This window comes from Eulemur rufifrons, chromosome 2 (assembly GCF_041146395.1).
Source record: "Eulemur rufifrons isolate Redbay chromosome 2, OSU_ERuf_1, whole genome shotgun sequence".
Taxonomy (NCBI): Eukaryota; Metazoa; Chordata; class Mammalia; order Primates; family Lemuridae; genus Eulemur; species Eulemur rufifrons.
In genome coordinates this window covers 38,981,157-40,037,696 of record NC_090984.1, presented here as the reverse complement: position 1 = coordinate 40,037,696, position 1,056,540 = coordinate 38,981,157, and the positions used below count along the sequence as shown (strand labels likewise).

The following is a 1,056,540-nucleotide window of genomic DNA, read 5'->3' as shown; positions in this document are numbered from 1 at the left end:
TGTGGGAACTAAATATCAAAAAGATATTATGGAGACAGAGAATAGAATGATGGTTACCAGAGGCTGGGAAGGGTAGCGAGGAGGTGGGGAAAAAGTGGGGTTGGTTAATGGGTACAAAAATACAGGTAGATAATTATAATAGACAGTGTGAACAATATTTGATAACACAACTGAGTATAATCAACAGTAAGTTAGGGTATACTTTAAAGTAACTAAAAGAGTGGAATTGGAATGTTCCTAACACAAAGAAATGGTAAATAACTGAGATGATGGATACCCTGATTGCCTTGATTGGATTAATTCACATTGTATGCCTGTATCAAAACATCACATGTACCCTATAAATATGTACAACTATTATGTATTCATAATAATGATAAATAAAATAATTAAATAAATAAATCACCACCTTCCCCCTAACCAAAAGAATCTAGTGGTTCTACATGCCCATACTTGCTAAGTCAATTGGCAATATAATATTAGATTTTAAAAAGCAAGATCCAAAATTGAATAGTCTATACAATGTAAACATAACTAGGGAGAGAAAAAATATTAATGACAAATATTATGAAATATAGATGTTAAATGAAAAGACATAATATTTACCTAATACAAGCTCCCAAAATGATAGAACCCTTTATCTTCCTGGTTAATTCAGTCCTAAAGCCAACAGGTAGAACAGAGTATGAGTGGAGTGTCAGGGCTCAAGTAGTATGAGGAGGGTATCTGTGAGGAAGGGCAGTGGAGTCAGAGCCCAGGGAGGGTGGGTAGGATGTCCAAATGGGGGACGAGGAGGAGAGCCCCATGAGAGTTACAGAGTCCAAACACAGTGACAAGGAATAAAGTACACAGGGCTGTCTGGTACTTGAGTGTGGGAGCTACAACAAGTGAGGAAGGAGCTCACATATGAGAAACTTCAACAAGGGGTGTCACGAGCCTAAAAGGACTGAAGAGAGTGAAGGAAGTAGCCCTGGCATGAAGGGTCAGAGCCTGAGGAGGATGAGGAGGGCATCCATTGACAAGGACAGCATGGCATAGACTATTGCAGAGCAAGGAGGATAAGAAAGGCATGCACGCTAGGGGACATTCAGCATCCTCCATTAGATCTCTGGTGGGGTGAGGAGGGCTACTGCCCAAAAGTGTAAACAAACATAATAAGGAAACACATATAAGATCACATCTCAGCAAAGAGGAGTAGTTTGACCTCTTCTTTCCCTTTTTGGATACTCTTAATTTCCTTCTCTTGCCTGATTGCTCTGGCTGGGATTTCTAGCACTATGTTGAATAGAAGTGGTGACAGTAGGCCTCAAAGATTCCACGAAGAGACTCCTGGAATTGATAAATAAATTCAGCCGAAGTCTCAAGCTACAAAATCAATGTGCACAACTCAGTAGCACTTCTATACAACAACAGTCAAGCTGAGAATGAAATCAAAAACTCAAGACCATTCAAAATAGGTACAAAGAAAATAAAATACCTAGAAATACATTTAACCAAGGAGGTGGAAGATCTCTACAAAGAGAACTATGAATCACTGAGGAAGGAAATTGCATGGGATGTAAACAAATGGAAAAACATATCATGCTCATAGATTGGCAGAATCAACATTGTTAAAATGTCCATACTGCCTAAAGTGATTTACAGATTCAATTCAATTCCTATCAAAATACCAACATCATTTTTTGCAGATCTAGAAAAAATAATTATATGCTACATTTGGAACCAGAAAAGAGCCCAAACAGCCAAAGCAACCTTAAGCAAGAGGAACAAATCTGGAGGCATCACTTTACCAGACTTTAAGCTATACTACAAGGCTATAGTAACCAAAACAGCATGGTATTGGCACAAAAATAGAGACATAGACCAGTGGAACAGAACAGAGAACCCAGATATAAAACCACCCACATTTTGCCATCTTATCTTTGACAAAGACAGGAAAAAAAGAATCCCTATTCAATAAATGGTGCTGAGAAAATTGGATAACCACATGTAGAAGAATGAAATAGGATCCATATCTCTTACTACTCACAAAAATTAATCAAGATGGAAAACAGACTTAAACCTAAAACATGAAACCATAAGAATTCTAGAATAAAATGTTGGAAAAACTCTTCTAGATATCAGCCTAGGCAAAGAATTTATGAAGAAGACCCCCAAGGGCAATCACAGCAACAACAAAAATAAATAGGACTTGATTAAATTAAAAGGCTTCTGCACAGTCAAGGAAACAATCAATAGAGCAAACAGACAACCCACAGAATAGTGGAAATATTCACATGCTATATATCTGATAAAGGGCGAATAACCAGAATCTATAAAGAACTCAAGCAAATCAGCAAGAAAAAAATCAAACATCCCCATTAAAAAGTGGGCAAAAGATATGAACAGAAGCTTTTCAAAAGAAGACAGACTAATGGCTGATAAACATATGAAAAAATGCTCAACATCACTAATCATCAGAGAAATGCAAATCAAAATCACAATGTATATCACCTAACCCCAGTGAGAATGCTTTTTATCGAAAAGTCCCAAAACAATAGATGCTGGCATGGATGTGGAGAGAAAGGAACACTTATACACTATTGGTGGGGCTGCAAACTAGTACAACTTCTGTGGAAAATGGTATGAAGATTCCTCAAAGAACTAAAAGCATAGACCTACCATAGGATCTAACAATCCCACTACTGGGTATTTACCCAAAGGAAAAAAAGTCATTTTATCAAAAAGACACTTGCACTAGAATGTTTATTGTAGCACAATACACAGTCGCAAAGATGTGGAATAAACCCAAGTGCCCATCAATTCATGAATGGATTAATAAAATGCAGTATATGTATACAATGGAGTACTACTCAGCCATTTAAAAAAATGAACTGATACCTTTTGCAACAATCTGGATGGAACTGGAAACCATCCTCCTAAGTGAAGTATCACAAGAATAAAAAAACACACACCACATGTACTCAACTATTAAATTGGAACTAACTGATCAGCACTCATGTGCACAGATGGAAGTAAAACTCAATGGAAATCATGCAGGTGGGAAGGGAAGGAGAGGATGGGTAAAATGGTCTTGACAGGTACAATGTATACTATCTGGGTGATGGGCACACTTATATAATAACTTCGACTCAAGCAGTACAAAAGCAATCCATGCAAACAAACATTTGTACCCCTGTTATATTCTGAAATTAAAAAAATAATAAAAACAACAACAAAAAAGAAATACAGGGAGATGAGCAGGACACTCGTACATGGGGCAGTGGACAGCCCCACAGGAGCGTTGAAACCATGAAATGATCTGTTGAGAATCTACATAGCAGACAGGGCTGCAGCATTTATAGAAAATTGGTTACATACAGGGTGACTGATCAAATAATTAATATATTATTTATAACAGGAATCATATTTCTTACTGTTAGAAAAGAGGAAGAAAATCAAAATGATCCCAGTGGTAATGGAGTAGAATCTGAGGTACTGGTGTGAAATAAATATAGATGTAAATACATACACATACATTTTCTATTTTTGGTGGCTGAAGGTCTGGGAGCAGCAATACTCCAATAGCAATGAGCTTACTAAGCATCTACTAAATACTATTCTCTACTAAAAGGAACCAGGGTTTCTTGGGAAATTGGTTGATTCCCGGCCTGGAACAGGGAAAACATAAGATAATACTGGACCATACTGTAGTTAAAGCAAGGAAGTGCTCAAAGAGTGAGGACACATCAAAAGGACACAGAGGCCTGCCTGAAGGGGCTCTCACTAGTCAGAGCAAGAGAAATTTGGGGATCAAGATAAACGATGCTAGTAACAAGACAAATAAATGCATTAAACTAGTTAAAAGACAAAGATTCTCAATTAGAATATATCCTAGTATACTCTATTTACAAGAGATTCTCAAAATATTAACACAGAAAGGTTAATAAGGAGATAAATAAGAATATACCAGGAAAATTGTAATTTAAAAAAAAAATGAGGCAATATTGGACAAAATGGCTTTAGGGCAAAACTGCTATGGAGTGAGGAGGGACACTATATAATGATTAAATAAATCATTCACCAGAAAAGGATAATAATCTCTAGGTACCCAATACTAGGCCTCAACATACATAAAATACAGTCTTGCAAAACTACAAAGAAAAGTTGATAAATGAACTATGACGGAAAGAGATTTTACACATCTCAATCAGTATTAAATAGATCAAGCAGACAAAAAATGTTAAGGATATAAAATACTTGATCCACATAATTTGCATTACTAAAATCATGAAACTGTATAGGTCTCTGCACCCAGGTATTATATAAAAACATATTCAATTAAATTACACATACAACAGTTATAAACTTTGATCATATTAGACCACGAAATATGTCTCAACAAATCACCAAGGATTAATACCATATAGGCAACATTACCTGACCAAAATGAGTACAAATCTGAAACCACCTCTCTCCCCACACCCTACAACGTACATACAACACAAAGTTTGAAATATTCCCTCTCTGAATATTTGGAAACTAAAAAAGTATATTCTAAATGATCCTTGAGCTACCAAGAAAAGATAAAAATCGATGTTATTAAGACCCAAAAGATAATTAAAGCTTTGTATATAAAATTTGACAAATGGAGGTTTTATTTTTAAAGGGATATTACAGCCTTAAACACATAATTAAGAATAAAAATGGTGGCACCCAAATTAGTGAGTGAAGCATCCAAATTAAAATCTTATATGAAAGAAAAGCAGGGTAAATGTAAAGAATGCAGGAAAAAAACAATGTGGATAAGAGCATACATTATTATAAACAACAACAAAAAAGAAATAATCTACAAATTAAACCCAAGTCTTTGGAAAGAGAAATAAAATAAATAAATCTGCAGCAAATTTGATAAAGAAGGAATTAAAGATACCAAAAAATAACAAAGTAAAGAGAAAATTGGTATGATTAAAACAAATATTTTAAATAAAAATATTATTTATAATTTTATGTTAAAACATTTGAAAGTTAAGTGAAATAATTTTTATAAATATAGATTACTAAAACTGAAAGAACATGAATAGAAACACAAGTACACCAGCAACCATTAAAAATGGAATAAAATATAAAAAGCTACATACACATTCATTTTGGAAAAAACTTTATATTTGCATTATAATTTGGGGGAATTAGCAGATACAATCTTGGGGAATTAGTAGATACATTCTTGCAGTTCATAAGCAGATATCTCATGAAAATATATAGGACAGACCTACAAATATTGTCCTAAGTAAAAGGACAGCTCATTTAACAGCTCACTTATGTTAAAATCAACAGATTGGAGAAGAAAGGGGCAAAAAGTAAAGGAAGTAGAAACATAATGATTTCCAACTGAAGTAGGCAGAGAAAAAAATAAATCACAGCCAAGGGAAATGAGACCAAAAAACCCACTAAACCTATCATTAGAGCCGTGAAATCTGGAAGTCTTGGGCTCTTAGTGTCTTAGTCATGGGCAAATTGGCCTTATCACTTCTGAGGGCTCCACAGTACTCTAGCCCAGGACAGTCACTGTTCCTGAAGGCATGGACTTGGATGAATAAAAGATGATGAGATGCTAAAATAGACCCTGTTTAAGAAGCCAGGAAAGCAGAAACTAGCAGTTTTAACAATTTCTAAGACAAAAAGTTAGAGAATAAATTTCATTTATCAGGAATATTCACCTTTGAGAGAAAGCTCACTCTCTCATGAATACCAGATAAATATGACAACAAGTGAAAATTGTAAAGCTGGGAGTGAGAAGGACCCACTTGGGCATGTTTTAGCATTCTGCTACTAAGAAATATTCCTAATTTTCTATTACTCTTTTCACCATAGCTTCTAGTATTACTACAATAAAAATCACCGTTCAAAAATCATTTGCAAGGGGGGCTCCAAGATGGCAGACTAGATACATCCGATAGTTGCCTCTTCCACAAAGGGGAACCAGCACAGTGAGTAGATAACCACACTCCAAATAGAGCATCTAAGAGGGAACACTGGAATTCAACAAAGAAGTGACGGGAAATATCTAACGCAAAGAAAGAAATGAAAGCGAGGCCACCTGCTAGGCTGAGATCAGCTGGAAACTTGGAGAAACTCCCTGGTCCTGGGTGAGACCCCAGCGGTTCACATTCCCACCATAGACTCCTTCAGTCCTAGCCATGAAAGAGCTCCTTGACCCATGTGGGCCCTGAAACCAACAAGGGAGCTGCCTGAAGACTGTTCAACAGCCTCATTTCAGAGAAGGAACTCACGCTCAGTCCCACAAACCCCTGAGCCCTAAGCAGCTACAGCATGTGTCCCTTTTGAGAACCCAAAGCCACACCAGACTGTCTCCTGCTCTGGAGCCCAACAGCCCCTGCATCTTCACATCCCTGAAGCCCCACTGATCCTCCCAGCACAGCTACACCGGCAGCAACCTCACCCCTGCCAACCAGCAGAGGAACAGGTGTGATAAAAGGCTACTCTGAGGCCCGGGCGGTGGCTCACGCCTGTAATCCTAGCACTCTGGGCCGCCAAGGAGGGAGGATTGATTGAGCTCTGGTTTGGGACCAGCCTGAGCAAGAGAGAGACCCCGTCTCTACAAAAAATAGAAAAATTAGCTGGGCGTGGGGGTGTGAGCCTGTGATCCCAACTGCTCGGGAGGCTGAGGCAGGAGGATCACTTGAGCCCAGGAGTTTGAGGTTGCAGTGAGCTATGATGACGCCACTGCACTCTAGCCAGGATTACAGAATGAGACCTTGTCTCAAAAAAAATAAAAAGTAAAAAGGCTACGCTTCATGTAGTCGCCCCTGCCAAACTGAAGCGCAAGCTGTCAACAGCTACCCTGCTCCCACCCCAGGATAGGGGTGGCCTTGACAAGACCACTTTGCCCACAGCCACCACTGAGGCCACAGCCACCTGGGCCAAAGAGTGAGTTACCGTCAGCAACACCCTGTCACCCCCCAGCAAAGGGGCAGTCACACAGTTTCACACACCCTGAGGACAAACTACCTGGCCCATAGCCACCAATACCGCTGGCTGCTGCCACTGGAGCTGAAGCATGAGCAAGGCATGCCCCGCCCCCCTGCCCAGCTGCCTGCTTGTGGCTGAAAGCAGCCCCATTGAAAGCAACCCTCCCCTCTCCAGGAGCATGCCACGGCACAACCCCTGCCATCCCCACCTGAGCATTCCGCTGGGGGCCTGAGGATGAACTTGCCCCTGCCTACCACAGCCATCGCGCGTACACAACACCTGGGAGTGTAAGAACAGGTCTGCTAGGCCCAGCTCCACACCCGTGTACCCAGGGCCTGGGGATTGCCCAGCCCAGCCCACTACCTTTGGCACCTGAGCACTCCTCCTGGGGACCAGAGGTAAGGTCAACATGATCTACTGCTGCCATCACAGCTGGCACTAACCCAAATGTGCCACCTGCAGGCCTAAGGACTGGCCTGCCCAGCCTGTTGCAACCACCGCCAACACCAAGGTGGACCACTTGGGACCCAGACAGTTGTCCTGCCACTGCTACTGCCATCACTCACACCACACCAGTTGCCCAGGGTCCCAGAACCTTCTCAGCCCACTGCTGCCATTCCTGGCAACCAAGAAAGCCACCTGGAGGCCCAAGAATAGGACTGCCTGGACCAGATCACACCAGTGCTATCGTATGCCACCCTGGGGCCCAGGGGCAGGTATGCTTGGCCCACCGCTTCTACCCCAGGGGACTGAAGAGTGGCCCACCTGACATCCCAGCCTCTGGTAAAATATCACCACAGCCTTCACTAACGACTGCACCCTAAGCCACTGAGGAAATCACAGGCACCACTGGCCCCGTTTACAGCCAGAGAAATCACACAGAGACTACACTGCTGCATGCGCCCAGAATCAACCCAAAATGCCCTGCCCAACTCACACCATAGACACATTTTCAGGAAAGAGGCCTCCTCTCTGAATTTCAAAAACTGGAAGAGGTGACTGTTAGACCCAATGCACAAATATCAACAAAAGGACACAAGAAACATGAAAAAGCAAGGAATTCCTAACACCTCCAAAGGAACACAATAATTCTCCAGCAACAGAGTCCAAGCAAAAAGAAACTTACAAAATCCTGGAAAAACTATTCAAAATATTGATTTTAAAGCAGCTCAGTGAGATATAAGAAAATACTGGAAAACAACACAAATAAATCAGAAAAACAATTCAGGATATGAATGAGAAATTCACGAAAGATATAAATGTCATAAAAAAGAACCAAACAGAAATTCTGTAACTGCAGAACTCATTGAATGAAATACAAAATATATTCAAAATCTTCAACAATAGACTAGATCAGGCAGAAGTAAGATTTTCAGAACTTGAAGATAGGTCTTTTGAAATAACCCAGACAAAAACATCATCACAGCTTTTCTTTCCTTTTTTATAAACAAAAAAAGAATAAAAAAGAATGAGGAAAGCCTATGTGACATATGGGACACCATGAAGTGACCAAATATCCATATGCGGAAGAATGAAACTAGATCCCTGTCTCTCACCCTATACAAAAATCAACACAAGATGGACCAAGGACTTAAACAGCTTGTCTTGGCTAATATATACTTAGCCAAGAATTAACAAATAGTAGAAAAGGGAGTGCTCACAGTCACATTGTTCCAAAAGAAACTGGGCATTTTTGTCTATGGGGAATGTGCACTTTGGCTCTTGTCCAGGAACTCACCTGTCACCTTTTAAACTTTACCTGGGAAACTAAACTTTCCCTAGTCAAGGAAATTCATCTAACCTGCTAAGTAGAACAGGAGCAAAAACAAATTTGGGGAAACACTTGCTAGGGATTTAATATATTGGAAATGATTAACTAAGGATAAACAATTCTTGAGGTTTATTATTTATATTCCTATTAGTCTGGAAAATTAGCTTGTCTTACTTGAATCATTGCTACATTGTCTACCCAGCAACTGGCCATCTATATTATTCTGGGTTTATATCACCCTTAAAATGATCTACTCTGCATTGATGTCTCCCTAATGAAATAACACAGTTCCCCCAAGGATAGAGACCAGGCCTTGCACAGCATAGTGTCGGGCCCATAGTAGAAAATATTCTTTTAACCAAACTAATCTTTGATGCTTCTTCCTTCTGCATTCTTCGTGAAAGATGAGAATCATTTCTTAATCACAGATATATTCCCAACAGTGCCTAAAGCACAGTGCTTTGAACATAGGAAAACAATAAATATTGTTGAATAAATTATTCTTTTTGTTACTTTTAAGCTATATATCCCAAAAGGGAGAGAGTTGATGAAGAGTGTAAACTTTAAGTCAGGTTAGACTTAAATTTGAGTCATTTAATCCTTCCGAGCTTCAATTTCCTCATCTATAACATGAGAATAACAACAATAGATATCTTATATAGTTCTTGTGAGGATGAAATGAGATCATGCATATGATGTAAAGCAGACAGTGGTATTCATAAATTGCTGCTATTATTTTTATTTTAGTTCTCATACTTTTGGGTAATAGCAATGGTTATCCACATGTCAAACTTCTTCACCATTACACCTTTGCTTTATTCTTATTAAAATTCAATCCATTTCAACTTCACTTTCAAAAGAATGCAAATTCTCTGACAGCAGGGAATTCTGCCTCCTTTGTCTATTACTGTAATCTCAGGGCCCAGAACAGGGTATAGCACAAGCAGGCACTTAATAACTACTTGCTGAATGAATTAATTAATGGAAATACACAATATAGTTCTAAAGACTCGCATGTAATAAAGCATCCACCCATTCAAATATTTACAAATGTTTACATACCTACTAAAATACATGGCATTTGGAGTTTAGAAAATCAAGTAAGTCAAAGAATTTCACAATGAATAGCCACGGGATTCCTAACACAACCAAATTAGTAAACAAAATACACCAAGGCTAAAACCACGAGAAATTGGAATTCATTCTGAACAATCTAGATGGCTAAATGTGGTGAAAACAGACCTAAAATTCAGAGACCTACTTCTAGGGCTGCTTTTAACACTTACAACCTTTACTAAAGGTTATACCACATTATAAACATAATAAGTAGTGAAATGAGGATACTACTGCCTACACTTCCCACATCTCAGTATTTCCATGAGGCATAAATTCAATGATGTAAATAAGAGCCTATGGGCACAAATATACATATTATGCTATCATTAGATTACCTTATACATACTACTCATATTATGAATGCCTGTAATTCTAGAATTTAGAACAAGAAGTGGCCTTGGGGATAATTAATCTAATCCCTCTCACTTATAAGAAAGCTGATGAGGAGAAATGTGGTCTAGACAAGTCTTAAGATCACTTAGAATTCTGAGATTTTCAGAAAGATCAAGTGAATTGTACAGTGAGAATAAAAAACTGACTAAAAGGTTGCACAGATTGGATGTCACTTTTTTCAGACTCTCTTTATTTTTTTTGGCAGTAAAATTTAAAAAGTCCCCATAAACTTTGTGCCTGGCTATCAGTAGGAAAGAGACTAAATCCATGTTTTCAGACATCCCTTGTAATTCTCCAGAAATCTCTAATCAAAAATAAATCTCAAAGGAACATTTTATTGTAGAGTCTCTAAGTTAGGCAGAATCTCTGTGGTATGGAGGAGAAAGTTATGCCCTTGACAGAAGTATAGAAGTACACCTGTTCTGTTTCAAATAATTATGTGTCTAGACAAGCTTTAAAATCTTCGGAAAGGGATTATAAACCTCTTCCTGAATATGCTGGAGTGTCCAAAACAAGCTTATAGATAGATTACCCATGTATATGAATTACTTTCTAGTAATGAGTTGCATTTATATATATCCCACCATTTTTCCCAAAGAGGCTTTAATAATATGCAACAAGCACTCCAGGCATATACGAGTGCTGGGAACATGGATAAGAGAGTGTTGTGACCTACAGAGAGTAGCTGGTGTTTCATTAACCTTCCCATCCTTTTGATTTTTGTCCCCTTCTTCAATAATATATAGTCTCTCAAAACCTCTTTCATATTTATATATACATGTATATAATTTTTTTATTTCTTAATGGTATAAAAAAATTTCAAGGAAAAATTAGTTTGGATCTAATAATTATTAATGTATTTGATAGTTATACACAAAGACAAATGCAATTTATATGTAACTATGGAAAAAAGCATAATAATAATTTTTTTTAATTTTTATTGAGACAGGGTCTCACTCTGTTGCCCAGCCTGGAGTGTAGTTTCACTATCATAGCTCATTGCAGCCTTGAACTCCTGGGCTCAAGCGATCCTCCCCCTTCAGCCTCCTGAGTAGCTGGAGTATCTGGGACTACAGGCACATACCACCGTACCCAGCTAATTTTTTAAACCTTTTTTTAGAGACCATTTATCCTATGTTGCCCAGGCCGGTTTCAAACTCTTGGCCTCAAGGGATCCTATAGCCTTGGCCTTCCAAAGTGCTGGGATTACAGGCATGAGCCACCATACCTGACCACAATAAATTTAAATATGTTATTTTACTACTACATATTTAAATATTAATTGAAATTTAGGTACATATCAAACAAGACCAAAACTGCATTTGTGACATGTTTGGATTTCCTACCTTTTTTGGCTAATAAACTGTTAATTTTTATAATTTTTACATTTTGTTTTTAAATAAGAGAGGTTTCAAACTGTTACTTGCAAATGCTTATTAGCTATTCAAAATATATGAGGTTTGTGAATATTTTTACTTTCCAGAAAAAAACAAATTCAATGAAGTCATTATGATTTCCCCTTTTTAATATTGATTTTAAAAGTACTAGTGATAGCTTCATGTTCCATATTCCATAGGAATATTTATCAGATGAATGCACCCTACAAATCGAAGGCATGCCTTCTTGTAGTGAATCTGCAGAATAGTTCCTGTTTTCATCTTATTGGCACAGGATTTCAATAACAGAGTTCCCTGTGCTTCCTTTCTCTAGGCACCAGTCTACTGTGATATAGATTAAACAAGTTGGAGCTTCCCAGCAGTACACCATGGCACATAATGGGCCATGAATAGTTTATACAAGGGGGTGAGAGAAATTGAAACTCTCAAACTGGTATATACAAAAATAATCATTTTCTACACTTATGCTTTAATGTGAAGAAGGATAGACAGAACTGAATTAAGAAAACCTGTTTAGGAATATAGATCATTTAAAACTGTAGAGAGCTCAAACCCTTATAGTTTGAAAAACCATATCTGCACCTAAGAAATCAGCCACCTGGTAATACAGTCATGTTGATAGTTGCTGACTGCTACACAAACTTGCAGGATGAGCTCCTGAAAACTCCCAAACTGTTATGTTTTAAAGTGAAAATTTCCTTAAATAATATATTTTTAAGCATAAATTGCAACAGGTCACCTACTCTTAGAACGTGAACTTCCCTATCACCTGCAAACCCATATGGACTCTTAAATGACCAGTGAGGAAACACCTTGCAAAGTTGTAAATTACAGCTGGCAAAGGAAGGCTATGTCTTTTCATTGTGTGATCCCTAGTCCCTGACACACGGCCTCCCATGCTCCCTGCACACCATGACAAAGATGACCCAGACTTGCCCACCAGAAAGTCTTTGTGATCTACAAAGCAAAATTCCTTTGTTATTTTGGTTATTCAAAAAAAAAAAAAAACCAACACTGGAATTGTTTACCTCATCATAAATAGTTATTTTTTGGGACACACCTAGACACTGAGTCTCTGCCTTGCCAACCTCACAAACATAGACAAATCTCAAACCAGCTGACTGAGGACAGCCAACAAAAACACAAAAGATAAAGTTCTCAGTTACAATGTTTGAATTTTGACAATAATCTCCTGACCAAAGTAAACACCTGTGAGGAAAACAAATATAGTGTAGCAGTTAATAATACATGTAGGTGACATTCAATAAATATTTCTTTCTTTCTTTCTTTCTCTCTTTCTCTCTCTCTCACTCTCTCTCTTTCTCTTCTCTCTTTCGAGACAGGGTCTCACAATGTTGCTCAGGCTAGTCTCGAACTCCTGGCTACAATCGATCCTACTGCCTTACTGCCTTCACCTCCCAAAGTGCTAGGATTACAGGTGTGAGCCTCAATAAGTATTTCTTAAGTGTCTAAAATTAACCTAGATAATGGAGCAAGAGTTCACTAGAAATTGGAACAGACTTTAAGAATGTGGAGTCAAATTCTTATTTTGCTGATGAGGAAGTGGAGGAAAAGTGATGTGACTTTCCCAGGACCACCCTTCTTGTTCTGGTAGAATTTATGCTCCAGGCAAAGTAACCAGTCCAGTTCCTCTCTTGGTGTTCCTTCAAAATGGATGGAAATACAAGATTTCTGATTTTAGGTTGATTATTGGATTGTATCCAGCACACCACTATCTCTATTATTTTTAATTCAAAATATACTTTATTGTGAAGAAAAGAGGCAAGAAGATATAATGGAGTCAGACAAATCTTGGTCTTCCCCCCACCACCTTAGTAACTAGCGAATATTCTGTGAGCCTCAGTTTTCTCATCTACAAAATGGGAAAACTAATTACCTTACAGAATTGATGTGAGGATAAGTGATTCTATACAGATAATTCTTACCATATAAGAATTATATGGCAAATATTTATTGACTGCATGGCTTAGGCAATGAATCACAATAATTTTCCCCTGTGGATGAGATTGTGACCACCACTTTCTATCAATACCGTTGTCAGTGTGAGACATCCTTCCCTTATTTTGACAATATTGTCACTACAATTTCTTTTCTCAAAAATATTGTGGCTGTGTGCTAAAATATTTGGCCATGGAAATGTACAATTTGTTATCATTGCTTCTGAACTTAAGCTAAAAACAAAAAGGAGCCATATAGATCACAAGTACCCCTCCTTCCTTCTACAGATGAGAAAATGAAAGCCCAGGAAATAGTTACTTGGCCAAAGCAACCTAGGAAAAGAGTGGCCAAGCCAGAACCAGAACCAGAACCAGGCTCCTACCAGCCCATCCAGAACTTGCTCCCTGCACACCCTGACAAAGATGACCCAGACTTGCCCACCAGAAAGTCTTTGTGATCTACAAAGCAAAATTCCTTTGTTATTTTGATTATTCTTAAAACAAAACAAAACAAAAAAACAGCAACAAAACCTCTTATTCATCCAGGCTCCCACATGACTCCTGTTACCTTTAAAAGCTGGGCTAACACTTCCTGAACCTTTTTCCATAAATACAATACCTGGCAAGCACAAAGAAGGACAACACACCATTACACCTCCCTTCCTCCTGCCCACCATCACCTTCTTCCCCGTAACAATTTGTTTTTATCTTTCTGACTTGTCTGAGGCCAGCAGAATAATGAGTATGATGCAAATGTGGTTTTGTGGCTGGTGTGTACTGGACACTGGAATTGTTTACCTCGTCATAAATAGCTATTTTTTGGGACACACCTAGACCCTGAGTCTCTGCCTTGCCAACCTCACAAACATAGACAAATCTCAAACCCACTGACTGAGGACAGCCAACAAAAACACAAAGGATAAAGTTCTCAGTTACAATGCATGGATTTTGACAATAATCTCTTGACCAAAGTAAACACCTGTGAGGAAAACAAATATAGTGTAGCAGTTAATAACAGAGCCTTTGGGATAAAACTGACCTGGGTTTGAATCTCAGATCTACCACTTAGAGTGATGTGACCTCTCTGAATCCCCTTTCTTAAGTGCAGAACAATCCCACCTACTTTCTTGAAAACTCATAGCTACTGTGAAGGACAAAAATGAATTACTTCATGATTCTTTCCTTTAAAAATGATAATTTGTCATCAGGGGCCCAGAGGGAGTTTTGTTTTTAAATTTGAGTTTAGGTATAGATTAAAAGAGCATGGGTGTCAAAATATACTTTAATTGGGCACAGTTCATTGAATGCAGATGATATCTTAATAAACTAAAGAAACAAATAGGTTAGAGAGCAAAGTAGCTTGGCCAATGTCACACAGCTAGTAAGTGGCAATGGTTTGGGAGAGGGCAAAGTTGAGCTTTATGGAAAAATCAAGGAGCAAAAGTTAACTGAAAAAAGTTGGAAAAAGTAACTGGGCATCTGGGTAGGCCCGAGTGAGAACTACTTTAACCACAGGGGAATATCAAGCAAGCAGCCTCTGCAGTCTATGGGAACTTGACGGTTCGTGTACAGGTGTCACGGCCTCAGCAGAAGCCCTGTCCTCCAAAACCTGTCTGTTTGCAGATGCTCCCAAAGCAAAAGTTATTATTTTATCAACAGATTGTAATCAGATCACTCCTTAGAAAAGGTAAAAAAAAAAAAAAATTGTTTCTACAAAGTCAAAGGCTGCCCAAGGCATATTTGAATAATACACATAAAATGCTGTCCAGTCAACCCACTGGAGCATAACTATTTCAGAATTAACCCCTAACGAACATCAAAGCCAAGCTCCTCCAAAAATGGTATCATTCAGTGATTAACTGCTACTTTGGAAACTCTAGAAAGTAACATGCTTTAAGTAGGAAATATTTTGGCAGGTAAAGTCAATGCTCAACTAAGCCAGAGGTCAAGGGAGGAATTAAACAGATAATGCAAATTAATCTCTGAACTCAAAACACCTATGATCTGGGACACGTATAAAGCAAAACAGCCAAGAAATCATATCCCTGTCGATACACAGACGAGGTTTCCATCATAGCCTGAAGCTCTCCTTGCCTTGTGAGTCAAAGATTTTCACAGTATTACCTTCAAACTGCACCTCCTCACTCATTAAACTGTAGTGTGATCAAAGTAATGTAGTCAAATAAAGCCCAAATGTGTTCCCTAATTGTCAAAGAAATGACCATTAGGGGTGGTAAAAGAAATGTGAGAAGGACAACACAATTCTTTCTGGGTGGCACCTTCATTTTTATTTATATGCAATCAGTGAACAATTTTATGGAACTACAGTCCTCTTGTCTAAAACCTCAAAGTTTTCGGCTTTAAAAAGTAGATTTTTTTTTTTTACACTACATTTAACTCTCTGATTATTTACAGTGAAAGTCATTGATTTCTTTTTGACCTAGAGGTATCTCACATGAACAAAAAATACCATTGTCCAAGCCCATTCTTAATTAAATTCAACAAATATGTATTGAGAACTAAATATAGCTAGGTGGTGGTTTGGGTTTCAGGGAACACAAAGAACAGAAAAACACAATCCCTGTCCTCAAAGTATTTACAACTGAGTCATCTTTTGATTAATTTTAACTAAGCATTCATGCTTACTGGGTACGACCTGAAATCACATTGGGAAACATGCCTCTCTCTAATCCATTGCCATAGTCAAATCCTTCCCTCTACGCTTTCAAAACCCCACCCCAACTGAGGTAATTCCTCATATCCCAATACTCTTAGGTGATGATAATTTCTTTCAATTAGCCAAGAAAATCAAGGCACCAGGATGTGAGCTTCCTCTCCTCACTTAAACATCCATAACTCTTCCTTAATTTTTAGCTTATTTTTTCTAAAAATATCCATACTAATCTCCTGTAATAACATTTGTGCCTCTATTCCAGATTTCATCTTCTGTCACCTGAATTACTCCCTTTATTAATACCTACTTCTTTTGTCTTCAACTAGTTTTTCTTTGTTCCCTTTGCCTTTATTTATATACATTTAGTTTAAAAATATTTATTGAGTATCTACTAGTTGTCAGGGATTATGCAAGATTCTAGGGAGATAGACAAGAAAGACAAAGAGAGTCACAAACCTCTGGGAGCTTATCAGTGTCTGAGGAAACAGGCATACCCTGAGTCATCCCACAATGTGACAGGTGTTATGTTAAAGTAAACGCAAGAGTGTTTGGAGAGGACACACAATGGGGCTTGAAACCAAACAGGGGAAGAATTTTCCAAGGGAGATATGGGCATACCTCATTTTATTGCTCTTTGGTTTACTTCACTTTGCAGATATTAATAATAGGTTTTTACAAATTGAAGGTTTGTGGCAAGACTCCCTTGAGCAAGTCTATTGACACCATGTTCCCAAAAGCACGTGCTCATTTCATGTCTCTGTGTAACGTTTTGGTAATTCTCGCAATATTTCAAACTTTTTCATTATTGTGTCTCTTATGGTGATCTGTGATCAGTAATCTTTAATGTTACTATTGTAATTGTTTTGGGGTGCCATTAACTGACATAAGATGGCAAACTTAATTGATAAATATTGTGTGTGTCTGATTGTTCCACCAACCAGCTGTTCCCCTATCTCCTTCTCCTGGGCCCTCTCTATTCCTTGAGATAGAACAATATTAAAATTAGGCCAATTAATAACCCTACAACGGTCTGTAAGTGTTCAAGTGAAAGGAAGAATTACAGGTTTCTCACTTTAAATCAAAAGCTAGAAATGATTAAGCTTAGTGAGGAAGGCATGCTGAAGGTCCATAGGCCATAAACTAGGCCTCTTGTGCCCAATAGTTTGCCAAGTTGTGAATGCAAAGGAAAAGTTCTTGAAGAAAATTAAAAGCGGTAAGTCCAGTGAAAACATGAATAAGAAAGTGAAGTAGCTTTTTTGCTGATATGGAGAAAGTTTTAGTGGTCTGAATAAAAGATCATACCAGCCACAACCTGCTTTTAAGCCAAAGCCTGATCCAGAGAAAGGCCCTAAACTCTCAATTCTATTATACAAAGGCTGAGAGAGCTGAGGAAGCTTCAGAAGAAAAGTTTGAAGCTAGCAGAGGTTGGTCCATGAGGTTTAAAGAAAGAATCCCTCTCTATAAGGTAAAAATGCAAGGTGAAGGAGCAAGTGCTGATGTAGAAGCTGCAGCAAATTATCCAGAAGATCTAGCTAAGATCATTGCTGAAGGTGGCAACACTAAACAATAGATTTCAATGTAGACAAAACAGCCTTTTATTGGAAGAAGATCCCATCTAGGACTTTCCCAGCTAGAGAAAAGATGTTAATGCCTGGCTTTAAAGCTTCAAAGGACAGGCTAACTTTCTTGTTAGGGGGCCAGTGCAGCTGGTGGCTTTAAATTGAAGCCAGTGCTTATTTATCATTCTGAAATCCTAGAGTCCTTAAGAATTATGCTAAATCTACTCTGCCTGTGCTTTATGCATGGAACAAAAAAACCTGGATAACAGCGCAGCACATCTGTTTACAGCACAGTTTACTGTATTTTTTTTTTTTTTTTTTTTTTTTTTTGACAAGGTCTTGATCTTTTGCCTAGGCTGGAGTGCAGAGGTGCACTCATAGCTCACTGCAGCTTTGAACTCTTGGGCTCAAACAATCCTCCTGCCTCAGCCTCCTGAGTAGCTGGGACTATAGGAACAAGCCACTGTGCCCAGCAGTTCAGTGACTATTTTATGCTCACTATTGGGACCTACTGCTCAGGAAGAAAAGATTCTTTTCAAAATATTACTGTTCATTGACAATGTACCTAGTCAACCAAGAGCTCTCGTGGAGATGAACAATGAGATTTATGTTGTTTTTATACCTGCTGACAAACATCTTTTCTGTATCCCATGGATCAAGGACTAATTTCAACTTTTAAGTTCTATTATTTAAGAAATACAATTTCATAAGGCTATAGATGCCATAAATAGTTATTCCTCTGAAGGATCTGGACAAGGTAAATTGAAAACATTCTGAAAAAGATTCACCACTCTAGATGCCATTAAGAACACTGATGATTCATGGGTGGAGGTCAAAATATTAACATTAACAGGAGTTTGGAAGAAGTTGATTCCAGCCTTCATGGATGACTTTGAGGGATTCAAGATTTAAGTGGAGGAAGGAATGATAGAAAATTAGAGATTTCTATCAAGAAAATTAGAATTAGAAGTGGAGCCTGAAGATGTGACTGAATTACTACAATCTCATTATAAGACTTAAGTAGATGAGGAGCTGCTGCTTGTGAATGAACAAAGAAAATGGTTTCTTAAAATGGAATCTACTCCTGGAGAAGATGCTATGAGTACTGTTGAAATAACAACAAAGAATTTGGAATATTACATAAACTTAGTTGACGGAAGCAGCAGCAGGGTTTGAGAGAACTGACTCCAATTTTGAAAGAAATTCTACTTTGGGTAAAATGTTATCAAACAGTATCATGTGTTATAGAGTAATCTTTCATGAAAGGAAGAGTTAATTGAAGCAACAAACATCATTGTCTTTTTTTAAAAAATGGCCACAGCCACGCCAACCTTCAGCAACCACCATGTTGATCAGTCAGTAGCCATCCACACGCAAAACCCTCAACTCGCAAAATAATTACCACTTGCTGAAGGCTCAGATGATTGTTAGCATTTTTAGCAATAAAGTATTTTTTAATTAAGGTATGTATATCTTTTAGACACAATGCTGTTGCACACTTAACAGACAACAGTATAGTGTAAATATACCTTTTATATGCACTGGAAAGCCAACGAAATTGTGTGACTCACTTTATGCTTACTTATATTTACTTTATTGTGGTAGTCTGGAATGGAACCTGTAATATCTCTGAGGTTTGCCTGTAACATCTAAATTCAAATCACAGATCTTATATACTTGCTGGTTTTGTGATCCAATATCTGGTCACTTTAAATTCTATATTCCTCATCCATGAAATGGGATTATATCTACCTTACCCAGCTGTAATGAATTAGGAGACAGCATGTACTCATTAGTTAGGCCCTCAAGTCAGTCACCCTGGATTCAGATGCCAACTCTGCCACTGTATGTCCTTGGGAAAATCACTTTCCTGTGTTTTGGATTCCTCATTAATAAAATGAGGATAAATAATAATATAAATCAAATAGGGTTGATGTGAGAGTTAAATTAGATAATCCATGGAAAACATTCAACAGTAAACATTCAATAAGTATTAGATGCTATTATTGGAAGGTTTTTTTAAATCTCAAAATCTATATATAAATCCTGCTAAGTAAACAGTATTAAGATAAGTGGAATTCTTGTCATTTATAATCCTTCATTTTATTATTCATAATTTAATAGATGAGTAGACCCCATCTATTAAGTGAATTAAGCAAGGGAGCTAAAAACAAGACTTTAAAGATATCAAATTAGCAAAGTAAAATCATTTGAATTTTTTTAAAATTTGATTTTAAAAAATCTACCACCTTCCCATCTGTTATGGGTTGAATTGAGCCCACCTTAAGATTTATATGTTGAAATCCTAACCCCAGTACGTCAGAATGTGACTGTATTTGGAAATAGGTTCATCACAGATATAATTCATTAAGTAGAGATGAGGTCATGGTGGATTAGGGTGGGTCCCTAATCCAATATGACTGGTGTCCATATAAAACAGGGAACTTTGGAGACAAACACATGCCTGAGCTCTGTCTGACCTCAAGGTCCATCCCACTTCTCAAAGGGCTGGAGAGTGAGAGCACATAATGATGACACCATCACCTGTTTACAGTTCCCTACAGACAAGCCAGTCCACTAATTTCTTTAAAGAAAACGAAACAAAACAAACCCAACTTAGGTTCAACCACAGGGGTGGTTAAGGTACCACATCACTCTTCAGTCTGAGAGTGAGTATGTCAGTAGATTTTCTCTACTCGTTCTACAAAACCTATTCATTACATGCGTGGAAGTGCATGCGTGGGCAAGAGTGTTGTCAAAACATCAGGACTTAACGCAAAAACAGTCAAAAGTCCACTGTAACCCTGGTGTCATGGCACGAGATTCACGATACACAACGTGAGATTTCCACACTGAGGTGATTCAACACAGTTTATGTCATAAGAAGTAGCTGAGGGAGACAGGAAAAGGGAGTCACACAGGCTTAACTGGACCTACAAGCCAACAAAAACCAGACAATATATGGTACTTTCTAACACATCCTGGCTTCTGCTTATTCTAAAAAAAGTCTCTGGCAAGGGGGATCCCTCTTGTCTTTGCTCTGATGCATTTCTCCTGACCAAAGAAGTCTCTGTCCCTGGGGCATAAATAATGCCCAACTCCTACAGTTCATGGGTGTATAAGAGCCTGAGAAGCCTGGAATCGATCCAACCCATTTTAACTAGCAAGAAACTACCTAGTAATACCTTGTTTGTATTTCTTGGAGGGACACAAGAAACACTTATTTCATTCCACACAATAATTCACCACAATCAGAGAGAGCACAGCAAGGGCAACACCATCTCCCAGCTGCTGATTACATCAAAGGCTTGCAGCACAAATTCAATTTTATGATGTTAATCTCAGCCTGCCACTCAGAAATTTTCTCTGAGGGATATGATTTTTCTCTGGATTTCATTTTAAGAATGATTTTCTTCGTCCACAATCAATAAAGATATGTTTTCATCAAAAGACTCTATCTTGGCAGAATTCAATTGGCTATTTCAATCCCTTTTGGTGACATAATATTAATTAAAATAGTTTATGTTGCACCTCAACTGGAAAAAGAGGCAGTGAAAGGAGCAGCTACTCAGAACACATGTTCTATACACATCGACATGAAGGGCAGAAAATAATTTTCTCCTTCTCCAGGCAACAGCCATTAGCTATTCAAGAGAGTTGCTCTAACTTGTTTTATCTCTGTAATCTCACTGAAAAGAAGAAAAAAATGAAGCTCTTCCTGTTGCTACTTTTTGTTCAATAGGAAATCAAAATCCATAGAAAAAAGATGCTTCAAATGCTCACTTCCCAGTGCCTCAAGAAGAAAAATAATTATCTGTGTGCCTATGTGGCATGATGGGCTATTAGAAACCACAGTCACTGTTTTCCTGAACTTAAAAAAAAATTTATGATGCTATCAAAAATTCTTTTTAGTTGCAACATTTAAATAATAATTGTAATTGAATACATTCTATTGTTTGAAAGAAAGCATGGAGAATTAGCGTAGTTTTTCACATTTAAAAAAGAAGAGACAACTAGGAAATGCATTATAGAAAACAAGGGAATTTTTTTTTAACAGTGGCTTGGGAAGCTGCAGTTAATTCACTTAACAAATATTTATGAAGCACATACTGTGTGCCTGACACTGTTCTTCTCCTGAGACTGGTAGGAAGGCCCCAGCTCCCATCCCATGGTAATGACAGACCATGGAACCTCCATTACCACAAGAGGAGGGACGAGGCCTGGTTCCCACAGGGGAAAGGGAGAGCACAGAGGAGACCACACTTAATCCTGCCAGGAGGAGAGCAAGAAGGGCTTCTCAAAGGAAATCCAATTACTGAAATATTCAGCTGATAATTTACACCCACCGTTTAAAACCAACAAAAAGGTAGCTCAGTCTCTAACAAAAACAGGTGGTCTCAATAAATCAAACCTTCTCACTTTCCTACTCCTGAAATCATCTATTTACTGTACTTCTTAAAATAAGAAGGTAGTAATACAGAAAGTAGGAGTATTAATATGGTAAGGAGACTAAGGATTTCACAGGACTTTGGGTAGATGTTACTCAATAGTCCATTTCTTCTAAGAAGGACCTTAACCTCTAAGTCCTCAAAGAACACTCTTTTTTATTAATTTGGATTTATGTCTAAAATAGAGCATTAAGGAAGAGCATGGAAATGTTTAGGAATCTAGTCCAAGTCCCTATTTTATAAATAAAAAAAAAAAATCAGAAAGATAAGTTGCCTTGGTTAAAAGCAGGGAATGAACTAGAGTTTGGATTTGTTTAGACATTTAACCAGTAATAATAAGGCCAAGACAGAGAAATTATACTGTTTTCCAAAAAGTGTATGTAAATCTGTACACCAATGCTGGAAAAAAATGATTATTAATAAAAAAAAAATTCCATCAACATCAGAATCCACTGCAAGGCTTATTAAAATGCAGATTCCTGGAGCACACACTGGATGTAATGAATTAGAACTTCTAAGAGATAAGGTCCAGAAATTTGAACATAAACTAGCTCTCCAAAGACATTCTTACAGTTGAGACTAAGGAACTTGAATCAGTCTCAGTATCCCCCTTGTATAACACAATTAATGAAATATTCAAATTAACTGATGAAATTACAGAAAAATTCACTGCATGAATGAATGAATGACCAAAAAGAACAATTCCCTCAAAAAGTTCTTACTTAGACCAGGTCTTCATGGCCCAGTTCTTACTTAGACCAGGTCTTCAGGCCTTCCACAGCCAACAGATCTGGCCGGGTCCCCTAACCCATAGTTTTTCTCGACATGAGCAAAACCTAAAGTAATTAAATTCTTTTGCTGTCTGCAGTAGCCTACATTGCCTGTAGAATTTTTCCATGTGTTGGAAACATTGCAACAAAACTGCTTAAGGTCTTTTCTTTGAAATCTATGTGGGTCAAAGGGCCCAAAGGGTAAAACTCTAGGGGGTCAATTGTTCAGCAAATTTGTGCAATGTTTGCAAGAGGAATGACTCTTGCAAAGTCATTTTGCAACATGCATGACCAAGTTGGAATTTCAAGGAAACTTCTTCCAAATTTAAAAGGATTTTAAAAGTTAATGGTAACAAAGAAAAATCACAAGAGGGTAAAATTCTATAACAAATTCCTTCCAAAATGTTCAGTTTGCATTCTCGTGCTACAAAATAATGAACCACTTTTCACTAGCCCCTCTACACCAAAGTTTTTTCTAAGGTTCACTTCAATAGCTCAGACGGAAGCAATGACGGGAGCATGAAGCAGAGCCTTAAAATAGCCAGAGATCCTATCACGCAAATATAGGAATGCAAACCTTTTCAGGCAGGAGAATACTCAAAGTGGGAGGAACTCCTTGCACAGCGCTTGGCTCCAAAACAACACAGCCTTAGTAGTAAGCTGGTAGCACAGCCTCAGTAGAAGGAAAGCTTGCCGTGGTTGGGGAGTAAGGGTAGTGGTGGTAGAAGTATATAGTCTCATATTTCATTCCAAAAATCAAGAACAGTTAAAATATTTCTTAGCCCGCTTTTATGCATGAAAGGCCTAAATCCCAGCTAGACTCAAGGCTGGATTAGAGCAGTGTTCTCCAGTCTCTGATCAAAAGAAGGAGGCACAAGCTGGTAGTCTCAGCTATTCGGATGATTGAAGCAGGAGGATCACTTCAGCCCAGGAGTTCTGAGTCCAGCCTGGGCAACACAGGGAGACCACCATATCTAAAAAAAGAAAAGGAAGAGGGGTGGAGGGCAGCACATTGGTTGAGTGCCTGCTGTGCACCAGATAGGTTAGTGTTATATGTCCAACTACGATTTCCAACAGTGGCGTGAGGTAGACGCCCTTACAGGACAGACTTGAAGATTAAATCAGTAACTAATAATACAAAATAATAATAAGATTCCCATTTTACATTTGAGGAAAGTGCAGCTCAGAGGTAAAATAATTTGCTGTGGTCCCAGGTCCCATAGGCAGTAAAGGATGGGACACATGGGGACAGCTTGCCATGATTTGCTGTTGTCATGTTCTCTCCCCCTGGCATAACTTCACACAAACTTCTGGGATGTTTTTTCTCAGCATTTCCATTTGCAAACTCCTACAAAACTGGAACCTTCAAATCTAAAACCAAAGTGTCAGTGCTTTGAGCCTTTCCCAGTGGATTATTTAGCACTCCTTAACTCCCAGCCTTCCCTTTTCTACCGTTATAGGAGAACTTATGACTCTGCTTGAATTGTTCCTGTTACCTGAACTATGCTATGAATGCTTAGAGGACATGGGCAAGAACCTGTCCTTTTTCTCCTTTGCATTCTGCTGGCAGGGAGTTTGACATCTAACAAGAGGTCAAAAGATGTGAGAGGAGCAAAGAACTAATGTATAATTTTCCAGGAGTATGGTCTGGCTTCAAGAGTCAACTCTCTTTTTTCCTCTTTCTTCTCTGGACAAGTTAGTTTGTAAATGTTCATCTTAGAGTGTAACTCTGAGGTCTGCACAAAGAGCAAAAGGCAAGTGGAGAAAAATATCCTATAAACATACATTCTATTATAATTTCTACTAAAGCAACTTAAAATCATATCAGCTTTCTGGGCTCTCACAACTCACAGCTGACTCACAGGCAACATAATGTCAATTAACCCTGAGGTTAATTGGTTCAATAAATTACACTTCCCTTGTTCTGTACTTGCTTATTATTTTAAACAACTATATGTTTAAATATAGTTGTTATAAATGTGGGACTTTACGTTTATCCAAGTTAAATTTCAACTTGTTAAAAGAAAAAGAACAATAAAGTCAGCATTGAAGAAAACAATTGCTACCATTTATTCACTATTTAATATCAAATATGAAGTTGTAGACACCGCGCTGCTTACATTATGTGCAGTGCTTCATTTCATCTTCATAATGTCCCGAAGTGTTATTATTATCACTATTCTAAACATGAGGAAAATGAGGTTTGGGGAACAGAAGTAACTTGCCTAAGGTCAGAGTTAGAAAACAGACAGGCCCATCAAGTCTCCAAAACTTGTATTTTTAATCCCTGAATATCACTGCTTAGGTGGGACAGAGGTAGTGTCCAGCATGTTAGGATACCCTCTGGAAATGACAGCAAACTCTTAAATCAGTACTCCTCTTAGAACAATGATATCTAATTCTAAAAAGGAGGATTTGCATTTTTTAGAAGAGTTCAAAGGGACCCAAATGTCCTTTTGAACCAAAGACAATTCCCTTAGTTTGAAGATAAACATGACACACATAAGTTAAGGAACTTTTTGGGACCTCAAAGCTAATTAGGGGACTTGCCAGGGCTTAAAAGCTGACCTGGGGCTAGAACTCAGCACACAGACAGATAATCCAGGTCCCCACCACATTTCCCAGCTTAGAGAAGAACTGAATCTAGAAATTTTAACAACTGGGAAAAAACAACCATACATATAGAACAGGGCTCCACAGAGATGCCCTTTATGATGCACTGAGAGAATTAAGAGAAGCCCCATATTTTGAGCAACATTATTAATAAATAACAGAAAGAATAAGTGAATTGTCAAGCAACAAAGATATCTGAATGCAACAATCTTGAAATATTCATGATACCATTATTTTCAAGGTTCCTTGAAATTAGTTCATAACTTAAGTCTACTCTTTTATTCCAGCAGGCCTCTATAAACTTGAACCTCAGATTTCTAAAGCCTTTGCTCCATTGGGTAGAGACTATTAATGGAAGATTTCACACACAGAGAGAAGCTTAACAGTTGATATTTTCTTGATAAAATAATTATAATTTTAAAACATCTTTCCCCAAAGAGGTGCAAGTATTGGAACTCGACACAGAGTTATAAGTTTTGTGGTTTTGAGAAAATAATCATTTTTACTAGACCGCTTCAAGGACAGTTTTCCTTTCTCCTGCAGCCCTTTGCACTCTTTACAGAAAACACTACTGGCACATTTTCATATTGAAGGAACTAACAGAAGGCAAAGGAGCAAGAGGTGTTTACAAAAAAGCCACAAGACCAAGTTAACCGCAAGTACTTGCCCGACAAAAGTGGTTGCCTTCTTTTCCCCTGGTCTTTAAGTGGTGAGAATTTTAAGGAAGGAAAAAGTGAAAAGCACTGTGTGTGTTTGTGCGGTGGGGAGGGGAGGGTTGGAGGAATAAAAGCAACAAACAAAAGTTTCTAAACACTTTCTTCGGGTAAAAATATTCCAAACAGGTAACCTAGTCTCCAATGGCTGACCTTGAATTCATGAGAAAACGTACAACGAGCGAAGTTCTGTTTAACAGAACGTTCACTGTGTTGAAATGTACACAAAAATGCTATAATTAATGAGGAGGGTGGGATAAGAAAGCACCTGGCCCCAAAGGGAGTATTCCTGGTAGGTCAGTCTTTCCAGGTGTTTATCGGCGTAGACATCCCCCATTTATTTTCCTGTCCCTCACTCAACCTTACAAGTCTTGTGCCTGCAGTCATTACTGCGGACTCTGCCGCAGGTGCGCTGCAAGGCAAGTTTGCGCCAGATCCCCCGCCCCCAACAGCCCCAAGCTGTCACGCCAGGGCCAAAGCGCTCCCACCGTGTCGTTTTCTCAGTCACTGACTTCAGGTTTAAAATTAATTCAACTGATTCTGTTCCATAGAAGTCCTATTTCCGAGTCCCAGGAACCTCTCTTACTAGTGAAAGGCAGGTCCTTAGGAGTAGCTGGGAACAGAGTCCTCCCAGGACCACAGGTAGGAACACGGCGTCCCCTCCCACCACCACCCCGCACACCGATTTGACAGATGTGCGGCTTCGGTCACTACTGCTGCGACATCTGGAAAAGAGAAGAAGAAGGTATTTTCCAAGCGCAAGAACTTGGAGCAAAAGGAAGAAGTTACAGCAATTGCTTTGCTCGCCCACCCTCCTTCCCCGCCCCACAAACACCCGCCAGGCCAGAGTCCTCCAGAGCGCCTGCTCTGAGGGCGGGACCCCAGCGGAGGCACTCGCCGGGGACGGCCACATACCCACCGCGTGGGACCCGGGAGGCTGAGCCGAGCCCCGCGGGCGCCCGCCTTACCTGAGCGGCGGCGCGGCGCAGCAGCAGGGGCCCGGCAGCCTGGCGCGGGACCGCAGGGTGGCCGCGCCGCCCTTAGGGTCAGCTGGGTCCCGGCCCCGCCCCGGCCCAGCCCGCCGCGCGCCGGCCCGGCTCGCTCTGGCCCCAGCCGCCCGCAGGCCGGGCGCACCCGCCTTCCCCTCCCGCCGCTCCCGGGCCCGCTGCCCCGCTCCCCTCCCGTACTCGTGGTGGCTGGAGAAGGGCCGCCTGCAGCCTGCGAGTGCCGTGTCCTTCCAGGGCTGGAGAGCATTCGAGTTGAGCGGGGCAACATCAAAGTAGTCTAGGTGGCATGAACTCTTCACCCCGGACATTGGCAGGGACTGGGAGCCCCAAGATCTTTGATAAGGGATGGGAGGAAGTTCCCCCCGAGACCGCAGCCTCTGAGCAGGAGAAAGCGAAATTCAAAGTATCAAGAGTGGGTGAAAAATTCAACACTGAAACTAGCACGCTAGTCTGCTGTGGGTGGACCAACTACTACCAACGACTGACTCCTCGGTGGTTTAGAAAAATGAGGAGGACTGCTTGCTTTCCTCGGCTTCTTAATATTACCCTCTACACCATGTCCGCTCCTTAGTTTTGGCTTCTAAAACTCCTGGAAGCAGGTGGGGAAAGATTTAACCCCTCCTTTTTTACTGATACCTGACTTCCCACATACTAAGGATATTTGGCCAAGGCTCAAGTCAGATTGCAAGTCTTAGGTCTCCTCTGAGGTCAGACTTCCCCTATCTTGGGTCTTCCCACGTGCAATCTCGCTGTCTAGAGCACTGCTCTCTCCTTCTACATCCTCTGCGCCTGGGTAGTTCCTAGTCTGGGTTCATGTGGAACCTCATTTCCCCCATGCAGGTTGGTGTGTCTGCTATTTACTCCTAAGGAACCTTATTTCCTCTTCGTAACACTTGTCACAACCTGTTGCCATTGCTTGTACATTGGCCTCCCCTGCTTGACTGTAACCTTGGCAAAGGCAGGGACACCAAGCAGATAGTAGATACAGTTGCAGAATGATGATATGCATAGAACAGTCAACTGTTAAGGCATCCCCAGCCCCCAGCTCTTTAATGAACTTCCCTCACTGATCCTTACCTTCTAAATCTGCAGCATCTTAGATTAAAGGTATTATCTCCACACATGCCCTCATCCCCAAGCCTTCCTCCCACCTCTTGAACAGAGCCTTCTCCTTCAGCCTTCATAGAGGCACAGGTGCAGAAAGAGGTCTAGACCTGGTTGCTTTTGCCTGAGCTCTGCCATAACTAGCTTAGTGGTCTTAAAGACCCTCAGCCTCTCTGGGTGTCAGATCAGGCTGACTATCCATTAGGTACAGTGCCTAGGGCCCATTATACTTTTGGGGCCCACAAAAATGGCAAAAAAAAAAGAACATTTAGATCAAAGAAAATGTCATAATGTATGATATTAATTTATTGGTCTTTATGCCAATGTAGTCATAGATCATGTTGAACTTTACCTGAGCCCTGTGATCCTGGGAAATAGCAAGGGTTAGAGAAACCCTTCTAACCGTTAGTGTTCCAGAAACAGATTACTACAAGGAACTGTCCTTCTCCATATGACTTAGATAAGACTTAATAATACAGCGCTTGGTTTTCTATGACAAAGCCGGACATAGACCTTCCACATTCCCGTTCTTTGTATCATAAATGATTGGCTGAACTATTTGTACCCACTGCCTAATCTGGACAAAATACCTGCTACCTTGCCTTAACCAAATTTTAGTTAGAATTCTCTCCTTCACTTGGCCCCTGAACTTTGACCCACCCTTAGCTGACCCACCCAGCCCCTCCTTAACAGCCCCTCCTGAGAATAGGCTGACCTCAGGGTAAAATTTTCCCTTTTCTACTATAAGATCATCCACTCTGGCTCAGCCCACTTAATCCACATCCTGTTCTTCCCAGCATTGTTTATTCCTCCCTAGAAAAGAACTTTTCTGCCTAACCTTTGAGAACCTTACAGATCTCAGGATCAAAGTTCCTTTCTGATTGTAGTAGTCCTTCGCTCTCTCCTTTTGCAATAATGCTTTGGAGTAAAAGTCTCGCTTTACCCAAGTGTAATTTTTTAAAATTTGACATAAAATACAATTTTTAATATTGTTTATGAAGAAAGAGGCCCTCCAAAAGCAAAACTGCCTAGAGGCTGCCACAGTCTTAATGTGGACCTGCCTCAGATTGCTGTCTGTAAACTGGAGAGGTTGGATTAGACAGACCAAGATCCCCTTTAGCTCCAAAATTAATGAATTCAGAAGCAGAGTTACCTGCTCCTGGTTAGTCAGTAGGTAAAAACAGACAGAATGCCTTACCTACCTCATTTATTACACATCTTACTCATGCATTGCTGTTTCTGTTAATGGACTCAGGACAGTTCCTTTGCCTGATGTATGGCGTATAGAGGCCTCCAACGTCTCCTTCTGAAAGTCCCATTCCCCAAATAAGGATATTTGATCATGTAGTGACCTGCATGTTACCTATCTCTGGTCCTGACATAGTAGGTATTGGTTATGGTAATGGCATTCCCTCTCCCCGCGCCTTTTTTTCCCCCGTTTTCTGATTCATGTGTTATAAGGTACTATAACTGAAAAACCTCTGCAAATTCTAAAGTACAGACCATGTGATACGCAATGTTATATCTCACCCATCTAGATGAAATTTCCCAATTTCCCTAAATTCTTTAAGAAGAGCTTACTGGTGCATTTTTAGTATAAATTTATTTTCTAAGATTTAACTACATTAAAATAAATATATAGAAGAGGGAAGAGAAAAATATATCTCAATGCCAATCTTAAATAATCATTATTATCCTTTTTTCAATGTATTTCTTTTCACCAATAGTTGTTTACATATTCATAATATACAGATACAGTTCACATCCTTTCCCTTATAACATTACATTACATGAAGTTTACCTTGTTGCTACAAGGTCTTCATAACCATCATCTTTAATAGCTGCATATTAGGCCACCAAACAGATGCTTTATAATATACCTACTTCCTATTTGCTGGACATTTGTTTTCAATTTTTAACTAAAATATGCTATGTTGAAAATTTTGTTAGGACAGATTTCCAGAAGTGGAATTACTAAGTTAAAAGATGTCATAATTTTTTTATGTCTCTTAATATATCTTTCCAGATTGATTTTCGAGAGTTGGAGCAATTGCTTCTAGAAGTGTATGAAAGAGCCAAATTCTCCACTGGCGAAACATTTAACTGGGGATGAAATATACATGTTTTCAGTGTTCGCTAAGTTGTTTTACTAGATTGACTATTAACTCCATGAGAGCAGGGGCTGTTTCTGTTTGCTCACCATTCTAGCCTCTTGCTCAACAATTATTTAAAAATTCACTAATTATGAAATTTCATAAAGGATTAAATGAAGGGAAAATTGTATCACAGTGTTGAACTAACTGCATTTCGAAATGCAGTAAACTTACATAGTGTGTAAGTTGCCACATAAACATCCTTATTTTTTCTTGATCTTAACCCTTAGACTGAAAAGAGGTCATTAAAAGCTCACCTAGAGTTGCCATTTAATGGGGAAAGGGGCTAAATTAAATGAGAAGCTCTAAGGCAACATTTCTGAAAGGACCTTTTTTCCTTTTAATAACAGAAAAGTTAATGGTACAGTGAATATCCCAAACCCACACATGGATGTTATCCCCTACAATACAGAGACTTCTTAGAAAGAATTATATCCATTTTCCTTTATTTTCGGTGTATGAATTTTCATACTGTTGAGGCAGAGGTAGTAAGAGCTGCAAACAGCATGATCAAAACCAGTCTCAATAATAAACCTGGAATGACATCCTATTTAAAGAAACCCAGTGCCCCCAACCCATGCCTTTAGAGCAGACAGATGCCCATGAGATCAACTGCCTTGGACAGGAGCAGTGGGTAAGGACTTGTCACAGATGGGAGGGGAGAGGAGAGCCTTGCCCTCCTCCTCTCTCTGTAGATGATGTGAGGGAATGAGCAGCTCAACCACAGGGCAGGATGGAGGGGAGGACAGAAAGAAAGGAACACAAGAATTCCCTTAACTTGCCAGTTCCTCACATATTCTTATTTCTCCCAAAGAAAAACAAATCAGAGCTTAGACCTCAGCAGGAAGAGCAAGCTAGAAGGTCAAAGCCAAACTGGGCACTTGGAGGTATCTTGTTTGCCTGGCCTAGTCTTGTTGTTGCTGTTATTTTTTAACTGACATTGAATGTCATAGGCCCCACCACTCCCTATAGTTTCAGCCACTCATGCTACCTGTTTGGCTTCTGAAGGCATTTAAGTCTGTGTCTCTAGAAACCTTCCCTGCTATCAGAAAATGCCTTGACTTACAAAAAGTATCTCTTCCCTTTCCATCCACCACCTCAATATGGATAGTCAGGCAATGATTTCTCACTTTATAGTCTGTTAACCTCTATAGCATAGGATTCAGGTGCTTGAACAAAAGAACAAATATTTCATTTATAGTTGAAATGTGTTTCTTTGCTGACAAGATGCTATCCAGTGTGAACTCCTCTCCTTTTAAAGCACTGAATGATGTTTGCCAGATACAGTAAATATCCTTGGAAGGTATGTGATAATTTAACTTCAAATCAGAAAGATCCTCTGACATAATGCAAAAAATGACTAGAATTAATGCCGAAGGAAATTAGTTTGGTCAATCTGTGAAAATAATAAAAATTAACTTGTGATGCTTTAAAATGTGTCCAGAAATTCTTTGAAACGCCTCCCTTTGATGGAGCCTTAATTCCCCTCCCCTTGAGTGTGGGCTATACTTAGTGACTGCTTTCTAACAAATAGAATGTGGTAGAAGTGATGGAGAGTGACTATCAAATGTAGATCATAAATTAACACTGTAACTTCCATCTTGTTCTTGCTCTTGCTGGGATCACTCTCTCTGGGGGAAACTGGCTAACACACTGAGAGCACTCAAGCAGCTCTATGGAGAAGCCCCATGTGGTTAGAAACAATAGCTCCTCAGTTCCAGTAACCATCAAGGAACTGAGGCCTCCTGTGACAGTGCCTTCTTGTAAATAGATCTAGGGCTGGCTATCAGCCCCAACTGTGTCTTGACTGCAACTTAATGAGAAACCATGCACCAGAACCAGACAGGTCAGCTGCTCCTGAATCCCTGACCCACAGATATTCTGCAATAATATATATTTATTGTTTTTAAGCCACTAAATTTGAGGGTAATTTGTTACACAGCAATAGGTAACTAATATAGAACTCATTCAATAATCTTTTCCACGATGATGTGCTAACAATGACAATATTAACATAAATAACATCTGGCATTTTCAAAGTTTTCTGTGTTATAATATGATATATCTTCCAAAAACCTTTGAATAGCCTAAACTACGTGGGCATTGGTCATTCTGTCTAACTATCTAATATTTGCCCCTGTTACTTGTGTTTGGAAAATCTCCATCCTCCTTAGAAGGCAGAGTCTATTTCTTCCTGGAGAAGCTGTAAACAGAGCCATTGTTCAGGGGTCAGTGCTCCATTACATGTAGGATGTGGGCACATGTTCTAGGTTCTGCCAATCAGATTTATAGGCCCAGGCAAAATACATTCTTGTAAGGGAGGTGGCAGCACCACAGCCACCTCTGGCTTTCACAGGCAGTAGTGCAGTGTCTAGTGGCTGCACCCAGAACACCAGCAGAGTGTCAGTGGTGCGGGCTCCAGTTGTCTGTGCCCTGCCAGTGGCAGGATGACTCCATGGTCATACTAGTTCTGCAGTATGATTTTGGACTTCATCATGATTACATAACTTCCAAACTTAGTTTTCTATCTTCTGAAAGAGATCCAATATCCTTTTATAAAATCCTTTTCTGTTCAGATTAGCATGTTGCCTTCTCTTGCACATAACTATTAATAAAAATCCCTGACTGATACAGGCAGATACTATCTCCATTTTACAGCTGAGAAAATTGAGGACTAGAGATGTTAAATGATGTGTCATTAGATATAAGTAGCAAGTGATAGAATTGAAATACATTAACTAGTATAGACTGAGCTAAGTGAACAAACTAATACTGAAATTTAAAATTTGAAATACAATGCCTGTAGATACCTAAAGAACACAAATTAATTGTTTTTCTTTAAACCAAATAAAATGCTGGTTCCCTGCCCTGACCCATATATTAAGTGCCATCACATGATATTGGACCTCTTGCTGCTTCAGAAATGGGTCATGCTTTTTTTTTTTTTTTTTTTTTTTTGAGACAGAGTCTCACTCTGTTGCCCAGGCTAGAGTGAGTGCCGTGGCGTCAGCCTAGCTCACAGCAACCTCAAACTCCTGAGCTCAAGCGATCCTCCTGTCTCAGCCTCCTGAGTAGCTGGGACTACAGGCATGCACCACCATGCCCGGCTAATTTTTTCTATATATATTTTTAACTGTCCATATAATTTCTTTCTATTTTTAGTAGAGACGGGGGTCTCCCTCTTGCTCAGGCTGGTCTCGAACTCCTGAGCTCAAACGATCCGCCCACCTCGGCCTCCCAGAGTGCTAGGATTACAGGCGTGAGCCACCACGCCCAGCCTGGTCATGCTTTTTAAAGCTTTCTTGACTTTACACAGATACTTCTTCCTGCAAATGCTTTTCTCTGTCCATCCCTGCCTCCCACCCACTAATCAATTTGTCTCTTCTTACTTCAAAGCTCAGATTTAGTGATGATTCTTTTTTGTAGCCTCTTCTGAGCCCTCAGGAAAAGGTAATTATTCTCACCCACCTCTAATGCTCTCCAAGAATTCTATTTTTATCTATGATAAAATTCTCATTAAGCTTGTCTACCTGTCTGCCCAACCCCACCCCATCCCACCAACGAAAGGAATAGAAAGACTCCAGACTCTGCACAAATGATGGAGCGAATTTAGGACAAAGTCTACATATTGAACAGGGACCCCAGGGCTCTAATGCCATCAGCTATAAGAATGCTGACAGCTAGGCATATAATCCTCATACATGTTACTAGAGACATTTTTTTCAAAGAAAAGTGAGTGATTCCAGAAAAAATCTTCAAGAACATGACATTTGCAAGCTTCTCATGGAGATGGGTGAGTAACTGATTGTGAAGGAGGATTTGCCAAGTCCAGTCCTTATGCAGGAAGTGTCCACTTAGATTTTAGTACCTTAATTTTATATTATAATAAAAAAAGGATCACCAGAATCATGTAGAAAACTTCTGATATGAAGCAAATTAAAACATATCCATCAAAAAAGGAAATGGGTGGAGGAAGTACAGCAAAATGGCTGAATAGAAGAGGAAAAAGGAAGACATAGATAATTCAGGGAGCAGAAAAAAATTTCAATCAACAGAATGAAGAGACAATCTACAGAATGGGAGAAAATATTTTCAAACTATACATCTGATAAAAGATTACTATCCAAAATATATAAGGAACTCAAACAACTCAATAGTAAGAACACATATAACACAATTTTAAAAATGGAAAAAAGATCTGACTAGGCATTTCTCAAAAGAAGATATGCAAGTGGACAATGGGTATATGAAAAAATACTCAGCATCACTGATCATCAGGGAAATGCAAATGAAAACCGCAGTTAGATGTCTCTAACTGTGGTAGTGCAATCTTCCTCCTGTTAGAATGGTTATTCTCAAAAAGACAAAAGATAAGTGTTGGTGAGGATGTGGAGAGAAAGGAACCCTTGCACACTGCTAATGGGAATGTAAATGACTACAGTCATTATGGAAAACAGTTTGAATGTTCCTCAAAAAATTAAAAATAGAATTGTCATATGATCCAGCAATCCCACTCTTGGGTATACAGCCAAAAGAAATGAAATCAGTATGTCAAAGAGATATCGGCATGCCTATGTTTACTGCAGCACCATTCACAATAGCCAGGATATATGATCAACCTAAGTGTCCATCAGCAGATAAATGGATAAAGAAAATATGGTAGGTGTACCTGATGGAATACTATTCAGCTATAAAAAGAAGGAAATCCTGTCATTTGCAAAAACAAGGATTAATTGGAAGGATACTATGTTAAGTGAAATAGGTCAGACACAGAAAGACAAATACTACATGATCTCACTCATGTGGAATCTATAAAAGTTTGATCTCATAGAAGTAGAGAGTAAAATGTTGGTCGTCAGAGGCTGGGTGGTTAGGGTGTAGGAGGGTTGGGGTGATGTTTGTCAGAGGTTGTGTAATTGCAGTTAGAGAGGGCGGAATAAGTTCAAGAGATCTGTTGTACAATATGGTGACTATAGTTATATTCTTAAAAAATGTGAAAAGTGGATGTTAACTGTTCTCACCACAAAAATGATAACTATGTGAGATAATGCATTTGTTAATTAGCTAGACTTAACCATTCCACAATGTTTCTACACTCCAACACATCACATTTTACCTAATAAATACAATTTTATCTTTCAATTAAAAAAGAACTTTTTATCAAAGAAATTGACAAACTGATTGTAAATTTTATGAAAAGGTAAAGGAACTGGAATAGTCAGCAATTTTAAAAAAGAAGAAGTTTGGAGGGCTCACATTCTCTGATTTCAAAACACTACCAAGCTACATTAATCAAGACATTGTGGTAGTGGCAATAGGACAGACACATACATCAGTGAAACAAAATAGAGTCCTGAAACAGACTCACACACATAGGGTCAATTGATTTTTTTTTTTAAAGGTACAAAGGCAATTGAATGGAGAAAGGATAGTTTTTTCAACAAATGGTGCTGGAACTATTGTCATCCATGTGCTAAATGAATAAATGAATGGCTGAATGAATAAATTTCAACTCATACATTGAACCTAAAAATTGAGTCAAAATGAATCATAGACCTAATGAAAAACTTGAAACTATAAATCTTCTAAAAGAAAACACAGAGCAGAATTTTTGTTACCTCAAGTTAGACAAAAAACATGATACATAAAAGAAAAAATTGAAAAACTAAATTTCATCAAAGTTAAGAACTTCTGGTTTATGAAAGACACTATTAAGAGAAAGAAAAGCAAAGGCAAAAATTGGGAGAAAATTATTTGCCAATTATATATCTGGTAAAGGACTTCTATGAGAATATAAAAAGAACTCTCCAAACTCAACTATAAGTAAACTAACAATTTAATTTTTAAAAAGATTTAGCCACTTCACCAAAGAAAACATTACTGAAAGAAAATGAACACATGAAATGATGCTCAACATCATTAGTTATTAAAGAAATGCACATTTAGCTCCAATGTGATATCACTAAACCCCTACTGAAATGGCTGAAATTAAAAAAAAAAAAAAAAAAACGAAACAATTGACATTACCAAATGCCAGTGAAGATACAGAAAATTTGGAACTATACTATGTTGCTGATGCAACTGTAGAATGATACAAACACTTTGGATAATGGTTTGCAATTCATTACAAAGTTAAACACATACTTTATGATCTAACAATGCTACTTCTTGGTATAATGCTAAATGAATACTTATGTTCACACAAAATCTTGTATGCAAATGTTTATCATAGCTTTCATTATAACCAGAAACAACTTAGGCTGGTGAATATACAAACTGTATGTGTTTGTGTGTGTGTGTGTGTGTACATATATAGATAGATAGATAGATAGATATAGATATAGATGCTACTCAGCAGCAAAAAGGAACAAACCATTGATGCATGCAACAACGTGGCTGAATTGCAAATGTATTATGATAAATGAAACAAGCCAGATGTGAAAGACCACATACTGTCTGATTCTATTTATATGACAGTCTGGAAAAGGTAAAACTAGAGGAACAGAAAACAGATTAGTGGTCACCAGGGATATGGGATAACTTTTTTGGATAATGGAATTTTCCTATATCTGGAATGTGTTGGTAATTAATCATGCAATTGTATCCATTCACCATTTTAGAACTGGACTCCAAAAAGTGTGAATTTTACTGTATGTAAACTTAAAGAAAAAAACTAAAACCCACATTTAACCATGTAGATCTAAGGAAAGAGACTAGAATATGTTTATTACCGGTATAATAACAATTTATCAAAAGAATGCAAAACATTTCAATGCCTGAGTAGGCCCAGGATAGTTTTAAGAGATATCATATCTGGATGACATTTTACAAATAGAAAAAGAAAATGGAGGTCAGAGCCCTCCTTGGTGCAACCTTTACAATATTTATTTGAAATTATTTGCAACTTTTATGCTTTAGCAGATAATCCTAGAGTCTTCTCTAAAGCAGAGCCTTCCTTTTCTTAAAAGCTGAAGTTAACTTGAAATTCAAGAAGAGAGCCAGAGATCTGTGATCTGTGAATTCTGGGCCTGCTATTAGCTATGTGACTATAAACAAATCACACAATCTTCAGAAAGATAAATATTTCTATCAGTATGGGAGTCCTCTGTAAACTCTAATCATATGCACATGTGAGAAATGAGAATTATTAAAATAATTCTGTCCCTGCAGAGGTGGAGTCTCCTCTTTCTCTCTCCCACTCTCATTGTCTCTTATTGTGGCTTGCTGCTATGTGACTAGAGGACAAGCCATTGTTCTGATGGCCAACACTAGAACTATACAACACATAATGCCTAGAAGAAGGTATCTTGTCTTCAGGGCAGGGTGTCACCATTTTATTTATAAAACTCTGGGGCCGGGCGTGGTGGCTCACGCCTATAATTCTAGCACTCTGGGAGGCTGAGGCGGGCGGATTGTTTGAGTTCAGGAGTTTGAGACCAGCCTGAGCAAGAGCGAGACCCCGTCTCTACTAAAAATAGAAAGAAATTATATGGACAGTTAAAAATATATATAGAAAAAATTAGCCAGGCATGGTGGTGCATGCCTGTAGTCCCAGCTACTCGAGAGGCTGAGGCAGAAGGATCGCTTGAGCCCAGGAGTTTGAGATTGCTGTGAGCTAGGCTGATGCCATGGCACTCTAGCCAAGGCAACAGAGTGAGACTCTGTTTCAAAAAAAAATAAATAACATAAAAATAAAAAAAAAATTTATAGAATACTCTGTAAGATCATGATGTGTTCCTGCTGTATATGTAATATTTTAAAAAGTGAAAAAAAAGATCATGATGTGTGTGTATGAATTTTCAGTGACAAAGGACTATCCTAGCATTGAGACCAAGGAGATCAGATGATCTCAAAAGGCTTATTAGAGATCCTTGCTCTAAGAAGTTCCCAAACTTTAAGATTTCATACATCTAAATAAAATTTCAAACAAAATGGAGGAGAACAAACGTAAGGTTGCCAATTTTTATTTTGCCAAGTAAAATTATCAAAAGTAAAACAAACATAAAAATTCTTATTAAGCAAAAGTAAAAACATACCAAGGTACATTATTATTATGAAGTTACAGAATGCCAGGACTAATAAGCAGATTCTAAAAATTTCCAGAGGAAGAAAAATAAAGGTCACTTGCAAAGAAAGAAGTGTAATTGTTTTATACTTTTCAGCAGCAATGTGGGATGCTAAAAAACAGAATGTCAAGGCCTTCACTGTTTGAAGGAGAAATGATTTTCAAATGTGAATTCTATATTTAGCCAAGTTAACAAACAATAATAAGACATTTTCACACATGCAAAAACATAAAAAAAAATAAATAAACTTCCCATACATACTTTTTAGGAAGTCATGGGGGATATCTTCAGCAAAACAAAGAAATTAACCAAGAAAGAGGAAAGATGACATCCAGGAATTATGGGAACAGCAGGGGAATCAACAGGAGAAACACTAAAAGGAAAACCCAGAATAAGACACATTCCCAAAGCTCAGAAAGTAGCCAGTACATACAGGAGGCAGAAAAGGGATACATGACTAAATCTCTAGAGGAGAAAAAAAATGGCATAGATGTTATTACTTGATATGCATGAGCAGTTAAAAAATTATTGGTAAACATTCGATGGGCCTCTTTGAACACTGGGGAAAGCATATTAAAAAATTAAGCAAACACAAAACAAGTACTTAAATTAACATTTAAAATAAAAGAAAAAATAGCACTTACAAAGATAATAGCATCTAACATTTACATGTAAAAAATGTAAATAAAGTTGACATTACTTAAAATTTGCTATAAGAAGGTTATAATGGACATTTGTTCTTCTTTTGAGCTTCTCAGACTTTTGGAACACTCTATTTGGGAAAAATTTCCCACTTTATCCACTTCTACCTCCCCAAGATAGAAGATAAAACTTTCCTCCCCAGCTTACCTTGAAGCTGGGGTTCAGGTGCATATCAGGGCTCACCAATCAGATGCACTGGTGTGCCAATCAGATTAGCATCAATGTAACAAGGTAGGTGCCTTGCGGACTTCAGCCACACAGAGACCTCTGCTTCAGAGGCAGCGGAGATGGTGGCTCTTGTGGCAGGGTCCAGTGTGCAGCAGCGACAGTGAGAATTCTGCTGCCTGTGCCCAATAGTGGTGGCATTCACATTTCCACAAAGCAGCTCTAAATTGTTAGTTGTCTCTGGCAGTGTTCACAATATACTTAAACAAATTACTTTCCTGCTGAAACTTCTGGAATAGGTTTCTGCTGTTTACAACTACAACTAAAATCATCAATGGATAATAAGAATTGAGCATTTACTGTTGACATTTAACATGCATTCTTTCACTAGATTTTAATCCCATAAACCAAGACTATGTAATAAGAAAGCTATGATAATTGCCTGACAATAGCAAAGCTTTGAAGAGACTGAAAATGTGTCCTTCTGATCAATCATTAGGGAGGAAGTATGGGACTTAAAATTTTTATGCTATTCAGCTAAAATCCTAACTAAAAATTAAAAAATTTTAAACACTGTCCTGTCCAATACCACATTTTAGCTAGGAGAGTAGAAGCCTTAAATTAAGGGTCTCACTGAAGGTTGTATATTTCGTTATGACAAAGCTGAGCTCAGATATCTTCCCTCTACTCCACATTGTCTCAGTGAAGACTGAGATCATGCTGGTAACTTCTTGCTCATTAATCAAAGCAAGGACTTAATGTTTTTAAAAACAAAGATTTGGAAAAGCATTTGGGTTAAAAAATAAAAACTGAATAGATAACTCTGTGTGTGTGTGTGTGTGTGTGTGTGTGTGCGCGCGCGCATTCTTCCTGAACTAGCAGTGGGATTGAAGATCCTTGGGATGACTTTTAAAGAAGTTATAAGCCTGTGTAACTAGAAGCTTAAAAAAATGATGGCAGGTTCTTGATTATAGCAGTGCCATTGAGCAGCTCTATAATATAATATTTTAGGTGAAAAGTAACATTTAGACAGGCTATTTTTCTTGCACCTGATTTCAAGGTCAAATACATTTCTTCTTCATGTTTTGGAAGTGCCTATATTGAAAGCAAAATGAGAAAAGACAAGTCAATGTATTTTTTAAATGATAGAATTCTGGATCTTAAAAAAGGTGAACATTGAACAATTTGAAATTGTTACTACAACAGTGACAAACCCAGTTATTTTCCATGCTCTAAATGCTTCATGCAAGAGCAGAATAATTGCCTGGGACAATGTTGTAGAATGAATGACCCAGATGCAGTTTGGATTTTGCAGTCTTCTTGTGAATTCTTCTCAGTTGCCCATATAAATGACTGCAACATTATGTACTTAATCATCAGCAAATGGAAGTTTCCAGAAGAAAAACTATACCATAGATTATCTCACACTCTGACAGGAAGGGAAGTTAATCCCCAGAACCTAATTATATTAATATCTCAGAAAAGGTCAAGGAGCAGAGTAGTCTATAGTTAGTATCCTAGTACTATATTTGTTATGCTGAGAAAATCAATTCAAGAACTAGGACTGAACTCTAATTCATGACAGCAACAATGCCTTACATGTGGATAGTGCTTCTTCAACAAACTCATATATATATATATATATATACACATAAAATTTTAATTGATCTAATGCATAAATATCAGAGAAAGAACATGACAGAGACCATTTGCTTTTGATGTTTTTAGCAATTTTGCATGATGTCATCAACTTTGAAGTGAACCCTAATTGTCATCCTAAGCATTGTTTCCTTTGGATTATCTTTCTTGTCTTGGTCCTTTATGGAATCCAGCTCATGCCATGGATAATATAACTTCCCTCAGTTCTCAACTTTCCAACCTCAGAAATATTCCAGAGCATCTCCTGTTTGTCCACTCTCATCTGCTGATCTATCCTTTTATGTTTTCTGATTTTTCACTCCTAATCTATGCCCTGTTTGGTTCTAAGTTTTACTCCCATTTTCTCCCTTCCTGTTTTCTCATTATGTCTCCTATATTTTTCCTTTATAGAATATACCAAAATTTTTGTTATATATTCATTTATTTACTTATTTCCCTCTCTGGACTATGACTCCATGATGGCAGTGACTAAATCAATTACTTCAGTGACTGTATGAATGATTGCCAGAGTGCTTAGCACAGAGTAGGTGTTTAATAAAATTTTTTAAAAATGGAATTAAAACTAAACATATGACTAGTTACCATTTGTAAAGAAATTAAAGGTAGATCCTAACTCATATACTACAAAATAAACTTCAGATGAATTAAATATTTAGAAGTAAAAGAAAAAAAACTACAAAATGTCTCAAGTTAAATTTTAGTAAATATTTTAAAACTTTGGTGTGAAGAGCTTTGCTTTGTCCATATTTTTTCCTCCTCTACCTCCTCCACTTTTTAATTTCCTCTTTCTCCTTTTCCTCTTCTATTTTTAGAAGGAAAACTTACAAAAATCATACACATTTATCTTTAAAAAATATCAAAAGAGTATCAAGAAAATGAAAGTCCCTTCGTAGTCCACTCCATGCACCCATTCACTCTCCACCCCACACAAACCAAGATAATCATTTTGTTTGCTTTTCTTTTTTTTTTTTTTTTTTTTTTTTTTTTTGAGACAGAGTCTCACTCTGTTGACCGGGCTAGAGTGAGTGCCGTGGCGTCAGTCTAGCTCACAGCAACCTCAAACTCCTGGGCTTAAGCGATCCTACTGCCTCAGCCTCCCGAGTAGCTGGGACTACAGGCATGCGCCACCATGCCCGGCTAATTTTTTGTATATATATTTTAGTTGTCCATATAATTTCTTTCTATTTTTAGTAGAGACGGGGTCTCACTCTTGCTCAGGCTGGTCTCGAACTCCTGACCTCAAGCGATCCACCCGCCTCGGCCTCCCAGAGTGCTAGGATTACAGGCGTGAGCCACCGCGCCCGGCCTGTTTGCTTTTCATTTGAGAAGGGCATTCTATATATGGGCCAGAAGTTGGGGATCATCTAGGAAGAAACTGATAAATTTTACTGTGTATAATTTAAAATCATCTATACATCAAAACTATTATAAACAAAGTTAAAAGGCAAATGACAAACTTGGGAAAATATTTTCCAGTCATGTTAAAACCATTATCATCTGTGGTAGATTAAAGAGGACCGCAAATTCTTTGTCAATCCTCCATTGAGAGATAAAGTTTATTTTCCATCCTCTTGAATCTGGGCTGGTTCTGTGCCTGTTAACTAAGGGAAGGGAGCAGAAGTGACACTGTGCCAGTTTAGCCTAAGCTTTAAGAAGGCCTGGTTGCTTTCCCTTGTGTTTATTGGGGGTTCCTGAGATGCTGTGCAGGAAATCCCACTACTCTGCTTGAGAGAGCACGTGAAGGGCCTGCATTGAGAAACCATGTGGAAAGGAGAGGCCCTAAGACCTACTACTACTCGGAGCAGAAAGAGGGCCTAGCATTGGAGCATCCCATTCTAGCCACCAAATAAATCCAGCCTGAGATACCATTTGATGGCATCTTTGTAGGAGATCTCAAGTGAAATCAATAGGAAAACTACCCGACGGAGCCCAGTCAATCCCAAAATTGAGGGACATAATAAATGGCATTTAAGGTAGCAATCAACAACTAAAATGAAATTAGGTAGCTAAAAGTGCTGCCATACTGCAAAACCTAAAACATGGCACTGGCTGTGGGACCGGACCGGTGGTCAAAGTTGGAAGGACCTCAAGGAGTTTGTAAAAGTTGGTTTGATCATAAACTCAATTGTATCCTCAACACATAACATAGCGTCCAGAAAACTGTATAGGTACTAAATGCCTAATGAAGAAACAAATGAGCCCTTATAACCAACAAGTAAGACAAACACCCCAATTGTAAAATGGACAAAGGGAATAAAGAGTCATTTCACCCAGAACCCAAGTATCCAATAGATATATTAAAACTTGGTCAGTGTCACTAATATTCAAGGAAATGCAAATTAAAACAGTGTCCTGACTGGGGTTTTGCTTGTTTGTTTTGATTATCAAATTGATAAAAATAAAACAGAATGATACTATTCAGTGTTGGTGACAATCTAGCAGACATCCACTTTTCTAGTTGTTTGTGTGAATGAACATTGGTAAAACATTTTTGGAGAATGGTTAGCAGCATGTATTAAATGCCTCGAAAATGCATATGCCCTTTGACCCAATAATTTCATTTATATCTATCTATAGAGATAAACAGAGATATTTATACATATATAATCTTTCTCTCTCATATATATATAGATACATATATACATATATATATACATATATATATATAAAATTGAAAAATCTGAGAAAGCATCCAAGGGAGTGTTAACAGAGCAACTGCACAGTTTGAGTGAGGCTGGAGGTGCAAGGCAGTACCAGCTCACTCACGGCCTTTAGTTCCTAATAGAAAGTTTGGTTATTTCCCCTACAGCAGCATGGAGTCATCGTAAAATTTTAAAACACGGTAACAAGATCTGGTTGTAAGGATTGCTGTGTAAAATCTTTCTGGAAGTGAGCAGTAGTGGAAGATCAGTTTGGAAATTACTATTGTCACCCAAGCTTTGGTCCATATCTAAGCTAGGCTTCAACTGTCCCTGATTTAGGGAAGAATTGTGTTTCTGTCTCAGACTAAACTATTCATTTAAGGAGGGCATTTCGTGGACTGGGTGTTGGGTGGAAATGAAGAGGGTTGAGTTAGGGTGTTGGTCTATAGAGGCTCTGAGCTCCCCAACTTTTCAGTACAACACACTTCATGTCATGTTCTCATCACTGTACTCCAGATGTCACGTGCATTGTCTTGAATTTAGGTCTTATGATGACCCTAAGAGGTGGGTAGTATCATCTCATAGTAAAGGTAAGAAAACAGCAGAGTTTCAAAGATAAATAACTTACCCCAAATCACAGAACTAGGGAACCAAAGTGCTGGGCTTTAAACACCAGGCCATTTGATTCCAAATCCCTTTTGCTTTACTTTATACCCTGTTGCTTTTTCCAAAGGGTTGAACTTTGGTCCGGTGAGTATAAACACCAATCTTTAAACACTCCCTAGGTTGGAGGCACTGTGCTAAATGCTTTTGTTATATCATCTCACTGTCTTCCCTGCTTTATGAGAAGCAGCTGTAGTACAGTGACTAAGAACTTGCACCCCGGACCTAGACAGTCTGGATTGGAATCCCAGCTACTTCTCTTAAAAGCTACGTAATCTTGGGCAAAGTATGTAACCCCTTGGGGCTCCAGGTTTCCTCTTCTACACAATGGTGATAATAGTACCTACCTTCTAGGATGGATACAAAGATTAGTAATGCAGTGTATAGTGTTTAGAGTAGGACCTAACACATAATAAGCTCTATTTGCTACTATAATTGTCCTTATAAAAATAAGGAAACTGAGGTTTATAGCGGTAAAGTAACTTGCTGAAGGCCATACAACTATAATTTTGCAACAGTAGTATAGAATGGTGTTCATGACAAAGTGGGACGATTCTAAGTTCCCTGGGTTACACTGTGGCACACACCATCACTAGTTAACACCCTAAAGGAAAACAACTCTACCTATTGAAAATGAGAATATAAATCAGGATGGCATTTGCACATACACATGTCTGATTCAAAGTGCAGTAACAATATATGTAAAATATGAGTGGAGTTCTATATTTTTCTGAGACTACTGTAAATACATATTTTCATCAAGAAAAAAACTAAGAGGCAAAGTGCACTATATTCTGGAGAGTTTTACCAAATCTATCTGATTAGCTCCCTCCCATGCAATGCTTCTGCCCCTGAAGGGGGCGGGGAACAGGGTGATGTACACGCCGCTGGGGTTTAAACCTACAACTGCCTAACTCCAGAGTTTATGCTTAGTCCATTGACAGGCTTTCTAGTCTATTAAAATGTATCACTGCAGTCGATTTAGGGCTCCTGAGACAACATTAAGAAGGAGCCCAAATCTCCTTGGTCACACGGAGTGCCAGAGATGATTTACTAGCAGGTCTGGCTGTTGACAAACTTGTCAAGTAGAAGTTGATGTAGACTTGCCCTTTGGTATCTTTCAGTCAGTTTGTTTATTCTGGCTCTCACTTCAACTTGTTATCTCCCTGACAGCACCGCTGTTTCTAATTTTCCTCCTCCTAAACTCCATTTCATCAGAGAGGGTATTATGACTCAATATGTCTCCTTAGCCTATGCTTATAGGCTAATGGTGCTGGTAGGTTGTTCCATTCTGTTGTGCATTCAAGAAATGTTTAAGCTCTTATTATTCACTCAACAAATATTTACTGAACATCTATTATACTTTAGATGTTAGAGAAGAAGCCATGAACAATAAGACCTTACTGCTGTCTTATAGGCTAAGACACTTGCATACTTTCAAAGTGATAGTTTGAAAGTCTAGGAAAAATTTCTCCCTAATCATCCTCTTATTTTTGTATACCCCAGTGCTCTCTATCTCTTTTTAAAATTTTGATTATTATCCATTATGTGTCACAGGAAAAGGTAGAGGTCTGACATTTTCTGCATTCCTTAGCAGAGAATCAAGGCATTTTTAGCTAATGCATTAACTGTTGCTTAGTACCTTTATCTCTCTTCCTTAGAGGAAAATATTCTAATTCTCAAAACCTGATCAAGAACTTCCTAATTTTAGGTATTTTTAAAATTGCTTAGTCCTTTCTTCTCTACCCATTTCCAGATAACTGAACCACACTCAATACATTAATTTGAGTTTCTCCATTAGATGTAAACTATATGGTCTGATGTTCTTGTTGAAATTTGTCACATCCACTTCCATCAGTATTGTAAGATATGTTTCTGGTCCTGGACTGAGTTTGGCATAGATTCTATGTCACTTCAGTCAGAAGCTTGTGTCCCCAGACAATACCTCTGATTAGTGTTCACCAACCCTGTGAAGAAATGTTGTCACAGTAAAACATAAAGAGACATTAGTTCAGAGTACATTAGGACAGCATAAAGAGGGTAGATTTATTGCATTATTGTACAAACAACATAATTAAATATTGATGAGAAATGTCACTTTTTCTGTCACCACCAGGCTTTTGTTTTGTGAAGATAATCTACTGGACCATCAGGTAAAGATAAATAATGTTACTCCTGTATGAGTGAATGATGGAGATGTGATTGACAATGTTTGGAAATTGAACAAAAATTGCTAAATGCTTTCACAAATTGCTAAAAGGTAGATGAACAAAATGTGACCACTGGAGACAAACGCAATAATTAAAGAGATGTTTTTGAGTGCTGACCAAGGAATATTTTTAATGGGTAACAATAGAAGCACTCTATGGACATTCTCCCACACTGAAGTAAAACATTAGCCATATCCACATGCTTACTTTGTAAGAGCTGTCGAATTTCACATCCTGATATACAACGAAAATTCAGCTTGAGCCTTAATAAAATAGAAGTGAAGCATTCTCCAGAAGATTAACTATGAAAAGAAAGTAATAAACACAGTAGTAGTGAAAAAGCAAAGGTTTTCTCAAGGTAGAAGAGCTTTGTACTTATTTAAAATGAAATGGCAAGGAGACAGGTGACAAGAGATTAAAGATACTGGAGGAGGAAAAGAAACAGGACATTTATTTTTTGAGAAAACATAAAAGAATGAAAGAAAATAATCTGAACCATAAGAATGTAGAGGCAAATGGGTGAGAAACAGAAAATCATTGTTTATTTGTACTTCATTTATTTTCTAAAAGAATTTGAGGCAGCTTACAAAAAAGAACACAGGAATAATAAAGTTGATAAACAGAAAAAAATCAGGACTTAGAAAGCAGGAAGAAACAAACATGATACCCATGAGAGTTAGTGTAGTTGGAGTGACTGAGTGTCATATTTGGCTCTGAAGTTCTTGATAGTCAGGACAAAGGGGAAATGTGATATATTTTCATAACAAACTAACTCAAAACAGTGACTTAGAACATTAATGATTATTACCTCTCATGGTTTTGTGAGTTGCCTGTGATTCATCAGAGAGGTTCTGACTTTAGGTCTCTGATGTAGTTGTAGTCCCTGACTAAGCCTTCAATTGAAGATTTGCCTATTTACATGTCTGCCACCTGGGCTGGGAAAACTAAAACTGCCAGGCTGACCAGTTGGGGCTCCTCGGGTATCTCTATCTCTGTGTGGTCTTTCCAGCTTGGCAGCTTCAGGTAGCTCCAAAGGCACATGGTCCAAAGAGAAGCAAGCAGAAGCCTTGGAAGTCACTCAGCACCACTTCTCTCATTCTTTAGAAGCAAATCTCTAAGGCTAACCTTTGCTCAAAGGGAGGGGAATTAGTCTTCACCTTTTGAAGGGGAAAAATTCCAGGTAATCTGTAATGTGTGTTAAAACTACCCCTGATGTAACAGATTTCTCATTGTCAAAAGGGTAGCAGCATATCCAATTGTCCAAGCTCACACTTGATGCTGTCAATCTTTTAGGTGAAGTGAGAAGGAAGATCAGCAAGCATAAGTGTGGAGATGAAAGGAAGGAGAGATTAAGGTGAAACGTGTGTTTGGAATATCTCTTCATAACAACAATGTAGTAGAGCTTTGCTGCTTAAAATATGATCTAGGACCAGCAACATCCATCTACTAGAAACTTGTTAGAAATGCAGAATCTCAGGCCCCTCTCTCCATACTTACTGAATAGGAATTTCATCTTAACAAGACTATGAAGAGTAAAATTTGAGAAGTACTGCTCAAGAAGTCAAATAAAATTGTTGGGATAATGGGGAGGGACAATTTTTTGTGTGCACACATAGAGCAGGCCACATATTCTTGTTTATGGGATAACAGAATATGAGGGTAAATAAAGAAATTACTAAATAATAGAGGGCATCTAAAGTTGGAAATATCATGCATTCATTGACCAGGATGTTTAGGATGGGTCTTGAATACTTAGGTGGAAGAGAAATGAGAATAAGATCTAAATGGGGGAGGGGTGTGAACTTATGGAGGAAGAGGTTTGAAAACAATAAAGGTTGAAATAAGTCTGGACAGCTGATATTGCAAACGTATGAACAATGGTATATAAATAAATGGTAACCAGAAAGAGAACAATACAAAGTTAGTTTTCAGAGATAAATATTATTTTGGTATGCTGGAATTGTGTGGTACAAAAAGTTACTTAAAGCAAGTAGATTATTTACTGAGACATTAACTTTGTTTTACAAAAATATCTTCAGTAATGACATTTGTTATGATAATAAACATCCTGTATATAGTTAAATACAGACAGCCAACAGAATGGTATAAAATATTAACAAGTTGTAGTACTTCATTACTGATATTTCAAAATGTCTTTCATGTATGATTTGCATTAAGAGTGTAGGGCTTGGAGAGTGGATCCTTGGAGAAATGGCAGATACCAATTTGGGGCCAGAAAATATAAAAAAAATGTGTCTGGAATATCCTGTCATACTAAAAGACAATGGAGCTATTAGAGAACTGATTTCATGTCAAATGGACACCAGATCCAACTTGAAGGGGATTTTAGTGGCTAAAGAGGGGATAATATTAGCAACAAAAAAATAATAATGATAATGGATTGAGATGCATCCAATATTCTAAAATCCATTAGTTCTTTCTTTTTTTTCTATAGTTCTTAAGGATACCTACACACAACAAAATCTCTCAAGCACTTTTGGAAGATGCTATGGGACCAACACTTTATTCTAAAAACTAGAAAGTTAAGTGAAACAGTTAAATATTTATATCATATTTTTTTTACAAATAATATTTCAGCATGTCAAACAGTTAATTTGGAAAGACTTTTTAAAAGAATTTCAGCAATTGAATATGGAAGCAATGGTAGAATTAAAATATCACCATTTAACTCCTAATGAAATAATGTCTTTAGGCCATAATCATCAATGGCTATTAAAACCATTAAGTGAATTGCTGATAGGGAGCTTTATAATGGTGGGTCAGGCTGATAGCAGCAGATCTATTGCCCAGTATGAGTGCCACAAAAAAGGGAAAGAACTAGATGTTATGTGCCTCCCAGTGGAACCATACAACACCCCTATAAAATAGTCATGCCATAAGTCTAAGCTGAATCTGATCAAGCCTTTAGCCCTACAGATAATATAGAAGCCAGAAGAATGTGTGAAAAGTCCCTGTAGGGAGGCCATCAGCAAATTTTAGAATGTAAGAGTCCACAACCAGATGGCCTACTTTCTTTAACAAATAAATTACGAGGAAGAAAAACAATGAAGAAAAATTTATAGACTAAAAGATCTGTACAACTTTCAGCTCTGACATATAATGAGCTTAGAAATCATTATTTCCCTCCCAGAACAAGAAAAGATGCTGAACAAACTAAAAATCAAAGTCTTTTCTTAGATCCATTGGAGAACTCAGATAGATCACAGGGGGAGCATTACCCCAAAATCTGGCAAGACAGGCAGATGCAGAGAATCTCAGCCAATAACAGTTTAAATGGAACAGAAGTCACTGGAGCCATAGGTAGGTAAGAACACTTAAATGGTAATTTTGATGAATCCCTGTAGAATGAGCGTGGACTAGCTTGAGAATGAGAAATTCCTGGAGGCCCAGCTTTAAGAACTCCCAACAGTCTTGAGTGTTTTACCTCCAGAAACCCACGAGGTTCTCAAGGTGAAGAGCTGAGAAAAATCCCAATTTGGGAAGGGAGATGGAAAATTAACCATTTGAATTATGCTCAGGAGAAAAATAAACTTTTGAAATATTCCCATAGTACACTCCATAACAAAGGCCTGAGCTCCTTGATTTAAGTAAGGGAAAATACTTTAAGTGAGCCTTATCTAGCTTGGAAGAAGCGTAATTAGCCAACCTTAGGCTCTCTAGCCTTTCTATCTCATCTAAAGGGAGTGGGAGAAAAGGCTAAGAAACATTTGTGTAGGTCATAGGTCAGGAACACAGTTCCATTAAAAGTCTGAAATATAATCACAAGATTACAGAACATTTCTCCTTCCCACAACTCACCATCACATTCTTACCTGTTCATGGCTCCAGGAAGCTCAGAGAACACCAAGCATGACAAAAGATAAATATATATTAAAAAAAAAAGCATATTACATCCAAACAGCAGAATATCAATGACAAAGAAAAAAATCTTACAAGAATTTAGATGACAAAACAAAACAAAACAAAGCACCTTATCATTTAAAAAACATTGATATACTTGCAATGGAATTCTTGCCAGAAACCATGCAAGCAAAAAGAAAGTGGAGTAAAATATAAGTGTTGGACAAATAAAAACCACCAATCTAGAATTCTATATTCAGCAAATTTATTCTTCAAAAGTGAAGAACAAATAAAGTCTTATAAAAGCAAAACCTTGGGGAAATTTATGAGATGTAAACCTGTGCCGCAAGAACTATTAAAGAAGTTCCTCAGAGAGAAGGAAAATGATAGAAGTCAGAAACTCAAATCTTTATAGACAAATGAATCATAAGAAAAAGGACAAATGAATGAATAAATAAAATCTTTTTATTTTACTTATTCTTAATTGATCTAACAGATAAGTTTTCAGAGTAATAATTATAACAATATTGGGTTATTATGATATATAGAGAAATAAAATGAATAACAGCAATGTTATAAGGAACAGGAGGGAGAAATTGGGCATATTCTGCTACAAGATACCGATACTACTGGTGAAGTGGAAGTGTTATTTGAACATGGACTTAAGTAAATTGTAAATGTATGTTACAAACTCTGTGGCAACCACTAAAAAAGGGGAAAAGGGGCCGGGCGTGGTGGCTCATGCCTATAATCCTAGCACTCTGGGAGGCCAAGGCAGGAGGATCACTCGAGGTCAGGAGTGGGGGCGGGAAGGAAGAATAACCGATTTGCTAAGAGAGAAAAGAAAATGGAATCATGTGAGATGCTCAATTAAAACTAGAGATGGCAGAAAAAGAGGAAGATAAGAAAAGAAAGAGCAAATGCAATGAGTAGAAGACAGTTACAAACATGGTAGATATTAATTCATCGATATTCACTTTAAATATGAATCTTCTAAATACATCAATTAAATTACGGAGAGTTGCAGAGTGGATGAAAACAGAAAACTCAACTCTCTGTTATATACAAGAAACTTACTTTAAATATACAGACCCAGGTAAGTTAAAAAGAGAGGGATGTAGAAAGATACACCATGCTAAAACTAATAAAAAGAAAGCTGGAATAGCTATATTAATATCAGACAAAATAGACTTCAGAGCAAGGAAAATAATCAGAATGAAGACAGCATTACATAATGATAAATGGGTAAATTTTCCAAGAAAATACAACAATACTTGACATGTATGTGCCTAACAACAGAATGCCAAAATATGTAGGGTAAAAACTGATAGAACTGCTAGGAAAAATACATAAATCCATTATTATAGTTGAAGAACTGAAGACCCCTCTTTTAGTAATTGATAGATCCAGAAGGCAGAAAATTAATAAAGATGTAATTGAACTGAACCATTAGTCAACTGGATCTAATTGACATTTATAGATTATTTCATCCAACAACAGCAGAATATACATTGTTCTAGAGCTCTCATAGGACATTCATAAAGATTGACCATGTTGTGGGCCATAAAACACATATTAAAACTTTTAAAGAATAGAAATAATTCAAATTATGTCCTCAGATCACAATGGAATTAAACTAAAAATCAATCACAAAAAAGACAGCTGTAAATGGCACACTTCTACACTTGATCTTAGTCAAAAAGGCTGAGAAATGATAACAAAACACTTCTAAATAATACAAGGGTCAAAGAAGTCTCAAGAGAAATTAAAATATTCTAAATTATATAAAAGTAAAAAACATCCTATTAAAATTTGTGAGACACAGCAAAAATAGTGCTTAGAGGAAAATTTTTAGCACTAACTTCATATATTAGAAAATAAGATAGATTTAAAATCAATTTAAACTTGCAACTTAGTACAGAAAGAACAGCAATATAAACTTAAAGCAAGCAGAATAAAAGACATAATAAAAATTAGAGCAGAAATCCAATAAATTGAAAATAGAAACTTAATAGAAAATCAACAAAACCAAAAGCTAGTTATTTAAAAATATCAATACAACTGATAACACCCTAGCTAGGCTAACCAAGAAAAAAGAGTGAAGACAAAAATTGCTAATGTCGGCCGGGCGCGGTGGCTCACGCCTGTAATCCTAGCACTCTGGGAGGCCGAGGCGGGTGGATAGCTCGAGGTCAGGAGTTCGAGACCAGCCTGACCAAGAGCGAGACCCCGTCTCTACTAAAAATAGAAAGAAATTATATGGCCAACTAAAATATATATATATAAAAAAAAAAAAAAAATTAGCCGGGCATGGTGGCGCATGCCTGTAGTCCCAGCTACTCGGGAGGCTGAGGCAGTAGGATCGCTTGAGCCCAGGAGTTTGAGGTTGCTGTGAGCTAGGCTGACGCCACGGCACTCACTCTAGCCTGGGCAACAGAGTGAGACTCTGTCTCAAAAAAATAATAAATAAATAAATAAATAAATATAGATGCAAAAATCTTCAACAAAATAATAGCAAATTGAATCTAACAAATACAAAAAGAATTGTACATCATAAACAAGCAGGATTTATTCCAGGTATGCGAGGCTGTTACAATTTGATTATCAACTAATACAATCAACCACATCAACAGGCTATAAAAGGAAAGTGATCATATCAATAATGCAGAAGCAGCATTTGGCAAAATTCAATACCCATTCATGATAAAAAAAAAAAAAACTCTACTCAAACTAGGATTGAGGGAGCTTTCTCAACCTGGTAAAGAATGTCTAAAAAACCTACAGCTAACATCATCCTTAGTGAGAAAAAAAAACACTTTTCTCCTAAAATTAGAAACAAGGTAACCATGTCTTTTCTCACCAACCCTATTCAACATTGAACTGGAAGTCATAGTGCAATAATAAAATGAAATAAAAGCTATATAAATTAGAAAGAAATTAATAAAACTGTTGTGGTTCACAGATGAAATTATTATGTATCTAAAAAATTGCAATGAATTCACACACACAAAAAAACTCCTGAAACTAATAAGTAATGATAGCAAGGTCACAGGATACAATCCTAACATGTAAAGTATATGGATAAACAAATAGTGATACATCCATTCAATGGAATACTGTTCATTAATGAGGAAATGAGCTACCATGTCATGAAAAAACATGGAAGAAACTTAAATGCATATTTCAAAGTGAAAAAAGACAAATTGAAAATGCTTACTGATTCCAAATATATGACATTCTGGTAAAGCTAAAATTATAGCGACAATAAAAAGATCAGTGGGTGCCAGGGGTGTTTTGTGTGTGTCGGGGAGGGGGGAGGCATAGTTTAAGTATGTGGTATTTTTTGAGTGGTGAAACTATTCTGTAGGATGCTGTAATTGTAGATACATGATGTTATGCATTTTTCAAAACTCATAGAATTTTACAATAAAAGGACTGATTGTTGAGGTATGCAAATTTAAAAAAATCTTTCAGAATGTTTTGGAGTCACAGAAAAAAATGTAGATTGTGGCAAGAGAATCTAACTGTATTACAGATGTATGAAACAACCTCACTGAGGGATTTGGGGAAAAAGTGCTGACCTAAGTAACTTTGGCAATTAATGGTGTCTGTAAGACTAAAGGCAAAAGGAACTTCACATAAGCACTATAATTAATAAATTCATTTTTCACAGAGGTATGGGTTATCAATTCTCATGCTGCTATACATGTGTATTGGAATTGAACAACACAACAATGAATGGTGGATGGTGGCAGCTGGTTTTTCACTGTTGTTTTGGGAATTTAAATAAGGGGAGGAGACAAGAATGATCCATATGGTAATGGATTACATTAATAAGAACTCATGTTTAACCTAATATAGATACAGTTATTAATGGTGACAGATAGAAATATTTGTAGATATGTATATATATTATACATGGGTTAGTATACACACACATATTTCTTTGCTCTGTTAGTGTCGAGGCCCTAAAAGAAGCAACACTCCAGCAGCAACAAGAAAACCCACAATTTACATTAATAAGGGGATGCCAAAGTGGCACAGGAGTTGTACTAAGCTAAATAATGTCCTCCAAAGATATCAATTTCTATTTCCTATAACCTGGAAATATTACTCTTTAAGGAAAAATGGTGTTTGCAGAGTAATTAAGTAAGGAACATTATTTTAGGTAATCTGGTTGGACCCTAACTACAATCACATGTATCCTCATAAGGCGGCAGAGGGAGATCTGCCACAGACCTGGAGGTGAGGAGGCAGCTACTTGACTGTGGAGGCAGAGGGTGGAGCGGGGCAGCCACAAGTCAAGGATTGCTGGCATCACTGGAAACTGCAAGAGGCCAGGAATGGGTTCTCACCTCCAGGGACCATAGCCTGGCCGGCAGGCACTTTGTTTGTGGCTTAGTAAAATTGATTTTGGACTTCTTGCCTCTCGATTTGTGAGAAAATAAATTTCTGTTGTTTTAAGCCATTAAGTTCATGGTAATTTGTTATGGCGCCCCTGGGAGATTAATACATGAGCCAACTGAAAGAGTTCCCAATGGCCAAAGCTGGAACCATTTGAGTAAAAAAATAAAACAAGTAATATTGGGTTATAATTATAACCCAACATATAAAATAAATATGCATGAATGTATACTGATATAAATAAGTGTGATTGAATAAATATATAAATAAGAGAGAAGAGACAAATCTCTCATGTAGAAGAATTCCAAATAAATTATGTAGATAGTCCCCCATTCAGTGAGGTAGAGCACAACTCCACTCTTTAAGTGTAGGTTGTGCACAGTGACTTCCTTCCAAAGAGTACAGAATGGAAAGGAGGAAAAAGGAATAACTTTTCAACAACTATTTCAGCCTGGTGATCAAGGCCAGTATCAACAGTCATAAATGGCTCATGCCTGTAATCCTAGCACTCTAGGAGGCCAAGGCGGGAGGAGTGCTCAAGGTCAGGAGTTTGAGACCAGCCTGAGCAAGAGCGAGACCCCTGTCTCTACTAAAAAATAGAAAGAAATTAACCAGACAATTAAAAATATGTAGAAACAAATTAGCCAGGCATGGTGGCACATGGTGGCACTACTCCTGTAGTCTCAGCTACTTGGGAGGCTGAGGCAGGAAGGATTGCTTGAGTCCAGGAGTTTGAGGTTGCTGTGAGCTAGGCTGACACTATGGCACTCTAGCCCCGGCAACAGAGTGAGACTCTGTCTAAAAAAAAAAAAAAAAAGGTCATAAATCATGTTAACAGTATGTAGCCTTGATATGATGTAGCGAAAATGGCACTTTACCTCTGTTATCATTCTCTCCAAAACTCGTAACTTAGGTCTAATAATGAGAAAAAAACATGAGACAAATTCTAACAGGGGAATATCCTACAAATATATCTGACCAGAACTTCTCAAAATTGTTAACAAAAACAAAAATGTCTGAGAAACTGAGAGCAAAGAGGAATCATTTTTGTTTAGTATTTTCATTTATATTCATTACTTTTTTTTTTTTTTTAACTTTAACTTTTCTACTAATTGTACCGTCGTGGTCATCTGGAGATGGATTTATCTTGACTTTAGTATTGGTCACATACTTCTGTTTCTTTGCATGTCTGAATTTTGATTGGCTACCTGATATTATGAATGATACATAGACATGTGGAAGAGTGACTATTATTCTAGCTGACAATTAACTTGGCTGGACTCAAACTCCATACTTTTGTACAATGCAGTCCGAAGTTGACATTTCCTTCATATCTTTAGTTTCCAGCTGCTCCTTTTTTATTAATTCCTCTGTAAGTATTTGTTTAGCAGTCAACCTTTCAGGCTAATATTGGTCACATATTTTGGGACTTGTCCCTTTCCAGGCTTTCTGTCTCTCCAACACCCAAAACTCTGGCCTCCTCTGCTTCAAAGCAGTAAGGCTGTAGCATTCCGCTGCCCTGAGCTACTGTGTAGATTGGAGATTGTCCCCAGGCAAGAGGGTATAAATTCCTCTGTCTCACAGGCAATTCCTGTTTTTCCAGGGTGGACTTCCTTCAGCAAACAGTAGGGCTGGGATTCAAATCCGGGAAGTTTTGTTGCAAAGTTTGCATTCAACCTCTAAACTGTGCTTCTCAAATTTGTTTTCATTGAAGATGAAACCCTGGGACAATGCTAAATCTAGCTTACCATTTTAGTTATAGATTATTATTATTATTATTATTTGTTGTTGTTCTCTTACAAAACCAGAGGGTTGATGCAGGTATTTTGAATGTCCCTCAAATCATGCCTGGTAGTACATTTTACTCTAATACAATCCAGAAAGGTCAGAAAACAAGAAAACCATCATCCACCTGTGTATTTCTTCTTTGTCTCCACTAGAGGGGGAAGCAATACCAGACAAACTTGATTAAAGCTCTGAAAAAGAAACTCCAGTATCTGCTTAACACATTGACTACCACTCAGGGAAAACAAAAAAATTTTTCCTTGGGGCCATGGTGTTTTATTAGGAAAATAGAATAAAAACTTTGAAAGCAAAATGATTCTTTCTAATTTAATGAAAAATTTTGTTATTTTTTATTGTTTTCTGTGTGTCAGTTATACGAAACTCGAAAAATAGTTCTCCCAGCTCCCAAAGTGAAGGGACGTGTGAGTTACATACTGTTTACAAGGTCCCAGGCTCAAAACTTGCCTGAGTTGAATATAACTCACATGGCAGTTAATGTGTTAAAATTTTTTTCTGATTATTTAATAGTATTCATTGTAGAAAATATAGAACATATGGAGAAGCATAAGGAAGAAGAAAAATCTCACCCAAAATATCACTGTTGTAAACATTTTTCATCCCTTTTGGCTGCCCACCATCAGAACCTCCTTCACTATCGAGGTGGAAATACCTGTTTTCCCAACCTCCTCTTGCAGCTGGGATGTGGATATATGGCTGAGGCCCTGCCCCAGACTTGAGTCTGAAAACACAGGAAAGCAGGGGCAGGAAAGAATCCACTGAGGTAGGAGAGTGGCAGCCACCTCTGATTTCTGCAGTGGCAATGTCAGTGACGCAGGTGGCATGGATGAAGCTGCTGCCTTGCTGCCCCCTTCATGGCCCAGTTCATTCGGGAACTGGGGTTTATTGAGTTTCTTGGATCTGTACATTTATGTCTTTCACTAAATTGGGGGAGTTTTCAGACAATGGATGGTACACTGGGGACTTCACTAACCTACTTTTGGGGTGATTTTGAACATTGCTCCTGGCTTCCTGAGCTGGCCTCATTAGCCCTTTTGTCCCCAACCCACAAGATTCTGTGAACTATTTAAAATCTTTTTAAAAATTTATTATAAGGCAACCAGAACTTTTTCCCCAGTGCTTGCAATTATAAATCTGGCCTGAAGCACCCTCTCCCAGAAACAATCACTATTGCTATTTGGGTAAATTTTAAGAGGGCTTTTGAAGAATTTATGGAATTTGTTAAAAAGAGAGAAGTCTGGGCTTCAATACAAGCTCCCCAGATGTATGTTCAAATGTTTTCCAGGTGGCTTTGATACACATCATGGTGGGAAGACCTCCTTGATATACATCATGGTAGGAAGATCTCTAGTCTTTTGGGTACGTCCACTTGAATGTTCTACTACCCCATGAAACTTACATGTCCTAAACTGAGACCATCTCTTAACCTAAAAATCTGCTTCTCCTCCTATAGTCCCTATTTTTTTGTGTGTGACTGTATCCTCCTAAGTTAGATATTTTGGAGTCCTCTTTCCCTAAGTTCTTTCCCTCACATTCTACATTTAATTGGTTACTGATGCTTGTTACCTAAAGTGTAACAGGGATTTCAGCTGATTTGCAATCAGATTCTAATGTGGCAGGTGTGTAGGGCTAGTGTTTTCTTTCTCATCTTATCTCCTTGACCTCTCATTGTTCTGATGGGCTAATTTCCATGAACATTGAGGACACTGATAGTTGTAAAGCATGAACCCCCTCCCCAATTGGGGTTCAGACAGGACTGCCAGATTGAGAGTTAGGTTGCAGGAAGCAAGAAAGTGCACATAGAGAGAATTCATTCTAAGCAGGGAAGGTGTCTAGCATGGACCTTCAGACTCAGCCAAAGGGACTGAGGGTCAGAGTGATGCAAAGTACAAGGTAGTGACTGGTTGGTATGTGAACCCATTCAAGTCCAGCAATCCTGGTTGCATGGGTGTTCCCTGGGGAAAATGGATGGTTTGTACCCCAACAACCTCTCTCACTAAACTCTATAGCACATCATTACTCAATCTACTCTGCTCTGGATACCTCCTAATTAAATACAATAGGGGTGGGGGCTGAAGGGAGGAAACTCCTTCCAACTTAATAAGAGATTGCTGAGCATTTGCTTAACTTGTAGGACTGAGAGCATTGGCCAGAGAAATTCAGCAAATTCCTGATTTCATAGGAAAAGATGCTAGTGGCAAGTGGTAGCCTGAAATTTTTTTTTTTCTATTTTTCTGTAAGACTATGCAAGAAAACCATCGTACATCCACAGGAATATTTTGGAGAGCAAGAGAAGGCCAGTTTGTGCAAGTGGCACTTGGAGATACTAAGATTGGAATATAAGGGTGTGACTCAATTTGCCCTTACAGGCTGCAAAGTTTGGAGGTATCCAAATTTTTCTCCTTCTCTCTCTTCCCTACACCACTGCCTACATTAGGCCTTCATCATTTCTCACCTAGATGACTGCGCTAGCCTCTTAACCTGGATCCTGCCTTCTGTCTTTCTCCAGGTTCCAATCTATTCTTCACTTGAGTACCAGATTAAAACTTTTTCTGTGGCACAAATTAGATTATGCTAGTTTTCGTCTTAAAATCTCAATGGCTCCCCAGTTTCTTTGGAAAAAACGTCCAATCTTCTATGCTGATTTGGAAGATTTTCAATGAGTAGACTTCAATCATCCTGCATAGACCTTTCATTCAGGCTTCCCACCTGACACCTTATGTTCTAGTCATGTTTAACTGTTGGTGGTTTTATGAACTGTGCATGTATTTTATTTTCGTGCATTTCAATGTCTTCCTTATTTGTAGAGAATTTAAGGAGTTAACTAAGATATTTGACACAAGTTCATTTTATATCCACATGAGAGTCATGATTATACCCTCTTAAAAATTGTTTAGCAAGAGAGAGCACAAATCTTTCTTCTCATTCACAGCCATGCCCTGTCTTGGAAATGTGCTTGTATAGTATTTGTTATATCTCCAGATCCAATTATTCAATGATAAGGATCCACTTTGAATAGTTTGTGTTTGGGGTTACGCCCTGTGTTTTCTATCCAGTTGGGGGCACAACTTCCTTTTAAAATTTACAACTGTTTCACAACCTTTTAAAGAAGTAGGAGTCAGGTAGAAATTTATATTGACTTGTTAGCTATGTTAGGATTGTCCACTAGATGTCACCCTGACATTTTAGGACCCATAGAAAACAAACGAGCTAGCCTTTCTTTCACAAGTATGTTATTTTTGACAGTGCATATATAAACTGGTGATTTTTTGTTTTCTCCGAGACACTTATTTACTCACTCTTACTTGCTCACTCTGTCACCAAGGCTGGAGTGCAGTGGCGCTATCATAGCTCACAGCAACCTTGAACTCCTGGGCTCAAGTGATCTTCCTGCCTCAGCCTCCCTAGTAGCTGGGACTACAGGTGCATGCAACTGCACCCGGCTAATTTTTTAATTTTTTGTAGAGATGAGGGTCTACACTGTGTTGCCCAGGCTGGTCTCAAACTCCTGGCCTCGAACTATCCCTCTACCTCAGCTTCTCAAAGTGCTGGGATTATAGGTGTGAGCCACCACACCCAGCTCTAAACTGGTGGTACTTTTAAGTCTTAAATAGGGGCTGGGGCAGGAAAAATTGGAGCCAAAACTCAGGTCTTTATGTTTCTCCATATTCCTGTTTACCTGAGAGAGGCACCTTTCCAGATAACACTGTTAATTGTCCTCACTACTTAGTTATGATATAGTTTTTAAAGTATTCTCTTAATTAAATCCACAATTTAATCACAAAAAATTTACAAATAACTTAAAATACATGGCCATTTTCTGGATAATATAGGGTTCCTCTTAATTCTAGAACAGCATCTATTCAGACATCATCCATAGTGTTAGCCTTCGACAGAGGATCATAGACACTATTTCACAATAAAGTCAGAATACTGGACCATCTCACAAATAAGTAGCACATGTTTGGCTCCTGTTAGCCTGTTATTTTCAAGAATATTTTCCACTGTCAAAAATTAACAGCCTTTTCATCTGCTCCAATTTCCCCTTCTATCAAGAATTCCTCTATCGTAAGCTTTGAGAGGGGTGTGTGCACATGTGTGGGCACTCTGACAAACTGTGCCCTTCCTCACCAGAGATTCTTTATTGTCTTCCAAATCTTGTACTGTGATATTTTAATTTATTACTTGAATTTTCTGGCTTTTCAAGGCCAGCAATAATAAAATAATTTATTTGTTTATTAAAGTGAATTCATTAATAAAAAGGAAGTAAATGTGGATAGAGCACCAAAATTATGTACCATCTACCATATGTCAGATACCTTATGTGCGCAATCCAGATATTAGTCTTCTTAGTTTTTTGAGATTTGCCTAAAATTGATAGAAAATCCCATCTCATGCATAGTGAGAAGACAATCTGAGAATTCTTGATGGTGGAAAGAGTGGTAGAGGGCTCATATTTATTTTTTTCTTTCTTTCTTTAAAAATAGCTTTATTGAAGTATAATTGATAATACAAAAATACTGCACATATTTAACATATATACAATTTGATGAGCTTGGACATAAGTACATACCTGTGAAGTCAACACTACAATCAAGTCATAGACATATCACCTCTGTAAGTCTCCTTGTGCCTCTGTTTTGTTTTGTTGGTGGTGGTGTAAGAACACTTAACATGAAATCTACTTCCTTAATAAGTTTTTAAGTACGCAGTACAGTTAACTGTATGTACTAGGATGTACAGCAGATCTCTAGAACTTATTCATCCTGTATAACTGAAACTATATACCCATTGAAACACAAATCCCAATTTCTCCTCATTCCAGCCCCTGGTAACCACCATTTTTCTCTCTGCTTTTTCTATAATTATGACTATTTTAGAAAACTCATATAAGTGGAAACACACAGTAGTTGTGCTTCTGTGAAACTGGCTTATTTCATTTAGCATAATGTTCTCCAGCTTCATCCATGTTGTCACAAATGACAAGATTTCTTTGTTTTGACCAGCAGAGTAATATTCGATTGCCTGAATACATTACGTTTTCTATATCCATTCATATGTCAGTGGACATTTGAGCTGTTTCCATATCTTGGCTACTGGGACTAATGCTGCAATGAATAGGGGAGTGCAGCTATCTCTTCAAGATCTTGATTTCATTTTTTTTTTTTTTTGGATATATACCCAAAAGTGGGATTGCTGGATCATATAGTAGCTCTACTTTTAACTTTTTGAGGAACCTATTTTCTATAGCAGCTGCACTATTTTACATTCCTATCAACAGTGTGAAAGGGTTCCTTTTTCTTCACATCCTTGCCAATACTTACTGTCTTTTGCATATTTTTAATTAATTAATTAATTAATTTATTTATTTTTTTGAGACAGAGTCTCACTCTGTTGCCCAGGCTAGAGTGAGTGCCGTGGCGTCAGCCTAGCTCACAGCAACCTCAAACTCCTGAGCTCAAGCGATCCTCCTGTCTCAGCCTCCCGAGTAGCTGGGACTACAGGCATGCGCCACCATGCCCGGCTAATTTTTTCTATATATATTTTTAGCTGTCCATATAATTTCTTTCTATTTTTAGTAGAGATGGGGTCTCGCTCTTGCTCAGGCTGGTCTCGAACTCCTGAGCTCAAACGATCCACCCACCTCGGCCTCCCAGAGTGCTAGGATTACAGGCGTGAGCCACCGCGCCCGGCCTGTCTTTTGCATTTTTTAACAGCCATACTAACAGGTGTAAGGTGATATCTCATGTGGTTTTGATTTGCATTTTTCTGATGATTAGGGATGATGTTGAGCACATTTTCATATATCTATTGGATATGTGCTGGAGGAAAAGAAAGTCTCTTCAACAAATGGTGTTGGAAAAACTGAATATCCATATGCAAAAGAATGAGCCACTATGTTATACCATACAAAAATATCAAGTCAAAATGGATTAAACACTTAAATATAAACCCTAAAACTCTAAAAATCCTATAAGAAAACACAGGGGAAAAAGCTAATTAACATTGGTCTTGGCAATTATTTCTTGAAAAATGACACCAAAATCACAGCAACAAAAGCAAAATTAGACAATTGGGACTGCATGAAATTAAAAAGATCTGCACAGCAAAGGAAACAATCAACAAAATGAAAAGTCAACCTACAGAATGGGAGAAAATATTTGCAGACCATATATTTGATAAGGAGATACTGTCCAAAATATGAAAGAAAACTCCTACAACTCAATGACAAAAAAGAAAATACCCCAATTAAAAAATGGGCAAAGGACTCTAATAGACATTTCTCCAAAAAAATCACCTTTCTTCTCTTTGTCTCTGGCTCCATTGTTCTGCTTCCTGCTGAGCCTCTGATCTGAGGTTGTATCTTCCTATGATTGCTCTTTTCTGTGTCCTCCAAAGATCCAGATGTAGATCAGAAATTTTTTTCCTACATTTTCTTCCAAAAACTAGTCATAAAGAAATTCAGAAAGTTTAAGTAATTTGCTCAAGAGAGCACAGTGATGAAGCAGTGTCTTACTTCCAGGTTTTTTGCCTCCCAAACCAGAGCTATTTCTACTCACCTTTTTTTCTGAAATATTTGCCAATTACATATGGTGGGCAGGGAACTAATAAGGTGAAGTGAAAATTTGACTTATTGTGAAATAGTAAAACATTTGAAATGGTGAAAATTTATAAATGTCTTTCAAAGGTAAAACTTTTATTATTTAAAACAGTGATTCTTTTACTAATATCCATTAATTGGGGATATTGTCCTTATCATTATGTAAGAGTCAACTCTGTATAAAATTATCTAACATTGAAACATGCCACAGTACACAGGGACATAGTTACATAATCCCTCCTTTTCCAATAGAATTGGTTACCTCCCTCTACCAAGGCCTATGCCAAGGTGGACCACTAGGTGTTATGTTGACACTGAGATTATCTTTAAAAAGTCCTTAGAAAACAGGTGGGCTCATTTTCAAGGTAGAAATATGCTCTATTTTGCATTCTCAAGTATGGTACATGAATTTTGTGTCCAGTCAGCCCAAGGTATCCACATGCCTTGGAGGAAAGATTAAAATTATCTTACTGAAGTATGGCAAGAGAAATATAATAGATGCCTTTTGACATTCAAATGAGGCTTGCTTACAGCAGATATAACAACAACAACAAGAAGAGACAGAGAAAAGAAATCTCTTTTAGAATAGCAATAAAAAAGACAATACAATTAGGAATAAACCTAACAAGAATATGCAAAATCTACATAAGGAAAACTTTGCAACAGTCCTGAAAAAGATGCCAACAGATTTAAACAAATTGAAGAATACTGCTTCTTTATGAATAGGAAGTTTCAGTGACATGTAGATGTCAGTCCTCCACAAGTTAATATATACATTCAATACTTCAAGTATTTCTGAAGCAAGACAAATTCTTAGAATTTCATATGAAATTCTAAGGTGCATATGAAAAAATAAACTTGTTAGAATAGCTATAAAATTCCAGATTAAAAACAAACAATGAGAGGGACTAGCCCTACAAGATGATAAAACATAACAAAGCTTTCATAATTAAAACATGATGGTACTAGTAGATAATAGACTAATAGAGAGAATATCGAATCTAGAAATAGACCAAAGTATATATAGAAGTATCTTATAGAATGCATGTGTCTCTCAAATCTCTGGTGGAAAAGACAGACTTTTAAGCAAATCGTATTGTGACAACTTGATGACCATTTGGAAAGAGAGGTAAAAGTAGATCTACATGGTATATAATAAACAAGAATAAGGAATCAGAGATACCAAGGTAAAAACATCATATAAGTTAGAAGAAAACTTGAGCGAATTCTTTTTTAACTATGGTGATTTCCTTCAAACATTATAATTAAGATGAACTACATAACTATGAATTCTTGTCTAACTATGACCAAAAACCCAGATGAGATAAAAGAGATAAATTTTATTCCCTAAAAAATGTTTTACATGTCAAAAGAAATCATAGGAGAAGTCAAATGACAAATGACACACCAGGACCTAACTATTTGCCAAATATGCTATACAGGAATAATTTGTATTTATGCATGATTTCCTTAATATACAATAAAATTTTAACAATAGGAAAAATAAAAGAGAAAACACTGAGTGAAAAAATGGGCAGAAGATATGAATTTAGAGCTGATAGAAAAGTATTTACAAATGATCCTTAAACATATAAAATATGTTCGACTTCACTTACAATAAGAGAAATGTGACTTAAAACACTGACAACATTTCTCACCTATGATAACTGAGACATTTCGATTATGTGCTTCGCTCGCAAGGTTGTGGAGGAACAGACACTTTTTTTGTGTATTACTAGTGGTAATGTAAAATGAAAGGGAATTTGACAGTAGTTAGCAAATTGACTTCATTTGGACATAAAAACCACATTGAAATTACTTGTTTGAGAACAGAAGAGGTGTCTGAGTTGTAGAAACACAATGAAAGTACTTGTGAAAATAATTGGCTTTTCTCAAATGAGGAAAATATATTTTTGCATAGGGTTTGAAATTAAAATTCCTTTCTAAAAAACTTTGAGCATATATTAAGAGAGTTTGGTAAACTATAGATAATACTGTATGGAATTTGATTGATTGATTTTAGAGACAGGGCCTTGCTCTGTCTCTAAGATAGGGTCTTGTGCAGTGGCGGGACCATAGTGTAACAGACGGAATGGCCTGAAAAACGACAAAAATATTTTCTGTCTCTTTAAAATATCCACTCCTTTCTGAGAACTAAAACCTACAGCCCTGCCTCAGGCCAGTGGTTGGGAGGGGCAGGGTAAGTCTTTAGTTATTTGTGCTAAAAGAGACAGATCAGCTCCGACCTCCAGGTCACAGGATTTTCTTCAGCCTTTAGCTGAGATGGGTGTATCAGAATCATCAACTATAGTTGAACAGTAATTGCCTGAGCTGAGAATCCATCCTTTAAAAGCTCTGTATTTCTACTGATTAGGGGGACATGGCATTTCAGACAGAAGTCTCCATCCTCCCCCTTTGCCAACAAGATAATAAACTTCTCTTTCCTTTCCCTCAAACCACTTGTCCTCTTTCTTCTGATTCGACCTCAAGGAGAAGTGCCAAACTTTCGGTAACAATCACTGACTACAGCCTTAAACTCCTGGGTTCAAGTGATCCTCCTGCCTCAGTTTCCCCCATAGCTGGGACTACAGGTGTGCATTAGCACACCCAGCTATAGGAAAATTTTAAAAATGTTTCTGAGCTCTGACTAAAGGCAAGAACAAAGCTGGTTAGATAGAATTTGTGAAAGAAAATTTCTACTTAACAAGAGTATCCAGAAATCAAGGTGTTAAGTACCCCTACATATAGTAGTCATAATAATCACAAGATAGATCTTTTTTAGTTGTCTATCCCATCAAATGTAATCTAATTAAATGTAAGAAAGGTGTTGTTCTTAATTAATCATATTAGAACCAAAAGAAAAACTATAAAGTTTATGGACTCCAGTGAAGAGTTCAAATTATATATTAATTATTTTTATGATTGTAAATTTCAAACATGCATACAAGTAAAGGTAATAATATAATTAACCTACATGTACCCATCACTCAGTAATGGTGATAATAACAAATGTGGTTTTTAAAATATATTGTATAATGAAATGTGTCAATTTTGGAAGATCTGCCTAACTTCTTGAACCAATATTGTATAAATGACCAATGTATTATATTATAAATTTACACATGAGTAAAAGATATATTCAGAGTGCAAGATAGATCAGTGGATTTTGACGTAAGAGAGTATGAAAAGTTCAATGATACGTCTTCATATCTCACATTGCAACTAACCTAAAAGAACGGCTATCTCTGGAGTTTTGGTACAGAATTACAGAAGACTATTCACAGTTGTCTTAGAAAGTTATTAAAATGTTACTCTCTTTTCCAACTACATATCTAAATGCGGCCAGGGATTTTTTTTATATATACTTCAACCAAAACAGCATATGAAAACAGACTGAATGAAGAAGCAGATATGAGAATCTGCTTGTCTTCTAGACATTAAAGGGGTTTTCAAAAATGTAAAACCATGCCACTTTTCTCACTATTTTTTCCTGAAAATATAGGAGGTTTTAAAAAACTAAGTTATTCAATTGTAAAATGTATTGGTTTATTATTGAGGTTATACATATTTTAAAATTCTTAGTTTTGTTTCCTAATATGGTAAATATTGGCAGATATAACCAATATAAACAAAATTCTTTGTGGTCCTCCATAATTTTTAAGAGTGCAGAGATGGTTATGAGACCAAAAAGTTTGAGAACTGCTTTTATAGCTTCTACTTAATCATTTTTAGGTTTTTCAGGAGAATGGAAGGAAATGGACACAATGATTTTCTGCTTCATATCAGAGATTATACATATTTTATCATGTTCTATGAATTTTCTCTTTTCTGAAGTCTCCTAACAGGATTGTAAATTTTACATCCATTCCATGATTGAAAAACATGAGGGTTGGAAATGTTACTTGAAGTTCTCAAGGTTGCAGAGTAGCAGAGGAGAAATTCAAACCTAGTTCTGAATGATTCTGAAGACATTTTCTATCCCGCACTCAACTGTGTAGAATTACAACTGTGATGTGAAACGAAGTGGGGTGCAAACACTGCTTTTTGCAGTTCCAGAAGATGAAACAATCCAAGTGGCCCATGCATTTTGGGGCCAGAAGGACAAATAAAAGACCCAGATAACATTTTTGTTATATTTCCTCCATTTTTCACTGTAGTTTAGGGGTAAAGGATTGAATTTGACCAGCTTTGAGGTGCTTTGAAATTAAATATTCTTTTCAAACTTCCCATTAAGAAAATCTTGCTGATTCCTAGCCTAGATCTTTTTTTTTTTTGAGAAGGTCTTGCTCTGTCACCCAGGCTGGATTGTAGTGAGCTGATCATAGCTCACTGTAACCTCTAATTTCTGGGCTGAAGTGATCTTCCTGCCCCAGCCTCCCTCATAGCTGGGACTACAGGCGTGTGCTACCATGCCTGACTGATTTTATTCTTTTGTAGAGACTGGGGTCTCTCTGTGTTGCCCAGGCTGGTTTTGAACTCCCGGCCTTAAACAATCCTCCCACCTCAGCCTCCCAAGGTGCTGGATATACACACACAAGCCACCACACCCAGCCCTAGGTTTTGAATCTATTAAAGTATATTCTATGAGACACATAAAAATGTTTACCCTTTAAGTTCCTGCTTAGAGGCCGGGTTGGGTGGGTTGCTGATATCACCTAATCCTAGCACTCTGGGAGACCAAGGTGGGAGGATTGCTTGAGTTCAGGAGTTCAAGACCAGCCTGAGCAAGAGTGAGACCCCATCTCTACTAAAAATAGAAAAAATCAGCTGAGCATGGTAGTGCACGTATGTAATCCCAGCTACTTGGGAGGCTTAGGCAGGAGGATCACTTGAGCCCAGGAGTTTGAGGTTGCTGTGAGCTAGGCTGACGCCATGGCACTCTAGCCCAGGCAACAGAGAGTGAGACTCTGTCTCAAAAAAAAAGACAGATCTAAGTTCCTACTTAGAACTTAGTGTTTTGGTCTCCCTTTACATCATAATTGGAAAAACACTAAAAATATAAAATTAAAGCAAAATAACTGAAAGAGAAGCTGTAGAGAATTACAAATAATCTATCCAAGAGTTAAGATATTCCTGCTTACTACTAGTTATGCATACAAAATTGATGGAAGATGAGATAGTTCTATTTCTTGCCGGGCCCTGAACCCCTTTTCAACAGAGGCTGTCTCATTCTCTTTGTTACCTACACAGCAACTGGAGCACAGGAAGTACTTATTACATATTTGTTTCATTGTCAAACACAATTGATTTCATTTAAAATGTATTTTTCTTTAATTTAAATGTCTTTATTCTGCTATATAATTTCTCTCATTATATAGCATGGATACTCATTTCCATGTCGCATAATCACTTCGAAAAAAGAACAGCAAAGCTGTCTGGTCAGGATCAATGTATTGAAAATCTATAAAGTTTCTTTGTACATAATCTAGCTTTGCTAACAGTTTTAAAAAATTTTCCTTTATCGCTTGGTAGGGAACACTTTTCACAAACAGGAGAAATTTTTGTTTTTAATTGTAATTAAGGCAGTTGGTTAATTTAAATGGTAAGTTGGGTATTGTTGGGAAAATATAACTAAAAACAAAATCTTCTCTCTATCTAGAAATTCTCTCTACAAAGGTTATAGAAAAAGAATGCTTTTATTGTTGAATAAGCATTGAAATATAATTTAATGTGTATCATAAGCAATTCACTAAGAAATTGCTATGACAGAAAGAAATCTCACCCTTGCATATAGCCAAGCAGACACAGCCCGTTGTATATGTGTTTTCAAGGTAAACAATAACTCAAGTAAGAGGACTTGACAGCACTATTTGCACACATAGTTCGTCCTAATAGTACCTGTTAATTGGGGTGATCACTTGTGCTAGTTAATTTGCTTTATCCACAGGAAATCCAAACTCCTTATATCTTCAAGACAAGAAGTAATTTTACAACTTGGAGCAAGCACCCATCTAAGTTAGACTCCTACCCTCCCACAGAGCCTGGGAGATTAGAGGTACTATCTCTGGCTCCCTTGATGTTCATATTTCAAAGAAATGGCTCCCAGGTCCTTGAGAAAGACATTCCTAGATCATTAAGCTGACAAAATGCCAATTTAGTCTTCAAAAGGATTTATATACATTTCAAAGGGAGGAGAAAGGACTTGCAATGGTAAGTTTTCTAAAGTAAATGCTCAAAGTAAAAGAAGGGGAGAGAAATATATTTTTCTTGTTTTCAAAAATGAGAAGTAAGCCTCTGATTTTTAATTTGCATTTGTCCTTACAGTATTTACTGTCTGGTTGCTTTAGGCAAATGCTTATAGTAATTGAGTGGGGTGTAAAGAGAGAGAGGGAGCATTACTATCATCTCACTTATATGTTGCCTATTTTTTTTTTTTTTTTTTGCTTTGTTTTATTCAAATGTTTCTGAATCACTATTGTACAGGTGAAGAAGGTTCCCTTAGGTTTGTTCTTCAAGATCCTGGCCTGCTGAGAGTTCTGGGAACAGCTTTCTTGACATCTTAATTGGTCTCTGTTCCACAAAATGTTAGAAAATCACATATTAACCAGAGATTAATAAATACTAAATTAATACAAGAGTTAAATGTCCCTTTAATCATTACCTAAATTATTTCTCTTTCCCTTCCTTTTTCTCATTACAAAATTATTCTTTGTTATAATTTCCTACTTAAAACTTTTTTAGGCCAGGCGCGGTGGCTCACGCCTGTAATCCTAGCACTCTGGGAGGCCGAGGTGGGTGGATCGCTCAAGGTCAGGAGTTCGAGACCAGCCTGAGCGAGACCCCGTCTCTACTAAAAATAGAAAGACATTATATGGACAACTAAAAATCTATATAGAAAAAATTAGCCGGGCATGGTGGCGCATGCCTGTAGTCCCAGCTACTCGGGAGGCTGAGGCAGTAGGATCGCTTAAGCCGAGGGGTCTGAGGTTGCTGTGAGCTAAGCTGATGCCACGGCACTCACTCTAGCCTGGGCAACAAAGTGAGACTCTGTCTCAACAAAAAAAAAAAAAACAAAACAAAAAAAAACAAACAAAAAAAAAACTTTTTTATTTTTATTTTTTGCTATAAATGGCACATTTTAGGTATAGGCTGGTAGAAAGTATGATTAAAACAATCACTTTAATAATGTGTCTGGAAAAGCATTCTTCTTTTGCTTCTCATGGCACTCTCCTCTCCTGGTTTTCCTCCTACCTCACTGACTTCCACTTCTTAGTCTTTTTTCAGACTCTGCTTTCTCTACTTGACCCCAAAATGACAGAGTGCTTCTGAATGGAGTTATTCAGTGTCATCCTACAGGTAGTTTCTCTTAATCCCATGGATTTAAATACCATGTGATACTGACAAATCCAAATTTATATCTGCAGCTCAGACCTCTCCTATCAGTTCTAAACTTTCATATCCATCCAATAGTTTACTTGAAAGTTCAACTCAATGTCTCATAAGCAACTCATACTTAAGAAGTAGAAATAGAACTCTTGATGTCCCTCAATCTGTTCTTCCCCCAGGCCTCTTAATTGTATAAATGATACCATTATCCATTCAGTTACTCAACCAAAATACAAAACAAAATAAAACAGAAACAAAAACCAGGACTTACTGACTTGCACAGTCCATATCAAACCCATCAGCAAGTTCTGCTGGTTCTACCTCTAAAATATATTTTCTATCCTCTCCTCTCAGTCTCTACAGCCACCACTCCAGTGCAAACCACCGTCCTTTCACATGAAGGCTACAACTACCTTTTAATCAGTCTCTCTGCTTTCACTCTTCAGCCTCTTTCCCCATTCTTTTCCCATGTATCAACTGCCATGATTTAAAAAAAAAAAAATATGAATCTTATTAATTCATTGATCTCATAATAAAACTTTAAGAACTTTCTATTGACTTAGAACAAAGTTAAAAATCTTTACTGAAATGTTCTTCACAGTTTTTGTTCAAATACCACAGACATTTAAAATTGGATAACTAAGAGTAAATATTGAAGAAAAGTTCCTTGCATTTAAAAATATCGACATTTTTAAAATAAAAAGGTTGCATAATTCATCTAAATATATTCAATTAATTATTAAACATAACAAGCAAATGATTTTGTAATATCATCCCTTAATGAGATACACAGGACTTCTTTTTAATTAGACAATATTACTGTAGATTAACATTTTTCTTTTAGCTAGAATAAGACAGGGTTCAGGGTTCAACATTAGTTCCATTCCTAATGTTCACTTTAAGGTGTTTTTTTTTTTTTTTGCATAACCAAATGTCAATCACATAGGTTGTATAAATGTGCCTTAAAAAGCTAAATAGAGAGATGAACCCTTGAGAATTATCATATATGGTTACATTTGTAATCTCATTTCACAGTTAAAAACTATTAAATTTATAATTATGCATTTGACAGAACGAGCACATCCTATCAACATCTGAGAGAGAAGAATTCAGCCTAATTAAACAAAGATGGCTTTTTATAGTTCAAAGCATAACATTCTGGGTTATAGTTTGGGAACATTTTGCTCTACACCCATACTTAAATAGATACAAAGAGAGTGGTTTAATAAACTTTGTAGAAATGAATAGCAAAAAGAGGAGAAAGCATTAAGTATGTGCTTACAAAAAGTATACTAGTATTTATAGGAGAATGTGCAATATTAGATTATTAAAATTTAAATCTGTTAATTGAAATCTAATAAATGAGTCATGGCAATACATAAAATGGTAGATAAGTGGCTAAGTGACAATAAGAAGGAAAATTTCACCTAAGTGAAATAAGTATGGCTTTATAGTATCCAATAATCTTTTAGCAACAGTTAATGAGATATATCTTTTCCAACTCTGAATAAGTATTTAAGAAAAGAATAAAAAATAACCTCTATCGTAACTCGATCATATATATTTTTCTTTGTGATACAATGTTGGAAATAAGTAAAAGAAGGAAGTAAACAAAAAATACTTTGACCTCTTCCTTAAGGTCATGCAAAATTTACAACTGAGACATAGACTAACTCATGGACAGTAGCAGCGTATAATATTGCTTGGCCACTTTAGCAGAACTCACCCCAAATTATGGCCTTTCTTAGATGAGTATCTAAACTAAGTCTTCTTTAAAATGGGACTTATAGTCACTGATTCATAGAGTATACATCAGATACAGATTCCAGAGCAACCTTTCTCTTTAGATTTCTTTCTTAAAAGGATTATAGTTTCAGTTGACACCATGACATTTTAATTTTTCCTACTTAAAAGGTCAGCATCTCTTTCAGAAAATAACATTTAAAAATAAATAATTTTTAAATGGTGTATTCCTCCCAGAAAAACATTTTAAAATTTAAATAGAACTGAATAATGATTTTTAAAAAGGTAAAATGGTTTTACCATTTTTTTTCAAATCACATACTTTATGCCACTGTGGGTTTTTTTTTCCTAGTTTAATTATTTCAAAAATTATGATTTAGATTGCAGATGCAGTCACAGCAGGCTACATTTCTAAGGTATGGGTCATTCCATTAGTATGTGATCTCTAAAAACAGTCTCAGCGAGACATGGACCATGGCATTTTATTCATGCAAGGCAGAGTTCTATAAAACAGGTTTTAATTTTAGAATACATTTTGCATATTACCTTGAATGCTGTATATTGATCCTTTGATATTATTTTATTTTTTTACATGGCTAACTAAAAATAAGGAGAATCTTACTTTTTTATTGTAAAAAATTTCTTTTAATTCTTTTAGAGCAGGTTTATCATGTAAAAAGCTGGTAAATAGAAGGACTAAAATACCATACTCTTGGCCACATGTGTAATAGTTTGGAGCACAAGACTGGGATCTAATTTACTAGATTCAAATTCCAGCTGTGCCATTTACTTACTCTGTGTACTTGGGAATGTTATCTTACTTGTCTAGGCCTCAGTTTCTTCATTTACAAAATAGAGATGATGTTAATATTAACAGTAACTACGCCATAAGGTGTTGTGAGATGAAACGAGCACTCAAGTAAACCATTTGGCTCTAGTAAGTATTCAGTAAGCATTGGCTATCATCATCCAAGACTACCACTGTTGATGATTGACTATTACGCTTTTTCCTTTCTATTTTTAACACTTGTTATAATAGTACATATGTATGTGTATGTGTATATATATGTGTGTGTACCTGATTTTCTTTCTTTTAAAATTAATTTTTAATAGTGCTTTTTTTATGACTACAAATTTTTTAAACACTCTTTGTAGCAAAAAAAAAAAAAAAAAAAATGCAGACAACATATTGGTTCAAAAATCTTGTCCTGGTCATGGAAACCATTTAAAATGCTTTTCCTAGAGTGTCCTATATCACTGACACAAGCACCTGAGGGCAGCCCTTCTCATCTGTGAGAAAGCACAATGTAACTCTGAAAATTGGATGCTGGTCCCAAGGGAAATTAGACATCCCTCCCCATAATGTGTCTTCTGAAGGTACTCAGAATGAGGTCCTGAGGCCGGCTGCCTTGGTGATGAATATGCGACCTAACATCAGTATCTCTAAGGGAAACAGTTCCAACCCTCCATCACCAGTTGCTATCTTGTTTCACCCAGAAGAAAATATTCCCAGAAGACACCTTGAGCAATAAGGAAGCTCCAACATTTTGTGGAGAAGAAATATCAGAAGGCTCCCATGTTCTGTAGGAGTGAAGAGGAATTCAGGGAATGTCAATTCTCTGGGCAAGTGCATTCTCCTTGTCCTCCTGTGAAACAAAAAAGGAATTTCTCCATTTTGTTTAACATCCAACATAACATCATCATGAAACTAATGAACACCTACTGTGTGCAGAACTATGCTGGGTCTGAAGGTTTGAACTCTGTTCTTCAGAAACTCCATTGCATCCATATATATCCAAACTCGTCCTATTTTTTAAGTTTTTCAAAGTTTTTTTTTTTTTTTTTTTGAGATAGAGTCTCGCTCTATCACCCTGGGTCGAGTGTTGTGACATCAGCCTAGCTCACAGCAACCTCAAACTCCTGGGCTCAAGCGATTCTCCTGCCTCAGCCTCCAGAGCAGCTGTGACTACAAGTGCATGCCACCACACCTAGCTATTTTTTTTCTATTTTAAGTAGAAAAATAGAAAGTTCTTCCTCTTGCTCAGGCTGGTCTTGAACTCCTGACCTCAAGTGCTCCACCCACCTTGGCCTCCCAGAGTGCTAGGATTACAGGCGTGATCTACCACGTCCAGCCATGTTTTTCAATGATTGACCTCATCCATTAAGCCAAACTTACCTCCCACATCATACTCCAGTGTAAACCACTCACTTGACTTCATCTGTTCATTCCACAAATGCTGTTGAGTGCTTACCACACTCTGGGTATGTTGTTAGCTCTGCAGATACAGAGACAATCTAAACAAAGTCCCCACTTTCATGATTTTTAAAGCCAGTATGAGATTCAGACTATCAACAAACAAAATAACATAACAGTTTGTAATCCTTATTGTGAAGAAAGAATAAGAAGGATTGGAAGAGAGAGAGCAGTTTAGGTGAATATATGTGCTATTTTGAATAGGGTGGCCAAGGAAGGGTTCCTTGATGAGGCAGGTATTTGAACAGGGACTTGAATAATTGAGGGAGAGAGTTGTGTGACTATTTGGGGAAAGAATATTCCAGGCAGAGCAAGTGCAAAAGTTCTTGAAGTGGGGACATGCATGAGCAAGAGCAAGCTGAACAAAGGAGGTCAAGTGGAATAAACTGTAAGATGTGGTGAGATATGTAAATGAGGAGATAGCCAGGGACCTGACTATCTTACAAAGGCGGGGTGGGGATGGTAAGGTAAGTCTTTGAGTTTCCTTTCCAGTAGGATGGGAGAGGGGTGATGGTGCTGTATCGAGAGCAGCTGGCAGCCAAGCCTGAAGGCATGAGTCACCAGTTGTCTAGTTTAGAAGACCCATCTCAGCCTCACTGTTATGCATGGCATGAATCCCTGCTTCTTCCCCTTTGCTCTAATCCCTTTACCTGGCATTATCCCACTCTTCTCTCCACTTATTCAATCCTTTGCCAAACAGCTCAAGTCACTCACTGATTTCATTCACTTCCAGCATATTTTCTGCTGGAAAAAATATTGCAGTTGAATTCTCTTTACATCTTTCAAATAGTTTAACATTCCTAGATTCTGCCAATTAAATCTGTTATTTTAAAAATGATTTCCTTGTTTATTCATTTTTGAATTGATTGGCAGAATTTTTAATTATAGGGAATTGAAAAGAAATACTAAAACTTGGGTTTAAATGGATCTAAACCATATAAACTTAGCCAAATATCTCATTTTCTTTTTCCACATCTATGAGGCCTAAAATACATTTTTTACTTTATTTTTTATGATTCTATCTTACTAAAGTAACATTTTTCTTACCTAGAGATTTCTGATTCCAAAGCCTTATCTGAATGGAATGCAGAAGACTATGCCTCTGAACTGCCAGAAAAGATGCCCCAATTTTATGCCCTAAAGTTCACTTATTTTCCTCTTACAGCCTCATTTCTGCAAACGGTGGTTAGAAGAGTTACATGATAAATGTCCATGGTGCACTGTGGCAGGAAGTTTCCCTCCGTGCTTGTTTCTGGGGATCTCATTTATTACATGAAGAGGAACTTGTCTTTCCCCAGCTGTTGGGATGGTCCACTCAGCACCCTGAGCGCTGTGTAGGCTGGCGGCAGTCCCACGCTAACTACTCAATAAGCAGGAAATACTGGAGACACCTGCAGGTACAGACTGGTGCATTCTGACTGGAAGGAGCAAGGGTATATCTGACACTACTTTTTTTAAGCTGAGAAGTGCGAGGTTTTGAGAAAATTGTAGTTGACAAATTAAAAAGCATTGCTAACTCATAAACTTTCTGGTATTCTCCTCTAATTCCACTTCTCTCTACTGTCCATCCTCCTCTTTGTCTATCTTATTTCCATCTCTCTACCTAGGAAAAAGGAGGATGAGTTTTGTATATCATCCTATCTAATCAATTTATTCTTTGAGAACTAGGGAGAAATGTCTGGAAATAATGAAAAAAATAGAGCAAAATGCATAAAAATGTCTCAGGATGTCTGCTAAAGCATCACTCTTTGTAATGGTTTTGCATAATGCATTTATAGGAAGTTTAGCATCTATTTTTTATGCTGTAAAGTTGGCATCTGAATTAATCAAGATTAATGAGCTGGTCCTGCAAATAATGAGCAGTGTCTAAATGACTGTGTTTAGGCTTTCAATGAATGCCTGTTGAACTGAATTCAATTTCAATAACAATCTGCCCCATTAAATGAATGACACAGGTCCTGAGAAAGGCAACTTGTACATTCAGCTCATATTAATAATTAGGACAGCTGTCAGCAGATAGGAAGGCCCTTGTTGACTCCTTGGACGATACAATGGGTATTTTACTCGGATTTCTATCAGGAGGTAGTGTACTGTAATAGTTACAACATGGCCTTGGATTCCAAGAGATCTGGCTAGAAACCTGTTATTACCAGTTATCAATTGCACAAGGAATACTTTCTCTGTCTTAATTTTCTTTTCTACAAAATCGTCATAATGATTGCTACTCCTCTTGGACTTTGACAAGAAAGACCTCTGCCTCGGGCCCTGCCCTGCCCTGCTCCTTTTCTGGCTATTCCCCATGCATGATGTGAAAAATTAGCAGAACCAAGAAGATATGTCCACCTAAAGGCTGCAGTGCTTCCAGCCCCCCAGACCAGCTCCAAGTTTCTGGGACCCAGAATATCATGTCCATGGGACTCTGAGCATGAAGGAGATGATCAAGAGGGTCTGCTTGAGAGGCGGGAGGGGCATGGATGGGGCTTGTATGTTTCATCCGCAAACATGCATTTTAGGCATCTTCTTCAATACAAGCTCCGCCTGCATTGCATAAGACTATAAGAGCGGGGAGAAGAGAATGGGGTTTGCAGCTGGGAGGTGGCCGTTTTGCTAGAGCAGCCATGCTCCTATGCAAAAAGAAGATAGGGAATTTGAAATTTGAACCTGGAATTCCAGATAGTTATAAAGTACATTTTTCAAAGTAGGAGTATGGAATGTATTTTATTTAGCAGATTGTTAGCTTGATTTTTAAATTATGTTTAAAGAGTTTAAAAATTTGAGGCCGGGCGCGGTGGCTTACGCCTGTAATCCTAGCACTCTGGGAGGCCGAGGTGGGCGGATCGTTTGAGCTCAGGAGTTCGAGACCAGCCTGAGCAAGAGCGAGACCCCATCTCTACTAAAAATAGAAAGAAATTATATGGACAGCTAAAAATATATATGGAAAAAATTAGCCAGGCATGGTGGCGCATGCCTGTAGTCCCAGCTACTCAGGAGGCTGAGACAGGAGGATCGCTTGAGTTCAGGAGTTTGAGGTTGCTGTGAGCTAGGCTGACACCACGGCACTCACTCTAGCCTGGGCAACAGAGTGAGACTCTGTCTCAAAAAAAAAAAAAAAAAATTTGAGACACCTGTACATTCACATGCAGCTGTAAGAAATAATGCAGACAGATCTCTTGAACACTTTGCCTAGTTTTCCCTAATGGTAACATTCCACAAACTATAGCATAATATTGCAATGAAGATGTAGACATTTATACAATGCAAAGAGCTCATTTTGATTTCCCCAGTTTTACTTGTTCTCATTGGTATGTATTGGTGCATATTAAGTTCTCTACATTTTATCACCTGTGTATGCTCATGTTTTGCTACCACAGTCCAGACACTAAACAGTTCTAATACCACAAGAATTCCTTGTGGATTTATTACTTCTAAATAAATAGACATATAGAGTGCCCCAGCAAATGAGGGAGAAGAGCATTACAATGAAATGTTTGGCTTAGGCTGAATTAAAAATAAAGTAGTATGTCGGAATGGAAGATCCTTCTCAAGGGGGAAAGCCCTTCCTGAAACAGAATGCATGTATTAACCCATGAATTCTACTGGGGGGGAGGTTTTTTCCCACCTGTATTTAGAGATGGGGATTGGGGGACAATTGTACTTCAAACTGCTGCCTCTGATTTCTGGGACAGATTGGTTCTCTGTCCTTTATTGCTCAATACTCCTTTTGTTCTTCATTACTCAACATTCCCCCTCTATGAACACAGGAAAACTAACCCTAAGGTAGCTCCCATAGAGTTTGTGGGAGGGTTGAGGGTCATCCTGCTAATATTTCTAGGAGCCTATACACTTCTCAGTCTTATACCCTACTCCAGGCATAGACTTTTGAGGAAACTAGGTCAACTCATGTTCTACTGGGGCAGTTAACAAGACAGGAAGAAATTTTATTATTTGCTGATAGTGGGAGTTACTATCAAAGGAAGTGAAAAAATAGAAAGCACCACTGGAGGAGGAGATAAAAGGTAAGACACTCATGGGATGTAATCAAATGAAAATAATTGTAGTTAGGTCATAGTCAGGATTCAGGGTTGGAAAAGTCCTACCCCATAACTCCCTGTAGCTTGTCCCAGATGTTCTGTGGTCCACCCTGGAATCTCCTTAAGAGTCGGCAGGGTCTTCTGTTCTACCCCCCTCTACCAGATACAACCTATTGGCCAGCTGACAGGCTGGCTCATTCCATAAGCTCTTCTTTTCCAGTCTTTTGGCTTCTAAGTCTTTGCATTTTTAGCAGTTGGTTGACTCCTAACAGAAGCCAAGATCTAATCTGGGAATGAAGCCAGGGCCCAGGGCAGCCAAAAGGCAAAAATTGGCTGTGAAAATAAACCTAGTACTGCTTCTGGGACTCTGGGATGTTTAGCAATATTATGGAAGCAAACCATTTGTTTATTTTAGGGTCCATATTTTTTGCATATGTATATTTTGGGGGTGTGTGTCAGACACATGACTGAAACCCCAAATTTAATGCACCTGCAAACATATGTCATGAGTAGTTGCTAATAACATCATTTTGAGTAGCAGAATTATGTAGGAAGGAACAAGAGCAAGCAGAGGGTAATTCTATTTGCTTGAGTGTTGTCAAAACATATTTAGGGGGCAATTTAATTTATTTCAGTCCAATAAACCTTTTTCAGTTGCTTCATTTTTTTAAATATAGAAATATTTTCAATAAATAAAATCATTCTTTTACCATAGAGTGAACAATCAGTTAATGTTTTGGTTTAGTTTCTTTTATTTTATCTATATATTTACTGTAAATCACACTTGCAAGAATTTAAAAGTAACTCATGAAATTATAGAAAATATGAAAAAATCAAAAATATAAAGAAAATTAAAATCATCTACTACTACTAAAATCGTTCTACTATACATAACACAACATTGACATTTTTGTGTGTATATATCCTTCTTAAATGTGCATGTGTACCATGTGTTAAAACATATGCAATATATAGATTAATGAAGTTGAGATCATAGTATATTTTATAATCTGACTTTTCTGCCTAGCAATGTATCTTGAACATTTTCCAATATTTTTATAAAACATGACTTTTAATGGCTAAATAATATTCTATTACATAGGTGTGCCATAACTGACTTACCAGTTTTCATATTTTGAATATGTAAGTGGTTTCTAATTTATCGTTGTGGGATAGAATGGGGCAGGAATTTAGTACTTCTGCATTTGGTGTCAGATGACCTCACTAAAAATATCTCTTCATTCTGTCTGTTGCTTCCAGCCCTTGTTGTTTCTGGAAACCTGTTGTATCAAGCATCTCCCTTTTTTCTGTTAAGAATATGATCTTAAGATAAGACGGTATAACTGAGGGACTAAGAGTGAGGCTGCAGCCACACCAAACAGACCTGGGTTCAAATCGTAAACTTGCTATTTTCCAGCTCTCAAAGACTCATTTATCTCATATTTAACATAGGATTATTGTGAGAATTACATGATACAGTGTATTCAAATTTATGTAGCCACGTACCTGATAATAGTATTATCACTTATTGGTTCTCCTTTTGAAATCTATTTATTGAGCGTTTTAATGTGGCAGGCATTGTGTTCAGTGATCAAGGTACAAAGATGGGAAAAATAAGCACAGACCTGGCCTTGTGGCTTTTATGGTCCAGCATTATAGAAAATCATCAAATAATTGTTTTTTAAAAATTCAAAATTGTAGCTATGACCAGTGCTAGGAAGGAGAGAGACCTGGTCCCATGGGATCTTTAATAGGGAATTGGATATAGCCATAGAGGGCCTCTTGTGTTCTCACAGGAGTGATCCATCTTTTCTCTATGATTCTGGTCAAAAAGAGAGGGCTGCAGGAAGACTGGTATTTACCAAAAATCACAGTACTTGCTCTAAGATCTTCTTTTGTCTTCCTTCCCAAATGAACAAAAACTGTATGAATATGACTGCACAATAAAACGTTCCAGGCTGGGACAGCAAGAAATGTCTTTAACTCTTTCCTGCCCACAGTGCATGGCCTTTGATCATCTTTCTTGTTCATAGCATCTGTGTTACCTATCCCTTTGCACATGCCTCCAAGATGGACCATTGTATAACATGCTTCTTTGCCCAGTGTAGACTGCCTCCCACCTTCTTTACTCTGCCACCCTGGCAATCTTGGTACTGCCAGAGCTTAGCAGGGTATCTGGCACACAGTGGTTCTCACAACATGCAAGGCTGGCTGGCTTAATAGCTAATACAACATTTCAGGGCAGGGCAGGGCAGGGCAGGGCAGACAACACCTGCCCTGGAAGACGTAGAGGGAAAGGAAGGGACTTCTGGTACCTGACTATACCAGACTCACAAGACAATTCAGTGTGAAATGAAATGGAAAGAAAACATCAAGGAGTAGTTCCTTGGAAGAGTTCAGTGAATCACTTTGTGGGGAGGGTAAGAAATATTTTTAAACGTCTCTGAAAAGGGGAAGGGCCTTCCAGCCACAGGAGATATCAGGCACTTTGGTAAGAAGGTACAAATGACACCATATGCAAGTGTCAAGATATGAGTGTGCTGGGAACAGAGAGAGGCTGAGGAAAGGCTGTTAGGTGAATAAATAGGAGATGACGTGGGGGAGGAAGTTGGAGCTGAGTTATGAGATGTCTTCTGGCCATAGTACTAGATTTTTAATTTAAGAAACAAATACAAAAACAGGCTGAGAGAAAGCACAGTGCTTTACAAAATAGAAATTTAAATATCTGACATCACAGGAAAACAACACAGAACAAAACAAATCCTCCCAGCTGTGATCAGCATGCTTTAGGTCCTGAACTTCACTGGTCTCCTAGGGATGAAAGCATACGTGGTCTGGTTCCCTTGCTCCTGACCTTGCAACCACGAAGTTAGTATCATCTTCACTGTCTTAAGGTAAACAGGCCTTTACACCAGAGAAATACAGCATTTAAAAAAATTTTATTTTAAAGCATATATTAACAAGATTTTGTAATTTTTACTCCATGAATAAATTTCCTCCCTACCAAAAAAGTTTTTCATACACTAACAGATTAGAAAGTTTATTTGCATAAACTTTCAAATTTATGCAAGAGAGTAGGAAATCTGATGGTTACTAAAATAGATAAGTGTCAAATCTGCCTGCTTCCATTCTGTAATCTGTGGACTACCAGAACATTTCATGTGGACATATTCCTGTGTGTAGAACAAGTCCCAAGCTCTAACTTCATTACCAATCATTCTGATTCTTAGAAACACACTAAGGACTCATACTGGCTGGGCTGTGGGGCTGCCAGCTATCTCATTCTCATTTCGTGTCTGAGGATTCAGAATTCTAGACCTCAGCCAGAACAGATTACACCAACTAGTGCTGCGGACCCCAACCCCGGGCTGCAGACTGGTACTGGTACCAGTCCGTGGCCTGTTAGAAACTGGGCCCACAGCAGGAGGTGAGAGGTGGTCAAGCAAGCAAAGCTTCGCCGGTATTTACAAGTGCTCCCCATCTTTCACATCACTGCCTGCACTCCACCTCCTGTCAGATCAGCAGCGGCATTAGATTGTCATAGGAGCGCGAACCCTATTGTAAATTGCACATGGGAGGGATGTAGGTTGTGTGCTCCTTATGAGAATCTCATGCCTGATGATCTGAGGTGGAGCTGAGGTGTTCCCACGCAGGGCTCCCACTGATTCTGCATTATAGTGAGTTGCATAATTATTTCATTATATATTACAACATAATAATAGAAATAAAGTGCACAATATATGTAGTATGCTTGAATCATCCTAAAACCATCTCCTTCCACTCCCCGGTCCGTGGAAAAATTGTCTTCCATGAAACCGGTCCCTTGTGCCAAAAAGGTTGGAGACTGCTGGACTAGCGGACTCTCATAGATTTTGCCACCAAACATTCTGATTTGGTGCCATGCCTGGGAAAAATAGGTGTATGAATCAGAATCCAAGAAAATAGATGTTGTACTCAAATTACAATAATTTGAAGAGAGTTTATTATTTATGAGACACTAATCACAAAAGCTTGAGAGAGTGAAGGTCATATCAGAATTTCTAAGGGCTGAGTAATTCCTTTAATGCCCAGCTATGCATATTGTTAAACACAGGTTATGGGAGGCCATTGTTTTGGGTTAGTCTCCTGTACTGAGCCCCCACAGACCAGACCAAACCAGAACGGGTCACTTGTGCTAAGTGCCACGTCATCAAACAGAACTTTGAAACTGGCCAGTTTTCAAAAAAACCGGAGAGTCCAGTCTACCTGAGTCAGTGTAACAAGAGAGTTCCTTGTGTTTTAACCCTGTAAGAACAGTAACTCTGAAACAACCAAGCCACTCTCTGTTCTTTATTTCTGCTTTCTTCAGCCTTTTCTGCCTATAAAGTCAAACTTCTCTGCTCAGCTCATCAGAACATGCATTCTATTTTATAATTTGTTTTAATTACAACTGAAAGCCAATCAGATCTTTAAACTAAACTTGTTGTAATTTTGCTTTTTTACAATATCATTGTCTATTTGGAAAATAAAATGCAACATATCCATGTGCATACCTCAGTTACTTTGTATATAATGAAAACATATCGAAAGGGGGAAGAAAAAGACTGAAGAAAACTACCATAGCAGTCAGAGGTGTTAAAACCAAATCACAGTTTTCTAATTTAGAATACATCACCTTCCATGAGAGCACAATTCATGCGAAAAGCAGCAAGTCCTTTCTCTGATTCTGAGACACCTCTGTCTGCTGCTGGAAAACACCAGTGGCATCTTCATACTCCAGCCCCAGCTCTGCAGCTGTGTCTGGTTTGCTGATTGGCTACCCACCGAATCAGGAGCTACTCTGCCTTATTGAAAAGCCCTGTGGTTCACAATATATTTTCCTAAGTTTACTAAGTAGTATAAACCTCTTAATCTTGAACAGCACTACAACACCTGCCCTGACGCTTTAGATTAGCTTCATCCTCGTTCTCAGTCTTGACTCTGTACGAGGGCTTTTCATTGGCCAGGTGAGTGCTGTAGTAGTTTGAGCTGCTGTCTTACAAAGAGGTGCCAGGTACCACCAAACTAGCACACAGACAGCATTAGGAGACAGCAGGAAAGGGAGGTGAGAGTCTCTTCTGAAAATTTTAATGTTTTGCTTTTATATTTGCTCATTTAATATCACTGGAATTGATTTTTGTGTATCATGTGAGATAGGAATCCAATTTCACTTGTTTTATATGGCATTTCCCCAAAGCACCATTTATTAAATAGAACCTCTTTTCCCCACTGATTTACAATGCTACCAATGTGGGGGATCACATTTATTTATATGTGTTGGTCAGTTTCTAAGCTCTGTATGCTGTTCTATTGGCCTTTTTTTTAAATCAATGCATTACTTCTTTTAAATCAATGCATCACTACCAATTCTCTAATTTGGCTTAATAAATCTTGCTATTTTGTTGAATAATGTCCCCTTGTTTAAGCAACATTTTTGGGGGAATTTTAATGCTTTACAAAACTTAATAATTTTCTCCGTAAAATAACACGTGTATTTTATGACGTTCATTCCTTCGTTCATTTTGTTTAGAAGACTTACTCAAACAAGCAAATTTGCTAGCATACTTATTTCATTGATTTTTTTAAAAGAATATTTTTATCTTTAGTTGTGATGTTTACTGTAGGTTTTTTTATAGATGTTTTTTATCAAGTTCCCTTCTAGATTGAATTTTTCCTATGAATAGATATTTAATTTTATTGAATACTCATCTGTTGCAATAGCTGTATGGTTTTCTTCAAACTTAAGGTGGAAAATTACACTAATTGATTTTCTCATATTAAATCATTCTAACATCTCTAATATACATTCAACTTGATCATGATGAACTATGTTTGTATATAAATTTGGCTTGACATCATTTTATTTGGAATATATGTGCTATTTTTTTATTTTTATTTTATTTTTTTTTTATATGTGCTATTTTGTAAGAGAAATTGACCTATACTTTTTCAGTCTCATACTGTTCTTATCTGATTTTCAGTAAAGGTTTTGCTATCCTCATAGATCCATTTAGTGAAGATTTTCTCATTTTCTGTTCTCAGTCTATATGCCCGAGAAACTTTCTTCTTATCCTAAATTTCTGAGAATTATCTCTTGTTAGACCTTCAGCCCTATGAAAGAGAGATAATATGCTAACCTAAATAATTTACTGAGAGTTTGCTATGAAGGAATTTATCCGTATTCTCTAGAAAACCATAAAGCTGAGATCTGCTTCTAGCTAAGTGAAACTAGAGTCACAAGGGAAAAGATCATGGAAAAAAGAGGAGAAAGACCTAGAACAAGGCCCTGCAAGATTTGAGCAGCCATAAGCAAAGGTGGACCCTGAGCATGGGATTCAAAGTGGTATTGAGCAGTGAATGGTTAACAGTCTCCTTTTGCTTGATGTCCAGGTTTTATAGCACTTTTGTGATTCCTTTATTGGCATCATGGGTCCCATGTTAGCTCTGAATAAAGGCACTGGGGACGTACCAGTGTGAGCCCTTAAGGCTGAGATGGAAGGACAAAGAGGAGCAGATGTGAATGAGCAGGAGTCCATGATTACTAATCTGTGGGCAGAGCAGAAGTATGGGGCACGGGCTGGCTCAGGAGAACATGATTCTAGGTGTCAGGATTCCAGTGTGGTAAGTGTAAGGGCTGGAATCAGAGGGTCAGTCCAACTCCAAGTTGTCAGAAGTGAGCAAGAAGTCAACATCTAGGAGCTATGCTGTTGGTAAAGACAATGCACGGTGGGTCTCAGACAGTGATGGCTTGCTTTCATTTGCTTTTTTTCTATACTACTGTGTGTCATGCAATTCATATGCATTATCTCTGATGTTCCCAAGAATCTTGGGAAATTAGAGCCTTATTAATTCTTATTTTACACTAAAAAAACAGATCAAAAGGTGTGAAGAGACTTGCCCATTTTACAACTATCAACAGCATAGCTAAGATTTAGTATCAGTTTGTTTGACTCCAGAGTCTGTGCTTTTTCCCCCTACATCCTGCAGTCTGCCAATGAAATCAACTCCTCTTCCTTCCAATTGAGTCTTTGAAAACTCTGACCACAGGTGAGGCTGAAAAATATGTGAAAAGAGTACCTATTTCATGCAATTAAAAAAATTATGTCACATGTAATGAATGGGTACTTCCTATGAGGTAGCCTAGGAATAGATGGTCTATGATTTTGGTTTGCAAAAAAATGCTTTAACATAGATCTGTTTTATTTACTACAAATGAGGACTGAAAGATTGTCAGGGGTCTCATATGGATTTGCACTACTTGCCAGAGAAAGTAAATAAGATTGTCACTGAAGCTGATTAATTTTCAGGACAAAATTTGGATCTTCTCTCTCTGAGATTATCGTTGCCATGGTGATGCCATGACATCAAGTTTGCACAAGGGGTTATAGCTTCTTAAGTATAGACTTTGGTATGAGCTGGATAGGAAGAATTTCAAGACCATTTAGGGAAAATCTTTATATGTTAAAGCCAGAGTAAGGGTAGGGAGTTGTCCATTAAGATGTTGACTCTGTGACTGTGTTAATATTAAATCTGTTTCTATTTTGGTGTCCATTTTAATATCCTAAACATGAGCGAGAAGATCAAACTATATTTGCATTTGCATGAATTGAAGCTTTCAGTGAAGTGCTTTTCGTTGACACTGTGAAGAATGAAGGGTCTCTTAATACCATTGAGGAGGAGAATGAGAAGCATTGCACAGTGGAAAGAATATTGGCCTTAGAGTGGGAAATAAAAATTAAAGCCCAATGCTGCTTTTTACTATGTGACTTTGAATTTAATTCCTCTGAATTTTGATTTGCTCATTCATAAAGAATAAATAACTTCTGTCATTTCAAAGATTTAAAAAACCACTTTATGGATATAAAGTATTATCGTAGATGAATTTTCAGGCAACAAACATTCTGACTTACCTTTGGGGAAATTATTCTCCACTATTCTTAATCCATGATGTTGAGATGGGGCTGGCAGTTTTCTCAGATCATTGGTTGAGTTAGTGACTCAGAAATGGCCGATTAGAGTTCAGCATCTTTCTAGTATAGTGAGTCATTCAGGATGGATTTGTGACCCAAGCCAGGCCATTGAGAACCCTTCTTGAGACTTTTGTTGAATATATGGGGAAAGTTATACCATATTTCCAGTATGGGTGCTTAGGTGGTAGGATATTCGCCTGAGTTGATGATAAACATCTTTGTTAGCAGTTGGGGATATTAAGCCTGAGAATGAAGTTGACAGAGAAGTGGAGCTGAGAGACAGAGATTGCACACTTTGGCCACTTAAACCCAGCAATGCCTGACATCTGCTCCTTAACTTTACTAAAATTATGGGAACTAATTTATGGCTTAAGCCAATTTGAATTGGGTTTCTATTACTTGAAAGTGAACAAATTCTGAATACCAGAATCACCAGTATACTTACATACATATAATTATAATTAAACATTTTACTAAATAACTGGAAGTTTGCTCATATATAGAATGATCAAAAGTCAGCCATTTCTCACTTTGATGTCACATGCTCTTTAGATGTTTCCCAGGTGAGTACATATATATAGATATTTGCCATATTTATATTTCCATTTCTGAACAATGAATTGGGTCAATTATTTGGTAAATATAATTCACTTTTCAGGATGGGCTCTTTTTTGTTTGTACTTTATTTATTTTTTACAAAAAGTGTCACTAATTTCATGAATCCATGAGATTAGTGATGTTGCTCATGGAGAGATCAGTGTGTGAGAAAGGGACCGAGGTTAGAAGTCTGAAGATGATAATATGTTATGTATGTGGAGAAAAAGAGTCCACAAAGGAGACTGAAAATGAAAGCAAAGTGTGTAAATGAAAACATGTCAGGAATGTGTTAATGGTTGGCACATTTCAATGTAGTAGAGAGATCTCATGAGATAGAGACTGAAAAGTTTCCCTCAGTATCAGCATTTGGGAAGCCGTTAGTAATTAGTGATGGCCGGGCATGGTGGCTCATGCCTATAATCCTAGCACTCTGGGAGGCTGAGGCAGGATGATCCCTTGAGCACAGGAGTTCGAGACCAGCCTGAGCAAGAGCCTATCTATACTAAAAATAGAAAAATTAGCTGGGCACTGAGGTGTGTGCCTGTAGTCCCACCTACTTGGGAGGCTGAGGCAGGGAGATCACTTGTTTGAGGTTGCAGTGAGCTACAATGACGCCACTGCACTCTACTCAGGCTGACAGAGTGAGACTCTGTCTCAAAGAGGAAAAAAAGTAATTAGTGAGGCAAGTCCGTGAGATTTGTTGAGAGGCTCTATTTCAGTGGAGTGAGAAATGGGCGGATATTAAAAAGTGGGAGCTGAAAAATGGACATAACTCACTGAAGAATCATGGATAAAAGGGGAGAGAAATCAGATGGAAATCAAGGTAAAGCACAGAATCAGGGAGAATTTAAACTCTCTTCTGAATGGAAGAGCCTGAGTATATTGATAGGTTGAGGAGAAGCAGCAGCCAATTTAAAGGAGATGTGATGTTTAAAAGGGAGAATAGATACAGGAAGGTCTGGCTGAGGGGAAAGGTAGTGAATACCAGAGTGTAAGTAAGTGTGTTGGCCTTGAGCAGGAGAGACACCACCTCTGAAATCAGATGAAGGAAGGCACAAGCGTGTGTCCTTGGGGACAAGCTTGCTGGTTGGGAATCGGAGAGCTAGGGGAGGTCACCACTGATAATTTTAATCGTCTTAGTGAAGTAAAAAGCAAAGTTATCTATGAGCTGAGGAAATTTGGACACTGTCAAAGAGAAACATAGCCAGACATATTTGTTAAAGGCAGCGAGGCAGGTTTTATTCAGGCTATTGCAACTGGGGAGAGATACTTCAGTATTAACTGAATTCAGTTCTGCTGGAATGAAAGGTGGGAGGCTTTTTAAATGCTGGGGTATGCTACAGGAAAAGTACTGAAGGGCATTGCAGTGGGGAGGGTTGCTCAATGTGATGAGGTCATCTGCATTTGCTAACTGGTACTTATCAAAGTTAGGCTCCTACACTCCTGTGGAAAGACTGGGAGATATGAGCCTTATCTTTCTTGATAATTACATTTTAAAGAGTTGACTCCCAGGTCCTTGAGGAAGACATTCCTGGGTTCCAGAAATTACATCTCAAAGGGACAGAGAAAGAATTTACAGTCGCAAGTTTTCTGAAGTGGAAAGGGGAACCTCTAAGAAAAGGGAGGTCAGGAGCCTAAAGTCAGGTCTCCGCTGAAACAGAGAGCAAATTCTCCCATCCAAGTACTAACCAGGCCCGACCCTGCTTAGCTTCTGAGACTCTGCTTAGCTTCTGAGATCAGACAAGATTGGGCATGCTCAAGGTGGTGTAGCCATAGACACCAACAGTAAATTCTGTTAGCAGCATTGAGCTTTTTCAGGCAGGCATGTTGATGGACCTGGGATCATCATCCTAGGAGCCACAGCCTTGAGGTGATAGATGCCATGCTAGAGTGTGTTCAAGGAGAGAGGATGTGTCACGACATTGATGTTCTGCTTTCTCAAGATCATCCTGAAATGAATGCAACAGGGTTGAATCCAGGTGTGAAGCAGCAAACCTGAATGTACAGGGCTAACTTTTAAACAATCTCACAGAAATTTCTCTGAACTGATCATGTAAAAATTGATAACAGAATGTTCAGTTTAGAGCAATGAGGAAAAGAGGAAAACTGAAATACACAAGTAGGAAAAAGTGTATAAACTCACAACTAGAATCATAATAGAAGGGATGGTGGAGCAGAGCTAGAAGATAGACACAGCCCTCCCACTTTGCCTGCAGCCTTCAGCACAATGTCCTGTGATATGGACTTGGTTTTAGTCATTCATGGAATTTATTGAATGCCTACTATATGCCAAGCACTGATCTAGAGATGCAAAGCTCAATGTAATTGTGACTATTTATTAATTATGTGCCATATATATTTATGCTTAATTTAACTGTCAATAAATGGTATGCATTTCAGTCCACGAAATGGTACAGTTCCATTAACAAATCTTTATTTCCCATAATGTCCTCAATTCAGAGAGCTTTTAGGTATTGTTAATGAGACGTGTTTGCACTGGGGCAGACCCAACTGACATTTGCATGCGGCACCCTCTTTTCATTTTGGAGCAGAATCCTTATGCAGACACTCCATGGCTAATGATGGTTCAACTTACAATTTTTCGACTTTATGATGGTGCAAAAGCCATCTGGACACAGTAAAAACCATACTTTGAGTACCATACAACCCTTCTGTTTTTCACTTTCAGTATACTATTCAATAAATTACATGAGATATTCAACATTTTATTATAAAATCAGCTTTGTGTTAGATGATTTTTCCCAGTTGTTGGCTAAAGTAAGTGTTCTGAGTACTTTAAGGTAGGGTAGGACTAAATTGTGGTATTTGGTAGCTTAGGTATATTAAATGCATTTTTGACTTACAATACTTTCAATTTACTATAGGCTCTTTGAGACATAACCCCACTGTAAATTGAGGAGCAACTGTACTGAAATGATTTAATCAGATTTTTGCATTCACATGGCATTGTGTAATGTGATAAGGTTTGGAACACATAACTAATAAATCTATGAAATTAGTGTTGCTCTTCATTTGGTAAATCAAATTTAATTTTTATTGTGGATTCCTTTTTTATTTGCTTGCATGAATTTTGTTTAGTTTTTACAATAACTAATGAGTCCATAAGATTAGTGGTACCACAAACTTAGATTTGCATTTCAGCAGTCTATGAATTTGAGCAAGTTACTTATTTTCCATATTTATTAAAAGAGAGTTTTAGTATTTACCTTGCAGAGTTGTATAGAAATTAAATGAAATAGTGTTTTAGATTCTCATACAGCTAAAGCTGAGAATATTCATATATTAATATGGGATTATCTATTTACTTTAAAACATTTTTAGGTAGTTTTAATGAATGACAAATTTAAAAAAAAATTGTCCAGATTGTACTGTATAGTAGAGATACTTCATATTTCTTACATCCTAAGTCAATTTATTTTCAGAAATAGTATTTATAGAAAGGTAAGTCATTTAACAATTCTAAGATTCTTTAGGAAGAGCCTTTAGTTATATGAAGGTATTGAATAATATTCAGACTGTGAGGGAGAGTCAGGGACATCTCAGAACATCTCAGCAGGAGTGCAAAGCTCGGGGACTGTGAGTACATAGTCTGGCTTCAAAGGAGTCAAATCTCATGGGGTAGAGCCTAACTATAGGGCTCAGGGTTGAGAAGAGTCGTCCTGGAGAGATGGAGGCAGAGCCACTATCCTTGCCTACAGATACTTGAGCGTAGAAATGTGAGTGATTTATATTTTACTACTTTGAGATGCAAACAAGACAGGGATATAGCGTAGATGAGGAGAAGAGGAAGCTAGAATGGGGGATAAAATAGCATGGTGGGAGGCTGGAGCTTAGGTTATAGATTTCTAAAAAAAAGAAATAATAATAATTAGTAATAGAAGGGGGAAAAGAAAGAAGAAGAGGAGGAGAATAAGGAATAAGGAGGTATCTGAGAAAGAAAAATGCCTAATGTTAAATTTTAAGTTGTTTGTGTTTCTGTGATTTCCCCCTAATAAATAGAAATACTTATTATAATAAATATTTCTAATATCCCAAATCTTTACTAGAATTTGTTAGACACAAAAATAAATGAAGGAAATTTTAGAAATTAAGGAAGAGAGTTAGTTTCTACATCTGGATTGGCACAAGGCAGGACAGAACTAGCACGCTTGAGATGGAAAGGCAACCGTAAACTGAGCTGACATTGGGATCAGAAGCTCAGAGTCAGATTTGGGAATGTAAAGTCCTGAGAATTTTCAGAAATCTTAGGAAAGACATTAAATTTTTCAAACTCCAAGGAATAGTTATTTAACAAAATATTATTGTAGACCTATTGGGCAGAATGACCCTAAGTAACCTCTGTGTTAACCCCAGGCTCTGCGCTGCTTATAACAGTAATATTCTAAGAGTGGCTGAGCATCTATTATTAACCTACTGCTGCTGGCAATGGCAGTCTGTTGGGGGAAAAATTATGCAGAGAAAAGATTCCATTTCTTTCTCAAATTTTGGCAGAGGATTAGTAGGAAAATTATCTAAAAATGAAATGACTTAATATAAATGTTATGTGAGAAACTAACTTTTTTGTTGACACTTGCATTCATAAGACTGAAGGTATGAGGGTGAGCTGGTGTTAAGGTTTTCTTCAATATTACTTAAAAATAATGAATGCAAAGTTATTTTTAAAACAACTTAGTCACCCAGAATTTATTTCATCCCCAAAGGCAGTTCATACATTAAGATTTACGCTTAACATGCTGCTTTCTTAATTTGGAACATGTTAGTATAAGAAAATGACACAAATTATTTTGGGGCTTCTAATTTAGCTCTTGCAGAAATGGTAATCTTACACTCTATATGAATGTCATCTATCATGCTTAATTTCTTTATTTTTGATATGTACATCTATAATAATGGTCGCTAGATGGAAACAAGGGTAGGCAATATATTATCTAGCATTCTATCAATTGAAACTATTTTATAGCATAGTTACACAGTGAGAATTGAAGATAATATAAAACACTCTAAGATTTTGATATGCATTTTGAATCATTTGCATAGGAATATATTAAATTATGCTTGATTTCATTTTAGTATTGTGACATGAGTGATATAATTTTCATTAATAAAAACAACTTATGTATATCATCCATTTTCTCATTTTTTTCCTCATAATGGGATTTGGAAACAGGCTCAGAAAAGAAATATGTTTGTTTGTGGCCTAAAAGCTAACACACTGCCTTCCAAATTTTACAAGTATAAATGTGCATATAGTTAATACTCATGATATATTTTGATTCTCAAAAAAATTATTGATACATTAGTTGGAATAAGTACCTGATAGGACTTACATGATTCAAACTATCATTTTATTCCATAGACATATTTTATTTGAGATTGAACTATTAAGAGTTCTTCTATGCATTTAAAAACATTTATGAGGATGGTGTTTAATATTTGAAGTCTGCTAAATTTAAATATTGAGAATTATTAACTTTGATCTCTTTCCTTTTTTCCTTATTTACAGTTTGCAAATGAACATGTTACAGAACAATGGAGCTAGATAATTGGCATTTGTCAAAGCAGTTAGCAAGCAACAGTAAAACAAAATGAAACAAAAAAGAGCCCTATGCAGTTAATGCAAAAATTAACATAATATTTTGATGTTAATTAAAAATTTTTGAATATTCAGACATTAATAAATTTGTTTGGTATGATGGAAATGATTTGACAGTTATTGATATTGCATTCACTAGATGAATTGATTCTTTCAATTTTTTCTTAGTCCAAACTTAAGATGTCATTCTGACTACCTCACAAAAGCAAAATTACAAACAGACATGATGTTCTGAGCCAATCGTTTCCAGATTTTTAAATTTCACAGACTAGTGAAATTACAAGAAAAACAAATGAAGGGGTTGGCCCAGGTTTGTTAGTATTTCTTATTGCCAGTGAAAACATTAAACAAAACAAAATTATTTATAATTATCATTATTTCATAAAAGAGATGATATTAAATACAAAAAAAGAATAAAAGGTTATAATCTTATACTAAAGGATTATTTGCTAAGAACAATTTGTAAAACAAATACACATACACACACACTCATGTTTATTTTTCATTTTTCACGCTATGAACTTCCAACCTCTTATTCAGAAAACTTCATTTAAATGGGTATCCAGGGAACACAGTTCTAGGCTGTTACCCAGACTCTGCGTTTATCTCCCTGGCCAGATTCTTGGCTCCACATCTCATTTCTGATACCTGTTTGTGTTGTCTTTCCATTGATTTGTCCTGATGCCACTCCTGGCTTTGGGGACCTACGTTTTCTATAAAGGTTTTGGGCCATGTGAACTCCCTTGCTTTTGTCATTTCTGCTGCTTTAGGGTGAGAAATCCCTGTGCTACCCTCTTGCCCCTTGGAATCCCCACCCTGGCTGTGATAGCCCCAGTTCTGTAAAGGAATTCAGACATATTTTTCTTTACCTGAATCAAATTTCGCTTCTGCTACTTCTATCAGCACAGTGCATCTTCCTGGATGGTAATGCTTCCTTGCTGCCAGTGACACTTAAAATAAGAATGCATTTTGTTCATTTGTATAGGATAGTTATCACGAAGTTGTTGTAAGCTTTGAATATGTGTGTGGATTTTTTTTAATAATTTACTGAGGTGAGATTTAATAATTTACTGAGGTGAGATTCACATGATACATTCTTAAATGATATTTTATAGGATGTTTATATGACCTGACATGTTCAAAATTAAAGAAGGATGTTTTGAGTATTCTCAGGCAGGTAACTTAGAATTGAAGGGAGGCATAGGGGTCATAGTTCTACCATCCCAGCCCCGATGCAGAGTAATGACATATGAATTAGATGGTCATAAACCTCTGTTTAGATACTTCCAGTCATGGGGAAGTCATTGTCACATGGGATTTTTCATTCCATTTTTGGTCATCATCATTCAAAATTTCTCTTAGAATGACTTGAAATCTGCAAGTCTACATCATTTCCTAGTAATAGCCCTTCAACTATTTGAAGATAGCTGTAAAATCTCCCAGGAGTCTTTGCTTCTCTAGGTTAAACATTCCTAGTCCTTTCAACCATTCACTTCATATGACATGTTTTTCAGATCTTTAATCTTTTAGATTTAATTTTTATGAATATGTTGATTATTTTAATAGTCTTACAATTTACATTGTCTCCCAGAGATGGATAAAACATTACTGAAAATAGTTTCACAAAATTGAGCATGGTAGACATTTCCTTTTGGGTCATCTGGATGTGTTTCTATTAATACATGTTCTTAAAGAGGGTGTTCGCATACATTTTGTGATCAACATAAATTTTGTGATCAGCTAAAAGATGTTTAAATTTTTTGATCCTAGATTTAATCTTTGCTGCTGAAATAGGTTCTTTCTATTTAATTCTTGTACATTTGAATTTCTGAACTAAAATGTGGGGCTTCAGATTTATCTTTGATAAAATTACCATTGCCAATACATCTTAGCATTTACTGCAAGTTAGAGGTACTTCACATTATAGAATGAGATCACTATGAATCTTAATTTTATTTATATCATATATTAAATATTTCTCTCCATTCTCCTGTTTTCCTATTCAGTTTATTTTTTAAAAATAAATCTATGTCAATGGTAAACATTAAAATGAATATGTTCACAGACTCTGTATTTGAGACCTCCCATCAAGTTTATACTTTGTCATTAATTTGTTATTTGAGTATAGTTGTCTAAAAGCCAGAAATCTAATTAAGTATGTTTTGTCATTCAGCCCATGCTTTTTATACAAGGATGTAACTGAAACTTCAGCATTTGCTTTCTAAAATAGTTTCTAAATAGATATCTCAAACATAAAATGACCCAACTTGATAATTTTTGCATACGTTATTTTTGGTTTTTATAAGTTCATTGGATTTTTTCTATCACAATAAAAATATATTGTATTTATCACACTGATCTTAGCCAAAAGACTCAGGAGCAATATATATCTTTATGAAAAACCTGTTTCTTAGCAGGAGCCCTCTAGAAAGCAGAACATAAGGGAACGATTAAAGTGTTGCTGCCTAAAGAGTTGCAAATACATATGTTCTAAGATAGAGGAAAAAAGAGAAGTGAAATAAAGAAAGACTTGAAACACAAAGAGTTGGAAACAGATCTAGCAGTTTGCTCGGTGGGCACACTTGCTTGGTGTTCTTTACTTCCCCAGAAAGATCGTAAAGAGGAATCAAACCTTAGAGTGGTCCATGGAAGAGTGTTAAAAGGGAAAAACATATCTGCTTATCGCTCACTTGTTTCTTATTTTGCATTAGTCGGGGTTTACTCATACTACTTCCCCATGCTCTCATCATCTCAGCTATCTTATTCCTTCAATTTAGTCTTCATCTGGTATATTTGTAACAGCCAATACACCATTAGGAGGCATCAAATGTGGAATTACACCAGATGTATCAGTCTTCTTGGGCTGCCATAACAAAATATAATACTGAGCAGCTTAAGCAACAGAAATTTATGTCTCACAGTTATGGACGCTAGAATTCCAAGATCAAGGTGACAGCATGGTCAGGTTCTGGGGAGGCCTCTCTTCTTGGCTTACAGATGGCCACCTTCTTGCTGTGTCCTCACATGGTAGAGAGAAAGAGCAACCTGTCTGGTGTCTTGGGGGCCCTCATGACCTCGTCTTAAACCTAATTATCTCCCAAAGACCCCACCTGCACATAACATCACTTTGGGAGGTAGAGATTCAACACATAAATTTAGGGAGACATAATCTAGTCCATAGCAGTCTGCCCTGAGTCCCACCCCCAAATCCATGTTCTTCTTGCATGCAAAATACATTCATTCTATCCCAAAAGCCCCCAACTTTATCTCATTCCAGTATCATTTCTACAGTCTGAAGTTCAAAATCTCATAAATATCATCTAAGTCAGATGTGGGCAAGACTGGAGGTATGATTCATCCTGAGGCAAAATTCCTCTCCAGCTGTGAACCTATAAAACCAGACAAATTATGTGCTTCCAAAATACAGTGGTGGACAAGCCTAGCATAGACATTCCCATTGCAAATGGGAGAAATAGGAAGGAAGAAAGGGGTGATGGTCCCTATACAAGTCTAAAACCCAGCAAGGCAAATTCCATTAGACCTTCAGTCTCAAGAGAATACTCTTGGGTTTGACGTTCTGCCTTCCAGGCCTTCTGGGGCCTCAGTGTCACCCCTTCAGCTCAATATTGGGCAGGAAACAATAGAAATGTCACACATTGCTAATTGTGTAAATCAGTACAATCTTTCTAGAGAGCAACTTTGCAATGCAAATCAAAAGCTGTAAGATTTTACATAGCCTTTGGTGCAGTAATTCAAATGCTAGCTGCTTATCATAATGATATTGTTATACATGCACAAAATATTTTAATACAAGAGTGCTTATCATGATTTGTATATTATAATGGAAAACAATGAAAACCCCAGGTGTCAACAATCAGAGATTGATGTAGCCATTCAGTAGAGTAGTATGCAACCCAAAGGACTGGCAATTAATATCATACTCAGAATTTAATATCATTTAAAAGATTCGAGGTGTAATAAATGAATAAAGCAGGTAACCAAACAACGTTCCGATTGAGATAGATGCTATGTGTACCACACCTATATATCTTCACCCTTAGTATTTCACCATGTGCTTTCTGTACTTCTAATTGCCAGCATAAACTTCTCTTTCTCTAAGTTTTCTTTGCCCATGCTTAGCAGGCCAGATGCGCTGAAGAATTATGCCCCCGGATGAGCCCTTATTTAATGACTGATAGAGTTTATGTATAAACAGCCCAGGTTACTCACCACTTTGTTGTGATAGCTTTGAGGTCCATGTTCCATACTGGCTTCCAGAGTTTCTTTTTGGGATCATTTTAAGAACCCACAGTGGTAATTTCCCTTTTATTGGCTGCTTTCCCATCCCTATCTTACTTTGTTATCTGTTTCCTGATATCATCACCCAAATAAACCAGTAGCACTTGAATCCTTGCCTCAAGGTCTTCTTCCAAGGGAACCCAACCCAAGACACTAATTCAAACAGAATTTCATTTTAAAATAATATTTAAGTTTATGGACAATGGAAAGTATGTGCATTGAATTAACAATATTGGTTATTATTGGAGATGGTAAGATTATAGGTGATTATTTTCTTCCTCTTTGCTTACTGCATTATCTTTAATGAATCTAGAACAAGGAAAAAATAATAAAAGTTGTTTTAAACAGGAAAAATCAACCAATGCTTTTTCATCTGCTCACTCTTTCTCAATTCCATTCTTCTCTTAAATTCTTCAAAAGAAAGCTACTTAATATGAGTATCATTGATTTATAGTGCAAAGGCTTATTGCATAATTATATAATGGCTTTCAGTCAAAGGAATATTAAAGGTAATATAGGCCCCAAGCAGTTCCTGTAGCAAGTGAATTTCAATTTTAAACTTTCAATATTCTCTCTGCCTTAGCTATATCCTTAGATATTTCAGACTTCAGAAATTTTTTTCTCTTTTTTCATCAGCAGAGGACTGACTGTAGAAACCAATAATGTTAGCAGAATTGTAGCTATAGATGTCCCTGAAGAAATACCTTCTTCCTAGATTATATTATTTATAATAAAATAACCCTTATTTCTTCTGGATGAAAAGGCATCAGACCTTATGATAGGCTTCAGAAATATTCATTTCACAAAAACTTGAAAGGCAGTTGTTTGGCTATCATGCAATTCTGTTTGTTGGCATACAGAAAAATAAATTTTCTAGACAAATCTTTGAGTCTAAATGATGAACAGCGTGGTGAGTAGGAAAGGGCCTTAACTGGGAGTTAGAAGACCCGAATTTGTAGCCTTGGACTAGCTACTGATCTCAGTTTACTTGGCTTGGTGTAGTAAACTTTAGCCAGAGAGAAAAAAATTAGCAAATTAAAGGAATGAGTTAATGTCCACTGGGAACAGATAAGTTACCTAAATGAATAAAGTGATTCAACTTGGACCATCTTTTGTTTTTCTACTTTTGATGGAGACTTGAGCACTGATAAATATTTCTTTAGATTAAGAAAATCAACAGTACAGGTGTGATTGATGAACAGCAAATGAACTTGGCCTCAGTCACAAAGGTGTGGTGGGGACTTTGGCCCATGGGTGGCTGCATTTGTCCATTAGGGCTACCATAACAAAATACCACAGACTGGGTGGCTTAAACAACAGAAACTTATTTTCTCACAGCTCTGGAGGATGGAAATCCAAGATCAAGGCTTCAGCAGGTTTGTTTTCTCCTGAGGCCTCTCTCCTTGGCTTGCAGATGTCTGCCTTCCCACTGTGTCTTACGTGGCCTTTTCTCTGTGCGTGGGTGGGTGTACATGTGCCCCTGGTGTCTCTTCCTCTTCTTATAAGGACTCTGGTCATATTAGATTGAGGCTCCCCACCCTAAAGGCCTCATTTTAACTTAATTACTTCTTTAAAGACCTTTATCTCCAAATAGGGTTATATTCCGAGGTATGAGGGTTGAGACTTCCATGTGTAAGTTTGAGGGGGTACAATTTATCCCATAATGGTGACATACATAGGAAAGTGGATGAATGCTGAAGGTTTAAGTATTGAGAGTTACTGAATTCTCTCAATACTCTATAATTTAAGGATCAATTAAAATCTGTTTTGAATCTTAGTATTTTGAGTAATAGCTTTGAAAATATATATCTAAAATCATCTTCCCCCCCCCCTTTTTTTTTTTTGAGACAGAGTCTCACTCTGTTGCCCAGGCTAGAGTGCCATGGCGTCAGCCTAGCTCACAGCAACCTCAAACTCCTGGGCTCAAGCAATCCTCCTGCCTCAGCCTCCAGAGTAGCTGGGACTACAAGCATGCGCCACCATGCCCGGCTAATTTTTTCTGTATATTTTTAGTCGTCCAGCTAATTTCTTTCTATTTTTAGTAGAGACGGGGTCTTGCTCTTGCTCAGGCTGGTATCGAACTCCTAACCTCAAGTGATCCACCTACTTCTGCCTCCCAGAGTGCTAGGATTACAGGTGTGAGCCACCTCGCTGGGCCTAAAATCATCTTTCTATTTGTTTATTTTCTTTTGAGTTGTAAATGTAGAAGTTTGCTAAAACTTGGCTCCACTTAAAAGTAAATTGACCATGAAACATTCACATACAAAAAACCTGATTATATATTAGGCCAAAAGAGAAATGTGAATAAATCCCCCAAAGTAGAAATTCTGAACCTGCAATGCAATAGAGCAAGGAATCAATAACTAAAAGATGTTAAAAATAAAATAAATCAAAGGACTACAGTAAAATAATGACAAAAAATAATTTTTTTTAATAAGTCAGATTATAGAGGCAAGTAAAAACTATGTAGTGGACAGGGATAGTTCAAAAGAACATATTCAACTGTTATTTTTCAGGACTCACAAGTTATTTATGAGTGATTATATCACATAACAATAAATTAATACTTATAATCGTCAGTGAGGACAAAATATTAAAACTTTATGTTCTTTTCTGAAAGAAGAAAATTCAAAATATATGTTATATATTCCACTTCAGATGGCAGATTAATTACAATACTAAAGAAATAAGAATAAAAGAAATAATGAAGATGAAAGTAGACATTAATGAAATGGAAAACAAAAAAATATTGTCTTTAGAGCTGTTTCTTTGAAAAGATCATACAGACAATACACTAGTCAGCATCAGTAATAAGGAAGTATTTACTCAGATAATGGAGAGATTTAACCATTTTAAATGAATACTAACTATGCATTCATACCAACAAATTTGAAAATATAGATAAAATAAGTAACTTTCCTGAAAAAAAAAAAAAAAACCTTAGCAATTTGGATTCAAGAATAGTTGGAAACTCTAGGGAAGCACATTCAAAGAGTTCTGTCCTCCACCTCACCCCTGACCCATAGGCACTAGATCCAAATGTTTGGGCAGCAAATCCAATCCAATCTTCAAGGTACAAAAAATTTGAGACATTTAAACTATTGCAAAGCATAGATAAATTAGCTATTAGCAATTCATTCAATTCATGCAAATTAGCAATTCATTCTATGAAAGTGGTAAGTCACTAGTTCCCAAAGTGGTGAAGAATAGCACCAAAAAAGAAATTAACAGACTTATCCTACATACGAACATAGGAACAAAAACACCAAAAACATCTCTATTACAAAATCTATTAATAGCAGAATATTAAAACAACAGTATACCATATTTTAGAAATGTAAAGATGGCTCAACATTTGGAAATATTTTGAGGTAATTCACTACATCAATAATTAAAGAGAATAAGTATATGATAGATGCTAAAAAGACTATGTTTGACGAAGTTCAGCATTCATTTCTGACGAACATCCTTAGTAACTTGGAAATCAAAGATAATAGGCTTCTTTTAAAAGCAGTATTTTATCAGCAATTAACAGAAATCATACTTCATGGAGAAACAACATTTCCCAGTAAATTCTGGGAAAAGACAAGGGTGCCCACACTTGTTACTATTATTAAATATCGTACTGGAAGTCAAAGGATACAAATGGGCAGTTACAGAAGAAGAAATACAAATAAATAAATGCCAAACGTGAGAATACATGCTCATCTGTAGTAAAAATAGGAGCAAAACCTAAAACTACAATACAACACATTTTTTTACCTATCAGATAAAACATTAACTGCTTGGTTTTGATGAAATTGCTCCTATCACTTAGGCCCTTCCTAGGGAGGTTCCATATCCTGCTTACCTCTCTTAGCAGCCCAGCTTCTGCATGGATTAATGAAAGCAGCTTTACAATTGCTGAAGTATTTACTAATTCTGAAGTCTCAAGGCATCCACTGAAAGTCAATGTCTTTCTTTTCTGGAAAAGACTTTGTGCTTAAAAAAGTTCTGAGTAATTGACAGGGATGGGGTGGGACAGGGGAAAACTCTGGTCCTGTAGATAGTGGTTGTTATTTTTTCTTAAGTGTCCAAGAGTCAACACATCCTGCTGCTGTCAGGATTGATTTTCTTCCTGCCTATTAACATGATTTGGATCCGATTTCCTGTAAAATAACAACCTTTGCATTATTTTGCTAAGGTTTGCTCTGGTCCTCCTTGTTCAAGGTTATATTACAATGCTTTATCATATTAAACTATGAATAGAAATGGCCAAGGTGCTGCTCCCTAATCCCCAGAAGTCTCCATTGACAGCAAGATTTGACTTGCAGGCAGGCAGGCAGGGAGGAGTGGAGGACATTGCAACATACTCCTGCCTTAGAGCAATTGGAGGGGCAATTGTATTACATTCTTAGACTAATCAACAACAAAAAAATGCAGCCAGGAGCCATTTGGAATGGTAGCCTATGGTTTTTTTTTTTTTTTTGAGACAGAGTCTCGCTTTGTTGCCCGGGCTAGAGTGAGTGCCGTGGCGTCAGCCTAGCTCACAGCAACCTCAAACTCCTGGGCTTAAGCAATCCTACTGCCTCAGCCTCCCGAGTAGCTGGGACTACAGGCATGCGCCACCATGCCCGGCTAATTTTTTTTTTTTTTTATATATATATTTTAGTTGTCCATATAATTTCTTTCTATTTTTAGTAGAGACGGGGTCTCGCTCTTGCTCAGGCTGGTCTCGAACTCCTGACCTTGAGCGATCCACCCGCCTCGGCCTCCCAGAGTGCTAGGATTACAGGCGTGAGCCACCGCGCCCGGCCATATGGTTCTTTATAATAAAAGTAGGTGAGATCATCCATCCAAGGATCAGTTTCTGGGATATCTTTCCTGCACCTGGAGCTGCACGCTGGGCTTGTGTTGACTGTGCCACTGGGGTCAGACGAGGAAGTGCCTGGGGAGAGCTGGTAGCCTGTGCAGCCTACTGCAGCAGGGGCCTTAACTGTGCTTCATATCCACATTCCCGCTTGGAAAGTGCACTGTCCCCACAACGTCATGTATCTCTTCTTGTTTAAGCCACAGGCAAAGTTAGGATTGTTAATTTTGCTTTTGGCCAATCCTTAAAGAAGTAAAAATGATTCAGGTGGTCTGGAGGAATTGGGAGAGAAGTTAAATTCTAAGCCATAGATTCCATTATTCAGGTGTGTGGAAATGTTATTGGAGGTTTTATAGCGAGACCTCACTAAGGGCCATATTTAAAAGCAAGAATAGGCATAAAGACAAAAAGCAAACTGGTAGTCCACCAATTTGGAAGAGAGAGAGACAAACCCCATCATGGTTTGGGATTTGAAAACAGCGCGTTAGCGCCGTGGATGACCTGCAGTTACGTTGACTGCCACACGGAGGCAGCAAACCGTTGCAATCGTGAAGTGGCCGGTGCCACTTGCTTCAAGGCTGTGTGCCTAGGATGAGAGACCACGTATTTCACGAGCTGCCTAATAGCAAGTGTTCATGCACTGGAGTAAATATCCATGATTTTGTTTTCTTTTGACGACATTTCATGAGTAGAAGGAAATCACTAAATTTTCCTCCATGACGTCATGTCAATAAAAAAGGGAAGCCATAGAAATTCCCTTGTGAGCTTAATCATTTTTTCTTTCAATATCAGAATATATACATTTCATCTCCTTGAAAAGTTACTTTAATAATATTTGGAGGTTCCTGTAGCTTTGTTACAGATACTTTAATTAATTCTCACAATATCTATTTTACATGAAGATAAATCCTTTGGGTGCCTCATCATCCTTATAGTTTTGTCTAAATCTTCCTCCTTCAATAAAATTAGAAAAGTTTTAAGTTTAAAACTGTATGTGGGTGACTTCTCAGGCCCCTCTCCCCCGGGACCTGAGAACCTCACCCAGGCCCCACTCTTTTGGGACCCGTTACCCTCACTCAGGAATGCTCCAATAAAGCCTCTTTACTTATCCCTTTAAAAAAAAAACAAAAACAAACAAAAAAAACCCTGTATGTTTTAAGTTTACCAATTCTCACCCAACAGAAATGCATTTGTTTCTACTTCTCTCTTAGTAGCAATCATTTCTATCTTTATATGACATTAAGGTATATTATAATAAATATTGCTAGTGGCTAATAATCACCTGATATGCATTTTCCTCTTTTGTATAACAAAGGGTACAACTCTTGAATTTTAGCTGAACATGCTATTTCTTCTCACTTTTCTTCTTCTTTTTCCCACTGGCTGGAATGGAGATGTCCTGGACCATGTGGATGAATGCGTCACCCCAGTGGTGACATAGCAACAAGATAGAGGGGTCCTCGGCCACCCAGCTTACCTTCCTAGCACTGCTTACACCTGGATATAAGAAAAATACACTTCTATCTTATTTAATACACTATATTTTGGGGGTTTCTGTTGTAGCAACTGAGACTATGTCCTAACTAATACAAGCATCTAATATGTGCCAAGCAATAGTTCAGTGCTTTATGTACTTTATCACATTTAATCTTCACAACCACTTTATAAGGTGGGTCTTATCCTTATTTCCATCTTACAAATGAGAAAACCAAAGGACAGAGGTTTAAGAAGTTTGTCCAAGGTCACAAAGCGATTAACTGGGAGAACTGGAGCCTCTGCCATACACCGATGCACCATACCTCTACGCCAGGATGACTCCATCCCTTTCCTCACTCCGCACATATGATCAAGAGCAAGACCTGCACGTGGCTCTTGATGGTAGTGTTGGAGTCTACTCCTTTCTCCCCAGCCCGGCTACCACAAGCTGTCTTCATGTCCCCTAACTGTGTTCCCAGCTGTCAATCATGCTCTACTCTAATTCTAGTTCATTCTCATTTAGCCTCCAAAATTACCTGCCCTCCCAAATAAATTAGATTGTTATCTGTTGCCCTTGATTTCTTCTCAAATTCCTTTACAAAGACCTTCATTTACAAAGATGGTCGTTTATGAGATGGGTCCTGAATGTCTTTTCAACCTCTCTATTTTTACCCCTCTTCCTCTGCCAACCCCCTTCTGTCCCCCCATACTCTAGGCTCCAGAGATACTATTAATTTACCTTCCATGCTCAGGCCACATTCACGTTTATGGTTATTCTTGCCTTGGGCCTTTTGTGCGTGCCTGAAATATTCTATCACTTCTTGATTCCACCTGGCTGACTTCTCCTCCTCCTCCTCCTGAGTTCAGTTTATGTCTGAATTCTGAGAAGCACTCCCTGACTCTCCAAGTATAAGCTGGATGATCACTTCCATAGCAGACCCTGCTCATTTATATCAGACATAACATTCTCCATTCATGTCTTTGACGTTGTGCTTACAAGGCTGTGGGCAACTTGAGGGCAGGTCTGTTTGTTTATTGCTGCATTGCAGTTGAGAACACAGTGACTGGCACAGAGTGGGCCTTTAATGAATGTATTTTGAATGAAGGAATACATGAATGGAATGGGAGGAGGTGGCAGACGTTTCTGAGAATCTCTAGGCCTGAGTCTGCAGCCTTGGTTCAGGTCTGAAATGGTGAATTCCAGAAATTGGAAATATTGATTTATCGTGGTTTCTTCATGCTCCCCTAGCATCTTGATTGAAGAAAGTACTTGGAATGGCCTACTCCAACATCAAGTTGATACCAATGGAAAGAATTACAGTAGCTATTAAGGAGGTGGTTGCTTGGATTTTAACTCTTTAACCTATAATTATGCACACCCCCCCCCCCAAAAAATTAAAGTTGAATAAGAAAAACTTCCTTTGCTGCTAGTTTCTGCAGCTGGTGGCATTGGGGATATTGCTGCAGTGTGTGTATGGATCTGATGAAGCCAAAAACCCTCCACCTTCAGGAGAACCCGCAGAGAGCAACTACTGTGAAGCATTGCAATGACCTCTGATCTAAGATTCAGGAAATCTGGCTCACTGTCCATGTTTCTGGATCCACAGCAAAATCTCTCAGGAAGCCATGTGTCCTCCCCACCTCCTTTGTCTCACCTTCAGTAAGCTCCGCCCGAATATACCAGCTGCATTTTCAGAGACCACGGGAACTAGTGGTGGTAGGGATAGCATCTTTGGAAGGAAGATGTTGGATAGGAGTGGAGAAGTTTTCAATGAGTTAGAAAGAAGAAGTGACTCTAGGCCATACCAGTCTCTCACATTTCTCTTAAAATGACCACCATTCATAGATTTTTTTCCTTCCAGTAAAGGGGTTGGCAGAGTGAGGGAGGAGTGGCCCACGGTAATCATGACCTAGGGTTAAGAACGTCAAATGAAATTAGGGTTATCCTTTATTCTTACTCCCTAGATTTAGATGGCTGTCCAAACCTTTAAACTCTGCCCATAAAATACCACTGCTGTCTGTCCCTTAGATTTCCTTTCCACAGTCATCATTCTGGTGTAGGCTCCAGTGACTATGAGTCACCAAAATTATTGTGACAACTTCCTCTCCAGTCTCTGTGCCTCTAGGCTCTGCGTCTTCCAGTCCCCCCTACACAGTACAGCTCAGTTAATCCTCCTGGAGGTCTGTACTGACCTGGCTCCAAAGCTGCGATGTTCCCCATTACTTTCAAGATAAATTCCAAGTGCTAATAATTCATGATTCTCACAATCTGGACTCAGTTTATCTTTCTAATGTCATCTCTCATTATTCCTCCGGGATGATTAATCTATAACTGACTGTGTTGGGGGCACTCACATAAAATGTGTTCTTTCCTCCAATAACTTTTCTCGGAAAGCTAAGATCTTTAAGTGACAACTTCACCAGGTTCCAGGGCTATTTGGCTTTTTGGTTGCTCTAGTTCTTAGAACATCCAGTGCAATTTAAGAATTTTATCTCTTTTCTTCCTTGGGCTTCATCCATGTCCTAGGAGACCTTCAGGATGGTAGGATAATCCCGCTGCTGCCTTCCTCCTCCTTTCCTCCCCTGGTTCTAGATCCTTTGGTGTGTTAAGAAGGAGGAAAAGGAAGAGGGGCAGATCTATTTGTCTTTAGTGGCCATTTTTGTAGTCTTCTCTCTGGGGTTGTCTCTGTTTCTCCAACACCAATTCCCTGCCAATACCTTCTGAGTTTTAGGCCTTCAAGTGTTGCCTCTGGGAAAGGAGAGTTGTGAGTTTCAGGGTTTCCCTGTGGAGGCTGGGATTCTTGCGGAAGATCCATTCTGTACCTTCCTCTTTCCACTCTCTCATTTCCTGACCAAAGAGCATTCCCATGACTTCTTGCTGCTGGCTGGAGTATCCCTCCCTTCCTGCCTGCAAGATGCCTCACCTTGGCTGTTCTCCCACGATGTCCATCGCACCCACAGGAAACTCAGGAAGCAGCTTCACCTTGTCAAATGGTGAGCCCCTTCCTCTCCCCACCCCCTCTGTTTGTCCTTTTCCTCAGCTCAAAGAGGTTCAGGAGGCAAATCATTTAGTAGTCTACAAAACATCCATTGATGGGATGAGCTAGCAGTCACTCCTACGTGCTGAGTAATTCTCTTGCAACCCCCCTCACTTGGCTTTGGGTGAGAGTACTGAGAACCAACTGCCCTCTTCCACAGGGAGGAGAGGAAGAAAAAAGCCCAGAATTCTTGCCCTGGCAGATGACTTACACTCCCGACCTTTCCTCTGATCCTTGTCACCTCTCACTGCCATTGCACCATCCTCTGCTTGTGTGGACTGGATGGAAGATTGTGATGGGGTGATGGTTGCAGGACAGATGAGATGTCTTAGGTACCTCTAAAAAGCCTTCAGGGGGCATCTGATCTTCCAAGAATGTTCATAATATGCTATTGTTAGCTGTTGGTCATTAGCGTTAAGTTCTAGTCTCCATTCTGGGAAAACAGGAAAAGTCTGAGTGTTCTTATATATTCCCAAATAGACATCTTTCTTATAATATAAATATGATTTACGTATTACCAGGCACTTACTTTGTTCTAGGTACTTTGATGCATTATCTCATTTAATCCTCTGATAGCCCAATGTAGTATGCATTATTAATATTATTCCCATTTTATAGATGAAAACAACTGAGGCTTAAATAAGTTATACAACTTTTCCAAGGCTGTATGTGTGGAAAGTGGCAGTACCAGAAATGGATTTCAGGTCTGTCTGACATCTATGCCCAAGCTCTTTACTTCTATGACAGTGTTTCCAAACACACCATGGACTATGCCTTTACTCACATTGTTGACATTGTTTTTTAGAGGTTATTCAATTAGATATTTCCACTATGCAGATGAGAGAACCTTTACCTAAAGAGACAAGTGAACCTCAAGATCATACATCAGAACTTTCTTTCTTGAAATGCCTCCTCTGCCATCCTGTATATCCAAAGCCTATGTAGGCTTCAACACCTAGCTCAGATCCCACCTTCCAACCCAAAGCCTTCACTGTCCAGCCCAGATCTCAGACTCCTCTGAAGCTCATACCACTTACTGCTGGTACCACCCACATAGCATTTCCACATATATTGTCTTGGCATTTCTTTAATTGTCATGTGACTAATTTAAAAAATAACTTCATATGCATATCATATTTTACGTCCCATCTATTATAAGGATCTTTAGAAGTACTTTAAAAAATATTCTCTTATGTGATAATTTCAGTTCAGTTTATCACAAATGTATTGAGCACTTACTAAGGTTAACACAATGTACCCAGAGGTGAACAAGAATCTCTCTGATCTCAAGGAACTTTGTTTATGCTTAGTGAAGAACATAGTTTAAGTGAATAAAATATTATTTTAAAAAGAACAAGTTATATAAATGCCATAGCTACAAAACTTGAAAAAACAGATTCCATATGATTTTTCTACTTTTCAAAGATGGGGTCTCGCTGTGTTGCCCAGGCTGGCCTTGAACTCCTGGGCTTAAGCAATCCTCCCACCTCAGCCTGCTGAGTAGTTGAGATTACAGGCATGCAACGCCATGCCTGGCTAGATTACATAGGGTTTGAGGAGATTTGAGAGGCTTCTTAGAGGAAGGAGATTTAAGATTAGCCTTGGAGAGGAAAATGTCAATTTATGAGTATTCAAGGCCAAGGGAAAAGCAAGAAATAGTGAAAGGAAAAGAAAGCAATGTTCAGGGTAGAGTAAAGGGCTCACTGTGCCCTTCCTGGGTTGCAGTGTGGCATCTTAGCAGGTTGACTGTGGATCACAGGTGTACTTTGACCAGCACAAGATTTTTTTTTCTAATTCTAATCCTAATGCCTTGTGTGTCTTGTGTAGTCTTTAATGTGTGCTGTAGTTTTACAGCAGGTTGCTGCGCACAGTTTACTTTGCCTGCCTTGACCCTGAGGCACTCCAATGGGGAGAACAGCAGGAAGACGTGGGTAAGGTGGCCTGGAGGCTGGCGTAATCTCAGGGTAAAGATTTTCAAATGAACAGGTGTTTGGGGAGTGACCTAAGTTTTTGAGCTAAAGAGTAATGTGATGGGAGCTGCATTTTGAGACGGGGTATCTGGCAGTGGTGTGTAAGATTGACCGAGCAGAGAGGTGGGAATCAGGTTAGATATTAAAGCTCTCTTTGTTCCCTCCCAAACTACAGCACATGTGGTTATAATTCTCCAGTAGTCCTTGTGGTCTGTATTACACAATTTACCACTGTCCAGTGTTCTTTTTTTTTCTGCTGTGGCATCTTTACTCAGCACTGGACGTTCAGGGAGGTATCTTGTATCTTTTGTGCATCTCACAGCACTGACCATGGCCAGTATTTTTGGATACTTGTTTGGCTGATGCTGGAGAGTCAGTGTTACTTCTGTAGGACAAGAGGGGGTGAGCAAGGGACACCAATTCATGTGCTGTAACAATTTCAATTAGAAGTTCTCTCAGATGTCCGAGCACAGGCTATGTGTTCTAAAATGCTTTTGTTTGCTTTGGTCCCACGTCATGATCTTTTATGCTAACTGCTCTTTTCCTGTTCAAGATAACATATTTTTCTTTTGCTAGTGTGACATCCATTCAGGTGTGAACTGAATTAGTCATGATTGTTTTTAGCATTTGCTCATATTGAATTGTGATGTCCAATATTACATAGACATTTTGGAAGAATGTGGCACTAAACTAACTCATCAATTTATTGAAATCTGTTTTTCTAATTCAATGGAAAGTTCAAAGATCAAGTACCAAATTTTCATTGAGTTTCAGGAAGGTATCTTACCAGTTGTGCCCTTCTAAAATTAAAATCTTCTCATTTCAATATTAAAAATGAAGACTTGAAGGATTAACTCAGTGGTATGTTCATCTTTGTAGGAATAGTGAACAGGACTAGTCATTCAGCTGCCCCGTGTTATCTACCATACAGAATGTTCAGATATTGAGAAAATGCTATAGACATGGATCAGTTTCTTCCCTAAAAACAAGTCTCATAGTGCTCACACAGCATGCTAGCTTGGAAATCAAATGAGAAGAGGAGGGACAGCTTCAATGTCAGGTGTTTTTTTTTCTTGTTTTGTTTTCCAAATGGTTTTTTATTACATTACCTTTGGACAAGCCTGTCCAGGTGTTTTTTTTTTATTTTTTTGCAAAATATGAGCAATAAAAATGGGTATGAACTGTTAACAATTACCCACTCATCTATGTCTCATCATAGAAGTATTTTATGCTATATTTAGTCTTCTGTGATTATTAAAAAGCAACCTAGTAATTGCAAAATCAAATGAACTGTTACAAAAATGAATAAGATAGAGAAGGTATACTTTGATTTCTGTCCCCAGAGATAACTACTGTCAACACCTTCACAGTTTGATGTCTAGGAGGATGCATGGGTGGATAGATAGATAGGTATGAAAAGAATAAATAATGGCATTTCTGTACATCAACTATGACGTATTTTTCAGGAATCACTGAGGCAATCTGTTTCATATTTGGATTTCATCTTGATCTAAGATCCAGCTTCAGTGGGTTTATTTCTCAACTTCATGGCTGTTGATGGACTACCACCAACTGACTAGAGTTTAGATTTTAGGCTGTTAAAATCTTCTGTACAATAATTTGAATCAGTGGACTTACTAGGTCCTAGAGATTCTGAAAGTGTTTTCCTTGGGGAATTTAGAAAGTTGTCAAGATGAGGTCCCTCTGATATAATATGCTAAAATCCAGGTTACAAAAAGTCGCCTTAAGATAATTTTGATTAGATAAACAATATGCCAACACGTTTCAGTGTTTCACAGGTGGTTTGTAGCAGAGCTAGAAAAGATGCCTGTCTCCTTTACTTTACCCTCTTCAATGCCTTCTGCTTAGCCTGTCCCTTTAATACCATGTCCCCTCAGAGTGAGCAGAGGCTCTTAGAATCATAGGTTCAGTGAAGATAGAACCTAGTGCAGGGAGGTTTCTGCTCTGAATTTCAGAGGACTGAGTAGGGTTAATCCAGCCTAAAATCCAGGTCAATATTCACAGACATTAAAGAGAAAGGACTTTACTTCCTCTGGGATTGGAAAGGTGATGGAGAGAAACTAGGTTAAAAGGAAAAGCTAGTGTGTTTGTGGATACAGAGAGAGAGAGAGAGAAAGATATCGAGAGAGAAGGAGGGAGAAACAGGGAGGATGGGGAGGGGGAGAGGGAGGAGAAACAAGAAGTGTGGAGTAGGATGAGGTTTGGTACACGTGTACATCTGTATAAGCAATACCTAATGAAGATACAGAATGCTTCCTTCACAGTTCTTCATGTTCCCTTCTAGTCAATCTGCAATTCCATTCCCTGCCCCAACTATGATGATTTCCATCACTTTAGATTCCTTTTCACTGTTCTTGGGTGTCAGATAAAAATGGAATCATACAGTCTGTTCTCTTTCATGTCTGGCTTTTTCTGTTCAATATAATTTTTTTTATATTTACTCTGTTGTTTGTCTCATAATTCTTTCTTGTTTAGTGCTGAGTGTGATTCCACTTTAATGAATATGCCACATTTGTTTATCGATGAAACTTGCCTTTTTGCTTATTTTTAAAAATTTGGTCATCTCGTTTTGTTTTTAGATTGCTGTCATTTCAGTCTTAGAAGTGAATATACTTGTGTTCACAATGATCATTTGGAAATGGATGATAATTGAAATCTTCAGTCAACTTAAAAATTTCATCTGTGCTGACGGTTATCACCTCCTAAGCACCAAACTTTAAAGCAAAGCAGTGCCCTCTGAAGCTCCTGAATCTAGTTGGTGATAATATTTCACATTTATACAGGCCTCTACAGTTTGTGATACATTTTCATACATAGCATTTTCTTTTAACTTGATTGACACTCAGAGTTTCTAGGTACCAGGTTTTGAAATAGAGAGTCAAGAACACGGAATTTCTATTCTATCCGCTCAAAATTTAAATTTTGTTATGTGATGCTCTACCAGATTTCTCTGGGGTTCACCATTTCTCCACGTGGCCATGAGGTCCCGGCTGGGGTTTCAATGCAGCCAACCCTACAGGTCTGCTGGAGAGTTCCTGTCTATGGCCACAGGGTTCTTGTCCCTGCTGCTCTCTGTCTACTCTTGACCCGTCACACAGTACTTTTTAAAAGTAAAAATATTTGGAAACTATCCTAAAAAATCAAAATATTTTCAATTCAATTTACTTCTGAAATCACTAAAGGAAAAAATAACTTTTGTTGTAAGTCTCCTATTGAGTTGCTGGAGCTATTATTACTACTATGGTCTTTTGTTCATGGAACCAGGCAATGAATGAACCTCTGAAGCAATGAATGTGCACGTATAAGCATTTGAAATCTGAAGTGATAACTTTTAGAAAATTTACTATATTGTGTTATGATCTCCTTGACTGTAATTAACTTTTTTTTTTTTTTTTTTTTTTTTTGAGACAGAGTCTCACTTTGTTGCCCGGGCTAGAGTGCCGTGGCGTCAACCTAGCTCACAGCAACCTCAAACTCCTGGGCTCAAGCAATCTTTCTGCCTCAGCCTCCTGAGTAGCTGGGACTACAGGCATGCACCACCACGCCCGGCTAATTTTTTGTATATATATATTTTAGTTGGCCAGATAATTTCTTTCTATTTTTAGTAGAGACGGGGTCTCACTCTTGCTCAGGCTGGTCTCAAACTCCTGACCTCGAGCGATCCACCCACCTCGGCCTCCCAGAGTGCTAGGATTACAGGCGTGAGCCACCATGCCCGGCCCCTGTAATTAACTTTTAAACAATTTTTTCTTTTGAGCAATGAAATCAAACCTGGGTAGGCTTCCTGGAAAAGAGAGTCATCTCCAAATTCTCTTTATTTTTTCTTCTCCTTTTTTTTTTTTTTTCCAAATTCTCTTTATAAAGAAGACATACCTGGTACATTGTGATTCTTTCATAAAAATAGCATAGTTAAAAAGTGAATTTTGTTTTAGCAAATAAAGTAATCCTCCAAGATTTTAAAATGGGTTTAACATTCTTTGTGAATTCTTATATCAAATGCATATATAGAATTAGTATTTATATCAATGGTTATATATAGACTCTATCTGTAAGAAATGAAGTTTGTGCTTGTACCTTTTTTAAGTGAATGCTGACTCTTTTTAAAATATAAAAGAATTAGGTACAAGCCATGTAATCTAATGTAAAATATAAAGTATAATGAAAAAAAATTAAGTAAATTTGTCATATTGCAAATACATGTGTATGTGTTTAATTTTTCTTCTTTGTTTTCAGGTAACACAGTTTATCAAGGATGACTGGCATTTTTGTTTAAACCGTATGGTTACTCTACAGACTCCGCAAGGTAAGCAAGGCAAGTCCTGTGCCCATTTCACAGATATGTAAGGGTGATCCTGCACTGTTAAACTGCTAGAAAGAGATGAGACTGGAATGAAATATAGACTCTCTGAGATGTATTTTCCAGTGCTCTCCCTGCTATAGTTTTCAAATGGCAGATGAGAGTTCTTGATAAATGGTAACTTTACTCAGATCTGTGAACTAAAATAAAGTCTTAAGCTCCCTGCCAGCTGACTGAATGGAACCCCTCTTGTCCAAGGAAACCCTAGAAATACCCTAAAGTTGAGTTGCTGGCCATGAGAAGGAAGGTCAGGCACACTTTATCATGTCCTCCCTTCCTTTCTTTGAGCTATCCTTTGTAACTTATTAACAGGCCTAAGGCTATACAAGACAAAGCTTAAATCATAGCTGTAGGTCATCAGTTACTTAACAGATCACTTGAGTCTGGGCATATATCCAGTGGCTTGGTGGCTCGTCTCTGATCAACAGACTTCCTTACCTTAATTTAAAACATTCCAAGCTTTTAGACAAAGCTTCATTTCTTTAACCAATTACAAATCGAAGAGTCTTTAAACCCACCTATAACCTGTAAGCTCCCATTTTGAAATGTCCCACCTTTTTGGGCCAAACTAATATATGCCTCCCATGTATCGATTTATGACTTTATGAGTAATTCCTGTCTTCCTGAACTGTATAAAACCAAACTGTAACCCAACAACAGTGAGTCCACTTGCTCAGAGCTTCTTGGGAGTACCTCTGGGCCGTGGCCTCAAACTTGGCTCAGAGTAAACCTCTTTAAATTATTTTACAGAGTTTGGCTTCTTTTCTGTTGACAGATCTGAGAACTAGAAAACTGGCTGAGACAACTGTATTATAAAGATTGAAGAAACTAGATAGCAAATCAATAGTCACAGAATAAACTATAATGACCAATTCAATTTCAAAGAAGTTAATTTGCGTTGCAGCAATTGTTTTCTGAAGAGCTGAAGAAATAGCTCAATAATGTGTGAACTGCATGTTTGGTTTTCAGAGCGGATTGTGTGCAGTGCTTTAGAATACAACCGCAGGTCAGCATTTTGGTGACAGCGTGAACAGGCTTCAGCTTCAAGAAGCTTCCTGTGAGGTCAGCTGGGGGCTCTCTTGGGATCAAGTCCTGATCTATTATCAGGATAACCCAGACTGCTCTTGAAATGAGAGGATTTCTGTCAGGAATTAACCGTGACCTCTTTTTCCTCTCTATAAAAGCAAACTGCTTTGTTGTTCTTTTTTTTTTTTTTTCCCCTGAAATCATCACAAATGAAGAGTTTGAGAGAGAGAGTTGCTCTGCTCAAGATTTAATAGCAGATAGTAGACAACATAAGATGCAAGTGATTGCTTACTTCCCCCTCCAATGTCGTTGCCTCTTACTCCCCTTACAGAATACCCAACTGGGTTTTAGGATAACAATGGCTTGGTTTTAATGTTCATGAATAAAAGAAGCCTGTGAGTGGGAGTCTGAAATTGGAAAGCAATAAAGAAAGATAGCAAGAGAGAAAAGGAACTTGGGGCTGAATTGGAGGCAGAATAGAACAGAAGCAATCCTTTTCTGTATCGCCCCAAGCAATGTTGGCCTTGTCAAATGCATCACAGCTTGAGTCAGGTTTTCAGCAGGGTCTGGTTCACAGCAAGGAAATAAGCCCATCATTGAAGGACTTGCGCACATTCCTCTAAGCTTCTTGAAGAAATTCGAGATTGTGTGCATGTGTTTGTGAAAATTTATATCTAATTGATTTTGTTTCTTTTGCTCTGTGAAAGGGAAGACATGGAACTTCTAAAGTGTCTAAGGTTTTATTCAGAGCCTCAGAGTAGCCATGCCATTTGGAGAGATTGCTGTTTACCATGTTTCCATGGTTAGGGAATGTTAGAGCTGAAAATTGTGTCCAAGTCTGTGGACCGCCCTACCCCATATTGTCAAAGTGGTCATTTAAAAATATCTTAAAGTTAAATGTTTTGCCCTGCATTGAGTTCATAACTTCTGATTTGAAGACATTTGAAGTCAAATTCATGTAAATTTTAAAGAAGTTCTGCTTAGTCATATCTCATTTTCTACTACTTTAAGCCAGATTAATATGAATGAGAAATACATAAAGCTCATCCTTCATAGAATGAATAGGCCTGTCAACTTCTAGATCCTCTCCCTGGTCACAGTGTGATTGTCCAGTGGAGGGCATCTGACTTTAGCCAGCAATCAGAGCTTTTAAGCACTTGATTAGAAAGTTCTTTAGCCAGTTCTCCGTTGTCATGGAAATGATGAGGTTTGAAAGCTGGATTTTGTCACTTACAATTAGAATCCTGATCAATACCTTTATTTATTTGGGGGCATTTAGAGGGCTCATGTTCTCGAAAATCTCTCAGTGGTGTTCCAAGAAATAGTATATTTCTACATGAGTTGCATAAAACCATAAAGGATCTTGTTAAAATAGAAATATTACTGAGGAGGACTATGCATCATGTCTCTGACCCTTGCAATCACTTTACATTCATTGTCTTCCTGCTTTCCGATCAGCACCTGTTTCTAGTCTTGATAGAAAAGTCAGCATAGGTCAGTTCTAAAAGAAAAGAAAGGCCAGAAAGAAGGGACAAAGCAGGTAGGCATAAGACCCTGGGTTTAAGGATGTCCAGAACCTTCATGATTATGGGAAACTATCGTCTGTGAAATGGCCACAAATAAGATTTAGTTCTGAGAGCTGTATCAAGATTAATTAGGATAATGCATTTTCAGGTATTAAATATGGTGTCCAATTCTTGTTGTACAGTCAGTAAATGTCAGCTAGTACTAATATAAGAATATTAATATATTTAACATAATTGAGTATGTTTTTGATTTGTGAACTATTTTAAAACTTTCCATTATCTCATAGTTGTTTGATTTTTGTTGTACAGTTCTATATAAAAATGTGTATTATCTTTGGGATTTGCAAGTCTGGAAATTAGTTTTTTCCATACTACTTTTGCTTATTTGTATATACCTAAGTTTATTGTATTATAATTCATTACACATGATACTTCATGTAACCCAGTCATTATTTCTATTAGGGTTTGTGTATACATGTACACTTAATTTTATAATATGTCAGAGTCATGACAGAGAATCAGAATTATTTATTTTGGTAAGCCCTCATGACTTACATGGTCCTTTAAGAAAAGATATTACAGTACTTTTCTACTGTCATTTGATACGATAATAGAGATAAATGAGACATAATTTATGTTTATTAAAAATGAATTTGGTGAAGTGGCCCACTCTCTTCCCCAAACTTTGTCTAATCAGTATATCCAGGACACAGTTTGGTGACATAACACTCCTAAGGTCCTGATTTATGAATTGGCATACTCTCTACAGAGGCTAATAAGCATTAAATAGTTGGGCAACCTTTGGAAAAATGCTATTCTCCACTGAGGATGATATTATTATTTTTATTAGTAGACAACTCTGTCATACTTTTTTTTTTAATACCTAGAGAATTCGAGAAGAGCTATATAGCTATGACATCTGAGAAAACTAACTGTGTAGGAAAAGATTTAATAGAGAACCAGCAATTGATTGGTGTTTTGGGTTTTCTTTGTATTTAAAATGACACAAATTTATTTTCATACCATGAGGCTTTAATATCAGCATCAGAAAAGGGCAGTATAGCTGGTGGTAGATCTGAATTGAGGTTCCCAACTACTCAGCTGTAATTAGGAGCCTCAAAAATGGAGAATTTGTTTATTTTCACATCTGATATCAAATAATGTTGTTTGCTTTGAAATAGTTCCTCTTGGTGTCAGCCATAACCCTTTAAAGGGCTGACAAGTAGAACTCATTTCTCAGGTTTTTGGGTGGAGTCACAAGAAAAAAAATAACTCTTAAAGATAACTGTCTTTTTGCATTAGATTCAAGAGTTGCTTTAATTTTCTTAACCCAAAAAGAGAAAGCCAAATGCGAATTCAGGTCTATCACATGTCTTTTCATAGAGCTACTGGTAAAGCAATTAAATGCATAAGTGACAGAAATGATAGATGTTGGTTCCATTATTGCTGTTTAATGTAGGCAGAGTATGTGCTTCCCCAAGATTAGATTTTTATGAAAAGAATTTTTTCTTTTAGTCATCATATAATACAGAACTGTTATTTGTTCAAGAAGTTATTTTGTTTTTGGCTATTGCAGAACTCTCAGGGGAAAAATTCTCAGGCTCCATTTTACTTTTAAGAAATACATAAACCTGAACAGTAAGTTTTTTTAATTTCAAAATAGGTTTTGTTTTGACTTAGAAAGTCTCAGATTTCCTCAAAGCGTTTTAATGTTTGGAATAAGTTTATAAAATATTTCGGGGCACTGGCATTTATCTTCCCTCATAATTCTGGGCAAAAATTCCTAGGGAAAGCCTAAGAGTAGGTTTCTCCCAATTTTTTTTTTTTTTTAACTCTTTTCAGTTTTACCAAGTTGCTTTGTTGCTGGGGTCTGGGGGAAATGAGTGGGGTCCTGTGCATGGCTGAGTAGGGTGTCTACGAGGCCAGTTGAGACCATCATTGTTGTACAATGGTAAATAAAAGAAAGTCACAAAGTGCTTACGATTGGAAAGGACTGACCAAATTAGCTATATGATCCTGTTATTTTTCATATGAGAAACTCAGGTGCAGGAAGATGAAGGGACTTGTCAGAGTCATATGGTCACCTAGTGTCAGAATTATGATCCTGGCTGGCTGACTCTCCATCTGGCAATTTTCTCAGTAATTTCCCAGGATCCATTTTTTCTTCACTCTTGACTTGCTTCCATCCCATTCCATTCCATTCCAACTGTCCCCTGATCTTGACTAAGCTACTGTTTTGGCTTCAATTCTGCCCTTTGGGTATATTGACTGAGTGAGATTTTCACCTCAAGTCTTGGCACTGTTTGATTGGTTTTGACTTGGACTTACCCCTTTGGAGGTTTTAGTTCCTGACTACCTAAAGAAAGACTCCCTCTCTAGCTCCAACTCTGTTTGCCTTTACTAATATTGCTGCTACTGCCGCTACTGCCACCTGACTTTTGGAAAAGACAAAACTATAGTGAAAAAGATTGATCAGTGGTTGCCAGAAGTTCACAGGGAGGCAGAGAGGGATGACTAGGAGAAATTAGGGTTTTTCAGAACAGTGAAACTATTAAAGTATTATGATACTGTAATAGTAGAGACATGAGATTATGCATTTGTCAAAACCCATAAAAATGTATACTACAAATAGTGAACCTTAATATATATGCAAATAATTTTTTACTAAAAAACTAAGAAAGTCAGGGGTTCTCAGGAAGCAGCGTAGACTGTGACAAGTGTTGGGGCTCAGGACATGATACCCCAAAATATGGAACCTTGGCATTCTGCATACTTTGAACTGAAGGAAATTGGAAAGGCCTGAGAACCAAGGTCTTTCTGACCTTCTCCCACCTCCTGTCTATCATCCCTTTTTCTTCCCTGAAGTAAGTCATAGAAACCAGAATTCCTCTTCTCTGTGGCAGGGCATAGAAACTAGAACCCATCTTCTCCAAAGCAAGTCATAAAACCTAGAGAAATCCCCACTCTTTCTTTTCTCCCTTCTCCTTTGAAGACCCTCATTCCAGAGGGGTCCTGCCCCATACCCAGGAAGAGGGACTACTACACATATAGGCCAAGAAGAGTCTGAACAGACAGAGCTTGCTGGGTTCTCCTGCTCTCAGTCTATTACCATTTGATCATACTCTTTTGTCCAATCACGTTTCTACATAGCTGCCCATTCTTCATCAAACCTAAGTATAGAAATAGACAGTTTTCCCTGGGTTTTGGGGTCTTCATTTCTGAAGGCTCTCATGTCATGTAAAATTTTGATTAAATAAATTTGTTATGCTTTTCTCTTGTTAACCTGTCTTAGTTATAGGAGCATTGGCCATGACCCTTATTATGGATATGAAATGGGATCACAACTTTCTACTTGTACACAAGCAACTATAAATGTACTATAAATGTGTGAAACACTGTCTCTCGCTGAAGTGTGTGTAGAGGGGAAAAGGTATATGGGAACTCTGTACTAGGTTCTCAATTTTGTAAATCTAAAGCGAGTCTAGTCACAGTATTCAAGATGAGAGAAAATGGCAGCTAAGAGGGAGCCTCCTCTGCTGGGGGATGGAAAGCCCACCAAATATGAGGAGCTGGAGGATGAAGAGGACCTGTTTACCAGCACTGTCTCCACCCTAGATTCAAGTCCATCATCTCCAGAACGAGATAGTCTTCCTGCAGAAGATACTAGTGCAAGCTCCAGTGACCCAAAACTGGCAGAAGTTGTACTACATGATGCCAGAGAAGATCTTTTTATGGAAGCTACAGAAGAAGCTTCTTTGGACAGCCCAGAAAGGGAACCTATGCTTTCCTCAGAACCTTCTCCTGCAATCATGCCAGTCATCCCTACTGTACTCATTGCTCCTCGAAGCGTATGTCTGCTCCTGTGATCTTTGAAGAAGCAGCAAATGGAGATATTTTTGACATAGAAATTGATGTATCCAATTCAGAGAAAGTTGGTGATGGCATGAATGCTTACATGGCATATAGAGTAACAACACAGACTTCTCTTTCCATGTTCAGTAAGAGTAAATTTTTGTGAAAAGAAGATTCAGTGACTTTCTTGGTTTGCACAGAAAATTAGCAAGCAAGTATATATATGCCAGTTATATTGTGCCACCAGCCCCAGAAAAGAGCATAGTAGGCATGACCAAGGTCAAAGTGGTAAAGATTCATCATCCACTGAGTGTGTAGAAAAATGGAGAGCAGCTCTTGAAAGGTATCTTCAAAGAACAGTATAAAATCCAATTTTCCTGCAGGATCCTGATTTATGACAGTTCAGAGCTGCCTAGAGCAGTTAATACACAGCCTCTGAGCCTAGCAGGAATACTGAGGATGGTGAAGGAGGCTGTTGATGCTGTCAACAAAATGACAATCAAGATGAATGAATTGGATGCATGGTTTGAAGAAAAGCAGTAGCAATTTGAGGATCTGGATCAGCAACTTAGGAAACTTCATGCCGGCGCAGAAGCCTTGATCTGTCATAGAAGAGAACTTTGAGCCAACACAGCTGCCTTTGCTAAAAGTGCTGCCATGTTAGGTAATTCTGAGGATCATGCTGCTTTATCTAGAGCTTTGTCTCAGCTTGCAGAAGTTGAGGAGAACATAGACCAGTTACATCAAGAACAAGCTTTTGCTGACTTTTATATGTTTTCAGAACTACTTAGTGACTATATTCATTTTATTGCTGCAGTGAAATGGGAGGCAAAAGTGCAAGAAGGAGAAAGAGGTTTTGAGCAGACCTCTAAAACAATTCGAAAAGATGTGGGAAGAGTTGAGAAAGAACAAATGAAGGATTTTAAAACAGTTATCATCAAATACTTAGAATCATTAGTACAAACAACAACAGCTGATAAAATGCTGGGACACATTCCTACCTGAAGCCAAAGCCATTGCGTAGCAATAAGACTATTCCTCTTAAGAAGACCTCTGATGTTTGTTCTAGTTATGCTGAATTCCACAGTGAAATCATTTAAAGCCATCTAAATACACCACTCTATATTTTATGAATTACATGTGGTTATATTTATATCTATATATATATATATATATACACACTCTCTGATATTTTATTACAAGCTGCATGTCCTAACCCTCTTTGAATCAAGTGGACTGTGGCATGACATTCTGCAATACTTTGCTGAATTGAACACTATTGTGTCTTAAATATTTGCACTAAGATGTACACTACAAGGCCGGAAAAATTTACAATATTTTTTTCTTTACAATATGTTCTGTAGTATGTTTAGCCTCTTTATGAAGTGAATTATCAATGCATTGATTAATGTTCATTTGTTTATACATTCCTGTACAGAATTTATGATTTTGGGATTACAGTAATAAAATGATATTCCTTGTGAAAAAAAAAGCTAGTCTAAAATATAAAGTTTATTAAAGTATTGACTCCATTAAAAATGTCAATATCATCTATATCCTTATAATCCCTTATTATTTAATATATTTTTTCACTCTAAAATAATTTTATTATCAGAAATATGTAGAAACAAAGTAAATTAAGGGTAAAATAATCACCCCCAAAACTATTATATTAAAAATAACTCTCATTCACACTTTTACTGTATATCCTCTTTTTCTTCTGTACATACGATTTCATTGTTTTTGTTTTTTAACTAGTTGTAGTAATATTATATATAAAGTTAACACTAGGCTAGGCCTTTTGTTCATGGTGTTTATTACTTAATGGCTTAATAATAATCAGCTGAATGAATGTACCAAGTATTTACCTAAATATTTTTAATAGTTGCTTTGACAAACAATTTAGGTTGGCTCAACCAACATCCATATCTAACCTCTTTTTCACTTTCCTAACTACTATAGCAAATGTAAAAACCAAATACTCAACTTCCCAACTTTCCATGCAGCAAAGAGTGGTCATGTGACTGGCCTGGAGTTGTGAGCGGAAGTTGACTGGCACAGCCACTGTCTCTCTTTGTGCCTTGAACGGAGACATGATGGTTGATGTTATAGCAGCTGTTTGAGACAATAAAGAAGGGAATTGTTGAGACCTGCATATACTGCCACTTCTTGCTATTAAGGAAATAGACCTCCATTTGTTTAAGTCACTTTGGTTGCATTTTGTTTTAATTGTCACTAAATACATTCGTTTTTGAAATAGCTGGATATTTATTTATTAATTTATTTGATTTTTTTTAGTTGTAAAACTTTTGTTATATAAAACTTCCAACATTTACAAAAGTAAGGAGACATATAAATTAACCCCCATAAATCTATCACCAGGTTTAACAATAATCAATTTATGGCCTATCTTAATTCATTTAAATATTCCCTAATCACATTCTTCTCCACATAGTATTATATTGATAACTATAATGCTTCCAAATTTAAATATTATATGTATGTATTTATCCAGTGATCATTTTCATGAATAAAGTTTTTTCTGTTATTAGGACTATTCCTTAGAAAAGAAATTTCAGATCAATAAGTAATGGGTATCGTCTTTTGAAAGATAACTTGTGAAAGATTCAAGCATTGTCTAATACTGTTGAAAGCTTAGATAATTGAATGTTAATTAATTGACAAAATTAAAACATGTTTTAAAATATATTTCAGAATACTTTTATAAACATAATTAAAATATATCCCAACCTAAGTAAGCTGTTCATCTAACTAATAATACATATAATCCCTCACAGATGAGTTTTGTATTCTCCAGCTGACTGTGAGATTAGAATGTGTACAGATAGCTGAAGAATGGATAGTGCTTTTTGTGTTTCTTAGGAGTTACAGATGAGAAGGATTTACCCATCTCTGAATTCATTATATCATTACTATTTCCATCAGTTTGATAATATCTGTTCTAAATTGTTCAAGGTTTGAGAAATCATTACTCTTTGATGAGCATTGAAAGCATAAACTAAGACTAATATTAATCCATTGTTTAATCTTGATGGCTTTAACAAAAATAGTTCTCTTGTAAAAATGCAAAAAAATTAAGAATCTCTGAGTCTGTAGGTGAGGTAGAAGCCATTTAGTTCAGTATTTTTTAATTTTAGTATTTCTCTGAAATTCTTCAGAACTCTGAAAACATTTTATTTGATTTTTACTTAAAAATTCATCTCAAACAAATTAAAAATCATAAAAGAAAAGCAGCACATGAACTTAAATATGTTAATGTCAAATATGTCACATTAGTGACCATCATCAAATTAACGTGAGTTGTCAATGAAATATACTTTTGTGGGGTCACTAGGACAACATTTATCTAGTCATCTTTGAGTATATTTGAATAACTTATAAATACATTTTTGGTTAAAAAGCATGTAACTATCATTCTTTCATTTGATGTTTGATTTTTTTTTTTTTAAAGACAGAATCAGGCTAGAGTACAGTGGTGTCATCATAGCTCACTGTAACCTCAAGTTTTTGGGCTTAAGAGACCTCCTGCCTGAGCCTCCCAGGTAGCTGGGACTATAGGTGGTGCCACCATGCCTGGCTAATTTTTCTATTTTTTGTAGAGACGGGGGTGTCACTATGTTGCTCAGGCTGTTCTTGAACTCCTGGTCTCAAGTGATCTTCACTCTCCACCCTCCCAAAGTGCTAGGATTATAGGCATGAGCCACCACACCCAGCCTGGTGATTGATTTTTAATTTACTTGTAACAAATGTGAAAACTATACTACGAGAGCACATATGTACCAAAAACAATGGAGCGACAGTAGGCTAGATCTAGTGACAATTATGCTGTAGTCTTTCATTGTTGTGTTAGCATTTACTCTATGTTGGGTGATGCCTTGCACTTCTTGTTCAGTTTAGATCTTTTCTGAGCTTGCATGGATTGTTTATAAAGGTATCACTTGTAAATATTCTGTGTGAATCAGTATTTTGTTCTTGATGTTGGATACTAGTATGAATATTATTATTAAAATAACACATTGGATGATGAAGCAGACATATGCTTTTAACCTCCAAGCCTATGGCAGACTAGTTTGCTTACTCAAGTACTACCCTATCCCTCTTCCTTAAAGTGAATCAGGTTATGTTCAGGACAACTACTTGCACAGCTGAAAAATACTCATGTTTCCTAGCTTTCCTAAAGATGTAAAGGATGCCTGCTGAGGATTTCTAGGGAAATATGGCTTTCCTAATGCAGGTACTATCCCATATTCTTTAGCAATTCCTTCTGTGTCACTCCTGGATTGTGAATGTGAGCTGTCTTGCACCATCCGCCATGAGCATAAAAACCACACTGTAAGGATGATTAGTATTAATAAAACTGAAGGTACCCAGTACACTAATGGCCTCATGAAACTACTCCACCAGTCCTAGACTACTGACCTCCTAACTTCTTCTCAAGTGAGAAAAATAAATATTTATTTGGAGAAGCCAAATAGTTGGGTTGTTGGGGTTTTCTGGTACATGCAATTATTTAAAAACTATGAAAATTACTGACAGAATCCAGCCTCCTCATTTTGTAGAAAAGGTAACTGAGCCCTACTTTCCCCCTTCACATTATAATACCTTATCCAATGGTGAAATTATATATTTGTTTATTTCTTTACTGTTTGTCTTCCACTAGAATGTAAGTTCTGTGAGGTCAGCGACTTGGTCTTTCTTGTTCATTGCTCTATCCCCAGCACCTAGAAGACGATCTCACACAGAAGAGACAAGCAATGCTCACCAAATAAATGAATGAGTCAGGGAGCCCCCAGAGGGAGTCCAGTGACTGGATCAAGAAAAGGGTAAAATGGGGATTAAGATCCAATGTCCTGATTACCAGCTCAGCAATATTTCATTACATTACAGGAGGCTTTGGAGCTTTTTCAACTACTTGGATAGTGATGATAATTTTATACATACATTTAAACAGCAATGCATTACAATTCAATTGAATCTACTCACAAGGTCATCAAACCCTTGTAGTATCATCTCTTCAGGCCTCACACAATGATACTATTGCCGTTTTTCCTGAACTGCTGTGACTGGAAGCTATCCCTTAAATGACTCTGTACATGGATTCCTTGAGTGGAAAATCACAAAGCATATTAGCATATTAAAAAAAGCGTTCTGACATGTACTATAATTTTAAAAATCCATTTCACTTTACCTTAACACTTTCAAAATTTATGTTCTCTCAGAATGCCCTGCCTGCCTTCATTTTCTGTTTAACACATTGACTGCCATGTGAGTTGTATTTAACTCAGGCTAGTTTTGAGCCCCAGGCCGTATAAGCAAAACCCTGCAGTTGATTCATGAAAATCTTGCTTGATGTTCTTATTGTTACAATCAATATTCACAATTTAATTCTAAAAACATGGATTGCATTGCATATAACTCATGCACAGAAAACAATAAAAAAAAATCAGAAAGGATTGTTTTATTAATAATAAAACACTGTGGCCCCTGGGAAAATTTTTTTCTTCTAGTGTGGCAGTCAATGTGTTAACCCTTACTAAAAATCCCACAGGATTAGTGTAGTCCTTTAAAAAACCCTGGGTTTTGACCACTGTAGTCCTGGTAGAGTATTTTAAGCCCTTCAATTTCTTATAATAAAAGCCTTGCTGAGCACTCGTGTCTGATGATAAAAACCCTGCTCTGCAGAAGTGTTCTCTTATTGGGCTAAGTCTTCCAGCTGTGAGACCCATGCTGCTCAGTTCGATGTAAGAGCTACTGTATCACATCCTCCTGCTGGTGCATATAGTTCTAAAAATGCAGCCTATTCTCCTCTTACCCAAAGGTGATGACCACCAACATTATCATCATCACATTCTTCATCATCATCATCACTGCTTTCAGTTTGACTGCTGTTGGCGTATAAGAATGCTACTGATTTCTGTACATTGATTTTGTAACCTGAGACTTTGCTGAATATGTTTATCAATTCCAGTAGTCTTGTGGCAGAATCTTTGGGGTTTTGTAGATATAAGATTATATCATCAGCAAAGAGCAATAGTTCAACCTCTTCTGCCCCCATTTGGATCCCCTGGATTTCCTTCCCTTGTCTGATTGCTCTGGCTAGGACTTCCAGCACTATGTTGAATAGAAGTGATGATAGAGGGCAACATTTTCTGGTTCCAGTTCTAAGCGGGCATGCTTTCAATTTTTCTCTGTTCAGTATGGTGTTGGCTGTGGGTTTATCATATATGGCTTTTGTCATTTTTAGCTAGGTCCTGTCTATGCCTATTTTGTTAAGAGTTTTTATCATAAAAGGGTACTGAATTTTGCCAAATGCTTTTTCTGCATCTATTAAGAGGATCATATGGTCTTTATTTTTACTTCTATTTATGTGTTGAATTACATTTATAGATTTGCATATGTTGAACCATCTCTGCATCTCTGGGATGAAGCCCACTTGGTCATGATGGACCATTTTTTTGATAAGCACCTGAATTCTGTTTGCTAATGAAATTATTTTAAATGATTGAGGTGTGATTATAAGGTTATTGAGTGCAGTTTTTCTTGTCCTAACTGATTCTAAAAATCTATTTATATTCTCCTCCACAGCCATAGACACACACACACACAGACATACACATACACACACACAAACACTTTTTCTCCCAATAGCTATATGGATTCTAAAAAAAAAAAAAAAAAAAACCCTCAAACTTTTCCTCAAATAGTATCCTACAGAGGGAAGTTGCCTTGGCCTCTTCTGATTCTCTAGTAAATTGGAAAATAATCAAAGGCATCAACTCCCTGAGTGAGTGGACTGTAGACTGGGCCATTTAAAAGTTAGTAGGGTTCTTTCCCAGGTTTACTGAGGTATAATTGACAAAAATGGTATATATTCAATGTGTACATTGCAATGATTTGATATACATGTACATTGTGGAATGATTACCATAATCAAGATAATTAACCCATTCATCACCTCACATATTTATCATTTTTTAAATGGTGAGAACACTTAATGTCTACTCTCATAGCAAATTTGAAGTATACAATATAGTATTATTAGCTATAGTCATCATGCTGTATATTAGATCCCCTAAACTTATCCACTTTATAACTGAAAATTTGTACCTTTGACTAATATCTCCCCATTCATACCACCCCCATACCCTGGCAACCACTTCTCTACTCTCTGTTTCTATGAGTTTGATGTTTTAGATTCCACATATAAGTGAGATCATGCATTATTTGTCTTTCTGTGTTTGGCTTCTTTCACTTAGCTTAACGTCCTACAGTTTCATCTATGTTGTTGCAAATAACAAGATTTCTTTGTATTTTATGGCTGAATAATATTCTGTGGTATGACTGAATGCCTTGGCTCACACTTGTGTTCCCAGCATTTTGGGAGGCTGAAGTAGGAGGATCACTTGAGCCCAGAAGTTGGAGGCTGCAGTGAGCTATGATCACACCATTGCACTGCAGCCTGCGTGACAGAGCAAGACCTGTCTCTAAAAAAAAAAAAATGTGTATATATACACATATATATACACACACACACAGACATACACACATATCTTCTGTGGTATATATATGTATGTGTATATATGTTGTGTACATTTATGTATATGTGTACATATATATATTACATTTTCTTTATTCATCCATCAATAGGCACTTAAATTATTTTTGCATTTTGGCTGTTATGAATAATACTACAATGTCCAGAGATTCATTTTTCTAGATATTGTTAGATGGCACTGATTTCATTAGATACACCCAAACTTTAATCTACCATTCTGTCAAACTCAAGAAAGTGAGTTATCTCAAAACTGTATTCTTGGTTTTCTACATTACTTAAGCATACACTCTCTCTGAGTGATCTTTCTGAGACTCATGACTTAAATATCACCTGATTTCTCCTATGTGCACATCTCCAGTCTTGATCTCTTTGCTCAGCTCCAGACTTGTATATTCAAATGCCTCCTTGCATATACTCCTCTCTTTGAAAATCTAATAGACATATTGAGATTGAGATGTTTTAAATAGGAATCTTAATTTTTACCCCTGCCTTCTCATTGTTTTCTCTAGTTTTCATCATTTCAGAAATGGCCAAACCCAGTTGCTCAGCATGCCAATCACTCAAATTTTTAAATTTCCCTTTTCTCCTTACATTCTATATGAAATCCATTAAGTCCTGTCAGTATCTTCTGTAAAATACATCCAAATCTGACAACCTAAAAGTGTCTGCACTGAAAACATACTTTTACCACTTTTATGTCTCTTCTGCAACAGCCCTTTAATGGGCCTCCTCAGATCGACTCTTGTCCTCTTATGGTCCATTCTTACAGCTAAAGTAATATCTACAGTGCATAAACTACATTATATCATTCTCTTGCCCAAAACTCTTCAATGACTTCATAGGTCAAAGAGGAAAAACCCAAATCCTTACTGTGGCCTGCAAGCCCCTCCCTGATCTGCTTCCTGCTCATCTCTGACCACATCACTCTCTCCTTTCTCACTGCATTTCTGCAACCTTGGCTTTCTTAGATTTTGGTCCCTAAGTATACCATGCTTATTTCCTCTTGGGGCCTTCATGCTTATCTCCTCAGCCTGGAATACTCTTTGGATGTGTTTTCATATAGCAGTCTCATTTTTATCATTGAAGACTCAGATCGATGTCATTTTTCAGAGAGGTCTCCTCTGACCACATTAACCCTAGTAGGATTCTGCATCTTTTGTCCTGTTGAACTACTGTATTTACTTATGAACATGTTTATTATCTGTCTGTGTCCCCTGGAATATAAGCTCTTTGAGGCCAAGGAATTTGATCATTGTGTATCCTCAGTAACTAATAGACAGCCTCTCATAACAAGTGCCCTATAAAAAACTGTTGACCGTATGAATGAATCTGGATAGTTATAAACAGTTCATTGTCCTCTTTGTCTCTAATCTCTTCCTTCAGTCCACTTCCCGTCTAAATTAAACTTCTTGAAACATCAACTTCTTTTATTCAAGAGCATTGCGATAGCTTCCTAAAAGAATCAAGTTCCAAATTCCTCTTCCTGAATTTAAAGTTACTAATTTTCTTAACTCATACTCTTCTTATACAAAGTTTTTTTGTTCCCTGAAATGAACACTTGGCTGGACTGGTCTCCCTGACCCTGAGAAAATCCTTTTCCAGTCTCTTGTCTTTGCTATTATCTTTCCCATGAGGAAGTCTCACCCAATTCCACATGGTTCAAGTCCCAACTCCCCGACCAGTCACTATCCCACCATATAGAAAGCTCTTCCTTTTCTGCCATATATGTATTATATTTATTATATTTTATATTGTCATCATGTTGGTGTAATATATACCCTTATCCTACTTATTCTGTGGTGGGTAATACTTTTGAAAGTAATGCCTGAATCCTACTATTAAAATACCCCATCAATCTGGCACATTGATCCATAGATAGTGCATCTGTTCAATTCGCAGTTAATGATGGACTAGAGTAACACATAAATTTAATTAGAAATTATAATTTTAATACTAAACTATAGTAAAAAAGTTTACTTATGTTATTAACAATAATGTATCCCCAGACTTATTCCAGGATTTCAGACACAAGTGTTTAGGGTAGCCATGCAAATTATGTAAATTATAGAAGTGGGCTTAGTGTACAAATAGCAGATATACAGGAATATTCTGCACTTCCACAACTAACATTTAAAAAAAAATTTTCTTGAAACATATGGGCTGTTTAGGTGACTTATTATCTTCTGAGCTTTGCTGGACAAAGGAATATTTATTTACTATAAACAATATAAGAAAGCAAAGGTGATGACAAAAAGCAACTGACATTTGGTCTCATTGTCCAGATGAGCAGGGTGTAGTGGGGAATATGGATAACTGCAGTCATACAACTCATCCTAGGAGGGCAGTGGCAGTGCCTGTCCAGAAGGTTATTGCTGCATAAAAATGGAGGCCCAGTGTTCATTGAGCTTCTGTCTTTTTTTTTCAAAGTGGGCCAAAAATGCATGTCTTTTATGTTAAATTACTCAAATTTTAAATGTTGAACATATCTGAGTGTCAAATCTGCAAACTTGATGTTGTATATTTGTAGTACCGACTCAGAAAATGTCCTGTATTGTTCATTTAATTGAGCTGCAGCAATTTGCACTTTATTCTCCACACTTTATCTTCTTTTTCCATTAGCATTTAATAAATACTCCATTCTCTCTTTTTCAACATTAGTCTTGATAAATGACCAAAGATTATTATAAAAGTTTGGCATGTATTTTCTGATGACCAAAGTAATGTGTACCTCTAGAAAACTTGGAAAATGCTGAAAAGTATATATAAAAATATAAGAATAATTCTTCTATACACTGCTATCATTTTCATTTTTCTTTCTATATTTAGTTTAGGCTATATTTAATTAACATAATAGTCATTGGTTTATTTTTCATAAAAAGAATTTATCCATGAACTTAAAAATTCTTGGTAAGCACCATTTGAATGTCTGCATAGATTTCTATTGCTTAGATGTACCATAATTTATTTAACCACATCTCTATCCTTGGACAGTTAGGTTGCTTCCAGCTTTTTTTCTCTATAATGAATAATGTTGCAGTGAACATTTTTGTACATAAACTTCTGTTTGTATTTTTGAATTATTTCCTTATAAATAGTCAATGGATTCACATACATAAATATTTTTGAGACCAAGTTGATTTCCAAAAATGTTTTGCCAATTTATAATGCTGCCAGCAATTTGAGAGTGCATATTTTACTGCACCCAAACATTTGGATACTCTCATGAAAAAAAAATTAAGATAATGGAGTATTCCATGTTTGTACTTCTTTCCTCAAGTTGTCTCCCTTATCTCTGACTTAGCAGACCACTTTTATTCTTAGTCAAAGTGAAAATCAAGGATTCCTATCCCTCTACAAAGTTATTCATAGCCACAGTCATTCTTATTTCTTAGGTCATTCTTATTCGTTTTCACTTGCCTCAATGGAAGAAATAACCTTTGTGTCTAAGACTAATGCCACCACATGTGCGTTAACTTTCATCTCTTTCTATATCCCTGAATATCATGTACTCTCAGCCATACCTTCTATCTTAAATAATGTCAATATCTTCTACTTTTGTGGTTCTTTCTTCATAGCGTATAATACGACTCAAATTTGTTTCATTAAAAAATCCTTTCCTCATCCTAGTTTCCACTTTCAGTTGCACTCTTATTTCTCTTCTTGATTTTACAGCCAAGTTTCTTTGAAAGATTGCTCTTAATTCACTGCCTTTACTTTTTCAACTTACAACATTCTCCTGGTCACCAATGTTATTACTACTCTGGAACAAGCTTTGCTCAGATCACCAGTGATCTACTCTTTGTAAATCCAATAGGCTCTTTTAGGGACTCATTTTACCTGTCCTCTATGATCCTTTAATACCCGCTAACCCTAATCCACATAAGTGTGCTTTCCTGAAGACAGGAGACAAACAGATTGAAGATGGTTGCATTCAAATTTCCACCTCAAGAAGGCTGCCAGTTGAGGCCAAGGATTGGCAGTAATAGAAGAGAAAGAAGACTGATGTGGTCAGAAAGTGCAATGAAGAAAGGAATAATCTATCAGCTAGTGATCATGGAATATGAGGAATAAATAATTTAGAGCCACAGAAACTAAACATGATAGCAGGAAGAATATTAGAGAGAGAAGACACACCCTACAACAAGACATGGGCATTAGAAAACTGTTGAGACTATCAAGTCTGTTTATTCATTTATTAATTTATTGAATTAACTCATATTAAACACTTCCTACATGCTAGGTACAGGGAATACAGTGCTTAAAGGGGTAGATGATTCACTGTCAATATCAGAAGAAGCAAAAAATTTGTAGGGATAGAATCCAATAAAGAAACAGATTGGTAAGGGGTCTTCAGGAGTTTTAGGGGGCCTACAATGCCTAGTGACCGTTGCATCAAAGGGATTGTGGTATCAACAGTAGCAGAGAAAGTCAATGAAATTAATTTTGGAATGATATAAGGTATGAAGGCAGGAAATAATGGTATACGAATAGATGACAGGACAGATGGAGGAAAAAATCAGAAGCAGTAGAAGCTTCAAAGAATTGGTAGGAACAGTGTTGAGGCTGGAATGCTGAGGCACTGGTTCCGATGAAAGTATCTTTGGAGGATGCCAGTGATGATCACATAGTCAACGTGAATTTTGATCCTGTTTGAAATAAAGACAAGATAATGCCCATATAATCATTTGTCTAAAAAGTGTTCCCTAACACAGGGGATAAAATCTGTATTAAAAATTCACATAAGTTGTGATGATATATAGATATTAGAACTGTAGAGCTAATGCAAACTGCATGACATCAGATCAACCCAGATTTCAAGATTGTCTTAATCCCAACAGATGTAACACATTATAATTTCCTAGTGTAAATAAAGGAGTTCAGACATATTGTTCTATATCACAAGATTCCTTGATGGATCCTATCAAAATAAATCAGACTCACATCCATCAAATGCCATTTGAAATATTTTAGAGTTTAAGCTCTCAAGAGAAAGTAATTTCCATTCTAATTAAGTTTCATGAATTTGAAATCCAACCAGAGCAATATAAATCCAACAAGAGTCCTCTTCATTAATTTAAGACTGTGATAACATCTCCACGTGGAACGGGATAGCCACGAGGCCCTGATCAGACAATTTTGTCCTTTTTCAATACTATGTCCCCAGCCAAATCAACAGAGTAACAATTCCCATCAATCTCCAAGCTGTCCACAATGATCATACCAGTTACACTGCGGTCCAATGACTTTCTTGAGCAATGTTTTATAGCCTGAGAGTAGGCATAAGCAAAGCAGGCAGTAGACATGATCTGGTATTGGGAAACTGGAATGTGAAGGGCTGTGTTCAAGTCTAGGTTGGACAGGAAATCATATATGTAGCCTGATTGGCTGTGAATGAGAAGATATTTAATGACTGAAGACCTTTCTGAAAGCTGCTATGGTATTGTGGGATAGTGAAAAAGAAGGAAGATATTGAAGTTTCCATCTAAGTTAGAGAGAAGTTATTTATAGTATTTAGATCTTGGAAGCACATGAGATGTGCTGACATTATTCAGGGACAAAACGGATCAATAAAGTTGAATTTCAGTGGGTCTTTAACATGGATATCACACATACTTAATAATGCTTAATAGGGTGGCTGGCTCACTGATTGATTAGTTTATTTGGCCAAATGCAAGGCTTAGAGTTATGATTTTTAGTCTTTCTGCATATTCAATAAGGCAACCTTTTGGTTGGGGGAAACTGAACTTGCCTGCTGAGGCGGTGGACCCTGCTGGCTCTGTCTCTACTTCAGAATGGTGCCACATTTACCAAATAATGCCTTTAAGGAGCATTTGAAGAATTTATGAGATTTTAGCTTTTGTTGTTTGTAAATGATAAAATATAATATATCTGTGCATTATAAAGCACAACGATTTGCAAGATAAATATTATAGTGGAAAAATCTCATTTTAGTTTTGATCCATATGCACTGTGCTTTTGCACTATACAAATGAAAGAAGATATCATCATATAAATAATTTCAATAAAAGTGAACAAAACCATTGTTTCAGTGCTTGCTGGATTAACTCTAAACTATTTTTTTTGCCTCCAGATCATAAGGGATGTCATCCATTACTTTCACAAAGTAACATTCTATTCTGGAGAATTGAAAATATATTCACAAAGTAAGTTACTCTGAACTTTACAGAGAAATCTTGAAATCTCAGGTTATTTTTCATAAATAAAATGTTCTTTTTACCTACTTCAAATCAGATTTTTTAAAAAAGACTCAACATTTTCACGGTCAAATAAAATGTTCTTTTTACCTACTTCAAATCAGATTATTAAAAAAAGACTCGACATTTTCATGGTCATGAGCATAAATTTTGGAATCAGCTTCTGCATTTATACCCTGGCTCATTAGCTATGATGCCTTGGGCAAGTTTTCTAACCTTTATACTGTCTCATTTTTTTCATCTGAAGAATAGTTATAACACTGTTGTTGTGAGAATTAATGAGGAAAGTGAATAAAAATAGTAACTGTACATAATAAGTGTTAGATATCTTTTAAAAATCTCTTTAAGGAAAATAGATATTCCAAGGGCATTGGAGCTGAGACATGCGTAGAGAAATCACAAGCAGATATGATTCATATTGGTTGGGCACTGAATGCATAACACAGGGAACTCAGGCTTCAGGGCGGGTATTTAAAAATAGAGGGTATGTGGAACAGACTTTATAGACAACACTATGGAGATTTCTCAAATAATTAAAAATAGAGCTACTATAAGATCCAACAATCCCACTACAGGTATATATTTAAAGGAAATGAAATTAGTATCTTGTAGAGATACCTGCACTCATTGCAGCATTATTCACAATAGTCAAGATATGGAAATAACCTAAGTGCCCACTGATGGATGAATGTATAAAGATTCATCTTTATCTATATATTACATCATATATGTTACATTTGTATAAACACACATACACACGATGGAATATTATTCAGCCTAACATGAAGGAAATCCTATCATTTTCAACAATGTGGATGAACCTGCGGGACATTTTGCTAAATGAAATAAGCCAGGCACAGAAAGACAAATTCTGCATGATCTCACTCATATGTGAAATATAAAAAAGTCTAACTCAGGGAAGCAGAGAGTAAACTAGTGGTTGTCAGGGGCTGGAGTTTGGGGAAATGTGGAGATGTTGGTCAAAGGGTACAAAGTTTTAGTTATGCAGGATGAGCAAGTTCTAGAGATCTAATATACATCATAGTGACTAGAGTTTACTGTATTTAAATACTTGAAATTTGCTAAGGGAATAGATCTTTGCTTTCACCATGCACACACACATGCACACTCAGGTAATAATGTGAGGTGATGGATATGTTAATTGACTATGGAGATCATTTCACAACGTATATCAAAACATCATGTTATACACATTAAAAAAATAGAGAGCAGGTTGCTACCCTTAACATACTAAGCAGATTGAAATCATATATATATTATAATATAAACTAAGAAAACATGAGAATTTATGAAATTTCACTGTCCCAAGCTCTTGCTTGAAGTGTTCAGAGACTTCAGGAACCTTGTGAGACCATTAAAATCTCTGTAATAAAGTTATGTGAATATCCCCACTATTGTCTGTTAATCCAATATGGACTATTTACATTGCTGCCTCTGAGTTTCCACAAAATTCTGATATTCAGTATCAACTCTAGCAACATGTGCTTAGGTAGCATCTGATGATTCTGTCTAGCAACTACTCTCCTTTCTTCTAGTAATGGCCTCCTCTGTTTTTCATGACATACAGATGGAATGGTCAGTCAAGATGTCCCATTGTTTCCTAGCCAAGGGATCAGCCAGGGCAATTGAACTTTCCCTCCAGGAATTGAGTCTTCAGTGAAATGAATCAGGACTAAAATCATTATTACTAATTCTTGCAGATGGCAGTTCCCAGAACCAAGAAGAGATTGTTTTTGTTTATTTGATTGTTTGTTTGTTTGTTTGCAACTGAGAACCCTAAAGCTCTTCTGCTTTCTGCTTGTTCCAAAGCCTGTTTCTGAACTTGTTTTCAAGGATATGAGCTACCCAATATCATTCCAATAATGTCATTATTTTTAACTTGTATTTCTGTTTTATGAGAAGAACGTCTAAGATCAGGAGGTATTAATATAGTGAACAATCCATGACTTTCCCTATTTTGGTAGTTGATGTAAATTGTTAACTGATAACACAATGCACTAAAAAGAAAGAACATATTTAATTTTGTAATAAATATTTTTAATGCAAGTACATATTTGTAATAAAAGATCAGCATTGAGTAGACTAATAAAGTAGATGATGTACAAAATAGAAGAGAAAGTGAGACAGGAAGAGCTCTACTTCAAATGTGCTTCAGAAATTGAATATTCCTCTGTTTGTTTCTTGTTGAGGACTTTAACCTCTCCTTCCAAATCAGTTTCTTCATCTGTAAGGTGGGGATAATAATACTTCTGTCAAGTTACTATCATTATTGATTGAGATAATGCATATGAACATGTCTGGCATGCAACTTTACTCATGTTAAGAATTTTATAAATAATAGTCATTTATTATTGTGTAACTAATTATTCATGTATTTTTCCTTTACTAGAGAGCATACCTATCTTCTTTGCCACTATATCTCTAGTTCTAACTATAGTGCTCAGTATAAGTGGTACTCAGTAAATATTTGTTGCGTAAATAAATGATATAAATAAAAGCAAAATGATAAACAGAATCATTTTAGAGGCTATGTCACCTGTGACATTCAATGTTTTTCTGATTTTTTTCTAGTTAGGAATTACTAACTTTCATAGTTAATTTTTTAAAAAATATATGTATCTTAAAGTTTTAGAATTTACTTCAATTAAACTGAGAACTTAGAAGCAGTAGGAAGTTTTTTCTTTAAGCAGTTGAGTGTTCTAATACTTGTTAGTATTTCTTAGAAGTGTCAAAATGAGAGAATAGGTTTCTGGAAATATTATCCCCGTTCAGCATTAGGTGCACATTCATTACTCACTGCATGTGCAGGAACATGCACACATCCTTATCGTTTAATGGGATGCTCCTTTTTTGTCCCAATGTTCTTGTTTGTCCTAATTTTACCCTACCAAGCTTGCAGAGACTTGCATTTTAAGGAAGACTTAAGGAGTACTGTAAAGTTTCTAATTAATGGCACTTATAGCAATTCAGATACATTTTTAATAAGACAAGTACTATTCCAGGATTCACACACACACACACAAATATGGTCAGGTTAGCAGCACATGATTCTTTGGGAAGTATCCATTGTGTTAAAAATGTGGTATATAAACATTTGGTCTTATACGTGTTTCAAAAGCTGCTGTTTTAAAATACTTAAGAATATTTTTAGCATTGGTTGTTACAGCACAAATGGTACATGCTAATTTTAGAACATATTAACAAAATGGTGAAAATATTAAATATGATTTTTATCATCAATGCAAACATTGATCATTGGTTCAATATAGCTATAAACACATTTGCATATGTGGTTTGTTTATGTATATAAACGTTAAATATATAGTATATATAAAATCCTGTTTTGTCGAAAACTCAAATGCTTGATAAAAATTCAAACAATAAAGTATAATCAATGTAAACTAAGTTTCCCTCCCGAGGCAGGCTGCCAAGACACCAATCCCTGAGTGTCCAAGTCCTACTCCTCAGAGGACATTGCCATCACTAGTTTTCTCCCTAGTCTTGTAGAAAAACCTAATGTATATACATGCATTTATGTGCATCACTTTTAAAAATTCCACAGCAGAGCACTTTTCTGCACTGTGCTTTTTGTAATCACCTTATCATGGAGATTTTATTCCATATCAACATATATTAAATTATATAGCTAACGATGAAATATCAAAATTTAGTGGAACCCCTGACCCACCAGGACCTGATTCTCATGCTGATATAATTCTACTTCTCCATTTTATGGGTGAGGAAACTGAGACTCAGGGAGGTGTTTGAAAATGAGACAGAAATGGAGCAGGGACCAAGCATTCTGGTTCTCAATCTTCTGACTTTGCATGACACAAAGGTAAGTTCACAGAAGTCCTAGAAAATCTGTACCCAGGGAGAAGTAAAATATTAAAGGGAAGAAGAGAAAGTAATGGAGATGATAAGAATGACGAGCCATTCATCTTATTAAATTGAGAAAGGTTCAGGGCTTCTCGGCTTAAAGTTTTGCTTGAAACAGCTTGTATTTCTGATTCAGTTACTCATAAAAACCTAGAGCAGATATTTAAAGCCCTCTGGAGTTTTGCTATGGTTTGAGTCTCAGAGAAATGAGATGATGCTGCAATTTCTAGCTCTGTCTCAATTACTAGCCAGTGAAAAGGAGCGATATTGCCTCTCTCTCCTCTCTAGCCCCACAGCCCTGCCTCTGCCCTGGTGTGCCTAGCTGGGACAGGGGTGGGTCCAGGGACCTTCTCTACAGGTTGCCAAGAGTCTAGGCTAATTTCTCTGAGGGTTGTTCAGTTCTAGGCCTGAGCCTTGGGGCCTGGGTCAGCCCAGTTCACTAACCAGAGCTCCAGGGGCTCTTTTCATGTAAATATTCTACCTAATTAGGCAAGATATTTTATAAGTTAAAAATCTATGGGGACATTGCTTTATCAAACACATTGGAAAGACAATTATTTTCCATTATTTTTTAACACCTTACTTTTCTCCTAGGCCAAACTAACTCCCCCATGATCTATCTTGTTCTATTTCAAAGTCCCATCTAATTGCTACCCACAAAATGGCAAAACTTCTCATTTATAGGAACTTTTCTGAGCTATTTTCAACAAAACACTGTTTAAATTTCCATATAATTGTGAATTTAGAGGTATACCATTCTTCTAATAGGGTGCTACAATTTACTAGAGTTAGAAATTAAAACATTTAAAATATTTAATAAAGCCATACTGACTTTCAGTTCAATTCAGTAAATTACTTTTGCACTCATACTTAGCATATGTAAGTATCACATATTAGGTATACGCTAGAGGCCCCTGCCCTGGGATCCCGGCTCTTCTATTATCAGTCCCTGAACTGTGTCTGGTCCTGATCTCAGGCTACGCAGCTACACTGCTCCCTGCCTACCACAATAATCTATGTCCAGTTTTCCAAGTTTAGGATTCTCGTAGGCAGAATGGTTGGGCAGGGTGAACGATCAATATAACGTAGTTTCTACATCGAGGAGCTCACACTTAAGCAAGGAGTTCAGTGCATGCATCATTAGCTACAATACTGGTGCACACCCTTTAATTATCATTTATGCCGTTGTGTGTTTTAAAAGCGGAATACAACCTAGGCCGTAGAGAAGATAGTGTTTCAGGTATTATAGAGATATAAGGAGAAACTGAGACAAACAAACATGAACCTCACCTCAAATTCTAGTAGATTAAATAATTAATTAGTTAACAATATAGCAATTGTGAAACTGTGAACACAAGATTAACATTTTAATAAAATGTTCATATAAATAAAAAGTCATAAAGGATTCAAAACACAAATGACAAATGAACAAAAGAGTTGGGTGAATACCTCATACATGAGAGAATATTAATAAACAAATACCTAAAAAACATATTCAACTTTACTAGCAAGAAAAGGCAAATTAAACTAGGTTGTACCATATTTTGCTTAGTACATCAGCAAAAATTTTAAAAGCTTATGAGCTAATGGTGTTGCACTGTATACTGATAAATAGTTGTTGAAGAAATAAATAAATGAAGAGATGGACTGATGACTCTTAGGGAAAATATGCAAACTGTTTTATACCCTAGTTGAAATCTATGCATATGAATAAAGGCACATACAGGTATATGGAAAAACCCTAATGGAATAATGTTCATTACTCTTTACCTCATTTTCCTTATCTGTAAAATGGAGGAAAAAATGCATTACTTAAAATTCTTTAATTTCTTTTCCCAAATTTTCTGTTTTCCCCAAATTTCTATTATAGGGTTCTATTTCTTATACTTTTGAAAGAAAACTCTTACAATAGGGCTTAAAAATAAAAAAAAAAATCAGTAAATTGGACATAGATTGCTATGGCGTGCAGAGAGACCAGACACAGCTCAAAGAATGGTAATAGAAGAGCTGAGATCTCAGAGTTGCCTGTAGTACAAGTTAAGTCATCAGCTGTACCTAAACTTGACAGGCAGAGCCTGTAGTACAAGTTAAGTCATCAGCTGTACCTAAACTTGACAGGCAGACTAGAGGGAGGTAGCCCTAAGGCTGTAATCCAAGTCTTAGGGGCTGGTGGCAGGGCCTCCAGGTCAAGAGAAAGTAATTCACCATGATCCATTTGAGAAAGACATCCTGAAAAATGAGAATGCTATTTGTGGCTTATCTCTACTGCATATTCCCTGAAATATCTTCACTTTCTAATGAAGCTTCCTTCTGCACTTAAATCTAAAGAGTAGGCTGGCCTGGAATGGAAAGAATGGGGAAAAAGCAGCAGCCCCGGGGAAGAAGCCAGAAAAAGAATGGGAAGGGCCCCTAAGGCTTGTAAAACACAAGAAAACTGAGACCTCTCAGTAGTGGAAGAGTTGGGAAGTAGAGCTGCTTGCATTGTCAAGTACCTAGAAACTCTATGCCGTATTGTGAAAAGTGTGCTCCTATTTCAAATTTACCAGACTTGCTTTCTAAAAATGCAGATTTCTGGACTTAACCCAGAACTATTGAATCCTGGTCCCTGAAAATGTGCATTTTAAACAACTTCTGAAAGTGATTCTTGTGTACTTTTAAAAAGATTGAGAACTATCAAATGTCAGCATGCTTAAGAAACATCAAGAAGCTCATAAAGAAATTATGCATACCTGGATACCATCTCTAGGGATTGTGACGCACTGCAGCTGGGGTGCTGTAAAACGTCTATACCTTTAGCAAGCACCTGGGTCTTTGAGGCAGGTAGTTCACAAGTTATCCTTTGGGAAACAATGTTATAGGTTCTTATATATATGTGTGTGTATTTCTTATTTATATAAATTTATGGAGTACAAGTGTAATTTCGTTACATGCATAGATTGTGTAATGGTGGTTGCAGGTTCTTTGAATAAAGTTAAACATCGGCATAAAAACAAAAATCAGATGACCAGACTATGATTAGATATTAAGCACAGCAGCTCTACTAATGCTCTACTAATTGCTCTACTCATTTATTTATTCATTTATTTTATGATAGTCTAATGCTGGTGAATTTAATATTTAAATAGACATAATATGAGAGTTTTGTGAGAAAATCTTGTTCTATTTCCTCCCCACACCATCACTATCGGTTATAAACCTGTAACGGAGCTGCTTGTTGAGCTCACTTCCTGAATGCGAGAAGTGATTTCACCTGTTGGAATCTCCCAGCATTCCTCAACAGTGGGCTGCAGCTGAAACCTGCATCAGAAGTGATGGGTCTCATGGCGTCCAGCACCTTCCTTCCAGCTTGCTCAACCTTTAAGACTGGAAATTGGAATGAAGTGGGAAGGCACTAGGCTCCCAAAAGAAAGAAAAAAGAAGGTTGAGTTCTCTTACTGGCCCTGGGAGGAACTTCTAAGAGTGAGTATACCAGTTCTTAGGTAACAGGTGGTTTTTGATTGTCATTTGTCTGAATACAGTCTTGACGCTTGTGGAGGTCCAGGGAAATGGGCACTTTGAGACTCTCATAGCAAAGATTTGGGATTTAGAGAAATATAGCTCAGTGGTAGTTCAGACTGAGGACAGAAATGTGGCACATAACAAAGGGCCCCTTTTCTGTCTCCTCCCTTTGCCCACCGCCTCCTCACCATGCACACATATTTCAATCATTCTGTTACTCTTTCCCTAAGGTCAGATAGTAGGACAGGCGAGTTATATTCAAAGTGGAACAAAGTTTTTAGGCCTAGGACAACAGGATTTGAGTCTATGTAAAGTTCTTGTCTGACTTCATTGATTTTGAGAAATTCTATTTTCTAATTATTAGTTTGTTATGATTTCCTTTTTTGCCCTTACTATATTTTTAGTAACTTAAAATGCAGTCACTTCTTGGCTGAGATAAGGTTAGGAATGAAAATGTTTTTGTTCAGTTTGTCATTTTTTTTAATGAAAACTGAATTTTATTTACACCCATTTCCATTTAATATATCACATCTTCAGGATAGGTGATAACTTATTTAAAAGCTGTGTCCAGTTTCTTCAGGCTATATAGAGGTAGAAGACTCTCCCCCAAGTAGCAATAACTTTGTTGAGCTGAATGATTGAAGCCTTCAAATAAAGGAATAACTGCTACAGAAATTCTTTCCTTCATTTTGAACAATTTAAACTGTGTAGTCAGAATTCTGAAACTTTACATACCCTTGAAATACTATTCACGTACAAATAAATGCTTGTCTTCCAGCCAGACACAGGCTCCATTTTCACATACTCTAGCCATGGTAATATTTTATTTGGGAAATCATGAGACAACTCATAACTTCTCCTGCCATTAACATTTACACATCAAGTACCAACATTTCTTTAAAAATGTTTTTTAATTATTAAGGGTACATGTGTTTTGATGCAGGCATACAATGTGTATTAATCAAATCAGGATAATTGGGGTATCCATCACCTCAAGCATATATCATTCCTTATTGTTGATTATAGTCACTTTGTTGTGCTATCATATACTGTTCATTATATCACATTATATTTTTGCACCCATTAATTATCTCCACTTTATCTCCCTCCTCCCTGCTACCCTTCCCAGCCTCTGGCAACCATCATTCTACTCTGTCTCCATGAGATCAATTGCTTTAATATTTAGCCCCCACATAAGAGTAAAAACATGCAAGATCTGTCTTTAGTAACTTAAATTTCTTATAGAATGCATTGTAGGAGAGAGCTGTGGTATCAAGAGGACAAGAAAACTTGTATTCAGAGTATATATTACTACAGAACATTTTAAACTGATAATAGCTTGTAATTATAAGCAATAGTAACTTTTATACCTCCTATCTTGTCTGATAATATATTCTGTATACTAACAATCTGACTATATATTCTATGTGATAGAAGTCACTAATTTTCATTTTTCTGCCAACAAGAAAAGTATACTTTTGGGAAAAGGATTGAAATACTCCTAGAGATACTTTTTTTTTTTTTTTAATCTAAGACTTGATTTTCTCCCAATAACAATCTGTTTGCTTTCTAAAATGATTTTCTTTTTTCTTTTAAGTTTAATAAGGAAGATGTCTAATGATCACTGCTATTTTTCCCAGAAAAAATAAATGCTCTGATCTGTGTGTATATTATTATATTTAGGTAACACTGTCCCTTATTTTTGATATCTTTAATATGTTTTACACATGAGACATCATTATGATCTTAAGTAAGCTAGCTAATCATCATTTGCCTTAAAAAAATACCTTACTGGCTGGATACTTAATAGTGTTAGTTATACATTTGTTTTAGTATAGTTTAATTCAAAAGAATCCTAGCAGTATGGTATAAAGCTCAGATTTTCTAGTTCAGATAAGTTGTCAAGACCTCTGTAAGCTATTTGGCCAATCAAGTTGCAGACATTCATTTTAACTTTTGTTCTGTAAAATTATGTCATCAGATGCAATTTGTTAAAACGAATAAAGATGAAGGCATTAAATGGACTACAAATGATTCTGACTTGTAAACTAAGGAGGCCTCCTGTCCATTGCCAATCAGATTATAGGTGATATCATACTTCCTTTCATTCTCTCAGAATTGCTCTTAGAGCTAAATGTCATCATTAGCATGTTGTTGCTAATGACAAAAACAAGAAGATATATGTATCAGAGGTGGGCAAGTCTTTGGTGGTTCCTTAAACTGGTTTGAAAAAAGAAGATAGGGAAAGAAAGAAAATTAAACCAACATGTTACTCAGCTTTGAAGGTAAAACCAGGAATGGTTTCCGTTTTAGCACTTTAACAACAGACAAATATAAAGTTTATAGGCAGATAGGACAGTATTACTAATTCTACATGAAATTGGGAGCTAGCTACAGGTTACTGATATGTGTGTAAATGTCCGCATTTATCACTAGAGTGACTAAGTGCTTTACAAAGCTATTCTGTTAGTCAGGTACTACAATATTAGGAGAAAAAGCAGGCCAATTACCCCATTCAATATCATTTCTTACTTTGTTCATTTGATTACTAATCATTTGTATTAGTTTTCTGAAGTATTATTTCATAAATCTCACCAGCACAATGATACACCCAGCTTTTGGCAGGTAGTCTTATTGTACAGAAGTTATCAGTGGCATATACAACCTTCCCCTTTCCACTTTGCCATGAGCGCTTTGTGTGTTATAGGCAGAGAGTACCATTTCCCTATACATAGCCGGGCTGTCCAGAATGTATCCAGCCAGGTAACCATTCTTACTGTATTAACAATGGCTGGATACTTTCTGGACGGCCCTCATATATAATGCACAAATACATTAAGAACATTTAAGAATTATATAAAATTGTACATTACATGAAGTAGAGCCATAAAGATTATCCTAAATGTAAGTAGAGAGCAAATGCCTGCAGAATGAGTCCTGTAAAGTACACAGCCTATGTATGGGATACATAATTTTATTTTAAGTTTATATTTCCTGCAGGATGGTAGCAAACATCTTTTCCTACCTAGACGCAAAATATATTTTCCAAAAATATTGACATTGCTCACTGCATTAAGTTTAAATTAAAATGCTTCCTATGCCTATGTATATAGATAGTAAAATTACTTGACAACACATTCCATTTTTTAATATATCAAAATGTTTCCAAGGTAACATTATTAAAATGCTTATACCACAGTCCCTAATAACATCAAGCTCTAACATGAAGATACAGAGAGGGCAGAAAGATTTCATCCCATCAGTGGTTTAGGTGCTCTTCCTTTCTTCGCCTGGTAAATTCATGGCATCTTTCTTGGCATGTTTATGATGGCATCTGCAATCGCTTTGGCTTTGACTTTAAGGTCTTCCACCATAATGTCCACCTTGTTAGGGACAGGTGTGGGTTGGCAGCGCTAACCACAAGAAAAGAGGAGGGGGGCGAAGTATCTGTCATCCCTCTGTCGTACCAGCTCTATTTGCGATTTTTCCGAGCAAGGAGCAGAAGAACAGGGACAACACCCCTCAGAAATGAACCCTGGCAACCTGGGACTTGTGCTTCAGGAAGAAAGGCTGACGATGTGCTTATAGAGCAGTCCTGCCCCATGAGACTGGCCTGGGGCCATGCACCACAATAGGAAGCCACACTTGGCTTGTAGTAGTGGGGAACCATGTCAGGAAGAGATCAGAAAATTCAGCTATGCTGAACACACCGTACGCTATCCAGTAGGTCAGCCATGGGGTATCACCTTCTTTGCTGGGACTCTCTATGGCTTTGATTGAGATGTAGGCTGGGTAGCCAAATCCTATCAGATTGCAGAGGAGAGCGGCTCCATGACTGAATACCAGGCACGAGGCCACCTGTCTGATGACACCAAGTGTGATGGAGCCTGTCTTGGCCATAAGCTTGGCCAGTCAGTCATGCGGTTTTCTCATACAGGAACCAGTTGAACCTCTTCCTCCTCCTGGCCTCAGACATGGCAGGAGCTCATTTAGCATGTTTTAAGGAAAGTGAGACATTCCTTGGGCTGGGTATGGTGATAGCAGTTAGATCAAAAGAAGAGAATCTGGAAGGGGAAGTGAGATTCTGGGAGAAAATGTTGGGAATATTTAAACAGTAAATTCTCCCCTCTACCCTTTAAACAAGTATCTCCTACCAGAATTTTATTTGCTTAAAATTTGGAGGATTTTAAAATTCTGTTTTAATAAGAATGATTGGTTGTTCACTTTCAGTCTTGACTTTTTTTTTTTTTTTTTGCTTATGTTTTGTTTTTGCTTATGAAAGCCACTCAATTGCAGAAGCAACAGGGAGGCAAATCAGTGAAGAATTGAGGTCCTATTTGTGCTACTCTCACAGGCTAAGCTGAAGCTCCAGGGGGATGGGCAGATATTTGGCCCCAGGCCCGGTTTTCTTCCCATTGTCAACAAACTGTTTATTTCCCTGCTCAGATTCTTTTTTTATTTTCCTCATCCTCTTATCACAAGTCACACTTATTAACAGCTTATTAGCAGTCTTTTTAGTTAAGACAGAGGTGAAAAATAGTATCTCAAGCTTCAACCTTTCATAGCTTATAAATTCTCCCACTCCCTCAGAGGAGAATCAGTCCATGACCTTGATATTTTTATCCCTGACTAGTAAGTCTTTTTAAAGTCTATCCCTTGCTATGACAGCCAAGGCAATCCTGAGCACAGGGACTATGCCAGTCCTTGTAGCTCATATTACACACTGTCTAAGGCTAGTGGAGACTGTGCGCTCCCATTGCCTAGTGACTGCTGGGTCCCACAGGGACTCAGAAACTGGCTGTTTTCCAAAGCAAGACAAGTGCTAAAGTAAGGATGGTGAAGCCAGATGTTTGTTTCTGCAGGTACCTGTCATTGGAGAGCCTCCATCCCACACACCGTGGAATTTATCTGGTAATGTAAGTCATGGGCTGGTGAATTTTTGAGGGGCATTGCATAGAGATTTAGAGTACTTCTGAGAAATACGGGACATGAGCAATTTTTCAACAGTCACAGCATATGTGCTTACATGGCTCTGCAGGAGGGAGAAGTAAGCATGGGATTTCTTTTTCCTATCTTAATTTTTTTTTTATGATATGTGGAGGTATAGGAAGCTCTATAATGTGAATTTAACAATGTGGAGTTGAATTAAGTATTTCCTAAGATGCCAGTTTTTTTCTAAAGTTGTGCAAATCTCACATTTTCATAGTAGCACAGTGTTATGGTTAAATGTGTGGGTTCTGGGTTTGGTTCCTGACTTGGACACTTAATTAGCTATGTGACCTTGGGCAGGTCATATAATAATTATAATGTCTCAGTTCCTTTCATTAAAAAGAAGGCGTTAATAACAGTGTCCAATCTGTAGAGTTGTCGTGAGAATGAGATGAAGTAGCATGTTTGGTCTGCTCAGAGGAATGCCTGGCACATCATAAACGTATCTGGTGTGAACATCACAAGAGCCTACTTGTTTTCCTAGGTGACCATGTGTGACTCAGTGAATCAATGCTCTTAGGATAGAGCTCCCCTGGTTGAGTAGTGAATTAATTCCCTGATTGGAATCAGGGAGAAATTCTCAGAGGACAGATTCTTGGAGCTGCTTGGGTGTTGATTTCTAAATGAATGCAATTAAGCTCATCTACATTCCAGGTCGTCATATGTCCATCTCCAATACACCAAGTGATAGAAGGTACATAGCATATAACTTGATTGTCTTATTCTAATAAAATATTTGCTTCTCGCTGTATAAGGTCATTTAAGAATAAAGACTCCAGACATAGAGTTTGGAGGAGAATATGAAGCATTCAATAGAGAATGCATGGAATCTTCTCCAAAAGAGAACCATTTATTTTCTCAAAACACATTAACTGAATATTTTGCATGTTCCAGGCCCTCTGCTAGGCTCTGAGGATAGAATAGTGAGCAAGAAGACATGATTCCTGTCCTCTCAGGGTTTGAATCTAATGAAGGAAACATTTTTAATAAAATAGCTGCACAAATAAATAGTCACACATCTAATACTAGCTGCAACAATAAATGTGCATATGCCATGAGGGTTTAACTATGGAGAGTAGCCAAGGCAAGAGGCTCAGGGAAGTTTTCTGGGGAAGTACTACTTGAGATGAGTTTTGAAGGATGAACAATACTTTTAGGGGCCCGGGGTGTTTTCTAGACAGTGGGGAGAGCATCTGAAACAGCCTGTGATAGGAGGGGAAAGGCTCATTGGAATGAGAAAGCCATGCCAGGATAGTTGGAGCACAGTAATTGAGGCATCTTCTTTTTCTTTCTCTTTTCAGGCAGGAAAAATTGTTCTAGAATATTTATTCTGGCTGTGAATGGGAGAATTGAAACAATGTCTTTGTTACTTTTACTCTGCAAATTTCTCAGGGCTGTAAAAACTGCTTCCAATACTGGTAAAAACCTTCCAAGTTGCTTGGTGGGCTATTTATGCTTATTATAAATAATCCATTTATAATCAATAAGAAAAAGGAGCTGCCATATTATTTATATAGCTCTTTAGAAAGAGGAAATTCACATCTGTGTCTTTATGTCAATAGAAGGCATTTCATTTTCAACTTATGAGCCAAGGAAAGCAAATATAAATACTCTGGTTGATATTAAAGTTGGCCAATTCTCTGTCGAGACTATATATTGCATATGAAAGGAAGTCAAATTGCTGAAACATCTATTATTCTCAGAGCTCTCCAATCTAATAACTTCTTTAGTGGGATATCAACTTTCTAAGTGTCAGGACAAATTACAGCTATATGTGACTTAATCTTCTTTGGGCTATAAAGGACTCAAAATACTTGCCCTTTCACTGTGGCATGGAGCTAGTGATGGGCGGAGTTTGCAGTGCTTTGCATCCATACAGATGAACATGTGTGATTAATGGGTGCGTTATGGGCACCTCAACGTTTTTATGGCACTTTAAATTTTCTAATGCATCTTCATGTGTCTCATTGTATTAGGAGTCCAGTGTTAGAACCAGAATGGACTTTAAGAGTAATTTGGTCTAAAGATGTTTTTAATAGAAAATGCATGAGTATCATATAACCTAAGGCAGTATTTGCTAACTGTAAGTCATGGAATTAGCGGGTCATGATATCAATTTAGTGAGTTGTGACTAGCATTAAAAAATTGAATAGAATATATCGTAATGCAGTAAGAATGATGTTGCTTTCTGACACTTTTGTTTCAGTAATGCTTTTGTTTGTAAACGTGTTTATTTGGTCATGTTTGAAAAATACTATAATAAAGTAAATAATGATGTTATTGATTTCAAAAAGCCACAGGCTTGGTGAACGGTTCAAACTGCAGCCCTGTAACCTACTAGCAAAGTGGCCTTGGGCAAGTCATATAAACTCCAACATGGTCTCTTCATTTCTAAACTGGGGCTGACTAATGCCAATTGTGGGAATCTGGCTTGAGTAATAATTGAGAGCATGTATGAAAAAGGTCGCAGGAGATGCTTACTCTATATAAATATTTTTAGAAGTGGAACACATGTTCACACCCAAACTGAGAGACAGGAAGGCATACAAGTGAATGGCCAGGTATCGTTGACTTAATTATACAGGAGATGAAATGGAAGCCAATAGGGGCGAATGGCTTGTTCAAGAGCACTTAGCAAGAATGAATGACAATCAAATCCAGCTCTCTTGACTGTTAGTCTTTCATATTTACCTCCATTCTTGTCCTTCACCTTTGGAATTTCTTTTTCTGCCTCAGGTTCTCCTCTTCGGTGATTTATTCCTGTGTAGACTGAGCAGAAAATAAATAGCAACACTGGCTGGGCTTATTGACCTGACCCTCTGACCTCAGAATAACATGCTTATGCCTTACAAAGGACATCCCTAACCATAAGCTATTGACTTACAACAATAGAGCACACAATATAGAAGAAAGATACTAAACTGGATGTCCAAATATCAGATTTTAATAATTTTTAATTTTAGTGGTTAACCATGTGATGTAAAATAAGATAATCTTTGTCATATCAAAGAAGATGATATTGAACTAGGCTATAGCTAAGAACTTTTCTACCCTTAATATTTTGAGAATATAAATGCCCATTACTTACCAGAAGCAATTATCAGTGGTGAAAGGCATGAGATGATCTGTAGTTATTATTTACTAAACCATTTTATACAGTGTTATTATTTACTAAGCCATTTTATACAGTGTTCTGAGGATTTTTTCTTTCTATTAAAATATTTCTCTCTTAGGCTGCTAGAGCATTCCCATGAGAATTGATGTTTTTATTTGTACTTATAGGTGAGCTGCAGCAGGAATCAAATACTACCCTTTCTACTTTTTGTTACTGAACTACTACCTAATCTATAAGATCCAGATCAAATGACATCATTTCTCTAAAGCCATCCCACCTACCCAGCTGAAAACAATCACATCCAAAGCACTTAGTTATACTATCCACCGAAAAGCAGTGTGATTATTTGTTTATGTGTTTGTCTCCCAGACAAGACTGATTGTATCCTCAGGATCTAGAATAGTGCCTGGTACACAGTAGATGCCCAATGGTTATTTACTGGATGAAAAACTCTGGAAAAATTCGATAAGTCTCCATGTGTCTGTCACTGAATGCACAGGACAGAACAATTTTCACATTCTTCTCAGATGGTCTTCATTGCATATTCAATGCTATGCTGTGTTTATGGTAGAAACAATAATGAAGAGGGTTGTGACCTGAGTAACCGACAAAATAAATTGATAAACATTTGTAAAATGTAAGATATTATTAACCTCTCACATTTATATTTTATTTTTATAAATAAAATAATGACAAACTGCACTATATTTTTAGTTTGTGGGTAAGGTTAAATTTTAATTTGGGATAATAATTTAGGCAATAACACTGGTTTATGGTCTTGTATGTAATTTAACTGAAATAATTATTTAATTTTTACTGCTAATTTAGTAGACTTGATGTGCCGTACATACTGGCTTTTAGTCAGAAAAATCCAAAAGCAAGAAGTATCCTCTCCTAATCCCAAAGAAAGCCTAAACTTCATTTGATTAAAATCATAAAATTTGAACACTGAATCGTCAGATTATTACAATCAAAGTTTACTTCTTTAAGCACAAATAAATTCTGTTGATTTCAAAAGTTAACGTTTTCCCCCTTTAAGAGGAAATGATGTTTATAGGCTGTGTGTTGAGAGCGTTTGGTTATATGTGTTTTCTTGCCTGCCTATGATTTAGAAATCCAAGGTGAGATGGGAATTAAGCTATCAATAGAAAATTGTGCTTTCACAGCTGTTCTGGGCCAAATATTGAATCAGTGTTCAAGCAATGGTTTTCATACAGAGAGAGCAGCACTTAGTTTCATGGGGAATGTCCCAGAACAAAGGGAATTTGTTTGCATTATTTTGTGTTTTCAATGGAGGGAATAAATGTCACCAGGTGATTTGATTGGCTATTCATGGACTTTTATAGCAATTACATTAGATTCTTACTTCAGATAGAAAGCATCTAATACCTATCTCTCATAAGGTAGGTATCTTCCCAAAATAAAGACAAAGCACATAATGTTGTATCTTTTCATGCTACAAAGAGTTAAGCAGTCTGTAAAGGAAGAAATGAAAACAACACACTTTGTTTGGGTCCTGTCAAGATTTCAAACCCTAAAGGGTCTGTGTTTGGCAATACAGCCTCTCCATCCCCGGGGAGAGGCTTGTTTTTTTGTTTTTTTTTTTTTTTTTCTGTAGCAATTAGCATTTGCCACACACCTGGACTTGGAAGGACTTCTAAGGTGAGGGAAAAAAAACTCATTTTAAAGGTTTGGTATAAAGCCCCTTAGTCTAGCAGAATAGAAGTGTTTTTGCATGTTAAATTATGGTTTTTCTTAAACTCTCTGGAAAGGCAAGCTAGCCCTTTTGTTTAGATTTTAAACACACAGCTTTCCCAGTAAAATTGCAGGCTCGGAGAGTCTGGCTGCCTCATTTAATTTGTAGTGTCAGGAGAAATAATCCCTGGTGAAAATGTAAACACCAGACGATTATTTACCAGTGACACTGGCTCTGAGCCTAACTTCAGGTGTCTCCAAAAACTATTTTTTAAAGAAAGGTCTCCTTTGTGTAGATCTGATGAAAAAATCTTCATGCCTGACCAGGTGCTTTACTTTTGTGACCATTCCTGGCTGGGCCTGTAAAATATGAAGCGACATTGCAGACCAAGCTTTCTTATCTGGCTTCAAGGACTTGGTGCCCTTGAATAGCACACACGGATTTTGGTCACACCCTGATGGGAACACAACGTATTGTAAAAAGACACCAGTCTGGGAGTTTACAAGACATATTTGTAAGCAATGAATGCGTTTGATCAGGAGCAATACTATTTTTGTTTATTAAAACAAGATGATTTAGTTGTCTTTTTTGAAACATTTTGAAGGAGGAAGTATGGATCTTGCAGACATTAAAGCAGAGGTACTTCTTGAAAAAGGTATAGGGGGGAAGTATCATTAATTTCCCAGAGTTTAACTGATATAAAATGGTCATGTTGAAGGGAAGGTCTGTGATTGTAGACAAAAAACAACATAAAATTGAGAATTGCAAGCCTGGATTTGAATAATGACTGCATGATTGATTCTAGGGAAACCATTTGACTTCTGAAATCTGTTTTCTTACCAGTAAAGTGGGAATACTTATTTTTTTGTCTTTTATTTTATGGATCAAATCAAAATGATATAATATGTTTAAAAGTGTTTTATGTATATTAAGGCAGTGAAATATTATCACTATTGATATTGTTCGGAGAGGAAAGAAAGAACGTTGAGAATAATTAAATACAAATATTTGTTGTATGCTATGTTCCATGCTTGGTATTATGCTATGTGTCATAAAAAAACACAGTCCCTGGCCTCCAAAAGCAACCCTGATAAGGAAGGTAGGCTTGTCCAAAATATAATTGCAAGGCAGTGAGGTAAATGAAATGAGAGATATCTAGCAGGTTCCCGAACAGTATCAAAAATGAAGTAATTTGGCTTGAGTGAGTCTGGAAGGGTTTAAAAGGAATAAGATACCCAATCTTTAATGCTTGGAGGAATGGTGGAAGTTTACCACACATTACAGAGAAAGAAGTGCATTCCAGAGAGAAGGACATGGAAGAATAGGATAGCAGGACTGGGTCAGCGATCTGCCAATAGCTTTCTATGCCTAGAGCTCTGTTCTTAAATGGGATAAAATGAGTGAGTTGATGCTAGACTGGTAAGCAAGTGCCAGATTATGGAGGGTTACTTTCCCTGAGTAAGCACTTTCCTCCAGAAAAAGGTTTTAAGCAGATAAGTGTTTTCCAATTATTTAACACATGCTTGTACAGTACTGCACTTTCTATATTCCAGGTACTGTTTTAAGAGCTTTATAAATGTTAATTCATTTCATCCTCATAACAAGTAGATGTTCTTATTTTTATTTCCATTTAACTTCTGAGGGAAATGAAGCACAGAGAGAGTAAGTAACACTCCTAAAGTGACATACTCATAAGTGATGGAACCAGGATTCAACCTTGGCTCTGAAGTCCACATTCTTAACTATTTCACTATGTGGCCACTCAGGATTATTTCCACGTTTAAGAAAGATCACCCCAGCTACAATGCAGGGAATGGATTGGCGAGGAGGTGAGGCTGCAGGCAGGGAGACCAGTTGGGATGTGGGTGGAAAAGTCCAGACAAGAAATGATGCATCAGTGAGGTAAGAGAGAAGGAATGGATGGGTTCAAAGAATATGTGGGAGATAGAATTGACAGTAATCAGCATAGACTATGGAGTGTAAGGGAGAAGGAGGTAAGGATGTCAGCTTTCAGGGTTGGTGATGATTCCATTATCAAGGCCGGAAGTACTGGAGTAAGAATGAGAGGAGACTTGTCATGCGGATTTTGAAGCAGCTGAGGAATATGCAGGTGTTATGTGTGGAAGGCAGATGCTTATGTGGAGCTAGAATTCCAAGGAAGAATCTGAACCTGAAATTTAGATTTGGTAGCATCACTAGAAAGCTATGGGTCTAAATGTGATTTCTTAGGGAAGTTTTAGAAATGGATCCCTACTGATTTAATCTGGCTTGCTGACATAGATATTTGAGTTTGCCTCTTTTGGCATAAAGTGAGGAGAGCAGAGGGCTTGGAAAAGAACACTAGTGAGAATCAGCTATCATGGTGCCTTTCAGAGTAGAAGAATGAGAAGAAGCAAAAGGAATGGTAGAATGAGCGAAATCATATCAGTGTATATTCTTTCAGCAGTGAGTTGAAATAGACATGTATAACTTTCAATTACAACTTTATGCCTTCACAAATAATAGTTTATGAAAAAGAAGGATAAAGGATGTCTGCATGTTGAGCATTTCAGTGTAGAGATAGAACGTCTGACTATTCAAAAACAAAGTTCTGTTTAAACTCCCCTGGGAAGGCACTTGAATATTTACTTTCATCTTTGCTATAAGAAAGTGTCACTGTGGGCTCTTGCAGTGGGATTAACATTAACAATACAGTGTGGTTTACAGAAAATAGCTTTCCAGGGGCAGGCTGGGGTGTATTCCTGGAGGCACTGCTGCTTTCACAGAGTGCTGGGGAGGTCTAACTTACTATTTTATCCATTGTATAAGTAATCTTAACGTACAAGAGATTTTTAATGTCCGTGGAAAAACAGACAATTTCAGGGGTGGGTCATGCCCTTTATGTTCTCTTTGGGAAGACTCCAGATTGAAATTCAACCCTGAAGGAAGGGGTGAAGTTTACATTATGACAAGAATCATTGAAGAAAAAGATCATACTTAGTGTTTGCTGGCAGATTTTATAGGGAGTTCATCTCATTGTGCCATGCTATTTTGAAATGCCACTAAGTAAAAAAATGATATTACCAGGATTTTTTTGATGAGTGTAATTTTATTTTATTTTATTTTATTTATTTTTTTTTTTTTTTATGTGCTATGGTTTGTGTTAGAGGTTAGGGTTAGGTTTACTGGTCATGGTTAGGGTTACGTTTAGGGGTTAGCATTAGGGTTAGGGTTAGGGTTAGGGTTAAGGGATAGGATTAGGGTTAAGTGTTGGGCTTAGGGTTAGGGTTTAGTGTTAAGGTTATCATTAAGGATTAGGGTTAGGGTCAGGGTTAAATGCTTGGGTTCGGGTAATTGTTAGGGTCAGGGTTTAGGTTCACGGATAGGGTTAGTGTTAAGGGTTACGGGTAGGTTTAGGGTTCAGGGTTAGTGTTAGCATTAGGGCTTAAGGTTAGGATTAGGCGGTAGGTTAGATTTAGGGTTAGATCTAGGCGTTAGGGTAAGGGCTAGCGTTAGGGTTAAGAGATAGGGTTAGGTTTAATGCTTAGGATTAGGGTTAGGGTTTGGGGTTAAAGTAAGTGTTAGGGGTTAGGTTTAAGGATCCAAGGTTAGGGTTATTTTTAGCTGTAGTGTTAGGGTTAGGGATAAGGGAGCCCATTAGCATTAAGGGTCTTCCTTCCTGTAGGGTTAAGGGTTAGGCTTAGAGTTAAAGGTTAAGGTTAGGGTCAGTGTTAAGATTTAGGGTGAGGGTTAACGGTTAGGGTAAAGGTTAAGCGTTAGGGTTAGGGATTAGTGATTAGGGTTTTTGGTTAGTGTTAGGGTTAGCGGTTAGGAGTAAGTGTTTTATGAAGGGGTATGGTTAGAATTAGGATTGGGGTTAGAGTTAGGGTGAGGTATAGGGGTTAGGTTTAGGGGTTAGTTTTAGGGTAAAAGGATAGGATTAGGGTTACGGGTTGGGCTTAGGTTTAGGGTTAAAATTTACTGCTAGGGTTAGGGATAGGGTTCAGGGTTAGCTTTAGGGGTTCTGGTTAGGGTTAGGTGTTAGGTTAGTGTCAGGGATAGGTCTAGTCGTGAGGGTAAGGTTTAGGGTTAGCTTTAAGAGCTAGGGTTAGGTTTAATGGTTAGGATTAGGATTAGGGTTAAGGGTTAGGGTAAGGCTTAGGGGTTAGGGTGAAGGGTTAGGGTCAAGGGTTAGGGTTTTTGTTAGGCATAGCCTTGGGGTTAGAAGTAAGGGTTACTGTCAGTGTTAGGGTTGTAGGTAGGGTTACGGTTAGGGTTAGCGGTTTAGAATTAGGGTTAGGGATTAGGTGTCACAGTGATGACTAGGAGATAGGGTTAGAATTATGGGATAGGGGTTGTTCTCAGGAAATGGGTTATGCATTAACGTTAGGATAAGAGGTTAAAGTTAGGCGCATGGTGAGGTTTACGTGTTAAGGGGAGAAATAGGAACAGGGTTGGGTGTTATGTTCAGGGTTAGGGTTATCTGTTAAAGGTATTGTTTATTTTTTTTATTTTATTTTATTTTTTTTATTTTTTTTATTATATATATATTTTTTTTCAATTTAGTTTTACAGAATCAAAGAGTCTAACAGTATATCTTGTTAGATACAGTATGTCCTCATAATGTATACATTATTTCTTGTACAATGATATGAAATAATATGGGAAATATTCATGATAAATTATTAAGTGAACAGTGCAAGTTAAAAACAATAGTTTCATATTTTTTTCCCCACCCCCCCTTTCCCGAGTCAGCACCTTCAAGTGTTACCACTCCCCAAACGGTGTGCAATGCACTCGTTGTGTAGGCATACCCCCATCCCCTCCCCCACCCCCCACCTCAGTCTGATGTCCAATTGGTGTCATTCCCAGATTTGTATTTAGGTGATGATCAGGGAAACCAATTTTCTGGTGAGTACATGTGATGCTTGTTTTTCCATTCTTGGGATACTTCACTTAATATAATGGGTTCCAACTCTCTCCAGGAGAACCATAGAGATGTCGTATCTTCATCATTCCTTATAGCTGAGTAATATTCCATGGTATACATATACCACAGCTTACTAATCCAATCATGTATTGATGGGCATTTGGGTTGTTTCCACATCTTTGCTATTGTGAATTGTGCTGCTATAAACATTTGGGTACACGTGCCTTTGTTATAGAATGACCTTTTTTCCTTTGGGTATATGCCCAGTAATGGGATTGCCGGGTCAAATGGCAGGTCTACTTGAATCTGTTTAAGATACCTCCATAATGCTTTCCACAGGGGTTGCACTAGTTTGCAGTCCCACCAGCAGTGTATTAGTGTTCCTGTCTCTCCACACCCACGCCAACATGTGTTGTTTTGGGTTTTTTTGATAAAGGCCATTCTCACTGGGGTTAAGTGATATCTCATTGTGGTTTTGATTTGCATTTCCCTGATGATTAGAGATGTTGAACACTTTTTCATATGTTTGTTAGCCATTTTTATATCTTCTTTTGAAAAATTTCTATTCATGTCCTTTGCCCACTTTTTGATAGGGTTGCTTGATTTTTTCTTGCTGATTTTCCTGAGTTCTAAATAGATTCTTGTTATCAGTCCTTTATCTGATGTGTAGTATGCAAAAATTTTTTCCCATTCTGTAGGTGATCTGTTTATTCTCTGGACTGTTTCTTTGGCTGTGCAGAAGCTTTTTAGTTTAATCATGTCCCATTCATTTATTTTTGTTGCTGCTGTGATTGCCTTGGGGGTCTTCTTCATAAATTCTCTGCCTAGGCCAATGTCTGTAAGAGTCTTTCCTACATTTTCTTCTAGAATTCTGATTGTATCACGCCTAAGGTTTAAGTCTGTTATCCACCGTGATTTGATTTTTGTGAGAGGTGAAAGCTGTGGGTCCTGTTTCAGTCTTCTACAGGTGGCTAACCAATTCTCCCAGCACCATTTGTTGAATAGGGATTCTTGTCCCCGGAGTATATTCTTTCCCGCTTTGTCAAAAATTAGGTGACTATATGAGGATGGTTCTATATTTGGATTTTCTGTTGTGCTCCACTGGTCTGTGTCCCTGCACTTGTGCCAATACCAGGCTGTTTTAAGAACCACGGCCTTGTAGTATAGTTTGAGGTCTGGCAAATTAATACCTCCCATTTTGTTTTTATTGCTTAAAATTGCTTTTGCTATACGGGGTCTTCTTTGATTCCATACAAATTGTATAATTATTTTCTCTATGTCTGTAAAGAATGATGTTGGTAATTTAATAGGGATTGCATTGAATTTGTAGATCACTTTGGGTAGTATAGACATTTTAACAATGTTGATTCTTCCGATCCACGAGCATGGTATATTTTTCCATCTATTTGCAAGTTCTGCTATTTCTTTTCTCAGTGTTTCATAGTTTTCCTTATAGAGGTCCTTTACCTCTTTAGTTAGATATATACCTAGATATTTTATTTTCTTTGTTGCTATTTTGAAGGGTATTGAGTCTTTAATTTGGTTTTCCGATTGACTGTTATTGGCATATATAAATGCCTCTGATTTGTGTATATTAATTTTGTAGCCTGAGACTTTGCTGTATTCGTTAATCAATTCCAGGAGTCTCTTGGTTGAATCCTGGGGGTTTTCCAGATATAACATCATATCATCAGCAAAAAGTGAGAGTTTGATCTCTTCCTTCCCTATTTGGACTCCCTTGATTTTGCTCTCTTGCCTGATAGCTCTCGCAAGGACTTCCAATACTATGTTGAAAAGTAATGGAGACAATGGGCAGCCCTGTCTGGTTCCAGTTCTAAGTGGGAGTGCTTTCAGTTTTTCCCCATTCAGTATGATGTTGGCTGTGGGTTTGTCATATATGGCTTGTATCATTTTTAGGTAGGTTCCATCAATGCCTATTTTGTTAAGCGTTTTTATCATAAAAGGGTGTTGAATTTTGTCAAATGCTTTTTCTGCATCTAATGAGAGTATCATATGATTTTTGTTTTTGCTTCTATTTATGTGGTGAATTACATTTATAGATTTACGTATGTTGAACCACCCCTGCATCTCGGGGATGAAGCCCACTTGGTCGTGGTGGATTACTTTTTTGATAAGTACTTGGATTCGATTTGCTAGTATTTTATTGAAAATTTTTGCATCTATATTCATGAGGGAAATTGGTCTGTAGTTCTCTATTTTTGTTGAGTCCTTTCCAGGCTTTGGTATTAATGTTATATTGGCTTGGTAGAACGTGTTGGGGAGAACTCCATCCTTCTCAATATTGGAGAATAGTTTATGTAGGATGGGCACCAGTTCTTCTTTGTATGTATGGTAAAATTCAGGTGTGAACCCATCTGGACCAGGGCTTTTCTTTTTGGGAAGGTTTTTTATTGCTGTTTCGATTTCAGTTCTTGATATTGGTCTGTTCAGGTACTCTATTTCTTCCTGGTTGAGCCTGGGAAGACTATGTGTCTCTAAAAATTTGTCCATTTCCTCCACGTTCTCCAGTTTGTGTGCATAAAGATTTTTGTAGAATTCATAGATGATATCTTGTATCTCTGTAGCATCGGTTGTGATTTCTCCTTTCATGTTCCTAATGGAGGTTATTAGAGATTTTACTTTTGTGCTCTTGGTTAGTCTAGCCAGAGGTGTGTCTATTTTGTTTATCTTTTCAAAGAACCAACTTTTTGTTTTATTAATTTCCCTTATAGTTTCTTTGTTGTCCTTTTCATTTAGTTCTGATTTGATCTTAGTAATTTCTCGCCTTCTGCTGGGTTTGGGATCGTTCTGTTCTTCTTTCTCCAGCTCTTTGAGTCTATTCGTTAGGTTGTCTATTTGCATGTTTTCTGTCTTTTTGATATAGGCATTTATGGATATGAATTTTCCTCTCAGGACTGCTTTAGCTGCATCCCATAGATTTTGATAAGTTGTATCTCCATTGTCATTTAATTCAAAGAAATTTTTGATTTCCATCTTGATTTCTTCTTTTATAGAATAATTATTCAGGAGAAGGTTATTTAGCTTCCATGACTTTGAATAAGAGTGAGGGTTTCTGTTTGTGATCATTGTTACTTTTATTCCGCTGTGATCTGAGAAGATGCATGGTATAATTTCTATTTTTTTGAATTTTTGAAGACATGATTTATGTCCTAGGACATGGTCAATCTTAGAGAATGTCCTGTGAGCTGATGAGAAGAATGTATATTCTGTGGACTTTGGGTAGAATGTCCTATAGATGTCAGCCATGCCCATTTGTTCTAGCATTCTATTTAGGTCCATTATGTCTTTGTTTATTTTCTGTTTAGAGGATCTGTCCTGTACTGTCAGTGGGATGTTAAAGTCTCCAGCTATTACAGTATTATTATCTATCATCTGGTTCAGATCTAGTAGGGTTTGCTTTATGAATCTAGGTGCACCTAGGTTGGGTGCATATATATTGAGTATAGTCATGGCTTCTTGTTGAATTGTGCCCTTGACCAGTATGTAGTAGCCATTTTTGTCTTTTATTATTTTTGTTGGTTTGAAAGCTAAGTTATTGGAAATTAAGATTGCCACACCAGCTTTCTTTTCGTTACCGTTTGCTTGAAATACCGATTTCCATCCTTTTACTTTCAGTCTAAATGCATCTTTGCTCGTTAGGTGGGTTTCTTGGAGACAGCAGATACTTGGCTTGTGCTTTTTTATCCATTGGGACAGTCTATGTCTCTTGAGCGGGGAATTCAAGCCATTCACATTTATTGAGAAAACTGATAAGTGAGACGGTTTTTTGTTCAGCTTGTTGGGTAGAACTTCATTGCAATGTTTTCTCTCCTGAGCCATTGTGGTATCTGGAATTTGATCTTTAGCTCTTGAGTAGTTTTACATTCGTGGATCTTTCTTGTGCTGGTCCGTGTGTAACTCTCTTTTGAGTACTTCTTGCAGGGCTGGTCTTGTCTTGGTGAATTCCCTCAACCTTTGTTTATCTGAGAATGTCTTGATTTCTCCTTCGTATAGAAAACTTAGCTTAGCTGGGTACAAGATTCTAGGCTGGGCATTATTCTGTTTCAGAAGCGTGAAAATGGGGCCCCAAGCTCTTCTTGCTTGTAAGGTTTCAGCTGAGAAATCTGGCGTAATTCTGATGGGTTTTCCTTTGTAAGTTACCTGTTTCTTTCTCCTTACAGCTCGGAGAAGTGACTCTTTAGTGGATATTTTGGTCAGCCTGATGACTACGTGGCGTGGTGTTTTCCTATTTGCTATGAATCTCCCAGGGGTCCTTTGAGCTTCTTGAATCTGTATGTCTAGAGTATTGGCAAGGCCTGGAAAATTTTCCTCGATTATGTCTTCAAATAGCTTGTCCAACCCTTGCTTATTGTCTTCTTCACCCTCAGGGATGCCAATAACTCTCAAGTTAGGTTTCTTCACATAATCCCACATTTCTTGAAGACTCAGATCATTTCTCTTACTTTTTTGATCTATCTCTGTGACTGACTTATTTAGTTGAAAGGAGTTATCTTCAATTTCTGAAATTCTTTCCTCTGTTTGATCTACCCTGCTTTTGAGACTTTCCACAGTGTTTTGTAGCTCTCTGAGTGAATTCTTCATTTCTAGGAGTTCAGTTTGGTTTTTCTTCAATATTTCAATTTCTTTAGTGAATTTTTCCTCCAAATCCTGAATTTTTTTTGCATTTTCCTTGTGTTGTCTGTCCATTGATTCTTGTATATTATTTAGCTTGTTTATGATCCATAATTGGAATTCTTCCTGTGACATGTTGGTGTTTTGAGTCTGGTTTGTGTCAAATGGTTGAGAGCCGGTATTTCTCTTTGGGGGTGAGCTTTCTGTTTGATTCTTTGTGCTTCCTGTGTTTTTTCGCTGGGCCCTTCCCATCTAGCTTAATCGTTGGATCTTTACTTATAGATTTAGTCTGGTTAACAGCACTCTCTGTGCTCTATTCTTAGGCTGTGGAGTAGTCTAGGTATATTGCTTCCTTTGGCAAGAGGGGAAGACTGTTGTGAATTGTTTAGAAATTTTTCTATTTCAGTTGGGGGACTGCTTCTGATGGGTCCAATCCTAGAGGATTGGAGTGATCCAAGACTGCTTTGGTGAGTTAGGACACTGTGTTGTAGTCTTTCAGAGGGCAGGCAGGGTCCACACTAGTAGTGGGCTAAAATTCTCTTTGTTTGTTTGTTTCCCTTTGGTTCTTCCTCTATAGGGGTGGTTTCTGTCTCTATCTGCAGGAAAAATACTAGTTGTGGGGAGTGGATGGTGCCCTCGCTCGCTCAGCGCCCCATTTGCCGCAACTCCCACAGGCAAAAGTCTGCCTTGGCCCAATGTCCCCAGGGACCAGGCTCCACACTCTCGCTTCTGGAGAAGTAGTCAATGTTTAGACGTGGGTGGGGACCCTATATAAGGTCTGTGGACCTGGGGAGGGGGCCGTCCAGGGAGCCTCTTGGCACCCTATTGCTCCGCAGTGACTTGGCTGTGGGCCCCAAGATGGCTATTGCGCGCCCGTAGATCGCCGGCGTTGGGAGTGACTACTCAGGTTCCGGTATGTACTAGAGCCAGGGGCCTGGCCCGTTCCCAAGCTCAGCGTGGGTTCCCAGTTAGAAGGCAAAAAGAGAGAAGAAATAAGGAAAAAGAAAAAAGAAAAGAAAAGAAAAAAAAAAAAGAAGTGAAAAGAAAGAACAGAAGGAGAAGAAAAGGAAAGAGAAAAGAAAAGGAGAAGAGAAGAGGAAAAAAATAAAAAAAAAAAGAAAAAAAAATAAAAAAAAAAAATAAAAAATAAAAAAAAATAAAAAATAAAAAAAAAACAAAGACAAAAACAAAAACTAAACTAACAAATAACACAAAGAGACCTAACCCAGAAACAGCGAAAACACAAACACAAAAGAACAAAAACAGAGCTACACATCACCACAGCGCATCGCTAAACGAAGGGATACACAATTCTGAAGTATACAGTTCAGCGGCTCAATGATCGTGTTTTTGCGCCTTAGCGCAGCTCCGCCCCTTCACTCCCGCTCCATTGGTTCCGGAGCGGCAACTCAGTGTTTATTTTACGTCTTAGCGCAGCTCCGCCCCTTCACGCCGGCTCCGTTGGTTCCGGAGCGGCAACTCAGTGTTTATTTTACGTCTTAGCGCAGCTCCGCCCCTTCACGCCGGCTCCGTTGGTTCCGGAGCGGCAACTCAGTGTTTATTTTAAGTCTTAGCGCAGCTCCGCCCCTTCACGCCCACTCCGTTGGTTCCAGAGCGGCAACTCAGTGTTTATTTTAAGTCTTAGCGCAGCTCCGCCCCTTCACGCCCGCTCCGTTGGTTCCGGAGCGGCAACTCAGTGTTTATTTTAAGTCTTAGCGCAGCTCCGCCCCTTCACGCCGAGTGCCGCCGGTGGAGATGGCGCAGGCCCAGAGACCAGCGGGGGGCGCCGGGGAGAGAGAGCTGCTGGGCACCTTATGGCTCCCGAGCGGTTCCGACTTTGCTTTCAAGATGGCGCCCTCAGCGCTCCGGGGTCGGAGGGGGACCGGCTCCCCGGCAGGCAGAGACCAGGGACCGCCGCTGCCGGGGGGTTTGGCGGGCAAAGCCGCCGGGGGCCACCGGCTGAAGAACCACCGACAAAAGTAGCGCAGAGGTACAGCGCAATTCGCTGATCGGGGATTGATCGTGCCCCTCCCCCCTGGCACAGGTCCGTCCCTTCTCGCTAAGGACTGTCTCAGCCGAGACTTCCCAGGTTCCAAGCTATTCTCCCGAAAAAGCCTCCTGTCTGCAATGCCCTACGTCTCGCTCGGAGATTCTGCTCTGGCTTGCGAGGGGGTCTCCAAGCAATTGGGGGTGGAGGTCAGTGAGGAGTGCAAGCCGCTTTTCCTAAAGACTGCCCCCGCCCCACCTGGGGGCGGGCGCAGCCGCCTGCGCTCCGCTGGCTACTGTCTGTTCCGCGCCTTCCGCAGAGTTCCGCGATCTTAATTTCTGTTCACCTCAGACCTCACTTGCTCTGTTTGTCCCATGCTGATTCTCCGTGGATTCACACCGCTGTTCCTGTGTGGGAGCGGTCCTCTAGCGTTGTGGCAGGTCCGGATCCACGGTTCGTCGCCGGAGCGCAGATCCAAGCAGTCACTGCCACTCCGCCATCTTCGGGGATCGTCTTTTAATCAAAGGTATTGTTTATGCTTAGCGCACGGGCCCTGTCTGCATTAGGCGGGCGGGGGGAGTTTAGGGGGCTCGATGAGTGTAATTTTAAAGCATCTAATGCTGAAATTTAGAATGATGCTGTAAGAAGCCATTTCTGATTAGAAAAATATTTAATATTTAGACATGTAGTTAGCTATAGAATGGATGAGCTTAGACTTCAATAATGTTTTAGGTACGTGTGGTAGAGCAGGCTACATTAAATTCAGGCTTTGTTATTCTTGTACTTACTATTTAAATATCAGCAGAACTTTAAGGGGAAAACTTTTACACGTTCGAATATTTCAAGTACAGTGAATTTGATTATAAACACTTTAGAGACAGACTGTCTCCAGTATAATAAAACTCAAGTTATCTGGCACTGTACACATTGGAAAGTTTTAGAAACCAGGATTTTCCATGTATAGCTCTTCATTCTAGAAGCCAGTTTCAACCACCACAGCTAAAGGATACAAGCTAGAATTTCTATGAGAAAAATATCAAAGAGAAAAAAATGAGATGCTCATGGAATGGGATAACTGTGATATTGTTTATTTTAGTTATCTATTACTATGTAACAAACCACTCGAAACATAGGGCTTAAAACAACAATGGTTTATTATTTCTCACCATCCAATGGGTTGCCTGGGTGGTCCGTCTGCTATGGCTAGGGTCACTCTGTTGGCTGCCTTCAGCTGGTGGCTGGGCTGGTGCACACAAGATGGCCTTTCTCACACATCCAGGCCTTGAGGGTGACTGTCAGCTTGGCTGGTTTAGTTCTCCAGGGTTTTAAATGTCCTCTCTTTCCACATGGTATTCTCCACAGGGTTCCTCCACAGGGCGCCTCTCTCCAGCAGGAGAGTATGGGCTTCCTCATAGCATGGCAATTGAGTTCTCTCTTTTTTCCAAAGGAGAAAAGTGGACCCTACCAGTCCTCTTAACAGCGTGGCCCTAAATTCGCACATGTCCCTGCGAATTGACCCATCGCACATTGTCCCATGCTTTGACCATGGCATTCTCTTGGTCAAAGCAAATTACAAGGCCAACTCAGATTCAAAGGCAGGGGAAACAATCTCTACATCTTGATGGGAGGAGGGGCCTCTGACTAGAAGGATGGTGAAAATGTTGGCCGCCATCTTTGAAGATAACCAACTACATCATTAAAAGTAGATTTTCTGGGAAGAGGGCTGCTTTGACTCTTTCTAGGGCAGTGGTGGACTAACTACAAAAACACTGATACTTTATTGGTTGGTCTGTGCTAGAGAAGATTGCTTCTCAGTAGCCTTTGCTGGATTTGATTTGTGTCTTCCCCCATCTGTGTACTCATTACCTGACAGAATCATTATAATATACATATGGAAGATTGTACTCTAATTTCTACTAAAGTTTGGGTTGAATGTTGGGGAAATGGACATGAACAACAGAGACACAGTTGTTTCCCTCATGCGTTTTAGTACTGAGATCTTAAGATACTTTTCCAGTGTTAAGATTTCTAGAGCAAGGAAATGAAAGTAAGATTTAAGTCCACGTAGAATTATTGTCAACCTCTGCACAGAACACTTAGTTGTGTCAAATGAAAAATATTCTCTAGTCACAATGAGTTTTTCCCAAATTGAATGTCCTTAATTGAAAAGGACACTTAATCAAGAGGTTTCCCAGAGAAAGTACCAGCAGGTGACAACTGGCTAATGCCATTCAATGACAGTGACTTTTGCTTAAGTAAGATGAGCTTGCCATCCCAGGCAGGAAGTTTTTTTTTTTTTTTTTTTTCCTTTGTCTCTCTCTCTCTCTCTCTCTTATTTTTTTTTTTCTTATTATAACTTTGTGTTACAAAGTAAGAGAGTGTGTGTTGTCTTCATGTGCTTTCCTGGGTGACTCAGGGTGAGGGGTTGATTTACAGGGCTCTTCTGGCTTATGTGTCTAGCCAAGCTTTAAAACACATGGTATGACAAAAAAACCAAGGTATACACTTAGGTAAGTTTTGTGAAAGATTCTGTGACTCTTCTCTTAGAAAGGATGAAATCAATTGAATAGTGTTTTTGTTAAAATCATCTCCTTTTGCTAGCAGGAAGTATGGCTAATGCCACATATAGCACATCTGCTACAAACAAGTCAAGTCTCTAGTGTTATGATGTTGTCAGTGATTCATACAGTAGCAAAGAAGTCATTTACCAGAATGGAGATGAAAAACGTGATCATTTGTTAACATCTGGTCCACCATCAGTGTCAGTGTTTTTATCGATCCAAAATGTTGCTCTTAATTTGTCGTACACTAGGTGCTGGGTTAACGATGCTGACCTCACACATTTAAATGACAGATGAAAATGTTTAAATTGGGAATAATATTCAGAGATAGTCTATTCAAAATTATAGTCTGTGTCCATATCCCACAATGTTAAAATCAATGCCATTTGTCTAAGCGCAGGTACTCGATAAATACCTGACAATATTTACAGAATGAACAAGGGAATGCTGTTTACCTAAGGAAACTAGATGAATCATTTTTCATCATGAAATTCTTCCTACCTGGGCTTCCATGACTCCCATCTCTGCTCATGCTTTTCCCACCAATGTAACCTTTTCTTCTGAGTTTCTTTTTCTGCCTCATCTTTCTATACCTTTCTTTTAAATACTGGAGTTTCCTTAGCTTGGACATCTTTTCTTTTGTTATTCATTTCATACTCAGGGCACTCATGTTCATATATATATGGCTTTGGACTGCAAGCTGGTAATTCCCATGCATATTTATTACCAAGCCAAATCTCTTTTCAGAACTTTAAAACTCCTAAACATTCCTATCTGATCATCACATCAGAATTTTACAATTAAACTTGTCAAAAAAGAGCTCATTACCTTTTCCACCAAACCTTCTCTATTCCCGAGCCCCGATCATTGTGGTGGGTGCTGCCATCCACTCAGTCCCACGATCCAGGAACATGGGAGTCCTTCCAAGTTGCCTCCCTCTTCCCACCCCCGTTCATAAGTGACTAACTCCTATGGATTATTTTTTCATAAAGATCCCCCAAGAACAGACCCTTCCTTTCTTCTCAACTCTAAAGCTACTGCCATAGTTCAGATCCTCACCATCTCAGCCTGGACAATTAAAACAGAGTCCTAACGGGTCTTCCTGTGTCTAACCAATATTCTACCCTGCTCCATCTTCCTCTATGGTGAGAGCTTTTTAATGCAAAAAGCTCACTACTTTTATGGCCCTGCTTAACAACTTAGCAGTTATCTCCAAACTGTGTGGGTATGTAATGTACCCTATCAGTGAAGAAAAAACTTAAATGTATGCTCCAATGTATATTTATTCATTTATAAGGTATCCACATGTATCACTACACAAATATATTACATTCTATAAATAGAAATGATGGGATGTAGCAAAATAAATACAATTGGATATTCTAATATTTACTTCCTACACTCCACCACTGGATACAGCAGCATAGGGGTGAGACACTCCACCATGGAAACCTCTGAGCTATTGGATAAATTCCAAAGTTTCTACTATGTCTTACATGACCAATTCTCCCTCTTCCTCTCCAGCCGTTGACCCTAATACACACAGTTGGCACACTGGGCTTTGGTCGTGCTGAGCCTCTTTGGCTCCCTGGTTGCACCATGCTGTTGAATGCCTCTGTGCCTTTGCTCCCCTGCTGTCTCAGCTTGGAGTACCCTCTAAAACCTTGTCCATTTTGTGATCATTTATTGAACTTTCAAGGCTCAGCTCATAAAGCTTCTCATGTTGAATTTTTTCCTGCAGTTTTACCCAATAATACTATGTATAGAACCTCTGCAAGAACACCCACACAACCTCACTGCACTTGCTTGTATCTGTGATTTTCTAGAGTTCATTTCTCCCTCCCCTACTTGTCTCTCACTCTATATCCCTAGCACCTAAAAATGTCTCAGGTAATACTAATAAGTATTTGTTGAATGAATGAATATATTTATAATTTTATCTTCAAATCAGAAGATACATTCAAGTCCTGGAATAACAAAGCTACCAATCAATAAGGGTCAGCTATTTCTAGACTATTGTAATATGTTTTTAATTGACATTATCTCCAATCCCTGAAATAGTCTTAGAAGGTATATGTCTTATTGTGTTCAGGCTGCTGTCACAGAATGTCATGGACTAGGTGACTTATAAGTAACAGAAATTCATTTCTCACAGTTCTGGAAGCTGAGAAATACAAGCTCAAGACACAAGCAGATTTAGTGTCTGATGAGGGCTTGCTTCCTAGGTTATCTATGGCTGTCTTCTGGCTGCAACCTCTCATGGTAGAAGGGGCAAAGGATCTCTCTGGGCCCTATTTCATAGGGTACTAATCTCATTCATTGGGGTTCCACCAACATGACCTAATCTCCTAATACCATCGCATTGGGGGTTAGCGTTTCAACATATGAATGGAGAGGGTGGACATACTCATTCAGTCCATAGCAGTATATATCCTCATTTCCTTTTTCCACATGAAGAAACTGAGATGAAGGGATGGGAAAGCTTCCTCAACATCACTCAGGAAATTTAACTATATTTATTGCTGGTGGTGGTCATTGTCACAATTTCTCCTATTTTTCTTCCTTTTTTTTATTACCTTCATCCATTTCATTTTTTTTTTAAATTTCAGGATAATATGGGGGTGCAAACAATTTGGTTACATGTAACGTGTTTGCCTCGCCCAAGCCAGGGCTACAAGAGTGCTCTTCCCCCATACAGTGTGCTCTGCCTCCATTGCTTGTAAGTTTATCTCCCTTCTCCTGCCACCTAACCAGCACCCAATAAATATTACTACCATGTGAGCACCTTAGTGTTGATCAGTCATTTCAGTTTTTTTAAAAAAGAACTTTTTCAATGGTTCCTGCCTGATTTGAGGAGGAAGGGACCACACATTATGAACTTTGCTTAGCACTGAGAACACTCCTTTCTACCCCATCCCCACTGAGATCAAGAAATCATAATGCATGAAGGGCAATTCTCAGTCTTGAGCGATATTCCCCTCTGTTCACTTATTTGGGAGGCATTAAATGACTTTCCATTGGTGCCAAACAAATGGGGCTTTTGTTTTGCTTTTCTGCATCTGGTTCTAGATCCATAAAAAAACTATGTAATGCTTAATCATAAGGATATATATGAGTATAGATAAGAAGCAGAGAAATAAGGAATACTCATGAACCCACTACACGATTTAAGAACTGGTACATTACCAACGCATTTGAATCTGTGTACTCCTTCCATGGCCCATCACTATGCTCCTTTTGCAGGTAATAATTGTCCTGAAATTTTTGCTTGATATCTCATTTATGAAATTTTTCTTTTCACTAGGAACACAAATATGTTAGTATGTAATTTTTTCTAAAATTTAAAGTTTATCATTGGTATGATGTCTTTAATCCACCTGGAATTGATTTGATGTAGGTATTAGAGGTCTAATTTCGTTCTATACCCCATCCCCTATTTGGATAGCTAGTGGCCTTGGCATAGTTTATTGGATTGTTTCACTTTTACCCACTGATTGGCAAAGCTTCTTCTTCATATAGCAAGTTTAAGTGGATCTGTTTCTAAACTTGTAATTCTATTCTATTGGTTAATTTATCCATACTTAGGACAAAATTACCTTGTTCTGTCCTACTCATATAATATTGCAAATTCCACAATTTTTTCTGCTTTATAAATATCTTTGCTATTATTTGGGCTTTTTATAATTTCCAGGTAACAAGAATTAGCTTCTTAGGTCCCTAAACAACAGCCACAAAAAAACAAACAAAAAAAAAACCCCACAAAAACCACAAAACAAACATTTTTATCCGATTTTGACAGTGATTACTTTGAAACTATATAGCAATTTGGGGATAACTGACATTTTCTTGTCCGTGATACATATATTTCTCTACTTTTCAGTGTTTTAAAATAAATATTATAATTTTATCCATAAATGGTTTATGCATAATTTTTAAATTAAACTTCCAGATTTTGTCCTAAAAATTTTATGGCGTTACATTTTATATGTAAGTCTATGATCCATTTGAATAAATTTTTATATGAGGCATGGATTTGTGATTTTTCTACTTTTATTTATATCAATTTTTGCCTTACATATTTTGAGGATCTGTATTTGGTGCATGCACATTTAGGATTGCTCTGTTGTCATGGTGGATTGACACTTTCATGACATTATGACTCTGTAATGTCTCTCTAAAGTGTCTGGAAACTGTTTTTGCCCTCAAGTCTATATGCTTATCTGGTATTAACATAGTCACTCCTGCTTTCTTGAGATGTATCTTTTTCTATCCTTTTATTTTCCACCTACATATATTATGTTTGAAGTGAGTTTCTTGTTGACAGTATATAATTAGGTCATGTTTTTAAATCCACTCTGTCAATATCCATCTTTTAAATGGCTTATTTAGATAATTTACATTTAACATAATTATATACTTTTAATATAAAAAGGCTTATGTCTGCCAGCCAAGATAGCTCCAGTCTTCCTAATTGTTGTAGTCTCTTAAAACTTCAAAAATAAAAAATAAATGAATTAGTTATGTTATTATTTTGATGATTTAATTTGTCTCACTATTTAAAAGTAATGAACAGAGAGCCTAGTAGGTTGTAATGAAAGTTCTAGCTTTTTATGCTTGGCATGTGAGCAAACAGATGAATAAGTAAATCTTTTTTCTTTTGTTCCCAATCTTTTAAAATTTGGTCTCAAACCTACAATGATGACTTATGTAAAATTAATTAAAAATCCATGTAGCCTGCCCTAGACTCTTCAGTCTATGCTCTGATGAGTTTCAGGATTGTAACCTGTCCCAGACTTTCAATGTGAAATAAGACCTAACAAGAAAAGGAGGTGGATAGAGCATATTCAACTTTAAGCTCCATTAAGGCACAAACTGAATCTCTTTTGTTCACCAGTATATACTTAAAGCACAGTATAGTGTGGCACATTGAAGACATTTGATTAATATTAATATTTGTCAAATGAAGTAGAAAATGATTTATTAGCCCCCAGCTCAAGAACAGTCCTCATTTCGGTTAGAATACCCTTTCTTGCATCATCTCCTGTGCATACACAAGCCCCGTCCTCCCAGACATAGTTGAAAGTCGTCTTTCTGAATTCTCTCCCAACCGGAAACAGTTGCTCCCTTTCCTAAAATCTTACAGTCCTCCATCATGCCTCTGATCACTTTCTATCTGCTGTTGGAAGTATTTATCCACATGTTTCATTATGACCCTCAAGCCATCTTTATTTCTTAAGAGGGGCATCTATGTCTCTTAGATCTTGTCACCACAGCCCCTGGTACAGTGCTGTTTGACACAGAGGCTCTTGTTGAATGTCTGCTGCAGAAAAGCGTGACTGCCTGAGATAGTTGTTGCTGTCCCCTGGGAGTTGTTGCATGATGATGGTGAAGGGTTGCCAAGGTTGAAAGATGACCCTTTAGTCTTCACTGAAGAAGAACAGATGGGCAGGAAAATATCTAGAACCAAAACTCATGTGTGGTATCACAATGACTTTGTCTTCAGGAATATGTTCTTACATACATTTTGGAAAGTAGCAGCCCATATCTTCTGAATAAAAAGTTGGCTATTGTTTTAACTTTGTCAGCAGGATTGATTTGCTATCTAATTCAGTAGCACAATGAGGTGAACATATTCTAAAAGTAAATGAGCAAGAACTCAAAGTTCTTGAAACTCTTAAAAAGCGTATGCTGGGGGTATAAACCAAACCAAAATCTTGATTTAAAAATATCTCCCATTTCAAAAACCACCTAGATTTTCTAACATCATAATTTTTGTTTGTTTACACTTTTCATTTTAAATTCTTTACAAGTTTACTGAATGTTATTTCTTGAAGGTGGTTTTCATGGAGATCTTAAATACTGAAAAATGATTCTGCTTTTGGGAGGAAGAGCTCTGTTGTGGAACCGCTACCACAAGAAAGCGCTACCATAGCTACTGAAAACCAATAGAAATTTATTATACTCCACCAACCTAGGATCAGGGTCTTTTTAGTTTCTGAGCTCTTAAATTACAAAAAGGTATGTGTGTGTGTGTGCGCGTGTGTGTGTGTGTGTGTATGTATGTAGGGGGGTCCTAAATGAATTCAGAAAGATGTGTAGAAATTAGCCAGGTAGGGAAATAACCTCTCAAGTAGAGGAAATGGGGAGACTGAAGGCCCACAGCTGACACGGAGTAAGATGTGTGGAGAGACCTTAGGCTGAATGAAAGGCAGGAGAATACAAAAGAAAAAAAAAAAAAGCAAATGAAGCTAGAGTGATGAATTTAGAGCCTTAGATCTATTGTGCTTTATTTATTCTTTACTCAGGATAAACCATTAAAAATATTTCCTGTTAATCCATTCATAGCTATCTATCATGCTGGGCACTCTTATAGGTATTGGGGATATAGCAGTGGGCAAGACACAGTACCTTCCCTCAAAGATTTATACTCTAGCAAGGGGTGCAGAAAATTGGATAGGCTATTGTAATAAATGTTTTACCTTTGTCTGCAGTGGAGACGCTTGGCATCTGATTAAGAAGTTACCAGTATTTTAGGTTGCTCACTCTTGGTGCAGTTGGGAGGTTGGTTACAAGGCTAGCAGAACATATGACACTGACCTTATCTCAGAAAAAAAAAATGCCTGCTACATACCAGACATTTAGCCAGTATGTTAAATACTTGGCCCCTTTTTACTTGGAAGGGAGACTGGCAGGTGTTTAAAAAATTTAGCACCTAACCAGGAATTATTCATTGAAGTATCCCAGGAAATCCGCAGAAGTTTCTTATGGTTTCGTGTTGTTTGTTAAGAGAGAAATAAGAAAGCAAGCTGTGAGTTATCTAAAATAATTTGTGTAGAATAACTTCTCAAAGATTTCTCTAATTATGATCTGGAACACTTAGTCATTTTTACTTCTGATTCTCCATAGTGTCCAGTGTATCCATCCATTAGTATTTATTGCAATGTAGTAATCATCTGATCGCACATCCCAGGTTGGGAACACTGTGAGCAGAGCAGGACTCTGAGCAGAATTCTAAGCAGAGGACCTGGCATATCAGAGAGAGATTTTCTCAAAGCATCATCCCAGGACCACCTGAGGGGCTTGCAAAAATGCAGATTCCTGGAGCTCTGCTTCAGGCATATTGAATCAGATTTTATTAGGAGGGCTTGGGAATTTGCATTTTAAATACAGTTCTCAAAAGGCTCTCACATACACGAACATCTGAGAAGCATTTTAATAAAGGCTCAATGTAATATTGGTTGTGGAACTGATACTCAAGAACTTATCCTTTTTGAGTGGAGAAGCTGTCTTATAATAAATTCAGGTTTAACTAGCATTATATTTGACCTTAAAATCTCCACTATCTATTTTTGTTCTTTTCGTATTTTTGGAAACACTATCCTCAGTGTCAGAAACACAAGCAGGAAGAAGAGATAAATGTCAATTTGCACAAATGTATCTAGAGAAACATCTGTGACACTCTTACCTCAATATATTATATCAGTTCATGTTGGAAGTAAAAGAAGTCTACATTAACCCCAGCCAGGCAACTGAAAGTCATCTCTATGGCAACTTCTAGAGCTTAAAATATAAAAGAAGGGGCTTGGTAAAGATGATCAGGTAGTAATAGCCCAGTATGTGCCACAAACCTCATTTTTTAATTTGTTTAATTTTCATAACAGCCATGTGAAGTAGACCATTTTGTTGACAGGAAGTTGAGACTTGAAGAAGTCAAGCAATTTGCCCAGAGAAGGTCTCTTTGTTTTTTCCTTTTTTTTTAAAAGATAAGTTGTCATTTTCCCCATTTTACCTTTTCTTTGTTTAAAAAATTCTCAGCAAAAACAAAAGCTAATGAAGATTTTTGTCTCTGTAGGATTTGATGTTTAGTAGCTAATTTGATACTAGCCTTTTCCAGTATAATTCTTCAGTACTCTAATTTTGTAGTAACTTCTCATTTCCGACAACAGAAGATAATGCTTGGGAAATCAAAGGTGTCAGGTGACAGTCCAGTGTTTTTATATTTCCTTTTGGATTACATTCAGCAGGTCTACCTGTACCGTTCCATGTCTATGCTGTAAGACATGGAATGTTTTACAAGAAATTCTTCTGTAAGATAAAACACCAACTGGAGAAAGTTTGACATGATTCTGGATTCAGGGTTAAAGACACAGAAACACTAAGTAGCAGTCAGCGATCATGTGTTAATATTTTTCTCAGCTGGGAGAGCAAGTTCAGGGTTCGAATTAGGCTGTAACACTTTGTTATGCTTAGGTAAGACATTTTTGTGTTCAACGAGGCTTTTAGGAAATGTGGATTTCTTCATAAAGATATTCCCAAAAGGCTTAGGTCTTTATGTAACAACATTTTTTTGATATATTACCAAGAGAAATTTAACATAATAATCTAGTGAAAAGAATGCTAGAGTTATATACTCTGTTCTCTGATACTCAGTGTGAGAAGAACCTGTGGAGATTATGCCTTTTCTCTGAAGCTGTCTCCTAAACGGTAAAATATGAGCAGTGAACTCGTATTTTTAGGTCGTGTAGTTCCCTTTTGCCAAACTTTGTTCAATGATTATTTACATATGTTTATAATAAAGTGCAAGAATACCTAACTTTTCTCTTAATCCTGATTCCACTTAATTCAACTTAATAAACCTACATAGATGGTGACTTGGTATCAGAATTGTCCTGTCAAGGAGTCAGCATACATGCCGAATTGGTGATACTGAACTCCAGATTGACTCATTTCAACATTTCACCTTGATTTCACGTGTGTCTCAGGGTTTCTATGGTATCTAACGCAGGAATGTCAGTTACCAAACCGTTTTTGGATGCCCACTCTGAACTGACCTGGGGTTGCCAGGGACAGATCTGGTTTAACTCAGTTACCGATTAATTACAACCTGTTAATCCTTGTAGTGACTCCTTTCACTCAAAAGTGTCGTGGTTTAAGTAATAGATTATATGGCCACCCTATTCTTCCCAACACCTTCTAAAAGTATGTATTGGTCTCCTAGTCCCACAGATAAGGAAATGGTAGTTGGCTTTGAGGCCAAACAACTTTCTTAAACTAGAACGTGGGGGAGCCAGGATGAAAAATCAGTTCTGTTTGATGCCAAAACCCATGTTCTAACCACTGTCCTTCAAGGACTCCTTTCCCTACCCTATGCTAGGAAAAAATTACTTATAATGCGATGCCGAAATGGGTATTACATCCTTTATTTATTTATTAAGTGCAAATAACCTTCCCTCCTAGGACATTTTTCCTTACGTTAAACTCAAATTCATCTTATTACAAATTCAAGTGATTCCTTTGGCTCTGTCCCAGCAGAGCTAGACACCAGCTGGTCACAAGGATTTTATCTTTGTTCAAGGTGTATTTATCCCTCAAGCCTCTGTAAGTGGAAAACTTTGCAAAGAACAAAGCACAGGGGTTTTAAAGGATGATATGACTCTTTGGTTTATGCCTCTGCTATAGGGTGGTGTGAGGGTTTGGACAATGTTGAGGCGTATAGTAGTGAGCTAAGGTGATACTCTCAAGGCAAGTGACACAATAAACAAGTCCTTGATTGTCCTGAGAAGAAAAAGGGAATGTTTTTCAAAGTGTAGGGATTCTGAAGACCTTGGGCACATGGCCGGGAGAAGCATGGTCATTGCCCTAAACATGGGCAGATCTGGAGCAAAGTGGGGTGGCTAGGAAGTAAATGCAGTGATAGTGGTTAAAATGATGATGTTACTGGTTAGAATAATATCATCATCCCTATTGTATAGAAAAGGAAATAGATTCATACAGCTTTTGACTGACTTCCTCAATGTTACACAGAAAAAAATAAGCTAGATCTCGAAGCCAGGATTTCTAACTCTGAATAATTCTCCCATTCATTCTTTCTGCCCTCATCAATCCACCTTCCCATTCATCAATTTATTCATATTGCTAGTTGTTATTGAATGTTTGAGTACCGACTTTGGCTAGGCCAGTGCTTCCCAAATTTTGATGCCTTATTTGAAATATCTTGGGATCTTTTAAAACTACTGATTCCTTCTTTGCTGCCAACCTAGCTGTTCTGATTTAATTGGTATGGGCAACTAAATGTGATGTGGGCATCAGAATTGTTACAAAAGCTCCCCAGATGATTCTAATATGCAACCAAATTAGGAATTCACTGTGCTGACCCTTAGTTAGGAGATAGGAGTAAAAGGTGACCCAGGCAAACTGACGCCCTTAAAAAATTGCAAGGAAACACAAAGCCCATCCTGCTTGCTACAAGCATGCAGAGAAAACATTTAAGCACAGGGATCAACAAAGTTGCTAAATTTTACAGTCTCTTAGGATGGCTGATTTTTTTTTCTGAGACGTTTGGGGAAAAACCTAGCAAAATGAAAATAAGATTTCTGGAGTGTCTTGTACACATGTGAAGTACAAAATGTAAAATATATGTCACTTCTATGTTCAAAACATAAAGTAGTAGATGTGAATAAATTGCTACTGAATTAGCACCTCACAACAGCTGCTCTCAGAGGGTAATTTAGGCTGCTTTTTATGTCGGGCTTCAGACTTGGATGTGATGAGAGGATTTCAGAATTCACTTGGAGAAGTTTTCTTTTCCTCAGATTCACATGCTTAAATGATCAGAGATCACATTTGATTTCTATGTGGAAATCCTCCACTAATTGGATGCAAAGCCGGCACTGGTGAATCCCGAGGGAAATAAGAAATTGACGGCTTTCCTTACAAGAACATGAAGCCAGGCTGTGCCGACAGGCGGCTGCCGCGTGCTGCTCCAGGTGTTTCTCCTCAGAAGGGCCCCAAAAGTCAAGGCACATTAGCAATGAGTCTCCAGCTCCTAACTGAGCCCTAAAGAATCTCTAGACCCAGGGATATTTCAGGAATAGCGATATTAAGGCATCCCTGAAGAGTATTACAAGATGAGCAAAATAAAGATTCTCCTTTTTGAACTTGGCTGAAGCTGGAACAAGTTTGCACTAAAAATGAATGCATTTACAGATTGGGGGCAGTCGCTCTGTGGCAGGGACTACAGGCAATGATTCAGAGGCAGAATGGATAGATATAATCTGCATGTCCAATAGCATTTGTTATCACACATGTCAACACATTAGATATTAATTCGGCCTGTGAGGCCATAGGATGGAAAGGGATATGAACAGATCCTAGGGCTTTCTGTTTCCCTGCTAAATCGCCACTGAGCTATCTAGGATTGATAGGATTCCTCATCACAAATCTCTCCTTGCTCTTTCTTCCCCTGGAAACAGTGTCAGAGCAGGATCCAGAGCTGCTTGTTAACGAGCAGGCAGATGCTGCGTGCAGTTGGGTGTGAACAGATATGCACGGTGACTGTGAGGGACACACAGCAGCCAGGCAAGGATGCACGGCTCTGAGCTTCAGCTGGAAGGAGCAGCAGAGCTGCTCAGCTTTCCTTGTCTTCTTGCTTTCTTGTTCATCATTTCCTGTGCATCCTTTATGGACCTTGAGTTTCTTGTCATCATGGATTGTAGGAGGAATAACTACTACATGCCTGTCAAATTTACATACATCATCTCATTTAACTCAACCTATCAGAGATGATTATCATCACCTTCTCAGCCAAAATCTGGGCTAGGTGTTTCCCTGCTGCATGTTACAGCATTTCCCATGTCTAAATCTACACTGAGGCAGTGTTTTATCTATTTACCCCACTACACTGTGCTGCTTGAAGGTAGAGACAGTGTTTCTCTTTGAACTACTACTGCTTGCTCAAGAGTTTTACATAATGATAGGTGTTGAGTATAATGAGAAGTGCAGTTAGAAATGCATTGCCTAGACTGGACGTGGTGGCTCACGCCTGTAATCCTAACACTCTGGGAGTCCGAGGCAGGTGGATTGTTTGAGCTCAGGAGTTCGAGACCAACCTGAGCAAGAGCGAGACCCCGTCTCTACTAAAAATGGAAAGAAATTATCTGGCCAACTAAAATGTATATATAGAAAAAATTAGCCGGGCATGGTGGCGCATACCTGTAGTCCCAGCTACTTGGGAGGCTGAGGCAGTAGGCTCATTTAAGCCCAGGAGTTTAAGGTTGCTGTGAGCTAGGCTGACGCCACGGCACTCACTCTAGCCAGGGCAACAAAGCGAGACTCTGTCTCAAAAAAAAAAAAAAGAAAGAAAAAAAAAATATGCATCAGTTAAATTAAAAAAAAAAAAAGAAATGCATTGCCTAGTATTTGCCAAGGAAGTAAATATTGAGTGAATAAAGAAAGCTGAAGTCCAAGAAGTTCAAAAGTAGTTTGTAGGAGGTTACACACAATTATAAATTGATCAACCTGGGATTCTAACCACAAAGCTCCAACTTTAGGTCCCAGGGCTCTTCCTGCTATTATATGGTCTCCTTTGATGAAGATGAAATACAAAATTAGATGTCCCCGTACATTTTCACAGCTTGCTACTGAGTGAGCTGTCGAGGTTTTGTCTTCTACTTATAGGCTTCAAACAGAAGTTATGAGTTAGATTTCTCTGTTACAGAGCTATGAATTTAGATGGTTCTCAGCAAAAGCTTATGAAAAAATAGTAAGATTTCTCCTCAATGTTTTGGTTTCTGTTTAAGAGATATAAGGCATTCTCTTTCAAACTTAAAGGAGAAACTTTATATGAATTATAAAATGCCATGGTCAAGTTTATATTTAAAAAAATTAGACAAACTATATGTTTCTAGGCTTACATGGAGTATCAGTGTACTGTTACCTTGTTACTTTAAGGCTTTCATGACTTATGGTGATACCAAAGTTAAAATTAAAGGTCAATGCTAAAGATCAAAATGACTGAGAAACCAACATATTTTCACAGTCCAAATATAATGCTAAAAAAGTGAGCTGCCTAGGACATCTGAAATTCAACTCGTGGTTCTACTTATGATATTTTGGTGACTGTAAGAAGAGAACTGGAACATACATGTTCAGTTGCAGAAGCACCAAAATGTCAGTGCCATTAAGGGAGGTGAAAAGAAATTTCAGACAAATATATATTTTGAGTGTGAATTATCTAGATAGTATCTTCAATTATCTACAGTATTTCCCCTGAATAGATAGAGATGCTAACCTGCTCTATGAAGATTTATGCCTTTTTGTACTATAATACAAAAGCTATGAGATATATATATATAAAATATACGAGTGTGTATATGTATATTAATCTAACCAGGAGAAATGTCATAATGGGAAAAGAGCAACCTATAAATAAGTTTTGATATTGAATATGCTGAATTAAGGGATAAAAATTATTGGAGACAGGGTTAGTAAGGGACGTGATTTTTCAGCTGCTGTATTCCTGTTATTTCATTAGTATGAAAGAAATAGGAATTGAGAGGAATTGAAACTGCTCCAGCCAAAATGATGTGGGTAATGAGAGAAATCTACACTCAGCTGACTCACAAAGTGACGGGGCTGTTGGAATTCCACCTTTAAAACATTTCAATATAGTTTGAAAATTTTCTGCAGAAATTTGGGGCAGTCATAATGTGGTGGCGGATAAGCAGATGGTGGCAGCAGCTTTTGTATATGTGGAAAATAGTGTATACAGAGAGTGGCAAGAAGTTGGTTCTAAAAATCCTGCGGCTTTAAACATGCCCCATCAGCTGATCTAGCAATACCAGAGCCACTTACCTTTCCCATCCTAATGCCTCCTTGTGCTGGTCATTTTAATCAGATTTTATCCACTTAAGAATATTCAGGGATGGGGTATTGACACAGCAAATATGTATTTGCTGCCTACAGTGTGGAGGTACCATGCTAGGTGCTCAGAATGCTCAGTGATCAAAATGTTCTTAATTATTATGTGATAATGTCTTCGATAGGGTTTGGCTACAAAACAAAACAGAACTGCAAAGAAGGTTAGGGTGAACTGAAAGCGTTGTTGGGTGGATTGTCCAGGGACTGGTAAAGTTAAGCTGAAGAGTGTATTTGTGTACATGCAGGTGTGTGTGAGACATGGAGCCTTTGCCCCTCCAAGCTTACAAAATAGGAGCTCTGAGTATTACCCATAAGGCTCAAAACACTCTGATATTATTTTCCGAGCAATATTTTCACTAAAACGCTAAAGAATATAACCTATTACTACATGTATGTTAATTATGACAAATCCTTGTTCTGAAATTCTAACATCAAAGTGAGAATTAACAGAAATAAGAATGTCCTCAAAGTTGTGTTTTTAAAGGCAGTGGTTCCATTTTGTGCAAATACTTTTTACTTTGATAGACTTTCGTTATCATTAAAAAAAATCCTCACAATATTGTGAAGGTACTAAATGTCACTAATGGTAAATTTTGTTACCTATGTTGTATTACAATAAAAAAATCCTCCCCTACCTGCCCTAAGTAAATTATTTTGTTTCTACAGCCCAGAAATTCTGACTAGCTTGATGTAAATACCAATTCATTTCTGTTGCTATTATTTGGCATTCAATTATAGCACATTAAATGAGCAAGGAAAAGAGAGGAGTTGGCTTTCTTTTACATTTATTTTAGTTCAAGTCAGTACACATTTATTGAACTTCTGGTAGATGCTAGCAATTGTGCTAAGCCTTGCATGGGAGGCCACAGCAAACACCAAATATTCCCTGCCCCCTCCCTAGAAGCTCATAGTCTAGTGATAAACAAAGGGGCATGAACAGACATACCTCTTATGAAGCAAACTATGGTTAATGATTACATCATGGCTCTGACAGTTTGTTTTGGTGGGAGGAGAAGGTGGAGACTGAAATGATCTTGTTCCTTATTTCCAGAGCACTTTTAAAGAGGAAGTCAAACAATGTTAAGTTACGTTCCCCATCTAAACAAATTAGTAGGATCCTGAAAAACTATACAGCTACTATTTAGCTGCAGAGAATTTTAGACAAAGGTTTTGTTACTCAATCCCTTTTTTTCACCCTAGCTATAACAATATTTAAAAAAATGAGAAACACTTTCTAAAATCAGAACAACCTCAAACCTAGACAGCTCTAGAGACACATTGCAACATCCTTTCCCCCCCTAAACTTTACTCTCAGCCTCGGGGTTCCATGTTGCCTAATTGAGTAAATCTTTGTCTCCTTGTTTCCTCTGCCACCAAAATCACAGTGACATAAGCACCTGTGCCCACTGTTGTTGCCTTTTCACCTGATCCTGAACCCTTTGTGCTGCCTTACTTTCAATGAGACAGAGCTCACACTTCAAAGGAAATTGGAATGCATTGAATGCAGATGCCTCAACTTACCAATGAGGAGACAGAGGTCTTGACTTGCCCAAAGTCATCCCATCCTTTGACAGTGGAATTATGATAAAACTCAGCCTCTCTGATCCCCATCACAGGCTCATCCCACTGCCTCTGCCTCCTGTCTTCTTTTCTTTTTTCTTTTTTTCTATTGCTATGTAGTAGTTATACATATTTTGGGGACATGTGTGAGTTCTTGGTACATGTATGCAATGTGTAATGATCGAATCAGGGCAATTGGGATATCCATCACCTCAAATATTTATCTTTATGTGGGGAGCATTATAATTCTTCTAGCTATTTGAAACATACAATCAATTATTGTAAACTATAATTTTCCTATTGTATTATCAAGTACCAGAACTTATTCCTTCTATCTGTCTGTATTTTTGTACCCCTTAACCACCTTTTCTTCACCCCCTCCTTCCCTTCCCAGCCTCTGGTAACTACCATTCTACTCGCTACCTCCACGAGATCCACATTCTCAGCTCTCTGATATGTGTGAGCACAATCAATATTTGTCTTCTTGTGCTTGGATTATGTCACCTAACATAATTACCTCCAGTTTTATCCATATTGCTGCAAATGTCAGCACTTCATTCTTTTGTATGGCTGAATAGTATTCCACTATGTATATATACCACATTTCCTTTATCCATTCATCCATTGATGGAAACTTTGGTTGATTCTGTATCTAGGATACTGTGAGTAGTGCTGCAATGAACATGGCAGTGCAGATGTCTTTTTGATATACTGATTTCCTTTTTTTGGGATATATATCCAGCTGTGGGCTTGCTGGGTCCTATGATAGTTCTGTCTTTAGTTTCTTGAGGAATCTCCATACTGTTTTTCATAAGGGCTATAACTACTGTATATTCCCACCATAGTGGGAAGGACGCTCCTCATCTTTGCCAGCATTTGTTATGTTTATCTTTTGATAACAGCCATCCTAGCTATCCTGTCTTATTTCTCACCTTTGCCCTGTTCATGCTGGTGGCCATATTATTAATAGTTTAAATCTCGTTGTTGATTTTCCACCCACACCTACTAGCTTGCCTATGGTTTCAAGGCTCAGGGTGTTCTGTTTGGTTTTCAGAGCTCAGAGACTTTATAACCAAGTTTGATAATTAGGTTTAAAGTACTATTTGGTAGAGATTTCAAGGCAATGTTTTGTGTATTAAGTCTCACAACAGAAAACAGATCCGAGCTGTGATTAAAGTAGAAAACTCAATATGATATAGATGATCCATGTTGATCAGAATGAATTTTACAGCCATGTTTTTAATAAAGGTAATGTCTACTTGCAGTTTTTCATGGACTTCGTTACAATATCTGAGCTGGGTATCACTGCAATAAAATTAAATAGAAGAAAATCTTTGCAAATCCCATTTTAGGAAAAAAAAAAGGTGACATTTTAATAATTGTAGTGAAGTGGCTAGAAGGCAGCATTTAGAACTCCCTGGATAAGCATTATTTTTCCTATTTAAAAATATTACAGTATATAGTTAAAGAGAACAATGATCACTCCCTCTTACCCTGGCTAACTGCAGGCACTAAGGAGGTGTACTGTCTCAGTAGTTGTGCCATTTTCTCCCATTCTTTGCAGTTTTCTAAAGAGTCATTTGCATCTGAGTAGAACCATTTGCATCTGGGTTTGGATCTCCACTCTGCTCTTGTCATCTCAGGTAGACAAGTAACCTAAGTCTTTTCATTTTATGTGTAATGAGGTATTGCCTACCTTGGAGGGCTGTTGTGAGAACTGTATATGATCCTGTAGCAGACTCCCAAGTGTGGAGTCCACCATATTTTCTCTTTCTTCTAAAGGTAGCTTGGGTTTTATAAGACCATAGGAATTGAATCAGAATGTCCCTATTCTTTGACAGATTGTTTTGTATTCTTTGTCTTGTTCAAACTTTGATTAATCTTTTCAGGCCACTAGTGTACTATTTAATGAAAAGCTTTTGAAATAAGAGGCCCAAAAGCTATATTCTGGAATATACACATAAACTGTGGTTAAAAAACATACAACTTCTTATTTGTAAATACTATAAACATGCAATGTGAAGTAAGGATGTGATCTGCAAATTACCCAGATTACTAGTTCAATGGTAACTAACCACTCTGACAACTTAGATCCCAAAGTAGAGTGCTTTTGGGGGGTGGAGCATAATTTGATCAATTTTATCATTGTTATAATCGATGCTTTCATACTCATTCCAATTAATCCTAACGTCACATCAAGTTTGTCCATCAAGTTACATGTGATAGATACTCTCATCTTCTTTGTGGCTAACTTCTTGCCCTCTTCTCAACTTTACACATACTTTAAATTACTTTTTCCCCATGTATCTTTTCTAGTTTTATATATTACATAACAGGTAAAAATATAATACAGGTATTATAACTTATTCTTAGGTGATAGGTAAATTCTTAGGTAGTAAAGAAAATTCAAAAGTTGTTTATTGTGTGTGTGTATAGATATGTATTCTTTTACCTAAAATGTGTCGATGGGCAAAATTCACCTTTTGAGTAATTGCTTACTTTTTGGTGGTCCCCAGGTTTCCTGTCCTTATCCCTTCCTTCATCCCTGAGGTTTTGTTGCAGCCAACAGTTAGTGAACAATTCCATAGAACTCTCTGGGGCACTCCAAATAATAGAGCATGGCGCAGTGGAGAGGTATGTGTTCCCCCCAAGTCTTGCCCACTGGCCCAGAACCTGGTCATGAGTCCTCTGAGCCTTGCCGCTGTTGTTCCTCTGCCTAGAGGACTGTGCTGTGGAAGCTCTCCTCTCTGAATTTCTTTACCTCTCAGGAAATTGCTTTGTTTGCAAAGAGGGCTATAGGAGCTGGGGTTCTAGATCTTTTGTCTGAAAAATGCTGCTCTCATATTCATGATGAAGGATGAATGTATAAATTGTCATTATGGTTCTTTTATCAATGGGGCTTTGGGGCCATAGAGTACAGTGGTTAAGAACAGGTTTACAATCAGAAAGAGCTGCACACAGTGGTTAAGAGTTTAGAAACTGAATCCTGATTTTGTTACGGTGTGATATCTTTGAGTCTTCATTTCCCTAACAGTGAAGCAGAAAAAAAAAATGAGATTGCTGGGAAGATACTACATTGGTTAATATATGTAAGTGCCTACCATAAAAGGTAGTTTTATTATTGGGAAATATTACTGCTATAACAAAATAGGCATTCCTGAAAAGCTTTGTAACTAATTTCCTATTCACTACACACATCTAAGATAATTCACCTTATACAAATACATACGATATTTCAAATGGTGCATCAGAATGAGGAACCTAAAAACCAACCTCACAGTGTCAAAAATTTAGGGGAAAGAAGGTATAGAGATTACCAACCCTTTTTCCACTCTTCATTTATTTTTCTTTATTACTTTTAGTGCCTTTCTTCATTTCTTCACTTCTGATTATAAAATTTTAGGTGTGAGTTAGTTATAAGTTTCCTCCTAGAGGTAGCTCCTCCCTATCTCCTTCAAATAACTTATGAAATTTGAGGCTTGTATACTATCAGATTGTGTTATTTTTAATGGCTGACATTGATGACAATTATAATCCTAGATCCCTCCTTGTATTTTTTTGGAAAAAACTCTAGCATCTACTTAGTATCTGACACTGCTAAGCATTTTGCTGGTATAAGGAATATAATTTTCCACACTAACAACTTAAATGACGAAATTAGACAAATAAATATACAAATCATTGTATGAGAAATGGAACACACAATACAAATTTAAAGGTACAAATTTGCTTGCAAATTTTAGATATTACCATTTTTAAACACTTATAATATTTGAATAAATTAATATTTTGATATATTCACTATCTCATTATAAAAAGTTATGATTTCTTTCAAGTGTGTTATTTGAGATTATTTTATTTTCAAGTGTGCATAAGTATGAGTGTGTTTGAATGTGTGCTTATTATATTCTGGTCCTACCCTTGTTTTTTTGCAAAGCACATGCTTGATTGTATAATCATGTCTAGAAAAATATGATTTCCTTAGCTGCAGTGTGCACTATACCAAGCTTAGTGACAGTCATCTGCCTCGAGAAGCAGACAGACCTGTAAGATGCTGACTTTTCCATTTAGGTGTCACAGCATTCATCAAGTACCTGGCCACATAAAAGAATACTGCATTATTAAAGAGAAGAGAGGAATAGAATGGAGCAAATGCCAAGGTTTTTAGTGACTTTTTTTCCCTTCAGACATAAAATAGAATCACAGAGGTGAGCCTCTGCTCTAATTAATTCTTTCCTTGGTTAGAATGTCAGCCTTCTCTTCTCCACTGCCCTCATCGGAACCACCTGATGGGAATAACTAATAAGAGTTCATCTGCCATCCTTTGTATGTGATAAAATTCAGACCGCTGAGAAATCAAAGGTGGCAAGTTATGCCCATCTGAAAAGAAACATGATAGAGAATATTTGCGTAGTTCTCTTTATTGCACTCCTCCCCACCCCACATTGGCTTGCAGAGGTCAGGAAGCTGATTTTGCTGTCCTAGTTTTAAACTACTTAAGGTAGGATACAGTTAAATGATCTTGCGGTAGGGTTCTGGCCTTGCCCAGAATGCTTTTTGAAACAGAAGTTAGATACACCAGCAGGGGGCGAGCATTAGCCATGAGAAATGCTCAGATTTACTTTTATGGTTTATAGAGGCAAACACACACTCTTCCCCACATGCACTCATACACTTAGTTATTTTGGGGACCTTATTTTATTATTATTATTTAATTATTTCCTCTGTTATATGAAGACTCCCAACTGCTGTCTTCATTGCTCACCAAAATTAAACCCAGACTTTTGTTACAAAAACACTTTCAGATTTTGGGAAGACAGCCTGACATAATGGAATGCACTGTGTTGAACTGAATCAAACCTGCCTGGGTTTGAACCATTGGAAGCTGTGTGACCTGAAGCAAATTCCCTGACTTCTCTGAGCTTCAGTTTCCTCATCAGTAAAATAGGGACGAGAAGGGTACCTGCTTCATTGTGTTGTTGAGACACCTATATGGGACAATACATGTAAAGGATTTAGCTCAGTATCAGCCACGTGGTAAAAACCTGATAAATATTGCATATCACTAGCTCTTAGTACAAATCCTGGGAAACAGTAGACACTCAAAAATAATGATCATACCTGTTAGAGCAGCCTTGCTAGGAGTGGATTTGGGAAGGCTTATTACAGGATGAGTCTGCAAAACTGAAGGACGCGATGCTCATGGAAGACGGATGCATATTTCAGTAAGCAGAGGTGAATCTACAAGAGTGAGGAACCAATGACTCGAGTTCACGGTTCACAAACCTAAAATGACGAAGAAATTGTCAGGGGAATTGAGTGCTGCACCTGGGAATGGAAATAAAACAGGCTGGATGGTTTTATATCCAGAAACATAATTTGCAGTCAAGCAATTGTGTCAGGACAGAGGGATTTTCTGCATCTATTTTTGCACCCAACGTCTTTCTGGTAGGATTTGGGGAAGAACACATCATTTGGAGTTTGGCAAATCACAAACAGGCCCAACTGTTTAGAAAGAAATGGTCTTTACCCATTGTTCTGTTACAGCTTGGAAGTTTGAAAGATGTGAACTTGGGGGAGCAAAAATGGGCTATGATTTCAGGAAATAAAATCAGAAAGGACAGACGTGTTTATGGAGTAGAAGGAATACTGAGCGATTTCACGGAAAAGACTGTATCTACTTTTCATCCTGAACTGTGCATACAGGGGCTACTAAATCAAATGACTTGATAGAAAAGGTTTGGAAGAAAATTAACAGTTTTGCAGGGATGTGTGTCTACTTACTGAAAAGAGTCAATGTGGATGATCTGTCTCCCTAAATCCTGAATATTCCGTGGAAGTAGGATTTTAAGTCTAAGAATTACCCGTAGTACACTATATTTTTACAGCTTTCTCTACACAGCTAGCCCTATGGGTGTCTATAAAAAGTAGATAAAAATGGTGTTTCTTCAACTAATTCCTGAGTAGCTCATATTTCTCTACACTCTGAGGACATGTGATATATCTCAAAAAGTTGAAATAAATTCTAAAGTTGTGTTCAGGTATTCTTTTGAGGTATTTAAATACACATCTAAATAAAACAGGCCTTAGGACTTACCTGAGCTGGAAATCTATCACATGAAACAAAGATCATTTTCATTATTAAAGATGATACATGAAATGCCATACTTTTTAAAAAAAAACTTTAATGCTTTAGAAATAGCATCTCATCCAAAGTCAGGTGAATATTTAGCAAGCAACAAGTCAACTTATAATCCTTTGACACTTAGAGGCTCTGACAGCAGCCAGTGTCATTGGACAGAACTGGTCGCACAGCTTAAAGCCATGTGTTGGCCACAACCATATGCATATATTACATGCTAAGATGGTTTTTAAGTGGTCACACTTTTTGTGAAGATAGCACTTTGGAAAAGACTTTTTTCTCCAATAGTGGAGTTGCATTTGTCATTTACAGTGTTGCTGTCATAACAGAGGTGTTGCCATTTAGATTTATTTGTGTGAAGCTTGTTAAATATTGTTCTAGGTCCCTCCAAAGTCAGGTCTCATCAGTGTTTAGCAACACTTTCTGGTGTTTTTAAGGCTGAGATAGTTTTGGCTACATTCTGCCTCCAGATGTACATATTTTAGGTAAGAAAATACAATTGTGCAGGAAAGTAATGTTAATAACTTTATAAGTTTTCTTCTCTGATTATGCTAATAAACCCCAAATAATTTTTATTTACAATGGTGTAGAAATATCTGGGGGATTAGACTCACACAAGCAACATAGCACAAAATAATATGGTTCCTTTACAATGTGATCGTTAGGCATAAGATGATTTGAACTATGTTTTATTATGTAAAATTTTAAACATATAAGAAGTAGATTATCATAATGAACCCCCAGGTGCCTATCAACTGGTTTCAGTGATTATCAACCCATGACCAATCGTTCATCTATACCCCTCTCTTCTCCTCCCCAGCCTGCATTAATATTAAAGCAATTCTCAGACAGTATATCATTTTATCCTTAAATATTTCAGTATCTTTAAAATATTTGAACCCCTTTTTTTAACACAACCTTCTATACAATTGCTTCATAAATTAGTAATGATTCTCTAATATCATTGAATATTCATTCGAATGTTCAAATTTCTACTTACCTCACAGCAATTCTTTTTCTTTAATAAGAATGTAAAGAATATCTAAATACTGAATTTATTTATGACTTCTAAGTGCACTTTTATCTATGGGTTTCCTCCCCTATCTCTTACTCTCGTCTCTTTTTCTTCTGAAATTTATTTATTGAAGAAACTGTTGATGAATTGCTTGTTTTATATGTTCCCATGTCCTGGATTTTGCTGATCATATCCTTGTAGCATAGTTAACATGTTCTTCTATTATTTATATTTTCTATAAATTAGTATTTGAATCCATTGGCTTGATTAAACTCAAGTTCAATTTTCTTTGGTTTCTTTCTATTTATAGGTGGTTGCATATTTTTCCATAAGAAGGCACATGATACCTGGCTGTCTCTATTTTTGTGATGTTAGTGACTATCAATGCTCAGCACCACCAGTTTTGTTTTGTTTTTTATGCCAACGTGTCCCTATTTGTTTTGATTATCTGAAACTCTTATTATAGTATATTCCTCCAGGAGCTATCACAAGAATAATATTCCTTGAGTTTTTATGTTTATGCAGGTTGCACATTTTATCCTTGAAAGTCAGTTTGTTTGAATATTAAATTCATGCCTCATATTTTCTTTCCTAAAGTACCTTAATTTTGTTATTCCATTGCCATCTGGCATAAAATTTGTCACAAGTCTGAAGACAATGTGACTTTTTTTTTCCTTTATGAATGACTTACTCTTTATGTCTTGGTGTTCAAATAATTTCCCAGAATATATCCTGGCCTCGCTCTTTACGTAATGAGTTTTTCCAGGTATGCAGCATGTCCTCTCAAACTAACATCTCAAATATGTTTTTTTGTTTTAAATTATAGTAAACTTCTTTTAAATTAAAAAGCTTTTACTACATTTTTTCCTTTGGGGGTTCAAGTTATATATAGTTTAAATTTTCTCTTCCCAGCTTCTATAGTTGTCATTTTATCTTGAATTCTTTGTACATTTTACTTAAAACTTTTACTCCTTTTACTTATATTTTTCCTAAGGTAATATCAGTTGTGTTTATAAACTCTGCATTCTTTCATTTCTCAAATAATTTCACTTTTATTTCTAATTCTTTCCTGAATTCGGTAACCTTATTTCTAGTTTTTCTAATTCCAATTTATGTTACTCTTTCATATCTTGCATCATTTTTTTCCAAAATTTTAGAACTTATTTGAAATATACTTCATCAGTTTTGTGGGCTTGTCTTTATGTCACATTTTCATTTTCTTTTTTTTTTTTTTTTTTTTTTTTTTTGAGACAGAGTCTCACTCTGTTGCCTGGGCTAGAGTGAGTGCCATGGCGTCAGCCTAGCTCACAGCAACCTCAAACTCCTGGGCTCAAGCGATCCTCCTGTCTCAGCCTCCCGAGTAGCTGGGACTACAGGCATGCACCACCATGCCCGGCTAATTTTTTCTATATATATTTTTAGCTGTCCATATAATTTCTTTCTATTTTTAGTAGAGATGGGGTCTCGCTCTTGCTCAGGCTGGTCTCGAACTCCTGAGCTCAAACGATCCGCCCACCTCGGCCTCCCAGAGAGCTAGGATTACAGGCGTGAGCCACCGCGCCCGGCTACATTTTCATTTTCTGAAGGGACATTATGTTCATATACTCATTTTTTGGAGGGTAATAACTTCGTATGGGATTTGGATGTGCTCGTTTTCTACTCCTCACTTTTTCTTAAAGTTAGTTTTTAAGAATATACATTTTTTTGCAAATCAGCCTGAGTTGAAATATGCTGCCACTGTTCTTGAATGGCCCACTGTGTTTTCGAGTGAGTACCTTTGTTTATTTTGGGGTTTCCCTGTTGTCAAGTCTTTTAGTTTCCTTGTTGCTTTTCTCTGTTCTCTCTCCTACAAACGCTGATACCAGGAGGGTTTTATAGCTTTGTTTGTCCCCACCTGCTTATATTTTGGGCTCATAAAGCTATCTTCTTGTCAACTACTTTTATTTGTTGTCTGTGGGGTTTTTTTTTTGTTTTGTTTTGATACCCTCGTTATTCTGTGTAAAGAGTTGTTACTTTGAGCTACTCTTAAAGGATAGCCCATCATGCAGATTAAGGTGGGCGCAGGAGAAAAAGAGAAACCTAAATTATATTGAGCTCTTTTGCTTTAAGGAAGTATTTGCCTTTCGGGGATATAAATAGCTACATTCAGCAAAAGCCAGTTAGTTGAAATTGGTTTGGTGGTTTCATGTAAATAGTAAATTATGAAACAGTATCGATTATGATACATTGTTTAAAAGAATTGTAGATCCTGTAAAGTCATTGTTGTCAAATAGCTTCATTTTTCCTATCATCTATATATCTCAAAATATTAGTATTTTGCATATGTATCTTGAAAATACTAAAAGAAGCAATTGCCATACTTGGAATTGAACCTATACATTCACCTGTGCAAAATGGAAAACATCTCTGCTGGTAAAATGGTATTATTCTCACAGCTTTGGAGACTTGGGTATGGATCCTAAGAGGAAAAATATCCTTGTACCTTGGTGGTGGAAAGGAAGGTGGCCCCATTCGGGCATATCAGAGGGATCATTTAGAGAGGAGATAAGAGATTGTATTATGCAGTATTAAAGAAACTCATTTCCCTAGGCAACCCCTGTGGGTTCAGATGGTTCCTGTGAGAACTGGTTTTTAAATGGACTTTAAAATTCAGTTCACAGTTGTTCTTAAGGAATTAGGCAGGGGACTCCTCATTGGAAGGCTTCTGTCAATCCAAGAGTGAGATACCAGTAAGAACAGCAGAAACACAAATATCAAGCACTTATTAGGACCAAGAGGAAGACAGCGGAAGTAAGCAGATCCATCTGGATATTACGTGACAAAAGAAATAAGCACTGAAAATTCATGGGAGGAGCTTAGGAAAAGAAGTATCAGCAAAGGTGTTGGACTGAAGAAAGATCCTAAGTCCCAGGATCTCTGTGTTTGGATCTGTCTATGAGAAAAGAGGAGTTGGTGTTCCTTTTGTGTATAATTTGAGTTTGGGAGAGGATCTAAATTCCTTGTCTCTTCAAGCTTTACAGCAAGAATCAAAAGCTCATGGCCAGCAAACTGGAAAGATCTTACAGATTTTTTTTTCATGCAGATTGTTTGAAACATTGTAAGGATTTACACAAAGCTCCAAATATCTTGCCTGTTTTAAAAACCAGCAGATTTCATTGTCTAGTGCTCCTCTCATTAATTAGCCAGCTATCCCTTTAGAGAGGGCATGCACTCTGTAGTTTCCTACAATTCCTCACTCTCTGCATTTTACCACTCTCACCTGCCTTAATGCATTGACATAACCTTCCTGATCATTAACATATTTGTGTTTGAAACCTCTGCTTTATAGGATAAAGAGAATAATTGCATTCCAAATACCTGGGTTGCGTTTGCATTCCAGGAACTCTGGGACTCACAGATAGTAGAAGGCACAGCCAGGGGAAAGTGATTGCAAGTTGATAAAGAAGAGAGCCAGAGAAAGAGACTTGACTGTTGGAAATATGCCTCAGAGACAAGAGTAGGGAGAGTATTTGAGAAAGACGGGGCACCCCAGGGCAGCTCCTGGTCATGCTCGTAAAATGCTCAAGAGGGAGGTAGTTTCAAATGTTAATACATAGCACAATACATCCTTCATAGCAGTTTAGAAACTTGTTATAGAAATATGTAGCATAAAATTTACCATCCTAAACATTAAGTGCACAGTTAAGTAGTGTTAAGTATATTCATATTGCTGTTATTATATTTATATGGATCTCTAGAAGTTTTCATCATTTAAAAATTAAACTCTATACCCATTGCACAAAAACTCCCTGTTTTCCCCTTTCCCTTTCTCCTGACAACTACTATTCTACTTTTGGTTTCTATGAGCTTACTACTTTAGATAACCTCATATACGTATAGAATCACAGACTGTTAGTTTATTTATTGACTAGCTCATTCATTGAGCATAACATCCTCATAGTTCATGTTGTAGTTTGTAATAGGATTTCCCTTCTTTTTAAGGCTCACTAATATAAGAAGACTTCGAACAGGTTGTGCAGAAATGAAATTAAAGTATAAAAATGAAAGATACAAACTTTATTTCTCAACACAAGCTCGATCAAGTTCAAGACACTTTTGTAGATGGTGATACCAGCCATTTCGTCGACCGCTAAAGAACTGAGAGTCCTCAGAATTTAATCATGTCAATGCAGTCATTTTTACATTAACTGAAGAAAAATGGGTGTCTTTTATGGGTGCCCCTTAAAGTTTTTTTTTTCCATATTAGGAAACAAAAAGAAATCAGAAGGAGCCAAATTAGGACTGTAAGATAAATACCTAATAATTTCCCATTGAAACGCTCACAAAATTGCCCTTGTTTGATGACAGGGATGAGCCAGGAGCATTGTTGTGGTGGAGGAGGACTCTCTAGTGAAGCTTCCCAGGCATTTTTCTGTTAAAGCTTTGGCTAACTTTCTCAAAACACTCTCATAATAAGCAGATGTTATTATTCTTTGGCTCTTCAGGAAGTCAACAAGCAAAAGGTCTTGAGCATCCCAAAAAACTGCTGCCATGACCTTTGCTCTCGACTATTCTATTTTTTCTTTGACTGGCTGACTTCCACCTGTTAAGTAGCCATTGCTTTAATTGTGTTTCGTCTTCAGGATTGCGCTGGTAAAGCCATGTTTTATCTCCGGTTACAATTGTTCTTGAACGATGCACTTGATCTCACTTGTTTAAAATTTCCATTGAAAGCTCTGCTCTTTTCTGCAGCTGATCTGGGCACAATGGTTTTGGCACCCATCGAGTAGAAAGTTTGGTCAACTATAATTTTTCATTCAGAATTGTGTAAGATGAGCCAATTGAGATGTCTGTGGTGTTGGCTATCATTACTGCTGTTCATTGTTGGTCCTCTTCAATTAGGGCATGAACAAGATGAATGTTTTCCTCAAAATTTCATGTGGATGGTCTGCTGCGGCAGGCTTCATCTTCAACATTGTCTTACACCTTCTTAAAATGAGTTGTTGATTTGTAACCTGCTGACTTCTTTGGGGCATTGTCATAATAAACTTTTCATAAAACATCAATGATTTCACCATTCTTCCACCCAAGCTTCATCATAAATTTGATGTTTGTTCTTGCTTCAATTTTAGCAGAATTCATGTTTCTCTGATAGGGTTTTTTCAAACTAATGTCTTATCCATTTTAGTGCCCCAAACTGGATCCTGTTCAGACATGTTATAATAAGTTAGTAAAAGTTTATTTGGGGCAAAAAAAATTTGAAATCCATGTATAGTTTTTTCGTAATCCGTATTTTCCATGAACTTTTTGAAGACCCCTCAAATATACTACATTTTCTTTATCTGTTCTTGCATTGATGGGCCTTTGGGTTGCTTCTAACTCTTGACTGTTGTGAATAATGCTACAGTGAATGTGGTTGTGCAAATATGTCTTTGATATCTTTTAATTCTTGTGGATATATAGCCAGAAATGGGATGGCTGGATCTAATGGTAATTCAATTTTTGATTTTTTGCAAAACTTCTCTACTGTTTTTTTAAAATAGTAGATGCACTATTTTTCATTTCCACCAATAGTGCACAAGGGTTACAATTTCTCCACATCCTTTTTAACACTTGTTACCTTCTATGTGTATGCGTGTGTTATAATGACCTTCCTAATGGGTATGAAGTGATATCTCGTGGTTTTGATTTACATTTCTCTAATGATTAGTGATGTTGAGCATAATTTCATATTCTTATTGGCCATTTGTATATCTTCTTTGGAGAAATATCTATTCAATATCTATTTGCCCATTTTTGAAATTGGGTTGTTTTTGTTGTTGAGTTGTAGAAGTTCCTTTTATTTTCTAGATATTAACTCTTTATTGGATGGATAAAGGCATATAGACCAATGGAATAGAACAGAGAGCACAGAAATAAAAACTCATGCATATGATCAAATGATTTGACAAAACCACATAATGGAGAAATAACTGTCTCTTCAGCAAATGGTGCTGGGAAAACTGGATATGCATATGTGAAAGAGTGAAGTTAGACCCTTACCTTACACCATGTAAAAAAATTAACTCAAAATTGATTAAAGTCCTCAATATAAGATGTAAAACTATGAAACTCATAGAAGAAAACATAGGGAAAGACTTCAAGACGTTGGATTTGGCAATGATTTGTTGGCTGTGACACTAAAAGCACAGGCAACAGAAACAAAAATAGACAAATAGGACATTAAACTTAGAAACTTCTGACAACAAAGGAAACAATAGTATGAATAGGTAACCTACAGAATGAGAGAAAATATTTGCAGGCAGTAGTATTTTTAATTTAATATAGTATGATCCATTAATCCAAAAAAGTCTCTACTAACTGTTGGAATTTCAGTGTTATAGGAAGGCAGTGTTTTAAAGCAAAAGATCTTTCTGGAATTCTTAAAAATATACTGATCTTCTTTCAAGGAATATATTTTAGAAACTGAAAAACTTCATCTATATGAGGCAGACTTTATTATCTCCCTTTTAATTCTTATGATGCTATCAGACATTGCTCCCTCCCACCATGTGCAGAAGCAGAGCATCTCTTCCTCCAGCACCTATTACAAAACCAACAATTATGATAACAATAGCAGCTAATACTGTCAAACACTGTATGTTTTTTAACTCGTTTGATCCTTACAACACGTGTACACATGAATGGGTAGCCACACTTCATTTGCCCTCATTTTATAGATGTCTCATAAATCAAAATTACCAATGCACTCAAGTGCTGTGATGTCAGAATTATTCTGAAAAGACTCCAGGTTCATTGCCTTGACTACTTCTTCCTCCCATGTGACATCCTTTATTAATTTGCAATATAGCTTTCATTACTTACAGAGCCTTTTCTCAACAGAGAGAGCCAAAGTAACCAAAGAGTTGCTGAGGGAGAAATGAAAAAGGGTAAAGACTTGGAAAGTGAAGCGTTCTCAAGAAAAAACATCACTTAGTTCACAGTTGACCTGGAGTCAACCCTTTCTGACAGTTGTAAGAGCTGTTTTCTCCCTGGATCTAAACCAGGAAGCAAGGTTTTGTTTTTGCTTTTTTCCTTCCAGGCTGTGCAGAGTATGTGGGTGTGCTCTCTGGAGACAACACCCAGCAAACTGAAAAGAATATGAAATGCTATGAAGAGAAAGGATGTTGTGTCCAAACATATTAAATAAAATGCTCTAAATGGATCTATTTTTGATACAAATATTTAAAACTATTTCAAAGAACTATGTTCTTGATTGACTTCATGGTTTGTACCCATTCTGGGTAGTTGTTAAGTTAGGTAGAAAGGACTTTCAGTATGAGGCATGTGTATACCAGAAACTGGACAGTTAACATCTCTTTAGTACCAAATACGGTTTTTAGAAACCTGTTAGACAAAGAACATTATCTCCACAGATTTTGATTCTACATAGTTTGTAGTCAATAATGATTCTCACCCAGTCATCAGGGAGCTGCTATTGAGGTCATTTTCACTGTTCTTGGAATCATCAGCACATATTGAAAAACTCCTGAACTACTGGACATGTGATGTTATTCACAATTTCACTCCTTAGTCTTCACAAAAAAGAAAAGAAGTCATTGTTTGCGGAAGAAAGAAAAACCCAAGAGTTATTTATTTATCTCTGTGTACATAAGTATTTTAAATAAGACATTTTTTTTTCTACTAACATTGAACAGGCTAGCTCAATTTATACATAAACTTTACTGACAAGCATGTGAAAATGTCTAGTGGGCATAAGACATTTGGTGAGCAAATATAAATTATTAAGATTATAGTTTTCATTTTGGTCAAACCAAATTGAAATTTGCATTTGGAAATCTATAAAGAATAGAAAAGGACAATAGAAAAACGCATATTGAGCGCATAGTGCATACAAACACAGGAAACTGAGGCTTAGGGAATATATAAAGAGTATCAGGCCATATGGTAGAGAGCAGCAGAGCTATGAATCAAAGATAGGCCCTTTGGTATTCTGAAACTTATTAAAAATTTAAAAAGTTACTCTAAAAACTTCGCCACTATGAATGGAAGGCAGATTAGTAACAGTAGAAAATAATGACAATGATACTTGGTAAGAAGTTTAGTATTAATGTATTAATTATTACTAGCTAATACTTGTTGAGTACCTACTACATGAAAAGTACATACTGAATTGCTTTACATGATTCATCTCATTAGATTCATCAGCAAGAGTATAAATAGGAATTATTTTTGTACCCATTTTACAGATAAAGTAACTGAGCTTAGAAAGGTTAAGAAACTCGATCAAAGTCAGAAGGATGGTACTTGCTAGACCCAAAACTGGAAACCAGCCACCCTGATTCTGAAGTCTGAGCTCTTTAACACTGTACGGTATCACTAAATCATAATTCCCTGAATCAACAAAAGTTAAAAAAAAATAAGAAAATGGAAATATTTTTACTTGATGTCCAAATGCTGTGTCTTTTTAAATATAGAGAGTGTCTTTAAAAAGGCCTTCATGTGATGATTTGCTGAAGTACAGTGCTGACACTAAATTTACTGCAGGAAACAAAAAAAATGAACAACAGAATAAAAGTATAGATGCTGTCACACAAAACAGCATTCAACATCTACTGATCATTACCCAAGCAGAAATATTCTAAGAGTGTCTGCTTGAATAATTAACTCTCTTTAATTATTAAAAACTTTTCAGAAACCTTACAGGTTGTGCCGTTTATTCCAATGTTAGTTTAAATAAATATCTGTCTGCTTTGCGGTGGAACCAGTTTTAAAATAGTTCACTGCTTTATTTTCACTCCAGTGTCAACCACTTACTAGTTCTGCACAGTCAGACAAGTCATGCAAGCCTTTCTAAGTCTCTGTTTCATCATTATAGTATGAGAACAATAACAATACTACTATAATGTTTTGCAGGTTTTTAAAGATAAGCATCAAGTAAGAAAATATATGTAATAACACTTGTAAGGGTGTTAAATGTTAGACATTATTATCGTGTCACCAACTCATTACTGTTGGAATATATAGTTAGAAGGTTTGTTCTGGCATAAATTTCTGAGACAGCTGGTGAGAACTAAGGGCGCCATTTGGACTAAGAAATAGAACAAAGCTAATTGGCTACACAGGGACTCAACCCATGTCCTTAGCCTCGTTAACTCTGTGCTTTACTAACTGAGCACACTATTACTGACTCATTCAACCTACCTTTAATGAGTCTGGCCTTAGGTTGGGCATTGGTGATCTAAAGATAAACCATAAACCATGGTTCTGCCCTCAAAGAGCTCATAGTCTAACAAAGAAAGGCAAGCAGATGAGTGAATTAGTAGTTACCATACTTTATAATAAACCAGTGCTGGCCAGGCACAGTGGCTCATGCCTATAATACCAGCATTTTTGGAGGCTTGAGGCCAAGAGTTCAAGACCAGCCTGGGCAACACAGTGAGACCTTGTTTATACAAAAAAAAAAAATAAGAAAAATTAACTGGGTGTGGTGGCACATGCCTGTAGTCCCATCTACGCAGGAAACTGAAGCAGGAAGATCACTCGAGCCCAGGAGTTATAGGTTGTAGTGAGCTATGATTGCATCACTGCAGTCTAGCCTGGGCAACAGAGCAAGACCCTGTCTCTGAAAAAATTAATAAAAATATAAAAACAACCCCAGTGCTGCAATAGAGAGTTATAAAAGTGCTAAGAATGAAGGCACAGAGATGAGCACTGCCAATACTGATTAGGGAAGTATGGCATACTCATCTTGTGATGAAATTTCTTGAGCCTAAAATCTTACTTCTTAAATTATTTGGGTATATTTAAATCTCAGAGTTAAAAAATAATCAATCTAGTTCCTCATTTGGAAATTTAAAAGATCTTTTTTGTTGTTTTTAGCTTAAACGATGAACATTTGTTATCTCACAGTTTCTGTGCATCAGAAATTGAAGACGAGCTTAGCTGGGTTTTTCTGCCTTCGGGTTTCTCATGCGGTTTCATTCAGCAGTCAGCAGTGACTGTAGTTATTTGAAAGCTTGAACATGGCTAGAGTGTCAGCTTCCACAATGGCTCATGCGCATGACTGTTGGCAGGAGGTCTCAGTTCTTATCTGGCTGTTGGCAGGAGTCCTTAGTTATCTGCCATGTGGGCTTCCCCCTAGGTTGCTTGAGTGTCCTCATGACATGGCAACTCCCCCCAGAGTGAGCAAACCAAGAGAGAGTAGGCAAAGAAGAAACTGCAGTGCCTCCTAGGACCTGTCAGTTCTGCTCAAAGTTGCAATATTTAAATGACCCATAATGTAATGAAAAGCTTTAATTTAAGAATTGAACTCAATGTGTATTTTACTATCATGTAATCTATGTTAGGCACATCTTTCCAAATTGCATTAGATGGTTTATTCCCAAATATTTGTTCCCTCATACCTTATTTACTTATATAAAGCTAGAAACACAAACTTGCTTTTTTAGGTGTAATCATGCCTTTGTCCTTAATTATCTTGACCATTAATCTATTTTGACAGTTCATTTGTTCGGATACAAAAAGCCAATTACTGGTGAGAGGTTTTATTTTTTATTTATTTATTTTAGTAGTGAGGTCCAATGATTGGTTATCATTTTCCCCAAATAAAGAGTGAGGTCTTCTAGCAAACTGAAAATATAATTCAATGTACATAGAGTTTTATGCTTTTCCAAGAATTCCTCTGTTGCTTGAATGCAGGTACACAGTAGCAGAACTCTGTAAGAATGACCTTTTACTTGGTCCTTTGGTTTAGTCAAGCTTCACTAATTACTAAAAAACAACCAGTCACCCAGGTGCCTTGCTTTTCTTCCACCTGAACCTAAATGAGACAAATGATCTGGTCCAGTCTTAGGATATGAGAGGGGAATGGTACCCTAGAGGTTTTAGTCTTGCTGAAGGATTTGAAGGAAAAATGATCTTGTTTAATCAATCTGTGAGTAAGTTTTGGGGCATGTATCTGTGGAGTGGCAAGTATGTAAGTAGAAATTACACATTTCCTGTCTTGTGGTGTTTAATGTTATTAATCCAAGAGTTTGAAAAGCTCTCTGCAGAAATAGAATGCATCTTGTCGATAAGAATGTGTAGGACTCTAACACATTGTTGTATTCACATCTCTGTAATTATACATTATTCAAATCAGGTACTCAGCAGGTGAAAACTACCCATCAAAAGCCAAGGAAGTTCTCTGAGGCATTTTGGTGTCCCTGCAGGTCAATAAAGTCATAAAGCTCTGTCATTCTCTCTAACAGTAACATATTTTATTAGCAGCCGGTGTCCCTCAGATACATGATTCCTGCCACTTTCAGAGATGTAAACAATTTCCATTTTGAAATATATGAGCAGAATCCTGATCATTAGAGCTTAGTAGTGCATTCATTAGAATACACATACTGGCATTGGAGCATTCATAAAACGTTATTTCTTCTTACCAGCAAAGACTGATGATCACCACCCCTGGTGTTATTTATTTCCTCTATAAGAGTATTCGAATTAGAGCAATATTTTTATAACTCTTTTCATTATATTACATACATATTTTGCAGACCACTCATAGTTAGGATCCTCTATGTTTTCTTCTATAGGTTTAAACATTTAAACCACTGACATTTATATTCTAATTTACTGAGGGCTTATACACTTTACTTTATGCTGGGTACTTGGGGCTATTCAGCATTTTGGTCTGGTTATTGCACAGCCAAAAAAAAAAAGGCTCTGTGAATAGGTGCCACTCCAGGGACTACTGAAGGCAGGGATCTGCATCTGCCCCAGTGTTTGCCCCTGGTGCAGATTTAGACCTTGAGCATCTGCTCAAGTCCATTAACAGGCACTTAAGCAGCAGGTACAGGAAGCTGTGCTCCTATGAACTAAAGGTGGGGCTGAGAACTGCAAATGAGGAGGGCTCTCAACTGCCAGTACCTGCCATATATATTGTGTCTAATTTGAGGACAAGTTTTAAAGGAATTCATGGAGAGGTTATTTATTGGTTGTCACATATGGTAGGCGAAATATGTTTTGCCACAAATTTTGCCAAGAAATGTTATATCAGGCTTGACTGTTCATTTTGCTGGCAACTTTTATTAAATATTTAGGTAGAGTCAATTCTAATGTTAGCCATGGCATATTCAACCTTCCATGTACTAAAAGATGCCATATGAATCTGTGTATAGGCTGCTTGTACTGTTTAATCTTAGCTACTAGTTGACTGTTCTACAGTTCTGAAAACATCCTCCCATTTTCTAAAAAGGAAAGAAAAGTAAAATAAGTAAGCTGGTAGAGCAGATGCAGCTTAAAATCTCCAAATTATTCTAGGACTTGAGCTTCTTTAAGGCTCTATTTTAAGATTTGGTACTTTTTTTATTTGTTTCAACAGGAGGATTAGAGGATTGAGAATGCTTTATTGATGGAAAGTGGGAGCTGTTACTCCCCCCACTTCCTCTACTCAGCAAAACTAAAAAAGCAAGCAAGCCCATTCAATTCCCAGCCAGATTTTTAAAATGTTAACATCAAATGGGAAGACATTATTCCCAAGGAAGAAGAAAAACCTTTGTAGCACTGTAAGTTTTTCACCATTTCCCACTTTGATTTGTATATGCATCTTTAGTTCATATTATTGAGAAATCACCTTCAAATGATTTCCACAACAATAACAGAAGAGGCAACACCGATTGGGATGAGATGTCAGCATCTCCTCCATCTAAATAAGGAATCCTATTAGCTGCTTCTAGGTGGCTAAGTGGGAATTAGTGTGTGCAGTGTACTTTTCATGATTCCAAGCACAGCCAACTATATGTAAAACAGTAATTATTAAATATCGTGGATAGTTTCGTTTCATCCTCGTTATTCTGCTAACAGAGCTAGCAGAATTGGCTCTGAGTGTCTCTAGGTCGTCATCCAGTGATGAGGGGAAGATTAGGCTGAGGAAGCGCTGGCATCCAGGCGTCTCCCCAGCGATGATGAAGCTGTGCCCCACACAGTTAGTTGTCAGTGCGGCGGTGACTGCCACACCTGGCAGTGTCTCCAGCGCATCTCCTGCGAGCAAGGGCTGAGGCTCAGCCTCGCGGAGCTGCTCTGTGCAGCCACAGTGGCAGGAGAGGGAGCCAAGCCGCTCTCAGTGGAGGAGGCTGGGGCATCACGGCGTCGGTGCTGCTGCATTCAGAAAAGCCCCGGCCGCAGCCGGCGATGTGTAAAGTTCCCAGCACGCACTCAGCGCAGCAGCTCCTCACCCTCAATTGTTGATGAGCCTGGGCGCTCATCAACGCACGGGAGAGAGATCCCATTTTGCTTTCTTAGAGAAAGGGTCGAGAAATGAGCCGCCGAAGAAATGTGCCAATGAGAAGAGTGCAAGGCAGTTTCTTGCCAGCAGCTAAGTTGTAGAATTGCTTTGGAGACTGCCCCGGGAGCGCAATAGAATTGACAAGAGCAGAACAGACACCGTTGCAGACCAAGGTATGCCTGATTGCACATGAGTCGGATCCCTGGGACGCAGCCTCTGCTCCGGCTCTAACTATTTGTGGCTGAATAAAGGAAACGAGACTAGAAACACGATTGCAAGTGGTATTCCTGAAAGGAAAACACAGACACTCCTAAAGGAGGGGAGGAACAACCCAGCTGGCGTGTACATTTTTTTTTTTAAAGGAGAATCCCTCAGGTATGTTCCCTTTCCCCTCTGCATTCGCTGCTTCATCTGCATGTGATTTTGTGTCTCTTTTCTTGTTGATTCTTTTCGTTTTGCACTTTGAATCACAACCGTGGTGTTCTCTTAGTGTAGTAGATGCATTTGTAAAAGCTCAGCTGTCCTGTGTTTGTAATCCTATTGAAGATCACAGACTTCTCAGTCCTTGCTATATTTTGAATGCAGAATGATAAATGATTGCTGAGTTTCCAGTCAACTTTCAGGGAAATTACCTGCATAGGGACAAACAAGCTTGGGATGAAAGGCTGGGATAATATTCCCTAATTCCTTGGAATTCTGGAGGAAAAAATTAGAGCCCAACAGAGAACAAAAGTTGAGGCTTCTAGGAAAGGGTTAAAAGCCAAGATGTCATGGACTAGTATTGTGTCACTCAAGTGTTTTTCCAGCGCAGCATCCAATCTGGAGCACATTGAGCTTTACCAGTGGTTTTGCATTTCTAGCTCTTGATCAGTCCCTTCAACAAGAAGATCCTGCAGATTTACTTTCAAGAGATGAATTGTTTACATTATGTGCCTGGTTCTGTTTTACAACTGTTCTATGGTGCTGGAGGAGGCAGTCTAAAAAATCTCTTGATCCAGCAGCATGAGTGAACCCGAACTTCTGCAATTACATCATAGATATACTTGTATAATAAAGAGAAAGACAGATAATGCAACGGTAGTAATGTTGGCTGTCTTTAGTATCTAGGCTGAGATGACAAAGCTTAAAATCAATTTTCCTTGTTAGGCTTTTAGAGAGATAAATGAAAGAGGTGGGTGCATAACACATAAAAAGGTGAAATTTTAAAAATACTTTGCATTTCTTTAAGAAGCTAAGAATATAAGTTTATATCATTTTAGAATTAAAAATACATTTAATGCTTTTTAGAAAGTAACCTTCCTATCTTTTACCCTTCAATACTTAATTTTCATAAAAGTGGGTAAAATATTAAATGTACATGTATTTAAATTAAATGAGCTTTTCTAGAGGAGAAACAAGAGAATGACTTTAGTATATACAAAACATCTTGTAGATTTTTAATGTTGTGTTAACACAAAGAGTTAATACCAAAGCTCTAGGACCCTGACTTTTAATTGTTTGTCTTACTTTCTTGTGATTTACCAGTCTAAATGGAATAGAGGTAAATGAGATTTAAATTATCATTTATGTATACTATAAAGTAAATCACCATCCTGTCATTTGAAAATTAAAATCTCATTTTTGCCAAATGGTAGTGATCTGGAGCATTCAATGAGGCCGTAAACAAAATGAGGAAATCAGTTGTTTCAAAATTCCACATATTATTATAATAACAATGTTAAAATATGGTAAGTAACTACAGGCAATTCTTGGAACTAGAGGAGTGATTTAGAAAATGAACAAAGTGTTAAGTTTACATTCATCAGTGGAGAGTGAAAAACGTATATTTCTGCTATGTTGACATCTTATATGGAGAAGGTTATAATATCTGTAGATGAAACACTATAGCAGTGACACAACTGCAATTTTACTGAATCCATTAAATGATTGTTTTTAAAACTAATAAATAAACTGCTAAAAGAGAACCTAAAAGAATATTTGAAACTTTCATTTACAAAGTTGTCTTTTGTTGAGAAAGTCATTTCAGTAGAATTATGGACTTAGCTTTGAAGGTAGATAAGTAGGTATGGGTTTATTTCGTAGCGTTCAATAATTCACCGTTAGACTTCCATTAAAGAGATTTAGAAACTTTTCCCAGAGATTGTCATCACCATGTGCTTGGATAAATCCATGCTTAGGTGAAATATGAGGCTACCATGTTAGATAAGCCTAGAAAAATCACTTTTCATGTGTTTATTATTAACAAAGTAAACTATTTTCCTTCCTAGGTCATATAATACCTTTTTATGGCTGTTAGTCTTTAAATATGAAGCAGTGAAATATGTGTTGCACAGAACTAGTTGCTTAAGGGTCCATGGGTCATTGCAAACTGATGATAACTGCAGTGATTCCCCTTTCAAAGACAAACTATACTGTGTGTGGGAGGGGGTGAGGGGGAGGTCAGTGGAGAAGAGGGGATGTACTTTGATGTCTTTGCCGATTTAGGGCAAACCTGTGTTTTTGAATATCAGACACTTTTGTTATGATAATATCTGTTTCCCAGTGCTCTAGGCACTTTCATTTCTATTGACCTTCTCAGCTAATGTTAATGCATAAACCCTACCGTGACTTCTCTGAGGCATTTTGCCACCTGTACCTCATCTTTCAGTTTTAACACTATCAGTTTCTGTTGTTCATTTTTTCCACCCCACAGTCTTTACTACAGAAGGGCTTTCTCCAGAATTTCTGAAGACATTGGAATCACCTTGCCACCTGAGAAAAATATTTTTGCTTTTTAGCTAGAAATTGTAGGAATTTTAAATATATACCGAATTTGTTTCTAAAATACACTTTCACGGACAGAAAATCACTTTCTAACTATATTATAGTTTATACCTAATATCAAGTTATTTGGTAATATACATTTAGAATAATATCCCTCAAGCAATAATTGCAAATTCAGGGAATGGAATTTGCATCTTTGTTATTGTCACAAATCCTTTCTGGATCTTAAAGTTAAGTTGTCTGTGGTTGGATTGCTAGGCTCCAGTGTTCTTCCAGCTTAAAAAAAAAAAGGATTTATTAATAACTCTCTCAGTCTGTAGCTTTTGAGTATGCAAAAGACTAAGCAACCAGTTCTCTAATCTCTAGAGAGATAATGGATGCCATAGCAGTGTTTGCTTCACTTGTCTTTTAAAGCATAGTTAGGAAGACAGGAATAGGTATTCTAACCTGTAGGTCAAAAGTCTTCCAGAAGAGAAATAGACACAAAGACACACTGAATCATTTCTCCTTCTCTTGTAAAAATGAATGTGATATAAGAGGCATAAATGTTTCCTCTCTCTTACATAGTCTAGTTATATTGTATATTTTAGCCTCAGCATACAGAGATTATTATAATCTTGATATGGGAGAGAGTTTTATATTACTCTTCTTACACAGAGAGTTAAGAAAATATTTTGTAGAAATAAATGTTTGATAGGAAGATATAAACTGAGCATTATAAATTGTACGCAGGGTTTCCAAAGTATTAAAGAAATCATAAAAGATGGGCTTCCCTTTCAAATACGTTCTTGTCTCTCTTATATTTACAATCCCATCTTTAGTCTATCTCTGCTTCCAACAGCTGATCTCCACTGCCCAAGTCCTGTGTTCAGGGTAAAATATGCTTTTTTTGTGAGCATTCTGGCTCTCGAGAATCTGGATGCAATATGTCTTTTTTTTTTTTTATTGAGAAAAAGTGTTTTGCATGAAAATATTTTGCTTCATGTGTTTTATAACTGTATAATAGAAATAACATACTTTAAAAGTAGCTTTTCCAGGCATATAAATCATTAAAAAAAGAAAGAAGGTGGCTGTTAGACAGGGATGACTATTTCTACTTTACAGGTGGGAGGAACCGAAGACTTGGGCACTATTACTGAGGCACTTTTCTATTGACATAATCCCAGAACAACTGGAGGAAGAAGGGCTGTATTTTGCATCATGCCATTATTAAGTGGCATGTAACTGAAAACAACATAAACAATTGCTTTGTTCATTAATGAGCAATCTTAGGTAAAAATTGCCAGTGAGATAAAGCTAGAGAATTAGTGTGGACATTCTAAGAGTACTGAGCTTTTTCTATCTAGTATAAAATACTGGAATTAACCAAATCTTGGCTGAGTCTCCAACTGGCTGGGTAAACTTGGGCTGTCATTTTCCTTTATAAGCTTTGATTTTCTTGTCTGAAAGTCCAGTTAGATGCTCATGAAGATCCCTTCTAGTTCTCTGACTCAGAGATTCTATAGAAACTATTAATACATTATGTAAACTCTGTAGGGTCGATTCCATTTGAAATGTAGCTACAGAATTACTTTACTCTGACTGACTTCTGAGAGGTTAGAGGTTGGAAACAGCATTTGCCTGCCTGATAAACTGAAGAAACAGTCTTAATTCTTTTAGAATTGAGTAGGAAATCTGTCAACTTGTTTTCCTTCAGACAACTAGGCAAAAAGTATCGGCTTAATTATAATCCATGTAACTGCGTATTTTGTATAAGTCTGTCTATCTGTGACTCATAAAATATTTGCTACAGCTTTGATAGATGTTGAAATACTGCCATTTCGCTAACAAGAAACAAATGGAATTAGGGTACTCAGCTTCTCACTTTTTTAGAGTCATTTATAGAACAGTGCTTTTAAAAATAAAGTGTGTGTACATACGCTACTTAGTCATTGGAATGGATTTACTTTCTCTCCCTCCAGCTGTCTTCTCTGGATGGGCGCATTCAATGAGAATCTGCTAGGAAGGAGGGGGTTGTGGGGCTCTCTCATGGCTGAAGGGGCAAACTTAACTAGGAAACTTCTCAAACCTATGGAGGATTTACATTTCTTTTTAGTTTCAGAGAAGGTTGATTGGCAGGAGGCAAAATATAAAGACAACTTCATATATATAAAAATTAAAATTTGACTGACTCATTACTTCTTCGTAATTTGTAGGATTAGAAGATTGTGCTTAATTACACAATAAGATGTCACAATATTACTGCAAGGTAATTGAAGAACAGTTTTTAAAATGATAAATGATAAATGTAATTCTTGATAAATAAATATAGCAAGTGACAGTAAATGTCTTCTTTAACTGCTGTCTTCCTCCACTTAGCCTTGAGTGGGAGCATTCCCTGAGCCTCTCTGCCTACCCTTTGTCTTGGTGTCCTGAATTTCTTTAGGGGCCTCCACTACTTCTTTGAGGGGATTTCCACTAACATGTCTCACAGAGTCTAACAGTTTCCCCAGACAGCTCCTTTCCCTGATTTGCTCGATGTCTCAGGCTCAAATCTCAAGTTATCCTCATTGCCTCATCCTTCCCCACGTCTCATATTTGGTTACTCGCCAACTCTTGTTTTCTCTTTTGTACATCATCTCCAGCCGTACCTTCCCTTCCCTTCCTGTTGAAACCAGCCAAGTTCAAGTCCTTATCACTTTCTGCCTCAGAATACTGCTTGCATCTTCCAATCGTTCTGTTGTGAGCCCCTCCTCTGAGCATCTGTTCTGTGTGCTACTGCCAGATTCGTTGTCCTAAAAAATGCCTCAAACAAGGCACATGTCACTCCCTGCTCAAAAACTTTCAAGGACACCATATTGTATATAAAATAAGCCTGAAGTACTTAGTGTGGCAAAATACACCTTGTATTAACACAACCAGTTCTCTGACTGCCATTCCAGCTTTTCCTTCTTCTAGTTCCTTATCCAATCTCTGCCCCAATTACATAGATTACTCACAGTTTCCAATATGGACATTTTATGCCATTCCGTAGTACAAAATGATTTGCCCAGTTCATGTATTCATGCATCCTATACTTTCTCATGAGATTTCTCCTTTAGTCTCGAACTATAGTTTAAAACTTTATTTTTGCATGTTTGTTTAGAAAGTCCTCAGTAGGTTATAAATCCCTTAAGTATAGCATCTGTGCAAATTTTGTCAAGTTACTTAAAATTTCTGCATCAAAATTCTCAACCAGAAAATAATTACACTATAAAGATTATTGCTTCACAGAGTTTTCATGAGGATTAAATGAAATGATATAAAGTGCTCAGTGAATGCGGCCTATAAATTGCTCATCGGTACATAGAAGACTAATGCTCAGTAAATATTTATTTTTATATTTAATTTCAGTTTTGTAAAAGCAGTTATTAGAAGAAAAAATTGGTAAGGGAAAGAGAGAGCTTGGTTTCCAAAGCAGGAAATAACAACAAGAAAAATAAATTTAGGAGGAAAACTCAAATCCCTATTGTGTCCCAAGATAGCAATGATCTCAGCAACTATGTTTAGGATAAATTGGAATATCTGCAGACAGTTTATTCTAGGTGAAATCATGTACCCTGAGATTACAATATAAGCTAATGTGTGTTTTCCTTAGAATTATGGCAGTAATCTTAATGGCTTTATATAGTACAGCTGGTGTGGGATTCATGAAGAGTCTACCATTATAAAATACTCTGGGAACAGGCAGAGAGATTAGAGTCTGACCAGTGACTCTGATTTATTCTCATTGTTTAGGCTTCCTGACTGCAGGAGGCTCTCAGTGACTCCATGGTGAATGTCAGGTTCTAGTGTCCATGTAGCTCATGAACACGGCCACTGAAAGGCAGAAGAGGTGTAGCTACAACAGAGGTGGAAGATAGACATTTAATTACAAGAGACCTGCCTACCATAGGTCCCATAGGTCCATGTCACCTCAGTATATGATGTTTGTCTTTCTCTTATTGATCAGGGGTTCTGAGACTAAGCACTACTTTTTTTCAGTTTGGTTGTTGTAGTAACAATGCTTTCCTCATCAGTTATGCATCCCATACCCCTCCTCACTTCCTCTGATCTAAATCTTCCCATTTTGACTCTAGCTGATAGTCTAAATTGTAGTCTGCCTACCTCATATTTACTCCTATAGCACGCCCAATATGTCCACACTGTTGGTCTCTATTGTGGCTCCTGTTTTATGGCTTTTAGCTCCCAGTGGATTTATCAATGGCCACACCTATAGAAAGAAACCCAGAGAAGCTCCAGTGATCTTTTATCATTTTTGTAGAAGAAACTCCATAGAGCATCTATTTATTTCAAGATAGAGGGCACTGTGCCTCATTATAGACAAACACATTCACCTGTGATTTTATAGTGGCAGAAAAATTCTCAAAAAATAATGAATGAGGAATCTGAGCAAAATATGCCTTAACTCCCTTGTCTGAACTTAAAAGGGGTAGGAGTGTCAATTAGGAGAGACAGCATATGGCCAACTCTAGAATCTACAGAGAGAAAACTTTAGCCTAGCTTTGTAAGTTTTCCTTGTAAGTTTCCGGATTTCATGTTACCTTCATCTTAAGACACCTGACACTGTAGACCTTGATAAATTTCTCTTGCAATTGGTTCCAGTTGTCTGTACTTCAGGACTTACCTGCAAGATGATATTTGCTGATTGTTGTGTCTGGAATATAAAGCATCCTATGAGAATGAAGAAGACATTTCTTAGAATGCTGAAAATTGGAAAGGTTCACAAGATGTGACACAAATTCCAAATTTCACTAGAATTATAAAACACTAAATATGGCTTTTAAAAATTATAGAGACCAAGAAAACATTTGTTAGTTACAGTTTCTAGTTGTCTGTCAATTGCTTCCCAGTTCAGCCACATATTTTTTTACTTTTCATTGTGAACTCAGTCTTAGTTCAGTTACCTAAAACTCCTGGAGGAGAGATAATTTACTGTCTTGCATAATACCAGATGAAAATGAACCAAAAAGCAGAGCCTGTTCATATTTTAATGCACATAATTTTGTTGTATGTCTGTAAAAATTAAATGTAACAAAACCAATCTGAAATCTAGTGGAGAGATACTATTTATCAGGAATTCAAATATTAGTGAAAAATTAGCTAACTTATATCTTTAGAAGAAGGATAAATATAATAGATGTTTATAGGTGAACATACTACTTGTAGATAAGACTTTTCATCTTTTGTCTGCAATGTTGTACATAATGATCTGTATTCATTATTATGGCATGGAAGATTCTCAAGACTGTTCCTTAGTGCTTTCTACATTATAAAATATTAAATTATGCTTAACATATTTGGCCTTCAGTTTAAAACTTCCTAATTATTTGAAATTTATAAGCAGATATTTTCAATAAATAGCCAATTCCTATTCAGCTAAATAACACAATGTTAATGATGAGGGATGGCTGTCTGGGTAATTAAAATTCTGTTTTATTTGGTTTGGGAGGTAGTAGAAATGATCCTTTGGGTAGTGAGTTAGCTCCTGTATGGATTGTTAGCACTGAGAGAAATAGTCTGTCTCAAAACCACTGACCTGGATCCAAACACATCATCTTGCAAGAGTAAAACAGTTGGTCTTAGAGAGGAATAGAAAAGAGATTGTAGCTATGCAAAATCCATCACTTTTCCTAGAAAAGCAATTCAAAGCCAGCATCCTACTGAAGGGAACGCAAAGCATAAATTATATGCATGAGAGACAGTATATTTTTCATATTCCTGAGTACTAGCAGGTTTATCTTAATTACCTTTTGCTTAGGTTACTACTGCAATTAGTTTGTGGGTCCTGAGAACTCAGCAGTTGGCTATGGAAGAAGGTGGGGCAGGAATACCATGGACAATAGGAGAAAGAAACATAGCCACAAAATCCACAGTGTAGAAATCCCAGTGCACTCAGGTAACTGTATTTACATTTTTGGTTTTTGCTGTATGCCGTAGGCTATCCAAGGGATGTCTCTGTTCCTTCCTGATTGCTATTGTCCTAATTAGGCTATCTATAAAACACTTGGCATCTAGGGGGTTTCCTCTGGATTAATTACAGGGCTGTGAGCAGCTTTTGCAGCAGACATGAAGTAAGTTCAGTTTCACACAAGATGTGTCTGTGTGGGTTTAATGTGTGGTTACTTGTGTAGAGGCCTAAAGGTTTGGCTTTCCCAACACCCTCCCCCTCCCCATCCCATCTAATCTGAATTTCTAGTGCCTGTACCTGCCTTCTATTCTTCACTAGATTATAAATTCCTGGAGGGCAAGTCTTGTGCCACTGTTCTCCCTGCAAAATTGTCCGAATGCTTCCATTTATTAGATGCAGGGGTGGAAAACCCTGGTGAATTAAAATTGTTCTGATGGGATGCAATACAGCAGTTCCCTGTATTTGACATTATTAGTACAAAAATACTGTTTAAAAGAATTTTTCTTGATATTTTAAAGAGGAGAAGATGATATACATTATGATGATTGGTCAGAGAGAATATTCTAGACAGAAAAAAATGCTTATGGGAGAAAAGAATATAACAATGTTTTTGTGAATACAGCACAGGAGGCTGTTTCTGTTATTTAAGGAGACTTTTTGGGAACTTTGGTAGGTTCTACAGAAAAAAATGTGAAGATAAATAATAGGGTACCTGCCATGAGAAGCTCTTACACTTGTTGGAGGAGGGATGCATGAACACGCAAGGAATGAATGATAAGATTTTCTATTGCAACAGTGATGGTCTGGGGAGGAGGATATGGAAGTATGTTTTTTCCAAGCAAAGAGGTGAAGAGGTGTCTTGGGTTAGAACAGAGAACATTTGGTGAGGAGTAGGGCTGTTGTTAGGTGTGAATTTTGTCACTTTTTGGTGGAAGGAAAATACTGCTACTGTTTGTTGAAATGACTTGTTCAAACAACTCTCTGTTCATTTTGATCTCACGGAGGGCGGGGACTGTTGCTATTTTGCTCACCATTGCATCCCCCAGACCTAGCACAGCTCACAGCACATAGCTGATATCTACTAAATATTTGTTGGGTGAATGAATATTGTGTTGATATCTCCATCCTGTCAGTATTTTTAAAAAGTTTTGGAATTCAAATCCAGGTTTTTAGCTAGTTTGATTTCTCTTGAATGTATCTTTCACTATCGTCATTGGTGACCCACTCTGTGTGTGGACCACGATGCAGGTGGTACTGGACTTACAAAGCATCCTCTTTTAAGTGAGGGGCTTCCAGCCTTACTTCCTCAGTAAAAGGAAGACTTAGATGCCATGCTTGATGTGAGTAAAATATTGCAGAGTAGACTGAGCTGTTTCTCTAATGGCAGCATATTGTTTAATATTTTGGAATCTGTTAAATACGTCCCCTCCAAATTGTTATCAAATATTTCTCACCAAAACACTCTGGCTCAATGTGCATTTATCAATGAAGGCAAGGTTATACAACCTCAATTACAATCTTAGAAAACTGTCAACAAATTATGATTGATAGGCACTGCTTAATGGTTTTAAAATTTTTTAAGCACTCTTTCTTGGTTTCTGCCTGAAACAATAGCCTGATAGGAAATTCAGGGACAAAAATAGAAAAACAAATTAGTCCAAATAGTTCCTAAAGACACCATGGCCGAGCAGTGGCCTTAAATTAAAACTGTAATCCCTCATGTTGCATCTATTTTTCCATTAAATCTACAGATTTCTTCTTTGGCAAACATTTGTGTTTTATTTATTATCCCATATAACACATGTTTTCTTTTTTCACTGTTGGATATACAAACAGCTGAATACACACTAGAGGGAGGATTATTTCTGACTTTGTGTTCAGGTGTTTTTAAATTTATACACCATGTGGATTTCAAAAATATCTGCAGGTTAATAGCAATGTTAAATTCTCTAGGGAATTGACTTTTTGTTTTCTAGAAAATTATACCAAATGCCTTTGTAAAGCAGTACCTGTCATTGATTTTTGCTATTTCTTTGAAGTATGAACTTGCTTATAGTAATGTATAACTCTATTTTTCTTGAAAACAGTGGGCAGCATGGCTACTCTGAGAGCAGCTTTTAAAAGGAGCTGTCTTAAGTGTCAGCACTACAATAGTTTTGCATCTCAAGAGTTTTGGCAGAGATCTCTGGCATTGTCACAGTAAGGAAATCAGAGGAAGACTTGGGTAAAGAGTCTAAGAAGATTCTATATTCCTGTGATCCTGACCATTATCCCTAAGCAGAGTCATGAGGCAGGGATTACTCAATTGGGGAGTAACTCATAAAGGAAGAACAGGCCAGCTTGACCAAAAGATAAACAGGTTATGATGACTATGAGTTTCTCTAGTGAATCTCATATAGCCTTGCTTTATCATTTTAATATAATTCTCCATCTTTTTCTTTTTTAAAAAAATCTCTCTCTATTGAAACATATGTAGTTTGTCTTTCTTTCTCTTATTTGGGACTCTTTGAGTTATTCCAAACATGCAGATAATTATTCCATATATCAATGAGGTCATCTATAAAAAAGAGACCATGAATGAAAACTTAATAAAGAATTATAGAGCTTTCAAATGAACCTGACAAAAGATTAGGAAGGTTAAATGCAGAGTAGGAGTGAAGGGGAACTTCTCTTTTGCCCTCTGCTGGCCAAGAAATTGGTGACACAACTCCAGCTTCAATTGGTCTATTCACTGTGTGTGTGAGGGACATATTGGAGTTACACACAAGTGTTATATGATAATAAGTTTAATTCTTTTGGTTTTACATATATTTTAAGTGGTTACAGATACACATATCTTTCCTACTTCACACCCCCTTCCAAAAATTGTAAATTCTCTTTGTACTTTCCCTTTTACTGCTTATGTGGATTTAAGTTTCCCTACTAGTAAAGTTTTTACCTCTAAAAAATGAAAAATAGCTTAAAGGGAAATAAACTAGGGATGTTAAGAGTAGAAAAATATTTTTTTTAATTTGGTAAGATTTCAGGGCCATGGATGGGAAAAAAGAAAAAACAAACGAACAACAAAAAAAAAAAAAAAAAAAAACCCCTTATCCTTCTCCCCCTCAGTATGCTGATGCTTTGTTACTCTCAAATTCTTCCAAATATCCCAGAACAATTAGGCTGCATCAGTTATTAACATCTCTAGTCATCAGGTTCTTGAAAGTTGTGGTAGGTCAGGTAAGACCTGAGTCTATTTGGGGCACTTGATGCAGAAGAAAGAAACATTAAGTAGCACAGAAAAGGTGAACAAAGAGCGGCAAAGGTGAGGCTAAGGTTTGGGGAACAAACATCTATTTATTTCACAAACCTTGTATTTTCAGAGCTAGGCAGTTCTGTGTTCCTTAGCACCGAGGTTCAGACCAATCAAATGAGAGCTCCATTGCATGCTAAGAAACCTTTCATTTAGGATGGTGTTCTGTAGTTGAAACACAGCCGAGAATCTGCCTTGCAGACAAAATTTATAATGAGGCTACATCAAGAATCATTTCTTAAGTTCTGTGCAATATATCAACACCAGTAGAATATTTAGAATATTTTCAGTAGAATATTTAGAATGTTTATATTTTGCATATTCAATACCATAATTAAGTGGGTAAGCATGCAGTTTAAATTATGTTTTCACTGACATAAGTATGTACTTTTTATATTTTTCAAATTATCTGTATAATACAATGATATAAGGTTAAGTCTTTGGAGTTTTGTAACCTATATTCAGATATAGGCACTACCATTTTTAGAATCATTCATGTTGGGAAAGGCGTTTAATTGTACCAGGCCACAGTTTTTTCCTCTCTACAACAAGAATAAGTAATAATAGTACATTTTGTAGAGGATTGTTTTCATAATTAAATGAGATAATTTTTAACTGTTTAGCATGGTGCCTGGAAAAGAGCAAGCAAATATTAAATGGCAACTACTAGTATTCTTGGTTACCCATTAGCTGTCTCTGCTGCTTATGCTGTGAAAATAAACGTATTTTGTAGATCTGAAGTCATATGACCTGCAGGTCAAAACTAGGGCATATTCAGACAGTATGGAAAAGCTATGAACTGGTATCTGTGCCAATCCAGGAACCATATTCTCTTCCACCGAGGACCATTCCTGGGGGTTGACTCAAGGGAATGAGCACCTTGGTCCTGAAGGCGTCACACCCTGGCATCCATTCTGTCCACCCTGTAGGCCATTCAAGCATCCTTGCTTCAAATAGTAAGTTAAGACTGTTTGAGAATAGCTCCTCCAAGATTCTGACTGGTCTTTTTTTCTTGGGAAAAATTACATGAAGAAGGTTACTGAAATGAACTAAAGTCCCTGTAATTGCAGGTGGTCTCAAGGTCACAACTTATCTCTTTCTTATACCTCCCATTTTGGGCCCCCCCACCCCCCACCTATGACTATCACCTCTGCTGATCCAGGTGGCTTACCTGATGAGGTGACCCAGATTATTGCCCCTGAAAGGTCTGCGCCTTTGGTCATCTTGCCAGTTTTGTCCATTTACAATAAAATTGGGCAAGGGATTATGAAGAATTTCCTTAGTGGCTTATCTGGGTGCCAAATGTATTCCTCCTTGTCCCCATTGTGTAATTTCCGCTCTATGGTCTCTTAATGATCAGAGTCGATTCCTCCTGCCAAGTATATCTTGGCAGCTATCTCTTAAGATTTCGTGTATTTTCACTGTGTCCCCTGGGAGAAGCAGTCCCCCTCTGGGAACCAAGTGCTCTGTAATCACAGTGAACAACATTGTGGGGATGAGAAGTACCAATACTTCAGTGGGACACTGAGAGTGGTAGTCAGTAGGGCCACTCCCATTTTCGCTCCTTGGTTCCCACACTCATGTATTTTACCTGCTGACTAGCCATGTGATAGTCATGGATTTGGTGTACATACTACATTCTAAATTATGAGACCTCTTCCTATTAGGGTATCATGTGTATGCTGGTACTTCAGATGTGCCTTCAAAGGCTATTTCTTTATTAGGCTGGAGTCTTCTGGGCTTTGATATGATAGGACTAGTAGGAGTTCATGGTCATAAGCCCAATGCTGCACTTCCAATACTGTGAAGTAGGTCCCTTGATCCAAAATGAAATTATATGGATGGGAAAGGCAAACTTATATCTGGAATTGTCTTGATTTCAGTTAAAATGAAGCACTATCCTTTCCAGAGTAGAAGGCCAATGTAATCAATTGCTACCAAATGGCTGGTCAATATTCTTGAACGATGTTGTATTAGGTGTTCAGCTTTGGTCTCAGTTGCTGGAAGGTTGGATATTTGGCAGTGGCGGTACTTAGATCAGCCTTGCTGAATTTTATTGTAGAGACTATCCTCAGCCTCCTGATCATCCATTATTTCTTTTGCTTGTATAAATAAAATAATATCTGTGGAAGGATATACATCTACTTGCTTCTAGGAACTGCATTCTATTAACCATTTGCATAGCTCTCTCTAAGGCCTCTGTGGCTGCTACTTTAATGTTGTAGCTTATTATAATAATCACAGCCAAGTTGTTTCTGATAATTAAATGTTACTGCCTAACATCAGTTGTTTTGGGATCTTATCATTCCCGTTGTTATCAAGGCCTCCTTCTGTAACAGCCCTGGCCTATGGAAGATAGCCACCACTGAGATACTCAACAATGCCATTGAGAAACTCACCATCACATTACTTATCTCATTGGTAAATGGTGTGTCCTCCTGTGGAATATTCTTGGTTGGTGATCTGGCATCATGTTGTTTATGTGCTTTAATACATTCACTTCTCTGAGACTTATTATCCCTTTCTCCACTGTTTTCAAAACGATTTCTTCTTAGTGTGGATCATAACTTTTTTCAAGTTTCCAAGGCCCACTGTAGTTTTGTGTTAACATATCTCTCATGGTTCTTGCCAGGTGTTAAATTCAGTGTCACAGGAGAGTACTTCCACAGTCACAAATTCTTCCCTACTTAACTTTGTAGACCTCCCCGTTGATTCAGCACTGACAGAATCCAGTCCATGAGTACTCTCTCAGTTCCTGCTCGTGCATAGCTGTCAGTGAGGTCCTACAGCTTCTTCAACATACAGTGTCTTTCCTCCCTTAACAGACTCTGCCATTCCTCAGGTGGATTATCCTGTGACTTTTCCGTAGTGATTGGTCTGGAGGCCCAGGGGCATTTGTGATAGGTCTTGATGGTGGATACACAGATTTTCTCTCAAGGGAAGACCTCCACATTGTCTTCAAGCAAGTGTGGACTGCTAGCCCCTACCAGGGGGAGAAGACCACTTTTGCAGTCTTAGAGGATTCAGAGAAATCTAGGGATTCAAGAGGTTCAAGTGTTTTAACCCAAAGGACCTGTCCTATGACTCACAGTCCTATTTTTTTCCAATTAAGGGCCCAACCTTGGCATAGCCAACCTGCCTTAGGTGAGAATTAAACCTTCTCTGGAGATTTATAACTCTTATGATTAATTCCTGGGCCTGGCGCCCAGCTTCTTTTACATCTGCTACAAGAGATGAGAATTTGTTTCTATCGTGACATGGAGGTTTGTTGCCTTTACACTTAGCCTTAAATTAGTATTAGGTCATTAAATACGAAATGTCCGATTTTGAATCAAAAGTTTAGTTTATTATATCTCAAACAAGAAGCAGTACAGTGAAAGTATGTACCTAAACTATTGACACAGTTTTGCTATCTTAATGCTACCTTGCTTATGCCAGCAGTGAAGAAGCCTGCAGAGCAAGTAGGGATGAAATCATGAAAGGCATTTTCCACAGCTTGCTCAGAATTGAATATTTTTCCTTGTAAGAAGTGATCCAAAGCCTGAGAGAAGTGCTAGTCAGTTGGTGCAAGGTCTGGTGAATATGGTGGATGACAGTTTTCTAAGTCCAGCTGCTTTAGTTTAAGCAACATTCTTTTTTTATAATATGTGGTCTTGTAAGAGGATCGGCCTGTCTGAACTGACCAATCTCAGCTGCTTAATAGCAAGCATCCTTATCATTTTGTCCAGTTGGTTGCAGTAGATATTTGCCCTAATCAGTTGACCAGGTTTCATGAAGCTGTAGTGGATAATACCTGTGCTGGACCACTGAACAGACACCATTAGCTTTTTTTGATGAATATTTGGTTTTAGACTGTGTTTGGCACTTCATCTTTATGCAACCATTGTACCAAACACTTGTGATTGTCAAAAAGAATCCAGTTTTCATCACACATAACAATATGGTGTAGAAATTGTTCACCTTTATGTCATGACAGCAAAGAAAGGCAACCTTCGAGATGATTTTCTCTTATGACGCTCATTTAATTCACGCAGAACACACCTACCCAGCTTCTTTACCTTGCTGGTTTGTTTCAAGTTGTCCAATATTGTTGGAATTATAATGTCAAACCTTGCTGCTAATTCACACATGGGTTGAGATGGATTTGCTTCCACTACAGCTTTCAGCTCATCGTTATCCTCCTTGGTCTCACGTCGCCCATGTGGCTCATTTTCAAGATTAAAATCACCAGAATGGAACTTCTTAAACCATTGATGTACCATGTGTTCATTAGCCACATCCTTCCCAAACACTTCATTGATATTTTGAGCTGTCTATGCTGCATTGGTTCCAGGGAAGAACTCATATGCAAAAATAACATGAATTTTTGACTTATCTATGGTTTCACAAAAATTGCTCTAAAAAAAATCTGAAAGATAATCACAAGCCATACCATGTGTTTGAAGGAATGATGATATACCTTCACAATAAAAAAATAAGTGTCAAAGTGAAATGTCAGAGATGTCAACTGTCAAAGTTGGTATTAATATTTAAGGAAATTGAACATTTCTTAATAACCTAATAATTAATCACTTTTAGCCTTTCACTGTCTTTCTTTACTACATCAAGAGGCCTCAGCAACAGTTATTATATTCCATAGTGCTGATCACTTCTTCCCCTGACCCTCTCAAATACCGGAGGTATCATATGCACTAATTCATTCCCTTCTACTGTTATCACACCCCGGTCTATCACCAGTGAAAATGTTAACAATTGTACTGCTACAACATACCACAGGCTGTCAGTTTTCTACATGGCATCAGTGATTGAGTCCTCATTGTCAGTTCAACAGAAGATACAGATAAAATATCTCATTTAGAATCATTTTCTCACTGTTTCCTGGATACCAACTTTCTTAGATTAGGTTCTCTGGGAAAGAGACTGTGAAAGAGATACACGTGCAGAACTTCTTTTGGATTATCTAGAGGGAGAAGCTAAACTCCAGTACATTTTCAACAGAGGTCTCAACCAACCTCAAGGATGCTCTGATGCTGGGATGGTCCCTGTATTAAACCAAGGGAGCCAGGTATTTTAACCTCCACGTTCATTAGTCTTTGGATGTCGACTGCCCCAGGGGAGGGAGAATGAACCTTACCATGGACATTTCTCAGACAGTGACTCAGCCATGAGTCTTTGGCAACTAACACAGCACTCTTGGAAGTTGGAAGAACAAGTGACTTAGTCCTGAGGCGGGTGTCTGTGTGGTGCATCACAGGTGTTTCGCATCATGTCTTTCCATTAATTCTGAGGGTAGACATGGATAGGAGGTTGGAGTGCAAATATTATGGTTGACGTTACTTTGACTTTAGTGTCAAGGGTATTCAGAAAGTGTACACTCTGTAGGCTGTTCCTTCCATGTCCTCATCCCTCCAGAGACACACAAATTTACTCAGAGGGTAGTCTTACTAATTATTTTTTTTTTTAAATCTGTGATGTTTATAAAAATGAGCAGATTATGGTCCCTGGGTATAAAAAATGGTCTTTCTGATTCCTATAGAATTTTTCTGGGCCTTTGCTCTATGGTTGTAGTCAAGGCCTAAGCAAAGGGTCTGGGCCGAGTCAGGGGACCAGACAAATACAGGCAAAACCTGAGCCTTTATCTTAACGTAGTTTTATGGAAGGGAGGGTTTACCTTCCTTTGTCACAAAGGGTATTGGATGGATAGACACTGTATATTTTTAACCCTGTGGTGATTATAGATGTAAACATTTTCATATTGCCTTCTTAATTTCTTCCTATTATATCAATTACACTGGTGTCTAGACTTGTCATAGATCAAGTTATCAATTGCATCTGTTGTGATTATTTATTCTCAGATATTCTTTGAAGTAAGAGCTGGGTGATGCTAAGTTTGCTTTAGTTTTAAACCAAAGAGACTTTACATGTATAACTTGGTATTACATAATAAAAAACCAAAAGATATTAAAGAACTGAACCTGATATTTGACTTCTTTATTGGGGCATGTATTATCTATCATTATATGGAATGTACTCTCTCTTTAATGAAAAATTTAAGTGGTGTTCTTGCTATTAGGCTTTTTGAAATAATTTTTTTAGTGATTTACTTAAAAAGAGCCCTGGGATGAAGGTAAAGGATGAAATTACAGCTCTGTTTAGTGTGACACCAATTTAAATTTTAGTTACAAATGCCACACCCATTTTGCCTGAGCGCCTGGAAACATAAGTAATTGGCTCTCAACCAAGAATTAGAATCAAATGGAGTTCCATTGTGTGAGGAGAATGAATTGCACTGGATCCAATACTCTAAAAGGGAAAGGAGGAAAGATACCAATTACATAAGCATCTAAGTCCTGGTTTGTTGCTACTCTGTGCAACATTCATTAAAATTTAAAATTACCACTTTTACTACAAAACAAGGGCTCATCTAGGGTTTGACACAGTCAGTGAAGAGAGAACAGCTAAGAAGCCACATCAATAGTCAAGTGTAAAAATGTGTGGTGAGGATTAGTGAATTTGTGTTTTTTAAAGTAGATAGTACAATAGTGAAATATTTCAGAACCTACATAAAAATGTTTAATTTTTTGCAAATATTTTTCCTAAGAGAAGATGATGACTTCAAGTGAACATTGATGAGGGCCTTCACTAAGAGAGTAGCTTTAGAAGTGAAAAGGAGGTATATGGAATGAAAAAAATTGTACAGTGAAGGACCATAAGATTTAGATACTGGTTAGAAATATGAGACAAAGGAATGGAGTCAATAAGGAAGAATTTAGAGTTCTAGTCTGTAGAACTAGGAGAATATTGGTTTTGTTAATAAATAATATATGAGAAATTTAGGAACCATTGTAGTTCATGGGTGAAGACGAATTTGCAAATATTAAATTTGTGATGTTCATGGTCATTTAGACCAAACTGGTCAATAGACAAATAAGAATTAATGCACATAAGAGAAGATAGATGCAGACACATTAATTTGATAGTGAGAAGAAAGGGGGGAAAAGTCCAAGAGGAGGAATAGAGGCCAGTGAAGTTATGGCTTCTTTGTAAAGAAGAAAACTTACTTAAATTGATATCTTATGTAATAACATTTTAGACAAAACTCACAATGGCTCCAGACCTCGACCTAGAAATCAATCAGAAACAAAGGTAGCCATTCCCTCTGTGGCCATCTGGTCTCTCATTACTGTTTTTGTCCTCCTGTATGCATTCTTTTCTTTTTCTGAAAATGTTTCCACTGCCCTACTTTTACAAGGCTCACGTTTAACTGCCCAGGTCACAATTTTATGTCACTTTCTTGTTGAAATGCCTGAAAAGATTTGATGAAAGTCTCCATGTTCCAACTCCGAATTCCCAAGAGAGAGATACTTATTGGCCCGGTTTTTATCCCATGAACACCCAGATAGACATAGTTGTGGTCAGAGAGAGGCTCTAACAGGCCGTGCTGTCATGGAAATAGAGTGATTTAAAGACAGCCAAGTGGTTAATGGTTTCAGAAGCAGCAATAATTTGGGGAAGGTTAAGGTTTTATACAAATATTGTTCATGCCCAATAAAAGAGAAATTTCAGTAAAATTCTGGGGCTGGAACTGAATGGCAAGAGGTTGGAGAGGAATGGACTCATGAAGAAATAGAGAGAGAAGTCTCCAGTATAGTTTTGAAGAGCTAGGTGGGAGGTGCAGTAGCCTGAGGAAGTAACACTCTGAAAGGATGGCTGAAGGCATCTTTCATTTGTTTGTTTTTTATTTATAATAGGGAAGATGTGAACAAGTTTATTGTTTAGGTTGGATGGACCCAGTAGAGAAAATGAGACTGACAATGTAATGAAGAGATAATTGCTAGGGCATAGTCCTAAAGGTGGTGAGAGGTGATATAGTCAAAGAGTACAGCAGATGTGATCCTTGGAAAGGAGGCATTCTTGTATCCTAGAGATGTACAGCAAACGTACAGTACTGGAACAGATATCTTTCTGGATACTCATTGTAGTTGTTCCAACTGGATGACACTGAACCCTTGGACAACTTTAGCCTGTCTTTAATCAAGGAGGTGTTTCTGTATCAGAGGATTTCAAAGCAGGTTGGAGAGGTGAAGCCTAGACTTTGTGTTGAGGATTAATGTCAAAAGGACCTTCTGTTTCCTAAACATGCTGTCTTTCTGCTTAGAACCTTAAACTTATGTCTTTATTTGCACAGGTCAACGTCTTTTTCTATGTGTTGTATTCTCTGAAGTGGCACTAAATGGGGCAACTAAAATAAGACCTAATTTTAATACAACAAATAACCAGTTTCTGCCATTTCAGGAAATTACTTCTGATGTGCTATTTCCCTTACTAAAGTACATGCTATGTTTGTATTTGCTTACTTACATATTTTTTACTGGACTAAGGTTTACAGGGAAATGCACATATCTCAAGTTTCTAATTTCAAGAATTTTAAAAATGAAAACACTACCCTGATTAAGACACAGAGTGTTTCTGTTGCCCCCAAGTTTTTTCATGTCTGCTTCAAGTCAATCCTGACCCTTTATGAGCAATAATTTTTATTATAAATTAGCTTGCTTTGAATTTAATATAAAAGGAATTATAGAGTATGTATTCTTGTATCTGTCTTATTTTACTCAGCATATTTTTGAGATTCACATGTAATAGTGGTTCATTCTTTTTTTATTGCTGATTAGTGATTCATTTTTCAAATATTCCATAATTTGCATATCTATTCTCCTCCTGATGGACTTTTGTTTTCATTTTTTGGCTATTATGAAAAAAGCTACCATAAAAAATCTAGTAGACATTTATTTGAGAAAATATGTCTCTATTTCTCTTGGGCAAATACTTAAGAATGCAATTATTGGATCACAGGGTAAGTGTAGGTTTCACTTTATAGGAAATCAACATTTTCTAAAGTGATTTTATTTTATGCTGCCCTCTGCAATGTATAAAAATTCATAGATGCTTCACATCCTCTCTAGCATTTGATATAACCAGTCATTAGATATTTTAGTCATTTTCATCTGTATAAAATGGTATCTCATTTTTATTTTTAGCTTTCATTTTCCTTATAATTAATGTTGTAGAAAACAGTTCCATATGCTTATTGGTCATTTGAATGTCTTCTTTGGTGAGGTGTCTGTTCACATCTTTTGCTGGTTTTTATTTATATTGTTTTGTCTTTTAATTGTAGATTTTTTGTGGAAGTGTGTGTGTGAGAGAGAGAGAGAGGTATGTATTTCAAATACAATCTATGTCTTGCCTTTTTATGTTGTTAGTGGTTTTCAAAAAAGATATGTTTTTAATTTTGGTGAATTCCTAGTTATCAAATTTCTCTTTTATATTTAGTGCTTATTTGTACTTCTAAGAGATTTTTCTATACCTTAATTTTGTGACAACATTTTTTTATATTTCTTCTAAAGCTTTATGGTTTTAGTTCAGCTCAGATTAATTCTGTATATATAATATAACCTATTTTTCCCGTATGTTTATCAAATTGTTCATGATCTTTTGTTAAAAATATCCTAACTGAATTTTTTGCACCTTTGTAAACGTTAAAGTGATCTATACACGTGCGTTTATTTCTGGACTTTCTGTTCCAGTGATCTCTTTGTGTACACTTATGTCTATTACAAGTACATTGCAGCTATTTACTAATTTTCAAATTAATTAATGTAAATCCTCCAATCTTGTTATTTTTATAGATTGTTTTAACTATTCTAGATTCTTTTTATTTCCATATACATTTTAGTATTTTATTTCCAAATCCTCAAACCAAACATGCTGAGATTTTGATTGGGATTCTGTTACATTATAGATCAATTTAGGGAAAGTTGACATAATATGAATCTTTCAACTTATGAACATCTTTTCCTTTATTTCATTCTTCTTTAATTTCTTTCAGCAATATTTTATAGTTTTCAGTATAGAGGTCTTGCACATATTTTAGTAAATTTATTTCTAAGAATTTTTTGATTTTTGTGTTATTAAAATTTTTCAGGTTTTATTTTTTAGTTTTTTGCTGCTAATAGTGAGAAACATAATTGCTTTATAGAATGGATTTATATATAGTGAGCTTGTTCTGTGAACTTGCTATATTCACTTTTTTGCTCTAACAGTCATTTTTAAGGTTTCTTAAGATTTTCTCATAAATAATCATGTCAACTGTGGAAGGCTAGTTTGACTTTTTCCTTTATGATGCTTATGCTTTTTGTTTCATTGTTTTGCATTATTGAATTATGTAAATCCTCCAATGTTGAACACACGTGGTAAGAGTAGGCATATTAGGCTTGATCTCTATCTGAAAGCATTAAATATTTTACCATTAATTATAAGCTTAGTTGTAGGTTTTAACTGTAGATTAGTAGATGTTTATTTTATTAGAGTGATGATATTTACTTCTGTTTTGCTAAGAAATTTTTATTTGTACAAATGTAAGGGGTGCAAATGCAATTTTGTTACTTGGACACATTGTATGGTGATGAAGCCTGACAGTTCAGCCTATCCATTGCACAAGTAATGTACATTGTACCCATTAAGTTACTTATCACCACCCCCCATTCCCCCACTCTTCTGAGTCTTGAATATCTGTCATTCTACACTCTATGTTTACACATTATTTAGCTCCCCCTTATAAGTGTGAACATTCAGTATTTGACTTTATGTTTCTAAGTTGTTTCACTTAAGATAATGGCCTCCAGCTCCATCCACCTTGCTGCAAAAAGTTATGATTCCATTCTTTTTTATGGCTACATAGTATTCCATTGTGTATATGTACCACATTTTCTTTATCCAGTTATCCATTTATGGATACTTAGGTTGGTTCCATATTTTTGCTATTATAAATAGTGCTGTGATAAACATACAAGTTCAGGTATCTTTTTGATAAAATGATTTCTTTTCCTTTGGGTAGATAACTAGTAGTGGGATTGCTGGATCAAATGGTAGTTCTATTTTTAGTTCTTTGAGAAATCTCCAGACTGTTTTTCTTAGAAGTTGTACTAATTTACATTCCCACCAATAGTATATAAGCAATTTCTTTTTTCTGCATCCTCACCAATATCTACTATTTTTTGACTTTCAATAGTAGCCATTCTGACAGGTGTAAGATGAGATCTCATTGTAGTTTTAATTTGCATTTCTCTGATGATTAGTGATGTTGAACATTTTTTCAAATGCTTGTTGATCATTTGTAATAAATTTGTGGTGCCATGAATGTGAATTTTGTCAAGTGACTTTTTTCTTTACATGTATGCAGGTGATTATATGTTATTTTCTCCCTTATTCTTTTTTATATAGTCAATTACATGACTGATTTTTGAAAACTAATTCACCCTTACATTCCTGGGACAAACTATACTTGATCATGATATATTAATCTTTTTACACATTTCTAGATTTTATTTGCTAATATTTTGTGAAGGATTTTTCATCTGTGTTCATGAGGGATATTAATCAGATTTTTTCTTCTCTTTTTTTTTTTTTTTTTTTTTTGAGACAGAGTCTCACTCTGTTGCCCGGGCTAGAGACTAGAGTGCCGTGGCATCAGCCTAGCTCACAGCAACCTCAAACTCCTGGGCTCAAGCAGTCCTTCTGCCTCAGACTTCCGAGTAGCTGGGACTATAGGCATGTGCCACCATGCCCAGCTAATTTTTTCTATGTGTATTTTTAGCTGTCCAAATCATTTCTTTCTATTTTTTAGTAGACGGGGTCTCACTCTTGCTCAGGCTGCTAGATTTTTTCTTCTTTTATAATATGTTTCTCAAGTTTTGAGATCATGGTCTTGTGCCCAAAATAAAGTAGGTTGGACAGCCTTCCTTCTTCTATTTTCTGAAAGTGTGTGTAAAATTAATATTTTTTTTCTTAAACGTTGGCTAGAATTCTCTAATGAAAAAAATCTACCAGGAACTAACTTTATGAAAGGTGTTTGCGTGTGTGCACTTGTGTACACACACATATAAAATTTATCCTCTATCTCATGTATTATTATAAGATACATGTTTATCTGTGTGTGTGTATATATATATATATATATATATGGAGAGAAAGAGAGGGAGAGTGAGAGATTCTTCCTGAGTTAGTTTTTACAATTTATGATTTTCTAGGAATAGTTGCACTTTATCCATTATTGAATTTATTGACATAAAGTTTGTACAGTGCTCTCACTGTCTTTTTCATGTCTGTATGATTTGTACTTATGCCCCTTCTTTCATTTCTATGACTGGTAATTTGCATTTCTTTTATTTTCTTCATTGGCTTTCCTAGGAATTTAATAATTTTAGTGCTCTTTTTTGATTTTTTCTCTGTATTATTTTCTTGCTATGTGCTTAATTTACTCTTTTGCTAGCTTCGTTTTTTTTTATTTCAGCTTATTATGGGGGGTACAAAAGTTCAGGTTACATACGTTGCCCATGTACCGCCTATCCCCCCAAGTCAGAGCTCCAGGCGTGTCCATTCCCCAGACAGTGCGCATTGCACTCATCATGTAGGTATAAAGGTGAAATTTAGATGATAGAATATATATTGCTCTTTAAGTACTATCTTTAGTTGTTTCCCACAAATTTTGATAAGTTGTTTTTTAAATTATCGTTCTGTTCAAAACATTTCTATTTTCCCTTGTGATTATTTTTTGACCAATGGGTTATTTAGAAGAATGGTGTTTAATTTCAAAATATTGGTGTTTCTAGATATTTTATTTGCATTGCTCTTTACTTGTCCTTTATTACAGTCACAATATATGTTTTGCAAGATGTCAACTTTTTGAAAATTATTGAGGCTTATTTCAAGGCTCAGGACACAGTCTGTCCTGGTTAATGGACTATAGGCATATGAAAAGCATGTGTGTTCTGCAGCTTTTGTATGTAATGAGTACCCGATACTTTGCCAGAAAAATTAAAGGACTTCAACTATATATTCTTTATTTCAAAGAAAGGCAAATTGCTTGAGATGATAATTCTGAGGGAGAAGTTATAAGTTAGAATAAAGTATGCCTCCTAAAATAGAGTCCCAAAGAAGGATCCAAAGACTTTAAGAAATGTCATAAAGATATCAGAGGGTCAGGAACAGCTTCTGATTATAATAAAAAGAGTCAGTTTCCACAAGACAGCACTACTAGATTTTAGCTCTGTGACCTTAAACACGTCAACTGACTTTTCCAAAACTTGATCTTCTGGAGATAATGACCCTTCCCCACGTGGCTAAGTGTTCTAACTATTCTTAGCATCAAGCAAGAGAATATGTACAGACATACATTGAAAGCTAAGTCATATAAACGTGCAGACGGTGATATTATTATACCATAATATAGCATAAATCTATAGCAAATTTTAGTCTAAGTGAAACCAATTTTAGATTGTCAAGTGGTTTTAACACTCATAAAATTCATAAGTCAGCATCTTATTCTTCAGAGAGGTCTTAGAAAACCACGGTTAGAAATCAGTCTGAAATTGCCGCTAATTATTAAAGAGTGTGGTGCTTTTAAGGATCTGCTCTTTTCATTAGAGTGAATCTATGGACAGATCAAAAGTAATAAAACTAGGCAAAATGAATTAGCAACACCTAATCATCTATAAAAAATATTTTGTGAAAAGATTTTTATTGAGACACCAAGGTGTACAGCTCTTTAGACTTCATAAATTAGACATGCAAGTATCTAATCAATGTACCACTTTGCCAGAAATATTCATAATTTCTTATTGTAAATATATTTAATGTAATTTTAGCAAAAGATTTTTGGCTGAAATATTATATAGGCAATTTATGTAAATACAATAAAATTTTATAAATGTGAACTTTACTTTCTTGTATAATAATTCTTTCATCTACAAGGGTAATAGATTTGGGCCGGGCGCGGTGGCTCACGCCTGTAATCCTAGCACTCTGGGAGGCCGAGGCGGGTGGATCGCTCGAGGTCAGGAGTTCGAGACCAGCCTGAGCAAGAGCGAGACCCCGTCTCTACTAAAAATAGAAAGAAATTCTATGGACAACTAAAATATATATATACAAAAAATTAGCCGGGCATGGTGGCGCATGCCTGTAGTCCCAGCTACTCGGGAGGCTGAGGCAGGAGGATCGCTTGAGCCCAGGAGTTTGAGGTTGCTGTGAGCTAGGCTGAAGCCACGGCACTCACTCTAGCCCGGGCAACAGAGTGAGACTCTGTCTCAAAAAAAAAAAAAAAAAAAAAAGGGTAATAGATTTGCATTAAGAGGAGGATAACTCCTTTCCCTTCCAGCCTACTAACATTTAGGTCAAGTTCACTTTGTGGTTGAGCAGGTGAGTGATAGTTCATGACAAGTTTTGATAAATTTATTCAATTTATTTATAAACTTATTATCTTTTTTCCAGTGAAAAGTAATCACATAGCTATTAAGTATCAGTCACCCTGGTACATTCCATTAGGAAAAGCAAACGCAAAAATGAGCAATTATATTACCCCATGTTGTATGCTATATTGCATGTAATAGAGTATAGTAAAAGTGTGTATATGCTTTGGAGACGGTATCTGTGATGATCGAATGAGCCAAACAGAGAGCGTGTATTAACTCCTGATGGGCCTTCAGGGAGACTTTTGCAGGGGAGGTATTGCTTAACTTGGGTCTAAAGTTCAGCTTACAAAGACACTCTGACTGTCTTCATGAGTTTTGACTTAAATAACATTCTGTCAGGTTAGGAGAGGGAGACATAAGGAAAACAATGGATAGTAATAAACCCAAACAGTGTGCCCCAGCAAGAAATGATGTGTTCACTGTCATTACCACATCATCTCATGTATCCCACAAACACCTCCATGAAACAGACCGTATCGCTCGTGGTTTATGCGAGAGGAAAATGAAATTTCTGTGGTCCCAATCCCAGATTCAGAAATGTTAAAATGTGAAACTATGTGTTTCTTAAAATCAATAAAACACAGATAAAATTATTGCCATTAGTTTGTTATCTACTCCATTAGAGTATATAATATTTGAAAAGAAATAACACTTAACTGCATGTAACCTTATAGATTTTTATTTTACTCACAAACTTTCAAAATTAGTGTGATTCTTACTATACCTCGAAAAATGTGTTGGACAACTTGGATTTGCCTAAATGAACACAGAGAGGGGATGTGTCACTGTGGGGCTTTCTTGGCTGCCCTGCAGTCGGGAAAGGACCAGGGATGGATGAAAGGTATGCTCAAATGGGAATCTTATTACTTATCAATAAGAAGAGCTAGCATTTTTAGTGTTTCTGATGTTCTGGGTACCGTTCTGATTATTTAACCCTTACAGCAGCATGAGGAAGTTGGTACCATTATTATTGCATTTGTCAGACAAAGAAACTGAGAAACGGAGGGGTTAAACAATTTGCTCAATGTGCACAACTGGTGCTTGGCAGAGCTGTGATTCAGAACAGATAGTTTGACTTAAATTCCCTTCACGTCTCCCCTCCCCCCAACGTGATAAATGGTATATATCGGACTACTCATCAAGGATGGAAATGCTCCTCGACTTAATTGATGTTATTCCACTTAAACAGTATGGTGTAGTATGGTTTGGTAACCACACAGAAATTGTTCAAATCCTAACTCTCTCACTTGACTAAGTCTTGAGGAAGTCACTCAGTATCTCTGAGTCTGGTTTTTTTCTTGTCTTTAAAATGAGAGTGATATTTTACCTTGCAGTGGTGTTTTAAGGATATAGATTAATCCTTTTAACATACAGAAGACTGAGCAGACCTTTTCCATTAGGATGAAGAGAGCAATAAGTCCTTAGGAAGCACAGAGGACAGGTAATTTGTTTTAACAGGAATACAGGCCCCCTGCTTTGGCACAGGACACTCAGGTGGTAACGTGTCCAACTTGGTGGGACAGAAGATGTGGGAAACATTTGAACTAGTAGCAACTTTTGCTCTAGGATGGTGGTGTTCCTCAGTGGCCTTCCTTTATACAGCTTAACTCTCTAGTAAAAATTCTAACACATGTCAAAATTACTCACAGGTTTTATTTTCAGAAATTTCTTTTAATCTCAAAAGACTTTGCCATTGCAGAAAATTGCAGACATTAACTATAGAGAATTAAAGTAAAAGTGAAATTATTTAAGGATAGAGTTAGATTGTCCTATCAAAGAATGTCGGGCACAGCAGGAAGATGCCAACCCTTGGATGTGATTGCTTTAGAGGAAAAGCAGCACAGCGCACAGGAAAACGGTGAATTCAGGGCAGAAGACCTGCATATTTGTTCCAGCTCTGTTGTGTGAACTCAAAGTGTTTTGACCTTCCTAGGCTTCCCTTTCATGCTATGCACAATTGCACAATTTGAGGATCAGTGCTGTTGAAACTATATTCCCCAACACCTAGGATTCTGCAGAGGGGTTATACTGGGTGCAATTTATATAGAAGCAGCAGGGTAAAGTGGGACTCTAGCCCTGCTCCCTTACCTCAACTGAAAGAGCTCCACTTTTTCGATTATATTCATTGAGTTTCCACATCTGATTTTGTTGAAAAAAAAAGGGGGGTTTGTTTCTGAGGATAAAAACAAAAACCAAAAACTCATAACACAAAACTTGGCTCTTGAGTGATATATTTCTAAGTTGCTCACCTGCAAACAGGTACCTATTCTCTGCTCTCTGTGCATGTGATGGGCAGACATTGCAAAGAGTGAAAAAGGCACAGCTCTCATCATCAAGGAGTGTGTAATTTAGCTGGAAACAGGGCCAGGCCACGCCAAGGTAGTGCACACTGGCAATAATAGGCAAAGCTCACTCTAGGCTCTTCAGTCTTTCATTTCTGGACTATCCTCCAACTTGGCCCCTTTGGAGTGACTCTTCCCATTCCCAGGCTCCTTTGTGTTCTCTCTATTCTCCTCCTAGTTTTGAGGGATGTTATCACAAACCATTTATGCTTAAGTACAAAGTATCTGATAAACCTTAAAATATAGGGACCCCTGGTGAGAATGGCATTCTAACAAGGACCAAAATTTTAACCAAAGGAATAAAACTCTAATAGTGAAAAGTAGTATAGATTCTTCTTGGGCTGGGGGAGTTCTTCAAACACACTACATAGGCGACAACCTATTTCCCTAAGGTTGGCCCTCCTGGGGATAGTAGTACAATATGGTGTTTACAAGAAAGGACTCTAAAGCCAGTCAAATTGGGTTGCAATTCTACCTACATCACTTCCCAGCTGTGTGTCTTTGGGCTCTATACTCAGGCTCTCAGTTTCTTCATCTGTAAAATGGGGATTAATAACAGTACCTACTGCAGAGATTACTATCAAATATTAATGTAGTAGTCTGTCCAAAGCATTCAAGACAGTGTCTGGCATAATAATAAAAAAAATGGAAAAACATGTACCTTTGATAAGCAATCCAGAAGAATAATTAAGGACTAAATATCATGGTTCAGGTTATAACGATTACAATAAAAAGAGAAGATGACCAAGCAGTTAAACTTTTGCAGAAAAACTGAGTTTTGATTTATCATTTGAATGATTAGGAAGATTTGGTGGAAAACATTCCAGGCAGAATTAAGAATAAACAATGAAAGTGTAAGCTTAGTACATCCATGGAACGATGAAGTGGCCCAGAATAGAGGGTATACAATCATCCATAGTGGGGAAATGAGAAGAAGAGAATGTTGTTTAAAGAAAATTAGATGGAACTCAGTTCATGGGATGGTTTGGAATGGTGGAGAATATTACTTTAGGGGGTCCATAAGCTATGGTAGTATTCAATGTCTAAAGTAAGGAGAATGTAAATTATTACAGCAAAAGGACTTTACAATCAGGAGACTTGGAAAACTACCTTAGCATCTCTGAGACTCAGCATCCCTAAGCATAAACTGGAGATGGTGTCCTTACTGCATGACCAAGGAGATCATATGAGATGATGCACACGGAAGTACTTTATAGATCATAAAGTGCCATGGAAGCATTAGTATTGAATGCCATTGTTTACTCTTGAAGTAGCAGCAATGGGTGTGAGCAAAGAATGTATGTGAGTTAAAGCTGGATGAAGAAATTGACAAAATATCTGATTAGTTAGAATAAAGAGGATGCTTGAGTCATTTAGCCTTCATTCTTGGGGAAATGGTTCTGTTTAATCTTTTAAATCTATTTGCTCAGGATAAAACTTGTTTTGTCTGTAAGAATCCTTTTTTATATCAAAATATTAAGAGAGTGTAAATGTTTTTGTTACATGGATACACTGTGTAATGCAAAGTCAGGGCTTCCAGTGTACCCATCACCAGGACAGTGTTAATTGCACTTCATTGTACCTGATAGGTATGTCTTTATCCTTCACCCCCTCCCACTCTCCACCCTTCTTAATTTCCAGTGTCCTATATGTCTCTTTGTGCCAGTGGGTACCCATCATTTAGCTCCCACTTATTAGTGAGAACATGTGGTATTTGCTCAGGATAAAACTTTTAATCACCCTCTGATTTGATCATTTTTGCTGAAATATTTTAATATATGTTTGTCTATAGTTTTTGCCTTAAAATAAGGCAAAAAGCTAACAGTTCACCAAAACATTTCATGTGCTGTGGTTCAGCAATTTTCATTGTCAGCAGTTATCCCTGGGACCATCAGCCATGTTATATTTATAGTCCTTTTACTCCTTAGTATAAAAATTATGTATAAAACAGGTCCAAATCTTCATTGACCCGATCAAGACATTCTAGAAGATGCATTTTAAAACTATATTTTATTTTATTTTATTTTATTTTTTGTTTTTCAGCTCATTATGGGGGTACAAAAGTTCAGGCTATATATATTGCCCATGCCTCCCCATCCCCCCAAGTCTGAGCTTCAATTGTGTCCATTCCCTAGACAGTGCACATCGCACTCATCATGTAGGTGTGCACCCATCCCCTCCCCCCACCCCATCCCCCCCAGTCAGAACTTCAAGCGTGTCCATTCCCCAGGCAGTGCACATCGCACTCATCAAGTAGGTATACACCCATCCCCTCCCCCCAGCCCCCACCTCTGTCCGATACCCAATTGGTGTTATTCCCAAATGTGCACTCAGGGAAACCAGTTTGCTGGTGAGTACATGTGGTGCTTATTTTCCATTCTTGGGATACTTCACTGAATAGAATGGGTTCCAACTCTCTCCAGGAGAACCAAAGAGATGCCATATCGCCATTATTTCTAATAGCTGAGTAATATTCCATGGTATACATGTACCACATTTTGCTAATCCATTCATGAATTGATGGGCATTTGGGTTGTTTCCACATCTTTGCAATTGTGAATTGTGCTGCTATAAACATTCGGGTGCAGGTGTCTTTTTTATAGAATGACTTTTGTTCTTCTGGGTAGATGCCCAATAATGGGATTGCTGGATCGAATGGTAGGTCTACTTGAATCTGTTTAAGGTATCTCCACATTGCTTTCCACAGGGGTTGCACTAGTTTACAGTCCCACCAACAGTGTATGAGTGTACCTGTCTCTCTGCATCCACGCCAACATGTATAGTTTTGGGACTTTTTGATAAAGGGCATTCTCACTGGAGTTAAATGATATCTCATTGTGGTTTTGATTTGCATTTCCCTGATGATTAGAGATGTTGAACACTTTTTCATATGTTTGTTAGCCATTTTTATATCTTCTTTTGAAAAATTTCTATTCATGTCCTTTGCCCACTTTTTGATAGGGTTGTTCGATTTTTTCTTACTGATTTTCCTGAGTTCTAAATAGATTCTTGTTATCAGTCCTTTATCTGATGTGTAGTATGCAAAAATTTTTTCCCATTCTGTAGGTTGTCTGTTTACTCTCGTGACTGTTTCTTTGGCTGTGCAGAAGCTGTTTAATTTGATCAGGTCCCATTTATTTATTTTTGTTGTTGCTGTGATTGCCTTAGGGGTCTTCTTCATAAATTCTTTGCCTAGGCCAATGTCTGTAAGAGTCTTTCCTAGGTAAAACTATATTTTTAGTGACAACTCATTTGCCCATCATCTGCCTTGTTCCAACTTGTTCCATCGCTACCTGCTCCCTCTGGCCAATCCCTGTGGCCCCTCACTGGCTGTTTGTGTGTCTGCCTTGCCCTTGCATCCCCAGCTACCCTGCTTTTCTTCCATGCTGTGTTGAAAGCCCCTGTTTGTAAAGGCACTTGGTCAGCGTTCTGGCCACACACTTGGGGTCCAAATCTGGGGCTCAGAGTCAAGGCTGTGTTGCTTGTCATTTGCATGCCCTAAGGCATGTTTCCAAAAACTTCAAATCTCAGCTTCTTTATCTGGAAACTACTAATACTTATTTCATACAATTATTAATAGGAATGTAATGAGATGAATTTTTTAAAATTGCATATACAGTGTTTGGCACATAGTAAGATATCAAATGTTATTACTAAGCCTTCTCATAACAAAATAGTCTAGGTTTTTAATCTGTCTCAATGATCTTCTTCCCAAAACCTTAAATTTTATCCCTAAAGTTCATTACCAAAAATAATGTGTGGTCGTGTAAAGTCAGCACAACTGAAGGGTAAGCGTGAGCTTTTGAATTCAACTAGTTGAGAATCAGATAATGATACTGTGGTATCCTGGTCCCCATTCCACCCTCCAGCTACCCCTCACCCATGCTAATTTTGTCCTGATCTGGCATATTTCTTTTTTTAAAAAAATTGAACTTCAGAGAAGAGAGTAGGTGTGTGAGTTCGAATAGAGTGGGTTTAGGGACATGGGTCAGTTGACTCTGGTAATATTCACTCTACACAAAAATGATCACTTTATAAACTACAGGACTAAGGACCAAGCTATCTTTTTGCTTTATTTAGCTGTGTGTTTTTTGGCCATATCTTTTTATTCTTTGAAATTCTTATTTCCTCATCCACATAATAGACATAATAATGCCTTCTTCGAAGAGTTTCCCTGAGGATCACTGAAATGATTTAAGTTTCTGAAACAGGTGCTCATTAAATGTCAGCTTCCTTCTCTATCCCAGGCCCCTGTCTGAAGAAAATCCCACAGCTGGTAATTTGAACTCACCAACTCTTTCCCTAAGGCAGCTATCGTTTTATGATGGGATTATATTTCTCTGGCTTTCTCCCTCCACCCCTTCTCTCTCTCTCTCATACAGACATACACAGTAGGAACTTGGTAACTGGGAAGATGAGATTTCAATATTAGGGAATTGTTGCAGAACAATGGAGATAGAAGGCATCTTCCCTTTCATTTCCAATGACTTCTTTAGGATGTTCTACCTGGCAGAATTCTTAGGTTGCCTCCCACTTCTACCTGCCTTCATTTTCCCATCAGATACTACCTGATTAATCTTCTGTAATTGCTTCGTGCACCTTTTCACTACCCTTCTCAGTGTTAAAGATAACTAATAGTTACTGGGCTTTGCTATCTCCTAGACACTGTTCTAAGAACTTTACATGTGTTAACTTATTTAAACCTTACAACTATCCTATGAGGAGATACTATTTATTAGAGAAGTTAAGTAACTTTCTTAAGATCATGCAGTTAGTATATCTCAGAGTTGAGATTCTAATGCAGGTAATCAGAACCAAGAGACCCTACTGCAAATTAATAACCATTAGTGCCTCCTCATCAAATGGGACTTTTTAACCTAAATTTCAAAACTGTCTACATTCTGTTTCCATTTTTCTCACCTTCTAATCCCCATCGTAGGCATTCCTAGGCATAGATGGCCAAGGGAGATGCTTCTCCATCTGTGAACATGACGTGAATGTCTCTGGTGCTTGCCTTCTGCTCACGCTGCTTCTGCTTAACGCTGAGTGCAGCCAGTTCAAGCTTCTTGTAAACCTTTACTGTTTATTTATTAGGTTTATTATTTGTCCATTTATTCATCTTATATTCATTTATCCAACAAATATGAATCTATTATATATCAAGTAATATGGCTATTTAAAGTTAAATAGAATATGGTCCCCGCTTTGCAAGAGTTCTCAGAGTGGAGAGGCAGACACATGAATAAAATACTTCACATAATTATTGTATGAGTTACCGTAAGAAAGGGGCATTCAAGGTATTGTGGAAGCAGAGGAGGGAGTGCTGTCCTCTCAGGAGGTCAAACGAGCTGATGCTGATGGCTTGCTGGGTCTAAGATGTATGGATAGTCTGTAGGTTTTTATGTGGGTGGAGAGAGGAAAGAGAAAGGAATTAGAAGCAGAAGGAATAGCATGGAAAAATGCACATTGGTGAGTGAGGCAAGATTACGGTAATCATGGAACTGCTACTACTTCTGCATGGCTGGGGCGGATGTGCTTGTGGGAGTGACAGGAAACAAGACTGCTAAAGTAGTGTTTCAAGTAGCAGGATTTATATATTTTTTAATGTCTTAACTTTGGATATTTAGGATATGAAATAAGGGTCAAATTAGCATTAGGAAGACCATGTAGGATGCAGTTGTAACAGTCCAGCTGAGAAATTACATAGTTCAGAACTAAAGCATTACTTGTGGGATAAGGTATCTCAGGTATGGATATGGGATGGATTGTAGGGAATCTAGAATGACTCCTGGATATATGTCTTGGGTAAGTGGATAATTATGATGACATTAATTGAGATTAGTAATTCAAGATTACTAGGTTCTGTATGGAGTTTTATTTTGAGCAACCAAGTGGAGATATTTAGTAAGTGTCTGAAAGGTGTGCCATTTCAATAACAATTGAGTGCTTTTTATGTGTGCTGGGTTCAGGATGTTTAAAATTGGATAAGACATAGTTTTTACTCTCAAAGAAGACATAGTCCAATGGAGAGAGGCAGAAATGTATTGAAATACCGAAGAATTCTAATGACCTTTGAACTGGGCCACGGGAGAGCATGACTAAGAGAGAGAAGAGCTCAGGGTGGTTGGTGAAGTTTCCATGGGACAAATGATTTTGGGATGTAAACACACTTTTTACAGATAGGGAGGGTCGGTAGGAATGATACTCTAGTCAAAGACAACATAAAATGTATTGAGGTGTGAAAGAAGTTAGAGCCCTTAGTGAATAACAGGTCATTCTGTGTGGTTGGAATACGGAGCAAGTGAATTCATATATGCAACTATGGACACAGCATTCTTGGGTTTGTGTTTGGTGGGGCAAGACTTCAGTTCAAATTAAACTTTCCTGCTCAAATTTGTCCTTAACAAGTATTGCCTTGAACAATATCTCTGAACTAGTATGCCAGGCAGGAGGTCTGGGTATGAAAACATCAAAGATATTAACAGAATTACTACTTTCATTTAAACAAAAAGCAGGTATTTGTTTCTAGGTTTGGAAGATCCAGGATTTTGGATTGAGTAATTAGTAGAACACTTTATTCTATCAAAATTAGTTTTAAAATAATTTATTAATATCTACCCTACTTCTGCTTAACTTTCCAAGTTTCCTCTTCACAAGGAGAGGTCACATAGGGGTATAATAAATACATTTTGAATATAACTCAGGAGTCAATTTCTTGATATTTTTATTAGTAGAAAACAGGTCCTGGTTTGTGATTGTGAATGAATGCCAAATTGTATCAAAAAGAGAAATTACACTGTGACAGTTCATGAAAACAAAAAGACATAGAATTCTTTAGGTTAGTTCTTTTCTCTCCCTCTTTCTTCCTCCCTTCCTCATTTACACTCTCTGTCGCTTGTGAAGCTTGGCTCCTGGCCAGACCATGTATTCCGAAGTCCCTGCAGAGCCTGATTGGAGTGATACTGGCAGATTTCCAAGTAGAGGGAGCTGATAGAGAGTCAGCAAGGTCCTAAAACAATATGTAGTGTATGATGTATTCTTTAATGAATTAAATAGATTATCTACTAAATATATACTGCAATACTAGCAAGGCCTTTCAACTGTTATTATTCTGGGACACATTTTAGTGATAAAATAATAAATTCAATTCAACAAAACTTTGAGTTCCTACCATATACAAGTCACTGTGCTAACAAATCAGTAAAATTAAATGTAATCTTTTTTTCTTTTTTTTTTTCCTTCACATAATTCAAGAAAGTAGCCATCATAAATATTACTTACTTAGTTGTGTGGTGATTTGTATTGTGAAACATACAGTCATAGAATGAACTCTAGTCAACCAGTTCTTGATTATACATTCATTTTATCTGTGGCACCCTGTCATGGTCCTAACCCCGACGATGGGTTTTCTGCCATTACCACAAGGCTACGTTGGTTGATTAGAATAGTTCTGCTGACTCAAGCCACAGACTTTCAAAACTTCATTGTATCATCATCTGCAGTTTCAAATATATTTTACTATGTTGTATTTTTATTGTTGTTAGGATACTTAATCTGATTTAATGTTTAATTTTTTTCAACTCATGATATTCTGCTGACAAATTTGATGGCTATATAAGATTTTTTTAATATTTACTTAATCATATGAAATATTTATTTACTTGGATTAATTTAATCATTATTTAAGAAATTCCCAGTCATTGAATATCTAAAGGAGTAAGAGATAATTTGAATAAGAAAAGGTCTTACATACATAGATAATATTAACTTGTGAATTTTAAATACCTGGGGTGGGGAGAATATACTGAAATTTAAATCCCTATGTTTATGTAAATAAATATGAATTTAGGAAGAAAAATAAAGTGGAAACATTATGAAATAAATACAGCTTTTTAAATTGCCTGTCATTTTACTTGGTGTTTTCTAAATAATCATTATTATCATTTCAATTGTATCCACCCATAAGTGGTTTAGTAAAAATCATTATAAACATAGTCATTGGCACTGATTTCCTTTAACTAGTTTTTTTAAAAGTAAATTTGTTTTGAAATTCAGATATTCTCCTGCCCCCTCTGCAAATTTTCACACCGTATGTATCATGAATACTTTTTGAAATGCGATAAATCTAGAATCGACTTCTGATATTTATTTTAACATTCCTTTCTTTTTAGATACTCCATGGAGTTATGTGGCAATGAGAGAGATTCACAAAACCCCTCCTCCAGGAGAGAATATCTTCCATAGATGGAGCTTCGCTTCTGGTTTTCACAGGACAGTGACACGGTGGCAGAGCCCTGCCTGCCCTGCCTGCCCTTCCTGCTATTTTCAGTGATTCACGGAATATCTGAACAGTGATGCTTGCCTGGGATTTTCAGATTTTCATCCCGATACCTTGTTTACTTCTTTGGGGCAGAAAAGCTTGCACTCCTTACTCTCCATGGTGGCTAATTTTTTCAAGAGCTTGATTTTCCCTTACATCCATAAGCTTTGCAAAGGAATGTTTACAAAGAAATTGGGAAATACCCACAAAAAAAGAGAGAACCGTCAGCAGAAAAAGGATCAAGACCTTCCTCCTGCTGGCCAGACCAAACCCCCCACCATTTCTAACGCCTTGAAGAGCACCGTGAAGAAGATCGCAAAGTGTTCATCGGCTCGCAACCTATCCACCGAGGACGACAAGGATAGCAAAGAGTTCTCCCTCTCGCCCACGTTCAGTTACCGTGTAGCTATTGCCAACGGCCTACAGAAAAATATTAGCGTAACCAACAGTGATAATGAGGCTGTCCTCCAAGAGCTGTCTTCCATCGAGAGTTCCTACTCGGGATCCTTAAACGAACTAAGGAGCAGTACAGAAAACCAGGCGCCGTCGAGCCACACCATGCCGGTGAGACGCAACAGGAAGAGTTCCAGCAGCCTCGCCCCCTCCGAGGGGAGCTCCGACGGGGAGCGCACGCTCCATAGCTTAAAACTAGGAGCCTTAAGGAAACTGAGGAAATGGAAGAAGAGTCAAGAGTGCGTCTCCTCAGATTCCGAGCTGAGCACCATGAAGAAAACCTGGGGTATAAGAAGCAAGTCTTTGGACAGAACTGCCCGCAACCCAAAGACAAATGCCCTGGAGCCGGGATTTAGTTCCTCGGGCTGTATCAGCCAGACACATGACGTCATGGAAATGATCTTCAAGGAACTTCAGGGAATAAGTCAGATCGAAACAGAACTTTCCGAGCTGCGAGGGCACGTCAATGCGCTCAAGCACTCCATCGATGAGATCTCCAGCAGCGTGGAGGTCGTGCAAAGCGAAATCGAACAGCTGCGTACAGGATTCGTCCAGTCCCGGAGGGAAACCAGAGACATCCATGATTATATTAAACACTTAGGGCACATGGGTAGCAAGGCAAGCCTGAGATTTTTAAACGTGCCTGAAGAAAGATTTGAATATGTCGAAAGTGTGGTGTACCAAATTCTAATAGATAAAATGGGTTTTTCAGATGTACCGAATGCTATTAAAATTGAATTTGCTCAGAGGATAGGACATCAGAGGGACTGCCCAAATGCAAAGCCTCGGCCTATACTTGTGTACTTCGAAACCCCTCAGCAAAGGGATTCTGTCTTAAAAAAATCATATAAACTCAAAGGAACAGGCATTGGAATCTCAACAGATATTCTGACTCATGATGTCAGAGAAAGAAAAGAGAAAGGGATACCCTCCTCACAGACATACGAGAGCATGGATATAAAATTTTCTACTCCAGAACCCCAAATCAAGAAGAACCATTGGCAGTCACCTGATGACAGTGACGGAGAGCTGGAATCTGACCTCAATAGAAACAGTTATGCTGTGCTTTCCAAGCCAGAGTTTCCAACAAAGGGAGGCACTTCCAAGCCAAGCTCAAAATCGCACAGTGCAAAATCCAAGAATAAAACAGCTAATAGCAACAGAATTTCAAATAAGTCAAATTATGATAAAACTTCCTCACAATTGCCAGAATCACATATCATGGAAAAGCAAAGCACAGCCCATTATGCTGATGCAACACCTCTCTGGCATTCACAGAGTGATTTTTTCACTGCTAAACTTAGTCGTTCTGAGTCAGATTTTTCCAAATTGTGTCAGTCTTACTCAGAAGATTTTTCAGAAAATCAGTTTTTCATTAGAACTAATGGAAGCTCCCTCCTGTCATCTTCAGATCGGGAACTATGGCAGAGGAAACAGGAGGGCACACCCACCTTGTATGACAGTCCTCAGGACCAGTGTTTAAGTGGGAGTGTTCAGGGCGTCCAAGGACACAGTGAAATTGAAAACACAGAAACTGTGGATAGTGGAATGAGTAATGGCATGGTATGTGCCTCTGGAGACCGAAGTCATTATAGTGATTCTCAGCTCTCTTTGCATGAGGATCTTTCTCCATGGAAGGAATGGAATCAAGTAGAGCAAGGAGCTGATTTAGGCTTGGATTCTTCTACCCAGGAAGCTTTTGACTATGACACAAACAGTCTTTCAGATCAACACCTGGATGTTTATAATAAAGACCTAGAATACTTGGGAAAGTGCCACAGTGACCTTCAGGATGACTTAGAGAGCTACGATTTAACCCAAGATGACAACTCATCTCCATGCCCTGGATTGGATAATGAACCACAAGGCCAGTGGGTTGGCCAATATGATTCTTATCAGGAATCTAATTCTAATGAGCTGTACCAAAATCAAAACCAATTGTCCATCATGTATCGAAGTCAAAGTGAATTGCAAAGTGATGATTCAGAGGACGCCCCACCCAAATCATGGCATAGTCGATTAAGCATTGACCTTTCTGATAAGACTTTCAGCTTCCCAAAATTCGGATCTACACTGCAGAGGGCTAAGTCAGCCTTGGAAGTTGTATGGAACAAAAGCACACAGAGTCTCAGTGGGTATGAGGACAGTGGCTCTTCCTTAATGGGGAGATTTCGGACATTATCTCAATCAACTGCAAATGAATCAAGTACCACACTTGATTCTGATGTCTACACGGAGCCCTATTACTACAAAGCAGAGGATGAGGAGGATTATAGTGAACCAGTGGCTGATAATGAAACAGATTATGTTGAAGTGATGGAACAAGTCCTTGCTAAGCTGGAAAACAGGACTAGTATTACTGAAACAGATGAACAAATGCAGGAATATGATCACACTTTATATGAAACACCCTATGAAACCCCACAAGATGAGGGTTATGATGGGCAGGCAGATGATGTGGTTAGTGAATGTGGATTGGAACCCTTAACTGAAACATCAGTTGAAATAGAAATAAGAGAAGATGAAAACCAAAACATTCCTGAACAGCCAGTGGAAATCACAAAGCCAAAGAGAATCCGTCCCTCTTTCAAAGAAGCAGCTTTAAGGGCCTACAAAAAGCAAATGGCAGAGTTGGAAGAGAAGATCTTGGCTGGAGGTACTCATGTTTAAATGCTATATTATGAGCTAATTGTGTTTTAACATTGGGTGGGATGCTTCTTTAGAGCATGTTCTGTGTTTACTTGGGAGAAAGAGTTTACTTGAAATTAATTTTCCTGTTTATTCTGAGAAGGATTTTAAGATTTAAAAGTCAAAATGTACTTCAAATGGGTCATATTAGTATAACCCCCAAACTTAACCCTTAACACTGCAGGTCAGATTTCTCTGCTAGGTTTAGGTACAAACCCCATTTCATATTAACTAGCTTTGTGGTATCAGTTGTCAAAGGAAAGATGAGTGAAACCAAAGGTCATCTCCTTAAGTAGCAGCCTGAGGTCTACTTGGTTCCATTAAGTTTACAGGGATGGGGAAAAAGATGTAGCTAATCTTAAATAATTTAGAAACATGGACTCTGAGACTTAACAGCTCCTTTTCTCATCAAATCTACAATTTGGGGCTTGCCCATAGGAAGAGTTGAGTCTGCACAGCCAACCCTAGCCAGTCCCATGGAGGACCACAGACTCCTTTATCACCTACTGGTACAGTGGAGGGAAAGCAATAGAGCCAAGACTCCAGGCCATGCCTGAGGTCACAAGCTACTCTTGGAGAAGTTACCTTCTTATAGAGCGCAAATATCTTCCCTATTATGGAAATGAGAAGGATACCTTTCTAACAATTTTACTTACTTTCCTGGGGGAACAATTTTGGTTCAAATACTTTTGAAAAGTAGCTGTGTATAAATATATACATTTGTTGACTTTTTATTTCTCAACCAAACTTCATCTGCACTTACCCCAATCCCTTACCATTTATTTTATTTATATGCTAGTAATTTTACAGTTTGGGGATAGTTTGTTATAATTTCAATTTTAATCAATTGCACACTATTAACATATTCCCTGACTGTGGAATTGTCATAATTAACTAAACTATGACTCTACATAATATTTCATAAATATATATATGTGATCGAGTATTACTTGCTATTACCAAATAATAATATAATTTCTGCAGTCAGTAGCTGATTGTGGTTTCTTTGTCTTTATCAAAGCTGTGTGATCAGATACTCCTCTAAACTAGTAATTTTCTGATTGATATGAGTAGATTATTGAATAATCAGAAATCTTTACTGTTAAACTATTTCAAGCCCTAAGACAATTAAAATAATTACTAGGGTTTGCTGCTCTAAAAAATCAGTACTTATAAAGCAATGAAGTCCATGTAATTTATTTAAAGAATAATGTAAATCAAGGGGATCTGGGTGCATTGGCTGTGGTATTTTTTTTTTTTTCAGAGAAGGATAGTTCTCCACTATATTTAAAAGTATAAAGTAGTCAAATGTTATGTAAATATAATTCATTTTGGAATAATGTCTATCTCACGTCAGAGTGATTTTTGAAAGTTAGATGTCCTTATTACTGAAATTCAGTTGATAATTTTTTGAGATACAGGCCAGCAGTTCAGCATTGTATTTTATTTGCTGTTGACTCAGAGAAGTCTACTCAAAGGCAGATTAAGATTAAGCTCTGTGTGTGTGTGTGCTGTGATGTCATTGATAAATGTATTAATCCCAACTGGTTAAGGTATCTGTGTGAAATATCCACTGTCATAAATAGGACAAGATCATAAATTTCAGAAAAATTCATCTACTTCAACTTCTTAAAAATTCCAAATTAGCAAGCCTCTGCAAAGTAAATTGTTACTGGTAATGGCCCTCTAAACAGCTAACAAACCTAGTCATCCAGTGGCAATTAACCTTGGAAAGCACACATGCACTTGGTGTTCCATATGCCACCCACTTAAGAATTCTAAAGCAGATAAAGCAATTTCATGCCATATACCTGACATACGAGGTCTGGCTTCAGAGACTCAGACCCCTCTACCGTATTGGAGCTTGCCTTGTTGTTATCCCATGAGCCAACCTTGAATGGAATCTGTTGGATATCGTCTGTCCCAGAGGAAATCAGCACCCACATCTTTAAGGTGTTCTCTGGTTGCTGAAAGGTACCAGATTGACTACTCAGGAGGCTGCAGTAGCCTAGATTTTAAAGGCCATCTCTGTTCCCCTTGGCAGCAGTCAGGCAGTTTTCCCCATCCTGTGCCACCAATATGCCTCAGAAGGAAGGGCAGCCAAAGAAGGACATTTTCCAGGCCCCTTCCCTGCTCAGAGCATCCCAGTGAAGTGCCAATTGTCACGATGGTTTTTGTGCCCATGGCCATCTGGTTACTGTGCTTTGGGCAGATGCCAACAGATTTTTCTCTCCTTGGCTACCTAGTTATCGTTAGGTAGCAGTGCTGTCTTTTCTCCACCTGGCCAGATTGGACTGTAGTGCTCTTGCTGTAAAACTCTGTGTGATCCTGTTCCCTTGACATTGCTTTATGGAATTATAAGCTCATACATTTGAATTATTTAGTTCAACTCTAGTCTTCTGGGTCCAGAAGGCAGGAAAACCCCAATGTTTATAGATGTGGATATCTGATGATAGTGTTTCTAAGAACCTTCACCTTGAACAGCATTCCAGTAGGAAAAGAGATCTTAGAGTGTGTGGAGTCAGCAACTTCCCCATGAGGTCAAATATTTCCATTTTTGCTGGGCCCTGTTGAGTGACACCATTTATGTAGTTGGCCTGAACTCCACACCATGATGGTGTCTATCTGATCCCCCACCTCCTGGCCTGCACCACCCATCAACTGGACTTGACTATTATCTCTTCTAAATCCCCATATACCTGCCTCTTCTGGCAGTGGCTTCCACCTTATATTTATGTGCATGTTCTAGTTTCTCTTCCAAAATGTAATCTAGAGGCAAAAAGTTTTATTTTTTTAATCCTTTTATTCGCACTGTACCTAGACTGGTGCTTTATACCCAGATGGCTCTAAGTTAATATGTGTTTGATAAATGCTTGAATCAAGGGAGGCAGGATACTTAATAAAAAGCACAAGCTCAACGTGAAATCCAAATTCAAAATGTGACCTTTAATTACTAAGACTATGACTTTATGTCTTGAGAGCTTGACTAATGGTTAGAGATAAAAGCTTATTACTCAATATTATTATATATCACATGTTTTCCAGGCAGTTTACCTGTTTTCATTCTTCTTAAAATCACACTATGAATTTGATTCCATTATCATTCCATTTTACAGGTGAGAAAACTGAGATGCTGAAAACTTATGTAACTTAATGTTATAGAGCCAGTAAGTAGAGGATCCAGAATTAAATGGATAGTTATTTGGGTTGTTTAGACCAGCAATATGCTTACTCACTTCAGAGGTTGTTTTATTTAGGATTTAAGTTGGAAAAACATGATTAAAGATAGAGAACAGAGTCAGCCACTAGGTTTAGTTTAACTTGGGAATTTTCATGAGAAACCAGTACTACTATGAAAGGCACTAAGTTTTCTGTCACACTGAGGTTTTGATATGAAATAGTTCATTCTCAGTTTTTCTACTTCAAATCCTTGGTCCTTGTTATAAATCAAGGTTTGTAGAGTGTAACAAATATTGACTATAACAGCTGCTTGAAGGATGATGTATTTGAAGTCTGAGGGCACTTTTCCTGAAATTAGAGCTCGAAGTCAGTTTGAAGTAATTTTCCTAGCAGAAGAATAAAATTCTTGTTCTGACAGAGACTGTGATATTGGAAATTAGCATATTTACTAATTTTTTTTTATCATGGCATACATTTTGTTTTCTGTGGGTATAGAACTTTCTATGAATATTTTAGCTCCCAAATAAGGATATGAAATTGTGAAGGTATTAAAAATTTCTTAAGATTGATACTTTATTATGTTAGAGCAGTGGTTTCCAATTTGGCTGGTCAGAATCATCTGGGGAGGTTTTATGTTCCTGTGTTTTGTTTTTTTTTTTATTACCAATTATTGGGATCCTTTCATTGAACATTGTGATTTAGTGGTCCAGTAATGAGGCCAAGGCTATGTGTTCAAAATTGTATGAGTTATTAATGCAATATATGCCCTTCTAATAAAAGAACAGCCAACACACACACAAAAATTAAAAACATAAGCAAAATTTAAAGTGAAAGGTAAAATAGACAGCTCTTCCCACTCTTCAGAGAAAGATAATTAGTTCCAGATGCTCTATATGCATAAATACATATACAACTCCTTTTTTCCCTTTAACATATTATTATACTGGCATGTATTCATGTTTTTCTGTACCTTGTTTTTTTATGAAATATATATTTGTAAGATTATTTTCATGTTATTATCTACTGTATTCATTTTAATGACATAAATATTACTACTATGTAGTTATTGCATAATTTATTGAATCAAGCCTCTACCACTGGACATTTAAGTGTCTTAAAAACTCACAAACAGTGGAGTCTCATCATCTGTCTTTGGGCAAATGAGATGGCATGCATGGAGGATAAATTCCTAGATGTGGAATTACTGGGTCAAAAGATTTACTCTAGTTTAAGAGAGTTAAGAACTCATTGATTCTAGGTCAAATCTAAGTACTTCATTCTCATACACCTGTCATAGTCATAAGTTTATATTTAGGTACATGATTATTTTCCTAGTGTACGTCTCTGTTACTAGATTAGATTGAAAAGTCAATAAGTGATTCTTTTTTCCCACTGCTATTGTAACGCCAGAACATGGCCCAGTATGTGGCATGTAGTAAATATTCAATAAATAGATAAATAAGTGCTGAGTTCCTCTTTAAACAAATTCTTTGCTATCTAGTTCCATATAAGGCGGAGAACTCTCAGAATTCAAGTAAACTTTCACTTTTTATATTTCAATCAAAAAGACTTTTCTTGATTATGCATAGTATAACAACTTTTATTTGGTTTTAACTAGGAAAATTGGGAATGAAAACATGATCCTGCTCCCTACTTTGGCTCAGTTAATCACATCTGTGAGAAGGCTAGTTATTCTTTATGTGATGATGTAACATACACATCACCAAAAACTTAGCTGCATTTACTTAAATTCCAGGCTTAATGTTTAAAAGGAATGAATATAAACTCAGTTTTGGGGCCTTGCTGTCTCAAAGCTATCAAGAAATGCTTCTCAAACTTTAGAGTGCACCTGGGCCTCACCTGCAGAGATTTCAGGTCAGGAAGACAGAATGTGAGTTTCTAACATGCTCCCTTGGTGGTTCTGAGGCAGGTGATCATCAAAACACATTTGAAGAGCCCTGCTAAGCACTGCGTAGCAAATACACCTGCCTGCACAGCATTCTTTAATTTCCTCCTTTTCAGTTTAAGGAAACATATTAATGATTTTCTCAACTTAAAAACAAATAATGAATGATTTGCCAATCCTCCAGAGCAGCAGATTACTATATTTTATGAAAAGGCTTTGGTAATATCTACATATTAAAACAGAGAAGCAATCGATATATTCATTAAAAGGTGTGTAAAATGAAAATTTTAGAAATCACCTATATCAATAATCCAAGGAGATTTTTCTGTAGAAACCATTCAATGTCTAATTTTGATCTCACAATTTGCAAGTTTGAGGATCCCTCCCTCCCTCCCTTCCTTAACTCTTTCTTGAAAGCAAGCATAGCAGTATTGGTAATAGAAGGCAACCCATTTGCAAAATTTTCCATTAACATGCAGTACATAGCAATAACCTTTTGTCTTAGTATATTTTGCTTCTAATACTCTGACTTGCCTATACTGTAAAGTTATTGTCACAGTTCTTTTTTAAATTATTAATTGACAGTAATCATTGTGTATATTTACAGGTACAATGTGATGTTTTGAACTATGTATACATTGTAGAAAGATTCAATCAAGCTAATTAACTAAACATTATCAATCACCTTACCAACTAACCATTTTTGTGGTGAAAACATTAAAAGTCTATTTTTTTCCTATTTCTTTTTTTTTTTTTTAATTCAAAATACTACAGGGGAACAAATGTTTTGGGTTACATGTATTGATTTTGTTATGCTTGAGTCAGGGTTATAAGTGTGCACTTCACCCAGAAAGTGATGATTTTATATATTAGGTATTGTATATTTGTATATTTTTTGCCAATCCCCTCTTTCACCCTCCTCCCTGCTTGATTTCCACTGAGTTTTACTTTCCACTGTGCACTGTGTACTCATCACTTAGCTCCAATTTAATAGTAAGTATATGTGGTGTGTGTTTTTCCATTATTTTAGATGCTTCACTTAGGATAATGGTCTCTAGCTCCATCCAAATTGTTGCAAAAGGCCTTAGTTCATCCTTCTTCATGGCTGAGTAGTATTCCTTGGTATACATATACCACATTTTGTTAATCCACTCATGAATTGATGGGCACTTGGGTTGATTCCACATCTTTGCAATTGTGAATCATGCTGCAGTAAACATTCAAGTGTAGTTGTCTTTTTGATAAAATGACTTCTTTTCTTTTGGGTAAATACCCAGTAGTGAGATTGCTGGATTGAATGGTATGTCTACTTTTAGTTCTTTTAGGAACCTCCATAATGTTTTCCATAGAGGTTGTACTAATTTGTAGTCCTACCAATGGTGTATAAACATTCCTTTCTCTTTGCATCCATGCCATTAACTATAGTTTTTGAACATTTTAATGAAAGCCATTCTAACTGGGTTAAGGTGATATCTCATTTTGGTTTGAACTTGCATTTGTCTGATAATTAGTGATACTGAGCATTTTTTCATGTTTGTTGGCCATTTGTTTATCTTCTTTTGACAAGCTTCTATTCTTGTCTTTTGCCCACTTTTAAAATGAGATTGTTTGTTTATTCCTTGATGATTTGCTTGAGTTCTTTGTAGTTTCTAGTTATTAGCCCTTTATCAGATGTATAGCTTGCAAATATTTTCTTCAATTTTGTAGGTTATTTGCTCTGTTGATTATTTCCTTTACTGTGCACAAGCTTTTTAATTTCCTCAAGTTTCATTTATTTAGTTTTCTTGTTGCTGTGATTGCCATTGGGGTCTTATTCACAAATTCTTTGCCTAGGCTGATATCTAGAAGAGTTTTTCTTCTAGAATTCTTAAGGTTTCATGCCTTACATTTAAGTCTTTTATACATCTTGAATTAATTTTTGTGAATGATGAGACACATGAATCCTGCTTTATTCTTCTACATGTGGCTATCCAATTTTTCAAGCACGATTTATTGAATAGGGCTTCTTTTCCCCAGTGTATATTGTTGTCAGCTTTGTCAAAGATCAATTGGCTATATGTGGATGGCTTTATATCTGGGTTCTCTGTTCTGTTCTATTGGTCTATATCTCTATTACTGTGCCAATACCATCCTGTTTTGGTTACTACAGCCTTGTAGTATAGTTTGAAGTCTGGTAATGTTATGCCTCCAGATTTGTTCTTTTTGTTTAAGATTGCTTTGGCTATTCTGACTCTTTTCTGGTTCCAAATAAAGTGTAGTCTGTCTATTTTGTTTAACTTTTTGTTTCATTGATGCTTTGTATTGTTTTATATTTATTTGTTTTACATTTCATTTCATTCTGCTCTGACCTTAGTTATTTCTTTTATTATGCTGGCTTTGGGTTGGTTTTCTCTTCCTTTTCTAGTTCCTTGGGATGTGTCTTTAGATTGTTAATTTGTGATCTTTCTGTATTTTTTATGTAGGCATTTAAGGGTATGAATTTTCTCTTTAGAATTGCTTTTGCTAAATCCCATAGATTTTGGTAGCTTGTGGCCCCTTTGTTGTTCAGTTTGAGGAATCTTGATTTCCATCTTAATTTCATTATTGACTGAATAATTGTTCAGCAGCAGATTGAACGATTTGTGTAAAATTGAGTGTTCCTCTCAGAGTTGATCTCTAGTTTTATTCCACTGTGGTCTGAGAAGATATATGGTATGATTTCTTTTTGAATTTGTTGAGACATGTTTTGTGGCCTAAGATATGATATGATGAATCTTGGAGAATGTTCTATGTCCTGATGAAAAGAATGTGTATTCAGTAGTTTTGGGGTAAAATAGTCTGTAAATGTCTGTTAGGCCCAGTTGTTCTGGAGTCCTATTTAAGTCCAGTGTTTATTTTCTGCTTGGATGATCTGTCCAGTTCTGTCAGTGGAATGTTTGAAGCCCCTCACAATTTTGATGCCACTGTTTATCTTTTTGCTTAGACCTAGTAGAATTTGCTTTATGAATCTGGGTGCTCCTGTGTTAGGTGTATAAATATTTAGGACTGTTATGTCTTCTTGTTGAACTGCTCCCTTTACCAATATATAATGACCATCTTTGTTTTTCTGTACTATTGTTGATTTGAAGTCAATTTTAGCTGATATGAGAATGGTTATATCAGCTTTCTTTCAGTTTTCATTTGCATGAAATATTTTTTTTCCATCTCTTCCCCTTGAGTCCATGTGAGTCCTTGTGGGTTAGATATATTTCCTAGAGACAGCAATACTTGGCTTGTATTTTTTGACCATTTTAACCAGCCTGTGTCTATTAAGTGGGGCATTCAGACCGTTCACTTGATTGATAGAATTGACATGTGGGATGAGTTCTGTTCATCCTGTTGGGTAGTATCTTATTGCTTTGTTTTACCTCTTGTGCTATTGTTTTATATGAGCTCTGAGCTTCAGCTTTTGGGTGGTTTTACACTGGTGGGTGTCCATTGTGTTGATCCATCTATAATATGGCTCTGAGTGTTTCCTGCAGGGCAGGTCTGGTCTTGACAAATTCCGTCAGTGTTTGCTTGTCTGGAGTCTCCCTTATATGTGAAACTTAGTTTTGCAGGATACAACATTCTAGGATGGCAGTTGTTCTGTTTTAGAAGACTGAAGATCCAGCCCCAATCTTTTCTGGCCTATAAGGTCTCAGTTGAGAAGTCTGTAGTTAGCCTTATGGGTTTTCCTTTGTAAGTTCCTTGATGTTTTTACTTCATGGCTCACAGGAGTTCCCACTTTGTGTTGACTTAGGCCAGTCTGATGACTATATGTCTTGGAGATTGCCTCTTTGCAGTGACTCTCCCAGGTGTTTGTTGAGCTTCTTGTACCTGAATGTCAAACTCTCTAGCAAGACCAGGGAAGTTTTATTTAATTATTCCCTCAAATAGGTTTTCCAGCCCTTGTGTTCTCCTTTACCCTTAGGGATTTAGTCACACAAATAGCTCACTACTACTATAGCCTACAAACAACTAGCAACTGAGAAAAACACCACAACATATGCTACAGACACTCCATATTTAGCTATTTGTGTGTCTATGATTCTTATATTTGGCTGTTTTACATAATCCCATAGTTCTTGTAGGCTTTGTTCGTTCCCCTTAAGTCTCCATTCTTTATTTTTGACTGACTGATTTAATTTGAAAGAATTGCCTTCAAGCTCTGAGATTCTTTCTTCTGCCTAGTCTAGTCTATTCTTAAATCTTTACACTATTTTGTATTTCTTTAAATGAATTTTTCATTTCCAGAAGTTCTATTTGTTTTTGTTTTTTTCTTTAAATATTTTGATCTATTTTGTGAATTTTTCATTCATTTCCTAAATTGTCTTTTTGGTTTCTTTGAGTTGGTTTTCCATTTTACCTTGGATTTCATTGAGCCTCCTTACAGTCCATATCTGGAATTCTTTTTCTGTCATTTAAATATTTTCATTTTAGTTGGTATCCATTGCTGGAGTGCTGGTGTTCTCTTTTACAGGTGGCCTTTCACTCTGATTTTTCATGGTTCTAGACTTCTTTCACTGATTCCTTCTCATTTAGAGCAGCTGTCACTTCTTACTTTGGATTTTCTTTTGTTTAGATGGGACTTTTTTTCTTCTCCCCTCACTCATTATGGAGTGTCTGTAGCATATGTTGAGTAAGAGTCTTTGGCTTTACTTGTGGGTGCTTTGATGGGGACCTAGGTTCTGGATTGGTGCCTTGGTTATAGGTATCCTTAGTGTGGTGTTTTTCTCAGTTGCTAGTTGTTTGTAGGCTATAGTAGTAGTGAGCTATTTGTGTGATTAAATTCCCTGTCTCTCTCTGATGAGGGAGAATGGAGGTCTTTGAAATCCTTTCTCTTTCCCCAGCCATGTGGTCCTCTTAACAGTGTGAATTGTTTGGCATGCCCAGTTTCATCTCTGAGACAGTAAGTGGTGCTTGTGGGTGAGAATCAATCACACCGTGTATGATTAAATTAGTAAATTCTGTAAAGGGCTATGCAAATTGACCTCCCTGTCAGTAGATGGTGCTTGCCAGAAGGAACAAGCTGTAGTGTTGTTTTTGGGTCCTGTGACCAGCTCTAGTTCCTCAGGAGAAGCACTCAAATGTCCCAGGAATTTCCCCCTGGAATTTCCAGGTGAGTCCTCATTCTCTACCACAGCAGAGGCGGGTGGGGGATTGAGGCTGGGCAGGGCTGGGTTTGGTGAGTGTGCCCTCAGGCTCCATAAATCTGGTAAGGTAGCTGTTTTGGCAGAGGTCAAAGGTACACTCCCAGGCTTTGGGGGAAAATTACTAGGGAGAGGCTGAGGTGGCCCCACCCAGCCAGTAACTCTGCTCATGGAAGCGGGGGCCATCTGAGATCTACAATTTGGCTGTAGCACGTTTCACTCATTTTGCCTCTTCCATGCTCTGCAATATTCTTTTGGCATCTGCCAGCAGGCAGGAGCTCAGACTAGCTGAGCTTCCCAGCAATCACACTGTAGGCTGGGAGTGTCCCTGTCTGGGATTGTGCCCTGGGCTGGGAGTACAGCTTTCCTGTGGGTGGAGTGGTATTCCGTGAGTGCACTGTGACTGGGACCCACATTGGACTCTCTTTTCAGTTCTGCCCACGTGGGCTCCCTCACCTCCCAAGATTAGTTCACAAATCTCCCCCCGCCCCATTTCCCCTAGTAACACAGTCAGGTCCTGAGGGTATGGGATCTGGCTTGTGTGCTTGCCCCTGGCTCCCTGAAGATCAGTCCCTGGCCATTCCAGGGAGAAGCTTGCTGGTCCCAAGTTGCCTATGTGGTGGTCCAACAGCTTAGATGTCCCTCTGCTTTGGATATGTCCTGCTCTGATGGAAGAGCCGGGCAAGCAGCACTGGGGAGAGCCAGTGAACAGGGAGCTTACAGTCTGAACACCCCTTAGTCTGCTGCTGGTCTTTAAGAGGAATCGTTTGAGCCCCACTCTCTGTGGAAGCCCCAAAAGAGGGGAAGCAGCAGCTCCTGGGAGCTCCTATTCAAGCATCTTTCTCAGTAGTCACTGGTAGGGGAGGGAATGGGAGGTAAAGAGTGTGAATGGAGGAAAGCTAGCACTCTGGTCATCTCTTTCCCTCTCAATGTTCAGGCTCGCAGGAAACAGCCAACTGGCAAGATGATTTTGTGCCTGTGGTAAGCTCTAGCCCTTCAGGTGGAGCACTTGAATGCCCCAGGCTTTTGGAGGGGCCCTGTAGCTGCCAAGGGTTTGCTTGATTTCCACCACAGCAGAGACGGATGGAAGAGTGAGAAAAGCATGGTTAGGTAGTACAAGCCTGGAAGGCCTTGCAAATTCCTGGCCGGGCTCAGAGGTTGTTTTCCTCACCACTAGGGGGAGCCACTGGAAGGAGGGTCAAGGCAGACTCTCCAGACTGGGAAAGCTGCTCGTGAGGAAGGTGCTACAATTCCTGACGGCCTGAGTGCCGGATGCCTGAATGCGCCACATGCCTGAATGCGCCACATGCCTGAATGCGCCACACTTGGTTACTATGGCACTGTGGGCTGGGATCTTACCTGCCGGCCGGAGCACCCGCCCTAGCCCAACAGCTTAGCTTTCCTGTGGGGGGAATGGGCGCTTTCCCAGATTGCTGCGTCTGGAACCCCCCCCAGAGTATGCTCCCATCAGCTCTGCCCATGTGAGCTCCCTTGCCTCCCAAACCTCCCCCCTGTGTCCTCCGGCAACTCACCCGAATCCTGGGGGCATGGGATCCAGCCTGCGTGCCCGACCCACTGGCGTGCGTCTCTGACAAGTGCCATAGGCCAGGGAGCTCCCAGACTGGGCACCCTGGGTTCCCTGCAGGCCCCCACTCTCTGTGGGAACTTCAGGCTGGAGGGTGTGCCAGCTGGGGACAGTTCTCTGCTCTCCAAAGTCTCTGCTCAAACTGTTCTCCCTGTTGCAGTGGGTGGGGGAGGGGTGGGGAAGGATAAGAGTCTGAATGGGAGAAAGCTGGCTCTCCGGTCTCTGGGGTCTCTCTTCTCGGAGGGCAACCCCACACAGAAAGTCTAAGCTTTGGGATCACACAAGCTATCCCCACAATTCTGTTTGCCACAGTGCTTGGGCTAGTGGGGTGGTAAAGCATCCAAGTAACTTGGTAGCCTGCTGATCACCAAAGGGGTATGGGAAGGGGTTTGATCTGCGCCAATGTCTTTTTTCCTTTTATCCTCTTCTCTGCTTAGCAATTTTCCTCTGTGAGGTCCCCAGCAGGCTCTGACACTTTTCTGTGACCTACATCTGAGCTCCCTTCTCCTTTGAAACTCTTTCTTCCCTCTGGAACAGTCGGCAAGGGATGTCTCCAATCAGCCATCTTGTCTCTCTCTCCCACTAAAAATCTATTCTTTTAGCAGTTTTGAAATATACAATATGTTATTAACTGTGGTCACCGTGTGGTCAGTGGATCACTAAAACTTATTCCTACAATCTAAGTGAGACTTTTTACTCTCTGATTAACATCTTCACTTTTCCGATCCCTCTCTCTCCCCCCACAAGCCTTGAGTAATCATCTTTCTACTCTTTCTATGAGATTGAATTTTATATTTCACGTATAAGTGAGTTCGTACAGTATTTGTCTTGCTTGATTTATTTCACTTAGCATAATGTCCTCCAGTTACATATGTGTCACAAATGACAGAATTTCCTTCTTTTTTAAAGGCTGTCTAGTATTTTATTGTATATATAATACATACACCGCGTTTTTAATCCATTTATCCATTGATGGACACTTAGGTTGCTTTCATATCTTGGCTATTGTGAATAATGCTAAAATGAGCATGAGATTGTAGATATCTCTTTAACATACCAATCCCAATGACTTTGGATACACAGTCAGGAGTTGCATAATGACATTTCAGTCAATGATAGACCACAATCTGCATATATAATAACAGTGGTCCCAAAGATTAAAATACTGCATTTTTACTGTACCTTTTCTATGTCTAAACATGTTTAGGTATAAAAATACTAAGCATTGTGCTATAATTGCCTACAGTCTTCAATACAGTAACATGCTGTACAGGTTCATAGCCTACGAGCAATAGGCATATCACATAGCATAGGTATGTAGTAGGCTATACTACCTAGGTTTGTGTAAGTATACTTTATCATGTTCAAAAAATAACAAAATCACCTAAGAACACATTTCTCAAAATGTATCCTTGTCATTAAGCAACACATAACCGTATAACAAAAAGAGGAATAGCTGGATCATATTTTTAGTAATTCTATTTTTAGTTTTTTGAGGGGGACCTCCATAGTATTTTCTAAAATGGCTGTACTAATTTAAATTCTTACCAACAGTATACAAGAGTTTCCTTTTCTCTATGTCCTCACCAACGCTTATCATTCATCTTTTTTATTATAGTCATTGTAACCAGGTGTGAGGTGATATATCATTGTGGTTTTAATGTATATTTCCCTGAGATGTTCATCATTTTCTCATATATCTGTTGGCCATTCATAACTCTTCTTTTGAGAAATGTCTGTTACGGTCCTTTGCTCATTTTTTAACCAGATTATTTATTTTCTTGCTATTGACTTGTTTGAGTTCCTTATATATTTTGGATATTAGCCCCTTATAAGATCTATGGTTTATGAATATTTTCTCCCAATCTATGGGTTGTCTTTTTACTCTGTCGATTGTTTCTTTTGCTGTGCAGAAGCTTTTTCTTTGATGAAATCCCATTTGTCTATTTTTGCTCTTGTTGCTCGTGCTTTTAGAGTGAAAGGAGGCCTGTGAGAGGTAAAGTGTCCAAGGTTCCCTAGAGGCAGCAGAGAACAAATTGTGAATCACTACTTCTTGCTAGAGAGAAAGCCCAAAAGGCCCAAGGGGGTAATTCATCTAGGAGACAGGACTGAACCCAAAGAACACATATGTTTATAAATTAGTTGAAAGGGGAGACATGGTCTTGCATATGAAGAGATTAGTCCTGCAAGGAACCAAATGTCTTAAAGTTTACTGTGGCATGAGTGAGATGGTGCTAAGAAAAAGAGAAGGAAACTGATACATATTGAATACTATCCTATCAGATTCAGTTCTAGACATTCTAAGTTCATGTTAAATCCTCACTATAGCTTTGGGAAGAAAGTAGTATTAACCCCATTTTACAAATGAGATGACTGAGTCTCAGAGAAGCAAAACAAGTAAAGTCCAAGGTCACATAGCTAATTAGGGGTATTGATGGACTCCATTCATGTCACTGACATAATCCGAGGTCTGATATTCTTTCTATGACATCCCATTGCCAGTGTAGGCAAGTCTTCTCAGGAAAGGATATGACTCATGTTTAAGCATATATATGAGTTTGCTTTTAAAGTCAGCCAGTTTTGTGTTAGCAAATGTAGTATGTATTAATTTCTGTTAACACAAATTGAGTTATAATAGTTTGTGCAAAGAGATAGTATCATATTTTTGGAAATTTAGCAAGTCTGGAAAGGTCACACTAATCACTTGAAAAGACTTTATTAGGGGTGAAGAAATGTACCAGTAAAATTAGTTTTTGAGAAATTAAATAATTTAACAGAAGGTAGAAAAGAAATTTAAAAGGATATACAAAGACTATCCATGAATAGGAACAATGAAAATGTTTCAGGGTTCACAAAGTTAATTTATAATTGTTAATACCCCGCAAACTATATCCTGGATAAACTGCCTTTATAGAGAAACTAAAAACAGAATGCATTTTTTGAGGGGAAATATTAACTGCTAATGGAAGATGGTGATTTCCAGGTTGTGCTAGGAAGCCTCCAATGCAAAGTACCAAATCTCAGGGATTCAAGAAAGAATGCTATGTCAGAATTACAGATGAATAGGTTTTTTGTTTGTTTCTGCTAATGTCATTATTCATGTTATTCTTTCAAGTTCAAACAGATATATTTTATAGACATTAAGAATCCTTTGTGAGATTTGTGTGTGGAAGAAAATAAACTCTAAACTCTATTATAAGATACAGCAAAGTATAGCCTGATCAATTGTTATGGATTAGGTTAGAATGGCATAGATGGAATAGCTATAACCACAGGGGTAATTCAGACTCTGGGATAAAACTCTGGAGGGAGAGGAAGCCCAGTGCAGCAGAGAGAACTTGCCATCTGGAGAGTACACCTCAGACCACAGTGTCCACCCAGAGTTAGATTCCCAAATCAACTCAGTTGGATAGGTAGGGAACAGCAACAGAACACCCAGGACCCAGGAAGATTGGTGGCCTAAGGTGGGCAGGAAGTTGCATCTAGGAAGCCTTTTGCTGACATTAGGGACCAGGTTATTTGGCTAGTGACTAGCAAGGCTCTCAACATTCCAGAGTGGAAACTGTTAAGAGGAATGCAAATTCCAGGAGGGATTGAGGTACTAGACAGGTTATGAAGAGAATTACCTACTTACCAGAACTGAGGCCCAAGATCAGAAGTGAATCTCTGAAACAGGTAAAAACCTATTGTTTCAGTGACATCCAAGGCATCCCCCCAATTTGCAGGCAGAATGACTCGAAGCTGAATCCAAGGGAGCCAGAATACCATGACCCCAAATAAAACTGTTCCCAGCACTAAAGGTATTAGCTTAGGTTGCCTCCATAGGTTATAAAACTGGACAGAACTAAATGCAATGATTGATTTCCTTACCATAACTTATTCCAACCTATGATATGTTTCTGTAAAAAAAAAAAATATGCTACAGAATCTTGTCAACTACCTCATTCATCAAAGTTGGTTTATGCTGGCTCTCAGCTACTTCCAAAGGTAAAAGTCCTCAGAGAATAAAAAATGATTAACAATTGGCAGATTCAAACAACTGTGATATGACTCTGTAGGCAATACTGAAAGTTTCCAAAGATACTTTGAACAATGTCACTTTATTTAGAAGAAGTATATTTCTCCCCACTCTCTCCAACCATCTTCACTGCCCTCAACTTATCCTTCACTTTCTCCCCAATTAAACCATGATGACTTTAAGAAGGATAGTTATTATTTTAAAGTATGACATTTGATGTGTATGTGCTTGTGTGTGTGTTTAATGTAATAGTGACACACACATATTTTAGTTAAGGAAGATGTGTTTTCTAAAGAACCCAATAAGGTAGGTAGTTTAATAATGGATAGCATTTACTGAGTCCTTTATTATGTGCCAGACACTATTCTAACTATTTTACCCTATACTATTAATAAGTCATATAATCGTCACAATAACCCTATGAGAATGGGTACTATTATTAGCTCTATTTTATGGGTGAGAAACAGAAATGTTGTAACTTACCTAAGAGGAGGGATAAAAAGGCAAGAAGTAGCCAAACCAAGATTTGGACTTAGGTGGTGTTCTTCTAGATTCTGTGTGCTTAACCACTACCTTATGTAGCCTAGTTTGGGATTTCAGAAGTTAAGGATTGGTATTTGACTTTATAAGATGAAGAAACCAAGGTGGCAAATGTTGATTTGCCCGACAGCACCAATTTGTCAACAGAGGTGCAACTACAAGCTATTTTCCCAAATCATAAGCCAGCACTCAAGCTATCAGACCATACTCCCATTTTACATGATATTATTATGGGCAACATGATTATCCAGGTGTCATTTCTGTATAACTTGTGATAAAAGAAATTGTTGACTGCATATAATTGTGGCAACAAAAAAATGACAGCTTGAATATAATCTTCTTATTTCCCAGAAATGTAGGTTAAGCTTCCTCCTTTTTAATGCCTTTTCTGATGCTTATGGTATCTTTTGGAAAGCCCATCATTTTAGATTTACATTTCTGTTCTTCAGTGATTCCTGTTGAAGGCATATACACTTTCATGCTCCTATATAACAGAGAAAATGAGAATTTACTTAATGTTTAATACAGTAGTATTTTACTCGGGAAATTAACAGGAAATTCTCAAATCACTAAACATGCCCTTTGAATTTTCTAGAAACATAACACAAAGTGAATATTGTAAAAAGTTAACTATCATATATGTTGGATCCTCATAAAACATCAACGAGGTAGATTATAGCTAAAGTCTCCAAGTCTCTGTTCCTTGAAAGTAATTACCTACCAGTAGTTATGTGGGTTATACAATTAGCATGTAATGGGACCAGGTGTCAGCCCTAGGATTTCTGAATCCTCCTCTAGTATTCTTTGCACAACAGCATACTCTTAGCTACTTGTGTATATTTGTGCTTCTTTCTTCTGGAAGTTAGAATCTGGCCTGTAATACAAACTGCTAGGACGATGTCAAGGCCATTTCTCTGCTGACTTTTAAAATTAGTGGTTCTCAGGTTTTAGAATGCATGAGAATCACCTGGGGTCACTTGTAAAAATATTCCTTGATCTAGTCTCCAGTTGATTCTTCTGCAGGGTGATCCATGGATCACATTAAGAAATGCTTAATAGTTGATAGTTAATAATACAGTCTAAGTCCTCTTTTCACTTTTTCTTGATTGATTTCATTTTTTCTATTGGCTTAAGTTACCATCTGCCTGCCAGTGATCCCAAATCAGTATTTTGGGCTATTATTGTACCTTTATTCTCTCTGTCATTAATTCATACACTGCTTCATTCATTCTTCAATAAATATTTAATTCCCTAGCTGGGAATCTGAGATATAGTAGTGACAAATCATATTTGGTCTTTGCCATTACTAAGTGGGTGAGAAGAATTTAATTTTTAAAAATTACACAAATACATAATTTTAAACTTTGATCACAGCTGTGGAAGTAAATATGAAGTGTTAAGAGAGCATGTTACAGTTTAGGGGTTTAGAGAAGGCTTCCCTGAGAAAATACTTGATCTTATATCTGAAGAATGAATACACTAAACTAGCCTAAGGGAAAGGAAAAAGAGCCTTTTAGGCAGAGGAAATGGCATAGGCTGTGGTCTTGAGGCAGGAAGCAGCATGACGTATTTGAGGAGCTGAGAGGAAGCCAGGAGTGGCTGGAGTGCACCGGGCAGGGCAGGGAGTGGTGTAAGACAAATTTGGTGCAACCATCAGAGGCCACATATTCCCAAGCCTTGTGGATCTTTAGGAGATTTTAGTTTAGTGTTTTTTTTTTTTTTTTTCCCTGTAGAAACCATGGAAAGCCATTAAAGGGGAATAATGTAGTAAGTTGTAGCAGTTACATCAAACAGGATATCCTGCAGGCTTCAAAATTATCTTGTCTAACACTGCACTCTTTTATTCCACCGTTTCTTAATCCTGCTTCTCTTTCAGCAATTTCTGTCTCAATAAATGGAATTACCATCCCTCTGCTTGCTCAAGACAGGCTTATCCTCCTTGGCTTCTTTCTTGTCACACAGTAGTGGATATTTTGGACCTTGTTTGTGGCGGGGAGGTTCTCCAGTGTCTAAATTCCTTTCTTATTGGTGTTTTCCAGGAAGTTGAGCCCTTATAGGAAAGTAGTGCTGTGTGTGCTACCTGCAAAGCTGAAGGCAGCTGGAAGCTCCTTCTTCCTGCCCCTGGCAGCTGTGCCTTGAGCCCACGAAAAACTTGGCTGATGGGAAGCTCCTGCCCAGGACTTGGAATTTGGAGGGAGTGATACAAGATAGAGATAATTAGAAATTATACATTAGCATTATGCATAGACTCACGAATCCAGATTAGTTAGTGGTTGCAGTTGGCCATGGTTTAGGTACCTGTAGTGGTGAACCAACTATGGTGAGCATTGTCTGCGATCTGTGTCACCTTGATTCCTACATCTCAAGCCAGTTTCCTCAGACTCTGAGTTTATTCTGTGATGTACACAATGAAATTCTTTTCTCCTTTTATTAGCAAAAGTGAATTTGGGATATACTTATGACCCCAAATTCAATTATTTAACAAGCCCCGGCAATTTTACCTCCTAATTATCTTTCAAATACAGCACATTTTCTCAGTCTCCATTGCCTCTACCCTAGTTCTGGCAGCTCCCATCTCTTGCCTAGACTATTTTTAGAGCTTCCTAACTAGTCTCCCTGTTTCTATGCCTTAACACGCCCCCCAACCCCATCCATCAGCTCTCTGCATCCAGAGGTTCATACATATATGCAAAACTGTAAACATGTCTTTGTATTACTTTTAGGATAAGGTCCAAATAGCAGTGATCCCAGGGTACTGAAAATGCCTGTTTTCTAGCTGCCTCCTTTGCCAGCCTTTAAGCTCCTGGCAGGCAGGTGGTGTGCCTTGTGCCCTGGGCATTTCTCCCAGTGCCTCCTGGTGGCCAGCAATGACGCAGGCAAGCATAGTGGTTAAGAGCCCAGCGTCCAGGGTCAGCCGGAAAGTTGTATGATCTCAGGCAAATTGTTTAACCTCTCTGTGGCTCGGTTTCTTCATTTAAAAATGCAGATAATAATAGTATCTCTGTGATAAAAATAAAATACATAAAAATAAGATAAGCTTTCAACTAAACATGTAAGTAACCGGTAGTGAACCAACTTACCTAAAAAATGCAAAGATTTCTTCTTTTGATCTTACACTATTTATGAAAAATATGCACCAGAAGCCAAATGCTACAATTACCTTCCTGTATATTTCTTAACTGAAATAAAGCATCCACAGTGTGTTCTAGGGAGTGATCAATCATGTGATTATCTTTGTGGTTTGAATTCTTCAAAGACTCTGGGCCCAGGCAGCTTGGTGAAACTGAGCACAGTATTAATAGCTTTAGTTATTGATGTTTTCATGAAACACAAAAATATGCAACTGCCTGACTCTTTGGCTTGTTAACTGCTTTGCCTTGGGGCAATTTCAACACAGAGAACCAAATAAGTCAATCAACATTTATTGAGTGCCAGTAGTGTGGTGAACTCGAGATTAGGGCCAGAGGGGAAAACACATGATACAAAGACAGGGATTTTTTTCTTGATACTGTTACAGTCTGGTTCAAGTCAATTCAAAATTATATCTTGAGCTAACTGTTGTGAGAGACATTGTGGCTAATAATAATATATTATTCAGTTATTTACTTAAAAATATTTGTTAGCATCTATCTGAATGTATACTGGAAAGGATGTCATGGTTATAATTCCAAGAGCAGGCAGAGAAAATTAAATAGGTGATGACTGATGACATTACAATTTAATTATTTAATTACTAGCTATTAATTATCACTAATCAATAAGCTTAGAGAATAAAGCAATGCTAAGGATAATAACTAACATTTTATTCAGCCCAAAGTGAGAGTACTTTGCATGCATTTTTTTCCCCCACTTAATTCTCCATACAACTTCCAGAGGTGCAGCAGATGTCTCTGGCACCCCACGTGGCCCACTCAGCCTTCCTCTGACTTTAGCTGCAGATGTGGAGGACCCTAGCATAGGATCATGCTCAGCATCATCTTTCACTCACGTGGACACCTTCACCCTTTCAGATTTCTTCCTCCAAGTCTGCTCTGATGTTGAGGAGTCCCCTTAGCAACCCTTAGTCAGTAAGGACAGCTGATCCTGGATGAATGCCGCAGCTTTCTGCCCTTCAGGAGGGCAGTTCAGGGCAGCACACTGAACACGAGTCTGGGAGGCTCAGCTGAGTCAAGCCCTATTGTCTGCAGCGGCCACCTCAGCAGTGAACCCTTATATTGGCCTTTTCTCCTCTCTGCCACAGTCTCCCTGCCCCTCATTCCTCCTTCCAGGGACCACCTCTCAAATAAGCTACCTACCTTCAGGCCTTTGTCCCAAGCTCTACTTTTAGCAGGACCCAAACTAAGACCTAAGATCGTGACTAGTAATGTGCTCATTTTGCTGCTGAAGTGACAAGCCTTAGGTCATTAAGCTGAATGTCATTTACTTAGTTGACTTATCTTAACCAGAGCCAGGGTTCAAGTACCCGCCCTTCCTGTTAGGTGTTATACAACCTCTTGTGAACAATATAAAGGTAATTGTGAAAAAGGTCTAACTAATTACAATGTGGATGCCTTGGTTTGAGAAGACTTAGAAATAATCTCAGACAGTAAGATCAATTGGGTTAGGAATTACCAATAGTGGCAGTGGTGTAAGTAAGCAAAAACGCTTTTGTATATGTTGAAAAGCATCAGGGCAAAATTGTGTGGAAGTGAATAAAGTTTCCAACATCCTCTTAGCCTATTTTAGTCTGTTTCTGCTGCTGTAACAAAATACCTGAGACTAGGCAATTTATAAAGAACAGAAATTTATTTTCTCACAGTTCCAGAGACTGAGAAGTCCAAGGTCAAGGCACCAGCTAGTTCAGTTTTCTGGTGAGGGTTGTTCTCTGCTTCCAAAGTGGCACTTCGAGTGCTGCATCCTTCAGAAAGGAGGAACATGGATCCTTACGTGGCAGATGGAGGAAGTGAAAAAAGGGGTGAGCTCTCTTTATCAGGCCCTCTTTAAATATACCTAATTCCATTCATGAGGGCAGAACCCTCATGATTCAATCACCCCCCAAAGGCCACACCTCCCAATACATTACATTGAGGATTAAGTTTTAACATGAATTTGCGGGGACAAAAACATTCACCCCTCCTTCTTCCAGCTACTTCCCACCCAATCTCATACAGTGGCAATGCTGTGTCTTCCAATTATCAAGTATCCTGTAGCCAGTTGCTCTCTGCTTCATCTTCTCCTGTCCTTCCCATTATTGCTTTGTATTAATAGAATGACTCTGAAATTCATTGTAATCGATTTTCAGTTGATTAGCTGCATCTCCTGAGGATGTTTGCATTTTATGCCTTTTCTCTCTCATTATGAAATGAAAGGTGTTCCTGCTGATAAAGGCATTTAGGCATTGGCAAGCAGGTAGGGTACAGTTTTTGAATTGCAGAGCTTGCCCAGATATCCTAAAATCGTACCATTTTAGCAACTGAATACACATAAGGCTGGATTTGAATGGAGTTGTCTTGGAACAATTTGAAGTTGCTACATTTTGATGTAGAATTAGTACTGATAGAGGTACACGGAAAGAACCAGAACATTAGTTTTGTACCAAATATTCAGAAAGAGGCACAAGTGTTTGTGTTTGCCTGTGTGCATGCTCATGCATGCATAATGACCTAACTATAGGTAGCTGGGAAAATGGTTTTCACTGATCCCTGTTATAGAAACTATAGAAATGAGGATCAAATACGGTAAAGCTCTGATTTGGCTGCATAACATTAACCATAATTATCATCCAGTATATTATCTGCTTAATATGATCACATTACTATCAAAACCAATTATTATGCAAAACAAATTTTTGCATATCACTGGTGAACTTTGTCATAAATTTTCTTATAATACTGAATTATTACACTGGTGCTTGATCCTTATAATCTGCTGCCTCAATAACTCATTTTTCTTCCCATAACGTAAATGGTAACCGGGAGTATTAATTGGAAGGATTTCTTTTTCTTATGGCAAAGACCTGACTCTATGTGTTTGAAAGACTGAGGACAATTGTAGAAGGAGGGAATACATCTACTTCTCATTTCAGGATCAGGTGATTGTTGTGTCCTGAGTAGTACTATTGGGTTACTAAGACATTCATTTATTACTGTAATTTGATTCTATTAGTAGCTTTGCTTTTTCTGGCATTGCTCAGTTTTAGTGTGAATTATTTAGAAAGAAAAGTAGTTTGTGTGGAAGACAGTCATTTCGATGTCAAGGTAAATCAAATCAGATTGATAAGAACACATTCCCTTGATTATAAGGCCAAATAAGCATGAGGGATACTCGGACAAACTTAGAAACCAACTCTTCAGAGAAACTTTTTCTATCTTTTTGGGCTTCCTCATTGATTTGAAGAATGATTACTCAGGTTTGAAATGTAAGTAACTGTTAGAGATCTGTTTACTTGTCATACTCTGTTTAGCACAAGGTATTTAATTTTTGGAAGATTCTGTCTTTTAAAGTGCAACAGTTAACAAGGGAAGATGTGTATATATAATGTGACATTTCTTAGACTCAGATTTTTAGTCTGGAAAGGACCTTCTAAATCATTTAGGCCAATTCTGTCATTTAACATTTAAGGGAAATGAGAGCCTGAAGGTTAAATACTTTGTCTAAGATCACACAAGTAATCTGTGCTAAGGAACTTACTAGAAACTGGTTCTCTTCATGTAGTCAGCTATAGAAGTAAATGTTTAGTTGTAATAAGAAGATGCTGCTATTAAAATAGCTGTTCCTTTAATGATGGCATAGATATAATTAATAATGAGACTAATTGCCTCAGAGGCCATCTCCTAATTTATAGAAAGAAACACAAATGCCAAATATTCAATGTATTTCTGTTTACCAATATTAGAATATTGGTACTGAAGATGCAAAATAATAAAACACTAAGGAAATGTTAAAATATTTTTTAAAGAGGTTAGAGAAACATCATTACTTTGGGTATATCTTAATTCCTAATTTTCTCTATTGGATGGCAAGTAAAGGACTTTTTAGATGACCATCTTTCTTACTTTATCTTATTGTCATGGGATTTTGGAGCTGGATTGGGTCTTGGAGATCATGGAGAACAGTTGTTCCCAAGCCGGGATGCATACCAGCATCACCTGGGTGAAATTTTATATACAAAGTTTCTAGGGTCATATTCCTAAGGATTCTGTTTCAGTGGGCCTGGAGAAGGACCTGGGAATATGTATTGTGAATAGGATCCCCTAAATTTCTGAAGACCAGCCAGGTTGAAGAACCCCCAATGTAATCAATACCCTAGTTTTGCAAATGAGAAAAGCTGAAACCCAGAGATGATATCTGCCTGCATAATTTTTTTTTTTTTTTTTTAGGACAGTACATGGAGTGGTGGCAGAGGGATCTAACACCCTTAGAAAATTGATCCAAACATAAGCTTTCCAAAGGCTTTCACACTGAGCTTTTTGACTACATGGGGTCTGCATGTCTTTTCACTCTTCATTTTTGTGGGCCAGAAAAATTATCCCTAAGCATCGAGTTCTCTAGTATAATCCTGCATTATACACAGTGGAGTCTCATCATAGGGTCATTGAATTTAGTTCAACTCTACTGGCAAAATGAGGGAAGGAGAGATGCAGAGAGTAATTTAAACAGTGCTAATGATTTCTCTTGCCAGTCCATTCAGTGACCTTTTGTCTCAGAATGGACTTCTCTGGCTGCTCTCTGCCCCTGAGGCTGACCCCCGCATACTGCATCAGCCAGACTCCTTTGCCAGCAGGCTTCTGGTCAAGTTTGCTGGAGGTCAGCCAGCCGAAGGGAAAGGTCAGGATATCTTTTCTCACTCCCTGCATCAGTGCCTCAGCTTTATCTGTAGCTGTGTTTCCACGGTTTGCTGCTCTGTCAGCCACCAAAGCAGCTGGCACTGGGCACACCATTTCCTTCCTTTGTCCCTAGGTGCTAAGCACGTTAACCATTTCCCTGTGTACCTCATCTCTGGAGTCTTACTGTCCCTATTTGTTGCCTTAGCTCAGCTCCTGTCTCTGTAAATTGTCCCTTTGTTAAAGAAATTTATTTGAATTCTTGGCATTGATTTTGTTTCCTCTGGGCACCCAAATTAATACAAGGTGGGAAACACAGTTATTTGTATCCCTCAGTAATTCTAAATTTTTGGGTTTCCTTAAAGTGTCAGTATCTCCTTAAACTGAAAATGATTAATCTTTAAGAATATGGTGGATGTGAAATTCTATTTTGTATATTTACTTGATTTGCATGGTACATTACTGGACATTTTTATAATTTTTGCATACATATTGATATACACACTTGACACAAAACTATACACAATGTACTTTGTGAGCTCTTTAAGATGTTTTTGAATATAATTTTGACTATCATATCTATTCTCCTTAGAAACTGACTCCAGAACCTCCTTCCATGGTCATGGTTAAGTGCAGCTTTGCTTTGTGTAGCACAAAGGATTTGAAAACTGGGAGGGAGACCATAGAGTGAGAGAACCAATGTAGAAACAACCCAGTTTATCTAATTTTCATAACCTGCAATTTGCTGTGGTCCAGAAGTCTGAAACTTTTCTTCCAATGACCACTTCAAAATGCCCCCAGAAGAGTATAAATCAGCGCAACCACTTTCAAAGACAATTGGGCAATATTTATCAAAGTTTTAAATGCACATACCCTTCCTCCCATCATTTTTTTATGAATGATGTTTTAGATATACATGTGAAGGGCCACTCATTTCAGCATTGTCATATGAAACAGTAGACAACGCAAACATCCATAAAGAGATTTGTTAAACATGTATAATGTACCCAGACAATGGCTTACTCTACTGTCATTAGAAAGAGTGAGACATATCTAGCTGCTTGAGATATATTAAGTTAAAAAAAATCCAAGGTGCAGCAAAGCATGTTATGTGACATATGTGTGTGCTTATATATACACATATAGTTATACATGTATACTATATATGGCATACATATGTATTTCACTTTATATCCCCCATTTTTGTGTTCTTTTTAAAAATAATAGGCATGCATTATTTGTATAATAGCAAACTAAAATATTCTAGTGATGGTGATAAGAAGTTAGAAGAGCCCAATAAACACTAACTGTTAATTAGCTGGGTGACTTCACAGGAGCTCATTCTCTCCAACTGAGAGACGCTTTTCTGTGGGAAGCTCCCTCCAAATTCCACTGACCTTGTTCCAACCACTTTAAATCTAGAGCCCATTGCTATGTACTTTTGTCACTGGGCAAGTGACTGGGGCTGTGACTTTATTGACAGAGCAATGCTTGTTCCCCAGCACCATCACTTAAAGAAAAATGTGGAAGCCAGTTTGCACAGGTATGAGAAGCTTTTCATCATCCAAAATGGCAGCAACACAAATGCTAATGGGTGAACACATGATGCTACAAAGCAGAGGCCAGAACAAGACTTCAAAAGCTGGGTCACTCATAGAAAGGCTTTGCACTGGAGGAAGGTGTTCAACCAAAGGGGAGAAGATTTAGATTCTTATATGAAGCCATTGGCTTCCAGAAAGATAGAAAAGATGAAGATGTGATCATAAATTCCTGTCTTAAAAAGCAGACCCGGTAGTAATACTTCAGGGATTTTGTAGTCTGGTCATTTGGAACTTGAGTTTATAAGAATTATTGTTATGCTAGGGGCCTGCAGGCCAAGTTGAGAGGTTTCTTCCTAGGGGAAAAACCCCCTTCTTTTCCAGGGACACTTAGTTGTCTCTATCTGCCTTCCATCTTATATTCATTCCTAAAAAAAAAAAATCTTAGAATTCCAGAATGTGAGAAACCACAATTTGTTACTGATGAAACCTTCAAAGGTTCCCCCATATTTCAATGTGCCCAGCTGAAGGGGGCCCCTCTAATGGTCTTACTCAGTGGTTCTCAATTTGAGGTGTGACAGGCACTCTCGGGCTGAGGCCAGGGATGCAGATGGTCATTCCATAGTGCGCAGAGCAGCCCCCATCACAAAGAATTATCTAGTTCAGGTGGAGAAATCCTGACCTAGTCCCAATCTTTCAATTTATAGAGAGAGAAACTAAGACATAGGGAAGTTCTGCATTTCCTAATGACATCAAGAACTGCATCTCCCATTTCAGATGTTCACTTGTTCTGTCTCAGCTCTTTACGTGCCTCTTTCAGGAGTGTATTTCAATGTACCAGTAATATCTTGGTTAGCCACAGATCCACTCTTGGCTTTGATTTCCACATGCATAAAAACAGAGAAGGGATGGGGCCTAAGTAACTTTCTCCTTTGATCTGAGCCTGTCAGGCGAATGTTGCCAGCCTTGTCTGTGTCTCTGCTCTACACATACCTCTCCTTAGCAGCACCGGATGTGGGTTAGTCCCTTCCTTTCTTCCCCTTCCATCTGGCTGAATCTGGCACTCCTATAATGGAGTTGGGGCAGTTGGCCAAATTGCAGAAAGTTTGACATGTTACTAAGACCAAAGCATAATAGAGAACTTCCAGAGTTCTTTTACCTCTGAATTTCTATAACTGCATGAACTTGGAAAACCTCCAGTGATTCAGTTGAGAGGATTCTAGGTATAGTAGGGACAACTGGCAAGCTTATGGAACTTCTGTCCTTGCTTTACTTAAGTCACCAGAAGCAGGCCACTCTGCCCACATGAAAGGCAGATCTGCAAGGATAATGAGCTTGATGTGAAGATTAAATATGACCTATTTTATACTGTTTGTGCTACTGAAGGATCTACCATGAAGGGGAGACTGGTCCTGGGTACTGTGTGTGTTTTTCCAGTTAAAACAGGGTTCCCAAGCCTCAAATGCTTTTTGAAAGAGAAATAGTTGCCTTGTGTTTAGCATCATTGCTTCTAGCTATTTTGAGTGCTAGCTAATATTTTTAGTATCCACATAATTTTGCAGGTTTCCATTGGATAGTAGTTGCACTTTTAGGCACCAATAGTTAAGAGTAGGTACTCTGTAGCCAGAAAGACAGAGTTTTTCCACTCTGTCTCCACAATGTGCCCTGGGCAAGTGGTTTAAACCTTCTATTCCATGATTTTAATAGTTTTAAAACTGAGGGTAACAATAGTATTTTTCTCATTGGGCCATGATGCAGAAATAAAAATATATCTAAAAGGCTTAGCACAATGCTTGTCATTGGGTAAGTAATAAAAAATGCCAATAATTATTTCACTCTTTTTGCATCTATTGCTTATAAGAAAAAGCAACTTTGAATTCATTTATACATTGAAATGAATTTTATATTTTATTACTTGTGCTATATATATTCTATATATAGTAGCAGACACCTACTTGAGAGAGAAACTATTAACCTGACTTCCAACATTAGAGATTAGTTTGGTCTGTTTTTGGATGTGGTGTTCACTTTTATAAATAGTTGTCCAATTTATATAAGACATTCCCATGAATTCTTCTATAAGGGTTCTAACACGAAAATTCACTTAACATTTAGAAACAAAATGGTTAAGTTTACAACTTGTGAAAGTTATATTAGGGAGTACGTATATTTGGGCAGTTTTCATTGTTTCCTGTTACATTTTTGTTCTAAATAAAACTAATATATGCATAGTGTATAAAATTTAACAAATACAAGAGAATCTTTTACCAAAAAGTGGAAAGTATAAAAGTGAGGGCTGGTTTTTGGTATCTTTGAGGGCAGCTTTTGAGCAAGTACATATCATTTACATATGTTGTTTTAAAATTAATATTCATTTTATGATAGTTACAAAATTTATAAAAAAACCTAAATTCACTTATGCTTTTAAATTCAGCTTGTATATCTTATTCTGTATTAGATGGAGTAAATTTTAGGAGTCACTTTTTAAAATCCAGGAGGCTATGAATTAATGTTATATCTCATTTACAAATGAGGTTAGTAAAACAATTTTAAACTTGTTAAACTGCATGTATACATTAAAATATTTGATTTTCTAATTTTTATTTTTTTTTTGAGACAGAGTCTTACTCTGTTGCCCAGGCTAGAGTGCCATGGCATCAGCCTAGCTCACAGCAACCTCAAACTCCTGGGTTCAAGCAATCCTCCTGCCTCAGCCTCCAGAGTAGCAGGGATTACAGGCATGCGCCACCATGCCCGACTAATTTTTTCTGTATATGTTTTTAGTTGTCCATATAATTTCTTTCTATTTTTAGTAGAGACAGGGTCTCATTTTTGCTCAGGCTGGTCTCAAACTCTTGAGCTCAAATGGTCCACCTGCCTCAGCCTCCCAGAGTGCTAGGATTATAGGCATGAGCCACCGCGCCTAGGTCCCTGATTTTCTTTTTAAGAACTTTAATTGGCTTATAATAAACAAAAACTTCTCAAGTCATTAATTCTTTATAATAAATTAAACTTCTAAATAAGTTCTCTTAAATACCCAACACTGTTTAGAAATTTAACAAAATTCTCTTTGAATAACTAAAATCACAGTTTTAAAGTCAATTATGTTAAATTTAGAATCCCAAGAATCATATGTTTAATAAATAAGATTGTCTTAAATACTTCTACTATTTTAACTACTAAATATAGGTTGTTTCTATTTTTAACAGAAATCATTTTCTTGAACTTAATCATGTGTAATTATGGGTTTGATTTATTTTCTGATGAATTCTAAGCCTTCCTGTTTAAGAGAGAGTCGTACTATCTTGGGCTGGTAGAAGTTACAAATCAATGGAAGATGAGGGGTCTAGATGCAGTATCTGATTCTCCACATGTCACTTCCCTACAAGTTGACCTGCTTTTTATAGTTGCTGTAGCAACAGGGACTTCATGCCCTTTAGTCTCCAACCTTTTTGGCACCAGGGACTGGTTTCATGGAAGACAATTTTTACACAGACTGGGGGGAGGGCATGGTTTTGGGATGATTCAAGAGCATTACATTTATTGTGTACTTTATTATTACATTGTAAGATATCATGAAATAATTATACAACTCAACATGATGCAAAATCAGTAGGAGCCCTGAGCTTGTTTTCCTGCAACTAGACATTCCCATCTGGGGGTTATGGGAGACACTGACACCCGAAGTGTGTTGCTTATGTCTGTTCTACTCCATAATCTCATTTTGGTTGCTGTCATTGCAGAAAACCCTGCTTCACAAAGATAGGATGTTGAAAATGGAAGCAGGCTTTTTAGTGCTTCTGTGGCAATCTCAGGATATTCCACCTTGACTCTAATCCAGAATATATGGATATTTGAATTGTCTCAAACATACTTTTAAGGCCACCGTCATTTGTGATCTCAAGCAGTTGATCCTCGTCTAGCATGGACAAAATCGATTCACCTGGCTTATTCACAAATGATTTGGGGATCCATTCCTTCCCAGTTCGCGGGGTCTTTTGTGGTTGGGAAGTAATGCTCAGACTCTTTTGGAAGCTGAGATAGGTGATCATGCACCAGCTGGGAGAAAGAAGGCCCTGGCTCAGTGTCTTTCAAAATCTCTGCTAATGTTTGAAACATGTCAAAACTCCCAGTGTTCACTCCTCACGCCCATAATTCCTGTTTGGCTTTGAATGCAGCCACTTTGCTGACTTGAACACAATTGTCACATTCTCCCCCAAAGTGACAGATTGAGTTGGTTGAGCAGATTGAATATGTCACACAAGTTAGCAAGTTTTGCCGCCCATTCTGTGTCACTGAAATGTGATGCCAATGGTGACTGTTTTTGTAAAAGAAATCTCTGGAGTGGCTCTCATAACTCAAAAACTCTGGCCAGTGATCTACTTTGAAAGCCTTCTCACTTCTGTGTATAAGAGAAGACGCGTATGCTCTGTGTCCATTTCCTTACAGAGCTGCCCTAATTGATATAAGTTAAAGGCATGTACTTTTAATGAGGTTGACAATTTTAATCACATCCTGCAAAATGCTGTTTAGTTCAGGTGACATTTTTCAGCTAGCCAGCATTTCTCTATGGATGACACAGTGTATGGACTCACATTCAGAAGTGACCTCCTTGACCCAAGTAGTGAAAGCAGAAAGACATCCAGTCATGGCAGCCACTCTGTCTGTGCATATATGGACACAAAATGACCAGTTCAGTTTTCCTGATATGTAATCATTCAAAGACTTGAATAGCTCTGCAGCTGTGGTGTAGGTTGGCAACAAAAGTGCATGTGACATATCCTTATGCACATTGTCCTGAAAAATATATTGCACAAAAGCAAGCATTGTTGCCTTGTCAACATTGGTAAACTCATCGACCTGGATTGTGTACCACAGTGATTCATTCATCCTAACAATTGTGCCTCAATATCCTCTGCTATTCCATCAACTTTTCTAGTTGTGGTGCTAGCTGAAAGAGGAGCATGTGCCACCTTTTGAACTGCAGCATCTCCTAAAAGTTCACAGAAATGTCCTTAGCAGCAGATAGGATCAACTCTTCACCCATAACAGAGGGCTTCTTAGCTTTAGCAATGCGGTTAGCCACTAAGAATGATGCTCTCAGTGCAGACACATTGGATGAAGTGGTGGCCTTCAATAATTGCTTCTGTTCTTCATGTTCACATTTTTTCTTTTGAAAAACTCCAAAGGCTTGTCTTTTAATGCAGGGTGCCTGGCCTCCATGTGGCAAAGCAGTTTTGAAGGCTTCATGGCTTCATTTGATAGCCGGTCACCACATATTATACAAAGCATGCTTGGAGAATGTGAATCACCTGTTGCAATAAATCTGTAATTTAAGTAGGACTCTTGGTATTTTCATTTAAATGAAACTTTCATTTTATTGGCAGTCTTAGAGTTTTCTGCTGTCTCATCATTGGGTCTTTCCCCCTTTTCAAAGAAGCTCTCCAGTGACGGTTGTTTTTTACTCATGTTTTCTAGGGTTAGCTTGTGGGCTTATCAAAACTGTGACTGAGACCAGTGCACAGTGTGGGAAAGAGGCACAGACATAAGTGGTAAATGAAATAATGGGTGGGCCTTGTGTGGACTAAAATAAGTGTCAGATTCTGACTTAAAGCCTGCCACCAGATGCAGCTTAATTGTCACTTGCCACTCACTGATAGGGTTTGAATATGAGTCTGTAAGCAATTGATTTATTATGGTCTCTATGCAGTCAAACTTCTCTGCTAATGATAATCTGTATTGCAAGTGCTCCCCACTGCTAGCATCACCACCTCAGCTCCACCTCAGATCATCAGGCATTAGATTCCCATAGGGAGCATACAACCTAGATCCCTCCTCACATGCATGGTTTACAGTAGGGTTTGTGCTCCTATGAGACTCTAATGCCCCCGCTGATCTGACAGGAGGCAGAGCTCAGGCGTGATGCGAGTAATGGGGAGCAGCTGTAAATACAGATGAAGCTTTGCTCACTTGCCCTCTGCTCACCTCCTGCTGTGCAGCCCAGTTCCCAACAGGCCACTGACTGGTATGAGTCCAGGGCCCGGGGCTTGGGGACCCTGGCTTTAGAAGACATTACTCCCTCTTGGGTTCAGGTGATTGTTATGCAACATTTCTCTCCTCTCCCACTGAGGTTCATCTGTCATTCTCTTCACTGCTTGGTTAGGTTTTATACTTATTTGATTCTCTTTACACATTTTAATATTTTCTCATCTGGCTCAAAACACATTTTCTTTCCATTCCATTGGATATTTCACATACTTATGTAATACTTTTGAAATCTCATTTAACTTTATTGCCTGATTTGAGCTGTCAAAATTCTGTATTCTTTTCCTATCATTCCCGACTGATAGGGCCACAAGGAGATGTAATGACGTGTCATCAGATGCAGTGTATCCCTTGGGTCTTTGGCTCCATAGATGTAATACTGAAGTCAAGACAATGACAGTAAGGAAAAAACCAGCTGGAACCCCTCCACAAAGACACTGCTACCATTGATTTTGAGTGTGTTAACTTCCAATTTTCTAAGACTAGAGGGTCCCAGGACTCAATTCACAGACTCCCTTTTTTTTCTACTCACACTGGCTTTCTAAGTGATCTAACTCAGTCCCATGCCTTTGAATGCCACTTACATGCTGATGGTAACCACTTTTATATCTCCTAGTACAGAACTCTTTCCCGAACTCTAGCCTAAGGAGACAATGGTTTACTCGGCTGCTTCACTTGGACATCCAGAATCTGATGACAACTCTCACGCGTTCAGCAATCTGTGCCCTTCCCAGCCCCTCACCATGGGTTACTGCAACAGCCTCCCTGCTTCTCCCTTGTCCCCCACCAGTAGCAGGGTGAGGCTATTAATGTCAGAGTATGTCATCATCTCATCCTCTGCTCAAAACTCTACAGTGGCCCCTCATTTTACTGTGAGAACAAGCTAAAACCCTTACAGGAATCCTATATACATTTTCCCCATGACCTTTCTGAGCCTTTTTCTTACTACTGAGAACCTCACTCACTCTACTCTAGTCACCTGGAATTTGTCATGTTTCTCTAGCTCACCAGGCATATTCCTATGGGTAGGGTTCCCCCAGAAACAGACCCTAAAACAAGGTAAATGCAACTAGTTTATTTTAAAGGTGATGCCAGGTTAACACTGTGGGAGAGAGAAAATGAGCCAGGATAGAAAGGAAGCCTATGAAAGACATGCTCATGCTGTGGGCAAGTGAGCCCAGCCCCACTGAAGAACTCTAAGACCTTGGCACTGCAGGTGTGGCCTGTGAACCAGCAGCATTGGGATTGCCTGGGAGTTTGTTAAAATGGGAATCTTAGGCCCTAGTCCAGACCTATTGAGTCAGAATCTGTATTTTAACAAGGACTTCATATACCCTAATTACTGTTTGAGAAACAGTGCTCTAGGAAGCAGTGTAGAACATTTCTCTGAGTTATCCTACCCAAGGGTGGGAAGCTGGGGGTGTTTTTTCAACAACTCTTTAGCTGTTATTTGTTGAGTCCTGTTTATAGGGCACTTAACTTCCAGTTTGCCCCAAGTACTGGCTTAGTATGGTTGATGGTCTGAAAATAAAGGCCTGCAAGAAGTGAGTTACAGGTGTTTGCAGTAAACTGTCTTCCAGGTGTATAGAGCGAGTGCCCAGAAAATGTGTATGGTACCAACAGCATCTGCCACTTTGCTCCAGCTGTTCTCTCGGCCTGAAATGCTCTTCCCTGAGGTGTTCACTTGGCTAAATCCTCTACCTCTTCTAAGTCTTTACTCAAATCATACTGTCTCAATGAGGCTTATTTCTATTTAATTTTGCAACCTACATGAGCCAACCCAGCATCCCCAATTCCCATCACTGTGGTCTTCTCTTTCTTTTTGCCGAGCACTCTAATTCACTCTATGATCTATTCACTTAATATGTTGTTTACCTACTCCACTGGAAAGTCACTTTTGACAGAGCAGGGAACCTGGTTTTACATACTGGTGGGTATGATAGAGGAGCTCTTTAGTATTTGCTAAATGAGTGTGTTTCTGTATTTTTAAATATAAGATGGTAGTATACGTAAAACTTTGTATCCTACATTTTGTTCTATGTCGTAAGTATTCCTCATATCATGGATACTTAAATGCAATTTTTATTGGCTATCCAATATTTCATTGTATCTATAGATTATAGTTAATTTAAACATTCTCATAACATTTAATATTTAGATTATTTTCTATTTTTTTCTTTTTCCTTTTTTTTATTTCAGGATATTATGGGGGTACAAACATTTTGGTTACAAGTAATATTTATCTCACCCAAAGCAGAGCTAGAGGCATGGCGTTCCCCCATACAGTGCACACTGCATCCATTAGTTGTGAGTTTACCCACCCCACCCCCCACCTGACCGACACCCAGTGAATATTCTACCATGTGAGCACCTTGGTGTTGATCAGTTAGTACCAATTTGATGGTGAGTACATGTGGTGCTTATTTTTCCATTCTTGTGATACCTCACTTCGAAGGATGGGCTCAAGCTCTATCCAGGATAATATAAGAGGTGCTAGATCACCATTGTGTTTTGTAATTGAGTAATATTCCATAGTTTACATATACCACATTTTATTAATCCACTCATGAATTGAAGGGCACTCGGGTTGTTTCCACATCTTTGCAATAGTGAATTGTGCAGCCATAAACATTCAAGTGCAGACGTCTTTATTATAGAATGTCTCTTGTTCCTTTGGGTAGATGCCTAGGAGTGAGATTGCTGGATCAAATGCTATTTCTATTTTTAGCTATTTGAGGTATCTCCAAATTATTTTCCACAGGGGTTGTGCTAATTTGCAGTCCCACCAGCAGTGTCAGAGTGTTCCTATCTCTCTACATCCACGCCAGCATTTGTCATTTTGGGTGTTTTTGGTAAAGACCATTCTCACTGGAGTTAGGTGATATCTCATTGTGGTTTTGATTTGCATTTCCCTAATGATTAGAGATGTTGATCATGTGTTTTATGTTTGCTGGCCATTATTCTATCTTCTTTTGAAAAGTTTCTGTTCACGTCCTTTGCCCATATATTGATGGGGTTGTTTGATTTTTTTTCTTTTTGATTTTTTTAAGTTCTATATAGATTCTTCTTATTAGCCCTTTATCAGATGTGTAGAAAGCAAATATTTTCTCCCATTCTGTAGGTTGTCTATTCGCTCTAATGATAGATTCCTTGGCTGTGCAGAAGCTTTTTAATTTGATCATGTCCCATTTATTTATTTTGTTGCTGCTGTGATTGCTTTGGGGGCCTTCTTCATAAATTCTTTGCCTGGGCCGATGTCTGAAAGAGTCTTCCCAACATTTTCTTTTAGGATTCTTAAGGTTTCATGCTTTAGGTTTAAGTCCATTATCCATAGTGAGTTAATTTTTGTAAGAGGTGAGAGATGGGGATCCAGTTTCAATCTTCTGCATGTGGCTATCCAGTTTCCCCAGCACCATTTATTGAATAGAGATTCTTTTCCGTAGTGTATATTTTTGTCTACTTTGTCAAAGATTAGATGACAATATGTGAATGGCTTCGTATCTGGATTCTCGGTCCTGTTCCGAAGGTCTGTATCTCTGTGTTCTTGGTTACTATAGTCTTATAGTAAAGCTTGAAGTCTAGTAGACTGATACCTCCCAGTCTGTTCTTTTTGCTTAAGATTGCTTTGGCTATATGAGTTCTTCTCTGGTTCCATACAAAGCGTAGAATTATTTTCTCTAGATCTGTAAAGAATGACGATGGTACTTTGATAGGGATTGCATTAATTCTGTAGATCACTTTAGGTAATATCTATCTAAAGTGGACATTTTAACAATATTGATTCTGCCAATCCATGATCATGGTAGATTTTTCCATCTGTTTACATCTTCTACAATTTCTTTTCTCAGTGTTTTGTAGTTCTCCCTATACATGTCTCTCACCTCTTTCATTAAATATCTTCCTAGATATTTAATTTTCTTTGAAGCTATTATGAAAGGTGCTGCATTTTTTATTTGATTTTCAGCTTGACTGTTATTGGTGTATATGAATGCCACTGATTTGTTTGCATTGATTTCGTATCCTGAGACTTTACTGAATTCATTTATCAATTCCAGGAGTATCTTGGTTGAATCCTTGGGGTTTTCTAGATATAATATCATATCATCAGCAAAGAGTGAGAATTTGACCTCTTCTGCCCCCATTTGGACACATTAATTCCCCTCTCTTGTCTAATTGCTCTGACAAGGGCTTCCAGCACTATGTTGAATAGAAGTGGAGATAGTGGGCAAACTTTTCTGGTTCCAGTTCTAAGTAGAAATGTTTTCAAGTTTTTTCTCATGCAGTATGATATTGGCTATGGGTTTATTGTATATGGCCTTAATAATTTCAAGGTAGGTCTCATCTATGCCTATTTTGTTAAGAGTTTTTATCATAAAAGTGTGCTGGAGTTTGTCAAATGCTTTTTCTGCATCTATTGAGAGAATCATATGGTCTTTGTTCTTGCTTTTATTTATGTGGTGAATTGCATTTATAGATTTGCATATGTTGAGCAGCTTTGCATCTCTGGGATAAAGCCCATCCAGTCATGATGAAATTATTTTTTTGATGTGCAGTTGAATTTGATTTGCTAAGATTTTGTTGAGGAATTTTGCAACTATACTCATAAGGGATATTGATCTGTAGTTTTGGTTTTTTGTTGCATCCTTTCCTGGCTTTGGTATCAAGATGATACTGGCTTTGTAGAATGAGTTGGGGAGGATGCCATCTTTCTCAATGTTGTGGAATAATTTTTTCAGTATAGGTATGAGTTCTTCTTTGTACATTTGATAAAATTCAGGTGTGAACCCATTTGGTTCAGAACTTTTCCTGGTTGGAAGGTTTTTAATTGCTGCTCCAATTTCTGTGGTTGATATTGGTCTGTTCAGGAATTCTATTTCCTCCTGGTTGAACTTAGGGAGGTTGTACATTTTCAGGAATTTGTCCATTTTCTCCACATTATGTAGTTTTGGGGCATATAGATTTTTATAGTATTAAAAGATAATGTTTTGTATTTCCATGATGACTGTGGTGATCTCTCCTTTTTCATTTATAATTGAGTTTTTGAGAGTCCTTTCCCTTCTAGTTCATGTAAATTTAGCAAGAGGTCAGTCAATTTTGTTTATCTTTTTGAAAAACCACCTTTGGTTTTATTGATCTTCTGTATAGTTCTTTTATTCTCAATTTCATTTAGTTCTGCTTTGATCTTAGTTATTTCTTTTCTTCTGCTAAGTTTAGAATTAATTTCCTCTTTCTTTTCCAGTTCCTTGAGATGGTTTATTTGTTTGTGGATTTTTGAGCTTTCTGTTTGTTGGATGTGAGCATTTCACATTATTAGTTTTCCTCTCAGGAATGCTTTTGCTGTATCCCACAGATTTTGGTAACTTGTGTCCCTGTTATCATTTAGTTTGAAGAATCCTTTGATTTCCCTATCTCCTATCCTTTGATTTCTCTATCTCCTCCTTGACCCAATAGTCATTCAGCAATAGATGGTTTAATTTCCATGACTTTGTGAAGCGTTGAGTGTTTCTGTTGGAATTGAACTCCAGTTTTATACCACTGTGATATGAGAAGATACATGGTTTAATTTCAGTTTTTTAAAATTTGTTAAGGTCTTATTTGTGACCTAGGATGTGATCGATTTTGGAGAATGTTCCATGGGCTGATGAGAAGAATGTATATTTGGTTTTATTTGGGTGGAATGTTCTATAGATGTCTGTTAGAGCCTTTTGTTCTAGAACTCTGTTTAAGTCCATTATTTCTTTGCTTATTTTCTGCTTGGAAGATCTGTCCTGTTCAGTCAGTGGGGTGTTGAAATTCCCACCTACTCTGGCATTACTGTTTATCATCCTATTTAGATCAAACAGGGTTTGCTTTAGATATCTAGGTCCTCCTGAGTTGGATGCATAAGTATTAAGAATTGTTAAGTCTTCTTGTTAGATTTTTCCTTTCGCCATTGTATAGTTACCATCTTTGTCCTTACTTACTTTTGCTATTTTAAAGCTTATGTTATCTGAAATAAATATAGCTACTCCTGCTTTCTTTTGGCTTCCATTTGCCTCAAAGTTTGTTTTCCATCCCTTGACCTTGAGTCTGAAAGCATCTTTGCGGGTTACATGTGTTTCCTGTAGACAGCGGATACTTGGCTTATGAATTTTTATCTACCCCACCAGTCTATGTCTCTTCAGAAGACAGTTCAAGCCATTCACATTTATTGAGAGGATTGATATTTGGGGTAGATTTCTGTTCATATTGTTGGGTAAATTCTTATTATTTTGTATTACCTCTTGAGCCATTGTGGAATCCAGGTTGTGGACTTTAACTCTTGAGTTAGTTTACTTTGGTGAGTGTCTATTGAGCTGTTCAGTGTATAATGAAGGTCCGAGTACTTCCTGCAGGGCAGGTCTGGTCTTCACAAATTCCATCAGTGATTGCTTGTCTAGGAAAGTCTTTATTTCTCCCTCATAGGTGAAGCTTAGTTTTTCCAGTTAGAGAATTCTAGGTTGGCCATTATTCTGTTTTAGAAGATTGAGGATAGGTGCCCAGTCCCTTCTGGCTTGTAAAGTTTCATTTGAGAAGTCTGCAGTTAGTCTGATAGGTTTTCCTTTGTAAGTTATATGCTGTTTTCATCTTACTGCTCAAAGGATTGTTTTCTTTCATGGTTACTTTGGCCAGCCTAGTAACTACATGACGTGGTGATTGCCTTTTCACATTGAGTCTCTCAGGAGTTCTGTGTGCTTCTTGTATCTGAATGTCTAGATTTCTGGCCAGGCCAAGCATATTTTCCTCCAGTATTCCATGAAATAAGTTTTCTAGCCCTTGTGTATTTTCTTCTTCTCTCACTGGGACTGCTTTCTGTGTTCTTTTGGTGATTATAAATAATGCTGTCATGAGCTTCTATATACATAAATCTATTTCATTTTAAACATTGTTTCTTTAGAATAAATTCCTAGAAGTGAAAATATTGAGACAAAGGCTAAAAATTACTGTCAAAGCTCTCTGATAGCTACATATGAAATTGTCTTCTAGGAATTTTGTCTGCATATATCACTAACCAGCAATGAATGAACATACCTTAAACACTACACCTTTCCCATCAACCTGAGGCAACACAGAGGTTAAGAGCATGATTCTGGAGACAAACCGACTTGGACAGAGTGCCAGCTCTCTGATTTTAGTTGTGTGACTTTGGAAAAGTTACTTATCTGTGCCTCATTTTCTTCATTTATCCAATCAGAATGATAAAAATTATATTGTTTACCTCATAGGGCTTTTGTGAGGATTAAATTACTTAATATAGGTATAGTACTAAGAAAAATAACTGGTACGTAATCATCGCATAGCTATTAGCTATTACTCTATTGAGGCCTTCTTAAATTGATAAGTGAATAAATGGTACTTTATTTTTACTTTGTTTGCATTTTGAAGTTGTGTCTTGAAGAAGTTGAACATTTCACTTTCTATGTAGCATTTATATTTTCTCTTTTGAGAACTTATTTCCTATGTTTTCTTTATGTCTCAAGGATAGCAGTCTATTATATTTAATTGTTTATGTTTAATGGTTCATCTTTAATATCATGAATTACATGTTATATGATAATATATTAATATTTTCTTTTATGATACCTTCACTTTTTAAGTTTAGAAGATTTTTCTCATTCAGAAAACCAGAGATGTTTGCCTATATTTTAGATTTTATTTTTATTGTTATTGGTTTACTTTTTGATTTTTTATCTCTAAAATGCATTTTCGTTTATTTTAGGAGGTAATTTATACCTTGGTTTTTATTTCAAAATTAGCCTATGATTTCTGAGGAAAATTTGATTAAGAGCAGAAAAAAAAAATTGGACCAATTCTCTAATTCAGGCACCAGAGCCATGGGGACTTGAGCTTTCATGGGAACTTCTTTCAAAATTTTTGCAAGAGCTTCATGGTGTTACTCAGAGCTGCAGTGTAAAATCACCCATGACATCTGTAATTGGCAGGAGGAATAAGTCTAACTCCCTAATAGTTGAGACTGTAGTGCCCAGGTAGTTTTAATGTGAAGGCTGGTTCTGCTAAAGGCTATGAAATTAGTGTTCTCAAATGTGCATAAAACATCTGGCTTCATATGAATAATTTGATATCATCTGTCAAAGGAGGCTGTCATTGGACACAGATCTGGGTAACGGAACATTTCCAGCTCCTCATCCCTGCTGAAGCTTATCTGTCCTGGGTGTATAGTGCTGTCAGTGTGTCAGTGTTAAAGACGATTAGTTGGTAAAATATATGGAGACTGTAATGTTTCAAAACCTGGTCTTCTCAATTTAGCATGCTGGAGCTGGGGGTTGGTGCTATAGGTTGAGCATCCCTAATCTGAAAATCTGAAATCAGAAGTGCTCCAAAATCTGAAGCTTTTTGTGTGCATCATGCCAAAAGAAAATGCTCATTGTAGCATTTTGGATTTCAGAATTTTGGGTTTGGAGTGATCAACTGGTATATAATGCAAATATTTTAAAGTCTAAAAAAATTTGAAGTCTGAAATACTTCTTTTCCCAAGCATTTTGGATAAGGTTTACTTAATCTCTGTAAGAAATCACAATACTACAGAGTTAGATACAAATAATTGCCAGAACATTTTTTTTCATTTTCCAAAAATTTTATTTTTGACATAAAGCATGGAACAAAAATACATGGGAATTTATCACTGATAAGTTTTGAACTTATCGTTGAAAATCCAAGTGTGTAGGTGTAAATTTAACTGTGATTTTTCAACCTCAACATACCTGCAGGTTTGGGCAAATGGGTAAATATACTGATATTGCTAGGAACCAGAGTTATCTGTATGAAAGAAGAAAGATAAAATACAAAATGTAAAATGGGTGAAGGAGGAGATTTTATATCCTAGTGGAGGACAGCAGGTAAATAGTAAATACATGCCACCCAGTTAGTCATTGTTCATTCACTTAGTGGCTTAAAAACCACTTACTGAGCATCTACTCTGCATAACATTGGACATCAAGGTTACAAAGTCAGTCTATCACAGTTCATGTCCTTTAGGAGCCAGTCTGGAAATATTAATATAACTGCTCCTTTCCATAAAGGAAAGGTTTATAGCATGTTCTTGCTACAGAACAATAATGGCTTCATTCCAGGATTCTACTAGTGTAAACTTTTGGTGAATTTACCTTATCTCTATATAGTTTTTGAAATTTTATTGTTTTAAACAGTTGAGTGTGTATTTTTTTATTACAAGGTGGCTAAAATAATTTTGCCATGGAAATTTCTCTTGATATATTTACAGGAGGTAGCCTTGTGCAACAGGTGAATTTCATAAGTAGATCACTATCCAACAGTCAGAATTTGGGCAACATTTCCACTGCAATGATTGTAAATACCAAGCCAGCAGATACAGGAACATGCACTACTTTATGCTTTGCTACTTAGATGTACTTTGACTTGGAATTTTGAAGCACAAATCAGGTTTCCCAGTTCTCTTTTAGGAGCAGTTTATTTTTACTCTGAGTCAAATCAGGGGTAGAAACCCCAGAAATGGAGACTGGAGGATTGTGTCTTTTCTAAACAAGTTTGTGCTTCTTTCCTTCTCTGGCTTCCCTCTCAAGTAGGAGCAAAGAAAAATAGGAGGGGAATCTGAGAACAACCAGCCATTTGGGTTGGCTCATTTTGTTCTTGTTAAGGGAAATATGTTTCCACAGGTGCCACAAGATCTATACAGCTCTGGGTTCTTCTGATGTGTAGACTTCCAGAACTTGGGGATGAATGTTGTCACTGGAACTGTACTATTTGGGGATTTTTTTTTCAAGATGTATTTTCTCTCTCAGTTGGGAGTCCTATTTTTTTATCTGTCCTGTGGTATCACACAGCTCCATCTACATACTCATGGCTCCTGGTTTGATTGATGGCTCTATTGACACATGGCACTGTTAGAGACCATTCTCCTTTGGGACTTATATCACCACAACTTAGACTTTATTTACAGAACAGGTTTTTATCACAACTTTATTGAAATATAACTCACATACTACAAAATCCACCCTTCTAGAGTGTATAATTCAATAGTTTTTAGGATATTGAGTCATGCAACCATCACCGTAATCTAATTTTAGAACATTTCATCATCTCAGAAAGAATTCCCATGCCTATTAGCAGTCACTCCCTGTAGACCCTGCCCCACAGCCCAGCCTCTGGAAACCACTAATCTTGCTATCTCTATGAAGTTGCCTATTCTAAATATTTTATATAAATAGAACCATACAATATATGGCCTTTTGCATCTTATTTCTTTTACATCGCATAAGGTTTTCAAGGTTCATCTGTGTTATAGCATGTATCAGTACTTCATTCCTTTGTGTTTCTGAATAATATTTCATTGCATGACTATACCAAATTTGTTCATTCAATTCATCTGTTGAATGACTGATGAAAAAAGTTCTTTCTACTTTTGGGGTATTATTAATAATGTTGCTATGAACATTTTATACAGTTTTTATGTGAACATATATATTCAAATTCTCTGGACTGTATATTTAAGAATAGAGTTACTAAGTTATATGAGTCTCTATGATTAACTTTTTGAGAAATTGCCAAATCATTTTCCAAAATGGCTGTACAACTATACAGTTCTACCAGCAATGTGTGGGAATTTCAATTCCTCCATTGTTTCACAAGCACTTGTTATTATCTGATTTTTTCATTATAGCCATCCTATTGGTGGTGAAATGCTATCTCATTGTGATACTATTTCTTAACTTTTTTATTTGTATAAATTTATGGTGTAGAAGTATAATTTTGTCACACTGATATATTACATTATGGTGAAGTAAGGGTTTTTAGTGTAACCATCACTGAAGTAACTCATATTGTACCCATTAGGTAATTTCTCATCATCCTCTTCCCTTCCTTCTTCCTCACCCTTCCAAGTCTTCAATGTCTATCATTCCACACTCTGCTTCCATACGTACACATTATTTAGCTCCCAGTTATAAGTGAGAACATGCAGTATTTGAGTTTCTATATCTGAGTTCTTTCACTTAAGATAATGGCCTCCAGTTCCATCCATATCACTACAAAAGACATGATTTCATTCTTTTTATGGATGCATATTATTCCAGTGTGTGTTTATACCACATTTTCTTTATCTAGTCCTCCCTTGATGAGCATTTAGGTTGATTTCATACTTTTGCTGTTGTGAATAGTGCTGTGATAAACATATGAGTGCAGGTAACCTTTTGATACAATGAATTATTTTCCTTTGGGGAGATACCCAGTCATGGGATTGCTGGATTAAATGGTAGTTCTGTTTTTAGTTCTTTGAGAAATATCCATACTGTTTTCCATAGAAGCTGTACTAATTTACATTCCCACCAACAGTGTATAAGTGTTCCCTTTTTGCCATATCACTGCCACCATCTGTTAACTCTGGACTTTTTAATAATAGCCATTTTATCTATCATCTAAGATGATATCTCATTGTGGTTTTAATTTGTGTTTCTCTGATGATTAGTGACGTTGAACCTTTTTTTATGTACTCTTAGGCCATTTATGTGTCTTCTTTTGAAAAATGTCTACCCATGTCCTTAGCCCACTTTTTAGTGTTTTTTTTTTTTTTTAATTGTTGAGTTCCCTGTAAATTCTGGATATTAGTCACTTGTCTGATGTATAGTTTACGAATATTTTCTCCCATTCTGTGGGTTGTACACCCAGTTGATTATTAATTGGCTGTGCAGAAGCTTTTTAGTTTATTAAGTTCCATTTGTCTACTTTTGTTTTTGTTGCCTGTGCTTTTGAGGTCTTAGTCATGAATTTACTGCCTAGACCAATGTCCAGAAGAGTTTTCTTTAGGTTTTCTTATAGTATTTTTATAGTTTCAGGTCTTAGATTCAAGTCTTTAATCCACTATGAGGTTAATTTTTGAATATAGTGAGAGATATGGGCCCATTTCATTCTTCTGCATATGGTAATACAATTTTCCCAGTACCATTTATTGGAAGGAGTATCCTTTCCCTAGTGTATGTTCTTGTTGACTTTGTCAAAGATCAATTGGCTGCAAGTATGTGGCTTTATTTCTGGTATCTCTGTTCTGTACCATCGATGTATGTGTCTATCTTTATAACAGTACCTTGCTATTTTGGTTACTACAGCCTTGTAGTATAATTTGAAGTCAGGCAATGCGATACCTCCAGGTTTCTTTTTGCTTAGGATTGATTTAGCAATTTTAGCCCTTTTTGTTCCATATGAACCTTAGAATTGCTTTTTCTAATTCAGTGAAAAATGATATTTGTATTTTGATGGGGATTTCACTTGATCTATAGATTGCTTTGGGCAGTATGGTCATTTTAATAATACTGATTCTTCTGATCCATGATCATGGGATTTTTTTCCATTTATTTGTGTCATTTAGGATTTTTCATCCATGTTTGCAGTTTTCCTTGTAAAGATATTTCACCTCCTTTGTTAAATATATTCATAGGTATTTAAATATTTTTATGTCTCTCATAAATGGGATTCAGTTCTTGATTTGGTTCTCAGGATGGTTGTTATTGGTGTATAGAAATGGTATTGATTTCTGTAGATTGATTTTGTATACTGAGACTTTGCTGAATTCATTTATTAAATTGAGGAGTCTTTAGGGGTTTCTAGGTACAAGATTATATCATCAGTGAACAGAGGTATTTTAACTTCCTGCTTTCCAGTTTGAATACCTTTTATTTTTTTCTCTTGCCTGATTGTTCTGGCTAGGACTTCCAGTACCATGTTGAATAAGAGTGGTAAAAATGGGCATTCCTATCTTTTTCTAGTTTTTAGAGGGAATGCTTTCAACTTTTTCCTATTCAGTATGAGGTTGGCTGTGGGTTTGTCACATATGGCCTGTATTCTTTTGAGATATTTTCCTTCTATGCCTAGTTTATTGAAGGTTTTTTATCATAAAGAAATACTGAATTTTATCAAATACTTTTTATGCATGTATTGAGATGATCATATGGAGTTTTTTTCCCCCTAAATTCTGTTTAGGTGAGGAATCACATTTATTGATTTGGATATGTTGACCAACCTTTCTTACCTGGTATAAAACCCACTTGAACATGGCGTATTATCTTTTTGGTGTACTTTTGGATTTGGTTTGCTAGTATTTTGTTGAGGATTTTGTATCTGTGTTTATCAGGGATATTGTCTATAGTTTTCTTTTTTTTCTTTGTCCTTGTTTGGTTTTGGCATCTAGGTAATACTGGTCTTGTATAATAAGTTGGGGAGAATTCCCTCTTCCTCACTTTTTGGGAGCAGTTTCAGGAGGATATGTATTAATTCTTTGTATGTCTGGCAGAATTTGCCTGTGGTTTCATTTGGTCCTGGGCTGTTTTTTTGGGGGGGGGGAGATTTTTATTACTGATTTAGTCTTGCTGTTAATTTTTGGTTTGTTCAGAATTTCCATTTTTTCCTGGTTCAATCTTGGGAGATTGTATGTTTCCAGGAATTTATCTATTTCCTGTAGGTTTTCTGGTTTGAGCATATAATTGTTCATAATAGTGATGATCTTTTGTATTTCTGTGGGTTCAGTCACAATGTCTCCTTTTTCAGTTTTGGTTTTGTTTATCTGCATTTTCTCTCTTTGTAATTAGTCTAGCTAGTGGTTTATCAATTTTGTTTATCTTTTTAAAGAATCAACTTCATTTCATTGTTCCTTTGTATTGTTTTCTTGGTCTCTAATTCATTTAGTTCTGCTCTTCTCTTTCTTATTTGTTTTCTTCCACTAACTTTGTGTTTGGTTCGTTCTTGTATTTATAGTTCCTGGTGATGTAATATTAGGTTGTTATTCGTGATCTTTCTACTTTTTTCGAGGTAGGCATTTAATGCTATAAACTTCCCCCGGAGTACTGCTTTTTTACTATATCCCAAAGGTTTTGGTCTGTTGTGTTTTCAATTTCATTCATTTCAAAAAATTTTTAAATTTCTATCTGAATTTCCTCATTGACTCAATGATCATTCAGGAACATGTTGCTTAATTTCCATTTATTTATATTTTTTCCAAAGTTCGTCTTGGTATTGATTTATTCCATTGTGGTCTGAGAAGATACTTGATATGATTTTGATTTTTTAAAATTTGGAAACACTTGCTTTGTGGCCTAACATGTGGTCTATCTTGGCAATGTTCCATATGGTTATGAAAATAATGTATATTCCATACTTATTATGTAGAATGTTCTATACATATCTGTTATGTTCAGTTGGTCTAAAGTCAAATTTAAGCCCAGTATTTATTTCTTTGTTGGAATTCTGTCTTGATGATCTGTTTAGTGCTGTGAGTGGGATGTGAAGTTCCTCACTATTACTATATTATTATCTATCTCATTCTTTAGATCTAGTAATAATTGTTTTATGAATCTGGGTGATTCAATATTTGGTACATACATATTTATGATTGTTATATCCTCTTGCTAAATTGATCCTTTTGTTAATACATAATGAGCTTCTTTGTCTTTTTTAATTGTTTTTAATTTAAAGCATGTTATATCTGATATAGCTACTGCTCCTTGCTTTTGATTTCCATTTGTGTGGAATATCTTTTCCTATCCCTTTACTTTCAGTCTAAGTATATGTTTATGGATAAGGTGAATTTCTTACAAGGAGCTTATAGTTGGATCTTTTTGTTATCTATTCTGCCTGATCAATATCTTTTAAGTGGACCATTTATTCCATTTACATTCAAGGTTAATATTGATATGTGAGACTTTGCTCCTGTCATATTGTTAATTGTTTCCTAGTTGTTTATAACTTCTATGTTTCTTTCTTTCGTACTATCTTTTTGTCTTTGTGGGTTGATAAAATTCTGTCATGTTGCCACTTGATTCCTTTCTCTTCCTCCTTTGTGTGATTAGTTTATAAGACATGTGAGTTTTCTACTTTTGTGTTTTTATGGTGGTAAATACTGACCTTTTTTTTCTATGCTTAAGACCCCTTTGAGTATTTCCTGAGGAACCAGTCTAGTGGTAATGATTTCCCTCAGCATTTGCTTGTCTGGGAAAGACTTTATTTCTCCTTCATTTACGAAGCTTATTTTGGCAGGATATAAAATTCTTAGCTGGCAGTTTTTTTTTTTCTTTCATCACTTTGAAAATGCCATCCCATTCTCTTTTGGCCTGTAAGATTTCTGTTAAGAAGTCTGTAGTTGATCTGATGGAGTTTCATTTATAAATGACTAGATGTTTTTCACTTGCTAATTTTAAAATTTTTTCTTTCACTTTGACTTTAGACATTCTTTTATAAGCCATCATGAAGTCCTTTATGCAGTATATTTTCCTGGGGATCACTGGGCCCCATATATCTGGATATCTAACTCTCTGACTAGATTTTGGTATTTTCTGTCACTTTTCTAGTGACTTTTAGCATTCTCTCCTAGACAATCTGAAATGTGAGTCTCTCCTTACTATTCTGGTTCTTCTCCATGGAAGAGGCATATACTACCTGCATCTAATCAGCCATCTTGTTCCCTCTCTCTCATTGTGGTATTTTTAAAAATACATTTTATTGTGTATATTTGATGTATCCCATTATGTTATGGGATGCATCTAGATAGCAAAATTGTTACTATAATGAAACAGCTTAACATATCAATTATTTCACATAGTTACTATATTTTTGATTTACATTTCTCTACTGACTAATGTTTTTTTGTTTTTTTTTAATTTGCTTAATGGCCATTTGTATATCTTCTTTGGGGCAATATATTCAAATTTTTTGCCCATTTTTTTTAGTTCAGTTATTTTTCTGTTTATTGTTGAGATATAAAAGATTTTTAAGTAATCTGGTTAAAAGTCTCTTATGAGATAGGTTATTTAAAATGTATGTTTTTTTCTTTTTTTCACTTTTATTTTTTTAATTGACATAATTGTACATATTTATGGGGTACAAAGTGATGTGATACACATCTATAGTGATCAGAAGAGGGTAATTAGCATATCCATCATTTCAAACATTTATCATTACTTTGTTTTGGAAACATTTAATATCCTCCTTCTAGCTATTTGAAACTATACAATATACTATTGTTAACTGTAGTCCTCCTACGGTGCTATAGAACCCTAGAATTTATCCCTTCTATCTAGCTGTGTGTTTGTGTTTTTTAGCAGATCTTTTCCTATTCTTCCCATTCTCTTTGTAATGTTTCCCCCAAATCTGTGAGTTATCTTTTCTTTTCACACATAATCTTTTCACAGATTGTGTGTGACTGTGTCCTTTGGAACACAGATGTTTTAAATTTTGATGAAGTAGAATTTATCTATTTTTTCTTTTTTTGCTTATGTTTTTGTTGTTATATCCAAGAATCCTTTGCCAAATCTAAGGTCATGAAGATCTACTCATATATTTTCTTCTAAGAGTTTTATTTAGCTTTACAATCTATTTTGAATTAATTCTTGCATATGGAGTAAGATAGGGGTCAAATTTTATTCTTCCACATGTTGATATATAGTTGTCCCAGCATCATTTATTGAAAAGACTAGTCATTTCCCCATTGAATTAGTTTGGCAACCTTGTGGAAAATTTAGGATACTTTTAAGCTACCCACGTTCTTTAAAATGCATTTATTGGTAAATTTCTATGCTTATTTCCCCCTGAATAATGCAATTATTTTGTCCAGTGTATATTTCATATACAAGCATCCATACCCATAAGTAATATTTTTAAAACACTTCTTAACTGGAGGTGGAATTATTATAATATGTGGTAGGTGCCTCTGACCAATGAGAAATAACAGCACCTTCCTACCACTCTAGCTGAACTGAGTATGTGGTGAGTCACACTGATGGGGAGAGTAGCTAATATTACCCAATTGCCTAGTTGAAATTTGTTTTTCTTAAGAATACAACTAAGATCTTTACTGGATAAAAGGTAAATTACTACAGTAAATAAATTATCTCTGGAGAAATTTCTTGAGATTCTGGAAATAGCCTATGTCTCATCAGTCTTCTACAAACTAGATTTAGCATCTATTAATAATTATTGCTTGAATTGATAATTACCATAGCGATTGCAAAATTTTTTTTCTAATTCAATCAGTTTTTTTATATGTATTGATCAGCATTCTTCTATAGAGAAGAGCTTCTCTTTTCCTCTAATCACCTTTTAAAAATTATTTTAATATCAGTATGGACTCCAGATTCATTTTTTATTCAACATTATTATCCATTTCCATTACGTATCACTTTGATGTTCAGTTTTCTCGAGTTTACTATTATTCACCTAATCTATCTCAGAGATTACTCTGATAGTTTCTAGAGATCTTGCTCATTCTTTTTACTGTTGCATAATACTCCTTTGTGTGTATATACCATAATTTAATTCTGTCAATTTCTTCTGTATGGGTATCTGGACTATTTCCAAAGTTTATTATTACAAATAAAAGATAGCATTGTGGATGCATTTTTCTTTTATTGAATATGTCTTCAGAGTAAAATTCCTAGAAGTGGGATTTATAGGTTAATATATATGTAGATTTGTTAGGTTTGACAATCACCCTCCATAGGGATTGTATCATTTTAGGCTCCCACCAGTAATATGTGAGTATGTTTGTTTTTCCTGAGCCTCAACAACAGTGTATGTTATCAAATTTTTGTGTTTTTGCCAATCAATAGTTACGGCATATTTCAATGTAATTTTAATTTGCATTTTTAATTGTGAATTAAGTCAAGCATCTTTTCACATGTTTAAAAGTTATTTGTGTCATTGTCTTTTGTAAACCACCTGTTCATGCAGTTGTGTCCATTTTTCTAATGGGTGCTTTCTTTAATGTCTAAGAATTTTTTTATTCTTTCTTTAGGTGTGATATACATTGCAAATATTTTCTCCCAAATTTTCATGCTTATTGTGATTTTTGCCATGCAAAAATTTCATATTTGTATAATCACATTTATCAATCTTTCATTGCATCTGGATTTCAGACATAGTTAGCAAGGTTTTCCCCACACCCAGGTTATAAAGGAATGTTTTCTTCTAATACTTTTATATTTCATGCATTTCATTTGTATTCTTGATCCATTTGGAGTTTAATCTGGTTTATGGTATAAGGAATGGATCCATTTTATCATTTTCCAAATAACTATCTAGTGTCCCAACACATAATTATCAAAAAGTATATGAGGTCTGTCCAGAAACTATCTAGCCATGGAATATGAAAAATATGTATTAACAGTGGCTGGATACTTTCTGGAAAGACTTCATATTTTTTGACGTGTAGGATGTGTTTACAACCTATATAATATACTAAATTTCTACATGTTTGGGTTTTTTTTCATGGACTCTCTAGTTTTTTTTTTTTCCCCATTGAGTCTTCTCTCTACTCATGCAGTCCAGGTACATATCTGTACCTGGAAAAACTAGCTGCTGACCAGATTGTTGTGGACATATGGTTTTTTTGACTTTCCATTCTATTTCCAAGTGTTTTTTAATAGGAATTTTAAATCTGGCTTGTTGATTTAAAAATTTTCGTCAGTTTATTTATGGAGACTGCAATAAACATTAATATGAATTGAATAATAAATGACATGTTTATGGTGTTCAGGTGTACTATCCAAGAAGACAGGATGACTTTCCATTTGTTAAACTCTGTATTAAAACTTTAATATTTACCTCTACACGCTAAAGTTCATTTTATGGGTTGTTTCCTTTCCTGGATTGTAAATGTGCTTTACCTTTTTTTGTTTTTTGTTTGTTTGCTTTCATTTGCCATCTTGGACAATGTGTTCAGTAGAGTTGTTTATTTGATTTTATAAGAATCAGATTACATAAACAGGATACTCAGGAAAGTGGTTACTATCCAGATAAAATGATATAGAAAAAGAAATTTAGAAATCCAATTGACTCTTAAACTTTTTCATTCCTTTTTTTTTAATTTCAGAATACTATGGGGGTAAAAACATTTTGGGTACCAACCTAATATATATATCAAATGTGTATTTTTCTTCTATGCCCTGCCATGTATACTAGATAACAGACTAAGTGAGATTTTCACCAAAATATTTCCTTTTTGTTTTTATTTTCTGTCGTTGACCCTTTAAGAAGGTTAGGCATAACTTGAATTGACTTTCACATAGTTAATATTTATTTTTCTTCAGTGCTCATATGTCTGTTGCCCAGTGAGTTGTATCACACTATTATAACATCTGAATCAGCCATGACCTACATTGTTTGTTCAAGGTTGCTAGATTGCTTTATGCATTTATTATTCTTTTAAAATTATAGTCTACAGATAAACAGTCATTATTTTAGGGGTTAAACTTGATTTTGCTACAAGTTACATTGTAAGATCACTCTGTGTCTACAAAGGCAAAATGATTAGATTAAATTCATTAAGGTACAAGGCCAAATAACTGAATTATTATAATAAAATACTCATACCTCACTTCTAAATTGGTTAAAATAACTAATTTTTAGTATGTGAACATATTACAAATGGAAAAATCATGCTTCTGTATTTCTGGGTTTCCTAAGTTAACTGCTTAGGAGTTACTCCTTGCCAATTTGATTATCATATTTTGTCTTGTTTTCTTTTCTGTCATTTCTCTAGTAAAGTTGTACCAAATTAACCATTCAATTATACTTTGATGAGTGTTTACCTTGAGAAAGTATATTTGAGATTCTGATTTTTATTTTGATGTTCTTTTGATAAGCACTGCTACAAAACAAACAAGTGCTGTTATACTGATAGCAGAGATTTATTTGGTTCTTCCAGCTGATCAACTGAGGGATTTTAGTCTGTAACCATGTCTAGACAAAATGCAAATGTGGGTATCTGGTATTTTTGTCTTACTATCAGTATGCATTTAGAAAGTGTTAAGCCTTAGTTCTCTGAGTTAATTGTTTTCTAGAACTAGTTATAAAGGTTTGTAACACATCATTACATAGATGGTTCTTTAATTTTTGGAATAAATTTATTCCTACCTATATTTTCTAGAAAGAAATTGGCATTGTCATTCTAATAACAGGATATAATGAAATTAAGGTGACACTAATAGAAAAAGAAAGGTCACAAAACTGAAACATATGTTCAGCTTCCAATGGGTACAATTTGTTACTGACCCTAGGAATTTTAGGGCAACTGAGCCATTGATGAAAGAGGAGAAATCCTCAAATGATGGTAAGAGAGCTATGGGTCTCCTCACATCTGCCATACACTTTCCATTGGCTTCTGTACATCTTTGTATGGTTTCTCTGACCACAAGAGAGCATGAAAGTCCCAACTGAAGACAGGCCAAAAATGTCAGAGAAATTAACATCCTGAGAGTGGCCCTTAACTAACAAGTAGAGAAAATAGGTAGATATGTTCCTTTGTACTTAGGTGGGACAACTCTGTATTCTATATCATTTCCCAGAAGTGAGCCCCAGTTCCCCATAGAGCTAACTTTTCTGTATTGAATTCCTCCTTTTTCCTTACTTCCTTTATCACTCCTCTGCCAGTGTTTCCTCCCACGTAAACTAATTGTATCTACATCCTAGCTCAGGGGCCGATTCTAGATTCTAGGAGAACCCTGTCTAAGACAGTAAATAATGACTGTGCTTTCTCAGAATTTAGGCTGCTGGAAGAAAAATAGTTCTGTATTCAGTATGTTTTGGTTGCACAAACAGAAGAAACACCTTCTCTTTGCTCTTGGAAGCTTGCCTACTTTTTGCTGTGGACCAGGATTTTTTTTTTCACCAATTAGATCACTGCTCTATTTCCCTTCATACCAGATCTCTCTCTGCTAAAGCTGGGTTGGAGCACAAAGACCACCTTACACGTCTCTGAGGAAATAAACAGCCCCTTATGTCCAAGTCCACATCTTGTAATCTTACCTCCCTTGTTAGCAAAATGGAACAGCAAGCCCTGTTAGGCATGCTTAAGTAGGAGAGAGCAAAGGAAACAAGACAGTGGAGAATGGAGGGTATGAGTCTCTCAATCTTGGGAAAAGAGAATGTAGAATCTCATTTTACAAAACTTTTTCATGCACTGTGAGCTTTCTCATTATAAATGCAGCTTTATGAAGGCTCTAGAATTCCTTGGAGGCAAAAAAAAAAAAAAAAAAAAATCAATGAAAAAAAGGAAGGAGAAAGAAGTGGAAAATGAATGGGCAAAGACTTTCTCACCCCTTCACTCTTACCACGGGGATGTCAGTTAAATTAGAGTCATGGATGTTTATACATTTTCAAAATACACCTCAGAATGTGGGTAGCCTGTATTACACACCAGGAACTTACTCTTAGTTTATGTCAACATGGGGATGTCTTAAGATGATTTCATACATCTTTTAAAAGTCCCCATTCCCTGTGTTACTCTCCTAACACCTTAGAGGTCGCAGTTTCCTATGAAGGGTGACCCTAGAACCACATTCTAAACTGATGTGATTCTTCCCTTCACTCCATTTTCCTTCTCCTTTTTTCAAAAAGCTCAATCTCCAGGGAAAGCAAAATGACATTGGCACTAAGCGTGCCATGCTTTTCTATGCCATTATGTCATTGAATATATTTCTCTCCTTTTGGAATGTTTTTTCCTTCCATGTGGAAGGGAAGTTTAGTATAAGGCTGTGGTTCTTAAGGTGCTGTCCTTGGACCAGCAGGGTCAGCATCACCAGGGAACTTGTTAGTCTTGCAAATTTTTCACCCCACCCAAACATAGTGAATTAGAAACTCTAAGGAAGGAACCCAGCAATCTGGGTTTTAACAAGCCCTTTGGGTGACTCTCATCCATAATAAACTTTATGAACTGCTTGTATAATGATTGACAGATACAAATACTGGGGGCTGAGTCAGGGAAGTCCTGCTGTAGGCTGATGTGAGGCTGGATGTCCAGGCTGTTCTACCCCAACCCCTTTCACTGAGAGACAAGAATTGTATAATGATTAGGAAGGCTCACTGGTCTTGATTTAGGATGTTGGTGAGAGGGGAAGGCAAAGCTCATTCATTCCCATAAGGAATAGATAGATCTGGGAAATTATGGTGAGGATAGATGAAGAGAAAACCTGTGATCTTTGGTTTTCTCTTTCAGGGATGAGAGAGGATGCCTCCTATCCCAAAATATCTCTTCCACACTGACTAAAATTTCACCGATTAGTGTTAATAAGAAAACATTCCGGAGTGTGTTAAGGAGTATGTGGGAAGATGATTAGTCATAAACTTAATGTGAATTAGCTTTCATTCTCACCTGACTGCTATAGCTAGAGAAGATGGGAGTTCTGATTTATGGGAAGGGGAATTCCAAAGCAAGACATTTGCAAGGCTGAGTAAGAGGTGTGTGGGATGTCATAAGGGTGTGTGGGGTGGGCAAGGGGGTGATGGGGTAGGATGTAGGCAGTTAGAGTCCTTGTTGAGCTTAGACAGGGCATCAAAGGGGAGGAGAGGAGTGCTAAAGGTATATGCCAAAGCCAGTACCTTCTGTTTCTCACTTCCATTTTAGATCCCTGTTAGAGGTCATCAGCTCTTGGTCAAGGACAGCAGTCACTTGAGTTTGTTTTTTTAAAACATCCTCACTTACTTCCCCCCTCATTTTCATTCTCCTGAATTCAGGAGGTTAGAGTATGTGAAAGCAAACTAGTAATTTTTTTTGGCAACAGTATGGAGGAAAAACTTTAAAGAAGATTCTCTCTTGAATGAATTCTAGGCACCCAGTAAATTCTACAAGAATAACTTGACCTTTAAAAAAATGACCACTCTTTGTGTTAAGTGTGTGAAAGAAATGATAAGCTTCCGTTGAGTTCTACACATATTTTTGTGTGCAGAAAAATGCTAGTGGGATGTAGCACAGACACTTCAAGATGGCGACAAATGAGCTTCTCTGGAGAGTCTGACATTGAGGAGGGGAAAAAGCCAGTAGACACATGATGTTAATTCAACGTGGAAATAAGCGACTTTAGGTGGCACAAAGGGCAGTAAGAATTTCATGGAGAGAATAGTCACTGCTTGTTGCTGCCCATGAATTTCTGAGATTTGATCCCAACCAGGTAAAAACGGGAGCTGGATGGAGAAGGCTTTACTGCCTGCCCCTTTCTGTGTCTAACTTATCATCTCCCTACCTTGAGTTTTCTCCTTCTTTCTTTAGATTCTTAAGGTATATGACTTTTTGTGTCTAACTTTGGTAAAATTGTTCTCACAAAAGACACTTAACCTATAAAAATAAGGTACAAAAAAATACTGAGAGACACTAACTCAAGGTCATATGGCAAGTTTGTGGCAACAAAAAGATCCATGGCTGCATGATCTTGCCATGATTTCATTTCTGTTATTATTTCTGCTATAAATGGACCTATTGGCTCTGCATACATGTAGTCAATCTCTTGCTAAAAATGTTAAAAAGAAACAGTTGTGACTTTGAAGCTTGAGAAAATGTCTATAGCTTATTTAAGAAGGAAGACCACAGTGAGGTAAGGTCTTTTCTCACCCAGCAGAGGGCTGACAAGTCAATGCCTCCACTGTGCTTCCCTTAGTCAGCATCAGGAGACAGTAAATCTGTATTGAGTTTGCACTCTTTCGTTCAGTATGCAGGTGGGTGAAACAAATGCAGTGTGGCTGATTTCCCAAGAGATGCTGCTAACATGAACCAGAAGCTGATGCAGATGGATTAAATGGAAATCTTCCAAATACATATTTACTCACATCAGTCACTTCCCTCCCCCATTTCCCATCCTTCTCACTCCTCTGCACTCAATCTCTCAGCAGGAACCATCACCTAAAATCTTGTTAAGAGCAGTTAAATAGGAACTACTAGAGGTACTTTTTAATTTACCTTCAGGAAACAGGTTTTAATTGAAGAGTTCCCATCCCTTTAGATGTGCTTGCCAAAATGTTAGAGGTTGTAATTGGCTGTTGCTGACCATCATTAGGTAAGAAATCTTTCATGGAAGAAACTCTTGTATGTAGTTCTCAAAATTGGAGAGAGATGAGAGTACTTAAGAAGTAAAATATGTAAATAAATTCAGTCTGCAAGGATTTCTAGCTGACTAATATTACTTTTGTTACAGAAAACTGCCTGAGTTTAAGATTCATTCACTCCAATGGTACCCTTGGAATTCTGAGCTCCTATCTGAGCTTCCAAATTAGATATGCAAACCACACTGTCTTTCTCAGAGCTCTGGACTGCAGTATGCATTTCAAGAGGTCTGGCTATGCAGGAGCTCACTTTCTGGCCTAGATCATAAAGATTAACACCAAATACAGTCAGAAAAGACCTCAGGGGCTCTCCCCATGTTGGTGGCCTGTCTCTCCAGCCCTAACAAGGGAACTGGCTCCAGAATGTGTTCTCCAGCTCTTCCTCAACTTCTGCTATGTCTGCCTTTGATTTACCGGCAGTTTCAGCTCCTCTATGTTCCCAATTCTACTCTGTTTTGCTTTTTCTGCATTATATGATCTCTGCTGCCAACGTCACTGTTCATCACTATTCCTTACCTTTCCCTTTTGGATCTGATATTGTTTTCCAGTGATGATGAACCATGCCAGGGTGACACAGACTGTTGGGCCTGAGCCCCTTCCTTGACTTTGGAGTAATGCTGATAAACTTGTAACAAACAACCATCAAATCCCAGTGGCTTATCACAACAAAGATTTATTTTTTTCTGCCCACCCAAGCTCAGTGCAGATTAAGAGGCTGTCTTCCAAGTGAGGACGCAGGCATATGGGCTCTTTCTTTAGGGTGGCTTTGCCATCTTGGGGTCCTTCACTTCCAGTTAGAGGGAGAAAGTCCAGAACCTCAGGAACTTTTAGGGAACAGGCCATTCCCTTGGCCAGAGCTAGTCCCATGGCCCTGATCTCATTGCAAGTGAGACTGGGAAGTGTAATCTTCCTGTGTGCCTAGGAAAAGGAAATGATGTTGGTAAACATCTAGCTACTCTGCTACACTTATCACTGGATGATTTACTGACTTCCAATAAAGATAGTAACAGCATTAAATAATTACAGTACTGGCTTAGGGAAAACAAAGCAAGCACAATTTGAATTTAATTATTTTCCCTTGATGATTAGTTAATCATACCTGCAAATTTTACTATTTATTAGCATGAACACTCATGTAAAATTCTGGAGATCTGAATTACCTTATCTCTAATTATGACTTTAATGCTACTTGAGCATTTCAAGCAAATATTAATAGAACAAAATCCAAAAAACTCTTCTCCTCGTCAGCAAAGTTAACTCCAGAGCAGCTTCTGGGAATAGTTTATTTCACCTTTGTGGTTAGTGTCCATAAAAGGTACTTATGGATCATCTAATTTAATAAGCAGTTGTAAATTTTTTAAAGTTATATCTAAGGCTATCGCTGCCTCCCATCACCATGGTCGGCGGCCTAGTACATAATAGGCACTGAATAAAAGTTTATTTCTTTTTCATTCCTCTGATGAGTAATTTCTCCAGTGAATCTTTTAAAATCCTTTTTAGTAAAGTTGGGTTAATGTTTGTGTAGAGTTAACCCATTTTTGTCCCTACTGTTTTCAAACATCTTTTCTAGGCTCAGAAGTCCATGGTTAAATTCAATCTTATCTGCACACTCGTGTAAAAAAGACATAAAAAGAGGGGCTGCAGGCCAAGGGTTTTATTCAGCCCCTAACCCCTGGCCCCTGAAGGTGGTCCTGAAAGCTCTGCAGAGCATTCTCTACTACTAGAGGAAACTGAGGCCCATGTGAAGTGAGATTTGTGATGCTGAAAAGTCATCACACATCATATCTTCAAAAGATGATTTCTAGGAAGTCAGTGACCAAACTGACAGGCCATTGTTCTCTTCTGAATAGTGGAAACCAGAAATGAGGCCAACAGAGTATTTGAGCACCCAGAATTGAGGAAAGGGAACAAAATCCTAGAGATGCTGGTGTCAAGACATCTTAGATTTTGTTCAGCACACAATTCCAGAAGGAAAACTCTTCTCCTATAGAAACATCTAAATTTTATGCCTCAATTCCAGGGATCAGTGTTGAAAGAGAAAATAAGAAAATTATATTTGGTGGTTTTAAATCTAGGCAAAATAGATTTTGCCATACTCATAGAGGGTGTTACCACACTCACTCTATCTAATACCTAGATTATTTTGACAGTCTTTTAGCTTATGGCCCTGGCCAATGCTGGTATTTTTCAAGGTAAGTGATTTCCTTAAATGATTAAGACAGTAATTCTTCCCCAAACCCCTATTTAATTTAATCTGGTGACTTTTTAAATTGTGGTTGAATATTCCTAAAAGTGATGTTGCCTCATGTAATTATATTTACCTCAAGGAAAACTAGATTGTCTTCACATAAACATTATTGAATATTTAGATCAATGCCATATTTAAAATGCCTTCTAATCCTTTATCTGATGAGAGAACAAGTATGTCTATTAGGTTGTCTTTTAGAGTAACACACTCGTAACCTAATTTTGGATTATCTATTCACATATTTAATTAATATAATGTGTTATAAAAGTGAATATTTGACTTTCTGTAATTGATTTAAAAAATCACACTTTCTCCCAAAGAAGGATAATTCATTATTTTAGTCAATAAATCATGCTATGATGGGTAAAGGTGGTTCCTATGAGGATGCATTCAAATACTGCTTTAGGCAATAGCTGAAAATGTTACACTGTATAGACAAAAACAGAAGGGAAGTTTTACACTTTTGACAGTTTGTCTTTATGAATGCCTATTGTACATAGTAGACAGTAATTCCATAATAAACCACACATTTTTATCCCTTTGAAGTTATTAAGGAATATTCAGACTTACGTTTTACTAACCTTCTGAGCTTGGATAATTCATAAGTCCTGGCACCTCAGCTTTTTCCTGATTAGAATGAAAATAATGCTCCCTTGTGCCCAACAAGTGGGGTATTGTGAGACATAACAAACTCGATACTTGTGAAAATCATATGTAAAAGTGTCCACAGTCTGACTCCTTTCTAAAATTAAAGAATTAGGGTAATATTGCCAGATTAAATTTAGAATATTCAGTTAAATTTAAACTTAAGATAAACAACAGATAACTTATACATGCTAAATCTGGCAATCTTAAATTGGGGTTATTGATAAGCAGTCTCTGTCATTTTCCTAAGGGAAGAGAAATTTACTGTCCCTTGCTATAACCTACATTTGTTCCTGATTTTCAGGGGGTTCCTTTGGGAACCCCTTTAAGTCGTAAGAAAAACCATGATCAACAGTTCTGAACATAGCTGCAGTGCAACCTGGAATATTCAATAGCCACAACTGTTGGAGAGATTTTGAGAATTGATTCATAGATACTTTGAAATTGAAGTTCAATTCAAACTCATCTAATTTGCTCTGTTTAGAGATGAAGACTCAAGCCTAAAGTTGTAAAGTGATGGCTTGCCATCATATAGGTAGCTAGAGGAAGGACCACAGCTAGAATTTCATTCTCCTGACTCCCCGGCCAGTGTTCTTCCTCCTGCACCATGCACGGTCTGGGGGCTAAATCCAGGCAGCCACCTACTTTTGTAAATAAAGTTTTATCTGAAACACAAACATGCTCATTCATTTACATATTGTCTATGGCTGTTATAACTCTACAATGGCAGAGTTGAGTAGTTGCAGCAGAGACTGTATGGTTGGCAAATCCTATATATTTTTGTAGTTTATAAACATGTCTGTCAATCGCTGCTGAAGGAGAAAGGGTTGTATTTACCTCGTGGTTGTAAATATATAACTGGGTTTGTTTTTCCAAGTATCACAGGAAGAACCATCCTAAATGTATGATTTCCTTTTCAGAAATGAAAAAACATAAGTTGCACAAAACCATTAATGAACACATAGATTCCTATAACTGTAGTAGTCACTGAATTTCAGAAAGGTTAACTAGAAATTGTCAAAACTGAATTTTTTTTCTCTTTACATTTTTGATTTTATAATGAGGACAAACTGTATGATTAGCGAATAATATTTATTGAGAGGTCATTGTGTCTGTTTTAGGCATTCTAAAATAAGGTACAACACATAGATTCTGTCACCAAAATGACAAGCCATATAAGAAAGTGCATTAGATTTCGCTTTTTTTAATTTCAGAATATTATGGGGGTACAAACATTTTGGTTACATGATTTGCTTTTATGCAGTCTAAGTCAAAGTCATATGTGTGCCCATCACCAAGATAGCATGCATTGTACCCATTACGTGTGAATTTACCCATCTCCCTCTCCCCTCTCCCACCTGCTTGATTTCTGTTGAGTTTTACTGCTATATGTGCACATGGGTGTTGATCAATTAGTTCCAATTTAATAGTGAGTACCTGCGGTGTTTGTTTTTTCATTCTGTGATACTTCACTTAGTAGGATGGTCTCCAGTTCCATCCAGGTTATTACAAAAGGTACTAGTTCACCATTTTTGTTTTTTGTGGCTGAGTAGTACTCCATAGTATGCATATACCACATTTATTAATCCACTCATGTATTGATATGGGCACTTGGGTTGATTCCACATCTTTCTGGTTGTGAATTGTGCTGAAATAAACATTCCAGTGCACATGTCTTTTTGATATAATGATTTTTTTTCTTTGGGTAAATACCCAGTCATGGGATTGCTGGATCAAATGGTAGGCCTACTGTTAGTTCTTTGAGGTATCTCCATACCACTCTCCATAGAGGCTGCACTAGTTTACAGTCCCACCAACAGTGTATGAGTGTTTCCTTTCCTCCACATCCATGCCAGCATCTGTTGTTTTGTGACTATTTGATAAGAGCCATTCTCATTGGGGTTAGGTGATAGTCCATCGTGGTTTAATTTACATTTCTCTGATGATTAGAGACTTTGAGCATTTTTTCATATGTTTATTGGCCATTAGTGTATCTTCTTTTAAAAAACTTCTGTTCATGTCTTTTGTCCACTTTTTAATGGGGTCATTTGATTTTTTTCTTGCAGGTTTGAATTTTTTGTATATATTGGTTATCACTTTTTATCAGATGTACAGCATGCAATTATTTTCTCTCATTCTGTAGGGTGTCTCTTCACACTATTGATTGTTTCCTTGGCTGTACAGAAGCTGTTTAATTTAAGCAAGTCTTATTTGTTAATTTTTTTTGTTGCCATGATTGCCTTTAGAGTCTTTTTCATAAATTCTTTGCTGATGCTGATATCTAGAAGAGTTTTTACAACATTTGCTTCTAGAAGTTTTATAGTTTTATGCCTTAGGTTTAAGTCTGTTATCCATTGTGAGTTGATTTTTGTGAGAGGTGAGAGGTGAGAGGTGCATGTCCTGTTTTAGTCTTCTACATGTGGCTATCCAGTTTTCCCAGAACCACTTATTGAATAGGGATCTTTTTTCCCAGTGTACGTTTTTGTCTGCTTTGTCAAAGATCAGATGGCTATATGAGGATGGTTTTATATCTGGGTTCTCTGTTCTGATCCATAGGTCTGTGTCTCCGTTTTTATTCCACTATCAGGCCGTTTTGGTTACTATAGCCTTGAAGCATAGCATGAAGTCTGGTAAAGTGATGCATCCTGATTTGTTCTTATTATTTAAGGTTACTTTGGCTATTTGGGACTTTTTCTGGTTTCATACGAAGCAAAGAACTCTTTTTCCTAGATCTGCAAAAAAATGAGGTTGGTATTTTAAAGGAGATTGCATTGAATATGTAGACCATTTGGGGTAATATAGACATTTTAACAATGTTGATTCTGCCATAAGCATGATATGTTTTTCCATCTGTTTACATCCTCTGCAATTTCCTTTCTCATTGTTTCATAGTTTTTCCATAAAGATCTTTCACCTCCTTAGTTAAATATATTCCTAGATATTTATTTTCTTGGTTGCTATTGTGAAAGATATTGAGTCTTTGATTTGATCCTCAGCTTAACTGTTGTTGGCATGTAGGAATGCTACTGGTTTGTGTACATTGATTTTGTAGCTTGAAACTTTGCTAGACTTATTCTTTATTATCCGTCACATCTTAAATAATTCTAGGAGCACAATGTTCTATTCAATATATGCCTACAAATACATATGTTTACCCATTAAACTATCCTGTATGTCTGAGGAGCAGACTGAGAGACAATAGGAAGCATTTGTAAGATTTTGTCTTAGTTTTATTCCTCTCAATATGGCAATGGCAAATGTTATTACTGGAAGGAATGAGTTCTCCTTTATTTTGAAAGTGTTTAAGCAGCTCCAGGATGACCATCAGGAACTTACAGAGATAAGGGCTGAACTAAATAGTTACTAAAATCCCTTTCTGTGCTGAGGTTCTATGACTATCAGTCTATGTTATTTTGGAAGGTCTATGTACCATCTTCTTTTTATCAGTCATTGGAGTCTTCTGTTCATGCAGCCCATGAAGATAGACATAACATCACAGGTGTATCTATGAATACTGAACCATTGCCCATGTTTTCCTAATGCTACTTTTTTTTTTTTAGAGATTTGTAGTATTTTGCATGAAATAATCCTGGGTACCACATCCTTGACTATATTATTCTCATGCATATATTGAAAATTACACATGACTCTATGCTTTGCCAAGCTTGCCTCAGATTTTTTTTTTTTTGGAAGTTACAAATATCTTCTTGCCATGGGCCATGCATTTGCAGAGGTATTTTTATTGCTTCAAAGGAGAAGAATGATTTTGAAGGTAATTGAGAAAACCGCGGTTGCTTTGAAATCACACAAGGTACACCAAAGTTAGTGTCTTGAGCTATGGTGAAGTAGGTGTACCTGACCTCTGGGGACTCTGCAGCAGTTATTGGATTTGATTTTATGTAAATGATGAAGATAAAGGAACTACATTGAGATGTAGTCTTCAATCCTTTGTAAGAACCTTTCTCTTTCCTTGGCCACAGAAGCAAAAAAGAGAATAAGCAGTTACTGATGTCTGTTCTATACCATATACTTTATACATTACTTCACTTCATCCACAGAACGAGTTGAGTATTGTTAACCTTCCATTTTACAAATGAGTTAATTGATCCTTAGACAGTTATGTAATAAGCTCAAGGTCATAGAGCTTGAAGCAAAGAAGCTGGCATTCTGCTTTAGGTCTGCTGGATTCCAAAGCTTCACTTTGGGCGATTTTGCCACAGTGTCTCCCACTGGCAATGAAAAATCCAAGTAACTCAGACTTGGGCATTCTGATTTAGCCAGAGCTATTTATAGCCCATTTTTACATCAGTTCAAATGTTTTCATTAAGCCCTTGCTGTGTCTGAGACACTGAGCCAATTGTTACAGAGATTCAGAGATACTTCATCACCCTCAAGGACCCTCAGGGATTTTATAATCTAGTTAGGAATAAAAGACATGAAGATGGGAAAAGGTAACTGAAAACTGAAGATAGCCCATGCCAAGAGCTGACTAAGTATGATATGTAAGCACTACAGTGGCTGACATATTACAGAGAAGGGCAAGTCACTATCAGCTATAAGTAAAACTGGGAGGGAATGGAATTTGAGTCTGAATGTAGTATAAGACAGTATTGCAGCCCATCAGTCAGTGGAGGGTTGTAGCCTGTACATCACATCGAGCTTACAAGCCTATTTTTTTAACCTGTGTAATTTTTTTAAATTCAGGTTAATTCACATAAAAGTATGATTATTTCCATTTTCTCAAAACTTTTTTCAAAATCTTTGGACTATGCATGCCCACATGGCAAAAGTCAGGACCTGTGCTTGCCAGCTTGCTGCAGCCTTTGCCCTCCTAGGCGCTATAGCCTTTCTGCTTCATTCTTTACATTTCTCACGTAGCCTTGTGGGTATTTGGTCAAGATAAGGAAACTGAGATCCAGAGAAGTAAATTTTTTAAGATCCCAACTAATTAGTAAGAGACTGGATTAGACCTGAGGATTCTTAATGATGAATCTAGTTTTCTTTTAACAGACCACGGCATCATTCATGGGAGTCAGTTGATACTTCGGTAGAGAACATGGAGTTAAGATAGGTATATAATTCATTATTGAATATCCATAGGGCCAGATGTGTTTGGAAATTCAGAATTTTTTAAACTTCAGGAAGGTAATACTATTTAGATATTAACTGTTAGGGGTCCAGCAGAGTCTAGGGTAGAATCTGATAATTAAACAAATGAATACTTCTTTCATGAAATGTATGAATGTTCACCCTAAGTGGGAGAAATAAAGATTATACATACCCACTGATGCAAGTCCACTTTTACTATCAAGTTCACAATATTTTCTGTCAACTTTTAGAAATTATATATAAATCATGGATAGCCATAAATATCTAAATATTCTCTTGTGTGTTGCTCAGTTTTCTTATCTATAAATGGACATTATAATAGTTACTACTTCAGCAAATATTTAATACTATATATAAAGAACAGTGCCTGGAACATATAAGTAATGGCTACTATTATTTCCTGTTGGCATTTTTATGTAAAATATGTATTTCATAAGTCAGATTCTTGATTTGTTCTTCTGCAACCACCTCATAAATGTCCCCTTTTAAGCATACAGAGGCACCACAAATAAATAAATAAACAAATAAATAAGACTCCATGCACTCAGTTCGGAATGGCTTACCCAGACCAAGGTCAGTAAGCAGTGGCCCATGGGCCAAATGTGGCCTGCCACCTTTTTGTAGGGACAGCAAGCTAAAAATGGTTTCGATGCTTTAAAATGGATGGAAAACAAATAAAAAGAACAACATTACATGACATGTGAAAATTACATAAAATTTAAATTTTAATATCCCTACATCAAGCTTAATTGAAATGCAGACACACCTATTTTCATGTTATCTGTGGTTGTTCTAATGGCAGATTCCAGTGGTTTCCACAAGGATCACATGTCCTGCAAAGCCTAAAGTGTTTATAATCTTGTGCTTTACAGAAAAAGTTTTTGAGCCCCGCCTCGATCTATTCCTGCTCTGCTGCTCTCAATGTCTCTGGCTTCTAGCTTGGTTGCTCTTCATTTGCCCTGTCTGGCCTTGCCAAGCAAACCATTTCACTCTACCTGGTTTCCTAAGATAACTTTGAATTTGCTTCTACTACCATCTGCACCTTCTCTGTTGCAGAATTTGATCCTCTCCTTTCTTCTTTTATTATTTCTCCCATGGACTTTGTATCTCTTTGTTTTTCCCAATTCAAGGAGCAGAAAGCAGAAACCTGATCTATGACTGATCAATAACTAATCTGTGGATGTAAAGAGTAGTGAGCACTGAGCAGGGATGCATTTCCTCTGGGCTAATGCAGCCTGCAATTTCAGTTGTTATTTCAAACTTGTCTGGGATGCCAAAAGCTCAGCCTAAAATAAGCCTGCTAGATCCCTTTTGGAAAATCGATACTTTCACACTATAGATATTTTTCTCTCTAGTTTATCTATAGATAAAACTGGTGATAAACACAAATCTGGGGCAAACTGAATTCTCCATCAGAGTGCCCAGCAGAAGTCCTGGTAGCTGAGGCTGTCCTTTATACTTTGTACTTAAATGGAGCCAATAGGGCATGGGAAGGGGAGAATGGTGCACGTCACCCGGAGTTTGGGAGTTTGCCATGCTACTATTATATTGGTCTTGATATGCACAGACAACACAGGCCTTTTTATTCCACCTTTCTTTCAAGCCACTACATTTTTTTTCCATACTGCACTGATTTTAATGGAAAGTTCAGCTTGAGGTAGGCAGAGGTAAATTGAGAAAGGGCTTTGAATTATCTAGGAACTCTTAACAAGAAAGCTTTGTCCTCATTTCTCTTGGGTAATGTGCACTTTTGAGCCTTCAGAATGATCTATATAGAAGAACATTTTACCACTTGTGGGTGTAATTATATAACTGAATAATGAATATACTAACCAAACCTTGACCTTGCCAACAATTTAAACTGCAGTAGATCCACAGCCTCTTTCTATTCATAGTTGTTTAAAAATTGATCACCTTAAAGGACTGTTTCGTTGGTCGTGTACTTTTTTTTTCTTTTGTAATTGAGATTTTATTGGTTGTGTTGAGGATCAGTACAGACATTTCAATTTGGACACAATTCCACAGTTCTTAACATATGTACCGAAAATCTAAAAAGCCATTTAATTCTTTTTTAAACAGTTATTCCAGTCACTTTCCAGCTTAAAACTTAGAGGCAAATTTTCCTTAAGAGGTTATCAAGTACCAATATCTTCAAATGTTGATAAGCTGTTACGTAAGTCCCACCAATTCACAATTTATTATCATATATACTATATACTCAAATTTTCTTTCACAGCACATTAACAAAGTTATTAGGAAAACAGGACCTCCACGACCAAAGATGTCACAGAGTATATGCAATTCTGACAGAGAAAGCCATGATCAAGGAGTGGTTTTCTTTAGGAAACAAGTCTATTCAAAAACAATATTGGAATAGAAGTAATTTAAAATGTTCAAGACATTAAATGCAGGCCTGGGACTCCATATTGTCATTTAGTACGCTTTGCATTATAGGGTATAAAAACTAACCCCTACCTGTCAAAGCCTCCCATAATTCAGTATCCCACACTATTTTCTGGGTGTACCAAAAAATAAACCACCGGTGAATGATTTCACCTGTTAAATAAAAGCATTCACACTTAAAAAATGAGATGAGGTGGGATTCCCTCCTTCTTAAAAATGTTTCTAGAGCTACTAAAAAACTTGCAATTACAAAATAGTTGATAAAAATATTGCTGTGGATTGTACAAGAAGGGAGGCAGGGAGCGCTGATGAGACATGGTGTTATGGTGTCGGGGCTTGGCTGCTTCCTCAGAGGCTGGACTTTCCTTGGTGTTAGTTTCTCTGTTTTCTGCCGGTAGATCTTCAGTTTCTTGGTTAGCCACTTGGGCCTGTCTTCCCTTTGCTCCCTCTTTCCCTTGTGATTATACTTTTTTGTCTGAATGAAGGTTTATCCTTTGCTGCTGTCTTTTTGGGCTTTGTTTCCACTTTTGCAGGAGCAGGTTTAGCTGACAACTGCGCAGATCTCCTCTTGGGCTGTTCCTTCACTGCCTTCGGCAGAACTGACCTTCCTCTTGGGCATCTTGGTGGCGGGGAGGGCTCATGTGCCGAGAGTCTTCGCGAAGCTGGGCTGCCTGGCCACTGCCGTGGCTCCGGCCGCCCAAGCTGCTCGACGTACATTTTTAACATTATTTTAACATATTAACAATACAGTGTAGTTAGAGTCAGACAGAGCTGTGTTCCAACATGTACTAGTGACTTAATTGCAATCTCCATATCTGTAAAATGTCTTATTACCACTCAAAGAAGAATGAGTTAAGGAAGAGCGTGTATGTAAACTACTTTGTCCAGCATCTCAGACTTTCTGAGCTTTTCATAAACAGTGATTGTTAGTGCTATTAGAAGTATTGAACAGCAATTGTGGAATATCAGTCTGACCAACTGTATTGCCACTTACTATTGAAAATAATTCATGAATAATTTAGATCAATCAAAAGAAGCCTCTAGACATATTTCATTCATATATTCATGTATGGGCATATTTTAAAACCATCCGCTGTATAGCTACTATCTTCAGAGATAGTAGTGCCAGAGAACAATTTTTAAACATGAAATAAACATGCAAATCAGAATTTTTTAGAATCTGAAAGTTCAACGGGACCTTAGAGATTATCCAGTTAATTGACTTCATTTTACAGATGGGGGTACTTAGTAATTTGTGCAGAGTTACACAGCTAGTTCATTGTAGTCCAGTTCAGAATAGGGTCTTCTAGAATTCTAGGCCACCTCTTTCCACTCCCTCATTTGGACACTTACATTTAATTTAATTTCCATTTAAATGCTTCCCACTTCTCATTTGCAAATGTGGAAAACATTTGGGTTAATTATTTTTTAAATGTTTACAATTCCCTGGAAAACGCCGCATGTACTGGGTGGTGGAAATAGAATAGGAGGCTGCTGGTGAAGGAGAGAAGTGTCATCATTATTTCTGCTTCATGATGAACTGACTTCAATGTAAGGAAACTAGAAATTGGAATTGCTGCCGTTACCTCCTGCCCAACACACACACAAACACGTGCATACCTTTAACTTCATTCTCTCATGCTTCGTTTTAGGTCAAATCCCTGTGGGAACATTACTTGCTATTGAGTAGGAATAAAGGGGAAATAAATGGATGTAGCTGAACAAATATTTCTACTTGCTTTCTTTCCATGAGAGTTGAACTTAACAGTTTCAGATTGATTTAGATAAACAGTTATAAAAACTCACTTTGTCAGTCTGGATGGAACTGGAGACCATCCTCCTAAGTGAAGTACTACAAGTGTAGAAAAACAAATACCACATGCACTCACTATTAAATTGGAACTAACCAGTCAGCACTCATGTGCGCAGATGGAAATAAAACTCAATAGAAATCATACAGGTGGGAGAGATGAGGGTGGGGATGGGTGAAATCATTCCTAACGGGTACAATGTATAGTACCTGGGTGAGGGGTACCCTTATAACTTTGACTCAAGTAGTAAAAAATCAATCCCTTAACCAAAACATTTATACCCCCGTGATATTCTGAGATTTAAAAAAAATGAAAAAATAAAATGCCAAAAGAAATATAGAGCAGAGTAAGAGGATAGGAAATGTTGTTGGGTACTTAATTAATAATATACAGTGGTTCAGGAAGGCCTTGCTGTTAGAATGACATATTGAGCAGAAACTTTCATGAAGCAACGGAGTGACCCATGTGGAAGTCTGGGCAATGAGTCTTCAAGTCAATTTATAAAGACAGTATTACAAACATCAGAAAACGAACAAACAAAAAAACCACTTTGTAATAGTGGTGTTTACAAATTACTTAAAAATATTTTTCTAATCTGTAGAACAGACATTTTATTCCCATATTTAGGCATAAGAAAACAGCATCTGAGAGATAAATAATTTATCAAGGTTACATAGCCAGTCAGTGGTTAAACTGAGTCTTGGGTTCTGATCATTAAGTAACAAGTCCAGAGTCCTTCTGGGAAACCCATGAGTCTTTTTGTTCCCTGTATTCATAGGTCTTAAACAGCATTGAAGGAAAGAAAAAGGGAAAATAAGTACCCATTATAAATAGAATATTTCTTAAAAAATATCTTGCTCCAAAAATTCTAAATATTCATTCTTAAAACAGATTATTAAACATTTTCTTTCTTATTGTGTATTTTAATTCATTTTCTTATTTGCGAATTGTATTTCTTCAGGAAGACACATTTAACATCTAATTCCGTAACTGGCACGAATAAATGCTGCTTTTTTGAACCCATAACATCGAATTAAATTTAATAACAATAATTAAAAACCACCTTGCTAAATTAGAAATTACTACTGAAACCAATAAGCCTATGTAATTTCCTTTTCCCCATCACCTTTTTTCCTTTGGTTCTGTTCTCTTTCTATTCTATTTCTTTTAGTCAGTTGGGTCTAAGTTCCTCATATGTAATAGAATAGGTGGGGTTGGATTCTTACAGAGATCCCTTTTTTGCAATTGCATCTTATGAGTTTATGAATTGTCTTTATAATTCAGAAATAATGTGTGTGGAGGTATATATACCTTCCTTCCTTCTTAAATAAGTTTCATTTAAACCACTGATTTCTGGCTTTACAAATTCCCAGCCTCATGTTTGAAATATTTCCTACCTGATTTTCTAAAGTCAGGGGGTCCTGGTCTGAATCTGTCCCCTTTATCACCGTTGACATTTTTAGGCATAATCCTGCAGTAGGTTATTTGAATTTTGTGAGCTTTTTTTTTCTTCTTCTTCTTTTTTTTTTTCTTTGAAACAGAGTCTCACTCTGCTGCCTTGGTTAAAATGCAGCGGCATTGTAGCTCATTGCAACCTCACACTTCTGGGCTCAAGTGATCCTCCTGCCTCAGCCTCCCGAATAGCTGGAATTATAGGTGTGCACCACTGTGCCTGGCTAATTTTTTTCTATTTTTTTTTTTTAGTAGAAAGTGGGTCTTGCTGTTGCTCAGGCTGGTCTTGAACTCCTGAGCTCAAGTAATCTTTCACCTTGGCCTCCCAGAGTGCTAGGGTTACAGGCCACCGCACCCAGATGAATTTTCTGAGCTTTAATTTTCTCATTAGTATGACAGCAAATAATATCTACTTCACATGTACGTTACAAATATTAAACAAGAAAGTGTCCGTGAAAACATGTAGCACATTCAGGTCATATACTAAGGACTCCATAAATGTTACTGGTAGTTGAGTGACTTAAAAAATATATATTTTAGAAGAAATACTCTCCTCTCATAAACATGAGATGCCAATGTCATTTGGTCACTCTTTGTTATTGCTAGAATCAGGATCCCTTGGCCTCAGTATCACAGTTGCAAGATTTCAGAAAAAATGATGCTCCATTTTGCATTCAAAAATAGTGGTACGACATGTACTCACTATCAAATTGGTACTAATTGGTCAACATTTATGTGCACATATGCAAGTAACATTCATCGGGTGTCAGGAGGGAGTGGGCAGGAGGTGATTGGTAAATTCACACCTACTGGCGCAGTATACACTGTTTGGGGATGACCACACTTGTAGCTCTGACTCAGGTGGTGTAAAGGCAATATATGTAACCTCAACGTTTGTTCCCCCATAATATTTTGAAAAAAAAAAAAAAAAAGTAGTGGTGGGTTTGAATAATAGTGTATTTTGATTATCATTTATAAGTAATTTTAACATGTGGCAGGTACATCCATATTTTAGATAATTGCTAAAAATTAATTTTTTTCCTATAGAAGTAAATGGTTCAGTTTATCCAAATCATCATTATTAAAAGTAGACTTTTGAATGTCACTTATGGAGATTTCTGCTAACATTATTTGTGTAATAGAAGTTTGAGCTAACTCTTTCTATGACAGCAAATAGAAAACCTGGGCAAAATAGCTTAAAGTTACTGGAAAAGTGGCAAGCTAGTGAAAAGTTACAGGGCTAAAATCCCAGAGGAGACAGAAATCCAGAGATGTGCCCAGAATTTAGGGACACTGTTTCCTGATACAGTTCCTGATTCCAGAATAGTCAGCCAGAGGTTTAATTGTACTTCTGACAGGCTCTTTAGGAGCAAGGGATACAAAAAAATTAGAGTTTAAAGTCTTACAAGGAGGCATCTGAAGTAAGCCCTACACCCAGCCTTTTAGGTTGGGTCCCTCAGAATTTGGCCCGGGCCAGACTTTTAAGAGACTATGTCTCTGCTTTCAGTCATTTCAGTCATTGAATTTGGATTACGGATATTCTGGATTTTCAGTGCCCAGGTGCCTTGTAGAAGCAAATGAAAATCTTTTCATAAAGAAGACACATTATCCTTTGCCTCAAATTATTTCTACATGTTTTTCAAATGCAATTTTAGCATGCAATAAACAATAACTAGGCACATAAGCAGAAAAGACAATATGAACCAACAGAAGAAAAACTGATGATGAAACATACTCATTTTATTATGTTCACAGATGTGTGGATGAGGAATTCTAGGTCATCTATGTTCCAAGGGATGTTGTATAAGACCCTTTTCAGGATGTCTCACTCACCTGTCTGGCAAATTGGTGCTGACTGTTGGCTAGAGGCTGGGTAGGGCTATGGGATGGAAGGCAAAGTTCTCCACATGGGCCTCTCCACGGGCTTCCTGGACTTTCTCAAAGTCTGGCATCTGGGTTCTGAGAGCAGTCACCCCGAGAGATTAAGGCAGAGGTACATGACATTGTTACCACCTAGCCTCAGCAGTCACATAGCATCATTTCCACAGATTATAGTAATTGAGAGGGTCATGAAAGCCCAACCAAGTTTAAGGTGATGGGGCATAGACTATTAGGAGGTTAGCAAGGTTCTAGATGAGCATGTCAGTTAGGAGATATTATTGAGGCCATTTTGGTAAAATATAATCTGCCATGGTCAGGAATGCACGTTTTAATTTCTGGAATAACAATTACATAAATAAAAGAAGAATGAAAGAGTAGGTACATTTCAGTAGCTTGGAAATTTTAATCTATTTTTTAAATGACAAGAAAATAAGGAAAGAAGCAATATACATCAGCCAGAAAAACTTGAAGGCAAAAAGTAAAATGATAAATTCAAACCCAAATATATCAGAGACTAATGGCAGAACCAAGACAAAAATTGTTAGACTTTATTTTTAAAAAAGCATGTAAAGGAGGCACTTCTAAAACATGTAGATTCAGATAGTTTGGAAGTAAAGAGATGGAAAAAGAACTATCATAAACATACTAATCAAAAGAAAGCTATTGCTGCTATATTAATATCAAGATAAAAATAGACATTTAGACAAAAAAGACTATTGCAGATAAGATACTTCACGATGATAAAAAGTTTCATTTGCCATGTAAATAATTCTAAATTTGTATATATCTCATAACTTAGTTTAAATTATACAAAGCAAAATCTGATAGGAATACAGGAAGAAATATACAAAGCTACAATCAGAATGGTAGATGTTGAATACATCACTCTCAGTAACTGAGAGAAGTAGCAGAAAAAACTAGTAAGAACATTGGAATTTGAAAAACACATTAGGTCTTATGGATATATTTAGAGCACTGCAACCCCAAACTGCAGAATTTACCTTTACATTTTTTCAAGTACTCATAGAATACTTCCAAAATTTGACCAAATATAGGCAAGTCTCACCAAATTTCAAGGGTACAATTAGAGAATGTTCTCTGATGTAAGTCAGCAAGAAATGGTGTTTGAAAATTTAGAAATACTCTGATGTATCAACTAGTTGTGAAATATGGATACCACAGATTATTTGGGTAAATAAACTGTAAAAGTTAAGTCATAAAAATTGGGAAAATTTAAATGGACTTGACGTTGGGTTATATTGAAGATTTATTATGATTGTGATTTTTAAAGAATCCTTATATTTTAAGCTATTTATGAATTAAATATTTAGAAATAATTTGCTTCTATATAATCCTGAGAGGTGAGGAATAGATTGAGATAAAGATGAAAAAAAAATACCCACAAGGTAAAAGTTATTGACTTTGGATTATATGCCTTAGGTGGATTTATTAAACTGTGATCTCAATTCTTGTATTTTTTTGAAATTATTCCATAGTAAAAAATTCAAAAAGAATGCATTTAGAAATAACTCCTAAATCAAATAATAAATTTCAATAAAAATTAGCAAGTATTTTAGACTGAATAATTAAAAATGTAATATAAAAACTACAGAATGTAGTAAAGCCAGGTTTAAAGAGGTGATAGTATTTAATGCATATATTAGAAAAGAGAGGCTGAAATCACTCATCTGAGCATTCATCTCAAGATATTAGGTAAAAAAAAAAAGTAAAAACTGAAATAAAGATAAATAGGCAGGCACGGTGGCTCACGCCTGTAATCCTAGCACTCTGAGAAGCTGAGGTGGGCAGATGGTTTGAGCTCAGGAGTTTGAGACCAGCCTGAGCAAGAGCGACCCGTCTCTACTAAAAAAAAAAAAATAGAAAGAAATTAGCTGGACAACTAAAACTATATATATATATATCTATATACACACACACACACATATACACATATATATGTATGTGTATATATATATATATATAAATTAGCCGGGCATGGTGGCACATGCCTATAGTCCCAGCTACTTGGGAGGCTGAGGCAGGAGGATTGCGTGAGCCCAGGAGTTTGAGGTTGCTGTGAGCTAGGCTGACGCCAGGGCACTCTAGCCCAGGAAACAGAGTGAGACTCTGTCTCAAAAAAAAAAAAAAAAGAAAAGAAAAAAAAAGAAAACAAATATAAAAATAGGATTAACAATGCCAAGAGTTGATTCTTAGAAAGGACTAATTAAAGGTACTAAACACCTGGTAAAACTGATCAAAAGCAAAAAAGAAAGAAAGAATCAAAGAGAGGGACTGAAAAAAAGGCTTATCTCAAGTTTTTTAGACTTTTAAAAGATCATCACAGTATACGACGATAAACTTGAAAATATAAGGGGAATAGACAAGCATAGAGATACAATTACTATAACTCGCACAATAAGAAATAGGAAGTCTGAACAGTCCAGTAATAATGAAATCAATTAAATCTATAATTTAAAATCTTTTCACAAGTAAAACTCCAAGCCCAGATAGCATTGTCACTGGAAAATTCTACCTAATCTTTGAAGAACAGATAATACCAACTTTATAAACTCTTCTGGAGTCTTGAAAAAGAGGAAACACTTCAGCTAATTTTATGCAGACAGCACATCTTTGGTACTAAAACCTAATAAGGGCCTTATAAGGAAAAAATGCAGAGTAATAAAATTCATGAATATAAATGCAAATATTCTAAGTAGGTATTAGCAAACCAAATCTTACAATATATGAAAAGGATAATATACACAAGTTGAGTTTTTGTAAGAACACAAATTTGATTAACATTTGCATAGCAAGTCATGGCATTCAACATTACCAAAATAAAAGAGAAAAATTATGTGATCTCTCCATTAGAGAAAAAAAAAAGTATTATATAAACATCAACTTCTGTTTATAATCAAATGTCCAGTGATCTGGTGAAAAAGAACTTTTTAAATCTGAACTGTATCAATAAAATGAGGCAGCAAGTATCATACATAAGGATAAAATGTTGAAAATTTTCCTAAATCAGGAGCAAGACAAGGATGCCAGTTATCACTGCTCCTGTTGGACATTGTTTTGAAGATCCTGGCCATTGAAGTAAAGCAAAAATAATAATAATAAATAAAATGACAAATATTAGAAAATAATATAAATTACATATAATTTGGTTATTCATAGTAGATATAGTTGTATATGTAGAAAATACAACATAATATACAGTTACATTTCAAGAATTAAAAATAAATTTAGTAAAATTGCTGAATACAAGACCAGTATACCAAACATAAAGGAAATGTATTTGTTTATTCCAGCTACCTACAAGAAATAAGGTGAGAAGATAAATCTTCTACAATGCCATAAAAATAACAGTAACCTAGAAATATAAGAAAGGTTATGTAGGACCTGTACACAGAAAACCATAAAATATTATTGGAATAAGTTAAAGAATACTTAACTAATTGCATCCATAGGCCATAATTACAACTTGGAAGACTCAATATTGTTGAGATATTAGTTTCCCCCCAAATGATCTATAGATTTAATACAATGCAATCAAAATACCACCATGTTTATTTATGGAACTTGACAAGCTCTCTTTCTTTTAAATACCTTTATTGAGATATAAGTCACATATCATACAGTTCACCCATTTAAAGTGTATAATTCAGTGGCTCTTAATAAGCTATTTTTAAATGCAAGGACCTTTAAAGAATAGTCAATACTCCCTGTTGGTCATATATACCATAGTTTTTAATTTTAATTTTTTATTATAAATATTTTCAAGTATACACAAAAGTAGAAATTATATAATTACTATGTTCCTACTGCCTAGATTCAACAATTTTTTAACACTTTGCCAATTTTGTTTCATCTGTCCCTCCATACCCTATCGTTTTGCTGATATATTTTAAAACAACTCGGGCATCAGATAATTTCACCTTTGAACACTAATTTGAACCTGTAACAGATAAGGACTTATAAGACATTCTTGATAAAGAACAAAGTGAGAGAATTTTTTTTCAATTAAGACATATAATAAAGTTATGGTAATAAAGTAAGAGTGGCATTGATCTTGGTTAAAAATATAGATCAATGGATGAGATGCAAGAGCCCAGAAATTAACCACTGCATTATGAACAAATGATTAACAACAAAGTACGCCAAACAGAATAGTGGGAAAGGATGATGTTTTCAGTAAATGGTGCTGGTTAAATTGGATATCTATATGGAAAAAAATAAACTGCAATCCCATCCTCACATCCCACATAAAAATCAATTTTGTTGGATTGTAGATGTGAATGTAAAAGGCAAAACAATGAAGAGCTAAAAGAAATACAAAAAATTATAACTTCAGGGTAAAAACATTGTTAAAACACAAAGAAGCACTAATTATAAAGGAAAAGACTGATAAATGGGATTACCACTGAAGGTATTCTATTCATCAAAACATAGCATTAAGAGAGTGAACAGTGACAGAAAATATTTGCAATGCATATAGTAAAAACTGAATTGTGTTCCTCTAAAATCCATGTGTCGAAGTCCTAATCCCCAGGATGACTATATTTGGAGATTGAAACTTTGAGGAGCTAATTAATGTTAAATGAGGGCATAAGTGTGAGATCCCAATCCAACAGGACTAGAGTCCCTATGAGAAGAAGAGGAGACATCAAGAGTGCCCATGCACAGAGAAAAGGCCATGTGAGAACACAGTGAAGAGGTGTCAGTCTTCAAGCCAGGAGGAGAGGCCTCACTAGATACCAACCCTGCTGTCCCCTTGATCTTGGACTTCTTGCCTCCAGGACTCTAAGAAAAGAACTTTCTGTTGCTTAAGCCACCTGGTCTGTGGTATTCTGTTATAGAAGCCTTAGCATACTAATATAACATATAACATATACTTAACAAAGGCTTTGTATTCAAAATATGTAATGAATTTCTACAACTCACATAATCCAATAGAAAAATGGGCAAGAGATATGAACAGGCAATGCACAAAAAGATAGTCACTTCACCAATAAACACACCAAAATAGGCACTCAACCTCATTAGCAATCAGTAACATACTAATTAAAACTAAAGATTAAATACATTTGAATGTTGCAGGAAAGTTAGAATGAAAACAGTCATCAGTAGCAAATGGTGATGGTGTGAAGCAGTGGGAATACTTGTGTACTGCTGATGGAAATATCAGTGGGTTCCACCAGTTTAGAAAAAATTTAGCATTATCTATCAAAGTTAGAGACCCTGATATATATATATATTTTGTTGTCTTCCTCATTTTCTGACACATAATTCCTAAAAGCCTTGGAATCTCAACAGTGATAAGAGTCTCTTGTATGCTAATGATGTGGCTGAGGGCCCCTAGATAGCTTTGGGATGGCCGCTGGTCACCAGAAAGACCAAGGCAGGATTAGAAGGTTGGGACTTTCATGAAGCTCCACCTGCCCCCCAACTTCCAGGGAGAGGAGAAGGATGAACGTTGAGTTGATCACAATGATCAGTGATGTAATCAGTCATGCTATAAAAACTCCAAAGGACAGGGTTCAGGGAGCTTTTGAAAAGCTGAACACATGAAGGTGCCTAGCAGGTGGAAAGGGTGTGGAAGCTCCCTGCCCCTTCTCCCATACCTCACCCTATGCATCTCTTCATCTGGCTGTTCATCCATATTCTTTGTCATTTCTTTTATGATGAACTAGTAAATATAAAAGGGTTTCCCTGAATTTTGCAAGCTGCTCTAGCAAATTTGTTGCCAAGAAGAGAGTCATGAGAGCCCCTATTTAGAGCTGGTCGGTCAGAAGTTCCCAAAGCCCGGACTTGTTACTGGCATCTGAAGTGAGTGGCAGTCTTGAGGTACTGAGCTTTCAACCTGTGGGATCTGATGTCATCTCCAGGTAGACAGTGTCAGAACTGAATTGAATTTCAGAACACCAACCTCGTGCCCACTGGGGAATCTGCTGTAGAATTGACTGGTTGATGTTACAAAGAGATCTCTGCACAGTTTGGTGACCAGAGGTCACAGAAGCATTCCGTGTTGAATGTTTTATAAGAGTATGGCTGGAGAAACTGAGTTTGTTTTTTCTAATACCTTCATAGACCCATACCCTATGACCTAATTGATTCTACTAGATATGCATAAGAACATTCATAAGACATACTATGAATAAGAATATTCAGAATAGTGTTATTTGTAATAGTCTCAAATTGGAAAGAAACACAATGTCCCCCAATAGTAGAATGGATAAATTATGGTGTAGCCACTCATACAGTGAAATACTCTATGGCAGTGATTCCTAACAGGTGGCAATCTGGACTCCTACAGGACATTTGGAAATGTCTGGAGGCATTTTTGGTTATCACAACTGTGTGTGTGGGATGTTCCTGGCTTCTAGTGGGTAGAGGCCAGGTATCCTGCAAAACATCCAGCAATGCTTAGGACAGCCCCCCCAAACAAAGAATTATCTGGCCCAAAATATCACCAGTACTGAGGTTGAGAAAACCTGTTCTATGTTAATTAAAATGAATGGACAGCCACCTGTGTGGGGGTTACATGGATGTCTGCTCTGTGATAAATTTTGAGCTCTGTATTTTATTTTGTGCAATGCACTTTTCTGTCTGCCCAATTAAAAATGGTTGAAAACCAAAGCAAATAAGAAACAATTATGAAGCTATTGTTGGACAACTCAGGAGGTATGTTTGGCCTCTCCATTTTTCTTTCCTTTTATTTTTAGCTGATGTGTAATAATTGTACATATTTATGGGATACAGAGTGATAGTTTGTTATATGTATATGATCAACCAGGGTAATTCGCATATTCGTTACCTCAAAGTTTGTCATTTCTTTGTGATGTGAACATTCAAAATCTCTTCTAGCTTTCTGAGAATATACAATAAATTCCAGTTAACCATATTCACCCTACAGTCCTGCAGAACACCAGAACTCATTCCTCCTATCAAATATAATTTTGTATCTATTAACTAACCTCGCCTCATCCTCCTCTCCCCCCACCCTTCCCAACCTCTAATACCCAAAATTCCACTCTCTGTTTCCATGTAGCCTCTCCTTTTTTTTCATCCCAAATGAAATGACATGTTTTAAGAGACTCAGAATGGAAAAAGATGTATAAATACTATGGGAACATCCACAAAAAAACTTTTTTGTAAAGAGGATCTATTTCTAGGATTCTCAGAAATCATGTTCCCTATCTCCTTAAGGATCACGTGGCATAACCAAAAATCTTTTACCAAAATAATAAGATCAAGGCTGCTAGTTCTCACAAAATAAAATGTTCTCATCAAAAGACCTGGAAAGTAAATGACCTTGCTGCTACTCTAACAAAGGAAGAGCATAAATCTCTTCTCAGCTGTTGTTTGTTTTGTAATCACCTTAAGATGAGAGTATGAAAGAGGGAGAGTGGAGTGATGAAAAAAGGAATCATAAATCTGTTGAAATGCAGTAGTGTGCTGCTGTGGAAATTGTCTTTTTTGTTATAGGTTTGAAACATTACCATTTATTTCACATGTACTGTGTGTGCTGCTAACTTTCTACCTCAGTGGTTGTCAGTGGCTGGAAGCACTATTTTCTTTACCTAGCAACGCAAATTGAACATACCTGATACAGACAAGTGTCATTCACCTCTTATGATGTATTCTTTTCATTGTTTCCATTTCAAGCACTGTTTTTTAAATAACTTCTGCTCCAGAAAGTAGAGTATGATTTAATTTTTTAATAAAATCAAAGAATCTTAAAATTTCAAGAGCTCTTTACAAATTGTTAGTTCATCAGTATAGGTATCTTTTCTGTCACATCAGTGGCAGTTAGGTTTATAGCCTGTGCTTGACACTACTGGTGTCAAGGAGCTCATTATCTGATGGGACAGCAGTCTGCATTTTTGCAAAGCTCTACTAATGAGAAAGTCTTTTTCTGTATTAGGTTGAAATGTGCAACCCTGTATTTTCCTCTTGCCTAACCCACTTCATTCTACTCTTATTATGATGTGATCATTTTTATTTCCATTTTTCTCAATAAGCAGCGTATGCTATCAATGTATAGATTATCAGAGATTCCCTAAAGTCCACAGCTGTGCGGATTACAGGCTTAAATTAGGACAACGTGTATTACCACCACAGGTAGACCCCCTATGCCAAAACTTCTCCAGTTACTACTGAGAGATGTCTAAAAAGCAGTTGCTTTAGGCAGAGCCTTGTCTATGGCACAAATGAGAATTATTATAGATTAGCTTTTGTACTAGAGAGGCTGGATTAAAAATAGCTTTATGTATCATGCTTATTTTCAGTAGTTACCAAACTTTTCATCTCTGCCAGGGACTTTCCAGACTGAGGAAATTATCAATAATTTCTAACTCTAACCTATTCTGGTTAACTTGGGTATTGTGAGGAAAGGAGACAAAGGCAACTACCAGTATTGTTTAGAACAACACTAGTCAAATGTAGACCGAAATGAAAAAAGTGTAATATTATTTAATTATAATTACATGCAATATTCGAGAATACATTTATCTGTTCTAGACACACTGCTAGAATGTATATAAATAAGTTATATAGCTTAGGAATCCAGAATATTACACGAATCCCTTGATTTTATAGTAGCCTTAAAATTACTATTAAATGTGCTCCTACATGTTTGTATCAACTTAATTGTCCTTTTTCCCATTAATACACTAGACAAAAATGTAGAAACAGCTGTAAACTGCCTCTTTATTTTTTTCCCTCATTTAATAACCTGATTCCTCTCCTTGTGTTGGTTCATAGGAATTTTATTTTTTTGTCCCACCAAATCACTATTGTTATTGTTGGTATTTTTTAAATCAGAGCCTGACTATAAATAAGTTTATCTACTCCTGGACTATAGCTCTTTTCAGAGCATGTTACTTCCTTTCCCTACACTGTTCTCTAGAGGGTGCATTTGATGTGGGAAGTAGGATTGTAGGTTGAGAAAATGAATTCCCTCTGTCTTTTTAACACTAATTTCTAAGCACATAGAGGGTGGAGACAATGTCATGTATAGTTTGACTCTGCATTCACATTGCAAGCAATAAAGGGGAGATTTAAACATGTTCTGCTTTTTCGTATATAATTTTCTCTTCTCTTTTCCTGTGATGCATGAAGCATGGAGTTTAAAAAGAAGGAACTGATTTCATGCTAGTATGCAGAAGAAATCTTGGGATTGGTCCTCACCTGGCTTTGGGGTCAGATAACTTGGGGGAGAAACATCATGAAGTTCCAGAAACTTGCTGGGCTTGGCAATATCATGGTCTCATCACATACCACACATCCATGTCCCCAAATGTCCTTAGCAACCCTCTTCCACCCTTCTCCTATGCTTTATCCATATGCCTCTCTTTCCTGCCTCCTTCCTGCTCTTGCTTGGACAATCCAACTCCTTTTCCATGTGGTTCATAGACCTGCCAGTTTTCTGACCTTGAGCAAGTTGTTTATATTCCCCATGTGTGTAGGATGGAGTTAATAAAAGTGCGTAAGCCTAGTACTAGTGCAGTGCCTACAACAAAGAAAGCTTTCTCTATCTAACCAGCAACTCATTATTTGAAAGAATACTTCTACACTTATCATTTCTTCTCTTGATTTAGTAAGGAGAAAAGAACTGGGATGCCATAGCTGTAATTGGGGTTTCCAGCGTTTGGGCTTGAGATGGAACAGAATGGCCAGCAAGATTTCAAATTCTTCAAGTACAGGTTTCAGAGAATAGCACTGTTCAGACTGTTTCCTCTCCAGGGTTAGAGGAGAAAGTGTGTGAGTATGTGTGTGTCGCTGTTGTGTGCATGTCTATCTGTTCAGGAGAAGGTGTTGAGCTAAGGGGAAAATATTTGTAATCTTTCCACGTTATTTTCTATTTCCTGAATTTTCAGTTAATTCAGTGAAAGCACTTATGGTTATTGCTTCCAACATCCTTTTTTACAAGTCTACATGCCTTGCTAGGTTGTGTGTTTGATACACTTCATATCTGGATTCAGAATGGACATTCATTTCTACTGCCTGGGGAGAAATTTTAAAGGTATACATATGAAGCAACTGAGAAATTCAGCTCATCATAGAGATATCACAAGGGCATAAATACAATACCTGAAAGTGAGATTTGGTCCCATGTTCCCCACACTGACTTGTGGGAGTGGGACCAGGACAAGCAGTAGGACATCCACGTGTGCTGCTTCAGTCCTCAGTGGGTGCCTGAGAGCGAATGCGGATTGCACCAGAGCTCTGACCCGTATTACCGGGAAGGACTTCGGCCTGATACAAAGTCTGGGGCTTACATGTGTTTCCTTTGCTGATGTACAGGAAAATTCTGACATTGCTTGCATATCTTTCTCTGAAGGCACGCATTACCTGCAAATGTCAAGCAATGATTTTGTGCTAGCCAAAGAAAATCATCTCGTTGAAAAAGGAGCCACTTTAGGATTGCAGGAGGAGGATGTGTTCTGTTTGGGCCTTCTCTTAGGAGCCTTTTAGGCCATGCTGAAGGATGTTTTCAGGTACTGTTTGAGAAAAACATGTGTCAGTTACGACTGTCATTTCTGTAGAAAACAAAATATGTTGGTAAAAAAGCTTAATGATGAAGGGACAAAAAGTTCTGTATACCCAATGCCAAGTGTCCTCTTTAAAATAAGAATAAAAGCAAATGCTTTATAGTACTATGTAATAAACATGATTCTAAATTTTATATATATACAATATATATAATAAATTATATGTATCATTACAACCCTCACAACACTCTTATCAGATATTAACCCCAGTTTACCAAAGATAGGCCTAGAGAAGTTAAGTGACCACTCACATTTTAGAAAGTGGCAAAGTCACGATTCAAATCCTTACACTCTGTCTCAAGTTCATGCTCTTAAACGATTATGTTATATTTAGCCAGTCACTGAGACGTTTATTCTGCACACTCCCAAACATTGAAATATTTGAAAATACTTGTAGTTACCTATCCCCTTTTCCATCTGTACATTGATACTCTACAGAGATGGCGGCTGACCCAGCATTTGATGGCTCCTTGTGGAGAGGCTCTCAGCCTGGAAGTGCTCCTTGTTGGGCTGAGCCGCCTGAGATTTGGGCAGGTGCTTCAACTCTGGGAAGTACCAAGTTGGTTCTGTCCCTCCATGATGAGAATGCTTGGTAGGACTGGCACATGTTGGTAGGGACCTGATGATGTTATGACTGAGGAACACTAAGAAGAATTTGGAGCCTATGTGCAGAGAGGTAAGATGCTATTGGTGACCACTTAGCCTCGGTTCCGTTAATCTCTAAAGATCATCCCCAAACACCTGTGAATCACACACCTTTCACAGAGGCCAGTTGGGGTTGCCCCAGTAGCCACCCACAGCCCACCTCAGTAAGTTTCCTCTGACTCATGCTCAACTCCTGCTTTACAGGATAAGATGTTTGAGCCTTCTGCTTCTGACCTTTTCAGTTTAGGATGTGTACTTGTCCCTCCTGCACTTAGAACCTTCTCTTCCTTATATGACCTCGTCCTGACATGTACTCCAGCTCCTCTTACCTTGTCCTGGTAAAAACTCTCCCTCATGCTGACCTTGTGTAGCTTCAATCCCATGTTTTTCTTGACTATTTTTCCCATTTATCCTTTCTGATGGATTTTACAGTCCTCTCTTACATTCAAAATCATCAGCTGAAATTTACACTGAAACTGGTTTAATTTTATGAATTGATTTGGGAAGAGTTGATTCATTGATAATGATAAATCCTCTCACCCCTACTATTTTACATTTTTCCATTTTTTGAGTTTATTTTCTATCTTGCTGTAAATTTTTATATGTTTTAAATTTAGTTCCTATATATTTGTTGATATGTTTATTTCTATAGATTTTATGTTTTATCATTCCCTTAAATGAGGTATTTTTCAATTATCTTTTCTAGTAGGATATTGCTAGTACGTGGAGAAGCTATCAGTGTCTGAATATTTATTTTGTTACTGGTCTTCTTCCTGAAATGTTATATTAGTTCTTATAGTTTTTCAATTGATAGATTTTTCAGGAAGCATTTTTGAGCTTTTGCTGCACAGGACTTAAAATTTTCCATTTGGCATAGTTTCTGCTTCCAGCATTTTCCTCTTGAGATTTTTCCCTTAATTTTTAATGTTCTCATTGTTGGCAAACTTTGCTTATTATATATTAACCTTATTTTTTCCTTAGTATTATTTCAAGAACATGAAAAGATTTACTCAAAAATTTAATATCAATTTCAGCTTGTATTGGATTCAAATTTACTGTACCTGTTAGACTTAGGAATTCGAACATGGAGCCTCTTTCAGGAAGTGAAAAGAGTGCTTTTATGTCTTTTTAATTTTTTCCTCCACATTTCTACCCTCTGAGGCCTTGGCTATGATTTGCCTGTCTTACTGGAGGGGCATAAGATCCTACAAAGCTCTTTCCCTGAGGCTACAAAATTTAGAATGATATCTAAAAAAATTATTCAAAAATCACAGGGTATGGTATTATGGGATCAAGTATTTAACATTATTTTTTGTGAACCTCCATAATCTTTTTAAATTTAGGGTTTATTTCTTGGGCTGATACAGTCAGAAAACGTGTATGCAACAAATTGTTACAGATCACCTACTGTAATTTTAAAAAATAACCATTATAGTGAGAAAAAATAATGCCAACATTTTATAATTACTTTACCTGGTACTAAGTTATTAAATACATTACTATATCTGGTTTAAGTCTTTACACACATTATTCCATTCATCCTCTCAACAACACAGTGGGGTAAGTGTTACAATCTCTCTTTTAAATTGTGGCTTGAAGACATTTACTAGCTTGCTCAAGGAGACACATTAAGTGTTGGAGCCAACATTTGAACCTGACAAAATCTTTTCTCTTAATCATCAAGAACACTATCAGTTGTTATTGATGCAAAAAAAATTTGGAAAGAAATATTCAATATCTTTAATATCTTTAGATGTCTATTGGGGAGATACATATTCAAATAATGAATATATAATATGAAAACTATAAAAATAGTATAAATGGAAGTATATATAAGGTGTAATGGGAATATAGTTGCCTATGATATCATCATTTATTTGCCTTTTAATGTGGATTTTGACATTACCTCGTTGGAGACCTCAACCAAAAACGGTTTTTAAACTTTTGTGTATTCTGTGACAAAGATAGGGGAAAACTTTTCTTTGCTTAGAGAATGAATATCTGACAATATCTTCCTCTGAGAGAAAGGTGAAATAACATAATTTGGGAAGAATCCCTAGCTTTTAAGATTAGAGTACACCTAAGGGGTGCAGTGCTCACTTTCTGGGGGATGGGCACGCTTGCAGCTCTGACTCAGGTGGTGCAACGGCAATATATGTAACCAAAGTGTTTGTACTTCCATAATGTTCTGAAATTAAAAAAAAAAAACTAAATTAGAGTGTCCCAGCTCTCTTTAGTTTCCATTCATTCATGTGCTACAATGCTAGGTTCCTTAGGGTCCTATCTCTATTTGGCATCTATTCTTGATTATCAGCCCTATTCCCACTTCTATTTATGCTGCTATTATTCATCCTTAAGGCTGTGTTTATGGGATGCAAAAACATATGGGTAAACTTTTTAAAAAATCTGTCAATCTTTTCTATTTTGGAAATACAATCAAAGGCTGTTCCCAAACAAACTTTGAGTCAGTCAAATCTGTTTGACCTATTTAATGCTTATTGCACAGATAAAATAACTGACAGAATTAATCTTTCACTTCCCTCAAGGTTCTTTAGTTTTGTATCAATTTATGTAGATGTGGCTAAAGAGTTAAACTAGCTGTGTTCACTTTGTATCAGTCTTCTTAAATTGTCCTTTGTGTTTATGGAAATGTGTAATTTGATGATTAGCAACTAATAAAAAGCATGGATTATAAGGTTTGTCAAACTGAATATTACTGTTGCTCCCTTGAAATGAACAGTTTAATGAGAACCTATCTTTTATTTTTAAATGAGTTTTTAGTTTAAGGTATTGTTCGTATCAGTGGATAATAACCAAATGCTATACTGGGTGCTGCAATGGTTTGGATTTAGCATAATCTGAGAGCCCTTGGAAACCCTTATTCAGATTCTTCTGCTGTAATATAGCAGGTCTGTTTATATTACAGCAGTGACTGCCTCTTGCTGTTGTTGGGCCTCTGCCCATATTAATAATACCTTTTCCATTCTGATGAAGAGAAATAGTCACATTGAGCTTTTAAATACATTGTCCAAGGGCAATTCTATAACACCTGAAAATATGGCAGCAGGAGCCATGATTTAGTCTTAAAATGCTATTTTCTCAGTTCAAGGTCCCATGGCAAAATAGTTAAGTAAATACATTAAAAGTCTGCATAACCACTGTGGCAATTATGAGAATGCATCCCTTAGCCTGTGGGGAGCATAATTGACCTACAGCCCCAGCTGTTGTGCTTCAAAGTCCATTATACATTTCCACAGAGGACATACTTCCCATGGGCTACACCACCAATGACTGAGCAGTGCAAAGATGCAAAGACAGATCTGTTTCTGAGTGACACGGAGCTCAGGAGATTTAGGCTTAAGGACTCCAAAGGCCTACTGTACTCACTTAGAACTGTCTTGCTAAGACACTTCTGCTCAACTTCCCTTCCCTCTCACCTTCATCCAGTGTCAGACTCAGTTTTGCATGGTGGTTTGACAACACTCCCAGCCTTGGCTCCCTCATTATTTTCCTTTACGGATTTTACCCCTAATAAATCTCTGTGCAGCTCATCAATCCCATCTTGACATCTGCTTTTTGAAGCATTGGTCGGACGCTACCAGCTTACAAGCTAAGATAGCATCACAGGCTTAGTTTTGAGGCCAACTGGGACCTGTGCGTTTGTGCATTTTATATCATACGTTGAAGTAATTGTATAATTGTGTCTTTAAACAAGCTAGATTCATAGTGTGAAACTTTAAAACAACTTTATTTTTGTCTTTTACTGTCTCTTCACAGTTGTTTTTAGGATTTGTTCTTCCCATAATCTTAGATGAAAACTTGGGCAGATGTTATCCTCTGATAAAGAAAAGTCCTTTGAATAGTTTACTGAACAGTCTCAGTTCATCAATTACTGTGCTCACTCCCATGTAATAATCAAAATGTCTGTTAAGGGTTTGTTAACTTTCTTCCTCTCCTCCAGTTCAGGCCTACACAGCTATCCCTGGGTTTTGGCAAGTGTTCACAGCTGATCCTTCTCCCTTGGGTTGTCAGGGAAACCCATAGGGGCCTCTCACTCCTTTTCCAGTGATAGGCTCAAATGCAAATTGATTCAGACTTTTTACCTAAATTCTCCCTCTGCCATGAGGTATCTATCTAAACAGCTCCAACATCTTTCTGGTGAGGGATCTAAATCCATTCTGGTGGCCCTACTCAGGCAACATCTAAGAAGCCTCACAGACTCTCTCACAGGTGGTCCACATCTGTTCTATAGGAAATGCACATCATTTTGCCAACAAACTGATGCAGGCTGCCCACCTAGCAGCCTTGCTGCAGAACATTGTCCACCTGTCTGCTGGAGACTCTTTTCCTTGGATTTCTCAGTAATTGTGTCCTTTGAACTCCAAGATCAAGCTCTATACTAGTCCTATTCAAGACCTTTTCCCTAGACTTGACGGATGAAAAAGCATCTCTCTATTTCCCATAGGTTGGGTTGTGGTAGAGTGAACAAGACTCTTACGATGCAACTTTCTCTCCAAAATTCTTGTATTTTCCAAGCCTCCTCTTGGCCACTTCAACCTTTCTTATAAGCTGGAGGTGCATTTTCTATTTGTCACTGAGCTAGTACTAAGCAACCTTCTTTACTTTTGTGGTCCCACTTTGGAAAGTGGGAATAGTTGGCATGTATTTAGTGGATTATTATTCAAAGTGTGGTTCAAGTACCAGCAGAATCCTCACCTGGGAGCTAAGAAATGCTGATTCTCAGGCCTCATCCCAGACCTGCTCAATCAGGATCTGCATTTTAATCTGGTACCCAGGTGATTTGTATTCACAGTCACTTTGGAGAAGCACTAGTCTAGAGTACTCAGCTGAAACAGAGGTAAGAAGTATCCCATTTTAACATTCTGTTAGACCAGTAGATATTATTTATTCAACAAACATTTAATGACCACTATTAGGTACAAGACATATTCAAAAGGCTCAGTTGGGGTCTTGTAGGAAGCTTGAAAAAGCTCATAAATAAACATAATACAAAATATAAAATTAAAATTCTAGGCGAGTAATATAATTGTGTAGGATTTTAGAAGAGGAAGAATATTTTTTGGCTGGAGATTGAGAAGGGAAATGGTTTGAATTGAGCCTTGAAAGATACACAGCACTTGGCCATGTGGAATCAGGAACTGGTGTTTTTAAATACTTAGAAGGATTAGAGTACACGAAAGTGTAGAGAGTAGCTACATTTGACTGGAAGAGAGGGTGTGTAAGGGCAATAACGGGGACAACACTAAGGAAGATATACTGGGGCCTTGAATGCTGACTCAGAGTTTGTACTTCATTATGACACGAAATGAAGGAGTCTGATGGGGTATGGAGTGATTCTCCTTAGCTCATCAAAACAACATTGAGATTATTGATAGAATTGTTTGCAAAATGAGTATTGTGAAGGGATCACCTCTCATTTATATTATATGTAGAGATGCTAGGATTTTAAGAAAAAAGTCTCCTTCTTGTAGAGTTACCTTTTATATAATTCTACGTGATTATGAAAATTTCTTTGACATGTCAGTTTAAATTTGCACTAACTCTTTGAAGAATACAGTGAAGTGTTCTTTTGCCAGGACAGAGGTCAGTAACAAGTTGTGGAAGCTTCAGTGGTCTCAGCTGGGCAGAGTGACCAGGGCAGGTCATTCTGAACATAGCTGGGCTAAAGCAAATGCTTAATCCTGATGATGCCCTCAACACCTTCCTTGCCCTCCTCCCACTTCCAGGAACTACAAGAAGTACCAGATTCTCAACCCACTTTTATGCATATGCCTCCACGTTCTTTCCAGGGATAGAGGTGTTAAGTTTTACTTTACGTGGTGCCCCCTCCCATGGATTATAAAGAACAGCACACCAGCATAAGATAGACAGGTATATGTCACAATGAATTATACTTTTCTAATTCACAATACAGCAGGCACATGTATATTGTTGAACCTTTCCATAGATACATTTTACTAGGAAAAAATTTTAACCAAGAAATTAAATGTGTTACTGAACCAAATGCTTTCATCAGGGTCAACAATGAACTCTACCCAGCCTGCATCTCATTCACTTTCTCAGTATCATTTGATATGATCGGCCACTGTCCTATTAACACCTTCTCCATTTATGGCTTCTGTGACAACACATTCACCTGGCTTTTCTCTTACTTCTGTGGCCACTTCTTTTCAGGAGGGTCTCCAGCTTCTGTATCCAAATTCTAAATGTTGATGCGTTTGAGGCTTTGGACCTGGGTCCCTTTCTCTTCTCCATTTATACTCTACACAGTTTCATCTCTTCTCATGTTTTCTTTAAATACCATTTTTATGCTGAGAACTTAGTTTATATCTAGCCTGGACATCCTGTCTGAGCTTAATACCCATGCATCTAGTAACCCACGTGGCTGATGTTTCTTAGTTTATATCTAGCCTGGACATCCTGTCTGAGCTTAGTACCCATGCATCCAGTAACCCACGTGGCTGATGTTTCACAGTGTCGATGGAAAAGAACCCAAACTCCGTAAAATAATTTAGAGAGGTTTATTCTGAGCCCAATGTGTGCGACCGTGGCCTGGAGAGTCACACCCAAGAAGCCTTGGGCGAGTAGTTACAGTTTGGTTTTATATATTTTGGGAAGATAGGAATTACATGTAAAGTCATAAATTAATACATGGAAGGTATATATTGATTTGGTCCTGAAAGACAGAACATATTGAAGCTGGGAATTATAGTTTATAGGAGAGTTTAAAGATTCTTTGACTTGTAATTGTTTAAAGAAATAAAGCTTTGTCTGAAGGCTTGGAATGTTTTAAGCTAAAGAGTCTGTCAATCAGAGACAAGCCACAGGATACATACTTAGACTCAAGTGATCTGTAAAGTAAATTGATGACCTGCAGGTGTGACTTAAGCTTTGTCTTGCATACCCTTAGGCCTGTTAATGAGTTACAAAGAATATCTCCAAGAAGGGAGGGGGGCATAATGAGGCATGTCTGACCTCCCTTCTTGTGGCCAGCAACTGAGCTTTAGGGTATTTCTGGGGTCCCCTTGGCCAAGAGGGGGTCCATTCAGTTGGCTGGGGGCTTAAGATTTTATTTTAGTTCACAACAGACTTCTCCAACCTAACATGTCAAACAAATGAGCTCTCAAAACTTAAAAACTCTTTAGCAATCCAATTAAAATTATTTCAAAACCTTTCTATTTATTACTTTCTCCATCACTACCACTTAATCTGTGATGGAGAAAGTCTCATTTTCATGGAGGTGAGTAACTTGATGGAAAGAATCCATATAAGGCTCACTTCGTCTTTTTTTTTGTTTTTTTTTCCTTCGAGAAGATTCATGTTTGGAAGTGTTTTAAATCTAGAATAACTTTCTGGGTTTTTTTGAAAGTGCTTAGATTGTTATTTTCCCCCACAAATTGTCTTTATTATTTCTATTTCCTTTAACTTGAGGTTGGACTTTCATGACTGACCTCTGATTTTCTCATCTTTTTAATTTTCCTTCCCTTTTTCTTCACGTTCTGACTTCTGAATGATGTTCTGAACTCTACATCTCAATTCTTAATAGTTTTATTTCAGCTGTCAGATTTTTAATAGCCAAGAGTTCTTTCTTATTTTCTGATAGTTACATTTTCATAGCATCTTAATCTTATTTTAGATGTGATATAATTTCTAGTTTCTCTAAAGAATTATATTTATAGTTTTTTTAAAAAATTTGCCTCCTGGTGGTTCCGTATGCTGACTGTGGTTCATATTTTTTTTTTTTTTTTTTTTTTTTTTGCCTAGCTTGGTTGTATCTACCTTTGTTATTAGCAGTTTGTCCTTCATTGTCTTATAATCCTTGTCTGTTGATTCATATGTAAGAATGAAACACTGAGAACATGACTGAAGCTCTGTATCCTCAGGTGGGGGTTGATATCTACAGGTAAATAAGGTGGCAAGGCTGAATTTTCATTCGCATGTATTTGTATGTCTGAAAATGCTGCAGATGTCACTTTCTGGAAATCTTGTCTCTGAGGATCCTCACTTTGTCCAGAGGAAAATCACTGTTGTTCCTACCTGAGGGTCATACACCTGCTCCTGTGATTCTGGGAGCAGGGTGGACAAGGGGGCTGATAGTTCGACCATTCGTATGTAGAATTTTATTTAACTTTTCAGTTTTTATCTCATTGCCACCATTTGCCTGGAGTTTCTGGCTCTGTAGCATCTCAGATTCAATTTCTCATAAGAATAAATCTTGGGTCTCCTTCCTGAAGCAGTGGCAGTTTGAGGTGGAGAACAAAACATGGGGGTGCAAATAATGTATTCAGATGGTCAGTCATTCTCTTGCTTTCGGCCTGTTTCCCTAAGTCTACATTCCTTGGCACCTGCTGCCTCTCAGTCTGGAGTTTGTCAGGTTCTATTGATATGAATAAATTCACTTTTTATAGTAACTGCCCACTTTAGGCTCTTTTCTGTAGCTTCCTTCATTCTGAAGGTTTTTGTATATTTTAATTTTTTATTATCCTTTGGCCAATTTATCAAGTGTGAACAGAAGTGTCATGTTGCATTTCAAAGCTTCAGGTGAGTAAAGGATAGAAAGCTATAAACACTCTTAGCTACAAATTAAAAAAGAAATACTTCTACCAGTTTGTTATGAAAATCTAGAGGCAGAAAAACTGTATAAACTGTTGCAGAGCTCATGAAAATCTGAACTATGGCAGTGATAGTCGGAATAAATACAAGAGTATGAATGTGAGGAGTATTTAAGAGATGGTTTCAACCAGACTTAGTGACTGGTTGAATATGGTAGTGAATGGAATAATTGGAATAAACGAATGGAATAAAAAGTGTAGAATGATTTTATGACTTTTGACTTAATGACTGGGTAGAAGCTGTTACCATCGTTTAAACAAAGAGAATGAAAGAGGAAGACTTGCAGAGGAACAGGTCGGTTCTATTTTAAACTCACTGAATTTGAGATGCCTGGGGCTCCCCCACGTAGAAATGGTCACTAGGTAGATAGTTTCCTCTTGAAATTTGAAAGGCAGTGACTGCAACCTGTGCTATAGTCATCTTCAGTGATATAGTTGTAATGAGCTCTAATAATTCTATATGTTGGTACTGTAGTCTTTCTAGATCCCTTGACTCATTAAGCAGATATGAGTAATACAGTGATTCCAATTCATTTATTTGAAATGAGAAAGAATTGCAAGCCCTCTGAGACTCATGGTTATAGAAACAGGAAATAATATATGTAGAACAGGCTCTGAAGCCTGCAGTTTGGGCTTGTCAGAGTGAAGAATTTCCTTTTTTATAAAAATGAATCATTACTGATTCTCAAGTCTTGAAAAGAAAAAATATTAAAACAAGAACTTGAAATACTCCAATGACCGCCTAAATGCCTCTAAACCTTTAAAAATATACATCAAGTATATTTTCAGATTTGCTGTTAAAACATGATTCAGATTTGAGAGGTTTACACAGAATGACTGCAGTGAACTTACTCAGAATAAAAGTAGCATATAAGCATTGTTTCACACATATTCCTGTTCTCTTATTCTTCTTCTTTAGTTTTAGCATAAAAAAAATCTTTATACAAGTAAAGTTAATCCTTTATTTTCTGTTCTATGCATCACCTCTTCTTATTTTTCCTACCAAATTTCATATTCTTCTGTCATTATTTCCTTCCATCCTTCATCTGAAAAGACATTTAATAGATATTTACCATATGACTCAGGTTTAAACTGTCCAAAATGTCAAATAAACCCATGTGGTTAATGGCAATTGGACATCAGATCAAGGGTGTTACTGGGAGTTGGCAGTCAGACTAGACAAAAACATGCTTTTCTTAGAGTTTTCAGACTAAAAGCCACATGGCAGAATACTGGCTCAGGGGGGACTCTTGCTCTTGTGTGTTCCCCTACTGTGTGTAATGAAAGATACTTTTAAAAACAACTTGCATTCCTAAAAACAAATTCTCCAAATTAGTTTGTTTTGCAGGTTCATATGCAGTAGGCATCACCTGACCATATTGAAATTAAATATATTTTTGTGTAGAGCAATATCAGAAAGTTAACAAATGTATTATTACAATACCTGTTTTCACTGGCATTAAAATTGTGACTAATATTTTTAACAGTTTTCTTTATTTCAAATCTTAATCCTATATTATAATTATGCCTGAAAGTTTGTCTAAATTTTTAATTTTTAATACACCAATAATTGAGTAGAATGTGGCTGAAAAAGGACTGTCTGGATACAAGGGGAAAGAAGAGGCTATAAAAAAAGGACTTATATTTGTATTTTAAATGATAATTATTTAAATATCAACACAAACATTTATAAGCCAGTGCCTTAATTTAGTTTTTGACACACCTTAGATACTTTCATGTATTGCTTGATGTACGCAAGTAAGTGCCAGGCACTGTGTTAGAATGTGAAGTCTCATTCAAAGATGACAACCTGGTTCCAAGTTTTCAAGGAGTTTACAATCTACAGGAGAGGCAGTAAAATAAGGCAGTTTTTAAAGTTTATGCTATTAATTCAACTTTGGAACCCAGCTCAAAATAGGAGCAGAACTGACTTTCAAAGGTTGTGCTGCTTTTCTACAGAATGAAAACTCAGCTCTTAGTACAAAGGGAATTAGTAATATAAAACACTGAAGGGAAGCAGAGTTTCCTCTCAAGCTTTTATATTAAATAGCATTATTCGCTGTAGGATAGTTTTGCTGTCTACTTTTAAGGAAACATGAGAATAGATTAGATCATCTCTGAAGGTCTCTTTATTTTCATTCTAGGATTATGTACAAAGGGCAACAACATCCTTTGGAATGAAACTTTCCATTGAAAGATTTGAGTCTTGAGTGGATTGAAATTTGAATCCTTTATTCTAAAAGTTACTGAAAACTGGTATGGGCAAAGAAAAGAGAGTGATGGTGACTTTGAGACCATGGTTTGTAAAATAGGAAAAAACATTCTTCTGGGAGAAAAATTTTCAAGTGTCTAACAAAATACAAGGATTATCCAGTTTTTATTCTGTTTTGTAGGAATGACTCTTTTCTTTTTGATTCTGTAGCAAATATTTGGAGATTGGTTTGATGATGATAGTTTTTCTGTTATTATTTCAGTAAAAATGTATTTTACTAAATAATACTTTAAAAAAATCTCAGTAAACAATGTAAATCAAGAAAACATTAGCTGGTTTAACAATCATGGTATTATAGTAGGTTTGCATTTCAGGTTTCAAATTATAGCAAGTTCCCTGAGCTATTTTTTTTTCTCCATAGCACATAGCTTTATCTCCAGAGCTAGATAAACATCAATGACAATCAATAAAAGGCTTGTCCTATTCAAATCTCTAACTTGACTTTTTTCACTCCATTCCTATTATTTTGTCTGGAAAAGAGGGGAGATAAAGGTACACAGACAGTTAGCTGATTTTCTCTCCATTGGCTGAAGGGGCCTGCCATGGGAGATCCTATAGATTCAGGCAACACTTTAGATGTCAACGCTCCTCTGCAAACTCAGAGGAGGAAGCGTTTCATATAGCTATTCCACCTTGGTACGCTTTGCTTTTATATACTCAGCTGGGAGGAATTCTGCTATATGGAGGGAGAGTCTGAACCTTGGATATGGGTGCAAGCTTTCAGTCCTTTCACCTAGAGTGTGGTTCCTGTACCACCCCCCACCCCTCCTTCTTTACCTTTGTACCTCCTGCATTGACAGATATTTCCTCTTAAGATTTCAAATGTTTTATCATCAGGGGCTGCCTTAGCCTCCAAATAATGCTTTACAAAACTAAAAGCCCAAAATAGTTAGCAACATCTTTGCCATCAGAGGTGAGATTTTTTTACAAACTGTATTTTCTAATACAAATGATTTTTTGCTTCACAATCTTTATTCAGAATAATCCAAACATCATAAACTCTATATGTGTGGTATTCCGTGATAAGAGGTAGAATGTTTATGAAAGATGGTGTGGCCTGTGAGTTGCCAGGGTGGGGATGGGGTTATTATAGATGAATCTCTCCCTTTCCCCCATTAAATCTGTTCAGATAGACTCTGTAGCAATCCTTTCCCCCATCAAACTCGCTGGGGTTGGTGGCTGTACCCTCAGTCTTGGGCATTAGTAAGGAAGAAGGGGGCTGTTTTAAACATCATTTCCACGTACGGTTGTAGGTCCTTGTGTTTAAAGTATAAATAATGATAGGCAGTTCTTAACCTAACCTGGAAAATTCTACAGAAGACAAACAGTACTTTTCAAAGATTAGGAAAAGTACCAGGAAGAACAGAGAAAAATGTTATCATTCTATTTGAATTAAATGAGATCTGAATGTAAAATCAAATGCTGTCTTCCACAGACAACCTTGGAAGTAAGATCACTTTCTGTGTCAGAAGACTTGTGGTAGAGATATTACAAGAATAAAGCAATACATTTTGTGGTAGTTGGTTTCAAAATGATTAAAAGAGGCTTCCACTCATTACGAAAAAATATAATGACATGTTATTTTAACATTATAGCTCTAGCCATGTGACATCTTTTTGAGAAAATTAATGATTATTAGTTTTCCAGACCATTAAGCCAGAGCCTGGAGTAGAGATCAAAGTTGGTTTTTTATGAATTTTCTTCCTCACCCACTTTGGTGCCTAATATACTTGTCTCCCTTTTTAGTGACTTCCTTGAACATAATTGATTAGCCTCATAAATGACCTCCATTAGAGATCACCATGCTAACTGAGGCAGGAACAGAAACTTGATGACTTAGTACTTCCTCCTGTAACTGCAGATGAAAGTAAACAATTGCTTTCCAAAAAGTCTACATAAACCATTGCACTTCCTTTAATGAGAAGTGCTTCTTTACAGGGTAACAGCTAGATTAAATGATCCAAAATGTGATACCCATAGCAGTTGATCACTCTTATTCTTCCAACTGTTAGAGCATGGCATGATGTTTACTACCAAATTTGGGGTAGAAAATTCTACCTTCTCCTCCTTCCTTGACTTTATACCAGAATTGTCGTGTTAATAAACTAAACATCATTGTTATTTCACTTCTGACTTGGCATTTGGAGGAACATGTTCCTGTTTCTGTGTGTTGCAACATGGACAATAGAAATCAAAGGCTCCTGCATATCTTCCTTAACAGCTTCCCACAGTGCTGAGAATTCTTCTGTCAATATCAAGTCAGTTAAACATAGAACTATGTGACCTTGATAGAAAATAACTTTAACTTTTTATTTATTTCCTTATAAGAGTAAAGTCAATACCTAAACCCAATTGTTTTCATCCTCCTTTTTGAGAGAGAAACGGTTTTTGGAAATAAAGTCTTCTTTGGGAATCCAATTGTAAAGCAAATAGTATCATAACTGTGTTACTTGAATTGGAGGATGTGGCTGCAGTGTTCTCGCTGCTAAGACCTGGCCGCATCCCCTGAAGCCTCTCCAGGGAACCCTGGGGCTTCTCTGAACACAATTTGGAAACCACAGGGCAATGTGATCTCTAAAAGACCATTGGTTCTGAGATACTATGATTCCCACAAATAATTACTGAATGTTTCTATGTTATTGGCTCTATACTCTGATATCACTCATGGAAAATCAACAGGAGAGGCGGGCCCTGTCATCAGACGATGGCATGATTTGGTCAAAGAGAAAGCCAAAGAATATTTGAGGAGGGGACAGAGAGGAGTATCGTGTTTGGTGGCGAACAGTGAGACATAAGAGGAGATACTGCTTTTTCCTTAAACATTAGCAAGAACCATCAGCCATTCAAAGGTGGCATGCAAAGTCCTTACTTTATAGAGAAATAGCAGTCCTTTTGCCAAAGACATTGAGGTTGAGGGTAGGTAGCAGCTGTGCTAGAGACCGCCATCATCGCTTCACCTCCTGCTACCTAAGCCACTGTGATATAAAGCTTCTGTTGAAAACCAGGGGGACAGGGGTGGTTAGGGAATCTATGGAAATTCTATCTTAAAACTCTATTTTCTAACAGAGGGAAGAAGAGTTACTATTCCTACATGTTGCCTCTTCCACAAATTAGACCTCTCTGTTCAGAACTACCCCTACTTACAGTTGAGGCAGATAGGCAGTGCCGTGCCCAAAGGTTGCTTTCCCTTCCCTCCGAAAGTGCAATCAATATGAAAATACTGCCGAGAGAGAGTCCTGCCTTGATAAAACATCACCTTGAACTTAACGATGGGTGAAAACCAGAGTATGAAGAAATAGAGTTGCAAATATATGCAGTAAATAGTCCTTTGCAAGTTAAATTGATGTGCAAATGTTTGTACCTTGATAAATTGTGTGATATTTTACACTTTATCCTTTTAGATAACTTTTTTGGACACCTCTCCTCTGCATTCATTCCACCATGCCCCCACCACTTGGATTGCAAACTCTTTGGGAGAAAAGATTATTGCATATGCAGTTTCTCAATAAATGTTGGTTAAATGAAAAGGGAGGTGGGAATAAATAAAAGAATGCTATTACATCCGTCCCCCTTTGTTTCATTATTGCATTTGTGATCTCCCAAACCATGGGCTTATTTTAGAGACAGTAGGAAGACAAGTAGTGGAGAAATTGGTGTGTTTTAACAGCTGGCTAGAGCAGAATTCAAGCAGAGAAATCAGAAAGTGGCAGCTGGAACAAAGAGGTTAGGTCAGATATCTGTGGCTGTGGGGGAAAGAAAGGGAGTACTAGAAGCTGGTTAGGTCCAGGGAAGGCTTCCAGGAGTGTGCACACAAGGCAAGCTGTTAGGTCCTGTGCGTGCTTGTTACAATGTTACAGCTGGATTACAAGTTTATGTAGTTTTAAAAGTAATATGTAATAATTAAAAAATGTATCTGTGTTTGGATTCTGGAAGCTTTGGCTCCTATAAAAGTTACCTTTAGCCAGTCTAGTTGACCAGTCTAATAGACTCCCCCACACCTCTGAAAGGCTGGCTTTGTGCGTTTGCTCAGCAGTTTCCACCTGCATGTGCCCCCCTGCCTCACCGGTGTTCCCTCTCACTGCTGCTGGCAGCTCTCGGGGATCCTTCCCCACCCCCAAACCACTGCTGAAAACACTATGTCAATTATATGAAAAGGATGAAGTTTCCTCCTTTATTTTTTCACTCTCCTTCCATGGATTATTTTCTCTAGTCTTAAGGACACACACTGTGAGCCCACAAGCCTGCCACTGGAGTAGCTTTATTTTATTTTTACAGACATTTTTAATCAAAAGGATAAAACATAAGGATAAAACTGCATCTCCTTATTTGGCACTCTGGTCTCATTCCCTTCTTTCCCTAGGGGCAATCATTATAAAAATTTTTGATATGTTTCCTTCCAGGCTATGTTACCGTAATTTTACTATCCATAAAGAGTGGAGAAGTGGAATTTTATGATTTTAAAATTTTTATACAAATGATGCCGTACTAGATGATTCTGCAACTTGCTTTTTTCAGTCAATGTTATATTTTTGAAAACTATTCACATTGATGCCTATCAGCCTGACTCATTCATTTTAATGTATTCCCCTAGATAAACATAGCAGAATTTATCCATTCCTTATTAATAGGCGTTTATACTAGATCATATTTTTTTGCCACTACAAATAATGTTGTAGTAAACATATTTCTAATGTAACCTGATACACATGTGCAAGAATTTCTTTATGACACATGCCTAGAGGCTGAATTGTCGAGCAAAGGGGTAAACAATTTTTAACCTTACTAGATATTGCTATTTAGTTCCTCAGAGTGTTCGTATACTAATAGATTTTTACTAACAGCACTACATGAAAGTTTCCACCCATAACAACATGTAGTCTCAGATATTTAATTTTTTCCATTCCTGTGGTTATGTAGTAGTATATTCACTGCTATATTGATTTGTACAATTTTTGTAGCTGAAGAGTTAAGCACCTTTTCCTTTGTTGTTAATTCAGATTTCTACCTGATGAATTTCAAGTTGAAATGTATTTCCCATTTCCTATTGGATTATTTTTCTTTCAGATTTTTACTACAGTACTAATTCTCCACTTGTTATGTGTTATGCAAGTATCTTCAGTTTGTAAATTATATAAATATTTTTACTTTTAATGTGATAAATTTGTCATTCTTATTCTTTATGACTTATGCTTTTTGTGTCTTATCTAAAACTTTGGTATCGCATTGATATACACATACATATACATATGTATGTCCTATATTTTAAAATAATTTTTTTTAGTTCTGTTCACGATTAGCTTTTAGTGTACCAAAAGTATATTCATGTGCATCTTTTGAGAAAGGAATCTGATTTTCTTTTATCTTTTCCATGTGAAAATAAGTTGTAACAACCTTATCAATTGCGTCTTTCCTTATGGTTTTGTACTGCTATTTCCTTTATACAGTAAGTCCCCATTTACAGGTACACTTTGTTTTACTGTGTTTCACTTTATATAGTTCACAGATATTGCATTTTTTTTTAATTTTTAATGATGGGTATATAATAGTTGTATATCTTTTAAGGTACATGTGATGTTTTGATACAGAAATATGATGTGAATTAATCATATCAAGGTAATTGGGGTATCCAACACCTCAAGCATTTATCATTTCTTTGTATTAGGACCATTCCAATTCCACTCTTTTAGTTATTTTAAAGTATACCCTAATTTATTGTTGATTATAGCCACTTTGTTGCTTATCAAATATTGTTCATTCTATCTAACTATATTTTTGCACCCATTAACCATTCCCATTTTATCCCTCCTCCCTATTACCTTTCACAGCCCCTTACAATCGTCATTCTACTCTCTGTCTCCATGAGATCAATTATTTTAATATTTAGCCCCCACATATGATTGAGAACATGCAAGATTTTTCTTTCTGTGCTTGGCTTATTTAACTTAACATAATGTTCTCCAGTTCCACCCATGTTGTTGCAAATGGCAGGATTTCATTCTTGTAGGTGGCTGTTGTATATTCTATTGTGTATATGTACCACAGTTTCTTTATCCATTCATCCATTGATGGACACTTAGGTTGATTCCATATCTTCACTATTGTAAATAGTGCTGCAATAAACATGGGATTGCAGATATCTTTTTGATATACTGATTTCTCCTCCTTTGGATATATACCCAACAATGGGATTGCTGGGTCATATAAAGTATTAGTAATTGTATTTTTAGTTTTTTGAAGAACCACTGTACTGTTCTCCTCAGTGGTTGCATTAATTTACAGTTCTACCAACAGCATATGAGGGTTCCCTTTCCTCCACACTGTCACCAGCATTCGTTATTGCCTTTTTGATAAAAGCCATTTTAAGTGGAGTAAGATGATATCTCATTATAGTTTTGATTTGCATTTCTCTGATGACTAATGAAGTTGAACATTATTTCATATAACTGTTGGTCGTTTGTATGTCATCTTTTGAGAAATGTCTATTCAGATCCTTTGCCCATTTTTTAATCAGATTATTTTATTTTATTTTATTTTCCTGTTGTTAGAGCTCCTTATACATTCTAGTTATTAATCTCTGGTCAAATAGGTGGTTTGTAAATATTTTCTACTATTCTGTGGATTGTGTCTTCCTTTTGTTGATTGTTTCCTTTGCTATGCAGAAATTTTTTTAGCTTCATGTAGTCCCATTTGTCCAATTATCCTTTGATTGCCTGTGCTTTGGAGGGCATTACTCAAGAAGTCCTTGCCCAGACCAATGTCCTGAAGCATTTCCTCAGTGTTTTCTTTTAGCAATTTCATAGTTTCAGATCTTAGATTTAAGTCTTTATTCCATTTTGATTTGACTTTTGTGTATGGTGGGAGATAAGCATCTGGTTTCATTCTTCTGATTATGGATATCCAGTTTTCCTAGCACAATTTGTTGAAGAGACTGTCCTTTCCCCAGTGTATGTTCTTGGCACCTTTGTCAAAACTAAGTTCACTATAGATGTGTGGGTTTATTTCTGGGTTATCTTTTCTGTTCCATTGATCTATGTATCTATTTTTATGTCAGTACCATGCTGTTTTGGTTACTACAGCTCTGTAGTATAATTTGAAGACAGATAATGGGATTCCTTTAATTTTATTCTTTTTGCTCAGGATGGCTTTGTCTATTCTGGGTCTATTGTCATTGCATTTAAATTTTACTATTTTTTTTTCTATTTCTGTGGAGAATGTCATTGATATTTTGGTGGGCATTGTATTGAATCTGTAGATTACTTTGGGTAGTATGGACGTTTTGATGATATTAATTCTTCTAATACATGAGCATGGAATGTCTTTCCAATTTTTTGTGTCATCTTCAATTTTTTTCATCAATGTTTTATGATTTTCATTATATTTTTCACTTATTTAGCTAAGTTTATCCCTATGTATTTCATTTTATCTGTAGCTATTGTTAATGGGATTATGTTTTTGATTTCTTTTTCAATTTGTTTACTGATGGCATATAGAAAATCTGCTGGTTTTTGTATGTTGATTTTGTATCCTGCAATTCTACTGAATTTGTTTATTAATTCTAATAGTTTTTGGGTGGAGTCTTTAGGTTTCTCCAGATATAAGATTATATCATCTGCCAACAAGGATAATTTGACTTCTTCCTTTCTAAATTAGATGCCTTTTATTTCTTTCTCTTATCTGGTTGCTTCAGCTAGAACTTCCAGTACTATGGTGAATAATAGTGGTGAACATGGGCATTCTTGTCTTGTTCTAGATCTTAGAGGAAAGGCTTTCAGCTTTTCCCCATTCACTATGATACTAGCTGTGGGTCTGTCATATACGGCTTTTATCATGTTGAAGTAAGTTCCTTCTACATAAAGGTTTTTGAGAGTTTTTAACATGAAGGGATGTTGAATTTTATCAAATGCTTTTTCAGTACCAATTGAATTCATCATATGGGTTTTTTCTTTCATTCTCTTGATATGATGTATCACATTGATTTGCATATCTTGAGCCATTCTTGTATCCAGGGATGAATCCCACTTGATCATCATGAATAATCTTTTTAATGAGTTGTTTAATTCAGTTTGCTAGTATTTTGTTGAGGATTCTTGCATCTATGTTCATCAGAGATACTGGCCTAGAGTTCTCTTTTTTGTGGTGTCTTTGTCTGCCTCTATCAAGGGTGATACAGACCTTGTAGAATGAGGTTGAGAGTATTCCCTCCTCAATTTTTTTGAATAATTAAGTAGAATTGTTATTAATGTTAGTTCTTTGAATGCTTGGTAGAATTCAGCAAAGAAACCACTGGGTCCTGGGCTTTTCTTTGATGGGAGACTTTTTATTACTGCTTCTATCTTATTACTTGTTATTGGTTTATTTAGATTTTAGATTTCTTCCTGGGTCATTCTTGGTAGGTTGTACGTGTCTAAGAATTTATTGATTTCGTCTAGGTTTTACAGTTTATTGGCATATAAATGCTCATAGTATTAATAATCTCTAATGATCCTTTGGATTTCTGAAGTATCAATTGTAATGTCTTCTTTTTCATCTCTGATTTTATTTAATTGGTCTTCTCTCTTTTTTTCTTAGTCTGGCTAAAGGTGTGTCAATTTTGTTTATCTTTTCAAAAAATCAACTTTTCTTTTAATTGTGTTGGGGTTTTTTTTGTTTCAATTTCATTTATTTCTGCTCTGATCTTTATTATTTATTCTAATTTTGGATTTTGTTTGCTCTTATTTTTCTAGTTAGGTTGTTTGAAACTTTTTTGATGTAGACACTTATTACTATAAACTTCTCTCTTATTACTGCTTTTACTGTATCCCATAGGGTTTGATATGTTGTGTTTTCATTTTCATTTGCTTTGAGAAATTTTTAAGTTTCCTCCTAAATCTCTTCACTGACCTACTGGTCATTCAGGAGCATATTTCTAAATTTCCATGTGTTTGTATATTTTTCAATGTTCATCTTGTTATTGATTTCTAGTTTTATTCCATTGTGGTCAGAAAAAAATAGTTGGCATGATTTTAATTTTTTTAGAACTTTTTAAGACTTGTGTTGTGTCCAAACATATGGTCTATCCTTGAGAGTGATTCATGAGCTGAGAAGAAAACTGTATTTTGCAGCTGTTGGATGAAATGTTCTGTAAATATCTATTAGGTCTATTTGATACGTAGTACAGATTAAGTCCAATGTTTCTTTGTTGATTTTCTCTGGATGATCTGTCCAATGCTGAAAGTGTAGAGTTGAGGTCTCTGACAATTATTGTATTGCGGTCTCTCTCTCTCTTTACCTCTGATAATATTTGCTTTATACATCTCGGTGCTCTGGTGTTGGGTTCATATATATTTAGAATTGCTATAGCCTCTTCCTGAATTGACCCCTTTATTTTTTTTTTTTTTTTTTTTTTTGTTGAGACAGAGTCTCACTTTGTTGCCCAGGCTAGAGTGAGTGCCGTGGCGTCAGCTTAGCTCACAGCAACCTCAGACTCCTCGGCTTAAGCGATCCTACTGCCTCAGCCTCCCGAGTAGCTGGGACTACAGGCATGCGCCACCATGCCCGGCTAATTTTTTCTATATGGATTTTTAGTTGTCCATATAATGTCTTTCTATTTTTAGTAGAGACGGGGTCTCGCTCAGGCTGGTCTCGAACTCCTGACCTTGAGCAATCCACCCGCCTCGGCCTCCCAGAGTGCTAGGATTACAGGCGTGAGCCACCGCGCCCGGCCTGAATTGACCCCTTTATATAGTGACTTTCTTTGTCTCTTTTTACAGTTTTGGTCTTGAAATATATTTTATCTGATAGAAGTATAGCTATTCCTGCTCTTTTTTGGTTTCCATATGCATGGAATATCTTTTTCTATCCATTTCTTTTGAGTCTATAGGAAGTAGTTTTGTTGCAGAAACATATAATAAGCTCTTATTTTTTTTATCCATGTAGCCACTCTGTCTTTTGATTGAAAAGTTTAGTCCGTTTACATTCAATGGTATTATTGGTAGATAAGGATTTACTTCTGCCATGTTGTTATTTGATTACTTTTGTTTGGTTATCTTTTTTGTTGTTGTTGTTGTTGGTTCCATTTATTGTTATATTTGTGACACACCCCTACTGACAGAGTGGCCTCATTACTACTGAGATGTAGTGAAAGTCCTGACTCTCAACTAGGCCTCTTCTAATACCACTCTAGTAAGAAAGGGAAGAATATCTCCATACTGCTTCTTTAGGATGAAGTTGAAGCTTTGGGTCTCAAGATCTCTAGCTAATTTGCTGCCTTCTGTCCAATTTTCAGAGTTTCTTATATTTGTTTTACATATCATGGCCAGACTTCTTAGTTGCATTTGGTGGGAGTAACAGGGATAGTGGATCTATCTATTCTTCCTACAAGTAGAAATTCCATTCATAGATTTTATTTTGTTAAAGCGCTATTTTATCTCTGATATAAACACAACTTGACTAAATGTGGACACACATACACACGTGTGCACTGCCAGATTAATTGCAAAATGTTCTTTAGGTCTTTGCTCATTTATGATACTGGTATATAATTGTACCATGTACTGTGTTTTCCTAATTTCAGTATCAAGCTTATACTAACCTTAGCAAATTAATTGGACACATTTCCTTCTGTTTTCATTCTGTATCTATCCTAATACTAAAGTCAAATTTTTGCTACATTGATAGTGTCTATTTTAAAAAGATTTGATAAAATTTATCTTTAAAACTACTTAATATTTTTTCTTGAGGAGATTTTTCTACTGATTCAGCTTCTTTAACAGTTATTGGTTTGTTTAGTTTTTCTATTTTTGAGTAAATTTTTGTGTCTTTTAGAAAATTTATATTAATATTTTAGTAATTTAATGATTTTTAGTAATGGGTAATGAAAATTACCCATTTTTTTTAAGTTGCAACATCAATTGGCATAAAGATTTCATAGCATACACTTAGAACTTTTTAAAATCTTCAATGTGTCTTTAATTATATCCATTTATATAATAATATTGTTTATATGTAACTTTTTTTATTTATTTCAGCTCATTATGGGGGTACAAAAGTTCAGGTTATATATATTGCTCATGCCCCCCATTCCCCTGAGTCTGAGCTTCAAGCATGTCCATTCCCTAGACAGTGCACATGGCACTCATCATGTAAGTATACACCCATCCCCTCCCCCCACCCCCATCCCCCCCAGTCAGAATTTCAAGCGTGTCCATTCCCCAGGGAGTGCGCATCTCACTCATCAAGTAGGTATACACCCATCCCTTCCACCTAGCCCCCACCTCTGTCCGATACCCAATTGGTGTTATTCCCAAATGTGCACTTAGGTGATGATCAGGGAAACCAGTTTGCTGGTCAGTACATGTGGTGCTTATTTTTCCATTCTTGGGATACTTCACTTAATAGAATGGGTTCCAACTCTCTCCAGGAGAACCAAAGAGATGCCATATCGCCATTATTTCTTATAGCTGAGTAATATTTCATGGTATACATATACCACATTTTGCTAATCCATTCATGAATTGATGGGCATTTGGGTTGTTTCCACATCTTTGCAATTGTGAATTGTGCTGCTATAAACATTCGGGTGCAGGTGTCTTTTTTATAGAATGACTTTTGTTCTTCTGGGTAGATGCCCAATAATGGGATTGCTGGATCGAATGGTAGGTCTACTTGAATCTGTTTAAGGTATCTCCACATTGCTTTCCACAGGGTTGCACTAGTTTACAGTCCCACCAGCAGTGTATGAGTGTTCCTGTCTCTCTGCATCCACGCCAACATGTATTGTTTTGGGACTTTTTGATAAAGGCCATTCTCACTGGAGTTAAGTGATATCTCATTGCGGTTTTGATATGTAACTTCTGTCTTCTTAATCAGTCTTGCTAAAGTTTCACGTTTCTATTTTAGTGTTTGGAAAATGTTTTTGTTCATACCTATTTTCCATATCATAATTTTACCTCATTATCTTCTTTCTTTTCTTTACCACCTTCTTATTTTCTTTGGGGTTTATACTATGGTTCTTGTTTTTAGCTTCTTGAGTTGCATTTTTACCTCATCTGTTTTAATTTTTATTATATTTAAAGCATATTTTTAAGATTATAACCTTCCATTACATTAGATTTATTCCACAGGTATATGTATGTATATGATGTTTGTGTGAATTTAATTTTAATTTAGTTATAATTTATCATTTCCTTTGTGAGGTTTCACTGTAAATCATATTAGGACATATTTTTAAGTTTCCAAATACAAGTTTTCAAAATTTTTGTTGTTGTTTTTAAAATTACCAATTCATTATTGTTTTCTTATTTAGTTGGTCTTTTTGATATCACTTCTATGGGATATTTTGAGGCTTCTTTTGTGGCTAAGTGCATGATTAATTTTTAATAGATTATGTGCAAAGAATAAATGTATTTCAGTTTTGGTGTGAATTCTGAGCTCACACCTAAATATGGTACAAGCTTGAGGTTCCTATTTCTCATAGGTAAATCTTTCCATTCATGTCCCAAGATGGATAGAAAATTTCCTTGTTGTTTCTTCATTTCCACAGATAATTCTTATCTCATGCATTTATATTTTATGAGTGTATTTGTACTATATTCTTTCTGCTTTATCCAGGTAGCTCCAGAAATTTCTAGCTTTTCTTATGTACAGATTGTGTTGTGTGGGCTTACTTATATAAAAGTTGCATGAGGAATAGCCATATTTATCTTTGCTTTTCAAGTATTGTCTCACCTGCTCTAGCACAATGCCTAGAATTTAGGGGGCACTTGATGGATGATAAATGAATTATGGATAAATTAAATGTTTCAACACTCCTGTGAGCAATTTTGGCTTTTACTGCACTTGCTATTAGTTTTGAGCTGCTGCTTCATTTGTGGTAATTGAGAAACTACATTTGATTTTGAGCTTAAATATTTTTCAAAGTTGTAAAAATTATGTTACCTAGCATTTGTGTATTTGTATAGAATTGTTGTATATATAGACCAGAGAGCCAAATCCTACCATATTTTATTCGGAGGAGTGGAATGGATTTTTAAAAACAGAAAATAAAATTCTGATCATGTTATATGACATTCTCTTACTTGAAAATAATCTGTGATTCCACACTGGAAATAGCATATAATTTAAATTGCTTAATGCAGTAATCCCCCCATTCCCTATCTGTGGTTTTGCTTTCTGCAATTTCAGTTACCTATAGTTAACTGCAGTCTGAAAATATGGAAAATTCCATAAATAAACATTTCATAAGTTTTAAATTGTGTGTCTTTCTGAGCAGTGTGATGAAATCTCACACATCTTGCCTTGTCCTGCCTGGGACATGAATCGTCCCTTTGTCCAGCATATCTGTGCTGTGTATACTACCCACCATTACTCACTTAGTAGCCATCTCAGTTATTAGATCAAAAACACACAGTATTTCTAGGATTTAGTACTATCCTAGGTTTCAGGCATCCACTGGAGGTTTTAGAACATATATCCCATGGATATGGAAGCCTGCTAGAGGACACAGAAGGACTTTCATGTTATGAACCTTATTAATCTACATTTCATTTCTTATAATTCTTTCCTGTGGCACTCCCTTGTTTTAGTTTCTAACATTACACTCTTTCAAGCTTCAATGCCGTTTCAAAGCCTCTTCCCTCTGCAAAGAATACCTTCACACATCTGACAAAACCTACTCATAAATCATCTCCCCCATGGGTCCTTTCCAAACCCAATGTTCTCTTTGGCTAAAGTTAGGGGATCTTCTCTGCACTCCCATATCACTTTGTTCATATTTTTCATATATCCTTATCATATTGTACTGTTATTGTAACTCAGTTTTTCAGGTTACACTCAAGACTCTAAGTGAGCAATCAATGGTGTGTGAGATAGGAGTTAAATCAGCCTTAATCTTTCACTCAGCCCCTATCCCATTGCATCCATAATTATGCCTGAAATGTGCACCATGCCTAAGTGCTTTTTTTTTGTCATGGAAGCATGCAATGATTTTTTTTTTTTTTTTTTTTTTAGGACATCTAATATTCTTTTTTTTTTTTTTTTTACATTCTTTTTTTTTTTATTTAATTTTACAGAATCAAAGAGTCTAACAGTATATCTTGTTAGATACAGTATGTCCTCATAATGTATACATTATTTCTTGTACAATGATATGAAATAATATGGGAAATATTCATGATAAATTATTAAGTGAACAGTGCAAGTTAAAAACAATAGTTTCATATTTTTTTCCCCACCCCCCCTTTCCCGAGTCAGCACCTTCAAGTGTTACCACTCCCCAAACGGTGCGCAATGCACTCATTGTGTAGGCATACCCCCATCCCCTCCCCAACCCCCCACCTCAGTCTGATGTCCAATTGGTGTCGTTTCCAGATTTGTATTTAGGTGATGAACAAGGAAACCAATTTTCTGGTGAGTACATGTGATGCTTGTTTTTCCATTCTTGGGATGCTTCACTTAATATAATGGGTTCCAACTCTCTCCAGGAGAACCATAGAGATGTTGTATCTTCATCATTCCTTATAGCTGAGTAGTATTCCATGGTATACATATACCACAGTTTACTAATCCAATCATGTATTGATGGGCATTTGGGTTGTTTCCACATATTTGCTATTGTGAATTGTGCTGCTATAAACATTTGGGTACACGTGCCTTTGTTACAGAATGACCTTTTTTCCTTTGGGTATATGCCCAGTAATGGGATTGCTGGGTCAAATGGCAGGTCTACTTGAATCTGTTTAAGATACCTCCATAATGCTTTCCACAGAGGTTGCACTAGTTTGCAGTCCCACCAGCAGTGTATTAGTGTTCCTGTCTCTCCACACCCACGCCAACATGTGTTGTTTTGGGTTTTTTTGATAAAGGCCATTCTCACTGGGGTTAAGTGATATCTCATTGTGGTTTTGATTTGCATTTCCCTGATAATTAGAGATGTTGAACACTTTTTCATATGTTTGTTAGCCATTTTTATATCTTCTTTTGAAAAATTTCTATTCATGTCCTTTGCCCACTTTTTGATAGGGTTGCTTGATTTTTTCTTGCTGATTTTCCTGAGTTCTAAATAGATTCTTGTTATCAGTCCTTTATCTGATGTGTAGTATGCAAAAATTTTTTCCCATTCTGTAGGTGGTCTGTTTATTCTCTGGACTGTTTCTTTGGCTGTGCAGAAGCTTTTTAATTTAATCATGTCCCATTCATTTATTTTTGTTGCTGCTGTGATTGCCTTGGGGGTCTTCTTCATAAATTCTTTGCCTAGGCCAATGTCTGTAAGAGTCTTTCCTACATTTTCTTCTAGAATTCTGATTGTATCACGCCTAAGGTTTAAGTCTGTTATCCACCGTGATTTGATTTTTGTGAGAGGTGAAAGCTGTGGGTCCTGTTTCAGTCTTCTACAAGTGGCTAACCAATTCTCCCAGCACCATTTGTTGAATAGGGATTCTTGTCCCCAGAGTATATTCTTTCCCGCTTTGTCGAAAATTAGGTGACTATATGAGGATGGTTCTATATTTGGATTTTCTGTTGTGTTCCACTGGTCTGTGTCCCTGCACTTGTGCCAATACCAGGCTGTTTTAAGAACCACGGCCTTGTAGTATAGTTTGAGGTCTGGCAAATTAATACCTCCCATTTTGTTTTTGTTGCTTAAAATTGCTTTTGCTATACGGGGTCTTCTTTGATTCCATACAAAGTGTATAATTATTTTCTCTATGTCTGTAAAGAATGATGTTGGTAATTTAATAGGGATTGCATTGAATCTGTAGATCACTTTGGGTAGTATAGACATTTTAACAATGTTGATTCTTCCGATCCACGAGCATGGTATATTTTTCCATCTATTTGCAAGTTCTGCTATTTCTTTTCTCAGTGTTTCATAGTTTTCCTTATAGAGGTCCTTTACCTCTTTAGTTAGATATATACCTAGATATTTTATTTTTTTTGTTGCTATTTTGAAGGGTATTGAGTCTTTAATTTGGTTTTCCGATTGACTGTTATTGGCATATATAAGTGCCTCTGATTTATGTATATTAATTTTGTAGCCTGAGACTTTGCTGTATTCGTTAATCAATTCCAGGAGTCTCTTGGTTGAATCCTGGGGGTTTTCCAGATATAACATCATATCATCAGCAAAAAGTGAGAGTTTGATCTCTTCCTTCCCTATTTGGACTCCCTTGATTCTGCTCTCTTGCCTGATAGCTCTTGCAAGGACTTCCAATACTATGTTGAAAAGTAATGGAGACAATGGGCAGCCCTGTCTGGTTCCAGTTCTAAGTGGGAGTGCTTTCAGTTTTTCCCCATTCAGTATGATGTTGGCTGTGGGTTTGTCATATATGGCTTGTATCATTTTTAGGTAGGTTCCATCAATGCCTATTTTGTTACGCGTTTTTATCATAAAAGGGTGTTGAATTTTGTCAAATGCTTTTTCTGCATCTAATGAGAGTATCATATGGTTTTTGTTTTTGCTTCTATTTATGTGGTGAATTACATTTATAGATTTACGTATGTTGAACCACCCCTGCATCTCTGGGATGAAGCCCACTTGGTCGTGGTGGATTACTTTTTTGATAAGTACTTGGATTCGATTTGCTAGTATTTTATTGAAAATTTTTGCATCTATATTCATGAGGGAAATTGGTCTGTAGTTCTCTATTTTTGTTGTGTCCTTTCCAGGTTTTGGTATTAATGTTATATTGGCTTGGTAGAACGTGTTAGGGAGAACTCCATCCTTCTCAATATTGGAGAATAGTTTATGTAGGATGGGCACCAGTTCTTCTTTGTATGTATGGTAAAATTCAGGTGTGAACCCATCTGGACCAGGGCTTTTCTTTTTGGGAAGGTTTTTTATTGCTGTTTCGATTTCAGTTCTTGATATTGGTCTGTTCAGGTACTCTATTTCTTCCTGGTTGAGCCTGGGAAGACTATGTGTTTCTAAAAATTTGTCCATTTCCTCCACGTTCTCCAGTTTGTGTGCATAAAGATTTTTGTAGAATTCATAGATGATATCTTGTATCTCTGTAGCATCGGTTGTGATTTCTCCTTTCATGTTCCTAATGGAGGTTATTAGAGATTTTACTTTTGTGCTCTTGGTTAGTCTAGCCAGAGGTGTGTCTATTTTGTTTATCTTTTCAAAGAACCAACTTTTTGTTTTATTAATTTCCCTTATAGTTTCTTTGTTGTCCTTTTCATTAAGTTCTGATTTGATCTTAGTAATTTCTCGCCTTCTGCTGGGTTTGGGATCGTTCTGTTCTTCTTTCTCCAGTTCTTTGAGTCTATTCGTTAGGTTGTCTATTTGCATGTTTTCTGTCTTTTTGATATAGGCATTTATGGATATGAATTTTCCTCTCAGGACTGCTTTAGCTGCATCCCATAGATTTTGATAAGTTGTATCTCCATTGTCATTTAATTCAAAGAAATTTTTGATTTCCATCTTGATTTCTTCTTTTATAGAATAATTATTCAGGAGAAGGTTATTTAGCTTCCATGACTTTGAGTAAGAGTGAGGGTTTCTGTTTGTGATCATTGTTACTTTTATTCCGCTGTGATCTGAGAAGATGCATGGTATAATTTCTATTTTTTTGAATTTTTGAAGACATGATTTATGTCCTAGGACATGGTCAATCTTAGAGAATGTCCCGTGAGCTGATGAGAAGAATGTATATTCTGTGGACTTTGGGTAGAATGTCCTATAGATGTCAGCCATGCCCATTTGTTCTAGCATTCTATTGAGGTCCATTATGTCTTTGTTTATTTTCTGTTTAGAGGATCTGTCCTGTACTGTCAGTGGGGTGTTAAAGTCTCCAGCTATTACAGTATTGTTATCTATCATTTGGTTGAGATCTAGTAGGGTTTGCTTTATGAATCTAGGTGCACCTAGGTTGGGTGCATATATATTGAGTATAGTCATGGCTTCTTGATGAATTGTGCCTTTAATCAGTATGTAGTAGCCATCTTTGTCTTTTATTATTTTTGTTGGTTTGAAAGCTAAGTTATTGGAAATTAAGATTGCCACACCAGCTTTCTTTTGGTTACCATTTGCTTGAAATATCGATTTCCATCCTTTTATTTTCAGTCTAAATGCATCTTTGCAGGTTAGGTGAGTTTCTTGAAGACAGCAGATACTTGGATTGTATTTTTTTATCCATTGGGCCAGTCTATGTCTCTTGAGCGGGGAGTTCAAGCCATTCACATTTATTGAGAAAACTGATAGGTGAGACAGTTTTTTGTTCAGCTTGTTGGGTAGAACTTCATTGTGATGTTTTCTCTCCTGGGCCATTGTGGTATCTGGAATTTCATCTTTAGCTCTTGAGTAGTTTTACATTCGTGGATCTTTCTTGTGCTGATCCGTGTATAATTCTCTTTTGAGTACTTCTTGGAGGGCTGGTCTTGTCTTGGTGAATTCCCTCAACCTTTGTTTATCTGAGAATGTCTTGATTTCTCCTTCGTATAGAAAACTTAGCTTAGCTGGGTACAAGATTCTAGGCTGGGCATTATTCTGTTTCAGAAGCATGAAAATGGGGCCCCAACCTCTTCTTGCTTGTAAGGTTTCAGCTGAGAAATCTGGCGTAATTCTGATGGGTTTTCCTTTGTAAGTTACTTGTTTCTTTCTCCTTACAGCTTGGAGAAGTGACTCTTTAGTGGATATTTTGGTCAGCCTGATGACTACGTGGCGTGGTGTTTTCCTATTTGCTATGAATCTCCCAGGGGTCCTTTGAGCTTCTTGAATCTGTATGTCTAGAGTATTGGCAAGGCCTGGAAAATTTTCCTCAATTATGTCTTCAAATAGCTTGTCCAACCCTTGCTTGTTATCTTCTTCACTCTCAGGAATGCCAATAACTCTCAAGTTAGGTTTCTTCACATAATCCCACATTTCTTGAAGACTCAGATCATTTCTCTTACTTTTTCGATCTATCTCTGTGACTGATTTATTTAGTTGGAAGGAGTTATCTTCAATTTCTGAGATTCTTTCCTCTGTTTGATCTACCCTGCTCTTGAGACTTTCCACAGTGTTTTGTAGCTCTCTGAGTGAATTCTTCACTTCTAGGAGTTCAGTTTGGTTTTTCTTCAATATTTCAATTTCTTTAGTGAATTTTTCCTCCAAATCCTGTATTTTTTTTGTGTTTTCCTTGTGTTGTTTATCCATTGATTCTTGTATATTATTCAGCTTGTTTATAATCCATAATTGGAATTCTTCCTGTGACATGTTGGTGTTTTGAGTCTGGTTTGTGTCAAATGGTTGGGAGCTGGTATTTCTCTTTGGGGATGAGCTTTCCATTTGATTCTTTTTGCTCTCCGTGTTTTTTCGCTGGGCCCTTCCCATCTAGATTTGTCGTTGGATCTTTACTTATAGGTTTAGTCTGGTTAACAGGACTCTATGTGCTCTATTCTTAGGCTGTGAAACAGTCTAGGTATGTTGCTTCTTTTGGCAAGAGGGGGAGACTGTTGTGTATTGTTCAGAGATTTTTCTGTTTCCGTTGGGGGACTGCTTCTGATGGGTCCAATCCTAGAGGATTGGAGTGATCCAGGACCGCTTTGGTGAGTTAGGACACTGTGTTGTGGTCTTTCAGAAGGCAGGCAGGGTCCACACTAATAGTAGACCGAAATTCTCTTTGTTTGTTTGTTTCCCTTTGGTTCTTCCTCTATAGGGGAGGTTTCTGACTCTATCTGCCGGCAAGATACTAGCTATGGGGAGAGGACGGTGACTTTGTTTGCTCAGCGCCCCAGTTGCTGTAGCTCACACGGGCAAAAGTCTGTCTTGGCCCAATGTCCCCAGGGATCAGGTTCCACACTCTCGCTTCTGGAGAAGTATTCAGTGTTTACACTTGGGCAGAGATCCTATATAAGGTCCGCGGACCAGGGGAGAGGTCCGTCCAGGGAGCCTCTTGGTACCCTATTGCTCCCCAGTGACTTGGCTGTGGGCCCTAGAGTGGCAATTGCGTGCCCGCAGATCTCCAGCCCTGGGGGTGACTACTCAGGATCCGGTATGTACCAGAGCCAGGGACCTGGCCCGTTCCGAAGCTCACCGTGGGTCCCCAGTTAGAAGGCGAAAAGAGAGGAGAAAGAGAAGAGAAAAAAAAAAAAAAGAAAGAAAAAAGAAAAGGAAAGAAAGAAAAGAAAGAGGAGAAAACGAAAGAGAAAAGAAAAAAAAGAAGAAAAAGAAAGAAAGAAAAAGAAAAAAAAAAAAGAAAAAAAAAAAAAAAAGAAAAGAAACGCAAAAAGCCAAACCAAAAAACACCAAAAACGCCAACAAAAATGAACAAAAACAAACTACATAGCACTTCACCACACCGCAAGGCAGAAAGATACACAAATCTGAAGTATATAATTCAGCGACTCAATATTTTTTTGTTTGTTTGTTTGTTTTACGCCTTAGCACAGCTCTGCCCCTTCACTTCCGCTCGGCTGGGTCCGGAGCGGCCATTAGATGTTTTTGTTTTTACGCCTTAGCACAGCTCCGCCCCTTCACGCCCGCCCGGCTGGGTCCCGGGCGGTTTTGCAGTGGATTTCAAGATGACGTCTGCGCGCCCGCACAGCTCCGAGGGTGGTGGGGATCCAACCTCCGCGCTCAAAAAGGCGCGGCAGCCAGAGGCCCAGAGGGCAAAGGTGCCCGCCGAGGCTGTCCGCCGCCGGAAAAAAAGAGAAAAAGGAAAGAAAAAAAAGAAAAAACCCAAAAAAAACAAAAACAAAGACAAACAAACAAACAAAACCCAGAAGAAATTTACCAAGAATAAAATATACAGTTCGGCGAGCCTATTCTTCTTGTTTGTGTTTTTTTTTTTTTTTTTTTGCCTTAGCGCAGCTCTGCCCCTTCACCGCGAGCGCGGCCCCGGCATATCCCATACTCCTGGCGTTGGTTCAGAGACCAGCGGAGGGCGCCGGGCAAAGAGAGCCGCTCGGCACTTTATGGCTCCCGAGCGGTTTCGTCCTCGCTTTCAAGATGGCGCCTGCAGAGCTCCGGGGCTGGAGGAGACCGGCTCCTCGGCAGGCAGAGACCACCACTGCCCGGGGGCTGGCGAGCAAGGACGCGCACCAGGTGGTGACCGGCTGGAGAACCGCCGAAAAAGGCAGCACCGGCAGAAAGAGCCGCTGGGCACTTTTTGGCTCCCGAGCCGTTTCGCTCTCGCTTTCAAGATGGCGCCTGCCAAGCTCCGGGGCTGGAGGGGACCGGCTCCCCGGCAGGCAGAGACCGCCACTGCCCAGGGGCTGGCCAGCAAGGACACGCACCGGGGGTGACCGGCTGGAGAACTGCCGAAAAAGGCAGCACGGGGTACGACGCTATTTGCTGTCCGGGAGTCTTTTGTGTTTTTCTGCCCTGGGGCAGATCCGTCCCTCCTCGCCAAGCGCTGTCTCAGCTGAGATCCCCCAGGTTCTAAGGTAATTTCTCAAAAAAAGCCTCCTGTCTGCAATGCGCCACGTATCCCTCAGTGATTCTGTGCTGGCCTGGGTCAGGGCTCTGTTCAATTGGGAGCGGAGGGCAAGCCGCTTTCCCGAGAGGCTGCACCCACCCCGGCTGGGGGCGGGTGTATCCGACCCGCGCTCCGCTGGCTAGCGTCTGTCCCGCGTTCCCAATTTTCGTTCACCTCAGACCTCACTCGCTCTGTTTGTCCCACGCTGATTCTCCGTGGATTCACACCGCTGTTCCTGTGTGGGAGCGGTCTTCTAGCGTTGTGGCAGGTCCGGATCGATGCCTTCCTTCCCGGGAGCGCAGATTCAGGCCATCACCACCACTCCGCCATCTTTGATCTCCCCTGCAATGATTTTTGACACCTCATAAGACAGTTAAAAGAATTCCATAAAAGAGCAGGTAAAGTTTTTTTGCAGACATTCTAGCACGCATTAGGTACTCTATAAAGGATAATGGCATCAGCAATTCTCTGATTACTTTAATGGCTTTTCTCTGCACTGTTTTCAGCTCCCATGTGATGACATTCAGACATACTACACGTTTTAAAACTCAAATCTTTTTTGATATGGTGGCAAATAAAGCAAACTATTTTTCAAATAAGATAGTGAATATTATCACCAGTGGAAAATTTATACTGTCTTATCATTTAAGGACTTTAGAACAAAGAAGTTTAAGGGAATTCCTAAGTTAGATGGGATAGAATGCAAATTATTTATGAACTTAGAGATCTCTTCCATTCAAATTTCCTTCAAAAAGCATGTTATAATTGTGGTAAAATATCAGGAGAGGAAATACAACTTTTTTTACTTTTGAAAAACTTTAAATTGATTATATGTGTTTTAAATTTAGGAACTAGGTATCAATTTTAAGTATATATTTTTGTAGGTAACTAGTGAATAAATATTATAGCAAAAATTCACTACACACACCAAAAAAAAAAAATTACAGAATTTAGAGCTAGAAGCTTAGATGCTCATCAAACCTTCTTATTTTACTTATATGTGAAGGAAAACTGAGGATTAGGGAGGTGACATGTTGCCTTAGATTATATTCAAATATCTTTTTCAGGTATGCTCACACTAGCACCTCTGAAGGGTCTAATACCCTTCACATATAAGATATGCATTCCTGTATATTCAGGATTTCAGTTTTATAGGTTCCCATGTAGTATGGTTGAATAGAATAATGCTGTTCACCTTGTAAATAGTTCATTAGTTTTTTTTTTTTTAAAGTTTATGGAATTCTGAGACATTAAAAATGTATAGCCACTGGAGCCTCACTTTAATCGCATTTATAGAGGATATTTCACTATAAAGTAGATGGATGCACCATAGTCCAGCATTAACGACATTAGATTGCTGAACTATAAAATGACCTGTGATTCCAAGATCAGGAACATTGGGAGCAGCATTATAAGGAGTATCCAGCATGTAATTTCAGGGGAATAACCACAATTTGACTAAGCAAAACAACTATATGGACAATGAAAGGCAGTTTATCAGGGAGCAAAGCCTTTATGTATGTGTATATTTCTATTTGTATATGTACATATAAACATACATACATGATTATGTGTATAAATACATATGTATGTGTATATTTTTATATATTTTGTATATGTATCACATGTCTTTTTTATGGAATGTCTTTTGTTCTTTTGGGTAGATGCCCAGTAATGAGATTGCTGGATCTAATGGTAGTTCTACTTTTGTCTCTTTAAGGTATCTCCATATTACTTTCCACAGAGGTTGTACTAGTTTGCAGTCCCACCAGCAGTGTATGAGTCTTCCTATCTCTCCTCATCCACACCAACATTTATTGTTTTGGGACTTTTTGATAAAGGCCATTCTCACTGGAGTTAAGTGATATCTCATTGTGGTTTTGATTTGCATGACCCTGATGATTAGAGATGTTGAACATTTTTTCATATGTTTGTTAGCCATTAGTCTATCTTCTTTTGAAAAGTTTCTATTCATGTCCTTTGCCCACTTTTTGATAGGGTTGTTTGATTTTCTTCTTGCTGATTTTCCTTAGTTCTATATAGATTCTAGTTATCAGCCCTTTATTGGATGCGTAACATGGAAATATTTTCTCCTATTCTGTACATTGTTTGCTCTTGTGACAGTTTTTTTGGCTGTGCAGAAGCTTTTTAATTTGATCAGGTCCCACTTATTTATTTTTGTTGTTGCTATGATTGCCTTGGGGTCTTCTTCATAAATTCTTTGCCTAGGCCAATGTCTATTAGAGTTTATGTCTTCTTTAAAAAAAAAAACGTGTATTCAGGTCCTTTGCCAGTTTTTAAATCAGAGTATTTAGTTTTTTGCTATTCAATTGTATGAGTTCTTTATATATTTTTTATATCACTTATCAAATATATGGTTTTCAAATATTTTTCATGTTCTATAGGTTGTCTTTTCCTTTTGTTGATTGTTTCCTTTGCCATGTAGAGGATTTTTAGTTTCAGATAGTCCTTTTCACTTGTTTATTTTTGCTTTCATTGCCTGTGGTTTTGGTGTCAATATCCAAAAAAAAAAAAAAAAAAAAGTCATTGCCATGATCATGTGCTTTTTTCCTAAATTTTCTCTTGGGGTTTTATGGTTTCAGGTCTTACATTTAAATCTTTAATACATTTTGAGTTAATTTTTGCATATAGTATAAAATAAAAGTCCAATTTTATTCTTTTGCATATGGATATACAGTTTTCCCAATAGTATTTATTGAATAGATTTTCTCTCTTCATTGTATATTTTTGACATTCTTATCAAATATTAGTTGACCATATGGGTGTAGGTTTATTTCTTGGCTCTCCTTTCTATTGCATTGGTCTAAGTTTCTGTTTTTATGCTGGTACCATCTTGTTTTGATTACCATAGCCTTGTAATATTGTTTGAAATCAGGATGTGTGATGCCTCCACCTTTGTTCTTTTTTTAAATCAAGATTACTTTGGCTGTTTGGGAATTTTTGTGGTTCTATATGAATTTTTTTTTGTATGTCAGCTCATTATGGGGGTACAAAAGTTCAGGTTATATATATTGCTCATGCCTCCCCATCCCCCCGAGTCTGAGCTTCAAGTGTGTCCGTTCCCTAGACAGTGCACATCGCACTCATCATGTAGGTATGCACCCATCCCCTCCCCCCACCCCCATCCCCCCCAGTCAGAACTTCAAGCGTGTCCATTCCCCAGGGAGTGCGCATCTCACTCATCAAGTAGGTATGCACCCATCACTTCCCTCCAGCCCCCACCTCTGTCCAATACTCAATTGGTGTTATTCCCAAATGTGCACTCAGGGAAACCAGTTTGCTGGTGAGTACATGTGGTGCTTATTTTTCCATTCTTGGGATACTTCACTGAATAGAATGGGTTCCAGCTCTCTCCAGGAGAACCAAAGAGATGCTATATCGCCATTATTTCTAATAGCTGAGTAATATTCCATGGTATACATGTACCACATTTTGCTAATCCATTCATGAATTGATGGGCATTTGGGTTGTTTCCACATCTTTGCAATTGTGAATTGTGCTGCTATAAACATTCGGGTGCAGGTGTCTTTTTTATAGAATGACTTTTGTTCTTCTGGGTAGATGCCCAATAATGGGATTGCTGGATCGAATGGTAGGTCTACTTGAATCTGTTTAAGGTATCTCCACATTGCTTTCCACAGGGTTGCACTAGTTTACAGTCCCACCAGCAGTGTATGAGTGTTCCTGTCTCTCCGCATCCACGCCAACATGTATAGTTTTGGGACTTTTTGGTAAAGGCCATTCTCACTGGAGTTAAGTGATATCTCATTGTGGTTTTGATTTGCATTTCCCTGATGATTAGAGATGTTGAACATTTTTTCATGTTTGTTAGCCATTTTTAGACCTTCTTTTGAAAAATTTCTATTCATGTCCTTTGCCCACTTTTTGATAGGGTTGTTTGATTTTTTCTTACTGATTTTCCTGTGTTCTAAATAGATTCTTGTTATCAGTCCTTTATCTGATGTGTAGTATGAGAAAATTTTTTCCCATTCTGTAGGTTGTCTGTTTACTCTTGTGACTGTTTCTTTGGCTGTGCAGAAGCTTTTTAATTTGATCAGGTCCCATTTATTTATTTTTGTTGTTGTTGTGATTGCCTTAGAGGTCTTCTTCATAAATTCTTTGCCTAGGCCAATGTCTCTAAGAGTCTTTCCTACATTTTCTTCTAGAATTCTAATAGTTTCCGGCCTAAGGTTTAAGTCTGTTATCCACCGTGATTTGATTTTTGTGAGAGGTGAAAGCTGTGTGTCCTGTTTTAGTCTTCTACATGTGGCTATCCAGTTTTCCCAGCACCATTTATTAAATAAGGAATCTTTTCCCCAGAGTATGTTTTTGTCATATAAAACCATCCAAATATAAAACTATGTGAATTTTAGAACTTTTTAAAATTAATATTTCTGTGAAAAAAATGCCTTTGGAATTTTTGATAATGATTGCATTGAATCTGAATGATCCACATTTTTCCAATCTATCTGCACAGGGATATCATCCCATTAATTTGTGTCTTCTTCAGTTTCTTTCAACAGTGTCATATATTTTTTAGTGTATCGTTACAGTTTTCAGTGTACAGATCTTTCACCTCCTTGCTTAAATTTATGTGTAAATATTTTTGGTGCTACTATATATGGGATTTTTTTCTTTATTTCTTTTTCAAAAAAATTGTTGTTGGTGTATAGAAATACTACTAATACTTACGCTTGGTCTTAGCCAAAAGGCTGAGAAGCAATAAAACACTACTAGTTTTTGTATGTTGATTTTGTACCCTGCCACTTTACTGAATTTTTAAATTAGTTTTAATAGGTTTTGGTGGAGTCCTTAGGGTTTTCTATATATAAGACTGTGTTACCTGCAAACAGAAACAATTAATCTCTTTCTTTCAAATTCAGATGCATTTTTGTTTTCTTATCTGATTGCTCTGGCTAGGACTTCCAATACTATGTTGGATAGAAGTAGTGAAAATGGCCACCCTTTTCTCATTCCTGATCTTACAGAAAAAGCTTTCAGCTTTTCACTGTTGAGTATGATGTTAGCTGTGGGATTATTCTATATGACTTTTATTATGTTGAGGTATATTCCCTCTATACCTAATTTGTGGAGAGTTTTTATCATGACAGGATGTTTAATTTCATTAAATGCTTCTCCCACACCTATTGAGATGATTATATATATTTTTTCCTTCATTCAGTTAATGTGGTTTATCACATTTATTGATTTGCATATGTTGAATCATCATTGCATCCCAGGGATAAATCCCAATTGGTCATGGTATGTAATCCTTTTAATGTGCTGTTGAATTTAGTTTGCTAGTATTTTGTTGAGGATTTTTTGTATCTATGTTTATCAGGAATATTGGCCTGTAATTTTCATCTCTTGTAGTATCCTTGTCTGGCTTTGATGTAAGTGTAATTCTGGCCTTATAAAAGGAGGTGGTAGTGTTCCCTCCTCTTCACATTTTTGGGAGCATTTGAGAAATACTAATGCTAATTCTTCTTTAAATGCTTGATAGAATTCACCCGTGGAACCATCTTGCCCTTGACTTTTCTTTGTTGGGAGGTTTTTCATTACTTCTTCAATCTCCTTACCTATTATTGATCTATTCTGATTTCCTATTTCTTCATGTTTCCATCTTGGTAGGTTGTATGTTTTTAGTAATTCATCCCTTTCTCCTAGGCTATCCAATTTGTTATCGTATTATTCTGCGGGGAGTTAGCTACGCTCCCTGCAAAGAGGTTTTTTCCTCCGATCTGGTCTCTCAGGCAGGGGTCATCGCAAAGGATGAAAAATATAGTAGGAAACAGAAATAAAAATATAAAGTAATGGCAATAATAATACACAGAGCCAAAGATATAGTTTATAAAGTAAAAGTTTATGAAAATAGATAAAGGAGGGTATCCGGATGGAAATATTTTACCCGCATCAAATATTTCCCCGACTGAAACTCCACACAGGTATTATATATAGGGTACATACAGGCTCCGGTTGCCAAGGGCAACCGGATTTTCATACTAACAGGCAGTTTGCTTTAGGGTCAAAGTCTCCTAAAAGTCTACTACAGATCCTTTAACTAACTCTAACTAGGGGAACAATGGGTTATAAAATCTTCTTGGGGCAAACTTCTAAGTTTTATGATAAGGCTATTACTTTAGCAACAAACAGAGACATCTTGGCTCCGGTGATTGTGTTCTTGGAGACAGAGATGATCCCAGAAGTCAACATGGGCTGTGCTTTGTGTTAATTACTTGAACCGCATGGTTCCATCTGGGCCCGGCTTGGGCATTAGCATATCTATCTGATTAGCTCTCATCTCCGGGGGTCCACCTGTCAGCAGCACCAGCAACCTTTGGTCCTAAGGGAGGCCTGCCTTGTCTTTCAAAACAGGTGAGAACCAAAGGCCCAGTTTACAGCTGTCTCCTTGAGATGCAGCTTCTACTGACCAGCAAGACGCCCTCCTGAGACGAGGCAGCTCTTGAACTAACACATTTATCTTTTCCTTAAGGCAAAGCCTTATTTGACTTCTGAAATCAAATCTTGTCTCCAGAAATACAGGGGGCATTTCTATAATTCAGTATTCTTAGGCTCAACATTATTCATAGTGGCCTTTATGATCTTTTGTATTTTTGATATCAGTTGTGATGTTTTCTATGTCTTTCATAATTTAGAGTCCTTTTTTTTTCCTTGATTAGTCTAGTCAAAGCTTTGTCTATTTTGTTTATGTTTTAAAAAATGACTTGGTCATCTATCTCTTCCATTGTATTTGTAGTCTCTATTTAATTTATTCCTGCTCTAATAGTTATTATTTCCTTCCTTCTGCTAACTTTGAGCTTAATTTCTTCTTTTTATAGTTCTTGAAGTACAGATTTAGGTTGTTTGAGATTTTTTTTCTTAATGTAGATTTTTATTGCTATAAATTTCCTTATTAGAATTGCTTTTGCTGTATCCCATAAGTTTTGGTATGTTGTGTTTCCATTTTTATTTGTCTCTAGATATTTTTTTATTTCTCTTTTGATTTCTTCTTTTACCCATTGGTTGTTCAGAAGTATGTTGTTTAATTTCCATCTATTTGTGAATTTTATAAAATTCATCTTGTTATTGATTTTTAGTTTCACATACTGTGCTTAGAAAAGATTCTCGATACGATTTCAGTCTTTAAATTTGTTAAGCTTTGTTTTGTGGTTCAGTGTAATCTATGCTGGAGATTGTTCCATGTGCACTTGAGGGGAATATGTATTCTGATGCCATCATATAAAATGTTGAGTCATTTTTAAGTTAAAAAAATATGGTTATTAAATAAAAGAAGCTTGGAAAATACAAAAGAGAGTAGAAAAAGAATATTCTACTGTTGAAGTTGAACAATTGTTAACATTTTGGTGATGTTCTTTTCAAGGCTTTTTCTATGTATAATTGTTCTTGTTTTTCATAGTTATACTATAAACATGTTATTTCTTTTCATTTCATAAGCTATAAAAATTTCTTACATTTTCATTTACTCTTTAAATACATTGATTTTAAGGGTCATAAGTTATTGCATCAAGGTCACGCATGGAACATAATTTTCATCCCATAATGTCTACACTTGATTACGTATGTTTTCCCAGTCTTTTTCTGATAAATAATGAAGCAGTGCTGATCCTCACACATGAATTTTTTTTTCGGTATTTAAAATTATATTAGTTTACTAGGACTGCCATAACATAGTATCACAAACAGAGTGGCTTAGAACAACAGAAATTTATCATTTTAGAGTTCTGGAGGCTAGAAGTTTAAGTTCAACTTGTTGGCAGGGCCGTACTTCCTCTGACGGTATTAGGGAAGGATCTTCCTAAGCCTCTCTCCAAGTTTCTGACAGTTGCTTGGCTTGTGGCAGCCTAACTCCAGTCTTTACATGATGTACTGCTTGTGTGTGCATCTGTCTGTAAATTTCTCCTTTTTATAAGAACACTAGTCATATCGAACTAGGAGCCCACTCTGCTCTAGGATAACCTCATTTTAACTGATTATATCTACAGAGACCCTGTTTTCCAATAAGGCCACATTCTGAGGTACTAGAGGTTAGGACTGTAACACATAACTTGGGGGGGGTACACAATTCAACCCATAACAAAAATAACTTTCTTAGCATCAATTTCCAAAAATGGAATTTTCTTATCAAAACAGTTTATTGATAGACATCGTTAAAAGTTTTTGAAACTTTTATTATAATTTTACTATCATCAACTATGCATGATGGTGTTTGATTCATGATATTCTCAGGAGCCTTGGAGATTATTTTCATTATTAAAATTAACATATTTAATCTTCACTAATTTTGTAATCATAATTAGGCATAGTTTTAATAAATTGGATACTTTTCCATGCTTATTTACCATTGCATTACAATTTGTGAATTATCTATTTCTAAATTTGAACATCTATTCTCATTTTATAAACATGGCTTATAAACTAGGTTATTATAAAATAGATTTGGTAAATATTTCTTTCTCTTTTTACTTGTTTTCTTTTACTTTAATCATTTTATATTTTTTAATACATATGGAACTTTGTGGCATGTGAATGAAATGATGATACAGTTGAATAGTACAGAAATATAACCGATTGCGTAAGTGCCATTTTCTGACTAGTGCTTCTCTTTATCTTTTATAAAAGTGTTTCCTTTCTTAATCATTGAATTCTTTTTTTTTTTTTTATTTCATCTTGTTATGGGGGATACAGAATTGCAGGTTACATACGTTGCTCCTGTACCGCCTTTCCCCCCAAGTCAGAGCTCCAGGCGTGTCTGTTCCCCAGGTAGTGCACATTGCACCCATCATGTAGGTATATATCCCTCCCTTCCCCACCCCCCCTTCCCGAGTCAGCACCTTCAAGCGTTATCAATCCCCAAACGGTGCGCAATGCACTCATTGTGTAGGCATACCCTCATCCCCTCCCCCACCCCCCACCTCAGTCTGATATCCAATTGGTGTCATTCCCAGATTTGTATTTAGGTGATGATCAGGGAAACCAATTTTCTGGTGAGTACATGTGATGCTTGTTTTTCCATTCTTGGGATACTTCACTTAATATAATGGGTTCCAACTCTCTCCAGGAGAACCATAGAGATGTCCTATCTTCATCATTCCTTATAGCTGAGTAATATTCCATGGTATACATATACCACAGCTTACTAATCCAATCATGTATTGATGGGCATTTGGGTTGTTTCCACATCTTTGCTATTGTGAATTGTGCTGCTATAAACATTCGAGTACATGTGTCTTTGTTAAAGAATGACCTTTTTTCCTTTGGGTATATACCCAGTAATGGGATTGCTGGGTCAAATGGCAGGTCTAGTTGAATCTGTTTAAGATACCTCCATAATGCTTTCCACAGGGGTTGCACTAGTTTGCAGTCCCACCAGCAGTGTATGAGTGTTCCTGTCTCTCCACATCCACGCCAACATGTGTTGTTTTGGGTTTTTTTGATAAAGGCCATTCTCATTGGAGTTAAGTGATATCTCATTGTGGTTTTGATTTGCATTTCCCTGATGATTAGGGATGTTGAGCATTTTTTCATATGTTTGTTAGCCATTCTTATATCTCCTTTCGAGAAGTTTCTATTCATGTCATTTGCCCACTTTTTGATAGGGTTGCTTGATTTTTTCTTGCTGATTTTCCTGAGTTCTAAATAGATTCTTGTTATCAGTCCTTTATCTGATGTGTAGTATGCAAAAATTTTTTCCCATTCTGTAGGTGGTCTGTTTATTCTCTTGACTGTTTCTTTGGCTGTGCAGAAGCTTTTTAATTTAATCATGTCCCATTCATTTATTTTTGTTGCTGCTGTGATTGCCTTGGGGGGTCTTCTTCATAAATTCTTTGCCTAGGCCAATGTCTGTAAGAGTCTTTCCTACATTTTCTTCTAGAATTCTGATTGTATCACGCCTAAGGTTTAAGTCTGTTATCCACCGTGATTTGATTTTTGTGAGAGGTGAAAGCTGTGGGTCCTGTTTCAGTCTTCTACAAGTGGCTAACCAATTCTCCCAGCACCATTTGTTGAATAGGGATTCTTGTCCCCAGAGTATATTCTTTCCCGCTTTGTCGAAAATTAGGTGACTATATGAGGATGGTTCTATATTTGGATTTTCTGTTGTGTTCCACTGGTCTGTGTCCCTGCACTTGTGCCAATACCAGGCTGTTTTAAGAACCACGGCCTTGTAGTATAGTTTGAGGTCTGGCAAATTAATACCTCCCGTTTTGTTTTTGTTGCTTAAAATTGCTTTTGCTATACGGGGTCTTCTTTGATTCCATACAAAGTGTATAATTATTTTCTCTACGTCTGTAAAGAATGATGTTGGTAATTTAATAGGGATTGCATTGAATCTGTAGATCACTTTGGGTAGTATAGACATTTTAACAATGTTGATTCTTCCGATCCACAAGCATGGTATATTTTTCCATCTATTTGCAAGTTCTGCTATTTCTTTTCTCAGTGTTTCATAGTTTTCCTTATAGAGGTCCTTTACCTCTTTAGTTAGATATATACCTAGATATTTTATTTTCTTAGTTGCTATTTTGAAGGGTATTGAGTCTTTAATTTGGTTTTCCGATTGACTGTTATTGGCATATATAAATGCCTCTGATTTGTGTATATTAATTTTGTAGCCTGAGACTTTGCTATATTCGTTAATCAATTCCAGGAGTCTCCTGGTTGAATCCTGGGGGTTTTCCAGATATAACATCATATCATCAGCAAAAAGTGAGAGTTTGATCTCTTCCTTCCCTATTTGGACTCCCTTGATTCTGCTCTCTTGCCTGATAGCTCTCGCAAGGACTTCCAATACTATGTTGAAAAGTAATGGAGATAATAGGCAGCCCTGTCTGGTTCCAGTTCTAAGTGGGAGTGCTTTCAGTTTTTCCCCATTCAGTATGATGTTGGCTGTGGGTTTGTCATATATGGCTCGTATCATTTTTAGGTAGGTTCCATCAATGCCTATTTTGTTAAGCGTTTTTATCATAAAAGGGTGTTGAATTTTGTCAAATGCTTTTTCTGCATCTAATGAGAGTATCATATGGTTTTTGTTTTTGCTTCTATTTATGTGGTGAATTACATTTATAGATTTACATATGTTGAACCAGCCCTGCATCTCTGGGATGAAGCCCACTTGGTCGTGGTGGATTACTTTTTTGATAAGTACTTGGATTCGATTTGCTAGTATTTTATTGAAAATTTTTGCATCTATATTCATGAGAGAAATTGGTCTGAATTCTTAAGTATAAGAGTATCTTAGTTATATTTTATTTCATTGAGCTTTTAGTCTATTATTTTTCCAGGTACTTTTAATCTGTTATACTGTTCAGCTGTTATAGACTTTTAGCATTTTTTGATTCTCCTCATAATGTTCATTTTTAAAAGTCTTAGATATTTTCACTTGTTTATTAACCCAGTTACACTTAAAATTAGGATAATTTGAAGTTACAACAATCTGTCATTAGGATCTTGACTGTTAAATCTATGAATTTGTTAGTTTATAATCCATTCTTCCTGTATAGGAAGATGAAATAATATTTTCCTTTCTTCAGATTTTTAGATACTTCCAGAAAGTGGTATGGCTTATTAAAGTTGCTCATTTAATATTCAGAAACATTTATTGGTCATCTGCTATATTTCATGAATGTGATAGAAGCTAAGAAAAAGAGCTTTACAAAACAGACTACCATTAAGGAGCTCCAACGCTGGGAGGTTTGCAGATCAGGAAACTGACAAAGGATATGCATTAGCAGAGAGGAGCACACAGGACACAATGCTCAACACAGGACCACAAACCCAGGAGAAGTGTGACAAGTTTCCAGGAGAGGGGGTTTTACTTTGGCTGAATTTTGGAGGATGACAGGCAGTTAGATGAGGAAGGGAAAAAGTTGTTCTAGAGAAAGGGAACAGCAGATGCAAAGTCCTATAGATTTCAAAGAGCATGGCACAGAAATGGAACTTAGAGAATATAATTGTGACTGAAGTTTAGGATGTGAATGAGAAATGATGAGTCATGAGACTGCAGTAGGCATGGATTTGATGTTCTTTCAAGACGGCATTGTGTATCGTTGGTGGGTTTTAAGAGTGGCATAATCGTATCTATATCTAGAAACGTTTCAGTGTAGAATATAGCAGGGAGAAAAGAAAGGAGTGAAAGTGAACAAAAAGGCTTCACTGATAATTAATAAATATGTATTCAGTAAACGAGCAAATGAATGAAACATTGAATGAGTCAATGTATTACCAGATTTAGCAGCTGAAAAGTAAGTGATGACTGGTAGGATTACATTCATTTAGTGGAATGGTTTAGATGGAAGACAGATATCAACGGGAGTCAATGCAAACAAATTACTCATTCAAAGTATTAGGTATTTGAAATCAGATCTCTGTTCATTGTTTTCCAACTAGTTGTGGCTAGTATATAGGAAATAACATTATTTTGTTTATGGTTTGAATATATAGTTTCTTTAACTGTTTTAATTACACTAACAGTTTTCCAGGTGATTTTATTTTGTTTTGATTCCTAGATATAAAGTTATAATTCTTAAAAATAGTAACAATTTTTTTATCCCGCCTTCCGATATTTATATTGTTTATTTTTTTATTTCAGAATTTTACACGGGTACATACATTTTAGTTACATAATTTGCTTTTGTACAGTTTGAGTCAAAGTTATAAGTTTTTTTTTAAATATATTGCCCAGAATTTCCAGAAATAAATTTAAATGGCAGTTGTGATCAGTTTTGTTTTGCTTTTATGATTATGGCAATGCCCTAATATTTTACACAGAATTTGATAACTCTGAAAGTAACATTTTTTTAACACATTAAACTTAAGGAAAATCCATTCCAGTCCTATTTAAAGGGTTCTTAAAAATTATTTAGAAGGTTTTGGAATTTTGTCAAATGACTTTTTGGTGCCTATTCAGATATATATTTTCTGACCAATTGAGATATTAAATTAGTCATTCCATGATCTAAATCATACTTGGGTTAAATGTTTCTTAGATATGATATATTATTTTTCTGAAATAATGCTGAATTTTATTTGCTCTATTTTATATAGTATTTTAAAATATTTATGGCCATAAATTTGTCTTTCATTACTTTACAATGTACTTTGCCCTGTTTTGTATTTGAAGATATAAGCCTGAGATATTATAAAATCTGCACAAAAATATTTAATTATGGTAATTAACGAATCTATACTTAATAAGTCAAGCAAACCAATACATTTCAGATTTTCATCAGTAAGGTCATCATTGAGCTACATGACCTTGGGCAAATCTTTATCTTTCTGGGGCTCATCTATATAAACAAGGGGTTTGGACTAAATGAATTCCAAGATCACTCCAGCTCTAGCATTCTGCCAACATATTCATAGAGAACTTTTTCCTTCCTTCCTTCCCTTCCTCCTCCTTCCGCTTTATGCTAATAAGCAAAGCTAAATTAATAAGTTTAAGAGCAATAGTACTGTGTAAGGTAGTAATAGATCGTGTCCTATGACCCTGGCAGGTTTAGTCCTAAGTTTAAAACAAACAAACAGATAAAAATAAAACCCGAGTAGTCTGTTCTTGGGTCCATGAGCAGTTAGAACTGAAAATTCTTGGCCCTGTGATTTATCTAAAATTGCATTTGTAGACTATGGACCAATCACCCATCATGGTTTTGTTCAGTTCACCTGAAATATTGGGTCTAAAGAGCACCAGGTGGGAGGTCAAGAGCCTTGGATTTTTGTCTCATTTCCACCATTTACTAGCTTTCTGACCTTAATCAAGGCACCTCACCATTTCAGGAATCAGTTTTCTTATTTGTAAGCTGACAACAATTTAATTAATTTTTTATCTCTCAAGTTCTATGAGTATCCATAAATAAATAATCCCTTAGTAATATGAATTTAATTACATAGTCACCTGAAGTTTACTTTCACAAATATTGATCTTGATTGATCCTCTCAATAATGTTGTGAGGCAATTAGGCAAAGTACTTGTGACCTTATTTTAGAATGGACCTAGACGCAGCAGTTCTCAAACTTTTTGGCACCAGGGACCGGATTCATGGAAGACAATTTTTCCGAAGACCGGGGGTGGGGGTGGGGTTTTGGGATGATTCAAGTGCATTACGTTTACTGTGTACTTTATTTCTATTATTATTACATTGTAATATATAGTGAAATAATTATACAGCTTCCCATAATACACAATCAGGGGGAGCCCTGAGCTTGTTTTTCTGCACCTAGACAGTCCCTCCTGGGGATGATGGGAGACAGTGATTGTAAATACAGATGAAGCTTTGCTTACTCACTCACCTGCCACTCAACTTCTGCTCTGCAGCCCGGTTCCTAACAGACCGTGGACTGGTACGAGTCCACAGCCCGAGAGTTGGGGACCACAGCTCTAAAGAATTTGATGGTTTGCCCAATGTGTTTAATAAGTGGCAAAGCCCTACCTTGAGCCCAAGACTTCTAATTCTTCAATGTATTCTTTTCTTAATGTGAAATGTTGTCTTTCATTAAATCCCATAATCACCCTATTATACTTTTCAAGCATTCTGTTACATTTTTCAGCTCTTTAAATTATAAGAACCAACTATCCCTGTTCTCTTGGGGTTCAGCCTTGAAACACTATTTATGATTTTAAACAATGTAACATATTAACACTTTGTTCATGTATATATGTAAATGACTTTTTTTGGAAAAGTACTCCATCTAACATTTATCCCTTCTTTTCCTGATTCTCTTTCAGATAGCAGTTCTGTGGATGAAAAGGTTTTAAATCATGCTTTTTCTTCCCTCCTGAGGGATCTTGTCTTTTGTACATGTTTGTGACATCTTAGACCTGTTTTGGTTCCTCTGTTTTAGTTGTGAAATGTGCATGCTACCCCAGCTTTCCATCCTTTGGTTGTCCTTTAAGTGTGCTCCTGGTATGTTGCGTTTATGGAGAGGCCACACCCTGCCAGCTGCGCTTACTTTAGCTTACACTTGCCAACCTGGGGGTCTGCTACGGTCAAACACAGCATCTGTTCTTAAGTCTGGCTAATCATGACCTTCCTGACTGATTCATGATCTTCACTGCACATGTCAAGTTTGAAGGGCAAATAGTATTGGGAATATGATATATTTTCCTGGACTCTGCCAGTGCTTTTGTTTAAATGCTGACAGCTAATTTCAAAACTTCCACGCACAAAAACACAGTAGCTTTGACTTGGAGCTGACCCTGCTTAGCATCTGTCATACTAGGTGTTCCGTGTGTAGTGCAGTTGACCCATGTCCCAAATCCACGTACATACAGCGGTAGTATGCTAAAAACCTGTTTGCTTTGTTTTTTCTCATTCTTCATTTAAGGCTCGAATAGTAAGTGGCAATGATTTGGGTGCTTCCAAATTCTCTGCACTCCAGGTGTGTGGTGGGTAAGTACATTCATAATCTTTCTAATTCATTCTATTCCTTGATTATATTTGGCTGTGCTCACAACATATTCATTTTGAATGCAGGCTGTTGCATGATGGTATAATTAGCTAGCCTCACTCTTGCTTTCTTTTTTCACAATAAAGTAGCTTTTATAGTATTTTCTTTAAAAATAATGAGACAGACACATGCTCATGACAAAAAAATCTAAAAATATGAATATATAATTATATATGGATATATATGTAAGTCAAAATCCCCAACTGGTTTAGCTGTTAACATCACCATTCTATACAGAAATAGAACCACACAATTAATGCTATCTTTTGATCTGCGTGTTTACACTTAATGATTTGTGCATGAACATTTTTTTATGTCAGTAACTTATTGAATATAATTTGTACCATTGTTTTTCATAGTTGCATACTATTGCATTTAATGGATTTGTCAAAGTATTTAAAATTTAATCACAAAAATAATGCATAAACTTTATTCTCCATGGAAAATACTCAAATAAGAAGCATCCTCTTTCATGCTAAAAGTTACGAACTGTTATCACTTGGGCATGAATATTCTTTTCTCTGTGCTTACATACATATCTATGTTCATGTAAAATAAATAATTTTGCACTGTGATCTCTGTGCATTTTGACATAAATTAGGTCATTCTATGCCTAAATAAATAAGCACTAGTTTAACGCTGACTTTTTACCTGGTACTGTTATAATTGTTAAATATAATGACTTATTTAATCCTTACAATGGCCTTATGAGGTAAGTACTATTTTGATCCTCATTTTACAAATGAGGAAACCAATGCACAAAGCACTTGAAAATTTTTTCCTTGATACAGATAATGAGTGGCAAAGTCAGTATTCAAGCTCAGTATAATTCTAGAGTCTATGATCTTAATCATAATGCCATATTGCCTCTGCAACTTGCTTTTTTCTTTTCTCTTTTCTTCCATTTCATAACATGCCTTGCAAAACTTTCCAATTCATTATTTTTAAGTGATGCAAATATTAAAACATTTATGTAATGTTTATTTGTTCATTCTTCTATTAGTGAATTTTCAAAATTATTTCTGTGTCATTGTAAATAATACAGTAGTGAACACATAATAATTAGACATTTTAAAATGTAATTTGTGGAACAAAGCTTATGTATAGTTTATATATATGTATATATCTCTATATTCATAGAGATATATACTAGATGTTTTATAAGTTTTGAAATTTACATTTATGTACAATATAAATAGAAGCAAAAGTTAGATATATAGTTAGTTATTTTTAGTTGAAAAGTTTCACAGTTCTGTTTTATAATACTCTCGTTCTTTGAGAGTTAAACCCATCCATGTTACTTTTTTCAAATTTGAAGCTCCTGCAAAATAATATATATGAATCATTTTTATTTTTATTTCCCCAAGTGATTAATATGTTATTTCTGTAACATCTATAACTTCAATGTGCTTAAAATAAATATGTGAAGAATTACTCACATTCCTATTCTAATGTCACAATAACTTAAACAAGTTATAAAAATCAGCTGTGTTAAAAGCTGTCTATGATTTATCCATAGAAATTCAGGTAATAAATAGACTGCTCTCTTTCCACTACCCCACACATATTGTGTCTTTAAGTTAACTAAAAATAATAACTTGGCCAATTAAATAAAATGGTTACCTTAGAAAATAATAAGGTTGCATTCTAATTTAATTATGAAAAAATATTATAATATAGTGTCATAAGCCTGGAGGTTTATTTTAGTTTATGGTCTTACCGACCCTGCAATTCCTCATCACCTACAGCATTCATCACTTTGTAACAATTTGATTTCCTGACTCAGGTCTGAATATGGACTTTTATCATTGTCAAAGCATCAGAGTTAATCTACATCCATGTTTTTGTTAAATGCATGCAGTGTGAATGTCTAGCTAAAATAGGTCATCTTTGTGTTTTGAATAGATACTTTCCATATTGTTATTTTTTCAGAAACTGTCTCTTTCAAGGACTCTCCAGGGAATTTTGGAATTATATTATGGAAAGAGGTGATAATTTTCAGTCAACAAGAGAATTTGTCATTGTCTGACTGCTTATTTCCTCTTGAAGAACCTGAAGGGTACATTTAAATATGAACTTTCAATCACAAGCTCTTTCAGAAGGATTTGCTTATTTTACTTTTCTTATAAATATTTTTAAATATCTTTTTTAGTAAAATGAAATATTAATAGTACTATAATTCCTCTCATATCACAACTTCTATTATCCTGAAAAACTGAGACTGGAGGAGACTTTCAAAATTGGAAGTCATTGCTGTTTCATGACAGTGCTACGACATTCTTCACTTTTCTGCCTTCATTATCCCTGAGCAGTTCAAAGCCAAACCACATTCACCCTCCCCCTCCCCTTTCTCAAGTGTCAATGAAAGAATAATCTGTACACACCGAAACCAGATAATGGAATTAACGATTCTGCTTTCTGATTGCTGCTCAGCTGTCTGTACATTTCCTGTAAGTGTTTCTTGAAAATACATGCCAAACTTTATTCTGTTTTTCCCGTCTGTCACAATAAAACTTCAGATGGGCTCTGGGAAAGGAATTGAGGGAAAGAGAGAGAAAAGGTGGACAGAAAAAAAATAAATAAATGGAAAAGGGAGAAACCTGGAAGGATGCATAGTTTGGTGAAATCAACAAATTCTACATTTTACATCTTTTAGTAATTTTATAAGATTTTGATCGCTTTTGTAATATATGTAAGTTAAGAGTCACATATAAAGCACATACCATGACAGTAATAGAAGTGCCAGAGGTTTATTGGAGGGAAATGTCTCAAAGATAAAACGGAGAGACAGCAGAAGTGAGGAGAGCCTTTTCCATGTTCCCACTTGTTTGCATCATTCCTATAGTATATATTAATATTAGTCTCTTAAGTTATCTGAATTTAACAAGATTCTTATCCTGCAACTTGATTTTAAGGTCTTAAGGGGCTCAGAGGAAGTCAACTTGCTTAAACCATTGCAGGAGGAACAACCCGGTATCTCTTGGCTAGTTCAGACAGTCTCTTAATTAAGAAAATGAAAGCAATAAGACCACCAACTTTCTCCAACCCATGGAACAAGAATGAGTTGCTGAGCCATTCACTTTCTATGGCCGGGAATACTGCCTACCCCATTTTGGCCTACCGACCTCTTTAGTTCAGAGTCAGCTGAATGCTTCACTAGGCTCTGTTGGAGATTTCTCAGGAGCACTTGAAATCTTCTCTATTTAGAAAGACGTGAGATCATTAGAGTACATTTTTATATCAGCCACAGAAACTGGGCATTAGGCTGGCTACTTCAGTGTGTGAATTGATGAGACATCACTACAACTATGGACCCTTTTAGTGGGAAATACCCTTTTGCATGGTATCTGTGGAATTAAGGTAAACTTTGCTATCTATAATCTAAATCAGTCTTATAAATACCATAGTATTCTTGGGGTAGATTATCAGTGATTCCTTTCAGGAACATCTTTTCCTAAATAGATAGTGGCAAAAATTCATGAAACTAGTTCAAAGAATTAAGAAAATGGAACCGTCATACTCAAACTACTAATAGCTCATCGTTCACCAAGTTATAGATTGGCAGCTTTTTCATCAGCTCATTTTCTGGCCTGAGTTTGTAGCTTAACATTCTTTCTTGCTCAGTCATAGACCATAAATTCAGAAAGGACACTTGAATATTACCCACAGTCAATCCAATGATACTGTATAAGACCCCCCCACCCATCCTCTGGTAATATTAGAGAATATATCCCTCTGTCTTTACACACATACAAGAAACCTGATATCTACTCTACTAGAGGCCATGCTGTGTGCTTATGAGGCAGACGATAGAAAATTTTCCCCCCAAATTGTATTTTTACTTCCATTGTTAGTAGTATTTTAGAATGTAAAACCTCAGGGTAATTCTGGGTTGCAGGCAAGGGCAAATTCAAACTTTACTCATTATATAAAAGTCATGTCTTAAGGAAGATAGGTTTCTATTTTAGATCCTGAGGATTCATATGAACCCCACATCCATATCAACCCAGGATGCAGATAGTGGCCCCACTTCAGGGAAGGAAATCACAGCTGTCATCAACTCTGACACCTTTCATTTAGCCAGTCCCTGGCACTGGAGCCTTCACTTCCTGATAGGCACAGCACTCTAGCTCCTCAGAAAGGGCCTGTTTTCCTTTCATCTTTAGGTGACTGCCGATCAAAAACAGACTCCACAAGAAATTTACCTTTCCCTGCCTTCCATAAGCCACTAACTCTACCTCGTAGTATTTGAGACATACTTTAAAATTCTCCCAAATCATGTACTTTTAAGAGACCAGCATTTGGTAAGTCCATCTCACTTTTAGTGATGCAAATTGTATCATATACCCAATTCTTAAGGCCAGTCTTTTCTTAGTTTAAAAAGCTAAGGCCACCAACATAAGCTTAAGCACAGTGCTACTTCTGTCTTCTCACCCTTGTGTCTCCATTCAACATTTTTTTCCCCCACTCCAGGGTCTACATCAAAAAGCCACAAATACATCTCAAGCCAGTGCTAGTCTTACTCTTTTCTGGCTTTGAGCATCACAGGAGGACCCACTTAATATATCAGTTATCAGGGACAATCCAACCTCTGGAAAATAAAATTCGTAGTAAAGAAACCCGAGGAGAGTATATTTGTTGAAGAAAAACATACTATGTTGAAGCACAGTATTTTTCTAAAGCCTTTCCTGTGTTTGATTTGCTCATGGAACATTTACATATTATTATACATTTTCAGTTCTTTATAACAGATCCTTCATCATGACCCCTAAGTCTCTCGGGCTTAAATTTATTAGGAAATTAACAAATCTTAGATATAACACACAGAATCAACTTTAATATTCTAATGACTTCAAGATATTCTTTGAGTTGGAAGAGTAGCAAATTAAGATCACTTACACATCCATTATGAACATGGTATTCGAGTAGTCTGTCTTAAAACAGTGATTTAAAATAGTTCAGTACTATGGTGAATATCATCTGTTACATTGAGCACAATAATCACTTGTGTTAAAAAAAAATTACCAGCTATGAGCAAAAAACATTGAAAATAATCCCACTAAATGAGATGGGAAGTTGTAAGGAATACCATGTCTCTTAAATCTGCTGATTCTTTCCAAAATGTAATTGATATGCCTAAGTACATCTAACATGTATAAAAAACTATTAGAAAATAAAGAGGAACACTGAAGATAATCTTTATATTTCCCATTAAAGAATATAGAGAGTATGTTTTAGGTCTCTTTTAGTAAATAAATACCATATTCCATGAAGGTGGGTAACGTAGAGTCCCTCTTTTGGCAGATTATTTAGTATTGCAACAGAACAGTAAAATAATCACTGCTGACAAAATAACATGCTTCTGTAACATTGTAAGCAATTACTCCTTATTTAAAGTAACAAGTTCATTTAATACACAATACTTTCATAAATACTAAATAGCTTGTTGCCAAAACTGCACTTTGATTCTTAGACATGATGAGTTCTAAATCTACAACTAGCAGATTAAGATAGTTCTTGTTTTTTAGTCTTCGTTAGCATTTACAGTTTGAAATATAATAGAGTAAATTTAAAAAAGCATTTTAATGAGATAATCTCTCAAATTCATAATTATTATAATGATATAACTAATACTTTTTCAAATGTTACAGTATAACAGGCCCATATCTAAGCATTATTTATTCATTACTTCCTTTAATCCGTGTAACAATTTTTGAGGTAAATACTATGATTATTATTCACGTTGTACAGATAAGGTAACTGAGGCTTCAAGGCAATAAGCATGGTCAAGATCAAACAGTTGACTATCAGAGCTGAGATTTGAACTAGGTCTACTTGACCCCAGGACTTGATGGATTCACTGTTATGCCAAATTGATATAATTTGAAAATAAATTTCTGAATCAGTTCTATTATGTATTGTATTTTATATTTATATCATGTTTGGAGGGCTTTTTTTTCTTTTTTCTTGAGACAAAGTCTCATTCTGTCACCCAGGCTAGAGTGCCATGGTGTCAGCCTAGCTTATAGCAACTTCAAACTCCCAGGCTCCATTGATCCTCCTGCCTCAGCCTCCCCTGTAGCTGGGACTACACGCATGTGCCACCATGCCTGGCTAATTTTTTCTATTTTTTGTAGAGAAAAAGTCTCACTCTTGCTCAGGGTGGTCTCGAACTCCTGACCTCAAGTGATCCTCCAGCCTTGGCCTCCCAGAGGCCTCCCAATGCTAGAATTACAGGCATGAGCCACTGCACCCAGTAGTATGTTTTGAGTTTAACATGACATTATGTATTTAATGTATTTAACAATACATTATGTATTGGTCTGACAAGGTTTTTAAATAGATGTATCAAATAAACATTGTATATACATTTCTATCTACATTTCAGAAAGGTATTTACAAAAGAATTTCAGAATATCTCCTAGAAAAATAACCTACATGAAGTAATAATAGGTTGAATGACTGGACCCAAAGTGTAATTATCCATAAATGATATTGTACTTGGGGAGGTTTTTAATGGAATGATTCAGGAATTGCCTTTATATAAACTTTTTATTGATATATAATAGATGTACATATTTTTGGGTACACGTGATATTTTGATACATTCATATAATTGTAATAACCAAACCAGGGTAATTGAAATAGTCATTATCTTAAACATTTATCTTTGTGCTGGGAATATTTGAATTATTCTCTACTAGGTATTTTGAAATATACTATAAATTATTATTTACTATAGTCATCTATTTGTTGAACAAAATTTCTTCCATATAACTGTATGTTTATACCCATTAATCAACATCTCTTCATCCCCACCTCACCTATACTCTTCCTGGCCTCTAGTAGCCATCGATCTACTCTGTATCTTCATATAATTCACTTTCTTAGTTCTCACATATGAGTGAGAACATGTGCTATTTGTCTTTCTGTGCTTAGCTTATTTTACTTAACATAATTGCCTCCATTTTTATCCATGTTACTGCAATGGGGTTTCATTCCTTTTTAGGGCTGGAGAATATCCCATTGTGTGGTGTGAGGGGTATGTGTGTATACATACCACATATTCTTTATCCATCCATCCATTGGTAGACACTTAGGTTGATTCCAAAATCTTGGCTATTGTGAATAGTGTTGCCGTGAACATGACAGTGCAGATACATCTTTGATGTACTGAATTCCTTTTGGCTACATATCCAGTAGTGGGATTGCTGGATCAAATGGTAGTTTTAATTTTTTGAGAAAACATCATAGTGTTTTCCATAGTAGCTGTGCTAATTTACATTCCCACCAACAGTGTACCAGCATTCCCCTTTATCTGCATCCTCGTCAGGATTTTTTTTGTTTTTTTTTTTTTGGTCTTTTGATAATAGCTATACTAACTGTGTGAGATGATATCTCATTGTGGTTTTGATTTGTATTTTCCTGATGATTGGTGATGTTGAGCATTTTTTTCACCTACCCATCGGTCATTGGTATGTCATCTTTTTGCCCATTTTTATATCAGATTATAATTTTTTTGATATTATTTGAATTCCTTGTATATTCTGTTTTATTATTCCCATGTTAGATGGGTAGTTTGCGGATATTTTCTCTCATTCTGTGGGTTGTCTCTTCACTTTTGTTGACCATTTCCTTTGCTGTGCAGAAGCTTTTTATCTTGATGTGATCCCATTTGTCTACTTTTGCTTCCATTGCCTGTGCTTTTGAGATCTTACTCGAAAAACTTTTTCCAAACCAATGTCCTGGAGTATTTTCCCAATGTTTTATTCTAGTAGTTTCAGATTTTCAGGTCTTAGATTTGCCTTTACTTCATTTTAAGTTTATTTTTTGTATATATTAAGAGATAGGGGTCTAGTTTCATTTTTTGCATATATTGATCCAGTTTTTCCATCACCATTTATTCAAGAGACTGTCTTTACCTATGTTCTTGGTACTTTTGTTGAAAATGAGTTCGCTATAAATGTGTGGATTTATAACTGGACTCTTCTGTTCTATTGGTCTATGTGTCTGTTTTTACACCAATAGTATTCTGTTTTAGTTGCTATAGCTTTGTGGTACATTTTGAAGTCAGATAGTATTATGCCTACAGCTTTATTCTTTTTGCTCAATATTGCTTTGGCTATTTGGTGGTGTTTTGGGCTCCATATACATTTTAGGACATCTTTTTCTATTTCTGTGAAGAATGTCATTGGTATTTTAATAGAGATTGCATTGAATATGTAGCTTATATTGCATAGTATTGGCATTTTAACAAGGCAAATGTCCAAAAGTTCTTTTTTTTTTTTTTTTTTTTTGTTGAGACAGAGTCTCACTTTGTTGCCCAGGCTAGAGTGAGTGCCGTGGCGTCAGCTTAGCTCACAGCAACCTCAGACTCCTCGGCTTAAGCGATCCTACTGCCTCAGCCTCCCGAGTAGCTGGGACTACAGGCATGCGCCACTATGCCCGGCTAATTTTTTTTTCTATATAGATTTTTAGTTGTCCATATAATTTCTTTCTATTTTTAGTAGAGACGGGGTCTCGCTCTTGCTCAGGCTGGTCTCGAACTCCTGACCTCGAGCGATCCACCCGCCTTGGCCTCCCAGAGTGCTAGGATTACAGGTGTGAGCCACCGCGGCCGGCCGATCCAAAAGTTCTTAACGTATTATAACAATGGGCTCAATCTAACAAGATCAAGTATAAATAGTGTATTGGTCAAGGTAAGCTAGGTTATGAGACAGCAACAAACAACCACCAAATCTCAGTGTATTAATGAAATATAGGTTTATTTCTCACCAATACAACATTTTCAGTGCATGTAGATATAGGGGAGGAGGATGCACTTTGTCCTTCATGGCTGGTCAGGGAGCCAGGCTGACAGAGGCTTTGTCTTGATACATGCTGAATCTGGAAAAGAGAAGGATTAGGTAAGAATATGTTAAATGTCTTCAAATATTTAAAAGATTAGGTATAGAAAAGGGGCTAACTTGTTCTGAGCTTCCTAGTGGATAGAACATAAATCATTGAAGAAATCATGTGAAAGCAGAATTCTGCTCAGTATGAGGAGATATTTCCAACAACGAGAGTTGTCTTTGTAAAACCTTAGTTTCCCATGGCTAGAGATATTTAAATAGACTAGGTCATCAGTCCTTAATCTTTTTGGCACCAGGAACCAGTTTCATGGAAGACAATTTTTCCATGACCGGGGGTCGGGGGGTGAGGGCATGAGGGCATGCTCAGGCAGTGATGCAGGAGATGGACAGCAGCTGTAAATGCAGATGAAGCTTTGCTCACTTGCCTGTGGCTCAGCTCCTGCTGTGCGGCTGGGTTCCTAACAAGTACCAGTCTGTGGACCTGGGGTTGGGGACAGCTAGGACTAGGTGATCACGTGTTAGAAATATTGCAAAGAAACTTGAATATAAGATGCTTAATTCTTTAAAGCCTCTTACAATCTTGAGATTCTATTACATCCTAATATTATAACCTATCCTAATAGGATATAATCACTGTATCAATTAGATATTGCTGTGTAACAAACAACTCCAGAAATCAGTGGCTTAAACCAATAAATCCACTGATCTTGTCTACATTCGCTCATGCATATATGGCTAGCTAGAGAGAGAGGGGCCAGTGGTTGTCTGGCCGTTTTGAGGGGACAACCGGGAGGAATTGGGCTATGTGTCATGCATCATCCAGCTGGCCAGACCAAGCTTATTTACATGGCAGTGACAGGATTCTAAAGGAACAAGTAGAAGCATGCAAGACCATTTGAGTCTAAGGCTGGAACTGACAACCAACAGTTTTGCTACATTCTATTGTGTAAGAAAGTCATTAAGTCTGGCTGAGATTCAAAGAATGTAGAAATAGACTCTGCCTTTTTATGGGAGAATTGAAAAACTGAAGCCTTTTTTTAAAAAATATGATCTAATATAATCATGTATAGTTATAATTAAATAGTCCTCAAATTGCATATTTTTCAGAATTTATAGAAAATAGAATGTTATTTCCATATATTTACGTCCATTTACAACAGAGCATTCTTCGTATTTGGAATAATAAAAAATAGTAATTGCCATGTAAACATCAGAATCTCACTTTTGGTATTTACCCAATTATCTCAGCTACAATACAGGATAAAGAACTATTTCCTTTCCAGAATAAAGTGCTCTGCAAATTTAAGGAGGTGATATTTCCTATGTGGAGTTATCAGGGCAGACTTTACAGAGAAGGTAGCATTGAGTTGGGATTTAAAGTTTGGATACAATTTTGACATGTGGATGTGGAAAAGAAAATGCAGACCAGGAAGCAGTACAAAAACTTGAGTAGCATGGTGGGCAAGAGAATGTGTTGGACAATAGTGTGTCAGAGCACATGAAAGAGAGAAGTGGAAAATTGTTTGCAAATGTAAATTCAAAATTTGTCTGACTAAAGATATTAAACGTATTAATCTTTGAATGATGTATCTATAACTTGCATCCTGTGAAATATGACTCAGGTATTCTGGGAACACAGTGGTCGAACAATAACTACTGGGTGATAGTGACAATAAGGGGGAAGAAAACAACCCAAAGGGTACAAATTACAGATAAAACACTAAGTGAGGGCAAATTATATCTCTACTCTTCCAACTGGGCAAGGGGAATTGAGTGGAAAATCCTATACTGCCTCTGAGTAAAAGACAGACAATAATGTGATATATTGGTAAGTATACAGAACTTAGAAGGCCTAGTTTTAAGTCTTGACTCCATTACTTAGCTGTGTGAATTTGGGCAGGCCATTTAACCCAGGAGTCTTAATGCCTCATTTGGAAAATGTAGATTATATTCATAGCATTATAATACAATCACAGGATCATGTACTGTGTCTCAGCTTACTTTAAAGTGTAGCATACAATATAGAATATAATAGTTTTATAATATAGAAAAAGTAAAGCATTTCTCATGGTGATCAGAGGTAGTGTTTCCTGGGGCTGAGGGTATTCCCAGAATACAGTGCTAAAACCAAGAAAGTCCTAAGCAAATAGAGATGAGTTGGCCACCCTAGGGGTTCAGGAGGACTCTGGCTACCCTAACTTGGCCACTGAAAGTGTTCCCCTGAGAAGATCAGTACAGCTGTAACACACATATAGCTCACTAGCAGTTTTCATGTAGAGAATTAAATTTGATGATATACTTCTCTCTCCTTCTATTGGGCTTCTACTGGGAAGCTCTGTATCTCTGGTCTTCTGCCTAAGAAAATGCACGGATTCAAAATTGAATCCTTGAAAAAGTAATTACCTACTTGAGCCCCCTACTTGGCGTATTTCATTAGCCATAATTGATTGCCTCTAGAAAATAGAAGGATCATATCTCAGGAAGCCAGAGTAGATTTCATCTGCAGAAAGACAAAGAAATAGGGAAGAGAGAGGCCTCAAGAGATGTAATGTGGGGTTCTGAACTGAATTGCATCATGAGAAGGAGAAACTTGTAGACCAGAAATCTGTTTTATTGCCCATAAGTAGACCTCATGCCCGCCCCCCTTTTCTAAAAACTTTGATGTTTGAATGAAGACATGGTAAATACTGACTAACTTGTTCCCTTTCAGTGTGTCTTAGGGTGTGTTTTCTGCTTTTGATATTAGCTTTCTTAACCTCTCAACTGACAGCACCCATTTCCTTCCTATGATTGCAAACTGGAGCATGGGCAGGATTTTATTTCACTATCTTTGGCAGGAGGGCCCAGTTTTTGTTGGACTCAAAGCTAGAAACAGATCTTGCCAATGCTTAGAAACTTGACACTTCCTGCATCACACCATTAAACATCTGCCTACTGGCAGTATGTCTTACTTATTATACTCAGTGAGCTATTTCATGCTCACTGTTGAGCAGGCTACAATAGAACTGTCTAGTAAACATGCTGATGTAATAACTTCTATGTTTCTCTAGCATTCAAATTCTGTTTAAATCACTAGACCAGGCAGAATGAACACAGTAAAAGTCTGACACAATGTAAATATCAATGGATTTAGTAGAGAGGAAAACTAAAGGAAGAAGACTATCTCATTTCAATCAAAGTCAAGTCAACTTGGTGTATTGAGGGTACGCCAAGTGCAAAAGCACTGTTCATGCTATGGGTCTTGTTTGATTAGATCATAGGACACAGACACATAAGGCTCTCTCTCTCTTTGTGCATGTCATATTCAGCTAAAAAGATAGTTGAGATTATCAGTCAGACAAGGGACCATACGAACTGGAAAGAAAAACCAGGTGGCCCTGTGGCCAAAATATACCTTAAGAGTCTCCTGGCATTTAAGCACCTACTTCTGGCATGAATAACCACCTGGATGTGGGAATTTGTGGTCTAGTTTGGTAGATTCATGAGGCTCCTGAGGTATTAGGACATAATCTTACATGTCAGCTAAGAAACATGTGGTTTTTGCCTGTGTTTTCTAACTCCAAATACCTGACAGATATGTTAGTTTAACATTGTGGCCATGGTACACTAGAGAAAGTACTAGAATACTGGGAAGGCAGAAGAGTCATGTGTACCTACCTCTTCCCTTAGATATTATTATATCACCTGCATATCCTATCCTGTCCTTGAGCACAACACCAGTTTTAGGCAATCAGAAGCTAGCAAAAGCATTTATTATTTTTTTATTTTTATTTGTATAAATTTAAGGGGTTCAAGTGCAATTTTGTTACCATGGCTATATTTTGTAGTGGTGAAGTCTGGGCTTTTAGTGTCTACATCACCAGAATAATGTACATTGTACTCATTAAGTAACTTCTCATCATCTAACCTCCTTCCACCCTCCCACACTTCCAAGTCTTCCATGTCTGTCATTCTGTACTCTATGTATATCCATGTGTACACATTTTTAGTTCCTGCTTATAAGGGAGAGCATAGCAAAGGCATTTAAACAGTGAGGCTTAAAAAATAAATCTTTGTTGTAGTACGATTGAGGTGCAAGGAGTATATGATATGTATTAGAAACCATACAATTGGAAGACTTTTGGAATATTATTGACAAAAAGAGAACATATGGGCTGCTTTGTTAGAATAAATGATAACTCTAGCTTTAAGCATATTCTTCTTGGGGAAAATATGAAATAATAATCAAATGGAAATGTTGAGTGGACTGTCAGGAGTGAGGGAGTAGGACAAAGTTTAGGATTGGTATAGTGATTTGAGATTCAACTCTGGAAGTGGCAGCTACATAGAAATGGCACAGACAGCATAGAAACCTAGATTGAATGATTGAGAAGGAAGGGTGCTATTATACCTTCTTAACACATACTACTTTGTTCTTATTTATATCAAGTAACAGCAAATCATGCCACAGGTTTGTGTCATAGGAACTATGATAAGTTGTTGATCACTCCAGGATATCATTGACTTACTTTTTTACCAAGGAAACTAAATTCCAAGATCCAGAGTTGTTCATCCTGCTTTTTGATTTAGCAATGGAATTCATGAACATTAAACCTGGCATAAGACTCTGATATCTGGAATAAAATTTTACCTAAATATCTATTCTACAGCAAAGCCATGGAAAAGTTGCTTAATTTCTCTAAAGTGATGTTATTTTCATCTCTTTAAGGGAATAATTACAATTTCTACATCATTCAATTGCTGTGAGTATTAAATGAATTCACAGTGCATGGCATATAGAACACAAATGTTCATTACATGTTCTTCAGTAATTATTCCATGTTTTAAAATATTCTTCAGCATCTATATCTCTGATCTAGTTCTGATAATGAGTTTAGATTTTAAAGATCAAACTATAATTAGAAATTAGGTGCCACACCCTTCGAAAGTTGAAAAATTCTTAATTCTGCACATTCATATTGGACTGTAATACATCAGCCTAAGAGGAGCAAAGAAAAGTCAGTGTGAATAACAGCACAGCCCCACAAAGAGAAGAGTTCATGCTCGGTGGATTATTATCAAAAAACTCTCTGATCTGTATTTAATCTCAGGGTTATTCTATAAATCAAAAATAAACAGAACCATTAAGCTGGCCAATTTGGACACGGAGAATGGAGGTCTGGGACTTGCAAACTAGCGTTGGGCAATGCCTTACTGCCAGGTACACGTACCCAGTTTGACAGTGGTAAAAGATGCCCTGAGGCCAATAATTTTGTCCACTGGAATTGCAACCATTAAATTTTAAAATTTGTTAATTTAATCTTATTTTAATGAACATAGAGAAATAATATCAACAGCCACAATTTCTCTTACAATGGGAATAAACATCTCAATATTAAAAATTCAGAATTGTTTTCTTCTTGTTTTGGTGGTTTGTTTTATATTGGATACAGTATGCCTTTTGTCAATGTCATTAAATGTTTGACTTTTTCCAAGCAATCACATGTCTGTGTCATGGAGAGATTTGTAATTTTGCTTAAGCACAGATTTTATGTTGGTTATCTAACATTCTCATTATCATGCTGCCTTAACCTTCAATCATTAGAAAATTACATATGATAGAGTCATATTGTTGTTATTTATAAGTCCATGTTTGTGTGTATGACAAGTGTATACTCTTTAAGATTTCTTTCTTCTTATAGCAGATAATTTATAACTCCCAAAGGGCTAATGTGACCTCATGCAAGTGACTAGCACATAATGCCCAGTAATTTCACTAATAGGTAGAGAGACTTGTCCATTTCCCTGTTTGGTTCACTCTAGCTAGGGCTCATCTCCTGTGTTTGCAGAATCTACAGACCTGACTCCCTTGGCTTGTGCCATTATAAAATCATGGATAGACAGACCAGAAGGCATTTAAAGAGATTATGAGGGCCGGCCCTTGCAATCAAAGAAAGAATGTGTTAACTATTGTGGCTTCATGCATGAAGATCTCCTAGCAAGGAGATTTCAAAAGCTCTTTCCCTCTCAAATACATTCTGATATTTTTATCATTTTCACTGTCTGATAAAGATTCTTTTTATCAAAACCAGAGTCGTGCTTTTAAATCAATTTTTCCTATTAAGTGTTCTATCCTTTGAGACCAGTTTCAGGAAATAGTTCCCTGGCTATTAATGAGAAAGTTTTCCTGGATCTTCCTCCATTCCCTTCTATTGAATCCAATACAAATTAGTTTATCCTTTTTAGTTTACATTTAATTTGCTATATCTCTAATCTCTTATAGAAATGTAATTTTAAAAATTCTAATCTGGGTTTAGAATAGTTCCCTAAAAAAATAACTTACTAAAACTCAACAAGATTAAGCATGAAGGGAGAAATCAAGAGATGAACAGATATTGAGCAATCCAAGGGGCACTGAATTGAATTTTAGCTTTTTAACCTGTGTTTCCTGAGTAGGTGAGAGAAGACTTCTGTTAGATACAATTATGCTATATTTTAGGATTTTCTTCTCTTCTCTCTCTCTCCCTGTAGTAGATAGGATAATGGCCCTGCAAAGATGTCCACATCCTAATTCCTTAAACCTGTGAATATGTTACCTTCTGTGGCAAAAAGGACTTTGCAGATGTTATTAAATTCAGGATCTTGAGATGGAAGGATTATCCTGGATTACCTGTGTGGGCCCAGTATACTTACAAAGGTCCTTACAAGAGGGAGACACAAAGGTCAGAGTCAGCAAAGAAGATGTGAAGGGGCCACTATCCAAGGACTGCAGGCAGCCTCAGCTTCAAGAAGCTGGAAAAGACAAGGAAACAGATTCTCCCCTAAAGCTGAGAGAAGAAACTCAGCCTTGCAGAGACCTTACTTTTAGGACTTCTGACCAGAACTGTAAGATAATAAATTTGTGTTGTTATGAGCCAGTATATCCATGGTAATTTCTTACAGCAGCGATTAATACATTTTCCCTCCATTTTTTTTAATAAGTCTAAGTCATTTTTAAACTTTGCTACCAGAGTGCTTTGCATCTTCTGGAACACCCACTGCTCTTCTTTTCAGTTTCCTCTCTTCTACACAGGAGGCTTTTGTTGTTTTTGTTAATAACCAGAGCCTCTTATGGAAATTGACTAGCATCACTTCCTGAGGATGAGGATTGCTTCTGTCATCAAACTAACAGAAGCTGTTTATACAATATCTGCTTGATGCTTAAGGATGTGCTAGGTATTATTTTAATATATTCTCTTCTCTAGCAGATTACAATCTCTTTTGTAATCACAAATTGAGGAATAAACTTGGTGAAGTTACTTGGAATCTGAAAACATAATTTTTTATCTTTTTAATTAGCTGGCATAGAAAAACATTTTTTTTCTAGCTAGAGAATTATACTCTCAGAATGTAAATTATAAGGCTGCCTGATTATAGAATTTATAGGATGAATAAGTATAGAGATCTAATGTACAACATGAGAAATAGTTATAATATTATATAACAAAAATTTGCTAAGAGAGTAGATTTTAGGTGTTCTCACAAAAAAAGGTAAATACACAAAATTATGGATATGCTAATTTTCTTGACTATAGTAGTCATTGTATTATATCTATTAAAACATAATGTTGTATACCTTCAATATTTTCAAAAGAAGGAAAGAAAGATGGAAGAGGTAATTATATTTAAAAAGTAAGATTTTATGTATAGTTAAAATTTAAATTATGTCTGATAAATACATATGCAATTTAAATAATCTAACATAAATACACGTGAAAAATATATTTATACCTTTTCTTTTGAAGAAAAAATTGGAGCCAGGCATAGTGGCTAATGCCTGTAATTCCAGCACTTTGGGAGGCTAAGGAAGGAGGATTGCTTGAGCCCAGGAGATCAAGACCAGCCTGGGCAACACAGCAAGACCTTGTCTGTGGAAAAAAATTTAAAAACTAGCTGGGCATGGTAGTATGCCCCTGTAGCCCTAGCTACTTGGGAGGCTGATGTGGGAGGCTTGCTTCAACCCAGGAGTTCAAGGCTGCAATGAGCTGTGATCGTGCCACTGCACTCTAGCCTGGGCAACAGAGCAAGATCCTGCCTAAAAACAAAACAAAAAATTGAAGTAACTGTGTAGGCATACAATTTTTGTTTAAATGTGATAAATTGTATGTAACATTTCCCTAAGTATGACATACATCATCAATGTAAACCAAGTTAAAAATATTGTCTTCATCTTAAAAAAATGTGGCTTGGCCAATTCTTTGTGTAGGTACAATAAATAAGTGAAAAATCAAAAAACCAAAATGGCAGACAGCATGGGACTGACATCTAAATGAGAACAGGTGTTGCAAACAGCTGCAACCTCTACTCTGTCAATTCAACTGGGTTTCCAGAACATCAGCCACCCAGGGGGTCACTTTCACTAAATTATTATGGAATGTAAATTTGAAGCAAAGTGTTAAGTGCTCTGGATTGATGTAAACTATAGAATCTCAAGATTGTAAGAGGCTTTAAAGAATCAAGCATCTTATATTGAACTTTCCTTTGCAATATTTCTAACAAGTGATCACCTAGTCCTGCAGTCCCTAACCACGGTAATTATAACTATATAGTGAACCACAGTGTTAATATTATATTTTAATATCCTAGTCTTCAAATATTAAGCCTTTCTCACATTTGTGCTTTTAAGGTGCTATTTTGTAGTATTAAATTTATTCTTCAATGTCAGACTTTCATAAAAGCTCTACAGGCTCAGACTTTTTTTCATTCTTTCTGGTCTTTCTATGGATATGAATTATTAGAGCTATACTTTACTACTTAAGAACTTTCTAATAAAGGATTTAAGTCATTCAACAATGACAACATGTTAATGGAATATTCCAACAGTAATTTTTTATATATATGTAGATACATTATTACAAGAGGTGAACAAAGTTTAACAGAGATATGAGTTATAGGGCCAACGTAAACCAGATCCCAAAACTCAAAAAGGTTGAGGAAGAAAGCCAGAACAGACAACCCAAGTGAAAAGGCATATGGTTTGATTCATGGAAGATGATAATCCCATACCTTCTTTGGAATTGGCTCTTATCTTCCCAAAGACACAGGTCCACAGTGTGATTTAGAGATGTAACTAAAACGTGAAACACTTTCTTACACATCACTGGAACCAGTCATCATAAAATTTAGTAGAGAAAAAAAATTTACAACCTTGAAGAGTGTGGCTAAAAAGAATGTTGGACGGTATTTTTGAAAGAATGAGAATTCCTGAAAGAGTCTTTGCTGTCAAAGAATACTGAAAAGGAATCACATGAGCAGTCTTCATTGTGCCTCTGAGCAGAGGACTGTGCCTCTGAGCACCATATCTAATCTAATGTCCAAATAGTTTAAAGTACAGGATGTATATACAGATAAAATTCTATAACCTATTCAAAGGAAATGGCTCTCTCTTCCTCAGAAAAATAAGACAGTTTAGAAAAAAGTTTAGGAAAATCAAAAAACCCTTACCAACAGTTTTAATTAAAAAAGAGGAGACGTGACAATCTCTCAAGCACTATATATAATGATGATAATGGTATTTTTTGAAATCTCCCCCAATATATAAATCCTCTCCTTTTATATATTGATACTCCTTCCATATTGTTTATGTATTAGATATTGTCTTTGCCAACTTAGAATTTGGAATTGATAATCACCTGTGAACAATAAGCTAAATGATTTTATTTTCCCCATCTTTTCCTTCTTAGCATCCTGTGATTTTATGTGTCAGAATTCTGTTACTAGAAAGTCTGTATTCCATTAACATGTTGCCTCTTTCTCCTATACAAATGCTTCTCAAGTGGAAATGAAGTCTCTATCAGACATGAGTATCATGACAGAGACAAGCTTTTCTTTCTCTAATAGACATGTGAGAACAAGGTCTTATCTGAAAGAAACAGGAACCCATTTTGATAGCATTCAATTTTTAAAGAAGTATTTATGAAAGTATTTATATACCATTCACTTTGATAGGTGTAAGAATGTAGTGATTTTTAGAAAAGATATTGTCCTTGCTAATATGAAGCTTACAACTTTGTAGGAGAGGAGATAGACATCAAATACATTAATACACGTAAGAGATACAGATTGACAAACTGTGAAATGTTCCCAGAAGGAAAAGCACTGGCTTCTATGAGAGAGCACAGGGGGACCTAATATAAAATGAGAAAAAGTTCCTTAGAAGAGGGTTCCCATGAGCACAGATCTAAGGTATGCTCAGGAGCTGGTGATGTGTGCCAAAGCACTCCAGGCAGCAAGAAGAGCAAGCTTAAAGCTCTAGCATTGGAAGGTGCAATCCTCATGTTCAAGGAAAGAAAACAGACCAGAATGGTGGGCAGTGCAGTGACGGAAGGAAAGAGGCTCATGAGATGAAGCTGCAGAAGTAGCCCCGACCTTCCAGGTCATGTTAAATGAATTGAATTTTCATTCTACATGCCATGGGGTGCCATTATTAAAAGAGAATGCCCCTGGAAACTCCAGTAGTCAACTTAATAACTGTTGGAATTGACAAGAGAGCTTGTAGGGTGGCCAGCAATGTGCAAAATACTTAAAAAATCAATAGCATTGCTACATGGAAAAAAATCCCATACTTGGGAAGAGATTGGGTTCTGAAAAGCTGTTCATAACTCCATCGGTGCATAAATTCAAAATGATTAAGAGAAATTTAAGTTTATACCATTAGATGCATTTTCACCAAATAGACTTGGGAATTAGTCCTTTAAAGCTGTTTAAACAGTTATAATCTTCTAAAAATTAGGCTTTTTAAAAGGATTTTCATCTATATTGAAAAACTTTAAGCAAATGCCCACCCCCTTTGATGGTTTCTGCCAGGTTCTACTTCTCCAATAGCTGGATTACCTGCAAAAGTTTCTTTGCCATTTGTTTTTGATGTTGTTATCTATTTGGATGGGTAGTTAGCCTATCCAACCTGTGACAAAGTTTTATCAGCAGGAATCTATCATACTTATCCTTTTTCTGAATTAAAATTAGGTTAATAGGTAATCAAATTAATATATATGTTCTAGCACATCCTTACCATTTTTCCATTTTTTTAAATCACTTTTATTGATTCTTGGTGATCACTGGTAATTGCATGGACAAACACTTGCAATAAGAGGACTGGAAGAATGTTTCATAACCTTGGTATGGGGAATAAGCATTGCCCAAAGACAGAGACCAAGAGAATGGTGATAGATTTAATAAAATCAAACACAATTTCTTCAAGATGAATAATTCCATAAATAGCATTTAAAATATGATAAACTGAAAAAGTGACTATGTTATGTAAGCTCAAAAATAGTCTTCTTAATATATAAATAATTCATACAAGCCTTAACAGGAGATAATTTAACCACAAAAGATAAATGGAAAGAGAACAATAGAAGAAAAATCACGAAATAAGAAGTACAAATGGCAAGAAACATAAAAATGTTTGAATTCACTGGTAACAAAAGTACAAATTTTGAAAATGAGATGCATTTTTAAGCTTTCAGATTGGCAAGAAAGAGAGAAAAAGTGGGGTGTGGGAGAAAGAATGAAAAAGAATTATAAGAGAACAGGAAATAAACAAATCTTGGCTGAGGACAAGAGCACAATTCAGTAACTTGGTAATTGCACTTTAAGTAACTTAGGGCAATAATTCTGAAAGCACATTATATGTAATAACAAAAACCTAAAAATCTAATAAAATATTGGTTAATAAATTATATCATTATATTTTAATGTTTTATAATATAAAAGATTATGACTTATTCATTGGCATGAAAAGATGTCTGCAATAGTGAAGTTCTGAAGTAATGTAGGGCTGGAATTATAACTCAATTGTCTCATTTAATCACTGTATGGCCTTGGGACTTTATTACTTAATTTGCTTACCTGTGAAATTGTAATAGGAACCACCTAATATAGTTGTGAGAATTGAATGAAATAATGGGATTAATACCAGTACCTGACACATAGTTAGTACTTATAGCAGTTCATTTTTTGCATATTCTTCCAGAATTTTTCTAAATATATATGCATATATTTATTAACACCTTTAAGTGAAAATAATTAGATTTATAAATCTAAACATGATTCCATGTTTATTGAAATCATATATCTACTTATACACACTTGTATTTCTTTAGTGTATTTCTAGGAGAGTATTCAGAAAATGTAAACACTGTTGGAAATGGGAAAGGGGACTTTTTTATTTATTTCACTTTTGAAGCTCTTCAAAATTTTTAAATGAGCATTCATTATTTGAAAATAACATACACACACACAAACTGTTCACTCTAGTTATCTCTGGATGTAGAATTTTAAAAATGATTTTGATTTATACTTTTCTATGTTATTTTTCTATATTTTCTGCTTTTAATACAAAATACTTTTATGATATTATGGGATGCATCAAAACCTAAAGGTAAACCAATTATTACCTTATTAGCTAAACCATCAAATTACAAAATATCATGATGAAATTATTCCAAAACTAGAGCAGCCTGTTTTTGTTAAATGCTTGAAAACCATAGAATTCTCATTTCTTCAAGTTCTTCAGTAGCAACTAGACCATTTTGAGAAAAACTGAGCACAAATAGTTTACAAATAGTTTGATTCACTCTATAGTTATAATTTCTAGCCTGCTCTATGGAACAAAAAGATGAATTGTTTATAGGCGAGGTCTTACAATGCTATAAAAGAAGCATAAATGCTACAAAGAATCATCAAGTTAAAGTGAAAAGAGATTAATATTCTCTTTAAGTGAACACCAATAGCATTGAGATTGATATTATCACACTATCTTTAAACTAGCAGGCTGGTTATATGATTGGGTTGCTTAACTTCCCAAATGAGTATTTTTCACTTATTATATAGCCTAGAAATCTGAAAACCTAAAGTGTTTGAAGGGCATTCCGAAGAATGATTTTTAAAATTTTTTTATGTTTGTTTTATTTATTTATTTGGTTTTATTATATATAAATTTCTTTCTTTACCCATTTTACTCTACATCACAACTGAAGAATGATCTCTAAAAAACAGCTATATCTAACAATTAGGAACATATATCTTAGGACCATACCAATCACATGTTTAGTGGGTAACACACTTAAAGAGAATTGATCCTATGCAGGTACAATTTTGTAAAATACTACCATGACTACCCCCACCACCAATAATAATGCAAAATGACAGTGATGGTAATAATTACCAGAGTTACTGTATGTGTAAAGTAGAATAATGACTATATTGATCCATTGTGTTTTCCCTTAGTAATACTTGACGAGGTTCTTTACAACTCAGGATTTTTTAAGTACATCCAAAAAAATAGCTAAGGCACTTCCCATACTCTGGGAAAGGACCACATACAGTTACCTATGTAAATATAAATGCATATATAGCCATCAAGTAAAATATAGATATAATTACATGATAGTTCTAGCATGAGTCACTAGTTTCCCCTCACTGAGAGGTTAAAAAGAGGCCATAAACCAACTCAGAGGAAAAACAGAATCTTACTTTGCACTTTTGCTATAGTGTGTACTCTCTTCTGTGGGACTATTTTCTGATAACTTAAAAACAAGATTTTATGTAAGCATGATATGTATAATCTGGGTGTTATGAATTTTCGAATAAAACTTTCAGTGTGCTCAACCCCCAATTATAATGTAATGCATAGTTTGTACACTATATCTGTCCTCTTTCTGAGTTACAAAAATGTAACAGCTGTGTTATTCCCAAGAAAGTGATTTTCTATTATAACAGACAGAATCCTGTCATACATTGTATGTGAGTAGTAGTATCAAACATTTTTCCCTTCATCTTTTTTTATTTTTATTTTTTTTACAATTTCCTTTAAGAGCTGCTGGTCTGTGTGATCCTACAAGAATTTGTTACTCAGAATTTTTTATTTTTCATGGTATTAAGCGGACACAAATATTTTTGGCTACATGGATCACTTTTGTAATGCTCGAGTCATAGCTGTAACTGTGTGCATCACCCAAATAGTTTAATTGTACCTGTTAGGTAGGTTTTTGTCCCTCCCCTCCTCCACCCAGCCCATGCTTTATTTCCACTAAGTTTTACATCCTCTGTGCACGTCTGTGCTCATCGGTTAGTTCCAGTTTAATAGCGAGTGTGTGTGGCATTTGCTTTTCCATTCTTCAGATACTTCATATAGGATGATAGTCTCCTGTTCCATCCAAATTGTTGCAGAAGGCATTAATTTATCCCTTTTTATGTATGAGTAGTACTCCATGGTATACATATAACACATTTTGTTAATCCACTCATGAATTGATGGGCACTTGGGTTGATTCTATATCTTTGCAACTGTGATTTGTGCTACAGTAAACATTAGAGTGCAAGTTTCTTTTTGATGAAATGACTTATTTTCCTTTGGGCAGATATCCAGTAGTGGGATTGCTGGATTGAATGGTAGATCTATTATTAGTTCTTTGCAGAATCTCCATACTGGTTTTCATAGAGGGTGTACTAGAGGGTGCAGTCCCACCAACAGTGTAGAAGCATTCCTTTCTCTCTGCATGCACATCAACATCTGTTGTTTAAGGACTTTTTAGTGAAAGTCATTCTAACGGGGGTAAGGGTTTAATTTGCATTTGCCTGATGATTAGTGATGTTGAGCATTTTTTCATATGTTTATTGGCCATTAGTCTATCATCTTTTGAAAAGCTACTGTTCATGACTTTTGTCCACTTATGAATGGGGTTCCTTTTTCTTTTTTTTTCTGATTTGCTTGAGTTCTTTGTAGATTCTGGTTATTAGCCCTTTATCAATGTAAAGTTTGCAAATATTTTCTCCCATTCTGAAGGTTATCTATTTGCTCTATTGGTTGTTTCCTTAACTATGCGGAAGTTTTTTAGTTTAATTAAATCCCATTTATTTATTTTTATTGTTGTTGTGATTGCATTGGTATCTTAGTCATAAATTCTTTGCTTAGGCCCCATAATTTCATTCTTGACCATTCATTCAGCAGCATGTTGTTTAATTTCCATGACTTTGCATAGATTTGAGTGTTTCTCTTGTGTTTGATTTCTAGTTTTATTCCACCATGGTATGAGAAGATACATGGTATGATTTCTATTTTTTTTTAATTTGTTGAAATACATTTTGTGGCCTAAGATATGATCAGTCTTGCAGAATGTCCCATGTGCTGCTGAGAAGAGTGTATATTCAGTAGTTTTTGGGTAGAATGTTCTGTAAATGTCTCTTAGGTCCATTTGATTTAGAGTCGGGTTTAAGTCAGGTGTTTATTTATTTTCTGCTTGGATGATCTGTCTAGTTCTGTTAGTGGAGTGTTGAAGTCCCTGGCAATTATAATGCTGCTATTTATGTCTTTGCTTAGATCTAGTAGAATTTGCTTTATGAATCTAGGTCCTCCTGTGTTAGGTGCATAAATATTTAGGATTGTTATGTCTTCTTGTTGAATTGCTCCCTTTACCATTGTATAATGATCATGTTTGTCTTTCTTTACTATTGTTGATTTAAAGTCAATTTTATCTGATATGGGAATGGCTACACCTGCTCTCTTTTGGTTTCTATTTGTATGGAATAATTTTTTGTGTCCTTTCTCATTGAGTGTTTGTGTGCACTTGTAGTTATATCTGTTTATTTGAGACAGCAGATACTTGGGTTTTGTTTTTTCATCCATTCAGCCAGCCTGTGTCTTTTAAGTGGCACATTTAAACCATTTATGTTAACAGAGAATTGATATGTGGAATGCTGTTCTGTTCATCATGTTGGGTGTCCCTTGCTGCTTTGTTTTTCCTCTTGTGCTATTGTTTTATAAGAGTTGTGAGCTTTAGTTTTTTTGTCCTATTGTCCTGTTTGCCATGAATCTTCCCAGAGTTTGATGACCATCTTGGATCTGGATGTCTGGATCTTTGATAATACCAGGGAAGATTCCCTCAATAATTCCCTTAAATAGATTTTCCATGGTTTTAATGCTTTATTCTTCTCCCTCAAGGATACCTATAATATGTATGTAAGTTTGTTTTGGATAGTTTCATATCTCCAAGTGATTGCTCTGCTTTTTTGTTCTCTTCTCATCCTCTTTAACTGCCTGAGTTAGCTTAAGAGCCTTGTCTTCAAGCTCTGAAATTCTTTCTTCTCCTTGGTTTAGTCTGTTGCTAATGATTTCTGCTGTGTTTTGAAATTACCTAAATGATTCTTTCATGTCTTTAAGTTCTATTATATCCTTTCTTATGTTGTCTAGCCCTTTAGTGACATTTTTGTTAATTTTCTGAACTTTTGGGGGGCTTCCTTTTGTTGGTTCTCAACTTTCTCTTCAATTACAGTTATCATCTTTGTCATCCATATTCTGATTTCCATTTCTGTCATTTCAACAATTTCCTTGCGGATGGAGTCCACTAATGTAGCTCCATTGTGATCCCTTGGGAGTGTCAAGATATTTTGTTTCTTAATGTTGCTAGGGTTCTTTTTCTGGTTTCTTCTCATCTGATGCCTCTTCTCTCAGTTCTGCGTTAGTGATTGCAGGGAACTTGTTCTATTTTGCTGGGAACTCTCCTGTTTAGTTGAGGGAATAGGGTCCCCTAGATGGAGCTTTTGTGACCTGCTTGGCAATGTTGACCCATCAGGGTGGGGCAGGTGCACTGAGAGCCTATAGAACAGCAGTTCTGTTTTGATCCATTCCCCTTTCATTATCTCAGTTCAAGTCAGTGCTGTATGATCTTCATGTGGTATAGAGGGTTTTCCCTAGCTTATTGTTGGGAGTTCAAATTGGGAGCTGGATGCGACCCTCTCCACCACAGCTTTTATTGTGAGGGATTTCTCTGGCCAGGGTCACCTGGTGGGGGTGACAGTGGCAGCTGGATTAGTCTTTATAGACAGTGGTTATTAAACTAGGTCCAGGAGTAATGTGTGCTCAGAGCCTGGGAGTCCTGGGTAAAGTGTTGGACCTTGAAGAGGTTCTGCTGGCCCAATGGCAGTGGTGGAGAGTCACAGGTAGTGCCTTGGGGCCTAGACTCAACTTGAAATCTCAGGGGTGCTGTTGCAGGCCCAGGAGGGGCCTTGGAACTACGGGAGCAAAGCAAAGTCCCAGACTCTGGCACAGTAAGAGCTTTAGAGCTGGATCAGGGATTATTCAGGCAGAGCTGCACCAATGGAGGGGTGTTCCACCACTGTGGAGAGTGCTGGTGCCTGCTCATGTAGGCAGGGGTTTGTCTCAGCAGCCCGGGGACGGTGGAGGCAGGCTGGAGCTGCTCGTCGGCCAAGGTTCTCTCCACCACCACCTAGGTCCTGCTGAGGCAGTTGCCCAAGGTTTCTCAGGTGGTATCTGTGATATCTGAGACACCTTCTCTGCTCAGATTCCATGCAGGGAGAAAGGAATGCTCAATCCCCAGTCTCAGGGCACAGCGCAGGGGAGCATCTGTTCTGTCTGCTCCCTCCTGGCCTGGCAGGGGTTATGCAAGGCTACTGCTGGAAGGCTAAGTCCCAAGTAGACCTGGCTTTGTACACCAGAACGATCAGGATGGCGTCGGCTATAGAAACCAGAGATTGGCAGCCCCCAGATCTTTGCTGCACCTGCTCTCTAGTGCAGTGTGTCTGCACAGACTCTGATCAGTTCCCCGATCAGCCCAGAGGTCTGTGGTGGAGGAGGGAGACTCCTCACAGCTCAAGTTGCCTGCAACTTTTATTCCTTTCCTACAAAATGGTGCTCCCTTGATTCTACTGTCGTCCTCTCCCCCAAGCTATGTGAATTGTATTGGGACTCCCACCTTAATCTCTGAGATGGTGGGTTGTGCTTGTGAGTAACAATCAGCAATGCCCTGTTTGACTGAGTCAGTAGATGCTGTAATGGACTGTACAGTTCTCTCTATCAGAAGTCAGTGCTCACAGGAAAGAGCCAACTACAGAGTTGTTCTTCAGTGCCTGTAATTGGCTCTAGCCCTTTGGGAGAAGTACTTGAATGCCTCAGGCAGTGGGAGGGGCCCCGGAGCTCCCAGGGAATTGCTTGTTCTCCACCACAGCAGAGGTGGGTGGAGGAATGAGCCTGGGCAGGGCTGGGTCAGGGGAGCCTGTCTTCAGGCTCCATAGAGGTAGTGCTAGAAATGTCTTGGCAGGGATCAAAGGTCAGTTCCCCTGGGGGAAGGCTCCCAGGACCGGGCTGAGGTTGCCCCACCAAACTGGAAGTCTGCTGATGGGGAAGGGGCCATCTGCAATTCACCAACTGGCTATCAGGAGTGACTTTTGCCCCTCCTTGCTCTTCCCCTTCCCAGAAAGACTCCTTCTGGTTTTTAACAGGTGCCTGAATTTACCATGCTCACCAGCAATGGCATCCCAGGCCCTACCCATGTACCCTCCCCAGTGCAAAGGCATGGTTTTCCTGCAGGGGATGAGTGCTCCACTAGTTTGCTGCGACTTGGATCCACCCTGAACTCCCTTGTTTTTTCTGCCCATGTGGGCCCCTTGGCCTCTTGAGTTTAGTTCTCAATGCTCCCCTCTGTGCCCACAAGCAACCCGATTGAGTCCTGGGGGTATGGAATCTGGCTGCACTCCTATCTTGTGGGCAGGCATTTCTGGGTAGAGTTGGTGGGCAGGGAACTCCAGGACTGAGCACCCCTAGGTCCACTGCAGGTCCTCAAGGGGAAAGGTGTGGGCCCCTGTCTCTATGGAAACCTCAGACTGTAGGATACACCAGCAGAGTGCAGGCTGCTGCTTTTGAAAGTCCTGGTTCAGTGCTCCCTCTCAGCTGCAGTGGGCAGGGTAGGAGTGGGGGAGGAAAAGATTCTGAATGGAAGAGAGATGGCACTCAGTTCTTCTAGTTACTCTCCCTAGAAGGAAGCCTGCATGGAATGTCCAAGCTCTGGGATCACACACGATTTCTGGGGCCCACTGCAATCTGGGCAGAAGTTGGGAACTCTCTGTGTGGGTACAGGTGATGTGGGATGGAGAAAGGGGTGGTATGAACAGAGCAGTAGCATGGAGTCCACCCTCTTGGCTCATGGCTGTGGCCACAGGGGCTGACCCCTGAAGGAGCTGGAAGCCTGATGCTTTATTTTCAAGAGGGTCCCAGTTGAGCCCTTCCTTCTCTCCAGAATGATGTGGCTACTGATATGTCTAGTCAGCCATCTTTTTTCCTGTCAGAATTTTTTGAATGTGCAATATATTTTGCCTGCTGTTTCTATTAAAAAATATCAAACTATACCTTATTTTCCTCCATCTTTCCCTTTGACTTCTATCATAATATTTTTCTTTTTCACAGAAAAATTAGTTTGTTTTTCAGCTCAGTAAAGTAAGTGATCATCAAGAATGGTTTTGAAGCTATAGAATCCTGTATTAAATGGCTCATTGGTTATAAGTTGACTGTATAAAACTATTGAAAGCAGATCTATGTGTTTGAAGTTTGCTGTAGGAACCCCCATAAGGAGAGGGGGGCTCCTTCCTCCTCATCTCTTCTGTTCACATGGTCTTCTCTACTCAAGTCAGGGGAGCCTTCATGAATCTCCACAGCAAATATTGGTTTTCCCATGAATAACTTAGAAATCCATCAAGTTTTAAGCTATGCATGAGATATCTCGAATTACAAAGCAAAAGATATCAGCAAATATCTTTGTATTTGAGACTCTTAGAGTCTTAAATAACCTTTATTTAATAGTTTCTAAGAAAAGAGAGCTGTAAAATAAAGAGGATTAAATAAACAGAAATTCCAAAGAAGACAAGGCTTTCCAAGGCACAAAATTGGAGCCCCATTGCTTTCTTCCCTGGAAGTAATTACCAATTCTCAGTATGAATTAAGAATCAGGCTTTGCTCACACAAAGGGAAAAAGTGAAATTAACAAAATTTCTGTGCAGGATTTGAACAACGTTTTAGAAACTCTAGGAGCACAGAATCCTATCAGTTTTTCTCATGGTCTGTTTGCTGAATTTGGGGGCCATGCTGAAGGCCAGGGAGCTTTATAGAGAAGTCTGACTTTTTGCCATACTTTCACAGAATTAAGGAAATAAAATCCCACTTGAAGAGCAGTTCTGTCTACAACACAAAGCTTGGCATCTTCTCAAGACATGTATCAAATTTGAAAAATAACATAAAATGGAAGGCCAAACAGCAAAACTGAAAACTTCAAAGGCTTACTGAATTTTCCATAGTTATTTAGAGATAAGGATGTAGAAACCCACTAGTTCCTCAGGCAAAAACTTGAGACATGCCTGAAGAACAAGAAAGAATCAGAAATGAACAAATTCTTCCCAAAACACCAACCCAGCCAATGACTCATCTCAATTCATGACTGGGTAGAAGTGATTAACATCTCCTCATACCTCCTGTCTCCCTTACAGAAGGAAAGGGGAACCCTCTCCAGAAAAGAAGATGAGATGAACCAGAACCTTTATGTTTTTTAAATACATAATATGCAATACAATAAAAAAATTACTGAATATGTGGTTAGACAGAAAAATGTGACCAAAAATAAAAAGAAACAAGCAAACCAACAAATAATCCAATATTACATTTAGTAAATACACACTGTAAAGTAATTAATATATTAACAGAAAGACAGGTGCACTAAATATGTGAGTATATGAAGAATTTCACAAGAGAATTGAGATATATGAAACAAGTTGACATTCTAAAGCTGCAAATTATAATATATTAAAACTTCAATGGATGAATTTAACAAGAGAAGGAACAGAGAACATACTATGGATGTACTTAAAGATAAGCAGTTGAAAATTTCTAAGAAGCTCTGAGAAAAAAATAATAAAGAAAAAAGGCAGCATAAGAAATATGTGATCTACAGTAGGAAATTCAAATATATTTGTAATTGGAATCTCAAAAGGAGAGGGCAAAGACATATATTAGATGGGAAATCAATATAATCAATATTTTAAAACAAAATAGCTAAAAATTTTCCAAAAATGCTTAATCACATACAGATTGAAAAATTTAAGAACATCTAAGCTGGATAAATAAGAAACGATCACAGTAAAGTTTATTGTAGTCAAATTGTTGAATACCAAAGACAAGGAGAAAAATTTAAAAGCAGCCAGATATATTATCTTCAAAGCAATAAGACATAAAGCTAATTTTTCAATAGTAACTATAGAAGCTAGATGAAAATAAAATGACATCTATAGGTACTAGAGATTTTTTTTTTAAGTTAATATAGAATTTTATACCCGGAGAAAATATTCTTTAACAAAAACTGAAAGAATTCAGCAGCAGCATACCTTTCCTACAGGAAATACTAAAAGAATTATTTAGATTTAAGGAAAATAATTTCAAGAAGCATAGAAGCTTAGACTATAAATTACCAGAAAGGGAAAAAATAGGTAGTTATAAGAGAATATTGACTGTTAAAGGGAAATAATACCATATGCGGTCTATAACATAAATAGCAATAAAATAAATGGCAATAATATGGTGTAAATGAAATTAAGTATTATGTTTCATTTGTTGCTCAGGAAATGAAAGTACTAATTTCAAGTTGACTTTAGTAAGCAAGGATGTACCTTTTAATATTTAGGGTAACCACTATCATAAAGTAGAAAACACAAAGAAGCCAATAGAGGAGAAAAATGGAATAACAAATATATTTGACTAATCCAAAAGAGGACAAAAAATGTGGAAACAGGGAACAAAAAAGAGATGGGGCAATAAATATCAAACATTAGTACATACTATAAAAATACTTGTTTTACATTTATTATAGTAATATAAAGTATATAAATATAACATTTAAATCTAAAAGTAAGTTGATTTAAAGAAAAATATTAAATATTAAAGAAAAATGCTATTTGTACACAGATGATAGAAATTTGAAAAACGCTACTATATTAAATATTACAGGGGAGTAGAGAGAATACTTTCTAAATTTAGGCAAACGCGATCCAGTGCTGACTATGCTATTAACTATCTGTACAACCAGGAGATAGCAACTTGTTTTTGCAAAGTGTAAGATTATTTTTTATTCACTTCTTATGGACATTTCCATAAAATGCTACCATTTACTTTGTATGAATATTTACATGTATAGGTTATTAAGGGCCGATATATTGTTTGTGTTTAAAAAAAATCAAAAAGAAATTTACCCACATAATGAGTTTATAAAATTGAGTGACATGAGTTATTAAAATGACATTTTAGAGAATATGAGTAATGGATCATGGTCATTCAGGCAATAAGTATTTCTTTATTGAGCCTTTAGTATATTCTAGTCTTTGTGCTAGGTACCATAGTGAGATGGAAAAAAAACACAGAGACTCTCTCATTGCAGATAGTGATAAGCAAAAGACTAGAGCTAAGTACCCAGGTGAGCAGTGGGACAAAGAGAGAAGCAATTGATTTTGCTACACTGAGACATGGAAATCTTCACAAAAGACCAGGCATGTTAGCTATGTCTTAAATATTGAATAGCTCATTTAGTTGATGAAGGGATAGTTAACCAGTTTTGGAAAAACAATTGCAAATAGATTTATAACTTATTAAAAGTATAAAAATTATCTTAAAATGGATGGCAGTTTTTTTAGCATTATAATCTCTGAAATGCAGGATGTACATTTCTTTCATACGAATTGTTACATCTGATTTAGTTTGTTTTTTAAGCTTGTTATGTTTCTGAGGTAACCGATGCTAATAAGAAAGTTAAAGAGAAAAGTCAAGGTGTTTTCCCATGTTGAATATATTAGTTTCTCTATTTGATTTGTTATCCATTTACACTGTAGTTTAAACTAAAAGTAGATGGGGAAAATAAATTCCAGTATATACTTGACACTTCCAAAATGATGTCTTAAGCTACAGTATAACTGTGGAGTCAGTTATAACAAAACTGAAATATTTCCTATTCAACTGTATAGTACATTTCAGGATTCCAAAAACAAATTTATCTCTTCATTTTATATCATAAAATATGATTTTTCTCAAGGTGAATAATTTGCATTATGATTTTTATATTATAATGGAGAACAGATTCACCTCCACTGTGGGAAAAAAATATAATCATAGGTTGCACTAAGATGAATCGATACCCTCTCCATATAAGAAGAACTAGTAATAAATATTTTTGATTTTTTTGGAGAAAATATTAATTAGTAGAAAAATGAAAGTATGCCTTTGACGTATAGTTACTTAATGCACACTACTTTTAATCACCAAAATTATTGTTTTTAATGACATACACAAAAAACAGGGTTGATACCATTCTTACACATAAAAGTTGGTATGAGCTCATGCACATTTTCTGAGAGTAATTTTTCAAATTAAAACTCTAATATCTAATGAAATGTAATATCTCCTAAATCTCTCTGCTTCTCTCCATCACTACCACCCTACCCCGACTTGGGCTTCTACAACAGTCTTCTAAGTGGCCTTTCAACATTCGTCCTTGCCCCATGCCAAGATCTTTTCCATGCCATGGCCAGAGTGGGCTGTTTCATAATGTAATTGTGATTGTGTGATCCTCCTTCTTAAAATTCCTTAATGATTTTTTTCATTGTTTTTAAAATCAAGGTCAAAACCATCCAAGAGATGTCCTGACACTTCTCCCTAACTCTTTAGTCCTGCTCTTTGAATTCCAGTCACACATATTTTCAGTTTTAAAATGTGTCCAGCTTTCTCTAGCATTGTTCCTTTGTTTCTGATACTATTAAAATACTTTACTCGGAGTCATCTTTCTACCTTTCTCTGCGTAGTTAACTCCTATTCACCCATCAGCTCTCAGTCAGCTCATCCTCAAGGAAAGCCTTTTCTGACCTACGTGGCAAAGTGATTTTCTTTTATGAAAAGTTCTCATGGCATCGTGTCCTTCACATCCATCGATCAGCCGCATTACGGTTACACCTTTATCAGTTTAGTGATTTGATTTCTGTCTTCTTTCACTTAATAATGAGTCTATCAGGATCCAGACTCTGTGTTTTTACTTAGCACTGGCTTCTCAACATCTAGCAGAGGAGGCTTGGTACATAACAGAACTCAACAAACAATTATCTTCTTACATCATTTAAGCTAAGTAGGAAGTCATCACATTTGAAGTTAATTCCAATAACATTAGAAGGCATAAACTGACTTTGTTTTGGGTAAACTAAAAATTTATTTTACAATTTTCCAGGGTTTTTTTTTTAGGGTGTTTTTGTTTGTTTTTTGTTGTTTTGAGGCAGAATCTCACTGTCTCCTAGGCTGGAGAGGAGTGGCACGAGCATAGCTTATTATAACCTCAAACTCCTGAACTCAAGTGATCCTCCTCATTCAGCCTCCTTCCTCCACCCTATAGCTGGAACTATAAATATGAACCACTATGCCCAGCTAATTTTTCCAGTTATTATATAAAAGTAAACCACTTGTTGAGCTTATATGCTGGAAATAGGCAAATATTAATTATATAAGAAGGAATTTTATTTTCACTCAAAATATCTGTAATTTTAATAGAATAATTACATAAAATATTTTATGATAATGATAATCAAATACAGCATACTACATTTATTTTTAATTCATTAAGTGGTACTCTGCTAAGCAATTTGAAAATATGACCTTATTCATTGCTTAGAAGAGCAACTATGAATGGGATTCAAAGCCAGATTACATCCCTTCAGAGCCTAAACTCTTAATAATTATGCTACTGTTTTCCTGTGGCAATTTTACGCATATATCAGCCATCATTTGTTAAGCACCTGTCATGTGTCAGATCCTCTGCTACAGGCTTTATATACATGATATCATTTGACTCTCATGACTAGATAGGTATGTATTATTATCCCTATTTATTAGATACCCTCTGAGTAATTGAGTTTATTGGAAATTTAAAATTGATGATTATAAATAGGGGCTTAGATATTATTGCCTTTTCCATATAGGAGCTTATCTCAGGAAGAAGTGCAAGCTCACTCTTCCATTGTTATATCAGTAGTTTCCAAATTCCCTAGCTACAGTGTATATGCTTACGTAATACCATTTGGATAAAACTACTTTAAAAATCAGGATGATCGTTGCTTTGAATATAGATTTTGGGTAAATTATATTCCCCCAAAAGTCAACTATTACTGGAAAATTTAGAGATCTATGTACCACAAAATAATAAAATAGCAAGGACATCTCATTGGCTGACATGAGTACTGGTCGTCTGTAATCATTTAAGAAGCTATGAGAAACTCACTTTCTTTGTGCCTCTGGTCAGTGTCTGGAATCAAGGTAGAATGTATAAAAGTGTTCAGGAGATTGTTTTCTCACCCCAAAAATAAACATTCCTTGGGCACAAAAGGGAGAAATGGGTTGGAGGCTGTGAGTGTTCGGCTCCCATGTTCCCGTCCTATTTAGAATGTATTTTCTTATACAGTGAGCCCTTTGATGTTACCATTTTTATAAATTCAATTTATTTTAATAGCACTCTCAAGAAAAACAGCTCCTTCAAAGCACCATTTGCCTTCTGAATCTTTTATAACTATTAGGAAAATGAGCTCCACAATTAGTAACTACTTCAATAGAAGTTATTAGGAAATTTTAAGAGTATATTAGTGTACGGAGCTGTGTCTGCAGGGGCAGAGTGAAAAAAGAATTGAAGCAACTTTCTAGATATTTTGGGTAAATGAAAACAAGATAATTAAGATAATTGGATTAAAAATTGAATTTTTTAAACTCAAGAGGTTTCATGATCATGAGTCAATATTAGCTGTGGCAAATTTACATATAGGACCACGTTCAGATCAAGTTTTCACAAGAGGAAGAAATGCCATCAACAGCTGCTTCATTGTAGCATCCTTATTCTTTGATGTTATTTGTTACCCATTTCAGTAAATATTTTATTTTGGAAGGTCTATGGCAAAGGATAAAATTTAGATCATTTGGGGAAAAATTTTCGGAAAAATTTTTAAATCATTTTGGGAAAAAAATTTGGAAAAAATAGGAAATGTTATGTAACATTTCAGGTAAAATCTCCTGTTTTTAAACTAATGTTTTTGTATTTGTAAGAAGGCTTCAGGGACTGAACTGATTTTACAAAATTGTCCAGTGAAGCAATGCCTCACTCTTAGGACAGAATTATAGGGTAATGTGTAAGGTCAAATGTTCTAGTATTCTAGTGCCTTCAGCTGGCTAAAAGAACCGTTTGAGTTGGTTAATACTACTACCTACATTGCAATGATAAGGAAACTGATTCAAGTTCGCATAACCAGTAAGTAGCAAACCCAGAATTCAGAACCTACTAACTTGAAAGCTTAAAAAAACGTTTAACAAAATAGGTAATTCATGTACACAATAAAAACTCAAAAGGTAAAAAGAGTATGTAGTAATAAGTAAATCTCCCTCTCACTTCTCCTTCTGGTCACATTTTCCTTTTACCTAAAGACAATAATTTTTGCCCATTTACTTACATATCTTTCTAGTGATGTTTTATGTACTATAAGCATTTTTATGTATATATTTATGTGTAAAAAACCAAATAATAGAATATCATATATACTATTCTGCATATATTTTTTAAAAATTTTTATTTACTGTATCATAGAGATTCTTCCATATTAATAGTTACTGAGCTGCCTCATTTTCTAGAAGCTATATGCATAGTATTCCATTGTGTAATATGTCATAATATCCATGAGGGACATTTAAGTTGTTTCCTGTCATGTTTTCTTACTAATAATGCTGCAGAGACTATTATTATTTTTATATATTTCATTTAGTAATTTTGTTTTAAGTGTGTATTTTGTATGTAGTAGATAGTTGAACTTTGCTTTTTGACCTAGTGTCATATTGTTGAAACCATTTATACTTATTGATATAACAGATCTAGTTCTGTCATTTTTATTTTTATTTTTTATTTTTTTGAGACAGAGTCTCGCTTTGTTGCCCAGGCTAGAGTGAGTGCCGTGGCGTCAGCCTAGCTCACAGCAACCTCAAACTCCTGGGCTTAAGGGATCTTCCTGCCTCAGCCTCCCAAGTAGCTGGGACTACAGGCATGCGCCACCATGCCCAGCTAATTTTTTCTATATATATTTTAGTTGGCCAGATAATTTCTTTCTATTTTTAGTAGAGACAGGGTCTCACTCTTGCTCAGGCTGGTCTCGAACTCCTGACCTTGAGCAATCCACCCGCCTCGGCCTCCCAGAGTGCTAGGATTACAGGTATGAGCCACTGCGCCTGGCCTAGTTCTGTCATTTTTATTCATTTTATGTTTCTTTTTATAGTCTGTTTTTTTCCTTTTGTAGTCTGTCTATAATTTATTTTAATAATTTGGAAAGTTGATCTTTTAAATTTATAATTATTCCTCTAGTTTTTGAGATATTATTTATGCATTTCCCATGATAAATAATGATACAATTAGTTTAGTCCACCTTAATTTAGTTCCTCAATTTTATCTTTTCCACCACCAATAGAGAGTTTTATTAGTATTTTACTTTAAATATACTTATAATAATACTTCTGTACTCAGCTATAAGTTTTAGCCTTGCTCCTAGCTATAAAAATATTGAAACAACTTCTTACCTACTGTTCCTTCCCCTCCCAGCTTTTGTCATCTACATAATTTTTGCATGGACAAAGCTAATGATATTTAATTTTTTTGCAATCATAATATTGATATCCATCAGTTAAAGTTATTCAATGTTCTCTTCTAGCCCTTTTGTGATAGTTCTCTGTTCACTTCTTGGTTAGTTGAAATTCATACTCTACTACTATTTTCATGAAGGGATCATGTCACTATTCTCTGATTCTCAGCTTTTAAAACATGTTTGTTTATTACATTTATAATTACACAATAATTTAGCTAATTTTATTAATCAGAGTTTAATGCAGGGAAACAAAAGCCACTGTAATTATTTTACATAATCTACAGAAGTATCTTGCAGAATAATACAGAACTCATCTAACAGCAAAATTATTACTTCTGAGGCAAACACTGCAAATATTGAAGTCAATCCATAAACCTATAGCTGCAGTAAGAGTTTAGGAAGCCAGAATTAAGAAGCTACCAGAATTAAGAAGATAATGACACCATCATACCTACCTTTTGACACCTAGAAATATAGAGAATGAAAAATAGAATGTTGCAGAAAACCCCTTTCCATGCTTGCTAAAAGAAAGGCAGAAAGGTCAATTCTGCAGTACTTCTGCCTTTCAGACTCACTTAAGTACATCTAACTGGTGTATCCTAATTTAAAATAAGAACCGTGTCTGCAAGTGAGTCTAGGAAGTATAAATTTTACCTTTCCCTCACATACAGTCTTGGAATAAATACTAAAAAGAAGATGATATGCAGATTAAGTTGACCAACTCATAGTACTCAATATATGGGTGTAAAATTTGGAAACCATAGTGTCTTTTCTTGAGGAACGTAAAAGAAATTCTGTATTCTGAATATTATTGACATCTTCTCCTACACAAACTAAGTATTTTTTTACCTTTAAGATTCAGGAATTTTAATAAATATGTTTTGATATTGATAATTATAAAATTTTTTTTTCTGAGGCATTATGTATCTTCATGTTCTTTTAAATACTTTTTTTTTTTTTTTTTTTTGAGACAGAGTGTTACTTTGTTGCCCTGGCTAGAGTGAGTGCCGTGGCATCAGCCTAGCTCACAGCAACCTCAAACTCCTGGGCTTAAGCGATCCTACTGCCTCAGCCTCCCAAGTAGCTGGGACTACAGGCATGCGCCACCATGCCCGGCTAATTTTTATATTTTTAGTTGGCCAGATAATTTCTTTCTATTTTTAGTAGAGACGGGGTCTCGCTCTTGCTCAGGCTGGTCTCAAACTCCTGACCTTGAGCGATCCACCCCCTCTGCCTCCCAGAGTGCTAGGATTACAGGCGTGAGCCACCGCGCCCAGCCTATCTTCATGTTTTAAACCATTTTTCTGGCAAATAAATTTATTTTTAAATATATTATTATTCAGCCTTTATCTTTGAAGCATTGCATATGTATCATTAGGAATCTCTGTTTTTTTGGTATTCCATATATGCCTATTTTTGGTAATTCTTTTATACACCAAATTTATTTCCACCTTAATTTCCTCAATCTTCTCAGTCATATTTTTCTGGTTTCTTTCTGTATGTTCAGCAGTGTCTGTTCCCTTTTATTCTACTTCTTTGTTTCCATAAAGGTTTTTTTTTGCTTCTTAACTTCTTCTCTCCTTTAGTTCTGTGTGTGAATGATTTGTCCATAGATGCTATCTCATTATATACTCTCTGAGCTCATGTACGTTTTCTGTGAGATCCTGTTTTATAAAGGCAATTGCTTTATTGTATTTCTTGAATGCAAGACAATGAGCTTGTCACACTTCATTTTTTCATAGGAAACTTTTCATATGTTGGTAGCATTCTTTCTTGTTACTTGTTTTTCCTGTTCCTTTATTTTCATAGTAAAGGACTGTCCCTGTCCTTTATTAGTTTGTTGTTGTTTTCCGGTCATTGAAGAAATTGTTTCTTTCTTTCAAAAGCTTACCTTTTTTACTTGTGCCCTAAAGCCCATCACTTCTCACCACTTTCTTATTCCCTCTCCCTTTTCCTCATCCACCTTTATCCTAGAAGCTTCCATCTATGTTGAGCCACCTATCAGCCTTACTGCTTTGTTGCATTCCATCTTATCCCACTTAGCAAAATCCCTGCACTCGCACCCCGGTCCTTCAGCCTACTCTGCCATGCTATCTTACCCTTTACAAGTAAGCTAATTGAAGAGCCAGGCAATGTGCTATCATCACGTCCATTTTACTAAGATGTTGAGGTTATAAGAGGTTAAATGATTTAGGCTGACCTCAATATAAGGCCTTTTCTTGGAAATTCATCTCCCTACAAAGATTTCCCTATTGCCTATGCAGTATTGATTGTATAAATGTACAAATCTGGATTTGATTTCTCAATTCCACTGAAGTTTCCTTTATTTTTAATGAATTGCTGATGAATTTTCCTACATGTGAAAACTATTTTAAAGTACATTTATTTTTCTTCTTCTTCACTATGTTTCCACGCCCAGAAAATTATTTTTTACATTTATACTCTTTCTCTGTTATTTACACCTCCTGTTACCTGTTTCCTAGAGTTTAAGACCCGGCTAGTACACTTAAACTCCTCTTTCTTTGCTCCCTGGCATTATAAATTCTCTGAGTGGTCTTTGTTCATTGAAATTCCATTTACTATGCAATTCACGACGACTTTCTGTTAGTCCTCCTGTTGTCAGTCTCTTTCATACCTAAACATATTTTCATACACTGCTCTGTGTGTGTGAACAATTTACAATTTCTTTCTCAAAAAGATAGAGTACTTCTCCGGTGGTTATTGGAGAATATTTATCCATTCAACAAATAGCTATTGACATCCTACAATGTTTCAGGCACTGTTGTAGGCTCTGGTTTAACTGTCAAGCAAGACAAACAAGATTTCACTCTCATGGAACTTAAATTCTAATATCCTGAAAAGAAAAAAATAAACAAGATATTATTAGATGACGTTAAACAATATTGAGGAAAGAAGACAACATGCTAGAGAGTACCAGGGTAGCTGTTTTGGAATGCTTTTCAAAGTGACATTTGTGTTAATATCTGGGTAATGAGATCTAAATAAAAGCAGATCCTAGTGAAGAAAACAGAGGTGCCCTGTTCCCTTTAGGCAGCTCTGGTCTGTTCTTTCAAAATACCCAAAGCTACACTGACCACTGTAGGAATCAAGAGTTGGGTGGTATGGAACTGAAATGGAGCAGGACGTTGAGTAGGTGCATAAGATACGCATAAGCTCCCACGGATTGGAGAAGGGACACTTCCTGCTTAGTGAGCCCCAAATCTGCCACACAGGTGGGCTTGTCCTCATCCCCACAGAAAGAGCTGAGGGTCTCTGAATGGGGTTGTGCTCTTGAGCTTAGCCAAGTACAGAAACAGAGAAGGCTAGTATAGTCCAAAAGCACGAACCAAGGGGAAGAGTGGTTGAAGACAGTTTGTAGAGATGCGAAGTCCAGATCACTGAGGGCCGAGCAGGTCTCTATACTAGATGTGGACTTTATAAATTTAGTAGGAAACAATGAGAGGATTTAAACTAGGGAATCTGGGATACATTTGTAGAGATCACTTTGGCTGTTCTGTGTAGATCAGTTAGGAGATTATGTGATAATCCAGCTAGAGTAGTGATAGATGTATATAGACGATCATATCTTAAAGGCCCTTCAAGATCCTTAGCGAAACTCCATTTTACCAAAGCTCACTTCTTGTTTTCCTTAACATATGCTTTTATTAGCCTGGATGGAACGAGAGAACATTCTTCTAAGTGAAGTATCACAAGAATGGAAAAACAAACACTACTTGTACTCACCATTAAACTAGAACTAATCAATCAACACTTATGTGCACATATGGAAATAACATTCATTGGAAATCAAACAGGTGGGGGTGGAGGAGGGGATAGGTAAATTCACACCTGATGGGTAACAATGTATACTATCTGGGGGATGGGCACACTGGTAAGTTTGACTCAAATGGTACAAAAGCAATTTATGTAACCAAAACATTTGTACCCCTGTAATATTCTGAGATATAAATAAATAAATAATATAACATAACGCAGATGTGGGGGGAAAAAAGAGATACCAGAGAGCACACATGAAAGTCCCCCCACCCACCACAACACACACACATACACTGAGGACAAAATGAGAAGATAGCAGGAAGAAAGCCCTCACCAGAACTCGATGATTCTGGCACTCTGATCTCTGCCCTCTGGCCTCCAAAACTGTAAGAAAATAAATTTTTGTTGCTTAAGCAAAAAACAGAAAATTTTTTTTCATCCTTATGTAGAGGGATGTTTTCTTGTGTGTGGTGACAATAACATCTTCTATTTGTAGAATATTTTTTGTTCTTTGAAGTTATTGTATATCTTTTGTGGCAAGAATAATATTGATGTGTATTTTAATCATAAAATATTTTTAATGTTAAATAAAAGTGTTAAAAGAAGTTTTAAGGTTAATACTCAATATAATCAAATTTGAGAACTTGATAATGGTGTTTGATTCTATGGATTAATCTCTTCTATGGATTTAGTTATTGGCTATTTCTTTATTATAAATATAATGATTGATGATGAGCCAATTTCTGACTCTCTGTTGTTTTCACAAGTTGGCCGTAATTCTACTGTCCACAGCAATAGAGAACAGGTCTCTTTTTCTGCCATGGGACTTGTTTTTTTTTTTCTTCAGAGTACTATGGGGGTAAAAACGCTTTGGTTACATAAATTTCCCTCGCACCACCCGAGTCAGAGCTACAAGTGTGTCCATCCCCCAGATGGTGCCCACGGCATCCCTTTGGTGTGAATTTACCCATCCTCTCCTCCCCACTCCCACCTGCCCAACACCCTGTGAATGTTACTTCCCATATGTGCACATTAGTGTTGCTCGGTTAGTGCCAATTTAATGGTGAGTACATGTGATGTTTGTTTTTCCATTCTTGGAATGCTTCACTCAGAAGAATGGGCTCCCGCTCCATCCAGGATAACACAATAGGTAGTTCACTGTTTTTTTTTTTGTTTTGTTTTGTTTTGTTTTGTTTTGTTTTTTTAATGGCAGAGTAGAGCTCCATGGTATACATGTACCATATTTTATTAATCCATTCATGTATTGATGGGCACTGGGTTAAAGAGACCCTTGTCACGTCACCTTTTAAGTTTGTCTACTTTTTGCAGTGGTTCATATAACCATTCAAAGTGTGATATGGAATGCAAACACCTCACCCTTCATTGCACCCTTCTCAGCACCCTTCTCACTGGAGGTTACAACAGTGATATCCTTCCAACATTGGTCACCAGTGAGGTGACAAGGATGTAATTCAGTCAGTTGAAATTATAGCCACACTTCCCAGAATTTATAACTAGCAGAGTTAAACTTGGCTTATCTAAGCACAAATTTCTCTAGCTGAACTATTAAGTTTTTACTTTGAAGAGATTGGAGAATAATTTAATTTTAGATCAAAGATTTACTCTCTTTAAAGAGAATAAAATAGTAATATAATTAAATCAGTGATTTTATGGTATTATATTAATGCATAGATTATGGATTTGTAGTAAATATTCAATCATATGAGGGTAACATTATTTCTGATGTTACAAATTTCACAAAAACTCAAAAATTGCCTTCCTAGAATTATTTATTATTATTTTTCTGTATTTGTTTTTTTTTTGTACTAAAATAGTGTCTCTCCTTTCCCTTTGCACTAGTCATTTACCACCTATTTCTCCCTGACTCTCATCCTTCAATCAACTCAAGTGATCATTTACATGAATAAAAGTTATTTCCCATAATAGCAAGGTTTGAAATATTTTTATTGAAATTATTTTGAGCTCAGCTCCACCTTCTTGAAGCAGTTCAGTGAGATCTAGCATTCCTAAAAGAAAGTGGTTAACAATTGGAATATTAAATTGCTTCTGTTTTGACATTTAAATGTCTGATGATTAATAGAGAATGAACGATGAATCAATGCTCTCAATATTTAAGAACTCTTATCACCTCTCTACTACTTCTTAGATGAAACCGCCCATCCTCACAGGTGGGTAGTAAACCGGGATCAGGTGAAGGAAATACCTGTCAGATATGATTATGTCTAGACCAGATAGTAAATTGTGTGAAAGGTATTTGTGGCACTTGTAAGCAGGTATAATGTGAAAATGGGAGCCTCCTGGTGTTTCCAATAGACATATTTATGGTGAATATAAAGAATCAACTCAGTGTAGTCAAATGATTAAATTTCTAGATAATTACAGCAAAGTGAAACTACAAAGCAAGAGCTCCTGGCTTAACAAATTGCTCTGGCAAGAGCACAATTCATGAAATGTCAGAGTCTCTATATAATATGCTGACCTCTGGTTGTGTTTGTAACTCCCAATACAAGGCATTATGCTGGTTCTACTAATGGAAAATAAAATCCAAGGTATCTGAAGTAGTATGAATGCATTGGGTTCTAAATAAAAGTTTGGATATCACAGTATCAGAGAGGAAACATCCTCATGCAATGCATTGTAACATTGTAAGGTAACAGTGGTACTTTATGATGAAGAGGATGATGATGATTGCTGTGGTATGATATGGATGTGGTTTATTCCTGCCAAAACTCATGCTGGAATTTAATCCCTGTTGTGGCAGTATTGGGAGCTGGAGTATAGAGGGAGGTGTTTGAATCTTGACGATGGATCCCCATTAACAGATTAATGCCCTCCCACAGAGGTGATTGAGTTCTTGCTTTCCTGGGAGTGGATTAGTTTCAGTGAGAGCTGGTTGTTAAAATGAGTCTGACTTCCTCAGTTTCTTTCTCTTGCTTCCTTTCTTGCCATGTGATCTCTCTAAACACACCTGCTCCCCTTCTGCTTTCTACCATGAGCGTAAGCAGCTGCCCAATCTTGCACTTTCCAGCCACCAGAATCATGATCCAAATGAACCTTTTTTCCTGATATATTACCCAGCCTTGGGTATTCTGTTATAGCAACATAAAACTAAGTCAAAGATGATGATAGGGAATTAGAGAAGATGAGAGCAAAAGTAGTGCAGGAAACGGAAAATAATTAGGGGAGGGAAAGAAGAAGAGACTGTGGAAGTAGAAATTGCTCACTGGCATTCTACAGTTTTTGAGAGAGTGGGCTAATTCTTGTAAGGTAATTATCCAGATAACTGATGTGCCCATTAAAGATAACTGAATAATATTTTGTTGAAATAATTTTGATTGACTTTCTAACATTATTGCATATATCCTTGACTACTTAAACAAAATATTCAGAATACAGCATGTCTTTTCTTAAAATGACTCAGTCACCATCATAAATATCAATCAGTACCATAGTGATCAAGATAATGAACTCTGAAACCAGATTGCTTGGGGCAAGTCTTAAGTTCCAAATTTGCTAGTTGTGTGATTTCAGAACAAGATGCTTAACATCTCTGTACTTTACTGTGTTAACCTATAAAATAAGGCTAATAGTAAGTCTATCTCATTGGTTTATTGTATGGATTCAATGAATTGTGTGGATGCAGCTATAAAAGTACCTGGCATACAATAAGAGCTCAATAAGTTATCATTGAACAGTTTCATAATATTTATTGAGCAACTGCTATGTGCTAGGCATTGTTCAAAACATTTGGTAATAAAACAAAGATCCTTGTCCTTATGGAGCTTGAATGCTAGTAGATTATAAAAAATAAACATACATAAATTGTATAATATACATATGTATGATGGTCATGAGAACTATGAAATAGAAAAAACAAAGCAGAATAAAGGGGATTAGGACTGCTGAGGTGGGGATAAGTTTTGAAAGAGGGAAGGGGCAATGTGCAGACTACGGCATTAAATAGGATAGTAAGGTTATGTAAGGCTCATTGACAGGATGAGATTGGAAAAAAAAATACTTATACATCATATACAATAAGTAGCCCTAAACTATAGTACTTTTGAGGTAAAAAATCACTTTTTGGTTCTCTCACTTGTGTATGATTTTGCCCCAGATACATTTATGCTTATCACATATGTCTACACAGTCAAATCAAAATGAAGCAAGGACCCTGGCTCTATGTGATTCAGAGTCTCCAAAAGAGAAACATTAACTTCTTTAAGCAAGACAAATCCATGGTTAACAAGGCAAGTCCCCTGGACCTTGGGTGCCTTGCCACAGACTTCCTCACAGCTCAGGGCTCCCGTACTGGAAGCAGGTGTCCCTGGGGTGTTGCAGGCTGCTCTCCAAGCCCCTCTGCTCCTCTTCTCACTTCACTCTCAGTGTTCAACTATATGGAGATTTCGGAGCCTGAGGAGGGAGGGCTTCGGAATAGAACTGAAGGTATGGTGGGGTCAGTGCCTTGGAAACTCAAAGAAGGGAAAAGGAACTTGCTAGCTCTCCCATTTGAAGTTACGTATTAACTTCATTTGATAGTTGAGAGATTATACACAATCTGGAGCCACAATTCTATGCTCCAGTTATAAACTAACCTAAATGGTCCAGGGATAGAGCGAAGGGTATCCTCTGTTGATCTTTACATTTTATGTGTACAGATAGCTCAGAGGTTCTACCATGGCTGTTACATTGGCTACATAGGGGTTACAATTTGGCATTTTACTATCAGTATGACCAGACAAATAAGTGCAACTGCTTCCGAATTGGGATATCCAATTTATATATTAGTTTAAATTAAATATGATTAAATGACATAATATAGGCAAAAGCGTCTGGCACTTTTAAAATAAAAAGTACCAGACATGTTAATATGTTTACTTCATTTACAGTATGTATAAGACACTATGTTTCACAACTGCTTGACTAATATCATTTGAATCAATTTTCTGCTATTGAACAACTGTATTAACTTTGAACAATTTTTTTAACTTCTTTGAACCACAATTTCCTCCTCTCTAAAGTAGAAATAATAATTCTTACTTGAAAAGTTATTGTCAGTGTTACAAAGAGTACATAAAAAGAGCCTAGTACAGTACTTGAGATATAGTTTCGACAAATGGAAGATATGTTTATTATAATTTATTAAGCAAGAAAAACTTACTAAACTGTATTTTTTGTCTAGCAAAACAAGTGTTATTAAATAATTTTTCTCATCTGTGGTTTTTTTGAAAATCATTTCTAGGTTTAAATTAGTTGTTTTACCACTAATTAGATGATTAATGCTCTCGTCTAATGAGCACTATCATAAATAAGGCTTCTGTGGCATAAAATATTTATTTTTGCACTGAAATGCAATGCTGTATCATAAATTACTTCATGATGAGTGATTCATGTATTTATGATACAAATCTTTCCTCTTTTGAACTACTTTATATAGTTTGCTTATATGCAATTCAATGCTTTATGATTACATGCACTTATATATCATCACATATCTCCCCAGCAAGTTTATGTTTCTTTAAGGTCAAGAATAAACTTATTTTATGTTCTCTATGTCAAGAACTGTGGAGAGTCTGACATTTTCCTTTACTTGCAAGCTGACAAGTTAGCCTGCCACAGTTGTAACAGATGCTCACAGAAGACACTGGACTCCTGAGTCAGAGGTGATGTTATTACTCATGACATAGCAGGCAGCATGAGAATAATGTTTGCAACAATTCCCCTTGTCCCCTAAGTCTCACAAGGTGACATGGAGGTGGGCCTAGGTGGATGCAGGACGCACAGTGAATTTGTATCAGTTTTTAAGTTTGGGAAACCGAAATCCAAGCAAACCAAGTCAAACTCTGTTTCACAGGGAGACATAATATTTACTGTACTGATCAGCAGACAAATCTGTCCTCTACTATAGAGAAACCTGCACTACAAAAGGCAATCAGTGCCTCCAATAACAAGATGTGCAGAAATGCAAGAGACCCAGGAAGAATTATCTCTCAATATTCTACGGCACTTAGTAGCCTAGGCATATAGTAGGAACTCAGTTAATGTTGAAGTGAATTAATTTAACCAGAGAATCATCTCATAAAAAGCACTGAATTGATGACGTCACTGTGAATTACATGACTATTTATGTGTACCTCTATGCTGGCTTCCCTTTCAATTGAGTTTATGAGAAAAATACTGATTTAAAAGAACTAAATATTTCTTCAAATATGATGTAGAAAGATGCTAAGAGTCCATGTCAATCAAAGACAAAGATAAAGGAAAATAAAGGAATTAGTTAAGTTAGTGAAGTGACAAATTATAGGAGTTCCTTGTTGAGATATTAGCAAGAATTGTGGTTAGCAGTGCTCTAGTAAATGTTTTACAACTGGCTCGTCAGTTAAAAAAAGACCCTAATTTGTAGTATTTGCCTATTTTCCTGGTCTAAGTTACCCTACTGTGGTCAATTTCAAGCTATCAGTGTGACATTTCTGAATGTGGAGTTGGGGAAAGATGTGTACAATCTAGTCTCCAGAGCCATGGGGCCAGCTGTAGTGCACCACTGGTTGCATTGCACGAAATGGAAGTAGTTACACTGAAAGCTCATCCCCCCAAAGTCTCACCGTTTGTCCCAGAGTTCTCCTTCAATAGGAACAGAGTGATGGGTGCAATGTTAGTGGATCTTCTTGGGATATTTGGCTGATCCAATTAGCTGCTTTTTCTATAGAAAAATTGGGGATGCAAAAGTCTGGTCTTCCCTCCCTGATACATTGTCCCCTGGTTGTAAGGTAAGAGCCAGGACATTACTTCTTATTGGTTTGTTCATGCCTAAGACCCGTCTATTTCTATGGGGTTCTAATTATCATTGGCTCAAATGATAATTAGAGCTTGGCTAGGGAGGCAAAGTGACCAAGTTATGAGGCTCTAATGTGTTCTGTGACCAGTGCTTGTTGATTGGTACTCACAGTTTACAATTTGACATGTATTCTCTTTACCTTACTTCCCAAGGTGAAATAATCACAGAAAGGTAAGTAGCTAAGCTCATATCATGCCAAATTGCAGAGGAGAAATCCATGTAATAGGTGTTATAGACAAATACCAGGCAGGCATGCACCCAAAGGAAAAATTCAGGTAGATGTTCATATTATTTTTGTGTTACTGATGATATTCAGAAATGTGTTTCTTTTCAAAGAGCTGTACTTAAACATACCGCTGACCAGATAATTCTTGCCAAAGTCTGGAGAATCATATACAGTGCCAACCAGCCCCAACACCAATACATTCTGAAAGAAGACTGCTAAATTATGATACGTACATAAGGTGCTCCTTACAGGAGCTGGAGAGAATAAATAAGATCTTCCCACTTTCTGCTTCTCCAGCCAAATCCCCCAAATCTACAGTTTGATTCCTTCTTTCTCCCCTCCACCCTAATTAGATCTATGTTTGTTTGTTTATTTGAAATACTGGGTTTAAAAAGTATTTCTAGAATACAGTACTAGTTTTATAGTCTGTGCCAGCAGAGTTGATTACATATTAAGCTAAACATAGATGGATATGTCTTTGTTTAAATAGCTATAATTACTTTTTGGTTGAGTGTCTGTTTTCTAAACCTCCATTTCATCTAGCAACTGTACCTGAACATGCAAGGCATATCCGTTAGGAACAGATAGTACTTACTCTCTATTTCACCCCTGATTGCCCTGTGGAGGCAAAATGCCCCTATGCTAAGAACAGTAAGAACAACGGTTTGGTTTGCAGAGGAATTTATTTGTTTTTCAATTTTCAGAGAATCATACATTTTAGAATAAAAATATTTGTTCCAAACCCTGAAGCAGAGGGAGGAGGGGGGAAAAAAAACCTGGGACAGCGTTTTAATTTCTAATTACTGAAGACTTCCAAATGTGTGTGTATGTACACTCACCCATACACATTTGCTTTAGAAAGGAGTATTTAAAAAGAAAGATCATTCCACAATGTTTACATGTATCAAAACATTATGTTCAATCCCATAAATTACATACATTTATTATTTGTCAATTAAAAATAAAATAAAACTTTTAAAAATGAAGGAATTATTTCATTTATTAATTTCATTATTCACTGAGTATCTAATATGTATAAAATCCTATACTAACTACTAAACACGGAAAGTAAGATTTATGTAGTTCCTATTTTTAAGGAGTTCATAATCTGGGGAAAGTCAGTTGTAAGCTGTGAGCAAACAACTTCAGCACAATGCTTAATGTTTGTCAGAAACAGAATAAATTGAGTGCATTGGTAGCATGGTCAGATTGGTCCTCAGCAATTAAATAAAGTTATTTAAGAGTATGCATTTGAGGAGACAGGTACACTCATACACTGCTGGTGGGACTGTAAACTAGTGCAACCCCTGTGGAAAGCAATGTGGAGATACCTTAAACAGATTCAAGTAGACCTACCATTCGAACAAGCAATCCCATTATTGGACATCTACCCAGAAGAACAAAAGTTATTCTATAAAAAAGACACCTGCACCTGAATGTTTATAGCAGCACAATTCACAATTGCAAAGATGTGGAAACAACCCAAATGCCCATCAATTCATGAATGGATTAGCAAAATGTGGTATATGTATACCATGGAATATTACTCAGCTACTAGAAATAATGGCGATATGGCATCTCTTTGGTTCTCCTAGAGAGAGTTGGAACCCATTCTATTAAGTGAAGTATGCCAAGAATGGAAAAATAAGCACCACATGTACTCACCAGCAAACTGGTTTCCCTGAGTGCACATTTGGGAATAACACAAATTGGGTATCGGACAGAGGTGGGGACTGGGGGGAAGGGATGGGTGTATACCTACTTGATGAGTGCGATGCGCACTGCCTGGGGAATGGACACGCTTGAAGTTCTGACTGTGGAGGGTGGGGGTGGGGGGAGGGGATGGGTACATACCTACATGATGAGTGCGATGCGCACTGTCTAGGGAATGGACACACTTGAAGCTCAGACTCGGGGGGATGGGGAGGCATGAGCAATATATATAACCTGAACTTTTGTACCCCCATAATGAGCTGAAAAAAAAAAAGAGTATGCAGTTGAATCTTGCTAACTTTGTATGGTTCTGATCATTTGCACAACCCTGGGCATTCACTCCTCTGTGTACTTTCATGGATTGCAGACAAATTATTTTGTAGCAGATGGGTAGGTTGGGGAAGCCATTTCTCAACTTGCCAATAGAACAGGTAAGTCATGATTGAAATTTTCAGAGATGAGAGAATATTCTTTAGTCCAATGGTGCCAGAAGTCTACCAGCTGAGGAGTTGAGATCACACATCCAGGGAGGCAAAGGCAAAAATGGAGCTACTGAGAGAGAGAAATAACAGACTGGGAATCAGTGGGCAGAGAAACTTTTAAAAAATATAATTGATACTACAATATTATTATATTTTATCTTTGCATGTTTGGATCAATTCAAATCCCTGCAACACCTACCCTCTGATTGGCAATTCATTAATACAGTACCTGGTGTGTATTTATTGTCTTTATAAAATTAGATTTTAATTCTATCCTAAGAATTCTGTACTTTCCCTTAAATTAGTGAGACAGCCATGGAATAATATACAACCAGGGCCTGACTCGGTTATATTGCCTGTGAATGGGGTACTTACTAAGATACACAGAGTGGGAATCTTCTTTTACATTATTCATTTTTTATCCTTTGAGATGAGTAGGACCAGAAGGACTTCCTTGGTACTATCAAAGCTAAACCACTGTGTTGGATGTGTCTTTAGTGTAAGCTAAAGTCTGGGTTATATTTTGTGTTCCTGTTCGCATGGAACCAGGAAACTATAAAAGAGGATACAAGAAACATTATCTAATAATAAGAGGGATGTGAGTTGTGAAAGTCTGGCAACCACCGGGTAGCTTTAGTCTCTGCTGTCAGGTACTGCTAATTTTCATTAGTGATAGAAGGGGGATTATTAAAAATCTAAGGGGTTTAAATATACAACACACTTCTAAAGAACAGTATAATTAACAGATATCTAAGGTTTTGGCTTTGAGACATACAGTTTCTTTGCTATTGGATATTTGATTCTATTTAATGACTTTTAAATAAAGCCTATTAAGATGCTGGTCTTTCATGAATTATGAATGATTGTGCTTTATGAACTATGTGTAAATGGATGCTAAGATTTTCCAGAAAGAGATTACTGAAAAAAAAAATTGGCTTCAAACCAAGGGATATTCTTACACAGAATTTCATATTTACTATGGTTTTGATCCACAGAAGCATGGCTTAGATGTTGAAAAACTAACACCCTAAATTGAGACCCTACATAGCACAGGATTTTAATTAAAGGGCAATTTTTTTCAAACAATAGTTTGATTATGAGACAGTTTGGGGGCTGCATTGTCTTGTTTTCTGTTCTGCAGTATGTGATAATGTCTGAGGTTAATTTAGGTACAGGTGCACATAACATTATAGAAGGAGTAAGAAAGGTTTTTGGAATAGGGAATTGAAAACCCTAGAAAAGGCTATATTGTCTACTTGATAAACAGTGTGTTAAGGGAAGAGCTCAAGAAGGTCCATATTGTAACTGAGCTGTTAGACATTAATCCCTGACACCTCACATTGTTCCCAAGCCTAATATTGAGAAAACATGCAAGAGAGTCTTAGTAGCTGCATTTAGGTTTTTGCTTTTTCAACTCCTTGTAATAAAAACCTATGACCATTTTATTGTTTTTCTATATAAAAAAAAGATTTTTAATTACTAGAAATATAATTTTCAATCTCCTCTCTTACCAGGATAGTATATCTTTTATATCCCCTTTATCTCTTTAAAAACTTAAAAATAGAATTAGCTTTTAAAAGCTAATGTAAAGATGAATAATGAGTAGTTAGCACTTCTGAAACCATGTTTCGAAGGAACAAGCATTTGAAAAAAATGCCTGCCTAAAGTGCTAAGGAGCATTATGGAGCTTTAAGAGGTCAAATGCCCAAGAAAGGAGAACGTAATTTAGTAGAATACAGCCTCTCCTTGACAGTGAGGGCATTTACTCTTTAAAATATTATGGCAGTTTGAATTGGGAATTTTACCAGAGTTCAGGAAGTGGAATGGAGGGGATGAAAAAGAAAGTGGTGAAACCACCTCAGTCAAGACCCTCATTAAGGAATCCATTAAGGAATCTGGGATTACTGCGACAATCTTTTAGACCATCTCTCTGTCTCCTTTATTCGTCCACCAATCCATCATGAATATCACTGCCAGACTAGTTCTTCTTAAAACATTGTTTTCATCATGTTAGTCTCATGGCTAAATAGCTGTAGGAAGATGAATGCGGTGGTTTTGTTCAAGATGAATTGAAGCTGAGATAAACTAGAGATGGGGAAATTAGTTTTTAGGAAGTCACCAAAAAGAATTTCAGGCGTAACAATAAAATTCACAACAAATATACGTGGTGATCAAAATGTAAAGGAAGATGCAAATGAGAGAGGATGTGAAGATGAGAGAGAGAGAGAGAGAAGAAAAACGGGCAAGGCTTGATAGTGCTTGGAAATTAGAGGTGAAGGAGAGGGGAAATAGAGGAATACAATGATGGTCTAGAGCCCTGACCTGGCTCGCTATTAATAATCTGGGTATCTTGGGCAAGTATTTATATTTTTTGCAGTCCAGTTCCCACATCTCTAAAATACAAGAATGTTAGAATATATCATTTCATAGGTTGTTTCAGTTTTACAACTAGGATTAGCTGTTATTTAGTACTTTAAACCTCTTTGCACAAATGGTACTGATACACAAAACAGAGAAATTAAAATGAAACATCTAAAAAATTTTCAGAAAAAAATAATTGGTTCTAAAATGGATATATTGGCTTGAAAGTGGTGACATGTTTGTGGAGATATTCAAGAACATTTAAAAATTGTTTATTGATACCCACTGAGTTCCAGGCACTCGGCCGAACAGACGTGTTCCTTGCCTGCTTCCATGGAGTCATTTCGTAGAGATTTACTAGAGAAAATTTACTAGATTTACTAGAGAAAGCCAGAAAGAGAAAACAAGACAGAGAGAGAGAAAGGAAAACATTTAAAAATGATGAGAAATTCACCACGCCAGTTCACTCTTTTATTAATACATGCCCGGAATAAGCAAAATGAAAGATGTGACTATTCTATACTTTAAGTTTCATTTTCGTTTTAGCTCTCAGGCATGAACATTATTGTTCCACTGAGCCTAATTTTATATATTTTTCGTACAACCATGGCCTCTGAACTCAAACCAATTACTTCATCTTATGTTCAACCAAGGAAGGAAGGATCACTCCAAGGCAAGAGGAACTGTGGCCATTCTGGTCCTATTGAGAGATGGTGTGTGATCTGTTATATGGTTCCCTCCACAGAGATCATCAAGGTTACTTTTGAGTACTATGTGCAGTTTCCTAGAAAGGAAAACATCCTGCTTTATGGCCACAGTTAAGAGAATCTAGGGGTTAATGGAGAGAAGATGGTGGAGTCTGGAATCCTTGGTACTGGGGAGGACCTTTATTCTTTGAAGTTTGTTTTTCCCTTTTGAGACAGCGCTTAGAAAAATATTTGAGAAGATAAAAGCGGTGTTTTTCAGAGATTACAGTTAACAGAAATATGAACTTGGTTGAGTCATTTGTGAGATTCTTGTCTGATGTGAAATTAAATATTAATAACTAGGACTAGGCTTGTAGACAAGGATGAGGCAAGCAAGCTACTTCAATCAAGAAGTAGCATCGTCAGGGCGAAGCTGCTTACCAAGGATCAGCAGGGGAAAGATGTCTGGACCAAAGCCGAGTCCAAAGGGGAAATTAACAGAGCTCAAAATATAATATAGGGTGCAAACACAACTCTGGCATTCTCTTCTTTGAATTCTCTAGGTGGATAGATGCCTACAAGTTCGTGTCTGCCAGAGGCTTTGTTACTAATGTGTTCCTTAGTTTGAAGGAACGTATTAATGAATACCCCAGGCAGCAGTGGGCCAGCATACATACAATCAGCTTCAATACTGTTCCTGTCTGCGCAAATCTCTGTTAAAATGATTGCAACCCACAGTACATAATTTACTTACATGTATTAATCAATCAATCAGTGCTCTCAACAAGGCTGTAAGGCAAATATTTTTTTTTCCATTTTCCATAGGAGATAACTGAGACTCATAGAGGTTAAAAAATATTTACTGGCCTAGTAAATACCAGGCTTTTATCTTCTTCCCTGTGACTAAGGTTTTGCCTACTAACCCTTTATAGTGTGAGGTCCCTGACTTCCTCCCTGATCCTTAGGCTTCTGGCTTGCTCTTTCCAGGTGTTATTTCAAAGATAAAAATCTAAATCTCAAACCAAGACCATGGTTTATTTCCTGTCACATCCCTCTGGTGCCAAGGCCTATTCACTTTAACCTCCACTTTTTGTTCATCTCTGCTACCTGCCAGAGTTGATTCTAAGGAAGTTGAGCTGATTAAGATCAGTTTCTTGATTTGAAATATGTATTATAGCAGGGACATTCCCTGTGAAGAAACAGAAGGCAGTTTTACAGGGGCTATGACAGAAGACTTAGAACAATGGTTCTCAGGCATTTTCCTGCCCCAGTTCAACCAAAAAGTAGGACGTCCTCTGTCAGTAACAAATGTTTTCTTTTCATCCATGCAGGGGCTGAGAAGCCCATCTGAGAGGAAGGAGCCATAATTTTCTCCCCCCCCCTCCCCTTGCCTTCCTGCTGAGAATTCCTGATGTTCAAGTTATAGGGGAGAACAGTTGGTTGAGATGGGAGGAGGTGTTTACGTCTACCTTATGGGTCAATCAATGAGTGTGTTGTCCACGTTTTCTTTGAGAGGTAAATAGGTGTTGGCCTATGCTACTGAGTGAGGAGGCCAGTACCAGAAGAGGGAATAGTGGAGTAAAAACAGAGAAGTGTGGAATTAGAGTAATGTCCCCAAGGATCGGCAGGAAGTTCAGGATGGCTGGTAGTAGTAGAAATAGATGGAAGAAGTTGAAAGAGATGAGACTGGAGGGCCAGTTGTACCTTACTGGATGTAAAAGGGTTTGTTCTATATCGTGCCAGCGATCAGGGACATTGAGTATGGAAATGACATATGTTTAGATTTTTGATATAGAAAAATCATTCTATTGGCAGTCTAAAAAAAGGGGTGGCAAAAAAGCTGGGAGATTAGGTAAAATGGTAAGAAATGCAATAACACACTGCCAATGGGGAGGTTCATCAGGGAGACAGATGCCAAAAATATCCTATTTTACCAATTCCACAACATACATTTTTTTATGCATTATAACAAATTGATATGCATCTTAATAACTGATGGTTTCTTAAAAATGTTGGTAGCCAAGCAGCAGTTGTAAGACCTTCATCGTCTGTATGCTTGTAAACTTAGTCAAAAGTTAGTTAAGTGTCCTGGGAAAATATCACAGGACTCTGATATTGACTGCTTTTGCAGGTGGCATGGCCAGACAACTACAATGTCTTATCGTTTCAGTTAAAAACAATAAAGATGATTTGAGAAAGGATAGAGTCCTCTTTGTCTCTTTTGATGTTTTTTTGTAAGATTGAGAGCCTACCAACATCAAAACCTGCAGCACAGCTGTGTGCTGCATGGAACAAAAGAAACAATAATATGGAGCACTATTTTACAAAATACTAAATCACTGATGCTCTTGACGGCTTAATGAACAATATTTTGGGAAAAAATTCTACACATTGACAATTCCGATGAAGAGTGGTTCTAAAAATGTAAACTCTGAATGAGAAGTTTAAGGAATAAGTTAATTTATTTAATTTATTTCATTTATATTTTCCTTTCATGCATAGGCAAAAATGATTGATTAAATGACAAAAATCTGTCATAGATTAAGTCAGTTTAAGTGGGCCCTAAATTTAAATTCAAATTGCTAAGAAAGCCTGGTGTTACAAGTTAATTTAATGTCTTCATAATAGTATATAAAATAATGCTGTATCTTATGACAGATGGTGTCTTAGCTTTGATGAAGCATGGAATCAAAAAATCTTTAGGAATTGGTGATTAATTGTATATGGGGAGTGAATCCTCTATTGCATAGACACAAATATTCAGTTTTGACAATAGGTGAAAAAATGAGAGAATAAAACATCCTGAATAGCTAATATTCAGCAGGTGAATATTTAAATGAAGTACATAATGATCATCAGGAAAATTGTATTAAATGTATGTAAAATACAAAATGTTAAGCAAAAAAAAGCAAAATACATTATTGTATGTTTACCATTACATATATAAATAAATACAAAGAGTTGTTTATAAAAGTGTGAAAGAAGATATTGCTGTATTAAAGGATGGAAATTTAGAATGATTCATTATGAATATTTTACATTGGCTTAATGTTCTATAATGCTAAAAAAAATTAATTACATAGCTCTATCCAGTAATTGTCTTAGAAACACAGACATAAACAGAAACACTATGCATTTATATTTTTGGCCAATGGTTTTCAATTAATTTTAAAACTTCTTCAGATATAAACAAAGTCTACCAATTTTTTTTATTTCTAATGGAAATTAGCTAGTCTATGAATATTAGCCAAATAGTCATCAATGTCCTTTTGTGGAAATAGCACATGTTTGTCCCATAGTCAGAAAGATATTCCTTTGGAAGATCTGCTTGACAGTTTTCTTTGTTAAAATTGTCTCACCATTTGTTTTTTAGTTATTATTTTTAAATTGACAGATAAAATTGTATATATTTATCACATACAATATTAAGTTTTGAAATATATATATACACACACACATACACACACAGTGTGGAATGACTATATCTACCTAATTAACATATGCAGTACCTCACATAGTTATCATTTATGTGGTGAGATCACTTAACATTCACTTTCTTAGCATTTTTCGGGAAAATAATACATTGTTATTAACTGTGGTCACCATATAGTACAATAGATCTCTTGAACTTATTTCTCTCTCGCTAAAATTTTGACAGCCACTCTGGTAACTATCATTCTATTGTCTAGTTCTAGGAGATCAACGTTTTAAATTCCACGTGTGGGTGAGATCATGCAGTATTTGTCTTTCTATGTCCAGCTTATTTCATTTAACATAATATCCTCTAGGTTCATTCATGTTGCAAATGTAAGGATTTCATTCTTGTTTAAGGAGACATAGTATTCCGTTGTGTATATATTACCACATTTTCATTATCGATTTATCTATTGATGAGCAGTTAGGTCTATTTCATGTATTGGCTATTGTGAATAATGTGACAATAAACTTAGGAATGCAGATATTTTTTCAACATACTGATTCCATTTTTTATATATAGCCAGTATATATCAAATGGTATATATCAAATTGATTCTATGGTAGTTCTATTTTTAATTTTTTGAGGAACCTCCATGCTGTTTTTCATAATGGCTGTACCAATCTACGTTCCCATCAACAGTTTGCAGGTGTTCCCTTTTTTTCATAGCACTGCCAACACGTGTTGTCTTTTTGATAATAGCCATTCTTACATGTGTGCGGTGATATCTCATTGTGGCTTTATTTTACCTTTCATGATGATTAATGATGTTGAGCGTTTTTTTCATATACCTGCTTGATAGTTTTCATGCAGTGCTCTCCTGGTGCCTTCTTGGAGGTCTTTTCCAATCTGTATACATTCAATAGGTTATCAGATCAATTTTGAATGAAAATAACTATTCTGTACTTAATCGGTAAAATCAGCTTTTATTTCCTCTACCTGAATATCAGATGTCTTCAAAATTACAGAATATATGTAATTTGTATAATTTATATTGTATTTATTTTGTAACAAGACAACTGAATCTGAGTCAAAGTACATAGCAATAGACTTTTACACAGCAGGTTTTATTAAATTCAGTAAACTCGTTTTAATATTATTATGGAAAGAATTGAGAAACAGAACCATTGAAATATTAAAACTATGTTAACTAAGTGTAAATTTCGAAGGTCTCACCACAAAAAAATAAGTGAGGTGATGAATATGTTAATTAGCTTGATTTAATCAGTTCACATTGTATACCTGTATGAAAACATCACATTGCACCCCATAAATGTATACAATTATGATTTTTCAATTAAAATATTCTGAACAAAAACCATGTTAATAGAGCAAATGTTGAATTAGACCACATCTCCCTTAATTTAGCCTTTAACATAATATCTATTTTTGTCAATTTTATGTGATCATTGACTTTTCAGATATTTCCACAGATCTCAGCTTTTTATCCCATCTGTAATGCCTGTAGTCTAAAAGCTCCTTTTGTCCTAGGGAGAACACTTGAATAGCTGCAAAGGAACCATTTGGGAAAGATTAGGGCTATTTTATACAACGAATACAGAGTTTTTGATCTGAAGATAATACTCTCTTGAAATGCATTGAAAAAATATCTGAATGTTGGCAGCACTCCTGGATCAACTGGTACATAACTCTTATTTCCTCCTAGCAAAAAAACCTTGTGGCTATTAAGAACAGGAAGTTTCAGGTGAAACAATCCTGCAATGGAAATCGAGCTGCCATACACTGGCTGTATGATCTGGGCCTGGGTAAATTGTTTAACTTTAGTGCCATGAAATGTAAAATGAAGTTAATTGTAGGCCCCAGTTCATACTGTTGTAGATGTGGGATGGCCCAATCATTTGTCTATTGATATTTCTAGACTTCACCGTTTTTGTTATTTAATCTCTCCAAGATCTCTCCTGGGTAGGAAGCCTTCTGATACATATTACAAAAATATTTTGCGTTTGTATAGGTCTTCACTGTATTCATCAGATGCTTCTCGAATCATGAGTTGAGGCCAGTAGGGCAGAATTTTTTTTATTAAAGTCTAGGTTTGCTTTATTATTACTTGATGGATAGGCTCATGGAAGTGTATATTTATCTAAACTTCTTACAGTAATAATTAAAATGTAAAAGTATGAGAAAACAACATGGTAAAGAACATTTTTGAGACTACCTGTGAAGGTTAAGAAAGCATTTTTATTGTCTTGCAGTTTTCCATATTACCAACTCTAAGTTCAATAAGATTAAATGACAAACTCAGAAAAGGCAGAGATAAATTTTAGATGCATGTCTTCTAACTTGGACTCATTATTGCTCAGATTTGCCCTACATCCTTGGATATCTCTGCTCTGATGAGACAAGCATAGGAGGGAAGTGTCAGGCCCGAGAAAATACATGTGTGTAACTGATTCCAGACTCAAGATTCTGGGTGCACTTTGAAAATCTGAATTAAGTTTCATGAGAAGGAAAACATAAAGGCAAAAAATACTAATTACTGGTAGGAAGAAAATATGCGACTCATTTATATAACACTTTGCAGTTTATAAATCACTTTCTCAATTATTATCTGAACTGAACGTATTTCTCTACAAAGCTACGAAAGTCACATTATTTAGGAGTCAAAACATTTCAAAACAATTGGAGACAGTGAGATAGTATGATTAACGTGTACCATGGCAGATTAACATGTACTATGGCAGAAGGAGATTTATTCCTGCGTACACTTAGGTCATTATTATTATAATACTGTTCACAGAGAGGAGAAAATAGAAACTGCTTTGAATCACAGCCTAAGACTGGAGCAAATGAAATGGAAAATTCTTCAAGAAACAATTCACATAGCCCTTTTCCCATGTATTTGATGTTTTGAATGTGGCAGGGTCACACCAGCATTGGCAGGGAGAGGGAAGGAATACGGAAAGAGGACAGGAGGGAAGGAAGAAGTTACCTTGATGGAGTAGTCGGTGTGAATTCTGAGAGGGGGCTTTGACTCACTGTGACTATCACAGCCCTTCAGCTAGAAAAGTGCCAGTTGGCATTATTCTGGGCAATTAGGGAAACCATATTAGCTGCTTTATCATAGAATCAGTGTGGAGAGGGTCTTAAATGCCATTTCTCCCTTCTGCATACATTCTCTTCCCTTCATTTCTCCTTCTTTCATCGTTCTTGACCTCTGGTCCACATTTACTCCTTTCCTTTATTCTACGGTCTAAACTAAAGACAACTTTTAGTTGAAGTGCATGACTAAGAATAATTTATTCATCATTGACATCCTTGTGTACATTTGCAATGGTTTTATCACACTTACTGCATTTGTCCTCACAAACATAAAGTTACGGTGTTATAATTCACTTGTTACCATTTTATCACTATTACTATTTTGTTTTTATTACTACTTGACATGAATTGTATGATGCATTTAGTGAATTGTCTAAGACTACCGTGCTAGTCATTGACACGTCAAGGAAGTGTTACAGTTAGGACCATGACTACTAAGAAAAATCCATTAAGATAAGAAGTCCTTTATTAAGCTCAGCAGCAAGAACACAGAGGCCATCTCTCTGTCGGTGAAAAATTGGACTGTAAAACGTTGATAACCCGTCACAGGCTGTTGTAGCCCATTCCAATGACAGAGTTGCCCAGCCAGCACCCAGAGGCATAAACTATGCTGTTCACGGTGAATACGCTGACCCTGAGCAAGAGGTCAGCAGGAGGTTTGTAGTCCAAGTGAGCATAAGGAGATGGGATCATCAGTGATTTTAACATCTTGTTGGTTTTATAAAATGACTAGATTTGATGCAATAAAAAGTCAAATTCAATGTGTTACACTCATTTTTAAGAAACATAAAGATATATATTTATGTCTTCCACTTTAATTATTGCATTCTTCTCATTAATTCATTCAATCAGTATACTATTGATGAATATATAGGTAACTTAGATTTTGTTGCTATTATAAAAAATTGCAATGAACATCTTTACACAACAAATTATTTTATAAATAATTATGTGCATTTGTCTGGGATGAATTCAGACAAGTGGGACTTCTGGTATAAGTAATCACTAATATTTTAAATGTGTCCATGGCTCCTTCAGATGCCATTTTTGAGTTTAATCTGTGAAGATGAAGCACACAAAAGTATTATTTTTATAATAAGAGTAATTTCTTTACCATCGCAGACAGACTAAGCTTGCACCAAAAATGGTTTGGTTCTGTTTCCTCCTGGAGGTACAAAGTTCCATATATCTAACAATTTTGATTCTCCTCTCTGTGTTGCTAACATAAAAGCAGTGTGTCCAACCAGGCCATGTATATCTTAAAGGGTCAACATATGGAAATATCCAAGAAGGCAAGTGATCAAAAGGTGTGGTAGCTAGAGTCTTCTTCCCTCTCATTGGACAAAGTCCTAGGGTCTTGGATTTTTGCTGCTTTGTGAATTAGTTGAAAACCATGGTATCCATTTCATATTTTTCATAGCTTTTATACTATGAACACTGGATTTTTTCTTATAGGAAGTCATCTTACCCATGGAAATTATTGCTTTTCTTTCCCTTCTCAGGGCTGCGTGGGGACTTTATGGTATTGACAGTATGCCAGATCTCCGCAGGAAAAAAACTTTGCCTATCGTACGAGATGTGGTAAGTTATGCCTGTTTAATTCCCTTTGATTACATGTGTTGACTTTTTCTTTACTAAAATGTAATATCCTTCTCATCAATGCCTAGCCTGTAAGTATTTCACAGAATAAAATATATGAGGGCACATTCTACGAAGTGTTATACTTATTATTTCTTTAAAATCTATTAGATGGAAGAAATAACTCTAACCTTTTGACAGCTTTTGATATGAGTTGAAGTTACAAATTGAGTTAAAATGACCCTATAATTGAGCAAAAAGAAATTACACAGCATACCAAGCAAGCTTCTGAACTAGGCTTTGATGTGTTCAGTGTTATGAATGACCACAAGTTTAATTTGCAAAGTTTAAGGCTTGATTTGAACTTCCTTACTTTAACCCAATAGACTTGAATACTTTAGAAAGCAAGTAGATAATATTAATCAATTCTTTATTCTATTAAGGTTAATTCTAGCCAAATTAATAAGTTCTCCTACTATCTAAAGAAAACCATGGCTTCCAAGTCATTAAAATATTTATTAGTCCTGATCATGACTCTGAATAAATCATTCTCCTATAATGAAATATGGTGAGACCAGTTAGAAATGCAAAGAATTGATAGTGGTCTATATTAAATTGTTAAAAAAAAATATCCCATAAGCGTAAAAAAAGGTGTCTTCTGTCATCCAAAATGTCCTCATATTTTTATAGGCATATTTGAATAATGTATGATATGAAAAATGTATTTTCTCCCAGAGAAACATGAATTCCCCTTTTACCAACAATGTATATCATTTTATTTTTTTATATAATTTTTAATTTTCCTAAGGAAATCTTTATCTGAAGACTATCACTTTGGTTTTAAAATATGATCTTGACTGAAAAGATCTTATACTGGAGAGCATGACATGCCTGTGCAATTAGCTCAGATTCCTGTCATTATGGAGTGGACATTATTTCTAAGTGTTAATCTAATTTAACATTGTTGTTTTCTTTTCCTACTTCTCATATGTCTAATGATTTACATTTTGTTTCCTCTCATTCCTGGAATCTTCAGGCCATGGTAAGTGCTTTTCAATTTATCTAATTAATATTCACCAGTCTTCTCAAACATGCACTGCACTTATTCATGGGGTAAAAGAGGGCAAGATGGGGAAATGAAAAGACAGAGACATACAAGAATAAGGAGCTTGGGTTCTCAAAGAATTTAACATTTAGTTCAATTCTGAAAGACCAAATTATGTACACAACAGGTACAAACACAGACAAAATTTTGGAGGCAATACTTGTTAGAGATGGAATATTATCTTGGGTAAACCCTTGGAGATAAGCCATCTATAGGTTCACATGGTAGGGTAGAGAGAGTAGAGACATCCTTACTCAGATATGTTCTGAATTCTATCTGAGTGTGTGACTTTGTTGCCCTGAGGAGATATTTGTATTACCAGATGGGGCTAGGGGTGATCAGGAATGCATTATGCCACTATGACTTCCCTTTGCTCCTAATGGGATATCAGATTTAATATTTCCATGTGGAACTTCTGACTTCCAAAATTCTCTACAGCGCTGTCAAGTTTATTGTATTGCATATGTTGTAAGTGTGAACAGGTGATGATGGTTCTATTTTATAGGTATGGAAACTAAAGAGACTTGAGTCTTATTTACCATTACCTAAGTTACCAGCATTAAGTGAAGAAAATGAATCCAGATAGAATGATTCTCAGTAGATAAAATGAACACTTGGAAGAAAATATCTTGACTAGATATGGAAGGAAGAACATTCTAGGGAACTGTGAACAACTCAAGAACCATCTAACACCAATTATAATTCAGGAGTATCACCCAAGTCAGGCTGGCTCTGTATCAGTGGTCATGTTTTATGAAAAAAAAATGTGATCATGACCACCATGGGGAATAACAAAGTCCTAGGAGACTCTTGCTACCCTGGTAACCTTGGGCTGGTCATCTTGCCTTGCTGGGCCTCAGTTTCATCATCTATAAAATGTAGGGGTTGGGTTTGATGATCTGTGGGATTTTTTCCAGTTTCAATGTTCTATGATTCCATGATCCAGATCAGTTGGCTGATTGCTGAAAATGGCAGGCCCCTTTTAACTAAAACATGAACAGTGATAACCGATATTCTTACATTTTTACCTTCTGCTGAGCATTATCTACATGGCAACCTCCCCATGTATTAATAAGTCATAATTCTATTTATTTTAGACTTTGGCTGCCCGGAAATCTGGACTCTCCCTGGCTATGGTGATTAGGACATCACTAAACAATGAGGAACTGGTAGGTGCAGTATCAATCACTATGTACTGATCATAGTCAGTAGAGGAAAACCATTCTGCTTGAGCTGCTTGCCTGTAATGTTTATTCCAGTGTTCCATTGGGGAAAAGCCTGATCCCAAACAAACTTCCTTAGGGCCTCAGCTTCACTATCATACCAAATCATCCTCTGCTCCTCAAAACGTGTATGCACCTTCTCATCTTTAGAGACGCTTTCTGTCCTAAATAGCTTACCTGTTACTCTCCCCCTGGAAAAATCCTACTTATTTTTTTTTTTACATAATTTAAGTTTTCCCTCTTTCACAAGGCTTTCCCCAAACACCCTTCTCCCCTTCCAGTTAAATTATTAGTTTCCTCCTATGGGCTTTTATAGCATTTAATCATGACCTCCATAGTGTAGTATGATTAAGAGTGAAGTCCACTTGGTATGAATCCCATCTGTGCCACTTAATTAGCATTGTTATATCTGGCACGTTATATAACTTCTCTGAGCCTGAGTTCCCTCATCTATAAAGGGAGGTAATAATAAAACCGTGAGGATGACGGAGGGGACATATACTTAACATTCGTCACAGCCTAGGGCATAGTAAACAAGGGAAGAGTTTCTGTTTTTATTATTTTTGTTATTGCAATCAATTTATTTTGCATAATAAAACTTTTCTTTTAAACTCTGATATCCTTGAGGGTAGCACTATAGCTTGTTTTTTGTTCTTGTTAACAGTTTTCATCACTGTTGCTTAGCATACTGTCCAGCATGAGGTGTAGAGGCTTTGTAAATTCTTGTTGAATGAGAGAAATAGGCTAAGTAGAAGATACAAGTAGGCTGCAAATATCTAGGTCAGGGGTTCTTACAGTTGGCTCATTAGAACACCTGAGGGAGCTTAAAAATTATAATGCTGAGATCTCACGCCCAGCAATTCTGTTTTAATTGGCTTCAGGTGTAGCCTAGGTGGCTTGGGTTTACAAGTTTTGTGGGTTTTTTGTTTGTTTGTTTTTTAACTCCCAGTGTTTGTGCCTTCCATGTTGTGCTGGGGTAGCCCTTTCTTGGCACACTCAGCTGGGAATTTACACAGGACAATTTATCTGTGTCCCCCCTTATGGGAACTAATATATCCTACCTCTCTCAATTTGAGCATCTTTGTCATTCTTACAGAATAAAAATTCTACCAAAAATAGTACATTACTTTAACATTCTATGTACTTGGCATTTAAAAACTATTTTTGTGTTTATATTTCTCATTCTCTCCTTTCTGTTATTGTCATTTTCCACCCCAAAGTCAACCTTTCCTAGGTTTTTCTATTAGCAGTCTTCCCCCACCCCAGTACACATCAATAAAACAATACATGTCCATTTGAATATCTGGAGGCCACAGCAAGTTAGAACATTTTCTATTGTGCTACAGCATTTAAAAAAATGTGACTGCATTCCCAGTGTCTTATTCTTATCTATTAGATTTATGATTCAATGTAATATTTTGGGTAGAGTCTGGATACAAGAGAAGGTAGACACTCTCTGGTGTATGAGAAGGCCCCATATTGCTTGCTGAATCTCAAAGCATCCAATCTTTTTCTTGTTAGGAAATTATCAAAGTTGAAAGATATTTATTGACAAACTCCTACACTGTTCCTTTCTTATGTTTTAAAACATAAGCTCTGACTCGGGGGGATGGGGGGGGAATGGGCAATATACATAACCTAAACTTTTGTACCCCCATAATAAGCTGAAATAAAAAAAAAAACATGGTATTTGATTTAAACTGTGAACACTCATTTCTATAAAAAGTTAGCAGGAAAGCCATAGAAATTAGTGGAATGCTACTATATTTCCTGAGGTCCTGAATGGGGAACACATCTTCCCTTTATGGTTTAATTAGCTATTGATCTGCTTTTTAGCAACTTAAAAAATATCACTTTGCTCCTTTAGTTTCAGAAGGCTAAGTAAAAGACTTTTCTGTGTTGGTGTTGGGTGGATGAACAGAGCTCATCCGCTCCCTCTCAGATTCGTAAAGCCCATTTCCCTGAGGCCCACATCTCAAAAAGTAAATGAACTATGACTTCTGTACAGCAGACATATTAAATATCACCCTTGACAAGCTGTCGCATTCGGTCATTACATGGGCAACTAACATAAATGCTGAAGCAAATAATTTCCGGTCCTTGGTGCTGAAAGTCTTCCTAGGCACCCTTGATGTGAAAGCATGAAATATTTGCTTTTACAGGAAGGAAAGTGGCTTGGTGATGTGGAAAATATCAAATGGTAGCATTGCTATTTTAATTAAAGAGAGTTTAGTAAAAATCTCGTTCATCTCTTCCAAGGAAGCAGTGGGCTCTAACAGCTGACACAGGAAGACAGTGAATCAGCCAGCACTGCCTCCATGAGCGCTCTGTTGGCAGAGGGATACCAGATGCCCCTTCCATCTCCAGTTCCAACTCACCCACGAGAAACTATTGAGACTGATTGGGAACCTCAGTCTAATCAGCCATTAAGAACTGTGGTTTCTGAAATTTTCCATATGGCTTAATCATACAGAACGGAATAACCTATCTGGTATCCATACACCACAGTAGTCCGTCTGGCACTCTCCTGTCCATCTTAGTGCTTGCTTTCACAGAGTAATAGTTTCCTTGGTGTGGACCCAACAGCGAGTCAATCAAAGTAGATACATTCAATAATTCAACACATACTTACTGACTACCTACTGTGTGTCAGGCATTGTTTCAGATGGGAAGTAAAGCAGTGAACAACTCAGCTAAAAATTCCTGCCTTCGTAAGGCTTGTAAAATTGTGGTGGGAGGGGCTGAGATATTTAGTTATGTACCCACTGTTGCTACCAGTCATAATGGAACCTTTTAGTAGACAGGAGTGTTTAAACCAAGATAGTCTCAGCTGAGGGTTGTGAGAAAGTCAGGCAGAGGGAGTAATCCAAATCACCAGGCCTAAAAGGGATTTGAGAACACTATTTATTCCATCTGGGTTAATGGGCGTGTTAAGGGAGGTGGTCTAATGGCAGCCTTCCAGGAGTGTCAACTCTCAGTAAGGGGCAATTTATCTAGGAGAGTGATGGGGTCCTTCTTCCAACAGCAGGATTCAGGCCCATTGAAAGGAACTGGAAAGAACTAGGTAAGGGGGTAACTGGGAGATCAGACTCCAACCCTATTCCTAGCATGACACTAGAAAAATAACACGGAAGGAGAAAGCTGCTCAGAACACCTGTCTGATACTGAGAGTTCAGTCAGGGCTGCGGGCTCACAGCACACCCAGGTACTCTGGATTCCTGCTCAGGAATAGTAACCCTTTCAGGTCATAAAAGAGACCTACTCTTTCGTGGCCTCTCTCAAAAGATTTATTAATATAAAATCTCAGTCTCCACCTCAAGTGGTAAAAATTATAGACTTTCTCCCATCCAAGTACTAAATACTAACCAGGCCCAATTCTGCTTAGTTTCCGAGATCAGACAAGATCAGGCACGTTCAGGGTGGTATGGCCGTAGACAAATTATAGACTTTCTACGTTAAAATGGCAGAAGTTTCCCCCCATGGAGAAATTCATGTCATTTTTGGCCTCATATTTAGCAAATTGTTTATTTCATAACACCTCTATCATTTATATATGCATTTTCATTGAAAGTTTGAATTGGAGAAAAAATGACATTTATAATACATGGCAAATCTATCATACTTTGTTTTCAGATTATGTGCCGTATCATAAATGAGGGCGTATCCTATGTTGTGCTCTCCTTGGATTAATGAATCATCCAATTTATCATTGTTCTGCCCTCTTTGTTTGGACTCGCCCCATAAGTTACTTAGAACAATGTTAATTAGTATCTGTTATAAAACAACAGAAGTAAAAGCAAATTACTTACATTCTTACAGAGACAGGCACATAACTTAGTCTCTGTATTTTCCGCTACAAAAAAAAATTTACCTGAATAATTGTAGCTTCCATAGTCAACCTGACATGATGATTACTCTGATGAATAAATCAGCACTGAAACTATGTCTGGTTTTCTACTCAGGAACTTATTCTACCATTGTTCTGTCTTCATGTTTGTAACAAATTTCAAAGGTTACATTGTACCTAATGTTTGCTCTGCAACTATTTCTGATGTTTGTCTAGAAACAATAAGATATATACTTAATGGAATGGTAAATACATTTTTCTTCCTAAAAAGTATACAATTAAGTACATGAAAAATGCTTCAAAACAAGAAGCATAATTTTTCTTAAAATTATCAAAATGTGATATTTTGGTGTATAGAAAAGGGGTAGTTTACATAATCTCATGAGGGAAACTCACAGGATGAGGAGGAAATAGAGCTTCATTAGTTTAGTCCCTGGCTAATATACGAAGGAAAAAAGAGAGAAAGAATATGGCAAATGGAGGCAGACAAGACTTGTTCCTACTATAATTATTACCAGTTGGTAAATTAGAATACTGACGGTCGAAAAACACTAGTCGTTGCTCTTGGCAGGATGCCCGATTTGTTTATTTCTCAGTCTTGTTTTAGTTTCATCAGGTAGTTACAAATAGTCAATTCATTTCCTTCCAGTGTCCTAATTGTTCAAAAAGTGATATGTTAGTGCAGCTCACTCTAAATTTATTTTCTAGAGCAGGAATTTTTAACAAAGTGTCTGGTCTAGGGTATGAGCATCCTCCCCCTTGTAGTCTATGGGTTGTACTTGGCTATAATGGCTTGTCAGAAAGTGAAGGTATTCCTTGCTCTCATTTCTACAGCTTAAAACAATGTCTGAACACACTAAAAATTTCTGTCTTTGTTGGAATCACTTAAGCAATGTAAAAATAATGATTTAAAAAAATCCTAATTTGCAAAAGTCTCGCATCCTGTTTATACATAGAAAAAAATACTGCAAGGATACATATTGAATTATGCCTAACTTTAAAAAATCTAATTCAATATTGTTTAAAATTTTTATATTAGTGCCTTTCTGTTTTATAAATTATTTTTACAATCAATATGTGATTTATTATAATATTAAAATACATATTTTTAGAAAATAATATATATTTGTTTTAGAAGATTTGAAAAGATTAGAAACATTTAAAATGGGTTAGCAGCAAGTCACCCATATTGCCAAATATCTCTGTCCTTGACTCTTAACCCCAGTAATTAGGGTTCTGCTTGTTTTGGGGAACACTTCCTCCACGAGTCTGGTTCTCAATTGTTTACGTAGACCACAGACCCTCTCTCGATAACATACTCAATCCCATTCTTTCTCTTCAGTTATTAACTGTAGCTAATCATCTCTCTCTCTCCTCTAAATGCTACATTTAAAAAAAGAAAAGTATTTTTTTCTCTTTAATTTCTAATAGTAAACTACAGACTTCCATTTGTCATGATCCATGGCAAATTTTAGGATTTCCCCTTGTTTTCGTCTGCTATTTTTATTTGGTGCTTCTTGCTCTTTTTGCCTTATTCCACAAAAATTCTGCATTCTCTGTCCTTCTTATAATTTTGTTTGATCTGTTATGATTTTGATGCAGACAGAGCACCTTCTTCTCCAAGATATAGTATTCCCCTGAGATACAAGAATCTCCTCTTATGAAATACACTTTTATATGCTTTCTCCAGCTGTTGATTTCCCTGTGTTTCTAAACTGACCATCACCCCATTGTATACTTGGCTGGAGTAAGGAATGTTTTCATATGCCATTCATTTTAGAGTAATCTGTAGCTTTGATAAACACATGCACATATCCCAAAAGTCAAGAATGAAAAGGGCTCATATTATCATTTCCCTGGGACTAGGGATATATACTCTCTAGTAGGTTATCTAATGTTTTTTCCTCCAGCTCAGTTGCTTTTAAATACTAGAAATTGTATTAAGTCCTCATTCAATTGATTTTCAATATGCTGTCTGGTAAATTTTCCATGTTGCTTGTTTTTTGAAATTAGCTTCACTGTCTTTTTGCATGAAATGGATTATGGCTCTTTAACAAAACCAAACTAAACTAAACCAAACTAAACATTTCAATGAAACCTTCTTGACTATCTATTCAGAATGTTTATTTATTTCCCTCTAGCACGTTTAATTTTTTAGCAAGCGTTGCTTACGTTTATTACTCCTATACCCTAAGGACTTACAGGACCGACTATATATCAACTGAATTCAGTAAAAAGAAAGTAGACATAGGGAATGAGATAAAATATATTAATCTTTTACTTAATCTTGATTATGTGAATAAATTAACGTTCAAAAATAACCCCTTGCCTATTCTACTTTCTAAATTTATATACAGTATATCTCTTACTTTTCTTATGTTCATTAGCATACGCTGTTCTGTTCTCACCTAGTATTCCATTTAATTAAAATAATGGTTATTTTTCCCTCATTAAGATAAACAACAAATTGCCTCATACGAGTGCACGTACATATAACTCAATTCCCTCCTTAGTTTTCAGTTAGACCACAAATGCTGTATTGAACACACACACATATACACATACACACACATAAACATACACACACATACACTCTGAAGCCCCTCAGCCCAGCTATAATGGAAGACTCTATCTGTGGATCACTAATGAAAAATCTGTTATGCCAAAGATCATTCAGTTCACTTTAATGATATTGGAGATACTATGCTAGACATCATAGGAGAGGCAGAGATGAATAATACATACTCCTAATTCTCCAAGATCTCTCAACAGTTCCTTTCAAGACATTTTCATTACAAAATGAAGCCAAGAGATTTACTTGTCTCAGGCTATCTTTATTAAAAGGTGATGGATCCAGTCGTTCTGTCTGTATAAACCCGTATACAAGGGTCTCCCACTTGAGCGATGCCCATGTTTGACCATACTGCTGCTCTGCAGACTCACTTAAGCACAAAGAGCTTGGGTTGCTGAGAGCCTCATATAGCAGATGGATCGAGCTGTTCAAAGTTAGAAAAATTTTTAGCAAGGCTGATAAAGGACCTCCCAGTGCTGAGACCAAACATATTCTGGGAAAACACATAGTGAGGGGAATGTACTGATAAAGGGAAATAGGTTGCTGTCATATTGTAGGATTGCTAAATAATGGAAAGTTGGTCATTTCAATACTGTGGGAAGATATTCTGAAATGATATTTAAGGATAATTAATGCAAAATATAAATGCTTCCTTCCTGGTATTACTTTACTTCTAGGCTCCTACAGGATTTGTGTAAATATCCATTCATTATGCATCAGGCTGTTTTGGGAAATTATCTAACGTAACTTTGGAGAGTGCTGCCTTTGTCTCAGGAAGTCACCTGTATAGTGGGATATAGAAGCGTAGAGGAGGACTCATCCAATCAATTCTCTTTTCTATCAGCCTATGCTTGTTTTTTCAAAAATCCACCATCAATACAAATACTTAGTATTTATTTAGGTTTTTGAAGCATATAGACTACTTTTGTTACCTTTATATGATTTGATCTTCACAATAATACCATTAAGATAAGCAGTCCGAGAAGAAAAGTCTTAGAGACTTTGCATCTCTCTGTGGATTATAAGACTCACAAGTGGTCAGATGTTTATTCATTTTTCAAAAAAAAAAAATCTGTATTCCTACTATGTGCAAGGGACATTGATAAGCACTGTTTAGGTACTAAGGAGAGAAAGATGGAAGATAGTTCCTGCCTAAAGAAGCCCATTTTAAATTTCACGTGACCAGGCCTGCGCTAGGGAACACAGGTCTCTTGGCTACTGTTTAGTGGATTTGTCTACTTCCCTAATGGCTCATCATTAGAAAGTCCTTCCATGTGCTATTATAAGTTATCTCCCTTTGAAATACAAATCAACTTGGGAAAGTGTTTCATTTAACCTTTATCTACTACCAGTGCTTTCTTATGAATAAGTTGATGAGATGCTTCCTAAGTGACAGGTGTTGAAAGCGGTTCCCTGCAGAATGAATTACAGAAAAGCATTCCTTGTGGCTGTGGAGGGGTGTAGTGTCAGGAAGGGCCTGGGTAGAATGCAAAAGACAGGTGGAGTTGAGAATATAGTGGGAACATTGACATTATCAGATAATTAGAACTGTATGCTGCTATGAAAGAAGCTGCAACAGTGGAGACCATTTCAATCTGGAAGATTAGGGAGTTTCTTGTGTTTACATTGCTAAATTGGGTCCTAAAACATTAAGAGAGGAATAAGTTAGCAGAGTTATTGTGATTGCTGTCATCACTTAAATCAGCAATCAAGGGTCTCCCTCAAAAATAGTATTTTTGGGGAAAAGTGAAAAAATGATTTGTTTATGTCAAAATTCTCCAGATCCACTGACGAGGCTTGCATTGGTAACTTGTCACATCTTCACAGAAAATGCACGTCTTCAAGAAGACCTTGCAGGCATTGATCTACCCCATGTCCTCCACCACGCCACACAATTTTGAGGTCTGGACAGCTACCACGCCCACCTACTGCTACGAGTGTGAAGGACTTCTGTGGGGCATTGCTCGGCAAGGCATGAAGTGTTTGGAGTGTGGAGTGAAGTGCCATGAAAAGTGTCAGGACCTCCTAAATGCCGACTGTTTGCAGAGTGAGTACTTGGTTAGGCTGAAGAAGTGGTATGGCGAGTCTGCTTTATTCCATATATATTTTCAGATTAATATCCCTTCAGCTCTTGCTGGTTTTCAGCTCCTACTTGTCCACCCCCCACCATTTACACAGAGATACACGTACTGCCCATCAAATCATAGTTGGTGATACATCCCGGCAGTGTTGAACTGGCACTGTTAGAATCCTCAGAGTGAGTACTTGGAGGGAAATTACACTCTCCTCAAGCATAAAATTTCAAAGTGGCTTCCAGTCTATTTTCTTACCCATGTGTCCTAATAGCCTCGTGCGGTAAGTGGGAATGTGTCAAGTCATGTTCCCCAAACAGGGGCCAAGACACACCCCTGCAATTACAGCATCTGGAATTTGTTTTCAAGCCTATTTACTGACACAGTTTATATACTTCTATGGCCCCTACACAGCCTTTAGAAATGAGGGGTTTGGGGTTTGAATGTTGAAGACAAATGTAACTTAGCAAATATGTGACCTTGAGCAACTTTTTTTTAACTTATTGGGGCTTCATTTTTTCCTTCACTGAATGATCAACTTTGCTTCAGAGGGTTATTAGAAAGGCTAAAAATGAAAGTCTCTGCTAAGAGTATGGCACATAATAGATGCTCAATGAATATTAATGACCTCTCCATCCTTTCACAGTTTTGAATGGGTACATGCCACTTTGATTGTTATGACAAGTTATCTTAAATTTTACATTTCCAAAAAAATCCTTTATCTGATACTTTAGGTCCAGAAATGCCAATATATTAGGCTCTAAAATACATATAATTGACTTTTCACTTCTTTATTTGGTAATGTCACTAAAAGAAATTGCCAAGAAATTCTGTTTAAACATGTATATTCATTTGTAAATAATGTCTTTTTCCACATCTAATATTGTCCCCTCTGCTTATTATTATATGAATCCAGTGATTGTAAGGTGAATGAGTGGCCTGAAATTGAGGGTGGCAGGCAGAGGAAAATGTCAAAAAAAAGATTAAATCAGAAATGCTATCAGAGTTGGCTTGTTGTCACATGCATTCTACAGTTTATCTAATGATTAGTAGTCTCCTTAAATAATCAGATCAGATTGAGGCAGTGTTAATGATAATAAATTGCATTTTTAGCAAAAGAAGTAGTATTTCCTCTTTGGAAAAAAAAAAGGTATATTTAGGAATGATTGCTTAAAAGGGAGAGAGATTGATTCAATATTACTCATCCAATTTACTTGCAAAATCTCATAATCCAATTAAAATTCAGTCTACTTGTTTAAAAATGAATTGTAGATAGATATCTAAGAAATAAACATATTAGGGAAGTGATAGTTGAGAAAGAAAAAATATTGTCATCTAAAAAGAAATGGCTTGAATTCTTTAGAGAAATAAATGATTTCGCTCATACCTAAGAAATGATTTAATTCTTTTAGTCTTTCAAAGAAGAGAGATGCCACCCACTCATTAAACTTTAGAAAAATTTTTACATTTCCATTTATTAAAATAGCATGTACTATTTGATATGGGTTAAATTAATTATGCAATCCAAAGTTTTCATTGAGTTTATTCATTAAAATGCACACATAAATCAGAAGAATAAAAAATATTGCCGAACACTGAAGGTGAGTTTGTATGCCTCAGGGAGGGATATTTTCTTTACCAATCCCTCTTTACTTTTTCCTAAAATCAACACTCTCACATTGATCAGAAAGCGGTTCTATAAGTATGTTTTTAACTTCACAACTTTCCACAATACCAATCAATAAAATTTGAAATTCTCCCTATAGAATCACTGACATTTCCTTAAGAAATTTCTCTTATTCATTGTTTTAAACAAGAAATTTGTAATGGTGACACCATGTATGAGTTACTGTCAGGTATAACAACAATGAAGAAAAGGAAAGAATAAAAAATTAAAAGATTAGAGTTGGAAGGTGTAGCTAATCCAACCCCCTGTAAATATAAGAAGATTCTATGATTTCTGGGTTTTTTTTTTTCTTGTTTTTTTTTTTTTTAATGATCATTCAATCTCTATTTGAACACTCCAGTGAAAATTCAACACCTTGGAAGTTAACTCATTATTAGAAAATTCTAGCTCATAAATTAAACTTTAAGCCAAAGTCTATCTCCTCATAATTTCTATCTGTATCTTATCTCTGGAGAAAATATTTAATAAATTAACTTCCATTGCATATGACAGTTTTTAAACACCTAAAAGTAATTATCTAGTTTTCTGTGTGTTTCTAGAACCCTTATTATTTTGCTAATACTTTTATGAATCATTGTAGTCTATCAACACATATACAAAAAGAAGAGAAAAGAAATTTTTTATTTGTGGTCTGACCAGTGACCCATGCAAAAGAGAGAGTATGCAAAGTTACTTCCAATTGATTTGAGTTTGGCATTTCATTCCCATGCAGTCTTGGGTTGGTAACTTGCACACTTTCAGTCAAGTGGAATTAGACCAGGTGATTGTAAAACCTCCCTCACTGCTACAGTGCTTCCTTCCAGGTTTCAGAGATGCATGAAAATGTCCAGTCAAGCCCCCAAACAGCCTCATCTAAATTCCTTTCTAGCTGATTTTACTTGATGGTCATTCCTTCATTTTATAGCCTTCCTGGCCGAAGACTAACAGCCACAGGGTAGTGGACAGGAACAGAGAAGACCAAAGGGAAACAGGGAGAATAATCTTTAAGAAAAGAACACAGATTTATCCTTCTCCTTCAGTTCCAAGTCAATAGCAGTAGCCACAGTCCACCTGCTTTTTCTTTAATTAGCTAATTTGTGTCCTGACATTTGAAGAGACATTTCATTCTTTTTTGGAAAAAGCATTTGGTAGAGGAAGAACTGAATTATAAAAAATGGAGGAGCAGGTCATGCCCCTGAATGGTGTTAATATAACCTATAAGGAACTTGCCACAGCACTACAATGACAGTTAACTAGGAAAAATCAAAACAAAACAAAACAAAAAGTGTGTTGGCTGGGATGAGGATTGTGTGCAGAGTGAGACATATGTAAAGAGAGATTGTATGTAAAACATTTTCCTTGATTTTCTTTTCAGTGTAGAAAAGAGACAACTACAGAAATTGAAAAATTATACAAATAATCATGGTATTTTCCTTAAACATCTCCAAAGAAAGAATTCCAGAGTCCCACTGAATAATCATCCTGCCAAATTTTAATTTCTAACTAGAAATCTCAAGTACTTGCAGGCAGAAAGTATTTTGCAAAAGTTCAGCAAAACAGCATCTTGTGCAATGTGTTCTTTAGTTCCATGTGTTTCCCACTGATGTTATGTTAAGTTTATGTGTCCTACTATAGGCAGTTGCAAATTTATAACACCAATAACATCTGGCTAGCATACTCCTGTTTGCAGATTAGATATTGATTCCCTTTTCTTTGTTGTCCTGTTGCCACATTTTGCAATCAGACATTTTAAGACAGATATTTGTATATGTTGAGTATCTACTGTGGTTAGGAGCTTTGTTCTGGGCTAGAAAGAAAGTAAGTAGTATTTTTCCTGGACTCAACATTATTTTCTAAAACATAAAAGAGATGAGCAGATGTGAGCACATATCTTGGAAATTTTTGACATTCTCTTAACAGCAATTATACAAAATATGTTTAAGTAGTGAGTACTCAGAAAGCTTAGAAGTAGGATTCTGTTTATCCATTGCTGAAGAGTAGAAAGTATACTTTTTTTTTTTTCCAGAATATTACAGGGGTACAAATATTTTGGTTACATGGATTGCTTTTTTACAGCTTGAGTCAACTATAAGCGTGCTCCTCACTCGGATAGTGTACATTATACCCATTAGATATGATTTCACCTATCCCCTCTGCTCCCTCCCACATGTTTGATTTCCTTTGAGTTTTACTTCCATATGTGCTTATGAGCACTGATCAGTTAGCTCCAGTGAGTTTCAGTGAGTACATGTGTTGTTTCTGTGATTGCCATTGGGGTCCTTATAAATTCTTTGCCTAGGCCAATATCTAGAAGAGTTTTTATTTCTGCAGAACTTAACACACATTTAAGCACAGGAGCTACTTAATAAATGTTTAAACAATAGACAAAAAGATGAGAAATACAATTAGAAATAGCCTTTAATGGTTTAAATATCATCTTTCGTATAAGCATATACTCTTACAGGAGCTTCAAGATTAGTGGATTGGGGAACTCAATATACTGCTTTTACTAAGTTTGGAAGATTTGTCTTCTTACCAAAAAGAATCAAGGAACTAGCTTAGGCAGGGTTAGAATCCAGGTCTCTGAACTGTTAGTCCAGTATTCTTTCCTAACTTATAAAGAAATATGCAAAGTCAGTCCTAGGGGAAAAAATTAAAAGTTGTTGAATTTTATTTTCAGTGCTTTCCCACTTTATCATTACCCCTGACTTTAGACCTTCTTTCTATGCTGCTTAGACTTCATTTCTCAGATTTCTTATCATCATGACTCCTCAAGACCTACCACCTATAGCCAACCTACCAATAAACCCTCTGTACTACCACCCGCTCTCTCAACATATTATCACATTGACTTTTCAATGATACTCAAAGAGAAATGATCTCACAAATCAATTTAGGTAAAATGGAGCCAACAGTTAAATTACCTTGATGCAATAGTCAGTTCTTTAACCCAAAGGAATAGACTAATGATGAAGCATTTTCAGGTGTTGTGGTTAGCTGAGGACCAAGAGGATGAGTATGCCTTACATAATGCCATAGAGGTATCCTATATAATGTATGCAATGAAAATTGATGTATATGTTTTTTTCATAGTCTTGAGCTTCTTAAAAAAGATCTGACTTCCAATCCTGCTGATACTAGAATTTTTTAAAACCTCCCTGGGCTTCATTTTCTTCATACATGAAAAGAATTAATACTACTTATCAATTTTTAAACTACAGATATGTTCCTTGTAGTTTAAAAATTTTCTTTTGTTACCCATCACTGTGAGGAAGAACACACACCAGGCTGAACTGCCGGGCACCTCAGCGAGACTGTGATACCGTTTACTCTGGATAAGGTATTGACTGGAAGGGAGAGTGATTCTATGATTTTGAACCTTTAAAAACCTTATCCAGTAGGAAGACAGGTGAGACTGAAGCCATATCTTTACAGTAGTCCCCCATTGTCTGTGGTTTTGCTTTCTGAAATTTCTGTTATCCATGGTCAACTGCAGCCCAAAAATATTAAATAGAAAATTCCAGAAATAAACAATTCAGAAGTTTTAAGTTGCACACTATACTTAGTAGCATGATGAAAACTCATGCCATCCAACTCCATCCCATTAGTCACTTACTGGCCATCTTGGTTATCAGATCGAAAAATAACCCAGCGTACAGGGAATTCGGTACTGTTTGTGGTTTCAGGAATCCACTGAGGGTCTCGGAATGTGTGCCCTGAGGCTAAAAGGATACCACTATCCTTCCTAAAGAAATAATGATCACTCATATTAGTCTCTGACGGAATATTTGGCATTTTGTGGTTTGCACAGTTCTTTGTTTTTGTCTGTGCTTAGACAAAATAATGAAGTGGCCTTCCTCGTCTTACTCCGACACTGTCTCAGAGTGACCTTGTCTGAGGTTGATGCTCTGCAAGATTGCTTATGCCTGACAGGACAGCATGGCCTAACTGTGAGCACCAGGCAAGCTTCAAACAACACTGTAAACGTGTTGTGTCACCTAAGTTCTCAGATGTCAGAGGCTCTTTAAGAAAAAACAGAAATGTGTTTTAAATTTGTGTTTAAAATTTTTGTGTTTTCTTTTGCTTATTTTTTGAAAAGAATATAAAGAAATCTATGTGACTAAATGTGATAAAAACAAAAATATCTTCCTCCTACCATCTCTCCCTGGCTTGCTTCTTTTTTCCTTGCTTAGTAAAAATATTTTGAATATTAAGCACATTTTATTATAATTAATTTGTTCCTTTAAACGATATAGTTTTTGACTCTCTGATGACTGGGAAATCTCTAGAAAATGCTGATAAAATGTAGTAACATACTATTATGAGAGTACATTCCTGATTTTGTATTTGTTAATGCAGATGTTTTCACATTTATTCTAAAAGTTTGCATTTACCAATAGTGCGATGATTGAATATGGTGGAGTAGAAATGATATAGGCAGAGGAGCAGGAAAAGTTGGGGAGGTGTTATTTGTTTTTGGAGCCAGGTTCTCTGACAGTGAAGTCACCTTATGGAAGGTGGTGGTTCCTTGGAAGGGAGCTACCTGCCCACACTCTCCCACTGTCAACAATAGAGCCGCCTACATGCCTGCACCCATAGGAGTGGGAGATGATGCTACATTAGATCGGTACTCCTCCGATTATCCTGTTAAACATCAGTGTTTTGTTGTTTGCAAGAAATGTAGAGTGTGTGGCTTTGATTTTAAAAGACAAAGGAGGCTGGCTGGCTTGAAGACTGGAGGAGTGGTAGGTCTGTTCCTTGAAAAGATTGAAGGCGTGTTAAAAGAGGAAGGGTTGAGATTATCTTGGCTATAAAGCAACTAAAGGAAAAGGATAAAAAATGCCAACTACATGCCCACCTACATGATTTGATGGGAAAGAAAAATAGAGAGACACCCAAAGCAGGCCCACCTACATGAGTTTACAGGGAAGGGAAAGGAAAGCAATAAAGACCCATTTATGCACATGGAGAGACTCTTAGAGAGAAAAGGGAATATTCAAATGCCTCAGCATCAGACCCCTGCATGCTCTCCATGGATGTTAACCACCTACCTCCTCTGGGTCCTCCTTCATCCTCAAATGCAGGTGAGGGATTATAGATGTCAGAAATAAATAAATAAATTATTTTTCTCTAGTTTCTTTGAGCTCTAATTTCTTTTATCTTTAAACACTTCATTGGCCCAATCTACTAAATAATTATAGAGCAGTTAGGATGTGTCTGACCCTGGGCATGGCACTGTCCATGGGAGAGTTTTCAAGGTGTTGTTTCACAGGTCAAGTGATGGTGAAGCTCAAAGCTCTAAATGTTCTACTGATGTGAAATTCTTTGATAAGTGCCAATATCTTCACCATTTTGACATTCTGAAATCACTATACTTACTCAATTATTATTACTAAAGCTGTACGCATTATGCATTTACTCCTCACACAGCCCTGTTAAGGGAGGCACTGTTATTCCCTTTTGTTTTTCAGATGAGGAAAATACAGCTTAGAGAGATAGTAACTAGCCCCAGATCGAATGGTTAGTGTCTTAGTCTACTTAGGCTGTGTAACAAATTACCGTAAATTGCGTAGCTTGTAAAAAACATAAATTTATTTCTCACAGTTCTGAAATGAGAAGCCCAAGGTCAGGGTTCCAGCGTGGTCTGGTTCTGGTGAGGGCCTTCTTCCAAGTTGTAGACTACTGAACTTCCTTCTGTGTCCTCCAGGAGTAGAAGGGGTGAATGAGTGCCCGTGGCCTATTTTATAAGGGCACTAATTTCATTCTTGAGGGCATGACCTCATGACCTAACAACTTCCCTAAGGCCACGCCTTTTAATATTATCACATTGGGAATTAGGTTTTAGTATATGAATTTCACTGGGGCACAAACATTCATACCATACCAGTTAGTAAGTAGCAGATCAGGATTCACACTCAAGATTGTCTCCTTCTAAACCCAAAGCATCTTTAACTACTATGCACTTTTGCTTTGTTTAAAAGTGATGTTCTTAGTATTTTTCTTCCATTTATAGTTGGAGTTATACTCTTGTTTATGCTGAACTATGAAATGCACATGGTATATAGGTCAACCAAATTCTGCTTTTGTTTTTAACTTTTTCAAAAATTTCTGCCCTTGGTGAACAAAACCAAATTCTGTTTTCTAATTATGGGCATACATACAGCCTTTATTTTCTGAGAATTCCAAATGAAGCCAAGGGTCAGGTGTATTTTATGTTTTCATAAGATGTATGCCCCAGCCTATTTGTCATTTTACATTGAATTTATTCTTGTTTATTCCAGAATTGTGGCCCTAGGGTAGTAGTTTTCAAGGAGTTCATAACATATTAAATTAAACCTGAAACCAAACTAAATATTCATCTATGGCAATTATTTTATCTTAGGTTTCCCCCAAGAAATATTTCTCTATTTATCAAATATATGCCATTTTCCTATTTTCCAAGCAGTGTGCTAGATACCTGGATACACATTTAATAGAGGTTGGCCTTATGAGCTAGCATGAGGAATAGACATATATGCAGGTAGCCATGTTACTGGTGATTGTTAAAAAGTCAATAATTTTGTGAGATAGTTGCTTGGAATCATCCATGTTAAGAATATTTACATCATAGAAACCTGCTAATACTACAAATAAGGGTTTTTTTTTTTCTGAGGGAAAGGAGAGAAAATGTGACTGTTGAGTTTAAAAGTCCACTATTTTCTGTTAAAAAGGAGATAAGATCATATGCTGAGCATGGAGGATAATAGGGGTGAGGTAGGTGACTTGAAGAGAATAGAAATGTTTTGGAATGGTTATTAAGAAAAATAGGAAACTGAAAGAACTGAGAACAAGAGAGAATATAGGAGTTTTTACATAAATAGATAATTCTTTGGGAAAAACACTGAAATTGTAAATTGCCTTGTAAAAGTAGTAAAACTATGTATTCCACATAAAATTTAGATGTTTTGGGTAATAAATAAAAATTAAAGAAAAATGAAGGGTTCTGGTTAGCTGATTATCCTATTAAATTATGTAGAAGGGAACTAGTTTGCCCTGTCTGAAATAAAGTTGGCTCTGTAAGGTTGAATTCTTTTGCCATTTTGTTGTCCATAATTGTATTGCCTGTTCTGTCAATTTAGTATTTTTAAAAGTAACAGTGAGGCATTTCATTTGGAAAATGCATTATATTTTATAAAGTGCTTTCCCTGTACGTTATCTCTTTTGATCTCATCTGTTGTTGATCTTTGACTGGCAAATACTGTATTTCCATGAAGCTACTAGACCTTCTACCACACATGTTGAAGGAGGACTCATATAATTCTCATATAAATACAAATTTAAAGTTATCTCTTATGACTTTGATATGAACAGAATAAGGCTGAAGGAAAATAATAAACCCAAAGGGCTGGAAATTCCTGACAAATTACAACTATTTAAGAAATAGTTTGGTTAGATAAGTGATATGGATTAGATAAACAATAGGGCATTAGAAAGTACTTGTACATCGCTGACAAAAATTACTTATGAATTAGTTTCTGTATTTCTGTGCTAAACAATCTAAGTTGAATAATTTTCTTCAGATCAAAAATGCAAAAGAAAAAAATTTAAAGGCTACATATTTTTTTAGAAATAATAGATAAAAGGCTTAAACATAAGTCTCTGTCAACTTGTTCTCCCCAAATTGACAATTTTACTTTATGGGTATGTCTGTTGGCTGTACATATTAGAATAGATACTCTATTCCAGTATCCAGAACATAGGAAATTTCAAATCTAATTGTCAAGCTTTCCTAATTATTTTTTAAGGGATTCAAGACACAGTCATTAAGGATAGAGATTTAATTCCTTTGGATGAAAACTCTCTTAATGTTCTAGCTTCGTATTGTGTGGGTAGTGGTTCGTGGGACTCTTCCTGAATTTAGGAAAATTATTCAAAATGTATTTAATTCTATAAGTCTTTAGCAGTCCTTCTTAGAGCCTTTGGGGGCACCGATAGCAACAATAATAATAGCTATTTGGAAATTTGGGAAAGAGTCAGTATTTTTATGACGCTTGTAACCTTTTGGATATCCTGTGCATGGCTATCACAAGCCAAACTTTTGAGGCATGTAGAATGTTATAAGTAACACCTCCGAGCCACCACTGTCCTTTCCATTTAATGAGTAGTCAATACTTGAAGTAAAATATGCCTATTGAATAGTTGCAACTATTTAGTCCAGCCTAAGCTAATTTACTGTGTAAGAATTATGCACCTTGTAGTGAAGCCATTATTGATAAATTACACACCCATTTATTTGCTTAAGGGCACACAGTTTACAAATGAGTAGCTCTTCTAGGACATGTTTGAACAGATGAATAGGGCATTTACAATGTCCTTTTAAATTACCTTAAATGGAATTAATTTACTTTTGTATTTCTTTTTAAAAGTGTGGTTTATTTCCTCAAAGGTTAAAAAAAAAAAAGGTAATCTACTTTCTATCATTAGAGTATTCACCTCTTTTAGCCTCCTCTTTTCACACCCTCATTATTATGAATACATATTTTCCACTTTAAGAAAAAAATGTTATACTTTCAAGTAAATGAATATTTATACAGAATTACTGCTATCAAATTACATGTGAATTTATCATAAGGAAAGTTAATAGTTGAACTTTCCTCTTTTGTCTTAGCTTCTGTACTCAAATTGGAATCAAACATTCACAGAATTAGATTCAAAGAACATTATCGAGGTTATCCTTTATGGTAGAAATTGTGCAGATAAATTATCACATTTAATCTCCAAATATTTTATGAGATATTAGTATTGCTGTTTCAGAAATATGATATTTCAGAAAAAGTAGAGTAGAAATTAGGTAATACTTACAGTCATATAGATGAAAATTGGAGCAATTACTAGCTAGGAACACAAGTCTTTTGATTCTTTTCAAATGTCTCAGTTGCTTCTGTGCTAAAAATGACTCGATTTTAGCAGTGGCAGTTCCTGCAGACGCTGGTACATGGGCTTTTGCTTTTTCAAGCTCACTAAGGAATTGTGAACATTGAAATCCAGGTCTACTATTAACCTGTGTGCTATTGGTCCACACAGAAGGCCATGCAACGAGAATATCTGGCCAGTACCTTGAGGTTAGGGACCCAAAAACGGGATTTTGGAAATCCTTCACTGACAGAAAGATTTGTGTTACAAACAAAAATACCCAGAATATTGAGGCCAAACTTGAAAAGCAATAACCTAGAAATCAAAAAGCGTTTTGAGTGAGTTAGAGTGAGAATGCAGTCTTTTCAAAACTAAAGAAATATGAGAAAAATAAAGTTTAAGTCTGTAGTCATAAGTTACTTTATAGGTTATCTATTCCAGAGGCTTCCAAATATGTTTTAAACAGTTGAGTCATTTTTATTCCAAGTAAAATCTTACCCTGTATCTTAATGTTTAACAAATAGCAGTGAAATTTATTTTATGGGAAAAATTCAAAACTTTTAATTATGACAAATTTCATCAACAAAAATAATGAGGCCCATTGGATAGACACAAGCGTTTGAATTCTTGATTTCTAAGTGACATTTGCCATTTATATCCAATCAATTTTGTTTTGGATCCCAATGAGTAAATGTGTGTGGTATACAACAGATTTGATTGTGTGTATTCTTCTTGTTGTATTTGAATTTTTCTTGGAAATTCAAACCAAATTTGGCTTTAGTTCAGTAATATAAATGAGAAAACTGGGAATCATGGAGGTCAATGTACTTGCCAATAATACACAAAAAGTGCGAGTTGTTCTGAATCTTACCACAGTGACTTATTCTCCTGATATTTTCCCAAAAGGTAACCCTGACTCTGCAGAATGTAAGCATTCATTCATTCTCATAATCCTCCTTCTCTTTCTTTTTTAGCCATCAAAAAGTAACCTCATGTACATTCACATCACCATTGAATTTTCCATTATAGGAGCAGCAGAAAAGAGTTCTAAACATGGTGCTGAAGACAAGACTCAGACCATTATTACAGCCATGAAAGAAAGAATGAAGATCAGGGAGAAAAATAGGCCAGAGGTATTTGAAGTAATTCAGGAAATGTTTCAGATTTCTAAAGAAGATTTTGTGCAATACACAAAGGCAGCCAAACAGAGTGTACTGGATGGGACATCTAAGTGGTCAGCAAAAATAACCATTACAGGTAAAAATAAGTCTTCTTTAAAATTTTTATTCCACATGGAAATTTTGATATGTCTGAGAAATCACTGCCAATAATAAGTATAGGTAAAATTAATAGAATTTTTCTCTGTCTTATTAATATTGCTAGGTCCAGGTGGTACTGCAAATATCCAAAATATACGCTAGATAAGTGAAGTAATTTCAGTCCACGTCTTGTTTTAATCAAAAGCTCTTCACAGGAAAAAGATTTTTGATTTTTAATATATTCACCAATACCCTGCAATTTATAAGAGATTAGTTTGTTGCTGCTTGACACTGATAAATTACAAGAGTAGCTATTAATCTCTTCCGTCAGTTTTATAAAATGAGAAAGATATTTTATTTATTCCTCATTCAATACCCCCTATCCCTACTGACTCGGGAAAGGGGGGGTGGGGGAAAAAAATATGAAACTATTGTTTTTAACTTGCACTGTTCACTTAATAATTTATCATGAATATTTCCCATATTATTTCATATCATTGTACAAGAAATAATGTATACATTATGAGGACATACTGTATCTAACAAGATATACTGTTAGACTCTTTGATTCTGTAAAATAAAAAAAAAAAAAAAAAAAAAAAGAAAAAAAAAAAAAAAAAAAAAAAAAAAAAAATACCCCCTATCCCTTTGATCCTTGAGCCAAGGAAATTTGAGTTTAATGATGTATAGTAATTGGAACTTCTGAAGTTGCTTGTGATGTTAACAGCAAGTGATTATGTATCATGTTAACATTTACCAAGCCTCTTATCTTGCTCATTTTGTATTTGCAAGGTAAATAAAGATGCTTTTTCTAAATGAGTAGAGTTGATAAATACTGACAGCAAACTTGTAAATAAATAAATCAGTTTGGATCTCAGACCTTTGAATTATGTTGGTTAACTTTTTGTATATTGTATGTATTCCTTCTCCTTTCTCTATCTGTGTGTATAGTAACATGTATATGAGTGTATAGCTACTAATGTATGTGTGTGTATATAAATGTACTTGTTTGTGTGTATATATATATATATATATATATATATATATATATATGGTTCATTAGAGGCAAAAGCAAATATTGGTTAAAGGAAGATTTTTTTTTTTTTTTTTTTTTTGAGACAGAGTCTCACTCTGTTGCCCAGGCTAGAGTGAGTGCCGTGGCGTTAGCCTAGCTCACAGCAACCTCAAACTCCTGAGCTCAAGCGATCCTCCTGTCTCAGCCTCCCGAGTAGCTGGGACTACAGGCATGCACCACCATGCCCGGCTAATTTTTTCTATATATATATTTTTAGCTGTCCATATAATTTCTTTCTATTTTTAGTAGAGATGGGGTCTCGCTCTTGCTCAGGCTGGTCTCGAACTCCTGAGCTCAAACGATCCGCCCACCTCGGCCTCCCAGAGTGCTAGGATTACAGGCGTGAGCCACCGCGCCCGGCCATAGGAAGATTTTAATTCTCAGTGTATTTATGTTTTAAAGTCCTACCAGTCATGAGAATGAAAGCAATGGGGATATATCTGCAAATCCAGGGAACTGAATGATAGAAAGCATTTCCTTCATTATCATTATATTAAAATGTTCATTTTGGTTTATTTCAGTGGTTTCTGCACAAGGCTTACAGGCAAAAGACAAAACAGGGTCTAGTGACCCATATGTTACAGTTCAAGTTGGAAAGAACAAAAGAAGGACTAAAACCATTTTTGGAAACTTGAATCCAGTATGGGATGAGAAGTTTTATTTGTGAGTATATAATGTGAAACTATTATAAATCTTAAAATATTTAAGAATAAATTTAAAATATTTAAGAATAAATTTAAGAATAATAAAATATTTAAGAATATACTTGTAAAAAATAAACAAGCAATAATTATCTCATATTTTAATAATTTCTTATGCAGAAATTGCCAAAAGAGTGAAACTAATGTTATAAACTCAATAATCTCATACTGCTTATTATTTTTTCTTCATCTTTGTAAACAAGTGAATAAGAGTAGTATTTCAAACCAATATAAGGTGACTCAATTGGGGGGACTTTGTGGGAGGTATAAAACTGTTTCATAACATGATCTATAACTTGGGATAACCCAACATAGCTAGAAATTTATAGGTTTGATTCACTAATGTCATGACATCTGAAGATTTACAACTAATGACAACAGAAAGACTTTGAGTATCACCTGGTCCATCATTTGGGGTAGAGCCACACCTGCACTAGCCTATACCGATGAAGTGGTTGATGATAACTTTTACAAACTCTCGTTTTCCATGAAGGCATTTATTTTTAAAACTCTTGTGTCTTGCACCAAACAGCAAGAAATCATTTTTTCTCAAGGTTTTTTTCTTTCTACCACTCATCCTTAGAAAAACAAAATAAAATGACTTTCAACTACCATTTGTGGAAATGAAAAACCTAAGTGAATTTATTTATTTATTTATTTTTACTTTTATTTTTTATTTATTTTTTTGAGACAGAGTCTCACTCTGTTGCCCAGGCTGAATATACCCATCCCCTCCTCCCCTCTCCCATCTGCCCGACACCCAATGAATGTTACTACCATATGTGCACATAAGTGTTGATCAATTAGTACCAATTTGACAGTGAGTACATGTGGTGCTTGTTTTTGCATTCTTGTGGTACTTCATTTAGTAGAATGGGCACTAGCTCCATCCAGGATAATACAAGAAGTGCTAGTTCACCATTGCTTTTGTGGCTGAGTAGAACTCCATGGTATACATATACCACATTTGCTTGATCCACTCATGTATTGGTGGCCACCCTAAGTGAATTTTAAGGCAGTCGTTTTTCTTTAGTCCTCTCTTTGCAAATGGTTTAAACATCAATCTCATTAATGTGTTAAGTAAGCAAATCCAGAACATCCTCCTTACTTTAGGGAATGGGAGCAATAGTGTGTACATAGAGTTTCTTACATGTATGGGCTGATATAAACAGTTTTAAAAAATAGGGTTGGAAAATCAGTTGGAACTGAACAGCAGCGTACTATAGAATGAGTTAAGGAATTTGGATGATGTCTCCCTTACAACTGATGGAGTGACTAATATTCCTTCATTTGTTAACAAAAGACAAGAAGTCAAGTGGCAGTCACAAATATAAATTTCTACTGGGGTCAAATAAATAAATAAATCAGGATAAGAGCAACCAAGGGAAGGGATGGAGACCATGGCAAACTGGAGAACAACTGGGTCTCAGAAAAGAAACGGTTTCCCTTGCCGTGCAATTATGAAGATACAATGCAGCTAGAGCTTCCAGTTTCTCAGCAGATGTTGGAAATTAGAAAGTTTAAAAATAGCTTCATTGATGTATAATTATCATAACATAAAATGTACGAACTTAAAGTTTACAGTTTGTTAAGTTTTGACCTCTATGAAATCATCCCCACAGATAAGGAAAACATCCATCAATTCTGCAACAGGTTCTTTACATCCCCACTGAGAGTCATTCCTCCTGACTTTCCTTGTGCCAAGGCAATCACTGATGTGATTTCCCATGCTATAGAATACTTGCAAAATTTTTCATTTTCTAAAATTTTATATAAATAGAGCCATGTAGTCGGTACTCTTCTTTTGTAGGTTCCATTCACTCAGTGTAATTATTTTGAGCTCCATCCAAGTCATAGGATTTATCAGTAGTTTATTTCATTTTATTGCTGGATAGCATTCCATTATACTAATATATCACAGTTTTTTAATGTGTTCACCTCTTGATGGATATTTTGGTTTATTTCCAGTTTTGTGTTATTAAAAACAAAGTGACCTATATGTTAAATGAGTGATTCATATTAAAACTAACATTTGTGTATAGGTATTTGTATGGACGTGTATTTTTATTTTTCTTGAATAAATACCTAGAAGTGTAATAACCAAATCATATGTTAGGAACATGTTTAATATTTAAGATATGTTTCCCAAGTGGTTGTACCACTTTATATATCTACCACAAATCTATGGGAGTTCCAGGTCAAGCACATCTTTCCAATACAAATGATCACCAACTTAATGATGATTTGATTTAATGATTTTTTGACATTAAGGTAGGCTAATAGGGCTATAACCCCATTGTAAATGGAGGAGCTCCTTAGAACCTATAATGGGGTTAGGGTTTCTATTGCATGCCTGTGACTTTTGTGCCCCCATAAAGTCAAAAAATTGTTAAGTCAATAACACTTTAAGACTTTAAGTTAATAAAGAGGGCAAGGAAAGATTGGTTATTATACCTCCCAAGGTCTGTATCACACAAGGAAGTCATACATAATCAGCAGCTTTGAGGGGAAAGCTGTACAAATTTATGAGGGGGGTCAAGTCCATGTGTAATGGGTAAACATATATGTAACATACACCCTATGTTCACTTTGATGCAGGGTTTTAGCATTAAAGTGAGGTGGAATTTAACCCTTTATGTCAGAAGGTAAACTATAAAACACAAAAACAGTTTGTGCTCAATCTCTATAAGCTTGAGGTCTACATTTGCTTATCAGGAAACAATATTTGTAAGGCCCTTCTTCTGTCCACTCAGAGTTGTAGTGGTCTGGGTTGTAAATCCAGGTTAGGAAGAGTCTGACAATTTGCCTGATAGCTTCTTTTGTTAGGTAGTTTAGCAAGAGTGTGATTTTTCTTGTAGCTTTCGGAATTTCAGAAGTTTCCATGCCAGCTAAGCCCTGAACCCTTGACCTGTAGGTAACTTTTGTTTCCTTAGCCTTAGGGCTTATCCTGCTTGATTAAAGGGGTGTCTAATTTGGTCTCTCGGATCACAAAACACACTTAGTACTCCACTACTTATAGTAACTGTTTGGATGTCCTTGCCTCCGAATTCTACCATCTGTGTCCATTCTTGGTCAGTTTTGATTGATAGATTTTCTCTTTATCACACATCATATTTTTCTGCTATTTTATATGCCTCATAATTTTAAATTGAATTCAAGACATTGCAAATATTACTTTGTTGGTTGATGGATATTTTCATATCCTGTAAATATTCTTAAGCTTCATTCTGGACATGTTACAAGTTCTTTGGATCTTGCTTTGAAAATTTGTTAAATAGGAATGAAATAGTGCTCAATTTCAGGGTAATTATTCCCCACTATAGAGGCAAGACTCTCCAGTGTACTCTTCCTACTCATTCATGAATTATGAGGTTTTCTAATCTGCCCAGTGGATTTTGGGCCTTGGGTGAGTATTGGGCACTATGACAACTAAATATTTGGATGGCTTTAACCTAGCTTTGGATAGCATGCACTTATCATTACTCAAGTGATTTTGCATGAGGAACCCTCTGCAGGTTATTGATGTCTTCCTCTGTTCAGCTCTCTTCTTTTTGCTATAATCCCCTGTGACTCCTAGCTGCCTTTCTCTTGTCAGACTTTCATCTCTATCTCTTCAACTCTGAGGGTCTAATGCACTCTGCCTGGGTTCCCCTTCCTTGCACAATACTCAGGAAACGCCCTCAAGGCAGTAAGCTGTAGTAATTATGGGGCTCATTTTGTTTTTTCTCTTTCAGGGATCAGTGTTCTTTATTGACAGATCTCCTTTATATTGAAACTAGTTGTTTGATATATTTTATGTACTTTTTGATTTTTCATGTGGAAGGATATCTCTGGTCCCTGTTACTCTTGAAAGTCTGGAAATCTGAACTTAATTGATAAGCAAAAGCAAAACAGTATAAGAGCCAACACAGGGCATATCAGACAGAATATAGCTTCTAGAGATATTTGATCCATAGGTTGGCTGTTGGAATCTGTGAAATTAAGTAGAAATATTTATCATAGTATTTCAACCCTGCAGAGAGTCTCCCTTGAGAAGTGTACCGAGCAATAATAAGTGCATGCATGTGAGAACACTACGCAAGACCACCCAAAGTGGGACTAGATCTGACAGTGCCCAGCGGTCATCCAAGTCAGGAATAGTGCTTTTTCCCACCAGACTGGCCAGAAAGCATCATAATTCATGGGACAAGTACACAGAAGTGTACACTGGAATGAACCATTACAATATGAATTATCTCTATTCATTGGCAGTTTTCATATAATTTTCTATGCTGTGTGCTTCTGTTTTCCTTTTGATAAAGAGGTACCATCTGTACTGGCAATAACAATATATGTATTTTTCAAACAAAATTATTTAAAAAAAGAAATTTAAATTTAAATCCATTATACTCTGCCATGCATGAAAATATATATGGTACATACTTTTTCAAAATATTTTCCACTTTACTGACAAAATATTTACTGAGCTTTGAATGAAGTTACACTCACAATTATTTTTCTGTCTCCTTCAAGAATATCAAAAATAAATGCCAATCTTTTAACATTAATTCTTTGTCACCAGCTTCCTGAACTCTGAGATTTTATTCTTATTATAGATGTTCTATATCAACAGTTTCAGAAATATTATTCTGAAGCTACCTATGCATGTTTTCATTTTATCGTGAAAATGGCAGGCGAATTGCAAAGTTATCTTTCCTTTATAATGGGTTCTCTTTTGCAGAAAGAATGGGTTTTTTGTGAATTTATGTGAGGATTTTGAAAAATGCGTGTATGTCAGAAATGAACTCATCCATGCTTCCCCCTACCCTGACAGTTCTTCCCTGTGAACTGAGTTGTAGAGATGTATCCTGACATTCTGAAAATAGGATATTTTATTAATAGTATGACTGTAACTTGTAAGCATTAGCTTTTTTATTATAACATGAAAAACTGAGATAACAATACACACTTCACAGAACTGTTACATTTTTTAAGATAGTGTATATAAATCTCATGGCCCTTAATAAGTATTAAAAATAGTTGTATTATCATTATTAGCATTAATACCATCATTTCCTTTGCACTGAGCTTCAGGACTTTACAGCGAATGTGACAGTAATGCTTTCATGTCAAAAAAGTTCAATCTGAACAGTGAGGCCAAGAGAGGACCGATGAAAAGCGTGTTATAAAAATAAAAAGTACTGCTAAAATAAGAATCAGAGAACTGAGATTGAGAAAAGGATCCAAAAGATTGTTTTTTCCAACTCCCTCATCTTACTAAATGAAAAAATCGAAGCTCAGCTGGGTTATAGTAGAGAGCAGGCACTACAGAGCAGCCCCCTGTTGTGAAGCTACAAAGAAGATACAAGTAGAAATTAGAGAGTGTGATTTTTCCTTCATCCAAACTCTTCACTTGAAAAAGTGCTGTTGTCCTCAACAAGGCAAGCAATCACAAAGCCAGTAAAATGAAAATGCAATTGAAATGATTTTCCAAGTTTAAAATTCCGTTTGAAAGCTTAATTGTCCCCCATTAATGGCACTTTGATGCCTTCCAGAGGTTTTAATGCCAATTAATTTCAGTTTAAATTTTATCTCTCTTACCATAGGCTAAAATAGGAAGCCTGAGATTTTAACCTTCAAAACACTACGGATGTTGTGTGACTCTAGCGTGGGGCATCTGGAGAATGTTTGCAGAGAACAGAGGCGTGACCAATCAGGCCTTGCAGAAATCTGGGTTAGGAGGGGTCCTAAGCAAAGGTCTATTTTCTAGGATATCACCTGAAGATTAATTAAGATAACATATATCAAAGTGCTTTGAAAATGATAATGCATTATATAAACCTAAGGTGCTCCTTATCTTTGTTCTTTGATCCTAAGTTGTATAGTTGATCGTTTCATGATTAATTATGTCATTTGATTTTGCTTTCGTATGCTACAATTGATGAAATGTTTTATGCTAATTAAAAACCATTACCTCAGGAGGAAGAGAACTAAGGCTTTTCCAGTAAGTTATAGAGAGAAATCGCTGGATAGTCTGTCCATTTGAATAAGAAATTTGAAAATTAGGAGACCTACATTTTCTGTATATGTTGACACTATGTTTTCCGAGGACTCTATTAGTTGATTCCTCGTTGCCTCATTTTTGCTAACTTCTGAAATAAAAATAAAATTTTGTGCTGACCCCTTGCTAGTGGTGAGGTATGTCATAAAGGTGATAGCAGGGACGTGTTACTTAATCTATTTTTAATTGATATTAACATTAGAGTAAAGAATTATGTTAATAAAACAATGGTTAACACAGTGCTTGTGATAGGAGTGCAAATGTGCCCTCATTAATTGTAGTATTGAATAGGCACAGAATGGTGTTTGCACACTCTACTTGTGTAACTGGACCACCAGCTCTACTTGTTTTGTGGGTTATCAATTTAACTTCACCTACTGAAGTTCACCACCTTCATCTCCTGAGTAACCATTATATGCAAAGCATTGTACTTAGGTGCCATGAAAAGTATTGACTTAAGGAGCGATTCCATGTTACATTAAAAGGCTACCTGATCTACAAGATTGTAAACCTGAGTTCCAGAACTGTTCTGTGCCTAACATCTTTCTTTTTTTTTTAATTTTAATTTTTTTCATTGATACGTAATAATTGTACATATTCATGGATTACATGTTACATCTCGATACAAGCACACAACATACAATGATCAAATCAGGGTAACTGGGACAAGATTCACCTAAAACATTCATCATTGCTTTATGTTGGGAGCATTTGAAAATTTCTAGCGATTCTGAAATATAATAAACTTTTGTCAACTATAGTTGCTCCATTGTACCAGTGAACATCAGAATTTCTTCCTTCTATTAAACGGAATTACCCTTTCACCAACATCTCTTCGTTACCCCTTCCCACCACCCTTACCAATCTCTAGGAGCCACCATTCTCTTCACTACTTCCTTGAGACCATCTTTTTTATCTTTCTTGACCTCCAAAAAAAAAATAAAAAATAAAAAATAAAAAAATAAAACCCTAACCTCTTTAGATCTCAGTTTCACCACGATGGGCGAAATTATTCCCACCTTGACAGGCAGTGTGACACTAAAACACCATAAACTCATAAAGCTATTGTTAAAGGCATGATTTTCTTGGCCCTTTTGAAGTATATGTGAGCCATGTTCAATTCCCAGCTACCCAGAGGTGGCGGTACACTGAGTGCCTCGGGCACACGGATCCTCACCATGCCATGTGCTGCTCAGCCAGGGCTGAGTATGAAATAAGCATAAACTAAGCTTTATAGGACATAGATTATTTATTACTACAATTAAATAAAAATATCTTCATAGAACAGTAGAGTAATATTCTAAAATGACAGGCTGAAGATAATCAAGGATTTGATTTATTGCTTAGATTACTAGCACAATCCTTTCCTGGGCTGCACGGGAGGGGGACATTTCTTCAGTTTTCTGAGCCAGCTTACAGTGGTGGTACCAGCATCAGCAAGTCATTTGTCATAGACGATGGCTCCACAGTTGTCTAAAGCAAAGAGGAGTTTAGTCACACTTTATAAGATTAGAGTTTTTCTTTGACCAGGAATTGTCTACACTGTGACTGACCCTAGAAGTAGAGAGCTATAATAACCAATACCGCCTATCACTTACTAAATGAGATTGAACCTTACCCATTCACATAGAGCAGAGCCAGTAGGACAGCATTTACTTTATCACTGCTTCACACCAGAACCTAGGGATTTTGTAATAAGGAGAGGAAGGGGTTGTGGAAAGAGATCTGAACTGAATTTTATAAACTATGAACTTAGGGTCACCAAAGAGAATTAACTCACAGTCAAAAAAGCCATAAAATATCAGATTAGGATGCATCCTTAGAGATAGCCCTGTGATATTCTATAGGCAGAGATTCAGAGTGCTATGAACTTTACTTTAAATTGAGAACCAGCAGAATTTTTAAAAAATCCCTCAAATCTTTAGGGAGTAGTTGGATTACAAACAGCAGTCCTTGGGGCCATGGGGGCTGTTCGGTAAGAATCCCTCTTGGTCAGAAGAAATAAAACCCTCTGGCCTTAAGCTAGTCCTTAGAAAAGGGAATAGGAGAGGGAAATTTTTTGCTATATGGAAACAGAAAGCCCTTGTAGGCACCCAGGAAAAGCCAAACAACAAAAAGTCTAAAGGAGGGGGGCAGAAATGATTATATTATTTTATTCCTCTTTTTATTTTTCTCTGAGAGTTTGTCACCTGTACGTGTTTTTCTGTCCCTGCCTATTCATCTCTTTCTCTCTCTCATCTTTTGCTTTGTCCCCTCCTTCCGCTCTCCCCCTTTCCTCCGTTCCCTCCCCTCTGTATACTGGTCTGATCCCTGATCACTGCTCAGTAGCTCTTCTTATCGTTAGCTTCCACATAGTACATAATGGCCTTGGTCGTAAGGCATTTGTCCTCCAACCCTAGCACTTATAGTTTGCTGCCAGAAATCTCTTTGAGTTTTTCACCAATTAGCAAAATTTGTCTTTACAAAACAAAGCTTGCAAGTTATAGATTGTTGTTCTGCCAATGATTGGAATATCTTACCACTATCAATTGTATGTTTTTTATGTGGAGGGGAGTGGTGGGGAGTCCTGGTGGCCTGCTGGCCACTCAATTGTGGATTGAAGTGTAATACATCTAGTTAAAGGCACTGTAAACTAAGTGTAATACATCTAGTCCAGGGCACTGTAACCATCCTGATCTAGCAGCATTTTCAAGACCCCAAAACTACAATGCCAGATAATCTCTATTTGGTTCATTTCCCTACTTCTTGGATATACCCCAGGTGTGGACCAATTGTTTTGAAAGCAAGAAAACAAGATCAATATGCTAGTACTATTTCTGGCCAAACTGGGAATCTGCAGATCTCTGCTGACCCAAACCCATACAGTGTAAAATCCAGCTTTCTAGGCAATGTTTTTTTCTAGTACCAGCTCCAAAATTCCTTGGAGGAATGATTTTTTAAACATAAATTTATGTGTATGGCATTCTCCTAAATGCTACAAACTCTGAGGTAAATATAAAAGACAAGTGCTTTTTATTCCCCCCAAAATTTCATTACAACGGGAGTAGAGATGGTACTAAGGCTAATATTATCAGCTATGAATAGCCACTCCTAGGAAGTTGGGGAAGAAGTGGACATTTCTGCTTGGTGTTGCCATCTTGGCTGGGCTTGACAATAGAATAGTTATTTAACTCTAGATAGAGAATATCTAAAGCAAGGTAATATTTGAAGGCTGGGAAAAAGAAGTTCTAGATAGTTAAACAACTTGCTGAAGAAATAATGGCTGGAAATGAAAATACAAAACCCAAGTCACTGCAAACATCACCATAAGTATAGGCCCTAGCCATTTACTAGATGTATCTCAACTCCTGTCACATGTATTACACTTCACAACTAACGTATGAAATATGACCATGATTATTGTTGTTGTTGCTGCTGTTGTTATCGTTATTTTACAAATGAAAAGCTAAGGCTCAGGAAAGCCAACAGATTTTTGTTAAAGAATCAATCCCAACAAGCAAAATGAAAGAAACAGGACTCATATCCATATTATTGCCACAATCCATTTTATTGCCATATCCATTTTATTGCCACAATAAATGTCCTTTCCACATTTTCATTCCTTCACTGGAATCAGTCATTAAAACAGTCACCCAAGGGGAGCCATGGAAGAGTTAGTACAAAAAGCTCCAGTGGAAACTTCTAGAGATGAGAATTACAATGTATAAAATGAAAAGTATGTTGAATAGGAATGACATAAGATTAGGTTATAGAAGAAAAGATTATTGAATTTAAAAGTGCAATAATAGAAAAATATTAAAAGAAGCACAGAGGAAAAAAAATGTAAATGTAAAGTAAGACCACTTTAATCAGCCTAATAAATTTCTAATTGGATTTCCTAAAGGAGAGGAGAGAGAAGAGTACAGAAACATTATATGAGAAAATAATGGCCATTTTTCCCCAAATATGATCAAACTTAGAAACGTACAGACCCAAGAAGCTTAATGAATCCCAAGCACGATAAACATGGAACAAAATTACACCAAGGCACATCATAATCAAAACCAATGAAGGAAAAATTGCTTGGAGCTGGTGAGGAGAAAATCTTGAAAGAAGCCAGATTACAATGTAATTTGACACTGTAATATGACATTATATACAGAGAGAAAAAAATAATGACAGCAGACTTCTTGTAAGAAATGATGTAAGCAATATTGCAGTGGAGGAACATCTTTAAATTATTGAAAGAAATAACTTTCAAACTATAATTCTATACCCAGAGAAAATGTCCTTCACAAACAAAGGCAAGAAAATAGCTTTCAAAAAACCACACACAAAATATAGGCCCTTTTAGACATTAAAAAAAAAATGAAAGGATTTCTACACTAAAATAAATGTTAAAAGAAGTCCTTTAAGAAGAAGAAAAGTGATACTATCTGAAGATATGTATCTATGTAAAGGCATGAAAATAAATGAAGAACCCTGGAAATAGTTACTGCATTGGCAAGTATAATAGACTATTATGTTATTATTTAGATTTCTTCTAAAAATTATTGTTTAAACAAAAATAAAAGTTTATTTTTGGGTTTACATCATATGTAGTTGTTAAAATGTGTGGTAATGATCACATAAAGGTCTGGAGGACAGAACTGGAAGTATAATATTGGAAGTTTCTTAAATTATACAGAAAGGGCTATAATATTATTTGTAGATTGACTATGACAATTTAAAGATGTATACCATAATGCTAAAGCAACTACTAAAATTAGAAAACAAAACACGACTAATAAGTCAACAAAATAGGCAAAATTCAATATAAAAATATTCAGTAAATCCAATAAAGGGGGTAAAAACTGGATGGGGAAAGTAGAAAACAAATAGCAAGATGGTAGACTAAAAGTTAAATATCCTGATGATCACATTAAATATAAAACATCTAAATGCCCCAATTAAGAGGCACAGATTTTCAGATTGAATAAAAAAGCAAGACCCAGCCATATCCTGCCTATAAGAAATAATTTTATAAAGACACAAATAGGTATATACCTTGTAGGTATGCTACTTAGAATGCTTCATTCAATAACAAACTACACATTATTTTCAAACTGCACACAGAACAGTTAGCAAATGACACATGAAAATATGCTCAATGTCATTAATTGTTAGGAAATGCATATTAAAACTACATGAAAACCACATCATGCCTAGGTATGTTCTTTGCCTTTTACTATCCTTTTTGTGCCCTTTTTTTGACCAATTGAATATTTTCTATAATTGCATTCGATCTACTTTGTCAGGTTATTTATATTTCATTAATTGTTATTTTAGTGGTTGCTTTAGAGTTTACAGTATATCTCTTTATCATAGTCAACCTATCAGTAATATTATATTACTTGGAGTTTAAGAAACAGTACACTTCCAGTTTTCTCCTTTAGACCTTTATGCTGTTGTTGCTAAGTATTGGCAAGGATGTAGAAGGAATGTGATTCGGTACAACCACTTGGGAAAGCAATTTATTAGTTTCTTGAAAAGAAAGTATGTGTACACACAAAGACTTGCACACAAACATTCATAGCTGCTTTTTTTAATAGCTAAAAACTGAAAACAACTCATCAATAGGTGAGTAGAATGTAAGTTGTGGTATATCCAGAGTCTAGAATATTACTTAGTAGTAAAAATGAATGAACTACCGATATACATGACATCATGGATAAATATCAAAATTATTCTGAGTGACAGAATTCAGACAGAAAGAGTATTTACAATATAATTGCATTTATATAAAATTGAAGTAAATGCGAAATTGAAACCAATAAGAAATCATGTCAGTGGTTACCTGGGGAGAGATGAAGAGAAAAGATGAGAGAAACTGATTTCAAAGAAGTCCTAAGAAGCTTTTGGCAGAGACGGATATGTTACTTATATTCATCACGGTGATGGTTCTATGGGTGAATACGTATGCCAGGACCTAACAAATTGTGCATTTCAAATATGTGCATTTAATTTCATGTCAATTATATCACAATAAACTGCTAAAGAAGAAAACCTCTCACAAAAGATGAATTTCATTCACCATGTTAGCAGAGTCAGCATTCCAGTAATTATCCATACTCCACAAATTCAAGATGGTATAAAATTGCTGCTGCTAGTATGATGATGATGATGAAGAATGACAGCCACATCAATGACTCCCACCACCACCATCCTTTGTGCTCTGACAGTTTATAGTTTACAATGTTCTTCTACATATCTAAATTCTTAGAAGATAGTGTCATAGGCATTTGTATCCTCACATTTGTAGCTGAGAAAAATGAGTCTCAGACTTTTATGAAATTATACATGGTAGTGCTAGAACCTCAGTTTCTGCCTTCTTAGTGTAAGTACTTGATCTCACTGGAGGTTCCTGGAGGAGCAAGTTGGGACATAATGTTGTACATTTTTCATAACTTACTCATTGATTTCCATATAAAAATTGCTTGAAATTAAAAGTGTGCTCTCTTAGGCACATCTACTTGCATTTACTACTTTTAACATTAGTCTTTCAACATTTTAGACCATTTTTTATATAATCCCTAACAATTTTTATGTCTTTTATATATGTTAGTGTTATTTTATCACCTAAATTTTGAGCTCCTTGAGGATGGAGACCTTCCAAAATTATGTTGGGTGCAAAGTAACCCTAAAAATCTACTTAATGATTGTTTTGATATGATTTATAAAGTGGATTTCTTACCAATGAAAGTGCCTTATATAAGCTTTTGGTTTTTTTTTTCATTTATTTGCATTATTGCTTCACCTTTATTTCTCCTTTCTAACTTTTTTCAATGACATTTTCTTCTAAATTATTCCAAAGACATGTATTCCTTCTTTGTAAACACTACCTGAACATTATTTTGGTGAACTCAGACATTGACATTTTCATTAGCATCTCCAGAATGTTTTCCTGAATGGTGAAATCTTAATGCCTTCTGTCTTCATGATATGTTTGTTATTTTATTTCAGTGTTGTCTCTACCCAATAAGCTTTGAAGCAGTTTTTAACTAGAATTGGACTTGGTGGAGCAATAAAAGAGATAAAACTTATTTGACTTAGTTAAAGCACTGAAATAAGCAGTAGGAAGTAACCTCTTGAGCATTTACTATGGTTAGATATGTGCCGTCCTTTTTCACTCTGTCCTCACAACACTAAGGGTAAGGTTAAGCAAGTACAAGATGGAAAACTACCACTAACTCTGGGGAAACATTTGGCATGTCTTTTCATCTCAGAATAATCTCTAAGACTCTTACATCATAGGTGTATTATTTTTTGAAATTCTACTATTTACAGATGAGTATATGTGCTGAGAAAATTTCACCAAAAAGGAGACACTAACTTTATCTTTTTAACATGGTTAGTACAAGGGCCATATTTAAAATGGTTTAAGGCATGCTTTATTAAATATTTAATTTTCAGCTAATATTTATACCCTACTTTGTTCTACGGAGGAACTGAAACAACTAACTCAGTTTCATTTTTCAATTGTATATTCAGCCATAAGGATTGAAATGAAACTAAGTGGTTTGAACCCAAACTATTTTGTACTATGGGAGTGATGTGGGAAAAATGGTACATTTGGGGAAAATTAAATTGCTGATGCATTATGAACTCATGCTATCCAGGAGATCTTAGAGATTGGGGGCAACTTTAAAAGTCCTTTAAGTACAAGTATTATAGTTGCCAGTGCATGATAAGAACCAGTCCCCTTAGAAGACTTTTTATTTTTGGAGGGGAGATCAATGTAGGCATATAATTCAAGAATAACTCTTTTCTCAATGCTATCTACCAACCTGACTTTTCTTACCATCGTTGGCCACCTGAGCCTGACCTCAGATCTCAGACTGTTTTGCCTAGCTTTTGCTGTGCCTTTTTTTAATGTTGTCACCCCACTGTCTTTTCATATTTATTTGAAATCGTATCTTTTTTTTCTTTATAAACTACCCTAATAAATATGGATCTTACATTTCTAGAACCCCCAAAACTCCTAAATAGCAAAAAGGTTTTTACTGCTCCCTACTTCAGGGTGAAATGTCAGGATAATATTCTATAATATTCTCAGATGAGCTTAAAAGCTTTAGATTTCTTTGAGGAGACAAAATTTATCCCCTATCTGGTGGGAGAGGGACTGGAAAGTCCCCTGAGCGGGGCTGAGTGTCTGGAAAAGCATTTCACCGGTGCCTGAGAGATCCCCTCTAGGGTCAATGCCATTCTCAAATGAATCAAGTTTAGTAAACCTTGACGACCTCCAGGGCTTCCTCTGCATTGGTATTAAGCTGTTTGATGTTGTCCTTTACTTGCCTCCCCCTCCACTAATCTCTTCAGTATCTGGTTAAGAATCAGACTAGGTTCCCTGAATGCACTCATTTTTTAAATCTGATAGAATTTCTTGTATTCACCAAGTACAAACTGGATTGCCAATTAGGACAGACAAGACTTAATCGTATAGAACTAGTTATTACCTGATCAGGTCACATGAAATTATTGGTATTTGACTCTTTGGACCTACAAAAATGACAATTTCATGTGGTTCAACCTAAAATAATAGCTTTCATAAAAATGATTTCTACCTGAATCATCAGTCTTACCTTTTTATCATCTATAGCATAGTATTTTTTATACTTAAAAAAAAACTTAAGCTATGTTTCTATTCAATCAAATTGAGTTGTTTTATTTTTATTACAAAAACTTGTAGAAGTTTTGAATACATTCAAAGAGGTGTTTGGTAAATTTTTCATTTAGCTGTTCATAATTATATGTATTCAACTTTAGTTTTTATGGCACTTGAGTTTGCTTTTTAATGACAAAGTGTCACTATTGCGTATAGGTACCAGTGCCAAATTATCACAGGTGTTATCAAGTGTTTTGTAGCATCTGTGCAGTAACTTGGTTTTTTTTTTTAATTCCATCTCTTTGTATTTTCTATAACATCTAGCGAAAAAGTCCAGAGAGGACTGACGTATAACCAACATTACTATTTATGAATTCTTAAGCACAGTTGCACCATTCCAGATAATTGGTTGAAGCTTAGATTTAAGTGGAAAATTTAATTGGAATGTAGGATTTCCTAACATTTCTTTTCTTTGGCAATTCCTTGGTGATCAGTACAAAAGGTTTCTTTTTTTTTTTTTTTTTTTTTTAATAACCCTGCGCTGCGCTGATGAGTTGCTGATATTTGGGATAGGGATGTTATTAACAGTTAATAGTGTTTACCTTTATGATTGCTTCTCCTGATTCAAGTTTGGTGTTCAGATAAAGTCTGGTCAGGACCTTTTTTTAATGTATCTATGTTAACTTGTCCTTTGCTGTTAAAGACAGAACATATGTATGCATTTGAATGATGTAATTAGCTACAATTAGTTAGCTGCAGTTAAAAACCTATAAGTACCTAACACAGCTCTAAGTGTTTTACATATATGTATCATTTTTAATTTTTTTAAAAAGGTAATTATTGATAATCTAATTTTACAGATTGGGCATGGAGGCTCAGTGCAATTGAGTAACTTGCCCAAGGTCATATTGCTAGTAAGTAGCTCAAATGGAACTTCAACCAGACAGGTCTTTTTCCAAACTGGTCCTATTATTCCATTGTGTCTAGAACACATTGACCTTGGAAGTAAAATGCAAAAAGGCATAACTTATACTATAAATCATAGATGTTGGAATATCAGAACTAGAATACGACAACCACAAAAACATCAGCAACATACACTGTTCCAGGCCCTTTGCAGTTATATTATCTTTTGCTCCTCATTACAACCAAGGACTTTAGAGATCATTGATGTACGGCTCTTTATTCTATGGACAGGTAAATTGAAAAGAACACATATCGCCACGTAAATAAAATTAAGATTTGAGAAGATGATGCCTTTATCAAAATGTCAAATAAATGTCAAACATATATCCAAAGTGGACCTTGTTTCCAACTTCAAACAAATGGTCCAAATGCAAGTACAGTAATTATGCCAAATTTAAACATTCATATTTATAATACTTAATGAGGAACAAAAATGAAGAGTATGATTATTGTTATTACCACCTGTGATATTTCTCTAATTTTTTTCAATAGACAATTTTGAATACCTACTTGCTGCAGGTATTAAAGTTCAGAAAATTTGAAAAACAAAACAAAACAAAAAACCCAAAAAAACCTTCCAGGGAACATTTATGCAGAGATAACATTTTATCTGGGTCTTAAAAGACAGTTGAGTGTTCACCAGGTAGAGCAGTAGGGGGTAAGGAAAAGACATCCTTACTAAGAAAAACAAAAATACATGATCTGAGCTGGGAAAACATGGTAAACAAAGAAATGGTGAGTAGAAAACACCTTCACCATGAGCACACGTGCACACACACACACACACACACATACACTCCTTTCTCCTATGTTCTCGAGAGAACAATTTGATCATCCTCTTCTCTGATATCTCTCACTTGATCTCTTTTCATGGCAAATGGACACAGGTATTTTTTTAAACAAGTTTTTTACCTTTATTTTAATATTTTTAGTAACTAATGTATCTAATTTATATTTTTACATTATAGTAGCTTAAATATTTAATATCTGATACTGGTTTTATTACTATTTTTATATTATTTAATATTTAATAATTCTCAAAACAGCTGTTAAAACAAGTTTATTTTGCAACATTATTATCTGTGGAGAAAGCATTAAATATAGAAATATAATACAAGACTTTGAAATAGTTATAATCTAATTGTGGAGGCTAGAAGGTGGTGCAGGGAAATTCATGTACCTTATAAGGTAATGCTTTGCCTTTTGGTTCTATGATCTATTAACACACACATACTTCCTTCAGTCAACCCTCAAATGGCAATGGACAAACTCTACTTCTGCCCCTTTTCTTTTTCAAAAGTCATGCCAATAATATAATTCCTTTCTTGTTCTCATATTTATTATCTTCTATGTTTCTGACACAAAATAGATTTATAATCCCCCAATACTACAAAGAAAAACCTTGAGAGAACAGCAAAAGTGAAGTGTTGGGGACTTCTGTATTCTTTTAAACTGCAATTCCCATAATTAAATTCTTCCTGTTTAAAAAGTTTCTCTGCACCGTCACTGGGGTTTGAACTTAGAACTTGTCCATCTACTGTAATGGAATTAAAGTTAACAGGGTTAGGGATCTTGATTCAATAACGAGTAAGACACCAGTATTGAGATGGAAGTGGGTTGCATAATTCATGATAAATCACTAAAAGGAAATGTGAAAGTTGAGTGTCTCATAGTATTTCCATTTGGTGGGTCAGAGTTTAAGGAATTAAGCTGTAACAGGAGAATTTAATTACTGTTTGAAAGGCGGCTGCTGCTTTGCCTCAGGATGGCCCTTGCAGAAGTTTCCGGCTGATGATTTTCTCAAACAGTGCCCTGCCTTCCAGCCTAAGTTGAAATGAAATTATTTACAATTACTAGAAGATATTTAAAATGCAATTTTTATTAGAACAGAAAAATATAATGAATAAAATAAAAATTTTCACTAATTTTAGTACTTATATTTTGATACATACTCTTACAGCTTATTTCAATAGATATAGATTTTGTATGTGTTTATTCATGCATATTTAATATTTCTTTTATCAATGCATCTTTTAAAAAACCTCACATAATATGATTTAAAATACTACAGAATCTTATTTGATACAATTTAAATATACAACTAGAAATTTTAAATATTCTTATAGAACATGATTTTTAATGGTGCCATCACTGTTGACGTTTTTGTCTGATATAGTTGCAGTGTGAGATATGCTAATATTTTGGTTGTTTCGTCAGATCTAGCTTGATTATAAGTTCATGTTTCAGTTTTGAAATTCTTTGCTAATATACTACTTCAGTAACGATGTTACATTAGGAGATGACTACTTGAGCAGGAATGTTTTCCCAGCCGAAATCAGGCAATCAAGCTTTATTGACTTTATGCAGTCCATGGGCATCTCTCTAGGTAGAGCAATCCATCACATAATAGGTTAAACTCTGATAAGTTGAGTAAGGAGAAAAAAATTTTTTGCTTTAATTATAGGAGATACGTATTGGGGCCATATCTAAGAAACTCTAAATTAAAAATACCTATAGTGAGACCATTTGCAAAGTTGGAATAAATAATTTTAAAGAAATTAGCCATTTAGATGGCTGCCCAAGAAAATTGGCCAAATAGTGATTGGTTCTACAGAGATATGGCACCTGCGAATTAAAAACAAAAAATCAAAACAACGCACATGCATACACACATAAAATAATCCTGAGTCCAGAAAGAAAAAATTGTTCTCCTTTAATTTGGAATGGAATAAAATACTTTATTTCCATGGAAACAAAACCAACTTTTTCATTAGCAATGAAAAAATTTAAAATTAGAAATATGAATCACTCTTCAAGAAGAATTATTTTTAATTAAATGAAAACTACAAACCAAATCATTTGTCTCTAGCAGTATTTATTTATCATGAGTTTATGCAGTTAAAGATCTTATTAATATTTTTCTATTGATAAAAAAAGGCAAACTCAGAAACTGGTAAACTAAACCATGAGTCTTGGTTAGCAAATTAATCAGGTTGGAAATTTTCTAGTAGAGTAAGATTTAATGAGACTGTGCATTCTCTATTATACATGAAGGCCTTTAGTATCTAAAGATATTTCTCTTGCTGTCAAATTCTGTTACTACAAAAGCCTATCATTTCCCATCTTAAATGCAAACCTTTATATTTTCATAAAAGTCAAGGTTTGTGAAACACATTTTAAATAGTTAAGGAATGCCATAGAACACAGCAAGTATAAGAAGTAATAACAGTTCATAAATTCAGTTTATTTTAAATCATTTCAGATATGATCAAACAAAATCAACTCACTAAGATTTTTTATTCTTTTCCCACCGGATTCAATTAGAATTGTATTCAGTTTCACATTAAGCCGCGGTTGTGGCTTAGTCAAGAAAGATATTCATTTATTTCATTCAACAAGAATTTCAGGTACAGGGATTTGGGAGCTAGTATGATAACTCAATATTTTATAAAAGAACAAAGCTTATTCTGTCTTCCTATTTTAACATCTTTAGAAAAGGCTGTTCTGTATCCGTGTTCCAAGGTAGTAAAAGGAGAAAATAGAAGAGACAGCAGCAGAAGACTACTGCTTATATCTCATTGGCAGAACTTTATCAAATGTCCATCTCCAGTTCAGGGCAGTTTGGGGAATTGTGTAAAAGTAGGAAAGGGAAGGGGGGAAGTGGCTTGAAAGATTGTCATCTGAGCAAACTTACAGTATTTGCCACCACCCACCTCTTTGACTTCTCAACATTTGTATACAACTTTTCTACCCCTATATTTACTTTAAATGAAATGAATTCATCCTCTCTCTTTTGAGGTAGGTAATCTCAAAATTATGTCCAATTTCTGCCTTTAGGTTGAAATCCAGGATCTTTGAGTAACCTGTCCCTCAGCTCTAGGTTTTGTTCTTTGTTGATCTTGGGACAGAAATTAAAGAGAAATCATCTTCCTCCAACATGCCCAAATGTATTGTTGTGGAGAAAGAAGATAGGATAACAGCAATTTTAAATTTCTCATTTAGTAAGAGGGAAAATGAGAAACACCTATTATTGGTACAGAGCAAATATAGGGTCCTGCTGGACAGGTATACTCATATCTGCCTGATCCTGGCAGCAGAAGTAGTTACTGGGTTAGCCAGTCTGGTGTGCCATGTCACTTCTTTCTGGATGAATTTCTTTTGTACGATTTCTCCAATTCTTTAGATACACAGCTGGATAGATCTTCTTTGCCCATTTTGTCAGTGCCTACACGCAAAGTGGGTAGAATGGAAAGTGAAAGTAAATTAAAAAGGCCTGGAAAAATAGTTTAAAAGGCATTCCATTATCTATAATACCCATAAATTGGGACCTGCCCAAGAAATCCAGGAAGGTGCTCTTCCCAAGGTGGGGGGGATACTGTACTTGGAGTCTACTTTCTATTGCTGTGAGTTCAGGGACCCGGGAATTACTTTAATAAGTACAGTTGTAGCCAGCCAAACCTAAAGGCACATTGGCAATACGGTTTCCTGGAAAATTTACCAGGCTTCCAGGAGATGGGCTTTAAGACAATTTCATGAGCGAGAAACCACATAAGCCTGGAAATTTTAACTCCCTAGCTCTTGGCTCCTCTTTTCTGATCAATTCCTCTCTCTTAACCCAATAGTTGACAGTCTCAGTCCCCACAAAATAATATGCCAGGGTGAGAATGAAACACCTTTAATCAGATTTTTGCCACTAAGTTTCCCTTATTGTCACTCAGAGAAGTATTAAAAGATTGTGCTGGAAAAGCCCTGGGGCAGTAATTTTAGCTCTTTTTTGGAGCTGTGCTTAGAAGCCTGTGATTGTGTGGGTACCGGCTTTTCTCCACCCTGCAGGGTTCCAAATTATGATTGTTTGAGTCAATTTATAGTGCAGGACACCAACAAGTGAACGTCTTTTGGCACAGCTGTGCTTCCTTGCATCTCTGATTACAGACTGTTTAGATCTAGGATCTAGTTTGAGCATATTAAGCTTCAGCATATTTTTGAAAGTCATAAGATTTAATAAGCGCATGCCAAAATTCTGAATTTTATTCCTACCATTCCTACTAATAAACATGACTCCATTGGCACACGGTCAGGGTTTCTAAGCATAGCGGACAACAGTTTGACCAGCTGTTTTGCTATGGCACATCAAAATGCATTGACTTTCCAGCCGGAGGTGGTTGAATCTTCATTGTTTGTCCCACATATTTAGGTTATGTTACTTGCAGGTCCCTTCATGCTTTAAAAATTATTACGTCAGTCAATATTCTTAATTGCAAACAACATAGTCCACTTTGGTTAGTTTATGCACAGAAAGATTATTGCATAGATTATTATGTTGCTCAAGAACCGTTGGAAAAGTCAAAAAAGGTCTACAATAGAAGCCATGTGTGGGAACAATGTCAAATTATATGGTAGGATTTCCTTGCAGAAAACACCAATCAATACTTTTGTATCCCACCCCCTAGACTAAATACGAGAAACCCTATATTAAAGTACTAAAGCACCCACTACCACTGTTGCCCAAAAGTGTAATTTCCCAGAATATGGTCATTGTATCACTTTGCTTGATTTTGAGTTCACATCTTGCCTGAATGCAGGGCAAATGGGTGGACCGTAGCTGCAAAGGAACCTAGGAATGGGTGATACCGCTTCAGTATTGAGAAGATGAAGAGCATAAGGAGGACTATAGCCAACATGGAAGCAGAATGCTCAGAGAGGCTGTGCATCCATATGTGATGCTTCTCCACCAGAGCATCTTCAACTCAATCTCTGGCTTTATGCCCATTCCAAATCCCTTGTGTAAATTCCTATATTTCAAACAGCAGCCCCATTGCTCTCTTTACTCTGCGGACAGTTTAAACCTGAAACATAATGGCAAACTTTGTTTTTAATATTCCTCAAAAATAGCTCTTGGGAATGAAGGAGCCAGCCATTCTTTATGTGAAAAACAAACAAACAAAAAAGGTAGAATCAATGTTTGTTTTGACAAATATTGTAAATGTATTATAAATGCAAGATGTTAATAATAGGGAATTCTGGGTCAGGGCATACAGATACTCTTTAAACTACTGATGTAACTTTTCTATAAATCTAAAATTCTAAAATTAATCCATTTAATTAAAAAATGAAAGAAATAAAGTCAATGAGAAATGCATAGAGACTCAAACTCTCGTAAGCAAAATACCAAGTATATTTATAGGAAGCACATCATTATTTCTATCTGTCATTCATCAATTAATATCATATTTTTGATATTAAATAGAAATTTTGAAAGACAGTATCATCTTTCTCTCCTCTTGCTGTATAATATATATGTATAGATAGGCACATGTACGTATATATTTATGAATTCTGTAGAAAGACATCTGTATATATGTATACCTATATGTTATTACTATTTTATATGCATTACTATTTGTGTATATATTTAACCAGTTAAAAAAAATCTTATCTTTTTTTTTTTTTTTTTTTTTTTTTTTTTTTTTTTTTTTTTTTTTTTGAGACAGAGTCTCACTTTGTTGCCCGGGCTAGAGTGAGTGCCATGGCGTCAGCGTAGCTCACAGCAACCTCAAACTCCTGGGCTCAAGCGATCCTACTGCCTCAGCCTCCCGAGTAGCTGGGACTACAGGCACGTGCCACCATGCCCGGCTAATTTTTTCTATATATATTTTTAGTTGTCCATATAATTTCTTTCTATTTTTAGTAGAGACGGGGTCTCGCTCTTGCTCAGGCTGGTCTCGAACTCCTGACCTTGAGCGATCCACCCGCCTCGGCCTCCCAGAGTGCTAGGATTACAGGCGTGAGCCACCGCGCCCGGCCTAAAAAAAATCTTATCTTTATAACAAAAACTAGAGCCTCAAAAATTCTTTTTCAAAATGAGACGGGATATTTTATCTTGTTAAAGAATAGATTCTAAAAATGGGTACCAATCTTTATTATCTAGAGCTTGTTATTTACTTTAGCTGCTATTTGCAGGTAAAAAAATATATATTAGATCTCTGTCTCCTAGGGCTTACATGAACTCTGGTGATTTATTTTATCAAAAGGTGACAAGAAGGGGCATCCTTCTGCTTTTGAATGTTTAACACAATGATAGCTGTGTTTCTGCTACTTTAAAATTTCTTTCAATCCTTCAATCTTTTTGTAATATAAAAATGAAGCAAATAAACTGGTAGTTGACTTTTTGTTTCTACCTAAACATTTTTTTTCTTCTTTTTGGTAGCAAAGAAATTAAAATCTGGGCCATTTTTAATATAAATTTTGGGCAAATGCCGAATATTTTATCATTCAAATATCATTGCTACGGTCATTTCAGGTGTATGTTCATATAGTAATCTTTGGAATTCTGAGAGGATGGGAAAGAGCTGTGCTTTTATCATTCTGACCACTCTCCCTGATTAATACTGGGCTTTGTTAGCTGCTACAGACACATGGATTAATTCTTCCCCCCTCCCCACCATTTCCACCACATTTTGCTAATAAACATCAGTGAAAATGCCCCATGTAAGGATTTCTCACTCATGTTTGATTATATGTAGTTCTGTTAAAGGAAATAAGATGGGGAAATTGGGTTGGATTTTCTCTTACTAATATTGTTTAACTGATCAAACTTTTCTTCAATATATCTGCGTTGTGTACCTGCAACATCCCATGGATGGAATGGGTTAGTGAGAAATCTCATTTATTATGTAATGTACTATGTCTTTCTGGATTAGATAGATTTAAAATAAGTTACAAACATCAGATGCCACTTAGAGCAGTTATCAATGGTTGTTAACTTATCCACATTTATTTTCAGTGAGTGTCATAACTCCACAGATCGAATCAAAGTCAGAGTGTGGGATGAAGATGACGACATTAAATCCAGAGTCAAGCAACATTTCAAAAAGGAGTCAGATGATTTTCTGGGACAAACAATTGTAGAAGTGAGGACCTTGAGTGGAGAAATGGATGTCTGGTACAATTTAGGTGATTATCTTTATATTTACTTGAAAACAAGTTAAATAAAATTCCAGATTACCTATAGCATATATTACATTCCCATATAAATAAAAATAACCAATGCCTTTCTAGAACATTCTGTTGGACTTCAGGTGATTAGTTTCATGGGCAAATAAATACTATTATTAATTTAAATTCAGTATTATTGAAAGGCTTTGGTAAATTAAATGAGAAAACTCTTTCAAAGAACCAACTAAATATCTTTTAGAAGAAAAAGATTATTTCATTCTTAATTTTTAATTCGTAAAGTATAGCTTCAAAAACCTTTGTCAAATGTGTGGGAAACAAATAATCAACCTATGATTTAATGCTGTTTGGCTTATTCTGGTCCATTAATGAAATTTTGGCAATAAAGAAAAAATGTATTTAGGATTTCTTTCAAATAATGTTATAAAAATAGGCTGTAGTTGGCAAAGCCAAGAAAGTGTGTGGACTTATGCTGACACTGATGATGAAGAGGTTGAGAATATGTTTAATTGGCATGATTTTTTAAATAAAATTTTATTATGGAACCAGAAATTAAATAAAGACAAGTTTTAATTTTACTTTTATTGGAATTATATAAAAACCTAAAATCTTCAGTGGTGATTTAATAATAGTAAAAATGTATGGATCATCTCAGTTTCTGTAAATGACTGACCTAAAGATTTCTTAATCAAAGCCTCTGAAATGTTTTAATTAGATTTTGAGGGGTAGCTAGTTATAAATCAGAGCATTGACACAGTCTCAGTATTACAAATACGTACCATTTAGGATACTAATATATTTTAACAAATTAAAAAAATGCTTTGGCTTTTTTAAAACCTACATACCTCAAGTAATGTAGCAGTTGACAGAGTAAAAGGAGAATGTCATAAAATTAGTGAAATTCTATATAATAATTTAAAGAAAAAATATATTTAATTTAGCACAAATGATTCAAGCTGGACTAAGAACTCATTATCAAAAAATATTTTAAGAAATTTTCCTGAAAGAAAATTGGTGCTCCCACATTATTGGAGTAGAGTTTTTACCTCAGCTGTAATGAACACCCTCCCACATATTGTTTAACACATTGACAGCCACACTAGGAAAAAAAAAATTCTCTGGGGCCACATGTTTTATTAAAACAAAGCAATCCTTTCTGATTTTTTTTTTTTTTTTTTTGCTGTTGTTGTTTTCTGTGCCTGAGTTATATGCAACACAATCCACGTTTTTAGAATTAAATTGTCAATATTAATCGTAACGATAAGAACATCAACAAGTAAGATTTTCATGAACCAACTTCAGGGTTTTGCTTCACGAAGCCCTGGGCTCAAAACTAACCTGAGTTAAATGCAACTCACATGGCAGTTAATGTGTTAAATTATTAAATAACCTTATATATGAAAACAGAGATGTTAGCTGAGGGTAAATGCAGACCATTAACTCTGTGGAACATTCACAAATTATGTCTTACAATTATATTAAAGAGGTTTACCTATACGTGGAGTCCTCCCCACACTCCTCCCCCCTGGGTAAGTTAACACGTCCTTGGATTGCAGCAGGAAAGCTCTAATTCAGAAAAGAAATTCCACAATTTTTATGTTTTGACAAAACATGTATGAGTCTATTCAGTTCACCATGGAACCTGAATGTGCTATTAGTAAAATCAGTAGTCCAGCTCTCAGGCTGTAAATCTCCTTCAGTCTGTGAAGTGAAAATATGGTGCAATATTGTAAGCCTTTGCCAGTTCACCTCAATTGGTTCTTTTGTGCCCTCCTTGCTGATGTTTAACCATTAAGAGAAAAAGAGAGAGAGAGAACAGGTTTTAGCTTTTTAGGCTTTGTGTAAAATCCTTAAATAGGTTCAATGCACACATACCCTATTTTCAGTCTTTGTAGTACACTTTCCTCCCTCCTCATCACTTAGAATTCATTCCACCACACAAAGGAAGACTTGGCCAAAATCCCTGGGTGTCCAAGCAGAGCCTGCTTCCCAGAGAGCCTTTGGCATGATGATAGTTAAAATCAAAGAACCAAGAAAGCTCCCTGGAGCTCTGGAAAGAGGTGTGTGACAAAAAGATTCCAGGACTTGCATTTCTCTTGGCCCCAGCAGAGGACTTTGATATTTGTTGAGAATTAACTCTCTCTCAGCTGGTAAGAAAAACTCTCAGGATCCTAGCACTGTTAAGAATAGAAACTTTGCAACACAGTGACTATTACATAGTAACAAGTAGAAGTCAGCAGGCATTCCAGGAGAGGAAAGTAGCTTTCATCATTTAACTGTATCTTATATGGCTAAAAATACAGTTATGTTTAGAGAGAGGGCCAATTTGAAAAGTGTCCAGGGCTGACTTTGTGCCACTTTATCTAAATCCTCTTTTTCATTTGTGAAATAGCTATCAGGCCCCCACTACAATCACATCCTGGGGATTCTGTGACTATGCATTTATTTCTCTCAAAGCTACTGATCATTTGGAAAACACATTCATGCATATTATTTGGCTAAATTGACTGTACATTGATTCCATTCAAATAAATAGTTAATCCAACACTTACAAGTAAACGCAGGTTATAGACTGTAGATCTTTATGAATCACTGATAGATAATGGAAGCTGTTAAAATTTTTATTTGCTAACTAGAGCTTTGGCTCATCTTTTGAAGCACAGAAGGAAAGAGGAGAAACTGAGCAGTGGTAGCTTTTAGACAAAACACTTTCCTGGTTAATTTTACACTTGCAGTTGTCTTGCTTTTAATTGCCAAAAACTTATTTAGCTTCATTGTATAAACTGATCAAGTACACAGAAATTTATAGCAGAATAGCAGGGTCTTCTGATAAAGTTTTTCTATTTGATGAATCTATAAGACAGTTTGACAATCACAAAGACACAATAGGCAAATATTTTAATTATATTTAGGGAAATAATTGTGGTTACTTAATAATCAAATCTGACCTAGAAAAATGGTTTTTAGTCATTTAAGTCTTTTGTTTAAGCTTTTGAGAATGTGTATGAGAAACATGGTATTGTCAAAAATGACTAAACAATTACTTTTTTGCTTTGTCAGAGAAACGGACAGATAAGTCAGCTGTATCTGGGGCCATTCGATTGAAAATCAATGTGGAAATAAAAGGAGAGGAGAAGGTTGCTCCATATCATATACAATACACATGTTTACATGAGGTAAATAAATTGCATTTTATTGATGATAAAACCTAGAAAAGAAAATGGTCTTGATTATGGGTTATAAAACTAAATAATTTGGTTTAAAAATCATTGAATTAAGTTTGTAGGGTTGTTCCTGGAGTTCTGCCTCTCTCCTATGGCAGAAGATGTGCTAGAGAATCATACATCCTGTGTGTTGCCCCCTGCAAGCTTGTCCTCTGATGAAAGTTTAGAACAAGACCATGAGGCACATATTAACAGGCAATAAGATGATAATGCATAAGTAGGAAAAAATTACCATTTTTCCAAAGAGTAAGAAAGAACATTAAAAAGCATTCATTGAAGAAATGAGTAATGACAAGTATTTTGGAAGCATTAAAGAAAGAGTACTTCAGTAGCACAGGAGAGGATCCAAATCATAATTGTTTTTGAAAACTCTGAGTTAGGGTTCAGATTTTATTGAAGATTTAATTAGAGGTATTATTTAACTAGAAACATAAAAATGCTGGTGTGGTTTCAATGGCTTTTGGGAGCCAATGTAACAAGAAGTCATTTTTTTCTTCCTTTTTCTGAGTACAAGAAAGGGCTTTATACATATTCAACCCTCCCATTTTAACTGGTCTTTCCACAAAGATATATGAGAGGATCAGAAGGTGGTTACCCACCAAAAAGGTAGGGCCTGGTTGGCTTGGAGAGAGTGAGAGACCACTCAACATTAATCCAAATGGTGAATTCACAAGTTCCCTTTTATGCCTCAGGATGGATACATAGACTCATAATCTTGGGCTTCTATTGGATGCTTTGCAGCTGAGAGGTTAGAGACGTCACTGGAGACTTTCTCTGATGCAAATGATACTTGTCTCATATATCAAAAAGTATGAGATGAATCTGAGGAATGAATGTACCTTTCTTCCATGTTCAAAGTGATAAAGAGAAAGCACATTCCTAAGACAGAAAAAAAACAGTTGAAAGACAGCTTTGCTCTTTTGCATGCTATTTTTCCTAAATATATTTATGAAAATCTGTACATGTAAATATTTACACCTCATTTTACTAAGAAAGAAATGAGGAACACTGTTTAAATCCATTTTCATATTACAAAGTAATTAGATTCAGGATTTAGGCTTAATTTTGTGACCACAATCTTAGTAGTCACTGATACTGTTCTTTGAAGAAAGGTGGTTCAGTTTTCAGACCAATAAAAAGGAATCCCTTGGACTGGCATGATGGAGAACTCTGACCTTAAAGTGTGGGCAGAGAATACCTGTGATCAGAGGAACAGCATTGTGCTTCACTTTTCAGAGTCTTTTCTGCTGGTCCAAGAGCCAGATACTGTAAAACTGAAATCGAAGAAAAAGTCCTTCAGGCTACCCAGGCTGCATCCATATGCAGTTCCTAAACTTGTTAGAAGCAAAAATGAATTGAGGGTATTTTTCATTACAAAATTTTCAAACATTCATTTCAACCTCAATTCATTGACCTGACTCTTACCTGTTTGCAGCGGAAGCCCTTTAGTATTATTTACATAACTAAAATCACATTATTCATCCAGGGCACTAAAATTTACTCAGAACCTATGAATGCAAGATATATTCTACCTTGTAGAACTGTGTACATGCAAAAACTTTTACTTCCTTCTGAAAATGGTTTGGTATGTACAAAATATTTGAATCATTAATTCTGCATAGACCCAGGCAGAAGTAAAAGCAGATTTTTCATAGAAGATGAAGTGAGTTTGAATAAAAATCCAAGATACTCCTGTTGCTTGTAGATGCTTGTAGATGCTTCAGTGCATTTTACTGAAACTTATAGTTAAGTATTTCTGGCCTATTCTAAAGAATCACTGAACAATTGAAAACCACTTGCTTTTAGAATCTATTCCATTATTTAACTGAAGTGAAATCTAATGGTGGAGTGAAAATCCCAGATGTCAAAGGAGATGAAGCCTGGAAGGTTTTCTTTGATGATGCTTCCCAAGAAATAGTTGATGAATTTGCCATGCGTTATGGGATTGAATCCATTTATCAAGCTATGACGTAAGTATTATAAAACATTTATGTGGTCAGAAATCTCTGTTAAAATCTAAAGAAGAAAAAAAAAAGAACATTCATCTCACTTCTAACTCAAATGAAACTTTGATTAAAAAGATGATTACATTTCTTTGTGTATGTTTGATGCTGACTGCTGTCTCTCTGACAGCTGAAGTACTAATGATTTGGTGATTCACTAACACCATCCTCCCAACCCCTGTCTTGTTCTCCAGTGTGGTCCCTTGACAAACAGTGTGAGCAGCACCTGGTAACTTAGAAACACAAATTATTCAACCCACCCCAGACCTACTGAATAAAAAATTCTAAGGGTGGAGCCCAGCAATTTGTGTTTTAGCACACCTTCCAGGTGATTCTCATGTAAAGTTTGAGAACCAATGCCTTATGTGATATCTTAGGAAACGAAAGCCCTGATGCCCTGATTTGTACAAGGTTACAAAGCCCTTTAGTGTCAGAGATACATCTAGAGCCATAATTGTGTCTTGCCCCAAATATTAGACTATGTCCTTCCTTCTTATATTTATATCGGCACTACTAATTCATTAAAACTATGATTTATTTTAGCATGCATAGAACCCAAACATTGTAGCAAATGTGGTACCATAGGATTGTCTTACACAGGCATCTAACCCTTATTGAGGAGTTTCAGTAAGGATTTAGAACTGGGTCATTACTTCTCTATAATTTGCTTTTTGACACCTGGACTAAGTTTGTAAGTGCACGTGGTTCAGCTATGTATCATGTATAACATGTAAAGTATTTATATGCATATATTAGAGAACTTTTCTTTTTTAAGGTCATATTTTCATGTGAACTGAATAAATTCTGGAGCAGATAATTAGTCAGTTTTAGCCATCTTAATGATGGATGTAGATTGGACCAAAATCAGTATTCCTCTTCAGAGTTTACTGTTCATAGCATTTAATCACTAGTTACAACTCTAGAACAGGAAAATGTAATAATGGATGTTTTTAAATTATTTCTGGAGATATTGTGTGTGTTGTTTCAGTTTATGGAATGTTCTGATGCTAAGTAGTAAAGATACACATAGTCTTAGATGCAAAGGAAAAAAAAAAAAAAAACACTTTAGAAATTACCCAATTGAACCTCCCTCCCAAATCTAGAAACCTTGTTTTCAGATCCCTGAATGACAGTCATCATCCCTCTGCTTGTACATATCCAGTAACAGGGAACTCATTCCTTTCAAGGCAACCTATTTTATCATCGTTCAGCCATAAAGGAGTCTGTGACTTTAATACCTGCTCCATCCCATGCCAAAGGCTGTAACTCAGCAGAACACCTAGTATAATATTTGAGCACAATTAAAATGCAACTATGATTAACAGTCTAAGGTAAATGAACTGTTCTGCCCAAAGAAAGCTAGGTTCAAAAAAATCAAAACAACCTGATTCTGGAAAAAAATCCCAGTAAAAGAATGGATCAAGTTAAATTTGTTCCAATATATTTCTGTGAGCTGATGTTCGATGCCTTCATTCATTTTCATGTTCCTATTTTCTGAGAAGCACATAGTCATGTTAGTATAGAAAATTTGTAAATATATGAGAATTGAAAAGAGGAGAATTAGCCCTCCTTCATTCTCTCACATTGTATTTTTCTCTTGCCTCTCAACCTAAATAAACAATAAAAATTATAAATATATATATGCATAAAAATATATGCATCAAGTGACCAGCAGGTAAATTGGGTCTTATTTATCAAACTAAGTTTTGACAAAGCCCCTGTTCACACTAGATAATAGTATTAATATAAAATAGGAGTTGGCAATATTTTTTTTCTGTAAAAGGCCAGATAGTAAATATTTTGTGGGCCTTGCATTCTCTGTGATACTGCTCAGTTCTGTAGTCCTAGTGCAAAGCAGCCATAGACATCAAGTAAACAAATGGGCATGGCTGTGTTCTGATAAAACTTAATTAAAAAAAAACAAACACTGTGCTCAGTATTTGTTTGGAGGGCCATAGATTGCCAACCACCAGGCTAAGGAGTGAAAGCAAGGCAGACAGACATAGGAAAGAGAATGCCTTTCTTGTATGTGTGTGTGATGCATTTACATATATACTTTAATGATGAAAAAATGTGGTAGATTATATCTGTGGTTATACATTTAATCTTATATTAATATTTTTATTTATTACATGTTTATTTTAGCATTGAGTACTGATCAAGACAGACTTCACATTTCTCTCAGGTTGACAAAACTTTAGACAGTTTTGGCAATTCCTATTGCCATAGCCATGAACAGAAATTTTCTTGCCCCATTGGGTGCAATTTTTGCTTCGACTTTGGTGCAATTTTTGCTTTGACACTACAAATTGTACCATTATCTTGCCAGAAGAAAAAACTAAATTTCTATTGTCTGACAATCTGATAAATCCTAAAAACAAGTTACTACCAACATAGATACAATCTCTTCATTTACTATTTATTTGTATACATTAATTATTGCAAATTAAGTGCTTTCGTACAAAAATACACATGTACCCATTTTATATCTACATGTTAATCTTATTATAATCTATAATTATGTTTAGGAGAGATAATAGAATGGAGCAGTTTAGCGATGCATTTGAATTCTCTTCAAGGATTTACAAATTAAAATTTTGAAGAGACCAGTCCTTTTTCTATTACTGCTTTTTAAGTTCCTGATGCATGGTAGAAACTCAATATATTTTTGTAATTGAATGAATCAGAAGCAGAAGTTGTTTATCAAAATTACATTTATTTTCAACTTCTCCTGGTGTGTTGTAGGTGTCAGAGGTTTTCAGTTGCCAAAAGCAAGCCAAGTAGAAATGAAAAGCTTAATTACGCTGATACAGGTATCTGTGTCACCCCTTGTGTTGCATCGAAGCATTTTAGAGCACACCACATTGATCATTTCTAATAATTTGAGGGAGTTTCAGAGTACTGATATTTTTCAGTCAGGGGTTGAAATATAGCTTTCATAGTTAGTTTTTACCATACTTTCAAAATAATACTTTTGCAATTGAACTGTATCTTGAGTCCTAATCTATTTTTGGCCAATGACTAACTCAACTGGAAAAAAAAACAGTTTATGAATAAACATACTTTCAAATTTAAACTGGTCCAATAGTGAATAATTATTTGTTGTTTTGAAAACTTGCTTCAAGGAATAACAATAACAAAAAATAACCAGAAAACCAACCAACCAACAAATAAAAACAAACAAAACCTAGAACTAAACGTTTTAAGCTTATCTCAGAATTACTTCCTGTTAACTTTTAAAAACACATATTAGGAAAACTCAGCTTCAAAGAAGAAATGGTGTCCTGTCTGTCTAGTAAGGATACTTATGAGTTTGGGAAGGGGCAAAACCGCTTAATTCTGTGGACTTTCCTAGACATTATTTGATCAGAAACAGAAGTGAAATTGCAGTTTCTTTTGATATTTAAAGACCCTTTAGACTTATCCAAATCCCCAGGTAACTTCATAATTTTCCTTTTTTTATTAGAGATTGCTTGGTTTCTTTTAAGCATATCACCAGTTCTTTGAAGATAGATTTGGAAAAGAAATAAATAAGAAGTGTGTATCAAGTCAGAGAATCTGGTAGCACATTACAAAATTTTTCTCTTGTGTATTTCTCATCACAAAAAGGAGACCAAATCTATTTTTCTGATAAATAACCTGAACGTTAAGACTAAACTTTCCAGTACTCCAAGGCAATCCCTGTTTACTGTAAATGCATTTCCCTTTCACCACAAAATAGTCTTTCTGAGGGCACAATTTATTAAGATTAGCCCTATGTGTTGCCTTAAAATGTATCTTTTGTTCTGGAAGCCTTTGTGAGAAAGAAAAGCATTACAATTTTCCCATTTGAACACGTAATGGATCAAGGATCTGAAGAATTTGTTCCTACGTGGCAAACACGACCATCCATCTAAAATAAAAGCAGTTTTCTGATTTATGACAGTAAGAATGAGAATCTGTTCCCTTTTTCAAAGGAGCGTACTATTCTGGATATGTTGCCTTATGGGTTAAGCATAGAACATGTTTCCATCATGAGCATTTTGGAAGTTCTTGGTGCTTTTCATCTATTTATGCAAATATATATGTTCCTGACAATATTCTGACAGACTAACTCCTCACTGCTGAAAACGTCTAGGAAATTTCAGATCAGGCATTAAGGATTAAATCATCCTCCGGAGGTGATGTCTATCAAGCAAATACATTTTAGCCGTGTGTTTAATTAGTCATTTATTGTAAAATGTAGCCCAACGTGTCTCACAAAATCTGAGATTCTTTTAGACTGTGATTATGCTTCCATAATGCCAAATGAGAGAAAAGCATTAGGTCAATATTTTTTACCTTGACGTGCTTAACAAACAACCTGTACTTTGGCACTGGCCATCTTAATTAAATCCATATTTAAACCAGAACTGTTTGGATACAGTTTATTTTAAAGCCACCAGTCTATTTTAGCTGCTTGAGCATGAGCCTGCTTTCCAAGGAGAGAGCTGCTTAATTGAATCATTCATTCATTTAAGAAATATTTACTAAGTGCCTATCATATTCCAGGAACTTTTCTAGGCACAGAGAATACAGCAGCGAACAAGAAGAAGTCAAGGTCTAGTTTCTCATGAAACCCACACTCTAGAAGATTAATTTATTCAATAGACATTTTCTGAGTGTCTAAATGTGATGAGTTATATATGATGTCTTAGTCTGTTGAGCTGGTATAACAAAATACCATAAACTGAGTGGCTTATAAACAACAGAAATTTATTTCTCAGAGTTCTGGTGGCTAGGAAGTCCAAAATCAAGGTTCTGATAGATTCAGTGTCTGGTGAGGGGCTATTTCCTGATTTGTAGATCGTTATCTTTTGTGGTCAAAGAAGTGGAGAGAACTTTCTGGGGCCTCTTTTATAACGACACTAAAATCCCATTCATGAGGGTTCTACCCTTATGCCCTAATTACTTCCCAAAGGCCCCACCTCCTAATTCTATCAACTTGAGGGTTGGTTTCAACATATGAATTTCATGTGAACACAAATATTCAGACCCACATTGCAGGGCAATGGAGAATATACAGCAATTAAAGACAGCTTTTTCCTCTGGTGAGCTCCTAATTTAGGAGGAGAAGGAAGAAAAAATTAAATACTAACAAGACAGTATAATAGAGGTACATATAGGGGTTCTAAGAGCATAAATTTGGAGGAACCCACTCCAGACACAGATGAGGAGAGGTGTCAGAGAAAGCTGATGAGCAGCCTGAGAGTCCCACTCTTTCTCGCCCTTCAACTTCTGTCACTCCTTTAAACCTACGCCTTTCATTACCTTCCTGTCCCACACTGCTGCGCTTGTAGTGAAAATGTCCAGAATTGGGCTCTAGCAATCCGTAGGATCTATGAGAAGCTATAATGCTTTTGGCCTACGAAGTGATCCTTAAATGTTTGAGTCTCTCTTTAGTGACAAGGAAGAATAAAATATTTCCTTATCATTGAAATACATGTGGATCTAAATTTTGGGGAGAAATGTGTCAAAAATAGTTTTAGTGTATGAGTTTCTAACATCAGGAATGCAGATAGTCTTTCTTTTCATCCTGCATTGTTTCTCTGAAATCTCTTCCAAGGATCTAAGTAAGGATCATTGTCTCCTTTTGGTACTTCTTTCCAGTCAAGCTGCTCTTCTGTTCATGAAAAAATAATTGATTTTTTAAATCTTTTATATATATATACATATATATATATATTTTATTTTATTTTATTTTTTGAGACAGAGTCTCACTCTGTTGCCCGGGCTAGAGTGTTGTGGCATCAGCCTAGCTCACAGCAACCTCAAACTCCCAGGCTTAAGCAATCCTCCTGCCTCAGCCTCCCGAGTAGCTGGGACTACAGGCATGCACCACCATGCCCAGCTAATTTTTTTCTATATATATATTTTTAGCTGTCCAGATAATTTCTTTCTATTTTTAGTAGAGATGGGGTCTTGCTCTTGCTCAGGCTGGTCTCGAACTCCTGATCTCGAGTGATCCTCCCCCCTCGGCCTCCCAGAGTGCTAGGATTATAGGAATGAGCCACGGCGCCGGCCTTTAAATCTTTTAAATCAAAGGTATTTCCAGTCCTTAAAAATACAAGTTAACTGTGATTATGAACAGTTGTTCATGAAATGGCATGTGAGTTAGATAATTGTTTTATTTTTTTGCATTATGATACTGATGATGATACTTAGCAAGTGAGATGAATCCAGATGTGGTGTTTGAGATACACAGGACTTCTCAATATTAGGCCAATAATATTTTGAGAATTAATGGTTAATAACCTTGTAGCGCTTGCTTCAGCTAAAAACATGCCAGTAACTTTCTCATTATTCACAGCTTATTTTACTTTTTTTAAAAGTAGGTGACAGATAAAATTGTATGTATTTATTATGTACAGCATGATGTTTTAAAGTAAATACATATTGTGGAATGACTAAATCTAGCTAATTAACATAAATATTTCTTCACGTACTTGTCATTTTTGTGGTAAGAACATTTAACTTCCACTCTCTTATCATTTTTCAGGAGTACAATATATTGTTAACTATAGTCACCATGTTGTGCAATAGATCTCTTGAAAGTATTTCTCCTATCCAGCTGAAATATTTTGTCCTTTGGCCGGTATCTCCCAAGCTGCCCCACCAAAACTCCCGAGCCCCTGGTAACTATATTCTATTCTCTAATTGTATGAGTTCCACTTTTTTATACTCCACTTATGATTGAGATCATGCAGTGTTTTCCTTTCAGTGTCTGACTTATTTTACTTACCATAATGTTCTCCAGGTTCAGCCATGTTGCTGCAAATGGCAGAATTTCCTTCATTTTTATGGCTGAATACTATTTCTTTGTGCATATATATACACATACATACCACATTTTCTCCATCCATCTGTCTGTCGATAGACATTTAAGTTGATTCCATATTTTGGCTATTGTGAATAGTGCTACAGTAAACATGAGAGTGTAGATATCTCTTTGACATACTGCTTTCAATTACTTTGGAATATATACCCAGTAGTAGAATTGATGGATTGTGTGGTAGTTCTATTTTTAATTTTTCCATACTATTTTCCATAACAGTTGTAATAATTTACATTTGCACCAACAGCATGCAACATTCCCTTTTCTCCACCTCTTTGCCAACACTTACCTTTTCTCTTTTTTGATCATAGTCATTATAATGGGAGTAAGGTGATATTATGATTTTAATTTGCATTTCCCTGATGATTAGTGATGTTGAGCATTGTTCATATCTCTGGTGGTCAGTTCTATGTCTTCTTTGGGGAAATGTCTATTCAGATCCTTCATTTGTTTTCTCAATTGGGTTATTTGTTTTCTTGCTATTGAATTGTTTGACATCCTTATATATTTTTAATATTAATCCTTCATTAAATGTATAATTTGCAGATTATTTTCTCCCATTCTGTAGGTTGTCTCTTAACTCTGTTGATTGTTTCCTTTGCTACACAGAATCTTTTCAGTTTAATGCAATCTCATTTGTCTATTTTTGCTTTTGCCATCTGTGCCTTTTGGGTCATAGCTAATAAATCATTGTGCAGATCAATGTCATGGAGTTTTCCCCCTGTTTTGTTCCAGTAGTGTCATAGTTTGGGATGTTACATTTAAGTTTTTAATCCATTTTGAGTTGATTTTTATATGGTGTGAGATAAGGGTCAAATTTTATTATTCTATAATGTGCCTACATAGTTTTCTCAACACCATTTATTAAAGAGACCATCCTTTCCCCATTGTGTGTTGTCAAAAATCATTGATGCTTGTTAGCAGTCATTAGGCTGTGAATTCATGGATTTGTTTCTGGGCTCTCTGTTCTGTTCCATTAGTCTACGTGTCTGTTTTTATGCCAGTACCATGTTTCATTATTCACAATAAGCATCATCTTTTGGAGTTTGTTACTCTAACTTTTCTCATGGAACTGAAATTCCATTTGTTAAATTGTTTTGACATTGACCCCATTTACTTGCAAAAGTGAAGTGCAGTACTTTTAACATTATTAATCCATTGTTTTTAATCATTTATTTGGGGAAGAATGTCAAACATTTCCAGAGATTGCAATAGTACTTTTTGACCTATTTCTTTTTGAAGAGGTACTTTTAGTTTTTTGAAGAAGTGGTTTGCAGCGGAGATATAGTCAGTCATTTTTAATTGCTGATTGTACTTTCTGCCCTGAGAATAAGTAGCATTGGAACTGTAGCCTTTCAAGGGAAATGATTTTCAACAAAGATGGTTAGAAAAAAGAAAAAATTTGCCTTGGCTGTAACCACACATAAAGAGAAAACACACACTAACTCAGAGGCAGACATTTTACCAAATTGAACTCTGTGCAGAAGCCCAGTAGCTGAAAGCTCTGTGCAAAGCAAAGATTGTTTCAGGTTGCCTCCCCCGTCCTGTGCTCCTGTTATCTTTCCTAAGCCCAAGCTCCAATAGAATCAAATGCTTAGATTTAGAAAGAAGTAGAAAGAAGGGATGTATATAGCTGGGCAAAACCAACATGTTATTTATGGTCATAAATATGTAACATGTTAGAACTTGTAAGGATTAGATCTTCTAACAGTCCTTTCATTTTGTATATGGAAAAACTGATTCTAAAAGTGATGAAATTACTTTTCTAAGGTCACAGAAGCGAGCTAGGGTTATGAAGTACCTTTAGGCAATGGTACTCTTAACTCTAAATTGGCCACCCAGACTCCCTTTATCCATTCACATACCAAAAAAAAAAAAAGAAAGAAAGAAAGAATGAATGAAAGAAAGAGAGAAAAGAAAAGAAAAACTTTTCACTGACCATTTCTTCAAGGTTTTCAAGAAATGCATCTACTAACCCTCATTAACACTTTTTTAAAATTTTTTTCCCTCCTTTAATTATCTAAGAAATGTGTACTTTGTTGCATACTACTACCTTTACCATATCAATTGTCTAATCATTTACATTATAGGGTTACAAGTGAATATGAAAAGGCAAGTTCAATGTAGACTATTGTTTTGGTACCAGGAGGAGCCTTTTTTAACTTACCATGCTCTTAGTCACAGTTTTTAGAAAAGGACAGGTATTTTCACCAACCTGGGAAAAGATTATACTCATTGGAGTGAACTGAACATTCTTTTGCTGTTTCATTCTTTTAAAGTCAATATCAAATGATTAAACCTTTAATCTTGGCATTCCAAGTTTCGTTTAAATCCCAAGTCATTAGTTATTTCTAAGAAGAATATTTTAATAAGTTCCAAGAGGTGGCATCTACTTCCTAGGTATTGTGTCTTTAATCTTTAGGTATATTGAAACATGTTTAACTTACTTGTGGCCAAATTTAAGAGGGTCATATGTATGATTTTAACTTATTTACCTTTTTCTTTTTATCAAACAACAAAAGTTTTGCTGATTGATGATCTGACAGGGAAAACATCATAGTAATACTAATTAAATATTGAAACTGATATAAAGATATAATGAGAAGAAAAGTAGCATTAAGTGAAATATTGAGTTTTTCTCATTAGACTCTTTTGATTTTTCACATCTTCACCATTCTTGTACCTGTATTTTGTCTCAGGAAGTTGTACACCAATATCGTTCCATTAATATTTTTAAAATTCCTGCTATACTTAATGCAATTAAACTGATACCTATTTAATAGTAATTTTATGGTATTGGGGGTCATATACTTCTTAACCAGAAATTACTAAAGTCTATGATAAATTTGGAAAGAAAAAAATCATGTTGTGAGCATTTGTTTGACTTCTTCCACAAAAATCTTATTTAATGATATTTAAAGTATCATTGTATATTAGACAGGTTTGCATTAAATATTTTCAAGGTTATGCAGTTTTTTTTTAAAAGGAAAATACATATAAAGAAATTTTAGCTAAACAAGAGTTTTAAAAAGTTGAATTATCTTTCTTATTAGTGTTTAAAGTTATTACAAAGAGACTGTTAAAATCAAACATAAGGCAAAATGTGAACTAGCAAAATTTAATATATATTTTATATATATTTTCTGATTAGGGTAATGAAACATGCTAATAGTACATTTAAAAACATATAGTCTACATTTTTTAAATAACAAAATTCTATGGCTCCAACCAGAGACCATTTAATTAGTAGTTATTTCCTGCCGAGGTTTTGGTTGTTTTGTTTTCATATGTAGACACATACACATAAGTGTTTTGTATGATGTGCACAAATGGGTGTGTGTGTGTGTATGTGTGTGTGTGTGTGTTGAGTTAATAATATACAAAGGCATACATATCCTGTTTATTTTGGCAACTTGCAGCATTCCTTTAAATCCATATTTGCTGACCACCTCGTGTTGTCAGCAACCACCTGCAGACTTTAAACTGAAAGCAAGTCCTTAAAAATTTTCCACGTTTTGCCTTGTCTTTATTAAAATGAAACTCTGTTTTAGACTGGGGAAAAATATTCACCTGATCCTATTGGTGGTTTATCTAAGCCTTTTTTTTTTTTCCCTAAACAATGTAAACAACCATAATTTTATGTTGCTAAAAGCAGAACATAAAAGATTCTGTATAATCCCCAGGGTATACTGTTCCCATTGCTTTTCCAGCCCTTTCGTCTAAGTAGCTAAACATCCCATTGCCTGTTCTCTAGTGGACAGGCAGTATTACAACCTTGGGAATTGTACTCTCCTTAATGGATATAGAGCAAGAAAGTGTGGGGCAGCGAAAAACAGCTTCACTGGCTTGGGAGGCCATTACCATGAAAATAGGAAGTGACTGATTAGCCTTGCTGGGCAGCAGCCTAGGCCCCAGATATTCGATATAGGGGCTAATGGTGGATGGCTCCTAGAAATACCCTACCATTTCCCTCTGGTCAGGTCAATGTTTTAGGAGTTTAGACACTAGTCAGTCACTGAATATTTCCCAATCTATTCAGTTGTCCGAAATTTAGGGAAAGTTCCTCTGAGATACTGGGATATCTTTGATTGGTACCCCTAATTTCCAGTGCTATTGTGATTTTTCATCACTTTTGGTTTTCTTGGAAGTTTCCATGGGAAGCATAGAGGGGTGAATCACATGCAGCTAGCCACCATCCATCATACCCCAGAGATCACCTCGGTTAAATTTTAATCAGAAAGTAAAATATTTCCATCAGTTCTCTAAGACGAATATTTGCCTAATGCTCTGGAAAATCTGAAATACTGCTCTTAGCATACCAGTTATAAGTGGAATGCTATTAGCCTTCAAAGTAGCCATTGTCATTACAGCCTTCACTGCTGTGTACTTCAGAAAAATTTTCACAAAGTACTCAGATGTTTTGATAAACTGTCATACTCGAGGTCACCAAGCACATGTCCTGTACTCTCTAACTCTCCATAAATACCTTTGGTTCCTATTGCTTTAATGCGTTTTCATTAAGAAATGTTTATTGATCAATTCCTATGTACAAGAGAACACTATGCTAAATATGGGCCAGATAAGAGAATAACAGAGCATGAACCAAACATATTCTAGAAGTAACAGATATGTACCCAAGTAATACACAACATTGAAGAGAGAGGGAGGGTATCCAAAGGAAATAAAATCATTATGTCAAAGACATATCTGCACTCCCACATTCATTGCAACACTGTTCACAATAGCCAAGATACACAGTCAACCTAAGTGTCCATCAATGGATGAACAGATAAAGAAAATATGGAATATATACACAATGGAATGCGATTCAGCCTTAAAAACAAAGGAAATTCCGTCATTTATGACATTATGGTTGAACCTGGATGAAATAAGTGAAATAAGCCAGACACAGAAAAACAAATACCAAATAATCTCACTTATATGTGGAATCTAAAAAGTTAGAATGGTGGTTACCAGGGGCTGAGGGGAAAAGGAAGACTTGGTTGGGAGATATTGGTCAAAGGATACAAAATTTCAGTTAGATAGGAGGAAGAAGTTTAAGAAATCTATTGTACAACATGGTAATTATAGTTAATATATTCTTGAAACTGAGTGGATTTTGTGTGTTCTTATCACAGAAAATGACAAGTATATGAAATAATGCATATGTTAATTAGCTTGATTTATCTATTCCACAATGTATGCATATTTCAAAACAACATGTGCACAATAAATATATGTAATTTTTATTTGTCAAAAATAAATAATTTTAAAAAATATTTAAAAGAGAGAGAGAGCAGGACAAATTAAGAGAGGGTATACCCTAGTAGTTTAGAGAGCTGTGTCTGAACTTACATTGCCTGAATTCCAATCTTTGAGAGACTTGCTTGCTTTGACCTTAGGTGAAAGAAAAAATTAGAAAAGCTAAGAAAATATTTAATTAGAGCAAATACAGAGACAGAGTCAGACTTCAGAAATACTGGCAAAACAACACAAAACAAAACAAAACAACCAACTATTTAGAGACAAAACTGAAATTCCTGAGATTACCTGGTTCACATTGTGTTTTCATGCTGTTCATGGTGGGACTGGCAACTTTCTCACTTGGTTTCCTATTTTCAGAGGTAATCATACATCTTCAGTTATAACGTGGTCAAAAGCAAGTTGAAATTTGTTTTGTTAGGAAGTTTGGGTATTAAAGAAATACTCAAGTTTTTTTTATATTTTGGAGATCAGAAGCAGATAGTAATTCTGTGATTTCTGGATTATCTCAAGGTGCAAAGTATCTTTTAATCTTTCTGACTGTGGTATAGGAAGTAATTAGTCATATTGGAAGCTGAGTAGAAGTGTCAATTTTCAATTCTATGCCTCCTATGTTGCTTTTCTGCTTCTAGTACCTACTCATTTCAATCCATCTTTATACCACTTGAGAGTCATCTCTGCAAATTCGTCTGATAATGCTAGTTCCCCCAGCAAAAATCTCAGGTGACTCTATATAGAGTCACCATTAGAAGTGACTCTACATTAGAAAGTCAGAACTCCTTAGCTGCATACTGTACCAATCAAAATCTGGCTCTGATCTACTTTACCTTGGTCATGGCCTGGCCACTTTTCATCTTATTTCCTCTTAGTGCAAACTCCTGTCGCTCTGCTAACATTGATCTTGCTAAGATCACAAGGATGTTTATTTGTCAAGTCCAATAGCTTCTTTTCTGTCCTTATTTTATAGGACTCTTACTTCACTTAACATTATCAATCATTCCCATGATTTCCCTGATTCTACTTTCCTGGCTTTCCTTTTCCCTATCTGGTTTTTTATTTGCTCTCAGCCATAGAATTTACTTTTTATTCCCCTTCCACCAGTTCCTTTTATATTGGTGTTTCCCAGGTTCTGTTCTCTAACACTTCTCATCAGCCTGGATGATCTTACCCTTTCTCATGCCTTCTCATGGTTCATGCTGATGATCCCAAATCTAAGAGTTCAATCCAGGTCTCCAAAAACCAGTAACATTCCTAATATGGAAGCTTTATAAGCTCTTTAAGCTCAAACTTGACATCATCCTCACCTTCAATTTTTTATTTTTTAGTTCCCAGCTCACTTGGCAAAAGCACCATTCATCCAGCCACCCAAACTGGAACCTTGAAAATTTAACCTTTTCTCTTCCCTACCCCATATTCCTTATCAAGTACAAATCCTGACAGTTTATTCTCTTTCAATGTTTCTCAAATCCATTCTCGCCTCCCCATTTCCACACTACTGCCCTAGTTCACTTATCAACTCTTCCCTTCTTAGCCTCATAAGCTCCTCTCACCTAAATTAGTCTATTTAAAATACAGATCTGTTGATTTCACTTCCTACTCCATGTAGAAGAGCTAGAGTTCCTTGGAGTTTTGTTGTTGTTGTTGTTGTTTTACTTATGTTTACCCTGTAAGATTTTGAATTTTGTTTGAAAAATCTTTTGACCTATAGAATAGGTCCAACTTACCTAACATATTGCACAAGATTCTCTAATACCCCTCAGCCTTATCTCAGACCATACGAGTTCTAGAATGTTGTCCTGGAAATTGAGAGTCTACCAGCCTGAAATTGCTAGAGTTCACTGTACACCGTGTTTTATTTCCTTCCATTGTATCTTGATTTGTATACTTTCCTATTCCTCTGCACCACATTCTTTATCTGGCAGTGATACTGAGCCATATGCTTGGCTTGGCTGTATCCTAGTCATTCGTTACCTCTTAGCCCAGCCTCGTCTCAAGACGTCTTCCCTGACCCTTCTCACAAGTCTGTGATATGCATGCTCTAACCCAGTGTCCTCGTAGCACTCTCCTGTGCCTTTTTCATGACTTTCTCATAAGTGTATTCAATTTCTTGTGGGGCTGATTCCCCCACTGGTCTATAAGTAGATCACTACCATAAACCCAAACCTTACAGGGAATCTGCCATTCACACTTGTTCAATTAATGTTTGTTGAGTCAAGTTCTGGGAACACTAAACTCTTTGTCTGTCATAATCATTATCTCAGTCTTATCCTCTAGGCCTTGGCTCAGACATTTCCCTCTGATTTTTTCTCTCTTAACCACTAGTGGACTGAACTCAGCCTTTGGAGCTTTGCCTTGCACCTCCAGGCCTCACTCCTCTATCCTACGACCCACTTAAGCCTTTTAGCTGACTCCTTAATAGCACTTTCTGCCATATGACAGAATTAAGATTTAATGTGTGTGTCTCTCAATTAGGAGTATGTATATTTTACATCAGGACCATGTTTTAATCAACTCCCCATCCTTACCACTAAGAAAGGTGCCAGGAATACAATACCTGTGTAGTCAATAAAGGGTGAGTACTCTGACCAGATGGTTTAATGTAAAAACAAAACAAAAACAAAACAAAACAAAACAAAAAACAGATTAAAGGTTAAACAGTAGAAAATCCTAGAATCAATTTTAATACTAACTCTAGTTTTGATAAAAGAAAGTATTATAATTACTATTTGGCTATAAATTGAAGCTATTTTAAAGGAAAAGTCTAGAGTACTAACAGATGTTTGACCTCACTGATTTTCTAAATTTCCTATGAGTAATATATATTAGCATTAATAATAAGTGCATAGCAAAGATTGTATTAAACAAGATAACTCAAAGTTGCATTTATTTACATGGCTTTTCCTATATTATATATACATTTTCACATATAATCTATAAATTATTTGTTAAAGTTCTCATTTTGGTTGTGAAAATTTACTGTGGGATCCCAAAGCCACAATTTCTTAGGTCATTTTCATCATCAAGATATTGGCTAAACCAACTCAGAATGTAAAATAAACAAATCTTGACTTTTTTATATTCCAGTTATCCCATATCCCACACCCATATCCCTCAGGAGGCTTATAAATAGTGAGCAATGTTCAATAATTATGTCATTTTCTTTTTAATGTATGTTTTATTTTTTAACTTATTTTTATTTATTGATTTCTGGGGTATATGTGCAGATTTCTACATGGTTATATTGCATATATATGTGAAGTCTGGTCTTTTTGTGTAACCCTCAACAGTTAGTGTACATAGTTTCACGGTTCATACCACTCTCCTACCCCATGCCCTGCCCTTCTTAGTCTCCAGTGTCGATTTATTTCACTTTATGTGTCTATGTGTACTTATTGCTTAGCTCCTATTTATATATGAGAACATGCAGTGTTTGACTTTCTGTTTTTGAGTTATTTCAATTAAGATCTTGGCCTCTAGTTTCATCCATGTTGCTGCAAAAGCCATGGTTTCATTTCTTTTTTTTATGGTCAAGTAGTATTCCATGGTGTATATATACCACGTTTTCTTTATCCAATTCTCTACTGATAGGCACTTAGGTTGGTTCCATATTTTTGCTATTATGAATAGTGAGTACTATGATAAACATTCAAATGCAGATGTCTTTTTGATATAATGATTTTTTTCCTTTGGGTAGATACCCAATAGTGGAATTACTGGATTGAATGGTTGATTATTTTTAGTTTTTTAGGAATTTTCATACTGTTTTCCATAGAGGTTGTACTAATTTAAGTTCCCATCAACAATATATAGGCATTCTCTTTTTTCCATATGAGTGCCAACATTTATTTTATTTTTTATTTTTTTAACAATGGTCATTCAAATTGGAGTAAGATGGTATCTCATTGTGGTTTTAATTTCCATTTCTCTGGTGATTAGTTATGTTAAGCATTTTTTATATGTTTATTTGCTATTTGTATATCTTCTTTTGAAAAATGTCAGTTCATGCCCTTTGCCCATTTTTTAATGGGGTTATTTGTTGTTTTCTTGTTCAGTTGCTTGAGTTTCTTATAGATTCTGGATAGTAATCCTTTGTCAGATGCATAGTTTGCAAATATATTCTTCCATTCTGTAAGTTGTCTATTTACTCTGTTATTTCTTCTGCTGTGCAGAAGCTTTTTAGTTTAATTAAGTCCCATTTGTTTATTTTTCTTTCTGTTGCACTTGCTTTTAGGGTCTTAGTCATAAATTCTTTGCCTAGCTCAACAGAATTTTTCCTGCCTTTTAGAATTTTTATAGTTTCAGGTCTTACATTTAAGTCTTTAATCCACCTTTAGTTAATTTTTGTATATAGTGACAGATAGGAATCCAGTTTCATTTTTCTGTGTATGGCTATCCAATTTTTCCAGCACCATTTTTTAAATAGGGTGTCCTTTCCCAGAGTATGTTTTTGGTCTGCTTTATTGAAGATCAGTAGGCTGTAGGTGTTAGGCTTTATTTATGAGTTCTCTATTCCATTCCATTGATTTATGTGTCTATTTTTATACCATTACCATGCTATTTTGGTTACTATAGTCTTGTATTATTTGAAGTAAAGTAATGTGATGCCTCCAGATTTGTTCTTTTTACTTAGCATTGCTTTGGCTATTCGGGTCATTTTTTTGGTTCCATATGAATTTTAGGATTATTTTTTCTAATTATGTAAAAAATGACGTTGGTGTTTTAATAGGAATTGCTTTGAATCTGTAGATTGCTTTGAGCAGTATGGTCATTTTAACAATATTGATTCTTCTCATCCATGAGCATAGGATTTGTTTGTGTCATCTAGGATTTCTTTTATCAGTGTTTTATAGTTTTTCTTGTAGAGATCTTTCACCTCCTTGGTTACATATAGTCCTAGGTAGGTATTTAAAATTTTTGTAGCTATCATGAATGGGATTGAGTTCTTGATTTGGTTTTCAGCTTGGTCATTATTGGTGTATAGAGATGCTACTGATTTCTGAACATTGAGTTTGTATCCTGGGACTTAAATCTAGGAGTCTTTTGGAGGAGGAGTCTTGAGGGTTTTTTAGGTATAAGATCATATCATCAGTGAACAGAGATATTTTAACTTCCTCTTTTCCAATTTGGATGCCCTTTATTTTTTTCTCTTGCCTGATTGATGTGGCTAGGACTTCTGGTACTATGTTGAGTAGGAGGTGGGAATGGACATCCTTGTCTTCTTCCAGTTCTTGGTGTGAATGCTTTCAACTTTTCTCTGTTCAATATGATATTGGCTGTGGGTTTGCCATATATGTCTTTTATTATTTGGGGGGTATATTCCTTCTATGCCTACTTTGTTGGGGTTTTTATCATGAAGGGATGTTGAATTTTATTAAATGTTTTTTCTGCATCTATTGAGATCATTGTATGTATTTATCATTTACAATATGATGTTTTAAATCATACATATATTGTGGAATGACTAAACCTAGGCAATTAGTATATTCATCACCTCACATAGTTATCATTTTTGTGGTGCAAATATTTAATATCCACTCTTCTAGCATTTCTTAAGAATATAATATAATGTTATTATCTATAGTCGCCATGCTGTATAGTAGATCTTTTGGACTTATTCCTCCCATCTGAATGAAATTCTTTATTCTTTGAACATGTCCCTAACCATCCCTCAACTTCCCCAGCCTCTGGTAACCACCATTCTACTCTCTACTTGTATGTGATCAACTTTTTTGATTCTACATATAAGTGAGATCATGTGGTATTTGTCTTTCCATACCTGGCTCATTTCACTTAACATAATGCCTTCCAGGTTCCTCATGCTGTCATAAATAGCAGGATTTCCTCCCTTTTTATGTCCAAATAGTATTCCACTGTGCACATATACCACATTTTCTTTATTCATTGATCTGATGATGGACACATAGGTTGATTCTATACCTTAGCTCTTGTGAATAGTGCTGCAATACACATGAGTGCAGATATCTCTTCAAAATACTGATTACATTTCCGCTGGATGTATACCCAGTAGCAGGATTGATGAATCATATGGTAGTTCTATTTTTAATTTTTTGAGGAAATTTTATCCTGTTTTCTATAAGGACTGTACTAATTTGTTATACATTACGACCAACAGTGAGAATGGTTCCCTTTCCCTCCTCACCAACATTTGTTATCTTTTGTCTTTTTGATAATAGCCATTCTAGCAGGAGTGCGGTGGTATCTTATTATAGTTTTAATTTGCACTTCCCTGATAACTAGTGATGTTGAGCATTTTTTATATACCTATCAGCCATTTGTATCTCTTCTGATGAGAAATATATATTGAGATTTTTTACCCATTTTTTAATCTGGTTATTTGTTTTCTTGCTATTGAGTTTTTTGAGTTTCTTATATATTTTAGATATTACCCCTTTTCAGATGTATGGCTTGCAAATATTTTCTGTCATTCTGTAGTTGTCTCTTTACTCCATTGTTTCCTTTGCTGTGCAGAAGCTTTTTAGTTTGATGCAATTTCATTTGTCTATTTTTGCTTTTGTTGCCTGTACTTTTAAGGTTATATTAAACAAATAATTGTCATTTTCAATGTAAGTCTTTCTATTTCACTTATGAAAATTACACTGTGAATGCCTTATGTAGGTTATTACCATTTCTCTCTATTATTTATGCTTAAAATAACTGCTAAGCTACTGCTGCCATCTTAATCAGGCACCAACCACAGGGTAGCAGCTACAAGAAGTAAAGCCTGAGTAACATGGCTGCAGTATGAGGGCACTAATCCTTTTTTAAAACCAAGAACAAGATTCTTCAGTCTGATGACTGCCAGTATCCCTTTAAATTGACAATGCAGGATCAAGGTAATAAACCTCTAGTCTTTGAGTTTATTTTGACAATTGTTTATGATGATTCTATATCTCTTTTTCCCCCTTGGTATGTATATTTTCCCTTTGCCCTCTTCCACACCACTGTATTCCGGCACTGCATGTTCCACAACTTTGCCCTGTGATTTGAGTCTAATAAATCTAATTACTGTGAATTGTTGAAGAAAAATGTTATAGCATATCTCTAGGTTTTTTTAAATTTCTATTTTAATACCTTTATATTTATTTGTGAAATTCTTATTAGATATTAATTAATTATAATCACTTTAGCATATAATAAATTCAAAACATTTACCATTTACCTTAATGAAATCAGCATTGATAATCTAATTCCAGGGTTAAATTACACAAATCATGGAACTCTCATGGCATAAATTTTTATTCATGATTCTCAAAGATGTATATTTAAAAATTTAACCTACTTTTGTTGGCCAGTATCATGACAAGCTAGGTGAACATCTAGCCTGGTTGAGATCTAAGACAAGTCACAAATTTCAGGACTGCCATCCATTTATTTGGGGGGTACCACTCGGGGCATTTATGTATGTGTATTCTGTGTTTGTGTTCAGTAATACAAAATTCAGAAATGGCTAGATGGAGGATAAATTACTAAGATATGTGAGTAAAATAGGACCAGATTATATACTGAAAATTGCTTTCCTCCATGCATATTTTATCTTTCACTTTTATCATAAGCTGTGCTTTCAATTTTCAAGTCTTTTGTTACAGTTCAAATGAAATAGGTTTCCTTGTGAGAAATAACAGAATTGAACACTTGATGCTTCTGGTGGCTCTAAATGATACTATTATTCAAGGTTTAAAAGAAATGGTCTTTAAGCATGAAGCTGTATAATTCAATCTGTCCTCACTGTTCATCTGTTTCCCTAATTAAATCCTATCTGTAACAAAGTGCTTAGAAAACAGAATTTCTTGTGGAAGATATTCCTTCCTGGAAAAAGAAAAAAAAAACTCACAAACTGGACTCAAGTCAGATGTTACTTGACTTGTTCAGTCAATGTGTAATGAGAAGAGGGCCTCTTGCTACTACATCAATGTGAGAAGAATACAAATGCAAAAGGAAATTTTGGCTGGAATATGGCATTTCAGGAACTAAAATAAGTAGAGTCAGGGTCTGGGGAGTGAGAGAGACTCCTGTGATTTCTGACAATACTAAACTCCACTAGAAATTTCACTTAAGATGTGTGCACACACAACACTCACATCGTTGAAAGAAGTTATATACATTCTTGTGGCAAATTACATTCTAATTAATCCAATTCACATTTATGAATGAGAAATTTCAAAAAGCTGAAATTGTTTTCTCTTTCAATTAGAGATTGTGGGAGTTTTCTCTCCTTTTCATAGACGTAGTGGAGGAATTACTTAATTGCTGATGTTAAAAGCTATGCTGTTATGTGAATTAATTATTTCTATTTTAAAAGCACTTTATGATTTTTGTGTTGCAGGCACTTTTCATGTCTGTCTTCTAAATACATGTGCCCTGGTGTTCCTGCTGTCATGAGCACCTTGCTGGCTAACATAAACGCTTTCTATGCTCACACAACAGTTTCAACAAATGTTCAGGTTTCCGCCTCAGATCGATTTGCTGCTACCAACTTTGGTGTAAGTATAATTTTGTAAACTTTAAAATTTCTAGCAGCTTATGGGAGTTACATTTCAAGGCCCTTTGTACTTAAGATAATCTTGTAATCTTATTGCAGAAGGTACATTTAGGGTATATCTCATAGTGTAATGGGCTACATCTCAAAATTTATTTGAAATGTTTCCAGTGAAATAACTGATAGGAGGAATCTTCATTAGATTGAATCTCCATTTCTGGAATGATCTTATAAACATACAGTTTATAAGAGAATGCTGAGATTTCCTAAGCAATTCTCTATGTATGCAAATTTGGGATTCACCATTTCAGATTTACTATTTTTTAGATAGTTTCCTGGTCGCTGTGAGCTTGGCTATCTTCTCTGGTGCCTATTGGGCTCCATTTATACTTCCTGTTGGTTCCCACTGGTACTGATGGATAACGAATGGCACATCCTCTAAGTAAAAAATAGCAGGTGTATAAACAGCTTAAAAGAACTATCTTTACCAAATTAGACTGTCCATCTGATGTATTTAAAGGCATCAAGAACACAATGAAAAGCAGAAACATAAGGATTCTAAAGAGTCAGGAATTTGCCTGTTGCACCCATCCACAGAACTCATCCCCTACAAGTATAATGAAATTAAAATTGGCAAGACTGGAAATAGGGTTAAGAGCAATCTCAGTGAAGTGGTAAGAGTCAAAACTAACACAGAGTTAGTGCTGATGGAGAAGAAAGGACACATTCAGAGCTTTTCAAGGCATAAAATCAACAGTGCTTGCTGTCTTTGGAGACAGGAACAGTGAGGGAAGGAGAACGGTGCCTGAAAAGATTACCAGGATTTTGGCTGGGGCAGCTGAGTAGGAAGTAGTGCTATTCGATAACTGTGAGACAAATATTTTTGTTCACCTTTTTTTTTCCTTTAATGGAGGAAACTAAGATCTGTTGTAGGACAGTGGTCTTCATGACACTGTAATTCTTTTTTCTACTGCACTTCCAATTTAGTTCACTGAGTAGGTTTTTGTTATTGAGTATGTTGTTAGAAATCAAATTTGGGGGTATGTGACATAGAATAGAAACAACTGAGGCAAGTAGATTAAGGGTGAAAACCCAGTATGGGAAAAAAAAAAAATGTGTGCTGCTGTCTTTATTCTTTTTCTTTTAATCTTTCCTTCTAAAAGAGAGAATGCATGCAGGGTATGTGAGGTGAGTTTGAATGAATCAAAGGAAAAAGTAATTGCTATGTAATGACAAATCAAATAAAATACCAGTAAAAGAGAACAGTCTTTGGGTTGGGAGTAACGGAGGTTAAGTTTTTATTCAAATTTAGGAAGTCAGTTCAGTCATTCAAGCCTCACTTTCTCAATCTGCTCAATGCAGATGATAATTTGTGTTCTAACATTTTTCTTAAATTTGGGTGAAGATCAAATGAGATAAAAGATGGTAAGCCAGTTTGTAAAAGTTAAAAGTGCTGTCCTTCTATAAGGTATGAGGATTTTGTCTCTCCTGTATTACCTAGGGTATAACCAGTACACCATCAGCTGCTTTTGTTAGATTGACTCTTGTCAAAACTGGGACCAAAACGCTTTACCCTGGCTACCTCAGCAAATACTGTGATGACCAAATACCAGATCATAGAACAGTTTTGTTATAAAAACCTCATCTTGGTAATAGCACTCATTGTCTTGGGATTTACTTGTAACAGAAAGAATTCTGTTATGAAATTGTGTTGTTTCTAATATTCTGCCTGTGTACATTGTGGAGAACAAGCCAACCTTATAGAACTTCTGAGAAAGAAGGTGTGTTTACATGATTAATAGCCACCATAAAAATTACCTGGAGGAAAATTAGATAGCGTGCTCCTTTACTTCATGCTGAACCGAACAAGAGAGAGCAGATTGATTTCAGTACATCTCAGTGTTTCAACGGCCACATGATAATAACAAACTGCATTTTATAAATTATATAACTTAACGTAGGATGGAGAGAAAAGGAATATTTCTTTAAACTACATCTTGCTACATTGGTTATTTGGTACGTAAATTTGACTATATTTTTCTATGACTGTTGAAAATAGTGCTATTTGGTAAGTTAAACATATCTAATTGTAATGTTTGGAGCCCCAAGTTTTTATTCACCTGACTGTGTCACTTGGGACCCTAGTGACAATTGTATGGTACTTTCTTTATTCTTCTCAAAGGTGTGTCACCCAGACATTTTGAGTCTCCAAAATATAAACCAGTGGAAAAAGATTTCTTACCTGTGAGAATTGTAAAACAGACAAATCTTTAAGAAAATAAAACCATAACTCTTATAAATGCAGACTTTTTAATGTAAAAATGTCATTTGAAATTAAAGTGTGAATGAAAAATGCTGAAGAATAAGGTGAAGAGGACAGAAGCCTTGGATGTAGAGAAGAGGTACAAGCAAAGTTTGCCGAGGAAAATGGTTAGAGAAATTGGATGAAAATGATAATAAAAGTATGATATTACAAAAGGCAAGGGAAACGAGTTTGGGATAGGGGAAGTGTATAACATTGTCAATTATGGAAAATTCAAGTAATTTGAGGAAAGAAATGAGCCCATTTGATTTGGCAAGTAGAAGGTCATTGTTTATGAAACAGTTGAGGTTGGAGCCTGATTTCTGGGGCTGTTCAGTGAATGCCATAGATAGACAGTTGTATAAATTAGAGTTCATTTAGTCAATAAAATATCATGCAATCATTAAAAAAATGAGTTTTTGTAGAGGAAATTAAATAATTGAACAATGATTATGACATAATGATAAATGAAAGAGAGTGCTACAAAACTCTATATACAATCTAATTCTAACATCAAACACACGTGCACACACATACACAGATTTAGCAATAAGACTGGACGGAAATTAAATTTGCTAAAATGCTAATGACACAGCCACCTGGTAGGATTGCAGCTGACATTTTGTTGATTTTCTTTTGTATTCATCTTTATACTAAAGTTTACAATTTTTCTATATTAAATTTGTATTAATTTTATAATAAAAATCTGAATAAAGAAAGTGGGTGAGGAAAGACTATTCTTTCAAGGAACTTGAATGAGAAGGAAAAACAAGATATCGGGTAGGAGTGAGATTTTGCCATGTAGAAAGATTATATTTTTACTCTCTGGTTAAGTAGGGATATTTATACTTAATAAAGTAAATTTAAAAATATTTACAGTGTTAGGAAAGGAGGTAGTTGCAAGAGTGTGTTTGCAAATTTATCAGATGAGAGAATAAGTGTTACAGCAGTATCCCAGAGGAGAAAGAAGGAAGTACAGTCAAGAGGACAGAAAAGGAGACCTTTATAATGAGAAAGGACAAGTTCCGTTCAGAAATTTGAGGAAATAGTGTGAAAGTCCTCAAGAGAACACTGAGCTTGAGGTGGAATAAGGTGATGCGGGTTTGGATTAGCCCCTGAGCGGTATTATTTGATGTTGGGCACCATAAATTTGCTATCATAACTACCCATGTGGCTGTGAGAGCTTCCCAGGGTTTGCTAGCATTCTGACGTTGAAATTTTGCAGAAAAGAGGCAATGGAAGGTTAAGGGAATTCATACAGCAATGATGCTGTGAAGAGAAAAGTTGGAGTGATTCATCATGGGGTGTAGGTTTGATAAGTGGCACCATGAGAAGTGTGATGGAAAGAGAGAGAAAGAGGAAGGGAGGGAGAGAGGAGAAATACAGAAACAGAGGGTTTTGTGGTAAGAACAGTCCATTTCAGTTAACATTTCAAAGGGGAAGTCTCAGGTCCAAGATGTAGCTCTGGGAGTTGATTGTTGAAAATTAATTGTAAACATTGATATGCTACAGCTGACTTGTACCTGCTCTTGAGAACTGATTGCTAAAGTTTCAGGAATATTGCAAGGTGGTTGTTAAACACAGCCATTCTTGAAATTGCATATGTTGAAATTATTTACATCATGGAAATTGGCAAATGCTAAAAATCAAGGCTTTTTGCTTTCAGAGAGCCAGTTTACCAGTATATCATTGAGTGTAAATGTTGTTTGGAGTCAAGATCAAAGAACTTTATTGGAGAAGTTCTCCATACATATCTCTATGTATGTTAAAGACACTCACGGGTAGATCGGGTTGGAAAGGAAGAAAACTCCATGAGGTGGGAGTCAATATTTTAATTTTGAAGATGTCCTTAGGAAATTTACTTAGTAAGTTATCTTAAGACACAAATATCAAATGAAATGCTAGTAAAATTGCTGTTTTCTAGCTCTGTTTTTTGTTTTTTCCCATGAGCATATATACTCTGACATAGCCAGTACTGGGCAAAACAAAATATGCTAATACATATTTTTTACCCTTATGTTCTTTTATTTGTCCACTAGTTCATTCAATACATATTTTTGTGATATTTTATGTAAGCTACTACAGCAGATAATGGAAGGACTGAAAATAAATGTCGACCTTTACTCTCTGAAGCTTATATTCTAATGGAATAATCACATAAACATGTGTAAAAAAAAACATAAATTACTTTCAAAATGTGGAAAGTGCCAAAGGGAGTTTATTCTTATAAATACTTTGAGGTGGAGGAGGAGCAAATGGTTGATTCTCTTCAGGGACTCATGGAAGCTTGACAAAGCCATAATACTCTTAGGGATGAATATTTTCAAAGTCCAGAAGAAGTAGAAAAACTATGATAGGCCTAGGAAGATATCTGAATAAAAATAATAAGAAGTAAGGATGCAAAATAAGTTTTAAAAAGTATGTGTAATGTAGTCTACTTGCTGAGTAGGGCAGATAGAATAAAAGATGGACGTATAAGAGGAGGCTGGGTTATTGGGTTGATATTAGACTGTTGAAGGCCTTTAATGCTAAGATATTTGAGCTTCCTTCTTAATTCATAGGGTACAATCTGATAGAACTTCTGCTTTAGAAAGATCACTGTGTAGAGGAAATGTTGCAAAGGGGAGAGAGAGAATGTGTATAAGACAGGGTTCAGTTGCAGTAATAGAACCCCCCCAAGCAACTTTAAGTAGAAAAGGATTCAACATAGAGAATTAATTGTTCTGTAATCTTATCTGAAGGACTGGAGGAGGCACCCTGCATAATAATTCTCAAAATCGCACAGTGAAACTGATTTGCAAGAGAAACTATAAGCCTTCTTAGAATCAGGAAGGTAGAAAACCAGGAAGCTGCCTCTGTTATCAATGCCACTGTCTTTTCTAAACCACAAAGCTAATGACAAGAACTTTTAAGACCACAAAATCTTTTTTTTTTTTTTTTTTTTTTTTGAGACAGAGTCTCACTCTGTTGCCCAGGCTAGAGTGAGTGCCGTGGCGTTAGCCTAGCTCACAGCAACCTCAAACTCCTGAGCTCAAGCGATCCTCCTGTCTCAGCCTCCCGAGTAGCTGGGACTACAGGCATGCACCACCATGCCCGGCTAATTTTTTCTATATATATTTTTTTAGCTGTCCATATAATTTCTTTCTATTTTTAGTAGAGATGGGGTCTCGCTCTTGCTCAGGCTGGTCTCGAACTCCTGAGCTCAAACGATCCGCCCACCTCGGCCTCCCAGAGTGCTAGGATTACAGGCGTGAGCCACCGCGCCCGGCCAAGACCACAAAATCTTTAATAGAAAATTATGTATAAAACTAATATTTATTTATGACAAAAAGCATAAACATTATAAAATCCAGGGGAACAAAACATAGTACTTTCATTAATTAACTGCCTGACAAACCTCTATAATATTTTTTTTCTATAATTTTTGGCTACAGATTCTTTGCTCACTTCTTCATATGACAAAAATTCTGAAATATTTTTTATGGGAAGGAAAGAAAGATAATTCAGTTTTTTGTCTAGCAGAGGTGATAAAAATTTATAAATTGATACTTTAGAAAGGTTTGTTTTACTTTCACATAGCCACGTATATTTTAATGATTTTGATCAAATTTGTGATGTAAAAGCAAAAATTGCACCCAGCAAAGTTACACAGGCAAGGCTGACTCTATTCAAGGCTACTGCAATAGGGAACAGAGGTCAGAGCTTAGTTTGCACCCAACTCCACTAAAACAAAACGGAGGAGGGCTTCTAAGGGCTCAAATAAATTCGAGGGAAAATACAAGAAGGTGTTGAGGGGAGCTTGACCAGTGGGAGGTGTCCAGCACACTGAGTTATTCTGAGTTTGCACTTTCTTGTCTGTGCTAGGCCATCTGTGTTTGCTAATTGATGCCCATCAAAATTAGGATCCTACCGTCCCAAGAAGGCTGGGACATCGGGATGCTCTCTTCTTGGGGATTATATTTCAAAGGAAAAGCTCCCAAATCTTTCAGAAATCTTTCCTGGATTATAAAACTGGCAAGAGGCTTTTTCAAAGATTTACATATCAAGGGGCAGGGAAAGAACTTACAATTACAAGGTTTCTAAAGAAAATGCTCTAATAAAAGGGAGGTCAGGACCTGGAGTCAGGAAGAAGCCTGTCTAAAGCTTACTCAGGCTGAGGGAACATTAGGCTGTGTTGATCAGTGAACTAACATTTCAGTGCTTTTCAAGTTATCCTGTGAAGGGACTCTTTAAATACCCTTTGAATTGATGAAATTAATTAGTTTATCATTGAAAGCATCATAGTAATAATATTTTATAATTTTCTGGTATTTCTGTTGGTATCTGCATTAATCTCAAATCAACAAGAGTGGTACATAGGCGTCCAATATGTTCATATGATTAACAGTAATTGAAATACCAAAAAATTATCGTAATAGCCTATGTATTACTTCTGTTTGAAATGTGCCTCTTTTACTAATAAATTGCTTTTTTTGTTACAATCTTGGAAAAAGATGCTACAATATGCTAGTCCAGATCAGAATAATTTTTACCTTGTACCTACAAATGTTACAAAAACCTAAGATCACATGATTACAAGGCTGGGCCTCCTCCTAGATCGCTGAAGCAAATAAGAGCCAAGAAGCTTAAACAACAGTAACTTCTGGTGAAATTCAACTCTGCTGTTGGAGCCAGGCTTTGAGAAAAAAGGAATTCAAGAGAGAAGCTGAGGGTAATGCAGAGGCTTTGGCACCCCTTCCTTACAAGAATTGTCCTTCTGCAATTCCCAAAATCCTGGGAGACACTTCCTAAGAGGGCACATAGGGGGTGGCAAATGCTTCTCTCCCAGTCAAAAGCCCCCTCTGCCCATAAGCCAAATCCAGCTTACCAACTGGTCTCATAAGGCTCAGAAGCCAAGAAATGGTTTTTACATTTTTAAATGTTGAAATAAAATTGACTATTATTTTGTGACGCACAAAAGGTTTCTAAAGTTCCATTTCGGTCTACACAAATAAGGTTTCATTGGGAAATAACCATGCCCATCTGCTTGCATAGTGTCTGTGGCAGCTATTGTTCTGTAGGGTCAGATTGAGTAGTTCTAACAGAGTCTGGAAAGTCAGAAATATTTCCCAGCTAGCCCTTTACAGACAGTTTGCTGACCCCTGGGCTAGTGATTCTCACCAATTAATTAAACATAAATTTTCGACAACTGACACTACTTATTAGTGGTAGTATTAATTTGCCTCCTACTGGACATATGTGGCTGTTATTCAATACAAAAAACTGAATAGTGTGGTGGTTTCAGATATTATGACATGCCCTTCAGGGGAAACATTTTTTAATCACCCAGTCTTTTGTTATTCCTCAAATCATACCCTACAGGCAGTAGGCCTCCTCTTCTCTGCAAAAGTAATATCACTCTAGTTAAATATAATATAGTAAATAAAATTAAATTTCAAGCTGTCCTGCTGTTTAAAGAATCTCTGTGAAAATTCAATCAGTGGCATACTTTTAATTTCACATCATCTGATATTGTTTGGGATTCAGTGACAACAAGCCTGGTAGTTTTCTCTGCAGTTTTCTATTTTCCTTGAATGTAAATTTTTCAACTGGGCACTGAAGACCAGGGAGAGAAACCAAATGTGTGATTTGTGTCAGTCAGAATTCCATTTCACTGCCTGAAACAGAAACTCAACTACACTTGAGTAAATAAGATTTTGTTTTTTCCCTCGGTGTAACCTAAGTCCAGAGGTAAGAAATTCAGGGCTAGGATAGCTGCTCAGGATTGTAATTTTTAAAAAGGGTGGGCAGATGGGGTGGGGTGGGGGTGGGAACTTCTTTCTTAACATTTGTTTAGCTTTTCATCTTATGGCCATGAAATAAGGGCTCTATCTTCTAGGGTCTCTTAGATTTTAAGGTAGGGAAAGGGGAGAAGCACACAGGGCAAAAGTAAGAAAGCCTAAAAATTATATTTAAGAAAAAATTCTAGGGCAAACACTGACATAACAAATACTATCTGCCAAGCACTCTTAGGATCACCCCAAATAATAATTCATTGATGATATGGTAACTAAGTCCATGCCCTTGAATAAGCTCTTTAACCAAAACCATGCTACATGTCCATCCTGGAGGAAAAGAGGTCTGGGAAGGTAAGCATTTCATACTGGGCACATTTGACACATGAGCTTCTATTAGAAAGGAACAGCAGAAAATTGGATATTGGGCAGAGAATCAGCACAGTTTACCCCAGTGGGTACAAGAGGGCCAACATGGTGGATCAGAGTCACTTCAGCTGTCTTGAAGATTTGTACCAATTGTGGAGGTCAGACAGACAAAGCAACCAGAGACATGCCATGAATCATACTGACTTTTGCAATCATTTGAATGACTAACTTTACTGTGGCCTAAACTGATTATTATAGTGACTCTTCTCTTGTTCTCTTTTAATTGAGAGCTACCAACTCACAAAGATGGGAGTTGGGGAGTTAATAAAGGACAGTATGGCTTACCTCTTCCCTGGAGAAGGTATGATGGAGAATGGCAGAGAAAAATGTAAGATCTCCAATTCATCTGTATTTTCATAACTTCATTGGCATAGAGGTAACTTGCCTAACAAGATGTAGAAGGCAAGTTTCAATTCTTATGATCCTTTATTGCCTCTGCAGAGGTTAACACGATTAAACTTTGTTCAGTGATGTATAAATACGAAGGCAATTTACTCAGAAAACTGGAATTTCAACTTGGGAACAATTCATCAACTCCTGTTAATATTCAGCTCACTCCATAAGACCAGTGACTTCTAGGCATAAGAGTATATACCCCAGAAATCCACCTCCTACGTGAAACTACTGGGAAATGTTTCCATTTTTGTTAATATATTCCAAAGTGAAATTTGGTGTTTACAGAATATTAATGTAGGAAGAGACATATTTTTGTCATTATATTCCATCCCCCCACTGGCTTTTATAATGTTTTTTATGAGAAAACTGGGACTTAGAATAGTGGAGTGTCTACCTATAGGGTTTGTATGTGTGACTTCAATGTTTTTTCCTTGTTTGTATTTAATCCATACAACTTCAACCTTACACTTATTAGCAAACCTCTGTTCTCCCCATCATGTCATACTTCTGTGAAGAGGACAGTCTAACACTGATACAGCATCAAAAGGAGGCAGCATTTTGGGGGGCCTGATTTCTATACTATTTTTATCACTAAATCATAAACATCCTTTAAAAGAAATTGATCCTTTCAGGTTATGAAGTCTATATTTGCTTGCAAAAGGGAAATGCTTTTGCAAATTGGTTTTTGACAAAAATAACAGCTGTTCCCACTTCTAGAGGTGGGGAGAAGTTTAAAAAACTGTGATTTATTTTCTGGGGAGGTGGCATGGTGTGCAGCAGTAGAAAGAAGGATGGGTTGTATTTCTCTTGTTGATGCATTATATTCCAATGAGTTATTATGCATAAAGAAGTACAGAGGCAATTCATTTGAGCTGTTTCTGCAGAACACAACTTTCTAGGTACTTTGTTAGAACAATCATACACTTCTCATTTATCACAGAGAGGCAGTATGACTTGTTGAAAAGAACATGGATTTGATGTCAAAGAGAGCTACATTTGAATCACTGCTATGCCACATAGTAGCTTTAAGATCTTGAACAAGTCACTGACCTCTTTGATCCTTCCTTTCTATAAAATTGAGACAATAACTCATAAAATTGTTGTGAGGACTACTTTAGAATGGCCATTTATTTCTGTTCTTCTATTTTGTGTTTGCTTTGCACAGAGGGAAAAATTCATAAAACTACTGGACCAGTTGCATAACTCTTTAAGGATTGACCTGTCAAAGTATAGGGTATGTACAAAATTAATAGCTTTAAGGTAAAATGCTGTGTTTGGTCCAGATGATTCACTAATCATATTATAAAAATTACCCATTAAGTAATAGAAAAGTAAAAATACTGATCTCAGGTCCTGCCACACTATAAGTAATCCAATACATCTCCTTTGTCTTTCAGGTACTTTGCTCCACATCAGCCTACAATGATACTCCATATGTGTGTGCACCCCCACACATGTGGCTTTAGTTTTATAATTTTTTTTAAAAGCCATCAGATTTAGTGACTCTCAGCTAATTTATTCAGTAGACATATGGGCCAGTACTCATTTTAAATCTCACCCTTTGTTACTGAGATATTTTGCTGATATTTTCCCAATTTCTGAAATTCCTACTGGGACTTACTGCTTCTCTCTTCTGGATAACTACAGTATCCTCTTTCGGAGCTGTCCAGTGTTTATAATCAACAATTCTGTATTTCACCTCCAGGTGAAACACATACACACACAAAAATATACTCATGTATGTAAGTGCGTAAATATAGACACACATGATTTTAGTTATAAAATATCTTAGTTACCAAAAATTTAGTTACAAATCTTAGTTACCATAACTACAGATGCTTTTCTGTATCTTATATTTTTAAATGATTTATTCTAAACATCTTTTCCTATTTGCACATATATATCTCTCGTGCATTCATTTTTAATTAGTCTATTATTTACAGATACCTTAATTGCCTATTTCTGGAAATTATAATACTGAAGTTTTTGAAACTCACATTTCATGTTGGAACTGGGGCCAGTATGAGATGAGAACCAATGGTCCCGCCATTGAAAAAAATTTTGGGGGCAAGAAGAGCCTTGAGGCCACCTCATTTGCCATCTCATTTAGGCACCCCAATTCTGCTCTAGCTCATGTATGTCTAGAAATTAGTTGTGGTTTTCTTGATGGCTCTTTAGAAAGCCAGTCTGAAGACTTTATTTTTCTAATTTTTTTGAGACAGAGTCTCACTCTGTTGCCAGAAGACTTGTTAACATGATAAATTTCTCAATGTTAAAATTGTTTCTTAGTTCAAACATTTTCCTAATTATACCTTTCCTTTCCTTCAAAATTCTGAATATCTGTATTTTTAAATGCTACTTCTCACTAAACCCCATTAAAAGAGACTTTTTGTTGAAATCCAGAATACTTTAGGAGAGATTATGCAATGCAACCTTATTTTTTAACTTTTAACAGTTTCTTTGTGATTAAAGGTAAATATAGTACTTGTATAATTTCCGTACTATTTTTTTAAAAATGTACCTATCTTGGGAAAATCTATTATGAAAATATTTTCAAATTTATACTCTACTCCCTTCTTTTAGAAGCAAAATTATTCTACGAACAAGGTTTAATAATATCATAGAATTGCAATAATGATATCGTTTTGCATATTTTATTGCATTGTGAGGATAAATATGAGTGTGGCTTTCTAACACTAAAAAGTTAACATTTCCAAATTGTTTATTTTCTATGTTTTATGATAAAATATTTTAAGAATAGGAGTATTTTTTTAACTTTTTATGCAGTTTTTTTTTTTTTTTTTCATTTTCTTTCACAGGAAGCTAGTTTTAGTTTATTTTCCTATTGGAAGTTTAATGCTGATAACTTTACCTATTTTCTGTTTCATAATTAACCAGGAAAACTTTCCTGCAAGCAATACTGAAAGGCTGCAAGACTTGAAATCAACAGTCGACCTGCTAACAAGTATCACCTTTTTTAGGATGAAGGTATCTTATTTTATTTCACTGTCTTGGAATGATGTAGAACACATGCATTCCCTGGTGAAATCTTGTTTTACCCTCCTCTTGATCAAGTACCATGTCAACCCCACTGATTAAGCTGTACTGTCTTTGCCTGAGTTAAATGAATCTTCCAATATAAGGTGTATCGAAGAAGAGATTCTCTGAGACACTTGAAACACTCTGATACATTTGACTCAAATTTAGTTCTAAATTAAATCCATCTTAAACAAAGCTCTCTAGGTAAGTGGGCATGGCACTTAAAATAAGAATCCCAGAGAATGGTAAATGGATATGGAATTCACTTCTCATTTTAGTTTTAACTGAAGTATTTTGCTGACTTTTTGCTGCAAGAGAGTAGCTTACTTTTTAAAGTTTAGCCCCCAATGTTAGCAACTTCCATTTTCAGCCCTAGACAAATATACTATGTTTGTGTAGTATATCTGATCACCTACACCACTGGTATAATTGGCTATTATCTAACTATCCAGGCATTTCTTTTTAGATATATCTCTTTTGCTTTAATCACAAGTTCTCTGCAATCATAATTTTGGCCAGCAGTGCAACTTAGGTAAAGCCTTTCCAAAACATACTTGCCAAGCCATGGGCTAAAATTTTTCACTCTTTGAAAGAGAGTATTATGATCTTTATTCAGAAAGTTCCTAGACAGAAAAAAAAAAAAGAATTTTTTTTTCTTTTTATTTGCCCATGATTTTTTTTCATTAGAAGCTCTAAAATTTTATAATATAAGAGAGACAGAAAACAAAGCCATACTGTATCAACGGTCATTTAGATTTTTTAAAGTTTAATTAAAATTTCTTTGGTTTAAAATCAGGCTAAACTGGGTAACTGGCATAAATAGAATTTATGTCAGTTCTGATCTACCAGCAGTAGCTGCTGGAGGAGTGCGTAGAAAATGAAGGTGAGACCCAATCAAGTTGACTGTGATTGACAAGTGATGTCTGCCATTGACACTGCGGGTGAGGAATGGCAGTGAGGATATGCAGTACCAGCACAGTCCTGAACAACTGGCCATACCTCAGCCACAAGCCCCGCAGTGCTTAAAAACACAATCTCCACAAACTTGCGACTACTCCTTCCCCATCTTCACTACTAACTAATGACTTTGCTTCCTATATCACTGAAAAAAAAAAAAAAGGAGGAAAGAAAGGAGAGTGTTCTCAAACTCTGACCACATGTTCCCACTGCCCACTCCATCTGAGTGCTTAATGCATGTGTCCATATACTCTTCCTTCTTTTTTGTTACTATTGATGAGCATCTGTTATGCTAGACAAGATCATCTCTTCCACTTGTGCAATTGATTTCATCTCCTCTTGTGTACTAAAACATTGGTCCAGCAATCCTTTCCACTCTCCTGAATTATCAATTTTCTCCTTGGTACATGCTATTAATTTCCCAATCTTAAAAATACTATTTGACTTCATTTTCTTCTACTACCCAGTTCATCTTTCCTTTTAATAGCAGAACTACTCAAAATAGTCATCTATGCATTTCTTTCCAATTTCTTTCCTCCCATTATCTTTTGAACAATTTCCTCCTCCAATTATCTTTTTTTCCTCATCATAGACAGTATAAGTCACTCTTGTACCGTTCTATTAGTTCTGACAAATGTGTAGTTGTATAACCACCACTGCATGACACAGAACAGCTCTGTAAGCCTACAAAATTCACTTGTAGTCAACCCACACCCTGACAACCACGGCTTTTTTCTCTAGCTGTAGGCTTGCCTTTTCCAGAACATCATGTACATGAAATAATACACAATGTAGCATAACACATTGGATATTAATCCGTGTCATGGAAAGCATCAACAATTCACTTCTTTTTATTTCTATTAATAAGTAGTAATTCTTTGTTATGTATGTACTATAGGATATTTATCCATTCACTAATTGACAGACATTTGAGTTGTTACCAATTTGGGGTTATTACAAATAACAGTGTTATAAATAGTCATGTAAAGATTTATAGTATAAACATAAGTTTTCCCTTTCCAGTTGTTTTTCATCTTCTTGTGAAGCTCTGGATATTTTCCATTCTATCTATCTATCTATCTATCTACATCTATTTTATTCATTCTAATAGGAATAAAGTATCTTACTGTGGTCTTCATTTTATTTCTCCAAAAATTAATTTTGAGCATCTTTCCTTGGGCTGATTTGCTATCTGAACATCTTCTTTTGTGAAGAATATGTTGAATGTTTTTACCCATTTTCATTAACTTGTTTTTTTTTATTGTCAAGGGTTTTAAAAATATTTTTTAAAAACTGACAGATAAAATTGTATGTATTGTGTACAACATGATGTTTTGAAATATATATACATTATGCATTATGAAATGGCTAACTCTAGCTAATTAACATATTCATTAACAGATAAAGTTGTCATTTTTGTGGTGAAAACATTTAAAATCTCTCTAAGCATTTTTCAAGAACACAATATTGTTGAGTTTTGAGAGTTTTTTATATTTTGGATACAAGTCTTTTGTCAGATATATAATTTGCTAATATTTCCTACTTATTTTGCCTTGTTTTTTCATTCTCTTAAGAGTACCTTTTGCCTAGCAAAAGTTTTTAATTTGGGTCTACTTTATCAATTTTTCCATTTATGAGTAATGCTTTTGACTAAACCAAGATCACAAAACACTATTCCTATGTTTCTTTTAAAATTTTTAGTTTACCTTTTATATTTAGACCTATATTTTATTTAGAGTTTTGGGGCTTTTTGTTGTTATTGTTTTTGTTTGATATAAGTTTGGAATATGGGCCAAGGATAATTTTTTTACATATTTATGTTCAATAGTTCCAACACTATTTATTAAAAAGATTTTCCTTTCTCCGTTGAGTTGCCTTTGTACCATTGTAAAAAATCAATTGACCACATATGTTTGAGTCTATTTCTGAACTCTGTATTGTTCAATTGTCTATATTTTCATCACTACCATCCTGTCTTGATCACTATAGACTTATAGCAAATCTTAAAATGAGATAGTGTGTGTCCCCTAAGCCTTTTTCTTCTTTTTCAAAATTGTTTATGCAAATATAATTCATGCTGAAATTTTCATTGGGATTGCATTAAATCTCTTCATCAATCTGGAGAGAATTGACATTTTAACAATATTAAATCTTCAGATCCACTCTTATTTTTTTAATCCACTTAAATCAGACTTTTACTCCCCTCTCTTCACCAAAAATAATCTTGTCAAAGTCACCAATGACCATCACTTTTCTAAATCTAGTGGTCACTTATGGATCCTCATCTTACAAGGCTCAGCAGCATTGAACACAGTTCATCACTCTTTCCTCAAGGAAACTCTTTCCTCTCTAGATTTTCAGGACATTCCTCTTGTTTGATTTTCCTGCTATGTTATTGGCTGCTTTGTTCTATTTCATTTACCTGATGTCATGGGGTTAGAATTACATAGGAGTTATTCCCTGGACCTCCTCTCTTCTCTATCCATACTCATTTAGTATTGTTTCTTTACATTCTTTTGTAAGCTAAAATTTCCAAATTGATATTTCTAGCTAGAACATTTACACTACTCTAGACTCATTTATCAAAAAGTCTACTTGAAATTTACTTGGGTGCCCAATAGGATTTTTAATCTCAGGCTGTCTCAGACTGAGCTGCTAATGTCCCAGCTACAGTCTTCCCATTTAAATTGAGGCCACCTTTATTGTACCAGTTGCTCAGGCTGAAATCTTGGGGTCTACCTGACTCCTGTCTTTCTCTTACACCAGTCATCCAATCTGTCGGCAAACCCTGTTCTTTCTTCTAAAATTTACCAGAATATGATTCCTTCTAACAATTTCTAGTCCTACCACCTTGGTCCAAGCATTATCTTCTTTAGACTGAATTTTTACATTGTTCTCATAACTAGTTCTTTTTTTTTTTTTTTTTTTTACTTGTTCTATAGTCCTCCTTAAGACAGTATAAGGGAGCCTTTTAAAAGATAGTTATGTTGCTAAAGGTAGGTTATTTTTCCCTTCTGTTCAACCATCCAATTTCTTCCCACCTTGCTCAAAGCTAAGGTTCTTACAATGGTCTCTATGTGATTTTTCCCATTTCCATCCTGTTGCTTCTCTGTCTTCATCTACTCTTGCTGTCCTCTGTATTAATTCTATTTCATTGCAACACTTCCTCTCACCCCCTCCTCTACTTTATTTTTCTTTTGCAAATAATATCATCATGTAATATATTTTACTTATTTATTTTATTTATTATCTCTAGAATTTAAGCACATGAGGAAAGAGATCTTTGTTTCTTTCATTCATTGCTGTATCACCATTATCTGGCATAGAATAAGTGATAGATATTTGTTGAATGATGTAATAGAATAGAATGAATGATGTTGTAACAGGTCACTTTAAGTGTTTCCATTTGAATGTTTATAGCCATGACAATTTTCAATAAGTTGTTATATCAGAAAGTTAAAGTGGATCTTTATACATTCTAAGACTACAATTCCTAAACATAGAAAGATCAACTAAAAGCATTTATTAAATATTATTTAAGTACTTTATACAGGATTGCAATGTTATATTGTTGCATTTAAGAAAATAATTTTTCCATCAGGTTCTGGAGCTGCAGAGTCCCCCGAAGGCCAGCATGGTAGTAAAGGACTGTGTCAGGGCTTGCCTGGATTCTACATACAAGTATATTTTTGACAATTGCCATGAACTCTATTCCCAGCTAATAGACCCGGTAAGAAAAAAAAATGTGTGTCTTTTATTATCTCTGCTTTTCTGATTCTAATGTCTGTTTCAATAAGTTTAGAATGAAAGTAAATGGGAAAGTATGCTCATTTAATTTCACATTAACTGCAGGTTTGAGAATATTTCCATACTTTTTCTTCACACTTAAACATCACTTTAATTTATGTGAACTAATTCACTCCTTACAATAGCTTTATATAGTAAAGGAAGATCTTACTGTTCAAGTTTTTCAGGAGAGGAATCAGTTTCAGGAGAATTTAAGTGATTGGTTCAAGGCCACACATTAGGGAAGTGGCGTATTTGGGACTAAATATTAGGATTCCCACTCCTGTTCCTATGTTCTTCTAACTTACACTGCCTGCCTTATCATTTCAGCTTTCTTATCATTTCACTTCATAACAGTGGTAGGTGAAGAAATTTTTATAGAATAGGTGGTAAAATTGTTATATAGCTTAATTTATTAAGAAATACTTCAAAAATATTGAAAGTAAATCAAACATGCCTATACTTACCACCTAGATAACCAAATGTTAACATTTAGTAATATGTCTCTGCTCTTTATTGTTTAAAGGCATGAAATGTTTACACATAAAGTGGCATTTTGCTTTGTACTTCTTCCCAACTCTCTCCCGCTTCCTTCCTTCTTCTTTAGAGATGAACATTGTTCTAATGGTGAGTTTGAACATCTTTTCACATATGTTCAATACACACTTGAGTTTTACCTTCCTATGAATTGTCTGTTAACCCTTTGCTAATTTTTCTCTTGGCTTGCTTCTCTTTTATTAATTAATTTATAGATGATTCTAAATATATTCTGGATACTAATCCTTTGTTCTGTGGATTTCATATACTTCCCTCTTTATAATGTGTCTTTTTGTTTTATTTTCTAATGCACACTATGACACATATTGCTATTACTTCTACAAATTGGTGTTTGGGGATAGCTTGTAAAAATATATCTATTGCCTATCCTCTTACTTGAAGAATGCAGTTGCTGCATTAGATATTGAAAACTGTGTGATTAGCCATGGAACTTTCTGGTTACTTGGGTGGGGAAACTTCTAGAAATAAAGTGTTGGATGAAGGCAAGTAGGACTCTTCCAAACTGGATTTTAAGCTAGGATTCATATAGTGCTACATCTTTGTAGGATCACTGATTCCTTTGACTAATAGGAGAAAAAAATTAAAGCTGGAGTTTGGCCTTATATAAACAAAACAATATATAACCACATACTTGTTCATAATTTTAGTTTATCGACCCTAATGGGGATGCTCTAATTTAAAAACTTAGTTCCCTGGGATTTCTAGGGATTAAATTAGCCCAACCATGTACTTTCTCCATGGGTGGCTTCCTAATGGCTTCCCTTTGTGTGTTCTCTACTCTCTATCTTCCTCCCACAAGGCTCTTGTAATTCCTCTACATTTTCAGCATCATTGTCTTTATTTTACCTAAAGGATAAGATTGAAACTTTTTATTGTACCATGTAAGTTACCAACTTTGTCATCAATATTGCCAGACTTTACCAGCTTCAATTTCCTACTCATTTCAATTTTACACCAAACTGGTCTGCTTTCATGAGCCCTAAATTCTATGATATCCATGAAACGTCCATCTTCTTTCACATTCCTACATTTATGTATCCTGTTCTATATGCCTAAAATGCCCTCCCCCACCCCCTCCTTCATCAAAATGCAGCTCAAATATGACCTCCATTAAAGAAAAAAATTATTCATGATACTCACTGAAGAATGGTAAGGTGGACTATTCAAAGAGGACTATTGTGATAGTTATTCAGGAAGGCTTCCACAACGGGGTTTTACAGTATGAGAGAGAGACTGGGCGCAACTCCTAATACCACAAGGAAAAGTGAGAATTTATAGCCAAGGTGCTGAGGTGGGGGATGGCAGTCACTGGATGACAATTACTAAAAGGTAACATTCAGGGGTAAGGGGGTACTCTGGCTAAACAGATATGACAGGATTCTTGCTGAAGGCAGACCAAGGTGATCAGATGATGGCAGAGGAAGGGAACCTGAACAGATAATCAAAGGGTGATCAGTTACCGAGGGTGGGAGATTCTGGCTAAATTGACTTAGCAGGATTGTTGCTGAAATTTGACAATGCAATGGAAGCTCAAAAGTTGGGGCCTAATTAAAAAGAGAGCTCAGAGGAATCTGACCAAAGTTTGGCCAAAGACAGAATCTTTTTCACCTCCTGGTCTGCTAATTCACACCCAGTGGATGAATCAAACTGCCAAGGTAAAATGACATACCTTACTCAGTGTCTTTCTAATACCTAAATGATTATAATAGTAAACAAATTAGGCAGTTTATTTCTATAAGAGAGCCCCATCGAGAGTTCCCATAAAGCAAACATGCCCCTAACAAATAAATAAATGAAGTGTGTCATATCAAAATAAATCTAAGCCAACTTAATATTTTCTGACTTGGCTTTTAAAACAAAATATTTACATAATTTTCTTACTAGTTTTCTTTTTAGGTAAATATATCTATAGATTTTATATGAAATTTTGTCAACTTAGGGAATGCTTGGAGGTAAGCTTTAAATCTAATAAAAATACTTTTTAATAAAAATTTGTTATCATATGAAATTCTAAAGAAAGCACCCACTGGAGCTGAATAATTTAGAATATTAACCCTTCTGAAGCCATTTTGGAATAATTCAAATGATTAAGGCTCATCTCCGCTCATTTGTCTGCAACTCCATTTTCCTGGGTATTCAAGTTAAGATGTTTTTGTCTCATACCACACATCTGACTTGTGTTCAAATTATGACAAATTTACCTTCAAAGTTAAATACCTTAACTGAAAACTAAGTGTAGAGTCTGAGCACTTTTCACCAGCTCCATGCTTCTACCCTGGTCCAAGACCGTCATCACTGGTCACTTGGATTACCACACAACTTCCTAATAGAGCTCTATGCTTGCAACCTACCACCTTACATCTGTTCTCAACAGAGCAGCCATAATATGTTTTTATCTACTTTGTCAAAGATTAGATGGCTATATGAGGATGGTTTTATATTTGGATTTTCTGTTCTGTTCCACTGGTCTGTGTCCCTGCACTTGTACCAATACCAAGCAGTTTTAATAATCACAGCCTTGTAGTATAGTTTGAAGTCTGGCAAATTAATACCTCCCATTTTGTTTTTATTGCTTAAAATTGCTTTTGCTAAACGGGGTCTTCTCTGGTTCCATACAAAGCGTAAAATTATTTTTTCTATATCTGTGAAAAATGATGTTGGTAATTTAATAGGGATTGCATTGAATCTGTAGATCACTTTGGGCAGTATAGACATTTTAACAATGTTGATTCTTCCGATCCACGAGCATGGTATCTTTGACAAAGCAGACAAAAACATACTCTGGGGAAAATATTCCTTATTCAATAAATGGTGCTGGGAAAACTGGATAGCCACATGTAGAAGACTGAAACAGGACACACAGCTTTCACCTCTCACAAAAATCAAATCACGGTGGATAACAGACTTAAACCTTACGTGTGAAACTATTAGAATTCTAGAAGAAAATGTCGGAAAGACTCTTACAGACATTGGCCTAGGCAAAGAATTTATGAGGAAGACCCCTAAGGCAATCACAGCAACAACAAAAATAAATGAATGGGACCTGATTAAATTAAAAAGCTTCTGCACAGCCAAAGAAACAGTCACAAGAGTAAACAGACTACCTACAGAATGGGAAAAAATTTTCGCATACTACACATCAGATAAAGGACTGATAACAAGAATCTATTTAGAACTCAGCAAAATCAGTAAGAAAAAATCAAACAACCCTAAGTCCAAACTCTTTGCCATTATCCAAAGTCCCTCTGAGTTTTAAGCCTGACTATCCCTTTTTCACTTCAACATCATCTCCACCTTCCATTCTAAACTTCAGCATGCTAAACTCCATAATGACTTCGCCTGTATTATCTTCACCTGCCTGGAGTGTGCTTCACTTCCCCAAGCCCCCCTCCTCATGGCTAACTCCAGCTCAGCTTACCCTCAGAAAGCTTTTATAATCTCTTCTAGCTGGATTAGGTGTTTCTGTTCCCTGTACTCATGATATCTTGTCATGAAACCACCAGTGTAGTTATTAGGCCAAATTTATCAGGCACATAATATGACATCAGTTTGGTCTGTCTTCCCCACTAGCCTGTTAGTTTCATCTTAGTATCCCCAAGTCCCCTGTGGTGCACGTGACTCAGAGTAGGATTGATAAAGAACTTTCCTAACACAAGTAAAATTTTATAAAAACAGCATTACCTTAATTAGTTATGGATAGTCTCCTTCACAGAATCTACTTTAAAACCTATGGTCAAGAAAATGATTTCCGATATCAAAACCCTTGAGTTCAAATCTTGGCTCTACTGCTTAGTTCTGCAGCCTTTGATGAGCTATTTAGCCTCTGCATGTCTCAGTTTCTCTATCAGGGAAAAGTTTTGATATTCATGCTACTTCTATTTTATCTGAGTTCTCTCTAGGTGGTATCAAACCTGAAACCAAAAGTTAAGAATTCCAAGGCTGTTAAATTCTGATTATTTAAATGTGGAAGCATACTTTCTCTCTCCAGAGGGACTTTGAAGAAACATGTAAAACTAAAATGCTTGGAATAGAAAAGGAAAATAGATTTGATAGAAATGTCAAAACAGTTGCAGTTAAAAGAATAAGATGGAAGTGTGGTCTTCGGAGGCTGGCTGCACAGTCAGTGGGTGTATTTACCCTGGCTAAATCACGAGGCTCAATGTTTACACTTCAGCTTAAAGTAACAAACACCAGTGTGTCAATGTGGGCAGAGGTCATTGGTCTTATGCATAGAGATAAATGAGAGTCTAATCTATAAACTAGGACAGATACTCATTCAGCAAATATACACTCAGCATTATCATGTGCTAGGCACTGACATAGGTTCTGAGGACACCTCAGGGAACAAGTGATAGTTTCTTTAAAATAATAAATATATACATACTTACATACATACATACAAACAGACTTGAAATATATATACACACGTGTGTGTGTATATACGTATATGTGCATATATATATATATATATATATATTATTCTCTCCTGGAAGGGTATATAAATAAAAAGAAAATCTGTAATCTGAAGGTTGCTTTAGGAACATGGAACAACAGCAGGAGAAATTAGTTGGATAATCTTAACAGTGATTATCAATGGCTAGTACGTGTCCATTTTACTAAAATCTACGTAAAGAGATTTGTGGGCTGGGGAGGATAAGACAGTCTTTTTAAGTGTGTTTCTAAAGGAATGATCTTGGGCTAATGTCACAGCAACAACTCAGTTCCATGGAAACAAGTAAGCCTAAGAATTTTGCTGTAGAACAATGAAAATGTTTATCAGCTCACTTCTACATACCCCATCCACCTCCACCCTGCCCGGGAAACCTGTTTACACAGAGATAATCCACAGAAAAATGTCAACAACAAATAAAAATCCTTTTGCCTAAGCATGCTGCTATATTAACTATAAATGTTTTGGCACATTTTAAATTGTTTATTGAATAACTGCCTAAGAAAATTGTACTAAGATATGTCTTAACTAAAACATACCATATTTTTAATTTTGAAGTACATCTAGGGACAATTTTTAAAATCTGATTTTGGATTTGATTAGAAAGTTTTTAAACTAAAATAAACAAGAACAAAGTTCTTGATATTCATGTAATAATTTCTTTTGAAAAATCATTTCCCTAAATGTGTTTTGTTATAAGGCAATACCAGTGAAAGACATATAATATCAGTAAGAACATATTTCACTCTTTATCACTTTTGGACGCACACACATACATGAAAAATCACATATATATGCTTACTTTCTTTGTTTCCCTCCCAAATGAAATTTTCTCTCCTCTTACCTGAGAGGTAATCTCTGTCACATATTTGATATTAGCTTTCTGGTTCATCTTTGTGTACATTTATTTATATATATATATATATATATATATGTATTTATATATATATATATATATATATGTATATATATATAAATCCATTATATATATAAACCCATTTATATATATAAATACATTATATATATATATAAATCCATTTGTGATACAGTCTTTATCTCCATCAAACTGTGCTATACTGCATTATAGAAATAGGCAGTACAATGGCATAGTTACATGTACTAATTCTAGAACCAGACTGTCTAAATCTTATTATTTAATTCTATAATTTGTAAAGCTCAATATTACTTTCTGAGAGCTATCTATGCTGATACATGTAGGTATAGTTTATTGACTTTTTGCAGCTGCCTACAGCATAAATATACCACAATTTATACATCAATTTTAATTTTTCATTATTACAAATAAGGGTACAATGAAGATCTTTGTGGTAGAGGTAATGTGCACAACTTCTAGTCTGTTCTCTTATAGGACAAGAGGATGTTCCCCTTACCCTACTTTTTCCTTTCTACTAGAAAGAGTGTAGACTTAATTTTGAGCCATCTTGTACCATGTGGAAAAAAAGCACCCTCTACTTTTTCACATATATTACAATACCCTTTTATTTGTCTGACTTCCATATTGAGTTTAATGAAAACAGAACTTCATGTTCTTATTATTTCATTTATAGCCCATAACACTGTGCCTCACATGCAGTAGCAGAAATCAATAATACTTAGTAAATGAAAATTCTATCCAAAAACATCTGTTTCTGTTATGTAGCATTTGATATATATATCACAGTTTTGGTCAAGTGATCTGAAAATTCCTTGGGAAAAAGAAAATATCCTCCTAGAATGCTTTAAATTGGCAACTTACATGAACTTAAATGTGCAAAATTTCAGAAAATCGATGCTTAATTTATATCTTTTTCAGTTATTTTAATCAAAAAATAAACAGTTAGTTTAGCTGTTTGTCTTTTTCCTTTCACCTTTGTTTTTGATCTAGCCAATTTCTAAATAATTCAGCAATTAAAATTAAAAATAAAATGTGCCCTGAAATTTACAAGTAAGAAAAAATCCAATTCTGTAACTCTTAATTTGAAATATTATTTAAATAATAACCATTAAGAATCTGGCTATAAACTGTCCCTGACTTTTCTTAGATTTTTTTTTTTCCAGCAACACTTACTTTCTTATGTGATCATTACCGTTACTGGGAACGATATGCATTCTGAAAGGAAGGTGCCTACGTAACACTTCACGTGATTATTGTCTTAGCACTGAGTAAATATAGACACATTTTTTCATTTTCTTTTATGATTTGATTGTTATAAAAGGTATAGGATAAAGGTTATGAATGAAAATTTCTTCTTAAATACCAGCTTCATATGTGATATATAAAATCTTACTTGTGAAAAAAAGCTGCTAAAAATGAGTGATATATTGCCATATCTTTTGTGTTGCAAAGGAGAAAGAAACATGAAAATCCAAAGCCTAAAGAAATTATTAGACAATTTTTTCCATCACTGTGTATTTTACTTTTTCTAACAAAGTCAATAAACTAAGCTACAAATGAAAACTCAATAAATTCTTAAAGAATCAATAACATATAAAGTATTTTGTGCTAGTGACACAAGTATAATTTTAACTGTATTATAGTAATATATGAAAAATTATAAAATCATGTTAAAAACATTGAGAAGAATGTCTAAATAAAATACCAAAAAATACATTTAAAAATACAACTTGATAGAGTAATTTTATGCCATGAATGCAAGAATGGTTCAACATTAGAACCATAAATATAATGGGCAAAATATATAAATCAATATAATTCATTATAGTATTTAACTAAAGAAGGAAGATCATACATTTATTCGATATAAGTAGAAAAAATATGGTAAAATTTGGTATCTCTTTATGATTGAAAACAAACTCTCAGCAACCTAGGAATAGAAGTTTGTTTTTTTTTTAATTTGGTTAAGGTTATATTTTTTTTAAAAAAACTACAGCTAACATTAATACTTAGGTGAAATTTAGGTACATTCATTTAAAAATATATAAAATCTACAAAACAATGCACAAAATAAGCTATTGTTTCACATAAGAATAAATGTCATTTAACAAATACAAGAATAGTAGCATTTCTTTATACTAGAAATTGTGACGCATGCATTATTAGGGAAAGGGACAAACTATTTAATATACAGTGTTATAAAAAAAATCGTCTCACATATGGGGCAGGGGGAATGCAATGACTGGATTCTTACCCAACACCATATACAATATGAACTCAAGAGGATTAAAGAGCCAAGTGTGAATGGCAATGATTATGATAGTAAAAGAGAATACCTTTCTAATGCAGGGTAGGAAAGACTTCTTAAAATCTCAAAGCACAAATATAAACTATAAAAATTGATCAATTTGATTATATTAAAATTAAGAGGTTTTTATAAATGTATACAATGACAAAGTTAAAGAAAAATAATAGATTATACAAAGTTTTTGCAGTGTCACAGCTGACAATGGGTTAAGGAACTCTAGCATATCCACCAGAAAAAAGACAGAGATTCTACTTTAAAAAATAGATGTGATATGAATAGGCAATTTACAAAAGAGGTTACTCAAAATGTTAATAAGCTCATGAGAAGATTCTCAAACTTGTTACTAATTAAATAAGTAAAAATAAAGCATCATTGAGCTATTATTTCATATCCATTAGGTTGGCAAAATTTTAGTAAACTGAGTAACGTGTATTGTCATGTTGACATGGAGATGTTGAAACTCTTAGGCAATTTTCGTTGGCAAGTAAACCAGGAGCCAGCAATCCTGCTCCTGGGTATACACCTTAGAAAAATTCTCATAGTTTCCTAAGGGAATGTTTACTAGGATATACAATATAGCGTTGTTTGTGAAGCTGAATAGTTGGAGGCAACCCTGCTGTCCTTCACAGGAAAACAGATAAGTAAAATGTAGAGGATTCATGGTATGAAATACTGTAGAGCACTTAGGAAAATGGGTTAAATGTTTACACAATAATATGGGCCGAAATTGAAAACATAGTGCTAAGTGGAAAAAAAGGAAGAAACAATGTTTTATATAGCACAATACTATTATATTTATGTAAATTTTAAATGAACAGCTAAAACGATAATAAACACTTGATAATAGTGGAGAAATAGGCAAACACCAAACTAAGTATACAGTCCTGTGTAGTTCATAAGGAGATGGAATTGTAGAATGGTGATAAAAAGAAACAGGTAGATAGACATGGATGATGGATGGATGAAGAGACAGACTGAAGGAAAATTGCATGGTCTAAATCTCTGTATTGAGGTTCCAATATCTCTTCTCCCTCAAATAAAAAATAATAAGTCTGAATTTCTGGAGCAAAATATGCTGCATTTGTGATATATTTGAAATCAACTACCTAATCTTTATAAAACTTTTCAATCGATACAAATTTAGCGTCTAGTAAGTGTAGAACTGAGTTAGATTTGTTGTTGACTGTGTGGCCAAATGCAAAAATGTGAATGGTAACACCTGAAGTTGTAGCCATAAAACCACCATAGTAGAGTCAAGAAGTATAATTGACATTGCATAATATGATTTTTGTTTTAATGTATTCCTACTTTAGAAGTGCTCCTTGTTCACAAATGATGACAGGCAAAAATGAATTATTCTACAGTGTGCTTCTTTGCATTTCAACACTGTTTGGGAACACATAGTATTTTATTGTGACTGTGTAGTTCCCTGAGAAATCAATGAGTTGTGAATCTATTCGTTTTAAAATATAATTGTGGATTCAAGTGGAACATTTTAGTAAATCAAATTACTCCACATCCATGAAAAGTCCAGTAAACAGAAGAAAATGGAAACAAACATTTTCTTACAATTGTTTAACTCTAGTGTTTCCTGAACTTCCCTGCTACTAAGAATCACCTGGGAACTCATTAAAACACAGGTTCTTGGTTACTTCAGACAACAAAATAGAATCTCCAGTAAAGAGTCCCAGGAATTGTATTTTTAACGGTTTGTCAAGTGATGCCTTTACATTACCTTAAATAGGTCTTTATTTGTCACTATGTACTCTGATTTCCCACTTTCTTTTAATGTTTTTTCTTTTTAGTAGATAACGAGTGAAAAATAAAAGAAATTTCCATTGGAAACTGAATTGTGAAAAGAGCTATAGCATATTAAAACAAATCTGCTTGGCCGGGCGCGGTGGCTCACACCTGTAATCCTAGCACTCTGGGAGGCCGAGGCGGGTGGATCGCTCAAGGTCAGGAGTTCGAGACCAGCCTGAGCAAGAGCAAGACCCCGTCTCTACTAAAAATAGAAAGAAATTATATGGACAACTAAAATATATATAGAAAAAATTAGCCGGGCATGGTGACGCGTGCCTGTAGTCCCAGCTACTTGGGAGGCTGAGGCAGTAAGATCGCTTGAGCCCAGGAGTTTGAGGTTGCTGTGAGCTAGGCTGATGCCATGGCACTCACTCTAGCCCGGGCAACAAAGTGAGACTCTGTCTCAAAAAAAAAAAAAAAAAAAAAAAAGACTGAGTTATTAGTGAAATTTAAAAATTAAAAAAAAAAAAAAAAACAAATCTGCTTAAGGACTATTTTTAATCTAATAATCTTCATTACTTCCCAAGGCTTAGGCTCCTCTTTCCCAGCTTCCCAGAAGTTGCAGAATTCTTGATATAATTCCTTTCTAAGAGAAAAAAAAAAAGTAGATGTTATCATTTGCAATATAGCGTTTCACACATAACACGCATTTTATAAATAGTGGATGTAATAGTTGTGATTTTTATTTACAGTACATGTAAATTAAAACCATAAGATTTCTATTTCAATTTGTGGTTCTACTGGTGACTACTTAGAAAGAATTAACAAAGAAATCACATGGTAGCCACTGTTATCTCTAAAATAAACAAGATACCTTTTCCCTTTACTTCTGAGTTCATAGGTTCTAAAATCAAAAAGATGTTTGACAGTACCTAGTCAATTAGAAAGAAGTACAGGGTCATAACCAATTAAAAGAGAGAAATATACAGAAGATGGAACTCAGTTAAAATATTTACTCAGTGATTTCCGTGAAATATAGATCTTGTGTAGAAGGCAAATGTGAAATTCTAAAACAAGAAGTCAGGAACTTTTAACCATCTAAAAGAACTCTCATATGATTATGTTTGATGCATTTTTTTTTGAATCACTATTTGTTGCCTTACAGAAAATACTGATACTGTTCTCATTACTTTGATTTTGTTTATATATTTTGTTTATAAGAATATATAAAAATATTTAGAGTTAGGAAATACACTCTGAAGAATAATTTTGCTCATAATCAATGATTTTGGTCCATCATCAGCAACAACAAAATCATGTAAATAAAATAGTGTCACATTAAAAAATGAAATTTAATGTGTTAATTATACAGTCTCTTTTATTTAAAAAGTCTTATATTTAGTAGCAGATTTATTCTCAAGTTCCTAACCCCTCAGAACAGTATCAAATAGAAGGTACAAAACAAAAATATAACCAACTATGAATTACACTAACTTGTAGAATACCTATGTAGTTTAACTGTTACCCATCAGTGGCCCCTGTACATATTCTCTATTAGATGGTTAGCAAAGACAATAATCCGATTTCCCCTTGTTATCTCCAGAGCAAGTTAAAGAATAATGGAATCTCACAAAGAAATGAACTGGTTGCTTTTTCTATTTCCTTGGTGCATTTTATTTTCCTCAAATATGCTACAGGGCTCTCCACAGAGATGTTGTTTCCTTATCATTCTTTAAAATGCCTTATTAAAAATGCAGTTTGTGTATCCTATTTTATTCCCTTTAAAATTTCATTTAGTGACAAATTCTATCTTTGAGCTACTCTCTCTTCTTTTGGCAAAGGTAAAAATGGCCAAGGGGAAGAATTCTAAATCATACAGGAAGACTGGTTCTGAGCTTTCTGTCCCATATAGGGAAAAGGATTTAAGAGTCATTCATTCATTCACAGACATATTAATACAATAATTAAAATTTGTTGAGTTCTTGTTATATGCTAAACACTATAAGATTAAGGAAAAGAGCAGTGAACAAGACAAATAAGGTCACTACCCTCATGGGACTCACACTCTAGCCAGAGAGATAGATATTAAAAAAATAATTACACCAGTAACTAAAATAGTGTCAGAAGCCAAAAGAGGAATATTCATTGTAGTGTTACAATATATAAAAGAAAGAAGTATCTTAGTCTACGATGTACAGAGCAGAACTTAAGATAGTGTAGTTTCTGTTGGAAATCCATCCAGGCAGACCCTTTGCCAGAGGTAGTAATTTTGGAGATGTGTTCCTAGAAAGGCCAGGGAAATGTTACAAAGCAAAAAATAAATAAATAAAACATTATGTTATTTTCATTCAAAATTTCAGTGTATTAGTAATTGGAATACTACAGGAAGTTCTATTTTTCATCTCAGCAAAAGAGGCAAAGTGGAGCCACTTTAGTTGGGCTTTATTTACCCAGCTCTGCAAAAATTGTCTTAGCTTGGTCACCTATATTGTACCTAAACCAGTGGCCAATTCTCTGGCCTCATTTGCTCAACCCTTTAGTATCATTTGTTTCTGCTGGCTGCTCCATTCTTCTTAAAATTCTTTATTTTACTTTATTTTCTAAGTGTCTAATTGACATGGCTACCTATTTTTGCTCTGACCTCTTTTGGATTTTTTTCCAAATCCCATCTTCTACCAGGCCTGCAGATGTTGGAGTCCCCAGAGCTCTGTCCTTGGCTTTTACTCTAGCTACCCTTAATGATTCATTTCAGTGCTGTCAACAGAAGGCAGTCCCATAGAAAACCTGGAGGACATCAACCAATTGGAAATCAGGGATTATATCGGGCCAAGATGAAGGAGCTAGACCCTTTTTCTTTAATTTTGGAAACAGCAGTCTCAATTCCCAGAGAATAATGGGTCATTTTGCCTGCCTCCTGTGAAGAAAGAACAGCCTTGTTCCGTCTTGGCCGGCAGTGGGATGTCTTAGGAAGAGATGAAGTCTTGAAATAAGACCCACCTGGATTCAAATAAAGGCCTCAATTAGGAAGATAGTCTTGGGCAAGTTATTTAATTCCTCTAAGCCTCAATTTTTTTCATTTGGAAAAGGAGGATAACAACAATTACCTCATAGGATTGCTGTGAGGATTAAGTGAGGTAGTGTTTGTGAATCACCACACGTAGGTATTCAGAGAGGTAGTCCTTTTCTTTATCCTATCAATATTTGCCTTGTTCTTGTGCTAAAGTCACTGGTGGGGTGTGAGTTTGGGCTACAGCACCATGTACTGAAACACAAACAGTTTTTAGCTCAGTGGTTCTTTTACTGGGATTCTGACTGCTAGCCTCATAATAAAGGGGATTATAACACACAAAATATTAATAAATAGTTTGCTGGACCCATCAGGCCTACTCTGAAAGGCTGTTACTCTCCATCTGCTTGCAAAGCATCTTCTCGGTATTTGGAAGCACTGGGATGTGCTCTGTAATTAAACTTGGCATGGAAGCCCTATCAGAATTGCTACTGCTGGAAATGTACTTCATTGTCCTTTCCTTCTTTTTGGTGGCTTAGCTTCTGGCATCGTTTTTCCTCAGAACTCGTAATAGGAACAAGGATATACAAGCCAAAGTAACATTTCTAACTCAGGAAAATCTCAACTTTGCTGTTATTCAAGGAAAACAAAGATCAGAACCCCACAATTCTGAGTAAGATATAAGTTGGAATAAAAAAATGGGACTAGTTATTTGCTATGGTTTGAATGTTTGTCCCCTTCAAAACTCATGTTGAAACTTAATTTCCAATGTGGCACTATTGAGAGGCTGGGCCTTTAAGAGGTGATGGAGTCATAACGGCTCTGCCCCCATGAATGGATTAATCCATTCATGGATTAATGGGTTATCACAGAAGTGGGACTGGTGGCTTTAGAAGAAGAAGAGACCTGAGTTAGCATGTTAGCATGCCCAGGCCCCTCACTATGTGATGCCCTGTGTACTCCTCAGGACTCTGCCGAGAATCCTCACCAGCAACAAAGCCCACACCAGATGCATCCCCTTGACTTTGGAATTCTCAGCCTTTATAACTGTAAGAAATAAATTACTTTTGTTATAAATTACCCAGTTTCAGGTATTGTCAAAGTTGATTTTGATGCAGATGTTATTTATTTTTTTGGTAATATATTCATTGGAAACATAATTGAAAAGACATTTTTTGAAAGTATACAGTAAAAATTCTCCTGTCCATCCTGTTTCTAAGTACTCAACTTCCCTTCCTAGAAGTAAACAATATTATATTATCACTTTGTTATGTATCCTTTTAGAGATACTGCATTCATATACAAGTATATATGCTTCCCAGATATACCTTTGTTATAGATTTATGTATAGATATGTTTGTATATATAAAGACAAATACAGATATATGCATCTCCTCCATTATTTTACAGAAATGGCAGCATACTATACCTACTGTACTGCACTTTGTTTCATTTAACAATATATCTTTGAGATGGTTTTATATCCAATGCATAAAAAATTCCTATTTTTTATGTCTGTATGGGTATTCTATTAAATGGATATTTCATAGTTTTTTAACTTGTCCCATTAATGGAAATTCAAGTTGTTTCTAATGTTATGTTATTACAAACAAGGCTAGAAAAACCAAAATATATTATTTTGCAACTTGTAAAAATATATCTGTTGGTTATAGTTCCAAGAGATATATTTTATTGATGGAACAAATGGCATATAAATATGTCATTTTAATAGATACTAGCAAATTATCCTCCAAGGAGATTTTATTAATTTTCAGCTCCTCCACAGTTTATAAAGTTGCCTTTTTTCCATACCTCACACATGCACTGTTCTATCAAAGATGTTATTTCAGACTCTTTTGGCTGCTATTAAAAAATACCTTAGAGCAGGTAATTAATAAACAACAGAGATTTATTGCTTACAGTTATAGAGGCTGGGAAGTCCAAGATCAAGTAGATTTGGTGTCTGGTGAGTCTCACTCTCTGCTTTCAAGATGGTGATTTCTTGCTATGTCCTCATCTGATAAAAAGGGCAAGGTAGCCCCCTTCAAAATTTTTTATGATTTTTACATTTTTGAATTGTTTGAGACTTGTTTTATGGCCTAACATATGGTCTATCATAGAGACTGTTCCATGTGTTAATGAGAAAAATGTGTATTCTGCAGCAGCTGAATAAAATGTTCTATAAATGTCTGTTAAGTCCATTTGGTCCAGAGTATAGTTTAGCTGTGATTTTTCTTTGTTGATTTTCTGCCTGGATGGTCTTTCCATTGCTGAAAGTGTGGTGCTGAAGTTCCCCTACTATTATTGTATTATAGTCCATCTCTCCCTTTAGATCTGTTAATATTTGCTTTATATATTTGGGTGCTCTGGTGTTGGGTGCATATATATTTAGTATTATATTAATATCCTCTTGCTGAATTGACCCCTTTATCATTATATTATGACCATTTTTGTCTCTTTTTGCAGTTTACAGTTTTTGACTTAGTCTTCTTTGTCTAAGTATAGCTACTCTTGTTCTGTTTTGGTTTCCAAGTGCATGGAATACCTTTTCCACCCCTTCACTTTCAGTCTATTCGTGTCTTTATAGGTGAAGTGAGATTCTCATAGGCAGCCTATAGTTGGGTCTTGTTTTTTAATCCATTCAGCCACTCTGTGTCTTTAGCAGGAGAATTTAGTCCTTTTATATTCAATGTTATTATTGATAGGTAAGGCCTTACTACTGCCATTTTGTTACTGGTTTTCTGGTTGTTGTATAACTCCTCTCTTCTTTTCTTTTTTTCCTTTGTGGTTAAGTGGTTTTCTCTGGTAGTATGTTTTGATTCTGTGCTATTCATTTTTAGTGTCTCTATTATAGGCTTTTGCTTTGTGGTTAACATGTGGCTTACAAAAAGCATCCTATAGTTATAACAAATATCTATACCAACCTACCTTTGAATAGTCCCTAATGATCATTTGTATTTCTATTATATCAGTTGTATTGTCTCCTTTTTCATCTCTGATTTTACTTATTTGGATCTTCTCTTTTTTTTTTTTTCTTAGTCTAGCTAAAGGTTTGTTGATTTTTGTTTGTCTTTTCAAAAAACCAATCTTTTTGTTTTGTTGATATTTTGTAGTTTTTTAATCTCAATTTTATTTATTTCTGCTCTGATCTTTATTATTTCTTCTACTAATTTTGGATTTAATTCTTGCTTTTCTGAAGTTACTCAAGCTGCATTTATTAGATTGTTTATTTGGAGTCTCTTTATTTTTTTGATGTAGGCATTTATTGCTATAACTTTTCCTCTTAGCACTGCTTTTGCTATATCCCATAAGTTTTGATATATTGTGCTTCCATTTTCATTTGTTTCAAGAAATTCTGTAATTTCCTTTTTAATTTTTTCATTGACCCATTAGTCATTCAGGAGCATTTTGTTTAATTTCCATGTATTTGTATAGTTTCCTGAGTTCCTCTTGGTATTGATTTCTAGTTTTATTCTGTTTTGGTCAGAAAAGATACTTGATATGATTTTGACTTTTTTGAATTTTTTAAAACTTGTTTTGTGGGCAACTTCTTTTATGAAGAAACTAATGTCATTCATGCCCTCATGACTTATTACTTCCCCAAAAGCCCCACCTCTGAATACTATCACATTTAGTGGTAAGTTTCAACATATGATTTTTGGGCAGACACCAACATTCAGACCACAGTAGTTATTTAACTATTTTTTCTTGATTTAATAGATGTAAAAAACAGTATTGCTGAGGAGTTTCAATTTATATTTCTCTTGCTATTGATAAATTTACATATTTTATGTATTAAAAAGCCAATTCAATATTTGATCTAAGTTTTATTCATTTGTTATTGATTTATGGTATTTTGATCCATAGACTCTTGTTTTCTTTTAAGGAAATTGGATCTTTGCCTTGTTGAGGGATGCAAATATAATTTCTTTAGATTTTGTTTGTAGTAGTTTTTACAAAAAAAAATCTTACATTATAAATTATATCAAATTTATAGCTTATAGGATTTAGGTCATATTGAGAACTAGAGCATCCCCACTCTGAGGTTATTTTAAAAACTTGATTGCATCTTTCCATCTAGAGTTTTTATACTTTTTTAATATTTAAACTTATGACTCACCTGGAATTTATGTTGATGTAAGCTGTGATGGAAACATTGTCTTAAAGTAGTGTTTTACTGCTACCTGGAAAATAAAAATATAAATTGTAGAGAAGAATCAAAACAACAAATGTTTTTGCTTTGCATCCCATTCATCTAAAAATACAGCCTGGAATATTTTAAAAAGACTCCCTTGTTTTTTTCCACTTACCATCAGGCCTTTCTGTAAATTGTTTTCATGAAATATTAAATTCGAAAATAGTTCTCAAGATCAGCTTTAAGAGAAAAGTATTTTCCATTCTAATCTTCTTACTTAAAATTCCAGAAAGATGAGAGCTAATTTTTAGTACTATATCTTTCCACATACATTTTTGTACACCAATAAATATTTTTAAACAATAAAGCAGAAATTAAAAGAGGTTTTAGCAAACTCATATATTTAAAAAAATAACTTCAAGTCTCTAAAATTAGCATAAAATAGACATATTAGCAGGTGTAAACTTTTTAGGAGAAAGTAATTTAGGGAGATAAACACTGATTAAGCCAGGGGAAAAATACAAACCAATTCTTTTATCCTTTCAGTAAACTATTCTTTGGTTTCCATATAAATTTCCCTTGCTCTTGGTATAACACTTTCTTACAAAATATATATATGTATGTATACACACACACACACACACACAAACACATACATGCATATGAAATATATACTATATATGAAATATATATTTAATTTTTTCTTTTTTTGAATCAAAAGCCATGTATGCTTGGCTATGTTAATTATATTGTTGCCCAAAGACATCTTTTAACTATTCTAAGTTAAAAAAAAAAAAAAAAAAGGATCAAGCGGATCTGCATTTAATCAGTATGCAGTCTAGATTATTCTCATAATCAATTTAAATGCTGAAATCTGAACATGTGAAAACATAGTAATGATAGTAGTGTTGAAATACCAGGAAGTATGATCGTCAATATTGAACTGAGGAAGGTTTTATTTATGTTATTGATTATAATTGACAAATAATAGTTCTATGTGTTTATGTGGTACAGTGTGATATTTCTATATATGTATACATTGTGTAATGGTCAAATCAGAATATTTAGCATGTCCATAACCTCAAACCCTTCTAATTTCTTTGTGGTGATAATTTTCAAGATCATCCTTTCTACCTATCTTGAAATATACAATACATTATTGCTACCTATAGTTACCCTACTATGTAATAGAACACCAGAACATATTCTTCCAACTTTGTACCCACTGACCAAACTCTCTCCATCTACCCATCTCTTCTCTGTTTCCAAGCCTCTTTTAACCACTTTTGTACTCTCTACTTCTGTGAGAGACACTTTTTTGGATTCTACATATGAGTAAGACCATGAAGTATTTGTCTTTCTGTGCCTGGTTTATTTCACTTAACATTATGCCCCCCAGATTCATCTATGCTGCTACAAATGACAAGATTTCATTCTTTTTATAGCTGAATAGTATTCTATTGTGTATATATACCACATTTTCTTTATCCATTCATTTGTTGGTGGCCACTTAGGTTGATATCCTCTCTTGGCTACTGCAGATAGGGCTGCAATTAACATGGGAATGCAGATACCTTTTCAATGTACTGATTTCAATTCCTTTGGATGTATACTCAGCAATGGAATTGCTAGATCATATGGTAGTTCTATAATTTTTTTTTGAGGAATTTCCATACTCTTTTCTGTTATGGCTGTACTGATTTACATTCCCACCAATAGTGTATGAGTTCCTTTTTTCTACATCCTCACTAGCAGATTTCTTTCTTCCTTTCCTTTCCTTTCCCCTTTCGTTTCCTTTCTTTTCCTTCCCTTCCTTTCTTTTCTTTTTCTTTCATTTTGATAACAAGCATTCTAATTGGAGTGAGGTGATATCTCATTGTTGTTTTAATTTGCATTTCCCTGATGATTAATGATGTTGAGCATTTTTTAAACATAGCTATTAGCCATTTATATGTCTTCTTCTGAGAAACATCAGTTTAGAATTTTTGCCCATTGTTAATAGGATTATTTATATTTTGCTATTGAATTCTTTTGAGTTCCTTATAAATTCAGGATATTAACCCCTTATCAGATACATAGTCTGCAAATATCTTCTCCCATTTTGTAGGTTGTCTCTTAACTCTTTTGTTTCTTTCCTCTGTTCTGCAGAAGCTTATTGGTAGGACATAATCTCATTTGTCTAATTTTGCCTTGGTTGCCTATGATTTTTGAAGTCCTGTCCAAAAAAATCCTCACCTAGACCATTGTCATGACATTTCCCTCCTGTGTTTTCTTCCAGTAGTTTTATAGTTTGGGTTTTACATTTAAGTCTTTAATATATTTTGTGTGGATTTTTTTGTTTATATTGAGAGATAAAAATCTAGTTTTATTCTTCTGCATGTGGCTATCCAGTTTTTTCACCACCGTTTATTAAAGAGACTGTCCTTTTCCTATTTTTTTGTCAAAAATAAGTTGGCTTAAATGTATGGATTTATTTCTGGACTCTCTATTCTGTTCTGTTGGTCAATATGTCTGCTTTTATTCCAGTACCATGCTATTTTGGCTACTATAGTTTTGTAGTGTATTTTGTAGTATATTTTGAAGTCACGGAGTGTGATATCTCCAGATTTGTTCTTTCTGTTCTAGACTGCTTTGGCTATTTGGGGTCTTTTGTAGTTCCATGTGAATTTTAGGATTGTTTTTACATATTTCTATGAATAATGCCATTGATATTTTGATAGGGATTGCATTGAATCTGTAGATTGCTTTGGGATGCTATATACATTTTAACAATATTAATATTTCCAATCTATGAAGATGTGATATCTTTCTGTTTATTTGTGTCTTCTTCAGTTTCTTACATTAGTGTTTTATAGTTTTCAGATTGTACATTTTTCACATACTTGGTTAAATTTATTCCTAGATATTTTATTTTATTTTTATAGCTATTATAAATAGGACTGCTTTCTTGATTTATTTTTTAGGTATTAGTATTTTTTATTGGTGAATAAAAATGCAACTAATTTTTGTATGTTGATTTTGTATCCTAAAACTTTAATAAATTCATTTAATCTAATAGTCTTTTGGTAGAATCATTGGGATTTTCTATATATAAGATCATGTCATCTGCAAACAGGGACAGTTTGACTTCTTCCTTTCCATTTTGGATGCACTTTATTTCTTTCTCTTACATAATTGCTGCAGCCAGGACTTCCAGTACTATGGTGAATAGAAGTGGTAAAAGTGGGCATCCTTGTCTTGTTTCAGATCTTGGAGGAAAGGCTTTCAACTTTTTCCTATTCAGTATAATGTCATATGTGGGTTTGTCATATATGACCTTTACTGTGTTGATGGATATTCCTTCTATATCTGATTTTTTGAGAGATTTTATCATGAAAGGATGTTAAATTTTATTGAATACTTTTTTTGCATTTATTGAAATGATTGTATGGGTATGGTTTTTGTCCTTGATTCCTTTAATATAGTATATTACATTTATCGATTTTCTCCCTTTTGTTCTGAGCCTAGCTAAAGGTTTGTCAATTTTACTTATCTTTAAAAAACCAACTCTTTGGTTGATCTTTTGTATTTTTTTAAATCTGTCATTTATTTCTTCTCTGATTTTTGTTATTTCTTTCCTTCTAGTAATTTTGGATTTAGTTTAATTTTTTTTTTAGTTCCTTAAGGTGTAACTTTTTGTTTTTAATGTAGGTGTTTATTACTATAAACTTCCCTCTTTGAACTGCCTTTTCCATATCTGATCAGTTTTGGTGTATTGTGTTTCTATTTTCCTTTGTCTCAAAGGATTTTTTAATTTCTACATTGACCTGTTCCTTGTTTAGGAGCATGTTGTTTAATTTCTGTGAACTTGTACAGTTTCCAACATTCCTTCTGTCATTGATTTCTATTCTTATTCTATTTTTGTCAGAAAAGATGTTTGATATGATTTTCCTTTTTTTAAAATTTGTGAAGACTGTTTTGTGACCTAACATATGGTCTATCCTGAAGAATATTCCATGTGCTATTGAGAAAAATAAGTATTCTACAGCTTTTGGTTGAAATGTTCTATCATATAAATATCTGTTAGGTCTCTTTGGTGTACAGTACAGTTTAACTCTGATGATTCATTGTTGATTTTATGTTTGGCGAAAAGTATTTCCATGACTGAAAGTGAAGTGTTGAAGTCTCCTACCATTATTGTATTGCAGTCAATTCCTTTAGGTCTATTAATATTTGTTTTATATACTTTGTTGCTCCAGTGTTGGATGCACATATATTTACAATTGGTATATCCTCCTGCTGTATTGACCCCTTTATTGTTATATTAATATTATGACCTTCTTTGTCTTTTTTTTTTCTATTCTTGACTTAAAGTCTATTTTATCTAAGTAAAGCTACTCCTGCTCTTTTTTAGTTTCCATTTACATGGAATATCTTCTTCCATTCCTTCACTTTCAGTCTATGCATGTCTTTATAGGCAAAGTGAGTTTCTTGTAGACAGTGTATATAATAATTGGGTCTTATATTTTTATCCATTCAGCCACTTTATGTCTTCTATTTAGAGAATTTAATTAATTTATATTCCACATTATTGTTGATAGGTAAGTGCTTAGTACTACCATTTTGCTACTTGATTTTTGGTTATTTTATAGATATTTTCTTCCTTTTTTCCTCTCTTACTGTCTTCCTTGGTGATAAAGTGATTTTCTCTAGTAGTATGTTTTGATTCTGTGCTATGTATTTTTAGTGTACCTATTAATATTATAGGTTTTTGCTTTGTGGTTACCATGAGGCTTACCAAAAAAGTCTTATAACAGGTTATAATAAACTGGTAACAACTTAACTTTGATCACAAAAGAAAAAAATAACAAAAACAAACTCTACATTTTAACAATACTTCCTATTTTGATTTTTAATGTCTCAATTTATATCTTTTTATATTGCCTATCTCTTACCCAATTTTAGTTGTTATTGTTTTCAATAGTTTTGTCTTTTAGTCCTCATACTTAAGGTATTAGTCATTACTTCCCACAATTACTTTATTAGAATATTCTGAAATTACCTGTTTTCTTACTTTTACTAGTGAGTTTCACACCTTTAGATGTTTTCTTGTTCCACATTAGTGTCTTTTTCTTTCAGATTGAAGAATTCACTTTAGCATGTCTTGTAAGAAAGGCCTATTATTGATGAATTCCCTCAGCTGTTGTTTGTCTGAGAAAGTCTTTCTCTCTCTCCTTCATGTTTTGAGGATAGCTTTTCTCTGTACAGTATTCTTATTTGGCAGGTTTTTTTTTTTTTTTTCCTTCAGCATTTTGTAGCATCCCACTCTCTCCTGGCCTGCAGGTTTTCTGCTAAGAAATCTTCGGAGTGCCATTTTGGAGTGCCAATTATATTTTTATTCTCCTGTGGCTTTGAGTATTCTTTCTTTGTCTTTGATATCTGTTGATTTGATTGGGATGTACCTTTGAAAATTCCTCTTTAGGTTGAGTTTGGTAACTTTTGAGCCACTATACCTGAATGCTGTCATCTTTCTCCACATTTGGGAAATTTTCAGCCATTGTTTTCTTCAATATTTTTCTAGGCCTTTTCTTTTTTGTCTCATTTGGGGATTACTATTATGCAGAGGTTAGTTCACTTGATAATAGTTCTTAAAGACCATCTTCTCTCTATTTATTTTTTTTCTTTTTGCTCCTATGGTTAGGTAATTTCATATGTCTGCCTTCAGACTTACTAATTCTTTCTTCTGTTTGATCAAACTCTTTCAAAGCTCTCTAATGAGTTTTTCAGGTCAGTTATAGTATTCTTTATTTCTCTGGTTTCCATTTCATGTTTTTTTAATCCTGATCTTTTAATTCTTTCCAGGCCAGGGGAAGACTCTACGCAAGCACTTGGGTCTGGGGAAAACCTGGGCAGGAATTTGGGCCTTCCTGTGTGTTGTACCTTTGCAGTGCTATGGCTCTGGCCAGTCTCTTCAGTGTGGCACACCTGCAGATCAAAGTGCAGAGTAGCCACCAAGTTCTGCATGCTAGTCACTGAAATAAGAGCCCAGCTATTTGTCCCCAATTCACCTAGGTGGTTCAGACCTCCTGTCATTCCCAGTGGTTCCCATGAGATAGAAGAGTAGGCTTCCTGTGAAGATTCCCAGACCAGTGGGAAGATCAAATATCTTCTTCTATTTCCCTCTTCTCATCTCAGAAACTGTGGGTCTGGGGAAATTCTCTGCAATTGGTGTTAGGCTGGCTTGGTGCAGTCTGAAATGACTGCTTCTCTTGCTGTCCACAGCTTCTCTTTATTCTGTGGTTCCAGGGGTTTTCTCCACTTCTCCCCCAAGTTCTGGTGAATTCAGAGTGCTATCCATCTTTTTGAATAGTTTCTAGTTATATTTTTGTCGGGGGAGTGATGCTGGGGCATCTTTAATTCTGCCATTTTGCTGGCATCACTTCTCAAAGTTTATTTTCCACTGCAGGGTTCACAAAATGGAGTCATAGACCCATAGCATTAACATCTTCTGGGGACTTTTACAAATGCGCATCCTTAAGCTGTAACCATGAGCTACTGATTTCGAATCTCTTGAGGGTAGCATCCAACAATCTGTGTTTGAACATGTCCTGCAGGTGATTCAATGGACTCTAATGCTCTGAGATAGAAAAGACAGGTGTTCTGTGAAAATATAGGTGGCTCACATAATGCCCTGAGGGGGAGGGAGGATCCTAGAAGATTATCACAATGAGATGACTTCTAAAGAAACAAGTAAAGGATAAGTAAATTATATAAGAAGGGTATGTTAGGGAAAAGAAGGACACGGCATGATGGTAGACACAGGGCCAGAAAGAGTCCCACATCTGCAAAATCTAAGAGATGTAAGAGAGTTTGATCCCACCCAGAACTGAAGGCTGAAGCAACCATCCCCAACCACAGTGCTGAGCTGATCATGAGGCTTCATCAAAGGTGAGGGTGTCACAAGTCATTTGATACTAATAACAGTGAAAGTAGTAGGGACTGCAGTGATTCCCTTTTACTGGTGGTAGATAAGGCTTAGGAAAGCACATATATTGTGAAACAAGTTGAGAATTTCGGATTTGTCCTGAAGAAAATGTGGAGCCACTAAGAATTTTAACTAGGGGCACAGCATAATCAAATTTGTGTTTATAAAGATGGATCTGGCTATAGAATAGAGAATTAGTTGGAGGGATGAGACTGGAAGCAAAGAGAGAAGATAACAGGCTATTTTGGTAATCTGCTGTTAAATTTCCTAATAGAACCTCGTTTGTTCTTGCTGAAATAATTCATTTACAAAAATATGCCCTAGTTTTTGGTGTATGTTGAGTAAGAATAATGCATACAGAAAGATTAAGGTCTCATATCTTAAATAATTGTTTCCAATTTGAGGATTATGGGCAACTATAGGTTTTTATAAAAAGTAAAGAGAAAAAACAAGCTATTTTCATTATATTAAAAAGTCCAACAAGAATTACACATTTGTGTAAAACCAAATTAAAGATTCATGTTTCCTTCATTTTGGCTGAAATTATGTCAATTCAGTATAGGCTCTCATCATTTCATGCTGATTAGAAACTCCAGCTTAGTCTTTATACATCCTTGGAGAACAAAAACATGAGAAAATGAGCTTTTTGCTTAACTGATGCAGTATGAAAGAAAAAAAATAGGATACAATGGGAGAAAAATAAATATATGTATCTTGATAGTTAAAGATTACAAACCATGACATATTATCTATTATATGATATAGCCGCACCCAAGTGAATTAGGTGATCACCCAAGCATTGGGCAGAAATGTGACCTAAAATGAAAAGAAAAATTTAATTTCATGAAAATAGTTCAATTTTTGATAAAGTCATATTTTATTTATAAGTAATTACACTCAGAGCTGCTATGAGAGGGAAAGGCATTAGCTGCCATCAAAGCCCTATACCCTGACAATTTGAGCAGGTCCCAATTCAGTGTTCATTTTTCTGAGCTGCTGGGGTTTCATGTCATTTTGTACACATTCAAATTCAATTCAGTATCATCTTTTGGATGGTAGGTGCTGTTGTAATTTGAGCTGATCCCAGTTCATCCTTTCATGGAGGGACAGTAAGATTTCAGTTTATTAATAGTGACTTTTTTTTATGGGAATAAGCTCATATAAATCTAAATAAAACATCCAAAACCTTTATGGGAAATAAGGTTTCCAAGTTTAAGGCTCACCTGAGGCAACTGGATGGGTAATACAGCCCTGATTGTACTTATTGTGTTCCCGTTAAATGACTTAATGGACCTTATTCAATGCAATTTGTGTCTAGAAAGTGCTGGTAACACACTTATCTAGTGATTCATTCTCACTGATCAATAGTTGTGTAAATTAAGAAACCATGAATGATCTAATTGTAGTATGCTAGAGACATTGTTGGCCAGATACAAAAACAATCAAACTGGGTCATAACCACTGTACAGACTACTGCATTTCTTTATATCGATGCTGATTCTAGCACTGTACTAGGATGACAGCTCTGATTGGATTGCGAAGAATCTAGCCCCTCAGATGACACAGCCCCACCACCATTCTAATTTTGACAGTCCTTTCCTCTTCTTTGCTCTGGAGAACAGATCCCATCCAGAGAGTTAAACTACTCTCTGTCAGATCTGCTGAGCTGCAAATGGGTTTTCCAGTCTTTTCCTGTGCCCACTGTGTTCCTGATTTTGCTGCATGCAGCTGCACTTCCTGGTGACGTTCTTCCCTCTGTACAACTCTTCCCCTCTGGCTAGCTGGTCCTTTTCAGAGGCTAAGTTTATTGTATGCACTGGAATTCTACCCCTTCATATTCAGAGCACCTTGGTGAGAGGTGATTCTCTAATTACTGCCCATGGGCCCTGTATTTGAGGTAGCTTTTCTTGTTACTAAAAAAAAAAAAAAAATTTACCGAGGTATGATTGATATATAAAAAACTGTACATATTTAGTGCAGGGAGTTAGCTACGCTCCCTGCAAGGGGTTGTTGGGTCTCTCAGGCAGGGGTCGTTGCAAAGAATGAAAAAATAGTAGGAAATAGAAATAAAAAATAATATGCAGAGCCAAAGATATAGTTTATAAAGTAAAGATTTATGAAGATAGACAAAGGAGGGTGCCCGGAAGGTTTACATTCCTTCCCACAGAGATGCAACAAAGACTGAACTTTTACACAGGTACTTATAGGGCACAAACAGATTCTTGGTTGCCAAGGGTAACAGGATTTACATAATAATAGGTAGGTTGGTTTAGGGTCAAAGTCTTCTAAAAGGCTACTACAGATCTTATAACTCTATCTAGGTGAACAATGAGTTACAGAATCTTCTTAGGGCAAACTTCCAAGTTTTATGATAAGGCTATTACTTTAGCAAAAACAGAGACATCTTGGCTCTGGTCATTGTGTGTTAGAACAGAGATTTCAGAAGTCAACCTGAGCTGTGCCCTATGCTAATTACTTTAACCACATGGTTCCATCTGGACCCGGCTTGGGCAGTAGCATATCTGTTTGATCAGCTCTTAGCATATCTGTTTAATCAGCTCTCATCTCTGGCAGGCCTGTCTTTGTTGATCAGCTCTGGCAACCTATGGCTCTAGGCAAGACCTGCTTTGTCTTTCAAAACAGGTGAGAGCCATAAACCAGATTGCAGTGTCGCCTTGGAAAGCAACTGCTACTGACCATTGAGACGCCCTCCTGAGGCGAGGCAGCTTTTGATATGCGAACTAACACATTTACATTTTCCTTTAAGACAAAGCCTGGCTTGACTTCTGAAATCATATGTCTCTAAAAAATACAGGGGGCATTTCTATAAATCAGTATTTCTTAGGCTCAACAATTTAGTATTTACAACTTGGTGAATTTGGGGATAAGTATACACCCATGAAACCATCACCACCATCAAGGTCATAAACATATCTATCACCTCCCAATGTTTTTTTTTTTATTTGCACAAGTTTATTTCTCTTATATTTGAAAGATATCTTTTATATTACTTAGGAATTTGGGATGGTGTAGAAGTCCATGTGGATTTATGATTTTGCATGTAGCTACGAGTCTTGGGAAACCCAAACTCTATGATAATAGAGTCTGAGTCTTTCTGGTGAGTCCTAATATGACAAATTTCCTAGGATCCTACCTGCTCTGTTCCCCCCTCAAAGAAAATCTGATCCCAGAAACAGTCCCTGAACATTGTAGAAACTTTTTTTTAGAACTTCTTTAGTTATACTATGCCTTCCTGGAGGTTCAGTATTTAAACTACTGATCCAGTTGTAAAAACATCATGTGCTTCTGTAAGTGAAGAAAAATGTACCACTTTAAATTCCCCATTTTGAAGATACTTAGAATTATGTTAACTTTTATGACCTTTGCAGCACTTTGGGCAAAAGTGTTCTAGGAGACTTTGTGTTTATTTAATTGTTCCATAGATATTGCGTATATGTGTCATTTTATGTCCTATTTTTTAAATGACTCCATTTAAAATTAAACATCTCTTTCAGATACAAAGGCCTTATTTTTATTTAAAAGCATCTGTTTATTATGATTATTCTGTTATTCAGAATCATTTGCTGATGTTTCATCTACACATAATTTTGGTGATGCATTTTCTACTTGTTCTAAAACAGATTTTGTTCCATAACATGGCAAAATGTTATAAAGAAGCTGGCAGCTTAGGGTATTTACATTCAGCCCTTTCAGATTTCCCTTATGGCTTTACAGATGTGGATTTTAATCCTGCTTTATATTTTGCCCGAGATTCATTTTCCAGCCCAATTTCAGATCCCCAGGATAAAAAGCATTCTGTCCAAAACCATTTTATTATATTTTATATGCACATGAATGCACACGTGCACACATCTACACCAGATACAAACTGAACCCACTGTAGTTTTATGTTGTTATTTTTTGATATCTTAGGTCTACAAGGTTTGTGTGCTAAAATGGTAAATATTATCTATCAAATAATATTTTTTCAAAATAATTAATGGTTTTACCCAAGTTACTGGTTGTCACTGAAAAAAATCTGGGTTTGCTGAACAAAGCAAATCTGACACATTGATGGGAAAAGGAAGTCTGTCGGTGATATTTCTATTAAACACCGTCTTGGCAACGGATGGTATTTTATTATAGTTGTGTGCCTGAGCTTTCACAGGTATTTTACAGAAAACCCATACAATACAATTTTTCTTCATTTTTCTGAAAAATTGCTAACCTGCCTTGAAAGCATATTTGGACATATATTCATGATTGTATACAAGGCATACACCCAGGCATCTAGTGGCTCCAAAGCCATTACAACAGAGCAAGACGCTATTCCCTGAGACCCAGTTAGAGAAGGAATTACTGGGCTCTCACACCACTATCTTTGGAAAAACTGGCTATCTGTCATCAAACCTCAGGGGATAAAAGTGATCTTACAATTCATAGAATTTGATTATATATCAGATCAGCTATTAATGATGGGACATTTATTAATTTAAATCTATTTATATTAAAAATCTATGTATATTAAAATTCTTTCTCAGAAGCTACCAGAACAGAACATACCAACAAAACGCAAGAAATGTGCCAATCCCCCATACCTTATGTTCCAAGCCAAGCAAACAGTTCTCCCCATATAAGGCTCACATTTTTCTCCAACCTTAACTCTTCTTATAGACCTCTCCCTGCTGCTGTAGTCACATTTCCCAACCCTACCTACCCATAGAGGCTAGATGTAAATACCACCATTTCTATAAATATTTATTAATCGATATAAACAATAAATAATTTCTCCCCACTCTGAATTCTTATCTGGGAGTTTGTTCCACCTTATGTTATTGTTATTTTTCGCAAGTCTTAGCTCACCTATTATGCCACAGGCCCACACATAGTACCTTGTACATGGTATTTGCTCAATAAATACTGATAGAATGAATGAATTAAAAATAAATATTTAAAAGTTTCCTGATGGAAAATGCAAATAATTCAACAAATTATGGCATAATAAAAGCTCCTTTTATCATCTCCTCCATTCTGGAACCCGTTGCAGCATCTAATCTCAGTTAAAATTAAGACACTTTTACTCAGATTGTGGATGGAGCCAACTCTGTTCTGCCCGGTGGAATTTTCTGTGGTGATAGAAATATTTCAGAATTCCACTGTCCAATATGGGAGCCACTAGCCAAACGTAGCTGTTGAAGACTTGAATTGTAGCTAGAGCAATTGAAGATCTGATTTTTTTTAACTTTATTTAAATTTTGCTTAAATTTAAATAGCCACATGTGGCTAGTGGTTACTGTATTGGAAAACATGGCTCTGGAACTCATAACAACTGTTGAGATTCACGTTGTGCTAAAAAATTTCATCTGGGCCAAAATCAAGGTCCTATGCCTGTGCATGGTCGACCCTTCAATCCTGCAATCAAGGGCAGCTCGCTTACCTCACCCTAGTCCCAGCCCTGTATTTCTGTGATAATTGGCAGGGTTTCTCACCACTGACACTTTACCTTATGTTTTTGGAGCCACGTTAAGCCTCAAATGTCACTGGGGCACCAGTGTAGGCTATTCAAGAACCATGTTATCTAAAGAATGAATTGTTCACAGATCTAATGAGGTGTTCTTTCTGCTATTGTGGGAATGGTAACATGTTTCCTTTTATCCATTCATATCAGACTTTCTTTTTATAATCAAATCACATTTTACCTTCTCTGTGAAGTCACTTGTGGTTCTTTGTATATTCACTTCTCCTGAGAAAATTGAGTTTAAACAGTGAATACGCAGTGTGACCTAAACAAGCTACTTAACTTTTCTGTACCTCGGTTTGCCTTCCCCCACCCCACCAATGTGATGATGCTAACACCTAATTCATGTTACTTTTCTTCGGAACTATTTAATGAGTACTTGCTATATGTCTGGTATTTGCACTATATTCAGAAATTTCATTCAGAGAGGCAGAGTTGGCCATTTGTTTCACAGAATAGACCCAGGTAAATAATTAAATAAGGTATCGTGTTAAGTGTCTATCCTGGCTGCAGAGCTTTTGTTTCAGTAACTGAAACAGAGTAGACACTCATTAAATGAGTTTTAATATCATCCTTTCTATTGTTATTAAGGCGGAGGAGTCTATTTCATAAAGTCCAGAGAGCGAATGAATTAGTATGGCATTACTGTGTTAAACAATTGTATAATAGATTAATCACCATAGTTTGTCAATAAAGGAAGAACCATTAGAATAATTTCCTCCATGAAGTAATGATTTGGTATCACTTATAAGGTCATCCAGAGTTACGGATGAAGGGAAAAAATAAATTTTCTCTAGTTACCACAATTGATAAAATTAAACCTCCCTGTGTTTTTATATCCATAAGCAGATTACAGAAATAGACTTTGTGGGAAGAATTGTTAGCCAAACAAAAGTTGAATTTTGAATCCTAGAGCAGGGGTTCCCAACCTATAGTGAGTTGTATAATTACTTCATTATACAACGTAATACTTGTATACTTCATTATTACAATGTAATAATAATAGAAATAGGGTGCATAATAAATGTAATTCACTTGAATCATCCCAAAACCGTCCCCCCCCCCCCAGTCTGGTCTGTGGAAAAATTGTCTTCCATGAAAACGGTCCCTGGTGCCAAAAAGGTTGGAGCCCACTGTGCTAGAGGACCCCAGTGGAATGATAGGATAGTATATTTTCATTTTGGTTTATTATTAGTAGATTTGAACTGCAATTATTTGGAGTAAGCCTAAGTGGGAGATTTTCTTCCTCAACAAAAGTATTGCCTTTGCTGAAGTCCTTTCTTTTCCTTACTTGCTTATTGCAATCCCGCATACCAGCCACATTTACAATTAACTTGGTAACTGACTGTTAGATCACTGTTCCCTGTGCAACACTAAACTCCCAAGTAATGATTCAGGCATTAATAAGAAGCCATACAATTTAAAGGATGCACCACAAATTTTATGTCTACCTAATGAATTGATAAATCCAGAAGGAAATTCCAGATGGATACTATCCATTACAAAATTAAAGATAGGATATGAAAAAAGCATAGACTCCTTTTGGTTATTTACAGATGAGTTAGCTAGTTTGAAAGGTGCTTAGATTTCCTTTTCTATGTTTTATCACAGTTTCACTGATTTACTTTTTCACTAATGGGTAGACAGTAAAGATTAGTGACACTCAGATCAGTCAACTCACATGCCTAAAATGGCGTCAGCATATTGCAGAGACAAAGAGGAAAACCAGAAGCATACGAGGGCCTGTGTGTGCTCTTCTAGTCACCCATCTTACTTTTTCCTGCTATTCATAAGAGAAAGGAGAGTTGTATTAACTGAGGCTGTATTAACTGTTCCGGAGCCTACAATTAATGTTGACTACATACTTTCTTTGTGTTTTTAAGGGTGATAAGAAACAATATGTGGCATTTGTTTCTTATGAGCTCATTGGTTGTACCTAAGATCACTTGTTGAGGTTTTCTGTGCCCCATTATCACTGAAATATTGTGGCACTGCTATAGAGCTAACACCTGGTATTTCTACGGTCCAATATTTTCTTAGTGCTTTTATTAACTACTTTTATCTCTTTCTATGCACAGATGGAAAAACAATAACAACCCCAATATGGTAGCTTGCTACATCTATTCAGCAAGTGTCAGAATTGAACTAATATCATATCTGTTTACTTACCCCATTTATCGTGGCTGTTAAACAATGAGAAATAGTTTTAGAACGCAAGGCCCTAGTGACTGTCTATTGTTGCTAACTCTCAGATAAATTTTGGAACCTTGAATTGCCTTTAAGCAATTTCGTTCACTACATAAAATCAGTAAATACCTTATAACAAAATACAGACATTTAGACATAAAGTTGAAATTTGCTTACTTGTCATTAAGCCTAGAAAAAAAAAGGACTTGAAATCGTTAAGTTCCCTTTCAACTCTACAACTTCCTGGCAATGAACAATCTGACAGTTATATCATGACATGATCATGTCCTGCCGCTGCCTCTGTGCTCATTCACATTGAAATGCCCCCTGCCTGCCTCTTGACTTTCAGACTACTTTTGAAAAAACAGGAATATGGTTTTTTCTAGTTAATCATTCTTATTTCTAAGCTAACACATTGTCATAATTTTATGTATAAATTTTGCTTTATAAGTCTGCACTGCAAAGGTTATTTATAGCTTCCTGGCTTTTTGGCCTTCAGTAAGAGTCTCTCACCTTCAGAAGGTATCTGAAGATAGCATAAGTTGTCAAAATTTCTCATTGATATAAGAAAACTAAACTTCTTTTAAATCCCACTGAATTCTAATTCTAAAAATTAAAATATAATTTTCATTAAAATGTAAATTTTACTAACTTAATTTTTTTAATTGAAAGATAAAATTGTATATAGTTATCACATACAACATTATGTTTTCAAGTGTATATAAATTGTGGAATTACAAAATCTGTCCAAATAACATATGCATTACCTCACAGTTAATAATTTTTGTAGTGTTATAACCACTCTCTTAGCATTTTTCAAGAATACAATATATTGTTGTTAACCACAGTCACCGTGTTGTACAATAGATCTCTTGAATTTATTCCTTCTTTCTAACTGAAATTTTGTATCCTTTCACCAACATCTCCACAACCCCCCATCACCACCACCCACACCGCCCAACTACCATAGCCCCTGGTAATCACCATTCTACTCTCTACTTGTATGAAATCAACATTTTTAGATTCCATATATGAGTGAGATCATGTGGTATTTTTCTTTCTGTGCCTGACTTATGTCACTTAACATTATTGGAATGGTTACCAAGTTTTTGAAGGAAATAAACAGAATGTAAGCTCTCAGATCTGAATTAAACACATGTACTGCTCATCTACCATTCTTGCCATCAACATGGCACCCCGTTAAGTTCCTTAGTTGAACAAAGTAGTCATACCCCAGTCATCTTGAAAGATTTTTGACTGGTCTGAGGTTTATCAGCAGTTCTCAGTTTGTTAGTTTATTGTGGATAAGAAATTTTATTCTGGAATGTTTTAATGTGATGTAATTCAAGATCTTGTTGCTCTGATGGTCTTCCTAATATTACTTTCATTTATAATTTTTGGCTTCACAGGATTTATCTGTGGCTTTACTACACCTTTAAAATAAAAGACTCCTTAATAATGGTAATGTATATACACACAATGAAATACTATTGAGACTTAAAAAAGAAGGAAATCCCATCTTTTGTGACAACATGGATGAACCTGGAGGACGTTATGTTAAGCAAAATAAGCCAGGCACAGAATGACAAATATTGCATGATCTCTCTTGTATGTGGAGTATAAACAAGTTGAACTCATAGAAACAGAGAGTAAAGTCATAGTAATCAGAAACTTGGGGTGGAGGGATTGGGGAGATGTTGGTCAAAGTACACAAACTCTATTGTACAACATCTGACTACAGTTTAATAACAGTATGTTGTATATTTGAAAATTGCTGAGAGTGGATTTTAAATGTTCTCACCTCAAAAAAATTATGAGTATGCAAGATAATGCATATGTTAAAAAGCTTGATTTAGCTGTTCCACAGTGTATACATATATCAAAATATGTTGTATGCCATAAATATATATAATTTTAATTTTCAATTTAAAATTTTTAAATTAAAAAAATGCTATGTCATATCAGCAGGCTCTACCTTATTTATACCTATTCTCTACTAATAATAAAAAACAAATCAATTTCCTTTTCCTTGAGAGCCTAGATTATTTTTTAAATTTTATTGTGAAAAATATCCTAAGTGAAAATAGTGAATATTTATGTTTTTAAAAGAGATAATGAAATGAACATTTAAGCACTTTTAACCCAGGTTGAAAAGAGATTACCTTGATAACATCTGGTCCCCAGAAATAACCACTCTCCTGAAGCTTGTGTCAATAGTTCCTTCTCCTTTTCATTTTTGTTCTACCACATATAAATATTCCTCTATATAATTGATCTAATTTTTTAGTACTGTATATGTTTGCTGGTGAATAAATGCAAGAGTTTCCCTGGGATATATTCTTATAAGTAGAATTACAGGGAATTAGGATATGTGCATAATTTACTAAACTAGATAATGCCAGGCTGTTTTCCATAATGATTTTATAGTTTACAAATTACAGCCTTTCATTCACTATCTCGGTTGTGTTAATTGAAAGGTTTATTTAGAATTTCTAAGCAACCATGCAGAAAGTAAACTTAGAGTTCTTAATATTATTTTCCACTGAATAAAGTATTAAAATACATTTCACCCTGCAGTGGTTGGCAGAATTCTGAAATAAGCCCAACTCGTATTCTTTTGTTATGCTTTTTCCTTGAGTATGGGCAGAATTGGTGACTTGCTTCTAGCCAATAGAATATGGCAAAAACTATAAGCCAAAACCAAAATCTAAATTCACACTTAGATTATTTTGTATTGTTAAAGGCAAAGGGTTTTACAGATTAAATTAAGGCCCTAATCAGTTTGAATTGAATTAATGAAAAGAAGGGTTACACTGGGTGAGTCTGACCTAATCAGTTGAGTCCTTTGAAAGGGGGCTTGGGCCTTTTCTGAAGTAAGAAAGCTTGTTTTAGCGGCCTTAAAAAATCACACTTTCATAAATTCTAGATATACAAGGGCATTGATTCTGCCAACAACTACGTGAGTTTATATAAGGACTCTGAGCCTCAGATGAAATACTAGACCCAGTCAACACCTTGACTATAGCCTTCTGGGACATACAGCAGAAGACCCAGTGCAGCTGTGCCTGGACTTCTGACCCAGGGAAACTGTGACAATAAATGCATATTATTTAAATCTGCTAACATTGTGGTACTTTGTTATGCAGCAGTAGAAAACAAAGAATTATTAGCAGCAAAATTTCTTCTTTCTTCAGTAACATTTTATTTTCTCTATCTCATTTCCTTGGGTCTTATATATTTAAAGTGAGAGAATTTATTATTTCAGTTTTTAAGAGAATTCTTAATTCACTGAAAAGAGACACTAAGTATCGCTCAAATTGCTATCGTGTAGTATCTGGTAGTGACTGCTTCCTTTCAAGGAAATTATGTAACTTTCCCATAGATGAATGTACTTGTAGGAACTCAAGTTTTGAAGAGAAATTATTTAAGTAGATTTCAAGGATAAAATATCTAAAAGTTACTTTCCTGAAACATCTAAGTATACCTAAATTTAAGAAGAAAAAAGGTAAGGCTTACCTATAGTATTTTAAGATTCCTTTAAGGACAAAAGGGATTTTTAGAAGATAACAATGACAGGACCATAAGGAAAATGTAGGTGACACTTGAAACATAGCCAGAAATAAAACCCGTAAGAGTTTAAATTTTGTGAAGAACGGTGGAGTTGTATTATTACAGGTCAAACTAGCTGCTCACATGTGACTGACAAGTTTTGTTTTTACTCATGTAAAATATGTAAATATCAGTCTGCCTTATACTCAAGTCGTCTTTCTGTCATAGTGTGGGTTCTCTGAAAGCATGGCCTAAAAGACTTCTAGGTAGTTTGAGACATGATCCCAGGAAAGCAAAGTTAAATATGTAGAGTAAATGCGATAAGGAAGAAAGAAAAGCAATAAACTGTGCTACAATAAGCTGGTTACTTCTAGGGTCAACCAAGACTTTGTTCCTGTGAGAACCCACTGGAAAACCACATAGAACATACCTCAGAACTGCCCCAAGGGAGGATGGGGAGTGGAGTGGGTTTTATGGTGTCCCCCCAAAAGATTTGTCTATCCAGAACCTCAGAATGTGACCTAATTTGGAATAAGTGCCTTTGCAAATGTAACTAAGGTAAACATCTTGAGATGAGATCATTGTAGGTTAGAATAGGCCCTAACTTCATCAACATTATTAAAAGAGCCAGAAGAGGAGCAGACATGCAGACACACAGAGGGAAGAAGCCCTTGTGAACATAGAGGCAGAGATTGGTGTTGTGCAGCCACAAATTGAAGAATGTCAAGGGTTGTTAGCAGCCATCAGAACCTAGAAGAGAGGCATGAAATTGATCCTCTCCCTGAGCCTCTAGAAAGAACCAACCCTGACAGCCCCTTAATTTCGGATTTCTTACCTCCAGAACTTTGTGAGTATGCATTTATGTTGTGTTAAGCCACCAAGTTGGTGGCAATTTGTTGCAGCATCCCTAGGAAACTAATAAATGGGACTGGGAGGAGCTGAGCTGTTGACTCTCCCACATTTCTGGGTCACACCTGAATGTGACAGAATAGCCTTCTATGACTTTATTTAAAAAAAAAAAAAAAAAGTTCTGAGTAGCAAGGCAGAGAGAGGTTGCAACAAATGCTTGATGTGGGACCTACATACATGGAACTATGTACCAGAGATGCACTGAAGGGATGTAACACTGTTATCTACAGCAACTGATTCAGTACTCAGTGATTTAGGGAACTAGGTCCCTTTTATCTTGTGGATCTGCCATCTTAAACATGGTATCAAGATGATTGCCTTTTGCATAGCAAGCCAGAAGAAGGGAAAAGGGCATGGAGGATTGTACATGGAAGGTTTGCAGGATAGAGCACTCTGCTAACATTCCGTTGGCTAGAACTCAGTTCATTCCCATAACTATAGGTTGAGTATCGGTTATCCGAAATGCTTGGCACCTCCAGTGTTTCAGATTTTGGATTATTTCAGAGTTTGTGATATCTGCACTATATGTACTGGTTCAGCATTGCTAATATGAAAATATGAAATATGAAAAGCTCCAATTAGCATTTCCTTTGAGCATCATGTCAGTGTTCAAAAAGTTTCAGATTTTGGAGGATTTGGGATTTCAAATGTTTAGATTAAGCATACCCAACTTGTAGCTGCAAAGGAGGCTAGGAAATACAATTGCTCTGGTTATTTATTGCTATGTAACAATCAGTACCAATCTCAATGGCTGAAAAAAAAATCAGTAATTTATTTTGCTCATGAATTTGCATATGCGATTTGAGCAGGGCCAAGTTGGGATGGCCTATTTTTGGTCTATGCAGCACTAGCTAAAGTGGCCCAACTGGGGCTGGAGAATCTGCTTCTCACGTGGCTTACATACACAGCTTGAAAGTTGGCAATAGCTGTCATCTGGAAACTCAGTTGCAGTTGTTGTTTAGAGGCCTTAGTTCATTTCCATGTGGGCTTTACCGTAGACTCATTACATTTCTTACAAGTGAAAAATGCATCCACTCTCCCCTAACACCAAACAAAATTCTCATCCTATTACAGCATTAGACTCATGCTTGAGGTTCAGGATCCCTCTAAACAGGTCCAAATGGAGATGAGGCTCTGGGTGTGCTGTTTTTCAAGTATGGTTCCTTTTCATCTGAATACCTAGAAACTAAAGAAGTATGTTTTCTGCCCCCTCACACATACCCAATATACAACAATGAGATAGAAATAGGGTAACTGCAATAGGTATTTATGTTCAAAATGGAAGGAACAGGATACATATAACAGTCACTTATCCATAAATATCTAGCCAGAAACATATTTCCAGTTCTTGATTAGGGCCCAGTCCTGCAGAGTAGAGATGATTTTCCTTCTTGGCTCCATTCTCTGGCCTTGTGGTCTTGACTTTAAATCATTAGTCTCATTCCACAAGAAATGGCTTATGATTACAAATGAACAGACTGCTAGCCTGTTTACTACCCACAGAAGTTTGGAAAGTCAAAGGCTTCTTTTCATTTTATACTGACTTGCAGTATAAAACCTGATATATTTATTTCAAATATCTGCAGATATTCCATGAGATAAAAGAAACACCTATATTTCTTTCTGAGATGGACCTTCTCCATGTTTGATTAAAAGTTATGGGGCTGTGGGACAATACATGTCAGATTCTTAGAAACCCTACCAGATATACCTTAAATATTCATGAGCCTCTCAGAAATCTTCCTTTGGACCTAGACATCCTATAAGGGATTCCAGACATACCAGCAAAGCACCTTGGGTTTGATAAGTTCTCTGAAGCCTTTTTCTTATGATTTTGTTTAAATTGTGTCCCTCTACCCACCAAAAAAAAAAAAAAAAAAAAAAAAAGCTATTTTTGCCTTCTGGAGAGACTGAGGATGATAAAATATTATTTTTGAACCTAAGAAGACCTAGCTCCTTTGTATTTCATCTGAATTCTGATGGACAATAATCAGTTTGTTTTTTTAGCTCATCTTTCCCTGCAACTGTATCTTATTCTGCGTGGCTATGAGAAAACAGGTGGTGCTTTCAGCATTCTGCCAAACTCACCAGTTCATATTCTATTTTCTGTTTTCTCTACTTATTGCAGGTGACAATGTTGCCAAATTTTCCTCCTAAATAATAGGAATCACCTTTCCTCTGGCCTAAAATAACAATTCCCTCACTGTACTTGAAGCTCTCACCGAGTCTTATGATTTCACTAATAATCTCCCTGAAGCCCTTCCAGCTTTAAGTCACTACCACTCAGTTCCAAATCCATGTCACATGTTTTAGGTTTTTATTACATGAAGGCCCCACTTCCAGTGTTAAATTCTGTTCTGGTTATCTCTTGTTGAATAACAAACCAACCAACACTGAATGGTTTAAAACAATAACAGTAGCTTATTTTGCTCACAAGTCTGAATTTGGGCAGGGTTGTGTGGTAAAGGCTCAAGTCTGCGCCATGTGGCTCCAGTTGGTGTGCTGGACCAGAGCTGGAGGACCCACTTCCAGTATAGCTGACTTGCATGGCTAACAAGTGGTGCTGACTGTTGGCTGGGAACTCCACCAGATCTGTCAGTTCTTCTCCCCATGGACCTCTCCACGGGGCTGCTTTGGCATAATGGCTGGATTTTAAGAGCAGATGTTCCAAGACAGGAATTAGGAATTGCCAGTTTCTTAAAACCTCAGCCTTGAAACAGACACAGATCACTTCTGCCATATGTTCTGTCTGTTAAAGTCACCCATATTCAAGAGAAGGAAATATAGACAAACCTTGCAATGGAAGGATTGCCAAATAATTTGAAACCATCTTTAACTCTCCATGGTTGTTTAGCTCTGTACCAAAGAAAAAGGAGGAAGAGATTTGATGAGTATCCCGTCTGCCATAATTCAGAGCTTTTTAAACCTGTTTATCCTTTTAAACAGTAACCATATATTTTTATCAAAACCCTATCAAATGCTCAAAACTTATTGTCTTAATCCATTCAGATCGCTGTAACAAAATACTTGTAAGTAACAGAAATCTATTTCTGTTACTCACAGAACATTTCTGTTACTCACTGTCCCTCACAGTTTGGGAAGCTAGGAAGTCCAAGATCAAGGTGCCAGCAGATTTGGTGTCTAATGAGGGCCTGTTCCTCATAGACAGCCCTGTCTTGCTGTGTCATCACCTGGCAGAAGGGATGAACAAGCTCCCTCAGGCCTCTTTCATAAAGGCACTAATCCCATTATTGAGGGTTCTACCCCTCATGGCCTAATGACCTCCCAAAGGCCCCATTTTTTAATACTATTGCATTAGAGATTAAGTATCAACATATGAATTTGGCAGGTGGGGCACAAACATTTAGACCATATCACTTATAGTTTATGTTTTCATCTCTATAAATTTAGTTACAAGTATATAATCAAGAAATTCAAATTAAAAAGAAATTCAGAGGGCACATAGTCAATTTTTACATGCATTATGGAGAAGAGATTTTTTTTTTTTTTTTGGTGCAGCATTTCCTGACAAAGGCATTTTTATGTGGTATGCCTCTAAGTGCCTGGGGGTTTATAACATTTGGAGACATATGATATTAGAAAATGTTCTTATATTGTACTAAAGTCTTTTCTATTGAAAATTTTATTCACGAGTACTAGTATTATTTTCTTGACCACACAAGACAAATCCAATTTATCTTTTAATCTCCTTCTATACAACAACAATGTATTTGAAGTCAGCTATCATGTTAACTCTGAGTTAACTCTTTGCTCTAAGCGCTACCAGTTCTTTTAAAAATATGATGTCTCAAATCAAAAAGAAATGCCAGCTGACTGTGATCCATTGCATTTTTATTTAATCTAAGTTCAATTTATGTAAAAAGAGCAAGACTATTGGTTTATACATTAAAATAGTAATGTTTTATATTGAAGAAACTTTCATATGCATATTTCCTGGGAGCCTGATAAGAACCTTATCAATTAGGTAGAGCATATACCATAAATTAAATGTGAGTATTCACCTGTTATGATCATAAATATATATTATTGAAGATATTCTACAAATATACTTGCTACAATTATCAGAAACATAGAATTAGGTGTATATATATTACCATTTCATTGTTAGGAATACAAAGTTTGAAGAGATTCATTCCTTGCCCAATAAAATAATGGTAAGCTGAGACCAGAACATAAGTTTCTAATCCTATGTTCAATTATGATTTTTCTATACTACCATGCTGTTACATAATTTGTATATATAAAAGTCCACATTCCGAATTGTGATATATATGGTTATATATAGATTATTTAAGCATATGCAGTCTATTCAAATTCAAGAAACCATTTAAAGATGTTAAAAACCACTTAGGGTGCCCAAACACTTTGAAATGCTGTTTTGGCAATTAAGATGTGAGGATACCTCTGACTTCTTGAAGCTAAAAGGACCCAGTGAAGATTCTTTAAATATATTGCTGTAATGAAAGTGAAATATTCTAACATATGGAAATTCCTAGTTTTGTTTCAAACCTGATTAATATTTTTTTTTAGTTTTCAATAATTACTCTTAAAACTAGTAGTTGCTCAATATTTTTATTCTCAATGAGCAGGAGTATATTAAGTTATTTGAAAAAACCAGTAATAGTTTAGTGACTGTTAATATAAAAAGTCATGTTTTACAGAAGGATCTAGCATTGAAGTCTGTCAAGAGCTGAAAGGAATACCACATAAATATCTAGTAAAGTCTTCCACCTCCTCTTAAAATCAGGGACCTGTGTGTAGTTGAAAACGTGTCAGAAGTGAAACACAAGGCTTTGGTTATTGTGACCGAACGTAAAATTTATCAAACCCATGGACCGATACTGGCATCCAGGAGTAAACTATATCACTCTTCTTCCTAAAAAATGATACCTATTTTTACCTGACTTAATTACAAGTTAGTAGTATACTCTTCCTATGAACATGAAGACAGTCCAGATTTCCGGGTCATATTTTCAATTATCCTGATTTAGTAGATCTACAACAGATGCTCTAAAATAAACTATATCTGACAAGCAACCTACATGATTTTGATGTAGATGATCCATGGACAAGACTTAGAAAAACACGGGTCAATATCAGTTTTGAATATAATCCCAAACTTCACTCTTCACTATGTTTATTTTACATTGGCTGTATAAGTTACAATTCACATTTTCCCAAGACACTTTTGGTATGAGTTTTTAAATTAACAGATACAATTGTATTTATTATCATGTACAACTAATGTTTTGAATAATATATACTTTGTGGAATGATTCTCTCTAGCTAATTGGTGTATCAATCACCTCACATAGTTATTTTTGTGGCGAAAAATAATTTATATCCACTCTCTTAGGATTTTTCAAGAATACAATATATTGTTAACTGTAGGCAATATGTTGTACAATAGATCACTTGAATTTTTCCCTTCTATCTAATTGAAATTTGTATCCTTTGACCAAAAAGTCTCCAACCTCTCCCCTGATGCCAAATATTCCTTCCCTGGTAACCACCATTCTACTCTCAACTTCTATGACATAGACTATGATATTTATCTTTCTGTGCCTGTCTTATTTTACCTAACAATGTCCTCCAGGTTAATCCGTCTTGCTGCAAATGGCAGGATTTCCTTTCTTTTTATGGCTGAATAATATTCTACTGTGTATATATACCACATTTTTTGTCCATTCATCCATTAATGGACACATATTTGGTTCCATATCTTGTCTATTGTGAATAATGCTTCAATTAACATGGGAGTGTAGTTATCTTTTTGTCATATTGATTTCATTTCCTTTGGATATATATACCCAGAAGTGGGATTGATGGATCATATTTAGTTCTATTTTTAATTTTATGAGGGAGATACATAGATAAATACTGTTTTCCATAATGGCTGTATTAATTTACATTTTTACCAAAAGTTTGCATACAAGGATTCCCTTTCTCCATATTCTCACTAACACTTGTTATCTTTCCTTTTTTTGATACTAGTCATTCTAACAGGTGTAAGGTGATATCTCATTTTGGTTTTAATTTTATTTCCCTGATGATAAGTGATGTTGAACATTTTTTCATATATCTTTTGGCCATGCATGTATCACCCTTTGAGAAATGTCTATTCAGGTTCTTTGCCAATTTTTCAGTCAGGTTGTTTGTTTTCATGCTATTGAGTTGTTTCAATTTCCTACATCTTTTAGACATTAACCTCTTATCAAATGTATAGATTGCAAATATTTTCTTCCATTCTATACATTGTCTCTTCACTCCCTTGATTTCTTTGTTGTTCAAAGACTTTTTAGTTTGATGTAATTTCATTTGTCTATTTTTGGTTTTATTGTCTGTGCTTTTGAGATCAAATCCAAAAAAATCTTTTCCCAGTCTAATGTCATGGATATTTTCCCGTATGTTTTCTTCTAATGGTTTTATAGTTTCTAGTCTTACACTTAAGCCTTTAATCCATTTTGAGTTGATTTTGTACATAGTGCAAGATAAATATATAATTTTATTCTTCTGCGTATGAATATCTAGTTTCCCAATATCATTTATTGAAGAGACTGTTCTTTCCCCATTGTGTGTTCATGGCACTTTTATCAAAAATTGGTTCACTATATATGCATGGATTTATTTTTGGGTTCTCTTTTCTGTTCTATTGATGTATGTATCTGCTTTTATGCCAGCACCATGCTGTTTTTGTTTCCATAGCTTTGTAGTCTATTTTGAGGTCAGGTAGTATGATGCCTCCAGCTTTATTCTTCTTGGTCAAGATTGCCTTGGCTATTCAAGATCTATGGTGGTCCCATACAAATTTTAGGATTATTTTCCCTAAAAAAATATGATGAATTTCATTGGTATTTTGATAGGGATTTCATTGAATCACTAGATTGCTTTTTATAGTATAGACATTTTAACAATATTAATCCTTCCAATCCATTGAACATGGAATATCTTTTCCTTTATTTGTATCTTCTTCAATTTCTTTCATCATTGTTTTGTAGTTTTTAGTTTAGATATTTTTCATCTTTTTGGTTAAATTTATTCCTAATTACTTTCTTTGTATCTATTATAAATGGGATTGATTTCTTGATTTCTTTTTCAGATAGTTTCTTATTAGTGTATAGAAATGCTCCTGATTTTTGTATGCTGATTTCGTATCCTGCAACTACCAAATTTATTCACTTGTTTTTTTTTTTGTTTTTGTTTTTTTTTAGGGATTTCTATATAGAAGACCACGTCATCTGAATAGGGACAATTTAGCTTCTTCCTTTCCCAGTAGGATGCCTTTTATTAATATTTCTTTCTCTTGCCTAAGTGCATTGGCTAGGACTTCTAGTACTATGTTGGATAGAAGTGGTGAAAATGAGCATTCTTGTCTTGATTCAGATCTTAGGGGTAGAGCTTTCAACTTTTCCCCATTGAGTATGATATTAGCTGTGGGTCTGTCATATGTGGCCTATATTGTGTTGATGTACATTTATTCTATACCTAATTTTTTGAGAGTTTTTATCATGAGGGATATCAGTCACCATTGTTAGCATCTGGCAGAGACTCAATGCTTCTAAAACCAATGACACAGTTCCCATTTTTCTAACCTATAAATTGCTAGGGCTAAGATTTCCTTATCTCAGAATTATGAGTAGGTAAACAACCAGTTCAGAGTTAGAGGAAGTTACAAATACATTATATAAGAGCTACCTAGTTAATTGTTTAATATTAATCTATCTTGCCACATTTTTATCATATTTTAAAGCTGATTTCTTTTCAAATACTAATGCTCATCTCTATATCATTTTTGTTTTTCATGTCTTTATATCCACCCTGACCTATTTTTCAAGTTCTTAGTATCAATAAACCTTGTTTCCAAGACCTTTAATCATTGCTTATGTGGCTTTGAACTAAAGCCATATCACTATGCACATTGTAGGAGTCACCTATTTATAAACACACTTAAGTACACAAATTCTGTAAGTTCTGTTCATAGATACCGTAGCTCCCTTGGTCTATTTGAGACCTCAGATCTAGAGCCCTTCACCTAATCTCTGTTCTTGACTCTCGCTCCCATGGTCTAAATGTAATTATTAATATATTAATAAAGTGTTACTTAGAAAAATTTAATACTTAAGAAATCAAGTAAATATTATAATACACCTGATTGTACCCCATTCTTTTAAGCATACAGCCTATTATAATACACTCTTAAAGTGGGAGAATCCTAGTTTATGATACTGTTGTGTGCTATGTAAAAACTTAATGATCAACATCCAGTTTGCTTTATTCTGCTGCAACTTACAAAATTTGATGGAAAAAAATGGGACCTTCAATAATCCTCTGGTGTCATGAAAAAGAATGATGTAAATACAATTTGTGTCAGCTAAGGCTCCTGGGAATTAATGCATATTGAATACTTCTGTGTCTCCTCCTTTTCATATCACTCTTTGCAGATGTTGATAAGTGGACGTGATGTTAAATATATCATCTATAATCATTTCCTTTCACTTAATCACATTGCTTAAAATATGTAAGTCATGTGATTTGGCTATGTACACATCATAGTGATTGATGACAGTATTCTAATATAGTTGACTGTGGCCATAACTACTTCTATTTATAACCTTCACAACTCACCAGCTTCTCCAGATTTCTAGATACTTTAGAAATGTATTGAGCTTAATATAATGCATAAATAATTACATTATTGTGACCACAATAAAGCCCTATTCATAAGATAAATAAAAATTTCAATTAAAAATTTAACTTAAATGTTGGCAAAGCTTGATATTTGCAAGCCTGTATTCTTGCCTTTTTCTTCCTAAAGATCCACTAATATACATACCTTCATTTACCTTTATATACCTCAGGAATTGAAGGAGGAAGCTTGTCAAGGAGTTTCAAGTGGTTCTCAGGGATCAGATATACAAGGTTTTTAAGATCCTTTGGAGATGGCTTATAATTTATTCTGGCTATCTGAAGTTATTTATCAGTCACTAACTTTTTGACCGTTTTAATTTAGCTCTGCCAGTTTTAACATCTGTTGCATTTTGAGCATAAAGGTAAACCAACAGCTCTTGCCAGCACCCTAGGGAAATACATGTCCTTAAAAGTACATTATAGTAATCTACATGTGGAGATCTCTCATAGTAAGTGGATTCACTATGGACTGTCTTTGAACTTAAGTGAGAATAATAATAAGATAACTCATACAAATGAGTTATCCATGGTTCCATGTCATAATCAGCACTGGAAGCTATGCATATACAATTCAGCAGAGAGTGGCTGATCTGGTCACAGCAGAAGACGTGACAATTGGATGTAGCAATAGATTGGGCCAAATGAAATCTAATACACATTTTACATCAGAGTCTTTATGTTTCCTGAACCACAAATTGAAGTTTTCAGATATTCTGGACATATAAGCTTGTAAATGATTTAGCAAAAGTTGTCAAAGAAGCCATATGTTTCCCACTTATTTGTTTACTTGAATGAAAACTATATCTGAATGTATTTTTTTTTTGCCTAATTTTAAAAAGTAAATGTAACAGAAGTGCTCTAAGAAGAATTCCTACCAAAATAAATAACCAGAATAAATTATCTGTTGGGAAGGATTGCATATGTTGAGAATGAAATTTATATGTGAAACACAAAAGAGTGTTCTTGTACTCCGTTAACCTCAAAGCAAATTTATATCATCCCATGTCACTTTCTGCTTTCGAGAGGTGAGAGTTGAAGAATCCAAGCAGTGTGGTAAATTGAGAAAGATTCAAAGATAATTTAAATGAAGGGAAAAAGAGAAAAAGGTTGACTTACAAAACTTTAGTTAACTAGATAAATTTATGGGCAGGATAGGAGAGTTCAAGGCCATTAATGTAGCATATATATACTGTAGAATTTAACTGTGCTAATATTCTAACCAGGCCACTTTGAGTTCTGCACACTGCCTACCAATGTGAATTTTGACAAAATATTTGAGGAGTTAAAACACACACACACACACACACACACACACACACCTTTGTACATACAAATCTTCAATCTTTATTCTTGGAAGAACCCTTATTAAAGGAATAATGTCTACAATAATAATTCCTAAGGTCATGAATAGCAATAGAGGAAGAAGAAACTTCCAGTCTAAAACTAAAAAAAAAAAATAAAAATCAAAGAGTGATAGAAGTTAAACCAAGGAAGAAAAGAAAAATAAGAGTGATTAGAAATATAAGCCTGGCCGCTGTAAGTTTATCCTATGGGATGCCATTCAATGAAGAAAGGAAACCTGAATTTGATAGCTTTGGCTCACATGATCTACAGGTTTTTCCATAATCACTTTTCTTTGATCCTCCTGTTTGACAGTGACATCTAACTAAAGTCATCCCATTTAACCTTTTCTTTTGCATGTTGTGTGAACTCGTGAGCAGAGTAAGAGACAGGACATTCCTCGGGAAGATCAGGGACCAACTACCAAGAATTTGGACTTTTGGCCTCAACTTATTACACTGATGGTCACTATTATTGATGAGGACAAAACTGCCTACACACCTGTGCTGAATCAGTAAGTACATTGTTTTGGAAATAAATGGATTTTATTCCACTAAACTTAAAAAAATATTTTAAGCATAGCTTACACTCTGATGACAATGACAAACGTTTCCAAAATTAAGCTGTAGAAAACAGAATATTTTTCTACTTTTATCAGTAAATATCACTTCAGTGATACTATTAGTTATTACTTTGAGCCCCATAGAGTATGATTCTTTAGATATGGAGTCAAATATTTCCCAAGATTTGATTTTTATGTGATGTAAAAAGTTCTCTCTTTCGTTTGGTTCCATTATTTCAAAAGAATAATTGTGCACACCCTGCAAAACTAAAAAGAATTTTGAAGAGCTAGTGTTAAACACATTCTATTATGGCTTTTAAATAATAAATATTTGTCAAAAAAATCTTCTTTTAAAATAGTTGTGCATATTGGTTTAACAAATTTAATGCAACATTTAATAGAACAAGTCCATTTTCACAAATTGCAACCTAAAGTTTATGCCTCCAAGACAAGGTAGATGGCTTAAAATTCATGACTGTTCTAGAAGAGTCTGTAAAATCATCATTTTATTAAAATCTCACTAGTTATGAGACCATGAGAAAATTATCTAATTTCTCTGCATCTCAGTTTTCTCCCATGTAAAATAAAGACATATTGCTAATTTCCAAGATCCAATTCAAATTTAATGTTGCACATTTAGGTTTTATTTCACACCTACATGTTGAAGGCCATGCAAACAAAGTAACAGCAGACTGCCAGCCAGGCACTCACAATCTGGTGCATGAGGAGGGTATCTTGACATGTTGGTAAGATCTAAAATGATGTGGGCAGCAAGGATACCAGAAATAGACGGCCCATGAAGTAAAATGATGAAGTCGATTCAGACTCTCTATGGAGAACTGGTTTTATTCCTATTTTCTCTACTGGTCTAGACAGGGTGAAAGTTTATGTTGAGTCCAATTAAAATTCCAATAACAGAAGATTTCAGTTTAAGTATTTAAGTTTTTCCCCTTTCCTGCCTCTTGACTGCCCATTTCGCCTGCCCCTAATTCCTCCTAATTGTGGAGAAAGTGGTCCTATTTTTGATATGCAACCATCGTAGCATCATTTGCCTTTTCACTTTCTTCTCCTTTCCCCAAAAACCTAATCCTTATACACACCCCCCTTTCTTCCTGATGCCTTAGTGTCCCCTGATCACCATCCATACAGACTTTGCTCTTTTATTCTCTTCTGTTAAGACTAGGAGATCTTCTCTCCTAATCCACAACATGTCCTCATCTCATCGTGGCTCCTGGGAAGTCCTTCTCAGGTCTCTGACAGCTTTGTGGAATAGATTTGTTTTCCCACTCACTGTTTGGATCTTTCTTGAGGACAGAGTGTGTTTCCTGAAGATTGGGAGACCAACAGCTTTTTTCTAGACTGTGTCCTTGGGCTGGGATAGGCCATTTGATAAGATTGTTGAATGAAAACAAACATCTGCTAAGAAATGCAAATTAAGTCATTTGGAGGGATTTTGTTTTAAATCAAAGACATTCATTACAATTGCCAAGTAACTTAAATCAGGCTATGGCCAGTAAAAGATACATTATGAAATCATAGAATAAATGAAAATTTCCCAGATTTATTTTTAATCATGTGCCACAAAAAATACACAAAGATTTTCATTGACTTTTGTAATTGTAGTAAAGGAACTAGAGTAAATACATTTAGTTATGGCAAAAATAAATGTAAAATTATGAACTGAATTAAACCTACTAAGTATAAAAATTATCAATGACACATAGAAAGGAGAGGAATGTCTTTGTTTTGCTTTTTTTCTTTAATTTCAGAATATTACAGGAGTATACACGTTTTGGTTACATAATTTGCTTTTGTACAGTTTGAGTCAAAGTTATGAGTGTGTCCTTCACCCAGATAGTGTGTATTGTACCTGTTAGGTGTGAATTCACCCATCTGCTCTTTAAGTTTTTTATTTTTATTTTTTTTTTTAACTTCAGAGTATTACAGGGGTACATTGCTTTGGTTACATAAATTGCCTTTGCACTACCCGACAAACATGTCCATCCCCCAGACATCGCACACCATACCCATTAGGTGTGGATTTACCCTTCCTCTCCTCCCTCCCTCTCACCTGCCTGTCCCCCTATGAATGTTACTTCCCATATGTGCACATTAGTGTTGATCAATTAGTACCCATTTTATAGTGAGTACATGTGGTGTTTGTTTTTCCATTCTTGTGAAACTTCACTTAGTAGGATGGTCTCCAGTTCCATCCAGGCTGTTACAAAAGGTATTAGTTCACCATTTTTTTTTTTGCAGCTGAGTAGTACTCCATAGCATACATATACCATATTTTGTTAATCCACTCATGTATTGATGGACACTTAGGTTGTTTCTACATCTTTACAATTGTGAATTGTGCTGCTATAAACATTTGAGTGCAGATGTCTTTTTTATAGAATGTCTTTTCTTCCTTTGGGTAGATGCCCAGTAGTGGGATTGCTGGATCAAATGGTAGTTCTACTTTTAATTCTTTGTGGTATCTCCATACTACTTTCCACAGAGGTTGTACTAGTTTGCAGTCCCACCAGTGGTGTATGAGCGTTCCTCTCTCTCCGCATCCACACCAACATTTGTTGTTTTGGGACTTTTTGATAAAAGTCTTTCTCACTGGAGTTAAGTGATAGCTCATTGTGGTTTTGATTTACATTTCCCTGATGATTAGAGATGTTGATCATTTTTTCATATGTTTTTTGGCCATTAGTCTATTTTCTTTTGAAAAGTTTCTGTTTATGTCCTTTGCCCACTTTTTAATGAAGTTGTTTGATTATTGCTTGCTGATTTTCCTTAGTTCTGTATATGGATATGTAGCATGCAAATATTTTCTCCCATTCTGTATGGTGTCTATTCATACTAGCGATAGTTTCTTTGGCTGTGCAGAAGCTTTTTAATTTGATCAAGTCCCATTTATTTATTTTTGTTGATGCTGTGATTACTTATAATTTTGTTTTTAATGTCAGAGTTTAGAGTCACCTTTTGTCTGAAATCTTAGCCCTAAAATACTGAACTTCTCCCTCTGTTTGGAATGTCTGTTTTATGATTGTGTTTGGTCAGATTTTAAGGATGTTCTTAAGCTTTATTGCTTAATGAAGATCATCCAATTTAGTTTCTCAATTATTTTAAAAATTGATTTAAGTGAATTCATCTGGAGGTTGAGATGTGGTTGTGGTGGCCATTGTTGCATTTGTATAATTTGGTGAGATTTTTGTTCACATCTGTTTCTTTATTTACATAATGTGCCATCACATTTAGGCTTCATTAGTCACTTCCATGGTTACTTAGGTTAGCACAGTGTTTTACAACCAGTAGAGTCAGGATCACATGTTTGGATTTATAGTTGGATTTGCAGATTCTGAGCCCCATCTCAAATCTGTGGAGTCAGAAATCCTGAAGTTGACACAGAAGTCCACGATTCAATACAAGATCACTTGTGTGCCTTATGTACACTAACATTTGAGGGCACAGACCAACTTTGAAGGACATGTAAAGTTAAAACAAGTTTGGGTTTTATTTTGCAGTCAATGGCAATGAATGAATGATATAAAAATATAGAACATTTTAAAATCTTTCAGTGTAATCTAGGATTACTGATACAAAGAATTTACTGAATGAAGTTCTTATCATTATCATGACTTTGAGAAATCATTGTAATAATTGTAGAATATAAACTTTAGGGAAAAATATCTTCTGTTTTGTTTACTAGTATATATCCAGGCATATATTTTATTGAATGAACAAATACATTAAGGTTAAACTATATGTAGCCAGTGTCTTTTCTTTCTATTCCTATGCTGTTGATTCATTAATGGACTGGAGTATTTCCTTTGAGCAATATTTTCCCAAATTTTAAAATTCTTTTTTATGAAGTAGCTTTCTAGGTGCTTGTAGAAATTACAATATTTCATTGAAACTGAAAACCATTAAGCGGAGTAGTTTTAGATTTAGGTATACTTCTCTATTTATTGAAGTATAATTGAATACAATAAAATTGCACATATTTAATGTGTATAATTCTATTAATTTTGGCATATGTATCTAGCCACAAAACTGTTATTATAATCAAGATAGTTAAGATATCCATCACCCCAGTAAGCTTCCACGTGCCTTTTGAAATCCATCACATCCTCAAGAAACCACTGATCTGCTTTTGATACTATAAATTAGTGGAAACTTTATCATTACATGTAAATGTAATCACATATATACTCTTTTTTTCTGGCTTCTTTCATTCATTACAAATATTTTTAAATTAGTCCATGTTATTGTGTGTTTCTTTCTATTTCTGAGCAATATTCCATTGCATGGCTATACCACAATATATTTATACATTTATCTGTTAGTGAAAATTTGAATTTTTTCCAAGACTATGTTGCTATGAATGTTTATAAGTTTTGTATAGACATATTATTTCATTTCTCTTGGATCATGTGGTAAGTATATGTTTAGTATTTCTAAGAACTGTCAAATTGCTTTCCAAAGTGGCTGGACCTTGTCAACACTTGGTATGATGATTACTTTTTTAATTTTAGCAATCCTATTAGGTGTACAGTAGTATCTCACTATGGTTTTAATTTGCACTTTCCTGAATCCTAATGAAACTGATCATATTTTTATATGCATATTTTTAATTAATACATCTTTTTTGGTGAAGTTTTTGTTCAAATCCTTTTCCCATTTCCAAGTTGGAATGTTTATCTTATTATTGAATCATAATAGTACTTTATATATTATAGGTAAATATCTGCCATCAGAAATAAATGCTGCAATATTTCCTCCTAATTTGTAATTTTCTTTTCTTTTTTCTTACTAGTGTGTTTTGAACAACAAAGTTATTGGGTTTTTTTTTTAAATTTTGATGTAGTAGTCCAATTTATTGATTATTTTCTTTTATAGTTTGTACTTCTTTATCCTATTTAAGAAATCTTTGCAACACCGACAGTCAACTTGCAACACCACATTTATCTTCTAGATGACTTACACTGATGTCTATAATTCATTTCAAGTAAATTTTCACATACGATGTGGTAATAGAGTTTAAGTTTCTTTGGGTTTGTTTGCATACAGTTGTCTAATTTATTCAGCTCTACCTGTTGAAAAAATTTTTCATTGAATTGCTCTGGCACCTTTGTCAAAAATCAATTCACTATATATATGAGTCTAATTTTGTTCATTTATCTATATATCTATCCTTATATCAGTACCACACTTCTTAGTTACTGTAGTTTTATAGTATACCTTGAAATATTATAGTATAAGTGTGTCAACTCTCTTTATATTTTTAAAAGTTATCTGGCTATTCTAACTCCTTTGCAATTCCATTTAAATTTTGAATCAGTTTGTTGATCTCTACAAGAAAAATATCTGCTTGACTTTTGATTGAGGTTACATTAAATATATAAATAAATTTGGGAAGAAATAAAAACAAGATAATATTGAATCTTGTAATTCATGAAATGCTATATGTCTTCATTTATTAAACTCCTCTTTAATTTCTCAAAGTAATATTTGTCATTTTTAGTGAACAGATTTTGCACATATTTTTCAAATTTGTTTCTAAGTATTTTTATTGCCATCATATATGGTATTTATATTCTAATTTCCAATTGTTTGTTGGTAGCATATAGATAACTTTTTAAATATATTCCTTTTATATCTTCAGCCTTTCTAAATTTAGTTCTGTTTTATAGATTCCTTAGGATTATTTAAACACATGATATTCTTGTCTAAAGTAAAGATAGCTTTACTCCTTACTCTCCAGTCAGGATGTCTTTTATTTTTCTTGCCTTATTGCTCTGGCTATAATCTCCAGTACAGTGTTGACTAAAACTGGTAACAGTAGACATCCTTGCCTTATTCTTAATCTTATGGAGAAAGCATAGAGTCTTTCATCATTAAATATGATGTTAACTGAAATATTTTCATAGAGGAAGTTCTGTTCTATTCCTATTATTCTGAGAGTTTTTATCATGAATGGGTGTTAGATTTTGTCAAATATCCTTTCTACTTATATTAAGGACATCATATAATTTTTCTTTTCAAGTCTATTATTATTATGAATTGTACTTATTGAATTTTAGTCTTTAAATCAACCTTTCATTCCTGGGATAATTTCCACATGGTCTTGATGTATAATCCTTTGTATATATTATTAGATTTTATTTGATAAAATTTTATTAATGGTTTTTACCTCTGTGTTTATGAAGATATTGGTCTATGATTTTCTTTTCTTGTAATGTCTTTTTTTTTTTTTTTAAGGGATGACAGAGTGTAGTTTATTTTATTTTTATTTCAGCTTATTGTGGGGGTACAAAAGTTCAGGTTATATATATTATCCATGTCCCCCCATCCCCCCGAGTCTGAGCTTCAAGTGTGTCCATTCCCTAGACAGTGCACATCACACTCATCATGTAGGTATACACCCATCCCCGCCCCCCACCCCCATCCCCCCGAATCAGAACTTCAAGCGTGTCCATTCCCTAGACAGTACACACTACACTCATCAAGTAGGTATACACCCATCCCCTGCCCCCAGGCCCCATCTCTGTCCGATACCCAATTGGTGTTATTCCCAAATGTGCACTTAGGTGATGATCAGGGAAACCAATTTGCTGGGGAGTACATGTAGTGCTTAATTTTTCCATTCTTGGGATACTTCACTTAATAGAATGGGTTCCAACTCTCTCCAGGAGAACCAAAGAGATGCCATATCACCATTATTTCTTATAGCTGAGTAGTACTCCATGGTATACATATACCACAGTTTACTAATCCATTCATGAATTGATGGGCATTTGGGTTGTTTCCACATCTTTGCAATTGTGAATTGTGCTGCTATAAACATTCGGGTGCAGGTGTCTTTTTTATAGAATGACTTTTGTTCTTCTGGGTAGATGCCCAATAATGGGATTGCTGGATCGAATGTTAGGTCTACTTGAATCTGTTTAAGGTATCTCCATATCGCTTTCCACAGGGGCTATACTAGTTTACAGTCCCACCAGCAGTGTATGAGTGTTCCTTCTCTCTGCATCTACGCCAACATGTGTTGTTTCGGGACTTTTTGATAAAGGCCATTCTCACTGGAGTTAAGTGATATCTCATTGTGGTTTTGATTTGCATTTCCCTGATGATTAGAGATGTTGAACATTTTTTCATACGTTTGTTAGCCATTCTTATATCTTCTTGTAATGTCTTTTTCAAGTTTTTATATCAGTATAATGATGGCTTTATAAAATGAGGGAAAGAATTTCCTCCAGTTTGATTTTCTGTAAGAGTATTTGTAGAATTGGGCTTTTTCTTTCTTAAGTGTTTGGTAGAATTTATCAGAAAAAAAATCATTTGGCCTGGAGTTTTCTTTGTAGAAAGTTTTTAAACTAAAAATTTAATTTCTTTATTAGATATGGGGTTATCCAGGTTACCTGTTAGGTCTTGATTAAGTTTTTGTAGTTTGTGTCTTTCAAGGAATTTTTCCACATAATCTAAGTGGTCAGATTTTTTGTCATATAGTTGCTCCTGCCATTCTTTTATTATTCTTTTAATGTCTATTAAATCTGAAGTGATTTTTTTCTCTCTTCTTAATATTAATATTTTAGGTCTTCTTTTTTTCCCATCCAACTAGCTGAACAATTATGAATTTTATGGGTCTTTAAAAAGAAACAGCTTTTGGTTTTATTAAACTTCTGAATTGTTTTTGGTTTTAAATTAAATTTATTTCTTCTCATTCCTTTGTTACTGCTTTTCCTCTATTAATGGAGATAACTGTTAAGTGTCTATAGTAGTGATCCAGTGAGATGATAGGAGAGCCTTGTTTAAGACAATAGAGAGTTAAGGTCAGATTTGTGATATATTTAAGGTGATAAATCAAAAGATCTTTTTGACCAACAGTATTAAGTAGGGTATTAAGGAAGAAAGTAGAGACAATGGAAATACTATATTTATAGGGTCACCATTAATTGAGATAAGAAATACAGCTAGAAGTATCAATTTAAGGAAGTACATAGTGACTTATATTTGGATATATAGAGACTTGGTAACCTGTGTGACTTCCAAGTATTATATGCAGTAGACAATTGTGTATTTAGACATGAGAGTCCTTTAGACTGACACCAATTAAATACAGAATATAGGGAAGGTTCACTACATGTGCCTAAAAGTAAGAAACCTCAATTATTTTTAATATGGATAAAATTTTACTCTCATTTTATTTAAGCTCTTATTAGTTTACATTACTTTGTTTTTGCAATGCTAACCAAAATACAAGCAAAATATAAGTTTCAGCCATTCTGTTATTCTGTTTGTTTGCATGCATTGTATTATTAATATTATATGCAATTTCTTTTAGATTTTTCCAAAAGTATACATATAGTTAAATATCAATTTATTTATCTCTGCATTAAGACTATATAGCAGAGAGTGTCAGAAAACATTGAGTAGAAAATGGACCAATTGAAAAAATTGTCTATTCTATTTGCAAAGATAAAATATGCCTTTATTTTTCACCTCAAGGCTATGTGATGAGCAAGAATGTTATTTTCAAATTGTATGTTTTAAAAGATAGTACATTTCATTTACTGCAATACAGAAGATTGGGTTTAAGCTACTTTGATCAGGGATTTGTATCTTGTTCTTTCTGTTTGGGAAATAATTGTGTTCAAAGTATTAAAGGTATTGATTTCTTTGCTTGTGCTATAGATTCCCTAAATTATTTTTGTATTTAAGAAATTGTTATGAAAGTGTTCATCATACTGAGAAGTACAAAGACTGTACAATAGAGCCTCATGTTCACTGCTCAAATTCAACAATTATCAAAATTTTGTCATATTTTCATCTGTACTCTTTTCATTTTATTTTGCTAAATTGTATTAAACAATTCTCGGACATCATGTCATTTCATCCCTCTTTACTTCAGTATTTATCTGCAAAAATCATGGCTAATTTTTGCACATCACAATGCCGTATCACAACTAATAACATGAACAGTAATGCCTTGGTATTGTGTAATCCCTACTTCTTAATTAAATGCTCCTGATTTCCTTAAAAATGCCTTTTTACATTGCTTTGTTTCAATCAGGATCCAAAAAATGTGCAGACAATACATATGGTTATTATATGTCATAAGTGTTGGCCCTGCGTGGTGGTTCACACCTATAATCCTAGCACTCTGGGAGGCTGAGGTGGGTGGATCGTTTGAGCTCAGGAGTTCAAGACCAGCCTGAGCAAGAGCGAGACCCCATCTCTACTAAAAATAAAAAGAAATTATATGGACAACTAAAAATATATACAAAAAAAATTAGCCGGGCATGATGGCACATGCCTGTAGTCCCAGCTACTCGGGAGGCTGAGGCAGGAGGATTGCTTGAGCCCAGGAGTTTGAGGTTGCTGTGAGCTAGTCTGATGCCATGGCACTCTAGCCCAGGCAACAGAGTGAGACTCTGTCTCCCAAAAAAAAAAAAAAAAAAGTCTCTTTCATTCAGTTCAGCCCTTCCTCTTTTCTTTTATTCATGTCATTGACTTAAAGAAGCTCTGTTCATTGTCCCTTAGAATACCCCTCTTTCTAGATTATTCTATTTGCCTCCTTGAGGTATTATTTAACTCTCACCTCCATATTCAGTACTCTCCTAGTCTGGAGGGTAACTTTCAGTTTCTTTTCTTTTTTTTTTTTTTTTTAGAGCACAGGTGGCTCTGTGTACTTCATACTACATCACATTAGGTGGCACATTAAGTCTGGTTGTTCTCCTGTGGTGATGCTAAGATTGATCAGTGCTGACAGCTTGATCTCTTCATTAAAAAGTTCCTTCATTAGCCTTTCCTCTAATGGTTTCATTTATTTATGATCATTTCAGAATTCATTATTTCATTAAGGACTGCAAAATAGTGGTTTTATAATGTTAGCATTCCTTCAACACTTATTAGTTAGACTTGTTTGTAAAGAAGAAACTTTCCTTCATTAACTAGGGTTACTTACTTGGTTGTCCTGATATATAGTAAGTATAGGAAAAATAGGGTAAATACTTAATTCTTTTAACCTAAAGTATTTTATCTCATTCTTTTCTTTCTTGCTCCATTTACTTTTATTATTTTTTAAGTTTCATTTTAATTTAGTAAATATGTATTGAACATTTAATATACGTCAGGTACTATGCAAAGTTGGAGTCATAAAGATTTAATAATTGAGAAAAAAGATACGTACTAAATTAATCATGGGTCTGAAATTAATCATTGTGCCACATTCACAAGTCATTCTGGGATTAAACCTCTCCTCCTATAGACCCTTGTTGAGGCAACCTAATGAGACAAATTTTCCACAATAAGAAAATTTAGATTCACTCTCTGGAACTTGACTGTGAAATTCTGAAAATCTGACAGTTGACAGGGAAAACAGACATTGAAAGTCTACAAGTTTTGATACAGCTGTAGTAGATGATCCAAAATTAAGAATATATTAAAATAAAGTATAAACAGAGCTAGGAGATAAACAGAGTTGAAAGAGAAGAAGGTAGTTGACAATGAAAAGAGATGCTTGGAAGAAAAATCAGAAATGAGAGTAGCAGAGTCATGGTACTGGCAGACTTCTTGAGTGAAGATCCCCACATGTGATCACGTACTGCACTCCCCAAAGCTTCAACTCTGAAAATAGTGGAAGCCTGGCTCCACTGGCTGCTAAACCAGTTCTGGTTTTCTGGGGTTCTAGTGCAATATGGCAACACAATTTCATGTTGTTTCTCTATTACCCAAAATGTCCTTACAAAAATTACCTTTTGAGTGCGGTGGGGTGCTAAGGAATGGGGATCTGTGAAGGCACCCACCTCCCCCACTGGAAAACTGCCATATTGGGTAGGGATGTGGCATTTGGAGAGAAATAGCCTAGCTCCCGGTTCTTTGGTAACAAAATACCTGAGGAACTCAGGCTGAACAGGAGCTGTGGCCCCTCCCCCACTCATTACAATAGGGATTGAAGCTTGAGCCAAGAAATTCACAAGTGGTTGCTTCTTTCCAGGGAGACAGTGCCTCTGGCTAAGGTCCATGCAGATAGAGGGGCCCACTGCTCTCCCTTTGGGGACTTGTGGTGGAACAGGGGTGCACAGCTAGAGAACTCTCTGCCAGCCAGCATTTTACGGAAACACGCCCTGGTGGGTCAGACACATGGATTCGGGGGGAAGTATGAAAGCTGGAGTCAGGTGGTGAGGGAACTCACATGGACTGATCTGACAGGAGTGTGTTGTGGAGTTCCAGCACTCCAGCATTTAGGCTCCTCCCTTGGGAACAGCCTTCCTGGTTTGGAGAGCTTGTCCTGAACCTTATGCCAGTGGTTCCCCCTGGTGGCTAGAAAAGCAACTTCTGAGCCCCAGAGAGGCTTTACAAAGCCTTTTAGGCTCTTGCAATCCAGCCACAATCTGCTTTGCTCCTCCTTTGACCTCAGTGGGAATAGAGATCAAGAAACCTCCTGGTGTCTATATAAGGATGGTTTTATATTTGTATTTTCTGTTGTGTTCCACTGGTCTGTGTCCCTGCACTTGTGCCAGTACCAGGCTGTTTTAAGAACCACAGCCTTGTAGTATAGTTTGAAGTCTGGCAAATTAATACCTCCCATTTTTTTTTTATTGTTTAAAATTGCTTTTGCTATACGGGGTCTTCTCTGATTCCATACAAAGTGTATAATTATTTTCTCTACGTCTGTGAAAAATGATGCTGGTAGTTTAGTAGGGATTGCATTGAATCTGTAGATCACTTTGGGTAGTATAGACATTTTAACAATGTTGATTCTTCCGATCCACGAGCATGGTATAGTTTTCCACCTATTTGCAAGTTCTGCTATTTCTTTTCTCAGTGTTTCATAGTTTTCCTTATAGAGGTCCTTTACCTCTTTAGTTAGGTATATTCCTAGATATTTTATTTTCTTGTTGCTATTTTGAAGGGTATTGAGTCTTTAATTTGGTTTTCCAATTGACTGTTATTGGCATATATAAATGCCTCTGATTTGTATATATTGATTTTGTAGCCTGAGACTTTGCTATATGCGTTAATCAATTCCAGGAGTCTCATGGTTGAATCCTGGGGGTTTTCCAGATATAACATCATATCATCAGCAAAAAGTGAGAGTTAATTTTGACAAAGCAGGCAAGAACATACTCTGGGGACAAGAATCCCTATTCAATAAGTGGTGCTGGGAAAATTGGTTAGCCACATGTAGAAGACTGAAACAGGACCCACAGCTTTCACCTCTCACAAAAATCAAATCACGGTGGATAATAGACTTAAACCTTAGGTGTGAAACAATTAGAATTCTAGAAGAAAATGTAGGAAAGACTCTTACAGACATTGGCCTAGGCAAAGAATTTATGAAGAAGACCCCTAAGGCAATCACAGCAGCAACAAAAATAAATGAATGGGACATGATTACATTAAAAAGCTTCTGCACAGCCAAAGAAACAGTCACAAGAATAAACAGACTACCTACAGAATGGGAAAAAATTTTTGCATACTACACATCAGATAAAGGACTGATAACAAGAATCTATTTAGAACTCAGGAAAATCAGCAAGAAAAAATCAAACAACCCTATCAAAAAGTGGGCAAATGACATGAATAGAAATTTCTCAAAAGAAGATATAAGAATGGCTAACAAACATGAAAAAATGCTCAACATCCCTAATCATCAGGGAAATGCAAATCAAAACCACAACGAGATATCACTTAACCCCAATGAGAATGGCCTTTATCAAAAAAATCCCAAAACAACACATGTTGGCATGGATGTGGAGAGACAGGAACACTCATACACTGCTGGTGGGACTGCAAACTAGTGCAACCTCTGTGGAAAGCATTATGGAGATATCTTAAACAGATTCAAGTAGACCTAACATTCGATCCAGCAATCCCATTATTGGGCATCTACCCAAAGGAACAAAGGTCATTCTATAACAAAGACACATGTACCCGAATGTTTATAGCAGCACAATTCACAATTGCAAAGATGTAGAAACAACCCAAATGCCCATCAATTCATGATTGGATTAGTAAACTGTGGTATATGTATACCATGGAATATTACTCAGCTATAAGAAATAATGAAGATACGACATCTCTTTGGTTCTCCTGGAGAGAGTTGGAACCCATTATATTAAGTGAAGTATCCCAAGAATGGAAAAACAAGCATCACATGTACTCTCCAGAAAATTGGTTTCCCTGAACATCACCTAAATACACATCTGGGAACGATACCAATCGGATATCAGACTGAGGTGGGGGATGGGGGGTGGGGGGAGGGGATGGGTGTATGCCTACATAATGAGTGCATCGCGCACCGTTTGGGGAATGGTCACGCTTGAAGGTGCTGACTCGGGGAGGCGGGGGTGGGGAAGGGATGGATATATACCTACATGATGGGTGCAACGCGCACTGTCTGGGGAATGGACACGCCTGGAGCTTTGACTTGGGGGGACAGGCGGTATATGGGCAACGTATGTAACCTGAAATTCTGTATCCCCCATAATAAGATGAAATAAAAAAAAAAAAGAAAGAAAGAAACCTCCTGGGAGCTACAGGGTCCCTCCTAAAGCTTGTGGCACTCATGTGCTCCACTTGGGGAACCAGAGTTTACCATGGGCACAAAAGAACATCTTGGCAGGTGGCTCTTCCACATAAACATCAACCGATAACAGGGGGAACAACTCTATAGCTCAGCATAGTGCCTTCCAAGTCAAACAAACATTTGACTCACAAGTACCACCTGTCATCTCAGAGATTAATCTGGGGGACCAAACCCAATTTACACTGCTGAGAGGAGATGAAGACAGCAGGTCAGAGGCAACCCAAGAGATTCAACAAACCTGCTTGAACACCCCATAAGCAACTCAGGACCGGTATTCCTCTCCCTGCCACAGTCAGACATTGATCTTCAGGGAACCAGAGACATAACTGCAAGCCCGCCTAGTACTCCCAGATCTCGATTGAGAGGCCAGATGAGAAGGAATCAGTGAAAGAACTCCAGAAATATGAGAAATCAGAGCGAAAGGACCCCCCCCAAAGGAAAACAATAACTCCTTACAGATGGATACTAACCCAAACAAAGATATTGAAATGACTGCTAAAGAATTCCAAATACAGATTACAAGGAAGCTCAATGAAATACAAGAGAAAATGGAAACCGAACACAAAGAAACCACAGAAACAATGCATGAAATGAATGAAAAATTCACTAAAAAAATAAAATTATTGAAAAAAAAACCAAATAGAACATCTGGAAATGTATAATGCATTTAAGGAAATACAAAGCACAGAGGAAAGTTTTAAAAATAGACTAGATCAGGCAGAAGAAAGAATCTCAGAGCTTGAGAACAACATCTTTGAATTGAACAAACCAATCAAAGATGTAGAGAAATAAGAGGAATGAATAAAGCCTAAAAAATATGCTATTATGTAAACAGGCCTAACATAAGAATTATAGGCATCCCTGAGGGTGAAGAAGAAAACACACAAGGATTGGAAAACCTATTTGAAGGAAAAATTGAGGGAAACTTCCCTCACTTAAAAAATTTCTGCACAGCCAAGGAAACAATCAGTAGAGTGAATAGACAACCTGCGGAATGGGAGAAAATATTTGTATGTTATACTTCTAATAGAGGGCTAATAGCAAGAATCTACAAAGAATTCAAGAAAATCATCAAGAAAAGATCAAACAACCCCATTAAAAGTGGGCAAAAGACATGAATAGAAGCTTTTCAAAAGAAGATAAACTAATGGCCAAAAAATATGTAAAAAAATGCTCAATATCTCCAATTATCAGGGAAATGCAAATCGAAACTACAGTGAGATGTCAGCTAACTTCAGTGAGAATGGCTTTTATCAAAAAGTTTCAAAACAACAGATACTGGTGTGGATGTGGAGAGAAGGGAACACTTGTACACTGTTGATGGGGCTGCAATCTAGTACAGCCTCTATGGAAAATAGTGTGGAGATTCATCAAAGAACTAAAAGTAGACCTTCCATTCTAGTAGGGGGTCCAGCAATCCCACCACTGGGTATTTAACCAAAGGTAAAAAACCATTTTATCAAAAATATACTTGAATGATTATTGCAGCACAATTCACAGTTGCATAGATGTGGAATCAACCCAAGTGCCCATCAACTCATAAGTGGATTAATAAAATGTGGTATATGTATACCATGGCGTACTACTCAGCCATTAAGAAAATGAATTAATAACTTTTGTAACAAACTGGATGGAACTGGAGACCATTCTTGTAAGTGAAGTATCACAAGAATGGAAAAACAAACACCATATGTACTCACTATAAAATTGGATCTAATTGATCAGCACTTATGTGCACATATGGAAGTAAAACTCAGTGGTAATCAAACAGGTGGGAGTGGGGAGGAAGGGATGGGTGAAATCATACCCAGTGGGTACAATGTGTAGTATCTTGGTGATGGGCACACTTATAACTTTGAATCAAACTGTACAAAAGCAATTCCTGTAACCAAAACATTTGTACCCGCATAATATTCTGAAATTTGAAAAAAACTGGGAGATAAAACTAACTCAGAGGAACGTTATCAGGAGATCTCCTTCAAGGAGATAATGCATGGGAAGCACCCAGCCTAGTGTCTGCATTAAGTAGGTGTTCTGCAATGGTGATTTCCATCTCTACTGCCTCTGGCTCCCTACTCTGCATGGTGAGCATGAGGACTTATTATTATTATTTTTTTTGACGTCTTTAATCTGAAATTACTGGAGAAACTTGAGGAACAGTTATCTTTTTTTAATCTTTTTAATTTTTAACTTTCAGAATATGGAGGTACAAGAGTTATCTGAATTCAGTACATTGTGTTGATTATTTGACGCAGCCACACTACACAAGTTATTTAGGTTCTCTCTGGCCATCTTAACCTCCTTTGCCACCGCCAGGTAGCATTTTCATTGTCTTTACAAAGTGGTGATTTCAATAATTAACTTATATCTATCTCCAATTTTATATTTCATATTTAAATTAAATATATACTTAAAGATTTGAGTTCATTAAAATAATGCCTTAGATTGTAAATGAAATAAAGCATAAAAGGGCAATTGACTTTAAATGGCATTGATTATCTACTCGTTTTATGGTCTAAGAGAACCTAAGTACAAAAGGAAAAATTATCACCACAGGAAGTATTCAATTAGATGAATACACAATCCAAATGCTTAAGCTGATTTCACCCTTAACTGCGATGTTATAATTATGTTTTAGTTTCTCTATAATATAGCTTTAATTTGTAAGTCTAGTTTATAATTTACTAGTGGAGTCCTCCTTAATCAAATTCATTCTTGGCTGTTCTCTATATTCATAATATTGGCAGGTCATTGCACTATGACTTGTTAAAAATGTTAAAATGAACATATTAACGAAAGCTTAATATTTTTATAATGTGAAAAGAGCACAGCAAATTAACTGTCTCTTGAGTTCTAGCTATGATAAGGAAGTTTCAGTTTCATACAGGCAATAAGAGAACCATTGCTTACTCATTTGTAACATGAACATACTTTTTCTTCAAAGATAAACATAATAAATTCTAATTTCATCTATTGTGACTAATGAATCAGTATTATCAAATTTGGCAGTGGCAGATTATGTTTTCCTTATTTCACTAAGAAATTTGCAAGATAATAAATTGGGTTATTAAATTGTGTCTCAAGATTCAAGGTTTAAAGCATTTATGTTTTGTATTGATTGCTGTAAATTAAAAACAGGAAACATTCACATAATGGTAGAATGGATCCGTTATTTCATTAAACCTCTGCTTTATAAATGATAGATTAAGTTAAGCTATGACTGCATTAAAAATGAAGAAGAGGTGGAGTTACAAACTAGAGAATTTAATTAGTGTACAGGAAAACCTCACAAATTCAGATTAGTATCAGAAGAGCCAATTTAAATATATACGTATATGATGAAATATGAATATTTAATGTTCCATATTTATGTATACTAGTTTTAACTTCAGTGTATACATAATTCCAGTAAAGTTAGAAAATGGTTGCAGAAAGTTAAGAGCTCTTTCAGTCCTCCTTCTATCATGGTTTGGAATTTATTTGTAATTAGCATTTGAATTATTAGTGTGTAGTTCAGGATTGCTGACGTTTAGAAAACCATTTACTTCTGTGAATATATACAAAAGTTTCCTCTACAATCAAGGTTATTGCTATTAATTTTATTAACAATTTTTCCCATGGAGACTAAAAACCAGAAAATACAAATATAAATTTCCATTCAGTTTCTGTGATGATTTTTTCACATTAGAAATCAATGGAATCTAAATAATATATTTCCCTGTATGTCTCTTTTATAGTTAGAATTTCATTATCATCAGCAGCAAACATTTGTTAAGTGCTCACTCCGTGCCAGTGACTATGCAAAATATTCACATATAAAACCTCATTTAATCCTTACAACAACCTGGAAAAAGTCCCAAGTTACACAATTATCATCATCTCCATTTGACAGATGAGGAAATTGAGTTTTAAAGAGATTACTCCCTGCTCCAGTAGGTAAATTAGTTAAATAGCATAGGGGAAATCAAATCTCTGTCTTTTGTATTGCATTGAGGTTTAACCACTGCATTATAATACTGTATATTATGCAGAGGAAATAGCCAAAACTGTTAAATTTTAGAAAATAAGACTCTAGCAAGTATACAGATGGTAGAGACTTCTTAGCTAGCCCACAGAAAAGGCAGAAGTAGTCAACTGTGGAATGTGTTATAAGAAAACAACTCTTCTTTTGAAATAATGATTTGGTACTGGGAATACAGCATTAAAAAAAGCATATAAAATTTGGTGCCAAAGTGAGAGTATATATTTACAAATCAATGAAGGAAATTTGGACACAATGAAAAAAATACTATTATAAAAATGCGATTATTTTGTACCCCCTTAAAAATGGAAACTAAAATCTAGCCAATAGTTAATAATTACTCAGAAATTGATAAAAATATATGTTATAAGAAAAATGGGGTATCTCTTGTCTCACTCTAAGCATTGATTTTCTTCTTTCATTTGTTACATTTTGCTCATAACTGTGAAATTTTCTCCCCTTTTTTCACAAGATAGGAAGAAGTAAAGAAATTGTTTTGGAAACTATTAGCTTTGCAAATGTCACCAGCTTATATTCTGGCTGTTGAAATTGTTTAAATTACATGGGAAGGAAAAATTATATATATGCATGTATATATTTTATGTTTATAATGTCAATCAATATCAATAGAGATATAATTAATTATATAATAAAATGTTATAACAATATAATTAAATATTTAAATAAAATATAATTATGTAAATAAATACTATTAAATATTAATAGATAATGGTACATAATATATAATTATATAAATAAATATAAATATATAAATTATTCATATCGTTATATAAATTTATATAATCATATAAATAAGTTGATATATAATTATGTAAATATTTATATTATAATATATTTATATATTAAAATAATATAATTGATATATAATGATATATGTTGATATATTGAAATATGATAATATATAATATATAATCTAATATTAATTATTAATAACATATTATACATTATGCACAGAGAGAGAAAGACTGTGTAAATGCAATTAATATTATTTGGTAGTGAAGGGATGCTAGGTGAGAGAAGTGTAGGGGAGGAAATATATCTTTTCTTTCCAACCTCTGTGTTCTCAGTTGGGGCCCCTGTAATAAAAGACAGATTAACAAGAGAAAAGTACACAAATTTATTTTATACAAGTTTTATGTGACATGGGCACTTTCATTAGGAAATAAAGATCTGAAGAAGTAGTTAAACCTAAGAGTTTTTTGGCTGGGTTTGATGAACAGTGGAGAGACTTGGAGACGTGTGATGCTCTTTTCCTCTGGGTATAGGAATAGCACCTCTCACGTGAGAGTCTCACCACCTGCTTCAGAGGAAGGTCAGAAAATCCTTCCTAGGTTTTATGACTTGCTTCGGGGTAACTTAGAAAGTCCTTCCTGCACATGCCATTTCTCAAATTCATTCAGCTTAAAATATTCACTATGCCAAGGTGTCATATTTTGGAGTAACATATCCTGAACCCCATCACAAGAAAAGTTTCTTAATGCTATAGAAAACTGGTTAAAGAGAAAAGATATTCCTATTTTTTCATCAGTTCTGACTATAAAGCAAATGTCAATAAAACCATGCCAGTTTAGTTAAATCCTTTCCAGGTTAAAATTATAGAATTTACATAGTACAGAAGTACCAACACTATCACTATTCTTAATAAGTGAGCTATGACCCAGTTTATAGTCACTGTACACTTTTCTTTGCCCTTATGATTCACAGCTGTTTAATCATTGCTAATACTGCCTTGAATACAACCAAGATTTTAGAGGGAGGTGATACTTGGGCTATGCTTTGAAGAGAGAGAGAGTAGTTATCACGTAGAAATTGAGGAGGAGAGAGAAGAGGAAAGGGGAAAATGATCAGAAGATACGGGACCTCAGACATGGAGAAATAAGTAGTCTGGGTGGCTAGAGCACAGTGAGTGTCATGAGTTGAAACTTTTATGTGCTAATGAGTGTGTGACAAGCAATTGATAATTTTAAAGTGGTGATTTGAAATATTATGGTCTGTGCTTGTAAAAGGTAAATTAGGTGGTAAGATAGAGGATGTCTTAGAAGAGGAAGAAATGTAGGCAAAAAGATAAAATAATGCAATTCTTAAGGCAAGTGAGGATAAAGACTTGAATTAGTGATGTGAAAGTAGGAATGGGGAAGAGATAGACAAATTCCATGGGTATGCCAAAGTATGAATCCAGAGGACAGTGAAAAGGAGGAGAAGCTGCAAATTATGGGAGAGGTTGATGACTACAGTAGCTATACAGATTCATGAGCGAAATAGTGATGTCTTTCATTTGATTAGAACATATGAGTCGGAGTCAGAGAACTTCTTCCAAATGTATCAAAAAACCATAGAGAAGTAGCAGAGTAAAATAAAAACACAGGCTTCAGAAGCACTTGTTTAACTATTAAGTAAATAAGGAAACTTTGCATTGTTTTATCTATCATGAGACATCTATGATATCCATAGGTAATAGAGAGCACCACCAAAGTTGAAACCCGCATATTATAATATACTATCATGGAGCAAAAATTTTCCTAAAACAGGTCAGAATGACATCTTAGACCCCAAATGTTGTTTTCCGTATAGAAGTAGACCTTAGCAAGAAATAGATCTTGAAATTTAAATTTTGTGATGGACTATTACATAAAATAAAATGCCCATAATTTGAACTGTAAATATTTTAAGAGAAAACCAATAGACTAATACAAAAAAAGAAAGAAAATATTAGCTGTGAAAGCATTTTCAGTGCTTGGGAATTTTTTTTATTTTTGTAAAAAGAAAAATGAAAAACAAATATAGTCAAAAGCCACAGGCTCTGTTTGTGATTCTGTCATTGATTTGTTTCATGTTTTAGTACACATTTCTTAATCTCTAATGTTCCTGAGTCTAATAAGAGTATTAGCTAAGTGAGGTGGCCCACTCCTATAATCCCAGCTACTTGAGAGCTGAGGCGGGTGGACTGCTTGAGCCCAGGAATTCGAGACTGCAGTGACGATGAATCCCACCAGCCTGGGTGACAGAGTGAGACCCTGTCTCTAAAGAGGTAGATAGGTAGGTAGGTAGGTAGATAGATAGATAGAGTCTTATCAAAATTACCTTTACATACATTTCCTCTAGGTGTCAAAAATAAAGAAAAAACCTCATTGAATATTTGCTACTTCTCTTTTGGAGAAATCTCAAAGTTCAAATCCTGACTACCAATTCCTCATTTGTAAAATGAGATTAATAACAGCTGAATAGTAATTTTGTGAGAAATGAATGAATTTTATTTATTGTTTAAAAGAACTTACACAGTAAAACTCCCACTGATTTTACTTCAAAAGAGTTTTTTCAAAATTTTAACTATATTCAGCTTCAGAGGACTGTATGAAGTGAGAAATAAAAGTTCTAATGTTTATGTATCATTTTGTGTGGAAAATCAACAAAAAGCAAAAATATGACTCCTTCAACAAAGCCTTATAAATTTTTAGTAATTTGGTGTGTTTTCTTCCAGCTAATATTTTCTGCGCATATAAACACAGAAATTCACTTAATAATGTTTATTTTTATATTGTGGGTTTTTTTTAAATAAAATATGGAATCATATTATATATGCTAATCTGTAAGGTGCTTTGTTCACCTAGCACTGCTTGAAAGACATCTTTTTATGTCAGTCCAAGCAGATCTACCCTATCCATTTTAATAGCTGCATATTATTCTGTGATATCATATTATATAACATCAGTATGATACAGCCAGTAAGGGGGACGCTTGCTTGGGGTGCAGAGCAAAGACGGGGGTGGGGCAGCACAGGTATTGCTATAGCATAACAACTGGAGGCCTGTGCAGACTCATCAGATAACTACAAGGAAATCAGGTTCCAAAAAAGCCTGAATTTTCAACAATTTTTTAATGCTTTCCAGTCTGCTAAATAAAAACATTTCGCTCTTATTTTAAATTGAAATCTCTTTGAGTATTAGGGTGAGCATCTTGAGGCTTTTGTGTTCTTTTCTTTTTAAATTGCCCATTCATCTCAGTCATTTTTTCTTTCATTTCTTTCCTTATAGATTTGTAACAGTTCCTTTCATATGAATAATATTATCCCTTTGCCTTTCATATAAATTGTGTATTTTTTCCTAGTGTGTTGTTTTTATTTTAAATGATGGTTTGATTTTGGTTTGGGTTTTTGCTATGTTGAAGATTTAACAGTTGTGATGAGAACGCTTAAACCACAGTTTTTCAAGACTAAAAATCAAACTTGACAGTGCTCATGTAACTGAGAAAACCCTTAGACTAACATCTTATTTCTAGATTCTGTGTTGTGAGGTTATCTGATTGAGGCTTCTAGATTAAAGGAAAAAAAATAGTTTAGAAGTCACGTTGAGAATCTTTTCTTGGTAACTGCAACTATTAACTGGAGAGGACAGTCTTTCTCTCCCACCAGTGACTCTTTAGCCTCTTTCAAAAGTATACAGAAATCTTTCTTTCTTCAACTAACTTCTGTGAGTGACCACACCAGTGTATTGTTCTGCATCTAATATGTCCCTTTTAATTGTAAAACTATGTTTCTGAAGCCACAACAATGCAAGAGTAGAAAATAGAATAGAAAAACAGCCCCCTAGCATATCTTTGGCTCTTTTTGCTAGTGCTGTTTGATCTAGCCTCTCAGTAGCCCCTCACCTACAGTTGACATTTTTCATTCTTCCTTTACAGAAAGGGAGAATATGTTCCCATTCTCCGTGTTGGTCTTTTTCTCACCCTCTTTGATATCAAGGTGGGCATCATCGCTTACAGCATAAACCAAGTTTCCTACCACTGATGGTACCTGATACCAAAAGTTCCAAATCACTTTTTGTCAGAATGACCCATTTCTATAAAGGACATAGGACCATCCCCCTGAGAATAAACCGCTGTCACAGCCAGTGAAGGCCAATGATGAATGTTGTCACAGTTTTTCCAAAACTTGATATAACAAAACTATTCTGTTTTCCACAACCATCTCTATCTTTTCTGATTTTATGTGTGTGTGTGTGTGTGTGTGTGTGTGCACACACTTGCTTATTTTTATTGCCAGTTCCACTAGATTGTAAACTTCAGAGGGGCGGGGACCATGTCTGTTTTATTTAGCAGTATATCATCTGCACTTAGCACAGGGCATGGCACATGGTAGGCCTTTGATTAGTAGCTACTTATAAAAGGAATGTATGAACAAATGTCATTAGAAGCCATTTGTATTATATTACCTCTTAATTTATTACTTGTAAACTTATAAATTTTTTAAATTTTTATTAAAAAAAAAACTTTACTAATATGATTGAAGGCTTACATATGCATATACCTCCTTGAATCCAATTCCATTTACTCCTCACCCAAACATAACTATTAACATGATTTTCATATTTTTTGTCCCTATAAATTTTTTATACTTTTATGACATATGCACGTATCTATTAGAAAAGCATGTCAGATATGTGCCGACCTCACCTCACACCCCTTGAGGCATCAATTAGTTTGAAAGCAAAGACTGAGAGCCTGAGAAACTTCATAGAAAGCAGCAACTGAAAAATGGAGAAGCTGAACACAGGAACAGAAGAATAATTGGAATTCACAGCCTACAAAGTAGCAGGGCCTTGTAAACACTCCAAGCACACAGTTGGGGCTGCAAAGGTCTAGATCCTAGGAGTAAGTGTGAATAAAATGTCCATCTGCTTTGAATGGGCTCAGTCCCTAACTGGGTTAAGCTCATGTTTCCAACCCTAAAACGCTACTGTCAGAAGGAAAATAAATTCTTCCTGGAGGAACTACCATGATTTGGAGACACAAATTATATATATATATATATATATATATATATATATTTTTTTTTTTTTACATACAAGAAGTCTTTTATTCAATCAAAAATAACCAGGCATTATAAGAGGTTAATATGATGGAATTTAGAGACTCAGATGTTGTAATAGCTATGATTAATGTATTTAAGAAATTAACAAAATGGAAAAACTCAACAGTGAACTAAAAACTAGTGAAAGAATTAAATGGAAATTCTAGAGCTAAAAACTACAAAAAATTAAACCCTCAATATGTGGGTTTAACAGTAAGTTAGTCATAATTGAAGGGAGAATTAGTAAACATGAAGATAGTCCAAAAGAAATATCCAGATTGAAACTCAAGGGAACAAGAGATGGAAAATAAAGAATAGGATATTTACCAAAATTAACTGTGCACTGGGCTATAAAGCAAATCTCAACAAATTTCAGAAGTATGAAATCGTTTAAAATATGTTCTTTGACCTTGGTCTAATTATGCCAGAAAACAGCAACAAAAAGATATTTAGGAAATCCCCAAGTAGTCAGCAGTTAAAAAATGAAGAGTAAAATTATGAAATATTTTTATGGAATTAATAATGAAAATACAATATATCAATTGTTTAGGATGTAAGTAAAAGAGAATCCTAAAAGAAATGTATACCTAAAATATAAGTGTTAGAAAGAAAGAAAGGGCAAAGCTCCATTATTTAAATATCTGTCTTAAGAAAGTAGGAAAAAAACAGTATAACTCAAAGAAAGTAGAAGACAGGGAAAAATGAAGAGCATAAACTGATAAAATAAAAGAAAAACTCATATTATGACTACTTAAATTAAAATGTAAACTCTTTTTATCCAAAAGTTTCTTCGTGCTCCTTTATAGTTAATCCCTCTCCCCACTCCCAAACCTCTGGCAACCACTGATATGTTTTCGGTCCCTATATTTTGCCTTTTCAATAATGTATTGTAATTGGAATCATACAGTATGTGAGCTTTGAGTCTGGCTTCTTTTATTTAGCATAATCATAATCCAGTTGATGCTCATCTACATGGTTACATGTATCCATAATTTATCTCTTTTCATCATATTCACTGAGCTTATATTAGTAGGAGCCTTACTGTGGGATTGAAAACACATGCAAAGAGAGTACATATTCAGAAGCAGTAGGAATCTTGTTTGTAGCCTAAGCTTGTTTGGTCTAAAACATAGACCTGTCTAGGAGGCATTCTGGAGTGCTGATTAGTGGGTCCACAAAAGCCATTTTACTAGAGGGAGCGAGGAGTCTTTCTTGAAATAATTCACTTTAAGAAAACAGAGAGTAGAAATGCTCAGCTTTGCTTTGTGGAAAACAGCTAAGGGATGCACATGAGGTGCGATTTTTTTTTTTTTTTTGGTGTTCCCTGGTGTCTGCTATTCAGCTTGATCTGACCTATCTTCAAAATTGAGATAGGAAGGTAGAGTGTTTGATGAAGGGGCTCTTCTTAGACAAACACTCATCATAAAACATACATGGGGAGCCCTGAGCACCATTACTTTGGCACTGATATGTTGAAGAACATTTCCTACCACGCAATAATTAATTAATAATTAATTTAACACTACACTCTGGTGTATAGCTTTGTTCCCTACCTATAAAAATTCATAAAAAGAAATTTCATAAACTAAAGTATTTATAAACTATATAATAACTACTGTATCAATACGTAAAATTAGGCATTTTGTTTTGTTTTTTAGGTACATTATTCTTTTTATACACAATAAAATGTGTTTGGTTTTAGGTTTCCTCAAGAACTGAATATGGGAAAAATAAGTGCTGAAATCATGTGGACTCTTTTTGCTCTGGATATGAAGTATGCATTAGAAGGTAATTACAAATATTTATACTTACTAGAGTGCATGTTTTAGTTAAATTGTGATTTTGTGTTCTTGGCTTTAAATGTAAAGAATTGATGCATCGAAACATTGATTATTGTGATCAATTTAGTTCTAAAACTTATTTCTACACATCAGAAGATAAAGGTTGCAAAGTGTTTAAAAGCCCTAAAGAAGTATATACATTTTTAATCAGGTGTTCTAAGTTGCAGGATCATAATGAGTATTTCACTTATAGAATAATGCTCAGATTCTGGAATACTTTATGGCAGTTCATTTGACGAAGGAAACCATTGAGTGAGTAGTTATAGTCCAGATATTTGGTTACATGGACTTAGAAATAGTATCCATGTGTCGGCAGGTTAAAATCTGACCAAAGTTTACACAAAGACAATGGCAAGGCTCTTCCCCAGAAACTCCACTCACGATAAGTCCAAATCATACAGTGTAAAGCAAGAGAAATACAGCTCTAAGTTAAACAATTCTATAAATAGTCTTTGAGTACCCGCACTATATTTAGGGTTGGAGAAAGAACCATAAACCAGGTTTGTATCTTCTAGCAACTCGTAGCCTGGTACAAAAATCTCTTTGTACTTATTCAACAAATATATATTGAGCCCATAGATACTAAGTGACCACCAGTGCACTCAGTGTGGAGATATACTAGTGAACAAGCCAGCCATGCTCCCTGCCCTCAACAGGATTACAGAAGAGAGCTGCAAGCATGCGGACAGTTGCAAGATGGCGGTCAGGGCTAATGATGAGGGAGGGTCTAGAGGAAGCACCTAAACCAGTCTTGAGGCTAGGCGATAAAACATGCTTCCTAGGGGAGCTTTTTCTAAGGGAATGTTATCTTGACAAAGACCTGAAGGAGAAGTAGGAGCAAGAAGGGCTTTTGGTAGAGGACAGAACATTAGCAATTAGGGTGAGTACAAGGTGCACTTGAAAATAGAGAATTCAGTGGGCCTGATGAGCAAGAGGAAGCAAGAAGTGAGTGTGGAGTAATCGGCAGGGACCTCCCACACAGGGCCCTGTGGGCCATGGTGAGGAGTTTGACTCTCTGCTAAGATAAACAAAGGACCATAAAGAATTTTCAGCAGGGGCATGTCTTGTTCAGGTTTGCAACTTAGAGAAGGCATTTTGACTACAGCATGGAAGATAAACTGTTCAGGTAAGACTGGCTTTGGCAGTTCATGCTCACCGTGACACTGTGTGGTCGCTTTGCTACAGTGTGAGTTTGCTGCGTGGGGAGGCAGAGGGAACACTCAGAAGTGTTCCTTATTTGAAGCAAAAGATGTACAATGGATTATAATACCGAATTTTCTGGTAAAGTACGGGTCTCCCACCCACAAACAGAGAGGTTTATCTAATCGTTAAAATTATACCAGAGCTGCACAGAGGTACAAACTCCTTATTCTGCAGTGAGGTGTTTCTCCTCTAGTGTGTTAATGTCCCAGCCCTTCCCATCCCTGCCTCCTACCAACCACATCCTTTTATACTTCTCTGCTTTGACTGTCTCTTTGGGATCCAAATATTCTCTTAAATTAGACAGGACCTACCAGTCTCCTAGGCAAATAAGTTTTTTCAGATAGCGTTTACTTCCCTAGGCCAATCCTTTGCATTCGCTCACCCTCCTTGAATGTCTGTCAGGCATCTCAAACTTCATAGGGTCAATATGGAAGTCTCAATCTCCTCTGTCAAAACCTGCTGGTTCCCCGCTGTTCTCTATTGCCATTATTGTCACCACCATTCATCTGGTTACTTAAGGCAAGCATGTGGGGGTTGTCGTTGATTCCTTTCTTGTCCACACCACAGTCAAAGTTTACTCCTGCATTAGGGCTTACTTGCCAGCTGGTCTATACCTGGACTTCTCTTGCCACCAATCTTCATGAGCAGCCATGCAGGGATCAGCTAATGTCACCTCCTCAGAGAGGATTTCCCTGAGCATGGTGTCTACAGTTGCCCACAGGAATAACTTTATTTTAATCCTCTGTATAGCAACTAATTATTACCTTTTATTTATTTGTTTATTTATGCTTGTTCATTTGATTATTTTTTATGTATCTTCTTTACCACAATATAAAATTTTTTCTGTGATTTTTACCAACATGTCTATATTACCTAGAATGATGCCTAGAAAATAAAGTTACTCCAATAACTACTTGTTGAATAAATAAGTGAAAGACATTACCAGGTAATTTCAACTCAATGGAGAAGTGGAAAGGGCAGTGGAGGAGACATCCAGTTGTTATCTTCTTTTGCTGTGTGGTCTTGGGAACATTCCAAGAGCTCAACACCTTCGTGTTCCATTGTCCTCACCTTGTGCTTGAGCAGAACAAAACTCAATGCATTTTGAAACATTTAATGCTGTTTTGTACCATAATGCTATATAAGCTAAATGTTATATAAGATGGATAATTAATTTTACCATTTTTGTTTTATTAATCTTAGAGTAAATTTAACTGGGGGTTTAGGCAAAATTTTACATACCAATGTTTTCCATATTTCACTGTTCAGCATATTTCATATATATTTTGAAGATTAAAATTTTTTGGCTTTTTAGTAGAATAGATGGTCTTATTGGTGACATTTTCAATCATACAAGATTATGAGCTCTTTGGAAAAAAGAGCCATGTTGACCACGCATCAGCCCTTAACACAAACCTGGCTTGTGGTAGGTGCTCAATAAATAATGGGTGAGTGAAAATCTAAGGTGTATCAAACAGTATGTATATGAATATGTGTGTGTAGATTAGCAACATAATTCAGAATGATTTTCACTTAGATTAGAGCCAGGGATTGCACATTATTAAAAGTCCCTATATGTTTTCCAGTCCATTCTATATTAAAGTACATTATTCATCACTTTAATTGTCCATATTAGTATTTGGGAAACAGCACAGTAAAAGTTCAGCTCTTCGGGATGATTTTTAGCCTCAATCCTAAGCCAAAGGTTTTCTTTTTTTTTTTTAATTTTTAAATTTTTTTTTTTATTTCAGCATATTACAAGGGTATAAATGTTTAGGTTACCTATATTGCCCTTCCCACCCTCCACCCCCCAGTCAGAGCTTCAGGCGTGTCCATCCCCCAAGGCTTTCTAATATGTAACAGTCTATTTTACATTAGCAAGCACAACACACAGAACACATGGTAAAACTATGAGGTAGAGCCAAACTTTAGCCATAAACAGATTTCATGGGGTGGTTAATAAAAATCAGCAGTCAGGCTATACATCTAAAGTCTAGAAACATTCCAGTAAATCTTCTATGTCATTTAATGGGGAAAAAGAGATCAGTGAGGGTAGATGCCGAGAACTAGGGCAAGACCGAGGTAGACAGATGTGTTTCAGCCGGACCTGCCTCGGCTTGTCCTGCTTTCCTCTCCCCACTCCCTCTCTGCCCCGCCCTTCTTTAGCTGCATCTCTCGGACACCTGGTACACTCAGGGCTCTCCAGCATGTTAAATACACTAAAGTGTTTGCGACATCCTGGTTATCCCGCCCAAAAGAACTGAAATCACAATAAGGAAGGAAAAGCATTACAATTAAAAATGGGAGGTGTGGGGGTGGCAAATAAATCCTGCGTATAAGAGGAGCGGGAAGTGGCCGAGTGGGAATAAAATGGAAACTAGAAATGAAGCTTATTATCCTCAGCCTTTCACCTTCTAAACGTGTTTCTCAGAAATTGAGGAGTCCCTTGCCTCCTTTCATCTTTACTTTGAAGGAAAGCATCAGTGTTAATTCACTTGACCTAACCTGGGAAGCAGAGCCTCTTTTGCACTTAAAATAAATGCACTTCACACTTTGCTCCTCTGGCAATTCCCTTCTGTCCTTCCTGCCCCCTCCTCCACTGCAATTAAGTTGAAACTACTTTATATATATATTTCTGGAGTAGAGAGGGTAAGCTATATGTATAATTAATTTAGAAACATGCTGACTAAAATATTTGGTTTCTAAATAACAGAAAAGAAAAACGGACATCTAAGAGTGTTTGTAATGCTATTATTCATGTCAACCTTTGACCATCTACTAACTCGTCTTATTATCTATTTAAGGAAAAGATAATTAAAATATGTTGACCTGAGTAACATGAGTGTATACAGTGTTCCTTTGGTAGAGACGAATCTATCAGAGTAGGTATGTAATTAACTGGTCAGCTGCTTTCTTGGGTTCGACTTAAAAAATAATTAAATGGCAAAAGCGCGGGGCTCAGCTAACTTCTCAGACTATGAACGTGGTCTCACTAGCAGAAGCAAATCCATTTATTGAGCACACCCCTTGTGTGTTCTGCAATTAAGTTCAATGGCTAAGTCTGTCTTCCTGTAATGGTGAAATTTAGGAGAATCTCTGGTAAACAGAAATGAGTTTCTAAAAGCCCAGTGACCTGGTTATTAGAATCAGAAGATGAAGCATTATCTATTCACATATTTTTAATTGTTACATGATCAGTGTATAAATAGAATATAAAGGTCTCATGGGCATTTTCTCCTTGTCTAAACTCAGGCTCTGACAAGAAAATTCTAGTTTTATCTCACATAATTCTTTTTATTTGGTTTTGAAGTAAAGAACAGCAGTGAATACTGACAATTCTAGGGTTCAGCTGGGCAACCTGGTCATCTGTGCTCATAAAACACTGAACTTTCTTGCATTTTTTTTTCACTTGAGATGATATTAGAATTTAAATTACTTATTAACTCAATTCAGAGACCATATTATGAGCACAGCTGACCTCTAATTACTGAGCTTGGAACTACTCAAAAGTCACAAAGTTTGTCTTCCTCTCAGATGTGAGGCTTCAGAAGACGATGAGGCAGGAGACTGGCTTCTCTTCCTCTCTTCCTCTTAGAGCAGGCTCACTTTGCTAGCTAATCATGTTAGGCAAGCTAAAAAACTCAGAAAAGAATAAAATAAATAGATCATCCGCAGTAGCACCAAAATAGTAAAAGAGAAATTCTCAGCTTAGATATCTAAAACATACAACGCTTAGGGTTAGTGTATCAGTTATCTATCATAATATAACTAATTATCCCAAAAACTTATTGGCTTACAACATAAATAAATATATATCATCTCTCATTGTTTCTGTGGGTTGGGAGGTTCTGGCTCAGAGTGTCTTGTGAGGGTACAGTCAAGATTCCACCAGGGCTACAGTTGCCAAAGATTTGGTGCCTGGGATCCCCTTTCTTGGTGTCACAGTCACATGGCTGTCGAGTAGTTGTGGGCTGTTGGTGGGACACCTCAGTTGTTCCCAGCACGGACCTCTCTGCAAACTGCTCGACTCTCCACAAAGCGTGGCAGCTAGCTTCTCCCAGAGTGAGCAGTGCAAGAGCAAGGGCTAAAGCAGCCATGTCCTTTATGATCCAGCATGGAAACCACACTCCATCCCATCTGCAGTATCTTGTCAGTCACACAGCTCAGCTTGCTCAGCGTGAGAAAGAGCACATGAGGACACAAACTCCAAGAGTCGAGGACCACTGATGTCATCTTGAAGGCTGGCCAGCACAGTTAGTATTTGCGTCTCTGATCATCTCTTTATAATACGAGCAACAAAAAATAGGTTTTTGTTGTTTGCAATGATTTTAAACAAAAATAACAATCAGCATGGTTAAAGCCAATCTTTTTCCTTCTGCCCCTTTTCCTCAGCCCCTCCCCACAATCACAAGAAAAGAAGTATGAAACAACTATTAAAATTTTACAAAGACAAATTTTCTCCAAAGATGCTAAGGCTCTTGTTTTCCCCATCTAGTTTTCTTAGCTAAACTCCTCTGGAAGGAAAGTCTGGCTCACTGAAAGGAAATTAACCCACATTCCCAAGAAAGGCATTCATTGATCTGGTGTGTTCTCTGGTTTTCTCAGAATGGCAGGTTTCAACCATGGCTTGCATTAGAATCACCAGGGGTAGACTCTCGACTTTTCAAAGACACTCCCAGGTTTTAATCTTATTTAGAACTTGTTAGACACTGTTCTAAGTGATTTACAGGTATCAACTTATTTGATCCTCATAAAAAAACCTATGAAGTAGATATATTATCATCCCCCTTTTATAGATGAAAAACTTGAGGTGCAAAAAGGTTATTTTGAATGGAAGAGCCCAAATCCCCTGTGATTCTAGTATGTATCCATGATTGAGTGCCATTACTCACAATGTTAATTTAATTTTGGAGGCCTTCTTTCAGAATCTGACGAAATTTGCAGGTTCTAGTTACAGAAAAATGATAAATAGCCTATACATCAAAATTCTGCATTCTCCCAGGAATATATATACAAATGCTCTGTAGCCCATTTATAGACTTCTTCCAAGGATCCACGAACCTCAGGTTCAGAATCTTTGCTCAAGAGAACACTGGTTCTCCCTGGACCAGCAGCGTCAGCTGGGAAGTTGGTAGAAATGTAAATTTTCAGGCTCTACCCCAGATCTACCAAATTAGACCCTCTGAGCGTGAGGCCCCAAAATCTATGTTTTAACAAAATCCCCAGTGGAATCTAATGTGCACTGAAGTTTGAGAACTACTGCTCTAGAAAACTGCTAAGGATTTAAATTTGCAGAAAACTGCAAGTGTTTAAATGAATGAGCCTACTTTCACAGTTCTTTGTAGACATCTCATTGTTCCTGGCTTACCATTATGCAAAATTCTCTTCTGTTAAAACCTGGTTTCTTTGATAAAAATGATCACCAAAAGAAAGTCAATCACTGGTATTCATTCAATTTTTCATTAATACAAACATATGTCATTTATTCAATGTATTCCCTGAATGCTTGCTCTGTGCCAGGTATCATGCAAACAAGGCTCAATGCACACATAAATAAAACAGGTATGACACCTGCTTTGAAGGAAAAGTGTGTGTATAAGGCATTGCAAATTTACATATTAAAAATAAATGTTGGTCCGTTTTGTATTGCTATAAAGGAAATACCTAAAGTTGAGTAATTTATAAAGAAAAGAGGTTTATTTGGCTCACAGTTCTGTGGGATGTGCAAGCATCGGCTTCTGGTGAGGGCTTCAGGTGGAATCTAGGATGGAATCAGGTGGAATCCATCCCAATCTAGGTGGAAAGTGAAGGGGGATCAGGCGTGTCATGTGGCAAGAGAAGGGGCAAAGAGAGAAGAGGAGCTGCCAGACTCTTTAAACAACCCGCTCTCCTGTGAACTAATAGAGTGAGAACTCATTACCTCTGAGAGGGCATCAAGCCATTCATGAGGGATCTATGCCCATGACCCAAACACCTCCCACTCAGCCCCACCTCCAACATTAGGGATCAAATTTCAACATGAGATTGGGACGGGACATATATCCAAACTGTATCAATAAACCTCTAGAATTAAAACCTTGCCCCCCAAATTCTACTCTCTGCTCTTTCCTATTACAGCAAAATATGCTACCATTTGTGAATCGTCAGGCACTATGGATGATCCGTTTATTTCTCTTACTCTACACCCTCCCCAGACACATGCTACCTGTTATACCTCCAAAACATATTTGGCTCTCACCCTTCTCTCTAGCTCTACTACCTCCGATAGTTCTAGCCACAGACACCCTTCACTTTGATATCTGTGATAACCTTCCAAGTAGTTTGCACATTTCCACTCTTGCATTCCTATAATCCATTAGCTCATAGCATCCAGATTGGCCGGCACAAGTTTAAGTGAGATCAAGACATTCTCTGGTATACAAAAGCTTCCAGAGTCTTCCTCTGTCAATAAACCAAAATCTGTTTTTGTTTGTTTGTTTGTGTTTTACCATGGCTTACAATGCACCATGCAGTCAGGGCCGTACCCATCCCTCCAACTTTGTCTCTTTCACGTTCTCTCTTATCTTTAGCCACCCTGTCCTCACGCCTCTTTCTTAACTGGAACAAATTTTTTCCCAAACCAGGGCATTCACGTTTGCTTCTCCTTTTGCCTATAAAGCCCTTTCTCCTCTCTGCACGGCTGGCCCCTTTCCATCCCTGGTCTCACTTCCCAGGCCACTTCCCTTCATAACCCTGCCCGACCATCCTGTCCCTCGCCGCATTCCCACACATCTCTATCCCTCTTTTTTCCCTGGATCCCTGTATCTGAATCATATTATTTAACCTAGTAGTTTGTTCACTTGCTTACTAATTTTGTTCTCTTTTAGTGCACTGTTTGTAAATGTTCTGATCACAATCCAAAGCAAAAAAAGAAAAAAAAAACACATTTACAGTGCTACAGAACACACACAAACACACACATACACACATACACAGGTACAAAACCAAAATAAAAATTTCAGGAAATATAGATAAACATCTTGATAAGGATGGAGTAATAGATTCTGAAATTTTATTTTTCCATATATGTGTGTATATATATTATACATACATATATTTGCATACACATTATATTTAATTAATATATACACTTAAATTCCAGTCATAATTCTCTAAATTGTTATTATGACCCACTTATGGTTTGAAGCCAGCAGTTTAACAACACTGTACTTAAAAATAAGCTTCGCAGAGTCAGAAACCTTATAATCCCATTTACAGTTGAATACTCCCATTCAAAATAATCATTAAATAATTAAAAAATATATTAATACTATGCCACCTTAAATCTCACAAATGTTATATTCAGACATATTTCTATGTTAATAAATTTGCCAATATAATATGGCATGTACAAAATTTCACCAATAATATTTGGGAATTTGACACAATTTGGACCCTATTTTTGTGTACCTTGCTCTTTATTTTTATTTATCTATTTATTTATTATTTTTTGGAGACACAGTCTCACTCTATTGCCCAGGCTGGAATGCAGTGGCATGATCATAGCTCATGCAGCCTTGAACTTCTGGGCTCAAGTGATCCTCCTGCCTCACCCTTCCAAAGTGCTGGTATAACAGGCGTGAGCCACCACACCCAGCCTTTTAAATATCTATAATGAAAATATTATATTTAAGCATAATGTTTTTTCTCTTAATACTAATTAAGATATCCCCAGCTAATTATTACATCTCTTAGGCAAGGTATTTGAATGGAGCATTTGAATATAAAAATCTATATTAGGTCATATTGCCAGAAGGAAAATGTAGTAAGAGTGCAATCAAGAAAATAAAGTTAGTGTTGGTGGAAAAGAAGGGAATGAAGCTAACTGCAGTTTGCGTATGTCAATGTCATAACATTGTAAGTTTTCACTTACCTGAAAAGTACATATTTAATTTTTTTTTCCCTCTTGTTTTCCTGCTATTAATTTTTTAGTCATTTACCATCTAGGAAAAGATGGGAGAAAAAAGCAAAGATAAATAAGAAGTGATGAAACGCTGGTTGGATTTTTTTCCTTATTAGTGGTTTTAGAAAAAAAGTTTATAGAAATAACAAATTAAAAGTAATTGTTAAAATTAGTGTAGAAAATCTCAATTTAAATAGGAAATAAAATATTTAAATGCCATGGCCTTAGATGCTAATTGCTGCCTTGCTGCCTTTGTAGATATTAAAAAAAAAAAAAAAATTATTTAGGAACAAATGCATCTTATCTAAACTGCTTGAAATTTAATAGTGGAAATTGTAAATTTACTAAATCAAATCAATCACAAGCCAGCAATGCATGCAAATGTATACATGTAACCAAAGAATAAAAACAGCCGTGACTATTTTTGTTACATTTTGGTCAAAAATCTTTTTCTTTGTTTGGAGATTGCTGATACTCAGTCACTGGAAATGTTTTGACAACAAAGAAAACCTGGGAAGGAGATGGCAGTTGGCATGAAATCAGCTTTCCAGAAACTTTCTCCTCATGAGGGGCTTAGGAAACCATGTCTTTTGCTCTGCTTTTTATTTGGAAACCTTCCAGGGAAAGCTCTGAAGGAATGAGCCCTTGTTGGTTCTCTTGGGGTAATTGTCATCCACCAGAAATGATTACCAGTGTTCACTCACACAAGCACATTAAAAATGGATATCTTGGCTTGTGGCCATCTTCCATCTTCAAAGTCAGCAGTATATATTCAAGTTTTTCTCACGTCACTCTAACGCTGATTTTTCTATCTCCCTCTTCCACATTTAAGTATCCTGCTGATTACATTGGGCTGAACTGAAACTCCAGGATAACCTTTTTATCTTAAGGTCAGCTGATTAGTAAATTTAATTTCAACAGAAATATTAATTCCTCTTTGTCATGTAACAGAGCATATTCATATTCATTAATCTGGGCATGGCCTAGTTTGGTTCTTTGTCCTAGGATCTCTTAGAAGGCTGAAATCAAGGTGTCATCCAGGATTATGGTCTCATCTGAAGGCTCAACTAGTGAAGGATTTGCTTCCAAGTTCTCTTGTGTGGTTGTTAGCAGAATTCAGTTTCTCAAAAGTTATCAGACTGATGGCCTCATTACTTCCATGGCACCTGGCCAGTGGCCGTCCTCAGTTTCTTGACAGGTGGACCTGTCCAACATGGTGTCTTGCTTTATCAAAGTAGGCAAGCCAAAAAAGCAATACAGAAAGTCTGAGAGAGGAAAAAAAAAAAAAAAAAAAAAAAAAAAAACAGTCTCTTATAACTCAGTCACAGAAGTGATATCTCATAACATTTGTTGTATTCTAGACATTAGACATTGGAAGCAAGTCACTAGGTTAAGTTTATGCTCAAGAGGAGGGGATTATCAAGGGTGTGAATACGAGGAGGCAGGGATTATGTGGGTTATTTTAAAGGCTGCCTTCCACAGAGCATTGCTTAGCAACAAAAACACTGACTTGAGTCAGACAGATAAGTACAAAATCTGTCTCACTACTTACCAGCCATGTGACACTGAGCAATTGTTATGTCAACTCTATGCCTCAGTTTCTTCCTCTGAAAAACCATATTGTTGTGAAGATTAAATGAGGTACTACACATAAAGTAGTTATTGCCTGGCACCTAGTAGTAAATGCTCAATAAATATTAGCTTTGGTGATAATGATGACTAAATTCTTCACTTGAACAAAGAATTCAGTGCTAAAACCTGAGTTGAAAACCATTCAGCTAGATATATTCTAAAGCTCTATCCAAATTAAGAATCTATATGTTTCATTAGTGACCTAGAAACACAATTTTTCTCCTCTTAGAATATATATAATAGAATATATGAAGCGTAACATTTTACTAAACACCAGAGAATATGACCAGATGAGTTCTTCCTTCTCTATTGAAAATATATAATATTATCTTTCTTATTAGAAAAAAAACAATGATAGGAAATTTGGAAGATACAAAGATTATTAGAATCACCCAGTGTCATCTGGAAGTCATATATATACTTTTATATGTATTCATAGTAATTAGCAAAAATACTTTTTATGGAAAAACATTGTAGTGCATTGTATTCTACTATTAACATCTTCAATTTCTCTTTTTACAGTTATACTCATTCTTTTTTTTATTTGTATAAATTAATTGGGTACAAATACAATTTTGTTACATGCATAGATTGCATAGTGGTCAATACCCATTCTTGATTTAGTTGTTTGGCAAATCTATATCTGCAAGGCATTTTGTAGAAAATATACATGGATTATACATTCTAAGCCCCTGCATATCTGAAACTATTTCTCTGTTGTACTTGAATGACACTGTGGGTAAATATATAATTCTTAGATCACACCTGTTTTCTTTCAGAACTTTATAGACACTTCTCTATTGTCATATAATATATAGAGTTATAGCAATGGAATATAAGACTGGAATATTTTTTTCTTTGTACCCAACTTGTTCTGTTTTGTTTCAGCGTAGATGCTAATTAGATATTTTTCTTTATTTCAAAGGTTGAAAGTAAGCCAAAGAGTTGCTTGCTTTGTTAATTTTGCCTGGTACTTCATGAGTTCTTAAAATTTGTATGCTCAGATATTTCTTTAATTTTAAAAACATCTTTTGATTGTTTCTTTGCTCCTGTCTGACAAAAATCAAATCATGTCACTCTTCTGCTCATGACCCTCATCCCACTCAGAATGAAACGCAAAGGCCTCACCCTGGACTGTAAGGCCCTACGCTGCTGCTAGCGGCTGTCTCTGCACTCATCATCTCCACCCGCTCAGCTCATCCCTTTGCTACAGTCACTCTGACCTCCTTGTCCTTTTCCAATCACATCAGACACACCTCCCTCTGGGGTTCTCTGCGTGTCTGTCCCCTTTGCTTGGAATGCTCTTTCCCTGGATATCCACTCCTGGTGTCTGAGGAAGGCCTTGCCACTTACAAAATAGGAAAATAGAACCACCCTTCATCCATCACCCACTGATATGCTTCTTTATTGCCCGTTCCCCTTGTGGGCTGTAAGCTCCATGAAAGGCCCTTTTCTGTGTTGTCCACTGCTGTAACCTTAGCATCTAGAAAAGTAGCTGTCACATGGATGGTGGGTACTTAACAGATACATCACATGAGTGAATTCCTCATTAGTTTCCCGGCACACTGTTGGTGCTAGACCTAAAGTGGGTATAAGCAGGCAGAGCTCTAGGGTCCCCAGACAGTGTGTTCTGTGGTCCCTTGTGTGCTTCCCAAAAGGTTGGTAGACTCCAAATGTGCTCCTACAACCCTGTGGTACTCTGCTTCCTGCCCACCCCTTCTCAGTTGGGTGGTTGATCGAATTACTGATGGGTTTCTGCCTCTTTTTTTACAGTTGTTCCCTCACACGCTTCTTTCTCTTAATCTGGTCCCCTGTTTCCCAGACCTCGTATAATTCCTTAAAGTTTGTTGCATGTGAATGCTCTCCTTCCCGGGAGTCTAGGCTCTTAAAGGGTTTTGGAAGGATGAAATGAGACAATGCTGAAAGTACTTTAGTATATATACAAGGTTGTGTAGCCATCACCATAATCTAAATTTAGAACATTTTCATCATTGCAGAAAGAAACATGTGCCCTTTCACCGTCACTCCTTGTCTCTCTACCCTCCCTGAATTGAAGACTTTAAATAGGTGAAATTTATATGTAAATTATATCTCATAAAGCTATTATAAAAAGTAATTTATAAGTGAAAGTGTTAGACAAATGTTTTCAATTATTATGATTAAAAGAGGAATAGAGAAATCCCTGAGGGCTACAGGTTAAAGCATTATTCTTTCATAAATTTCTCATATTTTCTTTTTAAAATTTAATGATTTCTATCTTTACTATATTATCCATTATTTCTCTCAAACTATAATAGTTATTTCTCACAAATCATAAAAGGCAGTATGGAAATATGTAATTTAATATTTATCCTTAATATATTAACTATAGTGTTTTTCCCATCGTTTCTCTTTATCAAATTCATTCATGTGTAGCATAATACAGGTAGATAATTTCCATTATAAATAGGTACTTATATTTGTGACTATTTATTCACTAGAAATTTCAATTAATTTTTCCTCTTAATTGAATTCTACCCAAGTTTATTACTTTCAGATTTTATCATCTACTAATTCTTATTTTTTATCTCCATGGGAAATTGATATTGAAACTGTGAAGTCAATGCAGTGACAGCATTGCCATTTTGCTGTTCCTTTAATTTATTTCCGTTTGCTTAAGGAGAAATATGTCAAGTTACTTTAGAAGTAAGTATCAGAAAGTGAAAACTAATATAGTTCCGGATGATATGTAAGTGATTTGATTTAGATGAAATTAAATTTTAATGGTATTTTATGTTTTATGGTTAAAAAGGCATATGATATACTGAAATGTACACATGTAACTGGAACATTTTATTGCCAAAATAATATGGCAATCCGAGAGCATGAACGTAGGAACAAATATTTGTATGTTGACTATCACTTCACTTTTTAAAGTATTCTTCACACTTGGGCATATCTTTAATTTAACCATAAGATAGTCTGTAATCTAATAGTACATTGACATGTTTGATAGGTGGAAGCTTCATATTCCATATTCACTTTTTTGTGAATGGAAAATAAACTCTCTCTACTTTTTAAAGCTGTGGTTTATCAACTCCACTTAACTGAGGGTGATAAAGCATTATTGCCTTTAGTTTTTTACTCTTCAAATTATGCTAATGTCTTAAGCATCTTGGTTAGTGCTTGATAACCAAACCCATCTGGTATGAGCTATCAATTTTTTTTTAGATAATTTGTAGCAAATTGTAAAGAAATTATAAAATTATGTTATTACTAGTCTTTGCATGCTTCTTTCATATTGAATCTTGCCTTTAATTTATAAGTTTAGACATGTAGAAAATACGCTAATTGCTCAAACTCATTAGCCTATTAAGCTTCTCAACACCCTATGAGGTAAATTAGTATTAAATATTATTAATAGAAATTAAAGTACACAGGGGTTAAATGACTTGTCAAATCATATTTTTATGCCATTGCTGTTAAAAGAATTATCTTGTTTAAATTTGCACTGACTGAATAAATCTGTTTGCCTGGGAATTAAAATCACATTTTCTTTCCACTACATGGAAGAGAAAGCCTGTGAAATTGGTAGCTGCAGTAAATACTATCTCAGGAATTTCAAGAAGTAGAATGAGCCTGCTGGGAAATGGAGGTCTTTCATTCATTTATTCCACTGAGAGGTTCTGGCATTTGGCAGAGATATTCAAATAGCTAATGTAAGGGAGGGAACAGTTGGTACGTGGGTTTGACAGATCTTGCTTACTTAGTGATCCAAGTCTTCTCATGGGAAATTTCAGATATCATGAATCACGCTGCAAATTTTCTTTAGAGAAAACCTGGAGAGAAGATGATAACACCCAAAACAGTAACAGTAACACTTTTTGTTTCCCACTGCCCTCACAAAGTAATTTGTTAAGTCACTATTCAAGTAGGGATATTCGAATAATTATTGCTGACAAAGTACTGGATTGGGGTTTTATTTTGTGAATGTTTACTTTTCTTCAATTATATAGTAAAGAAAAGTAACATGGAAAGCAGACTCCATTCAGATTTGTAACAGGAGCGTGTTTCCTAGAATAATTAAAATTTTTCAATTTTTGATCTTCTTGAATATTATTCACCATATTAGGGGACCGCCTCTGCCTATATTACTTCTCTGAATCACAAGATTTTTTATCCTGCCTGGGGAGCCAATACTTGTCCTCTGTCGTCATAGGCGCTCTCAGAATTTATCTCCTCCTTCTGTAAATGGCTAAATATTTAGAGTATCTAATAAAGTATCCAATATTCAATGTCCTATCTTGCCAGTGCATGCCAGTATATTAAAATGTGCATCCATCTAGTTTGATTTAATTTAATTGAATTTTTATTTATTTTTATTTCAGGATATTATGAGGGTACAAATATTTTGGTTGCATTTTATGTCTGTGCCTCACCCAAGTGAGGATTAGAGGCTTGCCCTTCCCCTCTACAATGCTCACCGCGTCCATTAGTTGTGAGTTTACCACCCCCAACCCCCTAATCCCTGGAGAATATTACTCTAAAGTTTGAAGAAATGATTTTTTATTGTTTTACCATTCTTGTAAAATCTACCTTCTATAAAACATCTATATGTTTTATAGATGCGCTATAGTCTATGTAATATAAACTGACTGGAACTGAGGAAGTACTTTTGAAGACTGTTGGTTTTATATTCTGCAAATTACGTCCTTTGGTAAAGTAGCATTTTCTGAAATTCGGAATATCCTATAGTTATGGTGACTGTATCTTTTACACATCATAACAGAATACGTGATCTGATGGGAGAGAACCGGTATGAAGTGGAACAATATATATGCAATAGAAATAGCCTCAGAGAATGAGACGATATGGTATCCATAGCTCTCATACTTAGAAGTATCAACAGTCATTCTTTAAGATAATTTAAAAAAATGCATTGCAAAAGAGTTTTACTATAGTTAACATCAATCTATTGCACATTTCAAAATAGCTGGAAGAAAATAATTCAGATGTTCCTAGTGTAAGAAAAAAAGATAAATATTAAGATAAATATTTAAGGTGATGGGTACCCCAATTACACTTATTTGATTATATGAATGTATCACATTAGCACATGTACACCAAAAATACGTACATCTATTATGTATCAATAAAACAGAACAAAATATTCTTAATATGTGAGCTGATCTATACTTTATATTTAAATACATTTCTAACACTCACAAAAATGTTACTTACTTATCTGATGCTTAATAAGCTAACATTAAAATATCTACTCCATGTCAGGTTCTGTGCTAAGTACTTGGGACAGAAAAGAGATAAAATCTCTGCCCTTATAGAGCTCATAGCCTTGTCAGAGAGCTAGGTGTTAATCAAATATTCATGCTTATTTAAGTAAAAGTGCTATAAAAATGAGTATATGGTGCTAGAAGGACATCTAAGAGGGGCATTTTGTTAGGGGATTCAGGAAAGTGTTTCCTAAGGAAGTGATTTTTGAGCTGAGATCTCACAAACAAGCAGGATTTATCCAGTTGAAAAGAGATGGAAAAATCTTAATTAATTACAAAATTTAAAAGCAATGAATGCATAGCAAAATATTTTCCTTTAAATTACTGATTTTTTTTATTTCATCTTATTATGGGGGATACAGAATTTCAGGTTACATACATTGCCCATGTACCGCCTGTTCCCCTAAGTCAAAGCTCCAGGCGAGTCCGTACCCCATACAGTGCGCGTTGCACTCATCATGTAGGTATATATCTTATCAACACTGACCTTGTAAGTTTATAGCCTGAAAAATTTGGAATTTACATTTCTCTGTTGGCTACCTGCAAAGAGATTATTTGGTTTATTATATGCATATGTATTCACCAGTTTGGCATGTCTGATACCATACCTGTTTCTTCACCATTGTAAAATTAGCTTCCCCTTGGATAATTGTTCTTACTGGTAACCCTTTTGACTCTATTATTTGTGTTGGTAAGTCCCCAGAAAGTTCCAAAACAGGGAATACATGTCCATCTTTCACTATTTGATTATACTCATGATATTTCAGTCACGAAACAATTACCAGCTGGCAAGCTTCACATACATATTCAATAACATATAAATATTGTTGTTGCATCTATTATATAAGCTGCAAATGAATTCACTAAACAGATGCTCCAAAATTTATAAAACTTGTAATTCTCAAAACATTTGATGTTTTTATCATAAAATCTTAGTCTCATCTCTGATTGATTTGGTTTTTTTTTGTTTGTTTGTTTGTTTGTTTGTTTGTTTTATTACAGGGAGAATATTACAGGATACAAATACTTTGGTCACATAAATTGTCTTTGCACCACCCAAGCTAAAGCTATAAGCATGCCCATGCCCCATACAGTGTGCACCGTACCCATTAGATGTGAATTTACCCTTTTCCCCTCCCCCTTCCCACCTGCTTGATTTCTGAAGAATGTCATTTCCATACATGCACATAAGTGTTGATCAATTCGTTCCAATTTAATGGTGAGTAGTGGTGTTTGTTTTTCCATTCTTGTGATACTTCACTTAGGAGTATGATCTCCAGCTCCATCCAGGTTAATACAAGATATATTAGTTCACCATTTTTTATGGCTGAATAGTACTCTGTGGTATATGTATACCACATTTTATTAATCCATTCATGCATTGATGGACACTTGGATCATTTCCACATCTTTGAAGTTGTGAATTGTGCTACTATAATATTAGAGTGCAGGTGTCTTTTTTATAGAATGTCTTTTCTTTTGGGGAGATACCCAGTAGTTGGATTGCTGGATCAAATGGTAGTTCTACTTTTAGTTCTTTGTGGTATCTCCATACTACTTTCCATAGAGGTTGTACTAGCTTGCACTTCTACCTTCAGTGTATGAGCATTCCTATCTATTTGCATTCATGTAGACATTTGTTGTTTTGGGACTTTTTGATGAAAGCCATTCTCACTGGAGTTAAATGATATCTTGTTGTGGTTTTGATTGGTACTTCCCTGATGATTAGAGATATTGAGCATTTTTTCATGTTTATTGGCCATTAGTCTGTCTTCTTTTGAAAAACTTCTCTTCATGTCTTTTGCCTACTTTTTAATGGGGTTGTTTGACTTCTTTCTTGCTCATTTGCTTGAGTTCTTTATAGGTTCCAGTTATCAGCCCTTTATTAGAAGCATTAATATGATATGCAAATATTTCTTCCCATTCTGTAGGTTGTCTATTTGCTCTAATGATTATTTCTTTGGCTGTGCAGAAGGTTTTTAATTTGATCAGGTCTCATTTATTTATTTTTGTTGTTGCTGTGATTGCTTTTGGGGTCTTCTTCATAAATTCTTTGCCTAGGCCAATATCTAGAAGAATTTTTGCAACATTTCTTCTAGAATTCTTATGGCTACATGCCTTAGGTTTAAGTCTGAGCATTAATATATGCCAACAACAGTAAAGCTGAGAACCAAATCAAATATTCAGTACCTTTCCAAATAGCACTAAAGAAAATAAAATACTTTGGAATATATTTAACTAAGGAGGTGAAAGACCTCTACAAGGAGGAGAACTACAAAACACTGTGGAAGGAAATAGCAGAAGATGTAAACAGATGGAAAAACATACTATGCTCATGCATTGGTAGAAATAACATTACTAAAATTTTTATACTACCCAAAGTGATCTACAGGTTCAATTCAATCCCTTTTAAAATACCAACATCATTTTTGCAGATATAAAGAAAATAATTCTATATTTTGTATGGAACCAGAGAAGACCCTGTATAGCCAAAGAAACCTTAAGCAAAAAGAACAAATTGAGAAGCATTAGTTTATCAGACTTCAAGCTATACTACAAGGCTGTAGTAACCAAAATAGCATGATACTAGCATAAGAATAGAGACATAGACCAATGGTTCAGAACACCAAACCCAGATATAAAACCATCTTCATATTGCCTTTTGATCTTTGACAAAGCAGACAAAAACATACGCTGGGAAAATGAATCCCTCTTCAATAAATGGTGTTGGGAAAAGTGGATAGCCACATGTAGAAGACTGAACAGGATCCACACCTGTCACCACTCACAAAAATCAACTAATAATGGATAACAACATAAACCTATGGTTGATGTGAATCTTCACATTAGAGCCCTTCCCTTTCCTGATCTGTGTAGTTTGTTTATTTTCTAGGTTCCCACATATTCCATTTCTTCAGCATTGGGACATTTTCCCTGAAGGTCAGGCTATGAAGTTTAGTGATAGGAAATGTGGGGAAAGTCATGCCAGTTTAGTCCTTGAGACACATCAGAGAGTAGTCAGTTAGTTCAATTTTTTCCTATTACGAACAAGAACACTGGTGACAAGGAGCATTAATGATGGTTGAAGGTCACACACAGATGGTTAGAACACAGCTGAGGTGTTTGAACTCCCTTCTCTAGAATCTGTCCTGTATAGTTTCTGTTGCATATTTTATAGGATGATTAAAATCATCTTTTGAGATGAAAGTTAAAAATGAAATTAAAAAGTTTTTGAGCGAGCTACTTACAAGCCCCTCAAAGTATTGCTATTGTATATATGATGAAAGTAATATAACCTCTCTATGTCCTTATACCTTTCACATTCTTTGACTAAAACCCATAAATTTCTCTTGATAGCAGGGATGTCTGTATTCATAAGAGAAAAAATAGTGTAAAATAAATTTCAACTAATCACCAGCTTAATTCTCTTTACAAAATATTTGATGGGGTTACTCTTAAGGAAAGCCCATAAGACTCTCCCAGAGGAAAAAAAATGGCCACATTACTGGCCCAGCTCACATCAGCTTTTCAATATGCAATCACCCAACTAGCTGCTCTGATCCCATAGAAAATCTAAGCTGCATACAGTTGATGACTAAATCCTTCCAAACTCAATCTATTCTCTGAAGTGTGTCTCCTACTGGCCCTCATTCTTCTAGTACAATATAGATGGAAGGGAATCACAGCATAGAGATGCCCATTTGTTTGCTCTCATTCTAGTAAAAAATATTGTGTCTACAAGAGAGTTGAGTTCTCTTGTTTCCAAGTCTTCGTGCTCACTGATTGCAAGCATGCACATTTCTAAAATGCAGATTTAAAGGTAGGTTGATCCCTCTACTCTAGTCTCCACAAAATGTCCTCTTTCTAAGTTCCAGGATTCATACAACCAGAATCTTCTTCCAGTTTCTAAAATGATAAATGCAACATACCTTAATGTTTATATACTTGCTATTAAGGCATATTTTCTCTGATTTGATTTCTCAATCTCTTAAACTGCATATGATCTATACATCTTTGAGTTGCAATTAACCTGTCTAGATGGTTGGTGGTGGGGAAATACCTGTTGAATCCCAAAAGCGCGTCAATAATGTATCCTTTCCCCAAAGGCATTCTTCCTCCTATGTTCCCTATTCCTTTTTGTACTTTATGGAGTTATTCTGACCTCAGTATCCCCAGTCAGATCCCCAGTTCAGACTAAGTTCTCCTCTCTCCTTTACTCTTCACTTGCAGAATCAAAGCTCTATTAGTTCTCACTCTTAAATATCTTCTCTGCCTTCCTCTTCTCACACTCACTTATCACTGCACTAATTCAGGACAACATCATTTTTCCCATAGAATCCTTTCTAGGTTCCAGGCCTCTCAAATTGCTTCTTTCTGGCTACATAAGATCCATCTAAACTCAAAGCATCTTTCCTGCTCTCTCTGCTACACGGAATTGTTCTAAATTCAGAACACTTCACTGGGACCCCATTAATAACTAAATTAAGTCCAACACATTTTAAATGAATTAACTACCTAATCCTTCATAAGAGTGACTTTTTGTCTAAATTATTTAATAAACAAGATTTAGGACAAAATTGCTATATTTATATTATCAGTTTGATTTTAAAAGTGCAAGGGCTGGGCACAGTGACTCACACCTTTAATCCTAGCACTTTGGGAGGCCAAGGCTGGAGGATTGCTTGAGGCTAGGAGTTGAAGTCCAGCCTGGACAACATAGCAAGACCCTCAAACTCTATAAAAAATTTAAAAATTATCTGGGCATGGTGGTGCAGCCCTGTAGTCCTAACTACTCTGGAGGCTGAGGCAGGAGGATCACTTGAGGCCAGGCGTTCAAGGCTGCAGTGAGCAATGATTGCAACACCACAATCTAGCCTAGGTGACAGAGCAAGCCCCTGTCTCACACAAAAAAAAAAAAAACCCCACAATAAACAAGACAAAAAACAAAATAATAGTACATAGTAGGGGCAAATGAACTTAAATTTTATGGTCATTTAAAAGAAACTTCAAGCACTTTTAAAATGTTGATTACTCTTTTCCAGTTCTGTCAATAGCATTTACCTTTCTTGTTTAAAAAATTTCTTATTGATATATAATAGTTGTACATATTTTGGGGATACATGTGATATTTTGATACCCGTATGGAATGTGTAATGATCTAATGATCAAATCAGGGTAATTGGAATAATTGAAATATCTATCACCTCAAATACTTATCTTTTCCTTGTGTTGGAGTCATTACATGTATTTACTCCTGAAAGAGCAGTAAGAACCCAGTGCCTTGGCCACTTTTCATTGGACTAGGTAATCTAAAGCTTGAATTAAAGTCTATAAAACAGAAAAAAATTCCTATCTTCAAGGAACATGAAAACAGGTTCCCTTATTGATAATTTTGAATGAATTTATCTGACTTATTTTTATTGCTCAATTGTATCATAATAGAAATAAATTTTTAAATTAGCCATCATTCTACCACCCCTTTTCTAGTGCTGCATATGCATACAAAATTTTATGTAATTGTAATAATAGTATAGATGTACTTCTTTATTATTTTCACATTTTTTAGATTTTGGCATATTGATGCTCAGGGTCATTTTAATAGTTACATAATGTTCTACCTAATCCATACACGTCAGCTTTTTAACCACCTCCTATCTTTGGATAATCAGGTGGTTAGCATTCTTTAAATATTGTGAATAATGCTACAATGAAAATGTTCTTGTATTTTGCTTTTCCACGTTTTGTTTATATCTTTGGGCAAATTATCAAGAGTGAAATTACTGAGTCAAAAATTATTAATGCCGTATGTCTTTTGAAATCTGTTGCCAAATTATTTCCCAATGTTTTCAACAGTGTGCACTGCCACCAGCAATGGATGGGCGCTCTTGTTTCAGCACACCTTTGACAGAATAGAATATTGTAATGATTTTAAGTTTGCTATTGTAAATAGTTATAACATAAAACTTTATTGTTTGTTTATACTTTGAATTTCGTTCATAAGTAGGAGTTGAACATTTTTATATGTTTGTTGATTAACTTTATTTCTTCCTGTGTTTCTTTTCATTCATTCCCTTACCTTTAAATATTGGTCTTCAATTCAGTGAATACTGTTTTAATTTTTCGTTTATATGGCTTATTTATAAAATATAGATTTTGTTTTTTTAAAACAATTGCAGCATTTTTCTTAGGGTATTTTGATTTAAGTTACATTATTTTTGTTGTAAGGGTTTATTACAGGTTGAGCATCCCAAATCCAAAATGCTACAAAATTAAAAACTTTTTGAGTGCTGACATGATGCTCAAAGGAGCATTTCAGGTTTTGGATTTTCAGATTTTGGATGCTCAACCAATAAATATATGTAAATATTCCAAAATCTAGAAAAAATGCACAATACAAAACAGTCCTGGTCTCAAGCATTTCGGATAAGAGCTACTAAACCTGTATACCATACAATCAATTATTGTATTAATATTTACGGTTTCTTTTAGTTTAAATGTTACCTAGCAAAATTTTTGTTAGTCTATAATTTGATTTATTTATGTATGTTAATTCTTTAATCCCTCAATTTTCATTTTAGTATTAAAAATCCATTTGATAATGAGAAAAATGCCATGTGTTTTTATGATTATGAGAATAATTCAGTAGACAGACAAAAATAGGTAATGCAGAAGAGAAAGAACAGAACTAGAACAGTCAAGTCATTGAGTAAATCAGATAGAATTCAGTATACACATAGATTTGTTACCCTTACATAGTGACATGAGTAGTTTAGTCGTAGTAGCAGAGGAGAGACAAAGTAAGGAGGGCTTCAAAAAGTATGTGGAAAAATCAGATCAAAAGATAAAAATAAAAAATATAAGCTTTATTTCTTAACATAAGCTCCATCAAATTCAAGACACTTTTGTTAGCAATGACATTAGCCATTTAGTCCATCCCTAAAGAACTGAAGGTCCTAGGAATTTAACCATGCTGATGCAGTTTTTTTCTTACATTGTTAACTGAAGAAAAATGGGTGCCCTTTATAGATTATTTAAGATTAGGAGCCAAAAGAAGTCACAAGGAGCCAAATCAGGATAGTAAGAGGGATGCCCAATGATTTTCCACTGAAATGCTCACAAAATTGCCATTGTTTAATGAGAGGAATGAGCAGGAACATGGTCATGGTGGAGAAGTACTCTCTGGGGAAGCTTTCCTGGGCATTTTTATGCTAAAGCTTTGGCTAACTTTCTTAGTACACTCTCATGATAAGCAGATGTTATCATTCTTTGGCCCTACCGAACCGAAAGTCAACAAGCAAAATGCCTTGAGTATAACAAAATCTGTTGCCATGACCTTTACTTTTGACTGGTCCACATTTGCTTTCACTGGACCACTTTACCTCTTGGAAGGCATTGCTTTAATTGTGCTTTGTCTTCAGGATCCTACTGGTAAAGCTGTGTTTCATTTCTTCTTATAATTCTTCAAAGAAATGTTTCAGAATCTTGATCTCACTTTTTAAAAATTTTCATTGAAAGCTCTGTTCTTGTCTGAAGCTAATCTGAGTGTGGTGGTTTTGGCACCCATGAGTGGAAAGTTTGGCAAAGGTTAACTTTTCAATCAGAATTGTGTAAGGTGACTAATTGAGATGTCTGTGGTGTTGGCTATTGTTTCTGCTGTTAATTGTTGGTCGTCTTCAGTAAGAACATGAAAAAAATTAATTATTTCCTCACAAATTGATGTGGATGGTCTGCCGCCACAGGCTTCATCTTCAACATTTTCTCTTCCCTTCTTAAAATGAGTTATCCATTTCTAAACTGCTGATGTCTTTGGGGCATTGTCCCCATACACTTGGGCAAAGCATCAGTGATTTCATCATTCTTCCACCCAAGCTTCACCATAAATTTGTTGTTTGTTCTTGCTTCAATTTTGGCAGAATTCATGTTGCTCTGATAGGGGTTCTTTTCAAACTGATGTCTTGTCCTTCTTAGTGCCTCAAACTAGATCCTGTTCAGAAACATAATAACAAGTTAGTACAAGTTTGTTTTGACCCCAAAAACTCTTGAAATCCATACTTAGTGTTTTCATAATACTTATTTTCCATGAATTTTTTAAAGATCCCTCACGTATGGTTACAGAAGATAGATTGGTGAAGGTGGCAGTGGGAGATATGGATACCAAGTGATCAGTCAAGAGTGAGGGGATGGGGGTGCCATTTGGAAAAAGAGAAGAACACTTGTATGAAATAATAACTTCCGAGAGTAGGAGGCAAAGGCAGTGACATGTAGAGATCACTGCCAGGACCGAGGACCCTTTTGGGTTTTGTGACCATAAGTAAGACCAGTCAGCATGGTTGTATGTTTTTCCAGTCATGTTGAGGCACCGGGATACAGGCACAAGAGAGATAAGGAATTGGGTTCACCCACATTAGGCCTTTTCCAGGTAACTATGAAAAGGAAAAACAGAGGCCAGGTAGTTGAGGGTGTATGTAAAAGAGAGATTACAATCATGAGCCACAGACTCTCAGCTAGGTAAGGTGGAAGTAGAGTTATGAAAGGGCCATTTATAGAGAAACAATGGATCTCAGTGGATAAAAGGAGTGAGATGAAAGCCAAATTATAGTCGAGGAGTAAGATGCTTATCAATGAACACAATGCTAAAAATTGAGAGTTTCAAGGGAATGCCATTGTTGATTAATGACATGATCTAGGATAAGACCAGGGGAAGGAATGGCTGAGGTGGAAGGGAGGACAAGCCCAGTGGAGAAGTGGCCATCAGACCCTGAGAGCCAGAGCTCTACACAGGCCACCTATGTAGTTATGAAAATCGCAAAAATGATGACAAGAGTTATGGTGGAGAAAAAGCAGTGGGCTAAGGAATGTAAATCCTCAATATCAATAGTTATTTCCGCTGATTTGTCTCATTTAAGAATTTTATTAACAGTACTTCAAAGTGTCTGCTTCTCCATATCTTGCCAACACTGGAAATTATCAATATGCTTAAACTTTATAAATCTCCTAAGTGAAAAATAATACATTAGAGTTGGAATTTTCCCTTTTAATAATTAAAACAGTTAGCCTTTTTTCCTGTATGGTCATTTGTATTATCTTTTCGTTCATGACTTTTGCCCATTTTTATGCAGGTGTGTCCATCTTTTATTAGCTATTTGACAGAAATCTTCCTGAAATAGAAAGAAATGTCCACTAGTCTTATAGATAGCCAAAATGTGTAATTTTGTATCTGTTTGTTGAGGCAGTTTGGAAGGCAAGGCTTGAGCTTTCTTGAATTTTAAGGAATATCTCTTGGGGACAAAGGAGCCAGATGTGATAAACTCATCTGGTAACAAAACCTTAGTTAGAGAGGACCTGAGTGATGCTGAGTCCAGAATCATGTCAGTCACCCAAATCTGGCCCCAGCCCAGTACCCTGGGTGCATTTTTAAGTCCTATGAAGAGAAAGAGCCATACAGACTACTGTCAGGCCATGTATTAAACTTAGTTGTGAGAACTTTCCAGACATAAGTCAATCTCCTAATATGTTGAGGGGTGTGTGTGTGTGTGTGTGTGTATGTGTGTGTTTACACAAAAATATAAACATTGGTACTATGATCCTTCTCTAGCTAATTAACTTTTAAAAGTTTCCATTATATATATTACAGTTTGATGAGAAAAAGATTAAATATAATGACCATATGCTCTGAAAGAAAATTACAAACCCCCAAATGAATACAAATATGCTTTTCCTCTCCTTACTATGAAAAGAAAGTGAATTATAATAAATTTTACTTGTCTTTGAGAGAATATTTTAAAATCCATTTTCCCCTTATTATTAGAATTTATAGGAGAGAATGGTAGAACCATTGAATAGTAAACATGTCTACAAATGTCAATAAACTTTTCTGTATATCAGCAATAACTAGTTACAAAATCAAATGGAAAATTATCCCCACACAATAGCAGTAAAAGATACAAAATAACTAGGAAACCTTAACAAGAAATGTGTGAGACCTATATAAATAAAATGATAAAACTTTATTGGGAGATGTAAAATAATAATTGAGTATCTCAAGCCACATGCTAGAGATGGCAATATTGCCTGTCAAAATTACGTCACTTATTCACAAATTTTAGTTGCAAGACAAAGTGTGATTAACATCCCAGTGAAATGTTTTTGGAAAAAACTGACAAAATTATTTTTAAAATGATCTGCAGGTATAAAGGGTAAAGAATAGCTAAAAAATGTGGAAAATGAAGAATATTTCTGGCTCCTGTCGAGATAGGGAATTACCAGGGTCCCCTGGCTACTACTTCCTCCTCCGATATTAACCCTGGAATAACTGTTGAAGTAAGAAGAAAGCATGAAACAAACAAACAAAAAAAAGGGTGGGAAACCCTTGTGTGGACTGAAAACTGTGTATATGTGTCTGTGCGTGTGTGTGTGTGTGTGTGTGTGTGTGTTGGGCGTGGAGGGCTGGGGAAGGTGATAATGGTTGCAGGCTGGACACAGGGCAATCAGTGGTAGTTGGGACAGGACAGGTTGGAGAAACAAAGTCCTGCTTTCCTCTCTGGCCTTCACAATTGCAAAGATGTGGAACCAACCTAAGTGTCCATGAACTGATGAGTGAATAAAGAATTTATGTGGTATATATATACATACCATGGAGTGCTAAAAAAAAAAAAAGAAAGAAAGAAAGAAAGAAACTTTCTGTGCGCTATCACTTGTCTTGCAAGTATTTTCCAATTATTTTTATGTTGTGATTTTAGTGATGTATTAATAGATTTTTCCATTCTTGAAAATAAACATTATAATTAATTAGTAATTGTAGATAGAACATCAGATTGATAAAAAATCACATTATTAGTTGAATTTAATCGATTATTTTTCTTCTAAAGGATAAAAGCTCGTTGTATGTGAGTTAAATACGTGCTTAAAAATTCCATAGTGAGTGCAATTTGCACAAGGAAAAGGGCATATGTTATCTTTAAAAAACTTTTAATCAAAATTCCATTTGAATAACATTGGAAAGAAGAACTTTAGATTCCCAATAGCAACCGCACACATATAAGAGTGGTATTACTCTAGACAAATTTGGGTTGTCCAGTAGAAAATAAGAGTAAATTAATGTAATACTAGGGGGAATGAAACTTTATTGACTATTTTCCTGACTTAAAAAGATATTAAGGACTCACAAATGGAATGCTTTAAAGGATAAATGGTTTCAAAGGTATTCATGCGTTGCTTTTCTCTACATCTGAGAACTTCTGTAATAACATGCTTCACTAAAATTTCTGTTCATTGTGTAGCTCCATGGATAAAAGAAGCTGAATTGCTATATAATATATTAGAATTTTTCTGTATATTGAATTTATAATACATATCTGATTGCAGCATTCAGTATCATACAATTTCAGCATGTATTGATGCTATTGTTATCTGCTTTTGGAACATGCCTGTGAGGCACTGTAGCTTGAGATAAGTAATAAATGAACTAAAAAGAGACAATGACACAGTGAAGAGAATAGGGTAAATTCTCAGAGTTCAAATAAATTGTGCTGCTTTGTGATTCTACTCATTTTCAAATTACCCTATGTATATTCAGTCAGTCATCAGGAATATATCAGAAGATAATTAGATGTTATAGTGTTCGTATTCATAGTTTATTTAGCCAATCCTATTGGCCTTTGAATAATGAATTCCAAATCATTTATTTAAACTTTTTGTAGATCATACTCTTTGCAAACACTGATGTAAACACTATGGTAGATACGATAAAAAAAAAAAAAAAATCCAGATCTCAGAGCTATAACCTGCTTAGGGGAAGTGTTACTAAGAAAATAAAAGGAGCCATTAGCATGACTCACTACTGTAAGAGGTCAGGAAGGAATGGTTCTAACTGGTGATAACTTCTTGAATTATGAGAATTTGAAACTATATTTAAATAAGATGATAATAGCTAAGGCTAGATGAAATGAGAATTTATTCCAGGTGGGGAGAAAATAGCCAATACGAATGCATAGAGCCAGGAATAGTAGTATGATTCCAAAAAGACAGTCAAAGTGCAGCACTTTAATAAGACAGTTATTTAGTTACCAGCATCAGGGTACATAATGAGGATTAGATTTTGGAACTAACTCAGAAACAGAAGTGTCAGAACAAAGGGAATTAGATTAGAACTGGAGAAGAAGCAATGGAATGTAGTGTTTGCATACATATGTTATTTTCCCTTGAAGTCTAGATTATTCTTAGAAAAGTGCTTTCAGACTTCAGTATATAAAAACATCACCTGGATAGCCAAGATATGGAGTCAACCTAATTGTACATCAGCAGATAAATGGATAAAGGAAATATGGTATATATACATAGCAGAATGTTATTCAACCATAAAAAGAATGGAATTCTGTTATTTGTAGCAACATGAATGGAACTGTAGGATATTAAGTGAAATAAGCCAGGCACAGAAAGACATACATTGCATGTTCTCACTCATGTGGGAGCTAAAAAGTACATTGATCTCATGGAGGTAGTGAGTAGAACAGTGGTTACCAGAGGCAAGAAAGGTAGTGAAGAGGGAAGATGAAGAGAGATTGGTTAATAGGTACAAAAATACAGTTAGATAAAAGGAATAACTTTCAGAGTTTGACAATACAGTATGGTGACTATAGTTAAGAATTTATGGTGTATTTCAAAATACCTAGAAAAGAAGATTTGGAATGTTCCCAACACAAAGATATGATAAATGTTAGAGGTGATAAATATTCCAATTACCCTGATTTGATCACTATATCTTGTATATATGTATCAAAATACCACATATACCCCATAAATATGTACAGTTATTATATGTCAATTAATAAAAAGACAACTGACTCCGGATCCTGGGATTCTGATGCATGTGACAAGAGAGCATGTTAGAGACCAGCTCAGGGCTGAATTTGCCTATGGAAGTAAATTGGCCTTTGGAGAAGTGAACTATCAAGTCAGAATGTTGCATCTTTAAGACAAAAATGTTACTTATGTGGTGACTCTATTTTGACAAATACAAACAGACAGCACATGTACACGTACACACACACACACACTTGTATTCCTGAAGAAAAAAGCACATCAGTGTTCTAGGGGCATTCAATGGAGATGAGGTGGAATTGGGATATTGATTTTTCTGTTTATTACAGCAATCATGGAATGCTTTAGTAATTTGAAAAATACTAAATAAAATTCAAAAAGAAAAACAACTTGAAGATTAATAGTGGTTATGCAAATTAGAGTATAGTTTGTATGCCCCATTAGGTTCCTGGTGCAAGTTCATGAAAATCCAGGTCACCAGGTAGCAAACCACTCGATGCATAGTATAAACACCTCCCAGGAAGAACAGGGAGTTATGTTTGCAGAGACTTTTCTCTGCACTGCTCTTGGGGGATGAAGACCTTGGAAGTGTTTGTGTGCCCGTATAAAATCACTGCTTTTTTTCTGTGGTATAGTGTAATTCAAATATGCCTAGTTCCCTGTGCTACCAGAGCTGGGAGGTTTAGGATGCAGTTTCTGTGGTGCAAGTTATAAAACCTGAGGCACTTGCTGTGTGGAAAAACTCCTTCCAGGAGGACTAATAGACCTGGAGTTATTGCTGGGGTGAGCTGAGGGAGAAAGATTACGAAGTGCCAGTCTGCTTCTTAGGTTGCCAGTGGGCTACATTTGTGTTGCTCCTTTCACTTCCTGAGGCAAATTAGTTAGAAGGCAGCAGTCAAATAGCTTCTGAAAAAGCATCATAAACCACTTGTTGCTCTCAAGTGGTTTATGAACAAGAGAAATGTGTTTTCAAACCCCTTCTCTGCACTGCTCCCAGGGGATAAGACCCTTGGTAGTGCTTACACTCCCATATACAACTACTGCTTTTTCCCTGTGGTCTAGAGATATTTACGTATGTCTGTTGCCCTCCACTCCCAGATGTTGGAAGTTTAGGATGCAGTCCCTTGGGTGGAAGCTATAAAAGCTGGGGCACTGAATGCGCAGACAGATTTCTTACAGGAGGGATTAATGGACTTGTAGTTGTTGCTGGGGTTAGCCAGGGGAAAAGGCTTTGGAAGTGCCAATCAGCTTCTCAAGCTGCCAGAGGGCTAGTAGTTGTCTGCCTCTTTAACTCCCCAGTGCAAGTTAGGTAGAAGCCAGGCCCCCAAGTAGCCACTAGAGGAGTGTGTCATGAACCCCTCTGGGAAGAAACAAGAAGTTGAAGTTTTTTTTAAAGTCCCTTCTCTACACTGCTCCCAGGAATGAGGCCCCAGAAAGTACTTGTACACATGAATAAAACTGCCTTTTTCCTGTGGCATATGCCTCAACCCCTCTGTGCTCACAGTTGGTGAACTAAGAGCCAGACTGTGAGGAACATTAGAATTAGTGTGCTATATGTGAGATACAAGCCCTCCTCTCCACAGGGAGAATCTGGGTGTTGGGGATCCTTTTCCCAATTGCAAGGCAAGTGCCTGGGACAGGGTCCATGCCAGAGATGACTCAGCTTTTCCTACCCATTTGATGTGGATGTTTTCTTAGTTGTCCAGTGCGTAGAAGTCTCTAAACTGGTTTCTGATTTCTTCTCAGACAGAATTGATCCATGGATAGATGTTTATTTGGTGCATCTGCGGGTGGAAGGGAGAGTCAGGAGCCTCCTATTCTGTCATGTTGCTGATGTCACCCCCTACAGATTTTAATCATAAATAACAAATTCCAACAGAGATAGCTTACAGTAGCCCACCGCAGGTCTTTCCCTATGCAAAGGGAGGGCAGGGGAGTCCGTGAAAACTGCATAACAGGGAAAAGAAAGGAAAGGAGGGCTGAAAGATGAGCTTAGGTCCAAAAGAGAAAGTCTATCCTAAATGTGAAAATTACAGAAAAGATCCATCATAAGTACTTAAAAGAGGCAGAACTCAAGGTGGAAAGATGTCTCATAACACCATTGCTTCTTGAAAAAAAATAAAAAGAAAGAGTTTCTCTTATTTTCTTGGTGGTAAGTGATAAAAGGAGGAGTGGAAAAAGATAGGATCCTGCAAGAAAACAAAGAACAAAAAATAAGAGGACACATAACCCCTCACCTCACTATCAAAAAATATCACCCATTTTAAAAATTACACTTTCTTTACACTGAAAATAAAAGAGTCCTTATGGTAGGAGTGTTGTAAACAGCCCTAAGGCTGCCATTTATAAAGTGTGTTTTGATGATGACATGTTTATACATGTTGTATCACTGGATATTAAAAAAAAACTGAAATGAAGGTAGAGTTATAGGCATATTTTACATTTCAGGCAAATGAGTCTTCAAGGGGCCAATGGCTGGCCCATGGTGACAAGGCCAGTATGGGATGGGGCCAAGACTAAAGTTCATGTCCTCTGGCTCCCTCTCTCTGTAAAGTCAGTCCTCCAGTGCATCCATTTGACCTAAAGGAGAGATTGGACATTCTGCACAGTTTTGTTTAAATGCAGAGATCATGTTCTAGGCACCTTTTATATTCCCACAGCATGGAGAACAGTGATTTGCACATGATAAGTATTCCATACTTGTTGAATTAAATTAAAGTATAATGTAAAAGTTACCCGGAGAATTTTCAGTGGAATATGGAGGAGGAAGGCATACAGAAGTATCTTAATTCATTTAAACATGAAAGATTTATTGAGCACATAAAATAGAAGCAATGAGCATAGAGAAGTAAAATAAGACAGTATAATATTTAAGGGCATGTGATTTGGGTACAGACTGCATGGTTCTGAATCATGGCTTTAATGTTTCTTAATTCTGTAATTTTGGGCAAGTTGTGTAAATTCTCTATACCTCAGTTTCCTCATTTGTAAAATGGATATAATAAAAATACTTGTGAAAAATGTAGTATAAATAAATAGAAGGGAAAGAGAAAGAATAAAAGTTTGTGCTTATATAACTCTCTGGGTATATTGATTCTCTTTGTCTGAACTTCAACCTGAAGGGTAAAATTTGTTAGTTGACACAATGAAAAAGTTAGATATATGTATACAAGCAGAGCATTAATTATATAAAGGTAGTGTTTAAATGTAATTAAAAGATACAGCTTATTTCACTAGTATTTTTAACCTTGAGGTAGGAATTCTAATGATGGTAAGTTCTAACTGGGGTAAATATGCCAAGTACTTGTGTCTTTCACACTGTCTGTTTCGATGTGTATTTTCTAGGACATAGTGTAGAGTTGACTTCATATAACTTGTAGGTTCAAGATTTTTCAATTATGTGAAGTACTGTTGATCACTGACATGGCCTAAAGAATGATGTTTATTTTTTGAGCTAAAAAATAAAACTTTAATCAAACTATAGCATACATAGAGAAAGAGCTATAAACCATAGGCACTGAGCTGGATAAACTTTCACACACACCTTACCTATAACAGAACCTCAGAAGCTCTCACCATTCCCCTTCCCAAGCACTACCTAATCCATCTCAGAGGGTTACTCATTACCTTGACTTCTAACACCTTAGAATAGTTTTTGCCTATTTTGGAAATTCCTTTAAACCAAATCATGGAGTACGTTATCTTTTGTACTGGGTTTCTTTCATTTAGTGTTATATTTTATGTGATTTTATCCATATTGCATCAAGGTATACTTTGTTCATTCTCATTATTGTATTGTACTCCAATGTACAAATATGCCATTATTTATGCATTTTAATGTTGAGGTAAATTTTGGACAGTGCTATGGTCTGAATGTGTCCCCTCAAAATCCATATGTTGAAACCTCATCACCAATGTGATGGTATGAGGAGGTGGGGCTTGTATCAGAAAGGTGATTAGGCCATGAGCAGGTAGCTCACACGAATGGAATCACTGACCTTGACCCTTTCCACCGTGTGAAGACTCAAAAGGAGGCATGATCAGCTGGGCACAGTGGCTCACACCTGTAATCCCAGCAACTCTGGAGACTGAGGCAGGAGGATTGCATGAGGCCAGGAATTTGAGACCAACCTGGGCACATAGCAAGACCACATCTTTAAAAAAAACAAAAATCTATGAACCAGGAAGTAGGCCTTTACCAGATATCAAATTTGCCAATGCCTTGATTTTGGAATTCCCAGCATTCAGACTATGAGAAATAAATTTCTCTTGTTTATAAGCTACACAGTTTACGGTATTTTGTTATAGCACCCCAAATGGACTAAGACAAGTAGTTTCCAGTTTTAGGCTATTATGAATGGTGCTGCTATGAACATTCTTCTATAAAACTTTCAGTGAAAAAAAAAAAAAAATATATATATATATATATATATATATCTGTAAGGTATATTCCCAAGGGGTAGGCTTTCTGGGTTATAAAGTATGCATATTTTCAGTTTAGTTTTACAAAATCATTTTCCAAAGTGGTTATACAATTTACCTCTCCCACCAATAGTGTATAAAAGTTCTGATTGCTGCCTATCTTCACCTACTCGGTATTGTATGTCTTTTTCATTTTAGTCATTTTGGTATGTATGTAAGGGTATCGAACTGTGGTTTAATTTTCATTTCTCTTATGATGAATAAAGCAAGGCAATACTTGTTGACCATTTGAATATCCTCTTTTGTGAAATACCTTTTCAATCTTTTGACCACATCTATTAATTTGTCTGACATTTTCTTGTTAATATTTTAAAATTCTTTATATATTGCACATATTAACCTTTTACTGGATATTTGCATTGCAATATTTTCTCTCTGTCTGTGGCTTGCTGTTTCACTCTCTTGAGGTCTTTTGAAAACTAGAAGTTCGTAACTGAAAGAGTAAAATTTAATGGCATTTTCACTTAGTGCCAGTTTTGTCTTGCATAAGTAATCTTCCATCTACCCAAAATCATGAAATCATAGTCTCCTGTTTTCTCCTAAAAGCTTTATTTATTTACTGTGTACTTTTATATCCACAATCCATCTGAAACTCATTTTTTGTGTATCAAACCACCCTTGAGATTTTATAATAGATTTTTTTTAATAGAGCTTAGATCCTAAAGTCAAATCTAAAGAATAATAACAGGAATATGTAAAAGTATATATGTTAAAATACAGAAAACATGATTTTTAGTAGCCATTTTAGTAGGTGATATAAGTCCAGGTTCATGGACATGGAATAATGTTGAGTGAAAGGAGTGGGTCATAGAACAGAAAGGATTTATACAAATTGTATGTACATATTTGTTTATAGATAGATACATTCATAGAGCAATATCTTGAAGGATATCCAGTCATCATTTAACATGAAAAATCTTTCTCATTAAAATACTTTTTTTTAAAAGTACATAGAGGAATTATCCAGAGATAAATACAATAACCTTTGGATCTTTCCATCCAATCTTTTGTCTTGGCGTAGATAGATAGTGGTTGTCTCATTCTTTTAAAAAGTTTATAATTCCTGTTTAATTGGACTTCTGAATCTGGTGTAATCCTGATTTGAGGGGGAAAGAGGCTTTAGGAGAAAAGTTCCTTGTGTCTAATTAATTGGCTTACTTCTGTAATAAAAATAATAAATTATTATTGATAAAAAGGTATCATTTTTAAGCTTTATCTGCATGCTGTTAGGAAGGAAAGAACCAACCGTTTCACATCTTTGCGTGATTATTACTGAAGCCAGTTCAGCTCTAAGTTCCTTGCTTTCCTGGCAATAAATATGACTGAATATATAATTCTTCAGTTCTCTGCAAATTTTCCTTTCATGACTCTATAAATGTTGCTTACTTATTTCATAGCCTCCAATAAATGGAAGAGTCACAGGACAGCCTATTGTAAGTAATTGTATATGTTTGTTTTTTGTTTAGAGGACTGTAAGATTTTTTTCCTTTATTTTGTCCTTCAAACATTTTGGCAGATGTGTCTATTTACCAGTATCTAGATGTGAGTACCTATTCACTAGTGGATAATTCTTTATAATTGTTTTCCTTTCTCTCTGTCCCACTACGAAATAGTTTTCTTTAATTGTACATTTTATTATTGATTCTGTTTCAGTAATTTGGCTTTTTTCTCTTACGTTGAAACTATACCCTCTAGTAGAGATAGAAGTATCTCTGACTTTCATGTCAATAATTCATTCCCTAATTTTCTGCTATAAGAATTATTTCTGCATTTTAGAAGATATTATCACTCTATCCTTCAAGTTACTGACTTATTATCAAATTGTATATTTAGCTCTTTACTGTTTGTAGTGGTATTTTTAAAATAAGATATTGGTTTTTGAAGATGTAATACATACATATGGTTAAAACAATTAATACAAAAGAATATTCTGTGAAAATTTCTCTTCCACACCTGACTGGCCTTTTTCCCAAAGATGATTGCTCGTTCCAGTTTCTTATGTATTTTTAGAAACATTCTAAGCATATACATGTATGTATATTCATATCATTTTCTTTTTTACACAGTGGTAATAAACTACTCATACTCTTCTGCACCTTGCTACTTTTTTGGCATTCTTAGAAACATCCTTTTTTTTTTTTTAATGTAGAACAGTTTTTATTCTAGTTTTATTGAGGCATAATTGAAAAATAAATATTGTATATCTCATGGTATATACAATGTGATATTTTGGCATATGTATACATTGTGAAATGATTACAGCAATCAAGCTAATTAACATATCCATCACCTCATATTTTTGTGTTTCTGTGATGAGAACGCTTGAAATATACTCTCTTAGCAAATTTAAAATATTTAATACAGCATTGTCAACTATAGTCACCATGCTTTATGATAGGTCTGCAGTACTTATTCATCGTATAACTGAAGGTTTTAACTCTTTGACTAATATCTCCCTCCCCTCGCAAATCCCAGTAACTACCATTCTACTTTTTATTATGAATTCAAGTTTACTTTATGTTCCACATATAAGTGAGATCATGAAGTATGTAATTTTCTGTGTCTGGCTTATTTCATTAGCATAATGTACTCAAAGTTCATCCATATTGTCACTGAAGATAGGATTTCCATTTTTTAAGAGTGAATAATATTCCATTGTATATATGTATATATACCACATTTTCTTTATCTACTCATCTGCCAATGGACAATTGTTTTCACATTTTTTCATATCTCAGCTATTGTGAGTAATGCTGAAATGAATATGGAATGCAAATATCTCTTTATGATAGTGACTTTATTTCATACACCTTGCTTACCAATATAGCTTGGGGCTCAGACTATATAAAAACATTTACATCTTCTTCATTATTTACCATAATTTTATTTTTATCAAAAGAAGATGCAAAAAAACATTTACATCTTCTTCATTATTTACCATAATTTTATTTTTATCAAAAGAATGCATTTATTTCTTCCTATATCAATAAATATTTAGATTATTTCTAATATTTTTTGTGATAAAAACTCCAAACATGTACCTTTTATTCATGTGTTCAAATATATATGAGTAAAATTCTTAGAATTGAAATTGCCAAAATATTTATGCATTCAAATTTTTTATTGTTGTTGAAGATTATTTCTTCTTTATTGATACCTAATAATTACATCTATTAATGGGGTATATGTGATATTTTGATACAATGCATACAATGTGTAATGATTAAATCAGGGTGATTAGAATATCCATCACCTCAAACATTTATTATTCCTTTGAATAGGGAACTTTCAAATATTCTCTTCTACTTATTTTGAAATGCAAAATGAATTATTGTTAACTGTAGTCACCCTACTATACCATCAAATACTAGAACTTACTCATTCTATGTAACTGTATTTTTGCCCCCATTAATCAACCTCTCTTCATTCCAACCCCACCCTTCTCAGCTTCCAGTAATCATCATTCTACACACTTCCTCCATGAAATCAACTTTTTAAACTCCCTCATGTGAGGAAAAACATGCAATAAATATCTTTCTGTGCCTGGCTTACTTCACTTAACATACTGTCCTCCAGTTAGATCTATGTTGCTGCAAATGACAGGATTTCGTTCTTTTTATGGCTAAGCAGTATTCCATTGCATATATATACCACATTTTCTTTATCCATTTATCTATTCATGGAAATTTAAGTTGGCTTCATATCTTGGCCATTATGAATAGTGCTGTAATATAATAAACATGGAGGTTCAGATATTTCTTTAATAAACTTTTCTTTTCTTTTCTTTTTTAATAAATACCCAGTGGTGGGATTGCTGGAACATAGGACAGTTCTAGTTTTAGTTTATTTAAGAAAACTTCATATTGTTTTCCATAATGACTCTACTAATTTACATTCCCACCAACAGTGTATAACAATTTCCTTTTCTCTGCATCCTCACCAGGATTTATTATTTTTGTCTTTCTAATAGTAGCCATTACAAGTAGGATGAGATGGTATCCCATTGTGGTTTTGATTTGCACTTCTCTGATGATCAGTGATGTTTAACATTTTTTTCATGTACCTGTTGGACATCTGTATGTCTACTTTGGAGAAATGCCTATTCAAATCCTTTACTTATTTTTTAATGGGATTATTTTGTTTTTTACTTTTGTTTTTTATTTATTTTTATTTTTGGCTATTGAGTTCCTGGTATATTCTAGATATTAGTGCCTTGTTGGCTGAATAGTTTGAAAATATTTTCTCCCATTATACAGGTTTTCTCTTCACTAAGTTGAATATTTCCTTTGCCATACAGAAACTTTTTAGTTTAATATATTCCCATTAGTCTATTTTTATTTGTGTTGCCTGTGCTTTTAAAGACTTAGCCATAAAATCTTTGCCTACATCAATGTCCTAAAGTGTTTTCTCTGGTTCTTCTAGTAGTTTCATAGTTTTGGATCTTATGTTTAAGTCTTAATCCATCTTGAGTTGATTTTTGTATTTGGTCCGAGGTATGAGTCTGGTTTCATTCTTCTGCATATTAATATCCAGTTTTCCCAGCACCATTTATTGAAGAGGGTGTCCTTTCACTAATGTATGTTCTTGGTGCCTTTGTCAAAACTGAATTGGCTGCAAATACATGGATATATTTCTGGATTCTCTATTCTGTTCCATTGGTCTATGTGTCTGTTTTTATACCAATATTATGCTGTTTTGGTTTCTATAGGTTTGTAGTATATTTTGAAGTCAGATAGTGTTATACCTCCTGATTTGTTTTTTTTTTACTCAGGATTTCTTTGACTATTCGAAGTCTTTTGTGCTTCCACATGAATTTTAGGATTGTGTTTTCTAATTCTGTGAAGAGTGTCATTGGTATTTTGACAAGGATTGCATTGCATCTGTAGATTTCTTTGGGTAGTATGATCATTTTAATACTATTAATTCTTCCAGTTCATGAGCATGGGATGTCTTTCCATTTATTTGTGTCCCCTTCAATTTCTTTCATCAGTGCTTTGTAGTTTGTGTTATAAAAATCTTCACCTCCTTGGTTAAGTTTATTCTTAGGTATTTCATATTTTTGTAGCTATTGTAAATGGGATTGATTTCTTGATTTTTAGCTAGTTCGTTATTGGGGGATATATATATATATATACATATATATGCATGCTACTAGTTTTTCTGTGCTTATTTTATATCCTGAAATTTTACTGAGGTCATTTATCAGTTCTAAGAAGTTTTTTTGGTGGAGTCTTCAGGTTTTCCTATATATAAAATCATGTCATTTGAAGCTTTTCCTTATTTTGTGTGATGTTAGTTGTGTGTTTGTCATATACGGCTTTTATTATATTAAGGTATGTTCTTTCTTTGTAAAATTTGTTGTCAGTTTTTATCATGAAGGGATGTTGAATTTTATCCAATGCTTTTCCTGTGTCTACTGAGATGATCATATGGTTTTTGTGTTTCATTTTTTTCTCACTTACTGATGTGCCTATGTTGTGTCATCCTTGCATCCTGGGGATGAATCTCACTTGATCATGGTATATTGTTTTTTTTGATGTGTGGTTGGATGTGGTTTGCTAGTATTTTCAAGAGGATTTTGTATCTGTGTTCATCAGAAATATTTGCCTGTAGTTTTTTGTGTGGTTTTGTTTTGTTTTGTTTTGTCATGCCCATGTCTGATTTTTGTATGAGGGTAAGGTTGTCCTCTTACAATGAGTTAGGAAGAATACCCTCCTCTTCAAACTTTTTTTAAATTTTTTTTATTTCAGCATACTATGGGGGTACAAATGTTTAGGTTACTTTTGGAATAGTTTGAGAAGAATTGACATTAGTTCTTCTTTATAGGTTTAGTAGTATTCAGCAGTTAAGCTATCCAGTCCTGTGTTTTTCTTTGTTCAGGGATGTTTTGTCACTGAATAATTCTCATTACTGGTCTGTTAAGGTTTTCTATTTCTTCCTCTTTTGATATTAGTAACTTTTATGTATTCAGGGATTTCTCCATTTCCTCTAGGTTTTTCCAGTTTTTTGATGTATAGTTGTTCATAATAGTCTCTAATGATCTTTTTTATTTACATGACATCAGTTGTACTGTCTCTTTTTTCATTTCTGACTTTATTTATTTTGGTCTTCTCTATTTTTTTCTTGGTTAGCCTAGCTAGTGGTTTATTGATTTTGTTTATCTTTTCAAAATCCAACTTTTCATTTAGTTGATCCTTTGTATTGTTTTTCAGTCTCTATTTTGTTTAGCTCTTCTCTGATCTTTATTATTTCTTTCCTACGAATTTTGCATTTATTTTGTTCTTACTTTTCTAGTTCCTTGAGATGCATCATTTGGTTGTTTATTTGAAACCTTTCTACTTTTTTGATGTAGCCATTTATTGCTGTAAACTTCCATCACTGCTTTTGCTGTATCCCATAGGTTTTAGTATGTTGTGTTTCCATTTCTGTTTGTTTAAAGAATTTATTTTATTTTCATTCATTCATTGAATTCTTTAGTTCCAGGATTTCTGTTTGGTTCTTTTTTATGATATTTATCTCTTTATTGAATTTTTCATTCAGATTATGAATTCTTTTCCTTTCTGCTTTACGTTGTTTATCTGTATTCTCTTGTATCTCACTATAGTATTGGTTGGGCAGGGTGCTTTGGCTTTGATTATGAGTGGGCACCATAATACATTCTCCATATGATTTCTTTGGCTGTAATCAGTGTCATTGGTGTCTTTGAGTTCCTTAGTGGCTTAAGCTGTAGTTATTAGTAGAGGCTGTGGTGATGCTTTGCTGGGGATGGGGACGCTAGGCAGGCTAGTTCTTGGACACTAGTAGTGGCAGTGGCAGGCTGGGTGTGATGGTCTTTTGGCCCCTAGGTGGTGTATGTGGTCACCAGTGGTGGCAAGTCCAAGCAGGCTCATCTTTGGACTTCCAAGTGTGCCATGCTTGGATGCTGGTGGTAGTAGTGGTGGATGGTGGGTTGGGCAGGCCAATCCTTGGCCTTCTGTATGGCATGCATGGCATTGGCAGTGGCATTAGTCATGGCAGGCCAACCCTTGGGCTCCTGAGTAGTGCATGCTGGAGCCAGTGGTGGCATTGGTAGATTGGGCAGTGTGGTCTCTAGGCCTCCGGTGGTGCATGGGGTAGGTGTTGACAGCAGTGGCAGTAGTAGGCTAGATGGGCCAGTCCTCAGGCCCAGGAGTTGCACATAGGTGCTGGCAATGAGTTTAGTTGGCCTATCCTTATACTGCTGAAGGGCTTGCACATACTATAGTAGTGTCAGACAAGTTGGGCTGATCCCCAGGGCCTCAGAATGCATGAGTGGCTACCTGTAGTGACAAGTGTGGTGGATCAATCTCCAGGGCCCTGGATGATGTGTGTGGGTACTGACAGTGGTGGCAGTGGCAGCCAGCAGGGCCGGCCTCTCCTCAGGTCACTGAATGGTGCATTTAGGTACCAATCGTAGTGGGTAGGACATGTCAATCTCTAGGTTCCCATTCCCAGATGATATGCACAAGTGCTAGAGACTATAGTTGCCAGAGTACAGCTGTTCTCAGAATCCTTTATGGTGTGTGCAGGTGCCAGTTGTGGTGGGCAAGGTGGGTCATTCCTCATTCTTCTGAATAACGCATGTGAGGACCAGCAATAGTGATCAGTAAAATGGGTCTGTCCTCAGGCCCCCTGATGGTACATGGGAGTACCAGTGGTAGTGGACAGGGTGAATCAATAACCAAGCCCCTGAATGACCTGTGTGGGTGCTAATGGCAGTGGTGGCAGGTAGGATGAGCCAGTCCTCAGGTCCTAGGATGACACATGGATGGGCCAATCACCAAAGCCCATGAAGGCATGTGTAGGAGCATGGTGGCCCTGCTGCTGGAGGAGACAGGGTTTCTGGCAGTGGCAGTGGCCCCAGGCAGGTAGCGCTCAGGCCCTGGAGAATGCAAGTTTTGGATATCTTTGCCCTGGTGTGCTATACCATATATTTCCTACAGTGTAGGACACTGACTGGGCTAGAGTGCTGGTGACCCAACCACACCCCTGGGTCCAGCCAGTGTCATGACACTGCTGCCCTCTGGATGGACATAGGGATACATCAGCATGGCTTCAGTGATGTGGAGATACAGGGGTTTTGAAGCCCAGATTGCAGTGTAGTCTGGTGGGGACTGGGCTCTCAAAATGGTGCCATACTACAGCTACTTGGGTCTTGGGTGACGTATAAGACCCAATGTAAACTCCTTCTTTGCAATAATGCCATCATGTGGACTCTCAGTAGGTTCCTATACCAGTCTCAGGGCCTGCAAGGGCCAAAGGGCTTTCCCATGGCCAGGACTGCAGGAATCTACAGTGGGAATTTTGACCACTGGGGGTCTCTTGCTTACCTTTTCCTCACAATGAGGAGTTCTTCCTGACTCTGAGCCAATCCTGGCTGGGTCAGCTGCTTCATTTCCCTCTCCTTCCATGTCTTAAATGTTCCCTGTCACTTACCTGCTGAATTCTCTCTTAGATACTCTATTTGACATGTAGTTGTCTACTCACTGCTGTGGTCCTTCTTTGTGGAGCAGGTAAGTGCCAGGTGCCTCCGGTCAGCCATCTTGAAGCCCCCTCCACATTTAGAATTGTGATGTATATCGCTAATTTTTCCCTTTGGGCAAAATAGTCAATCTGATGAATAAATATCATCTCATTAAATTTTTATTTCTTTAAGTATGAACATATTTATGCATTTTTATATGTTTTAAGGCTATTTTCTTTTTGATGAGAATCCTTTAACTTTCCAATAAATTAGTTTATCAACTTATTAATTTATAAATTTCTTTAAATATTAAGAAAATTTAACCTTTTGTCAGAAGTGCTACAAAAATTTAGGTAGTTTTGAATATTAGAGCTACAACTCTGCCGTAATTAATAATCTTATTATCTACGCCACTTCTTCCCTCATGGCTTTTTATTTTCCTATTTAAGAAAAAGTAAGATGTCTTCTTGCCACTTTTCCAGCATTTAACTAATCATATCTTTTACTCCTTGAGTGAATTTTAAGAGATCTTTCATAACTTTGGTGACAGGGTCTCTCAAAATATGCTACCCTGATCACCTGCATCAGATTCACCTGAATGCTTATATTTTTATAAATATATTGTAGTAAAATAGTCCCACCTCATTCCAGACTGAACCTCTGAGAGTAAAGTTCAGAAATCTGCAATTTAACAAGCTCAGACTCAATTTCAAGAACCATTATTCTAAATAATTCAGATTAAGTCCCTTTTCCTTTATTCTTAATTTCTTTTCATGAGCACCAGACTGTTTTTTCCACATTACTCATTCTCTGTGTTTGCCATTACATAAGATGTTAAGATCATTTTAATCATGAGAACCATACTCCTTAGGATTCAAAATGCCACTGGCATTTCTTTCTCTCCCTCTTCCTAGACCCTTCACTAACAGAAGCACACATATTCACAAAAGGCACACACACAAACACACAGTATTTTCTCCAGTTATTTTCTGGCGGTGGTCTTCTATGACTGCTCACACATTAAGTGGTACAATGGAGGGTTGGGAGGATTATGAATCAGAATTCTAGCTGCCCTGAAAAATCACACCTGTGCAGCTGAGGATTAGCTACATAGTTTTTTCTTTCGCACACTCAAACCTGACAAGTGAGAAGGGTGGGGAAGAGGTTGGCAGGAAGAGGAAAGTCATGGAGAGGGAGTCAGGACAGTAATGTGGGATGTGCTGTTAAATGCTCATAATGCATCCGAGTAGATCACGCATTGCAGTTTTATAGGTCCAGGTTTTTTTTGTTAAATTCTTCCTAGATTCTGGCCATGCTTATTGGTTACTTTTACTTTCCAGTGGGCATGTAAGTATCTGTGTCTTTCTGTGTCTATTTATGTATTTTCAGATTAAAATTGAGACATGCTACATTAGGTCTTCTATTCAGATGTTATTTTAAAATCATCAGATGAAGCCTAACATGTTAGAGCTAAAATAGTCGTACAGAGAAGAAAACTTAGACTTATTTAAAAAACACATCAATAAAGCAAGAAAATAACCATTTCTCCCAATAATACATTTTAAAGTAATCAAATAGTTAGAATATTTTAATTACTTCCAGTCAAAATATAAACTGCATGAACAATTTTTCACCTTATCTTCATGACTTAGCTCTATTTCCTTTGTAAGTAATAAAGAGATAACAGCAAGCTCAGAAAGCTAATGAAAAAATAGCTTTGAAATCTACCAAAAAGACAAATTCCTGCTCTTTGTTTTTGTATGTTGTAAATAATTGATAGAAATCAATTTTGTCCTAAAAAGGGATCTCAAGTACAGGTCACAGTTAAATAAGTAATGAGAAAATGTGCAGGAAATTACAAGAAGTGAAATCTATAAAGATTTGAGTCTTTTAATAAAAAACTGTAAGTAATGATTTTACAGTAAACAGTATAAACTTCTGAGAAATACATGATTATTTCTGAGTGGCTTATATGAGCTCTGCATTATGGGAGAAATTATTTTTATATTTTGAAAATTCTTAATAAGCTTACTGACATAAACAGAGTCTTTTATTTTAAAACAGAAAATTGGGTCTTTTAAGACACAGCAGTGACTTTCCCCCATGACGAGCTATGAACCACAAACTTGTAGGCCAAGTCCAATGTTGATCAGTCTGATTGATGACCCACTCCCTTCTCCTCAGGAGAAAATGAGGAAAGGGACATGGCAAAAATGTTGGCTATAACTTTTACATTCTTTTATCCATACACTCATCCATCTATGGTTCTAAGCAAACAAGGTAGTATGGGAGTACAAAATTTCAGTAAGTTGCCATCTCTGTCTTCTGTTTATGTAGCAAGGGAAGAGGTGAGAGGTAAGGCTATGGAATGGAAAGACACTGAACCAAGATTAAACCTCACAACTTCTACCACAGTCATCTCTGTTACCACCCAAGTCCGAGCTGCCCCATCCAATGCTTGTTCTACTGCAGTGGCCTTCTATGTACCCTTCTGCCTCCACTTTTTGATCCCTATAGTCTATTCTCCAGACAGCAACTAAAGTGATATTTTACAAGTATAAATGAGACCAAAATCATCCAGTGTTATTTCATAACTCTTAGAATTCCACAGTGTCTTTATCATGGGGTACAATGTCCTGTGTGACCTAGTTCTGGCTCCTCTCTGAACTCAGATCTTAACATTCTCTCCCTCATTCACTCTGCTTTAGGCCAGGTGGCTTTAGGCCACTCACACTGGCCTCCTTGCATCTCTTTGAACTTGTCAGGCATGCCTCTTTGCTTGAGGGCCACTTCACTTGCTATGTTCTCTACTTGAAATGCTCTTTCAGGAGAGGCTGCATGGTTTGCTTTCTGACTTCATTCCGTTTTGCTCTCATATCATCTCATTAGAGACCTTCCTTGGGCACTCTATTGAGAAAGGCATTCCTTTTTCCTTATCTACTCCCTTACCCTGTGTTGTTTTTTTTTTTTCCTAGAACACATACCACTATTTCACATTGTATTGCATGGTTTTTATTGTCTGCCTTTTCTCACTGTTATAAGCTCCACGATGGCAGGCCCATTCTGTTGTCTTCTTTGCTGTATTCTCTGAACATAGAATAGTACCTGGTTCATAGTAGATAATCAATAAACATGTTATACAAATGAATAAAATCTACATTTTAGTCCCCAGTTCTGTTCTCATGGAAATACTCTGTACTACATCTATTGTTAGGATTCTAGGTAAAAATACAAAGTAAGTGGAGCTTGGTTTGTTTCTTTTTTAATATCGTTGTTCTATGATTTGTCAATTAATGCCAATAGCTTCTTTCGGTGCCTATATTTTACCAGTATATTCCAGACTATTGCCTATCTCTGTTGTTTTTCTTTAAAACACTCTTTCCTTTCTCATCCTATTTTGTTTTTTAGCTATTCATCTCTATTTCATAGCACCAGATTATGTGGACCTACCTTTATACTATGTCCTGATTTGCTAAGGTCTATGGCTCAAACAAATCATGCAGCATTTTGCCAAGTCATACTATGGAGAGACTCTCTACTCTAAACAGACCAGTCTAGCTTTGTGTGTTGTAAATCTAGACTGGAATTCTAAGTAGATATCCGATAGAGTAGATCTATCATTCTTAGCTTAATGAACCCAGGGAACCTGGATTCATTCTGGGCTTCCGCTGAGGAATTGGTTGGCATTATGAACAGGATTGCCAACTACTCCTCCTCTCAAGGGTACTGATTCTTCTGGCATCAGTCTTAGTGGTCATAAAGTAAGGCAATATTTTATTAATTTTTTTGGCCTTTTTTCTGGTATTTTGCTAAGATTTGGTTATTAGAAATATGTCATGAAAGACTCTCCTATATCTTCTTTCTTACCTTACCAAAATTAACTATACTTGTTCCTCCATAGTCATTGATTCTTAAGAAATTTGATTACTATAATTATAATTATGACTAATCTTTCCTCTTTGTCAATTTTTTCTCTCTGGAGGATTCACATCATTGGTCAAAATTATTTTTCCTAACATATTATATATAGTCATTTATTGTTTTCATTTATTATTTTATTACTCCAAGATTTTATCTTGTTAATATCCTGGCTTACTTTTGGCAGCCATAATTTTAGGTGATTTCTCACCTTCAAAGATATGCTGACATTATAAAAACCTTTATAAAGCTTCTCTAAAATTGAAAATAGCAACTCTTATTTTACCTTTTTTAAAAATTTCTAATTACATGGATTAGCATCCTCAGTGTATGAAAAACAACCCATGATCCCCATCTAGATATTGTTAATATGAATTTATAGTTACCCTAAAAAATATTTATATGTGTTTATGTATCTATATAGTCTGATATGTATTATTTTAGCACCAAAGTTTCTGGGTGTAAGTTTTGTGTTTGTGAACACACAATATCTAGCAAAACATCATAAACATTGGACCCTAACATTGAATTTTTATCTGATATTGTTTCCAAACCTTCCATATCACATATCACCACCTATTAGAAATAGAGCAGGCTTTCAAACATGGAGAGGGATGCTTAAGGTAGTCTTACCAAAATTATATGCTACAAACCATAGGATAAAAGAGTATTTAAGGAATAAAATGATATCATAAATTAAGGACTGAAAAATGACACTGTGATGATGGCAGAAAATATGCCTTTGCCATGCAACTAGGTTAAGTGGATACCATCATTATCATGTAAACCAACACATAATTATACACTTCTGCATTCTACATAAAACCCCATGCACAAAAACTAACTTTCTGGAAAAAAAAACATTCCTTCCATGTAAGCACTGGTAAATACCATCTAAAAGAAAATAGATTCTTCAGAATAGCCAGGCTTTTTTCTTGTACAATTTTAATTAAGCATTTTTATCCTAGTAGTAAAATATTCATATTTCTCATTGAAATTCAAAGATTAAATTTTGTATAAAATTGTATTGCAGCTTAGAAAACTAATTAAATTGTTTTATTTTGTATATGTAATAAGCTAGTTGAATTTTTATTGCCAAAATAAAAATGTAGGAGGATTGATGGCTAAATAAATCCTAAGAGTCATTCACATCATATGAGATAGATGGAATTTTGTGAATGTAGTCTACTACTAAGTAGAAGATAATTCAAGTAGAAATAAAGGTAATTTGAAGTATGGTTTTGAATTTGATGTTATAATCTCTTACATTGGTAATTTGGTAGGCAGTAGTTAGTACATAATTGTAGTTTATTTGAAATATCTCTTATATGATATGTGGTTACCCATTGTGGAAGGAATATATGAACACATAAGAAAAACAAGCACATGGATTTTGGAAGAAAAACAGCTCACTTTTCACAGAATCATCTAAGTGGCAATAACCACCCAGAATATAACTGAGATCCCACAAGTATGGAACAAAGCTAACAGGAAGGTAACAAAGGGTATTAGTCTATCCAGAAAGCCTATGTACTTTACTTTTATGATTACTCCTCATTCAGAGCTTATATACTTTAACATGAACTTAACAAATCTGATTAAGGGGTTTCCTATGTAATAGTGCATCACTTCATCGTGGGGTAGGGTAGTCTTACATAGAGGTACTTACACTGATATAATTCCAACAAAGCAAGGAAATAGCCTGGATACATGCATATGTATATATGCATGTATACATATAAAAAAAGAAACAGAAACAGGAAGTTAGAAAACCAGATAGTTAATAAGTGGGTCTCAATCTTTGAAAACATTTTTGTGATGCAACAAAGCCCAAAAGTCAGTCATATGGCAAGGAAGGCTGGGAAATGTAGTCTGGTTGTATACTTGGGAGGAAAAGGATATAGTTTGGTAACCAGTTAGTTAAACCTGCCACAAATACTCAGGTTCCTGGTGATTTTAGTACTACAAGTCACTGCGAAAAAAAAAACAAAAACAAAAAACCCAGAAACAAAAGCTTACATTTGACATTTGCTATTTAAGAACAAACATCACGTGAAGCTCTTTTTAAGGGAGCATACCCTTCCTTTTCATTTTTATTTGCACCGTCCTCAAGATCACATGTACATCACCAATTAACTCAAGAAACTGAAAAACTCCTGTAAATTCAGCTGAAGTGCATCATGCATGGAAAGATGTCAATTACTCTTTTGTTGAATTTGGCAGAATGTAAAAACAGATAAACTCGTCTGTTTCTGTTCACAGAGAGCAGTAAATGTCCGTTGATAGTACATGAGAGAAACACAGCCTAAAGAGATAGAAACTAATTCCTATGGGCTTACAAGCAATTCAGGAAGGAGGAAACTATTAGTAATTCTTCTATGATTTTTTTTCAGCAAAGGGGCTGGTAAAACTGATAGTTTGAGTTATCATACCAGGTACATTCTTAGGAACTAGAATGGATAGTCTCCAGACAAGAACAAAACCAGATTTTGTCTTGTAGAGTGGTCAATGGTATGTTTCCTGTCTTCTTTCCCATATCCATCCTCAGTGGGGAGACTTGGAGGTAGGGAAGAAGTGACCTGCCAATGTGTGGCTGTAGCAAATTAGACACATAGAAGTGTTTCCTTTTTGGAACTGTGAGAACAGCAGGGCTAAAGGGACTGCAGCAATGTAGGGAGCTTGCAAAGTCCAGGAGGATGAGTTTGGGAAGGTCTGTAAATTCTGACCAAAGCACCCAAATAAGGAGGAAGGAACAACTTCTGCAGTTATGGAGAAGCGAAGTGCAAATGGGTTAAGTAAATAAACTAAATTTCCTGCCAGAAAAACCCACTGGGACACTGCCCACAGCTAGCTTTTACCTCCTTTCCAAAGCATAGAGGCTACTGAATTACAAGGGGCAGGGATGGGTGCACCCTTTCCTTTTATGGCATAGCAAAATTTCAGGGTGTAACCAAACTTACCACCAAATATTTAAAAACATGAGTAGAGGGGAGGAAAAAGCCCAAGGTGTTAATTGGAAACATAGCTATGTAAATTCACAGAAGACACACACACACACACACACACACACGCGCACATCTTAAATAGCATCCCATTTAAGTAAGAAAAATAAGTCCTGTTTTATGTGATATGTTTCCTTTGACACAAATTCCTCTCCATGCACTACACAATACTATTACTATCAGAAAATAATTTGTTATTTAATTGTTCACTTATATCACAAAGTTAGGCTAAATTCATCTCCTCCAAAAGACCACAGCACCTTATACATTCTGTAAGTCATGGCACTTGCCACATTGTATTAACTGTTGATATGTCACTCTTCCTCCTTAAGCTCCCTGAACTTCAGATCAAAGAGCATGTGGCCATCTTTATGTCCCCAATGCCTCACACATGATCTAGCACAAGACACACACTCAATAAACATTTTCGGTATAAAATGAAACTGGGTTGCCCTTCCCTTTAGGATCCTGTGAATGTGCAAATACTCTTGGAAGAGGTAACACATTAAGTCAAGCTCACTATTAACATTTCAGAGCCAAGAACATACATGAAGTCCCATATAACATAGATCTAAATATTTATAATTTATAAATCAAGCTAGTAAACTGTTAAATAAAATGTGTTCTATCTTTCTACCTCAACAAATAAACCTTCATACTGACATGATAAAAATTGTGTATAACAGGAGTTAGGTTTTATATGCTAAAAGTTAAAAAAAACTCAAAGTTAAAATTTAATTATCAACATGCATACCTAGGTATTATGCTTAGGCTGGTAATATTTGAGTGTTTAAATAAAGATTAATCATATTTTTCTTCCAGAAAATACACTTTCTCATCTTTATTTCAGCAAAATCACTAATTATGCAGTTATAATAAAAATTTTCAAATGTTTTGTGTTCCATTTAAAATGTTGACAGTACAACCTTTCCTGAGTCACGTGATGTCTGCTTTCTTTTTTTTCTGTTTTTAAAAATTTAAGCACACCTTCACTTTGAATTTTTTTCTATTTCTATTTTCTTTTCAACCCCTTTTCTTTCCTGAACTCTATTTACACATTTTCTTATTCTACTCAATCTCAGGTTACACGTAGTCTTCATATTTAAAGAATTAAAAAATAAAATGTCATATTCAGAACAGATATGATTTGAATATTTATAAAAGGCTGTAATTTAAATTAAATTAAAAATAACAAAAATTGAAATTTAAAATTATTTCCAAATGTATTCCCAGATATGGTTCATATATAGTTTTTAGAAAGTTATTTTCTTCCAAAATTTCCAATAATATTTATTGAAATGAAGACAAAATAAAAATTATTTGATATAATTTTTATATAAATCATTTGAATAAACATAAAATTCAATTAATTAAATCTCATATATCTAGATTTAAAAAATGAAATAAAGCTATTGACAATTCTAGCATTCAATGGCTATTTAGTTGGCAAAGAATCAGTATCAGGCTTCATGTAAAGTACATCTAGAAGTACACATATGCAACTGAAAAGTAATATGAATTATTTAATATTTAAAATAGTCCCCAGCCATCATGTGCACCTGTTTTAATTCATAAGTGCTGCTCTGATGCATGAAGAAGCATAAACTAGAACCAAAGAAAAGTAAGAAAATGAGTGTTTGTTAATACTTGAAAATGATGCTTTATCATACAATCATCTATTTCATTTCTGCTCTCCAAAGGAAGAATCTGGGAAGTTAATCAGTTTTCCCTTTCTCTTACCTCAGGGCTTCCACAGTGCAAATTTATCCCCATACTTCAAAGTAGGGTCTGTTTCTGTTGTCAGCAGTGGCACAACCTGCAAACCTTGAAAGCATTTGGACACAGTCACCTTTTGTTTCTATGACATAGGACAAAAGATGGTCCAAAATATCACTCTGGGGCTTGGAGGGTGTTAATCATAAGGGCAGGTGGTGGTAGTCATGAGAACAGGTGTTTAGCGTGCCAGCTTACTCTGTGCCGGCACAAAGTGTGGGGTCTCACGTGACAGAGGAGCCTGTGAGCTATTTAATTTTTGAGTCTGTATTGGTGATAAGTTAAGTCCTCTAAATGTACGGATCCCAGAGCAAGGATCTCCTCTTGTCTGGGTTTCCGGGTGGTACCATGTTAAGTTCCCACCTATGAACTTATCAAGTTAAGGTTTCCCCTTAAGGAGTGAAGGGAGCTAGCCATCTGGAGACAGAGGTTTGGGGAGAGCTGACGCCGAATGGTGAACAAGGTGAAATGAATTTGGAGGGAGCTCATCTTGCTCATAAGTTTCTTTGGGAGTTTGGCCTAGAAGTACTAGTTTATTACTCTTGTTTCTATGTGAGTATATATCTGTATGTTGCCCCCTGCCCCCGCCCAGTTCTACAAATTGTCTGAAATTAATCATTGTTCAGATAATTTGAAAATATTTGATTTAGGGTTGTATTGTCTCTTGTGTTTACCATTAGAATTTATATCCCTCTGTAGTCAGGTTTTGGAAAGCAGGATGCCTTCAATGTATTTATAATAATCTAATTGCTTCAATTAGTACTTTTAGAATTTTGCCTGGAATATAAAGTATAGGATATTTCTCCTATAAATCAAAAGCCTTAGGAGACTCACAGGCCTCAAGCAGAACTTCTAAGAGAGGACTTTCAATCTGAATATAGCTAGGGATATTTTGGGATTGGTTACATTCATAGTTGTAGCCAGAATTGGCCAAAATTCTGGGGGACAAAAGCAGAGATAAACATGTTCGGTAAGATTATTATTCATCTCCATTCCCAAGTACTGTATGTCTAGATCGCAGTAACTGTTTTAAGCTATACTTTATGAGCAAGAGTGAAAAAAATGCCACATATTAGGAAATCCTGCTAAAGAAATATAAAAACATCCACAGAGTGAAAAATATTAATAATTTTAGCTAAACTTGAAAGGTGAAGACAAAATCATTTGGCTTATAAGTTAGAGATATTCCCTTTCCTTTTCAACTACCTTATTTCTTTAAGTGGTAAATATCTAGGCCAGAAATGTGATCTACTCATTCACATTTCCAGTATTAATTGGGTGTTATGGCTGATTCATGTTTTATCCATGCTTAGAATTTTAATTATTTTTGTCACTTTGCATCAAGCTAAAAGTAGTCAAAATATGAAAGCTTGCAGATAAATAGAAAAATTTTAGTATGTTATACTCTCTAACTGCATCAGACTTCTCACTTTTCCCAGTAAAACACATTAGAACATTCAAGTTATTTTGCATTACTCCTTGACCTGTTCTATGTAGGACCTATAATTATCTTTGCATTTTGTAAAATTTAGGTCAGCTTTTAGCAATTCATTATGCCTTTACTGCTAATATACTATTTCCTTCCTTTTAGAAATGCTACTAATAAAAGTAGATTGGAACACGGAAGCATTGTTGGCAAACCAAGCTTTATTAAATGTATGATTTTATCTGTTATAGAACATGAAAAGCAGCGGTTATGCAAAAGTGCCGATTATATGAATTTGCATTTCAAAGTGAAATGGTTTTATAATGAATATGTGCGCGAACTTCCTGCCTTCAAGGATGCTGTTCCTGAATACTCCTTGTAAGTAGTGATTTTCACACACACACCCAGTTCTCAATTCACAGCCCTGTAAAATTACACCTGAATGGTATAGCACTAAAATCTCTTCACATAGTCTTCATTTGAATGCAGAAATTTCTGTTATAAAATTAATATTAAAAGATTTGCATGTCTTTGGGAAGCATACTTATTTGAATTGTGTTGCATTTTTCAAGTTTGCCTTACTTGGATATTCAAATCAAAGACAAAGAAATATATAATAGGATATGGCTCACATGATGAAATTATTTTCTATAAAAGTGCTAGAAGGCATATTTTTTAAAAATAAGGTGCTTGTATATTGATCTATATAATCAGATTTTCCCTTTAATTCAAACTCATAACTGTCTTAGAAATTTATATTTCTAAAATAGAAATCATTATTTAACAGGTAACTTTTTCATAAATATGTCTTTATTAAACATATTTGTAATCACACACTCACACATGTAATACTCTGCATTTGATATATATTTGAATTCTATTTTGTTCTATTGAAGGGAGTCTTCCATATGTCAGGCATTGTGCCAAATGTTGTAGGGCAATAGTGAATAAGATGAAGACCCCACTCTTAAAGGAGCTTATACTCCAGGAGATATTTATAAGTTCAAAAAGGATGATAAAGCAAGGCAAAATTAAATATGTTCAATAGAGTTTCACAGAAAAGAGACATGGACCCCTATTTGGGGGACTCCACATAGTATTCATGAATGGAATAGCTTTTGATATAGACTTTAAAAAATAGGCAAGGTTATGGCAAGAGAAGGGAGAAAAGCATTAAGATGAAAATGAAAGTTATGAGTAGAACTACGGAGGTAGGAATACATTGGCTCTCATCCATGGGAAACAGGGTTATTCCAATGGGGTATAGGGTATTTTTACAAAATTAGTAGAAGGTAATATTTTAAAAAGTAATATATAAAAAGTAGTTTAGAACTGGATTATTGTATATAAATGCTGTGAAGCTTGCAGTACATTCATTAGGCATTTCTGGAGTTGGAAAAGACAGAATAAGAGACAGAGAAGAGATTTAGAAAGTAACGAGGAGATAGAATAGCTCTTTAATATAACGTTCCTCATAGAAGTATATAGAAGAAGGAATGGGACAGTGGGACAAGTTAGAAGGCTACACTATGGGGTGGGGAGTGCTGGGGAGATACTGGTCGAGGATACAAAATTTCAGCTAGATGGAATAAGTTTAAGAGATCTATTGTACAATAGGGTGAATGTAGTTATTAATATATTCTTAAAAGTTGCTAAGATAATAGATTTTTTTCTGTGTTCTCACCATTAAAAATAAGTGTGTGAGGTAATACATGTGTTAATTAACTCAATTTAGCCATTCCACAATGTATATATATTTCAAAACAACATGTTGTACATGGCAAATATATTCAATTTTTATCAATTAAAAATTAAAATTATTTAAATTAAAACAAATTCATGTGAATGAAATATCAGTGATCAAGGGCTGTGAAGGTTGCTTGGAATTATGAGACTAAGATCCCAGAGAAAAGGAAACTACAGAGATAGGAGCACAACACCTTGCAGGCAGTTTCCCCTTGTGGTATTTTCTGATTCCTAAGCTGCTCACATGTGGAGACTGAGGCAGAAACAAACAAGTAGAAAGCAGATCCTAAGAGATTTAAAACTAAGTAGAGACATTAGCAGTCTCACAGTGCTAGAGGGACAAAAGTTAGAGGTCAAGGCTTAAGATAAAAGGGACATTATACATGCCCTAGGCTTTCAGGTGAGATCTTGGAAAAGTTCTGCTCTAAAAAAAGGGCAAACTAGAAACAGACCACCCTAAAACCCAGCCTTGTCTAGATCAAGGTGATCTCCCTGCATTCTGTCTCCAAGAAAAAATTTAAATCCTCTCTGGAGGACATGATGAACCAAAGATCCACAATTTTTCATGGACAATGTATAATATTCACAAAAAATGAAGGGTTCCCAGGCAACAGGATTAAACGACTATTTGCAGGTTATACTTCTTCAGCAATGTTTTGGAGAATCAGACAAAAAAAAAAAATCAGAATGAAGAAGTTTGAGCAGTATAAATAACACATTTGAAGATGTCTATCTATACAGGTATCTATTGCTCTGTATCTACGTATCTATATCTGATCATCAAGAGGTTTCACAATTTTTCACAGACATTATTTACACACACACACACACACACACACACACGCACATACACACACATATCCTACATCAAATTTATAACTTACAGTGATAAAATACATATTGTTGCTAGGTGCACATGGTGAATTACCAAAATAGACGATCTGTTGGGCCATAAAACAAGTCTAATAAATTTTAAAAGATTGAAAGCATTTATTATATATTCTTGGACCACTGTGGAATTAAAACAGAAATCAACTCCAAGAACATAACTATGAAATCACCAGATACATAAATTAAGCAGAATATTCTAAATAATTCATGAGTCAAAAAAGAAATCACAGTGAAAATTATAAAATATTTTGAACTAAGTAATAATAAAATATGGCACATTGAAACTTGTGGAATTCAGCTACAACAGGAAATGGAGGAAAATTCATAGCTTTAATTTCATTCATATGAAAGAAAAAAGAGTAGAAAATCAGTAATAAAAGTAATTATCAGAGTAACTTTGAAAACAGCAAATTAAATCAAAAGTAAATAGTAAAAATAAAATAATATGATCTGGAATAAAAATAAAATTAAAAACGTATTTTTCCTATTTCAGCCAAAAACCTGATTTTTTTAAAAGACTGATAAAATTGAAAAAGGCTTAGCAAAGCCAATGAAAAAAGATGTCACAAATCACCATTATTAAGAAAAGATAACATAAAGATTTTACAAAGATTTTTAAGAAGTGAATATTTATGGCAGTACATCTAGAAACTTAGACAAAATATACAAATTTCTTTAAAAATAGAATATATTAAGTTGATACAAGAAAAGTGTAAGCTCTAAATGGGCCTATAACTATTTAAAAATTGAATGCTTAATTAAAAATTATGTCACAAATAAAATCTCATTCCCAGTTGGCCCCAAATAGAATTCTTCCAAATGTTTAAGGAAGAAATATCACCAGTATTGCACAAACTGTTCCAGAGATGTCAGGAAAATTTATCCTAAATAAAATGTACAATGTTCCTAAATAGACACATTATTATAAAAATGGTAGTTCTCCCCACATTGGCCTACAGAATCAATGTAATCCCATAAAAATTCCAAAAGGTAATTTTGTACACATAGATAAGTTCATTCAAAAATGCACATAGAAACATCAAGGGCTGAGAATACCAAGACAGTCTTGAAGAGGAGCTTTAAAAAGCTGGAGAAGTACACTATTGGTTATCAATAAAAGAGCGTTGCATTAGTGCATGACAAGTAAATCAAAGAAACAAAATAGTCCAGAGGGGATAGACCTACACAAATGTCGTTACCAGATTTGCATCAAAGATGCGAACTCAATGCAGTGGGGAATGGATGATGTTCTAAAGAAGTAGTGCCTGATGTGGGCATCCATGTGGAATAAAGAACTTTGAAACTTAGATCATTCGCAAAATCCAATTGCAGATATATTGCAGATCATAATTAAAACATCAAAGGTAAGCATTTTTGAGGCAGCATGGGAAGAGGCAAGAAAGAGGTGGAGATTGAAGGTAAAAGAGAGGGAGATATTTGATGAAGTGAAAAAGAAGAAGCAAAATTGGAGAAGGGGAATGAAAGGAGATTTTTGGATCCTGAATAACATTCATATAAGAAATAGCATTCCTGTGAATTATATGCAGTGATGTCCTTTGTGCTATCTAACATGATTAATTTTTTTTTAGGTGGTTTGAACCTTTTGTCATGCAGTGGCTAGATGAAAATGAAGATGTGTCAATGGAGTTCCTTCATGGAGCACTGGGAAGAGACAAAAAAGATGGAGTGAGTTTAAATTGCCATGACTACTTGCTTTTAAGCTAATGGAAATAGTTAGGCTTATTGTTACTAATATGGTTTTGTTTTAATTCCCCAATGACCAAAATCAATTTAAAACACAATTTCAAAGGGTTGGTTAGAACCCTAGAAAATTGCTTAAATTCAAAAAAAAATAATAATAATCTATCACCCCTTTGTCCCAAGATTCTTCTTTACTTCTCAAATTGGTCTGAATCTGCAAGTTCCCCAAGCTTGTACAAAACTTCTATGTTGTCCTGGAACCTCTCTAGATTTCTAGATTAGAAGCAGGTACCCTCCCAGTCCCTCTAAAGCGTCTCTCAAAGTCTTGAGCCACAACCGACTTGCTAAGCTATTGTAATGACCGTGGGGAAGGAGAAATATGAAAGAACCAGTCCCTCAATTCAGCAGTGGAAAAACCAATCAGCAGTAGCTTGGCCCAGGATATTAGTTCCACTACACTTTCCAGAAAAGGAGATGAATGATTTTAAAGTGAGTAAGCATTTAATTACCAGGAAATGTAGGTAAACGGTATGAAAGATTTAGTTGTTTATGTGAAATACTGAAGACTCTTTCCACACCCCTGCTAATAATGCACTTACTGGGATGGTCTCACCGCCTCTCCCCTCAGTTCCAGCAGACATCTGATCATGCCCTCTTCTCTTGCTCCGTGGTTGACGTCTTTGCTCAGCTTAATCAGAGCTTTGAGATTATTAAGAAACTGGAATGCCCTAATCCTGAAACATTATCTCACTTGATGAGAAGATTTGCAAAGGTAGGTTAAATGGAATGATCTTCTCCCCCCTCCACCCCCCCCCCCCGGGACTTTGGCAACCTGAAAAATGCCGTTGTTTTATAGTATTAGTCTTCTCTGACACCACTACCCCAATTTAATTTGTAATTCTATACTAATAGGTTCAGTTGTTTCTAAGATTATCATCTGATTTACTGGACTTCCTATTTCTTTAATATGGAGTTTTCATCTTAAAAACCTATTTGTTCACATTGATGACTCGGTCACTTATAATTGAAGAGATTGTCATGGATGGTCAAATTATTTCTATTTCTAATGTGACTTTCTAGCTAAAAGTAACCCTTGGCATTTTATATGCAAATTGACAAGTATGTTTTAGCAGACACTGTAGTATAGTAAAACGTATTTTGGACTTTGAGTCATGAAAACTGAACTCTGATTACAAATCAACCAATAATTATGGTGTGAATCTGAATACTTCAATTTTTTATGAATTTAGTTTTCATATTTGACTGATTTTGATCAACCTAATTTCTTTTAAGGCCTTTTCTCTTAAAATTTAAGGTGGCTTGCTAGGTGCTTACTTCTTTGCCAAGAGTTTCAAGGGAAATATAAGAAATAAAAGAAGCAGTCTGTGTCCGTCAAATCTTAAAAAAAAAAATTCTGTATAATACTCAAGAACACAGGACATAAACTAATTAGAAGATGGCATGAAAGGGGCGCAATTCAGCTTCAAGCATAGTGGGATCTACAGTAAACTGAGAGGAGGGAAATATGATGAGAGCTGAAATAGACAGAGGCTTCGTGGTAAAACTAGGGCTCATAGAAACCTAAAAAGGTAAAGTTAGAAAAGTGTTCTAAGGCAGAGGAACAGCGAGAACAAAGGGATAGGTAAAACTGAGCATGACATGGCCAGGGCAGAGAGAAACAATCCTTTTCAGGGAAGTAGTAGGAAAAATTGGGAAAGCGAAGATGGCCCAGACCTTAAGGAGCTCTGCTTTCCAGTTGGAGAGATTAGGTGTCCATTTAGGAAACCCTGAACATTTGGAGATTTTTATGCAGGATAGTGACGTGACAAACATAGTAATTTAGGGAAACTACTTACACAGTTCTATGTCTGGCTGATCTAAATATAAGTCTGGCTCTGTGGGTTGAATGACGACTGAGGTTTCAGCTGTTAATTCAACAAGTGCTTACTGACTGCCTCACTTGCACACTGTTAGCCACCTTGAGAGAGATAATCACGAACAAGCATAATCTCTGACTTCAAAAAATGTGTAATGGTAGGGCCAAAACTGTCAACAACTATGACACATTCATATATATATATATATATATATACACACACACATGTATATATTTGACATGTTAAGAAATAAGGAAATGCCAAAACCCAGTTTAAATTGTGTAATAGTTAAGATGTTTGATTAGTTTGCTAGGGATGCCATAATAATATACCACAGACTGAGTGGCTTAAACAACAGAAAGTTATTTTCTTACGGTTCTGGAAGCTAGAAATCTAAGATCAGGTGTCTACAGGTTTTGTTTCTCCTGAGGTCTCTCCCGTTGGCTTGCAGATGGCCATCTTCTCCCTGTGTCATCTTACGGCCTCCTTCTGTGTGTCGGCGTGTCTGGTGTCTTCTTTTGTGTCCAAATTTCCTCTTATAAGGACACCAGACAGATTGGACTAGGGCCCACTCTGACAACTTCCTCTTAATTACTTTTCTAAAGGCCCTGTCTCCAAATACAGTCACATTCTCAAGTGCTGAGAGTTAGGACTTCAACTTATGAATTTTGAGCACAAATTCAGCCCGTAACAGATGTGTACATTCAATGTGCTACTGCTTTTAACCACAGAGACAAACACAATAGTACATAACTGCATTAGCATCATTATAAAAAGTCTAAACTTGAAGTCCTTTATGAATGAGAGGTTTTGTCCTGATCCTGTCATTGGCCCTATCTCTTAGAAAAACTTAAACTCAGTTCTCTGATTGATGGATTAGAGAAGATGTCTTGCAAGAGATTACATCTTTAATAAATGTGATAGGATAGTTCATATTGGGGAAACAAACCCAGAAACTCTATAGTTTAACGCCACAAAAATTTACTTCCTGCTCACAAAACATCAGAAATGGGTTAGGTGACCCTGTAAGGGAGCTCTCCACCATTCTACGACTCAGGGATTCTAGCGTAAGAGGTTCCAAATGGGAGAAAGCATAGGCTTCCAAGAAGGCTCATGGAGCTAAGGTTGAACAATTAGGTTCACGATGTAAAGAACCTTAAAGAACAGGTACAGTGGCTGAACTTACTTAGCAGAAAAATGAAGAGCCAATGAAGCTTTTTGGGAAGACAAACTGTCAGCCTAAACAGTACTACAGTATTTATTTGCCATGAAATATTTTGAACTCACATCTTTATATCTATTAATTAGGAAGAGTAAGCTCCCACTTTTTAACATAATTGCTAAACATCATTTACTTGAATCACTCTTAGAGGGGTCTTTCTTAGTCCCCTTAGATGATTCCCATTTCCCAATACAGTGAAATCTGTAGGAGAATAATTCTAAGAATTCTCTAAGTCTTTTCTTGACGAGATGCTGTATTTTGGAAGAATGCCAAGAAAGGATGAAACTGGGTCATTAGGGATAGTGTTTGAAAAAGCATGTCACATGCTATTCTTGGAATTCTGTAGGACTTGTAGTGAAAGCAGGATCACATGAGAATTTAAAATCTCAGAGTTAATATGCTTAGTGACATATTATTATAACAGTACCCAATATTAGAAAAGTAACTAGATTTCATCCTCAGAGCAGTCAGACAGGCATGTTATATAAGGTGGGAACCTTTTATCAAAATATACTGAAATCACATTGTCTTTCTGGGACTTTCATTGATTTAAATAATCCTCCAGGAGATAAGACATATTGATGGTATCTGCAGACAGGATGGGTGGAGTTTCATGGAAGACAATTTTTCTACGGATGGGGAGGGGGATGGGGAGGGGAATTAAGGAGGGGGGTGGGGGGGAGGCGGAGCTCAGCTGGTGATGCATGGCCCGATTCCTAGATTCCTAACAAGCCAAGGACTGATACCAGGCCACAGCCAGGGGTGTTGGGGACTGCAGTTTTCGAAGATTTAGCATTCTAAAATGGAATTTAAAGGGACAATTTGTTCTTATTAAAGAGTACGTAGGACTGAATAAGGTACCAAAAAATGCTTCCAATTTCATATCAGGAACACTCAGGAGCTGTAATGAGTGATACAATGGCATGTGAGTAGTGAGTATTCCTATGACTATACTGCTGCTCTTGACAAGTATAGGTAGTTTAATTTTAAAAAGAGATATGAAGTAGAGACATCTTTAATATTACTTAAAAATGAAAAAAACAAATATTGAATCCTGGGTATGACCTGGCTGCCAGGTGCAGAAGGTTCTGTGGTGAATGAGACACACACACTCCTATTCTTTGTTCTCTAGGAACCTAATCTTAACTTTAAAAAATAATAATGACAATCCTTTGAGGATTATTTTAGGCTAATTACTTTATGTATATTGTCTTGCTTATTCTTCACAACCACCCCATTTATTTTCCCTAAATTTTCAAATGATGAAACAGACTCAAAAAGTTTAAACCACGGAAACAAGGCATGCAACTAGCATTGGTGTGGATGGAATGCTTTTAACCACTAAGCTATACTCCCATCTCATCCAGTGTAATCAGAAATCAATTAGCAATTTGGAGAATAGACTGTCATCATTTATTTTTACCCTTAAGGCCAAACCTATGCATCTGTGGTGGAAGAAATGGAGGACACTCTCTTAAGTTGCATGTGTTAAAATACAGTACATAAAGCATTCAAGTCACATTTCTAATGTTGTTCAAGTGATGTGATCATCTTCTTGTCCTCCTTGCATTGCTCTAATACTATATTGTTCCATGCATAAAAAGATAATGAAAAGATGAATTTTGAACTAGAGTTCTTTTCTTGCTGATCATAAGAGCAATACCCTAGATGGGACAACTGGAAGTGTTAACAGTACAGGTAGCCCACTCCTACTAGTGTGACATTAGCTCAGGAAACCACGGTGACTCTGTCTGAGTAGTTGACATCCATCCCACTCAATGCGCCACCAGTAGCTGCATGTCACATCAGAACTGATTTAGGCTGGGAGATATTTTAGTCATCCTGTCTGATCCTTTAAACGCTGCAGAATCAGACTTTACTGCCACAGTCCTATCAGAATTTAATCTTATTTAATTTGCATCTCTTGTAATAGCAGTTCTTTTGCTGTATCCATAGAAGAGGGCTCTGCACCTCATGACTAGCTCTTCATATAAGCTGTGTTTTATAACAGAACAAAATGCAACCAGCCCCTGCTAGGCTGTCTGTTGCCTCTCCCTCTGCACTATCTTCACTTCTGAAGACCAGCAGTTCCCCGAAGATAGAATGATGACCTAAGCTCACACACCCAGGAGTCCTATCTTGCAGGCATTGTCAGCTACCCCTTCCATCAGCAGTTCTCTCTTAAGAGTTACCTCCACTCTGCCATGCATTCGTTAGGACAGTGGTTCTTAAATTTAGCGTGCATCAGAATCACCTGGAAGTATCCCAAGAATGGAAAAATAAGCACCACATGTACTCACCAGCAAACTGGTTTCCCTGAGTGCACATTTGGGATTAACACCAATTGGGTATCGGACAGAGGTCGGGGCTGGGTGGAAGGGATGGGTGTATACCTACTGGATGAGTGTGGTGCGCACTGCCTGGGGAATGGACACAATTGAAGTTCTGACTGGGGGGGATGGGGTGGGGGGAGGGGAGGCATGGGCAATGTATATAGCCTGATCTTTTGTACCCCCTTAATGAGCTGAAAAACAAACAAACAAAAAAAAAAAAGGAATCACCTGGACGCTTGTTAAAACACTGCTGGGGCCCACCTCCAGAGTTACTAACTTGTAGATCTAGGATAGGAGCAGCACATTTGCATTTCCAGCAAATTCCCAGGTGATGTTTATGCTGTTGCTGATCCCAGAACTACATTCTGAGAACCAATAACTTAAGAAACATGTCATCCGCAGCTACATATTTGTATGAAGGAACTAATGTCTGGTAGTGATTTACTTAGTTGAATAAATTAGGATGATATTTTGAAGTTACCCCTAAAATGTGCATTGTATATTCTCATCCAGGTATACTTTTTACATTAGTAAATAGATGGGGGTTATCACAGCAGTGTGTACCTGTAACTCTTATGGGAACAGTGTTAAACTATATCCTACATGACTATGCACTTTTCCTTACTTGTAGCTCATCCTGGCTTGCTGTCCTTGACATTTGTAGATTAGTGGATATGAGATCCCAGAATCAGTTGTCTCTAAGCAGAAATTCAAGGGACTGTGGGGGGAGGGGGGGCAGACCTATGAAATAGAGCCAAGCTGTAGAGCATGGGGGATACCTTGAGAATGATCATAAATGGATGTCTAGATTCCCCTTTCTTCTTTGGGGAGAAAAAAAAAAAGCTATTCAGTAAGTCAGTCACCCAGCAGGTATCTAAATGATACTGGGTTATAGAGGATTTTCATACTGTCCAAACTTTATCTTAAGCAAGTTATAATGTCTGAGTTATAACAATCTCCTAAAGTCAGGATTATCGGTTGCATTTGTTTTTGTTTTTGCAATACAGTAAAATAATTCTTAAAGTTTAACTGTCATTAAGAAACTGCAAATTGAGAGTAGTGCTTGTATGTACATATCAATTAGTACTCCCTTAGGTAAGCTCCAAGTAATTCAACATTATGTATAAAGTAAAATTTGAAGAGGCATATTTAAAAGATAGTCTGATCAGCCATCTGTTTTCCTGTATTTACTGTTCTGCTGCTTGATAAGATTTTATATTTTTCAAGGCAGACTTTCTAATTAAATTGATGCCTGTTACCATATTACTGTGTCCTTCTACAAAGTATCAACTTTCTGTCTGCATGTTATCCCTAATTTCAGCTTTTCATTGAGATTTTAAAAGTCTATAAAACAAGTTCATAGTCAATTTGGTGAATTTACCTTTATAGATTAAACATCTCTTTTCCAGGTTACTACTTGACGTATCACCCCCTGTAGATTTTGAGCCACTCAGAAAATTTAGACAAGTTGTGTACACAAAAGAAAATAAAAAGCTTTTTGTCTTTGTTTTTCTATGAGAAGAGATAACATATTTCTTTCATTGATGCTTTATCTCACCTAAGCAAATCACATCTACATGTGGTTTACTATAATTCAATCTATATGTAAAAGCAGTAGGATGAAAACTCAATATATCTTTAAGTAATTGAAATAAAGTTTAATGAACACGGTTCATTTTTCTGTGTTTTGTATATTAATAAAAACAGAGGACATTCTTAGGCTCAGAAATAGTTATTAGAGAGCAAAAGAAAATATAGAATTAAGACAAAAAGGACAGCAAGAGGGGAAAGATAAGGCAATATTTTCAGCAAATAATGTGTTATTAAGTAACTTAATAAACAAAAGATAAATGAATTGAGGGGTAGAAATAGTGTAAGGTAACAGAAGCTGAAATTTTAGGTTTTAAGAGGTGGTTTTTGATAGTACTCAATATGACTCAGTATCATAGGAAATTACTGAAAATAGTCATAACTAATTGATGTGCACAGAAATTCTCTGACCCCACTTATAAACAAGGTGTTTAGGAATATTTGAAAAAGTTCAGAAAATGACCACCATGAAGAATTTTGGCGTGGTAGGTAGGAGGGGTGGGTAGGGACTAGAAACCATAAGAGATGATTCAAAGCATAAGGTATCTATTCAGGGAGTGATGTGGAGCAAGCATTAGAGATCATTAGAGTATCTAAGAATAGAAGAGGTTGCCACAAGAGGTCGGTGTATCTTCTGAGTAAAGTTGAGATCCTTTTTTTGGCAAGGGCATACATTGAATCACTGCTTCTGGCCCCTTCTCAGCTGAAAAGACATATGAAAAGTTTGCCTGACTTAGCATTAACCTGGATAGCAGTATGTAAAACCACATACCTGGATAAACTTCAGAATGTTTTCTTTCTTAGACCATCAATAAAGTGCTGCTCCAGTATGCTGCAATTGTATCAAGTGATTTCAGTTCATATTGTGATAAGGAAAATGTGGTAAGTAAAAATATCTCTACTTTCAAGTATCCATCAGTTGAGATTTACTTCTTCAAACTGTGAATAAGCAAGAGAAATTGTTTACTTTCTGTTTTCATACAGGATGATAAAAAATAGAGGTCTCAAGAAATTGTTTGAAAACTTCTCTAGTAGTTTTGAGCTGCATTTAATTTACAGGCAGGTTGAGTGTCTTGACACAGCCAACTTGTGGTTTTCCATATTGTTAAGGAAGAAGACTAGCATAAATAATTGAAAATTCACATATCCATAAAACATTGGAGATGAAAATTGGGTAGTTAAAAACTAGATAAGTATTGGTACCAACTAGTTTCATTTTGACACCAATACTAAAATTAGTATAATTTAGTCTTTCAGTTTTCAAATAAATTGAGAAGGATGGTTAATTATGGAATGATGCTGATTTCTACTCCTAATTATTAGCCCTTTTTTGATGATTGGGGAAATATTTATAAAATCCGAATGAGTATTGCAACTTAATCAATAAAAGACATAAAGAGAAGCAAGATAAACTGAAGTTATCTGGAATATAATCAGTGTTATTTTATGATGGAAGGAGAAAGCTTTCTTATTCAATCTGTAATATTAGGAGAAATATGTTGGCAACATTGTAAGAAGTTCAAAAAAGAGCAGCACTAAAAAAAAACAAGTGTTTAAAAAATAAGTACAGTATTTTTTAGGAGAAAAACCAATCTTTTCTCCTCTCAAAAAATCAATTCTATCAGCCAGTCTACACAAATTCTAAAGAAAGCTACTGGTCTTCTCCCTGAAACCTCATTGACCTCTTGCTGACAGTTCATTAAGATAAGTCCTAAGGATTCTTGAGAATTCCAAAAGATGCCTCTTTCCCTTAAATTAATATGCTTCCCAGAAATTTTGTTAGAATTTCCAGACAACTCAGCAGTGATCTCTAATTTCCATTGATTATAAATATTCTAAAAGCAAGATAGAGTATTTATTTATTGAAAGCATATATTTCTAATTAAATGACAATATATATCTAAAGTGTTATATTGAAAATCCAAACAGTGCCTGATAATTTCAAAAAGATTCTATTTATATTATGATAGCCAAACTGAAGATTTTGAAAGTTGACTGTGAACTACTGAGGCTAATTCCTGCCATTCAGAAAGGAAAATTAATTTTTAAAAGTGCCTGAAGACTTCTACTTTATGTATTATTAACAACATTCTATGTTATAGTTTGTATTTAAAAAACAAAGATGAAAATCATAAATCAATAATTATATTATTCTATGTACTTTTTCTGTATGTTTTATACTTTTAAAAATTAAATTTCATAAAGAGAAAAAAAAAAGCCCTGCAAATGTTATAGCAGAGGAACTTTCTTTTCCTTCCCTCAGTGGCTTTGTTCTATGATTACTCTTATCTTGACCAGCCTTATACTCTTTTGCTTAAATGCCAAGTATCATTTTAGCTTTTATAGAAGAATATCACTTAGCTATTTGGTTTATAATTTCAGTTGAGAAAAGCTGAAGTGCTTTTGTATATTTGCATAAGTACATATAATTATTACGGATTGATTTCAATATCAAGACCATTGAAACTTGTATACTAAACTTTCTTAGTATACCTATTTCATCTGCAAATTGAGCTAGAAACTTCTAAAGATAGATAGATATCATTTAAGATATGACCATAACATTTGATTTCTCAGCGGTCAGAATCAAAGACCAGAGTTAAATATTAATAAAATGTCTACCTGAGAATAATTTTTTTTTTACTGTGACATTTTAAATTGGAAATGGGTCAAAACATTTTCATTCATTTACTCCACATTTCAAAATATAGCAAAATATCACTATTGAAATCAGAATTACTTTATTTTGAATAATTTTTAAATCTTTTGCAACACAGAAACACTTTAGCCATGTAGAAATGGCCCAATCCAAACAAAACTAACTTGCATATCCATCATATTTCAGGTTCCTAAGTTTGTTCCAGAAGGAGATAAAATGAAATGCATATTTTTAGAAAAAAGTCAAAATATATAAATAAGAAGATACATCTTAACTTCATACATGAGTTATTTTATCTTACTAAACTCTTCAATAAGCAATATGTCTGAATCAGTTACTATTCGCTTTACTATAGTTTCCATTTTTTGCATTTACTATAGAGTTGTTTAAAAGTTGGTTTATGATTAAATTTAAGGTAGAGTTGTATAATCTAGATCTCAGTAGTAATTTGACAAATTGATTCAATAAAATTGAATTTTGAACATTTCAAGATCAGGGAAAGCTTAGTGAAAGGGGAGAGTCTCATATTTATTTTTATCTCCCTGCAGATAATGACGTCTCTTTTTTCTCTGTAGCCTTACTTGGGATCAATAGCAATCCATGTCAAGTGAGCCCAACTGTCTATGTTCATTTTATTCTTAGTAGCTCTTTTTCATCAGAAATGATCATAGTAAGAAGGCTTGGCAGTGGCCTTTAATTATAAAGCTAGTATCAAAGTACTGTTTTATGTGCCAACAAAAAGAAGCTTCAATGCTAATATCAGATAATCATAGAAGATTCTACTCAGCAAACTTAGACCCATGCATGGGCAGAAAGGTGATAAAATAGTTTCATCCATGTAGTCTTCCTGCTTCTCATTATAAGTCACATGGTCTTACTTTGACCTTGGATTTCTACCTAGTAGGACTTCCCAAATTCAAACCATATCTTCCTCTTCTACAATTAAAAAAGATACCAGTAACCCTATTTCTTAGTGGAAAAATTGTCTATTGGCTCAGTTTGTGGACTTTGGGTCAAGATGCTAAATTTCCTGAAAATTCTATCATATTTAAGGACTAAGTAGCTCTCAATCATGGCTAGAGATCAGAATCATTTGTGAAGCATTCTGATTCAGCTTACTAAATCAGAATCTCTGGGGGATAAATCTCAGATATCTGTGTTAAAAAATAAAACTTAAACAACTGGAATCAAGGGAACAGAAGTTGAAAATTGTTTTCATAAATTGAAGTTAGTATGTGGTCACGGTAAGAGTCCGCTAGAAAGTTTTTCAAAGATCAGTAATGTGGAAAGCAATAATAAAATCTTCCCATTGATGAGAGCTAGCACCTCTCTGACATCCTATGAGTCCTTCGCATGACTCTCTCTGATTCAGTATTGGCTTATTTCCCAGAAACTTGGAAAATATATCCATTTTCCTTTCTTTGTTTTCTCTTCCTACTGGCTCTTAGGAATCAATGTACAGCAAATATTAAATGATTCTGTATTCCAATTTTAAATTAATTTTTCTATCCTAAGTTCACATCTAGTTCTGTCACAAAGCTTTACATTTTGTTATTTTTATGTTTCTGCCTCCTTGGAAACAAGTGGAGAAACATTTTTGAAGCATGTATTACGTGTAAAGTGCTATACGGTAATCTGGGAATAAGAAAAGCAGAAAAAGACATGGCAGCATGTACAGTGTATTTAAGTTTAGCTGGTGAGACAGTGAAAATCAACTCAAATATAAAGTAATATAAAACAAATGCCAAGTGAGTGATAAAAAAATAAAATCTAGGAAAGAGAAAGCTCTAACTTTAGTGATAGATCTAATTCACATAATTCACATAAGCAAAGAGGAAAATGAGAAGGGAAATACAGATTAGAGCTAGAAACAAAAGGCCTTGAATCCCAGCATATGGTCTTTATCTACAGCCAGAGAATTCATTGGAAGGTTTTTTTTTCTTTTTTCTTTTCTTGGATTTAAAAAATTCAGATGGTGTTTTCATTTTTAGATAGTGAAATAACAGAAGAATTTAATCTGTCACAAAATAAATCTATGAAAACAGAATATGGTTAATTTCTAAGTATGAAATGCTATAATGTTAAAGGGAAAAGAAACTTAAGTAGCAAGTCTGAAGTGGTTTATTGTCTGGGTATGTTATTAAATGTAATTCCCCAAAGTGGCGTTTTATTTTTCCTTTTCCATTTTTAGCTGTTAACAACCATAATGATGAAATAGCAGTATTATTGTATTTACCAAATATAATGTCAGTGACTACCACTTTTAAGTTAAACTCATTCAATAACTTAATTAACAATATTCTTAATAATTAACAATATTCTTCTTTTTCTTTATTTAAAGCCCTGTATCTTGATGAACAATATTCAACAATTGCGGGTCCAGCTGGAAAAAATGTTTGAATCCATGGGAGGAAAAGAGGTGGGTATGTTTTGACCCCTGCATTTACCAAATACCTTCTTGGAGATCATTAGCAGTGAATCTCTTGCTATAGAAAGTGTATTAATAGAGTTTGTACATGGTTTAGCTAAGAACATGAATTGATAATAATCTAAAATCCCATTAACAACTAAAATGATTATTATGCACAACAGAACACTTTTAGCAAATACATCAGAAGTGTGAATGGGAGATGGGAGGAGTAAGATAGCCAGTAGCCCTGTGTGTATATGTATAATCACATATACACAAATATATATGCCAACGATCTATAAAGTTCCAAAAATTGTAAATGTTTTTTACTGTCTTGTACAATGTCAGTTTGATATCTGTGTTTGTTCTGAAATACGCTTTGTGGTGTTAGCGGTTTTTTTTATGTATCGGAGGTTTATTTTTCACATCGAAAAAGTTCTGTCAAAAATGTGTTGTGTGCTGTGTCTGTAATGTGTCATGTCTTTGTCCAACATCTTTGACTTGCAATTCCATGAGCAGAAGAAAGAAGGAGAAAGATTCTTTTATGAGGTTTGTGATAGTAAGCATCTTATCCTTTACCTGGCTGTTTCCCAACACACACACCTTAAGACCATTGCACTTCTTATTGTCATTTGCTTGTTTGGAACAGCCAGCCAGCAAAATACTAGCTGTGCACCTGCCTCTTCCTGCCTGCCAGAGTCTTTTCTTGCAAAAACTGATGTGAGCATCTGGGAACTGAGGACTGAAGAAGGTGCTGAGAGGGAGGGTCATAAAACCCCTGTCAGCATGAAACAATCCTAAGGGTGGCTCAGTCAAGAATATGTAGATGGATATTTCTATTTAAGATTTGTTTACATTGTTCCTTACTGTGACAAAGGTTATGAGAGGCATGTAAACCTAGGTTGGATTTCAAAGCAAATATCCCTTTTATTTCTAAATTTATGACACTGCAAATGCTTCTTTTAAGATTGGCCTCCTCACATGTGATTTTGCTCTAAACCCCAAGGAGACATTTATACATTTCCCCCAATGTCTATTTTCTTTTCAGTCTTTTGAAAAATGGACTTGCTATTTAGCATCCCTCAGATGAGAAGCACTAGGATACAGGTGTGATGGTGTAAAACTTAAAAAAAAAAAAGAAGAAATTTTATAAGCGGTGCTTCCATTGCAATCTCAGTTTAATTTGTATAAAATAAGGCTTCATTCCCTAAAGTATGTTAATGCTTTTTGCAAGGTCTGAGAGCATCAATCTCATTTGAAAATTCTTTTGCTGAATTAGGTGAATGCAAGCAATTGGGGATCATAACTTCAGATTTCCTTTTTAATTTTAGTGATGTTTTATATTCAGACTTTAAGTCCACTTACTGTTTAGAAAAGTAGTGCAGAAATTGATTTCTTGTGGGAAATACTATCTCCTTTCAGTGAATTTTAAAGACCACAAATCATTTAAGAATAAGTTCTATTTAAAATATCACATTTCCAGAAATTTGTCCTTATGCTACTACTATTTCATGACTATTCTGTGTTTGAATTTTAATGGAATAATATATTGCTGAGCTGAATTTAATCAGACAAATTAGGAAAGACAGACCAACCAGACAAATCAGACCTGTACTTAAAGGAAACTTTATTGGTTAAGTCACATGCTAACTCAAAATGTCGAAAGGTGGCTTGTTTACCAACCAAGAATAGGCTCCTTATTTCAGATAAAATTGCTAGTTTGAAATGTACTGGTTTCACATAATAATTTTGATTGTAAATACATGAGTATATCACAGAACTCTTCTACTTACTGGAGAAAATAATGAAAACAGAAATACTGAGTTTGGTGCCTTTTCCTTTCATAACTCTTGCAACGTCTATTGACTAAACTTCTCAGACATAATTTGAAGGTAAAATCTAATTAAATAAATAACTGTAATGAAGTTAATGCCTAGTTTCTAACAATGTAATCTCTTCAAGGGATAGCATTGACCCTAGCTCCTTTCTTTTCCTACATTTAAATATTTTTCATCTCCTTCCTCCCTCTCTGTACTCTGTTATCCTATCTCTTTTATCTCTTTCTCTATGCATAATTTTTTCTCTTATCCTCCTGCCTTTTCATCTCTTATCTTCTATTGCTAAGAAAAAGCTTTAGGCAGGCCCAGTCAGCATTGACATAGGGATTTATGAAATGTCAGGAGGAAGAAAGACCAGAATCCAAGTCTGAGTGTAATATGCATCCTCCCAGACAAAAATAAGATTAATTAATACAGACTTATGTTACAGTTGCTGGTTGCTACACTCAGCCTCCTCTAGGCAGCAGAATTGCAAAATAATAGGCAGAGTTTTTCTAATACAGTTATCTATATATGGCAGTATCTAAGAGGATTCCTTAACTTGGGGCTTACACAAAGATGAAAAAGGATTTAATTAAAAATGAAAAAATTCATCCTTTGATATGAGAAATATATACAGCACTTGATACAGACATGTTCAGTGGCCTTTAAAGGTTATACAATATGTACTAATGCCAATTCCCAGTTTTTTCCTCACAGTGGAACTGGTTATAAAACCTTAACTGGTATTGCCAAGAGAAACTTTCCAGCCTACACCTTATTCTTCTTCTTTTAAGAGTATCTTATTATGTTGCCCCTTACCATTTATGCTAGGTTGTGAACTTCTTGCTACAAAAATTAAATAGCAAATGATTGCTTGTGAATTTGCTCAAAATAGTTTCTAATGTCATGTGTTTACTAGTTGGCTTCTAACAACAACATTGCTTGCTTCTAATACTATCTGCAAAGTGCTGGCGGCTTGCAGGCATGGTTGCATGATGCTGCAGCTCTCTGCTGCTTTAACCCACCAGAGTGTTGTTGGGGCAGTTGTTCGTTTTTACAGGATCAGCCTCTTTTCCTTCTGAAAACAGAAGGATTGTTTAAAACCTTTTTTTTTTTTTTTTTTTTTGTGGAAAAATCTGCTTTCTCTATGGAGTCCAGGATGGACACATGGCCTAATGCTATGATAATGTTGGGATTATGTTATTGTCAGTGACTCCAAAAGCAGTCACTTAAGCAATCACTGTTAAACAATTGCACACACAATATCCTGTGGGTCATGTCAGCACATTTATTTTCTAATGCCCTATTTAGAAAAAAAAAATCAAAATACAAATTGCTAAATTTCTTCTCCTATAAAGGGACTTTCCAACACACTTCTCTGCATACAAATCAAGAGCATGTTTTGGCATAACATTTTTAATTCCTCTAGAGAACATTTTTAAAAAAGTTTCCTAAACCATGAAGAAATACTGACCTTTAGGAATGAGGTCCAGAGTCTGTTTTTATTTTTTTTAAAAGCACTCAGGTGATTTTTTTATATGGATATAGTTTTAGAAATCACTATACTAAAACAGATAAAGTAGCCAACCCAGACTTACTTACTAGACTTACTTGAGTTAGCAGTTAAATTATTTACACCACCATCCTCATACTGTAGTACCTGTCCCTTTATAACACAATAACAGCAAAACAATTATCAGGATGACGTGTAATAATTTTATTCTTTGGTGGGTGATTTTATTATCCTGCAATAGCTCAAATATCCCAAAAGTAAAACATATATTTTAGCTTATATTATTTTAAGAGCTTAATTGTTTTATGAGTATAATTCAGTGTATATCAATTGCAAATAAGTACTTAGTGTGTGTTCATTTTGTGACAAAAACATATTGCTACAGCCTACAGCCCATGGAAGGAAGTTATTTATATTTCCTTGATCTGTAATCTAATTTGTACAAGTATATGAAAAAGAAAATTAACTAATCCAAAATTTAATTTCTTTTCAGGAAGTCATAAGATACTGGTTTTGAAACTCTACAGAACTTACATTGTAGTAATTGATTTAGGCAATGCATTACTCCTTTACATTATTGTATTGGTATAATCATCATGGTAGAATCTGAAGTTAACCACAGCCTGCTAACTATTGATAATACTTCAAATTCTATTATAGTTAGCCATTATTAAGACATTTAGGGGAAAGGGAGGTTGTTTGTTCAGCTAAATTCTTTTACTCTGCTGACAAGGTAGACCAATTAGAATAGGTACAATGATAACGCTGTTTTTATTGACATGTCTTGACATGTCTCAAAAAAGGATTGAATCTTCCTACTCATCTCATGGTGGTAAAATTTCCTATGAGAGTAACTCTCACATATGTCCAGGCTGAAAAGGGCCAAGGAATCTGGCCTATAGGCCCATTGTCCTAAAAATGTGTATATTTTAATGAGCAATTTAATAATTCTTTTGTTTCCTAGATGCCTATCTATATTACTTTTAATTTTTAATGGTTAATTTAATATGTCAATTAGAAATTGCCTCTGATTGCCCAAAAGTGTGTGTATGTAGCTCATTGAAAATCATTGTGAAACCTATTAGCCATATGGACTCAGTCATTAGCTAGGAAACTCTAAACCAGAAAGGAAAGAAATTAACCTCGATTATTTTTCACTTGACACTACCCTCTCAACTTTATACATGCTGAGGCAACATGGAATTGAAGATCACTGCTTTAACGGAAATAATACTCCATGCCAGTAGTTCTTGAACTTCAGCATGCATCAGAACTACCTCTGAGCTTATTAAAACACACATTGCTGAACTTCACCCCCAGAGTATTTGATTCAGTAGGTCTGGTTCAAGTCCCAATGATTTACATCTCCAACAAATTCCTAGGTTGGATGCTATTGGTCTGAGGAACACACTTTGAGAATGACTGCTGTATGCTTTTAGAAAACAAATCAGATAATTAGAAAATAGCCTAAAATACGTCTTTGTCTTATCTTGAGCCTCTCCTAACAGGCCTACTCTCTGTGTTTTGAATCCTGAGGACACACGAGAGTCACTGTGTTTGAATGGATATCAGGGCAGTGTACAAAAGAGCAGGCAAATATTTGTATTAAAGAATATAATAATCCCAAAATATTGGGAGTCAATTTGCAGTCATGTACAAAAGTGGGAGCATTTTGTTTTATTATTCTGGCCTTTTTGCTTACATTTTATATGTAATCTTATAAAAGGAGGTGTTCTAGTTGTACAGAGGCTAAACTTTATGTTGAGGTTTCTGATAGGTCTCACTTTTTCTCCTTAATATAAATAGAGATAAGTTACTAGTTAATAAATTAATGAGAATCGATCTGTTGTTTTTATCTTTTTCAGCAAATAAGAAATAAATTGTAGAATAAATTAAATTATAAAATATATATCAGAAATAGATAATAATTTCAACTAGTCACACTATATCATTTTTTCAGTTCTTAAATTGCCTCGTAGCAATTTGCAAAGTTTTTCCTGTTGAGTTTAAGAATCCATTGTTGCCTACTTATATTTACTATATCTGTTTAAGTAGGCAATAAGATCTTTTAAAAAATGCCTTTGGCTTCAAGGAGCTTACAAGTAGTAAGGGACCTTATAAAACAGCAATTAGAGCAGAGATACCTTTTAGCACGTAATGAAAGATATTAAGAAGCCAAATGGTGAAGGTGTGTCTAGGGTACTGTAAGCACCTCTTCCCCTTGGGGCTGCTGTATGAGAAACAGAGGTCAGAGCACACTGAACATAAAGTCAGAGTTTAGCCCTTCATTAATTCATTCAACAAATATTTATTTTCCCAGCAGCTATTATGAGCTGTAAATTTTACTGGGCACCAGAGATACAATCTTTACTAAGATGCAGACCCCACCCTCAAAGAAATGCAAGGTCATGAAGAAGAATCACAGAACAATTAAAGATATAATGTTTGTGGGAGAAAAGCGACACCACTTTCTAAACGAGAAGATATCCTTCAAATGAAAGCTGTGATTGTTACATCTTATCCCACAACAATTCACAGAATGAACTCATACCTTTAGCCTCTTATCTTGTAGATAAAGCTCAAAGATGAGCTGTCATTTGGCTGAATTCAGTCAAAGCAATCAGTTATTTTTAGTTTCATAGCATCGATAACAAGGAGAATGCAGTGTTTGAATGGCCTGCTGGCCTTTTATTTTGGTGGCATGCAGATATTGCCTGGTTTCTTTCTCCTCCTAACCATCTCTGCCGTTAGAGTTAACAAATTGGATTTAATAGAAAATTAAAAGAAGATTCAGGGCCAGAAAGGCAAATTGTTTTGAAGTGATTTAATAAATGTGATTAAGAATCCAGCACTACCACCACATTACGTTCAGCTAACTGCTAAGGCTGTAAAATTAAGAAAAGGTGCTACTGGGGAGGATGAGAGGTTTCTGGGCTGGCAATCCATGTCAGAGTGAAAGGCCCAGGCAGGTGCTGCTTGTTAACCTCATTCCCCAGAGCGTTCGAGAGAGATCATAGGTCGCTCACATACGGCTAAGTGTCTTTAACCTCTCTAAAACTTGAGGAGAATGGATCCATGCCACAGCCAGTGGGGAGAGAAATAGAGTTTCACTGCCATCTTCTGCAGTAAATCTACTTCATTATCTTGTGATTGCTTATTCCTGCCCTAACAAACCCTAAATCAATGCAGTCATTAGTAAAACTTAACTTTTTTAACCCAGTCCATCTATCTCCCTCCTCTGCTTGGCAGAGTAGTCCTTGAGTACGTCGTGCTCACTGAGGGCATTCTGTCCCCCCAGCACTTGACGTTGTTCAGCAGGTACCGAATTCAGTTAACTGAGCAGACTATATTCCTGTTGTTGAACAGTGGTTCATTATAGATGCAGGAATACGAACCAACAGCCAAATGGGAAAGACAGAGTGGGACAGGGACAAAAGGCAGCATTTATAGAATACACTTCTAAACATAAAGTGTCTCATTTCTTCTACTCCTGAGTTACCCCTATTGTATCCAGTTTCACAGTTAGTCAGCCAGCAGATGCAGCTAATAAGGCCTAAGTTCCTTTCCAGGCATTATTATACTTGAGGATATTTGCTTTCTTAATGAACATTTTCAGAAGAGAGTTTCTTGAGAAGAAATGGCTTCTAAGAGTGCTGTTCTTCAATCCCCATGTGGTTCCAAAAGCATGACACATTATCTGGGCTTTGGTTTTACCCACCTGTGAAAAGGAGGAAGTTCAATTATGTGATTTCTGAAGCTCATTCTTTTTCTGAAATTCTGTGGTTATAGGACAAAAACCTTGTTAGCAGTGCATAAAGTAAAGGGATAATTGGTATAGATGAGAAAGGGAAAAACTATTTAAACTAAGAGAAAAAAATGTCACTCATATAAGGCTTGGAGGTGTAATTTTAAAAAGACAATTCAGAGAAATAGAAATGGGAAAATACAAAATTTGCTATATATTCACTAATTTGAAACTACTTTGAGTGAATTATAAAAGATAAGGCAATCTTCCCCACCACCACCACCACCAAATTTGGTTGTCTAGGCTGAAGAAACATGACATAACTCAAAGGCATTTAGCTGACCTGAAGCACAGTGACAGATTTACTGCATACTCTCTTTAATTAGGATGGGAGACAGCTACTCACATTCAACTTTTTCAAACCAGAAAGTTACAAGCATGAATTTACATAACTGATACCTCTAGCATAATTTTCATGCAAATCTGAATGGGATAAAGGAAATGCCATTGTCTGTCTCTGAAAATGGTCATGTAAGTTTTTGGAGACGCACTCTCCTAAGAGGAATATTAAAAAGAAATAAAAAAACCAGCTTAGCCCTGTTACAGCTGAGGCACATTTGTTTGCAATAGAGACCACATACCACAGTATTCATGCTGACACTTTGACACAATACAAAGTGATTTAGGGCATGTCTTTGAGTGTACCCTACTGCTGGATTCACTAGGGAACTTTCACTGATTTCTCAGTTATATATTTTAAGTTGAACTAAGCATTATAAGGTGAATAGACTCTGGTCAAATGGAAGGATTGGAGATGAATGATCTTTTCAAAATAAAAGAAATAGCAGGTGCCCAGGTAAGATTGGGAGAAATCACTTAAAGCACTTCCCTAGTTGAAAGCCAGCATGAGGGGTAAGCAAGTGCCACGATCACATTTGGGCTTTATTAAAACAACTTTGGGAAGAGTTAAAAGGATGGAAAGGGAAAACAGGAAATAAGAACACTACTTGGGGATGATTTCAATAGCCTAGATGAGAAAAATACTGAATCAGGAAATGAACAGGAAAGGACAGATGGAGAAAACATTTCAAAGATATCATCAATCATATTTGATATCCAAGGAAATAGGAAAGTAAGAAGATAGAAGTCAAAGATGACTTTCAGATTTCTGCCTTAAATAATTGGAGGCTATTAACCAAATCAGAGAAAACAAGACTAGAAATAAATTAAAAACTACCCATTTTCAGGTAATAAGTTTTGTTTTTGATATGCTGTGATTGAGGTATGTGTGGGCCATTAAAGTGGAAGAGTCTACTAGGCACTTTGGAAAATAGATGGGATGCTCAGGCATGCTATTAAGACTGTAAATAACAGATCATTAGCATATGGGTAGTAGTTGAAGCCATAGGTGTGAATCTGATTGCTCAAGGAGTATATAGAGTGAAAAGAAGCCTGGAAAAGGAAAATTGAAGGGCACTAATATTTAAGGGATATACAGAGGAAGAAAAGTCACCAAAAGCAACAGACAAATCATGGAAGCTATAGAAGCAGTGAAATAGCTTGAGAAATAAACAATATGAATGAAGACTGAGTAGGGTAAATAAGGCCCTTGCAACTAAGAGATCTTTGGTGGCCTATATGGGAACATTTTAGTGGCATATCCATAGAAGAAGCTATATTGCAGAGGATTAATATGTTTAGGAGAGAAGGATGTGGAGTTTACGCTATTGTGATCAGTTGGAAGGTCAAAAGAAGGAAAGACATTAGCTAAATGTCAATGAGAATCTACTTCCAAATAAGTTTGTTTTTTTTGTCATTCTATTTTTTTATTTTAACATAAATGTTATTTGAACATATCTATATGATGGTATAATAAAATTAATGATAGTGGGATTGAGGAGATAATTTATGGAACAAAATCCAAAAGGAGGAACCAATAGAATTGGTTGACCAGCATTTTTCTTGGAAATGAGGCTTTCTTTTTCATAGAAATTGTGGTGAAATTTGCATTTATTAAAGGATTTAATGAAAAAATATTTAAAAGCCTGTGAAACCCAACAGACTAAAGATCAAATTATAGACTCTGGAAAGAGGAGGGCCAGGAGGTGATCTTGCTTCCTGATCTACACTTCTTTAGACAAGCGAATAATGGAACCCTAACATTGATGAGCTGAACCCAAAGGAAGACAGCCTAGTAGCCTGTAGAAAAGGAAGGCAATTAGATAGCAATAAATACTGTGGAGAAGAAATGAAATTCAAAGTAAAGATCTTTATCTTCTTCCATGCAAAGTCTTTATTGTTCCAGAGTTTGTATTGAGCTATCTGAAGAGTTTAAATGCCACTTTGCAATCTATAGTTATAATTCTAGGGCAAGAGCTTGAAGATCAGTTTAATAATTCCTGTTATAAGAGGGTGAAATAACAGCTATTCTCTTTAGTTTCCTAGGGAAAGAGTTTGTGCTAGAAAACAAACAAAGAAGAAACATTGAGTGGGTGTGGTAACCATATTTTCTGAACCCAGTAAATATCAAGGCATAATGTGACATGGTCTGGCAATGAGACAAATATTTGACATCAGGATTAACTTGATAATGCTAGAATATGTGGTTGCTAAGGAATGAAAGATTTCAAAAGCAAAGGTATCCTATTAGTATTCAATATTAACAGCAAAGTGTCAGTCCAAGGAGAAGCAGTATTCTGGATATCAGGACTGCTCCAGTGAAGGAGTCTTATCCTGATCTATCAGTCCTTAACCCCTTTTTCAAATATTTGGTAAATACCTACGCATGCAGGGCCCTGGGACAGGCACCCAGGATAAAAGAGTAACATAAAGTTCTATGGAAGAGGTAGATTTATGAGAGAGCAATTAGAAGAGAGTGCTACATACACAGTAATAGCAAAAAACACAGTTGGTGCAGACGCTAGAGCTACTAGCTTCCTGGGGCAAGTGACATTTGGGTGAAGATTAGCAACAGGAGGTGATAGTGAATTGTCTTTTAAAGAAAAGGAAAAGTGAACCTTAAGGAAAAGAACTTAAAACATATCTTGCCAGATAAGTTATTTATATTACCACAGTTCAGTGGTATAAAACATCTCACTAGTGTAAAAACTTAGTTAATACGTATATGTGACTATGGTTTATTCTTATCATTAGAATCATACTTCACCAGCCCAATATTAATACTTTGAAATCCCAAACCCTTCATAGAATGTCAATAAAATCTATTTTGAAGGCTTTCTTAACATTCAGAGTTTGACTCAGTAAAATTTTCACTGAGGATATTCCTCTTTATGTAGAGCCTTTATTTATTTAGTTACCCAGCCAGCCAATTACGTTGTTCAAGTACACATGCTAATTCAGTTTCTAACTTAGAATAATTTTATTAACTGTGACTTTTCAATGTTTGAAATTTTTGTTATTTTCTTTCTATTTTTGCTTTTAATAATAACTCTGAATAACAACACAAAAAGAAAAGATTCGAGTTAATTTTGATGTTATACTACTTAGATAACCAGGCTAAGATCTAAAGCTACCTGGAAAAAAATTAAGTTGACTTTTACCTTTACAAAGAAGCCAATAATTTTTAAAATATGCTCTTGATAATATAGGCAGTGAACTCTTAAGTCCCAATTTATTATTTCTGAAAACTTTAGAGAGTTTGTAGGAGTAAGGAAAATTTCCTCAATTTGGGCACATAAAGTAATGCAGAAGAACTCTAGAACTGGTAATTTTGCTGCCTAAAGAGATTGTCTTATAATTAGATGAGTATAGTATTTATGCCCATTATTCTCCTTTACAAAAGACCTACACTTTGCAGGAGCCAAACATGTTGGCCCCAGAATTGCTCTGCCTATTTTAATGGTATGATTTGAATCAGATAAACATTAAATACCTAGCTGAAACTAAAATTTTTGTTGATTAATTGATTAATTGCCTGCTTACATGACAAGGACATTCCATCTGCACCTACTTAGAAACATACCTACATATCAAGAAATTAAAATTGTCATCCAATGTTTAAATTGCTATAGTTTGGCAGTTTCAAATTTTCAAGTAATGATCAATTATTTATTAAGAAATGTTTGTTCACAAAATACATAAGTTGGACAGAAGTAATTTTATGGAAAACTAGCATGATTTCATCCAAATGGCCTATGTATCCATTTTGTATGACTTTCAAGTTATTATCTTAACAGGTAAACAAATCATCTCAATGTGTATCTAAAACTAATATAAAAACCAAAGTACATTTTAAATAAAAAGCAACCTTTTTTCCTGAATAAAATCCTACTTTTGGAGCCATTTGCTTGAGGTATTAGGTGAGGGACAACCACCTACATCCACAAGAAGTGGGGGTCTGAAGAAAACTAAGTGGGAGAACTCTCTCATTTTCTCTTCCTCAACATTTTTATCGAAATGAAATCAAGTTAGAGTTAAGGCAATAACAAGAAAATGTAGTGGAAAACATTCAGCCTGCATGATTCCTTAAGATTGCAGTGGGCAGTCCACATAGGCTTTCTCCCATGTGAAGGGTTAGGGAATTATTTGTTAGGCTAATTGTGTTTAAATGCATTATCAGTTTTATGTCTTTTTAAAATAAGTATGTACTATCTAATTGTCTTCCTAAATCACTGCCCTACAACTGGTTATAGTTGAATAGAACTCTTTTTTTTTTTTTTTTAATTTTTTTGTTTTTCAGCTCATTATGGGGGTACAAAAGTTCAGGCTATATACATTGCCCATGCCTCCCCATCCCCCCGAGTCTGAGCTTCAGTTGTGTCCATTCCCTAGACAGTGCACATCGCACTCAGAACTCTTAGAAAGTATGAGACTCAAGGATATTTTAATTTTCCCACTCTTAGAGAAGTTTCTGTTTGTTACAGTGGCCTGTGTGTCTGTGGGAAAGAGCTGAGAGCCTAACTGATTGCAGAGACAGAAAAAGAGATATAAAGAGTCCAGAAGAATCACGCTGGCTTTGATAGACAGGCAGAAACTAACTAAACCTTAAAATCACCTGGATTTGAGTTAAAACTGATGTAAAGGATTGGATTGATATCACCAACAGAGTCTCAGATGCAACTTTTTATTTCCATTCCAATTTTTTTCAGTCATGTCAATACAACTTAGAGCTACTAGCTATGGAGGCATGTAAATAATACTTCTTCCTAACAGCTTTTTAGTATTAGAAAGTAATCTTAGAGGATTATAGGACTTACATCCACTATATACTTTCAGGGACACTTCTTGGTCCTGAATTGGCTCCCAAGACTTTCAGCTGATATTGGGTCCTATATTTATTTGGTGTCCTTCTTGAATTCTCTTATTTATACTAACTCATGCTTTAATTTGTTTTATTCCCCAAAGTGGGCTTTATCCCAACCTCTTCTTTTTGATAGTAGACCAGCTTTGGTAAGGACTAAAGATAGCAATGGTAGGAAACTAAATTTCTGAAGACTCAGAGGAAGAAGATTGACAGACATTTCAATTTCAGACAATATTTCAGATTACCCTTTACATGAATTTCTCTCTGCCTGATATAATACAACTATTATAAGTTTTGTGGGTTTTTTTTTTTTTTGAAAATTTACAAAAACACAATTAGCAAACAATATAAACCTTTCTAAGATGCCTGGTAAAGTATATGTTGATCCTTCACTTTACAAAAATAAATGCTGCCAAGTTAATAGATTGGTGTGTCTTTTTGTTTTTGTTTATTTATAGTACAAGCTATTTTGTAATATTGATTAACATTATTTTAAGAACAAACCAGATGAAAAGTTGGCCTTTAGAATTTATACTGTAAGAACAAGCATTAAAAATAAGTTATCTCGATCTAATTATTTTTCTTTTGCCCCAAATTGGCTCACAAGCTTAGCCTCAAGCTATAAATAATTGAATGCTTAAAGAAAAAGTAAAAATAATAATTGGAACATTGAATATTGAACTTTTGGGTTGCAAATTGTCACTCAGGAAGAGAAGTCAGGTTTGTCAACTCCACAGAAGCATGAGGGCTCTTGATTCTATCACTTTTAATTCCAAAGTTGGGAAAATATGAAAATACCTTCAAATAAGGCACAGAACAATACTCAAAAATTAATTTTTAACTGAATTTTTACTTTTACTGGGCCTATTGATAGGGATAGTAAAGATTGAAATATATTTGAAAGCAACACATATATTGTTGTGTATAACATATGTTATGTATAACATTTAGCTTTCTAAATTATGAAATTATCATGTTCTGGAGGATATTTTTGTCACACCTTGCATCCCATGCTGTAACCAACAAAGGCTTTGCTATCTATTATAGTTCTTATTTGCATGCATGCCATGCATTTCGAGCAATTGTTTTCATATATAAGAACCTCTTGTATTTTTTTTTTATAATTTCTTACACTTTGGTATTTGGTTTCAAAGACAAACAAAAAAAAAAAACAGAAAAGAGGAAAAAGTATTTTTGTGTTGTTTGAAGTTACCATATAACAATTGAAATGCTTGTAAAAGAAACAAAGGCATGCATTCTCAAAACTCCAAAGTAATATTGCTTATGGTCCCTCTGCAGCTAGATCCCGAAGCTAGCACTATTCTAAAAGAACTTCAAGTTAAACTCAACGGGGTTCTGGATGAGCTCAGCGTCACCTATGGTGAAAGGTAAGTGGCCTCAGTAATTACTATCTAACTATATTAGGTTTCAGTTCATAATATTCATGCCTCCAGTTCTGTCCCTCTCGTCTGGTTCTAAGTTTTAACTTAGAAGGTGATGACTAAATGCATTTAACATCGAGACCCAATCTATGCATTATTCTCTCTGAAAAGTCTTTTATGACCCATAACTCTGTACATCCTTCAGTTGTGTAGTGTTTACAACACTGTGCTCTACATTTTATTTTATCTGCCTCTTTCCCTCACTTTTCTATATGTTCCTTAAAGGCAGAAACCATATCTCATATATATTTGCAATTCTAATGTTTAGAACTTAGCAATTGGCTATGGAAAGAACAGAGAAAGGGAGGGAGGAAAGGAGAAAAACTTTACTTACACAAGAAGTATGAGCTGTGTTCATGCCATACATATCAACATGGTTGCACTTCAGAATAACTGAACCCCAATCCTATAGCAAATTAAGTCAGGATTCTTGGTTTTAGGGCTTAGAAATCTGAATGCAACTACCCCTGTGGGCAAGAGTTTGGAAACTACTGACATATCTGTATTGGCTTTTCTGTGGTATGGTTCTAAAGAAAGAGATGTTCACCTTTCAAAATAAACTTTATTTTGGTCCTTTAAGAAAAAGCCATCATCTCATCATCAAATGTTAAAATAGATAGGAAAGCAATGCATCTTTGAAGAAAGTCATTAGTTTAATATAGAATTTGCTTTAAACATAAGTTCAATAAATGTTAGTGTATTATTTTAAACTATATGTTCAGGTCTCAAAGAAGACTATAAAGATTGCTGTTATAAAGAGATAGGTCATCTCTTTGAACACTACGTATCACCTATTGTATTTTAGAAAGGTACACAATTACTAAAGATTTATTGATTAGTAATGGTATGGTATCATTTTTAAATCGGAAAGACTAAAAAGAAAAAGACTCTGGAAGTATCATATTTTTTTCTCAGGTACAGGAATGAAGCTCTCTCTCCATTATCAGAGGTGTGTCCATAACCCCCTTGTGCCAAGTGGCATTGTCTCTGTAAGGAGCCTGCCTCCACGGCACAGGTGCTGAGCCGGAGAAGCCTTGCTGTGCTGAGCTGAGGGTAGTCGCTGTGCTGCTCTGTGTTGTTAGCTGACTTCTGCCTATTTCAGATGGTAATCAGAAATGTGAAGTTTCTGTTTACCTGGAGTTGGAGAGGCAGAGATTGTTCCAGAGATGTGGGGCTCACTGGCTCTGACTTGGGGTGACACTTAGTGATGGGGCCTTTGCTCAGCCATTTCAGCCTTGCCTGTCTGTATTCTAGTTGAGAATTAACTGTGGGTAGCAGAAAGGCTGTTGCCTTCAGCTCAACATAAGAGATTATTTAGCAAAGTTAGGGGGAGCAAAAGTGGGCCAGGAATAGCTAGAGGTGTTTAGAACTTTATGGGAAATAAGATGACTAAACAGAATAGAAAGCAGAATATAAATAGAGAAGCATATTTAAATTACTTTCTGTAAAATATCCAAATCATCTTGATGAACAAGAGCTTTTTATTTTGTTTGGGGGGGGGATATTCAGGTTGCAAAAGGTAAAATATGAATTCTGGACGGACTTCAATTATGCAAGAAGGAGTGATGCCTTTAGGAGGGCCCTCAGAGTGCTTTATTAGTATGAAGTCGCTATTTTAGCCTAGATATTAAAACCCGTGGCTACCCAGCATCCATTCCATCATTAGTTTTTAAATAAGAAGGAATATAGTACTTTGTTCAATTAGAGTTATAAGGATTATCAGAATAAAGAGGCCACATCTCATGCTTTTCATTATAAAAAGAATAACTATTAGTCTGTGTTGCTATGGCTTTATTTCTCACACTACCAATCAGGCCTGTATCACACTCTTAGAGTGGGTGAAAAGTCCACAGTGAGCAATGTGACCATTCTGTGAAGTGAAACTGCATAATTTTAGTCTCAACCCACCCTTCCGAGGGTCTAAATTAGCAATCTAGGGCCTTAAAATTAAGTGCATAATTAACTGCCCAAATCCACTTTATCTCATGTTATTAAAACCCACAATTAAATAATTCTACTACATGCAGCTGTTAGGATAGCTTTGCAATAAGCCAGGGATGAGCCAAACAACATGGGTCTGTTTAGGAAACTGCTTTCCACATAACTGAGATATAAATGTCATACCTTCTGTTCCCTCTATGCCCGCACCCCAGTGCATTGATTTGAAAATCAGTGCAAAAGTAAGTAGCATTTCAAAGGTGATTATTACCACAACCAGCAGGATCACTGATGACCCAGTGCTAAATCAACTGGTTCAAATTTTCCAATGTTATTTGCCTTCCCTATCTGTTGCCCCAAGTATCTACTACTTATGCCCCCATTAAATACACACTCCACCACGAACACCATCCTCTTCCCCCATCCCTGCTGCCACCCTCCCTTGCAACCGCTACCCGACAGAAGTCCCAAGGCAGCTCCAGCCAGCTGAAAGCCAAATAGTGGAGATTTAGGTTCTCCTGGATGAGAGCTTGGAAGGGAATGTTCCGTTGGAGCAGAGAGAGCCAAGAAATGAGCCACATCCACAGGCACCAGTGGAGATACAAAGATCAGAGAATCAAATACAAATCCCAAGTCTAGAGGGGCAAAAAATGGTGTTGTCAACAGCATAAAAAGCCAAGGAAAAGTCAGGAGCCAAAGATAGAGACAGGTCAAACATGGTGGTAGAAATAGAATCAGGCCTTGAATAAGTGCTCAAAATTATTGACCAATGTATTGATAAACCTGCTATTAGAGGCCCAGGAGCAAGAAAAATGCCCGTTATGATAATTTAAAATATATTGAAGATTTCCCATATTAGATAGTAAAACAAAAAACTAGAAGAATGAAATTCTTAACAGGCTAACTAAAATAGTCCATAATGTAAATGCTAAAATAAAAGGTCTCATAGGTGCTGCAAGAACCAGAAGTTGTGCCTGATTTGTTCATTGATGTATCCTCAGCAACCACAATGGCAATTGGCACATAGTAGTTACTTTACTAAATATCTGTAGAATGTAGGCGTGCATGAATGAATAAACAAATATGCGTGTTCTATTTAATTCATAATGAAAGCATTAGATAGTGATAATTCCTAAACTTCTATACAAAATTTGAGGAATTTATGCATTTGGATACTTTCCAAGTAACAGTAACTGTGTAATCATTCTATGTGGAGGAAGGAGAGGAATGGAACTGACTTGATTGCAGTACTAAAATGAATTTCCTCTGTCCATCATAACCATTCCAGTGATTTGAGCATTTTCCAAGCTTTCATTTATCTTGATTCACCTAAGTGGGTTTTTTTTTTTTCTTGCCTGCCTGCACACGTGTTAATCAGTCATGTTGTTGGAAACAACATGGATGTCGGGTATCAGAAACTCATTAGACTTCTAAGAGGAAAGGCTACAGAGGCAGTTGAATAAAATAGTCTGGAGTTTAGGGTAGAAGTCAGGTCTGGAGATGTAAATCTGGGAACCATCAGTAGTATGCAGAGAGTATGGAAACCATGGGACTAGATGTGATTGCCAAGGAAATGATTGTTGGCAGAGAAGTGAAGTGGTCCAAGGGTCGAGCCCAGAAGATTGCCATGTGGGGTTGCCAGATAACATACAGAATGCCCAGTTAAATTTGAATTTAATGTAAACAATGAATAATTTGTAGTATAATTTTGTCCCAAATATTACATGGACATATGTATATTTTAAAATATTCCCTATGTGAAGTTCCAATTTAACTAAGCATCCTGTTTTTTTATTTGATAAATCTGGAAACTCTACCCCAATGGTCAGAGGTCCAGTAATTGAGAAGGAGCAGCCAGTAATGTTGGAGAAAAGCCAAGAGAGTGTAGAGTCACAGAAACCAAATGAAGAACATGTATCCAGATGCCAAGAGTCTTTCTACAGCAGCCATTTTCCCAGACAGATGCTCAGAGGAGCATCTCGGCTGTTACTGTTAGAGATGGGGGCTGAATGAATCCCCACTCAAATTAGTTCAACTTGAAAAACAGCACCTTTATCTGCTTTACCTGTAAGGGCTCCAAGTAAGCTTTCATTGTAGTAAACATTTTTGCAGTGGAACGAGTTTGAAAACTAATGAGCAAGGAAATTCATACCATTTAAAACAGATTAAATGCCTCAAGGTGGAATTAAAAGAGACTCAGGCAAAATGTTTACTTTTATTCCAGAATTTATATTCTTTCTTTTTAGTTTCCAGCTTATAATTGAAGAGTGTATAAAACAAATGAGTTTTGAACTGAATCAAATGAGAGCAAATGGAAATACCACATCTAATAAGAACAGTTCAGCAATGGATGCAGAAATTGTGTTAAGACCTCTCATGGATTTTTTGGACAAGACGTAAGTTTTCTACCAAGTTTTCTCTTTACTTATTGCCCTAAATTTGCCTGATAAGGCTTTATGGGAAAAAAAAATTATCTTTCTCTATGTAAGATAGCTTTCAAAAGATTGCTATAGAAATAAATGAATTCATTAAAAAACAACACACTTTCAATTCATTAGTAGATGGTAAAAAAAATCAGGAATGACTTTGTACAGGAAAGGGAAAAAAATGAGAGGAAATAAATATGGATAATGAAGGAAATTGCTGTTATGAGGCAGAGAGAGACTTAGGATTTCATGCTCTTCAGATAACATATTGTTTTGCATCCTCCTGGATATAGAAAAAGACTGAGCTGAGTCCATAATATCTGATTTCATGTCAGAAACCTACTGAAGAAGAGAATAGCACAAATGTGACTAGAATTAATTCAGCTCAGAGGCAAGCAGATAGCTGCCTGAGTCAACCTTCGACAACTGTCATTTGAGTGCCTGTCTATACCAAACCTATTCTAGGCACCGGACAGTAATGGAAAAGAAAGGCCAAGTGCCTGATGCCATGGAGATTACAGTCTAGTAGTGAAGGGAGTGGGTAGGAACGGAGGCCTTTGTGACTGACTAACACAGTGTTCCAAACCAGGAAGGTTAGTTGGTTGGTCTGTTTGTGTTTTAACGCATTGACTGCCACACTAGAAAACAAAAATTTTCCCTGGGGACACAGTGTTTTATTAAAACAAAATGATCCTTTCTAATTTGTTATTTTTTATTGTTTTCTGTGCATGAGTCATATGCAACACAATCCACATTTTTGGAATTTGTCAATATTAATTGTAACAATAAGAATATCAACATGTAAGATTTTCATGAACCATCTGCAGGGTTTTGCTTCATGTGGCCCTGGGCTCAAAGCTAGCCTGAATTAAATACAACTCACATGGAAGTCAATGTGTTAATATTTCTGCTCTGTCCCTAGTCTTAGAAGTTCTAATTTAGTAACTTTAGGCTAGCGTCAGGTGCCTGTATTTTAAAATGTATCCACAATGGGGGACCATTGATCTAAAGAAACCAGAGACATGATTTCGTAAACAGTGATACTAAAAGCCAGAACTGAAGGTAAAAGAGAAGAGTAAATAATAATTTTGAATGCCTACCAAGGGACCAGTGTTATATGTGGTAGTTTACATATGTTGTCTCATTTATTATTTTTGTGGCAAATTAATACCAAAGAGAGCAAGATGTAAAAGAGGTACAGTTCCCTTCTATTTAATATAAAGATAAAGACAACAAAGAAAGAATTAGTAGGGGGCACCTCTTCTGTATATTTATGACTTCTATTTTAATTCCGCTTCCCTTTGGCTATAATCTTACTGCATAAATAAGACTGATATTCTTATCAATTTAATCTCACTATTTGGTAGAAAAATTAAGTCTTATATTCTTTTCTCTGTAGGGACAGAAGATAGGTGACTAGGTAACTAGATAACAAGAAGGTAGGTAGGCAAGTGGGTGTACAAGAAAAGGAGAAGAAAGGAGAGAGGCAAGGGAGTAAGAAAAGAAAGAGAGAGCAAGAAAAGGAAGAAGGGGAGAAACAGACAGACTTTTTTTCATTTCTTTAGTTTCTTAGTGTGGACTTTCACCACATCATTTCCTATGCATTCCTTTGAAATTTTTACCTTATTATAGGACTTTTTTCTGTGGACAATAGAAAATCAAATCACTATAGACCAGGGTTGTGTTGGTGATTAACAGCAGGACTAAGCTGTTAAAACTCTGATTGGAATGGCTTCTGTGTGTTAGAACTCCAACCAGTAGTTTAGAGATGCATTTATCATTCGCAAAACCGTTTTGTATATTCTATGATCAAAGTTGTACAACATAAAGTTTTAAATAACCTTGATATTGCCAATTACTAGCTGAGTGACTTTGAATCTATTTCACCATCTGTAAAATGGGACTAATAGGGAAAGTGTGTTGACCCTTATTTTCAGTACATTTAGAGGCTTCTTTTATGCAGTCTTAATTTTCTACTTCTGATTATTATGTCATCATATATGTCATGTCTTATAATTCTTATAAAGAGATAATATATAAAGACAGAAAAGAATCCATGAGCTTTAAAAATTTTTGAAAGAGATTTAAAATTTTTTGAAGTAGATATTATATGAGACAGAGAGTTGCAGAAATTCTCAGGGCTAATTCAGAATGTATGTCTTTAAAGCTACTAGTTAGGGGAGATATTTAAAAGTCAGATATTGATTTTGTTTTCAAACAACTAATAGTTTAGGAGAAGAAATAAGAAAGGTACACAGATAAACATAATAAGGTATAAAGGGGTAATGAGTAGAAATTTTATTTCGACTTGGAAGAATGAGTGGAAATTTCATTTGAGTTGGGTATGTAAAGGTGGATAGAGTTTGAATGTACGGAAATGAGGGATAGGCGTTCCAGGTGGAGGGAAAACAGCTAGGTAAGTTTTCATGAAAATATAATCAACTGTGTAACAGGGAATCTCCATTGCCAGCTAGTCCACATGGCAGTTGACAGTTGTCTGGTTAATTGGTTCTGTGTTCAGCCAATCTAGATAGCTCTTGATAGCCAAAATATATGCTTTTCACCTTGCATTATCCAGTCAATTAACTCTGACTAAATTAAAAAGATGGTTGCTAGATGTCCCCTTTATTTTTCCTTATTGAAAACAAACAGGAGAGGGCTGAAAGTCTTAAGGAGGGTTTTGAGAAAATCCGCTTAGAAATCATGTTGTATAGGCGCTCTGTCTTTGTGTAGCTGCTCTAAATAAAACATCTTATTTCTTTATGTTTCACTTTCTCCACTCATAAAATGAGCTGTAAACTCCATTTCCAACCATCAGAAACCCCACGAAGAGCTGCAAACATGTCAATGATTTTATTGCTGTTCTTTCAGTTACTGTCTACGCAGGGTTAGTCAGCATGCCAAGTGTGTGAGCTGACCATAAAAACAAGATCAGTTCTTAGACTCAGATCGTTTGAAAGTGGAAATTACACATCTGCAGCAAAACTGACAGATTTGGTATGTCTCAAATCTTCCTGGGAATTTCCCTGAGGATAGCCTTCGTTGTTCTGCCATGACATATCTGCTGGTTTCTACCCTATCTGCCACCAGTATTCACCAGCAAGATAGAAATGCAACCCTTGAACAACAATTTGCAAATTTGTGGACAGATATGCCTCAGGGGTCTCCAAACCTCCTTTTCTTCCAGAGAAGGTTGCTTTCATATATGTTTATATATTGGGTTTCTACATACAACAGTATTAGAAGAAATAATGTTACATGAAAAATATATTTTGGAAATGTCTATTTGCCTCTCACATGTCACATGTTTTTAAATATTAATTAATTTTAATTATTTAAATATTAATTATGGGCCAGACATAGTGGTTCATGCCTGTAATCCTAGCGCTCTGGTAGGCTGAGATGGAAGGATCACTTGAGATAAGGAGTTCGAGACCAGCCCGAGCAAGAGCGAGACCCTGTCTCTACTAAAAATAGACAAATTAGCCAGGCACGGTGGCATAGGCCTGTAATCTCAGCTACTCAGGAGGCTGAGACAGTAGGATTGCTTGAGCCCAGGAGTTTGAGGTTGCTGTGAGCTAGGCTGATGCCACAGCACTCTAGCCCAGGTGACAGAGTGAGACTCCATCTCAAAAAAATAAAATAAAATAAATAAATATTAATTATGTATGTCTTTAAATATTAAAAACAGTCAATTCTGTCTATCAGAACCAAAGCCAAGGTTACAATTTCTGAATCCAAAAGCATACAGAGTACCTAGTAGCACACTACAGGGATTTGATGAAGCTGTTCTGAAATACATGACCCGCTTTTGGCCCTCTGTGAAACAGGTTTAATTCACTCTAATTAAAGGAGGGTCAAAGAGTCCATTGTTATCTTATAGTATATTTAACAGGTATTTATGCAGCACTGTGCCTCCATACATGCTGGAACTTCATGCATAGGCTGGAACATTCATCATAGGCACTATGGGACATTGAAAGACATGCTGAATTTAAAAGAAAGCCTAACTTTGAATCTCATTTACTAGCTTCACTTTCTTGGACAAGTACCATAACCTCTCTGACCTGTTTTTGATTTCTAAAATGGGTAAAGTAATAAATGAGAAATAGATGCAGAAGAGGTGTCTAAAGAAGAGGTTGTATAAAGTGTTACACAAAGGCTAGATAATGTTGCACCATTGCCTTACCGTGAGAAGAATTTGTAAGGAATAACTTACACCTATTAAATTTGGTAAATTTTGGTTCTTGACTGAAATTATATGCATCTTTGTCATGTTATTATGTTGATTCAGTGCCCAATAGTGATGAAAGTGTATCTCCTTGGTATTTGGCCTAGACCATGGACATGGGCATATACTAAACACACTTCAGGGGTGAGGGTTAAAATTATGTACTTTGGGAGCCTTGACTCCATTATGATGAATGGTCTGCCCTCTTTTCCCATTGGGTGGCTGAAAAATAGTGATTCTGCCTTTTTTTTCTCAACCTCATGCCAAACCCTGGTGACTGATCTCAGAAATTGCTTTTGATTTAATAAGTTATTAAGTATGAATAAAGAGGGATCCTTCACCTTTAAATGTATTTTACTTTGTGTGCTTTCAAAGTTACTTTTCATTATGAAGCCTGTCAATTTAGGAAACAAGGAAAGAAATATTCTGATTTCACTTTCTAACAAATAATTATTTAATATATGGTATGATGAAATAGATTTTTGATAGTATGTATTTTTACATAATAATTCGGTAAATGGAATTTAGCATTTGAAAATTGTAAAGGCCTACTAATTGATACCTTGATATGCAATTTAAAAGTGAGTATACATTTTATTTTATTTCAGATTAAGTCTCTCAGCAAAAATCTGTGAGAAAACAGTCCTGAAGCGAGTTTTGAAAGAACTATGGAAGCTAGTCCTTAACAAAATAGAAAAACAAATTGTTCTTCCGCCTCTGACAGATCAAACAGTAAGTATCTAAACTTTCATTGTTATACTTTCAATAACCCATCTGTTTTTTGTTTAAATGAATAGTTTTGATCCAGATGAAATATTAATTAAATCCATTTTGAGAAAAAAAAGTGTTTGGTATATAGCTTTTCAACAATGAAGATTTAAATTACATTTTCCTACTCAAGTCCATTTTAAATTGTGGCAATAGGAGACAGACTTCAGACTCACTTGACATTCGAAACTGTATCTCTTAAAAAAATGTATCAAAGTTCAACTCCTAATGTTACCTAGCCTACGCATATAATTTTTTATTTAATTTTACTGTGACCACAGGAAAATAGATTTAAGATACAATATATCTACTGTGTTTCTTTCTTAAATTTTATAGTTTGAAGAGATAGTTCAAACACTGCCATATAGAATTTCTTTCACCTTTCCATTCTGCTTTCCTCTACTACCTTCCCACTTGGAGGTTAATAGAGGAGGCACCTTTTAGTGGATTTGAAGAATGTGATTGTATCACACATAGTGAAATATAAAAGAACCAGAAAGATCAATTGGCAGCAAAATTAGACAAGGGTCAAGTGGATACACAGTGCTGGGTATCTCAGTTCACATGCCTTGAGCCAAGCAAGAAAAAAATAACCCTAACAAGCACCTGTTAAGGAGTAATTGATATTTTTTTCTGTGATTGAGGAAATTGATACAAATAATGAGTAATTATAAACTAAATGAAAATTCTTATTAACTCCATAATTATGCATACTCAGTTTATCATGAGTTCATGTTTATCCAGTAAAATTATATGTACAGGAAATATTTTCTTATAAAGTGTTCCAGGATGCGAAGATGCATATGTTTTTGTTGATTTACTGCCAGACAGTGAGTAATAAAATACAAATTACTTTCAGTTTTGCTTAATGCCATGAATATGTGGTTTAATCATTTATAGTCTACATAAACATGTAGCTTAATCACATATATAAATACACACACACACACACACACACCTTATTCTGATAAAGTACGTAATACATTTCTGTAACACCAGTTAGTTCTCATGTAATTGTTCAATACGGAGATGATGTCAGTATAATCTGGAAGTTGGGTTGGTTTATATGCAAATTTCCCTACATCAGAGACTCTGGAATATAATAGAAGAACTATAACTTCAGCAGAAAAGGAAAGAGCTCTCACCTTGGCTACTGCACAAGCCTTTTTTTTTTTTTTTTTTTTTTGAAAAAAAGGGGAGTATCTGCACCTAGACTCCCTCTCCAGAAAGTTGCACCTTGCGGGCTCTCACATATGACAGGCTACCCTCCACCTATGTTGGGAGCTCCGCTTGCATGGGCATTCTCTCAGTCCACAATTGAACTATATTGTTTTATGTTTGTTTGCGTTTTTTTTTTTTTTTTTTTTTTTTTGGTATTTTTAATATCCCTTGAGGCAGCCACCCCAAGCCATGTCCTAAAATAGCAATTATTAGTTTTAATAGTTCTTTAGTAACAAAATTGCATGGGCTTTGACTACACTGACCACTGCTATTTTCCCCATAAGCCCTATTATTTTTAATGGACAATCTTGCAGAATATGAGGTTTTTTTCAAAACTGTATATATCATGTTACAATAGAAATTGCATTTTCTATATAAAGTTTTCCCTAGGAAAGCTTACCATCACTTGAAATTTCTCTCACATTGGGATCTCGAAGTGTGAACCTATACCATTCATTCATTAGTTCATAGAATAAATATTCTTTGAGCTTCTATGTACTTTGCACTGTACTGGGTTCTGGAAACAAAATACGAGTAAAACTAGCTACTGTCTATTGATTACATTTCTTTTGTGACTAATACTGCAGATCTTAAGACTGAGTCTTCTCTCTCTTTTTCTTTGTATGTTTCTAGGGACCCCAGATGATTTTCATTGCAGCTAAAGATATTGGACAATTATCCAAACTGAAGGTAATAAGAATAAGGAAATTACTGGTTGTCCATGAAAAGTAATGAGCTAACTACAGTTCTACAAGAAACCACCCTCCTACTAGTGATCTTATCTAGCATGGTAGGATTAAGGAGATGTATGTCTGTGATTTCACAGTCTGCTGTATGAATTTTTAACTTTGTATTGTAGCATTCAGTGTTATTTCTTTTGGAGTAAATAGAGAACATATTTTCTTTCATATATTAAATGGCTCTGTATGAATGAAGGAAAAATGGAACCCTACATAGAAATCCATTCTTAAAGCCAAGAAACACAATATGGAGAAATGAAACTCATCAAAACAGACATTGAGCTTGTCAATATGTTCAATCCCACTATAAGTGGAGATGTTCTAAGTAACCCTACCCTTGATTATCACTTGAGAGTCCCAAAACTTTGGAGACATGGAGGGAACCTCAGTCCCTATCCCTCTAGGATAGGAACTTGATTCATTAAACTATGTGTTTTTATTTCTTTCTACCTACTAGCATATAGTTAAGGGATAGGTTTTAGACAAAGATGATCTTGGTTCAAATTCTCCCTCAACTGCTTCTAGCTATGTGACATGGGCCAAAGTATTTAACCTTTCTAATCTTCAGATTTGGCATTTGTAAAATGCAAAAAAAAAATAACACTTGGTTATTAGGATTGTTGTGAGTATAAGTGAGATATGCATACATCACCTTTGCTTGGTAACTGCAAAGAGTATGCTACTTCCCACTTACAGAGGGAGCTGTCTTCATTTCTCCCGCAGCTGGTAGCTCAAAGTTAGGTATCACTGGGTATTGTATTGTTTTGTGTGTACAATACAGGGGGAGGATACCAATGTGCATAGTTATTTACTGAGGTAAAATACATGCCTTATAATTTCAGTATCTTATTTTATATCTACCTTACTCCCTTCTTGAGAAAAAAAATTAAAACCAATAATCCATCTAGAAGACATAAGCATCACCTAAAATTGTTTCTCAGTGGTGTTTAGTGCTATTGATGATTAAGAGGAAAGAGGTAGATGTCACCACCAAACTACTGCTTTGGATGTTGGATCCCTTTCCCTTTTTTATCCCTTCTATTACCTCCATGGAACTTCTGGAGCCAACTTTGAAGAGTGGATTTATATAGTGCTGAAGTTTCTCACATAAAACCATGAAGGTGAAATAGCATAGGAATCATTACAAAAGAAATGGCCCTGGTCATGCATCTAGCATCTGTGTGATATTAGTAAACACACTCCATGTCCCTGGGCTTCAATTTCCTGAGCTGAATGTTCTGTTAGCTAGAATTATTTCAGTTCAAGTGATGGAAAGACAAACTAACACAATCAAAGAGGAAATTGACTGCTATGTGAAGTTTTATAGTCCAGGAAACTCTGGTTGCTATTACTGCTTGATTAGGGATTCAAACAATGTTATAGCACCTGCTCACTCACTATCTTTCAACTCTGCTCTTCTCTTTGATTAATTGCCATAACAGACCATCCTTCCTGTTGGTAAGATGGTTGTCTCTGCTCTTACATCCTTTGATGTCACATCCTTTCAACTTCAAATCTTGTAGAAAAGAACACCCATCTCAATGCAAGGAATGCCAATAAAGTCTACTGGCACACCATTGACTCTGAGGGAGTGTTAGCACCATTCCTAAGCCAATCACTGTATCCTGTGCCAATCAGCTTAACTCACATACCTACCCCCGAACTGAGGCTGCAGTCAGCCCTGTCCAGATCTTGTAAACTCTGAGTGGGCTAGAGACTGGCTCCCCAGGGGGTATGTGCATGCTGATGGGAAAAATCAGAGTACACAGAAAACATAATTCATTGGCACCTTTTGTGGCCCCCAATTTTTTCAATTTGGTGAATATTTTTATTCTAATAACCTAAAAGCAAACTATGAATAAAATGGCCTAACATTATTTCATCAACATTGAAATAATCTGAAGGATTAAAAATAGAATCTCATTATCCATTGGTAATGAGAAAAAATAAGTCATTTCTAGATCATGTTATGTTATTATTGGCCCTTGATTTTTCATTTTTTCAACAGTTAGCCATTCTGATTTTACAACAATTTTATTTCTTAATGATATACAACTTATCAGCTCTGTAATAATTCATGTCACACTTTAAGTCAGTGTTTCTTTTTCTAGTAAAAACATACCTTCTTCTGTATATAGCCAAATAAACAAGTGCAATGGTAGAGCAATCCTGGACAACTTTTAAGAAAAGATGACAGTGAGGCATTGTGTGAAGTTATGCAAAAAAAGTGTGAAATTAAATACAATTTAGAAATTTTAAAAAATAAACAACATCTTACATATGTTTGTCATGCACACTTCTCACCTATTATGACTGTAAGAGTCATTTGGGAGAGCGCCTAAAAGATGTTGATTTTTTATTTTTAAATTATCAGTCTATTTAGTTATTATTTAAATTATAGAGCAGTAAATTCTCTACAATCTTACATAAAAAAATTGAAACTCCAGCTGGATGAAGACATTCAAATTTTATGATGCTATTACTCTTATTTTACTAGAATGTCACTTCTATTAAAAAAAAATTTAAACCATAGGTCTTTAAATTTTTAATATGTTAGTTTGAAAGCAGATTTGATTTACTGGAAAGGTGCTATTTGAAATAATTGTACTTATGGATGAATAATTTCAGAGCTTCTATTTAGAAACACTAATAGATAGCTATTTAAATAAATATAAGATGAAGAAGAATAAAACAATGTAGGGAACTAACTGATTTCCTGCATTTGACTATGATTTAGGATTAATTCATTAAACATATATTTACTCAATAGACTGACATATTTTATATTACTTCATACTCTGGAACTTCATAATATGTATATTATATATGTCTGATATTACTATTTGATGTGATCGGATTTAATTGACATACAATGAAAGAAGATATGCATAAATCTTCATGGACTAGTGATACAATATCAAAACCCGTTAATGAAATACATCTGAGACTGTGAGTTTGCTTCAAGCTTTTTACTTGGATAGTAACTCATTGCCGGCTTCCTTTAAAGACCCCCTTGAATGCTGACCTCTTTCAGAGACCCCACCCCGCTGAATGAGCTGTTGTTAAATCCCCAAAAAATGTTCCTAGCAAGAATTATATTTTTCCATAGCACTAACAAATATTATTAATATCTTTTTAAAAATAATGTGGCCACATTGTAAAACTAGTGACGGTTGGTAGAACCAGAGAAATTTATTTAATATAAAATACTTGTAATTACTTGTCAAAAGAATTTCCCCCAATAATTCAGCCAACATTTTCTATTACTCTTTGAGTTTCAGTAGGTGTTTAACATTACTATTTAAAAGATATTAAATGAACTCATATGTTTCAGCTGAAATCCCTACATTAGAGAAAAATGCAGTAAGATGCATAAATGTATATCATGGATCCATGAAGCATTACACCATGGTGTGAACAATATTCAAAGACAATGATTCCATGCAAATACATTGAACCCTATGAGATATGCTGAAGGAAGTACAATTCAATTACCAAAAATATATTGAGTGCCTACCAGGGGACAACTGCCAAGGTAGACGTTGAAAAGCTGAAAGAGTGGATAAAACGTAGAGATTATCTTTAGGAACTCATGGCAATTTGTGCATTGCACAAAAGTGCCTGGCAAAGGGAGCAAGTAACAGCTGAAGTCGAATCCATGCTCCACTTGCCAAGCCATGTGTGCTCACTGGAAGCTGTACCCTCACAGAAAAGACACCTTTTATTACTGACCAAAGGTACTGCTCCCTTAATCAGGCGATGCATTCTCAGAGCTGTGACCACCCACATGGGACTTTTCCTCTAATTCACAATTACATAAGTTAGAATTCAAGCTCCAGAAGGAAAAACGTCTCAATCACCTAGAGCAGTACTGGCACGTAATAAGCAGTCAATAAATAGTTGTTCAATGTTGTTGAATAGATTCATGGCAGCCCTGGGGAGATCATGTCAATTTGTGGTGGGGAGAGGGTCAGAAATTTTTACATTTTTTTTCTCTTAGACAAATTTCTATTTTCTTTATTATTTTCTCTAAGTTTCTACCATCATTTCCCTAAATAAGCTTTGAATGATGGGTTGAGACGGACCATAGTGAATAATGAAGGAAACCCATTGTAAAATAATGAAGTCAGTTTTAAAATCAGTTCTAAAATATTTTAAATGATTATGAAATATTGAAAGTCTCCAGAGCCAAATTCAGTTAATTCTTTGGAGCTTTTTCCAGTAATGAGTAAGCAAAAAGGGACCCAAGAGAGAGAATAAAGTGGGGGTATTAGGTTTAAAATAGACCTTATCAGTAACAATTGGGAGAGGCTAAAGTTTGCCCCTTAAATCCCTTCCATGATTGACATTCCTCAGTGTGACAGACATAAAGCAAGGAACTCAGGTGAAAAAGCTTTGACACGTATCCTCCAGGTTTCTCTCTTCTTTTCATAACATTAACTTGCAAGTGAAAATAAAGCCTATTGAATACTGTTTTATTAGGTTGGCATTTAACATTTCTTCCTTTGGCAAAGGTACATTTATTAAATATATGACAAAATAATCATTTAAAATGCATCCATATGAAGAAGATATTTCAAATAGAAAATGTTTGCATATGGGAATAATACAGATTTTGCTTGAAAGTAGTTGTTGAAGAAATGAACCGATTATTTTGTAAGCAATTGTTAACCCATGTTCCAGGAGCACATGATTCGAGAGGATGCCAAGGGTCTGACGCCAAGACAGTGTGCTGTAATGGAGGTGGTCCTGGCTACCATCAAGGTAAGGTTATAGTGCCCCTGGATGTGTGTCCAGAGAAGCCCCCAAGTAGCCCCAGAGACAGGTAGTCCTGATGCATATCTGCAGAGCTGTGCTATCCATGGATATGGTGGATAGTTAAACAGACACATTCCTCAAGGATACTAGATTTGGCCCTTTCAGTCTCCTAATTATATCCAGAGTGCATTGTGCTTAGACTTACTCCCTTTGTCTCTAACAAATGTGTGTGAAACCTGTGTTGTCATTTGTGTGCCATGAGTTCCCATAACATGGTTTCAGAGAAAGACATATATCCCAAAATACAGCTAAACACATGCTTCAAGAAGATTTAGGGTTAACAGAATTTGTTTTTATGTTTTCTGTGCTTGTTGAAATGATTTTTTAAAAGATCGACCTTCTCCTTTCTCTTATCAAGTACAATAATTTAATTTTATTTTCTGTTGAAACTCAAATGCATTGTGTTGCATGCATCAATATTTTCATAACCAAAGGTTGACCAAAATTCATGTGGGTTAACTATGCACAGATCTCAGGATGTCACTTAAAAGTTTTTTTCACAAATTATTTAATATCTATATAGACATATTTTATATTTATATGTGACAGTTTTATTAAAGAGTTTGAAAAATATATTTATCTTCCAAATTCAAACCCAGAGTTTGAATGTCCAGAGTTTCTACTTTTCACTGAGGAAGCATCTATCATCAAGGATGTGTGAACAGTACAGCAAGGAACTGTTAGCTGCTATGAGCCACTTGCAGAGCACAGAATAGTCCCACTGGATAGAAACAAGACATTACAATGGCATTCATTAAAAGAGTTCTATCTGAATAACAATTGCATGCTTTCACAAGAGGATCATCTCATGTTTTGCCGCTGCAGTGTTGAAAACTGCAAAATTAAAATTGTGAGGTGAGAGTTTTGTGACATAGGCAACTGGGTTGTGTGAGGTTAGGCAGTGAGATTACAGAAATGGAGTTTCTAAGGATATGGCAAAAACTTGGAAATATAGAAATTTTGCAAAATAATTTTGAGGAAAAAAGATGAACAACATGAAAAGGAAAACAAAACCGTTCTTTAAAAAATTATTTTCAAAAATTTGAGAATGAAATAACTAATTTTTGGAGTTATAGGAGCACTGACCGCTACATATAGATAAAAATAAGAGATCTAGAGTGTACCATGGAGAGGGAAAAAATTAAAATTTTTAGAATATGAATTTATGCTTTCCTGGATTTTATTAGGTGAATGAATGACTTCAGGAGGGGAAGGAAAATGTGTCCTGTGGAAACAGGGAACAGCATCCAATGTGTTGACAGACCTGGCTCCCATGCCCCACCCCAGCATTTCTCTAGTTGTTCAAGGTGGGGCCAGATAACTACCGCCTGCAGGCTGAGTTCTGCCCAGACTCTGAGACAATCTTGATCCCCTAGAAAATTCCTTTGATCCACATCTTGACAGCTCAAATATCCTGTATTTCTGTTCAGGTCAACTGTGACAATCTTTTAATTCAGTCTCAGCCACCGGACACTTGCCTTGTTCTTTGGGAATGAAACTAACTATCTGCTGTCTGCAATCCAAGAAGGGTCCATGTCATTGTTTCGTTTCTCCAGGACTGGAGTCTGTTTCTGGTCCTCCTGAGGCATAGAGCCTGTGATGAGGTCTCCAGGTCCCCTATTCCCTAACTTCTGTGATGCCAACTCTTTCTCTAGGAACCTCCGTGCTAGGGCTGCTTTGCCTGCTGTGAGACTCCCTTGACCTTGTGGTCTACCCATCTGCAAAAGTATTCACTTGATATCCGATATCTGATTTTTCAATGTCTGCCATCAGTTTACCAAAGCTTAGACTCCCTTTATCTTGTCTGCCTCTGAGATTTGCCCCAAATGACTGTCCTACCAAGCAGTAATTCTGATGTTGACTACAAACGAATTCAGGAGAAGGAGCACTACTTAAAGTATTTTAACACTGAGAGCTGGAGATTCAGTGTTTGCCTGGAGCCCAGGAAAGGGAGCACTGTGATACAAACAGAGACCTCAGGAGAGAGATGTTCTCAGACCAAAGCAGCAGATGCTACCCAGGCTAATTCCCAATAGCTGCCAAAGAGATGATGCTTAATTCCTCTAAATCTAATTGAATAAGCTGGAAATGAGAAAATGAGAAAATAAAGAAAGAGAATGCTATGGCGTTTGTAGAATACAGGCTGAAATAATGTTTTGGTTTTTTCAAATGTTGCTCATGTATATATATCATCTCACCTAATTCTTGTAACCATCTTTGGTGTTAAATAGGTCAAGAATGACTGTTCACATTTTATAGGTGAGAAAATTGAAGGTAAGGGGATTTAAGTTGTTTGTTCCAGGCCCTCTGTGGCTAGTAATTGGCAGAGCAGAGAAAGAGCTCCAAAGCCAGTGCCCTTACTTCTCTATCATATTTTTTCACTAAATGTATACAAAGTGTGAATAAAATGTAGCAGGCCAAAATGGATAATGCTGCCTCAGAGGGATTACTTCTTTCTATGTTAAAATACCACGTGTCAATTATTTAGATTCTTTCTAATTATTTAAAAATAATTTTAAAATTTTCAGCCTCTATACAAGGATGAAAATATTAACTCTCTTAAATACTAAAACTTTAATTGGGCTGGAAAAATTTTGTCACGCCAGTCACATGTAGCTTCAATTATAAGTCAAAGGTGTCAAATATGGCATGAAATCATGGCCATCTGCTATAGAGAGGATGTTGGGCTTTGAGATATTCCATCTACATGACAAAACAGCCAAATTAACGGTATTTGAAAGTAAAAGTAGGAAGGTGACAGCATGAGACAGACAACCAACAACCTAATCAGCAGGTGCAAACTAACGGAGAGGCCAGTCGGGAAACTCTAGTCTGAAGGGGTCTAGTTGGACTTCGAGTCCCAATCCCATACCTTAAGACAACTCAGGACTGTCATGAGATTCCCTGAAATGTGGGTTTCTTTCAAAGAGAAACAGGAGACCTTTTCTTGATAGCAGCTATTCTTTGACTTGGAAAAAAGCTAGAGCTGGTTTGATTTTTCCCACCCTTGCAAATCCTCCTGTACCTCTTGTTCTATGGACCTGAACATGACACTATGTTATATGTTGCAGATATATTTGACATCATGCAGTGGCAATACAGAGGTTTCTCTAAAAACAATAAACACACGGACCAGGGCCCTCTAAAAATCTGTAATGTTTGGTATAAGGGAAAGAATTTAGACTCAATATGAATTCAAATATAGCTTTGGACTTATTACTTTCTTATTTAATCCTAGATAATACCATTTCTTATACTCAGGATTCCAGACAAACAGAAGAATAGGTTGGTGAATCACATTTTATGCCCTGGAGTTTCTGACCCTCACTGAGGTCCTATCCTATTTTCCTATCTGTTATCCATGTGGCAGTTTTAGTGGCTGCTTCTCAGTGTCTTCTTTTCTTTATCATTACAAGTATAATTTTCACACTATTCAAAGTCCAGCTCCTCAAAAGAAGAACAAAATAACCTACCTAGTTTGGAGTATTGCAACTTAAAAATCATTATTGGAGAGCTTACTGTTTGTAGAAAATATAGTAAGCAATGAGGAGGTGGATAGAGATGGGAACTCTTCTTTGACTTGGGAACAAAAACACCTACAGTCAATGAAATAGAACTGTAGACAAACTGGGGAGGGCAGAGAGGGTGATGAATTTTCTCTGAGTGTCTAGGGGAAAAGCTTCCTGGAGAGGGACATTTTGGAATTTGGAGAATGAAGAGGGACAAAACAATGAGAGAAGGGCATTGTAGGACTAACGAAAAAAGAATGAGTATGTAACAAAAAGGTATTGGACAGCCTGAAAACTTCAAATTCTCTAGTGTGATGACTGGCTGAATATCACAAGGAATGAAAGAGGAACTTTGGATTGAAGCCAGTATGCTGAGCTTGAACACCAAAGTAAAGATCCCCAACTTTATTTTGTCAGCAAAAGGGAAACACTACAATATTTTATGGGAGGGAGTAGAATGTTATGATCTGATACATAAAAGAGGATTCCAGTTGCAGTAGAAAATTTTTAAATATATTTTCAAATATTCAAATATATTTTCAAATAATTATTTTTCAAATAATTTCTAAAAAAGAAAACTTAGTGACTAACCATTAAAGTTATAAAGTTAAGGTGGGTTATGGTTATATCTAAATTTGCAAAAATGAATTGTCTGCATAGTTTTGCCAAAATTATGATACAGGTGTGGGAAAGAAAAAATTGATGATGGGTGATTGCTACCCAAATAGTATGTATAGCCAAAAAGGGAATTCTTCTTACAATCCTGTGAAGAAGCATTAGCATATTCCCATAAATCAGTAAAAATAGATTGTGAAGGATTTTCAATCTTGAAGAGCCAGAAGAATTCAGAGAGCTTTATTGGGATTATAAAAAGAATGGCTTGCTAAGCATGCAGACAATATTTTTCTTAGTTTTTTATTTAGCAGTACTGTTTTTTTTCCCCCACATATCACAACTAGGTCTGAAGTGCTTTATTTTCCACCGTGTCATGAAGAATACAGGAAACAGAAAAAAAAATGTTCAGCTATTTTTCAAGACAAAGAAAATGATACTTCACATACTTCCCAATCCCCATTCAGATGTGCAGCTCACCACCTACCCTTACATTAGTGAAACAAGCATATTAATGTAGCTTGGGTGGAAGCCTTTATCAATGTCAGAAGACGGCTATGAATACAAACCTAAATAAAAGATCAGAAACTATGTGGGGAATTGTACCACTGACAAGTACAGTAGCAGGATAGTGGGTGATTAAGAGACAAAGACACAAGTATGCAAGTTAGTCTCCTCTCCTATGGGAATAATAATACTACTTAAAGGATTATTGAGAGAAAATTAAATGAGTTATTACATATAATGCAATTAAAACAGTCCCTGACATACAGAAAACTCTTCATAAATATTAACTACCATATCGCTTGAGGACTGGTTCATTTAGATTCTCTTTCCACTGTTAAGCCCAAGATTGCACATACTCTACAGCAAACTGTGTTTTTTTTCCTCCTTTCCTAATAAACCCTTCATTCTCTCCCAGTGAAGCTAACTATTAATTCTGACTCTGCCCCAAGCAACAGTTCAAGTTTTTAAGACTTTGTCCTCTGGGCTTTTGGTTTCCTGTGCACAGCACATTTTCAGCGCAACCCCCCTAGGATTCTTAACACTTCCTTCATCTCCCCTTTGGGAAGCCACGCCGTTCCTTCTCACAAGAAGTTTATAATCTAGATTAAAAGATGAGAGAGGCACATTGAAAATTAAATAATGATATGTGTTAATTTACAAGATGACAGTGTAAAAGGTGGAACAGGATGATACATATACTAATTGAGGGGCATAGATAAAAAGTCATAAGTATTAAGAGGGTGGTGAGCAACTGGTATGGACTTGAGATCAGGAAAAGCTGGAGTGATCTTGAAGGACAGAAGGGAGTTCACAGGCTGGATAGGAAGTTTTCCTGGGGCGAAGACTGATGACATGAACATAATCAGGGGAAAACGATCTCACCATGAAAAGGTACAAGACAAAAAGGCTGGGAGATGATGAGTAGACTGCTCTGAACTGAACTGGACTTAACTGGGTGTCTGCATAATGAAGTAGTGTAAAATAAAGTTGAGCAGAAATGTTTAGTTTGAAAATAGAGAGGTCCTTATGTGTCCTCAGTATATTCTGTAAAAAAGGATCCATCAATGATTTTGAAAATGATATGCTAAAAGTATTATTTCAGCAATAGTGATCTTATAGAAATGTGCAAATTAGATTGCATAGTTCAAGATTATAGTCACAGAGATCAGTTACAGTTATTCAATTTAAAAGATGATGAGGGCTATCACCAAGGTGGTGGCTTTAGGAGGTACAAGTGAAAGATGGATATGGGTGATGCAAGAAAGGGAGAGTCATTGGAAGCTGGCAACTAAATACGGGGCGAGAGGGAAAGGGAGCCTAGTGTGACTCAAGTGTTTCAGCTCCAGTGACTGAGACAGCAGTCTTCCACTGAGAAAAATCGCAGATCAGGCAGGAGGGTTGTTTTCCTGTTGCCATGTGGGAGTTACAGAGGAGGGCAGGAATGTGGAAGTAAATATCCAATAATCTGCTTGAGACGGGGCCGGTGCTTAGATAGAGAGATGCCATCTAAGTGTTGTTGGCACATGGCCATCTGGCCACCACTTACTAAGGGCCAGTGATGGGACCTCGCTACTTACAAGTATCAGTTTTGGTTTACAAGATTCACTGTTACTAGAAAGGCATTCTTTATATCAAGTCAAAATCTGCTTCTCTGCTACTCCTAGCTATGTATTGGTCTTCCTTTTGTTCTTTGAAACTACTCTGAAATGATTTCCTTTTTCATGCAATAGTCTTTCGGACACTGAAGAAAACTATCATGCTGTACACCATGTAATCTGAAGCTGTTTATTGATTAATATGTTTTCTAGACCTTATGAAATTCTGATCACCTACCTTTAGATGCTCTCTACTTTTCATATTTCTTATGAATGTTGAAGCCCAGGAACGAACTTAATATCCCAGATATGTTCTAACCAGTGGAGAATATTCTTGCTGTATCACAGCCTTTGTCTTGACCTGTCTACCTATATGAATGCATGATCAGATTTCACTAGCTTTGATAGCTGCCCCATCACTTATTAAATCATGTTGAACTTGAAAGCAAATGAATCTTTATGTCTTTTAAAAATTTACTATTGTTGAGCCATGTCACCCTCATTCTGTACTTTGCAGTAAACATGAACCTGAATATTTATTCTGAATTCAGACATTTTCCTTTTCTTTTTGCTATCTCATCCTGGAAATGTTGACCCACCATTCCAAACTACCAAGATGTTTCTAAAGTCAAATTTTGTCATTCAGTGTAATCACTGGAAACTTTGGCTCAATTGCACATTTGACAAACATACTTTCAGCCTTTGTCTTTCCAGGTCCACAGGGAAAATATCAGCCAGGATAAAGCCAAGGGCAGAGAGAATGTCACCCAGCTGACATCCTTGTCCTTCATAGCACTAAACAGCCAGCTTCTCCATAGTCTTCCAACTAAGAGATTAAAAATTGTCTTTTTGAATGAGGAGGAAATGACCTGTACCAACCTGCTTTTGCCCGTTATTTTCTGCTAATTTGTACCAGTCTAAGTAGAGCATCTGAACAGACCAAACTGGAATTTCTTCAATTATGGTACCAGTTGCAGAAGAACAATAAGAAACTGAGTCCTGGTCTTTTGTTTAGGACCAATGGAGAATAACCCACTTTTCATATACATAAGGGAGACTCTTTATTTCTGCCCTCACTAATCTTCTGTTCACTGAATATCCTACTAGAGCCTTGAGTGGAATGACAATACTCTATAGCTAAAATGGAAGAAGTCAGTTGAGTATCATGTCCTAAAACTCCAGGGAGATCCTTGGGCTTCACTCAGGAACAAACCTATACCTTATTTATGTTGTCACTTCATGATTAATCCCCAAAGTCCTGGAGTCTCACAAAATAATGCTTTAGTATTAAAAACATGTCTTCCTATATACAGTTATTATAAATGATTCAAGGACACATACATAGTTTATGCCTTCATAGCTTAATTCTTTTCCTTTTTTCCATAAAACCTTCTAGGCCCTCAAAAATATTTCAATTATATCAAGGCCAGTCACATTCTTCTACTCTAAGGTTTCCCAAATCATATTTTATGAAACATTTATATCCCTAGAAGTATCAATAGATGTCCAGTGATTTAGGTATCCTATAGCCAAATAATTTTAGGAACAAGGTATATCAATAAAAGGTTAAACAGATTTAACACAGTGGGTCTCAGAGCCTTTAGTGTGTTAGTAAGCATTGCAAAGCTTTAAGGGTACAATGTCACCTCTTAACTTCTATAGGCCCTCTAAGGCCTAGCGGCAACTTGTAGCTTTCAGACAGCATAAGTTTAGTAATGAGAATAAAACAGCGGTAGCAAACAGTATTTTTTGAACTATGCCAAAGGAGAATATACCTTAAGTGCCTCAATTCTTCTTAAGTAATGCTGAGACTCCCAAGGGTTCTCTTGGTTACTTGGTGGGATTATTCTCTTTGTCTAATCCCTGTCGTGGATTATCTAGTGGCTATTGCAGTTAAAAATGACAGTACTGATAAACTGATAAACACCAAAGATGTGACTTCTTCGGAAGCCTTTGCTGACTCCTTAGCCAATAGACTTGCTTACCAGCCCCATTATCTGTATGTTCAAATCATTTTTCTAAAACCTGCAGTGTTTTCTGGAGTTATTTGTTTACCTGTTGGTGTATTTCCTACTAGATTACAATCCCTCTAAGAGCAGCCACTGTGCCTCTTTTGCTTTATATCCTTGGCATGCAGCACAATGTATGGCTCATAACATAGGTTAATAAATATTTGTTAAGGGAAGGAGGAAGAGAACAGGCAGGAAGGCAGACACATCCACTGATGCTGTCAAGGTGATTGAAGGTCCATGGCCCTATCCTCACATATTAGGCAATAAAACCTACAGTCATCCTTATGAATGCTGTCACTCATGCTACTTTATAGACACTGTTAAAGAGCAGTTTTTAAAAGAGGATATAATTGCTATATTCATGCAGATATAAAATGTGTCAAAAATGTTATTTAACTCATCAATCAATGAGGAAACCGGTAAGGTGTTACAACTGGCTCACAGGAGAATTCCAAGGACCACACGTACATAAACAATAAGAAAAGCTGGAGTTTACAAATATAGGCAAAACAGATCTATGCACAGAGCAATAATCAGTTGCATTCCACCAGTAATAATTAATTTGCATTTCGATGGACAAATACTATTTACATTATTATCTATTTTCTACAATTTACAGAGCTTTTAAACAGCTCAACAACAATGAAAGGTGGAAATAACCCAGATGGGTACAGTAGACAGAATAACCACTAAACTTTTGTGGCTGTTTTTCCCAATAGAAGGCAGAATCTTTTATAATTTTTGGTTCCCCCTTCCCCATTTATTACAATCATCTAGCACTCATGCCCAGGTTTGATAACACTGGGGCTTGCCTGAGAAACACTCACAGGAAGAATGTCTTCCTTCTAGAGTTCTCCTCCTACTCTTGGTTCAGTTTCTAGCACTGCTTTTTACTCTCAGGATGAGTTACTTCTTCAGGTGGCTTCCTGGTTTAAGATGTAAACACCTCCAGAGACCACCCCACCACTTTTCTAGGTGATACAGAGTCAAGACCAAGCTAAATACATTTATGTGTACTCAGCTCAATACATCCACTTATTATTTTTTTCCTACCCTTAAATATCATATCATCTTTCTTGAAGCAAGGAACTATTATATCTTTTTCATTCATCAAGGCATCTGAAACAGTTCTGGACTCAATAAATACTTTCTGCATGTGAAAATATTTTAACATTTTTACAAAAAAGATCAAGGTGTAGAACAATTTTAAATGTTACATCTTTGTCTTCTCTTAAAGAGTAAGAAAAGGCCTTTCTTGTTTTCCTATGCTTTCTCTTCATACCATGGGTAGTTTTTGCCACAACTTGCAGTTTCACAGGGCACCCAGCTAGAATCAGTAAATGGGATTTTAAATGACCATAGGCTTTTCTCCTTGGGGAGAGTGTCTGCAATGATAGCAGTCTCTCTTAAGTTTATATCCCTGTTTCCTACTGTCTCTGGCCTACACCCTCAATCTCCTCTGCATTATACTCTTTGAAAATGCACTCAGATGCTTACAAATGCCCAAAATATTTTTCTGCATCTTCCCTTGAATAGTGGAGAAAACAGAGATAGTTATGATATTTAAATTCATTGAATTATTCCACTTCAGAAAGTCTTAAAGAGTGGGCTAAAGGGCTGATACATATCCATTTAGGAGAATGTATCTGAATTATTCTTTGTACTTCTTCAACATACTCCATTCTGTGAGAATTGTAGATCACAGCAAGCCACAGTTACCAGTGAGTGTTTGGTTTCCTCTAGCATTGTTGGCACAGGAAGAGAAAAAGAAAACCAATTATCTAAACTTGACAGCATATTACAAATATGTTATCATCTATGAGTGGTTGGAAAAAACATCCTTAATTCTATCGCATATTTCTAGACATTATGCCTTTTAAAGAGATGTCTATGTTTAAAAACCTGCAGTATAAAAAATGCTAACATTCCTCAGTGATCATATTTATTGTCAATGAGCATATTGAGCATATATGTTTTCTATTACTTATAAATATTGGAATGTTTTGAGTTTGCTGGATAGCAATAGCAAAACAAATAAACAAACAAACAAAAAACACATCTGAATGTTTTGTTATGTTTATCAGACACAGGGATCAAGGGGTGTTGGATTTTAAGGACCACTCTGCTTCATCAGGTTGGCTAGATCTGCAACATGTATGATTAGAGGTTGGGAAAGATGGAGTAACAGGGACTTGGCCTAGGGTCTCAAACTAATATCTGAAAAATGTCTGATCAAGAGCTACCTTCTCTGTGAAATTTTGAGAACCCTAGGTATTTTTTTCATGTGGTGGAAATATAAGTCAATGAGCAAGTCGACAATTGTTATTATATCTAAATCTGTCATTCTGTAAGAATTCTGACTACTGCATCTTCATGCAGTGTTTAAGTTAAATTTTGAATGAGAGGAAAAGGCTTAGACCTTTAAGGATCTTGGGTCTGTGATATAGTTATGTAGACTTCAGAAGTATCTAGGGAACCTGAATTAGATGATGATAATTTAGCATTGTGCAAACAGTGGCACTATTTCTTTGTACCGAACTTATATCTATCTTATTGTTATTCCATTTGAGTTTCCCTTTAGACTAATAAAGTCCTACCTTTAATATTTCTTCCTAAACATCTCTGCCTAAATACTGTTTTATTTTTTCTCTTTAGCAATACTTTCATGCAGGAGGAAATGGCCTGAAAAAGAATTTCTTGGAGAAAAGCCCAGATCTTCAGTCTCTGAGATATGCTCTCAGTCTTTATACCCAAACTACTGATGCCTTGATAAAGAAATTCATAGATACTCAAACCTCACAGAGTAAGTAACACATTTAACCTACGAATAAGCTAAACTGAACACTAAACCAAAATTTAACATCCAAATTATTATAAATAGTATTAATAATTTTTGCTGTAGTAAATTGAAGTAGCATTAAGATTGGAAGATTATAGTTAACAGAATACCAATACTTTTTAGAATTCATGAGTTATAATTTTATAAATAATTTCAATAGCACTAGAATATATTTGATGCTAAAACTATAAGGAATGGCTGACTCTTGTTAGTAATTTTGACTTCCATAAAACTAGTTTTGAATATTCATGACCATAATACTTTCTTTGATTCAGTGCAGAAGACTCAGTGTTTTCTGGTCTTGGTAACTTTCAAAAAAATGATAATAATTTTATAAATCCTGAATTCAAATGTAAAATCTCCTGCTTTGGTATTTTCATAAGGGAAATCTTATTTTATCCTAATTTCATATGAGAAAAACTCCAAGTTTTTCTTTTAAATGAGCCAAGAGGCAGGCTTTGTATTTTATCTGAAACTCATGTTTCATATGGCAAAGTTCCCATCTCATAAGCTTCTAGGATATTACTGTTCAAAAATCTTTCTTTCATGTTGTTTTGTGATTTATTATATTTTGGTGATTACATGCATTTAAGATCTAGCTTTTCTGAGAGATTATTGAAATGTCAATATGAGTCAGAAAGAGCCAAATGCAGGCTCAAACTCCAAGATCTAATAATTATGCTACAGAAATTATAGAAATTAATGAGGACACTGTCTTCATTCACAAAAGATTCCCAGAAAAGAGAAAATACAGGTAATTTGTTTTAACTGTGGTGAAAATACTCTGGATTTATCTGTGTCTCTTCATGGATACATTAATCTTCTAAATATATTGATGACAATGCTAGGTAAATGCTAGGTAGGTGTTTAAATTTAGCACTTTAACATTCTGTACTTTCTGATAGTTAGTATTCAATCAAACACTACAAAACAAACAGCCCTTTCATATGGAATACAAATCCAGGTTATATTGTGGGATAGTTCCAGAAAGGGAAAAAGAATTGAGCTCATGAGGGACTGTCAAGAGATACAGAAATATTCAAAATTATGACTCCCTGAATCCATGCTCCCTCAAGGTTTTCTGAACTTTATGAATGTAATTCCAATATATCAAATAAACAGTGATTATAGCTTATCCTTGAATGCTTGCCTCAGGTTCTACTTCTTGGAGAACTCAAACCCAGCCAAGGCATATGGCTAAAAAGTGGGGAGGCAGATTCTAATTCAACTAGCCTAGATCTAGACTCTGTACTCTTAACCACCATATACGTATCTCCTTGATTACAGTTACAAAGCCTAAATACCTTAAATAGATTTTTCTTCATTACTTGGGCTTTTTCTATCTTTTTTAAAAAATCAGGAATACAGAACTGATTAATGAAATTCAACTTGTTAATACGTATTAGTTGGAAAAAACTTACATATTTTCATAACTTTGTTATCCAACACAAAGAGTTATTTTTGTCCCTTAATTTCTAGTTCATACTCTTCAGAGAGATTATTTCAAACTGCATTGGATCATTATTCGAGTGTTATTTAATCAACTTATTTGCTGTATAAAAAATCCTGTGATCCTTTAGAAATCTAAGTGTACTTTTTAAAGCATTCATGTTTTGCTTTTCTTATTTTCATAAAATCTCCCCTTACTCCATTTTCTTCATTTACTTTCTTTTTTAAAGATTTTCCTTTTTCATCTCTTTCTCTTTGCTACTTTTCTCCTTGTCTGTCTGGGTTAAAAAAATCAACTCTAGTATTAAATATAATGAAAAAGTCGGTGATTTTAATTGAATTTTTTGCTATTTTCAAGTTGAAAGATATATTTTTTAAAAAGTATTTTTATTTAAATTCAGCTTTTTTATAAATGAGCTTATAAATATGGAAAAGCTCATTGCATCTTGATCATTTATTCTTTCTTTTTTCTCCTCTATTTTTTCTTGCTCCATTCTCTCCTATTTTTACCCTGCTTTCCTCCTTTTTTGTTCTCTTTTTGGAATAGATTTTGGTGTAATCTTTCTCTAATAGTGAAAAAAAATAGTAAAAGAAAAAAAGAAATAAATAATTGAGTCCCATTAGAAAATTTATGAACCACAGAGTTCAAATGAGATCTATCATATTGGGAAAACACTTCTTTTCTCTCTCTACTCCAAACATTACAAAATAAATCCAAAATGGATGTAGAAGTATTCTTAAGTTCTTACATGAAACTGAGAGTTCAGTTTATAAAAGTAACATGTTTATCATTCTAGCAATGTGCCACAATGCTGAAACATCATCTATTCTTTAACAAACCTTTACTGAGCATCACCTTTGAACTAAGTTCCGTACAGTGAGGAATATATTCAAAGGTGAATGTGACTTTATGTATACAAGTTGCTCTAATACAGTGGTTCTCAAGAAGCGGTGATTTTGTTCCCCAGAGGAAATTTGGCAACATCTGGAGAGATTTGGTTGTCACATCTGGGCGTGGTGGTCAGTTACTGGCATCTAGTGCGTAGAGGTCAGGGATGCTGCTCAACATCCTATAGTGCATAGGACAGCCCTCCACAATAAGAAATTCTCTGGCTCCAAATGGTAATAGTGCTGAGGTGGGGACACCCTGCTCTAATATAGGCTGATAAGTGGGAAGTAATAAAAAATAGGTCATGTTAGAAGAGAGGAAATTTTGGCTTAAGGAGATAGAAAAGGCAGAGAGGTGAGTGAGTAGATTGAGTCAGGAGGAAGAAGAGGAAAGGTGTTCTGGATGCAGAAACAGTCCAAGAAAGGATACTTAGCACTCATTTTAAAATTCCAATATGACAAGCATGTCCAATGTATATTTTTATCAGGAAAAAATGTTTATTTTGATTTTCAAACAAAATTTGCCACATCACTGCCTATTTTGATCAGTGGATGTTGTTAAAAGTGCCTTAGCTTTCCCTGTGCTGTGATAATGTACAGAAATACTATGGTAGGTTTTGTGTAACGTTAGTAAAAATTATTTTAATCTTTTTAATAATTATCACATATTCTTCTTCCAAAGGTTGCCTCAGTGACTTAAATTGGGTAGTTAGCTTGAAAAATTATATTTTTTGTAGTTATTTCTCAAGATTGTGTTACTTACAGTTTTAGAAACTGGTACAGAATATATTTTTTTGCATCTTGATTACAATATCCATCATCAAAAGAAGTTTCCTCACAGCTATTTTACTATACCAAGGGCTTTTTGAATATTTTATGCAATAGCAGACAGTGAAAAATGTATAAAACTTTAACATATTAAGTAGAGGGGTTTTTTTTCCAATGGATAACACAATTTGAAATAAGACACAGAATGATTAATTGCCGAGCCATTCTGTGTTCAGTGTCCCTCTCTGATTTCTCTTAAAGCTTGAGGAACCTGAATCACAAAAGCTTTACACAGAAAAGGGATATTTTATGTCTAAGTAACAACTGTCTCATAAATAAAAAAATTTTAGAGTTAATGACTACATGAATTAAAATATATGACATGAAATGTTTTTATTTGAGGATCTATCTTCTTTTTTACTTTTTATGAGTTTAACCTTTGAGTTCCTGCTTACTTGAAGTTTCATAAAATTTAAATCAGATCATTTTGATCATATTAATAAACTATCTTGCTGAAATGGAGTATAATGTATTTTAATTTGAAATGGAAAGCATTTTGGAATTCCCATTTTGGAATCTATGAATATACTTCAATACATTATGTTGTATTAATGTTATGTGGAGATTGGTCACTTCTATTTTTATTGGCCATTTTATGATTTAAGTGGAAGAAATGTGTTATTTCTGACAATATCCAGAATACAGGATGAATGTTTAAGTGCAAAATTTTATATCTAAGCACACTTTTATTCTCAGGACTAAAATGTGAAAATGTCTCAAATATAGTCATTTGGGACCATATTACCTAATAAAAGGGTTAATTATCTACAGTTATGTTCCTGACACTATAGATAACATGCCCAGAAATAGAAAAAAAAAAAAAAAACCCTTATCTGAAATGGTTCACTGTGGAAAGGGTCTCTTATGAGAAATATAGGAGAATTTAACATTAATAATATTTAGTTGGCAGAAAAACTGCCATCAAAATAAAAATATGAGCTTTGGGGCCAAGGACCACCGTTGAACATCCAAAGGGATAGCCACCAATGAGAAAAAATGCTGATAAATGTCTTTAAGTTACAGGGGGTAGTGATGTTAAAATCCACATGGGCATTTTCAACTTAACACTGATTTGAAAATACAGAAGCAGATTTTCATTTTAGCTGGCAAGCCTTTGAGAGGTAACCAGAGATCTGGAATCCTATCCCATAGATCTATATGTCTGTTTCTTAAGGATCACTGGACTAGCTAGAACTGCCTTCTAAGACAAAGGTTAGCATTTCTCTGGAATCAAAAGTAGAAAAATGGAGAATTTGTGAAGTTTGGCTCTTCAAACATTGCAGTTGGTCTGATGACATTCACTTCAAGAAGCTGGATGAGGATCTTCAGTGCAGTCAAAAAGCTGTACACCAATAACTTTAATAGGAGAGGTGATAGAATATGGTTCTGAATTTGTTGACTCTCCCCAAAGTAGAAATGGCAAGTGTTAGATAAGTTTCCAGTAACACTAAGCAAACATCTATTGTGTACCCACCAAGTTGTCTACCTCTGTGCTATCCTTCCCAATAATCCTGCAAGACCAGTAACATTATCCACATTTCTCAGATTAAGACACTGTGAGTAAAGATTTTACTCACAAATAGAATAAGAAATTTGCTAAAGTAGTTAGCCATGGAGATTAGTGGCAGAGACGATGCCCCTCCCCCACCTCGCATTCATTTTCATCAGCAAAGAAATCAGTGTATTATTATTACTTCCCATAGCCCATGCTTTCTTCTCCCTAGTTTTGAATAATTATACATACTTCCTCTCCCTTACTCTACATTACAGTATGGCAAAATCTCCCTTCTGTTCAGGAGATGATCTTTAAGCTGATACTGTTATTTTCATGTCAGCACCAACCCCCACCCCCAAACTTCTAACTTCTTCCTTTGCTTCTCAATTTCTTCTCATTCTGGCTGCAGTTACTAGGCATGCTCAGTAGCCAGGATACCTTTTGAATATTAATTGGAAGGATTTAGATTGTAAAAATCCAATTTGGAAGAAAATGCATCCTACTTTCAGGAAACCCTTTCTGGTGTAGCCTGATTTCATTCCTCTGGAGTCTACTATGTTTGTTTGCATGTAGGATATTACTGCTTTGGTCTTCCCTATCCTACTCTTCATCCCATCCTACATCAGAAGTATTCACTTTGTAACACTCCCCTAGCACAGGGAGTCTATCATGCTTGCTAATAGATATTTCTTTCCTCTCACAATGTAAGCCCTGGGAGGACAGGCACTTGGCTTATTCATCCTTGGAATCTAAGTGCTTAGCACAGTGTTGGATACAAAGCAGGTGCTTAGTGAGTTTTAGAAGAAGTAATGCTATTAAATTAAACAGAGAAAATTTAAAATTATGTGATATAACACTTCTTATATTTGAATTTATGTGATTACAAACCTTTATTGAAAGCAACTATGTTCAGAACCCTGTGCTAGACACAGCGGGGCACTTAAAGTGTGTATATGTATGAGTGTGTGCATATCCTCAAGGGGGAAAAACAGCTTAAAATTTTATGGCTGATACTATTCATTAATTATACAAGGTAGGAGATAGTAAGTGCCATTGTAGAAATATAAAGGAGTATATAAAGTGAGATGGAGAAAATAATATTATTATTTTTTATCAAACTCTTGAAATCATGATGTTTTATTCAATCTCTTACATGAAACTCAAAGGTGGCTAAGAAAAAATTAAGTATGCTACTGTGTGCAGTTTAGGTCACTGAGAGATTCATTTATCCTTTCATTTGACTCATTTGTGGAAGCATTTACCATGCGCTAGGATTTGTGCTCAGCAAACTATGATAAAAGGCTGTGCTGAGTGTCTTTCATCTGCCCTTCCTAATATACCCTACACTCTCCCCAGGAGGCTGAGCTGTACAGATTACTACGAACATTCTTACTCCCTGTTTCCTATTTAGTTCAGACAGTAGGGAGCCCCTCAGAAGATTCATGAGCAAACAGGCTCCCTCTGGGCATGGTCCTCCCAGGCTGGCTTTGTCCTCTGACTCTAAGCCTCTTGACATTGTCTCTCCTAGAGAACTCTCTCCTTCCGGGTTCCTGTACTACTTTCGCCCCTCATGCTTTATGAACTAGAGGGTTTAGTAATTCCACTATCCCTAGATCTCCACCTAAACCTTTGTAAACAATCTCTTTCTTAAACCATCTTAAAATTACTCTACTTTGAGTTTCCATCTGTTTGCTATTTATTAATACCCTGGCTCATATGAAGACAAATGTTTATGGCTTTGCTAGATTTGCTCCCATGTCAGCTCTTTCATTTGGGTCAAAGATTAACATGTTCAAATAAGCAGGTCAGGCATCAGAATAATGCTCTTTGGAGTGAGGAAAAGCATTACATTTTAATGAGTCAGCTGTCCAGAATGAACCAAAGAGCTTTCCATAGAAATATTTCCGTTATACCCTGGACAGGACATCAAAATCCCAGATCCCACTTTCTCATAGTGCAGTTTATCCTATCCAGCATTTTCTATTTTCTGGAAATCTGAAATCAGATTGAGACAACTGGAATCACTGGTAAAATCATTTGTAAAATTTAAGAGTTCTCACAACATAGTAGTAGAACAAGCAGGTGTTTGTTGTATGTCATGCAATGGGGAAATTACCATGTTTAGTGCATGAGTAGACTAAATATACGTATTTTTAGCTCAGAACAAGTATACTGACATTGTTTCTTCATTTTTTGGCATGAACACTTGAAAGATTAATTTTTTAACACTACCTGTATCAAATCTACAACTCTATATGTATGTGTAATGCAGTTTTTCATTTCTCAATTGGATGACAGATCCCATTCCAAGGTTATGCTAAATATTAGCAGTATCAGAATTTCTGTTTTAACTTAACATGTTCCTTGTTACTTGCTTCTCGAAGACTAGGATTGGTTAAAATAATTATGAAAGCGAATGTGTATATATTTTTTCAAAGCAAACAAAAACAGTTGACATTACATATAAAGATCTAACTAATAACTACTCATACTTGTAGTTTACTACTTTTTTCTCATGTAATCCTCAGAACAACCCTGCAAAGTCAAACAGAGATCCTCAGATTAGTGGTCTAATACTCCATACTGCTTCTGGGTCCCCTTTTGAGATAATCGTCTCACCCAAGAGCAATGGATGCCCTTGAAGTGATTTGAGCAAGAGTACAGTGTAGGAAACAGACTGAAGGGAGCCAGGACAGAGCAGGCAGACAAGCTAGAGTCTGAAGCAAAAATCCAGGGGAGAGATGGTGTGGGGCTTGGGTGACAGCAATAGCGATGGAAAAATATGGACAGACTCAAGAGGTAGTTGAGCAGAATAGGTGAGGGTTAATGAAGTAAATCTTGCTAAATTAATAAAGATCAGAATATAAAATTTATTCCTCACAATTCCAAAGTGAAGCAACAGTTACTTCTGTATGTTTTAATTACAGTGGATTTTTTTTTCTGCCTGCTTATAATTTCCTATACTTGCAAATTATCCCAAAATATCTAGCTATGTCTTTTTGAATCACAATTTTCCTTTGAAAAAGAAATAGAAAGAACATACTTTCCTATGCAAAGTAAAGTAATCAATTACCAGGGTGTAATTAATTTAAAGTGGTAGATTTTGAAGTCTACCAGGGCCTTGGATTTAAATGTGTGAGCTGGAATAAAACAGCCCAATTAAACTTTCTCTTTAGGAGTCAAAAGACTTCAAAATTGCTCTGTAGGTAGAAAAATTGTCTGGAGTGGGAGCCACATGTTATATCTATATACATGTAGATATTACATATGTATATTTAATAACTTATAAACCTTATTTATGAAGAGATTTACCAGTTATTACATCATGCCCTGATAATTAAATGCTGAGTTAATGAGAAAGCAGTTTTCAAAATTCTGTAATACTTTCTTGTTATGGGTAACTGCAATACTCTTCAATATGTTAATTTTTTAGGTCTGATTAGAAAGTAAAACAGATGTTAGAATCAGTTGTTTGGGAATCTTATAAAAATGCTGACATATCAGAAAAACATTCTTCAAATCACTGAGTCAAGAAAGCAAAATGTAATACAATTTCTCTGCACCCACTGAACCATCATGCCTGTTTTTGTTCACTGAGAACAGGTTTCGGAATCGATGGGGTTATTAGAATTGAAAACTGCAGGTTATTGCCTCGCAACCTGCACATGCCCTTCACAGCTGCTTTCCTAAAGAAGGCACGGGACCTCTCCTTCAGTTACCCTTTGGTGCTAGGAGTGAAGCTGTGTTTAATTTATGTTAGAAAAAGGAATATGAACTGTGTTAAGTGCTAGGTAAATAGTAAACCTTAATCTTTCAAGGTTGAGAGGTAAGTTTGTATAAACCTCTGGCATAAAAGTCTCTGCTTATTTACAGAGGAGAGGCAATAAATGGGTGTATTGTTTAAAACAGGCGAATGGGGAGCCAAGCATCTGTTCTACCTCTGCCTGGTTATAAGACCTTGGGATAAGTCATTTGTTCTCTCTAAGGCTCAATTTTCCCATCTGTGAAATGGGAATAATAGCATAATAGTTCCTACTCTGTTGGGCTGCTGGGAGGACAAGTGGTAATACCTGTGAAGCACTTTGCACACGGCAATCTCTCAATAAATGTTTATTCTTATTGCATTATTACTATTATTAAATGTACTCTGTCTTAAAAAGCACTCTTCTTCTACAAAACATTAAAAAAGAGGGACCCCCTCAGGATGTAACTCTCTAAACAAGGAAGCCAGTAACAGTGTGTTCACCTGTGAGCTGCACCGCCACATTCCTGAGAGGCTGTCAGGGTAACTGAGAAACGTATGACACCTGAATGATTCACACCTGCCGTTTCTATGAAGCCCTTCTCCTTGCACTCCACAGTTGTCCAATAATCATATATGTATTGAACCCCGGCTGGGTACAAAGCACTATATGGGGTATGAGACCCCAGGACAAATTTTCTCCTCCAAGGAGCTTACGATGGAGCTTAAACAACTATATGAAGAGAAAAAAGATTCATACTAGGTAGCTTTTGCTAGGTGCCAGATGAATCTAAAGATGAAGTGATAAAGGCTTTCAGAGGAAGGAGAGATTACTGTGGGCAGGAGGGTTGAAAGCCTTCAGGGAAGAGGTGTGGCTCCAAGTGGGCTTTCAAGGATGCATTGGGGTTCAAGTAAGGAGAGAAGAGGGAGGCATGGCAGCGGGAGCAGAGGCCACGTTGACAAGAACACCTGTAAGAGTGGAGTAGAAAAGTGTGCTCGAGATGTGGTCCCAGAAACGGCAGCCCAGGGCCACCTGGCGCGTCATTCAGCTTGGGCTGACATGACAAAATACCACAGACTGGATGGCTTAAACACAGAAATTTGTTTTCTCACAGTTCTGAAGGCTAGGAAGTCAACACGCTGGCTGATTTGGTGTCTGGTAAGAGCTCTCTTTCTGGCTTGCAGACACCTTCCTTCTCGCTGCGTCCTCACACAGCTGAGGGAGAGATTGCAAGCTCTCTGTATCTCTTCTTGTAAGGACACTAATTCTATCAGGCTGGGGCCCACCCTGTGATGTCACTTAACCCTAATTACTTCCTTAGAGGCCCTATCTCCAAATACAGCCACACTCGGAGTTAAGGCTTGTGAATTTGGGGGAACACAACCTTCTGTCCCCAACAACTGGGAACTTTATAGAAATACAGAATCTTGAGCCTGACCCCAAAACTGCTGACTCGGAAACCCTAAGAATGGGGCTCACAATTCTGTATTTTAATCAGCCTTCTGAGTGCCTGAGTTTGACAACCAACTACCAGAGTCAGTAGCAGGGGGAATAAATAGAGGCAGGTGAAAGAAGTAGATTGTCATGAGAACTTGGAGTGTCGGGCTCAGGAAGGTGGAGATTGGTCTTAGTGGGAGGACCAGAAGGAGACGAGGTCAAAGAGGTTAACGTAGAGGACTCATTATGCCATCTGTTTTTGAAAAGGGAGGAAGGGAAGGAAGGAGGACTTTTAGATAAGTTTTGCAGTTTGAGTAGTAATAGCAGGATGGACAAGAAGGGACAAATATGGGAAATACCATGAAGGAAGGATTTACAAGTCATTACAAGGTAAAGCAAGCAAAGGAGAAATAATGGTCAACTTAGGTAACTTATAGATCTGTGCAACTTACCACTGACCAAACTGTGGATGCTTAGGTGGAGAGCTGTTCTGAGGCAAATTATAAACTCAGTTTTATTTCTTTCTGTCATTGTTAATAACATGATATTTAGGTGACTGTGTCCGCTGAGCAAATGACAGATGGAGTTACACACAGTGTGGGAGGATGAGCAAAGTCACCCAGTAAGGAAAAGAGGGGCCAGGAAAGAGTGAAGGGGGGGCAGGCCATTTAAACACTTTGCTGGCTGATGCCTCAAAAGGTCTCTTACTGAGTCTGAGCGCTGCAGAAGGGACGTGTTTGCAACTCATTGTGAGTCCTCTGGCCAAATCATTGTGCCTGTGAATTACAGTGGCCACTATTAGCCTGACCCATTGTTAAACAGGGTACTGGCCGTCAGTACCACCTGAAAGACTTAAAGATATTGGCCATTTATACATACCTAAGTAATGTGTTATTTCATTTAGGGTTTCTGTAACAGTAAACTGGTGGTTCTCTAACATTAGTGCACATCAAAACCCCCTGGAGGGTGTGTTGGAACACAGATTGCTCGACCCCACCCTTAGAATTTCCAATTCAGTAGGTTTGGGTGGGGTCTGAGAATTTGCATTCATAACAAGTTCCAGGTGCTTCTGATGCTGCTGGTTCTGGAACCACAATTTGAGAACAATTGTTAAACTTTACACTGAGCCATGCCTATGAGGGCCACATGTAGATAATTTGGGATAACTTGGCTGAAAACTATAATCGCAGGCATTTTTTTTTTTTAGCAGTGTGTTTACAGATTAAAACCTCTAGATAAAAGGAGCAATCGAAACCGTAACAGGAAAATACGGAGTCCATTACAAAAAGTTCTTTTATAAATAAAAGCATGTGTTTTACAGCCTCAAAAGAAGATCCTCATGTAGGCAGCACTGAAAACAAACAACACGAAGTGAAACTACAATAAAGGAAGGCCTTTCTGAAAGAAAAGCAAATACACTTTCATGCTTGCCAAAGATGAGGTTCAGGCCCACCTATTTTCCCCACTTTCTTCTCAGATCTTAGCTTTCGTGTAAAATAGCATTGCCTTTTTAAGTATAATGTAAGAACCTAGAAACTTGACTCCTGCCTGTTAGTTGAAACCGAAGGGGCTATTTTCAATGATTTTCAGTTCTGTTTTTGTTCATGTACACTATTATGTAAACAATTTAAGAGCTAGGTTTTGTGGGAGTTTGCTATGTATAGTTGCTGCCTCAGCATCCATTTTTAGGCCTGACATAAGTTGTGTGAAACCCAGTCTTACCCTATCACCTTTGGTCTGATTAAAATTTTTCCTCTCCATGTGGTCGTTTGTGACATTTGTTCCTCACCCCCTACTAACCCAAGACACACCCCACAGCTAGTGACCACAATTAAACCTAATGGTCAACACCAGTCCTTCAAATAAGTCCCCCCCCCTTCCCACCTGTTTTTTCTAAACTAATCAATCCACCCACGCCCCGGGGCCTCCATAAGCCCCAGTCAGTCCCACAGGCCCGCCCTCTGCTCTCTTGCTCCCGCCAGCTCTGGATGCTCTCCCGGTCTCCCGTCGCTGTGCCTAACCTCTCTGGGATCTGTAAGTCATAAATTTTCATCCATTTTATGCATTTTTGCTTTAATATCCTCGTTCTACCTTACCTGACTGTATACTCCAGAGGCTAACTTCCCCCTGTTCAGGGCTCTCCTAGAGAGTGACTGGCTTAAGGCCGCTCTCCACGGAGAGACTTCAAGACCAAATTAGAAAGAAACCTAAAAATACAAATCACAACAGAAAGCTTTGTTATCTACTTAAAATATATGTTTATACTGTAAAACGTGTTTATGGTAGGCTTAGAACCCACTAGACCCATTCTAGCTGTAAATTGCCTTGCTATCTTGTCGTATGCAGTTATGCCCCGTTTCATTTTATTTTCCACTTGAAGTCATTTCATTCCCTTCACTTGTAAACACCTTGAATTTTCTTTGACTGAAAAGGTAAGGCAATTGGATAGTGCATTCCCCTTAGCAATCATAACCCCCAATGCAGAACAAATTAAACAGAGCAAAACTATAAACACTATGTCCTACATCATTAAAGAAAGGAAAGAAAATGGTGCTGAAAGGCAGAAAAGCCACTATGAAGAAAGTCAAGAGTAGAAGGATAAGCTGGAAAGGAAGAAAGTCAGTTTTTTTCTCTTGGTGTCAGCCAATTTGAGAATCAGCTGGTAAATGTTACAGTTCTTTTATATGGTGAGGTTCGTGAGTAGTAGGCAAACATTATGGGGAAATGTTCATTATACAAAGCACACCTGTGATGTTTTACTGAGTCCTGTCATGGACCCTAAAGGGAACTTGAAACATTTTCAAACCAAGAGACTGGGCTTCAGGGTGAGATACAGTTAGATTGGGTGACTTATGACAGTCACATAAACAGTAAGTGGTGGAACTGAATTTAAATTCTTCCAACTATAAGCACAGGGCATTTCCCAGTAATTTGCCTGTGAACCAAAGAAATCAAATTTTTCCAAACATTTACAGTGAGGCTATGGCCATCTGAGTAAAACCAATTTCGGTCTTTAGTTTTTACTCCTCATCAGCCTATCCTTTGGTGATCTGATATAAGCAGCAGAATTAAGACCTAATAACATCTAATAGACCCTCTAGTTATTGGTGTGGCTACAGTAGTAACAGAGATAGGAAACTATAAATATTAATTCAACAAATTTATTGCCTAATATTTGCCTTAGGACTGGGAAGTTTTGGAAATATAATTTAAAATAAAGTCTCCTCCCAACCTAAAAAAAGCTCCTCCACAAAGATAGAAAAGAAGATTGTATTGACTAAAATTTAAACCAGAGTGGGATGTGCATCACAAGAAATCTGCTAAGAGATTGCAAAGATGAAAGAAATCTCACCCTTTTATGTAGCAAGGAAGGTATAACCCATGACATACATATCCTTGAGGTAAACAATAACTTGTCCTCAACTAAGAGAATTTGACAACACCATTTGTCACACACAGTTCATCCTAAATTCCCATAGTAATTGGGCTAACCATCTATGTTAGATAACTGGCTTTATCCAAAGGAAAGATACATTTCTCATATCTTTATAAAAGGAGGTAGTTTTACAACTTGGAGCAAGACACCTGCTGAAGTACCCTCCTACCCTCCTAAGGAAACTAAGAAATAGGGCTGTTGTCTTTCTTGCTACATTTCAAAGAGATGGGTCCCATGTCCTTGAGAAAGATATTTTGGGGTCATAAAACTAACTAGCAAGAGACTCATTTAGCCTTTAAAGATACATACATTTCAAAATGAGAAAACTTACCAGTTTTCTAAAGCAAATGCTGTAAGAAAGGGGAGGATGTTTCTTCCTTTATTTTCAACAGGGAGAATATATTAATCATATAGTCGTCATAAGCTGCCATAACAAAATACTATAGATTGGGTAGGTTAAACAGCAGATATTTTTTCACGGTTCTGGAGGCTGCAAGTCCGAGATCAAGGTGCCAACAAAAGGTTAGTTTTTGGTGAGACTCCTTTTCCTGGCTTGCAGACAGCTCCCTTTACACTGTCCCCACAGGGTCTTTATTCTGTGCACAGGGAAAAAGATCACTGATGTCTCTTCCTCTTTTTTAAATTTTTAAATTGACAATCATATATTTATGGAATACATAGTGATGTTTCCATACATATCATGTATCAAATCAGGGTGATAAGCATATCCATCCTCTCAAACATTAATCATTTCTTTGTGTTGGAACATTTAATTTCACTCTACTTCTAGCTATGTGAAACTATATATTATTGTTAACTGTAGTCATTCCACACTGGTATAGAACACTAGAACTTATTCCTCCTATCCATCTATAATTTTATGTCCTTTAACAAACCTCTCTCTATCCCTGCCTTCCCCTTACCCTTCGCAGTTTCTAGTATCTTCTGTTCTACTTTTCACTTCTATGAGATCAACATTTTTTAGCTTCCATATATGACTGAGAATATGTGATATTTAACTTTCTGTTCCTGGCTTGTTACACTTGACGTTGTGTCCTCCAGTTCTATCTATGTTGCCACAAATGACAGGATTTCATTCTTTTTATGGCCGAATAGTATTCCATTGTGTATGTACACCATGATTTTTTTTTTTATCCCTTCTGTTGCTGGACTCCTAGGTTGATTCCATATCTTAGCTATTGTAAATATTGCCACAGTAAATGCGGGGGGGATGCAGGTACCCCTCTGATGTACTGGTTTCCTTTCCTTTGAATAAATGGATAATTGCCCGGTAGTGGAATCACTGGATCATATGATAGGGTGGTTTTTTGTTGTTTGTTTTTTGTTTTTTTTTTACCTTCCTAGTGTTCTCCATAATGACTGTACTAATTTATATTCCCACAAACAGTGTGTGAGTTCCCTTTTCCCTGCCTCCTGGACAATATTTGTTATTTTTGTCTTTTTGATGATAGCTATTCTTTTTTCTATTTTCTTTTTTTTTTTGGTTTATATATGTTTCAACAATGACAGAAATTACAATGTCAACTAGCATTTATTGAGGGATTACTATGAGACAGTAAGAATGCTGAGTACATTATAAACATTAACATTTAGTTCTCATGGCCCTACGTGATGCAGTTAGAATGATGATAGCTATTCTAACTGGGGTGAGATGATATCTCATTGTGGTTTTATTTGCATTTCCTTGATTAGTAATGTTAATTTTATCAGAGTAGGGTCCCACCCTTGTGACCTCATTGATCCTTAATTGGTTCACCAGGGAGTAAATTGAGTGTTCCTGAGGATTTGGGAAGAAAGGAACTGGAAATTTGAATGTATGAAACCAGAACCACCTCGATACTCATTGATATAACTAAGCTGTACAGATTAAGGCCAGTGGTGATTTACCAGCATCCTACTCATTCGTTCACTTACGCACTCAACATTTAATCACTCATAGATTCATTTTATATACCAATATAGCTAGTAGCTGCCCAGATTTTGTTTCCTTCCAGCAATCATTTACTACCATTATAGATTTTATGAAACTATTGATTTGAGGTTCAAACTTAGATTTCAATTTCAGACTATCAAGTTGATTTTATACAAGTATCAATGAAGTGAAATGACAGCAAATCAGATGACAGAGTTCTCCTCCCACCAGGGCAATTAAAAAAAAAAAAAAACATGAAATATTTATAAGCCTTGAAGCTTCCTATGTGGTCAGTCTATTGTAAGAATCCTTCCCAGTTCTTAAAAAGAATCACCAACTAATTCATATAGTATGGTTCACTCAGGGTGGCTATAAAATCAGTGTGGACAAAGTATAGATTAAACAATATGTTAAAAGATTCTGTGGTCTCATAACTTCTACTATTAGAGAGTAAACTCACAACTAAGGAGTTTAGGACTGGTCCTCAAGGTCCCTGTACCTCCCCTCTGCCTTTATTCAATTTGTAGGCATTTCTGGTAGGATAAATTGGAGAAAGGTAAGGCCAGGTGACATGGGCCACCTCCATCCAGCTTCCTATGCCCATCTTCTGATTCTACACCGTGCAAATCCCCTGCTATCTACAAACAGCAAGCATCTTTTTACTTTAGTCAAGTAAATAATAGACATCTTTATGTAAGATATTGACATAGTCAAATATTTGAAGAATCAAGCTGGATATGTTTTAATGACTGATTGAGTCACTTTTTTTTTTAAGCAAAAGATGATAATTCATTGTGCATTTTGTCACATGAAGTTTCAGAAGGAACAAAGATTGGTTCTGGGTGCCTAACTTTAGTCTGGGAAAGATGAATTTGTGCTGTGTTCTATATCGGGCATAATCAGAAGATTGGAGAGTCCTAGATAAGATAACAGAGAATGGGCGGGACACCCTCCTCCAGCCTCTGGCATTCCACATCTACAAGCGGTAGACCCTGCCAGTTGCATAGCAAACCTCTGTTTACCTAGACCCCTGCCTCACCTTGCTTCCCTTGTGCTTCATCAAATAGCCATAGAGCCCAGAGCTTTATCTGCTCAAATACAAGGGGCATGCTGATATATTGTAAATTTATTTTTTCAATTAAATTGACCTTTCTTCTCAAATATGGTCCTATTAATTTCTTTAAATCCTGGCTCTGCTACTTATTAACTACGTAATATAAGGTAAGTTATTTAGCTTCTCCATGCCTCAGTTCCTTCACCTGTAAAAAGAAGATAATAGTACCCCCTGCATGTGATTGGTGAGAAGACTGAATAAAACAATATATGTAAAGCTTCTAGAACAATGCCTAGGGCATAATAAATGCTTAATAAGTAGATTCTTAATTATGAAGTTAGTGATATTTTGTTATTTTAAGTTTTCTACGGCAATTGTATTCAGCTCTTATTTGGCTGTGAAAACTGCATTGGCAGTGCATTTCCCACCACTCATGCTGAGTGGTTTTTGTAATTAATTACATAACATTTTTCTCCAGAAATAACTCAGAATTCTTGGACAGCTTCTGTTTGTTTCATTCTTCGGCTCATTTGGACAGACTCAAATTTCCTATGAATTACACTTGATTTTGTATAGATACGCAGCCAAATGACATGTATTTTTTTTCTTCATTGTATTAGTCACTCAGTCTCTTGAATGGTTGATAGCACGCATGAAGTAATTACGTTTCTTCAAAGCATACCCAATATATATGAAAATGACTTTTAAAACTTTTAGTGAAAGAAATATCTTCAATAGCTGTTACAGTTGTCATTTAGGGCTTGGTTTGAGTGTGTGAACTGAACTAAGTGGTGATTTTGATCAGACACTCAGTGTGACTGAGTCTAGCTTCACTGGACATGGTTTGAGTTACTTAGTCTGAAAGTTCAAACCAGAAATATGTGTAAGTTCCACCTCAGAGGTTAAACTTATCAGAAAGTTGCATTTTGCATGGTATATAAATATGCTAATTCCAACGGCAGGCATTTTTTTCTACCAAAAGTGCTAGATTTAAAAGAATCTTTCCTGTATCACATGTTAAACATGCCTCCCTGTGAATTTTAGATAATCCCATGAGGAAGCTGACTACTGAGGCCAATTTCGGTGTTTTCAATTTTGTCGCTTTTTTACATCTGTGATTTCGAATGTCAATAGAGTATGACCATGATGCAAATTGAAATGACTTTAGGTTGCAGGCTTGCTCTGAGGAGCTACCCTGTTACACACACATGTGCACAAAATGACTCAAAAGACCAACTGAGAGCAGCCACCAGGTTCCAACGTGGTCATATTGTAAAGCATCATACAGGCAGGAGGACGGAGAAGTCCAGTCCTCAAGAAAGTAAGAGCCAAGGGCAGCGGCAGTGTACCAGAGGACTCCTACCAGCTGTGTTAGGAGATAACCTAACCCTTTGAGGACTCGATGTCCTCTGGTGGAAAGGAATCTCCAGGCCAGAGTTTCTGCACATGAAAGGGGTTTATCTTAGTTAGCCCATGGCTTGGGTCCTCTGCTATATCTGGGGAAAGACATATGGAAGAGGAGGGAAGATCATTAGGCATAAAGAATCACCTTGTCCCTAAGGCATTGCAGAAAGGGCGAGAGAGCCCCCACTGTGTGAAATGAAATAATTCCAATAAAGAAGTGGATTTCGATCCTTTCATGGACTGGTAACTTATGACACATACTAAGAATTCAAAATATTATTTGAGGAAATTAGTGAATAATGTATTAACATGTGGTATCAGAAATCACAGATGGTTGCTAACATTAATGATGATTTTAGGTGTTAGAAAAGCAAATACATTAAGTAGAATTTTTACTGTGACGGTATAAAAATACTATTGAGTCCAGCCAATAATATAAACCATTTTCCAATTGTACTTAATTTTCATGGACCACAATAACGACTTTTTAAAAATTGAGGCATTAGGAGAAAGCACTCCTGCAATGAGTGGAAGATTTTAACCTTTAAGATCCTTTTTACCTTTAAAATTCTACGATATTGCTTTGGGGTTTGGGAAATTCAGAGTGGAAACCTGTCTGTGTACAAGCACACAGTTTGATGCTCCGCGGAAGCATGTTCAGGCATAGCACGTATGATCTGGGTAAAGTTCTGCTGATGGAAGCAGCACTGGGAAATGTTCACTGAAGTTTCCTAAAAGAATTTAATGTATACTTACTTAGTTTGAACACTGTTAAGTTGTAAAAATTGAGTCATTTCTATTGATAACAATTTTTACTAAATACTTCAAATTTTTTCTTCTATTTCTGGAACAATTTGGCTGCTTCCATGTCAGACAATACTTTAAGCATAAAGACTCATCTCCTAATGTTGATGTAAAAACATTCATGCAGCATCTGTTATGTAGCAGGCACTCAGTAAATGTTAGCTATATTGTATTGAGGCACCAATGCTCACGTTTTAGAAGTAAGAGTTTTCCTTCAAAAATGACAGCAGGAGTATTTGTTCATTTCTGTAACCCCTGGTGCCTGGTACTCAAGAAATATTTATTAAATAAAAAATCAGTAATTGTGTTCTTATAAATAATACATAACAAATATAGTAAAATAATACTCTTGTCACCATCCCACTTCTTCCTACTTGACCTCTTATAATACCTTGCAAAGATAACAGATTTTAGTTTATCAAATATCCATATTCATGATATTATTTGATCACAAAAACATAGATAAATACTATCATTCCCATCTTATCGATGTGGAAAACAGAAGTAACCACATCACTAGTGACTAGGATACAAATCTCTGCTTCAGGATTCCATGTCAGAATATTTTCTATTAAACTTGAATATTTATGCCAGCTTCAGAGGTACAAATCAAGAAAGGAGAAAGCCTGAACAATTTCTTTTGCATTTATGCCTTTCCTTTTTTTTTTTTTTTTTTTGCTTTGACTTTGTATCTTCTATAAAACTGCAATGTAATCTACATCTCCTCAAAATCTCTTTGCAATCATTACCTTTTATGCTATTTGTAGGTGGAAAAAATGGTAGGAACCTTTTCTCTCATTCCAGTAAGACTATCCAGGTTTTCAAAAGTAAGATTCTTTAATGATATTTGATCATTATGGATCTAGGGCACTGGAAGAATCTCAAGAGAGTAATTTTTCCTACAGCAGTAAAATGTTCAAATTACCCAAAACACATTGTTACCCACACTCACTGTCTTTAGGAATTTCCTTTAAGTAGCCTACTTCAGTGTTTAGTCACTTGTACAGTGAAAAATTCTTCCTCACATCTGGACAGATTTTTCTCTGAGTATGTGTTAAACCTATTTTATCATATGCTTCTGTCCCCTATGGAAATGAAAGAGAAAGAGATCTAGTCATTTTCTACTCTGTGTGTGTGTGTGTGTGTGTGTGTGTATATATATATATATATATCTCCATCCACATTCTTCTCACTCTTATTTCTCTCCTGCTTCTTCCCAACTCTTGCAAATAACCTTGGACAGAACAATACGTATCTATGCTACTTAAGTGACAGGCATTGGAAAGATTAACTTCTCTTGCTTTTGAAGTTAAGTGTTTTGATTACTTTTGTTTTTTAGGAAGAAATTTCCTAGCTATAACTTTGCAGGCATGTGATAATTTATTAACCCCTTCTACTAGGTGGTTTAGAATAAAGAGAATAATGGACACACTCCTACTCCAGAGTAGTTTATGATCTCACTCACCAGGGCATAACCAGTGTGGACAGTTAGAGGGTCATTTCAAGATAGCACATATTTGTGTGAGAGCGTGGCAGGCCCTAGACTGTTCTTAATTTCATTATAGTGATGCCTCTCTAAATCCCAAAGGATAGTTACTTGGGGAACACTGTGGAAAGGGGGATCTCAAGGAGGAATCCTAATGGAGGCATATGATTTAGGGAAGAGGGATTTTCTGTGAATACAAAATGATATCACCAAAGGCAGACGTAAGAATGAGCAGCCTGTGTTCAGTGGGGGAGCAGGGCTGATGGGCTAGAACAGAAGGTCTAATTGGAGAACAAGGAGAGCTCAGGTGGATTACATTAGATTATAGGAGGTCTTTTATGTTCCTTTGTCCACATGGTACTTTTGCATTGCTGAATACACAATGATTATAACACATGAATACTGACTATAATGAACTTTGATGCCTTATTTTTCAAGTATTTATTGATAAACATTTCTGAATTATGGAACATTACTCCTACCCAGTGTTTTCTGTGTAGGTTTTTTGTTTGTTTTTCTTATACAAGGGAAGTATTTGTCCTTTCAGAAAAAAATAAACCTTTTATACCTTTAGATAACTCTGTAGATTGATTGATCATTGATTCATTAATGGGACTAATGTTAGCGGAGTGTTTCTCATGGACCAAGCACTACTCTAGATGTTGATGATACGGCATTGTATTCTTAAACTCTCAGGTAATCTACAGTCTAATGGATTAGATTAGAATAGCATGAACTACCACATTCTTACAATTTTTTGGTTCCAAACAGCACTTGATATGTCATGCAATGAATATGAGTAAAATAAATCAAAAAAGCAACAAATATGTTTTTATGTCCTGCATGCCAGGAACTCTGCTGGATGCTACAGAGAATGCAGAGGGTAACAGGGTCTCTAAAATCAAGGAACAGATAACCTTCTGGGGCAATAGGCCACAAGCAGGATGACTTACAACCCAAGCCAGACCTACAAGAATGTTGCAGGACAGTGCTAGGGCTTAGAGGAGGGAGAGAACACTTGATGGCAGGAATGGACTGAGAAGACACTGGTGGGGAGCAGGGACCTCGCCTGAGTAGGATTTGAATAGTCACCAGCACTAAGACAGCCGTACAGTGTGGCCAAAGTGGCATAGAAATTGCCTTCTTTGCATCAGTGTCTTCTATAGACAGCTAATAAAAATTGACTGACACTGCCTCTGTCAGCAGGAAAAAACTATCAAAGCTTTGGTGATCAAAGAGTACAAGACTTGGCCTGCTCCTTCCCAGTGTGTCCTTTCACTTTGGGGGCAAAGTGGCTGAATGGTCCAGACAGCGATCTCCCTTCCCCCACCCTCCACCACAAAGGAATTTTGTCACTGCTGGATTTAGCAACAGGCAGAAGGAAATAAAAATCACCCAGGGGCCATCCTAGGGCCACCGCCATTCACTTAAGACCCTGTTTCCCCTCCAAATGGAGAAGTGGAAGCAGGGAAAGGTTAAACAGTGGGGATGAGAACTGCCTGTTCTCCACAATCTATTGCAGGGATTCCCAGTGTTCCCCACCCACTGCCCCCGTGGAGGGGAATGGGAGTATTGACTCGCGCTCTCCTACTTCCTCTCCCTGTGATGGCAGCCAGCTCCCCAGTCCCCTGCTCCCACCCTCTTCCTTAGCCCCTTTATTGGTTTTTCCTGGCTTACACTTTCTCCAGCTGTTGAAAGAGAGAAGCTCCTCAGAAAGGAGGACCCTCTAAGGACCAAGAAGCATCCAAAGAAAGCAAGTAGGTGGTTTCCATGGGGCTTTGCCCCTCGGGGGTAGAGGGGATAACTTTATTTCTGAAACACTTTAATTACCATAATAGCTCATTAACCCACTACTCGGTGTAATAATCACAATTGTTTCTGGTTCTCTGAGAACAATAGACTAATATTTCACTGTGCTGAAAGCAACATAGGATTAGAACAAGTTACAAGTAGAGAATCCTCACACACACCTGTGCCTCCCACAATCTTCTATGTTTCCACAGAAGTGACACACAGAAATGGCCTTGAAGTAGTCACCACAGTTCTAGCATCAAGGAGGTAGAATATTTGCATATCTTTATTTTGAGATTATTTTAGATCATATGCTTTTAAGTACTTTTTAATTGTAGGAAAAAAACAGAAATTTTTGAGTATTTTGATATTTTTATTTTAGATCTTATGTTTAAGTATCTTTCTTTACCTTTATTATAAAATACAGCACAGAACAGAGAACCACACAAAACAAATGTAAGGAACACCAAGGTCAACAAAGAACTTTGCCAGCCACCCTAGAAGTTCTTCCATGTGCCCCAACCCAGTCACACCCCCCGCCCTCCTTCCGAAGGTAACCACTATCCTGACTTTCACTGTAAGCCCTTCTTTGCATATTTTGCAGTTTTTAATACCCATGAGTGGATCCTTAGACACTATCGTTTTCTCTTACTCATTCTTAATTTGATGTCTTTTAAGTCCCTTTAACTTACAGCTTCCTCCTCCATCTCTGTCTTTTCTTTACAATTTATCTTTTTAAGAACATGAATTGCTTCATTGTAAAGTCATCAACTGCCTGGATTTTCCGAAGTGAGAAGAGAGATAGCGTGTGAGTCAGCATGTCCTTCTGTGTTCCTGCACATTGGCCACTGGGTCCAGAGACTTTGGACTGGAGTGCCATCCCTGAGGGACTCGGGCATCAGTGTGGGGAGTTTACAGGGCTCGGGCACGCCTGCCCCTTTAGTCCTGGGTCTGTGCCTGCTTCTCTTCCACATAGACATCAACTGCACCAGGACCTCGTGGCTGTCGGTGGTGCCTCCTGCATTCTTAAATTTAGGGATTCAAGAGGTTACCTTGACACCTGTTTCATAGTAAATGTTTTCTATGGGTGTTGGGCTTCACTGAGTAGTTGTTCTGAATGTCTTTGTGTGGATTTAGGAAGATCCAAAAATTAGACTACCACATCTCAGCCACCTCCCCAGAATTCTCTTAAATCTGACTCTTTTATAAAATAATTGAATGCATTTTTTGAAGGAATATATTCTGGAATTTTCAATGAGAAAAATATTTGATATTCAGAAAATCACTTCCCTGGCAGCTTTTGAGGAACACATTTATTCTGTATATTGGGAGATGTTTATCTGGTCGTTTGTCATTCCACAATTAAATTGCTGCCAGAACCTTGTGTGTAGCACTGCATTCAGTCTTAGTCAGATACAGAAAATCGCTTCTGTTGCTAACATTCCAGTGCAGATCTATAACCATTCCCACCTCCAAACCATTTCAGCTATGGACAGTAAAGACACAAAGAATTTCTGACTAGCGGGACTTTGTTGAAAGCTCACTCCTGAGCACAGCTCTTTTCCACTTGACTTTCTGAATACAGCCTTTCTGCTGTCTTTACTACCAAAATCTAAATGTTCATTCCCACTTACAGATCCTTTAATCTCCCCTGGCCCCAGGCGCTTGTCCCCAGGTTTCCAGGCCTTTGATCTGCATGCGATGCTTCAACCCTGAGATTGTTGATCTGAGACCTAAACCCCTGCCTATCTCTTTATGGAGTCTGCCTTTTCTTAACCCTACACTGGATTGGCTGCCCCCTTGTTGTCCATGTCTTAGCTTCATATATGTCATATTATGTATAATGTGGCTCGCTTTTTTCCAATAACATAATGCCTTCACGTGTCATCTAAAAATTTCTGAAAGTGTGAGTTAAAGAATGCATAATTTCCTACCATATAGACGAGTTAAAATATACGTATCTGTGTCTAACACCTGTAGGTTTTCAACTATTTTCAATTAAGAAAAACAACTAAAAGTTTGAAATTGCATTTATTTGTAAGCCAGAAAAAAGTCACAGCTGTATCACCTCTATTGGGTCCATGTTTTCTTGTAAGCACTTTATTTTGACTGGCACAGTAGTACGTTTGGGGGATCGATGATATCTCTACCCTCAAGGGGTTTATTTTCCTGGAGGACTTGGTAATTCTCAAGAAGAAGCTACAGTGCTAAATATCGATTGCAGAAAATAAGAGGCCGCTCCTGTGAGGGCAGACTCTCCTCTTCTCATACCTAAAGTCAGCAATTCCTCCTAAGACCACGCTATTTCTGGCAGGATAATATTTGCACTTCAACACCTTCCAGTGCCCGCACAGGGCAGTACCATGCCAGCAATGTCCTGGAGGCCTTTTAGTTGTTCAGATGTTATTCTGAGAGGCCATGGAAGAGGAATGCCATTATACTAGAATGAGAAAAATCAAACAATGGAGTCTCCCCCCAATGCTTTAAAAAAATAAAAAAAAGCAGAGGCTAAAACCTAATGAATGAACTGGACCCAGGCCTGCCTAATCAAACACAGCTTTGTTCTCTACATTGAATGAGTAACTCCCTCATCCCCAAAGGGTGCTGCATCCTGCATCGGCAGGGGAACCTGTCAGGGTGTTGTTCTCAGCTGGGGGTCAGCATTCACAGTGCATGAGGGGAAGAGTATTTGTTCTGTGCATTTCTGATGGAAGAAATAGGACTCCCTGGGTAGTGAAGCCAGGGTGGGAAGTGATCAGTGGGAGGTTCACAGACAGGTAAACAGTGGCCCCAGGGGAGGACCAAACAATAAGCCACCAATTTGTCAGCAAGGCTGCATGTCCATTCCTAGCCTAGATCAGACAGCTGAGATCCAAGAGGGGCCAGTGTGAGGGAAATGACAGCTTCCCCGGTGCAGTGTCAGGTCAGTGAAATTGGTCATTAGCCTACCCCAGCACTCTGAGCCACTCCCCTGTGTCAATAATGTGCTGCTGCTGTGTGCTCCTAAAGCCCCTGGCTTTCCAATCATAATGTTGACCCCACTGGATTTTAATTGCATGTCTACTTCTCTACCCCTCCAAGAGCCTATGAGCTCTTAAAAAGATTCTTGTGTCTTGGGAACCCCTATACCTGTAGTTCCCATCTGTGGCTGCATATGAAAACCATCTGTACAACTTTAAAAAAAAAATGTAGATGCTGGAGCTCCACCCCTAGAATTCTCATATAATTGGCCTCCAGCCCACATTTGTTTTGAAGTTCAAGTCTTTCTGGTACATGACAAGAGTTAAGAATAGCTGTCCTGAATAAGTTTTACTGCCTAAGATGTAAGTGCCCAGTTAAATGTTCGATGGATGATGAATGAATGAATCAGTCCTGGATTCAATAAGCCAGGATGTAGCTAGAACAGAGCAGGAACCGGTCAAACCTATTTTACTCCATCATTTAAATACTTTGCTGGTACCATGTTCCTCCTCTTCCTTATTAATAGGCAAAATTCATGAACATTTCCTCTCAGTACAAACATTAACCACGGCCATGGGGCCAGTGCTGCCTGCAACTATTAATGTCGTTGCAAACAGAATGAACTAGGGCTGGTGCTTATGCCCTGGGCAAAGCATCGTCAGCCTCTGCCTTCTTTGGGAAGCAAAGCATCTATGTGTGAAACTATTACATGGCATTGCTAGGCTACTTGTCTCCCATTCCTTGTGAGAAGGACTTTGAAAAATAAATGTCTTTGACTAATGGTCTGTTATCATATTAAAGTACAAAAGAGAAGCACATTTATTAAGCAAACAAATTCCGTTGTTACTTGGCATTGTAGCAGAAATCATCAAGGTTATCTTCGACTCTAGATTACCATTCCCTGGTGTAGTTAAGTCAACATCTTTTCAACACAGATTTGAGCCAGGCCATGGGACTTGTAAATTTAATCAGAGTGACTGAGAAAATGATGTGGCAAACTTCATAAAGTTTTGCAAGAGTTACACAAGACAAATTTCTAATTTGAAGGAATCAAATCAATGTATTCACAGATATTGTCCCTTAAAACATAATATATTGAAGTTTACTATAAACATGAAATGGGTTTGTAAGACAAATAGATCATCTTATTCAAATCAAAACAAAAGGACACAAAGGAAGGAAATAACATTTATAAGCACCTAACATGTGTTAGGCTGTGACATCAACCAGTGCCACCCCATTTTATCTTCATGGTCTTGTGAGTGGAATGTGATGATTTCAGTTCTACAGATAAAGAAACTGACCCCAAGGGACAATGACCACAGGTGGTCAATAGTAAAGCCAGAATTCAAACCCAAATCTTCAGATCAGAAAAATATCTTCTAGTAAAGTTATAATATTTATGTATATATTCTACTTCTCTGGAGGTAGGAAATGCACTCATTTCAAGTTTTTAGTTTTATTATACTATCTAGCAAAGTGGCAGATTTAATATATCAAACAGAAGAATATGTTTATTTCACTTATTTTTAGACTATTTTTTATATATTCCAAATTCCAAAGTCTTAGTACTGTATAATGATTGATAAACAAAATAGACTAATAAGAAAGGAAGAAAAGGAAGCACTGAGGTTTTCTTACATTATGTTCTCTATGCTCACTGTATCTTCTGAGAAAATGTCATTCATTCTTATTATGCTGTCCTTGCTGAATTATGTTAGATTCAACCAGTTCTTGACAAAAAGGTCAGAGCAGTACATTACCAAGCCCTGTTGCCTTTTCTGTAGGAGAGTTAATTTGTGTATGCCTATCCCCTACAGAATAGCTGCTTCAAAGTGATGGTGAGAGTTATGTTTTAATTTTACTATTTCAATATTAGCTTCTAATTCTGATATTTCCAGGATGTGAGGTGGTGTTTCATTTTTTATCTTTTGCTTGCAATGAAGTCTTTGATATTAAATGAGCTATCAGCCATATATTCTGATCCTTGGACCTACTGCTGATAATGGTGGTCATCTCAGATCTGATTGCATTGTTACCTGTAACAGCTGATTTCTTTTTATTTTTTTAAATACGGCTTTTTACTGCTGCTTCTTGAGTATTCTGCTGGGTGAGCATTCTCGATTGATTACTGGAAGGAAGTCAGTTCTGCCTTCTGCTGTCACCCAGGTACCTATTATCAGATCACTATGGACACCGCTCCATCTCCCCATTGATGCACATTACCAATTTTCCTCTCCACACTGTTGAATTACTCATACGCCGCATGCAGCAATTTGTTCATGATCTCTGCTGGGCAGGGTAGATAACATCCTGGTCAAAATGACTGAGCCCCATCAGTGAAGTGTGTACTCTCCAGATAGGAAGGTTTTAAATCAGTGAAATGAACTTGTCATTTACATTTTCTTGCTCTAATTTTCTAGTTCTTTATTGTATAATTAAACATTTTAATTAACAAGTGGTAGATGTTCATTGAAAACAATTCAGATAATATGAATGTATATGATGGAAAAGCTAATACTCAGCCAACTGGATCTCTGCATTTTTGTTTCTTGCAGACTTCCAACCATACATGTACAAAACTTAATCTTTCCTTCCCCGCAAAATTGAGTAATGTGTATGCTGTTATGTTATTTTATTTTGTTAATACACATCTCTTCATTGCTTATATCTATAGATTTCCTTCACTCTTAATGTGGATTCATAGTATTTCATAAGATATATGATTATACTCACTACTTTACTACTTACAAACATACAGGTTGTCGCTAATTTTTTAACTGTTATAAAAATGTTAATCATAAGTCTTTACATATTTGTGCAAGTATTTCTGTAAGAAGTTTATAGAAAAATTGCTATAAAAGGGGTTGAATAGTTTACCATTTTAACAACTGCCACAATAATAATAGCTAATATTTATGAAGGACTTTTTATATATGCCAGGTATTTTTGTAAATTCTTTACAGGTGATAACTAATTTAATCTTTTTAATCTTTACAACAATTGAATGAGGCAGGTACTATTAGCATTCCTATTTACAGATGAGGAATTGAAGCATAGGGAGATTCAGTAACTTGCCCAAGGTTGTGGTGGGCCCTGGATTAAAATCCAGACAATGTGGCTCAGAGATTTATCTCTTACTTTCTACACACATTGCCTCATGATTAGAATATGTCTCCAAATTCCAATTAATATTTTTTGTTTTTGTACCAATTATCCCACCAATTGGCCAATAGTAAACACTATTAAAACATTTAAAGTATAGCTTTTACAATTCAACACTGAAATTATTTTAATCTTGGTATAATTTCATAGTGTGATAGGTTTGATTTGTAGGAAAACACAGGAATACACAACAAGGCGGAATATTAAGTGCCAAAATGGGTGGTTGGATAAGAACAGAGTAGTAGTGAATAATGTAGTTTGGAGTTCCTGGGAAAGCTATGGAGAGATGCCAGAGCTTGGAGGTGCATAGTATTTGAATATGTGAAAGGAAGGCTTGTAAAAAGGGAGTGTTGAGTGTGATAAGAGGTAAATTTAGTTACAACTGATGAGGGGGTAATTTCTAAAGCCTAGAATTAAAAAAACTGGAATTCCCTTCAAATCAGCAGGAGTCCCTTATTGCATGCATGCAAATAAGAACATGCATTAGAGAATTAACAGAATTCAATGATAGATTTTAAAAAGTTAATAAAGATGAAAGTTGAAACTATAAAAAAGAATGTATAGAGAAAGAGAGTAGAGAGCCAACAACTGAAAACTGGTGGATGTTACATAACAAAAAGCTAAAAGAAGACAATGGAGGCTACAAAGACAGAAGGAGTAACACAGAGGAGAGAGAGTCAACCAGGAAAGTAGGCAGTGAAAGAAGCCTGGGGCAAAGGTCTGCGAGACCCTAAGAAACCATATCAAGGCCAAGGACATAGCAAATAACTGGAAAATTGTACATATAGTTAAAAAAAGAAATCACCGGAAACTCCCAACTTTCAGCAGAATTATGCTACAAAGTGAGAAGAGATGAAAAAACAAAAAACTAAATGTAAATAAGTGAGCATATAGGGACAGCACACTCAAGAAATTTCATGATTAAATATGAAAAATAAGATAACATGTAAAGTCAAAAGAGCAATGCATAGGTTGGTTGAGTTTTTAAAATATTTCTGGATTAGTCTCTGAAGGAATTTCTAAGAATTCAGAATTCAGCTATTTTTAAACTCTTTATCAAACCCTTCTGGAAAAGTATATAAATATGTTGGTTCAAACCTCTATAATTATGAGTTATAAATCCCTATTTCTTGATAACTCTTATGTTTTAGCCAATATTAAATCAATTTCTTTTGGCACAAGTTTTAAAATGTTTTGACTACATTTATTTTCTTTTCTAAAGGTAACACACACATATTGGAAAACAATAGAAAAGAAAATATAAAAAGGAAAAAATTACAAAAATTAAGCTTTTGTTATATTTTCTCTTAAGTACTTAGGTACTTCAGAAGCTTTATACAATGATACATCCTTTTATATAAAATTCTAACATAAGTATTTCACATGATATTCACTCTTTATTAAATATACTTTTTTTGTTATATCCAATCACATGGATATTTCATTATCTTCCAATTTCAGCATATTTAAGTTTCTCTCATTTTTCAACCAGAATTTTATGTAACACTTAACATTTTTCCACATAAACTTTTTCTGTATCTAAAACTATACTTTGAATAGAATTTCATAAGTGGAATTACTGAACTCAAAGTTCTGAATGTCTGGAAAGCATATAATACCCAAGTTGCTTTCCAACTGAGTTCCATTTCTGTCCTCATCAACAGTGAATTAAAATTGTAAATTTTTCCACACAATCTCTAGCATTAAGTGATTGTATTGTTTAAAATACCTAATGTGATAGGCAATACTAGTTATCTTATATCAATATATATATTAATTTGATCACAAAAGTTAAATATTTTCTACATTTATTAACTAGCTGAATTTCTCTTTCTGTGAATTGTTTGATGTGTATTGTTCACATTCATTTATTTATTTACTCTGGCATCTGAGACTTTATCAATTTATATGACTTATTTATACATTAAGGGTAGTAACCCTCTATATGTAGCGTTTGTTGCAAATATTTTCCCGGTTGACAAAGTGTAAATCTTCCACAGGATGTCTACCAACCCACAAACATTTTCCATGTGTTTAAGTTGGTGACTTATTTCTTTGATTGTATATCTGTATTTTACATACAGATAGCAAATAATTCATGTGTCTTTTCTTTTTCATAGTTTTACTGTCAAGTTTAATTTTTTCATTCATCAGAATTTATTTTTGGTATATATGTAGAGAGGAGGTAAATTAAACTTTTTCACCCTAAGTAGTAACTAATTCTCCTAGAACATTTTGTCTAATAATCTTGCCTTATTTTACTGATGATTCATCTTTCATTAATATTTAAAATATATTGAAATTCTGTTTCTGGATCATTTATCCTAGTCCTAGTCTTTACAGTCCATGATTTGACTAATTACTGTTGCTTAACAAAATGCTTTAATATTTTATAAAAAAAATAAATGGTCCTTTCTCTTTAAGTTCTTAGTTACTGTTCATTTAATAAGTCTTATAGTAATAAGTTCTTAGTTACTGTTAATAAGTTCTGCTTTTAGTAAGTTCTTAGTTACTATTGTTCTTGCATTTCCAAATGAGCTTTGGATTCTGTTTTTTTTTTTTTTTTTTGAGACAGAGTCTCACTCTGTTGCCCAGGCTAGAGTGAGTGCCGTGGCGTCAGCCTAGCTCACAGCAACCTCAAACTCCTGAGCTCAAGCGATCCTCCTGTCTCAGCCTCCCGAGTAGCTGGGACTACAGGCATGCGCCACCATGCCCGGCTAATTTTTTCTATATATATTTTTAGCTGTCCATATAATTTCTTTCAATTTTTAGTAGAGATGGGGTCTCGCTCTTGCTCAGGCTGGTCTCGAACTCCTGAGCTCAAACGATCCGCCCACCTCGGCCTCCCAGAGTGCTAGGATTACAGGCGTGAGCCACCGCGCCCGGCCTGGATTCTGTTTTTAAAAAAGAGGGAGAGGGGATTCTCATTAGAAAATTGATTCTGATTAAAATTTAGTTAACTCATATAACTAAAGATACAAATAACTGACATTCTTAAAGTATCTTAACTTTAGAGATAGGATGTTTCTTTGGTTTTTAATTATTCTTTTATGCCTGAATCAAATTTCATGGTTTTATCACATTTTCAATTATCTCAGGATATGTCTTTTCTTTTCTTACAAAGAACAAAAGAGTGTAAAGGGAACGCTATTGAGTTTTGTGAGTGATACATTATTATGCAAAATTATGTAACTATTTGTTTCTTTTAAACTTTTACCAAGTTGATCCAAGAAACTCTTGTTAAATCATTTTTCAATTATTATGTTTTTTACACAAGCATACTGTTACAAAAAAATGTTGCATTTGCAAGAAATATGCTATATTTTCTATTTTTTAATCATGCGTTCATGTACATTTTCAGGCCAATGTATTTATTCTTATTGTACATACTCTTATTTTCTAAATTTTTCCAATTTTCTTTTACAAAAATGTTTAACGAAAGACATCATTGAGAGAATGCATAAACAAGACAGACTAAATATTTGCAAAACATATAAACAACAAAGGCTTTTTATCCAGAACATATATTAAAATAAGAGACAAAATATAAAAATAATAAAACAAAAAAGTAACATAATAAAACATAATGGACAAAAGATTCAAACATATACTTCACCAAAGAAGATATATATGGCATATAAACACATAAAACAATGTTATATAGTTTCAAATCAGTATGAAAAGGATATTGAATGTTCCCAACATAAAGAAAAGATAAATATTTGAGATGATGGATATGCCAATACCCTGAAATGATCACTGTACATTATATGTATCAAAACATTACTGCGTATCCCAAGAATATGTACAATTATTTTAATTAAAAAATTAACTTTTAAAATAGGCTAAATCCTAGTCATTAAGAAAACACAATTTTTTAAATTTTTAATTACTATGGCTATATAATAGTTGTATATCTTTATAGGATACATATGATGTTTTGATACAGGCATCCAGTGTGAATTAATGAAATCAGAGTAATTGGGCATCCATCACCCCAGGCACCTAACATTTCTTTGTATTAGAACCATTCCAATTCCACTTTTTAATTTTTTCCTAAATATACCCTAACGTATTGTTGATTATAGTCAGTTTGTTGTGCTTTCAAATATCATTCATTCTATCTATATAACTATATTTTTGCACCCATTTTGTTCCCAATTTTTACAGTTTGTAATGACTTACACGTGAGGAGGATAATTGGTGACTGTTTTGAAAGAAGTGTTTTTTAAATCACATTTAGAGGCCGGGCGCGGTGGCTCACGCCTGTAATCCTAGCACTCTGGGAGGCCGAGGTGGGCGGATCGTTTGAGCTCAGGAGTTCGAGACCAGCCTGAGCAAGAGCGAGACCCCATCTCTACTAAAAATAGAAAGAAATTATATGGACAGCTAAAACTATATATAGAAAAAATTAGCCGGGCATGGTGGTGCATGCCTGTAGTCCCAGCTACTCGGGAGGCTGAGACAGGAGGATCGCTTGAGCTGAGGAGTTTGAGGTTGCTGTGAGCTAGGCTGACGCCACGGCACTCACTCTAGCCTGGGTAACAGAGTGAGACCCTGTCTCAAAAAAAAAAAAAAAAAAAAAAATCACATTTAGAAAACATTCTCCAAATCTGAATAATCTGTTTTGATCATGAATGAAAATTGAAATTCATCAAATGCTTGTACAGAATTGATGTAATTATTATTGTGATATGTATTAGGGTTACAGTTTAAACCAACCGTTTATTACCATAAGCCTTATTTGATCAAAGAACTGCATTTTATCTGTATTTCATTTAGGATTTTTGTAGTTTTATGAATTAGTGAGCTTCTCAGCTCTACATGTGGTTTTTATCTCAAGGTTATATAAACATAAAAGTAATAAGGGAGATTATCTTCTCTACTAAAGAACAAGGGAATTAGAAAGATAAGTAGGTAACATAATTATTTACACTGAAAGTATAATCAAGTATATAAAAAGCTATTAGAAATAAGGGAGTTTAATAAGATTTCTTACTGTAAAGTCAGCATTAACACTCAATATCATTCATTTACACAATTAATATCCAATTAGAATATGTTCCTAATTTTATTCTCATTTAAAATGGCAATAAAGCAATAAGATACTTATAAATAAGTTTAGCAAAATGCATATAAAACCTCTAAGAAAAAAATTCAAAATTCCAAGTAGGACATAAGTGAAAAGCTGAATAAATGTAGGGAAATATTGCATTCATAGGCTGTATAATATTAAGGTGCCAAAATCCAAATTAATATATAAATTCAATGCAGTGCTGATCAAAATCCCAACAGGAAACATATTTGAAAATGTCTACTGAAGCTGTGTTGCTGTGTATATTTTTTATTTCAAAATATTAAGGGTGTACATGTGTTTTTCTAACATGGACACCTTGTATAATGTTTAAATCAGGGCTTTAAGTGTGCCCATCACCAGAATGGTGTTCATTGTACCCAATAGGTAAGTTTTTACCCATCATCCCTTCCCACCTTCCCCTCTCCTTGGTTTCCAATGGCCTTTACATTTCTTTGTCTGTGGGTGCCCACCATTTAGCTGTCAATTATTATAGAGTACATGTGGTGTTTGTTTTTCCATTCTGGAGATGCTTAGAATAATGGTCTCCAGTTCCATCCAAGTTCCTGGAAAATACATTATTTCATTCCTTATTACGGCTGAGTAGTACTTCGTGGAGAAGTACACCACATTTTCTTTATCCACTCAATCAGTTAATGGGTATTTAGGTTGATTACACATCTTTCAATTGTGAACTGTGGTGCAATAAACATTTGAGTGCAGGTGTCTTTTTAATAAAATGACTTATTTTCCTATGTAAGGTATCCAGTAGTGGGATAGCTGGATCAAATGGTAGGTCTACTTTTAGTTCCTTTGAGGAAACTCCATATTGTGTTCCATAGAGATTGTGCTAATGGTAGTACCACCAACAGTGTGTAAGCATTCCCTTCTCTCTGCATTCACACCAGCAACTACTGTTTTTGACTTTTTAATAATGCCCTTCTGACAGAAGTAAGGTGGGTATTTCATCATAGTTTTAATTTGCATTTCCCTGATGGTTAGTAACATTGAGCATTTTTTCATATGTTTGGCCATTTGTATTGTTTTGAAAAACTTTTGTTCATATCTCTTGCCCACTTTTTAGGGATTGGTGGTTTTTTTGCTAATTTTTTTTTTTTTTTTTTTAGTTCTTTGTAGTAAACGGATATTAGCCCTTTGTTGGACATATAGTTTGTGAATATTTTCTGCCATTCTGTAGCTTGTTTATTTACTCTATTGATTCCATTGCAGTGCAGAAGCATTTTGATTTAATCAAGACCCATTTATTTATTTTTGTTGCCAAAATTGTCTTCGGGGTCTTAGTTATAAATTCTTTGCCTAGCCCAATGTCTAGAAGAGTTTTCCCTACATTATCTTCTAGAATTTTTATAATTTTGTGCCATATATTTAAATATTTTATCCATCTTGAATTAATTTTTCTACATGGCAAGAGATAAGGGTTCTGTTTCATTTTTCTGCACGTGCCTATTCAGCTTCCAGCACTATTTATTGTATAGGCCTTCTTTGCCCCAATGTATGTTGTGTGTTTTTTTGAAGATCAGTTGTTTGTAGGTAGATGTTTTTATTTTTGGGTACTCTATGCTATTCCATCGGCCCATGTGTCTATTTTTATACTAGTACCATGCTGTTTTGGACATTCTAACCTTGTAGTATAATTTGCAGTCAGAGTAATGTGATACCTCCCAGATTTGTTCTTTTTGCTTAAGATCACTTGGGCTATTTGTGTTCTTTTTTGATTCCAAATGAAGTATAGAATTATTTTTTCTAGATCTGTGAAATATGACATTGGTATTTTGACAGGAATTGCATTGAATCTGTAAATCACTTTGGATAGTATGGACATATTAACGATGTTGATTCTACCAATCCATGAGCATGGGATGGTTTTCCATTTGTTTGTGTCATCTAGGATTTCTTTTATCAGCATTTAGTATTAATAGTTCTCCATGTAGAGACGTTTCACCTCCTTGGTTAAGTATATTCTCAGATATTTTATTTCCTTTGAAGCTATTGTAAATAGTATTAAGACCTTGATTTTACTCTCAGCTTGACTACTATTAGTATATAGGAAGGCTTCTGATTTGTGCACATTGATTTTGTAACCTGAGACTTTGCTGAATTTATTTACCAATTCCAGGAGTCTCTTGGTGGAGTCTTTGGGATTTTCTAGATACAAGATCATATCGTCAACAGAAAGCACTAGTTTGAACTCTTCTTTCCCAATTTGGATACCATTTATTGCTTTCCTTTTTCTGATTGTTCTGTCTAGGACTTCCAATACTATTAATATGTTGAATATTGTGACAATGGGCACCCTCGTCTTGTCCAGTTCTTCTTAGGAGGAATACTTTCAACTTTTCTCTATTTGGTATGTTGTCTGTGGGTTTGTCATATATGGCTTTTATTATTTTAAGGTATGTTCCTTCTATACCTAGTTTGTTGAGGGTTTTTATCATAAATGGTGCTAGATTTTATCAAATGCTTTTTCTGTCTATTGAAATGATCATAATGTTTTTGTTTTTAACTCTGTTTATGTGGTAAATCACATTGCTGATTTGTAAATGTTAAACCATCCTTGCATTGCTGGGATGAAACCCACTTGAGCATGGTTAATTATCTTTTTGATTTGCTGTTAGAATTGGTTTACTAGTATTTTATTGAGGATTTTTACATCTATGTTCATGAGAGAGATTGTTCTATAGTTCGCTTTTTTGTTGTACCCTTTCCTGGCTTTGTTATCAGAGTGATACTAGCTTTCTAGAATTGAGTAGGAAGGATTCTCTTCTTCTTCATGTTATGGAACAGTTTCAGTGGGATAGGTGCCAGTTCTTGGTAGGCCTGATAGGTTTCAGCTGTGAATCTGTCTGGTTTGGGTCTTTTTTATAGAGGGGGGATATTTTTTTGTTACTGTCTCAATCTCACTGCTCATTATTGATCTGTTTGAGATTTTTATTTCTTCTTGATTCAAGCTTGGGAGTTTGTGAGTTTCCAAAAAGTTATCCATTTCTATTAGATTTTCTAGTTTGCCTGTAAACTAGTTTTTCTTGTGTTTCTGTTGTTTTCTTGTTCTGTTTATATAGTAATCATGGATGATAGTTTGTATTTCTGTGGTACTAGTTATAATGTCTCCTTTTTCATTTCTGATTGAGCTTGGGTTCTTTCTTTCCTATTCTAGCTAGTGGTCTATCTGTTTTGTTTATCTTTTCAGGGAACAAACTTTGTGTTTCATTGATCTCACCATGCCGTTTTTTAATTTCCATTTCACTTAATTCTATTCTGATCTTTATTTCTTCTGCTAGCTTTGGGTTTTTTTCTTTTTTCTAGTTCCTTGAGGTGTGACATTAGGTTGTTAATTTGTGATCTTTCTGATGTAGGCATTTAAGGCTATAAACATCTCCCTCTTAGCACTACTTTCTCTGTATCCCAGAGATTGAAGCAGCTTAGTCCTCTTTGTCATTCAATTTGAAAAATCATTTTATTTCCATCATGATTTCATCATTGACTCAACATAGAGAAGTATGTGAAGAAAATAGGGTGAGAACTCCACTCCAATTTCCTGTTGCTCCAGCTGTTTTAATAGAAAAAGTTGTCCCCAAACAGACTTTGTGAAGAGAAGTTGTTGACTAAGAATTAAACAAGGAAAGAACTATAATCATCAGATGTAATTTTCATGTTTCTCTTTCCTTTTATGAAACTCCACATAATGTCAATACCTCAGGTGAATTTTGGACCTATTTTTATAGACTTTATCTATAATTTTAAAACTTTTTGGGGTTTTCTTTGTTCTCTGATTATTGCTAGTGTCTTGTCATTCTAGTTTAATGCTATGTTAATAATAAACAGAACTTGTACCATAGCTAATCCCTACAATCCCAAATTCCCAAGACTTCTATAATGAAGGGATTGCTATGAGCATCTCTGAGCTACTACAAAGCAAATATTAGACTTCATAAGCATCTATTCTAATAATTGTTTATCTATTTGAATCAATTTCTCTGAAAATATGATAACTTGCCTCTGTAACTGTAATAATACAAGAGATAATACTATATTGTAGAAGCCAGCCAAAGATCAATATCCATTAGGGTTTTTTAATTTTTTTATTGATATATAACAGAAGTACATATTTTCAGGGTAATGTAATAATTTAGTACATTCATAAAATTTGTGAAGATCAAATCAGGTAATTGGTATATCACCTTCAATATTTGTCTTATGTGAGAAACATTAGAATTATTCTCTTCTAGCTGTTTTGAAACATACAGTAATCATACACAATAGTCACCCTGTGGATATATCAAACACTAGCAATTATTTCTACTATCAAAGTATATATTTGTACCCATTAATCAACCTCTCTTCATTCTGCCCCACCGACAACCTTCCCAGCCTCAGGTAACTACCAATCTACTCTCCATGAGAGCCACATTTTCAGCTCCCACATGAATGAGAACGTATGATGTTTGTCTTTTTATGCTTGGCTTATTTCACTTAACATAATGACCTCCACATCCATCCATGTTGCTGCAAATGACAAGATTTTATTTTTTATGGCTAAATAATATTGTGTGTATATATACCTCATTTTCTTTGTCCATTCATCCATTGATGGCACTTAGGTTGATTCCATGTTTTGGCTATTGTGAATAGTGAACATGGGAGTGCAGATATCTCCTTAGTATGTTCATTTCCTTTCTTTTGGATATCTACCCAGTACTGGAATTGCTGGATCATATAGTAGTTCTATTTTTAGTTTTTTGAAGAACCACCATATGGTTTTCCATCGTGGCTATACTAGTTTACATTCCCACCAACAGTGTACAGGCATTCTCCTTTCTGCATGTCCTTGCCAGGACCCAATATTCCCTGTCTTTTTGATGTAAGCCATTTTAAATTGGGGTGAGATAATATCTCATTGTAGTTTTGATTTGCATTCCTCTGATTAGTGATGTTGAGAATTTTTTCATATACCTGTTGGATATTTGTATGTCATCTTTTGAGTAATGTCTATTCAGGTCATTATCCCATTTTTTTATTTTTATAGATTTAGGGGGTACAAATAGTGTTTTTACATAGATATAGTACATAGTGGTAAAGTGTAGGCTTTTAGTGTAACCATCACCCAAATAGTGTACATTATACTCATTATGTAATTTTTTATTCCTCCCATCTTTCCAAGTCCCTAATTTCTGTTGTTTCAGTCTCTATGATCATGTATATACATTATTTAGCTCCCACTTATAAGTGAGAAAATGTGTTGTTTGACTTTCTGTGTATGAGTTACTTCGCTTAAGATAATGGCTTCTAGTTCCACCCATGCAGCTGCAAAAGACATGATTTCATTCTTTTTTGATGGGCATTAGCCCATTTTTGTTTTGGGGGGGTTTTCTTTGTTGGGTTTTTTTTTTCTTTACCGAGTTGTTTGAGCTCCTTATATCCTCTGGTTACTCATCCTTTGTCAGATGGGTAGTTTACAAACATTTTTTTTCTATTCTATGGGTTGTCTCTTCACTTTGTTGATTGTTTCCTTTGCTGTGCCAAAGCTTTTTAGCTTGATGAAATACTATTTGTCTATTTTCTCTTTGGTTGTCTATGCTTTTGAGACCTTACACAAAAAATCTTTGTCAGACCAGTGTCCTGGGGCATTTCACCAATGTTTTCTTCCAGTAATATCACAGTTTCAGGTCTTACATTGAAGTCATTTTGATTTGATTTTTGTATATGGTGAGAGAGTTTTCCCAGAACCATTTATTAAAGATACTGTCCTCTCTTCATTGTATGTTCTTGGTGCCTTTGTTGAAAATGAGTTGACTGTCAATGTATAGATTTATATGTGGGTTCTATTCTGCGTCATTGGTCTATGTGTTTGTTTTGATGCTAGTACCATGCTATTTGGGTTACTATAGTTTTGTAGTATAGTGTGAAGTAAAGGAGTGTGATGCCGCCAGCTTTGTTCTTTTTGCTCAGGATGGCATTGGCTATTTTGGGTCTTTTATAGTTTAATATAAATTTTAGGATTTTTTTCTATTTATGTCATTGATATTTTGACAAGGATTGAATTGAATCTGTAAATTGCTTTGAGCAGTATTGTCATTTTAACAATATTTTTTCCAATCAATGAGCGTGGAATATCTTTCCATTTTTGTGGGTCATCTTCAGTTTATTTCAGGAGAGTTTTTCAGTTTTCCTTGGGCTTTGTTTTTGATGGGAGACTTTGTACTATGGCTTCAATGTCATTACTCATTATTATAGTAGTTGAGGTTTCTTCATGGTACAATTATGATAGGCAGTATGTGTCCAGAAAGTCATCTATTTCTTTTGGGTTTTCCAATTTGTTGATGTATAGTTATTCATAATAGTCTCCAATGAGTCTTTGTATTTCTGTAGTCTCAGTTGTCTCCTTTTTCATTTCTGATTTTATGTATTTGGGTCCTTTATCTTAGTTAAACATTTGCTGATTTTGTTTCTCTTTTTAAAAAATCCAACTTTTCATTTTGTTAATCTACTTTTTTTAGTCTAAGTTTCATTTATTTCTCTGCTCTGACCTATATCATTTCTTCTACTAATTTTGAGTTTGGCTTATTCTTGCTTTTCTTGTTCCCTGAGGTGCGCATTGTTAGGTTGTCTTTCTACTTTTTTGGTATAGGCATTCATTGTTATGAACTTTCCTCTTACTACTGTTCTTGCTGCATCCCATAAATTTTGATATATTTCCATTTTCATTTGCTTCAAGGAATTTTTACATATCCTTAAATTCTTCATTGATCCATTAGTTCAGGAGCATGTTATTTAATTTTCTTGTGTTTCTGTATTTATGAAGGTTCCTCTTGTTGATTTCTAGTTTTCTTTGTGATCAAAAAGATACTTGACATGATTTCTACTCTTTTGAATTTGTAGAGACTTGTTTGATAGCCTAAGATATAGTCTATTTTGAAGAATGTTCCATGTGCTAATGAAATTAATGTATATTCTACAGTAGTTGGGTGAAATGTTCTGTAAATATCCATTAGCCCTATTCGGTTTAGTGGGTAGTTTAAGTCCAATGTTTCTTTATTGATTTTTCTATATGGATGATCTGTCTATCACTGAAAGTAGGGTGTTGGAGTCCCCTATTATTGTACCATAGCCTATGTCTGTCTTTTAGATCTATCAGTGTTTGCTCTATATACCTGGGAGCTCTGGTGTTGGTTATGTAGATATTTAAATTGTTTTATTCTCTTGCTGCATTGACCCCTTTAACGTTATATAGGGACTTTCTGTGTCTCTTTTTACAGTCTTTGATTTGTAGCATATTTTATCTAAGTATAGCTAGCTATTCCTGATTTTTTTTGGTTTCCAGTTGCATGGAATATCTTTTAACTCCTTCTCTTTCAGTCTATGTGTTTTATAAGTAAAGTTGGTTTCTTGTAGGTAACATATAGTTGCCTCTTGTCTCTTTATCCATTCAGCTACTCTATGCCTTTTAATTGGAGAATTGAGTCCCTTTACATTCACTGTTATTATTGATAAGGATTTACTAGTGCCATTTTATTGCTTATCTTCTTCTTGTTCTGTAACTTCTCTCGCTTATTTCTTACTTGGTGCATTTCTTTGTGGTTAAGTGATTTTTCTGTAGTAGTATGTTTTAATTTTTTGCTCTGTTACTGCCCTTCATTTGTCTTTGGGGCTTCACACTAGAGTTATGAGTGGCTTACATGCCACAATCACAGTATGACAGTAATCTAGGTTTGTCTGTGTACTTAATTTTACCAGTGCGTTTTATAACTACAAGTGTTGTTTTACCGGTTTGGTTGTTTTTTTGTTTGCAAGCTAGTGTTTTTTTGTTTGTTTTTTTTCTCTTTCATATTGAAGAATTCCCTTTGGCATTTCTTGTAAGAGGAGTCTGGAGGGGTGAATTCTCTCAGCTGTTGTTTGTTTGGGAAAGACTTGAATCTCCCCTTCGTGTTTGAAGCTTAACCGGATGCATTATTGTCGAATGGCAGAGTATTTTTTTTCCCCCTTCAGAACTTTGAAAATGACATCCTACTCCCTCCTGGCCTGTATGGTTTCCATTGATAAATCTGTTGCTAGCCAAATTTGAATTCCTTTATGTGTTATTTACTTCTTTTCTCTTGCTGCTTTTAGGACGTTTTCTTTGTCTTTGGCCTTTGAGAGTTTGATTATTATATGCCTTGGGGTAGTCTTATTTGGTTTTAATCTGTTTGGTGTTCTCTGACCCTTCCTGTACCTGCACATTTCTCTCTCAAGTTTTCTATTATTTCTTTAAATAAACTTTCTACCCCTTGTTCTTGCTCAGCTCCCTCTTGAAAACAAGTCTTAGATTTAGTCTTTTGAGGTAATTTTCTATATCTTGTAGGCAATCTCCATTCCTTTTTCCTCTCTGACTCTGCATTTTCAAATAGCCTGTTTTCAAGCTCCCTGATTCTTTCTTCTGCTAGATCCATTTTACTGTTGAGAGCCTCTCCTGAATTTTTTGGTTCAGAAAATGTATTTCTCAGATCCAAGGTCTGTTTGATGTTTTAATGACTATTTCAATCTCTGTTAAATTTTTCTGATAAGTTTCTGAATTACTCTTCTGTGTTATCCCGGAGATCACTGAGTTTCCTTAAAACTACTATTTTGAATTCTTTGGCAGAGAGTTTCATACCACCATCTAATTAGGATCAGTCACTGATTCCTTGCTTTGTTTGAGGAGACTATGGTTCCCTGTTTGCTCTTTGTTTCTTGTGAATGTCTGTCTTTGCATTGAAAGATTAGATTGTTTTTTTTTTTAATTCCAGTCTTCTCTGTTTTGTTTTTTATTGCATATGTTTGCTTAAACAATTTTTGTAATTTACCTGTTAATTTTCTATCTTATTCTCCCCACTAGGTTGATTTTTAGCACTAGATTGTGCCTTAAGCCTGGGGTTGCTGTAGTTGCAGTAAACAATCAGAGTGCTGCCAATCCTGAATGGGGGGGTTCCAAAGGGGATATCCTGGCAGTGTGGGAAGGTTGGCTGGGGGTTCAGGCCTAGGGGGCCTGTGGAACAAACCTCCTATAGCATGGTGCTGCTGAACAGCCACTCTGATCTGGCATCTTGTTTGGCCAAGTTACAGACCAGAGTTTCCAGGGTGGAGATGGTAGTCCTATCTTGCCCCTGTCTCTTGCTGTCCTCAGGGATATTTGTCCCTTCAGGTACTTCTGATGCTTCCTGTGGGTTGACACAAGGACAGGTCTCCTGCCAGGTATCCCAATATGGCAGAGAAACTGGTTGTCCAGAGTATAATCATGAGGCAGGGGGAAATCTTCCACATACTTGGAGCTAGGCAGACTGGGGGAAGGAATGTCACAACTATGGAATGAAAATTCTCTTACCATCTGCTTAGACTGTTTTCATTTCTCTGTGGTCCCAGGAACTTTATGCTTCTCCTATTTGAGTTCTTGGATATGGATAGTGACAGTCTTGATGCTGTATATTTGTTTTCGGTTTTCTGTGGGGAGGAGTGAAGCCAGCTTGCTTCTATGTCGCTGTTTCAGACCCTTTTAATTTGTTAAGGAAAATGTCCACTGAGATTCATTATTTCAGCCACTGATTTACTTGCACAATATCTCAGCATTAAAACCAAGAGAACAACCTTTCCATTAAAGTTTTTATCCCATCTTCACCCCTGCCTTCCTGTTCAGTCCACACATCATCTCTTTTTCTTTCACTTCTTTCATGGAACTCGTTTATTGTGCCAGGCACAGAGATGGGCACTGGGAATATAAAACTAAATAAGCCTATTCTTTCCCTTGTAAACTCAAATCTAATAAGGGAGAGTATCAATCTCACATCTACCTGATAGTTACAAATAATATATTCTAATTTAAATGCTGTCAGTACTCACAGCCCATGCTTCTTAGAACCTTGCATCTCCGTTCTTAGGTTCTTTGGGCTGAAATATGTCTCTAAGTCATTTTTCTGAGCTCTTAAAAATTTCATTCACACACAAGAAACAACTGGATAGATTTAAAATTCTAAGATCATAGACTATTTCCCTCATAACTCATAAGACATTTTGCCCTTTTTCTTTGAAATTTAAACACTTCACTCAGTCATATGTTGGTATAATTTGCACTTTATTACTTTGTGAAACAATTTGAATTCTTTATTTTAAAAATTTAAGACTTTTAGCTAAAGAAATGTGATTTTCTTATGCATTTGATAATGGCTTCATTTTTTTATCCTGGTTTCCTGAGGAACACCCTTTCCAGAGATAGGGTTTCTCTTCTGAGTTGTGAATATATTATCTTTTTTGTGTGTGCTGTAGATTTTTTTGTTTTTCAGAAGCCCCTTACTGAGTTTTGTATGTTTAATCATCCTCAAATGACAAGATCTATTCAGGCACAGATTTTTCAACATTGTAGGTAAACTGAATTACCCTTAGCCACGTGTCAACTCTTTGGTTCCTGATAGATCCAATGGTCTACAGCTAGGGCTGTGGGAGATACATGGCCCTAGCCTGACCTCACTCATCTGAGCTAGCTTGGCTCCCACTACGATGTTTATTGACTTGAGTAACAAGAAGACTGATCCTGAGGCTCTCATCCCTCAAGATGCATCATCCCCTAATCCCTCCTAGCCTATAGTCCCAGGTGGAAATACATACTGACATATGGAAATTATCCTTACTCCTCTCTTTCCTAGGTAGCTATGGTTACTTTGCTAGTAACCATGGTACACAAATTTCACAAGAGTGATACTGATGGGTCAGGTAAAAAGGTAATGATTAGAAAGAGTTCTTGGGATTAGGGAAGGGTGAAAGGTTAATTTTTCATTTTTTCCCCCCTTTGGTAACTTCTGAGTTTCCAGGTAGAAACAAACAGTGACTGGCCAAATCTACATGCTGTGTACTTCCCAAATTCTATTCTTTGACAGTCTGTCCCGTCATTTGGATTCCAAAAGAGCTTTTTACAAGCAAGCTAGTTTATCAGTGGAAAGAATCCTGAACTTAAAATGAGAATATCATTTATTAATTTTCTTTGAGCACAGATGTGCACAGAAAGAAGTAAAACTCAGTGGAAATCAACCACAGGAGAGAGGTAAAAACCTACCTCATGGGTACTATAAACACTATTTGGAGGATGGGCACATCTTTAGCCAAGACTCAAGCATTACAAAAGTGATCCATGTAACCTAAAACATTCGTACCCCCTTAATATTTTGAAATAAAAAAAAAAAAAACTAAAACAATGAGGATACCTGCCACTGATACTGCCCCACTGTGGTAACCCATTAAAGATACTTAACCTCAATTTCTTTATGTCTAAAACAAAGAGCTTGGACCAAATCAGTTTCAAGGCTCCCTCTAGCTCTAACATTCTTTGATTCTACAAAGCTGTTTTTATTTCTCAGTCCTAAAATATTTCAAGTTAGGGTAAGTTAAACTTCCCAAAGCAATCCTAAAAAGTTACTCGACTAGCATGGTGACTTACTTCACGGAGTTGACACTTATCCCAAGTCCTATTAGTTGCTGATTTCTCACGACACACTTCAGCAAACTGTAGTCATCGAGACTTACGGTATAAAGCAGCAAATATAAGTTACTTCAATCAGTAGTAAGTTTCAGGATAAATCCCAGAGAGCTAGGAAACTATAGAGTCTTGGGCGGCAAAATTAAATACGTATTTGGATAATTGCTATGGAATTTAATACAGTCATGTGCTGCACAAAGACGTTTCAGTCAATGATGGACCACATATACAACAGTGGTCCCAAAAGATTATAATGGAGCTGAAAAATTCCTATCACCATCATAAGGTTGTAGTGTTCTTTGTAGTAAAGGTGGTATAAACAAATACACTTCCAGTATACCACACAGAATTATGTACAGTACACAATACTTAATAATGATAGATGCCTATGGTACTGGTTTATGTATTTACTCTACCTTTCATCATTAGAGAGTTTTCTTTGTATTTATAAAAAAAATGTTAACTATTAAACAGCTTAGGAAGGTCCTTCTGGAGGTATCTCAGAAGGTGGCATTGTTGTCAGAGATGCCAGCTCCATACATGTTATTGACTATGAAGATCTTCCAATGGGACAAGATGTGGAGGTGGAAGACAGTGATATTGATGATCCTGACGCAGTGTAGGCCTAAGCCAATATGTGCATTTGTGTGTTTTTAGCAAGAGTTTAAAAGTAAAAAAAATAAAATAAAAATTGAAAAAACCTTATAAAATAAGGATATACAGAAAGAAAATTTTGTGCAGCTGTACAATGTGTTTTAAGCTAAGTGTTATTACAGAAGGCAAGAAGTTAAAGATCAAAAAGTTGATAAAGTAAAAGTTATAGTAATCTAACAAATTATTAAAGAAAAAATATTTTTAAATAAATTTAGTGTAGCCTAAGTGTATAGTGTTTATAAAGGCTATAGTAATATACAGCAATGACCTAGGCCTTCAAATTCACTCACCCTCAATCACTGCCTCACTGAGAACAATTTCCAGTCCTGCAAGCTCTTCTCATGGTTAGTGCCCTATACTGGTTTACCACTTTTGATGTTTTATACCATACTTTTACTGTACCTTTTCTATATTTAGATATGTTTAGCTACTCATATGCTGACCATTGTTACAGTTGCTTACAGTATTCAGTATAGTAACATGCTGTACAGGTTTGTAGCCTACCTAAGAGAAATAGAGTCTAGGTGTATAGCATAGGTGTGGCTATAGCATATATAAATTAGTGCAAGCACACACTCCATGATGTTCACGTTTCCTTATTAGGAAATAACAAGGCATTTCTCAGAATGCATCCCTGTCATTAAGTGAAACATGTCTGTGGAGTTTAAAATACTGTGGAGTTTAAAAATAATAATTGGAAATTTAAGCTTAATCTTAAGCTATCTAGGTGCTGTCTAGGTAATTATATTTTTTAATCTTTGATTCCACATCCTTTCTAGCTTTTAGTTCAGCAATATTTTAAATGCCATTAAAAAAGGACAAAGTTTGCTTTTTCCTCTTTGATGTATTAAAAAGTAACAGTGGGGGAAGGTATTCGATAAGCATCATAGCATAGTATATACTGTATAAGTTAGAGATCCAGAGGCATACCATTTTGTTCTTTACTGACTTGAAAAATTACCCTCTGAGCCCAAATTTTACCATCTATAAAATGTGCACAATAGTTTTACCTGATAAAAAACAAAATCTGACACCTGAAGCATTTAGCACTATTCCTGGTACATGTAAGTGGTCAAAGATTGTAGCCATTAGTGTTGTCATTATGAAGAATTCCTTCAAATATATATTAAATAACATGGAGATAATGAGCAAAGAACAGGAAAGAAATAGGAGAAAAGCACAAGAAGAGATGGGGCGGCGGGAAGAGCTTAAGTTAAGTTCTGGTTTATTCATCCTCTGTTATCTTTGATCCCTGATGACTTAGAGAACTGGATGGAGGTTAGGTCACTCTGACCCATAGTCTTGGACCTAAAGATGGAGGGTCTATAGGGCATTTAAGCCCTGACATTTCATTGTGACATTGCCAGAGGAGTTGTCCTTAACAAATTATCCATCCTCCCTCTGTAGGTTCCAGCAAAGGTCCATGAGGACAGATTCAAACTCCTTTGTCAGAGACTTAAGCAATTCGGTTAACCTACAGGGTTCACTTGAGAAGCTGTGATGTTTTTCATCTAATGTTTTACAGGATACTGATGAAGGACTTGGGAGTAATTATTAAATTCATACTATGAATAATTATTAAATGTTTTAAGACTATGCATTCCCTCACATGGTATACCAAAATTATGGTAGGTAAGAGACTTGCCCAGTTAAGGTGCTTATGTAATGGTATATTATAATCTGAGAATAAGCAGGATCTTTCTTCCTCAAAATCTGCTCTTCTGAAAAGAACTTCAATGTTTACTCACATGGGTACTACACATTCCCAAAGTATTCATAATGTTGGGGACAAAGGAGATACCCTTATGGTGACTTGAGACACACATAATCTAATCCCTATGGATTTAGAATAGACAAGATTATGTAGCAGGCATAGCCTCTCATTAAATTTCATGCAGTGCTCCTTAAAATCTGTTAAATGAATGAAGAGTACCGTATTAGACTATTTTCATATTTAGTTCCATAGGAAATGGAAATATATGCTGCTTTTTTGCTATTTTTGGCAAGTAATTGCATATTTTTTATTTAAATATTAAGGGAGTACAAATGTTTTAGGTTACATGGATTGTTTTTGTAATGCTTCAGTCTGGGCTATAGGTGTGCCCACCACCCAAATGGTGTTCATAGCACCCATTAGATTGGTTTCTGCCCTTACTTCCCTCTGTGCACATCAGTTACTTTCAGTTTAATAATGAGTACATGGGGAGCTTGTTTCTTCATTCTTGCAACGTGATTGATACATACTTCTTCAACTATGAAATGCTTTTGTTCAATTCCATTTTTATCCTAGGATAGAAAATTGATAGCTTTCACCATACACAAATGCTAGACAATCACATTCAAGGCTATAGTGAACCAAACCCTCCAGACAGGAAGTAAAGTATGTTGCACAATATAACGCACATGTAAATCATATAGGGCTGAATTAAGCAGTCTATATAGTTTCAGCAATTAAATGAATTAACTCATATGTACAGTCTTAACTTTTCACAGTAATGCAGGACTATAAAAATAACTGTGCAAACTGACACTGTACAAGGCAATCTTTATAACCAATGCAAAAAATTACAATTCTATTGTGACATTTGAAAACATTCTGTATAAATACAAAACCTCTTATTGTCAGTTATAAACATACAGTGAGATGAAAAAGTAGTAAAACTAATATTTGGTACACTGTAATCTTGAATCGTTAAAAACATTAAGAATTAAAGTGTTTTGTTTCTTTTTAAAATCTTATCAATAGAGGTTTGAATAGTACTTGCCTTTTTCTTTCCATAATATAATTATAAGGGGACAAACATCTTTTCTGTACCTTAGTGGATTGTCATACTGCTTTCTAGGTTTGAATTTATTGCCAACATTTTTTATCATTTCTACTTTGAAAGTAGAAATGATGTGAGAGTTGCTTTAATGTGAAGTTTTTCTCAGATCTTTCTCTTCATTTATGTCAATAAGTTCACCTTGGCTAAGATCCTTGGCTGATTAATTAGATTCTCTCCAAGGGCATCAGTGTCAACATTCTCAGGGTCAGTAATTTATTTTATTAATTGATTTACAGTCTATGCAAATTTCACTCCAGCATTACCACTTTTCTTTTCTGTGCCGCACTTTCATCTTTCCTGGAAAATTCCCTCTTTTGATTATGCACGTTTGTAAAATACCTTGTGAGTTTATAACTGGGGCATAAGGCGGCCACACAACTACACACTTTGAGGAATGCATGTGAACAGGTACACGGTGAGCAATCACTGACAGACTTTGAAAGAAGTGATTGGCCACTGATGATATGCAGCTGTTATTTACGTAGCGATTAGTGGACTAAAGAACTAGCCTGTGAAATTTGTACTTTATGCAATGACAAATATCTAATATATCATGGTAACTGAAATTTGAACATGTCACTGGAATAGTGTCATTTTGGAAGTGAGATCCAGGAGTACAGAGACTGTGAAAACTGAGCACTATTTATTTATGATTGATTGATCAGGGTCTTGCTATATTGCCCAGGTTGATCTTGAACTGCTAGCCTCAAGCAATCCTCCCACCTGGGCCTCCCAAAGTGCTGGGATTACAGGAGTGAGCCACGGTGCCTGTCTGCATATTCAATCAACAAATATTTAATTGGTTATTCAATGCATAGCAAAAGAATATAGAATTTTATGAATTAAAGTATGGATTATAATAGTAACCAATATTAATATTAAGATGGGTGCTAAAAAGTAGTATAAACACTTGGACATGAAAGCACAAACATGTAGTTCTAAAGTGACAATTATTAATAGCAAGATTGTTAAGCAATAACAGCAATAATAAGAAACCCTTATTGACCAGTTTCTTCTCATAATTATCAGAAAAATGTTTATGTTTCCAATACTATTTTTTTAGGGTTGTATCACATATAGCTGCCAATTTTCAAGGCTATGTTTGAACTGATCAAATGGTAAATTTCACATTTTTGTGTTAGAAAACAAAATATGTATTTTGAGAGTCTAGTAAATGTTTCCACCCAGGAGGTTTCAGAAAATTGTTCAGGCACTGCTGAGTACATAAACATGATTTTTAAATTCCCCTTCCCCTGCTGCCAATGCAACCCTAATATCTCTTTAGAAAACATGCAGAAACATAGTTATGTCCAAGTGGAAGATCACAAAAAGCAATTTGGAAAGGGGGACAACCTATATTCTATACATTTAAATGGTCCTTTTTATTAGGTTTTAGGTACATTTCTTAGCTGTTACTTGTTCTAAAATGGCCTAATATTCTTTTTCTGCAAACCAAAAGTTGCATTTTGCTAATTAGAATTTCATATTTGTTGCCATTTAAATATCTCAAATTCTGTAACAACCCAATTTAAAGCCTTTAAATTACCTTGGTAATTAGAAACTCTAAGGAAAAATGACACCTCTGGTGAGTTCTTTGATGGAAGGCTCTTCTAATTAATTTGTAAATATGTTAAACCAGTCACTCGTCTGACCATCATCTCTTCATGTTTGCTCAGGATAGAAACCAGCCATTGGTACACTATGCCATGTATTAGAGTAAAGCATATAAGACCACCCACAAAAGTTTTAACCACAAACCCAGGCACTAAGCAGGCTTTGACCCTTAACAACAGACAAAAATATAAAATATGGGTATGTTTTCTGTGTTGCTGAGAGAGCCTTTCTTATTTCAACAATAGCTTTTTTTTTTTTAAACTTTATTAATTGAGAAAACTTATTTCTCAGAATTATTGGTGAATCAAAGTTTTTATACTAGAGAAGCGGGGAGTTTTCCTTATGTAGCCAGTTGAGGGCTCTCGACAATCTAACATCTCTATTGTCCTCAACCAAAGAAATCTTAAGTAAGAAAAATAGGAATTTCAAAGTTGAGGAAAACTCCAGTCACTTCAGAGTTGTTTTCTTATGGTTTTTGATTTAGATAACCACAGTAGCCATGGTTGTGTGTATAAATTTTACACGTGGGCATTGTGCGTGAACATTCAAGAAATGTAATAACTTTAAAACATTCTCTTATTAAATATTGAATTATAAATAGCAGTTATGGATACCTATTATGTGAAAGGCACATAAAGGACTTTTTTTTCAAAAAAAAAGAATATTTTTAGCCTCACAACAAGGCTGCCAGGTAGAAGGTTTTATCCTAATTTATAAAATTCATGGAGTTTTAACCACCTGTTAATGAGTGTCTGAGAGCACATTCATAATTAGGGCAGTCTGACTCCATTGCTCTGAATTTTTGTACTATGTTATATAGTATTTGAGCAAATCAGAAATATTCATAAAGACCATTTTATAATAAAGATATTTGGACAGGGCTTCATCAGATGATGCAGGAAGGATGTTCCAAATAGGCAGTTTGTCTTGAAAACAGGAAAAGTGTTTTAAAGAATGAGTCCAAAGATAGCAGCATGGTCCAGCACTGCAGATGAAGTAAAAGGTAATTGAAGGCATCCTAGTTAAATGTTAGGTTTTAATGCTTGATTCATGTTATAATGAGATGCAACTGTGAGGCTGTCTAGAAGAGAATGGAGTGATGAAAATGATCCATTTTTTATACGGGTGAGAGAAATTCTTTCTAAGAAACTTAGCCTTTGCAGCAGGTCTAGGATAATATCTAAAGACTTTTAAATGGCATTCAAGGTACCTATTTGCTACCATTTCCTCTTGCTACTCCTTCATCTATGTTTCATACATACTGAACTCTTTATAATTCAGAGATTATCTCATTGATCCACAGAACCTATGAACATTGGGAAAATAGTTGAAGAAGCACTTCCATTAAAGTTATCAGCAAAATAATATTAACTCTACTAACCAAGGTCCCATCAAGAATTAGATGGCACATCCAAATTAAGATGATTTGAGAGGATTTAATAAAGAAACTCTGTGCAAAGGCAGGATCTGAGAAAACCAGAAGAAATAATAAGGGGAGGAAGAAGCTAGCAGAGTCAGAAAAGAAACTGTCATCTAGCAAATGTTGCTGGAGGAAAATTGATTGCTTCAACCAAAAATCAACAAAAGGTGGCTGCACGGGACAAAGACTAAAAAGATAAATACCTGACCTACCTCCGTTTTTCCACTCTCTTGCCAGGAATTGCCATTGACCAAACCCAGCTAGATGCTGGAATATAGAAACCACTGATACTGTCCCCATAGATCAGCTTCTGAGGGCAGAGTATAAAAGCTTTGTTACCAAAAGCTCAGCACTTATCGCTGAGGCCACGTCAGAAGGACAAGGACAAGTGGTGTGAGGATGAGGAAAGGGCAGTTTATTATTAATTTTCTGGCAAATGAGGAAAAGGCAGACTCCCATCATAAAGTATCATTTTTCCTGTCTATAAGCAGAAAGGGGGGTTTTCAGCTTTAGGCAACTGCTGTTTAAATGCACTTGATGGTTCTGATCCATCCCATCTCAGGTGAAGATAATCTCCTGACCTCAACCTGGACAATTCCATTGAGCCATCTCCTATGGTACAAGAAAACAAAGAACACTCCCCTGACCTCTGGCAGGGATGCAGGTTTTAGTTTCTAAAAAGGGTGAGGGGGGTTTAAAGAGACAGCTCACTTAAAAAAAAAAAAAAGACTATAATAATAAACTGAGTACTGGTTCTGGCTTTACAGCTTAAAAAAAAAAAAATGATTCTTTTTTTCAGGCCATTCCCTCTGTTACAGGGTGAAAATGAATTTGGAGGGCCAACTTTTTAATAATATCATATATTACAGCTTCAGAGGTACAACCCAGGGCAAGCAATAACAAGAAAAATTAAATGTTTCATTTATTAATGATATGATTGCATACCTGCAAAGCCTCAAAGAGCCTAAGTGAAAATCTCTTAATCAGTTGCCTGGATAAAATAATATATAAAAATCACTAGCCTTTCTATTACCAGGTATAATGGAAGAAATAGGAGTAAACTTTTTAAAACATACAATATTTACATGAAAAATGTAAATGAAGTGCACAAAAGAGGACTTGGATAATGGGAGGCTTTATTCCATTCTTGAATAGAAAGATTCCATATCATAGGGATGATATGAAACTACTTTGCCAAAAAAATATTATCCACTCTTGCGAGTGCCACTTTCTACTGCATAGGGTGCCTCCCTTACTGATATCACAGTCCAGGTTCATACTGTACTAGTTACTTATGCTGCTAGAAAATTATTATTCATATTTTTAAGGTTTTTGTCCTGCTCACATTAAAGCTTTAATCACATACTGGTTCAAAGTTCTCCTCCTCTCTCCAAAAAGCAGACTAAAATGGTACCTCCAGTAGTAGAAAGAATAGAATGGGGAAGGTATGGTGTCCTCTCACTTACTTTCCTCTTTCTCCTGGTGTAGTCTCTCTGGTGTTGAGGAGGGAGGAAATGACAGATGACTCTATTTGAATGCCAGGGGTGGTGGGGTCATTATCTATTTTGCTGTTCCCATTTATTGTCATGGGGGAATTAGAAGCTGCATAGAGCTGGTTAGTGTGAGACTGTCTTCCAAATAGCTCCCCTAAGTGTTGATGGACTCTTCCAGCGCTCAAGACTTGACCACTCATTCCCTGGAGGTGCCTGCCTCTTTGCCCCAGCTTGACAATCCCTGTCAAGGCCATAACCCCCAAGTACCTCTTCCAGTCCTTTTACCAACAAATGGCGATGCAGAGAGGAGAGAGGCCCTTGTGTTGAACTTGCTCTTTTCAGCAGGTCCAACTGAAAGGTTCTGACCTGAATCCTGATGATTTTTTGAAGTTATAAACGAAGTCCTTCAGAATATTTTGTTTTCAGCAAATAAGATTCTTATTAATCTCATACATTACAAATGAGAGTGTAAAGGGTTACAATCCTAAAGATCCAAGTAACTGTGACAAAGATATTCCACATTTAATAACTGTATTATAAACTCCTGTGAAAAATAATTACAGATTTTAATAGCAAGGAATTAGAAACACTTAAAATATGTTAAATTATGATGCAATCATAAGATGGACTAAAGGCCAAACATTAATGTCTTAAATCACTGAGCTGTTTACAAAGTAAATGTTCAAGGAATATTTTGAAAATAAATATTTGTAGTTAGTGCTGTGACATTCCAGGCCATATAAAAGAAAGTGACAGCTTTATACATACTGAAATGGAATGACTTCCCTCATGTCATTTTTAGGAGAAAAATAAAGGTAAGGTAAAGCAAAGTTGTGGAAAAAAAAATAGGTTCATAGATTATATGTTAGACAGTGAGAGGTTGGTGTTATTTTCATTTTATAAATGAGAAAACGGAGGCTTCAGAATGTAATAAATTATCCAGGATCACAGAATCAATAGTAGCATAACTATGATTTGAATTCAACTTTATCTGACCCCAAGTCACTTTCCATTATAGCATGTTTAATACTTCACCAGCCTTTAACCAGGGTAGAGTTGACTACTTTTTATGCCATCAGTAGACCTTGCAAATATATCTACTATAGACCTTATGACACTATGCCCTATGTTTATATTTTAGTTTCTCCTGGCTTACTGTGAGCTTCATGAAGGGAGGTGGCTCTATAGAGTCACCTTTGTGTCCTCAGTGCTCTGGTATGACACATTGTAGAAAAGTCCTGAAAAAAATGATAAAACATAATATGCATCCTTGTGCATAAAGCAAGTAAGAGAGTTTAAAGTTCACAGTAAAGCAACAGCAAGTTCGTGTAACAATAGTAACAGGTTATCTTATGATATTTACAGGCCATATGAAATTTTAGCTCAGTGGCCTAAATATGATACCCAAGCGTGTTAGAAACTATTGAGCAACACATATTACAAGCTATTAAGAACTGTTCATTTCCAGTAACACAGTATGTCTCTTTGTGCAGGGAATGTAGATGTCCATTATTAATTAGTCTGAAAGTTCAGGCCAGTAAACGTGTGCTTATTTTCAGGTCGCTCCTCCAAAGATGCAGTGGGCCAGATATCTGTTCATGTGGACATCACTGCCACCCCGGGAACAGGAGAGCATAAAGTCACTGTAAAAGGTATGTTTCGGGTCCAGATTCATCAAAAAGCCTATTAAACTGTAACCTGTGTAGCAATACTGATACCAAAAATTTAATTTTTCTCGAGTTTCTAAAAAGTGGTAAATTAGGTTGAACATGCTCAAAATTTCTTCATCAAACCAAAACTTTTGACTTAAAACTGGAAAAAAAAATCAATGGCACAGATGTTTAGCCTAGATTATTCTAAATATCTAAATGGTTTAAATACATTGGTGATTAAATTTTAAAACTTCATATATTGAAAACTCTGTGGTTGGTGCTGTGATAATCATTGAACACTGGAACTAGGGTTGTCAATCAAATTTAAATGTTAAGTCTGTATGTTCTTACTGTTCATATAATCCACCTATTTTTATACATGTTTTCCAATGACTGGTTTGATTTTTTTTTTTATATAATGAGTGGCTCAATCTATTTATTTTATATTGTAAAAACAGTCTGAATACGGAAAGCATTTCAAAGGTTAAATGTAAGGATTAAAATTTTGCTCAGTATAACCCTGTTGTATATTATAGACTTAGTCACTATAAATAATATTCACTTGATCAAAACCATGGCCTCTAATGTTTTAAAATTATATTACATAATGTACTTGTGTGCTATAAAGTAAAAAATCTATAGAATAGCTTATATTCAGTATTGGTGAGGATACAGGTAAGTGGACATTCTTGTATACTTGTCAGTGTCCTTCAATATTTTTGAAAATTAAAGTTAACAGTATATATCAAATGCCATACAGTTTAATGAATTTTTTGTGTCAGCAATTTAAATTATAAGACATGTCCCTAAGTATATCATTCTCAAAGGATGAGTAAGTGTGTACACATGAGAATGTTCATTTAACAAGTGACTGGTTAAATACAGGATGGAATATCCACACAGTGGAATATTTGCAGTTGGAAACTGTATAATGAATTAGAACATTACTCATGATTGACTTAAAAGAATAAAGCTACTGAAAAGATTGCAACACTATAAACCGATTTTGTATATAAAGTAACTAAAGCATACACACCAAAATATTTTCATTACCTCTGAGTGATAAAATTGCAGATTTTTGTTTTAATCTCATTTCTTGGACATATCTTCATTTTGAATATGAAAAACACTGTTTTTACGTAAAGAGGAATGGTAACTTTTCACCACACCGATACCACACAACGTAGAGCTGAAAGCTCTATTAAGTGAGCATTACAGAAAGGAAATTGTTTTTTTCTTGAAGGACATTTTTCTTGCAAATGGAGTTACCATACTATCAAATGCAATCTATGACTTCATAAATCATTTTTGAAAATATAAATTCATTGTAAGGAACCAGCAAGAGGCCAAGTTTCCACACATTTATTTGCCAATATTTCATATTTCCTTTCCTTTTTCATTTTTAGTGATTGCTATTAATGACTTAAACTGGCAGACCACAGCTATGTTCCGCCCCTTTGTGGAAGTTTGTATACTGGGACCCAACCTTGGAGACAAGAAGAGAAAACAAGGCACAAAAACAAAAAGCAACACGTGGTCACCAAAGTATAATGAAACATTTCAATTGTAAGTCATAAACTCAACTTATTTATTAAACTAGGCAGCAGCCATTGTTCAACTGAACTTAGTGAGGAATTCAGGGGGGGAAAGACTAAGGAAAGAAAACCTACAAGTTTAAGTATCCTAATTCATTACTGATCGCAGGGAAATGGAAAAGACTATGTTTTAATTCAGTATCTGTTTGGTGCCTACCATGGGTCAGGCAGTGTTACAGGTATTATGTATGTATGAAAAGAGCCCTCTGCTATTGTGTATGTTACTTCCTAGTGATGATAAAATCATAAATAAGAATGTATCACATAGTATTAAGTATGATGCAGGAAACCATGTGGTACTATAACTACCTGCTTTGATTGCATAGTCAGGGAAGCCTCCGAGCCTCTGACTTTTAGATTGAAACCTGAAAAAATAACCAGTCCTGAAGCAAAGACAATTCACATCATTTCAAAGCAAGCAAAATGGTTAGTCAAGGACTCTAAGGCAGAAGCAAGTCTGCCATGTTTAACAAACAGGATAAAGGAGTGAAATCAAGTGAGTTTGGAAAGGTGGTAAGGGTACCACATCATACAGAGCTTGCAGTGCTAATTTCAAGGGGGAGGTCCATTGAAGGGCTTTCAGATGAGGGGTGAACAATCTGATTTAAATGATTATTTGCTGGAAATAGAAATAATTACAGGAAAGCAAGTCCAAATTTGTAAACAGTAACTGGTGACTACCCAGATGGTGTAGTAGAAAAATGAAAAGAAGTGGAAAAATTCTAGATGTGTGTTAACAGTAGATTCTTGCTGTGAACTGAAGGTGGTAGAACATGAAAGAGTATATCAGTTAAATTCCCAAGAACTTTCAATGTAGGATAATCCAAGATGGGCTTATTTACGAAGATGTGAGCAATAATGATGTGACTGATAGTACACAAGCAATTGGGGGGATAGTGATTTACGGAGATGTGAGAATAAGGAGAGGAGATCAAGGATTTTGTTTTAAATCTATTAATTTGGAGATTCCTATCAGATACCCAAGAGGAGATATATAATATATAGTTGGATATAATTTGCGAGTTTTTTACATGTAGATATTACTTAATTCCATACATCTGAATGAGCTGGCCTCAGGATGCATAGAGAAGATGGGGTACCTAGGACAAAGCCCTAGGGGTTTACATACCCATACCGGCACACACACACTCCAACAGTCCCATATAGGTTTGTGTTTGTTTTGCACTTTGGGTTTCCCACCATACTTTCAGAACTCTGTTCTCTGAATACTTCAGTCTCTTACCACTGGTTAAAACTTACCTATCCTACAACATCTAACAAAAGGGTTCTAAAAGATTAATCTCATTAATAACACTGCTAATAAACCAGCTTACATGATTCCACCTATCTACTCCAAATTATATAAAACTTCAACCCAATTAAAAAAAATCTCCTCAGGCCCTAGGGATTACTTGCATCATGCAAACTTTAGATAAAATAGCATGAGCTTCTGAAATGACTACTCCTGGAAAAGTAGTTCAATTCACAAGTTCTAACATATTTTGATCTTCTATTCTGACCAAATGATCTTCCCTTTTCTTTCACATTATTTCATAAGAACAGTTTTGTAATCAGTGTCACCAAGAAGTGAAAGTTTGAATCTGTAAAGTATTTCATTAGAAAAATATCACCTGGAAAAGGATGGGATTTGGAAGCTTGTATTGCTGAGGAATAGATATGCAGTCATTAGAAAGTTAAGAATAACTGAGAATGAATGAAAATAAATAAGGAAAGGATGAAGGCTATTCCCAGCATATTACCACTTAGCCTTCTTCATTGTGTTCAGTTCTACACTGACAAGTTGTCTAGGGTTGCTATTAGTAGAAGCCATCCTCAGCCACACATTTTTGACAGGTCTAACTTTCTCCATATGAAAGAATAAGTATTGAAGCACTAGGCTCCACTGGAACTGATTTACTCTGGAAATTTGTATCCAATTTAGAACCTTGTGAATAGTACTTGATAGTCTATGCAGTGTATTCCCCTGAGAAAAGACTCCTAGATATAATAGCTTATCCAGGAGTCTGAGGTAGACAGACTGTAATACTGATATTCAATTGAAATGGCATAGAAATTCTTCCAGGAGGTAGCCCTCCCCCAGCTCCCATAACCCCTAGCACCTCATTCTGTAAAGTATATTTTTTTTATTATCTAGGGAAAGAAGCCCTTTTTAAGTTAGCTTTCCCAGTAATATCTCTGTAAAGACAATCTAAATAAAATTTAAAAGGTATTATATCAGGGTTAAAATATGATACTCTACTTGCCAACATAACATTATTAGAACTCTATTGATTGTTAGATGAAGTAAAGTTTTTGCTTACAATTGTGTCTTTAATCCACACAGCATTCTGAGTAATGAAAACCGTCCAGGAGCCTATGAAATTCATCTCTCAGTTAAGGATTACTGCTTTGCCCGAGAAGATCGAATTATCGGAATGACAGTCATTCAGCTACAGAACATAGCAGAAAAAGGAAGCTATGGGGCATGGTATCCTCTTCTGAAAAATATCTCTATGGATGAGACTGGTTTGACTATTCTTAGAATACTGTCCCAGAGGACTGGTGATGATGTTGCTAAAGAATTTGTAAGACTTAAATCTGAAACAAGATCTATGGAAGAGAGTTCTTAAAATGAACACTGCAAGAAAAGAGCCTTCAGAAGTCATAAACTCTAATTATCTGATTACTGCATGCATGTGCAAATACATGGGAATGTTTATTTGCCTACGTTTCAATGTTTCCCAGTACTCAAGTACAATGTATGCAAGGTATGTGAAAACCCTGCTGAACTTTTATACCAATTCTGGTCTTTGGGAAATAAATGTTCCATGAAGTGCCAAAATTATGATGTAAAGTGAAATATCAAGAATATCTTTTCAAATGTTCATTTCATTACCAATTTCTCATTCATTAAACATACTAAAAAACAATTAGTGTATTGAGTTGGCCCATCGGTTTTCCTTGTTAAATGAGTTTATATTGCCCATAGATCAGAAAGCATTTATTACTCCAATTCTGTTTTATTTAGACTTACGGTCATTGTAGCTGTCTTACAAATACCCTTTTCTAACAGAACTAGAATTGCAGACACTTCTAGAAAGCATTTGTAATTTTATAGTTGCAGATATATTGTGATGATTTTTGCATACAAATTAAAATAGAAAAGGTGGGAAATATTTTATGCTGACCAGTTTCCGACCTTTCTGAAATATCACTGTGAAGAAATGCTATTAAAGCAAACTTATACATAGCAATGCTAAACAGAGTTTGTTAACAATGTTTGATATATTGACAAAACTTTGTTCTTTAAAACTGCCAAGGTCACATTACATTTGTAATAAAGGTAAGTTGATGCATTTTGTCATATAGCATTATGTCTGTTTTATCATATTTCATTCTTTAAAAAGTCATAGAATTAATGGTTTAGAAATGGTATGGAAGGTTTATTAAAATTCCTATGATAATTAACTATACCCTTAGTATTTTCCCTCTGACAGTTATGACTGTCTCCTTATTTACTGAACTCTATAATCAGTTCAATGTTTTCTTCTCAAAAATATTCAATTATTTGTACTGAATGCAGCATCACTATATATTGCATTGGAGCCAAAAGTCATGTTTTCATCTCTTTAGTGAAGATAAGTAAAAGAAAATCTAAAGAAATTGCTTACAATTTTGGAATTTGTATTTATAAGCCCAAAATGCATCAGATGCAATAGGAGAACAACAGCTTGGTAAGTAAAAATACAACTAAGTTGGGTTTTTGAATATTTGCATTTTCTGTCTTTTTATCATTTTACTTTTTAGAGTCTGTACCTAAATACTTGGCTGTAGAATAGTATTAATACTTTGTAACTATAACTGCTAGCAGACTATCTACACATGTAAAACAAGAACCTGTTACACAATGATTGTGTTTTATGAACAAGGCCAGCTAGATATGTTAAGAACAGAAGTGATTAGTATCTTGACTGTCAGAACCATTCTGCTTCTGGGTGTGAAAACACAGACAGTGAGATTGGCTATTTTATGTTAAATTGTTAGGCAATTGCTTTGTTAATGAATTCTCCAAATGCATAGTATGATGTGATCCTCTGGCATATGCATTAATAAATGGATATATATTAAGCATATGGAACACTCTTGTATCTTTTGCCTTTTCATTCCACTTATGTAACATGATTTTATTATTCAGGAATAAAAACTGCAAGCTCTTTTTACCATATGTAAAAGTCTTCACAGTGAAATGAAATGTTAACATTCATTCAACAGGTGCTGTGTTCATGGAAACAACTCTGCATTACAAGATGATATTGAAAATATGGAAAAACTAGTGTGTATACCTCCACATTACTGAATACTATTTAGCCCCATAAAAATACTCAACATGCATTATAAGAGGTTTTATCAATTAATTGACTCATTTTAAATTTAATCTTATAAATATTTTACAGATAATTGACTTGAGCTTTTTAGGAGCACATTAAAGTAATAAAGCATGATGTTGTCGAATAAACGGTAGTTCAGGTTTACATTGATCACTCTAAAAAATTATGAGCTAAGTATTTTTTCCCAATATTTGTTTCATGGGATCCATTTATTCTTTTTAAAAGATATACAAATATGCATCCAAGGCTAATAATAGTGGCAGTTTGAATTGTCTATTACTAATTTTGAAATGGTTATAAATTCTGTAGAATGTTTTTCTCCAAAGACCCAAGTATGTCTGATATCTTTAGAACAAAGCGTGTAGCATTTACTTACCCAAATTAGTAGTCACTTCTGGTTCCCAGTGATCTGTCCATGTGAGTACTCCACTCGTGTATGGCAATTTATTCGTGTTCTTCTAGATAAAATGCACCAAGGCAAAGCTCTGTTATCTTCAGGTGAACTTCACTTTATCAGTTCTGAAAGATAGATATATGTGTAAATCAAATTTGGCCAAAACAAAGTATGTAAAACCAGAGTGGTACGTTTACAATTCACAGTAATTCTGATGAGTTATTAAGATAATCAGATGGCCTCATCACAACCTGCTCTAATTCATCTACTTCTAGGATACTTTATGTATTGGATTTACCTTAAATGAATGACATTTATAAATGACAATTCTAGCTTAATGTCTTTCATTTGGTCTTTTTAAAAAATATTTAAAACCAGGTTTACTGTCTCCTTTTCTCTAAGTCACATAAGTATGAGTACACTAATAGGGCAGCTTTAATCTTTATACTCAAATGAAAAATAATCAAAACTGAGGGAATATCCCTGGAGAGATGTCTAATTTCACCTTTACCACTTGTTAGAATTCTTAAGCATACAAGCAAGAGACCGCCTTCCCCTGGTATTACCTGTGTTTATCCTCAAGTCCTTTGCAGGAAACAACTGCCCCTTTGCTCTCTTGACTCCCAGGCCTCAGCGATCTTGCTGGTTCAGGCTTCTGGTATTTTTCATAATCAAAAACTAGGAAATGTGAAATGACAGAGGATGAATTCCTATTTCTCAATATCACACTATGTGTGTGTGTGTGTGTGTATATAAAGATGCCTATTTTTTTCATACTATGGCAACTTTAAAATCAGATACATTTTATAATCATTTGGCCTGTTGTAGTTTACTTGGTGTTTTTTCCTCCTTAATACTACATAAAACAATGGTTCCTCTTCCAATGAATGACTTCTTAAGTAAATTTATGGAAAAATATTTACAAAGGTATGAAAAGAAAGTAATGGTTATCTATTTAAAATCATATATTAATTTGCCTAAGCTAAAATTATCTCATTTGTGGTTTGGCAAATGCATAGTCATGTATCACTCACAATCAAGATATAGGACAGTTTCATCATCCCCCAAAATTCCATCATGCTACCACTTTGTAAACAAACACCCTTCCTACCATCAACTCCTGGCAGCACAACCTATTTCAGTTCGTCTAATCTTGTGTGTTCCAGAACATCATATAATGGAATCATATGGTAGATACCCTTTCAGCCTGTATTCTGTCACTTAGCATAGCACACTGGAGATTCATCCATTTTATAGCATGTATCAGTTGTCAACTATTTCTTATTGCTGATTAGTCCATTGTATGAATACTCAAAAGATGTATTCATTTACCAGTTAAGATAGGTGGACTGCTTCTGGTTTGAGGATATTAACAACAAAGTTGTTATAAATATTCATGTATAGGATTTTGTATGTGTATAGTTTTTATTTCTCTTCGGGGAATAGGAGTAAGGTCTGGGTCTTATGATAAGTGAATATTTAACTTTATAAGACACCATCAAACTTTTTCCAAAGTACTTGTATCATTTTACATTCCCAGCAAGAATGTATGAGAATTCCAGTTGCTTCACATTTTTGCAAGCACTTGGGATTGTCAGTTTTTCTCTATTTTTATTCTAATATTTCTGCAGTGGCATCTCAATAGGGTTTTAATTTATATTCACCTGATGACTAATGATGTTGAATATTTATGTGCTTATCTGCTATCTATTATTTTTGATGAAGTGTCTGCAAATCTTTTGCCTATTTAATGGATTGTTTTATTATGGAGTCTGGAGACATCTCATTTAATGGACTGTTTGATTAAGTCTGGACATATTTGTGTATTCTGTATACAAGTTCTTTGTCAGATATGAGATTTGCAAATATCCTAATCTTTCCATTCTCATAACAGTGTCTTTCAGACAGCAAAAGATTTTCATTTTGATGAGGTCCACTTTATCATTTTTTTTTTCCTTTCACAGATCATAGTTTGGTTATCAGACTTAAGAATTCTTTGCCTCACTCAGGGCCGCAAAGACCGTCTCCTACATTTTCTCATAGAAGTTTTATACTTCAAAGTGGTTCACAGGCGAAACTGTAAAACTTTAAAGTTGTCTGTTTCAATATAGGGTTGGGGTTGAGGTTCATCTAGGATTATTGAATTACATAATCAGAAATTAATTTGCATAGAGATGTGCAGTTGCGACCACAGGCACATCATTTTTTGAAAACACTACAACTTTCTCTTTTGAATTACCTTTGCACCTTCAACATAAATCAACTGACCAAACATGTGTGGGTCCAGTTTTGGACATCTCTAGTCTATTCTACTGAGCTAAATCTGTACCCTTCACCACTGCAACACTGTCTTAATTACCACAGCTTTATATTTTCTTGAACTCAGTGTGAGTTCTCCACATTCTTTTTTCAAAATTATTTTTCATTATTCTAGTATTTCTGCCTTTCTATCATAGTTTTAAAATCCTACTGGGTTTTTGACTGAGATATTATGGACGCTATAGATCAATTTAGAGACAACTGACATCTTAACAATATTGAATCTTTAATTCAGGGACACGGTATTTCCTCCATTTATTTAGGCTTTATTAATTGCTTTTATTAGTGTTTGATGGTTGTCGACATACAAATCCTACCAAATATTTTGTGTGGGGGTATGTGAGAATAAAATTCAAATTCCAATTGTTTTGATACCAAAACCAGGAAAGGTTGCAACAAAAAAAGAAAACTACAGACCAATATCCCTTATGAATACAGATGCAAAAATTCTCAATAAAATCCTAGCAAATCAAATCCAAGTCCTTATCAAGAAAATAATCCATCACAACCAAGTGGGCTTCATCCCAGAGATGCAGGGATGGTTCAACATAGGCAAACCTATAAATGTAATTCACCACATATATAGAAGCAAAAATAAAGACCACATGATCCTCTCAATAGACACAGAAGAAACATTTGACAAAATTCAACACCCTTTTTTGATAAGAACGCTTAGCAAAATAGGCATAGATGGGACCTATGTAAAAATGACACAAGCCATAGATGACAAACCCACAGCCAACATCATACTGAATGGGGAAAAATTGAAAGCATTCCCACTTCGAACTGGAACCAGACAAGGCTGCCCACTGTCCCCATTACTTTTCAACATAGTATTGGAAGTCCTTGCGAGAGCTATCAGGCAAGAGAGCAGAATCAAGGGAGTCCAAATAGGGACAGAAGAGATCAAACTCTCACTCTTTGCTGATGACATGATGTTATATCTGGAAAACCCCAAGGATTCAACCAAGAGACTCCTGGAATTGATCAATGAATTCAGTAAAGTCTCAGGATACAAAATCAATACACACAAATCAGAGGCATTCATATATGCCAATAACAGTGAAACGGAGAACCAAATTAAGGATTCAATACCCTTCACAATAGCAACAAAGAAAATAAAATACCTAGGAATATATTTAACTAAGGAGGTAGAGGACCTCTACAGGGAGAACTATGAAACACTGAGGAAGGAAATCACAGAACATCAAAACAGGTGGAAAACCATACCATGCTCGTGGATCATACAGATTCAATGCAATCCCTATTAAATTACCAACATCATTTTTCACAGATATAGAAAAAATAATTTTATGCTGTGTATGGAACCAGAGAAGACCCCGTTTAGCAAAAGCAATTTTAGGCAATAAGAACAAAATGGAAGGTATTAATTTACCAGACTTCAAACTATACTACAAGGGTGTGGTTATTAAAACTACACGGTATTGGCACAAGTGCAGGGACACAGACCAGTGGAACAGAACAGAAAATCCAAATATAAAACCATCCTCATATAGCCATCTAATCTTTGACAAAGCAGACAAAAACATACTTTGGGGAAAAGATTCCTTATTTAATAAATGGTGCTGGGAAAACTGGATAGCCACATGTAGAAGACTAAAACGGAACCCACAACTTCCACCTCTCACAAAAATCAAATCACGGTGGATAACAGACTTAAACCTTAGGTGTTCATATCTTATATAAAAAAATTGATTTTTATATATTGACATGGCTGCCTCACTTATTATTAGGATCACTTTTGTAGGTTCCTTGGGATTTTCCATTACATTGAAAATCATACAAAAAAGCAATTATTCTTCTTGCTTTCCAGTCTGTACACATTATTTTTCTTTCCTCAATACATGATGCACTTGTTAAGGCTGCCAGTATGATGTTGTATAGGAGTGGTAAGTACAAATATGCCTTGTTCTCAATCTTAGGGAGGATATATTTAATCCTCATCATTAAATATGGTAGCCAGAAGTTTTACTCATGCCTTTTATCAGCTTAAAGAAATTCCCTTCTACTCCTATCTTGCTAAGAGTTTTTGTCATCAATGACTTTTGAATTTTGTCTAATACTTTTCCTGCATCAAGTGAGATGATTATAAAATTTTCCTTCTATAGTCTGCTAATATGGTAAACTACTTTGGTTGATTTTTTGAAATAATTCTTCATGTCAGCGACAAATCTCACTAAATCATTATGTATGTCACCAAATTTAATTTGGTAATATTGTGTTGGAAATTTTTGCATCTCTATTCATAAGCTACATAATATTATCTACGGTTGTTGTTTCTTATGTTTGTGTCAGAATATTTATGGCCTCCTAAAATGCACTGGGAATTATTCCTTCCCTTTTTACATTCTGGAAGAGACTGTGTAGAAGTGGCATTAACTTTTACTTAAATATCTGGTAGATTTTAACAGTGAAAACATGCAGGCCTATATTTCTTCTTTATTGGGAAGTTTTAAGCAATGAATTCAACTACTCTAATAGATATAAAATGATTCAAGTTTTTTATTTTTGTTTTAGTTTCAATTATTTGTGCCTTTTAAAGAATTGCTCCATTTAATTTGTCAGTTATAGGCATAAAGTTGCTACAATATTTCTTTATTAGCCACTAATATTTACTGGATCTGTAGTGATTTTCCCTCTTTTAATACTTACATTGGTATTTTATTTTCTGTCTCCTTATATTTTAGTCAATCTGCCTAAGGATTTATCTATTTTATTAATCTTTTAAAAGAATCAGCTTTGATTTTACTGTTTTTCTCAAGTGTCTTTTATTTCTTTCATCTGCTTGACTTAATTTTTTCTTCTTTTTCCAATTCATTAAAGACCTTAGATTGATTTGATACTTTTTGTCTTTTTAAATATAAGCGCATGCCACAACTTTTTCCCAACATGGTTTTCACTTCATTTCACCAATTTTGATACTGTATTTTGTTTTCATTCAGTTAAAAATATTTTCTAATTTCTCTTGAGTTCTTTGACCCATGGGTTATATATTAATATAATCCATGAAATAGAATAGATCCTCTAGAAACAGATATTCTATATCCATGCTGAAATAGGTAACATTGGATCTCAATGGATAATACAACGAAAATGAAATCCAGATGAATTTTATAACAAATAATTGTCAAAATGTAATATTTTTGAGAAAACAGAGTATCTTTACAATATAGGAAAAAGAAACAGTATTTCTTAAACAAGAATTAAGCACACAAAAGGGAAAAGCAATAATAAATTTGACCATATTAAAATTTAAAACCTTTCTATGGCAAAAGGACATTAGATGCACAGCCCAATGGAGAAAAATATATGTAATATTCATGATAATTGATTAGACTGTTATGTGGTATAAAATTATATAAATCATTTAAAAACTCAATGGAAAACTGGCAGAAATTGGGAAACACCAATGACAGTAAATATTTAGAGATGCTCTCTCCTAACAGAAATAGTAAAAATGCACAACATATCAAATTGGCAAAAATGTTCCTTCAAGAATCAGCATAATATTTTGGCTGATCCTTTCTCAATGTCATTACCAAGATTCAAAGCCAAAATAAAATATGCTTTAGATGCAATAGACAGCACACATTGTAATGATGAGGATAGCAAAGAGAAAGAAATAATGAGAGAAAATATTATAGGAAGGCAGGGGGATCCTTTATTGTACAGGGCTTCCCTGTACACTGTAGGATGTTTAGTGGCATCACTGAACCATATCTACCTTAGGGCAGAAGCACACCAACCCACAGTCCCTCAGTTATGACAACCAAAAAAACCCCAATTCAGATCCACTGATATTGTTAAGACCACAACCCTTAGGTTAGGACTGACCTGAGTTTAAATCTTTATTTCATCAACAGCTTCAAGACATTACGCAAGTTACTTAACCTTACTAAGCCACAATTTTATCATCTGTACAATGGTTGTTATACCATTATTATGACTATGTTATGAATATTAAATAAGTTAATGCATATAAAAATATTTAGAATAGTGATTGATAAGCATGGAGGCACATAAAGCACAAAGGACAACTAAATAAAAACTCCTCATGAGAAAAAAGGCTGATAAGGTAAACATAAGTAATAATTAAAACATAAAAAAGCTTAATCTTAAAAATTTTTATTTCTAAATGACAGAATTCATTGCTCTAGAATAAATTGATAAAGTCTAGGGAAAGCAAGGGAACAAAATTTTTAAAAGACAACAAAATAAATGAGCTACATTTCTCGACTCATAATTTGAAATAACAATCATGGTATGGGTATTCAAAAACACGTGAATATTTGTGAAAAACTTTAATTCATCACTGATAACATTAAAAATAGAATATATTTCTTCTAAATAAATGTAGAAGAATAAAAGCCAGAAAAACAGTTCAAACAAAATTGGATAAAAATATGGGAGACAGAAATCAGAAAGCATAAAATATAAATACTCTCCAATTATGACAATAATGTATAGATGGTAAATACCCCTACACAGATGCACATAGGATTAAAGGTAAAGTATTTCTTTGTAAAAGAATCATACACCTACAAACTAAAAAATCTGCAATTAGAGAACTACAAATCAAAACCACAATGAGATATCACCTAACTCCAGTAAGAATGGCCTTTATCAAAAAGTCCCAAAACAACAAATGCTGGCATGGATGGGGGGAGGTAGGAACACTCTTACACTGCTGGTGGGACTGCAAATTAGTACAACCCCTAGGGAAAGTAATTTGGAGATATCTCAAAGAGCCAAAAATAAAAATACCATTTGATCGAGCAATCCCCCTACAAGGCATCTACCCAAAGGAACAAAACACATTCTATAGTAAAGACATATGCACTCAAATGTTTATGGCTGCACAATTCACAACTGTAAAGATGTGGAAACAACCCAAGTGCCCATCAATACATGAGTAGATTAACAAAATATGGTATATGTATACCATAGAATATTACTCGACTACAAAAAACAATGGTGAGCTAGTACCACTTATATTATCCTAGAAAGAGCTTGAGCCCATCCTTCCAAGTGAGGTATCACAAGAATGGAAAAACAAACACCACATGTACTCAGCATCAAATTGGTACTAACTGATCAACACTAAGGTGCTCACATGGAAGTACTATTCAGTGGGTGCCGGTCAGGTGAGAGGCGGGTGGTGGGGGTGGGTAAACTCACAACTAATAGATACAGTGCACACTGTATGGGGGAAGGGCAAGCTTGTAGCCCTGGCTTGGGCAAGGCAAAGGAATTATATGTAACCAAAATGTACCCCCATAATATTCTGAAATAAAAATCAAGATGGGGGGATACACAAATTCAAAAAATGGCCAGATTGAGAAGGTGACATCACCAAGACAGTGGTGCAGAAGACATAAGCTTCCGTCCTCCTCACAAGTGAAATATAGATAGCTGTCCATGAACCACATAGTTCTAAGAGGGCTCAAGGGCCCATTAAATACCTGTAGCAGAAGCTTTTTAATTAAGTTCCATTTATTTTTGTTGTTGCTATAATTGCCATTGGGGTCTTAGTCATAAATTCCTTGCCTAGGCCAGTATCCACAAGAGTGTTTCTTACATTTTCTTGTAGAATTCTTATGGTTTCATGCCTTACATTTAAGTCTTCTATCCGACTTGAATTAATTTTTGTGAGTGGTAAGAGATATGAATCCTGTTTCATTCTTCCGCACGGTATCCAATTTTCCCAGGACCATTTATTGAATAGGGCTTATTTTCCCCCAGTGTGTATTTTTGACTGCTTTGTTCAAGATCAGTTGGGTGTCTGCACAGCTAATAAAATAATCAACAGAGCAAATAGACAACCTACACAATGGGAAAAAATATTCACAAGCTATACATCCAATACTGGGCAAATATCCAGACTCTACAAAGAACTCAAGCAAATCAGCAAGAAAAAATCCACCTCATTCAGAAGTGGACAAAAGACATGAACAGAAGCTTTTCAAGAGAAGATAGACAAATAGCCAATAAACACTTAAAAAAATGCTCAATGTCACTAATCATCAGGGAAATGCAAATTAAAGCCACCCCAGTTAGCATGGCTTTTATTAAAATGTCCAAAAACAATAAATGCTGGCATGGATGCAGAAGAGAAAGGAACACTTATACACTGTTGGTGGGACTGCAAATTAGTACAACCTCTATGGAAAACAGTAGGGAGATTCCTCAACTACTAGTAAACATAGACCCACCATTTGATCCAGCAATCCCACTACTGGGTATTTACCCAAAGGAAAAGAAGCCATTATATCAAAAATATACCTGCACCCAAATGTTTATAGCAGCACAATTCACATTACAAAGATGTGGAACCAACCCAAGTGCCCACCAATTCATGAGTGGATTAACAAAATATGGTATGTCTATACCATGGAATACTATTCAGCCATAAAAGATGACTTAATGCCTGTTGCAACAATTTGGATGGAACTAGAGACAATTATCCTAAGTATCTGAAGAATGGAAAAACAAACACAACATGTACTCACTATTAAACTGGAACTAACCAATGAGCACACATGTGCACCGAGGGCAGTAAAACCCAGAAGAAATCAAGCAGGAGAGAGGGGGAGGAGAGGGTGGGAGAAAACCTAGTTAACAGGTACAATGAACACTATCTGGGTGATTGGCACACTTATAGCCCTGACTCAGGCATTACAAAAGTGATCCATGTAACCAAAAACATTAGTACCACCATAATATTTTCAAATAAAAGAAAATAAATAAATAAACATGTCAACATAACTGTAAACATTTAAAAAAATCTGCAGCAATACAATGCAGCAAAAAAATGGAGAATATTCACTTAGAATCACTGGTAAGACTGGCATACCTCACACACCAGAAGATGGCTAAAAAAAAAAGAAAGGCACAGGTTATCACTGTTAGCCATACAGCAGGAACCATGGTCCCCAGTGGCCTGTTCCACAGAGAACACTAGCAACTTTTGCCACTAACATAACCAACCAATTATCACCAGGAAACCACAGGAAGGGAAATGCAGCTATGTACCTCTTCCCACTGTTTAGGTGCTTTAGGAAAGGAGCTGCCCCCTCTCCCAACCTTGCCTGTGCCCTGAACCCTGAGCTTCAGCTGCCCTGCAAGTGCTCACAATCCAGACTCAGGCTCTGTGACTGCACTGCATCTGCTCACCTCTCAGACACCAGAGTTATCACCATAGCATGCTAGTTCACACTCCAGGCCTACAGCCAATTCTTGCTATGCATGCCTGTGCCCATAGCCGACCCTAAAAAAAAGATATACAACTGCCAAAGAATTCACAATAGCTACTTTAAAGAAGCTCAGTGAACTTCAATAAAATGCAGAGAATTTAATGCAGTCAGGAAAACAACACATGACCAAAATGAGAAATTTAACAGAAATTCTGAATTTTGTTTATTTACAGATGAGGTATTGCTATGTTTTCCAAGCTGGACTTGAACTCCTGGGCTCAAGTGGTCATTATTCCTCAGCGTCCCAAAGTAGCTGGGACTACAGGTGTGTGCTACCACACCTGACTTGAAATTATTTTTTTTTTAGTAACATTTCTGTAGCTGAAAATAACAATGAATGAAAAGAAAAATGCCATAAGAGAGCATCAACAGCAGAATTGATGAAGCACAAGAAAGAATATGGAACTCAAAGACAGGTTATTTGAAAATACACAGTCAGAAGAAAGAATGAAGAATAAAGAAAGCTTACGGGATTTGTGAGACAACATCAAAAGAGCAAACTTCACATTACAGGAGTTTAAGAAGAAGAAGAGAGAGAGAGACAAAGGATCAAACAGTATATTTAAAGAAATAATAGAGGAAGATTTTCCAAATCTGGGGAAATATATAAATATCCAGAAACAAGAAGGTCAAAATCCTCCAATCAGATTCTAGTCAAAGAAGACTACACCAAGACAAATTATAATTGAACTGTCAAAAATCACAGACAAAAGGAGAATCCTGAAAACAGTAGGAGAATAGCAGCATTTCATATAAAAGGGAATACCAGTAAGGCTAGCGGCGGACTTCTCAACAGAAACCTTATAGACTGGAAGAGAGTGGGATAATACATTCAAAGTGCTAAAGAAAAAAAAAAGTCATCTAAAAATACTTTATTCAGAAAATTATCCTTAAGAAAGACTTTCCTAGACATACAAAAGTTGAGAGTGCCTTGTCACCAGACTCTTGTCACCAGACTTGTCTTACTTAAAATGCTAAATAAAATTCTTCAAGCTGAAAAAAAAAAGGATGCTATAATAATTAGTAATATAAAGTCATATGACAGTATAAAACTTACTGGTAATGCAAACACACAAAGTCAGAATATGCTAATGGTATAACAGTGGTGGGTAAATCACTTATATTTTTGGTATGAAGGTTAACAAACAAAACTATCAAACATACTAATAGCTAAAATAATTTGTTAAGAGATAATATAAAAAGATGTAAATTGTGACATCAAAAAATAAGAGGGAAGGAAAATATGGAAAATTACTTTGACATGAAGTGTAGTTTTTATGTGATCAAAGTTAAATTATCAACTTAAAATCGCCTGTTATAACTATAAGATGATTTATGTAAGCCTCTTGGTAACCACAAAGCAAAACCCTATAGTACATACACAAAAGAGAAAAAGTAAAGAATCAAAGCAAATCACTAGAGAAAATCACCTAATCACAAAAGAAGACAGCAATAGAAGGAAAGAGGATCTGAAGAAAAACCAGAAAACAATTAACAAAATGGCAGTAGTAAGTTCTTACCCATCAACAGTTACCCTGAATGTAAGTGGATTAATTTCTCTAATCAAAACATGTGCAGTGGCTGCATGGATAAAAAAATAAGTTCCAAATATGTGCTGTCTACAAAAGACCCACTTCATCTTTAAGGACACACACATTGGAAGTAAAAGGATGAAAAAAGATCTTCTATGAAAGTGGAAACCCAAAGACAGCCAGAGTAGCTTTCTTTACATCAGATAAAATAGACTTTAAGTCAAAAACTATAAAGTGAGACAAAGAAGGTCATTGTATAATCCTAAAAGTTTCACTATATTAAGAGGACATAAAATTATAAATATATACATGTACCCAACATTGGAACCCCTCATAAAGCAAATATTAAGAGATATAAAAGGAAAGACTTATAAGACTGCAAGACAATAATAGTACAGGAGTCAAGTACCCCACTTTTTACATGGACAGATTATCCAGACCAAAAAAAAAATCAATAAGCAAACATTGAACTTTAACTACACTTTAGACAAAAATGGACCTAACAGATCTATATAGAACATTTATCCGCAGAATAGAGAGTCCAGAAATAAATCTACCCATTTATGGTTATTGATTTTTCCACAAAGATGCCAAGAACACACAATAGGGAAAGGACAAGCTCTTTAATAAATGGTGCCGAGAATGGAGAAACGACCACCACATGTACTCACCATTAAATTGGAACTGTCTGACGAGCACTCATGTGCACAGAGGGAAGTAACAATCAGGCAGAAGTGGGGAGGAAATAGGGGCAAAAAACTACCTAATGGGTGTAAAGAGCACTACTTGGGTGATGGGCACACCCATAGCTGGGACTCAAGCATTACAAAAGTGATCCATGTAACCTAAAACATTCGTACTCCCTTAATATTTTGAAGTAAGAATCTATTTAGAACTCAGGAAAATCAGCAAGAAAAAATCAAACAACCCTATCAAAAAGTGGGCAAATGACATGAATAGAAACTTCTCAAAAGAAGATATAAGAATGGCTAACAAACATATGAAAAAATGCTCAACATCCCTAATCATCAGAGAAATGCAAATCAAAACCACAATGAGATATCACTTAACCCCAGTGAGAATGGCCTTTATCAAAAAAACCCAAAACAACACATGTTGGCGTGGATGTGGAGAGACAGGAACACTCACACACTGCTGGTGGGACTGCAAACTAGTGCAACCCCTGTGGAAAGCATTATGGAGGTATCTTAAACAGATTCAAGTAGACCTGCCATTTGACCCAGCAATCCCATTATTGGGCATATACCCAAAGGAAAAAAGGTCATTTTGTAACAAAGACATATGTACCCGAATGTTTATAGCAGCACAATTCACAATAGCAAAGATGTGGAAACAACCCAAATGCCCATCAATACATGATTGGATTAGTAAGCTGTGGTATATGTATACCATGGAATATTACTCAGCTATAAGAAATAATGAAGATACGACATCTCTATGGTTCTCCTGGAGAGAGTTGGAACCCATTATATTAAGTGAAGTATCCCAAGAATGGAAAAACAAGCATCACATGTACTCACCAGAAAATTGGTTACCCTGAACATCACCTAAATACACATCTGGGAACGACACCAATCGGATATCAGACTGAGGTGGGGGTGGGGGAGGGGATGGGGGTATGCCTACACAATGAGTGCATTGCGCACCGTTTGGGGAATGGTAACGCTTGAAGGTGCTGACTCGGGAAGGGGGGTTGGGGAAGGGAGGGATATATACCTACATGATGGGTGCAACGCGCACTATCTGGGGATCAGACAGACACGCCTGGAGCTCTGACTTGGGGGGAAAGGCGGTACATGGACAACGTATGTAACCTGCAATTCTGTATCCCCCATAACAATAATATGAAATAAAAAAAATAAATACAAAAAAAAAAAAGAAAGAAATAGAAGTCACTCAAAAAAATAAAAATAAAAAAATAAATGGTGCTGAGGAAACTGGATATCTACATGCAAAAGAATGAAATTAGACTCTTACCTCACACCATATTAAAAATTGACTGAACATAGATTAAAGACTTAAATGTAAGACATGAAACTATAAAACTACTAGAAGAAAATACAGGGGAAAATGCTCCATGGTATTGGTCATATAAATGGTCACTATATACATGAAGAAATGCTCAATATCACTAATAATTAGGGAAATGCAAATTAAATTTTTTCTGGAGCAATGAACCTTGTCATTTAAAGTATGCAAATTTTCACTATCAAGATATTTTTATTTTATATTCATTATTTTAATTGCATTTTAGGCAATGATGTATATCTACCTTATCATCTTTCTCCCATGAACAGTTAGTTCTTTTATTCAGTTGTTCTTTGTGCATTATTAATAGCATCAGTGCTTAATAACTAATCACTAGCATGGGTGATACCATAAGCCAGACATTCTAAATGTTTCAAGTGCATAAGCTTATTTAAACTTCACAATACTGTTATGAAGTTGAAATTTTAATAACCACTGTAAAGATAAGAAACATGGTTTGGAAAAGTTAAGTAAATTGCACAGTGTCATGAAGCTACTGAAGAAATAAAAATTTAAACTCAGTCTGATTCCAATTTTAAATTTAAGGCAAAAAATCTTAAAGAACAAAGAGAAACAATGATATAACTATCATGAACAAACATGCAATTGCAGTACAGGTGTACAGCAAAATATATTTAAGCAACAACCTATAAACCCAGAGGATTACAAAGAGAGAGGCCAGGAAATACAGTTGGCAAATTTAATATGTCCATTTCAAAAATTTATAAAGTCCCTCAAAATAATCTTAAATATCAATTTACTATCATAATTCATGTCACTGCAGTTAATAAATATAAGATCTTAAATAAATATAAACAAAGAAGTCTTTATCCTACAAATAAGGAATATGAATTGATTTTGAGAATGGGGACTGAAGATTAAAAAATTTTTAAATATCTTTTAGAAAGGAAAGATATTTTAGAAAGACTACAAAACATTCTTCTCTCCATCCATAATTTTGTATTTGAATCACAATATATACTCTAAACATGAGAACTCTATTAAAAGAAAAAGCAAACTACACCAGTATTTTAATTTTAGGATAAATGCTCCTAAAGAAAATGGCTTAATTTAAAATGCACTTACTCTAATATCTGAAAATAGTTGTGCTCTCAAGCATTAACTGATTTTAATGCAACATAAAAGTTAATAGCTTTCTTAGCCACAGTTTTATTATCTTGGAAAATTTTCAACTACCACAAAAATATATTACAGGAGTTCACATTTTCTTCACATAATTCATCTGTTTCTTCCCCATGGACTGCTCGTTTATCATGTACAACAGTCTGGGCATATAATCAGATCATTGCTATAATTTCAGTTCTTATTTTTACCCTAGTTAGTACATTAGAAACCAATGTTATTAGTTTATAGTTATGTGTTGTTTTGGGAGAGTTTGTTTTTTAATTAAAACAGTTTTAAAACATTCTTAACTCTTTGCTACTTTAGAACCTTGAAGGCAGTGACTATGTCTATCTGGTTCACGCTTACATTCCCAGCTTCTAGGAATTTGCCTTGAACATAGTAGATGCTCAACAAATATTTCTTACATAAGTTAATGTTATTAATTTTGGCTGCAACATTAATTTCTATAAATATTACTAGACCTATCTTTGGAAAGAAAGCTTGTGAATTTGATTCAGAGTTCAAATTCATAGGCTTGGGCTCTATTTATGTCACTCAGATAGCAACATGTTACTCATCACTCTGATTCCCAACTTCAAGTTTAAAAATGACTCTTGGATGATCCATACATCAAACTCATTCTCCCATTAACCAGATGCCCTTAGCGTTCTGTGGTACCATAATAGAAGGGAAACATATTATTTTTTTTTTCTATGCAACCCCTACTGTGCAGTGGGAATCACATTGTCTTGGTCTAAACCTATCTCAAAAGGAAAATTTTTTTTAAATTTATTTTTATTTCAGAATATTTCAGGGGTACAAACTTTTAGGTTACATATGACATCTATGAATGTTACTTCCATAGGTGCACATAAGTGTTGATCAATTAGTATCAATTTGATAGTGAGTATATATGGTGCTTGTTTTTCTGTTCTTGTGATTTTTCACTTAGGAGAATGGGCTCCAGCTCCACCCAGGATAATACAAGAGCTGTTCATTCACCACTGTTTTTTGTGGCCCAGCAGTACTCCACGGTACACATGTACCACATTTTATTAATACATTCATGTATTGATGGGCACTTGGGTTGTTTCCACAGCTTCACATTTGTAAATTGTGCTGCTGTAAACATTCAAGTGCAGATGTCTTTTTCATAGAATGTCTTGTTTTTCTTTTGGGTAGATGCTCACTTGTGGGATTGTGGGATCAAATGGTAGACCTACTTTTAGTTCTTTGAGGTATCTCCATATTATTACTTTCCATAGAGGTTATACTAATTTGCAGTCCCACCAGCACTGTATGAGTGTTCCTATCTCTCCACATCCATGCCAATTGTGTTGTTTTGGTACTTTTTGATAAAAGCTATTCTCACTAGACTTAAATGATATTTCATCATGGTTTTTAGCTGCATATCCCTGAAGATTAGAGATGCTGAGCATTTTTTCATACATTTGTTGACCATTAGTCTGTCTTCTTTTGAAGAGTTTCTGTTCATGCCCTTTGCCCAGTTTTTAATAGGGTTGTTTGATTTATTTTCTTGCTGATTTTCCTGAGTTCTATAGAGATTCTAGTAACGAGGCCTTTATCAGATATGTAGCATGTGAATATTTTCTCCCATTCGGTAGGTTGTCTATTCACTCTAGTGATAGTTTCTTTGGATGTGCAGAAGATTTTTAATCTGATCAGGTCCCATTTATTTATTTTTGTTGATGCTGTGATTGCCTTTGGGGTCTTATTCATAAATTCTTTGCCTAGGCTGATGTCTATAAGAGTTTTTCCAACGTTTTCTTCTAGAATCTTATGGTTTCATGCCTTAGGTGTTAGTCTTTTATCCACCGTGAGTTGATTTTTGTGAAGGGTGAGATGTGTAGATCCTGTTTCAGTCTTCTACATGTGGCTATCCAATTTCACAGCACCATTTACTGAATAAGGATTCTTTTCCCCAGTCTATGTTTTTGTCTGCTTTGTCAAAGATCAGATGGCTATAAGAAGACGGTTTTATACCTGGGTTCTCAGTCCTATTTCATTGGTCTATGTCTCTGTTCTTGTGTCAGTACCATGCTGTTTTGGTTACTGTAACCTTGTAATACAGCTTGAAGTCTGATAAATTGATGCCTCCCAAATTGTTCTTTTTGCTTAAGGTTGATTTAGCTATATGCGATCTTCTCTGATTCCATATGAAGAATAGAATTATTTTTTCTAGATCTATAAAAAAATGACATTGGTATTTTAACAGAGATTGCAGTGAATCTTTAAATACTTAGGGTAGCATAGAGATTTTAACAATGTTGACTTGGCTGACCCATGACCATGGTATGGTTTTCCATCTGTTTACATCCTAGTCTGCAGTCCCACTAGTGGTGTATGAGCATTACCATCTCTCCACATCCACATCCAACTGTGTTGTTTTGGGAAAACAAACAACTACTTTTTGCTATTTCCTTCCTCAGTGTTTCATAGTTCTCCCTATGGAGGTCTCTCACCTTCTTAGTTAAATATGTTCCTCAGTATTTTATCTTCTTTGTTGCCATCATGAAAGATATTGAGTCTTTAATTCTCAGTTTGACTATTGTTGACACATATAAATGCTATTGATTTTGTAACCTGAGACTTTGCTGAATATATCAATTGGAGTGGTATCTTAGATCAATCTTTGGGGTTTCTAGATATAAAATCACATCATCATCTAAGAGCGATGGTTTGACCTCTTCTGCCCCCATTTGGATGCCCTTGATTTCCTGCTCTTGTCTGATTGCTCTGGCTAGGACTTCCAGCCTTCCAGCACTATGTTGAACAGAAGTGGTGATAGAGGGCAACCTTGTCTGGTTCCAGTTCTAAGAGGAAATGCTTTCCATTCTTCCCTGTTCAGTATGATGTTGGCTGTAGGTTTGCCATATATGGCTTTTATCATTTTGAGGTAAGTCCCATCTATACTTATTTTGTTAAGGGTTCTTGTCATAAAAGGGGGCTGAATTTTGCTGAGTGCTTTTTATGCATCTATTGAGAGGATCATATGGTCTTTGTTTTTACTTCTGGTTATGTGATAAGTTATACTTATAGATTTGCATATGTTTAGCCTTCCCTGGACAGAGGAAGATTTTGTAAATCCAATAATATTTCTCATTTCTCAATTAGATCCTTTTCCATTTATGTATTAACTCATTCAACAAAAGGTGCGAGAAGATTCTGATTTTCCCTAAAGTCCTTATCTTATTTGATCTTCTGTGATTTATGAATCAACTAAATAGGACAGACATCAAAAATCTCAACTTACTTATCTTTTATATATCATACAGAGCATTGTTCTGTCTATACCTCTCTTCACAGAGGCCTGTAATTGGCTCCAGGAATGGCTGAATGGTCAAGGTACTCTGTAGCAACTAATAGGCACAACTGGAAAGCTTTCAGCAAACACATGCCCTTTAAACTTTGTAATGCTGTGAAGATATAAAATCAAATATGAAGTAAGAAATAAGCAAAGGATCAAAGTTTTCTGAGTGTGCTTCAATTTTAATTTAATATTTGAATTACAATTAATATTTGGACTTTGAAATAGCAGATCTTTGAAATTTAACTTATTCATATATCTCAGTAACACTAAATCTAGCATCTTTTATTCTGCTATGAAATATACATATGGATTTTTGATAAAATTGACTTTTTAAAATTCCTTAAAATATAAACTGGATAATAAAGAATAATTTGTGTTTATATGCTGACAGGTCAGTTAAACTGTTTAGAAGTCAAATTAATGGTTTTTTAAGAAGTACATTACAATGCAGGGAACTGTTCTAGATTAGAGTATTAAAATATATCTTCTATAGTATGTTTTAGTGGAAAGAATATACTTTGAAATAATTACAAATTTACATTTGAATTCCATATTGATAATTTAATAGTTAATTGACCTTGAGACACCTAAGTGAAACATTGTCTCCACCTCCTAGATTTCTACAGATTTTCCTATTTTACTGAAAATAAGTACCATTTTTTGTCCAGGATTAACAACACTTAGTCATATGCCTAGGAGTTAATGAACACGTTTGCATTGTTTTTTTATTATGTAAATGCCCTACATATTTCTGTAACTTTGGAGAACTGCCTCTCAAATGTGTATTGACTCGATTAGATTTTCATTCATTTCCCTAAATTGCCTTTTTGGGGGAATGTTATGGGATTAGGGGTAGCAAACTCAAATTTACACCAAGCATATGTATTTTTACTAAAATCAATAATGATTTATTTTTACTTAGTGGAAACAACAAGAGCATGATGCTCGATAGCTCAGACTTTGGAGTCAGACAGACTGTGGTATGAATTACTAGTTTTGCCATGTTGATTTACTTATTTGTTTAGGAAGAGAGACTTGATCCAATATATGGAAAATGGACTAAGAGAGGTTAAGTCACCAAGTTGTCACTAATAGTCCAGGAAAAGAAGTAAGCAATCTGTTCTTCCTATTCCATACTTAAAAAAAAAAAAAAAAAGTAACACATTTATCATACCAAACTTCCTATCTAAATGGCTACTAACTGTTTGGCATACCCATGGTTAGAATATACAATTTCCTAATTGGCAAAAAAGACTCAAGATATCTCCCCAAAAAGGTACATGAACAATTCAATTTCCACCTGTGACCTCCTGCCTCTTAATGGACTACGGGAATCAAAAAGAGTTAATTAAGGCTCTGTTATAAAAAGAGGACAACAATATCTAATGTTTGACTGGTATGCTACCACCTGCATACACAATTACATTCCCTGTGCACAGCTAGTCCAGGCCTGTGAGGCTAAGAGATTAGTCTTCTGTCAGGTGTTTTATTAGGTGAACAGATACCAGGGCTGGTAGAAATGTAGGTGTAAGAATCAGACAAATCTGCATTCAAATCCCACTGAGCTCTATGACTTGCTGTATGCATGACTTTGGACAAGTTGCATGACCTGTCTAAACCTCAGTGTCTTATCAGACTAGGGATGATGATGCGGTTTATCTCTTGCATTTGTCATTAGAATTAATATAAAGTATCTAAAAGCTTAGCACAATTTCTGGCATGTGGTAGGTGTTCCTCAAATAGGAGCTACTATTATTAAGAGAAAAAATAACTTAGTCCTTTAAAAGATTTCTCAGGCTCTGCTTTACAGTAGCTTGCAAACTAATCAATGATAATCTTACACTCTAATGATGATCATAGCTATGAAAAAACATTTTCTAAATCCCAGATATTAATGTTTTTCAAAAATGACTAAAGCCAATGGGAGTAGTAAAATATTTGAAATGAAATTGCTCCAGAATATAGCTGGAGTTGACTCCTGGTGGTTAATTAATACCCTTCCATCTTAAAAAAACAAACAAACCCACAAACCCAGGATGAATTACCACTCATTACTGGAAAAAACTTAACTTACAGCAGCCATAAATAAACACCTTCTAATTGCACAATTGCTCAGTGGTTCTCAGAAAGGACTATATTTGTCAATAGTCAGAATGTATTAGACATAACACTGGATCAGTCACTGGTTAGATGGTCCTAAAGGAAGTGCCAAGACAGACCACAGACCATCCTGTATGCTGAGAATTCTGAGAATTCTCCATTTGTAACATATATAAAGCTAAAGTGAGGGACAAATGCCCACATTTAATCATGATTTCCTGATTCCTTGGAAAACACTTGGATACAGTTAACTGTTTTTAGAAGTTTGGCCAGCACTGTCTGGTATATTTCTCTACTAAGTCCAGGGAGAACTAATAGCCCCATGGACTGGAGTTAAGCAGCTTTTAAAGGAAAAGTAAATGTCACCTACGATTACATTTCAGATCCCTTTGTCAATCAGCCAGGCTTAACAGGATCCCAAGAACAGTCAGGCAAGAAAAATAGATGTTGTTATTACTAGGGGAAACAAAGTATCTTTTGTTTGTGAGTTCCATTGTAGTGAAAAGTAGTGAAGGGAAGTGAGCTCATTCGTTTCATTTACAGCTGGCAATTTCAACAATAAAGATTAGAACCTGATGCATAAAAATTCATGGTATGTTGCTTTGATGGATATTCTTAATTTTCCTCTCCTGATTTACTTCTAGAAGGTTGACCTCTATGGACTGTGTACATTAGTTGCCCTTGTCTGTCAGCTTTTGGTCGGAATTGGCCAATAGCAGGAAGCATCAGGAAATAGGAATATGGGAAGAAAGAGAGTGTGGAGTGTTCCTTTCTTCCCTCTCTGCTGGCCATGGGCTGTGTATGTCTGCTGAAGGCCACAGCTCCTGTTGGATGGCTCTTTCCAGGAACTTCCAGTGGTTTCCGATAACCATTTCCTCCACCTGCTTCCTATATCACCAATGACTAACAAAGAAACACTGCAATGAATTAATCACGTCTGAAGAATAAGCCACACTATGGTTAAAAGCACACATTCACATTTTTCTTTTAAACTGAGAAATAATTTCCCCTTCTAAGAAATGTAAAACTTCCTTGCAGCCATAATGGATTTTGCTAATTGAGTTTACCCTAAAATTTAGTTTTAGTGTAGTATTTTTTGTAAAACAACCGAATAATAAAGAACAAGGGCATATTTTCATTATGTAAACAGACACTGATAACTTCAAATAAGTAGGTAGAGTTCTTCCATAAGATTTCTATGGATTCCACAAATCAGATACTTAGCCTTTGTTTCTTATTCTTCCTGAAACCTGAAATCTTTTTATTAGCATCTCTGCCTCTGTCCTAGAACACAAGACTTTCCATAAGTCTATTTGTGTCACTCAAAACTTACCCTCCTACATTCCATAGAAAAGCATCATTTTCCTAAGAAATAATTGGTTTTGTATCTATATTTTAAATGTTTTTCTTTATAAAACATTCTTTGTTATAAAAATGTATTATTAAAAAATAAGTATATAATTTTTTTAAAAGATAGGTTTCCCTTTCCCTTTTTCTTTGATGAAGTAAATACCATGAACATTTTGTTGTGGAAACATATAAAGATATGCACATATTTACATTTAAATTGTGCCTATAGTAGATTAGTAGGTAATCAAACTTTATACAGTATCCTGTAATTTGTGTTTTTATTTAACAATATAAAGTGAACATCTAAGTATGTGTGTGTACGTATATGTGTAGACACATGGCTGCAGAGTATTTTCCAGTATGCATGAACCACAATTTATTCAACAACTGATAAACATTTGGTTCGTTTCTGTCTTCTCTTTTTTCTATTATAAGCAATGCTGCTTTAAACATCTATGTATGTTTTATATAATAATGCTTTCCTTTGAGACAGAAATCTGGACAAACCTGTGCTTGGCCCCAGACACCTTCAGCTGTTTTCTCAAGGTCTTCTAAAAATGTATGTGCATAGAGGAATCACTCCTGTTTTATTAAAAAAAACAGGAATCCCTGGGGCTTATCTATACACCACGATTCTGAGATGGGACCCAGCACTTTCTCCACTTAAACAAGTGTCCTCAGTGATAGATCAATAAATGTTCACGGAACCACACTTTAGGAAGCAATGTTAAACCTTAAGTATCCTGGGCAAGTTGCATAGTGGTTTTGAGCGTAAATTTCCTCATTTCCCCACATTAGAATGTAAGATCCCCACCCCCACCCCCAGGCAAGTAGCTTTTGTCTATTTAGTTCACTCATATATCTGCAGAGCCTAGACCCATGCCTGGCACATCAAACACATAGAATATATATTTTGTAAATAAATAAATGAACAAGTGGCTACCTACTACCTAGGATTGCTTTAAGGTTTCAATACAATAATGTATCTAGTGTTATAGTATACCATAGGCACTAAGTAAATACAAACTCTCCTCTTTCTCTTGAATTTTCAGTCACCATGTACACACAATTTCAGCTACAATTCAATGGATGGTCTTATTTAAAACAACAATTATAATAAAACAAGAAAAATTAGCTTGCCAGTTCAATGGCACAAACATGGTATGTTTTATTTTTTAATGGAAGGGTTATAGAGATCAATCCACACTGTGCCCTTTTTCTACCAAAGAATTCATCATGATAAAAGCATTAACTTATTTCAATAGCTTTGTGAAAATGTGAAAAATGTGTGACAGGGCACTGTACTAATGTTGCTTGCTATCATCAGTCAGACTCTTGATCTGTATAGAAGCAGAATAATATTGTGTAGAAGCAGAGGATTATTTCTGAGGATGATGGGAAATCTATTTACTTTCTGGAATTATCTTAACTACTTAAAATTTAATAATGATAAAAGTGGTCTTCCAGATAAAATAACATACATTTTTTTGTTGTTGTTTTACTTACACAGACCATAATCGACATTTTTTTCCAGGCTTTCAAGACCTCCCTCATCCTTGTTTACTGTGGCAATACATTGGTTTACAAAGTAGACAAAGCTTTTCAAAGTTTTAGGTTTAACAGGTTATGACACAGTACTTCCACTTCTCATTAATATTAGCTTACTGTTTAGTTGGGCATTTAATTTCATATTCTGGGTGCTTCTGTTTAACAGTACGGTCATTCAAGAAGTTGTGAATTAAATTTTTCTGCTGGAAAATTACTGTAATGATAAGTTTCCAAAATAGAAAGTGAAGATTCAGCCTTAAGATATTATTTATTTATTTACGTACTTACTAAGTTTCTTAAGAAATGGAATCTCAGTCAGTTGCCCAGGCTGGCTCACTGCAGCCTCAAACTCCTGGGCTCAAGCCATCCTTCTTCCTCAGCCTCTGAGTAGCTAGGATTATGGGAGCATGCCACCATGCCCAACTAACTTGTTTTTATTATTATCATCATTTGTAGAGACAGGGTTTCACTATGTTGCCCAGGCTGGTCTCAAACCAGTGCTCTCAAGAGATACCACCGCCTCAGCCTCCCGAGTCGCTGGGATTACAGGCACAAGCCACTGCACCCGGCTAGCCTTAAGAGCTTTACAGACAAGACAAATGTAGAATTTCAGTATACTAAATAGGTTGTATTACAATGGAAAGAGTAAAAAATTCATAAGGCTATTTGTTGTGGGGAGTTCAAGGTAATTAGTATACTTTATCATAAAAAAAAAGTACTTCCAAGATGTCAGCTATTTCTCATCAGAAATTAGACAAAGTTGAGCCATTCTGCCTATGAACACAGTGTTAAGATCATGTCTTTACAGCAAGGTAAAGTGGAATATTATGGAACATCTTGCCTGGAGGCAAATGAGCAACTTGTCAGTCGTTCCAGGTAACTGAGGGAGTCTTCCAGGAAGGCGACATGTTAGGGAGCATCTGTCATGACTTATGACTGGGTATGATTCACAGAGCTGATAGTGGCTAATGTAACAGTCTAACAAATGAGGTGGAAAGCAGCATATTTTGCCCCTAAGGGGACGATACTCCATTACTGCATGTTCCATGTCAGATACAAAAGTCAAATTGATGCAGAGAAAATACAAATGCCATGCCTAAGGTACGTAGCTGCTAAGGAGCACATATATCAAAAAGAAAAAAAAGACACTGATATAATAAAGAACATTTTTGAGATTCTTGACTCCTATTATATTTATAAATGAAACTGGCTACCAAATGGATAATCTTATATCATTTCTTGGGTGGAGAATATTACACTAGTCAGCTAGATGTGGTTTCCTGGACACTTTCCATTGGCAAAAGTGGACTCCCCTGGACATGCTCCAACTACATGGATGGCAATTGTCAGTTCTCATGAACAGGGCTGCTACATGTGGTTGTGGTAGCCACACTGCCTCTTCTGAAACCTCCTTTTGTCAGGCTGTCTGGATCTGTAACCACTCTTCTGCATTTGTTTCAGACATTGAGTATTTTGCCTTTTGGCCAGAACTGTGACTGTGAGATGAGAATGCAATATGCAGTTTAAAACTAATATGTGAGAAAGTAAGTTTGGTTTCTTCCTTTGTGTACTGCAATGAATTAGAAGCACATTGCCAAAGCAGTGTGGCTTTTCTCCTGAACATTCCAGCCACCAGGGCTGGCTGGACAGGAAAGGTAGGAGAAGCCTACCATAGGGTGGACATTCTCACACCCATGGCTGGCAAGCCTGTCAATGTGCTTCCTGCAGGCAGAATATCCTCTGGACCCTGTTGTAGCTTCTTATAATGTTCTAACCCTACGCTGGTCACCACCATGTGGAACCTACACATTCACTTTGAACGTGGCTGGATCAGGTTGAGCCAAGTGGATGGAAACTTGGTCTAGATAAATAGGATTTAAACCAATGAACAGGCCTACAGAGGCTGTTACCAGCTGAGACAGCACCTTGAACAAAGGCATAGTGGTGGGACTGAGAATCATAAGAGTTGTGGGTAGAGAGGGAGTAGGGAGTACAATGGGGTTAGCTTGGTTAAAGCAAAGGATAAATGTTTGGAAAGTAGGCTTGTGACCAGGGTAGGGACATACTGCTGCCAGATTTGAAGTCTAGGTAAGGAGTTTCAACATGGAATTGTATGTAGTCCTTTAGGATGGATTAGGGGGGAAAAAAGCAGAATATATGGAGACTATGTAGTACTACTATCACATTCTAGGCTAGAAGAAGTAAGAATGTAACTTGAGAAGAAAAAGCAAATTTGAAAACCATATTATTCATAAAACAGCAAGAATTAGCAGTTCATATCACATATCACCAAACATATAATCAATATAATCAATCAAACTTATAATCAATTATATCACATATCACCAAACTTATAATCAATCAAACTGTAGTTGTTAGATCAAATTTGCCCATCAGTAAGATAGTTATTATTGTAATAGGAGATTAAAACCCAATAGTTAGTTAATAGATAGTTATTATTATAACCCAATAGTTATTGTAATAGGAGATTAAAACCCAACATGATAAATAAGCTATTAGGGAATTGGCCAGTCCATTTGGGGTATATTATACATTAGTGCAGGCCACAGAGAGGACAGCCTATGGGGAACTTTAGAGAAGAAAAGAAGGCAACCAAGTTTTTCTTTCCCTCCTAACTCGCTTTCTTCACCCCAGCTGGGCCTCAGATGTCAGAGGCCTCCTTAGCTCTCAGGCTGCTCATCCTGAGGAGAGAGAATCTTCCTGAAGGACTGTAGGTCATACACTTAGAATCAAAATGTTACTACGATAGCAGCTGGGGATTTGAATGAACTAGATAGAGTTCCCTACAAAACCAAAGATGCAATAAAGAAATAAAGCTCTTGAAACATATGACTCATAGTACCATTTCAGAAAACTGAATGCCAAATAGTGAGCCTTAGGACATTTCCCAGAGAGTGGACATTTGTCAGGTCACTGCTGGATACTGTATTAAGGTAAAGGACAGTGCAAATGTCTAGGAGCTTTCTTAGTCCTGTTATCTGTGCAGCTGCATCTAATGGGGCTTCCAGTTTGTTAATTTTCTGTTTATTTGTTCATACATTCAAGAAGCTTTGAGAGCTGTTCCAAGCCCTCAGTGCCCTTCTGAGTTTCCAATGTCTATTATTCCACACTCTATATCCATGTGTACGTATTATTTAGCTCCCACCTATAAGTGAGAACACATGGTATTTGACTTTCTATTTCTGAGTTATTTCTCTTAAGATAATGTCCTCCAGATCCATCCATGTTGCTGCAAAAGACACGATTTCACTATTTTTATGGCTGAATATTATTCCATTGTAGACATATACCACATTTTCTTTATCTAATCATCTGTTAATGAACAGGTTGATTCTATATGTTTGCTACTGTAAATAGCACTGCTATGAACATATGACAGCAGGTATCTTTTTGCTATAATGGTTTCTTTTCCTTTGGGTAGATACTCCGTGGTGAGATTTCTGGATTGGATAGTTCTATTTTTGGTTCTTTGAGAAGTCTCCATACTATTTCCCATGGGGTTATATTAATTTACATTCCCATCAACAGTGTTCCCTTTTCTCCAACATCTATTATTTTTGACTTTTTATAGTAATAGTAGCCATTCTGACTGGTGTAAGATGATCTCTCACAGGGGTTTTAATTTACATTTCACTGATGCTTAGTGATGTTGAGCATTTTTTTCATATGCTTGTTTTCCATTTGTATGTCTTTAAAAAAATGTCTATTCATGTCCTTTGCCCACTTTTTAATTGTGAAGCACTGCTGGTTTGCGAGATAAGTTTGGTGAAGAGGTCCTGAGAAAGCGCTTTGAGATAATAGTGGTTCACACACTGTTGTGTTAAAAAATACAGCAGAAACAGATGCTAGAGATTTGTGAGAGTTTTATTAAGGAAGAAGCTCTCAGGGAACTGAGAGACTCACACTTCTTTTCCCTTATCACTGACAATGTCGTGGACATAGTAGGGAAAGAGCACCTATCCGTGTTGGTGAGGTTTGTTGGTAAATCTCATAACCTGAGAGAGGAATTTATGGGCTTCCCGCATCATGAAGCTGATGCAGAAATTTTGGGTGTGAAATTTCACACTAGAATAACTGACAAGTGAGGGCTACCTATGAAGTACTGTCATGGCCAGGCTTACATCGTGTCCAGTGGATTTTTTTCCAAAATGAAAGTTGTTGCTTCTAGACTTTAGAGAAATACCCTCTAGTATCTATGTACTCTGCTCTTCCTGTGCTTTAAATATGTGGTTGGCAAAGTCAGTGCGTGTTATAGGAGTGTCCGTTGCATTGGGAATAATTAAGGAAGTTTCTTCTTTTTCCCACTGATCACCACAAGTGCTTTTAGAACTTAACAATGTATACTCTGCTCATTTTCAGAACAGTGAAGAAAGGGGCAAAGAACTGAAGGAAATTTGCCATTCTCGGTGGACAGGCAGGCATGATGCTTTTGAAATTTTAGTGGACCTCCTGCAAGCACTTGTTTTATGTTTAGACTGTACAAATAGTGACACAAATACTAGATGAAATAACTATATAGCTGGCCAAGCATTTGTCCTCTGTAGTGCAGTAATAAACTTGGATTTCATTGTTACCAATGTTTTTAAAAATGTTCTATCTTTTATAACAGCCTTTGGGAAAAATCTCCAGGGGCAAACCTCTGATATTTCCCTGCAGCCAGTAGCTTGACTGCAGTACTGCATTCCTCCATAATGGCAATTGAAGCTATAGGTAACACATGGACAAGAGAAAATAATTCTGTTTATAATACTTGCAGATTTCAAGAGTGACTTATCAATTCTTCCCAGTTCATTGTATTAGTCAAGTTTTTTTAAATATATATTTTACATTCTATTTCCGTGTGTCAATATCTTTTAAAATTTCAAACAGTATTTGTTTTTGGTCCTTAATCTTTTTTTTTTTTTTTTGTTGAGACAGAGTCTCACTTTGTTGCCCAGGCTAGAGTGAGTGCCGTGGCGTCAGCTTAGCTCACAGCAACCTCAGACTCCTCAGCTTAAGCGATCCTACTGCCTCAGCCTCCCGAGTAGCTGGGACTAACAGGCATGCGCCACCATGCCCGGCTAATTTTTTCTATATAGATTTTTAGTTGTCCATATAATGTCTTTCTATTTTTAGTAGAGACGGGGTCTCGCTCAGGCTGGTCTCGAACTCCTGACCTTGAGCGATCCACCCCCCTCGGCCTCCCAGAGTGCTAGGATTACAGGCGTGAGCCACCGCGCCCGGCCGGTTCTTAATCTTTTAAAATTTTAACCAGTATTTGCTTTTAGTCCTTATCTTGGATTGACTCAATTTATTCTTGAATCATGGACTCTATAATTTTAAAAAATATTTTCAATTAACTAAAATAATTCTAAAAAGCAAAAAGTTAAAAAAATCATAAATATATTAATTTAAATAAGGTGGTCAGAGAAGGAATCTCTATTGATGTGACATTTAAGCAGAAATACAAAAAATACATAGCCTTCCTAGAACAGCTGTTTGAAGTATTTTTCTCTAATGGAAACAGCTTGGAATAGAATACTCAAGACATTACTAGGAAAGTTTTGTTTGTAGGGGTTTATAAGAGTCTAGTGTATACAAAAACACAGGAGGCTGGTAACACAGGCCTATATCGAAAACAATAGAAAAATTAGCTTTTAAGTATGATGGGAAATCATTAAAGAGGAGAACATGATGAAATTTTTAAAAAAAAAATATCTGTGTGTGCAGCGTGTGTGGAATAGACAGGCTAGCGGGGCTCTAGAGCAGAAGGAAGACCAGTCAGGTGGCTAATGAAATAGTCTATGGAAAACATGGTAGTGATTCTGTCAGTGATGCAGACAATTATATTTGAGATATATTTGCATGTAAAATATACTTGGCTGATAGGTTGGATGCAGAAATGGAAATAAAGGAAGGAAAGGTTAATTCTCAGTCACCAGCTCCAGTAACTAGATGGATGGATGTTGCTACCGGCTGAGATCGAGAATGGGAAGACTGAGAAGATCCAGTGTAGGAGGGCAAAGCAAAGGCTCAATTTTAGAAATATTCCATTTCAAATATTCGTGAGATACTCCAGGGAAGACCATAACTAGGTAATTCATTATGTGATTGGGATGTCTAATCTGGAGATTTTATACTACCAGTAACTCAGGATCTTGAATGTTAATGACCATACAGGGGATAAAGAGAAAGCCTTAGGTCTATTCAAGATTTGAACACATAGATTTTTACAAGTGCAGAATTCCAAAGGGGGTATGCACTCAGTAGTAGGCAGGACAGGGAAAAAAACTGCAAGAATGGAAGATGTCAGAGAAATAGTCTTTTAGCCTGGACTCTGAGTGGAGAGGAATAGGCTCTCAAGGAAATTTGCTACCAAAAGCAAATTCTCATGGGAATTTAGATGAATTCATATTACCTACATTTTACAAAAAACTATTATTTTTATGTCGTATAAATGTTGTTTCTTTTGAGAATTAACTATTAGCATTTATACCCTTTTTATTGCATATATTTAAGGTATATAACATGATGTGTGTGTATATATATGTGTGTATATCTGTACACATGTGAAATTATCACTCAAGTCAAGCAAGTTAATATACGCATCATCTCACAGAGTTACCCTTTCATGGCAAGAGCACCTAAAATCTACTCTTATAGTAAAAATCCCAAATACAATACTATTAAATATAGTCTTTATGTTATACATTAGAGCTCTGAACTTGTTCATCCTACATATCTGCTACTTTGTATCCTTTGACCTACATCTCCCCATTTCCTACCTTTCCCCAACCCCTGAAAACCAACATTTTATTCTGTGTATTTGACTTTGGAAATTAATTTAAATTGGTCCTGAATTACAAAGTACTCCTCAAATCTGGTAGGAAAAAAAAATCAAATATACTAGAAATCATGATAAATAAAAGTTTAAATTTTTCAGTTTAAAAAACAGTAATTATCAGGCTTGATTTTAAAAAGTCACCTAGCCTCATATCTAAAATAAAAGCACACAAAAGGGTGAAAATCAAAGTATTGATAAAGGTATAACAGAAACAGACTAAGAAAAATATCTGAGAAACCTATTGTAATATCAGACCATATATGTTCTAAAGGAAAAAGCATTATTAGCAATAAAAAATGGTTCATTACATAATAAAAAGTTTCAACAAATGTAATTTTAAAGTTGTAAACCCCTAAAAATATAGCTTAAAAACATATTAAGGAAATCAAACAGAACCACAACAACTACAGGAAAACACTAGCATAGTAAGAAATTTTAATATGTCTCTATCAGTAATTGATAGATCAAGCACAAAAGAAATCAGTATCAATGTAGAAAAATTTGAACAACTCAATAGTTAGAATAAACTGGATCTAATGGACCCAAAGAGAACCATGCACTCAAAAACTTGAAAATATACATTCTTCTGAATCATAAAAGATTTATATAGAAGACTGTCCATGTACCTATACATATGAATTTTAGGAGTATCATAGTCATCCTCTGACCAAATATAAATAAGTTAAATATCAGTAGCAAGTAGATAACACTTAGTAATGAACAATATGTTAAAAAATAAAAGCACTTAGAGGAGAAGAGGCAAGATGGCAGATGAGAAACACCTCCAATAAGAGTGTCTCTGCAATAAGGAAAGATTTTACATGAAAGTGAAAAAAACAAACAGGCAGACAAACATAGATAAGACAAGAGTTGGAAGGAAGCATGGAGAGAGACAGGAGACTCCACAGGAAGAGGGTGCAGAGCAGAACTGGAAGGAGAAAGACATCAGCACAGCCTAAGCCCCAAAACGCTTGGGACCATCACCAAGGGTAGGTATAACAATTAAATTTCCCCTCCCTTGCATCTTGGACTGCTGGTGGGCTCCCGAGCTCCTGGAGAGACCTGCCAACACCAGCCCAGAGAAAGATGCTGCCAGTGAGCGGAGAGCCCCTTGTGGACAGGGCACCAGGCTCCCAGCTCCCTCAGGGCACCTGCACAGACCTGAGACAATTGGCAGGAACCATATTGCTTCATCCTCCCCTTTCTCTCCCCTACTCACAGCTGTCGAGAGAGACAATTTAGCCACCACCCAGAGGCATCCACAGGGAATGGGACGTTTCCCTTTGGGGCCCTAAAGCAGAATGAGGGGTACTCGGACTGTGAGCTCCCTACCCGTTGGCCCTCCCTGGTGCTGCCTGCCTGGTGACTCCAGCAGAGCGGGGCAAACCCCAAGGCAGAGAGACATTGATCCAGCTTGGGCATACCTAATAAGCTACATTGGGAATGAAAAAGAAGAAATTACAACTGATGTCACAGAAATACAAAATATCATCTATGAATATTATAAAAACCTCTATGCACATAAACTTGAAAATGAGGAGGAAATGGACAAATTCTTAGAAACACAAGCCTCCCTAGGATTCATCAGGAAGAAACAGAATTCCAGAACAGAACAGTATCAAGGACTGAAACTGAAGAAGCAATAAAAAAAACCTTCCTAAAAAGAAAAGTCCCAGACCAGATGGTTTCACACCCAAATTTTACCAGACCTACAAAGAAGAACTGGTGCCTATCCTGCAGAAATTATTCCACATCGAGAAGGAAGCTATCCTCCCCAACACATTTTATGAAGTTAACATCTCCATGATACTAAAACCAGGAAAGGATGCTACAAAAAAGGAAAACTATAGACCCATATCCCTTATGAATATAGATACAAAAATTCTCAACAAAATCCTGCAAACCAAATTCAAGTGCTTATCAAAAAAAATAATAATCCATCACAACCAAGTGGGCTGCATCCCAGAGATGCAGGGATACTCCAACATATGGAAATCTATAAATTTATTTAACCACATAAATAGAAGCAAAAACAAAGACCATATGATCCTCTCAATAGAGCAGAAAAAGCATTTGATAAAATTCAGCACATCTTAGGTAAGAAGGGACTTACCTAAAAATGATATAAGCCATATATGACAAACCCACAGCCAACATCATATTGAATGGGGAAAAACTGAAAACGTTCCCACTTAGAACTGAAACCATACAAGGATGACCTCTATCATGACTTCTATTCAACATAGTGCTGGAAATTCTAGCCAGGGCAATCTGACAAGAGAAGGAAATCAAGGGCATCCAATTCAGGGCAGAGGAGGCCAAACTATTGTTCTTGCTGATGATATATTGCATCTATAAAACCCCATAGATTCTGTCATGAGACTACTGGAATTGATAAACAAATTCAGCAAAGTCCCAGAATACTAAATCAATGTACACAAATCAGCACCATCACTATATGCCTACAACAGTCAAACTGAGAACCAAATCAAAGACTCAATACCCTTCACAATAGCAACAAAGAAAATAAAATACCTAGGAATGTATTTAATTAAGGAGGTAAAAGACCTCTACAGGGAGAACTATGAAACACTGAGGAAGGAAACAGCAGAAGATGTAAACAGGTTTTGAAAGCCATACCATGCTCCTGGGTCAGCAGAATCAATATTGTTAAAATGTCTATACTACCCAACGTGATCTACAGATTCACTATCACTATTAAAATACCAACATCATTTTTCCCAGATCTAGAAAAAATAATTCTACACTTCATATGGAAGCAGAGAAGACCCTGTATAGCAAAAGCAGTCTTAAGTAAAAAGAACAAATTGGGAGACATCAATTTACCACACTTCAAGCTATACTACAAGGTCATAGTAACTAAAACAGCATGGTACTAGCACAAGAACAGAAAGACACAGACCAATGGAATAGAACTGAGAACCCGGATATAAAACCATCTTCATACAGTCAACTAATAGTTGACAAGCAAACAAAAACATACACCATGGAAAAGAATCCTTATTCAATAAATGGTGCTGGGAAAATTGGATAACCACATGCAGAAGATTGAAGCAGGGTCTGCAACTTAAATCAACTCATGGTGGATAACAGACTTAAACCCAAGACATAAAACTATGAGAATTCTAGAAGAAAATGTTGGAAAAACTCTTACAGACATTGGCCTAGGGAAACAATTTATGAGGAAGACCCCGAAGGCAATCACAGCAACAACAAAAACAAATAAATGGGACTTGAACAAATTAAAAAGCTTCTGCACAGCCAAGGAAACTATCAGGAGAACAAACAGACAACCTACAGAAGGGGAGAAAATATTTACAAGCTACACATCCGATAAAGGGCAGATAGCTAAAATATATATGGAACCCAGGAAAATCAGCAAGAAAAAAATCAAATAACCCCATTAAAAACTGGGCAAAGGACATGAACAGAAACTTTTCAAAAGAATACAGACTAATGGCCAACAAACATATGAAAAAATCCTCAACATCGCTAATCATCAGGGAAATGCAAATCAAAACCACAATGAGATGTCCCTTATCTCCAGTGAGAATGACCTTTATCAAAAAGTCCCAAAACAATAAATGTTGGTGTGGATGCGGAGAGATAGATAGGAACACTCCTACACTGCTGGTGGGACTTAAAACTAGTACAACCTCTGTGGAAAGCAATATGGATATACCTCAAAGAGCTACAAGTAGAACTACCATTTGATCCAGCAATCCCATTACTGGGCATCTACCCAAAAGAACAAAAGACACTCTATAAAAAAGACACCTGCACTCGAAGGTTTATAGAGGCACAATTCACAATTGCAAAGATGTGGAAACAACCTAAGTGCCCATCAGTACATGAGTGGATTAATAAAATGTGGCGTATGTGTGTGTATACCATGGAGTTCTACTCAGCCCCCAAAAACAATGGTGATCTAGTACCTCTTGTACTATCCTGGATAGAGCTGGAGCCCATTCTACTAAGTGAAGTATCATGAGAATGCAAAAACAAGTTCCACATGTACTCACCATCAAATTGGTATTAACTGATCAACACTTTTGTGGTTTTTGGACAGTGCAAAGAATTGAGAATACTTGACTTCACTTACCATTCTCAAGTTATACATCAAGTTCATTTTAATTATCCTTAAATGTAATTCTCAGCAAACATTATTTTATTGTTGTTGTTTCCTATAATCAGTATTTACCCTTTTCATCGTTCTTTCATGTATCTGTAAACTTCTATTTAGTGTGATTTTCCCTATACTCATTGTAGTCCCTTTTAATTCAGGTCTGCTGGTGAAATATTCTCTCAGTTGTATTTATCTGAAAACATTTAACGTTTTCCGTTCATTCTTGCATAGTATTTTTACTGAGTAAAGAAGTCTAGGCTTCCAGTTATTTTTTCCACATTTTTATAACAATGAATTGTCTTCTAGTAATATTTCCCATTGTTTCTGTTGAAAGTCAATAGTCACTCCTATCATTTTCTTGAAGAGTATCTCTCTATCTTGCTGCCTTTACGAAATCTTTGTCCTTGATTTCTTCATATTGATTATAAGATACAACACATAATTTATATTAGGCTTTGATGAAACAATTATGCATGGTAACCACTGAAAGAACAAAACAAGAATATAATTACCAAGCTAACAGAGGAGAAAAGGAAAAATAAATTCCCTAAAATAAATACAAAAGAAGGCAAAAGAGCAAAGGGAACTTTATATACCCATTATAATATTAAACATAAATGGCTTAAATGTTTCAATGAAAGCAAATTTTTCTATAAGACATACTACAGTTTTCTAATTGTTGACTGAGGCTGAGGATTGAGGGAGGGGGCATAGGAGTATATTTTGAGGTAATAGAATTTGTTCCATATTTAAATTCTGGTAGTCGTCAGACAGATGTATAAATTTGTTAAAACTTTAAAAAGAAATTTTAATGTACACATGAAAATATATACTACTGTTAATATTATAATAATTTTTTTTAGAAGGATAGTGAAATCCACTTTAATTAATGGTCACTGCCCAAATCCACAAAAACTTGAGCCCTAAAATGAAAAATACTAATATTGAATTATAATATGTTGAAAAGAGAATCCATAAATCCATACTATATAAAGAAATAAATCAGGCTAGGAAGATCTCTTCCTTACAGCACAAAATAAGTAAAAAAGTGAAGAAGGAAGGAAAGAAACATAAAATCAGTATTTATAACCATATAGTGGTAGTTAATACAGTCAGGAATCATCAATAAATTCTAAGCCTGGTGGACAGACTTCTGATGAGAAACCAGATATTGATGCAGTCTCAGAGTATTTACCCACAAAATTCCTATCAACTGCAAGGGGGAAATAGTGATATCATTGTGGAGATGCCAGGAAGACATTAACATGGACAAGTGATCAAGGTTAACCTGTGTGTTTCCTGATCTGGTTTACCTGAGAAGAGTATAGCATGACTTTTCTCATATTCTCGTCAAGAGCGCATAACTTGAACATGGCCATGAAGAAACAATGGACTAACCCAGGTTGAGGGCCACCTTATAGACTGAGAAGCCTCTAGTCTATAAAACGCGAGTCTCAAAAAAACTGAGCAAGACCAAGAAATTATTTGGAAGGAGATGTAAGAAACATACCAACTAAAATTTATGTGTGATAGTGGGTTCAATCTAGGATTAGACAGAAAAAAAGATAAATTGCTGGGAAGGTTAGTGAGATTTAAATGGGGTCTGTAAGTCGGATGGTGGCACTGTATTAATGTTGATTTCCTAGTATGGATAATTGCATTGTGCTTATAGAAAAGAGCAGAGGAAATAGACAATGGAATATTTCAGGGTAATGGGACATTGTGTCTGCAATGTGGTTCCAGATAGTTCAGAAAAAGAAAAGCGATAATGATCATATGTGTATATATTTATATTATATATAAAGAGAGAGAGGAGTATATGAAGGATTTGTGATAAAATATCAACAATTGGGGCATCTGTATGAAGATATCATGAGATTACGAGAGGTTTTTTGTACTGTTATTATAATTTGAAGTTTGAAATATTTCAAAATAAATTATGCAAAAAGTAATGAGGTATATCTCTATATTGATATGAAGTTATCATCAGGATGTATTAACAATATAAGGTATAGAAATCTGTTTATGGAGTGTCTTAGTGTCTTATAATTAGTAATATTAGAATTTCATTATAATTATTATGTGACTATTATAGGATAAGACAAATAAGTATGCTAATGTTATAAAGAATGAAGATATTCAATTTAAAGGAAAAGAAGATAACCATTTTAAATTAAGTTTAAAATATTAACCTGCATTCTTAAACCTGAATGGAAAATATCAATATTAACTCACAATTCATGTCTTTCTTAAAAGTGTATTTTCTAGTTCTTCTCATTGAAATAGCCTGGAAACAATAAAAACTCAGTAGCAATAAGCTTCATGATTGCTGAGACTACGGTGTCCAAAAACCAACCCACTAGAACTAAAGGGTTGCTAGAGAAATAGCTAATTTCAGACTGTGGGCAGTGAATATACAAAATGAACCTAGTACATATTTTTGTGTAAGAAAGAATAAAAATATTAAGAAGTACTTACTGGAGGGGCTAGTGTTAAAAAGACACCAAAAGCCATCTTAAAGAAACACAGTGGCTAAAAGCGGAAAAATTAATCATCAAAAACAAATGACTACAATTGATTGAAATGTCAAATATTTGTGTTCAAATCCATGAATTCACATGGATACCTCTAAAAGAGAAAAACTATTAGTTCCCTTTGGGGGCTGGCAAAACACCATCAAATGAATCTGAAAGCTAAAATTAGTTCATTGAAAGCCAACAAATTAATTCTGAAAGTTAAAGGAATAAATCACACACTGATTTTGTGTTTCTGTATGAACTGTGCTTCAGATTAAACAGACAGTTCTCCACTAATACATTGTATGCCCCTCTGTGAGTTTCTTCACCTCTCTGAGCCTTGTCAGCCATCCATAAATGAAGATAATAATGCCTACCTTATAGTGATGCTAAGAGGATTAAAAATACATGACATATGTAACACTTCTAGCACAAGGGCTTATTTTCTCTGAAAAGATTTTTATAATACTTAAGGACATTTAACCAGTCATGTGCTTCTTTTGTATTCTGCAGACCATTCTCTGGTTCATTAGTCTATCATGAAACTATCTACTCCAGGGCCTACTAAATATCAAGCACCATGTTAAAGTTGAAGGACGAAGATTAAGACATATTCCCTGACCTCAAAGCATGTTTAATCTAGTAGAACAACTAGATTAAGACAGTTTTTGGATTAAACAGAAATTTCCAGACTGGTTTAGGAGCCTGCCCAAATGGTTCTTTACCACCCATCATTCTTACGCTATAAAAATAAAATATGAAGACAGCAGCAGTCTTGGTATAAAATTATCAAAAAAATAATAAGAGGAGAGCTAAATTAACAAGAACAACAAACTGACAAAAAGAAGAGATTTAATATTACTTACTGTTACAGGTAACAGTGTCTGGAGAGTACGTCTGTATTTCAGTCTTAGCCTGCCTGACAGCATATAGGCACCACTAAGCTATTCAGGTCACGTTGACTGAATAGGACAAATGGAGCAAGAAAGAAGATTAATGAAGACAAACAGCATTTGAAATGGCAGGATCTAATTCTAGGTAAGCTGTCTTAGAGATGACAGCTGAAATGCACTCATACCCTAAAACTACACCCAACAGCAATCCATTATATGTACAAAATGAGATGAGCATCAATGACCCAGAGTATGTGCTTGTCTTCTGGGAATCTCCTGAAAGCTGGTGGCAAGCCCGATGCAAAAATCTATTTCACTCCGAGTAGAAAGGTTTCTATTATAACAACTGCATATAAACACGGCTAGTGCCCACTGAGGAATCCTGAGTAAGAGTGATGGAAAATGATTCTTTGAGCATCGCCTGTTATAACCAGTTGTGGATTAATTTTTAAATACACACTTTTTCTTAAAGTATTACATATAAAAACACTGGAAAGAAAGCAAAGTAAAAGAAAGCAGTGAGTGAATAAACTTGCAAATTTTTTAAAGATGCTGAAAATTGTTCATTGGACTATTAATTGTTGAAGTGTTTGTACAGTGAAATCTGTAGCCATGTTTATGGTGACAAAACTGGCTTAAAAACAGTCTCCTAGACCAGTACTTCCCAACATTTTCCATTCCATAACATACATATGAAACAATAATGTTTGTACAGCCCTCGAGTAGACTACTGGAGGCAACTGGCCAGGAGGCACTGTTATCTAGGTCTTGTCCAGTTGACCCAAGGGCTACAGAGGTAAATGTCTAGATGCCCGTCTAACGCATTCATTTATACATGCTGTGCTGCTGCACAACTGTCTTAAACTAAGGATTTTCAAAAAGGACTATGAGTGGTCTTATGGGTTCTGAGATGGAGCCTGAGGGATCTTGGTTAGATAGACCTTTCTTAGTCTTACCCCACAGAAATTCCATTTTTTCCTGTTTTGTTGAAGCAAAGAAATTCCACTAGGAAAAAACAGGTTGCTTGGTGAATTAATTCCTTGGTTCTAGGACCACTGAAATTGAATTTTAAAATAAAAGTGAGCTTGGAGACTAGATAGCTAATTCTAGCAATGTTTCTCAACCCTGACTGCACATTAAAATCATCTGGTGGGCTTTAAAAAAAAAAAAACAAAAAAACCTACAAATCCCTGGCCCTACCCTCAGTGATTTTGAATCAGTCCCGGTGTGTCTCAGGCATTTATTAATAGTATTGTTTAAAACCTTCCCAGGTGATTCTCATATGTAGCTAGGTTTGAAAAGCACTTAATTAGATCCATCAGCAACGTAGAAAAAGGCCCCTAATAGGAGTAGTTGAGACCCAGTGCTTGCCGGTTTTATTTGCCAGTTGCAAACAACTTGTGGGTGTCAGCAGGAGGGACAAAAAGGCGGTACATGGGCAACGTATGTAACCTGCAATTTTGTATCCCCCATAACAATAAGATGAAATAAATAAAAAAAAAAAAAAAAAAAAAAACCAGAGGTAAGTCCTAACTGTCTTGCTTATAAGACGATAATTGTAACGTGTTTTGAGTTTTTCAAACCAATGAATTTTACCTGGGGAAAAACCCAGGTGGTCAATAATAGGAAGATTTGGAGGCTACAGTGTGGGAAGAGAGCTCTGTGGCTTTTTAAAGAGAAAAAAATCCAGAGTGCAACAAGAAAAAACATAAATTGGTGAGGACGGAGCGTGCTAATTTCTTATTTTTTTTCCTTCACCCCATCCTCTCCCACACTCATTGTGAAAGACAGGAATCAAGGTTACTTGAAAATCGAAACTAACCAGAAAGAGAGTACAAAGCTGGAAGTGTAATTGAGAACAGAAAAGAAAAGAGAAAAAAAAAAAAAAAAAAAGGGAGACACAGAGGAAAAAATCTGAAGCAAAGATCTGGTTTGTCTGTTTTATTTTCTAGAACTCTAGAATCTCTGGTAGAAGAATGATACAGGAAACAAAGATGTTCTATTAAAACTTCTGGAAGAAGAGAAAAATTGTGACACAAGGTACAAGACATTATGTGATCATTAAATTTTAATTGACATTCATCCAAAGTTCTCATTTGCTAAAATAATACTGATCACTTATTGAATACTTTCTATGAGCCAGATATTGTTACATGTTTTTAATATATTATCTCAAATATGAATGTTTTTATTATCATCCTTTACTTACATTCTAATTTTTATTAAACTATTTCAGTATACTGAAAGGTACTCTTTGTATTTTACAAAAGAAGAAATTGAGGTTTGAGAAAGGTAGATATTAAGTCTGCATGATCAGAACCCAGGACAGACATTATTTGAATCGTGCTCTATCAGCCTTCAATGTCCTCTTTCGACAGCACCTGAAAATGGTTAGGAATCAAAACATTTGAAGAACCATTTCAGGAGTGGCAAACACGCACATAATTTCAAGAACCGCAGCAAGAGGAATAGAAAGCCAAGGAAATCTTTTTCATTCTCTAAAGCTTGTTATATGGATAACAAACACACTATTTTGCAATAAAAATTTAAACAGAAGTCGTCAAGTTTGGATCTAGGAATATGAAGATAAAGTAAAATTGTGGCAAGAGATGGAGGGATTAATCAATGCCAGATGCTTTTCAGTTAGGATCAGATAAGGATTAGAAAAACCCATGTTTTGTGGATCTGGCAATAAACAATATAATATATAGTAAATAAAACATCACATCTCTTTTTAAAACAAGCTCACCACTGTTCCTGTGGGATGGGGAAGGAGGGGGAAAATTATGTACAATTTTGTGTTTTAGAAAAGTACTAACCGGTTTGGGGTGCCAAAGACCATGGAATAATATAGATAGGCAGGAAGACACGTGTGTGTTCAGGACTCAGAACGCAAGAGAAGAAAGCACCAACAAAGCAGGTAACAAAGCACCAACAAAGCAGGTAAAATTTGCCCCCAACAAATCCATAGTCCCAGTGAGAAAGGAAAAATCTGAAGAGGGAGCTTCAGAAAGAGATGAGAGGAATTAAAAATGGTTTTGGGATAAGAGAAGGAAGAGGGAGACAGTTCATTTCACCAGGAAGATAATCATTCAGTAAAGAGAGAAGAGAGATTTTGGAGGAAAAGAAGAAAACACTGCCATTAGAGAAAACTACTTGGTCAATCAATTAGCAGAATAAGACAACTCTTTGTGATGGAAACTTTTTTTTTAATCATCATTGTTGCAGTGGCTATATAACTGAATATATTTGTCTAAACTCATCAAATTGCCCACTTAAAATTAGAGATTTTTAATGTATGTAAATTATACCTCAAGAAAGCAGAATTATAAATCAATTAGGAATGAAAGAAGGTGGACAGAATATTCAGAGAAAGAGAAATCCTGAAAACGTAAGAAAAACAGGCCATTGTAGCTGTGCCACAAGATTCATAGAAGGAGAACTTGCAGGAAGACAGAGGAAGAAATAAAAAATAGAATATTGGAATATGAAGTACCACAGGTAGAAAGAAAAGAGAGGATTTGTAAAAAATCTTAAAAGACTAAAATCATCAACACATGGGGAAAACAAACAGGCAAAGTAGAAAAAAAAATTAGAGTGAATAGGTAGCTCCAGCAGCCCCCTGAAGTCCATGGAAATTCCTGGAGTTCCAAGGTGATCTCATAGAAAATATCTATCAAGATTCAGAAGAGTATAAATATACATAAAGAATGGAGGTGTCCAACTAATCCAATCATGGATCATGCAATGGATGTTTATCTGGAAATAATCAAAAGGTGCAAATAGTCTCTCAGAGAAATGGGGCAAGACATGGAAGGACAAAATTCAAAATGACAAAAAAAGTGTGAAAATGAAATACGATTGGATTACAGAAACAAAATTGGTGGATGAGCCAAAAGATTATCCATTGTCCTTTGTAGTAGAAAAGAAATGGAAATGTATGAAATAGAAATGGAAGTATATTCATAGGAAATTTCCCAGCTGACAGAAAATGCGAATATGGTCCTGGCACCCCTTTTATTCTTATACTCTAGTTGTGGACAGCTACTACCAACAGGGTTCCTTTTCATAGCCCTGTGGAAAGAGAGGGTCTACCTATTCAGAAGGTCCATCATGTATCTGTAACTGGAGAAAGGAAGGCTGGGTAAAATCCACAAGGAAGAGTTCGATGTTTCCTCATTTAAAAAGCAGAGGATGATAACAATTATAGTTCTGGCTCCACATCCTACTTGCCAGTTTTGGAAGACTAGTAGAAATCTTTTTCACTGAATAGGAAACATTTTTCAAATAAAAATTATCTATTTTGTATGTTATCTACATACAAAAGTGGAAAACATGACATGGTTAAAGATGCAACCTGAAGATATAGAAAGAGAAAGAGCCAAAGAGTCAACAAAAAAGTCTCAAAGGAGATTTTCAACACTCATGAAATAGATATTGATTATAATGTGCTTAGGAGCTAAAGGAAATGTAAGAGGTAGTTCAGAGCAGGGATGTCACATTGAGTATCTTGCTTTGATTGTTCCAGTTCAAACCAGAATAATGTTCAGAGTTTCTGCGATGAGAAGAGAGAGCACCTGCAAGGGAACAGATTGGGGAGGAGGTGCACCAAAGCGTTCAGACTCTGAAGACATCAGAGTTAAGGATGAACGTGCTGAGACTATCGGATGGAAAAAGCACCCAATACTAAGCAATAATAAAAGGCTTATGGGGAGGTTCTTTCTTTAATCTCATTGATATTTATAAGACCATAATTAAAATCCCATAAATTAGAGAACCTCCAGAATTTTTCCCTTTTAACATCCAAGAAATTACATATGTACATATACTCAGAAGATCTGCATAAAGTTTAGGGGTATGAAAAAGTAAAAAGGTGAACACATAGTCAAATGTCAGCACATCTAGCTTACAAAACTTCCTTTTGTTCACTGTTGTACCTTCAGGACCTAGACGAACGCTTGGCTCCGAGTAACTTTGGATTGAATGAATGAATGAATGAGTGAGTGAATGAACAAACAAAAGAACAAACTTAATGGGAGAACTTATCTGGTGATCGTATTGGTAATAATAAAAATGTTATGTTACTTTACGAAAACAAAAAAAATAAACCAGGAATCACAATGTTGGCAACTTGGCAATTGTAAAAATGCAGACTAAGATAAAAATGTAAGCTACAAGAAAAGAAATAAAGAGGGTACAAGACATTACCTAAAAAGAGAAAGAGTAAAAGATATGTGAAGAACTTTAAAACAAATAATCTCATATTAAATGGGCCACCTCTTGAGATACTGGATTCTCTACGACCAGAGGAATTTATACCAGTAGTGCAAGCCAATAGTTTTTGCGAGGTGTTGTAGCAGGACTACAGAGGAGCAAAAGATTTGGAGGATGGTAGAACAACATGACCCATGTATTACCTTTCTGCCTTGGTTCTAGGTTTTTGTTCTTAAATACCAATATACTCTTTTCTATTAAAACAGAAAGCAAAGGGATTGCAAGAGAAAATTAAATTGAGACCTCTGCATGTGGTGTGCTGGGCCAATTTGTACTTAGAATGACAAGTAGTTGTCTGCTTGTTGTTTTAACTTGAAGATTTTTTTAAAGGAATGAAGGAAGAGAGGATGGGGTGACTGTGTATCAATAAACAACGATGAACGTATTGTGTTTCCGGAATCACAATATGGACTGAGGATCGCAAAGGCAAATTTGAGTGTGTGAGATGCCTTTGCTCAAAAAATATCTTCTCTCACATTTAACCGTTACAATTATATCTTGGTTAATTTACCTGAAATGCAGATATCTTTGTAGGAATATGTTACATGGATTAGAGCCTAGACGTGCAAAAGTGTATTAGTCATTCATCTCTTTGTTTTACTTCAATTCCTAATGAATTAACATTTATTAATTAGCAGATGCAGGAATGAGAGCTTTCATGGGGTTATATGAAAGATATTTGATATCTGTAGGGTAGAGTACAAGAGCACTTAAAGGAAAATAGCCATGAAGGACATTAGGACATCAAAACATAAACTCTGATCACTCTGCAATTTTACCTAGAACTCTAGTTGCAGCCAGCACACAGATGAGTAGTGGTATTAGGAGCAGTTTGGAGGGCAAAAATTCTTAGATTCCTGAATTTCATTCAGTCTTTGCAGTTTAGACTTATTTATCCAAATTCACAATCCCAGAGCAGTGTGTCCCCATTCCTGTTTTGCCCTTCATTTGGGGTAGGATAAATTGACATGCATGGAGATTAGTAAATGATAAAGAAACTAATATTTCTTGAACACTCTTTGTCAATCCTGGGGTTAGGGTCATACATATATCCGATTTTATTAACTTTGCTTGACAAACACTACATAATCTGACTCCTGTCTCCCTTTCTAAACTGTCCCATTCCACTCTTTCTCTAGCCAACTATGCTGCAACCAAACTGGCTTTTCTGTTGCTCAAACACATTAACCTCATTTCACCTCAGGGCCTCACACTCGAGTTTCCTGTGCACAGAATGTGTTTCTCATCTTCTCCCTAACCTTAACAAAGCTGGGTTTTTTTTGGGGGGGGGGCAGTGGAGGTCACTCAGTTTCTAGTTAAAAGTCACCTACTCAGATCTGACCACTCAATGTAAAACGATCCCCACCTGACCCTGTTACTCTCTATTTTTATCCTGCTTTATTTTTCTTTGAGACACTTATTACTGATTAAACTTTCCTTATTTTTAAACGTGTTTATAGTCCATCTCTTCCCAGGAGAATGCACGCTTTGTAAAGGTAAGAGACTGGTTCTCTCTTGCCCACCCCTGTATCCGTAGGAACTTTAGTACTGGCCGGTGCACTGTGGGTGCTCAAATAAGGTTTTTTGAATGAACAAGTATATTCTTAATCTTTGCAACAGTAGTATGAAAATGATGCCATTTTTCTTAATGAACTATTATTCAAAGTGATTAAGTAAGTTTCCCAATGCCACCCAATAATTAGTTGCAAACCATAATTTCTACAGAGATTGTCTGGCTACAAGTATAAGCCTCTAAATTCACCATAACACCCAGTGTCATTACAACCCTTGAATCATATTTTTTCAAATGACAAGGTGATAACTAAAGAGTAACCACCCAAGTTGGGACTGTTTATTCAACTATCATAACATAAATATCTAGAAGCAGAAATAAGAAGAGCTAGATGGTTACAGTTACTCCTGTTTAATACTAATGGGTTGCAAGGTTCTACTGCCACTGGTAGAAAGCTGCAAGAAATACAACTCTCATCCTAACAACAAGAAAAAGCTAGAAGATCATAAATTTTCTTGAGCCTATGAGAGAGCTGAAGTTTCAGAATAATCAGGTAAACTGAGTTCCAAAGGAAACGATGGGACACTTGAACAGTTTCACCTTTGAAAAAACACAGGAGAAAGTGGCAACTGCCATGAAATAGAGTAAAATGAAATCAGTAAAATAACAAATTAATTCTTAAAGGCTGCCTGTGGATTAGTGTGACGGCTTGCAATCCCTGGGAGTCCAGACACAAGGGTACGTCTATTCACTCACAAGTGCTCTTACAGAAGCCTCCACCAGGTACTCACAAAAAAGACTGGGATCAGAGAGGATGATTGAAGAGAGGCCCCTGTGGTGGAGCACAGACACAAAATATGCCCATTCTCTGAAACATCTTCTATGAAGCAAAAGACTTAAGCTATCGGAGAGGGGTAGGAAATCCTATTTTTATTACCCCCATCAGCCAGAGAGAAGGACAGTAGCAAAAGTTATCTCCTGCTAGAAGACGGGTAAGAATGTGGAGAGAGATCCCCATTATGCCCAGATATGCAAATGGAGCACAAACGCTGAGAAAAACTTTGTGATACCTCAACCCCTAAACTAAACACAAGGCAGGAGCTGCCCACTGATGGACATATTTGAAGGTTGTCGTGCACTGAATTTAATAACAATAAAAAAATACAGCTCAACTACTGACCAGATTGACGCGACTCCCCACGTTAACGACTTGCCAGAAGGAGTGGGTCCACTTCCAGGCATAAATATTATTCATCTCAGTCTCTACTGTTCTTCTACACAATGTTGGACATTCAATTGAAAAGTATGAGACACGCAAAGAGACTGGAACAAAACAATACTGTCATGTGAAAAAGTTGTCAAAAGAACTAGATCCAGAGATGACTCAGATGTTGGAACTATCAGATAGGACCTTAAAATATCTATGATTAAGATCTTAAATAATCTAGTGGAAAAAGTAATATTCAATAATAGATGGTAAATTTTATCAGAGAAATAAAACCTATGAAGAGTCAAATGCTGAAAATGTGAATAAACTCTGTAGCTGTACTTTTTCATTTTCATCAGCAAAAAATTCTAAAGATATATGTGTATACTTTGGTTTTACATACCTTTAACCAAACAAATGTCACATGCTAAATTTAGACTTTAATAATATTTAAAAAGCAATACCCTTATGTCTGATATTGCTGTTTATCTCACAACAGAAGTCTGATCCCCTCCAAGTCTTCCATTATCATATAGCTTCTCACCTAGTGATATTTTATGTATTTATGGACAGACTCTTATCTCCTCTTTCTCCTAAGACCTTCGGAAGCAGTCAGACCACGCCTTGGCTCAGCAACTTACTATTTGTGTGGATTTGAACAAGCTAACATGCCTTTCTGAGCTTTATTTTTTTTATCACTAAAATGAGAAACATAATACTTACCAGCTCACAAAGATGTTGTTAGAATTATAAATAGTGTATGTCAAGTGGACAGTATACACTAACTTAGTGCTTGTGTTCATACTAATCCTCATATACTTAAAGATGGAAGAAAGTTGATCTGGTGACTCTGGAGAACTTTTTCATCTGTATCCGAAACAAGGGATGTTTGTCGTAAGTGTCAGAACCAGATTCTCCTTGATCCATGTCAACATAATTAGAAGAGTCACATGATGCCTCAGGTCCCTGGTTTCCTCAAATGTAAAATGGCCAAGCCAGATCATCTCCAAGGTCTCTTGAAATCCTAAAAGGCTGTGACTCTAAGCCTGGGGGAGTCCCTAAATTGTAAGTTTGAATAAAATTAAGGAGGTTTATTTTTCTTCATAAACAAAATAGAATGTTTATTATTTCTACCATGAATTAATACATAGCATGATCAGGACATAGGCAAAATGTAACATCTATCTCTGGAGTGAATGAATTAATAAATGATGCATACATGCAAGCATCTGGAGTTCAGGTATGTTTGTTTAATCTAATAGCAGACAACTATGTTTTTTCTTGTATTTTTTCCTCTCAAAGTTCTATTTCCTCTGTGTTTTTTAATATGAATTTCTATTTTCTTTATAAAATCATAAACAATTGTGATCACTAACCAACTGCCATATAACCAACTAATATACCCATGAATCTCCACTGAAACTTTTCACTTGCAAAAGTTTGATACTTTAAACAAAATGAGTTTGCAGTATCTGGCTTTATTCTAGAACTATACGTGGCAAGATTAATAAAACTGAAATGAATTACACATTGGATTAACACGAAGCATTATGTGTTGCCATCAAGAAGGTTTACTGAGCTGAAAATTAATGTAAGCAAAATATTCCAAAGAGGGTTGGAGTTAGAACATTTAGTTCTTTTCACAACTTCATTATCATGGCCATCAGAATACTCTGGACTAGGATCCCTCTGTAGTTCAGCGATAATTATGGAAAAATTAACATTATAGAAAGGGTTAAATATTATCTTTTCCTCTTTATCATACACATTTTCTTTAATATAAAACAATCAAAATATTTGAAAATACAGTAAGTCCTCACTTAACATCATTGATAAGTTCTTGGAAATTGCAACCTTAAGGGAAAGGACACATAATGAAACCAATTTGGGCCGGGCGCGGTGGCTCACGCCTGTAATCCTAGCACTCTGGGAGGCCGAGGTGGGCGGATCGTTTGAGCTCAGGAGTTCGAGACCAGCCTGAGCAAGAGCGAGACCCCATCTCTACTAAAAAATAGAAAGAAATTATATGGACAGCTAAAAATATACATAGAAAAAATTAGCCGGGCATGGTGGTGCATGCCTGTAGTCCCAGCTACTCGGGAGGCTGAGACAGGAGGATCGCTTGAGCCCAGGAGTTTGAGGTTGCTGTGAGCTAGGCTGACGCCACGGCACTCACTCTAGCCTGGGCAACAGAGTGAGACTCTGTCTCAAAAAAAAAAAAAAAAAAAAAAAAAAAAAAAAATGAAACCAATTTGATGACAGGCTAACTGAAATAAACAAGGGTTAAGTTCCTATGTATATTTCTGGTCACAAAAACTTTACCAAACCTCTAAATAAAGAGCCAAACACTTCTAATAATAAACACTGAAATAAATGTGATATATATATATATATATATATATGTATACACACATTTAAGAAAGAATAATAAAAACAAGTAAAATAATTATTTACCCAATTATTCCAGTTTGGGGTCTTGCGTGGCCAGATTCTATCCCAGCAGCTCAGAGTGCAAAGCAGGAACCCACCCCCAAAACGATGCCATTCCTTTGCAGGGCACACTCACAAACACACCCATACTCACTCTTCTTGGGACAGTTGAGAAACACTCATTCACCTAATATGCACATCTCTGAAATGTGGGAGGAAACTGCAATCCTCAAAGAAAACCCACACAAACATGAGCAGAACACGCAAACTCCACATAGACCATGGCTCTGGCTTGGAATCAATTTTTTTTCCTCGATGTTACAATGAAACGATATTGAAGAAAACGAAGTTATTTGAGGATCTGGACGAGGGCTGGCTCTGAGTAAGTTGTGACTGAATGAATGAATCAATGAATCAACAAACAAAAGAACAAACAATAAAAGAACTTATCTTTTCTAGTGATAGTATTAGTAATAATAAAAAATGTTATTACCTTAAGTCAGGTAATAAAACTTCCTTCCCCTTAGTCAAAAAAAGTTCTAAGCATGAATTATTTTTAATGTACAACAAATTATTTTGTACTATGGGAAAGGTGGTAAGGAATGTTCATTTGAAAATCAAATAAGTTGTAAGTGAGAAGAGGGTACATGGTTTTTCAGAAGAAAATGATTTCAGGACATTTCTCTTTCAGATTAGGGGACCTAAGATACAATGCAATAGTATTCCAATTATACCTCAAAACTGATTTTACACAGGACCTTACGATCAACATGCTGAATAATTTTATAGACACACAATGCTGGACTGCATAAATTCAAAGTAGTCATGTTTTTCAGAGACTATAAAATTTTAAAATGTGGTTTTAAGAGTCAAATATCCATTTTCCTTTAATGACTTACCAAAAGTAATTACTTAAAATATAATAGTATAGCTACTAATTTTTAAATAATTTGAGTCCTCTTTTCACAACAGTGAATGCTAGGAGAATTTCTAGGAACCAGAAAGAATATAGTTGGGCTTCACAGAATTAAAGTCTGCAAAGAACTGCTGCCTCAGATCTCCTGGTTCAAGGGGACCAGAGGGTCCTGGCACAAAAAAATTAACAAATTTATGTGAGCAACAGAGTGAGGTCGTATCAGTGGCCAACAGCCTACTCCAGCAGACACAGAAAACTCCAGAGCAGGAACAAATCCTACATTATGGTTCCAAAGTTAACAGAATTAACTTCCCTAACTTAATAGGGAAGTTAGGAGTAATGGCTCCAATCTAGAGTTTCTGAGAGTAGAAATGATCATCCCCAAGCTATGTTCAATATTTCAAAAAGCCTAGCAGAAATAGTGTCTCAGATTATTAATATAATGGGTATTTAATAGACAAAGACCTTCATGGAATAGATTCCTATTAGGACAAACACTAAAAATTATCTACAAAAGTAAAAAAAAAAATTATTAATTTTTTAAAAATATCTACAAACCTTGCAAGAAAATGAGGGCCAAAGGAAATACATGAATTTCCCTCCACGACCCTCTTTCCTTTTACTTTCATTTAGTTCTGTGTTCTCTTCTTTTCCCATTTCTTTACTTCCTTTTTTCCTTTATTCTTTCTTCATTTTTGTCATTCACACCTTTCTTTCTTCTGTCTCTCCAGCTTTTACTAGCTAAAAAAATCAACCATTCATTCCAGATCATTGGCAGACCTCAAAGGAAAACTGTCCTCTTGAATGTCCTAGTGCCAGTAGCTAATTGTTCTTGTTTCTCATGGTCCACAGTGATACATACCAGACCCAAAACCATGAATGCTGCTTTCACTGCAAATTAATCTATTTTTCAGAGATTTTATGGTCATAAGAAACAAGGGGATCTTTCATAAAGGTCTTATGTCTACTGACTTGATCCATCTTCTAGACAGCCTAGTAGCTTGACATCATTCATTCAGCTTTTGCAAGAATGTAGGCATAGATGTACTTAAAAGGAACCAGATTAACCCAATATGCTAATAGGCAAAAAACAATAAAAAGAACAAAAAATAGCTCAGTTCTTCACAATTACTATATCCTCTTACAAGCTTAACTTCTTAGTGCCTGGTCCTCCTGTCCATTGTTGTTTGATAGCACATGTCCTACACATGCCCACACTTCATTTAGAGCTTGTTAAAATACATCAGTCATGACACAATGCCATAGTTTCCCAAACAAACTATATAATATTTACTACTCAGAGGAGCTGCCTTCTACATCTAAGAAGTGGTTAGTAATATGGTGGCAACATGCAGCTCTTGCAATGAGAGCACAGCTCAGCTCCTTCAGATCACTTTCAAATGGGTTAATGCCTGCTTAGAAAATAGCCTGAGCCTTTTCTCCTGGGCCTTCCACCACCTCTACCATGGGATTAGCTATCTCTTGAAAAGAGTCCAAAGGTTCTCATGGGTTGTTGAAAATGCATTCGAAGCACATACACACAAAGATGATACATTGGAAGCCATGGGTCTTATTTGGGGCAAGTTTGAGTCACTTGGCAAATTCAGTCTTATTAAAAGAAGCTACTTGCATAATTTTAGGCAGTAAGTGACAGACATTTTTGCAAGCTGGTTGTCCACCTTGTTTAAATTCTGTTGATCACGTTTTTCTGTGCTGCTGCTTTAGTAAGTTCCTTGCCTTCCCAAAACAACTGAAATTTACTATGCTATAGTTTTAAGTGAGGTTCCATTGGTCAAATTCAATTTATGTGGCTTTAGTAGATACTTCTAATAGCTGGTACAAGCCTGTAATCGATATAAATTAGAAAGCTATTCCACATAGTTCTAATTTCAAAGAACAAAATTATCTGCACAAATCCTGAGTACGCTGTATTTTTCCAGCGTGTTAACCATGCCCTTGGCTCTCCCATATATTCTCATTTTGACCACTAATGTTTTGTCATTTTGTTGCTCACAAAGCACATTTGTCTTACTCTATTTTTCTCACAAAACTGCCTACATCTACGCACAGCAATAAATGTGAAAATGCAAAGCATTACAAAAAAAGTACATTATCTTTACCAGTAATAATTTATGGCAAGGTTTAAATATATGATTTCTTAAATCCCCCAGCTCTAATGTGTTATTAGCACTTAGCACAGTTCTGCACACACCTTTCCCCTCTATACATAAAATGGTCCAAGATAAATTGTCTTCTGTCTTCTTTGATGGTCTCATCAGCAATCATAGAAGTCTGTGCTTTTACATTTATAGTCCCAGTCTATACCCAGGTCATGTACATCCTAGGCAAGTACAGAGAAATGTGAAGAAAAGCACTTCAGAGGTTTATGTACATAAAGGACCGAGAAGCCTCATGGGGAAAAAAGAAACCATCCTAAAAGGTGATAGCTGAGGCACACACATCTGATCAAGTGCAGTAGACCACCGTGAAAAGAAAGACTCTGATTACTGTAATGTTTTAATCAGGGTCTTCCAAGAAGCAAACACAAAGATGGAATTAAACATGCAAGGGTTTTATTTGTGAAAAGAAATAATGAGTGCTCGCTTCGGCAGCACATATACTAAAATTGGAACGATACAGAGAAGATTAGCATGGCCCCTGCGCAAGGATGACACGCAAATTCGTGAAGCGTTCCATATTTTTTCACGCTTCTGAAACAGAATAATGCCCAGCCTAGAATCTTGTACCCAGCTAAGCTAAGTTTTCTATACGAAGGAGAAATCAAGACATTCTCAGATAAACAAAGGTTGAGGGAATTCACCAAGACAAGACCAGCCCTCCAAGAAGTACTCAAAGGAGAATTACACACAGATCAGCACAAGAAAGATCCACGAATGTAAAACTACTCAAGAGCTAAAGATGAAATTCCAGATACCACAATGGCCCAGGAGAGAAAACATCACAATGAAGTTCTACCCAACAAGCTGAACAAAAAACTGTCTCACTTATCAGTTTTCTCAATAAATGTGAATGGCTTGAACTCCCCGCTCAAGAGACATAGACTGGCCCAATGGATAAAAAAATACAATCCAAGTATCTGCTGTCTTCAAGAAACTCACCTAACCTGCAAAGATGCATTTAGACTGAAAATAAAAGGATGGAAATCGATATTTCAAGCAAATGGTAACCAAAAGAAAGCTGGTGTGGCAATCTTAATTTCCAATAACTTAGCTTTCAAACCAACAAAAATAATAAAAGACAAAGATGGCTACTACATACTGATTAAAGGCACAATTCATCAAGAAGCCATGACTATACTCAATATATATGCACCCAACCTAGGTGCACCTAGATTCATAAAGCAAACCCTACTAGATCTCAACCAAATGATAGATAACAATACTGTAATAGCTGGAGACTTTAACACCCCACTGACAGTACAGGACAGATCCTCTAAACAGAAAATAAACAAAGACATAATGGACCTCAATAGAATGCTAGAACAAATGGGCATGGCTGACATCTATAGGACATTCTACCCAAAGTCCACAGAATATACATTCTTCTCATCAGCTCACAGGACATTCTCTAAGATTGACCATGTCCTAGGACATAAATCATGTCTTAAAAAATTCAAAAAAATAGAAATTATACCATGCATCTTCTCAGATCACAGCGGAATAAAAGTAACAATGATCACAAACAGAAACCCTCACTCTTACTCAAAGTCATGGAAGCTAAATAACCTTCTCCTGAATAATTATTCTATAAAAGAAGAAATCAAGATGGAAATCAAAAATTTCTTTGAATTAAATGACAATAGAGATACAACTTATCAAAATCTATGGGATGCAGCTAAAGCAGTCCTGAGAGGAAAATTCATATCCATAAATGCCCATATCAAAAAGACAGAAAACATGCAAATAGACAACCTAACGAATAGACTCAAAGAACTGGAGAAAGAAGAACAGAACGATCCCAAACCCAGCAGAAGGCGAGAAATTACTAAGATCAAATCAGAACTAAATGAAAAGGACAACAAAGAAACTATAAGGGAAATTAATAAAACAAAAAGTTGGTTCTTTGAAAAGATAAACAAAATAGACACACCTCTGGCTAGACTAACCAAGAGCACAAAAGTAAAATCTCTAATAACCTCCATTAGGAACATGAAAGGAGAAATCACAACCGATGCTACAGAGATACAAGATATCATCTATGAATTCTACAAAAATCTTTATGCACACAAACTGGAGAATGTGGAGGAAATGGACAAATTTTTAGAAACACATAGTCTTCCCAGGCTCAACCAGGAAGAAATAGAGTACCTGAACAGACCAATATCAAGAACTGAAATCGAAACAGCAATAAAAAACCTTCCCAAAAAGAAAAGCCCTGGTCCAGATGGGTTCACACCTGAATTTTACCATACATACAAAGAAGAACTGGTGCCCATCCTACATAAACTATTCTCCAATATTGAGAAGGATGGAGTTCTCCCTAACACGTTCTACCAAGCCAATATAACATTAATACCAAAACCTGGAAAAGACACAACAAAAATAGAGAACTACAGACCAATTTCCCTCATGAATATAGATGCAAAAATTTTCAATAAAATACTAGCAAATCGAATCCAAGTACTTATCAAAAAAGTAATCCACCACGACCAAGTGGGCTTCATCCCCGAGATGCAGGGGTGGTTCAACATACGTAAATCTATAAATGTAATTCACCACATAAATAGAAGCAAAAACAAAAACCATATGATACTCTCATTAGATGCAGAAAAAGCATTTGACAAAATTCAACACCCTTTTATGATAAAAACGCTTAACAAAATAGGCATTGATGGAACCTACCTAAAAATGATACAAGCCATATATGACAAACCCACAGCCAACATCATACTGAATGGGGAAAAACTGAAAGCACTCCCACTTAGAACTGGAACCAGACAGGGCTGCCCATTGTCTCCATTACTTTTCAACATAGTATTGGAAGTCCTTGCGAGAGCTATCAGGCAAGAGAGCAGAATCAAGGGAGTCCAAATAGGGAAGGAAGAGATCAAACTCTCACTTTTTGCTGATGATATGATGTTATATCTGGAAAACCCCCAGGATTCAACCAAGAGACTCCTGGAATTGATTAACGAATACAGCAAAGTCTCAGGCTACAAAATTAATATACACAAATCAGAGGCATTTATATATGCCAATAACAGTCAATCGGAAAACCAAATTAAAGACTCAATACCCTTCAAAATAGCAACAAAGAAAATAAAATATCTAGGTATATATCTAACTAAAGAGGTAAAGGACCTCTATAAGGAAAACTATGAAACACTGAGAAAAGAAATAGCAGAACTTGCAAATAGATGGAAAAATATACCATGCTCGTGGATCGGAAGAATCAACATTGTTAAAATGTCTATACTACCCAAAGTGATCTACAGATTCAATGCAATCCCTATTAAATTACCAACATCATTCTTTACAGACATAGAGAAAATAATTATACACTTTGTATGGAATCAAAGAAGACCCCATATAGCAAAAGCAATTTTAAGCAACAAAAACAAAATGGGAGGTATTAATTTGCCAGACCTCAAACTATACTACAAGGCCGTGGTTCTTAAAACAGCCTGGTATTGGCACAAGTGCAGGGACACAGACCAGTGGAACACAACAGAAAATCCAAATATAGAACCATCCTCATATAGTCACCTAATTTTCGACAAAGCGGGAAAGAATATACTCTGGGGACAAGAATCCCTATTCAACAAATGGTGCTGGGAGAATTGGTTAGCCACTTGTAGAAGACTGAAACAGGACCCACAGCTTTCACCTCTCACAAAAATCAAATCACGGTGGATAACAGACTTAAACCTTAGGCGTGATACAATCAGAATTCTAGAAGAAAATGTAGGAAAGACTCTTACAGACATTGGCCTAGGCAAAGAATTTATGAAGAAGACCCCCAAGGCAATCACAGCAGCAACAAAAATAAATGAATGGGACATGATTAAATTAAAAAGCTTCTGCACAGCCAAAGAAACAGTCCAGAGAATAAACAGACCACCTACAGAATGGGAAAAAATTTTTGCATACTACACATCAGATAAAGGACTGATAACAAGAATCTATTTAGAACTCAGGAAAATCAGCAAGAAAAAATCAAGCAACCCTATCAAAAAGTGGGCAAAGGACATGAATAGAAATTTTTCAAAAGAAGATATAAAAATGGCTAACAAACATATGAAAAAGTGTTCAACATCTCTAATCATCAGGGAAATGCAAATCAAAACCACAATGAGATATCACTTAACCCCAGTGAGAATGGCCTTTATCAAAAAAACCCAAAACAACACATGTTGGCGTGGGTGTGGAGAGACAGGAACACTAATACACTGCTGGTGGGACTGCAAACTAGTGCAACCTCTGTGGAAAGCATTATGGAGGTATCTTAAACAGATTCAAGTAGACCTGCCATTTGACCCAGCAATCCCATTACTGGGCATATACCCAAAGGAAAAAAGGTCATTCTGTAACAAAGGCACGTGTACCCAAATGTTTATAGCAGCACAATTCACAATAGCAAAGATGTGGAAACAACCCAAATGCCCATCAATACATGATTGGATTAGTAAACTGTGGTATATGTATACCATGGAATACTACTCAGCTATAAGGAATGATGAAGATACAACATCTCTATGGTTCTCCTGGAGAGAGTTGGAACCCATTATATTAAGTGAAGTATCCCAAGAATGGAAAAACAAGCATCACATGTACTCACCAGAAAATTGGTTTCCTTGATCATCACCTAAATACAAATCTGGGAACGACACCAATTGGACATCAGACTGAGGTGGGGGGTGGGGGAGGGAATGGGGGTATGCCTACACAATGAGTGCATTGCGCACCGTTTTGGGAGTGGTAACACTTGAAGGTGCTGACTCGGGAAAGGGGGGGTGGGGAAAAAAATATGAAACTATTGTTTTTAACTTGCACTGTTCACTTAATAATTTATCATGAATATTTCCCATATTATTTCATATCATTGTACAAGAAATAATGTATACATTATGAGGACATACTGTATCTAACAAGATATACTGTTAGACTCTTTGATTCTGTAAAATTAAATAAAAAAAAAAAAAAAAAAAAAAAAAAAAAAAAGAAATAATGAGGTAGACAGGTAAGACTGGACAGCCATTAGACCACCATAATCTGGAGTGAAGAGACTAAGAGAAAGTTGGGTGGATGCATTCTAGAGAAAGCTTCAGTAAAGCCTTCAGGAAGTTGGCCAAAAGAGTTCAGTGACTCCCAGAAACTGGTCTGCCTTCTGTAGTCACTGGGCAAGAATGTCCTGAAGGAGGTGTGGCCTCACTGCAAACACAGCCTGGGACTTCAGAGTGCAGCAGTGAGGGTCTACATAAGATACACTCCTTGTGTGATAGTCTGCCATGTATGTGCTTATGGCCAGCACACCTACAGAATTTGTCACACTACAGTCATCCATTTGCCCAGCCTCCCTTAGAGTTCCTTTTTCAAAGGCTACAATAAAAGAGCAGTTTAAACTAAAAATGTAAAATACCCTCATGACACCTAGAGTCAAGGGCATCGGTGGTACTGGCATAGCCTTTGGTCTCTAGACTGAAGATGTTTATTAATATTTAAGAGGGCAGTAGTTTAGGGGAGGGGTATCTACCATAAAATAAATAATACATATAAATCCAATTAATTATAATATTGATAAGTTCTACAAATAGAAGCACAGAGTCCTTGAGACCGATAATGTAGTATCTTGCCAAAAAATTTATTTACTCAATAAATATTTTATGAACATCAACTTGGGTTCGGACACTGTGTTGCTATAGTCCCCAAAGTAAAATACAAAGATGCTTGACATGGAGACACAACCATCCTCTCTTCATCAATCATTTGCAGCCCCAGTGATGATACTAGTAGGTAGAAGCAACTGCAGTAGCAGAGCCCTTTGCAATGAGAATATGCAGGTTCAGTGCCTTCATTTCAGAAACCAGCTGTTTGGACACTGGACATGGACAACTTTGTCTGGAAGATAGCAAAAGCAACTACTTCAACACTTGATAGAACTATATTTCATTTCATATATGTATCAACACCACATCTGTGTGTCAACTATCACATTTCCAGCATTGTGCCACCTAAAAGAGGAAGGGAAGCTCCCCCACACAGAGCAGATTACAGTAGTCTCCTCACTATGTCTGTTTTCAATCTTTGAAGGGTATAACAGAGGAACAGCTATCATCAAAACTAAGAAACCAGCAGATAATGAAAACAGCTATTGTTAAGAAGTAGCCACGATGTTTCACATTCTAGAGGCTGCTAGAAGTTTTTCAGAGAATAATCAAACTTATGCTGAGTAAGTAGGGACGTAACCAGGAAAAATATGGTTTTGGGTTGGGTGTAGGTGGTTTCATTTTTATACCCAAACTGATCTGACATAGAAAACATTATATATATATATATATATATATACGTGTATATATATATATACACATATATATATATACAGCTTAACTTACTCAAGTCCCATTTATTTTTCTTTTTCTTACTATAACTACCATTGGGATCTTAGTCATAAATTCTTCTCCTAGGCTGATATCTAGAAGAGTTTTTCCTGTATTTTCTTCTAGAATTCTTATATAGTTTCATGCCTTACATTTAAGTCTTTTATCGATTTTGAATTAGTTTTTGTGAGTGGTGGGAGGTATGGATCCTGTTTCATTCTTCTGCATGTGGCTATCCAATTTTCCCAGCACCATTTATTTAATAGGACTTCTTTTCCCCATTGTGTATTGTCATCTGCTTTATCAAAGATCAGTTGGCTGTATGAGGATGGTTTTACATCTGGATTCTCTGTTCTGTTCCATAGGTCTCTGTCTCTATTTTTGTGCTAATATCATACTATTTGGTTACTATAGTCTTGTAATATAGTTTGAAGTTTGCTGATGTGATGCCTCCAGATTTGTTCTTTTTGCTTAAGATTGCTTGGCTATTCAGACTCTTTTCTGATTCCAAATGAAGCACAGGATTATTTTTCCTAGATCTGTGAAATATGCCATTGGTATTTTGGTGGGGATTGCTTCGAATATGTAAGCCACTTTGGGTAGTATGGACATTGTAATAATGTTGATTTTACTGATCCATGTGCATGATTATGTTTTTCCATTTGTTTGTGTCATCTGTGATTTCTTTCCTCAGTGTTTCATGGTTCTCTTTGTAAAGATCTTTCACCTCCTCTGTTAAGTATATTCCTAGGTATATTTTATTTTCTTTGTAACTATTATGAATGTTACTGAGTCTTTGATTTGACTCTCAGCTTGACTGTTATTGCTATATAGAAATGTTCCTGATTTATGTACACTGATTTTGTAATGTGAGACTTTGCTGAATTTATTTATCAATTCCAGGAGTCTCTTGGTAGAGTCCTTAAGGTTTTCTAGATATAAGATCATATCATCAGCAAAAGTGATAGTTTGACCTCTTCTTTCCCAATTTTGATACCCTTTAATTCTTTCCTTTGTCTGATTGCTCTAAGACTTCCAGAACTATGTTGAATAGAAGTGGTGAAAGTGGGCACCTTGTCTTGTTCCAGCTCTTCGTGGGAATGGTTTCAACTTTTCCCCATTTAATATGACATTGACTATAGGTTTGTCATATATGGCTTTTACAATTTTGAGATATATTCCTTCTATGCCTAGTTTGCTGAGGGTTTTTATCATGAAAGGGTGCTGGGTTTTTTGAATGCTTTTTCTGAATCTATTGAGATGATCATGTCACCTTTGTTTTTGCTTCTGTTTATGTGGTGTAGTATATGTATACCATGGAGTACTACTCAGCCATAAAAAGGATGAATTAATACCTTTTGGAATAATTTGAATGACCATTATCCTAAGTGAAGTATCTAAAGAATGGAAAAACAAATACCACATGTATTTATTATTAAATTGGAACTAACTGATGAGCACACATGTACACAGAGGAAAGTAAAACTCAGCAGAAACCAAACAGGGAGAAGTGGGCAGAGGGGAGAAGTGGGCAGAGGGGAGAAGGGGACAGCTGAAAACCTAGCTAACAGGTATAATGAACACTATTGTATGATGGGCACTCTTGAAGCTGTGACTCAAGCATTACAAAAGCAATCCATGCAACCAAAAACATTTGTATTCCCTCAGTATTTTGAAATAAAAAAGAAAAATATCCTTCCATCAATACTGATAATAGAATGGAGTTAGTAAAATAAGGTTGGTAATGTGTAGAGGATGATTGCTATGCACTGAGGGACACATGCCTCCTGCTGACATGAAGGAGCAAATCTACTATAAAATTGAAACCAGGGGTGACAAATTAGGGGTAAAGGAATTTCCTACAAATCACACATCCCCCTTTCAGAGAATATTCATAACTTGTAACAAGGATATAGTTATGTCTTCTGAAGGCTCTGTGTCTTGATGGATATGTTGATGCATTACAAGACAGGCCACTCCGAACAGCCTTAGGAACCTTAAGATCAACAACCAATACATTGGAGGTCAATGCATTTGCTACTGGTCTTTCCCACACCAAGTTGTCTAGACCAGGCATGTCTAAAACTGAATTATCTCATATCCTGGGAGACAGTCAAGATGACACACTATAGCATGATAAGAAAACATCAGAAATTTTATTTAAAGTTATTCTTGTATGACAAGAATACTGAACTATATCATACTTAATATATGGATGAACACCACATCTCTGTGCTAAATATCGCATTTCCATCACTTGCCACCTCAAGGAGGAAAGAAATTTTCCCTACAGAGATTAGAGTGGCACCCTTGCTGTGTTGGTTTTCAGTATATTGCAACATATTTTATTGTAGGTAAGGCTAGTTAAATGGATTTTCAGTTTATGTTATGTATTTTTGACAAAACTTACACTCCCAAAAAGGAATGAGCTTCAAAAAAATTCTCTGCAAAAGAAATAAAATCAGTTTAGATATAATGCCAATATGAAAGCACAAGTGAGCAACAAATAAAAGCAGAGCTAGCACTTTTCCTACTCTAAATACGACCTCTTTGTCAGCTTTGAGGTTACAAAAATATAATATAAACACATCTGACAAAAAGTGGTTCCAAAAATTGTGATTTATGAAGATTATTTCAAATAAGGATCTATATTTATATCTACTATTGTTAAGAGTGAATTTTGTCCTAAGTATACATTTTGCCTTGACATTTTATCTACCAATTGTATAAAGCCATTATGCCTAACAAACACTGAGAAATTAATCACCCGGAATCTAAACACAAATCTCTACAATGTTATATAGCAAGTCATATGATTCTCAATCCAGTACACAACAAAATTTTACTTAATGCAATAAAAAGATAAGAAACCTCTTTTTAGATTTATGATTTCACAATGCAAGCCAAAAAGGGGACTTTGTTTTGGGAGTAGTACTTGTTCTACCTGAAGCAGTAAAAATAGCTGAAACAACACACTAACACAATGTAGTTATAAGAATGCATATCTTTAGCAGACAGTACTTTCAAAGGATGCATAGATACATTGCTGAAATTTTGACAAAACAAGCATTAGAGTGAATGACATAATTATGGGAGCCTTGTTATATAGTTATATGAAAGAACAGATATTTCTAACATCTCAGCATATACTTGCTACACTGTTTCAACAGCACATCATAACCTTTTTTGTGAAATACTAAATGAAAGTACACATATATGCATACATTCTCAAAAGTAGATATATTTTTTAATTTTAAAAGAATACAAAAATTTAGGAAAGAAAACATGCAATATAATCACTGGTTATATTCTTTAACTAGAATCTTTAATTGATATAGGTAATTTTGATTAATCTAGTTATTCATCAATTCAATTATTCCAAGGTAAATATTACATTCTTTTACTACACAGACAAGCAATTTTAGCAGAAAGGTTATGGCCATAGCTAAATCCTTCTGATGAGCTCTGTAGAACCAATCTTTAGATGCCTGCACAAGGCCTGGATCTTGGATACCGGAGTCCAGCTACAATCAGTTGCCCACAGAGGAAATCCAATTCCTAGTAACAATATTAGTACAAAAGGCTTGCTACTGGGCTGTCTTTAGGTGAATATTTCACTAAAAGAGTACATGTATTTTCTCAGGAAGTAGTCTACATAGGCATTCTCTTTGACTGAATCTTCTATCCTCTAAAGTTAAGTTGACCGCTTTAAATACAAATCCCCAGTTTATGAGTTTGGTTCTACAGATTCCTGTTGAAACAGCTACCATACCAGCTTTTGTGAAATCTGAAGGCAGACTCAACTCAACTCAACACCACTGAGCCTCACTCCCGAACCTGCCTCTGCTGTGATGGAGAATAAGAACTCACTGGAAGTTTCAGGGAAGTTGATTGCCACCACCTGGAGGCATTCAAGTCCTTGGGCTGAGGGGCTAGAGTTAGTCACAGGTCCCAAAACAACACTGCAGCTTGTTCCTTCCAGTGAGTACCACCTACTGACAGAGAGGTTAATTTGCACAGCCCTTTACAACATTTACTGACTCAATCATTTAGGGTATGGTAGATCTTACCCATAAGCACCACTCACTGTCTCAGAGATGAAACTGGGCATGGTGTGCCAAACAATTCACACTATTAAGAAGAACACAGGGCTGGGGAAAGAGAAAGGATTTCAAAGACCTACATTTTCCCTCATCAAAGAGAGACAGAAAATCTGCCACACACATAGCTCACCACTGCTACAGCCTGCAAATAAATAGCAACTGAGAAAACCACTACACTAAGGATATCTATAGCCAAGGCATCCATCCAAAACCTAAACCACCATCAAAGTATTCTCATCACACACAGAGGAATTATTATTTCCACTGTACCTACAAGAATCAAATAATACTATGAATTCGTACAGGGTACATGGTAAAGACCGACACTAACATGAGATATTAATATATTGCTTTTATCTATTTATCTTAAATTGGGCTGTTTTGTCTCCCAATACTTTGAAGTTCCCTAAGATTTCGTATCTATTCCTTTTTCCCCATTGAAAGTTTGAAAAACAAATATTTATTCCCAGGAATTAGGCTATTATTTATTTCTCTTAATTAAAAAGGTTATCACAGGAAGTAACAATGGTAGAAGATTTGAGGTCCTCAGATAGTCAGGTATCCCAATCTCATGTTACTCACAGCCGAATAAGCACAAGAAAGAGAATAACACCCTCCCCAATATGTCTTTGCTGATCTGATGTTGGTTTCTTTAGTTCTCCCTTCACACTCTTTACCAATATAATACAAATATAACTGCTGCTTCTACAATAAAACTTAAGAAGAACAAAACTCATGTTGCAATCAAAATGTGAATCTAAATGCTCCTGGGTGAACAGATCTAACAAACATAAAAAATATAAATTCCAAAATCACAATGGCATAGTATATAGACCTTGACTTATCATCAGATTCAGTTATACATCCAGGAATCACAATTAGATGACTATTAACAAATCATCTAACCATACTACAATGCCCAGCACTTGGTAAATTCTCCAAAAATACCACATATTAGTATTATTTTTGCAATTGTAATAAAAACTTCTGAACCTCAGTTTCATCATATTGAAAAAAATTGAGGTGAGGGAATGATTCCTGCTGCACCACTCACCAGACCTTTTGCAAGAATCAAATAAAATTATGCATGTGAAAGCCCTTTAGTATGATAAAGCTCAGTATAAATATGTGATATTAAAAGACTACATAGAACTAAACTTCCCTGGTTGATAGTTTTTGCATCCTAAGCTAAACATGATGATAATAACAACTTGTATGCAAGGAACTTCATGCATGTTAATGTACTTACACATCTACTAACCACAAAGAATATTGAAATCAGTGGGTAAGACAAGTAGGGGAGTCATTATTCTCAAAGGTATTGTTGGACAACTGAAGTCCATGTGCTGACGACAGACTCAGAAGAGAAGCCAGTTCTCTGATCCTAGTGCAGTATCTCCCTCTACCACACCAACTACCGTGAAGTTTCCACAGCTAGTCATTTGCAGATTTATAACAACCCATTAAGACAGTCTGTAAATGTGCATAATTTAAAAAATACATTTGCTTAATTCTCTTTCCATAATTACAACAGATGAAACTTCTTCCCTTGGCTCATTTAAGCTATGATTCACGAGGCTAGTTGTAGCATGACCATTTAGGTAGAAAATGCTTTAAAACACGCATCATTACCAATAAAAAATTACCATAAATATTGAAGACATGGGAAAACTTCAAATGAGTAGGGAATATATGCATTTCATATGTGCCATATTGTAACATAATATAATGGATTAATGTATTTTTTATTCATTTTGAAATGTAAAATATATTCATTCGTTTTTGCTATTTGCTCTTTTTTATCTGTCAACTAAGTAAAATTATATTCTCTCTTCTTCCAATAAACATCTTTGAACCAAACTGAAAGTATAGTTTACGTATACTTATAGATTAACTGAAAAATTTTAAGTGATATATATTAATCTTCTTATGCTATGATTGTTTTCAATAAATTAAGATAATACATAAAATATATCCTGCTATCGTCCTATACCCAGAGGAAAAATACTATTAAAATTAACAATTGGTTTATATCCTCCCACACTATCTTTCAAAATAACTTTATATAATTTAACTTTTTATTCTAAGTGAAACTATTAATAGAAGAACATCGAGGACTCTATCAATACAATTTTAAATATTTTTAATGAACAAGAATAAATTCAAGCACAAAAGAAAGATTTCATGGCACCTAAAAATAAAACCAGTTTGGGCTGTTACTGATGTGTCTCATTGGACAAGTGCAGGCATGTAGCTGACCTTCAGAGACACCAGAGTCAGCTAATGCCTGGAAACAGTAAGAACTCAGGTGATTTTTGCCTTCTGTATCTTGTCTCTGCATATATGTTTTGTTTTGCTTTTGTACATCAGCTTTCTCTTTTCTGGGTTCATTTATATGGTGTCAGGTGGGTGTATAACAACAATGCAATTTTCACATAGTCCCTGTTCAAGAAATTAAATCTGGAGCTGAGGCTCAAATCTTGGTTCTAATTCCAAATTAATAGAGAAGCACTTTGTATCAGTCAGGATCCCAACAACTAATGGATGTGGTGAGCATTGTAGAGGGGAAGGGCATGCCTCCAATCCTCGCTTGGGTGAGGCAAAGACATAAAATGTAACCAAAATGTTTGTATCCTCATAATATCTTGAAATAAAAATATATTTTAAAAAAAAAGATGACTGTGTCCCCAGCTCTGCACACAGCCCCTAGCAAGCAATTCCGATGAGTGCTTAATTTACTCACTTGCTATGAAATCAGTTCTTAAAGATTCTAAGTTTTTACACTCTGTATTTCACCAAATCCAGAATGAAGACAGAAAGGAGACAAATATTGAAATACATAATAACAATTGCAAAAAAAAAGAAAAAGAAAAAAGAAGGCTTACTTAGCTCTCACTTTTGTGTGTGTGTGTACTTTTGTTATTTTTTTCATTTTATTTATTTATTTTTATTTCAGCTTATTATGGGGTTACAAAAGTTCAGGTGACATACGTTGCCCATGTACCGTCCATCCCCCCGAGTCAGAGCTTCAAGAGTGCCCATTCCCCTGACAGTGCGCATCACACTCATCGTGTAGTTATACCCCCATCCCCTTCCTTCACATCCCATCTCCCCGAGTCAGCACCTTCAAGCGTGACCGTTCCTCAGATGGTGCACAACGCACTCATCATGTAGGCATACACCCATCCCCTCTCCCCACCCACACCTCAGTCTGATATCCAATTGGTATCATTCCCAAATGTAGCTCTCACTTTCTAGCAGAATTTAATTAAGGGACTATTTACGGAGATTGGGGCAAAAATTAAAGAAACCAATAGGGGAGATTGAGAAACCCAAGATCAAGCAACAAGAGGAGGCCTTTATCACCCAGGCTTGAGGGAGCTAGAAAAGGAAGTTTTAGGGGATGGGGTTTTCCAACAAGAGCTATAATTAAACACAACAATTGTAAGAACCATAGTGACAATGCAGAATGAGCGTGAGGGAAGAACTATCAAGACCTCTGTCCCCCATACTCCCAACATATCTGGAAGCCAGAAAGCAAGTAATGAGGAGTACAGGGCCAAACCCATAGTCACAGAGCAGAGAAGAAAGGAGAAGGAAGATGGAGAGAGATGAAAGAGAGGATGAAGAAGATAGAAAATGGGGTAGCGAGACAGGGGAAAGAGGAAGAGGCCAAACAAAAAAGGAAAAAAGAAGAACCAGCATATGTCTATGGGGTCTACCTGGCTTGAATTATTTCCTTCCCCATCTAAGCAGTTATCACCAAGACGTTAGATCAGTGAACAGTGACCCAAAGATGCTCCTATACCATCCTGTATTTTATCTTTATAGCAGTTATCTCATTTGATTTATACAGTCATTGGTTCACATATAATATTATTGGTTTCCTTAAGTTTCTTGAAATGCCTTGCATTATATATTGTTTTGGGAAAGTGTGATGCCAGTCTAATGTTCTAGCCTTTGTATGTGTCATTCATCTTTTTACCTAGAGACCCAGATTACTTTATTTTTTATATTTAAAATTTTTTACTGTGGTATGTTTTGGAATTGATTATTCCAGATCAATTTTCCCAAGTACCAGGTAAGCATTTTCAATGTAAGATGAAGATTGTTTTTATTTCTGTGAATTTTTTCATTACAGTTTTAAATATCGGTTTTGTTCCATTGTTTGGTTTTTCTATCTTTAAGGAAACCAATTATACATATGTTGAAAATCCTTTGTTTTCCAATTCAACTGCTTTTTCTATGACCCTTTTTTATGTCTGTATCTTATTTTTATTCCATCTGATGTTTGTACTTCTCTTCAGACACTCATAATTTAATCTTCATTTCTTAAATAAATTTATTTTTCTTCTTCTACTAGTTTCCTGAGTTCAATCAACTCTGTTTGCATTTTAATTGAGTATTAAATTCTATAGAATTCTAAGTTAGCAGTTATTTTCTTTCACTAGCTTCAAGATATTTCATTTTCTTATGATTTCCATCTCTTCCAAAGTCCACTGTCATTCTTATTGCTGCTCCTTTGGAGGTTTTTGTTTGTTTCTATAGCCAATTTAAAGATTTTTCTCTTTTTCAGCATTGTTACTATCAATGCTTCAAAATTAAATTTTCTTTTGATTTAATGTACTTGGAGCTTAAATCTGTGGTCTCAGGGCTTTTCTCTGTTTTCCCTATTCTTGATCATTTTTTTCTTTACATACGGCTTCTGCTCTATTCACTTCTCTTTCTGATTCTTTAATTTCACATATGTTAGAGTTTTTAACTACATTGTGTTTATGTTCTTTCCTGTATTTTGAATTCCTGGATAAATACATTTGTGGATTTTTTTCTTTTGATTTACTTCCTATTTCATCAATTCTCTCTTCAGTTGTATCTAACTGCCAGTTAAGCACATTCATTATTACCTTGTTAGTTTTCAGTACTAGAATTTTCATTTGATTTTTTATGTCTTTCATTTGTATGCAAAATTGTTCAAAAAATTCCTTATTTTATATGGCATGTTTGAATTACCCACTGTTTCACAATTTTCAGTCCCATCTTGTCTTCTGTTATACAAGATTATTCCTTATTGAATGCTATACATTGTAAATTAATATTAGTAGAGATAATATGAGACTCAACATGATATAGGTTATTTTCTTCCAGAGAGGTTTTGCTTTTGCTAGAGACAGCATAATCCAAGATGATTTTAATTCAATCAGGAATTGAAAGGATGTGAAGCTGGGTTTCAGTCCTGTGAGGGCTTATTTACTACTAGTTTACTATTCCTAGGATATAGCCTTTTTAAATTCCAGATATCTGGGGTATTTACCATATCCTACTCCTTGTCAAGCTCTAGACTTTATTTTTTTCCCTCTCTCTAAACGTATCTTTACCATGTCTTCTTTTCACCTCATTTTTTTTTTTTTTTTTTTTTTTTGGCAAATAATCAGTCACTTTCGGTCCCCACTGGAACCGTATTTATCAAATGGTCGCTATGTTTAATTAATCCCCAGTCGTCACTCCTTAGAGAAAATATCTACATTACTTTATATTGAAATAATATAGTTCTTAATATTCTGTGTGCTACAGAAAATAGATTATGAATTTATTACTCATAAGAGATTTAGAAGTGTTAAGAAACTTTCACTCCAACGTAAGAATAAGGACCAGTTACAGATACGCAAATTTTCATTTTAAATATTAAACTGATAAAATACAATTTCATAATTCAAACTTGATTTTTTATTTTATTCATATTTTATTTTTTCCTATTTTTAGTTGGCATGTAATAATTGTACTTAATTATGGGATATAGAGTGATATTTTGATATATGTATATAATGTGTAATGATCAAATCAGTATAGTTAGCATATATATTAATGAAAACATTCATTTTTTTCTGTTGTAAACATTAAAAATCCTCCCTTCTAGCTTTCTGAAAATACACACTAAATATTGTTAACCATATTCACCCTACAGTGCCACAGAACACTAAGAACATATTCCTTATAACTGTGTATCCATTAGTCAACCTCTCTTTATCCTTCCCATCCTCTAATAACTATAATCCTTTTTACTTCTGTGAGCTCAAACTTTTTTATTGCCCACGAGTGAGAACATGTGCTATTTATCTTTCTATGACAGACTTATGTCACTTTCCATAATGTCCTCCAGGTTCATTCAAGTTGCCACAAATGACAGAATTTCATTCTTTTTATGGCTAAATAGTATTCTATTATGTATATATACTATTCATTTGTTGATGGCCATTTAGGTTTATTCCATATCTCGGCTGTCGTGAATAATCCTGTTATAACCACTGGGGTGCAGGTGTCTCTTCTATATACTGATTTTCTTTCCTTTGGGTAAGTAGTGAGATTGCTGGGTTGCATGGTAGTTCTATATTTAGTGTTTTAAGAAACCTCCATACTGTTTATCATAATCGCTTTACTAATTTACATTCCCACCAGCCATTTATAAGAGTTCCCTCTTCTCCACATCCTTGGCAGCATTTGTCATTTTGTGTCTTTTTGATGATGGCCAGTCTAACTGGGGGGAGATGATATATTTCTTTGTGGTTTTGATTTTACATTTTTCTAATGAATAGTTATGTTGAGCGTTTTTTCATATAGCTGTTGGCCATTTGTATGTATTATTTTTTAGACACATATATTCACATCCCTTGCCTACTTTTTAATGAGATTATTTAGTTTTTTTGCTGTTGATCTGTTTTAGTTCCTTGAATATTCTGAATATTAGTCCTTTGTCATATGAATACTTTGCAAATATTTTTTCCCATTCTACAGGTTGTCTCTTTACTGTTTATTGTTTACTTTGTTGTGCAGAAGTTTTTCAGTTTAATATAGTCCCATTTGTCTATTTTTGTTATTGTTGCCTATGCTTTTGAAGTCTTACCCATAAAATCTTTGCCTAGACCAATGTCCTAAAGCATTTCTCCTATGCTTTCTTCTAGTGTTTTTATAGTTTCGGGCCCTATATGTAAGTCTTTATTTAATTCCTTTGAGTTGATTTTTGTCTATTTTATTGTTAACTGAGAGATACGGGTTTAGTTTCATTCTTTGGCAGATGGATATCCAGTCTTCCCAGCACCATTTATTGATGAAACTGTCCTTTCCCAAATATATGTTCTTGGTGCCTTTGTCAAAAATCAGGTGCCTATTAATAAGTTGATTTAATCTGGATTCTCTATTCTGTTCCATTGATTGGTCTATGGGTGTGTGTTCATGTTAAATCTTTTTCACTTAAATGAGAAAATCACCAGAGACAGAAAAGTTTTGCTTACTTTTCTGTTGCTGTTGTTTTTCCCCACTCATAATTGAACTAAATTTTTAAAACTGTAAAGAAATGTTATTACTAATGTTTTAATCATTATCATCATATTTATTATCATCACTGACCTAGAGAATTTTAAATGCATACTACAATCTGGCAATTAAGATTCTGTAACCAAAATCTATTTTTAAAATAATCATACATAAAATAAAAACTAATTATAGCTTACATGGTTAATATCCAAGTTATCTTTTAGTGCTAATGTGAGGTTAATTAATTTAATTCAAAACATTTAACAAATATTACTTAGATAACTACTACGTACCAAGTACAGTTCAAGGTATTGGGTATATAGTGGTAAACTCAAAGTTCTAGCTTTCATGCAATTTGCATTCTTATTAAGAGAGGCAGCCAGTAAGTAAACACAGATTAATACAAAACACATTTTATTGCATGGTGACAAGGGCAACAGAAAAAAACAAGATACGGTAAAGAGGATGGGGAGGAACAGGCAAGGATGGACATTATTGTCAGCAAGATAAGGTGGCATTTCAGAAAAATCCTAAAGGTATTGCAAATGTAAGCTATGAGGATATCTGGGGAAAAAGTATCCAAGGCAGAGAAAAAACAAGTGGAAAGGTCATGAGGTAGAAGCATACCTGCAACGTTTGGGGAATAGCAGAGAAGCCAGAAAATATGTGTTCTAAATGAAGTTAGAGTGGAAATAGTGGAACCACAATGTTTGGGGTCTTATGAGTTATTACCAAGATTTGGACATTTACCCTGAAGCATAGGAAGCCACTGAGAAATTTTGAACAGAGAAGTGACATGATCTGACTTACATTGTTAAAGTCTTACCCAGGTTGACATGTCGAAAATAAATAGCAGGGTGTACGGCACAAGGAAGCCAGGAGACCAGTAATGAGGCCATTGCAACAGCACAGGTAAGAGATGATGGTGTTTGAACTAAGCATTGGCATAATTATGGTGAAATGAAATCATATTCTAGAAGGGTTTTTGTTTTAAAGATAGCACTGACAGGATCATGATGATGATGGATGACTTTACAGTTTTTGGCTTAATCAAGTGGAAGGATGAAGGTGCCAGCTGAGATGTGAAAGACAAGGTGGAACAAACTAGATATGGTATGGCCAGGTTCCTTTTTAGAGCTAATAAATTTTAATGGCTATGAGACATTTGCAGGGAGGATTGAATAGGTCACAAAATACATGTGTCTGTATTCTGGGTAAAGGTAGAGGCATAAATTTGGAAGTCATAAGCTGATTGACAATATTTAAAGTCTTTATGTTGCATAAAATAACTTAGTGAATGTGGAAACAAAATAGTAGGGGTCTGATGATTGAATCCTGGAATACTGCAATATTCATAGATCTTGGAAAGAAGGAAAAAGCAAACCACAATTTAACTGTCAGTGAAGTAGTGCTATGGTCTGAATGTTTGCATTCCCCAAATTTATGTTTAAATCTTATCCCCTCTACCAGATGATGGTATTAGAAGTGGAGCCTCTGGAAGGTGACTGGGTCAAAAGGACAGAGCCCTCATAGATGGGATTAGTGCCCTTATATAAGAGATTCCAGATCGCTCATTTGCCTCTTCTGCCATGAGAGGTTACAGTGAGAAGACAGCTGTCTCTGAGGAAGCAAACTCTCACCAGACACCAAATCTGCTTACACCTGGATCTTGTACGTCACAGCCTCCAGAGCTGTGAGAAATAAATTTCTGTTGTATGTAAGCCACCCGCTATATGGTAGTTTGTTATAGCAGTCCAAAAAGACTAAGACGAATAGGAACCCCAGAGGTTGTAAAAGAAGACTTTAAAAGAAAATAAAGTGAACAAGTGATCAAATGATAAGTTAGATAAAACAAGGACTAGAAATTGACCACTGGATTTGACAGTATGGCAATAACTTAAAACTTTTCTGACTCAGGTGAGTTCAAGCAAGAATGGAAAACAGAGAACTATATATAGAAAGACAACAAGCACAGGCAACTCTTTTCAGGAGCTTTGCTCAAAGCAGCCCAGAGAAATGGAACAAGCTGGAGAGGAATGTGAGACTGAGCAAGTTTTATTTTTAATATAAAATATTACAGCTCATTTGAATAATCCAATAAAGTGGTGAAATTGATGATGCAAGACAGGAAGAAGCAGGAAAATTACTAGAGTCATGTCCTTGAGAGGGGATGAGCTCCAGTGTAAAAACAAAGGGGTTGGCTTTCAAAAGAGGCACAGACATTTCGTCAATAACAAGAGTAAAAGCCATATAAATAGATACAAAAGCAGTCAACATTTTTTTTTTTTTTTTTTTTTTTTGTAGCTCTGTGGAACAGAAAAAGAATTGGACTTAGCCAGGTTTGAGTTTTTTTCTAGACAAACACAATGTAGGGAGAAAGAGGCATATGCAAGGGGGTTATAACAATTGGGCAAGGACTCTACATGAAAGTAGAAATGAAGGCAAATGATGTGTGAGAAATACTGTCAAGGTAGTAAAATCAATGGATTGTAGATTCTGGTAGGATTTAAGAATCCTTGGGGTCAGGGCAGTCAAAGGACTGAGCTGGAAAAACAGGAGTGGTGTCTGGATAGTGTAATGCTTAAAATGAAGCTAACGGAGGAATGTGATTACTGACAATGCCAACGTCTAGGTCACAACACTTAGAAATGTGTGCCTGAGACGGAGTAAAAAAAGATAAAAAGATGATCACTGGAGGACAAGAGGTCAAGGAATTGAGGTGTCAGTTAAGTGCACAATGAAATTTATATATACACACACATGTTTTATATACATATTACATATATGTATGTATGTGTTGAAAAAGAGAATTTGTTAGGTCCTCAGAGGTTAAAGGAATGTCAAGAAGAGAAAAAGACCTGGGGATCTTTAGATGCCTGTGACAAGGTGGAGTAATAAAGGCATAGCATGATAGCTTCAACTTCAAACTTTAAACCTGGGTATTTTTAAGGAGAATAAGGAGAATGATCTGAAAGGGGTCAAGACAGTATCCGTCTATCTCCAGGCCCAGGACAAAAGAGTGCAGAAGGAAAAAACATTCGCTTTGTAAGACAGCTTCATGGGAAGCTGTTTCTTTAGAGAGAATCAAGTTTCAGAGAGCAAGAAGGTAAAAGAATGTTTAGCGAATAGGTTAACGATGTAGAGCATTTTGCTGATAATCAACACTGAGCCCCAAAGTGTTCACTGGAAGATTTAGAGAGTAGGGAAGGGAGGAAGATTTTACAAAAACTAAAGACCTTTATGAGGATGAAGGATGAATTTGGATGATGGGGGATGACTTGGAAGACTTGGGGTTCACAGAGTAATAAACAGAAACAAAGATCACGGGCACAATAGCATTAGTCTTTAAGCAGGATATGACAGGGAAGTGGTGAGTGTTGATGAGAAGGGAAGGAGAAGGTCTTGATAAGACTATCTGGAGCCCCAAGGTCCTCTCTTCCTACTACTGATGACAGCATGAAAGCCAGACAAGGTACTATTGGTGAGATATTCTAAAACACATATACAGAGAAAATTTGATCTATTTGATAACTACTAAGGCATTTACAAGATTCAATTTGAGCCAGAATATTGTAAGGTCTGTGGAAAAGCTAATATTATAATTTTGGTTGGAAAACAAAAAATATGCAATAAGTAATGTGCCCTCCGTGTCACTGAGAAAATAAATGAGTCTGATTTATGCAATGGTATTTTGCAACGGTGCAAATAAATCACTGCACTGTCAGAATTTCTACCTGCTGATTAGGTACCTAAGTCTTAGAGATATATTTTTAATCATCAACATATAATATCCATGCTGCAGACATTAAGCCCAAGCTTGAATTGCAGAGAATTCTTTAAAAAAACAGAAGAACTACAGAACACTCTAGTCAAAGCACAGTGTTTAAACTCTTTATCCTATATAACACTTGCAACAGCCTTATGATATGTTATTCCCGTTTTTCAGAGGAAAAAACTAAAGTTTAGAGAAATAAAACTGTCCTAGGTCATACAGTAGATAAATATTTGAAATATGACATATCTGAGCCTAAAGCACTATCTGAAACTATGATCTCCGTGAGGCTCCTATGATGCTTACTTCTCAAAGGGCAGTCCCTGGACTCGTGAATTTGTAAGAAAGGCAAATTCTAGGGCTCCACCCCAAACCTATAGAACCAGAAATTCTGGGGTTGGTGCCCAGAAATCTGTATTTTAACAAACCCTCCAGGTGATTCTGATGCATGCTTAAGTTTGAGAACTCCCATTCTATAATAAGTAGAGATGAAACATCTAATTATTGAAAGCATGATAAATGGCAGGATAACTACCCATTGTCCTAAGGTCTTTAAATTCTCTCTCATATGGGTGGGGAGGTGAGTGTGGATATGTGCGTATAGGGAGTAGGAGCATAATACTTGCTAACCCTCTTCCTCTGTTATAAATACCTTCAGGAATATTACTGAGGTCAGAAATTATTGAAGATTATTATGAGAGTCAAACAATTTGGAAATACATCCCATTTACAATCTTGCCACTGTGAGGATTTGGTCATCAGCACAACTGTTGTCTTTATTTTCTAGTCTATTAAATACATGAAGAAACAATAAGTCTTGTTCTTTGAAACATTGAAGCTCTCATTTGCACTACAAAATCCTGTGATTTATAGATGTGTCACATATTATGAGCCTCTCAATTGTATCAGTAGTAAGATTTTGCAATGCAGGACAGTAATGTTATAGGGCTATGAAACAAGGAAACAGTCATGACATTAATCTCTGACTCTATATAGGGAACATCTTATTAGAAAGGACGTTCTTGCTGCTGCAGAGCTGTTACCAGGGCAGCTAAATTGCTGAAACAGCCACTTAATCTCTCCTTTTCCAATGAATAGAGAATCAATACGAAACAGATTGTGACTTTTTTTTTCATATTACATGAATAACTGATTTTTATGGAAAATAGATTTTCCAAAAATCATAGCAGGGATTCTCTCACCTATTTACACATTTTCCAACCAAATTAGAGACCATTATAAAACCATTAATTAATCCAATACTCTTCCTCTAGCCCTGAGGGCATAATGAAACACTAAATCCACCAGGGAAGAAGTCACATAAAGAGAAAATCCTGCATCTATTATTTTTGTGTGAGACAGGGCTGGAAAAAGGGATGGTGGGAAGAAGTGACCACTGCCATTTGTTTGTCTCTGCTAAATTCTATTCCAATCACTTTACATCTGCCTTATCTTATGCATCATCATCATAAAGTAATCAGCAGGTACAATCACCCCTATTTTACAGAGGAAGAAACTAAGACCATGGAAGTTGAACAAATATGTATAGGTAATGCTGTATGTTGTGTTTAGACCTTTGATTGGAACCTGGTTCTCTTGACCATTGCCTCCCTACCTGATACTACCCTGCTTCCCACCCAACTTGTAAATGACCTGTCTAGAAATAGTATGTGCCGCTTCCACTCAATGAACGCATGATGATCTATCTAAACCAGTAGTTGTCAAAGTATAGAGTCACACTCTTTCAGGAGATGTTTTTATAATAACACTAGACTGTCATCAGCCTTTTTCATTTGCATTCACTCATGAGAGTACAGTGGAGTTTTCCAGAAGCTACATGATATGTAATATGACAACAGACTGACTGCAGAAGCAGATAAGAAAATTCTTCTATTAAGCTGTCATTAAAAGGATTTGCAAAATCATTAAAAAATGCCAATCTGCTCACTTACTTGTTTTTAAAATTTTTATAAAATTAGGTTATCTATGTTAAACGTAAATGATTTTAATGTTAAACTCTTAATTTCTAATATGATAAATATTAATAGCTATAATCTATATTTTTTAAAAAGTTATGAGGGGGTCTCAATCACTTTTAATCATCTAAAGGGGCCAGAGAACAAAAACCTTGACAACTACTAGTCTAGACTAAAAAGCTGACCTACAAATAAATTCCTATGCTTCAATTATGTTCTTTCATTATTTATTCTCTCATTCTGCGTTCAATAAATATTTCTCGAGCCCTATTATATGCAAAATAGTGCAAGATACTGGATCCACAGTGATTAACAAAACAAGAGCCCTTACTCCTGGTGAGGGTAGAAAACAATACATAGTCAATACATAACATATACATGTTATAAACTTTGGTACAAGTTTTAAAGGAAAAAACCAAGATGGTATGACATAGAATAGAGGGAGGGAACCCTAGAATAAATTAGGAGGGTTGTGCAGAAGAATAAGGAGGAATCACATGAAACAAATGAGAGGAAAAAAACCTTAGAGTAAACATCATGTTTTAACATCTTAAGGTGATAAAAAGCTTGATGTACTCCAAGAAATGAAACATGAATAGGTTGCTGTAGTGAGCAAAGGAGAAACTAGAAAGGAAGAGGTTGGAAACTGAGGCAGAGGCTATATTTTACAAACCATCATATGTCATAAGAACTTTAGATTTTATTCTATGCACAGTTAGAAGTCCTTAAAGGATTTCAAGCAGTGGAACAGCCTGACCTGTGTTGAGTGGGCAGTACTGATGAAAAGAAGGAAATCTATCAAAGTTAACCAATAGAAACAAAATGGGCAAAATCAGTCCAGGAGAAAATTGATACATTATCAAAACCTAGTGGAGGAATAGGCAAACTAAGTAAGAAGAAACTGTAAAAGAATTACATTCCTTTGAGCAAAAAGGTCAAGTGAGCTAAGAACACACTTGGAATTTGACCAAATGGACCACAGTGCACTTGAGCTTGAACTCCCCATGCACCACCTCCAGGTTACCATGGCAAAGGGACCTTCCCTCCATGCCTATAATGATATAATAATAATGAAGCCCCTAAATGAAATAAACAGCAACCGAAGGCAGAGAAATATGTGGTCTAATTGGCTAGATCTAAGTTGAGGTCTTTAGGATGGTGAAGCAATATGCATTCCTGCAAAAGAGTAAAATTTGGTTTTAATTTTTTATAGATTTGGTGGGTACAAGTACAGTTTTGTTACAAACATATAGTGCATAGTTGTGAAGCCTGGGCTTACAGTGTAGCCATCACCTGAATAGTGTACATTATATTCATTAAGTATGGCTCGTCATTTCTAGCAAGGAACCTCTCAGACTGAGGAATGGTCTCATGATGTTTGTGCCCTTTGTAAGCTGGTCTTGGATCAGGACAATTTTAACACTTATCGTTTAGACCGCTCTCCTTGCCTTGACTCTCACCAGGAAAACTGGGCCTGCTCTGTGAGAGAGAGGGGATAGAGTCTGAGCCAATAAGCCGACTTATACTTTCAAAAGTTCACTCCAACTGCCCTGTGAGAACAGATTGGGGATAAGGAAGCGAAACCAGAAAGACGCATTAGAAAGCTATTATAGTTGTCAAAGGGAAAGACAATGGTAGCTTGGATAAAGTGGAGATGGTGGAAACAGAGAGGAGTGCATGGCTGTGTGACAAGGAGTAGATAAAAACAGAATGGGGCTCTTGATGCAATGGACTGTGAAAGGTGAAGACAGGTAGAAATCAGATATTACATATTTCTGGTTTGTGAAGCTGAGATGATGGTTCTATTTACTAAAATAAGAAAAATAGGGGAAAAGGGGAAACATGTCAAGTGGGAGAGAGGAAATCAAGACTTTGGGTTTAACTTACTAGTGAGACATCTCAGTGGAAAATGACAAGGAGGCAGCTGGATAAAAAAGCATGGAGCACAGAGGAAAGCTCTGTAATGAAGATACACATTTGGGAACTATAGATGTGTGTATTAAAAGACCTAAAATTCCAAGTGCTCCTTTAACATTTTTGAGCCTCACAAAGGGTTAGGCCCAGAGGCCTGTGATTTCTCCCGCTTGTTCCATATATGCTTCACACGTGCTCCACACCCAGCTAGTGCCCCTTCACCCATACCAGCTCCACTCCACTCAGTCCCCAACCTAATAGGTTTCACCGTCCTGCCAGCCAGAAGAATTATTCAAACAAGAAGCCAATCCCATCTTCCCATGGAAACCATGGGGCACCCTAGCCCCATCATCACAAAGCCTGCCTCCCATAGCCCCTGAGGGTTCACTCTATTTCCAAACACAACCCTCGTGTGGCCCTGCCTGGTGCGTGGTATCCTCCTTCCCCAGGCTTTGAATATACATACTAATAAACTGCTGTGAGTCTCATCTGTCCAGAGCTGGGTGTCATGTGTTTAGCTATCTCATACTACTTAGGGCCAATGATTCCTCCTTCACCAATGGGATGAATAGGAAGTGATCAGAACGGTATGTAAATGATATTTAAAGATACTGAGATGGATGAAGTCGCCTAGGCAGAAAGCGTAAAGAGAAAAGAAAAGAAGGCCTAGCAGTCAGGTCCAGTGATGATCTAGCAGGAGAAGCTGAGAGGTGCCTTGAGAGCATAAATGGAAAACCAGTAGGTGAACAGAACTGGAAACCAAAAGGAAAGCCTACTGCAAGAGGAGGATGAAAATTTACCTGGCTGCATCTGGCAACATGGAAGTCATTGGTGAATAAGGCAAGAGCAAGTTCCTGGGAGTAGTGGGACTGACATCAGACTGGAGTTAAAGAGGGAAGGAGAGATGAGAATGTGAAGACAAGTCATCTGAGAGATTCAGTGATAAAGAGGAGTAGGGAAATAGGTCGCTCTCTAGGTAGGAACCTGGGATAAAAGGAAGGAGCCTAACTGAACTGTGACAGGAAAAATCCAGTAGGGCAGAAGTTTGATAATCCTAGAAAAAGAAGGGATTTTCAGAGAAGGGAGGCTCCTACAAAGACAGGGTGGAGTAGAGTAGAGCACACTTGGTATTTAGAAGATTTGATAATTAGAAGAAAGAGAACTCTCTTCTGGTGGCTTCCATTATTCCTTTGAACTAGGAGGCAAGAACAGCTGCAGTGGAGACCACAAGTGTGAGAAGTGAGAAGATAGTATGAGGGAGTTAATATGGAGAGAAAGCCCATTTGAAAAATCATAGTGGAATTTTTAGAGTTCAGCAATTCTTAATGAAATCAGTGCTTTATTGTCTACAAATCACAAATTTTAACAATAATTGCTATAATTTTGTGAGCACCTACTGTCACTTCACACACATCATCCTTTTTATTTGAACCTTACAACCAACTTACAATATTGAAATCATTTTCTCCACTTAAATATAAGTAAATTTAAGCTCAAAATCTTATGTAATTCACAAAGCTATTAATAGTGACAGGGCAGTGAATTGAATTCAGTTTTATACAGTGTAAAAGCTGTTGCTGTTAGTATTTGTACCATCTTGGTGTTTCTCAAACTGGAATGAAGCAGGCACACTTTAAAGGAAAACAAGTCTCATGGACTCCTAGAATTAACTTATCTTTTATTTTTATTTAAATGTGTACAGACATAAAAATGAGAATAGATTCTATTCTTTTAGCTCTTTTTCAACTAGAAAGCCATATAAAATTTATAAAGTAGCAACAATAAAACTATAATACCAATAAAATTCTAATTATCAACATTATTTTAAAGTGATATGCTTTCTTAAAAGTGAATTATTTTTAATAGGTTTAAGAGTGAATGTATTTTTGCATAATATTTTTTACTTTTGTGACCTTATTATTTTGAACATAATAGACTATCATTAAAGTCACCATGATTATCATTATTTTTCCTAACAATGGATTCGTTTTCAGCCACCAGTTATCACTTTTAATAATGAATACTTTTAATAGTGTACTTCAAAATACAATACTGAAAAAATTAAGAAAAATGGCTTCATTGTATATTTACTATGCTTACAACTAATAAACAATTTTAAAATGATACTTATAGAAGTGGTATATGCTTGCCATGATTAAATATGGTCCTGGTGACCCGTGTATAGGTACAGCTTAATGAATTAATTATCCAGGCACAGTTCTCAATTACAACTACTACTGTGAAACTCAACACTGTGAAGTCATTTGGTCTTCTCTCAGCATCAGAAGATTTGTAAACCAAAATATAAATACAGGCAATGAAGTTGTATGAAAGTATCATTCATAAGGTAGCCATTCAAATGATCCAGAGCCTGAGATATTTATTTAAGTTTTCCTCCTGCTAGGTTGACTCTTCAATCTTATCCCACCCACCCCATACAAACCAAGACAATCACTACACCCCCATCTAGTGGGTAAGTCAGGTTTGTACATATTACTTTAAGAAAATTGAGTGAACAAATTCATGTAAAAGAATCCAGGGTTCCTGTGGAATAATGGTAGCTTTCTAAATCTAATCTCTTTGCCCATCATCTAACTACCACACAGAGAAACAAAGAGAGCATATAAAACTACACATGAAATATACCAAAGCATAAGTTGGGAGAAAAAAGTTACAATACAGTTTACAGGCTCAAGTCAGCAAGATGGGTGACTAGAGGTACCAACACTCATCTCCTCCATCCACACAAAAATAGGACCAGAAAAATGAACAACCAACTAAAATTCTAGTAGAGTGTTCATAAAAGAGGGCTGGAGTATGAGGAAGTGATCCAATCTCTGTGAAGCACAAAATCCCAGAATAGCAGTATAGAGGGCAAAGCAAAGCACTCGCCTCTGCCACCCAATTTGAGATTGGATGGGAGCCAAAAAGGACTCCATTTATGGGGAAAAGGTAAGCAGAAGGAATCCAGTAGCCCCATTACCGCAGCAAACACCTATAATTCCTGCTACAGGAAAATCCAACAGTCCTCACAGGTCCTGAGCACAGTCAGAGGAGCTGCCTGGAGTTTATATAGCTGAATTAGTCCAGAATGGAAGCCCATGATGTGCACCCCTCATGCTCAGTGACTTAAGCTGCTACAACACAGCACCACCTTCAAACTGGAGCCAATGCTAGAGTGTCCCCTGCTCTGGGGACCAGTAACCACTGTGTCTCTCTGTCTCTGAGAGACCATGCTTATAACGGATACTGTAGCATTATAACCCAGCTCTTCAAAGCCTAGGCCCAGCAGAACAGCACATACTCCAGGGCCTGAGCCCAGGTCATGCCCTGCCCATTTCCCCAAGAAACAGGCTGTCTTGTACAGCGGAGAAGTCAACCTCAGGCCAGCCAAACTTCCAGATAATATGGTCACTCCAAGCCAGAGAAACAGCCTGATGGCCCAACTCTCAGAAAGCCCACCCAATAACCAGCCAGTCCTTTGTATGTGTGTACAACCATTCATAGAACCATTCTGGTACCCCCACCTTGGTGAAACCACTCCTGAGTTGATGAATATACTGCATGTGTATCTCCTTAGCCTGAGAATCAACCCAGAATTCAGCAAAGCCTTCCTATAATCAGCACAAACTCCCACAGGTTAGGCCTGAGGTACTTGCAGAAATTGCTGGTGTGGTTTATAGGTCTTGAAATAGCATGGAGACCACATTATTGAAAAGTCGTCCCCGAACCAAAGCCAGTGCACCTTACCCAACAATGTCCTAGGACCTATCTATAGAAGAAGTCTTTCTCTATAAAAGCTACCGCATAAAATTGGAAGAGCAGACTATTCCACCAGATGCACATGTATCAATGTAGAGACAGAAGAAACATGAAAAATCAGGGAAATATGACAATTCCAAAAGGACATATAATTCTCTAATAACAGACCTCAAAGAAAAAGGAATTTATGAAATGCCTGAAAGGGAATTCCAAATCATGATCTTAAGGAAACTCGGCAATATACAAGAGGATACAGATAAAAACTTTAAGGAAATCAGAAAAATAATTCATAATCTTAATGAGAAATTCAACAAAGAGATATCATAAAAAAGAACCAAACAAATTTTAGAGCAAAGAATTCAATGAATTAAATAAAAAACATATAACAGAGATTCAACAACAAACTAGATCAAGCAAAAGAAAGCATGTCTGAATTTGAAGACAGGTCTTAGAAATAATTCAGTTAGAGGGGGGAAATAGAATAAGAATAAAAAAGAACAGAGAAAGCCAAGGAGGCTATGTTCACCATTATGTGAACAAATGTTCATATTATAGGAGTTCCAGACACAGAAGACGTGGAGATAGGCACAAAAAACCTATTTAACAAATTAACAGCTAAAAATGTCTCAAGTCTTGAGAAAGATGGTCATCCAGATCCAGGAAGTTCAAAAACCCCCAAATATATTAAGATATTAAAACCAAAAAGGCCCTCTCCATGGAACATTATAATCAAACTGTCAAAGGACAAAGAAAAAGAGAGAATTTAAAAATCAGCAAAAGAAGAGTGCGAAGTCACATTTAAGGTACTGTCTATTATACTATCAGCAGACTTCTCAGTAGAAACTGTGCAGGCAAGGAAAGAATTAGATGATATATTCAAAGTATTTAAAGTGCTGAAAGAAAAAAAAAAAAAAAAAACACCACTAGCCAAGAATACTAAACCCAGCAAAGCTATTCTTCGAAAAAGAAGGAGAAATAAAACCCTTTCAGGAAAAGCAAAAGCTGAGGATATTCATTACCCTGAGACTGGTCTTATAAGAAATGCTTTAGAGAGAGATATAACTGGACAGAAAAGGTGACTGCTATCATGAAAACATATGAAAATAAAACTCATAAGTAGAGATAAATTCATAACTGAACTCAGAATAATCCAGTACTATAATGGTGCTAAGTAAATCTTTCAAAACTCTACTATGAAGGTTAAAGGTCAAAACGGTCAAGAATAACTTGACCAGAGGGGCTAGAGCCAGTCACAGAGGTCCCAAAAGCAATACTGCAGCTTGTTTCTTCCAGCAAGTGCCACCTACTGACAGGGATGTCAATTTGCACAGTTGCTGACAGCATTTACTGACTCAATCATACAAGGTGTGGTTGATTTTTACCCAGAAGCACAACCTATTGTCTCAGAGAGTAAACTGGGCATGCCAGTACAATTCACACTGTTAAGAAGATCCCAGGGCAGGGTAAATAAAGTATGTCAAAGATCTCCATCCTCCCTCATCAAAGAGAGACAGGGAATCCACCCACACAGCTTGTCACTGCTACAGCCTACAAACAACTAGCAACTGAGAAAATCATGACACTAAGGATATCTATAACCAAGGCATCCATCCAGAATGAACTTAGACCACCATCAAATCAAAGTTAAAACCCACAGATCTTATTAAAATTCTAACACAAGGGAGAAAACAAAGCAACTAGGAAAAATCCAACATGATAAATACTAACATTAAATTTAAACAGTCTAAATGCCCCACTTAAAAGATATAGATTAGCTGAATGAATGAAAAAACACACCTCAACTACATGTTCTCTTCAAGAATTCCAAATGACTTCCAAAGATTCTTAAAGATTCAAGGCAAATCGGTGGATAAAAATATTCCAAGTAAATAGAAACCAAAAGCAAGCAGAAGTATGTATTCTCATATCAAATATAATAGACTTCAAATCAAAAATGTTGAAAATAGACAAAGATAGATCATTATATAATCACAAAATTAGCAAGTCAATGAGAAGATGTAACAATCCTAAATATATATGCACATGACACAGCAGCTCCAATATTCATAAAACAAATTCTAATACATCTATTAGATCTAAGCAAGGAAATAAAAAGCAACATCATAATTACTGGTGACTGCAACATTCCACAAGAACTGGACCAATTGAGGCAGAAAATCAACAAAGAAACACTGGACTTAAACAATATTCTAGAGCAAATGGACCTAACAAGCATTTACACAATATTCTTCCCCAAACTGCAGAATATATATTGTTCTCATCAGCACATGGAACATTTTCCAAAATGGTACATACATTAGGCCACAAAACAAGTCTCACCAAATTCAGAAAAAACTGAAATCATACCATATATCTTCTCAGACCATAGTGGAATAAAACTAGAATTCAATTCCAAAAGGAATTCTCAGAACTACACAAATGCATAGAAATTAAACCGTCTGTTGTTGAATGATCTTTGGGTCAATGACTAAACCAAAATGGAAATCAAAAAATATTTTTAATTAAATGACAATTGTGACACAAGCTACAAAAATCTCTGGGATACAGAGAAAGCAGTGCTGAGAGCAAAGTCCATAGCACTAAATGCCTATACCAAAAAGACAGAAAGATTGAAAATTAACTACCTGATGTCACACCTCTGGTAACTAGAAAAACTAAAACAAACCAAACCCAAAGCTAGCAGAAGGCAAGAAATAACAAAGATCTGAGCAGAACTAAATGAAATTGAGACCAAAACACCAATACAAAGGATCAATGAAATGAAAAGTTGGATCTCTGATAAGATAAACAAAACCAACATACCACTGGCTAGGCTAACCAAGAAATTAAGAGAGGGATTCAAATAAGCTCAATCAGAAATGAAAAAGGAGACATTAAACTAATACCACTAAAATACCAAAGATCTTCTGATACACTATGAATACTTCATTGCACACAAACTAGAAAATCTAGAAGAAATGGACAAATGTGTGGAAACACATGACCTCCGAAGCTTGAATCAGGAAGAAATAGAAGTCCTGAACAAACCAATAACAAGTAGCAAGATTACAACAGTAACAAAAAAATCTCCCAACAAAAAAAGCCCAGACCAGATAGATTTACAGCCAAATTCTACCAGACCTGCAAAGAAGTACTGGCAGCTAACCTACTAAAACTGGTTCATACTACTGAGAAGGAGGGAATCCTCCTAACTCGTTCTTCAAAGCCAGTATCACCTTGATACCAAAGCCAAGAAAGGACACAACAAAAAATGGAAACTACAGACCAATATCCCTTGTGGCCACAGATGCCCAAATCATCAAGAAAATAGTAGCAAACTGAATTCTACAGGACATGAAAAAGATAACTCATGGGCCAGGCACAGTGACCCAAGCTGGTAATCCTAGCACTCTGAGTGGTTGAGGTGGGAGACAAAGAGTTTGAGACCAGCCCAGGGAATGGTGAGCCATAATTTCTTCAAAAAAAAAAAAAAAAAAATTAGCAGAGTGTGGTAGCATGCACCTGTAGTCCTAGCAACTCAGGAGACTGAGGCAGGAGGATCACCTGAGCCCAAGAGTTTGAGGTTGCAATGAGCTACAGTGACACCACTGTGCTCTAGCCCAGCCAACGGAGTGAGACTCCATCTCAAAAAAAAAAAAAGATAATTCACAATGATCAAATGGGTTCAGTGCCCCTTCATTATAAAAACCCTCAACAAACTAGGCATGGAAGAAACATACTTCAAAATTATAAAAACCACATATTACAAACCCAAAGCCAACATCATATTGAATGGGGAAAAATTGAAAACATTACCCCTTTAAACTGGAATCAGACAAGATGTCTATTATCACCACTTCTATTCAACATAGTACTGGAAGTCCTAGCCAGAGCAATCAGGAGAGAGAAATAAATAAAAGGCATTCAAATTGGGAAACAGAACACCAAATTATCCTTGTTTTCCAACAATATGATCTTGTATCTAGAAAACCATAAAGACTTTACCAAGACACTCCTATAATTGGTCAATAAATTCAGCAATGTCTCATGTTACAAAATTAATGTACTCAAAACAGTAGCATATCTATACATTAAAAACCATCAAGCTGAGAATCAAGTCAAGAACTCAATACCAGTTAGATAACTGCAATGCAAATAAAATACCTAGGAATATATTTAAACAAGGAGGTGAAAGATCTCTGAGAAGAGAACTACAAAATATTGATAAAAGAAATCATAAATGACACAAACAAATGGAAAAATATTCCCCATGCTCAAGGATTGGAAGAATCAACATTGTTAAAATGTCCATACTGCCCAAAGTGATTTACAGATTCAACACAATTCCCACCAAAATATCAATGTCATTTACACAGATCTAGAAAAAACAATCCTAAATTTCACATGGCAGCATAAAGGAGTCCAAATAGCCAAAGCAGTCCGAGTCAAAAAGTACAAATATGGAGGCATCACATTACCTGACTTCAAATTATACTGCAAGTTTATAGTAACCCAAATGGCACAGTATTAATATAAAGGTAGACACCAAGACCAGTGGAATAGAATAGAGAACCCAGAAATAAAGCCATATAGCCACAATCAACTGACTTTCAACAAAGTAGACAGAAACATACACTGGGGAAAGGACTTACTATTCAATAAATGGTGCTGGGAAAACTAGAAACTCACCTGGAAAAGAATGAAACTGGATCCCTATCTCTCACCAGATATAAAAATTAACTCAAGATGGATTAAAGACTTAAATATAAGACGTGAAACCATAAAAATTCTAAAATAAAACAGGAAAAACTCTTCTGGACATTGGCCTATACAAAGAATTTATGACCAAGACCACAAAAGCAAATACAGCAACAACAAAAATAAATAAATGGGACTAAACTGTTTCTCCACAGCAAAGTAAAAAATCAACAGAGTAAACAGACAACAGAATGGGGGAAAATATTTGAAAACTATACATCCAACATAGGGCTAGTATCCAGAATCTACAAAGAACTTAAACAAATTGTTAAGAAAAAAACAAATAACCCCGTGAAAAATTAGGCAAAAGACATGAACAGATTTTTTCAAAAGAAGATACACAAATGGCCAACAAACATAGGAAATAATGCTCAATATCTCTAATCATCAGAGAAATGCAAATTAAAACCACAATGTGATATGACCTTACCCCTGTCAGAATGGCCATTGTTAAAAAGTCAAAAAACAATAGTTGTTGGCACAAATTCAGTGAAAAGGGAATGCCTGTGCACTGTTGGTGGGAATGTAAATTACTACAACCTCTGTGGAAAACAGTATAGAGATTCCTTAAAGAACTAAAAATTGAGCTATCATTCAATCCAGCAATCCCACTACTGGGTAATCTGCCCAAAGGAAAAAGAAGTCATTTTATAAAAAGACACCTATACCCAAATGTTTATCTCAACACAAGTCACAATTACAAAGATATGGAATCAACCTAAGTGCCCATCAACTGTTGAGTGGATGAAGAAAATGTGTAATAGATATTAATATATACCATGGAGTCTTCTCATTCATAAAAAGGAATGAAATAATGTCTTTTGCAGCCGTTTGGATGGAATGAGAGAACATTATCCTAAGTGAAGTATCTCAGGAATAGAAAAACAAATATCACATGTTCTCACTTAAGCTGGAGCTAAATGATGGATATATATGGTCAGAAAGTGGTATAATGGACACTGAAAACTAAGAAGGGCAGAAGGGTGAGAGATAAAATTCTACCTATCAGGTACAATGTACACTATTCTGTTGATGGGTACACTGACAGCCCTGACTTTAGCATTATACAATTCATCCACGTAACAAAAAACACTAGTACTTCCTAAATCTATGGAAACAAAATTAATTTAAAAAGAAATAATATCAACAAGGTATATTTCATGAATATATATCAAACTTTGTAACCTTAAAATGAAAAATATATTTTCATATTAAAATATTTAATTGAAAAATAAAGATATAAAAATTATATTATATATGTTCAAGGTATGCAATATTATGGTATACATATATATTTTGTAACAATTATCATAATCAAATTAAGAATCCATCAACACTTGTTCTGAGCCACACATGAAACATTCATGAAAACTAAGTCAAAGAGAAGTGTCATTAGTTCTACAAAATAGAAATACAGAAACATTATCTTATCATAATGCAATAAAACTAGGAATTAATAAAAAATTTTAAAACTTCCATCTCAAATTTGAATCTCTATTAAAACAAGTTGTTGAATATGGAAATTACAAAATGTAAAATTTCTAATGAATAATGGAAACACTCCACATCAGTTATCTGTGGGATAAAATGCAAACATTTATCAAAGAAAAATGTGTAACCTTATTTACTTATATAGATTAAAACAAAAGAATGAATATAAGTTAAATTTTCAACTGAAAATAATTGCTAAATAATAAATCAAAAGAAAACATAAGAAAAATGTGAGATATAAACAGAAAATAGTAGATATAATAAAAATATTAGTACCTTGAAAAAACTAGAGAAATTAGTGAGAAAGGAGGAAAGCCCAAAAGCAACAAATAAGAAATGACAATAAAATAGTAATTTAAACATTTCTCTGATAATAAGGGACTATTTAGCACAACTCTATGCAAATAAATTTGAAATCTGAGTTCAGCATTTTCCAATAGAACTGCAATCACGGGAATGTCCTACATCTGCACTGTCCAATAGCTAGCTCGTAGCCACATGTGTCTACTGATCACTTGTACACTTATATGTGGCTCATGTGACTGAAGAACTGAATTTTTAATTTCATTCAATTCTAATTAATTTAAATTTGAATAGCCTCATGCAGCCAGTGGCCATCATACTGGAAAGCACAGAAATAGGTAAAACTGAAATTTTCCTAAGAAAAGGCAATTTACCAAACTTCAATAGAGAATTTTTTGAAAAAGCTTAAACAGACCAACTCTATAGATGAAATAAAGTTATCAAAAAATGTCAATTTTCTCTCTCTTTCTCTCTCTCACACACACACACTTGCACTACAAGGAAAAGGAAATCTAGAATGGAGGTGAGCAAATTACTCCCCATGGACCAAATTCTGCTGCAGCCTCTTTTTGTGCAGTCTATGAGCTAAGAATTTTTTTTTTTTACATTTTTAAAGAAAAAAATGGAATATGCAACAAAGACCATTTGTGGCCCACAAAGTCTAAAATATTTAGTATGTGGCTTTTTACTGAAAAAGTTGACTGACTCCTGATCTAGAGGAATGATTGAAATTAAAAACATCACAATTTTGCAACTACCAATGTAATGAGAAATGCAGGCAAGAAATTAATTCTAACACCATAGGCTAAAAAATTGTTAGAAAAAGGATATTTATATATTTTTTGTCACCCATCAGATTTTTATTAATAACAAAGGTAGAAACTTTCATGTTAAATGAAGGGATCAAACTTAGCTTCCCCAATATTGGGACAAACTGACACTATGAACCTCCTGATGTGACGCAGTAGAAAATATTTGCCAAAACATTTGAACCATAATCTAAAGAAAAGATAATTAGATGAATGGTTTGAAGAACGTTTCATGAGTCAGTTGGCCTGGACTCTTAAAAAAATGTCAATGTTTTGAAAGACAGGGGGAAAAAAAAAAAAAAAGGCAGGGGGTGAGCAATATTCTAGCTTGAAGGAAATAAGAAAGAGGATAAACAAATCCAATGTGTGATCCCTGACTGATATAAAGAACATTTGAGAACTGAAGACATTTAAATTTAGACTTTATATTACATAATATTAATTATTAATGGCAAATGTCTGTGGTTGTTATTGTAGTTATATAGGAGAAGGTGCTAATTCTTAGGAAAAATACCTTAAGTATTTTTGGATGAAGTGTTTTGATGCCTGCAACTCTCAAGTACTCTAGTGCATCCTCAAAACGTGTGGGAGGGAAGGGAAGAGAGAGAGAGTTTGTGGGTAGGGACAGAGACACAGAGACAAAGAAAGCAAATCGCAGAAACTGTCAAAGGGCTTATGTATCTTTTTCCTTTTTTAAGAAAGGGTCTCACTCTGTTGCCCAGGCTAGACTACAGTGGCATGATCACAGCTCACCGCAGCCTGGAACTCCTAGGCTCAAGTGATCCTCCTGCCTCAGTCTCCTGTAGCTGGGACTCCAGGTGCAGGCCATCATGCCCAGTTAATTTTTAGATTATTTTTAAATTTTTTTGTAGACACTGGGTCTCACTATGTTACCCAGGCTGGTCTTGAACTCCAGGACTCAAGCAATCCTTCCTCCTCAGCCTCCCCAAGTGCTAAGATTATAGACGTGAACCACCGTGTCCAGCCTATGTGTCTTTATTTTACTTTTTCAAATTTTCTGTGTGCTTAAAGTTTTATTAAAAGTTAGAAAAAATTTAAAGGCACTTGGTTATTCAGGATGACCATGGTCTTCCCATTTCACATTTATTTTCTAGATGTTGGTTTCCTGCAGTTCCATACTCTCATAACACCTGATTGCCTTATGAATAAAATAAACCCAGCTACAAAAGAAAAACAAGCTACGGGTGTAGCTGCAAAGTCAAACAATTTCTCCCCTGAACAGGAAAAAAAAAAATCACCAGCATGAAACTTACTGGCAAGTGATATTCTTATAAATTGTTATTCTCCTAATGCCATGTAACCAATTATTGCCTTGTGTCAACATCTACCGACAAGGAGGGACAAATAGGCAGGATTCATGCACAATTACACTGAGGCAAATTCTTTATACTCTGAATAACAGTATGTCAAACATTAATAGCAGAAGATACAGGAGGTATTTTTTCATGATTTGCAGGACAAGAAATCATATTATCTCCTTCTATTACATGATTGACTATTTCAGGAAACATATATTCAGGTTAATAGTTCTAATAGACAAGTATACCAGGTGTATAGGCAACCCTGTCGTCTTTCATCATTATAATCATCCCAGTCTGAAATGAAGCAAAAAAGTGACACACATAAGAAGGGGCATTGGCCTAAGAGAAAGAAGACCAGGGTTATGACTTCAGCTCTGCTTCTAAATAGCCCAATAATTTTTGGTAAGTCGTCTCATCTCCCCTCTCTGAGCTTTAGTTTCCTCATCTACAAAATGAGGCAGCTGACCTGACTTAAGAGTGTTGGAACTATAGGATCCAGGGCTGTTTATTCTTCCAGGACCAAAAGAGGAGATGGCAATTTAAAACAATAATTTTATAAGAAATAAAAATTCAACTGATGTAGATATTGTTTATTAGCATCTAATAGGGGAAAGGGGGAAGAGACCAAGAGGAAGCCAAAAGCTATTATTAGCTTGAGGAAGTCACTCCCTTCTAGACTAGGAGGCTGCATGCTGTGGAGAGGGTCACTCGATGAGAGTGCCAGCCTATGAATGTTCTGGATGAGGGATGCCCTGGAGAGGAAGGATGGAGATTAGACTGGGCCAGCAAGATTGCTACTGACTGCTTGTTGTGTGATGTGATTTCTCTATCCAAAGCTACAAAAGCCCTTACATATTTAGCATGGTTAGATTTTTTTTTTTTTTAAGGAATTCTAGAAACGACCAATATTTGGCATCTGGGTAGCAACAGAAATTTAAAAGGCCCCCACAGATAGAAGAGTAAACATTGAGGAAGTAAATTCAGAAATGCCCCAAAACTGTGAAATTGCAGCTTTAAGAAAAAAAATTTCCCAAACTTCTGAGGATAAGGATGTGGCCAGTGATGAGTTAATTTCAACAAAGTAAGACCGTAAGTGAGTGGATAGCTTGGGAAATGGATTTTTTCATAAACTTCTAGTTAATTTGGAAAACTTGTCTCCCACTCTTCATTATTCAAAGTGATTTTTTTAAGTACTTAGGCAAGTTTTCTTTCTCAAACAAGAACAGTCTCTCCTTAACATTAGTGAACCTTCCTTTGATCATTTTACATCCTGGGATACTTCTGGACAGAGATTATAAATATGGGATGTACTATGCATTGGCCTGAATCTATATAAGACTCATACATCCCTGACAGATGATTTTTGGAGGGAGATAAATTTTGAGTATGAACTATTTCTTACTCTTTGCCCCTTTTGCATGAGATTAAATGTGGCCCCCCCAAAATTTAAATTAACAGAGGATTCTGATTAGTTTGGGTTCATGGGTTCATTTAATCAAACTCTTACTGTGGTTTGCTTTAAATCAAAGTGAATCAAATTAAAATCCACATCCCCTAATTTAATCCCCTTTAATAAGACTGCACTTTTTGAACAGGGCTATTAGAGTAACATTTCTTTGCCCATGCATTTTTAAGGAAGTTCCTGAGGCTTATAACATACAGGTCATTTTTTAAACTGTAAGAATTAAGAAGCAGAAATTCTACTCACAGTTGAACTTCCTTGAGTTGGCAGACACAGTGTTTTAAATTCTACTTCTACTGTGGAATACACTCAGATTGAAAAGTTAAGGACAAATAGAGCGTATTGTTTGCACTTGGAAATTGCATTCACCAACAGTTTTTGATACACAACGCCAAGTTCTGTTTAAGATGTTTATGCCCCTTGGGAGCTCTTCCTAGCATTCCTCCCTTAGATTATGTATATACAAAGCAGTGTTTGCAAACCTTGAATGGTGCTGACATCAATTTCTAGACAAATAAGCATTATCAGGCTGAGTATACATTTGATTCTAAGTTAATTTCTGATTTTGAGTCCCTTCATGGAATAAAATGATTGCTTGCTCAAATTCTTTGCTTAAAAAGGTGGAAATGGCATATGATAGATTAACTGGATAAGAGCAAACTTCATCTCCCTGGAATGGTTCAAAGGTGATGGTTTACATTACCCATGGTGATTTAATAGAAGTTCATAAAGCAGAAAAATAGGAAAAAATTCTCAGGGTTAAGTCTTGCTGCAGTTAAGAAAGTAGAAGTTTAAGCCTTTAACTCTTTTTTTTTTTTTTTTTTAATTTCCCATACACTCAAGATAAGCAGTCTGGTATTACGGCAGGCATGAGGCATGCATGAACCAAACAGCATAAAATTTCACTCAACAAGGGTCTGCCAAATGAGGCAACATAGACCAGTAAGGATCCCCTGATACAGCACCGTCCCCTGGAGAGCAACCAGCCAGGTGGCTTGATAGAAATCAACAAACATTCCAGGTAGAGCTTCACCAAACACTGCTATCCAAGAACTTGCAAAGCATTTGACCCACTGGCACAGCATTCCAGACACCTTCACGTTACTTTATACCAAAAGAAATAAGGCAGTGGCCATGTGACCATGAAATTCACTCGTCTATCACTACCCAGAAGCTGCTGCCATAATAGAGCATCAGAATGGCCTGACGAAGGTGCTAGATGCTGCTGAGGCCCCAGACCAGAGACGATACCCTGCCAGCATGGAGCACCATCCTCCAGTATACAATATGCACACTGTCAATGACCGTTACATGGTGCATTGTCCCCAAAAGAAAAAAATATATGGGTCTCAGACTCAAGGCATGGAAGCAATAATGACCCACTTACAGAATGTGTACTTCTCTCTCCCACAATTCTGAGCTCCACGGGTTTACAGGAGAACCTTTCCACTAGCAGACATAGCTAAAGTCCCAGTGGACAGAAGACATAGCTGTCACCTCAGCACTTTGTGCACCTCGTGTCCAGGCCAGCAAAAAAAGAGGGGGTGGAGTAAGCATCATCCTGGCAAGGGTAGGTGACCTAGTCACATCAGGGTAGGGAGCAATCAGTTTGAAACCCAGGTGACTGACATATATCCATACTCTATTATCTAATCGTAATGATAGACCCACAGCTGCCACAGCCTAAGAAAGGTACGGTAAACTGAGACTCGGTCCCTCAGGGAGGAAGGTCTGGGTCATCCACATAGTAATTCTCAACCATCAGAGAAACTACGGTAAAGGGCTCATAGAAGTTATCCTATAGCCCAGCTGTAGCAGCAGGGGTTGCAGTTTCTCCCATTAGCCTTTCTCTTACAAGTTTCTCCAGAAAAGAGCCCACCAGAGTCCTGAAGGACCTACCCCGGAACTTATGTAAGACAAGAGGCTCCAAAGAGTCATGAATGTGGCACCGCCCAAATCTCCCTCCCCTTCTCCCTTCAAGACTGAAGGATTCATTTCCCCAGCTAAGTATACCTTAGTGAAAGAGATTCCTTCTTCCAAAATTAATCCCTGCCCATGCATTGGGGATAAAGGCCCAGCCCCTCTCCCCAAAAAGAACATCTATGAAGGGCTATCCCAGCTTCACAGCTCCTCATGGAGTTAGCTGAGTTCTTTCTGTGACAGTTTCACAGGCCAAATTCTTCCTGAATCCGACCCCGATTCCTTCCCTTGCCCCCTCACCCCAGGTGTTGATCCGAAAATCACTTTCTAAGAAAGATCCTGCACACTCATTTCCATCTCAGAGTCTGCTTCCTCGGGTAAACAATCTGCAACAGTGATCCTTCCCAGGGAAATCCTTAGGGGTCTCCTCCAGATTAAAAGAAAAAAAGCTTTTATCTTGCTATTTTTCTTAAGGCACAATATTTTTCTATGTTCTTACAGTATTTTTTCTTTCTCAGATCTAAGAGCAAAGAAAAATTTTCCCTCAAATGTATTTATATTCTAATAAGAGAGCTATATTATACAGGATTATTTTTAAATCTATGACATCTTTGATTTCACCAATATAATTACGTATTAAACATGGATTAAAAAAACGACAAACAGGAAAAAGGGAATCTGATTGTGGAATATAATATTTGGGCATTTGTGGCAAAGAAATTGCTGAAATATTTAGTGTATTTAATTGGCATATAACCTCAAATTGATCAACTATATCAGATATTAAGTGACTTTTATGCTACAAATCAGATTATAATACCATTTACTAGCCCTTTTATCTTCTCCCTGTCTTTGCTCTTCTCTCCATTTCTGGAATTTGTTTTCAAGCCTGAAACCCCAGTAACCGTGCTCTCCTACCTGTTGTTGTTTATCTCTGAAACCTGTTTACCACCTGGGATGTGACAGCCCCTCTATTACTTCTCTGCTGACTTGAAGCATCTGCAGCCTAATCCTGCAGTATCCAGCAGTGTTCACTATCTGTGTGTGTTAGACTCTTTGTCCTCGATAGCTGTTTCATTTCTTCTTAATTGTAATACAGAAAAGTCACAGCTCACTCCTGGGTTAGGTGCTAACATAAGTGGATAAAGTGAAAAATAACATTATCACTGATAATACTATTGAACATCTCATCAGAACAGAAAAAATGTGTATCTCAATAAATACACCACTGCTGATTTTTTCCTCCAACATTTGAACCATTTACTATGGGGTGTTCGGCTTTTATTTAAGGCAGCAGTCCCCAACCTTTTGGCACCAGGGACCGGTTTCATGGAAAACAATTTTTTCACGGACTTGGGGGGGGATGGTTTGGGGATGATTCAAGTGCATTACATTTATTGTGCAGTCAAACCTCTCTGCTGATGATAATCTGTATTTGCTGCCACTCCTGAGCGCTAGTATCACTGTCTCAGCTCTACCTCAGACCATCAGGCATTAGATTCTCATAAGGGGCACACAACCTAGATCCCTCCCATGCGCAGTTTACAGTAGGGTTTGCGCTGCTCTGAGAATCTAATGCCGCTGCTGATCTGACCAGAGGTGGCGATGGGGAGCAGCTGTAAATACAGATGAAGCTTCCCCGGCTTGCCTGCCACTCACCTCCTGGTGTGTGGCTCAGTTCTTAACAGGCCCATGGACTGGTACCAGTCCACAGCCTGGGGGTTGGGGACCACAGATTTAAGGGAATGAATTGTCCCAAACAATACTGTGCTTAAATACTAAAGCTCCATTTAGCTTGGCAAGATGCTGACACCAGAAAAGGCAAGAGATTCTCAAGACCCACTGAGGGAAAGGCCACTGCTAATCCTTGAAGGACATCACTGACAATCTCACCTGCACAATTTAAAGGATCATTTTTCCTTTGTTGATTCATTTGTATTGGTCACTTTATATACTTAATTCTTTTTAAAAATTTTACTGGTACCTAATATTTGCACCTATTTCTGGGGTACGTGTGATATTTTGATACATGCATGGAATGTGTAATGATGAAATCAGAGAATCATTCAGGGTATGTTAGGTATCTATCACTTCAAATATTGATCATTTCTTTGTGTTTGGAACATTTAAAATATTCTAGCTATTTTTAAATATACAATATATTGTAGCCTACTAGGCTATCAAACACTGGAACTTACTCCTTCTATCTAAATGCACATTTGTTCCCAATAAGCTCTCTTTATCCCCCCATCCCAAACACATGGCCTTCCCTCTTTCCAGCCTCTGGTAACTATCATTCTATCTTCTACCTCCATAAATAAATTTTTTTAGCTCATATATGTGAGTGAGAACATGTAGTATAATATTTGTCTTTCTGTGCCTAGCTTATTTTACTTAATGACCCATTTTTATCCATGTGGCTGCAAATGACAGGATCTCATTCTTTTTTATGGCTGAATAGTATTCCAATTGTGTATATATATCATTTTCTTTATCCATTCATCCAATGATGGATATTTAGGTTGATTCCATATTTTCATTATTGTTAATAGTGCTATGATAAACATGGAGGTGTAGGTATCCCTCTGATACACTGATTTCCTTCACTTTGGATAAATACCCAGTAGTGGGATTGCTGGATCGTATGATAGTTTTCTTTTTTGTGTTTTGTTTTGTTTTTTGTTTTGGTCTGTTTGAGAAACCTCCATACTGTTTTCCATAGAGGTTGCACTAATTTACATTCCCACCGACAGTATATAAGAGTTCCCTTTTCTCCACATCCTTGCCAGCATTTTTTATTTTTCGCCATTTTGATGGTAGCCATTCTAATTGGGGTAAGATGATGTTTCATTGACATTTTGATTTGCATTTCCCTGATAATTAGTGATATTGAGCCTTTTTTCATATATCTGCTGGCCCTTTATACTTTAATTCTTATAAATTAAACAAATGCATGATGGTATAACCATGAGATCCACTAACTCTAACAGGTGTCAGGACCTCACCTATGCAAATGCAGCATCTTCCCAAAACCCTGCTCCAGAAGTTGTTTCATGTGATTAACTTCATTTCAATTCTTTCAGACTATGTTTCTATTTACATATTTCCACCTACCTAAGTATTTCCACTTATTCCATTTTAACCTCAGCCCATGACGGATTTCTGCCTTTGCTATTCTATCTGGGAACTGACTCCAAAGGGACTTAAGGTCTGTTTAGCTACTAGATTATGATACAGAAGAGAAAAATAAACATAACACTGACTCACATAACCACATTAGCTTTTTACAAATCAGATCAACCATGGCAGTGAAGTCTCACCATCCATCTTTTGGTTCATTAATGTTATAAGCAAATCTATCCCTGTAGGCAGACTTTAAACATGAGAGAAATTAACACAGTTGCACTAATGCAATCACAATGTCAATAATTTATAATGTGAGGAAAAGAATTGGAAAACCACATTTTAATTATATGGGTTCATTCTGACACATTACTTACGTGACATTTTAAAATTCATTCACTCAATAATTAATCTGGGTAAGATGGTTTTAATAAATTATAACCAGATACATTATACTAGCATCCTCTCTTCTCAGTATATTTGTTCCTACCCTATTGGACATTTGTAAGACTATCCCTGGGGTCGGATATATTCATGCTCCCTAATTTCCCAAGGTGTGCAAGTGTTTTAACCATATTAATTTGTTACCAATGAGAGACCAGTTTACTCAGTAAACCAATGAATAACTGAAAGCATTACTGTGTGTTCATGAATTTCATATTTGCTGCAAAGCTGCAATGAATGGACAGGTAGAAAGTAGCTTAAAAATTCAGATCATGTTAAATGCAGGAGCATGCTAGATGATTTTAGGAGTGATATAGTTGTAAAGATACAAAACCATGTTTCATTTGTGGAAAATGAAAGTCCCTAATAAGAACATTAAAAAATTCGAAAGGATGTATTTTTCTATCACTTGTTTTCTGATATATCTAAATTCAGTAATGTCCATGTCCTTTTTTGCAACAGTTCTAGTAGTGAATCTACTTTTAAAAGACACAAGATGTACTCAACCCTTTGACATTCTGAATTCGCCCTGGTTCTCTACCAAATTGGGCACTTGAGGAGGAATTCTTCTAAGTCTTACAGACCACCAGTTTTCCATGTTACAACAAAACAAAACCATTACATTTTGATCGTCCATTAAAAAGTACTCCCATATGCTTCAGCCTATCTGATCATCTCAAGACAATTTAATCAGGACAGATATTGTTATTCCTATTTTATAGTTCAGGACACTAATATCAGAGAGGTTTGACCTTGCCCAAGGCCACACACTTTTGATGCTGGAAAACTTCCAGTAACATCTTCAGGTTTTATATCACCATACCACTGCTACAGTTGGAGTGAAGAGAGCATGCTTTGTCTACATTTGCACCACTGCAACATAGAACAGTACTGGATATGCAGTTTCATGTATGTTTGGTAAACGAATGATTAAAGAAATCCTTAAGTGTCTGAGTGACTGTTTGCTCTATAAGTGAGAGATGGCATAGCTATCTTTTTTAAGGAAATGAATCCTTTGAGCTCATTACAGTGGCACCCAGAGCTCTGGAGATCTGATAAATTTTAAAGATTCCTAAAGTGTGAATACCTAACGGCCTAGTTGTAAGCTCCATTTTAAAATGCCTGTCTCTTCTATGTGAGTCAAGTTAAGTCGTTATAAGCTTAAAACAGAGTGGTATATCTATAAAAGCTGTTTTACATAAGCCTCATGGTAACCACAAAGCAAAAACCTACAGTAGATATATTAATATAAAAGGGAACGAGAAAGAAATCAAATCATACCACTGCAAAAAATTATGTAATCACAAAGGAAGACAATAAGAGAGGAAGAAAGGAATAAAGAATATACAAAACAACCAAAAAACAACAAAATGTCAATAGTATATCCTTACCTATCAGTAATTACTTTAAATATACATGGTCTAAGCCAGGTGTGGTGGCTCACACCTGTAATCCTACCACCCTGGGAGGATGAGGAGGGAGGATTGCTTGAGCTCAGGAGTTCCAGACCAGCCTGAGCAAGAGTGAGACACTATCTCTACCAAAAAATCGAAAGAAATTTGGCCAGGCAACTAAAAATATAAAAATTAGCTGGGCATAGTGGCGTACGCCTGTAGTCCCAGCTACTTGGGAGGCTGAGGCAGAAGGATCACTTGAGCCCCGCAGTTTGAGGTTGCTGTGAGCTAAGCTGCTGCTATGGCACTCTACCAGGCAAAAGAGCAAGACTGTCTCAAAACTAAACAAACAAACAAACAAACATGTTCTAAAATTGCCAAAGTACAGAGAGTGGCTGAATAGATTTTAAAAAAACAAAGAAAGACCCAACTACATGCTATCTTCAAGAGTCTCACTTCATCTGCAAGGAAACACATAGATTGAAAGTGAATACATAGAAAAAGATATTTCATGCAAACAGAAACCAAAAAAGCAGGACTATCTATATTTATCAGATAAAATAGACTTTAAGTTCAAAACTGTATAAAGAGAAAAAGAACCATTATGTAATAATAAGGGGATTAATTCATTAAGAGGATATAACAATTACAAATATAGAACAATGGTAAATATATATGCACTCAACATCAGAGTACCTAAATATGTAAAGCAAATATTAAGAGACCTGAAGGGAAAGATAGACAGTAATACGATCGTAATAGCAGGAGACTTCAATATCTCATTTTCAGCAACGGACAGATCATCCGGAAAGAAAATCAATAAGGAAAAATTGGACTCCAACTACACTTTCAACCAAATGGGCCTAACAGACATCTGTAGGACATTTGTAAAATACATATTCCTCTCAAGCCCACATGGGACATTCTCCAGGATAGATCATACGTTAGGCCACAAAACAAGTCTTAAAAAAATTTAACATTGAAATCGTATAAAGTATCTTTTCTGACCACAATGGTATGAAACTAGAAATTAGTAACAGGAACAAAACTGGAACATTCTCAGATATGTGAAAATCAACCAACATGCTCCTGAACAACTGATGGGTCAAAAAAGCCAAAGGAAATTTTAAAATATCTTAAGATAAATAAAAATAGAATAACAACATACACCAAAGCTTATGGGATACAGCAAAAGCAGTTTTAAAAGGACAGCTTATAGAGATAAACATCTATGTCAAAAAAAATAAGAAGAAAGATCTCAAATAAACAATCTAATATTACACCTCAAGGAACTAAAAGAAGAAGAACTAAACCCAAAGTTAGCATAAGGAAGGAAACAATAAAAATCAGAGCTGAAATAAATCAAATAGAGAATAGAAAAACTATCAAAAAAGTCAATAAAACTGAGTTTTTTTAAAAAAGATAAACAAAATTGAAAAATTCTTAGCTATACTAAGAAACAGAGATTGTTAAATTAAATCAAAAATTAAAGTAGAGACATTACAATAGATGCCTCAGAAATAAAAAGGATTATAAGGGACAATCATGAACAACCTATGCCAACAAATTAGATAACCTAGAGAAAATGCATAAATTCCTAGAAATACACAACTTACCAAAATTCAATCAAAATGAAATAGAAAGGTTGAACAAACCAGTAACAAAGTTGTGGTAGTAATTAAAAACCTCTCAACAACAACAAAAAAAAAGCCCAGGCCCAGATGGCTTCCCAACTGAATTCTATCACACAAAGAAGAATTGATACAAATTATTCTTAAATTCTTTCAAAATATAGAACTAGAGGGAATGCTTTCAAACCCATTTTATGATGCCAGCATCATGCTGATAACAAAGCCAGACAAAGACACCCCAAGAAAAGAAAACTATAGGCCATCGTCTCAGATGAAGATGGATACAAAAATCATCAATAAAATAATAGCAAAATAAATTCAACAATACACCAAAAAAATTATATATCATGACCAAATGGAATTTATCCTTGGGCTGCAAGATTGTTTTTTTAAAAAGCAAATCAATTAATGTGATACACCATATTAACAGAATGAACGATGAAAACCATCATGTCAATAGATGCAGAAAAAGCATTTAACAAAGTTCAAGACAATCTAAAGATTGGGAGAATATATTTGCAAACCATATATCTGATTAGAAGTTAATCTCCAAAATATATAGCGAACTCAAACAACATAGCAAAAAATAAAAACCTGATTAAAAATGGGCAAAAATCCTGAATAGACATATCTCCAGAGAAGACATACAAATGGTCAACAGATCTATAAAAAGGTACTCAACATCACTAACCATCAGGGAATGAAAATCAAAACCACAATGATACATCACCTCACACCTATTAGGATGGCAAATACCAAAAAGGAAAGAGGTAAGTGGTGGTGAAGTCAGGGAGAAAAGAAATCACTTGTACACTGGTAGTGGAAATGCAGATTTGGTGCAGCCACTGTGGAAAACTTTACAGAGGTTCCTAAAAGAAATTAAAAATAGCACTACTGTATGATCTAGCAACCCATCTTCTGGACTACTACCCAAAGGAAGTGAAATTACTATCTCATAAAGATATCTGCATGAGCATGTTCATTGTGCCATTAGTCAAGATATGGAAACAACCTAAGTTGTCTGTTGATAGAGGAATAAATAAAGAAATCACAGTGTACACATACAATGGAATATTATTCAGCCTTAAAAAAGAAAGATTCTGCCATTTCCAGCAACATGGATGAACCTACAGGACATAACACTAAGTGAAATAAGCAGACACAGAAAGACAAATACTGCATGATCGTACAAAGTTGTACTTATATAGGATAAGTCTAGAGGTCTAATGTACAGCTTGAGCATTATAGTTAATCATATTGTACACTGGTAATTTGTTAAGAGAGTAGATTTTAGACACTCCTACCACACACATACAAAAGGAAAGGTAACTATGGAAGATGATCAATGTGTTAATTTACTGACTGTAGTAATCACTTCACTATGTAAATGTGTATCAAAATATCACATCATATATCTTAAATGTATACAATAAAAAAATACTACTCTTATCCCTAATTATATTTGTTTTGGAAAATAAAATTATTTTTCATAAAAATTATTGCTTTAACATGTGACATATTATTGTTTTAAGATAAATTTTAGGTACTTAACATTTTTCAATGTTAATTGTTAATGTGGTAAATATCAATAAATATAATTCACATGAACAAAAAATTAAATAGAAATAAAAATCCCTGTCCTATTCTAATGAAAAATTTGCAGGATAAATATTCTAGTGGTACAGTGAAAAATAGTGGTACAGGGAAAATTAAAAAAAAAAATTCTGTAATTTCAGTGGACATAATTACCAAGTCAAAGAGAAACTGCCTATGAATCATTAACCATTTCAGTGTCCTGGGCAGTTCTTGAAACAAGCCACAAGACAGCCCAAACCTCGAAAAGAATTAAAATTTTCCCCATTTAAATGCATTGTTTTTGTTCACTAGTAACTATAGGAATTTTACTATAGAAACCAGGTTAAATTTCTACATGCTATTAAAGTGCACTCAATAGTATGGATCTCATGAAAATGCTCCCAAATTTATCTGTATACCTAAGTATTAAACTGTAATATAAAATAAATAGTCAATAATTCATTAGAAATGCTCTTCTCAAGTTACAGTGAATTCAAGTGTGCTAATTTAAATGCCATCTAAAAAGGCAGAGTGGGTTGATTGCAAACCACTTGCCCATCTAATATATTCCTCCTGACATAGATCAGAACTCACGTGCTTATAGTTTAAAAGGATGATATAATTATTCCTTCTTACTGCAATAACGTGTACTCAAGTTTACTACTGTGACCCACGGAGGAGTGGAGACAAAGTGAAAAGGATTAAAAATTCTCGTAGAAACAAAGCACAGCTAAGGCAGGCAGCCAAAGAAGTTGAGGTTGTGAACTGTCTGCTTTCTCTTGGACATTAGGAACTTTTTCCGTCTGGTAGAGATCAGGTTATTTTCCTCAAACGGAGAGGGATGTTTGGGAGTAATCATAAACGGATGTATAGGAAGAGTAAGTTCTAACTTGAGAGGATCTCTCAGACTGATGTGAATCACAACATAGCTCTATCCTAACAAGGATCAAATATGCAATTATAATAAACAATACACATCTTCCTCGACATCATTATTTACTGAAATTTTCCCAGGTGCCAACAACAGGTTAAGTGCTTTGCAGGCAACTTCACAAAACCTGCATGAGCCAAGTACTTTAATGAATCCCATTTTTCCAGTTAAGAAACTAAGGCCTACATGTATTTTAAGTAATTGGTCCAAGGTTGCTAAGCTAGTAAATACGAGATTCCTCTGACTCTAAAGTCCTAGTCTTCCCAAAGGACAAAGAAAAGACTAGACTGGCCTTGACAATCAGAAGACTGAGTAGTATTTAAATAAGAAAAGGAAGTATTACAGGAAAAAGAAGAAACAACATAGGATAGAAAGAGAAAACAGACAAGTCATGTTTGTATAATTAGGAGACTGACCAGGTCAGTGGAGGATTAGAGTTGAGAAATGCTAGGAAACAAGCTAAGGATAATTGGGGACAAATTAGCCAAAGCATTTAAATACCAGGCTAAAAATCAGGGCAATTAGAAATCATTGAACATTTTTATTCAGGGAATGCAACATTTCATTGAATAATCCTGTGCTTATTTTAGGACAAGAAATCACACAGGCCCATCAGAATTTACAGCTAAGATGAATCTTAGAGATCATCTGGTGAAATACTTTCAATTTAGGGATTAGGCACTGAGATGTGAGCCGAGGATCCCCGCTCTCTGCTTCTAGTATTAATTTAAAAATCAAGATAGGTAAACATTGGGTTTAGCTAAGAAAATAAATAACCAATAACTGCCTGTTGAATAAAAACATTTTAATCAGCATATGACCTTTTATTCCTTGTGAATCAGTGATCTTCTAAAGAAAATAGATTCTTACCCTTTTGATAGGGACTTTATAAATGTATTACACTGAGTGAAGAAGCAATATAAGTGGTGTCAGCCAGAGGCTACAGATTTAGAAGAATAGACATGAAGTGAGGGAAAGTCACATGCTCCATGGCAGCCAAGTGCCCCAAGACCCCTAGAAGGCACTTTGCCTATATCTGCTTGGTGACCTGTGGTGGCTTTCAAGCTAATGCCATATAGCTTCTTGGGCAAGGAGCATAGAGAAGATAGGTCAGAATATCCCTGGAGTCATTTCCCATAGTGAAGTATTTCCCCTTTCAGGCCCTTTCTCTGAGTTCTGCACATTCTCAGTAATCAGCTATTAATAAATCTGATCACCTTCCCCTCATCTTGCTTCTATTCATTTTATATATATTTTTTTATATATATATATTTTTTTTTTTTGGAGACATGGATCTTGCTATGTTGTCCAGGCTGGCCTCAAACCCTGAGCTTAAACAATCCTCCCATCTCAGCCTCCTGAGTAGCTGGGACTAAAGCCTTGTGCCACCATGTCCATCCCCTTCCCCCTCTTGTTTCTGACCACTGGCTTCTAGAATTTCTTGCTATGTGATACTCCAATGTGTGCTTATTTACAGAGGCTGTCTAAAAAAGTCCCAGAAGTGCTGTGTTCCAAATCTGAGAACAGAATTTTGATTTGTTTCATGTACTGTTTAATTTTTCAGACTGGGGAAGCAAATGCATCCTTAAGGCCCATCTAAGTCCTCCCTTCCTCTGGGAAGACTTTTCCTAATACAGATACCTTCAAACATGGAAATTATATTCATATAATAAAAAGGGCCAAGGGTGGGAAAGCCATGACAAATTCAAGTTCTCAAAACCTAATGGTTAGGAAAAAAATAAATAGGGCATTGAATATGTGCATTCACATACTTGAGACAGATACAGATATGCAAATTAAAATACCGAAGGCTGTCCACTTTCAAAACAAAACAGACAGACTTTAATAATTTTCTTATTTCTGCATGCCTTCTTCTGATTTATTGTCTTCAGACCTTTACGTATCATAAAACTGTTAAGATCTCCTAAGGTATATTCTCCTCCAAATTTTATGTTTTGCTTCTTTTGAAAGTGCTCAAACCAATGCTTACTCCTTTTTAAATTAGTGTCTTTTGTGTAAGAATTTCCTCTTTTTCACATATCTTTGCAAAAAAAAAAAAAGAAAAAAAGTTTTGTCACTATTTGACTTCCTCCCAAATCAACTTGATGCCTAAGGATACATTTCACTGTATTTTCTCCACACACTGAAAGGGTAGACAGATTTTCTCTGTGGACAGTCCCACAGAGCCACCAACATGTACAAAGAACAGTTTGTTATGTGTTTTTGTGTTCACATGCACTCAAACACAGCTTATATAAAAAACAGCACATATGTTTTCTTTATCACAAAACCAAGAGTAGAAAAGGATTAGTACTGCCAACTCCACATTCATCTCTCTTGTCATCTACTTCCTACCATCCTTTTAGTCAGTGTCCATCAGTATTGAACATCTGTTTGTCTCTCATCATTTGCCATTTCTTTCTGGTGCTTCATATCGTTTCTTTTTTTAAAGTATCATAGTACCACTCTCTCCCCACAAGAATGATCGCTCAAAGCATCAAATGAGAACTACCCTGATTTAAATAGTGACCTGTCACATGTTTTCTCGTTTAATTCTTATAAATTCTATTTTTAAAGGACCTGAAAGTCATGTAATTCGATTTGGCAATATGTATTAATACCAATATGTTCATAATTTTGACCCATCAATTTCACTCTTGGGAATTTACTCCAAAGATCAAAAGATATGTGCCAATTTTACACATTCAAATAAGTATTAATAATACCAAGTTTTAAAAGGGCCACAATGTCTGGTAATAATAGATTGGCTAAATAAGTTATGATACATCAGCATGATGTAGTAATACATCCAATGCTCATAACAATGTTAAGGATCAAAGGAAGGGTAAAAAACTATAAACTTCGGGACAAACGTGTATGTATTTATACATGGCTATGTACACCAAAGAGCTGAAAGTTTGTATCACTGAATGGTAAGATTATTGGTACTGTTTACTTTACTCTTTCCTCCATTTCCTCTTTAACTATAAACAGCATACATTTCATGTGAGATACATATAGGTATGTGTGTATATTCATATATCCATTTATATATATAACTTATACCACAGTACTCATAATTTTACTGTTTAAGAAAAATAAAACTTATGTTACTACTTACATATGACGCAGAAATGCCACTCCTATGTACCCAAGAGAAATAAAATCACATGGCCACACAAAAACTTGTACACAAATGGCTGTTGCAGAATTATTAACAGCTAAAAGGTAAACACAATCCACGTGTCCATTTGATGAATAATTAGCAAGACATGGTAGCCATACAGTGGAATAATATTCAGCCAAAGAAAGGAATGAAGGCTTGATATACACCACAGCATGATAGGACCTTAAAAACATTATGTCAATTGAAAGAAGCCAGTCACAGGAGATCACATATTGTAAGATACTATTTATATTAAAATGCCTAGAATATGTAAATCTGTAGAGACAAAGTTTATCAGGGGCTTCGTTAGGGGTAGGAGAAATGGAGCCATGGGGGTATATGGCTGAAGGGGTGAGATTTCTTTTTCAAGTGATGAAAACTACAATTGACTATAGTGATGGTTGCGTATATCAGTATATACTAAAAATCACTGAATTGTACTTTAAATAAGTTGTATGGTATGTGAATTATATCTCAATAAAACTGTTTTTTTAAAAAATAGCATGTATTTTAGTAGCAGTTTTCTTTTCCTTGGTAACAACTTTAATTTAATTTTGTAACAGACTGTTTTGAAAAAAAAAATCAAGACTAGGTGCTCAGTCACACAAATATAAAGCACACACTTCTTGATTTAGGGAAACTGTAGGATCCTAACAATCTCAATGCAGAAGCTGTAGGCTGAAATATTACATATTCTGTATGTGAATATAAATTGAGTATATTTATTTTTAGGAATGCTTGCCTTTTGGAAACTGAGATCCTCTTTACTTGCCATAAATGCATATTTAATCTGAACTATTGGTATTACGTACAGAGTTAAGACTAAATAGTTCAACCTTTGAGAAACGTACGGACAATTGCCCTCAGTATGATTCCCAGGGTCAGGAAAGTCTAGCCACACCATTGTAGGTTGGGTGTGGGTTTACATGAAAAAATGAGTATTACCACTGCCGAACACCCAAGATCATTAAATGAGCAAGGCTTCCTTGGACAAGAGAAGAGGAGACCTGCTTTTCTCTCTGGCATCCAGGAAGTGTGCTGCCAGGTATCCGTGGTATAAGACGGCAGAGATTACTCACTAATGGAGCTGAGATGTCCCTGCCCAAGAGCAGCCTTCCAGGAGCTAAGCAGGAACGCTGGGGTTGGCTTCATACCTGGGCACTAAGAAAAACAGTGCTAAGAGCAGTGTAGTATACTTCCTCTATTGTGCTCTACAAATACTTACTGAAGTTTTATGACACACCATAGTCTTGTCCTAGATATGATTTGGGAAAATTAAATGAGGGATTTGTGTTTATCTTGAGTGTGAACTGATAGAAGAGTAACAAGACTCAGAAAAGCAACTGGAGACAGTGAGGTGACCTGAGAATTCTAGAGATGGGGAACAAAAGTAGGATACAAAACAATAGACCAATTCCCAAATATAACCAAAGGGTAGATTTGCAGTATATTTTCTTCATATTATGCACATACATTTGGGGGATTTCCAGAATTTTTTTTGATAAAAGAATGGAATTTCTCCTGTAATCTAAAGGATAGGGTCTGAAATCATTATATGTATATATTTAAAAGGAGGAATCAAATGTCAAATTTAGAAGGCCTAGAAGGACAAATTCATTTCCTTTACTTGGAATAAAAACTACGTGGAAATAATATAATGTTATGATTATCTCTGGGTTGTAAAGTAATAGGCTTTTCTATTTTCTTATATTTTTATGCTAAGTTTTCTAGCACACATTGCTAGAAAAGCCTATACTACTTTTATCATGAAAATAAATGTTATATTTAGAATTCATATCTATGTTATATATAAACTGTCGATATAAATTTATACATAATTATTCCCAAGGTTAGGGAATAAATAAATCAGCTCATTTGAATTTTTAGAAAGGTTTAATTAACCTTTAAAAGGTTCATGTTTATACTGAGCTTTAACCTTTAGAAAGTTCATGTTTATATTGAGATTAAATCTGTCCTAGAGCTAAATCAGTAGTTTATCTCAAACAAGTCAATAAGCCCTACTGTGTTTAAAATAATTGAAATATCCTTCCCAATTCTGCTCTCCTTCAAACTAAGGCTTCCTTTCTTTCAACTCCTCCTCGGATGATACAGATTTTCTTCATTCAAGGATGATATCAAAATCTTTTAGCATATTATGAATACTGATCAATCAGAACCAGATACGAACTAATCAGAAAAGTTGCAGATTGATCGGCACACATGCTAACCAATCAAAGTGGACAGTTGTGAGTGCTAGAGTAGGGTCTCCTGGAAGCCCCCCAACTATACCAGGCATTACCTCTGCAGTTACTAAATCGTGGGAGATAGACAGAGGTCTCAGAAGGGTCGGGAGACTTGGGGTAGCTGCTAATACTCAATCTGTGTGAAAGTATTTTGGTGGTTTAACTTGGAGAGCTGTAACTATGCACACTGACAATTTCATCAGCCTTTCCTTCATTTTACTTCCTTCTAATGTCTTCTAGGGTCTCTAGGTTCCTTTTAAATTGTTGTAACAATAGAGTTATGATGCAAAACTTTATCTCTGCTCCCTCTCCAAACACTGCTAAAGTGTCAGGTAAGCAATAAAACAGGTATAATACCATATGAAGAGACAGAGCAAGAGTGGCCAACCAACTTTCAGAAGGTGGTAAATTGAACAGTGATAGCTAACTTTACACAAACAGGAAAGGTGTTTCCCAGGTGGATGCTAAGGAAGATGCTAATGAGAAATAAGCTAATTCATCTTTTAGAACTCCAGGAATTTTCAGCACTGGAGGTTCCAGGTAACTCTGAAGGTGCGGGAGAGGGGGCACGACACTGAAAATGAGGGATTGCCTGGAATTCTGTACAAGAACAATTGGACTCTGTGTCTCCTTCCCTGACCCCATGAAACCAAGTGATTTCCCCTGCCTTCAATGTCCCAGGGGAAAACTGATTTTTTCTCTGGAGAAATTGAGTCCAAAATTCTCAGAATCCAGGTCAGGGAGGCACAGCCAAAGTCAGGGTGAGGTGCCAGGCTAGAAACAGGATTTACTGAAAATACTAGATCCAGGCCCCTTCCCCCACCCAAATTCTGAAGCATTCACAGACAGGTTTATAGAATCAGGCAGGCCTTGGGAGGGTTAGTCTCTGGAGAAAATGTTGGTAAGAATGCAAGATGATGTAACTTCCTTGAGAAATATTTTGGTAGTTTCTTAAAAAGTCAAACATATACTTACTCACTTGATCCAGCCATTCTGGCCTGAGGCCCAAAGAAAAGCATGTGCGCACACAAAGACTTGTTTATGAATGTTCATAGCAGCTTTATTTGTAATAGCCAAACCCTGGGGATACGCTGAATGTCCACCAAGAGTATACAAACTGGGGTGATTCTACATAATGAACCACTACTCAGACACAATAGGAAATGAACTATTACTATAAGCAACAACATGGATGAATCTCAAAATAATTATTCTGGATGAAAAAAATCTAGAAAAAAGGAGTGTGTTCTGTATTTATTAGGTGGTAGAAAACAAGGAATTCTGGGGAGAAAGGATTACACAAGGGTATGGGGAAATTTTGAGAGGTAAACGATGTGTTTGCTACCTTTGTTACAAGGGTTTCATAAGTGTATATGTCAAAACATTAAATTGTGTACTTTAAATATACACAGTTTTTGTATATCAAATATAACTCAGACAGATAGGTATGAAAAGCCAGGGATCCCCCTAGACCTTGCGTCTTTTACAGTTTGGGTTGGTATTTTGAATCATCACAGACCCAGGTTGTCCTCTTTAAATCACTGGTGAGAATATCTTTAGGTCTCTGGCATTGCTATTTTTTGATTTAATTATTATAGGAGTCATTTTTGTAGTTATATTCTTACTTATGCTTTGTTTCAAATGCAAAACTTTCTCAACAGTGAATGTCAGTATCCAATAACAAACTGCAAGTTTGAATGCCTTTTAATAAAAAATGTATTGAGAAGTCAAAATATAAAATTTATAAGCACAAACATTATGGTTCTGCCTTAGTTTATCGTGTAAACAACCTCAGATCATGCTAATGATAATGTCCAAAATTGCTTTACCTTCATTTGAATGCTTTGATTACTTTTATGAAGAAGTTCTCTAAATTTAAAGTATTTATTTTGTGTCTGGCTTCAAGACGTGCAATATACAAGTTAACCATCCCTGCTGGAAGAAACAAGAATAATTTCATAGTCATTTGTAAAAGGCTGAAAATATCCCAATGGATGCAGCATAATTTAGTACCTATACTACTTTCTCCATTTCCTTTTGAATAATTTGTCTTTGTTTGGATTTGTAAATAGTCTTTACTATGTGCCTGGCATGCTTCTATCTTTACATCACCCCTGGATTTATTTTTTATATACTGTCCATAACCATAATTTAACTCAGAGGTTCATGCTGGCTGCATATTGCAATCACCTATTAAAACACTGATGCACAGGCCCAACTCACAGAGACTGATTTAACTGTCTCAGGTAGGGCCCTGGCACAAATGCTGTAAACACCCAGGTGATAGTAACGTGTAGCTAGAGTTGAGAACCACTGACTACTCAACACACTCTCCGTATCAATGTTTCACAAACTTGAACATAAGAATGTTCAAACGAGGTACCTCAAAAAACAAAACACTCTTCACTCCCAAATTCCAGGGCTTCAAGTCAAACTTCTTAAATGGTGAGCCCCACAGAAATAAGTAGAATCAAGAGCCCAGATGAAGAAATACTACTTCACAAAACTCCAAGGACATTATAATTAATCCCAGAAAGGTTGGTCGGGGGGAAGGAAAAAGGAAATAAACACACACTGAAGCCTTTGAATCTCCTACCTCCTCCTATCCACATCCAATGCAGCACCCTTTTTAAAAAATGTACCTCCTAAATACCTCTGAAATATCTCCATCACCCCTCATGGCCACTGCAGTAATGTGCCTAACATCAATCCTCCCGAAGTGCTACTGCAGTACCCTCTCACCAGGTTAACTCCAACCTAATTTCCCCATTAGAGCGAGATCTTGTCTATGGTTTGGAACATCAATCTGATCATGTTCCCCAGGGCTTAAAATACTGCCTATAGCTCTTAGGTAAATATAGTACTAAACTTTCACAGCCTCAGTGCCCTTGTGGTCTGGCTCCCATCTTCTTCTCCAGCCTCATTTTATGCTTAAAGTCCCCTGGTACTTCTCATTTGGCCACAACAGCCTTCTTTGGGTCTTTCCATACTGACTGAGCATCCTATTGCCCAGGCCATTTGCAGATGCTGAGTTCTCTACCTGAAATGATCTTCTACCCTGACTTTATCTAATTAATGTCTGTGCATTCTTCACAAGTCAGGCAACAGCCAAGCCCTCACATTCCTCTAGCAAAGTCAGATTTCTCAGCTTCAGGATTTCTTAGTATCATGGACCTCTTCGTCCTAGAACTTACCATGATTACAATGTTACTATTATCTGTGCCACTTCATTATTGTTTTCCCCATATCCCCAACACTCATTTTACTATGAACACAGTGGGGATGGGACATTTTTGCTCTCCAAGACCAGACTGCCTGGGTTCAAACTCTAGATTATTGGTGTGGTGACTCGGGGCAAGTTATAGTATTTGTGCTTTCATGCCTCAGTTTTCTCATCTGTACAATAAGACCCATACTGTTACCTACCTCACTGGGTTGGTTTAATGGGTAAATTTACATGTAGAATGCTTAGCACAGGGCTTATTTACTACTTACAACTACTATTATTTTGCACATACCTAGTTGTGGCAGACAGAATAACAGTACCTGATCCTAGGAACTTGTGAGTATGTTACCTTGCATGGCAGAAGGGACTTTGAAGATGTGATTAAGGTTACAGAACTTCAGATGGGGAAATTATTTTCAGTTATTACTAGAAGGGTCCAATCTAATCAGAAGAGTTAGTCAAAGAAGTAAGGAAGAGGAATTCAAATTGTAAGAGAGACTTGACTACTATTGCTAATTTTGAAAATGGAGGAAGGGACCATGAGCCAAGGAATGGAGGTGGCTGCTGGCAGCCGGTAACCCAGCAAAGAGATGGAATCTCAATCCTATAACCACAAAGAAATGAATTCTGCCAACAACCCAAATAAACCAAAAATGGATTTTCCCCAAAGATCTTTATTTTAACCCATGAGACCATACAGCTCCAACCAACAGAACTGTAAGATAACATTTATGTTGTCTGAAGCCACTAAGTGTGAGGTAATTTGTTATGGCAACAACAGAAAACTAAGATACTGGCAACATGCAGTAGATACTCAATAATGAAAGGGGGAAAAGCCATTAATTCCTTCCTGTGCTGAAATACTGGAAACTTAAAATGTTTTATATATTCTCTCATTTACTCACACAGATACTTTTTGATTTTGATGTTAATTTTTCCATTTTTGAAAGAGGCAACTAAGGCTAAAAATCATTCGCCAAAAGTTATCCAGGTTTTGTCCTGACCTGTCTGACTCCAAAGATAAAATGATCCTCTAGTATATTACATCTCTAGGCACGAAAAGTAACAATCTGATTTATATACCACTTGAGTTTACAAATCACTTTTTATCTACATCATCTCCTCAGTTCACCTTGTTATAAATCTAAAATCTTCAATGGTTGCAGTTTGAAGGAAAACGTATTCCCTAAAAGGAAAATACTAAAGATAATTTATGTAATAACAATAACTAAAATTCAATAAATACTATGTGCCTGGTACTATTCTAAATACTTGGTGTCTGTTAACTTATTTAACCCAGATATTAATATGATAATGATTCTGTTTAATTTCACAATTATAATTGTTTGCTTTAGAGCATTTGTTTTTTCAGATTTATGTAACCATGTTAAACCGAACCTTTGTATTAATTATGGCAACAGAATCAGTCAAATCTTTATACTGTTGTTATACTTTTAAGCTCAGCAATTTAAAATACATAAAAAGTCAATAGACTTTTTCATATGCTATATTTCTAACATTTTTCAGAATTGTTTTAAAAAACACCTTGGATTTGAATAATGAAATGAGATATATTTAGATAGCAACAGATGTCTATGGAAGAGATGTCCCCCAGATGTAAGGCTCCCTGGAGAGACATTTGTTAAAGTCTAATCACAATTTAAGGTGCTAATTGGTACAGCAAAGAATTCTTTCAGGCAAAATTATTTCTATGACTTAGCTTAGATATTAAAATGGAAATTACATACAATAGAAAATCAGTACATAATTTCGTTCATAGGAATTCAAAGCTATATCAAATTGTAAAAGTTCTTTCAATACTTTCATACTGCTATCATTTGACTTTGGCATTTCATTTTTTAAATTTGCTTATGCTTGACACACAATAACTGCATATTTATGAAGTCAAACATGATGTTTTGGTACACGTATATAGGCATACCTCATTCTAATGCACTTTGCTTTATCACACTTCACAGATAATTGTGTTTTTTACAAATTGAAGCTTTGTGGCAACCTTGCGTTGATCAAGTCTATTAATGCCATTTTTCCAACAATGTGCTCACTCTGTGTCTCTGTGTTACATTTTGATAATTCTTGCAATATTTCAAACTTCTTCATTATTACTAAATCTGTTTTGGTGATCTGTAATCAATGATCTTTGATGTTACTATTGTAATTGTTTCGGGGCACCACAAACCATGCCCATAAGATAGTAAACTGCAACCAATGAATGTTGTGTATGTTCTGACTGCTCCACCAACCAGCCATTCCTCATCTCTCCTTGGGCCTCCGTACTCCCGGAGGAAAAAAAACAACACTGAAATTAGGCTAATTACTAACTTCATACTGGCCTCTGTGTTCCAGTGAAAGGAAGAGTCAAACATCTCTCACTTTGAATCAAAAGCTAAAAATGATTAAGCTTAGTGAGGAAGGTACATCAAAAGCCAACATAGGCCAAAAGTTAGGCCTCTTGCACCAAACAGTCAACTCCTGAATGCAAAGGAAAATTCTTGCCCGAAATTAAAATTGTGACTCTCGTGAACACATGAATGATAAGGAAGCAAAACAGCCTCATTGCTGATATGGAGAAAGTTTTAGTGGTTTGGATAGAAGATCAAACTAGCTACAACACTGTTTAAGCCAAAGCTTAATCCAGAGTAGGACCCTAACTCTCATCAATTCTATGAAGGTGGAGAGAACTGAGGAAGCTCCAGAAGAAAAGTTTCAAACTAGCAGAGGATGGTACATGAAGTTTAAGAAAGAAGCCATCTCCATAACATATAAGTGCAAGGTGAAGCAGCAAGTGCTGATGTGGAAGCTACAGCAATTTATCCAATTTATTTAAGATATCTGATAAAGGTGGCTACACTAAACAACATATTTTTGACATAGAAGAAACAGCTTTCTATTGGAAGAAGGTATCATGTAGGACTTTCGTAGCTACAGAGGAGAAATCAATGCCTGGCTTCAAAGTTTCAAAGGCTCACTCTCTTGTTAGGGGGTAATGCAGTTGGTGGCTTCAAGTAGAAGCCAATGCTCACTTATCATTCTGAAAATCCTATAGTCCTTAAGAATTATGCTAAATTGCTAAAACTACTCTGTCTATGCTCTATGGATGGAACAACAAAGCCTGGATAATAACATATCTGTTTACAGCATGGTTTACTGAATATTTTAAGCCCACTGTTGTTGAGACTCAGAAAAAAAAAAAGACTTTTTTCAAAATATTACTGCTCATTGACAATTCACCTGGTCATACAAGAGCTCTGGACAAGATATACAAGGGAATTAACATTGTTTTTATACCTTTTAACACAACATCCATTCTGCAGTCCATGGATCAAAGAATAATTTCAACTTTCAAGTCATTATTTAAGAAATACATTCTGTAAGACTATAGCTACCATAGATAGTGATTCTTCTTATGGATCTGGGGGAAAAGTCAATTGAAAACCTTCTGGAAAGGATTTACCATTCTATATGCCATGAAAAATATTCATGATTTATGGGAAGAGGTCAAAATGTCAACATTAATAGGAGTTTGGAAGAAGTGGATTCCAAACTGCATGGATGAGTTGTAGGGGTTCAGGACTTCAGTGAGGAAGTAACCACAGATGTGGTAGAAACAGCAAGAGAACTAGAATTTGAAGTGGAGATTCAAAATGTGTGACTGAATTGCTGCAATTTTATGATAAAACTTGAAAAGATGAGGAGTTGCTTCTATGGATCAATAAAGTAAGTCGTTTCTTAGGATGGAACCTAGTCCTGGTGAAGATGCTGTGCACATTATTGAAATGACAACAAAGGATTCAGACTATTACATAAACTTAATTAATAAAGCAGTGGCAGTTTTTGAGAAAACTAATGATTTTGAAAGAAGTTCTCCTGTGGATAAAATGCTATCAAACAGCATTGCATGGTGCAGAGAAATCTTCATGAAAGGAAGAGTCAATTGCTATGGCAAACTTCATTGCTGTATTATTTTAAGAAATTGTCACAACCACCCCAACCTTCAGCAATCATCACCCTGATGAGTTAGCAGACATCAACATTGAGGTCAGACCTTCCACCAGCAAAAAGTTTATGACTTGCTGAAGGGTCAGATGATCATTAGCATTTTTTAGCAATAAAGCATTTCAATTCAGGTATGTACATTGCATTTTTAGATATAATGCTATTGTACATTTAATAGACTTTAGTACAGTATAAACAATCTTTTTATGCACTGGGAAACCAAAATAAAATTGTGTGACTCGCTTTATTGCAATATTCACTTCACTGCAGTGTTTTGAAACCATATCTTCCAATATCTTTGAGAGGTATCTGTATGCTGTATGATGATCAAATCAGCGCAAAAAACATACTCACCACCTTAAACATTTATAACTTCTTTGTAATGACAACATTAAGAAATCTCTCTTCCAGCTATTTTGAAATAAACAATACATTATTGTTAACAATTGCTTTGGTATTTCTAATGCAAACTTGGAGGTATTTTTACTAACAAATTTTCAGACAGTTTACTTCCACATGTTCACATACAGATAACCAAGCTAAAAATCTGCCCATCTCATTTAAGGTAGAGACCAGAGTTATCAACATTAACTATCAAAAAAATATACTTTATCTAAAATATTTTTTGCCAATATTCTATATTCAGAACCCTCGATTCCCCACCTCTTCTACACATATGTTTTTTACTCCCTGTTCCCTTTGCCTAACCTGACTGCCTTCTTTTTTTACTTCTCGACAATTCACAACTCAGTGTACCTCATTCAACATTAATGCTGCATCCTCTGAGATGTCCAGGCTCTTACCGCAGTCATCTGTTTATATGTCTTCACCACAGACTAAAAGCACTAGAATTCAGGGACCATGGAGTAGTCATTGCTGAATCTCTGGAATCTGCTCTTCCCGAAACACACCCAATATGTACTCAATCAACACAAATATTAGCCCAGTAAGTGCTCTGTAGGTGAGTTAAATTAAGTGTATAAATGTATTTGTTTGTTCATATTTTCATGCTTTCAAAAGAAATATACCAAGAGTTTGTCAGATTCCCAGCAACTAGTCATGTACTAGAGATACAAACAACATAAAGGCATGGCCTTGCCCTTAGGAGGTGGAAAACCTTGGGAAAACCTAGACTGAGGAAATTACCACACAGTGTAAAAGTTCCTTCATGGAGGCCACTGTTGATCACTGACTGGGTTGATTTACATCAGTCAGCTGATGTAAAACTCTTACCTGTTAGATAATCTGGGGGGAAGTTGCCTGGGTCCCCTGAAACTTAGGTCATTATCTATAATGCATCAATAAGGAATGAAACCATTGTATATTTAGAGTAAATATAGAACTATTTACTAAATGCCAGAAACTTTAAATGCTTTAGAGATCTCATGAAGCTTGTAGGCTGAATTACAATGTCCTCCTGTACCATTGTTAATAACAGGTAGCAATCATGGAAATCATGACACCGAGTGGTGATACTGGCTGAATTTTTGCCATATCATGAGAAATATAAATGCTTTTTCATTGATCAATTATCTGCAATTTGTTAAAGAATAACAGTTGTATTTGTGTGCAATTCTAATCTTCTGAAATCGGAAGGAACTTTAAGGTACTTTAAGGATTGATTTTAGGGCTACTATGGTGTCAGACATTCTTTCAGGTGGGAAAGCAGAGCCATCAACCTCATACGTTACATTTAACTTCTCTTATCATAGTTCAAATTGCAGTATGCTACAACTTATCTAAGAGCTAGCTCTTGACTACACATAAAACGTGACTGCATTTGTACATATAGTAAAGAAGAAGTGAAGAAAAGAGATGCACTCTTCATTTGTTCTGGATTAATACATTTCTATAATATCTATCAACAAAATTATACAACGTGTTTTATAACACATACAACGATCTCAAGCCACCTCTTCTCTTCTCTAGGCCAGTTCATTGACCCCACATAAAATTCTATTGCGTACCTTGATCTGTCCCCCAAAGCCAGATTTACATGCAACAAATGAAAAGAATAAGACAACAGTTTTTGGCTATTTATAGGCCTTTTGTTTCTTCACTACACAGAGGGGAGCCACACAAGGTAGAAACTGAGCTCACATTCCAATAAGCTCTTTACTCAACCTGTAGAAAGGCAGAGAACCTGTGTTTTCCCAATGTAATTCTGCGACTTTCTATAAAGATGAGCTGACAGGCCATACCAGTTCAACAATTAAATAACTGAAACTCCTGCAAACAATACTTAATGAAGGACAGAAAAATTTACTGGATAAGTGGATCTACACAGAGTTTTTAGATTAAATATTCTAAATCTTTTTGTCTTAAAAACTAATTTTTTAAAAAAATTGGTCATATTTGCAGGAGGATTTTTTTTTTACAGCTCAATATAATTTATTTAAGGATAATGGATAGTAAATAGCACCTACAATTTATTTCTTTCTTCCACAAAGAACAGAAAATTTTCTCTTTTCTTTCCCCCAAATACATCGGATTTATTAGTGTTTGCCTTTTTCCAAGTCTGGCAACCTCATCCCATGTAATTCAGTTCAGATCTCAATGTCACAAACCAAGGGACTAGGATAGATTATAAGCAACTTAGAGATTCCTTTTCACAATTAATTTGTCTTTAGCCAGAGATCTTGAGTTTATTTCTGAACTTTTTCCTTTTAAATCAGTTCCAAAAATAAAGCATGAGGTCCTTTTCTTATATTTTGTCCAGCAGGAAGTGTTCTTCTAGCACAAGCTCTGAGGAACTCTCAAGACCCAAATGGTCTCAGGTATCAGTATCTCAGGATGTTCTCCCAATTCTCCTTCGCTCTAAGCAAGGTTCTTGAGCTCTACGATCTTATCTTTGAGAAGGATTTTATTTTTCATTTATATATAAAGTCCACCAAACTTGTCGAACAGGGCAACAACTTTCAATTAATTTAGCTGTTTCTTCCAATATTTAAATCTATATTTTTAAATAAAACTACTATACTACTATTTTTATATTCAACAAATAATTTTTTGAATTATGGTTCATTTCCTGTTATGGTATATGAGGATTTTTTCTCATTCAAGTTCCTCTTCCCCATGTAATTACGTACTATTTTCATTTATTATTTGCAATAAACGTAAATATAGCTTACTGATGAGCCAACTAGTGTGCTCACATTTCTTTTTTGCATAATTTTTCCTAGCACTAATCCTTGTCTCTCTTTTTTTATTCAGTCAATTTTCTTTCAATACATGACTGAGTCTCCTTTTATCAATGGCTCTGTAAATATGCTTCATGGTATAATTTTCTGTGTAATAAACCTGTTGTATTATAATAATGTTAGTAAGAATAACCTGACAATTAACATTTATTGAATGCTTAACTATGTGCCACAGACTACTTTAAGTACTTTATATTTATTTCTCATTTAATCCTGACATCAACCCAAAGATACAGAAACTAATATTTTCCCCATTTTATAAATGAAGAAACCAAAGCACTGTAAGGTTAAGCAAATTGCCCTACTTTACACAGATATTAGGTAGTAAAGCTGCAATCTGAATTCAAACTGATAAAGAACATTTTCCAGGAGCTTCTTGAGAAAGATACATTCATGAGTATTTGTGTGTTTGAAAATGACTTGACAGATAACTGGATATAAAAGTATAGGTTGAAAAGTATTTTCATTCAGAATTCTGAAGACACTGCTTCCAGTGTTGCTATTGGCAAATCTGATGTCATCCGTACCTGCAAATGGCCCAGTTTTCTCTCTCTGGAATCTTTAAGAATTGTCACTTTATTCTTGGTGTTTTAAATTTCACAAATATGAGCTGGGAATTTGCTTGCGCTTTACAATCTGAAAACTCAGGTTGTTTTGTTCTAGGAAAATATTTAACATTATTTCTTGGATAATTTCCTTTCCAAAATTTCCTCTCATCTGTCTCTCTGAGACTCTTATCAGTTAGATGTTTTCTTATTTTTTAACTTTCTATTAACTATCTTTTTCTTTTTGTTCATCTAGCTAGTAGACCTTCTAAATATTTTCTTACAACATGTCCACTGAATTTTTACATTTCAGAGCTTGTATTTTTAATTTCCAGAAGCACTTTCTCCTTCTCTATTCTTTTTTATGTAGAATACTGTTCATGTTTCAGAGAAAGAATAAATTCTCTTTCAGTGAATATTTATTATAAAATTGTAAATGCTTTTCTCTCTGTCTTTTGTTTTTTCTGTCAAATCCTTTTCTACTATTTATTTGATTTGATTTCTTTCTTTCACATTAGAGGTTTTTCTAATATGTCATTGTTGTTCCACCCACTAAAAGGTGATTGGAAGTTCTGTGTTGGTATGGGAGGAGCTTATAGACTTGACTTAATTACAGGGTGACGGTATGACCCTCTGGCCTTCCTAATGGGGATATATATGAATGCAAATGTCAAGATCTGTAAGTCTTTTCCATAGAAAAGACTCTCCAGGGAAGAATCCTCCAGTCCCCCTGTGGAGGTGGAATGAATACAGAAAGGAAGATACTCAAAATGCTTAATAACTAGTACCGCCCTGGAACCAAGCAATCAAAATGCTCACCAGCAAGAAGGCTGGGAGCAGAATCTACTGCTGTGCCAGGTGTCATCCCTTTAGTTGGCAGGGACAGGAAAGGGGCCATGTCAGCAGAGTTGGAAGAGGCAGGGCCATTCCAGTGCACGTCAGCTGAATAACTGTGATGGGAGGGAGCTACAGGTAACAAGGCTGGTAGACTTCTGGAGATGGGTGGAAAAATGGCCCCAGGGTTTCTCATTCAAAATACAGACCTAATACCCCTGTTTTTGGTATAGCATCCAGCCACCTTCTTCACCACCAATATTTGGAGTCTTTGTGGTTCTGCTTCTCAGAGAACAAATCTCTGGTCTCCAGTGGGAGAAAGGATGTGGTTTGAAGAATGGGATTAGAACTACTTTTTATACAGATTTTCGTACCATCCCCATGACTTAGCTCCATAGTTGTGGTGTAAACGGTCTTATTTCCAGTTAGTGTTCATTGACACCAACTGCTATTAGTCAGGGTTCTCCAGAGAAACAAACCAAGAGGATGTGTGTTATATATATGTAGAGACTTATTATGGGAACTGCTCTCATGATTATGGAGGCCAAGAAATAGTCTGCAATCCAGATACCCATGCAAGTCAGTGATGTAATTCAGTTTACACAGAAGCCTGGAGGTATATGGGGGAGTCTGATGGTGTAAATCTTGGTACAAGTCCAAAGGGCAGGAGAAGATATCTCAGCTCACATTAGTGAGGGTGATCTTTACTCAGTCTACCAATTCAAATGCTAATCTCTTCCAAAACACCCTCACAGACATGCCCCCAAATAATATTTTACCAGCTATGTGGGCATTCTTCAGCCCGTCAAGTTGACACATAAAATTAACCATCACACCAACCCCATAGGAATTTATGTTTGACTTTGCTCATTTGTATTGTGACAAATTATAGTGCAAGATTATAAATATCAGCCTAAGTTCATGGCAATGAGTATTTTGCCTTCGTTTTCTATTCTGCCTGTTGCTTTGGGATGAGTTTTAAGAAAACAGAGGGGCAGAAACAACTTTAACTCCACTATTTTGAAACTGGAACACTCTACTCTAAGCAACCTAAACAGACCATCATAGCACATTCCTCTCTTTTCGTGGTATCAGAGTTCTTTATGTTCATGTCTTATTTCTACCATAGACCTCATGCTTCCTGAGAAGAGGCTATCTGTACCTACATCAGGACCTAGCAATGTGTCGTTTATATACCAGGTTCTCTAAGTATTTGTGGAATGAATAAATGAAAACTTCAATAGGGAATGACAACAGTATCCTTTTCTCTTCATCTCTTTTTATACGTTATTTTTCTGTAGGGCATACAAGTTGGACTGTCTCAAGGTTTCTGGAGTTAAACTAAAAAGACATTTGGGTAATACTTAGCTTGGTTCTAGAAACCACGAAAATACAAAAAGAGCAAGACAAACAGGACAAAACAAAGGCACAATCAATTCCTCAACGAAATTACAATTTTTTATTTAGTTATAAGGCTCACAAGAATATAATCAAAAAAGACTAGAAGACAGTATTTAATGAAATATTAAATATTTTGCCACAATGCAAATGTCAGGGTAGAGGGGTCAGATTTAGGATTCTGTAACAGAATCATAGTTTCAGTTGTCTGCTTTGCAAGATGATTCTAATATTTTCCAAAATCAGCTTACAATTTTCCTGTGATATTTAGGAGTCAGATCTTCTGAAGAAACCAAAATATTAATACAACTTTACGGGCAGTAATTCTTTTGACTCCTTGGAACCATCACCATCCAGTTTGCATTTTCATGAGACTGCATTATTTATGACTTTATAAATGCTTCCTCCCATTCCAAATGGCTCTGAGTTACCTTCATCATTAAATCAATAAATTATGCCTGTACTTTAGAAATTCTCCTCCGATGTTTATTAATGCTGAACCATTTGCCAAGGACCCAAGAATTCAGAAATTCAACTTATCTTGACACACTTAATTGCTTTCCTAAAGCTGAGAGAAAGTTACTAGATGAATTTCTAAGGTCCCATCCAGATCAATATTTCTGTGATTAGGTAAATAGATATAGATCCATAGGTCTATAGCTAGATATAGATGTACACAGAGGTAAACAGATATGTTTTTATATGTCGCCAAGTTTGGTCTAATAATGTTTCTGAAATTACCACATCAATGGTCAACATATGAATGATGAGGTCTATTTCTGAAGTAGTACAATTCCTCATAATAATAACTTCAATGTGTCAGCAGGACCATCCATATTCAAGGTGTCTGATAGTCACATAAATGATCTTTTTATTGAAATTGAGTTATGATTGATAGAGAGATAAGTGGACAGGTAGACAAAAAGATTAAATCTGAGTAAAAGCATGGTTTCAGGAAGCAGAGAGACTAACTTGAATTCTAGCTTTATTACTTGTTAAAAATGTAATAATGGAGAAGTTACTTTTTGTTTCTAGGCCTTCATTATCCCCATATTTAAAGTGGGTGTTATAATAGTAATGGTAAAAATATGCCTTATGCCATGTCAGCAGCGATGGGTATGGAGGTCAAGCCCCCTCATTATCTCCATCAATGTCCCCAATCTCCCAAATAAAAATAATATATGACGCTGATAACTGGGGTATCCCTCAATTCTGAACTAAGCATATTAACATTTTTATTGATTGGCAACACATTAAAAGCAATTTTGTTATGAAACAAGCACAGCGTTAGAATAAGCCCCTAAACCTTCCTTCAGCCCCACCCCTGCCACTTCCAACCCTCTTCATGGCCAGAATCCCCCTCCCATAGAAAACCTGGAAACACCATTTGTCTAGACTTAGTAGGATACTTACAGGCACCACCGAACATCAAGTCATTTCATAACAAAAAGAATTTTTGGAGCTGTCATGTACTAAAGGCTTTTGCTAATTTTTAAATCACAAGCTGCTGCCAATCCAGCACTGAAAGGCTCTTCCTATCTCCCAACATAAACACTCATCAAAGCATCCACCTGAGATATCTCTGTGAACTTGCAGAAAGCAATCAGCCAAAGGGACGTGGCGGTGAATGCTTTAAGCTAATATTCCACACCTGCTGCTACCAGTTTTCTGCAAAGTGAATTCATGTGACGCTCTGTTTTTTATATCTTGTTTTATCTACTTGCCTGTTATGTTCATTCCAAAGCAATCCAATTAGATTTCAAGTTTCTGTCACATAAACACCTATCAGAAAATTTTCAGCTGCTTTCGTAATTAATGTGTCACATACTTCTGTCCTCATAATTCTCAAGAACACAGAATTGTGTTTTTTCCATAATGCAGCTTTAGCTGGTGGTAACAAATATAAAAATTCTATTTATTGATAATTATCTGAGGCAACATTTGAGATGGTAGGAGACACATTGTTTCTTTGCAGTTGGCCACTTACCAACTAATATTTACTAATTAAGTCTCATGTCATGTTCCTGAGTATTGCAAAATCATTATTATCATGCTCCCAAAAGAGAAGAGAGGTCATAAGCTGACCCATTACACATCTCAGAAAGGATGGGTGCCTAAGATTGGGCAAAATGCCCTGAGGGCCTGGCATTCTATTCTCCTTTGACGATATCTAAACACCATCAAAAAAGTGGGACAATTTGAATTTGAGTCTAATGTGAATATAATCAAAATAAATAGAAAAATTATACTTGGTTAATAAATGCCAAATGGTAATGGAACCAATTGTCCTTGCTGTCCCTGAGAGGATGCCACCAATGCTTTCTCTTAGCACAGAGAGAACAAGTACCTGAAGTACCTCACTCCAACTTCATCCTATATGCTTTCTTTTTAGTCAGAGGAAAGTGTAGTTACTGCAACTGTATTACTTCCAAAATCTTATGAACCTCTTTCCAGTATTTAGCCTTGTCCAGAATACCACATTCCCCATAGAAAATCATGCACAAAATTCTTACATATATTGAATCAAACTCAAACTTCTCTTTCATTCATGTCAGTTTTCTGTACTTTGGGACTTCTGTGCTCAGCACCTAGATACCAGGTAGATTATATCTATATTTTAAAAAGATCACTGAGATCCTCAAAAAAAAAAAAAAAAAAAAATCCGAAAGACAAAAATAGCAAAGAAAGAACAATATGAAGCCAGAATAAGAATATTAAGTCATCTCAGAAACCAAAGCTCTCTTGGAACAACAGCTGATGCTAGAAACTGGAGACTTTAGGGATTAATTGCTTAGAAGAAAAGAAGAAACTTGGTGTAGGTCTGCCAAGGTGTGTGCGTATGTTGGGGGGAGATGCTGAGTCTGATACCCACACTCAGAGTCCAACCCTGGTGGGGCCACATCATCAAGGAAGGGTGGGCTGGACAAAAATGCCCCTGCCTGCACTCACAGGAACTTACAAGTAAACCTGTTTATCTCTGTTAATACATTGCATGGAAATTAACATTAATAGTCTCCTCTGACAATTTGTAACCATAGGTCTCTCTTCATGTGGATGTATAATTCTAAGTTATATACATAATAGGGAAAAGCCTGATTCAAACATTTAAAGTGATCCTGAGGTCTTAGAAGCAGACAGAAAAGTCAGAAACCTACAAAGGACTGCAATTTGACCGAAAATCTCAGAAGAGCAAAATTTGTACTAGACAAAGTTAAACAAGAAGTAAGACTTTATTTAAGACTACTGCTATCAGGGACACACACCAGAATGCTGTCTGAACTCAACTCCACTGAAACAAAGGGTGGGAGAGTTTTTAGAAACTGGGGTAGGAGGATTTTAAGATATCTGTGTTTGCTAACCGGATTTATCCAAAGGAAATTTTATCGTATCTTCAGGACAAGACATAGCTTTGCAACTTGGAACAAGGAATCCATTGAAGCTAAGCTCCTATCTTTCCACAGAGACTGGGAGATAGAGGTGCTATGTATCTTCCTTGATGGTTGTATTTCAAACTGATGGCTTCAGGTCCTTGAGAAAGACTTCTTGGGTTGTAAAACTAGCTAGAAGTTTTTTTAAAAACTTACATCTCAAAGGAGGAGAGAAAGGATTTACAATTAAAAGTTTCTCAAAGTACACGCTCCAAGAAAAAAAAGCTCAGGTACCTAGAGTCAAGAAAAAGGCTGCCTAAAAGTTTAGTCAAGCTGAAGGAGGAACATTTAGTCTATCGTTGTCAAGAACTATGGATAAAATTGATAAATCTGTCTTCCTCGTGGGAAATTTAACATGTTTCCATAACTGAAAGATCAAACAGGCAAATATTAGAAAGAAAATAAAACATCTAAGCAATACAGTCAGCATTTTAATTATAATCAATAATTAGTAACTGTTATTCTTTATAAGTACATAGAGAATATTTATAAAAATTGATATGCACTATCCATAAAGCAATTTCAGAGTCAGTATTACACGGATAGTTTTCTGATCACTAATATGTGTTATAATGTTATATAATACAAATATATATATTTGTATTATATAGAAACTATATTAATAAATATGTTATTGTTATTATTATTGTTATACTTTGAGGATCTATTATTTGCCAAGCCTCTTTTTGGGGAGAGAAGGAGAGGGTGGATTTTGTCATGATGCTGAGATTATTAAAAGGTAACTATATGGATGGCGGTCCACTGACCAAGATGTTTTAATTTATTTAACAGATATTATTTCAGTTCTACAGTATTGTGGCATATGACATTCAGAATCTTTCTATTCTGAACTGTCGTTTTAGCATTATCTTCCCCAACCTGAACCCTTGACTGCAAGCCTAGTTTCTTTCCTATATTACACAAAAAGTTGGATCTTAATGAAGGCATACACCTCACACCTTCACTCAGCTCCCAGAGAGAAGTAGAATGGATCTCCACAGGGTAAGGAAAACAAATCAGAGTCCTTAATTTTTATATAAATATCTGGCATTAAAAGTATCTGGATATTGCTTCAATCACTAGCACAAAATGTCCACACCAATCCAAAAGCCTTTTCTTATGATGACTACCATTGACTTTCTATCAAATGCAGTTCCCCCATCCTCCTAGGCTCACAGCTGGACTGCATTTTTGAACCTCTCTCAAAGTATAGCCACACAACCAACTCCTGAACAATGATCCAACTACAGATGTGATTAAATCTCAGTGAAGCCCTTAAAGTCTGCTATAAATTCTCTTTTCCTTTCTCCACCCACCGGCTAAATGGAGAGAAATTCAATGGTCAGTAGAAAACAAAGCCACTTTAGAAAGTAGATTTTAAATGTTCTTGCCACAGAGAAATTGTAAGTATGTGAACTGATAGATAGGTTAGTTAACTTCACTTAATCATTCCACGATGTATACATATATAACATCACACTGTACTAAATATATATACTTGTCAATTAAAAGTTAAATTAAATTAAATTTTAAAAAAAGAAAACAGAGCCACAAGATGAGTTGTTTCTTCCTAAAATTAACACTAAATATATTGTCTGTGACATAGAGCTCAGTGTCTTTTACATGCAACCTGGAAATCAGGAGACAAAATCATGTCTCATCTGAGGACTTAGTATACTTCCATTTCTCAGATAAACTCATGTTTCCCATTCTTTCATTGACAGGAAACTTGAGGGCAAATGTAGGTCTCTTTTCTCGCTGTTATTTAATTGCTCAACATTATATTGAGCCGTACTAATAGGTACTTTGAAAAATCTACCTCAATCCCTTCTGGAATTGGATAATACAGAAATTACGAGTGAAATAAATACCGTTCAGGTTATGGCTCTGTTTACATAGGTCCTCACACCTAAAATGCCCGTCTCTCCTCCCTCGTTGTCAAATCTTTCCCTCCCTTCCAGACCCAAATTAAACACCACTTCTACAAAGCTATCACTGCAGGACTTCAATACATTTTGACCTCTTTCCTTTCTGACCTTTTATTGTACTTTGTCAGGAAAATGTGTTGTTGTCTATACTAACATTTCCCAATTGCCCCCTTCTACATCAAATCACGATCTCACTCTACATGGTAGTACTTGTACTTTGAGCATTCCATAAGAAATTTAAAAATCCTACAGGCATACAGATTGTACCCTCTCCTCCACCGTGCAGCCAATAAGAGAGGAAGCACGAATTCATGCCACACTATTTAACCAGCTGATAGACATTTCCTTCTGTTGCATTCTAATTCTCAGATTGAGAAGAAAAGTTTCTAGAGATCTAGTGCCAATTACTGTACCGTTATGATGTCTTCCTAAGATTCTAGTAAAATGCTGGGTACAAAGCAGGTTCTCAAACAGCTGACAATAATTCACTGACTGGCTCAGGATGAGTAACTCAGCAATGCCTAAAACCAAAGCCTGAGGATTTTAACCTCCTGCTCAGGATTCCTTTGCCCCAAACTCTAAAACTATATAATCCTAGTTCAATTTCCTTCTCTTTTTGTCTCAGAAACTCTTCATCCCAGGTAGCAAGGTATAGTGAAAAAGCATGAGCTTCGCAGTTCTAGCAGAAAAACCCTTTAACTCTTAGGTCTGTTGGCTGCGTAATGTTGATGTTTCCTCATCTTGCTCAATCTCAGCTTCCTCTTCTCTGAGATAGGAATGGTACTTACTAACTTCAAAAGGCCACATCAGGAGCAAATAAGATATTACCTGCAAACATTGGGTTTGTTCCAGGTAGGAACCCGAAGAAAAGTGTGTATGGGACAGAATGCCATTAATGGAAAACTGACGTTTGTGCATCAATAGCAGGGGTCTGGAGAGTCCCCAGGAGGTTGTAAAACTGAGGTTGTAAAACCTAACAGACAGCTGCAGACGCCAGCATTCCTATCCCCCTGATAAGGAAGGAACTACTCCCCTCCCTTATCTCTACCGGATGAGACTGACCCAGGGGTCCCAAAAATTGATTGTTTAAAAGAAAAATTTTTTATTGCAGCGGCTGTTCTGGCCCAGGTACTCACTCCCCGCTGAAAAACCCTCTATAAAACCCAAGGCTTTCCCCTCTCTCAGTGTGGATGGTCTTTGGCCTCCATCAGTCTACACCCAGATGCCCAAAATAAACATTTTGCTACTCGAGAGGCTTTGTGTGTGTCTGTCTCTCTTTCCGCTCCAGACCGAACACAAAGCACATGGCACCGTGCCTTGCACACAGGATCACTATTTTTTTTTTCCTTCCGTTCTTAAGGAATCTGTCCCAACATTCATACGTACTCAAATGCACAGTTTCAGCATTCTGTGGCTACTTGTCGTGATGCATCATTCTCCACTTGAAATTAGAATTTCAGAGGCTATCAACATTTACAAACTGAAAACTTACACCATGTCAAATCCAATCATTTTTTACAGTTTTATAAAAATGATGGAAATCCTGCCTTGCAAGTAATCAAGATGGATCTGGATCTACTAACTCAAACTCAACTACTTACTAGAGGAGAGTAGGTAAAAGGGAAAAGCCCTTTCTCATACTTTAAATCTCTACAGTCTGTTTAGTGAGAATTTCTTTTACCTTCATTCTGAAGCCCAGCAAAACTACAAAAAGAGGGCCAATAACCACGGAAATAAATACACACACAAACTCAGTACCAGCATGCTAAGACTCCTTATCAGTTGGCCTGTGCCAAACTGGCTGCCCATGTCAGGTGATCACTAATTCTGTGTACACCCCTTACACTCTTCCCTAACGGTCTTTTGAAGTTTCTTTCAATAAGACATTTTAGACATTTGTATTCAGATACAAATCTTTGATTATGACTGTGCCTTCTGTTCCATTTTATACATAGAGATTGTCAAACCTATAACTGTTTTACTTTTTAAGTTATTTTGAATGCCCTCAGCCTGTATGAAATACTTCTGTGTTAAATGAACTGATAATAGATTCCTAAGGAGCTGGTGTTAACAGGAAAAAAAAAAAAAAAAAAAAGCCAAACCCTGTACAATAATTTAAAGTTTATTTTGAGGCAATTGTGTGAGACCTATGGCCCAGAGCATGTTTTCAAGAGATTCGGAGACAAACACCCTGGGCAGCCAGGTTACAGTTTGATTTTATACATTCATGGAGACAAGAATTACACATAAGAGCATAAGTCAGTATGTGGAGGGCATACTTTGGTTTGGCATCTCAAGGTAGGGCAGGTTATAGGTGACTTTAAAGAATAATTTTTAATTGGTCAAATAAATGAAGTTTTGTCTAAAGGCTTGGAATGTTCCAAGTTAAGATAAGGATGTCTGTTAATCAGGGTTAAGCCACCAGACTTGAGTTTAGTGCTCTGTTAAGTACATTGATAGCCTGCAGGTGTGGTTTAAGCGTTTCCTTCCATGGCCTTAGGCCTGTTAATGCTTTAGTATCTTGTTACAAAGAGTTAACTCCAAAAGGGAGGGAGCATAACAAGACAGTCTGACATCCCTTCTCCCCATGGCCAGCAACTCAGCTTTAAGGTTTTTCTGGGGTCCCGTTGGCCAAGAGGAGGTCCATTCAGTCAGATGGGGGCACTTAAGATTTTATTTTTAGTTCACACTGGTAAACAACCAAAAATGATTGAGCACTACACTTTAAAATATGGTAGTGCTATTTCAAAATATGGACATATATTGCCTGGATGTATTACATATGGAATGGTAAGAGTTTACAGAAAGAATAATGTTTAAGGTATCTTTCTATGATGCGTGTTTTAAGTCAATTTTTAATGAACTATTTTGAGCCTTTACACATTTAATTACATTCAGTCAAAACAAATGTATACTGGTATTATTTAACCACAACCTCCAGCTCCAAGGAGGACTTGGCATTTGAGACAGTAGTGGCCATCGTTGATGGAGTGTCAGTCCAGAGAAGGACTGCCTAAGAGCAGAGGAAAAGTGTCAATATGACAAATACAGCCTTTTTATCCATGTAGTAAGGAGAGATTTTTGGCTTCTAAGAAGAAAAACAAGAAAATAGGAAAGATAGGTAGAGAAAAGGATTACGGGAAAATGAAGGCAGATAAGATACCTGAGAAATGGGAGCTTCTAGGACCGGGTGCTTAAAATTTTCTAGTGTTCTTGAAATTACTTAAACCTTCTCAGCCCACCTCCAACCCCATATCTCCACCTGCTTAAACCCGTTGTCAACGCCATTAACCCAGGTGGAGCAATTTCCCAAGGCTCTGCTTAGAAATTTTCTCTATTCCTGCCTAGTCATTTTGCATTCTCATTTTCATTGCCTCACAAGCAGCCCATGTTTGTTTTTAAAAAATCAAAAACATCTCTCTGTCTCTGTGTCTCTGTCTCTGTCTCTCTCCTTCCCACCCCTGTTTCATCATCCAAGGTGTGGGAGCTCTCCTTTTCCACCAGAGGGGGTGCCTTTCCAGCTGCCTTTCCTCTCACCGACTGATTAAAAATGATTAAAACAAAAAAAAAAAAAATCAAAAACAAAACAAAAACCAATCTTCTGTGTTTCTCCTATCAAGACTTGGCCTTGGCCAGACTAATAAGAGACTAACCCAAACTCAGATCCAGCCTACTGCCAAGGTATCAATCTGTTTCAGAATAGGTATAGAGAAGCCTAATTTAAAAGTTAGTGGGACTGGGGCATAGAGTTACATGGGAACTCTCTGTACTTTCCAGTTAATTTTTTATTTTTATTTATTATGGGTACATAATAGTTGTATATATTTATAGGGTACATGTGATGTTTTGATACAGCATACAACATGTATTCATCAAATCAGGGTAGCTGGTATATCCCTCGCCTCAAAGCATTTATCATTGCTTTGTGTTAGAAACATTCCAATTCCACTCTTTTAGTCATTTTAAAGTATATTTTATTACTTACTATAGTCACTTTGTTGTGCTATCAAATATTGTTCCTTCCATCTATTTTTGTACCCATTAGCCATCCCGACTTTATCCCCAACTCCACACTATACCTCCCAGCCTCTGGTAACCATCGTTTCTACTCTGTCTCCATGAGATCAATTGTTTTAATATTTAGCTCCCACATATGAGTAAGAATATGTGAGATTTGTCTTTCTATGCTAGACTTACTTCACTTAACATAATGTTCTCCAGTTCCATCCATGTCGTTTCAACTGACAGGATCATTCTTTTTATGGCTATATAATATTCCATTGTGCATATGTAATTTCTTTGTCCATTCATCTGTTGATGGACACTTATGTTGATTCCAAATATTCACTATTGTGAATAATGCTGCTTTCAACATGGGAGTGTGGATATCTTTTCAATACACTGATTTTCTTTCTTTTGGATATATACCTTGCAGTGAGATTGCTGGGTCATATGAACCTCCACACTGTACTCCATAGTGGTTCCACTAATTTACATTCCCACCAACAGTGTATGAGGGTTCCCCTTTCTCCACATCCTCACTGGCATTCGTTATTGCCTGTCTTTTTCATGAAGCCAAACTTCTGTGTTTCTCCTATCAAGATTCAGCCTTGCCCAGACTAGTAAAACAGTGGGGTGAGATGATACTTCAAGTAGTCTTGATTTGCATTTCTCTGATGACTAATGATGTTGGGGATTTTTCCATATACCAATTGGCCATTTGTATGTCTTCTTTTAAGAAGGGTCTATTCAGATCCTTTGACCATTTTTAATAAGATTATTTGATTTTTTTTCCTGTTGAGTTGTGGGAGTTCTTTAAATATTCTAGTTATTAATCCCCTGTCAGATGGGTAGTTTGCAAATATTTTCTCCAATTCGTTGGCTTCTCTCTTCACTTTTTTGATCATTTCCTTTGCTGTTCAGAAGCTTTTTAGCTTGATGTGATCCCATTTGTCCAAGTTTGCTTTGGTTGCCTATGCGTTAAGGGTATTACTTGAGAAATCATTGCCAAGACCAACATCATTAAGCATTTCCCCAATGTTTTCTTCTACTAGTTTCATAGTTTCAGGTCTTAGATTTAAGTATTTAATGCATTTTATTTCGATTTTTGTATTTGGCGAGAGTTAAGGGTCTAGTTTCATTCTTCTGTATATGGATATACAGTCTTCTCAGCACCATTTATTGAAGAGACTGTCCTTTCCTCACTGTGTATTCTTGGCATCCTTGTTGAAGATAAATTTACTACAGATGTGTGGATTTGGTTTTGGATTCTCTATTCTGTTCCATTGGTGTATGTGTCTATAAAAAAATTAACATGACCCAAAGTAGTAGCAATTCTCAAAATACTTACAGGTAGGGAGAACTTCACTTGCACAGATCTGAGTTGATAGAAGATGCTTTGCCAGATATAGGCATTAGTAGTGCCTACCTGGCTGTAAGTACAGAGCCCTACACATCCTACACAATCTAAAGCCAAACGAGTCATGATAGAATATGGCATATCTTGTCTCTTCCCAAGTGACTCATCATTTGCAATATTTCCTTCCATTCCTTAGTTTCCATTGAACATATGGAGGCAAGAATATGGGTAAAGGGAAGATTCTGCTTCATATCTGTTAAGACAACTGCCCTCTTACCCAATTCAGAATACTTGGGGATAAATGACGTAAGATGCCTGCTCTTACACGTGTGTCGAGATGTAAAGAAGAAAAAATAGAGTCTTTCCTTTGAAATTCATCAAAAGAATTCATCGAAATCCAGATCCATTAATTCATTAAAATGATTGAACATGGCTCCACTCCAAGCACAGTGCTTATTACTTGACAAAAGTCAATGAGTAAGATATGACTTATATCCCCCCTGCCACCCAAAAGCTCACCTACTACCTATCAGGAGAAATTTAACACATTCACTGTCTTAGTCCATTCAGGCTGCTGTAACAAATACCACAGACTGGAAGAAAACAGAAATTGCTTTCTTAAAGTTCTGGAGACTATAAGTCTGAGATCAGGGTGCCAGCATGGTCAGGTTCTAGGTTGGAGACTGCCAATTTCTTCTTGTGTCCTCACCTGGCAGAAGGGGTGAGGGGTCTCTCAGGGGTCTCTTTTATAAGGTCACTAATCCCACTCATGAGGGCTCCTAATCACCTCCCAATAACCCCACCTCCTAATACCATCACTGTAGGGGTCAGGACCTCAACATATAAATGTGAGGGGGGCACAAATATTCAGACCATAGCAGTCACAAATAACCGTAATATAAGATGAAAACTATATCATGAAAGGAAGAAGAAAATATTACAGGTGTCCTGACTTCTACTGGAAGTTCAGGGTCTACTACATGGATATAATACCACTTGAGACAATACTTGAAATGTAGATCAGAGTATCATTCACAATATTCAGTTCCCCATACTGCAGGAGAATTATACATCCCTGTCCTCTTAAATGCAGAAATTTCTGTGTGACTTGGTTTGGCCACTGAATGGAAGCAGAAATGGTGTGTGCTGTTTGCCTTGGCCACTTCCTCTTCAGGACACCCACAGATGTCCTTATGGAGGCTGCTCTCTAGCAGCCTATGTACTAGAGGAATGACCACCAAGACATCTTCCTTTTCCCCTCTGGCTGCCTTCTTAAGCCCCTGACAAAGCCAACAAACCTAGGGAGAAATAATCTCCCAAGGCCACAAATATCAATTTTTCTTCCTCATTTTCATTGCCCTCACTAGTAGCCAATATTTGCTAACCTCATTTGCCATTTTCTTCCTCCTATCAGGACCGGCCTTGCCAAGCTCAGGCCTTATACAGACCCCAGACCCAATCTTCAGCCAAGGGAGCTTCCTGCTCACTGAACAGGAAAAATGATGAGGCCAAGGTGGACCTGTGACATGAGTAGAGAAATAACCCTTTGTGATTGCAAGCCATTGAGATTTGGATGCTGCTGATAACTGCAGCATAATATATCCTAACCTGCAGCAGGATTTGAGTATGTGGCAAGGGAGATACTGCATTTAAATGGAGAGAATTCCAGAACTCTGAAAACATTATGAAAAGCAATAGTTCAAAACTGTTAGTGTTTAAAAGTATATAAAAAGAAAGAGTACAAAGCCTGCTGTGCCTAAACCTACATTTTAAAAAAATTACCAATTTCTTATACCAATGATATCTATTTCTAGCTCATGTAATTTTTTTCTCAAATTTTAGTTGATTTCTCTACCTGCTTTTATTGCTTTTATTTAATCTCACATTAACACACACACACACACACACACACACACACACAGCTTCAATATTACTTCCTTATCTCCAGGTGACATTTAAAGATTGGATTAAATCTAGCAGACTCTGATTTATGTGACTCTGATAAACCATGACATTTCCCAAATGAGTCTATAAAAAAAATGCACACATGATAGATTCTACTGATGTTCTAGGGCATGATGATGATTTCTACACTAAAATACGTAAATTCTGCCTTCTAAATTGTCATTATATACCTGTATCTTCTTGCTTTAGGGAGTAAAATGGATACAAAAGAAGGGCTGCTCTTCAAAATTTAAAAACTATTCTCTGATTAGGTAAGCCCTTGGACAAGTAACCAACCTCTCACAGCCACTTTCTCACCTTGTAATGGAAATACAGAAAATTTACGATTATTTTATAATGGTTTTATTGGACCTCAATGGCCACATATAGCCTAAACTATCATTCACATTTAATTTATCACAAATCAAATTTGTCTTTTATTCATATAGTCTATTACTAAGCACAAAGGTCTTTCAAACAATCTCATTTAATTGTATTAATGACTCAAAATAGCATCATTACATTCATTTCATAAATAAGGGTACTGAAGCTCAGAGAAGGCATAATATTTCTATGAATTGTATTTATAATTCTATGTCACATAATTATACATAACTAGAACTTGAACCCAGAAACCTGATTCCCAGTATTCCAGTAAGCTTGGTACACTTAATACCCTGCTCCAACTTCCCATGGTATTATATGAAATTCTATTAGATATATTATAAATTATATTATATTAAAGGCTCTCTCCTGTCCAGCTCTGCTTTATGTTGGTCCATCAGCCTGTACTTGCTCCTCTCTGTCTTCCTAACCCCAGTTGTAATACTTTCACTGCTAACCAGATCGGTGCTTTGACATCTCAGAGGTTCTCCTTGGCTCCTGGGCCCTTGAATTTCATCCTGCTCAGGCAGCATCAAACCTCGCTCCTCCTCCCTCACTTCTGGCCTTGGCTTCCAGAGTGGCCCAGAACCCCAAATGCTACTTTCCCAAGAATACAGTATCCTTCCACTTTAGCATGTTACACATTCTTTTCATGAATATATGTACGTAGCAGGCACTTAAAACTACTCCTCCATCTCATTTTTAGTTCTTCAACATGTTTTCACATGAAAATAGCTCACATTTTAAATCCCAACTAAAATGAAGAAAACATTTTAATGTACATTCTTCCCACATAAATGATTGGGATTTGCTTTGGCTGTTTGTGGGTCACATATGCATAATCAGTCACCGTGATTCTCTGCAGCCCACAAACACAATTCATCACCTGTATTTTACACACAAGTCTCCAGATCGATAGCACAACAGCAAGCATCAACAGAGGTCAACGACTGTAAACATGCTCTACAGGCAAAAAATATGCCACAATTCAGAAACAACTAGCATGCAGGGATGTCAGTAAGTGTTGCCTAACAAACATAATTCTTCTTAGGACAAGATACATCCTCTGGAGCACAAAGGTCAAACGATTTGCTAGTATTTATGTGACAAATTAGGAAAAGAACAAGACGATGAAGCCATTCATTTTTTGCAAACCAAGTATTAATAACAGTAGTCACTATTCCTGGCCATCATTTAGGGGATTGACAGGAAAAAGGATCATAAAATGGTCACAGTGTTTATACGTCTGGTGCAAAAATAGACCAAGACGATCTGACAAAAATGAACCTAAAGCTTTCCCAACTTATGAAGAATTACAAAGGCCAATACCTTTTATAATGTAAGAGAATCAATTTTATTTTTTGGTTCAAAGGTATAATTCTAAGAGGGCAAAGACCATGCCTTACACTTCTCTTATATACTCCGTAGTGTCTAGCACAATGCTGGGTGCTTAGGTCATCAAGGTACAGAGAAACACCCCTAGGCTGGAAATCAGACAACACCCTTCCTGCTCCACGCCCTGCCCCTGCCATACAGGCAGTCTGTTACCTTCTCCCAGCCTCTGCCTCCTCACCTGTGACATGAGGGGAATAGCCTAGATGACCTATAGAGTCCTTCTATTAATATCTCTAGCTTGCTGGGCTCCGGTGACTTCGTCCAGTCCGTGCTCACTGGTAATAACAGGCTCATGCAAATATTAATAATTAACGTTCTGACCTTCATCCTAAAACTCGAGGGTTGGTAGAGTTCTTTTGAACAAATTAGCTAGTAGGATTTTCAGTAGGACAAGGATACCTTTTCAAAAGTGAAATAACTGAAAATGGCATGGAGCGGTGTAGAAAATGAAAATAGTATCTTTGTTGGAGCCAGAGGGTTAAGCTGAGGTCGGGGAATTGCTCACTGCAGCAAAGAATAAGTACAAATGATGGTGAAACAAATTGAAAAGAAAAATAGAAGTGTTATTACTATGAGCCATGGCTTTATCAAATCCCAATAAGCCTCTTGGCCCCAATTCTCTCAGCCTCCTAAATGTTTGCTGTGATGAAGCCCGCAGGTCGACTTGATAACTGAGGGTCTGGGTTGGTTTTGTGAATGTCCACTAGTCGGCATTTGCCACTTTCCACAAAGAGCTAGTGGCTGTGGAACATTTGCTTTCTTGACAGTTTTTTATTCTAGTTCTCATTTCTAAGGAAAAAAAATCAGTTTGGCCTGACAGAATAATTGGGTGACATGCATCGCTGTACTTTCCTTATGGAGTTCCCATGAAGTTATTAATGCCAGGTCTCAATGGTCTTTATAAACTGCCAAACATCAAACTATAAAGAAGACAATTTTTTTTTTTATTTATCTAGATACGAGGTCCCACCAGCACCGACAAAGTCTGCTCTTCCAAAATTCTTTTCTCCCAATGTCACTGCCACCCTCTCAGTCGCCAAGGTTTGAAGCCTTAACATTATTACTGAATTTTTCCTTCTCTAGCCCCCTAAACTTAGTCATTTGACCCATCCTCTTAGTTACACCTCCAAAATATGTTTTGAAATTATTCTGACTTCCCCACTTCTGCTATCACTCCCCTACTTATCCCATAATACATTTTGCCTAGACCGTCAAAATAGACTCCCGGTTTTTTCTCCCTACTTAGTCTCTCCCTTTTCTAATCCATTTTAAATACAGCTACCATCAAAATAATCTTGCCAAAGTATGTCATCTCTGCTCAAAACTTACATTTCTTAATTTACCTACAGGATAAAGTCAAGTCCACTTAGCCTAGCATTAATGGACACTTAGCCTATAGTTCTAAATTATATTATTCATAAATTAGTCGTTTGGGGTTGATTAGCTGTGATGCTTAATTTTTATGTGTCAACTTGGCTAGGCCATAGTATCCATGTATTTAGTCAACTATTATTCTAGATGTTTCTGTGAAGATATTTTTTAGATGAGATTAGCACTGAAATTAAGAAGTTGAGTAAAGGAGATTTACCCTTTAAAGTATAGGTCAGCTTCATCCAATCAGTTAACAGCCTTAATAAAGAAAAAAGACTGACATTCCCAAGCAAGGAGGAATTTCACAGCAGACTGCCTTTGAACTGCAACACCAGCTCTTTCCAGTTCTTCAGTCTGCTGGCCTACTCTGCAGATTTTTAACTTGCCAGCCACCATATGTGAGCCAATTCCTTAAAATAAATGAATCAAAAATCTCTCTTTTTCCTCGCTCCCCACCCCCCCATTGTTTCTGTTTCTGTGGAGAACCATAATGAATACATCAGCTAACTGCAAAAAAGATTCCATGGACATATACATTCAGGAAATGATAGTCTGAACAAAATAGAACATGTTTCTTTATTGTCAGTCTTCTAAAATTGAATAGTATTCTGATGTGCACTCTAAAGCACCAAGTCATGCTGTTTTGTGTCCCCCAAAATGGGTAGGAAGAAAAAAGGCATCAATGAAAAGCTGGTTGTGGTTTAAGCCAGTTGGGAAAAGAGGATGACAGCATAATCTTAGACGAGAACTGCTACTTTGTCTAGGTAACCACGTCAAGATAACTGCTCGGTTATGAATGGTAAAGCTATCACTTCTAGGTACAGTTCAAGTGTGAAAGGTTTAAACAAACTGAATTTTTCTACATAACAAATGCATTAAAAAACTTGGAGTTGTCTTTTGCTATCTGAGAAAGGGAATTGAGGACCTTGGAGATAAAGTGAAACACCGACAAGAGAGACTCAAACAAGGTGGGAGGCCATGACCCACAGAGACACATGGCCAGTGTAATTCTAGGGACCCATAATCTCAAGCCTCAGAGAATTCAAAGAGAGGCCATTATCTCAGAGTTCCAACAGTGAAATAAGACCTACCAGTTCTTGACAATTTTTAAATAAATCAAGCAAAAAAATTTAAGTGGCTTCTCTAAATGACACAGCCGGGGGCAGACATAGGACTAGAACATATATCTTCTTACTCCTGTGCCATGCTGTACTTAGAAACTTGAGGATGCAGAGTCTAAACACAGAGGAAGAGGTGAAAAGCAAGACTGGAGATGGAAAAAGGAGATTGATGGGCAAAGTTCAGAGGAAGGAATTATCTACGAAGTGAAGATGTTCACTTTGGAAAGTAAAGGGCTTACGGCACCTCTAAGATAAGAGAGAAGGCACTTGGAGGCAGAAAGAAAAGTGGCCTAAAAGACATAACTTGAGTTTGAGAGGAAAGAAATTGAAGACCCATGTGAAATTGTTTCATCATTTCAGGAAAGTGGGAGGCTGCAAGTGAGGGAGAGTAGACTTCAGATTCAGGCAGCCTGATGTGAATCCCGGCTCTACCCCTCGCTATTTGTGCAATTCGGTCAAGTTACTTTCCTCTGCTGCACTCAGGTAAAATACAGCATATAGTAAGAAATCAACGAAGGTTTATTACCTTTGATGTTGTTATAATGAAGCTCTAATCTTACTGACTTCTTTAATAATTTATGTAGTGCTTATCATATGCCAAGCACCATTTGAGGAACTTCACACATATTATCCTACTGAATTAATCATAGCAACTCTATCAAATAGGTATTATTTTTAAATCTTATTTTGCAGATAAGCAAATTGAGGTCAGAAAGGTTAAATATCTTTCCTAAGGTGATATATAAATTAGATAAAGATGTAAGCCACTAGATGTGCTGGCAGCCAAATATCTTTATCCTTAACTGAAGTCTCATCAGATTTAAGCAGTTAATTGTACAGTCACTAGTAAGAGAAAGAACTACAGATATTAAAAACAAAATTATAATTAATCTTCAAACATAGTATCTGTGAACAGAATGCTCTTATAACATTACATCTGTTAAATTTTCAGCAGTTATATTAAGTTTCCAGAAATTCACAACATATAGAGTCTCCTCTATTATGGTAACATATAAGACAATAAAGTTTATATATAAGGACAAAATAAACCTCTTAAAACTGTGGTGCATAACTACCATTTACCTATGTGCAAGTTCGTTCATGCAGAGATCTAAAAAGGTTTTATAACAAATTCAGGGACTATAAACATTTGCAGCAATTAAAACCCTATTTTTTTGGTCACTCTGAAGGTTACAACTACTTTCATACACACATATGCTTCCTTCATCAATCCCATAGTGGGGAATGGTCATGTGACATTATGGGAAGGACACAACATTGGAATCAGGGAAATCTGGGTTTGATGCCTCCTCTGCCTGATGGTGACCTGCTCCTTAATCCTGAAAAACTTTAAAATTTTATTTATTCATTTATTTATCTGACACATTGTAATTGTACATGTTTATAGAGTACAATTTGATTTTTTTCATAAGTTTTTTTTATAATTTTTATTCCCCTTGCCTACTACTTGGGATGGCACACAGTAGGTACATAATATTTCTGTGCATGTTAAGATGAAATAGCCCCAGTTTATTCATCTCCTGGAATAGTCACTGCTATTATGCACATTCTACCGCAGGAGCAGCAAATGCTGCATGCTTTTTTAATGTATATGTATTTCAACATATTAAGGGGGTACAAATGTTTTAGGTTACATAGACCATTTTTTGTAATGCTTGAGTCCTGGCTACAGGTGTGCCCATCATCCAAATATAAATCTTTCACCTATTACAATATTTTGATATATATTATATAATGATCCAATCAAGGTAGTTAGTTATCAATCATCTCATGCATTTATCATTGCTTTGTAGTGTGAACCTTCAAAAGCCTTTCTTGTAGCTATTTTGTAATATACAATATTTTACTGTTAACCATAGTCACCCTACTGTGCAATAGAATACCAGAATTTATTCCTATCTAATTGTAACTTCATACCCATTAACAAACCTTTCCCCATCCTCCCCTCCCAGTCTCTGATAACCACTGTTCTACTCTCTGCTCTATGACATGATTTGTTTTTTTTTTTTACATTCCACATGTGAGGGAGATCCTGCCATATTTATCTTTCTGTAACCGGCTCATTTCACTTAACATGATGTCCCACAGGCTATCCATGTTGTTGCAAATAACAGGATTTCATTTTTTATGGGTGAATAGTATTCCATTGTGTATACCTACCACATTTTCTTAATCCATGCCTCCATTGCTGTGCACCAGGCTGATTCCATATCTTGGCTGTTGTAAATAGTGGTGCAATACACCATCAAATTGGTTTTAACTGATCAACACCTAAGTGCACATATAGGAATAACATTCATCGGGTGTCAGGCAGACAGGAGGAAAGAGGAGGGGGAGATGGGTATAAACATACATAAATGAGTGCCATGAGTACCATCTAGGGGATGGACACACTTGAAGCTCTGACTGGGGCAAGCGGCAAGAGCAATACACATAACCTCAACATTTGTACCCCCACAATATGCTGAAATAAAAAACACACACATACAAAAAAAAAAATAGTAGCGCAATAAACATGGGAGTGCAGGTGTCTATTCAACACACTGAATTCATTTCCTTTGGATATATAACCAGTGGTGCAGTTGCCAGATCATATGGTACTTCTATTTTTAATTTTTTGAGGAAATTTCATATGGTTTTCCCTAATGGCTGACTAAAGTACCACCAACAGTGCCTAAATATTCCCTCTTCTCCACATTCTTGCCAAAACTTGTTTTCTTTTGGGTTTTTGTAATAGCCATTCTAACTGGAGTGAAGTGGTATCTCAATGTGGTTTTTACTTGCATTTCCCTGATTATTAGTGATGTTAAGAATTTATTTATGTACCTGTTGGCTATTTGTAGGTCTTATTTTGAGAAAGGTCTGTTAATGTCTTTTGCCCATTTTTAAATTGTTTTTTTTTTCCTGTTAAGTTTCTTATATAGATTGTGTATTAACCCCTTGTCATATGTACAGCTTGCAAATATTTTCTCCCATTCTACAGGTTACCTCTTCAGTTAACAGTTTCCTTCGCTGTACAAAAGCTTTCTGGTTTGATGTAATCCCATTTGACTATTTTTGCTCTTGTTGCCTGCCTTTTGAGGTCTTATTTTAAAAATCCTTGCTCAGCCCAGTGTCATGAACCATTTCTCTGTGTTTTCTTCTAGTAGTTTCATTGTTTCAGGTTTTACATTTAACTTTTTAATCCATTTTGAGTTGATTTTTGTTCATGGTGAGATGTAGGGGTCTAGTCTTACTCTTTTGCACATGGATATCCAATATTCCTAGCACCATTTATTAAAGAGACTATCTTTTCCCCAATGTATGTTCATGGCACCTTTGTTAAAAATCAGCTGGCTGTGAATTTGTCGATTTATATCTTGGCTTTCTATTCTGTTCTATTGGCCTACATGTCTGTTTTTATGCCAGTACCATGCTGTTTTGTTACTATAGCTCTAGAGTATAATTTGAATTCAGGTAATATGATATCTTCAGCATTGTTCTTTTTGCTCCAGATTGCTTTGGCTACTCAGGTGTTTTGTGGTTCCATATGAAGTTTAGGATTGTTTGTTCTATTTCTGTGGAGAATGTCATTGCTATTTTGATAAGGATTGCATTAAATCTGTAGGTTGCTTTGTGTACTATAGCCATTTTTATAATATTAATTCTTCTAATCCATTAACATGAGTTATCTTTCCATTTGTGTCCTCATCATTTCATTTCATCAATGTTTTATAGTTTTCAGGACAGAGATCTTTCACCTCTTAATTTGTTCTTAGGTATCTTTTTTAAAGCTATTGTAGATGAAATTCTTGATTTCTTTTTCAGATAGTTCACTATAAAATCAAACAACCCTATTAAGAAGTGAGCAAAAGACATGAACAGAAGCTTTTCAAAAGAAGATAGACAAACTGCCAATAAACATATGAAAAAAATGCTCAATGTCACTAATTATCAGGGAAATGCAAAGTAAAAGAACAATGAGATATCACTGGCTTTTATTAAAAAGTCCAAAAACAATAAATGCTGGAATGGATGCAGAGAGAATGGAACACATATTCATTGTTGGTAAGACTGCACATTAGTACAGCCTCTATGGAAAACAGTATGGAGATTCCTCAAAGAACTATTAATAAAAGTAGACCTACTATTTGACCTAGCAATCTCATGACTGGGTATTTGCCCAAAGGAAAAGAAGTCATTTTATCAAAAACATACCTGCACTCGAATGTTTATTGCAACGCAATTCACAATTGCAAAGATGTGGAATCAACCCAAGTGCCCATACAATTCATGACTGGATTAACAAAATATGGTATATCTATACCATGGAATACTATTCAGCCATAAAAAAAGATGGCCTAATGCGTTTTGCAACAATTCGGATGCAACTGGAGACCATTATCCTAAGTAAATGGTCTAAAGAATGGAAAAATGAAGCCCACATGTACTCACTATTAAATTAGAACTAACTGATGAGCACATATGTGCACAGAGGGAAGTAAAACTCAGAGGAAAGGGCCAGGTGGGGAGGCAGAGGGTCAAAAACTTACCTAACCAGTACAATGAACACTTATCTGGGTGATGGACACATGTACAACGCTGACTCAAGAATTACAAAAGCGATCCTTGTAACCAGAAACATTTGTACCCCCATAATACTTTGAAATTAAAAAAAGCATACAGAAATGCTACTGATTTTTATGTTGATTTTGTATCCTGTAACTTTACTAAATTTTTTTTATTAATTCTAACAGGTTTTGCTGGAATCTTTAGGGTTTTCTATATATGATTTTGTTGTCTGCAAACAGGGACAGTTTGGACTTCCTTCTTTCCAGTTTAAATGCTTTTTATTTTTCTGTCTTGCCTAATACTTGCTCTGGCTAGTATTTCCAGTACTGTGTTGAATTGAAGTGGTAAAATTGTGCATTCTTGTCTTATTCCTGATCTTCAAAAGAAAGCTTTCAGCTTTTCCCCATATTGTATTATCATGTTAGCTGTAGATTTGTCATATATGGCCTTCATTGTGTTGATATGTTCTCTCTCTACCTAATTTTTGGAGAGTTTCTATCATGAAGTTAAATTTCATCAGATGCTTTTTCTCCATCTACTGAAATAATCATGTGGTTTTTCGTTTTTCTTTCTGTTAACATGGTATGTCACATTTATCGGTTTGTGTATGTTAAAACATGCTTGCATCCCTGGGATGAAACCCATATGATCATAGTGAATGATCTTTTTAATGTGCTAGATTCAGTTTGTTAGTACTATGTTGAAAAATTTTGCATCCATGTTCATCAGGGATATTGGCCTATAGTTTTCTTTTTTTGTTGTTGTATCCTTTTTCAGTTTTAGAATCAGAATAATGCTGGGCTTATAAATGAGTTTGGAAGTATTCCCTCCTCTTCAATTTTTTAAAGAGTTTGAGCAGGACAAGTATTAGGGCAAGTATTAGCTCTTCTTTATATGTTTGGTAGAACTCAGCTGTAAAACCATAAGGTTCTGGGCTATTCTTTCACAGAATACTTTTTATTACTGATTCAAATTCCTCACTTGTCATTGGTCTGTTCAGATTTCCTATTTCTTCATAATTTAATCTTGGTAGGTTGTATGTATCCAGGAATTTATTCATTTCATCTATTTTATCAAATGCATTGGCATATAGTTTTCCATAATACTCTCTAATGATCCATTGTATTTCTTTGGTATCAGTTGTAATGTCTCCTTTTTCATGTTATTTTGAGTCTTCTGTTTTCTTATTCTAGCAACTTATCAGTTTTATTTATCATTTCAAAAGGCCAACCTTTTATTTATTGATGTTTTCAATTGTTATTTTTTATTCTCTATTTCATATTTCTGCTCTGAGCTTTATTTTTTTCTTCCTTCCACCAATTATTTATTTTGTCTGTTCTTGTTTCTTAGTTCCTTGAGTTACATTATTGGGTTACTAGAAATTTTTCTCCTTTTTTGACATAGGCATTTATTGCTATAAATTTCCCTCATAGAGCTGTTTTTGCTGTGTCCCTTAGGTTTTTATATGATGTGTTTCCATTCTTGTTTGTCTAAAGAAATTTTTAATTTTGCTTTTAATTTTTTCATTGACCCTTTGGTTGTTTGGGCATATATTGTTTAATTTTCATGTGTTTATAAAGTTTCTAAAGCTTTTCTTATTGATTTCATTGTGGTCTGGAAGGATACTTGATAGGATCTCCATTTTCTTTAATTTGTTAAGATTTGTTTTGTGGCTTAACATGTAAGCCATCCTGGAGAATGTTCCACATTCAGTTGAAAAGAATGTGTATTCTTTAGCTGTTGGAGAGAATGTTCTGTAAATGTCTGTTAGGCCCATTTGGTCTATGGTACAATTTAAGTCCAATGTGTCTTTGTTAATTTTTTGTCTAAATAATCTGCTCATTGTTGAAAGTAGGGTGTTCAAGTCTCCTCCTATTGTTGTAATTGCAGTCTATCTCCCCCTTTAGGTCTAATGTTTGCGTTATATATCTGGGTACTCCGGCACTGGATGCATATATATTTACAATTGTTATATCCTCTTATTGAATCGATCCCCTTATAATGACCTTCTTTGTCTCTTTTCACAGGTTTTGAATTCATGTCTATTTTATCTTACTTAAGTATGGCTACTCCGGTTTGCCTTGGTTTCCACTTGCATAGAATATAGTTTTCTGTCCGTTCACTTTCAGTCTATGTTTGTCTTTTATTGGTTAGGTGAATCTGTTATAGGTAGCATATAGTTGGTCTTTTTTTTTTTTTTTAATCAATTCAGCCAATCTTTTAATTAGAGAATTGAATCCATTTACACTCAAGGTTATTGTCAATAGGTAAGGACTTCTGTCCTTTTGTTAACTATTTTCTGGTCATTTTGCCAATCCTTTGTTCCTTTCTTCCTCTTTGATTTACCTCTGTGGTTTGGTGGTTTTCTGTGGTACTAAGCTTTGTTTCCTTTCTTTCTCATGTGTTTATCTTCTGCAATTTTTTTCTTTGTGGTTACCATGGGACTAGCAAAAAAAGTCTTGTAGTTATAATAGGCTATTTTAAGAGCAACTTAAGTTTGGTAGCATAAGAATACTCTAGATTTTCCCCTTCCCACCCCCTAAAATTTATATTTTTGTGCCTTAATTTACTTCTTTATTGATACTGTGATCCTTAGCCACTAATTGTAGCTGTTGCTGTTTTTAACTATTTTGACTTTAAACCTTTGTCCTAGAGAACTGAGAGATACACATGACACCACTGTATAACTGGAGTGTTCTGACTCCACAGAGATCTTGTCATTTCCCCCTGGTGCTCTCCGGCATACTTCAGTCACCCTAGTCAAAACACAGTTGTCTACTTGTTTCAGTCTCTTTTCATGGGAGGACAAGCACCAGGGAGTGCCAGTCACATCACCCCCCTTGCTGACGTCTCTGGCATCATTCCTGAGATACTTTAATACTTTATGACTAAATTTTCTCAGTTCCAAAAACAAGGAAAAGAACTGCACCAGGTTTTGTGCAATTAAAATAATGTGTGTACAAGTTTCTAGCACCACATCTGGTTTATTTTAGGGAGAAGGGCAACTACGATATACTGGAAGCTGAGTTCTGCTTGCCTGTCTTAGCCAACCCCCCATTTTCTCTGTGTCTAGAAATTTAAAACATGAATTGACTTAATAAAAATGTGCCCAAAGAACACTCAGTGACAGTAAAGCCATCGTTCACATTATTCATGTTATTGTAGTGGAAATAATATTGTGATCTTAAAATTTTATCACTCATAGGAAAGAAAGTATCTATTTCACATTGACTTTTTCTTATACTGGGTCTTGACACCTCTAAACATTTTCTACCTCAAATTGAGATCAAAATTCAATTATATTCAGAAAGGCCACAAGTTTGACTTTTATGTGGCAGAAAGCACAGAAAACAGACCTTTACCCTCACCTTCAGGCTGCAGACCAGCATTATGTGGATAGTACCTTTAAAAATATTGAGGGCTAAATGCCATGCAGTATCCTGTATCGGATCTTAGAACAGAAAAAGCACATCAGCAGGGAAAAGTGGTAAAATATCAATAAAGTCTTAAGTTTAATTATAATTTCTTACTTTTAACAAATGCATCAGGGTTATGCAAGATGATAATGTTAGCAGAAACTGGGTAAGAGATACACAGGAATTTTCTTTTTCATCTTTGTAACTTTTATGTGTGTCCAAAATTATTTCAAAACCAAAAGTTTATTTTAAAAACATCATTAAAGGGAACTAAGTTTTATACTGCTAAAGGGAAAAGTTACCGATATGAAAAGTGGAAGGACTAGAATGCAATCTGTGGTGTTGAATTGGAATTGGAGGGAGGATAATTCGTTCAGGGAATACCAAGACTCGTTCATTTTAAGGTCAGACCCAGATCACAGAAAAAGGACCTTGTAAACTATAGTCAAAAGTTAAAACTTTGATGTCAGGCAACTGCTCAAAGGCTAGGATAGAGTTTCCAGGGCCTTTTGTCTTTACCAGCATCTAGCACAGTGCTGAGCACACTTTGGAGACTGCCTGGGTCCCATCCACAAATTTGGGATTAGTTGGCTAGAAGCAGCACACTAAGGGACAGAGTCCTCAGGGACTGAAGGTGTGGGGAGACTAAAAGGGCTGTGCCTAGTCAGGAACCAGAATAATATGGAAATGGAAATATGGTCTGTCACCAAAGTAATATACAGAGTGAGGTGCAAAGTATGAATTGAGCCCATCTGATAGGGGGTTTATCTGTAAACAGAAAATGTACACCAGTGGGCCCTGACGTATCCCATAGATAAGGGAACAGAAGCAGGCTCTTACAGAACTGTGCAGGGCTGAGCAATGCTCAAAAATCTTCACCAATGCTGAAGGTCAGGAAGATTGTTGGACAGGCCAAAACCCTAGACTAGTACTTATAAAAGTGGAGCACTTTAGACAGTTAGGAGACTTGTGATTCTTAACCCGTGTCCTTCTCAACACCATCATGGAGGACTTCATCCTAACGCAAACTCACTCCACATTATTATGTGAATTCAAAGAAATTTCACTTTTCTGGACCTTAGGTTGCTTCTTTGTAAACAAGGGTATTAGGTTAGTTCATCCTTCAAGTTCCTTCTAACCACTGATTCGCTACAATAATTCATACTCGACATGTACATTTGTGAGACCTTGAAAGTGTGTCCATAATACTTATAACTGAAGACACCAGCCACTTATTTTTTAGCACTTATCTTAACTCATTTAATCTTCATACAACCCTATATGGTTGCCACTTTATCTCCACTTTATAGATGAGCAAGGCAGAGAGAGGTTAAGGAATGTTCCCAAGGTTACACTGCTAGGGAATTAGGGAGCCAGGATATGAACATGGGCAGACTCAGAGTCTGAAAATTGCTCAGATTCAGGGTAAATTCTGCAGATAGAGTTAACTGGACTTACTGTCGGGATGAATATGGGGAGTGAGAGAAAGAGGTATATCAGAGATTATTCTAACTTCTCTACCCCACCTTGGCCTTGCTTCTGAAAAATCTTTTTGGGGTGATACTCCCCAAGGCAGCACATGCACAATGAGGAAGGAGTCAGCGCTTTAACCTTTCCTATGTGAGCAACAGAGAGTGTGACTCCTCTTCCTCCTCTCCAAGGAAACTAGGCATGTGGCAAAGGGCTAAGCACACAACTGCCTACCTTAGTGGAGGACTGGGTTTCATTGCAATGAGTACTTCTACCTGGCAGAACTCACTATTTACAAGGCTTGCCTGTCAGCTTGAGAACAGGGCCTACCCTTACCCTTATGTACAGACATGAAGCACATATAATAAAGGGATGCACCCTCTGAGCACTGAATAAGTCATAGCTGAGCATAAAACAACCCTTTATCTTTAAAAGGGTCTTATTTTTTGGTTTTTAATGTTCCAAAAAAAAGTCAAAGAATGATAAAAATCTAGATGATGCGTCTCTCCATTAAAAAAAAAAAATTCTTTAAGTCACCACTGTGTTCTTATAAAAAGTCATAAAGCCCATTATACACCTACAGGTGGTTTCCCAGAACTCTAAGATGTTGGCAGGAAGTTGAATACAAGTCCCTAAAACAGATTAATGGCTCAGTGTCAACACGGAACAAGATTGGCAGAGAGGTTTCATCTTGCATGCCATTTCCAAGGCTTGGTAGTAGCTGCCTAGAGGCTAAGCGATAAAGCACAATGATCCACAGTGATCAATTAGTAATGTCTGCCCAGGTGTGGGAAGGAAGAATGGATACACACATGTCAAGTATTTCCATCTATCTTTCAGAGAGGGAATTCTAACAGCTAAAGCAGTTCAAATAAAGTGTGGGCTACCTTGCGATAAAGTTTCCCTATCACTGGAAGTATGCATTCAGGGGCTGCTGCCTGATCAGTCATTGTTAGTACTTCCTGACTCTGTCAACAGTTATTAACAGGAGCTATCTTTTGGAGGTAGATACGCAGGGTGATTTTAACAACCTTCTTTATACTTTCATGCACAGCCTGAATTTCTATAATACTATCATATGTTATTTTTATAGTTAGAAAAAAGGCCATTTGTATTCATTTAAAAATTAAGTATTTTGGAATTAGGTCTGAGTGAGAAAATATATAGAGGCAGTCATCTCGCTTCAATTTTTAATGTTTTCATTACCTCTAAAACTTTTTATAAAATGTGAATCCATACATGGTATATAGGACCCGGGAGTCAATTCTGTAAGAGATTGCTAACAGACAGGCAAGCAGGCAGGCAATAAATTGGGAAGAAAGAGTAGAAAAGAGAACTAAAGTAGAATTTTTGTAATGAAACTTTAAGAGAAGCACAGAAAGCCAAGAGACAGTCAAGTGGGACCTAGATGGTACTCCTAGTTTGTCAGGAGAGTAGGAAGTGAGAGGCCTGAACTCAGCGCTAAGGCAGCACAGCCCTGCACACACAGAGGCTGCGTGAGCAACACACAAGAGTGCAATGCCCGAGAGAGGGATCCTGGGTCTGGCCTCTTACTGAGGTAGGACCTTGCATGAACCACTTAATCTCTTTGCGCCTGTTTCCCTGTGGGTAAAATGGGAATAACTGCTTTTGTCTCCAAGGGCTGCTGTGAGCATTAAATGAGTAAATACAGGTAAAATGCATAGAACAGTATCTGATACACAGTAAGTAGAATAAACGTTCAATGCATTTGGGGGTTTTTTAATCTTAAAAGAATTTGAGAATTAACTATTTATTCACAGTAAGTAGATTAACATATGATATACAAAGCTTTTCCCGTGGTCAAGCATCAAAAATGCTTTTGTTTCTGTCGTCAGGGTGCAACCTAGGAGATAGAGATCAACTCTGCCACAAAATAACAACGTCTTTGAATAATTAAACAAAAGGATAGATGACATTTTGAAAACACCTAAGTTGCAGATTATTTGCAGCAAAGCTAAATGGATTTATAATCATCTTATTGAAGGTAAAAAAAAAAAAACCTACAGTGAGCAAAGACAGGTAGGAGGAATTGAATTGCACATTATCACTAAATTAGGATGCATGGAGCAATTATTATTCCTGTTTATTTGGATTGCTGTCTTAATTGTTTTAATTTAGTTAGCACATAAAACCATATTGATAAGGGCTTTTATAAGTTTACTCAAGACTTGTGTCTGGCCTTTCTTTTCTCATAATTCGTTCAGTTTTTATAATCATCTGCTACCAAAAAGGGATTTTGAAAAGAACATCATGGATGGGGTTTGGCTAGATTTAAAAAGATGTGGAAATCAAAATTAAAGTTATAACTAATATGATGTGGTTTTTAATCTTTTAGTTGTTTAGGTTAACTTTAAACATTCATCTTAATTCCACAGACAGAAGACTTTCATCAGGCCACCCCAGGAACACCATTTATGATACTCTCCAGAGACATAAAAATGTCAGAAAATACACTAGAACTCCCTCCAATTTACTGTTGGCCTTACATTCTTCTCCCTTATTCTTAATACAGGGTTTTTGGGTTTGTTTTTTTTTTCTCCCACTAATAAAGGAGCTCTGGGATATTAGCAGTAAAGTCTGGTAATCCTAGCTCAAATCTTAAATCCATTTTCATTAGCTATATGAATTCAAGCAAGTTCTTGAACTTTCCCAAACTCTTTAATAGAGTTTTCTTTATATTAAATATAAAAATATTAAAAACATAGTAGGTGTGAAAATTATATGAACTCGTATATAAACATGACAGGAGATGGTAGATAAATAAAATATCATGTCCCCCCATCCCAACCTCTCCCCAGAAAACCTGAACAGGCTAAAGAGTGATGAAAAACCACTTACAGAGTATGAGAAAGTTAAGAGGAAATAAAGTGCAGCCATGAGTAAAGGAGACTATCCTTTCCTTCCTTCATTCTACTCATTCCTGAATCACAAGATTTGGGGATAGAAAGTGTTCAGGGGGTTAATAAACAAGGAGATCTTAGGGAGTTCGTTTCTTTTCCTCTTCTCCTCCCACATTCTGGTCTCTTAGAACTGCAAGTCCCCAAACTCCAGCCAGGATGGCCCACCCGCATACCTCTGCGGTCTCCCTCCCTGTCCTGGAAAAATTGTCTTCCATGAATGTTAGGAACAGCAGGAGGTGAGTGGCAGGTGACAAGCAAAGCTGCATCTGTATTTACAGCCGCTCACATCACCGCCTGAGCTCTGCCTTCCCCCCAACCTCAATTCCATGGAAAAATTGTCTTCCATGAAACTGGTCCCTGGTGGCAAAAAAGTTGGAGACCACTCCCTGTCTTAGAACATTTCTCTCACCACCCTCTGAACCTACCCAGACTTCTTCCTTTCCCCTGCCTTCCCTTTTATTTTGGACAGAGGTCTTCTGTTGCAAACCATTTATCTTTGGAGAGTTAGGAGGAGCCAGGGTTGGGGTCAGAAGAGGGAAAGAAAGGAGTTTGCTGATTGAAACCTCCTCCAGGCGACAGAGACAGGTAGAAAAGACCTCTGAGGCAGTGAGGGCTCAGGCAGATATCCCAAATCAAACAGAAATGAATGCAGTGAAATAAGTCATTACTAAATTGTTAGAAGTGCTGGAAGAGCATAAAGTGAGGGAGATAAGGTGATTCATCTAATCCAGAAATCAGGAAACTGTGAGAAGCTACAGCTAAAGCCTACAGTGCCAAGTCTGGAGACAGGGCACAGGGGCCCAAGGGAGCTACTGCCATCACTGTAGGTACCCTTGCTGGGCTGCCTCCACCATGGCCAGGGGAGGAATCCCCACCTCCCTCACGACTTCCAAACATCACATAAGTATCTCACTTTTCCCTGCTGGCAAATGTGGTTCTCAGGCTTGCAACAAGGTGATTGAGGAGAAAACCTAAAAAGAACGGGCATGATGTTAAGGGCCAAGAAACAACAGCTGGAACATCCCCCCATGTTTCGTTATTTCATTCTAGTTATTTTTTTGGTTTGATTTTCTCTCTAGCTTAACCCAAAAGGATAATAAAGACAACAAAAAATCAAGGGAACAAAGTCTATGCCTGGGCTGAATTGCCCCCCTGTACCATGCATCTCAAGAGCCTAAATCTGGTGGACCAGGTACAGGAAGAGCTGCTACACACCTTGGCTAAAGCTCAACATCACATGACACTGTAGTCCCAGTGGAGGCTCTTGGCTAGTCAGAAAGATGACTGTGAATGGTACCACTGCTTTGTCTTGATCATCTCTGCATTATCTAATGCCTGCCATAGTTCTTGGAACCTAGTAAATGCACAGTGTTTCCTGATTAAACCTCAGGATTATGGTACAGTGGGCTTGGAAATGAGAACTGATAACACTGAACATAGTGCCTAGCATATACTGAATAATCCCAGAACCATGTAGCCTCTGACTTATAACATTATCTTTCCCACCTCTATCTGTTCCCCTACACAGTTCCAGAGTAATCCTTTTTAAATGTTATATCCTTCCATCTCAGCTAAGAACCCTCCAATGGTTCCCCATCTTCCTCAGAGAAAGTTCCAAAGTCCTTCCAATGGCCCCTGTTATCTCTCTGCCTTATTTTCTGTTTCTCCAGATGCTCACACCTCTCTCATCAGGTGGGCTCTTTGCTGTTCTTTGAACATGCTCTGATGACTTTTGATATATCCACTGATGAGACTACAGTCCCCAGTTGTTCAGTCAAACACGATTCTAGGCGTTACTGTGAAGCCATTTTACAGATGTAATTAAAGTTCCTAATTGTTTGCCCTTAGGTAAGAGAGATCATCGTAGATAATCTGGCAGGCCTGAAGTAATCAGTTAGGATTTAAGAAAAGGGCTGTGGCTTCCTTCAGTGAGAAGAAATTCTACCTGTGGACAATAGCATTGTTCCATGTCCCTGGACTTCCATCCTGTTTATACTCTTCCCTTCCTGACTGCCCGCCCTACAGATTTCAGACTTGCTTAGCTAGTCCCAAAGTCACACAAGCCAATTCCTTATGATAAATCTCAGTGCATGTGTGTGTCTTGGTGGTTCTGCTTCTGTGTTTGAACCCTCAGTGGCATTCATGGGCAAGCACTCTCCCACCTTCAAAGCCTTTACACTTTCCTCTTCCTGAAAATCCTCTATCCCTAGTTTGATGCACAGCTTACTCTTTCATCTTTGTCAGATATTTATTCAAAGGCCACTTTCTCAGAGATACTTTCTCAAGCCACTCTATTTAAAATTGCAAGATCTGTACCTTGATATTTCCTGTCTCCATTCCCAGCTCTACTTTTCTCTGAAGCAACATATGATATGGTGATACTTTACTTATTTAAATGTGTCTGTCTCCTCCTAGTAGAATCCAAGCTCCACAAAAACGAAGACTTCCATCTTTAATATTCATTGCTATTTCCACTGCCTGAGATATAGCAAATGCTCGGCAAATACTTAATAAATTAATGAACAATGAACTCACTATATGTGAGTTCAGTTAGTAGAAATGATCCTCTGTCTTCATGCTCCAATTCTTCAATTCCTCTACCGGGACCGAAGTCCAACACTAAACTCTAACCTACTTGGTTGGGAACTTGAGACTCTAACCTTTGTCAATGAGCTACCCAAGGCATGTCTCCTACCCTTCATACCCCAAATATAGTTATGGGTCCTTTCACCAGTGGAAAGATAGTGCATACAACATCACCACCCACCCTTCTGTCATTGCTGAGCTCACTTACCTCCTGACACTTCCTCATGAAAAGGTCTAATTTCTTTACTCACTGGATTGCCTTGGGCCAAAGTTGCTCTGCTAGAAATAGATACTTTTACCTTTCTGTGTCATAATATACTGGTTACTTCTTCCTTCTCACTGACCTCTCTTTCTGAGAAGGCAAATTCCTCAGTTTCAAGTCTTACTACTCAATGACCGATGTTTTTAGGATTTTAAAATTGTTTTACGTATCTAAGAATAAGGACATTTTTGTGGACACCTCAACCTTTGAATTCATTTTTTAAAAATTTTAGCTAAAGTCTAGTTAGATTTTGTCCCCATTCATAGTGAAAGTAAGGGGTATAAAATCAAATTTACTTTACATCCATCCCATGGATAAGGAAACTTTTAGTAGGGGTTGAAAGCCAATCCAGTACCTAACGTACCTGAAGTTGTGAGCCAAACCTCTCCTAGAAAACATAGAAATGATGTCATCTCTTTGTTGATCAATATACAGGGGGAAAGATAAGTAGTTGAAGGTTGTGCCTAGAAGAAGGTAGCTCATAGCCACTAGTACTGAAAATAATATAAAATGCTTGTACATCTTTCTGGAATCCTCTTTCATTCAAGAATTGTTTAAAAAAGTAGGTCAAAATTATCACTGAGAATTATCAGTTCAATTTACTAATATAAAGGCATTTAATTAGTCCTTAGAGACAGATGGATAATACGTAGTTGTTAACTCTCTTTATATCCTCTTTCCTCGCATTCTGTTTTATTTTTATATGTGCTAATAGGAATTCTGCAGCTTTGAAAATGGGTTGAACTATCCATATTAGTTTTCAGTTCACTAGTGGAATGAAAAATATGGTCGTATCAATAAACATATGATTGTTTATGGGGGGGTAGGGAAATATTTCGTAAACATATCCCAGAACACAAAAGCCGTAATAGAAGATACCGATATATTTTACGACATTGAAAATTTCAGAATCGACTATAAACAACTTAAAAGAGAAGTCATAGATTTGAAGAAAATGTTTTCAACATCAGTAATAGCTAAACTTTTCTATCAGGAGTATATTGTTAAAACTCTATAAATTACAAAAATATAATAACCAAATATAAAAATGAGTACAAGATGAGAACAGGAAATTCCCAGAACAAATGACCAATAAACATGTGAAACTATGTTCAATATCACTAGTATTTGTAATAAAATGATTCCCATTTTGTCTATTAGTTTACCAAAAATTAAAAAGATTGATGATACCAAGTCCTGGCAAAGATATGGAGAAATAAGTATCCTCATTATTTGTTGAGGGAGTACAAATGGAAACACTTTGGAAAGCAATTTTTCAGTATCTAACAGCATTTTAAATATATATTCTTTTTGACCCAGAAATTCCACTTTTTGGTATCTATATACTTGTACATGTTTGCAAAGAGATATTCACTTCCATATTCTTTGCAATGGCTAAAAATGCATATATAGGGAAATGGTTAAATAGATGATCATATACACATTCTATGTACTCACGTTCTGCAGCATGAAAAACAAGATCCAGAACATAAAGTTGAGTAAAAAAAATTACAACATGTGGTTAAATTTGTATTTAAATGCACAAAACTTCTTCTATTTTCTAAAAAGAATATAGAAAAAATGACAGTGATAATGATGGTTCATTCTAAGAAAAAAACTCACATTGAAAGGATGTGGGATGGAGGGTTTGTAAAAAGGGATGCTTATTTTATCTATTCCTGTTGAAATTTTCACAGTGACGTAATAGTTATGTTACTTTGGTAATTAAAATGTTTCTGAAAATTATAGAAAAAAAATTAAAAAGCAAATACAAATTATTTCCACATTTACCAGATGTAACAATCTTTATCTAATTCTCCCATTCTACCCACTCAGAGCCCCCCCAAACACCTGTTTAGCAGCCCAGGTTATATGTAATTTAATTTATAAAGCCTTTCTTGACTTACCCTAATCAGAGGCATGCAGCTCCCGATGTGTGTTTATTCCTCTAATAAGTCTTTTAATTCGTTGCTTTATATAAAAATTGACTTATTCTTTTCATCCTTCCTAAAAGGATGAGCCTTTCAAGGACAAGGAATCTGAATCTATGGTCTCTAACGTGGGGTCTGGCCCATGAATGAAGGACTGAAGTAATAAAATCATAGTGCCTATAGCTCCTCTTTTCTGAAGTGTAATTAGAAGCAGCCCTCATCTTTCTAGATTCCTAACAAGATTTTTTGACTCAAGTCTTGCTTCTCTTCTTGTCTGTCAAACTCACCCAACCTTTTAAACTCTGTTTAGACCCAGAGTCCTGAGTAGGTCCTATACTCATTCTTACTCTCTTGCTGATCACAACCTATCTTCACTCTCATACTCGACCCGGGAGTGAGAGAGAGAGTGAGAAAGTCTTTAAAGACAACAGCTAAGTCATATGAATCTTTGACTCTCCCCTATCTATTGAAGTGTCTGCCGCATGGTAAGTGCTTGGTGAGTGAACTAATGAATGAAAATGACAATAGTGAAGTTGAAGTAAACATAGCCCCAAGGGGTCATGACAGCACCACATTCTCAACAAAGTCCTTCCTGATCCTCGACCCACACCAACACTCAACACGCCAAAGCTTACATCCTATAAATATGAGCTAATAATTCTTTTGCACATTTGTAATATAAATGTCATACATTCCATGAACTAAAATAAATTTACTTTGTAGGGAAATCACCTAACCCTTCCTGAAGAACTATTACTTTCACATTACGTACAATTTGAACAGAACCATGCAGTAGTCAAAATTATGGGTTCCAGAGTCAGACATCTCTGAGTTTGAATCCTGGCTTCTTTACTTACTAATTGTGCTAGCTTGTTTGAAGGAGCTATTTACTCTTTATACCTTCTTTTTATCACCTGAAAAAAAAAAACAAAAACTGTAAGTTAGAGCATCTATCTCAAGGGTGGTTGTTGGTTAGGGCAGACAAAGTGCTTAGCACAGCACCTGGAACCTATTCAAGTGAGGTCAGCCATACCGTCACTGTCGTTACTTGGTTTTCTGCTTCACAACAGAACGAAAGCAGAAAATGAGAAGGGAAGGGGCTAAATATGTAAGAGCAGTCAAAGACCAAGGATACGAAAGAAGTTGGTAGAATTTATAAAGCATCTTTACCCATGGTCCTGCTGTATAACTCCATGTATACAACAGTCCAGGAAGTGCTGAGACAACTGCTACAACACAGGCAAACACTGCTGTCAGCATTAACGTCTGAGAGAGAACTACTAGGGTTCTGCTTACACTGTTTGAAAAAGCAGGAAATTATGTGTGACAACAGATTTTTTAAATACGTATTCAAGTGATTCCTGTAATCATTCCCGTGAAGAACGTCTGGGGGTGGGGGGTGGAATGTTTAAATCGTTCCAACAAGGGTAGGTTAGTTGCTAGAGGTCATGGGTTTCAGCTGGGCCCTGCGCTGCAGTGCAATAGTAAAACAAAACCAAAACCTACTTTTGGTGATGGGGGAGAAAGTTGTTCCCAATTGGGAGGTGACATAGATGGGGAGTGATGGAAGTGAGAAGGCAGAAAAGTGGGCAAGATTGCAGATCAGCAAGGGACTCCCCCCAAGAGTCTCCCAATATTCAGTGAAGTCTACAGAAATCAGAAAGGCTGTGTAGCTGAATGCCTTCTGAAAACTGGCAAGGGCTTTGAGTTCTGAAGCTGGAAGATGAAGGAGCTGGGGAATTTATAGAAATAATGGCAAGATCATGGCTTTGTCCAGCTGCATAAATTGGGAAGGGGCTAAAATTTCAACTAGAATACAGGGAACAGGGAATCACTCTTCCAATACATAATCTGAGATAACCCACATAATAGAGCTCCATCAGAAAATGGTTCAAATTCCTTTCAAATAGGGTTGGCACATAGGGCTAAGTTCTGTTTTTCAGAATAATTTCCATGCTGCCAGTACACAGGAAGTAAGGCACCGATTTCCTCTTCTCAGCACGAGCCCCACCACAGAGAAGGGCAGTCTCTGGACATAAATGTCCCCCTCAGTCCTCCCAAGACCGAGCTTTGTTCTCATGCCCTAGCTTACCCTGGGAACAGAGATGTGCACATGAAAGGGCTTCGTATTCCTGAGCTGTGTGAAGGTCAAGGCCTCTCTGTGCATTCCCTTTCATACTGACTGTGGAGTTGAGCAACCTGTGCACCTTCAAAGTCAGTAACACTAAGAGGAATGGATTCTGGGATATGAGGACAGGACAGGGTGTCTCTGCCTCTATGGGCTCCTTTTAATAACTTCTTTCCTAAAACAACCCCTCAAGCCATTCCAGGCCACTTTGTTTCCAGACTGCTCTGGGGGGGTCTGGTCTGAGGGGGTCAGCAAGGAAAAATATTTAAAAAAAGCAAAGGCCAATTCCCCGAGTCATCATGTTCCAGCCACCTCTGCCTCTGTCCCTCATGGTTCAGGTTGCCACCATCTGTGAGTGATGAGACTCCAGCAACTGAATCACTTTCCTGGCCGTGGAGTAACATGGCATTCTGAAATACGGCATGGAATAACGTGGGCATAACATGCCACACCGGGAAGGAGACACTGTCGCTGTCCACATCAGCACCCCCACAGTGCTTCCTCCCCAAAACAGAGGACTCGCCTGAACACCAGCTCGGCACAGAGCCCTGTTCTATGGGTGAAGACAGCGGCAGGAGCTCCTCTCTGGTCTTCACAGCTGCTCTTGCCTCCTTGATGGAGGGCAGAGAGAACAAACATTTATTGAGTACTTACTGTATGCAAGGCATTTTGCCCACCATTTAGCATACTAGTTCGTTAAATCCTCACAACAAAGCGGAGTAGAGTTTTTGCTCCCATGTTGGAGGAAAGGCTGTCCATTAGGATCCCTTCAATGTTGCATAATATGAATTCCCAACTGGCAGCAGTTTAAACCTTTTTAGTGTAGTGGCTGAAAGCACAGACTCTAAAGACAGAATGCCTGTTTTCCAATCCTTATGTGTAACTTTGGGCAATTTACTTAAATCACTTTATGCTTCAGCTTCCTCATTTGTAAAATGGGGGAAAAAATAGTCCTTTCAGCCTAAAATTGCTGTGAGGGTAAAATGTGTCAGTATATGTAAAGAAGAGAGCCTGACAAGTACAAGCCTGGGGTGAGGCAAGACCAGGGCTGGTTTACTGCTTCTGTGGTGTCAGATAAGACTAAGAGCTTCCCAAATTTCCGTGCTGCTATCCTCAGCATGGTGACTATTGCTGTAAGGTGACAAGATGGCAGGCACAGTTTCCATCGTTACACGTGGGAATAATAACATCTGACCAAAAAATAAATTTTAAAAAGCGATTGTTTCTTCCCATGCTTTACATTTGAAGAAGGAAGAAAGCCTTCCCAAACTTTTCTTTATGTTCCTTAGACCTGCAGTCTCCAACCCCCAGGTCAATGAACACAAATCAGTCCGTGACCTGTTAGGGACCAGGCTGAAAAGTTCCACCCTCCCCCACCCCCATCCCATGCATGGAAAAATCATCTTCCACGAAACTTAGGAAGTGGAGGGGGGCACACAGCAGACGGTGAGCAGCAGAGAGCCAGCAAAGCTTCCCCGCTCCCCATCGCTGATATCACCGCCTGAGCTTCGCCTCCTCCCCAACCCTCGTCTGTGGAAAAATTGTCTTCCATGAATCCGGTCCCCGGTGCCAGAAAGGTTGGAGACCACTGCTAAGACAGGTTGCAAGCAAGTATTAAGATTCTCAGCCTCTGCTATTATTCATATTTCTGCTAGCAAAGAAAAAGCAAAGAGAGTGTAAAGAATGACTGTTGTTTAAACCACTAACAATGTAAGGAAATTGATTTTCAAAGTAAAGTAGCTTAAGGTCACACAGCTTAGTACACAGCAGAACTACAACATGAAAAGAAATCTGGAACCTCTGCTAGGACGCCACTTCCCAGATGACTGAGCACAGGTTGTATTAGTTTGCTGTGGTTGCTGTATCAAAGTACCACTAACTGGCCGGAGCGTAAACAACAGTTATTGTCTCAGTTCTGGAGGATAGAAGTTCAAGGTCAAGGTATCAGCAGAGTTTGCTCCTCCTGAGGGGTTGAAGGGAACGACTTGTTCCATACCTCTCCCGTAGTTTCTGATGGTTTGCTGGCAATCCCTGGCATGCCTTGACTTGTGGAACCATCACTTCGATCTCTACCTTTTTCTTTGCATTGACAGTCTCCCTGTGTTTCTGTCTCCTTAGTTCCCTTTTATTAAGACAACAGCCATATTGAATTAGAGCCCACTCTGACAACATCATTTTAACTTGATTACCTCTGTAAAGACTCTATTTCCAAATAAGGATGCTTCTGAAGTACTGAAGGATAGGACTTCAACATATGAATTTGGGGTGGACACAATTCAACCCATAACATTGAAACCATTTTAAATAAAGACCAAGAATCTGGTGGTTTCATGTATATACTCTTAGCAGAAAAAACCAGGGAGTGGGGTGACATCTTTCTACTTATCCCATTTATAAGGAATTAACATTAAAGGGCTGGTTGAGACAAAAGCATCTCTAAACATACTACAGGAAAAAACACCAATTGAGCTCAAAAATAGATATTCCTTCGACCCAACTAGTAACAATTTTTTAGAGAAAAAAGTATGATCTTTGTTCCTTTTTATCTTTCTTGTCTCCGAAAAGACATAATGCATTATTCATAATGCATTATTCATAATGCAACAATGCTTTGCTTGATAGAAGTAATTTTAACTGAAACCTTTAGGAAAACAAAACATGGAACGCAGAATCTTACATCTCTCTTCTTACTTTATAAGAGAAGAGGTCAAGTATTTAAGGATTCTAAAATTTAGTCTATTAAGGACAAAAGCTTTGTTCTTCAATTAACCCTGATTTGGGGTTACTCTTCCCACTAAGCTAAGCCATACCTTTGGTCACCAGCAGCCTAAGCAAAAACACTTGGAAAAAAATGCCTTGTTTCTTAATATTGAGATAACTGTTGGTAACAGTTAACGTAAGTGAAATGTCAGTCTAAATTATACACATTAATTATGTGTATTTTTTTGTATACCAATTGTACCTCAGTAAAGGTGGGAAATGTAGTACAGTAAGCATTTACTATGTGTTAAGCTTTATGGTAAGCAAAGCAAGGGACTTTGCATGGGTTACTTCATTTAATGATCAAATAATGATTTAATAAGGAAGAAACTATTTCCATGTCTATGTTATAAAGAGTCTAACAAATAGAAAGATGGTTCAAAATTGTTACTACTGAATGGTAGAGTCAAGTGTTTGAAACTGGATCTACCTGACTTCAGAGCTCACACCCTTGAGAGAACCAGCCTTGGCATCAGCTGCACTAAATGTTGAATACTAGTTTTGCCACTGGTTCTGAAACACTGGGAAATCCCTTCTTCATCTGCAAAAGTTGGATAAATCTGTCCATCTCAACTATGGAAAAGCTAGCTTTTTCTCTTAGACTTCTTGCCTTTGAATCAAAAACATTTGACTATCCATGTCCTTTGCTTAATAAAACAAAAAATTGATTTTGGTTCCAGTGCCACCACACAAAGACCCATTGTCTAAGTATGGGTTCTTCCTGAGACCCACACATTCAATGCTTAGTGTGTAGCCCCTCTTCTTGCATTCATCTTAGCTTTTCCTCACCAGTGTTATGTCTCAGCTCATAAAAAAATGGAAAAATATCTCGTGCTTATGGATTGGTAGTATCAACATTGTTAAAATGTCCATATTACCCAAAGTGATTTACAGATTCAATGCAATCCCTATCAAAATACCACATCATATTTCACAGATCTCGCAAAAATAACCCCATGCTTCATTTGCCAGAGGAGCCAAAGCAATCTTAAGCAAAAAGAACAAATCTGAAGGCATCATATTACCAGACTTCAAACTATACTACAAGGGTACAGGAACCAAAACAGCATGGTACTGGTATAAAAGTATAGACATAGAACAATGGAACAGAATAGAAAACCCAGATATAAAGCCAACGACCCACAATGAACTGATCTTTGACATAGCAGACAACATACAGTGGGGAAAGGAAGCCCCATTTAATAAATGGTGCTGGGAAAACTAGACAGCCACATGCAGAATAAAGAAAGAGGATACCCATCTCTTAGCCATATAAAAAAATTAATTCAAAATGAATAAAATACTTAAATGTAAGGTATGAAACCATAATAATTCTAGAAGAAAATGTAGGGAAACCTCTTCTAGACATCTGCCTCGGCACAGAATTTATGACTAAGACTCCAAAGGCAAATAAACAACAAAAATAAATAAATGGGGCTTGATTAAATCAAAAGGTTTCTGCACAGAAAAGGAAATAATTAAGAGAGTAAATACAAAGAGAAGACCCTGTATAGCAAAAGCAATTTTAAGCAGTAAAAACAAAATGGGAGCTATTAATTTGCCAGACTTCAAACTATACTACAAGGCTGTGGTTCTTAAAACTGCCTGGTATTGGCACAAGCGCAGGGACACAGACCAGTGGAACACAACAGAAAATCCAAATATAAAACCATCCTTATATAGACATCTAATCTTTGACAAAGCAGACAAAAACATACTCTGGGGAAGAATCCCTATTCAATAAATGGTGCTGGGAAAATTGGATAGCCACATGTAGAAGACTGAAACAGGACACACAGCTTTCACCTCTCACAAAAATCAAATCACAGTGGATAACAGATTTAAACCTTAGGTGTGAAACTATTAGAATTCTAGAAGAAAATGTAGGAAAGACTCTTACAGACATTGGCCTAGGCAAAGAATTTATGAGGAAGACCCCTAAGGCAATCATAACAACAACAAAAATAAATGAATGGGACCTGATTAAATTAAAAAGCTTCTGCACAGCCAAAGAAACAGTCATGAATAAACAGACAACCTACAGAATGGGAAAAAATTTTCGCATACTACACATCAGATAAAGGACTGATAACAAAAATCTATTCAGAACTCTGGAAAAATCAGCAAGAAAAAAAAACAAAGAATCCTATCAAAAAGTGGACAAACAACATGAATAGAAATTTTTCAAAAGAAGATATAAGAATGCCTAACAAACATATGAAAAAATGCTCAACATCCTTAATCATCAGGGAAATGCAAATCAAAGCCACAATGAGATATCACTTAACTCCAGTGAGAATGGCCTTTATCAAAAAGTCCCAAAACAACACATGTTGGCGTGGATGCGGAGAGACAGGAACACTGATACACCCGCTGGTGGGGCTGCAAACTAGTGCAACCCCTGTAGAAAGCATTATGGAGATACCTTAAACAGATTCAAGTAGACCTACCATTCGATCCAGCAATCCCATTATTGGGCATCTACCCAAAGGAACAAAAGTCATTCTATGACAAAGACACCTGTACCTGAATGTTTATAGCAGCACAATTCACAATTGCAAAGATGTGGAAACAACCCAAATTCCCATCCATTCATGAATGGATTAGTAAATTGTGGTATATGTATACCATGGAGTACTACTCAGCTATAAGAAATAACGATGATATGACATCTCTTTGGTTCTCCTGGAGAGAGTTGGAACCCATTATATTAAGTGAAGTATCCCAAGAATGGAAAAACAAGCATCACATGTACTCACCAGAAAATTGGTTTCCCTGATCATCACCTAAATGCACATTTGGGAATAATACCAATTGGATATCAGACTGAGGTGGGGGTTGGGGGGGTGGATGTATGCCTACGTGATGTGTGCGTTGCGCACCATCTGGGGAATGGTCACGCTTGAAGGTGCTGACTCGGGGAGGTGGGGGGTGGGGGCAGGGGATGGGGGTATAACTACAGGATGAGTGCGATGCGCACTGTCTGGGGATTGGGCACGCTTGGAGCTCTGACTCGGGGGGATGGGCGGTACATGGGTAACGTATATAACCTGAACTTTTGTACTCCCATAATAAGCTGAAATTAAAAAAAAAAGAGAGAGTAAATAGACAACCTACAATATGGGAGAAAATATTTGCAAACTATACATCTGATAAAGGGTTAATATCCAGATTCTACAAAGAACTGAAGTCAACAAGAAAAAAAAAAAAAAAAAAAAAAAAACCATTAAAAAGTTGTCAAAAGACATGAACAGAAGCTTTTCAAAAGATAGACAAATGACCAAGAAACATATGAAAAAATTCTCAGTGTCACTAATCGTCAGGGAAATACCAATTAAAACCACCTTACCCCTATCAGAATGGCTACTAAAAAGTCAAAAAACAATAGGCACTGGCACGGATGCAGATAGAAAGGAACACTTATACACTGCTGGTGGGACTGCAAATGAGCACAACCTCTATAGAAAACAGTATGGAGATGCCTCAAAGAAATAAATGTAGACTTACCATTCAACCTAGAGCTGGCAACTAATAAGATAACAGGTCTCAAGGGATAAAGAGAAAGATCTAGAAGATAATGGCAACCCCCAGGACCTAAGATGAGCTCATGTTCTGTTCCTGACAGAGAAGTGATGGATGAAGGTTTAAGCTAGTGTTTAATACTCAGTTTTAACATGTTATGTGGTGTTCATTAATCACCGATTTCATTACATTTCCTAAAATTTCAGTATAGGATAGCTGCACATGACAGTTTACAATAGGTGGCCTTGTGAGAAAATAAAGTAATAGATATAATGCCCAACATGAACTAAGACAGTGCAGAAAGAGGGTAGCAGTCATAGAAGCAAGAAACATATAAAGACCAAGAATTTCCTGTAAAGGGGAGAGGGAGGTTTGGGAAATGTTGGTCCAAGGATATAAAATCTCAATTCGACAGTAGGAGTAAGTTCAAGAGATTTAGTGCAAAACATGGTGACTATAGTTAATAAAAATGCATTGTATTCTCAAAAATCACTATGAGAGTCAATTTTAAGCATTCCCATCACAACGAAATGATATATGAGGTAATGTATATATTAGTTCAAATTAGCCATTCTATGATGTATACATATTTCAAAACATGTTATACATGATAAATATTCACAATAAAAGAAAATAAGTTCCATTGATGGAGAAGACCAAAGCAAACAAATGGAAAAACATAAGCCCCCTGAAGCTCCTTGGAGATCTTGGTGAAGAAGCTGGATTTGCTACAACATGTGGAATGGGGCTCAGGCTGCTCAAATATTTCAAGAAAGGGTGATCCCAATCATCCGGAGGACATGAAAATGCCAGAAAATTGACATTTTGTCACCCCTACCTTACCAGCATCTGACATTAATGGCTTGATAATTGAAGGTTTATACAAATAGACTAATACAAGCTTCACTTAAAAATGATAAATAAAGGTCATTTCAAAGAGAGCTGTGGAGCTGTGAAACCAAGAGCTCTTAATGCTATGATAAAAAATTGAAGTTCTTTGTGGAATGCAATGTTACTCTAGAGTGCTATGTTTTCCTGAGGATAAATATGATGTTAGCCACTCATAGTGATCCATGATTGGTGATATAGAAAAGTAAATAAATGTCTCAAAGTTAAACCAAAATAAAATGACAGGTGACCCTATTGCATTAAAAGAATTTCCTCAAAGTAGTTTTGTGGCCTTAAAAATCCCAGGTTAAGGGATTTCTGGAAAAGAGAGAAAGTAAGGAGCAAAACAGACAGTGTGTCTGGTTAAATACAAGGATTGAAACTGGTAAGTGTCATCCATGGTGCCCAGAAAACTTTGCTGGAATCAGGTTGATTCCTGAAGTCCTCTCGTTTCCTCCCATAACTTCTTTTCTTCACCCTACAATTGTTTATACAAAGATCATGGCCTTATGTTTATAAACAGTTCCCCTTGTTGTTGACTCTCTGATCTGAACACATCCAAAAATCAAGAGAGACCTCCTTCAAGTTTTTACAATATCCATCCCTAAAGAAGCAATAGAAGAATTTAGGTTTTCCTACCCAAATAGAACCAGCTGGAATGAAGAGGGTGTAATGTAATATTATCACCAAACAATGTGATTTTCCACTCTATACCACACATTCATCTATACTCCTCAATAACTGGTGACTTGTGTAAAGATAAACATGGCCAGTCAGCGACTCCCCTGAAAGAATGTGAAGTAGGAAAAGCTGAGTCTTGTCACTTCACATTTCACTTTGTCCTTCTAACCTTTAACATCAAAAGTCACATAGGCTAATACCAGGGGAAAGTAATCGAAAAAAGAGACTGTCTTCCTTATAAACACAATTAAAATAAGTTCCTCTCAGATTCTAGAACTAGAGAATATTAATAGCAAAAGCTCTATCATTTGTGAGTGTTTTTTCTTTCCTTCTTTCTTTTCTTTCTTTTTTCTTAAACAGAGTCTTCTTCCTAGGCTTTATTACTGACAATCATACAATCATCCCATCTGCCCTTCTACTGAGTTGTCATTCTTTTGGTCCTGCATGTTACCTGTTCAAAATGTGATGGTCTCACATGTCTTTCATTTCTAAAAATGTTCTCACTGCCTCAAAGGCTTCTTTGTTCACACATACAATTTCTAAGATATTAAGGAACCCAAGAAAAGAACTATAATCTAGGCAGCCTCAGGCACATCAGGATTGAATAGAAGAAAAGTGTCATTTCCCAATTCTATATATTCTCATTGGGAGAGGCTCAGTCACTTAACTTCAGCATGGTATTTAGGTCTCTGCCATCACTGGGGGTCAGACAAAAGCTGAGAGTCACAAAGTCAAAGCTTGATGTAAACTTAATGGAAACCAAACTAAGTCAAGAGCATATATTTGGTGTGAAAATCATAGCAAGAAACCAGGCAGCTGCCTAAGAGCAGGGTGATAGAGTGGAAGGAGCACTAGACTAGCAGTCTAAAAACTTGGGTCCAATCCCAGCCCAGCCAAGAACAGACTCATGTGACTTCACACAGGTCATATGACTTCTCTGATTCTCATTTTCCTTACTTGTAAAGTGGGAATAACAGCCTTTACCTTGACAGTTACCGTACAGATTAAATAAAGTTATTGATATAAAAACTCCATGCATACAATAAACCCCTAATATACATCTGGGAATCTGACATTAGCCTTTTGGTGAGCTCCCAGTTTTCATACATGGGTCAAATGCCCACTCAGCTCTGTGGTATCAGAACTTGGCATCGTGGGAATATGTCAAGCCTCCTAGAGAACCTCTCCACAATCCGTATTTCCCCAATCTGACGAGCTTCACAGGTCTTTACCATAATTATGCCAGTTGCCAAACTAGGTGACAACCAGAATCTTCATTCCTTTGTAACTTCCACACAGATTAGTTAGCATAATGCTAGTAGCACAAGCAGGACTTTGCCACATGTAGGAAATATATAAAAATATTTAAAGGGAAAATGACAGAATTTCATTACTCAATAAATTGAGCTAACAATAATGATAAGATAGTCAAGCTAATCAAATTGTCTTTTAGTTATGAACTCCTTGGCAAATACAATTCATATGTTAAGGTAAATGACACACTTTTCTAGCTGACTAGGAAATAAAACTTAAATAGTAATAAAGAAACAGATTCTTTTACCTAGAAATAGTTATGAAAAATAAGGAGGAATAGGTGTGTTGTACTATAAAACAGAGGTATTAATAAATGTAGTATAGTCTAGATTTTTACAAATTGAATCTTCCCTTTCTTTTCTAATGATTTATCTGTAACATCATAAGTCATATTTAAAACAAAATAAAGTATCAGATTTCTAGTTATAAAATAGTAGGTATTTCCTTTCAAAAATTACCTGAAAACAAAAAGTAATATAAGAAACACAAATAGGAACATAGTCTTTAAGGAAAGTAGATGACAAGTCAAGATCAAACAACAAGACATTGAAGAGCTTCCAAAAACCCTAAAGTCAAACAGTCATGGAAAAAGATGCTGAAAGGACATCTGAGGCTGCAATCTTAAAGCTGGCAGACTTCACATCCTCAAATAGGTAACACACCTATAAGGCAAAGCCAACATCATCTCGAGTTTTACAACAGAGAAAAAATCCAGAGATTGTTCACAAAACCTTCTCTAAATTAGGTTTGATACTAAAGAGAAGCAAGGAAGACTAAAGGTAAAGGAGGGACAAGATCCTTGCCATGTCTGCCAGACCCCACAGCTTCCTATTCTTGATGACTAGGGAGAAGTGAAGGCCAAAAGACCCCCTAATATATACACGTGTACTATGGGAAATTTCTGGCCAGCCTAAAATATAACCTTCATTCTTTCCCAACATAAACCTCCTGCAAATAGGTAGTCTGGGAAAAGCTTACATATTTAAACATGAGTAATAAATAAAATGGAACTAGGCCCAGAGACATACAAGTTTTTAAAATGTTAGGGGTAAAGAAAAATTAACAGTAGAAAATGATAATCATAAAAATATAACCATAGAGAAAATGAAAATCATCAACCAAGATAGTAACTGAGTTAAAAATACTAAACAAGTACCTCCTTAAAAACAGCATCACAAGCTGTATAACTGGAAATATGTCAAAAAGACAACAGCAAGAGAAAAAACACTTGCCAAATTCAGAAATAAGATGGGAGGGAAAACTAAAACCATTATAGAGATGACGACCACATTGGAAATGACAGAAAGCAGGATAGATGCTACAAAAAACAACACAAGAGAATTCAGAAAAATCAGTAAAATAAAGTGACAAAGAACAAAGAGTTCAAAATGACAATAGGGAAAATAACTGACATAAAAACAAAGGATACTCAATACCTAATTTTTGTCCCTGAAGAAAACAACTGTAATCATGGTTCAGGGAAAAAAAATACAAACAGGCAGACAGATAGATAGGTAGACAGATGGGGGGTGTGTGGGTGGGTGTGTGTGTGGGTGTGTGTGTGTAAGGAGTTGTGTATCTCAAACTATCTGTGGTGAAGAACTACACTTTGACTTCTTAATTCACTGTAGGCTGATACTTTTAGTTAAAATAGCAACAGTGATGATGAAGCTATCAAATAAATATTAAATGACTATAAAACTTTCCAAATGCTTACTCTTATTTTATGTACTTATCTTATGAACATCTCATTTTTGGTCCATTAAAAACACTTTATCTGGTTTACATGTAGCTGAATAAACTATCCAAATTACAGTACAGAGAGACAAAGATAGAAAATCTAAAAGGAAATATAAAGGACATTGGTGAACAGAATGAAAAAGACTACCACTAATTTGAGTTCCTAAAGGAAGAATATGATAAAAAGGGAATATTTGAAGAGATATTGCCTGAGAAATTTTCAAGAATTGTTGAAATGTGAATCTTCTGGTATGAATCACAAATCTAAAGCAAAATGAGTAACAAGAAACCCATGTCTAGATACATCATAGTGAAAATGCGCAACACCAAAGACAAAGAGAATACCATGAAAGCAAGCAGAACTAAAGAGAAAAGATAACTGAATAAGAAAACAAACAACCTAATTTAAAAATGAGCCAAAGACATAAAAAAAAAAAACCCACTTCACTAGAAAAGATATACAGAAGACAAATAAGCATGTGAAAAGATGCTTTACAACGTATGTCATCAGGGAATTGCAAATTACACAATGAGACATCACTAAATACCTATTGGAATGGTCAAATCCAGAACACTGCTAACACCAAATGCTGGTGAGGATGTGGAATTCCCATTCATAGCTACTGGGAATGTAAAATAGTATAGCCACTTTGGAAGACAGTATGGTGGTTTCTTGCGAAACTAAACGTTCAATTATCAAGAGTGATGTCAGCAATATGATGGAATATAAAGATTCCTCAGTATCACTCTCCCCACAAAAGTACAACTAGAAACTATTCAAAGACAATAATAGCATCCTTAATATATCATAACTTAGGGCAGAAGCAGAAAAACTCCCTGGGCCCATCAAATTGCAAGAAGGCACACCAGTAAGAGGACTAGTCATTTTAGACTGTGCCACCGTCTCCCCCAAGCCAGCATAATGCTACTCACAGAAAATTTCCCTAGACTCATGGTTACCAAGGTGGGAGGAGTGTATTGGAGTTGGACAAAAAGATATTCCCCGCAAATGGAAATCAAAATAGAACAGGAGTAACAAGGGACAGAAAATCAACAAACAAACATCAGCGTTAAAATGCACTCTAGACCAAATGGACCTAATAGACATTTAGAGAACATTCTATCCAATAGCTACAGAATACACATTTTCCCAACAGCACAGAAAACATTCTTCAGAACAGATCATCTGTTAAGTCACCAAGGAATCTTAATAAATTTTTAAAAACTGAAATCATAGCAAGTGTATTTTTTGACCACAATGAAATAAAATTAGAAATCAATAATAGAAGGAACACTGGAAACTGCACAAATTCATGGAAATTAAACATTTTCCTGCACAATGAATGGGTCAATAAAGAAGTTAAAAAGGAAATGTAAAACTGCCTTGAGACAAATGAAAATGGAAATAGAACATACCAAAACCTATGGCATATGACAAAAGCAATACTTAAAGGGAAGTTTTAATAAATTCCTACATCAAAAAGTAGAAAGATATCGAATAAACAATCTAATGTCCAAAGTACTAGAAAAATAAGAACTAAATCCAAAATTAGTATAAAGAAATAAAGATCAGAGCAGAATTAAAGAAGACAGATTTAAAAAATACAAAGTAACAATGAGTTGGTTTTTCAAAAACTAATCAAAAAACCTTTTGGCTACACCTCTTATACTTTCCTGGATAGAGCTGGAACCCATTCTACTAAGTGAAGTATCCCAAGAATGGAAAAATAAGCACCAAATGTACTCACCATCAAATTGGTTTCACTCATCATCACCTAAGAGCACATTTAGGAATAACATTAACCACATGTCGGGCAGATGTGGGGGGACGGGGAGGGGATGGGTATATACATACATAACGAGTGCGACTCACATCGTTTAGGGGATGGACATGCTTGAAGCTCTGACGGGGGGGGCAAGCGCAATATACATAACCTAAACATTTGTACCCACATAATATGCTGAAATTTAAAAAAAAGTAAAAAGAAAAAAAAAGAAAACAAGTGAGAAGACAAAATCAGAAGTGAAAAAGGATACGTTACACATGATACCACAGAAATCCAAAGGATTATAAGAGATTATTATAATCACTATACGCCAACACATTTAGAAAAATCAAAGATACTGGTAAATTCCTGCACACATACAACTGATCCAGATTGAATCACAAATAAATAGAAAACATGAACAAAATAAGTGAAAAATTGAAGCACTAATATACACTTTCCCATCAAGGAAAAGCTCAGGACTTGATGGCTTCACTGCTGTATTCCACCAAACACTTAAAGAGCTAACACCACTTCTCAAAAAAAATTTGTAGAAAATTGAAGAGAATGCAATATTTTCAAACTCATTTTACAAGGCCAACATTACCTTGATTTCACAACTGGTTAAGGATACAACAACAAAAACATAGGCCAATATCCCTGGTGAACACTGATGCAAAATTTTTTGAAAAGACACTAACAAACTGAATCCAATAGTACATTGAAATTATCATTGACTATGATCAAGGGGTATTCATCCCACAGATACAAGAATGTTCTAACATACACAAACCAATAAATGTTACATGCCATATTGGTAGGAATAAAAACAAAAACCACATGATCATTGCAATATATTCTGAAAAAGTATTCCATGACATTCAACATCCCATTGTGATAAAAATTCTCAAAAAATTGAGCATAGAAAGAACATACAATAAAGGCCTTATATGATAAACCCACAGTTAACATGATACTGAATGGGGAAAAGCTGAAAGCCTTTCTTCTGAGAACTGGAACAAACAAGAATGCCCGCTATTATCACTGCTATTCAACATAATAGAGGAAGTCCAAGCCAGAGCAATTAGATTAAAGAAGTAAAAGGCTTCAAAATTGGAACAGAAGAAGTCATATTTCCCTCTTTGCTGATGATGTGATCTTATATCTACAAAAACCTAAAGACTCCATGAAAAACTCTTAGATAGGATAAATAAATTCAGTAAAGTTGCAGGATATCAAATCAATACATAAAAATCAGTAGTGTTTCTTATACACCAAAAATGTACTATCTGAGAAGGAAATCAAGATGGCAATCCTATTTACAATAGCTACAAAAATAAAATAGGTAGGAATGAATTTAACCATAGAGGTGGAAGACCTCTACAAGGCAAACTACACAACTCTGATGAAATTCAAGAGGACACAAACAAATGAAAAGAAATCCCATGCACATGGATCAGAAGAATCAACATCATTGAAATGACTATACTACCCAAAGCTATCTACAGATTCAATGCAATCACTATCAAAATATCAATGCCATTTTTCACAAAACTAGAAAAACAATCCTAAAATTTATATGGAACCAAAAAATAGATCACATAGCCAAAGCAATTATGAGCAAAAAAGAACAAAGCTGGAGGCATCATACTGCCTAACGTCAAATTATAATACAAACCTATAGTAACCAAAATGGTACAATATTGGTATAAAAACAGACACATAGACCAATGGAACACAATAGAGAATCCAGAAATATCCACATATTTACAACAAACTGATTTTCAACAAAGGCACCAAGATCAGACACTGGGGAAAGGACATCTCACCTTCTAAAATAAAAGGGTGCTAGGAAAACTGGATATCCATATGCAGAAGAGTAAAATGAGAACTTACATCTTACCATATACAAAAATCAACTCAAGATGGTTTAAAGACATAAGCATAAGATCTGAAACTATAAAACTACTAGAGGAAAGCATAGGAGAAACACTTCAGGACATGGATGTAGGCAAAGATTTTATGGCTAAGAAGTCAAAAGCACAGTCAACCAAAAATTTAAAAAGACAAATGAGACTGTATTAATCTAAAAAGCTTCTGCACAGCAAAGGAAACAATCAGGAGTGAAGATACAGCTTAATGAATGGGAGAAAACATTTGAAAACTATTCATTTGACAAAGAACTAATATCCAGAATACACAATGAACTCAAACAACTCCGCCAAAAAAATTATTAGGTCTGATAAACAGATTCAGCAAAGTTGTAGGATACAAATCAACATACAAAAATCAGTAGCATTTCCATACATTAACAACAAACTAACTGAAAAAGAAATTAAGAAAATCTCATGTATCATAGCCGCAAAAATACTTAGGAATAAATTTAACCAAGGAGGTGAAAGACATGTATTCTAAATACCATAAGACACTGATGAACACAATTAAGGACTGCACAAATAAATGGAAAAAATATCCTTTGTTCATGTATTAGAGGAATAAATATTGTTTAAATGTCTGTACTACCAAAAGCAATCTATAGATTCCATGCAATCTCTATCAAAACTGTAATGTTATTGTTCACAGAAATAGAAAACACAATCCTAAAATTCATGTGAAAACACAAAAGACCCTGAATAGCCAAAGCAATCTTAAGCAAAATAACAAAACTGGAGGCATCACATTACCAGACTTCAAAGTATATTACAAGGCTATAGCAACCAAAACACCAGTATACTGCCATGAAAGTTGACACATAGACCAATGTAACAGAATAGAAAACCCCAAAATAAAACCATATAGCTACAATCAACAGATCAGCAGACAAAAACATACACTGGGAAAAGGACACACTATTCAATAAATGGTGCTGGGAAAATTCCATAACTATGTGCAGAAGAATAAAGCTGTATCCCTATCTCTCACCAAATAGAAAAATTAACTCAAGATAGATTAAAGACTTACAGGTAAGACCTAACACCATAAAAAATTCTAGAAGAAAACCTAGGAAAAACTCTTCCAGACATTGGCCTAGGCAAACAATTTATGACTAAGACCCCAAAAGCAAATACAACAAAAACAAAAATAGGTAAATGTGACTTAAACTAAAAAGCTTCTGTACAGCAAAATAATTATTATAGTAAATAGAAAACATACAGAATGGGAGAAATTATTCACAAACTATGCACCCAACAAAGCACTAATATCCAGTATCTACAGGGAGGGCAAACAACTCAGCAAGAAAAAAACAAACATCATCAAAAAGTAGCCAGGGGAGGAGGGAGAAAAGTGAAATCCACTCCTGATAGCCAGTCTATGAATCCCAGATGGCCCCTCCTCCATGAGCAGACTTTCTGGCTTACTGGTGGCTTTCCATAGCAGCTAGGAACAGACCTTTGATCCCTACTTAGAGGGATCTTTTGTCTGCCTTTGTGGAGCCTGAAGGCTCACCCAACTCAGCCTGGCCTAGCCTCACTTTTCCACCCATCTCTACTGTGGCTGAAAATGAGTCCCCTGGGAGCTGCAGAGCCCCCACCTACAACCTGGGGCATTTGAGCACTTCTCCTGAGGACCTACAGCTGGTCACAGATCCCAAAAAAAAAAAAAAACAGGACATCAGGCTCTTTCTGGCAAGTACCACCTACTGGCAGGGAAGACAACCTGTACAGCCGTTTACAGCATTTACTGACTCAATCATAAAAGGTCATGGCTGATCATTATCCACAAAGCACCACCCACTGTCTCAGAGATTAAACTGGTTGTTCTAATATAATTCAAACTGTCAAGAAGACCATGGGCTAGGAAAAGAGACAGGATTTCAAAGACCTCCATCTTCCATCATCAATGAGAGACAAGGAATCTCTCCACACACATAGCTCACCACTGCTACAGCTTACAAGTAACGAGCAACTGAGAAAAACACCACACTAAGGATATCTGTAACTAAACTATCCATTCAAAACCTAAACCTTATTAAAGCACCCACAAGCAATGCCAAACATTCTTACCCAGCATATTCGACAGACATACTCTTAAGAGTTGGTGGGGGAGCCGTATCTAAACAAAAAAAAATCCAAAAATAAGTAACAGCTGATCCAGATAAGAAGGAATCAGCACAAGAACACCAGAAGTATGAAAAATCAGAGTGAAAAGACACTCCCTCAAAGGAGCACAGCAGCACTCTAGCAATGGATTCCAACCAAAATGAAAATATTGAAATGACAGATAAAGAATTCCAAATAAGATTATAAAAAAGCTCAATGAAATTGAAGGGAAAATGGAAAACCAACTAAAGAAAACCAGAAAAACTATTCAGAAAATGAATGAAAAATTCACTGAAGAGATAGACATATTAAAGGAAAACAAAATAGAACTTCTGGAAATGAAAAATTCATTTAAGGAAATACAAAACACAACGGAAAGCTGTAAGCACAGACTAGACCAGGTGAAAGAAAGACTCTCAGAGCTTGAAGACAATTCTTTATAATTAACTCAGTCAGTAAAAAATAATGAATGGAGAATTAAGAGAATCAACAAAGCCTATGAGAAGTATGGGATTATGTAAAACACCCAAATATAAGAATCATAGGCACCCCTAAGGGTGAAGAAGAAAAAGCACAAGGGCTGGAAGAGGTATTTGAGGGAATAATTGAGAAAAACTTCCCTGTTCTTGCTAGAAATTTAGACATCCAGGTACAAGAAGCTCAACAAACACCTGGGAGATTCACTGCAAAGAGGCAATCACCAAGAAACATAATTGTCAGACTGGCCAAAGTCAACATGAAGGAGGAACTCCTGCAAGCTGTGAGGCGAAAACATCAAGTAACTTACAAAGGAATATCCAGCCAACTTCTCAATGGAGACTGTACAGGCCAGAAGGGACTGGGGTGCCATCTTCATTCTTATTAAACAGAACAACTACCAGCCTAGAATTTTGTATTCTGCAAAACTAAGTTTCATAATAAATGAAGGATAAATAAACACCTTTCCAGACAATCAAACACTGGGGGAATTTGTCAAGACCAGACCTAACCTGCAAGAAATACTCAGAACTGCATTACACATGGATCAGCACAATGGTCACCAAATAGTATAAAACCACCCAAAAGCTAAATCTCAGAGTTCACATAAAACAACAGTACAAGAGGTAAAAGAAAACAACAAGGTACTCCACAACCAGATGAACAGAACAGCATCCCACATATCAACTCCACCAATCAACATGAATGGTTTGAATCCCCCATTCAAGAGACATAGGCTGGCTGAATGGATAAAAAAATACAAACCAATTATCTTCTCTCTCTAGGAAACACATCTAACCCACAAGACTCACACAGACTCAAGGTGAAGGGATTTAAAATACATTCTAAGCAAATGCAATTGATTTGATGTGTTACTTTACACATGTTCATCTGAGAATATTTAATTCAGTTTGGAGTGCTATGACACTGTTTTTATTCTGTTTCAGTGTTGGTTTTTCAGGTTTTTTTTTTTTAATCAGTCCAGAAGTTTTAATTCTCACTTTCTGTTTTCTTCTCAGTTTTGTGTAGATAAGACTGTTTATATCTCTGCATTGCATGGACAGGGCTGGCATTTGGGTGGTTTACAGATGCCTATTTCAGGAACATCCTTTTCTGTCAGTGAAGCAGTTTCTTTAATGTGTGGCTTTTTTTAAGGAGTCAGGGAGAAGGATTTTTTTATCCTCTGAATTTTTAGTTTTCTTTTGTCTCGAAGGATTCTAATTTTTTTTTCATTTTTCCCCCCCCTTTTCTACTCGGTTTCCAAAGGGTGGCTTCCATTTCACATTTTTATTCTGTTCCTGAATATTTCCTTTCCAAGGCTTCTTCCTGAAGCTCTACATAAACTTTTAAATTCCTTCTTTGTCACTGCTCTGATCTCCCAGGACAGACTTTTTCTCATTATTATCACTTTTAAGTAAGAAGACCTAAAACTTTCTCTTTCTGGAGGTTTTATATCAATATCCTTTTATTTCTTCCATGCAGTTTTTCCAGATATCCTAGCTTTCCACAAAGGCCTGGACATAGTTCTACTGGAAATTATTATTTTTCTCCTTACAGGTAACTGACTTATAGTTTTAGTGCCTCTGTCTTTCAGGTATTCTGAAGGCATAAATTTTGTGTGGTTTTGACTGTATCTTCTTGCTAATCTGTGTAACGGGTGGTGGAGGTGTTGGCATGGAGAAATTCAGATTTCTAACAGCTGCTATTACCTAAACTACTCCTACACTGACTTTTGGAAAGTATTGCCAAGAATCTATAATTGAATTGTAGGTATATTACTTGCAACAATTGCTTTTTTAAGATTTCACACTGATAGAAAGTTAAAAGTTGAAGAAAAGCCCATAGACACACTGTAATCTAATTTTCTAAAATTTTATTTATGAAAACAGTATGAAGTTTCAAAAAAAAAAATCTTTGGCATTAGCATAGAGTTGTCAGCATTTTTTAAGATTTTAAAATAACCACTGTTATCATATTTTGAATCCCAAAAAGAGCTAGAAAATATAAAATTAAAGAACAGTCCTTAAAACAAAACATTTTTTTCAAATGTCCTTAATTTTTTCACCTTCTACCCATGAAAATGTCATCATGATAGCACCAGTCTATTGATTGTATTTTGGAACTACTGAATTATTCACACTCATCTTCACTGAGGTAACTTAGACCCAGAGAGTCTTAATTAATTCATTTGATCACTCATCCAAATTAATCTCAGAGCTCCGACCAGTTAGGGTCTTTTCTGCTATATTATGCTGACTTTTGAATGTTGTACTAATAGCAGTAAAAATCTTCTATAATAAAGGCTGCATGCTTTTTGTTTGTATTTTGTTGGTTTGTTGTTCTATTTGTTTCTGGTTCTTTTTTTGTTCCTCATCAATCTGAGAAGACTACATTGTGCTGCCAAAACTTTTGTTAGCTTGCCCCACACATGCTGTTTCACTGACAGTCTGACTGAAAAATTTCATGAGAAAAATTTTGCCTATTTTCCTCAATTTTAACTGATGAGAAGAATCATAAATCTTTCAAACTCTCAATGGGTACAGGACATCCTACCATTTTAACTTTCACAATACACTGCAAGACTGTATTTGGTATAAAGTACACAAAAGATACTTGCACCAAGAGTTAGGGCTCAAGATACCAATCTGAATTACTGTTGATGCAACACTGCTTTGTTTGTCAATGAAGAATAAGAATAAGTTCCTTTTGGCTCACATTCATCTTATAAAACCTTTCTATTATCTCTATTTAAATAGGGGATAAATTAATCATGTACTAAAAGACATTTAATGTTTCAACCATCAAAAACTGCTCTCAAATGAGCCTGAAATTTTTTATCTATAGGCTGGGTATCCAATATATTAATTTAAATGTCTTGATGTTGTATATACAAAGTATCTAGAGAAAGGCTTATATGCTGCAAGAATAACTTTAAACAATATAATAGTTTTCTAGGAAAATGATTTAAAGACATGAGTCTCAGTCTCTGGCAACAGAGATTTCCCTAGATAATTTATATGAAATGGTTTATAGCAATTTTATTTTGCATGTGCAACTCAATTCTTTTCACTCATGATTATCACTATAAAGTGGCATTTACTAGGTTCTTGCTGGTTATATATATCCTATCAAAACTATAGAAGTTTTCAAAAGATCAAGAAGAATCTCCCTTTTCCTTTGTAAGTAAACCTTCGTGTTTGTAATATACTCTTGGTAGTGATAGCTTACAATTTAGGATGACCACCCCACACACACACACACCCCCCTTCAAACAAAAAAAGGAAATTTATAGAATAAACTAAAGTCTATTCAGGGATTGTGTCAATTTTCTTATAAGGCTTAAAACTTTAGACAAAGGTATTCTCAGGTAAAGTGGGGACCTTCAGTGATAAAAGCAGGCCTGGTAAAGAGGATAATGTCTCTTCAGTACAATAACACCAGAGTAAATATTTTGTAAGGAGTATGTTAATTGATGAAATATTCATTCCTTATATAAACTATCCTTTAGAAAACAATGTATACTGAAGCAAGGTGTGTAGTCCTTGCATAATTCATGATGAAATTAGTCTCTGGACAGACAGCAGGGAGACTGAGTTAAAAATCAAAGAATAGACCATTTTCTTTATTATTTATAGGGCAGTGGGACCCCTCCTCATTTGGAAATCTGCAGAAGCCTGGGCAGAAGAAAGCCCTCTTTAACACCTGGCTAAAGTCAAAGACGCTAGAAGAGAACGATGACCGGACTTCACCCCCAAGTGGGAACAAAGTAAGTTTACATAATGAAAAATGGGAAAATCGGTTATAAAGTAGAGGCTGGGATCACTGGAGGTTGTGGAAAGAAGGCAATGAGGAATCAGGAAGATGGAGAAAATGGAAAGGTAGGAAGAATGAGAGATATGGAGTTGGAAGGAAGCAAGCCATCCACACAGGACACCTAACAGCCATCAGCTCTTGGCCTCTGAAGCAAGGAGAACCATAGTCCAGAAATGACTCTATAAGCATAAGTATTAATAATTGCAACTGCTTTCCCTGATCTTTCATTCAAGAGGATATCCAGAGTGACACCAGGTAGATGGGATTCTGCACATCCCAGTTACACAGCTGTTAACCTCATGGAACTGGTTAACTTGAAAATAAATATGGTGCCTACTCATCCCCCTCTGAAACAATTCAGCATTACAAGCCACTGTTTGAAAGAAAAGTAAAAAATTAACAAAAAAATGTAATTTTTTTGTCCGTTTGGTAATTGAGCTAGCCAAGCTTTCAGATCCATAATTATCTGCCAGGTAAGCCACTGAAAGAGCTGACCTTCGAGTTACAAAGAATAAAAATAAAGCCATGTACTGGCCCAGGGTGAAAGGTTAACAGACACAGCTTCGGCCATGTTTTTGTCCAATAGAGACGCGGAGATGCAGCTGTGTGCACAGGTAGGGAAGATAGGCTACATGGGCTCCATTTTTAGACTAAAAGCCATATTCCACCATCCTCATGTTTCCATGCAGGTCTTCCTTCTTATATCCCACTCTCCAACAAACAGCAGCATTGGTAAGACAATGTAGACTGATCAGATAATAAAGAAGCAGTGTGCTCTGGGCCTTCCCATCTAGGTAGCAAGTCTATATTGAAAAACTAATGGTCCATCTACTTTCACCCTTGCCTTTCAAAGTGTAGTGTGGTCAACTTCAAACCTCTATATACATGACTACAAAAGTATGCCTGTAGTTTACTGTAAGTACACAGCCTTTCCCTAGGCCTCCCTCAAGGTCTAAAATTTAGAGATATTATAAAAAGGACAGAAAGAGATCTCACCTTGGCTTCAGGCCCAAATTTTATCTTCCAAACTCTCAGAAAGTCTCTATTTTTGAAGTGTCACAAAGGATAATATCCTTTGAGTTCTGAGTTTCCTTCTGTCTCTAATCCACGGCTTCAAACTCAGAGGGGCCAACAGGTTGATAGATACCTGTTAAATACACTTCTTGGGGCTGAGAACTCCATTCCGCTCTCACTCCCACCCACCAGCATGAATAAAAGAATAGTAGCGGAAAGACAGATGAAGCAAAGAGAGTTCAATGGGGGATTAACAGGCCTGAATGAGGCTAACAGTTGAAAGCTACTTCAAGAACAAAGACCCAGCCAGACAACTAGAGGGGTTAGAGTCAGGGGAGAGAGGCTTCTAGATCAAGAAGACTAAGTTGGCCTGCAAAGAGGAGGTAAAAAGGATGACATCTCCTGCCCAAACCATCCCAATTCTCCATCGTCTTCTGTCCCAAACTGGACATAAGACAAATATAGAAGACAGGAGAATATCAAAGCTTTTTTCTATACTTTCTGCTTTGTATGATATTTTTTATGGGTATGTTTTATGTCTCCTACTAAATCTGAGGATATATATAAACTGTGCTTAATTCTTTTCTATATTCATCATAACCACCAGCACAGACCCTGGCATTTAATCTGTTCCCTTTAAAGAATCCATTAATTTTTAACAAATTAATGCAGATGAAATAATGCTAGGGGAGAGTGGATCAAGTCAGTGGTCAAAACACCAGCAGGTATTGAGACAAATGCACACACAGCTACAAAACACAGCATTCAGCAGAAAGGAAAAGAGGACTTCCAGTGACTAGGATGGTGTCACTTCCCATCCTAGAAGTGGCTCCAAGCCACATAGAAAGATACAGATAGTCCTACACCTGAAATTTTCATGAGACTCCATTAGAAAAAGGGTTGTCCTTTCCATACAGATGGATAAAGGTCACAGGCAAACATCCAGCAGAACTTCATCTTGATGAAGGCGGCTCTCAGTGAAGGAAGTGGCAGTCAGGTACAAGGCAAGCCCAGCCCAGATAGGGACAAAGCCCTGAATGCTGAGCCCCAAGGACAGGGAAGGGGCACAGCAAATTGGCATCTCGCTATCCTTCATGCTTTCTTCTTTCCTATCAACCTCTCTTAAGCCTTTTTTCTCCTACCCTGAACTTTTATTTTCAGACTCTTCTCAATTTTCTCTAAACTCATTCTCCCATAATTATAGAGTCCCTACTTTTTTGTTGCTGTTGTTATTGTTGTTGTTCCCCGCCCCTGTAAAACTCTAAATTCTTAAACTGAGGTCCCAATCTGAACTCTATTTTTATTTTATTCTGCCAACACATAAAACAAAAAGAAATAAAACACTTAGAAAAAATACAAGTTACAATGAACTACAACATTGCTAAGCCTAACACTCAAAACTCTTTAAAAATTAAAAATTCAATCTTGGACTTCCAAGTAGGTAAGATCACAAACTAAAGAGGGGACATTACAACTGTCACCACAAAAATACAAAGGGCCCTAAGTAACTGCTATGGGCAATTATATGCCAAAAATTGGATAATCTAGAAAAAAAAATGAGTAAGTTCCCAGACACACAAATCTACCAAGATTAAAACATAAAGAAATGGAAAACCTGAACAGAGCAATAACAAGTAACAAGATTGAACCAGTAATAAAAAGTCTTCCATCAAAGCAAAGGCCAGGACCAGATGGCTTCACTGCTAAATTCTACAAAATATTCCAATAAAAATGAATGCCAATACTTCTCAAACTCCTCCAAAAAACTGAAAAGGAGGGAATACTTCCAAACTCATTTTATGAGGCCAGCATTTCCCCGATACCAAAGCCAGACAAGGACACTACAAGATTAGAAAATTACAGGCAATTATCCCTGGTAAACATAGATGCAAAACTTCTCAACAAGATACTAGCAAATCAAATCTAACACCACACTGAAAGGATCATGCACCATGATCAAGTGGGATTCATCCCTGAGACACAAGGATGGTTCAACATAGCCAATCTATAAATGTGATAACCACAGTAACAAAAGGAGGAATACAAATCATATGATCATCTCAATAGGCACAGAAAAAAAGATTTGACAAAACTCAACATTTTTCATGATAAAAATTATTGACAGATTAGATATAGAGGAAAGATATCTCAACACAGTAAAGGCCATATATGACAAACCTGTAACTAACATTATTCTCAATGGTGAAAAGTTCCTCTAAGATCAGGGATAAGACATGGATGCTCACTCTCACCACCTCTTTTCAACACAGTACTGGAAGTCCTATCCAGAGCAATCAGGTAAGATAAAGAAATAAAAGACATCCAAATTGTGAAAGAAGGGGTTAAACTATCTGTATTTCCTAACAATATGATCACAGATGTAGTAATAGAAAACCCTAAAGACTCTGCCAAAAAAAAAAAAAAAAAAAGCTGTTAGAACTGATAAACAATTTCAGTAAAGCTGCAAGATACAAAATCAACATACAAAAATCAGTAGCATTTATATATACTAACAATTATCTGAAAAAGAAATCAAGAAAATTTCATTTATGAAAGCCTCAAAAAATACTTTAATAAATTTAACCAAGGAAGTAAAAGATCTATATGCTAAAATCTATAAAACATTGATGAAAGAAATTGAAAATTACACAAATAGATTGAAAGATATCTTTATTCATGGATTGAAATAATCAATATTGTTAAAATGGTGGATTTTTTTTTTTTTGACGTGCTATTGAATTTGGTTTGCTAGCATTTTATTGAGGATTTTTGCATCTATATTCAAAAAGGATATTGGTGTGTGGTTTTCTTTTTTTCTGTGTCCTTTCCTGGCTTTGGTATCAAGGTGATAGTGGCTTCATAGAATGAGTTGGGGAGGATTCCCTCTCCTTCTCAATGTTATGGATTAATTTCTGCAGTATGAATATTAGCTCTCTTTGTAGGTATGTTAAAATTTGGCTGTGAATCCATCTTGTCCATGGCTTTTTTTTGTTGGAAGCTTTTTTATTACTGCTTCACCATGACTAAGTGGGCTTCATCCAGGGATAGAAGGATGATTCAATATATGTGAATCGATAAATGTGATTCACCACATAAACAGAAGCAAAAACAAAGACCATATGATCATCTCAATTGATACAGAAAAAGCATTCAACAAAACTCAGCATCCTTTCATGAAAAAAACCTTCAAAAAATTAGGCATAGAAGGAACGTATCTCAAATATATGACAAATCCACAGCCAACATCATACTGAATGGTGAAAAGTTGAAAGCATTCCCACTAAGACTTGGAACAAGACAAGGGGGGGACCACTGTCACCACTTCTATCGAACATAGTGCTCAAAGTCCTAGCCAGAGCAACCAAAGAAGAGAAAGAAATCAAGGGTATCCAAGTCAGGAAAAAGGAGATCAAACTGTCGCTTTTCACTGACAATATGATCTTATATCTAGAAAACCCCAAAGACCACCAAAAGACTCCTGGAATTGATAAATAAATTCAGCAAAGTCTCAGGTTACAAAATCAGTGTACACAAATCACTAGCATTCCTGCACACCAAAAACAGTCGAGCTGAGAGTCAAATCACTGACTCACTTTTATTCACAATAGCCACAAAGAAAATAAAATACCTAGGAATATACTTAACAAAGGAGGTGAAAGATCACTACAAAGAGAACTAGGAAACACTGAGGAAAGAAATCTTAGATGACACAAATGGAAAAACATATTATGCACATGGATTGGTAGAGTCAATATTGTTAAAATGTCCATACTACCCAATTTATAGATTCAGTGTATTCAGTACAATCCTCATCAAAATACCAATGTCATATTTCAAAGATCTAGAAAAAGTAATTCCATGCTTCATTTGGAACCAGAGAAGAGCCTGAATAGCCAAAGCAATCTTAAGCAAAAAGAACAAATCTGGAGGCATCACATTACCAGACTTCAAACTATACTACAAGGCTACAGTAACCAAAACAGCATCGTATTGGCACAAAAGCAGAGACATAGATCAAAGGAACAGAACAGAGAACCCAGATATAAAACCATCCACATTTAGCCAACTGATCTTTCACTAAGCAAACAACAATATACATTGGGGGAAAGAAGCCCATATTCAATAAATGGTGCAGAAGAATGAAACAGGATCTGTATCTCTCACCACTCACAAAAATTAATTCAAGATGGATAAAAGACTTAAATGTAAGGCATGAAACAGTAAGAATGTTAGAAGAAAATGTAAGAAAACTCTTCTACATATCAACCTAGGCAAAGAATTTACAAAAAAGATCCCAATGGCACTTACAGCAACAACGAAAATAAATAAATGTAACAATTAAATTAAAAAGCTTCTGCACAGCCACGGAAATAATTAGCAGAGCAAACAGACAACCTACACAATGGAAGAAAATATTCACAAGCTATACATCTAATAAAGGGCTAATAACAAGAATCTACAAAGAACTCAAGCAAATCAGCCAAAAAAAAAAAAAAAAAACCACCACACACACACACACACACACACACACACACACAATGAGGTATCACCTTACCCCAGTGAGAAAGGCTTTTATTAAAAAGTCCAAAAACAACAATAGATGCTGGTGTGGATGCAGGGAGCAAGGAACATTTATACATCATTTCTGGGACTGAAAATTAGTACAACCTCTATGGAAAACAGTATGGAGATTCCTCAAAGAACTATAAGTAGTCCTACCATGCCATCCAGCAATCCCACTACTGGGTATTTACCCAAAGGAAAAGAAGTCATTTTATTAAAACGACACGTGCACTCTAATGTTTATTGCAGCACAATTCACAATTACAAAGATGTGGAATCAACCTAAGTGTCCATCAGTTCATGAGTAGATTAACAAAATGTGGCATATGTATACCATGGAGTACTACTCACCCATAAAAGCTATGAATTAATGCCTTTTGCAATAATTTGAATGGAACTGGAGACCATTATCCCAAGTGAAATATCTAAAGAATGGAAAAACAAATACCACATGTACTCACTATTAGTATTAAACTGAAACTGACCGATAAGCACACATGTGCACAGAGGCAAGTAAAACTCAGTGGACATCAAGCAGGGGAGCGAGGGAGAAGGGGATGTGTGAAAGCTTACCTAACGGATACAGGGAACACTGCCTGGGTGATGGGCACACTTGTAAGTCTGACTCAAGCGTAACAAAAGTGATCCATGTAACCAAAAACATTTGTATCTCAGTAATATTTTGAAATGATAAAAAAAATTGTTAAAGCGTCCATACTACCCAGATCAATTCACCCACGCAATCCCTATCAATCCCTATCAATACCCCAATGTCATTATTCACAGAAATAGAAAAAATAATCCTAAAATTCATGTGAAACCACAATAGACTCTGAATACTCAGAGCAATCTTGAGCATAAAGAATGCTATTCAGCTACTGTCATTTGTGACAACATGGATGAATCTGGAGGATATCATGCTAAATGGAATAAGCCAAGCACAGAAAGATAAATACAGAATGATCTCACCTATATGTGGAATCTAAAGAAGCTGAACTCATAAAAGCAGAGAATAGATTGATGGTTACCAGAGGCTAGGAGCCTGGGGAAGAAGAGAATCAGGAATTGTTGATCAAAGAGTACAAAGTTTCAGATAGACAAAAATAGCTTTTGAGATCTATTACATAGCACAGTGACTATAGTTAATAATAATGCGTAGTTTAAAAAAGCTATTAATAAATTTCAAATGTCTCACCATAGAAAATCATAGGTAATTGAGGTGATAGATGTTAATTTTAATAATTTGATATAATCATTCCACATTGTATACATATATCAAAATATCACATTGTACTCCATAAATGTAAGCAATCATGATTTGTCAATCAAAAATAATAAAAAATTCAAAATTCAACCTAGGACTTCTAGGTAGCTAAAGGCAATGAGAGCTTCCTAACCACCTATTTCTCCATGTTTTTCTCCAAAATATAAGAAAACTACACCAAAAACACAGTCAGCATAATTTAAAGACAAAACACCAATACTTAAAACTAACACAAAAGAGAAAAATCACCAAATCTAGTACACAATTTCTAACATTCCTGTCCCACTCTTTCCTCACCTTGAAACTTTGTGATGAGCAAGGGCAGGTTGGAAAAAACTGCCAGGAGTGTGTAAGAGGGAAACTAGCAAAATGATCCGTAGTGGATCTAAAATCACCTCTAGAAAAGTAAGAGTAATCTTAGCCTTCATACACAAACAATAAACAGAAGACTTAACTATAGAAAAAAACGCTATTTACAATGGGGACAAATATCCCGTGTTAATAAATGTGCCTGCTTAATAAATATACCACAACTACATAAGGATAATTGTTAAACACCCATTAAATATACAAAAATCAAGCTGAACCAATAGAAAGCAACTATCTTGTCACTGGAAGTGATGACATCTTAAAGATGTAAGTTCTTCCTAAGTTAGTTTATAAATTTAACACTACCACAATAAAAACAACAATCTTCTTATGGATAAAAATACAAATAAACATAGAAGTACATATGTGCATGTGTTATTATTCATATACATATATATATTTCCTAGCTCCTAGTTTGACTGCTGAAAGGGCCTAAAAACAAAGATACCCCAGAAGCAATAAGCAAACTTATATAGCCCAGCTCCTGAGTTATAAATATTTTCGAATAAAAGGATTCAGAATCCTTAGAAAAATAGTTGAATCCAGATCTAAGGCTGGGAAAATACAAAGTAAGCCTGAAACATCTGGTGGTACCAGAAAGTAAAGAAGTAATCAAAAATTAATAGGCCACATTGACAAAAATAGGAGTCAACATAAAGAAGCTCCTAATGGTAAAATTTTGGATAATTTGAGCAATAAAGAACATTTTTTCTTATAATGCATAGAATGAAACATATCAGTATGGATTCATGCGTATTTAAGTAAATAATTGAACAGATAAATAAATAAAGATGGTCCAGTGATTCCTTACAGAAGAATTCCAGTTAGAAAGAATGATGGAAACAGAAAATCACCATTAGGCAAACACCACAGTAATAGCTGCTGCAGGCAAGAACCACCAATGGATATTAAAATTAATGGGCAAAATGTGATGAGAAACAGTATAATCACAAGTCTGAAAGAGTTTTCCCACAAGATAATTTATGAACCACATAGGATAAAACAGTAACTTTACAATGAAGAAAACTTGCAGTCACCTCCTTGACCAAGTGATTAGAGTTAACATCACAATAACAGGGCTGATCAATATTACATACCCCAAAAAATGATGCATGAGAAAGTCAAATTACTTTCGTGGTATTTTTGCCAAAAACACATAACCTTGATATAATCATAAAATGATATCAGAAAACTCAACTTAGGGAACCAGTCTCCAGAACAACTGACCATTACTCCTCAAATGGATCAAGGTCATCAAATATTAAAAAAAAAAAAAAAAAAAAAGACTACTGAGGAACTGTGAAATGACTCTCAGGACTAAGGAAACCTGATAACTAAATGTAAGATGAGATTTTAGATTGGTTCCTGAACCAATTCAGGACATTAGTATGAAACTGGCAAAATTTGAATAATGTCTATAAATTAGTTAACAGTATTACATCAGTGTTAATATACTGGTTTCAATCACTGCACTATGTTAATGTAAGGTGTTAACCTAGGGGAAAAGGTGTTAAAGGTTTACGGAAACTCATGCAATATTTGCAACTTCACTAAAGTTAAAAATTTGTTCAACATAGTTTTTAAAAATGGAAGGGGAAAATGCAACCTAACTTGAAACTTTTGTTTACGAAGTTTTCTATTAAAATGCTGCCAAGTGGGGCCAAAATTATTAATTTTCTAACAAATATCTTTGGGTGCTTACTATTTGCTAAGCATTGTCTGACGAGAGGAACACACTGGAGAACAAGACAGGGAAGATCCAAGTCTACTGTTATGGAAATCAAGAGAGATAAAAAGCAACAAATAAATACATAAATAAGAAAAATCTGAGATAAGAATAACAGACTGCAGTGCAGGCAAACAGAAGAACTAATGCAATGCCTCTGAGGTAGGAACATGTTTGTAAATACCTGCATTTTCCTTACTTCACCATTTTCCCCTGGGAAAATAAACACACACCAGCCCCAGATCATTCTCTTCCTACCAGGTCCGTGTTCTAGCATTTAATAGCTTTCATAAATCTTTGTCAAGCAACCACCTGTCAACAGTTCCCACGTCGATCATAACTGCAAAATCCTGGGCTCACCCCACAGCCTCCTGTGATATGAGGATTGTGCTAACTTGGCCCTATCAAATGTTCACAGCCCCGTGACCCTTTCCCACGTGATTTTGAAGAATCTAATTTCAGTTAGATAGAAGGTGCTAAAAATGTAGCACCGTAGTGCATCTGCGTAATTCAGGCAGCCTAATTCACAAATGCTGAGTCAAGAAAGTCTCTCACAACTATGCAAAGTAGTGTGTTTCTGTTCTCTACATCCCAAAAGCAAAATAGTGTAAGATTAAGAAATTATGTCATCCTTCATTGTAAACAGATGAACTTTTTGTGTGTTATATTAGCATAGCAATGCTGTCAGCAAAAACTGAAAATACTCTAGAAAGTTAACATAATCTAAATGTTCGTAGGCCCCATTTCATTTATTGGTACAAATAAAGAGATATGAACAACTTCAACCCAAATTTCCTACCCTCGCTCTCATCTGCTTATGAAGAATATCCATGTTCCAAAAATCTCCCCCCTTGCTGGCTCCCAATATTTTGGGAAGCGCCTTGACGTGTTTGACATGCACTGAGGCTGATCTAACAGCTACAGTCACCCCACACAGCTGCCAAGATTTTCTCTCCTGCTACCCCACAGTGGATGTCCTTTGCTCAGTAAGCTTCGTAACAGTCGCTCAGGCTTCCACTGTCAATGGTCCCTGTCCCCAGGGAATGCTAGCATCTCTGCAAGGGTGCTATCCCCTCCATGTCTCCTCTATCACTGCTCCTTAAGTTTCTAAACATTCCCTGCTGTATTCTGTGCCAAGCTTTGTTTCCTGGCAGACCCCACACCTGCCTGGGCCCCATCAGCCAACGTCTGTTCAAGAAAATGGCTTGCTCCCTCTGGATCTGGACCGCTTTTCCCTCATGGTCTCAGCAAGTAAAAGGCCTGCGAGGTTGACCATTTTGGTTCACCCATTCCCATCCTCTATAGAAGCTGAGAAACACAGTACCCCCTTAATCATTCTGTCAAACCAAAGAAAAAAATATCTCCTTCATATTGAAACAACATCAGACACAATTATGCCTATGACCTCATCTGGCCACATGCCAGCCCAGCTACCAGTGTTTCCAGACATTTTCCTATTATGACTAGCTATAAACTACATGCCACTACTATTATTTTTTTTTTTTTTAAAAAAACCACTATGTAAACTGTAAAGAATTTTGTAAACACCAACTATGACGATTTTTCCTTTCTAATTTGGTCATGAGGTTTCTCAGATGAAAGTAGCTATAAACTCTGCCCTTCCCTGATGGGGCTTCCAGGGTTTTGGACATGGACGATTACAGTGTATCTTTCACAGAATACTTATTTATCCTGGCAGATGGCCTAATAACGAAGTATCCAACCTGTGACCAGGTGTCCTTCTCACAGGAAACTTGTTTATACTACCAGACACCAATGTTGCTCTTGTCTGACCCGTGTTTAGTTTATTATTACTCTCTCCAGGATAGCCCCTAACCAGGAAAGAAGTCAGGTTCAAGTGTGGTGGTCAGGTGAGACACAGAGGAGGCAACTCAACAAAACTCATGAAATGAGACCAGCAGTTTATTACTTACAGATCCAGAGAAAAGAGGACACCATGCCTTACAGGGCCAACAAGAAACAGGGAGCTCTCTGGGACATCGATGCTGAACCAGCAGGTGGGGAACATGAAAAATACAAGGTCCTCTGCACCATAGCCTTTAGTAGGCCCCAAAGCATTACCCCAGCAGGTTTCCTGCAGAGAGTTGTAACTGGTGGGTTTAGAGAAAGCAGACATGAGTTCCACGGAGTCACACTGTGACTAAGAGGTGGTCACTGAGGCATATCTGTGCCATCCAGGGAGGGCGTGGGGTCAGTGGGGTTAGTCAAGTATGTTGTATCTAGCTGTCCCATAGAGAGGTGGTCACCAGAAAGTGCATGTATAAGATAGATATCTGGGTCAACCACATTAAGCAACTGGAGGAGAAAACTGGAAACTGTGTCACAGGTGACTGATCCTTGCTTCTGAAAGGAAAAAGTTAAACCTACATTCAAAATAAATGCAAAGGCAACATAAAATTACAGGAATTCACTATAATTCTTCCCCAAAGTTTGGAAGAACTGGTGTTCTCGGTTCCCTGTCCTGCATTTTTTTCAATAGATAAAATTATTTTTCCCACTCTTCTGGACAGCAGCCTAGGCAAAGAATTTATGACTAAGACCCCAAAGGCAAATATAGCAACAACAAAAATAAATAAATGGAACTTGATTAAATTAAAAAGCTTCTACACAGCCAAGGAAATAATCAACAGAGCAAATAGACAACCTACAGAATGAGAGAAAATATTCCCAAACTATACCATCTAATAAAGGGCTAACATCCAGAATCTACAAAGAAGTCAAATAAGCAAGAATAAAAACAAACAACTCCATTAAAAAGTGGGCAAAAGACATGAACAGAAGCTCTTCAAAAGAAGACAGGCAAATGATAACAAACATGAAAAAATGTTCAGCATTACTAATCATCAGGGAAATACAAATTAAAACCACAATGAGATGTCACCTTAGCTCTGTCAGAATGTCCATTATTAAAAAGTCAAGAACAACAGATGCTGGTGTGGATGTAGACAGAAAGGAATGCTTATACACTGTTGCTAAGACTACAAGTTAGTATAACTTCTATGGAAGACAGTATGCAGATTCCTCAAAGAAATAAAACTAGACCTACCATTTGATCCAGCAACCCCACTACTGGGTATCTACACAAAGGAAAAGAAGTCACTTTACCAAAAGACACTTGTACTGAAATGTTTATTGAAGCACAATCACAATCGCAAAGGTGTGAAATCAACCTAAGTGCCCATCAGTTCATGAGTGGATTAAAAAAATTTGGTATGTGTGTTTTATACACACACACACCATGGAGTACTACTCAGCCATAAAAAGAAATGAATTAATTAATGTCCCTTGCAGCAATTTGGATGGAACTGGAAACCATTATCCTAAGTGAAGTAACTCAGGAAGGGAAAAACAAACACCACATATATTCTCTAATAATTTGGAATGAATTAATTGGCATATATGGGCACAGAGAGAAGTAAAAATCATTGGAAATCAAAAAGGGGGGAGGAGAGAGCAGGGAAGGGGTAAAAACCTACCTAACAGGTACAATGAATACTATTCAGATGATGGGCTCACCAATACCCCTGACTTAAGCATCATAAAGGTTATCCATGTAACAAAAATATTTGTACCCTCTTAGTATTTTTAAATTAAAAAATAAATATGTAAAAGTAAATAGCAGACAATAGCCAAAAGCCAGAAGCAACCCAAGTATCCATTGATGGATTAATAAACAAAATGTGATATACACATACAATGAAATATTATTCAACCTTGAAAAGGAAGGAAATTCTAACACATCCTACAACATGGATGGAGCACTGAAGACATTATGATATGTGAAATAAGCCAGTTACAAACAAATATTACGTGATTTCTTTTATGAGGTACCGAAAGTAGTCAAATTCATAGAGATAAAAAGTAGAATCGTGGTTGTCAGGGCCTAGAGGGAAAGGGAGAATGTGGAATTAGTGTTTTAATGGGTTCAAGGTTTCAGTTTGGGAAGATATAAAAAGTTGTGGAGATGGATGGTGGTGATGGTTACACAATGATGTAAATGTACTTAGTCCCCTGAACTATAGGTTTAAAAATAGTTAAAATAGTAAAATTTTTATGTACATTTTATTAAACTTAAAAAGGTAAATAGCAGAAGTTAAGTATAGTATCATCTAATTTTGGCTAAAAGTTTTTGAATCTCTATACAGCACCTATTACAGGAGAGAGACTGGAAGAATGTACCACACTGATAACGGGGTTACTTTGGGATAGTAGGATCAATAAGGGATGGTAATGGATGACGTGATTTGTAAGTTGCACGTGTCTCAAGGCATGAAGGCTTGTGTTAATGTTTGACAGGACAATGGTTATAAGTTCTGACTCTCAAAAAAAATTATTTTTCCCCAAGCAGGAGAAAAATTATCATCTTTCATTTAACAGTAATCATACCTGATGAAACAGGAACGTTTTCTTCGAAGTAGCCTTACTGTGTTTTTATTGCTACTAGCATAAGCATTAGCAATAATACATTTTTAAAAAATGAAACCAAACTGATGAGAAAGTTCAGGACACCTAATACAGCGGATTACTTTCACATGTGTTCTCCCACTTTACTTTGGCCACAACTCTATTAGAGTATCCAGCATATTTTATATAATATTTACCCCTACTTTTTCATGTGACTGACTCCCACAGAACTGGGCTCTACCACTCTTTGTCTCACTAGATCTAGGAAAAGTTTTAAACACATAATAATTCAATTTATAGTTGATAAATAAGAGAAAATTTAAGTAAAATGATAGAGTTGTTCTAGATAAGAGACCTCAAATCAGTAGTACATAGACTAGATCTTGAAGCACATTTTCCAACATTTAGAAATCAGGAAAGTTCACCCCCCAAAATCCACATTTTCAGCTTTTCTTCAAGTATCAGCAGCACTGGTCTCACATTCCCAACACGGCATCCATCAGCTGGAGGTGATTTGCAGCTACCCTCGTTAGTGTACCACAGCCCTCACTGGCTCTCTTTACTCACTGACATAATCCATTTGAACTGAACGAGATTTGATTTCAGGAACCCTTGGCCAGATGATCTGTATGGTTCCTTCTCCTATAAATGTTATTAACCCTTGTCTTCTCACATGTACTCTGGGCCTCTACCTACACAACTGCTTCTATGTTCATTCCTTTTGAAAGCCCAGAATGTGCTTGGTTTGATGTAACTCTCCCCACAGCAGCTACGTCCTGCCACCCACAGCACACTATCCCTGTGGTATAAGGTGGGATGCATTTCTGTCTGTTCTGTAATTTGAAACATTCTATAAAATCAAATTCCATGGTTTTATAGACTTTATGTAGAGTACGACCGCTTGTTAATCCTTCTCTTTCCATAAAAGAAGAAAACTGTATCTTCTATCAGGTCTTCTTATACAGAGTTTATGTAAGCAACCAGTTATGTAGAAGAAAATGAAAAATAGTCTGGGTACTTAAATAACCATGTCTATAATTTACTTCATGATTTATGCTTTTCAAAGAGGCTTCGTATCCATTACTTCATTTATTCTTTATAGCAATGATGCATTCCTAACTAGACAAGATGGACGCACAACTCTCAATTTAGTCAGGGGACCACCACAGAAAGGCTACGGGACTTGTACAGCTAGAGAGACCTCACAGATTATCTGGTTTCTAACAACAGAAAACAGAGGCCCTAAAAGCTTCAGATTTGCCCAAAGTCACACATGTAGTTATTGGCACAGGGAAGAGAAGTCAGTTCTGCTGTAACTTGGTGTTTACATAAAGCCAAAGGCTTCTTCAACCCATTAGAGAGGGTTAAATTTGAAGGATACTTTTATAGGTCAGATATCTTAACTATATGGAAGATTGACGGAGATGTCTGAACATCCCCATATGATGAGGAACATATCTAATTTCCCTCAAAAATGTAAAAATTCTCATTTATGAATAGGTATGTCAATCAGCCTGTCATAGAAGACTCAGCCAGACCAAATGAGAGAAAATATCCCAGCTTTGGCGAGAAAGTCCAAATGATAAACTTTAAATGTTCTCACAGACAGGTGACCTCTCAAAAACTAAAATATCCTCCTGCCAAGCTGACAGATTTTTATTAAGGCTTTTCTCCAATGGCATTTTTGAAGCTTGAAGATAAATAATTCATTTCTCTTTCAACAAATTCACAAGAACGCTTTGGATATCAGGAAATACATTGGCCAAAAAATGTGGTTATATATTGTATGTCTGTTTGGATAGTATAGACCTCAGGTTACAAGTTTAATGTAAAAGCACAGTTTCTCAGATCTTCATAGTCTCTAAAAGATTGACTGTGATGAACTTGGACCCAGAGGGGCTCCATTACTAACTCACTGTATGTACTTGGAGACGTTCAGTCTCTGAGCCTCAGTTTTCTCACTTGCAAAATGAGAAAACTCACTTTTCCCACAGTGCTTGTGTGAGGATCCAACTTGATCTGCCTCACCCGATTCATGTGCAGTGGAGGTACACTGGTGTGGGAGTCAGGAGTGTTGACACCAGTCCTGATTCTGACTTCAACGGTGTTCCCCTTCCCTGTCTGGGACTCTGTTTTCTTATCTATAAATTAAAGGAGGCCAGAGGGAAGGATAGACTAGGATTTTCTCCCTGGAGATCCTCACAGCACTAATACTCTACGTGCTACAAATGAGTGGGACATACTGAGCATAGTACAGCTACTGAGCATGAAGAGAGAAACAAGAGCATGCTAGAGAACCAGCTACAGCGTCTTACCAGCTGCTCGAGTCAAAAGACAGCAAGAGTGTCTTTACAGAATAATTCTCAGAGACGCTAACAAAAGACATTGTGGCAGTCCTCCCCTCCCTGGGAATCTGCAGTGGAAAAGGCACGTCCCCTCAGGGAGTAACAGCTCTCAGTACAAAAGTGCATTCTAAAGGATAAAACAGAAGTAGCAGAGTGTGGATGGGTAGAAACATGAAGGGGCAGCGTTAGAGAGGAAACAGGAAAATGAAATGTACCAGGATGTCTCAATGGAGCCAAACATGCCTTGCATTTTCGTATAACTACTAGAGACTTAAAGACCCCTTTGGAATCTCTCTGCATGAGATGATATTCATAAAGTCATTTTGTGTGGGACTGTTTCCTAATTAGGAAAATTGGGGGAAGAAAAGTGAGGGTAGACCAGGAAAGGGAATTGCTCCCCATTCAGCCCTTAGTACCAGTTTTAAGAATAAAGAGAGAGGTTTTTAAGACTAGAGGCTGAAAGACTATGAATTGTTGGCAGTAGCTGGGCTGTTTCTCAAGGGCCAGATGACAAAGTGAGACAGAGCAGAGCATGTAGCTATCTTCATAGAAACACTCCTCCCAATAGACAGTGGTTCTGAGAACACCAGGAAAATTTACTCTGTGCAGAGGTAATGGCATCCTTATATCCCAGCTCAGGCAAGCCTGAATCCCTTTAAGTCTGTTTGAGGGTAGCAGATGTCAACATGATGCTGAAGCAAGAATGCAAAGGTGGCTCCCATGGGATTATACATGACAGGTTATTTTGAGAGAAATTCCCAGAAGTCCCAAGAGGACTTGGTAGGACTGAAGGTCCTGCATGATCAGAGAGGTTATTGATACTAATGGGAAATTTACAATATCAGGCTTTATAAGAGTTGATTCTTCTCTCCATTTGTGAATTATCAGTGTAGCTTCTTAGGGAGAACCCCACAATGATGCTGCCTTCAAGGTACCAAGTGTGGTACATGGAAAGAGTTTGGAACTAATCATAAGTCCCCAAATTCTTCCCATTGACTGACTTGCTATTCTCTCTGTAATTCACCTCATAACTCTGGAGTCACACTAATCCCTGCCTCTCTCTTACTACCTATGCCCAATTATCAAATGCAGTCAGTTCTTTTTAAATGGCTCTCAAGGTCCTCCTCTCCTCTTAAACCCTATTCATCACTTCTTACAAAACGACAATGATCTCTCAATTTGTTTCTCTATCTCGAGTATAATACCGACATTTCGTCTTTCATACTACTGCCAAATATGATCACATCACTCAAACTCCGTATCTAGAATGAGGAGACCTTCTTCCTGCTTCCACAGCATCCAGCTGTGGCTTCAGCTGATTACATTTCTGCCCTGCTTTGTCTGTGTTCCCACTGAAGAGGGATCACTTTGAGAGCAGGTATTATGCTCCACAGTTCTGAATTTTTAGTTCCTAGAGCAGAATCTGGCATATGACAAACATTTTTTTTTTTTAAGTTTGGAAAATGAATAAATGAGTGATTGAAGAAATGAATGCACGAATGTCATGAGTCTCCAATTCCTCATCAGTAAACTAGGATTAATAACCTGCTTTACAAAGTCATTGTAACAAATGTGATAATATGAAAAACAACTTTGTTGAAAGTTAAAATTCCAAAGAATATCAATTATTACTATCAATAAAAATAGTGGTTACTATTTTTCTTAAAGCCTTGGTCCTTCTACTGCACCTTCTCTGCCAAGTGCCAAATTGGGAGTCCCACTGTCCTTTTACACCACTTCTGTTTCTCGCCCATGTAGCCCTGATGGAGAAAACTTCACAACCAAACTCATTCCCTCCATTATATTAATAAATTCATGATCTCCAAACTCAGCTGGGTCCTCAGTGCTTCTCAGCACTGATCTTTCATTAATTCCTCTCCCATTCCAAATAGCAGCTGTTCAAACATTTATCATCCTCCAATGACATCTCTCATTCTCAATGAATAACCAAGTCTCAAAATTCACCAAGGCATTAATCTGACCAACTGTCATCTCCTTGACATTCAGACTTAATTCCAAGTATCATTTTCCCTCAGCACTGCTATCTCAAAGTAAGATCTCTTTAATCTGTTCCAAGCTTAATCACTCTACTAATTTAGTAGAAATATTTTAGCTGTTTTTTTCTACTCGTAGCTCCATGTGCTGACCACAAGTCAGCTGATACCTAAATTACAAATATAAATTTGGAAATTATTGTTAGATTTTATTCTCCAACTAAATCAGGATGCTTTCAGCTGAAACTAAATAAGAAATCAACTCAAATCAGCTTATACAATAAAAAAATTTACTAATTCACTACAAGAGAAGTCCACAAGTAGAATGAGATTCAAGACTGGTTTATTTAGCCTTTCAATCACATCATCGAAGACCTACACGCTTTTTATTTCTCCACTGCCATGCACACCTTCAGCTTAATTCTGATTCCCAGGAGGTTGTAGGTCAATTATGAGGTGCAGCTATCAGTCCCTCATTTACATATGAGGGGAAGAGAAATTGACTTCTCAAGAGGTTCTCCAAAGAAGAAATTCCCAGAAGCCTCAGTAAACTTGTCCTTGCATCTCATTAAGTCACATGTCTGCTTACAAACCAATCATTGACAAGAGGGATGAAAATATTTCCAGGCCAATCAAGCCCACCACTAGAGCTGAGGACAATTCTCCAAACCACATTAGGCAAGGATAGAAATGCCATCAGGGAGTCACGACAATGTCCACTAAGCCACCCAAACTGCCCTCTCACACACCTGGGCATTGTGCCTCTAGTTGGTCCCTCATGGCTTGGTAAATCGGAATTCCAGACTCACCAGGTTCCTGCCCCTCTCCACGTTAGGGTCTCTTTTCACAAAGTCCTGAAGAGGACTACATCACCAATGCCACAGCTGCCAATATCCTCTGGAAGAATGAGAATTCTCTGCTAAAGGAGGTATGTCCTAAAGCTGCAAGCCTGTATCCTCTTCAGTCACCTTTACGCCTAAATCTCCCTGCACAAGTATTCTAAGTAGGGCCATCTCCTGAACCCTGAGTTGTGCTTCGTCAGCTGAGGAGTTCATTCTCACAGCCAGCCAGGCTCTTCCCTGGGGACCCAGCATGGGCTAAGTGACAATATATTGTCTTCCTTCAGCCTATCTCCCAAGCAGTCATGTTTGAATTCCCTCCTCCTTCAGAAACAAAGCACAATATCTCATGCAAATAGACTCCATTGCAGCCTCTCCAGTAGTCCCCTCCAAGTACTCAGACTTTCCTATACCCCAACAGTGGACATGGCCTAGGGAAACTAGCAGATAGTAGAACATGAGAAGCTTTAGAGTTAGAGAACATCTGGTACAAATGCACACTCAGCAATGTTTTCCTCTCAGCCTTATTTTTCTTACCTGAAAATTGGGTTACTTTTCAACCTCACATAGTTGAGTCATTTTAGGTAAGTCACTTTACCTCTTTTAGTCTCAAGTTTTCCCCGCTGCAAAATGTGGTTTATAGAGCCCATACATAGCACAGGACTGCTGTGAGTACCAAGACAATAAACATAGTATCTAAAAGGATGCCTGATGCACAGTAGGTCATCAATAAGTTTTTTTTTCTTCCCAGTCTATTCTATTACTCAGTTGGGTAGGAATATGGTAGGGGAGATGTAATAACAACTGTACATTATTAAGGGGCAGTTACTATATACTAGGCATTGTGCTAAAGTCTTTATACTAATTATCTTAATCTTCACAAGGACAGCCAATGCTGGTATTAATGTCCTCTCTATTTTACAGATGGGAAAACTGAGGCTCAGAAGTTAGATAAATGGAACAAGTTTACTGAGCCTTAAGTGACAGAATCAAAATTGAAATCTAGGGCTGACTCTGGTGCCTGTGCTCTTAGCTACTACACATCATCAGCCTTGCTAACACGGCTGCATTTAGGGCAAAGCAGCTACAAATAAAATAACGGCAACCTTGGGGCTCTTCTGTGAATATATTTAAAAAGCAGAAAAATTGGCTTGTCAAGTAACTCCCGTCAGTGGACCTGGCTCCTGGGAATGTAATCGGAGTCTCGCATCTAATCCTCTTTTCTCAATTGCTTTGACCACCTGTTCTTGATCTACCTGCCAAAAAATTTCCCACTAGTATCCTCTCATCAAGCTGTATGACTTGAATAAGTGACAGTCTCTCAGTCTAAGCGGTATCTTTTCATCACTAACATTGGGCTTTAACAGCATTTTCCTCATAGGTGTTTAAAGAGCAGTAAATGATAACACGTTTATAAAGCATTTAACCTGGTATATAATAAGTTTTCAATAATAAGTATTCTTTTTGAATCAGATGTCACCCGATTCAAAAATCCAGATAAGAATGGCATGTAATCCCATTTTTACATTAGTGAAAAGTCTCATGACCTCCCCAATATTTCTACAAATCCCTAGGGGGCTAGAAAGTGCTTATTATATTCCTGTTACTTCTGGTTCCTAGTTCTACTGAGCTAGCACAATATATGGATGGTTTTGCTGGCCCATGTATGCTATCTCTGTTCCTAATTGCACCTTCTGGACATGGGATGCAGTTGTTTCAACTGATAATATTCATTTTCATTCGTATTCTCCCGACCCACATACACACACACACACACACACACAGCATGCACGTGCATCACTTACACAAGTCTTTTCTGTGTGCATAACAAGTGGGCTTTATACTGAAGCACACTGAACTTTAAAAATCTGTATTGGGCATCTTTGTTCTTAAAAAGTCCCGTGGTTTGTTTTGCATTTCAAGCTCCAAACCACAGCTATGTTGTTTAGTTGTCTGTTCTCTCTCTCCTTTCCCTATGCTTTCCTACTACCCTAGATTCCAGTTGCTTTCTTACATAGCAAAGTTTGTCTTTCCATTGTAGCCCTGCTAACCTGTGCCCCAAGAGTTTCAGTTTCTGCCCCAATTGTTAAGAAAATATTTTTCACTCTCATCATTAGTATCAATAATTTATCTATTCTTGGCCCTATTTCTCCGAACTTTTGGCAACTTTATGCCATGGTTAGTTTCCATGCGAGTAGGGTCAGGATTTTAGGAATAGGAAATAAGACTTCTTTAAAGTCATCATTTCATTTTTAATTCTTTCACTGCATATTTACTGAGTTTACTCTGTGCTACACACTCTGTTAAATTCTGAGGGTGTCTTGGTGAACAGGACTTAGTCACTGTTCTCATGACACTAACATTCAATAAACAATATTTACCAAAGTCATTAAAATTGTGCTGGATATCATAGAAAGAGTACCATCGAGATATATGACAAAAAGATCAAGGACTCAGAGGAAAATAGACACAATGAGAAAAGAAACGAAAGATATACAAAAGAACCAAAATGAACTTAGAGAGATGAAAATTACAGTATTTGAAATGAGTATTTTAACGAATGGAATAACAAAAGATTAAAGATTGCAAAAGAAAATAAGAGCTAACTTGAAAACTTAACAAATCATCAAAAAGATGGCAGAGAAAGAAGACCTACATGATGAGTGCGATGCGCACTGTCTGTGGAATGGACACGCTTGAAGCTCTTACTCGGGGGGGAGGGGGAGCAAGGGCAATATACATAACCTAAACTTTTGTACCCCCATAATAAGCTGAAATAAAAAAAAAAAAAAAAGACGACTGAAAAAAAATAACAGAGCCTCAGTGACCTATGGGACCATATCAAGAAACTGAATTTAGGCTGGGCGCGGTGGCTCACGCCTGTAATCCTAGCACTCTGGGAGGCCGAGGTGGGCGGATCGTTTGAGCTCAGGAGTTCGAGACCAGCCTGAGCAAGAGCGAGACCCCGTCTCTACTAAAAATAGAAAGAAATTATATGGACAGCTAAAAATATATATAGAAAAAAATTAGCCGGGCATGGTGGCGCATGCCTGTAGTCCCAGCTACTCGGGAGGCTGAGGCAGGAGGATCGCTTGAGCTCAGGAGTTTGAGGTTGCTGTGAGCTAGGCTGACGCCACGGCACTCACTCTAGCCTGGGCAAAAGAATGAGACTCTGTCTCAAAAAAAAAAAAAAAAAAAAGAAAAGAAACTGAATTTACATGGAATTGGAGATCCAGAAGGGAGGGAAGTGGAAACAAAATAAATATGAATATATTAATATATCAAATATATAACATAGTTAAAATTATATAAATTTTTATCAAAGTATATAAGATGATATACTAATGTATTTTATAAATATAATATATACTTATATAAATATAGTGTATTATATATTTTAATATATTTATATGTTAATATATGTATACATTAATATATTGATATATAGATACGTATTGATATACTGATATGTAGATACATTTAAATAGCCAAATTTTCCCAAATTTGATGAAAAATACAAACCTATAGATCTAAGAAGTTGAATGAGACCCAGGATGGATAAATACAAAAAAAATACCAAAGCACATCATAATCCAATTGCTAAATACCAATGATAAAGGGAAAATCATTAAAGTAAATGGGGTAGAGCACATGATAAACAAAAAATAAGAAATACCACATATTTTAAAACCAAAAATATTTAAGGAGACAATAAAACATTGTGAAAGTACAAAAAAAAAATTACAACCATACACCTAGACTTCTATGTTCAACAAAAGTATCCTTTGAACATGATGGCAAAATACAGACTTTTTTTTTCCCCCAAGACTACTATTATGTTATTTTCCACTTGATTGTCCCACATTGCCAAAAATCCAGTTATCAAGCCAATTCAACAGCATTTTAATACAGTTCCCAAATATTAATTCAGTGCCTACTTGATCAAGTGCCTGATAACTTCACAGTGTGAAAAGTGCCAAGGAGAGAGAGAGAACAAAACAGAGAGATGTGATAGAATCACTGGTGACAGAATGACTGAGGAGGGTCAGGGAAGGTTTCTCAGAGAAGGTGAAAGTTAAGCTGATACTTGAGAGTGAAATGTCAATGAAACAAAAGAACACTGGCACCTCTGAGACATGAGCATATTAGTTTATACATATATACATTCATATATGTGCTAGTAGGCCAAGAAACTGAAAACTTCCCTTGGGCTTTTAATAATAATGCCTTTAAGGCTGGGTTTACACCTGTAATCCTAGCTATTTGGGAGGCTGAGGCTGGAGAATTGCTTGAGCCCAGGAGTTTGAAGCTGCAGTGAGCTATGATGATGCCACTGTACTCCAGCCCAGGCAACAGAGCAAGACCCTGTCTCCAAAAAAAAAAAAAAAAAATAGTAACAACTTTAGGATTGCAATTGTGAGGTGGAAGTAGAAGCCACATCTCATTCTGATGGGTCCAAGAGCTAAAATTTCAGCTTCTGACACTTCTCCTCCAATAAAGACTTTCTGCCAACAAAAACTGAGAAAATCTTTTACCAGCATACATGTACTACAAAAAATATTGAGAATTCTCCAGAAAAACTAAAATTATAGCAGATGAACATACATATATATAAAAAAAAAAGAAAGAACAGAACCAGAAATTATTAATTTAGTAATTAATAATATAAGTGTAAGCCAAATTACCTCATTTTTAAATTTGACAAGAGAGGCTGGGCACAGTGGCTCACGCAAGTAATTCCAGCACATTTCGAGGCTGAGGCAGAAGGATCACTCCAGCCCAGGAGTTTGAGACCAGCCTTAGCAGCAACATAGTGAGACCCCATCTATACAAAAAAATAACAAAAATTTGCCGGGCATAGTGGCATGTGCCTGTAGTCCTAGGTACATGGGAGGCTGAGACGGGAGGATCACTTGAGCTCCAGAGTTCAAGGTTGCAGTGACTGATGATAACAGCACTGCACTCTAGCCTAAGCAACAGAGCAAGACCCTATTCTCCGTAAGTAAATTAAACAAATTTCTTTAGCAGAGAATTGAGCATTTAAAACAAACATTACAATGTACAGTGGAGTTTATAACATATAAAAAGAAGTAAAAAAAAAAATTATGACAATAGAACAAAAGATGGGATAAAACTATAAAATATTGTTATAAGATGTTAATGAAGACCTAAATAAATGGGAAAATATGCCATGTTTATAGATTGGAAACCTCAATATCGTTAAGATATCAATTCTCTCCAAAAAAATTTTTTTAAAAAAAGAAACAATGTTGATGTACTATATTACCTGATTTTAAAACTTTCTGTAAAACTACAGTAATTAAGATGATGTAGAATTGTGAGAAACATTTGTATCAATGAAACAGAACAGAGATTCCTGAAAGAGACCTATATATAGTCAACTAGTTTTTGAAAGAGGTATTACAGTAATTTGGTGGGAAAAGGATAATCTTTTCAGTAAACAATGCTTTAGCAACTGGATATCTGTATAGAAAGGGAACAAAAGAAACTTAACCCTTATCTTATGCTGTTATTAAAAAAAAGACACTAACTCAAAATGGATCCGATGCCTAAACCTAAGACCTAAAACTGTAAAACTTTTAGAAGAAAACAGAGACAAATCTGTGAATTTGGAGTAGGCAAAGATATTTTAGACAAAATATAAAGTCATGAAACCACAAATTAAAAATTGACAAATCTGACTTCATCAAAATTACAATCTTCCACCAATTGAATGACATCAGTAGGAAAATGAAAAGGCAGGTCAGAGACGGGCAGAAAATATTTGCAGTACATATATCTCATACAGTAATTACATCCAGAAGACATAGAACATTGAGACTTCATCAAAGTAGTTATAAAAACAGTCAATAAGCACATGACAGCTGATTCCACATGACCAGTGGGTCATCAAGAAAATGTAAATTAAAGCCATGATGAGATACTACTACATATCCTCTGGAATGGCTAAAAATAATAAAACTGATATTACTAAATTGTGGCAAGGATGTGGAACAACCTGGCATTCACATACATTGTTGGTGGAAATGTAGAATGGTATAACCACTTTGTAAAACACTGACAGTCCTTAGAAAATGGAATGTACTCTTAACATGTAACTCAGTAATTTCACTGCTAGGTATTTTCCAAAGAGAAATGAAAATCGTTCCCGTTTAAAGGCAATGTTTTTGAGGAAAACAAGTTCAGTTTCAGGAATTAAAAATTCTCTTATCACAACTCTAGCTGGAACTATCTCAGGCATATACAGTTTCTGGGGCACAAGTGTCCATTTTTCCTCTTTTCACTTTAACCCACTCATTACATACTAAAGTAATTGTGCAAAATTTCAATTGAGGAAAATTCAGATTAGCATCATCCCTGCAGGTCTATCCAGGATGCTCATTCTGTTCCAGCACCTCCCAAAATATTCTAGATCTCCCTCTCATTCTGGGGTGCATTACGTAGATACTTTATATATGGTCCTTTTAATTTCAATGGGTCCTGCCCTAATGCTTGTTCCAGAAAGGACATCCTGTAACTGATTCTCAGATATTTTCCTGCCGGGCTTTAGATCCTTTTTCACTAACTTGCAGTCACCTTGCTGTTCTGCCCTGAATCTCTGTGGCCCCAGACCCACAGAGACTCTGTGGGAATTCTACTCTACCCTTTGGGCCACATTTCTTTCCTTCACTGAAAATATCTATCTGAAACATATTCACCTGCCAATTTCTAAGTGTCTCATATTCTCAGGTGACATTCTGAACATGTTTTTGTTGCAATTATTTTCAGAACATACCCAGATCTAATCTCACCAGCAGCCAAGTGTCTTTGTTAATGGACCCCACCACCCCTGGAGCCTTTCTCTGTACCAATCATGGCTTTCCTTCCCTAATACAGAGATTTTCCTTTGTGTTTTTCTTCTTGTTATAAAATAATAGTAATATCTACCTCAAAGGGTTTCTATGATGTTTATATTAGATAATATAGGCAAAGCACTTAGAAGCACTGCCTGGCATATGGTAAGTACTATGTAAGTGTTAATATTTAGTAATTGTTACTACTTGGGACCCTCTTAATATGGTGGGAAAGAGCAACACACTTCTCTCATTATTCCTTAGTGCACATCTATTATTTTGACTCATCTTCAGAGTTGTTTCCCATCCTAGGGATGTCGACAGTTCAGTCCACTATCCCAGGTTCTCTCAGGCAACACCATGAAAAGCAACTTGAACAAAAACAGGCTGTTTTCTCACACAATTATTGGATGTTCCAAGAATATCCATGAGTTTCTAGCCTTACCACCACCTACCTGCATGATCTTGGGCAAATTATTCAGCCACTCAGAAAGCTTCAAATTCCTTATCTACCAACTGGAGAAGAGCATGAGGAGCTTTGGATTAGAACTTTTCATTAGGTCAAGAATATAGATAAGAATGAGCAACGAGGAAGAAAAGAATAAAGACAGTACAGTGTCACAGTTCAATAAACATGCAGAACAATTTACCTGTTGAAGAAGAGCCATATGCTCTGCATCTATTGTCTTCTCTGCTATATTCTACAAAATTCTGCACAGTTCCATCAAATTCTGAGCTAGACTTCTCGATGACACATCTATATGAAAGATAACTTAGATGAGCAGCACAGCACAATGGGGGTGGTTCCAATGGATGAAGAATATTCACTTAGCTGAGATAGAGGAGTGACTCAAGCTTCAGATCTCTTCTAACCCCATGAGACTAGAATTCAGTGAAACTCCTTCATGGAAGATTGGAACCTAGCAAAATCAAAACAGATTTCAAGATCTCTATTTTGAGAAGCTCAGGATTCAATCAATCCTTGATATGTCAGGTAAGATTTAGAGCTCTTTGTTTAGAATGTATAACCCAACAGACCCATGGCTGCCTCTGCTGAACAGGAGGAAACGGGCAGGGATCACAACCCTGGACAATGTCTTCTGGCATTTCACAATAAGAGAAATGAGTTGAGAAAACTAAACGTAAGGTAATCCAATTCCTGTATTAATAGAGTAGATCAAGGGGTCTAGGCTTATTTTAGAGGCAGATCAGTATACAACATGTTCTATTTATTTATTTAAGGATCTCTATTGCACCTCTTTCCCAAAAGCCTCATGAAAAGGTTTAGCACAATCTGATTCCTTTCTAAAATTGAACTCGTGAAAGCATTGCACTGAGATCCTTGTATTATTATAACTCCCTCCTCACCTCTTCCGTCAGGCAACTAGTGATATGTTCACCAAACTCAGGAACTTATGTGGGCACACAATCATGTTTTAGAAATTATAGATGTCTGTTTTATGGAAGCTGAATTATTCAGAATAAAAGAAAATAATTCTGTTCTAATAAGGCTGTCCTGATAGCTGTCTGTGTGGGATATATTTAACATGCACTTTTGATGAGCTCCTTGGAGCTGCAATAGTGGATTAGGGGCATCCTTCTTCCCTCACAAGGTAAGCTTTTAAAATGAGACCATCTATGATTATTTTGCATGTGAAAAAGAACAAGCATATATCACCTCTTCCATTGGACAAGAGTTTTCCCCTAGCATAGCTCCCACGTATAAGAAAAGAAAACTGTTTTGAAATTTTAAAATGAATTAATAACATACTTCAGAAATTATTTTAAGAAATCTCTTACTTAGGGATTAAGATTAAGCAAAGTCTGCTGTCTAAATCAAATCAGATAAAAGCTGCCGATCGATGTGCTGGAGAAATTGAAGAGTTGCTAAGCTGAATATTCACAGTAAAGGACATCAAAGTATCTAAACCACAGATTGAGCACAGAGCTTCACAGTGCTTGGGGAAAGTAAGTACAGTGATTTGTTTCATTTTACTGGAGCCAAAACTTTCTACCCCAGACTGGATGTTTACACAAATCTAAAAAGATGGTCTGTAATCAGGCCAAATCAAGCTCAGCTGCTCTCACAGGCAGTTTGAGGCAAACCCAGTGTCAGTGACAAACAGGTGGCTCCTGCAATACGAGCTAAGGATTTTTCCATCAGTTCAATATGTAAACATTGAAAATTGTGTTTATTTAATAATTTAAGGACAAGAACTGTAAACAAGCATGACTCAGGAAGTCACACGGAGAGTCACTGAAAGGGTTTGCAAGGAAATAGTTTTGTGGATTTCCTAAGTGAAGGCCCATAAAAGGTACCAGAATGACCTTCTTCTTGAAAAATCTCAAGGAAGAAGAACATCCTTTACTAGAAGGAGAGGCAATGATAATTAAGAATGAAGTCAATGTGTGTTTTGTCTGTATTCATAGGTCTTAGACAAAGAAAAAAAATTGGACTAGAGATAAGATTAGCCTATCATTTGAAGTGACTTAATTTCAGAAGAGGAAACATACACCTACTTGTAAGGACAAACCCATCTCCACATCCCTACCCATATCGCTGAGTTTGTGTCAGGACAGTATTTTCTTTGGAGCAGGTGTAGCCAAATGCTAAGACTCATAAAATCACAAACTTTGAGATGAGTAATTCCAAAAGCTTAAGAATAAAGCAGCAGTTTCCAGAAAATAAGATCAGCTAGCTTCATATACCAGCATCTGAATTACTGCTTTTGATTAATTAGGATTCCAATATGATTCCATCCCAATCTTGACATATATGATGCTCCAGTAAGCACACTTAGTTAAAACAGAGCATTCTAAGTTTACATATACCAAACAAAGTTAGACAATTATATCATTCTTATTCTGGGTTTTCAGGGTAGGAAAAGTCAACATGAATGGTAATGCATTGTTATTTTAATAAAGTACCCTCTTTTATTGAAAATGCAATTGTTTTCCAGATTGAAGATTCTCAATTGTTATGTGAATCAGATTAACATGTAGATATTGTTTAAAAAATTTACATCTCCAAATATGGCCTTAGCTTGATTGGAGTATAGGAATTTACATTTTCAGAAACATATACAGGTGATTCTAATATAGGCAGTTGGAGGCACACACTTTGACAATCATTACATAGTATGTATTCCCTGTGCCTTATCAGTCATCCCTAAGTGGAGTCTATCCAGCTTCCTCTCATAGCACCATTAAAGTTACTGTAGTTCCCAAAGGCCATGTCTTGCTACTATATTTTGGACAGAAAATGTCACTGGTTGTAACAGAGGATTAAATAATACTTCATCATGGGGACTGAAAACAATTAGATTGAGAATTAAAAGAAGATACAAGCTGTTTACTTTATAATATCTGCCCTACTGAATGTGTGATACAGACATATAATCAAATGCTATCACTTCAAAGGGAGGTTGGCAGCCTTCAGGTACTTCTAAGCCATGTTAAAGTCTGCACTCAAGACTTCAAACTGCTGATTTTAAATATTCAAGAGGTGAGCTGATGGGTTAAATGACCCTAACCACCCACACAAAACAACCTACCCCTGCCTAACTCTGTCTCTACTAGCTATTGTAAGCCTTCATACTCTAACAGATTTTCTTTTTTTTTTTTTTTTTTTTTTTTGAGACAGAGTCTCACTCTGTTGCCCAGGCTAGAGTGAGTGCCGTGGCGTCAGCCTAGCTCACAGCAACCTCAAACTCCTGAGCTCAAGGGATCCTCCTGTCTCAACCTCCCGAGTAGCTGGGACTACAGGCATGCACCACCATGCCCGGCTAATTTTTTCTATATATATTTTTAGCTGTCCATATAATTTCTTTCTATTTTTAGTAGAGATGGGGTCTCGCTCTTGCTCAGGCTGGTCTCGAACTCCTGAGCTCAAACGATCCGCCCACCTCGGCCTCCCAGAGTGCTAGGATTACAGGCGTGAGCCACCACGACCGGCCTGTAACAGATTTTCAATGGCCCTCTACTTTCCCCACATTTATCATACCTCATTGTTTCAATCAGTTTCCCTGTCTGCCAATAATCCTTGCCCTTGGCCTCCTCTCTCCCCACACGATGTCCCTGCAAAGCTACTGCCCACCAACCATCGTGTTTCCAAGTCTATTCAGTACTTCCAAACCCTGGTCCATTTCTCTGTCCATGTGATGAACTCAATTACCTCCAACCCATCTCTGCCATTAATACCCACATAGACTGTCAATCCTGAAGCCATCAGCCTGAGAAGTGACCCCCAGGGCAGAGTTTATCAAGGTAGCCTTGTGATAAAGGAAGAAAGAACAAGTTTGTTAAGCAGATGTAATAGAGCACAGAGCAGCAGGAATCAAATTCTTCGGACTGATGTCAGGGGAAGAAGTACAAGACTATTAGTAGATCTGAATTGGGAAATATAATTCTGCCTGTCATAATTTCATAGGTGCAAACAAAAGTGAATCAGTGTGTAAATCTGGGGTGAATGGTTTTGAAGGCAAAGATAAATTCATCTGAAAAAATACCTGATTTCCTCATTAGTCTACTTAATTAGCCTCAGCATCAACAAAGAACACTTTGAGCCAAAAAGAAGACTTTTATTTTAAAAACTCCTCTGTGTTTCCCAGCTCTAATTAAGCAGCTTAATGGGGAAGAAGGTGTCACTGAAGGTCACCTGGTTATAATTTCTGAACTTTTCTCCAAACTCTTGTTCTTTTCTCTTTCATACCCCTCATGTTCCAGAGTACATTTTCCACCAAATACACTGACTTCATTATGCATTTAGCCTTATGATTTTTGAAATATTGGAAATAGCTCTCAGATATCAATTACTATCTTTGAAGACTCTAGGTCTGTTACTGTGGATCTCATCTACCTAGCTCCTCTAGACAAAATCTTAACCATGATAGCCAGAATAAGACTCTTCTTACTCCTAAGGACAGAAGGAAATGAGCAGAAACAAAGCTGTCCCAAATAGCTGTTTAAGCCATTGACTAATAGAACAATTCAAGAGCAAGAGGTTTAAAGTAACTGGTCTATTTTCTCAAATACAGAGTCCTTCATACACTTGAAAGCACATGTCTCTCGCTGACGTCCTGTTTCCCTGCCTAGCCCAGCAACTCATTTAAAAATATGACCCATTATCACATGGATCCAAATGCACCTGTGTCAAATCGCATTTCCCAAAACCTAAGTATGTACAACAAAGAGCTCAGAGAAAGGACTGAGTTAGCCTGAAATAAGCACCAGTTCCATTTCCCAACACCGAAAGAGTTTATTATATTTTCTCTCAAACTATTTGCTTGACGATCAAGTTGGTATTTATTCTGAAGTACTAATTGTGCAAGCGGAATAAACTCTCACTGGATGTTAATCAGAATTCTTTTTGCAGCAGACAAAAAGCCATTTTAATTAACTTAAACACAAAGGGAACCACAGTGATTTGTGTAATTAAACCCTAAGAACACAGGTAATGTCGGCTTCAAGACCAGTTGTATCTAAGGACTCAGAAAGCATTAGAGCTCTCCCTCTTTCCCTTTCTGCCTTCCCTTCTTTCCCCTCCCCCTTAGCTTTCTGTGTGTGCTTTTGTCTTTCTCTCTGGCAGAGAACACAGCTGCTGACTGCTCTGAGGTTTATTTATTAGGAAATCACAGTCTAAAGAGAGAGAAATATTTCTTACAGGTCAGCAATGATAAACCCCACAAATGACTCCAGTTAGCCAGGCACGAGGCACACGTTCACAAGTATGACAGAAAGGAGTTACAGGTTTACTGTGGTTGAAAGGACTGGAACAGGGCTGACCAGTTCTTCAAAGGAAGGGGGTGCTGCTACCAGAGGACAGGAGGAAGCCTACTGCACATGAAGAAAGTCATCGTAACAATTACCTCACCTATGGCCTTTGTCAGAAAAAATCAGGGGTGATTAAGCAATTAACATCAGTTTTCCTGCAATCCCTCCAAAACTAATATATATGCAAAATAGAACTTTGGAATATGACAACCTGAACATATTTTTACATCTTTCTTACTCTTAATGGGCCCATCGATCATTGCACACTTGAAATTATTTTCTTAGTTCTTCCTCCATGCCTAAACAGAATTTTTTTCTAGTACATACTTCTTTAATAGATATCTTACATTCAGACAACTGCATGGAAAAATACAGAGCTTTAGGTATATTGTGCATCAAAAAAAGCAACTTTCCTGAACACTTTCTTCAGAACTCTTAGATTTTTCACTGCTTTTTATTACATGATGTTAGAGAAAGCCATGGCTTGACATCCCAGAAGTTTTGGGTTGGTTTTTTTTCCCCCTCCTATTCTGCGTTCTAAAGAGATCCTGCATCTTTCCATCCATTGCCTGTCAGAAGAAGAGGAAGATGATGGGCAGGTACAGAAGTCAGAGTTCCCTAAAATTTGCTAAATTGCCTGACTCACTTAGAGAACTTTCCAAAGTTGTTCTTACAAAGAACTTAGAGATTCCTCTTACCGTATTACAATATGGACCTCAACTGTTAATTTTTCCTTCAACTAATAACTTCTGTGGTTACCTACTTAATGATTACTTATTTTGAAAACAGACTTCCCTGAACCCAGTTCTTAACTCATAAACGACTTTACATATAATGTATCAAAAGGCCTTATAATCCCTTCTCACAAAGTATAACTTTAAAAAATAACTAGTGAACTTTAATAATTATTTGTAAAACCATGATTTTAGGGAATAAAATACACTAATATGCCCCTTAAGAATGCAACTCCCTTCTGCACAAAACTCATTTGCATCAGCAGTAGGTGCTCTAATGTAGATTTATGTACCTGTGATTATTTGATAAAAGCTCAAGCTTTTCAGTAAGAGCACTTCTAGGTTGATCCATGATTCTCTCTCTGGTAGGCCTGGAATAAAGTGGGGGGGAATCAATTTCTAGTATCTGTCACAAAACTCCACCCGTAAAGCAACTATTTCAAAAGAGCCCTTCAGGATTATTAGTGCCCAGTCTCTGACATCTACTGCAAGAATTTGAGGAACTGGTACAATTTTTGTGTTAAGTGAGAGTACCTTCATAAATCTTTTTCTAAATGACCATACTTAACATATACATATTTAGAAATATAGATTTTTTTTCAATGCTACGTTACTTTGATTGAATACACTTTCAGTCCCAAAACAATTGCAGAACAAATGCCCAATATTCTAAATGCATAAAACTGAGCTTGCTAATGACAGCCCAAAGACACTTAAATAGAAAAATATCAAGTATTTCAAGTTCATCATGCAAATACGGGAAACGCTTCAGAGAGAATTTATGAATCTATGATGTTTGTTTTTTGCAGTAGAAAACTTAATCTTTGATCTTATGTGTGAAATTCTCCAAAGAATGGGACTCAATTTTCACATCTATAAAAACAAGAACGTTTAAACTAGGTAATACCTAAGGTCCCTCAAATCATCTTTGGTTCTGTGATTCTGCTTATGCACTATTCTTTATCTCTGATTTTTTTAACTTGCCAAAAACAAGAAATAAATATAATTATTGCTAAAGACAAAAAGTAAAGCTTAATCAAGTTTATGTTTCTGTTTCTAATTTCATCAAGAAACACATTTGAAGTATATTTAAGGCAGAAGTTGAGTAATACCTATTTTGTCGTTCCTGGTTTATTTATATCAAATAGATCTAGAATCATGATTTAGTGGGGAAGTGGGGACAGAAAGATGATGGCGAAGAGGAGAGAGAAACAAAATCTTTTGTTGTATTTGGGGAGAGATGGCTTTGAGTTTGACAAATTTATGAAACATTCGTCAGTTTCTTAGTGGATCATTTGTTAAGTTAGTGAATTAATAAATTATAACTATTTACACACAATGATTGGGTAAGTTTCCTACACTAGCATAAAATTAATCTTGTGATTTAGAAAACATTTTAAAGAAATTGAGCCTAAATTTTTTATTTAAAAGGAAAAATAACCCTATGTGTGGAACATTTCAATTATAAGGTGAACTGGCAAATTACCTTTGCACCAGTAGCTTGTCAAAAGAGTGGCCTATAAAAAGAATGCTTAATAAAATAATGCAGAAAAACACATTATATCAAATCTGCCAAACAAGATTCTCAAGGGTATCTGCTGACTAACCGCTTAATATTGCACAAGGTTTTACGCTTACTTCAGCATTTTGCATTAAATAAATAGAATGCAAAAGTGACACCAGTTACCACTACTTGAACTCACAGAAGAACAAGTTAGAAAATCTCTCAAAAGCATCAGAATCATAGAATATGTGACAAATACATAGCTCAAGTCTCACAGCTAAAAACCAAAGTCAAGCAGAGCCACAGAAAACCACGTGTTCCACTGGCCCTGACCACTCTTAACTCCACTGGCTAATTCTGCTCAGTTTCTGAGTGTGGGTTCTTCACCTTTCCTGCCTTCCTGAAGGCTCAGCACACCTCAAGGAGTATGGCAATGACTATGCCAGTCTGAATAACAGAGCAGCTGCCAATGGAGACCTGCCCCCGGCTGTAACATCAGCAAGAGTCCAGAGAGAAGCCAGCATTAGACATCCCCAGCAGAGGGGCCCTTGGCCCAAACCTCCTGTTCTCCCAGATGCCATCCCAGATTAATTCATTTTCAGCCAGTGGACAGATCACAGAGGACATTAGGAGCCGGTTAGGCATTCCAGTCACATTTCCTCCCAGAGGCCAGAGCCACCTCAGGCATTAAAGAATAATAAACTTGTGAAGGCATTCTCTGCCTTCTTGCTTAAAGTTTTCCCAACACTGTGATATCAGATTTTTACAGCCAGGCCATAAAAATGCTAACATCAGTGATATAAGCATTTTCACGTTGTGGTAGTGAAAGCATAATTTGGCCCAACCTTGCAAGAGGATGAAAGATATGCATGCGCTTTGACATAGTAATTCCACATTAAAGAATTTATTCTCAAGGCAGTCATCAGAGATTTGATCAAAGCCTTATGTAAAAGGGCATTAATTGGAGTATTATATATAAGAACAAAGATGAGGAAATAATTTAATAAAACTAGAGAACTGATTAAATAAATTGTACTAGATCAACAAAATTAAATATCATTAAGCATGAAAAATATACTTCTGCACAGTATTTAAGAGCATGGGAGATGTTCATAGTAATCCAACTGAAGAAATCAGCAAAAAAATCAATATATCATTATTCTTTTAACATACATATATAAAATGCATATGTGCATAGGATAAAGACTAGAAGAACACAAAATTTCTAGTATTGGCTATCTCTTCATGATGGGATTAGTGATTTTAATTTGTGTCTTTATGCTTTTTTTCAGTATTTCACAATATTTTAAATGAACATGAGTAATAACTGGCACATTACATATATTCATTAAATATATATTGAATGAAAAAATAAACTATTTTAAAATCAAGAAAAAAATGACAGTCAAAAAATAACTCATAGCCTAAAATTGCACGCTTTTTCTACAAGTTTTAGATATTGAATGCCTGAAGTGGAGTATCCCCCTGAATTTGAAGGGGAAACCCAGAAGCTGGGCACAAAGGGAGGGCACTTTAAGCACTACTCAAGCAAGGCTTCATAGACCGTGCTGCCACTGCCATTACCACGCACCCAAGTTCTCCGAGAACCTCTATGCATCACCTCTCCAGTCTCAGCATCCAGAACTTCATGGAAACCATGAATTCTGTAGGAGACTGCACCTAAGATGACAACCTCAATCACTGCTATGAGATTATCTTTCCTAGAATAATCCAAGATGATAAACAGCAACAGAACTTCAGTGGTGATACACAAACCCACTATTTATGTTGTCAAAACTGTAGAGAAGGGAAGTATTCATCTATCACAAAATACCTTTGTTTGGAACCAGAAATGTACTTTTCATTTGCCAGTGAAAACTAGCTTATGGCTGTCTCATTAGATTTCTGTGCTGTTGGCCCAATCCCAGGGCCAGAGAGACGTGTCTGGAGGCTGAGAAGACCTTAGGGGTACAAGTTTGTACTAGATCAGGACGTCTGCACTAGGTCATAAAGATTCATGGCATGCCCATGTAAATCAGAGCATAGAGAAGCCCCTTTGGGGGCTCTTGAAAATAGCACTCCCTGAGCTCATGTTCCTTAGTTTCTGTCCCCCAACACTACCCCAGCAATTCTAGGTACAAAATTCAATCAAAGATGTATGATGACCTAATGAACCCTACAACCTTCCAGATCTTCAGCAATGACTGGTCTCAGAAGACAACTCTTCCCTTCCTCCACCCACACCAGACTTTCTCATACCTCTAAACACCATACCTACTCAAACTGGTTGGTTGTAAACTGTACAGGTTTATCTAAAATTAATCCAGACTTTGGGCATGGCTCCAGTGGTTCTGGATATTCTAGGGACACTCATAACGATACTATTCTATAGTCCCAGTATTAAGCTGCATGCTGAAGGGAACACACATTTCTCTGACCACACAAGCATTGCAGGGTGGAACACATCATTTGGGGCAATCACTGATCAAGACAAATCCTAGGCAAAATTTAACAAAGATGCAGTTTATTTGGGCTCCTCTCCACCTTTCCCTTAGTTCCTGCCCTTCAATTTTTACCTTCTCTGCCTTCCCACATCAGAGCCAAGCTGGGCTCAGCACTCCCTCAGCAAATTCTTGTCAACAACTCTCCCTTCGGAGAGATTTCTAAAAATGCCTTCCCCAGAGCACTCTTTGGCCAAGTGATTTGGTGAAACTCATCAAAATACATCCTCCTTCTGGAGATGAATATTGAATCAAACATATTTAATGTTGAAAAATATTACAGTAAAGATTTTGTTTAATCCTACATTTCCCAAACATACTTGATCATAGAACTGGTCACCCAACTCCAGACATAGTCCCTCTTAGCACCCAGTGGAACTAGTACTTTGGAGAATGTTCTTTGGGATGTGCTTTAAGACAAATGATGTATCTTTTGAATAAATGTGTTAAAGGTTTTTTTTTTGTTTGTTTTTTACATTTACAGATAAAATTGTATGTTTTTACCCTGTATAACTTGATGTTTTGAAGTATAGATACATCGTGAAATGAATAAACGTGACTAACATATGCAGTACCTCACATAGCTATCACTTTTGTGGTGAAAACACTTCACACCCACTCTTAGTATTTTTAATAATATATTATAAACAATTGTCATCATGTTGTACAATACATCTGTTGAACCTATTCCTCCTATTTAACTGAAATTTTGTATCCTTTGACCAACATTCCCCCAACCACCGCAGCCCCTGGTAACCATAACCACCGTTCTACTCTATATTTCTCTAACATCAACTTTTTTAGATTCCACATATGAGTGAGATCACTCAGTATTTGTCTTTCTGTGCCTGGCTTACTTCACACAGCATAATGTCCTCCAAGTTCATCCACATTGTCACACGACAGAATTTCCTCCTTTTTTATGACTGAATAGAATTCTGTTGTGTGTGCATATATATATAAATAAATATATTTTATCCACTCAATCCACTGAGGAACATAGTTTGACTCCATTTCTTGGCTATTAATTCTGCAATAAACATGGAAGTGCAGATATCCTTTTCACATACAGATTTTATTTCATTTGAATATATACCCAGTAGTGGAATTGCTGAATTATATGCTAGCTATAATTTGAGAAACTTCCATACTGTTTTCTATAATGGCAATACTAATTTACATTCCCACCAACAGCATGCAAGTGTTCTCTTTTCTCCACATCCTTGCCAACCCTTGTTATCCTTTGTCTTTTTGATGATAGCCATCCTAACAGGTATAGGGCGATATCTCATTATAGTTATAAATTTTCATTTCCCTGATGATTAGTGATGTTGAGCATTTTTTCATATACCTATTGACCATTTGTATGTCTTCTTTTGAGAAATGTCTGTTCAGGTCATTTGCCTATTTTTTAATTGGGTTGTTTTCTTGCTATTGAATATTTGAGCTCCTTATACATCTTGGATATTAACACTTTATGGATGTATAGTTTATAAATATTTTCTCCTAAAATGTAGGTTGTCTCTTTACTCTGTTGATTGGGTTGTTTTATTGTGTAGTAGCTTTTTAGTTTGATGCCATCACATTTGTCTATTTTTGCTTTTGTTTTCCTGTGCTTTTGGATCATATTCAAAAAGCCACAGCCCAGACCTATATCATGGAAGTTTTCCCCCATGTTTTCTTCTAATATTTTCATATTTCCAGGTGTTCCATTTAAGTCTTTGATCCATCTTGTGTTGATTTTTGTAGACAGTGAGAAAGAAGGATCTAATTTCATTCTTTGTATGTGGATATCCAGTTTTCCCAACACCATTTGTCTTGGGGTAATCTTATTTGTATTGAACTGATTGGAGGCTTTTGATCTTTCTGTTTCTAGATATTTATCTCTTTCTCCAGGTTTAGAAAGTTTTTGGCTAGTATTCCTTTAAATAAGCTTTCCATTCCCTTATGTTTCTCTTCTTTTTCTTGAACTACTACAACTCAAAATTTTGTGCTTTTGATACTGCCCCATAAATCCCATAGCTTTCTTCATTCCTTTTCAATGTTTTTTATATTTTGTCCTTCAATTGCATGTGTTCAAATAACCTGTCTTTGAGTTCCCAGATTCTTTCTTCTGCTTGATCAATTCTGATGTTGATGCTCTTTCATTTTTCTTTTCGCTCATTGCAGTTTTCAGCTGTAGGATTTCTCTTTGATTTTTATTATTTTAATGTGTCTATCAAATTTTTTGTTCTGGACACTTACTATTTTGTTAAATCATATCTCTATTGTCTTGAGATTCACTGAACTGTTTAGTTATTTTGAATTCTTTGTGAGGCCATCCATGTGTCTCCATCTCTTTAGGGCCAGTCACTGCCACCTTAGGTTGTCCATTGATGATGTCATTTTTCCCCGTTCTTGATCTTTGTGGTCATGTGTCAATGTCTGAGCATTTAAAGAAATACTTATTCCAGCCTTCACAGACTAGCTTTGTCTTGGAAAGCCCTGTGGCAGGCCCAGTGCTGGAGCATGCCAGAAGTCTGGGACATTTGCAGCTGGCAAAATGCTGCCAGAAGCCTAGGTCCCCCTATGGAAGACACTGCACTGGGGCAGATCAGAAGCCCAAGACCACTGAGGCCTGCCTTCTGCTGAGGGCTTTCTGGAGCTCAGGCCTGCCAACATCAACCCAGAAGTGGTACAGGCTAGAGATCAAGTTCCCTACACAAGCCTGAAGTCTGGGGCTGTCTAGTCTCACCTGACACTGGCGAAAATCTGTAAGTTCTATCTATGGGTACCAGCTTGGAATATGGAGCCATGAGCATCTGCTCAGTGCCAGGTTTTACTACAGCAGGCCCACTGTTGGAGCTCAAAGCAAAGTCTTGTGCTCACTTCCTTCTCTTTTCCTCAAGCAGTATCTCTTCTCCACACGGTCCTGCCAGGGGTGATGTGGGTAATGTAAAATGGTCCTTCATTCCCTCTTCAATGCATCTTTTCTTGTTTTTCTCATCTGGTTTCCTTGGTTCTTATGAAAGTATTTTTGCATATAGTTAGTTGCTCAAATTAATGTTTCTGCTGGGGATACAGTCCCCTGCAGAGTCCTATTCCACCATCTTGCACAATCCCTCCAAGGACATTTTTTAAAAAGAAAATCATGACCTCCCTATTAACATAAACATATATATTTTATTTAATTCATTAACGAGGAAGCAGTGAAACATTGTGACTCATTCAAAGGGAAATCCAAAAAGCAGACACATATGTAAATAACAAGAAACTTTGAAATTATTTCACAAATAATGCAAAATGGGCTACCACAGGGCATAAATAACTGTATTTCAGTGGACCCAATAAATGTGCATTTCACTGGCCAACAATCATTTTGTTATTACCAGGGTTTTTATAATTTTCAAAGTTATAAAATAAAGCAAAGAAAGACAGATAACTCAGATGGATGAGCTAGGCAAGACATCCACTAATCCTTCTTTGCCCATTTCAACATCTTTCACGGTTTTTCCTGACTAGTGTTTTCTTCCAGATCCAGAACTTCTAGAGATCCAAAAGAAGAAAAACACAAACAAGAAGTTGAAAAGATTTAAATACAGGGCGCTACCAATCTTCAGGTTGTACAATCAAGCAGCTAGATGCCTTATTTTATGGATGGTTACTTACACGAAGCAGATGGGACTCTCATCCTCACTTTCTTAAAAAAACCCATAGTACTGCCAGAAGTAAAATCCCTTTTCTCTGAGCTATAGTTTTGCTTTTCTCCCCAGATGACTAGTTCTCAAGTCCTCAGAGATAGCAGAGTAACTTCAGATATTTGAGATTAACATCCCAACATGCTCCAAGTGTGCATATTGTACCAGATTCCCCTGAAATGTTTCTAGTAATCTAGAGATTCCTACAGTCTATGGCCTTAGGGGACTTTTAATAGCAGCATTAAATAGGGAAGAAATTTATTTTAGGACTATACGCATCTGCTGAAACAGAAGAGGGTCTAACATGGTACCGAATAAAATTCTTGCTGTGCAACGCATTTGAAAAGAAGGGAAAGCTTTTATAAAGCAACTGTCGCTTTCTCTGTGGGACCTCAGAGTCCCAAAGAGACTGCATATGCTATATTGCCTCCCACTCAGCTGTAGCAAAAACCTCATATGCATGGTTCACGGTGTTTCAAACTGAAATTAAGTGCTCACATTGAATAACTATGGTTTCCACTTGTTGCCAATGATAAAATATTAACCTCATTCTCACCAAGTTAAACCCAAGCAATAAATTTTTTGCTAAAACTGAGTGGGGCTTCTGCTTTAGGCAGGGTGAGAAACAAGTTCCTAAGTTGGGAAATCTTGTTCTTTCCTAGCATAAAGGCTCTGTTAAATGACTGTTCTATTTTCAGAACTTCTTCTAGGGTATTAGCCCAGGTTCCCTTTTAGGCCCTCCTGTACCTCCAAGGTACATGCACCAGAATGTAACCTCCTTGAGGATGGGAACTGGGCCTGGTCTATTCCCCCACTGTATCTCTGGGGCCTAGCACAGTATGGACAATGTAGTATCCACACAAATATTTATATAATTAATGGAAAATATACATGTACATATCATAAAGATCAAACCTGAAACTTCAGGTTCAGGGCTGCTTAAGGATCCCTAATTGCCATATGACAGAGGTACTTTACGTTCCTCCAAAATCTACAAAACACTGGTAGGGAATGGGAAGAGATAAGGAAAGGGCTCAGCCTCTGGCAACAACTGGTCAGTTATCTGTCATATAAATGGAATCATACAGTACATTGTCTGGCTTTTTCCACTTAGGAAAATGTTTCTGATGTTCATCTATGTTTTTGTATGAATCAATGTCCTGTTTTATTGCTGAATGGTATTTTCCATTGCCTGGACATATAATAATTTGTTGATCAGTGACTGATGACTGTGTTGTTTCCAGTTTGGGGCTATTACAAATAAGGCCACTATATACATTTATGTACAAGTGTTTCTATGGACATTCACTTCCATTTCTCTTGGGTAAACAGATAGGAGTGGAATAGTCATTGTGAATGAAGCTGTTGAAACATTTTCATATAAGTTTTTGCATGCATCTATGTTTTCAATTCCTTTGGGAGTAAAATTGTTGGGCCATTTGGTAAAAGTATGTTTAACTTTATAAGAAACTACCAAAAATTTCCCAAAGTGGCTGTACCAACTTGTATTGCTACCAACAATCCATGAGCATTGCAGTTACTCCACATCCTTTGAAAGTGTTGTCACTCTTTCCAATTTCAGCTCTTCTACAAGTGGACCAATCAGAGGGTGGGTTTCCCGAAGGACACATTTTGCTTGCTCTGGTGATCACTGAAAACAAGCCTATTCCTACAACTTCTCCCATAACAATCATCCAGTGAACCAAAATGGGGCCATAGCATCATCCATGGTATAGCACAAAACCCATTATCATCGCATGCATCATCAGCTGCCTCTAATCAAGGGTGTTTTGCCTTGGGACCAAGAGTCCAAGGAAAGAAATAAGTGTAATCAGTGCCACCTCTATATTTGCCTACTGTATGCACTAAAAAAACCCCCCAAGTAGGCCTCTTTTCTCTCATTTAGTGACTGCTGTTTTGCTCAAATCAGTTGAAGGTTGTGAGTGGCTATGGAGAACTTGGATAGGCCACTCTTTAATTTCACTTGATAATCAAAAAGCCATTCTGCAATACAAGTTTAATAGAAAAAGAATGGCAGCATCAACTACAGAGCACTCAGAAAATATTGCTTCTTTTGGTTCAGGGACTTACGATAGCTGTCCTGAAAATGAGGATCCTTGTAATATATTAAGGTCTTCATACTTATCTGAAAGCATTTTCTACTTTTTTAAAATTTCATTTTGTCAAATGTTTAGGTAACTTAAAGTCAAACAGGTTTTTAATGCAGGACCAGACATATTCTTTAATATGTTAATGTTAAGAATGAATACTTAGGAAGCAGTTTTAAGTATGCAGTCTTTTGTGACAACGGGCTATTTTTTCCCCCAGAACAGCTATTACAACATCTCACTTGGGACACAAGTAATCCATCGACTAGCTTCTGAAATGCTGCCCTGGAGACTCTTCAGTTTATTAATATCCAACCTTAAGAGTGTTCTCCGGAACTGAACACAGTACTTTAGATGTTTCCTAGCTATCTCACAGTACAGCAGGGACTATCTCTTCTCCCATTTTATGTATGATGCTTCTATTAATGCAGCCTAAAATAGTATTAACCTATTTAGTGATGACATTACCATCTGGGCTTACTTTGGTAGATTTTAGTTAATGAAAAAGTTGAGACTTTCTTCTCAAGACTGTTGACCAACCATTCTCCTCCATTTTGTGTATCACAGTATTTTTTTTGAACATAAACGCAGGAATTTCTATTTGTTCCTATTAATTTTCATCTTATATGTTTCACTTTCATGATTTCTGAAAGCATTTTCTGATTGGTTTCCAAAATAGGCAGTGATACCATGGCTCACTCTTCATCCTAAATCCCCGTATGAGCTTTGTCTGGATGTTTAACAGTGAGTGTGAGCAGAAAATAAGCAGTAGTGGCTTTCTCCCACCACCACCCAACCTCTACCCACTCAGGGGTTCACTGTAAATACCCCTCCCGGCCCCTTCCTCCTAAGCCAGAGACTGTACCATTAGAAATGCTGTCAGAGCCCCCCGGTATGTCTAGAACCTTCCAAACTTGTAGGAAAAGCATTTCCTCATCATGAAAATTGAGGTAGGGGAGCAAGAAGAGGAAAGGGGGTAGAAACCTTACAAGAAACTCATCTCCAAACTTCAGGTCCCTCTCTGCCTTTTTATCTCAATCATAGTTACTTGCGACCTTCAGTGTGATCGTCTCTGATTGTCTTGCCTTTGAGCTAAAAGAAGCCTAATTGGCTCACAGTGTCAAATAGTATTCCCAAGACTTGTGTGCCAAGTATTGGCATTTCCATTTCTCCCTGAAGGAGGCTTGAGTGTCCAGAAAGTGACTCAGATCATACCATGTTCCAAACTGGAGTTACATCCATCCTATTTACAGCTCTAAGAGTGTTCGACCTCAAGGACACAGTAAAAAATGCAAATACCGAAATATTGAAATAATAAAACAGAAGCACCCAACTCTTTTCCTTAAAATCACTTTTTATAATCATAAAATTTTAGACATATGAAATGTATTAAGATTATAACTACTGTATTTCTACCATTCAGTTTAAAAAATAAAATGCAGACTATGTGAAAACCCCATGTTGTCCCTCATTGACTCATCACCCTCTTCCCCTCCCCACCCTTTTCCTTAGAGGTGAACCACCTCTCAGAATTGGATGTTTATCATAGCAAAAATATAAAGAAACGTATGGTGATATATATGCATCCCTAGGCAATATATTATTTAACATGTTTTTTTAATTTTATTCTCATGATTACTCATGATATTGTGCTGTATTTTTCTGCAACTTCATTTCTTTGGTCAATTTATATTTGTGAGCTTTATCAACTGCTCTATGGTATGCTATTTTATGGGTATATCTTAGTTTGTTTATACACTCTCCCACTGATGGACAATTACATTGTTTCCAGTTTTTGAGTCTACATATCTCCTTGTACACCTGAGTGAGAGTTTCTTTAGGGTGTATATCTGAAAATGGGGTTACTTCATCAGAGAAAAGGCACAGCTTCAACTCTCCCAAGATTTCCAGATTGTGTCCTAAAAAAATTATGCCAATTTATATTTGCATCAGGAATGTAGAAGAGCTCCTATTGCTCTCCAGTCTCACTAATATTTCCCATTCTGATGGCTGTGAAATGATATGATGTGCAGTTTTTATTTTGTATTTTCCTGATTAGAGGTGTCAAAGCAAAAGTTGAATGAACACAGTTAAAACAAGACAGACTTCATTCCAGGCTATTGCAATAATGGAGAGAGACCAAAACGTAGTCTGAACTCAACTCCACTGAAAGAAATGGCAAGAGGATTTTCAAATGCTGGGGTGAGCTAGTGGAAGGGTACTGAGGACTTAAGGAGGAAGATCCATAGATCAGTGGAATGTGTACAGGACACTGAGTCATTCCCAAGTCTGCAAATGTTTTTTCTCTGTGACTATGTCACCTGTTTGCTAATTGGTACCCACTGAATTAAGGTCCCTTCCCTCCCACAGAAACTGGAAGACAGAGGTGCTGTCTCCCAGTCTCCTTGATGGTTACATTTCAAAGGGATGGCTCCAAGTCCTTGAGAAAGAAATTCCTAGATTGTAAAACTGTTAAGAGGCTTTCTTTTTTTTTGAAGATTTGCATCCCAAAGGAGCAGAGAAGAAATTATAATTTGATGTTTTCTAAATAAGTGCTCTAAGAAAGGGAAGTCAGGGGCTTAGACTCAGGAAGAAGCCTGCCTAAAGTGTAGTTAGGCTGAGGGAATCCAGTAAGAACATCTTGGTCAGAGGTTATTGGCCATTCAATTGTCTGATTCTGAGAATTGCCTGTTTATATCTTTTGCTCACGTCTCTACTGAGTTGTTCGTCTTAATGGTTTATAAGAGTTCTTTAATATACTGGGGTACTGTTCTTTCATCAGTTATAGGCATTACATCTCTCTCAGTTTGTGGCTTGTCTTTTGATTTTTATCGTGTATCTTTTGATAAAAAGCAGTTTTTAATTTGGATGTACCTGAAATTATCCAGTATTTTCCCCCCTGAATTATATTTTTTCTGTGAAGAAACTCCTCTCTATCCTCAAGTCATAAGCTGGGCTCGGCTTGTATTCTAAATTCTGCTTTCCAAATTCAGATCTTCAATTGATTCTTGTGTCTGCTGCATGTGCCTTTAGAATACCATTTGCTATATATCAAATTTCCATATAATTGCAGGTCTATTCATTGATTTATTAAATTCCACTGATCTACTTGTCTATACTTACACCAAGACAATGTCTTATAATAAAGCTAAAGTAAACAAACCTTGACATTTGGTGATCCAACTCACTTTTCCCAAAATTTTCTTGCCTTCAACTATTTTTTTTGGCTCAATACTTCTGTTATTAGGTTTTAAATATCCCAAGGATATAATACACTGAGGCTTATTTCACTACTTGGGGGAGTATGATTCTATCCAAAGTTTTTTTTCTGATACAAGTGGCAATGGAGATAGGAATTCATTAAAAGGAAAAAAATACTGAGAATCCCAGTGTGCTGTTATCACTATATATCATCACTTTGGCGAGTCTGGCCCTGCAGAATAAAGCTCGTCCTCTTCTTTCCGTTCTTCAAGAATATCTGATATTCCCTTCCCTCTATTCCCATGCACACCTCTGAAAGAGTCTCTCAAAAAACAAAAACTTGGGTCCATATGTATAACCACAACTCAGTTGCAACTCAGCAACTAAGGAAAAGATTGAGGTTGGTGGTGGTATTCCAGGTCATGACTGCCTCCTCGGAAGTACACTCTCTTGGGGATCTTAATTTGCACACTTTTTAAAGGCTAACCCTTCCGAGTGGCTATTTAATTGCTGAAATATGCTGATTATTCCCTTTTCTTTCAGCCTTAGTAACATTCTACTGCTACCAATTGGCTGATATCAAGTAAAAAGATACAGCAAAATTTTTTAAGTAATTGCCACACTCTTTGTACCATCAGCTTCTGAAAGTTTCCTTACTTGGCATGCAGAAGTCTGGCAGCAAAAAATGTAATGAATAAATAATAATCATTCAAAACTTCCTCTATTCCTCCTCCAAAAAAAAAAAAAAAAAAAAAAAAAAAAGGCAAATTCAGCTTCTATTCAGCAATAAACCTTCTTTAAATGACCACATAATCTCAGCATAAACACCAGATCACTAGCAGTGTGCTCCAACAGTCCTTTGGCTTTTATACGTTAATATTCCTTCCCCTGCCTTGGGTTCAAACATTAGCACTTTTTTTTAAACAAAAAGTGAGTTACACTTTTAAAAAGACATCTATAAGCATGAGCTCAGATGATGTATTCCAAACACCACTTTCAGCATGGTGCAATTGCAAGGCCGTAGCTAACCTCATTTTTTTATTCTGCTTATTTTTTCCTCCCTCTCTCTAAGGAATAGACAGGACAACATAAAGCTCCCTCCCAAGGCAAAGATGATAAAATTGACTTCTGCTGGCAGAGAAAGCAATTTTCCACTGCAGAACTGTAAACGGATAGGATTCCTTCAACTCTCAGAGCTGGTCCTTTGGCACCTAGAATCCCTCTGAGCCAACCTTAAGCCAATCTCCGGATTTTCATCATGAAACTTAAAACCTCAGATTACAAGGCCACTATAGTTCTGCTTCTTAAGGCCCAAGTAAATAATTACCAGGAGAACTTTCTTTTTTTTAATAAAAATGGGATCCCCTTTCTGTGACTCCTCAATTCCACCTCCAGGGATTTATGTTAAGGAAGTAACAGCGTAGGGGTTAAGAGCAGGGACTCAGGAGTCAAACTGATTGAGTTCGAATCCTAATTTTGCCATTTATAAACTTTGTGCAAGGCATTTAACATACCTGTACCTCAGTTTCCTCATCTGTAAAAACAGGCATAACAATAGTAAACAACGTCCTGGGGTTATTGTAGGAATAAATAAGTTAATTATGTAGATAGACAGATACTGGTACATAGTAATCCCTATATGAGAATTTGCTATTAAGTAACTAAGGGTAAAAATGCTCATCATAGAATTATTTCTAAGAAGAAGAAATTTTTTTAAAAAAAAAATCTAAATGTGGGAGGCCAAGGCGGGAGGACCACATAAGACCAGGATTCCAAGACCGGCCTAAGCAACATAGCGAGACCTCATCTCTACAAAAAATTTAAAAATTAGCCAGGCACGATGGTGCACACCTGTAGTCCCAGCTACTTGGGAAGCTGAGACAGGAAGCTCACTCGTACTCAGGTGTTTGAAATTGTAGTAAGCTGTGATAATGCCACTGCACCCTAGCCCAGTCAACACAGTAAAACCTCGTCTCAAAAACAAACAAAAAAAAAAAAAACTAAATGTTCATTGATACTTAAATAATGGATTATTAAATAGCCATTAGAAATAACGGCACATAGCCATGTAGCTTAGTGAAGACCAGCAGCATAGCAGTCATACCCAGGTTAAAAAGGAAGACATGTTCTTTTAAAAAAAAAAAAAAAAAGTAAATTAACCAACTGGGAAAGATTGGTCACCTACTATGGGTGCTGGCACTCTGCAGAGTAATTTTCCTTATGATATAATTAGAATAGGAGCAGAGCAAAGTCAGACATTTAAGGACTCAAAGTTATTTCCTATGTACAGTTTCTAACAAAATTACCTGAGGATGTATTCCAGCAAATGAAATTAGAATTTTAGAATAAAGGAAGACAAGGTATCCAAGAAGCTATGGACGTAACCAAAGGGAATGAGAAGGCCAGAAAGCCCAGAAATCAGAAAAAACTGAACTCTAGACCTTAGAAATTTAGATAGTTGGTCTACACTGGAATAAGTCAGAGCAGTCTGAAAACCGCCCTTTACAAATTAATAAAGGGGTGTAAGGCAACAACTATGGTAAGGGCCTAAAACTCTGCAAGGCACAGGCATAGCTTGAAATGATAACTAGCCATTGTCCCCTTGTTTGCTTTCCTGTAATTGCTACTCAGGAATCATGCACAGCTGATGGTAATAAAGATTTTGTTTTTTATTTCAGCTTATTATGGGGGTACAAAAGTTCAGGTTATATATATTGCCCATGTACCTCCATCCCCCCGGGTCTGAGCTTCAAGTGTGTCCATTCCCTAGACAGTGCACATAGCACTCATCATGTAGGTATACACCCATCCACTCCCTGCCCCACATGTACTCACCAGCAAATTGGTTTCCCTGATCATCACCTAAGTGCACATTTGGGAGTAACACCAATTGGGTATCGGACAGAGGTGGGGGCTGGGGGGAGGAGATGAGTGTATACCTACTTGATGAGTGCGATGTGCACTGTCTAGGGAATAAAGATTCTTGACTTTCCCCACAGATAACATCACCCCTACGAAACCTAAGTCTAGTTTTTGAGATGTCTTCCAGGCCCTGCATTCCGGTGGATGAATCCACCCAGACCAGTGGCCCATACTAAAGAACTGACTCAACTGGTATTGTGAGCCCCACCCAAGAACCAACTCAGCAAAGAAAACAATTTCTACCCCTATGGTTCCACCCAGAACCCAGCCAATTAGCAGACCCAATTGCCTAGGCTTTTGCCTGCCAAACTATCTTTAAAAACCCTTTTCTCCCAAATTTTCAGAGAGATGGATTTGAGAAATTTCTCCCCTCCCCTTGCACGGTGCCTACAATATTAAACCTTTTCTCTGCTGTAACATCTCTGTCTCAGTATATTGGCTTCCTCTTTGGCAGTGGGAAATGAACCTGGTTGTGCAGTTACAGTCTTAGAAAGAGGTATTTAAGAAAGTAACTTTAACAAATATCTCATTTAAAATTTAATGATAAGGCCAGCCTGTGGCTCACACCTGTAATCCTAGCACTTGGGAGGCCAAGGTGGGAGAATCACTTGAATTCAGGAGTTGGAGACTAGCCTGAGCAAGAGCGAGACCCCATCTTTATTAAAAACAGAAACAATTAGCCAGGTATGGTGGCACACACCTGTAGTCCCAGCTACTCAGGAGGCTTAGGTAGGAGGATTTCTTGAGCCTAGGAGCCTGAGGTCATGGTGAGCTATCCATGACACAACTGTACTCTAGCCTGGTCAACAGAGTGAGACCCTGTCTCAAAAAAATAAAGTAAAATAAAATTTAATAATGAGCTAACAACCAGCGCAAAAATTGAAATTAAAAACTCCAGGGAAAACAAAATGGAAAACTATCAATAAAACAGAAAATGAGTATTGACAAGGACATGGAGAAATTGAAACTCTTGTGCACTGTGGAAATGTAAAATGGTACAGCTGTCATGGAAAACAGTATGGTGAGTCCTCAAAATTAAACAGAATTACTGTATGATACTGCAATTTAACTTCTAGGTATATAGCTAAAAGAAATGAAAGATACAAAGAGATATTTGTACACCCATGTTCGTAGCAGGATTATACCCAATAGCTAAAACATGGAAGCAACTCAAGTGTCTATCAATGCATGAATGGGTAAGTAAAATGTGTTATATACACACAATGGACTGTTACTCAACTTTAAAAAGCAAAGACATTCTGACATATGATACAACATGGATGAACTTTGAAAGCATCATGTTGTAGAGACCAAGACCTTTAGCTCTCTAAATGTTCACTGAAAAATCACTAACATGAGGCAGACCGAATAACAGGAGAAAAAAACATAGAAATTTATTTAACATGTATATACAGGAGCCTTCAGAATGAAGGCTGCAATGGGGTAGAGAGGCTAATATACCATCTTGAGGTAACAGAAAGAATGCAGGCTCGAGCATGGCCAAAAACAGGTTTTGTGGCAAGACAGGTTATGGGAGGGAGAAAGGAAGAGGTTTGTCTAGGAAAGATGGGCTTGTTATGTAAATGAAACCTCACAGGCAGCAAGCAGCTCTCAGAACGAACAGATGGTAAATGTTTTTTTTTCAGACCTTTAAAGGTGTCAGACTCTGTTATCTTTCCTAGATCAGACTAGAGAAGGCCTGGATGCCTCAATGCAGATTCTCTACAGATGCGCAACGCCCCCTACAAAAGACAGCTTTGCAATGTTACTTCTGTCTCCTGGACCTGTGGCAGCCACCTCCAAATATGTCAAAGAAATATATTTTGGGGAAAAATATTCTGATTTTCTTCAATGCTAGGTGAAATAAACCAGTCACAAAGAAAAATACTTTATACTTTATGATTCCACTTATATGAGCTACATAGGGTAGTCAAAATCATAGAGACAGAAAGTAGAACATGGTCGTCAGGGGCTTGGGAGAGGGGGAGCATGGAGGGTTACTATTTAATGCATATAGTTTCAGTTTTGGAAGATAAAAATTTATGGAGATGGGTGGTGGTGATGGTTGCACATTATGAATATATTTAAGACCACCAAACTGTATACTCAAAAAGGATAAGATGGTAAATTTTACGTGTATTTTAAAACAATAAAAAAAACTGGAAAAAACTAGGAAAAGAAGAGCGAATTAAATGGAAAGTAAGCAAAAGGAAAGAAACAGTAAAGAGCAAAAAATGATATAGAACACAGAAAAATATAGAAAATTAATGAAACCGAGACTGTTTTTTTTTTTTTAAAAAAAAAAAAAAAAAAGAACGATGGACAAAACTCTCACCAGACTGACCCTGTAAAGAAAAGAAAATACAAATTACCAGTATCAGGAAGTAGAAAAGTGCTTTCAGAGTCTGCAGGGATTGCAATGACAAAACGGAGTATCATGAAAACTTTATGCCAATAAATTTAACAACTTTGATTAAATGAAAAATTTCAATCAAAGATACAAACTGTGGAAGGTCACTCAAGAAGAAATAGATAACTTACATAGCCCGACATCTAACACCAAAAACTGAAATTGTATCTAAAAACTTTCCCACAAAGAAAATTCCAGGCCCAGACTGTTGCATTGATAGATTCTACCAAACATTTAAGGAAGAAATACTATTAAATACCTAACAAATCTACACAGACTCTTCCATAAAATTGAAGATGATAGATGCTTACTTCCCAACTCATTCTGAAGTGAACACTATTTTAATACCAAAAGCAGGCAAAGAAATTACAAGAAAACTATACTAAGTACCCATCATAAATGCAAAAAGTAATTTAACATTTTATCAAATCAATCTAACAATAAAAAATATGTAAACTTTTCATGACTAAACATGGTATACCATGGTAATACAAAGCTGGTTAAACATTTAAAAATCAGTGTAACTAGCAATATTAATAGGTTAAAGAAGAAAAATATAATCATCACAGTAGATGCAGAAAATGCATTTGACAAAATCCAAGACTGTTCATGATTAAAAATAACACTGAGAAAACTAGGATAGAAGAGAACTTTCTTAACATGACAAAAAACATCTACAGAAATCCTATTAATAGCTAATAAGGAGCTAATATCTACTTAATGGTATAAGATTGACTACTTCACCCTACTCTCAGAAAAAAGGAAAGGAAACCCATTCTCACCACTTCTATTCAACGTAATACTGAAGTTAGCCAGTGCAGTAAGAAATAAAAGATATACAGATCATGAACAAATAAAACTGCCCTTATTTACAAATGACATTATTGTCCATGAAGAAAATTCCAAAGAAAAGGCTACCATAACTAGGGAGTGAGTTTAGCAAGGTCAGAAAATACAAACTAAATATACAAAGATTAGTCACATCTATGTACAATGAATTGTGAGAATTTTTTTTAAAATATCATTTACAATAGCACCTGTGTGGCACTAGCATAAAGACTTAAAAATAGATCTAGGAAACAGAATACAGAAATAGATTCACACATATATGGTCAACTGATTTTTAACAAAAACGCAAAGGCAAACTTAATGGAGGAAAAAACAGTCTTTTCAACAAATGGCGATAGCACAATTGCATATTCTCATTTTTTAAAAATCTCAATCTTATACTTAGCACTATACACAAAATTGATTTTTCCAACCCCAAAAGCATGATCCATAGAAGAAAAAGATAAATTGGATTTCATCAAAATTAACAACTTCTGCTATACAGAAGACATTGTTCAGACAATGAAAAAGGCCACAAAGTGGAAGAAAATATTTACAAATCACCTATCTTATAAAGGACTTGTGTCCAGAATACATAAAGACTTTCCAAAACTCATTAAATAATAAGAAAACAAACAACCCCTGCCAAAAAGATGGGGAAAGATTTTGACACTTTAAGGAATATATGAGAATGTCAAATAAGCATGTACAAGTATGTTTCACTGAGGAAATACAAATTAATATCATAAAGAGATAACACTTCACACCTACTAGAATGGCTAAAATGGAAAAAAGGGACAATACCAACTACCAGGACAATTATAGAACAACTGCAATTCTGACAAGAATTTGTATTGGGCATGCAAAATGGTACAACCACTTTTGACAACAGTCAAGCAATTTACTGTAAACAATACACATCATACAACCCATCAACCTCAATTTACCCAAAAGAAATGAAAGCGTATGTCCACATACTTATACATGAATCCTCATGACAGCTTTATTTGGAATGACAAAAAAAATCCAAACACAAATATTTTTCAACTTGTGAATAGGTAAGAAAAACTTTGGTACAATCAAAAAATACTACTTGGAAAACTAAAACAATCAAAACTATTGACTCAATTAATAAAACGGATGAATCTCAAATGCATAATGCCAATGAAACAAGGCAGAGTCAAAGGTTACATATTATATTATTTGATTTATATGACAATCTACAAAAAGTACATCCCTAAGGATAGTACACACTTCAGGGACTATCAGAGGCTGGAGAGCGGGGAGGGGCCGACTACAGGACACAGAAATTTTGGGGAGTAATGAAATTTACTTCTTTTGATTTTGGTCATTATTACATAGATATCTGAGTTAGTAAAAAATGCAAAAAATTGTTGCTTCTCAGCCTTTTGGCTAAGATTGAGCATAGTATCTGTTTTTAACCAGTTTAATATCTGATATGTCCTCTATTCGAAGACAATATATTAAATAGATTTTTGGAGCAGGAAGATGGAATAGGAGCTTGCTTTGTCCCCACACCAACCTGGTATTGCAGTATCTCCAGGAATGGTGTACTCCCACCCAGGGGATTAAAAAAAATAATAAACTCACAAAACTATACATTTAAAAGGGTGAATATTATCATATATCAATTGTACCTTAATGAAGAAAATTAAAAATGAGAAGAGAAAAAATATGAAGCAAACTGAAATGTAACATGCTTTTTTGAGACAGAGTCTCGCTCTATCGCCTGAACTAGAGTGCCGTGGCGTCAGCCTAACTCACTACAACCTCAAACTCCTGAGCTCAAGCAATCCTCCTGCCTCAACCTCCCGAGTAGCTGGGACTACAGGCATGCGCCACCACACCTGGCTAATTTTTTCTATTTTTAGTTGTCTGGCCAATTTCCTTTTTTTTTATTTTTAGTAGAGATGGGGGGGTCTCACTCTTGCTCAGGCTGGTCTCGAACTCCTGACCTCAAGCAATCCTCCTGCTTTGGCCTCCCAGAGTGCTAGGATTACAGGCATGAGCCACCACGCCAGGCCTGTAACATGAGTTTGAACTAAGTGAAAGGTATATAAGAAAAGACAATTCTTTTGACCTTTATACTTAGGACCCTAGGCAAGCAGAGCTCTAGTCACATAGGCGTCTACATTTCCAGAAAGATATTACACTGTATAGTTCTACAGTGAATAAATATATAAAGTTGTTCTATTTTATTGGTTTTCAGGTTTTAGAGTAGACATATGGACAAAACACTTCATTATAGTTGCGGAATATAATGTATAAAATTTATCAATCTTCTTTATTTTCAGCCCAAACTGTATCTTTGTGTGAACTACAAAATGACACCCCTTTCTCAAGACACTTTACTGCAGTAACTATACAAACCTATGATGACTATGAATGAATGGGACCCCTTGCAGTTTCTGTTTAGCCATCAACTATGGGCTGCATAAATTAATACAATTAGGAATAGAAAGAAGAAAAGAGGAAGGATTGCTAACAATGTACATTTATATGTTTTACCTAATGGGGAAATCAAGAAATATCTCTAAGCTTATTTTGTCAAGAAAAAGAGATTTCAGTTTATTATTTAAAATTATAACAGTATATTTTTTACTAAAATTTGGAAATTGGAGGGGAGGTATATATTACTGTATGTGAGCTAAGTTTTTTTCATAGTGTGGGGATTCATTGATAAATCCAGGATGGGTTATAAAATTATTTAGAGTTATGAAAGATGGCATCAGAAAAATAAAAATAGAAATCATCAAAAACTCCTGCATATAGAAAGTGGGATGAGGGGATGAGAGGATGGTGTTGGACAGCAGACTAATTTTTTATTTCATACCATTCTTTATTTTTATTATGTATGTAATCATTTTAAATACTGGGGTTACATATTATAAATAAATGTTTATGGGGCAGGAGCAACGGCCCACATCTGTAATTCCAGTGCTTTGGGAGGCTGAGGCAGGAGGGTCATTTGAGGCTGGAAGTTCAAGACCAGCCTAGGTAACATAGTGAGACCCTTTATCTGTCCCCCCCAAAAATTTTTAATGTATATATAAAGTATATATACAATTTTATGAAAAGCTTTATAGAAGCTATACCAAATAGTAATCTTTCTTATCTCTGGGTTATGGATTATAATTTTTATTTTATTTCAGCTTTTATCTATTTTTAATTTTCCCAACTAGTATTGTAGTACTTATATGTCACATTTTACAAACAAAATAAGTATTAAATTATCGCCTTCAAAAATTGAGATGCTACAGCAAAGGAAACAATCACTAGAGTGAATAGACAACCTACAGAATGGGAGAAAATATTTGCATGCTATACATCCGATAAAGGGCTGATAACTAGAATCTATAAGGAACTCAAGCAAATCAGCATGAAAAAAAATCAAACTACCCCATTAAAAAGTGGGCAAAATACATGAACAGAAGCTTTTCAAAAGAAGACAGACTAATGGCCAAAAAACATATGAAAAAATGCTCAACATCTCTAATTATCAGGGAAATGCAAGTCAAAACCACAATGAGATATCACTTAACTCCAGTGAGAATGGCTTTTATCAACAAGTCCCAAAGCAACAAATGTTGGAGTGGATGCAGAGAGATAGAAACCACTCATACACTGCTGGTGACACTGCAAACTAGTACAACCTCTTTGGAGAGTAATACAAAGATACCTCAAAGTACTAAAAGCAGAACTACCACTTGAACCCAGCAATCCCATCCCAGTATTTACCCAGTATATAACCAGTATTTACCCAAATCCCAGTATTTGGGTATATCCTGGGTAAATAAAGAAAAAAAAGACATTCTATAAAAAAGACAGCTGCACTAGAATGTTTATAGCAACACAATTCACAATTGCCAAGATGTGGAAACAACCCAAGTGCCCATCAATACATGTGTTGATTAATAAAATGTGGTATATGTACTACATATGCAGTAATACTCAACCATAAAAAGGAAAATGGTGAACTAGTACCTCTTATATTAACCTGGATGGAGCTGGACAGCATTCTTCTAAGTGAAGAATCACAAGAATGGAAAAAGAAAAAAAAGAAAACACCACATGTAGTCACCATTAAATTGGAACTAATTGATGAACATTTACATGCACATATGGAATTAACATTCATCCAAAATCAAGCAGATGGGAGGGGATGGGTAAATTCACACCTAACAGATATGATGCACACTATCTGGGGGATGGGCACGCTTTTAACTTTGACTCAAAAGGTACAAAAACAATTTATGTAACCATAACAGTTATATCCCCATAATATTCTGAAATAAAAAAAAATTGAGATGGTGAAATTCATTCTAAGATATGATAGCAAACTTTACCTACTGTTCTATCTACTATGTTATCTCCCTGCATTTCTGGCCAATAGAACCACAACAAGCATGTGGATCAAACCAGTACCCTGTGACCATTTACCGGTAGAGACTCCAGTACATGAGCCCAATACATGATGGCAGGGGAAGGTCAAATGAAGTCACTATTAAAGAAAATTGATATATACAATGAATAGCTTATTTAGTAGGATAAGACCACATACTTTCAGATAAAGTTATTCCTCTCATATGAGCCCATCTGTATGGAAATGGCACTCTCAAGAAAAGATGTAAGCTGTTGTCGTTTTTAACAAAAATACAGAGATGACTAGATGCTCAGCTCCCAGTGGGACACACTTAACATCCACAAATGATTCATTTCTCTGTTCTCTAGAGTAGCCATGATGGTATTTTTCATAACAGAAGGCATTAAATGTTTCATTAAAATAGAAGAAAGACATAAGCAAATGACTCAATTAAAGGATAAAAACGAATGTTTCTCATGTCCATGCCATATGGTTTTATTCTCTGGCTATAGAATCTAAATAAACTCACTCCTTTAGCAATGACCATCTTTTCTTTTTCTACTAGGAAAAGTTCCACCATGAGTATGTTCAGAGAAATCTGCCTCAGTCCAAAGTTCAAATGTGACTCTAACTGAATTGGGAAGAACATTCTTAGCATTTCATAGGCATTCTCAGTGTCTTGCACTAGGTATTTTTTAATTGAAATATAAGATACCTTACCTTGTATTTCCTCAAGGAAGGTAAATAAATAAAATATACCAGATGACGTTTCCTATAATTGTTTGAGAGAACAGAGGAAACACATATAAAGCTTGAGAAAGTTAAGCCCCAACAAAATAACACATACCAGTAAACAGATTATAAATGAATTAAATGCCAAGGTATACTGATGGACAGAGAAATTAATTGCAGGTAGAGGCTAACTTCCTGTGTCTGAGAGACTTACTGATGAAAGCAAACTTAATGAAGCATGTTCTTGTTACAGCTTTTAGAAGCAAAGTGAAAAGTGTTATTGTGACCAAGCAATGGGCTTGCTGCACAATGTGCAAAGCAGCCAATATTATGGCACCAGCTTTTGAAAAAAGGAAGCCTTTATTGTGAGTTGACTGGCAAGGAGACAGGAGACGATGCTCATATCTGTCCCCCAGAGCTGGGGTCTGGGAGTAGGTTTTATAGACAGAGGGTAATGAAGCATGATCTGATTGGACCATGTAATGAGGCGATGTTGGGACGTGTGATCTGATTAGATCATGCCATGAGGTAATGCTGAGGCTCACTTCTTAAATCAGTCCCCATTCCTTCATCTGACTTTTAGGTTCCACCTATGGCTGACTTTTTTGTTCCAGCCTGCTCTGGGGTGGTGAATTGGGCACACCTGGTTCATCTGGGCATGCTCAATTTACGTGTTCTGCAACATGAGGGTCCATAGCAACTGAAAAGCACCAGACAACGTCGAACCAGACTAGGCTGGTTCTCCGATCACATTATAAATAATAATCTAATGAAACAATTATTTTATAAGGCTACTCTTCAGAAACTGTATCCCAACTCTAAAGCAAACTGGGGCCAATGAGAAAGAAACTTTGATGCAAAGAAATTTAAAATTCTTCTCTGCAGGACCAGACCCCTTGCTTCCATCAGCCCTGTTCCCCAAGGAGCTTCTGGAGAGCACAGACCACCAGCAGAAATGCAATTCATACAATAGCAAAGACTGCAGTGGGATGGTATATCAAGGACTTAACATTAATTAAGTATCTACTTATAACAGGTCCTTTCATTTATATTGTCTAACTTAATCTTCAAGAAAACGTGCTCCAGAATATATAAGGAGCTCAAACATCTCAACAGCTAAAATGCAAACACACTGATTGAAAATGGGCAAATGATCTGGATAGGTATTTCTCAAAAGAAGACATACAAATAACCAAATATATGATAAAATGTTCAACGTCACTAATCATTAGGGAAATGCAAATCAAAACCACAGTGAGATAGCATCTCACCCCAGTTAGGATGTCCAGTATCAAAAGGACAAAAGATAAATGCTGACAAGGATGTGAAGAAAATGGAACTCTTATACAATGATGGTGGGAATGTCAATTAGTACAGCCACTATGGACAACAGTATGAAGGTTCCTCAAAAAAACTACAAACACAACTATCCCAAGGACAGGAAATCAGCGTATCAAGGAGATATTTGCACCCCCATGTTTATTGAATCACTACTTACAATAGCCAAGATGTGGAATCAACCCAAGTGTCCAAGAAAAGATGAATGGATAAAGAAAATGTGGTATATATACACAATGGAATACTATTCAGCCATAAAAAGGAATGAAATCCTGTCATTCGCAGCAACATAGATGAAATTAGAGGACATTAGGTTAACTGAAAGAAGCCAGGAACAGAAAGTTGAACAGTCTGAGCCGGAGTTGGGAAATGTTTGTGTGGGAATGAGGCAGACAAAAACTGAGAGGCTGAACCCCCTTGGGAAGGACAAAGGCACACGGTTGGTGGAGAAGCAATATGGTGCCTGTCTCGGCTCGGGTCTGTGGTGACAGGAAATGACCCCAAAGGGGCTGGCAGCCTGGTGCTTTGTCTTCAAGAAGCTCCCAGTTCACTGGCAGTGGCAGCTTTTGGGCTTGTGAGGGTAGAAACGCTCTCCAACAGCTCAGAGACCTGCTGACTGCCAAAGATGCAAGGGAGGGAGAAACAAACTGCTCCACCTCCTCTTCTCACTGGACTCCAAGCCTCTCAGGGGTTGATCTCTGCCTGTATCTTGCTCCTTCTTGTTCTGCTCCACAACTTAAATTTTCTGTGGAATCTCTGGTAGTTTCTGGCACTTTTCCCCTCGGAATTACACCCGATCGCTTGTCTGTTTCTTTTTCATCTAAAACTTTTTCTTCTTTCTGAGAAGATCTGGCAGCGGGTTTCTCTGATCAGTCATCTTGTCCTTCAACCAGTTTTAATACTGCAATGAAATCCAGGAAATCCTCCCAGGGCGTTATCTTCCCCTGAGACAGGGAAAGAATCACAAGCCTCTACCTTTGGTCCTGCCTTAGTCACCACTTTCTAGTCATTTAGAAGAAGGTTCAGGCGGTTTGCAGATGACAGCTGGAAGCAGAATTCAGATTCAAAAAATCTCCCTCATTATGCTGGAAGCACTGACCAAAATCAACATCAAGAAATGTAGCAGGTAATATATGTAACTTCCTCTATTTGGGCTCTAAAAAATTGTGTACAGATATTCATGTTTAAAACAAAAATAGAGATCTGAGAAAGTTCTGAACAGAATCTTTGCATGAGCCAAAAGCATAATCCAGTTGCTGAACAAGCTGCTGTGATCTGATCTGCATGAGAACAGTGACGTCCAGATGAAGAAAGAGCAATGCCTGGTTCCAGTGCTGGTGAGACCACATACTGTGTGCTCTGCTGGGCGCCACAGTTTTAGAGGACCAAGAACAAACAAAGGATGCACAGAATAAATCTGAGATCATCAGAAATGCACAGGATACATCGAGAGATCATTCTGGGGAAATAAGGGTATTTTCCCAGAGAAGAGAAGATGTACCTGAAGTAATGTTTGTTGAGTGGAAGATAAATTAGACCAACTCTATCCTGTTGTAGGGGGCAGAGATGCAGGGGCAGCGAAAAGAAGATACATGGAGGCCAATTTTAATTGAAAGTAAGGAAGCACATGCTTGCAATTTGGGCTCTCATGCAAAAGAATGAACTACTTTACAAAGGCCCAAGTTCCCTGGCAAAGTATCTAACGAGTATCTAAGAGTCTTGGAGGACAACCTATCAGGAATATTGTAAAGAAATTCCTGAATGGCAAGGACATTTGAATTCAACACATTTTGAAACCTTTTTCTATGCTACAGTTGTAGCACACTATGAGAGGAAGAGAGAACCTGAGCTTTAGTTCCAGCTCCACCACTGTTATGACAAAACATTAGCTGTGAGGGAACCTTTCTTCTAGTCCAATTCTCCCATCTTGCAAATGTGGAAAACCATGTCTTGGGAATGCAAGTAACTAGCCCAAGATCATACTGCTATAAAGCAGCAGCTCCGGATCTCAAAGTCTCTTCTCTCTGGAATAATATGCAGCTATTTATATTGATGCAATTAACATTAGAAAAACAGAAAGCCACAAATGATGTTTAACAAAAGAAGAATATTTTCTATGTAAAAAATATGATTAGATAAAAACAGAATGGAAAGAAATACTAATGTAGCTGTAGTGTTGAGAAAATAAAATGGTTATTTTCCAAAATACCAAATTCAAAAATTTTTGTGTTGTGGGTGACTTTTATTAAGTCATTAAAAAAAAAATACATACAAGACAGCTCTTGATTCCCCTGCTTTGAGCAAACTAACCCAACCTGGTGACAGCAGAGGGCAGAGAGAGTAGTAACAGAGCAGTAGGCTTCTGCTGGTTTCCCAAGACAATCTAGACAAGATACACAGTCCCTCCATTCTCCCACATTCCAGGCATTGGTGTCTACAATTTAACAGGGAAGGTGCTGTGGATTCTTGAACACTTGCTTTGTTTACGCTGCCTGCAGCCACCACAGCTGGAGAGCTATCAGGTCTACAGAACCCAAGAAATGTTTGCGTTCGCTGGCTCAGAGCACTTTTATTTTCACCCCTGTGATCTCATTCTTTGTCCACTGCACACAACTTCAAAAATAAGCCAGCTAGTGTTCTTCTCTAATTAATGATTATTTCACATGTGTGTGGCTTGTCACGTTATAAAATCTCCAACTAGGGATGGGGCATTGCAACCGAGTCCACTGGAAGTCCTGCCCTCACAGAGCTGTCAGGTGAAGCCTCATCTCCACTTGGCTGGATTCCAATTGTTTTCTTAATTCACCTCTATGGTTTCCTCTTCCTTATCTCACCTGAGTCTCCCAATAGTTTGCCAAAGAGACAGCTTCCTGAACCCACCGATTCAGTGTGTTTTGCTTCTGTTCTAAATTTTTTGACTCCTGAATGCACATAGTCCCTCCCCTTCTCCCCTACTCCCAACCAAAACACAACTGCTATAGTGTGGTAAGACTTGCTGCCAGACTGCTTCCCAGAACGCCTCTCCAGTCTTCACCACCACCTGTGAGGCACAGGCTTCCCCAGTACCCGCACCACCACTGACGCTAGGCCTCACATGACTCTAACCTTCCCCTGCACATTGGGTAAAAATTAGCATACCATTATTTCGACTTGCATGTCCTACTGGTGACTTTGAGTCTCTCTTTACAGTAAGATCACTTTCTAAACCTAAATCATTTTGATCCTAGGCTGCAATGGATTTTCCTTCTGATTAACACCTACCCAGCACTCCTAAACCAGGCCTTCTGCCTCCAGGCTCAAAGTTTTATATACCAGATGTTTTGTTGTAGAATAATAAAGGGAGGAACTGGTCTGAGAGATTCCCCCTTTCTTCCTTCCTCGGCCAATGCTTCTCCACACACAGGTAAACCTATTTTGATTATGTCAACATCTTTTCTCACAGGCCAGTGTTCTCCACATAAAACCCACGTTATGGACAGAGATCTCAATCAGCATTGTGTTGACATCTTTGGAACATTGATCAGAGACTTTAAAGATTCTGACTTCATTAAAAATAGGCAAACTTAATCTCATTGTCACACAAGACAATTTAACTCTTGACAACGTGCCTATTATGCCAGACGGTTACTCCTTTGGGTCCCAGAAGGAAAGATTCCTTTCTCTACAAAACCATTTCTTAAAGTATTTCTGAAAAGACACTTTCCAAAGAGTCAGTGCCTAATCCTTTCTTCTCTCCCACCCTTTGTGGATCTTCTTTCTTAAGTATCATACACCTTGCTTACTTCTTGACATTTCAAAAATCCCCCGATAGCCTGCTTGCATCAATGAGACCCTCCTTAAATGCCTTTGCGAAGGCATGGTCTCTACAGGTCAGTTTGAATCAGCCCACGTGACAGCTTATGATGGGCCTCCAGCAACTTGCTAAAGGATAAGATTTTTTTAATTCAAGTAAAGGCACAGAAGCAGCTTCAAATTCTGAAATCTCCACATATCATCCCAAAGGCATGTTGAACTCACAGAATTTCACAGCCAGAAAAGCCAACAGAGCTTAACTCCTTTATTAAATGAGAAAGATATTGTGGCCCAGACAGCTCACATGGGTAATTCAAGTTTTCAGAACACATACTATTGTAAGTGAAGCATCTCAAGAATGGAAAAACCACCACCACATGTACTCACTATTAAATTGGAACTAACCGATGAGCACAAATGTGCACAGAGGGAAGTAAAATGGAGTGGACATCAACCAGGGGGGAGGGAGGAGAAGAAGGAGGGGAGAGACAAAAACCTACCTAATGGGTACAGTGAACACTATTTAGGTGATGGGCACACCTACAGCTGGGACTTAAGCATTACAAAAGCAATCCATGTAACCTAAAACATTTGTACCCCCTTAATATTTTTAAATAAAAAATAATAAGTAAACTAGAGCCCTGGCATGCCACCTACTATTCTGCCTGCCATTCCGTATTAGTGGGAAGAAAGAAAGATTCCTTTAAAAAGTTGTCACTCAGGAAGGCCTGCTCATCTCCAGGCCAGCTGTCCCCAGACAGCCTGCAGCTTGGTAAGCGTGGCTGCCAAATTAGTAACCCCAGTTTGAAGCAGATCCCCAGGTGGACTTACAGTTCTAGGGCCTTCACAGTTGGTGTCAGACTGACCTACCGGCCGTTCAACAGCACAGGAAATCCACTGCAGGGCCACACTAACTTCCACACTGGAAAATCTCCCAAGCAGAAATTATTTATGAAGCTTCCCCAGACGTTTTAACCAAATTAGTCAAATGCCTAATATAGCCAGATCAGTTCCAACTTTTAAGAGAAATTATACAGAAGAAATCTCAGCCGTGTTCTACTTCAAACCCAAAAAGAGCCTTCTTAGACCTATAAATGCTGCAGGTGCCGTGACAGGGCTCAAGTGGGCCACCTGCTCTGGCCTATGGTACTGTCCACTGATACAACCTAACTATAAGCCCGTGAGGGAGACAGGCACACAGCATCACTCTGAGGCACACAGCATCAAAAACAAAAAACAAATGGAACCCCTGAGATGCTTCTAGCTGCTGAACAGGAAATTAAGTTCTTCTCCTAGCTGAAACAATCAAGTTTGTTATCTATAAATAGTCTCATAGAAAAGAAGATGGCTTACTCTGCAGCAGTGTTTGCTTAAACTTTACCGTTTACTTACAGGTACTGGTTGAGTAGGTTTGGAGTAGGGCTTGGACTATACTTTTCTAATAAGCTCCCAGGTGATGCTGCTGCTGCTGGTCCTTAGACACACTTTAAATAACACAGCTCTATCTTACGGGATTCTGTGAAGGGGAATCTCTTCAAGGAAACAAAAGAAGAGAAATGATGACCTTTACCTGGAGTTCAGGTCATATGTGTAGCATTGTTCCAATAGCCATGGTCCTACAGCTTTAACATGAAACACTGTCTTGTCGCCATGACCTGAATCTCAACATATATTTCAAACAAGATCATCACCAAGGTGTGTTGCCTGAGAATTATGCAGTAGTACATAACTGATCATGACCTGGCCCACCTACTCATTTTCTTGCTCTTCCTACATGAGTCCCCAAACAAATCCTATAATAATTAAGTATGATATGTGAGCTCCAGTTTGATGCCCTTGTGAAATACCTACCCTGAGATACAGGCTTAATGAAAAAAGACATAGTTTGATTTTTGAAGGAAAATTGCCATAGATAGCCAAGGATTAAGACCAAAGCTGGGAGAACTGACAAGAGCAATACTGTGCTAACTGCCAAAGAACAGCATCCTAGGGAATATATTCTAAGGTTGTACATAAAGTGCCAAAGCTTCATCCTTTTGGAGGCTAAAAATACAAAATATTCCATAAGCAACACTTAAACAGGGTCTCCAAACTGAATCCTGCCGTATCAAAGGATGCAGTAAAGATTGACTTGAAAAATGAGGAAATTACCCCCAAACAATAGTCCCCAGAGTGTTACAAGACACTGAGTGAGTGAAGATTAATGATTATCCATCCCAGGATAAAGCCCTGGCTCTTGGAGCCCCTTAGAGAAACCTGCCACACTGAAAAGCCACCCAAGCAAGACAGACACACACAGCAGTGCTTTAACTACAACCAGCAGGGCAGATACCACCTTGCCTGATGCAAGAGGAATTCAAAGAGTGATCACTTAGAGCAGGATGATGAACACCTAAATATTTCTAATGAGCTGTAAAATAAACACAATGCTTCCAAGCAAAGGAGAAGCTGTAGTATGTTTCTAAGCACAATCGTAAAACTGAAAACTGAATTTCTACATGCACTTCTGTTGATGTCACTGGGAAAGAAAATGGCACAAGGAATCTTCTGTAAGCCCCTCAAGATCAAAAGCCAAATGTAGGAGGGTTTGGAGTCTACCAAGAAACTCTTGGAGCCATTTTTTACTATTGGTATGAGTCAGTCACTGGTGAACGAACATCTGTTAACACTTTTTAGAAAAGCAAAAACAAAGAAAAATAATGAAGTATCAGACCTTCATAGCTCATCTCTCTCATGGCAACACAAGAGAAAAGCCTGAACAAAGCAGGGAGTCTAGACAAATTCTTGACCTTTGCTCTCTCTCACTGCACGGGACGTGACTGTGAGGATAACAAATAGCAATATGATGCTGGAACACAGAGACTCTTCAAGCCATTGAAGCAGTAAGATATCAAAGGGTCATCCAATACCAGCAGTGGAGAAGCAATGGAAGCACTCCCAGCAGAGAGATTTCCTGTTGCATTTTCAGGCCTTCCAGGGAAAAGTTGGGATAAGGTTCATGTTTTGAAGCCTGGGACTTTTCTAATAGTCTCCCTCAGACTATCGCAGCACAGTCAGGAAAGAAAACAAGTCATTTTCTTTTCCAACAACTATTAATAAGACACATGGTGATTCTAAGAAAGTAAAAGGTTATCAGAAGGAAATTAACTATTTGGAACGGCTCAGACACTAATAACAGACTTCAAAGGGAACTGTGAAATTCTTCTAACACCAACTCTTAGAGTAGCCAGAGTTCAGGCATCACCAAAACCACCAGGAGGCACCAAACTGTGGGAAAGCTGCACAAGGGGTTGAAGAGCTCGGTCCAGCTGCTGTGCCAAATCCAGAGAGAGTAGAGAATGGCTGAAGTTTAAAGCTCTGTTGTCATTCAGAGATGTGGAAATAAACATTTAGAGAGAGTACATGATAGAGAGAGAAGATGAACTAACAAGAAAGTTACTTTTGTGGGAGCTCATGTGTAAAAAGGCGTATCTTACAACATGAAAGTTCATCAAGCTGAAGGGTTTGAGGAAGGTATCATTTGGGGGCATTTGTGCTCATCTGGTGCCAGAAATGAGGACTCACATTCTGAGGCTCTTGTTTTTCAAACTGAATCTTATCCAAGGACAGTGGCTAAGTCTGGTGGCCATTCAGTTTGGTCCCATCTCTCTCGTGTGTTCCTCATGGATTTTGGCAGAGGAAAACATAGGGCACAACTAAGAATGGTGTAGATTGGTTTAAGTCAAGACAAGGTATTCCATGACACTCCTTATACCAATAAAAAGAAAAGAGAAGGGACCGCCAAGAAGACTATGCGTGTGCCATATTCATCGAAATGAAAATGTTTTATGCTGTATGTGAAAATCAGTAACAGGTTACTTGGCCCTAAACTACTGACAATAGCAAGCAGAAACAAAGTTGAGAACATATTATAATTATGTCCAAATAGATGTTCTGAATTTGATGGTGAAAATGAAAGCAGCTGTTAAAATGAAGTCATTCAATAAATCTGGAAATACAGTAGTTGTTACCATTAATAGCCTTAAATGGCACGTGACACATTGTAAGGTAGTTAAATGTGTGATTCTGCAAGACTTAAACCTGTACTTGCTTGACTGCAATCCTATCAGTTTCAGCTTCAAACTTTCTCTTTGTTTAATATAAACAGTAAAATCATTTAAAAACTATTTTGGCTTTTTAAAATTAAGATAATTACATACTGATTTTTTTGTTAGCATCATTTTCTCCACATGCCAAAATACATCCAAATTCCAATTGCTTTTGAAATGAAGTTATTTAGAAGGGCCTGATCAGTTTCAGTTAATTGGATATATTTAATGTTTATCTCCAGGCCTAAGATTTAGCTTCCTTTCACCATTTTGATTTGTTTTTACATCACAACATTTATGGTCTTCCCATGTTTTTAATATATAGTTTATATAGCAAAAACTTTAATAGTTATTCTATGCTAAGTTTTGTGATCCTTCTCTTCAAGAGTTTACAGTTGAAGAGGGGTTTAACAGTCACGTAACCCTCCCAGCATAAAACAACTCACCCCTGAATACTTACATGTCTTCAATCTTTCTAATCATATAGGAATTCGTCATGTGTATCTAATTTAATTATAGATAGCTAGGTGAACTCATTTTTCCCTCTTAAAGCTACTCTTGGTCTTATTTTTCTTACTATAATAGAAGCTGCTTGAAGCTAAGAACCTTGATTGATTCTCAAGGTTTAATTCTCTGTATCCTTGGTTTGTTGGTTGCATTATTTTTTCATTGTGCTTACATAGGAAGTCATGCTTTGCTAAAGCCTGGTGCATTCTCAAATAACTTCTGTCTCACAAGATTCCCAGTGCCCTTGTAAAACTTCGATGAATCGGCTTAAAATATTCAGATGCAAATAAGGCAGAAGAGAACAAACTTGCTCTGAGAATCTATGTTTTAATGACATTTACCTGCAGAAGCCCAATTCTATTCATTCCTTTTCTCCTGTAAACTCCACGACCACAACATAAGGACCACAGGGGTCTTGCTTAGTCCTATCTTCCCAATGCCTTATCCTAATATCTCCTAACATTATGGTTTTTTGACACATAGTAGATACCAACATATACTTCTTGTATGTACAAGTAAGCCTTTTATACCACCCAAGAAAATACAACTAGAAATTATTTAAGTCTGCTCACAGTCCTATAGATCTCAATGACCAGTTTCTCCTGATATGATTAGACCCTTTAGACCTTGAAAATCAAGGTGTCAGCATAACCCACACTCCCTCTGAAAGATGCTATGATTCAAATTCATACAATATGTTTTATACCAGCTTTAAGCTGTAGCTCTTATAATTCAAGTTCATACAAAAATAAACTATATACCAGCTTTCAATTCTTCAAGGGGCATATAGAAATCAATTTCAAAAATATGACAGTCACCTGCTATATCCAAAGTTTGTGTGGCTTGTCCCAAGTATTGTCAAGCTTGTGACCACTGGGAAGACATCCCTTCCCGAGTTTGAAATGCATCAACAATCTCAGATAATTCAGTATTTGCTTAGAAAGTACAGCAACATAGCAAAAGGCATTAGATACAGTTAAAGGTGCTTTCTTCCATCAAGCTGCAGCAGCCTGATGAACTACTCTTCCTCTTAGTAGGGATATTCTTGCCAAACTACTGGAATATTCACATTTTAGTGAAGGACTCTCTCTTTTAGACACTGTGAGCGAGACACTGGTAAATCCTTAATGTTCCATTTTCTCTGTTATGGGTTGAATTGTGTCCCCCAAAAAGATATGAAGAGCTTTCAGAGGGAGTATGGTCCTGCCAACACCTAAGTTTCAAACATCTAAGCCTTCAGATCTATGAGAGAATACATTTCCATTGTTTTAAGCCACTCAGTTTTTTTGTTGTTGCTATTATAGTAGCTGTAGGAAAGTAATATAGCACACCCCTTTTATTTTATATATTTTCATTGTAGAATAATAAGGATCAACTATTTTATGGCTGTTAGTGATTATGTATGAATCTAGTTCTATTCCAATGACACCTAGGAAGGCACAGTTATCTGGTCTTTAATAGTAATATATATACCTCCCTCCAAAAAGATTCTCTGAAAGCCATATCCCTCATCCTCATCTTTTAAACCATTCCTTCCTCTGTTTGCAAGAGCACAAATGGCTCTGTTTTCTTTGTCAGGTCTATTCATTTTTTGGTACAAAATAAAAATGACATATTTTCAGCTACATGAGACAGATCAGTCAAAAGGGTTTTTCTAAAGCCCCTTTACTCTCTATCCAAAATAATACTCAGTAGCAATTATTACCCACACTGTTCCCTCAGCCTTTTGCTAGTGAGATTCACTCCTTTTTCAAAAGACAAGCAGTTTTGTATACCTGATAGAAATGGAAGAAACAAGAAAAATTTCCCCAAGGCCAATATTCAAGAGATCAATTTTCTACCTATTTCCAGAGATATAGGCATTCTGATCTCTTTTGATTACTTATCCTAAGGAAGAAAATATGCACAGAGTTGACAGCTAATTTTAGTTTTTGTTTTCTCATGCAAGGCACTGAGAGGCATTCCTTTCATCACCATTTTCTACTAGAAATCCTAATATCATAAGAACACCTAATTTCTAAGCAGAGACAGTATCATTTAAAAATGTGGCAGAAAACATCTTTTGGTTCCTTTTCCTTAAAGCAACAAACACATTTCCTCCTGGCATGGAGTGTTTAGAGCATTGTTCTCAACACTTTAGGAACAATGGTTCCAATTTTCCAAAGGGAAGGAAGAATTATCAACAGCCAAGTTCCAAGCACTCTCAACCAAAACCAAGACCGTCCAGGGTTCTTCTGGAACATCTGAACTAACTTTATGTCCCATATACTTGTAATATCACACTGAACCCCTAACACTGTTTACACCTAACTTTTTCATAAGACATGTATCTTGAAGGGTGCATGTACCTTTACTCTTTTTCAGAGCTCCAGTACCTGACACTGGGTGCCATTTATCAGTTGAATGAATTAACAGATGTTTTAATAAATCAATCTCTAAACCAAATAGAAAGTTAGAGTTCTAAATAAATTTCCAGTGAATAAACAACTTTATTCATCAACTTTGTTGATGGTTATTGTCATCTTTCAAAGGGATTCCCTTCCACAGTGGAATGTCTTATTTTTCCTTTGATCTTTTCTTCTTACTTTTGCCTTGTGCCTTTTTACAGCTAGCACATCAAATCAAGCTGGATTATGGAGGGCCATTCCTATCACTTTCACTCTATGTCAAACTTGTTTCCTGACCGTAAGACTGGTCACTGCAAATTCTCCTATTCAGCCTCTCCCTAAAATTGAGTGAAAGCTCAAGTTACCTCAACAAATAAATATCAAGCATCTAGTACAACATTTTGTAAGTGTCGTGAAACCTTTAAGATAAGATCACTGCACCCAAGGTGCATACAATCTAGGTAACTTCTGAAACTTAGGAACAGTGAATTTTTTTTTTTTTTTTTTTTTTTTTTTCCCTTGGAGACAGTGTCTCACTCTTTTGCCCTGGCTAGAGTGCCCTGGCATCAGCCTAGCTCACAGCAACCTCAAACTCCTGGGCTCAAGCAATTCTTCTGCCTCAGCCTCCCAAGTAGCTGGGACTACAGGCATGCGCCACCATGCCCAGCTAATTTTTTCTATATATTTTTAGTTGTCCAGATAATTTCTTTCTATTTTTTAGTAGAGACAGGGCCTCACTCTTGCTCAGGCTGGTCTTGAACTCCTGACCTCGGGTTTTCCTCCCTCCTCAGCCTCCTAGAGTGCTAGGATTACAGGCATGAGCCACTGCGCCCGGCCACAATGAAGTATTTCAATCAGATATTGAGACAATAGCTCTTCAGAACATCGTTTTTATCTAAAAAAACCTTACCTCTGCACCTCTTCACTATAGTTTAAACTCAATTCAAGCACAACTATCTACAGGAAGCTTTCCCATCACACACAGACTCTGCCACCGTACCCCAGACTGTGGCACCCAGGAGGCTCCTTCAGAGATGATTTAGTGGCATGGGAGGAGCCACACTCTGCACCAACAAACCTGAGTTAGAATCCTGGTTCTTTCCCCACTAAGTCTGTGAATTTGAAAAGTTAATTAATATTTCTCAGCCTCAGCTTCCTCATCTGTTAAATTGGCTGGATGACGTTTACTACACAAAATTATTGTGACACAAACTAACATTTTCACATAACCAGCACAAAGAAGATTGTTATGACTGTTCATTTTCTTTTACATTGAGATGTGTTTGCTCATGCCACTGAGAGTCTACATCTTAGTAATTTCCTGCATGTCACATGCTTTCATTCTGGTTTCTACGAGATGCTACATCCGTTAAGAAAGGAAATAATCTCTTAAAATCTCCAAAGTGCCTATGGCCAACTCCATCCACACACCCCCCTGCTCAGAAAAAAATTTAAAAAAAAAAAAAAGATATAAGGTTTCATCTCAAGTAGCTAGTGCCAACAATACACCCAGAAAATGGGAGAACAAAGTTTATGTTCATCACTGTAAAGTTGAGAAATCAGCCACCGGTGTGTCTCTACTTCTAGTAAACAACTTTTTTCTCTGCTGAAGAACTCTATTTTCATCCCCTTTTCATTGGTATTGCTAAGCAACACCATGTACCCCCAGTTCTATTTCTGATTCTGCGTTTATAGTCACAGACACCTACAAAGTTACATCCCACATGCTGGAGTATTTTTAGCTTTCATTTGTGAACAGTCATATGTACTACCAAGTACCCCAAGTCACAATAATGTTTTGTACTTGTGCAGAACTTACCTTCACTGGCAAACGGATCACAGATTTCTTTCTCATTTTATGACTCCTGAACTACTCTGTGAGGCTGCCTGTGGTGACCTTACTGTGAAGGCAGATGGCTCTCCTGAGGCTGCACCCTGCAGGAGGGAGGGACTCAGAGCAAAAGCCAATTTCCCATCCCCCTTGCAGCTCTGGGACAGCTGACATGTCATGGGCCTCAGTTCATTTACCTGTACAATGGAGAGATTTGGCTCGATTATCTCTATACTCTACACACCTATAATTTATATATCTAATACCTCATGCCCCACAAGAAACTGCCTTGCTTCCTGGTGACTCACACTCTCCTACCAACTAATTTTGAAAATGGAAGCAAATGGAAATTTGTCCTAGATTTAATAAAAGCTGATGAATATAAACAGGAAGCCAGGCAGATGACAGTATTTAGTGGAGTCCTTGAAAAAGACAGGGTAGAGAATTTAAAGAAGGTATTCTTGACGCAAAGCTTTTATTTTATGCTTTATAGCCCCATCTTCCTAGGTAGCCTTCATAGGTATCTTCTGAGTGTTTAGAAGAAGCTGCCCACGAAAGATCAATAGTTCTTGTACCAGAGGCTCAGCGAATCACCAGATTTTTAAAATAAAGAGACCTTAGAGACCAGGAAGTAATGAGTAATAACCACAGGGACATTTCAGAGGAGGGCAGCAGTCGGTGATTCAGGATCTGGGCGAGTGTGAGGAAGTGGCCTGGAAGACTCTGCTTCCCACGTGGCCAGAAGAACGCTGCAGGAGAGCTTCGGTCGGAGCTGGAAAATGGAACCAGAAAGAACAGCAGGAGTCTGAAATACCCATGTCTCTGCAACTTTCCCAGTTTGTATATAGGTTATTTTATTTATTTATATCTCGTCCTGTTCCAAAAAAAAGGTCTAAGGCAGTTTACAAAGAGTCATACAATATAGCAAGTTTAAATAAACTTTAAAAAGAAAAAAAAATAAGGCAGAGGAAATATAATGGTGGGAGGTGTATGGTGTTAACTCAGATTTGGTGGCACTGCAGGGAAACATTTATACATTTTAAACAGCTGAACTTCAATGCTGCAGCAGGAAGCATGGGGCTTAACACAGTGCTTGGCACATATGTACACAAATGACGGTAATTACTATGCATGCTATTGTTTTTATTTGTTCCTATTAGCCCAAAGTTTGTTTTCTTTCCTAACTGACTCCCAAAACAAGAGGTCAAATTGGTCTCAATGGAAAATTCCCTTCTCTGTTCTACCCATTCCCTGCCTTCCCACTTTCTTTTTGTCCCAGCATGCCCTTTTAACTTTGCAAAATGATGAATAAAAACACAATGAGGCCTCAGGGTCCTGGAGCCAGTGACTACATACTGTTGGCAACATAACCAGCTCTTAGCAAAGCTGTGAAATTGACTCTGTTTCTCATCTTTTTTCCTGGTGTTCTTTTTCTTCCTCTTTTCTCCTGCATTGTGTAGCCTCATCTATAGTATCCCTTAAACTCTGTTCTCCACCACCAGTATAAAAGGTACCCCTTGCCCTAAAGTATAAATAGCTCACATTAGTTAAGTCCTGGGAGGGCTACATTCTCAAATGAAGCAAAGCCTTAAAATAAAGAGATTGAGTTTCTAAAGTGAAAACTTAGTTGTCCATGGGTAAAGGAGTATGGGAAGCATTTTTGTTGGTTTGTTTTGAGAGACAGAAAGAGATAGAAAGAAAATTTTAAGTCATTTTTTTAAAATTGATTACAGCACAAAAGCAGAATACTAACTGAAAGTATAACACAAATATAACTGGCACAAGTAGCATGGTTTTAATTAAAAGTAACAAAATTTTGATTCCCTCAATTTTAGAAAATGGAAATAAATTTAAATCTGTAGTGAGGGAAATAACTACCTATGTAACATACAATAGAAATCTTTAAGATGCTTTGGTCCACCTTGGCCATTTTTCATTCTGCTCTTGATGGCAATGCCTCCCCCAAAGCTGTCTCACCCAATCCCAAACAAAAACGATTGCCCTAACGCTGACTCGCTGGACCCTTCTGCCTTCTAGGCGTCTTTACTTTTCCTCCTGTTTGAAATTTCCTGTTTTACTCCAAGTTTTTAGCTCTTTCTACCCATTAGCATTAACATAATGAAAAGCCAATAGCCCAGCAAGTAGACTGTAAAACTTCCTTTTAACGGATGAAAAAAGAAGAAGATGAGAGAAGACACTATCCAGCCCTGGTCCAAAGGTTAAATTAGTATTGCTAGTAAGGAGAGGAAGAAAGAGGAAGGGACCCGGAACAGGACCTCCCAGGACCAGGAGCAGAGCACACAAGCTGTGACTGTTTTACTTACTGCAGCAGGGGGAGGGCAGGAGTGGTATTGCTAAGGTGTCAATTTCATTTTAAAAAAAAAAAAATGAAAAGCTATGACCATTAGCTGGAAGGTACAAGCAGGCATGCCCTTAATGAAGGAGCATGTATAGCCATACTAAAGCCCACTTTTCAGATAGTATGCGCAATCCAGCACGTCTCTCAGGGCCAATAATCCCCACATCAGCACTGGGGCTGTTATGTTTCCTAAGAAGACTATATCTGTAGATTCCAGAAACATTTATTCCAGGATCTCTTTCCAAAGACAACTCTGTAAACAATGCTATCATCTTGCCGTACAGGACATTTGGTGGCCAGTGCCTCCCTCCCTCTGGATGCATTCTACGGTTTTGCAACTGCATTTCATTCCCATAGCCACCAGGGATAATTATGGGAGCCTTCAGCCACGTGCTTGTGTTAGATGTGCAAATAAAGACCCCAGCCTTATTTCCAAGACATCTTCCAGAGTTACCTCCCGCTGTTATGGGCAAGATTTCTTCTCTCTGAGTAATTTAAGGAAAATTTCACATTATTATAATACACACCTAATAGCTAAATTCTTCTAGATATATATACCTGGAAATTTTACCAAAGAATAGTATTAGTTACTACACCATTTAGCCATAGGTATTCATAACTTCTACTGTTTCTCCATTTTTCTTTTACTTTCTCATATGTTTTTGATGCCTGCAGGACACATAAAGAAAAAAAGAATAATCTTTATTACAGCAAAAACAACTCCTTGCTAACTTCACCCAAACATGCTATAGCATAAAACTACAGGAATTAAAAGAAATTCGATACCACTAACATTGAAACTAGAGAACCTCCAGGATATAGATCAATATACCTCTGTAGTTTAATAACTATTTCTACCCACAAAGTCATGTCAAAAATCAACTAGTATTAGCTTTCACTTCCAGTTATGATAGAGAAGGATAAGAAAGAACCTCACTCCTGTGGTAACAAGATAAACCCAGATAAAATATAGTTATATTTTTCTGTAGGGCTACAAAGAGTAACAGGAGCAAAGAACTGCTGATGAGCTGAATTTCAGAAAGAAAAGATGTGTTCCTAAGTGAGCAGAGAGTGGCAGCAGCTTCCAGGCTTGGAGGAAGGCACCTAGTCAAGGTAGAAATGATTGTAGAGCAGACCTGCTGTACTCAGGTAACTTCACAAGCATGAATAGAGCATTGGATGGCAGCATGGATTGGAATCTGGAAGATCCCAAAATGAAAGCCAGATCACTTGACCAAATAATTCTCTCCACCCCAGAAGCAACAGTGGATGAAAGACCACAAAACACAGAGAAATTGTATAATCCTGCACATTCTCGTAGAATCTGGATTCTAGGACCTTGCTAAGTTTGAATATACAAGTAGACCAAAAATACCTGGTATTACAGCCCAATCCCTTCTCAGTTCAACTACTGACCAGGTCAAAGAGGTGGTGGTGGTGCAAGAAGTTGGGGTTTTGTTTAAGCAGAGATGAATCCAATCTAGTTAAAGTTGCTACTGCCCCAGCTCAACTGAACCACAGGATGAATTTAAATGATTAGCCCCTCACCCTAACCACTTCATGAAGAAAGTCTTTCACTCTCTAGAAGCAAAGCAAAAAAATTAGTCTCCACTATCGTATAATGTATTATATCCAGCATATAAAAAGTTATGAGATATGGAAAGAAGTAGGGAAGTGTGACTCATAAGGAAAAACACAGTCAGTAAAAACTAACCCACAGGTGGCTCAGTCATTGGGATTAGCAGCTAAAGACTTTAGGTCAACTACTATAAATATGCCAAAGAATTCATAGCAAAATATGGATATAATATGTGAACAGAGAATCTCAGAATAGAAATGGAAACTGGAAATTAAAATTCTAGAGCTGAAAAATAACATATCTGAAATAAACTCTCACTGGATAGCTTAAAAGCGGATGGAACACTGCATGTAGAAGGTTGTATAATGGCCAGAAATTACTCCCAACTCCGTAGGCACACCCCTTTGTGATACGACTTTGTCACTCTTCTCATACAGAGGTACAAACAATTTCTATACCCCTTAAATATATGTTGGTTTTACGTCTTGCTTTGACTAAGAAAATGTAGCAGCAGTTATGTTAGCCTTTATACTAAGGCTGTGCTTCAATCTGAAAATAAATCTAAAGAAACACTGAAGTTTATACTTTGGCCCTCTTGGAATGCTGCCTTGAGATTGTCATGCCATGAAGAAGCTTGGAGTATAACACTATGTGGATAGAGTGACTCAGCCATTTGAGCTGTCCCAGATGAGCTGAACTTCCAACCAACCCACCTCCTGTATACAGCTGCATGTGTGAACTTAGGTGCAACCAGCAAAAAATGTGCAGTAAACCCACAGACTTGGGACAAATAATAATTTGTCTTTAGCCACTAGACTTCGGTGTGATTTGTAACAGTGATAGGTAATTAATACACTGCAGGAGAAAGGATCAGCAAATTTAACTGCAGGTCAATAAAAGTCACCCAAACTGAAGCAGAGAGAGATAGGGCATTAGTGACCTATGGGGTAATATCGAGAAAACAGCATACATGTAACTGGAACCTCAAATGCAGTGGAGAAAAATAGAACCGAAATGTATGTGGAAGAACATTAGCTGAAAATTCTCCAAATTTGAGGAATTACATCAACCTTCAAATCCAAAAAGCTAGAGAATCCCACGCTAAAAAAATACAAAGAAAACCACAACTGGGAACATCATCATCAAACTGCTAAGAAATAAAGAGAAAAATCTCAAAAGCAGTTACAGGGAAAAAATATATATGCACATTACACAGGAGATAATTTTAAGAAAAATTAATTTTTCATCTGAAACAACAGAGACTAGAAAACAATGCCAAACTATCACATGGGAAAACATTCCAGCAAAAATTATATACACAGATATACATATATTTGCATGTGTATGTGTATGTAGTATATATACCCACAAAGAATTTAAGTGTCAGGCTTACTGATGCATAATTTCCATAGAGTAAAATTCACTCATTCATGCCTTTTAAGTATGGGTTGATAAGTTGATGAGTATATATAATTGTGTAACCACCACTACAATCAAAATGTAAAATATGACCATCACTCCAAGAAGTTTCCTCATGCCCCTTTATAGTCAATCACTACTCCCACTAGCAGCCCACTACTGATCTCATTTATACCCCTGTAGCCTGTGCTTTCCAGAAAATCATTTAAATGGAATCGTACAGTTTTAGCCTCTTTAGGCTGTTGTAACAAAATACTATAGACTGGCTGGCTCATAAACAACAGAAATTTCTCACAGTCCTGGAGGCTGGAAAGTCTAAGATCAAGATACCAGCAGATTAGGTGTCTGGTGGGGGCTCACTTCCTGGTTTCATAGATGGCCACTATCTTTTTGCTGTATCCTCCCGTGGTAGAACAAACAAGGGACTTCTGATATCTCCTTTATAAGGACCCTAAATCACATCATGAGGGCTCCACCCTCATGACCTAATCTCCTCCCAAATCCCCACCTCCAAATACCATCACATTGGGAGTTAGTTTTCAACATATGAATTTTAGGGACAACACATTCAGTCTACAGTTTATGGCATGTAGTCTTTTGTGTCCGGGTTCTTTTTTAGCATAATGCATAAAGCATTTATGCACATTGTTACATGTATCATTTTTCATTTATTATTGAATAGCATTTTATCATATATGAGTCACAATTTGTTCATCCATTTATCAATTCATGAGAATTTGGGTGGCTTCTAGTGTTTAGCAATCATGTATCAAGCTGCTATGAACATTGGTCTACCAAGTCCTTCCAATGACATATATTTTCATGTCTCTTGAATAAATATCCAGGAGTAGAAGTGTTGGATTATGTAAGTGAGTGTTTCTGTTATAATAAACTGCCAAATTGTTTTCCAAAGTGGCTGTACCATTTTGAATTGCCATGAGCAAAGGCCAAGAGCTCTGAGACTTCCAGTTGCTCTGTTATCCTCCTGGCACTTGGTATTTTAATTTTAGCCACTGTAATAGAGAGTGGCATCTCATTGTGGTTTTAATTTGCAAGTTCCTGATGACTAGTAATGTCAGGCATCATTTTATGTGGTGGTTTTGTTTGTGCTATTCATATCTCTTTGTTTTGCAAATCTTTTGTGATAGGGAGGGAGGGCTATTTGTTTTCTTGTTGTGTTGAGTGAATTCTATGTAAATCCCTGGTACACATTGTTGGTCAGATAAAGGTTTTATAAATTTCTTCTTGTACTCTGTTCTGTGACTTATCTTTTCATTTATTCAGCAGCTTTCAAAGAGCACAAGTGTTTAATTTTGACATACTTAATTTTTTTGTTTATGGTTTATGCTTTGTGTGTTTTTTAAGAAATCTTTGTCTAACTCAACACCACAAAGACTTTTCTGCTATGTTTTCAAGAAGCTTTATAGATTTAGGTTTTACTTTTACGTCTGTGATGTATTTCATGTTAATTCCATATATTGTATGAGGTATGGGTCAGACTCACTTTTACCTATGGATGTCCAACTGTTTCAGCATCATTTGTAGAAAAGATGACCCTTTCCCCATTGAATTACCTTGTCCTCTTGTCAAAAATCAATTGACCATATTTGTGTGGGTCTATTTCTGAATTCTCAAATCTATTCTAATGATCTGTATGTCTTTCTTTTCACCAATACCACATTATCTTGATTTCTACAAATATAAATACAGTAAATTATATGAAACATTTAGAGTCAATATATGACAATAGCACTAAGGATGGAAAGTTGAATATCCATGGAATTATACTTTTATAACGTTCTGACATCTGTAATCTATTTTAAGGTAGACTACGATAAGTTAATGAAGTATATTGTATTCCCTAGAGCCACCACTTAAAGAGATAAAGCTTTAAAAAAAAAAAAAAAGTAATCATTAGAAAATATTAAATAGAATACTAAAAAAAATTCAAATTACCAAGGATATTGATGAAAAGGAGCATCTTTCTTTCTTGCTCTAGATCTGAATTTCATACTGTATAGCAGAAGACTACCGACATATTTAGAGTATTTATTCAATATCCACCAAGTATTTCATGAATCTCCACTGTATTCTAGGCTTTGTGATACACTTAGTAAATAGTGATGAATAAAACAGGTGTAAGGCCTTGCCATTAGTGGAGTTCAGAATCCAATGGGCAGACATTAAAAACACTCACCAAAAAAATTTACTTTAAATTTTGAGAAGTACTACCAAAAAAAAAAAAAAACACAACAACAAAGAACAAAATACTATAAGATCTAGTGAAGAACACGGGGTAGAGGATGTAGAAGAAATACCAGGGTTCAGATCGCCAATACTGCAGGTCCTTTTCTCCTTCCAGGCCCACAGGAGAATTGTACTTCCCTGCCGCCTTGAAAGTACTTGTAAGTCAGTGGGGTTTGGCCAATGAAATGTAGGCAGAAAATGAAGCAGCATTTCTAGGCAGAAACATTTCAGAACCAGTTCACAATCCTCCGCGTGCCCTTTCCCTGCTTCGATAACAAGAAGCCTCACGTAGAAATGGCAGTATCATAAAATGATTAAGTCTTTCAGACTAAATTCAAGTCATAGATGAGCAGAGCCCACTGCCTATTTACACTGGACATGTAGTGTAAAAAATAATTCTTTGTCGATTTAAGCTATTAATATTGCAGGGTGTTAACAGTGAATGCTCTATTCTAACCTGACTGGTACAGGAAACGTGGAAGGGCTTTATAAGCTAGGACCCAGAAAACAAATAGGACACAGATGAAAAGTTGGGGAGAAAGTACTCTAGGAAGAGAGAAGAGCTCATCCCCAAACCTCTGAAGCAAAGACACTGACTCATTTTAGGAATGGGAAGAGAGCCAGGAGGGTATCACAGAGTGAATAATGGGGGAAGAACTGAGATGAGGGTGGAGCAATATTCCGGGGACAGGTTGTTCAGTATCTTAGAAACTGTGTTCAATATTTTAGATTTTGTTCTAAATTCAGAATATCGTTGAAAACTCTTATCCAGTGGGTAGATGTTTACATTTCAATTACATTCCTCTGGATGTCGTGGGAAGAATGGATTAAAATTGGGGGAAAGTCAAAGCAAGACGTCCCACTTGGAGACTGTTTTAATAGTTAATAGGAAAAATAATGGCTTGCAGAAGCTAGTCATGGTGGAAATAGAATAGGGTGGGTTTTGGAGCTGGGACTGGCAATTGTAATAATGGCTGGAATAGTGATGGAGAGGAAGGTATCAATAATGCCTATCAGCTGACTGGCTCCCATAGCAAGATGGTTGGTAGGGAAGATAAGTGACCAGGGGAAAGGGCTGGTGGAAAGAGAGTGCTCTCTTTTAAACATGTTATATTTGGGAGAATGTAATGAGATGTCTAAGAAGTTGAAATGGAAAGTTGGATGTATGGATATAAAGCTAAGAAGGATATCATGGTTTAGAAATAAATTTAGGAATCACTGGTATTTTAAGCCTTGGAAATAGATGGCCTTAAGTACAAAGAGGACAGAAGGTGAGATGAGGGGAAAAAATGCTGAGGAATGTCAACATTTAGTGGTTTTTTAATGGAAGAGGAGCTGTCAAGTAAGATTAACAAGTAGCCAGAGAGACAGGGGGAAAACCAAGAGAGGCAAGAATTAGAATCTGAGAGGCCAATGTTTTGATAAGGAAAAAGAGTTTAGAAATTTTAAGAGATCTAAGAGGAGGACTCAAAATTGTTCATTAAATGTGACAGACAAATGCCATTGCTGACTCTAGCCAGAGAAGTTAGATAAAATGTCAAGAGTGAAATCCAGACTGAACCAACTTGAAGAGACAAAATAGAATGAAATTGGACTTATCAATAACTCTCTATTAGGTAAACTAAATTATAAAGCATAGGGACATAGGCCAGTTTGCTGGAGAATGATATGGCTTTAAGAGAAAGTTTTTGTTTTTTTTTTTTTTGTTTTTTTTTATGGGAGACAAGACCATGTTCAAATAATGAAAAGTATCCTGAAAACCAGAGCTCATTATCCTTCCCTTTTATACCCCTAACAGCATAATCACACATCTAACCAGTTATCAAATCCTATTGCTTCCATACTTGAATTGTGTCTTTAATCCATTCCCCGAGCCCCATTTCTACTTTCTATGCATTAACTAAAGTGTTCATTCTCTTAACAGTTTTTATCATGGCATGTACCCAGAGGTAGCCAAACGGCAAGGTTAAGGGCACATTCTCCAGACTAACAAGCTGGCCCAAGACTTCTGACCCCAACTGCAAGGGGTTACCATCCAACTACAAAGTTGGACGGAAAAGTCTACAGAAGACCACCCTCACTTCTTACACCAACTGCAAATTTGTGCGTTTTCTAAAACCATCTTCAGTTTTACTAGAAAACTCACAGAGCTCACTGAAGCCCGTCATACTCATGGTTACATTTATTACAGAAAAAGGAAACAAATTAGGACCAGCCAAAGGAAGAGACACAAAGAGCAGAGTCTAGGAGGTTCCAAACATGAAGCTTCATTCGTCCTCAGGATGAATCGCTCTTAGAGCATCTATGTATGACAATACACATGGAACGCTGCCAATCCAGGAAGTTCACTTGAGCTTCAGTGTCTAGAGTTTTTATTAAGGCTTCATTACATAGGTATGACTAATTGTCCACCTAGTTGAACTCAGTCTCCACCCTGCACCCCACCGGCAAAAGGTCAGGCTGGTAGCATGAAGTCTGAGAGGTCCACCGTGAAAAACAAAGACGCTCTTATTAATACAGGTGGTGATAAGGTCAGTGGTTCGAATCCCTTCACTTTCACTGGGCCTCTGCCTCCACCTCTGCAGTTCTTGAGAAGCCGCCTAAGAGACAGTTACTGTTCCGAATTCTTCAGTCCCTCCCAGTAATAAACACACAATCCAGACCCTTTGTCATGTGACTTTTCAGGGTTTCCCTTTAGTACGGATAAATAATCCCCAGCCCCACTGATGGGCTTGGCCATAAACTTGCTTTGAGCAATGAGACAGGAATAGAAAGAACAGTGTACCAGTTTCAAACTGAGTCACTTGAGGAGGCCTGGCAAGTTTCCTTCAGCCTTCTTGGAGCTTCTGCCCTCTGCCATGAGAAAAAAAAAATGCCTCAGGTAGCTGCTGGTCCCAAAATAAACAGACATATGGGACAGACCTGAACCCAAGTCACTGTCCAACGCCAAGGACAGTCAATCCAAGTGACACCCACGAAAGCTAGAATAAGACTTAACAAACCCACGGGTGGGAAAGAAATACTTATTTTGTTAAACCAGAGAACTTTGGTGGTTGTTATTAGGTATTATCATCAAAAGCTAATTAACATACTCAAAAATAATTTTTATTCCCAGGTTAAGCTCCTGTTCCACATTCACATCTGGTTTTCTGAACTCTGATTTTATTCTGCTAAGCCAAAATCTCAAATTTCTACATACGATTTTTCCCTAAAGTTGTAAAGAAACTCAGCTTTGAATAGCTTTAGTGAAGGCTATTAGTAAAGGAAACACTGCCTCAGAGAGAGCACAGAAAAGCACTCTGCTTGAGGAAAGGTCATTTTAACCATTCTTCTCAGAGAAACCTCACCTTCACATAGAACAGACATTGTTTTAACATTTTCCATTTCCTTCTTGTGCATTCCATAGTACTCTTCCTTATGGCAAGACAGTAGGCATTGCATACTTAATTGTACACTGAATGAAATAGATTTTTTCCCCTTATTACATCTATTATCTCTGCTAGCAGCCTACGACATTGCAAGCCAAGGAGAAACCACACGACAGTGGCAGTCAGGAGCAAGAATTATACATCAAGCTATTTCCCATGTGCTAACCAAGAAAGAATGAGGAAGCACAGGATGATAATTTCTGATTGACAGAGAAAGTTCTAAGTCAATATCTTAGCACTGCTGGTACACAGAGATACTCATACAGATTTAAATGCCCTTTTTATAACCTCTCTAGCAGCAAAGTCAGCTAAGGTGACTTGGAAGAAAAGTTGCCAAGCTTGGCAGAACAAAGAAAAGTCTCCAAGATGAACTTTATGTATCAGAAACACTGAAGTTAAATCCAGTTCAATTTAACTTCCTGGGGGTATTACACACCAGTTCTTGGTAGGAATGTTGAGAGGAGGATCACCCACAGGTTTTGTCTTTTCAAGAATCTGTTTTCATTCCTCAGAACACAAAAACTTCCTCCAAACAATCACCAGCACACAGTTACTCAAAGCTGAGGGGAAAAAAAAAAACTAGTTCAGAGTAAGGGCTAGAGGGCAAAAATATTCTGAAAATTAAACAGAGTATTTTACTCCCATAGGAGAGTTTGCACCTGTGCTAGAAGGGAGTGTTTCATCAGAATGGCCCTCGGTGGTCACTTACAATAGCCACAAGGTAGGAAGACAAAAGGCCACACCGAGAGGTCCTGAGCAGAGTTGAAAAAGTGGATCCCTTCCTCCTGCTGCCCGAGACTGACAGTAAGTTCCCTTTGCTTACCTTTATAGGAGGTGATGGCTTTCACATACCTTATCGTCTTTTAGCCCTCACAAAAACCTCGTGAGGTTAGGCATGGTTATTACATTAATCTCTCAGGACTTCTATAACAAATTAACACAAACTCAATAGCTTAGAACAACAGAGACCTATTCTTTCATACATCTGGAGGCTAAAAATATGAAATCAAGGTGTTAGCAGGGCCATGGTCCCTCTGAAACCTCTAGAGGACATTCCCTCCTTGTGTCTTCCAGTTTCTGGCAGGCTCAGATACTCCTTCACTTGTGGCTGTGTCATTCCAATCTCTTCTTCCATCTTCATAGCACCTTGTTCTTGTGTGTCTCTATCTTTACGTGGTTTTCTCTTCTTAAAAGGACTCCAACCATACTGGATTAAGGGTCACCATAATAACCTCATCTTGACTTGACTGCACCTGCAAAGGCCCTATTTACAAAGACGGTCACATTCATAGGTACCAAGGGTTACACCTTCAACATTTATTTTGGGGAGACACAATTCAATCCATAACAATTATCATCCCTATTTTGCTGATAAGAAAAATGAGCTGTACAGAGGTCAAGTGGCCTAAGTTTATACTGTCAGCAATTAGCAAAGCTAGGACTTAAACCAGGTCCAACTTCTGATCCTGAGCTTCATCTACCAAACAAAGCCCTATCTGTGGCCATCTCCATAGCCATAACATCACCAGTGCAGCTACACAAGTCCTTTAAGGCTTGATCCAGACAACCCAGATCAAAAGTACAATATCCAAAGTCTGATGGGCAGAGTCCAGCAGTCATCTGCTCAGAAATGGTTTGCAAATCTACTGTCCAGATGGTCAGGTATATAGAGTGACTGGAGGGCCACTACAGAGCAAGTCCTGCACAACCACTCACAATGCCAGAATGCCCATGATTCGAGTCCATCTTTTGGTTCTATTAAGTGTCCTATTTGAATATAAATATCAATGAGCTATTTAGCTTTAAATTTTGTGCATGTTGTTGTTAACAGTCCCTGCATGTATGAAAACTCCTTTGTTCAACTTGCACAGGTGTTATGTGTCCAACAGATAAATAGATGAATGGATAAATTATACTAGGCATTTACTGGGAATAATTAAACTATAACCTCTGTTCTTAATAAGCTTACATTAGGATAATTCATAGTGAAAGTGAGAAGACTCAATTTTTCAAATATAATGAAAAGGTGTTTAAGTCAATGGTTTCCAAACTTGGGTATCTTTCAAAGTAACCTGGAAAGCCTTTTTAATTTGTTTCTTTTTGTTTTTAGTGTATTTGTTATAGGTTATAGCTTTCCAGGCTTACAAAAACACACCTTTATAGAGATAACATTTTATTTTCAACCAATGACAACTTATCTTAGATCACAGAGAAAAAAAATAACGAATTAAATTGAAAAAAAAAAAAATAATAACGAAAAAGCTTTAAAACTCTATTTTTGACTCTACCCCTTGCCCCCACATTTTGATTTTTTGTTGTCTCAATTTACATATTTTATATTGCCCGTCTCTTAACAGATTTCTGTAGCTATTGTTTATGATAGATTTTTCTTTCAGTCTTCATACTAGAATTATGAGTAGATTGCATACTACAATTACAGTGGTAGAGTATTCTGAGTTGGTCTGTGTGCTTACTCTCATTAGTGGGGTTTTATGGCTTCTCAACCCTTTGGCTAAGATCAAGTGTAGTATCAGTGTGTTTTACACCTTCAAAAAAGTTTTTGCACATTAATGTTTTCCTTGAGATTATAGAACTCCCTTTAGCATTTCATGTTTGACAGTTCTAGTGGTTATGAACTACCTCAGCTTGTTTTTGTCTGGGAAAAACTCTCTCTCCTTCCTGTTTAAGGAAAAGCTTTGCTGGCTATTAAATCCTTGGTTGACAGTTATCTTTCAGCACTTTGAATATGTCATCCCACTTCCTCATGATCTGTATGATTTTTATTGAGAAGTTTGTTGCCAGACAAAATTGGAGCTCTTTTATATGTAATTTTCTTCTTTTGCTGCTTTTAGGATCCTCTCTTTGTCCTTAACCTTTGAGAGTTTGATTTGGGTTTTATTTGGATTTAACCTGTTTGGTGATCTCTGACCTTCCTGTACCTGGATATTTATATCTTTCTCAAGTTTTGGAGAGTTTTCTGTTGTTATTTGTTTGAATATGCTTTCTATCCCTTGCTCTTGCTCAGCTCTTTCTTGAACACTAATCTTAGATTTTCTCTTTTGAGGCAATTTTTCTACATCTTACAAGCATTCTTCATTCCTTCCAATTCTTTTTTCTTTGCTCTCCTCTGTGTATTTTCCAATGGCCTGACTTTGAGGTCACTGATTCTTTTTTCTGCTTTATCTATTGTGCTGTTGAGAGCCTCTAATGAATTTTCCATTCAAATATATTTCTCAGTTATAATATTTCTGGGTTTTTTTATTTTAATTTCTTTGTTAAATTTCTGATAAATTTGAGTTGCCTGTGTTATTTTGGAGATCACGGAGTTTCCTTAAACCTGCTATTTTGAATTCTTTATCAGAGCACTTACCTATCATCATCTTGTTGGGCTTAGTCATTGGCTCCTTGCTTTCTTTGTCCATTTGGGGAGGTCACGATTCCCCGTTTGCTATTGTTCCTTGTAGATATATATCTATTTCTTTGCATTGAAGGATTATTTACTCCAGTCTTCTGTCTAAGTTCTTTTAGTTTTTATTTGTATACATTGGCTTAGAGATTTCTTTGCCATGTACCTATGGAATGTTTGTTTTTTTTGTTTTTTTGTTTTTTTTTTTTTTTCTTTTCTTTTCTTTTCTGGGTCACTGACTCCTTTTTGGCACTAACTGGTGCCTTAGGCCCAGGTTTACTTTGACTCTAGCCAACTTAGAATGCTACCTATTTTTGATGAGGGAGGTCCCAAGGGGCTATCTCCACAGTGTGGAAAGACTGGCTAGGGGTTTGCACCCAGGAGACCCATGAAACATACCTCCTACCATGTGGCACTGTTGAACAGCCACTCTAAGTTGGCATCTCCTTTGGCCAAGATACAAAGCAGAGTTCTCTGGTCTAGGGATGCTAGTCCTTGCTTCCCTTTTTTGTCTCTGGCTTTCCTCGGGTATTTTTCTCCCTTCAGGCACTTGTAATGCTTCCAGAGGGTTAAGAAAGAAACACGGCTCCTGCCAGGAAACCCAACATGGTGGGGAAGCTGGTTGTCTACCTCAATCTCACTCTTTCCAGTATAGTAACCATGGGTCAGGGGAAATTTTTCTGCACTCTTGGCACCTGACAGATTGGGGAAAAGGTATTGTGAATATAAAAGTCCCATTCTCTTACTGTCTGTACCAAGTTTTTTTTCTTCTTCTTCTTCTCCTCTGTGGTCCCAGGAACTGTCTCACCTTCATCTCTGAGTTCTCAGATATTTGCTGGTGATAATCTCAGCACCGTTTATCTGTTTTTGGTTTTCTGTTGACGGGGGTAGAATTGAAGCCAGCTTGCTTCTAAGGCCACCATTTTGGTGATTTCACTCTCCTAGAAAGCCTTTTTAAAATAAATTTTGTACTATTTTTAAATGACACTCAATTGGAAAATTACAAAATTAAAATTTAGTATCTAGAAATTAGTTATAAAAATCAAGAATATTCTATATATAAAATAACCAGCCTGAATATAATTTAAGTGACTTTTACAAGAGGAAAAAGAAAATATGTAGGAATAAGTGTAAGAATGTGTGCACCTCTAAGTAAACATGGAGGATTGAACACATTCATCAAGGTTCTCTCTGAAACCCCACCAAAATGACTATAAAGGAATATTAATAGTAAAGCATTGCCCACATGGATATAGAGTAGGAAAAAAGATAAATAGATGAGAACTGTCAACAAAAGGTTTTGGAAACTATAAAGCAGACAGTTAAATAATCCTTAGTTAGCTGATTTGATAAAGTGGGATGAACTTGAAAAACCAACCATAAGAAAGCCATGTCAAGTTCCAGAACCCTAGATGGTCTTAGAAACTGGAGGCATCAAATGCCTCTAAAAGGTGAAAAAAAGGATAAGGATTGGAACATCCTCACATAGTTTTGATGGAAGAATAAATTATTTCACTATGTCTATCAAAACTGTAAATGTATGTATCCCTGACTCAGCAGTATCACTTTATAGTCATTTTCCTACAAGTGTACTCATGCATATGTACAGATATGTGTAAAGTTATATTCATAGTGTCACTTTAATAACAAGATTAGAATTAATCTTATAGTCTATTCAATATATTAAACAATGGTATATTCATATAATGGAATGTATCTGTATAAAAGGAATACTCTGAGACAAACAAAAAAGGTCTGTATTTGCCAATAAGGAAAAATTTCCAAGTTAGAAAATAAAGTAAAAATGCAAACACCATGTAGGTTATGCTCCCAACTTAGCCCATTTCCCCCATTCTCCTGCGGTAGAGGATTTGATCTCAGCCCATTAAGAGATACTTCGTGTACCTTAGCCTGCTATATCTCGGTATAGGCTAACTATCCATTTGTCTAGAAGTCTTTGGAGAAGTCCCTGGACAGAAAGAAAAGACAAACGGATCCCTGAAAGAAAACTAACATGAAAACTGAAGTCTAGTAGAGTGGATCAGACAGGGCAAGGAGACCTGCACATCTGAAGAAATAATAGTGACAGGTCCAGTGTGAGGCTGTGCCTTTGCCTGACCACCCCTAAATTATTCTCTCTGGTACCAACCTTCAACTAAACCTTACCAACCAACTCCCAGCTAAAAGGAAAGAGCAATAGGAAAATACACAACCATACCACCAAGGGCCAGCAGCTCTGCTACAGGAAACCCCTCTGAAGAGCTGGCCATATAGTGGAGCAGAGCCTTCCTGCTGGGCAGAGCTGGCGGTTACTGTCTGGAGATGCTTACAAGTCACAGAGGTGGAGAACTTAGTGCAGCCCTAGGAAATAAAAGGCAGCAGGCACTAAAGCAAAGGGATGACAACCCATCACGCATTGAGTGCCTCTGATCACATTCTGTGTACACCAATGACTTCTGGAAGAAGTCTGTCATATAGTTATAAAGGTGACATATTGATAGTGGTTGTAGCCAGCAAACTAATGGGATACAAGATAGAAAGTAGCATCCTAGTTATGCCAATTTCTATTTGCCCCTCCAGATTTTTTCTCCATCCTTTTTCATCCTGCTCTGTGCTTAAAGAGGCTGGCCTGTGTGCTTCCCTTCACTCCAGCTTCTGGTTAGGTTAGCTCCTTGGGAGCCCAGCAAGAGCTCAGAGAACCACAAGAGAGGGAGGTCAGAGTATTTACTCCCTTGGATCCCTCTGTGCAAGTTCATTTCAGATTGATGACACCCCCCATCCTGTTGAGACAACGCATCCCATGACTCTCCCGCCTTCCAGCCCAGGGGCAGTAACTTCTGGACATCACTCACCCGAGATTTTACACATCTCTTGTGGTTTCTTAACAACCTGCCCATACCTTTAATAAATAATCCACTTATCAAACTCCCCTCAAACTATCATCAGCTGTTGTTGGGACCCTGACTAATATATCAGCTTTTCAAGAAAGACAAGTATTTCCCTTGAAGTTAGTTTTTTAATAAGTTTTATCACATGTGATATACACTTTGGCCAGTATTAAAAACATTGGCAATGTTTCATAGAAATCCATTCATTTAACCTACAAATGATTAAGTAACATCCTAGTTTGTTCCAGTCACTGTTACAGATGTTGAAGATAAAGCAGTAAACAACAGACAAAGTCCCTGTCTTAAAGTACCATATATTCTAGCGAAAGAAACCAATAGAAACAATGTCTGATAGTGTAAGCACTAGATAGAAAAAGGTCAAGAGGACAGGAAGGAATGGAGAAGGCGGCTTCTCTCTGCAAGCAGCATTTGAACAGAGACCTAAATGAAGTGAGGAAATGAGCTAGCTACCTATAGAGGAAGAGTCCTCAAGCCAGAAAGAAGAGTGGCCCTAAGCCTGAGGGTAACATAATCAGATTTATATTTTTAAAGTATCACTCTAATTGCTCTAAGAAAGACTCCGTTAAAAGAATGAATAGACAAGGCTGGGCGCGGTGGCTCACGCCTGTAATCCTAGCACTCTGGGAGGCCGAGGTGGGCGGATCGTTTGAGCTCAGGAGTTCGAGACCAGCCTGAGCAAGAGCGAGACCCCATCTCTACTAAAAATAGAAAGAAATTATATGGACAGCTAAAAATATATATAGAAAAAATTAGCCGGGCATGGTGGTGCATGCCTGTAGTCCCAGCTACTCGGGAGGCTGAGACAGGAGGATCGCTTGAGCTCAGGAGTTTGAGGTTGCTGTGAGCTAGGCTGACGCCACGGCACTCACTCTAGCCTGGGCAACAGAGTGAGACTCTGTCTCAAAAAAAAAAAAAAAAAAAAAAAAAGAATGAATAGACAAGATAGACACTGGGTGAAAATATTAGCAAACCACGTATCTGACAAAGGACTCATATCTAGAATAAAGAACTCTTAAAACACAACAGTAAATATTAAAATGAAACAATGCAATTATACGATGGGCAGAAAACAAAGAGACATAGGTTTTAAAGAGGTAGCATGAGGGAGATCTCGGTGATGATGGAATAGTTCTACATCTTGATTGCAGTGGTAGTTACACAAATCTACATGTCATAAAATGATATGAAACTTGAGAGAAGAAAAATAGCTCAGAGTGTCTGAGATATGAGGTATGCAAAATTTGGAGGGCTCAGAAAGACATGAATATGGGACTTCTGTCATGCCCACCCCAACCCATATAAAGGGGCAATTATTTAAAGGCATTTTCTTCTTTCTTTTCTTCCCTATAGTTTCCCGACTAGCTGCCTCACCCATTGTCATCATGTTCCTGGATTTGTGATACAAAGAACAATGCATAGCCAATCAATAGCTCATGTTATTTTAATGTAATTCTTGGTAAACAGCTTAAGGAACTGTCTTTCTTTTTTCCTTTAAAAACCCACTTGTAACTGCTACTAATCTGACCATATTTCACAACATGAAACTATGCTCCTAGGTTGCAGTCCACAAACGTGGCCCAAATAAACCCTCTATACTTACATTAGTTTTGCATCCATTTTTTCCCTTAGCTCAATAAACTGAATATGCACATTGCAACAATGTCAAATTCCTGGTTTCAATACTTTATTGTAGTTATGTAATATGTAACCAGGGGGGAAACTGGGTAAAGCCTACATGGGACCTTCTCTGTACTAACTTTGCAACTTCCTGTGAATCTATCATTATTTCAAAACAGATAATTTTTTTTTAAAAGCTCACTCTGGCTGCTGGGGCAGAAAATAAGAAAAGGCAATTGTTCATAGGAGCAAGAGTGAAATCATAAAGACCAGATACAAAGCCTTTACAGTCATCCATGAAGGGAAGCAGATGATTTGTGAGTAGAGTAGTTTAAGAAGCAGTAGAAGTGGTTGGATTTGGCATGTTTTGAATATTAGGATCTGCTGGTGGATTGGAAGTAAGGTCTGAGAGGAGAGCTGTAAGAATAACTCCAAATGTTTTTATTTTTGTTTCTACTTGAGCAATAGCATAAGTGGAGTTTTCTTTCATGCAGGCAAGAAGACAGAAGAAAGAAAGGAATATGAGTAGTGGGAATTAGTCTGAGCTACAAGAAGGTAACCACTAGCCATCCAAGTGGTTTTGTCTGATAGGAAATTATATATACAAATCTGGAGTTCAGGAGGAAAATTGGGGCCAGTATATAAATTTGAAGTCATCTGCTTACACAGATGATATTTAATACTATAATACTATATGAGATCATCCAGATACATAGAAAAGAGGTCTAAGACCCTGAAAAATGTTTTTATAGCTTTGAGTTATAATTGACAAAAATTGTGAATACTTAAGATATACAACTTGATGCTTTGACATATGTATACATTGTGAAATAATCACCACAATTAAGCTAATATATCCATCACCTCACATAGTTGTATATGTAATAAAAACACTTAAGAACTACCTTCTTAGCAAATTTTAAGTATATAATACAGTATTGTTAATTATAGTCACATTGGAACTTACTCACCTTGTATAACTGATTCTTTCTAGCTTTTGAATTACCTCTCATTTTTCCCCTCCTCCAGGCCCTGCAGAAAAGTTGTGTTTTGGTTTTTGGGTTTCCTTTTTGGTGGGGGTGATAGCAATGTCAGATGATACTGAATAGTCAGTTGAAAATGGGAACTTCGAATTGTCCATTTGATTTGATGATCAGAAACTGTTAGATACATAACAAGGGATTCTGCATCTCCTAGGGATGAAAGTGGGCCCCTGTCCTGAGTCCACTCTACCTTAATCCTGTCCCTAGTAACTGCCATACCTAGGGGAGGAGGGAATACTCTATGAATCTGCCAATCAGAACTTGGTACGCCAACTGCAACAGAATGCAGAGGACTCCCTGGCCCACGGGCCAAGGAGCATAGATACGATAGAGTCTGTAAAGTGACCCAAAACAGCCAGCTTTCACAGGGGCTCATGGTAGATCTGCATGTGCAGTAAGACTCGGGTCATATAACTCCCAACTATCCAATCACAGTGATTCCATGGTGACATCTGAGCCATGAGGGACATCCCAATCCAGACACTATAAAACAAGGCCATAAGCAAGGTCTCTCTTTTGCCCTCTTTTCCTATGATAAAGGGTCCGGTCATCATCTGTGGCATATGCATCTCACTCTGTAAGCCTATATGTTGCCCTTGCTCTATGATCCTATCTTTTTTCTCCTAAATAGACATGATTTTCATGCTTGCCTTACTTTGGTGCGTCTGGTCATTCTTCAGCCATGAGCACACCAAGAACTGACATTTCAAACTGCAACCCAACAAAACCATCAGTAATTTTTTTTGGGGGGGGGGAACTTTCCTTCCTTATGGCCGTGACAGATTCATTATACCTTCACCTGTCCTCAGCATCACACCAAGAATAGTCTCCCCGCTTCAATACATTTAAATAGGTATTCAAACTAAGCTCTCCGATTCTGTCTTCTGCCCACCCAGATCACTGGACTAAAGTTGTTGAGTGCATTGTTTCCACCATGCATAAAAGTAACTTACCACCTCATGATCAACCCCTTTCATGAATTTTTGGATTACTGTACATGTTTCAACTAAAAGCAGTAGGAGCTTCAGGGATCATAGTTACATAAACTACAGGCTGCAATAGTAGTTTTTTTTTTAACATAATTCATTCTCTTAAGAGCTTAAAATGCTAAACCATAGAAATAGCTTAATTATTCTGTCCACTTTCCTCTGAGATAACTGAGGAATTTGATAGCATTCCTGTTTAACAGTTGAATGTCAAAGAAGCTGTGACCTACTCCTAATCCTCTTGCTTGTTCTGAGGTGGTGTCTGAAAACCAGCGAACTAACCTCTGTTGAACTCTACTATGAGGGAAGTCTGCAGCGATCTCAGCAAGCTCTGTGCTTTGCCACGAATACAGTCTATGCCATAAACTGTTTTGCCAGTAATGAAGATAATCATGTAGATCCATTCTATCTCTGCTTGTTACCCACCCCTACACACACATCCTTTTATCAGGAAAAATAAAATAAAAATAAAAATAGAAGGGCGATATGCAACCTTAACATAAGGTAGAAGACACTCCATCCACAAAAGTATTGAAACTCTGACCTGAAGATCATAACAGCATCATTAATAGCTAACACTTGAACACATACCAGATGCTGCTCTAAGTGTTTTGCATGTATTAACTCTTTTCATCCTTATATCAATCATATGAGGTAGGCTGATGAGATTAGGACCACTGCGACTTAGGGATGCTGTGTCTGAGGCTGTGAGAGGAAAGGAGGTGAAGGAATTGCCTGAGCAGAAGCCTGAAATAAGGGCAGATGTTAACTGCCTAGTTGGGGAACATATATCAACAATCTGGGAGTACAGCAAAGCATGCTCCAACCTCAGAGCCCAAGGGGTCTCATGCCTGAAAAGCCACGGAACGGCCTCACATGAAAACTTCTCATGGCTGTAGAGGCAGATTGCAATACGTCAGCCCAGGAGAAAGGTCTCAAGGCTTCCGTTTTTAGAACACTGGGCCAAGCTCCTCCTCCTCCCTTTCTCTCCACAGTGCCTCAGCATGTAAAACCAGTCTCCCAGTGGAAAGCCTATAGCTTTTTGTTCCTTGATCAAATGGGTCACAGCTACTGAAGTTAAAGATTGATATCCATGTACATAGCTTGAGCTTGGGATAAAATTAGTTTACCTTGATCAAAATGGTTGTACCTACTGAAAATTATGTGTTTTTTACTTCTAGAAAGGAGAAGGAAATTAGCTAGGACACCTCGTGATTTGGGGGGAAGCCCCCGAGACCTTTGATCATTGTATCCCATGATTTTTTCACATGAGATCATTGCTTTTTATTCTCTTTGCCATGCTGCAAAATACAAGTGCTGTGTTTCAGTCCCTGCCATCTTGGCCCCAGAGTGCTGGTGGTCCCCTGATTTCCCCGCTCTCTTAAAATTATTCCTGTGTCTGTGTCTGTGTTTCTCTTGCAACACATTCTGCCTGGGGACCCTAATCTTTATCCGGGATGTCGCAAACCCCAGATAGTAGGTATGATTGTTAACCCCATTTTATAGTTAAGAAAAGTGAGATAGAGAGAGTTAAGTTATTTGCTGAAGTTTTTACAGTCAGTTCAGTGGTGTAGTCAGGATTTAAACCTAGTCATTCTGGCTCCAGGATCCAAAATTCCAGCCAGGACAGTGTATTACCTCAAAAACAAAACAGTCTCAACCAACTATATCTGTTAACATGAATCATTCCCTCATTTCTTCCAGTAGGCATGGAATTACTTCCCAGAATAGAGATAAGAGACTCTCTGCTCTAAGACAGGGTGATATTGAAGGAGGATTTTATATTGAAGAGAATTTTATCCCCAAATATAGGACCCTGAGTATACTGACTATTTTGAATTAAAGGCCCTTGAAGATTAACAGACACTGGAAGAGACTTTTCCTTTATCTGCATAAAGATTCGACCTACCTAAGGGAACAATTGCTTTCCATCCCCTCCCTAAAATCTCATTACTATTGCAGAATAGAAGATTGAGAAATGTAACCACATCTGGAGGGGGCTTTTAATAAATTGTCTGACTCTGGAACTCATTCCAATTCCAAAGAGAATCATTTGCAAGTTAATTTCTGTCTCCTGGGTCCATTTTCATGCTTCCTAATGATTTACTGCCCCTCAAGAGAACTGTCTACATTCCGCACCAACCCCCCCACCCCGCCGCCCCGCCCCAATGAAAAAGAACACTTAAGCTTCTATTCCACACTGTATTACGGGGTATTCGCTCTGATTGCCACCACCACCACTCCCTCCCCATGCATGTTAAATTTGTATGTCTTTTCTCCTATTACTCTGCCTTTTGTCAGCAGATTTTCACCAAACCTTCAGAGGGCAAAGAGAAAGTTTTCCCTCCAATATACTTGCTTAATTTCGCCCAAAGTATAGTGTGGCCAGGAAGCAGCTGCAACTCAGAAAATAAGTTTGTTCTCAGTGGAAAATTATCCTCTAGTACAATGGTTCCAAAAGGTTAATGGTCATGACATTCACTTGTCCAGCTTATTAAAAATGGATTTTCAAGGGTCCTACTCCCCCAGAGTCTGACTCACTGAATCTGGGACTGAGTCCAGTAATCATTAACAAGCCTTATCACTGCCACCACCTCCAGGCAAACCTAATAGAGGTAGGTGCCAGACCACATCAGCAAAGCCCTGCTGTAGGGATAAGCAATTCAGGTTATGAATCCAAAGAGATGGGAGTCATATGAGATACCAAAATTTGGATCTTGGGTCAAACACGACAAAAAAAAACAAGAACTCTGTTATCTTTTATAAGTGAAACACACACCTCTTACATCATTGCTCATATATTAGAAAGAACAAGAGCCTGGGAGTTAAAGAAATGCGTAAATAAATTCCAGACTTCCTTCTTTACTAGCTGTGTTCCTCGAGAAATTGAGTTGCCATTTTTTTATTTGTAAATGACAGATGACAATGCCTATAATCCTGTTATGAGATGAAACATTAAACTATGTATATTTATTCCCATCAAATGCCAGAAGAGTGGGCACATACCTTGTCTTCCTGTCTGCGATGTACATACAAGGCTGACGGTGGAGCAGCCATCTTACCGCCGTGAAGTGAGCGGGATGGAGGAGCCTGGGTCTCCACCAGCATCCTGGAATGCCACGCCCATCTCCAGAGGTTTTACTGAAGAAAAACAAGCACACAGAACCCCAAATTTAAGCCACAGTTTTTCAGGTTTCTAGTACTCACCACTGAATGCAATCACAATCTTGTAAGATTATGTGATTTTATTTATTTCCTATGCTTTGATATTTCTCCAGATTTAAAAAAGATGGAAGAAGCCCTACATGGAAAAAAGTTTCATTTGTTTCTACCCCCAGATAATTCGTGTTACTAATTTGTATTTATTCATCATACTAAAAAGACCTTGCCTATGGGCTCCCAGAAATAATTAATTTTAATTTGGAGAAAAATATAAACAATAAAAATGTTTCTAAGAGATTAAAGAAACAGTACCTAATGTTTTCTGAAAGCAGTATACCAATGTGTTTACTTCATTCTTCCATAAAAGTTTATTAATAGACTATCAAACAAATGATTTGTGGGCACTTGCAGAAAGTAGTGATTACTATAAAGCAATATAAATTCATTAAGAATAAGTCCTGTCAAATTAATGGCTGTATCAGAAAACAGGCTTGTAACATTGATAGATAGTGGATGTGTTACAGGTATCAACCTTGGATAAGATGGAAAACTATGAATTCGCAGAAAATGTGGATAGGCAGGAAATATAACATCAATGTTTTATCAACATCCTAGAAAAATATGTAAAAGATGTTTATCAACTTTGTAGATAAACTACAAGGAAGAGTTAATTTGTTACAGAAAGTATCAAGACCTAATAATCTATCAAAGATACTTAAGATAAAAGAACCCTGCTTTTACAACTCAGAGAAGATCATACCCCAGAATGCATTGTAAAGCCAAGCTTGATAATGGTTCATGTAAAAAAGACCACAAACTCAGTTACTCTGTATTGAAGTTCCAAAAAAAAAAAAAACAACAACAACAACAAAAAAAAAAAAACAAAACCCAGGTTATTTTAACAAAAGCATAATGTTCTGATGGAGTTACATCATCTTGATGGATACCTTCAATAAAAGTATAACATATTTGTAAGCAGATGAATCACATCTAGAACATTGTGCAGTTTTGTTGTCAACCTGAAAAAAAAAAAAAAAAGACACTAGAGAAAATTACTCTGAATATGCTGAGTTTACTCAGGAATAGAAATAAGGATTATAACCTGGAATGTGTGGAATGGCAAGCCACCAGTACATTCGGTGAGGGAAGGGTAAATGGAGCTTTTATTAGCAGATTTAGATGAGCTGCTTAGAAACAGAGTTCATTGTTTCCAGAGGTTCAAAGCCAGAGCTGCTGTCAGCTCGTTGTTGCAGATGACATTAATGGGCAAGTGTTCTTTCCAAGAACATCTTGTCCGAATTTCTATAGTCCTAGAGAATGTCTAGTGATAAATCTTATCAATGTAAGAGATATGTGAAGAACACAAAAGGGTTTTTAGAAAGTCCTTGGAAGTAGTTCTTATTTCAGACATGTAAATGTGAACTTCCTCTCCTTTGGGCCTTCCTGACTCTATTTTGTCTGTCAATGACAAAAATGATTGCATCCTGCTATCTAGGATCCCTCTCTGCCTCCCCAACTAATCACGTTAGGAATAAATACCTGATATACTGATTTGCAGACAGTACAAATTGGTGCAAATTGCCTCTATTTCCTACAGCTTTTCAAATCTCATAGCTAAGGATATGGCATCTTTTTCTCTGCAGTTGATCCACCACACTAAGCTGTTTTGTTACCTACATAGAATAAAAGGAAGGCTACCAAAGGATGGTATTGGTCCCAGAGACTGGCCAGGGATTAAAGTTCCAGGTAGGATTTAGATGATGTAAACCAGAGATCCAGCACATTATGAACGTTGCAGTTACCATCCTCTTAGGATGGCTAGTACAAAAAAGAAAAATGATAACAAGCATCGACCAGGATGTGAAGACATTAGAACCCTCATACACTACTGGTAGAAATGTAAAATGGTGCAGGCACTATGGAAAAAAGTACAGAGGTTTCTCAAAACATGAAAAATAGAACTACCATGGGGTCCAGTAATTACACTTTGGGGTATATATTCTGAAGAATTGAAATCAGAATCTCAAAGAGCTATCAGCACTCAGTGCTCATTGCAGCATTATTCACAATAGCCAAGACATAGAAACAACTAAGTGTTTATCAACAGATGAACAGATAAAGAAAATGTTGTAAGTATATAACTGTATTAGAGTTCCCCAGAGAAACAGAATCAACAAGATATATACAGAAATGTAAGAGGTGATTTCTTATGAAAATTGGTTCAGCCTATTGTGGAAGTCAAGAAGTCCCACCATATGCTGTCCGCACGCTGGAGAACCAGGATAGCTGATGGTGTCTGAGTCCACAGGGCTGAGAACCAGGGTAGCCGATGGTATAACTCTCAGTGTGAGGCTGAGGGTGGGAGAGGGGTTTGGCCCTGGTATAAGCCCCAGAGTCTGAAGGGGCAAGAACCAGAAGTTCCAATGTTCAATAGCAGAAGACGATGGATGTACCAGCTCAAGAGAGCGAATTCACCCTTCCTCTGCCTTTTTGTTCTATATATGTCCTTAATAGACTGGACAATTCCTGCTCACGTTGGTGAGGGTGGATCTTCTTTACTCAGTCTACTGATTCAAATGCTAATTCTGTCTAGAAACATCCTCACAGATACACTCAAAAAATAATGTTTTACCAGCTATCTGGGTATCCCTTAATCCAGTGAAGTCGACACAAGTTAACCATCACACATGCAATGGAATATTATACACCCTTGAAAAAGAAGTAAATCTTGACATGTGTGACAACTTGGATGAACCTGGAGGACATTATGCAAAGTGAAATAAGCCAGTCACAGAGGGACAAATACTTCATAGTTGTACTTCTGAGATATCTAAAAGAGCTAAATTGACAGAAACAGAACAGAATGGTAGTTGCCAGGGGTTAAGGGAAACAGGGAGTTGCTATGTGAAAGTATAAATTTGCAGTTATGTAAGATGAATAAGTTTCAGAGATCTGTTGTACAACATCGTACCCATAGTTAACAATATTGTATTGTACACTTAAATTTTTTATGACGTTAGATTTCATAAGTGCTCTTACCACAATAAAAAAAAAAAAAAACTTTATGAGAGCTAAATCATGGGTGCATATGGTCATGAAGTGGTGTAAAGGATATTGGAAACTAAGAAGGGGAGAGGGTGGGAGGGAGTGAGGAATAAAAACCTACCTATCAGGTACAATGTACACTATTCTGGTGATGGGCACACTAAAAGCCCTGACTTCAGCACTATATAATTCATTCACATATCAAGAACACTTGTACTCCCTAGTATTTTGAAATAAAGGCTATTAAAAAAACTTTAGAAATAATAGGTGAAATTTTAGGAATCAAAGTATTTGGAATAAATAGTATTATGGCAAAAACTCAAGAAAGAATTTGAGAGTTAGAAATTCAGATTGAAGATCCCAGAAAACAGAAAAAGATGGAAAAGAACTTCCAAAAGATAAAACGTAGAAGATAGAAGTGCCAACAACTGAACAGAAGAAAAATAATTATCTCAACAGATTCAAAACAATTTTTGATAAGATTCAACATCTGTTCATGAATTAAGAAGAAAACAGTAGCAACTTAGGAATACAGAAGAATTTCTCAAATCTGGTTATCTGTAAAAAACTTGCAGAAAATATTTAGAAAGAGGAAGAAAAATAATCAAAAGAAACCATTAGAAGCCAAAGCAATCTTAGGCAAAAAGAACAAAGCCAAGTCATGGAATTAAGCTAATTGTCTATCAACAGATGAATAGATAAAGAAAATGTAGTATATATACATAATGGAATACTGTTGAGCCTTAAAAAAGAAGGAAATCTTGTCATTTGCAGTAACGGGTGACCCTAGAGAACATAATATAAAGTGAAATAAACAAGGCACAGAAAGACAAATACCGTATGTTCTCACTTATATGTAGAATACAAAAATGTCAAAGTAATAGTAGCAGAGAGAGTAGAATGGTGGTTACCAGGCTATGGGAGTGGAGACTGGAGAGATTTTGGTCAAACATACAAAAATTCAGGTAGACAGGAAGAATAGGCTCAAGAGATCTATTGTATTAATACAACATGGTAAGTGTAATTAATAACAATGTATAATATTTTATACTTGAAAATTGCTGAGTAGTTCTTAAGTGTTCTCACCACAAAAAAACAAATGTGAGGTAATACATATAACTAGCTTGATTTAGCCATTTCATGACATATACATATGACAAATTATGTTGTATACTATAAGTAATTTTATTTGTCAATTAAAATAGACATTTAAAAATTTTTTAATGAAATTATTAGAACAAGCATATTCAATAAGATTGTTGGATACAAAAATCAGCCTATTAAAAAAATCGATAGCATTTATCTAAATTGCAATGACCATCTAAAAAACATATCAAATAATTTACCATTTTCAATGGCAATGAAAACAAAGTACCCAGGTTTTAACTTAAGAAATGAAGTACTCTATGGAGAAAACTTTTTAATCTAATAAAGGACATAGAAAATGACTGATATAAATAAATGGTGATTTCCACAATCTCAGGTGAGAGGAATCATTATGAAATATTATTTTATACTCAAATTAATAAATGTAAACCTAATCCAAACTCCAGTTGGAGGCAAGGAACTCATTTATTCTAAAATGTGTATGAAAGTAAAGGTATATGAATAACAAACTCAGCCTTGAAAGAAGATAATGATATACTGCAGACATGATGCTACATTAATACCACAAACACTGATACCACTAGTATGGAACTAGCACAAAAACTGACAAAAGCCTTAAAGGAAGGGAGTAGACAGTTCAGAGATGAACTCATTTGCATATGAGAGATTAATATGTAATAAAAACGGCACCACAAATTAATGGTGCAAGATGATTACTTAGAGCTGGAAAAACTGGCTCACTGCATTGAGAAAAATTTGGATGGATCCCTACTTAACTCCAGATAGAAAAGGTGGGCTCCAAATGGAATAAAGACTTAAAACATGAAAGGTAAACTATAAAATCCATAAAAGAAAATATGGAAGGATATTCTCAAAGGTGAGGAAGAATTTCTTAAAATACAAACCAAAAAAACCTGATCAATTTTATTGAATCAAAATTAAGAGTTTCTATACAAAGACATTGTGGGAAAAATTGAACAGATGACAGATTCTTAAGGTGACACCGGCAATGTCCAAAATTAACAAGGATCTAACACATCAAATTATGAAGGAAGTCTTGTAAATCACTAAGATAGAAACACTAATAGGAAAATGAGGAAAAGAATCAAAAATTTACAAAAAGGGAACCCAAAAAGCTAATAACCATAATATTGGTAATCAGAAAAATACTAATGAAAATAATGCAGTTTGTTTTTTTGTTTGTTTTTTTTTTTTTGTTTTTTTTTTTGAGACAGAGTCTCGTTTTGTTGCCCAGGCTATAGTGAGTGCCGTGGCATCAGCCTAACTCACAGCAACCTCAAACTTCTGGGCTTAAGCGATCCTACTGCCTCAGCCTCCCTGGTAGCTGGGACTACAGGCATGCGCCACCATGTATTTTTAGTTGGCCAGATAATTTCTTTCTATTTTTAGTAGAGACGAGGTCTCACTCTTGCTCAGGCTGGTCTCGAACTTCTGACCTGGAGTGATCCACCCGCCTCGGCCTCCCAGAGTGCTAGGATTATAGGCGTGAGCCACTGCGCCCAGCCTAATGCAGTATTTTTAGGCCAAATAGAAAAAATACATACAACTATTATGGACCCGTAACAATTAAGATATTTTAAAAATGCAACGGGAATGAAAAAAATTAAAATACTGGATAATGCCATGTGTTCCTGGTAAGTATGTAGGTTGCCCTCTAGAATATCTGCAGCAATCTGGCAGTACTTAATTGAATAAAGTAAGTACACACTCTGACCTCAAAATTCCACACCCGAGTATATATATCACAAAGAAATTCTCACACAGGTCCATAATGCAACATGTATAAAGATGTTTATTGCAGTTCTGTTTGTGGTAGGAGAGAGATAAAGGCAATCCTCGCCTGCAGGGAAGCGGATACATCTGGGTTAAATACGCCACAGGTACCATTCAGTAACTAGAAGTAATGGACGAGATGTATCCTCAGCACAAGTATGGCTCACCAAGAACAGTATTAAGTCATGAATAAACAAAATTCTATAACAGTATCATTTATTACATAAGAATAATGATATCTATAATTTGCTCCAAAAATAATTCAAGTAGGGTGGGGGTGAATAGGGAGTCAGGAGAAAGTTATAGGTAAAATAAAATCAACCCATCAGTTCATTATTGTTGAAGTCAGTAATGAGTATGAGTTTATTAAAATTTTTTCTAATTTTATATATTTAAATTTTTATATAATTTTTAAAATACCTATATACAAAAAATACAAAATCATATAAATTATACCAAAACAAAAAAAAACAGAATATACATAAAATGTACTAGAATAGTTGCCTGAGGGAGAAGGGAAGGTTGAGGAAAGATAAAAGGAAAAATAAAAGAGGTCTATGTGGATCAATGATAATAATGTATCACTTAAGAAGTATGGTTTATTGAACGTTGGCAGCTGGGTTCCAAAACCAGTACTAGCTACTCAGAAAGCTAAACAGGCTACACAACAGCCAGCACAGAACGTAAGAAACAGTAAGAGGCATAAGCATCCATGAAAACCAAACATCAATTTTTCACTTCAGAGAAGTTCCTAGATCAGTGGCAGTAAAAGGCAAGAGTCATTTTATGTCAAATTAGCAGTCACTGCTTTCATTTGTCAAAACAAAGTAAGATGAAACTTACTCTTAACTCAAAAATGGATTCAATACCATCATCCTCCCTCTAACAAGGCTATTCCAAAGTGTCTTCCATGGCACACGTTTCACTATTGATTGACTGTTTAATATTTACTTTTTTCTAAGTAATTGGTTTGTTTTATTCTCCCACCATGATTTTCAGACCAAAATATTAAATATTTGCCCTCTCTTCCTACATAACTCATCTTTTGCCTATTTTAAAGCAACACACATAAGCAACTTGAACACCACCACCATTACAGAATAAAGGAGTAGAAAAAACTATTTGGGGGCGGAGCAAGATGGTTGAATAGAAACCTCCAGAGGCTGTCCCTCTGCTCAAACTCCAAATTCAACAACTATGCACAGGTGGAAACACCTTTACAAGAACCAAAAACCAGGTGAGCGATCATACTACCTGGTTTTGACATTCTATCAAAGACAGAGGCACTGAAGAGGGCAGAAAAGGCAATCTTGCACTGCCTGTTCTCTCCCTCCTCCATCCCCCCTAGTAGTGCCACATTAGCCAAGGGGAGAGAGAATCTGTGTGCCTGGGAGAGGGAAGTTATTGTGGGACTTTGCACTGAAACCCAGGTTTCAGGTATCATCTCACCCCAGTTAAAATGCTTTTACCAAACAGGCAGTAACAAATGCTGATGAGGATGTGGAGAAAGGGGAAGCTTCGTACACTGTTGGTGGGAATGTAAATTGGTGCAACCACTATGGAGAATGGTATGAAGGTTCCTCAAAAAAACTAAAAAGAACTACCATATGTCCCAGCAATCCCACTGTTGCGTATATATCCAAAGGAGGGGAAATCAGTATATTGAAAAGATATCCGCACTCCCATGTTTATTGAAGCACTATTCACAATAGCCAAGATTTGGAATCAACCTAAGTGTCCATCAGTGGGTGAATGAATAGAGAAATTGTGGTACATACACAATGCAATATTATATAGTCACAAAAAAGAATGAAATCCTGCCATTTGAAACAACAAACATTAGGTTAAGTGAAATAAGCCAAGCACAGAAAGACAAATCTCACATATTCTCACACACAGGAGCTAAATATTAAAAACAATTGATTTCATGGAAACAGTAGAATGATAGTTATCAGAGGCTGGGAAGGGTAGTGGGGAGGGGGAGATAAAGTGGGAGTGGCTAATGGGTACAAAAATATATTAATAGAATGAACAATATTTTATAGCACAAGAAAGTAACTAAATCAACAGTTAGGATACACTATAAAAGTGTGGAATTGCATTGTTCCTAAGACAAAGAAATGATAAATGCCTGAGGTAATGGCTACCCCAATTGCCCTGATTTGATTAATTCACATTGTGCCTGTATGAAAACATCACATGTACCCTATAAAGATATACAACTATTATGTACCCATAGTAATTTTTAAAAATAAAGGCTTAAAAAAATAAAGTTGGGCTAAACTATTAAAAGAAACTAATACAATGAAACATTGACTATTTTTACATCACCTTTTCCACAAATGTCTCAAGTCTCTAAGGCCACATTTTACTCTGAGAAGTAAATGGAACACATATAATCAGGCTCCACTGAATCCAAACCAAATATGGTATGCCAGTAGAAGATTTAGTGTCCCCACATCTGCAAATGGAAAGATAGATACAGCCAGAATACACAATTATTTTGAGTCCCCAAGTATGGGTCTCAAAAGAGAGAAAAGGTGTAGGGGAATGAGAAACAGTACATTAAATGATTCAAGCCAGATGTTCTCAAATGTGAGCATGCATCAGGATCACAGACTGCTGTGACCCCAATCATAGTTTCTGATTCAGTATGTCTGGGTAAGAGCCCTAGAAAGGCTTTTCTAACAAGTTCCCAGGAAGGGGTAATAATGATGATGATATCCCAGGGCTAAAACTCTCAAGTCAGCCCTGCACACCTCCGGGGTCCAAACTCTTGACCACTAGAGCATACTGCCTCACAAAGTTTTGCTTAAGATATTTTTTCCAAGTATCTTTTCAAAAAATATGTTTAATTTACAGACGTGTCTATGAAGAAAGGCTTACTCTAACAGAATTCACAAAGATAACACTCCACTTATCAAGAATTTGTACTTCCAGAAACTTCAACCGGACCAAATATTGTTCCAGACATTTATAATGCATTCTATCAACAAATGTTTATTAGGGACCCATTGTGTGACCCAGCACTGTGTTAAGTACAGACACACAGGGAGAAAAGACAGTTTCCACCTTCCTGGAGCTTACATCCTCACGTCAAGGATCACCAAGCTCCCAAAATAAAAGTCACAACAAGGGCTCCACTACTCCATAAAGTGAAAAGTTCCCACCCAACAAGTGGAGCACTGGCTGGATTTTAACCCCTCCTTGACCCTGTGTAGGGCCTCTTATGTAGTGCACAACCTGCACAAACAGCTGCCCTGAGACTCTTGTGTTTAAACTAAGCCCTTAGGGTTAAGCTTTCTCTTATTTCTATTTAATATACAATTCTCCGGCTCCGTTATGGATTTTCAAATTCCACAGCGTATTTCAAGGTTTGAGAGGCCTTGCAAGGCAGGGCCTCTCAGCTACAAAGACTGTATAATCACACTTCTAAGCCACTATCATTACTGATCCCTGCAAGGCTTTTGTTTTAACTTTTTTCTCCTCTTCTTCACTAATTTTCCTCCTTCCCCACTTCCTCTCAGGAAATGTACTATATTTAAAGCCATATATTCAAATGTATGTATAGGTATGTAGAAACGACTATATATAGAATCCTTTAAATAAAATGCATTCATGCCATGTTGAGATCAATGTGTTTTTAGTTTCCAAAAATTGCATTATAGACCATGCCCTGTTTCTTCCATTTTTCATTTAACACTATGTTTTTAAATTCTAACCATATAGTTTAATTATGTGTAGTTCATTGCATCCAACTGCAGCAAAGTATTCCTTGGAGTACATCTACCACATTTTGCTTTTTCATCCCTCTAGTGACTAACACTCAGGCCATCACCAATGCCCAATTACCTCCAGTGACATTATGATGAAAATCCTGACACACATCTCCTAGTGGGCTATTTCAGGCTGGAATAAGAGTTATAAAATGAGAAGTGATAGCTGGAAAGCAGGAGGAGAAAACAGAAAGATTCAAAACTTGTGCAGAAAAGAATAATTTCTCAATGATGTTAGAGGAAATGTTGCCGGAGTTTCCTTTCATGCTAAGCAAAGAGAAAGCTACAAAAATGACTCCAAGAAACTGACAAGAAATACTTTTAGCACAGGTGCACTCCTGTAATTGCCCAAAAGCCTCGGACAGAGAACAGAAACCAGAAGTAACAGAGTTCAGCATAAGCTACTGAATTAGAAGGAATCAGTCTATAAATTTAGAAAAGTGGTCATGTTAACCTAACAGATGTAATTTTAGTATCAACTGTACAAGGAAAAAGTAAGCCTTATCCTACTTCTTATAAGGATACTGCCCATCTGCTTCTTTTAGTTTATATAGTTCTCATTCTAGGATAATTTGGGGATGATGTCAGGAAAAACTGTTCTCAGTACTTTGAAAAAAATCCTCAGTAGTCATATTCACCAACAGTTCTCAGTGCTGCCTGTACTTTACAATCAGCTATTGCAAAATTGCAATGCCAGGGCTCCATGCTGGGCTACTTAGAATCTCTAGAAGTGAGCCTAGGATTAATGTTTTTTTGAAACTTCTTACCTAACCCAAAAGTGCAAACAGGATTGAACACCACTGAGTTACACATTTTTTATCACAAGGACTCACTTAGGTTGTCAATTCAGATGAGATTAGGTGCAAGTAACAGAAAACTTTGCCTCAAATTGGCATAAACTACAAGGGAATTTATCAGCTTACCCAATCACAAGTCCATAGTGCAGACAGGCTTGCACAGAGGTACAGCCAAGTCCCAGCCACACATCTCCAAAGCTTGGCCATTTGGGCTTTGACACCTTCAGCCTCATGCTGGTGGCAAGATGGTTTGCAGCCACTTCAATGTCACATATTCAAGCATATCCAGCAGCACTTCTTTACAGCAACGAAACATTTCCCCTGCCAACTAAACCCTCACAGCTCATTGGCCAGAACTGGGTTCCAAGCTGGCAAAGGTAAGTGAATTACCGATACTTGTTGAGGCTGATGGTTCTTAAATGCGAATGTGCATCATTAGAATCACCTGGACAGCTTGCCGAACCATGGAGATCACGGAGCCCTACCCCCAGAGTTTCTTATTCAGAAGTCCCAGAGTAGGGCCCAAGTATTTGCATCTCAGCTCCCACATGATGCTGATGCACTTTGAGAACCACTAATTTCAACCAATGAGGACCCACCTGCTGAAACTGTAATCAGCTTTCCCTATAGCACATGACTATGCAAAAGAGGCAAGTAAACACCTGAAGGTCATTTATGTCCACAAAATCTGACACACCTTTCAAAAGGTGAAGCCTAATTTCCCTTTCCTTGAATTCAGCTGGACTTAGTGACTCACCTCTAACAGAATAAAATGGACATGACTTAAACAGCAGGTCATAAAAGACATTGCAGCTTCCTTCTTGGTCAAGCTGTCTCTTGTTTCACTTACTCTGGGGGAAGCCAATGGCCATGTCACGAGAACACTCTAAAGAGAGTCCCACATGGCAGAGAATCGAGCCCTCCAGCCAAAAGTCATGTGAGCGAGTCCTCTAGCTCCAGTCATTAGATAACTGCCGCCCTTGCTATCATCCTGAGCCAGAACCTCCAAGCTCAGCTGCTCCTGGGTTCATGACCCACAGAAAATGCAAAATGATAAATGTTTATAGTTTTAAGCCACTAAGTTTTGAGGGTACTTTGTTATGCAGCAATAGATAACCAATACAATAACCGAACAAAATTGGGAAGAGAAAGGAACCGTTTCAAGTAATCAACAGTGTCTGCTGCAGCTTACTTCAGTTAATGAAGGTTCAGTATAAAAATACACATGCTCGGGCACTCAAAAAATCCAAACTGGATCTTAAGGAACAACTGGAATTTAAACGTCTTTCTATATCCAAGGAACCTCAGCCTCAGAAGTTCGGGGATCTTTGCTATAGTGCTGCTCCTCAGGCTAGCTTAGCAAACATCCATTCCTCTTCCTAGAGATCTGCCTTCTCCTGCTTCATTCTGTATCTTTAGTTGTTCATCTCATAATCTCTATCTCCCCACTCTGGTTTGTGTCTCCTCCCAGGGCTTCTCAGATTCTCTCATTGCTATTCCACGCATGATCTGTAGATCAGCACAGCATTACCTAGGAGCTTATCAGAAATGCAGAACTTTGGGTCCCACTCCAGACCTGCCGAATAAGAATCAGCATTTAAATATGAAAAATGCTGCTTTACACCATCACATGACATTAGGTTTAAGCTCCCACAGCTTACTTCAGTGGTTTCCAAACTTTGTTGCTCCTTGTAAATGACCTGGACTCTTTAAAAAATACTAATGCCTGGTTCCCACCTCAAACATTCTGATTTGATATGTATAAGGTAACATCAGTCATTAGAAGTTTTAAAGCTTCCAGGTGACACGTATCCAAAAAAAGTTTGGAAACCACTAACCTTTGGGAACCACTAAACCATCCTTCTTTTCTTGCTATTTGACAATTAAATTTCAAGAAAGAGAATTTGATTAACCTGTCTTTAGATTGACTAGACATAATGTAATCAATAGGAGAGGAAAGGATGTGTATTGCAGGGTTGCATGACCCAAAACATAACCACTGCCACTCAGAAAGGCTGTAGGGAATGTGGTTCCCTTTCCTGCAATATTTCTCAATCCTGTCTGCATATTAGAATAATCTGGGGAGCTTTAAAATCTCAGTGCCTAAGACCCCCAGAACAATTAATTCAGAATCTCACGGTGGGACCCAGGCAACAGTAGTGAGTTTCCCTGCCCAGATGATTACAATTTGCAGCCAACATTGGAAACAACTTGTAGAATAGTGGATATAGTAGTGAATATGCCTGTATAAAAGTATCTCAAAAAAAATACAAATTTCAATTATGCTGGCTTTACAATTATGGTTAATTTCTTTTGGCTTCAATCCAAAACTCAGCTGAGTGAATGAAAGCGTCACATAAGGGGAAAAAAAGATAGGTTTTTAATCCAAAAGACTTGAGCTTTAACCCAGTGGCTAAGTGGATTTGGACAAAATTTAATCCTGATAAACTTCAGTTTCCTAATCTGTAAAATGGAGATAAAACAAACTAACTCAAAGAGTTATAAGAATACATTTTATAATATATAAAATAATAAATTTTATAATACACATAAAACACTATAGGTGATGAAATACACTTTAGACATTATAGGTGATCAAATATTATTTGCTCCCTCTTCCATGTATGGGGTATATTTTCTTTAAAAGTGTAATTCTGGGTATTGTCAGATTTAAACCTCCCACCAATCCCATGGAATTGTACTGTTGTTATTCCAGTCTATCAGATGATAAAATGGAAGCTTTTTTAAAAAGAGGAGGCTGAATAATGAGAAACAAAGCTGACATTCAAACAAGGCTAACCCCAAATCCCAAATGTTTAACCATCCCACTCTACCCCCTCTCTACCATAGCCTAGCTACCATTTTCCTTATCATGAAAGACAAACCAATATCCACGTGCATATGGGGTGGAAATGCGGGACCTGGAAGTGGGAGAGAAATGCCTGTAGTTACCTATGGCACAGGTGCAACTGCCATCCTAGTAATTGTTCTGGTCTTCCCCTTCCCTCAGGCCAAGTTGTCAATTGCAGCAGCTCAGTCCTGTCCTAGAAAGTCACAATGCAATTCTTCAAAGGTGATACTGTCAGTAGATTTCTGAAAAATCACCAGAATGTGCCTCTTCCTTTCATATACAATTCCTGCCTACATACGCATAACAGTCTGTACTTTCATAGACTAAGGAATGTAAGAGATACAAACCTATAAATAACCATTTCCAATTAACCTTCCACTACCCTCCCTGTCTTTCAGTTTGATCCAAGTTGTCTCTCCTACAGAAGCCAATTACAATTGTCACTTGATTTTTCAGAGATATCCTTTCTCTTGTGTATACTGCTGCTGCTATCTTGTGTGGTTAATTCCTGCAAGCTCCCTTGACAAATTCATTAGCCAGGATGGTTTTCAATTTAACTACATTTCATTTGTACTTCTTTGTATCTCTTCAACACGTTTATCCCTCTATAACCCTTCAGTTTGACACTTACAGAAGAGATATGCACCAAAACTTAGAAGTGGATTTAAGAGTTAGAATTGGGACAAGCCCAAGTCCTGAATTTAAGTTTGTGCAAGCTGTACTTACTGTCTTTAGTTTCTAGGATCTCTCATTATTCAGACCTTTTCATTTTCCTTTTTTCATATCAAAATGTGACCATCCCATACTAAAGCCCCTTGGCTCTCTGTTAAAAAAAGATAATCTCCTTTTTCTACATTATCATTTTACCCCTCTGAACTGAATCATTCCAACTAGCATATAATCATGTGCAAGATTTCTCATCTTAAAACATCTTCTTTAAGCCTACATTACCTTAAACTTACTATCTCATTTTTTTGTACACCAGTTACAATAAAGTTAGAGTTGTTGATAGTCACTTTCTCTAATTCCTCACCATCTAGCCTTTCTGAAACCACTCAAAACAAACTTTCATCCCCACCACTCCACTGAAACAGCTGTCAAAATTACCAACTGCTTCCTCTTGCCAAAGTCAATGGGGCAATTCTCTGCCTTCATCTTCCTCAATCTCTCAACAGTATCCCACAGTGTTATTATTACCTTCTTCCTAAACATGTTCTTATCTAAGTGTCCATTACACCAGCCTCCCTATTTTTCTTTATTAGTTCTTCTTCTAGTCTCCTTTCTTGGGTCTTTTTTCTCTGCCTAACATCTGAGCCCATTTGTCTACTCTGTTAAAATTCTCTCCTGTAGTCACATGACTCTAAACACCATCCAGGTGCTAAGCATTCCCAAATTTACATATCCAACCCGGACCTCCCCTTAAGTTCAAACCTGCATATATGTGCAAACCTACAAACTGTCTGTTTAATGTGTCTTATTGTATGTTTAATAGGCATCTCAAATTTAACAAGAGTTCTAAAACAGAACTCTTGACTTGCAAATCCAAAGCTTCCCTACCTCACTTGGCCATTGCTCTTGATTCCTTGACTCTTTTGTCCTCCCCTTTATCCTTGATTTGTCTCCTTCATTCCCTTTATCTCTCTATCCCAACCCCACAAGCCATTCATCAATCCATCAGCCGATACTTTGGGTTCTACCTCTGAAACATATTCCAAATCCAGCCACCTCTCATTATCTCCATTGCTACCACTTTAGTCCAAGCCATTGTATGTTTTCTCTAGGTTAAGTGTAATAACCTCCTAAATTGTGTCTCTGCTTTTAGTCTTGCTTTTCCTTACAATTCATTCTCTATTCAACAGATAAATCAAAAATAGATAGATCAGACCGGGCGCGGTGGCTCACGCCTGCAATCCTAGCACTCTGGGAGGCCGAGGCGGGTGGATCACTCAAGGTCAGGAGTTCGAGACCAGCCTGAGCAAGAGCGAGACCCCGTCTCTACTAAAAAAAAAAAAAAAAAAAAAAAAAATAGAAATAAATTATCTGGCCAACTAAAATATATATAGGAAAAAATTAGCCGGGCATGGTGGCGCATGCCTGTAGTCCCAGCTACTCGGGAGGCTGAGGCGGTAGGATCGCTTAAGCCCAGGAGTTTGAGGTTGCTGTGAGCGAGGCTGATGCCATGGCACTCACTCTAGCCTGGGCAACAAAGCGAGACTCTGTCTCAAAAAAAAAAAAAAAAAAAAAAAAAAAATACATAGATCAAAGAATATCTTTCCTCTGACTAAATCTTCCAGCGGCATTTAATTCTACTTGGAGTAACATCTGACTCTGTATTTTGACCTACATTTCCAGTGGTCAGATCCCTGTGGTGGCCTTTATGGTTTCCTCTCTATGATATAGCTTTTCTTCAAATGATTAGCCTAAACCAGTGGTTCTCAAACTTGATTGTCAAATGGCTCACTTGAGGACTGGGACAGGAAATATGCAAATGAGCCCAGAGCATCTTCTAGTGCCATAAAGTAAGGAAGTGCTAACACACACACACACACACACACACACACACACGCACGCACACACGAAAGCAGGTAAGCTGAAGGGGCATAGGAGCCAACTGAAAGAACTCCCAATGGCCAAAGCTAGAGTCATTTGAAGTACAAAATAAAGTAGCATTGGATTACAACCCAACCTATGAGTCTAAAAACCCATGATATAAATTTATAAAAACTGATATAAATAAATGATTGAATAAATTAATACATGAGGAGATGAGATAAATCTCTTATGTAAAAAAATTCCCAATAAATAGCATAGATACTCTACCATAAAGAAGAAATCTGACAAATTCTACTCCTGAGCCAGGGGATCAAGGTCAACATCAACATTCACAAATCGTGGTGATAGTATGTACCCTTGAAGAAAATAGTAGTTTAATTCTGTGGTCTTCCTCCCAAAAGTCTAATCATGAGAAAACATCAGACACATTCCAGTAGACAGGCATCCTACAATATACCTGACCAGTGCTCCTCAAAACTGTCAAAGTCATCAAAAACAAGAAAATCTGAGAAACCATCATATACAAGATGAGCCTAAGGAGATATAACAACTAAATCTAATGTGGCATCCTGGAAGAGAAAGAGGAAATTGGACAAAAATAAAAAAATCTGAATAACCTATGTACTATAGTTAATAATAATGTATCAAAATTGTTTCATTAATTGTAGCAAATGTAGCACACTAATATAAAATGTTACTTTATAACAACATTTATATAAAATGTTAATAACGGGAAATTAGGGGAGTGGGGGAACTCCACTATCTATTCAATTTTTCTGTAATTCTAAAGCTGTTTTTAAAAAATAACGTCTATTTTTTAAGTTTTTAAAAAAGAACAAAATAAAGACAAGCCGTATGGGGAAGTTACAGACTTTCTGAGAAGGTATTGGACTGCTCCAGGACTTGAAGTGAGAGGTTGAGTCAATCTTATTCAAATCCCAAGTGGCTTCTGGTCTATACCACATACCTATTAAGAATAGATAAATGCCTGTGATGATGAATAGCCCAATTGTGACTTGATTAATTCACATTGTATACCTGTATCAAAATATCACATGTACCCTATAGAGATATACAACTCTATGTACCCATAGTAATTAAAAATAAAAAAAAGAATAGATACTGTTTTAGTGTTCCAGGTATAAGTAAAAATTACTTTCTTCTCTCCTTCTCCTCTTACTAAAATTTGTCTAAGGTCTCGCAGCCTGTGTTTACCTGAAGAAGTTCGGATAATCGTTTCTCTTTGACTTTTTCAAACTTAGGGCTACGCCATAATGGTCAATAGATCTTACAAATTTATATCTTGTTCCTACTTTGGATGTATACTTAAATGTTAAAAATAAGTATACATCAGAATTACCTGGAGGGGTTACAAAAACATTGATGACTGGATCCCACTCCCAGAGTTTCTAATTATTGCATTTCTAATGAGTTCCCAGGTAATATTCTTGCTGTGCCAAGGACCACACTTTCACTGCCACTGATCAAAATCAAACATGGTGACTGCATTCTTACCAATATGATTTTGGAAATGGGCAGGAGATCCAAATTCAGCCAATCACATGTGAGAGGAAGTTAGATGGGTTGGTTCCGAAAAATGCATTTCCCATACTAAAACAAAGGCACAGACCTCTTTCTTCTCCTGCATGTATTGTATCTAAATGTAATAGCTGAACTAACTGCAACCAACATAAGACCATGAAGGAGATGCCAAAAGATGGCAAAGCAAAGAGATGGGGGGGGACTGCATTTTTTTATCATGTCTTTAAACTATTTAACCGACCAACCCTGAAGCCCACCCTATCTCCAAATACCTTATGTTAGATAAAATATTTTCTTATCTTCTAAGCCAATTTGAGTCCTGGCTCTTGGTTTCTTATAGCCGGGATCATCCTGAGACTACCTCTCAGATGCCATTCCCTTGTATTCTTCCCATCATTTACTAGCTCCAGCCACACTGGCCTTCAGTTTCTCAAACCTACAAAACTCACTCTGCATGAGTATCTGCCATAATTCCTCTACCTGGGCTCTCTGTCTCCAGATCTCTGCATGGCTAGCTCCTCCGGTCATTTGGCATCTTAGCTCAAATGTCACCTCTTCAAAGATGTCTTCCTAGACCACCCAATCCAAAATGGTGTTTCTACCCCACCTCCAAAACTCCTTATCCTATTACCCCATTTTATTTTCTTCAGAGCATTTACATCCTAAATTATGATGTTTGTACATTTGCTAACTTCCTTGCTTATTTTTAGCCTTCAACAGACCCTTCATTTTCCATAATATAAATCTATGAAAATTGTGACCATCTCTGTCTTGTTCATCTTCATGTCCCCAGTGCCTAGAAAAGCGTCTAGGAATGTAGCAGGTGCTTAGCAAATATTTGTTTAATGAATAAATTACCTAAAAAGGCTAACATGCTCATTTTTAAATAAATTTAGATTTTGTCCAAATGTGAGAATTTCAAAAGGATTGCAAGAGAATGTTCTTTTAAAGATATATCTTAAAGATTCCCTTCAAAAGGAAATCATTCCATGAAAACAAACAAACAAAAAAAATGCATAAATAGCATCTACACATTAGTACATCCAGATTTTCAATTAAAAATCAAGCCAAATGTTACCAGAACTCCTGGTGTATACAGACAGTTACCAATAGATTCATACACCAGGCTACAGCAATGCCAAGTAAAAGAAACTTTCCAAAGTCAAAAGTCACCCAGAGCAAAGAAAATACCCTATCTCTGGGGCAGGAGTTTCTCAATAATAAAATAAAAGACTATTTCATGTGTTTGTACTTTTTGATAGTGGTCTATGTTTCAATATAAGTCGAAGGGTGGAATCACTGAAGATCACTTAACCTGGCCCAGAAAGTCAAGTGAATTTCCTGGAAGAGCAGATGAGAGGCAGGCTTTTCTAGAAGGGAGCACAGGCAAGGAGAGTTGAAACGCGTTTCCCACTTGTTCTTCAGAGAAAAGCTCCATCCAAAGGGCACCCTTAGGGCCATCTGCAGCACAGCGGTGGGATCATTTATTTCTTCCTCCAACATCTGCAAGTTTCCTGTTCTCTGGATTGATCATCTGCTCTGAACCTACTTACAGCAGGCACCCTCCCTGCCTCCTTCTGGGACGCTATCACACAGGCCAGACAAACTGTCTCTCCCGATATTGTGTTTTTATCCTACTTTTGCAATCGGAAAAATATCTTTACCAAGACCAAGGTGGCTGATAGATGAGCAGAATCAATAGCCACTAATGAGGTAGGACTTACAGGTAGGGACAATGCTTTTAACTCCCAAAATATTTCCCAGCCACTGCCCATGATTGAACTTTACCTTTAAAAGGAAAACGTTCTTTAAAAGTGAGCAATTTTCATTTTACACAATGTCCGTGTCCTTTCTTTTAAGTGTCTTGTGGAATTTAAATTATTTCAGTAAACGTTTTAATAAACAGCCAAGCACAAGTTCCTGGAGGAGCATATTCAGTTACTGGAAGATGTACTGTCAGTTCCTCTCTATTAGAGTGACCTACTACATTCTCATAACAAGTTTAACCGAAACAGGGTTTGCTATCTGTGGCCTTAAACTGGTTGAATATTCATAGGAAGAATTTTTTTTCCCCTAAAAATTACTTTTCAAGCCCAGGGGATGTCTTCCCCGCCTCCTTCTCTAGAGAGAAAAAAAAAAAAAACCACCTTATCTCTTTCCCCTTTATCACCCAAATAAACCACAATATGTATTTGAGGAGTGAGAAACTAGAAAGCCCAAAGCATAGGGCTTTCAGACATTATTCTGTTCAGAATTATGTGTGTGGAGGATAAGAACTATACTCACCATTGCTGCATTATCACACATGCATGGATTTATAGACAGAATAATCAATTATAAAAGGCTTTCTAAACTAGGTGTGGTTTACGAATCACTCTACCCTAAATTTACTTTCATTTTTATTTGCTCCTGATTCCTATAAACATACCTATATTAGTCCTGTTTGATCTTTGTCTCTGATTGTCAGTGGACTTAGGGATGTTTGCCCCACCTTGCTATTAAATTAATTATTCTGTTTCCTTATCTGCCTGATTGCTCTATTAAAGGCTTAAGTAAAAAGTCAAAAAAAAATTCAAATATTAGTCTTGTGTTGTTTCCAATTGGGATTATCAGATTGTGCCTCATTTATTTATAGTTATCAAGTACGTATGTATCAGACCTTATGCTGGGCATCATAAGAAACAATAAAAATGAAGACAGTTCCTACCCATATGTCAGTTGTGATGTAGTAAGAAATGCTTTAAAACAAGAGTTATATGAGGTAGAAAGTGGTAAATTTACCCCATAGATTAAGTGGAATGACACAGCTAGAACATAACAGAAGAAACAGAGACCAGATTCACGAGAAACCACTCATTAGGAAAGATCGTGTAGTTAATTTCATTATCAAGAAAATGCACACCTACAGGAAAAATATATAAATTGGAGAGTGGTAGGATGTTGCAGAACATTTGATGTTAGGAAAAATGAGGAGGGAAAGAGGAGTGAATTATTGCAAAATGACACAACAGACCATATGCCAGATTAAGAAAATACATAATTTATTAAACTTTGATGCAGATTTTAAACTTTATAGATGTAAGTTACACACATGATATAGGAGATCATTAAGATATCTCATTTAGTCAAAACCTATCTGAGAAATTCTGGACTTTCTTTCCAAAATACGTTTCTCTCTGAAAGTACAGAAAGTAACCTGTGGACACTGCTTCTCTAACAGAGAATAAAGAGTTGATTAAATTAAAATGTCAAAACCTTGTGGGAACCACAAAACCTTGGATTTTGCAATAGCTAGAAAAAGGGCAAGTTAGCTGAGTGAAGAACATATGCTGTCAGGAAAGCCAGGTTTCACGACATTTAAAAGAAAAGAAAAATGATTCCAACTCTGGCCTCCAGAAAAGAAAGTTTCTCAGAACATTGGAGGATTTTAAAAACAATTTTTATTATGTAGCATAAAATCCTGATTAAAAGGATAAGAAATGTATTCAAATAAGTGTCATATGAGGTTTTTTCCAGATGGGAATAAGTAGTAGAGAAGACTATGTGAATAGAGACTGATGTAGTTGCTCGGAAGGTTCTCTGGTGGGCTCAGAATTTTTAAAAATGTACAAAAGTTAGAAATAAGATGCATAATCAAGTATAAATAAGAAGTCTTGGAATTAGAAAAAAATAGCACAAATTTGGCTAAAGCCTTATAATAAACTGAAGCTTGAAGGAAAATTAGAACAAGGGGATGAAGAATAAACATTGAAAGGAAGCCACATAATGAAATATCTTAAATATCAGAGAGAAGAAATCAATTAAATAATTCAGTTCAGCCAAAGTGCACAGGCAAGCCAACAAGGATGGAAAGGTCAATATATTGGGCTTCAGTCAAACAGGTTTCTCACCCCTGACACTACTGCCTTTAATAACTTGAATTTCAGTTTCCTGCTCCTTCCTACAGAGCTCTTCATGCCAGCATGTGTATTTGGATCTGCATGTGTGTGATCCACATCAGCACATGGTCCACCCCCTTCTCCCCCAGACCCCCATTTTATCAGAGGATTCTTTTCTTTTACCATCTCAACTCCTATAGCTTTGTTCGACCTTCTTAGAGTCTTCATATTTTAGAGTGTGTAGGTGTGTAAAGACAAATATATATTTAAAATATGGCTTAATTCTTCCTGTTGAAAACAAGGGAAGAGGCCGGGCGCGGTGGCTCACGCCTGTAATCCTAGCACTCTGGGAGGCCGAGGCGGGTGGATCGCTCGAGGTCAGGAGTTCGAGACCAGCCTGAGCAAGAGTGAGACCCCGTCTCTACTAAAAATAGAAAGAAATTATATGGACAACTAAAATATATATATACAAAAAATTAGCCGGGCATGGTGGCGCATGCCTGTAGTCCCAGCTACTCGGGAGGCTGAGGCAGTAGGATCGCTTAAACCCAGGAGTTTGAGGTTGCTGTGAGCTAGGCTGACGCCACGGCACTCACTCTAGCCTGGGCAACAGAGTGAGACTCTGTCTCAAAAAAAAAAAAAATAAAATAAAAATAAAAAAAAAAAAAAAAGAAAACAAGGGAAGAGATTTTCTTCCCCTCCTTTTTCTCAGAGC

The 1,056,540-nt window shown here is 36.3% G+C and overlaps 1 protein-coding gene, 3 non-coding genes and 4 pseudogenes across 5 annotated transcripts; 7 read left to right on the top strand and 1 right to left on the bottom strand.

The window, feature by feature from the left end:
• Positions 1–119,048: 119,048 nt before the first annotated feature.
• Positions 119,049–120,415, top strand: LOC138375801 (sorting nexin-2 pseudogene; annotated as a pseudogene).
• A 23,432-nt stretch (positions 120,416–143,847) lies between these two features.
• On the bottom strand, positions 143,848–181,365 carry LOC138397935 (receptor expression-enhancing protein 5 pseudogene; annotated as a pseudogene).
• Positions 181,366–200,020: 18,655 nt separating this feature from the next.
• Positions 200,021–762,906, top strand: UNC13C (unc-13 homolog C). 2 transcript variants are annotated; one of them, XM_069459628.1, is made up of 33 exons: positions 200,021–200,514; positions 236,943–240,200; positions 369,652–369,674; positions 370,251–370,315; positions 430,853–430,931; positions 431,965–431,970; positions 433,131–433,202; positions 441,503–441,722; positions 453,335–453,562; positions 455,161–455,302; positions 478,753–478,922; positions 481,983–482,098; positions 483,953–484,116; positions 504,609–504,765; positions 514,828–514,896; positions 516,561–516,650; positions 521,260–521,388; positions 568,098–568,231; positions 593,457–593,542; positions 645,796–645,922; positions 649,771–649,867; positions 650,511–650,654; positions 657,709–657,786; positions 661,905–661,982; positions 675,614–675,702; positions 679,941–680,090; positions 684,960–685,083; positions 686,974–687,030; positions 691,764–691,844; positions 702,789–702,936; positions 756,980–757,072; positions 758,479–758,638; positions 761,012–762,802. In XM_069459628.1, the coding sequence occupies exons 2-33, from the start codon at positions 237,209–237,211 to the stop codon at positions 761,295–761,297; spliced, it is 6,654 nt and encodes a 2,217-aa protein (XP_069315729.1). In that variant the 5' UTR covers positions 200,021–200,514; positions 236,943–237,208; the 3' UTR covers positions 761,298–762,802. The 2 variants fall into 2 exon arrangements, with proteins under 2 accessions (XP_069315729.1, XP_069315737.1); XM_069459636.1 differs by lacking the exon at positions 431,965–431,970 and having other exon boundaries at positions 761,012–762,906.
• Positions 762,907–786,873: 23,967 nt separating this feature from the next.
• Positions 786,874–790,867, top strand: LOC138397930 (52 kDa repressor of the inhibitor of the protein kinase-like; annotated as a pseudogene).
• A 23,546-nt stretch (positions 790,868–814,413) lies between these two features.
• On the top strand, positions 814,414–814,520 carry LOC138380985 (U6 spliceosomal RNA). Its single transcript, XR_011232943.1, has one exon. It is a non-coding gene; the product is annotated as a U6 spliceosomal RNA (small nuclear RNA).
• A 111,903-nt stretch (positions 814,521–926,423) lies between these two features.
• Positions 926,424–926,550, top strand: LOC138381192 (small nucleolar RNA SNORA25). Its single transcript, XR_011233104.1, has one exon. It is a non-coding gene; the product is annotated as a small nucleolar RNA SNORA25 (small nucleolar RNA).
• A 66,111-nt stretch (positions 926,551–992,661) lies between these two features.
• LOC138380948 (U2 spliceosomal RNA) lies at positions 992,662–992,848 on the top strand. The gene has a single exon (XR_011232922.1). It is a non-coding gene; the product is annotated as a U2 spliceosomal RNA (small nuclear RNA).
• A 31,003-nt stretch (positions 992,849–1,023,851) lies between these two features.
• On the top strand, positions 1,023,852–1,023,990 carry LOC138380957 (U2 spliceosomal RNA; annotated as a pseudogene).
• Positions 1,023,991–1,056,540: the final 32,550 nt, after the last annotated feature.

Coding starts and splice junctions, on each gene's coding strand:
- UNC13C (XM_069459628.1), top strand. CDS start 237,209: ATGGTGGCTAATTTTTTCAAGAGCTTGATTTTCCCTTACATCCATAAG. Junction 453,563..455,160: donor AGCAAAAATAACCATTACAG/GTAAAAATAAGT, acceptor GGTTTATTTCAG/TGGTTTCTGCACAAGGCTTA. Junction 680,091..684,959: donor ATGGATTTTTTGGACAAGAC/GTAAGTTTTCTA, acceptor ATTTTATTTCAG/ATTAAGTCTCTCAGCAAAAA.